The sequence below is a fragment of the Neofelis nebulosa genome, chromosome 3, assembly GCF_028018385.1.
Source record: "Neofelis nebulosa isolate mNeoNeb1 chromosome 3, mNeoNeb1.pri, whole genome shotgun sequence".
Taxonomy (NCBI): domain Eukaryota; kingdom Metazoa; phylum Chordata; class Mammalia; order Carnivora; family Felidae; genus Neofelis; species Neofelis nebulosa.
The window spans coordinates 170,723,818-171,843,588 of record NC_080784.1 but is presented as its reverse complement, the minus strand read 5'-3'; the positions used below and the strand labels follow the sequence as shown (position 1 = coordinate 171,843,588).

General features: G+C 39.1%; 3 protein-coding genes, 1 long non-coding RNA gene and 4 pseudogenes across 13 annotated transcripts; 5 read left to right on the top strand and 3 right to left on the bottom strand.

Moving 5' to 3' along the window:
• Positions 1–32,442: 32,442 nt before the first annotated feature.
• On the bottom strand, positions 32,443–33,942 carry LOC131508086 (TOM1-like protein 1; annotated as a pseudogene).
• Positions 33,943–43,433: 9,491 nt separating this feature from the next.
• Positions 43,434–79,932, top strand: LOC131507655 (uncharacterized). The gene is made up of 5 exons (XR_009259612.1): positions 43,434–43,626; positions 47,556–47,762; positions 49,766–49,833; positions 74,479–74,557; positions 76,896–79,932. It is a non-coding gene; the product is annotated as an uncharacterized LOC131507655 (long non-coding RNA).
• A 67,601-nt stretch (positions 79,933–147,533) lies between these two features.
• On the top strand, positions 147,534–147,634 carry LOC131508234 (U6 spliceosomal RNA; annotated as a pseudogene).
• A 38,668-nt stretch (positions 147,635–186,302) lies between these two features.
• On the top strand, positions 186,303–191,077 carry SHISA3 (shisa family member 3). The gene is made up of 2 exons (XM_058722728.1): positions 186,303–187,215; positions 190,519–191,077. The coding sequence occupies exons 1-2, from the start codon at positions 186,651–186,653 to the stop codon at positions 190,956–190,958; spliced, it is 1,005 nt and encodes a 334-aa protein (XP_058578711.1). The 5' UTR covers positions 186,303–186,650; the 3' UTR covers positions 190,959–191,077.
• Positions 191,078–198,242: 7,165 nt separating this feature from the next.
• Positions 198,243–430,931, bottom strand: ATP8A1 (ATPase phospholipid transporting 8A1). 7 transcript variants are annotated; one of them, XM_058722721.1, is made up of 37 exons: positions 430,618–430,931; positions 396,087–396,201; positions 394,736–394,835; positions 393,474–393,572; positions 386,210–386,255; positions 370,333–370,373; positions 364,206–364,279; positions 358,228–358,297; positions 357,040–357,167; positions 352,786–352,897; positions 351,344–351,509; positions 349,942–350,069; positions 347,286–347,363; positions 345,997–346,085; positions 339,328–339,372; positions 330,452–330,524; positions 327,738–327,843; positions 326,224–326,306; positions 320,774–320,823; positions 315,960–316,029; positions 311,089–311,173; positions 308,544–308,683; positions 295,098–295,236; positions 291,513–291,577; positions 272,888–273,060; positions 253,739–253,922; positions 253,534–253,644; positions 246,648–246,722; positions 246,421–246,543; positions 242,851–242,929; positions 237,540–237,601; positions 234,291–234,347; positions 233,256–233,363; positions 212,975–213,063; positions 212,167–212,259; positions 204,108–204,199; positions 198,243–202,924 (listed from the first exon to the last, which is right to left on the bottom strand). In XM_058722721.1, exons 1-37 carry the CDS (start codon positions 430,664–430,666, stop codon positions 202,827–202,829), a joined length of 3,495 nt encoding a protein of 1,164 aa, XP_058578704.1. In that variant the 5' UTR covers positions 430,667–430,931; the 3' UTR covers positions 198,243–202,826. The 7 variants fall into 7 exon arrangements, with proteins under 7 accessions (XP_058578704.1, XP_058578703.1, XP_058578701.1 ...); XM_058722720.1 differs by lacking the exons at positions 364,206–364,279; positions 430,618–430,931 and adding exons at positions 360,797–360,870; positions 408,378–408,464; XM_058722718.1 differs by lacking the exon at positions 430,618–430,931 and adding an exon at positions 408,378–408,463.
• GRXCR1 (glutaredoxin and cysteine rich domain containing 1) lies at positions 429,872–746,028 on the top strand. Of its 4 annotated transcripts, none has more exons than XR_009259609.1 (4): positions 429,872–430,213; positions 432,448–432,517; positions 556,393–556,477; positions 686,522–686,653. XR_009259609.1 is itself a non-coding variant. In XM_058722726.1 (4 exons), exons 1-4 carry the CDS (start codon positions 616,030–616,032, stop codon positions 745,905–745,907), a joined length of 999 nt encoding a protein of 332 aa, XP_058578709.1. In that variant the 5' UTR covers positions 615,534–616,029; the 3' UTR covers positions 745,908–746,028. The 4 variants fall into 4 exon arrangements, 1 of the variants encoding a protein (XP_058578709.1); XM_058722726.1 differs by lacking the exons at positions 429,872–430,213; positions 432,448–432,517; positions 556,393–556,477 and adding exons at positions 615,534–616,539; positions 735,174–735,239; positions 745,728–746,028 and having other exon boundaries at positions 686,522–686,764; XR_009259611.1 differs by lacking the exons at positions 556,393–556,477; positions 686,522–686,653 and adding an exon at positions 535,937–536,011.
• On the top strand, positions 499,619–504,071 carry LOC131507651 (large ribosomal subunit protein mL42-like; annotated as a pseudogene).
• Positions 733,147–733,661, bottom strand: LOC131507650 (putative tripartite motif-containing protein 61; annotated as a pseudogene).
• Positions 746,029–1,119,771: the final 373,743 nt, after the last annotated feature.

Genomic DNA, 1,119,771 nt, shown 5'->3' with positions numbered 1-1,119,771 from the left:
CTTTCCTCCCCCTCCATCTCTCTACTCCAGTCTGACTGGTCTTGAAGAGGCCCTAATGTCCTGTCCAGATTCTTCTGCTTCAAATATTTCTTCTGCTTCAAGTATTCTTTCCCCAGATATCTGCATCAGTCCCTAGCCTATCTCTTTAGCTCTGGCGTCTCTTTTTCAGTGAGGGCCTCGCTGATCACTCTATTTATATTGCAACTGGGCCCTCCACCCATGCTCCCCATCTCCTTTCCCATCTAGTACCTAGCGCCATATGTCATGTTGTATGTGGTACTTGTAAGTTGCTTGTTTCCCCTGTGCAGAATGCAGACTCCTTTAGGTCAGGGGTTTCTGTTCTGCTCCCTACTGAGTCCTCAGCATTTTTATGTGTTCTACTCCCTGCTGAGTCCTCAGCATCGTGCCTAGCACAGATTAGAGGCTTGACACATATCTGCTGAGTGCATGAATGACTTTAGGAGGCTCTGGTAGTAACTCCGATGGGAGCGGAGATGAGTTGGACTGGTGCAGCAGCAGTGAGGATGAAAGAAAGGTACATGGATACAGAACATATTCAAGAGGGGGTCTGTTCTATTTTATGCAGCTCTGGGTCATGAAAAGGTGTTCCTTACCTTGAACCCAAATTTGCTTCTTCCAACTGCTGGCCCTCGGGCTATTCAGAGGAAGTTCAGTCCCCTCCCCTTCCTTCATATGACAGCTTCTAGGACCTTTTTAGAACAGATACATTCTTTTTAAAGAGTAGAAAAGAACAGCCACCTTTGATCTAATTACTATTTTTCTCACTAACAGGATTCCATATATTTAATTAGGACTGTTTTAGTAGCCAGTGACAGAAACCCAATGCAAATGGATTAAGCATAAAAATGCTTATGGCTCACATGACCCTGAAGACTGTATATATTTATATGTATATGTATATACATATACATGTATTGGGTATAGAATAGGCATCAATCCTTCTCTGATGTTATTAGGAAGGATCTCTCTCTCCATTTCTCTCCTCTGATTTTCCTTGTGTTTTTTTCATTCTCTGGCAGGCTCTTGCCTTGTAGTGTTCATCTAGCTACCAGCAGTTGTCAACTGTGTGGAAAGAGAGCACCAGTTTCCCATTGGCTCCATCAAAGGAATTGGCCATCATTGTCTAATTATGTCAGGTTAATGGGTTAGTTTATTTATTCATTGACCCATTCACTGTTACAATATGTTAGGGCTATTTCGCATAAAGTGAACAGAACTAAAGAACAAGGAATTGAAGAAATTTCCCAAAGTCACAGAGCAGGTCATTGGAGGATTTAACTTAAGTCAAGGTTCTTCTATTTAATCAAAGTAGCAAGCATACCTGGTCAAACTTAGTAAATTTAATATTTTATTCTCCATTCTTCACTTTCCTCCAATTTTTAAATTTTTAAAAAAAAAATTTTTTTTTTCAACGTTTTTTATTTATTTTTGGGACAGAGAGAGACAGAGCATGAACGGGGGAGGGGCAGAGAGAGAGGGAGACACAGAATCGGAAACAGGCTCCAGGCTCCGAGCCATCAGCCCAGAGCCTGACGCGGGGCTCGAACTCACGGACTGCGAGATCGTGACCTGGCTGAAGTCGGACGCTTAACCGACTGCGCCACCCAGGCGCCCCACTTTCCTCCAATTTTTAGAAGAACATTTCTCCCAAAGAGCTGAAAGAACCCTGGGCAGAAGTTTGAGCTTGAGATATTTATGAGAACAAAGTTGGATATTAAAGCCAGGAGGGAAAATGGTGGAAAGAAAAAAGTCATTAAGAGAAAGTTGAGATGTAGTAACAAGAAGTCAGAGATGCGTTCAGGTTCTTAGTGGAGTTAGCAGCCTCCACCAGCAAGATGCATTCTGCCCTCTCTTAATTTCTTTGTATGACTATTGTATTGCAATAGGACAGAATGAGTTCACAATGTTAATTAGTGTTTAACCCCACATCTTATTCCAAAGTACCCCAGAAGGACCAGCTTCCATGAAGAAGGTTCTGAAATGAGCCAATGAAATACAGTCTCAAATAAGGGCAACTTGAGGTTTCCTAACATCCCATGTTATACAGTTTACTGGGCTTTCTATAAATTAATCCATGCCAAATGTCCCTAACCAAGAAAGCAATTGGATTTGACTGATGCACTGGTTGCTTGGAGTATTTCATGGTTTGCTAACAAAGCTTCTGTTAGTACCCATTTCTGAAGACCAATAGAAATATGTTTTTGCTGTAAAAATTATGATAATTTTCTAACTGATTTCTATAATGCCCAGGCAGCTAGGGTTTTGGAATTTGTTTTCTAGGCTAGGAAAAAGGAAAGTTTTGGTTTTTGTTCCTCTTCTTTTGTTTTCAAAAAGCAGCTGGTAATAAACTTCATGTGTTGCATAAAGATCAGCAATGACCCTTTAACTTACTGCTTTTGGGTTATTTAGACTTCTGGGTCTTTCCCCTGATGACTACAGGCAGTATTAAAGGTGAACGATTACAGAATCATAGACTTTTCCTTTCTGCAAGGGACTATATTTGTCTCTTAGGGCTATCGTAACCAAGTTCCACAAACTGGGTGACTTAAACCACAGAAAGTTTTTGTCTCACAATTCTGGAGAAGGGAAGTCCAAGAGCAGGGTGTCAGCCACATTGGTTCCTTCTGAGGGCTGTGAGGAAAAGTCTGTCCCACGACCTCCCTTAGATTCTGGTGGGTGCTTTGCTGGCAATCTCTGGTGTCCCCGGCTTGTAGAAGCATCGCCTGCACATCTGCCTTCCTCTTCCCATGGCACTCTCCCTGTGTGTGTCTGTGTGCCCATTTGTTTGTGGTCCCTTCTTATCACAGCCCTAGAAAATTAATACATATACCATTTAGGTGGGCTATAACATCATCTCTGTTAACCAAAGTGAGTTTTGTCAGAAAGGTCAAGTGTCTGATTTTTTTTTTAAACAAGTCTACCAGAACTTGAATAATATACATAGACAGAAGACCAATCCACACAACAGATATGCACACTTTGGCACAAACGCTGGGCTCCCATGAGGCCACAGAAGACAGGGACAGTGTGTAAGTGATGTTAAGAACAGGGCCTTTGATCATCCCCATCATACCCCTGGAGATATTCACTGTGCTTTAATGAATTCAAGCACACCCCCAGGAGATACTGAAGGAGAGTTACATAGGGCTGACACCTCCATGCCTTCTCCAACCCCATCCCCAAGGCACGGTCGGAGAACAAGTTATTCTAGTTGATTCAAACCTAAAAATCATTAAAAACACATATAGATTTTTTTTTTTTTTTAGGTCTTAATCTTGGCTGACTTAACCTTGGCTGGGAGAATTTTTAAAAAGATTGATGATGCTCAGGACCTTCCCCAGACCAATTAAAACAGAACCTCTGGGGCAAGACCTCATCGCCTTGGTGGGTTAAGAATATCTTCAGGTGATTTGTATATACGGCTATCTTAAGAACCACTGCTTGAAGCAATGGCAGTGTCACTGGTATAAATGCATCATGGTATCGAGGTAACCACTTGGAAGACCACTTCACATTGGGGGGGGGGTGCTTGAGCATTTTGCTGTTTATGAGCGAACAGCGTATGGCCCTGTCTTTGCAAAGACAGACTAAGTTACTGTAGCTAGAGAGTAATCACATTGGCCAGAAGTCCAGGCTAAGTAGGGCATGAAAAAGGAAGAAATGGATTAAAATCAGAGGATGATTCAAACTAGAATGTCGACGGGTTTATTGGATATAAAAGAAACTCAGTCTTTTGTAAGAGAGGGAAATACATTCAGCTCAGGCAGGCACCTTCTGGGAGAGGTCAAGGCAGTGATTTAAACTTTTAGTCTTTTATATTATGACTCTTTTGGTTGCAAGAGACAGAAACCCAACTCAAACCAGATTAAGCAAAAGGGAAATTTATTGGCTCATTCAACTCAGAAGGATGCTAAGGCATCTCACAGGAAGGAAGAAAACTATAGAAGTTAGAGTCTTTGAGATTAGAAAAAGGGGCTCACTGGTTCTAGAATTTTCTCTGTCTCCACCCTACTCATCTCTCCATGTTGCAGGAAAGATGGGCCCAGCAGACACAAAATCCACAAGAGAAAGAGATGTTACATGCCATCCTTGGACAAGTGTATTGCTTGGGAGAGAGGGTTGTGTTATGAGCCCTGCGATCCAGGCCTCCCCACTGGAACTGCACATAGGGATATGCTTCCCTAAGGAAAGAATGCTAGGTAGACCAGAGCAACTGCTGTCTTGGAGAGCAGACTAATAGCTCTCTCTCAACCTTTAACAAAAGCCATTTCTGTGGAATAAAGATGTTCTCTAAATCAAGGAAAAAGCCTTCTTTGGAATTATAAGGGAAAAACCAAAATGACAAAGGAAGACCATCTTGAATGTCAAAAGCCAGTTTTATGCTTTGCTATCTCCACTTTTCTATTTGGTGAAATTTAGGAGGATTGATCTGGACTTGTTTGTTCACGGACAGATACACCTGTGCAAACAGTGCCTTGACTTGTGACACAGTCTGCTCTGTAAAGCAAGTAATGTACTTTCTGTAATATGCATGACGGCAGCTGTTACTTAGCTGTTACTTTCCCTTTAATGGGAGAGCCTAGTGGTTTTCTTCCGTATTTTTTTTTTTTTTTTTCTCTTCCAGCTGGGTTTCCAGGCTTCCCAGGAAAGGTCATTCATGAATCCAGAAGATAAGAGCAGAAGTGTGACTCCTGCCTAGCTGCCTAGCAGAACCTCCCCCAACCTCCCCCCCCCCCACACCCATTTTGAACCTGTAGAGATAGTTGTTTTCAGTCTGTTGACACTATTATAGGCGTTTGAGATTTCCAAGAACACAGATATGGTTTCAAGTATAGAAATGGAATCAAGATGAAAGAGATCCTGTTTTTTTTCCTTAGAAACATGTAAGCTGCTCCATGTTCCAAGGGTCTCATTTTTGCCAATGGAAGGGTAGCGTGAGTGTTGTTCTGAATAAAAGTCTGAGTGGCACAGTGTAGAATCAGGAAGTTGTAGGCTGTGCTAACTACCCATTATCTGTGTGTCTTAGAAACAGGAGAGCATAGAAGTTGGGAGTATGAGCTCTGGAGCTAGTTGCTTGGGTTTTCTGTTGGGTCTTCTGTTTACCAGCTGTGTGTCCTTGTACCAGTTACTTAACCTTCAGTATCTTGGTTTTCCGTCTGTAAAATGGGGATAATAACAGTGCCCACTTGACAATATTGTTCTAAGGACAACAGGGATAAATGCATGGCACGTAAACAGAGTCTGGCACACAGAAAACACTCCATAAAGCTTAGTTCTTATCATTGTCTTCATCATCACTAGATATAATCAAATGAAATCCTTTGTATATATCTTAATCCCAAACAAACAACTGCCCATGAGAGGGATCTTTGTAGCTTAGGCTAGTCTGCTGGCCTCACCCTAAATTGGGTGAAGAGCACAGATGTTGGAACCAGCACGTCTGGACCCCGCTTTAGGCTCCGGCACTCATTGCCTCTGAGATGGTGGACAAGTTGTGTGACTCTAGGCAGCTTGGGCATGCCTCTGAGTCCCATTTTCCTCAACTGTGAACCCTGGAAAATCACACTGACCTGCCTCCTCTGCTGGCTGGATAGATGGAGGAGACCACATTTTCCAGCTGCCCCTGACCTGAGACCCGGCATCAGTGGGCGGCCCCCCGGCTCAGATGTACTCCTTCTCTCCTTTCCCCCCACTGGTAATATTTCAGTAAATGCAAGACACCCGAGATGCATTGTGACTTGTTTTTAACTCCCCCATTTGGTCCCTGTCTCGTCCTCAAGTTTTCGCTGTTCTGAATTTCAGGAAATAGTTCAGTTGCCAAAATTGGTTGAATGAGCTACTTTCAAAATTAGTCAAGTGATACAAAGTACTGCTTTGCAGAGTGGGTCTAGCAATTCCCTGTCATGGAACCATTCTGTAAGAGAGTGTTTTGACAAAAGGGGAGGATTTATAAAATTCACATTATGAGAACGCTTACCGTCTTATCCAGGAAAATCCCTGTGTAATATAAATCTCTTCCCTTCCTAAAGCAGAGCATCAAGATAAATCAAGACATGGATCATTATCAAGTAACCTTCCATGGAGGTACCCAAAGATAGAAATTTTAAAGTTATTATTCTTACTCCCTTCAACAGTGAGGTCCCGTCTTGGGCTACTGGTTCAGTCCTGTCTGGATGGCCTCAGGTTCTAACCTTAGCTATTTGGTTTAAACTCAGTTCAGCAGCTCATGTTTATGGATAAATGAGCAAAACAATAAAGATCAAAAGCAAAAAATAAAATTACTATGGAATTCAATATTTCAGAAGCCAGAGTCGGGTAAATGTTAGTGAAGTGTGGCGTTCAGAACGAAAGGCCCTCACTTATGATAATGCGCCTAACAAGGAAATGAGATTGACACAGCAATTCTCTGTTTTTGTTGTCCCCTGAGGTTAGAGATTATGCAGTGCGTGTTTCTGTTTTTAGCTTCTTTGGTAATTCCTATGGTGAGAGACTACACTCTGCATATCTGTCAAGGTTGCACTCCTCTTAGGTGCTGGCTCTCTGAGGTAGTGCAGGAAACACTGTTCTCACCTGAGCCCCCCTCCCCCTCCCCCAGTTGCCCCGTGATACTGAGCCCCCCCCCCCCCCCCATGGCTGCCTTCTTTATTTATGTTCGGTTGCTAGGGAATTCCACAGAGGAAACATAGGTCTGTCTTAACCACAGGTGTTGCTGTGAGAAATGTTCAGATGGGTGGCAGGTGACAAGATGTTTACGTTGTTTATTTGATGTCTAATTGTAATCCTGCAGCCTTTTAACGCCAATTGAAAGTAGACTAAGAACAAGAGACTAGGGAAGATCTGCATGGATTTGAATAAAAAATAAACTAGTTAGCTTTCCTTTAGGTATGACAAAACCAAAAAACGAAAACAAAAAAGCCCACATGGATCCAGGGCTTCTTTGGTATTAGTTACTGTAGCTGAATCCTCAGGTAGAGGTGTTACCCGTAAACCCAGCTCAGGTCTGCTGAAGGAGCAAAGGGCTGTATCGACTGAGGAAGGTGGGAAGGGGTAACAGGGTCACCAGAGCAGCGAGGCTATAGCAACCAGAACCACGGATTGGAGCTGGCAGAACTCCTTCCCTTCCCACCTGGTACTCATCGCTGCGTGCCTCAGTTTCTCTCGAGTCGCCCTCAGTCTGTCCTACTGAAGGTGGACTGTCTGCACGCCAGAGCCAGCAGACTGCCACCTGCAGCCTCAGTTTGGGTGAGAGAGCTTCTTTCATCCAGCACTTGTACTATACATCCCAGGCTGGGAGGCTGATTCACTCTACTTTGGCATATGTGCCCAACCCTTGGACCAATCAATCTCTGTTGCCAAAGAGTACATATTACAATTGGTTGATCTGGGTCTGATGCTTACCGCTGTGGCCGGGGGCAGAGTGTGTGTTCTCAGGAGAAGAGGGATGAGATCATTGTCAGTGGAGTCCAGGGCAGTCCCGCCCTTAGCTATCTGCGACATACATAGCATAATACCACCAGAATGCTTTCGTTTATCGTAACTGTCCCGCGTGCAACCAAAATACACTTATATACTCCCTGTCAAGAGAATCAACCCAATGTCACATCCAGTTACTACATCTAGCTCCAAGGGTAGCGTTTCTAGGCAATCCCTTTTCCTCTAGGTCGGGTTCAAGCATGCCTCTTTATGGTCTGGCAACCTTTGACTAATAGTCTCCAAATGCCCAGTGTACAATAATAGGGTAAAAGGATCAATGCAATTAAAGCCTCTCAGTTAGAAAAATAAGAAAATGGAAAGCAAAATGCAGCAATCACAGTCCTTAGCCTTTTTTCACATCCTGGTATCCAGGAATAGCAAGGAATTCTTTCTCTAGTAGTGAGTCCCCTCCCAAATCCAGTCACTTGATATGAGGTGGCTTTACTGGGAAGCTTAAAAGTAAACAATAGGAAGGGTATGTCACATTTCTCTGAGGAGACATGGAGGCCGTACTCTGATGCCTGACGTCCACGCCATCCTCAAACCAGACTTTCTATGGCTTGTGTGATGCGCTGGCCATATATTCCAAAACCCAGCCTGGGCTTCACTGACAAGTGATTCAGGAACCACTTTCAGGCATGTCCAGGAATATGTAGTTTATTTATTTTTATTTTTTATTTGTAATGTTTATTTATTTTTGAGAGAGAGAGAGAGATGGAGTGTGAGTAGGGGAAGGGCAGAGAGAGAGGGAGACACAGAATCGGAAGCAGGCTCTAGGCCCTGAGCTGTCAGCACAGAGCCTGATGCAGGGCTCAAACTCATGAACCATGAGATCATGACCTGAGCCGAAGTCGGATGCTTAACTGACTGAGGCACCCAGGCGCTCCAGGAGTATGTAGTTTAGATGACAAAACATTTGCATTTTGGGGACTTTATTTTTCTTTAAAAAAAAAAAAAGTTTTTCATTTGAGTATGGCTGACACACAATATGACACTAGTTTCCGGTGTGTCAGGGATTTTCCTTTTCACGTGAACCATTGGTGTTAGAAGCCTTCCTACAGTATATTATGCACTTCTCTGCCTCGAGAAAAATGTGAGTAATCCCTGTTCCTTGTGGAAAAGGAAATGACACAGATGGGCAACAACAAAAGTATTACCCATAATATCACAGTCCAGACACGGCAGTAACCACTTGACTTCCAGTCTTCTGTATGTTCTTTTCTTATAGTACGTGCCTGTGTGTTTGTGTGCGTGCTGGACGAAAGTGGAATCCTGTTGTGCAACGTGTCTAAAACCTGCCTGCTTTTCCCCGGGGGCCTTCCTCAGAGGTGATAGGAGGACTCAGGGGAGATGGAAGAGGGCTGGCCTGAGTGCCTGTGGAGATGTCCACCATCTTGTTGGATCAGGATTACGAACCCAGGAGCATCGCAGTGAGTGGCAGCCCCAGCCTAGGACTCAGCTACTGGGCACATCCTGAACTTCCCCCTCGCTCTCCTCCTCATGACTCCTGAGCGTTATTAGTTCCCCTGGGTAAATGTCCCTTCCTCCAGCCTACCCTTCTCTTCTCTCTGTGACACAGACCTCTGATGTCTTCTATTGGCAGCCTTGTGGGAAGTTCTTCAGGGACAATTTTTAATGGTTTGTGGGGCCAGTGGGATACGCTGTATGAAATCATGACTGTCCTGGAATCTGTAGGACCAACAGTCACCATTGAACTGAGATAGGAAAACTGAAGGGACTCCATGTTTAGAAAGGCTCCATGTCTGCTGTTTTTCTGCTAGGCCCCATTGACTAACATTCTGTATTTTACCTTGCATCTCAGTAAACTGAAGAAGCTATGTTCCTACGCCAAGGGGGAAGCAAGAAAGTTAATCATTCTCTGAGTTTCATCCCAGGCCCCTAAACACCTGATAACATCTAAGAAGAGCCCATCATGTTCCAGGACATTAGCTGTGGTCAAACCTCGGCCAGCCCTGGCATCAATACCCCCAACTTCGATGATCTCTGAAAGAGCACTTACTATTTACCTGTCACTTGCCTTTGGTTGGACCCCACCCTGGATTCCTGAAGAAACACGTACCATGGACCCCTTTCTAATAAAAACCCCTCACCCCAAGCGATGACAAGACTTACTGTCTCCTTTCTGACTCTCTCAGACACTTGGTCTGCTATCACTTAACACCATTCAGTAAGCTCTGCTTTCATTTCCTGTTGGCTCAAATGTGATTTCTATCCTGCAGGAAGCCAAGAACCCTCTTGGTTGGTCCTGCGGGACCCCCCCTGGGGGTCTTTGGACCCGGCCTGCCTACATCAAAGCATCAGGGTACGAGCTTAGCTCCCACAGGGAGGGCGCACTTCAGGCTGGGGCGGCAGTGCCTGGCCCTTTCCTCAAGACTGAATTTAGGTTTTGGGTCAGATGCAGTCCTTTCGCTTCTTCCTTCTTTCTCTCTTCATGTTCCCTTCAGCCACTGTACCCCCAAATCTGACTGGACCAGAAGGGAACTGTGAGTGTGGTCCAGGAGCTGCAGACCCTGGCACATGTATAACCTGACTCGTTGTGGAGAAGCGGCTCTGTTCCATCCTGTACTACCCTGTGCTATGTTTAAAAAGAATTGCTGTTTTCTGCATTTTTGCAAAACGACCCCTCAGCCAAGTGTTGAAAATCTCAGCAGGAGTATTGAAATGGAGTTGATGGACGGGTAGGAACTCTAGAAGTTTAAGTCTTAATTTTTTGGGGGGGTTGAGGGCTTCAGGTCAAATATGTCTAGCACCTGAGTGCTGCTTCCAGAGTGATACTTATTTTTTTTTTAAGTTTATTTATTTATTTTGAGAGAGAGAGAGCACATACACGTGAGTGGGGGAAGGGCAGAGAGAGAGAGGGAGGGAATCCCAAGCAGGCTTCTCACTGCCTGACATGGGGCTCGAACCCACGAACTGTGAGATCATGACGTGAGCTGAAATCAAGAGTCACATGCTCAACCAACTGAGCCACCCAGGTGCCCCAAGAGTGATGCTTTTTTATTTTATTTTATTTTATTTTATTTTATTTTATTTTATTTTATTTTATTTTTAAAATCTTTTTAACGTTTATTTTTGAAGGAAAGAGACAGAGACAGAGACAGAGTGTGAGCAGGGGAGGGGCAGAGGGAGAGAGGGAGACACAGAATTCAAAGCAGGCTCCAGGCTCTGAGCTGTCAGCACAGAGCCGGATGCGGGGCTCGAATCCACCAACCATGAGATCATGACCTGAGCTGAAGTCGTAAGTTTAACCACCTGAGCAACCCAGGCATCCCTGGAGTGATGCTTTTTAAAGGACAGTCAGTCACATCACTGCTTTGCTCAGGCCCGCAATGCTTTCCCCTCTCACTCACACAAAGCCTGCAAAGTCCTTCTTGCCGGCCTCTCTGTCCCATACCTCTGATCTCGACTCCCACGACCAGCACACTCCATCCACACCAGCCTTGCTGTTTCTGGAACACTTGAAGGGCAGCCCCATTTCAGGGTCTTTCTGCTTGCTGTTCCCTCTGCCTGGAACTCTCCCCGCTCCCCTGCTGCCATCCATAGGACCTGCTCCTTCACCTTCTTCAGGTCTGTGACCATACTGTCAGCGTGAGTGAGCTTGCCCCGAGTGAGATCAAAATCTCATCTCGTGAGACGGGCCCTGTCCTGCTGCCATGCTCACTAGCCTTCTCTCTGCTTCTTCTCCAAAGGCCTTGTAACTAGTACTTTCTCTGTTTACTTCCTTCGTTTATGGTCTGCCTCTCCTCACTGGGATGCAAACCCCCTGGAGGCAGAGAGTTTTGTTCACTTCAGCATTCCCAGCCCCTATAACAGTGTCTGGCCCAATAAAAATTTGTTGAATGTGTGAACTGAAGGCAGTTTCCTCAGAGGCTAAACGATCATCGTCTGGAACCCCTTCTTTTTAGAAGTACAATGTCCACTCATTAATGGAGTAGATACCTTTTTGTTTGTTGGCTATAAAATCAAATCCATTTGCCTCTTGATTTTCATTATGAAATTAAAGATGCATTTCTATGGAAGAAAAAAACAAAACTCCCATGGAGATTAAACAAGGATTAGGACAACTTCCAAGCTTTTGACATTCCGGGCATCACTGCCATGCTGTGTTTGCTTGCTGCCTTGGCATTCACCCATCAGTTCCTGCTCCTTTGTAATATTTGTAGCCCATGGTGGTGATTCTAATGCTGTCGCTCGCTCTCTCTCTAAGGAGGGGATCTTTTTTTCTTTTTAAATGCCAGATCCCCTTGCTTCCTATTCATAATGTTCTGAACTTTCTTCTCTTTTCCTTTTCCTTATGCCTAATCTATAATGGTGTTGCCCAAAGTTTACCAAGCACAGCACCTTAAGGATACAAACGAAGTTGCTACAGCATCAATTTAGATTTCCTTTTCTTACTCTCTCACGCTGCACAGTCTCATGCCCTGAAAGCACCTCACCTGTCAAATAATTGCTTGGAGTCCTCAAAGATGAGCCCCACAACTTAAAGGTCAGATGTAGACACTGTTTGGTGTCTATCATGTTCTTTTTCTCTTGCTTTGGCTCTTCTTAGTTGATAACACAGTGCCAAAGTCACCATCTGGAGGACCTTACCTCCATCGGTGGTGGCAGTGTCTACTGGGAGCTGCTGTCTCCTCATGCCCTGAAGGCTGCTGGTTCTCTGGGCGCCCAGGGAGTTCTCACCTCCCAGAAGCGAAGGAATGACCTGGTGCCAAGGGCACTCCTGCATTTGGCATTGAAAAATACTGCTTGGGGTTTTCTTTTTAGTTGCTCTTTGTTTAATGTCTACCAGAGTCTTTGGGATGATGATTGACCCAATGTCTACCATTCTTACTAATGTTTCAAAAATTTTAAGGTCAAGTTTTGATCAGAACTCAAGCCCAAGATTCCATGAGCTTCCTGATGCAGTAGGCGTACCTGAAAGGATTTGAATGATCTCATTAGGGAGGTTTGGGAATGGGAGCCTTGAGAAAATGATCCACATCTGGCTCCAAGGGATCACTACTTTTTTTGTATTGTTATTTTAATAAAGGGGCTGTTTATTTATTTATTTTAAAAAAAAATTTTTTTTTTTTTTTAACGTTTATTTATTTTTGAGACAGAGAGAGACAGAGCATGAACGGGGGAGGGGCAGAGAGAGAGGGAGACACAGAATCGGAAACAGGCTCCAGGCTCTGAGCCATCTGCCCAGAGCCTGACGCGGGGCTCGAACTCACGGACCGCGAGATCGTGACCTGAGCCGAAGTCGGACGCTTAACCGACTGAGCCACCCAGGCGCCCCTAAAGGGGCTGTTTATTAAATAACAGGGAATGGTTATTTTAATAAAGTGGGGCTGTTGCAAGTATCCATGGTAATTTCAACACATGGTTCAGGTTGCGTTCCATTCACTCATTCTTTTATTCACCAGATCCACTGAACACTTATTCCATGCTAGGTGTTGGAGATACAACGGTGAGCAATCCAAACATGGCTCCTGCCCATATGTAGCTCACCTACAGTCTGGTAAGGGAGGCAGATATTAAACAGGTCAGGTAAATGCACATTGATTACAGATGAGTTCAAAGCATTAAAGGAAAAGTCCAGGTTTTCTGAAACTGTGTGGGAGGTGGCAGTCGGACAGCCTGTAGGGGTGTGGGAAAGGAGTCCGGGACAGCCTCTCTAAGGGACTCATAGTGAGGAGAGTTGAGATGTGGAATGTGGGTAGGAGTTATCTAGGAGTAAAGAAGAGAAGAATGTTCCAGGCAGAGGGGAAAAAAAAAATACAAAACTTCTTAAGATCAGGCTTTCAGGGATCTATGCATAAAACGTTAATTTATTAATTACAGAATGGCTGACTGTGATATGTTAAGTCCAATTTAAACATGGGTTGTAGTAACATCCAAAATAACCCATCTTATTTCCTGTGATTAGGGCCACATTTCTTTGCACCTGCTTCTACTCTGATAATACCGGTGTTAAGTGGATCTTAATGAGAATGCGAGAACTCTTTGGTTGAGTAATTTTGGGGGTCCATTTTTTTTTTATTTAAATCACTCCCGGGTGCCTCGGTGGCTCAGTTGGTTGAGCAGCTGACTTTTAATTTCGGCTCAGGTCCTGATCTCATGGTTTGTGAGTTTGAGCCCCGCATCAGGCTCTGTGCTGACAGCACGGAGCTTGCTTGGGATTCTCCCTCTCTGCTCTTTCCCTGCTTGTGCTCACTCTCTCAAAATAAATAAACATTAAAAAATAGTAAATAAATCATTCCCAAAGCTAGTCCTTCACTTAAGCCACAGAGTTTCGTGTTTCTAGGTATGTTTTCCAAGTAGTCATTGGCTTCATGCTTTGGTAGGCTGGGTCAGCCCATGGAAAGCCCCTAAGAGTACAGATAAGGGAAATCCCTGGATCCTGAGACACAATTAAAGGAAAAATAAAACATTGCATAAGGAAGGTGCAATAAGGATTTCAGTATTGAGACCTTGGACATTAGGCCTTGGTGATGTGGCTTGATGATAAGTGGAATGAAGGCACTGTACATGGGTATAAGTTGTTTTTGGAAATTGATAGAGTTTTTTTTGGCAGAGAGTGGGTAAAAGCAGGAAGCCAGGGATCCCCTTCGTGTGGAGACCTTGGGACCTGGCTCATTTTTCACACATTATGGACCAAGAATAATTTGCACTCATGAGACTCTTTGCGACCATTCACAAACCCATCTCTGTTTCTTCTAAATCTAAGCCTAAGACACAAAACGTGGATGTCCAAACGACTGGTACTTCTGGGTGTTGTGTACGTGGCACTTTCAGTGTCCCTCTCATATGCCAGTTTTGACAGTGTCCCCATATTTGTGTATAGAAGAGTATTGACTTGCACATGGAAGAGGTTTAAAACTGCCCTGTGAAGCACGCACGGGTGTGTCACGTTCATCCAGTCAGCTCATACTTACCGAGCACCTACCACGTGTCTGTCTGGTGCTGTATCATGAATTGGTGGTGAACAAAATAAAATTCCTATCCTCATGGGCTCGCATTTAATCGTGAGATACAGGCAACAAATGAGTACATATGTAAGTAGAGAAATGTGTCAATAATATAAGTGCTAAGGAGGAAAAATGACAGGAGATAGAGAGGGACTTGGGTGGGGGCATACTGCTTTGTACAGGGCAGCCAGCAAGACCTCTCTGAGCAGATAACAATTTAGTAAATATCTGAAAGGAATCAGGCAAGGGACCATATGGTTTTGCGGCATCTTACACAGAGGGCACGGCAGAGGCAAAGAGCTGGGGAATAAGCATGTTTGGCTTGTTCAAGGAGTAGTAAGGCCGGCAGCAGTGGTAGATTGGGGCATCAGGATGGTGGTCGGGGTGGAATGGGGGGCTGAGGGGAGAAGGAAACTGTGTTAGGACATAAAAGACTGAGCGGTGGTCAGAGACCAGAACAAGTTGGGCAAGGTGTGGACTTTGGGTTTTAATCCCTGTGTGAGTGGCAGCCGTTGGAAGGTCTTGAGCATCATCTATAACATGATCTGACTTATGTTTTATTCAAGAGACTTTGGGGGTAGCAGAGACCTAGGTTGTTGGGCTGGGAGTGGTTGTCTCTAGAAGGGCTCTAGGCCTCCCGCCTGCCTTCAACCAGGGCAACTTCATTTTGGCCTACTTTATGTATTTGGCTTCTGGATAGATTTTTTTTTTTTTAAGAAAGGTTCTTACTGTTTTCAGATTTCTGAAAATTATTGTTTTGTGTTGCCTGTGATATTTATAAAAACAAATGGCAAGTGGAAAAATTAAAGAGGTAGGAAATGACCATCTCATACGTTTTACTCCATTAAGGCAAAGAAGGAAACTACTATGAAGACATGAAGTGATCAATCTTAACCTTAGCTGGACCACCTGCTTTTAAGCTGGTTGAATTGTTCCTTTGTATCAACCACAAAGGAAAATGGCAAAATTAAAAGTGAAGGTTGTTTTTTAAAATTTATTATTTATTTTTTAATTAGACTCCACGTGCAGTGTGGGGCTTGAATTCATGACTCCAGGATTAAGAGTCGCTTGCTCTGCTGACTGAGCCAGCCAGCTGCCCCCAAAGTGATGGTTATTTAGAGAATTTATAATACCTTTTAGTTGTGTGGGAATAGCTGTCTGTTCAAAACGGGTGGATTGTTCACAGCTGTCTTCAGGGACACGTGCAGTCACTTCAGGAGCACCTGTAGTCAAGGTGGCAAATGTCTGCATGATGCAAAACTGAGGTTTAAAAACACACTATAGGGGGCGCCTGGGTGGCTCAGTCGGTTGAGCAGCCAACTTTGGCTCAGGCCATGGTCTCACAGTTCGTGGGTTTGAGCCCAGAATCATGCTAGCTGCTGTCAGCACAGAGCCTGCTTTGGATCCTCTGTCCCCCCTCTCTCTGCCCCTCCCCCACTTGCTGTCTCACTCAAAATAAACTTAAAAAAAATAAAAACACACTATAAATTATCATATGTAATAGAGTTGATTGTTTTTTCTTTTTTCCCTTTGCGTTACATTGGTGGATAGGAAAAAATAGATAGTATATAAAATATATATAATAAATATATATATTTACTATATAAAAATATATAGTAAATTGATATTGTAAGAAGTTTTCAGGAATTTTTAAATTTATTATCTTGGAGAGGTACTGCTTTATTAACTTGTTCCCTGACATTTATTGAGCGACAACAATGTGCTAAGGCCTGTGATTTAATATGATTGATTTGAAAAAGACATAAAGCCTTTCAACCTCAAAGCCCCAGTAAAAGTATGTCATTATTTATAGGAAGCCTGCCCCTCCTAGGCTCTCTGTTGAATATTTTGCATGCATTAACTTATTTGATTACCACAATCACCCAAAACTTGGCATTATTTTTATCCATTTCATAGGTAAGGAAACTGAATCACAGAAAGCAAAGCATTTGACTTGGCATCATAAAACAAAGGAGTAGGCGAGGTGATCTTGGAGGTAGATCTGTTGGCCACAAGGCTGGACCTTTTGCCCTGCACAGAGCCATCTCCCAGGATGGGAGAAGCAGTTTATCTGGAATGTTCAAGATGGAGTCCAGATCTAGGTGGTAGAGAGAGAAATTTGACATCCTCTGCACCTTCTGTGAAAACCTATCTTTACTTGAGCCCATCATGTGGTGATTGCATAGAAACTCTTTGAATGCTCTGGGTTATGGTACTCTTTATGAGCATTTTTGTGTTTTTTGGGAGATGGATATTTACCATCTGAAATAGATTGTTTAAAATATGACATAATAAAACCTTAGAACTTTGATCTCCATAAAATAATATTAAAGGTGCTTGTCAGTGAAGTATGCCCTGGGATGTGAATTCCTGCTATGGAGACATGTTTGTCAAAGTCTTTCTTCTCAGGAAATCATGACATCTTGGAATATTGGTCTTCAGGATGTTCAGTGCTCTAATAAATGTATTTCTTAGTCTTGAAGACATGAAAGCCTTGTCTATATTCTTTGGACCTTAAAGTGTTAAAAAAAAATGAAATTGATTAAAGTTAGATATTGACACTAAAGAGGGGGAACTGACATATTAGGTCACAATGCATTCATTAAATGTTGATGGAAACGGAATTTCTTCAGCTAGAGTAAATCAGGCTGAAGAGGGACTAAAATAGCCTTGAGTCATTTTATCTTCAGTACCCTCTCTCTACCTTCTCTTTCTCTCTCTGTCTCCCTTCATCACTCTTTTACTTTTCCTTCATCTGCAAGATGAAAAAAAAAAGTATGAGGGTAACCAAAAAATTTCAAAAAGTAGGATAAAAAAATAGGGTCCCAGCCCAGTAGATTTTTAAATACATGGTAAGTTTACACATATTAAAACAGTGCTTGGCCAGGAATGAGGCAGCAGGTGATGAATCAGATGAGAAGGTCAAGAGACAGACTTGCTTCCAGTTTAATAAAGGAAAACAGAATCAGGGAGTGGCTGGATGGATTATTCAAATGTAATTTTTGAATACTTTTCTAATTCCTTAGGAAAAAAGAATGACACTGTGTTTTCTCACTGCTTACGTCAAAATACATTCAATATGAAGAAGATTTTAATGTAAAAACAAAACTCCATAAAGTGTTAGAATGAAAGTAAATATCTTAGGATGGCAAAGGGCTTTTAAAGTGTAACTTCGAAAGCAGAAATAGGAACAGCTGATCTATTTTATTAAATTTTAATTAAGAACGTCTGTATGGTTAAAAATATAATACCCAATTGAAAAGCATATAAATTTGGACAAAATGTGCACTCATATAAAAGTTAACATCTTTATTGTATAGAAGAGCGCCCTTAATGTGGAAAAGACCATCATTCTAGTATCATAATTTAAGTTCATGAACAGAATTTCACTGCAGAAACAACTGTTTAGTAAATGTTTAAAAAGTACCTTTAGGGGCACCTGGGTGGCTCAGTCGGTTAAGCGTCCGACTTCGGCTCAGGTCACGATCTCACGGTTCGTGAGTTCGAGCCCCGCGTCAGGCTCTGTGCTGAAAGCTCAGAGCCTGGAGCCTGCTTCAGATTCTGTGTCTCCCTCTCTCTCTGACTCTCCCCTGTTCATGTTCTGTCTCTCTCTGTCTCAAAAAAATAAACATTAAAAAAAAGAAGTACCTTTAAGGAGCACCTGGGTGGCTCAGGCAGTTAAGCATCCGACTCTTGATTTCAGCTCAGGTCATAATCCCAGTGCCGTGGGATAGAGCCCTGGGTTGGGATCTGCACTGGGAGTGGAGCCTGCCTGCTTAAGATTCTCTCTCTTCCTCTCTCTCTGCCCCTCCCCTGCTCGTGCTTGCTCGAGCACTCTTTCTCCAAAAAACCCCCCAAATTCTTAAAAAATACTTTTAATATCACAAGTAATCAAATATATGCATATTAGAACAAAGAAATTCCAGTTTTTGCATATCAGGCTCCCAGAGATCATAAAGCATAATTTCTAGTCTTGCTTGGGGTATAGGGAATTTGGCACCAAGGATGAGAAAGTTATATAACATTTCTGATAAAAAATTTGGCAACGTGCATCAGAAACTTTAAAAACATTTATAGCTTTTGACCCAGTAATCTCAAAGTATTTATCTTAAAGAAATAATTAGAAATGTAGACAAAGAGGCACCTGGGTGGCTCAGTCAATTAAGCGTCTGACTCTTGGTTTTGGCTCAGGTCCTGATCTCACACTTCATGAGATCCAGCCTCACATCTGGCTCTGTGCTGACGACGTACTCAATCCTGCTTGGGATTCTCTCTCCCTTTCTCTCTGCCCCTCTCCTGCTTGTGCTCTTTCTTTCACTCTCTCTTTCTAAATAAATAAAACTAAAAAATTGACAAAAATGTTTGCACAAATACATTAATTATGGCATTAAAAATGCCATAAATTAAGAACAGGAATCCCATTTTATTAAGAATAAATGTATATATGGGGCGCCTGTGTGGCTCAGTCGGTTAAGCGTCCGACTTCGGCTCAGGTCACGATCTCACGGTTCGTGAGTTCGAGCCCCGCGTCAGGCTCTGTGCTGACAGCTAAGAGCCTGGAGCCTGCTTCAGATTCTGTGTCTCTCTCTCTCTCTGCCCCTTCCCTGCTCATGCTGTGTCTCTCTCTGTCTCAAAAATAAATAAAACATTAAAAAAAAAGAATAAATGTATATACACACACATGAATACCAAAAGAAAATGCATCAACTTGTTAATAGTGATGATCTCTAGCATTATAGATTATTTCTATCTTTAAGCTTTTTTCTTTAATTTTTTTTTTTTTTTTTTGAGAGAGAGAGAGAGATACAGAGCGAGAGCAGGGAACGGTAGAGAGAGAGAAAGACACAGAATCCAGTCTGTGAGCTGTCAGCACAGAGCCCAACGTGGGGCTCAAACCCATGAACCATGAGATCATGAACTGAGCTGAAGTCACATGCTTAACTGACAGAGCCACCCCAGCCGCTCCTATTTCTATCTTTAAACTTTTGTGAATTCTCTAAAATTCCTACAATGCTTAGGTATTTCCTCTACACTTAAAAAGGAGCAGTGAATGTTAAAAAAAAAAAAAAAAAAAAAAAAAAAGGTTCCTTCTCTTTGGCTTCAGACAAATTTGAAGCAAATCTTCCTCGGATGGCTACCCAGTAAATTATCAATCTTTAGTGCTTCAGTGTGAATTAATATGTCTATCTTTTCCTTTGTGACCCAAAGAAGGGCCCTCGGCAAGGCAGTCAGAGAGGGAAGGCAGACCCAAGCAGGTTGCTTTATCCCCTAAGTACTTTCGCTCTGTGGGCTCCTTCCTCCATAAAAAATGTCAAAAATCATATTTTATGATTTCATTGACATATAGATGAATGTAATCCACTCTGGTAGATTGTATTCATTTTTTTCTTCCGACTTAAAAAGAACGTAAATTAAAACATTTTTTTGTGGGTTCCCGAAAGGATCGTGGCCCTAGGCACTGTGCGAAGCTTGCCTAATGGAGGAGCTGGCCCCGGAGGCGAGGTAGGAAGTACTGAGGCACAGGAGCTGGGGATTGTGGGGTTTGGCTCATGGAGGAGTCGGTTCCCAAAAGGCAGGCACCATCTACTCCACTGGGTGGCCTTGAGCAGCTCAAGTTTGTTGTTTGTCCTTTGGAGAACCACTCAAATTTCAGGCTACTAGGGAGTCTTTTCTAAACTCTGTTCTGAATTGTGCATTACATTTCCAAGGCCCTCTCTGGGAAGGTGTGCTAGAATTATGTGACTTTCTGTTTGGGGATAAGAGTCGTTAACAAGAGGCAGGGTGACTTCCAGATTTCTGACCAGGGCATCTGGCTCAGTGGAGGTGCTGTTCTTCAATGTAGGTCACAGGAGGAGGCTTTCTGTTTAGATATGTTGAATTTTAGCTGACTTGGAACACACAGAAGGAGGTGGGGAGTAAAGTTCTTGGGGATATCCTAGGACTCAGAAGGGAGGTGGGGAGTAAAGTTCTTGGGGATGTCCTAGGACTCAGAAGGGAGGTGGGGAGTAAAGTTCTTGGGGATGTCCTAGGACTCAGAAGGGAGCTGTGTGTTACATTACAGGGCTTGAGCCATCAGCAGATGAGAGGTGGGTGATGATGGATGGGACCAAGAGTGAGTGACTGGGAGAAGACTGGTGGCCCCAAGAACAGAATTCCCGGGATGGGGTGGGAAAGAGGAAAATCTCAAGATAGTCATGTCGACACCAAGAGAGGATGCAGTTCCTGATGGAGGACATGACTCACAGTTTCAAAAGCCACAGGGAAGTTTAGCAGGATCACGGTTTAAAAAGGAAGGTGATTGAAAAGTTAGACGGTTATTGGTGACACTGATAAGAATGTTTGATGCCAGGCTGGATTAAAGTGGGTTTAGGAGTAAGTTCATGGAGAAATAGATTACTCTTGTGAGAAGCTGGCTCTGAAAGGGAAGAAAGAATTAAGGTCATAATAGACATTACTGTTACTAATTTTCAGTTTCATTTATAATAAGGGGAATTAGTAGAGCATGCTTATATGTTGAGCAAGTACGAGTGTTTTAGGTTGAATTGTGTTACCCAAAATGCATGTGTTGAAGTCCTAACCTCCAGAGCCTCAGAATGGGACTTATTTGGGAAAAGGGTCTTTGCAGATGTAATTAGTTAAGATGAAGTCATACTGGCATGGAGTGGGCTCCTCATCCAACAAGACTGGGGGTCCTTATAGAAAAGGAGAATTTGGACACAGATATGTGAACGGGGAGAAGGCCCATATGAACATGAAGGCGGAGTTTAGGTGATGTGTTTACAAGGGAGGGGACGGGGGAGGGGAGTGCCAAAGATGGCCAGTAAACCACCAGAAGCTAGGACAGAGGCAGGGGGCAGATTATTCTCTAATACTGGGTACATGCTCTGCATTCTCTAGGGTACATGGTCCTACAACAACTGGATTTCCTGCTTCTAACCTCTTAGAACTGTGAGACAATACATTTCTGTTGTTTAAGCTGCTCTGTGGTACTTTGTCACGGGAGTCATAGGAAAGACACACAGGCAGGCAGTCAGAGAGACACCTGCATAAATCCTAATTCTAAGGATCTGGCCAAATGGTGTTGTTAGTGCAGCATCTTGCTTAGTGAGCACCGTGGGAAATGTGTTAAAGAATTCATGAAAATGCCTGCAAATCGGACTAGGTTGCGTGAAGAGGGCCACATCCAGGTTTTTGGTTGTATCTCTCCTATGCAGATGTCATTTCTACATACTGCCTGCTAGAGGCAAAACTCGTTGTTGTTGTTTTTTAATGTTTTTATTTCATTTTTGAGAGAGAGAGAGACAGAGCACTAGCAGGGGAGGGGCAGAGAGAGAGAGAGAGAGAGAGAGAGAGAGAGAGAATCAGAAGCAGGCTCCAGGCTCTGAGCTGTCTGCACAGAGCCCGACGTGGGGCTTGAACTCGTGGACTGTGAGATCATGACCTGAGCAGAAGCCGGATGCTTAACTGACTGAGCCACCCAGGAACCCCACGTTTTTGTTTTTTTTTAATTGATCACTTCTCTATTACATAAGTTCAATAAAATCTAATATTACATAGCATAATTCATACAGCTCTCAGAGATAACCGTTACAGTAACTTGGCAATATAAATCTTGGTAGTATTGACAAAAAGTGTTTATATAGATATTTCCAAGTACCCTGACTTGAACAGAAAAGTGGGCGTGAATAAGTAACAAATTGTACTCAACAATATCTTAACAAATTGATTTCCACTAAAATGAAAATGGAAAAAGATTCCTATCTTGGGTGAATATTAATTCTTATGCTCTTTATAGAGAGCCAAATTAATCTTTAGGGTGAAATTCATAAGTTAGCCAAGGAAAAACTATATGCATCAAGAAGAAGAGCTCAAAATTTATTCAATAAATGCAACTACTATTTAATTCTAACATGATCGTCATTTATTTTGGGGGAGCAAATGCATTGTCAGACAATCGCTATTTTATTTACTTTGTAAATGACTTTTGATAATGTTGATTATACTAAAAGGATACAAATAATGTGTCAAACAGGAGAAAGGTTCTTTTGTGTTTATGGATCGCCTGGGAAAAGCAGCTTATGAGAAGAGGAAACGTTCAGAGGTGGAGTATGAGGTGAACAGGGAGAGAAAGGGGCAGTAAACAGAAAGGTTACAGTTTGCTAAGCTGTGTGGCCTTGGGCAAGCCCCTTAACCTCTCTGAGCCTCAGTTTCTTCATTTCTAACAGAGCCTTAATAAGACCTACTTCACTATTGTAGATGAAAGCATCTAGCAGAGTGTCTGAGGCAGAGTAAAGGCACAATTGACCTTTGCAGCATCTTTTTTTAATACTAGAACTTGTAATTGGAGGCAGTGTGGTAGACCATGAAACATGAGTTTTGGAATAGGCTGATCTGGATACAAATGTCAGCTCAGTTTCTCATCAGTGTGTGGTTGGATTCGATCAAATTACTGAAGTTCTCTGGGCTTCGTTTTCTTCATCTTTATACTCTTTATTTTATACGGTTATATATTGATTAAAATAACAAAAGAAACCGTCTGGCGTTGTGACTCTCAGGGTCACTGCTGGTCTCTATGACAATTTTATGTAAATAAGAAAATATCAAACCCTTCCTCAAATGATTTTACTTCTACCTATTAGAGAATTTTCCTAATATACTGATGATTATAACAAAAAATACTTTGCTGTTTATATTAGTTTGCTGGAGTTGGCCAACAAAATGCCACAAGCTAGGTGGCTTAAATAGTAGAAATTCATTTCTCATGGGGCGCCTGGGTAACTCAGTCGGTTAAGCGCCGACTTCCGCTCAGGTCATGATCTCATGGTTCGTGGGTTCGAGCTGCACGTCGGGCTCTATGCTGACAGCTCAGAGCCTGGAGCCTGCTTCAGATTCTGTGTCTCCCTCTCTCTCTGCCCCTCCCCAGCTCACCCTTTGTCTGTCTGTCTGTCTGTCTCTCTCTCTCTCTCTCTCTCTCTCTCTCTCTCAAAAATAAACAAACATTAGAAAAAAGGAAGAAATTAATTTCTCACATCTAGAGTCTGGAAGATCAAGATCAACATGCTGGTAGGGTTGGTTTCTCCTGAGGCCTCTCTTCCTGGTTTGTGGATGGCCACCTTCTCACTGTCCTCACGTGGACTTTTCTCTGGCACACATCAGTGGTATCCCTTCCTTCTCGTATAAAGACAGTCTTATTAGATTAGGGCTCACCCTTTTTTTTTTTTAATTAAAGAACATGTTTATGTATTTATTTTGAGAGAGAGAGTGAAAGCACAAGTGGGAGTGGGGCAGAGGGAGAGAGAGGATCCCAAGCAGGATCTACGCTGTCAGCACAGAGCCTGACACAGAACTTGAACTCACAAACTGTGAGATCATGACCTGAGCCGAAATCAAAAGTCAGATAATTAATTAACTGAGCCAGCTAGGCACCCAAGGGCCCACCCTTCTTATTTAATTTAACTCTAATTACTTCCTTAAAGGCCCTGTCTCCAAATATAGTCACACTGTCGGTTAGGGCTTCAACATACGCATTTGAGGGGGACACAATTCATTCCGTAACACTACTATCTGCCGGAAAATTGTCAGAATATACAAATTTATGGTATCTACACTTTGAATGTGGTACCTTTGTGTAGTGCGCAACCTGCAGAGCCTTACACAAGTCTGGCACATAATAGGTGCTAATTTAACACGTATTTCCTCTTCTTCCCTCTTCCTCCTATCTCTGTTTTCCTTTCTTCCTCCCAGGCAGGGCGCTCCCATGGACAGATCTTGTAGCCTTACGTGGGCAGTCTTCATTCTGAATGGAGTTGCCACAACCCCTAATGAGGAGTCTCCATAGGGAGAAAAAGTTATTGAGACTGTTCCCCATCGGTAACTTGATTTTTCTGGTCCCCACACATTCCTGGAGTCAGGGTTGACATTTCTACCCTGCGTTTTTCTTTGTCCCACTGCCTCCTTATGTCCTCAAGCTGATTTCCTCAGTGGGAAAAGGCAGTGGACTCTAGACTAGCAGTAGCCAAATGAGGAAGGAGTCAAGGGAAGAGGAGCAGATGTGGGACCAGGTGCTGAAGAGTCTCTCCTTTAATCTTTGTCCCTCCACTGCCGCTTACTTACTCCCTGGAGGCTTGTCTGCCGTCATTGGTCTTTCTAGTCACACCGGTGCTTGTCATTATTTTTTTTAAAGTTTATTTATCTATTTTGAGAGAGAGAGAGAGTGTGCACACATGAGTGGGGGAGGGGCAGAGAGCGAGGGAGGGAGAATCCCAAGCAGGCTCCTCGCTGCCAGCATGGAGTCTGATGCTCCATGAGAGCGTGAGATCGTGACCCAAACCAAAATCAAGAGTCAGATGCTTAACTGACTGAGCCACCCAGGTGCCCCAAAGTGCTTGTCACGATTGATGGCCTCAACTTCTAAGAGTAGATCCATCCAATACCCGAGCCGGTGACTTTCATCTCCATTCTAGTCCACGTAAGCACTAATCGCCACCAAATTTTGCACCGTTCCCCAAACTCCTGCTCCAGTCATCAGTGTCTTCAACTGAAACCTCCTGTGCACGCGGTTGTCCTGCATGGCCCTCCACCATGACGGTTCTTTGGTGTCACTGAGATCTCAGGTGTGCTGATCAAACCCCTTTCTCTGTATCTTACAGCTCCCTCCTGCCCTGTTCTTGCTCCTGGTCCCACTCAGATTCCACAATCATTGCAGTCAATGTGGTGTAGATATCCCGAATTCCCTTGAATCTTTCATTTTTTGTTACATTTATCTGGCCAAGTTCTGACCTTGAACCCAAACGTTTGCCTTCCTTGAACTCGCACCTGAGCAGGTGGCATTGCCACATTGTACTGTGTGGCAGTCCTACCTCAACCTCAAAATCGACTTGCTTTCTGCTCTCCCAGAGACCATTTTATGACTTGCTTCATATTGCAGACGTCCCTCTCCTTCCTCATTTCTCCCACCTAGTTTTCAGCTGATGGACTTGTCTTCCTTGGGAAATAGAAGCCGTTATGTGGGAGCACCTTTGTCTTTCCATCACCTCATCTGCAGATAGTTCTTCCTGTGTCTGCATCCATCCCCTTGCCCTTCTCTTCTGTCACTCCCTCCCTGCATGTGTTATCTTTGTGCCTTCTCCTCTTTCCTTACCTTGCTCCCTCCCCTTTCTACTGGATCACACAAGCATCCTCAGGCTCCTCCCTTGAACCCATCTTTTTCTTGTAACTGCTCCATTTCTCTGCTTCTCATCATTGTCTGACTTCTCAGAAAAGCTGCCTGTCTTTTGTCTTTTGTCTCCACCAAAAATACTGATGTCATTTTCATTGACTGCCCCGTATGATGGGTCCTCTTCAGTCCTCACTTTATTTGGCTTAGTAGCAGCAGTCCACAAAGTTGAAAACCCCCTCCTCTTTCACACTGGGACATAACTCTCTTCTAATTTTATATCTACCTCCCTACATCCTTCTCCTCTATTCTACCTCTGAGTACCAGATATTCTCGGGAATTGGTCATAGGTCCTCTTTTTTCTCCATACTCCCTTGCTCGGGGGTCCTCTCCGTTCCTGTGTTTTTTTTTTTTTTCTAAATATGTTTTTTGTTTGTTTTTTAAGTAGGCTTCATGCCCAGTGCACAGCCCAATGCAGGGCTTGAACTCATGACCCTGAGATCAAGACCTGAGCTGAGATCAAGAGTCAGGTGCTTAACCAGCTGAGCCACCCAGGTGCCTCTGTATTCCCATGTTCTTAAATAGCATCTGTGTGATGATGATTTCAGCCCCAACCTCTCTTTTGAGCTTCAGATCTAATGGTATATCTGACATCTCCACTTAGATGTTTTATAAGTATCTTAGTAATGAAATGTCTGAAATTCTTAAGAGTCACTCCTCAAAATATGTATTGCCAAGCTTTTACTTTTTCAGTATATGATTATCACCGAGTAGCCTAACCCAGAAATGGGAGTCATTCTTGATTTTTCTCTCTCCCCTACCTCTTCCATCTAATTCATCACCTAAGATTTTATACTTCCAAAACGGCTTTCCGGTTGGTCTTCATCTCTCCATTTCTACTGCCATCAACCAAGCGCAGCCAACGTCAGTTGTCTCCTGGACCACTGCTCTAACCTGTCTTGCCCATCTGTTCTTGCAGCCCTCCAGACCATTTCCAACCACAGCATGGTGGATGTTATACAATGTGCATTTCATTCTGCCATTCCCTTGTTGAAGACTATTCAGAGACCTTCCACTGCTCTTGGAATAAAAGCTGGACACCATTCCATGTCCACACAAGCCTGCCCCTCATGGTTTAGCTTCTCCCATCTTTATCACCATCATTCTATGCCCCTTTGTCCTTACTTCACCTTTCACTTTTTTCCAACATGCCAAGTTCTTTCCTTCTGAATCAGTGAATGGGCTCTCACTGGACATTGAATCTGCTTGGCACCTTTATCTTGGACTGGACTCACAGTCTCCAGAACTGTGAGAAATAGGTTTCTGTTATTTATAAGTCATCCAGTCTATGGTATTTTTGTTATAGTATCCCAAATGGACTAAGACACTTTCCTTGGAGTTCCAGTACATGTGGTACCCTGTGTCTTTTATTACCTTCCCTTCAATCTTTGTAAAGCTATTTTTCCCCCAACTTTGAAGTCTCTTTTCTTTTTAATTTTATTTATTGGGGGGGGGGTGGGGCAGAGAGAGGAAGAGAGAGAGAGAGAACCCCAAGTAGGCCCCACACTGTCACTGCAGTGACAAGGCAGGGCTCAGACTCATGAACCGTGGGATCATGACTTGAGTCAAAATCAAGTCAGACCCTTAACTGACTGAGCTAGCCAGGTACCCCTAAAGTCTCTTTTTAAATGTCTATCCCCTTGCCAAGAGGGTCTTGCCCACCATCTGTCAAGTATGTTCTTTCCTTCACACATTTATCATATTTGTAATTTCATATTTATTTTTTTTATCCACTTGTTTAAACCTGGCTCTCCCTTTAGACTGTCAGCCCCATGAAGGCAGGGACCCTGTTGGGCTGTCCTCCATGAGAACCTCTGCACTTAGCATCATGCTTGGCACCTAGTAGGCACATATGTTGCACTTTTGATCGAATGAACCAGCTGTTAAGATTTTGGTTCAGTCTGTTATTTCCCAATTTCAGCTTTCTCACCTGCATTCCCTAAATTATCACCCTAAGATTTATAAAATGATTACAAGAAACATTATTATGAGTGATTATATTTTTTAAAAGTACGTGTTTCCATTTTTAATTAGTATCTATTAATTCCCTGCTAGGAAAGGTTGAGGAAATTAGCACTCTCACTTCCTTCCCCTTTTCTCCCACATCTCCTGTTTTTGTTAGTTATATTATTTTATTGTATATTGGCAACGTTTATACCATTTACACCTGTTTTTGTATCTCTAATTCCCTCAGTTACTTCATCTTAGTTTTCTACTGAAATGGATTAATTGCTTACCATCTGTATCATTTTAGGTTCTTGGTTTTAAACAACAAAATTTAACTTCGGTTAATTTAAGCAGGAAACGAATTGATCAGAAGGACGATGGGCGACCCACGGGTGGGAAGACTACAGGGAATCCTGCTCAGAAGTTGGGCAGGGACCAAGGGAGACAGAGCACTGAGAAGACCCAGCCCGGGTCCTGCCTCGTGGTCGGCTGGTTAGGACCCACTGGGCTCCCGCTGGACCCTCTCTCCCTCCTTTCCTTTCTCCTTTCCCCTGTCCTTCCCTGCCATTTCTTCCTCCTCTTTTGCTGTCATGTGTTTGGATGTCCTCTTATTTGTTTATCCTTACCGAGAAGCTTTTCCAAACAGTTTATCTGTTTTCATGTGGCGTGGATGAATTCCCCTTCCACTGGGGCTGAAGCTTTATCCTTTCCCGCACTCAGTTATTTGAACGCTGGATATTTAGTTTTCGTTCATCCCTGTTTTTATTTTTATATTTTGTACCTGAGGGATGAGGAGAAATGTGGTTGAAGCTATGGGAAATCTTTATCAGAAGACCCATCTTCTGTTTTGGAATCTGGTTTTGTTAAATGTCCTCTATGAGAATTCACTTCAGCTAGTGAAGGTGGATTATATTCCCATGTGCTGGGGACTCTGTGCTCCAGGCTATTTACCCCTCACCCCACCCAAGGCCCTAGATTCACTGAAGGGGCCCGGGGCCTTCATATCTGGCAGAGAAAATGGGCCCCGGGTATCTACTATTTTATCCATCCCTTCTTAGGAGCCATTTCTATTTTCTGACAGTTGGAAGATGGGACATATAAAGATACACCCTTAATTCACTTTTGTTCTGATTTGGAATAAAGTGCTTTTTTGACTTTTTTTGCGTCTGGTGGGCCAGGGGTGGTTCGTGGTGGATGTGTGGAGGGCATGGGGCTGAAGGCCATATTTAGGAGCTGTGCTAGGCCAGAAACTTGTGCTTCATTCCTCAGCTGCCCCTTCCCTGTTTCATTGGTGAAATGTCTTCTAATTGCTTGACTCTCAGCATTGGAGGAGGGAGAGGATCTGTTTATCTTCATTGGTTCCAGCATCCTGATAATAAACCTCTATTTGCTTAATCTGGTTCAAGTTGGATTTCTTTCACTTGTGAACTGAGCAGTACTAACAAATGTAGTGCCATAGATGCAGGGTGCAGCCTTCTCCAGTGAAAATGAGGGGCCCAGCTTGTATCTTATCAACTCCCATACCCTGTCTGCACAGAGGTGGGTCATAGGGGGCCTGTTCAGAAGCATCTCTTTCTTCAGGGGCAGCATTGAATTATCTGCTTAATCATTCATTTTGCAATCTCATAAAATGATAATGGTAAGCATAAACAGACCCAGTTCCGACTGGATAATTTTAAGAGCAGCATGACGGTTACTATGGGCATGACGTGTCAACTGGGTTAGGCCCAATTATTTGGTCAAATACCACTCTAGATGTGAAGGTATGTTTTAGATGTGATTAACATTTAAATCAGTAGACTTTGAGTAAAGCAGATCACCCTCTGTAACGGGCCTTGTCCAATCAGTTGAAGGCTGATGACAGAGGTCCCGTAAGGAAGAGGGAATTTTGCCTCTAGACCACCTTCAACTCAAGCTGCAAGATCACCTCTTCCCTAGCTTGCCAGCCTGCCCTACAGATTTTGGGGTTTTGGATTTGCCAACCCCCATAATTATGTGAGCCACTTTCTTAAAGTCTCTCTCTTTCTCTATACACACGTATACACACACCACACTGCATACCCACACCCTATTGGTTCTGTTTCTCTGGAAGATCCTAATTGATACAAGGAGAAATTACTGAATACCACAGGCACCATAGATGTTGAATATGCTTCCTAAGGCTCAACTGATGTTGCCTGTTGCTGACTCCTGTAGGGTTTGCCAAGATGACTTTGCTGCCAAGGAAGCAGGCAGACTCTGGAGTCAGGTTGCCTGGTATCAATCCTGAGCTCTGTTACTTACTTGGTGTGTGACCTGGGCAATTTACATAGTCTCCGTGTGCCTCAATATCCTCATTTGTGAAATGGGACAGATGTTCGGGTGTGCCTATAAGATTATGTGAAGATTAATTGAGGTAATACATGCAAAGCATTTAAAATAGTTTCTGATACATAGAAGCTCCTTAATAGGTCTTGACAAATCTTATAGATCTATTGTAATCCCATAATGGAGCATAGGCTGGGCCTACAGAGCATACCCTGTATGCTGTAAAACGCCACCAGGGGGGTCTGGGTAGCACCTGATAATAAAACTTGGTCATATTTCTACCGACTGAAATGCACTTAGAGGAGTAAACATAGATCATAAACAACTGCCTATCAGTTCAGGTCAGTTTTTACCACCAGGTGGGTTAGGGAAGGAACTTGGTTTTCAGAGCTTTTGGGATTAAAAAAATTTTTTTTAAAGTTTTTTAAATTTATTTTTGAAGCAGAGAGAGAGCAAGACAGAGCATGAGCAGGGGAGGAGCAGAGAGAGAGGGAGACACAGAATTCGAAGCAGGCTCCAAGCTCTATGCTGTCAGCACAGAGCCCAACACGGGGCTCGAACTTGTGAACCATGAGATCATGACTTGAGCTGAAGTCGGACGCTCAACCAACTGAGCCACCCACATGCCCCAAGCTTTGGGGATTTTATTTTATCAAAAAATTTTTTTTGATGTATATTTATTTTTGACAGAGAGCGAGAGAGACAGAGCATGAGTAGGGGAGGGGCAGAGAGAGAGGGAGACACAGAAATGGAAGCAGGCTCCAGGCTCTGAGCTGTCAGCACAGAGCCCTACAGGAGGCTCAAACCCACAGAACGCGAAATCGTGACCTGAGCCGAAGTCAGACGCTCAACCGACTGAGCCACCTAGGTGCCTGGGATTTTAGATCTATGGGGAGGGGCCCACAGACCCGCACCCTCTGAGACTGTTTTGGAGATTCCTGAAAACAAGTCGGCTTGCCGGGAGAGCTTGTTGAATCGCTTCTGCTCAAACATTGGAGCATGTTATAAAAATAATGTCTGTTGAGGCATCGTTGATAAAGAGCTATTTTTTTTTAGACTCAACCAGACAGTGATAGCAGTTGCTTCTGGAGATCTCTCCTGGTATAACCTCAGGGGAGAGAATTCCTGTCCTTTTGCTGTGCTGTTTGTCACAGTAAAGCGTGTGCCTCCCTCCGCTTCATGCTAAATCCTCCTGTTTCTTACACAAACTTCGAGACTGAGACCCAGACCGGGTGGTGTGCTGGAAGGAAGCCAGCAGCCATGAACTCTCGCTGGAAGGTGAGGGAATTAGAACCCTATTCCTTTATCCACTCAACATATATCTTTTGAGCACTTACTCTGTGCCAAATAGTAGAAGCTCTATCTGTATAGCATTTTGTGGTTTATAAAGTGGGTTCACATCCATTGCCTCTTTAAGTAACCCTTTGAGGAAGATGTAGTAAATACTGTTATCTTTGTTTATGGTGAAGAAGCAGAATCTTGGGAAGTTCAAGTGTTACTTTAAGGCACAGAGGTAGCTGAACTGAGACGCCAACCCACTTCTTCTATACCAGACATAATAGAGGTTTGTACTTCATGAACATGGGTGAATATACATTTTTGGGTTTTAATAGTAATTTATTTGTTATTGTAATTTGTGACATAAACAAATCACAATTTATTCTGAATGTTTCTCAATAGTCTTTGTTTCCAAATAGAAATATTAAATGGTGGCGAAAAGGGGGGAAAAAGGAACTTTCAGTATTATAAAGGATAAAAGAGAATCATAACAAATCAAAGGCAACCTGATACAGAGCCCAGTGACCTCTTCGGGATACCTGAAATATAATTAAACTGTATCATCCAGGCTTTTCCAAGTCGTCATCCTAAATAAGAGTATTATTTATAAAGAAGTACAAATTGACTTTTATATTCAACGTTGGTTAAATGAAGGTATTCAGTAGTCTTATTATTTTGTAATAAAAGAATCTTCATCTACCCTTCTCTCAGTATGTGATGATTTATTTCTCTTCTAAATGGAGGAAGGCCTGTGAACCATAAGATGCTGGAACTAAACTGGTTGGCATTAGTGCAATGAATTTTTCTTCTGCTGAAGTATTTTTTTTAAGTTTATTTATTTTTTATTTTGAGAGAGAGAGGGAGAGAATGTCCAGGAGAGAGAGAGAGAGAGAAGGAGAGAGAGAATCCCAAGCAGGCTCTGTGGTGTTATTACAGAGCTGACACAGGGCTTGACGTGGGACTCAATGTGACAAACCATGAGATCATGACCTGAGCCAAAATCAAGAGTCGGACACTTAACCAACTGAACCACCCAGGCGTCCCTCTGCTGAAGTTTTAAAGTGAATATATGTTAAACCAAGTTCTTTTGAGATAACATACACCTTGTGCTGTGGTCAGGAACCACTGATGTTACTCTGGAACTGTTACTCTTCTGCTAAACCTCATTATTGCACAGGAGAAGTGTTCCGCCATGGTTTTGATTTGTGGGTGGGTCTTGTCTTCTGAGCTTCAGAGCTGCCCAGGGTCTACCTGTTAGAGAATCGGCACCTCTAATGTAGTTAACAGGCCAGTCATCCATTTTCACCTCAGCAGTCACTGTGGCTTTGAGCTCCTTTGTGGTGATAAGCATCAGTGTTTTCATACCTAGCTTCTGTAGTGACAGCAGGAGCTAAGGGGTCAGACTCCATTACCTCGTAGTAATTGGGTGGCTGGAGATCATTCTTCGTTATTGCTGAGTGATTGCTGGGCTAGGATGACAGTCTCCAGCTTGATAGTGTTGCTGGAATGGTCTGTAGACTAACCCAACTATAGTAACACTGCATTTGAATGTTTCAGAAAACTCTCATATGTAAGACTTGAGGGGAGATTTTGGCTGGTCCTTTGGGTAAACAGGGATGTTTCTGTATTTGCCAAGGCTAGCAAATCTACTTGAGGATGAAGAGTAGGTTTCAACTTGTTACAACAGGACTTGGAGAGCTGAAGTGTAAGTCTGAAAGCTGAGCGTTCGTGTCCCAGAGTGGCTGAGCTCTCCCAGAGTGGCCCCACGCATTGGAGGGCTGGGACTCAGCACAAGGAGATTGCAGGACGAGGCTTAAGTTTCCCTGGTGGTATTGGCATCTTTCCTCTGGTTCTTATTTTGCTCCAAAATTCTTCGTTGTTTTTGAGTAAATCTCTCATATCCAAAGATAGCATTATCTAAATCCTCATTCACTTGAATTAGCTCAACAGTTACATTTTCATTCTCCACTACCACAACCACATCCATGATCCCATCCTGTGTCTCCTGACCCATCTTTTATATAAAGTTTCTGCAGTAGCTCTATGTCTTCAAGATTTTCAGACCCAGGAACACAGTGAGTCTGCATCAGTATGGTGGACAGCACCCTCACATTCATTTTCACCATATCTAATTCACTGTGCAATTGTCCAATCTGTTGTGGGACCAGTGTAATAGTAGAGCTCTTGAGAACAATTATAGAAAGAAGGGCTGGTTCAGTAGAATTCAATGAGATCTGAGCAGTCTCTTGTCTTACTGTTTCATCCTTGCATCTGAGGGAGGAAACTGAACACCTTTCTTAAGAAGGTCAAGCTATACTTCTTTCACTTCGCTTACATCCACACCTCCTGGGAGAGGCTGTGACCAAATCTTAATGAAATTTAAGAGTCTACTCTGAATGTCTAATGGCAAGATATACCTGGGATTCAGCAGCTTAACTAGATTATCATTAATGAATTCCTTCTGCACAATTAGAGATTGAAAACTGGGACCACAGTTCTGCGTGCACAGATCAGTAAGTGACAAGGTTAGTTGGATTTCTTAATGATTGTAGTTTTGGGAAATCCTTTACTTCAGAGCTTTTATTGCATCTTTTTTGCCCATGATGGGCAGTGTTAATTATGACACACGTGCACGAACTGGCCCCAGTCTTCTGTCTGAATGCTAGCATATGTAGCCTTTTTGTATTTTGGGGTGTTCTGTCCATCACTTGTAGGATACAGATATGACATTGTTTCAGAGGCAGGATTCTGTTCATCTCATAGTAGGCATCAGTCAACATACATGGTCTTCCTAGAAGACCACTTAGGGATCAAGCCACAGAAGCCATTCTGGGTGGAAAGAGTGGTTGGGAAGAAATGGAGAGTCAGAATCTTGTAGCACAGGACGCTACTCCCACAGGATGCTCATGTGTGACCAGTTCCAAATGCTTCAGATTATTGGTGTTCCAGTTTAACTTCCAGACTTGAACTTTTCAGAGTATGCACTGCTATTAGTTCTTTCACAGAAAGACCAGGTTCCTCTTGCTGTGCCTTGAGGTGGTCGCTGGTTAGGAAGTCTTTCTCCATTGGTAACAGTCCTACGAGGCCCACAGATGTAAGTTCCACTGCCCCCCGAGCTGTGAGATCTAGGCAGCCGCAAAAATTGGGGTGCCTGAGGCTGGCGTGAGCTCCTTTCTGTTGATGCTGGTGAGCAGGGCAAGGCGGAAAGAAAGTAGGAAGATGGCACTGCCAGCAGCCATACCTGGGGGGTATTTCAGCAGACCCCCTGCTGTATGTTAAATTAGATACCTGTTGGGGCGCCTGGGTGGCGCAGTCGGTTAAGCGTCCGACTTCAGCCAGGTCACGATCTCGCGGTCCGTGAGTTCGAGCCCCGCGTCGGGCTCTGGGCTGACAGGTCGGAGCCTGGAGCCTGTTTCCGATTCTGTGTCTCCCTCTCTCTCTGCCCCTCCCCCGTTCATGCTCTGTCTCTCTCTGTCCCAAAAATAAAAAAAATAAAAAAATAAAAATAAATTAGATACCTGTCCCTCAGGCCACTATTTCAGACAAGCAGATACACCTCCTTTCACAGAAAGTCTGGGCACTTTTTTTAATTATTATTTTTAATTTTAGTTTTTTAAAATTTACATCGAAATTAGTTAGCATATAGTGCAACAATGATTTCAGGAGTAGATTCCTTAGGGCCCCTTACCCACTTAGCTCATCCCCCCTCCCACCCCCACCCCCCAGTTTGTTCTCCATATTTATGAGTCTCTGATGTTTTGTCCCCCTCCCTGTTTTTATATTATTTTTGTTTCCCTTCCCTTATGTTCATCTGTTTTGCCTCTTAAAGTCCTCATATGAGTGAAGTCATATGATATTTATCTTTCTCTCACTGACTAATTTCACTTAGCATAATACCCTCCAGTTCCATCCACATAGTTGCAAATGGCAAGATTTCATTCTTTTTGATTGCCGAGTAATACTCCATTGTATATATACACCACATATTCTTTATTCATTCATCCATCAATGGGCATTTGGGCTCTTTCCATACTTTGTCTGTTGTCAGTAGTGCTGATACAAACATTGGGGTGCATGTGTCCCTTCGAAACAGCACACCTGTATCAGTTGAATAAATACCTAATAATGCAATTGCTGGGTTGTAGGGTAGTTCTATTTTTAGCTTTTTGAGGAACCTCCATACTGTTTCCCAGAGTGGCCGCACCAGCTTGCATTGCCACCAACAATGCAAAAGAGATCCTCTTTCTCTGCATCCTCACCAACATCTGTTGTTGCCTAAGTTGTTAATGTTAGCCATTCTGATAGGTGTAAGGTGGTATCTCATTGTGGTTTTGATTTGTATTTCCCTGATGATGAGTGATGTTGAGCATTTTTTCATGTGTCGGTTGGCCATCTGGATGTCTTCCTTGGAGAAGTGTCTATTCATGTCTTTTGCCCATTTCTTCACTGGATTATTTGTTTTTTGAGTGTTGAGTTTGAGAAGTTCTTTATAGATTTTGGATACTAACCCTTTATCTGATATGTCATTTGCAAATATCTTCTCCTATTACATCATGTGCCTTTTAGTTTTGTTGACTGTTTCCTTTGCTGTGCAGAAGCTTTTTATTTTGATGAGGCGCTAATAGTTCATTTTCACTTTTGTTTCCCTTGCCTCTGGAGACCTGTTGAGTAAGAAGTTGCTGCAGCCAAGATCAAAGAGGTTTTTGCCTGCTTTCTCCTCGAGGATTTTGATGGCTTCCTGTCTTACATTGAGGTCTTTCATCCATTTTGAGTTTATTTTTGTGTATGGTGTAAGAAAGTGGTCCAGGTTCATTCTTCTGCATATCGCTGTCCAGTTTTCCCAGCAGCACTTGCTGAAGAGACTATCTTTATTCCTTTGGGTATTCTTTCCTGCTTTGTCAAAGATTAGTTGGCCATACGTTTGTGGGTCCATTGTTGGGTTCTCTATTCTGTTCCATTGATCTGAGTGTTTGTTTTTGTGCCAGTACCATACTGTCTTGATGATTACAGCTTTGTAGTATAGCTTGAAGTCTGGGATTGTGATGCCTCCAGCTTTGGATTTCTTTTTCAAGATTGCTTTGGCTATTTGGGGTCTTTTCTGGTTCCATAAAAATTTTAGGATTATTTGTTCTAGCTCTGTGAAGAATGCTGGTGTTATTTTGACAGGGATTGCATCGAATATGTAGATTGCTTTGGGTAGTATCGACATTTTAACAATATTTGTTTTTCCTATCCAGGAGCATGGAATCTTTTTCCATTTTTTTTGTGTGTGTCTTCTTCAATTTCTTTCATAAGCTTTCTAGAGTTTTCAGTGTATAGATTTTTCACTTCTTTGGTTAGATTTATACCTAGGTATTATATGGTTTTTTGGTGCATTTGTACCTGGGATCAATTCCTTGATTTCTCTTTCTGTTGCTTCATTGTTGGTGAATAGGAAAGCAACCGATTTCTGTGTGTTGATTTTATATCCTGCGACTTTACTGAATTCACGGATAAGTTCTAGCAGTTTTTTGGTGGAATCTTTAGGGTTTTCCATATAGAGTACCATGTCATCTGCAAAGAGTGAAAGTTTGACCCCCTCCTGGCCAATTTGGATGCCTTTTATTTCTTTGTGTTGTCTGATTGCAGAGGCTAAAACTTCCAATACTATGTTGAATAACAGTGGCGAGAGTGGACATCCCTGTCTTGTTCCTCAAGCTCTCAGTTTTCCCCCATTGAAGATGATATTAGTGTTGGGTCATTCATATATGGCTTTTATGATCTCAAGGTATGATCCTTCTATCCCTACTTTCTTGAGGGTTTTTATCCAGAAAGGATGCTGTATTTTGTCAAATGCTTTATCTGCATCTATTGAGAGGATCATGTGGTTCTTGCTTGTCCTTTCTTTTATTGATGTGATGAATCACATTGATTGTTGTGTGGATATTGAACCATCCCTGCATCCCAGGTATAAATCCCACTTGGTCGTGTGAATAATTTTTTTAACGTATTGTTGGATCCAGTTGGCTAATATCTTGTGGAAGTATTTTGCATCCATGTTCATCAGGGAAATTGGTCTATAGTTCTCCTTTTTAGTGGGGTCTCTGTCTGGTTTTGGAATCAAGGTAATGCTGGCTTGATAGAATGAGTTTGGAAGTTTTCCTTCCATTTCTATTTTTTGGAACAGCTTCAAGAGAATAGGTGTTAACTCTTCCTTAAATGTTTGGTAGAATTCCCCTGGAAAGCCATCTGGCCCTAGACTCTTGTTTTTTGGAAGATTTTTGATTACTAATTCGATTTCCTTACTGGTTATGGTTCTGTTCAAATTTTCTATTTCTTCCTGTTTCAGTTTTGATAGTGTATGTTTCTAGGAATTTGTCCATTTCTTTCAGATTGCCCATTTATTTATGTAATTTCTCATAATATTCTCTTATTATTGTTTTTATTTCTGCTGTGTTGGTTGTGATCTCTCCTCTTTCATTTTTGATTTTACTTATTTGGGTCCTTTCCTTTTTCTTCTTGATCAAACTGGCTAGTGGTTTATCAATTTTGCTAATTCTTTCAAAGAACCAGCTTCTGGTTTCATTGATCTGTTTTACTGTGGTTTTTTTGGTTTCGATAGCATTGGTTTCTGCTCTAATCTTTATTATTTCTTGTCTTCTACTGGTTTGGGGTTTTATTTGTTCTTTTTCCAGCTCTTTAAGGCATAAGATTAGATTGTGTATCTGAGATCTTTCCTCCTTCTTTAGGAAGGCCTGGATTGCTATATACTTTCCTCTTATGACTACTTTTGCTGCATCCCAGAGGTTTTGGGTTGTGATTATCATTTTCATTGGCTTCCATATACTTTTTAATTTCCTCTTTAACTTCTGGTTAGCCCATTCATTCTTTAGTAGGATGTTCTTCAGTCTCCAAGTATTTGTTACCTTTCCATATTTTTCTTGTGGTTGATTTTGAGTTTCATAGTGTTGTGGTCTGAAAATATGCATGGTATGATCTTGATCTTTTTGTACTTGCTGAGGGCTAATTTGTGTCCCAGTATATGGTCTGTTCTGGAGAACGTTTCATGTGCACTGGAGAAGAATGTATATTTTGCTGCTTTAGGATGAAATGTTCTGAATATATCTGTTAAGTCCATCTGGTCCAGTGTGTCATTCAAAGCCATTGTTTCCTTGTTGATTGTGTCCATTGCTGTGAGTGGGGTGTTGAAGTTTCCTACTATTATGGTACTGCTATCAATAAGTGTCTTTATGTTTGTGAATAATTGACTTACATATTTGGGTGCTCCAACATTTGGCACATAAATGTTTACTTCTTGGTGGATAAACACCTTAAATGATATAATGCCCTTCTGCATCTCTTGATACAGTCTTTATTTTGAAGTCTAGACTGTCTGATATAAGTATGGCTACTCCAGCTTTCTTTTGTTGACCATTAGCATGATAGATGGTTCTCCATCCCCTTACTTTTTCAATCTGAAGGTGTCTTTAGGTCTAAAGTGGGTCTCTTGTAAACAGCATATAGATGGATCTTTTTTTCTTATCCATTCTGTTACCCTATGTCTTTTGATTGGAGCATTGAGTCCATTGACATTTAGAGTGAGTACTGAAAGTTATGAATATTGCCATTATGTTGCTTGTAGAGTTGGAGTTTCTGGTGGTGTTCTCTGGTCCTTTCTAACCTTTGTTGCTTTTGGTTATATGTGTATGTATGTATGTATGTATGTATTTATATTTTCATCTCTTCTCCCCTCAGAGGGTCCCCCTTAAAATTTTTTGCTGGTTTAGTGGTCACAGATTCCTTTAATTTTTGTTTTTCTGGGAAACTTTTTATCTCTCCTCTTTTAATTGACAGCCTTGCTGCCTAAAGAATTCTTGGCTGCATATTTTTCTGATTCAGCACATTGAGTATATCCTGCCACTCCTTTCTGGCCTGCCAAGTTTCTGTGGATAGGTGTGCTGCAAACCTGATCTGTCTTCCCTTGGACTTTTTTCCCCTTGCTGCTTTCATGATTCTCTCCTTGCCTGAGTATTTTGTGAATTTGACTGTGATATGCCTTGTTGATGGTCGGTTTTTGTTGAATCTAATGGGAGTCCTCTGTGCTTCCTGGTTTTTGATGTCTGTGTCTTTCCCCAGGTTAGGAAAGTTTTCCTCTATGATTTGCTCACATAACCCTTCTACCCCTATTTCTCTCTCTTCCTCTTCTGGGACCCCTATGATTCTAATGTTGTTCCTTTTAATGAGTCACTGATTTCTCTGATTCTTAAATTGTGCTCTTTTGCCTTAATCTCCCTCTTTTTTTCTGCTTCATTATTCTCCATAAGTTTGTCCTCTGTGTTGCTGATTCTCTGTTCTGCCTCATCCATCCTTGCTGCTGCGGCATCCATTCGTGATTGCAGCTCAGTTGTAGCATTTTTATTTCATCCTGACTAGTTTTTACTTTTTTTATCTCTGCAGAAAGGGATTCTAATCTGTTTTCAACTCCAGCTAGTATTCTTATTATCGTGATTCTAAATTCTGGTTCAGACATCTTGCTTGTATCTCTGTTGGTTAAGTCCCTGACTGTCGTTTCTTCCTGCTCTTTCTTTTGGGGTGAATTCCTTCATTTCATCATTTTGAAGGAAGAAAAGGAATTAATGAGGTAGAAAAAATTAAAATTAAAAAATTAAACACACACACACACAAAATCGAATAAATGATGCTAGATCTTAGGTGTGTTTTGGTCTGAGTGTTGAAAGTAGCTTGAAAGGGGCACCTGGGTGGCTCAGTCGGTTGAGCGTCCGACTTTGGCTCAGGTCAGGATCTCACGGTCTGTGAGTTCAAGCCCCGCGTGGGGCTCTGTGCTGACAGCTCAGAGCCTGGAGCCTGTTTCGGATTCTGTGTCTCCCTCTCTCTCTGACCCTCCCCTGTTCATGCTCTGTCTCTCTCTGTCTCAAAAAATAAATAAACGTTAAAAAAAATTAAAAAAAAAAAAAGAAAGTGGCTTGATAGATTAGAGAAAAAAGGGAGAAAAAAAGAAAAACAAAGGAAATAGTTTGAAAATTTGAAAAAAATGAATGCACTGAAGTAGACTAAATTGAAATGATGGAAGCAAAATAGAATTTGAAAAAATTTACACAAAAGTAAAGAATATAGTAGAAAAAAATTAAAGAAAAATATTTTTAATAAAAAATAAAAATAAAAATGACGTTTTTCTCTTTATTCAAGAAAAAGAAAAATGAAAAAGAGAAAAATGAAAAAAAAAGGAAATTGCTTGAAAATTTGAAAAGTTAATACACTGAAGTAGACTAAAATAAAATGATGGGAGTAAAATGGAATTTGAAAAATTTACACAAAAATAAAAAATATAGTAAAAAAATTAAAGAAATATTTTTAATAAAAATTGAAAATAAAAATGAATTTTTTCTCTTTTTTTTGCTGAATTCTGTGGTTCAGGTTGTGCAGATTGTTTTGTTAATCATCAGATCAGTTTTATAGGTGTGCAGGATGGTTTAGTGTTGGTCTGACTGTATTTCATTGACAAGACACACAAAAAACTTCCATGCTGTTCTGCCATCTTGGCTCCCTCCAAGTCTGGGCACTTTTTAATCTGGACTCTGGTGAGGGTGAGTCCTTTAGAAATGTTTCTCAGTTTGTACTAAAGCCTTGTGGATCTCTGGACACGAGCCCTGTTGACTTTGAAAACACAATGTTTTGGGGGCTCATCCTTCAGATGCAGGTCTTAAGATTTGGTGTTCCCATGGGGTACATGCGTGGCTCAGTCAGTTGAGCATTCAAGTTCAGCTCAGGTCATGATCTCACAGTTCATGAATTTGAGCCCTGCATCGGGCCCTGTGCTGGCTTTAGATTCTGTGTCTCCCTCTCTCTCTGCCCCTTCCCTGCTTGTGCTCTGTCTGGCTGGCTCTCTCTCAAAAATAAATAAATAAAGGGGCGCCTGGGTGGCGCAGTCGGTTAAGCGTCCGACTTCAGCCAGGTCACGATCTCGCAGTCCGTGAGTTCGAGCCCCGCGTCAGGCTCTGGGCTGATGGCTCGGAGCCTGGAGCCTGTTTCCGATTCTGTGTCTCCCTCTCTCTCTGCCCCTCCCCCATTCATGCTCTGTCTCTCTCTGTCCCAAAAATAAATAAAAAATGTTGAAAAAAAAATTTTTTTTTAAATAAATAAATAAAAAAAAGATTTGGGGTTCCCAATATTGGTTTCATACCTTTTGCTCCTCAGAGAGAAGTTCAGTGTTTTGAGCTCCCTCACCATTGTGAGTTGCCACCGCAGGGTGTGGTTTATGTTGAGACTGTCTTCACTTCTCCTCCCTGCTTGGATGTGGGTTTCTTCTCATTTGCTGGATATGTAGGAGTCTCTCAGCTAGTTTTGGCTTTGTTTGTTTGTTTGTTTGTTTGTTTTTCCAGAGGAAATTGTGCCACATGTAGTTGTAGATTCGGTGTGTCCACGGGAGGAGAAGAATTCAGGATTTTTCTTCGTGGCCATCATGAACCACAACATCTTTAGTGTATAGACATGTTTGAACCCATAAGGATCAGACTGTTGAGCAGTTGTTGATGCCAGCCATCAAATCAGGATTTAAATAGCTTTGGTGATGGGGCGCCTGGGTGTCTCAGTTGGTTGAGCGACCGACTTTGGTTCAGGTCATGATCTCAAGGTTTGTGAGTTTGAGCCCCATGTCAGGCTCGTTGTTGTCAGCATAGAGCCTGCTTGGGGTCCTCTCTCCCCCAGCAGCCTCTCTCTGCCCCTCCCCCACTCATACTCTCTCTCTCAAAAATAAATAAACATTCTTAAAAAATAGCTTTGGGGGCACCTGGGTGGCTTGGTTGGTTAAACTGAATTCAGCTCAAGTCACGATCTCACAGTTCCGTGAGTTTGAGCCCAGCATCGGGCTCTGCACAGACAGTGTGGAGCCTGCTTGGGATTGTCTCTCTCCCTCTCTGTGTCTCAAAATACATAAGTAAACTTAAAAAAAATAGCTTTGGCAAAACACCTTCCATGGAACCTATTTCAGCTTAAGGTGGTTAATCAGAAATTTTATATTATAAGGGCTTACCCTTCTTTGGAGGATGTGATGCATTACCCAGACCCCTGCTTAAGGATTAAAGGGCTCAGTCCTCTAGCTACTGAGAAGGTTGTTGGCTAATATCTGTCTTTGGGAATTGCCACCTGGTGGAGCCCAAGGTTACACCCCCCGACTGGGGGCAGCCTTCATCCCATGGTGCTAAAATATAAAAGCCCCTCCCCCTCTCCTGGCTGGGGAGAACTCGGAAGGGCCATTCTTGGTCCAGACTTCCCTCTGGGGTTGGCTGAGACTTGTTGTACCTGCTCCATAGCCCAGCTTCCCCCTCTGCCCTATCCTGCTCTGTTCCCTTTCTCCCATGGGCATTGAACCAAGGGCACTCCCAAATACACCTCTGTACCCAAATCAGCATCTCAGAGTCTGCTTCCTGGGGAACACAGCCTGCGAAACCAGGTCTCAGTAGGAGGTGAAAAAAAAATAGTTCTCAGATCCTTATTGTGTGAGAAAATACTCACTTTTGAGATTTTCTGCCTTTGATCATTAAAAAGGAAAGAGAAAAAAATGACCCTTTTGGAAATTTGCTCAGTCTTTCTGCTGAACCAGACACTCTGCTCTATATTGTTTCCCTTTATTTACTAACTTTCACCCTGATTTTAATTTATCTCAAAATAAGAAAAACCAAACCTTCTTGAGCCCATTTTTGCAAGTGTAATTTGTTGCAGAACAGAAAATGACAGGAGGACCTTGAAGGACAAGGCATTTGTTGGAACAAGAAATGCAGAACATTATAGCAGAATGGAGTACTTTTGGTAATGATGCATGGGGTTGAAATGATGTGAAAGGGAGGTCATTTAACCATGTAAATTGAATGAAGGAGCATTCCATGAGAATGACCCCAGGCTCCAGTTTTCAGAACAAGAAGGTGGTAGGTCTCAGAATGAGGTCACCCTAGCACACGTGGCACTGAGTCCATCCGTCCACTTGGGTTTGGCAACCTGGTTTAATTCTCTGCTGGAGCATGGATTAGTTTTCATCTCAACAGTCCTTCTGCTTCTCGGAGGGTAAAAAATAGGCCCATTTTATAATATACTGCAAGGTATCTCAGGGTAAGAGCTATCTTAAGGAAGGAGGGTTTTCACAAACAAATTGGCGACTCAATTGGAACTGGAGTTGCTGTTGAAGGTCTCAGGAACAGGTTGAAACAGTTGCATTTGCTGGAGAAAAGGAAGAGGAGGAAGGGCTGTTAACCGTTGTCATTGTTTTTTCTCTAATATTTCCTACCAAGCAACTGCTTTGGGATAATAACAAAATGATTTCACTATGGAAAAAAGATGCAGAGAAAAGGAACTGGAGCTGTTTGATTGGCTAATAATGAACATAAAGGACTTCATGCTTGTTGAATGGCAGATTGAAATCCAGTGAGTATTCATGCAGATCTTATGGGGGTGGTATTGGATGGGACCACAAATTAGTGCTGGCATTAATGAGATGGAGGCTGTAAAATACAGAGAGTTCCAATAACCAGGATCTCTGATAAGGCCCGATTGAAAGCACCCAGACCTTTCAGACAAGTTCTGTGCGAGAGCAGAGCAATAAACAACAAAGACATTCAGAATGGGGGAAAACTGGGGATTATATAATGGACTGAAGTGGTGTTAGGACGCTTGGTTAAAATGACACAGCGCAGCTGAGTGACAAACATAGCCTTGCCTAGAATAATGATTTTTAGAAACAGACATTGTTTAGATGCTACTCAAATGATCAGAGAGAAAAATTATGCCTTTTTATTGTAGGGAAGTTGGTCTAAATGAGGAACTGCCCTGTGACAATACCACTACTGCTGCACCTTATATGTGATGGACATCGTGGTTTGTGGTTCATGGCACTGTTACCACTTGTTACCCGGTCCCATCCTCACAGTGTTTGCACACTGATAGTTGAATGCATGTCTGTGCACCCAGTTAGCTTTGGAATGCCATGACAGGAACCGGATCATATTCATTCTATGAGGCTTCTCCTCTTTCCATTTAATTGTTTGTGAATTCTCCGAAGTAATTTGTCTTTTTTTTTTTTTTTTTTTTTTTTTTTTAAATTTTTTTTTTCAACGTTTTTTATTTATTTTTGGGACAGAGAGAGACAGAGCATGAACGGGGGAGGGGCAGAGAGAGAGGGAGACACAGAATCGGAAACAGGCTCCAGGCTCCGAGCCATCAGCCCAGAGCCTGACGCGGGGCTCGAACTCACGGACCGTGAGATCGTGACCTGGCTGAAGTCGGACGCTTAACCGACTGCGCCACCCAGGCGCCCCCGAAGTAATTTGTCTTAAAGAACACTGCCTCGTAGAAAATCTCCCTTTCCCAGCATTCTGGGATTATCTGGCATATAGAACAAATGCTGTTGTGGCAAAGTTGTATTACATAATGGCATTACGTTGATAAATGAATGGAAGACACCATGTAACATTAACATGGGTGGCTTGCGTTTGCATGGGTGGAATTCTTGGATAACTTCAGTCTGCAAAACTCATCCACAGCTGCTGTAGGTATATTCTCTTTCCCAAGCAGGCTAATAAGGTTTTGCTGAGCATGTGTGCTCTTTATAGAACCTTCTGGCTTTCTAGAACTCCATCAGTAACTTTTTAGGAATTTGTCTCCATTTTGTCTCAGGTAAACCAGCTGGTGCCTCTCCTGCTGGTGCCACTCATGCTTATTTGTTGTTCAGTCTCCAGTCTTCTATTTCCTGTCCCTCTCGGGAAGCCCTAGGTCCTAAAATAGCTATGGACTGTCTTTTGTTCAAGGCACACACAATGTTGCTGTGCTGCTATAGGGGACACAATTGGTGGGAGAACTTACTTCGTTTCCCCGATGGCCACCATCTTGGTTTTGTTCTTCCACGTCCTCATTTTCCATATTACCTGAGTTATTTCAGTGCCTTAAGGTCTTTTAAGGGCCTCATTGTGTATGCTGGCTTTTAACCTGCTTTTTTGTAGTCTTTCCTTTCTATTGAGGTTTGATATGTGTTCAGCATAGAGCCTGACATACAGTGTATGTTTATTTAGTAATGTTGAATTGAACTACCCTGTGTGAGAGAGGCCCTTTTGTATTCATTGTATATGTAAGAACAGTTAAACCAAGAGAAGTTATATCTACAATCTTAGATAAAAATTTACAGCTGCGAACCCCCTTGGAAATCAATTAAGCTTTTCCATCTCATCCCCATTGTTTGTATTGATAAGAAAATTAAATTAGAAGGAAATTGACTTTCCTGGTATCTAGTAGTTAGTGGGTGGTTTAATAAAGGCTAGAATCCTGGGCTGTGGTCAATGTCTGTGTCCCCATATGTCTTCTCAAGGTTAAAGACGGTAGACACAGAGATACTCCTGTGTGCATCATATTGATCTTTAAAAAAATTTTTTTTTAGTTTATTTTGAGAGAGATTGAGAGCAAGCATGAGTTGAGAAGTGGGGGAGGAGAGAGAGAGAGACAGAGAGAGAGAGCGAGAATCCCAAGCAGGCTCTGTGGTATCAGCACTGACACAGAGCTCGATCTCACGAACCACAATATCATGACCTGAGCTGAAACCAAGAGTTGGACACTCAACTGACTGAGCTACCCAGGCGCCCCATCATATTGATCTTAATTTCAACATGTTTATGCCAGGCCTGGCATGCCAGTGGCTTTTTATTTATTCCTTGATGATTTCATGTCTTTCCATACCAGGAATTTAAGAAATGCCAGGGAGAGAGAGCCTGGAAGTCTTCCTGAACTGGCTGGTATGGAGTCATAGAATATAAAGGTCAAAAGAGGTTGTACAGGTTCCCTAGGTCAGTCATGCTCTAAAATTTTAGTCTCCATCTATACCATTCTGCCAAGTGGTCAGCTAGACTCTGTCAGAACATTCCTGGTCTCTCTCTGGAAAGAGCTGACTCTTGGGGTTTGACTGAAAGCCATCTCCCTGGAGCCTTCACTTGAGGACCAAGTCTACCCCTTTGAGGATGCTCAGAACAACTGAATTTATGGCCTCCATATCAATTGTTCCAATTTGGTTCTCCGTGATGTTTCTCTTTCTACATTAACGTTTTTTTTTTTCTACCAGTGTCTCCCAACCTTTTGAAATCTAAGGCAGATACTGGAGATGATATTTGCAGAGTACCCTAGGGTGAATCTGAGAGGAATTAGGAATGTCTGTCTGGGGATTGGTGAAAAATTCATTACATTTTTTTCTTTATAATGTATAATTATGAGAGGAAAATAAAATATAAAATACTAGGGAACATATTAAATATTGAAACTGTAGAAAGGTTCCAAATAAAATCTTTTCAAAGGTTTGAAAATGAAAGCTTAGTTTGATTCCATGAACATAACCTTTAGTATCAGGTCTTATGTTTGAAATGGCTACTTATAATTCCTGATCAAGACTTGTTAATGATGAATTCTTCAAATTCTCAATAGTTGTGATGGACAAGAAGCTGTGATTAAAAATTTAATACCATTTTTTCAGCCTGTAAAAGACATACAGCAGTTGAAATTATAATTATAGGCTCTAATAGCTCTTTCTTCACTTTCATTGACAAATATAATGTTGAAATTTCTAATGTTGGTGAGAAAGGACTACTAATCCAATTGAATGTTTTCATGTTAAGTATTTCAAAATATGCTGAAGCTCTATTTTGCAGAATGCATGTGCATTGTTAGAGCAGACGCTCAGCAGTACGGATATCTCCTGGAGGGGTATATCAGCTACACGCAGAGGGAAGTGGTTGTTATGTGTGAAGAAAGAGGCTCTGGACAGCACAGTGATCACACCCACTGGAGCACTCCTTCTACTCCCTGCCTCCACCTGGTGTCCTTAGGGTAACTGTGCCCTTTGGGCACCTGGAATAGGGACTGACTACTTCAGCAGCAGCTTCTCCACCCCACTTCCAGGATGGGGAGATGTGCTCTGCCTCTGGCTGCCAAGGTAGAGGTAGAGGTGATAGATCTTGTTTAAGCTCAGTATATCCAGGCCGAGTAGCCGGTGCCAATGTCACTTTTCATGTCTTCCTCCTGGGGGACTGTGAAAGGCATCCACAGACCCCACAATGCTTGGACAGTTCTTGCACAGAACCTACCAGAGCTGCCTGGACCAGAGCTGGCTGGCATGGGTCTTCAGCTGTCCAGGTCCTGCTCAAGAGCTGAGTGATCCAGCTCCGGGCACAGCTTTAGAGAATTCAGAGCACAGCACAATGCCAAGGCACATGGACGGGGAAGATCTTTCGGTCATTGCTTCCATGATGTGCATTCAAGTTCTTTCATCATGATGATCTTTCTCTGAGGTCATGTCTGATTGATTTCTATCCTTTTCACAGCATGATGACCAGACCTGAACCCCAGGTGCAATCTAATCAGCAAAGAAGACCCCCCAAGGATTTTCGCCTCTTGAGACATAGATACAGTGCTTCTGTGTCACATCCCTGGTATCTACGTCATGCCGTCTTATATTACGTTTCTTGGATATTTTAACCTTTAAATGGCTAAACTTGTCTGCAAAAAAAGCCTGCTCCCTGGCCACAAAGGTAATTTTTGTGTGAGTCAAAGGCAAAACCTTGTTTGAGTATAGGGAGACTAGCTGCCTCTAAGGTGACAAAACTCTGCCACATAAATGGTGGCATGTCTGCTTGCTTTGGTGAAGGACAGTGAGTGCAAATGCTAGTTAAATGAGAAGGCATGTTACTCCTATAGGCAATGGTGGTCATTTTAAGTATTTGAGAAGGCAAGTAGCCTAATCTAGTTGTACCCTTTTACTTTGCTTTAGGTTAGGATTTTTCTTTTTGTAATTTCTCTTCCTTTTTTTATTATTTATTTTTTAAAAAATGTTTATTTTGAGAGAGAGACGGAGTGCGAGCAGGGGAAGGGCAGAGAGAGAGGGAGACACAAAATCCGAAGCAGGCTCCAGGCTCTGAGCTGTCAGCACAGAGCCAGATGTGGGGCTCAAACCCGCAAACAATGAGATCGTGACCTAAGCCGAAGCCGGACGCTCAACCAAATGAGCCATCCAGGTGCTCTCTCTTCCTCTTTTTAAATAAGCCAATTATATTGAAATACGTATAAAGAAAAGTACATCAATCATAAATGTACACCTGAATGAATTATTATAAAATAAACACTCGGGGCGCCTGGGTGGCTCAGTCGGTTGGGCGTCTGACTTCAGCTCAGGTCACGATCTCGCGGTCCGTGAGTTCGAGCCCCGCATCGGGCTCTGGGCTGACAGCTCAGAGCCTGGAGCCTGTTTCAGATTCTGTGTCTCCCTCTCTCTCTGACCCTCCCCTGCTCATGCTCTGTCTCTCTCTGTCTCAAAAATAAATAAATGTTAAAAAAAAAAATTTAAAATAAACACTCAAGTCAAAAAATAGAACATTACCAAGAACGTAGAAGATTTCTTACTTCCACTTACCAACCACTTCCCCTCCTTCTTGTCCAGAGGTAACCACTGCCTTTACTTCTAATGTGTAGGATTAGTTTTGCCTGTTTTTGGACTTTACAAATGGACTTATGCGGTACATAGTCTTTTGTGTTTGGCCAATGTTGTTCAGCATTGTGTCTGTGAGGTTTCTCTCTATTGTTGAGTGTATCCATAGTTTGTTCTTTTTCATCATTCTGTAGTATTTCAGTGTATGAATATGCCACATTTTATTTATCAGTCTATTATTATTTGGATATTTGGGTTGCTTCTAGTATTTGGCTCTCATGAATAAGGGTACTAAGAGCATTTGTGTATGTGTCAGTGGCCCATATTTATGATTTTAAGGGATGATCATGCTCTGTAGCCACTTGGAACCGATCTGCCCTGCAGGGGAGCCTAGGCATTCTTCTCTCTGGGCACAAAAGCAAGTAGTAGAGATTCCTTCTCAAACCACTGATGAAAGATATCCTTCCTGATACATATCCCGAAGTTGTCCTCTGGGAAATAATAACTCTGAATTTCTGGGGTTTTTTCTTGATGAAGTATGTATGTATCTATGTATTATAATTTCAGTATAGTTAACATACAGTATTATAATAGTTTCAGGTGTACAGTGTAGCAATTCAACAGCTCCATATATTACTCAGGGCTCATCAAGACAAGTGTACTCTTAATCCCCTCCTCTTTTTTAGGGTACTTTCCTTTCTTTGAATTCCAAGTGTGCAGTCCACATCCATGCAACAGAAGAAAACAAAAGATTGAGTTGTGAGTGAGTTTCTTAAGGTACAGCCCATGGGACTTCCACAGAGTAAAGGTTGGACTCCACTGGTGACATTGGAGGTGACTTCCCACTCTGAGAGCCTATAAACTAATGAGATATTTTAAAGGAAGCAGTAAGAACCCAGGCAACTTTATTATTTCTAGATCTGTCTCCATGGCAATTGAAGCACAGCCCTTTCTTACCCTGTAGCATATTGTATCTCAGTTATTTGTTTATGCCCATCTCTCTGTCTTAGTAGGGTCTCCTCAAGGATCCAGATGAAATCTTTTTCATCTTTTTCGCTTCTGGCACAGTGCTTGCACACAATAGATTCTCTGCTTGAATTCTTTCCTCAGGGTTAGCACTGGAGAGCTGCAGAGAGGAGGCTGGAGATTGGTCCTGAGAACACACCAGAGCTTTTCAGGTACCTCCAGATTTTTCAAATTTGTTCTTCAGTGTGGATGATCCACTATTAGCACCAGAGGCACAAAATGGTTTAAAATAATAAAAGATAACGTAGTTAATGCTGATTGAATCTTTCTAGTGACCAGGCACCATTCTATCTGTTTTACATTTGTGGACTCACTTGATCCTAGCATATCATGCCTGTTTTCAGGTGAGGAAGTTAAGGCTCCAACAGGTTAAGTAACTTACCTAAAGTTAACCAAATAGAAGGACAAAAACAGGATGGGAACCCAGGCTGCCTGGCTGCAGACCCCATATGACAGCCATTCCTCAATGTTGCGTCTACCAAGAGATGCATAAGACAAGTACCTATTGATTAGTTTTTGGTGGAGATTATTCTCACCTTAAGGAACAAGACAAGTTCCTATGCTAATAGTTCTCTGGATAAATTAAAACGTATTCTAAATGGAAGCCTTGCATGGTAGTTGAGTACAGAGTCCCAAACCATGGTAAAGGGGGTGAGAGCATGGGCTCTCAGATGGATTTGAATCCTTACTCTGCCTCTTATTCCTTGTGACTTTGACAATTGACATAACATCTCTGAGCCCTAGTTTCCTTATCTACAAATTAGACATAGTCACTTTCACTTAAAATTTTTTTTTGAAAATGAAAAAATTACATAAAATACTTAGCATTACTAAAACAATAATAAACACTCGATAAATGGTAGTAATATTGGTAGTATTAGTATTTCTATTAGTGTTATAAGCTATGGCATGACAACGGGTCTTTTCTTTCTAGGGATGTTTCTTTTCTGAAAAACTGTTCATCTCTAGCCCTCTACAACCAGAACCTTTTCTCTCTCAGGCAATCTTAGAAGAAAATAGACTCCATCTTCTTCTCCAATACTCATTGTTGTATTGTGGCAAAGTATACATAACATAAAATTTACCATTTTAACCATTTTTTAATATACAGTTCTCTGGCAGGAAATATATTGTGCAGTCACCACCACCATTCATCTCTAGAAACTTTTGCTTCTTCCCAAACAGAAACTCAGTACCCACTGGATAATAACTCCCCATTCCTCCTTTCCCCAGGCTATTGGCAAACACCATTCTATTTTCTCTATGAATTTGACTACCCTTGCAGCCTGGTGTAAGTGGAATCATACAATATTTGTCCTTTTGTGACTGGTTTATTTCATTTAGCATAATGTTTTCAGGGTTCATCCATGTTGTAGCACATGCCAGCATGTCCTTCCTTTTTAAGGCTGAATAATATTCCACTGTGTGTGTATGTATATATATATATATATATATATATACATACACACCACAGTTTCTTTATCCATTCATTTGTCAAGTGGTTGCTTTAGCCTTTTGGCTATTGTCAATAATGCTACTAAGAGTATGAGTATACAAATACCTGTTTGAGTCCCTGCATTCAATTATTTTTGGTATATACTTAAAAGTGGAATTGTTGAATCATATGTTAATTCCATATTTAATTTTTTGAAGACAAAATTTTTTTTGCCACAGTGGTTGCACCATTTTATATACCCATCAGTAATGGCTTGGGTCCCAGTTTCTCCACATCCTCACCAATACTTCTTAGTTTCTGTATTTTGTTTTTGTTTTTGTTTTTGTTTTTTAATTAACAGCCATCCTAATGGGTGTGAAGTGGTATCTCATTGTCATTTTGATTTGAATTTCCCTAATGATTGGTGATGTTGATCATGTTTTCATGTGCTTATTGGCCATTTTTTTCCCAATACCCATTGTTATTTTTTTTTTTTTTAATTTTTTTGTTTATTTCTGAGACAGAGAGAGACACAGCATGAGTAAGGGAGGGGCAGAAAGAGAGGGAGACACAGAATCCGAAGCAGGCTCCAGGCTCTGAGCTGTCAGCACAGAGCCCGATGCGGGGCTCGAACTCACAGACCGCGAGATCATGACCTGGGCTGAAGTCGGACGCTTAACCGACTGAGCCACCCAGGCGCCCCAACCCATTGTTATTCTTAACAAAAAGCATACACACCCACTCAACTCTGACAGTCTATGAATTCATGCTAGGCAAGTCGCCATACAATACAGTAGGTGGTTGTTTCATGTTTTCATACTTCAGTGTCCTCCTACTGAGCACATTGCTTGGCCATTGTAGGCTGACTTACTTGCAGTAGATGGCTAATCTCAAATGCTAGGCACTGATCTTTTCTGCCATCGGTTTCAGAGGGTACTTTTTCATCCATCTTTTGCCTTATTCAATGGGCAAGAAAGTTTTCAGTAGGTATTACGTCAGTGTGCAGGTAAACCCCATTGAAAGAATAAATGATGCCTCTCATATCCAAATAAATGTAATGAATATATCTGAGCAGCCTTGACAATGTTGACCACTCTGTCCTTTTTGAACCTGTCTTCTCCTGTGGCCATCTTGACAGCATCCTCTCTGGTTATCAGCCTGTCTCTCTAACTACCACTCCTTCTTTTAAAATTTTTTTTTAACGTTTATTTATTTTTGAGACAGAGAGAGACAGAGCATGAACGGGGGAGGGTCAGAGAGAGGGAGACACAGAATCTGAAACAGGCTCCAGACTCTGAGCTGTCAGCACAGAGCCTGACATGGAGCTTGAACTCATGGACTGCGAGATCATGACCTGAGCCGAAGTCGGCCGCTTAACTGACTGAGCCACCCAGGCGCCCCTAACTACCACTCCTTCTAAGTCTTCCTCCCTTTTCTTTGTTCTCTGCCCGTCATTAAATATTGGTGTTTTCCATTTCTGCTTTGTTTTTTTGTTTTTTTTTTTTCATCTGTGTGGTCTTCCTTCTTTACCCACCATTTGTACCTCCATTTATATATGGGGAAATTCCCAAACAGGTCTCTTGCCTAAAACTCTGAGCTCCAGACTCATTTATTCAACTGTCCATTTCTACACAAAAGTTCCATGAGCACCTCAAACTCTACATATTGAAAATGGAACCCATGGTATTTTCCAGAAATAATATTCTTCCTTGAATCTTCCCTAAATGGATCAAAGACACTGCCATCAACAAGTCACAAAACAGGGAAATCATTCTACATTCCCCTCTCCTTTACCTCCCCACATCCAGTACATCACTGCTGATCCTCCCACCTATAGTCTTTCAACACCTCCCCCCACCCTCCCACCCCAACACCCCCCCTCCCACCCCGTGGTTTTTCTTGCCCTAGGTCTCTGAATTCAGTAAGATAATGCTTACAATGTGTTGGCTCTGTGCCCTGCACACTGTAGCTTTTCCTACTAGTAGTACTTGCTTCAAACCCTTGTTACCATTTACCTAGGCTATTGCAATTCTCACCTCTTCTTCTGCTTCTGGTCTTGTCTCCATCAAATCCATCCCTTAAATTCTCTCAATCATTATTAATTTTTTTTCACAGCCCACATCTTGTCATCTCACTTCCCTGCTTAAAAATGCTTTAGCGACTCCCTATTGCAATGACATTTGTAAGCTCAGCGTACAAGGTCCTCCAGCATCTGGCTCCTGGGTAAAGTTGGATCCATATTTGGCTGCTTCCTCACAGAGCCCTATGTTCTGCCCAGAGCAAATGCCTATGCTTCCCTGAACATACCACACTGCTGCGCAAGTTTATGACTTTGCACACACTCCTCCCCATGTACAAAACATGTTCTTACCTCCTTTTCCTCAACCACAGTTCATCCCTTAAAACCTCACCAGGTGACTTTTCTTACCTGTTGTCTTCCCTGAGCGCAGGTTTTCCAGGATGGTTGACCACCCTCTCCTTTGTGCTATTGTAACGTATACATTGTCAAGGCAATTCAGGACTCCAATGAATAGGACAGAAACTGCTGACAGCATCTTAGATGGAAGTTTTTCCAGCTTTGAAAATAAAATGAAATGTCGAGGTCTAGACTCCACTGGAAATCCTGTCATAGTAGCATTTTTCCCCCAGCTAACTTTGTAATTATTTCTTTAAAAATGTCTGCCTCCTGACTAATGTAAAACAAGGGGAAAGGCCTGGGTTACAGTCTCCTTTACCTTCACACTGCCTGGCATGGTGCATCATACCAGGTATTTATTGAGCACTGTCTGTGTGCCAAGCACTGCTGTAGGGGCTGTAGAGATCATAAGGAACAGAATTCCTGCCTTCCCCGAGGAAAGCCTGTGCACTGCCCACCATTTTCCTGTCCCCCCCCCACCCCCACCCAAAGGCTGATGTTATTCACGGAATTTTCTATGATTAGTAATATAAAGGGGGAAAAATCACTCAGAGAGAAAATGCGAACTGTCAGATGAGAATGAAATTATAAGTGGTAAGAGGAGAATTAAATTAAGAACAGTAAGCATCATGGATTTATAAAAACAAGTCATGTCAGACAAACTTAATTGCTTTTCCTGATAGAATTACCAAATTAGGGGATGGCGGGGTACAGTATCCTGAGAGCAGTTTCCTTCAACGACCAGGTAATGAATATTATTTTTGAAGTTAGCAGAACCCTTTGAAATAGTATCTGTTGAAATTGTTCAAAATTAATTCAAATTGACTTTGATATGAGTCTGGTTCACCGACTTGACAGCAGATTGAAAAGGGGAAAAGCCAAGGCAACTACAAACAAGATGGCACTAAGCTTAAAGATATTGCCTAGCAGGAGCTTGGGGGGGGTCTTTTTATTCAGATGTGTTTATCATGATCATTATCGGGGTCAAAGTATGATTTTGTGGCATTTAAAAGACATTGAGAGAAAATCACAGTACTTGGGGGAAGTCATTGCATGGAACACACAAATGAGATGGTTCTCTATTACCTTTATGATGGTATGGCCCTCGGAGTGATAACACTCAGTGTTTTGCATAGTGCTTTAAACCCTTGCTCCTCAAAGTGTGGTCTGTAGACAGCAGGAGCCCGCAGAGCTGTCAGGATCTGGGAGCTTGTTAGAAATGTAGAATCTCCCACCCCAGTGAATCCAAATCTGCATTTTAACAAAAAATCCCCAGGTGATATTCGCGTGCACATTGGTTTGAGAAGCACTGCTGGGCTTGTTTCGTATTGTCCTTTGTGATTTGATTTTTACACCCTTCTCAGAGGCGCAAGACATTGTGTTGATCTCATAAATGGGACTAAGCCCCAGTCTCAGTAATTCCACTTTTTGCCCTTTTTGCTTTGCTTAAAAGCAAGCATATGGGGGCACTTGGGTGGCTCAGTCAGTTAAGCGTCCGACTTCGGTTCAGGTCATGATCTCGTGATCCGTGAGTTCAAGCCCTGTATTGGGCTGTCTGCTGTCAGCACAGAGCCCGCTGCAGATCCTCTGTCCCTCTCTCTCTCTCTGACCCTCCCCTGCTTGCACTCTCTCAAAAATAAAATAAACATTAAAAAAAGCACGCGACCGTATGAAGCTGATGGAGTTCTATCCTGGGGGCGGTTATTTTAGTGGGTCACACTGTCTTCTGTAAAGTGGCATTAACCACCTGTGCCTCCTCACAGTGTATGTGCCACACATGTACACCGTCTGTTTCCATCCTTTAACATCATTGAGAAATGTCTTACTATTCTCATTTCACAGGTGTGGACTCTGATGTTTGGAGTGTTAATATAAATGGCTTTGGGGCACCTGGGCGATTCAGTTGGTTAAGTGTCTGACTTCAGCTCAGGCCATGATCTCGCAGTTCCTGAGTTCGAGCCCCACATTGGGTTCGCTGCTGTCTGCACAGAGCCAGACTTGGATCCTCTGCCCAGCCCCCTGCCCATCCCCAGCTTGCGTTCTCCCTCTCTCGTGCATGCTCTGTCTCTCTCTCTCAAAAATAAATAACCAATAAATAGAATAAAAAATGATATATGTATAATTGGCCTAAATTTATATTTTTAGTAAATGGCAGAGCCAGAGCCAGGATTTAAACCTTGGTCTGTCTGACTCCCAAACCTTGCTATTTCATATCTATGTATGACAGACTATGTCATGGCTATGCGTGACAGGGGTTTCAGACGCTGGCACAGAGAGGGGGATTCATCTGAGAACTGTTTATTGAGCATCTATGATATTGTAGGAACCACTGAGAGTATTCATTAAGGAATGAAACAGACCTGGGCCCTGCCTTTGTGAAGTTTATAATCTAGTAGAGATGGGAGTATGTGTGTGTGTGTGTGTGTGTGTGTGTGTGTGTGTGTGTGTGTGTGTTTAAAGTAGGAATAGTATGGGGGATATTGCTTCCAAACTTGTGCTATTTGTTGGGATAATGCAGATATCAAGAATGATGGAAAATTGCTTTAAATATAAGGTTAACTGGATGAATGGTAAACATGGGGGTATGGAAACATTAAAATACGTAACAGACTATCGAGTTATTAATGACAAATTTTAACTAACCATTTTGCTTTTTAAGGATTTCTTCCAACTTTGTAAGGAACCTTGTTGGGCCCTTAGAGAAATCCGTGATTCAGTGAATGCCAGTGAGAACTCTGGAAAGGAAAGGTGATGGAGGAGACTAACATGCCATCTCTTGCATTGCTGACCTTGGCCTAGTGTCTGGGTCCCAATGCCTTTTGGTATTTGAGACTGAACTAAGAGAAGGATGTTTGTCCTCCATGTGAGCCTGGTCTCCAGAAAACTGCCGGATGATAAGCATTATAGAAAATCCAGAATCCAAGAGTCCTTAGTGGGGAGATGGTACATTGACACATGGAGGCTGAGCATCTTTTTAGAAGCTTTTCTCCTAGTGAACTGTCCTTTATCCCTCAAGTTTCTGATCTTGCCGACGTGGTTAGGAGGGTGATATCTGCCAGATGGTCCTGCACAGCGTTACCTTTTGCTTTAAAGTTCTCATCAAATTGTAATTTAAAAAAAAATTTTTTTAAGGTTTATTCATTTTTCAGAGACAGAGGCAGAACATGAGGTGGGGAGGGGCAGAGAGAGAGGGAGACACAGAATCTGAAGCAGGCTCCAGGCTCTGAGCTGTCAGCACAGAGGCTGACATGGGGCTTCAACTCACGAACTGTGAGATCATGACCTGAGCTGAAGTCAGGTGCCCAACCAACTGAGCCACCCAGGCCCCCATCAAATTGTAACTTTAAAAATGTTTATTTATTTTTTAGAGAGATAGAGACAGAGAGCGAGTGAGTGGGGAAGGGGCAGAGGGAGGGGCAGAGGGAGACACAGAATCTGAAGCAGGCTCCAGGCTCCGAGCTGTCAGCACAGAGCCTGATGTGGGGCTCAAACTCATGAACTGTGAGATCACGACCTGAGCTGAAGTCGGATGCTTAACCAACTGAGCCACCTAGGCACCCCGGATTGTAATTTTTTTTTTAATATCCATTTCTTTCCACAAGTCCTCAGCTCCATGAGGGTAGAGTATTTGTCTCTTGCAATAAATACAGTATCCCCAGGATCTTGCAGAGTGCAAGGCAAATAGTAGGTGATAAATCAATGACTCAATAGTTGTTCTATTAAAATTTGAAAAACTGGTATTTTTAAAAGTCCTTTTTACTTTAAAAAATGTAGCTCAATAAATATCCTTTATTTTCTTGTGTGTGGCAAAATACACATAACATAAATTTACCTTCCGACCATTTTAAGCATACAGTTCAGTGGCGTAAAGTACATTCAGATTATTATACAACCATCGTTACTGTCCATCCGCAGATGGATGTCAAAATGAAACTCTGTGCCCATTTAACACTAACTCCCTGTTTTCTCCCCCTCCCTTTCCCTGGAATAATTTCTGCCTCTGTGAATGTGACTATTTTAGGTACTTCATACGAGTGGGCTCATGCAATATTTGTCCTTTAAAGACTTTTTTACTTTTTTCTTTCTGAGTTATAAAGGGGCGCAAACTCTGTGGTAGTGTTTATTGGAGTGAGTCTTCCCTTCATCTGACTTAAAAAGAAATATGCTTATTCTTGGCCTGTTCATATTGAAAGAATCAGAGGATAGTAGAAGAGGAAGAGATGTGGACAGACCATCCTCTCCAGGCTTCTTACTGTTAAGCTTCAAGTATAAGTTGCTAGCCTAAAATTCAGGGATGTGGGAATAGGGGATCAAGTATTTCCTCCCTGTCTGTTGACCTATTGAATGTGAGAATCCAAGGCAGTGTAATTAAGATAGCATTTCCCCATCATTACTTATTTTCACATCTGATCCAGACTCCCGACATAATATTGAAGAGAAGATATGAAATAAATATGAAATAAAATAGATACAAAATAAAACAGAACAGATGTAGCAGAGATCCTTGGGTAGTAATTTAATACCTGAATCTGGGGCATGGAGAAGGGACTGGCTCTGGTCTTTTTGATCTAACAAGGCCAAGCAAGTTACATGATGCCTGCCTGTGCTGTGACTGGAATACACTTACCACACAACACACACACACACACACACACACACACACACATCAATGGTTTAGAGATGACAGAGAGGGCTTGCAAAAAGTCACATCTACATATGCAACATCTCTTGACCAGCCAGTGAATTGACAGCAAATAGAAAGTAAAGATGAGACTTCTGAGGTCCATGTTTAGGCCAGCTATCTGTATATACTATTCTGAGTGGCCTCTCTGGTTCAGAGATGAAGACAGGAAGGGGCAGTGGTGTTTGGTGGGGCTGAGTATTTGGCCGGGGCAGGAAATAGGATTCTCTCGAGGCTTTGGACATCAATCAGATTCTGGGGAGCTCACGGAGCCAAGAACTGAATAAGACACCAGTAAGCCCATTTGGGAGCTAGGAAGGGCTGCAAAATGTGAAGGGAGTCAGAGATCATTATCAGAACTAAGAACTTGAAAGATAAGAAATTAGTTAGCATTTAAAAAAGCATAAGTGGGCTGAGGTGTGCGGCAATAGCCTGGTTGGAGTGTTTTCTGTGATCATGGTCCATCATGAGGATAATACAGGGAAGTTTAAAGGGCTAGGAAAAGTACAGACATATTGCCTGAATTGTTAAACAGGTCACATTTATTTTACTGTGTGGTTGTGTCCAGTGTGCCATGTTGATGTCTCTTTTCCCTAAAACCCAACTCCTCCACATCTTAGATGTTAGCTTTGTGGCGAGCTTTATATCGCTATTACAGATCAACTAGTTAGATGCCAAACACTGTACTGGTTATAATGGTTTAGGGGGCTTCTAGTAAGATAAGTGATTTGCCTGGTATTAGAAATGTGCATCCCACTTTGAGAGTCCTGCAGGTGTCTGAGAAGCTTTGGGGCTTACACAAAACCATTTTCATGTCTTCAATACACATTTAGCTTTTACTTGTGCCAAGATGATAATGGGCTTCCATTCATTCCTTCAACTTCTTTTGACTATTGAAAGAAGTAGTTAGAGTTTGCTGAGAATCTTTGCACCCCAAGTGCAAGTAAGAATACATATATCATGGAAGTGTATCTATCTATCTATCTATCTATCTATCTATCTATCTATCTATATGTGTCATATATATTTTTATTCATGAAAAGATGGCTTCCAAAATCATTGAACATATTTATGTTAGCTTTTGCGGTCTCAGGTCCTACTGCCAGACCAGGTAATGCTTTTCTTCTTGGATCATATAGTATGTGCTTCAGTCTGAATAACATTAAAAATATTTCTCTTAGCAGGATGTGGTGGAGTTGTTTTCTTTTTTAATTTCAAATAACACCACTCCTTGAACTGGGAACAAACAATTCACTTGCAGCTCAGCTCTGCATTTATTTGTAATTTTCACATAAATCAACTTATATGAAAATGTATTCATAATTTGAGCTTTCTCTATAGCGATAAAATGTTTCTGCTTCTGTGGTAGAAAATAGCTTATTATGCAAACAACATTGCCACTCTTACATTATGCATGGGATTTACCTGGAGAACATCACAAAAGCTTTAAAAAAAAGGCCAGGGGAGGGTGTAGGGTACTTCATTTACTGCACCATTTACCTATAATAATTAGCTACAAATGAGCTAATATCTGTATTTAGCAACTTATTTAATATTGCTTTGGTTAATTCAGGGAAACAATGGAGGAAAAAGAAAAAAATACAAGGGAGGTCTCCTGATAAATGGTGCCTTTCAGGATGTCAGCCCAATGAAAAATGAGATCTGGTGGTTTCAAACTTGGGCCAGTGGTGGTGAGTAATTAATGGCCAACTCATTTGAACTTGTGTGCTTGATCTAATTTGGGATATTGAGAGTTCACACTGATTTGCCTTTAAAAAGAATGTCACTGTCAAATAAGGCGATTGTATAAGATTGATATGGAGAGCCCTGACTTGGATGTATAGCACAATTTATATTTAGAGAGGCAGGAGTAGTGTTATTCCTAAGCATGTGTGTAGCGGTGCCACCATATCTGGAGGGAAAGCTGTGTTCTTTCTATATAGGATTTAAACAGGGATCACTTCAGGTATAAATGGTAGATGGTATTTATTTTTTCAATCACATCACAAATATGTCTTAAATGTCTTTTTGCTGTGTTCAGACCTGCGGATAAAACAGTAATACAGTATGGCCTCTGCTTTTGTATTACCTCTGTTGTGGTTGGGGAGGAATGGGAAGGCAAAGAACAAATAGCACAAATGAGTACAATAATTGCAATAAGAATGATAAATGCTGTGAAGGAAACATACAAGGAGCATGATTTAAGGAGTTACGGGGTGGTAGATATAATCTTTAACGAGTGACCTAACCTTTTTGAATATACTAAATTATAAAGGACTGCATATACATGAATTATCATCCCCCAGTTATGTACAGTCCTACTGGTTGCCTCAGTGAATCTGCCATCTTGAATCACTGTTAGTGGTCCATCTGGGTGATCCCGTTTCGAAGAACCAAACACCAAGAGGATTGCTCTTTGGTTGTGGCTTCTCAGAAGCCTTTGCAAAGCTTATTATTGCTCTATTGAGTCCAAAGGGTGGCTTTCTTTTCTTGGGCCTGCTATGGGGTTTCTGCTAACCTTTGTTTAGGTCTAAAATTGAGGGTCTTACCTGGAGACATAAGGTGGTACAAGGTAGATCAAGATCCAGTTCTGGTATCAGAAGCCTGGTGTTCCATTCCTAGCTTTACCCCTTAGGGGTTTCTTGACTTTAGTCAACTTACAGATTTTTCCAAACATCTACTCCTTGTCATGTTTAAAAACCGTATAACAACAATATCCTCCCTAATAATATCTGACAACGCTTTTCCAAGTTATTATAAAGTGAAAATTTCTATGTTATTTAATAATTTCAGGCCATGGAAAGAAAGTGGACCGTTCCTTAGTTCATTTTACAAAGCCATTGTAATCTGATATTTATGTATTGGTTTCACTTAGAAATATAGTTGCAAAAAGTCTAAACCTTAGTTTACTGAATCTAGTCCTGTATAAAATGAATAACACACCATGACTGAGTAGGATTTATTTCTGTAATGTAAATGTGTTTTAATATCAGAAAATCTACATGATAGTTCTTTAAATCAACAAAGTAAAAGAGGAAAAAAAATCATAGGATTATTCGATCATTAGATACTATAATATAATTTTATAAGATTAAATAGCCATTCTTGATAAAACTACAAGCAAAATAAGAATATAGGAAAACTTACGCATGAAAAGATTATCACATTCTTTTAGCAAATGTAATAATCCAGTGATGAAGTTATTTTGCTTAAAATCAGGGACAAAATAGGGCTTCCGTCTATGACCATAGTTATTTACATTGATTTGGAGGTAGTAGCAAATGAAATAAGATGGGAGAAGTAAATGATAAGTATAAATATTAGAAGAGATGAGATTGCTGTATTTGGAGATGGTATGACTAGATATTTAGCAAACCCATGGTACTAAAAAAAATACTATGTTATATGGGAGCTTTTGGTGAGGTGTTTTGTTATTTGATGAATATACACAATATATATTTTTTCCTTTTATTCATATTAGTCAACTAGAAATAGACTTTGAAAAAATCTTCCATTGATAATAGCAACAAAAATTCAAACTACATAGGAATAATTTTATAAGATTTGTACCCCCCTTAAAAAAAAACCTAAAAAATCTTATTGAATAAATGGAGAGGCATACTTCAAACCGTAAAATTTTCAATTCTTTCTTTTTTATTTTATTTTTGGAGAGCACGAGCAGGGGAGAGGGGCAGAGGGAGAGAGAGAGAGAGAGAGAGAGAGAGAGAGAGAGAGAGAGAGAGAGAGAGAATCTTAAGCAGGCTCCATGTTCAGCACAGAGCCCAACACAGGGCTTGATCCCATGACCCTGGGGTCATGACCTGAGCCAAACTCAAGAGTCGGATGCTCAATAGACTGAGCCACCCAGGTGCCCCAAATTTTTAATTCTTTGGAAATCATTGAACACATATTTGCAATTTCATTCAAAAACCTAATGGGATTTTTAAAAAGAGAATAATTAAGTTCAAATGGCAGAATAAGTATCTTAAAATAGTCAAGAAAAATTGTGCAAAAGAATAATAAGACATACTTACTAGATATTAGAACTAATTTCAGAGCCATGATGATAAAAAATTGTTTGGTATCAGCATCAAATCAGATAAATAGATCAGAGAAACATAGTTAAAAACACCAGAAAAAGATCCAGGTGTTGATGAGAATTTACCATGTATCAAAAGTGGCATTGCAGCTTATTAAAAGCATGGTTTATTTAATAAAAGGTCCTGGCAAAAGTGACTACCCATGTGGAAGACAACAAAATTTATAATCCCTACCTCGTCATATAAGAAATCAAGTCTGGATGTATTAAAGAAAGTAATACGATCTTTATTAAAATGAGTAATGCACTTAAGCTTTGACCTTGCAAAGTGAGTGGGCTTCTAGCCAATAGAAATAAAGCACTGGTATATAAGGACATGTATACTAATATTTATTACAGCATTGCTTTTATTGGCAAACAAACAAGAAAACTGGAAACAACATCACTTTTCATCAATAGGACTATTGAATAAGGAGATCCATATATTGGAATTTTATGCAACCATTTAAAAGAATGAATTCCACCTCTATTTATTGGTTTGGAAGGATGTCCATAATGTAATTCAAGAAGGAAAAGCAAGCTGCAAAATTATGTGAAGAGTATGATCCAATTTCTGTATCTATATTTTATATAAACCAAAAAAGGAATAAAAGGGCTCAGCTGGCTGTTACTATTGGTTTTCTCTGGGAAGAAGGTAAGGATAGAGGGAAATGAAGAGGGAGATGCATAACTTTTAAAAATATATTGTTAGCTTGTGTCACTTGTTACAGTGAGCACTTACTCCTTTTAAATTAAAACAAATTATTTAAAATGTTAAAAGACCAAATAAGTTAGTGCACTGTCAGATTGGCATTACTTCTTGCTTCTGCCTAATTTTTTTTTTTTTGCCTAAGAATAGAAAACCACCTTTTAAAAAAAAAATTTTTTTTAACATTTATTTTTGAGAGAGACAGAGAGACAGAGTGTGAGCAGGGGAGGGGCAGAGAGAGAGGGAGACACAGAATCCGAAGCAGGCTCCAGGGTCTGAGCTGTCAGCACAGAGCCTAATATGGGGCTTGAACTCAGGAGCCATGAGATCATGACCTGAGCCGAAGTCTGACCCTTAATCAATTGAGCCACTCAGGCGCCCCTAGAAAACCAGCTTATTGAGAATGGGTCAATTCTCATCTAATTAGGTAATATTTTTCAAAATATACTCTGGGAAGTAAGCCTTCCCAAAGATCCCAAAAACCCAGGTCCCCAAATCCCAAGCACTTTTCCTTTCTACTCAAATTACCAATGTTAAAACCAATTACATTGGACAGTGAGAACAATTTATAAAAGTTAGAATAAAAAGTCCTTTGGCTGGGAAATTATATGGGGTCAGCCTCCAAAAAGAAGAGGCCTAGGGCCTGAAAGTTCTCAAAGGACACCAGTCTCACAGCCAGTAATGCTATGCTCCAACTCTCATATTTGACTTGGAATATGGTGTTCTTCCTACTGCTCCACAATATTGCCTGTCAATATGGGCAAAGGGCACTAAACCTATCCCAAATGGAAATGTTCTTTTCTCCCACCAATTTAGAAGACCTTTGAGGGCTTTACAAGCTGTTGTACTGAACCATAAGTATCATATAGCTGTAAGTATCAAAATGTTCTGCTGTTTTGAAATCTCTGGTTTTCAAGATACTCAATGATTAGAAATTTTCATAGGCTGGCCCTGACCATTTCCTGCCAGAGTTGGCATGACAACTAAAATCAAATTGATGCCAACTTCTACCTGTCTCATTTTTCATGTTACTGCTGTCCTAGTAAAAATTAGAGTTGGTTTGGTATCCAGTAAGAACTGGGCATCTCTTAGTACAACGCCACCATTCCCCATATTCACTATGCCCCTGGTGTCTAATGTGGGGCGAGTTATTTAGGAGAGGCAAGCTGGTGGCATGGACAAAGCACACGCTGGGGAATTAGCATAGTAGCCCAGGCCTTTGGGGTGTGTGTGTGTGTGTGTGTGTGTGTGTGTGTGTGTGTGTTTGCAAGGCTTAGAATTGCCTCAGTAATGATCACAAGCACTTTTTGATGTTTGCAACCTATGAATGCATGCCAACAAATGACTGACTGGCTGAGCTGGATGAGTGTCCCAGAGGATGGGTTGTTGGCAGCTGTTCTTGGTGTATCTTCAAGCATAGTTACTTGTGAGAGAAGAAATAAAATTGGAGCAAGAGAACAGCTTGGCTTCATTTCTCTCATAGTGAGAAAGGGTTGTGACTTGAAGTCATTTGTCTGTATCCTGATGTTAAGAGTAGCTCAGATGTAAATTTCAAATTAAATAAGAAAGTCTAAGAGAATGCATTATGAGCTCAGTGCTCAATGAACAAAATAAAAATGATTTCCGCCAAGGGAGCTAATTTTACTCTGGGGATGAGTTTATATTTTTCCCCTTTAAGTGTGCTTAGGATTCAGTCTTGAGGGTCAAATATTGACATTTATAAGACAACTTCTTATCCTATACAGCAATGGTAATGAAGAATTGTAAGTACATGAAACATTATGAACAAATCTCACAACATAATGTTAAGCACAAGAAGCCAGGCACCAAAGAGTATACTCTATGATTCCATTTACATAAAGTTCAAAAGCTGGCAAAACTCGTCAATGGGGCTGAAAGTCAGGAAAGTGGCTGCCCCTGGGAGCAGGAGTAGCAGGAAGGAGCATGGGGGGAGGTGCTTGTCATGCTCAATTTCTTGATCTAGGTGCTCAGTACAAGAAATTTGAAAATTTCATTGACCTGTATGATTATGATAAGCATACTTCTCTTATGTATATGTCAATAAAAAATAAAAATAATCAGGGGCGCCTGGGTGGCTCAGTCAGTTAAGTGTCCAACTCTTGATTTTGGCTCCCATCATGATCTCACGGTCGTGGGATCAAGCCCTGTGTCAGGCTCTGTGCTGACAGCATGGAGCCTGCTTGGGATTCTTTCTCCCTTTCTCTCTCCCCTGCTTGTGTGCTCTCCCTCTCTCTCAAAATAAATAAATAAACTTTAAAAAATAAATAAATAAAAATAATTTCTCGTGTCTTTCTTACGTGCTCTTTCTTTAATTGGCTTATTTAGCATCCTTGGTAGATGGCAACCATTCTTCCTCCTTTGTCTCACTTTCATTCTATGGATAAATCTTTAATAATGCTTACAATTGATTAACATTAAACCATTTTTTTAGTCCTTGACTACTTAGAATGAGTTCATTTATTATAGTCTTTTCCACCTGATACTTTACTGAGGGGGGCAGACTAATAAAACAGGTGCAGACAGCTTGAAATAAATGTTAGACATGAGGAAAAGATGGCCCATTAACCTCACACAGTGAAGGGTACTACAATCGTAGGTAGAAAGGCAGCTTGCACTCCATTCACAAATTTACTTAGGGCATGGTCATCTAACAAAGCTTTTAATCCCTGTCCTGGGTAGTTTGTTAATTTGTTCTGTCTAGAGGTGGGGCATCGATTGGGAAACCTCTGGAGATGTTTTCTGGTTGTTTCATTTCAAGTAATTAAGTCTATCAGGGAGCATGGTAAGAGATGAGGACAACCCCGTCATGAAAGTAAAACCTCCAGCATCCTGGGGCTGTGAGACGACTTCTGCTGTGAGTGATCCCAAGTAAGGGTCACTTAAGAATGAATGAAGGAGGTGATGGAGTCTGGTTGGCCTCTAGGTCAGGACCTCCTGCCTTCAGCTCAGCAGTGTCTTTTCAGACCATACCCCAGACCCTTCCTCCTGAGTCCACCCAAGCTGCCAATGGCTGCACTCACCTTCGGTTTGTTTGCAACTCTGCTGTCCTGCCTCTACTTCTGTTGTGATCCCTTGGTACCCACACCCTGCGCTCATCTGTCTCTTGCCGCTGAGTTGTGTTCCCAGGCATCATCCCTCTCTGTGAGGGATGGCTGTCCACTCTTTGGCAATTGCCTACCATTATTCTCATCTCCTCTCTGCAAGGGGACTCCACCTGAGCTTACCTTGGAATGAATGTTTTCTCACCAGGGCTTGAACTATCCCTTCCTCATGGATCAGTGGCTCTTAGCTGCCAGTGAACACATAAAAAAAGAGGGGGGAGAAGGAGAAATAAGGAGAAACTCTGATTAAAGTTACCAGTCTTTAGGGTGCTTCAGTTCAAATGTTACTTCCTTACAGAAACCTTCTCTAACTTCCCTTTCTAAAGTGACCCCATCATTTTCTATCATATTACTCTCTTTTATTTTCTTCCTTACTACTGAAATTATCTTGCTCGTTTGTTTACTTGCTTGCTATCAAATTCTCTACTCCTGTATGACTGTGATCTCTGTAAAGAGTCCCTTACCAGTCTTGTTTGCTGTGATAACCTAATGTGAACAGAACTTGGCACTATGGTAGCACTCAACTCATAATTTTTGAGTGAATGAATGAATGAATCTTTAAAAACACTCTGAAACTTGAAGAAAGTTTGAGTGACTCCCATTCAGAGTATAATGTATGAAAGTAAAATAGTCTCAATCGGTCCTCCATGTGATTTTGTCTTGCAAAACCCAACTGGCCAAAGACTATAGAACACCCACTTGGGACAGTTACACTGTGATGCTAATATAGTCTTTGTTGGGCTAATTTGAGGTCATTGGCCTATGATGGCCACAGTGCTTACATAGGCTAGCTTCTGGCTATGGAGAGGAATGTGGCTTTTAGTTACAGAGTCGGGAAGGCATGCAAGGTTAATTCTGAGTTAAACTTCAGGATTTGACTCCCCTGGGAGACCTAGAAATGGCTAAGATCTCACATTAATATGTAACCAAAATTTAAACTCATATTTCAGCAACAAGGAATAGTAAATAATGCATTGCTTCATGAAGATTTGCTTAGTTTATTTACTTACATTATTTATAGGTTATGTTGGGAATAGACTTGGCCTGCTCTGCTTTGTTCACAGTAACATTCCATAAATATAACAGCAAGCAATAAAATAGCATTGATTCAGAAGTGAGCTCATTGCTTTGTATAACATCAAACAGAAAAGCTGTGTTACAATGATAAATACTAAATCTTTAAAATATCTTTAAAATATCATTGGCTTTTTACTGTCATTACTTATGCAGTGTGTATTTCAGATTTTCATATTCAGTCTTGTACTTTTTTATGTGTGAGTTATGCCCTGAAGCTTTTGGTATAGTCTGTACAAAACTGGCATTTTGAAGTTTTGGTTAGATGGCAGAAGAACTTGATTCTGGCTCAAAAGACCATCGTGAACTGTCCAGGAAGATCTCAATAAGAGAACAAATGGCAGTAAAATGTAGTGGCTTTTTGTTTTTTTCCTGTGAATGTGAAGTTCAAGCAATTCAAAAAAGTGAGGGTTTAAACAGAAAAGACTTTTTATTCTTCCTGTGGTACGGAATGTCTTTGTTTTCCTACTTGGCATCTCCTAGAATTTTCTCAAGATTGTGGAGTCTCATGGCCTTATGTTGGTCAAAGGAAGCCAGGATGGTGCTTTGCAGACAATGGGAAATAGGTATGTAGTTAAGATCTGGACTATGGAGTCAGGTAGCTCTGGCCTTCGGTCTGGCTCTGTTACCCTATCAGCACGTTGTGTTGGGCACACGTTGTGTGTCTTTGGGCAAGGGACTTAAGCACTTGAGCCTCAATTTGTTGCCTGTAAAATAGAGATAATACCATATACTTAATAATGTAATGAATATCCAATAAGATAATGTTTCTGGAGCACAGTGCCTGACACATATTGAGGGGACCGTAAGTGTTGCATCACTTTGGGGAGGGGCTGCTGAAGAGGAGGGGGAGATTTCCTGACTCTGTAACCAAAATTGAAAGTTGCAAATCACCTGATATTTATGATGGAAATGGATTGTATGAAGTAGTCATAATTATATATTGAACCCCCACCTTAATGCCCTTTGGCATAAGGCATGTCTGTCTTGGACCCTTTTCAAGGAAATTTATAAAAACTGGTATCACAAAAAAACCTCTCATAAAGTGCATTTATACACATCTATCTCCTTGGCAAAGGCCTGAGGGCAGTGTGAATATGTTTTAAAAACACAATCTGCAATGTTGCTGAGTCTGACTGTTGGGTAATTTTTTGATTTTTTTTTTTTTTTAATGCCCTTATGAAGGCACAGTTGTATTTTTAAAACATAGTGACAAACTGAAGGAGGGGTGGGGAAGATGGGAGGAAGCAAGCCCATGGAAGGATGGAAAATAAAGAGGGCTGACAAATGGCCCCCAGGTGGAACAAGTTGGATCAAGTCTTAATTTATGGGCCACCACTTTCTACCCTGGGTCTGTTTTTGACATGCAGATTGGAAAGCAGTGGCTCAGACAGATCCCCATGTGAGGTGACCTAAATTACAGCCTCCGTACGCTGAGACACAGGGGATTTGTTACAAAATGATTTTCTATCTCTTATGGTATCCTCAAGACTTATTTAATCCTCTCTCAAAGTGTGAAGAATACGTAAGAGTTATGGTATCTTGTTGGGAGTATCTTTTTTTTTTTTTAATTTCACCTTTTAATTTGAAAAGTTTCCTATCTGCTGAAAAGTCGCAATAGCAATATAATGAATTGCCATGTATGTTCACCTAGATCTACCTATTGTTACTATTTTGCCACTTTCATTGTATCTATGCCTATCTATGATATGATGTATGATATATAACGTATTTTATTTACTTATCTTTTGCTGAACCTTTGGGAGTAAATTGCAGAGATCATGATGGTATCAGTGAACATTTTCTTTTTTTCTTTTTGAATTTAAATCCAAGTTAGTTAGCATGCAGTGTACTAATGGTTTCGGGAGTAGAATTTAGTGATTCATCAGTTACATATAACACCCAGTACTCATCCCAACATGTGCCCTCCTTAATGCCTATCACCTATTTAGCCCATCCCCCCACACAACACCCCTCCGGCAACCGTTTGTTCTCTGTACTTAAGAGTCTCTTATTATGGGGCGCCTGGGTGGCTCAGTCGGTTAAGCGTCTGACCTCGGCTCAGGTCATGATCTCGCGGTCCGTGAGTTCGAGCCCCGCGTCGGGCTCTGGGCTGATGGCTCGGAGCCTGGAGCCTGTTTCCAATTCTGTGTCTGCCTCTCTCTCTGACCCTCCCCCATTCATGCTCTGTCTCTGTCTCAAAAATAAATAAACATTAAAAAATAAATAAATAAATAAATAAATAAATAAATAAATAAAGAGTCTCTTATGGTTTGCCAGCAAACAATTTCTAAGAACATTAAGTGCATCAACATCATGAACTTATTAAATCTAGTAAGTTTCACGTTGATACAAGGCCATTATCTAACATGCAGTCCATATTCAAATTTGTCCCTTATCCCCAAAGTGTCCTTTCTTGCAATTATTTTTTTTTCACTCCAGGATCATTCATTGTATTCAGATGTCAGTGTTTCCTTAGCCTCCTACTGGAGGCTGCAGGCATTCCTTGGTCTTTTCTTTGTATTTCCTGACATTGACATTTTTTAATAGGACTGGTCCCTTATTTTTTAAATGTCCCCCAATTTGGGTTTGTCTGATTGTTTCCTTATGGCCTATTTCAAGTTCTGCATCTTTGTTAGGAATACCACTGAAGTGATGTTGTGTCCTTCTCAGTGCCTTAGTGCAGGTAACGTGCGGTGCTGATTAGAAAATTTTCATCAGCACTAAAATATATTTTTAATAGTCTTCTTATTTGTTAAAATGAATACTCTGGAGGATTTCTTACTTGGAAAAATCTCCTTGACAATCTTACTACATGAAACATTTGCCACTGTTTCTTGGAACAATGGTTATGGAATCATCTTGCTTTATCACTTTATCACTAGATAGAACGGTGCTGATGTGTTTGAATTTTGAAATCTTAGGGACTTCCCTAAGATGCCTTATTATCAGGAGATTTAAACTATGTTGGAAGTCTGAGGGTGCTAATTAATCCCTCTTCCCTTTCTGTAGGTTCTTAACCAATTGAGAACACAAGGAGCAAAATGATGATCAGCTTTATTACTAGGAGAGCTGGAAGATGTGGCAAAGCCTTTTCCTTCTTCTACAAGGCAGAACCTTTGATACTTTCCCAGTCCTGACCTAACCATTCTCAACCCACATTTACAAAGGTCGAGACCTGGCCAGACCTGCCACAAACTGGTTGGGAGAGGAAACACAGCTATCCATGTTGTTGAGTACATGCAGATCTGAGAGGCCAAGTGCAAAGGGAAAGGGAAAGTGTGGGACATAGCTGGCCCCCACTGCCTGGAATGGCCCTGACTAATGTGCCCATGACTGCCCTGCTCTTTCCGGTCTCATCCTCTTCTGTGGAGAGGAGCCAGTGATAGAGGAGAGAGACAAAGTGCAGGTGTTTTCCCTAACGCTCCCCTAGACGACAAGAGATGAAGTCTTGACTCTGGTGTAGAGTGACAACATGAGGATGGATGGAAAAGGGCTCTTCCTATAACAGTTATTTCTTGGGTTGCACCAAGTGGAATGGAAAAATGTGAAGTCTAATTGCAAAGTGAAATCTCATCTTTCTAATTAATGCTGCAGACTGCCAGGGACATCAGCTTTCTTTTTCAACTTTGGAAAACCCATTGAAGAGCAAAACATTTGTCAACTTTGCCAACCTAGACTAGTCTCTCCCACACTGTTCCCCATCCCCCCTTTTAAAGAAATAATACATTCACATGGTTAAAATTTTTTTTTTTAATTTTTTTTCAACATTTATTTATTTTTGGGACAGAGAGAGACAGAGCATGAACAGGGGAGGGGCAGAGAGAGAGGGAGACACAGAATCGGAAACAGGCTCCAGGCTCTGAGCCATCAACCCAGAGCCTGACGCGGGGCTCGAACCCACGGACCGCGAGATCGTGACCTGGCTGAAGTCGGACGCCCAACCGACTGCGCCACCCAGGTGCCCCATGGTTAAAATTTTTAAATTTACAAAATCTCCTTTTCACCTTTCCCTCTACTTCTCTTGTACTATTCTTAAAATCTATTCTTTTTTTTTTTTTAATTTTTTAATGTTTATTTATTTTTTGAGAGAGAGTGACAGAGCGCAAGCAGGGGAGGGGCAGAGAGAGAGGGAGACACAGAATCCAAAGCAGGCTCCAGGCTCTGAGCTCTCAGCACAGAGCCCGACGCGGGGCTCGAACCCATGAACTGTGAGATCATGACCCGAGCGAAGTCAGATGCTTAACCGACTGAGCCACCCAGGTGCCCCTTAAAATCTATTCTTGAATTCTGTGGCTCAGGCATTCATTTTTCAGACAAATCATTATCACGTGAAGCTTCCTTACCCTTCCATCCCTCCTGTCCATCTTGGTTCCCAGTCTTTTGATATTAAAGCCAGATCCTGGAAAGGGGTCAGTGCTAGACAGGGAGAAGATTCTAGACATATGTGTATGCATATTTATGTGCCTGCATTTCAAAGTCAAATAAAAATGATTTAAGAATTGCTCATTTAGTCCATAAATCAAATCATATTTATTATTTAGTTATCATGTGCTGTGGATGACACAAAGAGTACAAAGAATGGTCCCCTGAATTCAGAATGCTTTGGAGTTTATTTGTGGAAGCAAAATTAATAAAGATACCTGCAGACAACTTCTAAGCTGTGTGATCTCATTTGTGGGTACTGAGGTCTTCTGGAGAGAAGACTAGTGTGAATGGTGGGCTCTGGGGAGAGCTTCATGGAGCTTCTAGCTGCTTGGAAAACCCATCATAGGCAATCAGTAAATCCTATCTCATGGAGGAGATAGGATTTGAATGGAGCTTTGGAGGACAGGACTCAGTGGGTGTTGGGGAGGAGGGCATTCTAGGCCTGACTACTTAAGTCACACCGACCTCTTTGCTATTCCTTCAACATGCCAGGCTCATTGCTGACTTAGACCCTTACTGTTTCCTCTGCCTGAAACACTTCTCCTAATCAACTTAGCTAATTTCTCAACTCCAACTCACTGCTCTAATGTCACCTACCCAATGAGACCCCCCCTGGCCACCCTATTTAAAATTGGAACCCCCCTCCATGATCTGAATGCCCCTTATTCTGATGTCATTTTTCCATAGCTATTACCAGTTTGTAAGACATTGTACCATATAATTGTTAAAATTGTATTGGTTGGGGTGCCTGGGTGGCTCAGTCAGTTGAGCGTCTGACTTCAGCTCTGGTCATGATCTTGCGGTCTGTGAATTTGAGCCCAATGTTGGGCTCTGTGCTGACAGCTCAGAGCCTGGAGCCTGCTTCAGATTCTGTGTCTCCCACTCTCTCTGCCACTCTCCCTCTCTCTCTCTCTCAAAAATAAATAAACATTAAAAAGAAAATTTTAAATTGTATTATTTATTTTCTGTCTACTCCCACTAGAAGGTAAGTACTGTAAAGCAGAGGTTTTGTTTTCTTCCCTGTTTGCTGCTAACTTAAGCAGCTAGAAACTGGCCCATCATAGGCAATCAGTAAATGTTTGTTGAATACAAGAATGAATAAAGCTATCCCTTCCTTTCCCCCCCAGATAGAAATTGAGGGGAGAGAGAGTTCATGGGAAAAAATTTAATCAGGTCATCCCTGTGAGCGCAAGACCTCTTTGCATTTCTAAGGGACAGTTATTGAAAGTATATGGCTCATGGCTGGGCCTCTTTCTTATTTTCTGCAGGCCTGAAGATACACAATTTGGAAATAGAAAATGAAGGGAGGAAACTAAACATTGTTCTGCATATTAATGTGACACAGTGACGCTCTTGAGAGAACAGCACCTTGAAATTTATGAGCAGTTAGAAAATGATTTTTCTTCATCTCTCCAGGTTTAGATGGTGTTGAAGAACTGCATTCCCTCCCTCAGTCAGCTTGTCCAGCCCCTCTGCGTTAAATCCCCCTCTATATGCTGACAACACCGACACTTACATCTCTTAGCCTGACATCTGCGTTTGCATGTCTGATCTAAATTGCCCCCCTCCCAGGGCGCCTGGGTGGCTCAGTTGGTTAAGCCTCTGACTTTGGCTCGGGTCACGATCACACGGTCTGTAAGTTCGAGCCCCTCGTTGGGCTCTGTGCTGACAGCTCAGAGCCTGGAGCCTGCCTCGCATTCCGTGTCTCCCTCTCTCTCTGTCCCTCCCCCACTTGCGCTCTGTCTTTGTCTCTTTCTCTTTCTCTCTCTCAAAAATAAATAAATGTTAAAAAAAATTAAAAAAAAAAACCTGCCCCCCTCTCTCAGCTCCCAGTCTTTACCACCTCCGTTAATGGCTCCATCACATACATAGTGGCTTCAGCCCCAAACCACCTGGTCACCCGTGATTCCTTTTTTCCTCACTCTTGACATCTCATTCACTGGGAAGTCCTGTGAGTTTTTCCTCCAAAAGGTATTATATCCCAACACTGCTGACTGTCCATTTCTACCACATCACGCTAGTCCAGGTTCACCATCACTTCTCTGAACTGTTGGCCAGCAACTCCAATGGAGTCTTCCTGCTTTCTCCCTTGTCCCCAAGTACCTCTTCTCACAGATCAATTGAGGGAATTCTGTCAAAGATGTAACTCCGATTATGCCACCCTCCTGTTTAAACCCCTTTAATCTCATTCAATTTTACTTCAAATGGAATCTAAACTCCTTAACCTGGCTGGGGCTCCACCTGATCTGGCCCTTGCCTGCTTCTGCATCACCGTCCCACTTCTCCTTCCCTACATTGGCCTCATTTTCCTTCTTTGAATATACAGAGCTCATTCCTGCTTTGGATCTTTTGCACTTGCTTTTCCCTTTGTCTGGAAAGCTCTGTCCCAGAGCATTGCTGCACTCTGTTCCTTAGTCAGGTCACCTGCTCAAAGAGCCCTTCCTGACTACCCTGTATAATGCCTTTCCACCCCCACCCTATCTCCTCCTATAATCATCTAGGTTTTATAAGCAGTATCAGGAATGATTTTGATTGTGTGTCTTGCATCAACAAAGTCCCACAAAGAACGTCCCGTTCGGTGGGGCAGTTGAAGAGAGGTTAATAAAAGCACCATTCCCAAAGATTTAGGGAGGTGAAGGGGAGCCAACCAGGGAAGGTAGTACTACTTGCAGCAATAATAATAGAGAGCTATTAACACCCCAAGGCCTGAATGGCGCAGGGCTGGGAGCAGCTACTTGAGCCTGGAGAGAATAGCTGTAATTTACAGGAGAGGCCATTTGGCAGGACTGTGGCCCAGCAGACAAGGTGTCAAGAGAAATAAACACTCAGACCTAACTCTCCTGCTTCCGTCCAGACTTCTGCTGGTGCTCCTCATTGGCCTAACCCAACCAGAAGCTGAAGGGCAAGACTACCAATTGATGCAATCCGTAAAGGTCAGTCTCCATGACATAAAGTTGGCTTGAAAAGAGGGGAGAGAGGATATGGTAGGGCAAACAGGAGGTATGCACCACACCCCTTTACTGGAATGCAAGCTTCATGGGAGAAGCAACTGTCCCCCAAATCTAGGAGAGTTTCTGGCACATGTAGGTGCCCAACAAATATCTGTAGAATGAACGAATGAGAATTCCTTGTCTTTGGAGGATGTGTCTGCTTAGCCCAACTGTTATTAGCTTATAAAATTAGGGAGAATAAATAGATGTGCTTTCAGTTCACAGTGATAGAGCAGGAAGTCAGGAATGGATTGACTTTGGTAGATGTGTGTCCCCCCGATGCTGAGCAGTGCTATGCAGCTGGGAGCCTGCCCCTACTAACCCTCCCGCTGAAGCCCTGGTCAAGGTGCTGCTGTATGCTTCACTACTCAGACTTGGAGAAACATACCTTGGATTAGGGTGTGGTGGGGGATGGATTTGCAACTGAGGCAAATCTCCAGAAGGAGAGGCTGAGGTTTCCCAAAAGATGGGTTGAGATTCATGGGGAAGCACGAGGGAGGTACTTTAATAAGGGTGTGCAAATCTGAGGGTAGAAGTTCCTCGAGAAGGATTTAACTTGTTACCTTCTGTATGTGGCACCTGAAACCTCTTAGCTGTCTGTTATGCAATCGTTCTCCTTCAACTTGGAAGAGAGAATATTAATATAAAGACCATTTTTCTTAAGGAAGATACGCTAAAGGATCACTGCACATGTTCTTGTATTAAGGAATAATGAATAGTATATGTAGATTTGTTATCAGCAGTGCTCCTCTCTTGACACCTCCTAATATATATATAATGAGAGACTTGTTCCTTTGTTTAAGGCCTAATGGAATTTCACCTGGCCAAGATCTAATGGAGCTTTGTCTTGAATAAAGGCCTAATGGGATTAGGCCTTGGGGAGAGGAAGTTCATTGTGGGCCTCTCAGTTTTTGCCTTGGGAAAGGTTAGGGGTGGGAAGAGAGGAAGGAGGGAGAAATTGAGAAAAGAAGAGGGAGAGGTAAATGGAGCAAACTTTTCAGAAAGTGGAGATAAATTTTAATACCTTCTTTGTGCCATGTCACAGATACATAATTTCATGTATTCATTATGACAATGTTATGATGTCAGCAGTATTATTGTTTCATTTCTACAGATAGGTAAACAGATTAGTCAAGAAATTAAGTTGCCCAAAGTCACATAGACAGGAAGTATGGAAACAGTCCCCTGCGTTTAGTCTTATATTTCTTGAATACATTCTGTCCACCTTTAGAAAGAATTAGAATGAAAGATTGCTGGGAATTCGGTTGCGACCTGAGGAGTTCTCCTTTTCTTCCTCTTTGCCTTGGCGTATTTCTGACACAGTAGACTCTGCTCTGTATGAGCTTCTAAGTGAGAATGAAAGGTTGAGGGGGCTCAAAAGGGGTGGGAGGAAGGGAGTTAGTACATTGGTGTTTCATACTTTTTCTGATAGGGAGCATACAAAATCTGTTTTGGTTTAAGAAAAAACCTTCCATAAGAAAAGTCCCTTTTTTTAAAAGAAGAGATAGTGTGTGAATTAATATGAAAAATATCTTCCTAACCAAATAATATCAACAATGATTAACAATGCATATGGATAATGCATTGATGGGTAATCAAGATTGAATATCACATAAGTCAGAGTAATGATCATCATTTCTTGAATTTCAAGGAGAGGACAGAACTTTCTTAGAAAGCATGGAAATATTGGCTCAATGGATTTGCCCATTGCATGCTGTTTTTGTAGTCAGAGAACACTCTTTGTGTAAAGGAAATTTGGGATTGGGGAAGGAGAAATATGTTAACCTAGACTTTCCTTTATTACTGGGTAAAAATAAGAGAGAAAGGATGACAGGAATAATTTTTGGAAGAAAGGTTTGTGCAGGAAGAAACAAAGCCACCCCTACCTGTATCGGCTATATCATGTTGAGGTTTTATTTACCTTCAAACTGATCAAGTCCACAGAGCATGAGGCAAGGCAAACCAACCCAGGTATGGTACACTCTTGTGCTATCCTCGATGATGTTGTTTTTGAGGTTTAGAGAAGATTCTGCTGCCTCGGTACCAAACCAAACCAGTAGTGTGTACCTACTAGCTGTAATACATGTCACTAATGCTCACTGATATTTCCAATTTTCCTCCCCTCCTCAGACTTATGAAAGAGTATGTTTTCCTTCCCTTCCATTCATTGGGTGGAACAGAGTGACTAGTTCTAGCTAATGGGCTGGAAATAAAAATGACACGTGTCCCTTCTGGGGAAAGGAATTAAATGCTGGTGTGTTATTTTCTGTCTTTCTCCTAGCATGGTCAACTAAGAAGTATCACGTTGAGTTGGAGAAACCCAAGACTGGAGCCTGGAATGGTGAGCCACTACATGGGGAACAGATGTCCTGACGAGCCCCCGGACCTGTAGTGGATTTAGTGTGAACAAAACTTTCGTTGTGTTAATGCCTGAAGATTTGGGAGGATGTTTATTACCATAGCCTAATCTGGCCTAGTCTAATATCCCGGTAGGTGGATACACACACACACACACACACACACACACACACACACACACACGTCAAGAAGAATGTGCAGAGCCAGCTCTTGGTTCTATTTCTAATCATATCTTCTAATTCTCACAAATTACACAGAGGATGGGGGTTAGAGATGACTCCTCTCCTCTCCCTGTTGCCTCCAGCTCCTCACCCGGGGTACTGGGAACCTTGGCTCTCAGGGTCACCTCTTGTGCTTGCTTCTCAGGTGGTCATCACTCATACCCAAGCTACTTGTCCTGACTCCCCTCACTCCCTCCCGGGGTCTGGCAGCATTCCCTTCCTAGCCTCTGGTATGCATTTCAACCATTCTGTTTTGTTCTGCGGGTAGGGCTCAAGGTATTTAGGATTCTTGTGTATGGATAATCTTCAGGGCAGTGAGAATTTTCCCCTGTCAGGCAGGGATTCATAGAGTCATGAGGCTAAAAGAATCCAGTGCTCTGGATTGTGTGTACCTTGTTCTGCCTGTGTCTCAGGAAGAGGTGTTTTGTGTATGGGGAGAGGTAGCAAGAGGGAGAAACAGACCACCCTTCCTGCCACACTAAGAGACAAGAAAATGAAGCCCATCTCTGGTAGGATTCTGTGGATTCGCAGTAAATGCCAATAATGATGACGCCTGACTTTTCATTTATATGGTCTTATTTTGTTTCTGCCCTAACCTGAATGTGGTGTCAAGGGAACTATTAATGACTGCTATTCAGGGACATGTGACTTGGTATTTATATATTACCTGCCCACTTCATAAAGTGCTAATGAATGTTTGCAAAGCTCTTTGAAATCCTCTGGTGAAAGGTGCAACGTTAAGTGAAAAATATTATTATTATTATTAGAAGGTAATAGACAGCTTTGAATGATTGGTCATAAGAATAACTGACATAGCATTAAAAGAAGTGCCAGAAATCATCCAGACGGTTCCAGCTCCTCCGGCCCATCAGCCTCCACATTACATATATTACACTGTTTCCCTGACACCCATTCTAATAACTGTATAATTCACACATTAAATCACCACTTCCAGGGAAAGGTTGAGCTCACTCACAGCTCTATTGATGGTGACACTGAGAGGGTATTAAATGTTGGAAGGTCTAAAATGGAGAAGTGCTCTTAGGTGGAGAGGCCAGATAGAGCCACTGAGTGGCCACCATGTTTAAGGGGATATGAGAAGGGAATGAATCAGAAGCACCTTGGAAATGGAGAGGAGACTTTAAAATAGATGTGAGATTGAAAAGCCGTGAGAACAATCAAAATCTGAAGTGAGATAGCCGACACATAGCCATACTCTTTATTGCGTGCCTTCTCTGGTTTGAAAAAATAGCGATAACACAGACAGGTTTTGGTTTCCTACTTCCTTTAGCCTGGAGTTGTTTAACATTTCTGTCTTCTGCATAACATTCAGTCTCAGAGTTGGCAAGTTAGGTCCGATCTTGCTAACTCTGGTTGGATGGCAGTGGCCGTCTAAGTGTGGTATTAAGAATCATGGGGGCACATTTGGACTTGGCAGGAAAGAGTGCTGTGATGCATTAGCAATGTCTCTGCCTAGGGAGAGGGAGAGGAAGAATGGCATGTATGTGGGTGAGGTCTGACTAGAGGTAAAAATGGCCAAAAAGGACGGCATGGACTTAGTTCAAGGTTGCTTTTATTCTGACTTATAACCAAAGCTATTACAAAGTAGTCTAAGGAATGCCTCTTGGTCACCCGTCTCTGGAGGCCAGAGGACCTTGTGTTCCTGGTCCCATAGGATTGTAATAATCCATGTCCCCCACGAAGGAGCTCCTACCCCTGTCTAGCACCCTGATTTTTCTGACTTCTGCCAGGAGGCACTTCTATATTGCCTGGGTTTTGTTGCCAGTAGAGCTTATGCCCATGAATTCTACAGGACTATAACCAACCGAGAAACAGTTCTTTTTTTTTTTTTTTTAATGCTTATTTATATATTTTGAGGGGGGAGGAGCACAGAGAGAGAGGGGAACAGAGAATCCCAAGCAGGCTCCATGCTGTCAGTGCAGAGCTGGATCACGGGGCTTGAACTCATGAACCGTGAGATGGTGATCTGAGCTGAAACCAAGAGTTAGATGTTTGACTGAGTACCCGGGCACCCCAACAGAGAAACAGTTCTTAAACATTTACCACCCCTAGGGCACCACAAGAGGCAACAAGCCCAGGAACTGGGTTTGTCTGTGCTGGAAGCCTATTAGCTGATCATCATGAGTGCGGCCTGAGGGGTGGGCTTCTGATTAGGAACGCATCTTGGGGTGACAGTAATTCTTTCCAGAGACCTCATAGGGCAGGTGCTGTCTTCATTCTCACCCTCTGTTGCACTCCAGAGTGCCCGTGTCTCCTGGAGGGAGCGTTACATGATTCTGGTGTCCTGCATTTTGTGTCTGGAACTCCAGTTTTTGCAGCTGTCACCTCAGGGATGCCCCTTGATTGCCTGGCTCTGGTGGCCAGGGGCGCTTGCATTCCTGGGCCCCAAGAGACTGTAACAATCAGAGAGATGGTTCTTGGCAGGCTGTCATCCCCAGGGCACTGCACAGACAGCAGACTGGGATACATTCCCCAGTCCTTCTGTAAAGGAGGCTTGTCTTGGAGTTTTGGTCTGAGGGGTAGTACTCCGGTCTGGCAAATATTTAGTGACCTGTGGAAATGCTCTCAAGAAACATTGGCCGAAGGAGCGCCTGGGTGGCTCAGTCAGTTAAGTATCCAACTTCAGCTCGGGTCATGAGCTCGTGGTTCGTGAGTTCGAGCCCCACATTGGGCTCTGTGCTAACAGCTCGGAGCCGGGAGCCTGCTTTGGATTCTGTGTCTTCCTCTCTCTGCCCCTACCCCACTCATGCTCTGTCTATCTCTCTGTCTCAAAAATAAATAAACATTAAATAAATAACAAATAAAGAAGCATGGGCTGTGGATGCCATCTTGGTGCTTTTCCTGTGATTTGTCCCAACTCACCAGTATCACCCAGGAAAGAGTTATATACTCATCTCGATTTGTGTGGCCGACACTCAGGGGACGCCTCCAGATCCCTGGCTCTGGTGGCCAGTGGGGCTTACACTTGCAGTCCTATAGGACTATATATATTTGCACACTTTAAAAAGCTGATGCCTGAGGGTCTGGCTTTAGTCATCATGAATCTAAATGCTGAAATCCTCCCCTTTGGGACATGACAGGTTTTGGCACATCCTCAACTACTGGGAGCTATTGAAAATATAATAGGCTGCTTGTTTGGATGAGTGCAGAGGTTTAAGAGAACACCAAGAACTGAGGCAGGGTTGAACAGGTGTCATCTCCTACACAAGCCACTCTTCCAAGACTGGGAGAAGTGGTTGTTTCAGTCTATCATATAGAAACCACCATAGAGAACCAAGCAAAATTAAGGAACAGAGGAATATGTTCCAAATGAAAGAACAAGATAAAACCTCAAGGGGGAAAAAAAGTTAATGAAATAGAGATAAGCAATTCATCTAATAGAGAGTTCAAAATAATGGTCATAGAGATGCTGACCAAACTGGGGAGTAGAAAGGATGAACACAGTGAGAACTTCATCAAAGAGATGTGAAATATAAGGTAATACCAAATAAAAGAAGTCACAGAGCTGAAGAATACAATAACGGGAGTGAAAAATACACTAGAGGGGCTCAACCGTAGACCAGGTGAAACAGGAGAAAGAATCCATCAACTCAAAGACAAGGCAGTGGTACTCAGCTAATTAGAGCAGCAAAAAGCTAAAAGGCCAAGGAAAGGTGAAAAGAGCTCAAGGGACATATGGGACATCAGATGGATTAACCTTCCCATCACAGGGCTCCCAGGAGAAGGGAGAGGAGAGAGGCACAAATCCCATTTGAAGAAATATGGCTGAAAACTTCCCTAACCTGGGGAAGGAAATAGACATCCAGATCTAGGAATCCCAGAGAGTTTGAAATAAGATGAATCCTAAGAGACCCACAGGAAGACACATAATTAAAATGTCAAAAGTTACAGACAAGGAGAGAATCTTAAAAGCAACCAGAGAAAAACAACTTGTAACATATAAGGGAATCCCTGTAAGCCTAACAACAGATTTTTCAGCAGAAACTTTGCAGGTCACAAGAGAGTGGCATGATATATTCAATGTGCTAAAAGGAAAAAAAACCTTTCCTACCAAGAATCTTCTCCCTGGCGAAGTTATCACTCAAAAGTGAGGAAGAGATAAAGTTTCCCAGACAAGCAAAAGCCAAAGGACTTCATCACCACTAAACTGACCTTACAAGAGATGTTGAAAGGACTTCTTTAAGCTGAAAAGTAAGGGTTCTAATTAGTAACAGGAACACATGTAAAAGAATAAATCTCACGGGAATGGTAAATATAGTAAAGGTAGTGGATTAATCTCTTATAAAGTAGTATGAAGGTAAAAAGTAGTAAAAGTAACTATAATTATAATAATTAGTTAAGGGACACACAAGATAAAAAAGATGCAAAACGCTGGGGGCAGAGTAATAATGTTGAGCTTTACAATGGGATCAAACTTGTTACCAACATAAAATAGACTGTTGTAAGTTGTCATATGTAAGCCTTATGGTAACCAAAGAGCTAAAACCTGTAGTAAGGATGTTTTACTCTTGGATGTCTCCTCTTCCTTCTAAAAACTCAACTTCTCTAAGGTGATGGGGGAGTGGAGGAAAAGACAGACATCTTCCTGCCATCCTGGGCAAGTTCACATCCTCCTCTTGGTTGGTTGTGAGTGTTCTTCTTGCTCAGTGTCCATAGAGGAATGATGTGGATGTTGGTCAGTCATCATTGTCCCCTGACCTGGGACTCACTCCCAAGTAGTTCCCTGAGACTTAGCAGGTCCTTCCAAGATACAGCTGCATCTTTCAGAGGACCCTGGGCTGGTGCATTCCACTGAATTTCTCTGATGCATGCACCTTATTGGCCTTAATGCTATGACAGTCCCCAGTCTCTGCTCCCATAGCTAATTCTTCAGCAGTGCAAGATCTACCTTGCATACCTTCTTCTCAAACTCAAGAGAGTGGTCCTGGCTTCCTCTACCCTGGCAGTCTCATGCCTGCTTCTCCCACCCTGCCACATTGCTTCCCCATAATTATCTTTTACATGGTCATAAGCACTTGGGACAAGTCAGGAAGTCTCCTAGCTAAGCAGTCATAACTGGTAAATGAAAGGCTGGTCCCCTCTTCCTTCAAGACATCCTTTCATGACCAGTGAGTCTCTTGAGGCCCCTGTTAGGATGAGTGGAGGGAACAGTCTCAGACACTTCACTCCCCCTAATGCCACCTCCCACTCTTAACCCCTGCTTTATATTGACTGGGGTGATGCAAAGGAAGGTAGGCAGTTGTAGGACTAATCCAAAGATATTTCTGGGAAATTCTTGTAAGCCCTGGAGGGAGGAAACTATCCCTAAATAATGGCACATTTACCATGTGGTATACTGGGCCTTAGCTGCAATCCTAGGACATTAAGAAAAGTTCTAGTATATTTTTGCATAGACTTCAGATGAGCATTCTAACTATAGCCAGACTGTGCTTACCTTTAAACTAACAGAGTACAAGATAAGAACTAAAATAAAAGGCAAAAGGTAAATAAAGAATACAATGAGGCAAGTTTAAAGTATAAAGCAAGATATTTAGTGCAAACATCATAAACTCATTTTAATAATAATTTTTATATCGTTTACTGTGTGTCAAGCACTATTCTAAATTTACATGTATCATCTCATTTAGTCTTTGCAACAATGATAAGAGATAAATTCTTTTATTATTAGCTCTTTATAGATGAGAAAATGGAGGCATAGAGACATAATCTGTCTTTAGACACAATAGAGTGCATCAATAGCAAATATATTAAAAAGATATCGGGCTAATTTTTATAATTAGCATTCCATGTGCACCAATTATGAAAACAGTGTTTAGGCTACTATAGCAAAATCTAGAAATTTGAGGTGTTAGCTTCATATCCTTTCAAGAGGCAGTACAAGTGTAGTTGTTAAGGTGTAGATTCCAGAACCCAATTGTATGAGTTCAAATTTTAGCTCTCCTTCTACTTTCTTGGTAGCCATTTAGAACTGGGGTCCCCATGCCTCAGTTTTCAATAAGTGGTATTTAGCCTAAAGGGGTTGTTGGCAGAATTAGGAGAGTTAGTACGTCTAGAGCTGCACTGTCAAGTAGAAGTGTACAAGAGCCATATATTTAATTTAAAATTTTCCAGTAGCCCCATTAAAACAAAAGGAAAGGGGAACAGGTGAAATTAATTGTAATAATATATTCCACTTAACCCAATATATCCAAAATATTACCATTTCAATGTGAAGGAAGTATGGGGCCTTTGTACCCAGATTTTCTATGATAGTCCTGTGCTATTTTCTCTGTAAACAATTGAAATATCATGGAAATTCAAGTATCTCAGCAAATAGTAATTAAATGAAGTTGGTCAATGAGTCAACAAGTATTTTTATTTTCCATAAGCTGTGTGCTGGGAATATTGTGGAAAGCAAGGCAGCTTGGTCTCTTTTTCTTTAGGTTTAGGGATGACATCCATTTCTTCCTTCCTTCCTTTTCAGTTCTATATCAACTGAGCTCAGACCTGAAAACTAGGTTAGGATTAAAGTACAGTGTCCAGGTACGTAAAATAAGTGACAGTAAAGGTGGTTCAGGCTGATTTTATATGCTCAGGGAGCAATATTGGAAAACTCTTCAACTCAGCTTCTCCACCATCCCCTAATAGGTAGATGGCAAGGATGAGTTACTTACCTTATTGCTCCCCTCTGGACAGTGGATGACTGTTCCTCTTCTAAGAAAACATGAAAAAATAGGTAAGAATATCTACTCACTACCGACATGAAGTTTCTGGTCCCATCAATTGAGTGGAGTGAGAACACTAGAGAGAGGAGCAGGTTGGAGATGGGAGGATGCAGAGAGAACAGCTGTCTCCATTTTGGATGAGCTAAACAATGCCCCTATAATAAGCTCATCACAAAATCTCAGTGACTTAACCCAACATGGTTTTACCTCTTGCTCACACAATGTTGTGCATTTGGTGGCTCTCTAGAGTAGCTCACCTCCAAGCAGTGAAAGAAATGCAGTCACTTTCATCTTGTGGCTCTGTTGTCTCATCCCAACTTCTGGATTTCCAGGTGACTTCTAGATTGCCAGGGCAGTGGAAGAGAAATCCAGCGTTCACTGCCTCAATTTGGAAGTGACATACGTCACTTTTGTTCACAGTCCATTGTGCAGAACAGAGCTAGTCCCATGACATTCCCTAACTGCAAAGAGGTCTACGATATGTTATCTTCTGTGTGCCCAAGAAGGAGGACAACTGGATGTTAGTGAACATTAGGAATGTCCATACCCACTTGATGCACTTAAAGTACCTCCGAAATTTCCAAGTGGAAATATGCTATAGGCAGTTAGGTACATTTGTCTGGAACTGCAAGTCTCAAACTTGACTGTGTGCAAAAGAATCATCTGGAGGAGATTGTTAAAATTCAGATTCTTGGGTCCTGCTTTCAGAGACGACTTTGGTAGGTCTGGAGTTAGGCTACGGAACCTGAACTTTTAGCTTCTGCAGAGATCATAATTTGATAAACACTGGTATGGAACTTTAAAAGTTCAGCAGCATAGGGATGGTACTTGGCTGCTGTGGGGGGAGATGAGATCACCTATGGAAAGAATTGAGGAGGGTAGGGGGTAAAAAAGAGAAAAAGATCCAGCCTAAAACCCCAAGAAATACCAAGGGGAGAGACTGTTTTGAGAAGGCAGGGTGGGGGCACCCATTTATGTCAGGTGCTACTGGGAGATGGTATGGGATGAGGGCTGAAAGGTTCCTTAAGTTTAGTGACAAGGAGCTAGAGCTGGAGGTTGACACCAGATCTGTGTTTGTTGAACAGCGAGTGCTAATAGAGAAATCGTGTGGACTACTTTTTGAGGAAGTTGGGCTGCAAAAAGCAGGAGAGAGGGTGGCAGGTGAAGTGAGTGGGTGGGATGGAGGGAATTAAAAAAAATATAGGTCAGACTTGAACATGACCAAATGCTAAGAGGAGGGAGCCAATAGTGACACTGGATTAACTTGGCAAAATAGGAGATGGGAGATCTTCACTAGAGTTTCTGAGAGGGTGGGGGGGATGGGGCACTGAAGAATGGGTAGGAGAGACTTGCCTTAGCTTGGCAGAGGGAACACTCCTTTGGAACAGGAGGGAGAGAGGGAAAGATGGATGTCAGCCTTGGGCCTTCATCGGAATCACCTAGACGGTGTGCTGTTGCCCTTGTCCCAGCCCTGAGATTCTGCTCTGATTAGTGTCCTGTACAGCTTGGGCTCCAGGATTTTAAACAGACTCCCAGCTGACTCTAATGCACCACTAAAACTTTCAGGTTTTCACTGGAGTAGAAACAGGCATGTTTATTAAGGTTCTTACAGATTCTTAGGTCCATGGCTTAGACGGCACTTCCCTAGAGAAGGCTTCCAGGACAGCTATTAATCTAGGACCCTGGATGTATGTTCCCATAGAGTGTACTTTGCTCCCTTCCTTCACTTTTAATTTCTTATTTAGTGCAGGTCTTCCTCACTAGACCGTAAGCATGCAGCAGTGGCTCCCATCTGCCCGCGTTACTCCTGAGTCTCCAGCTGGCAGAGCAGACATTTTGCGTCTTCAGAACAAATGCATCAGTCATACCGTGGTGTGGCAGGAGAGGGTACAGGTTGAAGGAACACTGGTGAACCAGGCAACTGTGTGCACAGGGGCTACAATTGTGTCCAGCCATGGCAGTGTGGGAAGAGCATGCATGCTGGTGCCTCTAGATGGAGAACTCACCCAAACAGCATTAATGTAAAAGCCCATGTAATTGTAGCTGGCAGACAAAGTTGACTGCAGTATAAGGTGGTAACAATATTGAGCATTTCTTGTATAATCAAGCATAGTTTTACTTTGTCTGTAGTTTAAAGCTGTTTGAAGTTTAAAATTACTTAATTATAAAATTCTGGTTTGTTTCCAAATGAATACAGGGACTAGAAAAGAAAGGAGCCTTTTTCATGAGACTATTCAAAAGAATAGAACTCCTTAAGGAAGCATTGCAATCCACATGTAAGTTTTTGTGCCTTCATCCGGAAGATCAACTCTGCTTATAGCAAGACATCTGTTATTTCTTTTCTTTCATCTATAATGGTTTAATCATATATGAACTCATAGTATATATGAATGAGGAGCTCATAGTATGGAAAATGAGGAATCAGAAAATCATGGACCGAACAACCCTTTTGAGACAGGTTTTTCCTAATCATCCCACCCATAAGACTTTATTTTATTCTTTATTTATTATGTCTTTGTATTATTATTGGAGTTGATACACGTACAATGTTCCATTAGCTTCAGGTATACAACCTGGAGATCCGATGGGGTATCTGTTCTTTTTTCAGCCTTCATCTCTTAGGTGTAACCACAGACTCATCCCTGTATCATGGTTGTGATGTGGTTGGTATGTGTGATGCTGGGTCATAATTATATATAATCCAGGAGTTTGCAAACTTTTTCTGTAAATACATGTTTTGTGGGCTGTACAGTCTCTGTCGCAGCCACTCAACTCCACTGTTGTAGCCCCCAAAGCAGCTACAGGCAACACTTACACAAATGGGCATGGCTGTCATGTTGCTTTTATTGCTGTGTAAAAAGCTATCACAAACTTAGTGGCTTAAAACAATACACGTTTAGGAGCATCTGGGTGGCTCAGTTGGTTGTGTCCAACTCTTGATTTTGGCTCAGGTCACAATCCCAGAGTTGTGGGATCAAGCCCCACATTGGGCTCCACACTCAGTGTGGAGCCTGCTTAAGATTCTCTCTCTCTCCCTCTCTCTCTTTCTCTCTCTCAAAAATAAATAAATAAACAAATAAATACAATAAAATAAAAATAAATTTAAAAAATTAAAAAAAACCCCCAAAAGCCCAAAACACATCTATTGACTTACAGTTTCTATAGGTCAGGAGTCAGCTTAGCTGGATCCTCTGCTCAGGCTACAGTCAAGGTGTTCTAAGCCTCATCTGAGGCTTAGGATCTTCTTCTCAGTTCAAGTGCATGTTGGTAGAATGCCTTTCCTTGCAGCTAACTCAGAGCAGTGTGTTAAGGATAGATGAGCTATCTCATCTTACTCATCTCAGCAGGAGACTGGGGAGAGTCCTAAGCCATCTTTTAAGGGCTCACCTCATTAGGGCAGACCCACCCAAGGTAGTGTTCCTTTGGTTACCTCACACTGAACTGATTTAAGGACTTAATTATATCTGCAAAATCACTTCAGCTTTGCTATCCAGGGTAACACGATCATGGGAGTGATACCTCATCATATTCACAGGTCCCGCCCACACTTGAAGGGAGGAGAGATTACACAGGGCATGTATACCAGGGAGTGGGAATATTGGGGGCTATCTTAGAATTCTGTCTACCACATCTGTGTTCAAATAAAACAGCAGAGATACACTGAAATGTGACTATCAGATATTTTTTTCCCCTGTCACAAAAATAGTACTCTTCTCTTGATTATTTTTTCAACCGTTTAAAAGTGTTAAAAATCATTCTGGTGGGCTGGAGAAAACAAACATCAGGCACTGGCTAGACTTGGCTGGTGGCCTGTACTTTGTTATCCCCTGATATAAGCTGTGGAATGGAGTAAGGTAGCTCTTGTGGCTTAGGGAGAGATGGTTCCCAGAACCAGATGCTAGATCCAGATGTTCTGGTTTTGCAATATGGAGAGCAGTGCTGGAGTTCAAGGGTGACCTGTTGGGGTAGGGGACACTAAATCCCTTCTGCAGAGGTTGCTTCCTGTGGCCTGGCAGGATCTAACAGAAGAGCAGAGCCACGGCCCTAATCATAACGCCCACATGAGGACACAGGGGAATCTGAGAAGCTGTGCTCAAAACAGGCTGTCCCTAGCCCGTTCTCTCCCCGTTACTTCGTGAAGACATGTTCTTTGTGCTTATTGATGCAAATTGTAGCTTCCTTGCATTTATCTGTTCATGTGCTTATTTTCTTTAAGACTTCAATGGAATCTTCTGTGGGGCTATTGCAACTTCACATAGTCAATCAAAGATCAGCTTGCTCTTTAGTTTTACTGAAAATATAATTCTGCTGAAATGGAATTTATGGCAAAAAAAAAAAAAACCCAACAAAAAAAGCATTGCTTTTCATATCACAAGGCACAATCATAGTTTCAGAGATGTGGATTGTACATCTAGGCTAATTTTCATATTGTTTAAAACCAAATTTTCATCTGCACAAACAAAAAGATTAGCAACTGCAAAAAACATCCTTGTTCTGGGAGCTCAAGGAAACTATAATAGTATTGTGTGATCTTATTATTTTTTATTTATTTATTTAAATTCAAGTTAGTTAACACACAGTGTAGTGTTGGTTTCATTAGAACCCAGTGATTCATCACTTCCATATAACACCCAGGGCTCATCCCAACAAGTGCCCTCCTTAATGTCCATCACCCATTTAGCCCATCTGCCCCACCCACCTCCCCTCCAGCAACCCTCAGTTTGTTCTCTGTATTCAAGAGTCTCTTATGGTTTGCCTCCCTCTCTGTTTTTGTCTTATTTTTGCTTCCCTTCCCTTATGTTCATCTGTTTTGTTTCTTAAATTCCACATATGAGTGAAATAATATGATACTTGTCTTTCTCTGTCAGTCTCTGACTGACTTATTTCAGTTAGCATAAAACACTCTAGTTCCATCCACATTGTTGCAAATGGCAAGATTTCATTCTTTTTGATTGCTGAGTAATATTCCATTGCATATATGCATAGCACATCTTCTTATCCATTCGTCAGTCAATGGACACTTGGGCTCTTCCCATACTTGGCTATTGTTGATAGCACTACTATCAACATTGGGGTGCCTGTGCCCCTTCGAATCAGCATTTTTGTATCCTTTGGATAAATACCTACTAGTGCAATTGCTGGGTTGTAGGGTAGTTTTATTTCTAATTTTTTGAGGAACCTCCATACTGTTCTCCAGAGTAGCTGCACCAGTTTGCATTCCCAACAACAGTGCAAAAGGGTTCCTCTTTCTCTGCATTCTCTCCAACATCTGTGGTTACCTGAGTTGGTAATTTTAGCCATTCTGACAGGTATGGGGTGGTATCTCATTGTGGTTTTGATTTGTAGTTTTCTGATAATGAATGATGTTGAACATCTTTTCATGTATCTGTTAGCCATGTGGATGTCTTCTTTTGAAAAGTGTCTATTCATGTCTTCTGCCCATTTCTTCAGTGGATTATTTGTTTTTTGGGTGTTGATTTTGGTAAGTTCTTTATGGATTTTGGATACAAACCCTTTATCTGTCATTTGCAAATATCTTCTTCCATTCCGTCAGTTGCCTTTCAAGTTTTGCTGATTGTTTCCTTCCCTGTGCAGAAGCTCTTTATCTTGATTAGGTCCCAGTAGTTCATTTTTGTTCTTATTTCTTGTGCCTCCAGAGACGTGTCTAGTAAGAAGGGGCTGCAGCCAGGGTCAAAGAGGTTGCTGTCTGTTTTCTCCTATATGATTTTGATGGTTTCCTGCCTATCTCACATTTAGGTCTTTCATCCGTTTTGAATTTATTTTTGTGTATGGTGTAAGAAAGTGGTCCAGGTTCATTCTTCTGCATGTTGCTGTCCAGTTTTCCCAACACCATTTGCTGAAGATACTTTTTTCCATTGGTTACTCTTTCCTGCTTTGGCACAGATTAGTTGGCCATATATTTGTGGGTCCATTTCTGGGTTCTGTATTCTGTTCCAGTGATCTATGTTCTTGTGCCAGCATACTGTCTTGATGATTACAGCTTTGTAATACAGCTTGAAGTCCAGAATTGTGATGCCTCCAGCTTTGCTTTTCTTTTTCAGGATTGCTTTGGCTATTCGGGGTATTTTGTGGTTCTGTACAAATTTTAGGATTGTTTGTTCTAGCTGTGTGAAGAATGCTGGTGTTATTTTGATAGGGATTGCAATTAATGTGTAGATTGCTTTGGGTGGTATAGAAATTTTAACAATATTTGTTCTTCCAATCCATGAGCATGGAATGTTTTTCCATTTATTTTGTGTCTTCTTCAATTTCTTTCAGAAGCTTCCGGTAGTTTTTAGCATATGTATCTTTAACCTCTCTGGTTATGTTTATTCCTATGTATCTTATGGTGTTCGTTGCAATTGTAAATGGGTTTGATTCCTCGATTTCTCTTTCTCCTGCCCCATTATTGGTATCTAGAAATGCAACCGATTTCTGTATGTTGATTTTATATCCTGTGACTTTGCTGAATTCACATATCAGTTCTAGCAGTTTTTTTGATGGAGTCTTTGGGTTTTTCATGTAGTGTATCATGTCATCTGCAAAGAGTGAAAGTTGGACTTCTTTGCCAGTTTGTATCCCTTTTATTTCTTTTTGTTGTCTGATTGCTGAGGCTAGGACTTTCAAAACTGTTGAGCAACAGTGGTGAGAGTGGACATCCCTTTTGTGTTCCTGACCTTAGGGAGAAAGCTCTCAGTTTTTCCCAACTGAGGATCATATTAGCTGTGGGCCTTTCATATATGGCCTTTATGATGTTGACATAGGTTCCTTCTGTCCCTACTTTGTTGAAGTTTTTTTTTTTTTTTCTCAAAAAAGGATGCTGTATTGTGTCAGATGCATTTTCTGCATGTATTGAAAGGATTGTATGGTTCTGATCCTTTCTTTTATTAATGTGGTGTATCACGTGAAACATTGGGTCTTAGAATCATGATACACTCGTCTAGCCACAAATGTACTTAAGTGTTTATATGGTGCTTACTATGTGTCAAGCACTGTTCTGAGCACTATACAAATATTAATTTGTTTAATCCTCATAGTAGTTTTTCAAAGACAGTATTATTAGTATCATTATAAGCATACTGAGGTGCAAAGCACAGTTAAGTAACTTGACCAGTATCTCCTGACTAACAAGTGACTGATATAGGATTTGAACGCCAGCAGTTTTCCCTAGAGTCTGTTCTTTCAACCACTACCTGTACTACTTCTCCAGCATATAATAATAATTTTCAAATGTTTTTCTGAATATGTGGATGTAATTTATGATGCACAACTAATTAATAAGATATTTTAATGAAAACACTGAAATTAGTGCAAAAATTCACGAAAGTGACATCCTGCCAGGTGACTGAAGTGGCCAATTAAATGACCATCTTTCCTCTGGGTTCAACATCAGCAGCCTTGTTGATTAGTTCGTCAATGTGTCATCCAGTATTTCTCATGCCGGCTTTGAGATTCTTTTCCAATAATGGCAATATCAGAATCTTGGGAAGGATTGGCTACATGGCACACATTTACAACGGTTGTATTAATATTCATCAGATTTTTTCAATTGATGTAGAAGTTGTTATTGTAAAATATTCAAAATTTGTTACATTTCTATAATACGAGTGAAGACATTGAAATAATTGTGTGATTTTATCAAAGACAAATTTGGTCCTATTCAAACATAAGATTTCTGATACAGATGCCTGTTCTCAGAAGAATGCTAATAATGTTACAATCATCACGTGCTTAGTTTTTATCAGCTGAAAAAGTTCCATTGTCAAGACATTTTCCAAAGACCCTAAATCAAAACAAGGCCATTGCAATTTTCCATGACACTTTTTTTTTTTAATGGAGAGACAAGTGTTTCTCCATGTGAATCTTTGCATTTTAATCAAAATTGAAGAACAGGATAAAAATGTGAATGGTTTCATTCTAAAAATAAAAGAATTTCAGGAGAAAATTGCTAATATTGTTAACTATTCATTGTGATGTGGATTTGGTGAAAGGGACAACAGGCTGGGAGGAGAATTACCCACCTTGAGAAGGGATATATTACAGAGCCTTGGACGGTTTTGTTCTATTTGGTAAAAACCAACAAAAAGTTGTTAAAAGGCCCTAAAAAGGATTATCTGAAGAAGGCATGGAATAATTTCTAGGATATTTTGTTTTCTGTTGCTGGGAACACTGTTCAAAATGGAATCTTTAAATTATTACCTCAATACTTGTTTGCTGAGTAGAAGCAGAAGAAAACAAAATTCTCCAGAAAGCTTTTCATGGAAAAACATTACTATTCCAAGATTTTATACCACGTGATATGTGATTCCAGTTCATCAGTTCATTTTTGCTGACAGCTTTTGGAGGATTATTAAAGTAATTGATACAAGATCTCTCTTGATAATCAAATGAATTACTCAGATTTTCTAAGAGATGTTTGAAAAAAAATAAGAACAGTTTTTAACTTCACAAGTTGAATTCTACAAATGAGCACAAACCCTGTCATCAGCTTCCACAGAGATGATGAAAATGACAAAAATTGTATTAATCCATTTGTAATTTTTTGCAGAATTTTGTATTAATTCTTACCTACGTTTACTGTTGTTGGTTAAATGTAGAATTCATAAAATTTATTTTTTCTAATTTTTGAGGCTTTCTAACAAATTCACAAAAAGAAAAACACCGTTTGTCAGAACATGAATTTAAATTTGGGGATCTGTCAATATGGTCACCATACGAGTGTTCTGGACCAGAAAGAGTCTTGTGAGCCAGAAAGAATGAAGCAAAGGAGTCACAGAGTGGATGTACATGAGCAAAAGATGAAGTGTGAGTGATTTGAGGATTAATGGGGCCTTTTTTCTGTCCAGAAGGAAAGCATAGCAGACATAAGATGATTCTTGATAAGGTAATAATCACTGACTATGATCAACCTGTAAGTACTTTAACCAGAACCGCTGAGCCCCAGGAAAGGGCTATTAGGCATTGTTAAAGCAATTGACCGCTGTCACTCCATTATCATTGTTTGTATGCCTGGAATTTCACACTCAAAACTGATCATGCTGTGTTAGGAGGCCTGCTGAAATTCACAAATTTGGAGGGGCAAATTGGCTGGATGATTACAAAACTGTAAGGCTGTCTTTTCTGAACTGAACATCGACAGATAATAAAACATCATAATGCCACATACATTATCCAGGTACTCTGCATTGGGATAATGCTTGTAAATCTGACATTAGGCATGAAGAAAGGAAACAAATAGTCTAAAAGATCTGGTAGTTAGTATTTTGGAACAACCAAAGGTTTCTGGCTGGGAAGGTGAAACACACTCCTATTTCCTGAATAGAAAGTTATGAAATGGCTCATTCGTTTGTCCAACAAATATTTATTGAGCGTGTACCGTGTGCCAGGCACCATTCCAGGCACGACAGATACACTAGTGAACAAGCTTAGTCACTGGGCTAAGAGTCCAGCAAAGGCACAGAGAATGAGATAATAGTATTATGTGAAAGCTGGGTTGACCGTATATAAAAAAAAAGCATACATTTTTATGAAGAAGGGGTATCTAACTACGTTGTTACTATTAAACGTTACTGGATGTCATATAAATACAGTCAAACTTCTCATTAACATTTCTTTTGCATGGAAATTATATTTGACTAATACATGTTTTGCCAGAGGATTGCACGGGCTTCTTTTTTAAAACTGTAATCTTTAACTATTGCACAATCCCAGAATTCCGTTCATCTAGTTTTTACAGAAAATTTAGGCCATTATTGATGATCGGCCAAATGAAAACTCATAAAAAAGTGGTTTTAGCATATGTAACCTGGGAGAATTTCAGCTTTGAGGAAAACTCAAACTCCATGTAGTTCCACTTTATATCTTCTTATAGTTAAAAGTATATCCAAGGAATACAAATTAAAAAATTAATAGTTCTAATATACTGAATTCTAGATGTTTGCATTGTTTCTCAGATGGACCAGGAAGATATTCTGATAGTTTTCTGTAAAGGAATAGTCCTGAAAATCAAATAAAAATTCTGAGCACTTTACACAGTACTTGGCACATAGTAAGTACTCATTAAATATCTGCAGACATGAGCAGGCAAATTGGGTATGACAAGTTAGCATCATGATAATTAGGTAGTAGGGGCAGTTCCAGTTTTGTGGAATCGGAAGCATATGCAATTTTGGGAGCCCTCTTTAAAAAACAGAATTCAAAATCATACATATAAAATTAGGCATGAAAGTGAATATCTATTTAGAATGAGAAAATAAATCACCACAAATTATAATACTTTAAAGGACAGACAATTTTAAAAAGGGGTTCTTTTCACATTTTTGGCTTCTACCAGAATGTTTCGTTTTGTCATATTTAATCAATAATCTGCAAAAATATACAAAATGAATCTGAAATTAAGGCATACAAAAGAAGAATACAAATGCATTTTTTAGAAGGCTTCCATGGAGCTACATAATTATGTAATCAAATTACTCAGATTACATGTAGCGACTGAGGAATTTTGTCATCGGAATATTTGTTTTTCAGGCCATTTTGCTGTGTTGGTGGCAAATTTGCATGCCTTTATCTGGAGCTGCCAGACCATCGGGACAAGACGTTTCAGATATGGTAAGGCGTGATTCAGTATACACTGGGATGCATAAAACATGTGACTTCCCACACAGATGCACTCACTGTTGATTGTACCACTATAGGTTTGTATCCTACAGACACAGGGACTCCATAAATTCCATTTCATGAGATTCCCATCAGAAGACAGAAATAATACATGGCATGTTTATAATTATACATGCTGCATTACTGAGCATATGCCTAACAGAATAGAACTCCTGTTTTGACTAGGCATTGTTGACAATTGAAACCTCCACTTAAGTTCTACATGTCTGATAATTGGAAGAATTCTCCACAGTCTCGTTATATTTTCAATCTTGTTTTTCTGCCACTAGCCACAGTCTGCTAGCTAGCGCTGGGTGCTCCAGAACATGTTCATATCGCTGTTCTATCCCTGGTCCTAGATTGTCACGTCCTGACACTAGGCGAGTCGGCACAGGGGGCTTGGGGGTGGACTGGAAAGAAGTCAAAGGGTCTCATTTTAGGTGCAGCAGTCGACTCATCTGCTCCCAGACTTGGGGCCAAGTACCGGGGTTTGGGTTTCATAGTATTGAGATAGCTGAATGGCCCCAGCGTATTTATGAGTATAGCTCCCTTCCCCAGACCTGCTTTCTGGCCAAGAGAACTTTACCAATGGGTTGACACCTAGTATGAACTCTGATTTGCACAAATGGTGTGATAAAAGGCATCCTTCCAGTCCTTTCTGTGCGTAGCTTATCAATAAAGGGAAATCAGAGCTTATATGGCAACTTGGTGATGGAGGCAGCCTGTCAGCAGGGATTGTATTTACGACCTTGATGCAGACTTGTGCAAGAGGAGGAAGTTGTTGGGGCATCTGGGTGGCTTAGTTGCTTAAGTGTCTGACTCTTGGTTTCTGCTCAGATCACAGTCTGATGGTTTGTGGGATCGGGCCCCAAGTCAGGCTCTGTGTTGACAGTATGGAGCCTGCTTGGGATTCCCTCTCTGCCCCTCCCCTGCTCATGCCCTCTCTCTCTCTCTCTCTCTCTCTCTCTCTTTTTTTTTTTTTTAAATTTTTTTTCAACGTTTTTTATTTATTTTTGGGACAGAGAGAGACAGAGCATGAACGGGGGAGGGGCAGAGAGAGAGGGAGACACAGAATCGGAAACAGGCTCCAGGCTCCGAGCCATCAGCCCAGAGCCTGACGCGGGGCTCGAACTCACGGACCGCGAGATCGTGACCTGGCTGAAGTCGGACGCTTAACCGACTGCGCCACCCAGGCGCCCCTCTCTCTCTCTCTCTTGAAATAAATAAACTTAAAAAAAAAGGGGAGAGAAGGAAGTCCTCAGGAGGACTCTCTTCTGAAAATATTACTCCCTGGCACTGCGGTCATGCTTTAGATCCTTTGGCCCAGACCTGCCAATTCTTTTCCTATTCCTACTGCCCATTCCTACAGCCCCTGACTGGGGTCCTGTTCCATCCCGAATGCACGGCCTGGAGAGCTGCTACCCTCCTGCCCAGAGACTTTGCTCCCCCTCCCAGTCTCCAGATCCATCCAGCACTTGGATGGAGTGCCTGAGTTCAGTGCAATCTTGGACACGGAGATCAAACAGTGCCTTTTGCTCTCCCCGTAGAAAGCAAACCTGAGATGAAGTTTGCCTCCCAAGCTTGGACACTTCCCTTTTTCTCAATGGGTACTATCAAGGTTGTAGGATCTCTCCTACAACCGGGTGGGTTGTCACGGGTTTCCTGATGGAGCCCGTCACCGCTCTCCTCACATCAATCCCTGAAGCTGGGCACTGAGAAAGATGACGCAGGACCCACCTGGACCCAAGCTGTATGTTCCCAAGGTAAACCAAAACTGTTCCTTTCTAAGGCTTATGTGGACAGGTACAGGCACGCGCGCAGGCACAGGAGGACCAAGGTTGGGGAGGAGCCGTCTGCCCAGGATGCTGAGGGCCGAGGCTGGGCCCCGGGCTGTGGGCCTGCCCCCTGGCGGCTGATGACCCCAAGAGGGTGGTGGTGGTGGCACTTCTCTGAGTATTGCGAGGGGCAGAAGCAGACTACTCTGTGGATACCCAGGACTCCTGTGTTCAGGGTTCCTGTGATTACACATGGTCTATGCACCTGTCTTGCTCACAGTTTAACACTTGAATTTTTTATATGTTATAGGTACACCCTGTTTAAAAAAATGCCAAGAATGTAGTTTGACTCCTTGAGATCCAGGCTTCTGCTCCTGATAATAAGCAACAGATGCCACTTGCTCAGCACTTTCCCGGGTGCTCTGCCTGGACTCCAGGGAAAAAGCTTGTCATCGCACAGCACACTGGCCTGCTCTCGTGTGTCTTTCTCTTCCGTCTGGGGTGCACTTTCCCTCTTCTTCATCTGGCTAACCCTTCATCCTTCAGAACACTCCTCACTCCTCATGGTGTCAAGGAAGCTTCTCCTGACACCCCCAGGGTCTGGATTAAGTCCCGCCCCGTGTGCTTCTGTGGCAGCCCTGCCTGTCTCTACCATGACACTTACTCCACTGTCTTAAAACCAGGTGTCCATTCATCTCAGTTCCCAGGAAGTCTGTGGTGTCTGGAAGAGAGGAACTACGTCTTTCATCTTGATATTTTGATGTCTAGTGCCCCGTAAATATGCAGTAGATGTTTGTTGAGTGAATGAATAAGAATTATTGACTTTTTGGCGTCAAACTATTCCAGACCCTGGTGATCTCAAATCCATCATCATATTCTGCACAAACTGATTGAATATCGATCCCTTGCCATTGCTTCAGGTTGAAAAAAAAAAAAAACCTTTTGAAAATAGGATGTGCAATTGTAGAAAAACAAAACTGTTCCTACAAGCCACACATAAATATCAGTCTCATTATTTTATGATTATCCTTCACAAGTGACTAAGAAAATTTGAGATGACTGAGTTGCAGTCAGACTTGAATACATACTTCAAGAATCTTACCTTTGTTTGCTAGTACAAAACAGTTTCAACTGAAAATGTCAGAAAGACATCATCTGGCCAGGAGAAGATTTGCAAATAGTGTTTTATTTCGTTTCTGTCAAAACTTCACCTGGTTTGTTCCTATATCCCAATCTTCAAATTCTGTTTCTCAGTGAAACCTATACCATTGTCCTTGGACTCTCTCCTTGTGGAGATTAACCTGCCACACACATAAAACTCTATGTAATTTGTTCAATTCCACATAAGTTAATGAATACTTACTACTCACATTGTGCCATTATTGAGATAAGGTCATGGAGTCAGGGTATTTGTATTCCGTATTTTTTGTTTCTTATTCTTTCATTTCTTCACTCAACAAATATTATAAAGCTTTCACGTAAAGGCACTGCTCCAAATACTATTGGCGGTGGGGGCGGGGGGGGGGGGAGATCAATGCATTCCTGATTTCAGAGAAATTATAATTAGTGAGATAAGATACGCAGGCATACCATATTTAACATCAACGTGAGCCGATACTCTAAGATACGTCCCATGATGAATTCCCTCATGGTCGGTTCTCCCTGCCTGCAGGGTTTACCCTCACAGCAAGCAGGGTTGTGCTAGAATGAAAGAGGTTTCAGACATAGGCTAATGTTTGAAAACAGGGCAAGTTACTAGACTCAGTTGCTTAACCTGTGTCTACTGTGCGTAGAATTATTGAGAAGCGTAAACGTGGAAGTGTGTCAAAGTGCTGGCACGGAACACTCAGTTCTTGTGCCCGTTCTTCCCCAAGCCTCGGAGAGGAGGAAAAACACGCCGCGTCTTCCCCTCTACTCCGCCTCTTTGGGAAGGCCATGTCCTCGGTGGAGTTAGGGGATACCGGTGCCACAGGCAGGCAGAGCAACTCTGATGGTCCCTTCCAAAGTAGGCAGAGAAAGCAGCCCTGGCCGCTGCCGCACTCTCGAGGGAGGTCCCTGGGGACTTTTCCTTTTGTCCTGTAATTGGGACTAAGAGTTAAAAACAAGAGGAGCTAAGTCTATCCCGGTGCTAAAGAAAGTTCACAATGATCCAGCTGCCAGCCACCCTTCCCTGGGCTTGCAAGTGGCCACAGCATCAGCCCCGGTGCACCATGGTGCTCTCCCCTCGGCCTCTGCTGGAAGAAAGGGCAAGAAACGAGACTCAGAGCACCTTTGAGGTAAGTTTGAAACGGGACTGGACTTGTAATAATCAAGAGCGATTGGAAATTATAAAATCTGTCCAAGATGTTGTGGAAGAACAAGGAAGGGGCTTAGGTGCAGCACAGCTAGAAGTAGTGATGGGAAGATACGGAATGTTTTCATATTTATACTGCTACCGAGTGTCCTTCGCAAACTCCAGGTGAACCCAGGGACACACATGAGAGAGCTGCTCATCTTGGGGGAATGAGTAGACAAGGACACGGAGCTCATGGGCAGGAACGCTGCTGCCCTCCCCACTCCCCCCCCCCCCCCCCCCAGTCGTGGTCTGCTCTGAATACGACACCCCACAACCCAAGCAGAAGCAAGAGCCTCCCATTTAGGAGCATGAGGGATTGATTAAATTAAGTTGAATTTGAAAGACCTACCTACGTAAGTGGCTGGAGCAAGGATCCTGTTAATTTTTTTCAACCTCAGTTTGCTTACCTATAAAAAGGGGATAATAAAAGAACCTCCCTTTGATGTTTCCTTGGGGTTGCTTTGAAAAGAAAATAAAACACTTAAAACAGTGCCTTGCATAATAGTGATAAATGTGTGTGTGTGTGTGTGTGTGTGTGTGTGTGTGACATACATATATATATAAAAGTATATATATATATATATATATATATATATATATATATATGTAAAGTAATGAGATGTTTCTTATATGTCCAAATTTATAAGGTAAAAATTATGCCTACAACTTCTGGTTTCCGCTTTGGCACATAAGGAGTTGAGAAGTTACCACTCACTCCATTCTAACAACAAGCAAACAGCCAAATAAACTGGAAAACAATAACTCTTTTTAGATCTGTCAGAGAAGTGAGGTCACAGGGCAAGTGGTTATCCTCAAAATTGGAGGATAGTATATTTTATTCATGCAGTGAACATTTATTAGGTACCTAAGTGCGAAGATCTTTGATACAAAATAGGTTAAGATGTTTAAGATGCTATGCTTGTACTTTACCTGCAGAGTTGGTGACCTTGATGTCTATCCAGGGAAATCCTGGAGAGGCTAAGTTTAGGCAGCAAATTCCCTGGATAAACAAGAAAAGCAAGTGGAGATACTGGACACACACTCTCATCCCTGTGCTAGTGAGGTCTGCCTGCTTCTTATGGCTGCAAATACACAAGCTGATGTCCTTGTACGAGAGGTTTCTCCCTTTGACTAGTTTTACCTAACCTAAAGGGCATGGCTATAATGGAGAAAATGAGTGTCTGCCCTGAAGGAGCCAAGATAACCTTGAAGGGAATAAATGAACGTGCATATTGATGGAGCAGTTTGAGTAGGTATTGATTCCTGGGAGCTGGTGCCTGGATTCTTAGCTCATATAATAGGTGGGAAGGGTCACTTACAAATAAGGCTATAGAAAACTTTTTTTTTTAACTCAATAAACCCTGGGGGATCTTTTTTTTTCTTTATAAATACTCAGTTGATGGAGAATGCAGTGTGGCCTGTGGCTTGGTGGTTATTGATCTTTAGGCATGATTAAAAGAGCCTACAGGTAGCTACAGAGACAGTCCTGAGCACAGAGCAAACATGATTCCCTGTTAGGAAATTGATAAGGAAAAGAGAAATTCTCCTGCAGAAGGTACCTATCAGAAAGGAACTAGGTTGATTTTTCTTCTGGAAGGAAGGAGATGCCATTCTAGGAATTTATACCTCACTCTAAACTAAATAAAGTGCAAGAACCAAGGGCAAGAGTGAATGTGATGGGCTCTGGGGTTGTGCTTCTACTTCTATTCAGTCGTCCACGATTAAGTCACTTGCATTTATTTAATGTCTCATGCTCTCAAAACGGGCTTCCAAGATCTTTTTTTTTTTTCACATCACTCTCATAGCATGAGGGAGACAGAGAAGTCATATTTCTGGCCACTGCATGAGAGCAGAACAAGGCTGAGAGTCCGTTGGTGGATTCCAGGGAAACAGACACCTAGTAATATTACAGTTAGAACATCCATTCACCTGTCCATCTGTCCATCCATCCATCCATCCTTTATGTATTTGCTGAGTATCAGGCATTGTGTTTCTGCCTGGAGATACATAGGTAAACAAAACATAAGTCCCTAGCTCAGGACCACTCAGTCTTGTGGGGAAGATAGCCGTGCAAGCAAATATAGCTATCTTCATCCAAATTTAATTTTAGAAAAGTTGTTGGATTGCCTATTTTCAATAGGAGAACCTACGCCTTTTTGTTTTAAATTGGAAAAATAATGTGTCCCTATCCCATCCAAAAATCCCAATCAGTTTCTCCAAGAATCTATCCAAACACTTGTAAACATCTATACAATTATCCAATAAACATTTATGGTTTAATATAAAACATCTTAAACACCAATCATCTAATGTTTAGCACTTAATGAACTCCTTATTGTTTTGTGCAGTATACGATGATACTGAAGAGCACTAGATAGGAATCATGTTTTACTTTTATATCTAGAAAATACCCTTCAATAAGAACGTACCCTCAGTGCATCCCATCCAGTGACCACTGGTCCACTGAATATAGTATTTCTCTAGATTTAAAAGATATGCCATGACCAGCAGACACATGAAAAGATGCTCAATGTCACTGATCACCAGGGAAATGCAAATCAAAATGACAGTAAGATGTCACCTCACGCCAGCCATAGTGGCTGAAATCAGTAACACAAGAAACAAGTGTTGGTGAGGATGTGGAGAAAGGGGAACCCACTGTTGTTGTTAGTGGCAATTCAAACTGGTGCAGCTACTCTGGAAAACAGTATGGAGGTTCCTCAAAAAGTTAAAAATTAGCACTACTGTATGATCCAGCAATTGCACTACTAGGTGCAATTCTTTACCCAAAGAATACAAAAATACGCATTCGAAGGGACACGTGCACCCCAACATTTATAGCAGCATTATCTACAATAGCCAAATTATAGAAACAGTCCAAATGTCCATCAACTGATGAATGGATAAAGAAGATATGGTATATGTATACAATGGAATATTACTCAGCCATAAAAAAGAATGAAATCTTGCCATTTGCAATGATGGATGGAGCTAGAGAGTATTATGAGAAGCAAAATAAGTTAGAGAAAGACAGATACCATATGGTATCACTCATATGTGGAATTTAAGAAATAAAACAAATGAGCAAAGGGGAAAAAGAAAGAAGCAAACCAAGAAACAGACTCTTAGCTATACAGAACAAACTTATCGTTAGCAGAGGGGAGGTGGGTGGTGGGATGGGTTAAATAGATGATGGGAATTAAGGCATGCACTTGTTAAGATGAGCACTGGATGTTGATGGAAGTGTTGAATCACTGTATTGTACACCTGAAACTAATATTATACCCTCCATTAACTGGAATTTAAATAAAAACTTAAAAAAAGTAAAAGATACCATGCCACATCTATTGAAGCTTTTCGGAAGCAACGACACTATTAACATTTCCTTTTGCATTTTCTCATGCATAGAAAAAAATAGTATGCACAGTAGATGGGGATGCATACATGGCCAAATGTGGGTCCTTTGTGTGTGTACCTCTCTGAGCACACGTTGTCCCTTCTAATGTGTGGACTTTCCCAGACACGTTACACTTAACTGCTTTCTCAGATGCATCTTCGGTGACATTTTTTCTGAAGGTTGCGGGGTATGTGAGAACAGTAATGCACAATACAGAACGACAGGCGCTTGCACTGAGATCGTTTGGGGAGAACAACTGACGGGGCATGCTGCTCCCCCTTGCCTGTGTTTGCACGCCACCTAAGCATACAAATTTGTTATGATGGGTTTCTGACTTGGGGAGAGGCTGCTGGGTGAAAATTTTTGCAATTCATTACAGCAAATATTCATGCTATGAATTCCCAGAAAACTAGGGACACCCATAATTTCAAGAGGGGTGTGTAGAAGATAATGTGGTCACACAGAAGAGTGATAAATCCTGCCTGGGGAGGTCAGGGAACGCCCAGAAGGGGAGCAGGACCAAGGAATAGCTGCAGGATGAAGACTCAGCAGACAGGCCAGGTCGAGTGGTCAAGCGGAGGGCGTTTTAGGCAGAAAGAAAACATGAGCAAAGTCAGAGAGGCAAAAACAAAACAAAACATCCCATGATACTGTGCTCAGGGAACCAAGAGTATTTTTGTATTGCTGAAGTATACGGCATAAGGGCAATGAGACTGGAGAAAGACACATTAGCCTGAATGGGGAGGCCCTTGTTCGGAATTTATTCTGGAAGACATGGACCATAACTGAACACCTTTAAGCCAGAGAGTGTTAGCATCACATAAAAAAGTGCTCTAGAAACAAAACAGAAGCAGGATCTGAGGATAGAGACCTGTAGCCAGAGATGATGAGAACTGGAGCAAGGGCCACTATAGTTATGACAATAAAGAGGAAGGGATCGTCTGCAGGGATGCCTGAGAAATGGAATTGATAGGAGTTAGTGATCTCTGTGATGGAGAGGTCAGCACTTTTTATCTCCATGTCATACATTAGGAAATTAAGATCAGGGGCTATGCCTTTTCCATTTAGTGTCTCCCAAACCTTACACGGTTGCTGGCAGCCACCCAATACATGGTAAATGGATAAATCCCATTGTTCAGCTAGCACATCTTCGGCGAGGTGCTGAGTGAATGGATCAAGTAATGAATCAGTGAAAGAATTAATAAATTAAGTGACTCTTTCCTTGGTAGGGTCTGATGGTCTCCCATAGCATTCTGGCTTCTCTTTTTAATGCCTACTCCTGTCTCCATCACCCGGAAAGCAGAAGTCTCACCTGAAATATTGTAATATCCTCCTCACCAATCCTGCAGCCTCTCTTCTCTTGCCTCAAGTCCCAAGCGGGACCCATCTTGGAGTGTGGTCTCCTGATTTTCAGTCTAGGATTTTCTTGACCTCAGCTGAGCCCCAGCCACTCAGCTTTTTCATCGTTTCTCTCTCCCCAGCAGAAATAATAATCCTTATTCCTCCACCTCACACAGATGTTGGACAGATTGATTATTTAATGTGTGAAAATTGCTTTGAGGATGAAAAGTGCCGATTATTATTATTATTATGTTGTCTAAGAGAAACTCTGCCTTTTAAAGGGAGTCACAGAATGGTCACTGATGTTTCATTTGAATGCTTTGCATCTCACAGGTGGAATATTTATTTACCAATGAAGAAAAAGATCTCCACGTTGGAGAGCTCCCCGAAGCTCGTTCATCTGTTTCCAAAAGACGTGACCAAATTACTCCCATGGAATGTAACCAGGGCAGGCTGGTTAAGGTCAATGTCTAGGCCTAAGTCAGTTGGGCGTTTGTCAGGCACTGATGGCATGGCTTTGCCTTTGTCAGCCACATGTCACCTCCAATGCCACTGACATCAGCCTAAGTCATATATAGGCATCAGGTCTGTCTATCTATCTATCTATCTATCTATCTTTCTATCTATCTATCTATCTTTCTAAATTTTCTTCCATAACAGTTTGAACTTAGAACTTTTCACCTTGGCCAGAAGTGAAAAAGGGTTTCTCAGGGGGCTCCTTTTTCATTTGTTTGTTTCTATCCTGGGGTGATTTTTATGCATATACCTCAGGAAGTTCAGTATTGAATGACAACAACGAAAAGAATATTTTGAATTTTCCTTTTGTCGTTGTTGTTGTTTGGGGCTTGATATAAAGTCAGGGAAAGTTGTAAGAAAAAGTTTAAACTGCATTTAAATAACGAGAGGGCAGGGGGACCCTTAATTTGAAGTGTGTGAATGTAGAATTGATGCTGGTGGCTTGATACACCAAGCTTGATGTGCTGCTAGTTTTCTTTAGCAACTTGGGCTTTTAGTGTGATTTATGCTTAAACTTTTAGAGTGAAATTTATGAACTGCATTAAGCGCTAAGGAAGAAGCATAAAAATCAGTAATTTGAGAGTCTGGAACAGTCGAGTGCTGTGTACAAATAGGCTAAATGGAAATAATAGACTAATAGACGTGTCAGAGAAAAGCAAATGGCTTTCTGACATCAAGGAACCAGAGCTTTGGGAAATTCTTTAATTATCAGCTAATTGGCTGGATGAGATAGTGTTGCTAAAGACGTATGAAATCCAAGAAGTGTCATTTGAAAATGAAACACGTTTGGGTAGGGACATGGTTAAATGGATGGCAGAGTTTCATGAAGGTGGTCAGTTGGACAAGAGTAGAGAATCAGAGGTGGTGCTCCATTTTAAGACTTTGCCCAGCAGGTGGCAGATGTGAGACTTCAAGACCAGGGGTTGGGTAGCTGGGCCACCATCTGCCTGCTAAACTCTGCCCCTCTGGCTGCTGATGCATCATTTGGATGGGTAGGTGTGGCTAAGCAGCCATCTGGATCCATCTTCCTGAAATGAAGCGTGTTACATGTGTGGCTGGAACAGCCCTCAGTGGCCTGGTCATTCTGGCCATTTGTTCTTGCCTTTTCCCAGTCGTGTGCCAGGCTCTACTTTCTCCCAGGTTTCCTCTGCCAGCCATACTGGAGGTGTCTATGTTCTTTTCCACCTGCCTTTTCTCTTCAATAGAAAGCAGTTGCTCTGGACACTGATCTCCACTCTCTTGGCTCTCCAACAGTACTAACAGATTGAGCAGGTATGAGGGAGTGAGGCTAATGTATAAGGTGCTGAGCTAGGAGTTTCATGTCTACCCTTCTCATGACCCTATGTGAGGATGCCATTTTCTCTTTCGATTGATGAAGAAACAGAGCTTCAGAGAGAATGAGGAGCTTGCCTACAGTTCACAGTAAATTTTAGAGCAGCAACATACTCTTTTCCCCTTGGTATTTCTCATCTTGACCCTTATACCAACCCCTGCAGTGTTTAGAGTCCTTGGCATCATGGACGCCCGGGATTGTTACAGAAACTGTGAGGGCATCTCAGAGTATAGGAAAACGACTCAAAGTAAGGTGAAGCCCTTGCCTCGGTCCTTGAGGCTAGATAGAGATTCTCTGGGTTGGCATATTAGTCAGGGGTCTCCAGAGAAACAGAACCCATAGCATACAGAAAGATAAACAGAAGGAGATCTATTATAGGAGTTGGTTCACATGATTATGGAGGCTGAGAAGTCCCCTAATTTGCAGTCTGCAAGCTGGAGGCCCATGAATGCCAGTGATATATCACCTGTCCAAGTCCTGAGGCCTGAAAACCAGGGTAGCCAATGGTATAAGTCTGAGTCTGAAGGCCCAAGAACCAGTAGCTCTAATGTCCAAGGGCAGAAAAAGATGGACGTCTCAGCTCAAACAGCAAATTCGTCCTTCCTTCACCATTTTGTCCTATGCAGGCCCTCCATGGATTGGATAATGCCCACCTTCATTGGTGAGGGTGACCTTCTTTTCTCAGTCCACTAATTTGAATGCTGATCTCTTTGGGAGACATTCTCAAAAACACATCCAGGAATAATGTTGTTGTACCAGCTCACTGGGCATCTCTTAGCTGGGTCAAGTTGACACGTAAATTTCACCATCACAGTTGGGGTGGGGAGAGTTGGAGAAGAGGAAGTGAGGAGACGCTGTGGGTGCCTGAGAAAGGGAGGCTCTCATGCCTCATCCTCCAGCCAGGCTGGGGGTGAGGAACCAGGGAAAATAAGAGCCCAGCTAGTTTTAGCGGGCGGGGTCCAAGTGCAGAGACATCTTTGATCCCCTCTCAGGTGGGGATGAGACCCTGAGGAGCATGGCTGTGGGGTGCTTGATGGCCGGCTGAGCCCGGGGCAGCCTCACTGAACTCCTCAGCAACAGAGTGGTCCCCCACACTCGGGAGAGGCACAGGGTTGGACCAGAGCAGAGGAAGGGGCCTTAGGGAGGATGGAGGGTGCTTGGTGGCGACTGTGAAGAGAGATGCAGCTGAAATCTGATGGGAAGAGGAGGCTCCTGGCTGTGCCACAGGGTAGAGTTGCTGGTCGGGACCACAGGCTGCCCGGCTTGCAGGTGCCACCTGGGAGAAACAAGAAAGAACCATAGTTGACTCGGATCCGGTTTCTGCCCCCTGGTGGAACGGGGGCTCATTACAGAAGTGAAGCTAAATTAGGGAAACAAGTTTACTGTTTTGTGTTTGTGGAGTGGGATCTGCACCCTCAAACAGTGTCGAATCAGGGTTTTCTGGCTCCAAAAACCGCTTGCTTCACCGCACTAAGAGGAAGCAGCAGTGCCAGATCCTGGATGTGACACGGTCTGAAGCAACCGCTGGCTGAATTATCTAGATGTGTAATGTTACTATTTTCAACCAAGTCAGTTCAAAGTTTGTTTTTCCCCACATCATTTCCCTTCAATTTAATGAGATTTTACTCAGTATTTTATTAAGGTGAATCACTGGGGATCTTTCTTCAAATATTTTCAACGCGCTGGACAGAAAAGGGCCTTTTTTTTTTTTTTGGGGGGGGGGTGATGACACAAATGGCTTGAGGATAGCACGTGGTTCCCAGTCACGCCACACGTTAGGGCTTCTCACGTGTGAGTTATTCATCTTTTTGAAGCAGGTTTTCATCCTTTGCTATTACCCAACCATCAAGAAGAAGAGTTCCAAGGACATTTATATCAAGAAGCTGTTGGTTTACGGCGCCTCACTCCATAGCTGTTGATGCAACATTTCCAGGATTTCCTCGGTGTTCGTTTTAAGAAGTTAGTGCGGGTTGCTGGTGGCCAGGTTGGTACTGATTGGTTCTCTGCCAAGGTTAGTTGGACCTCAGAGTAAGGACAGTGAGGTGATTGTGTAGGGGTTACAGGGACTCACATTCTGGGCAATGATGGCTCTCACCAGCACGCAAGCGAGGAAAGCACACACCAAGGATTTGTAACGTCTTTTCCTGTTTGTGACGTCTTTTCCACGGGGTGCCAAGCTGTCCTCAGCTCTGGAGGTCACACTGGCAGAGAGAGAAGCATCTCTCCAGGGGTTGATAAGGCTCTCCAAACTTCGGCCTGTCCAGCTCTTACTCTGATCACATCACTGGCTTTGGTCTGGAGTTATAAACCACCTGCATAAAAAGAGAAGCTGAAAATGCACTTGAAACTTTGCATGTATATCCTAGGAATCTATGCTCTCTCCATAACTCAGCGGGCAGGAGAGCGGCTTCGATGTGCATGCAATAGAGACGAAACTCCTCTAGAGGGCACTCACGGCTTCTCCATGAACCAAACTCACACCGTCGCAGTTTTACAGAAATGGCACACAGTCTGCATGGGAGCAAACTCTATTTATATAAATAGATGAATATGGATATGTAGATTTTTTTCATCAGCAAATAGTACCTCTTTGTCTTTTTGTTTTTTCAGGATTCGTGAAAATGATGTGCATGTGGGAAAATAAAATATGGAGGATTGTTTTGTTTCCTTTGTGAATAACACTGAAGCCTCACCTCTAGGGGAGTTTGCTGTAGTTCACTGCAATGTCGTATTTATAATTAGTGGGAATGGGAGGGAAATTAAAGGATTCAACTGCTTGACTCCTCAGCAGCTGAGCTGTCAGCCCTGGGGACGTGCCGGGAACTTCATGTTTTGGCGGAGCTCTGTGGAAATCCTCAGGACTGGCCATTTGACCTCTCATTGGGCCACCTGAGGAAATCAGCTTTGGTTAGATTAGATGGACCATAATTGGCTTTTGAGTTGTTGAAGCACATTCTGGGTACACATTTCTCCATGTTTTGAAAAGCATGTGTTTAACTTGGATCAGATCGGTGTGGAGAGAAGTCAGTCACTGCCTGGGTGGGTGGATGGGCCAGAACGCTGTTTCCCATGATCCGCTCTGTCTCTCAGCGTCTGGTGACATTGTCCTGCTCAGCCCCTCTGCCCTGGGCCATCCTCCCCTTCCAGCCTGGGGTCAAGGAGAGGATTGAACCCTTGTTGGTCTGCAGTATAGTTTGCAAAGGAAGTTTGGCCTGGATGTTTTTCAGGATTCTTTTCTCCCCTTAGGGTCTGTGAGTCCATGAGTTTGGGGATTCTGAAGGGAGGAGAACATAAAAATGAGTCAGTGTGACTCCAACATTGTGAAGGGTAGAACTGTTTCCCTGCACGCATGTTCCTCCCAGAACCATTTTCCCTTCTCTTTAAATATGTGTATCAGAGCACGGTTTTCCTTTCTGCCTCAAATTCTTCAGTGGCTCCACGTTACCTTCCTGAAAAACTCCTTAGCACACACCATTTACAAGGCTCTTCAAGATCCGGCCCACAGCCTTGGCCCTTCCTCCCTCCTGAATGCCCTGCAGCTCTCCAGGACATCCTTCTCTCTCTTGCTCCCGGGCCCATACTATCCCTACCACCTGGAACGTACCCTCCGCACCAACATACATACGCCTTTGCCTGGCTGATGTTTTTCATGCTTTAGGTCTCAGCTTAGCTGCTTCTTTCTCTAAGAAGCCTTACCTAACTCTCAAAGACTGGGTTGGATGCCCTTTCTTATGTAATCTTGCAACTGTTCCATCCTTAACCTTGTAGACTTGGGGTTTGTCCTTAGAAGCTGAAAGGGCTTCCCTGAGGGTGCCAGGTGAGTGCTATCTAAATCTTCAGATCCATCTAGACCGAAGTTCAGGAAGTCATCTTGTCTACCTGAGAACCCAAACCGTCTATCCTCACAATAGCCTGGGCGCTGAGAACTAGAACCATACTTTCCTGCCCTCATTAACGTGACTTTGTACTTTGCCTCTGTCTTCATTAGCTTGACTTTATTTTTCCAGGAGTCTGCTGTCCAGGCAAAAGTTTAACACAGCGTCTGCCCAAAAGCTTCTTCCCAACTCCTCAGTGGAAAACATCAACAGTTTGTGCCTGAAGAGTCTTTGAATCCCTTGCCTCAAAATTCTCACTGTGCCGTTTCCCCCAATTCTGGGCTATTGTATCATGATTTTTATCCAGTCCAAACAACTTCTCTTCTTTGGAAAACCCATCTCAAATCAAAAGTCTAATTCTCAATAAATTCTTACCTCATTTATTGCCTTGGAATAAGTTTAAGTCTCTCTCTCTTTTTTTTTTTTTTTTTACAATCAACAGGAATGGGGATAAAGATCGTGATGTGAATGGTTACAGTTGACAAAACAGCTTTTTTTAAAAAAATAGCTGAGTCATTGTGTAAACTTAGCTCTTAACACAGCGTTGGGTGTACCAAGCCCAGATCCATCCACCCATCCTTATTTAAATTCTATAATGAGATAAGCAAGGAATGTGTGTTTAATTTCTTTGTTCCATCATTATTTGTTGCATGAATATTATTTACTAGTTCTGGGGGGTAGCATGGCATGGGGCAGGTGTGATCCCTTCCTCAAACAACTGGTTAATTTGGACTAGAAGGAGGGGCAGGTGGTTTTTCTGTCTGGCTGCTCTGTCATTGTTGTTCATTGCACTCCATGGCCACTTGGCACGTATTTTCTGTGCCCACGATGTAACAAGTTAGCACAATTTATGTAGTGGGCCATGTGAGAAGGCATGGAGTGAAAACTCCAATTTCAAATCCATTCTCTTTTCTCAAAGATTCTGAACACTTACTGCTTTCTGGATCATTCCAACATGTACGTGTTGGTTGATCATTATATGCGCAGCAAATATGTATTCTGTTCCACTTTATAGGTGCTCTCTTAGTTGCCATAGATACAGAGATAGATGAGGCTCTTTCTACCTTCAGTTGTTGCCTGTCTATTGGGGACATGAATAAATCAAGAAACACTGAGATGGGAATGCAGTGAACTCTGCCTGATTGTGCGGTGGGGAGAAGACAAGTCTGCTACTTATGTTGTGCAGGGTGTGCACCTCACAAGGGTTCCAGGTCAGGGGGACAGAAATGCAGCCTGTGGGCTCTGGTACAGGGCTACAGATGCCAGGGGAAGGGTTGCATTTTCATCCATACAAGATGCCATTCGCTCACCAAGTACGGTGGCCCTCCATCAGATGGACTGTGTTTACCAAGAGGAAGTAAAAACTCCTTGTAATTTTCATGAAAATGCTGTAAAATGTATCCAGTGGTCATGAGGGAAGTAAGAGGATATTTGAACTGCATTTAAAAGACTGGATAGAGGGGCATCTGGGTGGTTCGGTCAGTTAAGCATCAGACTCTTGATTTCCACTCGGGTCATGATCTCACAGTTTGTGGGTTTGAGCCCCACATCAAGCCCTGTGCCGACAGCACGGAGCCTGCTTGGGATTCTCTCTTGCTCTCTCTGCCCCTCCCTGGCTTGTGCTCTCTCTCTCTCTCTTTCTCTCATACACACACACACACACACACAAATAAACATTAAAAAAAAAAAAAGACTGGATTGAAATTGCCTAAAAGAAGTACAGAAGTGAAGATGAGTTTTCCAGGCAGAGGGATAGACAAGTGCAGATGTACAGGGGAGGGAGAGAGGACAGTGCATTTGAAGAACAACAAGCAGTTTGTGAAAGAGACTGTTCAGGAGAATTCTGGGCTATTAGACCACAAGGACAGACAGGCCTGTCACCGGGGGGCAGGTGTGCTGAGAAGTCTGCCGTTTGCCCTGCGGCTCTGGGGAGCCGCTGGTGGATCTTAAGTATCACCTCCAGATCAATAGGTTCAGCGTGCCTTAATCCTTCCTCACCAGGCAGCCCTTCTGTCCCCCACCAGCTTCTCTGTTTCTCTGATCTCTCCTTTTCTTTCCTGCCGTGGCCACACGCTTTGGGATTTGATTATAGTGTGCCTTGTTTCCATCTATCCACTTCCTGTGAAATCTTCCTCGCCCTTGATCTCTCACCAGATGTAATGCTTTGTGACGACATGGAAAGCGCCTTATACTCCTGAAGAAAATCTCTCTATTAGCAGCGTAGCGTTTCTCAAGGTATGGTGTACGTATGATCTGTGGCAAGTGGGGTGGTTTTAAGTAGCAGGCCAACAAATACTTGTCTTTGAGTACATTTATTTTGTAGTAGCATACATTTTACGCATGTATTTATTTTAATGTGCAATAAGAAAAAAGTACGACAGGCACACCAGATCCATGGTTTCACTGATGTGTCTGTTTAGGATGCGGCCCAAATGAAGTTAATGAATGAGTTGATTTAGGGGCACCCGGGTGGCTCAGTCGGCTGAACATCTGACTCCAGCTCAGGTCATGATCTCACAGTTCATGGGTTCAAGCCCTGCATTGGGCTCTGTGCTGACAGTGCAGACCCTGCTTGGGATTCTCTCTCTCCCTCTCTCTTCCCCTCCCCCACTTGTGCTTTCTCTCTCTCTCTGTCTCTCTGTCTCTCTCTCTCTCTCCCCCTCTCTCTCTCTCAAAATAAATAAACAAACTTTAAAAAAAGAGAATGAGGGGTGCCTGGGTGGCTCAGTCGGTTAAGCATCCGACTTTGGCTCAGGTTGTGATCTCACAGTTCGTGAGTTCGAGACCCATGTCTGGCTCTGTGCTGACAGCTAAGAGCCTGGAGCCTGCTTTGGATTCTGTGTGTGTGTCTCTCTCTCTGCCCCTCCCCTGCTTGTGCTCAGTCTTTCTCTCTCTCAAAAATAAATAAAATATTAAAAAATAAAAAAAAAGAGAATGCGTTGATTTAGAGAAGATATATTCTGGTGGCTCACAGATGCGGTGGGCAAATGACGTATTTGAGATCTAGCTCAGGGCCATTTACATGCTAGTAATGGCTTAATAAATAGCTATTGGAAAGTGGACTTATTTTTGTTAGTTTAGTACTGCATATCCAGGAGAGTTTACCTGAAAGGTAACAGGATAAGAACTTATAAGGAAAGACGAAGGAAGGGTGGGAGACAGCAAGGCCAGCTGTGGACCTCACAGCCTTAAGGGGGTGCAGGGGTCCCTACCGCTGGGCTGAGGGATAACAAGAGGGGCTCAGAACCGTGTGTTTTCAGGGGATCGACAGGTGCCAGGAAGAGGTAGAGTTTCATTCCTCACAAATGAGGTTAGCCAGGGCAGGGAGGCAGAGTTGTATCTTCGTCTGGTGGTTTCGCCCACATCTCTCCACTTCGATGGTGCGTCGCATGCTTGGTGGTGACTGAACCCTCTGCCCTGCAGTAGACACAGCATTTATTTACCCATCCACAGCCCCGGTCTTCCCTACGATAACTTTATCTGCCCTTCCATTCATTTGTTCATTCATTCCCATTTATGAAACACCTTTTATGTCCCAGATTCTGAACTCACTGTCACCATCCTGTGTGCATCTATTTTTTTAAGTATTTATATTTTTGAGAGTGGGGGAGGGGGGGCAGAGGATCCGAAGCGGGATCTGTGCTGACAGCAGCGAGGGCTCGAACTCACCAACCCGTGAGGTCGTGACGTGAGCCGAAGTCCGACTGAGCCACCCGGGCGCCTCTGGTGTGTGTCGGTTCGGATCCAAGTTCTGCCTTGGTTCTCCTCACACTCTGGGCTTCACCACCTTCGGTCCCTGAGTGATCCTTGCCATCTTCCATCTTAGGGGCCTTTACAAACCTCCACTCATCCCCCCTCTGCTCTCGCTTTGAGCTAATTCCTACTCCCCCTTCAGCTCAAGAATCTTTCCCTTATCCTCAAAGATTGTCTTTGGTTCTTGAAGTGTTTTTAAAACAAGGCTGCGAAGTTTTGACTCTTGTTCCATAGAGAGGCGGGGACTGTGTCGCCTCCCGGGGGGGGGGGGGGTTGGGTGATCTTCTGACTGCTTCAACCACTATGATACGTTAGAAGTGAAGTTGTGTGACTTCTAAAACTAGGCCATAAAATGTCATGCGACTTGCACCTTTATTTGCTGGAAAACTTGCTTTTGGAGCCCTAAGCTGCCATGTAAGAAATCCAAGTACCCAAGGCCGCCGTGCTGGAGAAGCCACACATGGGTACTCCAGTGGACAGTCTCAGCCGGGCGCAGCCTTCTAGCCATCTCTGCCCAAGTGCCACACATGTGACTGGGCTGTCTTGTACCCTCCAGACCTGTCCAAACCCCAGATGTATCCCAGTGAGTGACCTCCACTGATGCCGTGATTAACAGAACAATCGTGCAGCTGAGCCCTGCCTGCATTTGTGACCCACAAAACCATAGGCTATAATAAAACGATTGTCATTTCAAGCCACTGTGTTTAGGGTGGTGTATTATGTAGGCGATAGATCATTGCAACCGTGCTCACTATCTGTGTTTCCATAGTGTTCCATTTTGTCCCCACTGTAGAACTGACTGCACTATGGCTTAATTTCCTAATTAATTTCCCCTGTCTTTCATAACAGGAAATATAAGGGTAGGAATGATGCTTTGCTGGCCATTATATTTATTTTTTTAAGTTTATTTATTTTGAGAGAGAGAGCACAACAGGGGAGGAACAGAGAGAGAGAGAGGGATAGAGAGAGAATCCCAAACAGGCTCTGCCTTGTCAGTGCAGGGCCCAACATGGGCCTCGAACCCATGAACCATGAGATCATAACCTGAGTCGAAGTCAAGAGTTGGATGCTTAACTGACTGAGCCACCCCGGCGTCCCATGGCCATTGTATTTTAAATATCTAGAATCAGCTCTGCAAAATATATGGGCTTCATTATTTTTTAAAATTTGGGTTGAATTGAATTAAATGGAATGGAGTAGAGCTGATTACAGGTAGGGCGTCCATGCAGCTGTGTTTGCCTGGGACCTATTGACCTAATGTAATTACTGAATTACAGTTTCACTCTAAAATTTAAAAGATAAATTATACAAACACCCAAATTAGAGGGGTCTTCGTGGGATCAGAGAAAGCTCCTGAGCAGTATCCATAAGGTTCATTAGAGTTTGGATTTGGCTCTTGTTGGATAAGAATGTTAGATTTTTAGATGGAACTTTGAAGAAGGACTGTTATTACTGCCATCGCCACTATATTTTGATTATGTGTTCTATAATTAGATGTTGAAAATGCTAATGTATATTAATACTTGATTGATTTGATTACCCATCCTAATTATACTTTGATCACTTTTGATAAATATATTGATTCCTATTTTATTTACTTCACAGAATTCTTTGTATAACTATGCTTTGATAATATCTGATTACATCTTAATATTTGATTGCTTTCAGTAGTGCTTGTTTTAACCGTTGGGAAGTTGGATCATATTAGCTGTGAGGTACCCGACTAGTAGTCACAAACAAATGTTGCAGTAAAACCCGCCTGGGTGTGATATTCCCTGCTACTTAACCACTGTGTGACATTTGGTTGGTCACTTAACCTCTCTGGCTTTTTGGTTTCTTCATCTATAAAACGGAAAGGTGCTGGGTGGATTCAATGAGATAATATACATTAATAGGGTCTCCTGACCGCGTGGCACTGACATACTAGATAACTCTAATGTGTAGGCAATGCTCCCTACGCCCACCAATATCTGTCTGCATGAGCTGATCGGGATTAAGGCTTTTTTGTTGCTTGTGTTGTTTCAGGAGGGAGTTGAGGGGGAAGGAGGGAGTAGTTTGGGGTAGGGTGCTGGCGAGGAGAGAAGGGGGAAAGGAGAGGACGGTGTGGCACGATCTCCATCCTCCTAGTCAGGACACGGGGCACAGGTGTTCATGTAAAGAGGGCTGGCAAAAGGGCAAGCGGGGTGGAAATCCATGTCTGGCCACAGGGCTGCGTTGGTTTTGGGGGAGGGGTGTCTGGTCTAATTCACACGGGTCCCGAGAGCCACTCAGAGGAGCCATATGAGCCAGTGGTTTGAGATGCAGTAGAAAGAGAGCAAACAGGTGAAAGACCTGTGTGCGTGAAAGACTTTATGTTACTCTAGGCACAAGAAGGGCTGTTTTAGGGCCCAGGAGGATACCCTCCCTGCCCCCTCCCAACACTGAGGCATTCTGCACTGCGTCCCGGGGTTCCTGATGGAAGAGGGCTCTGTCTGGCCAATCAGTGTGCTCATTAAGTTCAGAGTCATTGGTGAGTATGTGTGTTGCGGGGAGGGGAACGTGTAATGTGTGTGTGTGTGTGTGTGTGTGTGTGTGTGTGTGTGTGTGCAGGAAGAGTGCCCTTTACTGTAATAGCTAGAAATTATAGGCTCTGGGGACTCTGCCAACACTTTACATACATTATTACTTTTAATTTTTTTTTTCCAACATTTATTTATTTTGGGGACAGAGAGAGACAGAGCATGAACGGGGGAGGGGCAGAGAGAGAGGGAGACACAGAATCGGAAACAGGCTCCAGGCTCTGAGCCATCAGCCCAGAGCCTGACGCGGGGCTCGAACTCACGGACTGCAAGATCATGACCTGGCTGAAGTCGGACGCCCAACCGACTGCGCCACCCAGGCGCCCCCATACATTATTACTTTTAATGGTCACGACAACCATGGGACAACAACCACTGGTGCTTTTTTTAAAAAAAAATCCCAGTATAATTAACATACAGTGTTGTATTTGTTTCAGGTGTACAATACAGTGATCCAGCTGTTCTCTACACATCTCGGTGCTCCTTAAGATAGGCATGGTCTTCATCCTCTTTGCCCATTTCACCCACCTCACCCTTCCCTCTGCTAACCACCGGTTTGTTCTCTATAGTTAAGAGTCTATTTCTTATCTCTCTTTTTCTTTGTTCATGTGTTTTGTTTCTTAAATTGCACATATGAGTGAAATCATATGGTATTTGTCTTTCTTTGGCTGACTTACTTCCCTTAGCATAATACACTCTAGCTCCATCCACGTCATTGTAAATGGCAAGATTTCATTCTTTTTTATGACTGAGTAATATTCCACAGTGTGTGTGTATGTATATATACATATATACATATAGATACACACAAATACCACATCTTCTTTATCCGTTTATCGATTCATGCACACTAGATTGCTTTAATATTTTGGCTATTGTAAATAATGCTTCAATAAACACGAGGTGCGTGTATCTTTTCGAAATAACAACCTCTAGTACTTTTATCATCCTTATTTTACAGAAGGGAAACTGAGGCAAAGAAGGATTAAGTAACTTCCCCCAGGCTGACAGAGAGTAACCGGCAGAGGCAGTATTTGAATCCAGTCTATAGATGCGAGAGCCACTGTTCTTAGCCATCATCCCAATTACCTTCTCATCAGAGAAACCAGAACGTTTCCTAAGCACAGGTGAGCCTCCCACCCCTATACTTGGGATCCCTGGAAAGGGGAGAAGCTGAATTCTGGCATGATCCTCTTGTCCTAAAATTCAGCGAGATCTGGACATCTGTGTTAATCTTTTCCCCCAGTCTGGGGACACCCTGCATTTGCCTAAGGTGTGGTCCGTGCTTAGAACTCAGTCCGGGGTCTGTGTTCGGTGTTATGAATGTTTGGCTTGGTAGCTCCTTTCTTCAGTAATACTTTTAGGGATGAGAACATGGAAACCCCCTCAAGCAAGCCAGTGCCCCCTTTGGCCTCGTGTTGAGCCCGTCCTCTCCTCTGACCAGCCTGAGGTCTACAGGACACTAGAAGGAGACCCGGCGTGGGTAATGGTCCTCCGACATTGGGCATCAGAAAAGGCCATTGGCTGCCCATTGGCTGGAGTCACTGGCTGCTTTCCAGAAGATCCAGAGGCCCTGGGAACTTGTCAAGCAATGACTAGACACAGCCCATGTGCATGGAGCACCAGAATGACCGCCCTGATGCTTAAAGGATCTCTTACAGAATCCCATATAAATAACCACAAATAAGCAAGTACCTTCCTTTCTTCCTCCACAGAAAACCCATTTACCCTTGTCCCTTACACTGAGATATTATCTTTCTTCTTATTCTATTTTATAACTTCTTGAGTATAGCATAGTTTTATTTTTAATGTTTGGGATTTTCAAAATTAAAATGTTACTTTTTTTCTTATATAGGATGTTAAAAACCTTTTGTCACGCACGGATTTAGAGGGGGAAAATAAGACCTTGAAGGAAACACTGTAAAATGCCAACATGTCTGTGGGTGATGTGATTGTGGGTTATTTTAATTTTCTTCTCTCTTCTTCTCAGTGAACATGTTCTGCTCTTATAATATGAGAGGGAGTGGATTTTGTTTGTCTGTGTGGGTTGGGTGGTTTTTTTTTTTTTGTTTTTTTTGTTTTTGAGATTAGTTGTCTTTCCCAGTGCAGTTTTAGTCTATCAAGTGCAGACTTTTATTTGGAATAATAATAATAGTTTTTGTTTCTATTTCGTTTTACTCCCTGAAATTCCTCCATGACAGACCTGAACAGCTGAGAGGGGAGATAGATTAACGACCAACAGGACAGACCCAGCCAGCTTCTCACTGGAGAGGGGAACGGAAAGAACTTTGGACCGGGAGTCTGAAGGGTGCGTTCTAGTTCTGATGCCATCAGACATGGGGTGCCTCAGTCTCCTCCTGGAGTGGGTCCGATGCCCCTTCCAGGGCTGACCTTCAGGGACTCCTTGATGCCTTCTGGAAGTCACTGGGGAAGCAGGTCAACAACTAGCCGGCAGCTGAGTTTGTTGGAGTATGACAATTTCTTTTCTTTTTTTTTTTTTTTTTAATTTTTTTTTTCCCAACGTTTTTTATTTATTTTTGAGACAGAGAGAGACAGAGCATGAACGGGGGAGGGGCGGAGAGAGAGGGAGACACAGAATCGGAAACAGGCTCCAGGCTCCGAGCCGTCAGCCCAGAGCCCGACGCGGGGCTCGAACTCACGGACCGCGAGATCGTGACCTGGCTGAAGTCGGACGCTTAACCGACTGCGCCACCCAGGCGCCCCTGGAGTATGACAATTTCATTACCCGAGGAGCCTGGTGGTTCAGAGGAAGCATGAGAATGGCGCTCCTTTACTTCCTCTGAGTGAAGGCAGAAAGCTCAGGCAGTGGCAATCTGCCAGGACTTCCTGGACTTGGTAGTAGGAGCTGTGTAGTTGAGGCAGCGACAGGCGTGGATGGGACGGAGGAGTACGGTCTAGGAAGGATGGACTTCTGGGCAGATGTGTAGAGGTGGGAACAAGCCCATCGCGGGTGGATGATGGATGGGAGACTGACAGGCAACACCACAAAAAGGAAGCTTGAAATGTCCCCAGCTGGGGAAAGTACAAAGTCTTGGGTGTCCTTCTTCTCATTCACGGTGCCCTGCGGTAGCCACCCCAGAGCGCCCTCCATATATTCTGTGACAGTTAACCAATCACTTCTGTTTTTCTTTAATTTGGCTATAAGTTTAAAGTAAATATTGACATTTTCGAAGATATAAAACCAGTCACTCATCACAGTACATTTTAACAAAACCAAACAGTTTGGTGCCCTACACTTACAGAGGTTTCTTCTAATTGGATACAATGATGTGGACTGTGCTTTTTCATTTGCCTGATTAATTACTGCTCGAAAACCCTTGAAAACAGACATGGTCTGTAAGTGGTATCTGTTGTTTAATCGAGGACAGATGTTTTTAGGCTTGGAGAGTTACTCTCAAGTGAATCATTGAACTGTATGTTTTAAAGTGACTATACCATGCCAGCAAAAAAAACCAAAAACAAAAACAAAAACGCAATTTTTACTAACATTCAAGTATGGTCATCGTAATTGTGGTTCGTCCTAAATTCACCAGCACTAAGAAGCCACACCAAATAGTAAATGGCGTCACCATCCATCCTGGGGTCTAGGCTAAAACCCAGTAGTTTCCCACAATTTTTCTTACCTGTGCTTCCCTCCCCGGCCCCTGCTGCATCCAAGGTCTCTTGTCAAGTTCATCGCCTAAGTAACTCTCCAGCTGTTTCCTTTTGTCTCTTCCTACCATCACAGCCTAAGTTAAAGCAAGTGTATTGGTTCAGCCTGGGAGGAAACCAAATTCACCCCAGATGGCTTGAATAAAGAGTTTAATGGGAGGACTATTGAGGGTGCGTGGTCAAGGTTAGGGGAACACACAAGGGAGATGAGACACCCAGAGAGCAGGGATACCAGTATGCCAAGGACATAGGGACACTCCTAGGCTATGGACAGTGGAGGATGTTGTGTTACCAAAGCCCAGAGAGAGTGAAGGAGGAGGATGCTGTGTCAAGGAGGGGCACAGAGCTGTGGCCATGTAGCACCGAGTAAGGGAGTCGGGGTAAATACTCCAACCTTTCCCTCCTCCTGTCCTCCAGTCCCCTGTTACACCTCCTCTTGGCCAAACCAACCGAAGCTCCAGGGATTCAGTCCTCAGGGGACAGCCTTCTCAAGCACAAAGTGGGGCAGAGACAGGTGCAGAGTGCAAATCTTAAGACTCGAATGAAGGATAACTAGCACAGCAACCAGGACCCCACCCTTGAACTACTGCCAACAGCCTCTTTTTAATGTTTATTTACTTTTGAGAGAGAGAAAGAGAGAGAGAGAGAGAGAAAGAGAGAGAGAGAGAGAGAAAGAGAGAGAGAGAGAGACCAAGCAGGAACAGGGGAGGGGCAGAGAGAGAGAGGGAGACACAAAATCTGAAGAAGGCTCCAGGCTCTGAGCTGTCAGCCCAGAGCCTGGCCAACAGTCTCTTAAAGGCCTCCCTGCCTCCAGGCTTGTTTCCTTTCCTAATGACTCTCCAGGATGTGACCAGAATGTCTTTCTACAGCAGAAATCACCAGGTCACTACCATACCTACAATCCTGTAGTGACTCCCCATTGCTCTCAGGATAAAATGAAACTCCTCAACATGTCCCACACCCCCGTTCAAATGTCGAAACCTACCATCCCCGTGTGATGGTGTTTAGAAGTGGGAGGTGATTAGGCCATGAAGGTGGAGCTGGTGCCTGGGATAAGTGCCTCTCTTGGAAAACTCCCTCTTCCTCCTGTGTGTGCCCCCTTTACTCTCACACTGCTACCACACTCACAACACCTGACACCACACATCTAACCATTCTGCAACACCAGCGGGGTGTCCTATGATTCAGCCCAATTCTGATGCTGTCTACCCTGAGAGAGCATCAGCTCCCACAGGTTAAGGGTTCAGTCTTAAAGGACTTAAGGACTTAAAGGACTTAAAGGACTTTACACTTAAAGGACTGCCCCCTCTTCAGACACCAGTTGTAAGTCCAGGTTGTTAACCTGTACTTCTTACCAACTCCTTGTAAATCAAGGTTCCCTCGACCTCCTCCTTCCTTGGGTCTGATTAATTTGTTAGAGTAGCTCAGAGAACTCAGGGAAACATTTTACTTGCTAGATCACTGGTTTATTATGAAAGGATGTAACGCCGGGACAGGCAGTTGTAAGAGATGTAGGGTAGGCTTTGTGGGAAAGGGCATAGGGCCTCCATACCCTCTCCGAGCTCATCACTCTGAAACTCCATGTGTTCAGCCACATAGAAGCTCTCTGAACCCTGTCCTTTTTGGGTTTTTATGGAACTTCATTACTTAGGCACAATTGATTAAATCATTGGCCACTGGTGATTGAATTCAGTCTCCAGCGCCTCTCACCTCCCAGAGCTTGGGGTGGTGAAAAGTTCCAACTCTCTAACCACATGGTTGGTTCCCTTTGTGACCAGCCCTCATCCTTAGGTTACCTATCAGGTTTCCAAAAGTCACTTCCTTAACATAGCAGCCACACCTTTATGACTTTGTCACTTAGGAAATTCCAAGGGTTTTAGAGGCTCTGTGCCAGGACCTGGGATGAAGACAAATACATATTTCTTCTTATTAATCCCAACATCAAAATGCCCTCATATAGGAGGCCCCTATCCCCTTGTCTCCTTCTGCCATGTGAGGAGACAGTGAGAAGACAGTCTTCTAAGGACTAGGAAGCAGGCTTTCACCAGACCCCTAATCCACTGGCACTTTGATCTTGGGCTTAGCCTCCATAATTGTAAGAAAGAAATTTCTGTTGTTTATAAGCCACCCAGTCTGTGATATTCTGTTAGAGCAGCATGAATGGATTAACACACACAGTGTAGTGTCCTGTGAGCCACATTTTTATTTACTTCCCTACCCTCTTTCACTGCATGCATTCCTGAGACTGTGAAATGCTCTCTCCCATCACCCAGCCTTAGTCCATGCTGCCCTCTCCTACAATATTCTGATTCCCTCGTGCCCTACTCTCTTTTTCATCTGGCTAAATTCTGTTGCAGTTATTTTTTTTCTTTCTTTCTTCAGACTGTCCAGGGTTTTTCCTACCTTTTTATTTTCTTATAGTTTTTTAATTAGACCTTATTTTTTTAAGAACAGTTTTTGGTTTACAGAAAAATCAAACAGGAAGTCAGAGAGTTCTCCATCTACTTCCTTTGTACTCCCCAATTTCACCCTGTAGTAACGTCTTATGTTAGCATGGGACATTTGTTACCACTGATCAACCAATATTGATATGTTATTATTAACTAAAGTTCATAGTTTACATTAGGGTTCACTTTTATGTTGTATGTTCTATCGTTTTGACAAATGTGTGATGTCACGTAGGCATCATTACAGTATTGCACAGAACAGTTTCACTGCCCTACAACTCCCCTGTGCTTCACCTTTTCTTTCTTTAAAAAAAAAAAACTTTTTAAAATGTTTTTATTTATTTTTGAGACAGAGAGAGACAGAGCATGATCAGGGGAGGGGCAGAGAGAGAGGGAAACACAGAATCTGAAGCAGGCTCCAGGCTCTGAGCTGTCAGCACAGAGCCTGACACGGGGCTCAAACTCCCGAATCACGAGATCATGACCTGAGCTGAAGTTGGACGCTTAACCAACTGAGCCACCCAGGCGCCCCTGTGCTTCACCTTTTCATCCTTCCTGTCTCCCCCTACACCTCTGGCAACTCCTGATCTTTATACTGCTTCCACGACTTTGGCCTTTTCCAGAACTTCATATAGCTGGAAGTTCCAGAACTTCATATAGCTGCACATACAGTGTGCAGTCTTTTCACGTTGGCTTCTTTCATTTAGGGATTTGCACTTAAGTTTCCTGCACTGTGTGTGTGTGTGTGTGTGTGTGTGTGTGTGTATGTGTGTGTGTGGCTTACAGCTCATTCCATTGTAGGGATGGACCACAGCTTGTTTAGCTCTTCACATATTGAAGGACATCTTGGTTGCTTCCGAGTTTGGGCAATTATGGTAAAAGCTGTGGTGAACATCGGTATGCAAATTTTTGTGTGGATGTAACTTATTTGGATAAACACCAAGGAGTGCAAAAGCTGGGTTGTACAGTAGGACTGTGTTTAGCTTCTGAAGAAATTGCCGAACTGCTTTCCGAAATGGGTGTATCAGTTTGCGTTCCCACCAGCAGTGAATGAGAGTTCCCATTGTTGCACGTCCTCACCAGCAGTTGGCGCTGTGAGCGTTTTAGTTTTTATTCATTCGGATAGGTGTGCGGTGACATCTCATAACGGTTTTGATTTGCATTTCCTTAATGACGTATGGCGTTGCGCATCTTTCCGTATGCTTATTTGCCATTTCTGCTCCAGTTCGAACGATCAGCCTAGCTGAAGCTTCTGCAGAAAGGCTTCTTCCCCCCATTGTTTCATTTAGCTTTTGTTGTGTAACAAGCGACTCCAAAACCCAGCACAACAACAAACATGCATCTGTGGGCCTTGTGGGATTCAGCCCATTTAGGCCGGGCTGCGCTGGGTGGCTGTGCTTCAGGTTGTAGTGGGTGGAGCTGCTCTGCTTTGCACTGTGTATTTATTCGTCTGCTGGCCTGGCTTTGCTCCACGTGTTTCACACCTTTCTTGGACTAGTGGTATAGCCAGCATATATTTTCACGGCAAAGGCAGAGGTATAAGAAGCTAAGTGGAAAATGTTAAAGGCTCACTGGTACATAGCCAAAGGAAATCACATGGCAAGCCCAAAGTCAAAGGGCAGGATAAGGCCCTAGCAAGGGTAAGGATGCATGGAAGAGGAGTAAAGGCTTGTGCCCAACAACTCCACCTACCGCTGTCTACCCTTTTGGTCACAGTTACTCACTTCCCTCCAACACGTTAAATATCCTCAGCCCTATCCTAGAGCTCCAGAGAATGTCATTCAGTCATGACATTGGCTCACGATCAAGAGGTCATGATCTATATCTCGTCCAGCCAGACATGCCTTCTCTTGACCCAGATACTTATGGACAAAAATGACAAGTTACCTTATATACCTGTTATGTACCCAACACACAGAGGTGGAAAAATGGGAAGACAATAATGAAAATAAACACTTCTGTTTGACATACTCCTATTTCTGCCCACATGCTACTGGCCATATGAAGTCACACGATCAAGCCCACAGTCAAAGGGCGAGCATGATGAAGCCGTGGCCAGGGAGAGATAAAGAATCGGGGACAATGGTTTACCCCGAGGCAAATGGCAGTGGAAGGACCCTTGTCCTTCATTTCCATCATCTGCCTTGTCACTCTGAAAAAGGCTTGAGAAAATATGTCCTTTTTGGCATCTGAGCAAATTCTTCAGAATGCTTCCAACCTGGAGAAAGTTGGGGGCTCCCAGGTTTATATTTCACACAGTTGTAGCCCTTCTTAGTCAAGGCTAGAAGTGCTTTTGCCAATAATACTTTCAAAAAACCTTTCTGAGTTTACAAATAAAAGCCAGAAATGAAAAAGTGTAAAGGAAGCACACTTTGTCTTAGAAAAATGAGATATGTCTTTAGTAATACATTTTTGCAAATGACTAGTGTTGAAGAGACAGTCAAAAACACCAACCAAAATTTTATTCCATACGTGTTTCCTTACCCATAGGATTTCAATAATTCAAGGTTTGGACCAAAATATATATTTTGTAAAATAATTTATAAAAAATATTATTTTAGTAGTAATATATTGAAATTGATACTTTAATTTTCCCCAAATCTTTCTGAGTATGTAAGGTTAAACAAGGTGTCCTTCAGTGAAAACATCTGTGTAATTAGTATAATTTGTATAATTAGTGGTTAATGTGTAAGTCCAAGAAGGTCTTTTTAGAAGATGTCACAAGCACTGAGAAAATGAAGGACTAATGTCTGGGTACAGGCTTTATGCAGGTGTGATAGTTCCTAATTCTTTCCATTAAAAACAATTGCAATAGAAGGGGCGTCTGGGAGGCTCAGTCGGTGAAGCATCGGACTTTGGCTCAGGTCATGATCTCACAGCTTGGCTCGTGAATTCAAGCCCCGCATCAGGCTCTCCGCTGTCAGCATAGAGCCGGCTACTGATCTTCTGTCTTCCTCTCTTTCTGTTCCTCCCCTGGCTCCCTTGCTCTCTCTCAAAAATGTTTATAGCAGCACTTTCAACAATAGCCAAATTATGGATAGCCTAAATGTCCATCAACTGAAGAATGGATTAAGAAGATGTGGTTGATATACACAATGGAATACTACTTGGCAATGAGAAAGAATGATATCTGGCCATTTGTAGCAATGTCAATGGAACTGGAGGGTATTACGCTAAGTGAAATAAGTCAGGCAGAGAAAGACAGATACCCTATGTTTTCACTCATAGGTGGATCTTGAGAAACTTAACAGAAGACCATGGGGGAGGGGAAGGCAAAAAAGTTACAGAGAGGGAGCGAGGCAAACCATAAGAGACTCTTAAATACTGAGAACAAACTGAAGGTTGATGGTGGGTGAGGGGAGAGGGGAAAGTGGGTGATGGGCATTGAGGACGGTACCTGTTGGGATAAGCACTGGGTGTTGTGTGGAAACCAATTTGACAATAAATTATTAAAAAATAAAATAAATAAAAAAAGACTGTAATAGGATTGAATTGGGTTTTCAGCTGATAGAACTTTTACATTTAGCTTTGACAAGTACTCACTCTGTGATTTTAGGATTTACCTCAGAAGAAGTCCAAAGAGTTGAATGACATGGCTCCAACCAAATTCCTTCCAGTCCCATTAACTTTAATTTAAGGGCTCGATGTCTCAGCACATAGATCTATTATAAACAAGAAAATAAAAGGAATAAAATGGGGGAAAACTTCTTTATGGGTTTTTAAATGTATTTTATTTTAGTGTACTCATATGTCAAAATTGATTTGGGACATGCTTCTCCCAAATCATGTCCCCGTCGCTGTCTGTCTGTCTCTGTCTCTCTGTCTGTCTCCATAGTTGCTGTCACTCTGGGCATATCCGGCTGCTGTGGGACAGTGCCCTTACTTTTTCTGCCAACCTGGTTGTCCAGCTAAGAGGATGTCCTCGTAGACCAGGGTGACCCAAACATGCAGCATCAGCATCACCTCGGAGCCTTTCCAAAATACAAGTTCTTGGGCCCCTCACGGATCTTTTGACTCAAAATCTCAAGGGGGGTGGTGCCAAAGTATCTGTATTAACAAGCTCTCCGGCTGACTCTGAAGCATGCTAAAGTTTGAGAACACTGTACTGGGTGCCACCTTGTTTCTTTTACAGTTTGGTCATTACCTGGAGGACTTGGCTTAACTGGCAGTTAACTGGATTGGTCTTCGTTTCTAAGCCGTATCCTGATGGCCACACCTTGACTTGATCTTTGTCTCCAGACTATATCTTACTTGAGAATCTTTCATTGGCTGGAAAGTCTGGGAATAAGAAGCAATTTTATTTCCCAGCCCAGGTGGTTCCGGGCTCTCTGTGTGCCTTCTGAATTCTGTGCACAACTTGACCAGTTCTTCTCTGAGTGGAACCATATTGTATGCAGCTGAGAGCAACCAGCTTCCAGTTGTGATCTTCTGGCCGTCGTGCCCAAGTCTCAGGCTCACTAGACACGTTTTCTGTCTTCCAACTTAGTTCCGGTGTAACAAACCATTCCAAAACTTAGTGAGCGGCTTAGCACAATAATTATTTATTACCGCTCACATGTCGGTGGGTTGAGGGAGTTTCGGCTGGGTCCCCTGGGTGGCTCTGCCTCTCACTGCAGGCAGGTGGAAATAGGTGATGCTTCTTACGTCCTGGGTTCGGAACTGCCATACTATCCTTTCTACCCACATGCCCCTGGCCAAAGCAAGTCACATGGTCAAGCCCAAAGCCAAGGGGCAACTGTGATGAAACCATGACAAGAGTACAGATACAGGGAGGGGTAAGGAACTGAGGACAGAACTCCAAACTGGCACCCCCTCCAGGATAAAAGTAGGAATCTCTCTTACGTGTTGCCATAGCTTAAAAAGTTTATCCTTCCAGAGCCTTTGTGTCATTGTTTTCTTGTTTTCTTCTACCACCAATTAGATTAAGTTCCAGAAGAGCAGAGATCAGGTCACCATCGTGCTTTTAGAGCCCGGACCATGCCTGGCACATATTAAGGGCTCAGTAAATACTTGTGGAACAAGGGAAAGCCTAGATAAATGAAGGAGTACTTTCCTGCTGGGGAGCCGGCCAAGTTAGATCTGTAGAGACCAGGAACTAAGTGCTGATTTAGAAGCTTGTCTGGACATTTAATTTGAACCTTCAAGATTTTCATCAGTATGTCTTCTTAGGAAAATAAAAGCTTACCTTTGTATTTGAACTTCACAGGAGGCAAGTGATGGTTAGCATTTGGGAGATACTACGGACCAAAAAAGAGTAATAAAAGAAAAAAAAATGGAAGCAAAGGGAAACTGTTGAGAGGGAAGAGGTGATGAAATACCTGTGTGGGTTTTCATGCTGCTTTCTCTCTTTTTCTCGAACTTTTTCTTTCACAAAGGATGAGTGAGGAGTTCTAAGTAGTTGTCCCAGGGGCACCCTGCCTGTCACTGCCTGGGTTTTGTAGTTGAAGCCAAGAATCAGCTGGGGCCAGTGGTGTGGTTAAACCTCCCTGTGAAGTCTTGTTGGGGGGCTCTGTGACAGCCTCGGTGAGCCACGTGGGATGGTGTCCTGTCTACTGAACCTGTTCACACCCTTCCTTCTACCTGTGCTCACAGCCTGGCTGTGGCTTCAGATAACCTCGGCAACATCTCTCCCCTGCCTAACCCACTCTTCTCCCCTCCACTCTTTCAGAATGTTATCGTTACAAAGTAACAAGCAATGCTTGGGGCCAAAAGGAGAGAGAAATCTTTAAATTCCATCTTACTTAAAGATTGTTGAAAGTAGGTTGATTTGCTCTATCTCAACAGCCTCAACCTTCTCTACTTCTCCGCACAGCCCTTTACTTGGGTTGAATCTCATGATTTTGCTCATGCTATGCTGTCCTCACCTGCCTGCCCTTACTTCCCACATTCAACGGGCCTCACACCATCCAGCCTTCATGCCGGGAAGCATTCTAGAGAGCACAGGCAAGGAGGTGATCTGCATGTGGATCCAGACGCCAGCTACTTACTAACGGTGTCGCGTGGGGGTGAGTATTGGACCTCTCTGAGCTGGTTTTCTCATTTGTAAACTGGGAAGAAGCGGAGTGTTGTTGGAGGCGGGGGTTAGACACAGTATATAAAGCATAGAAGGTGTGCAGTGACACGTAAGCTCATGAGGTGATAGGGCGTGTTAATTAACTCCATGATGGGAAGCCTTCCATGATGTGTACATATATCAAATCATCATCTAGTACATTTTAAGGATCTTACGATTTTATTTGCCAATTATACCTCACTAAGGCAGGGGGCAGGGGAACTGCTCAGGGCACAACTTATGAAAAAAGAGAGGGTTTCACCTTCTTCAAACTTCTCAGACCAGAGTTTGCCATCTTGTATGACCTTTCATTATTCCATGGATTCATTCTTGCTTGCCCCACCACATTAAATTTCATTGTGAATAGAAATCATTGGTTTTATTTCTTTTGTGTCCCGTATAGTATTTGGTGTATGGTAGCTGTTGATTAATTATATAAAGCAATAAGATTAAATAATTAAAAAAAAACCCTACCTATTTGTGTATTTATTTATTTTTTTAAAAAACCTACCTATTTTCAATGTTGTGCAACATGTTCTGTTTTGTGTGCAGTTTCCAGGTATTTGAGGATACAGGATAGAATTTTGAAGATCTCTTTTAAGATGCTTTACAGTGATATGTGACATCAGGATTAAGAAAAATATTTAAGGAGGCTGGGATTCTGACAGAGTTTGTTTATTCGACACATTTTTATTTAGTCTCTACCATATGCCAGGCTGGCTCTTCTAGGTACTGAAACCTGATGAGCGAGACAGAAAAATAAAAATCAAACAAACAGGCAAAAACTACTCTGCATTGAGCACCATATTCTAGTGGTTACTGTTATTGGAAGCTACGATAACATTTCTTGGACTTCTATTGAGGAGGAAGCGCTGAGACATCGAGTTTCTGAAAGTAATAGATTTTCAAATCTCAATTTATTTGACTAAAAATCCTCTGGTCTCGGCACGGTATCCTACTGCCTCTCCAAGGGCAGTAGTGGAGAAGCTGGTTTGGGAGGGGGATGATATCGGAGGGAGAGGTGAGTACAGGAGGCAAAGGAAGGGTGGGGCATGAGAAAGGCTTGAGTGCACTGTCGATGGGGATAGAATATAGTGTAGCTGCTGTGTAAAAACACTATGGTAGTCCCTCAAAAAATTAAACATAAGATTGCCATATGATTCAGCCATTCTAATTCAGAGATATGCCCAAAAGAATTGAGGGCAAGGGGGCACCTGGGTGGCTCAGTCAGTTAAGCATTGACTCCTGATTTCGGCTCAGGTCATGATCTCGAGGTTTATGAGATGAAGCCCCATGTCAGGCTCCTCGCTGACAGTGTGGAGTCTGCTTGGGATTCTCTCTCTCTCTCTCTCTCTCTCTCTCTCTCTCTCTCTCTCTCTCCCTCTCCTCTCTCTCTTAAAAAAAAAATAGAGTTGAAGGCAGGACTTGAACAGATATTTGCACACTGATGTTCACAGCAGCCAGAAAGTGGGAGCAGCCCTCGATGTCTAACGATGATGAATGAATGGATAACAAAATGTGGCATTTACATACAATGGAATATTATTTGGGCTTAGAAAGGAAGCTACCACATGGATGAGCCTTGAGGGTATTGTTCTGAGATGAACCAGTCACAAAAAGACAAATCCACGTGATTCCTGTCACGTGAGGTCCTTAGAGGAGTCAGATTCATAGAATGGTGGTTGCCGGGAGAAAGGGAAGGATGGAGAATTATCATTTACAGGGTTTTAGCTGGGGAAGATGAAAAGAATTCTGGAGATGGATGGCGGTGATGGTTGCACGATAACGTGACTGTATTTGATGCCAGAGAATTGCGCATTTGGAAAGAGTTGAAATGGTAAACTTTGCTCTATGTGTATTTTACCACAATTGAAACATCTTGACGAAGAGCTCTGGGAGATAGGTCCTTTAAACCAGGAATTATGGGAGTAGTCGTTTGCCCTTTTCTTCCCTCTGTGTATGGGCTGCTCAGAGGTCGTGTACACATCTGGGGTCACGCCTGAGAAGATTCATTTTGGGCCCTGGCGGTTGCTGTCAGACTCAATTTGAAGAAATTCTTTGCCTCACGACCGATGCCCATTCACAAGAGGAAATGGTTTTCTTTTTTCCTCCTGGATTTCAGCACAGTTGGAACCAGTTCAGGGCTTGTAGACTCCAAGCTTCACAGTGGAGCAGTTTCCAAGTTGAGAGGGGCGATGAGAAGCCGTTAATCTAAAGCTGACCTTTTTCTGCAGAAGCGTAGAAATGCTCATTTGCTGCCCCGTGTGGAAGCCGAGCACTCCGTAAGTTGTTGTGAGCCCACTTGGGACAAGGCTTGTCGGCCAGAAAACAAGCAGAGGTGCGGAGGGAGGAGACAAGGCTTCTGTGAAAGGTCATGCCCTTAGCCTTCCTAGGGGCCCCACACAGGGAGCCCAGAATGTACTCCCCCCCCACCACACCCCCCGCCCAGGGAGCCACTCAGCTTTAAAGGCCACTGGGGTTTGAGTCTCTTGAGTTTTCCCTTGGGATAAGATGCACTTTGTGGGGCTTAGAATGAAGGGGTGCTTGGGATGAGCCAACCCCTTGGAATATACTAGCAGGGTTGCGATTGGAAGCGATTGCTTGGCCTGCAGAAAAGGCAGGCTTCACCTGGACTGCATTTCACGAAGCTTGAGAAGGTTGGCATACGGCCTCTGCTTCTGTGGGCGCCTGTTCTAGACTGTGCCCTCCAGGACCCTCTAGGATGGAAGAGAGTTCCTGACAACAGATTGACATACCCCAACAGTGAAGGATGTTCACGTTATCGCCGCAGCTCGTCCCAGGTTGGTGCCTATTTTATTTAACCAACACTTCCCTAAGTGGTTTATGAATGTTTCCTTGTATAACCCTCCTAACAACTTCACGAGGTATCTGTACCATTGTATAGATGAGGACGCTGAGGCACAGAGAGGTTAAGTAACTTGCTGAAGGTGACCCAGCCTGTAAGAAATGGAGCCAGGCAACCTGGTGTCAAATCTGTTCTCCTAACCATCATGCTCCACTGCCCTTGCACATGGACAAGCAGCATGTTGCGTAAGTCACGTCATCTCTCCAAGCCTCGCTTCCTTGCTGCAAAATGGGGCCAGCAATATGTTCTCATAGGGTGTTTATACAGAATGAACGAGATAGTACAGGGATGGTCTGATCATCAGTCAACTGTGACAGGTGACATTTCTAGAGGTTGGGAATCTGGCTCCAGAACGGGCACCTCCCCATAAGAGCAGATGAGTTTCTTCGCTGGATGGTGCATCTGAAAGACCATGGACTTGGGAGCCAGCCGCTTCTGGGTTCAGCTCCTGGCTCTGTTGCCTGCCAACTCTGTGACCTTGGAAAATCACTCAAACTTTCTAAATTCAGCTTTCTCATTAATAAATTTGGCGTATTGATTCACATATTCAGGATTGCCAATATTTATAAAATAAATGTAGAGGGTGTTTAAAAATGCTAGTTTCCCTCACCCTTACAGTTTATAGCTTCATCTGTAAAATAACAGTGATAATACCCGTTTCTGAAGGTTTATAGCAGAAAAACACCTATCCCAGTGTTCATTATACCTGTAATGGTTATTTTTGGCCATAAACCTTGTTGAATCACTGTAACTGCAGGAGGGACGAGAATCGCAGTGACTGGACATCATTAGAGAGGTGCTCTAGTAGCCAAATAAGCAAACCAGGACAGTTTGTCTTAGTCTATTTCATTCCTATGTGTCACTGGCGTATGCCTAATCTCTGTTTTGGGACTTGGGCACCTGGGCTTTGGGGAAGACAGAGCTGAAGAAGTCTTTCTTCTCCCATCTTTCTCTCTGTAAAATCATGTCTTGACAACATCTTCCAGTTTTTTTTTTAACACTTTTATTTTTGACAGACAGAGACAGAACATGAGTGGTGGGAGGGGGCGGGGGCAGAGAGAGAGGGAGACACAGAATCTGAAGCAATCTCCAGGCTCCCACCTGTCAGCACAGATCCCAACGCGGGGCTGGAACCCATGAACTGTGAGATCATGACCAGAGCTGAAGTCAGACGCTTAGCCTGACTGAGCCACCCAGGCACCCCAACATCTTCCAGTTTTGAACCAATCGTGGGCCACTTTTGTTCCAATAATAGAGGGATCTCTAGTGGGTCCATGAATGGGCTTTAAATGGGGTGCAGAGACCCCCAAAACTGTTTTACATTTCTTCCACTAGAGGGGCCACAGCGTTTGTGAAGCTCCATGATTCCCCCTCCCCCACAAAGGTTAGGAAACGCTTTCTGAGAGAAGATGGATGTGGAAATGCTACCACATTTGGGAACTAAACACAACGTCTATCTGTGAAGGGATGTGAGGGAGATTTCATTGGAACTTTTCCCACTTTCTTTAGGACAGAAGTTGTGCAATTTTCCCCCCAAGTATTTATTTTTGTTCCCAGGGGAGGAAGTCCTGTGTCTTTGCCCAGTGGACTCCCATCTCTGTACCTGCTCGGAGAGCAGATCAACTTGCCTTTTCTAGAAGGTCTTTGTCCTTGAAACCCTTAACTCGGTGATGAATGTTGGCATGAAAAGTCCACAGCCAAGCAGAAGCACACCTGAGTTGTTGAGTCTCCCTGGCTCTGTGAGACGGTTACTGGTTAGTGGCTCTGGGTGACCCTGTAAACTTCCCTGGGAACTACTGCAAACAGCCTTGCCCGACATGCGTCAGCTCCAGATGCCAGAAATCTAGTTGCATCACTTACAGATTTCTTCTAATTCAGCTCCCAAAGGGTCCTCATTGGTGGCTTTTAAAGTAATTTGGCCCCAAATAAGCATCATAGACTGATTGGCTCTGTTGGGCATTTGTTTCCCATAAATCCAGTTCAGCTTAGGTGAACCTCGACTGGGACTGGAAAGAGAATTTGTTTAGTTATGCTGGACTGTAGGCACTAAATTGGGCCATGTTGTCACTTCTCTTTGGTAATGTAAACAAGCCCACAGACTGCTCAGCTCTTGTCAGGGACTGTAATCGGTCAAGTCTGCTCGCTGAGCTATAACTCAGAAGGAAAAAGTCCGATAAGTTAGTCTGAGCCCCACCTTCCATGAGCCATCAGTTCATACATCACCCATGACAGAAAAAGGGCTTCATTCCCACAGAGTTAGCCCCAGAAGGGTTTTCCCGGTGTTAAGTTCTTAAAAATAGCATCTGGGCTTAGGACATTATTCTCCAAAATTTTACACAAGTGCCAATGATTCCACTAAATCAGCCTTGCAGGATAATTCCTCAGGGCTCCTTCTGTTTATTTAGGCCAGAGTGAATATTGAGGAAAGTCATATTTTGCAGGTCAATATTTTATTGCTCGATCCAGCCTACAAGATGTTCTACATCTTGAACACTGGTCAACAGGGGCTCTGAGGCTACAGGTTCACCTGCTGGTCATCTAGAACAGTAATCATTCAACGCATATTTACTGAACATCTACTCTGTGCCAGGCACAGGCTCAGACACAGGAACTAAAGCAGAGAAGAGCATGAACAAGCCTCTTGGTCTTTTGAAACTTATATTCTTATGGAGACAATAGACCAAGTAAACGAAATAATTACCAATAGATTGTGGGACTGTGAAGGAACTAGGATGATGTAGTAAAGACTAGTGAAGATGGGGATAATCGTGGAAGGTGTCTCTGAGACCAGACATTTCAGCTGACCCTGCAGGATGCAAAGTGGTCAGCTGGGCTAGAGGGAGAAGTAAGCCCGCAAAGGACCCTTTCCTCAGCTTAGTATTCCTGAGGCTTCTTTATCCACCAGATTGTTAGAAACCTGAACTTCTGTCTCACTTAAAATATCGCTTGAAACTAGCTAGCTGTGATGTTTGGAGATTCAAAACATTATCCTGAGTAATTGAGCAGTTTTAGAGAAGAATCCCCTTCCGCCGACCCCCTGCGGGAGCCTGGGGGTTGTTCCTCCCGCAGGAAGCGTGAACCTAGATCACCCCCCTGCCTGGTTCACTGCAGTCCTGGGAGAAGACCCAGAAGAAACTTTGTTGATCCACAGGCTCCCGGTGGAGAAATTACTTCCTGGTTGTAAATTAGTCACCGGGGGGAGTTGGTTTTCCTTCCAGAGGTCAGGCGTGCTGTTTAGTACCATGATTCCCAACTTAGGGAGAACCGGGACGCCCTAATGTCATTTGTTAGAGTTCATGATTACCTCATCCTCTGAAAGCACTAGGAGTCTTGTGCTTGTTTTAAACCTTTAACTGGATACAAAATTCATTTCACTTTGAGGAGTTTTGAGAAATTGATGAAACCCCAGGTGTTGCAAAACCGTTGCTAAGAATTGAATAATATAATGATACGTTCGAGACTCTAATAGCCAGAGAGAATAGCTAGTTTCTTAAGATGCTTATGTAGCTCAGGGAGGGAGTCAATCTAATGATCTGAAACAAGGTGAACTTGGAAGAAAAAGTAAGCGTGAGGCTTGTGTTTGGAGAGCTATTTGGGTAAAACGGTGGGTGATATGCCTTAGCTTTGAGAAGTACCAGCAGTTTCTGGGATCACCACCATCTCACATGGGTAAATCCCAGACTGCTGCTCTCCTCTGATAGCCACGGTTCCACTGGACTCCATTCCTCCCTTCATGGGTGTGGAGGCGCTGAGACTTCCTCTCCTACTCCATCATGAAGCCCATCAAAACACTCCCTGAGAGATGCCCAGTGAAATCTTTCACCTACTTACTGTTATGGGTTTAATTGAATTCTCTAAAAAAGAGGCTCAAATCCTCACTCTTAGTGCCTGTGAATAGGACCTTATTTGGAAATAGGGTTTTTGCAAATGATGGGTTAAGGTAAGATAAGGTCATTAGGAGGCCTTAATCCAATGTGACTGTGTTCTTATGAAAAGGGGAAACTTGAGAGACATGAGTAGAGTGACTGCAATGTGAGGATGCAGGGAAAATGCCATCCACAAACCAAGGAACACCTACGGCCACCAGAAGTGGGGAGAGAGGCCCAGAGCAGATTCTCCGTCACAGCCCTCAGAAGGAGCCAACATGGCTGATGCCTTAATTTTGGACCTCCAACCTCCAGAACTCTGCAACAATACATTGCTGTTCTTTAAGCCACCCGGGATTGTGTTACTTCAGCCCTTATAGGTTTTCTCAATCAATACGATGTAAACGTGTACTTGATACGAGAAACTTCTCAGACCCTTTGGCTCCTGAGGGATCCAGGGCTCAAACGTTTTTGTCATCACCACCATTATAGTCATTGTCACTATGTATTCTGAGTCAAACTCTATTTTCAATGCTTTATTTCCATTATTTCGTTTATTCCTTAAAAGGGTAGATATCAATATATCCACCTCACAGGAGGGTAAACTGAGATAAGCCATCTGATCAGAGATGTGACTTGGTTTTAACTACAGTGGAGGGGAGTCCCGGACCTGGCTTAGGGGCCTCTGAAGGACTAGGAGCTACATACTAAAATATACTTCCTTATGGGTAAAGGAGACTTTGGGAGGTGGCCTAGGAATCTATCCACCAAAGACCAAAGACAAGATCATGTTTTTGGGAAAAATATGTTCTGGGTTTCATATACATGACTGGCTAATGAATCTTTGAAACATGTTCCTTAGTTAGTTGTTTGTGGGTTACCTGAGTCACTAAATTAAAATATTGCTTTACTTGTAACAGTTATTCAGAATTGTAAAAAACACGCAGAGGTGTGCTATGCTTTTGCTAAATAATGTTGGAAGATTTAAAAATCTATCTTTTCTTCCTGCTGGATGAAGCAAAGTGTTAATGGGTTATTTGATCACAGATTAGCAGAACGGGAACTAAGTGGGGGGCAGGGGATGAGAAAAGCCTTATGTTCTAGCACAGGTGCTGTTGTTTTTTGGGGAATGACAAGAGAGACAATTCCCAAGAAATCAAATAACCACCCTTTTTGGATTGATGGAGATGTCCCTCTCCATTCCTTTTTCTCCCCATAAACATTTGATTCAAAGAGTATAATCATGATACGTAAATGTGCAGAATTATTTTTTTTTAACTTCAAAACCCCAATTTTTACTGCAGAAAATTGTAATCATAAAATCGACATATACTTTGATCAGTTGTAAAAGCTACTTAATAGACAATCAAAAGAGACTTATTTTTTAATTTTCTTGGTTAACATATTTTCTGAGGCACTGTATTAATCAGATCTCAGTCACATGCAAGTGTGAGATGCTTAAGTCAAACTGGCTTACGCTCTGGAAAACAGTGTGGAGGTTCCTCAAAAAATTAAAAAGAACTACCCTATGACCCAGCAGTAGCACTGCTAGGAATTTACCCAAGGGATATAGGAGTGCTGATGCCTAGAGGCACTTGTACCTCAATGTTTATAGCAGCAGTCTCAACAATAGCCAAATTATGGAAAGAGCCTAAATGCCCATCAACTGACGAATGGATAAAGAAGATATAGTTTATATATACAATGGAATACTACTTGGCAGTGAGAAAGAATGAAATCTGGCCATTTGCAGCAATGTGGTTGGAACTGGAGGGTATTATGATAAGTGAAATAAGTCAATCAGAGAAAGACAGACACCATATGTTTTCACTCATAGGTGGATCTTGACAAACTTAACAGAAGACCATGGGGGAAGGGAAGGGGAAAAAAAAGTTACAGAGAGGGAGGGAGGCAAACCATAAGAGACTCTTGGATACTGAGAACAAACTGAGGGTTGATGGGGGTGGAGGAGAGGGGAAAGTGGGTGATGGGCATTGAGGAGGGCATTGGGATGAGCACTGGGTGTTGTATGGAAACCAATTTGTCAATAAATTATATTTAAAAAAATAAAAAAAGACAAACTGGCTTAAAAGGGAGACAACATGGGGTTAATGAAGTCATCTAATTGAAAAGCCTAGTGCAATTTCTAGTACTTAGTAAAGATAGATTTATGGACTTAGAACATAACCTGTCTCACCCATTGCTAATAAGTATGTGGTGTGAATGTAAATCTAAGTTTTTAAATGCTTATTTATTTATTTTGAGAGAGAGAGAGAGCCAGCATGTGGAGAGGCGGAAAGAGAGAGAGAGAGAGAGAGGATCCCAAGCAGGTTCCACACTGTCAGTGCAGAGCTGGATGCAGGGTTTGATCTCATGACCATGAGATCGTGACCTGAGCTGAAATCAAGAGTCAGATGCTTAACAGACCGAGCCACCCAGGCACCCCTAAATTTCATAGTTCTCTGTACATTGTCTTTGGATTGTAGCAGTTTGAAACCACCTGATGTCAGCAGAAGAAGGGCAGTGTGCAGATACACTGCCAATGTTGTGTAATATTTAAATTACCATTAATGTGTTGGCTGTTTTTGAATGCCAGGAGAGATATTTTCAAATTTAAAATTTGCTCATAATGTTTATGTTATCCTCAGATATTAGGATAAATGGAAAACAGACACAAAGTTGACTGAATAACTCTGGCTCTTCCAAATAAATTATCCATGATATCCCAAGAAAGTACTTAATTCTTGCCACGTGCCCGAAGACGACCAGCTTTGATGAAGTTGCTTTTCAATTGCACAGTTCTTCGACGGCATTTAGCTGGCCTGTTGGACTCTTGGGAGTCAGGGAGTGTTTTTTCTGCCTTACCGCCTAGGCTATTGACTGTCCCATCAAGGTGGTATGGCTACATGCCTACACACAGGGGTGAGGCCTAGCTTCCAAGCTCTAGATTAGAAGACGAGTAGTATGACTTAACAGGTGGATCTTACTATTGGATGGCAGAGAAATGTCTTTACTGAGATATTTTTCTTGTTTTAGAATCCTGGAACTTGACAGGGCAAATTCCACAGACTCCATGTTGCAGATATTTTGGTCAGGGCCGATAAAATCTCCATTGGTTAGTGGGAGACAGGGGGATGACATGGAAAGAGCACAGGGATAACAGTCTGGGTTTTATTCCCATTCTGACATCATCTCGGAGGCTTTTCTGGAAGGATGGTGGTGATGCCGTTCACCACGGCAGAAGGTATAGGAGGAGGAACAGGAGGGAATTACACAGTCCCACACCCACAACAGAGCTGCCCAGACTTCTACCTTATTTCTATTTGAGGTTGGAGTTGTGTTTCCTGGATTATCACACAGCACTAAGATAGCTTATCAGTTCCTTTAAAAGTGGTAGGAACAAGGGGAGTCTGGATGGCTCAGTCATTTAAGCGGCCAGCTCTCGATTTCGGCCCAGGTCATGATCTCACAGTTCGTGAGATTGAGCCCCCTGTCGGGCTCTGTGCTGACAGCTCGGAACCTGCTTAAGATTCTCTCTCCTGCTCTCTCTCTGCCCCTCCCCCCACTTGGGCACACACTCTCTTTCTCTCTCTCAAAATAAATAAACATCAAAAACAAAGTGATAGGAACAATACTCTCACTTTTATATGGTGCTCAGGAGGAAAGCTGCCTGGGCTCCAGAGTGTTACTAATCCCTGAATAATTACACTTACACAGACAATAACCCTGGGGGAAAATGCCCATTGCTGGGTGGCTTTGGTGGGTTTCAGTGTCAGCTTATTCAGAGGCCTCCAATCAGGCTGTGGTGGGGATTCCGATATCCTGAGTGAGGTTTTCTGAATAGGAACCACATGGTATGTTCTAATAATAAGGTCTCTGTAGGGCTGAGACTAGTCCATTGTTTTGTGTCTTCCTGGTAATGAGGACGGGGATTTAGAGTCTAACTTCATTTTCTCCCAGAAAGCTCCACAATGTTTAGGCACCTATGTATGTTAAAAGAAAAAAACAACATTGCTCATTTTACTTCACCATCAAGCAACCAAATCCCCAGTGAAAATGATCAAATTGTAAGAAATAATTCCCCAATCTACCACTGGGGCCACCATTGGCCCAAAGTCCAGGAAAAATATCCTTTCATGTTTGTTTTCAACCTCAGAAATCCCTCAAATTTGGCAAATATGATTTTGATGCGAAGGGTCAGTAGACTCCTACAGGAGAAGACGCATATTCACTGCGATGTGGTTTTCCAGGCTTTCTCATCCAGCTGTCTACTCGCTTGCTCTGGCTAAGGACACCCTATAGCATTTTGTAGAGTCAACAATGACTGAGGCGCCTGGATGTCTCAGTCGGCTAAACATCTGACTGGCTCAGGTCATGGTCTCACTGTTCATGGGTTCAAGCCCTGCATGGGGCTCTCTGCCATCAGTGTGGAGCCCACTTCAGATCCTCTGTCCCCCTCTCTCTGCCCCTCCCCCACTTGCACACGCATGTGCGCTCTCAAAAAAAAATACGAGTAATCACATAATGAAAGGCGTATGCAAAGACCCAGGAATGTCCCTTCTCATTGAAAAGATCGCATAAATCTCTCTTATTTCTTCTCTCCAGACCATTGAGTATGATGGCGATCAGGGTTGTAACTTGTGTGCCGGCTTTTGTCGTCATCGTTGTTGTTCTTTATTCTGGTTCCATGATCCTACTGCATTGTTAAAGGGTGCTCAGTAAACAAGGTAGCCATGTGCCAGAAGAACATAGTTGGAATCACATTTACAGACAGAAGCCAGGAGTCTGAGCACTAACCACCACTAACTAGCTGTGTGACTTTGAACAAGTCATTTAACTGTCCCTGCAAAAGGAGGGTGATGGTTTCCAACATCCCGTGTGGTTGTTCTGATATCAAATGGGCTGATGTAGGAGAAAGTGCTTTGTTAAATGGAAAGCACGGGACGAATACCACTTGCTACTACTGGTCAAGTCACCCGGGAAATGGTTCCATGTACTTAACTCCCATTGACTTCCTCCATCCCTCCTTTGGGCTCACTGACTTCTAGCGGCCCCAACAAGGGGTGCCCAGGCATTGAAACAATCTCCTCATCACCTACCATAGAAACAGTAGGGAAGCACGCAGGCACTCAAGAACATATTTGCAGGAACACTTCTGGGCTTTATATCAAGTTGAGAACTCACGTCAAAAGGCTGATGCTTGACCAAACTATTTTTTTTTCTCACTCTGCCCAGTACCTAAAAAGGATCATATAGTCCTAATTAGGCCTAGAGAGGCCCACAAAAGAAATGTGTTTCCAAGAGCTTTGGATTTATGAACTAAAAACTGTAGGCTACTGTGTATTTTAATATATTCAGAGAGACAATTAAGATAACTTTAGTTATGGTTTTGGAAAATAGTCTGGGCAGCATTCAACTGAGCATATAGCCGTTCCCTGTCAAAAACCAAACTGAAATGACATTTTTGGAATCAACTCACTCTGTTAAAAGCAACCAACCATCTGAAAACACTCAATGAGTTGGAATAAAGTTGTATAAAGTTTTGTGATTCTCAGGAGAGGAACAAAGATTTGGAAGAAAGCTTAGCTGCCGAACTGCAGGAACAGGCAATTCACAAAGAAGGGAGTTAAATGGCCTACGGATGTGTGAAAAAATGTCCGCTCTCACCGAACAAAGAAATGTGCATTAAAACAACAAAACACCTTTAACAGAGATAAAAGTAAATTCCAGGACTCAGTGTCAGCCAGGTTCTATAAAAACGGGCACTCTTGCATCCTGTGGGTGGAAAGGTAAACTAGTGCAATCTTTTTGGTCTGCAGTTTGGCAAGATCGGAAGTGAAACTTTAACTTCCTAGCTCTGCTTCAAGAAATTTGTTCTCAGAAATTTATAGATTAAAAAAAAATTATGAATGGTGTTCACTGTAGTCTTATTCATAATAAGGAAACTGGATAAACCTAAATTGGAAAAAGTGAGGTGTTCAATAATAGGGGAATGGTTAAATACATGGGGATCGAACCATCTGTTGGGGACTATGTGCTTGTATACCGCTCAATTCCTGTGTTCAAACCCTAGCCCCAGTAGGATGGGATTAGGCAGCGGGGCTTTGGGGAGGTGATTAGGCCATGAAGGTAGAGCCCCTCTGATGGGGTTAGTACCCTCATAAGAAGAGGAAGAGAGTTAGCTCTCTCTCTCTCCACCATAGGAGGATACAAGGTAAAGGCATCAGTCTGTAAACCAGGAAGAGGGCCTTCACTGGAACCCAGCCATATTGGTATCTTGATCTTAGAATCCCAATCCCCGGAACTGTGAGAAATAAATGTTTGTTGCTTAGGCCACCCAGTCTATACTATTCTATTATAGCAGCCCAAATAGACTAAGACATCACCCATACATAAAATGTTATGCGGTCTTTATATTTTATCATTTTGAAGTTTACCTGATAACTTGGGGAATGTTGTTCTATTATATTCATTATAATGAAGAAGGACTGAAAATCTGCCTGCAGTGTGTAATGCCTATCTGGGAAAAAAATGTATAGAAAAAAGAGTGAAAGGGAATATAATAAAACATTAACAAGAGTTTCCACTGTTAGATAAGGATATGCATGGCTTCCGTTTTTTTCTTTATATTTGTATTTTTTATATCTTTCGTATTTTTCAAATTATATCTAATTAACATGGATAAATTGTCATTTTAATAATCAGGAAAAGTATTATATTAAAAAGAGGAAAAATTTGGTATCCTCTCAAAACTGTCGGCTGAGCTAGCTTGCACTGAAAATGGAGGCCCCACCTGTCCGTTTAAAGAGGGTCATCCTGATCTCTGCGTGTTTCTCTGAGAAGGATTCCAGCTGGAGCAGGAGACATGTCATCAGAGTGAACACACAGAATTTTTAGTCCTGTCAGCCATCAGAATCCTACTAAGTACAACAAGAATTAAAAAGGAAGAGGGTGAAAAAAAACCCTTGTAATTTTTCTGTTTTTTCAGTTTTTTCCCCTTCCCCCTCACTGTAAATTCTGTTAAGTTTTATCTTCACATTCTGCCCAATTGATATTCTGAAAAGGAAGATAAAGGGAGTTAGACATTTAGAACTTTCTTGATAAAGTTAATTAAAATGGCCCGGGAAAGGCATGGCTGAGATTTCTTTTTATCTAAGATGGAGATGAAAAGCCACGTATTTCCAGGATTTAATTGCACACTTGTGAGTCTATTGTTTCTAGTTTTGCTGGCAAAAAAAGTGCTTTCTCCTTTAGACCAAGTAGAAAATGACTCAAATCTTATCCATTTCTCTCCCCCTCCCCCCACTGCCCACCAAACAGGCTAGAAATCACAGTGCAGAATCAAGAAGAAAAGAGCTCGTCAGCAGTAGTGCTGGATGTTTCCTGTTTGTCCCTCTGGATACACTTTGCATCCCTTACCCTGTTCTCTGTCCAAGAAGACTGGCCTTTACAGACTGCATCCACGGTCCATGCCCTGTGCATTCCCGTTAGGTTTGGCCAATGGAAGGCACAGGCAGGAGAAGGTAAAGACCTTCCAGTATTTATTCCCCCGGCTCACTGCCTGCCGGGCCAGGGCTTGTCAGTGGCTGCATCTTATAGGCAGCCTCTTCCAAAAGCAACAGCTCTCTTTGGGTTCATGGCTGATTTCCTGCTGTCTCTTTCAAGAAGTAGGTCATAGTAACTTCCTGTTGATTCTAGCACCTGGGTGTTTTACCATCACTTGCTGATTTCCCTTAAACCTGCATGGTAAATAAATAGAGCCTGCATCAAATTCGGTTTTATCTCCTTTTTTGTATTTGCCCTCTCTTTCCTGCCAGGGTGCTGAGCTTTAAAATATCTTCGGAGATAGTGCAGTTTCATTCTGTGTCATGACTATCCATGAGAATGTTCTGATAGCACAGATGAGCCCACTTTTTTTTTTAAGTTTATTTATTTATTTTGAAAGAGAGAGAGAGAGAGAGAGAGAGAGAGAGAGAGAGAGCACCAGTCGGGGAGGGACAGAGAGAAGGGGAGAAAGAGAATCCCAAGCAAGCTCCACACTGTCAGCGCAGAGCCCGATGAGGGGCTCGAACCCACAAACTGTGAGATCATGACCTGAGCCGAAGACAAGAGCTGCACGCTTAACCGACTGAGCCACCTAGGAGCCACAATGAGCCCACTTTTTATAATTATATGGTTAGCAGAAGAGTTTGTGAACATCTCACAGTGTGACAATGGTCAGTCTTGTGCCCTTGGGATTTATAATAATGGATCTTAGCAACTGGGTTTCACAAAATACTGGGGAGTCAAAACAGAGGTATGCTGGAATAATTTATTAGTAATAATGAAGAACTGAGTTTTGTGCATTAAACAAATAATAAGAATAGACATTGTTAAAAAAAAAAAAAAACGCTGTCATTTTTAATCACAGACATTCCAGTAGGCTTTCTTGAGATGTAGGGAAAGGAGGTAGAAAGTTCCAGCATATACACCTGAAGTTGCCTATAATTTGTATGTATCCTTATCTACATGCCATTCCATAGGAATGGCCCTGGCAATATGCCCCTTATCTTTTATGTAGGGGTGGAAAAAAGATGGGAAACTGTTGTTGGATCACAAAGCAATTCACTAAGGAATTTCTCTGACTCACTAGTAGCTCTATAGTTTGTCATCCAAGTTTCCATCAGTCTGTATAGTATAAAGTCACTAATATTTTAATTAACATTCACTGATAAGTGCCTTAGATGAATTATCTTATTTAGTCCTCATACCCATTCACATATTACCAATAAAGAGTTCATCAGTGGGCTGAAAGGTAGACGGGCTTTGAAGAACATGGCGTACCTTCACCAAGGAACTCTGTTTGGGGTCTCCTGGTGTGAATGTGAGCTGGGTGAAATGCAGCACTCCTTACTGCTGAGGCTGAGACTAATAGATCCCAAACAGTGAATAGAGCAAAAGAGTTCAAATCTCTTGCTCTGGTCAGTTTAATCCAATTAAATTATGAGATCTAGAGGATACTGGAATGAATGAAATATAGTTCTGCCCTCTAAGAATCGGAAGCCTAGTTGGTAGACAGAGATATAAACAAATAGAGAACTGTAATAAAATGTGATTAAAATGATAATAGAACGTGCTTAAATTTTAATAGGAAAACAGATAAGGGAGCAATTACATCTTTGGGAGGTAGAGGAGTTTCATGAAAAATTATGTACCAAAGGTGACAGTTAAGCTTGACCTTGAGGGGTGTTAGGAGTTTCAATAGTGAAACTGGTGGAGAAAGAGGTGAGAGAGCCCAGCAGGGGTTTTCCTTCTTATTCTTACCAAAAGCTCAGAGTCTCCAATTGCTTTAGGTTTCAAATGGCTTTTTCAATATTGCATTTCCTATGATTTGTCTAGATTTCTTAGTCCTCTTTGGGTCTAAGGAATTAAAGTACCATTGAACGGGTGCCTAGGTGGCTCATTCAGTTGAACGTCTGACTTCAGCTTAGGTTTTGTGGGTTCAAGCCCTTCTTTGAGCTCTATGCTGACAGCTCAGAGCCTGGAGCCTGCTTCAGATTCTGTGTGTGTGTGTGTGTGTGTGTGTGTGTGTCTGCCCCTCCCCCACTTGTGTGCGTGCATGCTCTCTCTTTCTCAAAAATAAATAAACATCTATTAAAAAAAAAAAAAGTACCACTGGTAAAGAAGCTTTGGTTGAAAGGAGAGCAGGCTGGTCTGGAGTAAAATCCAACCATTGATTGCTTTCAGCAGGACCATGTACCAACCTGAGAAAACCATCTAGAGACCCCAAGTCTGAAATCTGACAGAAATGTATAGTCAGAGATGTGTACCACAATTCACAGGGCCTGCCTTTCACCTGGTTTTACAGATAGTCTTGGAGACAACTATCTACCGGAGATTTCTGTGGCCACATGGAGTTTGGATCATGAAAGTATTAGGGAAATATTAAGAAGGGAGAACTTATAGAAGGGATTTATCAACTCAATACTATTAGTCATAAGTATACTGTATTCTATCAGACCCAGAAGAGGAAAGAGGATTTAGAAGATTGTCTAAGACGTCATGAAGATTGATAGAGTTTACTTGACTGAGAAAAGCAGACGAGTTAAATCCAGTTTTAGATTTTTAAATATGTGAGAGACCCGTGACTCTTATCTTTGCCCCCAGACAGATGTGAATTCTTTCTTGCTAAGACCCAAAGACCTTATTCACCACTGTCTTATGTCATCTTGTCTTAAACTCTAGACCTACTATTGTTTCTTGTTCTCCCAGCGTGGTCAATGGACATACACTCAAGTCATGCCAGTGAGACTTGCGGACTGGACAAGGCAAAGGGAAATGAAAAGAAAATTGGGAATTTTTTAGAACCCAAAATCAAGTGCCTGGATCAGCTTGGCTTCAGAAAGTAATGGGTTATAACAACACCAAAAAAGATATAACACTTAGACATAAATGTGCAGATTTTATAAGGGAAAAAAAAACTTTAAAACACTTTTAAGGGGCACCTGCGTGGCTCAGCCAGTTAAGTGTCTGACTTTGGCTCAGGTCATGATATTGCGGTTCATGGGTCTGAGCCCCACGTTGAGCTCTGTGCTGACAGCTCAGAGCCTGGAGCCTGCTTTGGATTCTGTGTCTCCCTCTCTCTCTGTCCCTCCCCCACTCACGTTCTCTCTCTCTTTCTCTCTCTATCTCTTTCCCTCTATCTCCATCTCTCTCAAAATAAATAAACATTAAAAAAATTAAATAAAAACACTCTAAAAAGATATAAAAGTAAACTTAAATGGAAGGAAATCCCTGTTCTTAGACAGGATGATTCAGTATCATAAACGTCATAGAGACACCAGGTCTTTCTAAGTTAATGTGATCCCTACAAAAATACCATTAAAACCCATTCCTGGAACTATGCAAGTTGATAGTAAAGTTCATACAGAAAAACAAAACAAAACTTGCAAGAATAGTTGGAAAAAAGCTGGGGGAAAAGAGCTACTTACCAGATATTACAATGTACTTTATTATAAAGCCTCTGAAATTAAAACAACGTGATACTGACGCATGAGTAGATAGACCATTGGAATAGAATAGAATAGAAAGTTAAAGAATAGACCCAAATATATGTGGAAACATAATACACAATAAAGGTAGCATCTCCATTGACTAAGGCAAAAATAGATTTTTTTTAATGTTTATTTATTTTGAGAGAGAGAGTGAGAAAGAAGGAGAAAGACAGACTGCGTGTGAGCAGAGGAGGAGCAGAGAGAGGGAGACACAGAATTTGAAGTAGGCTCCAGGCTCTGCGCTGTCAGCAAAGAGTCCAACGTGGGGCTTGAACTCATGAACCGCGATATCGTGACCTGAGCCGAAGTCAGACACTTAACTGACTGAGCCACCCAGTCACCCCAGGCAAAAATAGATTTTTAATAAACATTGTGAGGACCACAGGATAGCTGTATGTAAGAATAAACTCCAGCTGGATCAAGAATGAAACCCCTCAGTGTTAGAAAATCTGGCTAACTTTCTCTTATAGGTATGAGGACATCCTTTCTAAATGCAACTCAAAATTCAGATGCAACAAGACTGATAATTCAAGCTACCTAGAAATAAAATATACTTGCATGGTAAAATAAAAAAAAATCATGACAAAGTCATAAGATAACTGGGAGAAAACATTTGAAACAAATATCATAATTAAAGGACCAATCCTCCTAATGTATGAAAAGTAACGGGATGTGGGAGGTGAGAATGCTTCTCCAGCTTTTTCCTGACTTGATGTCAGTCTTCACCCTGGGTTTTCTATAGAGGCCCCAGTAATTAGCTTGCTGTTGGGTTGATCTGATTTAACATTTCATGGTCACTTTGTTGTTATTTTTTACTAACTTGTACTTTCACTCCCTGGGACCTGCTTGATTTATAAGTGTTTTCTCAGATCACATTCTGTGCTGGGCTCTGCACCTGGTGTTTTTCCTGGGCCAGTAATGATGACTGGTTTGCTGGGCTCTCATTTTGCTGTGGGTTCCTAGTGAGATCCGCCCCTGTGTGGGTGGTAGGAGGCTCAGGGAAGGGTGTTGGATTGAGAGAGTCCTTTAGCAGAGATTAATACATTCAAAAATACACTTAGCTTACAGTCTTGGGGATTCCTGGGTGTTGTTAGACACAGAGGGCCCTTTCTTGGGTCCCAACAGAAATGGGTAAGTTTTCAAAGGAGGGGAATAAAATAAATAAGTTTTAGGTTATAGATACCTAAATCAAATCTTCATTTCCATTGTTGTTACTTGAGTAATCATAGTTGAATGCACACAGACTAAATTTCATTGCCATTGAAATAATTAAAGTGTCATGGATAGACAGCAGGAAGATAATGGTGTTCTGGAATGAGAATGTTCTGGGAAATTAAAGGAATGGTGCCCAAACTGCCCCACCCCCACCCCCTCATGATGCTGGGGAGCAGCTTTAACCAGAGATTCATGCTCACATCAGGTCAGACGAATGCATTTCCTGGAAGCGTATAGTCTTGTAGATCTTTGGTCTGGATTCTGAGCTAGACTGACCCATGACTTACCTGCTAATATGACTACAACAGCACTTTACATTAGTAGAGGGATTTCTATTTTTGAAAGCATTTCCACATTATTGATCTCACTGGATCTTCATATGACTCTGTGAAACAGGTAGATATTACTGTCTCCATTTTGTAGGTGGGATAACTGAGGCTGAGAAAGGCTAAGAGATATGAAGAGACAGCCCAATGGATGACTGGAGTAAGAATTGGGGCACCTGACATAGACTCCATTGACCTGTGGTTCCTGAGCAACTCAGTTTATATGAAGTTTTCCAAGCCCCAACTCCACCTTCAATTAAATGAGAGGTTTGCACAAGGTGGCCCTTGAGGCCCCTTCCAGGGTTACTGTTACCAGGAACTGGTTAGTGGAGGGGAAACAGCATACACTACCCCCCGGGGCTGCAAAGTTCTCCCCCTTCCTCTACCCCACACCATACAGAACCAAGAACTCACTTGGGATAGGGGGTTAGCTTTTTCCTACTGCAGACTATGGATGGAAAGCATACACTCTCCTGCCCAATGACAGGAAATTTTTGAAGTTTATTTTATTTTTGTGTGTGTGACTTTTTCAATTCCTCCTATGTAGTTTTTATTAATGTTTTTTAATGTTTGTTAATGTTTATTAATTAAGCTTTATTGTGTTTGCTTCGGCAGCATGTATACTAAAATTGGAATAATAAAGAGAAGGTCAACATGGCCCCCCGCACAAGGATGGTGTGCAAATATTTTCCAGCTTTATTGAAGTAGAATTTGCATACCATGAAATATATCCATTGTAAGTATATAATTCAATGTGTTTTAAAAATAAGTTTATGGAGTTGTGCAACCGTCACCACAATCCAGGCTTAGAACTTCTCCTTTATCTTAAAACATTCCTTTGGGCTCACTTACATCAGTCCCCACTCCCTTCTCCAGCCCCAGGCCACCCTAGATATGCCTTCTGGGTCTACAAATGTATCTTTTCTGGACATTTCACATAAATAGAATCATGCAGTATGTAGCCCTTTCCACCTGGCTTAACTCAGCATAATGTTTTTAAGATTCATTACATGGTAGTACACATCCATATTTCATTTCTTTTTATGGCTGAATAATATTCCATGGTATGGATATACCACATTTTGTTTATAGGCTATCAGTGGATATTTGGGGTGTTTCCACATTTTAACTATTATGAGTAATGCTATCATGGACATTTGTGGACAAGTCTCTGTGCAGACATATGTTTTGTATTTCTCTTGGGTAAATTCCTAGAAGTAGAAACGCAGGTTTGTTTTCTTAAGTTTTTATGCAGTATTTGGACCTCTGCCTTTAATCTTTATACTTAAATAAAAGATTCATAGGAAATGTGTGGGAGGGAAATGTGTAGCCTGTTTTTATAGGCTATATTAATGCCTGGTAGCTGTTTGTTTGTTTGTTTTGTTTTGTTTTGTTTTGTTTTGTTTTTTAAGCAGGTTTCATGCCCAGTGTGGAGCCCAATGTGCTGAGATCAAGCTTCAGACGCTTAACCAACTGAGCCACCCAATGCCTGGTGGCTTTTACAAGAGTGCCATCTATCTTGAATCTAGTATAATCTAGTATAATCATACAGAGTTGCTAGGGCTGATTTGTGTCCTTCCAGAACTCCTATGTTGAAGCCCTAACTGCTGGTACCCCAGAATGTGACTGTATTTGGAGATAGGGCTGTTGGAGAGGTGATTAAGGCTAACTGAAGTCATCAGAGTGGGGCCCTAATCCAATATGATTGGTGTCCTTATAAGAAGAGGAAGAGGGATGACTGGGTGGTTCAGTCGGAGAAGCTTCTGACCCTTCATTTTGGCTCAGGTCATGATCTCGCTGGTTGTGAGTCTGAGCCCCATGTTAGGCTCTGCACTGACAGTGTGGAGCCTGCTTGGGATTCTCTCTCTCTCTCTCTCTCTCTCTCTCAAAATAAATAAACAAACTTAAAAAAAAGAGAGGAAGAGGAAGAGACCCCAGAGGTGCCTGCACACAGAGCAAAGCCCATGTGAGGACACAGCAAGTATGGGGCCATCTATAAGACCCAGCGACAGGCCTCAGGAGAAACCAAACCTGCCCTCACCTTGATCTTGGACTTCCAGCCTCTAGAACTGTGAGAAAGTAAATTTCTGTCGTTTAAGCCATCCAGTCTATGGAATTGTGTTACGGTAGCAACAAACAAACGTCGAGGACTAATACACTGTCCTGCATGTTGCTTTGCAGGGCCCTCGGGAGGCCCTTCACACAGAGTGTTCTCTAGTGAAAACGAGCACTCTGCTGGGCTTCGTGCCCTCCTTTCACAGCTGGCTTTTATTCTGTTCCTTCATGTGGGGGATGGGGGGCTCCTCCTTGCCTTACTCTAGGTCACGGTCACATCTCCAGTTACTCCCCAGGGGGACTGAGCCCAACGCCCCCCCCCCCCCACGAATGCTTTCTCCCGTTTGGAAGCAGTTCTCCTCAGAACCCCCATCTATCTGACTCTGCCTTTCTATGGCAAGGACCCCCCCTCCCCTGTCTTCCAGCTACTGGGGACATCTTATCCCTCGTGCTAGAGGAAGAGCTCCTTGGGACAGGGAAAGTGCCATTTGCATTTACTGGCCTTCAAACCTAACCTTGGGCTCCATGTCCGGCACAATCAGAGTTGTTTTAGTTAATTAAAACCGACAGCTCCAACTACGAAAATGTTGAAGTTTCAGAGCTCTGTGAAGGCATAAAATACTGGTTAGTGAAGTGTGAGGAGAACAAGAATGGCTACAAACGCGGAAACAGCAAAGTGCATACGTGGGAAAGTCAGCGCTGGTGACCTTCGACTGAGTCACTTGTCCACACCAAACCTCAGTTGCCGTATCCCCAAGGGAAAAGGTTGATCTAGCAAAGGTCTGTTTTATGGTGAACATTTTAGGCCCCTCCAGCTCTTGGTGAGGGCCGCAGGATTCCTGTCTTTGACGTGTGTCTCTGGTTATGTGGCTGGCTGGAGAAGTTCAAGGTCTAAATCACACTGCAACTCAATTAAAAATGAACTTAAAATGAATTTTGTGTTTCTGTTTTCCACGTAGAACTTTTCCAAGTATATTCAATTTAGTTAGAAGTGCTAGTCATTACCTTCCGGTGGCCCAAACCCTTAGGAGGCAAAGAAGATATAGGAACCTATATCACCCTCCTTTTGACAATGAACAATTTTATTTTATTTTTTTAAAAGTTTTAAAAAATTGTTTATTTGCTTTGAGAGATAGATGGAGCGCGAGCAGGGGAGGGGCAGAGAGAGGGGGAGACACAGAATCTGAAGCAGGCTCAGGCTCTGTGCTGTCAGCACAGAGCGGGACGCGGGGCTCGAACCCACCAATGACGAGATCATGACCTGAGCCGAAGTCGGATGCTTAACGGACTGAGTCATTCAGGTGCCCCGACAATGAACAATCTTAAAGAAATGTGCACACATGCGCGCACGCACACACACACACACACACAACTAGCTTGGAACTTTAGAGCATCATGTTCAAATCAGACTCCATCAGAATGCTTTGTGTGGGAATTAACACCATGAAAGAGAATAAATCACAAAAATTCCCCAAATGATAAGAAAAGAAAAGCGTGTGTGGTAAACAGCCCCAGAAGAGGCTGTGCAAGTGGCCCCTGACTTTCTTGGCCCGAGTTTTCACTTCTCCCTTGGGTTTCTTTCACATTTCCTCCACTCTTCCTACCCTACAGTCTCCAAGGATTTGTAGATCTTTATTTCTTTAGGCGGAGGCACAGACAAAAATGCTTTCCTTCCTTTTCACTCAGCAAACCTTTGAGAAAAATGAAAAACTAAGAGCGAGAGAGGAAGGGAGGTGGAGTATAGGGTCAGTATAGGGTCTCTGGTCCCCAGGCAATTAAATCCCTACCCCAGGCTGGCCAGCCCTCTGGAAAGCGCATAGACCCATGATCCTTTTCTTGTCTTCTGCTGGTCTATAACCACGAGTCTACACTATCTCCCTGCTTAAGGATGAATCCACCCAATTACCCTGAACCATCAGTGGCAAAGGAAGACCAGTTATGTGCCCTTATGTGGCCTTTAGGAAGTTCCCTGATCCTCAGTAAACTCCCACCAACATTGTTTTTCTTTCACTTCTATTTATAGCTCTTGTTTCATCTGCTGAGCATCAATAATTGACCCGGTTAAAACCCAATTTCTTTCAGTTTCTTTCTCAGTCCGCATCTAGTATAGATGTTCTAGCCTGCAAATGGTGGGGAAAAGCAGATTTCCAGCCCTGATCATTATGGCAAGACGTGGTTTCCTTTCTCCCCTGCTCTATCTGATGGGAAGGGTCTCTTTGGTAAAGAGTGTGGGACTTTGTAAGTAAAATAATGTATTGGGGTTAATGTGTTGGGCTCCTGTAATCATATGCTTCTACATCAGAGATTCTGATAGGAATATAAAGACGAATGTCGTACAGTCTTTGCCTTTGAGAAACTCAAGACTAAAAAAAAATACATAAGCTCAACAAGAGGAAAGTCATTGTCTTTTGTAGTTGTACAGAGACTTTACCTCAAGGATATTTAAATTAATTTTATTGTTTACCTGGGGCTAAAAGCAGTTCCCCCCTTGCTAAAGTTGGCACAACGCTGCCAGGGCTTTGCCTGCATGGGTCCGGGGTCATTTTATAAGGGTAGTTAGCAAAAAGGGGCTAGCTCTGAGCTCTCTATATTAGGCACTTGATTCAATTTGAGTTCCGAGTTAATTCCCTTCATTAAGAAAATAATTCCGGGATTGCTTCACTCTGTCCTTCTAAGTGTTCCTTGGGGTGACTTCCTCTGGATTTGGCCTTACAAGTAGCCCACCCAACCCACTTGGCTGGTGCACCCTCCTTAGAGGTCTCCCTGAGCAGAATTTAGAATCAATGCAGCAAGAAGCTTCTCAGAGCAGTTTGGCGCACCCAGCCTCTCTGGAGAGGATAGTCATTCATTCATTCATTCATTCATTAAAAGGATGTTTATTGAGTGCCTATTATGTGCCAGGTGTTATCCCTAGAGCGCTGAATTCAATTGGCAAGTTCCAACCCTTCCCTTCGAGCTCGCTGTCAGAGCCAGCAGACCAAAGGAAGACCAAAGACAAACAGTAAACTTAAGGAACTGAAAATAAATGGGACAATTATAAATCATGATGTGAGCCAAGGAGGAAACAAACAGGACACGGATAGAGAAAACCAGGGTCGGGGGCATGGACCATTTGTGGCTGTCAGGAAGGCTTCTCAAAGGAGGCAAAATTCGAACTAAAGCCTAAAGATGAAGAAAGCGTCCGAGCTGGGAACCGGTGTTGAGGTTTCCGAATGGGAGGAACAGCACGCTCAAAGACTGGGAAAAGGTTGTCAGATCCCAGGAAACAGAAGAAAGCCAGTGAGGTGGGGCTTTGGGCAATGCTTCCTTACCTTGTGCCTTGGAGGCTTGAGGATTAAACACCAGGCAGTGCAATTGCCTGATGGTCAGGAATTGGGACAAACGTCTCTTTCTCTACCTACCTGTACTTTTCTCTGCATTTTGTTTCAGACACACTTACTAAAAATCAGAGGATCCACATGTGCATACACAGGGACATAAAGGATGAAAAGAAAATTAGAGGTGAGGAGAGGAGGGAAGGAATAATTGGAAGTGGAGGGGCATATGGTTCTCTTAGAGAAATCATAAAACATAACCCTTTAAAGGTAGACTCAAAGTCACAAAATCTTATTTTATTGTTTTATTTTCTTAAAACTCAGTTTGGAAAGTAGGCAATTAAAATATTCAAATTAAAAAGCCAAAGTAAATCACAATTATGAGCTCTAAATCTACTTGGATTCCCCCGTCCCCTTTTAAAATGTAGAATCACATTTCCTGTCCACATCCATTGAAACCAGAGCAACAAAATTGTTTCCCATGGAAGGAAGATAGGGAGGGGTCTTCTCACAAAATGTCCCCTCAACCAGAGTTCTCAGAAGATCATGCATTGGACAGTCGGATTACTCATATGGGCATAAGTTCAGAGAGGAATTTGGAAATGAATTACAACAGTCGGAGAAAAGAGAAACCATCCGGAAAAGGGTATCTTTTACTCTGAGCAGGGCAAGCTATCGGTCGTATGATTTGTCAAATCTGTAAACACACAGCACAGGTCTTCGTTAGAGATTGCAATGGGGAGCTCAGAGGGCCAGGGGCAGAGAGAAGGCCCCTGGAGGGCAGGGGAAGAGTTCACCCAGGTCAGGAGGAAAGGGGCTTCCTAATCCTCTCCAGCTACTCCCCAACCAGATGCACATATAGGAGGGAAATCTAAAGCTGTCCCTTTCTCTGACCAGTCTCCACTGTGGAGGCATGAGATAGTTGCGCTCAGGAAGGACCAGCGTAGCAGATAAGAATTAGGCCTTCCCCGGGTTCTGTCTCTATGTGTCTTTTCACCAGCAATAAATTAGAATTTGACTCCCCGGTGGACACCACTGGCGTCCAGTCACCTAATACATTTCAAGACCACCTTGACGGAATTTCCAGATGCCCTTAAATCAAGCCAAATCCTCAAAAAGCTGCCGACTTAGACTGTGCCATCTTCTACGGTTTTGATTAAACGATCCTAATTAAATTTCTTACCACCGTAGAGCATGTGGTCTGGGAATCGGATTTAATTTGATTTATTAAAATAATGAATCTTTTGAGTGAAATTTACATCTGTTTCATTATAAATTAATATTACAAATTTATATCTGCTTCAACCATAGATGGTTCACTCTGAAGTCTGACCGGGAGAGGGCTTTTCCCTTCATTCTTTCCTCATAAACAAAGACCATGTAGCTTCCTGCCCCAGTTTCCTAAGGGGAAGCCCAAATGGCAGCCAAAGTAAGAAGTAAAGCAGCAGCAGCAGCAGCAGCAGCAAGGCCAGGAACGGGGGAAGAGAGCCAAACACACCCAAGGGACTATGGGAGGATGTGGGGGGAGAGCGAGGGGAGAGTGAGGAAACCAGAGAGGAAGGATAAAGTTAGACTCAAGGGGAGCAGGTGATAACTCTTCCACCACCGTCTGAATTTTGCATTTAGCGTGAGTGTAAGACTTTCTGTCAACTAAGGAACTAGACCTTCCTTGCCTTGCAGCCGTTAGGATGACACTGAGTCACATGCCAACTCCTAGAGCCAGGAGGGTGGGTGGGGTCTCTTGTCAGGTCAATCCATCACTTCCCTCCCTTGGCCTCCTTTTCTTCTTCATTTGGCCCTTTTGCTAAGCAGCTTTGGCAGGAAGGAACTTCACTCTCTCAATATCCATTTTACGATGTCAGAGAAACACTCTGATTAACCTTCTTTGGGTAGTCCAGAAACGATAGCTCCCCATGTCCGCTGACCACAGTGAGGACACTGGCGTGGTTAGTATGGGAGGTTGTGGGGGTAAAGTGGGCCACTTTAGCACCGGCTTGTGGAAGCTGAGCAGAGTTAGCTGTTAGTGGTGCACGACAGGAAGCTATGGTAAGTTTTAACCAGAGAGAGGCCCTGATGAAATGGTACCAAGGGAGCTCACTTTGGTAGAAGTATTTTGATTTTATTAGGGAGAGGAATAATTGGAGGTCCGTATGCAACAAATGAACCTTGACCCATATTTCTCACTTAGTATAAACATTAACTCCAAATAGATCATAGACCCAGGGGCGCCTGGGTGATTCAGTGGGTTGAGGGTCTGACCCTCGATTTTAGCTCAGGTCATGATCTCATGGTTCATGAGATCAAGCCCCCGGTTGGGATCTGTGCTGACAGTCAGGAGCTTGCTTGGGATTCTCTCTCTCTGCCCCCTCACCCACTAGTTCTCTCTCTCTCTTTCTCAAAATAAATAAACATTTTAAAAAAATGGATCATAGACCTAAATATAAAACCTAAAACTATAAAACTTCTAGAAGAAAACATAGAAAACCTTTGTGACTTTGCATTATAGAAAGATTTCTTAGCCATGACACCAAAAACAAGATCCATAAAAGAAAACGTCGGGAGACAAGAAGAGCAGCGTGTTTTTCTTTTGTTGGGTTTTGTTTTACTTAGTTATGAATCATTTGCTACAGTTCTCACCTTCAAGTTTGATGGAGCTATGCATTCTTGGAGAGCAGAAAGGGTGTTTTGATGATCATTGTATTTTCAGGGTCTGGCACCATATTTGGCACATCATGGACACACAATAAATATTGGTTAAATATATGAATAAGCAAAATGTGGGATGATCACAAGATGGCCAAGAGGAAATTCTCTGAACAGAAACATGAATCAGAATTCCGGTGAGAGAACGGAGTGTCGTGATAATAGAAGCAATGCTTCTATCTATAATGTAGAGGCCGTGGGAAAGGCTGTAGGAGGCCATGTCTTCCCAAGGGCAAAGTGTAGACACAGAGGAGAAGGTGCTTGGGGTCGCCCAGTATTAGAGGCTGGGAGGATTAAGGGGGTTGGGAGGTGCTGTGGAGGAGACGAGAAAGCAGGATTGAAGAGGGAGGAAGAGGGCTAAGGCCATTCAGGATCACGCAAACCAAGGGAGGAAATGTCTCAAAGAGTGAAGGGTCCAGAGTGTCAGTTACAGAATGAGACTGGGTAGAATTTCTCTCAAGAGGAAGTCCCGAGTGACCTTACAGAGAGATGGTTTCTATCACGTGTAAAATTTGTATTAATAGTCAATAGAAAACATATCAAAATAGAGGAAACAGTACAGAAATTAATAAACTGTAGAATAGGTCTCTGTCGAGTTAAGGCACCCAACATAAGCGAGAGCAAACTTTGGCTTCCTGTGTCCTTGTCAAGAAAATGTCACGTGAAACTTGACGTGCGAACATCATTTTAAAAATGGGAAAAACTTGACACTGTCACCTTCCTCAAATACTGTGGGTTTTGTGTTTTTCTTTTTTCATTCTTTTACTTTTGGGAATAAAGAAAATAGCTACAGAGAATTCTAACAAAGGAGCCATATATTCCCATCTAAGCCAACTATTTTGGAAACAGAGGCCATCCAGACTGGGTTAATGAGGTATTAATTCGAAGCAGCAACAGCCTTCATTAATAATAACTTGATATCAAGAAGAGTCTCTGACATAAACTAGAACTCAGATGACCAGTTGAGAGTCCAGTACAGAACTTGTTAATAAAAGTGAACTTGGGGTTCCACTTGAAATGGGGATTATTTACTCGGCTAAATGTGCTGATGCACCAAAGAATGATTATGGAGCATAAGGGATTCATTTATTTGATGGAGAATAAAAGGCCAATTCATTTCACTGAAATTTGTGATAGGTGCTAGAGGAAGGATAAGAATGCCCTACGTTTGGGGGCGCCTGGGTGGCTCAGTCGGTTAAGCGGCCGACTTTAGCTCAGGTCATAATCTCGCGGTTCGTGAGTTCAAGCCCCACGTCAGGCTCTGTGCTGACAGCTCAGAGCCTGGAGCCTGTTTCCGATTCTGTGTCTCCCTCTCTCTGACCCTCCCCCGTTCATGCTCTGTTTCTCTCTGTCTCAAAAATAAATAAATGTTAAAAAAATAAAATAAAATAAAATTGACTACATTGAACATGTAAAAAACATTAAAAAAAAAAAGAATGCCCTATGTTTGCATGCAAACAGATACCAAAACTGTCTTATTGAGTGGCTTGCTTCAGATATACAACCAGAGGACTCTGAGAAAGGACTCTGTTGAAACAACAGTAAGAAATTCTACAGCCTAATAAATACCGCAGGGAGAGAGGAGTTAGAAATAGTGATAGTTTAAAGTTCAATTATAACAAAATTATTAGTAACTTAATAGTAATAGAGAGGGAAACAAAACAGTAACTCCTTAAAGAGGACTGACCAAAATATCCCAGAAGAGCAATATAAAACATGCCCATTTGTTTTTAGGCTTCTTATCATTATAAATTATGGACTATCAAAGCAATAGCAAACCCATTAATCAAGACTGTAAACAATTAAAATCTTTTTCCAGATCCGGGAAAGCATCAAAATGATCAAGACAGTGCCAAAAAAAAAAAAAAAGGGAACATAAATTTCAGCCAGCTCTTTGGATCTGGGAAGTGTTTAGGCTAACCAGCCAAAAAGTCAGAGAGCAAAAAGTCTAAACTAAGCTGATAACAACTGATCATTAATTAGAACTGAAGCCAACTATCTCAGTCTAGAGAAATATCTTGGCTACTCAGCTAAGAGCCAGAAAGCCAAAGGTCCAAGTTGGGTTCATGATAATTAATCATAGGCAAAGCCACTGCCCAGAAAAGCCCCTATTAATGAAGGGGCGCCTTTGAGAAGAAGCAGCTCCAAGAGAAGCTGGCAGGGACACCCCTTTGTATAGTAGGGATAGGGGACCCTTTCCACTCTGCTTAGAAGTTTCATCTAAGGCTGAAACCCTGGAATTAATAATCACGTATAACAGATTCTAGCATTAAAGGGACAAACTGAGCAGCTGATAACTCATCTTTATTGGAAGGTTTTTTAAGAATGAGATTCAGATCTTTGAATTTCATTGAAATAGGAAGAAGGTACACATAGGAGAGCAAGGGAGCAATAATGGAGATTATTTATATAAAAGGTGTCCAAAGGGAAGTGAAATGTTGATAGCACCAAAAGTCAGCCACCAAAAGGCAATAGGTAAAAACGACAGTATGTGAGTGTGGGAAGTAACTGTGGAAGCGTAGTTTAGAGGGGATTTAAGAATTGGATGTCATTTATAAGTTCATGCATATTGATGTTTAAATTCATTTCTGCATCTGTAAGAAAGCATTTTTCCTATTTAATTAGAGAAGGCACAAGTACCTTCTCATGCACACATCCCCTTTCCTTCTAATATCGTATTTCATGGTTTCTGAGCTGCACGTTATTTTCACATTTTAATATCTCTGAAGTCAAGAATGTTTCCGACAGTCAATGACATGTGACAATTAATTGGAAGTGTTTTTACTTTCTTATTGCTACCCCAACAACGACATTTCTTACAATGGATGCCGTTTAGATATGATGTCGTTCACATATAGCCCCTTGCAATGCATGGTCCCCACGCAGCAGATGAACGATGTGGCTGCACATCCCCTGCTTCCTGCTGCAGAAGAGGACCCCAGCCCTTTCCCTTGGGGTCTGAAATGCAGAGAGCTGGGGCATGCCTGAGGGCCACTGATGCATGCATAGCTAAGCAGTTCCAAGAAAGGCTTGCATGGTCTAATGCGGAAGGAACAGGGGTGTTCTGGACATGCTGTGGGTCTTTGCACACAATGCAATTTGTGATCTTGCCAGCTCATGCTGTATGGAGCACAGTTTCTCTTTGGGAACATAGGGGAGGTGTTGGGCGGTGCTTGGATTCTTTCCTCACACTATACACCTATTTTCTGCTAATAACTCATTAAAGCATCATAATAACACAGTAAAGTTGGCACTGCAGTATCCTCCCCATTTCACAGATGAGGAAATGGAGGGTCCCCTAGGTGGGTAATCTGCCATAGACCGCACTGTTGATTAAGTGCGGAGGTCAGCGCTTGGATGCAGGTCCGTGTGGCTTCAGAGCGCATGCACTTGACCATTATATCACCCTGACTCAACCAAGACAGTCTTTGAAGAAATAGTGTTGGTGATTCTATAAGGATTGTGTAGGAGAGGAGGAGAGAAAAGAGAATGGGGAAAATTGATTTTAAACAAGAAGAGTAGGTACAAATAAGGAAGACACTCATCCTCAAGCTTTGATTCCATCTCTGATTGCGTGTTTTCATCCCACGAAGGTGGCTCTGTGGACGGCGGGGCTGGTGGCTATGAACACACTGCTTCTATATCCATGTATGGAGACCCCAGGAACCTAAACGAGCAAACTATTAGTCCCTGGGATTCAGATAGTGCAGAAAAGTACCACTTTCCCACCACCAAAAGGTACAAGTTTTATTCTTAGAAAAGTTGATTAAAATTCTGTCTTAATTGTCCAAAGAAGGACTCGAACACTATATTCAAGTCTGAACTCCATGTGTGAATGTATGTGGAGTGTATGTACATGTGTGTGTTCAGAGACACATGCCATGTTAAGAGCTATAAAATATAATTACTTGGATAAGCTTGAACATGTGTGATATTTCACAAGTACCACTCTGATACATCTAGGTCATGTTTACATATTTTAAGACACATTAGGGTAATTTCCGTTGGGGAAAAATGTGCATTTTTTTCCCCAAATTCTATGCAAATGGTAATTTTGAATGCGTAAGTACATTTTTGGTTAAAGAGAACATCACTGTCACTTAATATATTACTGGAGATATACACAGATGTTGTTTATGTTTGTGCTTTATGTAAATTGCCTTTCAGCGGAGGAGAAATGTATACATAAGATTTAAACTTGCTATGTTTTACATATTTAGTTTGTGTAGTTTGTTTATACTTCACGAAAGCAAATACAGGAAAGCAATAGAAACCAGCATATTGCATCAAACTTTCTGATGGTTTTAAATTAAATGCCCTGAATTTGTGAACCTTAACAAATGCTGAGAAATTATGAGGTAATTTAGGAAAAGTTTGTCTTCCACTGCACTCCCTGTATATTTGCTTCAGTGGTTAACTGGTCCTCTCACTGTTCCCTGATGCGGTTATTTCCACCATCGTTTCTTTGTTCATGGTATATCTTCAGATCCCATCTCTGTCTCAGAATGTGCTTCCTGTGACCTCATCGTATCTTACTTGTATTAGTTTTCCTGCAGCTGCTGTAACAAGTAACTACAAACTTGGTGGCCGAAACAACAAAATTTGTTCTCTCGAAGTTCAGGAGGCCAAAGATCTGAAATCAGTCTCACTAGGCTGAATCAAGGTATCAACATGGCCTTTCTCCTGCAGGAGGCTAGGGGAGAAGCCATGCTTTGCTTTTTTTTAGTTTCTGGTGGCCGCGAGCCATTCTGAATTTATGGCCATATCCCGCCATTCTCTGTTTCTGTGGTCACATTGCCTCTCTAATGTGTGTTTAACACTCCCCCCCCCCACACACACACCTGTGTTATATGGGCACTTGGGAATGGATTTGGGTCACCTAGGTAATCCAGAGTAATCTCTCCACGTTAAGATACTTAACTGAATCATATCTCTGAAGATCTCCCCTTTGTTGTAATGTTTACAGGTTCCAGGGATTAGGACCTGAGACCTTTGTCCTGTGGCCTTTATTCAACCTACGATACTACCCATTCTTCTAACCCGTCTCAAATGCCACCTTTTCCATGAAGTAGGAAAATGGAAAAACATCTGAGCTGGGAGCCAGAAGAGCTAGATCCTTGTTTTGACTTAGAACTAACATGCTTTGTTACTTTAGGCACCTCACTTCTCTAGACTCAGTGTCCTTTATTGTAAAATAGATGCATTAGAGGAAATTCTGTCAGTTGGGTGCCTTGGCATTTTGGGGTGTGGAGGACTTTAATACACTTAGCATCCCTGGCCCTAAATATCAACAGGGATCCCAGTCAACATGACATCCCCACCCATATTTGCCAGTATCTTGGGGTGGGTGCGGAACAATATTGCCCCAGTTGGCAGACATTAAAATAAGACAGCTCTAAGATCCCTTTTCAAAAGAATAGTACATTTATTGCTGATATTCCCTTCTGATTTAGAAGAAATGTCATGCCAATTAAAAAATACTGAAAAATAGCTTAAGTACCAACAAGAAAGAAAATCATCCAAGATAATTGCAGCCAGCATTTTGACATTATCCAGTCTTTTAAAAAATCTACTTTTATACATTTTAAAACTCTGATTGGATCTCACCATACATTCTGTTCTGTAACTTATCTGTTGCTCTAGACCATAAACTACAAACATTCTTCCATGTCATGAAATACTCTTCTGAGATGATTTTTAATGAACCTTACTATTTCATATATGTCTTTGAGGTAACACACTGAATCACATCACTCTGATCCTATGAATACAGTGTATCTTTTCTTCTTCCCCTGTTTTTGGCACCAGATTAGAGTGTGCCTTTTATTCACCATTTTTAAATTTTTTTTAATTTTAATTTTTTTTTTAATGTTTATTTATTTTTGAGACAGAGAGAGACAGAGCATGAACGGGGGAGGGTCAGAGAGAGGGGGAGACACAGAATCGGAAGCAGGATCCAGGCTCTGAGCTGTCAGCACAGAGCCCGACGCGGGGCTCGGACCCACAAACCGTGAGATCATGACCTGAGCCGAAGTCGGATGCTTAACCAACTGAGCCACCCAGGTGCCCCTCACCATTTTTTTTTAAGTGAGTGTATAAGATCATAAAATCCTTGAGAGCAAGTACTGGAAAAAAAAAACTAACTTGAAAGGCTCTTGGGTGGCTCGGTTGGTTAAGTGACTCTTGATTTCAGCTCAGGCCATAATCTCACTGGGCATGGAGCCTGCTTAGGATTCTCTCTCTCCCTCTGCCCCTCTCCCCAGCTTGCATGCTCCTTCTCTCTCTCTCTCTCTCTCTCGTTCTCTCTCAAAAAAATCTAATTGGAATAAAAATCAACTAAATGTTGGAAGCAAATGAAAGATCTTTAAACCCTTCCTATCTAAATGTATGCTTCTCCCTCTGGGTTCTATCCTGGGGGTGGAGATATCAACGATAATTATAAATAATACTTACGTAGCATCTTTATGTGTGAGGCACAGTCTAAGTGTTTGACAGCTATTTATTCAGTTAATCTTGGTAGGCAGTCTTAGAAAAAGAGGGTGCCTGGGTGGCTCAGTCGGTTAAGTGTCCAACTATTGATTTCGGCTCAGCCATGATCTCACAGTTCATGAGTTTGAGCCCCACGTTGGGCTCCATGCTGACATTGTGGAGCCTGCTTGGGATTCTCTCTCTCTCCCTTTCTCTCTGCCCCTCTCCTGTTCACATGTGCACACACACACACACACACACACTCTCTCTCTCTCTCTCTCTCTCAAAATAAATAAATAAACCTTGAAAAAAAAAAGCTTTAAAAAAGAAAAAAAATGGAGGGACAGAGAGACCAAGTAACATGGCCACAGGCCACTCAGCTAATAAGTGGCAGAGTGGGGATTTCAGCTCAGGCGGTGTGGCTCTTGATGCCTGCACTCTTATCCACTGAATAACCATACAGACTCTTAACAAGGCAGAGGGAGGGAGAGAGAGAGAGAGAGAGAGAGAGAGAAATGGGGAAACCATGGTGGATGGGGACTTTGCCTCTATCTCTCAGGAGGAGACGAGTCATTCTGTGTCACGTGGGTGACGGTGTAAGCATTTGGCACACTTTGGGTGCTTCTTTTATATTGATTTAGCTGGGTTAGACACCATCAGAAAAAAGTGTTCTGTTATTTCTGTTCTAAAGCATTGTTTACTTCTAAGCTAAGAGAATCACTTTTGATTTTTCTAGTTAGGTATAAAGTCGTGTTTGAGACCTGGGTTATTTGGCAACTTATTTCTGATTTTCTTCCTTCCCATGTTTTAGTGCCCTCTCAAGATTAGCACCTCAGGCTGTTGTGCAGCTGGCCTGCCCTTGGGCTAGCTCCTTCTGGAAGCTGGGGGTGATGTTTCTCTGGCCGCCTCTGGCATCTGTTGAGGAGTGAGCACTCCTGCTTCTCTCTCTCATCAGCTTGTTGACTGATGTTAAGAGTGACCTTCTCTGGGGGTGCCTGGCTGGCTCAGTCAATAAAGCATGCGAGTCTTGATATTGAGGTTGTAAGTTCAAGTCCCACACTGGGTGTAGAGATTACTTAAAAATAAAATCTTAAAAAAAAAAAAAAAAAAAAGAGTGACACTCTCCAAACTAGAGAAATGGATGGTGGACGGTCAGGCCAAATATTATTTAAATGCCAATAAAATGCTTCACAATAGGAATCATTTAAAAATGTTATTTGTGTTCTTTAAATGTCATTCATGAATAACTATACCATCAGTGATGGCATGGTTCTCTGTTTGGAGGGATCACATTATTTTTTTATTTTTATTTTTTGGAGGGATCACATTAAATAAACAGATGAACAAAAGATCTCTAGCATCTCGTTTTGGTTCTTAGAATTTCCATCTCTCTGCTTACATTGTCCATCTGTTCTTGCCTGCAGTCTACTTCATCCATCAGAGCTCTTAGCATATTAATCAAAGTTTTAAATTCCCAGTCATAATTCCAGTATTTCTGCCATGTCTGGTTCTGATGCTTGCTCTGTCTTTTCAAATTGCCTTTGTTGCCTTGTAATTGTTTTTTCTTGACAGCTGGACATGATGTATGGGCCAAAAAGAACTGTTGTAAATAGGCCCTTAGTAATGTAGTGGTGAGGTGTGGGGAGGGGAAGCGTTGGACAGCCGAATGAGCAGGGTTCAGTGTTTTAGTGGGGTCTGTGCTCCTGAGCTGTGACCCTCAGGACTGCTCTGCATTGTTTTCTCTCCCTTTAGAGGGGGACAAGATGACTAGATCAGCTACAGTTCAGTATTTCCCTTCCTCAAGCCGTTAGGCTCTGGTTAACCAGTTTCCCTCGATAGAGGCCTTATTAAGAAGGACAGAATGCTGTGGCCTCCTTCAGAATGATTCCTTTTCTCTTCCCCCTGCCGGAAGTTCAAGGGGATTTTTCTCTGATATTTGTTGTGGGAGTCTGGTCGAGCTCCAGGAGGTCACAATATGGCGGAGGTCTCCCTATCACCGGGTATCTTTGGAGATTTTTAACTCTCAGACCTGGCTCCCCTGAGCCTCCAGCAATTTGCCATTCTTCCCGGTTCCCATCCAGCCCTGGTTCTTACCCTGGTTTCCCCTCAGGAGTCTCTGCTCTGTCAGCCACAATTCCCTATATATGCCTTTTGTTTCTCTGGTCCCAAGGGAAAGCATTTTGCTCTGTGTCTCCTCCTCTCTCTGGATCCACACAAAGGGTTGTTGATTTTTCAGTCTGTCCAGTTCTTACTTGTTACAGGGAGAGTGGCTGCTTCCCTACTCCTTACAAATGGAACCAGAATAAGATGAAGTGTCCAGAGGAACAAGAAGAATGTTTCAAGTTCTGCCCTCATGCAGCTTATTCCCTAGAGGGAAAGTGGACAAAAAACAAACAAACATAGGCTAGTCTCCAGTGTAGCGATGGCCATTAGGAAGAAAACTAAAGTGGCAGCAAGAAGACAGAGAGGCTGGGGCTGGGGAGGAGGAGGGTGGCTGTTTGGATAGGATAGCTAGTGACTTGTGAGCAGAGCCTGGAAAGCAGGAGCAAGCCACACGGATAGCTGAGAAGGACCTGAAGGCTGGGGAACCTCATGAGCTTGAGGTGACCGGGAAAGGCAGTGTGACTAGAGAGGCATGGACTCAGGGCTGAGCCATCAGATGAGACTGGAGGTAAAGACAGGGACTGGATCCTACAGGAGCAGAGCACACAGTAAAGAGCAGAACAGGAAGACGGTGAAGGGTTTTGAGTAAAGGAAGAGATAATAATTTGATTTGCATTGTATACATTTGTTGCAGTGCTGTGTGGAGGATAGACTGCGGGGGGCAGGGGAGATAGAGGCTGAGATACTGGGGAGCAGCCCCTGCAGCGCAGCAATGATGGAAGCTTGATTAGGCGGCAATGGAAGGGGCCAAAAATGGTCAGATTCTGAACATAATTTTCAAAGTAGATTTGACAGGTTGGTTGTGGAACGTGACAGAATGAGGGAAATCAAAGAAGATTTCTAGTTTTTCACCCCTCAGGAGCAGGTACTAGTGGGGAAGGATGCCAAAACAGAATCAAATATTGAATTTGGTTTGCCTGTAAGATATTGAAGTAAAATGTTGAATTAGCATCTGGATATATCAGTCAGGGGACAGGTCCATGCTACAAATCTAATTTGGAGCATATAGATGTGATTTACATCCATGAAATAAACGACACTCATCTGGAGCTGTGCTTTCCAATATGGTAGCTACCAGTAAACATATGTGCCTATCGAGCACTTGAAACATGGCTAGCAGGACCATGGAACTGAGTTTTGTTTAATGTCAATTTAATTTTAAATATAAAAATGGACACATGATTCCGTTATCGGAAAACTTCAAGTGTGCTTGGAAAAACATAGGTATAGTTTTCAATTGTAAATGTTGTCAAATCAGGCATTTCCTATGAAAATGTAGCCTCTGAAGGAATATGTACGTAAGTGTAAAATATGTACCATATTTCAAAGTCTTGGTGCCCCAAAGGTAAAATAACTCATTAATAGTTTTTTTTAATATTTTTTTTAATTTTTTTTTAACGTTTATTTATTTTTGAGACAGAGAGAGAGCATGAACGGGGGAAGGTCAGAGAGAGAGGGAGACACAGAATCTGAAACAGGCTCCAGGCTCTGAGCTGTCAGCACAGAGCCCAACGCGGGGCTCGAACCCACAAACTGCAAGATCGTGACCTGAGCTGAAGTTGGACACTTAGCCGACTGAGCCACCCAGGTGCCCCTCATTAATAGTTTTAATATTAGTTACATGTTGAAATGATAACCCTTTAGATATACTGATGTGAGTGTGCCATGAAAATTAATTTCACCTGTTTCTCTTTGCTTTTTTTTCAAAACGTGGCTACTAGAAAGCCGAACAATATATACATGGCTTGCATTATAATTCTATTGGATAGTGCTTAGCTAGTAAAAAAGAAATGTCTGAAGACTGAACCCTGGGGGTACTCTACTATATAGAGATTTGGGGGAGAGGGGTCATCCTATGAAGAAGCCTCAAAAAAAAAGCAGCCTCATAGGGAGACCAACCAGGAGAGTGAGGTGTTCTAGAAATGTGTTAAGAACAAGAAAGCAAGCAATTGTGTTGGAGGCTGCTGAGAGATTAGGTATCATGTAGACTGAGAAATGGTCACTGGATTTAGCAACATGGAGATTGTTAGTGAACTTGATGGTTTCTGTGTGTGTGTATGTGTGTGTACAGGTGTCACAAAAAGCTGATTGAGGTGTATTGTAAAAAAATCAATCATGGGGGCATGTGGGTGCCTCAGTCAGTTAAGCCTCCAACTTCGACTCAGGTCTATAATCTCACAGTTAATGGGTTGGAGCCCCCCATTGGGCTCTGCACTGTCACCTGCTTCAGATCCTCTGTCTTCCTCTCTGCCACTCCCTTGCTCATGTACTCCCTCAAAAATAAACATTAAAAAAATCAATTATATTGAGGAAGAATGAAATCATGCCATTTGCAGCAACGTGGATGGAACTGGAAGGTATTATGCCGAGTGAAATAAGTCAGTCAGAGAAGGACAGATATATGTTTTCACTCATGTGGATCTTGAGAAGCTTCACAGAAGACCATGGGAAGGAGAAAAAAATAGTTACAAATAGAGAGGGAAGGAGGCAAACCATAAGAGATTCTCAAATACAGAGAACAGGGGGGTGGGGGAGAGGAGAAAATGGGTGATGACCATTGAGGAGGGCACTTGTTGGGATGAGCACTGGGTGTTGTATGTAAGCAATGAACCACAGGAATCTATCCCAAAAACCAAGAGCGCACTTTACACACTGTATGTTAGCCAATTTGACAATAAATTATATTTAACAAAATCAGTTATAGACTACTTCTTAAAGAAATTTTGCCTCAGGGTGCCTGGGTGGCTCAATCAGTTGAGCATCTGACTCCTGATTGTGGCTCAGGTCATGATCTCAGGGTTCGTGAGATCAAGCCCTGCATCAAGCCCATCGAGCCCTATACTGACAGTGTGAAGGCTGCTTGGGATTTTCTCTCTCCCTTTCTCTCGGACCCTCCCTCATGCTCTCTCTCTCTCAAAATAAATAAATAAGTGATTTAATATAAAAAAAGAAATTTTGTCTCTCAGGGGAGCAGAATAATGGAGGTGTTGAGGAATAGGGGTTTAAAGGAAGGCTTTTTTTTAATCTAATGAGAAACAGATAATTATAATAGCTACTAGTTTTTTTATTCTTTATTAAGTTTTGACCTAAATAAATCATCTTACAAATATTTATTAGCTAGGAAGATGGTTCTAATTTATTTAATCTAAGTTGAGGAATGTTAAAAATTTCCAATAAATACATGTGTCTTGTTTGGCCCACAAAATCATTGTGAACAAAGAGGTCTAGAATGACCAAATCTCTTTCTAGGATTCTAAAATGACTAACAGAACGCATTGCATACAGTTCCCTAAAATATGAAACTGTAACATCATCTTTGCTGCAGTAGAAGTATGTGGAATTCTAGACCTTCAGAATAGAACACAGGTCCCAGACTTGTATTAAATTTTGTTCATCATGTCTTATTTTAATTTCCATCCTAGTACTTGGTGCAGATTTTGGTACATAATTAGCATTTAGTGTAATGGAATGAACGAATGAGGATGATCTCAGCATCCTGAAATACTAAAAGGTCTAGCAATACCCAAGAATTCACCAACAGATGGCACCATTCAATTCTTAATTCGAGGGCTGGATAGGGGGGAATGGAATCCCCGGGAATAGATCTTGCTGCTTCAAATTACATAATTGAATTATTAAAACACATTCATGTATATTTACTTACTACAAATGTCTGTGTTCCTACTCTAAATTGACTCTTTCTTTAGCTCAGATCTTGAAAGGTAAGGAAGTGAGATTGATTTGTAGATAAGAGAAAATCTCCATAGGTTATCATTATTAAAATATTTGTGAACACTAAGAAGTCAAGTTGCTAATTTGCTCCCCCAAAAAGATTAATATCCTTGGAAGGCAGTAAAACCAAGGATGTTTTGCATACATCTGGAGCACTGGCGAAACACTCCAGAAAGCAGATGTTGCCTTTTGTGGTTCTACTGTGTTCAGCCCGAAAGTGACAAGGACTAAACACACCCCGTGCTTTAAAAATGTAAAACAAAACAAACAAAACCTTGTCCCATATGGTCTGCACATCCAAAGTGTAAAATTTTCAAGTGCCATATGTGAACAGTGCTCCCACCATGACCCCCAATTACTTTTATTTTCTGCAGAATTGGTTGTAATTTTCATAACTTCCTACATTCATGGTTTCACTTGCAGGCCTGAGAAGGGACCAGTTGTGCTCTAAGACAAGTGTTGTGAGGAGGCAGGCCTGGCAGCTCCGGGGAGTGCAGAGCCCTGGTCACACGCAAGACAGACAGGACGACAGCAGCAGCAGCACAACCTCTCAGTTCCATTTACCTAAAATCTGAGAACAGTGGCTACTGCCACGATTATATTTTTAGACTCATCAAGAAGCCTCTATCTCAGAGGTGGATACATCCCTGCAGAGAAATGTGACTGACCAAAGGTAAGGAAATAGGTACCTTCAAACTGACGGGATCCTGCTATAGTAGAGCAAGACCCCGATGCCCACAGTGCCCAGCAGCCTCTGGCTCTCTAAGGAGGGAACTCTGGAGTCTGGTGGCTAAGGTTCAGGAGGAGTCGCTCGGGGCTAACCTGGGCTTCCCCAGAAGATCAGTAAGATCTACCCCGGTTCTGATATTTTTGGTATGGCCAATACCTTGCCAGGAGGGTTATCACGGCGTTTCTTGAGAATAACACCACTCTGAATTTAAAAATGTATGTGAATTGGGGCCTGGGTGGTTCACTCGGTTGAGCATCTGACTCTTGATTTCAGCCCAGGTCATGATCCCAGGATTGTGGGATCGAGCCATGTGTCAGGCTCTGTGCTGAGCGTGGAGCCTGCTTGAGAGTGTCTTTCTGTCCCTCTACCTCTCTCATTTGCACGTGTGCACACTATCTCTCAAAACAACAACAAAAGTATGTGCATAAATTACTAAGTATTTAAATGACACACACAATTATTTTCTCTGTGTTTTTTTTTCCCACCTGAGCACTCCTCAATTGCTTTTGTGGGTTTCTTTCATCCTTTTTTTTTCTTGTTTATTTATTTTTTATAATTTTTTAACGTTTTATTTATTTTTGAGAGACAGAAAGAGTGTGAGTGGGGGAGGGGCAGAGAGAGAGAGGAAGACACAGAATCCAAAGCGGGTTCCAGGCTCTGAGCTGTCAGCACAGAGCCAGACCCCACGAACCGTGAGATCATGAGGGGAGCCGAAGTCGGACGCTTAATCGACTGAGCCATCCAGATGCTCCTAAGTTTATTTAGTTTGAGAGACAAAGAGAACACGCATACCAGCAGGGGAGCTGCAGAGAGAGAGAGGGACTCCCAAGTGGGCTCCATGCTGTCAGTGCAGAGCCTGATGCAGGACTCCATCCCACAAACCGAGAGATCGTGACTTGAGCCGAGATCAAGAGTCTGAGGCTCAACAGACCTCTTCCAGCTCCTGGCTCCTCCCTCCACCTCCTGAACCTCTCTACTTGAATGTCCCTTTAGTATCTCAAACACAATATGTGGGGGAAGAGAACACCTCATTATTCTCTTCCCAAACCTGCTGCCCTCTGTATTCACCGTGTGTGCATGTGAAAGTCTTTTGGCATAATATTTGATACTTAAAAAAAACCCACATGACTTATGTAAGTTATGAAGCATAATTATAAAACAGATATTCATGAAACCTTCTTTTAACTTAGGAATTAGCACTAAACCAATATTTTTGCATCTGTGTAGAATTTTATTGTCTCAACCTTCTGATGCCTTCTCACAGTGTGTTAATTTCCCATTGCTGCTTTAACAAATTGGCACAAGTTCAGTAGCTTAAAACAACATAAATTTATTACCTTACAGCTGGGGAGATCAGAAGTATAAAATGGGTTAGCAGGGCTGCATTCCTTCTCGGGGCTCCAGGGAGAAAGCTGTTTCCTTGCCTTTTCCAGCTTTTAGAGGCTGCCTGCCTTCCTTGGCTCATTGCTTCTTCCTCCATGTTCAAAGACAGCTGGGTAACATCTTCAAATCTCTCTGTCTCTATCTGACCTCCGCATCCATCATAATATCTCTTCTTTGACAATCTTGCCTCTCTCTTTAAGGACCCCTGTGATTATAGTGGATCCACCATATAATCCAGGATAATCTTCTCATCTCAAGATCTTTAATTTAATTGCATCTTTTGTCATGCAAGATTTCATATTCACAGCTTCTGGGGATTAGGACATGACATCTTTGGCGGGGGCATTATTCTGCCTATTACATGTGGGTAACCACACTCCTTATTGTGTTATTTCTTTAAGATTGTATTACCAAATACGTTATGTATCCCTAAAAATTTTTAATTAAATTTTGTTTGTTTTTGAAGTTCAGAAAAAGTATACATAGTCTTCAATCTTTTAACTTAGTGTTATGACTCTAAGATCCACTCATGTTACATGTAGTTCATTTATTTATTTTTACTTTATAATGAATTTTGTTAACATACCTAAACTTATTAATCTATTCTACAGTTGATGCATCTAGTGCTGCTATGAACCATCTTGTCTGCTGGGGCAAGAATGTGCATGGGTTTAGGGGCGCCTGGGTGGCTCAGTCGGTTAAGCGGCCGACTTCAGCTCAGGTCATGATCTCGCGGTCCGTGAGTTGGAGCCCCGTGTCGGGCTCTGTGCTGACGGCTCAGAGCCTGGAGCCTGTTTCAGATTCTGTGTCTCCCTCTCTCTGACCCTCCCCCATTCATGCTCTGTCTCTCTCTGTCTCAAAAAAAAATAAACATTTAAGAATGTGCATGGGTTTCTCGAATGTCTTATCTAGGAGTAGAATTTCTGGTTTATAGAGTACATCTTAGGGTATGTTAAAAATAGCTGCTTTTTGAAAATTTACACTTCCACTGTGTATCATTGCTACCATCTCTCCATATCTTTGTTATGCAGGCAATGTAGTGGGTATGAAAGGAAATTCCATTGTGGTTTTAATTAGAATTTTTCTAATTACTTGTAAGAGTGAATAGCATTTCATATGCTTTTGGCCAATTATGAACTCTCTTCAGAGAAGTAATCCTTCATGGAAGGTGCCAATTTTTCCAGTTGTAGGACTTCTTTATATATTCTGTAGATTTATCCCTCATTTGAGAATTGTATTTCCAATAAATTCTGCCAGGCTGTAGCATGTCTTTTCTCCCTTTCCTTCTTTATGGTGTCTGTGGTAACACAAAGTATGAGTCGCTCAAATCAGACTCACAGGAATGAGAGGTCTCACCCAGTGTTAAGCTTTTTTTTTTTAAGCTTTATTAATAATTTAAAGAATACAGTTAATTTTGCAATAAGTGAAGCAAGGGGAGGTCTGGGACCATTCATATCATTTCTTTAGATCCTTTCTAAGCAATGTATGAGATTCACATCACTTTAACAGAAAGAAGCCATTTTGAAAAGAAAATGTGCTTATCTATGCACCATTAATCCATAGATCTCAAGTTTGTTTGCCATTATCAATTCTGGACAATCAGATATATCCTGCTAAAAGCATTCCATGGATAAAGACATTTCCATTCACAAATTCCATTAATTCTCATTTGCCAAGGCATCTATCATTAGTATGTTTACAAAGAGATTAGGCTGTGTTCTCTCTTTCCTGGCATCATTGTTCCTCATTCCCCACCTGGAGAGAGTGAATTACAGACCTGCTGCTTACCCATTCATTTCCCAGTGTCTTTGATTCATGTGTCTGGTGTGAAGTAAAAATTCAAAGCATTTTTTATGAGGATAACCAGTAACAGTCCCAATAACATTTATTGAATTTCATGATTTTTTTTCCCATAGACTGTAATCTATACGATACTCAAGTCTGGAATATGTGATAATTGGAGACTTAATTTGTGAATTAGTATGTGGTCAAGATTTGAAATATTCTATATGTGTTGGGGAACATTGTGCATTATGTCCTATCTCTATCGATAGGATTCTAGAACTGCCCAATAAATCAAGTTGGTTAACTGCAGTTTTCAAATTTTTACTTTGCAAATTTTCACAAAGATTTCTTGTGTTCTTGACTTATGAACAATTGAGGTAGAGGTGTTGAAATCTCCCAATATCTTATCTGACAATATTCTTCTGTGGTTCTGTTGATTTTTCTCTATGTATGTGAAGGTTTCATTTGGGTGTGCACAAATTTAAAATCATTCTGTATCCCTGGTGAACTTATAATGTTGTGACCATCCCATTTCCTAATAAGGATTTTGTCTCTAAGTTTTTCTCGTCTCATGGTAAAGTAACTATACCAGCTTTTCAAAGTTGTATTTGCCTTGTTTTTTTTTTTTTAAATCTTTTTACTTTCAACATTTCTAAGTCCTTATGTTTTAAGTGTGTCTTTTGTAAAGAGCCTATTATTATTTTTTTGTCTTCCAGTAAAAAAAAATCTTTTGTTATTTTAGTCAGGGTATATTTATTGTGATTACTGACATATGTGAACTTGTTTATATCATTAGTTTTTTTCTCCTTTTCTTTTAAAAGTTGATGACATCTTGTTTTTATGTTATTTCTTATTTCGTTTTTTCCCACCTACTGGCTTGAAAGTATGGATGTTTCTATTCTTTAGTCAGTATATTTGAAATATTATTATTTGTATTTAACAAGTATGACTAAGTAGAGGTTAAGTTAATGTCTTAGCCTTTCTTCTGAAGAATAAAATTACTTTAGGACATTTTAATTTCAGTCACTCAATTTTTCTTTTTCTGGTGATGTCTGTTTTTTCCTTATTCTTGAAATATAGTTTTGTTGGCTATACAACTTTAGATTAATGGTAATTTTTCTCAGTATCTTTGAGATTTATTTTACTGTCTTTTGGCTTCCGACATTGACATTGAGAAGTTGGCTGTGAGTCTAATTGTCTTTTTTTCTTTTTATAGGTAATTTGCCTTTCGTCACTGCCTGCTTTTAAGCTCTTCTCTTTTTCATTGGTGTTCTGCAGTACCATTATTATGTGTGTAGGTGTGGATTTCTCTCTTTTTTTTTTAAGTTTATTTATTTATTTTTGAGAGAGAGAGTGAGAGAGAGCAGGGGAGGGGCAGAGAGAGGGAGACAGAATCCCAAGCAGGCTTCACACTGTTGGTGCAGAGCCTGATGTGGGACTGGAACTCATGAACCGTGAGATCATGACTTGAGCCAAGATCAAGAGTAGGATGCTTAAATGACTGAGCCACCCAGGCACCCTGGTATGGATTTCTTTTTATTTATTTTACTTGGTACATGTTTTGCTTCTTGTATATGTGGACTTATATCTTTCATTGTGTTCCTGGAAAACTTTCAGCCTTTATATCTTTAAATATTGCTTCTCCTTCATTATTGCTACCATTTCATTCTGGAACTCAAAATAGGGTATGTAAGACCTCTTGGTATATAATTAATATCTCTTAATCCTTTGTCCATATTCATAGCTCTCTGTGCTTCATTCTAAAAATGTTTTTTTTTCTTTTTTTGAGAGAGAAGGTGCAAGTGAGTGAGTGGTAGAGAGAGAGAGAGAGGGAGAGAGAGAGAGAGAGAGAGAGAGAAGCAGGGCTCACCCAAAGCAGGGTTTGCATTCATCCCAAGTGAGGCTAGAGCTCACCTGAATCATAGCACAAATTCACCCAATGCAGGACTCAAACTCATGAACTGTGAGATCATGAGGCCTAAGCAAAAGTCAGATGCTTAACTGACCGAGACACCCAGGAACCCTTAAAAATGTTTTAAGATACATCTTCCAGTCTACTAGCTGTGTCTCCCTTAATCTGTGTCTGATCTACTGTTTAACACATCCATTATATTTTATTTTGTTCTTTTTTTATTGTGTTTTATATTATGATAATGTTTACTGTAAAAAAGTTCTATTTAATTATTTCTTAAGTCTACCTGGTAATTTTTAATAGACTCTACTTTAAAAAATTTTTTTAATGTTTATTTTTGAGAGAGAGCACAAGTGGGGGAGGGGAAGAGAGAGAGGGAAACAGAATCCAAAGCAGGCTCCAGGCTCAGATCTGTCACCATAGAGCCTGACGCAGGGCTCGAACCCATGAACCACGTGATCATGACCTGAGCCAAAGTTGGACACTTAACTGACTGAGCCACCCAGGTGCCCTGACTCTACTCTTCTTAATTGCTTATTTTTTTATTCCATCTTCTTTCTTTTGAACCCAACATACAGATTTTAAAAACATTTTTTCTAATAATTCCGAATTCTTAAGTCTTCAGGGGGTTAAATGTGTATTCTGGTTGTGTCTACTGACTCTTATTTATGGCATTTTCCCCTAGTGTTTAACTTTGATTGTAGTTCGTATTTGTTTGAAGGCAGTCTTCTGACAGGATAAGCATTTGCTTTTTTCTAGTTACTGGGGGATCTCAAGTCCTGTGTACCTGTGACAACTTTAGTCTCCTTAAAGTTTTTCCAGCCTCACATGAGAATGTCCAGTTCGGCTCACTTGCCTTGAACTAGCCTAGACAGGACCGGAGGCATATTTTGACTCTGCTCCAAAGGCCAGTCATTTCCAACCCATAACATTTAGGGTGAGTTGAATATCACACAAGTGTGAGTGAAAGAAATCTCCAAAGTTGATTTTAATTTATTATATAACCAAACTACTACTGAAAAAAAAAAAACCTGTTTTTAATTGCTGAAAGAAATGTCCAAGGATGAAAAGTTTAATTCAGTTGTGATCCATGGAATCTGAGCTTTTTAATAAAAAAAATAAAAAGAAACTGTGGGATGCCATTCACTCCAATACTAACATGTTTAGACTGTCAGCTAGGCTAAAGTGTGCATAACGTTCAGGGTGAAGGGGCTGCTTGAGAAGCCTAATTCTCTAGCTTACTGCAAATCTGTCAACTGACTATGGGGGCCTGGGTTCCCCAAGTAGAAGTTAATATATTAATCTCAAACGATGTTGGGTGAATTGAGGGAAAACCATAATCTATTTATTGGGAAAAATGAATCAACTTGGATTTTGGTATCACATATATAAAACAACCAATTGTTTAATGAAATATTTCCCTATTGTTCTCATTTGGAGCAATCTCCTACTACACAGACCACTCAGCAGGTGGATTCAGACTCTGGAGTGGGTGAGAACATTGGGCAAGTTTCTTAAATTTGGAATCTTCTCAGAGGATTGATGTGACCATTAAACAAGTTAACCCATAGCAAACACTCACCATAGTACCTAACACAAAGTAGGAACTAAAAAATGATTTAGAAAGACCCTCCACACTGAATTCATAAAATTAATTGTCATTTTGTGACCTTTGTTCAGGGGATTTCTTTTCTTTTCTTTTCTTTTCTTTTCTTTCTTTTCTTTTCTTTCTTTTCTTTCTTTTCTTTCCTTTTCTTCTTTTCTTTTTAACCTATAGGAACAACTTAACTCAATGGAAATAAGTTAATGTTTTATCTGCAAAAAAGTGATCACAAAGTTAACTTTAATAAACCAAAAACCCCAATGTTCACTAATAATCACCATTTTATATGAAGTTCCCTGAAACAGAGTGTTTCTTGTGTGAATAACTTATTTTTCTTTCTTATAATGAAACCTCTGAGGTCTAGCTATGCCATCAAGATGTTAGAATATTTTCATTCAATTAACTTAAATTATGTAATGTGAAAATGAATGATGGCCAGAAGTCTGATGCCAGTGTAATTCTGGTGAGAAATTATATTTCACACATTGGTTTATTTAGCTAGAATTTTCTTTGGGTAATAAAAATAGTGTTACATAGAAATTAGATGTATCTAACCTCACACATACTGCCATAAATGGCTCTTGCAAATCCTATACTCTGAGTGACAGTGACAAATCTCCCAGAAGGCAATTCCACAGTAAAATAGGGTTCTCCTTGACCCACTCAGATGAGCCGTTCTTGATAGCTGAATGTTCTAAATAGCTGATCTAAAATAGCAAAACAGTGAACATTTCAACTATTTGGATTGGAACATTTTCTAATTGTATCATACCCTTATTTTTTTTCCTAAACAGATTGTATATGGATTATGATGCAAACTTTTCTTAATGACTCATGATACATCCTTAGTGGCCTGGGTGTTAAGGAATCAAAACTAGATCTTGGTATTTGAATTATTCCCTCCAGGTCACTCCCGGGTTCACTTTTTGCCTCATGAATTTGCCAAAGGCCCAAGACATAATAATTCTAATGACCTGTCACAAGACATCGTTCTGGCAGGAATATCATCTAGATCAGAAGAGATAGTAGTCTCAGCAGAATCGTCTTGCATTACCTTCTCTTCTTGCCATTAATGCAGTATCCTCCAGGATTTGGCCTCTGTCATTCAATGTGGAACCAGGAAAGGAACTCAGAGGATTGGTGAGGAGGCAGCAAGAGTTGTGACCCTTTTGTGGCTCAGTTGACTGTATTTTGCAAATCTGGAAAGATGTCACTCAAAATGTCCAGGTCACATACTCATTGTTTAGCACAGGTGTGTGACAGCATTTCTCCTACGTGCCAACAAGTAGGGAGGTGGGTGGTAAAGTCAGTACGTTAAAGGTGGTCCTTGGTTGCTGCCATTGCTACATTAACTAGCATCATAAATGGAAAGGAAGAGGAAATTAGAATACTTAAATTTACAAAGGGATCTAGGATAAGGGTTGTCAAACTATGGCTGGTGGGCTCAATCCAGCCCACTGCCTATTGGATATGGCCCACAATTAAGAATGGCCTTTACGTTTTTTAATGGCTGAAAAAAAATCAGAAAAAGAATATTTTGTGACAAGTGAAAATCGCATGAAATTCAAATTCTAGTGCCCATAAATAAAATTTTATTGGGACACAGCCATGTCCATGCACTTATGTTCATCTATGGCTGTTTTCGTGCTACAACATCAGAGTTGAGGAGTTACACAGAGAGTGTGAAGACTGCAAAGCCTGAAATATTTACTCTCTGGCTTTTTTCCAAAAGGGTTGCTGACCACTGGTCTAGAAGAATAAATTTTCTTTGTCTTCTGCCTAGAAAAATCTTTTTTTGGACTGAGAAGTAGAGCTATTTCCATGCTTACAAAGCTTATGAGCCCACCCACTCTTATAAATAATGGTGAGGAATTATCCCAAAATCTCATGGTGGAGATACCAAGAATGTGTATGTGTGTGTTTATGTGTACAGACACTAAGTACTTAAAATACCTAAATGTACTCCAAGTTAACCATCACATGTGATGATAATTATGAACATAAATTATTCTTCTAAAAGGATAGTATTTATTAAATTCTGTCACTAATTTAAACAATTTAAACAATAGCTCAGTTTTTGTAACTTTCCCCCTAACCAGCCAGGGGCAACCATTTACCTCGGGGTGTTCAGAATTTATTAAAACAAGAAACAGAGGGAAAGAAAAGGTAAGGCCCAGGATTAGACTATCAAAATGGGATTTTTTGTTTTTAAGCCCGTAGAAAGACAACGGTTTTGAGAATCTTGAACATTTTCTAAATTCCTCAAGCTCTTCTTTACTTATTAAGACCAATGCCTGGGGCACCTGGGTGGTGTAGTTTGTTAAGTGTCCTACTCTTGGTCTCGGCTTGGGTCATGATCTCGCAGTTCATGAGTTCAAGCCCCACATCGGGCTCTGTACTAATGTTGTGGAGCCTGCTTGAGATTCTGTCTCTCTTTCTCTGACCATTCCCCACTTGTGCTCGCTCCCTGTCTCTCTCTCTCTCAAAATAAATAAATAAACTTAATATCTATCTATCTATCTATCTATCTATCTAGATATATATACATGACCTATGCCTGTGCATAGGTCTTATGACTTATAAGTCATAGGTCTTATCATAGGTCTTCAGACTTATGATAATTCATTGGTAAAAAGAATTCAGTAAATGATGTGAGGGAAGACTCTGACCCATGGGAAAAAGGGAAAGCGTGCCCACTTGGGCCCCAGGAGAGTGTGGGTAACAGAAGGATATATATATATATATATATATACCCACACTCTTATTTATTTTTGACAGACAGACATAGACACAGCACCAGCAGGGGAGGGGGAGAGAGAGAGAGAGAAAGAGAGAGAGAGAGAGAGAGACAGAGAGAAACAGAATCTGAAGCAGGCTCCAGGCTCTGAGCTGTCAGCACAGAGCCTGATGCAGGGCTCGAGCTCATGAGCAGGGAGATCATGCCCTGAGCCAAAATTGGATGCTCAACCGGTTGAGATATCCAGATGCCCCACAGAGGGACATATATTTAAGAAGCAACCGGTGAGACAAGTATGCTCTGGTTACTTCTTTCCAAGCCCATTTGGGACTCTTGGGGGAGATAATCATGATGTGTGGTCTTCCTCCAGTGTGAGGAAACCAGTTAAAATGGCAGCGAGGGGTGGACAGGTAGAGGGAGAGAGAGATTGAGTTAGCGTTCTGGAGCCTCTCTTGGTTCCTGTGTACTGTGGAAAGATCTAAAAGGTTCCTCGTGCTGTGGGGAAACACAGAAAATAGGTGATAGTGCTGTCTGGATGGGTTGCCATGTTGAGGGGGTTTTGCCCCATAGCCAAAACCAGACGCCAAATGCTCAGGAAAAGCTAGACCTGAGGCTGGGGTGGCAGGGAGGGTACTCACAGTGAGACATTCACTGGTCAAAGCCCAGATGGGGCCTGGGAAGGGAGGGTTATGGGCCTTTTCCATGCATAGAGAAAAAGCCTCGTGCTTGCTAACCACAGACTTTCTCAGTGGACTCGTTCCAGAAACCAGGTCAGGACAGCACCCCTGCAACCCGTAACGGTGAGGATCTGGAGAGCAGTCTGTGCTCTCTCCTGCCCTCACAAGCTGAAGTGAACTGCTTCTCTTCCTCGCCCCTTCTACCCAGGGGGAGGACCAGGGCACGAGACAGTCCTGATAAAGAGATTAGCTTCAACTAACTGAATAAATAATTCAAAGGAAGCAGCTTAAACTAGCCTGATACACCTTTAACTGCCTATAATTCTGTGCATGAATCCCATGTGTCTTCCCCCGTCTGCACACCTAGCAAGGTCAGGGCTAACTTATCAGTTATGAAGAATAGGCAGCTACTTTTTCTAGAACACATTCTTTTTTAGAACACAGGAATAGTGGCATGCTAAATATTTTGACTCTTTCGCTCTATTCAATGTTGTGATTTTAGTTTTGTTCTAAAAAGGGCTTTCAAATGTTTTGATCAGGCCCCTCAGTAAAAAAAAAAGCTATTTTATATCACTATGCAGAACATGCATGCTTACACATATATCTGAAAGGTCATGAAATCAAACTTACCTTTACTAGGGGTGATGTATTCTCTGTTTTGTATCCTATTCTGTCTTTAAATGAATACCATTAATGGACCAATAAATTGATTTCATGACCCACTCTATGTGTTCTGACTCACAACTTAAAATATACTGTCCTAAAGCCCTCATGGGGTGAATAAAGCATCTGTTTCTTCACAATATAGCTCCAGATGATGTGCTTTCATATCATCCCATCTTGATAACTTTACCACCCCTCACCCCACCCCCTTCCAGGCAGCAGTCATTTATTAAAGCTGGCTTCATAATATTTACTGTAGTGGTCAGGTTAGCTTTCAGTGATACGTGATCAGAACCTAAAGCAAACCGGCTTAAGGCAAAAGTGAACATGTCATCTCATGTAACAAGGAAGACAAGGATCGTGCGGATTTCAGAGTCCAGAGACTGCAACATTTTAGGTCTCTCCCTTATGATTCTTCTCTTGCTTCTGTGAGTTGGCTCTATTCTCAGTCAGGTTTACTTTACAAGGCCAGGAGCACATCTCTGACTGTCCCAAGCAAACATCTCTACAGTTCACAATCTAAAGGTTTTTAAAAAATGTTTATTTATTTTTTGAGAGAGAGACAGAGAGAGACAGAGTGTGAGCGGGGGAGGGGCAGAGAGAGAGAGAGAGGGAGACACAGAATCCGAAGCAGGCTCCAGGCTCTGGGCTGTCAGCACAGAGCCCAATGCGGGGCTCGAACCCACAAGCTGTGAGACCATGACCTGAGCGGAAGTCAGACGCTCAACTGACCGAGCCACCCAGGCGCCCCTCTTCAGTTCACAGTCTAAAGAGAAGGGAGGCCCTGCTCAAATTTCGTGGAAGGACTCTGAGTGGCCATGCTTGAGTCACGTGCACACCCCTGAACCAATCACAAAGTCCAGGGAGATAAGGAATTCTGATTGCATCACTGAGATCTCACTCCCAACCCTTGGCCAGGAGTGGAATTCCATGACTGACAGTCCCTCTGGGCCCACACGGAATGGGGGAAAGTGGGGTACTGTTATTAGAATGAGGCGAAGAATTCTGCTCAAGCCAAGAGAAAACTCCAGGGAGACAGAAAGATATAGATACAAAAAGACAGGCCTTGCGTGGGTATGTATAGCACTCTCTAATCAATAAGGCGAACTACATTTAGTACCAGACTTTGTGATTTTTCTATGCCTACTTTGGAAGATGATGGGGGCGGGGGGGGGGGGAAAGGCGGCACATGTAGGTAAGGAAGATTGTTGCCTGCATTTCCTATCTTCAAGAGAGCTAAGGTTGCCAAATAGGTAAGTTCTTAATGGAAGAGGCAGAATGGCACAGAAACTAAAGAATTACTGAATCCTAGATTTTTATATACTAAATTAGACTAGCCAAGCAGACAACTACAAATGTGGTCTATGTTTCAAGCCCAGTTCAAGTGGAGAAGCCAAAGAAAGATGCTAAGGGTGAGTTTTCTTCTTGTCCTTGATTACAGACAGTATGTCAAAGAAGTATATAATGAGGTGATTGTACAGAATGAATGGTTGGATAAAATCAGATGGTGGAGGAGATAAAGCAGAAAGAATTGCAGAGCCCAGTTTTGAGGAGAGGATGAGGGGCACGTGAGTGCTACATATTAGACGCTGATATTTACGATGATAACACTGTTGACCCATTTGCTGTAGGAATGTATGACACCGAGTTCATTTTCCATGCTGCATATTTGATTGTGTCTGTTAGAGTCAAGTTCTCTGGCTGATGCCCTCCAATAACTCACAGCAGGTGTTTGCAAGCCAAGGTCAAGTGTGCATTCTGTATTCCTGAGACAGGGACCCACAGGAGTGGAAATTAGGACCTTTGCCTCATTGGCCCCCCATGTTACCAACAGAGCTAACCAGATACAGGCTACTTGAAAAGGACAAAAATTAAAATAAAAGATAACTTTGGCAGCAACTATACGGTAGTTTTCCAAAGAATTCCATATGACCTACAAACTGCAAGGGTACTTAAAAATTTTCAAAACATTCTGGGTGGCTAGTAGAGGTGATAAGGGGAGTAAGAAGGCAGAAATAAGACAAGAACAATTCTATGTTTTCTTTGTTCTCTAAAACCCTTTCCCCCACCAAAAGAACACATGGCCACGGTGCAGCAACTTACCATTTTTCCAGGGTCAATTCATTTTCTGTGCTGCTCTAAACCCTGCTGAAAGCCAGCTCCTTGGGGAGCCCCAGGAATTGGGGCTGGCCTCTCTTCAGTCTGCAAGCACTCAGAAGGAAATGCCCCTTGCTGAGAAAGGGGTGGTGTTGGGGGGAATCCATCTACTGTCAAGGAAGTTTCAATTAAATACGGATGCCAATTAATTTAATTTATATTTCTGCATGAAAAATGTCATTCTATAATACATACACTGGAAGGATGCCAGGAGCCCAGGTTAATAAATTACATCTCTACTGACATAATATGGAATCACAGACTAATCGGATGCTTATTAAATGCCCACCTGTGCTGGGGGCTGCACCTTGTAGAAATCCAGCTGAAATAAAGTCTCTCCAGCAGGGCCTGTCCCTATACTATGATCGTCTGACACCCACCCTTATCCCCCTCTGCTCCTAGCTTTGGGGCATTTCTCAGGAGAGCAACTCTAAAAGCGAATAATCAATATTCAATTGCCAGTGGTTATGAATGGGCACATTGAATGAATAAGGGAATGAACGATGGAGAACTGTAAATAATCCACTCAAATTAATCAGGGCACAGGCCCATTCTGGTTAGCAGGAGACTTGCCATGATTATTTGACTATAGATTCAAACCAGCTGGTGGTGGGTAATATCTACTATTTCTGAAGCCGCTATCCTGAGCCAGACTGCTACATGTTTTATTTTGAGCCCTTACAGCAATCTTTCAGGGTAGGGGTTATTCTCTCCCACTCCCCTCATGTCAGAGACATGGAAGCTGAGATTCAGTAAGCTGGAAAGGGCCTTGCTCAAGGTCACATGATCAGAAAGAGGCACACTCAAACCCAGACTTGTCTGACTCTCAACTAGAATATTCTTTCCACTGTGCTGGCTGGTTTTCTCTGCATCATTGTTCTGTTCTCGTAGACAAGTGTCGCCACGGTCTCCATGGAGGATGGTTGGTGACTGCTCTGTTCTGTCAGTACTTGAGCTACATTTACAGTTAAATTACGGGAGCTGACTCTTACAAACACCCCCTGCCTCAGAAATTTACAGTGCCCTCCACTGGTTCACTCCCAGGTACTCACTTGTTGCAGCGCTCTATAGTAGTGAGACAGATGTCACTCAGTTGTCACAAGTTCTCAACCAGTCACCTATTGTTTACAGTCATTTGTTTGCTCAACATTTACTAAGCACTCACTGTGTACCAGATACTCTGCTAGGTTCCCGGATGTAATAATGAAAAACGAGGCCAAACTAACGGGCAAGACAGATGTCCTATCTTACAGTGAAATATGGTAAAGGCTATGACATCACTAAGGGAGAACATTAATTTTGCCACTTATTCAATCATGCACTTATTCCCTCTGTGACAATTTACTGAGACTCACTCTAACATGTGTGAGCTGGGACAAGAATAGACCTGGAGGCCACCAGCCTGGTCTGCCCTGCCCCTTCCTTCCCACCTCAGACTCCATCTTGCACTGCAGGGAGTCTCTCCTGTACAGATTTGGACTCCGTAGCCTGTGTTTACATGTTTTTAACCACTTGGCCCTAGAACCACTTATGACCAGGAAATGGCTTCCGTGAACCATACAGGTAAGCTTGAGTCTGGAGGCGAAGCTGGTATCTTAAGGCCCAGAGAGTGAGATAGAAAGTGAGGAAATAGGCTTTGGTCAGGTCCCTTTGGCTCCATTCATTCCTTCCCCTGTGGGTGGGGGCAAGGGCAGAGGAGGCCCAGAGGGGTGCCGAGGATGGTCCTCAGACCAGCCCTGGCATTACCTAGAAGCTTTTGGGAAATGCAGAATCTCTGGCCCCTCTGGAGACCCTGGGAATCAAACTTACATTTTAACAAGCCCCCCAGGTGATTCCTATGCACCTTATGGTTTGAGAAACACTATTCTAAGGGCTCTATGTCCAATCTCCTCTTCATAAATGACGACTCTGAGGCTGGCTAATGCACGGGGCAGGTGGAGGGACCAGCTGGGAACTGGGCTGCTGGGGGCTGGGAGTACTCTTCTGGGCACCGTGCTATTTATTCTCCAGTGGTGGATATGTGCTAAAGCAAATTTGAGGAAAAATACCTTTCGAGTAACTCAGATTGACAGGGTTGTGGAATAAGAGATTTATAGTGAGTGAATGACTCAAGGAAGAAAATTCCATTAAGTCCTGGGCAAGTTATAAAAGGAAGGTAGGTGATAAGAAATCACTTCAGGAAGGAACTTCAGGGAAGGTTGAACACTTTCTGTTTTCTATTTTATTCCTGGATCCAATGCAAATGATCTGGAAAGGATTTCCGTAGCCAAAGTGACTTGTCCTTTAATTAATTAATTAATCAATTAATTTTTCACTTCTGCATTCCTTTGGCCTTGTCGCCTCCCTTTCCTAGTACATTTTTATTCCAACCCTTTCCAGTGCATTCATTTTGCCTTCCTTTTCTTTACTCCTCTGTGGTAGTTTCATGCTGCTATCAATTCTTATCGATGAAAAATAAAAGAACACTTGCATACGTAGCTTTTCTTCATGCATAAAAATAGAAAGAATTGCATTTCAATTTTACAAGTACCCTTCACTCAGCTACAATGATGAACAGATTGCCAGTTGTGTTTCAGATTCTTCTATTCCACCTTCCATTCTCCATTTCTTCCCTACCCTCTCTTTATTTCCATCCCTTCTTTCCTCCCTCCCTTCCTCCCTACTTCCCTTCTTTCCTCCCTCCCTCCCTTTCTTCCTTCCTTCCCTCCCTCCTTTCTCTCTCTCTCTCTCTTTCTCTCTCTCCCCCTTTCACTCTTTCTTTCTCTTCTGGGGTGTTTATTAAAGCAAATTCCAGACATCATACCATTTAACTCATTTCCTATAGAATTTCCTGGAGGCAGGGCCACCAGAGAATGTAGGCTGAGGAAATGATCCCTTATGATTGTGTTATTCACCAAAATATGGAATTTGTGTTACTGAGATAAGGAAAAATATAGAATTTCCCAAACCTCCGCATAATACCCCAGATGGTATAGATTTTATTTTCCATCTCTCTGTCTTCCCTCTAGAGTCTTCAAGGGGGGGGGGGGTCTAAGAGAACTTTTTAATTCTCCTTTACTATTAAAGTAGTAACAGAATAACAGAAAATTTGGATGTTTAAAAGATACATATTCTTTTAGTATTCACAAAGAGCATTCTGCGAACATCAATTTTGCAGTTTAATTTGTCAGTGTAAATTTGAGGAGCTCTTTCACCGCAAAGAACCAAACACATTTCCTCCCCTGGGCACACCCCCTGAGCTGATTGTTGTAAGGCACCTGGATCTAGATATGAAAGCGTGGCACACAGTTGCTCTAATATTCACACGTGTCCGATCTGTGGAGTATCAAGTAACTCGAAGGTTTGGTTGTTTTCCATGAGTAAATATCCAACTAAATTGGAGTAAAATGCCCTCTAAATAAGTCAAATAGACAGGAGCTTTGAATGAGGGAATTCATTACAGTTCATGTCCTAAGGAAAAGAATCCCACTGTGGCACGGAGAATGTAATTAATGGGAGGTGAGCGCCAACAAATCACTCCTTAAAATATTAATGCTATCAAAGAACAGCTGGATCATGAGAGCAACTTGACCCTTGGGGGACTAGCAAACGCTGCTGTCGCAGAACTTCTTGCAGTTGTGATGTAATGGAATTCCTTTAAATTTAACAAAAGTAATATAAAGAGGTGTGGTTCTGGGAAAGTTATTAGCAGTAAACATGTCTTTGCGGTTTTATCATCTTATTATGATCACTAGAGCTCACTCTTGCTGTGGTTCTAAATGACCTTTTCCCTTAATTGCTCAGGATATATACAATCCAAACAACACTCCTAACACACAATTAAAAAAAAAAACACACACAACTTTAAGTCTGGCAAGAACATTTTTTTTTTTGTAAATAAAAACACTGTACCCAAGAAATTTCTGCAAAAACAATTTTTCAGTATGCTTAAGTCAAGAAAAACTGTCCCATTGTATGTTTGTGGATAAAAGCCTGAACTTAATTTGGCTTTATTTAATAGTTATTGTCCCGAGCAATATGTATTTCTAAGACAGCAATATAGTAAAATATTTACACAGTCCTACTTACCATCTGAAATGTTGGGCATTGTTTTTACGTTTTCATAACTAACTGCTAATCCCAATATTTAAATGAAGGAATCAGAAGAAATCGTTTACTTGGAATATACTTGCACTTGGATTTTAAGAAAGAAACCGTTTTATTCAGAGTTAAAAAAAAAAAAAAGCTTCTCTGAACTGACTGGATCACGGGGAAGCCGCGGGCGTGGTAAATGCCTTTGACCGCACACTTTTTATTGCTGGTGCACAGCAAACTTTTGTCTCTTTTGTTTCACTTAACTTGCCAACATCTAAATCAGTGGCACGGGCATTCAGAGTGTTTGACAAATTGGTTGAGATACGTGGAACATATTCACACATAGCAGTAAACGATGAGAGGAAGTTCAGGACGCAGTAAAAATAAATGCCTGAGTTTAGCCTGGGTTTCACATAACATCAGTTTCATAAGGCACTTACGCCGCTAAAGGAGCGGTGCCCCCGAAAATAGCACACAGGGGACACATCATTTAAATAAATGTGTTTCTTTGCCCGAACAGAAGTTCAGATCTGCTCAATTATCATTAATTTTGTTCCCTTATTTCCTTTGTGGGCGTGAACGAAGTCGTGCTTTTTGAGGGTTTTCGAGCTGCCCTCGGCTGGTGGAGGTGACCGGCGATTCTTCACCCGCCCGCACGCAGGTTGGGGGGGCTGGGGAGGGGGGAGTGCGTGTGTGTGTCTGTTTGTGAAAACGTGCCGTTCCTCTTAGAAATGGAAACTTTTCGGTGGAAAACTTGTGCAAATGTCGGCGGCCCCTTAAAATCACATTGTCCTTTCTGAACCCTTAGAACAGGTGTCCCAGGATCGAGTCCGCATCTGTGCAACAGGCGACGGAAGATTCGACAAAGTTCAGTCGCCGCACCCGCTTTTTATTACACCCATACACGGCAACCGCGCGTCTCCACCCGCGCGCCGACGCGCGTGGATGGCGGCGGAAACCCGCAGCTCTCGCACTCTCTCTGCGGAGCTCTGTGGGCCGAGCGAAACTTGGGGTGTGTGTGTGTGTGTGTGTGTGTGAAGGCCTGATGCCCGCACGTCCAGAGCTCAGTCCTGGGGGAGCGCGGTGGGCGGGGGGGGGGGGGGGGACCGGGAGGGGCGGAGGGGGGCGCCCTAACCAGAAAGCGCAGGGGCATCGGCGGCCCGGACCGCGCCCCCGCGGTGATTAGCTCCAGCGGCGCGACCCGGGAGGGCGGACTCTTTCTTAACCCTCGGCGTCTCCCCCTCCCTCTTCCTTTTTAAAGGACGCCTTGCAGGGAGAGCCGTCAGCAACCGGGAGGCCGTTTGTACTTGGCCGCGGCGGGGCTGACTCCTGCTCCGGTGACAGACAGGGGCGGAGGTGCAGGGGCCGCCGGTCCCGGGCGCCCGCACGTGGGGATCTCGAATTCTTCCTCCTTCGGGCTCCGCTCCGGACCCCCGGCGACGGCCCCGAGGAGGGGCGCTGCGCGGCGCTGGGGTCGCCCGCCCGGGACGCGATGGCTCCCTTGAGGAGCGGGGAGGGCGGCGGCCGAGGGTTCAGCGCGCCCCTGGCGCGGGTCGCAGTATGAGACCGGCGAAGGGCGGCAGTAGCAGCCCCAGCAGCAGCCTCTGCCGGCGCCTCCCGCGGGCCCTCGCCCTCCGACCCCGCGCACCATGCAGACGCCTGGCCTGCGGAGTCCGCCGCGCAGCCGCTGCCGCCTCCCCGGCCCCCGCTAACCCCCGCCAGAGGGGCCTCGGACGCCGCGGCCAGCCGCCCGCGCCGCGCCCCAGGGGAGGCGGCACCGAGGCGCTCAGCCCTCCGCTCTCCGGCCGCGCGCGTCCCCCTCCCGGCCGCCCCGGGCGCCCAGCGGCGATGGGGGCGCTGCTGGCGCTCTGGCTCCTCCTGGGCTGGCTGCGCTGGAGCCCGGCGGGCGCCCAGCAGTCCGGGGAATACTGCCACGGCTGGGTGGACGTGCAGGGCAACTACCACGAGGGCTTCCAGTGCCCGGAGGACTTCGACACCCCGGACGCCACCATCTGCTGCGGCTCCTGCGCGCTGCGCTACTGCTGCGCCGCGGCCGACGCCAGGCTGGAGCAGGGAAGCTGCACCAACGACCGCGGCGAGCTGGAGCACCCGGGCATCACCGCGCGTAAGTGCGGGCCCTCGGCCTCAGCCCGGCGCCCGCGGGTGTGCGCCCCAGGCGGTCCTGGGTCTGCGCGCGTTGGAGCGGCCAAGGTGGGGGCATCGGGGCCGGAGCGGGTGGTCGCGTTTCGGGTCAGGCGCCCTAATTGCTTTGCAATCCCGATTCCCGCCACGCGCGGTCTCCACGGGTCGGCCCGAGGAAAGTTTGCAAGGGACGGCGAAGACCACAGGGCTTGCTCCCGTTGACCCCGGGCAAGACAGTAGTAGGTCTCGGGAACGCGGGAGGTCAGGGGAAGAAGCTACCGGGACAGCGCCAGGTCGGATTGCGGGTTTCTAGGGCGGTGGAGGCTCCCCATCGAGCTACCGGGTCATCCGGGGAACTGCCGGCGCCCGGGGAACTGCCGGCGGCGGGGGCCGCAACTCTCGGGGAGCGCTCATCTGCAGCCCCGCAGGGCTAAAGGAACTACAGCCACGTTTATCCTCCCTCCCCACTTTTTTTTTGGTGGATCTTTGGTAGCTATCCTAAGCCTGTGTCTCGTTCTCCCGACTTCCTTTCATTTCTCTGCATCGAATTACCCTCTCCGACCCACCCCCTATTGTCACGCCTTTCAGAAATGCCCAGGTCCTCGAGGTGGAGATTTAGAAACCAGGGTCGCAGGGGCTGCCCGCCCCCTATTCTCCTGTCGGAAAACACGGGTCAAATTTCCGCTCACTTCAGAGCGGAATAAATCAAGACCCCAGCAGAGGAACTTTACACCTTAAAAAAAAAAAAAAAAAAAAAAAAAAAAAGGGAAAGAAAATAAAGCTTTCCACCTGAATGGGAACGTCTGGGAAACCCGTTGGAGCTTGAGGCGATGGTTTTACCGGTGGAAACCCGGGGAGCGGGCGGAGCTAAGAATGGGTGACACCCCAGAACGCCACAGCAGAGGTCTGAAGCGGGCACCAGAAGTTCCCCGGGAAAGAATTAATGGTGCCCGAAGTCCCCCCACTCCGCCCCAACCCCGCCCGCAGAGAGAGTAAGGACCCAGAGGAAAAGCAGACCCTGGTTTGTCTTAGAACCCCATTATACTCTCAAGGACTTTAACTTCTGGTGGATTGGGGAATTGGTTTCTGGAGAGAAGATGCTGGGGGGAAAGCAGAGAACTCAAGGCCATCCTGGTGTGTTAAAAAAAAATACAGACTCGTTCCCCTGGCTTTCCTCCACTCACCCTGGGGGACCCATTTGCTTTCTGCACAGACTTTAAGAGCGCAGTCTGCATCGGGGATTCCGTCCTGGGCCTCCAGGCTCCGCCGTGTTGCCCAGGCCAGCAGGAGAGAGGGCAGCATCCACACTCACTGAGGTGCGGTTAGCCAAAATCTCAGGGACCTTGGCCTGTGACTGCCTCTTGCCAGCTGGGTCACTTGGGCAAGTGACTTAACTCTCTGGGCCTCTTCTCAGCTCTAAAATGCGTGTATTGCTGGGGCGCCTGAGTGGCTCGGGGGGTTAAGCCTCCCATCTCAAGGTTGGTGGGTTCCAGCCCAGCATCGGGCTCTGTGCTGACAGCTCAGAGCCTGGAGCCTGCTTCGGATTCTGTGTCTCCCTCTCTGCCCCCTCTCCCCTCTCAAAAATAAACGTTAAAGAAAAAAAACTTTTAAATGCACATATTGCTCTCAGAGGAGACAAACTGTGAATTAAGTGAGTGTATGGATGTTTAGAACAGTGGGGGAGTAAGTGGCTGGTCGGTCACGCTCCCCTCCCCTTCCACAGGGTGCTACTAAACATGGCAGAAGGGGTGGTAGACTGTAGAGCTTACACCGAGGAACCCCCAACCCTCGGGGTTGATCGTTCCCTGTCCATCACTGCTTGTGTGTCTTTGGGAAGGTCAAACATGAGTATGTTGCCACATCTGGAGAACAGAGAGTACCATGCCTTCCTCACCGAGTGTCCAGGAGAGCTGAATCAGGTCATAAGTAAGAGTCAGGCACACAGTAGGGTCTTAGTTTAATGCAGGTTTTCTTGGTTCTACTTCTAAGCTGGAGGCTGCATCCAGAGGTGGCCCTATCAGACAGGAGAGACACTTGGAGAATGTCCCAAAGGTGCCTCAGGGGTAGGAGATTTTATGTCTGCCGTGCACAGAGAGAAGGAAATGGGTTTGCTCTGACGGAGGGATGCCCTCATAGAAAGTTGGGGCCACCAACACCAAGAGCTACCTCATGATCTAAGGTTGGCCAGACCTTCCCACAGTTTGGGTGGAAATTGAGGGGAAGAGGTGTGGCAGCTGGGGTGGGCATCCCAAATCATTTCCAGGAAGAAGTGTCCAGAGATGACAATTTAAGATGCAGTCACAGACACAGTTCGTTTGGGCCCACTATGGAGTTCTTTAAAACTTTTATTTTTATTTATTTAAAAAAACTTTTTAATGTTAATTTTGAGAGAGACAGACAGAACACAAGTGGGGGAGCGGCAGAGAGTGATGGAGACACAGAATCTGAGACAGGCTCCAGACTCTGAGCTGTCAGCACAGAACCCTACACGGGGCTCAAACTCACGAACCACGAGATCATGACCTGAGCTGAAGTCGGACGCTTAGTGGACTGAGCCAGCCAGGCGCCCCTATTTTTATTTATTTTTAAATGTTTATTTATTTTTGAGAGAGACAGAGAGTGAGCAGGGGAGGGGCAGAGAGAGAGAGGGAGACACAGACTCTGAAGCAGGCTCCAGGCTCTGAGCTGTCAGCACAGAGCCTGATGAGGGGCTCAGACTCATGAATTGTGAGATCATGACCTGAGCTGAAGTCAGACCTTAACCGACTGAGCCACCCAGGTGCCCCGTGGATTTCTTTCTGTGGTTCTTTCCATAGTCTCGTAATGGAGGGCTCATTTACAGGCCTGGCTCTCTTTGCTTAGATTGGAGATTCTTGGATGGGAGATGAATTTTCAGCTTCGGAGATGGGTCAGAGCCCTCAGTGCCCCACTGTGGTAAAACTACCAAAAACCTGGGTTTACATCCAGAAGTTCTGGTAACCAAAAAACTCACACTTTCCCTCCCTCCAGTGCATGAACTGGAGGGTAGATTCTGTCCCTTCTGACTTCCAGATGTGCAATATAACGGCTAATTGCTAACAGAGGCTACAGTATCAGTTTGCTTCCTCCCTGCTCGGAGCAAGAATATTGGGTCATCTCAGTTTGCACTTTAGAGGTTACCAGCTCTGAGAGGCTGGGCTGACAGCGGTGGTCATACTGGGTCACTCCCCCCCCCCCCCCAAAGGTGCCTGGAGTTTGGGAGACTCGTCCAAACACCTGTGTGTGTCTTTTTTGTTTTACCTTTTAGAGCCCGTCTACGTCCCCTTCCTCATCGTTGGCTCTATCTTCATTGCCTTCATCATCCTGGGCTCTTTAGTGGCTATTTACTGCTGCACCTGCTTGAGACCCAAGGAGCCCTCACAGCAGCCAATCCGCTTCTCACTCCGCAGCTATCAGACGGAGACCCTGCCCATGATCTTGACTTCCACAAGCCTCAGGGCACCTTCCAGACAGTCCAGCACGGCCACCAGCTCCAGCTCCACCGGGGGCTCCATCCGCAGATTCTCCTTTGCCAGAGCAGAGCCGGGCTGCCTGGTGCCCTCCCCGCCTCCACCTTACACCACGGGCCACCCCATCCACCTGACCCAGCCATCCGGTTTCCTGGTGTCACCCCAGTACTTCGCTTACCCACTCCAGCAGGAGCCCCCGCTGCCTGCGAAGAGCTGCCCGGACTTCAGTTCCAGCTGACGGGCCACAGCGATAAATCCAGCCCGTCGTACAACGGCAGACAGGTGGAGTGCTGTCGCCATTGCTGCAAGTATTTCTGGGGAAATTTCCCTGGGAGCTGGCGATGTCATGGAGGAATGCGCTAGGAAAATACAGCGCCTTCTTAGTCTTAAGGTTCCCAGCTCCCATCACAGAACGGGTGCGTTAAGAGAATTGCTTTCTGGCCTTGAAAACGTGGTGATTATTACATTTCAACTTATGCTGCTTTTATTCAAAATAGGCACCAGATCAATTTACAGTTGCAAATTGGCTGAAAATGTATTAATTAGACAACTCAGCTATAATGTTTAGGAAAGGCCTACATGTTCTTTTGAGTTGTTTAGTGAGTCTTAGTACAAATATATACATAAATAAGCAAAGTAAAATACCTGATAGTAATTATTGAAGGTTCTTTTAAAAAAAAAAATTAACAACGAAGCAACCTGAAGGGACAGTGAGCAACCTATTTACGATTTTGGGAGAAACCTAACCAAGAATAACGTTAGCATCGTGAGAAGAGTTACTTTTTAAATTAATAAATGTTGTTTAAAATATAAGAGCTTTTTCAGAATACAAGATTTCAGTAACCACATGGAGTTTAAAATTTTAAATATTTACTCAGATATTCATTGTAAACAGATCTTATGTAAAAGCATTTCCCGCACCCACCCGAGGGAATATTTATTGCAGACTTTTTGTTCAACAGCATTTAGTGTTTAAATGAAAGTTGGACAGCTGAGTCTTAAAACATTTATTTGTAAAATGAGTCCTGTACAAATGTAAAGATTTGTAATTTAATGTATTTACCACATTGACGGTACTAATTATTTAGTAGTCCACACTGAAATTTTTTATGTTAATAATAACTGTGGCGTTCAAAGTCCATCTATTGGGTTATAATCACCGAATATTACATATCTTACGTGCCACTCAGTTCCATGTCTGATGATCACATTTGGGCATATATCCTGCTGGGTTAGAATAAATAAAGTACTTTATGTTTTTGTGAACTTGAAATTTTAGATCAAAGTGCTTCATTTTATCTTCTTAATGATACTCTGCTATTCAATAAAAGAAGATGTCTTCACTTACTTCATATTTTGAAATTAAAAAATCCTACACTGAATTTGCATTACGTTAAAAAGCTCTTTTCCACATCAGGGCTTGTGGAGAGCAGCGAAGGAAGTGAATTCTTAGAGATTTAAAAATCGGAACATTTCTCATAAGAGTCTGGATTTCTGGCTTCTCGTGACATGAGGAAGATGTGGCACTGAGGTTCCTATACTGCCATTGGGCCAGGCCAGCCCTTTTCAGACAAGACACTTGTCATTCACCAGCCTCCTGCCTGGTCTCCACAACCTGGCCCCTTTCCCTCAATTTTGTTACCTACTTGACCCCTGTGGGTGTTGTTTTGGAGCCCCGGTTTATACGAATTCATGCTACGATATGTGACCCTCAATAGCTCTTTTTATATATTTTTTTAAATACAACCATTTTTATTTTTTTTTAAAGTAAGCTCTACACCCAAAGTGGGGCTTGAACTCAGGACCCTGAGGTCAAGCGTCACATGCTCTAATTGGCTGAGCCAGCCAGGCATCCCTCAGTAGCTCTTTTTATAATTTATTTTATTTTACGGAGAGAGTGCACAAATGGGGAGAGGGGCAGAGGGAGAGAGAGACTCTTAAGCAGGCGCCATGCCCAGCACAGAGCCTGACACGGGGCTCCATCCACGACCCTGGGATCATGACCTGAGCAGAGATTAAGAGTCAGATGCTCAATGGAGCCAGCCAGGCCCCCTTGAGTAGCTCTCTCTCTTTTTGTTTAAAGTTTATCTTGAGAGAGAGAGTGTGCGAGCTGGGGAGGGGCAGAGCGGGAGAGAGAGAGAATTCCAAGCGGGCTCTGCACTGTCTGCACTGTGAGGATAGAGCCCAATGTGGGGCTGGAACCCACAGACTGAGATCATGGCCTGAGCCTAAACCAAGAGTCAGACGCGTAACCGACTGAACCACCCATGTGCCCCAGTAGCTTTTTTTAATAGAGTCACTTAGAATTCTAACCTGGGGGAGTTGTTTGGCCTTACCCTTTTGCTTTCTAGCTGAGGAAGCAAATTCAACGGTATCGTGCCTTTGCTCGGTCTGATGGCAGAGGAGCTCTGACTTCTGGTCCTCTGCTTTCTCCCGTGACCAAAAGTGGTGACTTCAGATATCCCATATTGCCCAAAATAAGAAATGAAAGGAAGAAGGGGGGGGGGGCAGTTCGGGAGGGAGGCAAGAAGGGAAAGAGGGATGGCCGAACAGTAAAAGGAGAAACACTTGTGAGCATGCCTCTGGTACATACTCCTTTGTCATTAGACTGGTTTTATTCATGTTTGTTATATATTGCTCCTTTGATATTTTAAAAGCTAATCTCTACTGGGCTCTTATGAGCCAAAAACTATTCCAAATATTTATATGCGCTAATTCCTTTCATCCTCCAAACAACTTCAAACAGGGAGGCATTAGAATTCCTATTTTACGCACTTGGAGGAGTGAAGTCACTTGCCCAAGGTCACACAGTCAGTCCTGGAGCTTCATGCAAAACCAGGTTGAAACAGCAAGGGAACGCCTGCTTTGAGGTTTTGAAGTTTCTGTGCATGAAATCCACTGTGGGGTAAAGCATGAAACCCAGTCCCAATCTCCGAAGCAATGACTGTCAACTCTGTTGGGCCCAGTGAGCTCTCCTTAGAACAAATATTTTGTGCCATCCCTTTAACTGTCCTAAATTGAAATTTATAGGTAATATTAATCACTTACAGATACAATTTTTAAAAATCAATACAGTGTCTTAATGGTAAATAGGAGAAAGAAAAGGAAAATACTTCCAAATGTGACAGTTTCAGTAGACCTAACGAAGGTCCTAGATTTGCACCTCTAAGCAGAACGACTGAAAAGCGATAGCTCCAAATCCAGACTGATGCAGGGTTGCTAGACTGGCAACCCACACCCCCTGTTGCATTATTGCTGTTAATGTGATTTTTCCAAACAAAGCAAGGTCTGATCTCCTTTTGATTTTCACAGTCGTTATGTATCTGGAAAATGCAGTGTATATTAAAACAGTGTCAAAGATACTTTATAGGTAAAATAGGATTAGGTTTTTCCACCCAAAGGAACATTCCAAAGTCACACCGACGGTCAAGTCTTTGTTGGGTGGACTAACCTGTGCATTGTAGGATCTCTGTCAAGACAAAGACCCACCAATGAATACCCACGACACCTGCCTCTCCCCCTCCATCCCAGCTGTCTCCACACAATTCCACAATGTCCTCTAGAGGGCAGAACCGCCTCCGCTGAAAACCATCTAGCTTGTCAGCCTTCTCTAGTGGCTGTACTTCTATTTGCCATCCCTCTGGAGAGCAGTTCCATTAGGCAAAATAATGCTAAGGAATTCAAAACGTTCACACCTGCAAACTTCTCTTAGCCGTGTGCGCCAATCAAGTTCATGGGCTCTAAACTGTTTAAAATACGGAGACGTTGTGTCCTCATTGTAACCTGGCACTCAGTGACGCTGAATCAAATCATATCCCCACCTACTTGTTGACATAATACATGCCTTTGGACTTCTCCCTGAACAATATGTAGCTGATGTTATTATTTACACACCCAAGGCAGGCAACTTGGCCATCCTGTGGCAGATTTCCAGATATGGTCCGTCCGGCAAGCATTTACTGGACACCGTCTCTGGGTGAGGCACTGTGCTAGGGGTTGGGAGTGTCAAGATGAAGAAAACACAGGTCTGATTCAAAAAGCCACTATCTCCACAGACCCAGGCGTGACGGCAAGTCCTTGGGATAAGCTGTTACAGAGGCTCTATAAAAGAAGCACATTGTCTTTCCTGCTTTCCAGGAGCTCGCAGTCACTTAGGGGAAGATGAACCCACAAACCGACGCTTAGAATTCATTCTGGTAACTGCAATGATAGGGGATGTGTAGAGTGTCCAGGCGGCACATACAAAGGGCACCTCGCTTTTCTGGAGGGGTTGAGATCGAACCTGGGCCTCTGGATGCATAGGATCTGAGTGAGGAAGGCTGGGGGGGGGGGGCAGAGAGCAGTGCTAGGAATGAGAGGAAGAGCATATTAAGCAAAGGAAAGAACTGGTAGAATGGCAGAGAAGCACCCACCAGCATAAAAGAACAAGGAGCAGTCTGGAAACTAGCCAATTCAAAGAGTGAGGGTGAAGAGATGAGCAGGCTCAGTATCAGAAGTCTTGAAAACTAGGGTGGTTGGATATACATCACATGTAAGGGGAACCTCGACGAGGTCCATGAAGGAGAGCAGCTTGATCACGTCTTCATTTTAGCCTAGAGAGCAAGGGTAATGTCAAATCACCTGAAATTTCCAAAGAGAGGCTCGCCACAACCTGCCACAGCACCAAAGTATGGCGGAAATTGGGCTGATTGATGCTTTATTACTTTCCCCAAGAATTAGAGTCCAAACATCCTAAAACCATGATTATTTTGAAGAACGGAAGTTCTACACTTTGAAAGGTACTTATGCAAATAATGGGTAACATTTACTAAGCACCACGTGTGTCTCAAGTCTTTATGAACTGTAATATTTAATCCTCACACCCCTGAAGTGAGGGTTGTTATCACGCCTGTTTTGCAGATGAAGAAATCAAAGCAGCAAGGTCAAACACTATGCCCAAGGCCAGACAATAATAGCAGAGCCAAGATTTGAACCCAGGCAGTCTGCTTTGAAATTCTACATTCTTTATGATACATAACCACACAGCTCCCTCCCCACTGGAATGCAAGTTCTAGAATTTCTAGAAGGTCTAATTTTCTTGGGAAAAAATCAGCCAACCTACTTTTCAGAAAATCTATTGGAGACAAAGTGATTGATTGTGTAATATTGTACAAATCCTATAGAGAGAGGGGATTGTAACAGTCAGTAGAGCTGTGCTACAGCATGAAACACAGAATTAAATGTAAAGCGCGAATAGAAATACTAGATGACAAACACATCTCCCTTTACACATGAGAAACTTGGGAGACCAGATGATCTAGCATGGATTTTGGAGTTATAGTGCCTGGCTTAGTTTTCTGGGTCTGTCACTTATTATAAGCTGAGTGACTTTGGGCCACTTACTTCACTGTGTCTCAGATTTCTCATTAAAAAAAAAAAATTTTTTTTAATGTTTGTTTTTCAGAGAGAGACAGAGCGTGAGTGGGGAAGGGCAGAGACAGGGAGACGCAGAATCCGAAGCAGGCTCCAGGCTCTGAGCTGTCAGCACAGAGCCTGACACAAGGCTCACACTCACAAACCGTGAGATCATGACCTGAGCCAAAGTCAGATGCTTAATGGACTGAGCCACCCAGGTGCCCCCTCAGTTTTCTCATTTGTAAAATGGACATATTAGTGGTACCCTATTGCTTTGGGTTATCTTGAGAAATAAGTTAGAGTCACTGTTTCCAATCCCTTGCATTCTAGTGGGGAGGGAGCTGTGTTGTAATTAATGACAAATAATAGAAAGCAGATGAAATACCCTAGAATAGAAACAAAAAGGCTAAGAATTGTTGGGGGTGGGATGGGCAGATCTAACTGCTGATTGGAGTGCAGGGAACAGAGAAAATGGCCCTGTGGTTGATGGAGTGAGTCATGAAAATCCATGGCCCCTTTTGCTACCTGGCCAACCTCCCCACGTTGCCAGGGATAGAGCACTCTCCCACCCCGCTGCGTACTCATGACCTGTACGTTTTATCATCTGCTTTAGAAAAATGTATTTAATAAATTCGCTTTAAAATGAATCTTCATTTTAAAGCCAACAGATTGTACTTTTAATTGTCCAATTGGATCGATTGTTCCGTCTTATTTTCCTTGCCTATTTGCTTTTTCTTGGTGTTATTGTTAGTTATTCCATTTGGTGGAGAACTTGCCAGACTGACTTAAACCCGTAAGATTTCTAAAGTGAGATAATGAAAAAGGTTCCTGAAAGTATATACAATCACAGTTAGGAATTTGATTCAGTTCATTGGGCTGGGATCTGTTTACCTTTGCACAACCTAAAAAACTTATTTAGTATACACTCAGGAAAAACAAGAAATTAAACATATATTAAACTATTACGGAGACAAACTGTTGACATATTTTGACATGGATATGGCCGTTTTAAAACTGCAATTAGTTATTAATGCAATTATTCTGACAGAGTTGTTATTTGAAATCCTAGTTTGTACATGAAATAAAAACAATGGTAAAACAGATTTCCTATTTTCCAGAAATTTTGACTAGCCTCCTAATGAAATTGTCCAGGTTAGGAAGACCTTTTTTCATTAGAATGAGTGGCTCTGTGTTACCAAAATGGAAGCTGAGCTTAGAGATGCCATACGCACACAAACTTTAAATGGGGAAGACATGTTGAATTTATGAGAACGTTATTTCAAGTTTGCTGCTTCCTTTAGTATTTAGGGCGTATTAGCATCCGAGACCACGGGGTCAGTATAAACAGCGTGCACATTTCGAGGGGGCGTGGAGATACAGGTGAAAATCGTTTGACGTAATTCACAGGTAACTTTTCTGTACACGTTGTTTTGCTGTGGTTTTGCTTGGGAGGCCCACGTGCAGCCCATGTCCCTGGAAAGACTGAGGGAGAGGAAGCGGGGCCCTCAGCCCTTGCTAGTAAAACCAGAGGCTTCTCAAACTGCTCCCTCAAGTGTTTCTCTGGGAACGAATCCCATTCTGGCAGTTTCCAAAATCGCTGCTTCATTTGTTTCTCTTTTACCAAATGATGCTTGTTTCTGATAAGACTATTGTCCTCATACCCAGTGTTTCTTGTGCTTTTGTGTCACATGTGTAACATTTTTTGGTTACTTCCTTCACATGTTACTGGCTAAATGTGGCCATGTAGCTTGGGTAGGTTTGCTGAGGTGAAAGGATGGAACCGTGAATTAGCTGTTGACTTGTAGGCTGATTTAAATATGGAATGGGGATAATCCTGGGAGGCTTTTCTGACTGAAGAATCAAAATACAGGGATTTTATTCAAAGAAACTGGGGGGAGGGTACTCAAATTAACCATGTCTCTTACCAAACTAGACTTCACATGTTCCTCCTCATGTCTCCTTTAGTTGGATTAAAAGGAAGGGCTATTTTCTAGATCACTGGGGTTATAAACAAAATGTTAAAATGCCATTAAGTGGAGACACCTTCTCAGACTATAATTACACTGGCTTTGAAAGTTTTATAAAGCAACAAAGTTTTTAAAACTAGCAATTACACTGCAACAATTCCTTTATGTAATGGTACAGTTTATTTCATTTTTAATAACAATTAGAGGACAAAATGTTTAAAATTTGCAATTTAAAACATGCACATTCACAAAAGGCCAATGACACATAACACTGCATAGAACTGAATATTACTCAACTTTAATAACTATTTATGAAACACAGTGCATTGAACATCGAGATAAACCTGAGAAAACTATGATCACAGATTCAATACTCTCCACTCATGCAGCTTCACAATTTCTACAGCAGTTTCAGCAGGAATGGTTTTTCATGGAGCTGAAAATACTATTTTATCTTAAATGCAAACTGCAATTTTCCATAGTAGCTGCCTCCCAAGGCTGCCTTTTTTTTTTTAAACTTAATAAACTTGAAAGTGTGAAAAATGAAGCTTGAAATAGCTAAACAAACAGCAAACAGTATTTACTGCATTTATGGCTTCTATTCTAGAACCATGAAACATAAAAATATTTATTATTTTTTAATATTCTGCTCTCGGTTTTTGCAAGAGCAGATTTACCTATGGAAAGTTGCTGTTAATTCAAAGTAAGCATGTATAAAATCTAGCTTTTTCCCCTCCTTACGGGAGATTTATTTGCTGAGAAGTTTTGTGAGCTTTATTAAGAAAAGTTCTTAGAAGCAAGCTAAACAAAAGTTGCAATTAATTTTTTGCAAATTTGTTTGTAAAATAATTTACTTATTAAAAAATTTGCGCAGAGAACCAATTAATTTGTCCACTGAATATTGAATTCCAGGTAGGCCATGACAGAATTTTATAAGGCAGAAATAAACATCAAGATTTACAGCAGTAGCCATGCATTGGCCTGGACCACTTTAAATATTAATTCATGCAAACCATAAACCTATCAAAAACACAGCTGCTTTCATACAGAAAATAAATCAAGACGAGAAATGGAAAACATTTATTTCCTTTCCTTCAAAGTTTAACTTACATTCCATTTTAATAGCCACTGAAGGTTAATTAAAATGCAGCAAGTATAACTAAGTCTCTCAAGTGACTTCAGTTATTTTAATGTGAGAAAAATCAGATTATGATCTCTTAAAGAAGCATTATAGAAATGTTCATCATTAAAAAGCATTTATTAGGCACCGAACTGCATGGTATTACATTAATTTACAAAAAGAATTCCACAGATCTGGTCCACATGATGTGAATGGGGTGGGTGTTTTTCCGATAAATTTTATAAATGGTTATTTATAAGGTTATAGACTTATTTGATGAAATAAGTTTTAGAACCGGGAACTCTCATAGGGCAACTGTGCAAAAATAAACACTGATGATCACGTAGCACGGTAACAGTTAGGACATTGTTATAAATAATTTAAAAACTACAAATATACAATCTTTTACTTTCAGACTTGCACTCAGTTCCTGAAAGACTATTTTCAATGACAAGTTACAAGTGATGTACAGTGCACACAATGCAGAATAAATTATCATGTGATGTTCATATCTGATACGAGAATGCTGAACTGCAGAATTATAAAACAAAACTTCATGATCAGAATAGGTGTTGATTTCTGGAATTCACTTTTCCCCCCTGAAAATTAAGAGGAATGAGTGACTCCATTCAATGACCATATAATTCATGTAAATAAATAATATTATTGAATAGAATACACGTTCATCTGACTCGATGAGAAAAAGGTTTCCCATTAAATCTGCGACACTGCTGAAGCTGGCTCACGTGAGATATCGAGTGGGGTGTGGGAGGGTGGGCAGCAAATATATCATTTTAAATTTGCTACATTCCTGAGAAACATCATTCTCCTGCTAACAATTTCTGCCAGATAGCATCTTTCTGGGTGTGAGACCCAGATCTATTTTTATATGTATATATAAAACATTTAGAAAGTTCATGCTCAATATCACCACGTACTACCCAACACTAAAGCAACTCCCAGCTTTTCAATGTTAAATGAACGAGGATTTTCTGCTGTAAGTAGTATTTTCTGAATTGTAAACATTGTAAAGCAACGGTGTTAGCATTTGCCAAAGTCCCTACAAGGGACTTTTTAATTGAAGAGTATGTGTCCTTTATTTCAGAAAATACAAGTTGAAAGTCATTTCAGTTGTTTGTTTTAATCCTGGTAAAACTGTGTTACTTTTCCCCTCTTTGGAAGGTTAAAAAACCAGAGGGTTTTCTCTAACACTATGAAATCACTGCAACCGTAATGCTGTGTTTTAAGTTTTACCAAGGCGACCACTCCCTGCTGCCCAACCCCCTCTCTCACCCAAGAAGCAAAGGAATTGACTTAATAATTCATAAATAGGACTAGAAATTAGCCATATTTCAGACCATGATCTCGTACGTTAATTCACCATGGGTATTCTCTTCTACTCATGTTAAGAGCTCCATAGAAATAATCCATGTTTTAAGATAAAAATAAAACTTTTCATTTTTTGAAGCCAGAAAATTCAGTTCCATTATATTCATCACATTTTGCTATTAACATTTTGGAGAAGGACGCCGCTGACGAGGAGGAGGAGTTCTGATCTGTACCTGCGAGGAAGTGCTTCTCTGGAACGGGGTACTTCATTCTTGTTTTTGGATTTGTGTGGCTTGGCCTTGACTATCACCACTGCGAGGCCTGGGAAAGCTGCTCCATTCAGCGGACAAAAGTCCGTGACTGCAGAATTTTGAAGGTGATCTCAGACTCTTCTTACACGTGTGGACTTTCTAGATGTTTCGATTCACAATTTTCTTAATCTGAACCCCAAAGGGGAATGCTCTAGGAAGTGAACTATGTCAACCCCTTGCTCCCCTTGGAATTATGTATGTGTTATAACCTCTCTTATTTACAGAAAATGGGGGGGGGCATACTTGTAACTAAATAGCTAAAAATACAGAGGAGGAAATGACGTATAACCTAATTTTAAATCTAGATTAAGAAAAAGGGTTAAAAGAAGGAGACATTATTAAACTCAAATCACCTCTTTGCAATTCTAGTTGACTTTTTTTTTTTTTCAAGAGGAAGTTCTACCCATTTTGCTGGTAAGTCCACTTAAAGGCAAACAGGATTCTGAATAAAAGGCAGAAAGTTTGCTTCAATCTCTGAAGTGTATCTGAAAACTAGAATTCCTTTTTATTTTTATTTTTAAATGAAAGCATTATTTTAAAAATAGTATAGAAAACTGGTTGTGGTTTTTAAACAGCCCCTTCACCATTTATCGTTGGTAGCAAAATAGGCATTTTTAGGACATGTCTCAGAAATGCTGAAAATAATTAAATTAAACTGAACATACATTTAAAACCATAGCAACAAAATCTACTCGTGATGAAGACTGTCTCTGACTGTAAAGCAACAGGCTTGAGTAAAACAGGTGTTTTTAAAATGGGGAAAATGTACCACTGATTTGTCCCAATTAGCAGCATGTGACTAATTTGGGGGAGCTATTTGAAAAGTGAACTGTGAAGTAATTCTCAGTGTTAAGTACAGGGGTGGTTGCCATAACACGGCGTGTGCTATATAAGACAGCAGGCATCTCTAGCAGGAACTACAGAAAGAACCAAAACACAGGACAAAAGCCGAGCCTATGTACATTACAAAAGCCCATGCATTTATCTGACATGGTATTCCAAACACCTCGACAGAAGCACTGGGACTCTCACGTAAATATGTAAGCAAATTTTTCTTGAGAGAGAAAACTTGAAGACAAAATGACATCACTCAATCTTCAGCGGAAGCCAGGGTTTTAGAAAAATCTAGAGACACCTCATCAGAAATGACTGAAACGTATATACAGATTAAAAATCAGTGTCATAATGACAGTCACATTACCACGTGTGCCCTCCAACTTCAACAAGTAAACAAGACAAACAAGAAAGAAGCATTTGTAAGGCCAAAGGTGCAACATCACAGATTTGAGTAGCAAATGCCTTGAAGTACTCATTTTTGCAAATCACTCTTATATTTGAAAAGTCAAGCATGCAGATCCTACAGCAGAACTGGAGGTAAACTTTCTTTTAAATTTCTGGGCAAATGACTACTGAATGAGAACTACACTTATTGAACTTCTTTGGCAAACATTTATCAAGACAATTTTTGACACAAACACTTATTAATGTCTTGTTTAGAAATTTTGCTCAGTAAGGTGAGTCAGTTCCTTAGAGAAGAGTGCTGGTTTTTTTTCAGCATATTCTGAAATCTAAGTCTGGATATCAAGAGTCCCTTTAAATTATTACCATTTTAGAGTTTTTAAATGGTTGGTTGCCTTGTGGTATATCCAATCAACTGATAGTCAGTTACAGCCCCAGAGTAACGCCATAAGACTCCTGACCTATTCTCGGTTTTAAGAAAGCATTCTGGCAAGATACAAGGTCATTTTCAATTTCTGCTTACAAAGACTCAGCAAATACTTTAAAAAATCTGAAAGAGATGGTGTTACAGTATACTGGCACAGTGCTTATGTCTATAATATACATGAATCTGAAGGTCAACCAACGAGATGAGCTCAGATCCACTTTCCCCTCCTTGGACCAGACTGGAATTGGTCAGCAGATTCTGGGAAGACCTGGGAGCTCTCCTTAGAGACCTGGCGGAGCCAGCCTCGAAGCCCCGCCCATCACCATTCATCGGGTCTCTGCTTTGTGGTGTCATATGCTCTAATCACTTCAGATTGTGAGACGATCCCGTTCTCATCTTGTGAGAAAGCATACCCATCTATAAGTTAGAGAGGAAACAGAAATGATCATCGTGAAGTCACTGGGAATCTCTATTCTGAGTTTTAAGTACTTATTTTCCGATCGCGGGGATCTCATATAGCCCTCCTGCCCTCAAAAGTGTGCATGAAGACATGAATTTTTAACATCCGGAGAAAGATGCAGACTCATCTATAACAGGAAGAGTGGGCTGACTGCAGGTTGTCAGCTGAGATTCTATGAACACTGCCCCACGGATGCTTTAAACCCCCCTCGGTCTTCCTCATGGCATCTCAAATCCAAGCCAAGCCTTCCAACTTTTGCTTCCTGGCTACTGGAGGGTGTGGGAGTCTAGTCAAGTGGGCACATGCATTTCCATACACATCAGGTGGATGAGTCAGAAGGAAGAACAAAAGTGAGGAGGATTCACAATTAAACACATGTAACTGCCAAAGGTGGAAAAGGGGACTCCTTCCTTGGGACAACATCATCCTTGGCTCTTGGTGTCTACAAATAAACTCATTTGTGCCCCAACATGGCTGGGGACAAGCAATGGCCCCCAAGGGGGTCACATCTTTAGAAAAGGCCTCTTGAAGTATAGAAAGCAAAAGCATTAAACATGAGCATACGTAAATGAAAATAAATTACATGTGGAAACAACATGAAACAAAAGATATATGACTAACACAAATACATTTACTACAGGGCTTTATATATTATATTCTCTTTTAGATCCTTGAAATGTTAAGAGGGCATGATACCTAATAATTTCTTACAACTCTAAATATTCATAAACATTTTTGAAGGGGGAAATATATGTTTCTGTGCCGTATGAAAGCTGAAAAAGCCCTTGCAAAGTTGTTCAAGTAGAAAAGATAACAGTACGGAGGGAGCTTTTAAGACTTAAGATTTATTTTACTAGTTCGTCTTAAGATTTAAGGAAGCAAGGGGCATGTGGAGATATTATTTCTTCAAGTGAAAGCAGCAGGATTTTAACATGCTTTGTCTTGTCTGCTGGAAATGAGACGGTTGTGGTCAGAGGTTTCTCTCACTGGTCATTTATGTAACGTGTTGCAAGTACGCAAAACTTTTTTTCGGTGTTAATGTTAAAAAGTTGAATATTCCTAAAGCCCAAACCCTGCTGTCCTAAACGCTCTGACTTGACGGCAGAGAATTTATTTGCAAGTCAGAACTCAGATACTCACGGAGCAGGTTTTGTTGCAGCGATTCAGATCTGTACAAGTTCACGTGGTTCTTCTTAAAGACGTTCTTGAGCAGTTGCGCCCTCTCCGTGAGGCTGTAGGGCAGGTGCAAATGTGTGAAATGAATTATCAACTCGGCAGAGACCCCAGTGTGCCCACAGGACCACCAGAGAATCAGACTTAAACAAAAGACTGCTTGAGAGGTCTGCAGTCTAGGGATTCTTTTTGCCCCATTTTCTCAGATAGCAAATGAGATTTCAAGTATTTAGATACTTCCAAGGCCAGCTTTCCCCAGAGCTAAGGAGAGTTTTGTTCCCAATAATCCAGCCAAAAGAGTTCTCCACCCCCTAGTTATATTTAAGTCAAATGGGAATACAGAACCTGTACAACACAGTTAATAAAAAAATACAAAATCTGCCAGCAGCGTCATTAACTTCTAAAATCCTGGTTGACTTACTACGTACGTACCGAACGTGGCATTTTTAGAGTCACAAAAATTATTACTCTTTTTCCTACTTTGCACATATTTTGGTACAAAATAATATTTTTTTAGTGATGCAAAGAAATCCTAAAAATTACACGAAGAAGAGATTTCATAGACATTTTAATTAGAAAAGTTCCATTACCTGCTCCAATGTGGTATGAAATATGTTCCTTAATTTCATTTTAAAATAAAACTATTTTCAGAAAATAATATTAGGTAAAACAACAAGGAAAATATTTATTTCTCAATAAACCTTTTGAATAATCTCCACGGAAACCAATCCACGTAATTAATTATGTAACGCCTAGAAGCAACATTGCAAGAAATAATGCATCTGTTTTTTTCCACTGCATGTAGAATGGTGTCTCCCACAGCAGGAAGCCAATTATTTGTCAAATCAATGAGTTCGAGTAATCATTGTGAAATACACTTTAAACATCACACCAGGCCTCCCAATCATGCCATTTCTCCAGTGGTTGATGTATAAAACTTTGCTTTGATATCAAAGAACATAAGAATCCTAATAAGTAATCCACATGTGCTACAGCAAATGTTTACGCAATTTTGTTTTAATCACCGGAATGCACTCAGTTGAAAAATTTCCATCTTGGGTTTTTCCCCCACTATAAAAGTTTTAGTTAAATTGTTCTGTCAGCTTTGTGTTTTGCCAAATTTTCTGAAATCCTGAAGTGGAACAATTGTTATCATATACAAAGAATAAAAATAAAAGAATCCTCTGCAGAATGAACTCGTAATTATGCAAACGTTTAGGCTTTCGCTGAAGTAAAATATTTAGCAATGTTGACATTTGTAGTTATCTTCACATATTTTTCAAGTCGAGGGATGCTGTAAATGGTACTTGTTAGACATACTTCATTGTCACTGAGAATTAGCTACATTAAGGCAAGAAAGCTAATTAATCTAAAACTCTGGTGGATTTGCAAATAGTTGTAAAACTTGTTTTTGCCAGTGAAATAAACAGATATGGGGAATGAGAAGGGGCCATTTTTAGAGTCGCTTTTCTACTCCGTTCTTAAAATGATCTAACATTACAGACCCAGAGACCCCGAGGAACACTAAAACATGTAACTGCTTTGAGGAAGTCGGCAGCCTTAGCGGCAGGTGGTCTGATTTTGTTAGCAGAGCATTGCGGACGGGGTGCTGGGAAGTCTCTGGTGTTTAAGATGGAAATGACTACAGACAACTAGAGGTTGGCAATGTATCAGGATGTAGCTTCTTCTCCCCCAAATACATTTTCCAGGTTTCAGGCTGGCCTTCCCAAATGCATAATACTTTAATATTATAACATTAAATGTTAAGAAGGCAGATGTGGGAATTTTATCTGTCCTATTACAAAACTTAGATGTAGAAGATAATGTAGTTTGTAATAATCATTCATATGAGGCTTTCCTCTTACTCAGCTGTTGCATCAAGTTAATGCCTAGTGTTCAAAAACAAAGCGCAGTAAGAAAGCTTTCTCAGGAAAGGAGTGCATTACTGGGGGCAGAGCATGGGCTTTGGAATCTTAACTTTAATTCTGAGTCTGTTACTTATTAGCTGAGGAGCCTCAGGCAAACCTTTCTTGGTCGTCTCATACACACCAGGAGGATAATCCCTAACTAATGGTGGGGATTCAGGGAATTGTATGGTTTCTAGCACAGTGACTGGCACTTAGGAAGCACTCCACAAATGCTAGCCCTTCCCAACCTTGCCATTCTCCCAGCTCCCAAGGAGTTTATTAAAAAAATTTGTTTAATGTTTATTTATTCTTGAGAGAGAGAGAGCCAGAGCATGAGCAGGGGAGGGGCAGAGAGAGAGGGAGACACAGAATCTGAAGCAGGCTCCAGGCTCTGAGCTGTCAGCACAGAGTCTGATTCGGGGCTGGAACCTGTGAACTGCAAGATCATGACCTGAGCCGAAATCGGACGCTTAACTGACTGAGCTACCCAGGCTCCCCATGACATCTATATAAACTTTTAAAATTCTGGCAGGTGGGGCAGAGATCTACTCATCTTATGACCACCCGAGACAATCTCCTTATGTAAATTCCCTTGCCAATTAAACCTGACACCTACCAATCTGGAGTGGACTGCCTCTTTCTTTGGTCTCTCTCTCTCTCTTTTTTTTAATGTTTATTATTTACTTTTGAGGGAAGGAGGGAGGGAGGGAGGGAGGGAGAGAGTGAGAGAGAGAGAGCGCGCGTGAGCAGGAAAGGGGCAGAGAGAGAGGGAGACACAGAATCCAAAGCAGGCTCCAGGCTCTGAGGCATCAGCACAGAGCCTGACGCGGGGCTCGAACTCACAAACCGTGAGATCTTGACCTGAGTTGAAGTCAGACGCTTAACTAACTGAGCCACCCAGGTGCTTCTCCAAGGAATTTATTATAAAAAAAGAATCCACCAAAACAGAGATCATCACAAAACAGAAGACAACTTTGTGAGGATCCTTTTTGATGCCTTGGCTTATGTTCAACATAAGCTCAACACGACATGTCTATTGCTGCTTGTGAGTTTTGATTTACAATGCTTCCACTCCAGTTCCACAGTAGGGAAACTACTAGGTTTTTGTTGTTGTTGTTTCCTGGACAATACCGAACGCTTGCTTTAGTTCTTGTAGAACAGAGTCCCTCCTATGAAATATAAATGCCATTCACAGGGGGGTGCTTAATAAATAATAAGTGATGATGATTTGTATTTGTCTAGTCTTATCCTACCTTTTGGGAGCTACTCATCATTTCAAAATTATGCAGTTCTAGGCCCTTGATGTTTATGGGTACTGATGTTACTATCAAGTCAATTATACATTGCATTGGTGACATGCAAACATTAATGGATATGTTAAAAAGTTCAGCTTTTCTTGAACAGCTTCACACTGTGAGAAGAACAAAATGACTTTAGATACCTTCTCATTAAAACCCCATCCTTTTTTTTAATGTTTATATTTGAGAGAGAAAGAGAGAGAGAGAGAGAGAGAGGGAGAGAGAGAGAGGGAGGAGACAGTGTGGGAGCAGGGGAGGGGCAGAGAGAGAAACAGAGACAGAATGTGAAGCAGGCTCCAGGCTCTGAGCTGTCAGCACAGAGCCTGACATGGGGCTTGAACTCACAGACTACGAGATCATGACCTGAGCCCAAGTTGGATGCTCAACCGACTGAGCCACCAAGGCGCCCCTAAAACCCCATCTTAATATTACAACTGTTAGTCAGTAGTTACTAAATTTTGTATGGTCTTTCATCATTTACATACCAAGCCATGCAAATTCTTAATTTGTTCAATGAAATTATGCAACTACCACTTAAATATTGTTACCTTATTTCCAAGCCCACTAAAATGTTTCCACTTAGATATTTGGTGGAGGTAAGGTGTTTCAACACGCTGTGTTTTAAAATAATATTTCATTTAAAAGCACTAAGGAAAGCCTAGGTAAAACCCCATTTACTGTCCTGGAATACATTGCCTTAAGGTATTTTCGTTTATTTTTGAAGATTGGTAAGTTTGCATTTGACTTTACATTGGGTTGACAAAGCTACTTTGGTTGACTCATTAAAATGAATCCCCAGAAAGTAAAAAACCATCCAGACGTGGCAGCTGTCCTGTGGTAGGTGGTGGTGGGGAGGTAAACAGTGATTATAACTGTCCTGATCTCTGCTCTGGAGGAGATAATACTTGTCATTCTGTCACTCTTCTTTACAAATGCTGAGTAGAACCATTATCACAGTGATAAGAGTAGGGTGGAGGAAAACATCTGATATATGCTCCTGTCCTAAACCTCTACGGAGGTTCGAATATAACACTGATAGAAATCCAGTGTGAAAACTGAGACGCATAGTTTCTTTTCTATTAGTTTGGGGGCAATGTTAAAATTGCTTTTTTTTTTTTTAAAGATAAATAATATAGGGAAAGGCCGAGAGAAACCATCATCACCATCCACATGGCCAAGTTATCTGACATCCATACTTCCATACTCTCTTCTTTAAAGTCAAGGCTGTAGTCAGTGCTATCAATAATAAACAAAGTATGGAAAGAGAACAAATGTCCAAAGACGGATGAATAAAGATGTGGTATACACATACAATGGAGTATTACTCGGCCATCAAAAAAGAATGAAATCTTCCCATTTGGAACTACCTGGATGAAACTAGAGGATATTACGCTAAGCGAAATTAGAGAAGACACATACCATATGACTTCACTCATATGAGGAATTTAAGATTCAAAACAGATGAACATAAGGGAAGGGAAGCAAAAATAATATAAAAACAAGGAGAAGGACAAACCATAAGAGACTCTTAAATACAGAGAACAAACTGAGGGTTGCTGGAGGGGCTGTGGGTGGGGGAAGGGCTACATGGGTAAGGGACATTAAAGAAGACACTTGTTGGAATGAGCACTGGGTGTCATACATAGGGGATGAATCACTGGAACCTACTGAAGTCATTATTGCACCATATGCTAACTACTATGTAAATTAAAAAATAACAATAAAATAAAAATAAAAATAAAATAAAATAAAATAACATGAAATTTCATGGCCTCAAAAAAAAAATAGTCGAGGCTATAGCGAAGGACAAATTAATGAAGAATGATCTGAAGATCCTGGGGAAAAATTCTATTTAGTAATGGCTGATGATAATATGCTGGCTTATGTCTATGGTTGGATAATAAAACATGATGGATCTCATTATCACATTTGCCTGTACAAGATGTATATGCGTGCTTCTCATGCTTATGAAAGGTATCCCAGACTGCTCTGCCTCCAATGAGCCCAGTGTAAACATCCCTTATTTTAAAGCACTGGGTTTTTGAATTCACATTTGTTTGTGTTATTTTGTTTTAGAAAAGATGTTACACACAACTTATTGATGTAGATCTCCAGTGAGATCTAGAGGCCTCTATTCCAAAAACTAATTATTATTTCTGCTATAAAATGTATGGATATTTATATCATAGAAAAAAAAAACACTGTCAATGCCTTTATATATATAGAACAAATGGTTTAGGTTCTTCCAGCAAATATTTGCTATAAACCTATGAGGAAAAATTGAATTTCAAACTTTTTTGTATTTTGGAATTATAGATGCTTATGCTCCCGAGCGTTGGGGCCTATCCACAAAAAAGTAACAGCAGAGACAGGGTTTCAGGGCATATAAGTTATTTTCTTAACCAAAAATAATAAGCTATACCTACTTAGTGATCAGGAGTAAGACTTACATTTATTCTCCCAACATTTTAGACTTAAATTGAATTCCACCATAACCCAAGGTTGAAAGCAACATACTGTACTTAGATGATCAAACACATCTCCCACCCCATCCCCCCAAATTTCATTGTAAGATTGGAGGGAATATTTCTAATTCACTGGATAATATGGTAACTGACCTACTATTTCCACTAAACAAGACTGTCTCAACCAAAATGTTTTAGTTTTTGAACATGAGTAAACATAAGACATACATTATTGTAAGTGCTAATCTGGATACAGTGCTTACAAGTTATAGTTTCTCTGATGCAGTTTCAGTTTATGTACAGTTTGACTTCACAATAGAGCCTAGTGGAGACTGAAACAAATTGGGGATGGCCAGCTTACAAGATGGCATCATTCTAGGACAAAGAAGTAAACCACTGTTACTTCTCTGGGCATGACTAATTTGGAGAGTGTAACTTGTATAACTCTAGGTTCTTATTTATCGAATTTTTATTTAACTACCCATGAGTCAACCGTCTATTTACCACCCACTACTCAGCCATCCTTTCACCCACTCATTCATTCGTTCATTCATCCCTCAGGTCATTCTCTTGACCACTCGATCACCCACTCAACAAATGTTTATCAAGTGCTGTTATGTTCCTGGAACCGTGCTAGGTGTTGGGTCTCGGTAAAGACTAAAAAGGGGGCCTGTCTTTCGAGGAGCTCCTTCTAGTAGGGGAAACAAACACACACATTATGATACAATAAAGTAAATGTGACAACAGAGGCACAAAGTACCCAGACAACAGAGTAGGAACTAATCTCATGTAAGAAAACCTGAGGTAATTGCGTCGGAGCCGGGTTTTGAAAACTAGGAATCAGGCCGCCCTGTCTGGAGGAGGGTAGCAGCTTCTAAACAAGGGAGCAGCCTGTGCAGACTGGGAGGTATAAACATGGTGTTTTGGAACTGAAATACGTCTGACATCACTAGACTACCCAGAAATCACAATTTCACCCTCTTTGAAAACGTAGATAAGATTAGCTAACTTTCTTGAAATTTTACATCCATCTCATTCTCCAGGATTCCTAAAATAACCCTGGCAGTGGGGTGCCTGATCGGGCCAGTTAGGAGAGCATGCTGCTCTTTTCTTTTTTTATGTTTATTTATTTTTTGAGAGAGAGAGAGAGAGAGAGAGAGAGAGAGAGACAGAAAGAGAGGGAGACACAGAATCCGAAGCAGGCTCCAGGCTCTGAGCTGTCAGCACAGAGCCCGATGTGGAACTTGAACCCACGGACCCCTGAGATCATGATCCTGAGCTGAAGTCGGACGCTTAACCGACAGAGCCACCCCGCCAGGTGCCGCCGGGGTGACGAATTTGTACAGGACTGTCACGGCGATCCAGTGTGACAGTGCATATGAAGCGATCAGTGCAGCACCTAGCATGTAGTGAGCGCTCCACAAATGGCGGTGCAAGGACTTGTGCTAGAGAGGCACAGACTGGTGGGTGTGTGACGAGCCCTCCTGGCCTGAGGAGAGTGAGCCCAGGCTGGAAGCCAAGGTCTCAGCTTGAGTTCCCAGTCTGACACTTACTTAATCCTGTCAAACTGGGTAACAACAGTGGATTGTGATGACAGCGACAGACACCCGAGCAAAGCAGTTCCTATGGTGTAGACACAACTTGAGCTCATGTTAGTGCGAAGAAGGAAGAAAAAAGTAAATTCCTGGTATTACCTTCGTAATTGTGTTTTATTATAGACGGCTTTCAAATCAGTTTAATCTCTTTCTTATAATGCTTTGTGAATTTAGTACATTGGATTAGGTGTCTAACCTCGCTCTTTTGAGGGAGTGGTGCTGAGGAAAGGACTCGGAACACACAATTCACTTCATAGATGACCCATGCCAAGGTCAGTTCCTAATAAGCACTTACTGCTACTATAGGGCACTTTGCCCTACGTCAAGCTCTGATTTTCCTGACACGCTATTTTATTACAGATACAGTGTCAAGCTAAAAGTCTTTTTTTCCTTTCATTTTAATAACACACTAATATTTGTAACCACCATTTATTTAAAGCTCATTAAGCACCATACACCAAGTTACCTGCTTGATCAATTAGATCTTATTTAATTCTAAAAACTATTCATGAGGTAGGTAATATTGCCCCCATTTTCTAGACGAGAAAACTGAGGCTCAAGAGCATTTTGCGACTTGGCTAAGGTCACACATAGCTTAGTGAGTGACAGATTTGATTGAATCTGCATCCCTCTGATTCTGAAATCTATCCACACTGCTAGTTCCATGTAAAGTCATAAATATAAGTTTTACCACTTATTTCCAACCACGAATGAAAGACAAAAGTTCACTTGGAAAAGAACATATTTAGTGTGTCTTTTACCTCTTTCCAAGCACAACTGCCCCTGGGTCTTGAGATTTTGCCTCCAGCTCCTGAACTTCATCTACCAATGTTTTAAAAGCAGTTCTCTTGATACTGGGAAAAAAAAAAAAAAAAAAAAAGATTTGCATGTAAATCTTCATACGAAGACTTCACACTTTACAAAACTGGTTTATTAATGTGCTGCTAGGTACAACAGTAATCAGAGTAACCAGTTTTCAATAAGAATCTAAAAATTACAGTAATTTTGAGCATGATGCAATTACAGAAACAACAGTCTTAAAAGGAATGGTTTAGGTTTATAAAAGTTAAAACTCTCAGAGTTATTAAATAAGCATCATAGAATTAACTTTAGGGATATCTTTTTTTTTTTTGTGGGAAGAGACAGCATTTTAAAACTGATAATCGTTGAGAAAAATGAGTACAGTTTTAGTACCTTTCATTCTATATTTCATATAAGCTTTGAAACAGGCAGGCAAAAACCTTTTTTTCCCACAACTATTGTTCATAAATAAAATATATATGTGTTTGGAGATAACAGAATTTTTTCTTCTACCTGGATTTTTCTGGCTGATTTCTAAAAATGTAGCGTCTACTATTAATAGAAAATACTTGCTCTATATCTTATTCAGTCTTTGTATTAATTTACTTTTCTAATTTCTGAATCACTCATTTCTTCTTTATTTATCAGGCAGAACTAATTAACACTACGAATTCTCACTAACATCATTGAGCTGATGTTACAACTGGAGAAATCTGAGGGTTAACACACATCTATACTTTTGTGTACACAGCCGAATAGTATACTTACACCTTGTAGGCCACATCAAGAAGCAGAGACGCCACGGGGATAAACAACAGGCCCATCCAAAAGACTCCGGAGCTAAACAACATGGCAGCCTGGGTAAACCATCAGAAACAACATTACTTTAAAAACTAAGACATACATCATTCGTGTTTAGTTTTTGTATGATTTTAAGTAATATGATTTAAAAATATTTCATTCTGCAAGAGGATATACAATAACTAAATCCAAACTTGTGCAGAATCTGGAATCAAAAGCCAAATGTGTTAAAACATGTCTTTGCTACATCTATTTTTTTCCCCCTCAAGTAGCTAATATAGCAGGGTTTTACCATGTGCCAAATCTTTTCATACTTTTATGTGAGATTTTTATTACTGTGGTCACTATGCGGAGTAATAAACTTTGACCTTCTTTTATAACTTAGAATATCAAAATCAATCTTTTGGAGCAAACGTCAAATATACTCTGGCTTAAATTCTCTTATACTACAACATGTAAAATAAATCCTAGTTAGAAACTAAATTTACTATTTCTGGCCAATAAAAATTAACTTTGCTTTTGTAAAATATTACATTAAAAACCATCCAGATAAATCATGATATGGTATAATCAAATTAAGATGTCTATGATATTAGGCAGAATAATCTTAAGTTTTGTTCAAAGATTTACATAACTTGCATTGATATGTCCTGTTACTGCTAAAGTCAAACCAAATATCTACTGTGTAAAACTCAAAGAAAAGTGTATTAAAAATATTTATAATCATTCCTTTGTATCAAATACTAAATGGCTATATCAGAACCTTTTGGGTTGCAAAGAAAATGATTCTATGCTTAAAAAATTAATAAACCTATTAGCTATATGAAATTATAATAAAATCCCTTTGTAATGTAATTAGATTATACAGAGTTTAAAAGGAATATGCCATACAGTAAAACCAAAAGAAATATTTTGCTTCACTTTGAGTCTCTGTTTACTAGAGTAAGTTTTCAGTACCGATTTAAGTGCATAAATGTATGGGTAGAACTCCATTAAAAAGCAGTCAACTAATGCATGTACATTTGCACTCTACTCAAATTCACAAGGATTTTTTTTTAAACCAGGTGTGGCTCAGGACTTAAAAATGATCTAGGGTTTTATTCTTACAGGCCAATATGCAATTACATATTAACATTCCTAATCAATCAGTACGTACCTAATACAAAGATTACTACTTTTAGATTATGTTTGAGATTACCTATTCATTCCGACCCTCAACTAAAGACCAGGTACTGATGTTTAATTTTTTTTTTTTTTTTGCATTAACATGGGCTCATTGATATAGACTGTCAGTTCAAGGATGCTACGGTTTCTTTTTCCCCATATATACGATTAAATAGCTCTGAGCACGTTCAAAATAAAAACACGGTATTACAAAAGAATTTCAGAAAATAAATGTGGCCACGTGGATTCAATGAAATAGCACCTATATTCTAGACACCGACAAGACGAAAAATATTCACATAAAAGTCACTTTATTTTATAAGCAAAACATGATCTTCAACATGTTTGCTGACATCGTCTATAGTGAAAACCAACAATTACTATGTAATAGGAAATGTCTATCAAATCAGTGGGATTTGTTTAGATTGAAGGCAGCTTTTTAGTGAGGTAAGGACCGAGAAAAAAAAAAAAACCACCACCACAACAACCCCCAAAACCCCCAAAGCAACCACATTTCTTTTTTCTCCTGGGGGAAAAGGTAGCTAAGATTCTAAGTCGCATAACGGAAAATGCCCTCGTTTGCGTGGCTTAATTTTAATCTATTTTAATTTAGGGGCCAAAGAAGAAAGATTTATGCTTGCCCTTGCCACCTTGTATTAAATGTCGCTGGTGGAAAAGGCAAAAGTGGTGGAGACTCTGGGCTGCTAATTCTGACCATTGTGATGTTAACTATGAATGGGGAACAAGGGGCGCCCACTATTCAGTCCACCAGCCTTTGGCTTTACAAATGAACAACATGAATTGAGGGGAAAAAAGTTTTTCTGCGTCATATCTGAAAGCCTGTCAGATTTTTTTTTTCTTTTGCAGGGTTAATCCAAACCTAAAAGATTTAAAGCCGACATTCGCATTAAAGACAGAGTCTCTTTGTATTTTTTGGATGAAGGGGAGGGTGGGGGGGGGGAGAGAAAAAATAAAATCCCACAGAGGTATTTCCTTCCTTTCTGTACAAGAAAGCTCCCCCTCAGTCTGTAGAGACCATTTTTGTCTCTAACTTTTCACATCTCGCCACTCGCAGGCAGGTCAGCTGGGGAAAGGCGCCCGATCCCCGCAGACAATGGGGGTAACAGGAGCGGCCTGTTCGGGGCTGGGCTCGGGCTCCCTCCGAGAGCAGTTTGCAAATTGCTCTGAACGTGGGAGACTGCTGGGCCATGCCAAGCGGCCCCCACGGCCCCTCCTCGAGGCCCTGTGAAGCCAAATGGAGGCTGCCACAAAAGTGGCTCCCGGGGGACTTGAGAAAGGCTCAGCCGAAGTCGCCGCAAAGCCGGTAAACCGGAGGGCACAGGCCTGCGCTGGGAACAAACGAGCGCTTGTCTCTGCACAGCGATGTTGGCTCACCATCGCACCGTGCGCGCTTCCCAAATGAACTAACGCAGCCTGAGAACCTGAAAACGCAGGTTGGGAGGAAGGAGGAATTGCTCTGAAACTTCCACGTGAATGAACTTGCAGGGAAAGAACATTTGGGAAAGCAGGCGCGGACGGGTATTTTGGCCATGCCAAGGGGCTTGCCCAGATAAGAGGGGCTTACCTTCGGCCCCACCTGAGGCGATCCCCTAGCACCTAGTTCCCACACTAGAGAGAAACACTTCTTCCCCTTCAGGGCCCCCAAGTTCAGTCTTGTAGGAGAGAGAATTTACAGGTGCTACCTGCCTACACAACTTTGGGGATGTGGTTCTTAACGCTAACCCTCTTTTTACACTATAAATGTCAGAGTGGTGCACTAGGATTCTTATTCTTGGATAAAGTACAGATGTTGTCTAAAAGAGAGGGCCCTTTGGGGAGTCCTAAGACTATCTCCTTGGACCCTGATTGGAGCAGGACTGATGATAAACAGCCCTGGAAGGAGTCCTGGCTCTGCCCTTCCTTGCTCTCTCATTTGTGGTTAGTAACTCCCAGCCTCTGCTTCCTCAGCTAGAAAGCGGGCTGGAAGAATGAAACCCCATGGTGTTGGTAGAGTGGCTGCTTTTATTACTGACACAGATGAACAGACTTTCCTTTCTTCATTTAATTTTCAAATTTCTTAAAACACCCCAGGTCTTTTTTACTTTCTAGTGATCTCTCCTATGAGCTTTGAGGAAGAAAATTTTTGTCACAGTATCAAATTAAGTCTGAGCCAGTTTGTAAATGTAATGGTTTTTGTCGCATTAATGTCACAATACATGCTGGTCTCAAGACTGAAACTGACCAAGGTAACTGACCACTAATAAATAAACTGCCATTCATCTCAATTTGCTAATTTAAGAAATGGAGACAAATTATCTTTTTCATAACAATTATTAAAGACTGTCTGGGCATAATATATTAATTTGGGAAGGGAAAATTATTCAGAAAAGAGTGCTATAAATCTTGCTTAGTTGTTTTTCAGGGAGGGCAGCAATATAAATTCCAAGGAGGCTAAGAGTTTATGTCAATAACAACCAAAAACCAAGAAGTGATTATTAAGTGTCTAGATAAAGCTTTATAAAAGGCCTTTCTAAGCTTAAAAACAGTAAAAAAAAAAAAAAAAAAAAAAAACCTGCAAAAAGAAATGCTGTAAAGAATGGATTTATAAAAATGCATAAGTCCCACATATTTTAAAAGAACATAACTAAAAAGTAAATGATAAACAAGAAACTGGGAGAATGCCACAAATATATGAAATTCTGCATTAATATCTGATAATAAAAATAGACCATTTGTCTTCATAAGAATAGCTAAGATCCCAACAAAGAGGCTAAAGACCAGAGAAGATTTTCACAAAAGCAGCAGTAAGTAACGAGAAACATGGAAAAGTGCTGAGCTTCTCTGTAGTCATAGAAACACCACATATTAGATCAGATTTAAACAATTCACTATCACAGCTGGTATGGGGGCAACAGCTCTTTGTAACAATTTATATTTCTATTGGCAATGTACTCACCTTTGGGAAAGGTATTTGGCAATGTGCATCAAGTACATAAACGTATTCATTCCTGTTAATTTGATAATTCAGTTTCTGGAACTATGTGCTGAAATTTGAGACAACTTTTGCATATAGGTTAGTATCCCATGAGACTTCTGTGGTCACTAGTCCTGAGACCACTACCCCCGAAAAGCTGATGTAATGTCCCAAGGCTTAGTAAAGGTATAAGCAAACCATAGCAGCACCCTCTTGAAGGGTCACATCACAAAGCAGCATATTTCAGGCTTTGAGAAATCACTGTAAAGACCTCTACTGAACCAACCTTCCTCCTGTCTGTCCGTCTCTCCGTCCTTCCTTCCTTCCTTCCTTCCTTCCTTCCTTCCTTCCTTCCTTCCTTCCTTCCTTTCCTCCCTCCCTCCCTCCCTCCCTCCCTTCCTTCCTTCCTTCCTTCCTTCCTTCCCTCCCTCCCTCCCTCCCTCCCTCCCTTCCAGTTTTATTAAGTAATCTCTACACCCAATGTGGGGCTCAAATTCATGAGTCACATTTGATCACCCAACTGAGCCAGCCAGGCACCCCTGAATGTTTTTTTTAACCAAGGTTTCTCTAAATGTATTTATCTACCATGGAATACTTTTGCCACAGTCTGCTTACTAGCACATCCCATGGAGCTAATTTGGGGGAATGCAAATATTCCTTGTGGGTTCTTTTAAATAGCAAAACATCACTAACAGGACACCATGTGGCTGGTTATGTAAATGTATACCCATATTAGAGAATATTATCCTAGCTGTTAAAGACGCTGTTCACAGACTGTAATTATTAGAAAACTAATTGTCTAAAAGAGCCCTAAACAAAGGGAAAGGTAAGATATCCTGCTATTCTGTCAGGAGGCTTCTGGTATCACGTAAACACACACCCTGAGAAGGTTAGTGTTTTCTATTGTCTATATGGGGGTCAGTCACAATCTCTTCCCGTGGCTTACATCTCTTGCCTGTACTTCAGACTGTCCAGCTCTGAACTTGAACGTTGCACAGTTACTTTGAACTTGATCCGTCTCACATTGAACACACACTGTTCTCCCCCCAAACCTGCTCTTCCGTCGTGCACTCTATCTAGAGAATGGCTTCGTCACCAACTGTGTATGACGCAAAACTGGGCTCTAGTCTGGTCTCTTTATACCACCAGCTTCCGTTGTGCCCAGTATCTTTGGACCTACTACGTACTTTTTGCCAACCCTGCTGCCATCATCCCAGTCCAAAAATGTGCCCACCCTTGCTAAAAGCCTGCAAGCTAGACCTCTGACTCCAGTGTTGCTCTGCTTCTAGCCTTGTCTCCACACTGAGGCCAGAGGGACACTTCCAAAGTACAAATTAGATTTTAGCACTTCTTGGATTAAACCCATTCAGTGGCTTCATACCGCCCTGAGGATAGAGGGCAAAATCCTTAACATGATTTCAAGACCTTGTCTACCTGACTTCTGATGACTTCCCACAAGTCATCTTTCAAGCCAGCCCCCCATCTCTAGCTATACACAAGTCTCAGTTCTTGGGATGTTCCCGTTTAATCAATTTTCACATCAGATTGCACTTCCTTCCTTAGACTTGGGTTAGCTGACACTACTTTGGGCTTCCGTTTTGGTGGCACCTATCACTCATTTTCTAGGTGCTTCTTTATCTTCCAGTTAGACCATAAACTCTATAAGAGAAAGAAATACATCTTGATGAATTCTCACAACCAAAGTGCTTAACCAGTAAGCAGGTACTCAATAAATGTTGATTAATAAATATGTTCTTACAATCCAGTGTTTGGAGAGACTGAAAGTCAAGAAGGCTGGAGCCTTGGGACTATGCTCCTGAGATAGGGCGGTTACAGTTTGCTTGGTTTCTTGTGTTCTGGCAGGGAGTTATCCTGGGAGCAGCTATAATGAGGTGTTTATGTGATCTGGGGAGGTGGGAGAAAAGGTTGATCTGGCTCCTTAACAATCCTTTTTCAACCTAGGTTGTCTTTTCTGTTAAAAAAGCTGAGCAACATCCATTAAAAGCGACGTATGTCAAACTACCCCTTCTCTCATTGGAATCAACAGGAAGATTTCAGTGAGTGAACTGGGGAAAAGTAGGATGACTGGAAAAGAGGACATTTTAGAGGGGAGTCGGGAAAGGATGCCGAACGTGCAGGAAGACAAGGAATGTCTCCTACCGACATTAATGAGGACTTTTAATAGCCACATGAATACTTTGCGACGTCAAATAAAAAGGAGGCGACATAATCCCAGCCTTCCCCGTCTCAACAAACACAACCTTTATTCTGCCAGCTGCTCTGGCCCCAAACCTGAGAAGCCATCTCTGCTTTCTCCTTTCCTCCTAAACTGCACATCCAGTCTTTGGCAAGTCTGCACTGCTCTACTTAAAAATAGAGCCCATACCAACGTTCACAGCATCAATATTCACAACAGCTAAAAGGTGGAAATACCAACAGATACATGGATAAATGAAATGTGGCTTATACATACAATTGGATATCAGCCTAAAAAAATGAAATTTGGACACAGGCTACAATAATAGATGAATCCTGAAGACACTATGCTAAATTAAATACACTGGACACAAAAGGACATATACTCTATGATCCCACACAAATGAGGCACCTAGAATAGTCCAATTCAGAGGCAGAAAGTAGGATAGTGGTTGCCAGGGGCTGGGGGGAAGGGGGAATGGGGAGTTTCAGTTCGGGATGACGGAAAAGTTCTGGAGATGGATGGTGGTGATGGTTGCACAACACTGCGAATGCACTTAATACCGCCAAACTTAAAAATGCTTAAAGTGATTGGGGTGTCTGGCGGGCTCCATCAGTTGAGCCTCCGACTCTTGGGTGTTGGCTCAGGTCATGATCTCATGGTTCGTGAGTTCAAGCTCCGCATCTGGCTCTGTGCTGATGGTGTGGAGCCTGCTTGGGATCCTCTTTCTCTCCCTGTCTCACTCTCTCTGCCCTCCCCCATGCCCTCTCTCTCTCAAAATATACAACTACGTAGACTTAAAAATTGTTTAAGATGACAAGTAGTGAATTATGTACATTTTGTCAAATAAAAAATGTTTAAAACTTGTAAGGATTCTAAGAACAAAACCGTCCTCCCTTGCAAATCCAGACTCTACTCATTTGCTAGTCCTTCTGCCCTGGCTTCAGTTCCCACTGTGTCTTCTGATCTTTGCTCAAGGTCATCTTTCCAGTGATGCCTTCCATGACCACCCCCACTTAAAACAGCACCCCACCATCACAATAGTAGTTTCTATCCTCTTTCCTACACCACGGTTCTCCACGGCACTTACTACCACCATCCAGCGTGCTACAGAACAGACATACTTGTTTCCGTCTCCCTCTCCTCCTCCCCCTTCCCTTCCAGAATATAAGTGCCTGAGGGCAGAGTTTTCGATTTTGTTCACTGCTGTATCCTTGGCAACTAGAACTGTCCTTAGACATATATTTGTTGAAAGAATAAATTGTTGGATCACCTGGGTGGCTCAGTGGGTTAAGCACCCTACTCTTGATTTTGGCTCAGGTCATGATCTTATGGTTCCTGAGTTTGAGCCCCATGTGGGGTTCTGTGCTGACAGCACAGAGCTGGCTTGGGATACTTGCTCTCTCTGTCCCTCCCTTGCTCTCTCTTTCTCAAAATAAATAAACATAAAAAAAGAATAAATTGCTTAATCCAAGTTAAGTGTACAAATTAAGCGTATTAAAAGAAAAAAAAAAGACTGGACCAACATGTTAACAGTGGTTACCTTTGAATACTGGAATAATGTTTTTTCTCACGTTTTCCCTATTTTCCAAAGTGTATTTAGTGACTCTAAGCTACTCACATAAATCAAAATTATGAATTTTACTTTAATAAGCAAAATTATCATCAATTTTCACTGATACAGAAACATTCAAAATAGTTATGATAAAACCACTATTTTCAGGCAGATCCTAATCTCTTTTTCTGCATTTAGGATTATCTTCCTAGGCTTAGTTACGATAATGAGGAGAAGACATATTTGCTTTTTTCCCAAATGGTTCTCTAATTGGGAAGAACAGATGATTCAACAGTGACCCTCCTGTTCGGAAACATAAACAACTTGTTTCTTTGTGTTTCTGTCATTTGTCTGATTTTCTAGTTTTCTTCTCATTAACCATGTACATATCTGGCTAAAGTCTCTCCTGTTGCTGCTGTGAATTGGACCTTTCATTTTCTTTGTGTAGGAGGGAGGGCTTATCTTTGAAGATTTAGGGCTTTTCCAAGGGAGTTAACAAGTTTTGGGGAAAAAAAATCCCAGCACTTATTATATATAACTTATATATCCCATTACATGCTTCTTGGGATTTGGTCAGTAGGGTGTCGGACCCAAGAGGGCAACTGTTCTTTCCGGCCATGGCACCTCTGAAACATCTTGGTAGAGTAAACCTTCCTGTGCAGGGATGGTCTGTGCTATGGTGTGGCGACCCTCATATCTTGCCATCTCCCACTTCTCTCTTTTTTCAAAGCCATCCAGCAAGTTGAAAGCTCACTTAACTTCTCTCACCTGCTCCTCTCAGTTAATCCTTCTGGTCTCCTCTGTAAGCATCTTTCTCACGAAATCATTTTCGTCAAAAAAAATTCAGTGCTCAACCTCAGGTTTTCAGGTATTGTTTCTTTTCATACAAATTTTCTGGGTCTTTCCAAGCACGTCACAGCTCTTGTCTCCCTACCGTGCCTCAATGCTTCGTCTCTGCTCTGCCAGCTGGATATTTCTTCAGAAAAGGCACACTCTGTGTCCGCGACGTCCACTCCCATCTCATCCAGCCTCAGTTACCCAAGTGGTCATTTTCTCAGTCCCTAGTCTCAGGGGAACCGGGAGAGCTGATTCACAGAACCTGAGATACAAGGATCCTTTTGGTACCTTGAAGGCTGAAATCCACAACTTGAGCATCTCTATTTTTGCGGCAAAATATCAATTTTATGTAAATAGAATATGACTTAGTGTATCAGAACTGTGCCTCCTCCTGGCAACACAACCACGGATGTATGGGAACTTCATATCGGCTCATCAAAATCAACGCTGCTTTCGGACATTACTGTGCCATTTGAATTTAAACTTGCAAATGTTTTTGAAAATGTCTCTGTGTCCAAGGCTTGGGAAACACCATGGTGTGACCCTGTCAATGTCTCTAAGTTGCGTGAGGCTTTCCCAGAGGCTTGAGCCTGTCTGTCTAAATTAATTGTGGTACCTGGGTGTGGGGTTGGATTTGGAGGTAACTAAGGATCACTGGGTCGGCACTAAGTGGTACATTCACCACCTGATACTTTAACCAGAGAAACTTCAAGCTCATAGGAACTTTGGCTTGAAGACATGAACTTCCACTGAAATCCTTCAGGGGCTACACATGTGGGATAGTGTAGCTCAAAACCTCCCTCTGATAAAACCCAAAGACAGAGGAATTCACATGCCAAGTTCCATGTTCTGGTGTTTATTACTGAGAAAGGTCTTTGATGTCTTATTTTAGCTGAAAAAAATTCTTGCAAATTTTCAATTATATCATATTATATTCGCGTCAAAATTTAAAATGTTTTTCACCCCTCGTGGTTTATTATTAGCATTTATCTATCACGCCCTCTGACCCAAATCTTTATTCTATGGTTTCAGGTACTTTCTAGAACACTATGTATTTCATCACAATGAAAAGCCATTTGCCATGGCTTAAAGTAATGATGTTGATGACACTTAAGGAGGTTTCTGTGACCGAGTCTTTGCTTAACTTTTCAGCTCTAGCTCCAGACATTCTCTACCTTAGCAACCCCAAAGTCCTTCTTTGCTTGGGCTGCCCTTTACTTGGAAAGTCTTTCCCCCCCTCTTCTGCTAGCCGCTGTGTATCCTGATCACGGTAATTAGCATCCACAATTACCTGTGGATCTGTTATTTTATCCACAAGACTCAATCTCCCCAAGAGGACTCTCTTTTTTCACATAATGATCCACTGACACCCATTATAGATCTTGACACACAGGTACTCTGTAAATCTCAGTTGTATTGAGCTGACTTGGGCTCTTATATAGGATGAATTATTACTTTCTCCGTAAAAACAGACAGAGCAGAACACCCAGAAAATAACTAAGGAGAAGGGTGTTTCAAATAAACTCCAGTATGTTTGCAATTATTCCCAGAAGCTCTTGCTTACTCAGAGACAAAGGAAACCCTTGGCTTGGAATATTCCAAATAAACAATCAAAACTCTTAGCAAATAGGCACATGGCTCCAAATCATAGACAAATATGCAAATTAGATACCAGCTCATAGCATTTATGCACTTTCCCTCCCAGTGGACATTTCAGGATGGTGGTGAGGGGCTCAAGCAGGAGCGATCACCCTGGGGGACTCAGAACCAATATTCCATCTAGCTGTATGATGCAAGCAGCAGACTTTGTATCTCCACCCTCTGGCAAAGGGAGTAACGAGAAAATAAACGATTAAGAAAGATGTTCGGAGGCAGCGCAGGAAGAGTTAGTTGGGACCTGAATTGATAAGTTAACTTTTTTAAAAAAGGAAAGTAAAATATCACTCTATACACGTATATACTGAGAGCTGAACATGCAAAATAATCTTTCTGAAAAGGAATCAAGAGCGCTAGGATATATGTGGCTCTGAAACTTTATTTTCTAGGGATCTAGTTCCCATACAGTGAAAATAATTAAGAACAGAATTTGTTTTGTTTTAATCTTATTGTACTATTTAAAAAACTTAAAAGTACAAGAAAAATGAGAACAGAGTTAGTAACCAAATATTCTTTTTATTATAAGAGAGATAATTTAAAAATGTTATGATGTTCCAGGGGAAGTTGTGTAAGACAGGGTTCATTATCTCAGTGCTCAATCTGTTTACCTCTTCTTTCATTCCCGCAGGTTTTTATAATTTTGTGATGGCTCTTTATCTCAAAAACCATCTCAGAAAACATCAATCGTTTGATTACTAGTAATACAATCTGTGAAACATGCCGACCTATAGTTCAGATTGTAGAAAATTATTTTAAAAAAATTTTAAATTCACTCTCCAGCTTTATTGAGACACAATTGACATGTGACATTATGTAAGTTTAAGGTGTATGATGCGTTGATTTGATACATTTATAAATTGCAAAATGGGTACCATTAGCATTACCTAACACCACCATCCTGTCACACAGTTAGCATCTCTTTTAGGAAATTATTTTTAAGAAACTCAAAAATTCAAAAAGCACTCAGCTATAAGAAAGACACAGAAAGGTTGTTAAATGGCTTAGGTTGAAAAATTACTGACTTTCATGGCAAAAATTTCTAGTTGTTCCCCAGTATATCCCCTCTCCCCTTCTTAGATGCAAACACTTGATTCTTGGGTGGACACTTTGCCCTCTAGCTCAGACTCTATTCCTCTGGCTCTCTTGTTGCAGCTAGGTGTGGCCATATTACTAGTTCTTGGCCTGTGAGATCTAAGTGGAAATGTGGTGGGTGCTGTCTAGGAAAGAGCATCAAAGATAAAAGGTTAATCTTTCTTCTTCTTCCCTTTCTTGTTGGCTGGAATGTTGGTAAAGTGGCTAGAGCTGAAGCAGCCACTTTGGACTATGAGGAAGTACACTAAGGTTGGCCAGTGCAGCAAATACAAGAAACCTGGTTCTTGATGATGGTGCAGCTGCCGTACCAGCCTTGGACTGCCTGCCACCACTAAACTTCTTTCACATGAGAGAGAAATAAGTTGCTATCATTTAATCCACCCTTTTTAATATCAAAAAAATATGCCATAACCATTGAGGAGGGCACTTGTTGGGATGAGCACCGGGTGTTGTATGTAAGTCAATCTGACAATAAACTATATTTAAAAAAAGCCATAAAATAACTTGGTATGGATGATACACGCTAGGAAGCTGAAGTGACAACATGGAACAAAGTAGCTTTTGACCACTCACCGATGATCTCTTTATCTTAAGATAAACAATCGTGTTCAGTTATGAGCTTTACTGAAGCAGATCATACAGTGACATTTGTGATTTCCTTTACGAGCATTTCTGATGGAATCCCAGGCCTGTTATCCAGAAACAAGCTGTGCTGGTCTCATGAGTGAGAATGCTGAGCTTGGGGGTGTGGTGATCTGCCCTCTGCCCATCTCACTGACTCCTTCCCACCCTCTCCACTCCAGCATTCCTGCCTCAGAGCATGGGCACCTTCTGTTCCTTTGGTCCTGAAATGCTGTTCTTTACGCACGTATCATTTTAAGTTTCAGCTTCATCATTCCTTCTTCAAAAAGACCATTTTGGAGCAGCCATTAGAGTCCTGCCCTTTAGCATATTATCCTGTTTTCTATCACTTTGTGAAATCACCTTTAGTCACGCATTAACTGACTTAGTGATTGTTTCTCCCTCCCATTCCCTGGTCCCTTCAATCTGCATGCTAATAGGGATCTGGCCTAATTAACTGATTACCTAGCCACAGTGCTTAGCACCCATTAAACACTCAACACACATTTATGGAATGAATGAATACAAGAAATGAATTGATTCCAGAGAACAGTCAGAGCTCTGCCAGACTAACAGCAGGCTTTGTTCAGTTTCCTGTGGTTTGCTCACTGCCATGGCACTTTGGGTGTACCATATCATCTCTTACATTTATGATATCAGCACGCCATCATTAGCAATGAGATTCTTCTTATCTTTTTAATGTTGATTTATTTTTGAGAGAGAGAGTGTGAGCGGGGGAGGGGCAGAGAGAGAGGGGGACACAGAATCCGAAGCAGGCTCCGGGCTCTGAGCTCCGAACTCCGAGCCGTCAGCACAGAGCCCGACATGGGGCCTGAACCCACGAACCATGAGATCATGACCTGAGCTGAAGTCGGACACTTAACCGACTGAGTCACCCAGGCGCCCCTCATTAGCAATGAGATTCTTAAGGGAAAGAACCAACTCCATTCATCTCTGCATCCTCCACTGCCTAATATGAAGCCTGGCATACATTAGTCACTCAATATACATTTGCCCTGCATTGTCGGAAAATATGCTGTACCTACAGAAAGCAATGCCAGTTCTTGTAAGGACCCTAAGGAGAGCTCTAATTTCAAAATGTCCTGATTTGCCATTAGAGTTGTCATATCCATAGCTCTCTTTGCTTCTTTGTGTTTCTACGTAGGCTTCTCTCTACAAAATGGGCTTGGAAATGGCTATGCAACCAGCTGCCTTAAGGACTGTGAAAGTCTGGCCTGTCTCATTTACTGTCAGGGGCATGAGGGCTGTTGACCAACGGCATGTTTTCCTGGATGGGTTCCCAACTGTTGGCTCACTGAAGAACATCTGAGAGAGTTCGGTGTAGTTGTTCCCTCTAGTCTCCTTGGCTAAGCACAGTAACTTGGATGAAGCTTCATCGTATCGTAACACTGCCCCACCCCATCGGCAAGGGCTGGTCTTGTGACCAATAAATCATTACATGCTATCTAGGTAATTAAAAGCTGATAGATGAATAAGGACTATTTCAACCAGGAAATTCCTCATATGTAAAGTAATTTATTGTGTCGGTAAAGTGGGCAACGGCACAATTTAGGAAAATCATAACACTAATGTTGTTTATTAATACCGTTCCTACAGGGGTGACACCAAAGAGTTCAACAAAGATTTTTATTGTTTTTCAGAGAGACTTTACCAACCTCAATCAAGAGATCTGAAATTCTGTAAAACACATGCTTGTTCCTTAACTTCAATTTCCTTCGGTAGTTTTATAGATCCCTTAGGCCAGGGAAAGCAGAACCAGACGGCGCTTGGGAGGACTTTACAGTGCGTGTCTGCAAAGCCACGATGAATTTAAAAGTTTTGCCGATACTAAGCTTCTGGTATTAATTGTGATATGAAACGATCTTCGATGTAGCTTCCTTTTCAGTTTTTAATCTGGTGTACTAACCATAGTGACTAAAATATTTTCTTCTGGAAATAAAAAAAAAAAAACAAACCCCAAAACTCAGTAACATCATCTAGACAAGTCGGAAAAGCAGGCTAGCATATGTTTATGTAACATAGCACTTCTCCCCAGGGTCTACCTTGCCCCATAAATTGTTGTACTGGTGTGAAAAAATACAAGTCAGGTCTGAAAAAAAAAGTCCTTCTCTTAAATCACAACCATATTTGTGAAGAGGAAGACAGAGACATATTTAAAGTCACAGCCAAGCCTGTCGCACTATTTTCTTTTTCTTTTTCCTTTCCTCAATAATTTCTCATCGTCGGATGTTCTACCTTTGCATCATCCACTGCCCCCACCCCGATATCAATATTCGGTCGTAATAGTTAATATTTCAATATCTGTGGTACTGGAATACTTGTTAATCATTATCGTCAAATCTTTATTCTGGACAGAGATGCAGAATTACTGTAATGGAAACAAAGTGCAGAACTATAGGAAGGAATGTTCCCAAATGGAAACACCCTGCCACCAACTGAGAGCCACCCAATCTGGCTGTAGCTGGAGTAACTGAAGACTGCATTAAACTCTGAGATATTTGGGGAACAGATTTTTGGAACTTCATGCATGTAGAATGTGCTGAAGTAAGGGGGAAAGAAGTGATCTGATGGTGTGAAAAGAACCCCCGATCTGTGATAAATGAGTGTAGCTTCTGAGTACAGCTGAAGATAGAAATAATATATACAGACAACACATTCCTTAGTTTACTGACCAGATGGAAGTCTTTTGACTGGTGGCACTGATAGGAAAAGGCATCTAACATCTTTAAAGTTGATGAGGCTGGCAGGAAAGGCCTTAGTGGAGACGGGAGAAAAAATGTAAGAAGAAACAGAGAACGGTGTGTAAGGAGGTTAAGGGTACAGACTGTGTCTGAGTTCCAATCTCAGCTCACTCAAAGCTCTGTGACCTTGAGAACATTATGTAACCATCTTGTGTCTGTGAAATGTATAACACAACTTACCTCACCGGGTTGTATTAAATGTTCATAGTGTTAAATGAGTGAAGGCATGGAAAGTGCTAGAACAGTGACTGGCCTTCAGTAAATGAGGACCTATTACCATCAGAGTGGCAACCGTACATTCTCTAATGATAATGGGATGATTGGGTTTTCAATTTTATGTGTATTTTTAAAAATGAGAATGGTATTATTTATACTGGTATCACTGTTAAGAAGAGCCAAGAGTCTAGGTTATGAAATGAGATGGAATTTCTATAAATGTATTTAGGAAGTTAGGTAGGTGTTGAAAAGGGATAGTTAAAAATTTGGGGACTTTTTAAGAGAGATGGGCCAACTGAGGGAATTTTGTAATTGGCCAACTTAGGGAAACTGATGAGGGCCCCAGGTATCCCAGGAAATAGAGAAATCAATGGAGTGCAGGCAACATAGTTCCAGGAAGGAAAGAAAAAAAAAGACTTCCCCACTTGGGAGTAAGGAAGATCAAGGGCCCCAAAGAGAAGGTATTTCGATCCTTAGGATGTTAGCGGAAACCAGAATTTGAAAAGAAAACCTGGGGTAACTTCTCTAGGTCACTTGCTATTGTTTTGCTTACCACAAAGGTTTATTATCTGGGTTTAAATAAAACAAGGAATGCTTGAAATCAAACACAAGTGCCTGGAGAATATGGTGTGTGCACAGTAAATGTTGGTTCCCTTCCCTTCTTAGTGTTGCAAGGATTTTCTTTCAACATGTTGAAAGATACAACTCTGTCTTCAGATGGGCTGCAATGATGAACTAAGAATGTAGATTGGAAAGGACTATAAAATCCTGATCTGTGTGTGAAGATGCATCAAGCTGAATATAGAAGCATGAGACCTGTACCTGTAAGTTGCCTAATTTGTGTACAATTTGCACCCCGAGATCCTGTTAACTAGAGCAAAATAGTCTGTGCCCTTGCAACATTTAAGATGTTCCTCTGGAGAGAACTGAGTGAAGAGAAGCACACAGAGAATCTGAATCTTAGGAGTTGGAAGGCAGCCTTGGATGTGCAGATGATAGATTCTGCCTAAGAATCACTGGTGGCCCACTGGCACAGAAAGGGTTTCCTCAATGAGCCCAGCATCCTATTCTGCCACTAGACGTCACTAAATATTGGCTCTTTAGATGTTCTATTTGTGCTGAAATCTGCCTCTGTATCTTCTGTGCATCTCTGCTTTCTCATTTGTAGAGTGGTTATAACCAGTCTGCAGTGAGGATCCGGGGAACAGAGGACAAGCACTCCTAACGAAATTCACAGACAACACTATGGGGTCTGCCTTGGCTTCTTTCACTCTCACTCCTGCCATCTGGTCTGTTGGCAAACCCAACTGGCTCTACCTTTAATGGAGATTTGGAATCTGACCACTTGCACCACTGCTGTCCTCCTGACCCATGTGATCTCCCGCCTGGGTTACTGTGATAACCTCTGCAAAGGTTTACAACACAGCAGCCATGGTTCTGCCATGAAAACCTAAGTCAGATCCAGTCACTTTGGCTCTTGATTTGGCCACAAGTAAAAGCCATTAGGCTGTATGGGAAACACGACTGAAATCTTGGCTCTTGGCCCTCCTTACCTGCTATAATTTTCTCTATAATACTTGTACTTGTCTATATGTTTCACTTAATTATTTATCTGTCTTCTTCCACTAGAAAAGTGAGCTGAGAAGTACATGAGTTTTTGTCTGTTTTATTTCCTAATGAATCCAGTGTCTAGAACAGTGCCTGAATGATTGAAGGATCTCAACAAATAGTTGGTGTATTGACTGAGTGAATGAATATAAAGTATTTAGAGAAGTTCCCTGGATACAGTGTTCAATACACTAAGTATTTAATATACACTAGGTATATTATTTTTTCCTAGAACCTTGGTTGCCTTTTTGAATAACTGCTCTGTCTTGCTGATGCCACACAGTGTATCACCATCCCCTAAAATATCACCTGGACCAGGATGGGTCAGTAGGGCTATTATTTTCAGTTCTAGGAATTCTGGACTATCCTGTGGGCCCTTATTATGCTTTTAGGCAACCAAACATGCATACATATTTAATTAATTGTTTCGTTCTGGGAGAAACTGCTGCCACATCAATATAGGAAAGAACTGGAATCCTTGGGTAGAGTCTTGGAATTAGACACTGAGACTCGGTAGGGGTTGTGACAGAAAGTTACTACACACCACACCACGAATCCTGTGGAGGAGCCTTAAATCCTGGGAGCTACCCCGGGCCCCGTGTTTCATTATGTGGGTCACATAAAACATGTCGAGTTGAGGAATGCTAATATTTATACTTATCCTGATGTTATTTATAGTAATATATTACTATATGTAACACCCAATAATATATATGTAGTATATAATACCATTTTGCTATGAAAGTTAACAGATGAATAAATCTTATTCAAGATGGCTGGCCAATTATATATATATACACATATGTGTGTGTGTGTATAATTGGCCAGCCATCTTGAATAAGATTTATTTATTCATCTGTTAACTTTCATAGCAAAATGGTATTTTATATATATATATATATATATGGTAATATATATATATATATGGTATATATATATATGGTTATATATATATATGGTGTATATATATATATGGTTATATATATATGGTGTATATATATATATGGTTATATATATATATGGTGTATATATATATATATGGTTATATATATATATGGTGTATATATATATATATGGTTATATATATATATGGTGTATATATATATATGGTTATATATATATATATGGTGTATATATATATATAAGTGGTATAATACATACAGGTATAAATATTGGTACATAAATAAATTTTTCATATATTTTCATGTTTGTATATATGTATGCTATGTATCTGGCTACACTCTTGACTGAAATATAGAATTTTAAGCTTAGAAAAATGTAAACCTAAGGGTAGTTGCTTCTTTCTGAAATTAAACTGGATTATAGTAGAACTAGTGACTCTCTACACATAATAAAAATGTTCAAAAACCGGGGCACTTGGGTGGCTCAGTTGGTTAATTATCTGACTGCTGATTCCCGCTCAAGACATGATCTCATGGTTCATGAGTTCTAGCCCTGCGTCAGGCTCTATGTTGGCAGCATGGAGCCTGCTTGGGATTCTCTCTCTCCCTCTCTCTCTCTGCCCCTCCCTTGCTTATGCTCGCTCTCTCAAAATAAATAAATAAACTTAAAAAAAAGTCCAAAAAATTGAGTATTGCTACAAATATTCTTGGGATCTAACCCTAGTGCCCAGGAAACAGTAAATGTAAATTCTCTATCCCTGAGAATATGAGTGGCATTCTTGTTAAACTCTTTTTTGGCAGTTGCCATGAGGCTCATTTGCACACGTACACACACACACACACACACACACACACACACACACACACACACAGCAAAAGACTTGGTAAGCACTAAGTACCATATAAGTTTAAAGTATTCTTTTCTTTGAATAAATTCAACAGTCTTACAGTCAAGTTTACAGCTAAATTAATCCGTTTTTCATATTTTCAATGGAGCCCCAGGTATTTAAACACTGTATTCAAAGAATCGGTAGTAATAACAAGAAAAAGAAACCCTGTTAGCATTTCCCACTGTATGTGAAGTGAAGAGAAACGTGATGGAGTACTGACATTCACTTCACTTTGAATTAAACACAGCATCACTGCAAATCTCAAGAGATGATATTAAGTTCTCTGTGTGGGTAATACCAGGAATTCTACAGGCAAGGGTAGAATTATATTTGGTTGGCAAAAAGCCAATCAAACTTCACACTTCTTTTAGAAGTAGGTGGTCAAAGACTCTGTTCTTGTCATCAAAGCTGTTGGCTACAGTGGCTTAAACTATCTGAACCTCAACATCTTCTGTGACATTCATTTTGAAGATAAAACATTAAGAAGTGAGGTAAAATGAGGTCTAACGAAAATGATACTGAATTGGAATTTTAACCTCAGGGAAAAGCAGGTCCGGTGAGACAGAGAACATCAAATAAAAACAAAGGACTGATTTTCCAAATGGTATCTTCAGACACACATAGTCTCTGATTTTACTTCTTCAGGAAAAAAGGACTCTAAGCAAGGTAAGCAGATGCATTCACAGCTTTCTGTTTTCCTCACAATACATGCTGTAAGTTTTCCAGAGTTCATAGTACATGTTTCCAAAGAGGCCTTCACCTCTGGTGGAAGGAAGTACATGCTCCTTGATACGTCTGGTTTTGCTGTAATAGTATATAATACCTCTCTCTAATAAATTGAACCACAAAAATTTTTTTCAAACGTGTCTGCATTCTGCTAATTTATAAAAAGCAGGATGCTGTCAGATAAAATTTCATGAAAATGATCTATAAACCAGACTGTCAAAAGTGAAAGGTACTCAGGCAGTACTTAGGGGCAACAAATCCATGGAAACCACTGGAAATCTTTCCTGTGGCTGCAGGACAACAATGTACTGTAACGGAGCTCACATTTCCTTGATTTGCAAGTTACTGTGAGGTCACAGGAAATCCTGAAATGTTTTCCACATTTTCTTTTATACATTTTATGTCAAATTTCCTGCAATTGAAATCATAAACCCTCCTACTGCTGGAATCTCTTCTGAAGGAAAGGAGATCTTGTGACACTCCCCCATGAACACCTAATAACTCAATTCCTACCAGTGTAACCAGAACCTAAAAGACAGAATTGAAAATGGACTGTGATAAGGCTGAAACGTCAGATGCCCTAACTCGTTCAAAATGAAAACTAAACCAATCTCATTAAGACGACTCTAAAAGTGCATTTAATCTAGTGATGGTACACTTTTCCCTAGAATGAGAGATAACAGAAGAAATGACAGACTGTCCCAAAGACATCAGCTAACCATTTCTCCAAATCTCTGATTCAGAATGTATTTGTGGATTTATAGTCTAATTTTAAAATGGCATCTTCTAGATGGAGATTCTTAACATGAATAAAGCTCCTGACCACATTTTAGTGTTCCAGCTAGGCTTTTGAAAGGGTAAGTCAGATTTAAGTAGAATGTCCAAGTTTAAAATGTTCTCTCAAGATTTATCACTTGCAACTGTGGAAATTAAAAATAGCTTTTAAATGGCCAAATACTATTTTAATACAAATCCATGCCAAACAAGGTTCGTTAATGAACACCAATTTTTAAGATTAGTTGGATCGGGAGTTATCAGGACACATTACCTCTCCTGACATATCAGGGGCCATCGGAACAGCAGGCCACAGAGATGAGTAGATTCCAAAAAACACCACCCAGAGTACGATGCTGCCCCAAATCGCAATATGGCTGAACTGTGAAGGAAGAGAATCTGAGTCACGAGACTTTTAGGTAGGCCGGCTCCACAAACACTAATGAAGATTTCACAAATTCCCTTATTAATTTTTTACTACATCCATCAAATAGTATCTATAGGAATTTCTAAATAATGAAGTGGGCGTGTTTAACTAGATCCTTCATCAGGGCTAATGCTAATGTCTTCCAACCATGGCTAGGATGTTTGTGCTACTGGCATTTAGAAGTGTTCCGTCTCTGTCTCCTTCGGGGGCTTTCTCCTCCGAATCTCCTCTTTTTCATCTGCTACCATCTTTAACCTCCTTTGTTTTCACTTTGCATGCTGTCTCTGGGAGAAGTTAGACACGTGGGAGAATGCTACCTGTATGTTGATGACGGTCAGCTCCACGTTTCTTGTGCCCATCTTTCTCCTGAACATCAAACTTTCATTTCTTTTTGTTTCTTGGGTCTCTCTACCTGGATACTGCAAAACTAATGTTCTAAACTGGAACATGTTTTTATCCAAACTGGGTATTTACAAATATCTGAGGACAAATTTTTGCTAATATTGCTGGTCTTCATAATCATTTTCCAGTGGATTTTCCGCCAAATGCATCTTGTGACACATTCTACTAAGAAAAGACTCTTAGTCAAATAAGTTTGGAAGCCTCTCTCCTTCCTGGGGTATTCACAATACACAATAATATATTAAAGGCTCTGAAAATCTTGTGGTCAATAAACCTACTTCAGTTTTCTTTATTCACTGTTTCCAAATCAGACAAACTAGAATCCCCAGTTCTCCTCCTTCCACCCAAGACCCCTCACAATGAACAAACTGTGGGACCAGGGAACAGGGATACACAAAGTTAGTATAAATAACAACAATGTTCACAGTTAACACCTAAGTTAACGTGAAATGCCTTGGTTGTGGAGAGAGACACTCTTACCCATGTCCAATATGAGGTCTCCAATCCAGCTTTCAAACACACGGTTATCACCACAAACTAAGACAGAAGGGAAAATGTTATTTTATTTCATAAATGTGACAGTTCCAATGATTGAAGTGAGGTTTATAAAGACTAAGTATTACACTGTGAATTAGACTATGGGACTGGTACATGATTCACAGCTTGCCTTGTATGTGCACCAAGCAAAGAAACAGGTGGGCTATCTGCACATGGTGGCCATGGCCACTCAGAACCGCCCATTAGCAGCATCGCACTCCTGCCACCATCCCTGCTCTCCTCACCTGCACAGCCTCACGGTCCATCCACGAGGTTTGTGCCTGCCGTTTCCTGTACAATTCGTGAACGGTGAATGCAAACCTGCGGTAACTTGGATTCAAGTGTGCTTTAATTTGATTTTAGGGGCGCCTGGGTGGCTCGGTTGAGCTTCCGACTTTGGCTCAGGTCATGATCTCACAGTCTGTGAGTTCGAGCCCCACGTCAGGCTCTATGCTGACCGCTTGCTCAGAGCCTGGAGCCTGCTTCAGATTCTGTGTGTCTCTCTCTGACCCTCCCCTGTTCATGCTCTGTCTCTCTCTGTCTCAAAAATAAATAAACATTAAAAAAATTTTTTTATTTTATATCATCTGTAATGGGGTGCCTAAGGTGGCTCAGTCAGTTAAGCGACCGACTCTTGATCTTGGCTCAGGTCACGATCTCACGGTTCGTGAGTTCGAGCCCCATATTGGGTTCTGCGCTGACAGTGCTGAGCCTGCTTGGGATTCTCTCTCTTCCTCTCTCACTGTCCTTCCTGTGCTCTCTCCCGTGCTCTCTCTCTCTCAAAATAAGTAAAATAAAGTTAAAAACTTTTTAAAAACATTAAAGAAATATCATCTATGAGACTTAAAGCCTCTACTTTCCGAACTTTAGAGATAAATTCTAAAATTCTAATATAACTGGCTGTTTAGAAATCTAAACACTTACTCTGTAACTCTACTTACTTAAAAACCCTACCGATTAGGATATAAAAGCCTGTTATGCCCTCTGTGATGCACACACCCGTTATTGACTCTGCTACTAACTCTGCAGTAAGGGAACCTGCTGTAATGAAGTGTCCTGTGTTTTCCACAGGGTGGCTCAAAGGTTAACTGGACATGCCCTGGAGTCACACTACTTGTGCTCAATGCGCCACCATCTATTAGGCACTTTGGTCAAGGCATGAGGCAAGTTACTTGACATGTGTGTTTCCACTCCTTCACCTGTAAACTGGGACTGATGTAGGTCACCTCCCTCACAGGGGTGTGGGTATAAAACACTAAGAACAGTGCTTGGTGCTGAACTGTTATCTGCTATTATCTTTTTATAATTAAAAATGAAGTTCTAAGGGGCGCCCGGGTGGCTCAGTCAGTTGAGCGTCCGACTTCATTCAGCTCAGGTCATGATGTCCCGGTTCGTGGGTTCGAGCCCCACATCGGGCTCTGTGCTGACAGCTCAGAGCCTGGAGCCTGCCTCGGATTCTGTCTCTGTCTCTCTCTCTGCCCCTCCCCTGCTCACACTCTATCTCCCTCTGTCTCTCAAAAATGAAAACAGTAAAAAAATTTAAAAAGTATAAAAAAAAAAGTTTTAAAGCCTGTCAGTAGTCAAAGGAATTCTGGGCACCGAAGGCGGTGGCAGTGTGACACCAGCCTCGCACGGGTGGTCAGGGCACGCTTGCTAGCTCTGCGTTTCGGGCACTTTCAGGGTTTGCAAATGACATTAGGGGCTTCCCCGTGGGGTCATAAAGCCAGGTTCAAGTGAAGCGTGTGGGCCTTCTCAGCAAGATATCTAACGGCAATTTAGGATTAATATCTGTAGAAATAAAACTCTTAAAATGTAAGTGCTCATTAACAAACCCTATAAAAGTTCAAAACTAAGAGGCGTAGGTTGACATAAAGAAAAACACCTTCCTGAGACCTGAGTGCCTGAATGTGTCCCTAAAACACATCCATGATACATCCTTCGATTAATTTCTAAACGTACTCTATCAAGTAGTTACTTATTTGTTTTGGCACCCACGCTGCATGAGACCAAGTCACCAGCGCCCCTGACCCGACACACTTTCTCTCTCTGTCACTACTTCAGTTGGTTGATGTCAATGGAAAGAAGACCTCTGGAAAAAACTTAATCCCTCTGTTACTTACTGGCCTTAACATCCTATCACTCAGTAACTTAAACACTTGATATCTAAGCATCATAATATAGTTTTTCTACCAACTGAACCGGCCACACTGACAGCCACTTAGTATTTGGAGCAGCACACTGCCTTCATCCGGGGGTCATGGACAGGGACACAGGATTAGAGAGGAGGGAATGCTGGCCTGAGAATTCAGAGTTGAAGGTGAGTAGAAAACTTACCAGACACCAACCACGTGACCTCGGGCATTAGCAGTCAAGTAATAGTTTTGACTTTTAAGGTTAAAGTGGTTTTAAAACATTTTTTGGACCTTTATGGCAGGAATGGGATTGCACGCATGTCTGCGTCCTCCGTAAGTGTTTGGATAGTGACTTAACACAGTGGGTTCCATGCCTTGTGTGGATGAAATGTCCCCAAAGAGTGATTCCTCTCCCATTTCAGTCATCATGAGACTCTAGAATAATTACTGGTTAAATACCCAAGAACAGTATGATAATATTTGCCATAAATTCAGGAAAGCCAAAAAAAAAAAAAAAAAAAAAAAAAATTAAGGGCAGTAAAATAAAAATGAGGAAAAAGAGACAAGGAAGAGAAAAAGGGCAAATGGGGGGCACTAAGAGTAAAGAGGGAATACTGAGAACAATAGCAACCAAAGTCTTGTAAAGTCAGTGAGCCCAAATGACATATTAAGAACCTAATATAAAAAAACCTCTTAATAGTCAAAACATCTATTTTCATTTTTATTTAGATTATTATTTTTTAATTGATTTATTCTTGAAAGAGAGAGAGAAGGAAAGAGCACACAAAAGTGGGAGAGGGGCAGAGAGACAGGGAGAGAGACAGTCCAAGCAGGCCCCACACTGTCAGTGCAGAGCCCTTCACGAGGCTCAATCCCATGAACCGTGACATCATGACCTGAGCCAAAATCAAGAGCCAGATGCTTAACCAACTGAGCTACCCAGGTGCCCCTCATCTTATTTCTTTTTTAAGGGGAAGTGTAAACAACTCTAAATCCAGCAGTGCACACAGTTAAAAGGATTTGATCTGATATACAAACTAGGCAAATGTTCTGCACTCACCGTGTAAACAAAGTTTCCCAACAGCAGATAATCGGAGGTTTTCCCATTTCCAAATACGGTACCTGTATGACAGGAAGAGAGGCTTGTTAGAAATGGAAATAAATGAGGTCCTTTCAGAATCCTTTCAAATATAAATCAATTTACATGTGTTAAACAAAAGAAGGGGAACCAAGTGGCACACAATAGAGCCAGCAACTAGCGAATTAAAAAAAAATTGTAAGAAGTCTCACAAAATCGCTATGAATGTGGGTCACAAAGTGAAAACAATTTTTCCAAAAGCCAACATGAAGGAGGAAAACCGACTTGTTAACCAATTCTTAGGATCCATGAGATGGGGAAAAAAAAATTGAACTAAGTATTAAGCAAAGCCTAATGTTATGGACATTGAGACAGGAAAGCATCCTGAACCCTTAATAAAGAACTCTGTTAACAATATAGATGAAGGTTTTAGGGAGGCTTCGTACTTTCTCTTCATAAAGTTGTTGGCATTGGTCCAAAAGGGATTCATAAATGCAACTCACAGAAGACTGAGGGCACCAATATGATTCCAGGCATATAGCTCTTGGAAGGTCTGGCTGAATTTAGGGGCATATTTTAAAGTATTTTGTTATCCCAGAAATGACTAACTAATGTGGCTTTAGATGAAGGGAGTGGTAGCTACCAAAGAAAAATGATTACTGTTAAAAAAATTAAAAAAATAAAAATAAATGAATAATCATATCATTGGCACCACGGAAAAATGTAAAACTCATGGCATAGGCAATACGATATCCTATTTATACAAATAGGCAACAATATTTATTCAAAGTCTCACATGCAAGGACAAAATATGTTAACGTATAGGAACCAGGCAGAGTGGCACTGGTATGAAAAGAAGGAATAATCAGGTGAGTTTGGGCGACACAGACTGGGGCTTGGTTCTGTGACTAATTGTATCACGTTGGTGTATAATCAATCTCCAGCCAACTCAGTTTCTTCACTTAAAAGATGAAGTGAAACGAACCACCCTGGAGGAGTTTTGAGATTAAAATGAGGCTTCATATGTAAGGCACCAAGCACAGTGTCAGTACTGGGAGCATGTGGTAGGGGCTCCATGATGTGGCTCTACCCTCTCTAAAGTTTTTGGTACAAGTAGTCAGGAAGGGCTGCTTAATGGCTTGGCAATAGAGAGGACTCCTTCCCTCTGTGGGGGTATTCCATGATTAGGGATATAGGAGCTGCCATGCTATGTCTTATGAGTACATTGTGGACAAACTTGTAAGTGTCTGCAATTAACCTGCAAATTTCCATACAACCAAATTAACATACTCATAAATCTACAAAATAACTGAAAGTGTCTTATGATCACTTCCTGTTTTCCACGCATTTACATAGGTCCCTTAACCAAAATATATAAGTTATCAAAAATGATCACATTTGGGTCCAAGTAATAAGCCTTCTGGTCATGACTGGTTCATCATGAAGAAGCCGAAGATTCATTTGAAGATCACATTGAGAAAAAAAATTAAGAGCCTATTGTGGGGTTTGTTGGATTCAGCATTTGGCTCATTCAGGCAAATCATTCGTTCTCATACTTTCTCATCTCTAGACTCCTTTGCACTTAAAAATTATTGAGGATCCCCAAAAGCTTTTGTTCGTGTGGTTTATATCTATCGATGTTTACTAAGTTAGAAATTCAGGCAGAATATTTAAAAATACATATTGATTTATCTAAAAATAATAGTAATAAACACAATACATACAATATAAACAGATTTTTATAAACAATATTCCCAGAAACAGAGCAGGTTAGTGAGAAAATTGGGCACTGTTTCACATTTTTATAATCTAATGTCTTGCTTAATGGAAGGCAGCTGGATTCTCATATTGTTCTGGTTGAAATATATGAGGGAAATTCAACTTCACGGAGGGATGGAGTCATAGAGGAGTGTTTTAAGAATCTTCTCTAACGATATTCTTTGATACTACATCAAAACTCAACAAGTAGTTTCGTGAAGGTTACACGTGGAACCTGAAACTGTATCAGTGAGCTTTCAGTGCTCTAATTACAGTAAGATCGGGGGTTCCACTTGACACTCTGAGTGGATCTTCAACCCAGGCAGGATTCTGCAGCCTCTTGAAAGTAGCTGGTTCAGGTCAGAACTCGCATGGCGCATAGGGCACTCTGCCCCGTTCAAGTCTCACTGGTGGGCAGCACAACGGCTTTCTGCTCCCTTCCCGTTTTGTCACACAGAATATTAATGAGACGTGCACCAGATTTCAGGATTTAACAAAGGTATCGGTTTTACAGCTTCTTCAAGGGCATGCTTAAGTGCAACTGGCTTCTGTTGTTGTTCTTTAATGTGGGTGCCTGGCAGGGAAGAATACCACTGCCCAGTGGTCCGGTGGTACCACTATGTGTGCTAAGGTACCAGCAATTTTACCCGCCTTGCTTCTGTATCAGCCGTGAAAAAAGAAAAATCACGTCTGGATAATACGATAAAAATTTTGAAATTTTGACCTCAGGTAGCCCAAAAAAGGTCATGGGTATTTACAGGTGTCTAGAGGCCATACTGTGAGAAGTAAAGAAATGAATATTTCGCTGTACTTTCTATAGCCTTACATTTCTTGTGTACCTCATCCTTTCAAGAGCTACAAAAACAAAAACAAAACCCCAAATCTAAAACCTCTCCTTATTTAAAAATTAAAAATAAGGCAAAAAAACCCCACAACAAACCCCTCAACATTAGAATGTTACAAGGTAATTTATGCCAGATGCCATTCATGTCGTAAGAAGAGAAAGCACGCGTGCCCTTGACTGGGCTAGGTCTGGGTCTACAGGTGGCACCCTTTTTATCAACTGCCTCTGCTGACGGTAGCTGGCTCGGGCAGTTTCTGGGAAACTGTGAACATGCAAAGGGAGTCCTAGGATCTGTTCGCCAGGAGCTGGAGTTACCTGGGAATTCCTTTCAAACTCTGTCACTGTTCAGGTGTTTTTAGATGCTACTCAACTTGAGATACTTTGGATATCCAATTTCTTTTTTCTAATTTACAATGCTGAAATATCAAGAGATGGCCATGTGTAGTCTTTCATACCTATATTGATTTTGCAATCTGAAAATAAGGTTTACGTAGGGAAGTTGTCTAAGGTCCCACATTGTACCCTACATTTCAATGTCCCACGGTTCCAAAGAGTGGAAGCAATCTAAATGTCCGTCAGTGGAAGAATGGATAAGCAAAACATGGGAAATCCATACAACGGAGCATCATTCAGCTGTAAGAGGTGAAGTACCGATTCATGCTGCAACTTGAACCAAGGCCACATATTACGCGATTCCATTCTTCCGAAATGTCCAGAACAGGCAAACCCACAGACAGCAGTGAGTGGATCCCAGGGGCTGGGGGGGAGGAGTGATAGGGAGTAACTGCTAACGGGTATGGGGCTTCTTTAGGGGGTGATGGGAATGTTCTGGCATTAGACAGTGGTGAATTTGGGCAATTCTGTGAATATACTAAAAAACGCTGAATTGTACAATTTAAAAGGTGAATTTTATGGCATGTGAATTATTATCTCAAGAAAAAAAAAATCCATTTTGGTTCTCCTGGCCCATCCGGGTCAAGAGGCTATACTCGAATTGGATTTTCTTACCACTCATTTCCATGGCTTAGAAAATGAGAAGTATTTAGTGTACTGGCAGGGAAATTAACAAAGAAATGAGATGAAAAATCTCTGATTCAGACATGAAGCCCTCACCCTCCTTGTAACATTTACCCCATACGTGCCACGTGTTCCCATGAAGGGACAGTTCACTAACTAGGTATTGTTTTAAACACTGAAGTACAACATTGAACCACACGGGGAATCCCTTCTGGAACTCTGATTCTTTTTTTAATTTTTTTAAATTTATATATCTTTGAGAGGCAGAGAGGCAGAGAGGCAGAGACAGAGAGAGAGAGAAAGTAGGGGAAGGGCAGGCAGAGAGGGAGACACGGAATCTGAAGCAGGCTCCAGGCTCTGAGCAAGCGGTCAGCACAGAGCCCGATGCGGGGCTCGAACCCACGAACCATGAGATCATGATCTGAGCCAAAGTGGGACACTTGACTGACTGAGGCACCCAGGCGCTCCTGGCACTCTGATTCTAACTAAAGAGAAAGACAATAAAAAGTGAGCAAATACGTCACACCCTGGTAGTCAAAGACCTCATGAAGAGGACAGAGGATAATGAGGAGGAGCAGAAGCAGAGAAGGCAGTGTTGGTGGCTCTCTGGCAGCCTAGGCCTGAGGCACAGAGGGAGAGAACCCGCTGGAATATCTGGAGGACGAAGTCAGCAGTGCATCCAAGTGGCAGGCTGGGGCCCCGCGGCCAGGAAAGCAGGGAAGACACAGGTGGAGGAGTTAACCCGGGTGAGGGCTGTGCATTTCGTTCTAAACTCGACAGAAGTCTGTGGGTTTGTGAAGAGCGAGGCACGTGGTCCATGTCCCTTTTACCAGGACCACCTTGCCTGTGGAGAACAGGGCATAGGAGGACAAGAAGGGACCGGATGCTGGCTCTTCTATTGCCAACCGTTAACTCACAGCCGGTGGGGGAAGGCCTGCACTTCCCGGCGGGGGGAAGGACAGACCTCGGGTGGGGTAGGTGTCCTGTTTTCAATGCCTATAGTTTGGGGGCGGAGGCCCCCAGCGGCCGGCTGCCTTCCTCGGGATCTCCAGCAAGGTCTGCTCCGGGGGACACGGCAGTACCAGCTCGAGAGTCACAGGGATCGCTTTCTAAAGTGGCTACTTTATCATTTTTATGTGCAGAGGCGATTCACCATCATCCTCTCTCTCAGGACTGACGGAATAAAGTCACTCCCTCAAAACAAGCAGAGGAAAAGCTTACACCCCAAGATGACCATAAAAACATATTAAAAATCTCATTCAAGATGTCAGCTCACATCGACTTGAAAACACGAGTGTTGTCTTATCAGGTTCAGTATAAAGGGCTTGGTACAAGCCTCGCAGGTATAATAAATGGACTACATAAAATATTAGCACTACTGTCTTCAAGCTCTACATCAATGGAGGAAAAAAAGAGCCCTAAAATTTAACTCTCTGCAAGTTTGGAAAACATGAGAAGTGGAGAAGAAAGGCTTTGCATATATTAAATCACTTTGCTCCCAAAGGAATAATAAAAATCTTTAAAGTGTGTACAGTTTTTGGATGCATGTATTTTAAGTTAAGGAAAACAGCATAAAATGAAACACTGCTATAATTTTTAACATATATTGACATTGAGTTATTTTTCTAAAAACGTAAAAAGTCATCTCTTAGCATTCATATCCTTTCTACTTACCATACTGAAGGGCTTTTAGTGGAAACCAAAACAGAATAACTGAGTGGAAGAGGCCATTTAAACAATGAACCCAGAAAACCTGAGGGAAAACAAAAATCCATGAGAACCATTTGCGATAAACTAGCTCTGTGAACTCTGACCTTTCTTTTTATCTGTGAGCTAGATTCACAAAACGTGTTTCTGTCGGGCCACCACTGTGAATTAATAGAACTGACAGACACTTTCTGCCTCTTAGACCTTCATGGGTCATTTATTTATTTTTATGTTTCTCAAAATGTTTTTTCAGCTTCACTGAAATTTTTTTCTGCTTTCTGAAAGCCAAGTATTAAAAGTTTAAATTTCTTCCTGCAAAGGAAAATAATATTGAAAAGACATGTAGATCCTGAAATTCTTTAGGTGCGACTGTTTTCATAATTCCAGAAGAACAGACTTTTGAAAAGACTATAATTTGGTGAAATCCCTACTTTCTCTTTCCCATGTGCAGTACAAGTGTAAATGCTTCAATGGTAAGGATGTAATGCATCCTTTCTCTCCTCCCACCTCTCTCTCTACACACACTACATGCTAGAAATAACAGGTACACCATTTGTGTGATTCTTTACCGCACTGCCACTGTTACTGAATTTATAAAAGGCTTCCACAACTTTTAACACCTGTCAACGTCAAAGTTCCTACAAGTGTAACGTCGTTTTAGTTAGTACTTTTCTATATCGATTGTACTTTAAGAACAACGGAGCATGTATGGCCGGTACTTTCTCCGTGGCAGGGATGTGCAAGATTAAGTTATAGAAAAACCATTTACAATTCTTATGGTCCTTTGAAGTGCGGCAGTTTTGTCATTTAAAAGTGCTTCTTGCAAGCAAAACTTATGCTAAATAAAACTGGCATGTATTAATAGTTTTAAGCTGTTCAAACAACAGAAATTAAGTTGCCTGCCTCCCAAAATTTTCCACTGTGATCTCAATCTCCTTTGTTAGCTCACCCAGCCACAGTGGATTGTATGATCCAATTTACGCTCCAATACATTACACATTTGAACTTGTGTTACTCATTAACCTTTGTCTCTTCTCCTCACTATGTCATTACCACAAGTTTTTATTTGACAGAAAGCACAGGTGGGTGCAAGAAAAATTAGTTCTACTTTTCCATTTTCCTGACCGATACTTATTGTCACATGCTAATCCTTTAACCCCTGTCACGACCTCAGAACCTCCGACCCTTTTTACCATAACAAACGTAATCATCATCATTCAGGGCAACAATGCTTCTACACTGGGGACCCACAGCAACTGCTGTGTATACAACTATGCATTTTGTAGCCATTTGTCCCTGAATTTTAAAACACTTAGATGGGATTTAATCAAAGAATTTTCACTGAAATCATGAGACAATCCATAAATACTAGTAAAAATGGTTGGCAACTTCTATATAAATATTCAAAGGATAGAGAAGTTGTATAATCTGTTTGTCTTGATCTGATGACTTTTGAAATGCATGGGCTCTGCAGACAATGAAATACTTTGTAAACAACAAAAGAACAACAAAGGATACAAGGAAGGATGCTTCCACACTGAAACTATAAACTACCTTTTCCTTGGCCACAAGACTGTCTAAAGCTGCCATGTGCATAGGGCACGAAAAGATGTGACTTTCCAGGAATGGCTTTGGATACTCATGGCAGGATCAATTTATGTTTATAAGCAAGAGTACCATGGCCAAGTCTGTGGCTGGGAAGTTAACTCTTGAGAGAGTATCATGGAGCCTGAGCTACGGTAGACTGGACACCTGTGACTGAGCTTGATACAACTGTCCAGGTTAGTGAGAATTACTGTTAGCATGCCAGTAGCCCTGGAACTTTCCCAGCTCTCAGATCACTTTTCCAGGAAAACAACAGTTCACAGTCCATTGTATCTGCTCTGTGTCTTACCATCGTTTGAAAATACCCACCACAGGTAACGAAAAGAATTTACAGCAAAGTGGTGCCATTTAATAAAAACTGGACATCATAAATAAATTTTTAAAAGTCCAAAAATCGGGGCGCCTGGGTGGCTCAGTTGGTTAAGCGTCTGACTTTGGCTCAGGTCATGATCTTGTATTTAGTGAGTTTGAGCCTTGCCTTGGGCTCTGTGTTGACAGCTCAGAGCCTGGAGCCTGTTTTGGATTCTGTGTCTCCCCCGACCCCCTCTCTCTCTGCCCCTCCCCCACTTGTACTCTGTCTCTGTCTCTCTCTCTCTCTCTCTCTCTCAAAAATAAATAAACGTTAAAAAAAATTTAAAAATCCAAAAATAAGACATTCAAAAATTAAAGCATGCATATTGCACATTATAACCACTAATCATTTTCAGAAACTTTTCAGTTATTAAATACTTTTCAGTTATTAGAAATACTTTTCAGTTATTAAATACTTTTCAGTTATTAAAAACAATGCCAACAAGTCGTATCTGCACACCTGGATACGCATGCACAGCGCATTCATGAAGACCTTGTCTCAGAAGATGAATGACACCCTGGCTATCAAGTTAGCGTTTCCAGTGTGAGCTTAGCGGAAGTGAAATGCCTTTTACTTTATTCTCTTGGTGTACTGAGAAAAAATGTCCTTTGAGGGTTTTACAAATTAATAAACATTAAAAATATCCTACGGTAACTGTCCTAAATTCAAAGCATTGAATTTAGGTCACATCTGATTATTAGTAATATGCCAATAACCAAGTACTGTACTAGATGGGAAAAGTTCTGTGAAGGTGTATTATATTCGTGGCTTTTATCATATTTTCAAAATAGCACCTACCTTGACGGTTACAAAATTAAACATTTTTCTTTCACTTACACTGAACAGAAACCTGAATTATTAACAAACACTGGTGGAAAGACTTTAAAATATAAACCTGAGGGAAAGTAAACTATGCAAAAATAAATGAGATATTTTTGTTGTTGGGATGAATAAACACCATGACCCCAAAGGATGACAAATAGTCCATGGTGTGTTATGTAGGGTACAAACTCAGAATGTGATTTTAGATAGACGTTAGATATTTTATCTTGTATTTAAAATTTCATGGGTTGGAAATACTGAGTATTATGACTGAATTACTGGCCAGAGATTGTAATGCCCAATGCAATCTAATATTCTTATGAGGTTGAAGTTATTTCACAAAACAGAGAATTGATAAAGAAGGATACATCATCCACCCCGCCACCACTTTACACATGTAAAGACAGACCTTATCGGTCCTGGATGACTGACCCCTGGGAGGAGTGAGCCTTTCCCCACAACGCTGCAAAGACAGAAAGCCGGAGGGCCAAAAGGACACTCTTGTCTGTCTTTCAGACCCAATTTACTGCTGCCTGGCAAACCCCAGTGAACTGTGGTTACAAGTTAATTTTATAAGAAAACAAACATATAAAAACCCTTCTCAGTCCATATCAGAACCTGAGGCAAATATGACTTGCCGTGGTCGGAACCCTGGAGTTGTTTCCTTAGCTTTGGAAGACCAGATGCCCCATGTAATTAAAACAGGAGAGCAAGTTCCCCTGCCCGCCCCAAACATGCACCGGGACATCCTGTCCTACCTTGGTGTTGAAGTCCAGTGCGTTCTGAGACGTTTTGTATAATTCAGGATACTTTAACATATTCTCTTTTCTGCATGATCTCTCAAATATTCCGAGCGTTAAGGGAGGCATTGCTGTAAACATCTAAAGGGCACAAAGTGGTTATTACTCCAAGCAATCTAACGCAGGGTGAACCTTTATCTCAAAGTATTTAATGAAACAAAAATAATCAAATGTCCTCAACTTACCACATTGTAAAGACCTATACACCATCTCTCAAACAGGATCTGTCCAGAGAAGCCATTAACAAAGGCAAACCAGATCTAGGAAGAAAACAACCCCAAATGCCTCAAATTAGAACACAGAAAATATAAATGCATTGCTTAGAACCTGAAAACTCAACCATTGTATAATGGCTGTATTAACATATTATTTTCACAACTTTCTTAAAAATGGCATTTATTTTTTAATTTGAAGAGATGCTTTCAGAAGATATTTGTTATTTAAGTCAGAATTGGCTTTAGGTGTTGGGTCAAAAAAGAATCCTATTAATAGGCAATCATACATTAAAAAAATTAAATATAACTTTATTTTCTAAAAGGTATTTTAGGGAATATATTTTAAGCCACTAAATTTTTAGAGGTTTAATTCCTTTTTGAAAGATTTAACTTTTGGTAATTAAATATTATTGTTTTTATTATAAAAGAACATTTGTTTATTTAGCAAATGAAATGATTTCCTATGACAATACCATAACGATTTTCTTCTGTGTTGGCTGTATTCATATAGGTCATCCATATACATTCACAAGTTTACCTTACTGGAAAAGTGTTAGATAGTGTCATATCCTGTTCCTTTCCCTCTTAACAGTATAAAATACACATTTTCTCAAGTTGTTACATATCCTTTAAAATGACATTAATAGATGGACATCTTCTATAGCGTGACTCTAACTATTTTGGGATATTTTGTTTGCTTTCAGCTTTGGTATTATATATAATTCTGAACTAAATATTCTTGTACAGAAATCCCACACATCTCTATTTTCTAAGGACGGATTATTTTTTTTTAGAAATAAAAGCTTTATGAAGGTATAACTGATATACAAAAAAAAATGCACACAGTTAATGTATACAATTTGTTAAGTTTGGACATATGTATATACTCGTGAAACTGCCACTGTAATGGAGGCAACCTACATATCCATCACTTCCAAAAATTTCCTTGTGTCCCTTTGTTTTTTTTAAGGATGAATTCTCAGAAGTAGACCTAACAGGATAAAAGTTGATAAACCTTTTAGTATTTCTTGATAATTATAGCCATCAGAATGTGAAATCTGAATTTATATATTAAAAATATCTGGTAACGTGAATTTATGCTTTGAGTATAAATAAATCTTCAAGTATAAAGAAAGCATCATGTTCTTATAAATTTTGCAATTCTCTTAAAAATGGAAGACTTAACTTTGGATATAAAATTAAAAGACAATATAACAAAAAACTTTAACATGTTTAAGACAAACAGAAAATGAAGTGAATATTAGTAAGTCAATCATACATATATTACTTTTAAGAAAGCAGACTGAAAATGTAACTAAATCTCAAGTTGATCCAGAAGAAAGAGAAGCGTAGCCGGCAATGAGATTACATAACCACACACCCAAAACCAAACATAACAACAACAACAACAACAAAACCTGTTCCAGGAAAGCAGTCCTGACATGCCAGTCAAGTGAATTTTTGAATCAGACTTGCGGGGACTTTGCCACACTTCACGTTTCATTTAACCTCATTATGGAAGCATGAATTGCTACAAATTCACCATTTATCAATATGTACCCAGGCTGGCCTCCCGATGAACAGCTTCTGTACCCACATTGATCTTTTTCCTTTTTATGGAGGAAAGGATTGATTGAGCATATATAAAAACGAATGTCTGCTTCATGAGATGGAAAAGAAAACAAAGGAGAAGTAGCACATGAAAAGTAAGTCCAAGTTGTGTTAGGGCTGTAACACACATTAACAACAACAATAGCAACAGCACAGGGACCGGAGTCACATCTGAAATTCTTGCTTACTTTGCTACATCTATTTACAGAAAAAAATTGAACATCTGCCCTAGACTAGTAGTCAGGTCATTCATGTGTGCGTGCTTTAAAAGAACTTAGTATTTTTAAATGAAGGTACATTTATTCCTTAGGGTGGTGCTGCTGACTTTACACTCTTTTTTTTTTTTCTTTTTTTTTTAAAGTGTAAGTAGACACAAGATGACAAGATGAACTTTAATGCTCTCTTGCGTTCTCACATTTGGCCTTTTTCAGATATGGATTATGTAAATACGTATTTGTGATACTCTGGGTGGCGGTAATGTTCTCCCTGACGGGGTCTGTGATTTATTGTAGTAATACACTCTAAGAAGCTCCTTCTGATGCCTTAGAGTATGATAGCAATATATGGAATTATTAAACACCAAGTTTCAAATTATGGCCTCACTAGACTATGAAGATGTGGTCCAGTCTTTGTTGGTCGGAAAAAAAGATGCACACCAAATTTATCCAGTGGACATGACCTGGATCAAAAGGGTCTAGTAATACGTGTATCTGCAGTCATCGATGCTGTGTACAATAAGAAAATTATGTTACGTTTGCGTGTGAGTAAACATTTGTAAATGTGAATGGTCTCCTACCGTCTTTGTATATAATATTCTGTGCTAATTCAAATGCCACTATGAGCCTGAAATTTAAGAACCTCCCTCAAATCAATAAATATTTACAGAAAGCTTAACATTCAAAATAATTTGCACATAAACGAGCAAGTCTGCATTCAAAGTTCATTTAAAGAGGCCTCACCGCGTTATGAAAGAAAAGCAGCAAGTTTTAAGTGGAAAGCTATAGACACATTTTTACCTTTTCATTTCTCCTATTGAAAGGAATGCGAACATGTTTTTAGAAATCACCTTCCTGCATTTGAAAAAAATTCTTATTCCAGTTTCTTTTTTAAGAAAGGAGACATGACTAGAATATGAACAGAATCCTTTACTATGGTATGCTGCACTTTCATACAAATATTTTGCCATTCGAGTGTACATACACTTTAAAAGAGAAAGGCCTTTAATAAAGAAGTCTACTGAAAGGATTTCAAGCTAGTGTGATTTGTAGTGAAAAGATATATTAGAAACCTATCCCATACTAAATAAAACAACACCTAAATGACTACAAACACATAAAAGCCCCTTCTTTGACTCAACCCAAACCATGGATGCAGAAAGAAAATACCAGTCTTTCTGGGGAGGTTTGGAGATTATTTAAATTCACAAGAAATCCACGTCCCAGCACAACTCGTGCTGGGAAAGTATCACCTCATTGACTTTAATCAAAGCTTCTGGAAATTAGAAACACTACATTGTTTTGGGATCTTACCAGAAAACCTGGATGCGACCAATCATTTGAAAGAAAAGGTCCTATTTTGTTAGGAAGGAGTCAGATATTTCAGAGAAAAAAAAAAATCCCTTTAGAAAGAGCAATTTCAATGAACACCTAGGGCTGCCGCTGGGTGGCCACCACAAGTGAGTGTTTTATATTGCCACCTGCCGAATCTGTATTTATTTGTCTGGCTGTAATTTATGGCAATGGAGTCACTAGATAGTGACATTCCTGGCAATACAGCAATGGGAAAAGCAGGTTTTGCAGATAATCTATAAAACCCATGGTGTTCCTTTATTAGCAAAGAAACTTCAGACCTGGTATTATTTTCTAAGTTCCACGTCCCAACAGAGGCGTGGCAGTTAAAGCTTCACAGACATTTTCCTCATGGAGCATTTCTGCATATTAAACAGCAGCTTACAAATAGTCAATGAGTCCTCTGCTCCCACGCCTGATCAGCACAAAAAACTGAAAGGAGAGATTCGAGACTGGCAGTTATCCTCGCTAGAGACACCCAGTGATGTGTTTTCTGTCTATTCATTCACAGTAGTGACATGAGCCATTAACATCTGCAGAACTTGTTTTAGCTGGCAAAAGTTGGGTATCTGGGAATTGATTTAAAAGGTCAATTCCTTTCCAAGACAGTTGAATTATATTCAAAATATATTTCCATAAAGTGCTAAAAGAAAAATACCTTAAAAATGAGATTTCCAGTAGAGTTTAGGACTTACTTCCTTTTCAATGTGTAAAGTATTTGATCAGTGCTAAATATCTCATGAAGAGGCTTTAAATTCAAAGCCAAGTGAAATTTAGGGCTAATCAACCACAAATCGCGTAACTCTGGAGCGGAAACAGAGCTTGCAGTGTTCGTGTTTCAGTTGAATATATTTTATTTCCCCCACTAGTACGTAACTTTTGCCCACTTCATTGTTGATTGTCAATGTAGATTTTAAGAAAAAGCAATGAGCTGACTACTCATTTCATTGCACAGAACTAAAGTTTTGTAGTAGATTTATTGCTGCTAGTGTTTTTAAACTCCTGGTGTCTTCAAAAGTGTTTGTTACCACCTATGTAATCTGATATTCTTTTGAATATCAATGTTTTGGGATGAGAAGAAAATTAAGAAAAACTAGAAGTATAGAGGGGATTGGGAATCCAAAATTATTATTTTAGAAAAGAATCACAAATCTACACATACAACAGAGAACATATCTATATTTGGATCTCATAAGCTATTTTAGAAGTGCACTTTTCTTTAAAACACAGACTATTCCAGACCCAATTCAGCAGTGATGAACAATAAACTCGTAGATTATGCTGTTTAGGTCTCCAAGCATTTGCTTATTTTACCTAATGGGTTGTAACCTAATTATAGAATTTTAGTGACCAGTAAATGAAAGTGCCTGCACACTTTGAAACTAAGTTTCAATTTTCCTAGCCTGAATCTTAAGAACTATGTTGTATCAACATTTTAATAAGGAGATAAGCATTCTGACAGAGGCATAAAGAGCAGCTGAACCAAACATACAGCAGTTCCCAACCAATGTGCCAATAGGGTAAATGTGAAATCCACTGATGTTTTGTTTGTTTACAGTGTGACTTCTCTGGCGTAAAGTATGAGCTATTATTTCCATACAGCGAATGGTTAGCTTGTGTCTCTCCTGATAGAAGTGTAGAAACAGCAGATTAGAGGGCAAGGTGGCATAAACAAATGTGTGAGAGAGCCCTGGGCAGATTTATGAGGGTGTGGGAGGCCCTCTGACAGGAGTGGAACACAGAGGGTTTTCCTAACAAAAGCTACAGGGATCTTATCGCCACACTCTAGAGCAGGGGGAGCAAGAAACTGATATCTCCTAGAACTTAAATATTACAAACACAGCTTCTAATGATATCTAGATGTTGGAAAAAAAAAAAAGTAAATAACTTATCTATTATGTCCTGGTTAGCCACGTAGTTCAATTTGTCCACTTAGCCACAGGCCACACGTGGCTGCTGAACACTTGAAATGTGATCAGTCCAAATGGGGATGTGCTGTGATGTAAAATACGCACCAGATTTTAAACACTTGGAATGAAGAATGTAAAATACTGCATTGAGTTTTTAAAGCGGTGACATGCTGAAATGGTAATTTTGAATACACTAAGTTAAATAAAATATGATTTTATTAAAATTTTTTTTAATGTTTATATATTTTTGAGAGAGAGAGAGAGAGAGAGAGAGAGAGCGTGAGCATGAGCAGGGGAGGGGCTGAGAGAGAGGGAGACACAGAATCTGAAGCAGGCTCCAGGCTCTGAGCTGTCAGCACAGAGCCTGAGGCGGGGCTTAAACCCACAGACCTTGAGATCATGACCTGAGCCGAAGCTGGAAGCTTAACCGACTGAGCCACCCAGGCGCCCCTAAAATATCATTTTAAAATTAACCTGGGGAGAGAGGCAAACCATAAAAGACTCTTAAATACAGAGAACAAATTGAGGGTTGATGGTGGGGGGGAGAGGGGAAAATGGGTGATGGGCATTGAGGAGGGCACTTGTTGGAATGAGCACTGGGTGTTTATGGAAGCGATGAACCACGGGAATCTACTCCAAAAACCAAGAGCACACTTTACACACTGCACGTTAGCCAATTTGACAATAAATTATATTAAAAAAAAAGAAAATGAACTTGGGCTTTAACTTTTACTTGTTGCTACTGTGCTTCCTAAAAAATTTAAAATTACAAATATGGCTTACATTGTATTCTACTGTCAAGCTTCTGGAGGACAGAAGCTCGATTTACTTTGTAATTGCTGAACGTGCCTGGCACCTAGCAGGTGCTGCAAAAATGTTTATAAAACAGAATGCATTCTTTTAGAGGTGATATTCCTGACCTGGGGTTAAGTTTTAATTTTAATAATAATGTTATATTTGATACCAGAAAAGGGATATAGCGATTTGTTGCTATCCAGACACAGGAACTGAACGTTCTAATAATTTTTAGACAATTTCCTTACTATCTGAACTGTCAATACCTACCAGCTCAGAAGACAAAACAGGTCTGGGTAGCAAAGGATACTTTTATATATATATATGTATATATATATATATATATATATATACATATATATATATATACACACATACACACACACACACGTATGTATATACACGTATGTATATACGTGTATATATATACACGTATGTATATACGTATATACACGTATATACATATATACATACATATATACATATATATGTATGTATATATGTATATATATAAAAGTTTGGAGCATAATAAGAACGACTAGATGACCAATACAACACAACACAAAAGTATGTGTGTATCCTTCTGATTCTACCCCTTAGTAGAACTGCTACCCTCAATTTTATGTCTGTCATTCCCTTACTTTCTTTTAAGGTAGTTTTCCATGTGTGTATCCTTCAACAGTGTCCTGCTTTCTCTAGTGTGGTTTCGAGCTGTATAAAACAAATGCTATGTAGTTGGTAGTCTTTTAAAAACTGAAAACAGTTTTCCTTCATTAACAATTCTAATTCAACACTATCTTACCAAAGCAATGTAACAATTTTAGCCAGGAATTTAAACACTGATTATTCTCTGTGGCCAACATGTTTGTAAGTTATAAAAAGTGGGCAGATGAAGGATTCACGAAAACAATGAGAAAACTTCTTTCACCACATATGCACATGACAAGGACTGCACACTTAACCTGCTGTTACCTCAATAATATAGAGGACTATGTTCTTGTAGAAGCAGTACAGGATGCACTTGGAGACTCTGTTATAGTTCCAGGCACCGTGAACCATCAATAAATTCTTCAAATACTTGAACTAAAATAAAAGTGGAAAGGAATTAGTGTTTTTTTTCCTCCTACTGTCCAGCTGACGGGGACAAACGGCGGATTTTGCAGCAACGCTGCTTTACCTGAGCTATGGAGTAATCCGAGGAGTTCGCGGCCTGAAGGCCCTCGTTGCCACTGATCCCAACCCCGACATGGGCCGTCTGTATCATGCTGACGTCATTCGCTCCATCCCCAATTGCAAGCGTTATGACTTTGACTTGTTTCTTAACCATCTCGACAACTTCAGATTTTTGAAGAGGAGAAACCCTTCAAGTAGAACAAAGTATCAATTAGCTCTGCTTTCTGAGAAAAGGAGTTTTGAAGTGTTACGGTCTTGAAGGATAAAAGCAGCGGAAGATCCAAAGGGATAGTTCTAGGAAGTACCATTGTGTAAAAGTCTTTGGTTTGCAGATGCTCAGTTCTGTTACCCTGGTTGCCACTCTAAGGGAAAAAGAGAGTCTAAGAAGCAGGCCTGTAGGTGAAAGGAGCTGCAGGGCCCCGTTAAACACTACTTCACCGGAATGGGTGCATTAATTTGTTAACAAAATCACATTTGAATTTAGAAATTCCACCGCTTCCTAATAAGCAACATCAGAATTTCAAATTCTTCACATTTGAATGAGAAAGGTCAGGACAGCTGCTGGATGGTAGTCTAAATGTTACACTAACTGAATCCTATACTGTACCTTGGAAATAAAAGTTTTGAGCCTCTGTAAGCAGATCTTAATGTACTATGCACAACTTCAAACTCCAAGGAGCAGTAGGGAACTGGCTAACCTCTGGATCTGTTCTCATACACCATGATGAATCAATCAACCACAATAAACACCAAATGCCTGATTACATAGTTCATATGCCTCAATTTTCTTCCAAAGATACTAGCGGCCAAGAAGAATCAAGCAACCTTTCCTTCCTTCCTTCCTTCCTTCCTTCCTTCCTTCCTTCCTTCCTTCCTTCCTTCCTTCCTTCTTCCCTTCCTTTCCCTTCCCCTCCTCTTTCCTTCTTTCTCTCCCTTTCTTTCTTTCTTTCTTTCTTTCTTTCTTTCTTTCTTTCTTTCTTTCTTTCTTTCTTTCTTTCTTTCCTTCCTTCCTTCCTTCCTTCCTTCCTTCCTTCCTTCCTTCCTTCCTTCCTTCCTTCCTTCTTTCTCATTTATTTAGAGGAGAGAGAAAGCATGCAGGGGAGGGGCAGAGAGAGAAGGAGTGAGAGAATCCTAAGCAGGCTCTGCACTGTCAGCATGGAGCCTGATGCAGGGCTCGAACTCACAAACTGTGAAATCATGACCTCAGCTGAAATCAAGAGTCAAACGCTGACCGAACTACCCAGGCACCACAAGCAACCGTTTATACAGACAGGGGTCGGGAACAGAATACACCAGCATCTATACTAAAATCATATTTGGTGTTAACTTTGGAACAATTTATCACAGATTTTTAAAAGCCATTTAAGGGGGTGCCTGGCTGACTCAGCTGATGGAGCGTGAGACTCTTGATCTCACGGTTGTGAGTTCAAGTCCCACATTGGGTATAGAGATTACTTAAAAATAAAAGCCACTTAAGAAATAAACCCCATGGCAATGACAGAAGGGTTCAAAGACAGAATGCCTCAGCATAATTCCTATATCATCCACAATTATTGGCAATTAAAAACAAAGAGGAAAACTAAACAGTGAACTGAGTCCAAAAAGTATGAAGACAGTAATTAAGTATGAAGAAACAACTAACACACACAATGTTAGTGATCAGAGTTAAATTCTTTATCAAGGTGAAGTGGAGTAGGTATCTGATACCTCTCTGCTGGAACATCTGGAAAATCATTTATTATTCTATTTAAAAATGAAGACCCTACTCTGAAAGATGCTACCTTATAATTTTCCTGATTATTATCAATTTCCTTAGGAACAATTCCCAGCAGTGGATACTCTGCACAGATGTGTACCTTCAGGTGGCCCTACTGCCTTTCTGAAAAGCTTTCCATCAGAGCAGCCCCAGATTTTTTTTAAAGTTTGGGAATCATTATATTAGGCTGTGAGTTACTTGCAGAGTGAACCAGCCTCCTCATCTTTGATCCAAAATAGGTACTCAATAAACGGCTGCTACATGAAAGAATTCTTTTTAATTCTTTCTTTGGATTTCCTTTCAGAGTCTGGCAATAGCACAAAATGGCCCAACTGTGAACACTGCAAGGGAATGGGTGAGTACCAGCCATTATGGGCTTTTTCACGGTTAGCCCCCATTTTTCTTTGAGGTAATTTTCCGTTCATTTTCACATTTCATTTAATTTTTCTTAACAGACTAATATAAACTGGTAAGCCCACTGGCTGTAGGCCAATGGTTTAAACATGGACTACAGCTAACATGTAGCAAATGTCAAAAAAGCATGCTCACCAAGAAATGATCTAAATAGCAAATGGGAAATGGACATGAAAAGAGAGAATCATTTGAAATCATTCATCAAATTGCCTTTGTAAGTTAACAGGATCACAATGTAAATAACTGTGAAGTCACACCATGGGATCGGTGGAATTAGAAAACGGTGGTATCTGTTTTCATCGGCTGAATGTGTCATAAAAGAGAAATCTCTGCATGGGGAGCTAAGACCAGAGATTGGAAGTAGCATCAATTTTGTTTTCTTTCTTCATGGCTATCACAACCAACCACTATTTCTTCTGACTGCCACTATAATTTTCAATGTCCCCAAATTAAAATTGGCTGAGGATTTTCTCCAACTTCGTGAGCGTGGTTATCTCAGGTGTTAAAAATGGAGTATTAATCCCCTTGGCAAGAACAATGCCTCTGTGTGTGTGTGTGTGTGTGTGTGTGTGTGTGTGTGTGTGTGTTTTAAAAGATGATGATATAGCGAGAGGCGTCCCCAAAGTTACACTGTAACTCTTACTAGCAGCGGCATCTGCTTCCTTTACAAGCTAACAGCAGACAAGGGCTTGGAAGAAGATTCAAGAAACGGCAGAAGCCTTCATATCTGATGTGTCTGACATAGCGTTGCTAAGTGGGGATTCATAAAAAATAAAATATGCATACATAAAATATTTAACTCATGAACCCACAAACTTGTGATGTAGAGCAAAGAGCCTTACTTTGCAGAGGGGTCTACTGTTTGAAATTCTGCCTATTTTTGTGGCACAAACCTCACTCATGAGGCACACTCCACGGCCGGTTTCATTCAAGTGGAGACCAGAACGTAATGACGCCTCCAGCCCAGCTCACTGTTCTCTTTCCCACTCTAAAGTATACAGCAAATGGTTTAGCAACTCTGAAAGTCTCTCTAGAGTATTATACCGGGCTTTCCTAGCAACAATTTTGACTGATTTCTAGAAAGCACCACGTCATCTCATGAAAGCAAAAGTGCAGATGTGTCCTGAGAAGCATCCTTCCAGGTCTGGCCTAGATGCGCTGTGGGCATCTCTTAGGGGGACAAGGTGGTTCAAGAGGATTCAGGTTAGTCGAGCTGAAATCAGTTAAAAAGCTCTACTGTTTTTACAGCATCCACTAAAAAAATTTTTTTTTAAATGTTTATTTTTGAGAGACTGAGAGAGACAGAGCATAAGCAGGGAGGGGCAGAGAGAGACACACACAGAATCTGAAGCAGGCTCCAGGCTCCAAGCTGTCAGCACAGAGCCTGATGTGGGGCTTAAACTCATGGACCACGAGATCATGACCTGGGATGAAGGTGGACGCTAACTTGACTGAGTCACCCAGGTGCCCCTACAGCATCCATTTTAAAAACTGTTCCTTGGGGGCGCCTGGGTGGCTCAGTCGGTTGAGCGTCCGACTTCGGCTCAGGTCACGATCTCGCGGTTCGTGAGTTTGAGCCCCGCGTCGGGCTCTGGGCCGATGGCTCAGAGCCTGGAGCCTGCTTCCGATTCTGTGTCTCCCTCTCTCTCTGCCCCTCCCCCGTTCATGCTCTGTCTCTCTCTGTCCCAAAAATAAATAAACAAAAAAAAAAAACAAGAAACAAAAAACAAAAAACTGTTCCTTGGTACAAGGCAGTTACAAGATAGCACAACAAACTTAGACGACATTAAAAAGGAGTGTAGCATAAAGCTTTTTGATATAATTGCCAGTACTTCATAACTTCAGAGGACATGGAAATCAGAATTGCTTGAAAGGGGCTTCCTTGATGAGTTAGAATATGACTTGGCTTTGACAAGGAGAGGAGAGCTTATTGTCAGGTAAAAAAAACCCCCAGCAAATAGCATATACTAAACTTCTTCACTGTTCGAAATCATCTAGAACATATTCCTTCTACCATTGTCCTTCTGTCTTATAAGAAGTCACTAACTGAAGTCACGCATTAGAATTTATTTTCTTGACTTTCATAAACATGCTTCTATATTTGTACAATTTCCAGAAGAGTCTAGAACAATGTTACTACATGCTAATTTTCCCAAATGTCTATCAAAAAACTAGAGATCCATGTTTGAGAGTAACTAAAAACTGAATTTTACAAACGCCGATAGTGACCCAATGTACAATTCAGAAACATTATAAAAGCACTGTTTTCTACTCTAGATTTTTTTTAAAACCACGCATGGGTCTGCGTTAGGACTTCAATTATACACAGTTCTCTTCTCCTCCATTGTTGCTCTTTTCTTCTTTGGGAGAAGCCAGAGCCTCTGTGGACAAAGACTAATCAAGTATGTGCTCTAAAGATACAGTTTTCTGGGGCGCCTGGGTGGCGCAGTCGGTTAAGCGTCCGACTTCAGCCAGGTCACGATCTCGCGGTCTGTGAGTTTGAGCCCCGCGTCAGGCTCTGGGCTGATGGCTCGGAGCCTGGAGCCTGTTTCCGATTCTGTGTCTCCCTCTCTCTCTGCCCATCCCCCGTTCATGCTCTGTCTCTCTCTGTCCCAAAAATAAATAAAAAACGTTGAAAAAAAAAAAAAAAAAAAAAAAGATACAGTTTTCTTCCTGTGGCTCCACAAACAGAAGGTGGTCTTTTGCAATACAAATTAGCAGCACACTGAGTGTAATAGCTTTTCAGATATTATTTTGGCTATATTTTCTGCACATGCCGTTCAGTATTTTTATTTGCTATGTAGTAACTCTCATTGTCCAGTGGACATTAGATCAGTGTACTGACAATTTTACCATTTAAGCTGCAGGTATATAGAGAGCACATCTTTAATGAGCCTCATTTTGCACTCTTTTAATGGGATTAGCTAAACGAATTGCCTTTTTGAATGGAATACGGATACAGACAGAATATTTTAGGGGACTTTTTATAGGTAGCCAAAAGGAGTATAATAATTTATCTTACTGTATTATGTTTTTAGGTTACTTACCTAAAAAACATCTTATATATACACTAGAAATAATATTGATAATATATCTCAAAAACATACTGAAAACTTAAAAGTTACTATAAAGTTGCTATTAGAAAGTGAATCCAGAGAAACGTTTTAAGAACACGGAGGAAGAAAGTATTTCTTAATTATCCTGAAGTGTTTTTATAGTGACCCTGTGCTTATAGAGCCCCTGTATTTACTAAGCTTGAGAACTGCTCCTGGTGACTATTTAGAGGTCAGGATCATTAGTAGGGGGTTCTGCTGTATTTTCCAACACTTCTGAAGATTTCTCCTTGTGACTATCAGTCTATTTATTCCCCATTGAGTCATATTCTGCTAATAAAAAAAATAGAAAAAGAGAAAAAAAAAACCTAAGAGAAAAACTTTTGAGATCTTGAGTCTGAACTAAAATTTGTTAGGCTCATTTGTAAAGTTTTGAATTGAAGAGGAATTAAAATTTGGCCAAAAAAAAGATCCGTTACATGTACCAAAGTTACATAAATATTAGAACACTTCTAGAAACTCATCATTGATTACTGGAATGAAAACAGCCACATATATAGCATCTTCAAAACTATACTTAGCATATGGTACATAATGAAACATTCAACTACTTCTAGGTAAGAGAACTGTGTTATTCAAATGACTGATGAGTGAGTGCTTTCCTAGCCTCCAAAAGCAACATCTGTTGATATACTGTGCAGTCAGAGGCAACAAGGGGACCTTATAATACAGGGATTGAGTCTACAGAAATAAAATGCAGATAGCCTTAGGGATTGAGTCTACAGAAATAAAATGCAGATAGCCTTTTCACAGGGCAAAAAGGGAAAGTAATTTTAAATAAGATGTCCTTCTGCAACGCATTTTAGATGCAAACATTTTCCCCCCCATAATCATGGTTGTTATAGATGAACTACTCCTGTCTCCAGTTTCAATGGTTCTGATAATATTTTAAATAGGGACTGATTGTATTGATAGTGTATATTTGAATATGCATTTATGTGTGTGTGTTCACAGACACTCCAAACTACTAACTGGCAAATGTACCTTATAAATACCCCCCAAAGGAAAAAAATTCCTGATAGAAATCTTTATTATAGTATCAACACCAGAGAATAGTTTGTCTACAATGCTACTGTTCATTTTCTTTCTTTCCTGCTTTCTTTCCTTTCTCTTTTTCTCCCTCCCTCCCCCTTTCTTTTTCTTTCTTTCTTTCTTTCTTTCTTTCTTTCTTTCTTTCTTTCTTTCTTTCTTTCTTTCTTTCTTTCTCCTTCTCTCTCTCTCTCTCTCTCTCTCTCTCTCTCTCTCTCTCTCTCTCTCTCTCCCTCTCTCTCTCTTCCTTCCCCTTCCTTCCTTCTCTTCTCTTTTCTTTCATCATCTAGTATCTGGAACCCAGCACTAGACTCAGCCCAGAGCAAATGTAAAATGCTAGTAGAACTGAATAAATGGCAATTTTGCAAAAACAAGAAGTTCATCTCATTATCTCATTATACTAACACTACAACTCTCACTCATTTTTTTTTTTTTTTAATTTACTGTTTGCTGTCAGGAGGCAAAGTCTGTTTAATCTGCTCTGTATCTAGAATGCAGAGGAAGTACATAAAGGATATTGCATTCTCCAGGCTTTCTCACATGGATAGGAAAAACAGATGGAAAATTATTAGGTGGAGAAGGAAACATACCACCTTTTCAAGGGAAAGTGGGTATAGTCCGAATGGCTTAGAGCCAGATGACAGGGGGCCTCTGCATGTCAGGATAAGAAAGTTTGAATATCACAGCTACTAGCTCTAAGCAACAGGAGGTGTTAATTAAAAAGATTTTGAGCCAAAAAAGAGCATGGTAGAAGCAGTGCATTAAAAATATTAATTTGGATTGCCCCCCAAAATGTATCTTTTTTATATATGTAGATACCTACATCTCTCTCTACATATGTATCTGAACTGAAAAGAAAGGACATATGGCGTGGGTGTGGGGTTTGAATGGAAGTGGGATCAGAGATGACCCTGAGGTTTCAAATGTGAGTGACTAAGAAAATGATGGCCTAAACATCAACAGAAAAGGCAGGAAGATGTATAGAGGAAAGGTCTCAGGAAGTTATAGACACTTGGAAGTTTAGAGAGCATTGGGATATCCTAGTGGCATCATTAACTATACTGACTGAAAAGTCAGAACTAAGCTTGGAGAAAAACTCAGAGCTGGGGATGTGCACTCAGGCATCACTCACTTATTAAGTATTTAAGTGATCCTTTGGTATGTGATGAAATTTATATGGAAGAATATTAAGAGAAGGAGAAGAGCCTTCTTCTTAGGGCCATCCTTCTGCCTATTATTAATTTAAGAACTTTCACTGACCTACTGTACCAGGAGTTAAATATTATGAGCCCATACATAGGACAGTGGTCTATGAATTCTTGCTCCAAGGAGACAAAAAGTGCTAGAGACAGAAATCTCTCCTGCATGGGACAAGGTCCAGCTACCTCTTTTTGTCTAGGGAGCCTTGCCTATAGGAGTGGTGTGGTCCAGCTGGGAAGCATGTCTACTCCAGAAGGCCAAGAGTGCTTCTTCTTCAGGTTCTGCTCTTTTGCGACCTTGCTCTCAGAGTGGTAAGAGCTATGGCCTCCATCCATCTCTTCCTGGTTGGAGCCTATATGGGCACTTGCTTTCTTCTCTTTTCTTGTGACTCTGAGTAGGTAAGGAAGGGTTGGAACTTCCTTAGGCTGTAAGAAAATCACCTTTCCTTTCTTCCTTCCCTCCCTCATTCTTAGGAATTCTGTCCTATGTGGATGGGTTTCACCAAAGAATTGTCTCTCATCTTATAAATATCTAGTAGAAGATGAAACAAGTGGTAGTGTTGGCTACTGCCCGAAATTGAAATAAAATCCTGAAGATGCCAGGAGCTAAAGAAGCTCGGTAAATTTGAGGGTCACAATCAGCAAAAATCGATGAGAAGCCTTTGGAGAAAGACGAAGTGCTGGATACCTGTCAGAAGGTAAATGAGTAGAGGGAAAGAGTGGTGTTCCAGGGCCATAAATACACAAACAGGCAGGGAAAGCTTTTCAGATGCACTGTTCATTCCCTGTGGTGTCCCCATGGAAGCCCAGGCTGACCAGCGTCAGGGAGGTGAGAGTGGGCTGCATGGAGCAAAGGGGTTCCTCTCTCACTGTAAACACTTTGGCTTAGGCTTAGAGCTTGTAGAAACTCAAACTCCCCCAAATAACATGTTGAAAGACACCCCATTCTTGGGAGTATCCACAATGCCCTAAAACTAAGACCCCAGGAAAATTCCCATCTCCTACCTTGGGACAGGAAAGTTGGAGCCATTTGGTCAACCTCAGGGCATGGAGCCAGGCAGGGACAGGTGCCAATGATGTGGGTGTGTTAACAAGGCCTTCAGTGTTACCTTATGCAGGTAATCTCACCAAAACGTGGCTGCCTCTAAGAAAAGCAACACTTGGGTAAAGGAATGAGGGGCAGGGGACAGGGATTCACTAAGCTCAGATGGAGCCCTGGCTCCAATTTTACCGCAAGTTAGGATGTAGCTTTCATCTTTCTCCCAAAGGACTTTGCTGCTGTTAGGGAAAATGGGGAAAAAAATCTCACAGGTAAAACAGGATATCATGAGCACAAAAGAAAAAAAAAGCCTTATAATGGCTTATAAGGAAATAGAACTGGTATAAAAAGATATAAGAATTTTGAAAAAGTATGATTAAAAAAACAACAAAACCTTGGAAGAATTTGGGAAAATAGTGAAAACATGAAACCAGAACAAGCAGTTATAAGCAGAACAAGCAGTTACAGAGGCTCAGTTGGCTAAGTGTCCAACTTCAGCTCAGGTCATGATCTCGTGGTCTGGGAGTTCGAACCCTGCATTGGACTCTGTGCTGACAGCCTGGAGCCTGGAGCCTGCTTTAGACTCTCTCTCTCTCTCTCTCTCTCTCTCTCTGCTCACCTGCTCTCTCAAAATCAATACACATTAAAAAAATAATAAGACAAAAGAAATGAGGCTGACATAGTAATAATTATAATAAATATAAATAGATAAAATTCACTGACTGAAAGAGATTCTCAGGTTATATTAAAACAAAAAACAAAAAACAAATTCAGCAATACGGTGTCTAAAAGAGACACACTTTATAATAACAGGTAATAATAACACTTATTTGCTCACTATGTTCTAACTTTACTTTACTTGTTTTAATTCATTCAATTCTCAGAAGAACCCTGTAAGAGGTTACTATTATTGTCATTTTACAAATGAAGACACTGAGGCACAGAAAGATTATATAATTTAAGGAAAAAGAGCAAGTAAGTGGTGAAGCCAGGATTGAACCCTAAGCAATGTGGACTTAGAGACAGTATTCTTAACCACTATATTATACAGAAGGATTGAACATAATGGTTTAGAAGAAAAAAAAAAAAGACAAAGTATATATATAAAACAAAGGAAAGCCAGGTTAGCATTATTAATATAAGATAAAACAGAATTTAAGCCACAGAAAAGGCAGTGATGGTCAGAGAGGAATCTTTTTTTTAATGTTTATTTTTGAGAGACAGAGAGAGAGAGAGAGAGAGAGAGAGAGAGAGAGAGAGAGAGAGAGAAAATGTGAGTGGGGGAGGGGCAAAGAGAGAGGGAGACACAGAATCCAAAGCAGGCTCCAGGCTCTGAGCTGTCAGCACAGAGCCTGACACGGGGCTCAAACCCATGAACTGTGAGATCATGACCCGAGCTGAAGTTGGACACTCAACCGACTGAGCCACCCAGGCGCCCCAGAAAGAAACCTTACGTATGATTTCTCACCAGAAATATTCAATTAGGCCATAAAAAACCCCAGCCAACAGTTCAGTACCCCTATTCTTCTTCAGTGTGCTGCTTTTCTTTATAGCAACTATTACCAAGGATTTCATATAAATCTATCTGATATATAATAAATCAACTACGACCATTTATACACACAATCATACACAGTAATTATTACCTTTGAATATATATGTGTAATGATTTTATTGAACAACAGCTACAATGTGAAGGCAGGGATTTTCCTCTTGTTCACTGCTCTATTTATAGAACTTATACATAGCAAACATAGCGAGTGCTCAAAAAATATTTGCTGAATGAATGAATGAATGAATGAACTTCAAAAGCAGAAATCTAGAGAGGTAAGTAGTTATATTAAGAGATGCTAGGGGTGCCTGGATGGCTCAGTCAGTTAAGCGTCTGACTTTGGCTCAGGTCATGATCTCGCGGTTCGTGGGTTCGAGCCCCACGTTGGGCTTTGTGCTGACAGCTCAGAACCTGGAGCCGGCTTCAGATTCTGTGTCTCCCTCTCTCTCTGCCCCTCCCCCACTCACACTCTGTCTCTCTTTATACTAAGAGATGCTTAATCTCCCTAGTAATCAGAGAAGTGAAAACAACAAGGTGCTTTTCAACCATCAAATTGGCAAAGTTATAAATTCAGGAACGCCCAGCATTGATGTTAAGGTGCGGAAACAGCAACCTTCTCACATAAAGCTGGGAATGCACACTCTGAGTAGAGCTGCTTTGGAGCAATGCGGCAATTCTGATTGAAACAAAATATAGATATAGCCACAGCCACACACTTCCATTCTTAAGTATATATTAAAAAAACACTTGGCATGGTTATGTAGAGAGGATATTCCCTTTAGCACTTTCCAGGGTAGCAAAGGTTTAGAGGCAACTTATATGGCCATTGCTATGAGCATAAATAAAATGATGTATATTATTATGATGCATTAGATAACAATAAGCAGTGGTGAGAAGAAATAAACTTGCTTTCCATCTGGTAACATGGATAGTCTCCCAACTGTAGAAAAATTAAAGAGGCAACAAATTTGTGCTGGAGTATTATAAATATAGATCTCTCATTTCAACACACATATAACCATATTATGTATTTTTCACAGTGGCACATACATACAAATAAAGTGTGGCATTTGGAAGGGAACATGTTAAATACTTAAGAATGTTTTCCTAAGGTGGAGTGCAGAGGAGGTGGCATGTAGGGCAGAAGCTAAAATAATGCATAAAAATCAAAGAAGAATTTGCTTCACTTTGGCTTTGGACCACTTCCAGCTTAAGGGGAAGGCTAGCTTGTGCCCCTTCCTGCCTGGTCCCTTGGCTGGAATTGTCCTTTTGCATCTTGCTGGCACATCCCCCTAGAACAGAGGGGAGGCATTTCGGTGACAGAGCAGGATTTGATATCTGTGGTCCTAGTTCCTCATCTATCTCTTACTGAGACACATAAATATCTATTGACGCTTCATTCAAAAACAAATTGAATTCTGGAAATTCCACATTTTAACAGTTTTTCTTGAATCTCAGGACACAGAGAAATTTAATGGACCCTCTAGAGTGGCTGTATAGCTGTCACTACGGAAAGAATGTCAGTCATTTTTGAGGAATCATGGAGAAAGGGAAACAGGCAGGTGGAGAGAGACTGGCAAATGTCTCAGTTTTCCAGAAAAGAAAGATGGAAATTACAGCCTAGGGAGGTTGGAGTGAACCTCATGGATGTTCTGTCAGAATGTCTCCCGCTCATCATTCATTCACGAGCCACAGACACCATGCAGGGGTCAATAGACTATGACCCCAGGGCCAAATCTGGGCGGTAGCCTGTTTTTTACATAAAGACTTATTGGATCACAGTCACCCCCATCATTTATATTTTGTCCAGAGCTGCTTTCACGCTATCGTGGCAGAGTTGAGTAGCTGTGACATAGACTGTATAGCCCAGAAAGCCTAAAATACTTACTATCTGGCCCTTTACAGAAAACGTTCGCCCACTTTTGCTCTATGAAATACTCCCTTCCTCTTGGAAAATACTATCTGGAACCACCTCCTCTTTCATGCCTTAACTTAAAAGCTTATTATATCCATTTTTCGTCTCTCTGTCTGCTTCCTTGGTAATATGCCTCTTGTTTTGCAAGATCATTTTCCTCTAGGATGTGCTCTTTCCCTTCTCTTTACTCCATGCCCTACAGCTGTTCAACAGTCATGGCTTACATCCTACCTGGTCTTGACTCTTGAAGCCCTAGCCTGGCTCAAAATGCCAAGCCTCTAACTTGCTCTAAATGGGGATGGCTCACATGGGTTTATTAGAAAGAAGGTAATCACTAGAAACCCTATGGGTTCAAGGAGAACCAGTTACACCAAAGTAACTCTGCTTTCCTTTCCCCCACAAAATCAGGTCAGTAGACAGATTGAAGAAATATTGTAGGTTCCATATACCATGTCCTTAACAAATCGGAAAATGAAGCCCTTTATTCTATCACCATAGAACTGAAAGAGAACTGTACATAATCTATTAGGTGGATTTGTTTTTGAAGACACATTAGAGTGCTGACTATTGGTTTATGTAAAGCTTTAGGGAGGCCTCAGTGGAAAGCTGCAGAGTCTGTACTTAAAATTGCTGAACAGAAAAGAATCATCAAGAATTTGAATGTAGTTATGGAAGATACGTACACTTATTCCAAGTTAGCAAGATATAAAACAGAAAAAGACTGAAACGAGTAAGATAGCATTTAAGAAGCATGATCATGGAAATCAAGATAGCACTTACTCTTGGGAGGATAATAAAGCTACAGGGAGGGGAGCGTGCGGGGGCTTCTGAGGTGCTGGTTATGCTCGAGTACTTGATACAGGAGTGTACTTGCTTCATGAAAATTCACTAAGTTGCATGCTTATATTTTATATACTTTCCAGTACAAGTTAACTCTGTTTTACTGGAGTTATATGATCTGCAGTTCTAATCGGTGTCTGTGTGTGTGTGCGTGTGTGCGTGTGCACGTGCGGCTGTTGGGTGATGGTGGTTTATCTAAACTGATCATATCTAAAACTATATCATGTTGAATTGTAGTGGAATTCTGAAGTGTTAAGATTTATTAATATTTTACTGTCAAATATGGACTTCCCTGGTGGGGAACTGTATAACATAAGTGGCTACCAGACTGTACCGTGGCCTTATTATTTAACATTACTCAGGAGGGGTAGAGTAGCAAATGAGACAGACAGGGCTGAACAGCTTATTATATGATGTTAAAGCAAAACATGGGCATTTTATGAAGTTATAAAACTTATTCAGCATGTCCTCTTTTAGCCATACATGTATGAAAGAAATACTCTCTCAACATTTCCAACATTTATTCATATTTTCTTGGAAGCAAACACGGGGTTGACATTCATTAACAGTTTGTAAGTCTTCTCAAAGCCAAACATCTGCTTGGCATCCAATGGTGTTCACAAACTTTTTTCTTTAAAGGAATGTCTGTTGAGCATTTATTAGCTTCATTTGTGCTTTATGACTACCCTTTAAGTGCAGAACATTTATTTAGGGATATCCTTCAAGTTTAAGACAATCCCAAAAGATTCAAGAAGTAGATCTGTCTTGACCCTTTGCTTAATGCAGTCATGCTATGACACAGAGTATTCAAAGGGTCCCTTTAGACCTTTTCTAGGAGGACCGGTTGATCAGACCAGGGTGAAAGGTTTTGTCTGGAATGCCACTCCTGAGTGACGACTCTCACTGAAGTCAAGTGTTTTGTTTTTTGTTTTTTTTTTTAATGCACTATGGGGAAAATGGCCCAAAAGGGGGTTAAACTTTGATTAGAGATGTTGCAAGTCGGGAAAAATGCTTACTTCAATTTAACTTCTGCTTTTCAGAAGACATAAGTACATAAATTATGTAGAAGAACGGTGATTACTAGACAGTCTAAAAGCTGGAGGCTCTAGGCCAATTTTCAACCAACTGTCACAGAACATAAGTTTCAAAATATGTTTAAGCTAAACTGACAACTACAGAAAAAATGTAAAATTCTTTGAAAGGCTGGGTTATGTGAACTGATGAGGATCTCAGAAACCACATGCTATTTAACACACAGCAATACTTCCCTGCAACATTCCCACCCTCTTCTGGAGGGAATATTGAAAGAGGTAGAACAGATGCTTCCACAAATTAAGCTGATCCAAGCGGTAGACAGACCCGTCCCAGCATAGAGTGGCCCACAGAAGAAGGGTTTGTCCAGAAAGTGAAAGGGCCAGGAGAGGTCCTCTGGCCCAGCGGCTTTCAAGCTGGAAGGAAATAACTGAGGAAGGCGTGTATGTGCACGGCTCTCCCACGGCTCTCCCACGGCTCTATGTCAGAGAAGCTCTACTCTCTGCTGGTTAGACCTCCAGGCTCTGTGTAGGATTTGAATCATTGTTATGTGCCAAGCTCTTCTTTTTACAGGTCACAAAACCAAAGCCAGAGAAATTCCACTAGGCGGCCAAAGTGCCAGAGAGGTAAAATTAGAACAAGAATTTTATGAATCCTCAGATAAAATGCCATTATATGTACCAATTATGCAAGCTCTAAGAACTTAGGGCATAAAATGTTGGTAACTGAGATGAGGAATTATTTATCTGGTACAGTAACGTTGCAGAATAGGTCTTGATTTTCGCTGGGCACAGAAATCTCCACAAGTCTTGGAGCAAGCCTTTCCCTCTCCTACCTGTGTAAGAGTTTTAGGGAGTCTGTGAAGCCCCTAAAATGGTGAATTCAATTTTACATATTTGTGTATATGTGTATTTTGCGGGAGTGGTGGGGGTGGGGGTGGGGGGCGAGGGTGTTGAAAATGATGCAGAGTTTTCATGTTCTTCAAACATCTGATCCCACCAAATGATGGAATTGGTGCATCTGAGCAAGGGAAAAGAAGGAAAGAAGGACCACAAGGAGTTTATGTTTATAACCAGGAAAACTGATCAGAAACTCCTCTAACGTTAGATGCATGTTTCCTATTAAACTATTCAGGTTATACAGGTAAGTGTACACAGAGGTAAAAACAAAACCTGCATGGTATCTATAAAAATACAGGACATGTTGGGCAGATAAAAACAGATTTCATTTTACTTCTTGGGTTTTACATACTTAAAAAAATTACTTGAAGTATAACATGAAACCTTCCCTTTGTAAACCAAAACCAGGACTCCAAAGCCCTGAATAATTTTGGAACGAGGGGATTATTTCTGTCTCTGAATAGTCCCTTCAGAAAATGGTGGTGAGTGAGAGATATAACGACTACTGACTGAGAACAACTGTTTCTTTCAATTCAACTGTAGGCTTTTCAGGAAAAACGCTCATCTTTATAACTGTGTCAATTAGGCAAACACTGAAAACTGCCTTCTGCCCTCTCTGCTGATAATGTCAGGGAAGAAAGTGGCTGATGTAATCCTGAAGATGGAACTAATATTGAGAGCCTCATTATCCATTACGGGAAGGCTTTCCTCTCCACTTCCACTCTAGCTGTGGCCCAGAGCAGACTCTGGATGATTTTCACATGAGGACTGACCAAAAAAAAAAAAAAAAAAAAAAGAATATCAGAAAATAGTTGGGCGGGGAGAAACCCATAAAGACAGAATGAACACAAACAAATTTGTGAAACAGTAGTGTATTTTGAAATAATATTCAGTATCTGTCTGGAGTGTATGTTCTAATAGCAGAAAATAGAGAATTTCCTGAGGCTGGGAGACTGTCATCTTCTGGGAACCTGGAGTGCCACTTGCATTTAATGGTAAAGAAAGATCTACAGAATTGCCCACCTATTCCTCACAAGTGACAAAAGCGCATCATGGAAATTGTACTTCAAGGTTAGTAAGCTGAATGAGAGGAATACGGTCTGTGCCACTGGATAAAATGCCAGGAGGCACTAGGCGGCCAAGAAGGTGAACAGACATAACTGCAGCAATGGCACTGATGAATTCTCAACACCAGACTGGAAGTTGAACTACAGTCCTTAGGGGAAAAGAGAGACTATGAAGGCACTCAGAAGAAAAAGCTGAGGAAAGATATTTTACTTAAAAAAAGAAAAAGCCTTAAAAACTCTAAATAAAACCCAGTGTCTGCATAGGGACCTTCAGGTCCTCAAACATGCATAAAACAGGATGGAGGGAGGAAGGGGCCACACACATCTTTATAAGCTCAGTTTCAGAGCTGAGTTGCACGTGCATGGCAGAGTGTGATTCCCTCCCAGGGACCTGGGCCCAGAGGAGCCCTGAGATCCATGTGACTTGTGAGCCATCCAGAACAAGGATCTCGGGAGAGAATTTCACAAGCTCACAACATATTTCTTCTCCCTTGACTCCGCTTTCTAGTGTTTCTCTCCCTCTGCTATTGTTTAATTTTGTGGTTCAAGTTTTGGAAGAATGGTGGGAGGTACTGTGTTAAGCAATGCTCTAAGAATGAGATCAGCTGCAGGGACTGCATTATGAGAACTGGCCTCCCACAGCTTTCAAAGCAACTGTGATTCTACTTAAAAGGAAAAAAAAAAAGGATACATGAAGGAGAGCAGGCAGGAAGTCTTATTCATCCTTGTAGGTGCGGCCCATCTGCTCAGCACACAGTAGGGCCAGACCAAGGGAACCGATCACTGAATCTAAAGAGCTCTGTATTCCGTTTTGTTTTCAAGCAGGAGCTAACAGTCATATCACTTAATGTGCTTTTGAGCAATCTTTTGTTGATCCTTGTGATCCCATTAGTGAAAGTGATTAACAACTAGATCTGGCACACAATTATCCTGATGGAAGGGTGTCAGAGTTGAACACTACTAAGACTTGGTCAAGAGATTAGCAAGGAATCAAGAAAGGTCACTGGAAAAAGCAGATTTTTAAAAAGCATGGTGATAGCAAAGTACAAATGAGACCATCAAGATAAATTAATCTCTAATTCTTTCTTCGTGATTAAGCAGAAAGCCTGAATATTACTAATATTAAGTATGTACAACATGCTATCCAAGAGCTGTTTTACAGCAACATTTATCAATACATACCACAGTGAAGAAAAATAAATGACTAAAGTAATACGATTCCTGGAATAAGCACTTTTAATTCTCTGAGTATAATTTCATAGGTTGAAAATGATGCTTTATAAAAGGTATTTATTAAGTTAGGTTTAAATATGTTTCACAAAATAGGTTCCAGCTGAAATTTCGGAAAGATCTACAAGGCATGGCTTACAAATGTGGAGGCAGATTATAGGCAGGATATTTAAGAGAATAAGCCCAGACAAAAAAGGTTTAAAAAGCATAACCTTCTTTTATCAGTAAATATATATTTTAAGATAATAAAAGAAAATAGAAAACATTTAAAGATAATGTTAAAAGAACAAATTCTGAGAAATTCTTCAGAAGCCTTGCTAAGATTTCATCTCCCAGGAGGATAAACACTGGAGACACTGCCACCTGGACCTGGTGTGACCAGCTGGTAAGACTCAGTAAGTGGATGGCAAAGAGGAAAATCCCCGGGTTCCACGGTGAAGACACTGGGCATAGTCATGAATACATTAAATTAATTAATTAATTAATTTTAAAATATTTATTTGAGAGAGAGGGAGAGAGAGAGAGAAAGAACACGAGTGGGGGAGGATCAGAGAAAGAGAGAGGAAGAGAGACAGACTCCCAAGCAGGCTCCATGCTATTGGTGCAGAGCCCGACTCAGGGCTTGCACTCGTGAACTATGAGAACATGACCTGAGCCGAAACCAAGAGTCGGACGCTTAACTGACTGAGCCACCCAGGTGCCCCGTATTTATTTATTTAAAAAAAAAAAATTATTTCATTATTTTTTGTTTTAGAGAGAGGGAAAGGGTGAATGGGGGAGAGGGGCAGAAGGAGAGATAAATAGAATCTTAAGCAGGCTTCATGCTTAGCATGGAGCCCAACGTGGGGCTCCATCCCATGATTCTGGGATCATGACCTGAGCCAAAATCAACAGTTGGATACTTAACCAACTGAGCCACCCAGCTGTCCCATGAATATTCTTCCTTCTTTCCTTCCTTCCTTATTTAAAATTTTTTAAGGTTTATTTATTTTGAGAGAGAGAGAGAGCACAAGCAGGGTAGGAGCAGAGAAAGGAGAGAGGAGAGAGGAGAGAGGAGAGAGGAGAGAGGAGAGAGGAGAGAGGAGAGAGGAGAGAGGAGAGAGGAGAGAGGAGAGAGAGAATCCCAAGCAGGTTCTGTGCTGTCAGCACAGAGCCTGATGCGGGGCTCAAACTCAAGAGCCACAAGATCATGAACTGAGCCAAAGGCAGACACTTAGCTGACTGAGCCACCAGGTGCCCCATCAATACACTTTAAATTTTAGGATATAGGGGAACAATGAAGACAAAGATATGGGGAAGATTTTTTTTTTTTAAATTTTTTTTTAACATTTATTTATTTTTGAGACAGAGAGAGACAGAGCATGAACGGGGGAGGGTCAGAGAGAGGGGGAGACACAGAATCAGAAGCAGGCTCCAGGCTCTGAGCTGTCAGCACAGAGCCCGACGCGGGGCTCGAACCCACAGACCGTGAGATCATGACCTGAGCTGAAGTCAGCCGCTTAACCGACTGAGCCACCCAGGTGCCCCTGGGGAAGATTTTTTGACAAGAAGTTTGGGAAGGACTGGAGTGAATAGTTTACAAAAATGTAGTTCTATGGATTCAAGCCTTGATAACTCAAAACAGATTCTAACTTAGGAAATGGGCAATATCATAAATTACAGGAAAGAGGAATGTACAGTCAAGAAACAGTCTTGAGGAAAATGACCAAGCACCTCCCATCCTGCCATTCCCTAAAGTTAAGTCCTTGAAGCAGGATCTAAGATTGATGTGTAGAAAAGAGAACATTTACAGAAATTACCAAACATGGAAATGTAGGTAAATAACTGATTTTGAACACAGGAGATGGCAATAAACTTGTTGATTCAAATTATGAAAAATAATTACTAATGATCACTAAGACTCTGCTACCAAATTCTATTCCAGGTTGTAAACCTTCAGTCTTGAGTGAGTGAAATAACAAATAACCTGACATTTACAAATTCTGGATAGAATCTGGAAGTTCAAAAATCAAGAACTTAGGAGCAAGGTGCTCTTTACTGAAATCTGACAATATTAAGGAGAACTTACCTGCAGCAAATAACAGCTTTGCATGACAAAGCCAAGTCCAGGAAATACTGTCTTACTCCAAAAGTTAAGGCATACTTGAGGGTTTTCCCATCAATTATAAGAGCAAAATCATTCTCTTTTCGAAGAGCATCACCAAGGGTAGTGCAGTGGCGACTGAGAGTTTCCCTTGTTGCCTGTAAAATCAAACAAACACTCTCAACATTTTGCTCCCATTCATTCTACTAAGATGCCTTCAGGATGTTCAGCAACTACATTTAGTTATTTTTAGTGCTTTTCTGTTTTAAATTGCTTTCACATAACTCTAGTCATTCTATTCTCACAAAAGCTCCTCAAAGGAGATTGGACAAATGATATCAGAAGAAATAAATTACTCCATTAAAGTCACACGTCTGTACCTACCAGGGTTGGGATTACAAATCACTGATTCCTCTGCAATCTTTGCTCATTATTCTAACCACACAAATCACAGTCCTGCAAAAATATTTTCACTAAATTATCTTATTACAAAACAACAACACTGTCCTAATTTATGAACTAGTCAAAATTGCTTAGCCATGAATCCAAGGGAAAAGTTGAAGAATATAATTTAAATAACTTATTTTTTCAGAATTCCTCAATGCTACTGAAACTTAATTCCCAGTAACCAAGAGGGGAAATGCAGTATCTGTCATCTCTTGCCACTTCACAAATTGGTTTCTATAACTTTAATCATGATTTCATGATGCTGTATTTCAGTTAGGGATGGGGACATGTGGCTTGGTAATCTTGACAGATCAAATAAAAGAACCCCTCCCATCAATAAAGAGTATTAAAAACCTTTAGTATCAAGGAAAGCTTTGTTCACCTCAACTATACAGAGGGGTTGTATTTATCTCCTATTTATCTCCCTCGTCAAGAACTGCTTTCTCAGATCTTCAAAGGCAAAAAGTTTCAAGATATTTAGCTTCCCTGCCCCCCTGCCCCAAATCCTATAGACTCTTCCTATAACCTAATGCGGCTGGCTTTCTGTTTTACAAGAGTCCGAACACTGAGAAGAAACAGAACACTGGCTCTGCACAAGGAAATATAAGGAACAATTCCTCTACTACTGGAGTTGTTCAGAATGCTAGCCTGCAGTTATTTATATAATAAATACAATAAATATATATGTATATATATATATTTGTACTTATTATGTGTATATATATACATATATGTATATATGTATGTATACACATATATATGTATATGTATACATATATATGTATATATGTATACATATATACGTATATATATAAAATAAAATCTACCTTTAATAAAAGTACTTATAATTTTTATTGCATTCGTGGGACATAATTATTGTTCCAATTTAAGAATGTGGCACTGTTTTTTCAGTTGCACTCACAAACGGGGAAGCAAAGACATAGGGAATTAAAATGTTTATTGGAGATTTTTGAAGGTGTTTCTGCATTCATATTTGAATGTGGTTCACACTGTGTTCTGGGATTTCAAAATCTGTTTATCAGAATAATATAACCACATTGTGCCGTAAAGTAAGCCTGCCCAAATTTCCTAATACTGGAACTTCACTTAACGTCTCCCCTGTTCCTCATGATCTACAGTGACACTAAGGACCACCATGCAGCAGCGTTCTCTACAAAAATTTTGTTTATACTTCACATCCAGGGGAAGTAGCTGTTTGAATTTACAGGCTTTATCCTCCTATTTCCTGCTAAAAAAATTTGGTCCAAGAACACTTGAGAAAAGAAGGTGAAAATTTCAGAAAAATTCTGCAAACAAAATTTACTAATGACAATATAGATCACTCTAGATTGCCTTAAAAACAAATGAACAAAGACTAAACGAGCAAGTAAATGAATGAACTGAGAAAAAAGATAAAAATAAAATACTTAGCACATAGCACATACAAGGTTCTAAGGGCTATGCATACGCATACATTTAGTAAACACTTGTCATAACCCTATGCAGAAGGCATCATTGCTACCCCCATTCTGCAGATGAGAAACAGGAGACAGAATTTAACTTCCTTGCCCATGAACACTTGGCTACTAATGGGTGAAATCAAACTCAGAATTAAAAAAGTTCTGTGCTAGCTTGCCTTTCTCCATATAATCCAGCAAAAATAAATAAATAAATAAGTAAATAAATAAATAGTAAAAAAAAAAAAAAAAAAAAAGAATTAAAAAAAAACCCCACCCCAACTTGAGACAGTACCAGACATAGCAACTTATAAATGGAATGCCCACATCATTCCCTCTGTTGTTTCCCTAGAGCTCTCATCATCTGTCTCTCATCTCGTCTTTACTGCCAACAGAGATTTCTCTTTATAAAACAAATGTAAAACACAAACCACATCTCTTGCTCTGAAACTTTTCTATGGCTTCCTACTGTTTACACTGTAAAGTCCAAACTCTTAAATCGGCATTGAAGACTCTCTGAAATCTAGGCCCAACTAATTTTCATTCATATTTCCCTTCACAGTCTTGACCCCTTCATGCCGTCTTTGGAATGCCCTTCCCTTCAGAGGTTAGTCTATCACCTTCTAAACCAAGTTTATCCACTAAGCCCTCCCAGACTCGGCCCATGTGACCAAGTGTAACTCACTCTAGGCCAGCAAAGTCTTCAGTTCCTTGAAGGGAGAGAGTACGTTTAACCCATTTCTCAGCAGCAAACATATTGCCCATGATTACAAATGCTTGGGAATTGCCAGTGTATTGAATGAAAGCACTGATAAATTCTGATTTCTTTCTACTGGCAGCTCTTTAATTCCCTGTCTTTTATCACTTCTGATTTGAGAGTGAGTGAGCGTGTGCATGCATGTGCGCGCGCGGGTGTGTGTGTGTGTGTGTGTGTGAGAGAGAGAGAGAGAGAGAGAGAGAGAGAGAAACAGAGAGAGAGAAACAGAGAGAGGAAGAGAGGGAGGGAGGGAGATCTTGTCTTGCTTGCTCCTTAATTTTTTAGAGAACAATCCATCACTTCAACAGTCTTTCAAACCAAGGCACTGATCACTAAAATGCCATTGTATTTTTTATGCTTTTGCCCATGTGACTCCTGGGCTGAAAACCCAAATGAAAGCTGAGGTAGAGCCCAGGAGAACTCCACATTTCCTTAAAGATCAGCGGCAGAGCAAGACTGAAAGTCAAGTGAGCCCTGGGCCTTGTAAGCTCCCGCATTAACTGAAGCCATGGGACGCGGTCCGGTGCATCCTCCTACTCTCTCTCCTTTTGAAAAGTGTTCTCTGACACCTTGAGATGTGTTGAGAACTGTCTTATTTGTAGCATTAGTACCCAATGGGTTTCCTTGGTGATTATCACAGATCTTCAGCAAATCAAAAGGTGTCAGGACATGTAATAAGGGCAACATTTCAGAAGGTGAGTCCAAAACTTCCCACTGTGAATTTTCCAGGCGGCCCACCTAGAGTGTAGGGTGACAACAAAAAGCTGCAAACATTTCCTTATTTTAGTTTATAGCTTTCTTTTGTAAGGAGCTCTGTTGTTGGCTGTTACATGTTATATTTTACTCTTATTTATACTGCCAGGAGTATTTTAAAATTATTTTATTTATGAAAGTTTATTGCTTCTCCCCTAAGCCTGGGAGCCATACTTTATGGCCACATTGCATTGAAGCTTATCTCCTGTAGCTAGAAATAAATTTATTAGTATATTAGCTGTTGCTTTGTTTTCTTTTTGGCTACTGGAGGGGGAAATGTTTAAACATTTAAACTTAGTGACATGTGAAAGTGAAAATATATAAATGAGAAGCTAAATCAGAAAAAGGATAAAGGACCACAGAGTAGAACAAAATGAAAGCTCTGTAATATCTCCTTATTCTACACAGTCTTATTTGTGGGCTGAAAGAAAAGGAGTGTGTGTTGCCATAACCATGGCTGGTGTGAGGTAAAGGCAATTTGGGGGACACAGATAGGTGAGGGGCAAGGCAGGGGTCCAGGTACCTTACTTGGCAGCCATACAGGTGAGGGAGAGAAAGTAGGATTTGTGTGCTTTCCCTTACCCATATGGGTAAGTGTCCCTTACCCATATGGACACTCCAGTCAATCCTTCAGCTCACCTCCCCCTCCTCTAAGCTCTGCACACAGCCAAGAGCTCTTTAGAAGCTCTTAGCCCTGGACCTCCTGCCATGCTTTCCTGCCTCGCCAATTCACAGTTTAGGCCACAACCAACACTCTCCTCGGTTCTTAGTCTTGACAACATGGAAGGGAAAAACCACCTCACTACGAGGACAGGCTCTATTCCAGCTCTCTCCTCTTGCATGGGTGCTCATTACCACTAATCCATGCTTTCATCCATGCCCACTGGATTCCATTTTCCCACAGGCTACTCCAGACCCTTTCTTCTCCCAAGATTCCAAATTCGGCCCTCGTCATGTCAGCCAACATCTATCTGCTTTACTGAGAACGTTTATACCAGGAAGAATTCCCTCAACTTTCCTTCCTCAACCTCAAAACTTCCCTTTACTTTTTTCTCCCTAATTTTTGAGGCAGGGGAAGAAATGAATTTTTCTCGCCTCTGGTCCCTCCACTTTTCTCTTGTATCATCCTTCTCTCCATTGTCACTGTTTTTCTCCCTTTAGGACTGCAAACTAAAAACAGTGAACAAATAAACGACCATGGCTCTATTGCTCCTGAGTCCTCCAGGTGACAGGGGTGCTACTATCTTTTGGACTGTCCACATACTTGTTTATACTTCTACAACACAGCACGATGTATAGTCATTTATCTCTTCTTCCCTTTGGGACTGAAGCCTCTGACAAAGAAATAAAGGCTTTGTAATGAAAGAATAACCAAATTATTAATGATTGCAGAATACCTTGTGGGAAGTTACAATAGTTTTTGTGTGACTATTTTGAAGATTGCTTTTGTTGATTATACAACTCCTGTGTTTTATAAAACTCCAAGAATGTCTTGGGTATTTTTTTTAAGATTTTACTTTTTTGTAATTTTTTTTAACTTTTTATTTATTACTGAGAGACAGAAAGAGACAGACGTGTGAGCAGGGGAGGGGCAGAGAGAGAGGGGGAGATGCAGAATCTGAAGCAGGCTCCAGGCTCTCAGCGGTCAGCACAGAGCCCAACATGGGGCTCGAACTTAGAAACCGTGAGAGCATGACCTGAGCCAAAGTCAGAAGCTCAACTGACTGAGCCACCCAGGTGCCCCAAAGTGCTTATCTTCTTATAGAGGAAATGGACAACAAGGTGGTAGTGATGATCTAACATCTCTTTCTGTCTCATAGAATATAAATTGTCTAATAAAAATAATAAACACCTAGACTAGCTATTTCATGATCAAGCAAGGTTATGCAACAGTGGGCCAAGTAAACAATATTTATTTGCTTTCTAAGAAATATGCTTAGAAAAGAAAAAGAAAGAAAAATGCTTGGCAGATAATTAGGCCAGTAGAATTCCTCATAAAGACAACTCTGACCAGAAGGCTTTCATGGAGTTCTGTTTCAATCTTTAGGGGATAGCCTGGAAAAATAGGTAACATGTTCATATAAAACCCTGCAATAAAACAAAACAAAGCAAAACAAAACAAAACAAAATAAAATAAAACAAAATAAAACAACAAACTTTAAGAAATCAGAGACTTGTAGCTTTATGGCAATCTTTTTCAGTGCTTTTACATGACGTTTACCAAGGAAATCCTTGATAAAAACCACATAGGGGAGCCTAGACAATGAAATCTGACACAATTTTACAGTGAAACAAATTGAAAGCCCCGATTTGTTTGGAAAGTATCATAGCATGCAAGATGTCACTTCCATTTTGGCAAAAACTCTGCTTGGAACAGTCTAAAGAACCCAGAGGCCAGATGTGCAAAGAACATGCTAGGCCACCTAAGAACTATGTTTTTGATGGCCTAAAATGTAATGTTGTAGAAAGCACCTGCATAAAATGGCTCTTTTCAGCCATTTTTCTAGTCTTTGGTTTTTTTTCCTGATTCTTTTCAGAGGTTTATACATAGACAGTCTTACTTAGGAACATATCCAAGGAACACCCTCATAGAGAATGTGGAAATACCCCTAAGGAAAGGAAAATAAAAGCCTTTAGCCTTTGACTAGAAGACTAGTTGGCCAAATCTCACTAGCAGAGATGAGGTAAAGATTACAGATAAATGTTCCAATATGCCAGGCCTCATGGTGGTGACTTCCACACTGTGCTCCAGGACCACGGTTACTTACAGGGACAATAAGTGATGTTTCATCACTCATCTACCTCCCAGAGGGTATCATCAGCAAGGCCAAGCCAGAATGGCAAAAGCTAAAGGAAAGAGGTATATTTATTTATCACAAAGTATATGTTGGTGTTTGGGTGACTACAGACACTTGGCATTTATATTTCTTCCTGGCAATCTGTTAAAGTATGTGCAGATCAAATGATAAACTTATGTTTTAAGGAGAATTCTATTCCCAGAAAGGAAAAAATGATATATCAACATTCTGAATTACACGTTGACTTTCAGACACAGTATTTAACAATGTATTTCATTGTTCTTGGATTTATTCTTTTCCTTCATGAGTTCATCACTGGTTAAGTGAAATAAGCATACGATTGGGGCTAATGATGAATCACACTTGGGAGACACACAACTCTCACCCTTGTCAGATGGACTGAAGTTTATGAAGCTTGTACTTCTTGGTTTAGTGGAAACACCACAGGTTTCTGTTTTCACTTGCTTCCCATAAAAAGGGCAAAATGCAACCCAACGCTACAGGAAAACACCTGCAGGGATCTTGCTGAACAAGGATGGCGACTCTGCTAAAACAAGATAATTTGCTGGAAGCTGGGCCACTGTAAACTTGTCAGCTGATGTGCAAAGTCACCAACTGATGCAGAGAAAGCAGGCATCAGTATACAATGTGCAAATGCACAGCTATAAAAAAGCGGACTCTTTTTGTCAGAAAGTCAAGGGTGGCCATGAGGGTTCACAAGATACTTCTGGGCACTGATCACATCTGAAGCAAGATCACGAAGCCACGTTGTAAAGAACTAACATTCCAGAAGCTAGAAGGCAATAATATGGTATCAGAATGGCACTGTTCTGCCCTTTATGGATATCTTTATTCGTAGGTTATTTTACTTCTTGGAATCAAACTTTTCTCATTCATGAGATTGGGTTAATATCTGTTTTGTAGGGTTATGGTAGGGACAAAATAGCTCTTTTAATTGTGAGTCAAGCACCCAACCCAGTGCTTGGCTCATAGCTGACATCCAAAAAGACTAGTTCTTTCCCTTCCTCTGACATTAGGTTTAATGGAGGTACCAACATCTGATAAAGAAGGATTCTCAAAGTGTCAAATACTGTACAATATTAGTACAAGTGGTATCATGAGGAGAATTGTAAGTTTCCTTTTGAAATTTTCCACTGGCAATTTATTTCAATCCACTTAACATTCAACTCTACCAGCCACTTCTGCCACATGAAAAGTATCTGGAAATCTGTCTTGCCCTCAACTCTAGAAAAGTTAGCATTACTTCTTCACATACAGCATATGGCTCTTGCTATATGGCAGGAAGATGACTATTTATTTATTTATTTATTTATTTTTAAACATTTATTTATTTTTGAGACAGAGACAGACAGAGCATGAACGGGGGAGGGTCAGAGAGAGAGGGAGACACAGAATCTGAAACAGGCTCCAGGCTCTGAGCTGTCAGCACAGAGCCCGACGCGGGGTTCGAACTCACAGACCACGAGATCATGACGTGAGCTGAAGTCGGCCGCTTAACCGACTGAGCCACCAGGTGCCCCGGAAGATGACTATTTCTATAACTAAACTAGATCGTTTTTCTTTAACAAATTAGTTTGTCCCAATCTGATAGAACTCTTGAGTGGAAAATAACTTGAAAGTTATAAACTGACTTGGCGTTTTTCTGTGTGTGTGTGTGTGTGTGTGTGTGTATAGATGCCCACATCAATATATATGTTAGACTTTAAGCTCCCATAAAGAATGCAAAATTATATATATGTAAAGTTACATGCAATAACACTAAACATGCAAATGTGATTCATAAATACTAGGTTTAAAATAGCTAATGATAAAGAAAACACACAGGCTGGGGCGCCTGGGTGGCTCAGTTGGTTAAGCGTCTAACTCTTGATTTTGGCTACCATCATGATCTCATGGTTCATGAGATTGAGCCCTCCATTGGGCTCTGCACTGATAGCGTGGAACCTGCTTTGGATTCTCACTCTTACCCCTCCCCCTCTCATCCCCCCCCCCAATAAATACATATATTTTTTGTAAAAGGAAAAAAAAACCCACAGAGGCCTTGCTTTGCTGGCATGTTCTTGAGATATAACACCATAACTTAATTTTATAGATATGTTTTGTTTTTTAATAGCAGAAAAACAAATATCTCCTGGGGGGGGGTGAAAAAAACCTTACTTTAACTTGCTAAAGGTCTACCTTTTAAAACCTATTAGAAGTTAATTTAAAATGTCAAATAAGAGAATATATATATAAGAATCTTAAACTAACACATACTTTATTAGCTGTTTTTGTGGTTTGTGGCCTCACCTCATCATCATTTAAGCCATGAGGTATTTACAAATTTATGGTCAAATAACATTTCATTCTTTCTCTACTTTTACACTTTCCAAATGTTCACACCCTCAAATTACAAATTAACAGAACATTCCAAGAACATTCTTAATAATACATTATGACCATATCAAGTATGGACAATGTTAGCAAGTTCTTAAAGAGTGAGTTATGACTCCCATAATAGCAACATGGATAAACCACTGGGTGTTACTTATTTTTCGACAATGTGTTATTGATTCAGTGGAACACTGGACCTTCCATATACGCCTGTACAACACATATATCCACTATTCCACTGGCTACTGCTGGCAGCAGTAAGTTGTAAAGAATGTATGCCTGAGAGTAGAGAGAAACTACATTTATATATAATTGGTCCATTTAGTATTCATTCCAGTAGAATCACCAGCATTCTTGGACATAGTTTTTGACTAAAAAGCTTTGGTGTTTTTAAACTCCCAGACTATATGAGAACATAACCCTAAAAAAACGTATTTGAATAGAACCAAACTAATGTAGAGTAATTTTTCCAAAGTGGATAAGGGCAGACAGAAGGTGAAATCATTAAAAACATATGGTCAAAGAGGTCCTCCAAAACCGCTTAGTGGAAAGCAGCCAAGGGAATGCATTTAATCAATACATATTGCTAACTATAATGAAGAGGGGAAAGAGACACACAAAAAATTCCCATGCTTTGCTGATACACAGGTACGGGTTTTCCACGGTGGGAATACATATAAAACACTGTAACTGAGGAAACAGTCCGATCTCCCAGCAGGGTCATGTCATCAGAAAGGTTAGGGGTCACAAAATGGAAGGTAAGAAGAGGACACTGTGGCGCTGGATAAATTGCTCTTGGCCCCTGGGCAGAGGTTTGGGATGTGGGATTATGATCGGTTCCATCAGGCAAATAACTCCTTATGAGGCATCTAGTCTCACTTGGGGTATGCTAGAGAGAGAGAGGCAGAGAAGTGTCGAATTTGGGTCTGAGGCTACGGTTCAGTGTTGGGGTATGGGCACGCAGCAAAGAGAAACAAATCCAGAGAAAGGAAGGAAGAGTGAGGTAGGGGATATAATTATATCATTTAAATAGTTTTGTGGATAAAGGCTTTTACCCAAGTTCTCATGGTAATTATTTTAAACCACCACTGAAAGCCTCCTAAACACTTATTTTGAGCTTGGTATTAAATATTCTCTGGTGGCGGCAGTGACTTAAACACAGAAGGAAGAATTCCAGAGGAACTCGGTCGGCAGACATCCAGTCTCTCATACTGTCTTCGATTCAGCCAGGAAGAGGATGCTCAGAACATACAGCTGCCTTTTTTTTTTTTTGGGAAATATGCAAATTACCAAATCAATGGTTTGGAGAAAGTTAACAACCAGGAAGCCTGTGAGAAATTGTTACCCCCACAAAGAAAGAACCACAAAGAAAGCTAATGTTGGGTCCATTTTCCTAATGATTTGAATTAATTAATGTAGGAATGCAGAAGAATCATTATCTGCTGTATATTCTCAGTGCAAACCCCAAATCCATACCGTTTCCATTATTTCATAGGTACATTCAATAAAGTCTTCCACACAGTCATTGTGTGAGTACAATGAAACGTAGTCTTTCCCGAGTTCCATAAATACGAGATGCCCAAATGCCACAGTTTTCCAGAAGAGCATCTGTCTTTCAGCTGCTTTGTAGTCCTAGTGGTGAGTGGGAAAGGAGGTAGGAACAAAGTAGAGGGACAAGGCAGAAAACGTGGGGGATGCCTCCCAGAATGCTTCCTCCTGTGACTGTCTCCGCTGCCACTGGAGAAGGTATGGTTATTTAAAAACAAAAGGAAAAGGGGTGCCAAGGTGGCTCGGTTAAGCAGCCCACTTAGGCTCAGGTCTTGATCTCAGGGTTCACGAGTTCGAGCCCTGTGTCAGGTTCTGTGCTGACAGCTCAGAGTCTGGAGCCTGCTTTGGATTCTGTGTCTCTGTCTCTCTCTGCCCCTCCCTCGCTCATGGTCTCTCTCAAAAATGAATAAAAACATTAAAAATTTAAAAAAAGAAAAAGAAAAAAAATGGTTTTGGACTTAGAGCGATCTAGGTAGAAGTGCTGGATTCTGCACTTGCTAGCTGTGTGAACTCCAAAGTCTCTGTATGTGAGACGAATTCTGCCAGCACAGAGCAGCAGAGTTAATGTAGGCAGATACAGCTGGCACATAGTAGGTTTCCTCTAACCTATCAATTGCATGGTTGTGCTGACTCATCAAAAGAAATGGGGGGTGGAGATGCAAAAAAAGTCACAGGGCATGGCCTGCTACCCTCAAAAATGTCAACAAGCTGTGGGGAGAGTGGCAGGGACACAACGGTTAGAAAGCATTTATCTGTAATTCTAGGACTCAGGGAACTCTTGGAGGAGTTCAGATGTTCAGCCAAAAGAAAAGAGAGAGAGAAAGAGAAAGGGAGAGAGATAAAGCATATTCAGGCTTGTGGGTAGGAAGAATTTGTCAAGACAGAAATACTATGAATTTGTGAACGATTTCACTGAGGATTCTGCACAGCAGCCAAGATTATGGAGTTCTGTTTAAGGAAAGGGGACACATTTAATTTTTATGAGACCAAACAATGTGTTTGATGGAACTTTTTCAACCACACACTTTGGCTTGTGGCAGGCACCATCTTCAATCAGAGGAAAAGAGAACAGATTATTTGTTCATATGCTCTTTTCATTTTTTTTAATGTTTACATTTTTTACTAACTCATTTCTTTCAAAAGTAACAAAGTTGACTTTCTTGGCTGAGAGCTATTTGGAGGAAGCAGTGTGTCAGACACTATTTCAACAATCATCCTGCAATGGGACGCTATAAAAACGTAACTTTGCTTCTGATAGGGATATATTAACACCTTGAAAGTTAAACTAAGATCTTAAAATTTTCAGGCCCAAAAGCTGAAACAGCTTTGCTAATGGTGAAAGAAAATTCCCAATACTAACGCCGCCATGCTGGCAGTGGAGGAAAACTCAGTGTGGTTTAAAAGCTGCCTAAACTGGTTTTCAAAGCAACACAAAATGTATTGTACTGGACTCATGGGACACATCAAGACAAAACCTGAAGTAGCCCCAATTCTCTTTGGTCCCCCCTCCTTTTCTGGAGTCAAGTCAGTAACTTGCTTATTCTGGATTGCTTTCAGAGGCCATTCAACAGTGGCTAGTTCCCCAAACAGTGAGGTTTGTCTGCGTAATACATAGAAGTCGAGCTTAAAAGGATACAGATGACAACCTCACCATTTATGTCATGAATGTCCTGTAAGTTATACTTGAGGCTTACACGGTGTTAGAAAATCAAATTCAGCTAGGAAAAAAAAGAAAAAAAGGCAATCCCAGAAAGGGCTTTATTTTACCAAGGTGTTGAAAAATATATATTCTTAGGCTTGTTAATACCAAATGTGGTTAACAATTCATTTTCTGTACAATAATATATCAGTGAGGAAAAACACTGATATCCATAATCAAACCTGGGAGTCATATGTTCAAATTAAGGAGAGACGTTTAAGTAGTGAGAAGGACGGCTGTTTAAAATCACCTCTTAAGGGGCTGGGTAGGGGGGCACCTGGGTGGTTCAGTTGGTTAAATGTTTGACTCTTGATTTTGGCTCAGGTCATGTCTCATGGTTGGTGAGATCAAGCCCTGAGTGGGGCTCAGAGCTGACAACACAAGGCCTGCTTGGAATTCTCTCTCCCTCTCCACCTCTCCCCTGCTCTTTCTCTCAAAAATAAATAAAATATTTTAAAATCAAATCAAATCAAATCACCTCTTAGAGCAGCTGGCAAGAAGATGCCCCTCCCCCTCCACGCCCCGGGAATAATCATGCTAAAAGAAATAATAATTATTATGGTTATGATAATGGTCCATATTTTTAAGTGCTTACCAAATCTTGGTTGCTGTTTACAAGTATTTAAAAGGTACTGTTTTATTTAATCCGCACAATGTACCCCATAGATGGATATTATTACTATTTTTGTTTTGTAAGAGTAGCTGGCATCTGAAGCCCAGAAAAATCTATTTGCTTAGACTCCGGAATCCAAGTACTTTGATACATCCTCAAATGCTGATTAGCACTGGAGGTCAAGGTGAACTTTTAGAATGGGCATAATGGTATCTGCCTACTAACGTTGTCAAGTTTAAGTGTGATTGTTCCTATAAAGTCCTTATTCCAGTACCTAGTACAAAAAATAAGCTTCATAAACCTAAGCTAGCTTTTTTCTTAGGACTAGAACTATCCCGCAGGGGTAGCAGTGTTCTCTTTTCACAAAAAGTCAGAAAGCTGCATTTTCCTTTGGGATCCATTCACTACCTCCCATATATTTGGTGCTGACTCCTCATCAGGCTGAATGTGAATGTCTACAGCAGCATAGACTACCTAGAAAAACTGCCCAGGTGATCTCCAGGACAGGTAGGCAGGGATTCTCAGGAGTTCAACTGGAAAACACTGGAAGCCTTTTGACTATGAGTGCAGGAAATTATTTCTCCAAGCTCTCTACATACATATTTAACCATCATTCCTGTTAATTCAATAAATATATAGTAAATAATTTTCTCCTCTGCTCTTTTTTGTTTCCTAGGGAAGCCAGACAGTAGAAAGGAAAATGGATTTACGATCCAGCCCTACCTCCCAGGACACATCCAACAACTGTCCATGTAAAAGAAATGCTATAAGAAGGAGAGATCAAGGTTAAGGGTATATTATGTGAGACTCAGAAAGATTGTTCTGGCACCTAGAGAGTTAATGGCTTAAGAAATTATGGTCCCTCCCATTCACCCTAGACTTGACAGATGAGAACAGTGGAATCTGGATGTAGACAGCTTTTTGTACAATTTGAAAGGCCTTAATTAGATACTGGGAGCTAAAGACAAATTGAGATTCCCTAGTTCTTAGCTCACATTTTTAGACATTTCCAGTTTTAGCAGACAGACTTTGAACAAATCATGACAAATTAAAGATATAAAAGCGATGCTAGAAGAATCCCTTCAAGCTAGGTCATTAAGTGGAAGGGGTTTCTGAGAAGTGGGATGTCCGCCCCCCCCCCCACCCCCCCAGCCCCGGGAATAATCATGCTAAAAGAAATAATAATAATCATGGTTATGATAATGGTCCATATTTCCTGGGCATTGCTAAGGAATTACAGAAGAAGTACAATATACCCTTCACGCCAGGAATTTGAAATTCCTGCCTTTGCAGACCCTTAAAGAAATGTCTGATACCACGAAAACAGTCAGAACTTCTAATAAAGTGATTCAAAGTAGCACAGTAAAAAATTATATAATTATATTACCTAAATGGTCAATTTATTACAAATATCTAATAGATTTTGATCAACTTTAAGAGGATTCTTTAGAAAAAAATTTTTTTTTAAGTTTATTTTTGAGACAGAGAGAAACAGTGTGTGAGCAGGTGAGGGACAGAGAGAGGGACAAAGAATCCGAAGTAGGATCCAGGCTCCCAGCTGTCAGCACAGAGCCTGACCCAGGGCTTGAACTCACGAGCTGTGAGATCATGACCTGAGCTGAAGTCAGTTGCCCAACCGACTGAGCCACCCAGGAGCCCCCAACTTCAGAGGATTCTTAATGGCGTGGACCCATGAAATTCTTACTTTCTAAACTAAGAGAAAAACATGATCAAGGTTCCTAACAAACTCTTTTGCTGACACTGTCAATGTTAAATGGTAGCTTGGTAGGTAACTGGGTGCAAGCACCCGGCTGTGCTCCGGGCAGCTGCTGGCAGTGGAAACCACTCTTGCCATGAAGGAAGCCAGGGATGGGCAGATGCAGAAAAGCCCGCCAGATTTCCCTATCAGATCTGTGGAGCAAGACTTTCATTCTGTATTTTCAACTGTGGTTTGGTTTTATATATTTACTTAAAGGTTTTAAAAATGCTGAATGGCCATTAATTTTTCAACACAGATAACTGTACTGAAACTCAAAATGAGAAAATTAGAAATCCAAATAACTTTTTTTTTTTTTTGGACATGCGCTAGATTATGGGAAGACAAAAAAATTCCTTTACTGTGATTGCCAGGAAAAAGTCTTTTCTATTTGGAAACTCAAGAGCCTCAAATATAATAGTTTACTTATACAAGTTGAAAAAGAAGATTCAACTTTAAAATATTAACAGTATTAGGAGTATCTTGGTATAAAATTTGCACAGTTCATAGCACTAGGTATCACTTCTGCAAAAGAAGATCCACATTTATATCTTGCTTAGGAAAAAAATGAAAAGATGGGGGAATAATGTATCTTTCATAATAAAAATGGTCATTATGCAAAACAACTTGCAGGCTACCGAAATAATATTTTTCTACAAAATTTTATAATATCTCTTTCTTGTACGTGCCATGCCCTGTACTAATCATGGCAGTCCTGTGCCAACGGTAACATTATCCTTGCTTTGCAGGCAGCAAAATTGGCTCAGAGCAGTTACCTAATTTCAATCTGCCCAGGGTCCCACATTCAGAATAGGGCAGAACTGTAACATTTAATGGAATAATTTAAGTGCGTTTGTTAAAATTGCCACTTGATGAAACATATATCCACAATCTATTTACTGTTGTATTATTTCCTGAGACATTACGTTCCTACTAAGTTTATTGCTTAAATGTTAATTATTTGTTTGTGCTGATGGAATGGGAATCCCATAGTGTATCCTCATCAGTACAACGTGAACACACAGGATGCTTTTCTTTTCCGTGACAATGGAAAATAAATAATGATTTATCTGCAGGCGTTCTAGCACATCTCATGATTTCCTTGAAATCTCAGCTGTGGATTTTATGACACAAGACCTGAAGGGGCTATGCAAAGTGATGTGTCCTTTCCTGCTGAGAAGCAAATGAGTGCACCAGAGAGGGTCTGACCCCAAACGGCCAGATTTGTAAAGTCACCACTTAACTCCCTGGGAGAACAGCCTGCCCCCGCCAGCAGGGAGAGAATGCATGGCGGTCCAGAGCTGGATAAATGAGTGCTAATCCGTCAGCCAGGGTTTGCCTATGATCTTCCACACTACACTGTCACTTGAATTGCTAAGAACCTTTCTAACTACTTTACTTTAAAAATACCAGGTAAGATCGATTACTGCCAAATTTAAAACTGATACACAATATATATTTTTTAAAGGGAAACCCTTAATTGAAAATTACTCTGTGACTTAATTCTCAAGTGTTTATGGAGTACTTATGGGGTAGGCAGTCTGCTGGGCATTGAGAGAGGCCGGCAAACCAAAATACATAGACACGGACCTGCTTTCCTGAAATTGAGTATTCCCTTGAGAGTCCTAGCTATGTTTGGTCCAGTAGAAATAGGGAGTGCAGGAACCCCTTGAGGCAGTTATGTCTTAGGAGTTACCACTCTGAAAACTCCAAAATGCAAGTAAATGCCATTGGCTTAACAATACATGATGCAGCACGCTGACTATCTTCGGTATTTCCCTTTACTTTTTTATTCTTGAGATTACTAGTTCTATCACTCGATACCCGCAACACAAAAAGAACGTGCTCATCCCAGTTGGAGAAAAATTATGAAAGAGATGAAAACAAGAAGCGTTGCTGTCGTAAGCTACGTAAGATGAAAGCTTACATCCAGACAAAAAGGATCATGTGACAGGTCAAGCATGGCTTGACATGCTTTTGCTTTGACGTCAGAGGTCTCACCTCTGACTTCTTTCAAGTGTCAGAAAAACCATCTACTACCTGTAACCCATGTTGCTGACAAAGGCCTACACGTCTACAGGGACTAGGAAAATGCTTCCATGGAGGCTCTTGTAATGTTGTGAACAACCATGGCCCAGTTCTGGAGCCACTCTTAATGGCTTCCTCTTTCTCCAGGGACCACATGGGAGAAGTCTCCCTGAATTTCTCTCCCATAACATGGATGGCAACGGCACCCCCATCCCCTCTTACCTAACTCTTCTCCTGGCCTGCTGCCTGCACCCCATGACTCTCCAGCCTTCCACACTTGTCTATGGTCGGTTGCTTCAACACATCATACATCTCTTAAAGGGCTAATGAAGTTGCTTCCCTTGCCTGTGGAGGCAAGTTCTCAAACCTGGCCCAGCTTTCCACAGTTGACCTGAGACTATCTTTCCAGTTTTAATGACAGTCACCCCCCACTGTCATTTCTTTGCAGTTTCCTTATGAATACTGTGTCACCATTTAAAAAGAATTAGGTAGCTTCACACACATTATTGGAGAACAACTGCTAAGATAATATTAAGTGACAAAAGCAAAAAGTAGCATGGATAGTGTGCTGTAATTTGTGTTCAATAACAAAGCACGTGCACATAGATATACACAAATATCCCTCAGACATGGCAGAATATCTTGGGATGAACACTTGGAAACTGGAACCAGTGGTTGTTCCTAGGGAGATAAACTGGGTAGCGTGGGGGTAAGGATGGGAGACTCAGTTTTTAACGCTTGTACTTGTCCCTTTCTGTAACCTGGATTTTACCTTATGTATCTGCATTTATTCAAACAAAATACTTTAGACAATTACAACCTTTTAAGTTCAGTGTTCCTCTTTTATGCCCCCAAATGTACCTTGAACTTACATGTATTAACTTTCTGCTTCAAGGATTCCTCCATTACTAAACCACTCATCTCCATCTAACTCACGGTCGCTTACTTTATAAACACTTCCAAGCCTCACAATTGTGTCATAGCAATATATCCACCTTATCTGTGCATCTGTTTGGTACTGTTACTTATATGCATTTTACTTCCCTTATTGTCTGTAAGCTTTTGAAGGGTATGGCTACCTTAGTTCTGGTTTTTCATAACACTGTAACTTGAATAAACCCAAAATTAATAATATGACGGGTGGGGAACAGAGACAACTGTGAGCCCTAAGTGGCAGAGTCCGCTGAGTGCTTACCCAGCAGTGTGTCCTCGGAGCCTAGCAGAGGCCTGCTGAATGAATAAATAAAAAGGACATTCTTCTAACCACAGGCTAGGTGTTTTTTTTGTTTTTTGTTTTTTTTGGTTGTGTTTTTAGGATTAAAGCGTAGTTCACACAATATGCTTATTAATAAAGATGTGACCAACTTTCATGGTTTCAAAATCAAGTATTATTCCTTAGGCTACAAGTTTCTCAAAGGTTTCACAAGAAAGGGAAAAGGATCCCAAGGATTGTCTTGAGGACAAATAATGAAGAGATCGTCATTCCAATTTAAAAATCGGAAGTCAAATACTTCTGACCTGTAATTTCTCTTTGCCACCTGACTTCTGCTAAATGTCTGCCTCTTCACCATCCTTTGTACATACCTGGCCTCTCGGCTTCACCCACGTCCTTAATTATCAGGTTTTCTCTGCCCTTTGCGTCACAATGTCTATTTCAAGCAGTTGTATAGTCACCTCCCCTGTTCTGTCTTCCACCTTAAGTTACAAACAGTCACCTTTTTACTTTAAAATTCTTAACGGGTCATTTGACCTGCATATTTAAAAAAAATTTTTTTTTGGGTTAACTTCTATTTTACACGGTACACCTCACAAATCTTTCCCTCTTTCCCAAATATAACTTTGTGTGATCACAGCCATGAAAAAAGGAATTAATATTTCAGCCCAGAAGTCAGGACATTAAAAAAAACAACGTGGCTTTCCTTTTAGGAATGGTGATTTTCATGCTGTCCAATAGGTTTCACAGATAATTTTTTTTAAGAGAAGCAAAATACACATTAACACTGGAATCTAAAGAAGATATTAAATGTTTAACATACAAAATTCCCAGGTAGACATGATCAAATTGCAGTCAATCAGTAACCTCCTGACATAATGCTTCTGCAAAGCAGAAAAAGTTTTGTCTCACACCATCAAGCAAATCATTTAGCAACTTCTTTTAGCGGTCACGGACATAAAGCTGGGATCTATTTACAACAATGTGGTTCAAAACAATATGCATTACGTTACAGCAGAGCAAGAGTAATAAATCTCTTTTAACCTAAGGAAGATCAAATATTTTTACAGCTATTTGAATATAAAATAAAATATAACAAGATGGTTAAGTTATTAAAGGCATTTTTTTAAAAGATAATTTTACTTACATCAAGAGAGCCTTCATTTATAACAATCATTCCCATGTTCTTCCTCAAAAGTTTGCAGGAGTGTCCTATGTCCAAACATAGAGTAGATTAATTGATATAATTCATTTCTCTAAAGAGCAGTGGCGAAGATGTTAAAGTGATAATACTGTAAAAATATCAAATTTTATTTACTTTTAATCTATTTCATTAGATAAAACTAAAGCTTTATCTATTTTATTAGGACCGGTGATAGTTGTTTTCCAGGTTTGCAGAAGTTAAAAAAGAAATGCTCTTGCTTGTTATAGGAGGGCTACAAGGATAATATTTGGTAAGTTAAAGCTGACTTCAGACACAAGTATGGGAAGAGAACGTGGTAATGACTTTCAATGTCCTGAAAAGCACCACACTTACATGCAACATCCTTCATGATGACCAACATGAGGAGATGGCTGTTTTGGAGAAGGGTGCTAAAGGCTGTCTGGCTATCTTGTGGACCGTGGATCCCACCACTGTCCCCCTGCCCTTGGACTACCGTCATATCCTCTACCATCCTGCCTTTCCTCGCTTTGCTGTACTTGCAGCAGGGCAAAATCACCTGCTGGTTAAACTGACACTGCCTACTCAGAACCCACTTGTGTACAGTTGAACTTGGCTGGAGAAAAACAAGCAACTCGGCTGGCTGGTGTTTAAAATACTACCATCACATTTAAAATAGTATCATCTACCTTACTCCTTTTGTGATCTCTTTCGATATATATATATTTTTAAATGTTTATTTTTTATTTTGAGAGAGAGAGAGAGAGCGCAAGCAGAGGAGAGACAGAGAGAGAGAGAGAGAGAGAGAGAATGAATTCCAAGTAGGCTCTGCACTGCACTGTCAGTGCAGAGCCTAATGTGGGGCTTGAACTCACGAACCGTGAGATCATGACCTGAGCCGAAATTAAGAGTCAGACACTCAACTGACTGAGCCACCCAGGTGCCCAGATATAATGGTTTTAAATACCATCAAAACAGTGACCATTCTGGAACTCATATCTCCTACTTAGAGCTCTTTCCTGAACTCCAGACTCTCATATCCCAGTGCCTATGTAAGAGTGGACACTTAGGTGTAAAACAGGCATCTCAAACTTAACATATCTCAAAACTGGATTCTTGATCTCCTCCCAGAAAACCTGCTTCCCCTCAGTCTTCCTTATTTTGGTTAATGGCAATTCAATCCTTCAGTCACAACAGCTACGATGCCTTAGAATTATGCTCCAGTCCGTTCTTTCTCTCATACCTCACATCTAATCAATTAGTCAATCCTGTGGGCTCTACCTTTAAAATATATACATATTCCAGCCATTACTCACCACTTTCACTTTACCATCCAGGTCCAAGTAACCACCATGCCTCACCTGGATTAATATAACAGCCTCTTCACTGGTCTCCCTGCTTCCACACCTGCTTCCCTCCCAGCTCATTCTCAGCCAGCCTAGTGGCCAGACTGACCGTTCTTGCAGGAAAGTCGGTCCACATCTTTCCTCTGCTCAGAACCATCCAGTGGCTTCCTATCTCACTCGGAGTAAGTGCAAGGCCTTTACAGCAATCTGGGAGGCCCTGTCATGCGGCTGACCTGCTCTCCTGCTCCCCGCTTTGCATTTCTGCTCTTTTTAGAACAGTAGATAGCTTTCCCTAATCATCCAACGACAAGCTCCCTTTCCTCTCTAAGGTCATTTCTCAAAGGTCATCCTCTCAATGAGTTCTTCCTGACCTCCTGATTGAAAACTGAATCCTTCTGTGTAATGCACATTTGCTGTATGAATGAAATGAATGGATGTCACCTACTTTATTCTAGGAAAAAGACCCCAAAGATTATGGCCCAAGACTCTAAAAGTTAAATGTTACCAAACGCCACCTCCACACTCTTCATAGGAACTGTCATAATGGCTCCGTCGCTCAAGTGTTCTCAGCAGCACTTATTTTCCTCACATATCACTCTTTGCCACCCTACAGTCTTCCTCTAGCTGTCATCATGCTTTTTGTTCAGCCTATTTCTGTTTTTCAGGTCTCCCAACTCTAACGTATTCTTGTACACCATCTTTCCATTTGTGTCTAACACCAGTGTTAGTAATCAAAATTTTTTTTTGTAATCAAAATTAACCATTTGTTTGGCTTATAGATTTACACTTATACTAGCATCTTTTAAAAATTAATTGTCCTCTACGTCCAGCAATTTGCTATAAATCCGTTGTAGTTTTTTTTTTTTTTTTTTACATTTTCTTTTTTATTTTTGATAGAGAGAGACAGAGCACAAGTGGGGGAGGGGCAGAGAGAGACGGAGACACAGAATCCGAAGCAGACTCCAGGCTCCGAGCTGTCAGCATAGAGCCTGACACAGGGCTCGAACCCACAAACCGCGAGATCGTGACCAGAGCCGAAGTCAGACACTCAACCGACTGAGCCACCCAGGCGCCCCTCTGTTGTAGTTTTATATTTACAAAATGCTGCGATTACTAAAATTTCTAAAAGGAGTACTAGCGAAATGTTGCTTAAATAATGATACTTGATACGGACTTTCTAAGAATGTGATTTCATGCTGTCAATACCTTTGAATGGTTTCTTCCACTTTGGTAGAGTTTTGGATGTAATTCATAGGATTTATATCCAGAGGTTGAATCTATGTCAGGGATTACAGTGCTCAGGCAAACTATTATTACTGAATTTGGAAGAGAAAAAAAAAGTGACATTTCCTTGCATATTACTGGTATACGGGCCTTAAACCAAATACCAACTTTCTTGTCAGGAAGACCTCTGTTATGCACAGGGTTGTGTCTCCTTAGTTTTACATGTTGGAACCTGAACCCATAATGTTTGGATATTGGGTCTTCCAGAAGATTGAGTTAAACGAGGTCAGAAGGGCAGGTTCATGATCCAATAGGACTTGTGTGCTTATAAGACGAGAAAGAGACACCAGGAGTGTGTACCCGCAGAAGAGAGCCAGCTGAGGACACAGTAGGGAGGCGGCCATCTGCAAGCCAGGAAGAGATGCTTCGGGAGAAACCAAACCTGCGGACAATCTTGGACTTTCCAGCTTCTAGAACGGCGAGGAAATAAATTCTTGTTGTTTAACCCACCCAATCTGTGGTATTTTGTTATGGCGACATGAGCTGACTAATAAAATCTCTTTGTGAAAAATGACACGATTGCAGGATGAATGAAAGCTGGCAACATTACCTCCCATCTCAGAAATAACCTTTGGTCACATAAACAAGTGCCAATACACGAGTCTGCCACAGTCCCTATCTCCAGACTTTCACAGACAACTGCAGACATGTTATCTACATGTGTCAATTATGGATGGAAGGTGGGGGGAGGCAGAGATAGAAAGGTGAGAGAGGGTTACTTTGTGATTGCAAGAGCTGAGGTTTGCAGGTATATACAACCACTGCAAATTTAAAGGGACATTGGGACCATAAATGAACAGATAAGCCCAACAATATTATAAATATGGAAATCTTACAAAACCAAATCTTTCAAATCTTGAAATATCTCAAATTTATCTTCTAAAAATACGTCAAACTGTTAAAAAGCGTCACGATTTAAAGGTTGAATTAGGTTAATTACCAATGTTAATGGCAGTTTCTTGTTTGTCCCCTGTAAGGATCCAGATCTTGATGTCTGCTTTCATGAGAGTTTCTATGGTTTCAGGCACTTGATCTTGTAATTTATCCTCAATGGCTGTAGCTCCAAGTAGCTGAAGATTCTAGGGAAAATGAGTGGCAAAAATTTTAAGAAGAAAACCCATTTAGATTCTTTAAGAACTAAAGTATGTATATGTTTTTCAGAGACTAATGGTAATATGTAGACTTTGATGTAAATTGCAAGTATCCCACTGAGTTTTCTCTTAAGGATCCCTGACTTTCATCCAGTACTTTGACATGAAACTGAAGATACCTATATTACCTTACTCCTAAGGTAGGCAACCGATTCTTACAAAAACAAAAAATGAAACAAAAAGCCACACACAAGGGAGAAATCAAAAGGAAGTTAAAGACGAGCAGGCAGCTACAAAAAAACAACAACAAAAACTACGGAAGATCAACACAGCAAAGAAGCAGTGTTCACGACCTGTTTGAAAAAGAGTAGGAATAAATGCTTATGAAAAAATAAATGCTTATGCAATTAAATTATAATTTGATGCAGTGTCAGAAAACGTACACATAGCAGGGAATTAGAAATGCTGAGGAAGAGAGAAATAAACCAAGCGACAGCATCAGTCTCTGTAAGAAAGAGTAGGTTGGGTAATTATCACATTACTCCATATTTGTGCTGTGGAAGGCCAGAGTCCGTTAAAGATTGCTTGCTCACTAGTTGGTATGTTTCATACAAGACTGAACATAATATGTTCTGCAGAAAGCTCTTCTAATCACTCTGAAAGAAGAATGGTTTCTACTCTCATCTTCCTAAATAGAGGAAAAATGAGAACAACTCTTCGGTTGTTAGGGAAACCTGGCTCACTACAAAGGTACAGGGGATGGTTCTTGGTCCTAAATACATAGGAATGCAAACTGACAAACTAAGCCACAATCAACTGATTCTTGGATTTTCCCTGTAACCTAACCACCAGGATGATCCTCTATGTCAACATTTATCTTTCTTTTCAAGCTGTTTCTCCCTTCTTGCCTTCATTTTTATTTTAAAACACCAGACAAGGACAGTATAGATATAAGGGAAATCAAGTGCTAAGGATGGTGTCTAAATTGGTCATAACAAAGAAAGCATTCCATCTTCTTTCTTCTAACATGAAGTTCTGCTTACTATTTACCAAAGTGTAAGTTTAAAATTAGTCCTAAGTCTTGGTAGGCATGGGAAATAAGGTTAAAATATATGTAAGCAAACATGAGTGAGTGAGAGAGGGCTTATGGGTATATTACTTAGGAATGCTTCTGGCTATAATAGAAAAAGTCTAACTAACAATGGCTTAAATGAAGATTTGGTTTTCCTTCCCTAAGTTGTATTGGGATAGGCAGTTACAGGCATTAGACTGACAGTTCAAGTCACTTTCCAAGACTTTCTCAATGTCTCAAGGTGGCTGCCACAGCTATAATTATCACTGACACAACTGAAGACAAGAATAAGGGGCAATGGCAACTCTATCCATCTCTTACTTGAAAGCAAAAGTGTTTCTAAAAGTCCCTAGCAGATTTCCAAACATGGCCATTTTTGTTTATTTATATTTCCATGGCCATGCTTCACTATCAGTACTGAGCTTTTCCAGCCTCCATAGTGGGATGACAAGACAGAGGAGGATGGGAACGGGTGTTAAATTAGTCAGCCAACAGTCTTTGCCACAATGCTTAAATATAGCTGGGCGTGCATGTGCACAGGTGTGTATGTATACGTGCATGTGTCTTTGTGTGCATGTACGTATACAGAGGCACACACATCCTCCACTGCTTTGCCTGGGGAAACCCAGCTCATCCTGCAAGGCCAGTCTCAAAAGTTAACTGCTTCCTTGAAGCTGTACTTCTAATACAAGTCTTCTTCTCTACGGTGCTCTGACAGAACTTTGCTTGTCTTTACTCATTTTAATGTACCATATTCAGATTAACTGTTTAAATGTACGACCCATAGTTTTGTTCGGGAGGAGGCACCACATCTTGTTCACCTTTACACTGTATCTCTGGAACACTGGCAGTCAGCATTCAGTGTTTGCTGAGTGAATGACAAAAAAAAGTTAAGAAAGATTCCGAAATCTAGATATTATCCAGTACTGTTGCAGTCTAGACTACATTCTCTTCAATATGTTCCAAATACATTATATAGCTATTAGATACTCTTGGCGCATGACTTCTTAGTTTATAATATGTAAGACAGGAAGGCAAATTCCCTTCTTTAAGGAGATAGTATTATTTTATTATCTTTCATGGGAAGCAGATTTGAAATCTATCATAACCTGATGAATAATTATCATCAAGAAGTTCAAGAACACAAAGGAAGCACAGTTCAGCATCAACTATGCCAACATCACAATGGCTATATTTCAACGTTTAGACAATGACTCTATCCATTCTTTCAGCTACTTTCGGGGCATCTGCAGCTAAATGATCCTGGCCCACATCCCAGGGAAGATCAGAATATACCTGTGTTCAAATGTCAAATAATCCACAGAAAGCATGATAAGATTTTTTTTAACGATCATGGGGGACAGTCCAGTAATACAAGCTCTTAAAATTTTCTAAACTAAAAAATTATTTTCTGGTAATGTCTCACAAAACCCTGAGGTAACTAGATAATGGGAGAGTCAAGATGTGAACGCATTCATTAGAAATACATAAACAAGTGTATTTGTGTATCTTGTAGCTCCAAGGGGAGAAATGAGCTCAAGAAGTCTACAGGCATACATTACCATGCACGAATCTAATAAAAACAAAATAACTGCATGGGTGAGATCACATTGAAGCCATATTTGAAGGAAGGAAAGCATCTGATTTTGCACAGATGAAAAGGAGACATTCTTTAAACCATGCAAAAATAATATAAAGGACTAAAGAGGCAGGGCCAGCAATGAGCATGCGGAGAAAAATTACAAGCAGGCTAACCTGGGGTGTGTTGGTGGCTCTAATAACAGGATTTTCTCAAAAGGGTAATGAAACAGTTCTGAATATGCAGCAAAATTGCAGTGGGTCTACCCTGAAGCCTACAAAAGAAAAACTGTGTCCCCAAGCCTGTTACTTTTTCTTTTATCCTAAGAGCTCCTGGAGCACAGCGTTTACTAATTTTAGTGGAAGGCCCCACAGCCTCCTTTCCTTTGGCCCTGGTGTCATTTATTGTGAGATTAAGATCTTGAGTGATAGGCTGTTTGCCCCTGGAAATTAATATCTTTAGCTACATAATGACCACTAGAAAAAAAGATGTGAACTTTGCGTGCTTTTCCTGATCATAACACAGGAGTGTTTAAGCCGTAATCAATTTCATCCCAAACACGTATTACCTTACACAGATGGCCACTAATGTGCACTATGGGAATTACATATTCAGCAAGTGTTGAAACATGATAAAATTCCCCTGGCATTTATGGAATTAAAAAAAAAAAGTGCAACACTAATTTTACTTTCAAAATGTCACTATGCCAAAAGTTATAAAGGTTTCAGGTTGAGGACTCTTGGACATAATGTAGATTTAATTATCACTGAAAAATCATGAAATAATATTTATTCACCCAGTAAAGCCCTCCACAATCTTATTTTCTCTTTCAGATGTTCATAAAGTAGGCAGAATTTTAAAAAGGCACATAATTGTAAAATTTCAACCCTAGTCAAGATAAAAGCCTTCATGCAGAGTACTTAAAACCTGTATGGTAAAATGTATCATGATGGATTTAGAAATTATGTTTTTCCCATTCATTGTATATTTTGCCAAATAACAGAACCTCAGAATGACTTATTACCATATTAGCAAATGTTTGGTTAGTACTTAGATTTCTTTGTATTTTTAAAAAGTTTGTGATAATGTTCCTAAATGATAAAGAGTTTAATAATCAAACTCAAAAAACAATTTAGGCTTCAGATTACGACATGGACTATTTGGCGGAAGCTTCTTTAAAGACAAAGACAGAATGCTGGTAAGCAAAGTTTTCCTACTGGAGTAAATATAGATAAATACTAGAATAACCTATATTTCAGTATGAAATAAGATTGTGACCAGGAAGATGAAATATTTCCTTACTAGAAAGAATGTACCAGACACTGCTAAGTGCTTTACATCTATTAATTCAGTTAATAGCTTTGGGGAGGTTGAGCAAATTAGGGTCAAACAGAGGTACAGTTGAGCTACGTCGGTGCGAACAAAGTCCCAGGAATCAATAAATACCCAAAGGTAGAGAACGAGAAGTAAAACTGAGATTAAAGGAGTTAGGATTTTATTCAAATCATTAGGTTTTTAAACATTTGTATCTGTTCTTCAGTCTTTGGTAATAACTTTGTTTCTCTGAATGGGTTTCAGACTCGGCCCAGAGCCACTCCTGCTAAGGGTACCTATTTGTTTCCACTGGAAGGCTCCGGAATCCCATTTTGGGACTGGCTCCTCTCCAAGCACACCCACACACCTGCCCTCATTCTTTCACAGACATACTCCGGGCAGGTACTTCTGGGCAAGAGGGTGGGATACAACAGTGGGTTCCTTCCTCTGCAGGAAATTTTTATTTTAGAATGTACCCTTAGAGATTCTTCTTTGGATTCCCCCTCATCTTGTTTTCTCATTGTACCTCCTTTCCTTTTGCTGGTATCTGTTTCTCTTAGACCCCGGCTGCCTGGCTATCATCAAGCCCCAAGTAATTAGCCATGGGGCCAGGAATCTAGAGTGGTGGTTTTCAGAGTCACCTGAAGGGCTTATTACACACAGATTTCTCATCGAGTAGGTCTGAGGTGAAGCCTGGGAATGTGCAATGGTAACATGCTCTGGGTTTGAGGACCTCACTACAACAACTGCTTTTTTAGAGTAAGCTTGACAACATTTTTCTGTGAAGGGACAGAGGGTAAATATTGTAGGGTTTGGGCTTGCTGCAACTACTCAATTCTGTCGTGGCATGAAAACAGCCAAAGACCATGTGTAACCAAGTGGGTGTAGCTCGGTTCCAATAAAACTTGATTTACAGAGCTAGGCAGTGGGTGCATTTGGCCCTTGTGCTGGAGTTTGCAGACCCCTGGTGCAGAATGCTGTGAGCAGCCCATTTTTGCACTGGGTTCCACCCTGACTGACTGCTCTGGATATTTCCTTGTCCAAATCCGACCATTCTTTCTTAGCCTGACCTCAGATCCTCTGGTCCCAATTCTCTCTTCTTGCAATCCCAAACTGCAGACAAATATCTCTTAACTGTAATACAGGGCTACCGTCAGAGAAAAAGTGTTCTCCCCAAATGATCATATCACATATGCTATATGCTACCTTAAAAGTAAACAAAACATTTTCTGCAGGTACAAAAGAGACACATGGGGAAGAGATACCTTCTTTAGTCTGGGTGGCTCAAAAACCCAATCCCACATGAGTTAACACTTGACCTTAAATGAAGAATTAAGGCTGAGCCAGGGTGGGGGAAGGATGGGCAAAGGAATTCTAAACAGAAGAAATCACATGCGCAAAGGCAGAAAGTATGCAAAAGCATATTGTACTTGAGACGTTGCCATTCAGACAATATGGAAATAATACATGAAGCGAGGTGTGGTAGTGATTTACAGACTACTAATTTAGTAGGATTGTTTTAAGGATGAAATTGGATCAGTAGTCTCAAACTCTGAGTAGTAAGTTAGGAAAAAGATGGGGCTGGAAAAGCTGGTAGGGAATGGAAATGGAAGGGTCTGGGTGTTATGTGCAGGGTTCCAAAGGCAAAGGTTATTTGGAGAAGAGTTTTAGAAGAGGAACAGGATCAGATTTACATTCCAGAAAGTGTACTGGTGGCCAACTAGGGATGGATTAGGAAAAATAGAGGCCTTAAGACCAGTTAAGAGGTTATGGCAGTCCTCATTCTTTTCAGCTTGAAAATATGGCAATCCTGGAATACGGATGTGCTGGTGGGTATGTGATTCTTAGTCATTTTATAATGCTGGCTCACAAAGGTTGCCAGCGTCCTCTCTGTTCTGCATTCCACTGGTCAACATTCACTCTTGTAGTTTTTCTTCTCAACCTCGTTTAGCATACAACAATGGTGTTTTATTTTAAAAAGCAGAATCTCATACTTCTTTCCTTCCAGTGTAAGTGGGGCTACAGAACACTAGGACAAAGAGCATTAAATCACTGGAATGGCTCACTTGCCTGCTTCTGGAGAAATCGTGCAACCGGTTAATTTTTCCAAGGCCAAGGAGTAGATTTTAACTTAGTGCTTTGTGAACCACGGAAATCATATTTGAGCTCTCATGCAGCCAAGGGCTTGCCAAATAAGGTCAGAATTCACACACCCAGCTGAAAGGAATCAGGATTTGAGAGGCGATTGGGTGTAGCCTGCAAAAACAACAGCCATCTTCTCTGGGCGAGAAGGCAGCAATACGCAGTGTGGAAAGCCTACCGCAAAAGGCTCGTCGTAAGAGATCTATCGGGCCAAAAAGGAGAAGCATGTAAACAGAGAAAGAGTACTAAGAAAACCTTAAGTACTTTAAATACGATTCCCAAGATGAGTTGAGGGAAAATCATGAAACACAAATTTCTACCTTCATTTTTAAGGAAAACGATGCACAGAGGCTATCTCGTTTACTACGGGGACATGTCCTAACAATGCCATGCCTCTCAAGTGCTGATCTGGTGATTAGGCAGCTACACACTTGGTTACGTTTTATTTTTCAAGTTTACCATATTTTACATACATTCTTGCTTTCTTCTAAGCCACACCCACAGAATAACATATGGTTTATTAACATGGGATTTGGAATTAAGACCGAACTGGGATTTGAATCCCTGCTCTGCCAACCACTGGATATGTATCCCTCAGCAAGTAACTTTCCTAAGAATTTCTAAATCAGCAAGGTAAGGCCAATTAACACAGACTGAATAGGATCTTTCTGAGAAATGATCTCAAAACTTTTTTTTTTTTTTTTTTTTAGTATATTAGGAAAAAATGTTGAGTGCTTACCTAGGACATTGTTCTATTTTTGTATAACAAACTCTGTTAATATCAATAAATTCTGTACTTTGCAGAGTAAAGAGAAATTATAAAAAAGTTGAGATCAAATATAACTAGTAACAGAAGTTGTAACATTCTCTCACCCCAACGGATCATTTCGTGTACTCCACTTTTATAGGCCCTTTAACTAAGTAATTAGGGTAAAGAGCAGAGGACCTGGAACTTAGTAAATGCTCAGAAAGTGTCAGGTCTTAGTGGATGAGCTGACAGGCTGCAAATATTCTTAAGCAAACAGTAAAACAGGAAACTACTGGAATTTTAAACCATGAAATCACCAGTACATCATGTAAATTTTCATCTAGTACATTTCATTTTTTAGTACAAATGAAAGGGATATTTGCAGCCTCTAAGAATAGAAGTGGTAGTTTTATCTGAAAAAGCATTACATTCTAATACAGAAGTTACTGTGAACTTGGCAGTCATAAATGCTCAAGAAAAGTCCTGTTTTCCATTAAGTTTTATATTTTTCTAGGAATCCTCTAAACCACTCGTTGCCACGTGTTGCGAAGGGTGCTAAACTGTTGTGTTTAGTCACACTGTGTGTCATGGTTGATCTATTTATCACACCACATCAAAGAAGTCTTCATGAAGTCCCAAAAATGTCAGCCACGTTCGAGGGGGAAGTTAAGGAGATAATGTAAAAAAGGTCACTCCACCTCACGGTCCGACCTTGGGGACTCATCTCAGTGCTCGGGGCACTAAGCCCTGTCTGGAACTTCATTTTTCAGTTTACAAGTGCACTGCCTGTCTCCGCCCACTGAAACCGAAGAGAGGGATTTTTCTCGGTCCTTTTCCCTTGCTGTGCCCCAGATCCCAGAACTCAGCCCGCCATGTGTCCAGGCGTCTGCTGATGAATATTCTCAACCGTGTGCTTGTCACGTTCATAGGTTAAATAATTTAGGAAGTTTTCAAAATGGCTGTGACCACATTTCTACAGAATGCATTCTTTAGAATTATTAGCTCTTTTTTTCCCCCGACATATCCTTAAATTAATCCTTAGTGACAACACATGTGACACGAACATCCTCCATGTGAAGAAAACATGGACTACATACATTAGCAATAGGGGCCAGGCTTTCATTAGGCAAGCACCTACTAAATAAATTTAGCTTCTGAATAAATTATTTAACTGAATCGTTTATTTATTCATCAAATATTTATTCAGTAGTCAACATGGGCCAGACAGGCAGAAACTGGAAACACAGTGATGAATACGAGAAAAACAGTCCTTGCTCTCATGAGGCTTCAATCTAGTGGAGGGTACAGGTTACAGCAATCACAAATGTGTGTAAAACATTGCTCTCTGATTCAAAGGAGAGCTAGATTGTCAAAGTTGCAGTGTTCTGATTACTCTTTTTTTAAAAAAATTTTTTTAGCGTTTATTCAGTTTTGAGAGACAGAGAGAAACACAGCATGAATGGGGGAGGGGCAGAGAGAGAGGGAGACACAGAATCCGAAGCAGGCTCCAGGTTCTGAGTTGTCAGCACAGAGCCCAACGCAGGGCTCAAACCCATGAACCGTGAGATCATGACCTGAGCCGAAGTCGGTCACTTAACCGACTGAGCCACCCAGGCACCCCTACCTTGATTACTCTCAAGCTCTGAAATGATCTTCTCTGAACCATAATCTATTAAACAAAACTGCATCAGCTAAGTTGCTATTTTTTAAAAACATATTTCACAATCTATGCCTCATAACAGGAAGAAAAAAGAAAACACCAATTTGATCACCAGGGAAATACGGCTTCAATCACTGCCCACTATTATATCTCACTCTGTTTTCGGTTACTGCTCAAGAGAAATAATTTGCTTTCATAAACACTAGATGCGATCAGTAGGTAATCTGTGTAATGCTAAAGATATAATTGCATTTCTCTATTGAAGCAAATAAATATAAAACATTTTCAGAAATCTATATTTACCACGAAGGGACACCTTCCTATTTCAGCTAATGTTTTAATTAGAAAATCTTCCCTGATAAGATCAGAGCCCTCTGTACTATAAATTTTCAAGGGAACCCAGCAGCAGAGTATGAAGATGAGGCAAAAAAAAAAAAAATTGTTTTAGAAGGACGTTAGAATAAATGTAAAGTGACAGATCAAAGAACAAGGTGAGAAATTTCAGGGAAACCACTGCTAATGAAGCATAAAGCTCTGTAATTATTCTGTTACTTATCTGTAATTTCTCCTGACCAAATACATACAAATGAATTCTAAATGTTATTCTAAAAATCAGATTTTTAAAAATGCAGACCAGCGTAGTATAGGTGGTTTCATAATCTAAAATTACAAGTCCAAATACATGAATTGTTTTTCAAAAGAGCAAGGTTAAAGTACATAAAGCAAGTCAGGTATACTGTCTGAAGAAGGGGGAAACGAGGTTCTCAGAAGTGGTGGTAAAGACATGCAGAGTTGTTACCGTCCATAAAATCCAAATTGGTGCTACAATTCCCCTTCCTAAACCAGGTCAGGACACCTCAAGTATCTAATATGATTCTAATAATCCCTTTTGCATTTTAACCATATGACCCTTCTTGTTCCTGTACGATTTTGTCTTCCTAGGAATCAATGCTGCGTCTTGGCCTCCATTGGTAACAGAAAAAAGATGTTTCAGGAACATCTTGAAACAACCCATAGCATTAGAATTTCTTTTTTTTTTTTTTTAATCCTGAAAAGTTTACCATCTGAATACAAGGGTTGGAGTCCAAACCATGAGCAGAGATGATGCTGATATTTACAGATGGATGTAAAAGTCCTAAAACTTCTCCTCTAACGATAGTCAGTAGGGATAATGGTATCCAGAGGACTTTTTCAAATCTCTTATACATTCTTCTTTCCTATAGTGCCCTGGAGGATGAAGGGAGTGCTTTCTAGTGCTCAGATTGCTGGGAAAGAAAAGTAACAAAGCACTGTGCCAAGGGACCAAAGTCATTATCTTCTTGGATGTTTTTGGTCTATTTGGATATTTTTTCAGCTTATGCTAGGAGTTACTGCACCCAAAGGAATAAGGTTTTAACTAAATTTCAAAAACTGAGTTACTTCTTTGAACAAACACTGGAGGGATAAGATAGTGAGTAGGGTTTAAAAGTACAACCTTATTTATAAAATTTTCACTTATTTTGTAACATATTAAAAACATTCTCATTTTCAGGAAAAGCTTTACGAATCTTTCAAATTTTGAATGTCTTTAATGTAATACTACCATTAACATGTCAATGGCATTTTGCATCATTAATTCAAATATGTTCAGAAACCTCTTGTGCAGGGACCACAGTGACGATATGGTTTTTCATTGAAAAGTGAAAAGCATTGAGGGGTACCTGGGTGGCTCAGTTGGTTAAGCATTCGACTCTTGATTTCAGCTCAGTCATGATCCCAGGGTCATGGAATTGAGCCCTGACTCTGGCTCCACACTGGGCATGGAACCTGCTTAAGATTCTCTCTCCTTCTCCCTCTGCCCCTCTCCCCCGCTCATGTGCATGTCCTCTTTCTTCCTAACAAAACTGAAAAGCATTGAAAATCTATAGTATTTTGAGAAGAACATTTTCTAAAAATTTCACACACAGATGGAATATTATATGGTTTCAAAAGGTGCTCAGTGAAGCCCAGACTCATGAAAAGCTTCTCACTGACCATGATGAGGGCAAGGTGCTGAGGCTGAGGGGAGAGCCAATTTGGGGTTCCTCTCCACCCCTCCACCCTTAATCAGAGCAACTCTGCTTGTATCTCTTATACATATTATGATTCAGGCAATACTTTGTTTGCTAAATGGGTTTTGCTGTTAGAAGAAAGATTTAAAATTCACTATCTACATGCTAAGTCTAATATTATGGTCCACCCAAAAAAACAGAATGCAATCACAAAAAAAGAGACTACATAATCCACACGTCTCATTTAAAGTGGCCAAAGAGTTGAAAAAAAAAAAAAAAGAAAAAGAAAAGGGGGGCGCCTGGGTGGCGCAGTCGGTTAAGCGTCCGACTTCAGCCAGGTCACGATCTCGCGGTCCGTGAGTTCGAGCCCCGCGTCAGGCTCTGAGCTGATGGCTCAGAGCCTGGAGCCTGTTTCCGATTCTGTGTCTCCCTCTCTCTCTGCCCCTCCCCCGTTCATGCTCTGTCTCTCTCTGTCCCAAAAATAAATAAAAAAACGTTGAAAAAAAAAAAAAATAAAGTGGCCAAAGAATGCTAGGGTGCCTCAGTCGGTTGAGCATCTGACTCTTGATGTGGGCTCAGATCATGATTCCAGGGTCATGGGATCAAGCCCCTTTGGGCTCTGTGCTGAACATGGAGCCTGCTTAGAATTCTCTGTCTTCATCTATCTCTCTGCCCCTTTCCCCTGCTCATGCAGTCTCTAAAAATAAAAACAGATACAAAAATAAAAATTAAAATAACTAACTAACTAACTAACTAACTAACTAACTAACTAATTAACTAACTAACTAAATAAAGTAGCCAAAGAAGAAGCCAAAAACGGTTGACCCTTAACATTATGACAGCTAAATGTAAAGCCAGGGCAATGCACCCGCAGGACCCGTGCTCTGCCATGTTGAAACCTGCCTCAGTAGGGTGGTTTTAATGACAATCACCCACAATTCCTACTGAACACTCACTCCAGTGATTTTAACCCAGAATGCAAGCTCAGACCAAGGAAGCAGTGATATCGCCCTGACTCTAGATACATTAAAAATCCTAGAGTCTTCAAATGATCAGGGATGGGAAAAGTATTTTCAGAAAAATAACTCTTCGTTACAGAGACTCTTCAGTATTATTGTGCCTGTTCTTTTTCCCTAAAAAAATCTCTGACCTCTTTTAACTGGTAAAATAATCTTTTGGGGTTCATTTTATTTTTTATTATTTAAAAAAAAATTTAAATGTTTATTTTTGAGAGAGGCAGAGACAGAGCACAAGCAAGGGAGGGGCAGAGAGAGGGAGGGAGACACAGAATCCAAAGCAGTTTCTAGGCTCTGAGCTGCCAGCACACAGCCTGACACAGGGCTCGAATCCATGATCCAGGAGATCATGACCCGAACCTAAATCGGGTGCTTAATTGACTGAGCTGCCCAGGAGCCCCTGGAGTTCATTTTAAAAGTTATGTCTCTGGAACTACCATTGGACCAAGCTTGTGTGTCACCATTTTGGGTTCCTTCCGAATTCCCCACTTAAGGAATTTGTTCAGACCATGATGCTCAGGTCCTCCACCGAGGGAGTGTTCCTTATTTGCCTGTGCTTCCCCAATACCTAACACCTATTAGCAGTCTAATTAAAATTAATGAAATAAATACCTGAGTGGAATTATGGTTTTAGGGATAGGGATGGACACAGAAATCCAGCCCTTATTTGGAAACTGGCTGAGCAAGGGAACCAATCCTTTCACCTTTCTGGTTCTTAGATTTTTCAATAAAACTTAGAGACCATGGCTTATCAGAAAGTAAAAAGAAATTAGCTATCAATCTCCTTTTCATTCATTTTAGGAAAGAGGCAGTCAGAGGGAGGCATCTGTATGTGTAAGCTAAAAATATACATAAACATGTAATGCATTTCCCAGACAAGTTAATTTTTTCCGTGTGACTCACGATCACCATCTGCTGGAGAAAGGTTGAACTTCTATTTCATTTAAAAGATGGAAGTCCCAAGGCTTTTAATACCAGATATTACACTTACTACACACACACACACACACACACACACACACACACACACACACACCATGCAAGCACGCACGCACCCAACTGCAACAACTGTTAAACCTATAAAACCTAATCTATAAACTCTAGGGAGTTCAGAGTAAAACTGTTATTAGGCACGTTAAACATTCAACTCCAGAATTTTCTACAGTATGCTTTATGCAGAAACAACATTTAATGGTTAGAATCCATTTTCAAATATTTTATTGTAACTTCTTATATATTAATTCTATCACATTATCATGGAGGTAAAGGCTATATTATATTCAGGCTGTGTACAAAAGGAGGCAGGAGAAAAGTTATTTCCAAACGTATTTCCACATATACATATATATGTATATATACATATATGTACACACACATATACATATATACACACACACACGTAGTGTATGTAACTTGTGTGCACGTGTGTGTGGAGGAGGGCATGCTTATCTTCAACGATGCGGAAGCAATAGTGTACATTGGCAAGAAGACAGCTAAACTAGCCTAACTCCAATCCAAAATTATATAAAAAAAAGAAGGTCTACACAAAGTAATTCCAGAGACTTTTCGGCAAAAGTTTTAACCATAATTAATATCTGTTGATGCTTCGACCCGAGGAGATTCAACAGTGAATGGTGTGTCAAAATGTTCTGATCTTTATTTATTGGCTCCTGAAAAGACTGAAATTTTCTGGAAACCAAATTTTCTGTATGAGCAAAATGGTCTTTCACATACCTTTTCAATTAACTCATAACTCTCTTCGAGTTTGAGCAGTCTGTTCTGCACGGATGTGGATGCACGCTGATAGACGGCTCGCCACTCCTGAAAGTCGCTCTCTGAGATCTCAGCCACGGCAAAACATAAAGTTCGTAATCCTGAAAAAAGGTAGCATACATCCCCCCAACACCAAATAAGATTTTATTCAGAAGACCCTTCCATTTTTATATAAATAAGTCTTATTTTGAAAAGACTGGCTCAATTCAAATAATATGTTGAAGTCTGATTCAGTTGTGACACCACTTTAGTGTAAAATGGGTATTTGTGCTCCCCTCACCTTGAACCGGCACCCTGCTTCTGATCCCTAGCTCTTTCGATACATCCTTTGTGCCTTTCCCAAAGTGACTTTTCCAACATCCAAATCTTATCAGATTATTCCTTTTTTGAGATCTTTCAATTATTCCCCGGGATAAAGTCCAAACCCCCAAATCTGGCTCACTTACTCTGTACCAATTGTCTTCAACCTCCTTCTCTGCCATTTACCTCCTATACACCAGGGTCTCTGCACATGCTGGTCACTTTTCCCCCCTTTCACCCCCTCCAACTCCCTCAACTGTCTGCCTTGCATCTGCCTTAAGACTCAGTTCGTAACGTCATCTCTCGGAAGCATTCTCCTCTCACTCAGGCCCCACAGGCAGAAATCCCCAAACACACCTATGGTGTGAATGACAATGTTTCATACTGTTTTTCTTGTGGATTTCCTGTATTAGTGTCCAGATCCTGGAGGGAAGGGGCCCTGAGTTCTTCATATCTCTAACTCTAGTACTGGGCACAATGGCTGGCTTATAGATGCTTATGAGGAAAAAGAGGGACCCCAATGGGGTCTCCTAGGAAAGCCATGTGCCTCATACATGGATATATGCTTGTATTTATTATTGTTCTTTATCACCATAAAAGTGTAGTATAAAGAGTCTAAAAGACCTGAGGGATAGTGACAAAACAAAAGTACTCATCAGAAACACCCTAGGAAAACAATCAAATCTGATGTTTGAGATGACCTACTCCTCGTGATCAGTGTCTATCAATTTCATAACTCACTTGGAAACCACCTTCAGCCAAACAAAAAACAAAAAACAAAAAACGGTGGATTGGAACAAGGAAGAAGCAAAAGCATTTGTCAGCCAGGACAAATGCAGTTAATTGGGTTCCTGAGAAGACAACACCCTCACTCAAAGTCATTAACTCATAGAATAACGAGGTGCTAGTGACCTCAAGCCAAATAAAATAAGACCAGGGAACATGTCAGAAATAAGAAGCAGAGAACATAAAGTGCCCAGAGGACTCTATCTTCCAAGAAAGGAGTAGGGTTGTCCATTGCCAGCTCACGGAGAGTAGAAGCTAAATCTTTGGGGCCATATTAGGACATGTTTTTCTCTTCTGGAAATTTGGCTGAAGACTTATTCTGGGGTAGCCATGGAGTAAAAGCGATGTTCAGCCCAGGGCCAGAAAGAATAGGGTGGAGGTGAAGACCAAGAAAACTTAAATTTGTCTAGGAGCTGGACTATCCTCGTATCATAACCAGAGAAGAGAGAGATGCTCCCTCAACCCTCCTCCAGAAAAAGAACCTGGGCAGGATGCTGGCTAGGTTGTACCCGCTGAGCCCAGCTGAGGATGCGCCTTGAGGAATCCGAACTCTATGAACAGGAGTGTTTCCATGCTCTTGCATTTTTGGATAGCTGGGAGAAGGTTCTTTATGCCCTTGCTTTTCAAAACCTTGTGCTTTTTAAAACATTCCTATCTTTTTGCAGCTTTTGGATTAAGAGGAAAAAGGATTTGATCAGAGGTCAGGCTTGCTGCATTTGGTGACCGTTGTAGCTGAAGCAGACAAGAGTGAAACCTTAGATGGGAGATTTAGATACAGCTCTGACTACTTCTGTTAAGTTCAGAGATAAGGCTCTACAAATTCTTGTAGTAACAGACCCTACTGTTTAAGGACTCTTGAGTCCTCCCATCTAATCTAGATCATTCCCCTAGACTATGCACTGCTCTGCCATACAGATCATATGTTTCAGGAGGACACAGAGACAGGACTTAACATGTTTAGATCCCAAGCCTCACACAGAGCCTGCCATGTGCTAGGGGCCTAAGAAGTCTTGAGTTAAAACTATACTGAATAACTATTCTTATAGCCATATAGGCTTATTTTTCTCCTCTTTCTTATTCAGACTAGCATAGCCAGTTGTTTTGTTTGTTTGTTTGTTTCTCTTCCTTCTACACTGCTAGAGATACAACATATTTATAATGTGAATAGTACCCATTGTAAAAAGTGAACAGATTTATAGGCCCTATACCCCAAAACTTGGGGGCTAAGTCTCTCAAAATTTTAATACAGAAAAGCAAAGCAAAAATAATAGGAACAGCATATAGTATAATCTAAATTATCAACATTGATTGTTCTCTTACTTTAGGAATTTCTAAGTCAAGAAACAACAATCTTGGAAGACACCAGAAGTATTTGATTTCTTTTTATTTTAATCATGCTGTATTGCTGTATTATACTCACCTTCTGTAGCAAACTGCTCTAAATGTTTTAGGGTAATTTCTTTGTATTTTGAAGTCTCTGCCAGTCGATCATAAATTACAGTGTCCTTGAAAACAAACAGAAGGTAGAATGCAATTAAACTAAGCATCTTGAGCTTAATGAACATTAATGTTGGCACCATTATTAGCAGCAAATCAGTATAAAAACAAGCAATCACTTTGAGCATTAATTTTAAAGCACAAAATATTTTTTGCCTAATAACACTGTTTCCCTAGTGACACTAAGAAATAAGCTTTGAGTCATATATTTTCATCTTTCTCCTTTCTGAATACATCCGTAGTTACTCCAGCGATCAACATTTCATATTCTAGCAGTACCGCACTTATCTTGCAAGATCTTCCCCAACCCTGAAGGTAGGGCAGGACGCTGCAGTGTTCCTGGGTGCCACAGGGAAAAATGGTCCAGTACTCAAAAAGTTTGGGAAGTGCTGGGCTGAACGAGGCTTGCCCTGTAGGAATACTTAGAGCCCTTAAAATGCTAATGTGAACAGATGTCTAAGGGGGCCGTGTGGTATGTTCCCCAGACTCATTCACTATGGAGCCCAGGCTAGGGATTAGGGCATCTCTATGGGGCTGGTGCTCACAGAGAACAAACTTTGAGAAACACAAGGCCAAATCCACTGAGAGGGTTGGTGGGTATGATAAGGAGAATTCTGAACAAATCTAGCATTGCCTGATAGCTGAATATTTCTGATTGTGTCACTTTATCTTCTGAAAGCTCAATTAACTTAGTCTGTAAAATGCAATTACTGGATTATCTTTAAAGTGCCTTTCGGCGTGAATGTTGTGCACCACTTACAGTTCTCTGATTTTTGCCCCTTTATAAATTGCTTATTGTTCCTTTAGTTATTCCTCAGCTTGGATTTAATGTTTTAAGAATTTTAATGTTTGGCCTTCATGGTTTTATTAGACTAGGAAAAAATAAATCATTTACCTGCAATTACTTTCTCAGTGGTATTACCCATTTTGGGGTCTCCAGTCTCAGGGCTCAGATTTGGAAGGAGGCTAATGGAGTATGATTTAGAACCCTTGAGAGAAACAAGAACTTAGTGACCTCAGGACAGATGGAATATTCCAGGCCCCAATTATGAATTTCTTTTCATTCTTTAGTGGTGGAATAGGAAGGGGGGGGGGCAAAGCAAAAGGAAATGGTAATTTCCCCTCATGGTTCCTTTCTAGGAATGAAAGGTATAACTTGTGAAATCTATTTTTTTCCAGAGGCTAATGACTTTTTCAAAGAAATTAAATAGGCTGCTTTGAAACTAAGAAAATCTTTTAAAAAATTAAAGTCACGAAAACCAAAGTGATAAGGAAGATTAAATTCTGCAACATAGCCAAATTTTCTAGCGGAAGACACTGATGTCCAAAATAGAATTTTCTATTTTCCTTATAGTATCAAGGAACGCAAGAGACAGAATATACATGAATTATATGGTATGTTTTTAAACGATAGTCACAACTGGCCATGCTTACCTGTCAGAAATACATGAAGATCAACTTTTTACCCAGAGTAATGCTCATTAATTCAGAGAGCTACATCAAATATACGGTACGTGGTTAGGACCAAAAAAGGTTTCTTCACAGGAACGAAAGCGTGTGCACCCTTAGGATTGGATTAGAACCTACTGAGTCTACATTTACAGAAGATCCTAACTGGATTTACTTATCTGGCGTCCTAGCCCTCAGCAAGGTAAGATCAGAAAACAGTGCATGAGGGGATGTTCCTGGAGTGCACGGCACAGATTCCAGGTGTTTATGTGAAGAGTCTACAGCTTCAAGATGAATAATAACTCATCTTAGGTTGATTTTCACTTGAAAAGTTGTTTTCCTGTTCATCTTTTATTTTTTTAATTGTTAGTATTTTTAAAATGTATTTTAACGTTTATTGATTATTGAGAGAAAGAGAGAGACAGAGCATGAGCATGGAAGGGGCCAAGAGATGGGGAGACACAGAATCTGAAGCAGGCTCCAGGCTCTGAACTGTCAGCACAGAGCCCCACACAGGGCTTGAACTCACAAACCGAGAGATCATGACCTGAGTCAAAGTCAGACGCTTCACCGACTGAGCCACCCAGGCGCCCCTATAGGCACCCCCTATTGGAATAGCGTTTTTATTTTCTTGAATAAATTAAGATTTTATTTGTGTCGATATAACTTTTTAAAAATAGGCTACTATTGCAGAAATAAACTGTATATTGTATACTTTTCCTTTTTTTTTTTTCATTTAAAATTAAAAAAGCAAGGCAACTTCATTGCAGAAAACCTGGAAAAGAATAAAAAAATAAACCATCCATATCCACACACACAGAGAACCACCATCTCTCTGTGCTATATTCTAGATGAACTCTTCAGTGCTGTCTTCCAATTCACTAACTCTGCCTCTGCCCCTTCCACTCTGTTTAGAGTTTATTCCATTTACTGATGTTTTCTCTTGATCTTTTATGACTTCCAATTTAGCTTACATGTACCCCCACCCCTCAACCCCAACTTCTTTTTGATTAAAAATAGTTGTTGTTTTTTTTTAAATCATGTTGAGCTCTAAGCATCCTTGGTCAGACCTGTCTGTACAAATGATTTCACCTGGAGTGAATTCGTGTCCAGTGGTTTACATGCTTGTTCTCTCTTTGGCATTAGACTTTCCTCATGTGTCCCTAAGTTTTGCTCTCACTCTCTCCCTGTTTGTGTGTACCCCAATCTGATGGCTTTATATACCCCCCCCCCCAGCAGAGTTGGTATGAGCTTTTCTTAGTCTCTTCTCATAATTAGGAACCTCATCACTGTCTCAGGCATCAAAGAGGCTCCCATCCACATTTTACAGAAAGCACTATTTGCCCCCATTGTCTCACAGAAACCAAACTCCAACCACTGCTCCCCAATCCTGATTAAATCTCTCTTTTTAGATCCTCTACTCTTCACTTTTAGCCTCTTCTTTTCATGTAATATCTCCTTACAAGATCTCATCAATCCTCTGCTTTTAGTTTCCAGCTATACTTGTTAACTCTTAAATCTGTATCAGCACCCTAGATTCCTTCCCCTGTATAATCCAAACATCTCTGCCTCATGGCCCAGATGCAGTTCCCAACCCTCTATCATGGGACGTGGTACCACTTCGTCTACCCAGTTAAGCTGAAATTGGATAACAATCCTAGATCATGGTTTCCCTCATCACCCACATGTAATCAGTTACTAAGTCCTAAATCTCTACCCTCTCAATCCTCTCTGCAACTGTCTTGGTTCAGATCCTTATCAACTCTTGGGGCTATAGTCAATAGCATCAACTGGTAACTCTGTATGCATCTCTTTTCTGCCTTAAGCCATCTTCCTAAATGGCATCAGAACAATTCAGAAAAAAATACAAGTTTGTGAGCATGAAAATAATGCATGACCTAATGCATGCTCACCTTTGCCAGCCTTGAATTCTGCTATTCTCTGCCAAACTATGTGCAGTTCTCAAGTGTACCTTGCTGTTTTACATATTTCTGCCTTTTTAGCATTCAGCGGCATTTCACAGCCAACTTGGTTGGGAGTGAGGGGAAACAATGCAATAAGCAAGTTAATGTATACAAACTCTCCATGATTATACAAAAAGGAAATCCAGTGTTTTTATAGTTTATTCAGTGCTTTAACTCCCCAAAGGTTCTAGATGGATGATTACTCAAAACTAAGAATGGAAGGATGTAAGTTGAGTGTAAACTGGACACATATCAATCATTCCCTTATCACTAAATACTACCCTTGGAATGTGGGAGAGCTTTAAAGTATACCTCAATATTGTATACTAGTCTTCTCTTTATATATATTTTCCTGACTGGGCTCAGCTCCTGACAAGTGTTGGGTCTTATCTTCCTTTTTCCAAAATCCAGCTGAAAGGCTGGTAGATAAAGTGCACACAATGAATAAATGTTACTTGTTTCAGTCAACAACCGGAGGAATTCTAAACCTAAATTTATGAGACGTCACGAAATGATTCTACCAAAATGCTTTAAAAACACGGCATTCAAAATTGCATTTCAATGCTTTAAAACCAAGGCACTGAAAAACATTTTCAACAAAAATTTAAGTAATAAGCTTTGGCTTCCTAATAAGTTCAGTTTCCAGGTTTCATTCAATAAATCAAGGTTGCAATTATATTTAAAATTGGAAAGTTCTAAGTTGGTAAGTTATCTGACTAGTCCAAGTAGATTAGGTGTCCAGAAAGGATAATTCAGAAGAAAAATGCTAATTTTAAGAACAAAAAGTGGCTCTGGTCCGTAGACCCCGTATTTAGATTTCTATGAGTGTAAACATATTTTAACTAGGAAAATTCACTTCGAATGACAAATTACTATTTTTGTCAATATAACCTGCCAATATACAAAAGCCAACCAATAGTTAGAAATTCTGTTATAATTAGAACAATGCAAAACAAATAGTAATGACCATATGATGAAAATTACAGCAGTCACTGTGATCCAATTTTTCCCCATGTTTCTATGGTCTTTAAAAAAACTAGATTCAAACTGGTGTGGATCATTACATTTCTAATACAATTTCAAAGCATTTTCTACTTTGTCTTCTAACGTATTTTATAATATAAACCTCAAATATTATGTATCAAAAATTGAATTATATACATAACCTAGGCCAAATTTTTTCAAAGCACCAAATTTACCCAGAAGGAATTCCGCATTTCACCAGAAGAGGCTGAACACTATTACTATAAAACACCAAGGAAAGTGGATGTCAGCAACTTTATGCTAAACATCTGTGTTACATTTCCATAGCAGAATGCTGAACGTATACATTATAAACCGTCATAAATCAAAACCGTTAAAGACAAAAATAAAAACTTACAGCTCCTTTGCAGTAAAGTCGTAACTTCCCGGATGGAGTGCGAACAATCACCGACATTCTTTTTCTAGCGCTGAAAGAAAGAGGTTTTCCATAATGTGTCATCATACTGAGAATATGCATATATATGTTTGTCATGCCTCACATATTTTAACGCTCACAGTGAAAAAGTAAATGTGACCAAATTATGAGTCCTATGCTTCCACATACACAAACTGTCCCCTGGGTGTATGGCTGGGTATCTTTGAAAGTTACATTACGTCTTTTTAAGGCACCAGGGTACCATCCACTGCCCTAAAGGATTAATTTACAAAATGGATCCCAGGAAGCCTGCAAGAGCAGAAGAGAGTTATGGCTCAATGTTTTAAGATTTAAAAAATATTAAAGTCAGTGTCTTTTAAGGGGAATTGTATGTTACAGCTTTAAATACAAACAGAAATAATAATCTATGTTAAATATATACCCAAACCACACAGAAAGGCGAACACTGGCACTTAAAAACTGACTTATGCATTCACAACGATTGTTTTTCAATGATTACTAGCAAACCACTGGCATCATGTAAAAAGCCCAATTTATATGACAAAGCTAAGCTAATGAGCACAAGCATTTTAACACTGCGTTGGCGATATAAAAATGGTAGTCAAACACACAGCATCTTGCACTGCATTTGCAAAGAGATAGCAAATGACACTGAATAGAAGTGGCACAGACTGCATAAGATATGCCTCATTTAGAAACAGGCGCATATAAGCATTCTCTCCAGAAATGAGGGAGAAGAAGGACTTCTCAAGGGTCTGTATCTATTTGTTTACCTTACAATATTCTGCTACGAACTGAGGTGAGTCCAATATAAGGAGCAGTTAGATATGGTATCTTAGCATACCACACAGTCAGGAGTTTCTTTCTGAGGTATCTAGAAATATTGAGTCTTCTGTTCCTCCATCTAGAATCCCCACTGTATTAGCACCTCCGATCACTGTCCCTGTGCTTTGGGAATACATTCAATTGGGCCCTCTCCGTAATGACACTGAGTAGTCTATATTCTGTCTCAGCCTTTCTTGGTGCCTCCTTAATCCAACTTTAATGAGATGGTCCCAAACTCATCAACTTTTCTGCTCCTTTTTTCTCCTGGCAAAACTCACAAATCTTGGGGAAATGGGAATGCTTTCTGTGGCACCACAGTAGATGGACATAGTTGGAGAAAAGTCACCCTGCCACCGAGTTTAGGAAATCCAAGATATCCATGTCACCTGGGTGCTCACTAATGTTCAGCAACATGTCACCTTTTTCTAATAAACTTGCTCTCTATCTGCAGGATTTGGAACACCTTCTCCCTTCCCCAAGTCTCTAATGAACCCTTGTACTCTGGATCCTTTGAATGTTTGCAATTCACCTTGATGAAAGCTACAGACAAAAAAATCTCTGTTCTTTTTGCCATTAACACCTACACATTTATCTGCTGGGCACCATCCTCTCTGCCTCTTTTCCTGACAATGGAGGAAGTATTTCTTTTCTTATCAGAGGACTTCCTTTCACATGTGAACCTCCTCTCTCACTCTTCTTCCTCAGTAACCTCACTCCTCAAGCTATGCTGCCCTCCCAAGTCTGCGTCTTCCACTTCTAGACTGGGTCCTCCTCATCAGTTGCGCATGTTTGAGTCTCTCTCCTACAAAACTCAGCCCAAAGAATGTGCCCCAAGAGAGCCACATCCCCATTCACAACTCAACCCCAAACAACTGCTACACTCATGGTCTCCACCTATATCCCCTGAACGCCCCTCCCCCCCATCACTGCCACCTGACTTCTCTCTTGACCTTCCCACTGAGTGGCTAAATTCAGCATATACTTTCCACCTTCAGCTCACCTAACCTCGCTGCAGTCTCTGACACAGAGGACCACGGTCACCTTGAAATTCACCTCTTCTCCTGGCTCTATGCAGTTATCCTCTCTTTATCCTCTACCTCTCTAACCACAAAGTAGTTTCTTTTGCAGATTCCTCTTCTTCTAATCAACCCTTAGAAGTTGGGGTTAGTCATAGAGCAATCCTCAGCCTTTCTTATTTCTCTCATTCTGTATTTTATATCTAAGAGATCCAACTCATTTCTTTGGCTTTAATTATTTTAGAGAGAAAGAGAGAGAGAGAGAGAGAGAGAGAGAGAGAGAGAGAGAGAGAGAGAGAGAGAGAAAGCCCATTTACAGGCCAACAAGAACCAAATTTATATTTCAATCATAGGCTTCTCTTTTATGTTCCAGGCCCTCATATCCACGGCCTGTCCCACCACCTCCATCTGTATATCTCAGGGGCATCTCAAACGTAATGATTCAAACATCTCATCCCGCACATCTATTCCTATATCTGCCATCTGTATAAACGGCACCTCTACCTACTCAGCTGTTTACACCAGAGGCTCTAACCCCTTCCTCCTTTCTTCTTCCACCTCCAATCCATCCCAAAGGCCCCCTGACATTCTTCCAGAAGGTATCTGGATTCTATCAACTTCACTTTCTTGGCACTACCATCATCCTAGTCTGAACCACTAATGTTTTTCCCAGAGCCTCTTTTAATACCACCATAGCCACTTTTCTCACTTTTATCCTTACGCCTGCCCCATCGCTGCATCCTGATAGACCTTAAACCCCTGACCGTGCTTTATTTTTCTTCGTGATGCTTCCAGGTATGTGTTAATAAACAAACATACCCAAATGCTAATGATACACTATTTATAGTATCTTGTGGATATAATGCAAGTGGACTTAGCAAAAACAGCCACTTTGACATGAAAAAAAGAGGCCAGGAATACATTTTGGATATATTTATATATCCAAATATATATATAAATATATATATTTATATATTATTATTATTATTATATATTATATATATATAATTATATATATATATAATATAAATAAATATATATATAAAAAAGAGGCCAGGGATACATTTTGGATATATTTATATATCCAAATATATATATAAATATATATATTTATATATATATTATTATTATATATTATAATATATATATAATAATATATAATATATAATAATATATATATAATATATATAATATATTATAATATATAATATATATAAATATATATAAATATATATATTTATATATATTTATATATATATTTATATATATATTTATATTTATATATATATATATATATATATATATATATATATAAACACACACACTCTATTATAGTTACTCATCCAACTTCTCATGCATTTTCCCTTGAGCCTTTCAGCACATACAAGTAAAGAGAGCAGTGTTTAAAGAATACATTAGACAGACCCCATTATTTTTTATATTAACCACTGGCATGCGGTCACTCCCAACCAAGATAGCAACCAAAGCTGGCATAGAAAAGGAAATGACTTTTTTTTCCCAGTAAGTTACAAGTGTTTCTATTTATTTATTTTAGTTTTTACTTAAATTCCAGTTAACATACAGTGTATTATTAGTTTCAAATGTAAAATTTAGTGACTCAGCACTTCCATTCAATACTCAGTGCTCATGACAAATGCATCCCTTAATCTCCACCACTTATTTCACCCATCCCCCACCACCCCTCCCCTCTGTAACTGTAATCAGTTTGTTCTTCTAAGAGTCTGTTTCTTGGTTTTCATCTCTTTTTTCCTCTATGATCGTTTGCTTTGTTTCTTATACTGCACATGAGTGAAATCATATGGTATTTGTCTTTCTCTAACTTATTTCACTTAGCAAAATACTCTCTCGCTCCATCCACCTTGTTACAAATAGCAAGATTTTGTTCTTTTTTATGGTTGAGTAATATTCCATTGTGTATATATATCACATCTTTACCCATTCATCAGTCAGTGTACATTGGGTTCTTTCCATAATTTGGCTATTGTTGATAATGCTGCTATAAACATCAGGGTGCATGTATCCCTTTGAGTTGGTATTTCTGTATCCTTTGGGTAAATATCTAGTAGTGCAATTGCTGGATCGTAGGGTAGTTCTATTTTTAACTTTTTGAGGAACCTCCATAATGTAGGAAATGCCTTTTCTAGTCAGTGAGTATAAGCTTGCCTTATGTAGGAGAAAGTTCAAGGATTTAGGTAAACTCTTATTTCCTTGAAGAGCAGTGTTATCTCCTGGCCGTGGCCTAGCCTTAAGTGCCCTGTTAATGGTGATGCAATCTTTAAAAACCATCCTGTTAACTGACGCCTATTTGCCCTAAGAATGTAGGTTAGGAAACTCCATAGTCATGAAGAAATAAAAAAGCCAAAATCACGGAGATATCACTGATTATCATTAGAAGGCATCTATTATTTGACCTTAAGAAATAAAGTAGGATAATCTCTTTGATTGCTGCTTTTCCCTACTAGATGGTAACTGGTTTTATACCTAATGGAGGGATGGATATGGTTTCTGAAATCTCAAAGATAATTAGATACAATGAACACAGAATTAGACTGCTGGGTTCTTGACTCTGAGTCATCTTCACTACACATAAATCCTAGTGCATCTAAGTATAATGTTTCCAGATCACCAGCCATGGGACTCTTGGTCCTATACTCCACAGTTGTGATGCAGACCAGCTATGTTCAAAAATATTTTTACACTGCCTTCAGGAATCATGTCCTGCAGTACTCTGAAGATGGGTGTTTATGACTTATTGGCAGCTATGACAATTATAAACTACACTGATGATTTTAGTATTTTGTCTAAATAAATTTAGCTAAATAAGTAAAGCACACTCCTAGTTATTTAAAAGAGAAAAACAAAAATGTATAGAATTTCATCTCACAGATATAAATCACAGAGCAGCTGTTTTACCTGGTGAATTCCAGAACATTGAGCAATTCGTATCTTTCTTCTTGCCCCAACTAGAAGAAAAGGAATATGTGATTACATCAGGTTGGAAGTATCTTTGGCTTTTTGGAAATAAACCCTATGCATGAAGTTTTAATGTAAAAAATAGCACAAACAAAGCATCCCTTCTGAATATATCCTCTTTAATTGAATTTATTAACTTTCAGGTTAAGATGGAAGACTGAACATATGCATTTAATTTCTATCCCAAAGTCTCACTAAAACTAGAGTAAACACTTAAAAAAAGGAAAAAAAACCCCAAAACAAACCTTACAATGGCAGGAAAGTCAGAAAGAGGACAACAGCACCAGAAATTTGCAAGCTAGAACACAGATCAATGAATGGTATCTTAGCAGATACAAGAAGGCTGAATGCTATAGTGGTCATGGGAAAGGCTGACAATCCACTTGATTTATACCACATAATCCTTAAATGGTTTAAGGATGTGAGAAAGCAGAGAGCTCTAGAATTCTGAGACAAAAGAGGGGCCTAAAATAGGAAGAACTGGGTAGGAGCCACTTGAAAAGCAGCTCTCAGCACTGGCCCATCCTTTTGTCTAGAAGCTGACTGGCACAGCTGAAGATACATTGTGCACTGCGATCATATTCATATCAAATGCTGGGTCCCAATACTCATAACTACTCAGCCAGACCTTCCCAGGCAGAATTGCAACATTACTCTCTGGGGAATTCAATAAGCCCGAGAGAAGCCTTACGGGTACAGACACTATGACTTCCCAAACAAATCCCCCCAGACCAACCTAGAGTAAACCTCAGTGTTGACAAATACCCCTGTAGGCTCAGAACCGTCACATCAGCTTTCAAATTCCTCATTCTGAACCATAAGATTAACAGACATCTAAGGACACTAACATGGAACAGAGATATCAAAAACAAACAGATAAAAGCAATTTCGAGGAAAAAGAATTCAAAAACAAAATTTCAAGTTGACCTGCAGAGTTTCAGGGTTGGGTTTCCTGATGGGCACAAGAGGCTCCTGAGCAGCCTGAATGTCTCTTCACTTAGTTTCAAAACCAGACTGAAGTGCTTTGTCACATGATTCATATGTGGCATTTTCTGTTCTATTACTGGAACTGGATAACTGTGCCTTTCTGGTGGCATAAAACTTTTTTTGCAGTGTTATATACCCTTGGAAATCCTGCTGCATTAGCCAGTACATGCTTTTTTTTTTTTTTTTTTTTTTTTTAAATTTTTTTTTTTTTTTTTAATGTTTATTTATTTTTGAGACAGAGAGAGACAGAGCATGAACGGGGGAGGGTCAGAGAGAGGGAGACACAGAATCTGAAACAGGCTCCGGGCTCTGAGCTGTCAGCACAGAGCCCGACGCGGGACTCGAACTCACAGACCATGAGATCATGACCTGAGCCGAAGTCGGCCGCTTAACCGACTGAGCCACCCAGGCGCCCCAGCCAGTACATGCTTTTTAATGGGACCCATGAAGAAAATGTCTAAAACAATGAGACTGTTTGTAATAATTCTTATGTTTTTAGGATTCATATTTATACCCTGGCTACTGCTCTTTGGTAGTATAGGAGGAAACTGGCCTTAGTATTCTGCATATTGCAATGTGTGTCAAAGACCTGGTAGAGTCTGCCATACATTCCATATGAAGGGATACGGTAATTAAATGCCGTTCTTTTCTCCTAAGTAGAAAATGAGAAAACTTAGGAAAAGAACATTTAGAAGTTGATTAGCTTTTGGTGAAGTACATTTTCTCCCAAAACTATAATCACTACAAAGCAACTGCAGTGACAGTTTGAGACCATTTTATATTCTGGAAAAATCTGTAGTTTAACTAAATGCTTATAAATGTTTTGTAATTAAATGCTTTGTTAAATGCTTGTAAAATTTTTTTAGATGAAAATTTCAAAAAACTGTCATTATTCCTCTGAGAGAAGTAATATATGTATTACATTCATGAAAGAAGAACAGGATACTATTAAAAAAGAAATATCGAGAGAACAAAAAAGCTTCTTGAAACCAAAAACATGATAGAAGAAATAAAAAAAATGAGTAGAAGGCTGAGAAGATAAAGTTGATGAACAGTTTCAAAAAGTAGAGAAGGCAAAGACATGAAAAGCAGAAGACAAAAGTTAAAGATTACTTCAAGAATTCTAAAAAGAGAAAGTAGGTTGGGAAGAGGGAAGGAAAATGGAAAAATTTTCCAGAATTTAATTTTCCAAATGTAAAAAAAGGGTCCACCAGTGCTCAGGACAAAGGGTTAAAAATACTCCCGGTAGGGTACACTTTTATGAAATAGCCCAACTCTTGGAAGAGAGAAGGTCCTGGAATCTTCTAGAATGTGGGGGAGTGGGCAGGGGCAAGCCATAAAACCTGTGGAATCATAATGGCTTCTGATTTCTCAGTTAGGTGTACTGGAAACCAGAAATATAGTGGAGCAGTCAAAATTCTAAGGAAAATAATTTCTATCCTGGAATTCTATATTTATTCAGACTATCTAAATAAATAAATTACTCCCTATGTATCTCTTCCAAAAAGTCACTAAAGAATGTATTCCACAAAAGTAAAAGAGTAAACCAAGAGCAAGGAAGACATAGGATTCAGGAAAAAAAGATCTAACACAGACTAGAGGTAAAGAAAGTCCCCAGGAAGGGGTGCCTGGGTGGCTCAGTCAGTTGAACATTCGACTTGGCCCAGGTCTCACGATCGTGGGTTCGAGCCCCGCATCAGGCTCTGCACTGACAGCTCGGAGCCTGGAGCCTGGAGCCTGTTTCAGATTCTGTGTCTCCCTCTCTCTGCCCCTCCCCCACTCATGCTCTGTCTCTCAAAAATAAAATAAAACATTAAAAAAATTTGAAAAAAAAAAAAAAAGAAAGTCAGTCCCCAGGAAGACAACAAACCAATTCCAGGATGACAACTGTGAACAGAATGGTGACCCATCAACTAGTGTATCTGAGATCCTGAGAGTCAGGAGCTGGACTTATGGAGGACTATCACTACTATGTCCTCTGCTTTGAGAATGACTTTTTAACCTGAAGAAACAAACAAGAAATGTATCCCATCAAAACAAGGAAGTTCACGAAGAAGATCTGAGATACAGGAAATAGTTCAAAATGGAAGAAAATCAAAAGAAAATCTACAAAACCCAAGTGTTGTAGAAGCAGGTCTTAGACAACACTGGCACAGACCAAAAAGAATGATGAATTTCTAGAGGGATGGGGAGGTCTCAAGGTAAGAACTGCCAACTGACAGATTACATGGTGTGGCTGTACTGATAAGAGTGTACCAAGAAGGTATGGCAACAATCACTAATAGGTTAAAAAAATAAATAAGGCAATTGAAAAAAAGATAAGGGACTTATCTTTAGGAAATAAAGGAAAAATTATTTTCAGGAAATAATTTATAACAGGAAAAACAAAAAGAGAAAAAAATTCCTGAATACAACAACATTCAACTATGAACACTGGTACAGGCATAATAACAAACATCAAATGATGATTTTTTAATGAGATGCAACTTACATACAATGAAGTATGCCGACTTTATTTTTTTTTTTTATTTTTTTTTTTTTTTAATTTTTTTTTTTTTTTTTTTTTTAACGTTTATTTATTTTTGAGACAGAGAGAGAGAGACAGAGCATGAACGGGGGAGGAGCAGAGAGAGAGGGAGACACAGAATCGGAAGCAGGCTCCAGGCTCTGGGCCATCAGCCCAGAGCCCGACGCGGGGCTCGAACTCACGGACCGCGAGATCGTGACCTGGCTGAAGTCGGACGCTTAACCGACTGCGCCACCCAGGCGCCCCTGAAGTATGCCGACTTTAAATGTATAGGTCAGTGAAAACTGTGTCATTTGACAATGGTACAGTTGTGGAACCACCCCAATCGAGATAGAGAACATTCCCATTACCCCATAAACTGCTGTGCCCTCCTCCAATCCATTTCCTGACTCTGAGGCAATCACTGTTCTGAATTCTATCCCCACGATCACTTTTGCTGATCTTGAGCTGTATATACATGTGCGTGTGTGTCTTTTTTTTTTTTTTTTTTTTAAATTTAGAGAGAGAGAGTGTGAGCAGGGGAGATGGGCAGAGGAAGAGGGAGAGAGAGAGAGAATCTTAAGCAGGTTCCACACTCAGTGCAGAGCCCGACATGGGGCTCAACTCCAGGACTCTGGGATCATGACCTGAGCTGAAATCAAGAGTTGGACGCTCAACCAACTGAGCCACCCAGGTGCCCCTCGAGCTGCATATAAATGAAACTAGAGAGCATGTATGCCTTTGTGTCTAGCCTCTTCTGCTTCAACATAGTGTTTTTGAGATTTACCCATGTTGTTGATGAATCAATAATTCCTTCCTTTTTACTGTTTGGATATTCCATTGTATGTGTATGTCACAATTTGTTTACCCCTTCTCCTGTTGATGGATGTTTGGTTTGCTTCCACCGTTTGACTGCTCTGAATAAAGCTGCCATGAACATTCCATTAGATGTCTGGGGACACATGCTTTCATTTCTCCTGGGTCATTTTGAGTGACGAGTACCATTGCTGGGTCAGGTGCAGGTTTACCTGTGTTAGAAAACTCTAAGGGTTTTTCCAAAGGTCTTGTGCCGTTTAACATATCAACTAACAACATATGGATGCTCCACTTGTGCCACATTCTCATTGACATATGGTGCTGCCAGTGTTTTTGATTTTAGCCTTTTTAGTGGGTATATAGCATCTCACTGTGATTTTAATTTGCATTTCACTGTTTACTAATGATTGTTTTTTAATGTGCTCACTGGCCATTCATATATCTTCTTTTGTGAAATGTTTGTTCAAGTCTCTTGCCTATTTTAAAAATTGGGTCCGAATACCTGTTTAACTAAAAACTGTCATGCAACTACAGTAATATCAGGAAGGGATAGTGAATCAAGAGAGATAAACCCTCATTTAATCTAACAGAAGACAAAGTCAGTAGATAGGTTTAAAAGTGAAGAATCAAGACCTATATCATTAATCCCATATGCTTTTTTTTTTTTTTTTTTTTAAATTTTTTTTTTCAACTTTTTTAATTTATTTTTGGGACAGAGAGAGACAGAGCATGAACGGGGGAGGGGCAGAGAGAGAGGGAGACACAGAATCGGAAGCAGGCTCCAGGCTCCGAGCCGTCAGCCCAGAGCCTGACGCGGGGCTGGAACTCACGGACCGCGAGATCATGACCTGGCTGAAGTCGGACGCTTAACCGACTGCGCCACCCAGGCGCCCCAATCCCATATGCTTTTGAAAATATGAGATTTCTACATGCCTGAAGAAAGAGATATGGCTGCTTCTGGAGAAGGGGATTAGAGTAAGGAACATCTATTTTATTATGATCCTTTGATATGATTTGATCTTTGAAGTTATGCATATGTCATTCCTTTGATGAAAAAGAGACTTAAAAATAAATAACTTACGGAATCTATAATCACTGAGTCAGGTGTTCTTCCAGTGAAAACAAAATTCAATTGTTTGGCTGCTCTGACCAGTGCTCCTTCATCTGTTTTAGGAAAACAAATGAAAGCAAATACACGGTGAGATGAGAAATTATCCCCAGTACAACAGAAATACATTATTGCAATATATTTTCTGTTTAATTTTAAAAGAATTAAAATTCTGTTTCTTCTGGTCCCTGTTATTGAAATCCATTTCTTTTAAAATTATATGACGGGGCGCCTGGGTGGCTCAGTCGGTTGGGCGTCCGACTTCAGCTCAGGTCACGATCTCGCGGTCCGCGAGTTCGAGCCCCGCGTCGGGCTCTGGGCTGATGGCTCGGAGCCCGGAGCCTGCTTCCGATTCTGTGTCTCCCTCTCTCTCTGCCCCTCCCCCGTTCATGCTCTGTCTCTCTCTGTCTCAAAAATAAATAAACGTTAAAAAAAAAAAAAAAAAAAAAAAGATAAAATTATATGACAATGCCAAAGGAACGAGTAGAATCATCTTAAGGATCTGAGACATGTATAGAACCAGGAGACATATTTTACTGTTAGTCATACACAGCTAAGAAGGAAAATTTAAAAGTACCTTTGGTTCCACATATTCTCTAGAAAACCTTTCTCAAAACAAATGCACAAAATTGTCTTGCATTTGCGCTTTTCTCCTAAAACACTGAATAGTAAAAAAAAATACTAATTGAGGATTCAATTTAAATGGATATAAATGCACTGTCAACACTTCAAACTAATATAACATTGTGTGCCAACTCTAAAAAAAAGAGAAACTTGGACAAAGGAAAAAAAGAAATGGATATAAATGAATTGATGTTTTATTTTATCATGTATTACTTTCATCACCATACTACATCAGAATGAGATGTAATTTTTTAATGCTTTTTAGGAATTTGGTACATTCTACAAGGTCATGGGTGCTGGTTTCGAATACAGCTAAAACATTCAAAATGAAGTTCTTTAAAATATATTCCTTCTTTCCTAAAGTCTTGCAATCATCAAACTGACTGCCTAATTACATTGAAAACAGGTTTAAAATTAAGCCGAAGTATTAAATATTGATAACCATGCTAATACATATTTTATTGAATCCCTTTCAAATGTGTGAATTTTCTTCATCCAAAGAAATACTCAAGCTCCTTGATTATCATTTCCAAAAGAGGAAAGCAAATTTGTTATTTCAAAGAAGGGAGAACTCACTGTGTGTAAGTACTTTTTAGTACTTTATACTTGTGTGAATTTTGTTATTCAAATTTCCACATAATTTATGTCATATACCAAAAGTTATATATATGAAGTTACATATTTTAACCTATATATTTAATTCTGAAAGCCAAGTTTTTCTAATTAGTAAACACATTTTTTTAATAAAAAAACCCACATAACTTGGTTATTTTACTTTTTCAAATTAAACTGATTTTTTTCTAGACAACCTGAAATTTCAGAACAATTTTCCACTGAAAAAAATATAATTCCTTCCTTTGTACCTGGAGATGCTGCTTGATAAATAATCTTATCGCCTTCTCGCTCTGGCACTGCTGTGTGACAAACGGCCATCATTGTAAGAAATTCACATATTATAGGTGCAGTTGGCTGTAAGAAATAAACACATAATTCAGCCTTTTTCACCTAAACATTTTGACACTAATGATAGCAATATTACTTCATGTCTATTAAGACTGTAGCTGTAAAGCATTGAAGGTGTGAGGGTATAGACAACTAAGAAGCCAACAGTTACTATGAATGTATTTTTTTTTTTTTTTTTTTTTAAATTTTTTTTTCAATGTTTTTTATTTATTTTTGGGACAGAGAGAGACAGAGCATGAACGGGGGAGGGGCAGAGAGAGAGGGAGACACAGAATCGGAAACAGGCTCCAGGCTCCGAGCCATCAGCCCGGAGCCCGACGCGGGGCTCGAACTCACGGACCGCGAGATCGTGACCTGGCTGAAGTCGGACGCTTAACCGACTGCGCCACCCAGGCGCCCCTACTATGAATGTATTTTTAAAATCATTCATTCCTACATGCTTTCATTAATTTTTCAAACAATTATATAAGACAACTTGGTGGTACCAAATAAAAACAGCACAGTGAAAAAGGTAGATATAGTCAAATCCTGCCCTTAGAAGACATGAGAGAAATTCTAAGATGCTCATTTACCTGGTTCTAAATCTTGATTAGATTAAGCTTTTGGCATTTGATCTTACTAGGGCTCCACCACTTTGTTGCGGTGATAATGGCAGGATACCTCTCTGTAAAGCTTTGTCCTCCCTCTCTCTACAAATGACAACCCTAATCTGAAACATGTTTTACTAAATACAAAGATCTGGTTGAGCAATTACTATGTACAATGGATTCTTACAGCCTGAGGAAGACATAAAAGCGGATCCTTTCTGCAAGGAACTTAGAGCATATAGGAAAAAAGAAGTCCGATCTTTTATTTTTTTTAATTAAAAAAATTTTTTTAAATGTTTTTATTTATTTTTGAGACAGAGAGAGACAGATCATGAGCAGGGGAGAGGCAGAGAGAAAGGGAGACACAGAAGCAGGCTCCAGGCTCTGAGATGTCAGCACAGAGCCTGACGTGGGGCTCGAACTCGTGGACTGTGAGATCGTGACCTGAACCGAAGTCAGACGCTTAACTGACTGAGCCACCCAGGCGGCCCAAGAAGTCAGATCTTTTAAATTAAACATCTTCCTGTTTGTCCCCCGGTGAAAAGAAATATCAAATAAAAAATATTCTCCTATGGTCTTGGTCAAAAAGCAAAACAAAACAAAACAAAAAACAACAAACTAAACGAAAGCACAACTGCAGTGATTGGAAGGGTAAATCATAACATTATTTGAAAAATCTGTTCTCAGGCTAGTACAGTAGACAAAACAGACATGGTCCCTGCTGCATGAAGCTTAACTTGTGGGAAAGAAAGAACACAGATAAATACACAAATATTTATTTATAGTGTGAAAGGACCATAAAGGAGAGAATGTGCAAATATCATGTAATGTGATTTGGGCCAGTCTGATGACGTTTGGCCTCATGAAGAACTGAGCAGAGTTTTGCATCAAGCAGGAATCAGACATGACTGAAAAGGTCCTAAAGGAGGAAAGAATGAAGTGTGTGTGAAAACATATAAGCCAGTATGGGCTGGGGGAAAGAAAGAGCAGCTCAAGCGAGGTTGGTGATTTAGGTAGGGGCCGGACCATGTATGGCTGAGTTAAGAAGCCGGAGAATGGTTTTGAACAGAGAAGTGATGGAAGTGACTTCCAGTTCCATCATTCCAGTTGCCATGCACAGCAAGAACTGGAGAGGAAAAAAAAAAATGGAAGCAAGGAGACTGGCTGGGGAATGCTGGGAGTCTGGACGAGGGTCGTGAAAGAGAGAAGGAAGGAAAGAAAACAAACAGGATATATTCTAGAAGTCAGTACTGATGAGGGCCTGGTCACCCCATAGAGCTGAAGATGGAGGGAAAAGGAGGTATCTAAAGCAGCCCTCAAGTTCCCGGAGAGAATACTAAAAAAACAGGTGATGGTGCAATTTGAACCTGAGAACACAGAGGAAAGAGGTGGTCAAGGTTTTTGTGGATCCTGAACCTCCTATTCTAGTTGTGAGAAGAGACTGCTAGAGCTCCACTCAGGGGCACAGGTTAGTGAGACCATGAATGCTAGAGGAGCATGTTTTGAGGTAACGATTACCAGTTCAAGTTTTGACACCTTGAGCTTGCGATGACGATGGGGAAAAGTTCTGGGGTGTCAACTTCAGGAAGCCGTATCATTTGATCTGACAGAATTTTTATACTAAGTGACGGTAACTTCGTAAGTCGAGCAGTCACTTTGAGCAGCAGGTATCTGGACTTCTTACTCTACAGAGTTGGCACTGGCCTGTTGTTTTGAGCAGGTATTTCATTTCTAGCATTTCTACAGATACTCCGAAATGGTGAATAGTGAGTTGTTTCATACAGAGTTCTATAATTATTTAATAGAAGACATTTTGAAAAGACAGAATATCAATTAGCAATACTATTAAAACTGAATTTCTAATAACCATGAATTTGTGTTGACCAGGTAAAAGGATTTAATAAGAATAGATTTTGGTAAGTATTAAATGATCCTGAAAAAAAAGAATATATAAAGAGAGACGATAATCCAGAGAAATACTCATTAGCTTCTCATTAACAAAAATATAATGGTTTTATGTTGCTTACATGATTATTTTGGAGGTTTTCCAACAATGATGAATCACTAAATGTTTTTTCGTCTCCAAACTGTGAGCTCTGCCTGAAGGGGAAAATAAATGGAGCAAAACTGGTTCATTGATACAAGTCATTGTTCTACTTGTGACTAACTTTTTAAATAAATCATTATGCAAACCCTTAATAGATTCAATATAGTCTGAATTTCCAGATATCAAAGATTTCATAATTGAATCATACAATATTTTCAATGATTCTAAAATGTAATGGACTTTTGCAGTATAATAAAAATAGTATTTTATAGTTCATTTTTCTGGAGTGAAATTATACTGTAGCCACATGAAGTTTAAAAACTTTTTAAAAAAGCAATAAAACTGTTAAAATACCTGGAATTTAATTTCTTCTACTCCGTTAATTTTTTCCAGGTTTTAGAGTTTGAGAATCAAGTTATTATAAAAAACAATATTGATTCTTTTACTTTAGCCAATGAGAAATCTTTATTTGTAGTGACTAACATTACAGAATTATCATATGGAATATAAAAATATAAGGAATAAGCTTTTTATATATCTTATCAACATCTGTCACTAACAGATATCTGGTATATTTATGTATATATCACTTGTTCTGTGTCTATATAAGAAGAATAAATCATAAAAATATATGGGATTTTTTTCTGCGTTGTGGCTATCTTTGGATGAGCAAACACTTATGTACTACATATGAAATAAATGGAATCAAAATTGCGTCTTAATCTAGCTATTATTAATCTCATGGCCATGTGGTTTAATATCAAGATGTTGAGATTAAAAGAACAAGCAGCATTTAAGTGGGAATGTCAAACCTAAAGGGTGTATTTTGCAATGGTTCAGTGAAAATATATACATCTAACCTTTTGTGCATAAAAAAAAATTCTGGAATTCACCAAGGAAAAATATGTATCCAGTAATAAATAGTTGTAACCCAGAAAGCTCTTAATCACAATTTTTACAAGTTACAGAATATTATCAATGCCAATATGCCAAATATCAAGAGTTTCATATTTTAAATCCAGCAGTTTGAAAGGAAGGAGAAATTGAAGAAAAAAAGAATTTGAAATAATGAAACATACACAGTATCAATGAAATATATTTTTCCCATAAACCAAAGAAGGAAGTTAGAACGTTTATAATAAAATACAGCCCCATTTACATGTAGTAGTTTGATCTATTAATTATGAAAATTATAATATAGTACATCTTCATTAGCAAGTAGTAGTTTAGAATTCTCAAAACATCCTTAGGAGACAGAATAAACACATTACTACTTTTCCTCTAGTTTTAAAGATAGAGGGAAAAATCCAGTAACTTTTAAATGATTTATCAATGGAAACATAAAAAACTGACATAAGTTTTCCTCCAAATACTACCATTTCTTAAAAAGAGTTTATTTCTGAGGCTCCATAAAGTCTCCCTATTATTAAAATGTATTCATTAATGGTTGTTATACATTCCTACTTATTTGTTAGATAAATTGAAATGTCAAGGAATAATCATAGTAACATCTTGCATGCGGAGGCCTATCTTCTTTCCAAAGGATTCCAGACTAAAAGCTTTCACAAATCTGAAGATATGTCTTGTTAATCTCAACAGAAACCCTTTAATCTCATAAATCACAGTTACCATAATTGATACAACTTTCAAATGTATTTATAACAAGTAACTCTAGATGTGCAATTGAAATCTTTACACGCACACATCCTACCCTCCATTTACCAATGAAGCTTCTTCTACCATGAATAATGCTAAATAAGAGCTCTTCAACCAGGAAGTGGCTTCTTTTCTAAGATCATAAAAACCACAAATAAGTCATCTGCTAATCAACATAGCCTGGGTTGGATAACTCAGGCATGGAGCTCTCACTACTCCTCTCTGAAATCTTACAAAACATTCACTTTTAGTAAAAGTAAACATAAAATTAGAAGGCTCATGTCATTTCAAAATAAGAACCAACTGCCTTAAAAGTAAAAGTGAGAATTTAAACTCAGTTGACAAAACTGTATGAATCAGCAAACCGCTCACAAATACAAATGTCAAGTCAGCATTTTGTTAGATTTTTCCACAGAAATTTTCAAGTAGCATGAGGCACACAAGGAGACAAAGAAATTATGGTGTTTTGCAAGAAGGAATAAGATAGGGAGTGTAACATTAAGGTAAGGAGAATAAGAAGCAGGTGGCCCACAATGCCACATAAATGGTAGCTTCCTGCAGGCTTATTTAAAAACTAGGATACATTGTAAATAACTATTCCCTGAGTATACAAAAATGAAGATCCCCCAGAGCAATAAAAATTAACAGAAAATTTAGAATGTATATGGCTTCAGTCAGTACTACTTATTTTCATCTATGACATTATGGACTATGACATTTTTTAAAAATTCAACACTCATTACAATGTTTTCTAAGGTCATTAGAAAAAAAGGAAAAAAACAGGTGGAACCATACTTTTCACCTTAAACCAAATAAACCCCAGATGGATGAACAATTTAATAAAGATACTAAAGATAGGGGAAAATTTTTAAAATAACTTAGGAGTGGGAAATGCCTACGTATCACATGCGTAATTCACAAAACAAGTAGATAAATCTGACTGCATAAAATTAAATGTTTCTGCATAGCAAAAACTACTGCAAGCAAAAATCAAAAGCCAAATGAAAAACTGGGAAAAACTGTTTCCAACTCATATAATGAAGGTCAGTTTCTGTAAAATAAAAAGAACTCCCAGAAACCAATATGACAGAGATCAACAATATGGCAGAACAATGAGCAGATGAGGAAATACGAGCACTTTAAATACAAGCTCTGGTTTACCTGAAAATGAGAGAAATGAAATTTAAATTTATCAATTTGGCAGAAATAAAGTTTGACAATTCTGTGCTGTTGTGATTATGGAAAAAGATAAATCATACCATTGGTGAGAATGAAAATTGACATAACTTCTCAAAAGGACAATTGGGTAATTTCTACCAAAATTAAAATGCATGTATCCTTTGATCCAGTAATTTCAGTTCTAGGAATTTACACTAGCTATCTACCTAGTGCAAAATGTACGTACAAATTCATTCTTCGCAGCACATTTTTTTAATAGCAAAAGATTAGAAATAAGTACTAAGAAAGATGTTGCTTTCAATAATTGTGGTACATCCACATAACGGATACTATACAAAAACGAGGAAGCTCTTCATTTGATCTTGGACCAACCAAAAAGATGCACTGTCAAAAGAAAAGCTGGTACAAAACAGGGTGTATAGTATGCTTTGCTTTCTGTAAATACATGAGAAAAAAATACGTGCATGTATATATGTAGAACAGATCTGGAAGGATACACCTGAAACTGATTACACTGCCTGCCTCCAGGAGGCGAAATGAAGGGCTCAAAGAGAGAGAGAAAGGAGAAAAATCTTCCCCTCCTTATACCATTTGAATTTGCAACATGTCATTGCATTATGAACTTTAAAAAATAAAATTTAAATTAAAAATTAAAAACAAGAATAAAATCCATATCAGCCACAGCCTACACTAAATGTATACATTATGCACATACATATAATACACATGTGCACACACAGGAAGACAAAGGTGGTGTGACTATAAAGCACCAGTTTTTGAAAGGATCTGCGCCTCTGGCTTTTAAGTTTCTTTATTTTATTATATATAGAGAGATTGTGTGCATGAGCAGGGGAGAAGGGGCAGAGTGAGAGAGACAGAATCTTAAGCAGGCTCCATGCTGAATGTGGAGCCTGATATAGGGCTCGATCCTATTATCCTGGGATCATGACTCGAGCTAAAATCAAGAGTCAGAAGCTCAAGGGACTGAGCCACCTAGACTTCTGTACCTCCTACTTTTAAATGATGCTATCGGTTGCAAACTAAAATCACTTAAAAGGAGATTTAATTTTTAGAAAGGACTTTGTTCTTGGGACCTCATGAAGATAAAAACCTTCTGCACTGCAAAGGAAACAATCAACAAAACTAAAAGGCAACCAACAGAATGGGAAAAGATATTTGCAAATCACATAGCAAGCAAAGGTCTAGTATCCAAAATCTGTAAGGAACTCACCAAACTCCACACCCGAAAAACAAATAATCCAGTGAAGAAATGGGCAGAAAACACGAATAGACACTTCTCTAAAGAAGACATCCAGATGGCCAACAGGCACATGAAAAGATACTCAATGTCGCTCCTCATCAGGGAAATACAAATCAAAACCACACTCAGATACCACCTCACTCCAGTCAGAGTGGCTAAAATGAACAAATCAGGAGACTATAGATGCTGGCGAGGATGTGGAGAAACGGGAACCCTCTTGCACTGTTGGTGGGAATGCAAACTGGTGCAGCCACTCTGGAAAACAGTGTGGAGGTTCCTCAAAAAATTAAAAATAGATCTACCCTATGACCCAGCAACAGCACTGCTAGGAATTTACCCAAGGGATACAGGAGTGCTGATGCATAGGGGCACCTGTACCCTAATGTTTATAGCAGCACTTTCAACAATAGCCAAATTATGGAAAGAGCCTAAATGTCCATCAACTGATGAATGGATAAAGAAATTGTGGTTTATATACACAATGGAATACTACTTGGCAATGAGAAAGAATGAAATATGGCCTTTTGTAGCAACGTGGATGGAACTGGAGAGTGTGATGCTAAGTGGAATAAGTCATACAGAGAATGACAGATACCATATGTTTTCACTCTTATGTGGATCCTGAGAAACTTAACAGAAGACCATGGGGAAGGGGAAGGAAAAAAAAAGTTAGGGAGGGAGGGAGCCAAACCATAAGAGACTCTTAAAAACTGAGAATAAACTGAGGGTTGATGGGGGTGGGAGGGAGGGGAAAGTGGGTGATGGGCATTAAGGAGGGTACCTGTTGGGATGAGCACTGGGTGTTGTATGGAAACCAATTTGACAATAAATTTCATACTTAAAAAAAAAAGGACTTTGTTATTCAGAGTCGTGTCCAGTCAAGTCCAAGAATATGAATAAGTGATAGAATTTGATAATATATTTGTTGGACATTGGTTTTAACCAAAGTAGTAAGACCTACTTTTCCATATGGCTCAAAATGTTTTTGAAGGCAATTACAAAGGAGGAGTTCCAAAAACATTCTGTGAAACGGCTGCATCATTGGAATAAATAAATTACCTGTCAACGTAACTACTTTCAAGACTAACACTAATTTGGATGTGTTAGATCTCATTATTATACAGTCATACCTGGAAGAATGTTTTCATGAGTCTAGCTGCTGCAGCAGAAAAAATAAATACCACTCATTCCATACATAATTATATACCAGAAGAAAATGAGAAAATAAGACCAGAAAATAGTACTATCTACTGATATTATGATAATACCAACAACCACAGTGAAATGACTAAGCACAAAATACAATAAGGGAATCCTTCTGGAGAATCATCTTCATTAGCATTAACTTAAAAATATACCAAATAGTGTGGGATCTATATTAAATAGTTAAGGAAAACAAATATGTTATCTGGGATGTGGTTCAAAATAATGGTGAAATTGGTCTTGAGTAGTTATTATTGAAGTGAGTGAATGCGTAACCTGTCTACTTTTGTTTATGTTTGAAATTTTCCACAGTGAACATTAGGAAAAGAAAAAAATGGCTATGGAAATATACAGTTTTGAAAAATAATCATATCTTAGGGCTACATGAATAGAATAAGCAGAACTTTTTTTCCATTGGTAGATTTTTAATAGAAAAGAATTACTCTGTAAGGTTGTATGTTAGCTTACGATACTTGGCAGTAACAAAAAAAAACCATACCAACTTTGAAGTGGCTACTGGTTGGGAAATGATCTCATCTCTGCAAACTACACTAATATATTTAAGTGAGTGAAGCTACACCTGTCATCCATTATCTTTAATGTCAAGGGAATGTGTTTGAAGATACTCTCAAGAGAGTATCATAGGTTTGCCTTCGAATTCCATTAAATGTACAATCATCTACATACATTTAAGTGTTAAATATTATGTGTTTTTTAAACTTGACATTTTGTGGTGAATATGGTTCAAGGAGGGCAGTAAAATATATACTGGCTACAGGTTTTATATATGGAATTCAATGAACTTCACATTGAAATGTGAAGCTGTTGACAGGAATGAACTTTGATTTTGGGTTTATATACTCATCTACACTCTCTAGTTTATCCTTGAAGACCAGCATCATGAAGATGTGGTCAGATGCCTGGAGCATAAGATTCAACCAGGATTACACTTTTTTTTTTTTTTTCTTTTTCAGGATCACAATTTTGAACTTGGTATTATTGGCAACATAAAATCAAGTGGATGAGGTTGGGGAGATTCCACACTTATGAATGTGCAAAATTTTGCTCCCTGTGCTAAATTTTCACAAAACAGTTAAATTGTACCTGCTCTTGCCACCTTAACAAGAAAGAAAAAAAAAAGCCTGAAATGGTAAGGATATTTTATGCTCTAAAAGCGTATGTTTTTAAAATTCTTTAAGTTCTATAGGACAGAACGTGACCAGCACCTATTGTCTAACCAGGCTGGGTGAGGTTTTAACTGTGGCTTCCACGTTTCCTGGTTGTGTACTTTGGGGCAACTTACTTTGCCTAAATTTCAACAATTCTAATATGGTCATGTCAATCACAACTCTTCAAATGTGTCATCAGGATGGAATGAGAGACATCAGAGCTAACAGTCTCTGTGAGTATACTATGTCCAGACTCTATTCTAAGCACTTTAAAAACAGAACTCACTCAATATTCACAACCTCCCTATGATGTTCAAATTCTGCCAGATGAGGACAGGCAGGCAGAGAGATCAGGTGACTTTTTCAAGGGCACTGGTAGGATCAGGATGTGAACTTGGGTGGTCAGAATCCAATGTCTGCATCCTTGACCACTACAGAAAGCCGGGACAGAATAGAGACTCAAGTACCACCTATTCTTTCATCTTTGCAGGTCTACAGGTAACTACCTGATAGATGGGGAATCTAAGCATATATTTAAATTAAAGCTCACCTTATTATCAAGGTGATAAATGCCTTCCCTATGGTTATTTTTTAAAATACTAATATTTAAGTGGAATCACACAATTTATGCAAAATCTGGCATTTCTTAGAGTTATCTAGTTTAGAGTATCAAATATCAAATTTTCCAAAAGGGTGTTTTACAAAAAGAAGTTAACTAGATAATATGCCATCCTCTCTTTCCAATAGCGATAAAAATAATAAAACAACTTCTATTGAAAGTAGGATATTTTAAGTTACCTGAGTAAATAAACAACAATTTTTAACATTTCCATTCAATCTTAATGAAAACATGGTAATGGTAATTTCCTTCTCTTAAGAATAAATGAGCTTTCTGGGGCGCCTGGGTGGCTCAGTTGGTTAAACGTCCGACTTTGGCTTAGGTCAGATCTCATGGTTCGTGAGTTCGAGCCCCACGTCAGGCTCTGTGCCAACAGTTCAGAGCCTGGAGCCTGCTTTGAATTCTGTCTGTCTGTCTGTCTTTTTCTCTCTCTGCCTCTATCCTGCTTGTGCTCTGTCTCTGTCTGTCAAAAATAAATAAACATTAAAAAAAAAAAGAATAAATGAGCTTTCTTAGAAAAATGTGTATTGATTCTACACTAGTGAACAGTATTTTAAATTAATAGAATTATATTAATGTTACAGAAAAACAACAAATAAAAGATGGTCAAAATTTTACTACATTCTCGAAGGATTCAACAAAAGGGAATATCTACAGCATTAAAGTTGAATTATCTACCAAAAGTAAGAAGCCTTGGAATATTTTTAAAAATGGTAAAAATTATTCAGTTGTGTGTAGGTGTTGAAATTGGAAGACGCTCCAAGCAATGAGCTTAGATGTGATGACTCATCAGTTATCACATGAACCAAACAGCTGTCTCTATCAGTATTATAGGTATGAGGTTTACTGCAAATTGTTACCAAATCTCCACTTTATTGCAATAAAATTCAAGTTGAAAAAGAGTAAATAATGTTATTGGACTTCCATGCATATTGGAAATGTGGCTAAATCATAAAACGCACGTATAACCTGAAAATAAAAATATAACCACTTATAAAACCACAATGTTTTCTATAGTTACCAGCACTAAAAGAACCTGTTTTCTGAAGTTTCATTGGCCACTAAATCATGATGAATTATAGAAATGGCAAAATAAATTTATACTGTTCTAAATGAAAATGTAAATCCATGTGGGGGGGTGGTGGTTTAAGGGAACAAAAATCCAGAAATTAAAACTATAAAATGCCATCTTTAATTAATTCTAAAATTAATTAGATTCCAGTTAACTTTAGTCCTTGGTAGCATTAGTCTTCCAACATTTGTCCCAGACATTTAATTTTAAAAATATTCCTTTTCTAGCCCATATTCATTTAGATTTAGCAAACGAATGAAAAGATGTGAAGAGCATTTCCACTTCTTAGGTAGGTTTCAATAGCATCTTTTTTGTGGCTCTGTAGAGTACGTAAATAGCAGCAGAAGGTGGCAGTGCTGCGCTAAAAAACGTCAAACTTCTTGAGTTCCAACCGAAATCGGCTAGTTCACAGCCCAGGGACCCAAAGCTGATCATCACAGACTTTATTATAGACACATAATGCAGAACTCTAGCAGGCCTAACCATTAAATTAAATGTTTGTAACATGACTAAAGGTTATGCAATAGGAAATCAAGGATATTCGATGGATTTTAAGAAATACATACTTTACAGCATTGTTACCCTATTTTATCGATAATGCTTTTCCCCCCTGAAAGTAGTGAAATGTGTTTATCAAAACAACAAAATGCAAACCTCTTAAAGGAATCAATGAGACAGAAAGGTCCATGCAGCTTACCATTCATCAGGAGAGCAGCCATAATCCTCAGGTTCAGGGACATGGCTTCAGAAAGCAAGAGGAGGGGCAGAAAGAGAGGAAAAAATAATCACAGAAAGGCTCAAAACATAAAAGCATGAATAAAGGAAGTACTGAAAGATGGATCTTGAAAAAGTTAAGAAAATGAACTTTTAGTTGATTTTGAAAGGATGGCAGTTAGCATAGAATTAGAACATGATGATTTATGGTAACTAAGCAGGTTTACAAAATTATTCTATAACAGGAAAGCCAAATTGCCTCTTGACCATGGAATTTACCCATTTTATTCACAGAATATTCAAAAAGAAATATTTCAACCTAGAGGTTTAAATACATGCTAAAACCAATGGAAAATTAATTACATGTTGTATAATCAGAATAAAGTATTTTAATGAAACAAACATGCTAATAGCTAGGAACAAACGATCATATTGATAAAATTTCCCAGGTACATTTGAGAAGTAAATTTAACCACCATGAAGTAATGTGTCTTTAAACAGTATAACATTACAGTAAAATATTACATTTCTATAATTAAATGGAACTGCATTTTAAAAGATGAACTGATAGAATTTGTCACTGAAACCATAATTCACTCATTAAGCCATTTGTTATCTCAAACAGAACACACATTCATCAATAAGTTTAATTGCATCCGTTAGCTCATTTGAGAACCAGGAAAAGTCTGACTGATGTATTGCTTTTGCTTCAACCAGCCAGTCATGTATTTAGTCAGAAGTGGCTCATTTAATACATGACAGAGCAGATTTTCTTTCCTCTCTCCACGGATTTATTAAATTTTTATTTTCATTGTTTAAATTTTTTCAGCTTTATGGAGATATAATCGATGCATAACACTGTACAAGTTTAAGGTATACAACATGATTACTTGATACACTTACATACTGCAAAATGATTACCACCACAGTGTTAGCTAACACCTCCGTCACATGGGTACCATTTCTTCTTTTGTGGTAGGAAAAGGTAAGATCTATTCTCTCAGCAGCTAGAACAGATTTTCTTATCTCTCATGTCTTTAACTATATATGACCACTCCATATTTTTTCTTTAAATTAAATTTGTTAGGTAGGATTTAAAAAAAAATACAGAGTTGAGTACAAATGTAAAGTCACTGTTTTTGACAAATGTAACATTTCACTGAAAACTTGTGGTGTCCTTTCACTCCCTCAGTGTCCATCCCACTCTCTTTACCTTTCCACCCAACTGGCTATGACATATGTGGGCCTCATCATTCCAAGGCACCTCTTCCACCTCCAAAGCATTAAACCTCCTCCAGAGCAGTATGCAAGGCATAGTCATAAAAGGCAGTCCCCTCTACTCTCTATTCTCTATTCTCTCTATTCTCTCTCTATTCTACTCTCTATTCTCTCTCTCTATTCTCCTTTGGTTTACCAAAGGACTTTTGTTGATGCTTGAGAGGAAGGGCTAACCAAGCCTCTTGTGGGCTGGACTCCCAGAAACACTCTGTGGAAACTGGCTGGAGCCCAGCGCTTAAGGCAATCACTTCTCATCAACCTCAAAGCTTGGACTCTAGCCCTCCACACTATACCAGAGGAGGGCCAGTGATACCCAAGCAAAAACACCGTGCCAAGGCTCTGCCAAGTTGCACTGGTGTTGGGACAGCAGTGGCCGATCTCACATCAGGACAGAGGCCGGTGCTTCTCAAGTCCTACAGGTTAAATGATGCAAAGCTGAAGGCTCAGGGTCCCTCTTCCCGATTCTGGTCCAGCCCTGGCCGAGGCTGAGCTGAGCACTATTCAAACGAGATGAGCAGTAGGAGAACCACACACCTGCTACTGAACCTGTCTGCATGAGTGTGCCCACGGCTGCTGCTCCAGCAGCTCGGGGGTGCATGTGCTATCTGGTCATTTGCTGGTGTGTGCATGTCAACACTGCTGTATCTGCCTGGTAAGCTCTTCACTTAACCAAACCCATTCTTAGATCTCAGCTCAAGTATCACTTTTTCAGAGAGCAGTCCCTGACCTGCCTGATTTGATCAAATCCCCATCACAGACTCAAATGGACCTCTGTACTGTGTTTTATTTTTGTTTGATGACTTAATTCACATCCATTAACCCCTAATTAGATCATAAACTAATTAGATTAAAAGCTGTTACATCCCCATCATCTAACAAAACGTCACATACAGAGAAGGAGATAAAAATATTTGTTCAGGTATGTAAATAAGCAAACAAATGGTGTTTACCCAGCTCTTACCATGGTGGGCGGTAAGATAAATTTGTTGGTTATAATCTAGACCTTGGGGGGAAGTTTTATGACAATTGTGATATTTCTTGTGGTGAATCTCTTCTCAGTGTACTGATCCTTTCAGTAAACATATTGCTAAACAAAATACCATCATGTTAAGCTATTCACATATTGTATTAATATATAAAGATTGCTTTTTAAAAAATATTTTTTTTGTTGTTGTTTGTTTTTTAATGCTTGTTTATTTTTGTTTTTTTAATTTTTTTATTTTTTTAATTATTTTTTTATTTTTTAATATATGAAATTTACTCTCAAATTGGTTTCCATACAACACCCATAAAAATATTTTTAATGTTTAGTTTTGAGAGAGAGACAGGGACAGCATGAGCGGTGGAGGAGGGGGGGCAAAGAGAGAGGAGGACAGAGGATCTGACAGCAGAAAACCCGATGTGGGGCCTGAACTCATGAACAATGAGATCATGACCTGAGCTGAAGTTAGACACTTAACTGACTGAGCCACCCAGGCGTCCCTCCATAAAGATTGCTTTTTAGAAAATTCATTATTTACTTAAAGGGAAAATGTCAATGAAATGTTTTTTAACACTGATTAAATGGCGAAGTCAACAAAAATCAGTTTAGTTTCTGTATTAGAAATTTTTTTTTTTAACTTTAGAGACTGTACTATGTTAAGCCTTGCCCAGCTTATCAGCTTAATCTAATAGTAAGGTCTAAATTATCAACAAAGGATTATACTTAGGACTGTATTATATATGCTGATAATATTCACTGTATAGAGAGTCCTAGACACTGAACATAGAAGCCTCTTTAGCCATACATGGTATTTAAGTTACTATGATAAAACTGACTCATTCTCTACAGGAAGGAATTTGTGGAAATGATACTTTAACAAATGTTTAACAGTAGAATTTCTGGTTTGTAGTAAGTTAAATTTACAAATGACATCATTTTACATTTAATCAAAGAAAGATCTAATGAAACAATCTAATAAGTTTAAGCACAGTGGCAATCTGACAAAGTGGATCGCTATAAAATAATCATTATTGCTAAGCATGTACAAATCTTTATTTCGTTGCCCACCATAAATCCAATTTGGGGCACTGGTTATGGCAAATGAGAGAAAACTTACCAAGACTAAATTTTGAAGCACTGCTTTCAGTGTTAAAAATCTTTTCACAAATCTAAGGAATGCTAGGAAAAAATTATACTTCAAGTCTTATCCTTTAAACTCATAAAAGCCAACAGAGCTCATTACCCAGGGTAAAACTAGGGTTTGTTTTACTTCTTAAAAATGCTGAAGGAGGATCAGTTCTGAAATTGTGACCCCAAAGGCATTTGTTAGTCTGTGAAAATGTGTGGTGTTCTTTGCTTTGCCACATCCTGGGGGGATAAATACTATCCTTTCTTCTGCTGGAGTTGAAAGTGCATGTACATAATAGTTCCCCATATTAAACAAGTGTTAACACTGCTATAGTGCAAATGGGATTGCAAAACCATGTTATTTCCCCGTCTGGGTTCTGATGACCCGAGAGTGCCTGAGGAAATTCTCATAGGAAGATGGTTGACAGTAATTACTTTTCTTGCTGAGTTTGGTGGAATTAAGGAACAGTGGTGTGCCTCCTACTGTAAACACCTAAGTATCTGAAGCCTCCCGGATCAACAACTTCATATATGAACAACTCTACAATGTTGACATTCCAAATGTCCATCAGGATATTTGGGGGAGGGGATGCTGACGAAGCGCAATCAGGGCTAAGGATCCTAAAAGCACATGCCCAATACAACACAATTATTGGAAGCAGTTTAACAACTAGCTTCACTCAGCAAGGCTTCTGGGATTCTCAGAAACATGATGTATCACCCAGGAAAGAGATGTATGTCTGTTTATGTAGTTAAATTTTGCAAACAAAGAAACACCTGTTGTTTTTTTTTTTTTAATTTCTAAACACACTTTTATGATTTTTATATCCAGAATTTTATATCTGGAAAAGAACTGTAGAGATACCGTATCTCACTATCCTCATTGTAAGGAATTTAGAACATTTGAAAAGAATTATTGATAGTTACATGGTGAGTCAGTTACAAAGCTAGGACTAGGGGTCATGTCTTATGGCTGCACCTCAGTATTAAGAGATGTTATTTTCCCAAGAAGAATTTGTCTTACTGGAAGCTTAATCTAAATTTTGACAGTTCTTAACTCTTTAAGTTTATTTATTTATTTTTGAGAGACAGAGAGAGAGCGTGAGCGCACAAGCAGGGAAGTGACAGGGAGACAGAGAATCCCAAACAGCTGACAGCACAGAGCCCTATGTGGGGCTTGAACTCACAAACCATGAGGTCATACCCTGAGCTGAAATGGAGAGTTGGATGTTTAACTGACTGAGCCACACAGGCGCCCCAACCCTTAATACTACTTTAATATTTACCAGTCTCAACCCTACCGGGTCATATAACAGTGGTTAATGCTGATTATCATCAATGGATCCAGGAGAACCCTGCTATTTAGAACTCCTGCCTGGAAGTGTTGAAGGACTTGTTTCAAGAATAAGAAAACACTTGATAAAATGAAGGAGAGAGGCTAGACCTCATTCTAGCTTTCTGTTCTCCTAAGTTCATAATCAATAATTACTAATTTGAAGAACTTGCTTATTCAACTGAAAACTGGCAAAATAAAAAAAGGATGTCAATTATCAAACAGACCACTCTAAAAATAAATTCACTTACGAATGCAGAATTTTTGTAAAAACAATCTCCACAAATCTGTCAGCAAGTATAATTCAACAAACTGTAGAATCCTGTAGAATCACAATAGGCCTTTCCTTTCTTGCCTGGGGTAACTGTGGGTCAAATACACATGACGTCACAAAATGTGGCTCTGTCTCCCCCAAAATGGCAGCTAACTAAATTACAATGCCGGTAGCAATTGGTGGGGGGGAGTAAGGAGAGCCTTTTCTAGGGGAACTGGGGGAGCTCTGGATAAAGAGGAAAGATGCAAAGTGGCATCCAGCCCTGGAAACAGTGAGCACGCTTCTTAAATTAACATCCTGTCTCCGCAAGTGTGAAAAAGCCATTCAATCAAATGTCTTTTCAGCTTCAATTACACACATAGTTTGAAGCCATTTTTAGTCACTGTCTCTGCTAACCCAAAGAATATCTGCCTTCATCTACTTCTCTTTGTAGACCCTTGTACAGGAGTCATCATTTGTTTTTAGAATTTTTAACAAATGGCTATTTATTTATAATTTTAACTATGGCATTTTCAAAATTCATCCATAATTTTTATACTAGCTTACTGCTTGGAGACAGAGTGTGAATGGGGAAGAGTGGGTACAAGCCAGAAAACCCAAATGCGAGTGCCCTTGCCTGAATGGTAAAGAGATCAGTATTTCCCAGTCTCACTTGCAGATAAAGACAGTTGGAAAATTTGATAATAGGTCATGGTCAAGGTCATTCCAGACAATGAGAGTGTTTTAACTTTTGATCATGTCCCTTTAGGAAATGTACAAATTAATTTTCTCACATTACCCTATAAAGTATTTCAAAAGGCTTTTGAATGGTTTAGGCAAACATAACTTGAAGAAAGAAAGAAATGGGTTCTTTTTTTTTATTTTTTAAAAATTTTTTTTTTTTTCAACGTTTTTTATTTAGTTTTGGGACAGAGAGAGACAGAGCATGAACGGGGGAGGGGCAGAGAGAGAGGGAGACACAGAATCGGAAACAGGCTCCAGGCTCCGAGCCATCAGCCCAGAGCCTGACGCGGGGCTCGAACTCACAGACTGCGAGATCGTGACCTGGCTGAAGTCGGACGCTTAACCAACTGCGCCACCCAGGCGCCCCATAAGAAATGGGTTCTAAACAAACACATTCAAAAGAACATCGTGAGCCTGATAAATATTTCTGATGGCATTCATCACGCCCTGGATTTAAGAGTTTTGTGTCCCTACCTCCTTCCCATCATCAGAAATTTAGACTGCTCTGTGACTGCAAAGAGGAGAGGTGTAAAAGGAAAAAAAAAAAAAAAATCAAAGGGATAACTATCAGGGAAACAACAATATTTTAACTTGGAAACTGCCCAAGGACACTTTGCATGTTCTTACAACATTGTACTCTAACTTTATGGCAATGCAGAGGGAACTGTGTTTGTACCCTGTGATGGGAGCCAGACAGTGACCTTCAGCAACTCTAAATATGGATATACTACTGGGCAGAGCCTCCACCCCCTAGGTAATTCCAAATGACAAACAAATCCAGACTGTAACACAGAAAACATACATGGCTGCTGACATCAAAATAGGGGCTTTCAATTAAAAAAATTTCCCCTGATGAGAACTCTCAAAATGTACCAAACTATTAGCAGTAATTAAATGTATATATTCATACTCTAATTAGGGGGAAAAAACTCACCCATATGCAACTCCAGCTATGGTACACTTCTTAAACTGCATCACATTGCAGGTCAGAGTGCCTGTCTTATCAGAAAATATGTATTTGACCTAAAAAAGTGTAAAATTTCTCATTAAAATTTCATAAGTCTTTAAAAAAATTTTTTTAACATTTATTCATTTTTGAGAGACAGAGAGAGAGACAGCACAAGCAGGGGTGGGACAGAGCGGGCGGGGGGTGGGGGGGAGGGAGACACAGAATCCTAAGCAGGTTTCAGGCTCTGAGCTGTCAGCACAGAGCCCAATGCGGGGCTTGAACCCACGAATTGCGAGATCATAACCTGAGTTGAAGTGGCAAGGGGCCCCTTCAGAAGTCTTTTTATGCTACTCTCTCACAGAAGAGGAAAATACCCCTTAAATAATTCTTTTTATCAATCTTGTTACATTTTAGGGCTACAATGAATGCTATTAACTGCACATTAAGTAATATGTTCAACTGCTTTTTTTTTTTTTTTTTAAGTATTTTAGCAATGAATCATCTCATGTATGAACAGTGAAGACTATCAGGATGTTAGAAAACCCTGTAGCCATGTAGCAATCTGCCGTGATATGGTCTGAATTTCCACTAGAAAACACCACTCCTGCTACTTAACATTTATGGAGCACTAAAACCAGCACTTCTCAACATAACACACAACTACAGAAGGGGGAAAGCGTGTGCAATTAACTTCACGCAACATCTGAATTGGTAAGAAAAAGGATAATTCTGGCCTAAATGCTATTTAAAAAGTAAGACTTTGCAAATGGCAAAAAAAAAAAAAAAAAAAAAAAAAAGAATTTTTCCTCAGCTAGTATGTGTAAATTGATTACAAATATACACATATATGTGAATATAGTATCAATTTTAAGTCCAAAATTCCTGTTTGATTACTTTCATACTTGGACTTACACAACATCACTGATCGATTTAACCATTTTTCTTCCTTTCTGGTCAAAAGCCACGAGCAATTTTAATAGTGAGAGTTTATAACTCAAAAACAGCCAACACTTTACTACTAACCAGATTACATACTGAAGGACATCCCTTAGTGAAATACTTTAGGTGAGAGCAAAATATGTTTTACATAATGTTTTTAAAAAATTCATTTACTACAAATGAAAATTGATAGTTATCTGCTAACACGTACGTACGCCGATCATTCAAGCAATGGGACATTCGGAGCAGTCGATTCAGATGAAGTTGCCACCCATGGCAGAAATGACAACAAATCTGACTTCCAATTCAACACATCACTAAGAAATTTAGTTTACCTGGCCAAGTTCCTCGTTCAGATTAGATGTTCGAGCCATCGCAGCAGTGTCTGTGGGTTCATAGTGCATGTCGAGATCCTTTTTTTCAAAATAAAAGAAATTACTGAATGCAACTGGTATCAAGAGGTTGACTGAAATTTCATTTAACTCAGGAGCTATATATGTAACCACTCTCATCTCTTGCCATCACTTTACCATTTCAGTTGATTTCCCTGAAAAGGACTCAGTATAGAATATTATATTTCCCAGTAAGGGCAGGACAGCTTGGTAGTTAGAGCATATCTCTGGAATCAGAAAATCTTAAAAAAAATTTTTTTTTTAAATGTTTATTTATTTTTTGGAGAGAGAGAGACAGACAGACCATGAGTGTGGGAGGGGCAGAGAGAGGGAGACACAGAATCTGAAGCAGGCTCCAGGCTCTGAGCTGTTAGCACAGAGCCCGACCCGGGAGTCAAACTCATGAACCATGAGATCATGACCCGAGCTGAAGTCGGATGCTTAACCGACTGAGCCACCCAGGTGCCCCTGGAATCAGGCAATCTTGATTTATTATAGTTCTACCATTTTCTACATATGTGACCTATTGTAAGATTAAATAAGATAACGTATGTAAAGTGCTTCCTAAGGTGTCCAATATAATATAAATCCTTAATGTAGCTAAAATAATAGCAACTAGACATTGCTCAAATAATTAAGACTGAAAGCCCCTGGAAAAATTACCTAAGAGATTCTGTCTGGTTGTACTTTCTTGGCCTAAGTTTCTGCCACTGTATATACTTGAAAGTAAAATGAGTGCCCTTCTCAAAACCCAATAAAAAATGTACAGCTTTGTACCATTTGTACTTGCTTTGTTCACATAAATTATGAGGTGTGACTATTAATCTTATACAAATTAGTATCTTCTACAGTATAATATTCTGTTGGCAAGTCAGGGTTCACAGGTTTTCACATGTCAAACGAAAAGGACAAATCTGATCTTTCCCACATCTGCGTTCCCCATCTGCTGATGGGGATCAGTTCTAAAGTAGGCTGTGTTGTTGTAGGTGCCATGTTTTAAGCAGGATATTAACCAAGCGGGCAATGTTCAGAGAGGAATAAAGGAATGGGGAGTAGGATGGAAATCAAATCTAGTAAGGAACAGAAGGATATGGGAGAAGATACCATAGGACAATAGGCATCGTAGCTGAGTTCTAATACTTTGCAAGGCTATCATTCAGAAACAAGGTTTTAGACATTTTCATAAAAGGTCAGGTAGAACCAGTATCAAAGGGGAGCAATTATTCATCTCATTTCCACACAAGAAAGAGCTTTCTGGTAAGGGAAGACCTGTCAAGAATGTTATAAAATCTCTGTATAACAGAAAGGTAGTTGAAAAAAGCATAAGCCTGCTAGGTTATTCCAACATTCAAACTATGTCATTATTTGAAGGAAATACTATTTTTGAAAATCCAAGTAAAAAATAATAAAGTGACTAGTTATTTGACTTTCATAATAAATCACTTTATGATTTCTTATTGTAAGTGGGAAACCTTAATTTTAATCCTGTTTTTAACTCTATTTACAGAAATTTTATTACATAATTCTTCAGCAATGTATCTCCTTGCATGAAATAAACCACACCTGCAGCTCATTTTAGATTTCTAAATTATACTGGTCTTCTGAATGAATTAGCAATTGACTGCTGAGGCAGGTCATTCACCATGAGCAGTGGCAAAAGTATCGTCAGTTATATTTTAGAAAATCCCAATACTGTCCATTTGAAAGACTTTTAAATTATTTAAAAAAAATAACATCAAAAGATAATACCAGAATTTCTCAAAAAAAAAAAAAGAAAAATTAAAACTTTCTGGCAGATTAAGTCTGAAGATGTATTCAATTTACATAAATTCATTAATTTTAACTGTGGTAAAATAAAACTAAGAACAACACATTTTATAAACAAAATATTTAGGAAACAGATGTCTAGCACATTTTTTCCCCAAGATTAAAAAAATTTTTTTCAGAAGAAAAAAATTAAGAAAAATTCAAGCACAGCTGAATTTGTTTACAGTATGGAAAAATAAACTACATAGATACATAAAACACAATAGACAGCCTGGTTGTTACAAGTAATGAATGTGGTATTATTTCTCCAGCACTTAATCGTTGAGGAGGCTGTGAGATTTCTTTGTTGTGAGATTTCTTTGCTCTGTATCACCACCATGAGATGTTGGTGAACTGTGTTTTATCATTCCTGTGTAAGGGTCCAGGAAAATCAGCCTCAAAGAAGTCAAGTGGCTTGGCAAAGTTCACACAGCTAGGAAATACAGAGCTACAACTATAGTCTAGATATTTTAGCTCCACACCCCATGGTTCTCCTTTGCCCCAAGATCACTATGAAACCCAAAATAGGTTTCCTGGAGATCTTGTTCCCCAGAATGTCGGGTCCGTAAACTGGTGTGATTCTGAGATGAGAGATTTTGCTACTGATTTTACATGTCAAATGATTTTTGTTATAATTATATTAGAGCCATAAATATTTTGAAATGCCATCTTGTAGTCAACAAAAGGTAAGGTAAAATTAAGATTTTGTTTCTGAGAGATCAAAAGACGCTATCAGGAAAAAAGACAAAATGCATACTTAGAATGATGGAAAACAATAATAATTCATATTTACCCAATTTATGAAGTATGCCTGGGTAAATTTCACCACTTCTAATGTCACCAACAAGCTGATAGGAATGAGATTGTTGAAAAGGATGATGAAGGTCAAGAAATTCAGTCCAAAATTATTAGCACCACCATCTGTTGGGGGAGGTGGGAAGAAAGTCATTTACCGTTTTATTTTTCATCTGCATTGGCCAGAACTTTAGCGTAACAAAAATTTTCCATATCATACAACAGATGCATATAGTTAGGCGGGATTCACTGCACTGATAACATCTCCTTATTTTCAAATACATTCAGGATGGAACAGCACTATTTGTGTTCAATATGTTGTTAGTCCTGTTAAGAGCTTCATAATGGTATGAAAGAATGAAGCACTACCAAGTATTTCAAATCCTGTTCCAAACAGGAAGTTTAGAGATAGCAGGGATAGGATTGTGGGTTTATAAATGTAAAATCTCAATTGGGTAGAATCACTTTTATATAAACTCTTAAAAAAGACTTTAAAGCATGCCTGAAAAGCAATCAAACAAAAACAGCAGCAGGAAAACTAACCCAAGTAGCAAAAACAATGTAGGGCTGTACTTTAGGTAAACTACATTCTTCCTCTTCAATAAAGAAAATGGAACAGCTACCCCAGACACACAAGAAACAAACTGATGGTACTCATAACAGTTCTAATGTTGAAATAGTAAATCAATGACTGTAAAAAAAAAAAAAAAAAAAAAAAAAAAAAAAAAAGTTGGAACAGCTGCAAAACTAAATCAATATAATAAAAACTGAAAAAAATCAATTTTGCTACCAGGTTTTACTAGAATTTGTTTTTGTACGTTTGGAAATTAAATATTTATTGGCAATCAAAAGACAATGCAAACTTATTTTCCAGAGATATTCAGAGATGGTACATTAATCCCATAACAGTAAAAGGATAGATGGTCCAAAAAGAACCTATTTAATAGGACTTTCCCTGAGACAGGATGACCATTAACATGGAATTTACTGCATTCATAGGTTCAAGTGAAAGTACGTTCAATTTAAACATTTTACAAGCATGTGGTTTACTTTTGGTGCTTTAAATATAATCAATCTGCTTTCTTTACCCAGATAGCTACCTAACCACCTGTGTTAAAATATTTTAAAGAATAAATGAATAACATTAAATAAAATACAAAATAACATTTTATGTTATTACAGAGTGCTCATTATATTTTTAAGAATTCTCAAATTTTAGAGACTCTAACATTTTACTTCCTTTTGCTGGAAACTGCATTGAAAAATAAAAATTAAATGCCCAGTTATCTTGGCAACAAGGTTTCCTTTTTAGGAATAATAGGAAATCTCAAGTCAGCCGTGAAATAAATACACGTTTTAATGAAAGAAAAACTAAGTACAATAGGCACTTTAATGCTTACAGTTTAGATTGAGATACCAGTGCTTTCCAGAATGCCTCCGATTCCAAATGGCTGAACCCACAGAACAGATAAGAGACATGGCAATTAAGATACAAAATAAAATCAAAATTTGTACATTTGTAATCCGTTCCACATTTGAGAGTTTAAGTGGTGGACTTGTTGAATTCTGTAAAAAGAAACAATATGAGCAATAAAAATGTGGACACATTGATTTAGTAATGTATATTTGGTATTTTGATGAAGACGACAGAGTAAGTCACACCTCAAAATCTAGACATGAGTAGATACATGAAAATTACACAGAAATAAGCTGCCAAACGTTAACCACCTTTCCCTCCCCACCCCGCCCGTATCTTTATCTAATGTAAAACAATAAAAAGAGAAGGAAATGATATTCCTTTATAGACACGACTTTTGCATTGAGGCAGGCAAGATGAACAATGCATTACTTGACTACTTAGACTAGAAGCATCTAGCATCTCAGCTCTGGAAGAGAGGCAGAGAAGGTGGCCTATGCACCCACAACCAGAGACCTGGAAGTTCCAAACTATGAAGACCACATTTAAAGGATCTCTGGTTTCCACATTTCTGATGGCAGTTAGCAACTCTTACTGAATACAGCAACCATCTAAGTGGCCCTGGCTGTAGGAAATGACAGAGGTTTCCTCAGCTGTATTTAATGATAAAAATCATCACGCTAGGTCAGTGCTAACCAAGGCGTCCACAGAAGAGAAAATTAAATCTGTGATAATAGATATAAAATAATGGCTTACAGAATTTATAGAATGGCTAGGGGTGGAATCATTAATAGCAGTCCTGTCTGCCTGTTGATAACGTCTCCACAATTTTACAAAGTTATCAGAACTGAAACCAGTTTTTCATTTAGTATCTTAAAATGGTATTCCCTACCCACCTAACCAGTGAACACTCCTATTATATCCCCAGGTGCATGTAAACACTAGAAGTGCGGAGACTAAAGTTGATTAAACGTGGGCTAACATTAAAAATGTTACCAAAAAATGGTCAACATTTGACTCTCATATTCTTTTCATTTTATGAAAAAGTGAAACCAAGTTCTAAAATTTGATCACTGTATTAAAATAAAATTATAAGACAAATACTTTAACGTAGAGCACTCGTCATTACATAGACATCTAGTATTAATCACTGCAATAGTTAGTAAATGCTGCCAACGGGCCGACACACAAAATCATTAAGAGTTCATGCACTGTTGATGCCTGATGAAACTTTCCACTGTTCTTGTGTGTATGAACCATTTCATAGCCCCACACACCGAAGAATGAGATTCTGAATGTATAGAGTGGGGCTCAGGAATCTGTGACAGATGGTCTGCTATGTTTCACACTACTGCATAGAGAGCTACAAATAGCACATTTTTCAAGAGAATAGGTCCAAAAAGTTTTCATAGATAAGAATCCCACCTGCATCAGCTTGGTATCATGTCCGGTGTAGACAACTATTCCATGAACCCACTGTGTGTTTCTCAACTGGGCGCCTCGAAGAAGAATCTGATCTGCTCCCAGGGGGACAGTGCTAGGACAGATCATGTTGTGACATTAGAAACATTTTCTAAAATGCTTAAGAATTCTATAGTTATTACATAGTTCCAACAAAGGTTCTGTTATTAAAATAACCCTTCTCACATTCACTTTATTTTTAGAAAAGAAGTAATTTTCCTACCAGTAAGAATAATTTTCTTACCCAAGGACAGCTGGAAGGAAGCATTCCAGTTGCTTCTCCTTAGCACCAAACCAGCCATTTCCTACAACTTCATTATCCAAGACAGTAGGCAATATTTTAGAACTCAGAGGTTAATTTTCAAACCTATTTTAGACTCTTCCTGATTTAGTAAGTCTGTTTAGGTTTCTAAGATGTTTGGAAGCGGTGAGGTTAGGGGATCTGCTCCCCTCCCACACCTAATTAAAAACAGCTTTGTGCATAATAAAGGCCCAAATAATATACAAGGCAAGGTAAATACATAGATCTCATCATCCACTTGCATTGCCACCCCTGCCCTGCAGAGATAAGTCCCTGTATTTAAAATCTCTAGGATAATTTATCATATTCGAATATCAATTATCTAAGAACTATGAATAAGTTTCCAATAAATGGTAAGCATCTAATGTCTTAAAACATTCCTCTGAAATGACAGCAAATTGAAGATATCTATTCCATCTAATTTAAAACACATTTTTCATGAATAAAGGCCAACTTGAGTCTTTTGCAAGTTCTTTGTAAAACTATCCACCCTGGTAGGTTGTTGGTTGACACAACCTTACACAGAGAGGTACAAGCTATCAGAGATATAGTGGGATACTTGACGGAGAGGTACTACACAAAGTGTAATGGCTTAAGGATTTCTATCACTAGGTCTTCATTTTAGGAAAAAAAGCAAGAAAGAAATGTCAAATATAAAGAAAAATACATTAAAAAAAAAAAAAACCTGGAAAAAGAAGGCAACAGTTGGTCCAAGTAAAGTCTCTGGAGAACCCAGAACTTCTTACAGAACTTCTTTGCCAGCAGAGGGCAAAGTGAGGTTGAGTCTTGCATTCCTGGTGGGCTTTCATGGTCTGTTAGGTGGCTAAAGCTAGTAGCAGCTTGGGCCTTAGACCTTCTTTCAAGAACTGCCCAACGATCACTGGCTCAGGTGACATCAGTTCAGGTCATAACAGCACTTGAAGGCCTCTACTTAAGTAAGCCTTTAAGAAACGGTGTATGCCAATTTAGAAAAAGACTACAGTATCTATAATTCTCATTCTTTCTGTAAACAGCATGCTTTTCAGACCCAGCTGGAAGGGAACCCTTTGTGTATATGTCTCAAGATGTTTCAGAGTGGGAGGGGACCTTAGGCCTAAAGCACGTTTCCAAGAAATTCTTGGGAAGCTGCTAGCCTATACTTGAAGCACATAAGTGCCAACCATTCCTCACATATACAATGAGGTACAATAGGACAACTGTCACCTTGGCATTTGTGGTATGGATTGATTGGAATTAGGTACAGACTCTTCAAAAAAAAAAACCAAAAATACTCCTTTTCAATTATGAAGATTCAACATAAGTTAGCTATTACTACATTTCATCAGAGGTGGAATTCCAAAGCTCTGGCATTAGACAATGACCCTCATCCTTAATAATGGAATCAAAGTACACATGTTCCAAATAAAGGGGCTCCAAGAGCTCTGGGTAATCACTGTAAAAGTCAAATGTGCCACAATACGAAGGTATTGAAAATCTGTTTCCACCTTTCATATGTATTAAAGCTTATTGTATAAATTCTATCTTACCCTAAGTCTTGGCACTATCATATAGTTTCTCTTTCACTGCATCGATTTGCTTGGCATTGATTTCATGGGGAACTGATAAGAAATGGAAGCTGGCCAGTTAGGAATGTCAGACTACAGAAACATTACTTATATAAGTGGCCAACTTTATTATTAGTCTATAACCATATGTTCACTCTGTGAGGTCACTCTGTGCAAATTTTAGAACAATATATAATTCATGAATTACAGGAAAGCTTTTGGTGGATCTGAATGAGGATGAAAGTTTAGGGTATATCTTACATGTTCTTTAGAATTCAAACACTGTAATAATGCAATTATAAAATAATGAAGGCACTGATAATCTCTCAGGCTGGTGGAATGACTAGTGCATTTAGCTGGCCACTACCTATACCTGGGGGTGGAGGAGACAGAGGAGAAGGAAAGCGAGGGCAAGAGGAAGAAGTGGCAGATGGGAGAGACCCTACCCTTCCTTGCCAGGTTCTGCTCCATTTCTGCTCCCTTTTCTAACAAAGCTCCTTGAAAAGGCTGTCTACACTTGGTATTTTCAACTCCTCTTCTTCCACTATCGAGACTCACTTCATCAGGCTCTGCCTGCTCTAACCAAGCTCAAGGATATCGACTTGCTAAACGGAACTGTTAATTCTCAGCCTCATTGTGCTTGACCAACAGCAACATCTGACCCATGTCTGTCACTCCCTTTGTCTTGGTAGACTTTCCTCACTCCATCTCAGCTTTCTTCCTACCAAGCTGATTTTGGTTTCTTTGGCTGGTCTCTCCCTTTTCCCAACCTTAATGTTGCAGTCTTAGGATATCCTTGGGACTCCTCACCTTTCTCTCCATACCGTTTCACCTTCAGTGATTTCTTCCACTTCCATGGCTTTAATTATTATCTATGCCAAATAGTCCCAAATTTATCTCATGACCCAGACTTCTATCCCAAGCTCTAGGCTTATATATTCATTTGCCTCCCTGACACAAACTTATTTGGCCCAAAACTGAACCGCTGATATCCCCTCTAAAAACCCTCCAATGGATCACCATTTCACTCAGAGTAACACTCTACAATAGCCTTCAAAGCCTTGCATGGTCTGGCTTCCTCTTACTCCTCTACCCTTCTTTTATTACTCTTTCTTGGTAACTATACTTCAACCACGCTGTCCTCCCTGAAATTTCATACCTACTCCAGGCACATTCCCACTTTAAAATGATGCAATAAATACAACTAATAATTTGCGCTGACTATTCCTTCTGTCTGGAATTCTCTCCCTCCAGATGCATAAATGGCTAACTTACTCTCCTCCTACTCACAGGCCTCAAATGTTACCTGATGAATGAGGCTTACTACAACCATTCTAACTCAAAAGTGATTTGCTCTCAAGGACACCCAATCTGCCTTGTCCTGGGCTATTTTTTTTCTTTTTTTTTCAAAGCATTTATCACTTTCTAACCTAGAACAGAATTTTCTTATTTATCATTTGTTGTCTATTTGCCCTTTCCTTACTGCAAGAAAGTAAGCTCACAAGGGCGGGCATATTTATCTCTTTTGTTCACTGCAGTCTCCTGTTCCATCTCTGTACTTAGCCTACCTAGCCCACTGGGGGCTTGAGAAATACCGGTTGAATCTATGAAGAGAGGGACAGGAAAGAGAAGTGGGAAGGAATGAAGGGTAGAAAGGATGTAACAGTAAAGATAACTGTAGATGATAACACGGCCTAGAAAAGAGCATATGGAATTATACAGAGAAGACAAGAAAGACAAGAAATTATCCAGTACAGTCAACTCCTTGCGGGTAGAATCTGATATCTTTGAGGCACCTAGAAATCACAGGAAAGGACCCAAGCCATGGAGATTGCAGATAGGCCTAGGACATGAGTATTCTGGCCAAAGAATATGCCACTAATTAATGTGCCACAAGCCTGGCATATCCCTGAAAATATCCAATTGTCATCTTGAGGAAGTCTTCGGTTGTACCATATGCATGGAGTTAAGAGCTAACATTTCTGCAAAAAGACTCTTGGTAGAAGTAACACAGAAATACTTAAGAAGAGGTTTTGAGTGTTCAAACTTAGAGCATGAGAAAATAATATGCACCGAGGCTTGGAAAACACTGAGCAATACACTGAGACGCAGTGAATTATGTTTTTTGTTTTGTTTTGTTTTTTATTTTTGAGAGAGAGAGACACAAAGCATGAGCAGGGGAGGGGCAGAGAGAGAGGGAGACACAGAATCTGAAGCAGGATCCAGGCTCTGAGCTGTCAGCACAGAGCCTGACGTGGAGCTTGAACCCAGGAACTATGAGATCATGACCTGAGCCGAAGTTGGATGCTTAACTGACTGAGCCACCCAGGCACCCCTGAATTCTGGGTTCTTATAAAGACCAATTTTACATACCTATGTCCATCAAGCCTTATGTTTCCAACAAAATCGTACAGATGTCTGTTTGGACTTTCACACTCGATTCTGCCAGAAATTCTCATCAAACTGTCAATGTCTTTTATATCTGATGTTGCTGGTAAGCCCTGTTCAGAAATTTTTTAAAAAGCAAAAGAGTATATTAATTGCATTGTGTGCAGGAGGAGGGGGGATTCTGAATTCATCTCAGTCTTAGGATCTAAGAGGTCCCACTATTTTATAAGCAAGTCTCCTCCCTTACACAATACTGTTTGTCAAATCATAATTAAGGGTCACCTTCCTCTCTACTTGAATACAAGAATAGGGTAGCTTTTGTGAAAGATCTAAAACATACTTGAGACTATTAACTTGACTGCAAAGGTATTTTGAAGTAAGTCCTCAAAGAACTATGTGTTTCCAAAAATAAAATTAATATTTAGCATTATACAGTCTGCCTGCTGAATCTCAAAAAGAGAATGCAAAATAAACAGAACTATGTCCAAAGAGAATCGTTACATTTCTTTTCTGTTAGTCCACTGAGAAGGAAAACTCAAAAATAGTTCCTCCCTCTGGCCAACTAGCTTCTACTGGCTGGCAGTGAACAGGCCCCCGCTTCCTGGGGCACTCTGAGTTCAGGTGCCCTGATGACCTACTTCCATCACATCCCAAACTTCTCACTTGTCATTTCCATCATCCCCCTAGAACCCCAGACAGTACATTTTTAAAAGTCTCCTCCTTAAAAACCGTTGCTTTCTATCGGAGATGGTATGAGAAGCAAATACAGAAATCCTAACTATTCCCTGAGATTAGTGAGACTTTTAGAACAGCAATGGACACTATGCCTTTTCGATACAGCAAAGCCAAATAATAATTTGGGCCAGGCGAATGGGGATGATTAAATACGCGAACACATGTCAAAGTATTTAGAACTACTAAAATTATCATCATCGGGCTGTTGGCTATTACATGAAATATTAAAAATGTTACAAATAATATCTGTGTGATGGACTATATTTAATCAGGCAAGTAAATCTGAGTCTTCATCTCAAAGACACCTCTTCATAGTGGCTCAGCAAGAAAGTATTTGCAATTAGATAGTCACTTCAATTCAAGACAACACCAGAAATAAAGCTCTTGATTCCGTGTAATAAATCAGTAAAAATTACATAAACCTGTATTAGATCTTACCTGCCTAATTTTCAGGTTTGTTTCACCATCTAAGTTGGATGTTTCAATGTAGCACATGGCCTGGGGTTCACTGTTATTTAAAATTGAAAAGCAGAGAGATTTAGTGGGGGAAGAAAAGCATAATAATAACTTATTTAAATGCTTAGACTCACTGAAGCCTTTTGTTTTAAACAAAGCTTTAGTCGTCTAGTTTCATGATGATTTCCATTCTAAGTGCTAAATGCTGGGAGGCAGAACCCATGCGTCACAACTCATGGATCAGCTTTTCAGCTAGAACGACCACAAAGCAATTTCCTGATGCCAATCAGTACTGATCTTCAAGCTAATGTGGATGATTAGATTTGTCATGTGCTACTTAAATTGCTCATCCATAACGACACGACACAGACTGTATCTGAAATGTAAAAGCAGTGTTGTGTCCAGATTTATCTTTAGCTCAAAAATATCAAGTGAGATTTCATGCTTGTAGCCCATGTATAAATTGGTTAAGGAAAGTGATTAGAAAATTCCAGATTGCTGCTTCTATAAACTTTCAGTGACTACCTTTTAAGAAAAGATGAACAGGATCATACGAACCATAATATTTAAATTTTAAGGCTACTTTTAAAAACTGTGTGAGATTTTACAATGGAAGTAGATATATACTTTAGATACATACTTCTGTTTTTGTTTTTTTCTGCTCCTGTTCTCTTTCTTAAGGTTATTTCAGAGATTCTTGTGGCAGAAAAAGCTAAAACTAAAACCAGCCAACTTGGCCATATTGCTCCTTGACCTGTCCATTTCATGGGTACCCACCAGAATGTGTTTGGAAAAGTTTAGTGAGTGGTGGCTGGCAGAAGGGATGCACATTCTCCAGCATTATCACAGGTACTACATCCTGGACTGTGTATATCCTTTCCCTTCACAATCTGACTTTATGTGCCCAGCAAGTATAGACAGGTGAGTCTGTCATCTAATTGTATCCTCAAGTGTAAGGGAAAACGTTCTGAAGTTAAATCAATCTCATTAGCACTTGGTTATACAATAAGCCTTAGTAACATCATGGAAGTATAAATATAATCTCTGATAAGCATATGTATTCAAAGTTAGAATGGAAAAAGTTTGTCAGTTTCAAATACCTGAATCTTCTAATCAACTTCCAATTTGTACATGTGCAAAACACATTATTTCAAGTTTCAGAAATGGGCAGGTAGCTTAGTTTTGTGGCCTGGAGATTTGTGAAAATTGCTGAAACATACGGCCAATGATCAAATATTTTACAGATTCATTTTAATGTAACTTTGCAAGTTCTTCAATTCACTCAGTGGATTTTTTTTTTCTCCCATAAAGGCTTATATTTTTTTCCCAACTGGAGAAATTTTTCAGTATTTATATTTTCGCTCTATTATATTCAACATATCATCTATCCAACATTTAACTTGGCTCTAGTAACTGCTAATTTGTAACTTATATATACATTTGAAACATAAATGGCTTATGAAATTTTAAAACATATCTTCCGACAATATAGAAGCATGGTGACAGATGTTAGGTGAACAATGCAGATTCCATACTTTGCCAGTAAAATGCATTAAAATATTACTGATCAATATGTCCAAGGCCATTCTCACATTAAAATGAGACTACCATTCTATCTTTTTTTTCACAAAGCAATTTTTCTAGGACTTTACATGGCTAGGAAGTTAAAAAGTTAAACGGCTGACTTCTATTTGAAGTGGGGCAAATAAAATATGCATCCGAATTCAGAACATTCTTAATCCCTTAAGACAGCTGTTACTGAAGCAGTTCTTAATAGTGTTATGAAAAAGCAGCAAGAAGTTTTACATAAGGGATCATGCTACATAATAAATATTTCAGCAAATTATGGTGACATCCAAACGCAAGCTACAGTCAGAGAGGCAAAGCAGGCTTTTTGATTAGTAAGTGGAAAGATGAAACAAGATGCATGTCACAATACAGACACTGGTAGACGGCTGAACTTTACCACGGGAACATGCACTTTGCCACTAGTAACAAGTGGGATAAAAACTGATCCCAAAGCATGCGGTACAAAAGGTACAACATCCAGCTTTGTGCAGGGGGTCCTCTGTAAACCCTATACAAGCCCAAATTATAGTCATAATTGCTGAAGGGATTCTACAGAACTCACAGTAAGTTTCAAATATAAGAATAAGGCAAAATTTCAATGACTTCATTTCATGAAAAGCTTAACACTGTTCAAAACAGTATCCTGGAGAGGTATTAAATTCAGCCTCGGTATTTAGGCATGTTGTTAAATATGGATATATATTAATGATGCACAGGAAATTAAAATCTACTGGCATGCCTCATGAACTCCTATTGAGAACAATAGGAGCTGAATCTTCCCACCTGAGGGACAAACAGCATCCAATGCTGCATTCATAAAAGGCCTTTAAAACATTTGTGAAATGTCTATCTCCAAGAAGTATAAACATTTTTGTGTTTTACAGGAAGAGACATAGAACTCAACCATCTTTGGGTGTAATTGTTCTCTGCTGTAGGGTGAGGATCCACATACACACATCCTGTACGACTCAGTGGTTCTAACCTTGAGGACAGGCTGATGAGATCTGCTGGGAGATGTTCCCCATTGGTCACTTTCACTATTTCCCCTACTGCCACCTACAGGTCCCAGTTTAAAATAATTGAAACGGAAAAAAAAAAAAATGAAAAACAGAAAAAAGAAGAACCAAACAAATGGACAAAAGAGACAGAAAGTTTGAAATTATTATAGAAAATAATACATGTTAATAAAAATGTCTAATGTCCATTTTTTCAAAATTTATTTTGATCAGGTCTAAAGGCACAAGAAAATGTGAAATATTAAAGGTTTACTCAATTTGAAGCCCAATTTTCAATTTTTAATGTGGAAACTTTTGCTCCTTTTTTAAAGTTTATTCACAAGACTATCTTCTCAAAAACAAAATTTTATATAGTTACTTTATCTTACAGATTTTCCTTTCTCCAATTCCTCACCCTCACGCCATCTAGTGTATGACCACTCCTACCCAAAAAGGAAAGAACTGTGGGAACAATTTTCTGAAAAACCAAGTATATTAGTCCTCTCCACCACCATCCCCAATACACTTAAAAAAAAAAGTATTAGAAATTTTCTGATTCCGAAACATTTTGAAAGTTAACTGCATACACATCATTACCTTTAATGCAAAGCTGTAAAGACATGGGTTTTAGAAGGCATAATCGCAGCCTTTTGAGTTGTTCAATAATTCATTAAGTCTTGGTGATGCATTGTCTTAAAAGGGTAATAAGCCTTTGAACCCAGGAGAAGTTTTTCAGAGAGGGTATGAAATAGACATGCCAGGAACCTGTGTGGACTTGAATTAACAGCTTGAGTTATTTTACTCTATATCTTACTTTCTAAACTTATATATGTATTTGTTATAAACTAAAACTTGTTTCTTCAAATGGAAGTGAAAAATCAATGAAACACCGTAACTTTCAACAATGTTCATGCTTTATTTTCAAACTACCTCAGAAAGGGTACACTATTAGTATTAATAATTGAAAATATTTGGAAATTAAAATGTTACAAACTGTTGTTTATGTTTACTGTTATATAATGCTCATCTGCAGGTGAGAATCACCATGTCCTTATTCTGATAGTGGACAGTGTGGCATAATGAAGAGATCAGATTAATTAGGGATTAAATATTCCCACCTTGACTTAGTTGTTAGGTAAAGTTAAATGGCAAAAAATAAGACTTGAAGTCAAAATTACGCTTTCTGTTCAATGAGGACACAAACTTCTACCTATTTGTTAAGGTTAACGTACATTCACAAGAGTAGTGCAAAACTTTTTGAGAAAAAACAACCCTGAAAGGTGGCACTTTGCCACTGGGATATAAATACATAATGGAAGAGGCTTTATACTTTGAGTCCTACTAAATAACTAAATGCAATGAGTCACACAATCTTTTAAGAAGTAATAATCTTTGGAGGAAGTTAATCTCTGTGGCTGCTATAGTAAGATATAGAAACTATTGGGGCACCTGGCTGGCTTAGTTGGTGAAATATGAGACTTGATCTTGGGGTTGTGAGTTTGAGCCCTACGTTGGGTGTAGAGATTACTTAAAAATCTTTAAAAAAAAAAAAAAAGATAGAAACTATTTCCATCTACCGTATCTATAGTTATACTACAGTATCTGTGAGCCACCAGTGAGTGTTTTTAACGTTGAGGAAATAACTCCTGTAAAAATGCTCCAAACTTTAAAAAAATATGAGCACAGAGCTTTCAGGGGGTGGATAGAGGCTGATGAAAAGTATTTTTTAAAACTTTCAATTCAAAATTATGTATAAAGTCAGGGCAATATAGTCAAGTATCTTCATGCTTTGGAGCATACAAAAAATAAAAACTGTAATTAATGGTACACATACATGATATTCTCTATGGTAAATTATGTCTCTCTGATAGGCGTAATCAGGAAAACACGATTACTTTCTTAAATTGCTGGAATGCTGTATTATCACTTTGAACTTTGACCATTTAGATGGTCAGTCATCCACTACATTTATCAAACTTTTATTTAGTACCACCGAGTGCCCATTGTTCTGTTGGCTAGGCATTCTTACAACTTAAATAAATAAAAATTTACTGAATCTAAAGAAGAAGGAGAATCAGGGAATATCAGAGTTTCGTCATCTACTCCTTCTTCCTCACTTTAAAAGATGTGAAATCAAGGCCTGGGAGATGAAGTCTTTTGTTCAAAATCACCAAGCCAGGGTAAGAATCCTGATTTCCTGTCTCCTAGGCAGAGTGTTCTCTAGTACCTGATGCCATCTGGTATGTTGAGGCAGTGACAGCAAGCTCAACCGTTAAACTCATTCTCACACAGCCACATGTGGACCAGTACCTCTACTTCAGTTTTAGAAACCGACCCTAATTAAAGCTATGAGCAAAGAAAAATTAGTAACGAAAAGGCTGATTTAGAAACCCATTAATTTTAATTTTTCCGGAAATAAAACCTATAGGTGACACAAAAATCTCCCAGCTATAAAGTATGAAAGTACAACTACCTACAGTACTTCAACTACCCATAGACTTATTTCTATAAGTATCTGGAGAACTTCTGGCTCGGTTAAGTGTCACTAACTTGTTATAAATCCAATCACTTTAAATAATGACCTGATTAAATAGATTTTGAAAAAAGGACACTGTCCATATTTATATGTGGATTTTACAAATAAAACTGTCCAAGGAAATGATGATAAACAACCTCTAAGATATTAAAAAACATTTTTCTTAATTTATATTAGGACCAGTTTTACAGTTTTTAAACCCCAAACCATTTGAAAACCTCATTCTTTAAAAGGTAACGGTGCCATATGTTCTGAATACTAATTCATGACTGTCTTAAATATGAATAAAACAAAAATTATCTAAATTCAGTCATGGAAAGAATTTAAAAGAGCAAAATACTTCAATTTTTTTTTTTTTGTTGTTGTTGGAAGAGTATGGCGTTTCAAAAGATATGACGACAAAAAAGAAATCATTCATCCATTTTCTTGCACTAATGTCCCATAAAGATCAAGAAAGTTTGGAGGGATATATTAATGCATCATAGAAGAATTTATCATGAACAAGGACTGCAAGATAAAAATCAATAGAACCCCATCCATGTATTATATAAAATAAACAACAGGAAATCTCATGAGTTAGTGGTCCACACACAAGGATCTGGATGTAGCCAGAGAGAGAGCAGACTTCTAATTGTAATGATAACTTTTGAATAACACAGGATAGTACCTATCACTTATTCTATATGGCAAATAAGAAAGAGTCCATTAAGTCCAATCAATTTTTTAATGTTTAATTCAAAATCATTAGAGAGGTTTGAAATTCTTCGTTTATTCCTTATTTCCTTGGAGAAATCACAAGGTCAATGCAGGGTAGAGAAACCATCCTCTACACTGTTTGAGCATCAGTAGGTAATCTCTACCTTGATGAGAGAAGTACAGTGTCAGCAGGTATATACTCTTTGCCTTTTATTATAACTATATCTCCAACATTTACCTGAAAGAAAACTGGGAATTGGTTAATTATCTGCATTGAAAGATAGTTACAAATATACAACCCACTGTATTTAAGCATAGAACACAGTAAAAAATGGTTACTGGCAAACAAGAACCACTTATCTTCACAAAATGGCATAAAATGATCTAGGAGTGAGGCCAAGGATGGGACAGTCCTTTAAAATATGAACACTGTATCTTTTTTTTCCAACTACAGGGCTTAGCTTAATAAATCCATCCATTTTATCCACTGACATCTCAACTTCTCACATTCTCTATGACATAAAAATAAAAAGGAGGAATTTACCAAAGGTGATCTTTACCCTGCTTAAGGAAATCTCAGTGCAACTGGAAAAGCTAACTACCATATATATGATCATTATTCCTCATGATGGTCCTATAAAATAGGTTTTGATTATAATTTACAGTTTAGAGAGGAAAAAAAAAAGAGTCTTATTAGCTTCTAAGTTATTTCTCTAAGATCACAGTGAGAGGAAGAGGTTAGACTCAAACCCTTATCTGACTGGCTGCAAAGCTTGATTTTGCATAAGTAAATATAGTAAACCTATGTTGTATTTTAAATTAAAAAAAAAAAAAAAAACAACAGCTTAATATCTTCCTGGCTTTTCTACCCAGTAGCATTTTTGTGAATATGTCCTAAAGACACATTAAAGATATAATAAGCCCAGAACCTTTCTAGAGGTGATTTAAGTGATAGGTGTGTCATAGAGTTTTGTGCAAACATTAGGACTCCAACTAAGTCACAACTGGACCAAGTTACACTGATAACCACTCTCATTAGATCACGAAAGTGCCCTGTTAGGAGCCAAATAAACCTCCAAATAAGCTTCAATATTTAATCAAGAGAAGAAAAGTCTTTTTTTGTTATTGTTAAAGCCTTTTTGTTCTTTCCTCTCTCAACTTCTCCTTGAACCCTAAAATAACACTTTATTGGATGGGGGGGGGGAGGAGAGAATTGTGTCCTCAGCAGGAATCACAATAAGAAATTATTGCAGAGACAGACCACTGTGGTTACTTTATATGCCGGGGGAGGAAGTTAGGCAAGGTTGGAGGGGGTCTTCTCGTGTATGGTATGTATGTTGGCTATCCAGGTAGGGAAGCTCCAATTCAAGGGAGATTTTAGCTGAAATCTGGATGATTGGAAACGGACAAATTTCCAGGGACGTTGCAATCAAACACACCAACCCTCAAAAAAGGGGAAGTAACAAAACCCCAGCAAGTATAGGTGTAAACAGGCCTGTTATGTGTTGTGATTGTACTCTGATCGCACCCAAGATCAAGAAGTATAAGGTCAATGGAGCTACGGCATTTGGAGAGAATGTTACCCAGGCTACCATTTAAATGTTCTTTAATCTCCTATTGCATGTTAATGTTTGCTACCCAATCAGACTATATGCTTCATAAAATCGAATAGTTGTCCACATTATAGTGTAAGAGTTTAACAGTCAGACTTACAAAAATCCCTTACTGATCCCACTGCTTTTCCACATCTTTATTCATTGTTAAGACAAAAGCCAGGCTTGTGGTCATTCAACTGAGGACTGAAAGAAACTATTAGCACCTTACACGGTGGTATGAAGTAGTTAGTTACTCAGGGGCCTGTGAAAACCAAAGGCTCACCACCGAGAGCTAAAGCAGTTCTTGCAGTACTATGAGGACAGCAGGGAACTTACCTGCCCCCTCCTTATGATGCCTGTTTTAGATCCCTTCTCAAACACGACCAAGCACCTCTCTTTCTTTTTTTGGTTTTGCATTCCTAAAGTGGCATTCCCCCTTTCCAGCCTAGTGTGTGCATAAGATTAATGGACAGAAGAGAAAGTCAAGTTGGTACAAATTGCTTGACCACATGTTCTCAGTGGAGGAACATCATGACAGAGCACTTAGTTCCTCAAATACTGATGTTAAGGAAATATTCAGGGCTTTAGACCATCACCTTGAGCCTTCTCAAGTCACTGACATTCATACCTACAACTGAGGATTATGTAAAAGAGTAAGTTTATCAAACTGTAATGGACTGATTTAGAATCTTTGTCCAATTACAGACCCCAGCATATTAATATTTTTACCAAGAAATTTTTGGAGATATAAATTCTAAATCCAAACAAAAGCATTTCATGCTGGAAACTTCATGTCTTAAAGCAGCTTTAGGGAGTGACCTGTACACCTGCAAAGAGCCCACCACTCCATACTCCTCTACAAAGCCAGGAGAATGTACTGAGTCTAAGATCCCTCCTAAATTCTCCACCTGCAACTATCTCCAAAACCTGTGAACAATTTCAGCTGCATCTCAATTTGAAGAACTAGACTTTGCGGTCAGGGCCATGGAAGGCAGTAGCTTACACGTCAAGAATGGAGATGCATGCAGTGCCTTGTATAGGGCTTTGTCACTGCAATACTTGCTTTGGAAGTCAGACAGTTTGTGCAACAGAGAAAAGTCTTCAGGGTAAAACTGGAGAGATGAACTATTAATGTCTGAGAGCTGAAGTGTGCCCATCTGTGAATGACTGGACGTATGCTGTGCAAAACTGTAGGTCCTCCGAGGACAATTAAAAGGTAGCTGCAGTAGCCACACATTTAGAAAAACAAAGAAATCAAGTCCTGAAAGAAAGCCCCATTAGCGCCGGTAAGGGTAATATGCTTATTGTATTACCCTGGCATGAGGATCAGACTCTTGGTTTCAGTTTATTGATTTTATTTTTAATTGTACAAAATGTGACATAAGCTAAAGAGAAGACTTGTCCCACAACCTGGCTAACCCAACAAGCAAGGCTGCTTGCCTGTCTACTCAGTGTTCAATAAACCATTTTTACATAGTTGACATCTTAGCATAAATGCCTCTGTTCTTCTCACCTATGATTATATTTCATGACACAGGGACCCTCATATGTCTTGCTTGCTGTTCATTGCTTGGCACATACACTCAATAAATATTTGCTGAATGAATGGTACAAAATCTTTCTATGATGCCACAGTATTTGAAATTACAGCTTTTACTTATCACAAAATATGCCAGAGTGTAGAATGTTGTAATCTAAAAAACATTTTCCCAGGGCACCTGGGTGGCTCAGTCAGTTGGGTGTCTGACTTTGGCTCAGGTCATGATCTCACAGTTCGTGGGTTTGAGCCCCATGTCGGGCTCTGTGCTGACAGCTCAGAGCCTGGATCCTGCTTCGGATTCTGTGTCTCCCTCTCTCTCTGCCCCTCCCCTGATAACTCTCTGTCTCTGCCTCTCAAAAATAAAGGTTAAAAAAAAAATTAAAAAACACTTTCCTTAATGGTGGATATCCACATTAGTCTACCTTTTCATCGTTATAAAAAATGTTACAATAAATATTTTTATGCATGTACAGGTTTTTTCCTCTACTTAATCATTATTTTCTCAGGTTAAATTCCCAGAACCCCCTTTTTATGATTCTCAATATGAAGACCTAAATTATTAATCCACAATAGTATGTGAATGAAATACTTCATAAAACAAAAAATCTTAAGTAAAGTAGAAGTATAGCAAATGAGACACCAATATTGCTTAAATTTGCAACTTTCATAACTAGGTTGAATATTACACGGAGTCTGGTTGCTTACTACAGATCTTCTTGCTTATTGCCAACTTTTATTTCCTATTTATATAACAATTTCAATCTTTTGTCCTATTTGGCACAACTATTTTTCCCTATTGTGCCTAATTATTTGTGCTTTTGCTGTGCATTTTTAAAAAAATTTATAGGATCAAATTCCAGACAGCTTGAGATCTTGCTCTTCTCCAAATATTTCTTAAAGTCTTTATTCTATTTGTATGTTTTTCAAGACCAACATTTTAACATTTAAGCCAGTTGGAATTTATTTTAGCATGGGATGTGACTTAGATATAAACTGCATTATTTCTTGAAACTTGCAAGTTGGTGATTTCCAACATCATTTATTAAATAATTATTTTATCAATGATTTTTTGCCCTCTTTATTAAATATTAAATGGGCTTTATTTCAGGGCATCCTTGTCCCTTTTCTTCTAGTCTATTTTACTCTATTTATCAATGCCTATTTTGGCAACAGAACCATACTATCTTAATAACTTCTGCTCTCCATTTTACTCATCCTTGCACACAGCTCATTTTCCCAAAATATTCTTCTATTTTCTTGACTGTTTCTTTTTGAAATGAAGATGAATAATTTAGTCAACTCTTGAGGAAAAAATAATAATTTCCCTGGGATTATATTACACCAATACTTTGGAACAACTGGTACTTTTGGTTTTGCTAGGAATTTGACATAATTGCCCATTTATGTCAATCCTTAACACCTAAAAAGCTTTGGTGTTGTCTTTACAAAGGTCATATACATACCTTAAATTTATTTGTAAGCATCTCACATGCCACTGGGAATGAGATCTTTCATTGTATTTTTCTAATTTGATATCTCCAACAAAAGAAATGCTGTTAATTTTTGAGTATTTATCTTGAATTCATCATTGAGCCAACTTTTAAAAATTCTAATTAAGTATCTAATACAAATTATTAAGTAACATCAGTTCATGCTGGCTGGGTAACTTTTGGCAACACTTTAAATTTTATTCCTCTGCTTCTGTAAGTGGGATGCGCAGGGAGGGTGTGGCACTGATCCCCAAGACAACAAAGAATGCTAACATTATGGGTAATCATGGGCTGCTGATTTCCTGTCTGTGAAAAACTGAGTTACAGTAATTCACTCAATCTTGAAATAATGAAAAAAAAAAGACATCAGTAAAATAAGACATTGTAATAGGCTAATTTTAGAGGAAAGTCATGCATGCTTATCTCCTGACTTTATGACTGCTTACTTTGGATAAGATGGTAAGAAACTGATATATCAATTTATTAAGAAACGTGTCTAAGCTAATTACTATGACAAACCTAGTAAATGATACACATTTATAATACAATTCAATTCGTCATACTTGATTACATCCTACCAATCTTCTAAAATGTTTAAATCCACAAGTGCCAAAGAAGAGCAAAAGGAAACTTCTTTTGAAGCAATTTTTTGAGCTTTTTCATTTTTTTATTGTGCTTCTCTGAGCGGTGACTATGACAGGACTAAGGAAAGCACAGTCAAGGTATTTTCCTCTTTGTTACTTTTATGTCAAAGACCAGAGAGAGTAGTGAGTTTTTAAACACGCAGGAAGGGAGATGTCAATCTTTATTTTGGCCACTGATTTAAAATGAGAAAAATGCAATCAACTGAGAGGGAATTTGTTCCCTGCAGGGACACAAGGTGACTATGAACATCACAGGGCAGAATTAAGGGAATGGCCTTCAAGCTGCTGGGAAATACTGGAAGGCAAGTAACCAGCTGAGTGGGACACCTAAGCTGTTCCTAGCAATCTCAGAAAACAAAATCCCCCAGGTAGAGTGGCTTTGCCTCCAAAAGTCTTTCACCAAGTTATAAAGGTTCTTTGCTTGCGAATAGAGTTAGACTCTAGTTAGACTAGAGTTAATGGTCTTCCAGGACTAAGGGAGAACTAGTAACAATTGCTTACCTTTTGAAACTGAGGTCTTAAAAGCACTTAGATAACACATGTTAAATGATGACTCAACTCACTAACTGCCATGTTACACGTCCTGTGAGCGTGTTAACCTCTTGAGACTATGGAATTGATTTCCAGTTCATTAGAAAATGATGTTTAGGTTAGTAAGTTGTTTTTTTTTTTTTTTTTTTTTTTTAAGGAACTCTAATTCTTAGTTTTGCTTGGACAGTAGATGATTAAAGCAAAAAGTTTCAACACAAAACAGTTCATGGTTAAATGAAATCTATGAAAAACAGTACTCAAAATATACTATGAAAAACAAAGAATTCCAAATATTACTTTTCAAGTCTTTCTAGCATATTTCAGAATTAAATGAGAGTGACTAAAGACTCCATGTATGTTTACAACATTAATTACTAAACAGCTTTCGTATCAGAATTCATGACATTTGTTTACATCACACACAAAAATTGTATCTATTAGAGTACACATCGATGCACTTCTTCTGGAACAAAATAAAAATCAATGCATACCTTTTCCCAGTGCACAATTTCCCAAGCACCATTTCTCAAAACTGGAAAAAGAAAAGGTGACATTTTTAGAAACATTTTTACTACTTATTAAAAGCCTGCTTCTGAGGAAATGATCATTTTAAATGGACAGCTTCAAAAAATGAACCAGCAGCAATTTTTATAGATTTAAAAATTAATTATGACAGCAAAGATGCTATAAAATTTCACACAGAATTAAAAAAACAACCCATGCACATTTTAGATCCCACAATAAAACATTACTAGCAGAGGGTAATCTCACTGGTGCTCAGGGGCTTTCTTGAGCACAAAGAAGAATTACAGGCCACGGCTGGAGGAGAAAGCCACACAGATGATGTGAAAAGGGAGTGGCAAGCTAAAAGAGCATTTCAGAAGCCATACAGTAGCAATGTTAAAAAAAAAAAAAGAAAGGTTTACAGGCACAGAAGAAACAGATTTCACATTGGTTAGTAAAAATTTAACACATAAACAGATAAAGAATTTGCGCCTTTAGTTTTCTAATAGGGCAAAATTGCGTAAGTTTCCATATTTGGTTTACTGAGAAGAAATGAAAGAAGAGGCTACTATTAAATTATGATAGAGGGATACTTTATTAGTGTCTTATTATTGCTTCACAGCAGTAACGTTGCTCAGTACATCTTTTTTCATCCCCAGTATGTGTCTGTGGCATAATATTGAATATACCAATAGACACTAAAAGATAAAATAAAAAAAAAAAACAACAGTAAAGATAATAATGCAAGGTAGAAAGTACAGCACTTAGTACTTAAGGAATAGGTCAAGGTCAGTCAACAAATTATCCCCACAGTAAACTGCATGAGGGCAAAGCCAGTATTTGCACCATTTAATAATATTCCCTGGAAACAGCACAGTTCCTGGCGCAAAGGAGCTACTCAGTAAATATATGCAGGAGAAATAATTGATAGGTACAAAACTTTACATTCAGATTCTTTTGATGTTAGAAAAGTTGAAACCTGAGCCCTCTGACATAAATCACAATGATAATAACCTCCAAAATGTTAAACGGCAAAAACAGCATTAGTCACATACCAACAGGTCTTGCAGTCAGTATTACGATATAAATTAGTTTAATGTAAATACAATCTTTTTTGCTTTTCAAAATTCCCTGAACACAAGGCTGTGTCTTATTCATTTTCTCATGGTACCTCACAGCTCTCCTAGTAAGACACTCAAATGTTTGTTAAACAAATGAATAAGTCCAACAATGAATATCCTACAGTGAATTTTGGTGAATTCACTTCATTAAATTAAAACAATAATTCCAAGTTGAAGAGCTAACACTAAAATATTTCCAGTACAATTTCTATAACTATATGACCAAGTTAAAGTTCCAATTTTTACAATATTGTACAGTTATGGGTCAAGGATCTGAACCGCAGGCATCCAAAAGTGATCACTACATTCTAAAACAGAACTCTAATGCCCGCAGAGTTTATCAAACTGATCCCAGGACTACACCTGCTCCTTAATGCTGTTCCCTGAGTACAAGAGGGTCAGGGCATGAGACAGAGTAAAAGGCCACGGGTACAGATGTTGTCTGTCGCTGCTTAGCAGTGTCTTTCTCACAATTAGTTGTTACAAAGAATAAAGAATAAATGAGAGGGCTCTGCCTTTTAATGGCTTAATCCAGTAGCTACAATATAGTAAGTACACTTCTCAACAAAGACAGCTAGCCAAGTGCTGCTCAAATCAACTATAACTAAGATTAACTGACATTGCATAATGGGGTCAAATTTGCAGTATTTTAAATTAGAAAAATATTATTCAACAGCAGCCAGAGTCCTTTACTGCCATTTAGTTTCTTCTGATCCTATCTCATATACTCTCTCAATTGCAGTACTTAGGTTTTTAAAAAAAAATCAGTGCCCAATATTTCTAGAATTGAAATTTGGCCTGAAAATGAAGACTTCAGCTTATCTGGAAAGCTCAGAAGGTCACTCAATTCCCGCCTAAGCCTCGAACAGAGCAGTGGCCACCTTTCTCCATGGGGCTCACCGCATTCATGGTTTCCTGTGTTCTCATACCCAGCCTGCTTCCCTTATTTAGGGCAACTGCCTGGCTCACGCCTACGAGGTTTTCTTTTATTAACTGAGGTATAACAAAATGTACAGATCTTAAGTGTTCAATGAGTTCTGAAAACTGTAAACACCTGTGAATCTACCACTCATCACAACATATAAAACTTCAGAAAGATCCCTCACACTCTTTTACAATCCATCCCTCCATCTCTAGAGGCAAATATAAATTAGTCACCATAGATTAGTCTTACATTTCATATACATGGACTCATACGGTATGTGTGTACCTGAGATTCTGTCTATCTGTAAGTGACGAATCATTAAATTCTACACCTGAAACTAATATTATACTGTATGTTAACTAACTGCAATTTAAATAAAAATCTGGAGAAAGAAAACATATATTTCTCCTTAAGGTGAAAATTAAAAAAAAAAAAGATTTTACATTTTCCTAATTAAAGTAATGTGGTGCTGTACTAGATAGATTTCTAGACTCTGTATTTATTTTACTGATCAATTTGCATATCTTCACAATACATGCCATCTTGATTATTGTAACTTTATGGCAAGTTTTGACATCAAGTAAATTTTCTCTTTTGTTCTTTTTTTATGTAGTTTTGGCTAATCTACGTCCTTTGCATTTCCACATAAATTTTAGAATCAAATCATTAATTCTTAAAACAATACCTCCTGAGATTTTTGATGTGGGGCTTGAGTCTTTCAATCCCTGGACAACCTCTATCTCTGTATTTATTTACATCTTCATTAATTTTTCTCAGATTTGTTTTTGTAGGTTACTGTATAAGAGTCTTTCATTTAGATTTATCTATTGATATTTGATAACTTTTCTTATATTGTAAATGATATATTTACTTCATTTCCCACTGGTCACTGGTAGTCTATAGAAATGAATTAAACTTTCATACAATGACCTTGCTATCTGGTAATTTTGTTAAATTTACTTATTAATTTAGATAAGGTTTTCTCACTGTTTTTGTAGCAATACTTTTAAGAAACTTAAATTCTCCTGATTAGTGATGCTATATTGTTGTTTGAGGTGGTTTTATTGTTCTCATATGCCTCACTGTTCATCTCTTTATTTTTAAAATCTCTTCTGCTCTTATGTAAAAAAAAAAAAAAATCACTGAAAATTAGGAAGACGTTTTACTACTAAAAATTTCCTGTTGATTCTATGTCTTGAGCATCTCCAATTCTGCATCTCCTCCACCATCACCAACACCAGCACCCCTACTTGAAGCAACCATCATGTGCCCCCAGCTAGAGATCTGCATTAGCCTCACCATTAGTTTCCCACATTCACTCTTGATCTCTTTCAAATTCAGTGACTATAGCATAGCTATAATAACTATATGTAATGATTATCTATATTTGTACAACTATGGATTATTATGTATCAGTCCACATATCCTTACATACACACAAATATATATATTTATATATATAAGCGATATATATATTTATATATATTATGTTATTTATATATTATATATATTTATATATTTTATATATTATATATTTATATATTTACATATATATTTTATATATTTATATATTATATATTTACATATATATTTTATATATTTATATATATTTATATGTATATTTTATATGTATATAAAATATACATATAAATATATATAATATACATATATAATATACATATAAACGATGAAGTCACCCCTTGCTCAAAACTCTTCAACTGGCTCCCCTTGGTTCATAAAACAAGTCCAAACATCTAGAAGGCCTTTGATTAACAGCTCCTGTCTAGTCTACCACCACCTCCCGTAGCTCCCTCTGCCCCTCATACCCTGTGGTGAAAGCAACATGCTGTTTCCTGCCTCAAATCCTTTGCACATTTCCATGACTGGAACCTTCTTTCCCTCCATCCTCACCTAGATAACTCCTATATAAGTTCCAGATCTCAGCTTTAACACAACTTTTCAAGGGACACTTCATGACACCCACTCCTTTACCACTCCCCTCAAGTCCAAATAAGCTTCCTGCACTTTTCCTTCAGAGTATTAAGGCAGTTCTACTATGTATTTAGTTGAGAGACAATTTACGTAAGGGCCATCTCCTGCCCAAGGCTGTAAGAGCGGTGACAATGGGAACATTTTCTATTCTGTTCACTGCTGAATACCCCGTGTTACAAAAGAGTGATACAAAGGCACTCAGTGAATACTTGCTGGATGGAAAGCTGGATTCACTAATGTGTTTGGGACCATATGAAGCCTCAGTAATAGTTACATAGATTTACTAAAGATACAACCCTGCCTCCCCAGTAAGTACCATGTTAAAAACAACAGATACACAATGTTTACAAAAGAGCTATATGACAAAACAAGTTGGTAATTCCTCAGAAAGTTAAGCACATAGCTACCATATGACTCAGAAATTCCACACCTAAGTATGTATCTAAGAGAACTGAAAACATATATTCACATAAAAGCTTGTACACAAATGTTTATTGTAGCATTATTCATTCATAATACCCAAAAAGTAGAAACAACCCAAATGCCCATAAATTAATGAATGGTTGAATGAAATGGGGCACATCCACATGATGGAATATTATTGAGCCATAAAAAGGAATGAAATGCTGATACATGCTACAGCAAAATGAATCCTGAAGTATGCTAAATGGAAGCCAGACATAAAAGGCCACATATTGTATGATCTGATTTGTATAAAATGCCAAGAATAGATAAATCCATAGATACAGAATGTAGATTAGTGGATGTTGGAGGCTTGTGGAAGAGAGGAGTGGGGATTTAATGCCTATATGTATGGAGTTTCTTTTTGGGGTGATGAGAATATTCTAGAATCAGTGGTGATGGCGTATAACTATAAATACATGAAAAAACCAATGTATACTTGGAAATAATGAATTTATGCTATGTGAATTATAACTCAATAAAAAACAGCTACATTAAACGATGCCAATGAACTCTTTAAACAGTTGCTTAAAATAGACTTCTCAGTTTTGTAAGTTTCTAAAATGATTCCAGTGTATGGACTATATATATATAGCCAGCGTGAGCAGTTGGAAATGTTTATGTAACCATCGGATGCACTAACATGAGTGTCCTCTGATGTCAGCTCCAGGCCACCCCTTCCAGATCTGTAATCTAAACGAGCCCTCCTTGAAATGCTACCACTTTGCAGATGTTTGTTCGTTCACATCTAAAAATAGCCCTGAACCACTCTACTGGGTCCCACTGAACAGGATGGAAGTGTCATAACAGGCTTCCCAAACTCAGCAGACCAGCCAGGGAGTCTTTGCTCCACTAATGAGGGTGGAAACCTGTAGTACTTTCGCAGAACCATGGAAAACAATCCTCCAAACCTGCTTCATGTCCCCCTTTTCCCTCTGCTCCTTCCTCGCATCCTTGCTCCCAAGGCTTCTTTCTGCACAATTGAATTGATCTACCTCCTTCCCTTAACTGACCTTTCTGCACTTCCTTCACTCTCAATCCACCTGTCCTCCTACTATCCCCTAGGGGCTCTCTGCCTCCACCCAAACGTTCCCTCAAAATTCATCGTTGAAGAGATACACTGGAAGATGTGGCTGGCTGCAAAAACGTGCACGTCTAAGAAACTTTTAAATACATATTCAGTGGACGGTGTTTTGTATCAATTATAAAATCAATGCAAGTTTGTAACAAGCCAGATAGAGCTATATAACAGGTGAGCTGACATTCTCTCATCACATGCCACTTTCTTCAGCTGAGGAATACTAATTGATGCATCGTCACATATCTTTCTCTAGACAAACATGAATATACGGGGGTGCCTGGGTGGCTCAGTCAGTTAAGTGTCCCACTCCTGAATTCGGCTCAGATTGCAATCTCATGGCTCATGAGCTCAAGCCCCATGTTGGGCTCTGCACTGATAGTATGGAGCCTGCTTGGGATTCTCTCTCTTTACCTTTCTCTCTGCCTCTCCCCTGCTCACTTGTTCTCTCTCAAAATGAATAAATGAACTTTAAAAAAAGAACATGAACATATGGACTTTTGTTTTCTTTTCTCTAAAAATTTACTTCTCTGCAGCTTGGTTTTCCACTTAACATGCCACAGATGCTTTCAGAACAAAGCACAGAGATGAGCCAGTTTTGGAAAACAAGCCACTACATGGATACATCCATTACAATGGGTCAGCTAACTGAACAGTCTTGTAAGACTCCGTAGAACATATCCACAAAAAGCTTTATCAAGGGAGAGGATATGGTGCAGCAGAAACATGAAAGGACAGGGAAGCATCAGGAGTCTGAGAAACTTCCAGGCACGGTTCTCCAGGGTCTCTTCACACTCATCTAGGACACAGATTTTGAACCTCCATTAAATGTACAATAAATCTTAATTTTAAGGAAGCCTGGAGAAAAGTTTCCAAGAGGTCTTTTATAGCCCCTAGTCAATTAGCCAAAGCAGACTGTATAACAGGATAAACCAAGTAAGCCATCAATCTATACACATCCTTAAACTAAGTAGAGAAGCGGGTCTTGGGTGCCTCTAGGGGAGTTTCAAACCCTAGACAGCACTTTATAAATCACCAGCTAGTGCATCTTGTTCTGCTCATGGCCAGGTGTCCCAGAGATAAGCATTGGGTATTTCAGTCCAGCTGTGAAACAACTCTGGTTTACACAACAGCTACACACTAATGTATTTAACTATCTTTAATTTTTATTAAAAAAATTTTTTTATGTTTATTTTTGAGAAAGATAGTACGAGCAGGAGAGGGACAGAGAGAGAGAGAGAGAGACAGAATCTGAAGCAGGCTCCAGGCTCTGTGCTGACAGCTTACAGCCCGACACAGGGCTCGAGCTCACAAACCGTGAGATCATGACCTGAGCCAAAGTCAGATGCTTAACTGACTGAGCCACCCAGGCATCCCTCAACTATCTTCCTCTTGATGGAAATTCTGATTTCTTTTTTTTCCCTACCACCTCAAACAACACCGAAATATATTTATATGACTGTATTCTATTGGACAGGATCCTAAGAGGAAGATTGCTGGCTCTGGGCATTTGTGTTTGTACTTTTATCAGACATCAGATATAAACCACATTACCGGCCCAAGAATCATGTGCAATCTATACTCTCACATGCAACATATGAAGTTCACTGACTAAACCTAGACAAGCGCAAATTGTTATCAATCATTTGGTTTTTGGCAATCTAAATGGGTATTTGTTATCTATTCTGAAGGCTATAATGGCCTGGATTAGTCAAAGTGTAAATTACCTTTATGTCCCTACACTGAGTTAGAATTCTAACCCAGTGCGGTAACATTGCTTTGAATGTACTACAGACCCTCGCTGCTCAACCAGTGGTCCAGGGACCTACAGCATCATCATCATTTGGAGGCTTGTGAGAACTGAGAATAGGTTTCTACCTTCTCCTTTTCCCTTTCTTTTGTTCTTGAACTATAAAACTAGAACCAGAAATAAAGACCGGAAGTGCATAGGTTTCTTCAAACTTGAGGCTAGACCCATCTTAGGATACAGAATTCTGGGGAAATTGAAAATCAGCTCATGACATATAAAATGTTTCTGTACAAATGAAGGCTTGAATACTGGCTAAAGATAAAAGTCGATCATATAATTCACTTTGTCTCTACTTCAGAACTGGTTCCTAAACACCCAACCATAGAACAATTAAAATAAGCAATATCACGTGTATTATGCTGGTGACTGAAATAACAACGCAGTTATTTTTAATCACTGACCTCCTCTGACCCAGCTCCAACCACGTTTAGAGGAAGTGAGAAATTACGCTGGGTGCTTTTCTGAGCTTTTAGCTTTCCCAGCACCCAAAGTACTTACCCCATACCTCTAGAATATCAGAGTTTAAGAAGGTGAGCTGTGGGGATGATTAGTGAAGGGGGCTGAAAGCAAGCCATGGCAGAATTGAGAATGGCCTGTCCTATGGTGCATTAATGGCTCATTCCTTTATTGTTTTTCATTTTTTAGTTTTTTTTTTTTAATGTTTATATTTGAGAGAGGGAGAGAGAGCGAGCACGAGTGGGGGAGGGGCAGCAAGAGGGGGTGTCAGAGGATCTGAAGCGGGCTCTGTGCTGACGCAGTGAGCTCGATGTGGGACTTGAACCCACAAACCATGAGATCGTGACCTGAGCTGAAGCTGGACGCTCAACCAACCGAACCAGCCAGGCACCCCTAGCTCATTCCTTTAAATGCAAAACTCCTCTCTCTGCACTTCCAGCCAAACACACCTGCTACAGTTTTCACCCAGGCTAATTAGTCTGACAGCATGCAGAAGAGAGCTCAGACTTTCAACAAATACCTCAAATGTAACCTGTTTTTACTTAGCAGGATACTCCTTAACAGCTTTGTTGTAATGGATTTCTGTTTCGAAACGAAAACATTCTGTTAGAGTCCCTTGGGAGTTCCCTCATCAAAGGCCCTGGAGAAACTGGCAGGCTCTCAGGACCCAATCAAACGCTGCACAGGTACAGGTGCTCACTTAAGAGTCTAACACTGGGCTTCTCAGAGAGAAGCTGTCACCACTGTAAATGAAAGAGTTCATCACTGGGGCTGTTACTGAAAGTCGCTGGGGTGCCATTTGTGGGCAATCATGCTACTTCTTTAAGTGGGTAACAAGAGGCGAGTTATCCGAAAGGATGATGGGCACCAGCGAGGTCACAGAGGATGGAGAAACCACAGAAAACGTGGTACACTCTGGTTTCTACTTGGTTGTAGGCATTAGAGAGGAGTTTCAGTGCCTTGAGGAGGACAAGGCAGTGCTGAGACTGTGCCTTTGAGCTTCGCGAAGAAAGAAAGCCATCATACCCATATTAAAGCATCAATTCAGTCACTATGTAGACCCTTGCATTCCAAAGACAGTTTTAAGGCAGAAACCTCTCTGCGGCATAAGCTGACATTGCACAAAACTCTCCTGTGTGATATCTGCACGGTCAGTGAGGAGCCTGCTTGGGATTCTCTCTCTCTCCCTCTCTTGCATGTGCACTCGCTCTCTCTCAGAATAAATAACTTTAAAAAAAAAAAAAAAGGCAAGTCAAGCAACAATCTGCTTGGAGTCCGCCAACACAAAAGACAAAGGCAACTTTCTGAATTCTGCTCTTATCCCTGTTCTATATATGGCTTTTCCATCGGTGATACCACTTCCATTACCCACTTACAAAACTTGTAACAATGGGCCTCACTGGCAGCATCAGTGTTCCTGAGACCTTCTTAAGAATGAAATCCTGGGGCCCCTGGGGAGGCCTACAGAAACTCTAGGGGCATCTCCCAGAAAGCTGTTTTTGACCAGTGACTTATAAAAACGAAAATATGGGTGAGATGATGTGATCAGAGAGCACGAGGATCAGCAATCCCCTTTTCTCAAAATGTTTCCCCTCAATCCTGCTCACAGAGTCATCTATCATTTGCTTTTTCCCTCAATGACTTGAACAATTCCTTGAAGGAAAGATCTCCCTCCACTGCCGCAGTAATCAATCCATCCCACCATTCTTGCAGCCAGGCTCTAGCTCTGCAGCTTAGAGCTGGGGCACCCGGGAAGACTCACGACTTCTTAAATGCTGGACATAGTGGGTGTCACAGTCTAATTCGGTGGTATTTGCTGCTTGATGAGGTTCCTTCTCCTTCGCTGAGCCCAGGTGGATCTGTTCGCTGTGCATTTTCCTGTGCCTTCCTGTCATCATTGCCCCACCCCTCTCCTTGATTCAGCAAGAGTCGATCTCTTGGGGCACCTGGGTGGCACAGCCAGTTAAGCATCTGACTCTTGATTTTAGCTCAGGTCATGATCTCATGGTTTGTGGGATTGAGCCCCATGTTGGGCTCTGTACCAACAGCATAGAGCCTGCTTGAGATTCTCTCTCCCTCCCTCTCTCTCTCTCTCTCTCTCCCCCTCCCCCACATACTCGCCCACACACTCTCTCTTTCTCTTTCAAAATAAATTAAACTTAAAAAATAAAAGTTAGGGGCGCCTGGGTGGCTCAGTCGGTTAAGCGGCCGACTTCAGCTCAGGTCATGATCTCGCGGTCCGCGAGTTCAAGCCCCGCGTTGGGCTCTGTGCTGACAGCTCAGAGCCTGGAGCCTGTTTCAGATTCTGTGTCTCCCTCTCTCTGACCCTCCCCCACTCATGCTCTGTCTCTCTCTGTCTCAAAAATAAATAAATGTTAAAAAAAATAAAATAAAAGTTAATCTGCCTGCTCCCTGCACCACCCCAAATTCTTCTTTCAAAAGCACAACTGGGAACCTAGCCATGCTCTTCAGTATTTCTTTCCAACTTCTCCACGCTGGTTTTCAAAAGCCTCCAAAAAAGGACCCTAACTTGCCTTCCAATGCTTGCCTCCACTGCTCTGTGACAAGTATCTTATGCTCTAGCTGAAATAGACTATTTCCCAGAATACATCTCAGGCCTTCCCACCTCCTCCTGAATCACCCACTGCTACCATTCCAATAGCTCTGCTTACTGAAAGCCCACTCGTCCTTCACGAGCCTGGAAAATGACATTTTGGAATTCCCACCTCTCTCATTTGGTCCCTTCCAGTTTTTCGATCTTGTATCATAGTATTAGTGGGCATCTTATGTCTCTGCCAGATCATCATTTCCTGTAGAACAAGAACGCAGATTGGTTTCTTTCTGGGTTTTCTGCACTGGGTCTTATACAAGGTGGATGCTCGGTGAGGACTTACTCAAGTGAAATAACTAATGTTCGAACTTTGGATCACACCTGTTTTTCCTCTTTAACAATGGCCCTAAATTTCCTCAGTGGTTTTTTGCTCCTCAGTGCGCAACTTTTATTTCTGGGACAAATGGAAGACAATCTGGGGTTGTATTCCCCTCATATAAATGCCTGGTCTCCATCGAGAGCTGTTGCTGAAAATACCTAACCAGTTCAATTTATACAACTCTAAGATCTTTGTGACAGTTTGCAAATATTAACAGTCTTACAAGTGTCTGAAAACATTATTTAGGCCATACATGTGCTCCATTTTTAAGCCCGATGTTTAAGATCATGGAAGCACTAGTTTCTAGGAACTATTTATAAGTAAGACAATGCACATGTGGCAGAGTATATGTTCAGGCCTACTGCACAGACCAGATGTGGGGAGACCTCCAGGGAGACAAAAAGGCAGCACTCTGGCTTTTTCAACAAGCAGGACAGTGGTACTACCTTAAGTCCCTTAGCATGGGATGAACTTAACCAGATGGATTCAGGCTGATGGTAGGCCGTTTCAGGGTTAACGTCCTGAAACATATTCCACCCAGGCCAACTCAACACCTTTTTCACAAAGGGCTTTAAAGATGAAATGGTTTCCAGTGGGAGACAGGCAACTACGTGCCCTGCAGGGAAGAAGCCCCTTAGTGGCTATCAGCCAGTACCAACTCAATTCCACTTCTGAAAAGGCTGATGTAGCTCCAGGGAAGGAAGACACAAGTAAAGCTGAGATCTCCTATTTTTAGCTACATGCCTACTTGTTGTTGTCCTTTTCTACATTAAAACTGAAAAACAACTATTAAAAACCTACTCTAGGGGTGCCTGGGTGGCTCAGTCCCTTTTAAGCTTCCGACTCAACGTCAGCTCAGGTCATCTCACGGTTCATGGGTTCAAGCCCCATGTTGGGCTCTCTTCTGACAGCTTGGAGACTGCTTGGGATTCTCTCTTCTTTTCTCTCTGCCTCTCCCCTGCTCACGCACTCTGTCTCTTTCTCTCAAAATAAGTAAACCTTAAAAAAGTTAATCTCGTGTCTGCTACATGATAGAGCAATGTATGAAACAATCTAACTAGGAATTTCTGGTGGTCCTCGTTCAACTATGGCATCAGATCAGGTGACTGATGGGCTGCCAGGTGTCACAGGTAGCTCCCATCCATTCTCCCCTGTGAAAGGTATACACTCCACCCTTCAGGGAAGACAGCCAAACCTAGGATTTTAAAAAAGCAAATCTGTTTCATTAGGGGACATTTTTAATTTTAAGATCCTAAATATCTCTCTCAGTCTGCACCTGAACCCCATTTTTCTCCAGGCGTCTGTATTGTGATCTTGTGTGAAACTAGTGTTCCACTTGAAATGCTGGCATGCTAGCCACAATAGCATTTCAAATATATGTTTACGTATTCAAAAGAGAAGCAGCTCAACCACTATAATAAATTCATACAGAGATTGCCTTCAATTTACGTATCATAATGATAATAACAAATTTATATTCTACAAATTCCTGCCAAGCTAAATTTGGCAAAACCACCCAGATTAGGGAAAACTATGAGAGACTGCTTCCAGTGTGTGTGTGTGTGTGTGTGTGTGTGTGTGTGTGTGTGTACACATGGAGTAAGGTATATCAAATACCGTGAGTTCAAATATAGAGGAAGAAATCAGAGAAAATGAAGGTAAGTTTAGATGCAAAGAAAACCAGGGCATTCTGAATGCCCTGCTCTGGAGCAGTGCTCTGGAGCTGTGGGTAATGCAAGTGATAAGTGGACCCAGTACTGTGTTCACAGGAGGCAAAGCAGAGTAAAATGATGATATGATGGCTTCAACAGACAAGGTGCAGAGGCAGCAAGAGCTTCTGTCACATTAGCATTTTATCAGTGCCTGCAGAACAATCTGGGACACAGTTTGTTTTGAAAACACTGCTCTTCATCTTGCTTACAGCCCAGATAATGAATTTCTAAGGCGGCTCCTTTCATTTCTAGTCTCTTATTGCTTTTTGTCTGTACTCAAGTCTATAGATGGAGAGTGGTTCATTCATCCATACAGGCAGGCCCCTGAGCTAAGAGACATGGGGAACAGAAAGATGAGTAAAAGGGCCCACCTACCTAGTACACACAAACCATCACATAACAAAAACACAGGAAGCAATCACAATTTATTGGGAGGAGCGAACCACAAAACTCAAAGACTCACTCATCCTCCCTGGACTTCTGGCCATCAATTTACACTGCTCTCCCTCAGCAACCAGGACCTCAGAGACCAATATGCAGTTTTGCACTGGCCAGCCCGTTGAACCATTTACCTAAGCAACTTCTCTATCTCTAGGACAAGAAATGCCTTGTTCCCATAAGTACTGATGATAGACACAAAATGTAAAGTTTATGAAGTCATGCATTAGGTCCTAAATCCGTAATTTAATCCCTGCTTGGAATCATTAGTTCATGAAAATTAAGCATCAGACAATCTCCAGTTAAATGGTTGAAAATGTTGTAAATGAAATTATGAATTTATATTTCTGAAGTCATTAGGGAATGACAGAGATAAAAGTCACTCTCGAGTGTTTCAATGTAAAATGAAGAGACAAAATATTTATTTCTGTAAGGATATATGATTAATATTTGAATCTGACAGAATGGTGTCCTCTTAAATATTACATGGTCTTGAGAAACATTTATAAAATGAAAATTTAAGTTAAATACTTCAAATGTCTGTCAAAAATTAATTATCTTTCAAAAATACCCCCCTTCCCACTCCTATACCCATTCTTACCTCCAATTCAGGAAGGCAAATTGAATTTCATTCTGGTCTAATGACAACAGATGGCTTTTATATCAAGCAGTTTGAGTTATCTGACAGCAAACAGTATCCTACTCAAACATTTCTGTTACCTCCTATTAACTAACTACAATACAAAAAGACAACCAACATTCAGCTAGGCAAAGAGGAAAAAAAGAAAAGTCTATTCCCTCAGAAAATAAATTCAAGTATCAAACTAAGAGCCATAGTTTCTTGGAAATAGAATTTTCAAGTTTTCTGCTGACTTGAAGTGGTTTTTATAGCTACTAAGCTCTAATATTTTATTTTTGACATGAGTTTTATGTCACTACAGAAGCTTTCTCTTCTTCATTTTTAGCAAGAGAGCTAATCTTGTTAATCCAGGATAAACTGATGAACCAAGAAACAATATTTTCTCTAAATAGGAGAGAAAAGTGAGTATTTCCGGCAGTAGGTAGTACCTGGAAAATTGGAAAACCCATCAGTACAAGGTGTGGTAGCCTACAATCATCTTAGCTATGATGGCTGCTCTTCAATCGTACAATGTTGACTTCTTGGGCCAGTACTTGAAAATAAATAACTGCTAGTCCCTGAAGATAGCCCTTTGCTACAAGATACGCTATGTATTGGAAAAAAAAAAAAACAGTTACATATTTTTGGTTCAAAAGATGCTGCTGAATATTCTAAGCAACATGGCAACAAGCGCAAATGTATTTTCTCACATTGTCCAAAATACCAGAACCTGTAACGTGTGGATTTTTTTCCCCTTTCAATTCCCAATGGTTGTCTCTTCACACCCAAATTCCTGGAGTACTTTGTCCCCAGGCTTCTAATAGCTTCCTATTCCATTCCACTCTGTTCTTTCAACTTTAATCTGGATGGTCATCCTGTCTCTTTTCCACTTGTAAACCTTCAATAGCTACTCAGTACACTCAAGAGAAGTTGGAATCTCCTTGGCTTGGCATTCAGGCCCTGGAAAATTTGACCCTGACCCTATTTTTTAATCATGTGTTTGCTTCCCTTTGATATGAATCTCCTTTCTTCATCTGGCAATCTGGTAACAGTTCAACAAAGCAATCCAGAAGCCTTTTTCATCTCTGTTCAGGATAACCTCTGTTCCCTCTTTCCCAACACACATGTAATATCTTCCCCATTTGGATGCCTCTGCTCATCCAAAGTGTTCCCCAAAATTCAAGATCTATCTCAAATTACCCCACAATTTCCTTTCCTTCTCTTGGACCCATATAGTATTTGACATAGGAACCATTATTTGCCACAAAAATCTACAGAGACATTGAGATCATGTATGCCAAAACTTTCATTTTCCACACAAGAGCATATTTTACCCTTGGGCTTTTATATAGTTCCCATCTCACACTTTTTCATATGTCCCATAATAAATATTATAAGCTCAGTAAATATTTTGTAAACATATTAGAGGATACTTTAATTAATGTACCTTTCACAAATGTATCAAAAATCAGCAGATAATCCCTTTAGTGGAAGGTAAAAGCAGATGATCCCTTTGGAAGAAAAGCAGGGTGTTTGGCAGAGTCCCATAAAAATCACAGCAGTATAAAAATACTGTTTTTAATCACCAGCTGATTTGGGCACACATGACTGTTCCTCATCACATTAGGAAACTTCAGAGAGAAATGAGATTCTCAGATGGGGCAAGCTCAGGGATGGGTTAAGGTGTCTATTTCACGTGATCCTGGGTATTTTTTTTTTAAGAATATAAGAGCATTATGGTCTATTTACTTGTGTGAGAGGTCATTTTGATTCTTGCTGTGTCAAAATGAGACCCACAACAAAAAAGCCAGGTCAAAATGCCATGTACTTCCCAGAAGCTGGCCTGGTTTTTGTTTTATTTATTTCTGGAGCATATATCATCTGTGTGTACAGTATAACACAAAGTGTTTCCAACATGCCTTTTAACAAGTAGCTTCACATCTGATTATTTTCTATAAATCTTACCTAGAGTAACATCTATTGATCACTAACAAAATACAGACATTTTGCAGCATTTAAATACAACTGATTTCATGGACAGTACTCGGGAATGCATTGCTATGAGGCACTTGCGCATATTAAAAATGTTATCTTTCAAAAGTATTACTACTGTAAATCACTCTAATGTGAATTTGAGTATTATGCTAATAAATACTACAAAAAAAAAAAAAAAAGAAAAAAAGAGTCTCCCCTGGAACAAAAACTTAAGAGATACAAGGTATTTAGGTATCTTCAATTGAATTACATTTCATTGATGTGATCTATATATATTACCAGAGTGTATTTGACAGATAAGAGAAATTAAAATGTAAAATTCCTACCTTGTGTCTGTTTCTTGTTCACTGCATTATCAGCTTTATGTCGTTTCTAAAGTTTAAAAGCAAAAAACAAAAACTGTGAAAAAGTGGATGAGATGAATAAAACAAAGTAGCATCTTTATACAAAAAATATTTCTTTTAATTTATGTTTCTCAAGGCTTTTATCCTTTTATACCCATATCAATTTTATAAGCATGCTGTGGTGTGCCGATAAGAAGAATCAGAGGGTATGTGGGAATTTTAAAATTGAAAACACATAGAATCCATCATATGGAAATTCCATTCTATGGAAAACATCCATAGAATGTTCACACAGTATTCCTCTTCTGGGAGCACAGAGTAGGGTCCTCAGAAACATCCTACATTATTATACAGGTAAGACTAAAATTTTAATGTACTAGAAAAGGCTGATTTAGCCTTTTACTTAAATAATTCACTTAAAAAAGGCAACTGCCCAAGAGAATTATCTGTAATAACTACCGTTTAATAATGGTACTGAAGTATTTTCAGCTTCTTATGAAATTCCTTATCTAATTAGGCCAAGTACATCTTCCATAATTTAATGGCATGCTGATGTCTGCCAATGACTAGAACCAAACACATATACCATTTTCATAAAGCTTCTTCTATCCACTGCTTCTGAATGGTCCCTTCTCCCCATTATAAACCATTTAATCACAGGATCTTATTCTCCTTCCTCTTAAAAGCATCAAAAAAAAAAAAAAAAGTAAACAGGTGTGTTAGCTTAAGTCTAAGTGGGTGAGTTTGAAGAGTCACATAAGCCAAGGTTTTGGAGCAGAGAGTAAAAGAAACTAAAGGTCAGAGGAAAGGTGAGAATTTGAGTGGCCAAGGGAAGCTATCTTGTCTATGGTTCAACTAGAGGTTTTTCATAGCTTCTGTCTAAACTTACAGCATCAAGTGTAACACATCAGCCTCGGTTGACGTTGCAGGAAAGTGTTGAATTTAACTAACTCTGAGCTCAAAGATTCTATCATATAAAGCTCAAGGTCAGATTTAGCTGCATATACTTGACTTTAAGGTGGGTTGGAATGCACATAAAATAACTGAGTTCCTAATTTTTTCATTTGAGAAGAAATACAGTTTTTAGAATCACAGTACACAAATGACAATAGTCTCCAAGAGAAAAGGCCAGCGTTGTGGATTAGCCCTCTTCCCAAACACAGCAATACTCAGGAGGGATGACATAATAGCAGGCAGTGTGAACTCAGTTTAGCCAAACAATCAGCCACTGAACTGTACAAAGTGCAAACAGGGCATTCAAAACGCCTCTGTGGAAGGCTTGTAGAAGATAATTCTTGCCATATCCATATGTAGGAACACACTACAATTCTTTCTCAGAACAAAACACTCACTAACTGGAATAATGTAGACTTTCATTAGGCAAATTACTGCTTCCAAAAGTAAGCTTATGATTTACCAGCAAATGTTCTTAAATGAATTTTTAAAGTTTGTTTAAATTTGTAGCATTAGGGGCGCCTGGGTGGCTCAGTCAGTTGAGTGTCCGACTTTGGCTCAGGTCAGGATCTCGCTGTTCCTGAGTTCAAGCCCCGCGTCAGGCTCTGTGCTGACAGCTCAGAGCCTGGAGCTTGCTTTGGTTTCTGTGTCTCCCTCTCTCCACCTCCAACCCCCCTCAAAAATAAGTAAACATTAATAAAAATTCAAATTTGTAGAATCAGTAGAGAATATTTTACAATTGATAAAACTCTAACATACTCTTGTTAGCAATGATCTTAAGAAAATTAGAAAGTAACCCAAAATACATTTTGGTCCAAAATAATGGTCCAAAGCAAATTTAGATATTTGAATGAAGTACAAATACTTCCAAAACAATGCATATCTATGACAGACAATGGTTAGACTTCCAACTGAAGGAGACAAATAAAAGCTAATTAATGAAACATTCCACTTAAACAGGAAATTTAATCTTAGTGAAACCTAAGGAGATCCTAAACATTACTTTCCATCTACAGAGAATTCTTGTACAGGAGCAGCCCTTTCCTCAGCCTTCCCTCCACAGAATAAATTAGGTTGCTTGCAAGAAACAATTGTGTTGAGTATACGTAAGGATCCAGCCAGACCGGCAGGTTCTAACCTTAGTACTGTAAAAAGATCATATCTTTAATTCCAAACAGATCATTATTCCTTCTAAAATGAACAGTTCAAAGAATATTAATGGAGTTACTCTGTGAGTTCAAATAACTCCACTGTCCTATAACGAGAATTCACTTAATGTCACTGAGGGCTCGTGAACTATTTAATATTATCAATATTTAGTTGACAGTGCACCAATAAACTACTGTGTAAATAGTGCCATGAACTTCAGGATACTTAAGTACGTAATGCTGACCACACCCTCCTGGGAGCTATCTCCTGCTTCCTAAGCATTTATCACATCATTGTCCAGGTGTTCCATCTGTAGCTTGGCCCCTTCTTTGTCTCTTCTCTTGTTACTCAGTGATGGAATTGTTCAAGACTTATACCCAGCCCTCTTCGCTTCTTATTCTATACTCTCTCCCTGGCTCAGCTCATCCATACCTGCAGTTTCAATTATAATTGATACATACATATTTACCAGCCAACACTCTCACTGGAGCTCCAGATGGTTATATCCAGTTGCCTCCTTGACATCTCCCTCTGGCAGTCTCAGAGGCATCTTGAACTATGACCAAAAAGCAATCTAGGACTTTAACCCCCAAGACGTGGTCCTTGTTTCAGACATGGAACCACATACCATCTACTTGCACAAACCAGGAACTTGAGAGTTAACCTTAGCATTTTCTTCTCCTTCTCACTTCCATCCAATCTATTTCTTATTCATTCAATAATGTTTACAAAACAATATGAGCCAGGCCCTGTTACTGAGGGTAACATCCCTGAGGATGCAGCAGTGAAAAAGCACAAAACTCTTAGTCTTTATGGAGCTTACATTCTAGTGGTTGGAGAGAAAATATGAACAAAATAAGCATGTTGGATGGTGATAAGTCTTGTCAATTCTACTCCTAAATATATATGGAATTCATCTTTCTGTATTGCTTTATCTACAATACCACTCGGTCTCAGACCTCTTCATTTTTTTATAGCAACTACCAGAATATTATTCTAACTAGTCTACCCAAATCCTCTCTTTCCTTACAATCCATTTTCTATATTTTAGTCAAAAGGATATTTGGATGATGACAATACAGTTAGCATTTATTCATCACCTTACTATAACTAGGCATTGTTCTAAGGACTTCAGTGTATCATTTAATTCTTTTGTTTAAATTTTTTTTAAATTTTATTTATTTTTGATAGAGAGAGCACAAGTGGGGGAGGGGCAGAGAGAGAAGGAGACACAGAATCCGAAGCAGGCTCCAGGCTTGGAGCTGTCAGCACAGAGCCCGATGCGGGGCTCGAACTCACAAATTGCGAGATCATGACCTGAGCCAAAGTCGGACGCTCAACTGACTGAGCCACCCAGGCGCCCCAGTGCATCATTTAATTCTTATGATAGCTGATAGCCGGTGTGGTTACTTGATTGTCTGTCTCCTCTACTGGGCTGCAAGTTCCATCATGGCTACTTTTATTCACTAACACATTCCCAGTAGTTGGTCTCTGAATATTGTAGACTTTAAAAAAGCATCTGTTTTATAATGAATAAAGTTGATCAGAGCTTAAGTTAACAAGTGTATAGCAAAGAAGGCATGTTTTCTGTGGTGAATATCATCATTTAGCAACCAACCTTGACCCTTATCATAAGAGTTGACATTTGACACGATGCTTTTTTTTTTTTTAAATGAAAAGTTCTCCACTAATTTCAGAATATTTTCAAGTAGGTATTTATGTCATTTGCTACCTGCACATTAAAAACAGGAAACTGCATTTTGTTGAGCTGGGCAAAGCATCAGGTGTTAAAATGCACTGGGTGCATAAGTCTTAGGTGTCTCACCTGGAGGGAATTGTTTTACCGTAAGTGTTCAATATAAAAGAAGGTTTACTGTAATGTAAGCTGTGTTTTATTCACTGATGAAAGAGTGGCAGACATTACTGGTCTTCACCACTATCTAGTTCTCCTCTATTTTCATGGACACTGAGATTAGCCTCCTTTTTGTTTTGTCACTAGTTCTGGTATCAGACTGTAAGCAGATGTGATGTGCTTTATTTTTGGGGCAAAAACTTCTGGACCTCCATTCTCTCTCCCTCTGCTCTGGTGACCACCAACGTTCCACACAGTAGACCCTTGATTCAGCTGCATCCCTGAGTGACTACATGGTGCGTCCTGCCCTCCCTTCCTCCCAGAAAAAATACCTGCAGTGTCTTTGAGTATGTGAAAAGAAACTTAGGTTTAAGCCACTGATATTTGGGACATGATTACTACTGCAACAAAAGTTCAGCACATCCTATACGTAACCTAGTAAATTCTTGGCACCGAAGTACTGCTTCATACATTTCATTGAAGGAATGCACAAATATATGTATTCACTGCAATTACTGATAAAGATACATTACTGATAAAGATACTCCTTGGGCAATCATCTAAACCATTTGATTTTTTTTTCCCCCTAGGGAGTACTTTTTCAAACTTTCTATCACCTTACAAGTTGACATAAATGTCTTGTTAAACCATTCTTAAGGACTTATTTTACTCAGTTTTTTTTTTCCCAGTTTATTTACCTTGTGAGAGAGTGAGAGAGAGAGAGAGAGAGAGAGAGAGAGAGCGCGCGCGAGCACACATGCATGCGCCCACAAGCAAGGCAGGGGCAGAGAAGGAGGGAGAGAAAGAATCCCAAGCAAGCTCCATGCTGGCAGCACAGAGCCCAATGCAGGGCTCGAACTCACAAACCAGGAGATCATGACCTGAGCCCAAATCAAGACTCAGATGCTTAACCAACTGGGCCACCCAGGTGCCCCTATTTTACTCAATTTCTTAACAATGATTTTATTGGAAAAGCACTCCACGTAATACTATTTCTCCCCACAAGTATTATTATATCTTCCAGGAATTGCCTGGCAAGCTGCTTTCTGATAGTACACAATTATTACATTGTGCCAACAAGAGTTCTATTTAAAATAAAAACACCTTTTGGATAATATTTTATTCACCTTTTAATAATATTTATACGTTTCCATAGAGAGGGGTTCTAAAAACCATAGCTAGAGAACTTAGAGGTTTGTTATAAGGAAAAGAAGAAAGATAGGCAGCTTACAGCAGGGATGATAATGCAGGGCTCTGGAGCCAAACTGCCTTCTTTTGAATTCTGACAGCCCCAGTTATTAACTGGATGACCCTGAGCAAGTGACCTTGCTCCTCTGTGCCTCCTCTCCCTCATCCGTAAAATGGGAGCAATATCAATAATCCTTTAAAGAGTTGCTGTAAGACTTAAAAATGTAAAGGATATCGAACCAGCACATGGATCCCAGAAGCTCAATAAATGTGATCAATCCTACTGTTGGTGACTTGCCACAATATAGAGGAGCACTGGATGAGACAGAGCTCTGATCCCAACTGCGTTCTTGGACAGGCTCATGACCTCCCTAAACCCCAGTTTCCTTACCTTTAAAACGGGATTAATATCCAACTTTTAAAGGTACTGAAGAAATGAAATGGGAAAAACATGTACAAAAACAACAGCACAATGTCTAGTAAATAACCTATGCTTAATCAAAATTATGTCAAAGAGAGAAAAGGGACTACATAAAGCAAAGAAAGTGACAAATTATAGTAAAGACCGATCCTTATGGACTGCCAAATCCAAGTACAATTTAAAGGATTTAAAGGTAAGTCTGTGTGGAACAATACAGGTAAAAAGAGAGTCCCTGACATTTTCAGTTTGTGGTCCCCTTCAAGCATGTTATTTCCAGGGAAGAGGATAGTGATGTTTTACAGACATGCAAACAGACAACCTCTGTCTATACTCCTAGACACTTGGAGGTTTTTGAGACTGATGCTTCAAATGGACATTTGACCCATTTCAAATGAGTCTAGTGAAGCTATGGCTCATGCATTCTTATGAGTTCCCAATTTGATTCTCTACAGAAATAATATTAATGTTTGTGCAACTTTAAATTGGAGCTTCCCAGAGAATGTCTCAGCCTTTCCTCACCTTACCATCTGACTTGCCTAAGGCCTGACAGAAAGTCATTTCAGATTGGCCAAGTATTTAAAGAGCATAGGAAAAAATACATTCGCTTCCTCAACTGAGGTAGTTAAAATAACGGTAAAACAGAGGAAAAAAGAAAAGTCTGAATTTATTTTGGGGAACTTATTTTATCTTATTTTAAATTTTTTTTTTTAACGTTTATTTATTTTTGAGACAGAGAGAGACAGAGCATGAACGGGGGAGGGGCAGAGGGAGGGAGACACAGAATCTGAAGCAGGCTCCAGGCTCTGACCGTCAGCACAGAGCCCGATGCGGGGCTCGAACTCACAGACCGCAAGATCGTGACCTGAGCCGAAGTCGGCCGCTTAACCAACTGAGCCACCTAGGCGCCCCGGGGGAACTTATAAAAGGGAAATGGACTTCCTCTTTTCTCAGCTACTACAGAATAATAATAAAAATAGCATATATGTTGGTACTTTCTTTTAAGAAAATAAAAGGAAACTTAGAACTACTAATGATGAAAAGGAATCAAAAGTATTTAATAAAGTAAAAACCATGCCTATAAATTAAAAATACATTAAAAGCCCTTTACATTTAGATAATTTGGAGGGTACCATGTTTAACTTGAAATAAAGTTCAAATTGAAAACTGGGCATAATTGAAATTAATGTTCAAATATAGTTTTCTCTCCAAGCCAATTATTACATTTAATTTCTTGGGGCACATGGGTGGCTCAGTCGGTTAAATGTCCAACTTCGGCTCAGGTCATGAGCTCGCAGTTCGTGAGTTCAATCCCCGCATTGGGCTCTGTGCTGACAGCTCAGAGCCTGGAGCCTGCTTCGGATTCTGTGTCTCCCTCTCTCTCTCTGCCCCTTCCCTGCTCACACTCTTTCTGTTTCTCAAAAATAAATAAACACTAAAAAAATGTTTTTAATTAATTTCTTTTATTACTAAACTACAAACATGGAGAACACTCTAACAAGTGGTCTGTAACAGTAAAACTGTAGAAACTAAGAGGAATGAGCTCCAGAATACATTCTACATATTTTTAAGTTGAATAGCATTTTAAATAGCCTCTGCCAAGAATTAAACTTAAAGAAAAATGTATAAAAATATGTATATAAAATAACCATCACATTTGTTTATGAAAAAAATCAAATACTTACAATATCTTCTATTATCTCTTTGATAGCTGCCACAGCTAAGATAAATAAGAGAGGAACCAGTGTTGTGTAGCGACCTGTTGGTGATACATCAGGTATTTGCTATGTGGGGGGGGGGGGGGGAAAGAAATCCAGTGAGAACCAGCAAGTTTATAACATATTTAAAAACAACCACGTCCTAGTGCCTCTTAAAATATGCTTCAGTGATTTTACTCTCACGGCAGACTAACACTGGGTGAGGCAATTGGCTCGTATCTAGTAAGTGGCTGGAAGAACATGATAGCTCGCTTCATGGCAAGCTGTTGTGTGCAGGGGAGTTAAATTAATACCATACCATCTTTAAAACTGATATTTTAAAAACACACTGAACCACATGGGAAAATAGCCACGCATTGCTGTATGGTTAAAGCAGAATGTAAAACATATGTATTATACGATCTTCTTTTTGTAGGCTAAATGAATAAATAATATTTAGGGTTGGGAGGGGTAGGGGGAAAGATGGCCAGGAGAAAATACACCCCAAATTTTAGGGTAGTTGTCTCTGAGTGGTGGAAAAATAATAGTTTTAATTTTTTTACGCTTTGTTGTGTTTTCTTATTATTTTTACAATGAATGTATGCTTTTTAATACAATGAAACTTGTTTTCCCTGAATTACTATTCAATTACAAAAGGAAATGTTTAAAAAAATTTTTTTTTAATGTTTATTTATTTTTGAGACAGAGAGACAGAGCATGAACGGGGGAGGGTCAGAAAGAGAGGGAGACACAGAATCTGAAACAGGCTCCAGGCTCCGAGCTGTTGGCACAGAGCCCAATGCGGGGCTCGAACTCATGGACCGTGAGATCATGACCTGAGCCAAAGTTGGAGGCTCAACTGACTGAGCCACTCAGGCACCCCAAAAAGAAATGTTTTAAAATGGTAATTCTTATATTCTAAGGTTCAGAACTATTACTGTTACTAAAATAAATTAATATTTAATTACTATTTGAAGAAAAACTTCCCTCCCTCTTTACCATCAAATGTCCTCCCTGCCATAGTGAATGTATAGAATGCTAAAAATAAGCTGACAAAAATGAATCAAAAGGCTTGAAGAAGTAGTGGAATTCTGATATCGCCTGCAGCAGGAGTTGGAAATGTCCACCCCAGCCAGCTTGTCTCTCTGTGTTTTAGATGCGCTTCAGGAGATGGGTCATGGGCTTAACAAAAACATTTATTAATATCTGAACATTTGACTTTGAACTAAAGTTTTATGACATGACTTTACCTGCAGCAGTGCAATAAAGAGAAAAAATGAGTTAGCAGCTCTTCTGAACTGAGAGTAGAGAAATCTTGGAAGGAAGGTGATTATGTTGTACTTCGCAGTGCTAGAAAACAAAATGAAAGGTAGCATAAAAAATTAATCCATAATTAGCACCCACATTTACAAAATTCTATTACCATCATATAAAAAATGAGATGGACAGCTGCCCTCTATTTCAACTTGGGAGAATACTGCAAATGGTCATTAACCTAGATGAAAGTAAATGAAAAGACTTATCTAATTAAGTAGTAAGAGTTTAATTTTTCTGCATAATCTCTTTTGTTCTCTTTGGCCGATCATCCTTTTTAACATACTAGGAGTAGCTTACAAAGAAAAGCAACTTTAGTTAGGAGAGTATATAATACACTAATAAAAAATAAAATCTTACCAAAAAATCAGGAATTTGAGCAAGGCCAGAAACTTTTTCTTTTAATATTACTTATTTTTGAGAGAGAGACAGACAGAGACAGAGTGTGAGTGGGAGAGGAGCAGAGAGAGAGGGAGACACAGAATCCAAAGCAGGTTCCAGGCTCGGAGCTGTCAGCATAGAGCCCACCGTGGGGTTCGAATTCATGAGCCTTGAGATCGTGACCTGAGCCGAAGTCGGACACTTAACCGACTGAGCCACACAGGCACCCCTGTAATTATTAATATTGAATGGTTATTTCTCAAATCCAGGAATTTGGCCACTGGAGAAACACTGGGCTCGTGAGAGGGGTAACGGGGTACTCACTCCATCCAGAGGCCACTCAGTTAACAGTGTTTACAACGGTGATAATTTTTATGCTGTTGTTGGAAGGCAAATGTACCAGTGCAGGAACGCAACAGCCCTCCATTCCTCAGCACCATACTCAATCTTACAGCTATCAAAAGCCAGAATTTAAAGACTATTTAACCAAAAGGAGTTCTTGGTGAGGGACTGCAAAGGCCTCTTACCAAATCTTAAATTTTGTTAGCCAAATAATTGACTAACAATAACCACTCCTTCTTGTAACAGCTTTACGACAAAGGCATTTACCCATGAACAGCTTTCGCCATGCAGACACTATACATAGAATTGGTACAGTTGGGAGGGTATGGCTGTTTACCCTTTCTGTTTACCTCCTTCCAGCTTCCAGATTCTTATTAATATCTCCTTATTGACTAGAGGATGCAGAAAACAGCAAATTCACACTGCCTCCAGTAAGTTCTCAAATATGAACCGATTTCACCAAAAGCTCTTGGTGAGCATTTTTGTTTCGGCCAGAGAGGAGAAATGGCCTACCGGGTGTCGCTGTGATGGCTGGCCTGACAAGCCATCTTTGGCAGTTCCTACCTGACTTGGTTATTGCAGAATTTTGTCAGCTGGGGCTGGTTGATGAATATAGTCCGTATTTCCTCCTGGTCAGCCAGTGAAGTCTTCTCTGAAACATCATCTGTCTTCTCATAACCTTGAAGAGAGACAGTCTTTTGATTCAATAAGAAACGTTTCATTTTATCATCCAGACAATAACATACTTCATAACTACTTGAGATTCTAAAATTTGTTCAGAGCTATAAGCTTCTCCCTGATTGGTGTTCTTGTTTCTTTCATAATAGAAAAGGAAAATCCCCACATCTAATATTTCAACTAAAAGTCAGCATTTAATAATCATATAAAAACTGACCCATTTTAAAATCTTTGCAAATTTTGCAAATTCTTACTCATTGTTCCCCCATAAATGGTCAACTTATTTCCTTCTGTTATGTAAGAATCCATCCAAAAGTAACAAAACATTTTAAACTAGTTGACCTTACAGTTTTAGAGAAGAAGAATAAGACAGAGGTAATTCAAAATATATTTAAAAAACTTAAGTATACATATTTAATACCTCTCTGGGATTTTTTTTTCCTTTTTGGGTGAAGACAGAAACAAGATAAACATTAAGGTTCACAGAGGCAACCACCATGTTCTGATATGACCACAACTCACTGTAATCATCTTAATCTTTCCACTAACTGCAATTTATGTTCATAAAGAGCTTCAAATTTCTTAAGACCATTTCAAGTCATCTCAGGGTCATTCCTTCTTTTTATGTTTCTTTTTTTTTTAATGTTTTTTTGTTTTTTAGTGTTTATTTTTGAGAGAGAGAGACAGAGTGCGAGCAGGGGAGGGGGAGAAAGAGAGGGAAACACAGAATCTGAAGCAGGCTCCAGGCTCTGAGCTGTTAGCACAGAGCCTGATGCAGGGCTCGAACTCATGGGCAGTGAGATCATCATGACCTGAGCTGAAGTCGGATGCTTAACTGACTGAACCACGTAGGCACCCCTAAAAAATTTTTTTTTAATGTTTATTTATTTTTGAGAGGCAGAGTGTGAATAGGGGAGGGGCAGAGAGAGGAAGATACAGAATCTGAAGCAGGCTCCAGGCCTGCAGCAAAGAGTCTGATGGCGGGGCTCAAACTCACAAACAGTGAGATCATGACCTGAGCCAAAGTCGTCCATTTAACTGACTGAGCTACCCAGGTGCCCCTGTTTATTTATTTATTTTGAGAGACAAAGAGAGAGAGAGGGAGAGACAGAAAAAGAGGGATGGAACAAGTGGGGGAAAGGCAGAGAGAGAGGGGGAGAGAGAGTCCTAAGGAGACTCCATAGTGCAGAGTCCAACTCAGGGCTCGATCTCACAAACCATGAGATCCTGACCTGAGCTGAAATCAAAAGTCAGGCACTTAATGGACTGAGCCACCTAGGCGTCCCTCAGGATCATTCTAACAATGCAACAGATTCAAGCAATTTCAACTGGGTAACGTCTTATCGCAAAGTTGACAACACTTTAAAAATACATACAAATTCTCAGGGTACCGGGATGGCTCAGTCAGTTGAGCATCTGACTTTAGCTCAGGTCATGTTCTCATGGTTCATGAAATTGAGCTCCATGTCGGGCTCTGTGCTGACAGCTCACAACCTAGAGCCTGGTTCAGATTCTGTGTCTCCTTCTCTCTCTGCCCCTCCCCTGCACGTGCGCTCTCTCTCTCTCTCTCTCTCTCTCAAAAATAAATAAACATTAAAAAAAATACATAGAAGTTCTAAAAGAACATAAAACATTAAACTGCTTCTTTTACCTTCTAGTAAGAATTAACTGAGACTAGATTAAATCAGTCCTTACTCCTTTCCTAGAAAGAGCCACCAACAGTATTCTATTAAAAACCCAGTTTTCTTCTCTTTTTATTCAGGCAATTCCAACTCCTCCTATAAAACCTGCTGACAGGGTTTCTTCTGAAGTACTCTAAGATGCTAAGTCAGTGTTTCTTCTCTGTATTCCCATAGCCTTCTGCACTTCCCAGTCCCCAGCAAAACACCCAAATCAGAAGATTTTGTTACTGCCTGCTTCTGAGTCTGTCTCTCCTTCCCAGAATGGGAACTCCCAGAGGCCACACCCAGAGGGTGTGTTACTCATCATCCGAACACCAGTACCAACCAACAGCAGGTACTCAATAAATGTTTGCTGAATAAACACCAAATGACAAAGGAGTGGTTGTTTGGCCTTTTCTTTTCTTTTTTTTTTTTGAGGGCAAGTAAATGCTTCTCCACCCATTGATAAAGAACTAATGGCAGCCAAGTGCTGGTAACAAAATGTATAAGAAAAGCTTGCCTGTGGGGTCTGTTGCTATATGAAACCAGAAAATCACTTAGGCTTTCTACAGAGGTGGCAACACGAGTATGGGGACGCAGTTGTGTGCAGAGGACACAACAGAGCTGAAGCACAGACAAAGGGCAAGGTAAAGGCAGTGCGATGTGCTGAAAAAGCACACGGGCAGATCTCGGGAGACCTCTCATGCTGGCGAAGAAGTCTGGAACGCATCCTCTGGTTGGCAGCGAGCCACTGAAAGCTTTCCAAGTAGACAGGCGCAGAGTGAGGATGGTCACTCTGGAGGCCACATGGCTCCCAAGTGAGTGCTGTCATATCCATTTTACAGTCTGAATGAAGCACACGGGCAGCTTTGCCTCTGCTCACATGGTTAATAACTCTCTTTCACCGCACCACGTTTTAGATACAGGTTTCCCCCCTAGTTTTATATAATCAAAATTTTATATATGGATTGCTATAGACTGGACATTTGCATCTCCCCCAGATTCATATGTAGACAGGTAATCCCAAATTGATGGCATTAGGAGGTGGGACCTTTGGCAGGTGATCAGGTGATGAACCCTTGGGGCTCAGGCAGTGGGATGCCCTGCGCAGGTGTGATACTGAAGGAGGGAGGGAGAGCTGCACTGAAAGCAGGGAGCCAGGCACTCCGCCAATGGGAGCTGCCAGTCGCCCTGTCCTGTCTCTTCAGGGCTCCAGGGAGCTCAGCCACCCAAGCTCCTCCATCAGCAGTGATAGAGAGACCCCGCAGGCACCTGAAGCCCGTTCCCAGGATGTCGAAAGCCAGGTGTCACAAGTACCACCTAGCATTTGGCCCAGAATCCCTAGTTACTCCTTGCAGGTGGCAGCAAGCCAGCAGTAAGTAGACACAGGGACCTCAGGAACTCTCAGGAATATCTCAGTGAATGTACCTAACCTCACAGGTCCTCAGGAATAATCCATGAAGGCATCTGGGAGAAAGGCTGGTATTCTTACTAAACTGGAATGGGAAAGTCTGTAACTGTTATACTTAGAATCTTCAAGGAACTCTCATCTTACATTACAGAAATAAGCAGGTTAGGTCTGGACATATGGGTCCCTCAACATCTGATGAATTAACCCACTGGTAGATGACAAGAGTCTAACAGCATCGGGCTAGCACAGCCTGACGCACCCAATCTCACAACAGGGGTAGGCGCACCCGTAGAGCCCAAATCTTCAAAGTCTGTTGGGATACCTGGCAATCGGGCTGTGCTTTAAATCTGTTGCACACAACTAATTCTCTGCCCCTCCACAGAGCTGAGAAGGGTGCTACCAATGTTTAACTCCCTGACTCACCTCTTTCCTGACCATCTCCTTCTCCAAGTTGAAATTGACATTTAATCTGTGAATGGGATTTTTACCATCAAACCTTACAGGCCTAGGAACAGATATGTCTCTCTTGCAGGCGAGTCTGCTCCTATCATGAGTTGAGCTTACAAAAAAAATAAGAAAGCAAACTCATTTCCTGCATTTTCAAGTTCTTGGGGGAGCGGGGGCGGGGGGGGACATCTCAATATGGTCCCAAGTACAGACACAGAAATTAATGATAGTGACACCAGATCCACACTCCTTCAACACATCTTGAATATTCCAGGAAAACCACCCCTAGTCACCCCCGTGTCCTCAGTGTTCACTCAGGCATTTGATATCTGCTAATAGCATCATTACTCTTCCTAAACTAAAAGTGCTACAGGGCGAACCCTGGCAGGCACAGTCACACACAGCACTGTAAGGAACAGACATGAAGCAAGTCTCAACGGTGCCTTCTGAACCACATTAGCTTCTTTCAACATTGCACCCTCCAATGTCCGTAATGTCTTAAAACCAATCAGAAGGAAACCAGTCTCCTAAAATATTCTGCACTAGCTTTTACGGAAATGAATAAGGAGGATACTTTTCCCTATTTATGCAAGAAAGAATAGGCAATGATTCAGTAATTCAGAATTCCAGGTACAGTGAAAATTCTATATGTAGTGTCATATCCTGCTTATTATTTCCCCAGCAGAAAAGCACTTTTGTTTTCCGAATTGTTTTTAACTATTTCAATTAATGACAAAGTTAGTATTTAAATGATAAAATTACTTCACAAACCAGGGATTTTACCAGGCTCATTTCTGCATTCTTAGTTATAACAGAACCAAATGCTATTTCTAGACTTCTGAAGGACCAAGAGTTTCAATATAGGGAAGCAAAGAGTCACATATCACTTTTAGCCACTGAACGTGCTACAAGAAGATACTACTTTGTATTACTAAAGAGGGATATAGAAGCAACATCCTCCTGGTGACCATTTCGGCTTTCAGCAATAATTTTCCATTACCGAGTAAATAGAAGGTGCTGAGGAGTTAGCATTCTAATCATGGCCCTGAAGTGAACAAGCGTTCATCTTCCCCTAACGGTGTTTGATCATTAAACCCACTTGGTGGTTGTGAGGCAAGCTGTGGTTCTTCCAGTGAGTACTTATGTGACCCTGTGAAAACCATGTAATCCCTGAGGGTTATTTCTCTCCCCTTGTAAAAATGAGGAAGGTAGGCTAAGGATCTGAAGTTCTTTTTCAGCTCCAAAGTCTTATGAGATTAGTATTTGCCAGGAACCAGGGAGAAAAAAGTCAATACATCATTTGTTCAGAAAAGCAATGAAATTTAAAAACAAAACAAACATTTCCCTACTTCAGCCAGATGATTCACAGCAACAGCTGCCTTATATGGCCTGCAGTAGAAGTCAGTTACAAAGTCAGACTGCGGTCCGTGTTTGAAAAGGTAAGTAGTGACTATCATCTATTGCCAGCAACTACCTGGCACCCACTTATGACCAAGGACTACTGGGTTAATTAGTATATTCACATATAGTCTTTCTTCCTCTGCCCAGATTCATGGTCGCGTGCTTGTATGCACACAATATAATGCGACAGAGAAGAAAAATGTCTAACAGGTATTAAAGTGAAGAGCTTTGAGTCCTTTTCATACAATTAGAGCCGAAGTATCATCTTTGAAATTTTCTATTTCTCACCACAAATATCATGCTCCAATAAGACTGATCATGTGTTCGTTCATTTGTTCATTCATTCATGCATTCACTCAACATATTTCAGCATAAGTGCCTACTATGTCCCAGCAAAAAGCTTCAGGAACAGCAGAAAATTAGACACAGTCCCTTCTCTCAGGAACTGGCTTTCTAGAGTAGAGCAAGATAAATATAGATCATGGTAAGTGTGATGAAGAAAATAAACCAAGTGATTGACAGTGATTGACGGAACCCTCTGTGCTTCAGTTTCATCATCTTATGATGGAGATGATAATAGCGTCTACTTCAAAGGGAGGTCATGAGGCTCCCATGAGCTAATAAATACAGAAAACAATGCCTGGTATATAGTAAAAGCTCACTAAACATTAGCTGTTCTCATTGTTGCTGTTGTTACCACTACCGCTACTGTGGCTTTATACTGAGTGGTAAGGGAAGGCCTCCCCAAGGACAGGCTGAGGAGGGACCTCAACCAGGAATTAAATAAGGGACAGGGTAAACCCAGCTGGGGAAGAGCAGGATGCGGTCCGTGTTTGAAAAGGTAAGTAGTGACTATCATCTATTGCCAGCAACTACCTGGCACCCACTTATGACCCAGCTGGGGAAGAGCCTTAAAGACAAGAATAAGGTTGGCATTTCCAGGTACATAAGGATCAGTAACAGTGAATAGGAAGGCATCAAATAAGGAGACGCAGGGCCAGATTGGAAAACAGTAAGAAACCTGAATATATATTTTTAATGTGGTAGGAATCCACTGAAAAGTTGTAGGCAGGAAGATCGTTTTGAGGCTACTGGGACAATTCAGGTAAAAGATGATGGGGCCTGCGTGCCATAGCGGTGACAGGAGATGAAATGGATGCATACACATTTTTTTTGGAGGTGGAGCTGCTCTGACCCTTACAGCCTCTCCAGAGCACACATTACCATCATACCCCTGTATGATGCCACATATACACGCTGTCTGAAGCTAAAGCCCAAGATGAGGGAGACATTTAGGATTTTAAATGCAACAAAACTGGGGTGCCTGGGTAGCTCAGTCGGTTGAGCGTCCAACTTTGGCTCTGGTCATAATCTCATGGTTCATGAGTTTGAGCCCTGCGTCGGGCTCACTGTGTCAGTGTGGGGCCTGCTTCGGATCCTGTGTCCCCCTCTCTCCCTGCCCCTCCTCTGCTTGCACTATCACTCAAACAAACAAAAAAAACAAATGCAACAAATGATCAACCCCTTAACAGAATTCTCCATACAAACACTCCTATCCTTAAAAATCATGCATCATTTTCTTTTTACAACATACCAATTGATAATACTAAAACCAACGGTATACTCAAGGAAGGCATGACAGAATCATAACTGGGAGCACAGACCATGGAGTGAGAGATACAGTTCAGGTCCATCAGTTATGAACTAGGGTCATCTTTTAAAAAGCTTTTTAAAATATTAATTAATTAATTAATTAATTAATTAATGGGGGGGAATGCAAGCAGGGAAGGGGCAGGGAGAGACACACACACACACACAGAATCTGAAGCAGGCTCCAGGCCCTCAGCTGTCAGTACAGAGCCTGATGCGGGGCTTGAACTCCTGACCCACGAGATCATGACCTGAGCCACCAGGCGCCCTGAGCTATGGTTGTCTTAAGCAAATTACTTAACTCTAGCTGCCGACTTTGTTTCATAGGTTTTTGTGGGGAATAAATGAAATAATGCATGTGTATAAAGTACTTGGGATAGTGCCTAGCTCCTCATGCTCATACAACAATTCTAGCTATTATTTTTATTACTATAATCAGAGAGGCAGACTGTGGGGAAAAGGAATAGGCTTTATGGTCAGATCCGTACACAAATTTGTACAGAACACCACAAATTATTGCGTTCTGAGCCTCAGCTTCCTCAGGCATAAAATAGTTATTAAGAGAATTAAATGGCATTATGTTAGCACAATGTAGCACAATACTTGTCACTCGTACATTTCCTGTCAGCCCATCCTACATCCAGATATTATAAAGTTAATCTCCCTTTCAAAATACTTGAAATGAGAAAAACAAGTCTTAAGGACATCAATGTAGGTATTAATATTTAAAAAAAATTTTAATGTTTATTTTTTTTTTTAAGAGTGAGTGAGAGACAGAGCACAAGTTAAGGAGGGGCAGAGAGAGGGGGAGACAGAATCTGAAGCAGGCTCCGGGCTCCAAGCTGTCAGCACAGAGCCTGATGGGGGGCTCGAACTCAGGAACCGTGAGATCATGACCTGAGCCGAAGTTGGACGCTTAACCGACTGAGCCACCCAGGCACCCTGGTATTAACATTTTTAAAATTTGTGGATAAATTATAATGAAAATTGTGACCAGTGTCTGAGTATAGATAGCAAAATAATGCATTTTACCCTATGATTTTATAAATTAATATTAAGTAAGTAAATGTTTTCCCCCAAATTGTCATCTGTGTGGGGGGTTATGCAACAGAAAAGCAGGGGTGGGTAGGTAGGAGGGAGAAAATAACAAAATACAAAATCATTCTGTTGCCTGGTAATATGGTTATAGCACCGCTGAGTTTCTGTAGTCTCAAGTTTATTGCAGTTATAAGTAAGGCTAAAACTGGAATCAGAGTTATCTATTACGTTATCTCTTAACATATTCAGGAGAGTCCAACTGTATATCCTTTTGCTCAGTGGCCTCAAATATTAGACATTAAAGAGGTCATATTAATTGCTCATGGTTTTTGACACAAAATGAGGTCATCAGACAAACAGTCTTGCTTGCAAGAGTCATTGGATCTAATAAAAGAATATGAACTGGAAAACTGGCCAGAGACTTTAGAGGCACAACTACAAACTTAGGTGTAATTAAAGTTAAGGGCTACTTATTGGGAAACCATGAGCATTATCCTTTCCAAAATTTTAGTATGTTTTTATTCTGTGAGAAAAATAACAATTAGAAGTCATCATGTAATAGTAGTTTTGCTTTGTTTTTGGCTCAAGTTTCTGGAACAAAGCAATCTTTGGCTAAATATAATTTACAGGCTTGTATTTATTTTGTTTTTAATGGTATCTTACTATATATATAGTTTATTAGAAACATAGAAGCAGTTACTAGAGGTACAAAAGAGATTTGAAATCCCATATCCTGTGCTGTTGGAGAAGAGCGATTTCAAATGTTCGATTGTGAGCTTGGCAGCAGCTGCTGAGGGAAAGAACAAAGGGAAGAAAAACCACGGGGCTGGGAACAAGGAACGGGGTGCTTTAGAGGTTAAGACTCACACGCTACATTTTCAAAGATGGCATTGAAGAAATCAAACACCTTTAAAAGTATGGAAAATAGAAATTATTTAGCAATCTGTCTCAAATTTCTAGATCATGGTTGCAACAGCCAGAAGGGAAATGAAATTTTCAATTGCAGCAATATACCTTCCTGTTGATTTATACCTGACTGTTGATTTAGGCTCAGTGCAGTGGACATCTGCTGCTCATTTCAGCTCAGCATCTGCTTCTCTTGAAAAATCCTTGGTTTTCTTTGGAGAACTCTTCTTACACAACTGCTGGCAGTCTTTAGGGTCTGCTGCATCAAGTTAGTGTTCCCCTTTTTGACTTAAAGGTGGGCACATGGCCCATGGTCGACTAGAAATGGTCAATGTGCAATCTGGATGTATGGAAAGGTTGAGCACACATAAGACTGATCTGAGCTATCCATCTATTAGTCAAACTGTCTTGGAGCATCCTTGGCTTTCTTATAAAGCTTTTCATTTGATTCTGGGAACTACTCTTACGTACTTCATGAATATGCTCAGCTTCCATACTATGGAATTTTAGCAGAGGCATTTCAGTCCTCTGCTGGAAGTTTTCTCCCAATGTCCATCTAATGCAGACCACTGACACCATATGTGGCCCAGGCCACCAATCACCAGCTGACTTTCCTGCTCTGCATGGAATAGTGACCTGCAACCATAATGCAACTTCCCTGCCCACAAAATCACCAGGCTGCCTAGAACCTTCCCCAACTGGCCCTACTTGCTAGAGCAGATCTTCTCTGATGTTAACAGCTGTCCTAACCAAGCCCTGAGTCCAGCATGTTCTGAGATAACTATGGGTTGTCACCCTAAAGAATTTGCACTATAGTCAAAAAGCTTTCCACATCCCTCGCTTTCCTAACTTCCCCTCCTTTTTTTTCTCATTCATGCAAATGGTTGCTCATTACCCTCAAGCCCAACTGAGTTACAACAAAATGTTGTAACAAAGGACATCCACTTACTCCAATGATGTAAAATACAGTTATCTGCTTCAAAAATGGGTTGCTTTCAGTCTTTAAAAAAAGGAGTGAACCCTTCTGTAAGGGTTTTAAAGAATTTTCTCAAAATGATGAAGATATGGGAACTACTTCTAATGGAGAACTGCTCATGGTCAGAGCCAGTGAGTACCATAGCAGGACAATACAGGGAAACCGATTAAAGTACAACCTAGCTCTAAAGCTTTAACACTAATGGAGGTATTCATTCATTCAACAAATAAGCTTGACCCGACTTCTAACTCTATTTCTCCTCTACTTTCCCTGTTTCATATCAATAGTTTTTCCAACCATAAATCTCTCCTACCCTCATGGTCTTGTTAGATGCTACTTAGATGTGAAAGCACCCTCTCTGACCATTCATCCTTGAAGTATCACCTACAAAAGTTTTGAATATAAAGTGGTCTTTTGATCACTCCAATATTAATCTTTTGACCTATAGTTTAGGTATATTGTGGTAGGTCCCCTCACTAAGGAATGGAAACAAACAAACAAAACCTTAAGGCAACCTGGCTATACCAGTATGTGACAACATCCCTCATGACCTTGTAACACGAGACCACTTAATCAGACTGCATGTTTGTGTGTTACCATATATGGGAGACAAAGAAATAGAAAATGTATAAAAAAAACTATGCCACATGGTGTTCGGGGCTCACTTCTTCGGGTATGAACCCAACTGAACAGTGCCGGCATGAATAAAGCTGCTTCCTGGAAAGAAAAGCCTCAGTGTCACAACTCTCTGTGTAAGAATACTGCTACATTACAGCAGCTGAGAATAATAGATGTTACAGATAAACCTAACTTATGCACTGAGACAGGACAGGCATAAGGGCACATGAAAGTAACTGTCTGGTATGTTACTCTAATATCAGGAAGAGACGAAGAACACATCAGGAAATTTTCTTGCATGTAATAAATGTTCACTAGATTTTCTATTTTAATATCAGGCATCCAAAAATTCCCAGTAGTTTACAGTTTTTTTGCCTGTCTTGATACCCACTAATATATTCTTCTATCAGGACCTGTCATACAATAAATGGTAAAGATATTTTTCTTCAAGTGTCTTTGTGGGAACTGATCTAAAAATAAATAAGCGTGAAACCACATAGACAACATTTCTTATCTAGAATAGGAAAAAAAAAATGGCTATTTCCTGAACTCATGCTGAATTGCAGCAAACTCCAAAAGCAGTACTATCAATTCTAAGTGGTGGACGCTAAAATAAGTATTCCTGACATCAGGAAGAAAGGCTTTCCTTAAGCAGTATCACATGAAAATCTAGGGCCTGCCTAGTGTTGAACCTCACACATAGTAAGCACCCAATTTCCTTGGCCGTCAGCCTTGCATGTTAACCTTGGAAAATAATCATCTTGGGCATGCTGAATTGTTAGAAATAATAAACATTTTTATTAATGCTAAATCATGCTTAACAGGAAAGGAAGAAGAACAATAAAAGATGGAAGGAATTTAATGATACCTCCTTGAGAACAGGCCATAGATCACTTGGTCAGATAAAAGCAATAAATGGTATGTTCCCGAGAATACATATATGAGATATAGACTTAAAACTTGGCACAGAAACAGACTGCACTAGCAGTGAGGGGTTTCAACTGCCAGACATCCACCAGGCATCTCCTCGAAGTCTCAATTAGCTAAAAGCACCATTGACTTGTCTCGCATTCAAATTCATCTCTGAGAAGGCACAGACACAAGATGAGGAATTGCCACCATGGATTGGACTCTAATCAGTGCAAAAGTGATAAAACAGAACTGAAACTGTAGAAAACATAACTGTACCAAAGAGCTTTTGACAGGCAAAAAAGGGGAATACTAGGCTAAACCAGACACGTATGTATTCTAGACTTTGGGAGGACACATTTTAAGTTATCATCGAGACCCAAAAAGGACAGAAGTCTTGAAGGCTGTCTAAAGCAACATGCTGACTGACTGTGGAAGTCCTGACACAGGGGAAAGGGAGGTGTATTCAAAGAGAGCAGTGCCACTGCACCAGTAAAACATAAACAAGATCACGGAAAAGGTTGGAAATCGGCTCAGAAGTTCAAGAGTGAATAATAACAGATGCACAGACATCTGAGAACAAAGGAAAGGTGTTTTTAAAAATGTTACACTGGGGTGACTGGGTGGCTCAGTCCGTTAAGCGTCCGACTTCGGCTCAGGTCACCATCTCAAGGTTTGTGGGTTCAAGTGCTATGTTGGGCGCTGTGCTGACAGCTCAGAGCCTGAAGCCTGCTTCGGATTCGGTGCCTCCCCCTCTCCCTCAGCCCCTCCCCCATGTATTTTTTTCTCTCTCTCAAAAATAAAAATAAACATTAAAAAAAATGTTAGAGACTACTAAATGTTTTCTTGCCTTCCATGTGGAGTACAAGGAATTGCTGGGACAGGTGTGCTGCCTGCAACTGATGGCATACTGTTAACAGAAAATAAAAGAAATAATAGCACTTCTCAACTCCTACTTTTCCTACTTCATTCTCTATCAAGGGTGATCAACTTAAGACTTTCTTAGAAAAGTTGGAACAAACATTAGTTGGAGGAATGAGGCACAAAAGAAGGTAGAGGCTTGCTAAAAAAAGAAAAGCCCGCACCTAGCTGCTCTAAATGAACTCATATCTGACAGCATATCTAGGCCTGCATCTACATACACACATACACTTTCAAACCTGCAGAGCTATGAGAACCTGCAGAATCATTCTGTGGATTGTCACTCATCATAGAAGACACCATGGTGAATGCGAGAGGTTACAGAAGTTGAAGGCAAGAAACAGCTGTCCCAGTGCTCTAAACAGAAAAGAAAGAGAATCCTGTACTTTAGAAACTGTTTACGAACATAGTCTACAGAGGTGCTTTTAGAGTTCACAGATTTACATAATGGGAACTACAATTTCTAAAGGTTATGGTAAAAATCTGAAAATAAATTCGGCTAAAAACATTTCCCTTTAGCATTGAGAATTCAGTTAACATTGAATAGGACGTCACTGTTTAAAAAAAAAAAATTTAATGTTTGTTTATTTTTGAGAGAGACACACACACAGAACACATGTGGGGGAGGTGCAGAGATGGAGGGAGACACAGAATCCGAAGCAGGCTCTAGGCTCTAGCATACAGCCCGATGTGGGACTCAAACCCACAAACCACGAGATCATGATCTGAGCTGTAGTTGGGCTCCCAACTGAGTGAGCCACCTAGGCACCTGGATTTCACTCTTTTAAAAGCAGCATTTCTCAGGGCGCCTGGATGGCTCGTTGGTTAAGCATCTGATTCCTGATTTCGACTCAGGTCATGATCTCACGGTTCGTGAGTTTGAGTCCCATGTCGGGCTCTGAACTGACAGTGTGGAGAATCCCTGCTTGGGGTTCTCTCTCTCCCTCTCTCTCTGCCCCTCTCCTGCTTGTGTTCTCTCTCATTCTCAAAAATAAATAAACTTTAAAAAAAGGGGTATTTCTCATACATGGGATATATACTCAGATTTTTAAAAAATTTCCCCTTTGGGGTGCCTGGGTGGCTCAGTCGGTTAAGCATCCGGCTTTGACTCAGGTCATGGTTGGTCTCACGGTTTGTGGGTTTGACACCCACATCGGGCTCTGTGCTAGCAGCTCAGAGCCTGGAGCCTGCTTCGGATTCTGTGTCTCCCTCTCTCTCTGCTCCACCCCCACTCACACTCTGTCTCTGTCTCTCTCAAAAATAAATAAACATTAAAATTTTTTTTTTAATTTCCCCTTCAAAAAAAGGTCTTTTATATTACCTAGGTCTGAACAATACTGTTACTGGCCAATGAGTTTGGGGTCAATGCCAGTCAAAAATCAAGTGTAGAGGACTAAAAGAATGGTTTAAAGGAAGGAGGAGACCATCAGGGACCAGCAAGCCCACAGACTCTTTCCTTTTTAAAAATGGAGACTTTAGCATATGGATTTCAACAAGGCTTTCAGCTAGGCTCTATTCTTTTAAACACAGACATACAAGTTTCATGATCATGTAACGATGTAGATTCTCAACTAGTTGACCAACATCGTCAGACAGGGCTCACACTGGAAATTTCCTTTGGTTCCCCCCTGCCTTCAAGCCCTTCTGAAGGAGCTTACCCTGAGATACCCTTGGTTCCTGCCCCTCTACTCCTCTCCTGACCTACTACCCTGGCCTGGGGTGTCAGGGTTAACAAGGTGCACCTGACCAGCTAGGCCAATCAGATCCCCTCCTGGGAATATGGACTTATGGTCCAGAGACATAGGCAGGCAGACTCAGCACTGAGCAGGGACCGTCACAGAGAGTGGGGCTGGAGGGGGTCACACTACCCTGAAGCCACATGCAGGCCAAAGGTACAAAGTATCTTTGAAATAAAGTACATTACAGGGAGGAAAACACAGGACAATACTGTCCAGAATGAGTGACCCCGAAGACTGAGTCCCATGAATCTATGCTCTGATACAAAAGGATCCCTTGGGACAGTTAAAATAAAAACATAAGTTCAAGAGGGCTCTGGAGCCAGACTGCCTGGATCCCAATGACAGGATAAGGACATACATGGCACTACTAATAAACGTGCAAATGACATAAAAAATCAGAATTGGAGAGGGTTTTGGGAGTTTGGATAAACTGAAGGTTCTAGAAAGCACTTGCTAAGAATTAGACGTGGCTGAGAATGGAATGGGCTGTCTATTTTCACACTGAGAGGTATTCAAGCAGGAACTGGGTAACCAATTGCTAGGGTTGTATCAGGGACTGTGTTGCACTGTATAATCTCTCAGCTCCCTCCCACTCTGCAATTCTACAAGGCTCTCTTTTTAAAATGATTTTTTTTTTTAAGGAAATTCTGAGGTCATCAGAGAACCATAAATATAGTGCCAATACATGACCAAGTTTTAATCACTTTATACATGGAGAAAAGCATTAATGAATTGATAAAAATCCTTGCAAGCTAGTCAACCTCTTCGGTAGCAAAGCGTTCCTAGGAAGATATAACTGAATGAGCCAGCCCTGAAAACATACTGGGGAAAAAATACAAATAAACAATCATGAAAATTATCTGAATTATTACAACTTTCATTTTTAGAGCCATTTATGCATTTTATAATGTAAAAACAGGTAGACACATGACTGGTTCCAACAGACTAGTTCTCATTTTATTAAAAGAAGCAGAAACAGTCAAATAACATTGTTTTGCTGCTGTATTATTCTCAGGATGAGTCAGCGGAGTTTGACAGCCACCTGCTTCTTACCTCCATTGTGACTTTGCAAGAGAGAAATAATACTTCTTTATTTTTTAACAAGGCCTCAACCATCAAAAACACCCTGCAAAGAACATAAAGCCTACCTGCTAATTACGACTTTGGCAGAGAAGTCGGTTTAGCACACACAGCAACATAAAATGCCCACAAGCAAGAATAGCATTTTACTCTACAGGACGCTGCCCAGGGTAAGGAAAGGGGTGAAACTCTCATCTGCCTATTGAAGATGAGCAGTGTCACAATCTGGCATGCAAAGTATCCAACAAGTCCACTGAACAAGGCTAGAAAAAGGGGAAATCCAAAAAGGAACACCAGAGAACTCCACCAAATCCCAACGTGACCTTAAGAATGGGTGTGGCTGGGGAGGGCTGGTCTGCAGTAGGCACTGTGGTTAGTATTAAAGAACCTACCAAGACTGGTTAGACAAGATAGGCTCAAAGATCTAGGAGTCACCTTCACAAAAGCAAATAAGGCAGAGCTGGCTTCCTTCAGGATGTGGCTAAAGAACAAGGGAGAAACCTCCACCGAGCAGATTAAACCAGGGTGTGTGAATGACAGCTGGTGGGCTGCAGAGACTGAGGAGACCCAGCACTGTGCTCAGTGACATCAAAGCAATGACACCTACACATGTGTGAGACTGCCATCAACCCTACCCAATTTGCAGGTGGAACAAGAATGATGCAAGGATGGATTGAACAGATGCTTCAAGAACCTTCTAGCACTCTAAATAAAAATCACCCACTGCAGGGAGACCCTAGTAATTCAGTGCTAGTGTCTCCACAGGCTATCACCACTAATTAGAATCACAAAGTCAGCCCTGTAGATCTGCTGGAATGGCTTGGCCATTGTTGAGCAAAGGGGAAAATACTCACTGAGATTTTAAAACCACTCCAGCCCATTAAAAACCTCAGCTTCCAGGGGCGCCTGGGTGGCTCAGTCGGTTGAGCGTCCGAGTTCAGCTCAGGTCACGATCTCACGGCCCGTGAGTTCGAGCCCCGCGTCGGGCTCTGGGCTGATGGCTCAGAGCCTGGAGCCTGCTTCTGATTCTGTGTCTCCCTCTCTCTCTGCCCCTCCCCCGTTCATGCTCTGTCTCTCTCTGTCCCAAAAATAAATAAACGTTAAAAAAAAAAAAATAAATAAAATAAAATAAAAAAAAAACCTCAGCTTCCAAAATCTGAACAGCTTGATCTTATCCCAATCACTCAGCAGACACAGGTTCAAGTCATATTTGCTTAGCTTAGCGCCTACTTTATAGGAAGGGCTTTCATTTAATTTCTCCACTCTGAAGGATGTCCCTGCAGCTTGGAATACCTCAAGAACCAAAAGAACATGATGAGGACATGAAAGAAAGTTCTCATTGACTCTGATTATGGAGTGAAAAGTCATGACAGAAGTATCAATCCCAAATAGATTAAATCCATACAGTTCCTGGACTTCTAAAATCCATTGCAGCAGGTAAGACACTGATAGTTATGTTTACTGAGGTTCTAAAGAATATTCAAAGAAGATAAAGGAGGTAGAAGATGGAAATCCTGATTTTAGAATAAGTGCAATATTCTAAGAAAATTTAAAGAAACGCACACAAACATACATATGGGCACATGTGGGCCTTCCCACTCCTTTCTAAGATGCAAGGATATTTTCAGTCCTTCATGCCGGTGTTTTCTATCTCAGTAAATGGCACGATCGTTCTGGGCTGAGAGCCTAAAATTTTATTAATTCTTGACTCCTCTTTTTCTCTAATGCTCCACATCCTATCCATAAACGAATCTGTTAAATCTACCTTCAGACCATGTTCTCAATTTGACCACTTCTTGTCGCCTCCACTGATACCTAGTAGTCAAAGCCACTATCACTGCTCCTTGTTTCATCTCCTATCCCCAAGGTGAAATCAGAATCTCCGGGGGTCAGTGTGCTTCAAGCTCCTTGGGAGGTCCCAGCATGCAGCCAGTCTACTCTCTACACAACAGGCAGAGGATTTACCGGTAGGTATTACGACCATTCTGTCAAAGGAAAATGGAGTCTCAGGTTATGTGACTTGCCCAAGGCCACACAGCTTGGGAGAGCCAGAAGTCAGTTATCACTCCAAGCCTATTGGGAGCCCAAATGCTTCATTTTCTCTTAAGCCAACTATTATTACAAGGTGACAGTGTAAGGTGCTGAGGAGAGTGGTGACAGTGCTAAGAAAGTTATAGTCTCAAGTTCTGTTGTTGTGCCACTGAAAACAAAGGCACTCCACTTTTCAAGTGGCTACCATGTTAAATAGTCTGGTACCAAATAGACTAATAACACACGAAGTATAAAGAGTAAAGATGTTGATTCTAGTTTGAGTCAACGGAATTTTTTAAAAAGGACAATTCCAGGGGCACCTAGGTGGCTCAGTCAGTTAAGCAGCCAACTTCGGCTCAGGTCATGATCTCATGGTCCGTGAGTTCGAGCCCTGCGTCGGGCTCTGTGCTGACAGCTCGGAGCCTGGAGCCTGTTTCGGATTCTGTGTCTCCCTCTCTCTGACCCTCCCCCATTCATGCTCTGTCTCTGTCTGTCTCAAAAATAAATAAATGTTAAAAAAATTTTTTTAAAATATTTAAAAAAAAGGACAATTCCAGCTAAACATATGGAAAAAATGTCTGATATCTCATAAGGAAAACTATTATACATATTGAAATCTTGGTATTCAGACTTAGTTAAAATTAAAACATAAGGGAGTAGTTCACCAACCATACGGATAAATTCCACAGGGAAAGCCACTTAATAAGATCAAGAAAGATTCAACTTGGCATTTGGGAAAATTAAGAGAGTTTTTTTTCCTTCTTTCCTAATTCACTAAGAAGTCAACAAAAGGCCAACTTGTGTAATGATTCTTTCATTGAACTTTAAACAAAAAGACAAGAATAAGTAGCCATCTGGGGTTAAATTGAGCCAACAATTTGTAACTTTCCCTCAATTCCTAGGTCAAAATCAGGCTTTTAAAAAAGATTTCCATCTGTGGAGTACAAGTCACATTATCACCTTGGAAAAAAAAAAAGTCTAAATGCCGAGACAACAAGGATAGAAGAGAACAATAAAAAACAGTCACATAACAATCGGACACGATGCATTGGCTCTAAGGCACCGTGGAGTTTCTTTTCTAATCCTCAGTTTGAAATAATCACATCCTGAAGCTAGACACCCAGCACCCATACATGTGGCCACAGAGAAACCCCACTGGCTAAATTCAGTGTCTCAAAAGTGAGTTTCATCTCAGCAACCAGAGAAAGCAGGTAAAGGACTTGTAAGTTTTCATTTTCTGTACATTAACTGGTAAGACTGAACATCATTGTGGGATAAATGAAAGAATACAAAAATACTAATTCAAAGGGACACATGCACCCTGATGTCTACAGCAGCATTATCTACCATAGCCACATTATGGAAACAGCCCAAGTGTCCTTCAACTGATGAATGCATAAGGAAGAAGATATATACATGCATGCACACAAGGGAATACTACACAGCCATAAAAAGAATGAAATCTTGCCATTTGCAAAGATATGGATGGAGTTAGAGAGTGTTATGCTACACAAAATAAGTCAGAGAAAGACAAATACCAAATAATTTCACTCATGTGGGATTTAAGAAACAAAACGAACAAGCAAAGGGAAAAAAAAGCTAGAGGCAAACCAAGAAACAAACATTTAACTACAGAGAACAAACTGACGGCCACCAGAGGGGAGGTGGTTGGGGGGATGGGTGAAATACGTGATGGGGATTAAGGAGGGCACTTGTGATGAGCACCAGGTGATGTATGGAAGGGTTGAACCACTATACTGTACACCTGAAACTAATATTTCACTGTATGTTAATTGGAATTTAAATAAAAACTTAAAAAAAAAAGAAAAAATTATAAACTGAAGAAAATAAACCCTTTAACATAAAGTTGCCACAGAAGTTTCAGACCCTTAGCAAAGCATTCAGGTATTTCTTCTAGGTGCAGATGATTACATACGTAGGCTATAAATATAGGCTGAATAAAGAGATTAATTAACTACCACACACTAAAAGTAGGTAGGCTAGCAAAAAACTAGTAATGACACTACAGAAAAGCTCAAATTCATCACACTCCCAGAGTAGACATAACAACAGCTAAAAATAAACTGAATGTATTTACTCCTCATTTGGTTATACAAATTAAGCATTCAGAATTTTAAAGAAAGTCTTCAAAATCTAATAATCGAGTATCATCCTATAAATGTTACCATTTCTGAGAAGGGTAAGCAAGGGGAGGATAATTAGACCCAGTAGGTAACTGGAAAATAGACAAAAAATTTTACCCTAATACCTACATGCACTTGGTTTATGGCTGGCAACCTACATGGCTTTATATATAGTCTGTTCCTCCTCCTCTCTGCAAAGTAAGCAAATTCACTACACCAGTGTTTTTCAGCATTGTTGCACTTCAGAATTACCTGGGAGAGAAAATATCAGTGCTTGATCCATATGCCCAATGGACCAGACTGATTCCACTGGTCTGTGATGCATCCAGGTATCAGTATTACTTAGAAGCTCCCAATCTGATTCGCTGTGCAACCCGGGTCGAGCAGCACTGAGGTACACATAACAAGGCTATAAAACAATCCACAGTACACAAGCCTCCCCCTGCCTGACCACGTCGGACACACATTAAAGATGGCAGACAGAATCATTCTTCTTCACGTCATTTCTCTAACCACTATTCATAACTGTGAAAATAAAGTTACAAAAGTGGAGTAAGTCCACCTGCGAACTTTTATCACAATCATTCTGGCATTGATGGTGGAATGAGCCCAACTTAAGCTTAAGGTATAGAGCACCATATCAAATTTGGGTAAAATCTATACACAGAGATCTTGTTTTATTTATTTAATTTTGTCAGATAGGACATGGCCTGGGTTATAAAAAAAAAAAAAAGTAAAGTAAGATAGACTAGATAGGTGGGAACTGGAAAGGGTCAAACTTGTCACAGCCATTAGGATAACAATACAGTGGCAGGGCAAGGGAGGGATCCAGGAAAAATGGTCATGGACTACAGATGCACCCAGAATCAAAGAGCTCCAACATGGAGCGACGCGTTTGTCCAGACAGCTGGCCAAGAGCAATAGTGGGGAAGGTGAAAGCAAATGATATTCAGAACTCTTGGCAGGCCTGGTTTGGCATCAGACTTGCTCACAAGTACAGTTTCAAGCTATGGTCAGGAAGGAGGGTCTCCTCTCCCAGAGTAAGGAAGGCAGGGCCCCACTCCAGGAGCTCTGAGCTGCTGTGATAGGTACCAAGGTCAAGGAAATGGTGACAGGGTGATTCATGCCATATCCTTAGAGTGCTAAGTCAGAGCTCCTTAAATGTCTCCTATCTTTAAGGTTTGCAGGGCTGGGGCAGGGCTAAGTCCACACAAAGGTGAGGGAGAGATCAGAGGAAAAGTTGGGACGCAGATGCTGGAAAGGGATTTGACACCAAGCTGCATTTCTTTTAGGACCTGAGGTAAGCAATGAGACCCAAGCCAATTGCAGAAGCTATTCTAGACTGTGTCAGAATAAACCAACTCTCAGATCCACCCTCGTATACCACTGTTTGCCTGCTTCCCTCATGAAAGCCAATCTTGTATTCTAAATAGGTCTGGCCTACTAAAGTGGTTTCCTGGTCGAGAATCCAGGCTAACTCTGGCCTTCTTAATAATAACCTCTGCCTCAACTGTCACCTGACTAATCGGATCCTGTTAAATACAACCCCAGATAGATCAAGATCAGTCATCTTCAGGGCACCTGGGTGGCTCCCTCAGACTCCGGATCAGGTCATAGTCTCACAGTTCGTGAATTCAAACCCTGCGTCGGGCTCTGGGTTGACAGCTCAGCGCCTGCAGCCTGCTTCAGATTCTGTCTCTGTCTCTGTCTCTGTCTCTCTCTGCCCCTCCCCCGCATGCACTCTGTCTCTTTCAAAAATAAACATTGAAAAAATTTTTTAAAAAAAGATCACTGATCTTCAAAGATGTCTCACACAAAATAATGAACAGAGGCTCAATTTAAAATGGACATTTTCAGGGTGCCTGGGTGGCTCAGTCGGTTGAGCGTCCGACTTTGGCTCAGGTCATGATCTCACAGCTCGTGAGTTCGAGCCCCGTGTCGGGCTCTGTGCTGATAGCTCAGAGCCTGGAGCCTGCTTCGGATTCTGTGTCTCCCTCTCTCTCTGCCCCTAACCCACTCACATTCTGTCTTTGTTTCTCTCAAAAATAAATAAACATTAAAAAAAAATTAAAAAAAAAATAAAATAAAATGGACATTTCCCTTTGCCCAGTTAGCTGTGTAAATGACTGGGAAGCCAAGTGCTACAGTCCCCTTAGATTAACCAAAGTGATGGCAATGCTGTATATAAAAGCACACTACTCAAAGTTACTATCTATGTATACACATCACGTGTTAACATTTAAGCGGAAAATAATAGGAAGGTAGAGCAGGATGGCTTTTGCTCATTAAAGAGATTTAAAAAGAGAATTAAAAAAAGAAAAACAAAAAACAGTAGCTCCAAAAGATGCCATGATGTACTTACATAAAACCTCTAAATTGCCACAAGGGCCATGTCAAAAGCAGTATCATTTAAGCACTGACAAGGTTTTATGAGCATATTCTTGACAGCCTTCTATTGTAAGAAAAGAAGCTGAGAGGCACAGCCACACACATATTTTTAATACGCTTACTTCGAGCCATGATTGCCACTGAGAAGTTTTATTCTGAAGAATGCTAGTAAATATTAACATGTAAACACATGGTAGAGGTGTAGTTTGCAAACTGTGCTGCCCAGAATGACAGCCACTGGCCACGTGGGCAACTGACAACATGAGACTAGTGCAAACTGAGATGTGCTATAAATACAAAATACGCAGCACTCTGAAACATAACACGAAAACTGAATGCAAAGTACCTCATTATTAATTTTTATATCCAAAATACGGTGAAATAGTATTTTGGATATACTAGGTAAAAGAAAATATATTATTAAAATTAATTTCACCTGTTTCTTTTCATTTTTAAACTATGGCTACCAGATTATTAAAAACTACACGTGTCTAGCATTTGTAGCTCACATTCTATTTCTCTTAGTGTTGATCTGAGATAGGAATGCCAATTTGACATAAACAGATTCCATGGAATCATTAGTTAAATCCCAGTCGGTCTAAATTCTGACCTGTACTCGTAGCAGAAGAGTAGTATCTCTGCTACTTTGTAAGGGCTCTTATATGAAACCTTCAAAGTAGTCTGTTGGAACCAGAGTCCACAAGACTTCAGCAGATGAAAATGAACCAATCTTGCTAAAAAAAATAGTATAACCAAAACATACCTGATCAAGTTTAATTGAAAACCCCATTTAAAAATACTTTGTTTCATGACATACAATATAACTTTACAACTTCTAAAGATGAAAATTATCTGAAAAACTACTCAAAGAATTCAGACTGATGGTCAGTGTCAAAATCAAACACCTCACATGTGTTAGCAGTCAAACAAGAACACACAACGTAGAAAGGATTCTATTGACAATATCTTCATAAAATATAAATCTATGAACAAATTATTAAAGTAGACAGGATTTATTTGAAGATAAATACCAGGAGAGAATACAGGAGAGAAATACCAATAAATGGAGAAAAGAAACCAACCTTCAATGACCCAACATATGAAAGATGTCAACTTTCTCAGTAAATTCATAACAATGCAATCTCAATAAATATCCCAACACATTTTTTTAAGTGTTTACTTATTTTTGAGAGAGAGAGAGAGAGAGAGAGAGAATAGGGGAGGGGCAGAGAGAGAGAAAGACACAGAATCTGAAGCAGGCTCCAGGCTCTGAGCTGTCAGCATATATCCCAATGCAGGGCTCAAACCCACAAACTGCACGATCATAACCTAAGCCCAAGTCGGACGCTTAACCAACTGAGCCACCTAGGCGCCCCTCTCAAAACATTTTTAATCTTGACTGAGTGATGCATTCACTGGGTCAAGTGGAAAAATGAACACGAAAAAAATCAGATAAAAGAGCAGTGAGAGTAAGAGAGCTATGAGGATAGTTCCTAATTGCGGAATGGAAGTTGATAGCAGGGGTCAAAAGAGACCAAAACAGAGAGGGGAGGGCAGAGAAAAGGGGGAGAGAATGCTCCCAGAAATGACTCAACTACATATGTCAATTTAGTAGATAAAAGAAACACCTCAAAGCAATATGAAAAGAATGTAGTATTAAATACATGATTATTATCTCACGTGGATTATAATTTGAGGAAAAATAAAATTAGATCCCTACCTCCCAGTTCACAACAAAATAAACCCCACAGGAATTGCACATACAGCTGTTTAAACTGAAATGCAAAAGTACTAGAAGAAAAATGTAAGTGAAAAATTACCTTTACCTTGAAATGAGAAATATGACATTAAAGTATAAATTTTAATGACAAAACTGAAAGATGATACATCATAAAAATTAACTTGGATGTAGGGAAGGGTCCAAGCTAGCGACGTAGAAAGACCTTAAAATCCCCTCTTTGGTGGACACACTGAATCTACACCTACATATGGATGACTGCAGCTTCTGTACAACAAAAGTTAGAGAAACCACATAGAGGGTGGCAGGAGAGTCAGAGACATGGTAACAACTGGGAACGCCTACCTCCAACACCATGAACAGCAGTACTGAGGGACTGTAAGCAGACTCATCTGTCCTGGGGCACAGAAAAAAAGCTTCAGTTTAAAAGAACTGTATCCACCAAGCACTGGCGGGCCTGCTGGAACTCCCCAAGTCAGTGGGGTTGGCCACCAGCAGCCCTGTTACATTATATTACCCCTCCACCTGGATAGTGCAGACAAAATTGGGGTCTGGGCACCCTGGCTGGTCTGCTGCCTCCGTGAGCGTGGGCCCATAACCCTGTCCAGCCACAGTTTAAAACAGCAAATAGAATATAAAGGAAGTTATCCAGAAATGTGCTAAACCACAAGAGAGCCATGGAATACTCTCCAGAGTTAGACGGGTTGATGTGCGCCACTGTTTGTTGACAGAGCAGATGGGAGCTGAGTCTGAGCACCCCAGCTGGCCTGCTGCCTCAGTGAGCCTGGACCCCTCGCCGACACCAGCTCAAGCCATCCCACCAAAGTGGGCCCCAGTGCGGTACATGCTGGGACACCCTAGACAGTACCCACGATAGCTACAGCCATCTTGCCAAGGGCACTCAAGGGCAAAGCATCCCAGAACACTCCAAGCTTGCATAGCCCCAGCTACAGATCCTCACTCAGCAGCCAGGCCATATGAGGCCAATATTCCTGATAAACATATATGCAAAAATCCTCAACTAAATATTGGCAAACCACATTCAACAATACATTAGAAGAATCATTTACCATGATCAACTGATATTTATCCCAGGATGCAATAATGGTTCAATATCCAAAAATCAATCAACATGATGCACCACATTTGGGGCATCTGGGTGGCTCAGTAGGTTGAGTGTCTGACTTTGGCTCAGGTCACAATCTCATGCCTTCTGAGTTTAAGCCCTGCATTGGGGCTCTGTGCTGACAGCTCGGAGACTGGAGCCTGGAGCCTACTTCAGATTCTGTCTCCATCTCTCTCTCGGCCCCTTCCCTGCTCACACACTGTCACTGCCCCTCTCTCTCTGAAATATAAATTAACATTAAAAAAAATTAAAAAACATGATGCATCACATTAACAAAATGAAGGAAAAAACCCATATAATCATCTCAACAGATGCAGAAAAAGCATTTGACAAAATTCAATATCCATGGATAAAACTCTTAAAGTGGGTTTAGAAGGAATACATCTCAACATAATAAAGGCCATATACGACAAACCCACAGCTAACATCATACTCCATGGGGAAAAGCTGAAGGCCTTTCCTCTAAGATCAGAAATAAGACAAGTATGTCAATGCATGTCACATTTACTTACGATAATACTGGAAGTCCTAGCCACAGCAATCACACAAGAAAAAGAAAGAAAAGGCATCCAAATTGGTAAGGAAGAAGTAAAACTATTTGCAGATTACATGATTATACACACATACTATATATGCACATATACACAAATATATATAAAACCCTGAAGACTTCACCAAGAAATTGGAATAAATGAAGTCAGTAAAGTTGCAGGATACAAAATACACAGAAATCTGTTGTGTTTCTATACACTAATAACAAAATAGCAGAAAGAGAAACTAAGAAAACAATTCTACTCACAACTGAACTCCCCCCCACCCCACCGAAAATACCTAAAAACCAAAGAAGTAAAAGACTTGTACTCTGAAACCTAAAACACTGATTGAAGAAATTGAAGATGACACAAATGGAAAGTTATACTGTGCTCATAGATGGAAGAATATTGTTAAAATATCCATACTGCCCAAAGCAATCTATAGATTCAATGCAATGCCTATCAAAAACCAATAGTATTTTAAACAGAACTAGAACAAAGAATCCTAAAATTTATAAGAAACCACAAAGGACCCTGAATAGCCAAAGTAATCTTGAAAAAGAAGAACAAAGTAGGAGGGGACCACAATCCTAGATTTCAAGCCATACTACATATAAAGCTATGGTAATCAAAACAGTATGGCATTGGCACAAAAATATATACATCAATGGAACAGGATAGAGAGCCCAGAAATAAGCCCATGCTTATATGGTTAATTAATCTAAAACAAAGGTGGGGCACCTGGGTGGCTCAGTTGGTTAAGCATCCAACTTCAGGTCAGGTCACGATCTCATGGTTTGTGGGTTGGAGCCCCATGTCGGGCTCTGTGCTGACAGCTCAGAACCTGTAACCTGCTTCAGATTCTGTGTCTCCCTCTTTCTCTGCTCCTACCCTGCTTGTGCTCTCTCTCTTAAAAAATGAATAAATAGCCAGTTAAGCATTGAACTTTAGCTCAGGTAATGATCTCAGGGTTCGTGGGTTGTAGCTCCACATCAGGCTCTATGCTGACAGCTCAGAGCCTGGAGCCTGCTTCAGATTCTGTGTCTCCCTCTCTCTCTGCCCCTCACCTGCTCATGCTGTGTCTCTCTCAAAAGTGAATAACATTTAAAAAAAATTATTTTTAAAATTACAACAAGGGAAGCCAGAATACACAAAGGGGAAAAAGACAGCCTCTTCAATAAATGGTGCTTGGAGAACCAGAGAGCTACATGCAAAATAATGAAACTAGACCACTTGTTTATGTCATACACCAAAACAAACTCAAAATGGATTAAAGAGATGAGATATGTAAGATATGAAAGAATAAAACTCCTTAAAGAAAAAATAAGCATGGAGCACCTGGGTGGCTCAGTCGGTTAAGCATCTGACTCTTGATTTCGGCTGAGGTCATGATCTCATGGTTTGGGAGATTGAGCACAGAGCCTCCTTGGGATTCTCCCTCTCCCCCTCTCTCTGCCCATCCCCAAATTGCCTGTGCACACACATGTGCTCTCTCTCTCTCTCTCAAAATAAATAAGTAAACTTAAAAAAAAAAAAGAAAGAAAAGAAAAAGTAGGCAATAATCTCTTGGACATTAGCCTTAGCAACATTTTTCTAGAGATGTCTCCTGAGGCAAGAGAATCAAAAGCAAAAATAAACTATTGGGATCCCACCAAAACAAACACACAAACAAACAAACTTTTGCATAATGAAGAAAATCATCAACAAAATGAAAAAGAAACCTAGTGAATGGGAGAAGATATTTGCAAATAATATATCTGATTAGGGGTTAATATCCAACATATATAAAGAAGTTATACAACTATCAAGAAGACAAATAATCTGATTAAAAATGGGCAGATGACATGAAGAGACATTTTTCCAAAGATGTACAGAAGGCCAAGAGACACATGAGAGTATCTCAACATCACTAACCATCAGGGGAATGCAAATCAAAACCACAATGAGATATCACCTTACACCTGTCAGAATGGCTGTTATTGGAAAAACAAATAAGTGTTGGCAAGGATGTGAAGAAAAAGGAACCCTCATTTACCATTAAGGAGAATGTAAACTGGTATAGCCACTATGGAAAACAATAAGGAGATTGTGCAAAAAAATTGAAAATGTAAATACCATGTGATCCAGTAATACTACCACTGGGTACTTACCCAAAGGAAACGAAAACACTAATTTGAAAAGATATATGCACCCCTATGTTTATTGCAGCACTATTTACCATACTGAAGATATGGAAGCAACCCAAGAATCCACCGATGGATGGATCCACACACACATACATACATATAATGGAATATTACTCAGCCATAAAGAAGAATGAAATCTTGCCATTTGAGACAACACATCCCTGTGGGATGGGCCTACAGACTCCAGGACCTACAGGACCTGCTAAGTGAAAAAGGTCAGAGGAAGACAAATTACATGATTTCACTTATGTGTGGAATTTCATAAATAAAAGAAATGAACAAAGAAACAAAAAACAGAAACAGACTCACAGATACAGAGAACAAACCAATGGTTGTCAGAGGCAAGGGTGGGTAGAAAGGATGGGCAAAACGGGTGAAGGGGAGTGGGAGGTACAGGCTTCCAGATATGGAATGAAAAAGTCATAGGAATGAAAAGTACAGCATAGGGATGATAGTCAATTGTATTGTAACAGTACTGTGAGGTGACAGAAGGTGGCTACACTTGGCAGTGAGCAGAGCATAATGCATGGAGAAGTTCAATCATTATGTTATACATCTGAAACTAATGTAACATTGTATGCCAACTACAATGATTTTTTTAATTTAAAAAATGCTTCTGAAAATTAACATACACTAGAAAACACTATAAAGAAGTTAACAAACTATAAGCAGCGAAAAATTACTATCTTTAACATATGAGAAGCTCTTAAATTTCAATACAAAACAAATTCCATGTCATTTTATGACAAAATATATTTAACCTAATAACTGAAAGCAATGTAAACTTAGAGATTCATTTTTTGCATCAGATATTCATAAGGGTGAGAAAGGTGGCAATACAATGTTGGAGAAGGAATAGAGAAGTATGCACTCTTGGTTACTTTTAGTAGATGTATAAATTGATACAATCTTTCCAGCAATTTTGAAATATGTATCAATAGCCATTTAAAAGATGCAGACTTTTGATCCAGAAATCCCTCTCCTAGGGCCTTTTTACAAAGAAATAATCAGAAAAGTGTACAGATGTCTAAAAATGCTTATTCAAGAATCCTTTTTAAAAACCTGAAATGACCTAAATGCCATAGAAAATCCCTTAGTAATTATACACTAACATAAAAATGTTAAGCTTTCATGAAATTAATGATCTATGTATTCAGCAAATAGTATTGAGCCCCTACTAAATTCTAGGCTCAGCTCTAGGCAGAGAATATAAACTATCACTGTTTCCCACTGGAAAGTAGTTGCAAATATATACATATATATATATATTAAAATGTTAGCAGTAGTTATATTTGGAAGGCATAGTTTGGGGTGATTTTTACTGTCTTTCTGACACCTTTTACAGTGCGCATTTTTTTCCAATGAGCAAGTGTGAAACTTCTAAGATCCAGAGAACAATGTTAGGCTTTTCCATTAAAAACAAAGTTCAGAGTTATCCATTCATGTGACAAACATGGAGGGCCACTACCCGAAGTGCAGTGTAGAGCACTAAACAGATCACACTGTTCACACTGTTGTTTTTGTTTGTTTGTTTTGTTTTTAAATTGCTCTCGCAGGAGGAGGGTGTCAAATAGGTCTAGTTGTAAGGCATCTCTAGATCATCTTACCTCTAAGTCATAAGATTAATTTATTCATTCAACAATATCTGAGCTTCTATTACATTCCAGGCAACGTCCTCAGTGGGAGCCATGTATCGGTAAACAAAATAGACAAAAATCCCTGCCTTTAGTTTAGGGAATTGACGATCCAGAGAATAATAGCTTTGAAAGGTACGGGCTCCAGCTAGCAGTGAAGAATGAGACTGCTGCCTTTACAACATTTACATTCTAATGAAACTCTGTGAACAGAAACCTATACTATAGGGTTCATACTGGAGAAACTCAACTTCAAAACTATACTCACCACACAAACTTTCCTATGGTTGTAAAGTAGCACATGATTCAGTTCTCACTGTTTTTGAAATGACATGATGAAAATGTGAACGATATGCTATATTTTAGAAAACCTTAAAAATTTTAGTTCTGCCACACTTACTATCTCTAGAATTGCACTAAGCGAAATGAAATATATTGGGGATTCTCAAATACTGATTTTGTGAAGTATCACTATACTCACATTCCCACTCTCTCACAATGCCGTATCAGTTCTAAATCTAAAACCGATCTCCAGGTTTCCTTTGGGATCTCATTCATTCACCACACCTTTTTGTCTCATCACCCAACTAGCTGGCACACAGCAGGTGCATAATACATGCTTATTAAAGGAACAGGTATTCTTAGTCATCTTTTACCTGGACAAATGAAACCTCCCCCAAATTTCCCTTTAACAATTCTTACAGAAACTATTCGAATGTTCCTTTCGCTATCTTTTAAGTAAATAAAACACAATATGCTATAAAATTGCAAACATTTTAAAGTTGCCATTTACACTGACTAGTTTAGGAAAACAATGCCTAAAACAACTAAATTGATCACTTCGCACATATTTTACACAACCAAATGAATGCCTTACATTTTAGCCTAATATTCAGCAGAAGAAAATGCAAACTATTGGACAGGTGTGTGTGTATGTGTACATTTCCTTAGTTTTGAACAATTAAATGCTTATTATTTTATCAATTATGAGCTCCAGAACACTCCTTTATTTCAAGCAAGAGCCTTTGCCAATCTCAACACCTGAAGGTCTCTGTGCCTGTTAGCTGTGTACCCAATAGCCATTCTTTCTTTCTCCTTTAGTAATAAAACACTGAGTAATGTGGCTAGCTAGAAAATTCCATTCCCAGCTTCCCTTGCAGATGGAAGCCACAGTAAAATAAACAAGAGTCTTTGTGTGGTACTTCCAGGAAAACCCTTTGGTCTTTCATCTTTCTGTGTTTTCCTATCTGGAGCTTTTCCATGATGGTTGGAACCCCAGCAACCACGTTATGACTTCATGGAAGATGGTGAAGCAGAAAGGTGTAAGGAGACAATGTCCCTTCCAATTTTATGTATCAAGCATAGCTGCTCTGGACTGCTTACCTCCATTCTAGTGTTACAAGAGAAAATTCTGTATAAACCACCACAATTTCCGTCCCTGATTCTAACATTCCTAATGTTGTATTCAGAGACTCATTTGATTTAGCTGGGGTAAAAATGAAGAAATTCAGAATTCTTAGTCTTCTGTTTCATCCTGTTTTGCTTTCTGGAAAATTTATCTAGTCTCAGGGATTACCTATTACCTCTAAACTCAAGATTCCCATTTGATTTTGCCCACATCTACCTTCCAATTCTAAGTATCTTCAAAACACATCCCCTTGGATATCCCACAATTACTACTTCTCATTGTATTGACTCTCCTCAAGTTCCTTATCTTTTAATAATTTTCCCAATCAGTCAGATTCAAGACTAAAGCAGAGGTCCTCAAAATGTGTTTCACTTATACCAGAACATCCTGGGACGTTCATTAAGAATGTAGATTCTCAGTCCTGCAGATCTAATGAAGAAAATCTTCATGAGTAACACCCCCAAAATGTGGCTTTGAGATACTAGAGATCTTACAAACATTAGAATTCAAAATTCCTGCTTAGAATTTCTTATTTTAATCCATTTGTCTCCCGATCTATATTGCTATGTTCTATGATGTGACTTTTGTGACCTCCTTTCCTACTATTCTCCCCCACACTGTTCCTTTAACACTCCTGACTCTCTTGTCTTGGGGGCCTGTGCTGTGACTATTCCCTCTACCTAGAACACTCTTCCTTCCCCTAGATCTCCACAAGGCTAATTCCTTCACTTTCTCCATGGCATCTTTTCAGTGAAGGCCAGCCTAATCAACCTATTTAAAATTGTAATCCATCCACCAACCTTATGCATTGTACCTTCCTGTTATATTTCCTGTAGTACTTACTACATAACAAATTCTATAATTTGCTAATTCATTGTGTTTTCCTGGTCTCTTAACTCACTAAAATGTAAGCACCTCCAGGGCAGAGCTTTTTTTCTATCCTGTTCACCAATGTATCCCAAGTACCTGAAATAGAACTTGTAGGAGCTCAACAGATACCTGCTGAATGAGTTAATGTTTTACTCAGCAATATCTCAGATTCCTCCCTTCCCATTCTCACTGCTGTACTTCAAAACTAATCCTGACCTTTGTCATTACTAGATTTTTTTTTTTTTTTTAATGATAAGAGTCTATCTTGCCATTCTCTCCAAACCATCCAACATGCTTCCAGATGCATCTTTCTAAGACATTTACTTTTTTGGGGATGTCATTCCCCTATGATGATTTGGGGCCTAACTGGCCCTGTTACATATATTACACACTGGACTCATGCTTGAAGGAGAAATGGATTAGACAATCTCTAAGATCTCCTTCAAATACTTGATTCTGTATCCAAATGACTCATCTTGGCATTTGAAATACCTTGTAATCTAGCAGTAATTTACCTATACATATTTATATCCTGCTCCTTCCAAGTCTCCTCTGCTCCTGGCTAATTTCCTTAATATCTCTCAAATAAGCTATGTTGACTTTCACCATTTTTTCAATTGGTTACTCTCTACCTTTAACACCCTCCCAACTACTGAAAGAAAAAAAAAAAAAGGCAATATCCTTTGAAATCTTGCTACACAGACCTGAAGGCCAGTGCCATCCAGCATTATCTGGGAGTTTGTCAGAAATGCAACAGCTGCAGCCCCATCCCAGACCTACCAACTTGGAATCTATACCCAACAAGATCCCTAGATGACTGATGTGCTCCTTAAAGTTTGGGAAGCACTCATCTCAAATTATTCCTCAATGAAGCATTCACTCAGTAGGCCTCATGTTCTATGTCCTGACCTCCAATGGTATGTATGTCAGCCATAGAAAGCACAATGTTCAATTAATAGCATCCCCTTGTGGACTATTTATTCCTTATTTCTTGTAAGTTCTCTAGCCCTAATTGGGATGTAAATAACTTGTACACAGGAAAGCCGTGCATCTGGCCAATCTGGCTGCAGGGAACAGAAACCCATTTAAGTCACTTGGAGGGAAAAAAAGAGCTTATTCTAACACTGCTTGGGAACAGTGACTAGAAAACTCAGGGAGGGAGGAGTTCCAAGGCTGGGCTACCGCCTGTCAGCATCTGTCTCTCTGCCCCATTCTCTCCATCCAATCCATTCTCTCTCCTATTTTTCTCTGTTTACCATAGTTCCTGCTTCCTCATGACAGCAGCATTCATGTGACCTATTAGAGCCAGCCATTCTTTCCTCCACTAGCCTATTCACCTCTGTCCCTTTCTGTTTCAATTTTCACCCTCCAGCTGTAAGCTTAACTCTTCCCATGAGAGAGATGCTCACCACAGAGAATCTTTTTGAGCCAAACCACAAGGTTACAAGTGTCTGCACTACCTTGTAGGATTGTCTGCCCTTGAGTCATGAGACCACCCTGGTCCAATCAGCTGAGCCAAAGGCGTTGCAGTTCAGAACAAGGCCCTTTAGGCAGCAGGAGCTGTCAAAGGAGAATATGCCTTAGGAAAGAAAAGTGTGGGCAGGGCGGGCAATGAGCCATATCTCCAGCCTACAGAGTCATTATTTATGTTGTCCTCACCATAGTCCTGAGCAACCTACTGAGCACATAATAAACTGAAATCAACCACTATGCGAGGGAAGAGTCATTCACCAAGCTCCATTATGGCCCTGACCCCGGGATGCACAGGGAATACAAAGATTAAATTAAAAAGTCCTTATTTTCCCAGAGCTGTAAGTCCAAACGTGTCACTGAACTAGCTACTTGACCTTGGGCAAGGACCTCAACGTGGGCCACGGTTTCCTCAACTATCGGATGAGACCACCTTCACTTACTTCCAGAAGTGTTGAGAAAATGCTTGGAAAAATACACATAACAATAAAAAAACAATACTGTAGCATTTCGGTATTAATAACACCCACTCACATGCCACAGGTTTTGCATTGTTTTCTGGTCTTTTCTCTTTTTCTGATTTCCCACGATACATGGTTCATTAGTTGCTGCTATTTGAAAAAACAATCCCAATTATTACCACTCTATTTTCATTACCTGTATGGCTCACTCAGATGATTAGAAATATTCATTCATTTCACTCAGATGGGTAAGATGAAAAAGAACGAATAAATTTTTTACCATGTTCTTTTAAAAAATGATACTACCATTTATTCACCTTGTATCCAAAATTGTCATGTCTTACATACTTTTCCATTACAGTACAAATAACAATAAGTATGTACGAAATTCCTATGTAGGACACAGGTCAGCTTTGACTCTTGTGTGGCCACTACTCAGAACAGTTTCATTTAGTATTGCCTAAACGCTGTAACAAGTAAACCACAGATACTACAACTCGATGTCCCCATTCTTTTTTTTTTTTTTTTTTTTACATGAAGATTCTGAGGAGGAAAAACAGTAAAATGGCCTGTCTCAAGCCCTGGAGTCCTAGTCTCCTAACTGCTAGACCTTTCTAAAACCACTTTACCACCTGCCTCACATTAAGGGGGGGGGAGGGGGGGAGGGGGGGGAGGGAACCAGTGATGACCGCAAGATAGACTAGTTCTCAAAACCACGTTATTCCACCCTTTGCAAATTCAAGTCCTGGTTTATGGGAGAGAGAAACAAAACAAAACTCGAGATATGTACAACCTTGGCTTTGCCATAAGCAAAATCAAGAAATGTTTACCGAGTGACTGTCACTTGCCAGGAAGAATGCTGAGGGCTCCTGAGATAAGATGAAGAGGGTGTCTCAGCCCTCCAAAAGCTTACTTGCTATATACCCTTGGGCATCTGTTGCTCACTGCTGACAGGTGTAGCCATTCAACAGCTGGCCCTGGGTGGAGCAAAGAAAACGGCTTCCACCTAGCTAAAAAGTCAGCTTAGCTGGCCAAAGTGAGGACATCAAGGAAAAGGAAAAACAAAAATGAGATCGCAGACGGAAGCTGGGTGGACTCCACTGCAGGAGGGAGAATTGCAAACCGTAATGCACAGAACCCGCTGGGCACCCAGCCGCAATTAAGGCTCCTCACGCTGTCAGAGGCAAGGGGCTGTGGATCAAAGGATCCTGAGTCTGGAAAACGCACCCCGCTCCTTGGGGAGCCGCGGGGAGGGAGCTGCAAAAAGGTGGGTGCCAGAGGCGGGGGCGGCGGGCTGGGGTCTGTTCAATAGGGTGAAGAAGCCAAGTGGAGACAGGGTGGCTGGTGCGCTAGCGGGGAGGGCGGTGGGCAGGACGAGAGCCCTCGGTGACAGGAACCGAGTTGTCACGCTGCAGTGTAAAGCAAGCCCTGGGGCTCCCGCCGAGGACACCAATTTCAGGGCTCTAGAGCCGGGAAGGGGTCTGCGAATGCACTGCAGGCGGCGCTGGGAGAAGGATCTGCCAGGGCAGGCACGACAGCCAGACTTACCTAGGGGAAGAGGTGGGACGGGGGCATCTTTTCCCTAACACACACACGGCCCGACCCCAAGCTGGCCCTGAGCCACCCCCGTGCGCGCTGCGCGCACAGCCCCGCGCTGCGGCGGCCGCTCACCCTCCGCGCGGGAGCGGATTTCCGACACGGTCCTCCGCATGGTGGGCATCGCTGCGCCCGCCGCAGGTGGATCCTCAGCTGGGACTCTGCACCTGTCACGGCGCCGCGCGGGCGGGAGACCTGGCTGCGCGGCGCCGAGTGCTCAGCGGCCGCGCGGGCCCCGCAGCCCACCCAGGGCAGCGCCGCCGCCGGACGGCCCCCGCACGCCGGAGCTGCAGGAAGAGACTACGAAGGTGGTGGCGTCTGCGGCGCTAGCGAGCTCTCCCGGCAGCCGCCGAGGGGGCGGCTCGGCGAGGGGCGGAGCTCGGGTGCCGACGCCGGGGGAGGGGTCGCCGAGGCGCGCGCTCACTCGCTCCCGCGGCAGCCCGGCAGGGAAGTCGGGAGAGGGGCGGGGAGAGAGCCGGGAGAACCTCCTCCGCCCCGCCCCGCCCCGCCCCGGACCGTACCATTCCTGCGGGGGAAGGGTGGTCAGCTCCCAGCCTCCTCTTCACCCCCCGGGCGCCCTCGCTCCGTCTCGCAGCTTCGGCTCGTCCCGTCCTTGCTCCACAAGGTTCTGACTCTGCCGAAGTCTTGACTAGAGAGGAAGGTGTGCTTTGCCCCTGTATCTCCGTGTATCTCCTTCCCACTACCCTGCGGCTTTTAATAGCAATGGAGTTGGCCTTGGTCTAGAAAGTGGTGTTGGGTCCGAGTGGACCGGCGAAGGGGGCGAGAAGGCTTGGGACGCCAAGGGTTAAGTCCCAGTCCGGGCAATGGAAAGGGACCGCGAGGTCGCCGCCTGGGTGGAATTCTAGCCTCCCAGAGCGGCCGGCAACCCTCACTGCCTGAGCCTTACTTGCCCCATAGCCCGGCCCGCGAGCAACAGGCTCTGAGGCCGGGCTTCCCACCCCCGCGCTAGTGCTCCTCCGGCCACGGTGCTTGGTTGTAGGCGGACTGCTTGCGAGTGGGCAGTTGCGTCCCGCCAGTGTGTGCTCTCAGTCCGACGACGCTCGGGAATTGCAGTAAATTCAACAATTGTGCTAGGTGGTTCACAAAGGACTTTTTTGTTTTGGGTTTTTGCGTGGAGTCAAACCTGCAGGAAGTTGAGTGCAGTAGTTTTACTTGAAAAGGGGAAGTGCCCTAGCATAAAATCCATAAATGCTACATTTTAATTTGCTCCATACCCTAGTGATCATCCTAACCTCATTACCTTTTATTTTGTATAGCAAGGTCTATGCTAACAAGTTTTTGAAACTAGTACCGTATTCTTTTATTGCTGATTTTATCTTCAAGTTAGAATGTAAGGTTTTATGTAGATTCTGGTGAGCTGCTGAAATGGCAAGAAAGGAATAAATTAAATTAAAAGCAATTTGCTTCTTCCTTCATCTTGTGCTCTTCCTCCAGTATCCTGTGGAAGAGAGGCCTTTTATGTGAGTTGTTTTCAGATCCTGAAGGGAGAGATCTGAGGAGGTTTGACCAGAGAGATAAGTGATTATTCCCAACCCTCAAGATAAAATGAAATCCACTAACAGCATCTTATCTCCATTTGTGGTATTTCGTTTGCCTCCTGCAGGTAACATTTGCTAATCAGAGCTCTGCCCTACATTAATACTCCCCGTTATGTGGTCAATGCATATTTATGAAGAGCCCACTCTCCTAGGCTCTGATTCAAAGGCTGGGATTAGAACAAAGAAAATGTATTTCCAGTATTCCTGAAACATCAGCAAGGGTAGAGCAGGGCTCAAGATAATTGTGTTTTAGTGATGGTCATGATTTTCAAGTATGGTCTTCGAAAAGTAAGAAATAAGCAGTCTTGTTAAGACTGTCATCACTGGCCATTTTTATTTCTTCCAGGTCCAGGACTTCCTGTATAAAGCAGGTATCCTCTGGCTTGATGAACATGAGTCTGGAACAAATTAAAAGGGTAAGTACAACCATGGAGACAGTAAAAATAAAACAAAACAAAACATCGGCTTTAAAAGTTAGTGAACAGAAACCAGAGAAAATGCTGTGCTTTTATGATTAACATTTTAGGTATAGTTTTATAAAAAGCCAGAGCCAGTTTTTATTCAAAATCAGTGCACAGCAGCATGACGGTTTCTGATTTATGAGCAATCACCTTTGTAATTCCTAACGAGCCCTCAAGTGAAGTTCAATTCTGCTTAACTGAAGGGAGTTTCAGAGATTACCTGTATTTTCTAGAGAAATCTGTTTTATATGGTTCTGTGCGTGTGTGTGTCCCATTACCAACCCATCAGGAAAGTTGACAACATATGCGATTCATATAGGAAATGACCACTGTCTTTCATACAGAGACGATCATTGCATGGTACAGTCTAGCTTACTGTGTGTCCTTTTCCCAGATCATTCTATCACTATCCATAATGGTGATAGTATGCCAATCAACTCATTTCTGAAAAACCACTCATTCCTGATGGCTAGAAACCACACACATTCGTATTGGGGCAGAAACCTGACTGAAGTAGAATATTGAACTAATCTGCATCTGCTTGATTTCAATTTTTTTTTTAATGTTTATTTATTTTTGAGAAAGAGAGAGAGACAGAGCATGAACGGGGGAGGGTCAGAGAGAGAGGGAGACACAGAATCTGAAACAGGCTCCAGGCTCTGAGCTGTCAGCACAGAGCCCGACGCGGGGCTCGAACTCATGCACCGCAAGATCGTGACGTGAGCGAAGTCGGACGCTTAACCGACTGAGCCACCCAGGTGCCCCTGCATCTGCTTGATTTAAAAGCCCTCTCAGATATTCTCACCTTCCATTGTTGTGTGAAGTACAACGTGCCAGCCTCTGGCAGGGAACTCTGATTCCGGCAACATGACCTTGTCACAGAATCTGTGGTACAATTCAGATGTCAGCAAGATCATTTTAAAACTTTCAGGTTCTATGACCATGCTACTGGTGGATTTAGGAGGGAGAGGGTTCTTCAAGGACAGCTTCTCTAAGGACCAGGTTTTATCATCCTCCACAAGATATGTATCGAATGCATAAAATGTGTGAGGCACCAAGCCAGAGTGCTAGGTGACAAAGACACATAATGCACATGTGAAAGCTAACCCAGCAATATGACAAAATGGCTGACACTTAAAGTCCAATAGACTATAGACATCGAGAGGAGAGTCCAAGAGCTGAGGTGATCAACATGATTAAACTAGGTCTTAAAGTCAGAGTTAAGGATGTAGAAATGGAGGGAGACATCATTTCAGGTAGGGATGCTTGACATACAGTAAATACTCAATAATGATTGTTTAGTGAATGTTTAAGGTAACTGGAATGATAGAAAAGCATATATCCTTGGGAGGAACAGAGAGATCAATTTGACTACAACAAAGCTTCTCCTCGGGAATCTGTACACCTTAAATGGATGAATTGTGTGTTATATGAATGATAACTTAATAAAGATGTTAAAAAAAATATCTCCAAAGTTGTCAGCCAAAAATTATCAAGGCCAGAAAGTCAAAAAGAGATGTCAGAGGATATTCCTACCTTAGTGGGTTTTCACTTACCTGATGTTGCCTGGGTCTTTTGTTGTTTGGGGCCACCAAGGGTTAAGAATTTGGTCTCCTTTGGGAGGAACTCATAGTCATATAGGTGCTCACTAATATACTGATTTATAATAAAGGCTGATGTGTTTTGTGAACTTGTGGCCCAAAGGTAGAGACATGCCTGAGAACCCTGCATCTGATTAGGACTGAGGTGTGGAAAGTTGATTTCCACACTCCTATAAAATACAGACACTGAATAGTGCTGGCCACCAAATTCTATATTCTTTTGCAGGTGCATAAGATAATTGGGTAAATTAATCTTAAATTGTAGATAATTACAATTATCTTTTAGTTTAAAATTGAGTTATGACAAAATTCTATCAGATTGCAAATCTGCCTGCTTATTTCAAGGAAAGATGCTTGTTACCTTTGGTATATAGTTGCTATTATATTGATTCAACAGATAGTATAAGGTTAAGATAATATATTGTTAGATTTGTAAGGCACGTTCCCAAAGTCTTCCCATCTTGATTGCTCTCTTTGTGTCACCATCCCTTAACATGCATACCCCTCCAACAAACCAGCACATTCTTTAGGCTCTGTTTCTAAAATATATCTTAATTCTACCCACTTCTTTTCATCTTTGCCACTCTTGTACAAGTCACCATGATCTCTCTCCTGTAAAAGCCTCCTTACTCATCTGTCTGCTTTTATTTTTGTCACGCATTCATCTTCTAGAAGCCATGGTTATTATTTTAAAGCACAAATCAGTTTATGTTATTTCTTAAGACTCTTCAGTGGCTTGCCAGAACACTTGGAATGAAACTCAGACCCTTTATGATTTTCTCCTTGCCTGCCTCTCAGACTCCTCTCCTTCTGCTTCCTCATTCAGTCATTGGAGTCAGATGATTCCAGCCCACCCAGCTTAGATTTCCCCACTTCCCCCCCAGTGCCAGCCCCCACCACGTTGCCTTATTCTGTCTTTCTCATAACACTTATCTCTATCTGAAGTTTTCTTATTTGCTTACCTGTTTAGGAGAACTAGGTCTTGCTACGTTTCTCTCATTCCAATTTGTGTCTGTCATATAGCACAGTATCAATACATATTTGTAGAATGAATGGATGAGCTTAAAATTGTGTGCACTGTGATTGATCTGGTTCCTTAAGATTCGAAACTGGAAATAGGTAGAAGAATGGGTAGCATGCTATTTAAAGATACAAGAGGTTGTGCCCTTCATAAACATATATACTGGAATATATTACTTTGTCAGAGTCATTTACATGAAATAATTTAGAGCATATTTATTGTGAAGTACTTGGTATTGAAAAAATCTTGTGAATACCATATTGGCTTTTGTCAAAATTCAGTGATGAAATTTTAAAAACGAACCAGTTTCAACTAAAAGCTCTAACTCTGTTGTCATTGAATAATTCAGGCACTTACTCTTACTCATAATGATAAGATCAATACTTTTCTCTCATGCCTGTGATTCATTTCTCATGACTGTATCATCATTCTCTTTTCAAACACCTTGGCAAGTTTTTAATTCAGAATTATAACGTCTTTATTATAATGTCTTTAAACATTATTATCTTCTTCATATACTGGGAATTCCCAACAAAAAGTACAATGATTTTTTCTTGACTATAATTGAAAATACTCTACTCATGTTTAAATGAAACTAGAGTTTTAAAATGTGGCTTGGTATTATAAGAAAGAACTTTTAATAGAAATTTTAAAAACTAAAAAAAAAAATAAGAAAATTTAAAAACTATCATCCAATATATTTAAAATAGCATTAAGTTCACATACAATCATTTTGGAAAATAATTTTCCGAATATTTTACTGAAAAAGTAAATGAACATTCAAGGGGAAACAATCCTGTTGAGAACTTAAATTCATATTTCTTATTTGAAACTGGTAAGAAACTAATTAAAAACAATCCTAGTGTTGAGAACTTAAATTCATACTTCTTATTTGAAACTGGTAAGAGACTAATTAAATGGTAAGATTTTTACTTCAAAAGTCTCTTTCCTATCAAAGCCAGGAATTGAAAATTAATACTGTTAATGCTTCCCCCCAACCCCATTACATTCTAGTAATGCTGATCCTTTGTAAAATGCTGTTGTAAAATACCCCATGAACTTCATGGGTAATACATTTAGCATATCATGTTATAGATTTTGACATTTTAAAAAAGCAGCTTTATTGAGGTATAATTGACATAAGCTTCATATGTTTAAAGTGTAGAACTTGACAAGGTTGGACATATATGCACCTGTGAAGCCATCACTGCGTTCAAGATAACATATCTATTACTTTCAAAAGTTTCCTTCTGTCCCTTGGTGTGGTTGTTATGTATAACTAAAGATGCTTTTTCTCCACTTTATTGAGTGCCCACCATGTTCTAGATACTGAGCTGAGTATTGGAGATTGAGTAGTCAGCTAAAACAAATAAGTTTCAGGCCCTTATAGAACTTACGACATTAGTCAAATAATTATGTAAACAAATATAAATATATATCATACTCTAAGGAAATGTAGTCTACACCTGTATATATTGAGTGTATTACAAAGCATTTCTGGGTTTTCACATTGTATCTAGAACTCTTCAAATTTGTTTATATGTGGCTTTGTTATAGATCTAAAAAAGATATACTAACAGTTTGTTTCTACTGGATGTGATGGCTTTTATCTTGAAAAAAGTGTGGTATTTGTTATATGGAAAGGATAACCACTAAAAGCAAGAACTTTTATTATAATCTATTTCCTTGATGTTGCCCAGAAAGCCAATATTGGAAATAAAAAGAAACACCCAAGAAAATCTCTTTTTTTTCTTGCCATGTCAATTAGGTGCTCTTTCAGGGAGGAAAGATGACAATACTGAGGAAAAAACTATTGAAAGAGATGAAAATCTCAGAACTTTTTTTGAACAATTGAGTATAACAGTAAATGAGATAAATATAATTATAAATACAGTTTTGTAACTCCATGACTTTTAATTTAGAAAGAATGCCAGGCTTAAAAAATGATTTCCTGATTAACTGAAATAAGCCATAACTTTCAACTATGAAATATTTGCCAGTTGTGTTTTGGCCTCTTGGATGATGTAGCCTCTGCTCGGGTTCATAATTCACTGCAGTGTTTAGCAGATTTATTGGAGAATAACAATGTTTTTTTCCTCCCTCTGACCCTAAAAAATCGGAAACAACATCTGCTGGAAAGAGGAATTATTTATCACCGTAGTTTCTTGGCAACTTTGAACTCTAAGGAAATCTACCAAATGGAGAAAGAGAATCAATCCAGGGTTACATTTTAGTCATCCCCCAAAGAAAAGAAGGTAGGGGAACACTATAAAGAAAGGATGTAAAGGAAGTGAAGTGACTGCAGGTTCAAGGTTTGTGGAGCTAGAGACACTGGAGGTGAGAGCACAGTGAGCAAGTGCTAAGTAGGAGAGCAGACGCTTGGACTTTTGTATAGATGGGCTTCCCTATGCCAGACTTTAAATGTGGGCCCCTCTTCCCTGCCTTTTTCTCTTGTCTATTTTTTTTTCCCATTTGGTTTGTACTCTTAAAACCGACCTCAGCCTGTTAAATTGGAACCTCTTTCCTCCTATTCCTGCATCCATGCTATTCTGACTCCCGCTTGATGCTCATGCTTTCAGAAGTCATATACTGTCTAACTGAGGCAGCTGCAATCTGTGGCCTGCATCACCCCTCAGTTTCCAGTGCCCACTGGCTTCATCTTATACCTCCTTCCGGCTCCTGTTGGCTTCTGACTTGTTCTTGATCTACAAAGTGCAGGAGGCAAAGGGAAACCCATAGTTTGGGAAATACTGAGAGATAAATTTGAATAAATGCACAGGAACCAAATTAGGGAGGACCATGCAAACCAGCAAAAGTGATGGACTGTATGCACAGAATGAAATGAGAGGCAGTGTGGGGTCTGGACACAGAATAAAATTGGGCTTTAAAAAGATCCTTGTGATAACAGAATGAGGAGCATGAATTAGAAGCAGAGACTCCAAGTTGGAAAGGACAAAGATCTGTTCAATTAGCAGAGAAAAAGGTGATTTTTATTTTTATTTATTTTATTTATTTTCTTAAGTTTATTTGAAAGGGAGGGAGAGCGAGAGATTGAGAGAACATGAGTGGGGAAGGAGAAGAGAGTGGGGGAGAGAATCCCAAGCAGGCTCCACGCTCACAGTGTGGAGGCTGATGTGGGCTTGAACTCACAAATCCAAAGGTCATGACCTGAGCTGGAATCAAGAGTCGGATGCTTAACTCACTGAGCTACCCAAACACATGGAATAGGTAGTTTTTGAAAAAATTGAACTTGAACATAACATGAGGAATTTTTAGTAATACTTATGGGACTATGGAGAATAAAGGACATGTTAATCTGAAAAATATAGATAATTTTCTCTGTATAGTATAGATATAACTATAGACATAGATAATGGCTGTATTTGAACTTTTTAGATGTTGAGTCGATTTCCTATTGAATCAATTTATGACATTCAAAGAGGGGAGATTGCCTTTGCTACTTGCTTTGAAATGTTACGTATGTTATATTTGAGCATATGCTTAATTAATGGAAGTGTTTCATTTATCTTTTAAAGCTACTATACATTTCAGTAGCCCAGAGAAAATGTATGATTAATCTAAAAACCTCATTGGTATCAACACTGATGTAATGAAAATCACTGGACTCAAAAGACCTGGTTTGCATCTCAGTTCTGTCCCTTTCTAGTGGCTTGATTTGGGGAATGCCATTAAAAACCTTTCTGAACTTCAGATTTGCTTAGTGGGTTACATGGAGGCTTTGCAATCAAACAGCTAGATTCATATTCACATTCTATCTCTTACCAGGTTACCTAATTTCTCTCTGCCTCAGTTTCCTCATCTGTAAAATGGAAAATAATTATAATGTCGATTTTATAGGAATATTGTGAGAAATACATGAGGTAATTTATTACAATGTAATAGACAAATTTTAGTTAATAAATTTGTTAGTTAATAAATTATTACCATTTAATTAACCCAACATCTCTTTCTACTCCGGGTGACAGAAAATTAAATGATTTTAGGTATCAGAGGCATATTCCTAATGCCTTCTTTTTTTGTATAGTCAAATAACACAAGTTTACTTAATTTATCACTTGTATGACAAATAGCACAAATGTTGGATATATAATTTTAATGCAGGATTCTATTTATTGATTTTCAGAGACTTGTTGGGAGGAATACTCATTAGTAGTATTTATTAAGATGCCAGGGGTGCCTGGGTGGCTCAGTCGGTTAAGCGCCGGACTTCAGCTCAGGTTATGATCTCACGGTTCGTGGGTTCGATCCCTGCATCGGGCTCTGTGCTGACAGCTCAGAGCCTGGAGCCTGCTTAAGTTCTGTGTCTCCTTTTCTCTCTCTCTCTGCCCCTAGCCCCCCTAAAATAAATAAACATTAATTTTTTTAAAAAAAGATGTTAAAAAATATGCCTGTATGTGTCACTTAGAATAAGATTCAGTTGCCCATAATATTATGAAAACCCCAAAATAACAGTGGTTTTTACGAAGTTGAAGTTTGTTTCTTTGTCATATAAAAGAAGTCTGAAGATAGGCTCTATACTGTCATCAGAGGTCCAGGGTCTCCCCTTTCTGCTCTGCCATGTTTACAAGTGGTTTCCATCATCAAGGTCACCTCTGGGTCCTGTCTGGCTTCTGTTGCACCAGCCAGAACATCCACATTGAAGATGGGGAAAGGAATAAGGATAAAAAGGGATCCCAGCATGCTTTAAGCATCTGTTACTGAAATCTTACCTAAAAGTTATGCTCGTATCTTACTGGCTAGAACTCAGTCACATGGCCACAGCTGAAAAGGAGGCTGGTAAATTTAGTTTTTTATTCATCTGGCAATGTACCTGGATAAAACATGAGGTTCTGAGGAAGAAGAGAGTGGATTTGAGAGTAGGCAACCTACATTCTCTGCTATACTTTCAGTTAAATCTCAGAAATCATTCTCAAGGTTGCATTATTAAAATTTTGGAGTTCTTCATGGACATTGTAGTGGAACTATGATTTGGTCAAATAGTGTTTTAAATATGTATAAGAAAAAAAAGATTTTACTTCTTTTTAGAAACAGGCTTGATTAAACAGGTTTGTAACTGCTGAGGCTTAGCCCCAAATTTATTAAATGCTAATTGAAAATAATATTGAATTGAGGACAGTTGAAAATAGAGAGGGAAATTAATTTAATGAGGTAGTAACTTAGTTGTTAAGGTGACTTCCTGGTTAAAAACAAATAGGATCTGAGAGATGAAAAAGAGATGGGGCAATGGATGACGTAGAAACACAGAAAGATCTTCTATTTCAGCTTTTCCCCCTTCTGTTCACATCAGAAAACAGAAAGATCAGAGAATTCGAGGTGTGAAGAGAGACAATATATAATGGCATTTGGGGAACATAAGTCTGTCAGCTGTACACAGATTGTACTTTGTGGGAAAAGGCCCAGACCTTGCTAGGAAGCTATTGGGGCCCTGTTGTCCATGGGGGTTTTCTGTGTTCTTGACAATGGCTTTTGGATCCTGAAAGGACTATCTGAAGCAAACTTTATTTTCTAAAAATTAGTATTTAATGTACTAAATACATATGTTAAAAAATAGAGTTCTTTTTTAAGCTTTAAAATTCAACTTGATCGGGGCACTTGGTGGCTCAGTCGGTTAAACATCCTACTCTTGATTTCAGCTCATGTCATGATCTACGGTTTGTGGGTTTGAGCCCCACGTCCGGCTCTGTGCTGACAGTGTGGAGTCAGCTTGGGACTCTCTGTCTCCCTCTCTTTTGGCCCCTCCCTTGCTCTCTCTCTCTCTCTCTCTCTCTCTCCTTCCCTCTCAAAATAGATAAACTTAAAAAAATAAAATTCAACTTGATCATTTTATTCTATTTAAAAATCTAGCAGATTTTAAGAATTACTTTTGAGGACATGGTTGATTAATGTTTGATTCCATTCATAAACTAAAATGACTTTAAGCATTTTAAACTACACTTATGAAGTTGAATTTTGTTTTCTTTTTAAGTCCTTCAGTCATCTGTAGGCTTTCAAGTGTTTAAGTAACCATTATAATAAGATAAATTTAACTTATGAAAATAAGTCTTAGGCTTTCTCAAATTTTCAAATAACTGATGGATTTCAGCATAAAATCTTTGGTATAAATCAATTTTCCTGTCCCATCAATTTAATTTGGAATCATAACATGACATATTTTTGTAGTAGGTCCAATTCTCTGGATTATTATTTCTAAACTTTACTAAAAGATATTAGTACTTATAGGTTTGATGTACTTAGTCATATATAGACTTAATTCTCCAAGTTTAAAGCTACTAATTCTCTTGGAAACAATTATGCCATCCAAACAATTTTACGGTTAGCATTCCAAGTACTTCTGGAGGTTACACTTTAAATTACCTGAGGCTGAATATTAACCAGAGATATCAACTGAGACATCTGAGCTCTGGAACTACGGATACCCTTGAAATTTGTTTTAGATCTTTGGCTGTCAATGGGCCTCAGTCCTCAAGATTCAAGTCCCCATTACCTCACATTTCTCCTCACATGCAGAAGTTATATTTGATCCATTTGATTGGCTTCAGCTAATCTATTACTGTATTATTTTACTTCAAATTATTTTCAAATTTTTTCCTGCTAGTAATATGTATAGTTCTTTTCATGACATTGGATTGAGTTTTATTTATCTTCCAAGACTTTTTATAATTGGCTCCTTTTAGTTTTAAGGTCTAAGCTTATAGTCAAGGGACCCTGAACTAGGGTGGTGGCAATTGGAATGGAAACAAAGGGAGAAATGGAGAGGTGTCACGAGAGGAGAATGGAGAGTAGATGTTAGGATGAGGAATGGATTCGTAGAAGAGGAAACATCGAAGAAAGATCCCAGAGGTAAGTTGGAGATTGGCAGTTCTAAACCCTCAGTCCATATCTATTCCCCCTACAAATCCCCTGCAGTTGGTGATATGCTCTCCTACTGACCCCTATGAGAACACACAACCTGGAGTATTTATCCAGACTAAGGTATAGAAAATCTATAATTCCAGAGTTTCTTCTGGGTCTTCTGGTAGCTATAATTTGGCAAGCAAGGACAGATAACTGTTGTTTGAAATGATGGATTTTTCTTCCTCACCAATAGGCTCTTCCCTGTGTTTTAGAAAGTGGAGGCTGAATATGAGAGTAGAAGTTGGAATGTACATTTATAATGACAAGTGCTGTCTTCTTACTGAAAGAGGGACTGTGTGAAGATTATTCAATGTTTAGGGAACTCTCTCTTCTTTAGTATGAACCTATTCTGTATGGTCTCAGAAAATCACTCTCAGGGGGTGTGTGTGGTAGAAACAGAGATGTACAAGTTCAGTACAATTTTTATTTTTTAATTGATCAGGGAGAATGAGGAGGCATGTTGTTGTCTCACACTGATGGAAGGATGTCCTATCAGGCAGGTCCTTAAAGTACCACTATTCATCCATCTACAGTCCTCACTGTTTATTTCATTCTAGACCGAGTTATTCAGTATTTGGAAAGTAGGCGATCGAGTCCACTGTATTCCACTGGTTTCAGGAGAATGGGGATTTTCTTAAGTAGAAATGGAAGTTAGCACTGAAGGTTTAAACATTTGGGGGAGAGGGGCGCCTGGGTGGCTCAGTCGGTTAAGTGTCCGACTTTGGCTCAGGTCATGATCTCATGGTTTGTGAATTCGAGCCCTGCATCAGGCTCTGTGCTGACAGCTCGGAGCCTGGAGCCTGCTTCAGATTCTGTGTCTTCCTCTCTCTCTGTCCCTCACCCACTTGTGCTCTGTCTCTCTCTTTCAAAAATAAATAAACATTAAAAAAAAGCATTTGGGGGAGAAAGGAAGAAGGGGTAGTGAGACAGGTAAGCAAGTCTAGAAACTACAGTATTCCTTCAAAGAGATTCCCTGTGAATGGATTCAGCTACCTTTTTTCCTTTCCCATTAGACTATGGAAGCATATTTATCTTAATGTTTTATGTTACAAATTTTCAACAGAATTTTGACATGTTTCAGATTTACAGAAAGTTGCTAAATGTAACAAAGAATATTTTACTATTTTTGCTTTATCCTTCTCTGTTGTTTTTCTGAAAAGTTTGAGAGTAATTTCCTGACATGATACCCCTTACTCCTAAGTAATTCAATGTGTGGTTTCCTCAAGTAAGTGCATTCTTTTACATAGCCACAACACAATGATTAAAATCAGGAATTTAATGTTAAAATGATACTTGTCTCTAATCCCCAGACCTTACTCAGATTTTGACATCTGTTCCAACAATGTTCTCCAGAAAGTGTGTTGCATTCAGTTGTCATGTTCCTTCTGTCTTCTGTAATCTGGACCAGTTCTTCAGTCTTTCTTTGTATTTCATCACCTTGACACTTCTGGAGAGTGCAGGACAGTTGTTCTGTGCTATCTCTTTCAGTCTGGGTTTGTTTGATATCTCCTTGTGGTTTGGGCACGATTACTGAGGAAGTGAGGCTGTGTTCTTCTCAGTGCACCCTATCAGGAGGCACACGATGTGGATGCTTCAGTGCTATCGATGTTAATCTTGATCACCTGGTTAAGGTTGTAACTACCAGGCTGTCACTATTTGTCCTCTTGTAATTAGCAGTATCTGTGCAGGAGACCGGTTTTACATTTTTAAAACATTTTTTAATACATTGTACAGTTTAATTCTACTCTCCATATTTGGAAAGGAAGTTTTGTTTCTTTTTCATTTTTCCCAGATATGCTCTTTGCTTGTCCATTCTCCGCTGTGCCACTGGTACCCACCCCTTACATCTCTGCCCTGGGTCTGTTCACACTGCCTCAGTGGAGTATTGAGGGGTGGGAGGGAGAGCCCACAATTCCCATCACTCCTCCCATCTCTTCAATTCCCAGGACACAACTGGGAATTGTAAAATGTAAAATTGTAAAAAATCCGTAAAAATGACAGGAACATTTGGGAGTTTTTTGAAAGGGAGTATATGAAATGGAAAATAAAAGGATATTTGATGTACTTTTCTCACTCTGTGACATTTCCGAAAGCTTTCCCTGCTGAGTAGTTTTCTGAACACCTTTCTTACAAAAGACACTGAGCCAATTTGTTCTGTAGACCTTACGTACCCCTCCTCTTCTGTTATATGGGAAGCTTAGTTCCTACATGAGATCAAACTCACTGAACTTAAAAAGTACTACAATCACACCGAAAAACTAATATGTTAATATTATTACACATCTAGTAAAAGCTCAGAATTCCTTCTCATTTAGCAACTCTTTGTAGACAAATTAAATATAAAGCTAGAGGAAATGTTCTCATTATAGAAAAACTCAGCATAATGAACAGTCATGGTGAAAGGGAAGATTTTACTCTGACCTATAAGATATCTTGTTGCTTCTGGTTTTTCTTTACAGGTTAGTGGGAAATTTATAGGGTAAAACATGGGTATTTCAATGTCTGTTTCTATAACACGTGAGATAACATGTTCAGGGAATGTGCGTGTGAGAAATGAGATACCACTTTCAATGAGAGGTAATCAAAAGAGTTCCATGCTTACTGAAATTTCCATTCTGCCAAAAACCTGCTCCAATAAATATTTCATTCTAAATAGGAAGAGGAAAAGCTAATCTCACATTCTCTCAATTTCATTTTAGATTGTTTTCTGGCATTGGGAAATAAATAGGGAGACTTTTGTTTTTGCTTTTGTTTTTTCTTATCACAACACAGGGTGTCTTGGAACTACTGACAGTTGAGAGCGTTGAAACAATGAGTGAATTATTTGGATTGGTTACCTTGAAGAAGCCTCAAGGATTTGGCAGGCATTCAAAAGCCAGAGATTGAACGAGTTAAGGATAAAATTGATCTGCCTTGCAGCTTTCTGTCCAAAAGACTGCCTGGTTTTGTTGCAGCTTTGGAGTCTGATCTGTCTTGTCTAGAACCCTGAGAAATTTTGAAAGCCCCGACGAACACCCAGTAAAATCTACCAAGCAAGGTCCAGGAACCTGCCTCCTTCCACCAAGACACAGGCATCTAGGCACCTTGCTCAGGCATAGACAGCGCATCTTGGAGCAATCAGCCTGTTCCCCTTGAGCTCTGTTCTTATTTCCTCAGTACATGCAACTGTCTGAGCTTCTGACTTAGACACAGCAGAGATACTGTTGCTGCCAGAGGGTAATAGTTTGTTCTGTTATCCTGGAATGCCCTTGCACTGAGAAAATTAGAAGCTGGAGAGCTCAATGAATTTTCCCACTGTACATTTCTCGCTAGCTCTTCCTGCCTCTGATTCTTCCTGCCATTTTAGAGGGAAGAGCCATCCCACTTCTCAGGCTTCCAGCTTGCCCATGGAATCAGTTGGGTACATTTAATGCACACAGAGGAAATGCTTATAGAGCAGGTAGCAAAAATAAGGACAGAATGTTTTGTTTTTCTGATCCCTCAGAGAATGGGATATTCCATGTAAGTGTATTTTCTAGACAACTGAATGAAACTTCTGCCTTAAACATCAAAGTCTATTTTTAACTGTGAGAAGCAGTGTAGCATAATGATTAAGCACATAGACTCTGAGGCAGATTATCTGTAAATAAATCCTGACTCTACCACTTTCTAGCTTTGGAACTTTTCGTCCTGTACTTAACCTCTTTTAGCTCAGTTTCCTCATCTGTAAAGTGGGGGCGAAAGTAGAGTTATTGTAAGAATTAAATAGGATTAGATGAATTAAAATATGTAAAGCATGTAAAACAGTGTCAAGTATGTTGAGTCCCAGAAGTTATTATTAATTCAACTATTCATATGCAAATCTTGCTATAAAATTGTACCCACCTTCTTTTTTTATTTTATAAAACACATTGAACATTGAGTACTTGGTGCCTTCATACCCAGAGAAATAATAGTCATGCCTTCAGACCCTGCTATGATGACGCTAATGGTGAAAGATAGCTAATATTGTTTATTTTGCAGGTTTCGTGAATGTTATTGGTAATCCCTATGGTACACCTCTAAGATACGTACACTTATAAATAGGCTGAGAGGATTTACGTGCTTTCCCAATTTCACACCACGAGAAGTAAAGATTTGAGATGCAGATCCAGAGGCTGTGGGTTGGGAGCTGGTGCTCTTGGTCACCTCACCCCACTTTCTGGTGGCTGGGCTTTCTTGTCACCACACCAGTCGTTCTCAGACCTGAGCGTGCATTAGAGCTCCTGGCGGCCTTATGAGAGCATTTGCTGGATGGCCAGCCTCCTACCCCAGAGGTTCAGATTCAGTAGTTCTGGCATGGAGCCCGGCACTGGGGTGCTAGCTTGCTTGGTGCCATGGATGCTGCTGGTCCAGATTACCCTTTGAAAACTGCTATCCTGCACCCAATGACTCCATACTATTTCTAATTCCAACTTTTTTTTTTATTGCCCCATTACTGTTAACGGCACTTGAAGCTATCTCTGTTCTTTTGCTCTCAAACCCTATTAAACATACGTTCAGCTGTTTTAAAACCCTCTGCAGCTTACCTCCTGTGGTATTGAATGTGTGCATTTTATGGCAGCAGTTGCCGCTGAGAGGTTCCTACACTTGTAGCTCAGCTCCTTGGAGCATTTGGTTCATTAACTCTGCGAGGAGCTTCACTTACTTCTTTGCATAGTGCTTCCTTTTATTTAAATGTGGGAAAAGTGTTGAGTAACTAAGCTTAATAGATTTAAAATGCCCATCACATGCCACTTTTCTCTCCTCAATGTTGAAGCCTTCACACCCATTGGAGGATATTCTCTGATATCGCATAGTACAACCTAGCACACCGATGACTTGGGTTTTTAGCCTCCTCAACTCGGAAGTCTAGCTCCAGGACCTAGTGTTTTTGTGCCTGTCTTTTTGTTTTATATCTGTTTCTTTGAGTCTAGTTTTATCTTTTATCCGTAGAGTTTTAAAATCCCCTGTAAGTCATGGAATGGTCACAGAATTAGGTCTAGCAAGATTTTGTTCTTAGTAGAACGTTTTTTTTTTAGCATGACAGAGTAGATCCTTGATGCCTGAGATACCTCTCCTTGGCTTAACAGTGTAAGAGGCAGGAATCTCACAATTCTGGCCTCCTCCAAAGTGATGGGTTCCTTCTCTGTTCAAGTCTAGATAGCTTTGGGTGCACTTCTGTGAGAAATTGAGTCACAACTGGGAGCAATTTGACTCACTTGTTCCTTTGGTCTCATGTGTATCTTTTGCATTGCTTTTTTTGCTGTTTATAAACTGAAGTAAACTCAACCTTAACCATGGACCAAGTCATCATTCTAGACCACACTTTGTGGTCTGGCTAATTTACAATCCCTCACATTGCTTTCATATTACAAGCCCATATTTTAATTTCTATATATCTAAATACGTTTAACATAGGCCCCTTCTACGTTACTCTATGGCGGCCATCTTCCAAGCCCCCTCTGTACCAACCTCTGGACTTCATGTTGAAAGAGAAAAATAAAATATATTTGCTTAAACCCCTATAAATTCAGATTTCTATTACTTTTAACTGAATATATTCCTTAATTGATTCTCTCATATAATCAGAATTCTGTTAGGTAGGATTCCTCTAAGAGTTCGTTAATTCAGTAGCTCAAAAAAGTCATCAGAAGCCCAGGCCCTTTCCATTTTTCTATTCTTCCATTCTCCTCATGACAGCAGGTTGCCTCACAGTCGTTTGATGACTGCAGCAGTGTGAGATATCATGTACTTTCAAATTAGAGGAATGGGAGAAGAAATCTTTCTTGGGTCTGTTTTTACGGAAAGGAAAACATTTCCCCCAAGTCCCTAGGCAGATTTCTCCCCATGTCTCATTGGGTCACATGCCATGCCAAACCAAACGTCTCCCAAGAGGGATAAAACAACTGCGATTGGCTCCAGTCAATCAGGAGTCACCTGCTGGGGAGAGAGATGGCTTCCCCAAAGGGGATAGCTACATGAAGACAACTAATGAAATCAAGGTCTGTTAGAAGGAAGAAGAGCTGCTGGTATAGCAACTGACAGTGTCTATCACTGAGGTAGGACTGGCCTCTTTGGGCTGAGTCACTTTCGTGGATTCTTGGACCAGTTAGGAGAGAGTGGTCCGTAGGGAGATTTTGGATATTCTGATAATCTGACATACGGGAACCCAAACCAGTTTTTATCTGGACAAGTTAATTTAATTGGGAAATGAATATTATATCATCTTAAGAATGATGCAAGATGATGAACACCAGCATAGGAGAGATAAAGTTATAGTTAAAAAAGGAATTCTGTTTTTAAAATAATGTTAAAGATATGCCAACAAACAGCCCATACAGAGGATTTACTTTCACTTTACCTTTGAATAACTTGAGCTCTCTGGAGAAAAATTCTATTCTAAGGCAAGTGTGTTCATACAAATATGTGAAAAACAAGAAGCTGTACAGAATGAAGTGGGATAGTGTGACTTCCCAGTTATTGTTTATTTTTGAAGGAAGGTTTGAGGTCGGAGAGGTTTTTCCTTGCTTTCTCCTCTAGGGTTTTGATCATTTCCTGTCTCACATTCAGGTCCTTTATCCATTTTGAGTTTATTTTTGTGAATGGTGTAAGAAAGTGGTCTAGTTTCATCCTTCTGCATGTTGCTGTCCAGTCCTCCCACCACCATTTGTTAAAGAGACTTTTTCCGTTGGATATTCTTTCCTGCTTTGTCAAAGATTAGTTGGCCATACTTTTGTGGGTCTAATTCTGGGGTTTCTATTCTATTCCATTGGTCTATGTGTCCGTTTTTTGTGCCAATACCATGCTATCTTGATGATTACAGCTTTGTAGTAGAGGCTAAAGTCTTGGATTGTGATGCCTCCTGCTTTGGTCTTCTTCTTCAGTATTACTTTGGCTTTTGGAAAGAGCCTAAGTGTCCATCAACTGATAAATGGATAAAGGAATTGTGGTTTATATACACAATGGAATACTATGTGGCAATGAGAAAGAATGAAATATGGCCTTTTGTAGCAATGTGGATGGAACTGGAGAGTGTTATGCAAAGTGAAATAAGTCATACAGAGAAACACAGATACGATATATTTTCACTCTTATGTGGATCCTGAGAAACTTAACAGAAGACCATGGGGGAGGGGAAGGAAAAAAAAAGGGAGGGAGCCAAACCATAAGAGACTCTTAAAAACTGAGAACAATCTGATGGGGGGTGGGAGGGAGGAGGGGGTGGGAGATGGGTATTGAGGAGGGCACCTGTTGGGGTGAGCACTGGGTGTTGTATGGAAACCAATTTGACAATAAATTTCATATTAAAAAAATGAAAAAAAATAAAAATATTAATTAAAAAAACACACTTGGAAACTAAACAACACATGCTAATTAAACACACTTCTAAATAATCATAAAGGAAATCTCAAAGAAAATGAAAGAAGTACGTTGAACTGAATGCAACATATGAAAACTTGTGGGGCTTAGCTGGAGCACTTAGAGGGAGATGTATAGTGCTGATCACACATGTTGGAAATGATGAAGAATCTTAGTAATCTAAGCTCCTACCTAAAGAACCTAGAAAAAGAAGAGCAAAATAAACCCAAATCAAACAGAAAGAAAGAAATTATATAAGAGCAGAGATCAATGAAATTGAAGATAGACAAGAAAATCAATGAAACAAAGAGCTTGAGCGTTGAAAGATCAATAAAATTGATAACTCTCTACCAAGACTATTAAAATTAAAAAGAGGACACAAATAGCCTATATCAGGAAGGAAACAGAGGATATCATTACAAGCCAAGCAGTCATCAATATGATAATAAGAGAATACTATAAACAATTGTACACACATAAATTTCATGACTTAGATGAAATGGACCAGTTTCTCAAAAAACGCAAACCACTACATTCATCCAATATGAAATAATTTGAGTAGTCCTTTACTAAATTAATTGAATTTGTAATGAAAAACTCCCCCCTCCCCCAAGAAATCTGGAAGCCCAGATGGTTGCACTGGAGAATTATAACCATTTAAAGAAGAATTAATACTGGGGTACCTGGGTGACTCAGTTGGTTAAACATCTGACTTTTGATCTCAGCTCAGGATGTGATCTCAAGGTTCCTGATATTGATCCCCACATCAGGCTCTAGGCTGAACAGCAAGGAGCCTGCTTGGGATTCTCTCTCTCTCCTTCTCTCTCTGACCCTCCCCTGCTTGCACATGCTTGCTGTCTCTCTCTCTCAAAATAAATAAACTTAAAAAAATTTAAATCTAATTTTTATATCATCTCTTCTAGAAAATAGAAGAGAGGGAACACTTCTCAATTCATTATGAAGCTAGTATTACCCTGGCACCAAAATCAAAGACCATACAAAGAAAAGAAACCATATACAATGTTCCTCATGAATATAAATGCAAAATCTTTAACAAAATCCTGGCCAATAGAATTCATCAATATATAAAAAGAATTACATTCCATGATCAAGTGGGTTTTATTCTGGGGATGCAATCAATGAATTTTTTTAAAGGATTTGAGAATAGAATAAGATCAGGACTAAATATAAGACTATGGAAAATTTTGTATTTATTTCCTTTCTTTAAACACAGAATGTGTTTGGGACCCCTGGGTGGCTCAGTCAGTTAAGCCTCTGACTTGGGCTTAGGTCATGATCTTGTGGTTCACAAGTTCGAGCTCCTCCTTGGACTCTGGGCTGACAGCTCAGAGTCTGCAGCCTGCTTCAGATTCTGTGTCTCCCCTTCTCTCTGCCCCTCCCCTGCTCATCTCGCTTTCTCTTTCAAAAAAAAAAATGAACATTAAAAAAAAGTTTAAGCACAGAATGTGTTCAACAGTGCTATAAAATGCACCATGCTGTTTAGTTATTGTGTGAGCTCTGTGCACCCAGGAATATAATCCATGGTGTTGATTCTGTTTTCTTTTACTAGTTATATAATTTTACCTCAGGCAAACTTACAGCAATTTTGTGTGTGATTTTTTTTTCATAAATAGCATTTTTAAAAGAAATATAACTACTACATTGTTTTCAAAATGAAAGTAAGGGGTGCCTGGATGGCTCAGTTGGTTGAGCGTCTGACTCTTGATTTTGGCTCAGGTCATGATCTCACGGTTCATGAGTTTGAGTGCTGCATCAGGCTCTGTGCTGACAGCGAGGAGCCTGCTTGAGATTCTCTTTCTCCCTCTCTCTGCCCCTGCCCCACTCACTCGCATGTGTGCCTGCGCGCTTTCTCTCAAAATACATAAATGAAAACCTAAAATCACTGCATTGCTTCATTAATGGTATGCACAATTTGGCTTTTTAAAAAAGCATATCTTAGTAAATGATTATACTTACGAATACAACTTTAGTTAAATTATTGACTCTATTGAACACCAAGTGATCAAGCATTGTCAATTTTAAAAGGCTTTTAAGGGGCGCCTGGGTGGCTCAGTCGGTTAAGTGTCTGACGTCGGCTCAGGTCATGATCTCACAGCTTGTGAGCCCTGCGTTGGGTTTGCTGTTGTCAGCTAGGAGCCCAGAACCTGCTTCAGATTCGATGTCTCCCTCTGTCTCTGCCCCTTCCCTGCTAATGCTCTGTCTCTCTGTGTCTCTCTCTTAAATAAACATTAAAAAAAAATTTTTTTAAAGGCTGTTAAATCAAAGCAGTCTTTTCCCTACTCCCTCTTTGAAACAAGTTATGAAAATGGAAGGACATGCAGTGTCCTTTTATCTCATGTGAAATTAATAAAGCACTATGGAATTATTTTTAATATTCCAGCATCTTATTGTGATCAAGATCCAAGCAATTTCGTGGCTACCTTAGAATGTAATGTGCCAGTACCAGGCATCAACTTTATTTTTCCATATATCTGTATAGACATTATTTCTAGAAGTTTCTATGTTACTTGTGGTAAGGTTACCTAGAATACATCCCAATGATTAGAACAGATGAAGACACAGTTTACACAGCTGAATATTATCATTTTTCACTGGTAGAAAGTATAAACAAGAATAGAATGACCAAAACAAGAATGACAGAAGCAACAACAACAACAAAACAAATTAAAAATTACATTTATCTAGGCAAGTGTTACTTACTATACTTATTTCTGGAGATGAGTGTAATATTGGTAGGCAAGAATGTGTAGTAGTTTATTGTGTTTAATATTCCTTTGTATAAAACAATATTGGCACTCATATTCATAGTGGTTTTTATATGAATAAAATAAATAAAAACCACTGTGGTTTTTATTTTTATGAAGGCCCAGTAGCGAGCACATTTGTAACATGAAAAATTTGTATTCAGTTCCCTTTATATGAAAGCAACCTAGTACACAGAGCTCATTAATTTATCCTCATCTGATATATAAATGATTAATCTTGATTTGCCAGCTAAATGGAATATGAGATCTCAACAGGCAATATTTATTAATTTTTACACTGGGCTTTAAATATTTCTACCCTGCTTCTGAAAGATACAAAGAGGAAATTACAGCTGTTGTGGTTTCTTAAGAATTAGTATAATCCAGTTGGTCCTAAATTGCAGAGTAGAAATTCAACTTTAAGATTTCTTTTGTATTGGTTTACCTCTGGCTACCTCATCAGAGGAACATGCTTTTTGGTTAAGATTTATACTTTCAGGTGTTAATTCATCCCCTTCCTTCCTTCCTTGATTTTGTCTTTTCATTTAAAAGGATATCTTTCATGAATTGTTGAATTGTTAGAATCATGCATTCATTTGCTCTTTTTCTTGTATTACAGACTTTTTCCAGAAAATGATATGAGATTCCTGGCAGATGATTAGATTGGCAAGTAATAAGGGCAGATGTGAAAATATATATCAAGAGCAAATTAGAAAAACTCAATATTGGGGCGCCTGGGTGGCTCAGTTGGTTGGGCATCCGACTTTGGCTCAGGTCATGATCTCGCCGTTTGTGAGTTTGAGCCCCGCGTCGGGCTCTGTGCTGACAGTTCCGAGCCTGGAGCCTGCTTCGGATTCTGTATCTCCCTCTCTTTCTCTCCCTCCCCTGTTCATGCTCTGTCTCTCTCTGTCTCAAAAATAAATAAAAACATTAAAGAAAAGAAAAGAAACACTCAATGTATATAATGATACCAAATAATAGTAAGGGGGTGGGGGTCAATGAAATCACACACATGGTGCTTAAAGTATAGCTTGGTTTGATGACTTTGGAGAGCAATTTGGGAATCCTTTGTAAAGTTGAAGATCATCTACCTTACCAAGACACTACTCCATCTCTCTACCCTAGAACAACCCAGGCATTTGTGCACAGGGATATTCTTTCAGAAAATTTGTAATACAGGAAATAATCCACTTAACAATGAATAAATAGAGGCGCCTGGGTGGCTCAGTTGGTTAAGTGTCCGACTTCTCATCTCTGCTTAGGTCATGATCTCGGGGTTCATGGGATCGAGCCATATGTTGGGCTCTGCGCTGAAAGCACTGAGCCTGCTTGGAATCCTCTCTCTGCCTCTCTCTCTCTCTCTCAAAATAAGTAAACAAACTTAAAAAAACTCAGTGAATATTTTTGTTTATTCAAACAGTTAGTATGCAAGATTTATAATGAATGCTCCAGGTCTACATGAGTAGACAGTTAATTTCAAAAATGCAATGCTGAGTTAAGAAAAAAAAAGTGCACTGTAAACGATACTTAAAGTATAATTTATGTAAAATTTAGCAATAGTACTATTGAATCTAGGTACATAATAAAAGTAAAAAAAAAAAAAGGCCATGAACACAATACACACCAACAATAGGATAGTAGTTACTACTGGGGAAGAAAATGGCAGGTTGAGGATATAGATGTTATCTGTAGCATTTCACTTTTTAGAAAGCAAAGTAAGAATTGAAGTAGAGAAAGCAGAGTATTAACATACGTTAAACTTGGCATTTTAGCATCACTTCATTTACACGTGTCTTTCACATTATCTTTTGTACTCTCTTATGTTTAAATGGTTTCCTGATTAAAAAGAAAAATAATTTCTAATTACCCACTGTGAAGGACTGAGTTCAACCAGGTGAATATAACTCCCATTGGTTTAAAACCAAAGTAGGGGAATTAAAGAGGTTTTCTCTTAAGCTGGCCAAGGAATAGCAAGAGGAATAATTTGTCAAGGAATGAACTTTGAAAATGGACCAGGATACATTGTTCTTTTCGTGGGAAATTATTCTGATACAGTCTTCTTTTAAAAAAAATCTTGATGAATTAACTTGTCCAGTGCTTATATTTTTCTCAGCAATAAAAAGTAATGATAACAATATTGCATAACACTTAATGAGCCCTTATTATATTCAGATTCTACTAAATTATTTCTATACTTTCTCACCTAATTCTCACAATGTCTCTGTGAAGTAGGTATTATTATAAACCACTTTTAAAGATGGGCTAAGTACTTTCCCTATTCACATAGTAGGGCTAGTGCATTACTGGCAAGAGTAACCATTAGCATCATTTACTCTGTGAGAACAACGAATTAATAAGTAAGTCTGAAATATTTAAGGTAATGGAAACGGTCCTTCCAGCATCCCTCTGTCCTCATTTTATATTGGATTACTCCATCGGTTGCTATTGAAGTAGTTTGATAATTAACTTTAGGGAGATTAAATTTATGTACTAACAGACCGTGTGCCATCCCCATTGAATATTCTATTTAATGGTCCTGTTTTTGTTTCAGTGTTAGGAAGTTAAAAAGTAATTTTTGAATATGTAAACATTAGTTTAGATTAACAGGCATCTGTCTGAATGGAAAAGATACGCCTACATCTAAATTTTCTTCCAGCTCGAAAAATTTTGTGTTTGTATGGTTAGATTAGAAACTAATTATACTTCTGAGAAATAATAATCTTTTTAAGAAATAGGAATAGTTCATTTGAGCATTTAAAGGATCTTCAAATTTAGAAACTGTAGGTAGAGTTTTAATATATTAAAATCAAAGCAGAAATATTGCCTAAAGTGTTACTCAAGTGTATTTATTGCTCTCAGAAATTGGGAAAAGCTGGGGCATCTGGAGCCTCAGTGTGTTAAGCATCCAGCTCTTGGTTTCGGCTCAGGTTGTGATCTCAGAGTTCAAGCCCTGCATTGGGCTCTGAGCTGGCAGTGCTAAGCCTGCTTGGGATTCTCTCTCTCTCTCTCTCTCTCTCTCTCTCTGTCTCTCTGTCTCTCTTTGTCTCTCTCTGTCTCTCTCTGTCTCTGTCTCTCAAAATAAATAAATAAACTTAAAAATTAAAAAAAAAATAGGGAAAAGCTGAGAATGGGATTGTCTTTAGGATCGGACTGTCAAAGTTTAGTTTCTAAAGTTATTTGGGAAGGAGCCTACTTTTTATTTTAGAATTAATTATAGTTAAATTTATTGGGCCTTCAAATGCTCCAATAAGCACCTGTTGCTTATCTGAACTTCAGTTCAGATACTGAAATGTGCCTTTTTACAAGTGGGATTTCATTTAGGCCTAGCAACATTGTATACTCACTCTGCAGATGAGAAAACTGAGGATATGAGAGGGTGAGTAAAAGGCTCAAGGTTGCACAGCTTGAGAATAGCAGAGTCATGATTCAACCTGGAGCGGATCCATGTTGTCAACTCTCTACTTTTCTGCTCCCTTCAAGCTGTTAAGGGGACTCAATGTAAAAACCTCCCTAACTAGTTCAAGGAAAAAGAGGTGAATCTGAGCTCTGAAATCTGCAACACCTTTTGACGGCAGGCTGAACACATACTTACTTTTTATGAGAAACAGTCACAATTAAGGATAGCAACTTAAGGGACCTCAATAAGAGAATTTTAAAGGACTGGGGTAGAGTTTCCTGGAAAAAAATGTTCTGCTTGGAAGGCATGCTAGGGAACTATGAATGGCTTTTCTTCTTTTTAGCCATGAAAAGATTAGAAGTATAATATTCTGAACTATTTTCCAGGCAGAGAAACTGTATAAGAGTGTAAGAGAGAGAGCAGGATTCAGAATATTTTGTTTTCCTTATTATTACAAAAACAAAATATGCATATGGTAGAAAATATTGACAAAGAAAAGAAAAAATTAAAAAATCTATAGGTATCACTGAGTGATAAATACCATTATTACCTTAGTGTTTACAACTCTCTCTGTATTCTTTAAAAATAAAATCATGCTGCTCAACCTGTTTTGTCACCTGACTAATCTTTTAAAGGTTAAAAGCATTTCTTTTTATTCTTTAGGGCATAAATGGAGCTATAGAAATGTCAATACAGTAAGTGTATATCCACGAAGTTTTTAACTACCTTTCCATAAAACTTACTTTAATGAAGCATTATTTTCTTCTGTTCTCTATTCAATGTAGTTCATGACAATTGTGGTCAGGACTTTCATGAATTGAACAAACCTGTATGTCAATCATATGATTCTCCTTCCAGGTTAGAAGGCTAATCCAGGGCCAAAGTTAAAACAGAAATAACGATAATTTGTGAAAGGTAGAGGAGATCCTATAGAATGAATATTTACCTTACATGTGAGGAAAGTGAGAACTTCAAAATAATGTCCAAAGCCATACAACTTGTTGGTGAGAGCCCCTGACTGAAATCTAGCTGTGCTAACTTGGTCCATTGTTTTCTCTTCTACTGCACAAGGTTTCTCACTTAGGATCCCATCTCATGAGATTGCAGAATAGAGCACTGTGTTCTAGCTTTATGAGGAGCAATGTTTCCAACCTCCACACTCGGGGCCCTGCATAAAGAGGGCCTTGGAAACATCTCCACCATTAAGAAATTCCATGAAGCATAGTAATTGTTCCCATTACTCCTTAAAAGGCCTTTCTACCATTGGAGGAACAGAATGTCCATTCATTAATCTTAGAATTTAAGATAGCCATTGGAAAGATTTTTAATTTAGTTTTCAAAGTCCTATTACTGGCCTGTGAAGCATGGGGAGAGTTTAAGGTAGAGGGAGAAATGTGGAGCAGAAGCTGGCCAGGGAATAGCCAAAGGTTTAACTTCACCAATAGGAATGTTTTTCTTCTTTTTCCTTCCTTTATCAATTGTCATTGTCCCTTTGAAATCAGTAGTATTATTTTTTTAAATCTAACATATACTTACTGTAGTCAGATAATGAGCTCAGTGCTTTTATATACATTATCTCCTTTAATCTTATGAATCAAATTATGTTTTTTCCCATTGTACAGATTAGCTAACTGAAGCTCAAGTGACCTTAAAAGCCTCCTAGCTAGTAATTGCACTAGGATTCTTTGGATCTCTGGAACCCACGCTCTTTAATCTGCTGTTCTTTTCCTCTGATAAGCATCCATGAGGGGTTGAGGCCCCAAAACCCCAATCAAGGTGCAGAGTAAGCTTAGAATTGATCTGAACAGTGGTATGAAAAGGGAGGATCTAAGCCAAGACACACGAAGCCCATGGCAATGAACTTTCTGAGTCCAGTACTAGGATTTTGATTTGTCTCACCATCCCGAGGTCAGGCCCCTGGGGTGGGGTGAGAAGGATCTAGTAACATCGGAATGACACTCCCAGCTGTACTTTTTGTCTAACAAGAGATGATGAAAGTTAGGAATCAGGGCAGACATCCAGCAGGTGTGCTGGCTCTGGGATTTATGCTAGATGTCCATTGTCACAAGGTATAGTTCACTCTGAACACCGTGTACCCAGGCACTGACCGATGGAACAGACCGATTCCAGAGCTCGTTCTTCCAGGTGTTGCTGTTGGATTGGAATCTAGAGAAGGTTGAAGCAAACGGAAGTCATCAGTCTGGGCTGTTGGGGGAGTCCTAAGCAGAGGGAAGCAGACCTCACTTACCCGCTGGAGCAATATTAATAGACATCATTAACAGGGATTTTTGATTCTATGGAACGACTTCTCTTTCTTGGACCAAGTTTATTTTATGTGTATTTGTTTTATTTTGTATATTTATAAATATATACAAACTTATGTATACATGTGTATGTATATACATACATATATATAAACATACGTATGTGTTTGTTTTGTTTTACATATGATCCCTATTTCCAAAGAAGAAACAGTGGTGGAACTGAGTCAGTGCAATTTACATGCTGTGTGTGGTTCTTGGCAAGTGAGAGGCAAAAGGGAGTGTGTTTAGGGTCAGGGTAGGGATGGGAATAGTGAGGATCTTCCAACTGAAGAAAACCTATGTGCAAGTCACAATAGGGCGGTGAAGGAGCACATTCAAGGTAATAGATGCCACTCTGAGGGGTGGTGGGCCAGCTTTCTCTCTGTAGTGTTGTTGGTGGGGTATGCATATTTTTTAATTTGAATATTTGTAGCCAGAATTCTCAAAGTGTGGTCTCCAGACCAGCAGGACCAGAACCACCTAAGAACTTGTTGGTAATGCACATTCTCGAGCTCCATCCCAGACCTACTGAATTACAAAACTTGGAGTGGGACAGGTCTTGGATCCAGGTGACTGATGCAACTAACATTTGAGATTCATGGACCTGCAGTATTACAACATTTCATTGTCAGAGCAGTTGTATGGGTCAAGAAATATTATCTTTGTTTTACAGAAAAAAAAATCAAGAAATGTCCGGTTAGTGTTAGGTATAATGCCCAATTAATAAAGAGCAAAGCTGAGCTTAAAATTCACTGTTACATGGTACAGTTTAGGCGCCATGCTGCCTCCAGATAATTTTAACTGTTAATTGAATTTAATCTTTGACTTAATCTGTTTGGACATTTTCTTCAGATGTTATTACGCTTTCCTATTATATGTCCTCAAGTATTGTACCATGATATATATGTTACCTCTCACATAGCATTTAGATGATATAATAGGAGCTACCTTCTATATGAAATTATCTGGAAGAACTTTCAGATCAACTAACTTTCCTTCCTTTTCCCTTTAGCTCTTTTTCTTCCACAATTTATTTAAAAAATTCTCAATGCTGGGGCGCCTGGGTGGCTCAGTCCGTTAAGCCTCCAACTCTTCATTTTGGCTCAGGTCATGATCTCATGGTTCGTGAGTTCAAACCCCTCATCGGGCTCTGCACTGGCAGTGCAGAGTCTGCTTGGGATTCTCTTTCCTTCTCTTTCTGCCCTTCCCTGCTCCTTTACTTTCTCTTTTGCAGAATAAATAAACAAACAAAAAGAAATACAGTTGTCAGTGCTATAAAAGTTAAAAGAATAGTCAAATAAGCAACACGTGTTTTTGCTAGAGTTACCAGTTACCATTTTTGCACATAAACTTTTCTCTCTTCCTGTGTGTATATCCGTGTGTATATGTGTTTGCATATCATACATGTTTTCCTGAGCTATTTGAAGATAAGTTGCAGATGTTATAACAATTCACCTCTAAATGATTTAGCATGTACCTCCAAGAAGAATAACTTTTTTTACACAACCACAGTACTACTCATACACCCTATTAAAGTGGCAGTTCAAAAAAAAAAAAAAAAAAAAAAAAAAAAAAGTGGCAGTTCATATTCAAATTTCTTTAATTATTAAAGAACAAGTCCCTTATAGTTTTTTACTTCAAGATCCAACAAAAATCATGCAATGCATTTTGCTGTCATGTCTTTTTAATCTCCTTTATCTACAATAGTCCCTCTGTCTTTTTTGTTTGCTTTCATGCCCTTGACATTTTTGGAATATGGGCTCATTGTTTAGAAGAATGTCCCACTTCCCATTTGTGTATTTCCTGTTGCATCACGTTAGGAAGCACATGATGTCTGTTTGTGCCATTCTAGATTACAAACAATTTGGTTATTTACTTATTTGCTGTCTGCTAGATGTCTGCAACATAAAGGAATCCCTTCCTCTTGTAAATGCCAAGTGATATGTGAGATGATGCTTTTTTCAGCTTTTTTTTTTCAACTTTTCACTCAATGGTATAAGCATCAGTTTCACATAGGGAGTTGCAAAATGGTGATTTTTCTAATTCTATTTCTTTTTTTTTAAATTTTTTCATGTTTATTTATTTTTGAGAGAGAGACAAAGAGAGACAGAGCATGAGCAGGGGAGGGGCAGACAGAGAGGGAGACACAGAATCCTAAGTATGCTCCAGTCTCCGAGCTGTCAGCACAGAGCCCTACGCGGGGCTAGAACTCAAAAACCGTGAGATCATGACCTGAGCCCAAGCCGGTCACTCAACTGACTGAGCCACCCAGGTGCCCCTTTCTAATTCTATTTCTACATTTATTAACTGACATTCTTCTGTTCCATCATTTCCCCCTTTCTCCCCTTTATTTTGTGTGTATTATGTATTAGGTATGTATATACAAATATAGATATGAATATGTATGTCTATATATGTTATCGCCATTTACTATAATTTACATTATTCTTAATATTTTTTTATTTAAGTCTAAGGTTAATCTATCATTTTTTGAAATATAAATGCATCATAATTTTTAATGAATGATACTATATGGTCACTGGGTTTGTACTAGATAGAAAAAATAGAAGAGATAAGATGATTTGTGTAGCCAATGGGACAGATCAGCCCTTTACTGGTCTAGTCTTTGTTACTCTTTACGATTTTGTTGAGAGATTTTGGGCAGAGTCAGGGGAGGAAAGATGGCCAGAGAGAATCTTTTAGATCGTGTTTTCCCCCCCAATTCCCGTATTTATAGCCTACTTTTACTTTTAAGAGAAATTTGCTTTGAATTAGGGTGCATTTTTACATTTTTGTGAGTTTAGTGGTTTTCAACAAGTATTTTATATACATGTGGATATGGTATATGTTATATAATTATGCTTTATATCTATACATATTCAGTTTTTATGAGAAGAGGATCTCTATATTTTCTCTGAAATATGAGTCATCATCAGGTTTTAATATTGCTAAGGGGAAAAGAAATAACGAAGATTCAGAGACTCTTTTATGTTTTTTGAATAAAAGTTGTAAAATAGATTACAGTGGTTAGAGACAACTTTTACAATACATGAAAAATGTAAGCATGAGTTGTGAGAAAATAAAATTTGATTTGTGCTAGAGTGAGTGAATTGAGTTAAAGGTAGTAAGTTACTTCATTATTTTGAAGAGACTCAAAGCATTATTTAAAAAGTAGACTTGTTTTAGATAAAAAATGCCATGTTAAAGTTAAATTATTAAAAAAATCTTAGGGGGGTGTCTGGTGGCTCAATCGGTTAAGCCTCTGACTTCAGCCCAGGTCAGGATCTCAGGATTTGAGCCCTGCCTAGGGCTCTCTGCCCTCAGCACAGAGCCTGCTTTGGATCCATTGTTCCTCTCCGCCCCTCCCGCCCCCCCTCCTCCAGCCCCTCCCCCACATGCATGTGCATGCTTTACACTCAAAAATAAATAAATATTTTAAAAGATCTTATCATTTAGACTTAGTCTTGTGAATTAATATTACATACACTTTAAAAAGCACAATAGAAAAAAAAAACTTGGGAAAAGTAGGATTATCTTCAAAATAGAGATTAAGAAAAATCAAAGTAGCTGAATATAATGATTTCCTAGCTGTGTTTCTTCTGGTTTTCTTGAAAACTGTGCCCTCTAAGTGCTGGTAAAGCTCAGAAAAAGCTTAAATCAGTGGTTGGGTAAGTGGGTTGGATATTAGAAGTGCATCTGCAAAACTTCAGAACAAATCTGTTACTTTAAGTAAAGCTCCCAGGAATTTATTCTCCTGATTCTTTCATTAAAGGATGTATAAGTGTAGGATAACCACTTAGGGGATGGAAATTTCTCAGAGTTTTTTGAGAAAAGAATTCGAGGCAAAATATCTCAATCTTTTAGGTGCAAGCAAGGCTGCCGTGGACTGTTGGACAGTTTGTGCCCTGCACTAGGGCTCCTGGCTGGGAGGAGAGTGGGGGCCATGCTCTGGGTGGCAATCTATGTACGGGGGCAAAGATCAAGAGGTTCAGTCTGGAAGAAAGGATGCCTTTCTATAATTTGCACAGAGGGCACATAATGGCCTATGTTAAACCTGGCCACAATATTGGTGAAATTTAGAAATAATTCTCTCTCTTTCTTTTTTGAAGTAATTTTTGTTTTTTTTTTTTAAAAATCTTCATTTATTTTGAGAGAGAGAGAGAGAGAGAGAGAGATCAAGGGAGGGGGCGAAGAAAGAGGGAGAGAGAGAATCACAGGCAGGTGCCCTGCTGTGAGCACAGAGTTCAGTGCAGGGCTCCAGCTCAGGAGAACTGTGAGATCATGACCTGAGCCAAAATCAAGAGTCAGACATTTAACTGACTGAGCAACCCAGGCACCCCTGAAATAATTCTCTTTTAAGTGCTGTTCCATATGACTGTGTCAGAAGGAGACATGGGGAGGGAGAGTGAAGGTTTAAAGGTTATACTCCTTGATTAAAATGACAGGAATTGATTATCATTTTTAATCTTTCCTGGTCTCTTCCAGAAGAGGAAAGAGAGTTTTCAAATCTCTTTATGATGAAAAGTAGTGCCTGTGTTTAAAGAAGTATTTCTGGTGTTCAAAGTGAACAACACATTATTAATGGAATCTTAGTTTGGGGTATGTCTACTTTCATTTTTAGTTCCTAAATTTTAGAATTTCAAAAGAAAACCATTTAAAAGTACTATTTGTGGTTGTTTTTAAACTACTTTCAACTTTACTATTCTTTATATTTACTCTCTGAAATCATGTTAAGGTATCTTGTAATAATAATCAGTGCCTTTCAAGGGACCAAAAAAGCTTAACCACAATAGGTTAAGGGATTAATAAAAAAAAAAAAAAAACAACAACAAAACAAACAAAAAAAAAACAACCTTAAAAGAGGCATCCGGTACTATTAATTTTTCATCATCCAATAGGTCAACCTTAAAAGTAAAACAGCCAGTTATTTTACCAGCAAAACTGGTTTATTCAGGAATAGCAGAGGAATTGCAATTTGGGGCAAGCATGTGATAACCAAAGCCATAGGTAAGTCTGGAGAATAAAAGAAAGTAACACTCTTTTATAGAGGAGAGTGGGTAGTTGGGAAGGGCTGTTATAAACAAAAAGCCCAGTGGAGTAAACTAGGAGTCGAAAGTGTAGTGGTGTTTCATTGGCTGAGTTTTAGAGTCTCTTCATTGGCTGGGCTGTTGTCAGACAAAGGGAAAACCTTCCCTCTTTCTGGAGTAGTAAAACAGGCTTTTTCCTGTTGGGAATGTAAGGTACGTCTCTTCATTTGGGTCTGCCATTGATGACAAGTAGTGATATGTGAGAGGGCCCCCTTTTGGCTTCCTGACTCCATGTTAAAAGTTTTTTTTTTTTTCAACGTTTTTTATTTATTTCTGGGACAGAGAGAGACAGAGCATGAATGGGGGAGGGGCAGAGAGAGAGGGAGACACAGAATCGGAAACAGGCTCCAGGCTCCGAGCCATCAGCCCAGAGCCTGACGCGGGGCTCGAACTCACGGACCGCGAGATCGTGACCTGGCTGAAGTCGGACGCTCAACCGACTGCGCCACCCAGGCGCCCCCTGACTCCATGTTAAATGGGTGTCTTTTCTTTAGTTTCACACATTGTTATTTATTATTAATATGGCTGATTCTCATTGTTACTTCTTGATTTTTTTTTCTGAGAGCTTTTGAAAACTATTCCCTTCAGAAGGAAACAAGGCAAAGCAACAGTTAACTAGTCTATTTCTTTATCAGACTTTAATATTTTAACAATTAATTTAAGCAAATTTTATATAAAATTATATTGCCATTATTGTTACGCTCAGAGTGGTTACTGATGTTTAGTAATCTTTGAATTGCACTGAAGTTAGTTGTCTTTGTATCCCTTAGGGAGAAATTTACGAAATGATGGTGGATTATTGATAATAGATAGTTACTCCACTTTTTTTTTGAGACATACCTGTTGAACTTCTTTTTTATTATGTGTATGTGAGTAGCAATACTTATACATATAGGTCATTTATAGATAATCAAATTCCCTCAATCTTCTGAATTCTTTGTACTCTCCAGTAGCTATGCCTGATTCATTTCTGCCATCATCCCCACTAAATGCCTCACTACCATACCAGATGGGCCAGATGGCTTGTTTCTCTGTGACTCCTAACATGCTACCCTGGAGACATGCCTAAATCCTGTCATCGTTTGTGGTTTTCAATGGTTCACACACCTGAAGTGAGTGTTAGAGTAACTAACAGTAACCTTTTTGAAATTAGTTTTTTAGCAGGCAATTTCTCTCTAGAACTCAAGCATGGAGAGACCAGGAAATATATACAGTAGGTCCTTCTCTTCTCACACTGTCCAGCTGGGGCATGTTTTTCTGGTTTCAACAAAATATTCAATACATTTCAGTCTGGGCCAATTGCCAGATTTTTCATGGCACTGCAAATCTTTACAATTGATTTTTGAAAGTAGCTATATTTTTAATTTTTCTCTTATAACATAGGAGGATAAGTTAATTCTCCAGAGTACACTATAAAATAACAAAGCAGTGATTTCACTGTTTTTTTAATGAGTCAGCAGGAGAGGCTATGACTGAGGAACTTTTACGGATCACAGGATTTATAATTTGGAGAACTAAAAGAAGAGATAAAGAAATAACTAACTGGTATTCTTGAGGTCTTGTAACTGATATTCTTGAGGTGTTGCTGACCTGGGATAATGGCTCCCATGTTAAATTCCCTTAATTATGCATTGATTTTTTTTCATAGTAGTAAGTTTTATATTGTCTGGATTCCCTCCTGATACTTTTGGGAGCACAGAATAATGATATGTTTCTGATCTTTGTCATATTTAGGATTAACAGGAAGCCCAAAGTGAGGGTGGCTTAAAGAAGGCAGAGGTTTATTTCTCCTTCTCATAAACAGGAAGCAGAAGTAGGCAATCTACAACTAATAAGGAAACTCCACAAACATGGAGGACTCAGGTTCCTTCCATCAGGTCTCTCTGTCGTCTTAACATACAGCTTCTAACTCAGGATCCACGATGACTGCCCCAGATACAAATGTCACATCTGCTTTGAGCCAGAGTGAGGGAGGAAGGATACACCCTTCCCTATAAGGAAGAACACATACTAGAGTTGTCATAGACCATTTCTGCTTATATCCTGTTGGCCAGAATCTAGTTACATCGCCATGTCTGGCTATAAGGAATACTGTGAAATGTAAATCTCATTCTGGGCAGCCCTGTCGCCAGTTAAATATTGGTGGTTCTATTATCAAAGAAATAGGGGAAGATGAAGATTGAGGCACAATTAGCAATCCCTGCCATAACTTTTCATAGTTTGCTTGAGAGGCTTTATTTATTCATACTTTCCAGGGGCAGTTGTCAACTTGTACACTATTTTCACAGTTGGCAAATTTTCCTTAAGACCTTGATCTGTTTTCTGTGATAGTTCAATGCATTTTGTTAATGACAGTTTTAAAGGGAGATTCTGGTCTTTTTTAAATGGTACAAGAAGAATGGGGCACAGATTACACACTCTTTCTCATCTATCTGCTCTAGCACAAGATGTACCCAAACCTCCACAGGTGTGTGGCCAAATTTTGATCAGTGAGAAAAGCTTACTAATTTTGGTAGCTGATTATGTATACAGTTATGCAGTGTTGTCATTTAGAACATTGACTCAGTAGATGCCCAGAGGTCGTATACAGCAGGTACAGACATCAAGAGCAGTATGGGGAGAGCTCAGTGTCGGAGATGCTCGCTCTACCTTGTGGATTTGCTGTCATTGACATGGGCTTCTATTTTCTACCATCCTTCCCACATTCCAGACAATAGGAAGGAAATTAGAGAGAGGAGCGCACGCCTTCCCTTTAGTGGCAGAATCTGGAATTTGCACACATTACACAGGTAGATCTTCCTTCCTTCCTTCCTTCCTTCCTTCCTTCCTTCCTTCCTTCCTTCCTTCCTTCCTTCCTTCCTTCCTTCCTTCCTTGGTTCCTTCCTCTCTCTCTCTCTTTCTCTTCCTTTCTTTCTACCATCTTCTACACTGGGCACCCAGGTGGCTCAATCAGTTAAGCATCCGACTTCAGCTCAGGGCACTCTCTCATGGTTCTTGAGTTCGAGCCCCACATCAGGCTCTGTGCTGACAGCTCAGAGCCTGGAGCCTTCTTCAGATTCTGTGTCTCCCTCTCGCTCTGCTCCTTCCCTGCTCTTTCTCTCTGTCTCAAAAATAAATAAATAATAAAAAAGAAATTTAAAAAAATATAACCATCTCCTACACTCAGACTGTTATATTGCTTAAATCTAAGATGATTACATCTAAGGCTCTTCAACTTTTACATTGTTTGCTATTATTCATGATTACAAACAGTAGCATATATACTTTGAAATATATAAATCTAAATGTATTTAAAGATAAGTATTTATGTGTTTCACAGTATACATTTATTGTCTGCATTTTGAATGGTTTCTTTAGATTGTGTTAGTAGAATTGGGCAAACATAGATTTGATAAATATTTCCAGTTTACTTTTTTAAAACGTTAAACATTTACACTCTTATCAACTATATTTGAGAGTGTTTATTGCAAATTTACTAGCATCAAGTTTTCTCATACAGTTATAAGAAATATGTAAAATGTCTTCATTTTAAGTGAAGATAAATATTTATTGTCTATCCCTAGCTTGTTCCATTTTGTTTTTTTCTTCAGCAATCATATTAGATGTTTATTTTTAAATAATGCTAATTTTTATTCTGTCATATTTATCACTTAAAATCTCAATATATTCTAAGTCTTTTGAATTCTTATTGAAGAATTTAATGACAGCTTAATTATTATTCTTATTGAAAGAGACATAAAATGCTTACATACATACAACTTATTAATCATAAACATTGTAATTTTCGTTCTACTGTTTGAAAGTATACAAGATAATTACCATCCTGAGATTCAGAATTGCATAAATATTCGCCTTAATTATGTTCTATTTTATTTTTTCTTTAATTTAATTTGGTAGATGTTATGAGGTAAGGCTCTAAATCTATGTTGTTCCCAAATAGCAAACTGTGAATCCCTGCTGTTCATTGAATAGTCTTTTTCATTCCCATCAATTTGTAGTGTTTTATATATTATTTAAATGCCCAAAGTATAATATGTATTTTCAACCTATCTATTCTGTCTTGGTGCCAGAAATGTTTTTGTGGCAGAATATTTGCATGTATTTTTTTTTTTAGAATATTTGCATGTATTAAAAAATGTTGTTGTAGAGAGTGTTTTGATGTCCTTAGAGCACAGTTATTACCATTTTGAGCCAAAAAGCAAAAACGAGCATTTTTTTAAATGCCAATTTAGAAAGTGCTTTTCCATATGAATGTCCTGCAAGCACTTCAAACTCAATGCATCCAGAAGAAACCCATCATTGGCGGCCCCATTACAAGTCTCCTCTTCTAATGGTTCCTAGTGCAGTTAATGGCATAGCTTTCATCCAGTTCCCTCGCTACAAACCTCAGTGCCATTTCTGACTTTTCCCTCTGCTTTTCACCCTCCATACAATTATTTCCTAGTGTTTTCTAACTCTGTCCTGAAATATTACTAGAATCCACTTTTTCCCTTTGCTTGCCACTGCCTCTCCTTTCAGGGCTGTGCTCTCTCTCCCTTGGACCTTGACAATGGCTTCGGGGTCTTGTCTCCAGCCTCCCATCTGTCTGCCTTCTGCATAGGTACCAGTTGTCTCTCTAGATTACAGACACAAACACATTACTCCTTCTGCTCCTAATTCTTGGGTGGCTTCCTGGTGGCTTCAGAATAGAGTTCAAACTCATTACCATGCTACTCAAAGCTGAACAGAAGATGAGTCTCCTTCTAACTTTACTTTATCAGCTCCCTTCATTCCTGGCCACCCACACACCCTGTGTTTCTGTCACCCTGGTAAATGGTTCACCTTTACTTTGAAATATTTAGACATCCTTTTCCCTTGAGCTGTTTTGTCCATAGCACCTCACTCTGTTTTCATAATCCACACTTTAACTCCTGGATCAAATATCATTGGCTTTGGGAAGCTCTCCTTATTTATGCAGTCAAACTTAATTGCCCTGTATTCTGTGCTCCTACTGAATTTGTGTACACATTTATCACAGCCCAGATTACTTTCTGAATTATTTAAGATGCAGTATATCTGGTGAGACTGTACATTTTAAGTGGGCCAACGTAGCCCATATGTCTTTGTAGACACAGAATATGACCTCACAGCAGATTTTCTGTTCTGGGAGAATAACTTAAGCATTCCCTCTTAACTGAAATGTGAGTTCGCAGCTACAGCATGGACAGTATCTGAGCCTCCAGCCCTCTGGGATTCCTTAACATGCATTCTTCATTCCTGGGGAAGATTTAGGTATGTTTACAGACATCCAAAGACTATCCTAGGAGACTTGCTGAGGTACCATCCTCTTTCCTTCCAAGGTTTAATGGGTAACTTTTCTGATGGATTGAAAAGTTCCTGATGGATTTACTGGCCCTCTGTCACTAAAGCTTATGAAAGACCTGAAAGGGAAGAATACCGTGAAGGAAGATGGTCCTGATTAGTGACCCAGAATCATTGCCACTGTCCCTATATGTGGGATTTGATTGGTGCTGACAGAGCTTGAGTTTGGACTGGAAACTTCTATGACCTGGCATCCTGGCTTGGATCCTGACCCCCATTCATGATGGGCTTCTGAGTACAAAGGAAAGGAGGTAAAACCTTGGGAGCCTAAGCATAAGGCATCACTGCAGCCTTTGGCAAGGATCTGGCCCAGCAAGGATGACTTAGCAGCCAGAGACCAGGACCCATTTTCAATTTCACTAGCAAAAGAAATACAGAAACTTATAAATTGAGGCTCATAGCGTCCTGATCAAACTCACCAGTTTTGTCTTATGAACTTAATGTGGTCTTCCTTAAACTGAGTAAGCACCTCACCCGCACGCCTAGATTTCTGCTGGAGAAAGAGCTCAGATAATTCAGGCGTGGGGTAATTGGATTATTAAAGGAGCACTCCATGTTTGTATCTCAAGCTGGCTACGCAGATTATCCAGGTGACACTTACGAGTGTAAGGTAAATATCTGCAAAGTGGATCTCCCTGGTGATGAGAACAGTGATTTGAACATGGTAAGTATGTGAGTTTAATTGCTTCTCCCCCATGTTTATTTTAATGTTTAGAACTATAGCCATAACAGGTAACATTTTAAAGTTCTGTATAAAAAGGTATTTTTTATTTGCAAGTATTCTTATAGAAGACACAGGCTGCCTGGAATACTGCATGAAGCAGGGCTGCCTCTGTTCCTTGGGGTCTCAAGCTACAGTCTCTGCTGTATGTTGTCATTAAAACCCAGAAATATGCGGTGCCATTACAGTCTTCAAAAACAATTTGGTCTACTGAGGTTGGCACTGGAGAGGATTGCCCCACAAAATCAGCCCCCAGTGTTCTAGTTGACAGCTTTTGCGAATTTGCTTGGTCTTGCTGTCTTATGTAGAACTGGTTACCCTTTGTTGCAATTTAAAATATCATTTTTTCTTATTTAGAGAGGAGGTTTCTAAGTGTACCCTACTATTGGAGAATGTTTATGCTGACCACCTATGATTTAGCATATATAAATGTGCTCCCTGGGGCTTGTGCTGGCTCAGCATTTCCCCCCAAACTCTTCAAAGAGACTTGTGCCAAGTCTATGTGGTTTGTAAAGTTAGTTGCCCTCCCTATTCTTGTCTGTTTCTGTGAAACGGGTGTTGCTTGAGTGTTGCTTTTGTGCCCTGTATGAAACCATGTGTGCTACATTCCAATGGGAAATACATATAATATGCAGTAGTTCAGCTGAAATTTAGAAGAATTTTTGTTAAAGAAAATATAGAGGTGTTTTGCAAGGCAAATAGTGTTGATCTATTTATATATGTATGCATCTGTATATCTACCTATCAACCAACTGCCTAGTGGTAGGCTAAATGTTTAGCAGTAGACTCCCCAGGAAAGAATAATGACTAATTTTAAACTTTTGCCAATTTCTCAAGCATCAGTACTCTACCATAGCTCATTTCAAGCTACCCATATGATGTCATTGAACACAGAGTTGGGAAGTGATGCATGGTAGAACACTTTTATATGATATTTTCACCTTAAAGATACAATACATGCAAATAATCTCAAGATCACACATAATTGTAAAATATAGTAAAATAACAAGGAAGTGATCAGTTTTGATTATTATCTTTGTTTTAATGCAATTTATTTCATTGTAAATTTATGTAATTTGTTTTTTAATAACAGTTGTGTTTAAGAACTCTTGCAAAGTTCCTGAAAATTTAGCAACTGGTCTTGCAAACCAGTATAAACTGGCTCCAATACAACACTGAATTAATCTATTTACTTCTATTCACTCCTTTCCTTTTTCTAAGTAGAGTGGGCCCTGTGGCTGGGGAGATCTCTGTTTGTTGAACTTTTTGGTGGGAGTTTAGGTAAGCAAGTCTGGAGGCAGAAGCAGGAGTAAATTGCAGATGTTTAGTAAAGGATGCAAGGTTTTGTGTGTGGAGTAGGTGGATGCTAAGATTACAGGGGACTGGAGGCAAGAGTTAGCTTGCTCTGTGGTGGGATGGAGAAGGAAACTCTATTATTGAGAAAGCCTCAACATATACATATTATTTATTTCGTGCAATTCTAAACTACTTGAATTTGAAAGTGTTGCCTAAAATATTAATAAGCTTTCCTGTCAAAATGTTTTTAAATAGTATAATCTGATCTTGCACTTAAATCTGTGGAATAACTATCTTCCAAGTTGCCAGAGTAGAATGATCAGAGTATTTAGGAATGCAGCCGTTGCGTAAAACACTGCAGTCTGCCACGAGGTATTTGGTGCAAATCCCTTCTTCTGTTTCTTATGAAATCTTTGGTAAAATCTACACTGCTTCATAATGCCCTTTAAGGAAATGCATTCTTTTTGGAGAGGGAAATAATATAGAGTTTTATGTCAAAGTTGCGGCAAGGCAAAAACGGAGACTATGTTCTGGTTTACACGAGGTATTTGAAAATAATATATCTGGGACTGAAAATGAAATCACATTAGGTGAAGTACAGAATCATTTGTTAAAACGTGAATGTGGGCAGCATAGGATGGGACTTCAGGGTAGAGATTCTACCGCCCAACTTTTGGAGTTTGATTACAGATTCTATCACTCATTATCTGTGTGACCTTGGACAGGTTATATAACATCTCTGAGTTTCAGTTTTCCTGGCTGTAAACTTGGAATCTTCACAATACATATTGCATTGACTTGAGGATTAATGAGCTATATGGAAAACACTTAGAATAATTCCTGGCACAATGCAAGCAACAGGGTCAGCTATTATTTTTAATTGATTTAGTGACTTAGGGATACAATTAATCAGAATATAACATGTATATAAATATTATGTATGCTGTTTTGCTGAGGAGTCCAGATAAGGATCCTTTTCCCTGTGTGAGTTTTGAACCAACTGAGATATAAGAAGTGACAGTAATAGAGATGAGAGAATCAAAACATTACCTTTAATACTGGTAATGCTGATAATAGCACAATGTAGTTGCATCTGTAGGCAGGTGGGCTTCCTAATTCAGAAATTTAAAATTAGGCAGATTTCTGCAGCCCCAGTCAGCTCTGGAAACCTACGAGAATCCTCTTTAGGGGCAGACCCTCTCACCATGTGGCTGAGAGCAGAACAGAACACACGCTCATTGAGGGCGGGCTGACTTGAAGAGGAAAGGGGAAGGAGAGAGGCTGGGATCTGTGTGCCCGATTTCTCCTTGCACACTCTTCGTTAAATTCATTACCTCCTCTGTCAGTGGGTAAGTCGGTACAGGACAGAGAGAAGTCAGGATTATTTCATAACTGGAGCTCCTTCCATGTGGTAGGGAAAAAGGAACGCCTTCCCTTCCATATCACTGTTCAGTAACACAGAACTACTGATGTTTTTAACAGAGGACAGTGTAATTTACTCAGGCCAGGAAGGAGTTGAGAGGCCCAACCAGAGACGGTGAGAGAAGTCAGAGATTAGTAGCCGCAGGAAGACATTACCCTCCTTGAACAAAGGGAGTTTATGCTGTTACCAGAGACCAGAGTCTGAAATCACCCAGCAGAATCCTGAACCGTAGTGGGTCTGTGGAGCAGGAGCTGGAGCCATGAAGATACTGACTAAGGGAAGAAATACCCTGACTTCTCCCTCCTCCAGGTCTCCCGTCTCTCTCCTGTGCCTCTCATTGGTTGCCCTCAGCGGGCAGCCATTTAACAGCGGACCCTGGGAAATACAGCCTCACAGGGCAGCCCCATTGCTGTACAAAGCAGAGAGGGGAAGGACAAGGAACTGATCTGTGGGCAAAGGGGGCCAGGACCTGCATGCCCCCGCAGGCACATACACACACGCACACATTCGTACACACACACTTAAACACCTTCTGTTTTGTAGGACTCTGCTTTTGAACTCTCTGGACTAAGTAGATCAAAATGCTCTTTCAGATCGTACAATTTTAACATTGCTTAGAGACACTGTCTATGGAAGTAAATTGAAGAAAGTTGAAAATCAATATACAATTTGGCCCATCTTTAAAGTTCTGGCAAACATCCTCTGCAATAGTTCTAGATAATAAATCTCCAGACCGCTGCCTGACAGTGTCAGATTATTGACTAAATTCTTTATTTTTTGTTGTTCTTTTAAAGAAAGACACAGATATAGAATTCTGCTCTCAGAGTGCAACTTGATATAAGTCAGACAACATTGACTCTCTGCCTATTCAATTTCTTGTACCAGTTAAAAACTTATAGCAGTTATCGGGCAACTTCGGCCTTGGTTCCTCCATGAGGCGTTCATGCGTGCGGTCCTCAGGGAGGTCTCCAACACTGAGTCTACTGCACTTACTTTCTGTTTTGGCCACGTGCAGTTGTTTTATGTGTCTAGTCTCGTGTGTCAGTCACCTTAAGAATAGGCGCTGTGTTGAGGCACCTGACTGGCTCGATACAGTGTGTGACTCTTGATCGTGTGGTTTTGAGTTCGAGCCCCATACTGGGTATAGCGACTACAAAAAGAATTGGCACTCTGTCATTAAAGTCTGTCATAAATTTCCCAAGAAGGTAGCTGGTTCAAAGCCAAATTATGTGGTTCTAATTAAAAGTCCACTCTTATACTGTTGCTGAACAAAGTTTTCTTGAAAGCATTTCATTTTCAGATTTATTTAGTACTCACAGACAATTCCGGAAAGTGTTGAACCCAAACAGTTACAGAAATGGAAGCCTTGAATTGCATTTGGTTTCCAGAGAATTGTGAGGACACCAGGTCAGAATTACTCACTGTCGAGGTCTGGTGTGAGAACCGTCTACAGTAGTAGAAAGATTAAAAGCCAGATGGCTTGTATTAGGTCTTGAGGTAAAGGAAAATCAGCAGATCAAATAACTTCTGTATGCGTCAGCTTCCTTACACGAAAAGTAACGACAGAGACGGTATCTTTCTCATGGTTGTATTATATGAGATAGCCTGTGCCTATTGCTGCATCCATGCCTAGCACTCGGTGTTGTTATAATCCAGTGTGTTGTCTGTAGAAGGTCATTTTTAGATAAAATCCTCAGAAATATAAAAAGTTGATTTTCTACTTTGTGCGGAACAGTTTATCTCATATGCCTGTCTGTAGGAGTGCATCAGGGGAGCAGAGATGCTGAGTAGCTGCCTGGAGCACCAAACTCTCAGGGATGGTGAAACATCACTGGAATTGAAGCAAGAGGGAGAAAATTATCATTATTGGAATTGCTGTTGCAGGCCTATTGTGCTTTGATGGAGGGGGCTTTAAAAAGGTCCTTGGGTTGGGGGCACCTGGGTGACTTAGTTGCAGCTCAGGTCATGGTCTCACAGTTTATGAGTTTGAGCCCTGCATCGGGCTCTCTGCTGTCAGCATGGAGCCCGCTTTGGATCCTCTGTCCCCCTCTCTGCACCTACCCATTCATTTGTGCTCTCTCTGTCAAAAATAAATACACGTTAAAAAAAAAAAGAAGGCCTTAGGTTGGGGGAGTGAGAGACCCGAAGAGGCATGTTTATGTAAGGATGGATGATTGCTAAATCGCCTTTTCAGGAAAGGGCCCAGATGACTGTAGGGATTTTGCTTTGCTGATGCAAGTGTGGGCTAGTTGAGAGTAATAGTGCAAAGGCTGAGAGCCCCCCAGGGATGGTCCTATGCTACCCCTCTCCCAAGTGCCACTAAGCTCCAGAGTTCCTCAAAAAATAATATATAAAACAATATTTTCCCAGAATGGAGCACCAATATATTAGCTCCGTGGTATATATGTTTAATGCCATGAATTAGTAAAATGGGGGAATTTTAAATCCCATCAGTCAGGGACCAAGGAATTGGAACACAGAAATTCAACATAAAAAATTGTTAACTAGGCATAAGTTTGTTAACTAGGTAACTGAAAGGGCCAGACGAGGCTTTAATGTGTTCTGGAGGAAGCAATTGCCAAAGATCAGCTAGGGTTGAGGGACCAAGGGAGTGAGGCTGGAATTCTAAAATGTAGAGTTCTAGAAGGCACCTGTAGGGCTGGAACACACCTGTAGGGAGGAGGTGTGCTGCTCAGGGGGTGCTGGTGTCTCCGAGCTCCAGGGAGAGGCCTGAGCAGGAGGTGTCCCTGGAGTCCCTGGAGAGGGTGGGACTTGAAGCTGGTTCTGTAAGCGCTGGAAAAACTACCAGCTGGGTTCAGCAGCTGCTACAAGAAAGAACTGCTCACTGGAGGAGAAGCAGATAGGAAAGAGCAAGTCTGTTCTTCCTCCCCCCGCACCTTGAGGCCTCCCTCCACTGTCCCTCTTGGCAGAGCTAAGTCCAGGTGGCAAAAGAGGATACATAGAAGGGTGGCTTCGGAGCTGAGACATAGTCACTTAATAACTGGGACGTAAATATCCTGCAAAATGGAACAAGCTACTCAGTAGACATTGGTTACTCGGTCTTGGGCAAATAAATCCTTTCTGGAGTATTTGCTACATGCTCCTGGGAGTACAGAGCTGAATGTGACCTGTCTCTGCCCTCAAGGAAGAAGGAAGGAGGCCAATTTATAGTATCAGTTATAGTATACCATGATAAATGGTCCAACACAATTATGATGGGAGCATAGAGAGGGGAATCAACTGAATAGGTAGTGAACCTAATAATCTTTTTTTTTTCACTAGTTAGGTGCTATTTAGGTAGTTTAATTATATGAAAATAGAAAAGCGGCATCAATGTTCATGCCAGTTTAAAGGTAATTGGTAAAGGTTGTGCAGCACAATTTTGAATGTTTTCCTTATGTTTCCTCCAACTTAGTCTCCCCAAACCGGTACAATCTACTTTGTGTGTGTGTGTGTGTGTGTGTTTAAATTTCAAAGAGTTCTAATCCTGCCCATAGGAGTGTGGACAATACTGACTCCATCTTTGGCCCTCTACCTTGCTCATGTCCATGCAATGACCTCCCTCAGGGTTCTATGTTCTAGGCCCCATGGAAGTTAATGTGTGCCCTGACCAGAATTCAAGTTGCACTGAGAAGGCTCTACTTTAGATGACTGGCACAAAGATCCACTTTAGATAACTACCCTGTGACCTCACCACCATGCCCCTTGCTCCATAATAGCTCAAGATTAAGGTCTGGAATGGGCAGAGAATAGCTGTGAAGATTGGGGGTGAAGAATGAGTTTAGCGCCTGCATCCTACATCTGTGCAATCCCCCGTGTCAGTAAGTTACTCAAAACATACACACACACACACACACACACACACACACACACACACACACACACACCAGTGTAAATGGTATGGAGTGGCTTGCTTCATTTGTTGGTCTTAAAGTGCCTTCTCCATCTGGAAGATATTTTACTGACCCTCTTCCACCTTCTAACACTAATTCAAGACATTTCTTCATTCAAAGAAATAATTATAAATTTATTTTGTTGAGTGTTACCTTTTAGTATGCTATAAAATAGGATAATATTTCATAGGCCTTGAGTCATCTTAGTACATGTAATGTGCCGGTGATATTTTACAAAGGTATTCCAATATTTGCTCTAATTTATTAACTTAGTCCGCAAATATTTGCTTTGTACTTCACTAGATTCTGGGGAAATATACATTGAATAAGACGTGATGTGGTAGACACCTGGCTAACACATCAGCCATTGCAGTGCGCTTCCCTTGCCGACAGAACCTGGATTTTGCTCAGGTGTTGGGAAGCAATAAGACCAACCCAGGGGCAAATCATGGTTTAAGACAATTATAGTTATCCTGTTCCCCTTTACTAATGGTTTAGGGTGGGGTTTGTGACCAGTTCTGACAAATCCATTATAGGTGATTTCTGCTGTGGGCTTCTGGGAAATATTTTCTTCCCTGATAAAATGTCCTATTGGACATTGTTGTTGGAGGACATGATATTTGGAGTTATGATAGCTATGTGAAAACTTTAGGAGGACAGCTCCGAAAGTCAGAAATGCCACCTGGAGTCCTGTCATTGTTGACTCACTAAATTAATCACCCTGGACTGGCCTAATTTGCTACTTATTTTGTGAATAATACCCTATTGTTGAAGCATTTTTAGTGGGATTTGGTTTTAGATAAAACAAAAGTAATCCTAAACAACGAACATGGTTTTGCCTTACACAAATCTTCAATTTTTTAAAAGAATTCTAAAAATGAAGTAGTATTTTGTTGCATATATGTTATTCTAAACAAGCAAGTGAAAGTCTCAGGGAGTAGATATCATATAAAACTATTAATAGGGTATCTTGCTCAATAAGGGACCTTCTCTCTTTTTTTGTGATATACTAATTTTTTTCTTTTAATTCTGAAGTGGATGAGATTTAGACTTGGAAAACCCACCTGGAACTCTTCATCCCCCTCTTCTCACCCAAGCTATAATTCTATGTTGAGTTTTATTTTTATGACATCATCCATTTGCCTTTATTTAACTACTCCCAAGCAAAACCAAACAAAATAAACAAATAAAAAAACACGGTATGCTTGTTATTTTGTTCTTGAGTCAAACAAAGCTGTTAACAGGGTGAAGAGTTAGTATACAAAGTATTCAATGAAAATTGTATGAAGCCACTCTAAAAATGTCATTAGTACAAATCCATTTGTGATGCATATTCTTGAGAACAAATAACTGGTGAAAATCAGTTCTTCATCTCACAGTGGTAGCTCTTAGGGAGCCTGTCTCTTTCAAAGAGAATTGTCTCCATGGACATCCAATAGACTAGGAACATTGGTATTACTGGAGCATGTTCTTGGTTCTGCTCTGCTGACCTCCCTTTCCTTCTGTTAGAGACTGCCTAGATAAGGTATAGCTAGACTTCTTCAGAACCACCAACTTGCTCTTGAACGTAAGAATTTCTAAGAAGTGTTGATGGAAGACCTACTTCATTCCCTAGGCAACTTTGTCAGTACAAACACTAAATTTTGGGGGATATTTGGAAGGGCTTCTCTGGAGGCAGAGAGCAGGGTCTTTACAGTATTTATGTGGTTGCTATTACTTGCTTGTCAGAGAAGATGCTCCCTGGGTTATCTGTTCTGAAACTGACCCCATAATAAACTATTTGCTTTTGTCATTCACTCAGTATCTCTCCTGCCTCTGCTGTAAACTCTAATAGAAATTAACCCTAAAGAACAAATTAACAAATCTTGCGACTAGAAAATCTACAAAACAGGACATATACAGTGAACCAAGTGTTTAACCTAAGCAAAAAGTACATGTAAATAAATATAAAGTATTATTTTCCTGTTCATCAGATTCACAAAGATTTGAAATAATAAAACACTCAATAAAACACAAAGGCAACTTATTGAATGGCAGAAGATAGTTGCAAATAATATATTTGATAGGGGTTACTATCCAAAATACATAAAGAACATATACAACTCAATATAAAAAAACAAACAAACAATTTGATTAAGAAATGAGCAGAGGACCTGAGTAGACATTTTTCCAAAGAAGACCTACAAATGGCCAACAGACACATGAAAAGATGCCCAACATCACTCATCATCAGCAAAATGCAAACCAAACTACAATGAGACAATCATCTCCCACCCACCTGTCCTAGTGGCTATAATAAAAAAGGCAAGAAAAAAACCAGTGCTGGTGATTATGTGGAGAAAAATGAATTGTGCACTATTGGTGGAAATGCAAATTGGTACAGCCACTGTAAAAAAAAACCAACAACAGTATGGAAATTCCTCAAAAGAATTAAAAATAGCATCACCATACAACCCAGTAATTCCAGTACAAGGTGTTTACTCAAAGAAAACAAAGACACTCATTCAAAAAGATATACATACCCCTATGTTTATTGAAGCATTATTTATAATAGCCAAGATATAGAAGAAACCTAAGTGTCCATCAATAGATGAATGGATAAAGAAGGGGTGGTGTGTACATATGTATGTGTGTGTGTGTATACACATATATACACATATATACACACACGCACACATATACATGTATATATACATACATACACACACAATACATACATACACACACACAATGGAATAGTACTTAGCCATGAAAAAATGAGATCTTGCCATTTGCCACAACATGCGTGGATTTAGAAGGTATAAAGTTAAGTGGAGTAAGTCAAAGAGAAATACCATATGATTTCACTAATCTATGGAAATTAAGAAGTAAAACAAATGAACAAAGAAAAAAAGAGACAACAAAAAAACAAAAAAAACCAGACTCAAATATAGAGAACAAACTGGCAGTTGCCAAAGGGGAGGTGGAGGGGGGTGGTGGGGGAAATGGGTGAAATAGACAAGGTGATTAAGAGTACACTTACTGTGATGAGCACTGAATAGTGTGTAGAATTGTTGGGAAGATAAAAGGAAGGGATGATCACAGTGATGGTATAGAACACATGACAAATAAGCTGTAGAAAGCCTGTCTCCTAAGATGACATTCTCCATGTGGAGTCTGAGGTTTTGGTTAAAGAGAGATTACATGTACTTTGCAGGAAGGATATAAATACACACTAATAGGTGCAATAGTACTTTAATGGTAATGATGATAATGTTAGCTACCACTGATTATTTACCATGTGGCAGATATTAAGCATTCTACAAGGATTATCCCATTAAGTCCTCATCACAACACTATATTTTGGAGTAAATTATTATTTTCTCTCCCATTTTAGAAAAGAGAATATTGAGGGTTAGAGAGGTATCTGCCCAAGATTACGTAGCTAAGAAATGGTGAAGATAGCATACAAATCCAAGGTGGTATATTTCTAGGTCTATTTCAGCTCTAGGAAGGGGGTCAGAAAAGACAAATTGTATCTACTTTTGATCCTTTTGCCTTAGTTTAAAATTGTTACGTCTTAAATTATGCTCAAGTTAGTGAACCAATATCCCTGGATTTGGTTGCGTGAGGATAAAAATGTATATCTTTAGGAAGAATTATAGCCATATATATTAAATTCTCAAAAATATTCTTACATTTTCAGTCAACTATTACACTTCTAAATTATTTTATTCCACTTCCACTGATCCTAAATAAATAATCTTTAATGTAGAAAAAATTTTGTGTGAAGTTATTTGTTGCAGCATTATTTATAAATAGTGAATGGTTAGAAACAACCTAATTATTCAACACTAGAGAAAGTAAATATATTTTGGTACATCCACATAATGGATGCAAATATAAAATTTATGCAATATAAAAATTATGGCTATATAGGGATGCTTGTGTGGCTCAGTTGGTTAAGCATCTTTTTTCTTTTTTACTTTTTTAATGTTTATTTATTTTGAGAGAGAGAGAGACAGACAGACAAATGGGCAGAGAGAGAGAGGGAGAGAGAGAGAATTCCAAGAGAGAAAATCTGTGCTGATAGCACAGAGCCCAACACGGGACTCAAACCCACCGAACTGTGAGATCCTGACCTGAGCCAAAATCAAGAATTGGATATTTAACTGATGCCCCAGGCATCCAACTCTTGAGCTTGGCTTAGGTCGTGATCTCACGGTCCATGGGATCAAGACTTGCATTGAGCTCTGTGCTGACAATGCAGAGCCTGCTTGGGATTCTCTGTCTCTGTCTCTCTCAAAATAAATAAACAAACTTAAAAAAATTATGGGTATACAATTTTACATTCTGAGTTAAAGGCTGTTGTTTTAATGTTAACCAAAGGAAGCTAAAAATTGTATGTACTATATATAATATCTTTACTATGAAAAAAGCCTATGGGAGAAAATACAGCAAAAGTTTTAGCAGTGGTTTCCTCTGAATATGAATGATTAATATTTTTTCCTATGTACTTTTCTATATTCTCTGAATTTTCTCCAGTGAGCATGTATTACTTTCCTAATCAGGAAGGAAATACACAATTTAAGAAAATGCTCATAAGCGTTTTCTGATAAGAATGACTTAGCTTCTGTTGTTTAAAGAAGGTTTTCCAACTGCTTTTTTTCTCATCTTTAGAAAATATCAAACCACTACAATGTACAGCTTTTTTAGCACTTGAGGTTTCAAAAGTACAATGAAATACAAAGGAATTTGGTTCAATTTCATTCTTTTTCCAATCGTCATCATGACAGTGCATTTATAACAGGCAATTTTCTGTTCTCTGGAAAACTAGGTGCATCACATTAGAAACAGATTTTTATCTGGTGTCTCAGAACATTTCCTGCTGTTCAAACATTGATGTTGTATTGGCACATATCTTTTTGATATGTCTTTCCCTTTTACGGTTTGATTTTATTGTTTCTCATAAAATTTGCACTTCTGCTGAAGGCTAGGTATATATGGGATGCTTGATGTCTGTGGAGCTGTGAGTGAATAGCTAGGGAGTGAGAAGAATGAAAAATAACAATACAGGAGTGTGGGAGCACATACTTCTCTTCTTTGTGCCTTTTGAAGATTGCCTTTGTGCCCTGGGGCCAAGTCTCTGACTAATCACAAGTTAATGGTGTCTATCATCTCATATATACAAGCACATGTAATTTAGTACTCTGGTCACATTTCAAGTTTGTATGTAATTATACATTTTTTAATCTTATTTTTTTTTCCTGATTATTAAAGTAATATGTACATTCTCATTATTTAAAACATGAGGAACATATTAGTAACCTATTGCTACAAATTATCACAAATGTAGTGGCTTAAAACAACACAAACTTATTATATTAAATACTGGAGGTCAGAGCTCCAAAATGGGGCTCACTGGGTTAAAATCAAAGAGCTGGCAGGGCTATGTTCCTTTCTGGAGGTTCTTGCCTTTTACAGCTTCTGTAAGCTGCATGCAACCTTGGTACATTGTCCCTTTCCACCTTGCTCAACCAGCAGTGGCGGCTTGAGTCTTTCTCACGTGGCATCACCCTGACTCTTCTGCTTCTCTCTTCCACATTTAAGGACTCATAACTCTATTGGGCCCACCCAGATAATCCAGGAGAATCTCTCTATTTAAGGGTCAACTATTAGTCACCTTAATTCCATGTGCAACCTCAATTCTTCTTTGCTTTGTAACCTAACATATTTATGGTTCTTTAAGTGTTCTTCCAGGTTTTTTATGAAAACACATGTGCCATAGCATTGTTGTTCCTCATCCCATGTTTAGCCCTTACCTTATTCCATAGTGGGAGTGGACGTAGGGAATTCTCCTTGCACCAGACATTGCAATAAGTGCAATCTTAACAACCCTATGAGTGGGTACAGTTACTATCTTTATTGTTAAGATGGAGAACCCGAGACGAGAAGTTAAGTAATTTACCCATGGTCATATACGTGATAAATTATAAGGTGGGATTTGAACCCAGACAGTTTGCTTTCATAGCCCTCATGCTTAGTTACTGTTCTCTATTCCCTATCCTATATGATGAGCATATTACTTGCTAATTTAAAGAATTGGTTACAATTTCTTTGTCATCTCTAGAAATCCTGTGTATAGTAGTGACCACATCAGTATGTTTACCTCACAAAGTCATGTGTTTCTGGGGAGGTATGCCAGACACTCTTGGTTGGCTACTCAAGACCTATACCCAACAGCCATTCCCAACCCTTTTCTCTGTTGCAGGTACCCACAAAAGAGCTCACAAAGCAGGACATGCTTTCAAAGCCTCCATGGAACTAGGAGTAGCTATATGGCTCAGTTCTGGCCAAAGGGACTGGAACATTTCAGAGAGACTTCTGGGAAATGGTTCCCTCCTAATGACATGATATGGGTCAGTCAGGAATCCTCTCTCACTCCTCTTTCTACACCTTTGCCTCCCTATGGACATAACCACAAGAAACTATATTCAGAGCTCAGGCAGATCTTTTGCAACCATGCAGAGGAAGGTAAGAGAATTTCAGATATTTTGAAACAGTGCCTGACACTGTGGAGTTGCCAAACTTGGGACCAGCTGTCAGCTATTTCCAGGGCTTCTTGTTAAGCAAAATGATAAATAGTCTTTTTTAAAAGATTTTTTTAGAGTTTGTTTATTTTGAGCAAGAGAGAGTGGGGGAAGGGCAGAGAGAGGGGGAAAGAGAGAATCCCAAACAGGCTCCACACCAGCCGCACAAGCCTGATGTGGGGCTCAAACTCATGAACCGTGAGATTATGACCTGGGCTGAAGCCACGAGTCAGATGCTTAACTGACTGAGCCACCCAGGCACCCCAAATAATAAATAGTCTTATTTTAAAGCCCCTGTTAGTCATGTTTTCTATTACTTGCAGTGAGACACAGCTTAATGGATACAGAACCCAATAGCACTACTGAAGAGAAAGCATTTGGAGGGTGTACCTTTTAAGAGGGATGTGGACAAATTGTAATATAATGAGAGAGCAGCCTATATGCAAGGGGTTTTGAAACCTTTTACAGGAATTGGGAGGAATTATCCTAGAAAGGATGATCAATGGGGGGATATTATAATAAATGTCATACACTTGAAGGGCTTTTTGGCATATTGAAAACGTGGTTGCAAACTCTTCCCATCTCCATGTGGACAATCACTTTGCAATGTAACATTTTACTTCCTCCTGTTTAGTGGTGAAGTTTTTTTCTCCATCCCTTGAATCTCTGCTTGTGATTTAGTTTCCTAGGGCTGCCATTACAAACTGCCACAAACTGGGTAGCTTAAAACAATAGAAATTTATTCTCTTATAGTTTGGGTGCTGGAAATCTGGAATCTAGGTATTGGCAAGGCTGTGTGCTCTAGGGGAGAATTTGTTCCATGCCTTTCTCTTATCCTGTGATGGTGTAGCCTTGGGCTCTTTTGAGTCTTCACTTGGCATTCTCCCTGTGTGTTTCTGTGTCTCTTCTTTTCTTCTCACAAGGATATAAATTGTACTGGATTAAAGGCCCAACATACCCCAGTATGACCTCACTTTAACTCAACTAATTCCATCGGCAATAATGTTATTTCCAAATTAAATCATGTTGTGTGTTTCTGAATAGGACGTGAATCTTAGTGGGGACACTGTCTAACCCAATACACTGGTGTTATTGCCTTGGCCAAAAAGATATTAGCAAACATGGCATATCAGAGGCTGGGAAAGCATTGATCTTAGTTACCCTGCAGCAGAAGCCCAGCTGAGACCACCTCTAGAATCACCAGCCTGATAACTGCCAGATGTGCGAATTAGGCCATTCTAGACTATCCAGCCACAGCTGAGCCAGCCAGACTGGAAGTTACCCAGTTGACCCTCAAAATCTTGAGAAATAGTAAGTGTTTGTTGTTTAGGATGTTTGGGATGATATATTACTCAGCAAAAGGCTCTAACGTGGAAAGGAGACTTAACTTGTTTGTGGAAATTCTACAGAACAGAATACTCTTAAGATTCTTGCCAACTTTGAAATGCTGTGGCTTTAGGATTGATTTTCTGAACAGCACCTGAAAGTTACCGAATGGGAGATTTCAACTGAATGTACCTATGGACTTTCTGATAACTGGATCTGTCAAACACTGCAGCTGGCTGCCACCTGAGGGGAGTGTTACAAAGGCTGATGTTGTTTGGGAGATGGAGTCAGAACCTCTAATGTCCATTTCAAACCTAAGACTTTAAGGAGAAAAGGTTTGGATGGTGGAGTTTTAGAAACGAGAAAAAAAAAATCATTGTTGGTTTACTAGTCTTTTAATGCACTGTTCATGCCAGAAATTGTGAAAAAGCCCCACACTGCTCAGCATGCTCTATAAAATTCCAGTGCCTACTGGCATTATTGCACACAGTCTTTGTAAATTGAGTCTTGCACCAAGAGTTGAAAGTGAGCCTTTGACTTTGGGTTTCTACATTGCCCTTTCCATTTTATCACTGGTAGTTCCTAGGGCTAGAAACACACTGGTTTCTTGCCAACTGATGAATCAGTCCTGGGATTGGTCCAGGACTGAAAGTGGTAGTGGTAGAAAAAAGTCAGAGATAGGGCCACCAGGCAACCCTCTAGAATGATGTCATTTATCTCTTGACGTAACACAAAAGGAGGATAATGGAAAGAGCCAGAGAGAAATGAATGAGCTGACTTAGTAAAAAAGTGAGATGGCTTCGAAACACAGGTATCTGGAATGGAACATTCTTGGGATGTGGTACATTGAGTATGGTTGTGCTAACCAAAACAAAAGAGGATTTAATTAATAAATGTTCTAGTTATGTTTTATTGCCCAGTATCCTACCCTTGTCAGACTGTAGCTATAATAAGATTTTCTATGCTATCTCAAGCAAATCAAGAACTTCTTTAAGCTTCAGTTTCTTGGAGGAATTATTCTTAAATTATCACTAAAATTTTATCTATGAATATAATTCTAGTACTATGCATAAGCAGTACTCTCAGATATTCAAGTTAAGGCTTAAAAAGTATTCAATTCACTTATATTTCATTTATAATGTTGAAATTATAATTGATTAATTTTTTCCTGAATGCCTGGAACTGAGAAAAGAACTTTATATTCGTTATCACATGTATAGAACACAGTGACCATATTATATAAATAAAACATCTGAAACTTAGAGTGATCACAGAACTAGTAGTAACTAGATTTCTAGTCTGTAATTCACACTGAAATTATTTCAGGATAAACAGTGTTATCTAAGTGCGTATACAGGTACATACTCTATTCCTTAGCGATGCATCTGAAAGACCCTAAGAAGAATCAACATCCAAACAACCATCCAGAGGTAGTTGCTTAGTATCTCAGTTAGTTTGGGCTGTTATAATAAAATACCATAGATTGGGTGGCTTAACTAACAAACATTTATTTCTTACAGTTCTGAAAGCTGAGAACTCAAAGATCAAGTGCTGGCAGATTCTGTGTCTGGTTAGGACCATCTTCCTGGTTTGCAGTGGCCTGCCTTCTTGCTGTGTCCTTACATGGCAGAGACAGAGGACTGGTCTCTTTCTGTTTTCGTAAGGGCATTAATTCCATCATTGCACTCTTACTCTTATAACCTCATCCTAATCTAGAGGCTCTACTTCCAAATACCATCACATTGAGAATTAGGGCTTCCATTTATAATTTTTTGAGGGATACAATCGTTTAGTCCATAGCACTTAGCATTTTAAATATCATTATCAAAATTTGTGTCTGACCAGTAGCACCATTATGGAAAGCAGTATAGAAGTTCCTCAAAAAATTAAAAATATAACCACCATATTATCTAGCAATCTCACTTCTTAGTAAATCTCCAAAGGAAACAAAATAGGTATCTGGAAGAGATGTCTGCACTGCCATGTTAATTGCAGCCTTATTCACAATAGCCAAGATATGGACACAATGTATGTGTCCATTGACAGATAAATGGATTAAAAATGTGATATATATATATAATATAAATACATAATGTTATATAAATGATATATTAAAGCATAAAAAAGAAGGAAACCCTGCCACTTGTGACAATACAGGTGAACCTGGATGGCATTATATGCTAAGTGAAATAAACCAGACAGAGAAAGACAAATACTATACGGTATCACTTATATGTGGAATCTAAAAAAAAAAAAAAAAAAAAAAAGAAAAGAAAAAAGAAGCCAGTCTCATAGAAACAGATAGTTGAATGGTGGTTGCCAGAAGCTAGGGATTAGGAGAAGTAGGGAAAGACAGGTCAAAGGGAACACACTTGAAGTTATAAGATAAATAAGTTCTAAGGTTCTAATATATAGCATGGTGACTATGGTTAACAATACTGTACTATATACTTGAATTTGCTGAGAGTAAATCTCACATGCCTTTACTACATACACAAAAAAGAGTTTAACTATGAAGTAGTAATTAACTTGATTACGGTGATTACCATAATCTCACAATGTAATCACCGCACGTTCACTTTAAATATATACTATTTTTTGTCAATTATTTTGTCAATTATTCCTCAATAAAGCTGGAAAAAAGTTTATATTAGAGTTTATAAGTTGGCATAAGGATGGTAGAAATGATTTTTCCTTGATGAATGAATGGCATTCAACATACATAGCTGGTTACACATTTGCATAGATTCCATTACTGTTGCACAAACTCAGCTGTCTACTAACAACTTCAGTAGTGGGGGGCTAGGTTCTGGCCTCTCACTCATCCTGCATCTCTCCAATTCATGGAAGATTCTCCTCACCCAACTTCAAGACTGACCAATTCTGCTTTTAGACATCCTTATATTTGGCACAGACCAAAATTTTCATTCAAGGAATGAGGCAGTGTGCTATTTTAAGAGAATATGGGAAAACAAATAGAATAAGGTTATAAATTTGCTCCCTTGCCCTCAATTGTGACGACTGTCATATTTCTTTATTTTTGTAAATCAGCGTTGATTGATTTAGTCCCCACCCAATCGTTTCTGGGGAAACCACCTTCAATGATTTTAAGAATCGTCCCTGTTTTGGGAATCCATATGAATACCACCTCTGGTCTTAGTTTCATGGTCACTGCTGAACTGCTTTTTGGTTTCCCTGAGTGTCAGGGCATCCATTACCCACAGTCCCAGAGAGTTTTGCTCTGTTCCAGTCTTGACCAACAGGGTCTTTTGCTCAGTTTCCAAGGTATCTGTGCATGCTCAACTTGAGTTCCTGCCACACCTGCCACATTGGTGAGACGTGAGAGCCCTGGCCTATGCTGTTCACAAAATGAAACTTCTTCCCAACCCCTTCACTTTTTGGGGAACCAGTTCTCCCTACGTTGTACCTTCTCTTTCTACATAACCATCAGACCCCCCTCCTTCTCCGATAATCAGACCTTTGTACCTAGGCTTTCAAAACAAAGGTGTGTTAATTTTTCTCTGGGGCAAAAGATGTCCTATAGAATTCCGGAGCTAGGTGGATCTTGTAGTAAAGGTAGGAGGATGAATTGGGAGGAAAACTTTTTTTTCTTCTTATTTTCAAGTTTCTTACAGAAGAAATTATAAGAATTACTCTCTCAAGAAAGTATCTAGCTATGCTTGTAATGCCATCCAAAGGCAAATTTACATGGGTTTTGGCTTATTTGGTATTTGGTGTTATTCATGTTCCCATTCATTAGAAGAGGCAAAGCTACCTAAAATCAAACCAAACCAAATTATATTATCCATATACTGCTTTGCCTTGGAAGGTATCATTGATTCTTTCTTGACTATGGGAAAAGTCCCAAATTCCTGAGTTTGGCTTTTAAATCCATCCAATAATCTAAGCAGACCCTTATCTTTGGCTTCTCCATTACTGTCTTTACTTCCTCACTTGTAGAGACAATTCTCTTGAGTTGGCCTTTCTCAATTGTAGTCTCTCTGACTGCACGTGAAATCTTTTCTTTTTAATGTAAATAATACCCTTTTTCAAGTTCTAGCCCATGCCCCTCCTCTTGTGATAAGGTCTGCTATTGCTCCTAAGTTTCTCTCACAGTTTATCTCACATAGTTTACTTACTTACTCACTAAGTTATCTCACATGTTTCTTCTAACATTCATTTTGACATTTAATTGTGTACTGGCTTGCACGGTGACTTATTCTTTCACAGACACAGGTCTTATCTTCCCAAATGGATTTTAATCTTGCAGGCAAGAGGGCATAGAATTAGGCACTGTATATCATCTCTTTCTTTTACCTTTAGGAGCATTCGTTCCATTGCTGCACACATAACTAAATGAATGGGTAACTGAGAATTAATGCTACTCATCTGTCTCCACATGTACATCACACATGGGAACAGGCAATAACTACGCACTGAGGTATTTGCCAAACCTAAAAGTCAGGGACAACAGTTTCTTTCTTAGTAGCTGTGTTACTATCACCTCTGAGCACTACAGATCATGTTAACTGACAAAGAAACTTTTAAAAAGGGATTTAATTACATTGGGATACGCAGGATCACAACTGAAGTGAGTGGCAAATAAAAACCATTCAGTGTAAAGTTGTGGAAGATAGGCCATTGTACGCTTGAATATTTTTGTAATATAAACTCTCATCTTCTAGTTCTAACCATGCAGATTGTAATTCTGTGCTCCTGGCCATTTATCTTGAGATAAACATGCATCTGTGCACTTTCCATAGTCTCTTACCCTGCTTAGTGATTCTGTAGAGGATGGATGTGTAGGAATTAGTGAACTAGTGGATAAATTTGTTTCTAAGCCATCCGTGCCGCTTTCTTCCTATTATGCTGTTGATTCTGGTATAGTCACTGGTATAGTAATCTATTTTTAAGATTGGAAAAGGGTCTCTTCCTTGTCTCCTTTAGGGTAGATAAAACATTGCAAATTGTTGTCACATATTCTTCAAGATGCAGCTCAAATGATTCTACTGTAGAAACTTCCTAAACCTCAGTCTCTTTCCCCTTGCTTACCTACCTCCTCCAGTACATGGTAGTCTCCCTGCTCTGCCCCACCCCCGTGAACTTTTGTTCACCTTGTGGAATTTATACTTTGTGGCCTTTAATTATGGTTTTCTAAAATTATTTTTCTATTTTGCAATTACTGATATAAACATCTGTTGAGTGGCTAGACCAGAAGAACATTTTAAGGGCTATGTTAGGGTGGCTGAAGGCTCTTAGTTTTTATATTTATTTATTTTTGAGAGAGAGAGAGAGAGAGAGAGAGAGAGAGAGAGAGAGAGAGAGAGAGAGAGAAAGTGGGGGAAGAGCAGAGAGAGAGGGAGACACAGAATCTGAAGTAGGCTCCAGGCTCTGAGCTGTCAGCACAGAGCCCAATGCTGAACTCGAACTCACAAACTGTGAGATCATGACCTGAGCTGAAGTCAGACCATCAACTGACTGAGCCACCCAGGTGCCCTGGCTCTTAGTTTTTAGATGTGTTTTCAGGTTCTTGTAACTTGGGTTGTATCTAACACCAAGAAACCGAAACGCACATGCTTTCAGGTTAAACAACTACAGCACAACAATGAGATTGATTCTCATCCTCCCCTAATCTAGAAGGAGATAGAGGGAAAGTCCCTAATAGATGTTGGGATCTATTGTCTCAACTGTCTGGCAAAAGGAAGTCTGTGCATGCTGAGGGAAAGTAGGAGGTAGTCTTGGTAAGCTGAGTGTGCACCAGGCTGCTCTTCTGTTTAGCAAAGTGCTTCCAAAACATTTCCAACAGGATCAGTATGGTCACAGAGCATCTTCCTGGTGGGCAGAGCTACTCTGCAAAGAGAGATCAGTGTTTGCCTTTTAGGAAGCTTATTGGGTAGAATGCATGTCCAGCTGCTTCACTGCCCACTCCATACCAACAGAGAAATATGCTTGCTTAAAGTTCAAATCAACACTTAACATCACAGCAAAATAGTGTACTGTTAAGTTAAAAATTTCTAATAATGGCTAGCATTTATGTTTAGTATGTGCCAGGCATTGTTCCAAATAGTCTATAGATATTAAAGTACTTAATCTACACAGAACTCCATGAAGCAAGTACTGTTGGCATAACCATTTTGCTTAAGAGGCAAGTGAGATACAGAAAGGTCAAATGATTTGCTCAAGGTCACATAGCTAGTAAGTGCCAGAAATGAGATTTGTACCCACATATTTAGTCCAGAGTCTGTGCACCACACTGTTGAAACAGTTGATTTCCCTGGTGTGTAAAGCTGAGCAAAGAGAGACCGCAGGGATGTTCTGGGTATTTCCTCTAACTACTAGGTGTTTCCAATCTTGAGATTCTCTGATTTATGTGGTCATTTTCCCTACTAATTTGCAAAACCAATTAAGAGACAGATCAAAGAGCTTCCTGGGGATCCAATTAATCAGGAGATACTAAAATCTCACTGGAGTGAATGGGAAATATGGTGTTCATTAAGTCTCAGTTCTATGAATAATCCTTACACAACTGGAAAAATGCATACTGTTCTTGCTCTCTACCTCCTAATATACAGGGCCAATAAATGGAAAATTTTCAGAGGTCTCTCTTAGGTGTTCTTTTATCTCCATGCACTATGTTTGGGATACATGGGTACACGGGGTTGTGCTACCACTCCGACACCAGCCATTGACAGCTCCCTACAGGTAGCAGTCAGTCAGCTGGAAGTCTAGTATAATACTATTTGATGAGAATGAATGATTTATTTTGAACTTTTAAGTATACCTCCCAAGATTTTATCTAGTTTGACGATTACAAAGGAAAACTAAAGAGAAATAAAGAACTATAGAAATATAGGAACTATTTTGCCAAAAAACCCTCTCAAATATTTGTTGAACAATTATCTGTAACTATAGTCTTGTAACCTACCTTGACCCTTAGTGAATAGGAATTGTTAACATTATTCAGGTATGAATGACAGAAAACTATGACCAGGAAGATTTTCCCAAGTAGAAGTAAATGTTATTTTAAGTTTAATGCATAATTTTGAAGTGAAGAAAGTATATAATTTTAATAATTTATCAGTTTCTTTCTACTGCTACTAAAATAAATGTTGAATGAGCATTTAAAAAAGTTATTAGTTTGTGCAGCACATAAAGCATGAGTCAGGTTGTCCCTAATGATGTATATACTCTGTTATCCTCTATTATGCCCTATATGTCATTGGTATTTATTCATCATTTTCTTGAATGCATGCATGAATGAATTATTGAAATGAAATAGATGTATACAACTTAGATATGTAGAGTTCCTCCTAATAATTTGATTTGGGGTTTTTTCCTGCCTTGTGTATGTCCCGGATGATTGAATATGTATACCACAGGAGCAAATTATCTTAATTCCTGTTACGCATTGAGTTGTTTACCACCAAAATTCAGTGTTGAAGTCCTAACCTCTCATACCACAGAATAGGACCTCATTTGGCAATAGGGTCATTGCAGATATAATTGGTTCAGTTAGATGAGGTCATTCTGGAGTGGAATTGGCACCTAATCCGTGAGTGGCGTCTTTATAAAAAGGGGAGATTTGGACCCAAATAGGTGAAATGCCATGTGAAAATGAAGGCAGAGGGCAGGGTGATGCTTCTGCAAGCCAGTGAATTCCACAGATTGTTAGCAAACCTCCAGAAGTTGGGGCTGGAGATAGAGGGGCAGACGGAACAAATTCTTCCTCACAGCCAACAGAAAGCACCAGCCTTGCTGATACTTGATGTTGGGCTTTTAGCTTCTGGAACTGCAAGACAACTCACTTCTGTTGTTTAGGTCGCTCAGTTTGTGACACTTTGTTACTGCAGCCCCAGCACATTAATATGATTTCCATCATTTAATGAAAGGAGGATAGATTCATGTGGTTGAGGTGGAATGACTGGGATTTTCTCTTCATTTTATCTGGGACATCGTGTGATGATAGAACTACATTTAAACTGCTATGGGTTTTAGGAATTGAAGCAAAAGTGGTGTATATAGCTGGGTGGACTGGGTTCTATTCAGGACTTTTGAGGTTGAGTATTTAAAGATGCATTTTTATTTTCAGTGTACAAGTTGTTCCAAAATTTTATATATATATATATGTATATATATATACGTATTATATTATATTATATATGTCTACATATATCAATAAGATGTATATATTATATATATAGTATTATATGTGCATATCTGATATATATATATATATATATATATATATATATATATATATATAGTGTGTATGAAGCATAGATGCTCTGAAGCCTCTTGTAGTTAATATTATGATTACTTAATCTGCTAAAAATAGAGATGTTGGCTGATAATTTGCTCTCAACCACTTAGAAATCTAGCATTTCAAAAATTTTAATCAGCATGAATGACTTTATGGACTATAAAGTTTAACAGGGAAAATAATTTGCACCTGAAATGTATTTGTAGCATATGTAGTCCAGGGTCTGGGAGCCTGAAGAACAAATAGTATACCACAAACCAGTTTTGAAAAGTACCCTGAGAACACTTTGTTTTTTTGAGGTTTATGGCTTAGTGGGCATAGATCTCTCACAAGAGTTCCTGAGATTTCCTTAATGATTACAACAATAAAGCCCACACTTACCATTATGCTTTGAAAAAAGTATCAGTTAAATTAAAAGGCTGTGGTCTGAAAGTGTCCAGTCTGCAATGGAAATAAACAGATATTCCTCTCACTGATGCATGGCTAAGAGCTCAAAGTTTAGTATTAAAAAAAAATCACAAGTTTCTATGTTTTGTGATTTCTGACTTTTGAGGTCTTGTTAGAACTTGTGATAGTGTAAATTATGCTTGTGATGGGTGAATATTAGGTCACTCCACAGGGAGCATAGCATATTCAAGATTTTTCTCTTTCTTAAAAATGTTTATTTATTTTGAGAGAGAGAGAGAGTGGGGGGAGGGGACAGAGAGCGAGAGGGAGACTGAGAATCCCAGGCAGGCTCAGTGCTACCAGTACGGAGCCCGAGGTGGGGCCTGAACCCACAAACCATGAGATCATGACCTAAGCTGAAACCAAGAGTCAGATGCCTCACCAAATAAGCCACCCAGATGCCGTCAAGATTTTTCTAAATAATTCTTACACTTTTTCCCACTTCTACCTGCACCTCTTCCAGCCAAAAAGACCACACCTTCTGGTCTTTTTGAGGAGACCAGACATTATGTCATTTCATCCAAGAACATTTCAGTTTGTATCTGTAAATTGCTTAAAAACATAACTACAATATCACTGTCACACGTAAAACATTGACAATAATTCCTTAATACCAACAAATATCCAGTCGGTGTTCAGATTTCCTGTTTGTGTCCAAAATGATTTTTAAAAATTTTGGTTTGTTTGAATCAATTTCCAGTGTTCTTGCATACATTTGGTTCTCACATGTGTCTTAAGTCTGTTGTAATCCATAGATTCCACCCCCCTGCCTTTTTTTTTTTTTAACCCTTACCAGTATGTTAAAGAAAGGCAGCAATTTATCTTATAGAATGTCTTTAATTCTGGACTTTGGTGTTTGCTTCCTTGTGGTGTCATTTAAAATGTACTTTTGCCTCCTATATATTTCCTGAAAACTGGAAATTAGATCTAGAGGTTTGGCTTAATGGTTTGATCCAATTTAGGTTCTTTTTTTCCCCCCCTTTAGGAATCCCTCATAGATAATGTCTGTCTCTCTCTTTTTTGTGTGATGTTAGTAGCCATTGTTGAGTATTGCCTAGATTCATTATTTTATTAGGGTTTGAAAAAAGTGATGCTCTAACATGTCTTCACTATTTAACAGCTGGAGTATTACATTTTCTACTTTGTACCATATATTGTATTTATAGAATTACACAACATCCCTGAGAGTTCTTGGGCTCTTTACACATTTATGTGATCTAAATGGATCCTGAAAACAATCCTGAGAAATGTTTATGGTGAAGAACTACTGTCATTTTACAGAGAAGTTAAATCCCTTATTTAAAATTCCACAGCAAAGCTGGAATTTTTGGAGCCAGGTTTCCTGCTCTTTCTATGCTGCCTCACTAACGAGGCACAGAGATCGTGACCTTACATTTGGAAAGGAATGAACAGTTCCATGCTTAGACACTGCTTAGTGTGTGCAGCATGTGCCCAACATTACTTATCATTCAACACATGAAAGGACATAATGTGTATCTTGAAAAAGCCTGAAGAAAATAGGGCAGGCTGACTCCAGAGTCCCTGACTACTTTCCTTTCAGCTGCCCTCCTGTCGGAGAGTGATACTTCTTGCTTTTACGGGGTTTACTTTCAAGGGACAATGAAATCTGGTTATCATCTGCACAGGTGGTAACACTATAGCCCTCCCTCACAGTGTGTTAATAACATTGAGCTGATATCTCATTGTACTTCCCTGATGATTAGTGATGTCGTGCACCTTTTCACATACCTGTTGGCCATTTGTATGTCTTCTTTGGAGAGATTTCTATTCAGATCCTTTGCCCAAAATCATTTGTTTTTTGTTCTGGAGTCATAGGAATTCCTTATATATTTTGGATATTAACCCTTTATTAGACGTATGGTTTGTAAATATTTTCTCCCATTCCATAGGTTGTCTTTTGACTTTATTGATTGCTTCCTTTGCTGTGTAGATCTTTAGTTTTGTGTAACTCCCATTTGTTTGTTTTTGCTTTTGCTGCCTATGCTTTTGGCGTTATATTCAAGAAATCATTGCCAAGGCCAATATCAAGAAGCCCTTTTCCCTAGGTGTTCCTCTAGGAGTTTTACAGTTTTAGGCCTTATGTTTAAGTTTTTACCGCATTTGGGGTTGATTTTTGTGTATGGTGTAAGAAAATGGCCCAATTAAATTCCTTTCCATATGGATATCCAGTTTTTCCAACACCTTTTATTGACAAGACCACCCATTCTCCACTGTGTATTTTTGACACCTTTGTTGAAGATCAGTTGACCATATATGAGAAGGTTTATTTCTGGGCTCTCTATTCTGTTCCATTGGTATATGTGTCTGTTTTTATGTCGGTAACATGCTGTTTTGATTATTATACCTTTGTAACAAACTGTATGGTGTATTTACACATTTTCTAAGAGGGTAGCTGTTATGTTAAGGTCTTATTATACATACAAAAACAAAGAAGGTAGGAGGAAACTTTTGGTGGTAGTGAATATGTTTATGGAATTGATTGTGATGATGGTTTCATGCGTGTATACTTATGTCCAAACTTATCAGATTGTATACATCAAAGATGTACAGCTTTTTTGCATGTCAATAATATCTCAGTAAAGCATTAAAAAAAAGAATATTGAGCCAGCATGTGTATAGTAAATACTTATAGTACAAGTTATGTTTAGTAGAGATAAAGGAGGGAGGAAGGACATGAAGGAAATCTTAGATAATGTGTATATATATGTATATACACATATACATGTAGAGATTATATACATAAATACATGTATATACATATATATACATGTATTTATGTATATAATCTATTTTTATCCTTTATGTCTTTGAGAATATTATTCTTGTTTAAAATTTTGGACCCATTAGTTCCAATAGTTCTAATTCATGTATATGTTTTGTTTGGTTCATTGTCTTTTTTTTTTATTAATTCTTGGAAGTCTCATTATTTTGGCTTGTGAGTGAATGTGTATATAATGATCTCTCTTAATTTTGTAGCAATGGAGTAATACTCTATCAAGCTATACGATTTCTAACAATTCCTCTTTAATTGTAGAAGAATCATTCTCTAGGTTAAATTGTCTGAAGAAAAACTTGGTGGATATCAATTCAAATTGCTTTTCTGTTCAGAACTATTCTTCTATGAAGAATTTTTTCATTTTTACTGCTTCTTATGGGTAGGTTGAATCCCTAAATGTGATTTGGATATGGTGGTAGTCACAGACCACAAACAAGAGAGTGAAAAGGAAAAGGCATTTTCAAGTAACATGTGCGAGCGTAGGAGCTGAGTGGGCTGGATTCTGGCTCTGTACCTCTGGAATAAATTGGTTCACTAGGTATCTCCTTATAAAGACATAATGTAAGAGAACCAACAGCGTAAGCCCAGTGATAACCTGAAGCTAACTAGCTTCATGAAAACAAAAAATTATTTATCACACAGAAAGCTTATTTCAAATGAAACTGGTTCCAACATGAGGACATCTACCCATTTTTGCATTCTGAATTACCCAGGTCATCATGTTGATTTCTGAGTGAAGAGCTTTTCATAGCCACACACAATCCTGATTCTTCCAATATTGTCTTATACCCCCCATTTAACCACTGCCCTCCCATTTACAGAGGGATGATTAGCATTATTTTGCAGTCCCGTTTTGTCCGACATAGAAAAGAAAGTTAACAAAAATGGAAAACTCATATGAATTACTGATTCCTTATTTCAGTGTCTGCTTTGAAGAATCTCCAGAAGTAATAAGAAAGTTTGTATATAAGGAATTGCCAGAAAAAAAAAAAATTGAGAAAAGCCAATACAGGTACCAAAAGCTTGGGCTAAGGGTTACCAGACAGCAAAAGGAAGAGAGACTGGGGGACAGCACTTCAGTCCGCTTTTGCCTCTTACTCACATGGCCTCTGGGCATTCATTACCTGCCCCATAGCCACCAAAAATCTGCAGCAACAGCCCAGGGCCCCTGGGCCATCAGGCAGTGTTCCTTATCAGTTCCTATCAGGTACTGCTGGGACAAAGAGATGATTCAAGCAGGTGTATAATGAATACACTTTTATGGTTTTATTCCCTTACATCTTTTCTTTCTTTTTTTTTTTTTTTTAAATTTTTTTTCAACGTTTTTTATTTATTTTTGGGACAGAGAGAGACAGAGCATGAACAGGGGAGGGGCAGAGAGAGAGGAAGACACAGAATCGGAAACAGGCTCCAGGCTCCGAGCCATCAGCCCAGAGCCCGACGCGGGGCTCGAACTCACGGACCGCGAGATCGTGACCTGGCTGAAGTCGGACGCTTAACCGACTGCGCCACCCAGGCGCCCCATTACATCTTTTCTTTCAAACCTCAGGACAGGTGAACCACAATATGACTTCCTCTCCCCAGTATCACTTCATTTTAAGAGTTGCAAGGTCAATCCCTGAACAGAGGAATTTCCTTGTGGAGTAGTCTACATTGAGTCTGCAGTGTCCAAGCTATACCCATGGGCTAACTTCCCTGCTCTTTTTTTAAAAGTCACCTAGGGGCACCTAGGTGCTAGATGGCTCAGTTGGTTGAGCATCCAACTGTTGATTCCAGCTCAGGTCATGATTTTGTGGTTAGTGAGTTCTGGCCTCACATCAGGCTCTGGGCTGAAAGCATGGAACCTGCTTGGGATTCTCTTTCTCTCTGTCTCTGTGTCCCTCCACTGCTTGCTCTATCACTCTCAAATAAATAAATAAACTTAAAAAAAATAAAAAGATAAAGTCACCTGGAGTGATGCAGATTGGAGACTAGACTTCTCTTCTCCAGTACATATTAGCAGACAGACTAGCTGATAGCCCCAGGGGTGTACAAGCTCACAGAAAAAAAAATAACTAGGTTCCCAGAGAGTTCATGAAAGACAGATAATGAAACATTATATACCATACAAGTTAGAAACATGGGACAAATAAGTCAAGAGTTTAAAAGAAGCACACTAAAGATCTTCAAAGAGATAAGGGGGTTGTGTTTGTTTCCCATTGCTGCTGTAACAGCAATTTAATTACAATTAAAGTTATAGCAAACTTGGTAATAAAAACGTGTATGTATTTTCTTAACATACCAGAGGTCAGAGTCAAAGTGGGTTAAAAATCAAGGTATCATCAAGGCTGGTACCTTCTGGAGGCTCCAAGGAAAAAACTTGCTTTTCTTTTCCAGTTTCTGAAGACCACTTACATTGCATGGCATATGGTTCCTTCTTTGCTCAGAGCCAGCAGTATAGCATCTCTCTTTTGTAACTTCCTACTTGCCTCTTACAAGAATCTTGTGATTACACTGAGCCCACCTGGATAATCCAAGATAATATAATATCCCCATGTCAAAATATTTAAGCTAACCACAACTGCAAAATTCTTTTTGCCATGTGTACTGGGCTGAATAGTTTCCTCCAACAGGATACGTTCAGATCCTAACCTCCAGTAACTGTGAGTGTGACTTTATTTGAAAACAGGATCTTTTCAGATATTATCAAGTTAAAATGAAGTCATACTGAATTAGAGTCAGCTCTAATCCAGTGACTGGTGTCCTTCTAAGAAGAGGGAAATTTTAACACAGACACACACAGAGGAATGCCAATTGATTACATTGGTATATTAGAGTGATATGTCTTGAAATCAAGGAATTCCAAGGATTACAGGCAACACCAAAAACTAAGAGAAAGGCATAGAACAGATTCTCTCCTAGACCCTTCAGAGGGAACATGCCCTGCCAACACCTTGATTTTAGATACCTAGCTTTCAGGACTGTAAGAAAATACATTTCTGTTGTTTTGATGCATGCAGTTTGTGGTACTTTGTTATGGCATCCTTAGGAAATTAATATACCATGTAAGGTAACATATTCACAGGTTCTAGGGGCTAGAATATGGGCATCTTTAGGAGAGCTAATATTCAGCCTACCACAGGCGTATGTTAGTAACACAAATTAACAACAACGAAACCAAAAAGAACCAAGTTGAGAATATTGGATATGAAAAAGAGTTGACGTAAAGAACTAATTAGATGGAATAAATAGCAGGATAACAAGAGCCAAAGACTGAGTTTGTGAGCGGGAAAATTGGTCAGGAAATCTTTCAGAAGGAGCAGTAAATAATGAAGGAAAGGATATAGAGAATAAAAGTCCCCAAATTGGGATAACAGGATATCCCAGAAGGGGCAGAAGGAACAGAGAGGGCAAAATAATTATGGTAAATATCTCAGAATTAAAGAAAGATGTAAGCTTTCAGATTAAAAAGGACTAAAGGTTGCCATGCAGAATAGGTATTGAAAAACCTATGCTTAGACACATTGTATCAAAAGTTAACTGTATTGGGGCACCTGGAAGGTGCAGTAGGTTAAGCATCTGACTCTTGATCTTGGCTCAGGTAATGATCTCACAGTTTGTGAGTTGGAGCTCAGCATCGGACTCTGTGCTGATGGCATGGAGTCTGCTTGGGATTCTGTCTCTCCTTCTCTCTGCCCCTCCTCTGCTTGTGCACATTCTCTCTCTCTCTCTTTCCCAAAATTATAAATAAGCTTAAAAAATTAACTGTATTAATAAAGAGAAAACTCTAAAAGGCCACAGAAGAAGAACAGATCAACTAGAATAGTAATTGGACTGACGTTAGAATTCTCAGCATAAGTGCTGTAGGTATGTATCAGAGAAGAAAACTTGATGGAATTAATGGAAAGAAAGGACAAAAAAGATAAATGGCGAGAGTAAAATCACTGGAAATTATGAAAAAGTAATCCTAATATAATAATAGTTTTAATAAATGTGAATGGTCATCTCACCAGTTAAAATATGGAAGTTTAGATGATATTTTAAAAAATAAAATGCAAAAAATCAACAGTGCACTATTTAGATTCAAATCAGGCAAAAAGACACAGGAAATTTGAAAACAAAAGGATACAAACTGATATTGGCCATTATGAACCAAAAGAGAGAGGCCATCTTAATATCTGACTCCAGTTATGTCAGAGCAAAAAATGTTATATGGGGAAAAAGGGTGATGGTGACACATACTGGTAAAATAATAGAGCAAGGAGGTATAACCATCATGAATGCATATGCTTTAACAGTATAACATCAAACTATACAAAGCTGCAATAGCATAATGGCAGAGAGACATAGTTGTATCAATATATGTTGCAAGAGATTTTAACCTGCTTTCATCAGAAATTGATAAATAAATCAAACACTAAAAAAAAATAAATCAAACACTAATAGAGATGTAAAAGAACTGAGTAATGTAATAAGGAAGCTTGAACTATTTTATATATAATATAGACATATGTATGTGTATGTATATACATACACATGTGTATATACACATACGTGTGTGTATATGTGAGTTTGTATGTGTTTGTGTATTCCCCACATGGAAAATTTACTACACCATAAACGCAGTCTTAAATTCCAAAGAATCAATATCATGTATGCCGTATTCTCTGACCATAATCAATTAACACTAGAAATTTTAAACAGGAAAATAAGCATAGTTTACATAATCCTAAATGTCAGGTTTTATATTAATAAATAATCCTTGGATTAAAAGGAGATTATGAGGATTGAGGTAAAATGGCGGGCTTATGATGAGTGACTGTCAGGGATGAAAATAGGTATGCCTGGAAGCAGAATTTAAAAGCAGTTTCTCTTCAGATCATCTTCTTTCATACCACCTGATAAGCATCTTGAGTCACCATGGTATTAGCAGCAGTAAAATGGGAGATATTGAACAGAACTATCTGGAAACATTTATTTCCAATTCAAAACAGAGCTTTATATTGTGTTTGTCATAAACCTACGTATTCTCCTCTTCCAGATGACCATAATTGCAAGTAGAGTTTGCTTTGACATCTGATGACAGGATGACAGTATGCTACCACCCTTCTGTGGACATTCCGTATGAACATACAAAACCTACCCCATGGCCAGATCCTGTGCATAATAATGAAGAAACACATGATCAAGTGCTGGAAACCAGATTACAAGGAAAAAATGAACACTTTGAGCAAGAACCTATGATAGAACAACGTAGCAAAATGTTCTTTACTAAGCGTCGTTTGTGTCCTCGTGGACAGTATCATAGACGTTGTAGGAAACTGGATTCTCCAAAAGACAGATGATATTGAGGTTTTCAGGAATCAAAGAGATGTTATCTTGTGTCTTATTTGCCATTTGAGGAAATGCAATTGAGTATATTCACTGTTATGTAGCAAAACAATAATAAAATGTCTTTTTATATATTAAAAAAGGGGGGGATCATGAAAGGAATTATGAAGTTTTAGGACTTAAACAACAATAAAACCTCACAAGTTACTGTTTGTAAGACACAGCTAACATAGTCCTTTGATGGAAATGTGTAGTTTCAAGTAATTTTACCAGAACACAGAAAGGTTGAAAACAAATAGGCTAAACATTCAGTTGAAGGAGTTGAAAATGTAGCAGAGAGAATACAAAGAAGCCAACTGAAAGAAACAAGGAAGAAGAATTAACAACATTAAAAAAGAAATTAATAAAATGAAGAAATAAAAATAATAAAAATATGGGGCACCTGGGTGGCCCAGTTTGTTGAGTGTACGATACTTGATTTCAACTCTGGTCATGATCCCAGGGTCATGGGATCAAGTCCTGCATTGTGCTGAGCCTGGAACCTGCTTAAGATGATCTCTCTCTGCCCCTCTTCCCTGCTCGTGCTCTCTAAAATAAAAAAAATAAAAATAAAAATATCAACAAAACTAAAGCTCTCTAGCAAGATCAAGCAAGAAAATGAAAAAGAATGAAAACAGAAACTTGCAATGAAAAAGAAAAATAGCTACAGATATAACAGATTTTTAAGTAAAAAATATTATGAGTAACTACGTCAGAATATACTTGGTAATTTGCAAGATCTTAGCATAAGCTACTTGGAAAAATACAAAGGGCCCAAATTAGAAAAATTGAATAGGTCAATAAGCAGTAGAGACATTTAATGGTTGTACAAGACCTCCCTGCCACCAAAACTTTGTAGCCCTTGGTCTCTTTCACATGGAATTTCTACTAAATTTTCAAGGAAATATTAATCTTATAATTTTTTTTTTCCAGAAAAGAAGCAGTTCAGCTTATTTAATGAGATTAGTGCAATCTTGATTCCGGTATCAGATAAAAGCAATAAAAATATTATAAGCCAGTTTCACTTGTGGATGCATGTTCCAGTATTCTAAATTAAATATTAGCTATAGAAACATTTGATAATTAAAAATTCATTGTTCAGATCAAGTTCTCCTAGGAATGCACTGAAGTCTCAGCATAAAAAAATATGTCAAGGGAATTCACCATATTAATAGACAAAAAAAGTGACTAAATTGATGCAGAAAAAGCATTTGATAAATGTAAACACTTATTTGTTAAATAATATGCACCAGGATATGTTAAAATCTAGAGGAACTATGCTAATGTAATATGTTCTAGGAATCTAGGACAAGCTTAGAGTTTGTTATGGCTTGGTCTCATCATTTAATTCTCTGTACTTTTATTGAAGTTGTTCTTCTATTCCCAGAGGTCCATTAAGGAAGGCAGTAAGAATTTTGCTGAAGCATAAAATGACTGGGCAGAAAATGGTCAAAACAGAGGATGGGTTTTAGCTGCAGCTTTTCAAATAGCCTAGGGCAGGGTGGGATGAGAACCAGGGAAATCAATACAAAGATGACTGTAAGCCAAGTGATACACCACTAGTTGCCTAGCCAAGTTTACTCATTCATTTCCTAAACAATAACTTTTAATTTTTGCTCTTATAAAAATAGTAGAACTTTGGGGGGAAAAGATCCTACTATTTCAGTAGGAAGAATATTGTATTTCCTGGCCACAATGTCTGTTAACATTTTGGTGGATAGCCAAATACATATAATATGAAGGAGAAAGAAAAATCCATAACCAGAGAACATTTTTTTTGAAATTATTGCCACCAGCATTTTTTTTTACATTTATTTTTGAGAGAGAGAGAGAGAGTGAGCACAAGTTGGGGAGGGGCAGAGACAGAAGGAGACACAGAATCTGAGGCAGGCTCCAGGCTCTGAGCCATCAGCACAGAGCCTGACGCAGGGCTCGAACTCACAAACTGTGAGATCATGACCTGAGCTGAAGTCAGATGCTTAACTGACTGAGCCACCAGGTGCCCCTTGCCACCAGCATTTAAACTCACAGTTTTTCTTCTCCGTAGTCCATGCTCTTTCTTGTTTGGGGATCACAGATTCAAATGACTGTAGTGGCCAGACAGGTTTGAAGAGACAAGTTAAAAGGGTGGCTTGATTGTGTGTTCTAGAAAAAGTGTGATGGTCCAAGGACATTTAAGACAAAGCACGTCTATAGGTCACCCGTTTGCAATCCCCACTTGGCTTACAACTCTTACCCTCATAGCATGTACTACGTAGCTGGGGAAACAGATAAGACATTTTACATGTGAGAGGAGTATTTGGCAAGAGATAATCCAATGGTATACTATGTGGTATTATTTATATGATCCATAAGTATACAGAGGAAGAGAAATCACTTATGGTGTTGGGGTGTCGTTATATCATCATCATTTGTCTTGCTTTTTAGTTTACAAAGTGTTATTAGAATCTTCACTCTATTGTTTCTCACAGAAACCTTGGATGGAAACTAGGAAAAATGTTGTCCATGTTTTACATATGCGGCAGTTCAGTATCAGAGTGCTTGAGCAATTTACCCTTATTCTCATAGATATTAAATGACAGAACTAATATTCACAGTGTTTGTGCTGGGATATTGCAGTGAGCATCTGTGGGACTAGTTATGCCTTTCACTTGTCACAATGTCCCTTTGAGCATTCTACATGGTACCTGTGAAGGAGCCATGTTACAAGTTGACTTCAGCCCTTGGTCAAGCTGGCAAATGAGTTTCATCCCTAGAGTGTGGGTACTCAGGACAAAGTGATAGCATAGTCTCTCCAGAGGGAAAGAAGCTGTGATAGGTAAACTTTTATAACTCTTGGCAATCTATGATGCAATCTATGGTTTGGGGAACAGAAGAAACAGTCCTTAGAGAAATAAGGGACAAAAAACATACATTTAACAGTAAGCAGAGGCAAGAGATGGAGTCAGAAATTCTATGGCATTCTGGCCCCTGTTTCTAATGACACCCAAAGGCCACCTGCATTCGTATCCTTCCCACAGTTTAAATGCCTAACTTTTGGGCCCCCTGGGTGGCTCAGTTGGTTAAGCATCCGACCTTGGCTCAGGTCATGGTCTCGCAGCTCATGGACTCTATGCTGACAGCTCGGATTCTGTCTCTCTCTCTCTGTCTCTCTCTCTCTGCCCCTCCCCCGCTTGTGTTCTATCTCTGTCTCAAAAATAAATAAACTTAAAAAAAATAAATGCTCAACTTTTCCTTAGATTATACATATTTTAACTAATTTTTTAATTTTAATTCCAGTATAGTTAAAATTAAGTGTTGTATTATTTTTAGGGGAACAATATATTGTAATATGGATATTCTATACATTACTCGGTGTTCATCACATTAAGTGTATTCTTTAATTCTCTTTGCCTATTTAACCCATTCTCCCACCCACCTCCCCTCTGGTAACCTTCAGTTTGTTCTCTATAGTTAAGAGTGTATTTCTTCGTTTGTCTCTCTTTCTCCTTTGCTCGTTACTTAAATTCCACATATGAGTGAAATCATATGGTATTTTTCTCTCTCTTACTGACTTATTTCACTTAGCATAATACTGTCTAGCTCCATCCATGTTGTTGCAAATGGCAAAATTTCATTATTTTATATGGCTGAGTAATATTCCATTGTGTGTGTGAGTATATATATATACATACATATATATATATATATATATGTATGTATATATATATACCCCATCTTTATCCATTCATCTATTGATGGACACTGGGGTTGCTTCCATAATTTGGACATTTTAAAAAGTGCTGCAGTAAACATAGGGGTCCATGTATCCCTGTGAATTAGTGTTCTTGTATTTTGGGGGTAAATACCCAGTAGTGTGATTACTGGATTATAGGGTAGTTCTATTTTTAACTATTTGAGGAAACTTCACACTGTTTTTCAGAGAGGGTGCAGCAGATTGCATTCCCATCAACAGTGTAAGAGGGTTCCCCTTTCTCCATATCCTCACCAACACCTGTTGTTTCCTGGGTTATTAATTTTAGCTATTCTGAGAGATGTGAGGGGGTATCTCATTGTAGTTTTGATTTATATTTCCCTGATGATTCGTCATGTTGAGCATCTTTTCATGTGTCTGTTGGCCATCAGTATGTCTGTTCATGTCTTCAGCCCATTTTTATTTTTTTTTATTTATTTTTTATTTTTTTTTTTCAACGTTTTTTATTTAGTTTTGGGACAGAGAGAGACAGAGCATGAACGGAGGAGGGGCAGAGAGAGAGGGAGACACAGAATCGGAAACAGGCTCCAGGCTCCGAGCCATCAGCCCAGAGCCTGACGCGGGGCTCGAACTCACAGACCGCGAGATCGTGACCTGGCTGAAGTCGGACGCTTAACTGACTGCGCCATCCAGCCGCCCCATCTTCAGCCCATTTTTAAATTGGATTATTTGGTTTTGGGGTGTTGGGTTTTCTAATTTCTATATATATATTTTAGATACTAACCCTTTATCAGAGATGTCATTTGCAGATATCTTCTCCCATTCGGTAGTTTACCTTTTAGTTTTGTTGTTTCCTTTGCTGTGCAGAAGCTATTTAGTTTGATGTAGCTCCAGTAGTTTATTTTTGCTTTTATTTTCTTTGCCACAAGATACATATCTAGAAAACTGTTGCTATGGCCAAAGTCAGATAAAGTACTGCCTGTGCTCTCTTCTAGGATTTTTATGATTTCAGGTCTCACATTTAGGTCTTTAATCAATTTTAACTTTATTTTGGTCTATAGTATAAGGTGGTGGTCCTGTTTCATTCTTTTGCAGGTAGCTGTCCAGTTTTTCTACACCATTTGTCAAAGAGACTTTTTCCCATTGTATATTCTTTCATTCTTTGTTGAAGATTCATGAGATCTTGACCTGAGCTGAAGTTGGATGCTCAACCCGCTGAGTCACCCAGGCACCCCTGCTTCTGGGTTTTATATTCTGTTCTATTGATCTATGTGTCTATTTTTATGTCAATACCATACTATTTTGATTGCTAGAGCTTTGTAATATACCTTGAATTCTGGAATTGTGATACCTCCAGTTTTGTTCTGCTTTTTAAAGAATTCTTTGGCTATTTGAGGTCTTTTGTGGTTCCATATAAATTTTAGGGTTGTTTGTTATAGTTCTGTAAAAAATGCTATTGGTATTTTGATGGGGATTGCGTTAAATGTGTAGATTGCTTTGGCTAGTATAGACATTTTAACAATATTAATTCTTCCAGTCCATGAGCATGGGATATCTTTCCATTTGTTTGTGTTGTCTTCAATTTCTTTCATCAGTGTTTTATAGTTTTCAGAATACAGGTCTTTCACCTCTTTGGTTAAGTGTATTCCTAGATATTTTATTATTTGTGGTGGAATTGTAAATTGGATTATTTTCTTAATTCCACTTTCTGCTGCTTCATTATTAGTCTATAAGAATGCAACAGATTTCTGTACGTTGATTTTGTATCCCATGACTTTACTGAATTCATTTATTATTTCTAGTAGATTTTTAGTGGAGTCTTTTGGGTTTTCTATAAATAGTATCATAGCATCTGCAAATAATGAAAGTTTTACTTCTTCTTAACCAATTTGAATGCCTTTTATTATTTCTTCTTCTCCTTCTCCTTCTTTCTTTTTTCTTCATTCTTCCTTCTTCTTTCTGTCCTCTTCCTGCCTGATTGCTGTGGCTAGGACTTTCAGTACTATGTTGAATAAAAGTGGTGAGAGTGGACATCCTTGTCTTGTTCCTGACCTTAGGAGAAAAGCTTTCATTTCCCCATTGAGTCTGATGTTTGCTGTTGGTTTTTCTTCTTCAGGTTATACTTAAGATAAATTTTCTTCCAGCAAACTCCCTTTGTGCTTAAGCATTAGATGCAGGAAATTTTTATTAGACTTAAAAATTACTTACTCTGTCTTTATACCTTCTGGGTCCAGGAGGGGTTAAAAGATGAGTTTTTCTCTCACGAGGCTTTCAGAGATTCTATCACATATTTGGGAACTTCTCACTTGTAGTTATCTTGTAATAAGTGATGCATTTTCTTCTAGTTCATCACTCAGTCTCTCCTCAGTTACTAGGAATCCAGCAGGGTATATATAAGTCCCATTGCCCTTCCCAGTGGGTCCTGTTGGATAGGACATAATACAAACCTTCATATGTTCTCCTTTTTATGCATGATCCATAATTGGGACACTGGAATCTTTCATGTACTCTTTGACTTGATAAACTCTGGAGTGTAGGTAGACCTCACAGTCTGGATTCATTCATCAGCAGGTAAATGCCTTTCCTCTGGATGTTTAAATTCATCAGATGAGAGTCAGATTCCAATCTACTGAGTTTTCCAAACTTCATGTTCACATATTAAGCTCATATCAAGTAGTAATGTTGAAGCTCCTTTAACTAGTTTGCAGGTGACAGTGGGTACAACAGACCCACTTTTTTCATAATTTTACTTTGATCACCTAGATTATAAATTTCTAGTCTTAAAGTCTAGGAGAGCCAGAGTTAGAAAGTAATACACGTGCTCTGTGTTTTGCCCAGAGAAGAGTTGAACCCACCAGGTTTCCTACTATTATGTTTACCAATTAAGATTTTAAATTCTCTGCGGGTGTTTTTATTTTTGTTTTTTCCTCAACTTAATGTTTTTTGAATCCATTGTATTATAAATCATTTCTAGAAATATTTCCTGCTATAGTGAAATGCTGATTTGTGACCTTGTTTTGGAATATTTTTTAAATTGGACTTTTGTGGAAATCACCTGAATAATGATTAATAATAAGCAGAATAAATTTTATGTGAAAGTTATTTCAGAAGTCATTTATTTTAGTTCTGTGTGACTGCTGTTGCAATTTTCTGGGCATACTAACCAACTAATTTGAAAGTTAAGCTCTTTGTGTGATTGCATGTTTCTTGCCTTTAGAGTAATGAAGATTTTGGAAAGACACCATCAAAGCAGAAATAGGAAGCTTATTGACTCTTGAATATTTAGTGTTTTATTACATTTATCATAAATTCTGGTTTCCTAAGTTAACTAACATGAAACACATCCAGTTGTAACAGAGTTTGTGTTACCTACAGATTTCAATTTAACAATTTTCTTTCAAGCTTCAGATTTGATGGAAATCCATCAAGTTTCCCAAGGCATGTCTAGCAGAGTGAGGTTGTACATAAGTGTTTTTGCTTGAGTTTCTAGGAGCAGAGCATGGGACAGGAATTCTTGTTCAGGTGGTTTATCAAAAGAGCACTTGAAGAGAAATGAGGACAATAGGATGAAACAGGAAAAAAAGACAAATAAGAAGCTGAGCCAGAATGTGGGCTTAGCTGGAGACTAGCTTGTTTAATCCCACAGGAAGCTTCAAAGTTCTCCCACAACAAAGTTTCTCCTACATCATGGAACTCAGTCATTGGCAGTGGTCTTCCCTTGGAGGGGTAGGTGATCATAGCCTATTAGGCAAGGCTGTTCCTGTTCTTGTGAGGGCAAGTTTCCAGAGACAGGAGTAGCTGTGAGTTATCAACTAATACAGTTGTGAGGGAAAAGTTGCCCCCCCTGTTTACATGATGATGGTTGTTTACCAGCAGGATTCTTTACAGTCCATCCTTTGAGCTCAGATACCCAGAGGTCATGGCACAGCCTCTTCAGAATTCTGATTGGAAAACCTTACAAGGGGGTTACTGGGAGGAGCTCTAGCTGCTGCTGCTGTAGTTTGTCCTGAGATTACAACTAATATGCATCACTTCCTGCCTCCACTGCCAATTTTAAATTCCTCTCCCCAGTGATTAGCGCTTCTGCCAATCTGTGCAGTTTGCCTGGTGGAATGCCCCAGGCCTCATCCTTATTCTGAAGGGTGTGAGCCTTTTGGTCACTCTGCCTTTACCAGGTCATGGTTTCTGTGCTTTCCCATGTACAATTATAGCTGGGAATGAAGGTTACATGGCTTACCTGAGTGCTCAGCATATTCTTCCTTGCCCCTAATCTGTCACAGAAGTTATGGTTCCTCCTGATTGTCCTGGTCCATTATTGCTGTCAGAGTAGTAATCCTTTTCTTCGCTTGCTGATCTCCTGGCACGAGGATCCCAAAGTGAACAGAAAGCAGTGTTAACTCTAAGATTAGTGGGATTCTTGCTGGGTCCTTGGAGGAGGGATTACACAGAACCTAAAATTGTGGAGACATTATGTGTGTTTCCCCAAGTGGGTTTCTGGGGGGTGAGAATGAGTGGGACTGCTTCTTCCTCTATCCCGTCTTAGCCAGACCATTTATTCTACTGTTATGGACATAGCACTATAGAAGGGCTATTGGATTAAGATACTATGCTGAATGATAAAAAGATAGGGCCCTATCCTTTCAAGGTGTTCTCTTCAAGCTTCTATTTTAGCAGCATATTTAAAAGTCCATTTCAATCTCCTAATGGGTTGGCAGTTTAGATGGCACAATATGTGGTAGGAACAATGGATGCTGTTGACACATGACCACTGTTGCTGCTCCTTCACTGTACAGTGGGTATGTAGGTACATGGTAATGTTATGCAGGATTCCATGGCAGTAAATTAGACATGCTCTGAGCCCTAGGTAGTGGTGCTGGCTGGGAGTTGTGACCCCAAAAAGGCAGAGCTGCACCTGGAATAGTGGGTCAAGCACAGACAGGATGGAACATTACTCTTTCCAGGAGATAAGTGTCTTATTGGTCTTACAGAAAGATAGCACCATTTGGACACTCACTGTTGTTCTCTACTGCTGGCAAGTTAGATGTTCAGCAGTGGCAATAGCGAGATCAGTATTGGTGAGAATTAGCCCACGCTGATGGTCCCTGGACCCACAGACCATGCAAAGGTCCATTTCTTCCACCATGGCCATTCTAGTTCTTGGCTGTTCTATTCCAGCACCAGAGAAGCTGAAGATAGAAGGTGGGTGACCGAGTCATCCTGTTTCTGGCTGTCGAATGCCTCTTCTGACGTAGATTCTCTCTAGTGGATGTTAACATTTGATCTAAAGGTCCTCGTTTCAGTTGAACCTTTTTTACATGTATCATTTTCTAAGGGGTTGCTTTAGTTTTATGATGAATATATGTAATTGTGATAACAATATACTGGAAAAATTTTGCCGTTTTACGTGTAGAAATCTTACTTCCATTTAGGTCCCGTAATCCTCTCCACTTTAAAAATTTATTTTCTCTACCCACATCAAAAACCCCATCAACTAGTATTATAGTTTTTGCCTCAAACATGAAACATGATTAAAAAACTCAGGAGAAGTATAGTCTATATTATGTTTACTTCCCAACCTCCCTCCCTTTTTTTAAACCTATTGCATTGTTATTTCTTCCTTTCTGAAGTCATTTACTTTCTGTTTGGAGAATTCCCTGTCTCCATTCTCTATGGGTAGGTCTGCTGCCCTTAGAGGTACACATTCCTTTAGTTTTACTTCATCTGAGATTGTCTTAATTTGCCTTCATACTTGAAGGATATTTTCGCCAGGTATAGAATTTAGGGTTGATGGTTTTTTTTTTTTTTCCTTTCAGCACTTGAAAATGTGCTACTTTAGTGTAATATAAACCAGTACTTCTAGGGCTAAAATTTAATTATATGGTTGTAGCCTAAATAGCCTATTTTGATTGGAAAAAGAAAAGATGGGGTACAATTTTTGTTCCTTTTCTTATATTGCAGAAAGTATTTCTTTTTGAAGGGAAATACACATGAAAACATTTTTTTTGGCTGCTCCCAATTGCAGTTGAATACTAGGTAGTTGTTTATTGCTTTCTTTTTCTTCTGAGACATGCAGAGAGAAGCAACTGTTCTGAGGGCAAAGAGGATGAAAACACAAACTAACAGTTTAGTCCAAATGAGCAGCCTGCTGTGTCCAAATGAGAGAGAAGAGAGCCAGTTACACAAAAGCAAAAATCCATCTTGGGAAGCTCTCTGAGGTGAAGTGTCGGGAGTTTGGACTCAGGCATGCCTAGCATTGAATCCCATCTCCACTGTTTACTAGGTGTATGAACTTTGGTGAGTAATTTATCCTCTCTAGATGTCAATCCCCCACAGGTAACATTGAAATTATACTACTTGGCGTCATTGTGAGAATTTAAACAACAGCAGGATCCTAGCATTCATTCTCAACTGTCTTTCCAGGGTGTTTCAGTTGTATTTCTTCTTCTCCTTTTCATGTAGAGGCAATGTAAAGAAAGATTAAGGAAAACCCACTAGAAAGGGTGTCTGGCTCCAGCTTGGGAAACATGATGAACTAGCAAAGTTAAGATTTATTGTGAAAGGTATAATTTGAATCTTTTATTTCTTTAAGAGTTGTGATGTTATCACCTCCTAAGTTTATAGAGAGCTACTATTATTTAGTTTATTAGTTTCATTATTTTCATAAAGGAGAATATAAAGAAAAGTTTATTAGTCTGGGTCAAATCAAGGGAGAGATATCTTACAGCAACTTGAACAGGAAAGGTTTTATATAAAGAATTATTAACTGCAACAGGACATTGGAGCAATTAGGGTTTTGCTAGTAATAAGTAAAGAGAACATTAACGAATACAGTATAACAGATATAAGTGCAGTTACTACCCAAGGCTGAGATAGAGAGTCCTAAGAATAGATCCCATTTTGCCCCTCTCCTCCACAGCTGAGATCTGAATCCTGTGGGAAAAAGCACAGCCCTTTTAGTGACTGTCGCAGAAGTCACTGTGAGGGTACCCTGGGGGAATTTACTGGAAATCTGTCCTCAGGAACTGGCCAGAATTCTGCTTTCTAGGGCTCCCAGAAAAGTTGTTGAGGAGGTGTATCATTTGAAGCAGTGGTACAAATCTGCCCGAGGGTGATGATGACCACTGTACTGCTGGCCACTGTGTATTTCAGGAGACTGGCTCTGAAGAAGCCATATACACTGCAGGAATCTGGTGCTGGAAGTGGACTACACTATAGGAACTAGACACTGCAGATGCACTGTGGGAGTCTGCCAAGTGAGTGCATCAGAACGAGGAAGCAAAACCCTTTGCTCCTGCAGTGTTTCTCCAGCACCGTCTACTGACAAAGTTTGACATTATGTGGCAGACAGGGGACAATATTTAAGGGGCCCAGATCCATTCTCACAGAGCAAGCAAAAAGTAAGAATTTGAAGCTAAGAGGTAATAATTTATGACTGGCACATAAGGGATGGAGAATTTATGATTGGAAATCTGTGTTAGAACTTAGTAAGAGTTATTGTCTTTATCTTATGAAAAGCATGGTCTTAATTATTCAAACCATGATACCAATGCACCAATGCCTCCTGGTGGTCGTAATTCGAAATTGCATTTCAAATCTTTGCACCAGTTAGATCTTTTATAATTGAAATTGTATAACATAAGCCATAGGATTGTGGCAAACATAATACTCTATACCCAGAGTTCCTAAATTATAAATTACATTTAAAAGCATATTTCTGGTTAGAGGCACTTAGACTGCAACAGATATTATTGTATAAATTTGAATACGACTTGATTTGATCCTGAAAAATTTATTTAATATTAGGGTCAGGAGTTCAAATGATAGCTAATGTAACTACTCAGATGACTCAGGTTTAAGCCTCTCAGGTTGCTTTAAGGTTTGCAAAATGAGTTAGATACATGGGTTCTAGGGTAAGTTCATGATCCTACTAATTGATTGACTGCTGACATGTGCAAGGGTCTGCAGGACCAAAGAGTATTATTCACGGACTTTCATTAGAAGTAGATGCCATGTATAATTTTTTACTGGATTTTTATAAATGTAATTTTTTACATGTTTAATTTACTTTTTCCTTCTCTGTGACATTTAGCATTTTCTAAAAATTTAAGTGTAGTCGACACACAATATTATATTAGTTTCAGGTGCACAGCATAGTGACTCAACAATTATATACCTAACAAAATGCTCACCATAGTAGGTGTAGTTACCATCTGCCACCAGAAAAAGTAATTACAATATTATTGATTATGTTCTCTATGCTGTACTTTTTATTTTTGTGACCTACTTATTTTATAATTGGTAGTTGGAACCCCTTAATACCCTTCACCTTTGACAACACATTTCTCCTCTCCTTTGTTTTACATGGCCCTGCTTATTTTTCTCTTCTGGGCTTGTTTTGTTTTGTTTTGAAGCACTTAAAGTGTCAGTATTCCTAAGTTCCATCTTAGATGCTCTCTCTTATTCTGTATGTTTTTTTCCAGGGTGGCAGTATAACATCACACTTAAAAGCATAGAGCTTCTAGTTAGAGACATCTTGAATATTAGCTCTGCCATTTCCTGCTTTGTGATCTTGGGTAACTTAGTATCTCTAGGCTCAATGTCCTCATCTGTAAAAATGAGCTATCTCCTCTTACCTCCTAGAGTTGTTGAGATTTTGAAATGAGATATATGTAAAGCCTTTATCATAGTGCTTAGTGCTTGGCACATAGAAAGTGCCAGATAAACAGTACTTTTGATTATCTATTTGTCTACTTCAAATAATATGCTTATGATTTCAGATCTTTAACTAAAGCTTCTCTGTTGGGCTCCAAATCTCTGTATGAGGTGGTTTCAAATGCCATTTGGGGCCTGTTGTACATCAGTGATGAGGATTACATCAGTACAAGAGGAATTGAAAAAAATAAGGATGCTTCAGTTGAGTTTTGAATTGAAGGCAAGTTAACAATTAAGTTAACTTATTGAATTAACAATAGCCTTTTGTATCAAGATTCATGCCTTAATTTTTGGTGTTGAAATATCCTTTTGTAAGAATGAAATGTTGATATTATAAGATGATAGTTTTTTGTTTTTTAAAGAACACATCCTGTCTTATCAAAAGAAAAAATTGGCAGTCTTAAACTGGTCCCTCATATTTATTTGAAAATTTTGCTGGTATGTGAAACCTAAAAACCTAGGAACCTCTGATCTGTTGGACAGCTTTACCTGAGTAAACTATGAGTGCCTCAAACTTGACACTATAAAAAGTATACTCATTATCTCCTTCTTTCTCTTCACACAAAACCCAACTCCTTTTTATTATATACTGTAAAGGATGTCATAACTCTCCATCCCGGTTAATTGTCAGAAGTGAGTTATCTTCAAACTGCCCCTGGTCCTGTTACCCTTACATTTAATTAATTGCTAATTCCTTCAGTCTGTCTCTTATTATTTCTTGATTCATACCCACTGCCACTGTCATCTTTTTTTGTTGGAATTGTTTTCTTCTTACCTCCAGACTCCCTTCATTCTAATTCATGCCATCTGAAACTGCCAGAATGATCTTTTACTTTTTGGTCTAAATTCCCTCATACCATCTTCTTTTTTTTTTTTTTTTTTTTTTTTTTTAATTTTTTTTTCAACGTTTTTTATTTATTTTTGGGACAGAGAGAGACAGAGCATGAACGGGGGAGGGGCAGAGAGAGAGAGAGACACAGAATCGGAAACAGGCTCCAGGCTCCGAGCCATCAGCCCAGAGCCTGACGCGGGGCTCGAACTCACGGACCGCGAGATCGTGACCTGGCTGAAGTCAGACGCTTAACCGACTGCGCCACCCAGGCGCCCCCATACCATCTTCTTTGTGGTTAAACTTTTCAGTATAGATAGAAGGTCCCGCCTTTCCCATCTGCTACTCCTCCCTCACATGGATCTTTCATGCCTGCCATAATTAGCTCTTTACATCTCAATTGTTTTGGAATCTTTGCACATCCACTTCTACCTGTTAGTGAATATCCTCTCCTCATCTGGAAAATTCCAATTAGTCCTTCAAGGTTCCATTCACGTTTCTACCAACAAGACAGATGTATAAAAACTGTATTTGGTATGCCACCATATTTTCATGCCATTTATTTTCATTATTAAAAGGGCGTGGCTGAGGGTACAACTAAGGGATAGGCAGAAGGAATAGAATGCATGCTGTTAGCACAGCCATGCATTCTTAGCCTCTAGCACTGATCTACAACCAGGACTATTTGTAAATATCAAATGTGCCCTTTCCTTTTAGGTACTTAGGTATGTCTTCTATGCTGTGTGTAGTAATAACCAGAAATAGAAATTAAAAAAAAAAGATTATCAGATGAGATCAGCTAATGTAACAGCTTGTCTTCTTGAGGAAAAGTTCTAAAAGCTTAATCATTGTCCACTATGTTCTTTTTCTTTCTTTTTTTTTTTTTTAACATTTATTCATTTTTGAAAGACAGAGAGAGACAGAGTGCAAACAGGGGAGGGCTAGAGAGAGAGGGAGACATAGAATCTGAAGCAGGCTCCAGGCTCCGAAATGACAGCACAGAGCCTGACACGGGGCTCAAACTCAAGGACCGTGAGATCATGACCTGAGCCACTTAAGTCGGCCACTTAACCGATTGAGCCACCCAGGTGCCCCAATGTCCACTATTTTCTTAAAGATGGTTCTTGTTGTGAATTGCACCTCAAGACTCAGAGGGGACCCAGAAGTATCATTGCTTATCCTTAACTATGCCTTTCATCTCAGTCAGGCTATCCAGAGGAGCATATTAGAGAGAAGAAACTCCCTTTCCCACTCAGGGCAGCTGACTTCAGGAATAGGCTTATATTATCTAAGCCTGATCAATGGCTTAAATTTTTTTGTGATCCATCATATCATATATGTTCTCGACATTTTGAAAATGCTTTGATACTGTTTCAGTTAAGATGATAGGTCTGCAATTCAACACCCAACTGAGCATTTGGGACATTTTATTCTCTTACAACGCATATGAAAGAGGCAGTACATCAAGTTCATCAGCTCTGTGATGTCATCAGAGACCCAGTTTCTTCCCACCCTTCTGTTCCTCGGTGCATTTAATTTTTATCCCCCTTTTTGCATCAGGAGGCAAGGTGGCTGCTGAAGTTCTAAGCATCACTACTATGACATGCCATCATCCCAAATAGGGAGGAATCAAGATGAGACATTAAAGTCACGATTGATAAGACTAACCATAATCCAGTCCTTGGGGCTGGGCACATTGCTAACCCACACACAAATGGGTTTTGTCATCAAGGAAGAAGGGAGAGAAAGGCTATGGAGTAAGCAACTAACATTGTCTGCCACGCATAATCCTTCCCTTTTAACTCTGTGAAATATAACAGTGTGGCATAAGGGCTCCACCTTGGCATTTTACTTCTACCATCCAGACCAGTTTTCTTCTCCCTTGTTTCCCCTTGACTTTCTACAATTTAATCTTCCCTTCTCCTGGGACGTCACCATCACCACCCAGTGGACTTAAGCAAGTCCTACTGTATATTTACTACATATGTTAGGTTGAACGATGTGAACTTACCAACATTAACATATTTTTCCAACAAGAATTTCAGAATTTTCCCAAATAATTTAAGATTCGTGGACGTAAATGATAACTGTGGGAAAGTAAGTACATAAAATTTGCTTAAAGCCAACAGACAATGTTTTGAATGATGAAAAAATCAGATTTGCAACTGAAATAGTGATAATTTACATTGGACATCTTCATTTGGAAAAGGGGGAAAAATCACCTGCTAATAACATTGAGTCCCATTCCTAGAGACTGACAATGGTTGATAAGTCTATTTTTATTGCTTAAATTTGAGTAAGGTAATCTAGTCGTACCTGCAAAGACAGAAAAGGTATTATTTTATGACTTTCTTGTATAGTATGAACTACTATTTATCTTATGCCTTCCTCTCTCCAAGTTGGGTATATCACAATGGCTGCACAAATATTGGAGAAGGAGTGCGACTCAATAGAGAAGAATTAATGTTTCTACAGTAGGATACTAAAAATTAAAAAAAGATGAGTGGAAAAAGCCAGCACAGAGGGGAAAGATAAGATAAGTGTCTCAAACACTTGAACATGGAGAAGATCCAGCACTTTGCAGGGAGCCGTAGCCAGACTTTGTAACAGGAGAGGAAGTCATCTGGAAAATGGCATTTCTCACACACCAGCTGTAAGTCAATCTCCTGGGTAAGAATATCAAGTTAAACAACCTCGTAGGTCTCTCGTGTCTATGAATGTAATAAGATTCCAGCAATAGAATCATTCTTTTGTTCCGTAGTTTCCCACTTGCTGCTCATATCCTGCTAAAGTCATCTTCTTCTCCAAAGTCTTGCCCACCAAGTTCCATGTGCTTAGTCCCTTATGTCCCTTTAGTGGAAAAAATAGATCAATAGTATCAGAAGTCACCCTGAGGTATAGCCAAATAATAAAGAAAGCTGAACTGTGATGATTACAACATAGGCTATTTAACAGCTGGACAGGGACTGTATGAGAGCTTTTGAGGAATTAAGAAATGAGAAAAAGGAAGAGAATGAAATACAAATACACAAATTACAAAAAGAGAAATGAAGATTGTCAGGAAATAAGGGCATAAAAACACATAAGGCAATAGCAGAGTGGGAAAAAAGATTTGTGCAAGTTGGAAAAATGTGGATTACAGTTCTGGCTTCACCAACTAGTCATGAAATTTTGAACAAGCCACTTAATCTTTACTTTTTTTTTTTTTTTTTTTTTTTTTTTTAAATTTTTTTTTTCAATGTTTTTTAATTTATTTTTGGGACAGAGAGAGACAGAGCATGAACGGGGGAGGGGCAGAGAGAGAGGGAGACACAGAATCGGAAACAGGTTCCAGGCTCCGAGCCATCAGCCCCGGAGCCCGACGCGGGGCTCGAACTCACGGACCGCGAGATCGTGACCTGGCTGAAGTCGGACGCTTAACCGACTGCGCCACCCAGGCGCCCCTAATCTTTACTTTTTAAAAACTGCTTCATTGAAATATAATTTACATTTAGTACCATGTACCCATTTAAAGTATACAATTTAGGGCTTTATAGTATATTTTCACAATTGTATAATAATTACCACAATTTAATCACAGAGCATTTTATTACCCTCCAAAGAAATCTCATACCCATTAGAGATATTTTCTCCTCCCCCAACTTTAAAAACCACTAAGCTACTTCTGTCTCTATAGCTTTGCCTCTTGTGAATATTTCATATAAATTTCACTTATGTAATGATTTCAAGGTGCACCTGTGTTATAGCATATATCAGTTCTTCATTTTTATTGCTGATTTGCATTGTCATACTTTATAATTTTCTTTAAAAAAACAAAGCCATTTACCTAATATTTTAGATTACCTCTGTAAACCCTTTTTTCTTTTGAGTTAATTATCCTTGAAAGAAAAATAAATTGTCACCCCTTGTCTGGGAATGACTAAGATCATCATAATTTCCTTTATGAAGCAGAAGTAAAAATGAGAAACAGAGAAACATCTGTATTTTCTGAAATGTAAAGGAAACTTACCTCAGACCTTGTGACTCCAAGGACACAATGCCATCTTTCACCTGTTAGTCATTAGTTCATTCATTCAACAGGTGTTTAGACTTCTACATGCAAAGAACTATATGTCCCTTTATTGTCCCCTATGGAGGGATATGGAGGTAACTAAGATAGAATTAATTCTTATTACCCTTATCAAACCACCAGACCTGGGAATAAAATGTCTTCATCTAACACCTGCTGAAGTGTGGCATCACCAGAACCAAAGGGAGAATGAAGAGAGAGAGAGCCAAAGGGCTGGGAGTCATAGTTTTCTTCTCAGGTTTTATGGACATTGGAGTCAGTTTGCTTAGACACTTACTAAAAATATAAAATCCTTCTGCTTAGTTAAGGCTATCTTGGGTAGCTTCCTTGTTTTTGTAATATAAACCCATAGGAAATCTTCAAGTACTGGGTGAAAGCTCCGAGTTGTTTGGGGTTGTGGAAAACTGGAAGATGTAGTGGCAGAGAAGAAAGCAGCCAGAGGACACAGCCTCTGAGGTCTTAATAGGAAAATTGGTGATGAGGAAGCTTATCTTGGGCAAAGATTTCCTCTGGGAAGGGTAGGAGGCCTTTGCCTCCACTCACCCACTTTGTGTAATATCCTTATTCAAGACCCATAAACATCATTAAATAAAAATAGCAAAGTTGGTCTTTGGGTTCCTAAGATCATTCTTTTATTTTTTATACCATTGAGCAGGTAGTTCTAGACTCTGATTAATATCAGAGTTCAGTGTTTCAAATTTGAAACATTGGTAGAGACCCTAGAAAGAGCTCAAAGGAATATATTAAAGAGAAATATAGGGCTTGTGAATAAAAACTTACAAAGAAACATCATGCTATTATTCGCCATGAGGAAGAGTTGGAAATTTATTTCATAAAAATGAAAGAATGGTTGCTCTTTATGGGTCTGAACACAGAATAATTACAAATATATCTTAATTACTGAGAAGCTTAATAGTAAAAGACTAGTTTAACAATAAAAGGCCTATCATTTTTTGGTAATTATATGCCTTTTTCCTATGAAGCCAAAATAATTGACGAGATTGATTCAAGTCGTGCAGACAAAAGCTAATTTAGTGAAAATATATATACTCTGAACACACTCCAGTGAAATTTACCCAAGAAAAGGGAGAGAAAAGGACATATCTAAAGATGCAGAATAAAATTACAGTACTGTGAAGAATGAACACTCTTGTATAAAAAAAACTTACTTGTAATGGACTATTTCACAGAAAAAAATTACTTAGAAAAGTTGAATGAAGTTGCAATAAAACCCAGAAAATCTTAATGGATCTATAACATCTAAAGAAATTGGATTTAAAAACCTAGTCCCCCTTCCATTTAAAAAAGCCAAAGTGAAAACCAAAACAGAAAAAAACATATAAAACAGATTTAGATAAATTCAAAAGCAAGTTATAACACATCATCAAGAAACAAATTAGTCCCAAAGCCATATAAATCCCTTCAGAGAAAAGAACAGGTAACACTTTCCAAATAATTTAATGAGATTGTGTTATTATGAGGCTAAAACCAAATAAAAGTCATTCTCCTTTCTGAATAGAGATATCAAAATTTCTAAACAAAATTATTAGCAAACCAAATCTCACAATGTATTCAAAAATACTCCTGGAAAAATTGGACTCTTCCAAGGAATTCAAAGAAGATGTAATTTAAAAGTACATTGCAAAGTATGATGCAACTATTCATTTATTATTTTTAAAATTATTATCTTCCTGATAATTTAAAAGTCCAATAAGGGCAAAATTGTGTCTATTTTGTTCACTGTTTTATCTCCACTTCCAAACATATGTGCTCTTGGTAGGCACTCAAATATTTTTTTTTCCTATTAAATTGAATGCCATGTAGTTGGATATCATAGAAATTTAATTTCAGAGGTATTTATAGAAACCAAAATGTGTCAGATGTTTTAAGTCAGTTAAAAAGTGGAAAATTATTTAATCTTTTTAAAAGTAATGTCCTAAGGAATCCTTTGCAGTTCTTTTGCAATAAAGATGGCAAAAATATGTATCTAGTACTCCATTCGTGGTTAATATTGGACTGACCCTTCATCACTGAGCCATAGATCCTTCCTTAGAATCCTTCTCAGTATGGTTCTAGAGTTACTTAGTGTCAAACAATTGGAATTGGTGCATGCAACACAAATTGGTATTTCTATATTGTCCCGGGGGGGGGGGGGGAATCACATTTTTTACTCTAAGAAAATATTTCATTATATACTGACTGATGATACTAGCATAGAAACAGCCTCAGGAAAGCCTACCTTTTAATGTAGTAGTGTCTCTACTTTCCCACTGGAATGAATACAGGACCTAATGGCAATAATTCAGGACAGATTATCATTTCAGATTCAGGCAAAATCACTTTTGGCTTTTATTCTTAAAAAAAACACAAACTAATGGTTTGGTGAAGAATTTGGATTGTAATTGCAACTTGGTTTTGGCCAAGCCAAACAAAGATTATAAATATTCATGTATCTAGATTCTATATACCAAAATTATTATCCTTAAACCTCTTAACTAAATTCTGACCAGAAGAAGAAACACATTTCTCAATTACTTTTTGAAAAGTCATATGTTTAGTGGCCAAGAGGTTCAAGATAGTTCTAATAAATCACATAATGGAGACAGTCTTACTTAAATTGTGGAGAATTATCTTGCAAAATTAATTTGAGTTTCAGAGGCAAGATAATCAGTATCATTTTCTCTAACAGTCAGGCATTTTTAATTGAGTATTGCTACTCTATCCTTAGGGGTCCTTTTTTCAATTTGAGCAATCATAATGTTAAAGTGCGACTTTCAATTAGTCTTGCACCAGAGGGTACCATTTGGCCATATAAATATCATCGAAGAGATCTAAAGATGCTTTTGCTGTGAGGATTTAGATATTGAACTTCCCTGATGAACTTATCTTTCTGCATACAAATCTCACTTTCTCTACAAGCAAAGACTGAAAGGTGTTTTCCAATTTTAACTTGCCTTATTACTTACAGATACAATACTTTTCTTATTTAAATTTTAAAAATGAACTATCAAAGCTTTTCATTTTTTTTTTTGTATCTGTGTATGGAGGGATAAAGTATATTTCCTAGCATTTTTTTCAAGTAGTTGACTTCAAAAATTTTCTCTCACAGTTAAATGAAAAGTAATTATAAAACTTGCTGAAGACAATGGCAGCTCTTAGAAATATAACCCTATAAAAATTAGAAAAAATTATGAAACTTCCTGAAAATGGTTAGAAGCATTGGGCTGACATAGGATTTGAGTGATTCAATAAATGTGCATAAAATCATTACAGAAATACAAATAGTGCAAATTACTCAAAATATTAGCACTATCTTCTAGGCTTTAATTTTTATGGACAGATATTTTTTAAACATTTTTATAAGTTTGTTTATTTTGAGAGAGAGAAAGAGAGAGAGAGAGAGCGCATGCAGGAGAGGAGCAGAGAGGGAGGGAGAGAAAATCCCAAGCAGGCTCCACACTATCAATGCACAGCCCGACACGGGGCTCGAACTCACCAACCATGAGATCATGGTCTGAGCTGAAATCAAGTGTCAGATGCTTAACTGACTGAACCACCAGGTCCCTTTATGGACAAATTTTTAAAAATTGAGTGGTTATATAAATTTTAATAAATAATAGAAATTCGGTATATCAAATTATAAAATAAAGAGGTTGGTTATAGTTCTGTGAGGAGTTCAACTTTCAAGTAGGGATATCATAGAGAGACGGTAAAACTTAACTAAAAATGTCAGTGCTTCTAGGAGGAGCTAATTCTATGCCTTGGGAAGAGATATTTCAAGATGAGTCTAGAAACTTTTGTTGCCAGAAAGCAAGTACACTTTGAAATGTTCTGATGTGGTGTTGACAGGACTCAGAAGCCAACTTAAAAAGAGCTTTCATTGGCCAAGCTGTGACAATTTGAGCATAAAAAAGGATAAAAATTAGACTGATTAAAACAGCAGAGCCTAGAAGAAGCTGTTTTTCATAATTATGCTTAAAAGAAAATGGGGCTTTATTTTCTCTTCATAAAAAGGGTACTATATTCCGGTTAATTTCTTTAGAGAAAAATAATATTTTTAAAGTTTAATTATATATACTAATTAAATATTAATATATCTGTATGTGTATAAAATTTTTAGGATGGGTAAGATGACATCCACACACAAAGAGTAATGGCCACCACCACCATTATTAGTATTTTATGGAATCCACTTGGCACACCATTCTTGTGTGCTTTTTGATCTCCCTTCAGGGATCATTTGTTCTCTTCTAGGAGTATATTATAAATGATCTCATTTAGGATGCATTAATGAAGGGATATGTTTTCATCTAATAACTTACTTGTTTTGTCCTCATTCTTGAATGATAATCTAGTTGAATTTACAATTCCAGATTGGATTTGAATATATGTTTGAATACATTTTCTCAACATTTTTGCTGGCTTCCATTGTAATTGCTGACTTGTTTTTGGCCGAATTGTCACACTTAGAGATATCCTTTCATCTGTGGATGCTTTTAAGTTCTATTTTTGTTCTTTATATGCAAACAATGACTGTGTTTTTTGTTTACTTTTATATCCTCAGAGCTCAGAATAGTGTCTGATAGTACTTGCTCAATAAATAATTTTTGAATGAATAACTTAAAAAAAAAGTTTTCTGGGGCGCCTGGGTGGCGCAGTCAGTTAAGCCTCCGACTTCAGCCAGGTCACGATCTCGCGGTCCGTGAGTTCGAGCCCCGCATCAGGCTCTGGGCTGATGGCTCGGAGCCTGGAGCCTGTTTCCGATTCTGTGTCTCCCTCTCTCTCTCTGCCCCTCCCCCGTTCATGCTCTGTCTCTCTCTGTCCCAAAAATAAATAAAAAACGTTGGAAAAAAAAAAAAGTTTTCTGTAGCTTGAAGCTGACCTTTTTTTTTTTAATTAAAAAATTTTTTTTAAACGTTTACTTATTTTTGAGACAGAGAGAGACAGAGCATGAACAGGGGAGGGGCAGAGAGAGAGGGAGACACAGAATCTGAAACAGGCTCCAGGCTCTGAGCCGTCAGCACAGAGCCCGACGTGGGGCTCGAACTCACGGACCGCGAGATCATGACCTGAGCCGAAGTCGGACGCTTAACCGACTGAGCCACCCAGGCGCCCCTGAAGCTGACCTTTGAGTAACATAAGGCAAAGTGCTTGAAGAATTTATTATGGTACCTGGCACATAATTACTACTCAATAAATGATAGTTTCCATTTTCATTGAGAGAAAAAGATTATTAATCTGTGTAAAGGAAGAGAAGGAGCTATTTATTAATCTATGAGGTTACATTCTAGAGAGTAAGCAATTCTCTCTCTCTCTCTCTCTCTCTCTCTCCATATCTTCTCATTATAATTCCAAGTTTAAATACAAACGTTGATTTCGTTTCTTATTTTTTCCCCTTTGGCACCCACCAAAAGTAAGGTTTACAACAAAAAGATTTACAAAACAAAAAAAGTCACGTCTCCAGTTCTGTTTAATGGGGCCGCAAATATGAAACAAAGATTGCTTGCTTAAGAGTAGGATATGGTCTTTACAAACTGAAGAGAAGGTTGATTCTGTCAAAAGGCCATTTTGATGAAACTTTGTTCATGGAGTAAAAGCATTAGACCAACGTTTGAAATAAATTGTAAATGAAAGGGTTAAAAATAGCGATTCTCAGGGTAAAGGTGATATTCCTGTGCCATGTTGTTATAGATATTTTTTCCTGCAGTGTTTTCATAAAAGGGTCCTATTCCATGTGTACCAAGACTTCTAAACTTCTCTCTGAATAACTTCAAAGAAATGAATAAAATTTTTTCTAATTATGTTCCAAATCCATCAAATAATTCCATTTGAGATGTCTGAGATTATTCTATGCCCATATATTCATTGTGCTTATTTTTTTAGGATATGGTTATTTCTACTTGGACAGAATTCATTATATTAGAGCAAGTATTTAAAATACTTCTATGATTCTAAACTCACACATTCAATAAAAGTCATCATGAAATTATTTGATCAAATTATATGTATGTACTTTGCTAAATGTATACTTTGCTTAAATTTATAAAGCCTACTTTCTGAAAACATCTTAAAGATGATGAAATTCAGTGTTCTGTGGTTTCCACTTGGGCATATTCGACCAGATTAGGTTACCAGCACTACTAGAAGGACTCTCTAGTGTTTTATAAGATGGTCCTTCAGCTTGGAATTTCAGAGTGAGTGAGATATTGATTTGAGCTCAAAGCATGCTTAACATAATCCCTCAATATACTCAAAAAATACCTGCTGAATGAATATCTCTCAGCCCTGGAGTAGGGAAAATGATATTTAACACATGTGAGTGTTTTTTTTGCATGTTGCAGGGAATGTTGAACGTTTTGTTTAGTTCTATATACATATTCCAATGTGATGCATTTAGATTACATTTTGTTTCGTTCATGAAAAACTGACCATACCTTGGAGGTTGCAAATCTAAGTGCCCAGATCAGTTTATGGCTTCTCTTTTTCATCTAGCACAAACAAAAAAGTGTCAAGAGAGTGGAAGAAAGTCCTTTTCCCAAACATCCAGTGAATATATGTTCTTTTGAAAGTAGAGAGGAAATTAAACTGTGGCTGAACCATTTTTCTTTTTTCTTTTTGAAAGCTGTCTGTTGTTTGATGTCTGTGATGATCATTTATATGACTCCAGAGGCTGCTGGAATAATATACTTACTTAGCAGAGCCTGGATATTTCTTAAAATTGAAAAAGGCAAAGCTCAGAAAAATAAATTTTGTTTCTGTAGTCCTTGTTTACATTTTGTGTTTGGTGAGACTTAATCTATAATGCGTTGCATTTAGGCAGTGTAATGGTCGCATCCTATGCCAAATTAAAGAAGAGTGTTTAAGCCTGAAAGATGTTGTTTTCATTTACTTATTGGTATGCCTATTTATACAAAGTTAGGTGAAAATGATCTCATAGTTTCCTATCAACTCTACAACTCAATGTACCGAATGACTCTATGATTTTGCCTTAAATCTATGGTCCTTAGGAGGATTTCTAAATTATCACTTGAGAAATAATTTTTGCATTTATTTTTAGAAAGCAGAAGTTATATGAATTTATAAGTCTATTATGGATTAATACACCTGTTGGTTGGAGAAGAGAAGTATGTTTTAATACTTAAAGTGACCTTGTTAAGAGATGGTATAATTAATCAGCTCAGTGTATGGGTGTTGGATTTCAGGCTGCCCTGGGTTGAAATCCTGGCATGGTATATCAGTTAACATCTTTTTATTGCAAAGAAACAAATATTGGCTAAATTAAGCAAAAAAGCAGTAAACTAAGCAATAAATTAAGTAAATTTATTGGCAAACTGTTGAGATATAACCTATTTGAAGATTGGAGAACCATATTTTGACATAAACAGACACCAGTAGTTTGGGACATGTTGGAGAAGCAAGAACTAAAGGAAATTTCTCAAAATAGGAATAGTCAGATCAAGATGCTGCTTCTGATTGAATGGGACCTCCCCATTTTTTAAAACTTCTCACTACTTCCTCAAAAGTCAAAGTCCCACAAAAGAGTAGCTACATTTTGTCCCTCTTCCAGTGCCAGTCTAGTGGAAAGATAAATCTAGCCCTTCAACTTTTATAATGGAAGTTGACTATTTTCTACCTATGAAGACTGTTCTTAATGAATGAGATACAGTTCCCTAAAGATAAGTTGGAATGCTGTGGGAAAGAGTCAGTGATGCTGGGGACCAAAAAATGACAAGTGTGCATTATGCTTGGTTACGTACTAGTAATGTAATTTTGTCAAGTTACTCAATCTCTCTTAGCCTCAGTTTCCTTAAGGCTGTCGTAGACACTAAGTCTAAAGTTCTTTCTTGCCCAGCAAGAAAGCGGGATGCAGGATTAAAATGTGAGAGATGGCTAATGTCCGAGAAGAGACAAGAGCCCCAAATAAGGGTCCTTGCTCCAGTTTGATTAGGATCAGGAGGCTTACAAACATGGTGATGGACGTGCACAAAGAGACAGTAAATCTGTGAACATTAACTCATGGATGTGAGGGTAAGGGGGTCTTGAAGATATTCGGGGTTAGGGGTTTGGGTAAATACAAAACAAAATCTTGGTGCCAGTGGCCAGGAGGAAGGTTATTTACAGTGGACATGAGGTACCACGTCTGTTTATCTTAGCTACCTAGACTAGGGGATGAGAAAGGTAGAGCAAATAACCATAGGGTTAACAAGGCACCTTTCTTTTGTTAATCAGCTCTGCTCTGGGCAGCTTCACCCGCATTGCAGCTAGTCTATAGCCCTATTTACCTGTTTACCTAATTTGGTCTTTCCTTCCTATGAAAGCAACTTTCTGCTATAGTACTAAATTGGTGGACGTTTTCACCCTTAATGCCTAATCTTGCTTACCTCATATACCTTTGTATTTGGGCCTTTGCCCTCCTCTCTATTCTGGGGCCTTTGCCCCGTTTCTCTATTCTGGGAGCCTTTGCCCCCTCCACTTTATCCTGGGGGCCTAATCTTGTTTACCCAAGCTTGAGTGAGAGCGCCCTATGGCTTTGTAATTCTTTATGCCTTGTTAACCATCCGTGCAGGCTCAGGGAATTCCTAAGCTTATTCCCCATGCCTTATCTCTAAAATGATTATAATGCCTACCTTACTGGGTTCCTGTGAGTATAAAATCAGGTAATACATAGAAAGTACCAGGTGTGTAGTATTCACTCAATACATATTGGCTATTGCTATCATTATTTTATACTTTCTATGGTTCTTTCACATACATTTGCTTCTTTAAATCCTCACAGTATCTCAGCAGGTAAGTGTAATAGATTTTATTATCTTTATTTTATGGATAGGATAAGAAGCTTGGACTTAAGAGGCATTGCCTGAAGCCTAAAGGCTGGTTTTCCAAATCCTGTATGTTTTCTTCTACAGAGTGCAGTTCGCTACTACAGTATCACTGGTGTGGAAAAAAAGACGAGGGGACAACACTGAGACGGAGTTTTGTTTTTGTTTTGTTTTTTTTTCTGAGAAATAGATTCTCTGTCAGCAAAAGAATTGTATGTTCGCTGCTTGGCTACAGGTCAATTTGGCTGTTGTATATATTTCCTAGAAGCAGGTGTTCTGAGAGTGAAATCCTGATGCACACTCACAGGATTGTATTCGCGTGGCACTTCCATGCTGTGATCTTGTGGCTTCATGACAAACACATCCAAGTCTGTAAACCTATGTACAGCTGTTTGCCTGTTAACAAAATGTGAGAACAGAGAAGTACCTGTCACACACCGTGGAATTTTCCAAAGCAGTTCAGGGCTATGTGTGCTGGCTGATCTGCATTTGTCTTCCCTTTCAGCTTGACACCTGGACACCTGCGTGGAGGAGTGGGCCAGGGTGTTTGATAACGAGCATAGATTTTTGGCCTGATAGTTTTACTATCCCTGCAAGGCGACATCTCTGCCAGGGTCAATACTTCCAGTCTAGGAAGCTGTTTTCAGAAACCAGGAGGAAGCTAACATTTTTCAGCTTCCTTTCTCTGGGGTCCTTCTTCCTTCACTGCTCTCTGTGGGACAAGAAAGCAGAAGTATGCTGGTAATAGTAAAAAAAAAAAAATCTCAATTCTCTAATGCTAAGAAAATGAGCAGGAAAGGGACCAGCATTTGGGAGAATGTATTTAATTTCTTTTGGGACCTACTGACTGATTTCTTGATGGTCTTCCTTATTTTTCTACATCACTTTCTTAAAGCACTTGAAGGGAGATTTTGAAAACCACCCGAGTTGCAAATTTTCTGCTATGAACTGCTTGGTGTTCAACATTCTCTTTATTACTTGCCCTTTGCTGCCTGGCATTTAAGTTCTTACAGTTTACGTCTGTGCCTCCTGTGAGACTGTGAACTTCATGAGAACTGGAGACAATAGCTCATCCATTCTTTGCATCCTTTATTGCTTCTCAAAGCACCATCTGTGGACTAGAAGCATTGGCATCCCCTGGGGGCTTGTTAGAAATGTAGATGATCCAACCTTGCTCCTGACTTACTGAGTCGAAGCCTCCATTTTAACAAGATCCTGGGTGCTTCGTATACACATTATAAATTGAGCAACATTTCTCTTTAGCACTTTTCATATAATACATGTTAAATAATAGTAAAGATAGCATGCATGTGAAGCAGGTAATTATGTATCACTTACAGAACCCACTCCTTAACATTCTGTAGTAACCTCAGAATCCTAGAAGCCATGGGCACTTCATACTTCTGAATACAGATGAAGTTGGCAGCCTCAGAATCTCCTTGATCAACTGAAAAAAAGAAAGAAAATTGAAATAAACAATCAGGCAGTGAGCAGGGATGGAGGAACAGAGTCCTTGTACATAAAGTTGGGTTTGGTGCTCCAGCCAAGGACAGTGCTTGCTGCCTACAGATAATTGCTGTGGGGAGCTCCAAGGAGCAGTAGGGGTTCTAAGGTGCTAGCTCCGTTTTCCTCATCCAGCCTCAGCCAGCTCATTCACTTTTCCCTGGTTCATTTGTTGATTTTCCTGCTCACACTTAATTTAGGAAAAAAAGTGGTCACCTCAAAATAGGTACACAAAAAATAAACACGAAACAATTTCCACCTGAAACCTCAAAAGCAAAGTTTAAAAACCACTTCACTAAGCCATACATAATAATATCAACAAGGGATAGATTGTTAATGTGTTCCATGCACAGTATACAAATTGGCATTTAAAATTTGTAATTAAATGATGATAAGTAATGACTTAAAATTTCTTTTTGATGCTTATTCATTTTTGAGAGAGAGGGAGAGAGAGAGCATGCACACAAGTGGGAGAGGGGCAGAGAGAGAGGGAGACACAAAATATGAAGCAGGCTTCAGACTCTGAGCCATCAGTACAGAGCCCAACACGGGGCTCAAATCCAAGAACCTGTGAGATCATGACCTGAGTTGAAGTCAGAGGCTTAACTGACTGAGCCACCCACATGCCCCAGGAGTGACTTTAACAGAAGATTGCCAGTGGTCCTTTCTCTGCTCTTCAAATTCCCCCTGTCAGAAGCTAACTATTTTGTTTAGCCGCAGAATTCATTTTGGGGGTGATTATGATTGTATAAATGCAAAGTGCTATTCCAAGAAGTGATTTTAGTTGAGTTTTCTGTTCAATATTTAATGATTAGATGCTCGGTGGCAGGGACTGTGGTAAGAGCTGGATAGATACAGATGAGTATGACAATACCTGCTCTCGAGGAACTTTTAGGCCAGTGGGCTGGGCAGACACTTAAATAGATCATTTCAAGAGACTAAGTGTTTGGTCAAGGATGCTCAGGGTGCTTTGGGTCTCAGGAGAGGGGCATTGTGCTATTGGAGAAGAATCAGGATCAAAACTATAAATTTTTAAATTTTTTATTTATTTTTCGAGCAAGAGACAGAGAGTGTGTGAGCAGGGGAGAGGCAGAGAGAGAGAGAGAGAGAGAGAGAGAGAGAGAGAGAGAGAGAAAGAGAGAGAGAGAGGGAGGGAAAGAGGATCCAAAGCGGGCTGTGCACTGACAGCAGGGAGCTCGAACTCCCACATCATGAGATCATGACCTAAGCCTAAATCAGATGCTCAGCCAGCTGTATTTTGTCAAAATGTCAAAATACTCTATTTTGAATAAAGAGTGAGAAGTAGGTGAAGAAAGGAATGTTGGAAACACATTCCAAGAAGAAGTTGCAGTGAGGCTAAAAATGCTGATGTATGAAACAGCATGGTCTATTTTGGGAACTTTGCCAAGATGCAGAAAACCACAGATGATGAAGCTGAAGAGATAAGCTAGGGCATTAAATATGGAAGTCTCTGGAAAGTTTCTGACAAATTTGCCATGCTTATACTTATCAATAGTTAATTAACACCACAAATTCTATGTTAGGAAAAAAACCCCAAACATTTGTTCAAAAGAAAAATGCCATCATTTTCAACTTTATTGTGAAAGTATTTGTTCTTTTTCTTTAGGGTGTGTTGATCTTCCTCAATGGGGGAATATCTTACACAGTTATGTCTCTTCACAGCATATTGAGAGAAGAGACATGAACACAGTGGGAAAGGATCATAATTCAATAAGATAGTAACTATGTCAGCACTGCATTTATTGGGGGCATTGAAAAGAGCACTCAATATTTTGTGTGGACCGTTGTGACTTAGACACGTGTATATGACTGTAGTGGTAGAGTGATCAGCTGACCTCTGGAAAAGCGAATGAACATGCAGTCTTTGTTTTTGAAGAAACCACTACTGATCCATTGCTGTGTCTAGAAATTTAAAGCAATGGTTATCAGGAGAAGGCATATTATTATTATTTACATCATAAGAGGAGGGAAAAAAGTACTTATATATTCCCCATATACTCTCTGCTTTCTTCTTGGTAAAGGGAATGTTTTACAGTAAAAATTAAACTTCATGGGGACTAACGTGGTTGTTGTTTCCTGTTGAACTCATAACATGTAAACACACAGTAGGGACACAAGATTGTTTGTTGAATAAACAAATGCATGAACTAACTCATTAATTTGAAGGGGGATGGACTGCATTTTTCTTAGCAGTGGCTTAATTAGCTAGATTCTATCATTGATAAAGACAATGAAAACTAGAGGGAATAATGCCCCTGAGCACATGGTGGTGAGCGATGTCCAAAGGTGGGAAATCCTGTTGGTCAGAGGACACATCCTCTATTAGACACGGTGAGGAAGTGGGGGAGGGGAGCTGCATAAAATTTGAATTGAAAGTAAAATATAAAATTGTCACTGGGAATTCTAAGAAATCCTCAGTAATGTTTAAAAATATATATAAAATAAATTAATACATGCTTATTGATAAAATACAAGCAACTTCAAAGACATAGTAATAAACCAAATAGCGAGCTCATGCTGGATCCACATATACATGGGACCCTGGATCCATTTACTGTGAAGCAAAAAAAAAATCTTAGCTTCAGGGCCCCTTATTTGCTTTAGGAGGGACCTTCCTAAGACATTCACATTGTTCTATGTTTTAGGGAAATTTGCAAGAGTAAGTTATTTTTGCCAAATTAGTGAGGATCACTAGCTTTTGCTACTCTGACTGTCCCCTCATGGCACTTCCCTTTTTGTCTTTTGGTATTTGAATGGCCATGGAACGTTTTGGAATTCAGTTAAGAGGAAGTTGAGTTGGGAATGTGCCATTTTAACTGCAATTTGGAAGATGTAGAAAGGAAATGAACAAACAATATAATGAAAAAGAAATTCAAAAAGGTAACAAGCATATGTTAAGATAGTTACAAGAACTGGTAATTAGAGGATCCAAAACCAAATGAAACATTTCTGTTGTAATTATTACCCCTGTCAGTTGGGTAATGGTGAGTGTTGGCAGGAATGGGGGGATATGGAGATCCTCATGCCCTGGTGGAAGTATAGTTTGAGTGTATTCATCTTGGAGATGGTATATTATTAATAAAGTATATTTGTTTTCCTAATGGCTCTAGAATAATGCTCTGGATTATATCTCCTAATGAAATTCTTCTGTGTACATATTGCCTGAAGTATTGTTTCTGGTACTAGGGAAGTGAGGCAAGCTGGCTGTCCATCATTGGAGAGGGGATAGTTATAATGGAGTAGTATGCCGCAGTTAGAAGCAAGGCTTAGGTACTCACATAACAGTATGGATGGATCCTAAAACATAGGGCTAAAAGAAACCAGTACAAAGTGGAATTTTAATGTAAATATGCAGCAACTAGGTAAATATTGAATGCAAATGTGTGTACATACATGCTCATAAAACAATATGCATGTTGCAAGAATGCATCAAAATAAAAGGTAAACTTTAAGTACTATAAAAGGATTAATAAACAGGTCTCTAACTTGGTTGCTTTCTCCCTGCCTGAATTACTTCTGACCTTAGCCAATCCCCTTTGTTATCCAGTTAATGGAATTTACTAATTGGAAGGTAATTGAAGATCTTGGCAGAGGGTACTATATACTGATTTCTTATCTAAGGAATCTTTATAGTAGGATGAACTTCGTATGTCCTGATTGTTTATTATAAATTAGTCTTCAGTTCATGGCTTTATGAACCATGGCTGGATTGAATAACGGAAGTTAATTGTATAGAGTTTCTTGCTACATGACTAGAGAGTATAAAGGTTGAGAGACCCACAAAACTAAGAGGCTTCCTGGTGCTATTTTGTATTGGCCATAGTGTGCTTGTCACTTTGAATCCAAAGTGCATCCTAATGTTAAAAAGGGATTTAGAAAGATGTCTTCTGATGTGATATGGCTCCTTTCTTATAAACTTTAATAATTATTAGTAAAGCTTGGTGCTGGCTATAACTTGGATTCTGTAAATCTGATTGATGTTTTAGCGCACTATGTTAGTATAAACACATAATAACAGTTGCCAGTGGAGTACGAGGAAAGAACTAAGAAGAAGACAAAAATAAATAGGTAAATATTAGTAAATAATATAAAGAAGAGAAAGCCTTACTAGGACAAATAATGATAATACGTTATGAACTGAGGATGTGATTTAGCTAACTCTCATCAGTGAAGATCTGAGAGAAAAATATAAACAATTTAAAGGTATAGAAGTGAAGGTCCCTTCCATGTCCCTTGTAATAGGCAAGAACTGCTTAGTTTGTATGCTTTTAAATACATGTATACCATATATGCTATATGTATTTGTACATATAACTATGTATCATCTTTTTATAGCATTTCTTGGGAGTTTATATAGATCCATTCTCATTGTTAAACTATGTGAAAATAGAAGGTTTATATATTTGTAATATTTGGATTGTTGTACTTAAGCCCTACCTTATCCTTTCCCCATCAAATGTTCTGAATCCTCAGGACCTGGGGAAATGACTCACTTTTCCTCATTGGAATAGAAAGGCCTTCCTCTTCCTTGAAGACTATGCAGAGACTTCAAATGAAACAAATGCCTTAAAAACAATGCTTTCTCTCCTTCATATCTGTTCCTGTCTCCCCTCCTGGTCACCAGACTCATATCTAACATAAAGTCTCAGTAAACTCTACTGGAAAAATGCAGATCCGAGGAAAGGGGAGAGACTGTACACAAAGCTGCAGTAGGACTGCCTAACACATGCCAGCAGGAACCATGGAAGTTTGTCTAGGTGTAGATCCTGATCTTGGGGACTTTGTCTAGGAGTGGACCAAGCAGTTGTAGGTATAACTTTGGATAAGGGCAAGTCTGGTAATGGCCCTAGGAAATAATCCCAAGAGGCTACTGGGGTGAATCTTGGAAGCTTGGAAAAAGTGATAAAGTATTAATCACTGATGTGAGGAAGTGAGTGTTAAATGAACTAGAGATATAAGAAATGTCACCGCAGACTGTGGAGGAAGGGATCAAAACGCTCAAAGAAAGGGCCTGCTAGAATGGATATATTGAAAGATTGGAAAATCTTCCAGCTGACTCTGTTCCTTGGAAGAGATGACAGGTACTCTTTCTTACCAGGTCAATGAGGTTTGCAGCAGTGCAGGAGGCACCAGCATCTCCAAGAAGCTCAGTAACAACTCTCCTTTGTAGTGCAGGGCTGATTGTAGGAGATACTCCAAAACTGAGCTCCACAATGACAGTAGAGAGGATAGAATCCCAGAACAGCAGAGGCCAAATGACAGCACTTAACTGTCAGAAGCAAAGTGGGAATAATAACTGTAGTTGGCAGTAAATTAGGAATAGGGGTCAGCAAGACCTGACCCAGGAAGGCAGGGCCACTTCATGGATGTGAGTTGTGCTTAGATGGGATGCTAAGTTTGTTTAATGCTATGCTGTCACCATCTTGAATTTCGTTATAATTCTTTAATTCCTTGCCACAGAACTCCACATTTTCCTTTTTCCCTGGGTCCCCTAAATTATGAGGTCACAAGGATTTTATAGTAATCTATGGAAATGGTCCACAGAACATGGACTATTCCTAGGGGCAAAATATATGGGTAGCCAAAAAGGGATATTGCTTAAAATATGTAATTAGAAGAGATCAAGGAAGGATGGGCAGAAGATTTTAATGGAAAGTCATGATCTCTTAACCAGATTTTAGACCTTAGTTATTTATCAGCCCTAGAACTCATCAATGGTTGGAGAGGCCCAATTCTCATCATGAAAGGCCTTTTAACACCATAGCAAATGTATACAGTAGTGATTCTCTTAGTCCTTTTCTCAAAGGAATTTATCATCATTTACTTGGATAACTAAACACTGGGGTAAAGGGAATATTCAGATCTTTTAAGAGTTATATGCAGAAACTATTGAATATAGGGCCTGAGTTTATGCTGAAACCTAGAAATCCAAAATGCCATCATGGCCTCCTTTAGAGTAGAGATGATAGGACGTGGAGGTGTTAGTGTATATATGAGCAAATAACTTAGTTGTTAGGCTAAAGGTACGCAAGAGGAAGATTAGAAGTCAGGGACAAGGACGTCTTGGGAAGAGGCATGCAGATGGACCTAAGGGAGTGAGTACAAAGTGTGAGGATCTTTGTGTTGTATGTCAATGCTCACTAGAGAGCATTTACTGGAGCAGAACCACTACACCACCAAACAGCCTTTGTCCTTGACTCCCCTAGTGCTTGTGCAATGGGTTCAAGAATGGAACAGCTACATCCTCAGACGAGCCTATGCATGGGCACAACTACTCAGACTTTTCTCCCCAAGTTTTATATACTACTTCTGAGGCAGAATGTTCAGACTACAAGCAACAGAAACCAAGAACCCCTAGTATGATCATTCTAGGAAACTAGCCACATCAAGACAAGTTGATTGTGTTAGGCCCCTTCCACCGTAATGTTTCATTAGTCAACCACACGTGAGAAAGAATAGACCTTCAAAAAATGAATTCATTGCCCTTTCCCATGCTTGCTTCCTTCCAGCTAAGCTAACTTTGGGAAACAACAGCCAAGCCGCAATACTGACAAGCAGAGATGATGTGACTCTGTCACTTGGTGATAATTCATCATTATTGGGATGGACATGTATTCTGGATACTCTTTTATATTTCCTGCCCACAGTGCCTCAAGCAGCACTTATATCTTAGGGCTCATAAGGTGTATGGTCCGCCAACATGGGATCCTCCATAACATTGCCTTGGACCAAGAGACCTAATTCAGGGCAAAGGAGGTATGGTGGTGGGCACAGGACAATGGGACCCACTTGTCCTTCTCCACATTGCACCATCTAGAACCTCCCTGCCCGAAAGAGTTTTGGAAAGGCCTCTTGAACACCCCGTTGGACACCAGCTTAGAGCTCATAATCTGGGTGAATGGGGTGATTTCAGAATGTGGTATACACCGTAAACCAACATTCACTGAATGACACTCTGTCCAAAATAGGCAGAATATATGGTCTGAGGATCAGGAGGTGAAATAGGAGTGGCCCTACTCACCCTTACTCCTAGTCACCCATATCTGGCAATTTGTCTGGTTCTATACATTCAGAAGTTCTGGTTCATACTCTGGTCAGCATAGGGCAGTAGGGCTGCTTCTTCATAATTGGGGTACAGAGGAGTATATGTGGCAATCAGGGGATCCACTGGGCAACTGCTGGAACTTCCATTCCCAGTTTTTACAGTACATAGGCAAGTAAAACAACCACCGAGTAAACAATGGTTCAAATTCCTCAGTGATGAGGGGGCTGGGTCACTCCACAAGACAAAGTACCTTAACCAGTATTAATGGCAAATCTAGAATGGCTGATGCCTATCAGTTAATGGACTTGGGACCAACTAAGCAGTGGCAGTTGTAGTTTGTCCCACTACCTTCCTTTCGTAAGTTTTTCCAGGAATTGTGACCAGCCAGAATCTCAGAAAAGCTGCACCTGAATTGAATGAACTTAATAAGGGAAGTAAATGAATCTGACTGATGCAAGTGTTGGACTCTAGTGGATGCTATTAGACTTCAGTTTAGGTCTCCTTTACCAGTCCAGTGTACTCATCCCTAAATGCTATGAATTTTGTCTGCTAATAGTCTAAGCCAGTCGTTCTCTTCAGCAGAACAGAAGCCATCAGAGTTTCCATGCTCTTTCACCAGGAGTATTCCTTAGCCAGTGACTGATTAATATAGGTGTATAAAAGGCCAGCTGTATAATATGTATGCTCTATATCTCCCTGTGGGTTTAGCCTGTAAATTGGACTCTGGGTGAGGCTATATTCTTGCTTAGCTCCTTCACTTCGTCTCCTGCTTCTTTTGTTCCCTTTGTCTAGAAAGCACTCTCTTGGTATATTACGGGCACCCACACACCTGTCTGAGACTCTTCTATGGAATCAGACCTAAGTCCGCTTGAGGTAGGTAGATATTTATTGTTTTACTTAACAGGAAGTCCTGAGGTAGGGGAGTTCTGAGTTTGGTTAGTTCAGTGTCTCACTGCCATCATGAAGGACTAAAGCTCTGTCTACCTTTTTGCTTTTCTATCCTTAAGATTTTAGCGTTTATTCATTTTAGGGCCTTTCATTGTTGCAAGATGGCCATGGCAGCTGAAAGCATCACATCTTTGCAAAACAAAGTTCAAAGGCTGAAGAGCTGTTGTTCCCTTCTCCTGACTCTGTATGAGTGAGAAGTGCCCTTAACTCATTTTTTTATCTCAAATCTGAAAGGCTAGAGTTGCTGTTTACTTGCCCATTCTTAAACAAATCAGGTTTAGCTAGCAAGAAGAGCAGTGGATTTACCGTTATTGGCTTAGTCTAAAAAATAATCACCGCTTGGGTGAGAAGAGTTCTAATTTTCCTCTGAAACTTATGAAAGTAATAGGTAGGAATAGGAAGAGAGAGACTGATACTTGGCCACAATCAAGAAGTGTCTGCCCTAAACTGTAATTTAGGAACTATATCTATTCTTATATAAATACTGCAGAAACACTGTTAGGCATATATTTCTCAGTTGTTTTGGGGGATAGGAAAAGTGAGACTCTTAAGATAATGCCAAAGCACCAGTCTCTTAAGAGTTAAATAATCTTAAAGAATTTGTCATTGTATATTTTTTCTGACTCACTGGTATGTAATAATAGCTCCATGTTTTTTTTAGAGGAAACTTTTAATAGTAAAGTGTCAAACTAGATTTCTCAAATAAGCTTTCTTTAACTTCAAAAAAAGTACTCTTCAAATTCACTGAAGGTATATCCTACTGAGTCATTTCTTGGTGGGGGCTGGGAATGTAACAAACATTGTTGAGTAGCTATTATATGCTAGAGGGTTCTTGGGTGGTCTTTTGTGACTGTTTTGACCAATAAAATACAAGAAAGCAACACAATGAACATGACTTCTGAGGTCAGTCATAAAAGGCAATGCAACCTGTACCTCATTTACTAGTACCTTGCTCTTAGAGCCTTCAGTCATTTTGTAAACAGTTTGCTCTGAGACCATGAAGCTGTGAGAAAGCCCAAACTATCCCACGCACAGAGGCTTCATGGAAAAACTCTGAGACAAGAGGAAGGGACAGACCTGTCCGGACGGTCCCCAGATGTTCCATGCTCTTGCTGTTTCAGCTCTAGCCATCATCTGACTGCTTTCACCCAGGAGATATGAAACCAGAACTGCCCGGCCAAGCCTTTCTCAAATTTCTGACCCAGATAAACCTCAAGATGTTAGAGAATGATTCTTGTTTTAGCCACTGTTTTGCAGTGAGTTGTTATGGAGCAGTAGATAACAAGAACAGAATTTGGTATTTGGAGATTGGCTGCTGCCATGAAAAGAAAACAGTGAAACATGTGGACTGGAGGGTGTGTGGACTTGAGGAGACTGTTAATAAAATCTTGAGAGTCCATGAGAGCAGTTCCTAAAAATGACCTCAAGTAGCCTAGTGGTAAAGGATTAGAGAAGAATGAGAAATGTTTTGAAACCTGGAAGAAGAGAGACTGTTGTTATGTAATAGAAGTTTTATCAACATTGTTTCATGCGGTGATTTTGATGAGGTTTTGGAGGGTGGGGTTCAGAGCTGACGGCCAGGAAAGAATTCCTGAAGACGTCTTTGGTGCAAAAAGGTGATTTTATTAAAGCACGGGGACAGGACCCATGGGCAGAAAGAGCTCCACTGGGGTTATGAAGAGTGATTGGTTATATACTATGGAGCTGAGGGATAAAGGCAAAAGAGAGACCTCCTGAAGGACTTTGATATGCTAAAAAGGACTCCTAGGATACCTGAGGCCTTGCTATGGTTAAGCCAAGGTGGTTTTTCTTTTAGTAAGGCATTAACATTAGGGCAGTAGGGGGTTCCCGGAGAAATGTTATACTCTGTATTTACCTCAAGTATTTGCCAATGGGCTGCAGGTTATAGGGACATTTAATTTTACCTGCCATTTCCTTCTTGCCTTTGTTCTCACATCACTATGCAGGGGAGGTGTTGTTGGGGCTCCAGGAAACTGAGTCTATAGGTTTCTGGAGATTAGGCTATTGATAAGATTGCCTTTTTCTTGTAATTTACTAAGATATTTGTAAACTACAAATAGTTTAGAGACTATTGTAGTCTCTATTGTAGAGACTACACATAGATAGAGACTCATGTCTTGCAGGACCATGATCTCTATCAGTTAACCATTTGTTTTCCTTCCTTTCCTTTGTTCTTAGGCAGCAAGGAGTGCCTGAGGAATATTACACACGTCCCACCTGGGGGCGGGAGGGGTGTGTGTGCAGTATGTTAGCTTGTACTTTGCCCTCAGCTTGCCTCATGGTCCGTCATCAATGCAGATAATACAAAATGTATCTAATGTACCCAGTTAACTAGCTAAGAATATTTCCAGGTAGAACATTGAAAGTGCTACCTTGGTTCATCTTACTGCCTATCATACAAATAGTGAGGGATGAGTGAAAAAAGAAACAGTTCATCTTTAGGCATAATTTAGAGGAAACATAAGCAATTAAGGGTTTGGTGGATTTGAAACAGACTTTTCATTCTTGGCCTCTCCACATGCAGAAGATTCTCAAAGTAAGAAAGTTCATCAGGCCAGACATAAAATCTAGAGAACTGTCAGAAAATCTAAAGATAAAACAAATTGTGTGCTTTAAGAATCCTTTCTTGAGGTAAAGAAGATGTGTTTCCTATTTTCAAAAAATTTGGATTCTGTTGTGGATTCTAAAATGGCAAGTAAAGAAATACATAAAATTTAGTGTGATAACAGCCCTGATAAAAGTAAGCATGGGGTGCTATGAGAGCCTGTAATAGGGATGCTTCAGACAAACAGGAAGTAGGGTGACATTAGGATAAGGCTTTCCAAGAAAGGGCATATCTAAACTAAGCTGTGAAGAATAAATAGGAGTTAGGGAAGGTGGGTGTGGGAAAGGAGATGTTTTCAAGTGGAGAGAGTTGGGTGATATTATAGGAAACGCTCAGAAAATCTCCTAAAGGAGGCCTGAAACCCTTGACATGTCTTGTAGTGGTTTTCCCCTTTTATAGGAATAAATGTGATCAACCAGCTCTAAAGAGTCTCTCTTTTTAAAAAAGGTTTTTGTTATGGAATTTAAAAAATATGTGCAAAGGAAGAGAGAATTGTATAATGAACCCTCATGTGCTAATTACTCAGTTTAAAAATAATCAAACTCATGGCCAATCTGGTTTCATTTGTGATTACCCCCTCCTGCATTGCATTATTTTAAAGCAAGTCCCAGGCATATATAATTTCATCTATAAACGCTTTATCTCTAAAGCATAAAGACTCTTTTTGATTAATAGTCACAATACGTTGATCACACACACAAATCAACACTAATTCCATAATATTGATGCTTCCTTTTGAACAAACGAGGCCAGTGTTGCTGAGTTCTTCTGGGAAGCAGATCACTTAAATCACTCTAATGCAGAAAGAGAATTATTCAGTACCTGAGGTCTGTGGTTAAAAGTTTCTTATTGGGGGAGTGGTGCCTGGATGGTTCATTTGGTTAAGGCTCTGACTCTTGATTTCGGCTCAGGTCATGATCTCATGGTTGGTGGGATCGAGCCCTGCGTCAGGCTCTGTGCTGACAGCGTGGAGCCTACTTGGAATTCTCTCTCTTCCTCTCTGTCTGTCCCTCCCCTGCTCATGTGTGCTCTCTGTCAAAGTAAATAAACATTTTAAAAATTCATATTTTTTTGGAGGAGACAAGGATATGAGAAATTATGCTAGCTTCCTCTTTATAGGTATTTAGGGGTAGTAAGTGCAGAAAAACATCTGTCCTCGATGATCCAAAAAGTTATGAAAATATAAGAAATGGTTGCTGTAGGCACTTAATTTTGTTTCTATGTATGTTTTCTTTAGGACAGTTGTCCAGTTATACCTAGGGAGGTCTAGCTGCTGATTTCAGGCAGACCTTCTGTGGTCTACCCTTAATGCTAATTGATTTCATCCTAGACTGGCTTAGGTTCTGAGCTGGTGTGGGTGGATGAAGCTCTCTTACCTTTACACAAAGGGACAAAATTCAGTGCAATAACAGAAATAAGGAGAAAGGATAAACAGAACCAGACCCAGTACCGTTGTACCTTGGGACTTGTGTTTGAGTGTGAATTTATAATCATATGCCATCTGGCCTTAGAGTTGTAACTGCAGGGGTGGACACTCCAATTGGCTGATCTCAGCATACATGTGCAAAGACTTAAGAGACTTGAGATCATGACATGCTCTGAGATCTGCGAGGATTATTTCCCAGTACAGGGTTGGTAAGGCAGGTACTGGGGAAGTTAGTGAGCACCAAATTGTAAGTAAAGAAATGAGGAATTATTGGAGCATTTTAAGTGATAGATTCCTGCGATCAGATTTGTGTCAGAGTGGGACATAAAGGCGGGCACAGAAGCCAGTAGGATAACATTTTATCAAAATAAGCAAGAGATGATCAGTGCATGACTGAACATAGTACCATTGAGAACTATGAGTGTGGACAGTGTGGAAAGATGTTTACAGACAAGTCCACAGTACTGGGAGGCCAGTGTGATGGGAAGTTGAGAGGAAGGAGTTAGGGATGGCTCCCACGTTTGTAGCCTTAGAGGATTATGGTGTGGAGATTTCCAATCCACAGTGCAGTGTTTCCTGGCTGATGCGTAAATTCTGCTGGATTACTAGTTAGTGACCGTTGCTATTCTAAACCCCATTCAGTATTATAACAGTAGCATTTCTGAAGTCAAGGCTATGGCCAGAGAGTTAATTGGAGGATCAGGCAGTTCATATTGGAGCTAAATGTTTTATTCATCCGACGTGTCCCCTGCTCAGCATAGAAAACAATTCCCAAGTTCCCATGTTCACATGAACTTCTTCATATTCCTTAATGTTTTATTTTTAGTTACTCTTACACTAAAATAAGGTTCTATTTGGTCTTTCCATCCTGGGGTCTAGTTGATCATATACTACAATCTTATAGGTTATAAGGAAAAACAGAAACACTTTGACTTAAAGCCTATTGTATACTAAACTTCAAATTAATATTTCCATAAATTAGATAGGACCTCTGTACTAGGTTTCTCCTATATCTTGATATTGATTATTAAAATCTTTAAATTGAGCTTCATCTCTCTTCCAGAAAATAAGTATAGCTCTTGGACCGTTTTCCTTCTAAAACAGAAGATGCAGCAGAATATTTAATAATAGATTGTTCTGAGCCCCAGCATCGCAGCAGGCTTTATAAGCTGGCTCTCTACTTTCTCTGTGAGGATTGGCATTCATTTTATATAGTGACAAAAGGATGTGGGGACAGGATCTTTTGAAGAATCATTAACACCAGCATTATGGGCTGGAGGAGTTTCTTACCACCTGTTTTCTCCATAAGCTGTTTCATTCCTATGAAATACATATTCCTACATCAGATTTCAAAAGTTAGTCACCTAGCATAGCTGGAGAGAGGGAACACAATGGCAACATTTATTATCTAGAAGATAGGCACATTTTCCCCTCATATCTCTCACGTCTAATCTTTTTTTCTATTTTTCAAGTTATGCATACAGCAGCAAAGTGCATCACCTACCTGGGGTAAATCCACTGACTGTCAAACATCCAAAGACCAAGAAAGAATTTTTGGTGATCTTTCTAGTAATAGACACAAAAATTTAATAATATTTTAATTTATTATCTTGTACCCAGAAGTTAGTTTCACTGGTGATTTACTACCGTCCATAACCTACTGGGGTCTGGCACTGATGGTTGATTTACTGTTCTATCAGTTACTTAATTAGAATGAATTATTCATAGTTTTTCCTGATGAACGACCTAATTATTATGCTAATCATAATAATCTAAGTCTTCAGTGTTTTCTAAAGCATCCTGCCTAATGGGGTTATTAAATATGTGTATAATTATAGTCTTATAAAATTCAGAAACATGCTTTGACAGACATTTTTATTTATATTTAGACTTTCAGAAACATCAAATGTAAGATATCTTTTGCCCTGAACTCAATTAATTTCTTAAATGTCATTTTCTTTCCTTAATATAAAACTGTGAATGAGTGTGACAAATAAAACTGTAAACAACTTCATTATGAATACTAAGAAATAGAACAGAATTTTATACCCAGTCAAGTCCTGCTTTTGAGGACTTTGGCTTTGACAAGAAAATTGTCCTTTATGATATTGGGATTGTATTGGAGGCAAAGGAGTGAACTGACCTGATATTTATTGTTAAATGGTCAACTCTTAATTGTTCACAGGAGAGGCAACTGTATTGTGGGTCAATTAGCTATTAACTGTTCATACTTGGGACATTTCCCTCCTACTTCTGTATTTGTTTACAACATCTCAGGCCCAAATTATTACATTTGCATGTGCTTGTCTTACTTCAGGGCAAAAGTTAATATTTGAAGATATTAGGATATTCTGTTGCTTTCAGTAATAATAACTACATCAAAACCCAACTCCTCAGGGCATCTAATGCTTGAACATCTGACATAGAAGGCAATAATAAGATCTTTGGCTGTTAGATCTCAAACCAAGCATTTGACAGCCGATGGCTGAGTCTGTTTAGCCAAATATAAATTAGAATTAAAACACACATTATGCTCAATTTTTTTTGTAGTCCAGTTGTTAAAGGATTCTTTTTTGAGACTTGGCAACAATAACTGATGGCTTTTGTGAAACATTAAGATTATTCAAAGAAGTAAGATTGGCTCCTTTTTGGTCATAACTTCATTTTGTCTTTGAGAACAGAGATGGACATAATGAAAAGGAACACTTTCCATTATTTAATAGTTTATACTCCTTGTAAGGTTTTTTCCCCTTATTTTTAACTCCCTTATTTTCTCTATCATTTTTAAACCATCAATTTACATTTGAAGATCTGGAGATCAGTGACTGTGTCCTCCAGGACTTCCAAGTAGAAGACACTTGAGGAACTTCTGGTCTCACTTGTAATCCTCCTCTTCACCTTAGTTGTTCTAGGGATCTCTGGTACAGCTGTGATACGAAGCCAACTAGTATGCTTTGGTCTGAGCAAAAGTCCTCATGCCCATCTCTCTGGAGCTGCTATGACTGGACACAGTGTTGGACAGGCCAGCCCTGCTCATTCCCTTTACACCGTGATGATGATTCTCGGGTTGCATGACAGTGGGTGTCTTTTCAGATGTTAGAAGTAAAACCAACATTACATGGTTTCTGTTCTGCTTGTTTTAAATAATTTTTGAAGTTACATGGGACACAAATCAAGGGAAATTAAATGTATTCCTACTTCTGGCTGAGCCAGCTTCAGCTTAACCTCTGGCCCTGACCACCTTTTTCCTTTGGGATTTGTCTTAGTCTGTTCAGGCTGCTATAGCAAAAACACCACAGACTGAGTGGCTTATAAACAACAGAATTTATTTCTCACAGTTATAGAGGTTGGGAGTCTGATGTTAGGTTGCCAACATGGATGGGTGAGGGCAGATTTCTCATTGCATCCTTACATGGCACAAAAGACAAGCAAGCCCTCCAGACCCTTTTTGATAAATGTACCAATCCTACTGATGAGGGCTCTGCCCTGGTGACCTAATCACCTCCCAAAGATCTCATCTCCTCATACCATCACCTATTGGGTTAGAATTTCAACATATGCATTTTGGAGGGACACAGCATTCAGACTATATCAGGGTCCCTACAGAAAGGACACTACAGAGCTGAAAAGCATTATAAGGATGGTTTTTCAACTGCCTTGTGTTCTTTCCTCTCTAGAGGGGACTTGATCTCAGCTCTGGTTGCTTGGAAGGTGGTGGGTATGATATAGCTCTGAGATACCTCTTATTCAAACTCTCTTTAAAGTCCAGCTCCTTTACTTTGCTGGAGTAGGAGGAAGGAGAGGATAAGAGATAATTATCTCTTGCCTTAACTGGTCGGTAACAATGCCCTTCTTTTGCTGCTTTTCCAAGCAACAGTAACTTACAGTCATTTCCTTCTCTATGGCAGGTAATCAAATACTGACTCCTCCTAGGACACATGTATGAGTCTTTGGAAAGGTTTCAAGGGATGACAACACTGCATTTTTCATTGTGAGGTCCAGCTCTGTCTCTTTTCCTTCCACCTCCTCCCAGCTCTGGCCAAAACAAGCCATGTTTCAGCTTCTTATTGGGGAGATTCTGTCATGGGTGAACTGAGCCTTACATGGGGGCCTGTCTAGATGGTCCACGTCCACCTGCCTTCTCTGTTGGTCACATGACCTATGGGAAACTCTGGCATCATTGTTGGGGATGTGGTAAACAACTCTGTACATCTGTCTCTTCAGGGACCTTGCGAGACCTTCTTTTGGAAATGACGCTCAAGTATGGAACTGCTGAGTCATGTGGTTCATATTTTGACTAGAGCCATGTTGCTCTTCAGAAAGGCTGCGCTAGTTTATGTTTTCACCAGCATGGACAAAATTCCTAACTACCAGTATTCCTATGAATGGTTGACATTATTCAGCTTTCTAATTTTTGCTATTCTGTAGTAACTTACTTTATATGCATCGCTGTAATTATCAGTCACTTTGACCTGTCATCTATTTGTCAGTGTCTTGGGTTTCTTCTATATATTGGATATTCATATTTCTTGCTCATTTGTCTGTTTGGGTTGCTGTCTTTCATTATACACTTCTAAGATTTTCTTGTACATTGTAAACATTAATCTCTTGTTGGTTTTGTACTTTGCGAATATCTTCTTCCATTCTGTCAACTATATGTTAACTTTATCCTTAGTTTCTTATTGACCAGAAAATCTTTATTCTGATATAGACAACTTAATCATTTATTTCTTTGTGCTTTTGAAGTTCTGTTTAAACAATCTTTCTCCTTCACCAGGTCTGTAGCTATTGAATATTTTATTCTACCAACTTTCTAGTTTTATCCTTCACCTTTAGATATTTATTCCTGTTGTTGTCTACTTTGATATGTAAGGTTAAGTAGGGATTCACTTTTCTCAAACCATTTTACTAAATAATTCATAGTTTTCCCATGAATTTGTGATACTAGCTTTCATTTATATAAGAGTGGCCCATATACATGTTTTGTCCCTGAGCTATTATGTTCCATTGATCAACATGATTGTTCTTGTGGCAATATCTTAATTTTCTTTAAAAAAATGCTTACTTATTTTAAGAGAGAGAGAGCACGTGAACAGGGGACCGGCAGAGAGAGACGAGAGAGAGAATCCCAAGCAGGCTCCATGCTGCCAGTGCAGAGCCCTACACGGGGCCCAATTCTGTGAACCGTGAGATCATGACCTGAGCTGAGACCAAGAGTTGGATCCCCAACTCTTAATTTTTAAATATCTTAATTTTTAAATTATGATTTAAAAGAATCAATATCTGACAACTTGCCCCTCTTTTCTCCCCCATTTTTTATAAGGTTGTCTTCCTGACAGCTTGCTCCTCTTTCCTCCCCCATTTTTTATAAGGTTGGCTTCCTTCTATTGAAAAATAGAATAAATTCACTTAATTCTTAAAAAATCCAACTGGAACTATAATTGATTTACATCAGATTAATAGAATAATTAGGAAGAATAAATATCTTTGTAATGTTAAGCCAATCTTATCTAAAAAAATAAAATGTCCATTTAATTTATATATCAACTTATATGACCTTGATTGGAGTTTTTGTTTTCTCTATAGTTATTGTGTGTTCCTGGTTAATTTCTAGACATTTTATAGTTTTTGTTTTCCTTTTCTTTCTTTTTTGCTACTGTTATATTTTCTAATTGGTTATGGCTGAGGTAAGTTAGCACTGTTGATTTTTTAAGTTATCTCCAGTTAAATTTCTGAACATTATTTTTAGTTGCTTTTTTGGTGATAATTCTATGGTTTTATTGGATGATAGTATTATGGACTAACAGTGACATTTTTTTCTCTTTCTCCTAAATATTTTTCTTTTCTTTTAGTATTGGTAAGGCTTGTAGAATTGTATCAGTCAGTTGTGGTGTGAAAATATTGTGTTCTATTTTAAAGGGTATGCTCTCTGTTTTTCTCCACTAAGGGTAGTGTTTGCTATAAGGTTTGGATATACAGTGTTCACCACTGTGAGGAAGTTCCCTTCTAGTTTTAGTTTGTTCAGATTGTTGAAAAAAATAGATATGTCCTGAACTTTATTAAAGTCTCTTTGCATCATTTGAGTGATTGATATGATTTTCTCTACTTTGCTAATGACATAATGGTATTGGTGGGTTTCATGAAATATAACTATTTTTGCATTTCTGGGATTAACCTCACTTGAGGTGAATGTGAACTTTTTTCTTTTTTTTTATGAATTGTTGGATTTAGTTAGCTAGCTGTATGACCTTGGGTAAGCCACATAACCTTCTATGCCTAAATTATTTATCAGTAAAATGGATCATAGTCGAAGAGCTGTCTTTGAATTACATATGTTCAGAATTTAGATGAGTGCCTGATACATAATAAAACCTATGTAAAAGTAATATAAGTATAATATAATTGTGAATTGTTTCTGGATACTATTCAACCTACAAGTACCAGAAAATTTCACCCCCTTTCTGTATCTCCTGAAACAGCATATCCTGTGTCTCCCCTCCCACTGTTATTGATTGCTTAGAGTGTTTTTATTAGGGATCTTAGCATATTAAACCATCTGAGGCCTTCAGTGCCGAAGAGCACTTTTTACTGTGCTCTCATCTTTGACTTATAATTTGCTTGGATATAAAATTCTAAGAGGAAAGTTCTTTTCCTTTATTACTTTCAAAATACGGTTGTGTTGAATTTTTGCATTCAGTGTGTGGTTGAGAAGTCAGATGCCATTTTGATTCTTTTTCTTTTGTAAGGGAGCCGTTCTTGCCTTTGTACATTTTTATTATTTTCCCTTACTATGTCTTTGATATCCTTCATTTTAATAATAATGCACTTAGGTGTTTGATTTGTCCTTATTTCTTCAGTTTAATAACCTATGAGTTTATGCCCCTTTTCAGTCTGCAGGCTTTTCTTTCTTTAATTCTGGCAATTTTATCCTTTTTGTTTGTTCAAATTTTACTTCTATGCATGTTTTCTCTATTTATAGGAACTCTATTGTCTACCTGTTACCATCATATATATATATATATGGCACACACACATATATATACATACATATATATGTAAATTTTTATTATCCTTTTTGCTGCCTCTGAGAGTGTTCTTTTTTTTTTTTTTTTTTTTTTTACAACTCATTAACTCATTCTTCAACTTACTGATCTTGGTAATTAACTTACTTATTGTGTTCTTTATTTTAGCTGTACTTTTCATATCTAATATTTCTATTTGTTTTCTCATCATAATTTCTCATTACTGCTCCATATTACTAATATCTTCTCTATCTTCTTATGCTTATTTTGAATTTTTTGCCCATATTTCCAATAATTCTGCTTTTAATAACTTATGTGGTTGAGCTTATTTTTATTTTTAGCAGTGGTTGCAGTGTTCAAGTCTCTGTTTTTGCTTGTTTGACTCAAAGAATCACATTTCCTTGCATCTAATAACGTGTATGGGACATGCCAGAGACTAGGCCCTCATCATCTGCATAAGCTTAAGGAGAGGGGAGGATATGATCTCCGGGTACCAAAAACTACTACTCGTATCTCTCCCATTTACTACTACTCTACCACACAACTCAAGAATTTTACCTTTAAATTAATAAATAAAATTAATTAATTAATTAAGAGACATTATCCCGAGTGAGATAAGTCAGACTGATAAAGACAAATGCTATGTCCTATCACTGTACAATCTAAAAAAGCCAAACAGTAAGATGGTGGTTGCCAGGGGATGGGGGGAGATAGGGTAGAGGACAGATGATGTTTAAGGGTACAGACTTGCAACAGGTAGTAAATAAATCCCAGAGATCTAATGCACAGTAAAATGAATATAGAAGACAATATTGTATTATAACCATCAAATGTGCTAACAGATTAAATTCTAATTACTTCGACCACTAAAAAAAAATGATAATTATGTTATGTGATTGAGGTGCTAATTATAGCTATAATAGCAATCTTTACAATAGGTATCAAATTAACATGTACACCTTAAATTTATACAGGGTTGCATGTCAGGTGTGTTTCAATAAAAAACATATGTTAGATGTAAAAATTTTTAAAAATTAATAAAGGGATGCAGCTTTGGAAGAGCACAGTATCTTTACGTTGAAAGCTACCAGTTTAGAGGATTGAGGGAAAAGGGTTGGAGAAGTTGGTTTCCCATTTTGGCCAAGTAGCTCATACGTTTTCATCTAGTGTTCACCCTCACAGAGATTTTGCAGTGCGTTTACCAGGATGACTTAAACTCATGTTGCTAATTTCTGTCGTGAAAGGCCAGACGATGATCATCGCAAACTATTGTGGAGATAGAAAAGAGCTGACCTAGAAGTTTCTCTCCTCGTACTGCTGGTTTCGATTCTCACTGACCACAGGCTGCAGTCAGTCATCAACCCCCACAACTACTCCACTTAGAAAAAGCTTCGGTTCCCCAGAGTTTTCATGAGTGTATGTGTTTTCTGTGTCCTGTAAACTATAGTGCCCTCTTGCTTCTGTACTCCTCTAGGGTTGGGTCGAGGAACCCACGAATCCCTACTATTTTGCCATCTGTTCTGAAACTAGGAGACCATGATTGTACTTTCATTTTGGTAATGTGTTGGTTTGACTTAGTAGTCCTGACATGCCCTGGGAGCATTTAGACTCAGAGAGGAACTTTCTGTATTTGGCACATTCTCAATGCTGTGACAAAGGACACAGTCAAAGCTGATTGCTCTGCTGGGCTTTGACTGGGGGCCTTGTTATTAACTAGGCTCAAATGAAATTTTAAAAGAAAAGGATATTTTTCACATTGGCATTTGAGAAATTGTGCTACAGGAAGCGGTATATACGTGTCCTTTCCCTTGACAGAGAACACAAAGTGCTATGGATTGTTCAGGGTTCCCTCAGCACATTTCAGCAAAAGAAAAGCGGACATTTTAAATTTACTGCTAATCCTAGAGAAGAGCTTACTAAATTTTTCACTCAAATGTATCCACTAAGCTACCATTAATTGTAATATTTGTTACATAACTAGAATCTAAAGTAATCAGTCATTAAATTAAAATATCCTTCTGAATTTCTCTCATTCTATTATACTTGGTTTACAACTGATAGATATGTATAAGATATTGATCATCATGGCCACTAGCAGTTATCAGTGGAACCAGTACATTATTTCAGAGGGTATTAGACCTTGAGTTGTGGTGTATATGGAAGTGTAAAGCATGAGGAGGTATAATATGGTTATATTTCAGTCTGGCCTAATCTTTCCCAAATATAGATATTGGAGGTTTTTCTTTTATTCATCACCATTCTTTTTGATGATAAGGACCCCATTTCCTATTTTTGGTGCTTTGTGATTCTCTTGGGTCGTTGCAAAGGAGAATGTGTCCACCTGAGACAGTCAATTAGGTTTAGCAAAGTCTTAGCTGTAGAGAGACATCACTTCTGCCTAGGTATTCCGTGGGTGACATGCCTGCAATAGTTAAATGGCTACTCTCTGTGAACACTCTCACCAGATGATGAGGAAAACAGCTAACATGGCTCCTCAGCAAAGATGACATTAAACTGTTCTCTTAAACTTACTCATTTAATGGCACAACAAATGTTTATTGAGCATCCACTGTGTGCCGGGAGCTTTTCTAGACTTAAGGAGATACTACAGTGAACAAATTAAATCAAGTTTTCCTCTCATTATTAACAATACAAAAAATGAACAAAGTATGATGTAGCAGTACATTGTGCAAACATACTAACTGAGGGAGATGATAGAGTGATTGGGGAACTACTTTAGCTTGGGTGGGGAAGGAAAGCCTTATTGTAAAATTACATCTGAGCTGATGCCAGAATGATATGCAAAGATTTGAAGACACAGAATCCCAAGTGGAAGGAAGGGTGAGTGCAAAGTCCGAGAGGCATGTGTTTTCACATAGAGAACTAGGATCAGTGTGGATTGAACTAGGTGATGGAGGGAGAGAGTGGCATGAAATAAGATTGGAGAGGTAGGTAGGAGTCAGTTCATTCAGGGTTTATGGACCCTGGTGAAATAACTTGGGTAATGGGAAGCATATTCAATCCAATAGCAATCCTGTCATCTATACCTTTAACATACATTAAAAATATGACTGCTTTTTATCATCATACCAACACTTCCACTTTTAATCAGGGGAATAACTGGATCAAGTGAAATAAAGAAAAGGAAACTTTAAACACTCTGTGCAGAATGGATTGTGGAGAAGCAAGTGTAGAACTAGGGATATCAGTTAGGAGGTTATTTTATGGCCCAGGTGGGAGATAATATTGGCTTTGATTAAGTCAACAGTGATGGAGGCAGTAAAAAATGGACACATTGGTGTATATTTTGAAGGAGTGGTTGACAGGACTGCTGTTGGATTGGATATGGCAAATGAGTAAAAGAAAGGAATAGAAGGCAGCATCTAGGTTTTGAAATTAACATCTAGGTGAATGGTGGAGCAGTTTATTGAGGTGGGAAAGACTGGAGGAAGGACAGGTTTGGAGTGGAGAGTGCAAGAGTTATGTTCTGAGATACATGTTAAACATTCTAACAGTGTTGTCAAGAAAGATGTTGGGTAAATAAGCCTAGGGTCAATTGAGTTGAGAGCATATATATGGTTTTTAAAGCCATCTGAATAAATTATATAACCTGGGAGAGACCATAGATAGATTGGAGAAGACAGCCCAGGGACCAAACCTTGGGGAACTCCAATATTTAGAAACTGAGCAGAAGAGATTCTTGCAGAAGAAACTGAGAAGGAGCCTCCAGAGAGGTAAGAGAAACCAGAAGAATGCTATGATTCAGACCCTAAGAGAGGGAAATGCTTTAAGAATAAGAGAATGGTCAAGCTGAAGTTGGAAAGGTGGATAAGACCCAGGCCTTGATTAGAAGTTGGGCTGTTATTCTAGGTGCAGTGGGGAGACTATTGAAAGGGGTTAGGATGGTGGTAGGGTCTTAATAGGATCATATTCACATCTTACTCTGGTTGCTGTGTGGAGAAAAGGATGAGGGAGTGGGGGACAAAAGTGAAGGAGGTGAGAGACCACATAGGAGACCCCTAAAACAATAGAGCCCGAAGGGTCATGAGTTAGATCAGGTGCTGGCAGTGGAGACTGAGAGAATTGGACACTTTCAGGACATATTTAAGAGCAGAGTTTTAAACCTTAAGCCTATTGACATTTGAGGCCAGATAGTTCTTTGTTATGGGGCTTTTCAGTTCACTATAGGAGTATTTAGCAGCAATCCCTGGCCTCTTCCTCTGCCAGTGGCACTCCCTGATGTCCCCATTGTTAAAAACAAAAATGTCTTCAGACAGGCAGGTAGTCCTTATTAAATATCCCTTGGGGACAAAATCTCTCCTAACTGATAACCACTATTTTAGAGAGACAATGCATGGGAATGGATACTGGATTAGATGTGGGTGGGAAATATCATGAATGACATTGGTTTCAACAGGCAAATACATGGGTGTTGGTATATGGAAATGCAGTGGTTTGAGGAGGAGAATATTTGGGAACATGTGTTTTAGATATGACAAATTTAGATGCCTGGAAGACTCCAAGAGGAGAAGTCAAGGAGATAGTTGCTTATATGAATGAAGAGGTTTTAGCTGGAAATATGAAGAGTTATGGGATTGGACATGATCACTGATGGAGAGGGTACAACTGAGAACCAAAGAGGCCTGGGGACTGAACAAAGAGGAATGCTAACAGTCACAAAAATGTTATATAAAGAAAAAATAAAATGCAGAATGTTTTGATAAGTGCATAGTAAGTGATACTGAATGAGGTGGAAAGTTCTAGTTATATAAGGATTGAAAAGTGTCCATTGGAGTTGGCAAAAAAGGAGGTAACTCTAGGGGCCAAAGTCATAATAGGGTAGGTTGAAATGAGAAAGGAAATTGGACCGCATATACAGACAATGATTCCAAGATTTTTTTTTTCAAGCAAGGAAGAAGAAGCAACTAGAAGAAGGTGTGAAATCAAGGGGACCTTTGTAAAAAAAAACAAAACAAAACAAAAACAGATAGTAACATATGACTAAATGCTGCTGGACAATCTGGTAAAGAAGGAGGGAGGTCAAGGGTAAGGAGAGAAAGGTAATAACAGATTCACCAAAGTCCTCTGATAGTAGGACACTATTGGCTTTTACCAGGGAGAAAGTTACTTTCTTCATTGTAACAGAGTGATAATATTAGTAATGATGATGCTAATTATGGTAGCTGATATTTATTGAAGGCTTATTGTGTGCCAGACCTGTCACATGGTCTAAGATTAAATAGGTTTAATCTTCCCAGAAAACTTGTGAAGTAAATCCTGTTACTATTTCCATCTGAAAGATGAGAAAACAGGACTAAACAGGTTAACTAACATGATCAAGTGGCAGAGCTTAGAATGTAGCAGGTCTCATTCTAGAACTCATGTGAAATCACCTTATGCCAGAGCCTAAGCTCTTAACAGAAGCAGAGAAAGAATCATGCCAATTCACTTCCAAAAGAATTGTTAAAATCCATGAGTTCTTGGCTGTTACCACGATGTCTTAGAAGCAGCTGGACTTGAATCACAGTTACCTCCCACAATGAAGTACTCCATGTTTCCTTATACTTGACCCTATTCTGAGGTGGCAACTGGTTTGGTCTCATCTTTTATATTTATTTATTTATATTTATTTTATATTTATTTATTTATTAAATAAATCTCATAAGCCAACAGGGGAATGGTCTGGGCTCAGACAGGACAGACTGGTCTTGGGTTGGAAAATGCTACAAGGTTCTCAAACTGGCTCTTCTCCTCAAATATCCTTTTCTGGATCAGAAGCAAATGTGGATCCTGCTCTGTGCTAGGTCCTGCTTGCGAGACCAGCTATGAACTCTTGTTACAGCCTTCCAGAAGTTAGTCACAGTGCCCCTGAAATTGGTTGGTGATTGGCATAGAAAAAAACACCATTGGCTTGACTGACCCTGGGCCTCTGTTTATGCTAGTCATACTCCTAAATTCTGGTGACCATTTTGTTTTTATAAGCACATGATCCCTGATATTTGACCATGGTATCAATCAGGGACTGATCTATCTTGACTTTTGGTTTTCTTTCTAAGCTTTCTACAAATTACGTGTGTGTGTGTGTCTGTGTGTGTGTCTGCATGTCTATGTAAATGTATAAGGATATCTTCTATAGTTCTTTTTTTTTATTTTTGAGAGGGGAAAGGGGCAGAGAGAGAGGGGGACACAGGATCCAAAGCAAGCTCTGTCTGAGAGCAGAGAGCCTGACACAGAATTCGAACTCTTAAACCACAAGATGGTGACCCAAGCTGAAGTTGGACACTCAACTGACAACCACGCAGGTGCCTCAGGGATATTATCTAACATCCAAGGCCTGTTATGACAAAATATAATCTTTGGCCATTTCCTGAAGACAAGTGAAAAAAAAAACAGTTCAAAGTTTTATCTTCACAGGTATATTTATAGCAGTGCCTTTTTTGTCTTACAGTGTTCCTTGGATAATTTGGTTCCTTTTTTTAGTTTTCAGAGTGATGACACACAAATAAATTAGCGTTTCCACCTCTACTGCCTCTTTTGGCAAGAATAAAGGTTCTCATGTCAAGGTAAATAAAGAGGGAGGCAGAGACCTAGAGAAAGTAGACAAAATTGGAGTCATACTGAGCAATTTATGTGCTGACACTTCCCTTTAATTGTTAACAGCCACAAAAAAGAAAGAGAAAAAGGAAAAAAACATTGCTGCACAGTGAATGTGAAACATGTGCTCAGGTGTTCAGTGTGTAGAAGTATTTGGGCCACTAATATCTTTCCAACCTGATCTTCTGAAAGATCCCAGCTTTTGACATATCCCTTCCTCCACAAATGTGTAAAATGTAGTTGTGTTCCTCCAGAGGTTAGACCTTTCCTTTGTTTTGAGCTCCCTGGAACCCACTCTAGTTGCTAGATCAGACGGAATAACAAGCAAAATGAAAGAAGTATGGTAAAACCTTGGTTTGCGAGCACAATTTGTTCTGGAAACATGCTTGTAATCCAAAGCACTTGTACATAAATGAGAATTTCAAGAACCATTGGCTCAGTTGTGATCATGTGACATTTGGCATCAGGTACTACTCGTATTGTAAGACATCACTTGTTTATCAAGTTAAAATTTATTAGAAATGTTTGTTCATCTTGCAGAACATTCATAGAACAAGTTACTCGCAATCCAAGGTTTTACTGTTTACCCCATAGGGTAGGTGGAAATTGGGGATTTTCTCAAGTCGTGTGAGCTGAAAGCCTTCTGTGTATAAATGTATATTTATGTATATGTAGACACACAGCCCTGAGACTTTGCAGTCATGTTTCTAGATTGTTCTTCCAATATTGGAGGAAAATGATCCCATCAGAGGGTTTTGTTTTCAGAAGCAGTCACAGGGCCCAGGTAACAGAGCGGCTTGTCCCCCGAGTGGCAGTTTGTGAGTACTGCAGCTACAACCCCAAATTGTACATCACTCTTTAGGGCATGCCAGCTTCCTGTCCCAGGAGAAAGCATTTTCCCTTGGGTATTAATTAAAACCCCATGACCCACAAAAGGAGATGTAGGAGTTTAGAAAACTCAGCTCTGCCACGGTCAAATGTTTGGAGGTACTCAGGGGTCAATGAGTGAAGCAACATAGCGAGTGAAAGGCTGACCTTCCTTTCATGTTGAACTGGAGCCTTGCATCGCCCCAAGCATTTTGCTGTCCTTGAAACCACATTTGAATCAATAACTGGGAGCAGAGCCAGTTCAATCATGTGGCTCTCTGAGGCCCAGCTGAGTGACTGACAGTAATATGTTTTTGAATGATTTAAGGAAACCCAGAGGACTGTTGACCAGCAGGACATCCCAACATTATTAGCTTCCTTCTGATATGTCAGGGCTGCTAGTGAATTTTAGTTTTCCCAAAGGTTCTTTCTGATCTTGGAGGCAGCACTGAATGAGCTTCTAGACTCTCATATTTGCACCGAGTTCAACTGATATTTCTTTCTAAGACTTTAAAGGTTCATAAATTACCACAGGCTTTTGGTCCCAGAGCAGTCAAGGCCCTCGGCTGAGATAAATGTGCTCAGTAAATGTGTGTTTTGATGTACTGGACTTTTGTAACTAGTCCTCCAGTTTTGGGAGAAATAAAAGGAAGTATTAGAGACATAAGAGATGAAATATGCTTTATAAAATCAAAATATTTTTTAAAAAGAAAACATTCTAATAATTTGGGTTCAAGCTGGGACTTCTGGTTTAAAACTATCTTAATTTGGGAATCATTAGTTTTCCTTATAGTTAAAGCCATAGGCCTGTAAGAGATGGCTCCAGGAGAAAGAATGAACAGAGAATGGAAATGGTCCAGCATGAGCCCTGGGGGATTCCAGCATTTAGATGCCATATTGACAAGAAGGGAGCAGCTGAAGGTTTAAAAGAAGTAGTGAGCAGAGGGAAAACACAAGAAAATTTTGATATGTCCAGGGAAGGGTTAATTGTATTTGTTGCTACCGAGCAGTAAATATGAGGATAGAGAAGTGACTCAAGATAAGAGTGCTTCATGGGAGCCATGGGGATAGGGCCCGACTGGAGTAGACTGTTATGAGAATTATAATCCACACAAAGCAAGTGTCTGGTATACAGTATGTGCTCACTATATGGTAGAAATTACTGAGAATTTGGTGTTAGATTTTACAGATTGCCTATAAGCAATCATTCTCCTTGCTTCCTTCCCCCATCCCCTAATTCCTTTTCTTGGATGATCCCTCCCTGCAATTTTTAAAAGTTTTCCACTCTCCCATATGCCTAGGATGAGGCACTATTAATCCAGGCCATTCTTGGTGATGTCATTCCCCTTACCAGTGACTAGCCCTGGCCATAGGCATTGTGACACAGCCCTGCCCAGTGGGATATGAGGAACAGCCAGGTGAGGGCTTCTGGCAAAGGTTTTCTTTACTAATAAACAGATAGTCATGGGAAGAAATGCCCCCCTCCCTCACAGAATATTATTACATCTGTTTGGAATATCTGGAATTGCTGCAGCGATCTGCAGAGTGACTGGGAGAGGAACTCTCATGGATAAGCTATGGATGAGTGGAAACATGAAAACCCGTTTTTGTAGACCTAGATCTCAGTCTCATGGTGGTACTAAGCAATCTTTAAATAAGTGTTTCTCTGGATATAAATTCCACAAAGTGCTCTGTATGATGCTGATACTACTGACAAATTACCTAATGCTAGACACTGTTCTAAGCTTTACTTATTTTTTTGCAGCTGAGTAAACGGAGACCGAGTGAAGTGAAGTGATTGGTCCAGGGGCATATGGCTAGTAGGAGGTAGAGTGAGGATCCCAACCCAGGTACTGTAGTCATCATGTGAATGCTTCATCTCTATAGGTGATGCCTAAACAGGGCATCTGCAAATAAAGATGTGTTTGTTAGGTATCTGTATTTATTTATTTTTCTTTTTTTCTTAATTTAAATTCAAGTTAATGGACATTTAGGCTCTCTCCATAATTTGGCTATTGTTAAAAGCTCTGCTGTAAACATTGGGTACATGTGCCCCTATGAATCAGCACTCCTGTATCCTTTGGATAACTTCCTAATAGTGCTATTGCTGGGTTGTAGAGTCATTCTATTTTTAATTTTTTGAGGAAACTCCACACTGTTTTCAAGAAAGGAAGGGGGGGAAATGGTTACAAACAGAGAGGGAAGGAGGCAAACCATGAGAGGCTCTTGAATACAGAGAACAAACTGAGGCTTGATTGTGGGGGGGGGGTGCGGTGGAGAGGGGAACATGGGTGATGGGTATTGAGGAGGGCACTTGTTGGGATGAGCATTGTGTGTTGTATGTAAGTGATGAATCATGGGAATCTACCCCCAAAACCAAGAGCACACTGTATATACTGTATGTTAGCCAACTTGAAAATATATTAAAAAATTTTTTAATTCAAGTTAGTTAAAATATAGTGTCATATTGGTTTCAGGAGTAGAATGTAATGATTCATCACTTACACATAACAACACTCAGTGCTTACCCCAACAAGTGCCTTCCTTAATGCCCCTCACCCATTGAGCCCATCCCCCTACCTGCTTCTCCTCCAGCAACCCTCATTTGGAATTTAAGAAACACAATAGATTAACATAAGGGAAGGGAAGGGAAGGAAAAATAAGATAAAAACAGAGAGGGAGGTAAACCAGAAGAGTTTACCTCTGCCTCTTAAAGGCAGAGAAATACAGAGAACAAACTGAGGTATCCATATTTAAAATGATGGGTTGTTTTCAGATTATTTCCTAATAGTGCCAACTAATTTCAGACTGAGTTTCTCCCTTTGTCAACTAATGGGCCTGGGAATGCCAAGAAGTGTGTGTCAGCCATCTTTGGTCAGGATATACACCGGAAGTACCAGAATCCAGCTTCCAAAGATTAACACGGCACAAATGAACACCCCAGTTGTATACATGGCTAATTTTAAAACACATATGAAGTAAGAATAACTGCTATTAATCTAGAGCTTAACATCTTCTTATGTGCAGTGCTTTAAGTACATTGTCTTACCAAATCTTCACTGAATCCTGATCCCTAGGAAGTATATTTTACACATTTTATGACTGAGGAAAGTAAACCATGGAGGATTTAAGTATTTTGCTCAAAACTATTGAATTTTAATCCAGGTTTCTCATTCCAAAGGCCACATATTTAACTATCAAATGAACACATTAAATTTTAACTCAAATTATGGCATAAACGTGGAGGCTACCTAGCACATTGAAGTAGCATATTGTCTGCAAAAGGATTTGTACATAGAGAAAAGCCTTGGAGGAAGTATGTAGTATCAACAATAGTGTTGAGAATTATAGTTAATTTTTATTCTTTTTAATATATCGCTGTTATTAAAAGAAAAAACTTGTAAGTGATATTTTTTAAAAAGCAGGTTGTTTTGTCTATAGATCTGGTGACCAGATGCTGGGAAGAGAAGGATTTCTCGAGATCATGTAGGATCACTTTGCCACCAACCATCACCTTTCTTTTCCATTCTAGGTTCAGTTGCCTTCACCTCTAGGTGAAGAGATACTCACTTTCTCCTTTTCCTTTTGCTCACAAAACCTGTGCAGGTCTTTTCTTTTCTTTTCTTTTTTTTTTTTTTTTTGTAAATCACAAATGTCTTCTCTCCATCTCTGTGGGCAAGACTGAGTAGTCAGGTTGTTCATGTCTTTGCCTCTCTGCTCCTAGAACGTTCTAAAGACAAACAGAAACCAGTTGCCTAGCTATTTATTTTGTGTTGGATTCATTGGTACACTAAATAAGTGAAATCAGTATTTTGTAGATAAAATAGGCATGTGTGTTGAGTTGTTAGAGTCCCTTTTCTATTAACTCTAGCTAATGCCCCATATTTAATCACAGAACATTGGGTGATTACTTAGTAAATAACCCCAATCACCTCTCAGATATCTACTTCATCACTATTTGTATAGCAAACAGAACCTTGATAAGATCCAGGTTGATTGCAAAATGGATTTCCTGTATATGTTGCCAGTATTTTTTTTCCTGGCAGCCCAGTTATATTTTGCAGGTTTGTATTGCCTTTCAGAATTTGCATTCTTCCACCTTCAGATAAAACTTTGAAAGATATTTACGGAATGCTGTTAGTGATATTGTAGAACACAGGTGGCCAGGTTGGAATTGAAATACCTCTGCAAAGATCCAAGAGAAATTTTTGTAACTTAATAAGTGTTTCAGACAGGAAATGACAGTCCTTCTTGTGACAAGAGCTGAAATACTATCAAATTCAAGTAATTGTGTTATAAGAAGACATTTAAATTCCATATGTCCTGAAATCTGAGTTAAAGAAGTGGCTCTTTAATGAATGGCACTGTCCATCTCTGCCATCTGTCTTTAAAATTTACTCTGTTTTATTAAATCCTTAAACACAGAGAGAGAGAATCTGAAGCAGGCTCTATACTCAGTGTGGAGCCTGATGCAGGGCTCGATCCCAAGATCCTGGGATCCTGACCTGAGCTGAAATCAAGAATCGGATGTTCAACCCACTGAACCACCCAGGTGCCCCAGGTCTTCATGTGAAACTTATATTAAGTACATTTGTATGATTTTCTTCTCTTCTCAGTCTGTTGCTGGCCCAATTAGGGAGCCCCATCTGGAGAACCTAGGAGGGGAATAGGAAAAAGGTATCTTTCCTCTCTTACATAGGAAGGTGAACGTTATTTCTTGTGTTTGCTGGCCGCTTATGCTTTTCTCTCATAAATTTCCTATCCATGGACTTATTTTCGGAAAATTCATAGACAAAAAACCCTCTACAATATTCCTTTAAGATAGTACTGCAGTAATTTTATTAAGGAAGGAAGAGACTGGGGATTGATTGAATCAGACTTAACATTTGAATGAAAAGTCTTAAAATCTATAGAGTGCATTTAAGAAATACAATACTTTGAGAGAACACTTTTCTTTGCTTCAGTAATCAATGTGTAGGCCAGAACATGTATTGCTTTTGTAATTTAAGAAGAAAGATAATGGGAAAAGTCAAGTTTTGGTATAATACGAAATATAACAAACACATTTCATTACAGAGCTCAGAGGACTATGCAACCATTTCTTTGAATCACAGAATCAATTGTGAATTTGACATTTTGTGATGAAAACACTGAAATGCTGCAGCTGGTTACCAGATTGGGGGGAAATGTGCTTTGTATGTAATTAATAGAGACAAGCCTTTACAGAGAATAAAAAATAAAATTAAATATAAGCATATATATCAACTGCTCGGGGAGATGAAATAGAATATAAATCATTTTATTTTGGTTGAAAATAGATAATTATAGTGTGAGGTTTTATATCCATTCTACTGTGGCACTAAGCATCTTCACTAAGTTAAAGAAACAGTAGATGTGACTTTAACCAATCAATAGAATTAGCATGAACTTAGAGCCAAAACATTTTAAGCAGGAAAAAAAAGAAAAGAAGAAGAAGAAAAGAAAGCCAGATTTGTAAATCTGCAGAAGGCACGTAAAAGCTAACAGGCTTACAAAATTCTTGCTCTAATTGAGTGTATGCACAAATGTACTGAATTCATAGTTAGTGAGGAAGAAACCCGAGGAATGGGGTCCATTACCTAGAACATTAACAGTACTAACAAGGGCAGTAGTCAGTGTTGGAGTGTGTTCTCTGTGTGTGCACTGTGCAAGGTGCTTTACATACAGTACTTCCTTTAATTGCCACAACTCATGAGGGAAGCATTATGATCTTTCTAGCAGCCCACAGTTATGGATGGACATAGCTGATTTTCAGAGGCTCTTTTCAAAGCCTGTCTTCTCACCGCTTGGAGATGTTGCCACAGAATTTCCCTAACCCCATTATTTTTGTTCTTCTCCATCTCTGGCTCAATTCATGCATGCATACATTTTATACCAAAATAGTTATAGAGTTCTTACCATACACTATGTCCTGTGCCAAAATGCCCTTAATATAGCAGGGAATTTGATGGTGATGTTTCTGCCATTCATGGAACTTGATCAGAGGAAACCAAGAATTACAGTCTCCTGATAATCATCATCAAACAGCATTTATTAAATACCCCCAAAGTGTCAGACCCGCGTCTAGGCACTGTCTGTGCAGTCCGATTTTTGCAGCAGTGCTTTACTGGGGTGTTATCAGCTCCACTTCGTAAGTAAGGAAACTGGGGTTCGGATGCATTGGACAGTTGGTTCAAATTTCAGTCAGTGTGCAGGGTCTGCTCTGGGATTCTAGCCTCAGCCTGCAGGAGCTCCACTGCCTCATTACCACATCAGACCGCTTTATTCCCATGCCCCTCAGTTCTTCGATCGATTCCACACCAGAAATACAATTCTCAGTGCCACCATCTTCTGCATTTTTGTCACTGCCACGCTGCTACTCTTCATCTGAGTCACGTCAAAATAATGTGGTAATATTGTCTCTAATGGCCCCTACCCTCACCTCCCCCCAGAAACGCACACATACGTACACACGCACGCTTGTGTGTGTTCACACCCCCCCACACACACACACACCCCTTGCCTGTAGGGGCATGCATTAAACAAACTAATATTCAACATGTTAATTAAGCAGTTTCCAGAAAAGTCAGACTCTAGCTTTTTGCTTTTCAAGGCACGTATATGCAAATGCAGAGCAATTTTCAACTGCAACGACATTAGCCATGATGCCTCTAAATCAGTCTTCTTTTTAGGATGCCTCATAATCTTGGGTGATGTGATGCAACTTAGACAAATCTTTCCAAATCATTTCAATCACTCCTATAAATGTGTCATAACCATATGCTAGCTCTGGCAAAGTGATAAAATCTTCCCTCTACTGTAAACTATATGCTCAGACTTGTAGGAGTATCTGTTTAAGGAATATATGGGCTATAAGAAGCAGCTAGCTCTCTCTTTATATACTGTGAATTCTTTGAAGAGCATTAAAATATTTCAATGTAAGGTATCTTAATCAAACAAGTATTGCAGATACTGTAGGGTCCCTATCTCAGAGCGAGATTGGTGGACATCCTTCTCAGGGGTTAACACAGTCACCCTGGTGCATGACATAAGACAAGTTACTCAATTTCTCTGTAAGTCCAAATTTACTTTTTTAAGAGTGGGTATGATACCTTTAGTGACTAAAACCTGACCAAAAATTCTATGACATACTTCCCATCAACAGGTTGAATCTATGTCCCCTCTCTTTGAAATGGGTGGGCTTGTGACTGCTTGACCAATTGAATCCAATGAGGTGACATGATGTGACTTCCAAGGCTAGGTCATAAGGGTCATGCAGCTGCCATCTTGCTCATAGGAACACTTGCTTTTGGAGCTCTGTGCCTCCATGTAAGAAGTCTTTTTTTTAAAAATGTTTATTTATTTTTGAGAGCGCATGAGTGGAGGAAGGGCAGAGAGAGAGGGAGACACAGAATCCAAAGTAGGCTCTAGGCTCTAGGCTGTCAGCACAGTGCCTGACACAGGGCTCGAACCCATGAGCCATGAGATCATGACCTGAGCTGAAGTCGGACACTTAACTGACTGAGCCACCCAGGCGCCCTTCCATATAAGAAATCTTAATACCTTGAGTTACCAAGTACTGTGGTTGATGGTGTCAGATGAGCCCAGCCTTCCAGCCATCTCCACCAAGGTGCTAGACATGGAAGTGAGGCCATCTTGGGCCCTTCAGACCAGTCCATCTGTCAGCCAGATACTACTGAGTGACTTTCATTGACATCACACAGAAGTTTCACCCAGCTAAGTTCTGCCCGAGTTTCTGACCCACAAAATCATGAAGTATAATAATTGTTGGTTTAAGCCACCCTATTTGGATAAGTAAATCACTATCTCATCCATTGTGAAGTTTATTGTAAGACTCTTAGCTCAGGGCCTGACTTCTAGTAAGTACTCAGTAAATGTTAGCTATTATTTCTATTTATTGAGCATCTTTTGTGATCACAAAACTGCAGAGAGTGTTTTGAGGCATAGACAAGCAAAGGCATACTCTGCAGTGACGTGGCAGTGAAAATGGATACATGTGAAAAGATAATGTATGTATCATTAGAATAGTAAAGGTTATAATTGCCAGAGGAGTTCCAAGAAAGGAGAAAGAGCCACTGCAAAGAAAGTGGTTCTGAAAGAGCCACTGCAAAGAAAGTGGTTCTTGCGCTGAAACTGAGGTCTCATCTTCAGGGGGAGAGGAAGGGAATATTTGCCGACCTAGACACTGTAAGATAGTTTATCTGATTTGGGGGAGGTGATTGTATTTGAATTCCCATTTTATAGATTAGAAGACGAGAGAGGTGATGCATGTGTTTTGATCACCTTCTATGATGCAGAGGACAGCTGGGGCCAATAGCAGTTCATTAAGGGGAGAGGGACGCCTCACACTATGCAAGGCTCCACAGGTTTGTGCTCAGGAGCAGAGTGAACAACCAGGAGCTGTGGGAGGTAGGGTTTACGTAATCAGGAGTGGGCCCTCGTTCCCAAGGGAGGATGTGACTTCCCTGATTTGAATAATTCCAAGGGCTTGCAGGGAACTGAAAGCCACTACTCAGGGATAAGCCAGAACTGTGCCTGTTCCTTTTGATAAGGAGGATGGATGACCTTACGTGCTGTATTGCTGTCTGTGAACCAAATAGCCAAGGCTGTTTGAGGCCCTCCTGATTTTACCAGATACATACATTTTAAAAGCAGCATGTGATACTGAGGCATAATTTTCAGCCTTATACCACAATATAGCCTGCTTCGGATGCCAAAGCCAATGAGAAGTGGAGCTTGGATTTGAACTCAAGTGTGTCTGGCCCCGAGTCTGGTCATCTGGCTCAAAGTCCATGCACCGGATGCAAATGAAGGAGAGGGCAAGTATATGAATACCACTGAGTGAGTGCTACTTCTTTTTATGGAATCATTCTCTCTTTCATTGAATTTAATCTAATTACAAGGCACCCAATACCCTAAGAATGCTCATGGGTATTATACTATAGTTATCAATGATGTCACCATTGGTGGGAGAGTGCACAGGTAAAGGGTACACAGGACTACTTTTGTAACTTTCTGTGAGTCAATAATTACTTTAAAATAAAAAGTTTTTAAAAATTCTCCTGGGGCCTAAGATTCTACGCTGTGGTCCTGGACTTGGAGATATTCATTGTAATCACTGTGGGGCAGCACAGTTGTGGTTGATCTTACTGTGATCAATCTCACACTTTTCACTTTCTCATCTACTTCATGCCCTCGTGTCCTTCCATATCAGCCTAATTCCAGAGCAATTAGAGAAGTCACTGTCTTGTACACACTCCTGATTCTTGATTCTCTCTGTGCAGTGTCTTTGTAGTCATTGGCTAAACCACAGCCCTGGTTAAATCCAACTCTGCCTCTGCTGTGTTTTTACCTGGAAATCTGGGTCTTGATGGAGAAAAGTTCACATCCAGGTTGACCGGTGTCATTTTAAACTCATGACCTGACCCTCTACTGGTCCCTTAGTGCTACTTGGTACCATACAATGGATGTTTGTGTCCCTCCCAAAATTCATATGTTGAAATGTAACCCTCAGTGTAATGATATTTAAAAGGGACAATCTTTGGGAGGTGATTAGGTCATGAGGGTGAAGCCCTCATGAATGAGATTAGTGCCATTATAAAACAGACCCCACAGAGCTCTCACTTCTTTGGCAGTGAAAAGACTGCTCTCTGCGAACCAGGAAGCAGACCCTCATCAGACACTGAATCTGTTGGCACCTTGCCTTGTACTTTTTTAGCCTCTAGGATTGTGAGAAATAAATTTCTGTTGTTTATTTTGTAATAGCAGCCAACATATTTTGTAATAGCAGCCCAAATGGACTAAGACACCTGGCAATTACTCTTCACTTCCCCACTTTCCTTGATGTCAAATATATACCTTCTCTTCTCCCCTGAAAGCTCCAGCATCTTTTTTCTGACCCCACTCATGGCTTCTTATTTCACTGTTCAGATAGATGCAACCAGAAAAGAACTTCAACAAGCTCCTTGGACAAGCCTTTCACCTACAGATTCTACCTTTCCTTCCACTGGTGTGATGGAGCTTTGCAAGCCAAGTGAGACCCACACTTCTGCTAGTGTGTTAGACTCCATCCCCTCCTACCTAGTCAAGGACAGTGCTTGGCCAATTATCCTCTCTCTCTTCCAGATCATCAGTTTCCCTCTTAACTAGATTATTCCTGTCCTCATACAAATGTCATTATTTCTTCCATCTAAAGAAGAACTTTCTTTGCCCCATCTTATTCTCTGACTTCTGCTCCCCTTGCAGTAAAACTCTTTGAAAGGATTTTCCATACATATGAACTCTAAATCTTCCTTAAAGAAAAAAAAAAAGTTTATTTATTTATTTTGAGAGAGAGACCAAACATGCACATGCATGAGAGTGGGAGAGGAGCAGAGAGAGAGAGGGAGACAGAGAATACCAAGCAGGCTCTGCACTGTCAGCACAGGAGCCTGATACAGGGCTCCAGCTAATGAACCGTGAGATCATGACCTGAGCTGAAATCAAGAGTCAAATGCTTAACTGAGTGACCATCCAGGTGGCCCTTCCTGTCTGCCTTTCGAATCCAAACCAACCAGGCTTTTGCCCCAAGCACCTCATGTCATGGTCATCAGTGACATCTCATTGCTAAATTCAGGGTCCATTGGCCTATCAGCACCATCTGATAGGCTTAATCAGTCTTTCTTTCTTGCAATACTTTCTCAACTTGGCTTCTAGCACACTATCTCCTGGTTTTCCTTCCATTCCAGTGTCTGCTTCCTTCTTGATCTCATTTGCTGGTTTCTTTCCCTCTACTTCATATGTTAATGATGGAGTGTTCCATATCTTCATTTTTGAACCTCTTCTCTGTCTCTGTCTATACTCACTCCCTTGGTGATCTTAAACAATTTCATGGCTTTAAATACTGTGCATATGCCAGGGCCCTCAAAATTTATAGCTCCAGCTTGAATGTCTCCCCTGTGCTGTGAGTCCAGAATTAAATGTCAAGATTTCCATTTGTCTAATAGGAAGATCAAATGTACCATGTCCAAAGTCAAAGATCCCTATTCTTCTCCCAAACCTCATAATTTTACAATTCTCTCCTACCCAGTTGACAGAAACCCCACAAAATGCTCTTTTCCTCACATTTCTCATTAAGTTGGTCAGCAGATATTTTTGGCCCTACACTTAAAAATGTATTCTAATCTGACAGTTTCCCACCACCTCCACTGCCACGACTTTTGTTCAACCCACCATTGTGGATTACTGCTGAAGTCCCTGTGGGGGAAAAATCTTGGGCCCTACCTCATATACTCTCAACTTACCTTTTTACTCCAGCCATTGCTTCCACACCTGGCTGCTTGTAAGTGTAACCTGGTGGTACCTCCCCTCAGATTATCTCTAGCTTTCTCGTCTCTTGCTTTCCCTTAGGGTTTCTTTGCCACCACTGGGTGTGATATCTATGGGAACTTGCTCAGTCACTCTTGCTTTCTATTTTCAAGACTGGAATTAAAGAGAATTACATCTCCATGGGACAACACTTAGCTGGTGGAGAATGAGAGCTGCTGGGGAAAAACTCCCTCCTCCATCTTTTAGGTGGAAAATTCTGAGTGTCAGCTTTGTATGTCTTCAGAGGCTGCCCTGCATGGAACCCCACTTGCTCACAGTGGCTAAGCTTCCTAAAGCTCTTAATTGGCTTTATTTCCCTGTTTCCCTCTTCTTAAGTGTCCAGTCCTCTCCTTTGGGGTCACTTTACAGAATGATCTATCTGTGGGCAGCCATTGTCTCAAGCTCAGCTTTGGGAGAAACCAGGGCTAAGCTCCCCTCTAGTTGGTCTTCTTCTTCCATTCTTGCTCCACACAGTCTAGCCTCAACTGAACAACTAAGGTGACCCCTTTTAAAACATTGATCCAATTATGACACTTCTTTTTCTTTAAAATTTATAATGGTTTCCCATCTTATGCAGAGTAAACATGGAAAAGTATTATAATACCTTCATAGGCCCTGCTAAATCTGTCCTTCCTGAACGTATCTGACCTAACCCATCTCTGTGTCATCTGCTGGTCACTTCCCTCTGGTATAAGTGGCCTCTTCGCTGTTTCTTGAACACACTAGACATACTTCTCTTTAAGGGACCTTGAATTTGCTGTGCCATTTTCATTCAGTTACCTGCATGGCTCATTTCCCTCACCTTCTTTAGATCCTTACTCACATGTCACCTTCTCAAGAAGATCTACCCTAACCATTATGTTTAAAATTGAAAACTCTACTTGCCAACGTAATAATCTTTTTGCTTGTTTTGTCTTTCTCCATAGCCCTCACGTCGCATTTAACATTTAATATATACGTATTTTAGTATGTTGTTATTTATTTATTTAGCCTATTTCCACAAGGGTGTAAGCTCTAGGAAGGCAGGGATCTTTGCTCATTTTCTTCACTCCTGTATCTTCAGTGCCAAGAATAGTGCCTGGCACATAGGAAGCATTTAATGGATATTTGTTAAATGAATGAATTAATGAATAGTTATCTTTTTGATGTTTCAGGCACCTAGGCAGCTATAAAGATGTCGCATTAAGGACAGTAGACATTTTCCCCTTATCTTCTTTATCTTTTTTTTTAATGTTTTTATTTGTTTTTGAGAGAGAGAGAGAGAGAGACAGAGCATGAGTGGAGGAGAGGCTGAGAGAGGAGGGGAGACACAGAATCTGAAACAGGCTCCAGGCTCCGAGCTGTCAGCACAGAGCCGGACGCGAGGCCTGGACCCGTGAACCACGAGATCATGACCTGAGCTGAAGTCAGACGCTCAACGGATTGAGCCACCCAGGTGCCCCATCTTCTTTATCTTTTATTCTGTTTCTAGTGTCTCCCAAATTCAGAAGCCTGAGTAGAGCCAACATACAATAGGAAACTCTATGGAAGGCTCTGATATTTATTAGCTACTTAATGAAGTCTTTTGATATGTCGCTCTGAGAGGCAGAACTAAGTAGAAGGAAGAGACATTCATTATAGACATTATTTGATTTGGGGATACCTTCCACTTAGGTAGAAATTCAATTGTGTAAATGAAGTGACAGAAGACGATGAAGATGTCACTGTCCAAATGTCTTGATTACTTTCTTCAGACCAAAACCTACTAGTAGAGATGCAGAGGCATTGCGGTTTCTGCTAAAATGTGATACCTAGGAGATAGAACAGGCAACTAAGAGTTATTTCCATGTGATTGTAAATTTTTTCTAATAATATTTCTACACGAGTATTTGCCACATTCATTTTATTTCATTTGTTAATACATTTCATTTTATTCATTTCATTAATCTCCCATGGCTAATTCAAATACCATTGAAAAAGAAAATTCACACCAAGCTTGCCCTCAAAATCTTACTCCTTCTTATTTAATTACTATTATTGTGTTTTAGCAAGCTATTGCTGCAAACGAAACTAAGATTTTTATGGTGTAATTTTTTGAACCTAGGGCAACTGTAAATCTCAATTAGATTGTAACAAACTCATTTGTATTTATAATTAAATTTGAAAATTAGACCCAGTAATTTGGGTCTGATTCATTTGAGATATATTTATTTATGGTATTTATAATACCTAGAACATATTGGCCATTCTTCATTAGAACCTCTGTCAGTATCATTTTCCATTGATTGAGGACTTCTGATTTCAGCTTGTTTTACCAATCTAGACCCACTTTGCAGTGTATTCAAAACAACTTTATGTTATATGGGTTACAGATAGCAAATGAAAAGCAGGCATGAGTTAATGCTTTTAGCTTGGGATACAGAATATTTTGGAACATAAGTTATCTTTAAGTGTGGTTATAGTGGTATCTTAATGTATAAAGACAGTCTAACAAATGCTAACTTTTCTTAGAGAAGGTAGCATGTAACAGTAACATCATAAAAATATGCTATATATGTGTTCCCACAATTCTATAGGTTACATTAACTTCAGAATTTCTACATAAAAACAATAAAAGCATTATTTTGGACTCAGGTCTTGCCCACTAAGGAGCAGGAAGCTCATGCCCAGATCTTTCCCCTCTGGAGACTTTATGAGTTTTTCACATGTTCTCGGAACACTCTTTCTAGACAGAGAATAGTACAAGAATTGAGGGAAGGAGGGGGAGAGGAGAATACATTCCTAGAAATGAGAACATTTACTGTCACTGCTGACATCACTATTTATGATATTTACATCACTATGCATGTAAACATGCAGTGTCTTAGTAATACAATTCCTGTTATCAACACCTATCTTACTTCTCCTCTGCTTCCCAATAACCTATGGGTTACTTTTCAGCTTTCTTTTAAAAGGACATCATCCCAGGAGCGCCTGGGTGGCTCAGTTGGTTGAGTGTTCGACTTCGTCTCAGGTCATGATCTCACAGTTTGTGGGTTCAAGCCCTGTGTCGGGCTCTGTGCTGACAGCTCAGAGCCTGGAGCCTGTTTTGGCTTCTGTGTCTCCCTCTCTCTCTCTGCCCCACCCCAGCTTGTGCTCTGTCTCTCTGTTCCTCAAAAATAAAACGTTATAAAAAAAATTAAAAAAAATAAATAAAAGGACATCATCCTACTCTATATTTTGGGTCAGGCATTGGTAGGACAGCTAGTGAAAGGTGGAATTGGGTAGAAACTAGGAGCAGACAGGCAGGGGCCAGGTTGTAAGAGGGCAAGTATAAACTGGTGGAGAAAAGTCAAGTAAAGTGAAGGCCTTAGAGACAAAAAGGTTCAAACAGCAACAGGTTGACCTGAATACACAGAGGCTCAGCCTGCCCAAGGTGACACTTGAGAAGTAGGTGGAGATTGTGATGTCCATGTCTTTCTGACCCCTGTTTCCTATCCTCTCTGGGACCATGCTCTTGAAACTCTCCTCTTTTCCTTTGAGAATCTGTGTCCTTTCCAGGCCTGCAGTGTTCACACTGCTTCCCAGAGAGTTGGGCTGTCCTGGTCCCTTTTTCCCCTACAGAACTTTCCAGCTCAGGGTTCTAAACCTTCAGAGATTTGTTCTAGGTGATTTGGTAACAAAATTGCCTAGGGATTTGGTCACCAAATATATACCAAGGGATCAGTAGGTGCTACAGCGTACGTCACCTTTTCCAAGCAAATTCTATGAAACTTCTATTGACTCAATGAAAAGAAATAGGAATTTCAGACAGATCAGAAAGGAGACAATTTGGGTGAATAATTTGGTCCTTGATGCCTCCAGAATTCTATCTCATAAGAGGTCTTTCTAAAGTGTTCAGCATTCAGAGAAGAGATTTACCTCAGAATCATAGGATTTTATAGCTAAAGAGGGATTTTTTCTGTCAGTATTTTCTAATCTCCTAATCACTTCCCGTGCACATCTCCACAGCAGGTGCTCACATAATGTTTGTTAATAAACAACAGTAACAGAGAAGGAAAGATTTCCGTTTTATAATGACCTCTGGTGTCAGTATTTGTGACATGCACAGAACAGTTGAAAAAATCCATAATTGAAATATGAAGGCAACTCTTTCAGTGTTGTGGAACTGAATTGTTTTAAGATCTTGGCACTTGGGCTGGACGGTTTAATTCTAATTTGGTTGCTGTAGGTACAGCGTTTTTACAGAAGGCTCTATCGATGAATGGCAGTGGCAGATCGGCTACTGAAGGGATTTTAAGGCTGCTGGAAAGCCCTCTGCCATCTGCTCCCTAAAATGCTTTCCATGCTTTCTGTTGCCTGAAATTCCATAAATGGAGCCCCAGATTTTCCCTTATGTTTCCTTTCCCTGTGAAAATAAAATAACAGTATAGATTCACCTGGGGAGATGCTAGAAAAATCTCCATGCTTGGGTCCAACCCCAGAGTGTCTTCTCTTACCGGTCTGGACTAAGGCCCAGGTACCAGGTATTGGTATTTTTTAAAAGTCCTTGGGTAATTTTAATGTGCAGCCAGTGTTGATCAACACTATGTCTGTGGGACACGAAGATGTGCTCATTTGCACCTGAAAAGCTGAGTATGGGCATTTTGTTTTTGTTTTAGATCCAATATCTTCCTGCAAACCAGGTTACTAGAAGGGAGAAGGGTTGTAAAGAGAGAAATCTGGATGCTAAAGGAAACTGAGCTGTCAAACCAAAGAGAGACTCGGAGTGGAAGACATGGGGATTCCAAAAACAAGCTCAGTCCATTTCACAGTACTTGAAGGCCAGGCTTGTTAGTATTAATGACAAACAGCGAAGAAATGCCAAGTAAAAGGATCCCATCCCTTCCCTTTCCTCCCCTCCCGTCCCCCCCCTCCCCTCCTCTCCCCTCTGCCCACGCTTTCCTCTGGCATTCAAGGAGCCATCCATGCACACATACTGATCTGGAGGCAGCACAGGGAGTTTTAAGATGCTGTTACCACTGTCGCTGCCGTTCTGCAAACCTCTCAGGGAGATGCATCATCTCTCTTTTGATTTGAAGTTTCAGATTAATGGGCCTGAAAATGGAATTAGCTCAGTGACTGTTCAAAGATCCATGGTGAAATGAAAACAAGCCAGAATAGAAACAACCTGTGGCTAGTTGTTGCAGAAGCTTTTCAGCTTGGAGTTCTCAGGGTTAAAGTGAATCCAAAATGGTAATAGAATGTGGACAGATCAAAGTTGGGGCTACAGCTAAAATATTAAAAAGTATTCTCAAGTATCAAAATGTCATAGAGTGAGCAACCAATACCTAGATATCTTTCTTCCCAGCTGTAAATCCTTTCTTTTCTTTGCTTAGATACTCCTCAAGTTTTCAAAGCAACAAGAGTGGTCAAAGAAAATACATTAATTGAGGGACACCTGGGTGGCTCAGTGGGTTAAGCATTTGACTCCTGATATCAACTCAGGTCATGATCTGGTTCCTGAGATCAAGCTCCCCATGGGGCTCTGTGCTGAGAGCACAGAGCTTGCTTGGGGTTCTGTCTCTCTCTCTCTCTCTCTCTCTGCCCCTCTTCCCTCTCTCTGCCCTCCTTTGCCCCTCCCCCTGCATGTGCATGCTCTCTCTCTCTCTCTCTCTCAAAATAAATAAATAAACATTAAAAAAAAGAAAATAAATTAATTGAAGGTGGGCCCAAAGTAGTCTTTGTAAGGCGTTAGCTTATGCTTTTAAATTGCTTGAGGTCCTAGAAATTAAGTTGTCTCCCTGACTTTGCTCTGGAATGGGTCCCTCCAGGGGTAGATTTCTCTTCAGCAAAGCTAACACACCAGTCTCACCTACACTAGGTCCATCTGGGGCCCTAGCAATGAGTTCTAATGGTCATATGTTTTGTAACATTTGAAAAACATAAGCTATTTTAGCAGCAATCAGCTGGGACTACTTGCTCTCCTCCAGATTTTTCTTTGACACGCTTCCTCTCCTGGTCTGTGGTGTCAAAGTAACTGCATGCATTTTGGGGGGATCTGACTAGGGGATTTATGAGATACTTTGCATAATTTTCTGTCACTTCAGATTATACCTGCGTGATTGTTCATCATCCTGGTGAACACATAAGCATCTTGACCTAAAACCGTAGTATCATGATATAAACAGCTCTGGAAACATGTAGGAAAAGGGGTGAAATGAAGCTTGGAATATATGGAGCCAGAAACTAGTCTATGGAAAATTCTCCCAACTGTCAGTCGGATGTATAAAATTGTAAGTGGAGGACTCCATTCACAGTGACACCTAATTAAAGCAGAAGTTCTTTCTAGTCAATTAAACTCCATCTTTTTTTTTTTTGATGAGAATTACATGAAATAGAATTTATCAAAAATTCCTGTGTTTATGGGACATAAATCTATAGCAGTAGGACAGACTAGTGAAGTTCTGTATTTTGCATGTTCCAGCACATCAGATGGTCCCTTGGCATATGTAATATGTTTTACTTTAGTGAGGTTTGTCAGCTCCAAACTAAATGGCAGATAAAATTGCCTTCAATAAAGTAGAACAATCAGCCATGATCAAGGAAAGACTGATTTATTGTCTAATCTCTGTATTTGGGTAATGTTTTAAAGTTGTTGGGTGAAGAGGTGATCAAGGAGTATGCAGCAAAAAAAAAAAATGTAGGAAAAGGTAGTGTAGAGGTATTTCTGGAAAATGATGAATAAATATGTTATATTATTTTTCAGGGTTTGATAATTTTTTCATTTTTAGTCAGTTTTAAAAAAATTCTAACTTGCTGTGACTTCTTTGATTCCAACCAGGTAGCCCTTTTATACCTAACCTTATATTCTCAATTTTGTATTCTTTTCTTAAAGAAAGAGCTTCCAAATTGTCTAAGCGTCAGGCTGGAGAAAACCCAGACCTGCCCCTCTCTCTCTGTGGCAGCAATTTTCATGTAGTTGGACAAACCATTAAGTATGAGTATAGAAGGGAATTTTGGCCCCTGAGCTGATACCTCTCCACTTGGTCAAGAGTCAGAGCTGGGTTCTCTTCTGGACTCCACCATTTATTGGTTGGGTGGTCAGACCCACATCTCTGAGGGAGGGAAAAGGGGAGAGAAATGCTATTTATACAGCATCCAGTATTAAAATGCCAGGATCCTACTAGTGCTTTTTTATTTATACATTATCCCACTTAATCTTCACAACTGGTTTATGAGAGTGGAGGAAGCTAAGACAAATAGAAAGATGAAGAGCCTACCTAAGTGAGAGCGCGGGAATTGGAACATATAACTGTCTGACTTTATGGACTGTGATTTGTGCCCTGACTTACAGATTTGAGACTCTAAGCTTCCTCAGCTATAAAGTGAGGATAATTAGGTCTTATTTACCTGCTTCTCAGCGTTGTGTCAGCTGTCAGTTGAGTGAGCCTCTGAGAAAGGACTTTAGACATTATCCTATAAATATGAAATAACGTTATTGTCTGAGGATCTGAATGCAGGTCGTATGATTTGGGGTATTCTATTATTTCACAGCTCTGAGATAATGCAGCAAGTGGGGTTACTTAAATATGTTTCACGGGTAGTGGCATGGTAGGTGCTCTGTGCTGACTGGAGTTAGTTGTTTCCTGCTTGGACCCCAATAGGGAAGTGTCTCATCTTACAAGTTCTTGATTCCACATCAGGGCAGAGAACAGAAATGTAGAATGATAATCACAATAGTAAAAAGAGATAAAAGGCTTAGAGCTGAGTTTGGAGGGAAAAACAAAAGGCGCTGAATATAGAGTATATTGGAGGAAGTCATCATCCAACAAAAGTACTTACTAAAGATTTGGTCATTTCCATGAACCTTGTACATTTATTTGTAGAGTCTCGGAATTAATATGCTAACTAATATGTTAATAATAACAGGCTCAAATAACAAGGTTACTACCAGAATTTTCAAGAAGATAAATCCAAATTGGACCAAAACAGAGTCTATACTCCTGATGGGCTGGGTAAGGAAGATGTATTCCTTACTGAGAAGGAACTTTTGGTTAACCTCAGGATGATGTTGCTGAATTGTTTAGAGAAAGCTGTGTATGTTAATGTTCAAGTTCAGTGTTATCTTGCTATGTACCATTTCAAATAGAGTTCAAAGTATCTATTGAGCAGTTCTCAGTGAAACCATTGTTTTTCTTCAAACAGTATGAATTTAAAAATTATTCTAAGTATTTTCATAGATAGGTGCTTGAACCAGGTAGATCATGCCCACTATTGTAGTGAAGATCTGGCTTCTGGAAAAGGTAGAACAGGGTCAGAAGAACTGCTTCACGAGGTGTTTTACTGAATGTGCTGTGTGACAGGGCAGACTGATAGGCAGATTCCTTGATACCTTTTTGATAGAAATTTTAAAAATATATTTTAAAACTTTTATGTAGTGGAGATGGTGAGAAAAATTTTTTCTAAGAAGTTATGTGGACATAGTCATGTGTTCATTCATTAATTCCAACCAAAATATTTGTCAAGCTATTTCCTATTTTATCTGCTTCTTATCCTTCCATTTCCCTTTTATAATTTTCTAACTTGTAGACATTATAAGTTGGAGGGAAAAACAAAAGGCAAAACAAAACTTGTAGAGTTCCAAGACAACTTCTTAGAAGACATAATGCAGGTTTCCAATTTAGTTAACTACATTTATTCATTCCCCAGAAGCAGACCTTTGACTTTATTTAGTTTTAAAAGCTCAGCTCACTTTGCTGGCATCTAACTCACTAAAATTATATATGGGTAGGGAAAAATTACTCAAAAAAAGTAATGCTGTAAAGGGTGTTTTTAACTTTGACTTGATTCTATCTACTTTAATGGGAGTGAGACCAATTTATACTGTGTGAATTTATCCCGGGAATGCTATCTCATGCATTAGAAATCAGCATCCCAGGTAACCTCCTGGTTAGTCTGCCCATTAATTGGGCTCCAGATACAAGTCACTTATTTTATTTTTTCTTTCCTCTTCTAAATTATATTTTGCTTCGTTCTTATTTTTAATCTCTGCTTACATTTTGCTGGTTTATTGTGTGTGTTCTGCTGTGAATCATATTAAATCTTTTGTGGAAAGTGATAAGGCATAAAACAAATAATATTGGCTGGTTTCAATCTGTCTTGTCTCTTCGATCTTCAAGATGTCTTGGTAACATCTTTACCATCTGCCTCAGAGTTATCAGAATTCTGATGATATGGTGACCTGCCATGTCCCTATTGCCCTGATACTCACTTTCAATTCTAATCTAAATACCAGCTATCTTTTCATAGAGAAACAGGTGCTTGGACTGAAGGATATATGTGAAAACTTTGACCCTGACATAGGCTAGAAATTTAGGATGATTCTGTCTTGGCCTGAAAGTTGATCTGGGCTGAGAATTTGAACTCTTTTTCCTGAAGAGAGATTATACCTTAAGATCTGTGTAATCCAAAGAGGAAAACCTTGCTAGCCTATACATGGCATTCCAGGCAGACCTGCTGATTGTGAAGGCTTCAGAGGGGCCCTGTGAAGGCAGAGTGAGGACTCTGCCTAAGAGAGCACCAGTCAAGCTTCTGCTGGATGGTTATAATGGGGACTGAAGAGTTTCCAGTTTTCACATCCCTGTCTGTGAACAGCAGTACTTTCTGCCACTTGTTGGGTTTTAGTCACTCCCAGGTACCCTATTAGCTTGGTATGTAAATAGACTTATGTGTATGCAAAGGAAATAATCACAATCTAAGGGGACACAGCAGTGTCTCTGAGTTAAAACAGAGGATAGGGGGAGAGAGAAAGGAAGAGTGAGGGGGAGAAGGGACAAGGGGAAAAAGAAAGAAAGAAAGAAAAAGAAAGAAAGAAAGAAAGAAGAAAGAAAGAAAGAAAGAAAGAAAGAAAGAAAGAAAGAAAGAAAGAAAGAAAGAGAAAGGGAAGGGAAGGAAAGGAAGAAAAGAAAGGAAAAAAGGAAAGAAAAGAAAAAGGAAAGGAAAGGAAAGGAAAGAAAAAAAAAGGAAGGAAGAAGAAAGAGGAGGGGGAGGGAAGAGAGAATTAGGGAAAGAGAAGAGATTCAAAATTTGAGATTCTATTATTGCTTTATAAAGACTTCCTGAAACTTAAAAATCTGATAAATTTAAAATTTAAAAACTGAGTGGATGAGTTAAGGAGAGATTAGTCATCATAGAGATTAGCCTGGAGGGTCAAGTGGAAGACACATTTCAAAACACAGCAAAAAACCCAAAGAGAATGAAATCTTGAGGAAAAAGCTAAGAGACTTGGAGCACAGCATCAGAAATTGTAAAATGTGGAGAGTTAAGGATTCTACAAAGGAGAAAAGGGAATAGGTAGAAGGAAACATATTACTCAAAATAACAATTGGGAAAATAACACTGGATGGAAAAAAAGACTTGTATATTCACACTGAAAATGCCCAGGCGAGATCGATTTCTGTAGCCAAGGACTGTATGTGAGCAGGAGAGAGAGAAAACAGGCCGGTGGTACTGGCTTTTCATTCTGCTCCCAGTCATACCCCTTTGGGAAGTCCATAGTGCTTTTATTGTGTACTGGAGGAACCTTGATATTTCCTGATAATGCCATCGTGGCCACACCTTAAATTTCTCACATGACATGTGAACCCTTGTTTCATTGGCTTCCACATCAACTGTCATTATCTGATGGGTGAAAAAGTTGTAGATAAGCACACCTGCCATGTAAAGGAGTGGTTCTTGTTATGTGAGTTATTTTGAGCTGCTCTGCACCCAGGTAGGTTCAGACGTACAAAATTGGCCTGAAAACTGGATTTGGGGTTGAGAAATGAAGAGAGTATATTTCTCTGCAATTAGGAAGAATTTGGCAAATCAGAAATAATCTGGAAAGGAGGAATGAGACTGCATGCAGCTGGGGTTTGGTGTAGTGTAAATTATCTGATGAAAACTCCCACAAGGAATTGATCCAAAAACAATAATAAAGAAAGGCATCTAATGTCTAGTGCTCTTGAAATTGTATTTCTGTGCCATAAACTCTTCATGGTTCTTCCCCTCATTTATATTCAGTTAAATCTACTATTAGGAATACCACTCTATGTATTTGAAGCAGAAAGAGGTTTACTACACAAAAATAGGTGTTTACATAATAATTGGAGAGGTTAAAGGAAGAGGTCTAGGTTGGGTTTCCAGAAACGTCTTTAGGAAGATTGGATCACTGTCCCACTAGGTGACTAATGTCTCTAAAGCCTCCGTGGCAGTCTTGCAGGAAGCAGGGAGCCTCTACTCTCAGAGAGCCTGCCTCTCAGCCCATGGAGCTGGACAGTGGTGGCCACTGGAATGCTGATGATGGAAGATCTTATATTTCCATGTCCTTTTTTGACAGCAGCCATAGCCAAGAGTCGCAAGAATATGGTGTTCACTGTATTTCTGCCTTAGGAATTTTATGAAAAGGCATCTGTTTAGCACAACCTAATTTACTAGCTATAACACCTAGAAGATATTTGGTGTATAAGAGAGACCATCCATACGATGAAGCCAACGACTGATTTCATAGGGCCAATGAAGTAGAGACAGAGAGATCATTAGTATTAGATGCATGAGTGCATTAGATAGTGTGGGGGGCAGGAAAATAATTCATAAACAGGAAATTGGGGGGAAGAAGGATCTGGGAAACAGAATGATCATAATGCCACAATCTAGGTTACAACTGTCTTTGGGTAATTTTGATTATCTTAAGGTGCCTTAGGATGAGTTAGGATCATGGAATAACTATACCCCCTCCTATATCCCAACTCATGGCAAACGTTAAGAAACTACAATGACCAGGGCACCTGAGTGGCTCAGTTGGTTAAGTGTCCAATTCTTGATATTGCCCCAGGTCATGTGTTGGGCTGTATGCTGACAGTGCAGATCCTGCTTGGCATTCTCTCTCTCTCCCTCTCTCTCTGCCCCTCCCCCCCCCCCCCGCTCTCTCTCTCTTTCTCCCACTCTCAAAATAAATAAACATTAAACAAATTAAAAAAGAATATACAGTGACCTGCTATTCCAGATGCCTTGGCATGTTCAATTAAATCTTTAGAAATTCAGTTTACTAATTTACTGGAGTTGTCACTAAGAGAGAATTGAAAACTGTTTGCTATCCTGCTTGTCAATACTTATGAGACAAACTTAAATAGTCTAACTTGCTGCAGTATCACAGAGCTGTTATTGTTTGAAACTTGATGACCAAAATCAGGTGGGCCACACGCAAAGCTACCAGCCATAAATATTATTTCCTACTTACAGAATTTATTAGAAGGTGGTGGCTATGTATGGCGAGAGTTAGAAAATAGCAAGTAAACAATAGAGGATCCCAGGCAGGGGAGGCTGGGCATAAACCTGCCTGTTCTTCAGAGTGGCTGGTGGTCTAGTCCATCAGGCAGAATGGTCTGCCAGAATTAGCAGAACCATTAGCTCCACTGAAGTAACTTACCTTCATACTTTTACCTATTGTTCCATATTGTTGATGGTCTTGAGAAACTTGTTCTCATCTTATGAAAAAAGGCACAGAGAAAGCAAATATAAGTATAATGATGATGTGCTAGAAAGTTTTCCTATGTAACATCTGTATGTGTTTATGTGTGCTCTGAGTTGAATTATGTTACTTCAAAAGTCGTGTATCCTACCCTGCAGTAACTGAGAACATGACCTGATATGGAAATTGGGTCATTACAGATGTATTTACTTAAGATAAGGTCATCGGGTTAGGCCCTGATCTAGTATGAGTGTCGTCTTTATAAAAAATGGGAACTACATACACAGATACACAGCGGGGGCATCACGTGACGATAGAGGCAGAAGTTGGGATAGTACTTATACAAGTCAAGGAATGCCAGAGATTGCTAGCAAACCACGAGAAGATGGAGGCATAGAATGGATTCTTTCACAGCCCCCAGAAAGAAGCAACTCTGCTGACACCTTAATGATGGACTTCCAGCCTCCAGAACTGTTGGGACAATGTGTGTTGTTTATGCCATTCGATTTGTGGTACTTTGTTATGGCAGTTTTAGCAAATGAATACAAAGTATAAAATTCTAAAAAGCATATAAAGAATATTAATTGATAAAGTAAAAATTAAGAAAAGTGAACATAATGACATGTATACTATGCGCACACTCTGGGACCAATTAGGTATCACCTTTCCAATGGTGGGTCTTGGGCCACAAATTTCAATATGGCTGAACCAGCTGTAAGAAAATTCTATACTGTCATAAATCAATGAAGAATTTTAAAAAGGAGGAGGGCATTTGTGATGAGCACTGAGTGTTATATGTAAGTGATGAGTCAGGATATACTACATTGTATGTTGACTAACATGAATTTAAATAAAATCTTGGAAGAAAAAAAAGAATTAAAAAAAGGTATTTAATTCCATAGGAGTGATATGATTAGAAATGGAACACTTGGAAGCAATCTTTACCCAAAGATCATGAATCAGTAAAGGAAGATGAGTCAGAAGTAGAAGGTTAATGTCATTTCAAAAACTATATGTAGACATATTGCTTCATTTCTGACCTAAAATGTCCCCTGTGGTATCCTAATAAAAAAGATAACCAACTTTCGAGGACTGTCTAGGATGAAAATTACCTGGGCTTTTGACATTTAGATTTTCAAATGAAATTGCGTCTGCTTTAACTGTATATCAAAAGCAGGCTGGTAAATAGATCAACAGGTACATACAGCCCGGTGGTGTCTGCCCTAGAAGAAATATAAAGAGGCCACATCACTAATTTCTCCTCCAGGAGAACAGTTTATAACCATCTTGTACACAACACCTGTTGTATTTTGGAGCAAATCTGGAGTGCTTGGTCCTCAAAATACGGGAATGCATTTTTATTAATTTGTAAAGCTCTAGCAGTTAGACTGAAAAGTTTCTTTAAACTTTTTTTTCTTCTAGAGCCCCCACATTTCTATTTTCTGAGAATGTTTTTTCTACCAGTGTGCATACTTTGTAAGAAATAGGCAATTTCAGAAATGAGAAAATATTTTAACTTTCCATATCACATAGGAAAATTATGATTAGGTTTTTCTCCCTTAGGGAGAATTTATGTGCTGTCAAAAATTACCATTTCAATGCATTCAATGAAGGCTTAAGTCTAGTCGGAAAGGAAATACTGCAGGACAACATGAGAATTATTTTGCCATCAGTCCAAGAAAGAACCAAGAACTTCTTGGCGTTAATTTGAACTGGGACTAAAACAATGTTTTGAAAGTTATTTAAGTATTTGTATGAAATTAGCTAGTAGTAGCTATCATTTATGGAATGCTAACCATGTGCCAAGCTCTTTATTAGTGACTTATATACTTATACATACAGCATATTTATGAGGACCAAAATCCTGTATGTGAAAAAAGTAGGGAAACTTGAAAGTTGCTGAACTGGATGGAGCTCAAACCCAGGGCTAGAGTTCCCTGTCCATCGAAACACAAACCACAGGCTATGTTCACATATTTGGATGTCCTAACTCACTAATACATATTAAGAAGCCTCAAAAGGTTTTTATCAATTAAAAAATTAATTAATAATGGCCAGCACTGAGAACTGGAATGCTCTGCTTTGGAATGTAAACGAGTTTAGTATAGTTGAGGTGGGTGGGGTGCTCAGTTCAATACCCTAAGAGTTAATCACCCTGCAGGCATACTTATTTAGATGTGTTGGTTTGAAATCTCAGGAGTTCCCCCAAAGAAATCTGAAACTGGTCCCTGTACATGGAGGACAAAGAAAGACCGAAGAAGGAGGCCATTCCAGATTTGTAGGTAACAGGTTTAATAAGCAAGGGGACGTACATACAAGGCTTGTCTTGGACAGCTGCAAGTCTAGTAGTTTTCTGCATGTGCCCTCCAGAATCCTTGAAATTTGTTTAGTGGCCTTAACTGGGTTCAATCACATATGTTATCCAGATGGTCTCAACAGCACCTTCTCTCTCAAGCCTGAGTGCTTTGAAACAGCTCCTACTGTGGGAACGGTGGGCAGACCATACATTCCAAGAATAGGAGAGGAGGTGAGGAGCCTCTAAGTGCCTGGGTCCAGCTTGAGGGTCAACTGGCAGTCCCATTCTCCCAGTGGCCATCTCCGACATACTGTATAATGTGTGCAGTTTATAATAATATTAAATAGTTATTTATTCTATTCCAAGTTATTCAAGTTATTCATCCAAGTTATTGCTTGGATCAGTAGTTCATTACCTATTGCTGAGTAGTATTCCTTTGTATGGATGAACCACAATTTTTATATCTATGGACTTGTTGATGGACATTTGGGTTGTTTCCAGTTTAGGGCTTTTACAAATAAAGCTGCTGTAAACATGTATGTATCAGTATTTCTATCTACATATGTTTTTATTTCTTTTTTTAAAATTTATTTTTTCAAATTCAATTCAGGTTAGTTAACATACAGTATAGTATTGGTTTCAGGAGTAGAACCCAGTGATTCATCACTTACATATAACACTCAATGCTCATCCCAACAAGTGCCCTCCCTAATGCCCATAATCCATTTAGCCCCCTACCCACTTCCCCTCCAGCAACCCTCCATTTATTCTCTGTATTTAAGAGTCTCTTATGGTTTGCTTCCCTCTCTGTTTTTATCTTATTTTTCCTTTCCCTTCCTTTCCCCTGTGTTCATCTGTTTGATTCTTAAATTCCACATAGGTGTGAAATTATATGATATTTGTCTTTCTCTGACTGACTTATTTCCCTTAGCATAATACACTCTAGTTCCATCCATGTTGTTGCAAGTGGCAAAATGTCATTCATTTTGATCGCCGAGTATTATTCCCTTGTACATATATATACCACATCTTCTTTATCCATTCATCAGTTGATGGCCATTTGAGCTTTTCCATGATTTGGTCATTGTTGATAGCGCTGTTATAAACTGGGGTGCATGTGCCCCTTCAAATCAGCATTTTTGTATCCTTTGAATAAATACCTAACAGTGCAATTGTTGGGTTGTAGGGTAGTTCTATTTTTAATTTTTTGAGGAACCTCTGTACTGTTTTCCACAGTGGCTGCACCAGTTTGTGTTCCCACAAGCAGTGCACATCTTCACCAACATGTGGTTTCCTGAGTTGTTAATTTCAGCCATTCTGACAGGTGTGAGGTGGTATCTCATGTGGTTTTGATTTGTATTTCCCTGATGATGAGTGATGTTGAGCATCTTTTCATCTGTCTGTTAGCCATACGGATGTCTTCTTTGGAAAAGTGTTTATTCATGTCTTTTGCCCTCTGCCCATTTCTTCCCTGGATTATTTGTTTTTGGGGTTTGATAAGTTTGAGTTCGGTAAGTTCTTTATAGATTTTGGATACTAACCATTTATCCAATATGTCATTTGCAAATATCTTCTCCCATTCCATTGGTTGCCTTTACTTTTGTTGATTATTTCCTTTGCTGTGCAGAAGTTTTTTATCTTGATGTTCCAAAAGAGAAATGTCAGGAAAACTTCCAGACTCAATCTGTGCAGCCAGCATTACCTTGATTCCAAAACCAGACAAAAGACCTTAGTACAAAGGAGAATTACATCATATCCCTGATGAAACTGGATGCAAAAATTTTCAACAAGATACTAGCAAATTGAATTCAACAGTACATCAAAAGAATTATTCACCCTGATCAAGTGGGATTTATTTCTGGGATGCAGGGCTGTTTTAATATTTGCAAATCAATCAACATGATATACCACATAAATAAAAGAAAGGATAAGAACCATCCTTTGATCCTTTCTATAGATGCAGAAAAAGTATTTAACAAAATACAGCATCCTTTCCTTTTTTTTTTTGAAAAGGAATTTAACATAGTTATTGTATTGTATTGTATTATATTGTATTGTATTGTATTGTATTGTATTGTATTGTATTGTATTGTATTTTACATAAAACACCCAGTGTTTTATTTTATATTTTATATACAGCACCCTGTGCTCATCCCAACAGGTGCCCTCCTCAATGCCCATCACCAACTTTCTCCTCTCCCCCACCCCCAATCAACCCTCAGTTTGTTCTCAGTATTTAAGAGTCTCTTATGGTTTGCCTCCCTCCCTCTCTGTAACATTTTCTCCCCCATCCCCTCTCCCATGGTCTTCTGTTAAGTTTCTCAGGATCCACATATACAGCATCCTTTCCTGATAAAAACCCTCAAGAAAGTAGTGATAGAAGGAATATACTTGAACATCATAAAGTCCATATATGAAAGACCCACAGCTAATGTCATCCTCAATGGGGAAAAACTGAGAGCTTTCCCCTTGAGGTCAGGAACATGACAGGGATGTCCACTCTTACCACTGTTTTTCAACATAGTACTGGTAGTCCTAGCCTCAGCAATCAGAAAACAAAAAGAAATAAAATGCATACAAATTGCCAAGGAAGAAGTCAAACTTTCACTCTTCACAGATGACATGATACTTTATGTAGAAAAGCCAAAAGATTACACCAAAAAACCGCTAGAACTGATATATGAATTCAGCAAAGTCACAGGATATAAAATCAATGTACAGAAATCGGTTGCATTTCTATACACAAATAATGAAGTGTCAGAAAGAGAAATCAAGGAATTAATCCCATTTATAATTGCACCAAAAAACACAAGATATCTAGGAATCAACCTAACCAAAGGGGTAAAAGATCTATACACGGAAAACCATAGAAAGCTTATGAAAGAAATTGAAGAAGACACACAAAAATGGGAAAACACTCCATGCTCAAGGATTGAAAGAACAAATAGTGTTAAAATGTCAAAACTACCCAAAGCAATCTACACATTCAATGCAATCCCTCTCAAAATAACAGCAGAATTCTTCACAGAGCTAGAACAAACAATTCTAAAATTTGTATGGAACCAGAAAAGACCTCGAATAGCGAAAGTAATGTTGAAAAAGGAAACCAAAGCTAGAGGCATCACAGTTTCGGACTTAAGCAATATTACAAAGCTGTAATCATCAAGACAGTATGGTACTAGCACAAAAATAGACACATAGATCAATGGAACAGAATAGAGAACCCAGAAATAGACCTACAAATGTATGGCCAACTAATTTTTGACAAAGAAGGAAAGAATATCCAATGGAAAAAAGACACTCTCTTCAGCAAATGGTGTTGGGAAAATTGGACAGTGATATGCAGAAGAATGAAACTGGACCACTGTATTACACTATACACAAAAATAAATTCAAAATAGATGAAAGACCTAAATGTAAGATAGGAAACCATCAAAATCCTCGTGGAGAATACAGGCAGCAACCTCTTTGACCTCGGCTGCAGCAACTTCTTACTAGACATGTCTCCGGAGGCAAGGGAGACAAAAAGCAAAAATAAACTTTTGGGATCTCATCAACATATGCTTTTATTTCTTTTGGGGAAATATCTGGGACTGGGAATCCCTGGGTTATATAGTAGCTGTATGTTTAACTTAAGAAACTGTCATACAACTTTGTAAGGTAGTTGTGCTAGTTTAGTTTACATTCCCATTAGCACTGTGTGAGAGTTCCAGTTTTTCCATATTCCCTGAATACTTGGTATGGACAATCTTTTAAATTTTAGACATTCTAATGTGTAGTAGTATCATAGTGTGTTTTTAATTTGAATTTCCCTAATGATGGATGATGTTGGACATCCTTCATATACTTATCTGTGATCAGCAAATCTTCTCTGGAAAACGTTCAAAGCATTTACTGTTTTATTGTTTATTTGTTTTTTCTTATTATGTGCTGATAGTTATTTATATATTTGAATAAAAGGCCTTTCTCAAATATGAAGTCTTCAGGTGTTTTCTCTCAGCTCATGATTTTGTCTTCTTTATTCTTTTAACAGTGTCTTTTGGAAAGTAGAAGTTCTTTATTTTGATGAAGTCCAGCTTACTAATTTTTTATTTTATAGATTGTGCTTTTGATACCTTATCTAAGAAATTGTGACCTAACACAAGGCACAGATTTCCTCATGTTTTGTTTTAGAAATTTCATAGTTTTAGATTTTGCATGTATATCTATGATCCATTTCTGAGTTAATATTTTTCTATGGTGCGAGATATGGATTGAAGTTTATTTTATATGTATATGAATTTTTATTTGTTAAAAGGCTATTCCCTGAATTGTATTTGAAACTTTGTGGAAAAGCAATTAATTATATATATATTGGTGCTTTTCTGAACTCTATTCTAGCCCAGATAGATCAATTTGCCTATCTGACAACCGATTGACTTGATTGCTGTAGTTTAATGATAAATTTTAAAGTAGGATGGGAAGAACTCTCTCTTTTTTTTAAGGTTATTTTGGCTCTTCTGGTTCCTTTGCATTTCCAAATAAATTTTAGAATTTCTTGTCAACTTCTACAAGGCTGCTGGGATTTTTATTGCAATTGTGTTGAATCTATATATTCATTGTAGAAGAGTGTTCCCTTAACTAGACTGAGGCTTGTGATGGTCCACAGACATGACATATTTCTCCATTCTGTCAAATATTCTTTGATTTCTCTTTTCAGTATTTTATAGTTTTCAGTGTTATGACTTGCACATATTTTAACAGATATACCCCTAAGTAGCTCATATTTTTGTGCTATTATAAATTACATTTTTTTTTTAATTTTTTTTTTTTTTTTTTAACGTTTATTTATTTTTGAGACAGAGAGAGACAGAGCGTGAACAGGGGAGGGGCAGAGAGAGAGGGAGACACAGAATCTGAAACAGGCTCCAGGCTCTGAGCTGTCAGCACAGAGCCCGACGCGGGGCTCGAACTCACGGACTGTGAGATCATGACCTGAGCCGAAGTCAGACGCTTAACCGACCGAGCCACCCAGGCGCCCCATAAATTACATTTTTAACCGCAGTCTTCACCATTTGCTAGTATATACAAATTACAGTTGAGTTTTGAACATTGGTCTTTTATACTGGAACTTTGAAAACTCAACTTATCAGTTGTTGGAAACTGATAGATAGATTTTCTGCAAGGATAAATTATCAGGGCATCTGCAAATGACTAGGTATATGTATGGGTGGTGGGATTATGAGGGAAATTTGAGATGCCCATCACATTCCTGAGGTGGATTGCTGGATTGACATTGATATAATTAATAAGGATGAGAAATAGAGAATTAATGTGTTTTACCAAAAAAAAATATGATTAAATTTACTGCTGGATACATTGACTTCTTGGTTCCCATAAGAATTCAAATGGAAACGTTTATTAGACAATCCTATCCATGTTTAGGGGAACAGTCAGGAATGAAGATATACATTTGGGAGTCATCACTATAGGTGGTGGCCTGCTTCGTAGGAATATATAATGTAACAAGAAACAGAAAAATTGTCAAGGAAAGAACTATGGGGAGCATGAACTTTAATTTAGGATGGAGAGACTTGGATATTTTCATGGGCTGAGGCAAGAAAGAGGAAATTAGTTTAGAGGAGGACTTTTCAATTTCCTTTTCTTTAGCACTTTGTTCTGAGTCGCTAATATCTCTTCGAATCCAAAAGAAAGTATGTTGATTCCTACAGGGAATCATATCTCTGTCTCTGGCTTCTGTCTGGATTCAGGGTTCATGAACATAAATTTGTTTCTCAGCCTGACATTGTGTTTCTGAAATTGCAAATCTGAGAGACAGGTTCTATATGATAGTGAGTTCACCTATATGTCATAATTATTTTAAAAGGGCTTTTATTCAAATAACTTTTTTAAAGTTATAGAACTAATGTATGCATATGTAGAAAATCAGAAAGAAAACAAGAATAATTAGAAAGAAAACAAATATCACATTCCCACTCCCTCAGGGATCACCACGGTTAATACCTTAGTACATATTAGTATTGTACACCTTGTTTTGTAAGCTTCTTTTCTTAGTCAGTGATCTTCATCTTTCCTGTTCAGTAAATTTCTATCTCACTTTAAACCCAGCTTATATTCAAATTTCTATAATTGGCTAAAATGTCCTTTACAGTTGGTTTGTCTAAGTCAAGACCACACATTGCATTTGCTATTATGTCCCTTGGGTTATTTTGATTTGGCAGCATGTTTTTTCTTATGATCTTGATATTTGTACATCAAAATATTAAAGACTTAGTTTTTAATTTATTTTATTTCATTTTTTTCACTTCGTTTCATTTTAAATGTTTGTTGAGAGAGAGAGCGAGAGAGAGAGAGCGCATGGGTAGAGAGAGAGGGGAGAGAGAAAATCCCAAGCAGGCTCCATGCTGTCAGCACAGAGCCCTATGTGGGGCTTGAACCCATGAACCATGAAATCATGACCTGAGCGGAAATTAAGAGTCAGATGCTCAGCCGATGGAGCCAGCCAGGCGCCCCCAAGACTTAGTTTTTAAAAAGCAGCCAGCTTATTTTGATAGAGTTGTTCACTGGAAAATACTCTCATAACAAAAATCAGTAATTAATCTACTCATCAGTTTACTGACATACCAGTCCATACTTTGTCAAGTCAGGCTTATTTATAGAGGATGCAGACTATATAGAAGAGCAGTATGTATGATGGAATAATTAGCACTGTCTCTGTGGGCTTGAAATGGCAAGACCTGGTTTCCCTTCTGTTTCTCTTATGATTCCTGTGTGGCCTCCTCTATGCCTCCAGCACTGGCCTTTGTGGTTCCTACTCCACAATTCTTGGTTCTTGTAACATCGTCTCTTAATGTTGTCCCAGACATAGGGCTGATAGCTGCTTCCTCTGTCTCATGGGTTTTAAATGTGTCCACAAATTCCCTGACATTCTTACCACCAGGGGGCCAGTGTCCCCTCCCCTTCTGTCTAGACCAAACTTAACTAACCCACAGAATATGGCAGAAGTGACAGTGGTGTTTGAGGGTAGGTCAGAAAAGGGGATGGATCTTTTGGATCCTTTCTCTTTTGGACTACTTGCCTTGGAAGCCTGAGCCATCAGGTAAGAAGTCTGAGATGGTCATGTTATGAGGAAGGCCAGGCCACATGGAGAAGTTCTGTGTGAGTGTTCTGGCCCCAAACTCCTGCCAAGGTCCCAGCCAACAGCCAGCATTGACTATCACACATGTGATATCACACATGTGATGTCCAACTTCTCCACCATCTAACTGCATGAGAGAACGCAGGTGAGAGCTATCTAATGGCGCCCACTCAACTCCCAGCACTATGAAAGATAATGATTTAAAAAAGATTGTTGTTGTATTGAGCTCCTAAAGTTTGAGGTACTTTGTTATGCAAAACTACAGAAATGGAATGGTCAGTGACTCATTTCCGAGTTACCTCGTCACGCCTGGTTTTCCCTCTCATCTAGCACCTGAGTAGCCGATTCTATTAAATATCCTCTCTTTGCAATACCTAGGGTTGTTCCTGTTCTCCACTAGAATTTTACTGATAATCCTCCCGGGTAGGGTGTATGGAAAACAGCCAGGGAAGATTAAAAAAAAAAAAATTCAGGGGCGCCTGGGTGGCTCAGTCGGTTAAGCGTCCGACTTCGGCTTAGGTCATGGTCTCACCGTTCGTGAGTTCCAGCCCCGCGTCGGGCTCTGTGCTGACAGCTCGGAGCCTGGAGCCTGCTTCGGATTCTGTGTTTCCCTCTCTCTCTGCCCCTCTCCCGCTGTGCTCGGTCTCCTTCTCTCTCTCTGTCAAGAATAAATAAAACACTAAAAAAAAAAAAAAATCCAGATCACATGTTGGTCTTTTTTAGTTACATGTGTTTTGATGTTCATTATCAACTGTTTCTCTAAAACCAACATTGTGAGATATTTCTGTTCTCTCAGGAACTATAAATGTAACCTTTTCATGAAAGTACGGAAACTGCACTACCTTTGAATAAGTACAAGACATCAGAATTTCGGTATTTGTTATTTAAAGTTCTTCTAAAATAAACATGATTCCTTAGTGACATCCTTTATTTTTTTCACTACAGCAAACTGCCTTTTGCTTCCATGCCTGCTTCCTCGAAGGTGGAAAGGTTTAAAAACACACCTTTAACTTTATTTTTACTTTAATGTGTTTTCCTTAGGAAAGTTATAGCCTGTGTGTGCAATATAAGGAAATGTAGTGGAGACGATTCTGGCACACAGTCGTCCTCACTACTTAAAAGCTGGCTTTGCTTGTGATCCGCAGCGTATGTGGGAAGATGCCTGCTGTTCCCAGAAGCAGTCATGTGCGTTGGGGTACTTAAGATGAGGGGCTTAGATGTATGTAGATAGAGGAGGCAGTAATTCCAAAGCGGACTGCACGGGGATATGCCTCTCAGGGTGTCAGGCTCTGTTGGGTACCATAGGGGTTTACATTTTATAGCCTTGGAGTGCCTGGGTCCTGAGCTGCTCAGATTCCAGGAAGCTAGACTTTGGTGCCGGTTCCATGGAGAAGAGATACTTCCCAGAACAGACTTTGCCTCCGTTTCAAAGCCTTGTTTTGCATGGGCAGCAAGTGTGCTAACACGGTTAGTATCGTGATGTTGATTCAGCTCTCATGTTTCCCTTTACCATCAACTCCTTTGTCTCTGATTTTGTTCTGCATACTAACCATGGCCTGCAACAGCCTCAGGCTTCTCCGGTTCAGCTTTGGGCATGAGGTCCCATTCATTTCCTGACACAGGAGAGACTGAAGTAGGAGACTCTAGTCGGTCAGGTGGTGGAAAACAAGTTTTGCTGCCAAAACCCACAAAACCAGTGCAAGCCCCCATGAGGCACTGAAATTCGGCCTTACCTTAATTTCTTCATTCTTGACCTTCTCCCTTCGGTCGGATTTCTGTGTCTCAAGTTCATTGCATCAGGTCCTAGGGCTTAGTCCTGAACCCTAATATACTCTAATGGGTCTCTGATAACCTGCCTAGTTCTGGCCTAGCTCTTTTTCTAGCTCCCTTTTTACTATCCATGTCTGTAAGCTGTCTCCCATTTACTTGGGCACAGAATAGAGTCTGTTCCCAGAGAATGAGGACTCAGAACCCCAACTCAGTCCCCTCCCCCATCTCACCTTAGCTTTGCATTGAAAATGACCCCTACCTGGACTTTCCACTGCCATGCCCCACCTACCCCACCCCTCATTGAATACAGTTGTGCATCTGAACGGGAGGTGAGCGTCATAGTCTTCTGGATACTGATTGTTCCTTTCTGGTCAGTTTTCTCCACCTTGAGTGCTGTCCATTCCTGGTTTCTTCTCTTTTCACTCCCCTCTCTCCTCTTTTCAGTCAGTCCTTTGTCTGAGTCTGCCTGAACGATGATACTCTTCTTTGGTCTTAACCTTTTTCTTGGCCTCAACCAGGCTTCACTTTCATTCTGTTGTTCCAAATAAAATAACATGTAAAGCTTTGCATTGAAATTTGAGAGGGAAGGAAAATAATGCCAAGGTAAATTTGTAAAGCCAGATGCTGTGGAGCCCAACAGGTGTGGAATAGAAGGGAAAATAATGGAGAAACAGGTGACCAGCATTTATCAGGAAGAACTATTAGGAAAGAGGATCCATAACAATACTTATAGCCTCAGGTGGCTGTATGGTCAACAATATACAGAGCACAGCAATAGACAAAGTGAACTTAAAACTTAGCTCAAGAGTGTAGATATGATCTCGGGCATTATTCAGACTTGGTAGGATGGAACAGTGGTAATAGAACAATGTCTCCATTGGAAGCCAGATCTAGTTTGGGTAATGTTCCTAACTATTCATGAGACCACTCTGGTTCTCTCCTTTGAAAATTGATCAAACATATTTTAATATCTAAATTTTTTTCTAGTTCTGGGACTCCTGGGTGGCTCAGTTGGTTAAGCATGTGACTCGATTTCAGCTCAGGTTGTGATCTCACAGTTCGTGAGTTCAAGCAATGGGCTTTGCACTGACAGTGTGAGGCCTGCTTGGGATTCTTTCTTTCTCACTCTCTCAACAATAAATAAACATTAATAAGTTTAAATTTCTTTCTAGTTCTGACGTTCTGTAAGCATTTGCCCATGGCCCCATTCTTACAGTTGCACCTATACATTATGAGTTTAGCCAACTGCTGTTTTCAGGTCCTTCAAGAGGTACACATGTCCCAGAAATGGAAGAAAAATTATAGTTACTGGGATATGATGATATATGAAACCAACTAGATCAGTAGTAAAACATTATGCACTGTTGGGCAGAAACTGTCAATTTCTGGTTTCATAAAATTCACAACATTTTGGCATCTGGCTCATGAGGGAATTACCAGTAACAAGTGAGTTTGTACTGTCATCTCTCAGAGACTTCTGTTTATTTTTTTACACAAGATGCTTCCAAAAGAACTGTTTGAGGGGTGCCCAGGAGGCTCGGTTGGTTAAGCGTCCAACTATCGGTTTCAGCTCAGGTCATGATCTCACAGTTTCATGAGTTCGAGCCCCATGTTGGGATCTGTGCTGAGAGTGCAGACCTGCTTGGGATTCTCTCTCTCTTTCTGCCCCACCCCTACTCACACTGTCTCTGTCTCTCTCAAAATAAATAAATAAAAACTAAAAAAATTTTCAGAATAGCTATTTGAATGAAACCTACTGCCCAGAAGCTGTGGGGAGCACAAGTCATAGAATAAGGAAGCATTAAGAATAAGAAGCCAGGAACCAGCTTCCTGGAAGCAAGAGCCAGCAGTGTGAGAGGAAAGAACATCAATGAGTTGGGTCTTTCAGTTCTGATACCATGATGTCTATAATCTGGAATGCAAGATTCAGCCAGCCTTGTGCTTGAATATCAGCTCTGCCTTGATGATTTTGAGTAAAGTATTTAGGGTCTCTGAGCCTCAGTTTTCTCATATGTAAAGTTGGAACAATATTACGTATTTTATAGATTTATTTTAAGGACTAAAAGCGGTAACATATGGAGCATTTTTGGCACATAAGAAATCCTTAATAAAAGTTATTTTTTATCATTGTTCTTTATTATTTATGAAGCATCCAAAATGGAGACTATATAGCAAGAAACACATCAATATAAGCTAAAGTGAGTTTCTCACTTCAAATTACATGTTTTAAGTATCCAGGTTCTTGGTTCCAATTAGATTTCACAATTTAAAATTACACAATTTAATTTCTGAGACATTAAGAAAAATATAGTTCACAAGTGAAAAACCAAGACTATTTTGGCATTCAAAGCAGCAAATGGTCTAAACTTATCTAAATAGGCCATGAAAATGGAATATGTTTTTATATCTTCCAAGTTTGAGAAGTAACTTCTCAGTTGAATGTTCCAGTTATGATATTACTTCCAAAATAGCAAAAACAGGTTTTTTTCCAGGAACGTTTCTATTTAAAGAGCTAAGATTACTTATTGATGGTAAGTTACCACACCAAGATTCTTTTTATTTATCCTCTCACTTTATTTGTAAACTAAGTAGACAGTCAGTAGAAGTGGTACAAATATGTCTTTGGACAAACAGTGCTTTTGGACACTTGTGCCCTCAACTGTGGCTATCAAAATATATATCCTTTTTATAAAGAAAGTGAGGAAAAATCAGATAGCATCTGTGGAATATTAAGAACTCTTGTGAAGGAAATATTTGGGTAGATTTTCTTAATCTAAAGCCCAGCTTTGGAAAATGAAAATAAAGAAAATGAAAATAATGACTTAGAGTTATATATTTTATAGGTGCCTGATAAGCCTGTATTTATAGGTGTTTTATAAAGATTGTTTTTGAATGAATGAACTACTATTCATCCAGTTTTCTTTCCATTGAGGATGAAACTCGGAAAAGTAGTAAATTATCTTTAAGTTTATTTATTTTGAGAGCACAAATACACACTTACACACACACATACACATGAGCAGACGAGGGGCACAGAGAGAGAGAATCCCAAGCAGGCTCCACGCCTATCCTGGAACCCAATGTGGGGCTTGATCCCATGACCATGAGATCATGACCTGAGCAGAAATCAAGAGTTGGCCGCTTAACCAACTGAGCCACCCAGGCGCCCCAGCAATAAATTATCTTTAAATGTGCAAGCAATATTTCTCTTTCTATTTGCCTTTATTGCAAAAGGCTTTTCTTTAGCATTCTTGGAAATTATACCAGGAATAGCCACTGATTTTTTCTCAGAAACTGTCTATGACCTTCTATGTCTAAGTATCACATCTACCTTCCATACTCCTCAGCACTCCATTTCTCTCTATTATACTGCTTCTCCGACTATACTGGAAGTTCTTGGAGGGCAGGAGTTTAGCAAGTTTTGAATCCCTGCTGTTTAATGTGACATGTGCTCAATCAAATGGGTTGAATGAACAGTTGAAGAATAGGAACAAGGAAAGGTCTTGGGGAAGAAGCAGGGGTGATATGCATTCCCGCAGATGCAATGCTGCTAACAGCCATAAGATCAGGATTCCTGTTTGGATGGGACTTACCGCAGAGGGAGGTATCTGAGATTCCAGAGTATCAGCATGGCTTTGGTTAAGATTCAGTTCCAGTTGAATGTATTTTCCAAATCCTCCTAAGGCTGTTGGTCTGAGAGAAACTGAAGATAAATGAGTCCAGTGGTTCTTAGTAAGAGAATTACTGTCCTCTGGGGTGGGGGCATTCTGGAAATTATGGGAATGTGTTTTTTTTGTTTTTAATATTAGGGGCAGGGTCTCCTATGTCATTTAACAAAGTTGGATCCAGGGATGCTAGATGTCTTGCCATGTGTGAGAGAGCCCTGTACAATAGATACATATCTATCCTGTACAAATTTCGTATTTTCTTAGCTTTGAAACAAACTGTATCTGATGTATGAACACAGATGCTTTTTTTTTTAATTTTTTTTTTAACGTTTATTTATTTTTGAGACAGAGAGAGACAGAGCATGAACAGCGGAGGGGCAGAGAGAGAGGGAGACACAGAATCTGAAACGGGCTCCAGGCTCTGAGCTGTCAGCACAGAGCCCGACGCGGGGCTCGAACTCATGGACCGTGAGATCATGACCTGAGCCGAAGTCGGACGCTTAACCAACCAAGCCACCCAGGCACCCCTTTTTCTATTTTTTTTTTTAATTTTTTTTTTTAACGTCACAGATGCTTTTTAATGAGGCTTTCATATACAGTTTACTTTCCAGGAAATGCAATTGAGGTGTAAATTGAAAGGAGTATTGTATTTTGCTGTTTGGAAATGTACCAGAAGTTATTCATCATTTCAGAAAATTATGCCATCGTGCATTGTGCCTGTTGTACCCAGTGGTGGGGGCTTCTCTGTCCCGGTGCAGGCATCAGACCGCTTTAGTACATCTGCTACTATATCATGTCCAAGGACTTCCATAATGAAATATGTATGGTTTTTATAAATTAGTATCCTTTCATTTCTTCCTCCTGCTAGAGTTATTAGAGTGTATACTGAGTTTTTGTGTGAAGGTAGGTTACATAGTTATGAAAACCTTTTGATGAATTTCTTAGCCAGAAGTATTTTCAGTCTTTTTTTCAGATTTTAGAAAACTAGTGAAGTACATACACCTAATATAATGTAATGGTCTCTGTGGGATATGGGACCTAAAACCAATTACACTGATTTTGTTGTAGCACATATTCATAGTAGATGGGATAAATAAAATAAATTATTCGCATCAATTCAGGTCGGGGATGGGGCCGTGTGAGTTTAGGAGCCAAACTCTGATAAAAGTTTTCAGATTTCAGAGCTTGTCGGGCTTTAGAATTGTAGAAAAGAAACTATGGAATGAGTGTATTATCTCTGTGTGGATGGATTAAAGTGCCTATGCATTTCATTTCAGGATAGTAAAAGGGATATTAAAATATTTGGCAGAAAAGGAGATTTAGGATATGATACGGTTAGGGTCCACTGATACAGTTGAAGAGACTCAGACTTTTAACTAACCATATGCAGTGAATCATGGAATGAGTTATGACTTAGAGTCTGAAATAATTCCCTAAGGCTAGAGTTCATTCATAAAATATTGAAATGTACAAGCCAGGTTATTTATCTCTATTTGCTTTTACAACAAGGGATTGCACTCAGGGCCACTGGTGCTTTGTTGATATGAGAATGTTATTTAGTCCTCTAAAATATGAAACATAAAACAACAGTTAGAAAAGCCAGATGAACTCTCCAGGTTGTTAAAAAGAGGTTTTGTCCTTTTCCATTTCCCATAAAAGCCCAGCTGTACCTTCTAAAATTGGAACTTATTCATGTGCTCTCCAGGTGCCAGGGCATAAAAATCAAATGTGGAAAAGCTGAAACAAGATATTTCAAAAATAGAAACAGGAATGGGCATAGGGAAGGAGGTAAATGAAAAGTAAGTAAATGGAAAGGTAGAAAGGAAAGAAAAAAAATAGCCATATGGAAAAACTTTTATGGGGTAAAGTACACGTGTAATTTTATTAAACAGTGAATTTATTGGATAAGAAATGATAATTGTTTTAGATAGGTTAGGTGCTCGGGTTCATCCATTCAAATTATCTGGCTTATGTTTTTACATGTAAAAACTCAAATTTGTGAGTTTTTATCTGGCTGCACTCAAAGCCAGTTAGTAGGAAGTTTGGAATAAAGTAAGATCGACCAGTTCTGAGTGCGGTTTTCTTTGCACACTGAGGACTTAGGCTTAAGCAGAGACTCTGAGGATGGGGAGAAAGGACACACCTGAGATATGGTTAGAAGGGCACGCAGAAGTACTTGTGGGTGTGGTAACCAGGTAGAGAGCGACAAAGGGAGAGGACAGGGTTGGAGAGTAGAAATTCTAAATCTGCTAAAAAGATTCTTCTCTTGGAAGAAGTGGAAATGATTAGAAAGAAGAAGATGAGGAATAATGAAGTTCTATTAGATATTTGTGCTTAGGTAACAGAAGCACACCTTGTTGGCAATGTCTGGTGGGCATGTGGACATAAAGGAAATAGTCCAGGAAGTAGCTTTGAACCATCAATATATTTTCATTCCAAGGTTCCATTTCCCTAAAGGCAATCTTTAAAGTTGTATAATCAACTCCAGAGAGTTAAAGTTCTTCCCATTTGGAATTTTGGGTCCCAGAGAGAGGTGAGCTCCAGAGAGTTTATTCCTGGATGGTGCTTTACAGGAATAAGAAGGAGCAGCCCCTTTGGCGAATTTTCCCTAGTGACTCAGAGTTGGTGGTGGTAAGCAGCATGAAGTCATTCAGACCAGGTTAAATAAACAGGTGAATTAACTAGAGGTATACATGGGTGGATATTATGCCAGGCCTCATGACGAGCCAAGAGCTGGAAATCTCTGGGAGTGAAGGAAGCTGTTTTCTTTATCTTGTTCACTGTTGGAAGTTCTTAGAATTGCTATGCTCTATTTCCAAGTAATCTTGTTGGGCCAGCCAAAGGGCAGGGTTATATGACCCACTGCACACTTGGGTAGAGCTGTTGAAACATACACTCTGTAGAGGTTCACCCAAGGCAAGCAATTTGAAAATATGCCTGCTGAATGCCATTGGCAAAACATTCTACTGGGAATGTGGAGGGTGGTGGGTCCCGAGAAGGTTGGGGGAAATACAGCAAGGCAACAAATTTGCAAAAACATACGGCTGTGTTAGAATGTTGAAATATTTTAAGAAAAGACTGGATATGGGCTTAGTTGATTACCTTTACTCTTAGTTCACCAGATAATGAAAGTAAATATCACTGTTTAGAAGGGAAATTTTTGTCTCATTCCTTAATTTTTAAATTCATTCAACAAGTATTTTTGGAATACCTTCTAAGTGCCTTCCAGTGATTGTTCCAGATGCTGGAATATAGCATTTATCACAATAGTTTTGAGTCTTTGATCTAGAACAGCTTACAATGGGAAGACAGACTATAAGAGATAAATCATTGTGATATGAAAAAGATTAGAGCAGGTTAAGGGAAATAGTCACAAATTTTATCTAAGCTGGCAGGGAAGGCAGAGTGACTATATCATTTACTTCCTTTATTTATTTTTTTATTAAAATTTTTTTTTAATGTTTATTTATTTTTGAGAGAAAGAGACAGGGCATGAACAGGGGAGGGTCAGAGACAGAGGGAGACACAGAATCTGAAGCAGGCTCCAGGCTCTGAGCTGTCAGCACAGAGCCCGATGCGGGGCTGGAACTCACAGACCGGGAGATCATGACCTGAGCCAAAGTTGGCCGCTTAACCAACTGAGCCACCCAGGTGCCCCTACTTCCTTTTTTTTTTTTTTTTTTAAATTAATGTTTATTTATTTTTGAGAGCAAGAGAGAGCAACAGTGCAAGCGGTGGAGGGGCAGAGAGAGAGGGAGCCACAGAATCTGAAGCAGGCTCCAGGCTCCGAGCTGTCAGCACAAAGCCCAGTGTGGGGCTCACACTCACAGACCATGAGATAATTTACCTGAGCCAGTCGGACACCCGACTGATTGAGCCACCCAGGCACCCCCTCATTTACTTTCTAAGGGAGGTATTTCGAGTATGGAAACAAGCACTGTTTAGTAATTCTGTAATAACAGATGTCAACTGGGACTATCCCAAGCAACCTGGACAGTAGTCTGGTCACCCCACATCATGATAGTGTGACATAAACAAAGACCAGGAAAAATTGGGAAGCAGGTGATGTATTTATTTAGGGGAAGTGGTCCATGAGGAGGGAATACTTGAACCCTTCTGCACAGACTTTGGGCATTGGGGATTTATAATTTTAGAATTTCTAAAACAAGAAGAGGACTCCACTGTGGCATTGCCTTTCCTAGGAACGGCACCTTACGGACTCGCCACACGAGGACTGGCTGACCTGCCCTGTCAGAGCCTGACCACTGACGTAGGTGATTGTCATTGTCAGCGTAGGCATAGAAGGATTGCCAGTCAGGAGACAACCTTTTCCACGCTGTGGTCACAGAAAGATGGTGCTAAGATGAGGTCACTTTGTGAAAGGCTGAGCTCACCTTGTGGCTCTGTTTTGAGAAGCCTTTTCTGTCTAGACATGTGGCTCAACCGAAGCCTGAAGCTCCTGTAGGGTAAACTGCTGCCTCTTCCTTCTGGGTGTGACCTTTGCCTCACACATGAGCCTCTGCTTCTAGGTGCCCTCAAAGAGCTTGGGCTGCTCGCCCTGCGGCTGTTGGCTGTCGTGGCTCCGTTCGCTGAGCACAATGCAACTGCCTTCCTGTGGCTACCTCTTCTCCACAGGTCTTGCTCAGCTAGGTGGGATCATGTTCTGTTAAGAAACCATATTCTGGGGTTAGTCAGCTGGGGAGCCCAGCAGCTGGGAGAATTTGGGCGTTATGGCATATTAGGTCCTCCTCCTCCTCCTTCCCTTCATCATCATAAAGTACCCATGGGCACAAAGGGATTGTTCTGGATAACAGTAGGCAACAGCACATTAAGATGAAAAGCTGTTACTCATTGGGGTGTACTTTTGCCAGACACTAAAAACCATTAGGCATTAAACACTCAAATTTTCACTCACGTGTGAGACAGGTATAATGCTATTAGGTTTATCCCTGGGAAGTTTCTGAGACTCTATCATTTCTGACCTACAGAAATGACATTTTCATATGTTTGGACCCAAGAGTTTACAGGCAAAGAAAGTTCAGAGATGTTAAGAAAAATAAACTTACCAACGTTGCACACCTTGACTCAGAACTGGTATTTTAATGCCAGCCAGTTGGCTTCCGGATCTATAGTCCTTGCACTTTGCCTCCCTGACAGCTGTGTCCCATATAAAATAGATGAATTGCTTCTTTCTTTGGAGAGCTTCAGGATAGAGCGCACAGATGCAGATGCATTCACAGAGCCTATGAATCCCCCTAACCCTGCAGAGAACTGACCCACTGCTGGAATATTAAGACCTGAGGGAGAGACCCTAATACGCAAGCTCATAAACACTAAGAGGCCAATGTGAAATCAGAAAGAAAAGGGGAGGTGGGCAAAGAGTCAGTTTGGAGGGAATCCTGTTAAGAGAATATACAAGGCCATTGCTCTGATGTGGATGTGAAACAGGAGCCTGCCAAAAGCTGGCACCAGTTCCCAGTGGGGGTTCCTCACACCCCAAGTTCTTCGAGAGATGTCTGAACCAAATAGGCTGGGAAACTAACTGTATTCTCCTGCAATCAGACCAGAACCAGTAATGGGAATGAGACTGGGAACTAAGGAACATTTCTCTGTTTCTCTGTCCTTCCAGCACCCTCCAACCCCAAACTCTGCTTCTGTTTTCCTCTGGATATCTGCATTTCCTCTTTCCCTCTTTTACAAATGGCTTTCTCTGTTTCTTCATGCATGAATAATTATCTGAGAATGACCCTAAATTTCAGTGCCCACAGACACTGATGAGAATCACTGCATGAAGTTAGAAATTCTGCAGAGACAAAGCCGAATGATTAGGGTTAGGTCGGAGGTCTCCTGAGGCCAGGGAGAGGTTCCATGCACACTCCCTAAGAGGGGACATAGTACGGTAGGCAAATGGACTTGTTTCCAATAATTGGTTTCAAGCCAAACTGAGAAGCTAGAGAAGTCCACTTTCATATTTGCTTATTTTCCTCTTCTGTTGTGTCTGTGCTTAGTAATCTTCACAGTCTACCCCTCAATTGGGTCTATCTTCCCTCTTCCCAAGCTGTCCCATACCACAGGAGGCTATATACTAGCTGTGCTTCGGGTAATAGTTTTCTGAGTTTGCAAATGATTACATATTTGGCTGCCAACATATCACCTGATTGAAAATTAAAGTTTTTTTTTTTTTCTCACTAAGAAGCTATTTGGATGATCATTTTGCAAATCGGCTTCTTCAGATCCTATTTCTTTGACCCAGTGTGAAGGACACAGCACGTGAGAGCCATCGGAAGCTAAAGCACGAAACGGATGCAAAATCTCACTATCATGACTTCATGATGAGTTGAGAGGCACCTGGACAGCAGAGTAGAAGGTGCTTCTCAAGATTTTGGTCTCAGCTGTCCTTGGTCATCTTTTAGATTACAGAATTTCAGTTGATGATCATTGCCTATTTCTAATAGGAATAAGAAACCTGACCAAAGAATAAAGTTGATGATGCTAGGTCATTTTCTGTACCCCCTCATTGATACTTCTTTGGAGGGTGTGTACTGTGCTGGCTGAGTGTGGTTGTTTTGTTTTGTTTGTTTTGTCTTTTGAACAGATGCCTGTAACAAAAAGTTAGCTGGGTTTTAGGGATGGCTAATGTCTCTACGGGCTGCAGAATGTTATTAAGGCTTGATTGCAATCTCCCGACATGATAAAACTGAATTAAAGAACAGGAACTGCCTGCTTGGCAGCGCTGAGGGCAGTTGGAAAGCTCAGCAAGGAACAGGCATTAAGGAAGAAAGAATGCTGACAGAAGCTGGGCAGGCAGACAGGGCTATTTAATTCAGAGGGGTGGGTGTTAATTAATTTATTTTGGGTGAGGGAGATCTGATTTCTGAGCTAGACCACAAGCTGTTGCTGGTGTAGTTGGGGACAATATCCTAACAGCTGTAGGAATATCATCCATCGTCTGGGTGGCTGACCTCATATCCTATCCATCTTCCTGTGTCCAGACTCACCGTGCTGGGTCAGTTGGATGCCAACAGCTCAGTTTTCTTACCCTTCCATGTTACTGTTGTCTTTTGCTTGTCTCTGTTTCTTATATCTCCAAGAACTCCCCTGAAGCCCCAAAATGATCCATGAAAGGAAGAAGGTAGAAAGAAGGAAACCAGGAGTGAGTTGGAAGTTACCACTCCTTCTAAAATGGCATATTTTTCAATGTATGAAATCTTGGCTTCCTATCCTTTTAAGATGGGTCAGCTGCTATTCAGAAAAAAAGGTTAGTCATTAAAATTCACCAAAGCAAATGTCAGGCTTGCAGCCTCCTGATTTTCTATCTGGTCTCTGATTTCTCACTGTGAAAAATTACTTTCTCTCAATTCCATTGTTTCACATAACAAAGGGCACATCTAATGATGTCTTCCCACATGCAGTTCCATGGAGGCGTTTATTATAGTAATTAATTTTTCAAAGGTAAAAAAAATGGTATGATGTATTATGAAATACAAACAGAAAGGCATGAAAATTTGGGGGTAATGTTTTAGAAGTTATTTTGATGTAGTGGGAAAAGCACTCGGTCTGGGTACCAAAGCTCTGGTCCAAGGAAGTCCCTTAAAAGTCTAAGGAGTCCTGTATATATTTGTTAAAACTCATCAGTCAGTAGCACTAAAAGGGTGAATTTTATTGTGTGTGAATTAACCTGTATAAACAGAACGTGAAAATCTGAGGAATAACTATATTTAGTAAGTATGAGGATAAAACACGCTCATCTGAAAATACAGAAACGCACAAAAAAGTAAAAACTAGCCATAACACATCAACTGTTAAGATAATCACATATCTATGTTTGGTTACAGTGAGGTGAATTAATGACATTGTGCTCTTCAGGGTCCTCTGTCATCACTGGGCCATGCAGAGCCCCTCATTTCCTGCTTCACATCTTCTCACTCTTATCTCCCTCTTCTGTCTTATGTACACGTACAGAATACACTTTGATTTGTATCACTCTTGTCAAATTTGTAGTGCTGCTTTGTGCATGCATTTGTTTTTATTCTGCTTAAATTGTATGTTAGTGTCTGTAGAACCCATTCAATTTCTAAATTATTTCAGTCAATACCGGTACTATGTATTAAAGGTACATGGAGTTACGTGTGAACTTAGCTCATTGATCCCGATTTCTACATAGCGTTTACAGGGCTATTGTTTACAGTTTCCCACGACCCCATACAATATTGAAACAAACCTCCTCATACATGTCCCCTTAACGGACCTTGAGGTAACATCTCTAGGTTATATAATTCTGAGTGGGTTTCCTGGGTCTTGGGATCCAGAACGGTTGCATGAGTGTATACACCCATCAGTAATTTTAGGAGGCTTTCAATTTTCCACATCCTCCAACATTTATGTATTTAATTAGTTTTCTGTCTGTATTTTTTTAAATATAAATTTTCTTTTGTAATTTACTTTTAAACTGTTTTACTGTGACTTTTTTATTATTTAAAATAACATTCTATGTTGTATTCAAAGCTAGACCTTAATTATTGGACTGTTGTCATTTGTTTAGCTGATAGCCTGTTTTGTGATATACTTCTAAGATAGGACATAAACAAGTCTACAGTTAAGGCAACATAATTATCAAATTAATAAGTTGAATCACTGATATTTGGACATGGGTAGGGATCTACTTCTTACCAGTGGTGGAGTATTCCTAAGTGTAACTCTTTGGTTAGAGGAAACTAATGAAACTTTGACTGTATTAAGAGAAATAATTCAGTCGGTAAAATGATAAACTAAAGAGAAATGGAAACCTGCTTCTGGAGCAATCCTGTACAGGATACATTCTGACAGTTAAGTTGCTGTGCATGCATTTAGTCAATGAAATAAAAAACAGCTATCAGGTATATCATGCCTCATATGTAGAGGAAGACTCATTGGCCAAATTACCTTATGATAGAGGATATTTTTTTTTTTAATTTTTTTTTTCAACGTTTTTTATTTATTTTTGGGACAGAGAGAGACAGAGCATGAACGGGGGAGGGGCAGAGAGAGAGGGAGACACAGAATCGGAAACAGGCTCCAGGCTCTGAGCCATCAGCCCAGAGCCTGACGCGGGGCTCGAACTCACGGACCGCGAGATCGTGACCTGGCTGAAGTCGGACGCTTAACCGACTGTGCCACCCAGGCGCCCCTGATAGAAGATATTTTTTAAAAATTTCTCCATTCAGGGGCTCCTGGGTGCCTCAGTCAGTTAAATGTCAGACTTCAGCTCAGGTCATGATCTCATGGTTCGTGGGTTCGAGCCCCGCATCGGGCTCTGTGCTGACAACTCAGAGCCTGGAGCCTGCTTCAGGTTCTGTGTCTCCCTCTCTCTCTGCCTCTCCCCCACTCTCTCTCTCTCTCAAAAATAAATAACATTAAATTTTTTTTTTAAATTCTCCATTTAGCCATATGTTTACTTCTTTATATGCTAAACTTCCTTGTATGTTTTTTTTTTACAAAGTTGAATAAAATTAAGCCAACAGTTATGTTAAATTCTACAGTGATTCGATATTTTCAGGTGTCTGATGTACATATTGATTATTCTTTCATTACACCATCTCTGATACAAATACTCCAGTTTTTTATTGAATGTTAGTCTGATACTCTGAGAGCATCAATGATTTTCTGTACACTGGTTTTGGAGAATTCAGTATTGGCATGTTGAGCAAGAGAGTTGATATTAAGAAGTATTTATTTTAGCGTACAAAAATGAAATAGATCTGAATTCTGGTTAGGAATTCTCCTTTGAAAGAGTCTTCAGCTTTTTATACTGAAGATTTTTTATGCATATAGCATACATCATGATTGACATAAAAGGAATACTAGAAATCCTAGTGTAAGAAAAAGAAAGATAAGAGGGCTGGTCATGATTCTTTTCTAAAATGTAACATTCTGCATTTGTCTGAGATTTTGTTAGACTTTTATATAAGGGCTGATGAGGAAAACCGAAAGAGATGAAGTAACCATCGGTGAAAATGTTCTTTTTTGATGATAGGATATTATTCACTATGCACTGTGCTAATCAGGACACCACAGTTCAAGTCATTTATTTGTGAAGGACAAATATATTTCTTAATAAGGGAGCACAAAGCAGACTGTATACTAGGACGTGCCTCACTTTTTCTTGTGTATTTACTCAGAACAAAGAGGATTATTTTCTGTGAAGAACATTAGTTTTTTGAGTTACTGCCATTTAAGCACACATGATCGCAGAAACCTTGGGAACTTTTGGAGGTTAAGGTATTTATGTTCAAATCACTCTGTGTTGGTGTTTGAACTGGATGTCAACCTGGAGAGGAAGAAGTAGAACAGACCACTTTCTGTGTCACTGGAGATTAGCCCTGTTTGTATTTGTATAGGCAGGGCCAAGGGCAATGCCTGGTACAAGAAACCTACTAAAAAGTATTTGCTGAGAAATGAATGGGTTGGGAAGTTAAGCAGTTGAGTTTGTGAGGGACAAAGTGAAAATACAAAGATGGGGATTGGTTTTCTGGCTTCCTGAAAGGTTAGTGGCATTCAGCTTCAATTCACATGTTTCACTTATGTCAGACTTAGACTGTAGATGAAACTCAGATGTTTCATTTATGGAGGACTCAGATGTTTCATTTATGGAGGACTCAGATTGGTGGGATAAGCAATGAATTAGGAATAATTTTATCTCATCGTGCCTCATTTCCTTCGGTCTGGAGGTTGGATATATTAATATTTACCTCCTATCTTTATTCTTTTTCTGAATTATTTTAAATTTATTGTATGTTGCTATATTGTATACATTTTTGTAGCCTTCTTTTAGTCCCTATGAGAATTGGGTGAATATAAATTGAAATAATAATAGCTGTTTTATTTTAAATCAAATTAGATACCCTATTAGTAAGGCCTCATAAATTCATCATTAAGCAAACATTGATAAACATATGAGAGGTTATTATTAACACACCTTCTGCTCATTACTATTTTTTTAAGTTTATTTTGAGAGAGACAGAGACAGCACAAGAGGGGGAGGGGCAGAGAGAAAGGGAGAGAGAGAATCCCAAGCAGGCTCCATGCTGTTAGTTCAGAGCCCAATGTGGGGCTTGAACCTACGAACCACAAGATCATGACCTGAGCCAAAACCAAGAGCTGGACTCTTAACCGACTGAGCCACCCAGGCGCCCCTCTGCTCATTACTATTTTAAGTGAAATAAAAGGTTATTTTCCCCCAATGTAAGTCACAGCTAATGCACTGCCCCAGCTCCTCATTCTACATGTCCATGTTAGAGTTAGTGCATGACTCACCATTTAGTACCAATGTACCCATCTGTAAAGTGGGTGTTGTGTAATCCCCTATTGTCAGGAGTGTTATGAGATTAAATCAAACAGACAGTGTTCTCTGTGTGTTTTACCCAGTTAATTCCTTCCCACCCTTACCTTGCTGGTGGAGACTTCCTGTGATGTACCTATCATGTATGCTGTGAGATGTACTCAATACTGGCAAGAGAACATCTTGGGGATTTCAGAGATGCTCCCTTCTGAAATATCTGAAAGACCTGAGGATGTCCCCATGGAGGGGTGAGAGGAGCCAGATTCAGTGGCTTTGACCCCACAGTGCCAACCAAATGGAACCAGAGTCCTGGGAAGAGAGCAGACAGGCAGAAAAGGAGGAGGATAGTGGGGAGATGGGAGTGGCGAGGAAGAAACGTTGGATGCCTCTCTGAGGCTGACTTTATTGGATAGAAAGGTGACCCCATGCTGATAGCAAATAAATTAATAGCCCATCCTCTGGATCCCAGTGTGTTCCAGACCTCTAATAAGAATGCATCCTTCCTGGTAATGAAGTTCTTTCTTGCCTGTGCCTCTGGATGTTGCACAGCATTAAATAAAAGTTACATGTACATGGGAATTGTAGCGTATGCCCATATTTCATTGAATCTAAGATGCTGTCATCTGGAGGATGCATCCTTATTTTATGAACCACCGAGAAAGAAAAAAAAAAAAAGCCCTGCTAATTTAACCATGGCATGATATTTTAGTATGGCTTGACAATTTTAAACATATGGAAAAAGCTCTTTCAGATGTATTTATATAGATATTGTTCTCATATATCACTCTTAAGCATACATATAAAGGCAAATAAATACAAAATAAATTGATTAGGATATTCCTAAATGTGTTTGCACTCAGTTTGAGTCTTGTTAACCACTTTTCCCCTCAGAGTCATTGATGTGTGTGATTTTTCACACAAGTCCTTCCTGCAGTCAAAAGCATTGGTGATGCAGTGTTTATTAAAAGTGTACTTTGCTATTGTCTTGGGTTTTCTTAAAAAAAATTTTTTTTTAATGTTTGTTTTTGAGAGAGAGAGACAGAGCATGAGCAGGGGAGGGGCAGAGAGAGAGGGAAACAGAATCTGAAACAGGCTTCAGGCTCTGAGCTGTCAGCACACAGCCCGACATGGGGCTCAAACCCACAAACCGTGATCAGGACCTGAGCCGAAGTCAGACGCTTAGCCAACTGAGCCACCCAGGGGCCCCAGTGTCTTGGATTTTCTTCCAAGCCAGTGAAACCAGTCTATAAGTTTTAATGTGCAGGCAGTTATGTCATGACTGTCACAGACTGATCTGAGGGTCAGATGCCCACCAATTTCAGAGATGTTAACATGTGAGAAAATGCACATCTTAGAACTGGTAAGACCTGGCATAAATCCTCAACGGTGCTAAGGTGCCCAGATCCATTTATGAAGTACCTGAAAAGCACTCTGGGTTGAGCCTTTCACATTTATGCAATGGTGAACATATGATTCAGGCTTATACAGCCTGTGAAAATAAATGATTCCTAAATTATAGTAGCTCAGAGCCTCCAACAGATGGATGGCTGGACCTCAGGGTCCCTTGCTCCAAAGCCTCCAGAATTATTTCAGGAGAGGGGGTTCAGTGAGTCTCACATGGAAAACTGCACAGCCTCATGTGGCATGCTCTTCCCCTTTTGCTCATGCTTATCAATATCCATTGGCCCCCAAGCTGCCTGGACAGGTCTAGCAGATGTCAGCCGCTGCCCCTGCCCCTTGTGAAGCCACAGTGTCGGTGCCCAGGTTGTTACCTTCTAATGTTCCAGTGATTGGATTATTGATCTCCAGAGTGTCAGGGATGTGGCAGTTGTCATGCATAAGTGTGGACAATGGTTTCCTTAACTCCTCATCCTATTTTACTCCCTGGCTCTCAAAGCATCGAGGCTTACCCCTGGAGTCCATTGAATCTTCCAAGAGACTCCCAGCTTCCAGAGTTGATGGTGGGCAGTCAATATAAATGATTAGTGAATTTTTATTTCGTTTCTAATATGACATATATTCATACTGGAAAAAAGGTTCTTTATGCAAACAGAGCAGATCAAAGCCAAATCAGGTTAGTTTAAGAGTTCCAGGTTTATATATACAAAAGCTTTGGAAACTGCATTAACTCATTTGCAAAAGACGATGCAAAAAGAGATATCTGCAGAGGACCCCCTTTTAAATGTGTAATAGATACTTTGGGAGATTTAACTGAACCCTGTGCTCTCTGGGGTGGTGTGCCTTTTCAGCCACAGAGCTCATAATCCATTTTGCATTATGCCTTCTCTTTAAGGGAACTTGCCTGGTCTTGTGGACCACTTGTGTGCTCTTACAGAACTTTCTATTATATCTGTGGACTTGAAACCACAATCCCACAAGGAAAACAGAAACTCTAGATCTCTGAACGAATGCAGTTGTGGTTTTTTTTTTTTTTTTTTTTTTCTGTCTTGGCTCCCTGTTTTTCTTCTCTTGCCAGTTTTAACCTTCACGTCAGACAGTAGAATCAGCAGTCCCCTGTTACCCTGGCAACGGTGGTAGGCTAATAGAATTGGGTTGTCCCAAGGCTCCATTCTGGCATTATGCTTTTGGAAGAAAAACAACAACATGATTATGAAATACAATTTGTGGTAAATTTATGGCATTTATTGGTAAAAGATAACGTATGTCAAATTTTCAGTGATTCAAAAAAAATTCAGCCACAGGAATAAGAAAGGAAGTGTGTCTCAGGATAAGGATTTCTTTAATATATATTTTCCAGTCAGCTTTGCATGTTTCTCTGGATATTTTATTTTTTCATCAACTTAAAACTAATGACTAAGAAAAATTTAGCAGGGTAGTCTCTGAGAGCATTGCTATTTACCTGAATAGATTTAAAAATCTGTAAGGCTCTTTTACATTTTCTGCAAGCACATTCTCCTGGAAAAATAAATCGCCACTCCAGGGATTTGCATGGGATTTACATTCTCATGCTACCACATTCAGCATTGATGTTCTGTTAAAATCCACTGCTGACTTGAAAACCTGATTTTAGTTTTCTAGGCTGATGTTTCTAAGACTGTGACTCTATTTCTCTGTTCTCTTATTTCTATCCTGATTCTGGAAATATCTCAGGGATGAACTCTGGTCTTCATGATACTTAGCAGGATACCTTGAGTATCTCTGGATCTGATCCAGTGTTTTTAATGCTTTATTCATTCATCTTTATTCTCAGGTGCCACATTCATTCATTCTATCCAATCTTTTCTCCATCCCATGGTAGTTGTATTTCCTTGGATGGTTCCAAGCAGAATTGTGAGAAGTAGTATACTTCCCATGTGTAGGATAAATGTATGCATAATTTGGTTCATTGATTATCTCTTTATTGGGAATTAAGAGATGTTGGATCCGTCCACCAATATCCTGGAGTAATAATGCAGTTAGTTTAAAAATCTTTCTACCGAGGGGATCCTTAGTGGCTCAGTTGGTTAAGCGTCCAATTTCAGCTCAGGTCTTGATCTCACAATCTCATGGCTCCTGAGTTTGAGCCCTGCATCGGGCTTTGTGCTGACAGCTCAGAGCCTGAAGCCTGCATCAGATTCTGTCTCTCTCTCTCTCTCTCTCTCTCTCTCTCTCTCTCTCTCTCCTCTCTCTCTCTCTGCCTTTCTCCTCACACTCTGTCTCTCTCTCAAAAATAAATAAACATTAAAAAATTAAAAAACAATCTTTCTACCGTAAGACGTATCTTATGGGTATTCTCCATAGTGACAATCTGATTGAAGAAGGATATAAAAGTGGTTTTTCCCCCAGTTTGAAGAATCTTAGCCACACAGTACACATGAAATTCCTTATTCAGGGGAAAAGAGTCAAGTCCTTGTTTCATGCTTGAGAAACATACTTGCATAAGCCTGAGCTTATAGCTACTTGGTGCTAAGTGGATTGGATGTTTGAATCCACTTTTATAAGCTGAAGGCAGCCAAGTCAAGTTTTTAGCACTAAATAGGTAAACTTGATTTATTTCTCTTTGATTTTCTTTCTGGGACTTGGATTCTATAGGCAGAATACACTATTTACTCTGCCATCCAACAATTTGTAATGTAGTGTAGATGGTGCCTTTAAGGACACCAATAACTTTATAGGATGAAGATATTTTTGCCTGAAGAGTGAACATTATTTCCCACCTCACATATGGACCAGAAGCAGGACAGAAAGAGATGGAAGTAATCATGTCAGTGGTTAGTTACCTCTCTCCTAGAATGTGAGGTCAGTTTGTTCTGACATTAAAATCCAACTAATTTTAATTCAGCAAACATTTTTCTGAGCACTGTTTATATACAAAACACTCTGCAAGATACAGAGGGGAATCAAAGAAGAAAATTGAACCGTTAAAGTCCATTCGGGGAAGTTGTTTCTCTGGGGACTCTTTATTGATCTTCCTTCATCTGTGGTTGTGCTAATTTTAGAGAGTTTATATAATTATCCAATGGAAATGCTGGGCTGCATGTTGAATCCATAGCTGGGCAGCGTGGGATTCTGACACAGCCACGGCTGCTCAGGATCCATAGTGACAGGAAGTAAGCCAGCACTGAAGCCTTCTGCCCCCAGTACAGCATTTAATATATGATGAACTCTCGGTCCAGAGATGTAAAGAGTGAACAAGTCTTTGGAAACTGGAGCCCTTCTCCAGGGTCTTAGTGATGACAGACTGGTTCAGCCTTGAAGCCCCAGAATCAGACGAAAAACAGAATGGGATTTCCTTGACTTCCATCAATTAGTTTCATCTGGTTCCATTTTCTCACTAGCCTCCAAAGTATATGTAGCTAGTTCAAGTAACTGAAAGAATTTATGGTTATCATTTGTTGGGCAGCATGCCAAGCAGTTCATATACCTCATTTTGTTTAATCTTTTCAAACACTCTATGCAATAGGAACTACTGTCTGCCATATGAGGAAACTGAGGCTCAAGGTCACTTAGAGGGTGGCTGATCCAAGATTCAAACCCAGAATCATGTATACCCACAGCCCCCATTCATAACTAATCTATAAACTAAGAAAGCCTGCATCTTTCTTGTTATGTAACAATAAAATAGTCCTGTTTTCAAAGAATAAATTCTTAAATGCACTTAGTTTCTTCTCTAATTAGAAGCTCTCTGTGCTTCAAATTAATATTTGAACCGTGAATTTTGATTTGCAAAGTCATGTTTGTTAAAAAGGGTTCAATATTGTATATGCTGAAAAGTTTCAGAGACAGTTTATTTTCCCTATTTCACTGATGGTTAGTAAATCTCCTTCCCCCTCTAGTCACCATGTAGTTAGAATATAAAAATCAATAGGTTCTCTCCATCCAAACAGAAGTTCTGAGAACAGTACTGGGGAGTGAGTCATGGCTTATTGCTTCTCTGTTGACAAATGTTGCTGGAGAAAAGACAATTACTTTGTTAATGACTGTCAGAGTTTCTGCTTCACATTCAGTGACCAATTTTTACTGTTTTGAAAACCAAAAAACAAAACAGTGAATGTGATAGTTATAAAATAGCAGCAAATTGGGGCGCCTGGGTGGCGCAGTCGGTTAAGCGTCCGACTTCAGCCAGGTCACGATCTCGCGGTCTGTGAGTTCGAGCCCCGCGTCGGGCTCTGGGTTGATGGCTCGGAGCCTGGAGCCTGTTTCCGATTCTGTGTCTCCCTCTCTCTGCCCCTCCCCCGTTCATGCTCTGTCTCTCTCTGTCCCAAAAATAAATAAAAAACGTTGAAAAAAAAAATTTAAAAAAAAAAAAATAAATAAAATAGCAGCAAATGGAGACATGTGCATATTTACTATGATTCAAGGGAATCTTAAAAATTGTGCTCCAAAAGCCAGGAATATGGTTAAAATTATTTTTTACCATGTAGTGTTAATCACACACAGAATGGTATGTGGGGCAATATTTGGAGATGGAATGAGTGAAAGAATAATTAAATTTTAATGTCCTGCTTTCTCTACAAATAAGGAAATAATTAGATATTCTACTTAAAAAACCGACACCAACAAGAAATATCCGGGCTTAGCTCTAGCTGCTAGGTTATCATTTCTACTGGGAACTGAACAAGGGGCATTTATTTTGTCTTTGAATTGCTCATTAATTGTATTTTACAAAGTAGTTCTAGTTTGGTTAATACAACATTCTATCCTCTATTTAGATTCTAGAATTTATAACTTACTATTTTAAACAAACAGATGCCCATTGGTGCTAAACTTACGAGTATTGGAGATATTTCTATATTGGTAATACGGTTTATAAGTTTTTGGTTCAAGTTTTGAGGGGGTTGCATAAATTAAGGATTAGGTTAAAAAGGAAAAATCTTGTTAGTATTGTCCTTTTTTAAAAAAAAAGTTTATTTATTTATTTTGAGAGAGAGAGAGAGAGGGAGAGAGAGAGAGAATCCCAAGCAGACTCTGTGCCATCAGCACAGAGCCCAACACAGGGCTCGAACCCACAAACTGTGAGATCATGACCTGAGCCGAAATCGAGACCCAGATGCTCAACTGACTGAGCCAACCAGGTGCCTCAGTATTGTCCTTTTGAGAAGCGCTTTGTAGGATGGAAGTCATAGTTATTTTCAGCCACTCTGCTTTTATTTAGTTCTTTGAACAAACCTGCTGCGTTTTGGTCTCAGGGCCTTTACACATGCCACCACAGCTGAGGAACTATCTCCAACTACTCGTGCCCACCTCAAGCCTTTACGTGAGCAATCTCGTCTACTGTCTCCTTTTCAGAGAGGCTGACTGTAACTATTTCATCTGAGAAGGCTCCCTTCTTTTATCATTTCTTGTTATACCCATATCTTTTTCTTAGTAATGCTTATACTTTTTATTATATCTTTATTTGTTTATTATATGTTATCTATTTCTAAAGGCACGGAATGTGCCTGTTGTGTTCACCTGTATAGATCCAGCAACTCTCTGATATTTATTAGGGGTTCGATAAATATTGTTAAATGAATAAATGATTGAAAGAGTACATCCAAAGGAAGAGATGAAGGAACTTCTTTCTGAAGGGAGGATGCTAACCTGGCAAAGTGATTTAAAAATAGAGAAAAATAAACTGATTCTGGGAAAAGGTGGCTGATGGAGTAGTTAGAAGTTGCTATATTAACATCCAGCAGCTGGGAACCAATTGTAAGCAGAATAAGAGTGGAAAATGCTGCTAATAGTATTGATGTCTTTTATTGGAGATGACTGGAAACTTGGCTATTTCAAGGAAATGGGATTATATGTTAGTTTAAGATACACTACATTGAGCTCTAGCTATTTTGTTTAAGCATATGTTACCAATAGAAGGCATGGGCATACTTTTACATATCTTTATATTTACCATAGTGTCTTACCGTGTCTTATCCTTGGGTGGCACTCAGTAGATACTGATGGAATACTCATTGCCTGAATGAAAGAATAGTTACAAAGCTATCCACTGAAAAGAGCACCTTAATTTTTAATTGTTTTAATCTTTATTTTTGAGAGAGAGAGAGAGAGTGAGCAGAGGAGGGGCAGAGAGAGAGGGAGACACAGAATCTGAGGCAGGCTCTAGGCTTTGAGCTTTTAGTACAGAGCCGGACACAGGGCTCAAACTCACAATCTGTGAGATATGACCTGAGCAGAAGTCGGACGCTTAACCGACTGAGCCACCCAGTGCCCCTAGAGCACCTTAATTTTCATTTTAGCTTAAGATAAGTATGTGAATCACAGTTATCAAGGCATATTCTCACACCAGCAGATACCTCCTTATACTTGTAGCAGGCTGGTTTCCAGTTTACAGGACTTTCAGTTCATCCATAAAAGAGAGATGACTTTTAACTAATATTATTATTTTAAAATAGTATGTAAATATTAGATATGAATACATATGCATGTGTTTATGTACATACACACACTATGTACTTTTAATATATATATTTAAAATATCACAAACTTTGAAATCATTTTATTGAATTCTCTCTATCCTTCAAGTATGTTTATTAACTGCAGTCTTGTGTAGCCACTGTCTTGCCTTATTCAGGCTAAAATTAGTTGTTTCCATCCAAAGGACGCATAGTGTATGTACACACCATCAAAAACACATTGAGCAATGTGTTCCAGATACTTCCAAGCACAGCTCACTAGGGTAGATATTGTTACCTTCATTCTACTGATGGGAAAATTGAAGACTTGAGAGGTGAAAAGAGTATTTTCACTGAGGTATGCTGGAATTTGAACCTAGGTTTCATGACTTCAAAATCCTGTTCATGCTATATAGCACTCTGTCCAACTCAAACACCTAGAAAAATGGGGGTGGGAAAGATTAAATGGGGAATTCAGGACAAAAATTAATTGGGACAAGCACAGAATTTTGATTTTTTTTTCTTGATTAGGCTCATACTCATTCCCTACCCTATGGTGTCTTTTAAAGATTTGGACATTTGGGCATAAAGCTGAATTATTTTTTCTCTTCTTCCCCAATAAGTATTTCCTCACTTATGTTCTCTTTTTGTGTACTTTGACTACATACTCTTTTACTTTGCCAAGTTAAAGCCCCTTTATATTGTCACTTAGCTGATCTCATACTTGATCTTTCCCTCTCTCTCCCCCTTTCACCCTTCATCTCTCCCTCCTTCTTTGGCATTATATAGAATTCTCTAATATTTGCTCTCTAATTTGATTAGCCAGGAGGTAGAGGCTTCCATTTTTCTCCATCCATCTTTTTCTTCAGTGAGAGCTCTATATGAAGAAAATATTCAGAATGAAAGTCCTCAACAGTGTTCAAAGTTGGGAAACTATAACATCACCAAAATACTACTTTTCGACTTGACAAAATAAACGTTGTTGAAAATTGGTAATATGCACTGTTGGCATAGGTTAGAGACGCTAAAATCGGAACTCATATGCGAGTAGAAGTGTAAGGTATACAACTTTTCATATCAGCAATTGGCAATTTATATCAAAAGCTTTGCATTAAAAAAATTCTTACCTCATCGATTTTACCCAAAGGAATTGATACTAAGGGACTACTTAGACATATGTACACTGATTTTTGAACAAGAACATTTAGTGCAGCATTATTTTACTAAATATTTTAAATAATTTAAACATCAGGCAATCCAGAAAGAGAAATAAAACGTGGTACAGCTAGTGGAAAGACTTTTAATATACACATCAAATTCATGTTTTTTCAGAAATATATAGGAAATGACTCACTATATAATGGTGAATGAAAAAAGCAAGATGTTGAATATATGAGAGCACATTCAGGACTGATAGATGCCCTAACAAACAATCCTTAAATTTCCACCTCCACTGCTTAACACAATAAAGGCTTAGTTTTTGCTCATAACATAGTTTAGTGCGGGGCGGTGATGGTTGTGAACCTGTGGCTCTGACAAGCTCAGTATATGGCTTCAAGGGTCATCCAGCTAGCAGATGGGGAAGGAGGAGAAAAGGCGTGGATGGGGCACTCTCTCTCTTAACTGCCTTGGTCCACAAATGAGGCGTGGCTTTTGTTCCCATCCCATCAGTGAAAGCTAGCACTTGTTCCTTCTCCTCTTAAACTGCAAGAGGCTGGGCGATGTAGTTTTGTGACCATCAGAGCATCCCGTCTTCATAGGCACTGGGAGATGTTTCACAAAATTATTAACATCTCCAGGGAGGTGATTTGTGACTCTTCTTTTTTTGTGTGACTTTATTCACAACATCGTGCTATTATTGTCTGAATTTTCTAAAATAAAAGTAAATTAAGTTTATATCACATAAAACTATACATTAAAAAAAAAAAAAACTTGAAGTGCAGTATGAGGGCCAAGTGTGGATCCTCCCTCTGGAGGTGCAAACAGGTTGGGATACTCACCACAGTGTATGTTTTAATATGGCCCTTGTATCTTTTTTTTTCCTGAGAATTAATTTTTTTTAATATATGAAATTTATTGTCAAATTGGTTTCCATACAACACCCAGTGCTCATCCCAAAAGATGCCCTCTTCAATACCCATCACCCACCCCCATCAACCCTCAGTTTGTTCTCAGTTTTTAAGAGTCTCTTATGCTTTGGCTCTCTCCCACTCTAACCTCTTTTTTTTTTTCCTTCCCTTCCCCCATGGGTTTCTGTTAAGTTTCTTAGGATCCACATAAGAGTGAAAACATATGGTATCTGTCTTTCTCTGTATGGCTTATTTCACGTAGCATCACACTCTCCAGTTCCGTCCACGTTGCTACAAAGGGCCATATTTCATTCTTTCTCATTGCCACGTAGTATTCCATTGTGTATATTAAACCACAATTTCTTCATCCATTCATCAGTTGATGGACATTTAGGCTCTTTCCATAATTTGGCTATTGTTGAGTGTGCTGCTATAAACACTGGGGTACAAGTGCCCCTATGCATCACTACTCCTGTATCCCTTGGGTAAATTCCCAGCAGTGCTATTGCTGGGTCATAGGGTAGGTCCATTTTTAATTTTTTTGAGGAACTTCCACACTGTTTTCCAGAGTGGCTGCACCAGTTTGCATTCCCACCAACAGTGCAAGAGGGTTCCCGTTTCTCCACATCCTCTCTAGCATCTATAGTCTCCTGATTTGTTCATTTTTGGCCCTTGTATCTTAAGAGATTCTTCAGTCACTCACCAAAGTGTCAGAAAATGCACTGAGCATGGTGTTAGGAGGTCCGTTCTGTATGCATGGGTGATTTGGATATAATATGCATTAATGCAGATCACCAGGACCTCTTTGCCTGATCTGGCTGGCTTGGAAGATTTTCCATTCCTCCCTCATTGTCCCTTATGTTTCCTTCCAAAATCCTTCCCTCTGAGAGAATTTTCAGCTAGCGGAAGTGGGAAGTAACAAGGCAAATGTTCTCTCTTTTCACAGTTTGTTAAAAAGTTATTCTTTAGCAAAACCCCTTGTGCATGAAGATGTGTATTGAAAATGCATCTTATACAATGCTGACAAAGTCGAAGAGATTATTTCATAACTAATATTAAAAGCTCCATGTTGGCAAGTAACACGTTCACTGCCCTTTTGAAAGATCACAGTGGAAGATAGAAGAAAGAAGCCCTGTGGGAGGACTATGACACGTCCCATCCTACACATTAGATTCCATACTTTATCTCTGGCCTCCACTCTGGACAGCGAATTGTAGAGATACTCTTCTGTTAAAGATCCTTTTCAACATTCATCATTGGCTTCAAAGTTCAGGTCTTTTGTTTCCTTGCCCCATACTTATTTATTGTTTCATTACCTGCCACTTTCTTGCATTTGTCCTGTTAAAGAGTCCACCATGGCTGTTTAATATTTAAAGGCTGGGATCATTTGCAGGTTTTAGTTTAAAGGTAACCATAGCACACACACACACATTCATTATTAATAGCAGAGACGCACTGTAAGTTCTTAGGAATCTTCTTTCGATGTTAGTTTCACATGGGTGCTGCTGCTGCGAGAATGAGGCTCTGATATTGCTATGTGGCAAGGGGACTAATGCAATAACACTGATCCAAAGATTATGTGAATTGTTTATGTGGGTGGAAGTGATCATGCTAAAAAGGGACATAAAGCCAGAAAATGACAGACCACGGAAAGTCCGGTTTCGGATCGCGTCATCTCACAGCGGGCGAGTTCTGAAGGAAGTGTATGAAGATGGGCAACCATCAGGCTCCCTGGATTCTGAATGTGCCAGCATCTGTGGGGTAGATGGACTGAGTGAGTCTGATGGACAGCAAAACGGCCACATAGGATCAGAAGGTGATGAGTATGAGAACGACCAGGATAACTTGCTGGTGTTAGCGAGGGCTGCCAGTGAGAAGGGTTTTGGTACAAGAAGAGTCCACATTTTAAGCAAAAATGGCACAGTCAGAGGCGTCAAGTACAAAGTGAGTGCCGGCCAAGCTCTATTTAACAATTTGACCAAAGTATTGCAGGTAAGTCAATGCACTTTGCTTTTCCCGGGCTTTGTTCTTAACTCACCATCTCAACACCTCTGTGCCCTCCAGTTGAAAGCAAGCTTCTCTTATTCATGACTCCTACATACTTCATGAGTCACTCCCCCATCTAAGATATTGTCTCAACAGCCATCGATTAAAAAGAGGGTCATTATGCTTAGCAAATTAGATGGATTCTCAAAGTCATATTTCTAAGTGGTCTTTTCTTCCAGTGTGCAGTGACTAAAACAATGTGTCTGTTTCTTTACCAAGATGTTGGTGTTCAAAGCATCTGAGCACAATTTAGGAGTTAATTTTTGGTTTATCACCTTCCAGATACCAGATTAGCACTTATCGTCACTTGTATGGCTTTTAAACCAGAGAACATTGAGAGCTGCATTCAGTGGCGTTGGATTCAGTTGGAATGTTAGGAAGCTGTAAAGACAAACTTCGACTTGCCCCTACTACTCTGGGGGTTGCAGCTTTTATCTGAGGTGCCTTTCTTCATTCATTTGCCCATGGGAACTCTAGAGTAGCACTTGAAAAAGTTATCCCACTGTAAATGTATGGAGTGAGATCCAGATCTTATAGGAAAAATGTTAGCCTTTAAAATGTGATAGATTCTGCACAGTAATGTAGGAATGCATTATTCAGGTCTGGAGGCCTTTGGCAATGATACAATGTTTAGACAAGTTTTTGAAATTGCCCAGAAGCATTGGTAAAATGATTTTCTGTTAAAAGCAGGGATCATTATTTCAGGAATAGAATTCATAATCACTATCATTAAGGTAGCAAACCAATATTTTTCATTATAATACCATTCTGTATTATTTTCAATATTTAAATAAAATCTCCTTGATGAATTATCCAGTGCCTCTGCATTATAGACAGATATAACAGTGGTAGGGAGAAAGGATTTTAACCAATAGTATTTTATTATTTTTCATTTCAAAGAAGTATTTGGAAAGATCACATCACCAGGATTAAAAAAAAAAAAAAAGAAATTAAAGGGTAAAAGCAGTTAAAATCAAAGGTTATTTTCATATGTAGAATTTACCCATGAAAGATTTCACTGATTAGGGATGAGGTGGGAAATCAAAAGTTAGAAACTGATGACTATGTTTGACTAATTTGGAGATCTTGTATAGACTTCTAAAATAATCTTAGTGGCCTCTGTGTTTTATCTAATGCAGAAATTATTATTGTCAAAGTATAAGCCAAGACTCTGTAATAAGTGTAAAAATGTTTGCATTTATTGTGATTAATTTAGCTTTTGATTGAGTCATGATTTGAACTGCTTTACGATCTGGAAGGTTATTTACAAAACTTCTGCACCAGTTATAGTACTGTGATTTGAATTTATTCATATCTCCCCCCAAAATTATTATTTATGGGTAAATACCTTACATCTTCAAGAGAAAATGTTTTTCTCCCTATGGCTTTGTCCTGAAAGAGCTTATAAATTCACATATAGGAAACAGAAGAAATTCTATAATCAGATGTTATTACTACATTACTTTATAATAGTTAACTTGTATACTTTTCAATGTGTAATTCCATCACCCTTTTTCTTTTGAAAAAAAAATCCAGAGAAACTCATTTTTTAATAACTTACCCATATTCCATTTACCCTTTGCTTCAAGAGGACAATAGCGATTACTAGCAGAAGTCCCTCAAAGACTGGTACTTAACCATTTTTCTTTCTAGCCGGTCCTTCTTTCTGTATAATGTGGGCAAAGTAATCAGCATGTTGCAAGTATTCACAAATTTTGGCCATCATCATTACTTTTATCATCATCATCATCACCATCGTCATCATGGAATGTTCTCTGATCTCTCCAGGACAAAACATAAGTTAAAGGAGTTCCTCTCTTGGATGGGGGCTGCTAGTTGTGCTATTTCAAGGGGCTCCATTCACATCACTGTCTGTGTAAATAGCACCCCTCAGAGTTGTACAAGACAACCTATGCAGCATTATATAGAGAGCTGATTTGGATGCTTGCTGCTTGTTAAAGGATAGGTGTCATAAGGAGTGACAAATGTCTTAGACATGTGCTTTAGGGTGACTGAGTACAGGTTTCCATAGGCATCCCACAATGCAGTGGCAGAGAAGCCCCGGGGACTAAAAGCAGAAGTTACCATGAAGTTACTTCTACACATGGTTATGGGACCAGATGTGACTCTTCCCTGGATATCTGTATATTTTCCACATCCCTTAGAAAATAAGCAGCAAACCTAACTGGATGTAACTGTGATGTAGCAATTTCTCTCATGGAGGAAAAAGTGAGGAGTAATATTTTGGATATTTGATTAAGGTTTCAATGCACAATCTTATTGAAGCAAGGCACTATAATTGAAGACACAGGTTTTTCTTCCTGTTTTAAGTCATAAAATCTTAAAGCATTCAACTTGAAACTTGAGAGGAAACCCAGTTATAAATAAAAGCTTTCAAAGAACCGGTAAATAACTTGGCTTCTTCTCTGTTAGTTTCCCATTCTGTTACTCCTGTCTCATAAAATATTGGCATGGAGCTTGCAAACATTTCAGCTGTGCAGAGAATTGTCATTGAAATTATTTGCCTCAAATATTTTTACTTCTTAGGAACACTTATTTAGAAAGTTGTGTATAAAAGGGATATTAGAACAAATTCCCATTTCATGTGTTAATTAGTTTACTCTATAGAACTCTGGGTAATTGAGGATGTGCAATATTAATTAAAGTTTTTGAGGGTACTAATGGACCATGAGGTAAAGAGAGGAAAGTCACTTAGATGTGCAGGTGGGCCTTGTAGAGGGTGGTTCATTGTTTCATTTGTGAATCTCTCAAAGCCTCCAATGCGTCTAGATTATAGCTCTTCAGATACAGGTGCTTGGTTTTTCCATTTCTCCTAGAAACAACAAGAATGTAATGCTCAAGAGAGGCTCATTTGGAAATCTGAGAACGTGGAATCTAGTGATGGCCTGGAAATATGCATTTATTAGAAGCTTTTTAGGTTGTTCATCCATACACTGAAGTTTGAGAATCATTGACCTAGCATGTAAAATGGAAATTCATCCAGTTCGCTAGAGTTAATAAAAATATTCCTTGATGTTCTTTATGTCTTCAATATTTAAGGGGGAAAACAAAGAAGTTACGTATTCATCTGTCATTTGTTCTTCTGATCATGTTAGATCAACAGGGAGGGGTTTCCTGAGCCAAAGATAAAGATATCCCGACAGACTTGTTTCCTCTTGTATCCTACTTTATCAATCAGTTGGTTTAGAAATGGTTCCTGAAATTACCAGTACAATCTGATGTAGGTGTGGTGTTTTAATTTTCTTTAAGAAATTCTGTAAGGATAATTCTACCTAGATAAATGATTTTACTCGTCATTACTGGAGAATTTTAGAAAAAAATTATTTTGTATTTATTTTTTACAATTAGTCACTGTTACCTCATGCAAGACAAATTATAAGACCACTATGTGGCTCATAGCGCTCATCACTCAGGGCATGATAAGGTTCGAGACACACCCGTGGGGCCAGGACAGGCAGTGAGTGACCCAGGTGCTTGGGGAGGAGACAGTGCAAAAACCAGCCTATAAAAAGATCTCAGGGACTTAATGATTTCATATGTGCCAAAATTACTTTGAGAGGTTTAAATACGACAGTTTTCTTGATTTGAATAAATTTATAGCAAAAAAAAAAAAAAAAAAAAAAAAAGATTTGCAATACACCTTGACCTTAGCAGCAACATATTTCCAAAGCTTCTTGGGGTGGGTCAATGATGCAGATAATTAAGATCATGAGTTTTTTTCTAATTTGTTCCTATGGGATTAAATTTCAGGCAGTAATTAAATATCAGTAATTTTGTCTTCATCCTATTTTCAAACTTGTATAATCTGTTGTATACTCAGTTATAGTCTTTTTTCTGTAATTTCTATACTTTTAATTCCCTCTTTTTACAAATTTAAAGCTACTGTATTAGAGAAAAATAGATGCCAAGAAGGACAATAGCTATCCCCATGTTATAATTTGCTGGTTCCTTTCTAAAAACTCAAACATATAACTTTTCATCTTTGTATTTACATGCACATCTGTGATTAATGTGTTTATAAGCATTTTAACATTTCGAGACAAGTAAAATAAAAATAATTTTACATTTGCAGAAGAATTTATATTTTGCAAATATTTTCGGGCACATTATTTTACTTGATTGTTCCAAAGATTTTGTGAAATAAGGAGCGATAATGCCTGCTTGTAGTAACTGAGAAATCAAGTGTCTGGCCCAAAGCTAGTAACCTGGGAACCCTGCCTTGCACTGCTTTGGCTTTGTTAGGTTTTCAAAGTGCAGTGCTGTATACAAAAACACTCAACCTCACCTTTATTTTTTTTAATTTATTTTGAGAGAGAGTGCACAAGTCGGGGAGGGGCAGGGAGTAAGAGAGGGAGAGAGAGAAATCCCAAGTAGGCTCTGTGCTGTCAGGGCAGAGCCCAATGTGGGGCTTGAACTCATGAACTATGAGATCCTGACCTGAGCCGAAATCGAGAGTTTGATGCCCAACTGACTGAGCCACCCAAGAGCCCCTTAAATTATATTTTTAAAATTTATCAAACCTTATCATCTCTATAACATCATGTGATTAAACTCTTTTCAGATTGCAAGGGTTGACACTGGGAAGGGGTGACTGGGTTAAGTCCGGGAAGACCCCTGCTCAGCGTTGTTCACTAACTTTAGGATGAATGATTAACAGAAATTTCTGGCTGTACTTATTATTCATCTCTAGGAAACTTTAGCTTTGGCAATAGAGTAATATTCCAATGAAAACAAGGCGATACTCTTGATGACTCCTTGGTCCCAGTGGTTTATTTGGACCACTCTGGAAAACAACAACAATAATACTAAATATTGATTAAGTACTTACTAAATACACTGTCCTTATTATTTATGTGCATTGACATTTATTTCTCATAGCAATTTCATGAGGTACTATCATTATTAATTAATAATAAGTTGAGCATATTCTCTGCATATGAAACATTGTTATAGGATTTAAAATCTCATTCAGAAAAATTATTATGTAATGTTCTATCAAAATAAGCATCTATTAATGGAAATATTGCCTTTTTTAGCTATCAGGAATAGCAAAAGCTGCAGGATTTTTTATGCAATTCCAAATGATGCAAGAAACTACATTACAACCCCAAAATGGGTTGGTACAAATGATATATTTTTATGGAAAATTATATAATTGCAAACTGATACACCCGAAGTTCCTGTTGTTACTGGACAGAGAACCAGTTGCAAACTCTGGTTCAGCTGCTCACCTCTCGAAATTCAATACTCAAGAGACAAGTGATGGTGGGAAAGGAAAGGTTGCGTTATTTAGGAAGCCTCAACCTGGGAAGATGGTGGACTAATGTCTTAAAGACTGTCTTCCCAGTCCAGGTGAAGGCAGAGGGTTTTAAAGGGGAAGGGTTGAGAAATGGGCGGGGGTGGGGTTGGGGGGGGTTGGTGGGGGGTGCTAACATGCAGGAGAAGCTGATGCTCTGGCAGTTAATTATATGTCAACATGACCCTCAACAGACTTGCTGGCATCGATGGCAGCTGTTTTTAATGGGGTCAGGGCTTATCTTCCAAGAAAGCCTGGTCCTTTATTCGTCAAGGCCAAGTGATCTGCAAAATCTCAAGGAAAAGGCGGTTAGTTCTCCTACAGACCAATGGACTTAGGTTAGCAGGCAAGGAGTGCATGATCTGGAAGGAGTTAACCCTTCAAACTTGTTGAAGTGCTGTTATGATGACCACCTTCCACATACCAATGCTTTGCTACTCTTGGCCACAGCGTTTGACACTGATGCTGATTAGGACTTCAGTAAATGTTCTTTCTTTGAGTTAATGAATTAAGTGAAATTCTCTTACAAAGTGATTATTTTTTTTTCCTTTCCATCTCTTTTTAGTTTGGAGATTTCTCCTATTGGATAGGAATAGGTTTTGCGTGGTGAAGTGTTAGTAGCTCCCTCCATTCGGTTCTTTCTGTTGTGGGTTATCTTCTAGATTCAGTCAATCATTCTTTTAATTACCATTTGCTACATATCTATTATGGAGCAGGCACTAAGTAGATAATGTGAGGAGTAAGACCCAGCTTTTGCCTTCATGGACTATTCAGTAATGTATTGTGAATTGTTGTGTAAAGTGATTTCTGGAAGAATTCAGACACAAAACTTGACTTTATCTTCTTTTTCCAGAGGCTTTTCCCTCTCTGTTTTCTTACTGGCCTAACATAGTCTCTGCTACCCATTGCTCGTTTCTCCCATGCTTATATTTTTCTCCATTTAGTCTTTCTCTTCCTAGACCATCGTTTTATTACATTCCTTCCTTCAACTTCTCTTGCTTTCTTTCTAATTTAGGTCCATTTCAAGGCCCAAGGACTGAAGGGTAATCTATATAATTAATGACTCTTATCTTGATCCTACAAGGCTCCAGTAGTCAGTAACAGTGACTCTGACCATGAGTACTTATCCCAATTCCATGAATCTTACTACAGATTTCTCTCATTAGTTCAATGAGTATCTAGTTGGAATATTTCTCATTCTCTCCTATGTACTTGTATCGTCAGGACATGGGATCATTGTGACATTTTAATTTGTGGAAGGCTGACGCTTAATCCATTAATTTACCTAAATTCTGACATTAGAACAACATGCTGAGAAAACCCACAGATTCTACAAGATGACTTGAAACTGCTTAGTGAACTTTTATTGATAGCAAATGGTTACCACATAATTAGGAAATTAGCACCTGCTGCTTCCAAACATTATAAAAGCAATATAATAGCAGGGCTAGACAAACATCTTTGGGTGGTCCTACTCATGCTTACAGAGTTTCTGATATTTTCTTTGAAACCCGGTACCTTGAATTTTGTATAAAAGCAATATAAATATTTAATAGTCTATAAGTTGACACTATATAAATACATCACTTCCTCAATCACTATTGCCTGGAAGGAGTTTTAGAGATTATAGACATGTTAAAATTTCATACAGAAATTTTTTAATGTTTATTTATTTTTGAGAGAGAGAGACAGAGTGCAAGTGGGGGAGGGGCAGCGAGAGAGGGAGACACAGAATCCAAAGCAGGTTCCAGGCTCCGAGCTGTCAGCAGAGAGGCTGATGCAGGGCTCAAACCCACGGACCGTGATATCATGACCTGAGCCGAGGTTGTATGCTCAACCAACGGAGCCACCTAGGCACCCCCATACAGAAATTTTTATTAAGGGACTTTGGTTCATGTACACAAATCTATTCAAGTAATATTTAGGATCTCTTTGCTCAATTTTATTTTTGTAATAATTCATTATGTCACCTAATTTCTGACAAATTATTTATGCCTTAGAACATTTTGTTAGGAAGAAGTAGGTGCACATTTTGTTCATGTAATTCCTTCATAGTTAATAGAATAAATTGTAGAAGTATTTATTATTTTTTTGATTCCTAAACAACAAAATTGGTGTTAGTTCACAACCTCTGGAGCTTCCTGGGTTAAATTTGAAACAAGCTCCTGTACATGGAGAGCAGGAATTGACCAGAGAAAGAGACAGGCCACTCCAGATTGGTAGGTGGCAAGTTTAATAAGCAAAAGAACTTACCTATGAAGCTTGTCTTGGGTAGCCACAAGATGAGTATATGTCCATACCCACTGGAATTTTTTTTTTTTTAATTTTTTTTTTCAACGTTTTTAATTTATTTTTGGGACAGAGAGAGACAAAGCATGAACGGGGGAGGGGCAGAGAGAGAGGGAGACACAGAATCGGAAACAGGCCCCAGGCTCCGAGCCATCAGCCCAGAGCCTGACGCGGGGCTCGAACTCACGGACCGCGAGATCGTGACCTGGCTGAAGTCGGAGGCTCAACCGACTGCGCCACCCAGGCGCCCCCCACTGGAATTTTAAAAGTTTATATAGAGGCCTTAACTGACTTCAGTTACAAATACTATTCAGATGACCTCAATAACACCTTACTCTCTCAAGGCTGCATCCTTGAACAGCTTCAGCTGTGGGAATGGTGGCTGGGGGCATACATTCCAAGGACAGGAAAGGAGGTGAGAAGCCTGTGACTGCCCATCAGTTGACAGCCATGTCCTCTTGATTAACTCCTCCAACAATTAGGCCATGGAAGAATTAAGTTGCCCCCCTTTTTTTGCACCTTTTATGTAACTAATGATATAGAATTAAAGATCTTTATTGTATGAAAAGTCTGAAAGCTTGACTAGTCCACAGAGTGGGTAGAGTAGTGAAAGCCAGGTTGTTGATTTTCAAGAGATAGTTTTTGTTAGAAGAGAAAACCTGGGGGAATTATGTGCTGACAAGTCAGTGGAAATCAAACAAGGAGAAAGAATGCCAATCTGGTAGAGACTGAATGAGGGTCATTTTGGGAAAGGAGAATAGTTGGATGGGTTGTGACCTCAGGGGAAATTGGCAGGTTTAGAGATTGGAAAGTGGGCTTTGTGGATTAGAGCAGGGTCAGCATGGACAAGCTGTGGGATTGCCCTGCTCATCAGTGCTCCAGAACCAGCCTGTGCTGGTAGAGCAGCTGTGCTTACCTGCACGTTACGTTTGGTGTAGAGCCAGGTTCAGTGTCCTCTCATGACTGACTCATGAGCACCTTCTTTTGACAGCTGTTAGCATACTGTTTGGGAAACATCTGGCAGAAGTGATGCCCTCTCATGTTTCAAGATTCTGCTGAGCTCAAGTAAACACTGCCCTTTTGAATGACACAGGACTCAAGATTTTCCCCAGAAATAAAGAGCAAGGCCTTTGGCATCCAGATTAATTGTGTGGTTATGTGAAAGAAAAAAAGCCTGCAGTATCCATATTTAGGGGGATTGAACAATGGTAATAATTATTCACCTAGTGTATTACTTTCCTATTGAAACAAATCGCCATAAACTGAGTGGTTTATAATAACACAGATTTATTACTTTATAGTTCTGGAGGTCAGAAGTCTGGAAGGAATTTTATGGGACTAAAATCAAGCTTTCTTTAGGATTTTACTCTTTCTGGAGGCTTTCTGAAGAATCTGTTTCTTGCCTTTTCCAGCTCCTGGAGGCTCCCTGGGTCCTGGTTCTGCATCTCTCTGACCTCTGCTTCCATTGTTACATCTTTTTTTCTAACCCTTCATCTTCTTTCCCTTATAAAGACCTTTGTGATTATATTGGACCTACCTGGGTAATCCAGGATGATCGTCCTATCTCAAGATCCTTAGTGAAATAATATCTGCAGAGCCTCTTTTGCCGTATAAGGTGACATATTCATAGGTTGTGGGGATTAGGACATGGATATTTTTGGCCAGCCATTAGTCTACCTGCCATACCTGGTAGGTACAGTAAACTTATTTTGTCTGTGAGAAAACTAAGACTTTATGGTAGATTCAACTTTTTTCCAATGTGTGTCACACGTGGACGCACTTCTGTCATGACTGCATGAGGATAAGAGTGGACTTCTACAGGGGCACCTGGGTGGCGCAGTCGGTTGAGCGTCCGACTTCAGCCAGGTCACGATCTCGCGGTCCGTGAGTTCGAGCCCCGCGTCAGGCTCTGGCCTGATGGCTCGGAGCCTGGAGCCTGTTTCCCATTCTGTGTCTCCCTCTCTCTCTGTCCCTCCCCCGTTCATGCTCTGTCTCTCTCTGTCCCAAAAATAAAAAATAAAAAACGTTGAAAAAAAAAATTAAAAAAAAAAAAAAGAGTGGACTTCTACAGCCCATGACTTTAGCGTTGGCCACATGACTCCCTTTAGACAATGGGACGGTAATAGATGTGGTGCATGAAAAAGCTTGAAATGTGCTTGCATGATTGAGTTTTCTCTCCCGCACTCTTTCCAAGAGAAGGCATACTGCAGGAGGCTGGCTGGTCCTAGGAGAGGGAGACACATGAAGAACAGACCTGGACCCAACCAACATTTTGAAGCCAAATCCTTCATAGCTTAGCCCCGATCTGCTGACTGCCAGCTAAACTGCAGACTCAAGAGTGAGCCATAAACGTTTAACGTTGCATTTCACTCTGTTTGGGGTGGTTGGTTAAGCAGCAGGAGCAAACTGGTACAAGTTCACAGATTCTGAGTACCTTGCTCAAAGTCACATGATGGTGAGTGATATAACTATCAGAAAGTTTGACTCCAAAGCTTGGGCTCTTATCCATTAGGCAACTAGTGTCCAACCACTCATTGGATGCCTGAATTTTCTCTACAGCATCTCTGTCAAGGTCTTACCTAGCCTTTGGTGGGGATTTCTAGAGGGAAGAGATTCAGAGTCTTGGCAAGACAAGGACTCAAGTCTCACTATCCTGTGGATATTGAACCTACTGAAACTGATCATACCAGGATAGAGTGAAGGCCATCTGTCACCCACTTCCATGAATATAATTTAAGACTAAAATAATATTTTTGGTGGCCACATCACACTGTTGTGATGTTGGCTTGTTGACTCATTCAAACATCTTTTCTCAGTGGAAAGATTCATGAGGTTAAAACTTTCAATCTCATAAAACATCTGTTTTTATTTAATATAATACTCTTGTTAGTTTTTTTTCTGTGTTTACATACAGGACTCTATATTCAACAAAATTTAATTTTATTGTGTTAGTCAAAGATGTTAATCCTTTTAGACTCTGGTCTTGTAATTAGCTATGCCTTAGCACTTTATGGAGTTGATGGAACACAGTTTTGATTGTGGCAAACTATCAGCATGGAATAACACTAAGTAAAAAGAATTGACCTTAAAGCAAATAAAGTTATCACTAATGAAGTGGCAAATGTATTGTATTAAGTATAAGAAACCAATAAATTTATTTATTTATTAAAAATTTTTTTTTTTTAACGTTTATTTTTGAGACAGAGACAGAGCATGAACGGGGGAGGGTCAGAGAGAGAGGGAGACACAGAATCTGAAGCAGGCTCCAGACTCTGAGCAGTCAGCACAGAGCCGGACACGGGGCTCGAACTCACGGACTGTGAGATCGTGACCTGAGCCGAAGGCGGACGCTTAACCGACTGAGCCACCCAGGCGCCCCGAAACCAATAAATTTAAACTAGTGGTCTTTTTAATACAGAAAGAGGAGAGAAATGAAAGATGGGCAAAGAGGAGAGAAATGAATTATGTGTAAGTGGTTGTACCATAGACTGTATCAGCCTCAGAGGGTTTCATGGATTTCCTTTTAGTAGGCTCTTTAACAATGATCTTTACACATTACTCATATAGTGCCAGAAACTTTGTTCAGGAAGGGAGCCATTTGTCTCCCAGGGGTCATGGATCCTAATTCCTACAATCTTAGGGAAATAACTGTGATTCTGGGAAGCAGATAACTTGGAATGGCGCAAATTTTGTGTGGTGAGTAGGTCAGACCAATACTCAGTAGTAGTGCGTTTCTAGAGTCATGGAACTTCATTCACAATGAAAACACAGCAACAAGAGCCTGAAGGCTGAAAATTTGCCTCTGTGAGTACCTTGTGCTTTTAACTGTAGTTCTAGGACAACATATACACATTTGTCAGTTAAAAGAAAGTATTAGGAAATTTCAATAACCAATAAACCAACCAAACTTAACTAAGGTTACCACCTCTCTTTTGAACCATATAAAAAACTAAATCATGGAGCTTTGAGACACAGCATCATGGATTCTCTTAATTAATCACAGCTGTCAGGGCTCCTCTTCTAATTGTGGGATTTTTCTTTATATATATATATATTTTTTTTTTCTTTTATTATTCTTTATTTCTGCCTACTTCAGCATCTTCCATGGCCAGTTCTTTCTGCCTCAGTTACAAGTTAGCTTTCTCAAAAAGTCTTTTTCATATTTCTAAGATTTCTAGAGATGGAATTATGCCCCCAAAGAAGTGACTTGGTGGTGAGAGCCTATGAGGACTGAAGCAGACCCAAATCCTGTGCTGGAAATTAGGTAGCTGCCCACTCAGCCTGCACAACAGGCTTTCTCTCTCTCTTCTGTCCGTCCTTTCTGTTGGAGGTAAATGTGAGGCACAAGAAACCACTGCTGGAAAGACCACTTGACTTGATTTTTTCCATACTGGATTCAAAGTGACTATTGGCTCCTATTTCGTACGGTGGGCAAGAAGTCCTATACCAGTCATCACTGGGGCTTCTTTCCCTACCATTATGATCTGCAGGATCTGCTTGAGGGGGTCAGAAAACCTAGCCATGGTCCTGGTCTGTGGATTCTGGCACATTCATCTTCATTTCTGCTCTTCCAGCCCTTTGATGCTGCACTGATGCTGCTCACGGGCCTTTCACAAAAGTTGTCTCTCAGAATACCCCACTTCTACTTTTTCCAGTTCTTGGAACTACCCAACTTCATCTTGTGTATGTCCAGGCTCTTTTTTTTAATTTTATTTTTTAACATTTATTTATTGTTGAGAGACAGAGAGAGACAGAGCACGAGCAGGGGAGAGGGAGACACAGAATCCGAAGCAGGCTCCAGGCTCTGAGCTGTCAGCACAGAGCCCGATGCAGGACTCAAACTCACGAACTGCGAGATCATGACCTGAGCCGAAGTCGGACGCTCAACCGACTGAGCCACCCAGGCGCCCTGTGTATGTCCAGGCTCTTGAAAACATAGCTCCATCAATTATTCACAGGAGCAGGAAAAAACCCAAATTTCTAAGAATCCCCACTTTTCTTTGTGAGTGAAAGAAGAGACAAATACCATAATTCTTTAGTAGTGTCTTAAATGATTTTTGTGTTCTCTTTTCCTCCATGAAGGGGTAAGAACTCTATTCTCTGGAGGGAGGTGACCTGGTTTCATATACAGAGTCTGCTATTTCCTGGGTGGGTGTGATGGGGAAATTTACCTAACTTTTGTAAGCCCTAGTTTTCTTGTTGCTGAAATTGGGATAATGATCGTGATTATTTCCTATGAACTGTTGCATATAAACCATTTTGCACAATGCCTGGCATGTTATAAGGGCTCAATAAATATTATTATTACTTTTATTATCCACCTCAACAAACAGTGAATTGTTAGGGATGAAGACCTTCTACAAGGGCCTTCTAGCTGGACTTGGAATCAAACTGACATAATTCAGATGAACATGATAAAATAAAATTTAATAGTGTATGTAAGGGAATCCACATAGACCTGGAAATTCCAAGGCAACATGAAGCTTACATGAACTAAGGAGAGAGGTAGAGTCTGAAGATACAAAGGGAGGGGGAAGGTCATTAGCAGGAAGGTGAAAGGAGATGTTTTTAAAAACAAAGTTTGCCCTATTACACAGATAAGTGTATTAGGTAAAAGGGAGTCTCTGTTAATAACTCTTCCTGATACAGGCTCTCCTTTACAATGTAAATTTAGGCAGTTGAGGACCATGAAAAGAGCTTTTCTACATCTACTGAGTTTTGATGACTTTTAACTCAAAATGATGTTCACGCCAAAGTGGCCTATCTTGGGGAAGCCTGCCCTTGGCCTCTATAGAATCAGTCATTGTTAAGTACTCTGCTAGGCAATGAGGGTGCACAAAGATGAACAAAACATGATTTCTGTCCTCAGAGGAATTAAGTTCTTTCTTATGAGGAATACAAACTCATAGTTACTATAGAATGTAGTAAGTACTCAGAGTTTACTGGGGGACAGAAGCAGGACATCTGAATTCTTTTAAATTCAGAATCTTATAGAGATTCTGTTCTCTTCACATAACATCTTTTAAAACTAGGGCTGCATGGGAACTCTGGGGCACTCCTTAAAAGGCATTATGGTACTACAAGTTTTGTTGGCTGAACTCACTTCCTTTTGGGAAATCTTAGCTTCTGCATCTAAACTTGGCTTAGCCTCTGCCACACAAAACTGTTTTCCTGAGGCCAGTTTCTGTGTTTGAGTTTCTCATTGGCTTTGGCCCCTAACTGGGTCTTTGTCTTGGATTCTGTAGTTTTAACTTCCTGTGACTACTTGGCCATGTGTTTGCCAGCCTGGCTGTGCTGCACTTGGCTGTGTACCTGTGAGCTCAGCCAGCTACCTAAGTGCCTTGTGTCTGAGCATTCTCGTACAACACCTGTCATCCTGAAAGCCTGGCCTGCCTCTTCTGGACAGAGGCGGGCTCTCTCTGTTCTTTCGTAATAGCCTGGATTGACTTGTTATGCCTTTCAACAATAATTGGGGAATTATTTGTAAATATATGGGATGTGCTCTGCTATAAGGCACAGAGTGGACTACTAGATATGGCTGAAAATACTTAGACATTTGTTATATCAATTAAGAAGTTTAGAAGGGGCTCAGGTTGTTGGTGGCTTGATAATGTGATAAACAACTCCATTTTTCCTGTTCTGTGCTCTCATCCTTAGCTTGTTTGTGATGCTCCCTCATGGATTCAAGATGACTGCCATAGCTTAAAGCTAATCCAGAGGCAAAAAACAGAAGAAGAGGAAAAGCAAAAAAGAACATTCTTTGTAGGTGTGCCTCTTCTATCAAAAAGGAAAAAGAAAATTCTGGAAACTTTCTAGAAGCACTGTCTGACATTTCATTAGCTGGAATAGGGTCTTAGGGCCACTATTTGTTATAACAAGAGGCTGGGAATATGAATATATGGCATTGCCTCTCTGGTAGAGCATGGGTTTGGAAATAGCTGTTGGATAGACAAGCAACAGCGCCTGCCACGCCATTACTAAACAACTTTGGTAAGATTTAATTTTTATTTTATGCAATTTAAGTCACAATAGATCATGCTACTTGAATTACTAAAGCGCTTTAATAGTGATCACACGTCATAATATTTAGTTTGCTTATCCTTGTTTTTTTCTGTCTTTGCAGGTTCATTTCCTCTTTTTTTTTTTTTTTTCAGTATTCATTCCTTTTGATTTCTGGCTGCTATTCATCTTTTCTAAGGCCTAGAGCTTTTTACCTGATTCTATTATTCTAACACTAGAACTTCACAGACATCAAATGATATTAGGGGTGGTAAGCAATTTGCTATTAACTAACAGCAATATAAGTCTAAGCCTGTCAGCTATCTGCCATATCCATAGTAGGGCGCTAATTGTGTAATTTTAAACAAGTGCATGCCACATTTGACTTAAAGTGAGCAATCTAAAACAGAAAGGAACTTCCCCAAGTAGTGCACATTGCTTTGTTTTTTCCCTTCTGCTTGCCTACGTGGAATCAAAAACAAAATAAAATACTGAACACAATGACTACAGAGTCACAGCGCTCATTCCCAAGGCTTCTTCCTTCACTGCCTCTGTCCGCCTCCCCCTTCCAAGCCTCAGGGGCTCTGCAGTCAGTGAGGTGGAACTCATTTCACATTTGAGGAGAACAATGATAGGAAAGCTCTCTGCATGCAGAGCAGGGCAGACTCTCTCTCAGCAAGCCTGTCAGCAATGTTGCTCTGGATTCTGCTAGTCACAAACAAGCTTTTTAAAACACTGCCTTAAAAGAATATTATTAGTACTGGTAATAAGAGCAACCCTTTATTGAATGTCTACATGTGACAGAAATTTTCTTAGGTACCTTTCTAACAATGCTGTTTCTTTAATCCTGGCAAATTTGCAAGGTGGATATTAACTTATTTTACATAATAGAAGCTGACAACATCCCAGTATGATTCGAAGGACAATGAAAAAAAAAAAAATTTGTCCCCAATTATTTTGGTCTTCATTTTGATCTGCCGCCTGAAATCCTTTTCTATTTTTTCCCCCCACTTTCCTGCTCCAGCTAAGTGTCTTCTGCTTAGGTTGAAGTTTCTAGAAGTAGAACCTGAGATTGGGTTCTTGTGAAAAGTGATTTATTGAGGAAGTACTCTCAAAAGTAAGGGGTGAAGGAAGCAGGTTAGGGCAGGGGAGGACAGCTCAGCCAGGGAGTGGTCTTGGCTGGAGACCAGATGCAGTCTGGGTACTCAGAATACAAATTGTACCATGGATTTGTTTCCACCTTGCAGTAATGGGCTGGCATTTTGTATGCTTCTGTCTGTCTGTCATCAGCCATTGGCTGTCCATGTATGTGTGTTTATGTATGTGTGTCAGGGCATCATCTGTTCTGCTGAGATGTTTATCCAGAAAGGGGAAGCTGTGAGTTTTTAGCAGCCAATATTCATGCTGCTTGGGGGGTGGGTCAGCCAACCTTGTGAAGGGAGTTCTGGGTGCATCCACTACAGTGCACCTCTTGCCCTGTTCAGATTTACTTGCTTCTTCCATCAAGTTCATTTCATCCAGGCATAGCCTTGCCACAGTCAGTGGGACAGTTAGTGGTATATAAATTATAGCCCCCACGCTGTCGTTGGTCTCAACGTGATAACTGGTATTTATTTTCTCCCTCTTTTACCATCCATTTTAGACCCCCTACTCCTACCTAGCTAGCACTTCTGCTGGCCTAGGTGGTTTGCATGAGTGGGTGGTCCTTATTTTTAGTCCTTGTGGAGTCTGAGCCTCTGATCACTATGCCCTTGTCAGGCAGTGGTTGCTGTCCTTGATCATTTACATTTAAAACCATGTGAATACCAAGAGAGGCACCAGAGTCCCAGCTGTATTTTTATCTGCCCCTAATATGTACCAGCAGTTCTATATCTTTGAGAAAATCAGGGTCAATTCCTTCTGCTCGTATAATGATTCCTTTTTATACCAACTAGATTACTGTCATGGTGAACCTAAGTTGACTAGATATCAACTGTAGTTTTAAGTTTAGTGAGCCTTTCACTGTGTTACTTGGTACAAGTATTCCCTTCCGGGACCAAGGGCTTAAAACTAATAATACCTAAAGTTGTAGTAATTCCTAGGCCCCAGGTGAAGGCCTAGGAATGATGGCGAATGGGATCATTCCTACAGCTTTCCCTTGGTTCCTGGACCCATGAATTGTAGGTATTGGAAATATAGCACCACATAATAACCACCATATAAGCCTAACATAGTACTGGCTTAAGGTATAAGTGGCATCCTGAAGAATGATGCCCCTTTCCCACAGGGTTTCATCTCCAAGCTGACATATCATCTGTACCTTCAACATGATATTATCTGTTCGGTGGCAGGTTCTGGATGATATGACACATGATATGGCATGGTCTTGGTCCTGATCCTGAACCCTAGGGGTTGGTGCTATGTCTTTCCTATTGGTGCTATGTCTTTTCCTATTTCCTGGCTAGTGATTTGGACATAATGCCCTTCTTCACTACAGATACTTTAATAACATGGAATCTGCTGCGTTGTATGCATGAACCACAATTCTCGGTTACTTGTATTTCAGCCTCCAGCTGTTCTTTTTGTCAGCCCTACCCCAAACTAACAACCTTCTGTGCCACTTGATAAGTGGATGTGTGTCTTCTAACACCTGAAGAGGTCCACAGAGCACTTTCTTTCTTTCTTAGAGATAGAAGGGGCAAAAATAATTTGCCCTTTCCTTTTGAGAGGAGGTTCCAACATGCCTCAAACCACCAGACTCCTAGATAAACTCTGTGGGGTTTATCTCCCACACTCTGGAGCAGTGTATCTTATATTCAGGTGTTTAGTATTCCTTGCTCATCAGGTCTCATTCAGAGGAGTTATTAATACAGGGGGACCAGTGTGGGGTTCTGCGCAATGTCAATAGTTGGCTGCCCTTCCCCCCTTCAGTCTCCTGGATGAAGAGGCTCCCATTCATCTGAAGGAATTATCCTCTGTTCTGAGGATAGCAGCAGAGACAGTTAGCAGCTACCAGTCATAGTATCTGAGGACTGTGGACAAGCCTGGCGAAGGGGAGGGGTAGGGACACACCCTAGCACCCACCACACCCTATAAACATAAAATGATGTTATCTGGAGACAAAGGAGGAGAAGCATTGGGTGAGGAAGGGATCAAAATTGAGGATACTAGGATGTCACCAAAACATTGCAAAGAAGAGCAGTGGAAGGCAGTTGCATTGCAATAAAGAGAGGAAACTAGGGTACTGGTTGCCAGAGTTCAGAATAGCCCCAGGGCTTTCCTGTGGAAGCGGCAGCAGTGTAGGGGTGGAGAGAGGGTTGTTACATATTCAGAGAATTAGCAAGTCAGTTGTGAAACACTTGGCTGTTTGAAATTGGCTATGGTGGGAGTATTCCCAGCACAGAAATCAGCTAACACGGGAAATTAGGGCTTTTATCCTCTCCCTGAAAATAGTTTACCAGCTCATCATTGTTACTAAAAAGTTTCTGAAAAGAATATCAAAACGGGAAAAGGTGAAGAGTGGGAGAGCCCCCAAGCCCCAAACTCTCCCTACTTAATAATTTACCCTGGAGCCAAAGTTCATCCCTGCACATTTTGCTTTTCCGCAAATGCAATCAGAAAGTGCCATCTGGCTAGCCATTTTTTTTGAGGCCATTATTGTTATTTTTTCTCGTGTAAAAAAAAAGTCCATTTACTTCCGGGGTTTTCTCAGTAACTTTATGTTGCCATAGATATGAAGAAACTCTCCCCATTCTGTTTTTCCGCCTCCTGTGGATTGCATCCTTGTATAATTGAAAAGCTAATCATGTTACTCCCCTGCTGAAAACAAATCAATGGTTCTTGGCAGCATTTACATATAAAATCTAACTTCAGAGTCTGCTGTATGACCTGAGTTCTTCTCAGATGCAGAATATGAAATGAGGACTTGCGTGCAGGTCGTTTATTGGAGAGGTGATCTCAGGGCAGGAGGGAGAGATGGAGAAATGTGAAAGAGGGAAGGGGATAGAGCCACAGCAAAGGTACATTGATTACTGCCATGTTTAATGAGGGTCCTTCGATCCTGCATCCTGCTGGGGCCTTCTGAAGAGTATCTAAAATGCCTTTCCGAATCCACATCAACTGGGAGAAGCATTCTTTTATGGTCTCTTTCCCTTTGGTGAGGATCGCCCCACGAGATCTATATTCCCCCACTCACCACACACACTTGTAGGCTACACATGCCTAAGAGCTGAGTGGTCTTCTTTCAGTGCCCCACCCCGAGGAGCCAGAGAAAAGTCCGAGCTGAAAACATGGCACTGAGTCACAGCGAGTATCTGTCGGTACCAAATGACACGAAGCTCATATGGATCTGTTTCTTGAAGCCAATGGGAGGTGGAACAAAAGAGGCAGCTGATACATGTGGCGTATAAAGCCTTCCCTGCTTTTCCATTTTACTCTTGCAGTCCCATCTCTGGGCATGGTCTCCCTTACAGCCCGTATGTACCGATCCCTTACTCTAACCAATCTTTGCCATTCTATATCATCTGATTTTTTTCGCTTTGCTTTTGGTACATGCTGATTTCTCTTCTTGAAATGCTGCCAGTTTTCTCTCTTGGTTAACTCAATCTTTTAAACTAACCTCAGACGTGCCTCTTTCCTGGAAGCTTCGGTGCTTGCCCTCAGTTAGGTTCAATGCCTCTATAACTCTCAGAACACCCTCATTACAGCTCTACTAAAGCCCTATTGCCACATACTATAACGCTAACACAGAAGTCTGTGTACTACTCAGCCTTCCACACAGGTCCACAAGGACAGGATTTTAAATTTCCACATCCTGGGTGCCTACCACAGTACTTTGCTGCATAATACATGTCCCATAAATACTTGTAGACTAAATGAATGTGTGCATTTTGATTTTGCAGTTGACTGCATCTCCTAAACAAAGAAAATCTAATCTGAGGCCATTCAAAGAATTGAAACATGCATATATTTTGAAAGAAGTTTTCTAGGTATCCAAGCATGTCTTGGATATATATAAAATCAACAAAGCAATAACAATGAAACTGTAAAAAAAAAGTCAAGCAATAAATTGGTGATTATAAACAGAAGGCTCCTGCTCTCATGAATTAGATTTGTAAGACACAGACACATAACGTTATGAATAATGATAAAAGAGGGGAAAATAACACACTGAGAATTGAAATATTATAAGTTAGTATAATTACTAGGAGATCGGAGGATTCTGGAATCTTCTGCGGATAGAAGGACAAGGAGGTTTCTAGGCAGTGGGTGAGATTTGAACTAGTATATGTAGTGGTGGATAGCAGTGACTCTGGAAGAGAACCCATAGGTTCAAACTCCTAAGTCACATATCACCCTTTATCTATGTCATCTTGGGCAAATTATAGTTGCCTCATCTATAAATTTGAGTTTAGTAGTTATACCTAATTTATGTGGGTATTGTGAGGATTAAAATAAGTAATACATTTATAGAGATTAGAACAGGGCCTGGCATATAATACTTGTATTATATATGGTATACTTACCTTAGAAAATGGGGAGGTGAGTGTCTTAGCAGAGACATAAGATATGTTTGGGAGTCAATAAAGGGACTAGTTTACTTGTAGCACAGAGTTTGTGTGGGGGAAATGGTGGGAGGTAAAACTGGAAAGCTATTTTTGATTCTTACTGAGAACCCAAAGAGTCAGTATAGCCAGCAATGAGAGCAAAAACGAGGTAAGGTGACTGTACGTCTTAGTTTCCCCTGTGGTTTAATTACTGCCTTGTTATAATTCCTAGGATACCTTTCACTTTCAAAAGTGTCTTGTTTGGATAAAAGATACCTAAAAAAGTGATATTTAAACAGAGGGTCAAAGGGATTTGTGCAGATTATCTGGCATAAATGTATAATATGCACTACAGAAAAATATAGGTTGTTAAGAGACTGTTGTGTGTTTGTTTAAAATCATATTTGTTTCCATGGAATCATAAAAACTCAGTATTGATGGGGACCTTGAGAGAATGTGATAGAATTCATTCTTCATTTTTATATTGGCACACCGTAATTTGCTTTCAATGTATTTTGAAATGTTCAAAGAAGTATGTGAAGCCAAATTCTTTGCATAAACAACAACAACAAAAAACAACACACGCAAAATAGGCGGAAGTCAAAGCTCGTGACAAGGAAATTACAGATAGCTCATGTGCATGGGAAGTTCTTTACTTCATATTCAAATGGCAGCCCTGAACTATTTCCATATGCCAGATTTGGAATAGTATACATTAGTCAGTACCTTGGTTTGGACAGTGACAACACCATTATGTGGCAGTGTTTGTGGGATGATGTCAACATTCTGCACTTTGCCCTTATTATCTAATGAGCATAAGTGAGAAACTGGGAGACTTAAAGTGCTGATACTAGTGCTACGAACTATGGTTCTTATAATTTTAATAAGGCAAAATTTGAAATCATCAGTTGGCTTAAAAAAGCACCTATCAGTCTAGTGTTGAGTCAACCTAAGTCCACTCACTGGGCAGGAGTAAGAGATGCAGGACAGACCTTCCATGTGTGAGCCCTGTTACCCTGTGCTCACTTGAAGCTGGTCAGAACCCATGCAAAGCTGGTCACCTCAGTGGAGAATGAGATAGGAGAGATGTGACCTGGTGAAGATCAGAAGTGGTATGTGAGAGGTGTCTGATACAAAGTCTTTTTTAGATTGCATTGGTATTTTCATTTCACCTGTACTGACTTTTTCCTAGAGTTCAGTTCATTTTCTTCACACACTTGGAATTAGGGTGTGTAGAGTCACCTTGAATGAAAGGATATTTCTTTCTCCCTCCACTGACCAGTTTGGTAGTTTTGGTACCACTGCTTTATTTGTAGTCTAGAACCACATTTTAAATGGTTACTCAAGACTGTTGTTGTCTAGTGATACTGGGTATGTTTTATATCTAGTTACAAAGCCAGAGAGTAGCTTGGCTCAGGTTCTGTTTGCAAGGCTCTGTCTTGCCACATTTCATATAAACTGTATTTCCAGGCAGCTAATGAGGTGATTCTCCCTGCCTCCCCCCACCCCCCTGCCCCAGGTACCTGTCATGAGATGGTAAGTCCTAGCCTAGCCCAAGTTCTGGTAATGAATCTGGCTTCAGTCTATTGCTGTGGGAGCTATGTGACTTCATTCCTACCTACCACTTTGTTTCTGTTCTATTTCTGGACCTTGACATGACTATCTTTTTTTTGATTTATTTTTTAAAAATCCACTCTTTTTTGGGGTGCCTGGGTGGCTCAGTCGGTTGAGCGTCCAACTTCGGCTCAGGTCATGATCTCACAGTTCGTGAGTTCGAGCCCTGCATCGGGCTCTGTGCTGACAGCTCAGAGCCTGGAGCCTGCTTCAGATTTCTGTCTCCCTCTCTCTCTCTGCCCCTTCCCCGCTCATACTCTGTCTCTCTCTGTCTCTCAAAAATGAATAAATGTTAAAAAAATTTTTTAAAATCCACTCTTTTTTATTTTAATCTCCCATACTACTTGGAACATTGAGTGGGGGCATATCTATACCTAAAGCTACAAAGCTATCTTGACTGGAAATCTCTTGGAAAAATTATTTTGAACAGATAATTCCCCTTCCAGGCAAACTACTAATCAAGTGTAAGTGTAAAACGAAAATGTTTCCATATGTGCAAAGGCTCAAGAGAGTTTGCCTTCTTCACATCATTTCAGAAAAAAAAAACAAAAAACAACTAAACCTGCACTTTTACAAAAAAGAAAGGTACAAACCAAGAGATGAGAAGATTCAGAATTTAGGAAACATTTGATCTAATTCAGGAGAGCAGTAAAGAGAAATACCAGGAAGAAAGTCTTCAGGCAAGATAGGATTCACAGGATAAATAGTAGTAAAGGGAAGTCCTCAGGCATAAAGTGGGTTATCTGAGATGCACAGACACATTAATCAAGAGAAAAGAAAGTAAATTATAAACAACAGGTAAAACCACAGAAGCTGAAGATTAGTCATGCTCCAATATGTAGCACATGGAAATTTATCATTTTGAAATGGTCCTCAGCCTTTTTTGGTCTTTCATGCCATCTACATTTTGAAGAATACAGTTATTTAGCAGAATATTCCTCAATCTGGGTTTCTCTGCTGTTTCCTCATGATTAGAATCAGGTTATATGGGGCACCTGGGTGGCTCAGTCAGTTAAGCGTCTGACTTCAGCTCAGGTCATGATCTCTCGGTTTGTTGGTTTGAGCCCTGCGTCGGGCTCTGTGCTGACAGCTTAGAGCCTGGAGCCTGTTTCAGATTCTGTGTCTCCCTCTCTCTCTGCCCCTCCCCCACTCGCACTCTGTCTCTGTCTCTTGAAAATAAATAAATGTTAAAAAAAATAAAAGAATCAGGTTATATATTTTTGGCTGGGATATTACATAAGTGATATCTTTCTGGGGTATCACATCTGAAGGCACATGTCCATTTATTCCTTTGAGTAATATTCATTTTGGTTTTTATTATGGTGTCTAATATCTCCACTGTAAAGTCATTTTTCTTATTTTAATTAATAAATACTTTATTGGGAGGTACTTTGAGGCTGTGTGATTATCTTGTTACTCATCAAACTTCCACAGCAAAGATTAAGCACATGTCGATGATTTTTTTCCATGAATAAAATTTTAGAATTATGTTTGCAAAGTGATGATTTCCCCCTATAGTTATTAGCATTCTTCTGTAAGATTCTCTTTTCTCCTTTGTTTATGGATTTATTTATCTATTTATTATCAGTATACAGACTGTGGATTCTTATTCACTGGGTTACAATCCATTGCTGTCCTTATTCATTTTAATACTCTAAATGTTCCATTTTTGTCCAGTAGGAAGGAGCCCCTTAAACTGGCACTGGTGTCTTCTTGACATGCCCACATCAAATTTTTAAGCACTTCCTTACTTTTTTGGCATAAGGTAGTTCAAGCTCACTTTATACTTTCTCTGCTCATCCCAGGAATCAACCATTTCTTCAAAGAGCCCTGGTACATTCTGGTGCAGAAGTGTATTAGGAAACCAAAGTCTAGATGGTAGGTTTGCTCACAACTGCTGGTATGTCATAACTCGCCTGTCCTTTCATTGGACAAAGTTAATGATGATGGAGGAGGAAACCCTGTTGTAATTTGGATGTATTTTTTTTAGTTAATTCGAAGCTCATGCTATTCTTTGTCTCCTAGCAATGCTGAGGCATGGAATGTGTAGTTTTATTTTTGGTCCTTGTTGATCTTATTTTTAGGGGGAGGATGTGTACAATGATTCGGATTCAGGAAGCCATCACTATGAGTGCCGACCAGAACCTCCAAGATCTAGTCTTTTGGTGTCTTCCTTACCCAGGGCATTTTCAGTCTCCAGGATAATTAAAATTTAGATGGAGATTTTACAATGCATTAATGTACATGCTGATAAAAACTTTGAGCCTAGAAATGTATGCTTTCACTCCCTACAATCTTTTACCTTAATAGTGTGTGGTTGCTTTGGAGTCAGAGAAGGAAGTTTGGAAGGAAATAAAGTCAAGAATTACTTCCTTCAAATGAACATTGATAGGAGGATAGCTCTTGTAATTTGCTTTTATACATTGCCTTCAGAGGCTGCTGCTGTTTTCCCAATACACTTGGCATTCTCTCTCTCTCTCTCTCTCTCTCGCTCTCTCTCCTTCTGCATACATGTGTGTGTGTATCCAAAAGTGTAATCCTTGGCATTTATGAAAGTCTAATCTGATTTTATTGCTGAAAGCAGAAATATATAGAGGAGGGAAAAAACTATCCCATTTCCTGCAGTATTGACAACACAAATGAGGACTTAGTGTTGCATTCCAATGAGATTGTGGCTTTCATTAATTTCACACCCACGGCTGATGAATGAAAATTGTTTTGTTGTATGAGGCAGACTGCTCCTGCAGAGTAATTAATCCCCAGTGCAGGGTTGGAACAACTGCCACTGAACATGCTGTATGTCTGCAGCTCAGCCGAGACTCGCCGGTGAGGGCTCTCCTGGCAACCACGCGTGACTCTATGATTACTTACACAGGGAGAGTGACAAATGGAACCACTGACACTCGTTTTAATTAAAGACTCCAAAACAGGTGGCCAGGCGGGACGGAGGAGAGGTACAGAGGGCTTCTTAGATAAGAGCTTCGTAGAGCAAATACATTTCACCATGAAAGAAGCTGTCCTGGGTGGAAAGGCTACCTCCTATTTCTGGCCAGAACAGGAACAACTGGGATGATGAAGTGCAAACTGTAGTCCTCTGATAGGGAAACAAGATAGGAATTAGACAACGTGATAGGAAGAAATGAAGTCCATGAACTAGTCACCTTAATATTTAGTTTTTCAATGTTTCAAGATCTAATATGCGTTTTAAGATTCCAGCATAGCTGGTGCTTACTTATATCCAAGTATGGATGGACTGGTTTGAAATCTGTTTTCTATGCACCTAATACTTCTCTCAAAGTCACTGTGGTGAGTGTCCCCTCCACTTTGTCACACCAGCCTCACCTTCGTGAAGGGGTTAACCTGGGATCGCAATCATATATTCCTTGAGCAACTCCAGCCCTCACAAAGTTTTGTTTTTTTCTTGGAGCACTAAAGTTCCCAGAAAGAGTTAAGCCCCCTTGCTTCTCCACATGTCATGTAAGGAGCGGAAGCCACACCTGGAGGTTCACCATAAGAAACAGAAGTTTTGGTTCCACCGGACTTCGGGAATCAGAATTGCATTTTAATAAGATTCCCAGGGGATTCCTGTGCAAACAAAAGTTTGAGAAGCACTGTGTGAGAGGACTAACTCTCACCATTGACTTTCCGGAACTCTCCAGTTTCTCCTCCTCATTCCAGCTCCATTTTCTGCCTCTCACTGTTGCTGGTCACAGGGATGGTTCCTTAAAGTTTCAGGTTTGTGTGTCTTGTTCCCTTAGAGCATAGATTCTGTGTTCCCCAAGAGCATGTCTTGTATCCGCCAGCGTGCCATTACACTTGGCTTTAGTAACTATTGGCTATAATTGATTAACTGATAGATTTGATTGATTGGAAAGTGAGAACTGGAAAGAAACCCATGAGAGCACCCCCTGCTTCTGCCCCTGCAGGTGCCCATGTGTTCTGTGCTGAAGCTCTTTGTGCTTTGTGTTGAAGGACTAGATGGCAACACAAAGGATGCTTGTCCCCACGTCTGCTGCCTCTCATCAGTTGGTAACAAATTCCTGTGCTCTGACCATCTCTCTTCTGATATGTGAATTCTTTCCCAGTCGGTGCCTGGGTCTACTCACATGAATAAACCACTAGGTCGCTCTTCCCCTTGTATGTCTTATACTATACATGCTAAACCCCAGTCTGAATCTCTCTTAGGTTCAAGCTGGGAGCTCTACGAGCTGACATTTTAATAATAACTATCGTATGACTTGATAACATTCTGGGTTAAAAAAATACCTCTACTAGCTGCTGATATTTTTAAATCAGGGAATTTTACATAAATGCAGATTGGTAGCATCTCTTGACACATCTGGGTCTGGCTTTCCTCAGGTGACATCAGGTAGAGCTGCGTAGTGGCCGGTCAGTCAGACAGGGTTGCACCTTTCAATATGCCACTTTTTCTCCTCTTTATTATGTCCCTAACTCCACCTTCAAGGGTCCTTGGTATTTATCCTCACATCTACACTGTTGTTGTGGTTTTTTTTAATACCTGGCCCAAGTCCCTCATTGCCTGCTTATCTCATGGGTATTTGAGTTTGACACCATGGTCCAACTTCTTAGTCTACTTTCTTGGACATGGCATTTTTATTTATTTATTTTATTTTTTATTAAAGAAATTTTTTTTTTTAATGTTTACTTATTTTTGATACAGAGAGAGACAGGGCATGAACGGGGGAGGGTCAGAGAGACAGGGAGACGCAGAATCTGAAGCAGGCTCCAGGTTCCGAGCTGTCAGCACAGAGCCCGATGCGGGGCTCGAACTCACGGACCATGAGATCATGACCTGAGCTGAAGTCAGAAGCTCAACCGACTGAGCCACCCGGGCGCCCCAGACATGGCATTTTTAAAGCATGCCGTTTTCTTTTGCTTTCCATTTTATAAGGATGCCCTATAAAATGCCATTCTTTTCCAGGGTATATTTGGGGTACTGTGATCCCAGGCACAGAAAAATTCAGACCTTTCCTATCAGCGCCTTCAGCATTGGGAGCTTGTCAGAGTGTGAGAAGAATACATTTGAATGATATAGAAACCCACAGGCCATGTTTTCTTGGTTGTTCTCACTGGACTCCTTAGAATACACTAAACTTTAGAATGGCACTGGCCATTTCCGATAACCTATAATGTACTGGATAAAAAAAAAAAAATCATTTCTCAGAACTCACTATTTTCTTTTTTTTAATTTTTTTTTCAACGTTTTTTATTTATTTTTGGGACAGAGAGAGACAGAGCATGAACGGGGGAGGGGCAGAGAGAGAGAGGGAGACACAGAATCGGAAACAGGCTCCAGGCTCCGAGCCATCAGCCCAGAGCCTGACGCGGGGCTCGAACTCACGGACCGCAAGATCGTGACCTGGCTGAAGTCGGACGCTTAACCGACTGCGCCACCCAGGCGCCCCAGAACTCACTATTTTCTACTTGGAGCTTAAAATTTTAATTTCTAGAGATAGAATTTTCTGTGATAGTTCTTCTCCATTTATATTTTGGATTTGGAAATCTATCATTGACTTCCGTATCTCTCAAGGAGTCTGATGCATCTTACTGCTGGTTTGCTTTGGGAGATATGGAGTGTGTAGAATTATCACGTATGTCTCCAGTATGCCTTTGGAGTGTCTACACTGTGTGAAGCATCATGGCTCTTGTGGCACAAGGGAAAGGATCCTGTACCTTCCAGAGGGAAGCCGAAAGTCTGGCCTGTGTGTAAAGAGCAGGCAGGGAGTTAGACACTGCTGACCATCCAAGGGAGAGCTTTTCCACAGCGTGCTTCCTCTGCATTTCTGGCAGAAAGAGTTTATTATAGGACATGGGATACACTGACAAACGGCTTTTAGAATTGGTTGCCTTCCTTGGAGTCAGCAATTGGAAAGGTGAAGGGGGAGGGTGGAGTGGGGGGAGAGAGAAGCACCGGGCACAGACAGTGAATATATTCCTTGGCAGTTATCCCCACTAAAGAGAGTATTTTAATGTTTCTAATCATATGCATACCCATTCAGCCAAAAAGGCTTTTATTTTACGGCTTATGACGAACTCGTGTGAGAACTAATTTGCTTCCCCTGTCATCTGCACTTAATGCACACATCAGGAAGAGCGGCATTCAAAACCCATTACTAAATTATGATATATATGTTGGGACAAGGTGTCACATAGAAATAGCAAATAGCAGTGTGATGTATTGTAATCATACCCAGAGGAGCTGGAAGCTTAGAGCATCTATAGAGCACCCATCGAAAGGGTGCCCAGGTTCTACTTCAGATCCCACCTCTGTGCAGTGCACGGGAGTGAGTCCTCCTCTCTATCAAATTAGGTTAACCCTGAAGAGTCGGTTTCCTCTTCCCTCCTTTCTTCACTCCTTCTTTCCCCCCCTTCTTCCCTCCCTGTTTTCCTCTTAGTTCTTGCAAAAATCTCTGAAAAGTAATTTTCAGAAAATCAAATGTTTTGTTCTTTTCTCATTCCCCACACTAAGTCATTACATTAGTCCTGATTAAATCTTTATTATAGATGATCCTAATAGCTCTTCTGTCTGGTTTTTCTCCTTCAGTCTTCTTTAGCAAGCAGAGGCCAATGAATTACAGCCAGTTGCCTTTGCTATGGGGTTATTTTCCAGGGCTGCAATAATTTCCTTTTAAATCTCTATCCCAGAAAATGAATGCCAATGAGCTTTCCACACAGGTTCCATTTGTACCCACATCCCCAGTTTTACCCATTTCTAGATTTTCCTTTTTTCTCTAAGGATCATCTAAATTTGGGACTTCAGAACTATATCATGGTTTTGATTACTGAAGACCCCACTGCAGGAAATACTATGATGGAGGACAGTGGGTCATTTTCTAGTTAGAATGTTGGGGTGGGGCACCTTGTACATAGGAAATACACACACGTTGGGACATATAGTCCATCTTTAAAGAGTTTTTTGAAAAGTCTGAATTTGGTGAGATTTACAGAATATATGGTTTTATTCCTTTTAAATAACTGTCTTTAAATACGTTTCATCCAACCTCTCTTTTTAAAAATTTCATTAACATCTCAAATAAATCCTATGATTATTCCAAACTTTTCTACACCTAAAGCATTACTTCTCTTATCCCATTTAAGGATTTTCTTTCTCTTTCTGCTAATGTGACTTAGGGTGGAAGGATTTGGGGGGATGAGAGGGTGTGGTCTTCTCATAGACCGTACATCTGCCTTCCTTTCCTTCACCCTCCTTTCTTTTCCTAAGTACCCATCCTTATGCTTCAGGAAGGAGAGAAGTGATTGAAACTGACTAGTGTTTCTCATTTATATCTTGGCTGACACTGGTTGGCTTTCCTGGATGCCTCTCTATTACCTCCCCCTAACATCTGTGGAGCCTGGGGTGAGTATAGATGGAGGCTTAGACACCCTATGTCTAAATATAAAAAGTTATATATCAAGCCAACAAAGTGTTAAATATATTTATATACGTCTCATGATATACCTTCAGAATGACCTTCAGGACCAGGTTAAAATTTAAAATTCTTCAACCCCTTGTATTCTTGTGTGTAAACATGGGATGAACTGTCCTGTCCTTCTCTCCATCCATGGCCCAAGGCCTACCATCCTTGTCTTTTCAGTTCTGGAATTGTTTTACATTGATCATGGCCTTGCACACTTGTGTGTAGTTCCTGGAGTCAATATGTCGAGCTCTGTTTGACTTCTTGCCACTTGCTGCAAATATTCACCCTTGGCCACTCTTTAGGTGGAGGGGTTGTGCTTCTCAGGGAAGAAATCTTTGTGGGCTCTAGAAGCAGGCTTAGTTAGGACCACCAGGAGAAAGAACTCAGTGTATCATTTGAAGAAGGTACCGGCTTCAGATAGGCACATCCCTTTGTCTCTCACCTTGTAGGGATGGGAGTGGGTATAGGAGGGCAAGAATTGGGGCCTCTAAATAGCAAGCTAATGACTAGCTACTGTAATAATCCTCTCTACCCCCCTTTATCTTCTGTTGATATAAGGTCGGGGGGGTTGAAGAGAGTGGAGAGGTGGTTGGAGGATAGCAGAGCTTATTTATCTGTTTCTTAATAAACCCAGGAGAGTCTGTTGGTCCCTAATTATTGGGTAATCTGTGCCTCTGTGTTCTCAGCTTATAGTCTTAGTGGCCATTCTAGGGCCAATAAGAAAGCCTCTCAATAACTTAATATGCATGCAAACCAAATGTCTTTTCTATTAGAGTGGGTAACTTTGCCAATTAAAAAGGAAAGGACTGTTTAGACAAATATTTACCTTGATCTTTGCTTTTTGTGTATAGAAATTTTCTTTTACTTCACAGTATACAAATAGCGTAATTGTAATTTGGCTTAAAAATGTGTTCCTAGCAACATGCAAATTACCAATTTAATCTCTTCTCTTCCTAGCTTCGCCCCATGCTTCTGCACCACCATCTGTCACCAGGTTGGCAATGCTCATACACAGTATTCCTACAAACACCAATTCCTAAAAAATCTCCAAAGATGCGTCAACATGTTTGGTTTTCTTATGTAATAGATATTGCTTACTTTCTAAGCATCATTGCATTGGCAAGGAATCTACACCTTCTCATATGGTGCCTTCACTCTGATATTTCTCACTCAAGGCATCATTTTAAAAAGCTGGGGACTGAGCATGAAGTTGTTATGGGGATAGCCTTGAATTCACTCTATATTAAAATGTAAATCACAAACATCATTGTTACTATTGGTAAAAATTACCACAAATTGCACAACTGATTATGATACTAAAAAGACAAGCAATTCCCTTATGATCTAAAGTAGAAAAGGCAAAAGACAGCAGGACGTTGTAATGAAGACAGAGAATCTGACCTGGGTGGGGGGGACCCTAATTTATGGAAGGTCCTAGATAAATGGAACAGGTCATATAATTCACTTTGAAATACAACAACTCAGTAGCTACTACCATGCTTTCACATAGATATAATACTTTTAGAAATATTTACGTGAAACAAGGTGAGAATTATATAATAAACACACGTGTATGCACATATGTGCATGTAATTTGCCAGGAATAATGATTGATAGATTAATGATTTTACCTGTATTTCACATTTATTCCTTAAAACAACTCTGTGGGAGAAATAAAGGTAATTCCACTTTATATATACTGCATACTCAGAGAACTTACATAATCTGCCCAAGTTCATTTAAAATGCAATGAACTAGTATAGCCACTATGGAGGTTCCTCAAGAAATTAAAAATAGAACTACCATATGGTCCAGCAATCCTACTTCTGAGTATGTGTGCAAAGGAAACAATATCATTACTTGCAGAGATACCTGCATTCCTATGTTTCTAGAGCAATATTTAACAATAAGCAAGGTATGGAAATAACCTGTCAACAGGATAAAGCAAATGTAATACACACACACACACACACACACACACACACGTATATATACATATATATTCATATCGAATATTGTTCTGCCTTAAAAAAAAGAAGGAAATCTTATCATGTGAGACAACATGGGTGAACCTGGAAGGCCTTATGCTAAGTGAAATAAGCCAGAGAAAGACAAATACCACACAGTATCACTAGTATGTGGAATCTAAATATGTATGTATATATTTATATATAAATATATAAAGTTAAACATTTAAGTTCCATATATGTATATATTTTCATATATATGGAACTTATAGAAATAGAAAGTAGAAAAATAGTTGCCAGGAGCTGAGGGGTGGAGGAAATAGAGCTTGGTAAAAAGATACAAAATTTCAGTTATAACACGAATAAGGTCTGAGGATCTAATGTATAACATAGTGACTATAGTTGATAACACCATATTGTATAATTAAAATTTGCTAATAGAATAGAACTTAAATGTTCTCACATACACAAAAAGTTAAGTATGTGAAGTGATGGAATGTGTTGATTAATGCAGTGAGGGGGAATCCTTTCACATGTACACATGTACCAAATCATCACATTGTGTATTTTAAATATCATACAATTTTACTTGTCAATTACACCTCAGTAAAGCTGGAAACATGGGAATGCAAGCTGGTGCAGCCACTCTGGAAAACCGTATGGAAGTTCCTCAAAAAACTAAAAATAGAACTACCCTACAACCCAGCAATTGCACTACTAGGCATTTATCCAAGGGATACAGGGTGCTATTTTGAAGGGACACATGCACCCCAGTGTTTATAGCAGCACTATCGACAACAGCCAAAGTATGAAAGAAGCCCAAATGTCCATTGATGGATGAATGGATAAAGAAGATGTGGTATATATATGTATATGTATGTATACACACACACACACACATATATATATATATATATATATATATATATATATATATATATACACACACACAATGGAGTATTACTCGGCAATCAAAACGAATGAAATCTTGCCATTTGCAACTATGTGGATGGAACTGGAGGGTATTAGGCTAAGTGAAATTAGTCAGTCAGAGAAAGACAAAATAATATGACTTCACTCATATGAAGACTTTAAGAGACAAAACAGATGAACATAGGGAAGGGAAACAAAAATAATATAAAAACAGGGAGGGGGACAAAACAGAAAAGACTCATAAATATGGAGAACAAACTGAGCGTTACTGGAGGGGTTGTTGGGGGGGATGAGCTAAATGGGAGTAAGGGCCACTAAGGAATCTACTCCTGAAATCATTGTTGCACTATATGCTAACTAATTTGGATGTAAATTAAAAAAAAATAAAAAATAAAATTAAAACAAAAGCAAAAAAATAAAATAAACATTGAAGGGCGACTGGGTGGCTCAGTCGGTTGAGTGTCTAACTTCAGCTCAGGTTATGATCTCATGGTTGATGAGTTCGAGCCCTGCATCGGGCCCTGTGCTGCCAGCTCAGAGCCTGGAGCCTGCTTCGGATTCTGTGTCTCCCTCTCTCTCTGCCCCTCCCCCACTCATGCTCTGTTTCTGTCTCAAAAATAAATGAACATTAAAAGTTAAAAAAAAATAAACATTAAAAAAAAGAAGGTAGCTTTTCATTGTCACTCATCTTTGCAGGAGGTGATTTTCTTGCATTTAAAAATTTCTTTTAAATTTTTTTTGCTACTGATGTCCCTCTTAAATACACAAACACTCACCTAGTCCATTTAAAATTTCTCATGTTGGGGCATCTTGGTGGCACAGTCAGTTAAGCATCCGACTCCTGATTTCGGCTCACGTCATGATCCCATGGTTTGTGAGATTGAGCCCTGCATTAGGCTCTGCGCTGACAGCGCGGAGCCTGCTTGGGATTCCCTCTGTCTCCTGTCTCTCTATCCCTCATCCCCTTTCTCTCTCTCTCTCTCTCCCATCTCTCTGCCCCTCCCCACTTTTGGGTGCTCTCTCTCTCTCGAAATAAATAAACTTAAAAAAATAAAATTTCTCATGTTATGGGGATACAAGGTACAGCATAGAAAATATAGTCAATGGTATTGTAATAGCATTGTACGTACAGATGGTGGCAACACTTGTGAGCACAGCATAAGGGATATATACACTTGTTGAATCACTGTGTTGTACACCTGAAACTAACATTGTGTGTCACCTGTACTTAATACATTATTTTTAGACAAACAAACAAACAGCCGGAAACAATAACAACAGAAGAAGCAATGAAACTGTGTTGCAATACAGGAACTTCTAGCTCCAAAATCAATTTTCCTTACCACTATTTCCTTCTCTCCCATTCTCTTTTACTTCTTTTCTTAACAGAAAGGTATGAAGTACTTGGTATGTGCCAGGTATGTTTCCAGGGGCTGTGTGCGCACCAGGGGCAACCCAAAGTTCCTGAGCCTTTGGCTTGCAAAGGCAGATAGTAATCAAATAAATAGCGAGCTAAAATAAATACATAATGTACCTTGAGGTGGTGGTAAACTTTGTGAAGGAAATTTCCAAAAGGTGAGACAATTGAGAATGAGGGATGAGGTAACAGGTAGGGGCAGGGGTAAAACTGTCTTTCAGATATGGAGGTCAGGGAAGTCTAGCAACTGATGTGCTTCACAAGGCATTGACTGCCCTATTGAAGTGTCTAAGTTCCACATGGCCCTGTAAACAAGATGCATTTGTCAATGGAAACCCTTAGTTGCTTTCGGCTATCTGCAATGTGTCTGTAGGTCATGGGTTTTGTTAGCAATGTACGCATGTTCATCCTTCATGAAAAAGAAGTGTGTGAGATGTTTCTAAATGCATAGGAATGATATTTGTCTTTCTCCATCTGACTTATTTCACTTAGCATAATACCCTGTAGGTCCATTCGTGTTGTCACAAATGGCAAGATCTGGGGGCCCCTGGGTGGCTCAGTTGGATAAGCCTCCAACTTTGGCACAGGGCATGATCTCACAGTTTGTGGGTTTGAGCCCCACGTCGGGCTCTGTGCTGACAGCTCAGAGCCTGGAGCCTGCTTCAGATTCTGTGTCTCCTTCTCTCTCTACCCCTCCCCCACCCACACTCTTTCTCTCTCTCTCTCTCAAAAATAAATAAACGTTAAATTTTTTTTTTAAACAAATGGTGAGATCTCAGCCTTTTCTATAGCTGGGTAATATTCCATTACATATATGGAATGCATCTTTATCCATTCATTTATCAATGGACATTTGGGTTTCTTCCATATGTTGGCATTGTAAATAAGTTGCAAAAAGCATAGGGATGCATATATTTTTTCAAATTAGTGTTTCCATTTTCTTTGGGTAAATTTTCAATAGTAAAATTGCTGAATCATAAGGTGTTTCTATCTTTAATTTTTTGAGGAACCTCTAAGCTGTTCTCCAGATTGGCTGCACCAGTTTACATTCCCACCAAAAGTGCACAAGGGTTCCTTGCCAACCACTTACTTACTTACTTATTTATTTATTTATTTATTTATTTATTTATTTATTTATTTATTTATTTTTATTAACATTCTAGCCATTCTGGCAGGTATGAGGTGATATGTCATTGTGGTTTTGATTTGCATTTTCCTGATGTTGACCTTGTTTCCCATGTCTGTTGGCCATCTGTATATCTTCTTTGGGAAAATGTCTGTTCAGGTCCTCTGCCCATTTCTAAATTAGATTATTTGTCCTTTTTGGTGTTAAGTTGTATAAGTTCTGTATATATTGGATATTAACCCCTTATCAGATATGTTGTTTGTGAATACCTTCACCTATTCAGTAAGTTGCCTTTTCGTTAGGTTTCTTTCACTGTGCACAAATTTTAACTTTGGTGTAGTCCCAATTGTTTATTTTTGCTTTTGCTTCCCTTGCCTCAGGAGATATATCTAGAAAAATGTTGTGACAGCTGATGTCAAAGAAATTACTATCTATGTTTTCTTCAAGGAGTTTTATGGTTTTGTGTCTCATGTTTAGGTCTTTAATCCATTTTGAGGTTTTTTTGGTGTGCGTGTGTAGATGGTGTAAGAAAGCGGTCCAGTTTCATTCTTTTGTATGTAGCTGTCCAGTTTCCCCGGCACTATTTATTGAAGGTACTATCTTTTCCTCCTTGTATATTCTTGTCTCCTTTGCTATAGATTAATTGACCATATAAGTGTGGGTTTATTTCTGGGGTCTCTATGCTGTTCTATTGATCAGTGTGTCCATTTTTGTGCCAGTACTGTACTGTTTTGATTACTACAGCTTTGTAGTATACAGTAAAACCTTAGTTTGTGAGCATAATTCATTCCAAAAACATGCTTGTAATCCAAAGCACTTGTATATCAAAGCAAATTTCAAGAACCATTGGCTCAGTTGTGATCATGTGACATTCAACATCACGTACTACTTGTATTGCAAGACATCATTCCTTTAGCAAGTTCAAATTTATTAGACATGTTTGCTCATCTTGTGGAACACTCACAGAACAAGTTACTCCCAATCCAAGGTTTTACTGAAATCTAGGATTGTGATGCCTCCAGCTTTGTTCTTCTTTCTCAAGATTGCTTTGGCTGTTTGGGGGTCTTCTGTGGTTCCAGATACATTTTAGTATTAGTATTAGTATTAGTATCTGTAATTCTGTGAAAAATGCGGTTGGTATTTGGATAGGAATTGCATTAAATCTGTAGATTATTTCAGTTAGTATAGACATTTGAACAATATTAATTCTTCTAATCTGTGAAGATGATATATTTTTACAGTTAACAATGTATAATATCAGTCACTGAAAATAGTGATGGTTTTAAATCTTCCTTTCTGATTTGCATGCATTTTATTTCTTTTTATTGCCTGATTGCTCTGGCTAGGACTTCTAATACTATGTTGAATAAAAGTGGTGAGAGTGAGCATAGTTCTTCCTCATGTAGGAGGAAAAGGTTTCAGCTTTTTATCATGGAATATGATGTTAGCTGTGGGCTTGTCACATAGGACCTTTATTATGTTGAGTACATTTTTAATTGTCCATCACAAAAATCAATCCCTAAGTAACACATTGGTTTTCAGTGATTTTCTTTTTCCATTTCTTCTGGAGTTACTTCTTCTCCATTCATTTATTAATTCAACTCATGCTTATTGAGGACCTCCTATGTTTTGTAGTACAGCTCTTGCTGCCAATGCAAAACTTATTGCTGTACAATGTAAGCTCTGGAGTTTATGAGTGAAAGAAAACAAACTATTTCCCAAGCATTATTATTCTTCTGAATTATTTGTCTCTACTTTTATACCATTATTGACATTACCTAGTATGGAATGGGACCCTCTTAGAGAACATTAGTTAGTTTGAACCATTCCAAAAGACCTAGAAATGACCCAGTTTAGTTGCAGGGTAGGAACGGATCAGCTAGTAGTTTTACACTAAGACTTTGGAGAGTTGCCTAGGTTTTACAGTTTAGTATGAAATGCACTGTGTTCTGTTTCAGTATTGTGAAGGGTAGTTGTCTTGCTATGAGCTGAATACCATGACCAAGGAATCTACAGCAGAACCAGATGTGGACACAGATACTAGACTTATGAGGCCAAATTTGCGGGGACAGTACTCTAAATCCCTCCTGTGGCTATACTTTCATAGATCTCAAAGGAGTCCCTCTGAGGCTGGCACCTGACAGTATCCAACTTATACTTGATAAATTTGCTATGAACTTATCTACAGATACTTAGTGAATATTTATGTGCTAAATACCATGTTAGGCATTTTGAGGAAGTAGGAAGGTGTTTAAGAACCAATTCCTTCTCTCAAGTTCTTTACATGTCACTTGGAAGAGACAGATCAACTTGTGAAACAATAGTAAGCAAAAGATGGCTTAAATGCCTGGATTCAAGGTAGAAAGGAATGCAAGTAAGTAGAAAAATAACCACATGGAAAGTTGGTGACCTAAGATAACCTTGCTTTGAAATCTGGGAAATGAAAATAGAATAAGAATGTGCTTGGTTGGGGGAGGGGAATTTTCCAATCCAGGGTAAATGTTTGTTTTAGATTGGGTTCCCCAGATAAGGGTTTGAGTGTACCTAATGTATTTGGGAAGTGATCACAGGAAGCCTCCGTAGGAGAGTGGAAATTGAGACAGAGAAGGGAAGGAAGCAAATAAACATTGTTGTTGAGCAAGTTACTGCTCTTGACAACCAGAGCTCAATCCTACAATATAGAATGCACTTCAAAGGGGCAAGAAATCTGAGATATTTATTCGCCACCCTTCATAAATCACTGGCTGAGGGCTGTTACGAGGAGGTATTAACTCCCCGGAACTTCCGGCTTAGAGAAAGCCAACAGGTAGAGAGTCACAGGTGTGTGTCCTAGAATCAGCAGCATACCCTGGAACTATACACCATGGTGAGATAGGTGGGGCTCCTACTCTTGGAGCATGTGTGGGAAATAGTCCTACAGAGGCTCTCAGGCTTGGCATTAAAAACATTCTGATACTGGGGCGCCTGGGTGGCGCAGTCGGTTAAGCGTCCGACTTCAGCCAGGTCACGATCTCGCGGTCCGTGAGTTTGAGCCCCGCATCAGGCTCTGGGCTGATGGCTCGGAGCCTGGAGCCTGTTTCCGATTCTGTGTCTCCCTCTCTCTCTGCCCCTCCCCCGTTCATGCTCTGTCTCTCTCTGTCCCAAAAATAAATAAAAAACGTTGAAAAAAAAATTAAAAAAAAAAACATTCTGATACTTAAGTCTATTAGAAGTTAAATTTGCTGCAGTAGATGTAAAAGATACACACTCAGCAAATGGCACCAAAAGATATTAGTCCGGAGGATATTCAGGAAGTTTGGTTTCTTACGTCCCTCCATTTTCTCTTAAGGGATATATGTTTATGTTAGCAGCAGCGGCCTTCTGCCTCCCGAGGATGAGCCCCTACTGGGCAGAGGCTTACTACAACTTCTAGACCAGTAACTGCTTTACTTTGTGTTCTGGATTCTTTTATGAGATGGCCAGTCAGGTGTGGCCACAAGAGAAGACAGAGGACAGGCTCAGAAAAGCAATGTTCTTATACTCACAGCTTCTAGGGGCAGGAGGCATAGAGTGTCATGCAGAGCTATATGGAAAAGCTACCAGCGTGAACATGATGCAGAATATAGGAATGAGGGGAGAGCTTGGGCCACAGCCTTTGTTGGGGTTTCCATGGAGAATGTGAGGTGGGGCAGGGTAAACAGTTTAGGATTAGCTAAAATTAGCTATATGAATAACTTTGGTGGACTCTCAACTATGGGAGTGGTCCCTAGTTGTCCTAGTAATTAAGGGGTAATTACTGGGGTAATTAAGGCAGAAGAATATTGCCTTTGGGGTATGCAGACCAGAGAGAGGATTTAGGGTTCTTGACTGGTTAGTTTGCATAAGTAAGGCATGCTCTTGGCCAAATCCTTTACTATCTCTAAAAATTGGCCAGCCCCAGAAGGGGCAGTCTTTCCCCAGCCAGAAAAAAATTAAGATGTCAAAACATTATAATATCTGGAAAACAAAAAAATGCATACAATACACTCTGAAACTCCAGATACTACCTTATTTCGTTGTAGAAATTGTTCACCTGGACTTAATGTCTGTGCTCTGGGTGTAATTTCTTACTCTGCCACCAGTACCCTCTTACTATACTGCCCATAAGTTATACACTAACAACCAGCTAGCACATATATGCAGTCACTTTGCAACTATGAAAGTGGTGTCCAGTCTATGAGCAGGAGCCACCATTTATGTCTCAGATGGCAAGGCCTTGAGAAGGATTCATCCCAGCAGGCAAACCTACCACACCAGGAGGTTTGTGCAGTGATGTATACCAGGGTGCGTGGGGGGAGCAGAGAACCGTAAAAGAGAGTGCTTTCAGTAGGCGCTCATGAGTCACAGCATGAGGGCCTTTGGCAACAGTGTTTTCATGGAATCTTCTCATCAGAAACCTTGTCAGTAGACAGGAGAGACAGATGGAGCAGGAGAGGAGAAAGATGATAGTCTCAGAATGGCTGCCGAGACAATGGTACTCATTAACATATATGAATTCCTTTATGAAAGCCTAAATTTGTTTGCAGGAGGATTTGGAGATTGGCTCTGTGTGTGGAATGGTGGACTTGGTAGTGGGTGTGAGCAGGAAGGCTGAGAAATGCTGTCTCTTATAGTAATATAAGGGTAGGCTGCCTGGGCATCTCTGACATTTTCTGAATTATATAGGTCACATTTTCATGTGATATTCAAATACAATGACTGAGCCCCCACCCAATGAATGGTGGGAAACACAACATTCCTTAAAATCATCATCAGTAGCCACAACATCACCAACAAAAGAGTTCCAGGCATTTTTATATTCTCTCTCCATATATTATCTAAAATAGTCTCATAATAACTCCTTGGAGTAAATTCTATTATAATTTTCATTTTAGAGATAAGGAAATAAGTATAAAGAGGTCAAACACTTATCTAAGACCACGGTTTTAGTCTGCTTGGGCTCCTATAACAGAACCATAGATTGGGTGGTTTAAACAGCAAACATTTTTTTCTTCTAGTTCCAGAGGCTGGGAAGTCCAAGATCAAAGTGCCAATGTAGTTGGTGCCTGGAGAGAACGTACTCCCAGGTTCATAAACAGCCATAAGTCCTCACATGGAAGAATGGGAACAAAAGAGCACTGTGGGGTTTCTTTTAAAAAGGCACTAATCCCATTCATGAGGGCTCCACCCTCATGACTGAATCACATCTGAAAAGCCCCACCTCTAATACCATCACACTGGGGTTTAGGTTTTCAACGTATGAATTTGGGGGAGGTTAAAAATATCATCCATTGCATTCTGCCCTGGCCTTAAAAATTCATGTCTTTCTCACATGCAAAATGCATCCATTCCATCCCACAAGCCTCCAAAATATTAGCTCTTTTTTTAGCATCAACTTTAAAGTGCAAAGTTTCGTGTAAATATCATTTCAATGAGATACGAGTGAGACTCATCCTGAAGCAAAACTCTTCTCTAGCTGGGAAACTGAAACCAAACAACTTATGTGCTTTCAAAATACAATGATGGGAGAGGCATGGCATAGACATTCTTATTCTAATGGGAAGAAGCCTGCATTCATTCATTCACATTCATTCATTCATTTAAGTAGGCTCTATGCCCAACATGGAGGTGGATCTTACAACCTCAAGATTAAGAGTCACACACCCTACCGATTGAGCCAGCCATTCCTATGGCAATTGTGGCTTTTTCTAGCATGTATCTCAAACTCTTCCAGTCTCTACCATTACCCAGTTCCAAAACCACCTTCACGTTTTCAGTTTCTTACAGCAGCACCCCACTTCTCAGTACCAATTTTTGTCTTAGTCAACTACACCATTGGTAGACAGCAGAACTGAGCAAGCAGTCTCTAGGGCCCTAACCTCTGCAATCTGATTTTTGGTGTTTAGTGGATTCTCTGTGTCTATTTTATATCCATTCTCTATCTCACTTTTGTTTATCTGTCCTTCTTGACCCTCTGTCATCACCCTCACACATTTCTTCATTCCTTTAAAATTTCATCCACATAAGTCAGTTGTGTGTAGGAGATTGTCAGTTAAGTTTTGGAGACTGAGGGAAGGGGATTCCAGGCTAGCCCAATGCAGGTGAAGCACCAACTTAAGACTTCTTATTAGATATGACAGTGCTACATGAAAAGATGTTCAATGTCGCTCCTTATCAGGGAAATACAAATCAAAACCACACTCAGATATCACCTCACGCCAGTCAGAGTGGCCAAAATGAACAAATCAGGAGACTATAGATGCTGGAGAGGATGTGGAGAAACGGGAACCCTCTTGCACTGTTGGTGGGAATGCAAACTGGTGCAGCCGCTCTGGAAAGCAGTGTGGAGGTTCCTCAGAAAATTAAAAATAGACCTACCCTATGACCCAGCAATAGCACTGCTAGGAATTTATCCAAGGGATACAGGAGTACTGATGCATAGGGGCACTTGTACCCCAATGTTTATAGCAGCACTCTCAACAATAGCCAAATGATGGAAAGAGCCTAAATGTCCATCAACTGATGAATGGATAAAGAAATTGTGGTTTATATACACAATGGAATACTACGTGGCAATGAGAAAGAATGAAATATGGCCTTTTGTAGCAACGTGGATGGAACTGGAGAGTTAAGTGAAATAAGCCATACAGAGAAAGACAGATACCATATGGTTTCACTCTTATGTGGATCCTGAGAAGCTTAACAGAAACCCATGGGGGAGGGGAAGGAAAAAAAAAAAAAAGAGGTTAGAGTGGGAGAGAGCCAAAGCATAAGAGACCGTTAAAAACTGAGAACAAACTGAGGGTTGATGGGGGGTGGGAGGGAGGGGAGGGCGGGTGATGGGTATTGAGGAGGGCACCTTTTGGGATGAGCACTGGGTGTTGTATGGAAACCAATTTGACAATAAATTTCATATATTAAAAAAAAAAAGATATGACAGTGCTAGACATCCATCAGTCATTCTCTATTATGCAGTTTTTCTCTAGTCCATTTCTCTACCTGAGTCGGGTCTTATCTCCTCTTTCTTAAGGTTATTCCTTGTAGCAGATTAACTTCAAACTTCTAATCTCCACCAAGCCATGGGCCTGTGTTTGCATACCCAGAAGTTTGTTTAGAGCATGTTAATTTTGAGATATTCATTAAGTTCCCCGTGTTTCTTGTCCTTTCTTTTTATTCATCTATTTGGTTTGCTAGCCTCTGGCACTCAGATCATACTGCTAATATTGACGCTTACTGAAATTGAGACTGGGAGCCAAAATAGGAATTCATGTTTTTTATTGCACTGGTTTGCTCAGATTGGAGTATAATGGAGTCAGCAAGGTCTAGGTTAAAAGCTAAGGCTTGGTGATAGCTCAGTAGTGGATAAAATCAAGTAATGTCTGATTTCTTCTCTCTGTATCTTTTCTTGTTTGTGTAACATGTACATTAAATGAGCTGGATTTGTTATACTATGAGCTCAAAACACCTATGCTCCATTTCCCTGATGTCTTTCAAATGTATGAGTTAGTTCTTCCCTCAAACTTTGGAAAATTTTCTAGCAGATTGTGTAGCTGTATCCCTTCTTAAGTAAAAGGTCTTCTGGCTTGGTCACAGGCTGTCTCAATAAATACAGTGTCCAGTCTAGTGCAATAGTAAAAACTTTGAACTACATTCAAAGTTACTTTTTCCATCCTTCAGTTGTGGTCTCCTGGGTCTGGTAGGTCTGCTGTGGGGAGTGGGGTGAGAAGACTTCATCTCTGTTTCCCGGCCTTGTTCTCCCCACCCATCCATTAGACTTCCTTTACCTTCTTTAGGGTTTGCTTTGTTTGTTTGTTTGTTTGTTTGTTTGTTTGTTTATAAAGTTTATTTATTTATTTTGAGAAAGAGAGAGAGAGTGTGAGCAAGTGGGGGAGGAGCAGAGAGGGAGAAGATCCCAAGCAGGCTCCACACTATCAGTGTGGAGCTGGATGCAAGGCTTGAACTCGTGAACCATGAGATCATGACCTGAGCCAAAACCAAGAGTTGGATGCTTAACTGACTGAACCACCCAGGTGCCCAGTTTAGGGATTTTGTTGTGGGCAAAGGTGAAGTCTCAGGTGGCTGATAAAATGTAATCTGTGATGTTATCTTCTAGAAGTTTCACCTGTCCAAGGCTGACTCTGTCTCTCATGAGATGCCTCTGTGTCTGTCCGTGATATCTGCTCTGGGTCCTTTCAGTGGTTATCCTCTGCATGCATGCAGCATCGGTCCTGCCAGGCCTGCACAGATTCCTTCTTCGCCTCTGGCATCCAGCGGCTTGTGGTCTGTCCCTTGGAGGGGTCTTTCCACAGCAGTGTTCTTTTGGGCGTGATTCCCAGCAGCTGCAGGCAGCTTCTTGATTCAAGGTCCAGATGTGGTCCACACAGAGAAAACGCATCAACCCTCCAGAGTTGGTTTCAGTGCAGTTTGTTCTCAATGGCACTTCTTTATCATGCAGCAAAGGTCTCTTAGCCATCCTCTTGCCTATAGACATTTTCATAAACTCCAAGAGAAAAGAAGCCAAACTCTATTTCTCTTAAAGTTCCCTTTTGCCTCCAACTAGATAAAGGACAGAGAAATGCCACAACCCTCCAACAACACATTCTAAGGAAATACTCTTCTCTTTTTCCTTTTTGGTTTCAATTCTTTTATACACTTAAGGTCAGTGAAGTTAGGGTTAAAGCTAGCATTAGCCCTTTTGCAGGCTCTATGTGTGTGGATTGCCTGGGGATGCTGTTAACACATAGGAAAGGATCTGATTTTGTAGGTTTGCATTGTGGCCTGGGATTCTGCATTTCTAGCAGAGGCCCACATGATGCTCTCATTGCTGGTTAATGTAGCACACTGGTCACCCATTTTAGAGAATATCTTTTTAGAATACAGGAGTCATTTTGGCACCTATGAATTTATGTCCACTTTAGGTCACAGTTAAAATTGTAACAGAAAGAGTGCCATCTCATCCTTCTGTCAAATGCCAAATGGTGAGATACTGACCAGGAAACCTTTTAAGTATGTTATTATACTGGATAAGTAGTCTCTTATCCAGGTACTCTATTAGCCTGTTAGCAAAACATTTACCAAGTGCTTCCTCTGAGTCAGGAGGTCTTCCAGAAGCTGAAGAAACTACTGTGTTGCAATATGTAGACAGGATTCTAGCTTATTCATTTCACTTGCCACTCCTTTTCGGAAAGTCAACACCAAAGATTGGAAAGCTGGTAACCGATGTCTTTCCTGATTTAGTATCATCCATTGAAATTTCAAATGTGGTTGAAGGCGTGTCAGAATTCATAAGGTAAATATTTAAACATGGATCAAAGTGTCTCTCTCTGTCTCTCTCTTTCTCTGTCTCTCTCTCTCTCTCTCTTTCTCTCTCTCTCTCTCTCTCTCTCTCTCTCTCTCTCAGGGTGCCTGGGTAGCTCAGTCAGTTAAGTGTTCCACTCTTGATTTTGGCTCACGTCATGATCTCACAGTTCTTGGGATCAAGCCCTGCATTGGGCTCTGCACTGACAGTGAGGAGCCTGCTTGGGATTCTCTCTTTCCCTCTCTCTCTGCCTCTGCCCCACTCATGCTCTCTCTCTCTCGCTCTCGCTCTCGCTCTCGCTCTCACTCCCCTCCCTCTCTCAAAATAAATATATAAGCTTTAAAAACTCTTTAAAAAAGTCTCTTTCTCTGGCCTGTAAAGCATACAAAGTAAGTTTACTTATCATCATGAGTAGATGAGTGTCCCCAGAATGCAACGACTAGGCCACATGGTTAAGGATCAACCTCAGGTGGCTCTAGAATAAATAAACGAATATTTTTTGAACAGCAGCACAGGGCACTGTGCCACATGCAGGGCCTCAAAGAAGCATGAGGTGTCTCTGTCCTCATAGTTATTTGTGGTTTATTAGTTGAGAGAGAATTTATTTCCTCTTGCCCTGGAAAGACCAAGGCTAAGTACAAAAGGAGTTAAGTGCTCCTGAGTTTTAGAGAGCTGGCCACAGTTGGAGATGCCTACCTCCCAGTAAGGTTTGCTGGGAGAACGTTCTCATTCATTGACCACCATCCTTCCCCTTGAGGTAGAGAGGGAAAAAGTGTGCTGGTGTCTCCTGTTTTTTTAAGCTAAGGAAGGTTAGGGGAGAGAGTGATGAGAGAATAATCTGTGATTTTAGGGAGACTCAAAGAAGGAGAGACTACCACTTTGCTCAACTTAAATAGACATGTGCTTCGTGAGAGAACCTTCTAAACTGCCAACATGAAGCACATGAAGAGATAATTAAAGAAAGATGGCACGATGAGAAGTTACTAAGCAGAGAGGAAACCAGGAAACACTCAAGAGAGGACACTCTTCCACATGCCTGGCTATTGAGGGCAGTGATACTGGAGTCTTTCTGGAACCAGTGCTTTATGGAGGGAAAAGGAGACCATGAGTCAGGGGGATATTGCCTGAATCCATGAGGTGGAGATCATCCAGAAGTGCTTCCATTTTACAAGGGACTGCCAGAGTGGAACAGTGCTGTCTAGGCCTGTAAGTGCTGTGCCCATGCATGCCTATCCACCATGTGGCTAGAATCTAGCACTATCTAGCATGTGGCTAGAATAGCTGCCATGGTACGTGGAGGGGAAGCCAGCATGCTCACACCCTTTCCCTCTTCCTCTTCCTCACCTATAAGGAGGAGGAGCTGGTGCTCTGAGAAAGGAAAAGGGGAAGCAAAGAGCAGACTACATGGCTCCCTGTCTTTCTCCCAAGTGAGTTAGATGCAAGGAGATATGTTGCTGAACAGGGAAGAGGAAAAGGAGAATCTGCTTTAGGTTTTAGAGTGAAATTTTAAAACCAGTAGTACTACTTAAAATATCTAAATGATGTCATTCTAAATCTGAAAGGGGAAGTTCTAGAATCCTTAAGGAGACCTCTTCTTTTTAGTGCTTTAGTGATAAAGCACCATCTGGGCAGTTAGCTGAAAAAAAATAGAACAGTTTGATGTTGAGTTGAGACTCTGCAATATACCCATTACATATGTATGATATGACACCATAGATATTCAAAAGTCTCCACATGGTTTAGCATATTCTAAGTGCAATCTTGGTAATAGAGAAAATGAGCAATAAACAAGGGCAGAGGAGATGCACTGAACAATTTTGTAATGAGACAAATGGTAGCTCAGTTTTAACACCTGCCTCTGTACCACACATACACATGGAATCTCTCTCTTTATTTTATGCCTGAACGCATGGATTAGCACTTCTTTTCATAGAATTCATATAATTTTCTTGAGAATGCAAACCTATAGAGAGGATTTTGAGGCTGCACAGAAAGGAACAATTTCTCTCTATCTTAGCTAACAGGATACTACATATTTTCCAAGCCTGCACTCTGTCATGTGACAGAGTTAATTTCTTTTTACTTGGCTTCTGTTTTGTTTTTTATAAAATATTTTCGCTTACCTTTTGTCCATGTTTGTATTAGATCTGCTGTGTGAATAAACTTTGAAAAAAATCAGAGCCATAAATGTAACAGCTAAAACTGGTGCCTTGGATGAATTCATGTGCAAATACGGCTTGGGTAGGAGATGACTGGTGATGACAAGACTCCATCAATGAGCCCAGAGAGAGCTCAAGAGCCTGGACAAAGATTATGCTTGGGGTTAATGACACTTTTCTGTGAGATATAATAAATTTGGTTAAGAACATATCCTCCCCAGAATCTGAGTCTGAGATTGGGATTTTGGTTGGAGATTGTCAGGGGTACTCCATATTCTTGGCCTCTCGTGATAGGGGAAAGATTTTTAAACAAGTTCCTTGAATATGCAGATGATATTAGAAATTCTCAAACCATGACTTCTCAGGAACATGTTAATGCAACAAATATTTGTCATGTGTGTTAAACATTACATTTGGTAGGTTACCATCAAGTGAAGAACTTATTTTTTGCTTTCCAACAGTTATGTAAAAGAAAAGACACATGCATTCAGAGACACACAAATAATAGTCAAGTCAGCACTTTCTCTACTGAAGTATATGGATTTCTAGTGCTAAGAGATGGTCAGGAAAAACTGGGTAAAACCAAACAAAAACCAGATGGTCTGTGGAACACATTTTAAGAAATACTGAGTAAAGTCATTGGACATTGTGCAGTCAGTGGCAAAGTTAAGTATCATAGACATTAGGGGGAAGAAAGAAGAAAGAAATGGCTAGGGCCAGGAGAGATCAGGGAGAGCTTGTGCAGTATGATAACTTAAGTTGGTCCTTGAAAGAGAGAAGACTTTGGAGAGGAGGGAAGGAAGGAGGCATTTCAGATAGTCAGGTAGGCACAATGTCCTACGCAAGTCTCAGAAATGAAACTAATCTCCAGCTGAAGAGAAAGGAGCTTTGTATGAGGAGAGTTTTGTGGTGAAAGAGTCCAAAATATGGGCTGGACACGTCATGAAGGATAAATAGACTGTAGAGTAGAGGGATGTGAATGCCAGGCAGAGGCATCTGATATGATTAAGAAAAGCATTTTGACTTATTTCTATTAAAGTTCCTTTTCCTGAATGATCTGAATGCACTTTGTTATTTAAAAATATGGTGTGATTTCAGATGTTAATATGTGCTTTGTGAAAAACTGCATGATGGCCATAAAAAGTGTCTTTACTCTAGGACTTCCCAGTTTTCTATGCTAAAGTACGCTGTAGCTTTTCAAGAGAACAATGGAATATTTTGTTTACAAAAAATGAAAAACCTCCTGTTTTACTCTTCTGTTTTTCCTATAGAAAAAAATTTGTAATTTTATGAAATTAAATTTGGAAAATGCTCTACCAGGTATTTTTCTGCTCTTCTCTTGGAGGAGGAGAAGAAAAGCAAGAACTGTCCTTCTTTGGAGTGACTCTGTTTCTTTGTCAAATAATAGAAATATTAGAAAAAGAAGACTGTCATTTTACTTATAATTTCCATAAAAATTACAGTATGCTAGAATGTGCTGATGTATGAGACCACATACCAAGCTGAAAATTAGTCTTTAATGAGGGAACAACAGCCAATTCTCTGTTTTTAATTAGTTGTATGAGTTATAGCAAACTATTAATATTTACATTAATTTGTGAGCTTTTCATTACTAGTGTTAGATTTTTTCATGTTTATTAATGTTTGTTTTCTAAAAATTAAGTGTTTTATTTAGAAGAGTTATTTTATTTTATTTTTTTAGAGACAGAAAGAGAGCATGAACAGAGGAGGGGGTAGAGGGAGTGAGAGAGAAAAAGAGAGAATGAATCTCAAGCAGCCTCCATGCCAACATGGGGCTCAATCCCATGACCCTAGGATCATGACTTGAGCTGAAATAAAGACTCAGATGCTCAACCAACTGAGGCACCCAGGCGCCTCTATTTAGAATAGTTTTTACAAAACAATTGTGGCGATAATACAGAATTCCCATTTATCCCATGGCTAATTTTCTCTATTATTATTATTAGCATCTTAAAATTAGTATTGCACATTTGTCACAATTAGTGAAGCAATATTAATACATTATTAACTGAAATCCATGATTTATTCAGATTTCCTCAGTGTTTACCCAATGTCCTTTTTCTGTTCCAGATCCCATGTAAGATAACACAGTACATTTAGTTTCTCAAAGTTAACTTGGGTTTGATGACTTTGTTAATTTGGGACAGTATTGCACAGATACAGAATTTCTCTCAGGATTTGTTTCATGTTTTTCTCATGACTAGACTGGGGTCATATGTTTTGTGGAGGAAGATCACAGTGGTGAAAGCACCATCTTCGTCATATTTTGTTAGGATACCCTCTATCAACGTGACTTTTCACAGTTGAAGCTGAACTTGACCGCCTGGCTAAAGCAGGGCTTGTCAGGTTTCTCCACTGTAGACTCACTCTCTTCCCCTACTTTTCCTGCTGTACTTACTGGAAGGAAATCACTCTGCGTAGCCTACACTTAGGGAGAAGGAATTAGCTCCAACTGCATTTCACAGGGTTACTCTTTCCCCTTAGCCTGGCAGAGCCTGGGGGGAATCTTTCTTGTTTCTTCACTGTGAGAACCTGTTGGGGTTCCTGGAAGTAAAACTTATGAGAGTCTGGAGATCCCCCTAAAACAGCAGTCACACTATCATGTTTGTCCACACTTGGCCTCCAGCAGTATCACAATTACCATTTAAGTGCCCTACCCATTTATGGCCCCAAAGACTTTGGTTCTAGGTAAACAGAAGTCAGCTGTGTCTCTCTGAATACATCTGTCTCTCTGGGTTTCAGGGTGGCAACTTGCCCTGCAAACTCGGTACTTTGATGGACCCTTCAAGTCAGTGATTTTAGTTTCATCTGGCTTTTATTTGGAAGGGACAACTTCCAAGCCTTTACATGTTGGAGCTGAAACCAGAAATCCAAACTATCAAGTTTTAATGATGATCTCATTTGGTATTTTGGATTAAAATAAATTGTTAATTCCTGTGATCTGATGGCAGCTATAGTACAGTTCAATAAATGGGTCGAGGAACAGTGTCCACTGGTTTCTAGAACTCTCTTCTACCTACATTATTCTGATTCTATGACTTTATTCACTTTCAGATGACACTGATAAAAACACTTTTTTAAACATTTATTTTGAGAGAGAGAAAGAAAGAGAGAGCATGAGCTCTCAAAAAAAATTTTTATTTTGAAAGATAGAGGGAGAGAGAGTATCCCAAGCAGGCTCCACACTGTCAGCACAAAGCTCTAACTTACAAACTGTGAAATCATGACCTGAGATGAAACCGAGAGTAGGATGCTTAACCGACTGAGCCACCCAGGCGCGCCAATAAAAACACTTTTTATTTAATTGTAAAAGTTATTAACATTTTAGATAACTCACTTTTTATAAAAATTTACTTCCATTCTTATCCTCTAGCTTGTTAATAACAACTGGTCCTCTATGTACACAATGCTAATTCAGTAATTTAGAGACATCAAAAATAACTTTGATTATTTATTACTTTAATGGAGTAAAACATTAAATAATGTTAACATATAAAATATTTCCTAACTTTCACATATTATTTTTATCCTTCATTAAGTCTCTTGATTAAGGTTTGTAACTTGAATATTTAATCAACTTTGAAATTGATTAAGCCTCGTTTGCTCTGTTGCATCGTGCTTTCTAATTTTTTTTAACGGAATTTTAGGCATTTATTAGAAATGAGATTTACGAAGGGTTTTTTTATGACATGGAGAAATGCTCCTGACAACATGTAGTATAAAACATATCAATTAAACACCTAAATTAAAAATAAAATCAGAATTATGCAGTATGATGTCTGAATTCAAAATGCGTGGAACACTAACCAGGAGAAAATATGTCGAATGTTAAGAACGGTACATTGCTTCCAGGGAGCAGGCTCATGTGAGTAATAATCGTTTCGCTGGTTTCTTTATACTTGAAAAAGAAATAAATCCAAAGCAAAATTAATGTATCTTAAACACAAAACTTGAGGATAACATAAGGCAATTGCAACATGAAAACATAAGGATTAGTGTGGACAAGTTATTTAAACTCTCTATGCTTTGATTTTCTTCTCTGGAAAAAAGGGATTATAACCATATACCCACCTCACTGAGTAACTATAAAGATTACAATGAGTTACTCTAAGTCTTTAGCTAAGAGCCTGGCGACAAGTAAGAACCCGATAGATGTTAATTTTTGTTATCTTTATGACAAGGTGATTTCAATTACCATTACTTGTTATTTTAGAATCACGTATGGTTAAAGCTGAGAGGTACTTGAAAAACTATCTTGTGCAGGGATCATAAGTAGCTTGTGGGCTAAATTTAGCTTCCAGAGGTTTGGTTAACACACTGTTTTAAACTTATTTCCAATTCGAATGCCTTATGAGAGGGCATAAAATCCAGTCCTGATAATCCCCACTACCGCTGTCCTCTTCTGTTAATGCTTTATCTGCCCAGCTCCTGAGAAACCTTTGAATTTGTGGCCCTTGATTTAGTTCGCTCCTCTCATTTGATAGAGGCTAGTGAGTTCTGGAGGGAGTGAGTTCTGAAGGGATCATATAAAGGCCCCGAAGTTGTGGCCAAACTGGAAATAAGATCTGGGACTTTTGATTCCTAGGCCAGTGTTATTCCCATCACACCACAGTGTCTACTTCAGTTGGGATTGTTTAGATCAAGTCCCTCTTTAATGAAAGTAGACAGAAGGGCCTAAAATAGATCAGTCATCTTATAGTACATGTCAGCAGGGAGAGTGTAAATTCTTAAGGATGCAATTATCCTCACAATTAGAAACAAAACAAAAAGCTAAACAAAGCAAAACGAACAGAGCTTAAGGTATGTGGCAATGTCCTCTTCCCCTTTTTAAAATGATATAGGTGGATCAAGTTAGGAAACCATCAAGAAGCTTTTTCTTATCCTTAAACCTGGCATATCCTCTAAACTAAAACAGCAACTTGAGCACGTCATTTGAAAAGCTGCTCACAAGGTTTTCAATTCACAACCTGTTCTTGTGCTGTCTTTAAAAGAGGAAGTAAATTTTTAAAAATTAAAAAAAAAGGGGGGGGCGGCAGCGCCTGGGTGGCTCAGTCGGTCTGGTCGGCTCAGGTCATGATCTCATGGCTTGTGGGTTTGAGCACCCAGCTGGGCTCTGTGTGGACAGCTCAGAGCCTGGAGCCTGCCTCAGATTCTGTGTCTCCCTCTGTCTCTGCCACTCCCCTGCTCATACTCTATCTCTCTTCCTCTCTCTCGAAACTGAATAAACATTAAAAATTTAAAAAAAAATAAAAGAGGAAGTAAAAGAAACAGATTTACATAACTACAGAGAACAAACTGGTGGTTCCCCGAGGGAAGGCGGTGGGGATATGGGTGAAATAGGTGAAGGGGGTTAAGAGGTACAGATTTCCAGTTATAGAATAAGTAAGTCACAGGGATGAAGATTCTGCATAGGGAATACAGTCAATAATATTGTAGTAAGTTTGTAGGGTGACAGATGGTAACTACACTTAACTGTGGTATGCATTTGGTAAGGTATATAATTGTTGAATCACTGTGTTGTACACTTGAAACTAATATAAAATTGTATGTCAACTGTACTTCAATTAAAAAAATATCAAGTTCTGTTTGTACTTGAAAGAAAGAAAGAGAGAACAGCTGAAGTTATTTGCGTGGGACTAGAGCATCATAATTGGAAACTTCTGGTCCTAGGCATGATAACAACAATGAAATCATTCTAACAAAATATAAGAGGAGAAAAATTATACCCTTAATTCTGAATACTCTGGATCTGGTGAATCGGATGTAATGTGAAGCATATACAAGGAGAAAAGTTGGAGAAGTTGAGGTTTAAGTAAAATGAGTTGAGTGTTTTAGCGATCATTTGGATTTTTGTGTAAGATTTCACTCTATCTTTGGGGTGCCTGGGTGGCTCAGTCAGTTGAGTGTCAACTTTGGCTCAGGTCATTATCTCACGGTTCATGAGTTCAAGCCCCACGCCCAGCTCACTGCTATCAGCGCAGAGCCCACTTCAGATTCCCTGTCCACCTCTCTCTGCCCCTCCCCCCTGCTTTCTCTCTTTCTCTCTCAAAAATAAACATTAAAAATATTCACTCTAGCTTCTGTTACATTTCCTTCACAAAATCAGGCAAGGAAATAAGACAGTGCAGGTGCCTGAGCCTGACTTACTGTCAGCTCCATGGGAGGTTTTAATTAGGAGCCCTTCTTTCAGTAAGAAAGAGAAAAGGGTGTCAGTGTCATCCACTGATAGTCATCAGAATTAGGCACAGCTCCTATGGAATGTTTGTTTACTCTCGAAGGAGCACAAATAGACTATGCTGTTTAAAAATTCCGTTTTGTGGCAAGAACATCCAGAGACTTCAGGTTTCGGTGATTCGTAGACTGTAGTGTGCATAAGAATTCTCTGGGGTTCATTCCTGGGGCGCCTGGGTGGCTCAGTCGGTTAAGCGGCCGACTTCAGCTCAGGTCACGATCTCGCGGTCCGTGAGTTCGAGCCCCGCGTCGGGCTCAGGGCTGATGGCTCAGAACCTGGAGCCTGCTTCAGATTCTGTGTCTCCCTCTCTCTCTGCCCCTGTCTCATGCTCTGTCTCTCTCTGTCTCAAAAATAAATTAAAAAAAAAAAGGTTAATAAAAGAATTCTCTGGGGTTCTTATTTCAGTAGGAGAGCTACTGCTCCGGAATCAGGGGGGGAGGAGCCTGGGACCTGCATCCTGGGGATTTGACGCAGGTGCTCTATGGGCCGTATTTTGAGAAGTGATAACAATGTATCCTGTTTCCTATAAGAATTTTAGAAAATTTGATTCTCTTCCTTCCTTCCTTCCTTCCTTCCTTCCTTCCTTCCTTCCTTCCTTCCTCCCCTCCCTCCTTTCCTCCTCTCCTCCTTTTCTCCTTCCCTCTTTGTCTCTTTCTGTCTTACTCTCTCTCTCTCTCTCTCTCTCTCTGTTCAACTTTAACACAGGGATGGAAGACTTGAAGATCTGAATATTGTCTTTTCACAACTATTTGTCAGACTTAATGCCATTCATGACATAGGAAATCACAGATTGAAGGGTAAGGGGAGAATAGGAAGATGCTTGAGAATGAAAGAAAGGCACACGGCCTCAATGGAAGGGCTGTGATGTGGCAAGTTAGTGGAAGGCACTGCTTCATCAGTTTGGGAGGTAGACATACTAGTGTTCAATTCTGTTTTTCCACATCATAACCCCATGATTTAGGGCAAGTCGTTTTCTATCTCTGAGCCTCAGCTTCCTCATCTAAGAAATAAAAACATTTACATTACATAGTTGCAATGTGTGTGTACGTGTGTGTGTGTGTGTGTGTGTGTGTACCTATGTATATAAAATCAATAAGTTACCAAGAAGATTTGAAGATTTTAGAGAGGAGATATTGCAAGGGGTAGAAAATAGAATTAGACAGGTTAGGATATAATAACATAGGCAAATGTGATGAGAGTTTAGTGTTGCATGAGGGCAATAAGAAGAGAGCAATAGAAATGTGTGAGAAATTTATAGGGACGCGACCACAGTAGAAACTGGTTTATGATTGGATCTGATCAATAGAGAGGAGTGGTTGGAAGGCAACTCCAGGACCCAGTAGAAGATGGACAGACCAAAGCCAGAGGTGGAAGTTCAGGGAGAACATGAATTTGGGGAAGAGTATGACCTTAAACTTGCTGAGTTTGAGGCTATGTCCAGATTTTAAAAAGGAAATGCTTCTTAGACTAGCTCAGGTGAGAAGAAAGGAAAAGAAATATTGACCTGGGAGCCAGGAGCAGGAAGGTGGTAATTGAAGGCAACCAAATAGGTTAGTCCTTCAAGGGAGAGAATTTATAGAAAAGATATCAAAGATTCAAAGATTAATTCTTTTTTTTTTAATGTTTATTCATTTTTGAGAGAGAGAGAGAGGGAGAGAGAATGAGCAGGAGAGGGGAAGAGGGGGGGGGGACAGAGGATCCAAAGCGAGCTCTGTACTGGAAGCAGCGAGCCCAATGTGGGGCTTGAACTCACAAACCATAACACCATGACCTGAGCTGAAGTTGGATGCTCAACCAAATGAGCCACTCAGGTGCCCCTCAAAGATTTATTCTTGAGAATTGCAAGTAATTAATAGCACTTACTTATGCATGGCTGTATAGACTACGGTAATGCCATCCATTTTGTTTGATCCCCATGAGTTGGGTGATGTGGATGCAGGAGGGTTTTAACTATTTTATGAATGTGGGAATCAATTTGTTATAGGCCACTTTACTACAGATTAGCAGAGATGAGATTCACAACATAGGTTTCACCCCTCCAAATTCAGAACTTTTTAAAAATTTATGTTATTTTTAAAAATATTTTTAAATTTTTTAAATGTTTATTTTATTTTTGTGTGTGAGAGAGACAGCATGATCAGGGGAGAGGCAGAGAGAGAGGGAGACACAGGATATGAAGCAGGCTCTAGGCTCGGAGCTGTCAGCACAGAGCCTGACGTGGGGCCCGAACCCATGAACCACAAGATCATCACATGAGCTGAAGTTGGTGCTTAACCGACTGGGCCTCCCAGGTGCCCCCCGATTCAGAATTCTTCATACCATGAAGTCAAGAGGGAAGAGATCAGCCAGCCGTTCCTGAAGTCTTCAGCCACTGATTCTGTTCGAGCCTGGGTGATACATGAGTGTGGAAATAGGCTATGTCCCAAGCACGTGAAAACTGCTAAAAAGTCTGATTTCCCCTAAAAAGTTTGTTTTTATTTCTGGAGAGAAAAATGTCATCACTAAAATTCGTCACGTCTGCTGAAACCCCAGGTATTGTAACAGCATCTTGGTTGGTTGTGATAAACATGACCACCTCAACGCAAAAAATACAGGAAAAGGAAGTTATTTATCGACTCATGTAAATTAACCGTGACCATGACAGGGGTGGAGAAGGAAATGAAAAGGGAAGTGCTGTTGCAAACTTCTCTTTTCAGTCTGTTTCCTTCCTCCTTTCTTCTTTCTCCACATTTGGGGGTGATGAGAACATCATGTCTGGCATCTTCTATACTTGAATTCTCATAGCTTGAGAGCCAGAGAGAAAGGTGGATTTTCTCTCCGGGGGTTGGCTGAGGTATGACTGTGCCATGCAGGTTTGGAATTGTGAGTTGATCTCTTCAGAGGGTGGTTGTTTATGTCTAGGGACTTTAAATACCATTTTAGTAGAAGCAGCCAGGTAGACGGTGGATGACAGTAAAGGCAACAGGCTAGCCTTTCCTCAGGCATGGCTAACATCTGCACAAGCATTTAACCCCATCTTGATGGAGACTAATGTAGAGTAATGATGTTCTCTATTCTATTTTAAAGGTGGTTAGCCAGTTTTTATCCTACCTCATGCTTCATATATGTATATGTATATGTATATGTATATGTATATGTATATGTATATGTATATGTGTGTATATGTGTGTATATATGTATATATATGTATGTATATATATATATATATGTGTGTGTATATTTGAGTACCACTTTATTGTCTTATCCTTCAGTATTTCTAAAATCATCATTTATTTGAATGACACTACATTATTTCATCTTAATTGTAAACACAAGTCTTCTGGTCTTTTTTCTTCCCTTTATTGAAAAAAATAAAATGAGGACGAGTGAAAGCATCCTTTGGCGGTTTGTTTGAATGCATCCTGTTGGCTGCTATGCAGCAGTCAGCCTTCAGCTTTTGGCCTGGCAATGTACTATCAATTGAGTCAGAGATGACTACTACAAAATTATCCTCTCCAGAATTACATACACCTACTGCAATGATCAAGCAACGGCAACAGCCTGCATTTTCACCTTGGGCATTTTGCCTAGAGTAAATTAGTTATTATATGAAAAACTTGTTAATGATATAGGAAAATATCCACTGTAAATATTTCCTTAAGTAACAATCAATTTGTTGGTATAATAGTGTGGTTTTGCTTATTTTTGTTTGCTAATTTTGGATTAAAAACATCACTTTGGAGAGTTTTCTTTTTTTCTTGATTTTCCCCATATCATGCTGTATTGTGTTATTATATTATAGTGGGGAGTGCATACTTTAGGATCTGACAATCTTAGGTTTTAAATCGTGGTTTGTTCTTCATTCAACAAATGTGTTTAGTGCCTCTGATCATGTTCCAGACATTCTACTAAGAGTAGAGGGGGCAAAATTAAATAACACAAACTCTTTGATCTCAGGAAGCTCATAGTGTCATGGTGGAGAAAGAGAGGGTGGTGCAGAGTGAATCTGGGAGTGCAGAAGATGGGCAGCACATATCCCATTGGAGAGAGGAGTGGAAGAGGCTCCCTTGAGAGATGCTGCTGATGTGAATTGTGTCTGTTGAGAAGAAACAAAGAGTGAACAATGGACAAAAGTGTGTTAAAGGCATTAGGACGGGAGAAGAGAAAGTCAGAGGCACTAAAGGACATGTCATGTTTGGTAAAAATGTTTTGCTGCATGTGGAAAACTTGGCACAAAGTTGGAATTTATAAATATTAGTCAGGTAAATAATCAGTGCATGGCAATGAGTGCTTTGGGAGACAAAGGTAGGGGAGAAAGTAAGAAAGAGCCACACCACAAAGGGCTTTATAGTATTTGACCTTCATTCTGAAAGCTGTGGGAAGCAAATGTTTATTATTATTTTATGTAAAGAAATGACATGATCAGATTCTTACATGCACTCTGGAGAATGGATAGAAAGGGTCTACTCTAGGGGTGTGGATTCAACTGGAATCCATACCCCTAAAGTAGACAGGCTATAATGTCGGTGAGAAATTGTACGAAACCTGAGTTAAATCTGTAGAAGTGCGGACAGAGAGGAGGAGACAGGCATGAAACATACAAAGAAAGAATTGATAGGACTGCTTCATTTGTAGAGTATGGGGTTGGTGATACGGGAAATCTCTGGAGGAACCAGGACTGTTCCCAGATTTTAAGCAACTGGTTTTAGGTATAGTGGCAATGAAGAGGTTAGCTTCAGGCATTCTGAATTCTAGTGTAGAGGGTATATCCAAGTGGAAATGTTACATAGGTAGCTGGATATCTAATCTGGATTGCTGGAGTGGAGTCTGAGCTGAGGATATACCCCTGAGAGTTCATCAGCCTTCAATTAGCTATTGAAACTTGGATGAGATCATCCAGAGAGAAGGAGGTGTACCAAGCTGAGAGCCCAGGGGAACCAGAATTCTTAGAGGAAGGAGGAGCTCTAGCGAAACACAAAGAAGGAACAGCCAGACATGTAAGAGAAAATCTAGGAGAGGTGGTGTTACATATGCCAACGAGAAAAGATTTTTATGATTATGTGCTTTGAGAAAAATTGCAATCTCTCTGTGACTTTTTTATTTTGTCGGTGAAAATGGAATAATCATATCTGTTGGCATTGTATGTTGTGAGGATTTTAGTGACAATAAATGGATTCATTTACATGATGCCTGTAACATAAAAAATCATCAATGGATATTTTCTTGTTTCCAGTATTGATCATTTTACTAATAAAATTATTCACAATGAAATTTTCCACCTAATGGGACTTAGTATTTCGTTCAATAATTTAGTCATATTTCTTTCCTAATAACTGAATCTCCAAAATTCAATAATCAGCTCGAGTCAGGAGCTCTGGTATTAAAGCAAGCAGTGTCTGCTGAAAAACATTTCCAGAAATTATTTTCTTCCTTCCGATAATACTGTGATTAATCTTATTTAAAAACACCTGCATTTCTTATTTGAATATGCAATCAATATCAAGTAAACTTCCTTTACAAAATTACATTGGTCATCTCAAATAGTATGGTATATACTTGAAAAAATATATGACTTGTAAGGTTTTGAGCATTATTCTTCCTTCACATCTGCTTCTGTGGGATTCATGGGCTTCACAATTTAGTTACTTTTATTAAGGCAACCTGATTTGGGGAAATTTGAGAAGACATGGAAAAGCAACATTTTCTTGCCTTTGAAATCTTACAGTTATTTGTTTACCTCTTTGAAGCTGTGCTGAAAAATTAGTCAGTTGCTTTTGTGGAGAACACAGACAAATTCAACCTCTGGCTTTATGCAGAAATTTTAAACATTTTCATTTGTGTTTTCCTTTTCATGTAACACAAAGTACCTCCCTCATTTTGTCATGCTTAGCATCTGGTTTTTTAGAGCAATTTCTAAGGCTTGTTTGGAGGAAGCAAAGCATATTTTTAAGTAAAAGGTAGAAAAGGGAGACAAAGCACACTGGTTAGATAAGGATCAGACAAATCTTATTTTTCTTTCTTTTGAAAGTTTCTTTATTTTGAAAGAGAGAAAGCATGAGTGGGGGAGGGGCAGAGATAGAGGAAGACAGAATCCCAAGCAGGCTTCACACTGTCAGTGCAGAGCCTGATGCGGGGCTCAGACTCATGAACTGTGAGATCATGACCTGAGCTGAAATTGAGAGTTGGCTGCTTCACCAACTGAGCCACCCAGGCGCCTGACTTTTTTTGTTGTTGTTGTTTTGTTTTTTGTTCTTGCTTCTTTTTAAATATCCTTTCCATTTCTTCAGTAGCAACTTGGAGAAAGTTCTACTCACAAGTGATTGTGTCGAAGGTCTTAGAAGAACAAGGTGTTTCATACCTACCTTACTAGAATTACCTTATTTTGTGTTTATAAAGCAAGTTGCTAAGCACAATGAGGAAGATATAGTTCAATAACCATAAGTTTGAGCATATTCTTGATATTGCAATACCTTTGTCCAAGTTGGACTAAATGATCTCCATTTTCCTTTCTGTTTTAAGATTGTATAACTCGAAGTCCTTTATTCCTGTACCTATGATCCAGTACCTTAAAACTATCTATCTATACTAGGCAGAATAGTGGTTTCCCACCATCACCCCCATCCTGTCAAAGGTGTTTATGTCCCAATTCCTGGAAACTGTGAATATGTTACCTGACAGCAAAAAGGACTTTTCAGATGTAATTAAGTTAGAGATCTTGAGATGGGAAGATTATCTTGGATTATTGGATGGGCCCAATGTCATCACAAGGGTACTTACAATGGGGAGGCACAGGGCACCTTGATGGTTCAGTCCGTTGAGCATCTGACCCTTAATTTCAGCTCAGGTCATGATCCCAGGAGCTTGCTTGAGGTTGTCTCTCCCCCTCTCCCTCTGCCCCTCTACCTTGCTTACCCTCTATCTATCTCAAAAAGAAAAAAAAAAAAAAAGAGGCACAAAAGTCAGTGAGGAGATGTGGCAATGAAAGTAGAGACTGTTACACTATACTTTGAAGATGGAGGAAGAGACCAAGATCAAGGAATGCAGGTGACCCCTAGACCCTGGGAAGGGGAAGCTAATGGATTTTTCCCTAGAGCCTTAGTGAGAGCATAGCCCTCCTGACACCTTGATTTATGCCCAGTCCCATTTGGAACTTCTGACTTTCAGAATTGCAAGGCAATATATTTTTGTTGTTTTAAGCCACTCACTATGTTTGTGGTAATTTTTTACAGCAGCCCTAGGAAACTAATATACTATGTATCTAAAATCCATATATATATATATATATATATATATATATATATATATATATATATGAAACTTTAGGATTCATAAATCCTTTATCTCTCCCTCTAATATTTTGTTCTCTACGGGATGAAATGGGATATAGATACACTCAAGCAGAGTCAGTACATGGCCAATAGCACCATGTAAAGATTTGAGTTCTATGATTTACTCAGATCAAATACTAGCTCCATCATTTGCTAGATTTCTGGCTTTAGACTTGTCACATACTTCTCTGTGTCTCAGTTTCCTCCCCTGAAAAGTTAGGATAATGATAGTGCCTCTGTTCCTTATAGAATTGAAGGACTCAATGCTCAAAAAAAAATACATATATCAGCTTCATGTGGCAACTTCCAAGCTTTCCATAAGTACTCTCCAGCAGTTTCTTCTCCTGTGTGCAGTGTTTGGAATCTGGAGAAGAGCATACCTAGGTGAGGTTGGAATCATGACAATCAGAATAGTCAGGAGGACATAAGAGTTAAACCTGGATACCCCAGGAGGAGGCAGGAATAAGGATTTGCCTGGGGCTGGTTCCAATTTTCTCGACTTCTGAGTTTTCACTGCCTTTGTTGCTCTTGGTTTTCAATCTATTCTGGGAATTCCACAGAGACTAAGATCACTTCTCTTCATCACACTGATATTTCTGAAACCATGAAGCTGAGATGAGATGCAGGTATTATAACCTCTAAAGGAGATTCCTGTCACATCCCAACCCATTAAAAGGGATTGATCTCATTTAGCTGATTATTCAGCCTTTTTTTTTTTGATGTAGAAAACTGAGGAAGATTTTAATCTTTCATTGTTTGATTTTGATTTATTTATGATATGTATATATTTGGGAGAACAGAAGAAAAAGGGCACCTATACCTTTAAGAAAGAGTGCCAGGTTTTTGTGAAGTAAAAAGATGAAAGGCATTAGGAAAATGGTGAAGGCACTCTACCCACTTATTATTCTGATGTTCTTGTTCAACACTTTCATCTCTTCTGGTTTTGCAATGTGAATTTTTCAGAGGATGAGAGGGAAAGTTTTTTTTTGTTTTTTTTTTTTTCCCCCACTGTCTCCATTTGCAGGATGTTCCTAATTCAGTTGCTGCCTGGCTTCTCAGTGTTGTAAAGCACATCACCCGGGATTGGATGTTCCTGAATGTGATTTTGGCACTCACCTTGATGGCAGTTTTATCTGCAGAGATGAGCAGAATAACAAAGGCCAATAAATAATATTTCTGACGATGTCTGTAGAAACCAAAATATTCATATGGGAGGAGAAATTTGGTTTGGTAGGAAGGTGGTTTCCATTAGAGGCTTGTTCCTTTTCTCTCAACTGGATGGCTGGGCAGTGATGACAGCTGCTGTGTTTGTAAAGTATTATAATTTACAGTGTGTCTTCAGGTGCATTTTACATATGATTCTACAACTCCTTTGTCAGCTGGATTATATCTATTCCCATATTAGAGAAGAGAAAAACTGGTTCCAGAAAAGTAAACTGATTTCCCTAAGTTCTTGCAGCTACTAAGTGCCAAAGCATTGGCTCAAGATGGGTTCCCTCCCCCACTACATGTTGCTTCCCCCCAAAAGTTGATTCAAGTAAATAAACTGTGAGTCTCAGTTTCCTCCCATATAAGGTGTGTGTACAGACTCACTAGACTGGATGCAGCATCACAAGCTCTGAATGAAAGAAGCAATGCAGGTAATGTTAATGCAAGAAATTGTCTAGATCTAAGGGAATGACATTCATTACACGCAGCACAGGAGACATATGCCACTAAAGAGGGTAGCTGCCACCAAGCTTCAGTTGCTGTTTTTGTACAAGAATGCAACAAAACTAATGTTGTCAGATTCTGTTTTTTGAAGAACAGACAAAAATCTATATTTTCAAGTGAAACATCCCCGTGCTTGATTAATACAAAGTTGGCAGAATTGAGACATTTTTCTAAGGTCTCTATGGCGGAGGAGTGGGCACCTTCATTTTCATTAACTCAGATGTGCTATGAAATCAACATTGTTTCAGCTTAACTTTCTGGAAAAATACATTTTTGTTTGTTTGGTATGAAGGATTCATTGGGTTCATTGACTTTTCAGTTAATGTCTAGGCCAACTCAATAATTGATTTGGACAAGTAGATAATTCCTGAGGTAATAACTGAAATTCATTAACTTATATGGTCTTAGAGCATTACAAAAACAGAAAACACACTCTTCAGAAATCTTTGCATGCAAAGATTGTGCCCATGCATTTCTTTCATGCCACCAAGGGGACACCCAGAGTTAGAAAGGAGGGATTTTTATGGCATCTGATGTATATGGTCTGCTTTGTTGTTTTCACTCTTAGAATTGATGGTGCATCCAAACAAATGTAACTGGAAATTTAACTCATTAAAAAGATTTAATTTTTGATCATTGTGTAAATATGAGGTTTAACTTTGCCATTCAGGCTTATGAGGCTGATGGCATGTGAATTTGGACTTGGTGTTCCATGAAAGGGAGGTATGCGCAAAGTGACCTCCAAACGCTGAAGGAGATGGGAAACTGAAGAAAAAGGCAGATAAGTCCAACTTGATAAGAAATGGCTTATTAAGGGGATTTATGGACAGCAGTCTTGGGGTTCTGCCCAAGATGAGGAGATGTCCACAACCCCACTTCCTGTAAGACCTGCTTTTGTCTCCTAGAGGCTGGGAGTACTGATGAGGAACAACTGGGGGGAAATGTTTGAGAATAGTTGTGGGTCATAGTCATAGCTCCAGGGCAGATCAAGAACACTATGCCTCAAGGGTGTACTTAAGGGTTATTATGTGTGTGATTAAATAAAAAGAAAGAATGTGGAGGGGGGGATGCTGTGCTCAAGGCTTCAGGTCTCTGAGTGGTTATCATGGCGGAATTGTCCAAGATGAAGTTAGTCTGATTCACAAAGTTGGTTATAATGATGGGGGTGATAGTGCTGTTGGTGGTGTGTGTCGATAACGTTTTATAATAATGGTAATACTAATAATCAAAAGGTAACATTTATTGAGTGTTTATTATGCATCAGGGTTCATACCAAGGGCTTTTCTATTCAGTAAATCATTGAATCCGAAAACATCCTCATGAAGGAGGCATTTGTGTCCCTATTTTATAGATAAGAAAAACTCAAATTTGAAGAGATTAAATAACTGTCCAAGAATGTACAGTTTTTAAGAGGCAAATTCAAACTAAGTTCTAATTAAATGTGTGGGAAACAGGCCAGAAGGCACTTATTGAGCATCTACGACGTACCGGGTCATATTTTTGGTTCCTAATTCTTGTAAACAAAACTACAAAACTTAGTTCCTGCTTTGGCAGGGTAATATTTTATTTGGGGGGAACAGACAGCAAATCAATAACCAAACACAAGGTAATGTCTAGCAGTGCTAGGTACTATAAAGGAAAGAATTGGGTATGAAGGTAGAGGGCCCATTTTCCATATGATGATGGGTGAAGGTCTGTGTAAAGCAATGACATCCAGCCAGAGATAGTAGAATGAAGTGGAGGGATGAGTGAGGGGAATTTCTAGGACTGTCCCTGTGACAGTTCGTCCATGGTATATTTAATCACTCAGTTCTAGAACAGTATGGCCCATTGGTTGGGTGTATTTAAGAGGGGTATATAGTATCTTCCTGTGGCAAAAGCAAGGACTTAGGAGGCAGACCCAGGTTAAAATTTTGGTTCTGTTCCTTTTTTCCTGAGGTATTTGGGCACCTTAAGTTTATTCTAAGCTTTAGTTTCCTTATTTGTAAAGCTTGAATTATAATCCTTATCTCTTGATAAATGAAAGTTCTACATGTAAAGCCCCAAGAACTACATATCTATGCAGTCATACAGTAACTAATAATTATTATAATTATTTTTATAATCTGTGTCTTATAAAGGGACACAGAGAAGTTCCCTGGGGGGTGCATCTCAGAACATGCATATAGCTATAGGGATTTACAGAATAGCATAGAGAGGGAGGGGGAGAGAGAGAGACAGAGACAGAGAGAGAGAGAAAGAAAGAGATATAAAATTCTCATCCTTTACAAAGGCCCACAGCCCTGCTTCCACAGGCAAGCACCTGCTCTTTAAAATGACAGCTCCAGGGGGCACCTGGGTGACTCAGTTGCTTAAACATCTGACTCTTCATCTCAGTTCAGGTCATGATCTTGGGGTTGTGAGTTCCAGCACTGCATTGCAGTGCTCTGTGCTGGGCATGAAGCATACTTAAAAAATAAGAAAGAAAGAAAGAAAGAAAGAAAGAAAGAAAGAAAGAAAGAAAGAAAGAAAGAAAGAAAGAAAGAAAGGAAGGAAGGAAGGAAGGAAGGAAGGAAGGAAGGAAGGAAGGAAGGAAGGAAGGAAGGAAGGAAGGAAGAAAGAAAGAAAGGAAAAGAAAGAAAGAAAGAAAGAAAGAAAGAAAGAAAGAAAGAAAGAAAAGAAAGAAAGAAAGAAAGGAAAAGAAAGAAAGAAAGAAAGAAAGAAAGGAAGGAAGGAAGAAAAAGAAAGAGAGGAAGAAAGAAAGAAAGAAAGAAAGAAAGAAAGAAAGAAAAAGAAAGAGAGGAAGGGAGGAAGGGAGGAAGGGAGGAAAGGAGGAAAGGAGAAAGAGAGAAAGAGAGAAAGAGAGAAAGAAAGAGAGAGAGAAAGAGAGAGAGAAAGAGAGAGAGAAAGAGAAAGAAAGAGAGAAAGAAAGAAAGAAAGGAGGAAGGAAGGAAGGAAGGAAGGAAGGAAGGAAGGAAGGAAGGAAGGAAGGAAGGAAGAAAGAAAGAAAGAAAGAAAGAAAGAAAGAAAGAAAGAAAGAAAGAAAGAAAGAAAGAAAGAAAGAAAGAAAGAAAGAAAACGGTGTTTCCTGGAGCCAGTTTCGCCCATTGCCTGCTAATCAAAAAGTCTGTCTGAGTCTAGTCCCAGTTTACCTTCTGACATGCTGTGTGGCTCTAAACTAATCATTTCACCTCTTTGTTCTCAGGTAGAGGAGGAAAGATCTCTACACCTTCCCCATCTCCAAGGAATATCTTCAGACTGAAACAAGAAAGTTTAAAATGCCCCTCTTGTGATGTTACTTCCTGTTACATGTGTGAACATAATTAGGAAAGAGTTAAACCTCTTTAAATCACGAACATTTCTCACAGGTGATGAATTAGGTCTATAGCCATCTGTGTTTGGGCAACAGCTTTATCCTGGGGAGATAGTAATGAAACCAGAGGATCATTTGGTGGTTCATCTTGGCTCAGTGGAAACACGTGGATTTTGGAAAGATGTGCATCTGGTTCCAGTTTTCTAAATTACTGAATTTTGATTCTGTCACCCTGTTTAGGACACTTATCCTCTCTGAGCCTAGCTTTCTCAGTCTACAAATAAAGCAGGCAATAACAAAGTGTAAGTGATTGTAAGGATTAAATGAATGTAAAGTTCTAGCATTCTATCCGCCATTGATGTTTAAAATGTTACTTTTTGGTTTTGGTTTTTATTTTTGTTTAAGACCTGAATTCCTGGAGGTGTCTGGGGGCCCCTATTTCAGGAGGCCTTTTTAAACCATTGCCAGGCTGGACAGGCAAAGGGTCAAATGGAAATAACCTACTGGATTACCTCCAGCCTGAGGAGCTGGGTCTGCTCCAGGGATCCTCTGTCAGGGAGCGGTGGCGACTAATTCTTGGCCTGAATTCCAGTGGCAGCTCCTGTGGGCATGGGGGCTTCAGTGGGCATGGGGGCTCCAGAATTGCCCCAAGATGATGAAGTAACTGGAATACTACAATTTCACAGTGGCTCTTGCAAGGCAGGTGCAGGTTGAGGACATAAATTGGCTATTGCGTAACCTCTATGTCTTGGTGCGTAGCAATTTCCGTCCCTTGCCAACATATCTGCATTTGCTGCAGGCTCTGGTGAGGCTTCAGGTCACTCCTAAGATTCATCTGTTTAATCGTGGAAGGGAAGAAGTGGCCTGCCTTTATGATATCTAGGTCGGCTCTCTCAAAACAAGCAGGCTGCAAATCCCAATGGCTTCTCAGCACTGTCTCAGATGCATCCATCTTCATTACACTATTCCCATGGTAACCCCTAGAAGGGAGAAGAAGGACAGTAACCACTGAGCGGCTATTTTAGATTTCTGGCCAGATGCTTTGACAAATCTGTTGAGGGACAGAAAATGACACAAATGTAGAAGAGGATTTTTTTTTTTTTTTTTTTTTTTTTTTTTTGCCAAAGACAATATCATTAAATTCATCTTATAAAACTGGAAAAGACTTTGGGAAATCATTCAACCTACTTCTACCTCTAGGAAGATCTACTTCAAATCATACCCCCAAAAATTGTTCAATAAGGTCTTTTTAGAACACTTTCCTTAACAGCTTATTCCAATAGATAACCAAATTTCCTACCCTCATTTTATCCTCGTATTCAGTCTCAGTTCTCAAGACCAAGGGAGTTGGGAATAAGACTGAGTATGATTGCTCCAGTTGTGGGCTACACAGCCCTGAAGGAATCATTCATTTAGACCCTGCTATACACATTCTGTGCAACTATCTGCACTCGCCCTGCTGCACTTACTTTTTTTTTATGTAAATTCCTCCCTTCTTCCTTAAAAACCTTCAGGAATTTCCCATTGCTCTGAGGTTGAAGCTCACAGATCTTTAAGGTGGTTATAAAGGTACAACATGATATAGATCCTGCATACCTGTCCAGAATCATCAGTACTACTGTAGTTCTCTTTCTTTGTGTTTTGGCAAAAGACTTTCTTTTTTTTTTATTTTTAAATTTTTAATGTTTATTTATTTTTGAGTGAGAGAGGGAGAGATAGAGCACAAGCTGGGGAGGGGGAGAGGGAGACAAAGAATCCAAAGCAGGCTCCAGGCTCAGAGCTGTCAACACAGAGCCCGACGCAGGGCTTGAACTCACAAACCCTGAGATCATGACCTGAGCTGAAGTCAGACACCTAACCGACCGAGTAGCCCAGGTGTCCCAAAAGACCTTCTTTCAGAGTCTCAAACATGCCGTCTTCCTCCCATCTCAAGGTCTTTGCACTTACCTATAATACTTTACCCCATGCTTTCTTACCTACTTAATTTCTCTAACTCCTTCTTGTCCTTCAGAGCAGAGCTCAAATATCAGAAAACACTTTCTCAAACTCTGAAACAAGAAAAGGCACATCTTCAGTAGCCTCTGATAACAACTTGTGCATTTCCTTTCCAACACTTAACAGTTTGTGAATCTGTATTTATTTATGTAAATAAAAGAAAAACTATGAGCTTCAGGTTGTTAGGGAACAATATTGTTTGTTTACCATTATATATCTAGTACCTTAGCACCATGTTTGGCAAATAAATGATTCTAGTAACTGAATGAATGACTAGCGGTTATTTTAAAGGAACATAAACTCAGTTTCTCCGTCAGGTCAAGCTGTCAGTGTGATTGCACTGGGGCTCCTTAAAATGTAATATGAATCCAAATTCCCCAGAGAACTTGTTAAAATGCAGATTCTGACTCAGCAGATCTAGGGTGAAGCCTTTTTTCTGCATTTCCAACTGGTATCTAACTAGTAGAACTTGGTTGCACATTGGAATCACCTTCAGAGCTCTAAAAAAAAAAATCACAGTTCTGAGATTTTCACTCCTGGTGATTCGGATTTAATTATTATGTACTTGGCCTGGGCTTTGGGCATTTTTAAAAACTCCCCAATTTATTCTAATATCCAACACATTTGGAGATCCATTGATTGCAGGTGAAGCTCATTCTCAACGGGAGGTAAAGTGATATCTTTGTTTCCTTTTACATTAAACAGCATCCAACATGGCCACTAATAGGGGTCCATCTTATTACTACTTTTTAAATGCGTGTCCCTTAGAGACACACAGAGACACACAGAGAAGTGGTACAGGCAAAGAGAATCCTATGTGAGCTGGTTACTGTGACAGCAGAATGGTCCGATCTTAAACTCTCCCACCTCTACTCATGGGGAAAATGTATGTCTTCTCAAATATTTCAAAAGTTAAGTGTAGCTACTGAAAAAAGTGGAACATGTTGGTGGAATCAAATGTGGATCTAGCAGCCTTGCAGCCCGAGGAACAATGCATACTTACGCACATAATGTCATCAGAGAAAAGGGACCCTGAGTGCAATTCCAGGAGCTGCAGTAATTTGTCGTGAGTTTCTTGATTCCCTACTTGCCCATAACCATGAACATGAAGATAAAACCAATGCTTCTTCATCTAGAGCATAGTAACAATCCCCCTTTCTTGTCATTAACTCCACTCATTTTTTTCCCACTGATTCATTCTTGTTTGTGTTTTTAATCTTACAAATCGCACAATGTGGAGTGTAATACTGTGTAACTGAGCACAGTAGTACATGTCAAGCCCTACACTAGTTGTTTTCATTTTCTTGGTTAGTCTCCTCAGCAAACCTGCTAGGTAGATCACATTTGACAGTTGACAAAACTTACTAGTTTGAGGCTTACTAGTTCATTAGCTTCTCCAAAACACAAAGATGGCCAGTGGCAGAGTCTAGATGTATCTAATGTTTCTCTACTCCAGTATTAATTAACAGTGTATAGGCCAAATTCAGCCTTCAAATATTGTGGTCCACATGGTCTGAATACATTTTTAATGAGGGTCTGGCATTTAGAAAGAATAAAATTTTCCATAAAACGCCAGATTTTGGGGTACCTGGGTGGCTCAGTCGGTTAAGTGTCCAACTCTTGATTTCAGCTCAGGTCATGATCTCATGGTTCATGGGATCAAGCCCTGCATCTGCCTCTGTGCTGACAGTGTGAAGCCTGCTTGGGATTTTCTCTCTCCCTATCTTTCTGCCCCTCCCCTGCTCATGCTCTCTCTGTCTCTCTTAAATAAATAAATAAATAAATAAATAACCTAAAAAAATCAGATTTCAAGCTTATATTTAAGATAATCATGTCATAAATTAATTAATTAATTAATTAAACAATCATGTCTGACAACAGTGAGTAACGTGCCTGACAGCCTGAAGCTTGCCTAAAGCTGAGTGACATTTTTTATCTTCCAGATGACTTTTTACCTCTCACTAATATCTCTTTTATTTCTGGTCTGGCCCAGCATTTATGACACCTGTTTGGTCCCCCCAAGTCTCTGGGTTTTCAGCTTAGCGCGTAAACTCTATTGAGGGAAGCAGTGATTCTTTCATCCCTGATATATTGTGTCATCAGGAAAAAATGTCCTCTTTCTTGGTGAGGTGGACATCATTGCCTTGCCATCTTAATGACTTTAGACCTTTTTAGGACTATGTGTACATTCACCTCCGATGCACTGTTCTGACTTCTTTGAATACAAAGTGGTGGAGCTTAGTATCCTACCTTCTGATTCTAGCATTTAGTTGTCTGGACTGGTTTCCAATCAAAGTTTTGCCTTAACAGGGGTTTGTAAGTTACGTCCTTGTGTTTCAACGACTGTGGCCCAATGAAAACTCACGTATCCCTTGGTCTCATGGTATAGTTGTATTTTGTTTAATCTCCTTCAAGGAAGACTGTGACAAGGAAGAAGAGGATCTTTCCTAATGTTGTCAGGGCCTATGTTGTGTGGCCCTAGCAGTACTGGGCAGGTTTTCTCAGGAATGCAGTCACTGACTTCAGATGTAGCAGGAAATATAGAAGACAAGATTCACACACAGAGAATCGTCTTGCTTGTGAGAGTTGCTTGCCTCTGTTGTAGTGTACCTGTTTCCTTCCTTCCTTTCCATGTCTGGCTCTGACCCGCTGGCCACTATGGTGTTGGTTTCTATGCACTCCCTCTGGGTCACTGCAGAGCTTTCTCGCTGCACATTGGAGCTCTGTTGCTCAACAGAGTGCATGCACATTTGCTGTGCCACTTAAACCTCAGAACAATCCTATGATACACATCTTGTTATTTCCAGGAAATAGTGGCCCGAAGACCATAAACTTTGTCAAATTGATAAGTGGGAGGATTTTCAAATGGTGAAATACTAACCTTGACTGTTCTGTCACATTTTTTACTTTGGGTTTAAGAGGCAGATCTGGTAATTGAAAAATGTCTACAAAACACAAGAGAGATCATTCAATCATTCCTTATCTTACCACACGGTATGCCATGTGAGACATCATCAATTGAAGATATACCATTATTTGATTTGCCACTGATAACAAAAAAACCACTGTGAATTAAATTATGCCATTTAAATTATGTTGATTATTATCCACTTTTTAATTACAGATTTTCTAACATAAAAACATGTATTAGAATTGACAAATATGGCACTTCAACTTTACTGCATACTTTTAATGTATAACACACTGAAATGCTAATTGTCTTAAAATAATAAGATGTAAGAAAGTAAATGCAAATATTGACACTATACTACAATGTTTTTTCTTCAGCAACCATCAACTGACCTAGAATTTGACCGTGTAGTGATTTATACCACTTGCCTTCGTGTTGTACGAACAACCTTTGAAAGATGTGAACTGGTTAGAAAGATCTTCCAAAACCATCGAGTAAAATTTGAAGAGAAAAACATAGCTTTGAACGGTGACTATGGAAAAGAGCTAGATGAGCGATGCCGGCGTGTTTCTGAAGCTCCTTCCCTCCCTGTGGTGTTCATCGATGGCCATTACCTTGGGGTAAGTACTCCGCAAAGGAAAATCTTCTTTTTTATTGAACCCAACCAGCATTGTTAGAAATCTATAAGCCTATGACAAGGCAACTTGCAACATAACTCCTGGGACATTTGCTATTTTTTTGGAGTTCAAACCAAAGGAATTGAAGCACTTATTTCTGTCCCAAATGATGTGTTGCTAACAGTGTTCATCCCTACAGAAGCATGGTGAGATAAAATCAGCATTAAATTGCCTTTTTGAATAGGAATACATTTTTTAAATGTTCAGTTGACTTGAGTTTTGCATTATGAAGCTTGACATGTGAGATAAAAACTATTTTTTATTGCACACAAGAAAAACAGAATATTTATAAAGATGTACATTTGTGAATTCTCTTATACCCCATTATCGAACACTCAGTTTCCTACCTAATGAAACTGAGATGGTGGTCCTGAAACAAAATCAATAAGAAATGGGGCCTGGAGCCAGAATTTTATCTGCTTGTTGTTTAAAATTATTCTGAATATTGGTAATTTGTCAGTGTGAGACACAAATTTAGGCTTACAGGAAGAAGAGAAAACTCCCAGAGAAGCCAAGAAACATGACTGCTTCATTTTTCTTTGAATAATACTGTTAGCGTTAATTAACCCCCATCGATCTAAGAGCACGCACAGTCGCACAGTCATTAAGAAGCCCGAGAAGAGAGCTCTGGACAGTGCACTTTAGAAAGAGTAAGAACAAAGAGCCAAGGGACACCAGTGGTTGAGGGAGTGGGACTGACTCCCCCTAGATCACTTATCAGGGAACAAAGAGCTGCTGTCAAAAGGCAGATGGATATTTGGATCTTGGCTTTGTTTCGCATCTGGTCTTAACCCTCAGCTTTCAGGGAAGGTTAGAAAAAATCCAGAGCAGGAAATGCTCATGTTTTGTTACAGGGAAACTGTTCTGATATTCTGTCTAGAGCCATCACTGTTAGAGACAGCCTGTCATCTTATGGAAAGATAAATGCAGTGAAGCCATGATTCCTGGGTATGACTTCTGCAATCCTACTTTTAACCTGAGCTGGACACAGACTACATTCTGAGGCAGAGGACTTTTGATTTGATGCATTGAGCCTCTTTTATCATATTTCAACATGTACCCTTAGGTCCCAGAAAGCTACAACAATGGCAGTCATGAGTGATAAATTAATAATAATAGTAGTAATAATGATACTATACTGTACTCTCAGCTTTACACATTCATCTCATCGAATCCCCAGGATAGCCTTAGAGAACAACTCTGCTCTACTGGTTGAGAAGCAAGACAGCCTTGTTTCAAATTCATGCTCCAACACTTCTATGTGATTCTGGGCAATTTAGAAATCACTCTGTGCCTGGGTTTTCTCATTTGTAAAAGGAGAAGCATAATAGAACCTTTCTCACAGACTAATTGTGAGAATTTTACCATATGTAATATATACAAATGCTCAATTCTTGTGCCTGGAACAAAGTATGTTTTTAATAAATAGTAACAACTTTATCCTTATTTTGCAAAAGAGAACATTAATTATTTTGCTTCAAGTCACAAAGCCAGTCAAGTGACAGGGCCAGGACTCAAAGTTAGGTCTGCCAGACTCCTCAAACCCCAGCTTTTTTGGCACATTACCTCAAGGAAGGGATCTTTGATACTTTGTTTGCTGATGCAGTCTTAATACCTAGAAAAGGGTTTTGGCACAAAGTGCTCAGAAATGTATGTTGAATGAGTGTATGATGCTCTATTGTCCTTTCATATTCTTTCCTTCTCTCTCTATGACATTCTCCTACCATGAAAGGATCTGATAAACTCACCCACAGCAGGGGGAAAAATCACTGATAAGGGTTTTGGTCATTTGCCTTTTAACCCTGGAAAAATTCTGATGATGGTAGAAGATATTTCCCTTTGTGGAATTTTGGTTTCTGTGATCTACCCAATTAAACATAGTGGGTGACTGCCTCCTTATACAGGTGGAAGGTTGGCTTTACCTGATGCACTGCTTTTGACCATACTTATCTTCTTCCTACTTCTAAGATGATCTAACAGGAAGTAATGATATTTTTCTTTCCATTTGATGGACAGAGGGAGAGTGCGACAGACAAGAGAGGTGGGGTGCAGATTTTTTCTCAATTGCTTTTTTCTGTGATTACTTTATTAATACAGTGGGCTAGAGAAGGAAAGATCACAGAGGTGCTACCTTATTGCTTCTGCAATTTGAAGCTAATGCCCCAAATCTGGAAAGAGACCAGAGACGGATTTCTTTTTCCTCTTCATTTTTTTCTTATGAAAAGAGATTTACTTCTAAATCTATAATTTAAATGGAGGCAAACACCCCAGAAAACAACTTCTACAACAAACTCCCCTCCTACTACAAAAACCCCTTTATTTAAATTCCAGTGTGCAGTTGTAAATGGAACACAGTGCTGGAACTGGAGAGAGAGCCTTTTCCCTGCAGAGTTCATTCATCTGAAATGGAAGGATGCCCTCTGCTGGGTTTTGGCACATGGTGAAGCATGATTCCTAGGGAGGAAAAGAAGCTGATGTTGGTAGTTTCCTTAACATCTGTGATGTTTTAAATGGTCACACGAAACCATTTGATTTAGCTTAAATTTAGATGTGTGAGAAAAATCAAGATGTATGAATCATCTGTGCAATACAACTGTTTGAAAGGAGGGAGAGAGAGAAATTGAGAGGGGCGGAGAATGAAGTCGACAGAACAGAAACAGGCATATGGAGGCACACTGTGGGAGACAGTGAGATGGGGTGGAGAGAGCATGAGGCCGTTTTGCAACAGCTCCCTTATTTTCCTGCATCATTGCTGCCAGACCCAGGGATAGGTGGTGCCAGACCCAGGGATGGGTCTCCACTGCAAGGACCTTAACAGAGTACAATGGGAAAGAGCAGAGGAATTAACAAGAATGCTCAGCTCTTTTTTCCTGATGACCCTCATTCCCAGCCAGACTTCTATGTAAAGATGGAAGCAATGAAACAGTCAAGGGAAAGAAATTACTTTAGAAAACAAATCTTCACTGTCCTGGCATGCTCCATCGGGAGAGGGAGGGTCAAGGAGCTAGTTTGGGGCTGGGAGGGGTGGAGGGTAGGGAAGCAAGTTCAGCTTGAAACTTTTAAAGCAATAATCTTGTTGATTTGGCATCAGGAGATCTTTACACAAAAAAAATTGTGTTCCTGAAGACATAAGTTATCTTAGAAATTCTAGTAGGAAATAGGTTAGAAATAGTGTGTTGATTCTGGACCAACCATAAAATTTTTACAGTAGAAATCTATAAAACCCACATTGGAACTGAGCTATAAAACATAGAATGAATCAGAGTGGGGACTCTGGTAATGAAGAGGAGTAGAAGAGCTGTTGATCTAGGCAGGTCTCTTAAACTAGCTGATATTGAGATGTGACTGCTTGATAATTCAGTATCCATTGAAAGTGCTATTTTAGGGGCGCCTGGGTGGCCCAGTCGGTTAAGCATCCGACTTCAGCCAGGTCACGATCTCGCGGTCTGTGAGTTCGAGCCCCGCGTCAGGCTCTGGGCTGATGTCTCGGAGCCTGGAGCCTGTTTCCAATTCTGTGTGTCTCCCTCTCTCTCTGCCCCTTCCCCGTTCATGCTCTGTCTCTATCTGTCCCAAAAATAAAAACCGTTGAAAAAAAAAGAAAGTGCTATTTTATTCAGTTCAAGAATGAAGGAATTGTTACCAAGCATAGGTAGTTTATAGACTAGAAATATAGACTCTAAGCCAGCTTTCAGAGAGAACTTGTATAACTTCTCTGCAGAAATGGGCCACCAAAGAAGCCTGTGCCACAATTAGGAAGGTGCTGGCTCCAGAAATGCCTCTGGATTTGGTCCTCTCCAGCAAAACAGATGATTTGTTCTCTGCCCCTTTTCCTACATAATTCTGTTCCTAAGTAAAGTCTCCAGTGAATGAGTATATCTGTGGTTACTGAATCAGTCACCTATGAAAACAACGGAGGACAATGGGAAATGTGGCTTTTAGGTTTCTAGCCTTTACAGTACAGGAAGACACTTTAGAAGGAGACTGGATTGGTTACGAGTGAGCCGAACCACAGTATCTGCCAGATGCACTGTTTTGTTTGTTTTAATCAGATTATTGAGGTACAATTTACATATAATAAACTGTATTCATTTAAATTATAATTTGATGGGTTTGGGCAGATATTTACATCCGTGAATCTATTAATACATTTGAAATACAGAGCATTTCCACCCCCAGACCCCCAAATATTCCTCATGCCAATTGACAGTCAGTCCCTTTTTTTTTTTTTTTTTTTTTTATTTATTTTTGGGACAGAGAGAGACAGAGCATGAACGGGGGAGGGGCAGAGAGAGAGGGAGACACAGAATCGGAAACAGGCTCCAGGCTCCGAGCCATCAGCCCAGAGCCTGACGCGGGGCTCGAACTCACGGACCGCGAGATCGTGACCTGGCTGAAGTTGGACGCTCAACCGACTGCGCCACCCAGGCGCCCCTGACAGTCAGTCCCTTTCTCCAACCCCTGTCCCTTGGTGACCATTAATCTTTCTGTCAATATAGTTTTCTATTCTTCTAATGTCTTTATCTGGTTTTTGGTGTCAGGGTGATGATGACCTCATCAGGTGAGTTTGGTAGTGCTCTAACTTGTGCAATTTTAATTTCTGTTTCTCTTTATTCTTTGGTGTAGAGTATTAAATCATTCAGCATCACTTTGCTTTTATGTGAAGGGCTTCTTATACACTATTATTGTAGTGTGGGTCTGCTGTAGATGAATTCTTTCAGCATTTTTATGTCTGAAAAAATTCCATCTTTGGTTCTTACAAGATATCTTTGCTGGATATAGAATTCTAAGGTTGAAAGGATTTTTTTTTCTTTTAGTACTTAAAAGACATTGCTCCTCTATCTTCCATTTGCATTACTTCTGATAAAACATATGCTGTCATCCTTATCTTTGTTCCTCTGTATGTGTGTCTTCTCCTTCCCCTTGCTGCTTTTAAGATTTTTCTTTTAATCACTTGATTTCAGAAACTTGATTATGATATATCTTGGTATAGCTTTCTTCATGTTTCTTTTGCTTAGGGTTCATTGACATTCTTGGATGTATAGTTTTTTCTTTTAATCTAATTTGGAACAGTTTCAGCCATTCTTTTTTCTTTTTTTTTTTTTTTAATATGAAATTTATTGTCAGATTGGTTTCCGTACAACATCCAGTGCTCATCCCAACAGGTGCCCTCCTCAATACCCATCACTCACCCTGCCCTCCCTCCCACCCCCCATCAACCCTCAGATTGTTCTCAGTTTTTAAGAGTCTTTTATGGTTTGGCTCACTCCCTCTCTTTTTTTTTTCTTTCCCTCCCCCCATGGTCTTCTGTTAAGTTTCTCAGGGCCACATAAGAGTGAAAACATATGGTATCTGTCTTTCTCTGTATGACTTATTTCACTTAGCATAACACTCCAGTTCCATCCACGTTGCTACAAAAGGGCATATTTCATTATTTCTCATTGCCATGTAGTATTCCATTGTGTATATAAAGCACAATTTCTTTATCCTTTCATCAGTTGATGGACATTTAGGCTCTTTCCATAATTTGACTATTGTTGAAAGTGCTGCCATAAATATTGGGGTGCAAGTGCCCCTATGCATCAGCACTTCTGTACCTCTTGGGTAAAGTCCTAGCAATGCTATTGCTGGGTCATAGGGTAGATCTGTTTTTAATTTTCTGAGGAACCTCCACACTGTTTTCCAGAGTGGCTGTACCAGTTTGCATTCCCACCAACAGTGCAAGAGGGTTCCCATTTCTCCACATCCTCGTCAGCATCTGTAGTTTCCTGATTTGTTCATTTTGGCCACTCTGACTGGCGTGAGGTGATATATGAGTGTGGTTTTGATTTGTATTGGCCTGATGCAGAGTGACGTTGAGCATCTTTTCATGTGCCTGTTGGCCATCTGGATGTCTTCTTTAGAGAAGTGTCTATTCGTGTTTTCTGCCCATTTCTTCACTGGATTATTTGTTTTTCGGGTGTGGAGTTTGGTGACTTCTTTATAGATTTTGGATACTAGCCCTTTGTCCGATATGTCATTTGCAAATATCTTTTCCCATTCTGTTGGTTGCCTTTTAGTTTTGTTGATTGTTTTCTTTCCAGTGCAGAAGGTTTTTATCTTCATGAGGTCCCAATAGTTCATTTTTGCTTTTAATTCCCTTGCCTTTGGAGATGTGTCAAGTAAGAAATTGCTGCGGCCGAGGTCAGAGAGGTTTTTTCCTGCTTTCTCCTCTAGGGTTTTGATGGTTTCCTGTCTCACATTCAGGTCTTTATCCATTTGAGTTTATTTTTGTGAATGGTGTAAGAAAGTGTTCTAGTTTCATTCTTCTGCATGTTGTGTCCAGCTCTCCCAGCACCATTTGTTAAAGAGACTATCTTTTTTCCATTGGATATTCTTTCCTGCTTTGTCAAAGATTAGTTGGCCATACTTTTGTGGGTCCAATTCTGGAGTCTCTATTCTATTCCATTGGTCTATGTGTCTGTTTTTGTGCCAATACCATGCTGTCTTGATGATGACAACTTTGTAGTAGAGGCTAAAGTCTGGGATTATGATGCCTCCCGCTTTGGTCTTCTTCTTCAAAATTACTTTGGCTATTCAGGGTCTTTTGTGGTTCCATACAAATTTTAGGATTACTTGTTCTAACTTCGAGAAGACTGCTGGTGCAATTTTGATTGCGATTGCATTGAATGTGTAGATAGCTTTGGGTAGTTTTGACATTTTAACAATATTTATTCTTCCAATCCATGAGCATGAAATGTTTTTCCATTTCTTTATATCTTCTTCAATTACCTTCATAACTTTCTATAGTTTTCAGCATACAGATCTTTTACATCTTTGGTTAGGTTTATTCCTAGGTATTTTATGCTTCTTGGTGCAATTGTGAATGGGATCAGTTTCTTTATTTGTCTTTCTGTTGCTTCATTGTTAGTGTATAAGAATGCAACTGATTTCTCTTTATTGATTTTGTATCCTGTGACTTTGCTGAATTCATGTATCAGTTCTAGTAGACTTTTATTTTTTCAAATATTATTTAGATCTTCCCTTCCTTCTCTTCTTTTCAGAGTCTCTACTTACATGCATATTAGGCTGCTTAAAGTTGTTCCATAGCTCACTCCTTTTCATTTTGGATAGTTTCTCTTGCTATGTCTCCCAATCTATTCCTAATCTTTTCTTGTAAAATGTCTAATCTTGTGTTAATCCTATCCAGTTTATTTTTTTTAATTTCAGGAATTATAATTTTATCTTCAGGAATTTAATTTTTAAAAAATATATATTCCATATCTCTACTTAACATGTTCAATATATCTTCTAGCTTTTTTAACATATGGGATATAGGTATAATAACTTGTTTTAATCTCCTTGCCTGACAATTCTAGTATCTGTGTCAGTTCTGGGTTGGTTTTAATTGATTGATTTTTTTTTCCACATTGGGAGTCATATATTCTACTTCTTTACCTGCCTGGTAATTTTTTTTATTGGATTCTGCATATTGTGAATCTTATCTGGTTGGGTAAAAGTATTCCTTGTTGGGATATTTTTGTATTCCTATAAATATTCTTTTTTTTAATGTTTATTTATTTTGAGGGAAAGAGAAACCAAGCAAGCAGAGGAGGGGCAGAGAGAGATGGAGAGAAAGAATTTCACACAGGCTTCACACTGTCAGCGCAGAACCTGATGCAGGGCTGGATCTCACAAACCCATGAGATCCTGACCTGAGCTGAAATCAAGAGTCAGATGCTTAACTGATTAAGCACTCAGGCGCCCCTGTATTTCTATAAATATTCTTAAACTTTTTTGCTGAGATGCAATTAAGTTACTTGGAAAAAGTTTGCTATTTGGGGTTCTGTTTTGAAGATTTTCAAGACAGAATTAGCTTTAGTCCAAAGCTAATTATTCCCTATTATGGAAGCATAATGTTGTGTGATCTTTATCTAATGTCCCACTGATTATTGGGAACAGGCATCCTTCTCAGACACTGTCCCTTTTAATCTTTTCAGGTTCTTTTGCTAGCCTTCTGTACTTGCCTTACATGCATGTGCTGATGAGCACGCTGCTGAACGCAAGCTGGCTCTCTGCACATCTTCAGAGTTCTCCACGAAGCCCTTCATTCTCTAGCACTTTGTCCTGTAAACTCTAGCCATCTTAGTCTCCTGGGCTTTTAGTTCTGTTTCCTCAACCCAGAGTGTCTACCAGGTTCTGCTTAGGTTCCCTTTTCCTGTACACAGCTTGGAAAACTGAAGAACTCACTTCATTTATTTCCTGGGTCCCAGGAAAGATGAGTGGGAGGATGAGTGGGGGGTGGGGAATGTTTGATAATTTTGGTTTCTTTATGGGAATGTGTTATGATATTAAACAAGTAGTGTCATAAACCACCAATGTAATCAACGTAAAGTTAGATGTTTTGTTAGGTTTTGAAACCATTCTATTTTAAACCTCTTGAAAATATTTCCCATATATATGAGAAGTGGTTTTTAAATGTTGGGGCCATATTCTTCTTTGAAAATCTGATGAAAGTTACAGACCTTCTCATTATACATGTACACAATCTTCTTTACAATATAAGAGCTTTCTGAGAATTTATCCCTAGGTAACTAACTTTTCAATAAAAGGAGTACTTTGGAGACGGTGCCTACTGGAGTGTATCCCACTTCTTAGTTGTCTTTGAAGATTTTTTTAGTAATGTTACCCACTTCTTCACAAGTAAGTACAATCATATCTCATGTTGATATTTTTGTATTTAATTATGTAATCAATGAATTTAGAACTTTATGTTATCTTTTTTAGAACTTTATCTTCTTCTTCTTTTTTTTTGGAAGTCATCAGTATCCTTTGTGGTCATTTTCTTAATCATTAGCAATTTCATCAGAGGTCCAAATGGATGGAGAATCTTCTGAACATTTGTGTACCCCTCTTGCCTCGGATCTTATAGACACAGTAAATGTTTAATCTTCAAGCCTCCTTCATCAAAGTCATAAATTATTTGTTCCTGGCCTGTTCCCTCCACTTCAAAAAGCACGGGGTTAGAGAAGTCTGAAATTTGAGCCTAAGTCAGGTTCTTGGAATTTAAATTAGGCAATAGTTTCTTGTGTGATTGCTTCTTTGTCCTTTTTTTTTCTACTTAATTGAGGATAGTTTTTGTTAGCAACAACAATGACAATAACAGTAAAAGCTAACTTGGATGATACACTCTGCCAAGCGTTTTGCCTCCTTGTTCTCTTGTACATTGTAAAATAGTTCTGTGAATAGTGCTACTATCATCTTTCCCACCCCCAGTTTCGTACCTGAAGAAAAGTAAAGCTTAGAGAATTTACGAAACAGTTTAAATACCTTCAGATCACAAGTGGCAGAGTGAGGATTCAGCTTTGGGTGTGTCTGTGTCCGACTCTAGAGTTTGGAACCTTTTAAAATCAAGGCTGCAAAGTTCTTAACCTTCATCTCCCTGGCTTTCAATTCTACTGTTTAGCAGCGTAGTCACACCCTGAATTACTTCATCAGGTGAAACTTCTCCACATTCAAGATCTTAAACTTAGAAACATCCTGCTGTGGCCCCAATGTTCTGTCCTTCTGTCTATCCCCTTGTCTCTCTATTGAACTTGTTCTATCATCAGTGATATTGTGTGTCCTTTTGCCTTTTCTACTTCTCTCAGCTTATACTCACAATTTTGGTTTCACTTGTTTCCCTCCCTTACTGTGTTCAGGAATATGGTAATACTTAGTCTGTTATCACCTGCTGGACAGGCTCTGTGGAGCTCCCAAGTTTGTCCATTCCCAGTCCTACGCAACCCCCTTCAGCCGTTTTTCCTCTTTTCCTCTAGTATAACCAAGGGCATTATTGGAGAATATCTAAAGTCATAGCAAAGAAGTCTCCAACGAAGTTGTATTATCAGCATTATCTAGGCTCATTGTCTAATTTTCATATTAATACTTTGTTGGTTTTCTTTTGTGGCCCACATAACCAACTGCTCCAGTGTTTTCTAATTTCACCAAACAGAAGTCCCATTGCCATCTTCTGCTCTCTCTTTATCACATCCATTATTATCTTTCTCTTTTTCTAGTCTTCAAGTCTATTTGCAGCTCTAATCTTGTAGGGTATTTTAATTTTACAGATATTTTACCTAAACATTAAAAAAAAAAACTAGCATAGAATGATGCCTCATCATTAGTTACTTATTTCAGGTCTCTGGTTTTGATTAGTGACCCCACAATTTTCCCAGTCACAGACACTCAAAATATCGGTTTTCTTTTACTCCACCATCTTTCTCGTACTCATATCTGATCACTTGCCAAGGTTTACACTGTATCCATTGGGATCTTCATTTTCACATTTTGGAAGCTCCTCCCCGGAAAATAAGAGTAGCAAAGTAAAGTGGAAGCAGACATCTGGATACAAGAGTAAGTTCTTTTCCTTGCTAGTATGGCTATTGGTCCAGTTATTTGGTAAATTTCTTTAAGATGAAGATAATAAAATACCTACAACATTCGGTATTTTGAGAATTAAGTGAGATGAAGCATAAAAACTCACAGTGCCTGGAACATGGTGCACTCTAACCCTTTGCTAATATTATTAAGGCAAAGTTTTAGAGAAAACATATACTTAGGATGTATAGGTGGGGAGAGATAGAGATAATAAAAAGAATTAAGAGAAGGCTGGGTCAATAAATCACGAGAGGAGAAAAGGTGGAGTATATTCTGAGTCTATCCTCAGACATCAATGTCCAAGAGGTCTGATTCATGGGGGCAGGATGCTGCACAGCATCTGAGCTTCTGGTTAGTGGTAGTGTTTTTAATATGAAGCAAGTACTATGGTCAAATGCCATTCAGTGTCATGTGAGCTGATATGTGGGCTGTTAGAGATATTCCATCTCAGTTCATGACACTTTTCCATAAGTATTAAACATAATTATTTAAATAGTGTTGGGTGCTTGGGTGGCTCAGTCAGTTAAGTGTCCAGCTCTCGGCTTCGGCTCAGGTCGTGATCTCATGGTTCATGAGTTTGAGCCCTGAATCTGGCTCTTTGATGTCAGTACAGAGTCTGCTTCAGATCTTCTGTCCCCCTCTTTCTCTGCCCCTCCCCTGCTTGCTCTCTCTCTCTCTCAAAAATAAACATTTAAAATAAATAAACAAACAAAGTTATATTTATTCATTTTGGTACTAGGTAGGTTATTAATATCTTCACTAACAATGCTATCTACAACATATTACTGAGAGTTTATGAGATTAAAAAATTATTAGCAACACACCTATTTTTTCTTAAGATGAAACATACCGGTTACATGTAAGATACTCTACACTATTATTTCCTTACAATATGACAATGATTTTCTCTCTCTTTTTTTTTTTTTTTTTTTTTAATTTTTTTTTTCAATGTTTTTTTTTTATTTATTTTTGGGACAGAGAGACACAGAGCATGAACAGGGGAGGGGCAGAGAGAGAGGGAGACACAGAATTGGAAACAGGCTCCAGGCTCCGAGCTGTCAGCACAGAGCCCGACGCGGGGCTCGAACTCACAGACGCGAGATCGTGACCTGGCTGAAGTCGGCCGCTCAACCGACTGCGCCACCCAGGCGCCCCTCTCTCTTTTTAATAGTAAATACAGTTTTACCTTATTCAACTCAGAAAACATTTTTTATGTGAGAATGTCAAAAAGTGACATCTGATTTGTTCTTTATTATTAGAACAAAGCTAATCCATTTAAACGTGTGTCCAAGTAAGAGGCAGAAGGCTGAAGGAATTAATTTCTTAGGTTCTTCTGTTAGCACCTCTTCTCTCTCATATCCTCTCAGATCAAGACCAAGTTGGAAGACTGATGGGGCTACCAACAAGATGAGGTTGCCAAAGAGTTGCTTTATTGGGTTTTGAAAAGACAAATGTAGTGAGATGCATGCAGATGTTTCATACGGAAACATAGAACCTTGGATTAAGAAGGTCGGTTTGGATGTCAGCTTCTCAAGTGTTTCTCTCAGTACATGAATTCTTTCTACCATATCCCTAGGCAAAGATGAACAATCTTTGAACACACCCAGTGACAACAACCTCACTGTGGTTCAAGGCAACCTATTTGATTGTAGTACCCCTTTAAATATTACAAAGTTCTGCCTTTAACTTCCTGCACTTGTTGGTCTTAGTTCTTGAACCTAGAAAAATGAAATTAAAACCATTCCCTCATTCATAACTATAATTTCATTTGCAAAAATATTGGGAAGTTTTCTCTGAGGTTCCCTTAACTCTTACTTGTCTCATGGTTTTCTGAACTTCCACATCTTAATTATTCTCCTTAGGACCTAATCTCGTCTTTAAATGCAGCACCCAAAACAAGAGCTAGTCTTCTAGATTATTGTCTCTATGAATATTATCTCTATCATTCTCTGGATGGAGCCTCTATTTAAGCATCTATGCCATACAATGAATCCTACTGAGTCTGAGGCTAGTTAAAATACTTATATAACTTTCATGTGAACGTTTCTCAAGATAAAAATTCCTTATACCCTTGGTTTTTAGGTCCATTTTACTAGGTCTCAACATCCCTTTCCCATGGATATGTGGTTAGTAGACAATAATTAAGACAACAAGGAAACAGAATTTTCCTGTGAAATACAAGCTGCTATTTTTGATGACTATCATTCTCTTTCTGGAAGCAGATCAGTCCGGAGCTAGTATCATTCCTTAGATCATGGAGTAAAGAATTTATCAAATGACTCAAGATTCCATCTCCAGAAAAATGTGGTCATGGACTATAACAAACCATAGTCAAAGTTTGGGCTTTATGATGGAAGTAGCTGTTAACAGCTTTTGCTATGTAACAAACCACCCCAAAACTTAGTGGTTTAGAACAACATTTACTGTATAGATTGTGATGTTTCCTGGACTTGGCTGCTTGTTGCGGTCTACTTGTGGCTCGGCTAGAGCCGAGTGGTCTAGGATGATCTCACTTACATGGAAATTGGTTCCTCAGATGTTCTCCTCTTTAGAAGCCTAGCTGGAACTTGTTACATGGTGGCAAAGACGTTCCTAGAAGTGAAAGAGGCCAAGCCGTGAAGCTGAAGCACATTAAAAACCTCTGCTTAAGTCATGGTTGTTTTGTCTCATTGACTAGAGCAAGTCATAGGGTCAGGCCCAGATTCAAGGTGGAGAAAACAGACTCCACCTACTGATCAGAGGACCACCAATGTCACATCCTAGAGTGGTGTGCACACAGTGAGGCATGAACACCTTGGTGGCAATGACTGCAATAAACTACCAAAGTGCAGACCTTTGACATCATCTAATCCTGGCTTTTTGCCTGAGTCAGATGTGCTCAGTGACATTTTCGTGTTGGAGGATTGCATACTTTTGATTTACCGAAGTCTTTAATGATGCTTTAACACTGCCTGTGGTCATGAAATTAGTTTGTGTAACAGTTTGGCATTCAAAGCACAGCTCTGTAGAACTAAATCAAGGAATCAGTCCTCTTCAAATTGCCACAGTCACATACCATCGTCTCAGTCCTACAGTAATCCTGTAGCATCACCACTAACATCTTGTGATGTGCTGGTTCCACTGACCAAATCTTTGCCTTCAGCTTTGCTGATTTGTTTGGCTCTTACCTTATTCTTGCAGAGAAAATGTGGAAGGACTATGATTATAGTGTTTTCATCTCATATTTTGGGTGCTGCCTTTAAATCAATGACATGAAGAATCACATAGCAGTAGGTACCTTGAAACCTGTTTATGCGCTATTTAACTTTCACTCCAAAAATTTAGAGTCCGTTAAAGAGAGAGTTTTTGAGGCATGTAGGCATTACGTATTCTAAAATTATAGGCCCAAGGAACAGCTTCATCCGTATAGTGTTTCCTTAATATATATATCCTGGCTTTACCATTTCACAAATTTTAGTAAATTGTCCCACTTGATCAAGACTTTGCCGCATTTAGTTTTGCCTGCTGTAATTGTCTGTATGGCAGGATACTTATAAAGTGTCTGGTAGGTACATTGTTTAATTACTTGCACAATATATCAAAACTTGAGGCTTAAATTTGATGCTATGTACCTAGGCACTATGAAAGTATAAAATAGTTGTGTTGAGGGGAGCCTAGGTGGCTCAGTTGGTTGAGCGTCTGACTCTTGATTTCGGCTCAGGTCATGATCCCAGGGTCGTGGATTGAGCCCTGCGTCAAGCACCACACTGAGCATGAAGCCTGCTTTGGGTTTTCTCTCTCTCTCTCTCCCTCCCTCTGCCCCTCCCTGCTCACACACCTGCACATATACACTCTGTCTCTCTAAAAAAAAACCCAGAAACATAAAACCAAAAACAAACCAGTTGTGTCTGTTTGTGACTTGGACACAAATTAAAGAGGACACAGAGCATACCATCTCATAAAGGGCTCCAGGAGCCAATTTGCCTGTTTCTCAATTTAGATGTAAATTGCTAACTATTCCCAGTCTGATTGAAAAGAAAATATATTTGTGCATAATCAGTGTTTTCTTATTTGGATTTAAAGACATAATGTAAGCATTGAAGCTCTTTTTTTTTTTAATCTTAGAAACTGCATAAAAATAATGTACCATTCTATGAGTAGGTGAGAGTTAATAGAAATTTTAATGAGCATCCATTTCTAATAGAACTTGAAATCGCTATCTCAGTAAAGAAGAGCCTTGGTTGGTAATGAGCTGTATTTCTGTTCTTGTGAGCAGAGAGACTTAGTGTTTTCTCAACCAGCAGAGGGCTCTCACAATATAAGAAAATGCATGAAATATAAAGTAGAATAAATGAGCTCAATTAAAATTAAATGCCTTAAATATCTGGATAATAGACAAAGTTTCAAATCTGTATTTCCTTTCAGGAAAAGAAAAAACTAGGAGGAACAATTTTGAACTGACTATTCAAGAACTTAAAACAAATGTCATAAATATTTTATCCGTCGGGGGCCTAAGCCTGAATCAAACATTTATACCATTCATTTACATTTTGAAAGGAAAAAAATAAGGAAAAGGAAAGTGGATGTATTTTCTCTTAGAGTTTCTGGCGCTTAGGACCTATTTTTCTATAAACATCTAGTTTGTTACCGTGATATTATATATGATTACAACCCTGCAAACATTTCACATGGGGATTCGACAAAGTAAATAGCTCCTGTGCCAAGTGGCAGGCTTCCTTATGTTCAGGTAGGATTATGATACATTGTGTTATGTTTTGTTTTGTTTTTAATCACTCCTTGGACTCCCAGCTTGGTTGAACTCAGCCCAAGATGCTTTTCTCTCCAAACACAAAAATTAAGCTAAAGACTTGACCATATGTTTGGTCCTGGTTGGTGTTTATTCTCTGGATTAGGTTCAAAGAATCAATAGGGTGAATAAAACGAAGCAAAGTACCTGTCTAACAACAAGCCCTGAACTGCCGAAGCAAAAACGAACCCTGGGCTTCCTCTTTGGGTGCAATGAAGTCAGTCTTGTGGGGAATCAGTAGGGTTCAGTGGCCCCAGGAACCAGGGCTCATCCATTTATTGTGGATTTCAGCCACTCTCTCAGACTCCTGTGGCCTATTTGAGAATCTGAGGAGGCGAATCAGAATTAGTGATTATCAAAGTGTTCTCTGTGGTGCCCCAGACGTACCCTCAACCTTTCCTTAAGGGGCCTCTGATGGGTAGTGGGAGTGGGAAGGATTTCAAGCTCTCCTCAGAATGCCAAACTATACCCTGTGATCCACACATTCGATAGTATTCCACCTATGATTTCTGTTGAAAGATCTGAAATAAAAAAAGTTCAGTTAAGGAACTTGGGAAAACAGAAACAAATGTCTAAAGTTTTTTTTTTTTTTCATTATTTCTATATTATTTAAATTTCTCTGGAACTTGGGTCATATTGCTACAATGCAGGGTGGGAGTTGTGATCTACAGTAGGTGGGGCAGATTTGGATGTGTCCCTGTGTATGGCTTCTAGGCTATTGTAAAAGTAGTAATTCTGAAAAGACTACAAGGAATAAAATGAATAGTCATGGAGCAAACATTGAGTGCCCTCTGTGTACAAAGCAATGTGCAATGTTCTAGAGATTCAAAGATTTTAAATGCACAGTTCCTTTATCTAGGGTCAAAATGTAAGAGGTGTGTGAGGGGGAGAAGGAAGTGAGCATGACACATGCTATGTCACTCTAAGCTAGTTGTGCTAAGTGCTAAGTTAATCGTAAAAGTTTAGAAGGAGAAAAAAGATGTATTTCAGTTAGGGCAATGAGGGAAGGTTCTAAGCAGGAGGGAGCCTTTGAGCTGTGCTTTGCAAAATGAGTAAGATTTTCATAAGAAGTGGTGGGATTGTGCCCCTAATTCTGTGCCACATGTATCCCTAGCATAAGAGATTTCTAGAGAGAAATCTAGAGTTATGCCTAACTTGTGGACATCTTTGATTCTTTCTAATGAGGTGTGATTCAGTTTAGTTCTGGGAAAGATCTAGGTGATGAATTGCAGGGTAAAAGAATTCTAGGGACTTACTGTTTTTTCCTGAAGGAATAACAGGTCAACTTAGATCTCTATAAAATGGTGTTAACCATTTTTATAAGGAAAAAGTTTTTATGAGTTTTCTCTGACATACAGTTTAGCTCTGTGCTGATTGTATCCAGCTTCCCTGCCACCACTGAGGTTGCCCCGTCAAAAGCCCCGAAGACATTAGTGTCCACTGAGGGCAGGAAGGTCCTTCCTTGTTCTTCTCTTTGGGGTCCTCAGGTATCACACATTTTTTGGAGTGTGCTGTGCTTTGGAGCTTGAAATGACCTTAGTGTGAACCTTGGTCTTTTGGTTTAAACTTGAATGAGTCAGGGGAGTTTAAACATGTAGTAAAGGGAGTGAGAAGTTAGATGGAAGGACCTAGGTGTTGCCTTGGCTATGGGAATATTTGCAGAGGAAACGGGCTCCTGTCTGTCTATTGTGTTTTGTCTCTAAGAGAAAAAAGGGTAAGATCTAAATTTTCAGATTTTTACAAGTCAAAATGGGAAATAAATCAATTTCATTCTGTCACTGATTGAGAGCCCTGATGCAGCAATGGCAGCAAATCTCAGTTCCTTCTCAGGCAAAGCATGCAATAAAAATAACTGTGATTTTTCCTGAGTTTGCGAAGCTCAGTCTACCCTTTCACTTTGGGTAGTGCAGAACTCAGGTGACAGGCAGGTTATTCACAATGAATATTCAGTCAAGATCATTCTTTTCCCTGGGTTCAAAAACATGTATTTAAAAAATGCATTGCAATTCACAGTATAAGAAGTGGAGGTTGAAAATATAATTGAATGTTTAATTATATTTTTATTTTGTAGAAAAACACTTGATACATTTTCCCGAATTTCTTTTCATCATTGACCGGTTTAATACTTTTGAAATGACCAATAAATGAATTAATGAGGACCTATTATGTGCTATGTCAGGCCTTTTGGAAGATTTAGTAGCAATATAAACTGTGATGTTTGCATACCAGAAACTTGCAGTGAGACTGTGAAGTCAAGAGTATGTGGAGGATTCTTTGTTCCATATGGATTTTTTTTTTTCCAGGTTATAAAGGCTATAGGACACAAGAGGAGAAAAAGATTGGTGAAAGATGGAATTATCTGGAAAGACTTCTTGAGCTCATAGAATTTCATTCTTTCATGATCTCTCTCTATATACATTTAGCTCAACTTTCTGAGTGACCTTGAGCACGTTAACACTGCGTATGTCAGTTTCCACATGTATAAAAGAGGAACAATCCTATCTGCTTCATGGGATTATTTTTTAGGTATTGTTTTAAGCAATGGAAATATGGAAAGGATAACGCCCCAGTCTCTGCCCACAAGGAGCTCACAGTGTGCAGGTAGACACAGAAACAAATTTGTCCCTTGGCGTGAAAGTACAGTGAAAGAAGTATGTGCTGTGTCGCTGTGTTATGACATCTAGAGGCATCAGGAGTGACTGCCTGAGACATTCTGGGAAGGCTTCACAGCAGAGAAAATGCTTGCTTGGGTCTTTCAAGGGGACTAGAAGTTTATACAGTGAGCAAAGGCGGGAACAAAAAAGTAGAACGTGCAAACTCACAGACATGGTACTTTCTGTACATGCTTTTAGTTGGGTATGACACAAGTTCCGACTGTGTTTCAGGTATCAAGTTCCTTGTTACAAGTCACCCCAAAGTTTAGTGATTTGCAACCGTTTCTTTTGTTTCACAGTTTCATGGGTTGAGTGCACTCAGTAGGGTGATTCCTCTGCTCCGTGTGGCATCTGTTAGGGCCACTCACACAGTTGCTTTTGGCTGCCAGCTGGGCTGGGCTGGGAAGTACAAGAACCCTTCACTTAAAGGTTTTATTTCTTTGCTTTATTTTATTTATTATTTATATTTGCTTTATATTATTATTATATTATTTGCTTTACATTATTTATTATTTATTTTATTTATTTGCTTATTTATTGTTTTATTGTTTTAGTTGACCCAAAGAGCACACTTCTGGTGCTCCATGTGGCCTCTCTAGGTAGCTGTCTTGGGTTTCTTCACAACTTAATGATCTCAGGGTAGTCAGCTTTTTATATGGCATCTGATGTACAAAAGGGAAGAAGCAGAAGATGCTAGACTTCTTAAAGTCTGGGCTGAGAGGTTCCAGAACATCATATCCCTCACTTCCTTTTGGTCAAAACAAATCATAAGACCAGCTTAGATGCAAGGTGAGGGGACAGACTCCATCTTTCCATGAGTGATGAGACATGGCTACAGGGAGGGAAGGAAGTGATGGTGGCCATCATTAGGTATTAGCTACCACAAGTGTATATAGGGAGCTGGGAAAATATGATTGGAGAGGTTCCTGGAGCCAGGTAATGGATTCAGTCATGGGTTGTGTTCTGCTGTATGGAGCTGGTTGGCTTTGCTTATGAGCTTCTAGAGCCAGACTGTGGTACCAGGAAACGTGCCCAGTATTTTCCACCCATGTTGTGAACTGCCCTAAAAGGCTTTTAGAGTCTCCATAATGATAAAGTCTTTTTTAATGGTTTTATCATTTTTTTTCATCTGACTATATTTTGTTTTTTTTTTTTCATCTTTCCTCTGCTGTTGAAAATTTGGGCTCAGGATTGTAGAAAATACCGCAATAAATATCTTTGTGAATGTAATTCTTATATAGTTAGAGTATCTTTTTTAGAGAACTTTCCAAAAACAAGAAAATAGAAGCCAAGGGCATTAACATTTTAATGTAATTCAAATATTGAGCAAAGAACACGGACATTTTAGTATAATCAGGACCTGAGCTGTTGCTCTTCTCTGCTCACCCCTTAAATGTAATTCTAAATTTACAACTTCATTATTTTCTTCTTTTTTCTTTGATAGGATACTTTTGAGGATCATTGTGCAATTTCTTGAGTTTACTTTCTTTAAGGAATAAAAACTCATGGATTTGAATTTACTTCTTTTAAAAAAATTTTTTTAAATGTTTATTTCTGAGACAGAAAGAGACAGAGCATGAGTGGAGGAGGGACAGAGAGAGAGGGAGACACAGAATCTGAAACAGGCTCCAGGCTCTGAGCTGTCAGCACAGAGCCCGACACGGGGCTCGAACTCACAGACTGTGAGATTATGACCTGAGCCAAAGTTGGTTGCTCAACAGACTGAGCCACCCAGGCACCCCTGAATTTACTTCTTAAAACTGCTTTCACTATGTATCTAAGTTTGATCCGTAACATTTTTTGTTTTTATTTTTTTTTAAGTTTCTTTATTTGAGAGAGACAGTGTGTATGTGTGTGTGCGCAGCAGGGGCAGAGAGAGAGAATCTTAAGCAGGCTTTGCACTCTCAGTGTGGAGCCCCATGTGGGGCACTAAGTCACAAACCCTGAGATCTTGACCTGAGTCAAAATCAAGAGTTAGATGCTTAACTAACTAAGCAACCCAGGTGCCCCAATCTGTAACATTTTAATTTTTATGTAGTTAAAGTAGTTGGTAATTTCAGGTTTTTTTTTCTCTCTTTGACCTAATTGTTCTTTGGAGAATGGGTTCATTTCCAAGATATTTTTTAATCTGGTTTTACATTTAACTATTTGTTTCTAATTGTATTGCATTGTGGTCAAATAATATGACCTATGAGATGATTACTGTTTGGAATTTATTGATTGATGTTTTCTATGTAGTCTAATATATAATAAAGTTATGTAAGATTTTCATGGCTTCTTGAGAAGAACAGGTAACCTCTATTTTGACAGATACATATATATAAATAAAACACAGTGTTTTAATTATATAATTATACCATTCAAGGGGCGCCTGGGTGGCTCAGTCGGTTGAGCGTCCGACTTTGGCTCAGGTCATGATCTCATGGTCTGTGAGTTCGAGCCTCACGTCGGGCTCTGTGCTGACGGCTCAGAGCCTGGAGCCTGCTTCCGACTCTGTCTCCCTCTCTTTCTGCCCCTCCCCCACTCATGCTCTGTCTCTCTCTGTCTCAAAAATAAATAAACATTAAAAAAATTTTTTTAATAAAAAATAAATAAAACAAATTTTATAATTATACCATTCAAATACTCTGATTTTTATTTCAATCTTTTTTTCCCATCAAATTCTTAGGGTCAGCTAATATACTTTAGTCTTTATCGATGTGGCTTCATATATTTAAATATGTAGCGATAGATACATTCATGGCTTTTTCTAATAATCATCTTTGATAAATCAGTGCTTTTTGGCTTGAATTTTTCTTGTCTTATATCACTGCTCACACAGCCCACTCTGTATCTCCCATGGTATATTTATGTACTTTATTTTTGTTTGCCTGTATTCTTTTGCTTAGTAATTTTGATTTAGGTATTTCTTTTGTAAACAAAATTATACTTGGATTTTATTTGACATAATTTGTGAATCTTTATGTTTCAGGAAGAGAATTAATCCATTTAAATTTATGGTCATCACTAGGGGCCCCTGGGTGGCTCAGTCAGCTAAGCATCTGACTCTCGATTTTGGCTCAGGTCATGATCTCACGGTTTTTGGATTCAAGCCCTGCATCAGGCTCTGCACTGGTAGTGAGGAACCTGCTTGGGATCCTCCCTGTCCCTTGCTCTCCACCCCTCCACTCCCCTGATCACACTCACTCTCTCTCTATCAAAATAAACTTAAAAAAAATTTATTGTCATCACTAGAATTTTTTCTTTAGTGTTGTCATTCTATTTTATCTTTTGTGTATTTTTCTATTTTCTGTTATCTTTAAAAACAAAACCTAACTCTGGGGCACCTGGGTAGCTCAGTTGGTTAATTGTCTGACTCTTGATTTTGGCTCAGGTCCTGATCATGGGATCAAGGCCCACATTGGGCTCCGGGCTAAGCGTGGAGCCTGCTTAAGATTCTCTCTCTCCCTCTCCCTCTGCCCCCCTCCCCCCCCCACTCACTCTCTTTCTCTCTCTCTCTAAATAACAAACAAGGAAACAAACAAACAAAAACAAAAAACTTTCTTTTGTTAAATGTACTGTGCTTTCTTTGCGGTCTAAGGAGAACCAGTTGGAGATTGCACGTAAGGTATTTGCAAGAATACGCTGCCTCTTTCAGTGAGGCCTCTGGCACGTGCTTAGAGCACTGTGAGCAAGTGTGAACTCTGCCATCACTGCTCAATCATTCCTGGATCAGAAGCCCTTCTCTGTAGCTGACGATGTATAACAGCGTTTCTCAACCTTTTTATTTTCCGTTATTGCCCTCTATCTGCGTGAGTTTGTATATCATTATAGAGTATATATCACTTTCTCCCACCCCCTAAGAATCAACTTTCACTTCCTTGGAGACAATGCTGTTCTTTTTGAGGATGCTCGCTGGACAGAGATCACCTGACTGCCACTCAGCTCTGAATGAGCAGGTGTTGATCAAGTGTTTGAAGCCATGCACTTCCCCCCGGTCATACAGCCCCTTTAATGGCAGAGTTCATGGAAATTTCAGTCCTGTTTGCCCTTCCTTTTACAGAATTTCCCTTAAGACCCTGGCATATGGATATTACCCTGTCCTAGTTCTTATCACTAAATCAAATTTTCCGTAGCTCTTACATTCCTTTTTCTTTTCCAGGGAAATTTGTTAGTGTAGGATAGAGGAGTTAGATCCAAGGGGTAATTGTCACTGTCTCACCTAGGTATCCGTATGGCTGCTTCCTAAGAAATTTCTGGAACACAACCATAGGCATGGTGTTAAAATGAAACTGAGCAAATGCCCTTCTTCAGAGAGCTAAGTAATTTAACATGATTGATAATTAATAGTCAGGAGAAGGGGAAGTGCTACAAGTCAAACCTGGGATCACTGGGATGTCAATTTCTCTGCACACCAACAGTCATTCTTTAAAGTAATTAGAACACAGATGACTAATTTATTGTGATTTTGTGCTTTGTTATTACATGAGATTAATTATGCAGCCTGCTATTTTTTTCTGCCTTTGAAGATTGCCAGCACTTTATTATTAGATGCATAATTTTCATTTTTCTCTCTGGTCACAATTTCCCTGCTTAGAACTCCAATATTAGTGTGGAAAAGAGTTGAAAATAAGATTTGTTCACATTATATTACATACATTCATAGTGCATCATGCTCTTTCCTCAGTGACCTAAAAACCCTTGTCCTCGTTTTCATATTGGGACCCAGAAGCCCGTAATGTTTGGTAGCTTGGTTCAGGCACATAACGTCCAAAATGGCTTTGCACTGCTCGTGGCTAACAGTACCTGCAGAATGTTAAAGTGAGCTGGTTGTGAGTCGGGGTAAAGTTCACATGTTTTAGTACAATTATTTAAATATAAAATATAATTAAATTCCCTTCTTAAAAAGATTTTAAAATATTTTTATAACAATGTTAACATTTCTGTAGTTCTTTTGGTTTATCAATTTTTAAAATGTCTTGCATTTCCTTCTTACATTTCCAATTTGGGGAGAAAAAATAATGAAAGCATAGTTTTTCTTAAAAACTCTTTTTTTTTCTCTTCTCCTTTCTTAGCCCCCATTACACATACTATACTTCAACTTTGAAAATGGCAAATGCCACTTTAATTAGTGGTAGGATTTCTTTCTTTCCTACCTTCATTTCTTCCTTACTTTCAGTTAAAGTGTGTTTTACAGTCTCATAGGCAAAACATACATGAAATTAGAGGAACAGCTGAAAATGTGCTCCTGGCCAGATGGAAGCAATTCACTTCCGTAACATCTCAGGAACACCCCCTTCATCTTCATTATCTGTCTCCTTCCTGCTTCTCCTGGACTCTGGGTTATTAATTCCTTGATGCATTGCTGCTACCTTGAGCTGGAAAAGTGGGAGAATGTAGTGAGGGTGCAGACTTTTGCTTTTAGCTTCTTGTGCCAATTTCAGAACAGTGAGCCCTAGTTTTCAATGACTTAATTTCAGCTAAAAAATATTGTTAGGCTCCAGGTAGGCTGTGCCGGATGCTTTGTATATTCTGAGGAGTGAAACAAACGCGTCTCTTCTCTCTTTCGTAAATAAGCAAGTGTGGAAGAAAATGGACCAGAGCTCTGTGAGCAAGCATAGCCTTTATTTGATAATGCCCACCACAAGAATGCTTGGCAGGAGCTCAGTTACTAGGGAAAAGAAGAGGAAGGGCACCCAGGTGGCTTAGTTCACAAACGTCTGGCTCCTGGTTTCAGCTCAGGTCATGACCTCACAGTTTGGTGGGTTCAAGCCCCACGTCGGGCTCTGCACTGGCAGCACAGAGCCTGCTTGGGGTTCTCTCTCTCTCCCTCTCTCTGTGTCCCTCCCCCACTTGAGCGGTCTCTGTCTCTCTCAAAATAAACTTAAAAAAAAAAAAAGGAGAGAAAATGTTTTATAGGACTGTATCACGCATAGGTGAGTGGAAATTCACCAAGTTTAAGGAATAATTGGCTAAAACTGGTTCTTGAAAGAGTGACCACTGTTTTTTTGTAGATTGGCAACAACTGCTTGTCAGTATGGACGGTATCAGGAAGGAGGGAGAGGACGGGTTAGGGGCTGAAGTCATTGTGTAGGAGGGTATGGAAGAGAAACAGCTTCAGGAGACAAAACAGGCAGCCCAAATGAAAATTTTTCAGTCTTTCAGTGTGTCTCATTCTACATGACATGAGAAGTTGATAGGAGGAAATAAAGAGACAGAGATTCTGATTAACTCTGCCCCAGTATACTAGGTAATTCTAAGATCATCAAAATTCTTACGTGGATTGGGGAAAATTGCAAAGTGAATGAAGGATCACACCCGTGCCTTGGCTGGGCTCCAGCTGCTTCTGAAGTGGGGGCAGGAAATTGTGCACGTTGAATACCCCACTGAGTACGTGCTGCCCTTCAGTTTATCCCACAAATTGTATTGAGTGCTTCCCGTGTACAGTTTTTCTCTTACGATCTAGTGAAAGACACAAACTCTAGCAGTCATCCTAATAATCACAAAGTGAGCGATATGTTCTGCAAGAAAAGAATGGGGTCTTTAAGAACATCTAGTAGAGTACTTTTACCCAGATAAGGGTGTTAGGGAAGACTTTCCTGAGGAAGTATGGGGGTAGGCTGTAAGGGTGAGTAGGTGCTAGAGAGGAACAGTTGATTAGGTCGGAATTTTGAGAAGTTCATTGTTAGCTTATTTGTATGTGTTACTTTGAAATAAATTTGCAATTTAGATATTTTCTTGAACATTTTTTATTGAGAAAACAAAAGGCATTTTAAACATTAAAAAAAGGGGCGCCTGGGTGGCTCAGTCAGTTGAGCCTCCGACTTGGGCTCAGAGCATGACCTCACAGTTTGGATTCGAGCCCCACGTCCGTCTCTGTGCTGACAGCTCAGAGCCTGGAGTGTTTCAGATTCTGTGTCTCCTTCTCTCTCTGCCCCCTCCTCAATTTGTGCTCTCTCTCTCTCTCTGTGTTTCTGTCTCCCTCTCAAAAGTAAATAAATAAACACTTAAACATTAAAAATATACAATACACAGGATTTTTAGGGAAAATACTCTGTATGATACTATAATGATGGATATATGTCATTATACATTTGTCCAATCCCCTAGAGTATACAATACTGAGTGTCAACCCTCATATAAACCGTGGACTTCAATGATAATGATGTCAGTATAGGTTCATCAGTTGTAACCATGGGCCACTCTGGTGGGGGATGTTGATAATGGGAGAACAGGGAATATATGGGAAATCTCTGTACTTTTATCTCAGTTTTGCTGTGAACCTAAAACTACTCTAGAAAAAAAGAAATTGTCTTTAATAAGAAAAATACATAGTATTACTGCCTTCATACAATCATGTTCATTTTTCTATATTCCCTTCCAGTATGTATGTATGTATATATGTATACACATGGTTATATATATTTTATGGTGACATTTCACAACGAATGAACTATTTTTCTCTGCTTTTTAAGCCTAGTATTTATGAAAAACAGCATTCAATTTTCCCCTAGTACTTATAATTAAACTTGAGAATGACTTTATTATATATCATCATGATGACATATTTGAATTTGTTAAAATCTTTCACTCTTCTTGGAAATTAATCTTTCCAGTTTTGTGGTTTGCTTTATAGAGAATGTTGGATATAGATTTTTGTTCCTGTTGAATTGTGTTTTGGGGACAAAATCCCAGATACGGGAATATTAAGCTATCGTTGTATTTCAGCAATATTCATCAATAAACTTTAGTTTTCCTGCTTTGGACAATTTCCAGCGTAGTTTTTATCAGTAAGAGTTTTTTAAAATGTTTATTTATACATGTATTTTCTTTGCACGTGTGGAAGCGGGCTATTTAAGAATATTTCTGGTAGCAGTAACTGGTTTTTAGTTTTTTGTTTGTTTTGGAAGGGAATGAAGCGGTATGTATCATTTTCCCTCTTCGTTTGGATTTTGCTGGGAAGAGAAGATTTGCACTTCTATGTGCCAACCACTAGGAGTCACTAGTTTACCACATCCACGCTATAAGAAACTTGTATCTGCAATCCTATACAGCCGAATTGGCAGTGTTTGGGAAAGAACATGTGGGGCAAATGTTACTAAAATTCCAATGCATCTGCTACATTAAATAAAAAGTACATTACGTATATGTATGCCACACTTTAAGTCAATACAATGAGTTGGCAAATTAGGGAATGACATTGTAGATTTTTAATGGTTCTTCTAAGGTTCCTTCTAAGGCAGTGTGCAAAGTAAACAGAATTTTACCTTTGAAGAATTGAAGGGCCCACTCAGCCAGCTCAAGGCAAGGTCTCATGGAGTCTGAGGGCTTAGAAGTTGTTTAAAGCAAAACTATGGTATAATTGTTCAGGCAAAACCAGCTTTCCTACTGCTGTTTACTCTTACCAGAGAACACCTCAGATATAAACATCCTAAAGCTTTCAGATTTCATTACCCTACTTTATCACGGGCAGCATTTAATCAATAAAGAGTAGATATCATTTTTTGAGACTATGGTGGTTACTTTAGAAACCTGCAGAAAAAAATTATATATTTTCTCCAAGTAGGTTTTTAAAGATGAAATTTAGGGTCAAACTGATATCATTAGAAGCAAAATTATTATGGGAGTGAAGTGGAAATTTAATCTGATTTATAAATCCTGCTTATATGCAATGTCACAGAAATCTATCTCTAACATAAATAGAGTTACAGTCATCTGTCCTTGTGACTTGTGGTTTGCTCTGCTGTGGCTAATACTGTCTGATTAAAAATACACATTATGGCAGGGTAGAAATAGCTTTGGTTACAATATGACAGGGAACAAAGCAAAGACATAAATTTACTACATCCACTGCTATTTTATGACCCTAATAAGTCATCTTTAACTTTGACCTAAAGTTACTTGGAGAATAAATCATCGTCGTTTTTTTCAACTTCTACTTTTTGATATGTGAACCCTTTGGTTTGCACAATGAAAAAATCTTGACTAATAATCTATGTATTTGGAAGATATATTTTTTTAATTCTAGTATCATAAAAGATTTGCCTGTGACCAGTTTTTACTTTTGCTTTAAAAATTGTCAAGTATTCATCGCTTTGCAAATTTACATAGCAAAACCCATAAATCCTCCAAGTTTAGATTTATTGTGGAGAGCTGTCATTCTTAATTGCAGTGTTTTGAAGATGACTGTTACATACCCTCAAAACTGCAATTATAAAAGATGGTAAAATAGCATCCTGACTGTATAAAAATGTAAACTCCAGTAGATACTATACATTTTATAAGTTAATCTTTCATACTAACAAAATAGGCATTAATCAAAGATGAGTATCTTACAATATGTGTGTGTATTCCTCTTTGTCTCTCATCACTCACAATGGGATGGTCACCCTTGGTTACGATCCCTTGACCTACAGGAACTCTGGATTCTACCTCCTGAATATTGTTTCTTTCTGTTCCTTTTCCTTAATTCTTACCGCATTAATTCAGGCTCTTATGTCGAGTCTATAACCATTTTGGCAATTTATTGAGCAAATGAATGGAGTACAAACTGTGTGTCACTTATGGTTATCTTAACTGATGTATAAAATATTCTATATTAATAGGAGATTATTACTCATAGGAATGATACCTTTTGGGTAGGTAATGTCTTTAAATAGATCATTGGAAGTTGAAATTTGGATTACCTATATGCTATTTTCCTTTTCTGCCATCTATGAGAAACTTCAAATATTTGGTGAAGTTAACAATAAATTATGGAAATATAGATGGTTGCAGGGCACCTGGATGGCTCAGTCGGTTAAGCTTCCGACTTCAGCTCAGGTCATGATCTCACAGTTCGTGGGTTCGAGCCCCACGTCGGGCTCTGTGCTGACAGCTCGGAGCCTGGAGCCTGCTTTGAATTCTGGGTCTCCTTCTCTCTCAGTTCCTCCCCTATTTGTGCTCTCTCACTCTCTCTCTCAAAAATAAATTAAAAATTATTAAAAAAAAGAAATATAAATGATTGAATAAAAGTCATCCAAGTGGCCAAATTTTATAAGGGAAAAAAACTGTGTCTTTTCATTGAAAAAATAAAACAAAGCAAATACAGCAGGGTCTGCATTCGAGCAGGCCTACTTGAATTTCATGATGATTGCATTTCCCAGCAGAGAATCACCTCATCTGCAAATGGGAGGCGTGTCCTGACTACTTCATAATGCAGAGGGTTTGTTTCAGGGAATAATGACCTCTGAAGACAGAAATTTAAACAAGAATTTTTTTACTTTTTTCATCTTGCTTCTTGACTTTGGTCATTGTTCAGTTTTATCTGTCACGGATAATTTTTTTTAAGTTTATTTATTTCTTTTGAGAGAGAGAGAGAGAGAGAGAGAGAGAGAGAGAGAGATCATGAGCAGGGGAGGGGCAGAGAGAGAGAGAAAGAGAAAGAGAGAATCCCAAGCAGGCTCCGCACGGTCAGTGCAGACCCCGACACAGGGCTCCAACTCACAAACTGTGAGATCATGACCTGAGTTGAAATCAGAGTCGGACACTTAAAAGACTGAGCCACCCAGGCGTCCCTGTCACAGATAAATTTTGAGAACTGACTTAAAAAAAAAAACAAAAACTGATTAACAAATGAACAGATTTGGCTCTCTTGACTTTGAAATACAACTCGTGTTGTTGATCTGGTATTTAGTACCTACATTTGGTCCTTCTGGGACATCAAAAAGTATTTTAAAATTAACAATTTCAGAACAAAGGGCTTAACCGAAGCACAACCCACATGACACCTGGGTCTCCTGACCACTTAGGATTTGGGTGACATTCAGTTAAAGTGTAAAACTTCATTCCTGATACATGTCCAACATCCTCACTGTGATTTTCATGAATTCTGGAGGGTGAAAGGGGAATGAGGGTGGAGAGATTAGCATTCTTTTTTTTTTTTTTAATTTTTTTACATTTTTTTGTTTTTGATAGAGACAGAGCACAAGTTGGGGAAGGGCAAAGAGAGAAGGAGACACAGAATCTGAAGCAGGCTCCAGCCTGCGAGCTGTCAGCACAGAGCCCAACGTGGGGCTTGAACTCACAAACTATGAGATCATGACCTGAGCCGAAGTCTGACGCTTAACCAACTGAGCCACCCAGGCGCCCCAGAGAGAGATTGGCATTCTTGAGATCACTTCTGCTGCGGATGCATTTCTTCTTTGTGCAGTTCTCTCCTGTGGCATACTCAGCCTTGACATGAAATTTAGTCTTTTGCTGGCTTCTCTGTACATGATACCCACAAAACAAGCGGGAGCAGAATTTACTCTAGACTCAGAGCAGAATTTACCCAAGACTTGCTTCGCGCTAAACAAACATGCTTTGACAGAGACAACTTCCAATTAAACAGGAGCGTCTTCAAAGTTGTTTTGGCTGCAGGGCCCTTCAGGTGCCTCACCACATAGCCTCGGATTGTGTTTATCGCTGCACTCCCTCCCCTCACCCCGCCACTCTCTCAGTCCTCTGTCCTCTTTCTCTCAAAGCAAACACAAAGAATCTTTGTCTATCTCCTACAGAACGGCGAGGCCATGCTCCTTGGCCACCTCTTGTTTCTACTCCTTCCATCCTCAGGCTTACCTTTTCCCTCAAGCGGCCCCCAAACACGGCATATCCTTGCCACAGCTTTTTCCCTTAAAGGTATCTTGCTTGAGGCAACAGTGAGAATTAAAAAAACAAAACAAAACAAAAAAACTCCTATAAAGTTCATCATTCGCTGAGTTAAAACAAACAAAAAAAAGCTTCCATTTATTAATACCTCAGAAAAGCATATGGTTGGCTCAACAGTGTGTAAGCATCAGCAAGCAGACAACAAGCCTACTCCATTGGATATCAGAGGGTTGCTGGAGTTTAATTTCACCTTAATGTCCCGTTTGTTATTTGTGATGATATATAAGCCTGTCCTGGTTGTGTTAGTATCAAACCACATGGTGGGAGGAGGCTAAGACCGTATTACCAGTTCATGGATTTTTCAGCCATACATCAGGGATAACATGTGCAACTACAGGCATTTTCCTCCTTCTTCCATTCAACTCTTACCTCTTCCTCAGAGATTGTTGGATGGCTTTGTACTACGGCCAGATTTTCTTTCCTTGATCTTCAACTGAGTGTGTTTGAAGTAAAATATGCTTCCAGTGAGTCTCTGCGTCATTTCTTTGCTTGCCTTAAATATGGTTGTCTAATTTAGTTAGTTAGGTTTTGAATTCACCTTGAGCAGGGGCAAAAGCCCCTCATGCCTCCCTGGATGATAGCTCGGCATGGGGTTTGATGCTCAACTTTGCAGAGGCTCATGCTTGCTCTCTCAGTTGAGTTTTTGACTCTTGGAAAGTATCCGATGTAAAACACTGAATTCCGGAGCCAGTGACAGTTATCTACTCTGCACTGTGAGAAATGGTGTCTGGATTTATGTGGAGTTTCTCTGCAGGGGAAAACTATTTGTTTGTACTCTTCAGAGTATACATCCTTAGCAGTGTGTGTACCTTACTGGGGGCTTCCGAATGCCTTACTTGTGATTATTGGGCATGCATGTGATATCCCCCTTAGATTTTAGTTGATTTGTTCCTGAATGCTGAGCTAAGTGAACCAGTGCTATGATTTTTCTTTTTTCCTTCTTCTTTTTCCTGTCCTCTTTTATCCTGATCAGAAATGTCAGGGATAAAGAGATGATAGTTGATTTTGGTCTCATAGAAAAGGTTATTGATACTTGTGGTCTGATATAGACAAAACCTGTATTGAACAGAATTTAGTTTCTGGGTGTTTGCCGGCACCTTTAATTTAAAAAATATGCCCATATGTCATGGTAGCCTTTGAGAGACTGGTTGGATGCATTTTCTTGTTTGTAACACATTCTCTAGCTTTAATTCTATGCTCCTTTTTTGTGGGCTGGTGTGTATGTATTAAGTTGAACCATAACAAATTGCTGATGTTTGCTCATTTTTGGCAATGATGACAATGCCGTGCCATTCAACCTTATTTTGTTCAAGAACAAAGAGTCACTGTAGGAGAAGAGACTGTGACCAGATTGCAAACTATACCCATCAAGGAGATGGCCACAGAATTCAATCTTGTTGTACCCTGTTATCCTGACACTAATATCCAAGGTGGGCAGCACTCATGGGCAAATGAGATGCCAGGTGTGGGTGAAGGGCATATAGACCAAGCATCCTGCTTTCTGTTCCTTGGTTCTGAATCATGAGGATTCTTGTCCACTAGGGAGTCCAAAGCCTTGGAAAGGAAGCCCGCTCTGTGGTGTTTCATTCAGCAAATATTTATGAGAAACAAATAGGAGTCCAGCCCGATGCCAGATCCCAGTTATATACAGTGTTGAATCAAATAGCTTATTGTCTCTACTTCTATGGAGCTTACATTCTACTAGAGGAGATGAGCAGGTAAATAAATATGTACTAAATTATAGATTGTAAACTGCTAGGAAGTTAATAGGATCTGGGATTCAGAGTAATTAGAAAAAGGTTTAATTAATTTGGGTGATCTGAGAAAGGTTTGTCTGAGGATCTGGGACTTAAAGCTAAGACTTGGAGCATGACGATGAGGCCATTATAAAGAGATCCTGGGAGTTGTGCATTCTGATTGTAGAGATTTGGTACATTTAAGTACATGCCAACACTCTAAGGCAGGAACAAGCTGGCATGTTCTAAGAGTAAAAGAACATGGAAAGAAAACCCAATGGGAAGTTTGTGAGCTTGAGACAGAGGTGAGTCTAACCCACAGGGTGGGTTAGAGAATTAGGACCATGGTGCACAGGGTCCTATATGTCACAGTAAGAGATCTGGCTTCTGATATAAATGGAAAGCAAAGGTGCTTGCTGCTTTGAATCAGGAGAAAGCAAGTGAAGCGACCCTTCTGAATTTGTAAAATATTATTCTGGCCACCATGGAGAAGAGAATTGGAGGCATGCAGGAATAAAAGCAGGGAATTGCAGTAGAGGTGATGAGAAATGGGTCGATTCAAACTGAACATTGCAGGTGAATCCACAGGATTTCCCGATGGGTTGGATGTGAGGTGATAAAAACCGAGGAGGCAAGATCGACTGATGGCTATGATGTGATTAGAGGACCTGGCTACTTGGTGGTACCTTTTATAGTTTAGTAACTAGGTGCTTTGGCTTTGAAAGCCTGGTAGTTTCCATACAAGGGTTTATGCTTCTGGTCTCAGAGGCTGCCTCATTTATACGTTCTAATAAAACTCTTTGGCTTTTATTATCATACCTTGTAATATCTTAACTGGTTAATTTCCTATCTTCAAATATTTTTTCCCATTTTATTTTTAAAATGTTTCTGGGACTCTCTTTATCTTAATTATCTTAGTCTGCTGTGTCCTTGGTTATAATATTTTATTTCACTAATATCTTTTTCCTAGTTTTTATTTGCTTCATTTTCTCTAGTTTTCATTGATTATATTACACTTCTTTTTATCTTGGAATCCACTTTTTTATGTTACGTTTTACTGCTTCAAGTATGCTTTCATTTCTCTTACTTTATTTCATCTTTTTAGTATTAGTATATTCTTTATTATCTATGACTTTGCCTTACCTTATTAAATGGTTGGGTGAGATAAATGGTCATTTTCTGGATAACTTTTGCATTAGCTTGTCTTCTAAGTAAGAGGGCTCATATTTACTCTCTGGATGCCCTGAAACACACCCGCCTATGTCCTCTGACAGATTGCCTTGATTTCCAACCATTTACTTCTGTGCTTCAGGAAGGCAAATAGGAGACCTGACACAGGTCAGGACTTTAAGGCAGAAGTTTGCCTACATTGATGGCTTAAATGAATTGCTGAAGCAGTCTCTGGGACCCAAGAAATGACAAGATCTAAAATCTATGGTCTTTGTCATCTACCATCACTGAACATTAGATAAAACTTGTGATATATTAATATCGTGGTGTATGAGTATAGTACAAAAGTTATAGTAATAATAGTAGTAATGGGCATTATTTTTAAAAATTTTTAGAGAGAGAGAGCAAGAGAGCGTGAGCAGGGGAGAGAGTCAGAGGGAGAGAGAATCTTAATAAGCAGGCTCCATGCTCAGTGCAGAGCCCAATGTGGGGCTCGATTCCACGACCCTGGAATCATGACCTGAGCCAAAATCAAGAGTGCGACACTCAACTGACTGAGCCACCCAGGTGCCCCTGGTGCACTTATTATGTTCTATATTAAACTGTGGCTTAACATGTGTTAGTATCATGCTTTATTCTCACAGTAACCCTTAGAGGTAGATATTATTTGTAAATATATATATGGAAAAAGTGAAGTTCAGTGAAGAAAAGCATAGTCTTTTGTACCAGGTAGATCTAGATTTGAACCTTGACTCTGACAAGTATTAGCTGTGTGATGCTCTTGAACAAGTACTCTTGTAACACTTGTACTTTTATAATCTCTTTGAGTCTCAGTTTCCCTATTTTAAAACTGAGGCTTTTAAAAGAGGACTTGTAGGGATGCAGTAAACATTAAGTGGGTAATGCTGTAAAACACATGTTTAATTCTGAGTGCTCAATAAACTATTAGAAGCTTCACTTAAGGCCCTTGCTCAACCCCCCCTCCTCCCATACCCTTTAAGAACTGTCCTCCTGGCATTGTTCTACCACTGCAACAGCCAAGTTCCTCAAGAAATGAATCATGAGAACCTTATAACTTTGAGAAAATCCCAAACTTGCTTTTTTTGGAGGCTGTAGAGGCCAAGACAAAGGGAGATGACAAAGGAATACCAGGCTTTGTTCTCAGTCCAGATTTAGAGACCCGAATTTTAGTCATCCTTCCTGACCTGCCTACACAATTAGTTCCTTGGTGTCCTTCTCCAAATAGAAGACACTTTTGGCAGGGAGAGTTCTGAAAGGAATGGAGAAAGAATCTAAAAATATCTATAAGAAATCTCTCTGGACAAGGCTATTATTGCCATCCTGTTTCACTTCTTTTCCTAAATCTTATAGCTAAAAAAAAATTCTTAAATTCTGGACAGTACCCAGAAGTTTGTGCTGGCCTCCAACTCACTTCTATAATGTCATCCTTATCCTATCTCTATCTTCTCTATCTGTCTCTGTCTTTGTCTCTATATCTCTACCTAAATCTGTCGGTCCATCCATCCATCCATCCATCCATCCATCCATCCATCCATATGTATGTATATCTGTATCTGTTTATGAATCATAGGTTATTTGTTCAAATAAGGTAGATATTTATTTGTTTCTCAAGTGAGTGGACAGTGACAATGGAGTAGAGGTAATTAATATTCTCTCCACACTACCAATAGAAGGAGAATAGTCCCACTGTAAGGAGGTCACAGCAGTTGATTTAAAAAAGAAACACTTGACAATGAGTGTTTCAAAATGGATCTTTGGAATTAGGCTCAATGGAATGTCCATTACTAATCTTCTGAAAACAACAAAAATAAACAAATATTATTCTCATTACTAATGGTCTATATGTACCTGGAACTATGCTAAGTACATAACATACATTATCTCACTTATTTCTTACAACTGTACCTGATAGTGATATTTTTCTCTTTACTTTGTAGCTGAGAAAACTGAGGTTTTGAGGACGTAAGTAACTTGCCCAAGCTGCACACCCAATTAAGTAGCAGAGATAGGATTTAATATATGGCTGAACCCACAATTTTAACTCCAGTGGTTCAGCCTTTCCAACATATCTGGTTACTCATGCGATTCACTTCCTTTCACCATAGGATTACAGAAAGGTTCTCGTCATTCTTATTCTCTTGTTCTGAAGACACATAATAAATGGACTCAAACTGGGATTGTTTCCAATAGAATGAAAGGAATCATGTGATTCATGGCTGGTGGGCTGTTTCCCCTTTTTTCTGTTTTCCCTTCCAGATCCATTCTCTCCCCTTCACTGTTCTGAGCCACAGAAAGGCAAACTTTACAGATTCCTCCAAGCAGATGCTTTCGCCTTCTGACTTCAGTCACAAGGAGGCTAAGGGGGAGATCTGAGTGAGGTGGGACAGAGGTATTTACGTTCCCTGCTCCCATCACACTGAGGTGCAGTTTGGGCAGTTGCTGAGTTCCCACAGCTACTGCATACAATGCCTTCTTCAAGATTGTTAGACCTACGGGTAGTTACACCATCATTGTTGCCCACCCCCCTGGTGATTCACCAAGTCCATTGGTTTATTTACTGTTGTCCACACTTCTGTAGATTATCCTTTCATTAAATGCTCCTCAATTAAAGTCTTAGGGCATCCAAGTTTCCTGCTGGGATCTTGGAAGATGCATTGGGTTATTCTCATGAGTTTAAAAAACAACAATTATTAGACAACTGATGACTCTTTAACATTATAGTACCTTATAAAAATGGGTCATCTGCTTCATTTCATGACCATGAACTTCAGTACACTATAGAAAAGTCTTTCTAGTAGCAACTAGGTAGGAGTGATAATTTTACTAAGATCATAATACTAAAGATAAGGTAGTTTTTATTGAACATCTAAGCTGCAGCGATGATTCTTCCATAGCCTGTCCATGTCTAAATATCCTTGGATCCCATTTGGGATTTAGGCCTATTTAAGTAGGATCTCCTTCTTATTAATGGAATTATAATTGACATTTGGATCAACTAATTATATTTCTCAACTACCCTCACCACATGAATCTTCCTCATATATTTTTCCTGCTGAGTGATTAAATTCTGTGTTGCCCAAGAAAAATAATCGACTCATCTTCAGTAATATTGTTCACTAACTGTCCTCAGTTTCTGACTTTCCGAAGAACCTTGGCTGAAAGCTAGTTAAATCTCTCATAGTAGTTTAGCATGTCTACAATGTAGCTAGAAAGTCCTCAAATTTCATATCACCTTTCTTTTTCAATCACAAAATTGAGATTTTAATCCCAATATTTTGTATGATCCTCTACCTCCCTTTTTATTACATTCTCTTTACTTTATGGTGGCATCATCTGAAAGCAATATAATACTCTTCTTGACCTCCTTTTCTAAAAATTATTTATTGACTCTAGACAGGAAATGTTTGTATGCTCAAAATTGATCCTAAATTACAAATTTTCTCAGAGTTCAACAACAACAACAATAATAAATAAACAACTACTATTTATTGAATTCCTAATATGTGCCATACAGTGTTGTAGACTTATATATCTCATGTAATCTCTACAACAACATTATAAACATAATTATACCCAATTTAGAAATAAGGAAACTGAGTCTTTTAAAAAAATTTTTTTTAAATGTTTATTTTTGGGAGAGAGAGAGAGAGCATGAGCTGGGGAGGGGCAGAAAGAGAGGGAGACACAGAATCCGAAGCAGGCTCCAGGCTCTGAGCTGTCAGCACAGAGCCTGACATGGGGCTCGAACTCACAAACCATGAGATCATGACCTGAACTGAAGTCAGATGCTTGAACAACTGAGCCACACAGGCTCCCCAGGAAGCTGAGTCTTTATTTACATTATTTGTCCAAGTTAAATTAATTTGTAAATGGGGGCACTAGGATTTAATCTGGAATTGTATTCAGAAAACCTTTGGCTGGGGTGCCTGGGTGGCTCTGTTGGTTAAGCATCCAACTTTTGATTTTGGCTCAGGCAATGATCTCATGATTCGTGAGTTCAAGTTCCACGATTTGTGAGTTCCAATGAACTCACAATTCATGAGTTCAAGCACAGAGCCTGCTTGGGATTCTCTCTCTCTCTCTCTCTCTCTCTCTCTCTCTCTCTCTCTCTTTCTCTCTCTCTCTACCCCTGCCCCACTTGTACTCTTTTCTCTCCCTCAAAATAAATAAATAAACATTAAGAAAATAAAAAAGAAAACCTTTGGTTGTAAAAATATACAAGTGGGACTATATCAACCAAAAAGCTTCTGTACAGCAAAGGAAATCATCAACAAAATGAAAAGGCAGACTACCAAATGAGAGAAAATATTTGCAAATCACATATCTGATAAAGGATTAATATCCCAAAATATAAAGAACTCATACAACTAAATAGCAAAAAGACAAACAATCCAAGTAAAAAATGGGCAGATGATCGGAATACATTTTTTTCCAAAGAAGACGTATAGATAACCAACAGACACATGAGAAGGTGCTCAATATTACTAATTATCAGGGAAGTGCAAATGAAAACTACAGTGAGGTATCACTTCACACTGGTTAGAATGGCTATAATCAAAGACAAGAAATAACAAATGTAATGGAGGATGTGGGGATAACGGAACCCTTGTGCACTGTTGGTGGGAAAGTAAATTGGTGCAGCCACTGTGGAAGACAGCACGGAGGTTCCTAAAAACATTGAACTACCATATGAGTCATCAATTTCGCTTCTGGGTATTTATCTAAAGAAAACAAAAGCACTAACTCGAAAAGGTGTATGCACCCCTGTGTTCACTGCAGCAATGTTTTCAATTCCCTAGAGATGGAAACAACCTTGGTGTTTATCAATGGATGAATGAATAAAGAAATTATGATATACATATATATGTATATATATATACATATATGCACTATATACACAATATATATACACATATACACAATATACACACATCCACACGTATACACACATATACACAATATATATATTATTCAGCCATAAGAAAGAATGAAATCTTGTCATTTTTGACAATATGGATGGACCTTGAAGGCCTCATGCTAATAAGTGAAGTCAGACAAACGAAGACAAATACTGTATGATCTTACTTATATGTGGAATCTCAAGGAAAAAAAATCCTGAGTTCATAAATACAAAAAACAGATTGGTGGTTGCCAAATGTGGGGGCACGGGACAGGGAGGCAAAATAGGTGAAGGGGGTCAAAAGGTACAAACTTCCAGTTATAAAATAAATAAATACTGGTGACGTATTGTACAGCATTGTGACTACAGCTCACAATACTGCACTGTATATTTGAGAGCTTCTGAGAGTAGATCTTAAAAGTTGTCATCACTAGAAAAAAATTTGTAACTATGTGCTGTGATGGATGTTAACTAGACTTATTGTGGGGATCATTTTGCAATATATACAAATATTGAATCATTATGTTATGTACCTTAAACTAGTAACATGTTATATGTCAATTATAGCTGAATGAAAAAAAAACTTTGGTGAACTTAATCACTGCATTCTAAAAATCAATTTATGCAGGGAATTTTGTGACGTAGTAGACAACAGTCTTAAATCTATTAAGTAAAACTGTTTTCCGGCTTCTAGCTCGATCCCCCAATATTATCTTTTTTTTTTTTAAACCTAGTAGTGACTTTGGGGCGCCTGGGTGACTCAGTTGGTTGGGCGACTGACTTCGGCTCAGGTCATGATCTCCTGGTTCCTGAGTTTGAGCCCCACGTCGGGCTCTGTGCTGACAGCTCAGAGCCTGGAGCCTGTTTCAGATTCTGTGTCTCCCCTTCTCTCTACCCCTGCCCTGCTTCCGCTGTGTCTCTTTATCTCTCAATAATAAATAAACGTTAAAAAAAATTAAAAAAAAAACCCTAGGGACTTGATGTCACTTTTATGTGATTCAATATTAATTTTAAAGGAACCAGAAAAAATAAATAAAAGAACAAGAGAGATGGATTTCTGCCATAGAAAAGAGAATAATATATCCCCATGATCATCTACTTTGATGATATGGCTTTATTATAAAGATCAAGATTGGTTCCATGAGAAAAGTGTTCTTTGTAGCTACACTGAAAAAAGTAGCTCAACATTAATTACAGAAAACCTAAATCACTGCCTTTGGCAGGCATTTTTCAACACCCAAAAGTCTGTATTATATAATTACACAAAACAAGTCAACTAGTTTAATTTTGCAGTTAATTCTTCCTGCCAGGGACACAGGAAAACCATGCTCTTTAGAATGAGATTTTCTGAGGAGATTTTACTGTGTCCTTTTTAAGACACTGGAGGGATATCACCACACCTGCTTTGAACATCTTCCAGGCCTAAGTGTTTGGTGTAGAACTCCAGGGTCTCCATGGAGTTGGTTCACGTACTGGAGATGATCCCAAGCCGATTCCTGAAGTAAAGTCTGCCGTTGTCAGCAGGGCGTGGGTGGCCTGGCTCCAGGGTTGATGTAACCTCCCGTTCTGGTGGGTCTGGCAGTCACAGAAACAAACATTTACTGAGCACGTCCTTTGGCAGGCGTCATGCTAGGTGTTGGTTGAGGTCCTTGAATGCCAGCCCTGCCATCTGCTCTCCTGATTACACAGCAGAAAAATCCTTCAGTAGCTGGCACCAGACAGCCCAGCCTACCAGTCGTCATGAGAGCGCAGCCTCCAATGGTTTGCTCTTCATTTCCTGTCCTGTGCCCAGCTAAAGGAAGTGATGGTTAGGGGGAAGCAGTCACACAGTCTCCATACCCCTCTCTCCTGTAGGTGTTTGGCAGTCCATCATCAAATCGCATCAGCTTGCAGATTTACCTTCACCAAGGTGCCTTTTGATTTATGCCATTGTTATTTTTCCTTTTTGTTTTTTTTAATGTTTATTTATTTATTTGAGAGAGAGAAAGAGACAGAGAGAGAGTGAGTGCAAGCGGGGAGGGGCAGAGAGAGAGGGAGACATGGAATCTGAAGCAAGCTCCAGGCTCTGAGCTGTCAGCACAGAGCCCGATGTGAGGCTCGAACTCACAAACTGTGAGATCATGATCTGAGCTGAAGTCAGACACTTAACTCACTGAGTCACCCAGGTGCCCCTATCTTTCCTTTTTAAATCAGCAGTCATTGTGGGAAATAGCCATTTGGAATGTAATGCTTTTTTTTTTTTACTACATTTTTTACTACACTTACTACATTTAGTATTTACTAATGTATTAACTACAAAATGGCTGAAGACGTTAATATGGCAAATACCTATTGAGTGCCTATGGGGCACCATGCAAAGCGCTGGATCCTTGAAGAAGTCCCAGTTGCTTTAAGCACCACTGGGCTCACAGTGCAGGGGGGCACAAAGTGGTCTCAGAGCACAGAGGAAGGAATACTGATATTTGCCTGGGAAAATCAAAGAAACTTCATCAATAAGGTAACATTTCATTTGGGTTTGGAGGGGTGTCTAGAAGTTTTTGGGGAGAGGCTGCGAAGGATAGAATAAATTTGGGGCAAAGGTACAGAGCATGTGCAAAGGCATATTATCTCATGGAAGGACCTGGTATGTCCAGGAGAAGAAGAGAAATTCAGAGTATTAGGAGTACATAGCATTAAAGGACAGGGCTGGAAGGGTTGGTGCAGCCAGATAGTGGGGGTTTGTGTCAACCATGCTGAGGAGTCTGGGTTGCATCCCAGTCACTAGAAGGTACTCCAACAAGCAATGTAGGGTGTGCAGTTAAATATAGAGAAATAAATCACAGGGAAGTGGTTAAGCGAAAGGGAAAAGGAGCCTGATTTAAACCAGCAGGAGGGATAAAAAAAAACTTGTACTATTTGAGTCAAGAGCCACTTCTGTGATGGCATTTATTTAGAAACTATGTTTTTATGGTTAATGAAAAAGCAGGGGTATTATTTATTATAATAGCAAGACCATCTAAAGTGTTATGTAAAACATTGCATTGTTAGAGTACTACACTAAAACAAACTTTGTTTGAATTGAGGAGCTGCCTTAAGAATAAATTTAAGTCTCGATAATAGCTATCATTTTGAAATGTATTTAGGACATTTCTTTTGTCCTGAATTTTTATTCAAATTTTATTTTATTTTATCATTATATGTATCTTTTATTGCAGGCAACTTTCTTAGTAAGATGAAGTGGTATATGAATAAATGCAAATAAAAGTAAAAATTAAGTAATATATAACACATATGCATACACACAATATGCATATATGTATATATACATTAAAATTTCTGATTTGGCACAAAAACAGACACTCAGATCAATGGAACAGAATAGAGAACCCGGAAATGGACCCACAAACATACAGCCAACTAATCTTTGACAAAGCAGGAAAGAATATCCAATTGAATAAAGACAGTCTCTTTAGTAAGTGGTGCTGGGAAAACTGGACAGCGAAAAATGAACCTGGACCACTTTCTTACACCATACACAAAAATGAACTCAAAATGGCTGAAAGACCTAAGTGTAAGACAGGAAGACATCAAAATCCTCAAGGAGAAGGCAGACAAAAACCTCTTTGATCTTGGCTGCAGCAACTTCTTACTCAACACATCTCCAGAAGCAAAGGAAACAAAAGCAAAAATGAACTATTGGGACCTCATCAAAATAAAAAGCTTTTGCACAGCGAAGGAAACAATCAGCAAAGCTAAAAGGCAACCGGTGGAATGGGAGAAGATATTTGCAAATGACATATCAGATAAAGGGTTAGTATCCAAAATCTATAAAGAACTTATCAAACTCCACACCCAAAAAACAAATAATCCAGTGAAGAAATGGGCAAAAGACATGAATAGACACTTCTCCAAAGAAGACATCCAGATGGCCAACCAACACATGAAAAAATGCTCATCACTCATCATCAAGGAAATACAAATCAGAACCACAATGAGATACCACCTCACACCTGTCAGAATGGCTAACATTAATAACTCAGGCAAGACCAAATGTTGCTGAGGATGTGGAGAAAGAGGATCTCTTTTGCACTGCTGGTGGGAATGCAAACTGGTGCAGCCACTCTGGAAAACAGTATGGAGGTTCCTCAAAAAATTAAAAACAGAACTACCCTACAACCCAGCAATTGTACTACTAGGTATTTATCCAAGGGATACAGGTGTGCTGTTTCGAAGGGGCACATGCACCCCAGTGTTTATAGCAGCACTATCAACGATAGCCAAAGCATGGAAAGAGCCCAAATGTCCATCAATGGATGAGTGGATAAAGAAGATGTGGTATATATATACAATGGAGTATTACTTGGCAATCAAAAGAATGAAATCTTGCCATTTGCAACAACGTGGATGGAACTAGAGTGTGTTATGCTAAGCGAAATTAGAGAAAGACAAATATATGACTTCACTCAGATGAGAACTTTAAGACACAGAACAGATGAACACAAGGGAAGGGAAGCAAAAATAATATAAAAACAGGGAGGGGGACAAAACAGAAGAGACTCTTAAATATGGAGAACAGAGGGTTACTGGAGGGGTTGTAGGAAGGGGGAGGGGCTGAATGGGTAAGGGGCATTAGGGAATCTACTCCTGAAATCATTGTTGTACTATATGCTAACTTGCAGGTAAATTAAAAAAAATAAAAATAAATTAAAAAAAATCTTTTTGGTTTTGGTTAATGAGAACATTATTTTTAGTTCTTCTGGACCTCTAAAAAATTTCAGGTCAGTAGTTTCCAAACATTTGTGTCCTATATGGAATCTCAGAGCCTGGGTATTAGCGTGGAGGTATATCAGCCTGGAGGCAGCTAACGCCTGTATGTGTGATTTCAAGTAATTCTTGAGAAAAAATACTTAAATGTCTGTATTTGTTTATATCGTTTTTTGATGATGGTCAAGGAAACCCTTGGCCTAACAACTCTTCACAGAGATCTAGAAGAGTGTGGTGAATCCAAGCTGGCTTATACCAATCTAAACTTTTCCTCATCTTATTGGTAAAATAGATCACTGACCCTGTGGCCTGGTATCTTACCTATGTTTCCTCCAGGGCACCAGTCCAAAACACTATGCAGAATCTGATAGGCAGGTTCATTGAACATAGTTTTTCTTATTTTGAATGAAAGAAAATGGTGACCACGAAGGATCATGTACATATGATATTTGGTAACCTTATTGCTCTAATTAATTTCCTTCCTTCATTCTATCTATGTGCTCAGTTACCTACTATCAATCATAAAGATAACAACTTAATCATTACTTTATGGAGTTTTCCCTCATCTTGTTGATTAAGTTAATCGCACCTTATTAGATACACTTTCACAACATCTTGTACCAACAACTCTTTTGTAGTATTCATGACGGTTATAGTTTACATTTATTTGTATGACCTTTTGTTTAACATCTGTCTACTCCAAAAGATTTTACATTCTCTCAGGAACAGGGAGGCTTTTTTTTTTTTTTTTTTTTTTTGCTTATTGTTTATATCTCAAACACTTAGCACAATGCCTAACCTATAATGGAGACTCAAAATTGTGTTGAATGTGGAAATAAATGAATGGACATGAGTACAAATGAGTATGGTGGCCACTTTTGTACATTCATGGATCACAAATGGTGGGTGAGTGTCCAGCAGCCCTAATCAGCAGGGGGCTGATGTTTTTTCTTAACCTGTTCTTGTTGCCTGAAGGTGTGGGTCTCTTTTTTGGTGATTCATGTGACAAAAGATTATGTAGACTGTCTGATCTCTGGGAAGCTTGTTACATATAAAGTAAAGTGATTTGTTCACATGTCACAGCTCACTGCTCAGAATTTTAAGGGGGAAAGAATTTGAGAATAGAGCTAATTTCATATATTGGAGTTTATAATGAACTAAGTCCTTTTCTGGAATATGCAATGTATTTGAAATAACCGAAAATACCTGACACTGAAGTAAAAAAAGAATAGAGATGTTCCTTAGCTTCTCTGACACATTCATACTGTTTGGAGTCATTGCAGTGAAGGCTTTCATTCACTTGGCTTTTTTGGGACCCATGTCAACAGTGAATCCCAACACAGACTGTCATGTTACTCAGACTGGGAGCTATCTGTACCATTTTTTCACTAATAAATTATATCAGTGAGCAGGCAGCATGCATGGAACAATGGAAAGAATGTATGTTTTGAGACAATATGACCCGAGTTCAAGATCTGGACAGGCTTTGTATTGACTAACTAAAAGGTGCTGGGCATGTTCCTTATTCTCTTCAAACTTCAGTTTCTTCTTTTAAAAAAAAAAAAAAGAGAGAGATAATAATGCTTATCTTGCACTGATGATTAAAAAAGCCATTGTCTGTAAAGCACCTAGAATATTACTAGTATCATTAATTTCAGGATTAAATTAATTTTCAGAAAAAAAGATTCTGAATCAATTGAAAAATGCATTAGAAATATTTCCATAGGTATCCTGGAAGTCTTGGCAAACTATGCCAATAATAGAAAGATTAATTTCTACTTGCATGGAACTGAATAATAGACTTACATTGTAGAAGTTAACAAACTCATATGTGATACTCTTAACCAAATACCAAGCGGGAAAAGATTATCCCCTAAGAATGTTAATACTTAAAAAAAGCTCTCAGAGTGCTTGGGTGGCTCAGTCGGGTAAGTGTCTGATTTTCGCTCAGGTCGTGATCTCGCTGTTCGCTGTTCGTGGGTTCGAGCCCCACAACGGGTTCTGTGCTGACAGCTGGTAGCCTGGAGCCTGCTTCAGATTCTGTCTCCTTCTCTCTCTGCCTCTCTGCCGCTTCACACTTTCTCTGACTCAAAAGTAAATAAACATTAAAAAAATAATTAAAAAAAATACGCTCTCTTCTTTGGGCACACAAGTGTCTTTATAGACCAAGTAATAATTAGAATGTCTGTGGTGGAAAGTTGCAGGGAATGAGAGCTTTGGACTGGGTAAATGCAGAGCAGCGCAGGGCAGGTTGAGCGCTATCCAAGCCTCAGGATGGGAGGAACCTCATTTTCCCTGACACTTGCCAGCAAGGCTGAGATCCCCATCCTGCCTCAGCTGCTGCTGCTGCTGCTTAGGAGCAGAGAGGGCAGAGATTTCCTTGTCCTGCCCTGTAAAATCTTGCACTTCAGTTCAGCAAGGACAGGTCAGGTGGAGGTTGGGGACTTGGAACCCAGTGGGGAAGCAGGGGATTTTGACTATTGTTTCTGTTCAGTACTTGGCAAAAGAACAGAGGGCTCCTTCCAAGGAAATGATCTGGGGGCGGGCCAGGTGGAGTTGTGGGTGGATGCTATATTGAGTAGCAGCAGTTGAGAGAGGGAGCAAGTACTCAGCTCTCAGGTCTCTGTTCCAGAGAATTTTCTCCACCTTCGGCACTTGGTATGCCACCTGTGCACCAGACCCCAGGTGTGTCTTGAACAGAGTTTGGGTACGTTGCTTAATGTGAGCAAAGCCTGTGTTTCTTTCTTTCTTTTTTTTTTTTTTAACATTTATTTATTTTTGAGACGGAGAGAGACAGAGCATGAACGGGGGAGGGTCAGAGAGAGAGGGAGATACAGAATCTGAAACGGGCTCCAGGCTCTGAGCAGTCAGCACAGAGCCCGATGCGGGGCTCGAACTCACATACTGCGAGATCGTGACCTGAGCCGAAGTCGGACGCTTAACCAACTGAGCCACCCAGGCGCCCCAAGCCTGTGTTTCTATTGAAACGTAGAATCTACTCTTGTCGTGTTGATGGTGCTGGAATTATTTGGCTGAGGCAGGGCAAATTTCATGTGTTGATGGGTAATGAGAAAGGCCTTTCCTGGTCTCTGCATCGGATTCTAAACAACTGGCTAAGGATCGCTGACAGCTGAGAGAAGAAAAGAGCTGGAAAGCAGATGCCTGATAGCTTCTCTGGTGCATTCGTTTTGCTTGGGGTCATGTGGTGCATTTTCTTTCATTGTAGAAAAATGATCTATTCCCTTGCTGCTTTAGTTGGTGGACCAGAGTCCCCAGGGGCTTTTCCCATTTTAGCGTGGCTGACTCTTAAAAGAAATAGAATGTAGCAAAAGTAAAATATTACCAGTTATTCCTACATTTTAGAGTTTAATGTTTTATTTGGTGCTTCCATCACTTTGGTTCTTGCTTTAGGTATGTCTCTTCTGTCCTCCTGGCCAAACCACCCACAAACTAAAGAATATAACCTGCCTTGTACAGTTAAGTATATCCTCTGTAGCCCTGTGTGTTAATTCCTAGTGCTTTTTAATATATGAGGTTGACATTTCTGATGGTGATTAAGATGACATGAATTTTATGAGATAAACTGAAGTAAAATAAAACCCAGAACTAAAGGCTCCTATACATCACTACAAAAATTGCCTACCTCATCTTAGAAACCTCCCCTAAGCTTCAAGGTCCAGATCAAATTCTGCCAAGCTCAGAAAGCCTTCTCTGCCGTCAATAAGCAGATCCGTTTCCCCCATATGATTTCCTAGTTGCCCTTTTCTGCATCACCCATTTGACACTTCTTTTCTTCCTCCCCCCTCCCTCTCCCCTCCCTGTCCCCTCCTTATTTTTCTTCTTCTTCTTCTCCTTCTTCTTCTTCTTCTTCTTCTTCTTCTTCTTCTTCTTCTTCTTCTTCTTCTTCTTCTTCTTCTCCTCCTCCTCCTCCTCCTCCTCCTCCTCCTCCTCCTCCTCCTCCACCTCCTTCTCCTTCTTGCCATATTCCTTTAATTGTCATGAAAAAGGTTCAGGGGACTTTAAGGTTTTATATCTATGGTAGATAGTTTTAACATCTGTCAGTAATTCCAGTTTTCACCTTGTATATCTTCCCTCTATCTCCTTTAATAGATGTTTTAATGTGGAAAGATGCTTTTAAAATGTTAGGTTTTCATTTCGTTTCATTAAAATATCCATTTCCTCATCTTGTCATTGCCAAAGAACAGTCTCTTGCTCATTTTTGAGAAACCACCTAAGTTGCTCGAACTCAGACTTTATTTCTTCTTCAGTTCCAATGATTTTCTGGTTTGCATAGTTATCCCCTTTTCTACTTGTTCCACTCTCTCCTTCCATGGTTCAGTGCAATTCTCCAATCTTTTCCTGTGATGGGGAACAGCCTTCTCTCTGGGTCAAATGCAGTGATTCCAGTGATCAGTGGAGAAACTACACTGTGGACAAAACTTTCCGGTCCTTCTGACAGAAGAAGGCCAACACTTAATTATCCTTTTCACATACGAGCTTCTCTTCCTTCTTCTTCCTCTGGCTTCTTCTTATTTATAGTAGCTTAGCGATTTCCATCAAATTGCCCAGCTGGGGATTGCTTATGAATTTCCTTCCTGGAGAACAATAATGGCAAAATGGACAGGGTAAAGTATCATTTAGATCCTTCCAGGACAGACTGACTCAAGAGAGACAGAAGTTATGCCCACACTGGGTCTTTCAAGTAGTCCAGACAGATGGGACAGCTAGCCCCTATTTGGAAGCCTGCCAGGGACGTCACACACTCCATTGAGCCATGAACAAAGGTGGTGGATGAGGTAATCTGTTCTGTAGTAAAGCCTGGCCCACTAGCACTCAGGACCCAGTGAGCGATGGGTATCCTCCCACAGACCTTGGAAACTGACCAGCTTTCATTTTCACCGGATTGGCATGTTGATGATAGCTTGTATAAACCTGTTTATCCCTTTGCCCCTTAGCTCTAGAGTCTGTTGCCAAGAATACTCCACAGGCTGGAGTCGGTTACATCCTAGAACAGATTAGCTGGGCTGCTGTTTTTTCCACTCAATGATGTAAAGTCAGGCTTAATGACTTTCCCGTTCAAGAAAGTAGCTTTAGGTCCAAGACTAGGAATCTTTCCTGGAGCAAAGGGCTGAGCCCCTCTCTGGCCAGAGACTGCTGTGGCCCCAGAACCTGGTTCCAACACCTATTTCCCATTCTGCATTGTGGTTTACTTTGTTGCACGTTTACATAAAAGTCTATAGTGACCTCCTTATGAACAAGGACGTTTTAAATATCTTAAGTGAGTTTTTGTTTTCCATCCTGCCCAGCACAAATAGGAACCCAAGAAGTATTTATTGTGTGGTGCTATTTCTCCCCATTTTGTTGATCAATCAAAAACTGATTCAACACCTATTCTGTGCCAACAACTGTTATTCCGTGCCAGGGAGATGTTGTGAACAAGGCACACGTGGTCTCTGCCTTTGATCAGAAATAATTTCCTTCCTTATCGAGGAAAGGAAAATCGAGCAGGAGAATGTAAGAAGAGGCTGGAAAGGGAAGGAAAATCAGGTAGTTAGAAGAAACACTATGATTTGTTTGGAAAGTGCATACATTGCCCCCATTCTCATTTTCATAGTAAAGTTTTAGAAGTTAAAAACAATGGCTCTGGAGTGAGTTCTCTGCTTGTGTTCAGATTCCCATTCTGCTTCCTTTCGGGGTGGCCTTGGCATTGTTATTTAATCTCACTGAAGCTCACTTTGTGCTATTAATAGAGCCTACAACTTCCAATTAGATGATGTTGGGTGCCCAGCTCATAATGTGTGCTTAATTAGTGTCAGTGGTTATTAATTTTATTAGTATTATTAGCTGCCGCTATCTCTACACGTGAAGGAAGGGTCATGTCAACACCACTGGGAATAGGGTGGAGACAGCCCAGGCTGGGAGTTTGCTCAATGGTTTCCTTTCCCAGATGGCAGAGCTGCCTTCAGGCTCTCTGAACAACTCTGAAGGGTGTGCTGGAACCTTCCATATCTGGACATAATCTGACATTTGTGGGATTCCCAGCTCTCACCTTCTGCTGGCAGTCGTCCTCTTGCTCCCACTAAGCCTTACAAAATGGGAGGATATATGGAGGAAAAAAAGAAATTTCCTCCCTTCTTTGGCCTCCTGGTTGTAAGTTTACTTACGAGGGAAGAATGGTGTTCAATATCTTGTGGGTTAAGCTCTCCTGGCTAGAACTTTGTTTTCTCCAATACTAACAAAATGGATTTTCTTCCCCCACCCCACCCTTTCTTGTTAATAGGGTGCTGAGAAAATTTTGTCAATGAATGAATCAGGAGAACTGCAAGACCTCTTAACCAAAATTGAGGTAATTGTGCTTTTAGCAACTTATTTTTAGTAATCAAAATGTTAAAACACATTCTGATTGTAATTGAGTTTTCCTAATTGAATTTTTCTCCCCATGTTCTTACAAATATGTAATGGGATACGTGTGGCAGTTTTCATTTGGTATCACCTGCCATTAGGTTTGCTCCAGCTAGAGTGACTTTAGTGTTAGCTTCTCCCCACCTCATAGTATTAGGTGAGAATCCCAGTCAGCTTTATTAGAGCCTAATTCTCTGTAATAGAGCTGTTGATGAGGTGTTTCAGAATCAGGCAATTGTCTTGAAGCACGTTTACAATTTTTCATTTAAATTATCTTTCCCACGGACCGGCTTATCATTTCTAAAGATTTCAGAAAAATTATTTCTCCTAAAGTGCACACTTTAACTTTGTTCCAATACTTACAATCGTAGCATCAGAGAAATGCATGATCAAATATGTAATGTATCAAATCAATATGGAACCAGAGAGTCCTCTGCTAAGCTATATTATCAGCCTGTTTCTCTCCATAGGTAGGAAAGTCATATCTTTTCTGGCCCAAACTGGGACACTTTGAGAGTAAAGAGGGTGTGTTAATGGTTTCTCTGGGACAGCACACATGAACCAGGACATTCCCAGGTGAATTAGGCAATATGGGCCCCCAGTATCTATAAGCCCTGCCAGCTCTTCTTGGTCTAGTCTCCTCCACTGACCTCACCTCTGATTCTCTACCACTTTTTGTTCTTTAGTTGCAAGAGACGACTCTCTGTGGCTTCTTCCTACCATTCCCTTGTGCAAGCTGATTTGTCTGCCTAGAATGCTCTTATTCCAGGTCCTCATTTACTTACACCATCTTCAAGGCCCATCTTACAGTATCCTTTCTTCCCCAGATCATTCCTGGTCTCTTGCACCTTGGAATTTTTATAACCCTCTTTCTGTTGGGTGCTTACCACAATCCTTTGACTTGTGTATCACCTTTCCTTGGGTATTTGATGGGTGTCCCAAACGAACCAAGGGCTCCTTGTTTTTAGGAATCATGTTTCATTCCTGTTGTGATTTCTTTTTTTTTTTTTTAATTTTTTTTAACGTTTATTGATTTTTGAGAGATAGAGCATGAGCGGGGAAGAGAGAGGGAGACACAGAATCTGAAGCAGGCTCTAGGCTCCGAGCTGTCAGCACAGAGCCCGATGCGGGGCTCGAACTCACGAACCGTGAGATCATGACCTGAGCCGAAGTCTGACGCTCAACCGACTGAGCCACCCAAGCACCCCCCCTATTGTGATTTCTTCCAGAAAGACAAACACAGTGAGGGCATGGACTGTATAGTCAGCAACTCCTCTCAGCTTGAAAATCTGTGTGGATGGACTTATTTCTTTTTGTCCCTATACTCGACTCCAACCCCCTGAAACCATGAGTTTAGGTTAATGCATATCTTTTATTTAAGTGATTTAACTTGGTTAATATGTATTATTGTTTTCTGCGTACATTTTTGTCATGCTGTTATGTAATATAGCATTGCATTTTTGTTGTGTAATATTTTACACAAATAAAATATTTTTTATTTTGTTGCAAATTGTCTTCACTAGGCACTATGTTTTTAAGGACCATGTATGTTGCTATGTGAACATTTAATACATTTCTTCTAACTACTCCATGATGGAAACATATCTGTATTGTCCAAAGTGGTAACCATGGGCTGTATGTGGCTATTGAGCACTTTATAGTCACTGTTATAGCAAGTAATATGGCTAGTGTGACTGAGAAACTGAAATTTTAATTTTATTTAATTTTATTTGATTTAAAATTAAATTTAAATAGCCAAATGCTAGTGGCTCCTGTTTTGGACAGTGCAGCTCTGTGGTGCCTACCCACTATTTTTTATCTACCTGCTTTTCCATTGATGGATACCCAGATGTCATTCAGTACCCTCCTCAAACACTGCTTCCAGGAACAACCTTGAACATGTTCCTTATGGATTTCTCTGGGAGCAGAAATTGCTTAAGCATACACTTAATTTTCCAAGTAGATGGCTCTCTGGACTGGTTGCACCTTTCAAATACTCCCTGTTGTAGGGAAAGATGTTTTTAGGTGTTCCCACGTTCTTCCCCCCCACGATTCTTGACAATATTTTACATTGTTCTCTAATTTACTGTCTTCTAGTTTTTGCTAGGGTAGTAGGTGTGAAGATATATTGCCTTATTGTTTTAATTTACATTTTTCTGATTACCACTGAGTTTGAGTGTCCCATTGTATGCTTATTAAATTTTAAATTTCTTGGGGCACCTGGGTGGTTCAGTCAGTTAAGCGTCTGACTTCAGCTCAGGTCATGATCTCCCAATTCATGAGTTCCAGCCCCATGTTGGGGTCCATATTGACAGCTCAGAGCCTGGAGCCTGCTTCAGATTCTGTCTCCCTCTCTCTGCCCCTCCCCCACCTTGCACTCTCTCTCTCTCTCTCTCTCTCTCTCCCTCTCTCTCTCTTTCTCTTTCTCAAATATAAACATTAAAAACATTTTAAATTTCTTGTGTAAACTGTGTATTCTTATACCTTCCCTGTGAAAGTCTTGGAATTGTCTTTTTTTTTTTTTCTTGGTTGAGTTTTGGAAGAATCTTCTACATTCTAAATATATTTTTTCTTTGTTTTAGTCATTGTCAATGTTTCCTTTCCTTTTTTCAGTTTCTTTCATGATGTCCGTCACCCAACAGAAATCCTCTGATATAATCAAATTGATCATGCTTCCTCATAACGAAGTAGTCTTTTATCTTAACGTTACATAGATATTATCCTGCGTTCCCTTCTATTAACTTTATAATTTTTCATACCTAGGTCTTTACTTCATACAGAATGCACTTGCATTTTCTTATTTATGATGAGATAGCTTCCCCAAACCAGCTACTAAATAATCTACTATTTTTTTTATTGCTCTGTTGTGCCAATTTTATATCATAATAAATCCCCATGTGTACTTGGGTCTTGGTTTGACTCTCTACTGAGTTCCTTTGCCAGTCTTATTGTAGCAATATCATCCTGTTTTTATTTCTGTGGCTTAACAGCGTCTTCTAGAGTCATATAGGGTAAATCTCTCTCATTACTCTTTTTAAAGATTGATGATCGGCTTAGCTCTTCATGGACTTTTATTCTTTGAGTCTACAATCCCTTAATTCTGCAAGTTGGTGAACACCATCATGCTATATAACATAACCTCTGTCTCTCAGCTCAAAGAATTTTGGAAAGAAGATTTTGTTCTCTTCATCAAATCTGTCTCCATTCTACAGATGGCATAAATAAGGTGCAGACATTTAAGACTATTCATGATGTTGAAAAGAATTGTATGGTACTGACTTCTGCTGTTGTAGGAGCTGTAAGGTGTTATACCTCTGTTGGGCTGCTTTTCCCATGTAACAAAACTGGTAGAGAAATTGTAGCCATCCAAAGAAAGCCCTAATTTGCCTGTGAGAGGAGCTAGGGCTTAAGGCACACTAGCCTAGATAAAGATATTGACCCTCAAGAGAGGCAGTTGGAAGAGCCAGGAAAAGTGGATAAGGGACGCAAAATTCCAGTCTAAACCCATCCCATTCTTCAAGTTTACTTTTGGCAGTGGAGTAGGAGTTAAATATTCATGAGGTTGGAAACATTGGAGTCTTCACTATGTAGCAAGTAACATTCTTGATGTTTTGTATGTATTAAGTCATTGAAACGTCACAACTCTGCAGGTCAGTTTCTATTAATATCCTCTTTTTACTAACCAGGAAATGGAGGCACAGAGATTAAATCACTTTCTGAAGACCTTACAGACAGTGTTTGATTCATGATTATAATCACCCTGACTTAAAAACCCATGATCTTAAGCATGAATCTATGCTTCTATGACTCTCAAATTAAGTGGCATGTAGTTGTCTGGGAAATCTGACCATATGTGGTAGGACCCAAAGCTCAAGTGAGAAGTTTGCTGTGAGGTAGACAGAGTATGAGGTCCAGGGAACAGACTAGGCTTTCACACTGGACTCTGGAACTAGAGGGGAGGCCATCCTGAAAGATGGGTAAATTGGTGATAACTTTAGAGAGAAACCAGACAGATCTTGCCAAGTTCTAGTTTGCTGTTAGTTCGTACTACATGGTAGATGATGACTATCCTGGTCCTCATAATTCAGGTCCCAGTTTTTAACAGTTATTCCAAATGATGGTGAAGAAAGAGAGGTAGCAGTTATGGTTGGGCCATCAGAAATAGAGTCAACAAATAATTTCTAATTTCCAAGTCAAAGCATCTTAGCATACATCCAGCCCAAGTGAATATTGCTCTGGGAAGTCAAGTGGGCCTGATTCATTGATGAAAATTGTCAGTGGATTTAAACATGAGGATATGGCTAAAGCCATCAGAAGCAAGTGAAATATAACAATAGCTAGTGTGGATACTTGGGTTCAGTGGAGCTAGGTGCACCTGGGAGGATTCTGTTCCTGAGACAGAATTTGCAGGGTATATAGTGTGAGCTCCTAATATATATAGTGTGAGCTCCTAATATATAGTGTGAGCTAATATAGTGTGAGCTCCATGTAGACACAAGATCCTTGTCTCTTTTGTTCTATTCTGTACCTTTAGTGCCTAGAACAGGGATTGGCAAATAACAGACAATAAATATTTGTTAAGTGAAAAGATGAACGAATCCTCTTTCATCCAAGGTTCCTTTTTTGAAAAGGCAAAGCAGTGAGCTGATGAAAAGGAAGAGAAAAATAATTATTTTATGTAGGATAATGCTTGAGTGAAAGGATGAAATGAAAACACCATTTTAGTAATATTTATTTATTTATTTATTTATTTATTTATTTATTTATATTAATAAACAAGCTGGAGATTAGAAGCAAAGAAGTGTCTACGATTCCCCTAAAACAATAACCATGATGGATAGCTGATCCTGCTGGTGTTCACACAGAGGAAGCCCGGGGAGCCTTGAGATGTATTAGCAAACACCTGGTTATGGCAGATACTGAATTAAAGATTGCAGATGGTAGAGAAGCTCCAAGTAAGCTCTTGCCTTGCTATTTTTTTTTTTAAAGTTATGAACAAACATTCTTGTCATTTCTAATGAGATTGCCAACATATGCCCATTTCGTGTCCTTTTTTTCTTGTAAAATCTGACTCTCCCCTGAGGGCTGGTGATTACTTATTTATTGCTCGCGAAGAGCACAAGAGTTTCAGCTACACACGGAGGATGCTAGAATGGCACAGGCTGTTTTTGCAGGACGTTGGTGCTACCAGACACTGTCTTAGCCCTCCCTGGAGAAGCACAGTTCTGGATGGCGACCCTCCCAGTGCGGAGGGTGGAGGGGGGTGGCCACGGCATATTCATAGAAGCATCAGAGACCACTGACTCACCTGGGAAATCAGGCCATGTACTCTGTCTGCCTCTCTCTGAAATCTGAACATCTTTTTAAGTAGGCTTATGGCAGTCCAGCACACTGGGTTCAAAAATCAGACTCCTATATTTAGGCTAATGAATTTAAGGTTATAAGCCACAACTTTCCTCTGTGTCGACAGTTAGTTCAGGGGCTTCTTTCTCAAGGCTGCAAATTACGGATGCTGGAAACTCTGATCATCAGGATACATTGTGTTTATCAGCAGCTTGATCAGACAGAGGTGTTTAGCAGGCACTTAACAAGCATTTTCTGAATTAAATTGTTGAATGTAGTTTAAAACAAAATACATAGACAGAGGTAAATCATCCAGAGATGATTATATGCAAAGTGTGCCCTCTTTGACAATTTGTTATATGGATAAATTTGCTTCATAGACAATCTGGATGACGAGATTTATGGTTCCAGAAAATCAGGTGAATTACTTCCTCTTTAGTGGAATACTTAAGAGACTTTCAAGTTCTACTAGAACAGGAATAGGTAAATCTGAGGTTAAAAATAATAAGTGCATCCATTTCCTAATCTCCAGGAAGATAGTGAAAGCCCTTGATATTAGCATCCTCCTTCTATCTTAGATAATAGGAAAATCTCTTTATATTTCTGAATTTGAGTTTGTGCTACAAAGGAAATCCATTTGACAATCATTCTTGAGCTCTACCCTTTCACCCTCATCCTGTCGATCCTTTGTGAGAGACTCTGGAGTTCTTGTGTGCTTTAATTCCGATGACCACAGTATGGCGTGGACCCATTCAAAGCTAAGGGTAGGGCTGAGGGCTACTATGAAGTGAACAGGGATGTGTCTGGCCTCACTGCTTTATCCCCAGTGCCTTCCACAGTGCCTGGCAAGTAGACACTCAACATTTGTGGAATGAATGAATAAATGAAAGCGTCTCACCCTCTGACTCTTTTTTTAAAGTCTCTCGCCAAGTGTATGAGAACAGAAAGAGGTAAAAAGAGAGGATGATTTCTCACTCCTTTTTTTTTTTTTTCTTGAATTCCACCCCAAAGGGATGTGCTTCCACCCAAACCACTATTCAAAGGAGGGCCATTCTGTGAACTCAGTGCTCTGTGTGCTGTTCTCACCCAGGGCTGCATGGTTTCTCACTTTGCTGGGCAACTGGGCACTAAAGAGCTAGTTGCTTGAAATTCAGTGTTTCTGCAGTGGGCTTCTTCATTGAAAGTGGAAGTCTGTTTTGTTGCTTTTAATACTGACTGTTGTTAACCTCAGTTCCTCCTTCCTCCTTCCTAGAACATTGTCCATGTTTGGGGCAATTTTCTAGCCCCTTTAACACCTTTACTGGGGGCACAACCATCTACTTACCTGCATCTGATACATTTAATACAAGCCAGTTTTTTCTCGTTGTTGGAACTCTTTAAATTGGAACCGCAGACTAACAAAACTATAACATTATAACAAAAGTGCTCTCTGAAGGAGATAGCTAGGGATGACTGAATTATTTATTTTTATTAGAAGAACAAATGGAGTAGATTGTACTGGATAGTGTATCGGGAATGAGATACCTGGAGGCTAATGGAGCAGTGAGAGCTCAAGACCCGCTCAGAGACACCCCCACTTCTGCCTCGGTCACAGCATTTATCATTCAACTCTTTTATGTTTGAGGATCCCATGTAATATGTTATCTGACTGAGACTATTATGGATGTAAATAAAGGTGAAAAACTACTACTAAAGAGGAAAGGCCATGAGATTTTCTCTTTTGTTAAAAGTTTTTATTTGAATTCCAGTTAGCATACAGTGTAGTGTAAGTTTCATGTGTACAATATAGTGATTCAACACTTCCATAACAACAGCCGGTGCTCCTCACAAGGAGTGCTCTCCTTAATCCCCATCACCTGTTTAAGCCTTCCCCCCACCCACCTCCCCTCTAGTAACCATCAGTTTGTTCTCTACTATTAAGAGTCTGTTTCTTGGTTTGCCTCCCTCTTCTTTTTTTTCCCTTTGCTCAATTGTTTTATTTCTTAAATTCCACATAAGAGTGAAATCATGTGGCATTTTTCTTTCTCTGACTGACCTATTTTGCTTAGCCTAATACCCTCTAGCTCCATCCATGTCATTGCAAATGACAAGATTTCATTCTTTTTGATGGCTGAGTAATAGTCCACTGTTTGTATATTTACCACATCTTTATCCATTCATCAGTTGAGGGACACTTGGGCTGTTTCTATAGTTTGGTTATTGTAGATAATGCTGCTATAAACACCTGGGTGCCTGTATCCCTTTCAATTAGTATTTTTCTTTTCTTTGGGTAAATATCTAGTAGGTGGGAATGCAAACCGGTGCAGCCACTTTGGAAAACAGTATGGAGGTTCCTCAAAAACTTAAAAATAGAACTACCCTATGATCCCACAATTACACTGCTAGGTACTCACCCAAAGGGATTTGCTCTTGAAGAAAGTTCTTCAAGTTCCAATTTTCTAATTCCCCTGTGACCTAAACATTTCTTATAGTCATTAAGAGTTTTTGTTTCTTCGTTTGTGAAATCAGGCACGTATGAGAGTTGGGTATAGACGCTATATAATATGTATGCCATTCTTTTCCTCTCCTCAGTTTATGGCTGAAGCAGCTAATTTTTACTGAGAATGGAAATGCCTTCACAATCTTTCCAATCCTGTGTTCCAAGACCTCAGCTGCTTTCCCAAGACAACTGAGCATTTCATACCTTCCCTGTCAGCAACTTCTCTATGAGGGATGCCATACTAAATATGGACGGCCCACTTACATATAATTCTCAGATAAATGAGAAATAATTTTTAGTTTTTATATGTCTCATGCAATGTTGGGGACATACCTATACGAAAATTTATTTGTAGTCTCTCTGAAATTCAAATTAACCAGGCATCTTGTATTTTTAATTGCAAAATTTGATGATACTATTCTACTTGAAACCCAGATCTAGTTATAATCTAGCACTAATGGGTGAAGTCCCACAGTCAGGGGCCCTAAAGGTCCTTTCTCCAGGACCTAGGCCAGCCCAATATCTGTTCTGATCAGTAGGTCATTGTATGTGTGTCTGTGCGCGCGCGCGTGTGTGTGTGTATAATTTTTTTGAGAAAGAGAAAGAGCACCTGTGTACATAAATGGGAGGGAGGGGCAGAGAGAGAAGGAGAGAGAGAATCTTAAGCAGGCTTTATACCCAGCACAGAGCCTGACACGGGGCTTGATCTCACAACCATGAGGGTATGACCTGAGCTGAAATCAAGATTTGGATGCTTAACTGACTGAACCACCCAGGTGACCCACAAGTCATTATGTATTTTTAATATAAACTTCTGGCACAGCTCTCATGAATATCAAGAATCTATCTATTTTATCATAGTTTTTAAATTTGATAAAAACACCATTATTTACTAATTATATTATAATTTGCTTTTATTACATTTTTTTCCTTATAATTTGCTTTTAAACTACCCTCTTTTTCCATCACTGGGTTTGGTTTTATTCAATTTATTTTCTAAAGACATTTTAATATTATGTAAAATTGTAAATTCGCTATACCATGTTTTGGTCAATACTTGCACAAAGAAATGGCAAAAACCCGCCTACAAAGTAACTAATTGCTACACACACTCAATCTAACTTTCTGGAAGAGTTTTGAATCTGTAGTCTTGATAAAGTTCCCTCTTTGTGTCATCCGGTTTGCCAACCACTACTTTCCATCAAGTAATTCTGTGCCGCTAAAAATGAGGTATTATGTGGATTTTGCCATCTTGACATAATAGCTAAGTCAAACTATATTGGTAGGTGAACTTTGCTATACACAAAAAGTGCATATCTGAAAAGCGGGGACATAAATTTTGAAGCAATCATGTCCTTAATGTTTATTTCCCGAAGCACATTCCATAAAGTACTAATTGTGAGAGAATTATGGTTGTTTCCTGGGAAAAGAGTTATCATAGCTGTAAGTGCTGGGGAAACGGTGGGTTAAACCCAGTTAATCAGGTTCCTTTTCATTTGGCTGCTTTGGAGACTTGAGTACGTGCAGTTGTGAATCTCCAGAGAACAGCCATATGTCTGTGTATATAAACCACGTTTGAGTGTGTTTCTGCCTGTGTGTGTGTGTGTATTGATTCACATTTCCCAGTTTTATTTTAGCAATTATTCTCTTCACAAAGCCAAGCTTTCAAATATTGCTGCAAACTCCTATTTTGCAAGTCAGAAGCTTGATATTAATTCACTTTCACCTCGTCTTCATTCTGTAATGGCTCCTAATCTCCCCACCGCTGATGGATACCACTAGTGAACTCTGGCAAAGGATATGTGCTCAAAGAAGGAAATAGAAATGTGTGTGAATAATTTTCAAAATATTATCCTCGATACAATGCATGGTTACTTTCATTTTAGTAGGAGAGTATTTTATCTTTACTTGAGGTAGAAAGGCAGATAGCCATTGTGGGGCGTTTTATGGACTTGGATAAATACCTTAAGATTTCTATGCCTATTTCCTTAAATATAAAACAAGGATAAAGATACCTGAATATCTGCTTTACAGTCGAAGGTGTCTGTATGTGTAAAGGATGGGATGAGGGACGATTCTATACAATAATGCATTTGAAAGTGCTTTTAAAAAAACAAAGCATTATTCAAATGTGCAATGTAACGATAAATCTTCAGCTGATAGTGGCTCTTTCGCACTCAGCTTTTAGTGTTTTGATTTTCCAGACTCACTATTAGTGATACTGTTCTATGAACAAAGATATTAAACCGTTAGGAGGTACTCAAGGGAAAGTTACAGTACTTCCCTCTAATGAAAATAACCATTTCCTGAATTGTTTGGTTTGTAAATATGTGTTTTCATATGATAGATCTCCTGAGATCTGGACCCTTTAACCTAAAATGTACCAGTCTTCACAAAACAAGGTTATGCTATTGATGGCCATCAACGGGGTATTAAAGAAAACTTCAGCTAGCTTTCCCCCTGGGTCTCTGCATACATGGTAGGTGATTTCAAGTCCACAGCCAGCATTGTTTTACGACCATCCACAATGCAGGCAGACAGGAAGGCTGGTTGAGTTGTTCATGCTAACGCCTTTTCTGTCCTCTCTTGTCCCCCTGCCGCCCTCTACAGAGAGTGCAGCATCCACAGGAGTGTCCCTCCTGTGGAGGCTTTGGCTTTCTTCCGTGCTCCGTGTGCCATGGGAGCAAGATGTCAGTGTTTCGAAACTGCTTTACAGACTCTTTCAAAGCTTTGAAGTGCACTGCTTGCAACGAGAACGGCCTTCAACGCTGTAAGAGCTGTGCTGGTTAGCCGGAGATCTCACCCAGGGAGAGCCTCGTTTTATTAACTGAAGTCAATCATATGGTTTATACGTGTTTTTATTTTTAACTGTCATGTTTATGAGTTAATCAATAAACTTTGTTTAGTATAATTGCCTTTGTTTTCAATTTTTGCTGTGGCCATTTTCATTGACTCATGAAATAAACGTTTGTTTAACACCGATTTGCCATGCCCTTTGCTAGACCCTGGCTTCTCATTGAAATTAGTGGAGTACCCAGTACCCTTTCAGGATATCCAAACTCTGATTTGTTAAACGTGTTTGAGTTTCTAAAGAAAAGACTCACTGTATGTAATAGTGCCAATTGCAATGTCACCCTTTTGTCTAGAAGGAGTTACTCCAACTCCCTAGATGCATAACTCATTTCTGTGTGTCTCAGCTACAGAGAAGAAAAGAGCTCTGGACAGTGGAAAAAAAATATGGTCATATTTATACTTAGAATTTTTTAAAGCTGTAAAATAGTCTTAAAGATGATAACATTAGTGACAAATCACTAATGTTATCAGGTGGATTTCTTGGTGATGATGTAGAAGTTGTCAGAAGACTATCTGGATTTAGTTTTGTAACATTTGCTTTGTGCTATTGTCACTGAAAACCCTTTAAAAAGGTGCTGTTGTCAGGGGTGCCTGGGTGGGTCAATTGGTTAAGCGTCTGACTTTGGCTCAGGTCACTATCTTGTGGTTCGTGAGTTTGAGCCCTATGTTAGGCTCTTTGCTGACAGCTCAGAGCCTAGAGCCTGCTTTGGATTCTGTGTCTCCCTCCCTCTCTGCTCCTCCTCCATGCACCCTCTCTCTCAAAAATAAGTAAACATTAAAAATTTTTAAAAAAATAATAAAAAACAAAAAGCTGCGACTGTTTGAACACATAGGCAATGTTAGTAAAGTGGACAAAAAGAAATTATGTTATAAATATTGGACACCCCAGTCCATGTGTCTGTATTCTGACGGATTCTCTTATGAATGACCTTAATAAACCACATTCTCAATATTTGTGAAAAGGTAATCAAAACATTTTACACCTCAGTATTGTAAAAAGATACAAATTTTTACTGAGTACTTACTAATCAGTGAGGCACAGTATAGGGTATGGTTTTGGTTTCATGCAGTGTATACTCTAAGAAGGAAGGAAGTATTAAACAAATAACTGTAAACAGGATGAGTCTTAGACCACAAATGATCTAGTGTACTATGGGAATTATAGCAGATGGACCAACTTAGGTGAGTTAGAAATGGAAAGAAATGACTTCGTTGAGCAACTGATGTTTAAACTCATGCATGAAGGGTAATCAGAAATAAGTTAGCCAAAGAACAAGGGGGATTGTGCTTCAAGTAAAGGAATAGCATATGTGGAGTCCCAGAGGTCAGAAGAAAGTTGTGTGTTTGAGGAATTGTAAGAAATCCAATATGGGGAATTATAATTGGTAACAGTGGAACAGTTTATAGCAGACGAAGCCTCCTACTAATAACACATTTATTTGGAACGAAATAATGAAAAATAAACAACTGTTGAAGGCATTGGAAAACAACAAAAACCAGAAAGGAACTGGAAAGAATTCAATCGCTGGAAGAAGGGAAACAAACAAAATGAACCTACATTTATCCAGCTTATCCTCTGAGAACACTTTCCAGTTTGCACAGGATACAGCTCATAAAGAAAGTGCAAACTTACTGGATTAAAGAAATAAATATTGACATTTGGGCCTCCAGGATGCCTGGAATTGAGTGGAAACTTCTAAGAAATGAGAGGACCAAGGAGAGGGGCACCCCCAAATCTGTTCTTTAATTCCACTTAATTCCTTGCCAGATTCCCAACGTACCTATGCAGGGTAATATACTGGGACCAGTTGCAATGTATGGGGGTTTTCCCCACACCACCAAGCAATTCTCTGACACCAGCTGGGCATCCTATATTTCAACTCAATTCTGACACTGTCTAATCGGGAGAAAGTGTCAGATCCCACAGGTTAAAGGCTCAGTCCCACAAGACAGCCTTCCCATTACCACTTCAGATGTCTGCCAAAAAATCGAGGTTGTCACCAGCACTTCTAACCAATCAGCTAGAGATATGAGGTTCCAATGACCCCCAACCTGGGATTGATTAGAGAACCCAAAGGGACATCTTATGTGCTAGATGACCAGTTTATTATAAAAGGCTATAACTCAGAAAAAGCCAGATGGAAGAGAAGCATAGGGCAAAGAGTGGGGCAAGGAACGTCCGCGCCCTCTCTGAACACTTTGAGCACATCACTCTCCCAGCATCCCCACGTGTTCACCAACTCAGAAGTTCTCTTAAATTCTAAGGGTGCCAGGGGCGCCTGGGTGGCGCAGTCGGTTAAGCGTCCGACTTCAGCCAGGTCACGATCTCGCGGTCCGTGAGTTCGAGCCCCGCGTCAGGCTCTGGGCTGATGGCTCGGAGCCTGGAGCCTGTTTCCGATTCTGTGTCTCCCTCTCTCTCTGCCCCTCCCCCGTTCATGCTCTGTCTCTCTCTGTCCCAAAAATAAATAAAAAACGTTGAAAAAAAAAAATTTTAAAATTCTAAGGGTGCCAGAAAAGGGCACAAAGACCAACTGTGTATTTATCATAAATCACGATATCCCCCAGAAAAAAGAAGTAGCTGAGAGGCCAGAGAGTTGTGCAGAGATTTCAACAGCTGCTCGGGTTGCAAAGTCAGATTTTGGAGTTCAAGTGGTCCACACAATGGATGTTTCCTTGAAATCCCAGAAGGGCCCCATATTTAGAGTAAAGCCAAGGATTGAGGGCTATATTGTAGAGCTAAGGGAAAAAACAAAACACACTTGCCTTTAGAGCGCCAAAAACAAAACTTTCATGATATCATGGTATCTTTGGCTGCTTGCTAGAGCAAAACCCAACACTTGAACTAAGACTAGAAAGGAACTCATTGAATATGAAAATCGATAACTAACATTATATTTAATGGTAAAAATATTAGTTTCCCCTTGAAATCAAGAAGAGTACATGAATGTTCACTTTTATCACTCCTATTCAATATTATGATGAAGGTCCTGTCCAGTGAAACCAGCAAGAAAAAAAAAGTCATAAAGATTGGGAAAAAATAGAGCTCATTCTTTGTAAACCACATGACTAGCATGTAGAAAACCCAAAGAAATCTACAAACTACTGAACTTCAGAGTGAAGTTGAAATTATTGGATTTGAGGTCCTTTTATAAAAGTTAAAAATGCAGCACACAAATCACAAACAATTTGAATATAAATTAAAACAATACAGTTTATAATATTATCAGCAACATTTAAGTATATGGAATACATTTTACAAAATACATGTAAGACCTCTACATTTAAAACTAGAATGTAAATTTTGCTGAGAAAGCATAGAACCCAAATACATGAGGAAATAAGCCACATTTTGGATTGGAAGATGACATTTTAAAGATATTTATAGTTTCAATGTCTCAATGCAATAATCTCAATTAAAATCCATCAGACTTTCTGTAGAATTTGACCTGCAATTTTAAATTTATATTAAAGATGCAAACAATCTAGAGTATTCACGAACATTTTTAATAAGTAGAGTAAAATCAACAAGTAGACAAGTGGAATAAAGAATAGAGAAATAGACCCACGCAATGAGGTCAGGTGATTTTCAAGAAAGATGCCAATTCAAGGCAGTGGGGAATGGAGAATCTTTTTTGACAAATAATCCGGAACTACTAGATTCACATCTGGAAGAAAAATGACATCGAAAACTGCTACCAATGCCACCATTCCTGCCTCAGGCATATAGTAGTAGCTAGAGGCCAAGGATTCTGCTAAATATCTTACAAAACACAAGACAACCCCACCCCTCAAGTGGGTCCAGTCGGAAACGTCAATCGTGTCCAGAGAGGCAAACTCTGCTGTAAATGTTAATGCTAGAGGTGCCTGGGTGGCTCAGCTGGTGAAGCATCTGACTTCGGCTCAGGTCATGATCTCACAGTTCATGAGTTTGAGCCCCACGTCGGGCTCTGTGCTGACAGCTCGGAGCCTGGAACCTGCTTTGGATTCTGTATGTCCCTGTCTCTCTCTGCCCCTCCCCCACTCGCACTCGGTCTCTGTCTCCTTCAAAAATAAATTATCATTAAAAATAAATAAATAGATAGATAGATAAATAGATAAATAATATTAATGCTAAGCCAGGAGTCTATCCTTACAATCCTGGGGTAGCAAAGATGTTTTGCATAAGTCACAAAGCACCTAACTATAGAAAATGATAAATTGGACTTAATTAAAATCTCCTCATTAAAAAAATATGAAGAGGGAAGCCACAACTGGGAGAAAATGTTTACAGTACAAATACCCGTTAAAGGACTTATAACTAGTATATATAAATAACTGAAAGAAACACTAATAAAGACAGTCTAAAAAAGCAGTGGACACTTCACACAAAAGAAGACATGAATGGTCAAAAACAAGGGGAAATATACATATTAATCATCAGGGGAATGTGAATTAAAACCACAGTGTGCCCTTACTATCATATTTACTATCATATTATCATAAATACGATCATATTTAGAATAGCTAACATTTAATTTTATTTATTATTATTTTATTTTAGAGAGAGAGAGTGCATGAGCAGGGGAGAGGAACAGAGGGAAAGACAGAATTCCAAGCAGGTTCCATGCTCAGTGCAGAGCGCAACGCAGAGCTCCGACCCACGACCCTGAGATCATGATCTGAACCAATATCAGGAGTCGGATGCTCGGGGTGCCTAGGTGGCCCAGTTGGTTGAGCTTCCGACTTTGGCTCAGGTCGTGATCTTAGGGTTTGTGAGTTCTGTGAGTTTGAGTTTGAGCCCCGCATTGGGCTGGCGGCTGTCAGCACAGAACCTGCATCAAACCCTCTGTTCCCCTCTCTTTCTGCCCCTCTCCTGCTCTCTCTCTCTCAAAAATAAATAAACGTTAACAAAAAGGAGTCAGATGGTACACCAACTGAGCCACCCAGGCGCCCCAAATAGCTAACGTTGTAAAAGATGGAAGATGTAACATGTGGGTGTAGATATGGAATGACTGGATCTCTTATCCATTGCTAATGAGAATGTTAAATGGTGCAACCAGTTAGGAAAACTGTTTGATGGTTTCTAATAAACGTAAACATACGCAATTGCATGCCCAACAATTTTACTCCTAGTTATTTATTCAAGAGAAATAAAAAGCCTCATGTCCACATTGTGTAAGAGTTTCATGGAATCTATATTCATAACAGGCAATAAGCAAAATGCCCACTGACAGGAGAATTGATAAGAAAATTATGGTATTTTAAAATGGTATATTAATATGATATATTATTACTAAGCACACTACCTGGTGATAAAAAGGAACAGGCTATTGATTCTAGCAATAACATGGATCAATCTCAAAAACATTACGTGAATAAACTAAGCAAGACATGAAGCATATATACGATGTGACTCCACTTATATGAAGCTACAGATTAAGCCAAAATCAATCTATAGAACAATTGCCTCACAGCGGGGAGGGGGCAAAAAGAGGAAATTAAATATGACCAGAGCTAAGACAGTGGTACAAATTATAGTTGTTGAAAGTAGGCTTCTCTTCTGTCAAGAAAGGGGGGAAGAGCTTCTCCCATGAGTAAGCAGATTCTTAACATAGTTCCAACATATTTCTGAGGTTTGATCAACTAATAGGGCCTATCCGGAAATTTCCTAACCACTCAGGCACTGGCTATGTGTTGGCAAATCTAGTCATACTCCCAATATCCTCCTTGTCTGGGGTATAACCAGGATGGAGAATTAGAATAGTACAGTGGATTCTAATTTTCAGGCCCTATCTCGGATTATGAGCTTGAAGGACAAAAGCTCTCTCTCAGTTGCATTTAGAAGGAATTTGTTTTTGTTTCTATCTTTTATTCTTTTTGCCATGCATTGGCATGGAATTAAAGTGTTATGTTTTCTGCTGATTATTTGTGGGCCTCTAAAGAAGAACATTATGGAAAAGTAATGAAATTAAACAAAACAAAACAAAAACCTCAGACATCTCATAGAGTTGCAGAAGTTAATGAGACTAATAGGCTCATAAATAGGCTTATTTAAAAATAAACTTACATTAACTTTCTGGATGAACTTGATTTAGAAGTTTCATGTCTGTTTCAGCTTTATAAAATGCAAGTAGGAAATAATTATACCTGCTATATTTATCCCACATTGTTGTTCTGTGTGATTAATTAGAATATATAGGAAAGTATATCTATTTTAAAAACACAGAGCACGATGCAGAAGCATAGAACGATTTCATAATTACCATAAAAGTTGTGTCTCAACAATGTATCTTTTTACTGACCAGATAAGGAAATGGACTAACATTTATTGGACGCCTTCTGTATGCTTGGGTTTTTAGAAGGTGTCTCATATATTCTTTAGTGTACTGTGAAGAAACTGTGAATCAGAATGTCAGTTAATTTTCCTAAAGTCTTAACATTTATATTAATTTATTGTATCATAAGTGTCCACATAAGCTGGCTTTATTTCTGGTATAAAGTGGGAAGTCAATCAAGGAAATAACAAACTTGCTCAAAGATGAACACCTACATAAGCAATAGAATAGGAATGAAAAAAAAGTCTGCCCTGTGCTCTTATGGCATTACATTTCATATATTCTTGTCTGCATTCTTGCCATGTATTTCAAAAGCCAGGCAATGCTGGCTGTTGGCAAAGGCTATACAGTGAGGCAGTCAAGGCTAGGATGGTCCAAGAAAACATTTTTAACTAAGATTGGTGTGTGTGTGTGTGTGGGGGGGGGGGGGGATGTCTTCAAGAATGATACATACCTAATAATTATAAATGAATATTTGTTTTTTAATTTTCTTGTCATCCCAAGGTCTTTTCGAAAAAGGCTAAATTAAGCCTTTTGACTTGTCTTTCATGCACAAACATCACACCCAGCAAAGAAGTCAGTCTGGAGTTCTTCAAAGTGGAGTGAAAATTTAAAGACTCTTTGGGCAAGCAATCTGACAGTAATACTTTTTAGATTTGGGGGATTGTTTTTTCTGCTTTTTTTTTTAAATGTTTATTTATTTTGAGAGAGAGGGAGAAAGAGAAAGAGGAGGAGTAGAGAGAGAAAGAGAGAGAGAGAGACAGACAGAATCCCAAGCAGGCTCCACACTGTCAGCCCAGAACCTAATGTGGTGTTCAATCTCATGAACCATGAGATCATGACCTGAGCTGAGATCAAGAGTCAGATGCCCAACCGACTTAGCCACCAGGCACTTCTCTCCCGCTCATTTGTAGTTTCGTCAGCCACAATAATTTGACAATAATTTTTTTAGTACTTGATTTTGTAAAATTATTTCTAAGGCATTAAACATAGTTCTCATAGAATAAACATCTTTCTCTTTGCTCTTGTATTTAACCCGTCCATGTAACATTTAGTTATAACAAATTATTTCACTTAATCAAAATTAATGTGATTTAGTTATACAATTATATCTATAATTACCAGCACAATTATAAATCTAACAGATTTGGTTACAAACAACTGATTCACGGGAGATACATTTGTCTGCTGGTAGCCCAAGTAGGCAGGCAGATAAGAGTGTTTCTCCCGGTTGCAAGCATCAGCAGCCAGAAGTCGTTGGAGGAATGTATTACAGAGGCAATGGGGAGCGTATACCCATCTGGAACGTATGTGAAGTGGAACTTGGCTAAAAAGCTTTAGCTTGGGTCACCTGGGTGGCTCTGTCGGTTAAGCACCTGACTTTTGATTTCCACCCAGGTCATGATCCCAGGATCATGGGATGGAGCCCTGCATTGGGTTCTGTGCTGGGCACAGAGCCGGCTTAAGATTCTCTCTCTCTCTCTCTCTCTCTGCCCCTCCCCCACTTTCACGAGCGTTCACTCTCTCTCTCTCTCTCTCTCTCTCTCTCTTACTCTCTCTCTCTCTCAAAAAAAAGCTTTAGCTAACTGATGACTGATGGGACCATAACAATAACCAGAGACATGGTTGATAAGATGCTCAAGGTTATTCACCATCACCTTCCTCACGTTCAGGTTTAAAAAAAATTTTTTTTAATGTTTATTTATTTTGAGAGAGAGGTAGAGTGTGAGCAGGGGAGGGGCAGAGAGAGAGGGAGAGAGAGAGAATCCCAAGCAGGTGATGCACTGTCAGCGCAGAGCCCAGGGCAGGGCTCGAACTCACAGGGTCAATGAGCTGAGCTGAAATCAAGAGTCAAATGCTTAACCAGCTGAGCCACCCAGGCATCCCCACCCTTCAGGTTTCTTCTAATGTAGGCTGTGTTTGACCTGCAGGGTTTGACCGGAGATTCAATTACTTTGGAAGACCTGTTGCTCTGTGCAAGACTGAAAGACCCCCTCACCTGTCTCGCTTAGAGACAGTCTCTTTCTGTCTCTGGCTTACTTCACTTAGCAAAATGTCCTCTGCATGTGGAATCTAAAAACATCTGGAAAATACGGAATCTGAGAGGAGACTGGTAGAGGAGAATGGTAGGTACCAGGATAGGAGAAGCGGGGAAAACAGAGATGTTAGTCAGAAGGTACAAAGTTTCAATTATGAAGGACAAATAAGTCTTAGAGATCAAACACATCAGAATGACTGTAGTTCAAACCAATGCACTGAATACTAGACATTTAAGAGAGTAAATTTCAGAGAGTGTGCTTTTTTGGACACACACACACACAAAGGTAACTATGTGTGGTGATATATATGCATATATAATATATATGTGTATATATTATGTATTATATATGTATTGTATACACACACACACACACACACACATATATATATATATATAATTTTAGTGAGAGAGAGAGAGAAAGAGAGAGAGAGAGAGAGAGTGAACTCAAGTGGGGGAGGGGCAGAGAGAGAAAGAGAGAGAGAGATTGAGAGAGAGAGAATCTCAAGCAGGCTCCATCCACGCTCAGATTGGAGCCCTGCAAAGGGCTCGATTCTATGACTCTGGGATCATGATCTGAGCCAAAATCAAGAGTCAGGACCTCAATCGACTGAGCCACACAGGCATACCAAGGAGATGGTATGTTAATTAGCTTGACTGTATTAATCATTTCACTATGTATATCAAATCATCATGTTGTGCACCTTACATATATAAAATTTATATTAAAATTAAAAAAATAATTTCATAAAAGAGAAACAGTCTCCTAGAACATGCAGGCGTAGCGGACTTTTGTTTCCTGGAAGTGATCTCAGGGGACACTGACCAAGAAGTATTCTCCTTCGGAGAACCACTGGCCTCTGGAAATTCCTGGATGGGAAAAAATCCATTATTTCACCTCTGGGGAGGTATCTGTGTCTCAAAGCACACTTCCTTCAAGAAAAGGATTGCTCATTCTGAAGGCAATGTCTTGCTCTAGCCCCATTCTGAACTGTTTGAACTCTTTCATTAAACTTAGCACAGAACACACTGGAAAACTCAGAATGCACAGTTTGGTGGGAAGGTGACTTTGGGAATATAGCTTTCATAAAAGAATATAAGAGGTCCTGAAAGCATTGCTTACATGCCGCAAAACTGAAGACTACCCTTAATATTAATCGATATCTGGAAAATCCATATTGATTGCCCACACTGCACCTGCCTCAGGTATCATTCTGCACTTTTGTATTTTATTCTCTATATTTTCCGTGATCTTAACCCTTTTCTCTCTGCAACCTTGTTTGAGGGATATCAAAATAAGATGTTACCCGAAGACACGAAATAGAGGTAATAGAAAGCAAAACGTGTGCAAAATCTGGAGAGTGGTGGCATGGAAGTCTGGGAAGAGCGCTTATTTATTGCAATAAAAGAAAAATGTTGAGACTGATGGGAATAGTGATCTTCAAATGTTTTTTTACGCACCGCTGGTTGCTTTGATGCACATATTATATTAGATCCACATAATATATTACGTATTGCTTTGCATTTGCTGAACGAAGCCACCGGGAAGCCTGAAAAGCCCCTAGGAGGAGCACTGGTTCCAAAACTAAGGTGCTGTTTCCTGGAGAAGCAGATGCCATTTCACTGCTCTGAAGTTTACATATTTGCTTTGACCTTTAGAGGTCTATTTTGAGTGGTTTGCTGTCTGCTGTAGGTTTTACCTGGAGACAGAATTGTCGATATATCTACTGTCACGTTTTTGTTTGCTGGCTAGGAAATATTACAGCAAGCTTTATTCTTAAGAAAGAGAAATATATCTGTGTCTCAGAACATTCTTCCCCAAGGTAAAATTGTCTGTACTTTTCGTGGGCTTTTTTTTTTTTTTTTCCAGTAGTTGCTGCCAATCCTTTGCTGTTGCAAATATGAGAACGGCTACTGGCTGCTGCCCTCTTCCCTTTTTCTTCTCCTTCCATGCTTGCGGAAATAAGAATTGGGGAAAACTGTTGAGCCTACTTCTGAAGCAGAAGTTTCTGAATAAAACATTTAAGTGAGTTAGTAACGTTATTGGGGTCTTTAATTGTAGAAAACTCCCCAAGTTCCTGGAATAAAAACGAATCCCGTGACTCTCAGTCAAAACATGTACCAGGCACCGTGAGGGATACAGAGACGAGTATGATGTGGCCTTGTCCTTACCATGATTGGGGAGATAAGGCATGTCATAGTGTTATGCCCAGAATTCGTGATCCCCAAAGGCCACCAGGGAGTTGAGTCCGATGCAAAAGCAAAAGAGCCTTTATTCGAACTAGCTCGAGCTCAATCTCCTACGTGCACCGACGCAGCGGTGAGATACTGGAGGGAGAGGGAGGGGGAGGGGGAGGGGGAGGGGGAGGGGGAGGGGGAGGGGGAGGGGGAGGGGGAGGGGGAGGGAGAGGGAGAGGGTTTCAAAAGCACAAAGGTTTTATAGGGATCATGGCCTTAGCTGATTGGCTGGGGAAGGGTCGTGGGCTCAGCCGATTGGCTGCCAAAGTGTGGTCCCAGATCAGCAATTATCAGTGTCACCTGGAACTTGTTAAAAATGCAAATGTTGGGCCTGGAGGTCACACACCTACTGAATCAGAAACTCCGGGGGTGGGGCTCAGCAATCTGTGTTTGAACAAGTCTTCCAAGAGATTCTGATGCACCTGAAGTTTAAGAACCACTGTGTCTGAGGATCTCTAACATGTTTGGCCTCAGTGCATACAGAACGGTTCTCACTGGGCACCTATTAACCATTGGCTGTCAGCCTTGCTGTGCTATATAAATACCTAGCACCAAACACCATCCCCAGAGACTCTGATTAATTGGTTTGGGGAGGGGTAAAATGCTCCCAGGTCATTCTAAGCCTGGACAGGGTTGAGGGCTCCTGCCTCTGGCCCCTACCCAAGAGAAGCTCTCCCTCTTCTACCCACACATTCCACGCCTCTCACACTCCCCTTCCTCCCACCTCAGACTTCGGAAGAATGCATCAATCGGTAGCCTGCTTTCTTAGAAAACATAAGTTACTCAAGAGGAGGAGGCGTGTTCTGAGGTTTGAGCAGGAACTTCTTTCTGTGGCCATATTGGGGACATAGTCACTAGTCAGCCGGCCTAGGTCTGCTCTTTCAATAGATAAATAGAATACAAGTTCTGTCATGAGATTATTGTCTGGTAAGGACACTAAATATTATAAGGAGCTCAAAACAGCCAGATATTTGAACATGGGAGCCTTTTGGGGGGACTTAGCTAGAAGCTGTGCCTTTGATAATAGCTAGGATTTCTATAAGCCAAGACATGGATGGAAGTCGTGGCCCATGCTGAGCACAATGCCTGGCAGATGGCAAACATTCATTACATGTACCAAGTGTCCCCAAAGTTGATGATGATAGGTAATGTGTCACTGGGGCTAGGAGCGCAGGCTCTGGATTTGAACTCTCTGGTTTTGAATCCCAGTTCTCCTATTTACCAGCTATGACTTCAGGTAATTTTCTTATACTTACCGTGCCTCAATTTTCTTATTTGTAAAATGGGAGTAACGCTAATCCCTACCTTATAGGGTTGTTGGGAGAATTTACATTTAAATTTCAGTACCTGCCACATAAGACTAGAGATCCTTTAGAAATTGATTGTGAAAAGCTTTGAAAGGACAAAGCTTTGTACTCATCCTGGAAGCAATGAATGCTTTTTCAATCATGTTATTTACATCATGAAAGATTGGTTTGGAAAAACAAAGTGATTATTTATTAAAAGTGATGGAATTGGGAATAATAAGAGTTTAGGGCGCCGTGCATACTCTTAACCAATGACAGTATATGGTGCTGAGTTGTTTTTTGGTGTTTTTTTTTTTTTTCTCAGAATACATGAATCTGGGAACCAAGAGGTGGAAGTTAGTATGGATCCTCTAAATATTACTCTTATAGTCTGACTCAGAATATGTTTGCCTCTATCCCCATGATGTTATGCTCTTGATATCTTAGTATTCAAAGGACAAGAGCTTGCATCAGGCCCCAAGCAATGGTCTATCAAACAAAGAATTGAGACTTCCAGAAGGGCATTTTTAGCTTCTGGTGACACCAGACCTATGGAAGAAAAAGTTACTGTTTGGCAGACCGGTTGATCCTGTTTATGGAGAATAGCATCGGTGCTACACAATATATGCAAGAAGGGAGATATCTGGAATTCAGGACATTTCTCAGTCACCTTCTAGATGCTGCCATATCCAGTGATAAAGGTTCATGGAAGATTACAGTCTTGCAATAAAAGCAGGGCAACCAAAAGGTAAGATAACCTGGAAAGGAGGTTTTGAATAACTCTACTAGGAAAAGAACCCAGTCTACTGAGGTGCTGACAGAGGGCAGACTTAACATGAAATAAGACAAGCAAGAAATTTGGAAATACAAACCAACTTTCATGACCAGTTGTAGAAACAAGGATGAGAGTAGCTATCCACATGTTCTAACTGACCTCCGTATTTTCTTCCCCCTCACCTTCCCCCACTACTGGGCAGAGTGTGGAGTTGGTAGTTTGATAACTGAGTCCATATTTAACTTCAAATTCTTATCAAAATCTCATCAATCATTGTCTGTCATTGTCTCTGTCCCTGGGTCAGCTTTATTTCTTCTCTCTATTTCAGCTACAATTTCATTTTGATGCTTAGGAATAGCCTGGGTTAAAATCAAAGATGTGTGGGTCCTTGTTGGGGAAGATAATTCAGCATAGCCTGTAGCTGAGGCAAAAAGCTTTTTAAACACCAGGCTAGTTTGTCATTGTGCTTTGGAGAACAGTGACTGGAAATGAGAATGTGAAATAAAACGAATAGATCTGTGGGCACCTGGGTGGCTCAGTTGATTAAGCATCCGACTTCAGCTCAGGTCACGATCTCACGGTTCGTGGGTTTGAGCCCCACACTGGGCTCTGTGTGACAGCTCAGAGCCTGGAGCCTGCTTCAGATTCTGTGTCTCCCCCTCTCTCTGCCCCTACCCTGCTAATGCTCTGTCTCTCTCTCAAAAATAAATAAACATTAAAAAAGTAAAAAATAAGTAAAAAGAATAGATCTGGTTCATTTACTGTGTCTTGGGCAGGAATCTGGAAGAGGAAGTGTATCTCACTAAGAAGTGACAAGCACCATTCATCAAACTGTGCAGGGTATGTCTTCAGTATTGGCCCGTGTCTGTAAAAATCATAGCACCAGTGGAATGATCAGATGCTAGCTCAGGAAATCAGGGTCTCCTCAGAATTTTGGAAAATCCAAGGGCTTCAAGAACTTTTCAAGTGAGAGATATTTATTCCCCGCTAATGAGGAAGATGCATATTTGAGCAATTGTTTGGAAAAATCAAAGTAATGTTACAGTAAGCTTTCATGCCAGCACATTTTCTTTGCATATCTGAGTTGCAGGAGTGATTTTTGGTGCATATAATTACTAACTTCTGACGATTAAATTTATACATGATCACTGTAATTTTTTTTAAATAAAGATAAAACTAAAGAAAAAAACAGCACAAATGCACACTTTGAGGTTATTTCCTTTAGAACTTCTCACTTATATTTGTATGAAATGTGTACATTTGGATCATTCTTTTTCTTTTTTTTTTAATTCTTTTTTTTTCAACATATGAAGTTTATTGTCAGATTGGTTTCCATACAACACCCAGTGCTCATCCCAAAAGGTGCCCTCCTCAATACCCATCACCCACCCTCCCCTCCCTCCCACCCCCCATCAACCCTCAGTTTGTTCTCAGTTTTTAATGGTCTCTTATGCTTTGGCTCTCTCCCACTCTAACCTCTTTTTTTTTTTTTTTCCTTCCCCTCCCCCATGGGTTTCTGTTAAGTTTCTCATAAGAGTGAAACCATATGGTATCTGTCTTTCTCTGTATGGCTTATTTCATTCTTTTTCATTTCCAGCCTTACGAAGATATAATGGGCAAATAAAAAGTGTATATATTTATATTGTACAATATGATGTTTGTGATATATGTATGCATTGTGAAATGATTACCAAAATCAAGCTAATTAACTGGCTTTAATTACCTCATTTAGCTATCTTTTGCACATGTGTGTGCATATGTGTGTGATAAAAACATTTAAAGATCTAGTCTCTTGGACTAAAGTCACCATGTTGTACATTGGATCTCCAGAATTTATTCATCTTGCATAACTGAAACTTTGTGCCCTCTCACCAGCATCTCCCCATTTCTCTGAACCGCCAGCTCCTGGCAGCCATCATTATACTCTCTGTTTGGGGGAGGTCAATTGTTTTAGATCACAAATATAAGTGATAGGAAACAGTATTTGTCTTTCTATGACTGACTTATTTAACTTAGCCTAATGTCCTCCAGGTCCATCCATATTGTTGTGAATGATATGATTTCCTTCTTTTATAGGCTAAATAACACTTTGATGTATTTATATGTAACATTTCTTTAACCATTCATCCATTGAGGGACACATAGGTTGTTTCCATATATTGGCTACTGTGAATAATGCCACAATACACATGAGAGCACAGATATCTTTTCTAGATACTGACTTCATTTCCTTGGGTATATATATCCAGAAATGGTATTTCTGGATCGTGTAGTAAATCCATTTTTAATTTTTTGAGGATCCTCCATACTGCTTTCCACAGTATGGTTGGTTTACATTCTCACCAACAGTGCACAAGGGTTCACTTTTCTCCACTTCCTTATCAACACTTAAGTATCTTCTCTTTTAAGAAAAATTTTTAATGTTTTTTATTTATTTTTGAGAGAGAGAGAGAGAGAGGGAGAGAGAGAGAAATAGAGCATGAGTGAGAGAGGGGCAGAGAGAGAGGGAGACACAGAAACTGAAGCAGGCTCCAGGCTCTGAGCTATCAGTACAGACCACAATGTGGGGCTCCAACTCATGAACCGCAAGATGATGGCCTCAACCGAAGTTGGATGCTTGACTGACTAAGCCACCCAGGTGCTCCTATTTTTAATAACAGCCATTCTAATAAAAATGAAGTGATGTATTGTGATTTTGATTTGCATTTTCCTGATATTAGTGATTTTGAGCACCTTTTCATACACGTGTTGGCATTTGTATGTCTTCTCTGAAAAAAAGAAGTCCTTTTCCAGGTCCTTTGCCAATTTTTTAATCAGCTTATTTGTTTTCTTGCTATTAAATTGTTTAAGTTCCTTATATGTCTTGGATATTAACCTATCAGATATGTGATTTGTAAGTATTTTCTCCCATTCCTTAAGCTGTCTCTTTACCCTGTTGGTTGTTTCCTTTGCTGTGCAGAAGCTTTTTGGTTTGATAATGTCCCACTTGTCTATTTTTGCTTTTGTTGCCTGGATTTTGGGATCATATCCAAAAAATCATTGCCCAGACCAATATCAAGAAGATTTTCCCCTAATCTTCTTTGAATAGATTCACATTAAATCTTTAATTCATTCTGAGTTGATTTTTGTATACAGAGTGAGATTAGGGTCCAATTTCATTCTTCTGCCTGTGGGTATCTAATTTTCCCAGCAGCATTTGTTGAAGAGACTATTCTCTCTCCCTGTGTGTTCTTGGCACCTTTGTTGAGATTGACCATTTATGTGTGGATTTATTTCTGGGCTCTCTGTTCTGTTCCACTGGTCTGTATGTCTGCTTTTATGCCAGCTTCATGCTGTTTTGATTACTATAGCCTTGTAGTATATTTCAAAAGTATACCATGATACTTTCAGTTTTGTTCTTTCTTGAGATTGCTTTGGCTACTCAGGGCTTTTGTGGTTTCAAATGAATTTTAGAATTGTTGTTTTCTATTTCTGTAAAAAAAAAAAATGCCATTGGAATTTTGATAATAATTGCATTGCCTGGGTCAGCAGGTAGGTGGGTCTTGTGCCTGAGTTCACAGGGTCCAGCCTAGAGCTTTGGTCCATGGGAGTGGGCCTAGAGACTCTGTCCACGGGATTATGCCTGAAGCCTGGGTCCATGATGGACAATCTGATGCTGGGGCAGGTGTGGTGCCTGGGTCCATGGGGATGAGCCTTGTCCTGAGTCTGGGGCTGGCCTGGCACCTAAGTCCACAGAGATAGGCCTGGTGCCTGGGTATTTAGATGGCTGGCTTGTTGCTAGGGTCAGGTTTGAAGCCTGATTCCTTGGGCAAAAACTGGACCCTGACTCTGTGACGACTGACCTGGAACTGGGTGCACAGGGGTAGTCCTAGACCCTGGGTCCACCGGAGAGGACCTGGACTTTTGGTTTGCTGGAGCCTTGAGCCACACAGGTTGTTCTGGGGGTGGGCCAGGAGCCTAGGGCCAAGGAGTTGGCCTGGTACTGAGGAGGGTCTGGTGGCTGAAGTCCATGGAGAAGTCTGGGGCTCGCTTCACTTTTCTTCTCTCAACCCACAGGGAGGGTATCCCTCTCTGTTTCATTGCCTCGGCTTGGGGAAAAGGCGATGTAGGTAATGTGAAACTGTCTTTCCTACACTCTTCAATGTGTCTTTTCTTATTTCTGTGCTCCGTCCAGGTGCTGTAATCTCTCACCTAGAATCCTTAACTCTTGGGAAGGTATTTTTTTCAGGGTAGTTGTTCGGATGGATGTTTCTGTAAGGGGATAATCCCTGGAAACTCATTCTGCCATCTTGCTAGCATCATTCTCTGTATCTTTCTGTATGTATGTTTCTTCTTGCTAATTACAAAAATGTGTGTGTGTGTGTGTGTGTGTGTGTGTGTGTGTGTTTATTTTTGAGAGAGAGAAAGAGCTGGGGAGGAGCAGAGAGAGAGAGGCAGACACAGAATACGAAGCGGGCTCCAGGATCCAAGCTGTCAGCACAGAGCCTGTTGCGGGGCTCGAACTTCTAAACCATGAAGTCATGACCTGAGCTGAGGTCCAACACTTTACAGACCGAGCCACCTAGGCTTGCCTCTTCTTGCTAATTTTTAATCAAGAAACATAGAACTATCCCTTCTTCAGGACTTTATTTCAGTTTGGCTTAAATGTCACTGCAACCAGGGAGCTTCCCTGACTACCCTATTTAAGCTATCAGCCTCCGAACCCCCATATTGTTTCTCACTTTGCTTTTCATCATAACATTTATTGGTAGCTAGCAATGTATTATATTTAGTTGTTACTATGGCAGGGATTTTGTTCACTTCATTATCCCTAAATGCTAGAATAATGACAGTTATGTTATAAATACTTAGTAAATATTTATTGAATAAATTTATTAAAATATTTATGTAATTCAATAAAGCTTATTCATGTAGGGAATTCAAATATTTTGTTAAAATTATTGTTTATTATTGTAAATAAATAAAATTATTTATTCTACTTTTTTTTGCTTTTTTTATTATGGTAGAATTACTTTGTGTATCCTCCTCCTTTCTTTTGTTAAAGTTATTATGATGAATGATTCTGTTTTCCAATTGTATTTCTGAGTGATTTATATGCAGTTTTCTTTTTGAAAGTTGGTTTATAAAATTATTTTGTGTTGGCCATTTTTTGGACTCTATTACTGATTCTTAAAATATTAAAATTGATTCATTTGCATTTTTTAAAGATATATTTATATAATTGGGTGCTGAAAATGGTTGATTGATTAGTTAGCTCATGGAATATTCTTTTTTTAAAAAAATTTTTTTTTCAACGTTTTTTATTTTATTTTTGGGACAGAGAGAGACAGAGCATGAACGGGGGAGGGGCAGAGAGAGAGGGAGACACAGAATCGGAAACAGGCTCCAGCCTCCGAGCCATCAGCCCAGAGCCTGACGCGGGGCTCGAACTCACGGACCGCGAGATCGTGACCTGGCTGAAGTCGGACGCTTAACCGACTGCGCCAGCCAGGCGCCCCAACTCATGGAATATTCTGAATAAACTACAACCTTTCTGTTGGTATTAATAATATATTTTAACCTTTATGTTGTCAATGCTAAGGATGACTCTTGACTTACACTATCTTCCTAAAATTTGTTCAGTCACTATCTGATTGCCCACACGTTTTTACTTATGCCACCCAAATCCCGTTAAGTACAGAAGCATACCAAGAGAGAATGGCCAAGGGAATTATGGCTGCAAGTGGTCAAAATCTGTAAATGAATAATTTCTTTTGATCCCACTGAAATCCTCTTATAAGAAGGTAAAGGAGGTGGAGTAAATGGAGAAGTTCCATGGCTTGATATGTGTCCCCAGCCATGCAAATAACTATATTTGTTGTCAGGTTCAGGAAATTCGGGTTTCTATTCTTCCCTTATTCTTCCCAATTCTATTCTGAGCAGTGCTCAATGACTCAGAAAGAGCTAGGTCAACCACATTCATGGATTCAGCACATTTATCCATTTTTTCATTCCAAATGTAATTAACTGTCAGTAGGTCTAGTGGCCAGAAAAAGCTCTATGAAATATACAGAGATTAAATTCTTTTCAGAGATTCTCCCTGGACAGTAGTGATGATGCTTCTGTCACTCACTTGATGATGCCAAGTGAGTGCCAAGTATTAAAGGAATCCTTTAACTACTTGAGCTATACCTGTGGGATCACTGGATTTAAGGAAGAGTCTGGGGGCGCCTGGGTGGCGCAGTCAGTTAAGCGTCCGACTTCAGCCAGGTCACGATCTCGCGGTCCGTGAGTTCGAGCCCCGCGTCAGGCTCTGGGCTGATGGCTCGGAGCCTGGAGCCTGTTTCCGATTCTGTGTCTCCCTCTCTCTCTGCCCCTCCCCCGTTCATGCTCTGTCTCTCTCTGTCCAAAAATAAATAAAAAACGTTGAAAAAAAAAAATTTTTAAGGAAGAGTCTGGATCAACTAGTAATATTCTAATCTTCATAAAGCCCTTGGCTAAATTCCATGTGTTTTTTTCCCCTCCGTAATAGAACAGATGAACTTCTTGCCAATAATGTTTGGTATATATACAAAAAAGCATATATGTGGTAGTGGTGATTCACTCCTAAATTGTACTTCACGGTTTGCAAAAATTGTTACTTTTCTAAATAGAGGTAGGGCAATCACAATTCAGATTATAAATGAAAGTTTTTCTGACATTACATAGAACCTCCCACACGTAGCATCAGTCTACATCTAAACGTTTTTTGTGCTTCAGAGACAATTAATTCTCCCTCTTGTCTGCCAACTGGTCCCTGATGCTGTGTGTACAAAAATGCAATGAGCATTCCAAATGCCACAGAGATGTTAAAAGGGAACAAATGGATGAAACTCATTAGAATACTCATGAAAGATTATTGAAAAACATTAGGACAGAATTAGAGACCTTTAATTTACAAAACAAATGAAACAAACTACCTCTACAACCTTTACGTGTATGTTTTAAGTAGTATCGGAAGTATAATTATAGGGGTGCCTGGGTGGCTCAGTCAGTTGAGCCTCTGACTTCGGTTCAGGTCATGATATTGCGGTTCATGAGTTCGAGCCCCACATCGGGCTCTGTACTGACAGCTCAGAGCCTGGAGCCTGCTTCAGATTCTGTGTGTCTCCCTCTCCCCCTGCCCCTCCCCCACTTGTTCTCTCTCTCTCTCTCTTTCCCTCTCAAAAACAAATAAAAAACATTAAAAGTTAAAACAAATAAAAGAAGTATAATTATAACCTATGTATTTTGCAGTTTCTGATGCTCTGGGTTAATGTCTTCATACTAAAGTATATTCACCAATATTCCAGCTCCTCTATTTGTCTTTCCAGGTTCTAGAAACTTCAGTGTTACTCAGTAGAGGTCTTACCTTCTGGCATGTTTGAAAGTGGTATTCTATAAACATATAACAAATATAAAGTTGGATTATAGAATATCTCACTTACCTTTGGAGTTTATTGTTGTAAAAGTGTGCTAGTATTTTTGTCACTGGTTCAAAGTGAAAAGTGTTTGCTTGTCTTATGCCAGTAATTTTTAAATCTGAAATCCAGGAGATGCTGTGAGAGATATTCATCACGACTCAAATAAAATAGACAAATCTTCAAATAAAAAACTGGAATGCCATTATCTTGTGCTTCTTCAAATATCTAGTTGTGCTTATTAAAGAAAAGTGACATAGGACTTAGATATTATTACTTGGTAGTTTCTATTAGTGCTGACATCCCATCTGACAGCTTTGAAAGATGTTTCTAACTAAATTATTCAGTGATTTTTTTATGGGCTAAAATGATCCAATGAACAAATATGAAAAAAATTCACATGTGTAAATACCCCCTCCACCCCCACCATATAATTTCCCAGACTGCATTTGTACAATGTTTTGCCAAGTAATTCTATCAATTCTTTCATGCATAGGAAGTCCTAACACAAAGGCTACTAGTATTTTTAGATTCCCCCCACCGCCCTGGATGTAGGTATAGGGTATGAACTCAAACACAGTATGGAAGATTTGACATTCTGAGATCTGAACAAAACCCACATGGTTATATAATTTTGACAAAGAAAATGATGGTAAGTTTTTAGTAAAACACCTTCTGAGATCTGATGTAGACATAGGCTTTCCTTTGAAATTCTTGTTGCCTCTTATGTTGAGAGCTTACATATAGCTCAAGGGGGATGAATCTCTAACTCTTCTCTAATGGACTCTCAGTTTTATTTAACTTTTTCTAAGTAGATGAGAGATTCTTGCCATCATCCTCCTTGGCTCATAGTTCAGAGCCTGGGAATAGAAAAGTTTGATCTTTTTTCATGCTTTTTTCTTCCTCAAACTGTTGTCTTAAGAAAAGCCAAGTGATGAAGTAGAGTATTTGCTAAAAATGTGCTGCTTGATGAGATACTGAGCACTTCCTTGGTAGTTTGAAAAATAAAGTCTCTAAAAACTCCCCTGAATTTTTGATAAGTGAGGATGACTTAGAATTGGCGGGGTAGTATCTGCCTCAGTTATAGAACAAAATTGATCGAGAATCGACACACGTAATTATGTTCATAACCTTTTTTTCCAGAACGGTGAACAATGACGTTGATGAACACATTCGGAATTAAATGTGATTGAAGTACAATGTCCGGTTTTTGTTTTTCGGTCTGACAGGTATTTTCCCAAACTCTTGCCACCACAGCAGATCTGTGCGAAATGCAGTGACATCATTTTTTTTTTTTTTGATGGTCTGAAAAAAGGTTGTGGCTGCTGCTAATAAATGTGCCACTATTCTTCACTCCTTGTCACACCAAACCCTGGAAGTCCATTTTGCTTTTATGCAGGTATCGTTCTATAATAAGAAAACAAGTTAAGGAAATCAGTGCCACTTGAAGAGCAAAATCTCACATGAAACTGTTAGTCGGGCTGTGACGACATAACTTACCCAAGCGGTGGGTGTCAGAGTGTGTGGAAAGACTTTCATAAAGAAACGCTTCGACAGTTATGAATCCAACCTCACCAGTATCTTCCAAGTAACTGTAAGCTTTCCCTCATCCCTTCCAAAACGTCTAGCCAAGAGAATAATAAACTACCCCCAGGCACGTTTAGTGCAACGTGTGACCACCATAGTAGTATGCAGTTAGTTCCTTTGCTTTTGAAGTGAAAAGGAGGGTTTCAACATCTGGGTTTCAAAGACCACGCCAATCTGAACAGGACAAGGCCACTGAAGTGGGCATGCAAGTATTGCGTTTGGCCTGCTCACTTGAAGCCCTTTTCTGTGCGTGTGTTTTCCCAAACCATTCATCTCATATCGGATTTCCTGCAAGCATATAGACACCTTCTGCCCCCTTGCACAACCCACCTAATGCTTTATTCATTTGATTGATTGATTTATACTATGCCTCTTTCTCCCAGTGCTGGGACGTGAACTTAATACACATTCAATACCCAAGGCAAACCCGGCAGCCCAAACCGGTTTCAATGAGAGTAAATACTTACTAGGAAAGTATGGAAAGAGGAGCCATGTGCTATATGCTAAGGATCTTCCAAAGGTGTTCCAAAAATAAAGATACTTTTGCCTCTGAAAACTTTTAGAGCACACAAATAGGTTGCCAGTCACCCTCAAAGCAGCACAGAATGAGAGAGAAGCCGGGGTTTTGAGGGCTGCTTTTTCATGATGACTGGACTGTCAGTCTTTTTTTTTTTTTTTTTTTAATGTCTTCATTTTTATTTCTGAGAGAAAAGAGAGAGAGACAGAGACAGAGACAGAGTGTGAGCAGGGGAAGGGCAGAGAGAGAGGGAGACATAGAATCCCAAGCAGGCTCCAGGCTCCGAGCTGTGGGCAGAGAGCCGGATGCGGGTCTCCATCCCGCGAATCATGAGATCATGACCTAAGCTGAAGTCGAACGCTCAACCGACTGAGCCACCCAGGTGCCCCTGGACTGTCAGTCTTGAAGGGTAACTTATAAACCATTGCCAAACTCCATTCCCACAGACCTCTCAATATATTAAGGGAAAATAATACATTAAAAACATAGTGATATTATGCCCTTCCAAAAAGATATACAATGTTTTGTGGGACTTCTGAGTTTGAAAACTTTTGAGAAGTTTGGTCATCTTCAGAGAAACTGACCGGGCTCCAGATCGTATGAGCAGAAGTATTATTTAAGATGAAAATGATGTAACAAATGCCTGGAATTTAACTGTAGAATTACTAAGAACATAGGCTCTGTGCCTTCCACAGCATGTGAAAAACCGCTGATAGCAGAATTCAATAAGCTTTTGATCAGACACAGGACAACTGCAAACACAGAGGCCTCTCATGTATTCTCTGTATAAAGCCTTGATATATGAATGACTGAGATTTGCAGCTATCAGAAGAGCTGGGGTCAAGGGAGCCAGCATAGAGGATCTCAGCCTGCAACACCAAACAAATGGTTCTCAAGTCCTCGCCTGGAAGCCATGTACTTCTTACGCATCTCCAGGAAGGCTGGAGTCGTCAGTGCTCAGTCTTCAGTGGTGAGGCTGGTGGTTCTTTAACTCCCTAGGATGACTCTGGGTCTCATGATTGTCCACACATCAGAGGGCAGCGGCCTCTGGAAAACAATGGCTCCTTACCAATCTCATGCAGATGCCTCTCTTTGTCAAGTTCTAGCCCAGAACTACACAAAGAAGAGGACTGTGGACAATATAGAAGATAGTCCTTACCTTTACAGTCCTTACCTGTAGTCCTGGTTTAGATGCCAAAGGTATGGCGGTCGTGATAAATTGACGGTGAATTCTCTAGCCCAGTTTTTGAATTTTTTAAAATTTTATTTTAGAGAGAGATAGTGCACCAGCGGGGCAGATGGTGGAGGGGAAAGAGAGAGAGAGAGAGGAGAGAGAGAGAGAGAGAGAGAGAGAGAGAGAGAGAGAATACAAAGCAGGCTCTACACTCAGGGCAGAGCCCGTAGCCCAGTTTTTGAAGGCAACTTCATGGAAGAACAGGAAATTGTGTTTCAGATATGAAAACCTGAAAAACACTGACAGATGTAGACACTGGAGGGAGAAAATCTGACACTCAGTTTACAAAGTATCTCATACAGGCAAACTATAGAGTTCTGGAAGTCTGACTTCTTAGTGCTTGATACATTACTTTAGGAATGCCAGTTATTAAAGGATGTGACCTAAAATAAAAAATTGCTTTAAAATGGTTAAGCTACAAGTTTCTGTGGTGAGCATATATTGAGTTTCTGCCCAGCTCGTGAACCAATAAACTCTTCTTTGCTATAGAAATTTATGACAACCCTAGTTCCCAAAGCCACATAATGAAATCTTTGTTCATAGTTGATTTGACCATGGGAAAGCGGTGGCTCGAGGGAGAGTGAGTAGATTCTTCCTTCAGGGGGCTTAGGGGAGTCTGGGCTTCTCTTGCGCATACCAGACCTAAACCTGGTAGCTTGGGGTTACCCACTTTGCTGCCATGTAGACAGGCAGAGAGAGATGATGTGGGCAGAGAGAGCGTAACAGGCTGAAGGGTGTGATGAGAGCCCTACCTCTCCCCGGTTCCGGATTGCAGTCTCTTTTGGAGCCATGGAATTGTTGCCCTTGGAAGCTGTGAAATATCCCTGTGTCCATCTAGTAAATTCCATCTCCTCAGCCTGTCTGAGCTATTTTTTTCTTTTTCTTTAATATATCTTGAGTTGGCTTCTGTTACTTGCCACCACAAACCACCAACAAGGGATGTTCATTACATTTAAAATACTATTCAATTTAGAGAATATCTCAGGGGCGCCTGGGTGGCTCAGTCAGTTAAGTGTCCAACTTTGGCTCAAGTCATGATCTCACAGTTCGTGAGTTCAAGGCCCATGTTGGGCTCTGTGCTGACAGCTCAGAGCCTGGAGCCTGCTTCAGATTCTGTGTCCCTCTCTCACTCTGCCCCTCCCTCACTCATGCTGTCCATCTCTCTCTCTCTCTCTCTCAAAAATAAATAAAACATTAACAAAATTTTAAAAACCATTTTACTTGAAAAATAAGAATGTCTCAATTTAATTCAAGAGAGTCTGTAATGAACAAAAGGATTCCATCATTGCTTACTGTCTTTCTGATGCATTTCTTCACTTCTGAATTCTTATTTATCCTGATGTCCTGTGATATTTGAGGTTTTAACTGACCTTCCTCCTCCTGTCTCCCACCTTCCCAACCGGTAAGAAGATGAGAAGAGAAATACAATCTGAAACCCAAACCATGTAGTTTGGACTTTGCTAAAAGTGGCAGTAAATGTGAGACAATTAAATTTAATGACAAAAATGAGGTTCTACAAAGGCTTCGAGGTAGTCTGTTCCTAAGCCTGTGAGGCAGATAAAGTACAATATTATCTCTTAGCAATATAACCAAAGCTATACCCCAGAGACAATGCATTGGATTGCACATCAAATGACAGATTGCCAATTTCTCTTCAACAAGGTAATTGGCCACACTGGTAAGTATATTATTGCTGATATAAAATATTGTAATAGGTAATAAGAAACCTGGGCTAGCAATGGCAGATTTAGAAGAGAGTTACAAATTTAGCAGAGGAGCATTTATTTGCAATCGACTTTCATACAAGTTTAAGAGATGGAGAAGGCTAGAGACAGAAGGGAGCAATTTCTTGTTGGCACAGGCTTTACTAAAGATATAAGAAGAAATGTGTATTATTGCCGAGATCTACTTCATCATTCTCCTAGGAAAAAACCATGACAATCACTTCATGTATTATTTCTAACCATTGTTTTCATATTACAGCATTAAAACTGATTTGATTCACTTAGGCCAAGACACAAAGTGTGACCACAGAAGCATTCAACAGGAAACATTTATGCCTTAAATAATTCAGCCCGCAGAAGAATTCAGATTACTTAGTTTCCTTTAAATAATTTAGGGGTGGCACTCAGGGCACTGAATAATCCACCTTTGAATTGAGGAGCAAAATTATGGTATGTAAGTTTTGATATTCAAATCTTAGATGTCTTTCCTTTCTCACGCCAGCATAATGAATCTGGAAGGAATCGTTTTAAACAGGACGGGTCGCGAGTAGGTTTTGAAAGTGCCAGCTCTTAACAGCTTATCAGCACTCTCCGCAGTGGGGGCTGCAAGAGCACAGAATCTAAGGCCCGCCCGGTGTCAACCTTGCTGTACTTTTCCTGCAAGACTTACATCGCACAAATCCGCTTCCCTTTTCGGACACTATGTACTTCTTTTAGAACGACCACTGTCTCCTTGAACGCTTGATATATTGCTCTTCAAAGATGTTGGTCCTGTAGCAAATAAAAAAGCTTCCAGTTTGGGAAGAATAGGTGAATTGTGTTCAGGTGCATTCGAGTCGTGATACAGCTTTTGGTACAAAACATTTCAAATAATTTAGAGATCTGCATAAGGAAGCCACAGAGTTTTCCCTCACCACTCCAACCCAGGCGTTTGCTAATTGAGTTGTTTGCTGTCAAAACACATTTTCTAATTGCTTTTATTCTTTTTCAAGTTTATTTATTTTTGAGAGAGATAGACACACACACACACACACACACACACACACACACAATGCAAGTGGGGGAGGGGCCAAGAGCGAGGGAGACACAGAATCCAAAGGAGGCTTCAGGCTCTGAGCTGTCAGCACAAAGCCTGACGTGGGGCTTGAACTCACGAACTGCGAGATCATGACCTGAGCTGAAGTCAGATGCTCAACCACTGAGCCACCCAGGCATCCCACAACCCTTTTTTTTTTTTTTTTTTTTTTTTAAACAAAGCTTAATTAAAGTTAAACTATTAGGCTAAGGAACACCTTAAATAAACAAATTTACACGATGGAGTGATTTGGTTGAGAAATTTTGTTTTTGTATAGGATTTTATTAAAAATATAGCATTAAAATTAAGAGACAAAACTAACCTAGATACTAATAAGTTTATTGTATTTACTAGCCGATTTTCAAGAAACAGATAGTTTACCATCTCATGGCTGTTTATTACAAATAGTTCCAAAGAGAACAGGCTTCTTGAAGTTTATTTTTATTGATATTTTACTTGCTGTTTAGTTTTCTCAGTTGCTATTGTTTTATTATTACCAGCAATATTTTATTTTAAAATTAACCTTAGTGAGATATAATTGCATACAATAAAACTCAGACTTGGGAATTTTGACAATGGTGTCTATTTACCTAACATCCTTGAGAACATAGCACATTTCCATCGTTCAGGAAAGTTCTCTTGTGCCCCTTTGCTGCCGGTCCCTCCTGATCTCCACCCCTTGAGACCCAGGCAACTACAGACATTATTTCTATTTTTATAGGTTAGTTTTGCTTGCTCTAGGATTTCTTATCACACTATAATATCTAAAAACACAGTAATTATATTTTTGTGTCTCCCTTTTTCATTTGGTGTAACGCCTGTGAGATTCATCCGTGTTATTACATGTATCAGTAGTTCATTCCATTTATTTACCTAGTAGTATTCTGTTGTATATATGCTACAATTTCTTCGTCTATTCATTTTTTGATGGACATTTCAGTTGTCTCCAACTTTTAGCTTTTGTGATATTTAATTAACTCTAATTGGTTATTTATTAAAATAATTTTAATTCAGAAATAATTTCAAACTTAGATAACTAATTTACAAGAACAGTATAAAGAATTTGGTTTTAGTCATTTAAGAATTTGTCGACAGTGCGATGTTCCCTTAACCCAAATACTTTGGTGTATAATTCCTATGCACAAAGACATTCTCCTGTATAATCATGATACAACCATCAAAATTAACAGTGATACATGATCACCATAGAATCAAAGAAGGTGTTTGAATATCACCAGTTTTCCCAAGAGTTTCAACCAAAGTTGCACGTTGAAATTTGCAGTTTTTGTGTCTTTTTTTAAATTGAAATATAGTTGACACATAATGTTACATTAGTTTCAGGTATATAATATAACATGTTGCAATTTTTTAAATGCACTTTAATCAGAAACAATGGCTTAGTCTTTGCTTGCCTTTTCTGATCTTAATATTTTTAAAAAATTTTTTATGTTTATTTATTCTTGAGAGAGAGAGAGAGAGAGAGAGAGAGAGAGCACAAGTGCAGGAGGGGCAGAGAGAGGGAGACAAAGAATCCGAAGCAGGCTCCAGGTTCTGAGCTGTCAGCACAGAGCCCAACATGGGGCTCGAACCCACGAACTGTGAGATCATGACCTAAGCTGAAGTTGACACTTAACTGACTGAGCCACCCAGCGCCCCTGATCTTAATATATTTTGATGATTACAGCCAGTTTGTACTTTTCCTGCAAGACTTACATCGCACAAATCTGCTTCCCTTTTCGGACACTATGTACTTCTTTTAGAACGACCACTGTCTCCTTGAACGCTTGATATATTGCTCTTCAAAGATGTTGGTCCTGTAGCAAATAAAAAAGCTTCCAGATTACAGCCAGAACATTCTACAACATTCTTGTAGAATGTTCCTCAATTGGGATTTTGCCTGATGTTTTCACATGATTAGATGTAAGTTATACATTTTTTTGGCAAGCTTATCAGAGAAATAATGTTGTGTTCTTTTCACTGTATCCTATTAGGTGGAACACAATTTTAATTTGTCTGGTTACTGGTGATGTTAACTTCGATCATTTGATTAAGGTGGCATCTGCTGTGTTTCTCCATGTAAAATTACTCATGTGCCCTTTTGTGATTACTATTTTGCAGAGAGGTACTTTGAGACTATGCAAATTCCCATTGGTCATAAACTTTAATCATTTTAGCATCCATTGATATGGCTTGGGTGAATTAATATTACTATGCCAAATTGTGATTTTCTAATTCTATCATTCACTCTACATTTATTAGTTGAAATTATGCCAAACAAAATGCTTTCTCTTATCAGTTCATTTGTATTCATTTATTTATAGCAGGATGGCTTCATGGATTCCTATTTTTTAAACAGCTTTTAATTCGTTACTGTCATTATTTATTTTGATATTCAAATTGTCTTAAATGCGACCAGATAATCTTTTTAAGTCAGTTTTTTTTTTGTTCTTTTTGTTCTTTTAATATGTCTCCATCACTTGAGCACTGTCTTCTTTCTGATTCAAGATTTTCCAGGCTTACTTTCTATCCTCTGCCCCAGCTTTAAAATTAGCCCTTTCACCTAGAAACCAAGATCTAGACACCAGATGTGCTTATTGCTATTGGGGGATGGTCACTACTCCAGACCTTCTCAGTGGACAGAGTTAGGGGAAGTGTGTATGTAAATACATATACACACTTAAGTATATAGATATTTATATAATATTTATATATCTATATTTACATATATACACGAGTTCAAGTGATGTCCTCAATTCTCATTCTGTTACAAAGTGTTCATTCTAATTCACTCCTTTTCCATATTTGAAACTCTCTTCCCTAGAAAAACAGAGATCCCCAAATCTTTAATCTGTAACTTAGCGAATTCAGTCCCCCCATGTTTCCAATCTCCCATCGCCACCGTCACCACCCTCTTAGCCCCTTATGTGGATGCTCTCCTCGCCCTGTTTAGGTTTGTTAACAACCTACCAGGGTCACTTACAAGGGCCACTTACCCTTTTCATCTTGCTCTGGCTCCAACATCTTCTGTCAAATGAGTGCCACTGTCCCCAACCCTGACTGACACCTCCCTGGCTTGCCCCCTCCTAATGGCTAAATTATTCAGAAAGAAAAGAAGGAAGGAAAGAAAGCAGGCCGAAGTTATATTTAAAGAGTTTATAATCTCAAAAGAGGATTTTTTAAAAGTTATCTATCTAAATCATTACCTCAGGGTAACCAACCAGGTAAAGAGAATTGAACTATGGCTTTTCTATTTTCATGTAAGGAGCATGTTGATTAACATATTATTCATTTGTAACTATTGCATTTAAGAACTATCAGCTCAGAGGTTTAGAACTAAAAGAGGAATTGGAACTCCATATCGAGTCACTTAACAGCTAAAATAGGGTGATGAACGTGGGATGATGTTCCCAAAGTCATATAATTGGTAGGCATTAGAACATCTGAGTTCAGTTAACAAAATCAGTAAAAGGTGTTTTTATAGCTTTGATTTTTTCCTGACAATTTGTATTTTGTTTTTCATTAATGCCAATGAGGGCCTTTCAGAACGATTCGTTATTTCTCTGGTATAGGCAAAAAACCAAGACCCAAAAAACACTAACCATCATTTACTGAGGGCCTACTATGCGGGATATAATGTAGAAGCTTTCCATAGGCTTTTTATTGATCATTTGGGTTTTATTCTTTGTATATAATAAGAAAACTGGGGGTTCCTGGGTGGCTCAGTGGGTTGAGCGTCCGACTTTAGCTCAGGTCCTGATCTCAAGGTTGGTGGGTTGGAGCCCCACGTCAGGCTTTGTGCTGGCAACTCAGAGCCTGCTTCAGATTCTGTCTCCCTCTGTCTCTGTCCCTCCCCCACTCATGCCCTCTCTCTCAAAAATACACATTAAAAAAAAAAAAAACCTTAAAAAAAAAGAAACAGAAAAAGAAAACTGCATTCCAGAGAGGTTAATTCATTTACCCAGAGTTATATTGGTAGAATTAGGATTTACACACGACTGTGTATGATTCTAAATCTCTTCTGCTATGCTGTGGAACCTTGCTATATTTTAGGCAGAGGCCCATGCATTAGTATTAATGAAATGGGCTTAATAAAAACAATGTTTTTTGTTTTTTGTTCATATACTTGAAAAGTCCTGGGCTAAGTCTGATTTCAACTGCAGCTTGATCCTAAGGCCTTGTCCCATGCTATTTATCTGTGTTCCTCAGCTCAGCAATGCTTTCTTCCATGTATTTCTCTGTTCTCAGTTTCCATGAGGGGCAAGTTGGTTGTAGGAGTTACTGTCACATTCAACCAGGTTTAAGGTCAGGGGGAAAGAGATGGGAGTCTTTTTCCTCTGGATTCCTGGCAAAAGCTCCATCCTGTTTCACGATTCCTGGCTGTGCCATGTGTCCATCCCTTGACTAATTACTATGGCTAATTAAAGCTGTCTGCTGAAGCAAATCTCCCAAATCCTCTAGCATGGCATGAAAGTAGGCGTAAAGTCCCTTTCCATAGGAAATTTGGAGTACTGTTTTAAAAGAAGAAAACTAAAGGGATGTTCGGTGGCAGAAGCAAAGGATATTTACTAAATGTCATAAAGAATTATTAGCAAGTAGAGCTCCTGATTCTATCATAGTTAACTGCCATTTACCCTGCCCCAAAGGGCCAATACACCTCCCACATCACTGTCCTGAATGTGCCTGAGGCTTTATGGTTACCTCACGGGCAAGAACACGAGTACCCTGGGCTTCAGAGTGGGGCGGGAGTAGCAGGCTGTCCTTTCTTGCCAGCGTCTCTAAAGCCTGCACATTCTGCCAGTGTCTCAACTATAGGTTTTAGTCACTGTTTCCTGATATTTCTTAATTCCCATAATTTACCCTTAGCTTCCTTCTTCCCTGTGCTATCTACCTTGGCTTAGCTTCAGATTCTTACCACCTCTCTGATCTTCCCTCTCCTAAGCACCCTAGGAAATTTCAAAAGTGAAAGAAAGTCAAGTCCTAATTTTCTCACTTTGTTTCAATATTCCATATTCAGACGAGGTCAATGTTAAACTTCATACATCGCATTTCTTTTTTGAGCCTTAAAAAAATTTTTTTTTAAATTAAATTCATTTATTTATTCTTGAGAGAGAAAGAGAGAGTGTGAGGGACAGAGACAGAGAATCCCAAGCAGACTCTGGGCTGGCAGTGTAGAGCCTGAGGAGGGGTTCGATCTAACAAATGGTGAGATCATGACCTGAGCCGGAATCAAGAGTCAGGCACTTAACCGACTGAGCTGCCCAGGAACCCCTCTTTTCGATCTTGTTAGTAGGTATAAGGGTTACCATCCAGGGATAATCAAGTGTATTTATCTTCCCAGTAAGTAAAAACTTATCCTATTTTCTAATTTTCCATAGTGTATGGTGAACTCTTGAAAAGCAGTTCTCAAGCTGGGTGATTTTGTCCTCATCAAAAGTACAAAAGATAGAGAATGTTCAAGTGGAAAATCTGATTTTTTTAATGCCATAATTAACATCAGAGATAAGAATTAGATCACGAATAAATTAAGGAAGACAGGTGGAATTGTTAAGTCACATCCCACCGGAACTTGATACCAGTGTTGTCAGCATATTGCTATTGATTTAATAACTTCTTACCGGGGCGTAATTCAATCTTAGGACTTCTCTCCTTCAGTTAGAACACTGTGTTTTATTTTCCTTAAATGGTTCTATCTGTGATGGTTAGAATGTGCTGAATTTGACCATACATAAGAATCAGACATTGGCTGATTTTTGGATCTCAGAAGTGTAGGGGATCTTTGAGGAATTTGGAGTCATTCACAGTCACTGTAACTCATCTGTAACTGATGTGGGTCCTTGGGCTCCCCAAGCAATAGAAATTAACTAGAGGCCAAACAAGAGTTCCAGACATGGCTTTTACTGGGGCCTATGCTGGAGCATAAGGGAGACAGCGCAAAGGAAAGGGGTGTTCAGTCTGGTCCCCCGAACAAAGGCTGGGAAATTTTTAAAGAGACTGAAGCAGGAAAGGGGTGTCATTTAAGCGTCATTGTCATTTAAGCGTCATTAAGCCTGTGGAGGTGGGGAGTTCTTGGTGCCTGTGCACGTAAATGTCATGCTTTAACGTGTATTGTAAATCTAATTAGCATGTTAAATCTCCACCCCAGGGTGTGATTTTTAGTATTATAATGAGAAAGAGAGTCCATGAAAGGTCAGTGCTGGGGTCCACCTTGGCGCAGACCGATTTGGTTGGATCTTCACTAGTCTTTGTAGTAGAGACTGTCCTTCAGGTAAGCATCCTGCTTCCGATTCCCTGCAAGATATGCTACTCAAAGGGCATGGACTTTCAGCTATCCAGGAACACTAGATTTTGTGGTTCAGGATGAGGGGACCCAAGTCCAGTCTCTGCTCTGTCTTATTACCACCATTTTGTTTTACCAATTTCGCATATGCAAACTACTAGCCTAGGCATACCTAACCACTGACTCATGAATATCTTTTTTGTCATACTAACGGCAGATCAATAAGTTACTCTAACTGAAGGTGAATATATAAGTACACATTTATACTGTTCACTTGATTTTCTCAAAACGTATACCAAGATCTTAAGGCATTGGGAGAGATTATAATGTCTACAACATCCATTAACATTTGATTCATAATTTGTTTGAATTTGACACCAAAATACAGAAGATGAATCCTTTCAATGTGCCATTAATAATGAAAAAACTCATATACCAAGACACTTCACGATTGTGTGTTCTGCTAGTTATTTAAAAAGAATAGAAACGTTTTTAGGGGGAGTTGCCTAAGCCCCACATTCCAAAATAGATGCCACAAGGTATAAAGGGATGAGTGTATGACAAACTAAAGAAATGATCTAAAGAATTCTTTGGAAGATGCATTGAAAAGCAGTTTAATTCTCCTTCAGAAGATCTACTATGTGGAGCCAAACCCTATCTGCCATTTCCCATTCTGAAATATGGTAATACGGAAATTCTTTTTAAAAAAACAAGTAAACAAACAAGAAAGAACAAACTTTATGCAGCCTTCAAAATAGTTAAAAAGGGATCAAGTATAAATAGCAACAATTCTTTCCTGTTATGACCATGTTAAGAAACTAAATTAATTGTGCTTAATCATGACATAAAAATACATTTAAAATTCTTAAAAAAGACATTGATAATAATTACTGTGGAGATCCTTCATGATATGTGTGCATACTACCCTAATGCCTTGCATTAGTTGCATTCTGTTTGAAGAGCAATTGGTGTTACCTGTGACTACAGATCCAAGAGCTAAATCTCTAGGTAGTCTGTCCACACCCTAAGACATACGTTGAATTATGAATGAACGGGACTACGTCTTGGGACTAGATGATCTCCTGCATAAGAGAGTAGCAAAAGCACTGGTTTATTTTGTCTCCTCGTGAGCATCTAACATATTGCTTGGCACAAAGAAGTGCTTGATATGTGTTTGCTGAGTTGGATCAGTAATCATCCTGCAGTGAAGTTCTTACTGCATTGTGCTGTGATGGTTTGTTTGCTTTTAATTACTTGTTTGATTATTTAACTTACTGAGAGTAGGTCCCCGTGTTTTCAATACTGAATGCTTAGAGTCAAGTGTAGGGCTTGGCACCTATTAAGAGTCCAGTAAACATTTGTACCACAAACAAATGAAAGTTGAATTAATTATGATGCCCTTGAAAAGTACTAGATGTGAAATGCCTCAAATGTGAAAGATAAAGTTACTGAAACCAGAAGTCTATGATGGATTTTCCCAGAGAGAACAAATCATAGACTCTAATTTAGCATTCAACTTCCTATTCGCATGGCTTATGGATCATATACATCAACCTGTTTTGCCTGTTACTTTCTTTTTTTTTTTAATTTTATTTTTTTAAGTTTATTTGCTTTATTTTGAGAGAGAAAGAGAGCAAGCAGAGGAGGGGCAGAGAGAGAGGGAGAGAGAGAATCCCATGCAGGGTCCGTGCTGTCAGCACAGAACTCAATGGAGGGCTCGATCTCACAAACTGCAAGCTCATGATCTGAGCCAAAATCAAGTGTCCGATGCTTAACCAACCGAGCCACCCAGGCGTCCCTGCCTGCTACCATAAAATCAGAACTGCTTAATCCTTCACCAGTAGCTATGGCTGAACAAATAAATCGTGTGTTTCAAATGCTGATTGCACCAGAGCATCGCCTACTGGGAGAGTACACAAACCAGCCCAATAAAATAGGAAAGGTTTGAAAGAGATTTTGGTACTGAAATAGTTTCTGTCTTACTGTTGGTATCCTTATCGTTTCTTCTTGCCTGAACTAACTGTCCTTTTCAGGTTTTGATTTCTTGTGGACATAAAACATCTCTCCAGTCTACAAAATGTCCTTCGTAGTTTTCTTAGTGTGACTGAAGTGTCACAGCCTTTAATCTTTCCCTACCTTATAAATGCTCAGTTAAGTTCTCTGACGGTTTGGAGTGCAGGCAGCACAGGCAGGTTTGATGGTCAGTGAGCTGCTCCTTACCTGAGATCACTCCCGCGGTCTGAAGATTCCCAGCGTCCCAAGGGTAGCCCTGTTCTGTCCCACCGCCTGTGATGATGCATGCTCACAGTACAGATGTGGAATAGGTAGGGGTTTATACATCACATGCCGTCAAGTTCTTCCACGTACAGGATTGTATGTAGAGACAGAGGAGATAATAAAGATAAAGTTACTTGAGACTTGCTTTCAAAAATAGTATGTCATGATGGGGGAAATCCAACTGCAAGTTTTCTAAGAAAGGAAGGGGGATCTTTCCCCTTATTTTCTTTTTGTTTGTTTATTTGTTTATTTTTGAGAGACAAACAGAGAGAGTGACAGCAGGGGAGGGGCAGAGAGAGGGAGACAGGGGATCTGAAGCAGACTCTGCAGCAACAGCAAAGAGCCCGATGCAGGGCTCGAACTCACAAACCGCGAGATCATGACCCAAGCTGAGTTGGACGCTTAACCGACTAAGCCACCTGGGTGCCCCCTTTTCCCTTATTTTCAACAGGGAGAATTTGTAACATCCATTTGTCCTTATGATATCTGAGCATTTATCACATTCTAATGTATATTATTTTCTTGTTGATGTAATTATCATTGCAGACACTGCCAGGACCCCTTCCATAGGCCCTTGGCCCAGGGTGGCCTCCACACACAGAATGTTGTTAACCCTGAACACCTCTGACTCTTGGTCTGAGGGCTGTTTGGCTACCCAAGTGCTTTTGGCTCAAGAGCAAGGTAGGCTGAGTGCTAGGGAATTAATGCTCCCGGAAGCAGCCTACAGCCAATGATGGACAGGAAGTCAAGGGATGGGTACCCCACCTTCCCTGCCCCTTGCTTGGGATAACTGAAGTTCTTGTCTTTCTGCCGAGGAAGTAAAGTTCTATTGCCCAGAGGCAATTGCTAGATAATGAAGTTTCTTGGCTCTGTTTTTACTTCCTTGCTTTGTTTCTCACACCCTGCAGGTATTTCCTGGGATTGTCTCCTAAATAAACTATTTACGTTTGAATCCTTGCCTCAGAGCCTGTTTCTGATGGAACTCATAGCCTAGGTTATACTGCAGTGAACTGAGAGCAAGGATTCCGGCTGCTGTATGCATACATCTCACATCATAGGCTGGAACAGACTTGCCCAGAGCTGGCATTCAATGCCGATTGAATGGTTTTCTGAGTTTGCACAGTAATGAATTTTCTTTGAACAAGGATCTGCATGTAATATTAGACACGCTCCTATGAATCTTCAAAATATGCTATGAAGAATTAAGTACTGGGACACCTGGGTGGTTCAGTTAAGTGTCTGACTTTGACTCAGGTCATGATCTCACGGTTCATGAGTTTGAACCCCACATCTGGCTCTGTGCTGATAGCTCAGAGCCTGGAGCCCGCTTCAGATGCTGGATTCCCCTCTCTTTCTGACCCTCCCCGACTTGTGTGAGCTCGCTCACTCTCTCTCTCTCTCCCTCTCAAAAATAAATAAAAACATAAAAAAAAAAAAAAGAATTAGGTATCCTACTCAAATGATAAAGTTATCTATTGAATATCTCTAGTGGTTGCTACATTCTGAGGTTGACTTTTAGAATGGACATCTTATTTTATCTTCATAGAGGCATGAAGAAGAACTGGCTGAGAAGGACGGTGTCTCTGGGACCAGACTGTCTGACTTCACGGTCCACTGAGACCTTGGAAACTTCAGGAGAAGAATTTTCCTATCTATGTCTGTTTCCTTTCTTATAAAATGAAATGAAATTATCTACTTTACAGGGTTGTTAGTAAGATAATATGCGCCTTTAGCCAATATCTCACATGTTCAATAAATGTTAGCTATAAAAAGAGCTAATATGATTGTAATGCCTGAAGTTCCAGAACTTCCCAGAAAAGACCACCAGAGTCGTAAGTCAAAGCCAAGCGGCAAGTGTCCTTTATTGCAGGTTTGAACCTGGTCCTCTGCGCACTCGTCGCTGGTGACGCAAGAGGCCACGATCAGCGTTGGTATAGCGTTTTTATAGACAGAGACAAATAACACAGGGGAGGTTTTTACTTGTGGTGGGAGGAAGAAAGGGGGAAGGGGGTAGGTGAGGAATGTGCTAAGCAAGCAGGTTTACAGAAGCGAGAAATGCTGGTTAGTTTGTATACAATCACTCATTCCATTACATATCAGACTACATTTAGGAAGTTTTACAGCCCATTCTACTACACAGCGGGTTACAATCAGGAAAGGTCTCACAATGCTCATAGCAAACAGCAAGCAAAACAGACTTCTCAGCAATTGTATTTCTTATCAAACATCCATAATAAGCAGAAAAGAGAACCTAGCTTTAAACTAAGGCAGGGCTGTCATTTGGATTCAAAACTGTTCCTTTCAATGATATATCATTATGAAGAGAAATGATTCATCTTTTTTTTTTTTTTTAACGTTTATTTATTTTTGAGACAGAGAGACAGAGCATGAACAGGGGAGGGTCAGAGAGAGAGGGAGACACAGAATCCGAAACAGGCTCCAGGCTCTGAGCTGTCAGCACAGAGCCCGATGCGGGGCACGAACTCACAGACTGTGAGATCATGACCTGAGCCGAAGTCTGACGCTCAACCGACTGAGCCACCCAGGCGCCCCGAAAAGATTCATCTTATTAGAGTTGTAGTAAGTGTGACTCATGGAATTTTGCCCAAGACTCTACAGTAAGAAGGGTGCCTGACTGGCTCAGTTGGTTGAACACCCAACTTTTGATTTCAGCTCAGGTCATGATCCAGGGTTGTGGGATCTAGCCCCATGTCTGGCTCCACACTGAATGTGGAGCCTGCTTGAGATTCTCTTTCTCCCTCTTCCCTTCTCCCCTGCTCACACACACACACACACACACACACACTCTCTCTCTCTCTCTAAAATAAAAATAAACTAAAAAACATTTTAAAAAAAGGACAGTATAGTTAGTGTCAGAGTCTGGATTCAACATTTTGTCTTTCTGAACTAGCACTCCTCAATCCGTTCTCCTCTGCCCATTACGCACTACTTACTACCTTCATCCTGACCATTATCACTGAAATGGGGATGTGGAAAGAAGAAATGTTTGATCTTTCGTAAATGAATTGCTCTTTTTCTAGTCAGTTTTATCATTCACCACTACGCTGTCCCTTCCTTTCCTGCCACAGTTCTACCCATCTCTGGCCAAACTGTGAGCATTCTGGCACTACTGACCTCTGGTTGAAATGCCTCCCCTATGCCACCCTGCACCTCTTCATACTAACTCAGTTGTTTTAGGTGTCAGCCGAGATTTTTATGCCCTCCACAAAGCCTCTCCTGATGCCCCGGCCAGAGTTAGGTAGTTCAGTGGATTGTGGATGGCCATAAGGTGTTTTGTAATGCCTGAAGTCCCTAAACCTCCCACAAAAGACCTCCAGAGTCGTAAGTCAAAGCCAAGCGGCAAGGGTCGTTTATTGCAGGTTTCGAACCTGGTCCTCTGCGCACTCGTCGCCGGTGACTCAAGAGGCCACGATTAGGGTTGGTATAGCGTTTTTATAGACAGAGACAAATAGCCAGGGGAGGTTTTTACTTGTGGCGGGAGGAAAAAAGGGGGAAGGGGGTAGGTGAGGAATGTGCTAAGCAAGCAGGTTTACAGAAGCGAGAAATGCCGGTTAGTTTGTATACAATCACTCATTCCATTACATATCAGACTACATTTAGGAAGTTTTACAGCCCATTCTATTACACAGCGGGTTCCAAACAGGAAAGGTCTCACAATGCTCATAGCAAACAGCAAGCAAAACAGACTTCTCAGCAATTGTATTTCTTATCAAACATCCATAATAAGCAGAAAAGAGAACCTAGCTTTAAACTAAGGCGGGGCTGTCATTTGGATTCAAAGCTGTTCCTTTCAGTTTGACACCTGTTCCCTGCCAAGATATATGATAGAAATTTGAGATACACATCTCATTCAGGTCTACTTTGACTGAAGGCCCAGATTGTAAGAGATTGGTAACGTTTACTCCTCGTGTCTTGCAACATCCTCTCTTACAGTCCTGAACGTATAAGAAGTCCTGACAGAGTTGCCATATTACGAGGAATTCTAAGCTAGCAACATGTAGAGGGTGGAAAAGGAGATAGAGATAGAGAGAGGTACGTGGCCAGCCTGCAGTCATTCCAGTCCTCGGCGATTTTAATTATTATAGCTGAGGTCTCAGGCATCATGAGTAGGGACAAGCCATCCTGTCTATATTCTGCTAAAATTGCTGACCCACAGAATTATGAGATATAAAAATAACACATTAGGGCACTTGGGTGGCTCAAGTCGGTTGAGTGCCTGACTTCAACTCAGGTCATGATCTCAGGGTTTGTGAATTCGAGCCCCACATCAGGCTCGCTGGTGTCAGCACGGGGCCTGCTTCTGATCCTCTCTCCCCCTCTCTCTGCCCCTCCCCCACTTGAGCTCCCCCCCCAAAAAAACAACAAAAAACAAATTGTTTTAACCCCTATCCTTCAGGACAACTTGTAACTTAGCAGTAGATACTGGAATTGATACCCCTCCAATCTCCTTCCATGGCACTCTGTCTTATGCTACCGTAATGCCTGTAACAGTACCTCATCGTTTCTTACCGTATGTTTCTCCCACAGACTTACAAATACCCTAAGTGCAGAGATGGTGTCTGGTTCACCATCATTTCCTGGCATAGATCTGGTGCTCCACAAATATTGGCTGAATAGAGAATTTGGATATTATTTATTGGTGCATAATTATGGGAAATAAAAATAGTTTTGCATTATTGCTTTATGAATCATAATCTTTTCTCCCTGTCTCAAGATTCCTGTTATCTTTCTCACTTTTTTCATTAAATATCTATGGCACATGTGCTATATTGCTGACATCATGGTGAAGGTTTGGAATACAGCAGGGAACAAGGGCCCCACAGTTCTTGCTTTCATGGAATAGATCTTACAATCTTTTCAGAGTGACAAACACAAATTTGCATAACTAAAGATGTAATGAAAAACTATGAAAGTGGAAGCTTATACCAGAACATCTACCAGGGAGGCATAAGATAGCTTGAGAGGTCTGGAAGGCTTGCCTGCAGAAGCAACTGGAAGAATAAGTAGAAAGTAGGTAGTCAAAGAATTGAGGGTAAGTTGGAGCAGGGTAAGCATTGTGGGGAGAGGAAGCAGTTTATGCGAAGTCTCTGAAGTAGCCAATGTCTTTGCAATTTAAGAAACTGAAGAAGGTCAGTGGAGCCGGATCATAGTTTCCTTTCATTCTCCATATTCCAGAAAACCGTACTTTCATTTTTGTAGTCACAGATTTTCCCTGTACCATCCCATAAGTGTTTTTCAATATCACAGATCTCTTATTCACCTTGAAGAATGAAAGATTTTTTTTAAAAATTAAAATCTTAATAAAATAAAGTTAGTTCTAGCTGACTCACTTAGAGGTAATTTTTCAAAAGTTCTTAGATTTAAATATTCTTTTGTCAGCTCAACTTTAATTCCAGGGGTTTTAGAGAAAGAATAATTATATGCTGATTCTGATCTCAAAATGTCACTGAGAATAATTAACCAGAAAAGAAAGGGGTATTGTATTTAAATATTTTGTATCAGAATAAAGTGAAAAAAAAATAGGTCTTATTCTTTTGGATTTTGAACATTATCTATGAATGCCTCTGTTCATACTACTTAATGTTTTTAAATATTTAAATAAAAATGTAAAGACATTCAGGTTTTAACAGCTATATGTACAATACAATTTATAGTAATTTCATTGATATGGGGTATTATTGAAATATTTACTAATTTATAATGTAAATGTTTACAAAATAATAGAGTTGGCATAATAGCAATAGTTTAATATTATCCATAAATTAAAAGGATGAGCTTAAAGTCTCCTTGTTTTTAATTTGTAATTTCTTGCTATCATTCTGATCAGCCAAACTAAATGAGATAATATGTGTAAAATACTTAAAAGAGTAATTGGCACATAGTAGTAAGCATTAATTTTTTATCATTGCTGCTTTGCCACACATCTTGACTTCTCTCTGCATACATTAGCAACATTCACCTACAAGAACTTTAAAAGCCTCTGATATGCAAATATAAAGCTTTTGCTTGCCATCAACCAAGACTAGGATTGACCCCACAGTATAATGACCCTGAAGTGCCTCCTTTTAGTATGCAGAACCCCGTATCTACTATGACTAAGTAGAAATCATTAGACTGCTTATTTCTGAGTAATTCAATTCCCAAAATACTCCATATATTTCTTTCTTTTTCTTGCTATTATTTCTAAAAATCAGCCAATCCTATTGTTATGAACACTTACAGGGACCTCCTGTCAAAAGGTCCTCCTCTTCTCCGTGCCTCTAGAGAGAAATGGTTTTCGCAGTCATTCATTTTACCCCTCCTTGCTTCAATCTGGGTTCTCGGTGCCTAAGAAGGTCAAGATTCCTTCACTAGGGCTGGGTAGAGGAGTAGGAGGTGTATATGTAATACAGCTGAATTCAGTTTGAACATCCAAGCTGCCACCTTGTAGAGATCATGGTTGCACCTGCAATCCAGGAAGATCTTTAGTGACTTTACAGAAAGAACATATTCAGAGAAGTGTTACTGGTAGATTTGAGAAAACAAAGTAACCATTTACTTTGATTCCTTCACTGGGGGTGGGTAAAGAGCTAGGGGCTGTACTATAATTATAATAATAATTCAGAGGTAGTGTTTGTAGACAACCTGTCACTAACAATAAAATCATGGAGAAAAGGGTAGAAAGCAACTAAAGCCAGGTAAGAATCTTTGCTCATAAACTAGCATGAAATAGCACATCCCCTGGCTTTCTAAAATCAGCTCACTTTTGAGCATTCCCTTTCCTTCTGCTGGAAAGAGGTGGTTTGCAAGGGAATAGACAAACCGCCCCCCCCCCCCATCATTGTTGCTGTTCCCATTCTCTGGAGAAGTGCAGTGCACTGTGGATTTCACGTGAATGTGTCCAGGTCCTGAAGATAATAGATGTTATCTGTTATCAGTGACACAAATCACTGTAGAGATATCCAGGGATCCCTCCCACTTGGTTCTGCTACATCTAGTTCATACCTAAAGCATGAGAGTCTGTTGAGGCTAGGGCGCCATTGCTCAAATCCCTAAAGATGATGTGCAGTAACCCTTTTCCAGTCTGGCCCTCTCTTGAGGTATTGGTCTGAAGCTGTATATAGGCCTTAGCTCCTAATGAAATCCACAGACTTCTGTCTCCTATCCTGGTCTTCAGAAAGGTCTTCTTCCAGATCTTCCTCTTTTTATGTGTTTCTCAAATGGACTCCTGTAAAGTCAAATTTCTTCTCTCTCTCTCTCTCTCTCTGGGAAACATACCTCAATCTTGTCAGTGGGCTTGGTTTTGGGAAACAATAGTTGGGAAGGGAGATGTCTTTCAAATAAGTTTGCTTTCACTACTGCTACCACATTTCCACTAAGCAAAGATGCACAGAGCAAGCTACTGAAGCTTAAGTTAATGAAGCAATAGAATGTACAAGAACAAAAATATTTCCAAATTCTCTGCTGAAACAAAAGCAGCATTAGTCAAATAAATGCTTTCTTTGGTTGCTCTGATCATGTTTAATGATAGAAGGAAATTTATTTTTATTTGTATTTTTTACTCTTTTTTTAAATATAATTTATTGTCAAATTGGTTAACGTATAGTGTGTAAAGTGTGCTCTTGGTTTTTGGGGTAGATTCCCGTGGTTCATCGTTAATATACAACACCCGGTGCTCAACCCAACAAGTGCCCTCCTTAATACCCATCACCCATTTCCCCCTCTCCCCCACCCCCCATCCACCCTCAGTTTGTTATCTGTGTTTAAGAGTCTCTTATGGTTTGCCTCCCTCCCTCTCTGTTTGTAACTATTTTTTCCCCTTCCCCTCCCCCATGGTCTTCTGTTAAGTTTCTCACGATCCACATATGAGTGAAAACATATGGTATCTGTCTTTCTCTGACTGACTTATTTCACTTAGCATAATGAAATAATGAATAATGAAATGAATAATGAATAAAGAAATGATTCCTTCCATAGAAGGAAATCTAAATTCTAGAGGAATTATATATATTTGTGTGTATATGCATGGATATATATGCTTTAAAGTCTCTGAGGACTTTTTGAAGTGGAATTAACATTTTCAGACCAAGTTTTAGCTGTGGCTCCCATCATCTGATACTTAAAACCCATCCAAAGAGTGACCCCAATGATTTCTCAGATCCCCAAAGAAGAACATCACTTATACTCACAAAGTAATCTATCTGCTTCAGTCATTTCTCCCTCCCTTGATTTGACTCACCAGGCCAAAGTCTACCTCCCTTCAATTTTCATGAAAGAGTCTTACTGACGCCCTGTGGGATTGGCAAAGCCCAAACAAAGAGACTTATTTTTCAAATTTCCCAACTTGTGCCCGATCAACACTCCTAATGCCAGGAGACTTACAAAGGCATTCATGAAAGCAGTTATTTCTGCTGTTCCCTTCTGGCCCTTCTCTTTTACAAATACTGACATTTTACTGTCCTCTTCATGCTTTCCATCTCACTTTTACAAATGTACACATTAATTTGGGCCAGAGCCTTACAAGTCTCAATCCATACGTAGTCGGAATCCACTCTTCCGTTTTAGTATTTCTCGCGATACAATAACCAGTGTTATTGGCACCAGTTAACTGGCAGAACAAGGGTCCCCAAGATGTCCGTGTCCTAATCCCTAAACTGCAAGTGTATTACCTGACGTGGCAAAGGAGAATTAAAGTTGCTCAGCAGCTGACCTGAAAATAGAGATATTATTTTGGATTGTCCACTGGCCTCAGTATAATAATCAAGATCTTTCTAAGTGAAGAGGGAGGCAGAAGAGGATCAGAAGGAGATGTGACTATGGAAGAATGGCCAGAGAGACGTGATGTTGTTGAACTTGCAGGGGGAGGAAAGGAACCACAGGTGAGGAATGTGAACTGCTTCCGGGAGATGGAAAAGGAAAAGAAACAGATATACCCCTAGAGGCCCCAGAAAGGAAGGTAGCCTTACCAGCACCATGATTTTAGCCCAGTGAGACCGTGTCAGTCTTCCAAACTACAAAACCGAATGGTAATGAATTCTTATTGTCATTAAGTTTGTGATGATTTGTTCAATAGAAAAAAAATAAAGGTTTTTTTCCATTTTTCTGTTTTCTATTTTTCTACTATGAAAATCCAGTAAACACATAGAAAACCAAGAAAAGTCTGAAATATAATTCTTACTTAAGCAATATATAAAGTCATATGGTCCATGTAAAACATAGGCATTTAAGTTAATGTTTGCATCACAGTTTAACTTCTGGCTTAATATTTGAATAATATCAAGAGCCAACTTGAAGCGATTTTCCATGGGGGGAATGCTGGCTGCATCAAAGAGGAATTAAAATATTTAATCCAGAGGCCTAGAAAACAGTTTGCAGCTTTCATACTGTAGCTTTATTTCAGTCAATGTTTCAAATACCTTAGGGTTAACTCTCAACTGGGGCACATGAGTAGAGAGAAAAGCTAGATCAATATGGCAATGAAGTCCCATAGGGAGTGGGAAGAGAGGGAAGATTTTGGAGTCTGATGCAGGGCTTGATCCCACGATGATGGGATCATGACTTGAGCCAAAATCAAGAGTCAGACACTCAACTGACTGAGCCACACAGGCGCCCCTAGCATAAATTTCTAAATGGCTTTTTTTTTTTTAAGTAAAATATTTAAGGCAACTTATAAACCAGGTAATGTCTGCAATTAAAAACAAAACAAAACAAAACAAAACAAAACAAAAATACTTCACTATATTCCTCAGCCTCCCTTGCAGTTACATGTGTCCATGTAACTGAACTTTGGTCAATGAAATGTGAGCTGATTTCATGTACCCCTAGTCTAGGCCCATTGAAACCTCTTGTGGAATTTTGCATGTACTTTTCTTTCTGCAGTCACTAGTTACAAAAAGAGGAATCAAAGGGCCCACATAGAAGATCCTGGGCCCCTAAGATACACATCTGCCATCCTAAATTAGACTATGATTTGAGTGAGAGATAGACTACCATTAAGCTGAGCCACTATAAGTTTGGTGTTGTGGGTTATAATAATTTGCCTGCCCTGACCGGTAGAACTCCTTTATCTTTGTGGAGCTCAGTTTCCTCATCTATCAGATTCCTCTTAACTCTATAATACTGTAAAATTTTAGACTGTGGAATACCTCATGAGTATACTCCCTTAGGGAGTGAATAAATATTTATTATTATTACTTTTTTAAAGTGCATATTTATTTATTTTGAGAAACAGTGAGTGGGGGAGGGGCAGAGAGACAGAGAATCCAAGCAGGCTCTGCACTGTCAGTGCAGAGCCCAACGTGGGGCTCGAACTCAACAAATGGCAAGATCATGACATGAGCTGACATCAAGAGTCAGATGCTTAAACCGACTGAGCTACCCAGGCACCATGGGAGTGAAAGTATTTAAAGGTGAATCTGGGACCAGGGTACATGCTGGTTCACAACCTCCTTGGGAGCTTTCCAGGTATGATCTGAAACTGGCCTCCACACATGCAGGGCAAGAAGAGACCAAAGAAAGAAGCAGGCCATTCCAGACTGGTAGGTGTCAGATTTAATAAGCAAGGAATTTACCCATCACTCTTGCCTTGGGCAGCTGCAAGACAAATAGATCTCCCCATCTTCCCACCAAATCTTAAAAATTTATATAGAGGCCTTAACGGGATTCAATACCGTATGCCATCCAAATGGTTCCAACACCACTTACTAACTCAAGGCTGTGTCCTTGAGGCAGTTTCTGGGAGCAAGGAGCCTCTGATTATAGAGGTCTAACTCAGGGGTCAACCAGTGGTCATGTCATCTTGATGAGTTTTCTCATCAGTAGAATTTGGCAAGATGTGGGTGTATAAGCGTCTCTCCTTAGTCTGTGTTTCAAGCACACAGGTGATGCATATGTATGTTCTGATTTTTTTTAATGCTAGATTTAAGAGAATGCCATCAGCTGCTACAAATGGTGGGCTAGGAGTCCTTACCATCTGTGACCAGGTTGCTATTCTGCAGGTTCAAATTGGGAGGTTTGGGGAGGATGGCAGTGAGCGACTGAAGATTTCAGGGAAGGTGGAGAGCTGTCTGAATGACTATCAGGAAAAAACTAGTTAGTGGTGGTCATATTCCATTAAAGATTGTCAAAGTAGATCATGGCTTGAGATGCTGAAGTCCATCCACAGGCCAGTATATAAAAAATAGAGATGGAAGTTAATGGCAACAAAGGTATTCAGATAGAAATATCTGAAAGGCAAATAAGAAAGATGACAGGGACAACATCAGAAAATGGGTTAGAGGTGGAGATTATGAGCTTGGAGTTGGACCTGGGGATATAGAAATGGGTCATATTTCGGGGCGCCTGGGTGGCGCAGTCGGTTAAGCGTCCGACTTCAGCCAGGTCACGATCTTGCGGTCTGTGAGTTCGAGCCCCGCGTCGGGCTCTGGGCTGATGGCTCGGAGCCTGTTTCTGATTCTGTGTCTCCCTCTCTCTGACCCTCCCCCGCTCATGCTCTGTCTCTCTCTGTCCCAAAAATAAATAAAAAACGTTGAAAAAAAAATTTTAAAAATAAAAAAGAAATGGGTCATATTTCATAAGTGAGATTGAGAAACATACAGAATTCACCCAAGAAAACAACAACAAAAAAAATGGGATGGTGTAGCAGAAGAGAAGCTGGTTCATCCCCTTACACAACATCAGGGTGACCCTGAACAAGATATCTCCTGATCTCAGATTTCTCATCTTCATAGATGGGAATTTTATAGCCTGGCCTGCCTCAAAGATCTGTTGGGAGAGCAAATGAGATAAAATCTGTGGGAACACATTCAGGAATATGTAAAATTTTGTTTCAAAATAATTAATTGAGGCTATACTCCTCCTCTGACTTCGGATTGACTAAGTAAACCTAAGCTTAACCTTGCAGAGAGTGAAAAAAAAAAACAAAAACCTTGAGATGTACACGTATGTTGGAAAGAACAATTATATTATTTTAAAATGGGGTCTTTGATGATTAATCTGTTGTGGACATGGAAAAACACTATAGCAAGGCATAGGAGAGTAGAATAAATTTATTATACTTACAGGTCCTAGAAGAGGGAGGCATGGCACACCATGCAAGGGTCTATACAAAAGGAACTCCAAGAGAGTGGGCTCAAGCAAGCAGAGGGGAGCTGAGAGCAGATGAGGGCGTGTGGGCAAGTGTTTTCATTGGGGGTCATGGTGGAGTGCTCAAGCAAAAGGCATGAGGGGATTTCATTGGTGCCTTTGAATGTCACTGGATCCTAGTCAGAGGAGGGCTAGAGGGGAACTTGTAACAGAGACCAGCCTTAACACACTGGTGTGTTTGGTTACCTTCGGATGGTACTCACAGCCCATTTGTGGGGACGTTGAGGCATCAGGAAAACATGGGGTCTTACAAATTACGATACAATGCACCTGTTCCAACTGGAGTGCCAGCTTTAGCAAGGCTTCCATGTCTCATGTCTTAGTGGTGACTAAGAATATGCAGCGAAAAAACAAAACAGGTAAGGAGATACTTTTCATCCCCATTGGATTTTGCGAACTGCAGTGGACCCAGATTGACTGTGGGCGGCTCCTCCTTCATCCATGTGTCCTATTCACTGCTCACTAGAAGCTAGCATTTACCCAACTGCTGGCCTCATATAGGTCAGAGAATAATTCAGCTTTAAAAAAAAGAGCAAGTATAGCCTCACTCGAAAAGGCACTGGCTCTGTGACCAGACTGAATATGTTCAAATCCTGGCTCCTCCATTTATTTGGGATGTATATTGGGTGAAGCTATTTAATTGTTCTGTGTGTTGGTTATTTATTCATCAGATAATGCTACATGTTAACTCACTGAGCTGTTGTATGGATTAAAGAGTTAATATATGTATTTGGAAGGGTAGGTAGCATATCCAAAGTACTTAATACCTATGAACTATCATAATTTTATAGTTATGTTTTTCCAAGGGAAGAATTCTAGTGCAGTGAAGACCACTGAAATATGGGTCCAAAGACCTGAATTCTTGTCTGTATTAGTCAGGAAAAAGTGACAGAAACAAAAAAACAGGTTAGATTAAACAAAATAAGAAGGAATTTGTTGGTTCATATAACTTTTTTTAGCAGCTATTTTTTTTTAATTTTATTTAAATGCAAGTAAGTTAATCTATATTATAATAATGGTTTCAGGAGTAGAATTTAATAATTCATCACTTACGTATGACCCCCAGTGCTCATCCCAAGGCTCATGCCCTCCTTAATGCCCATCACCCATTTAGCTGATCCCCCCACCAAACACCCTTCCAGCAACCCTCAGTTTGTTCTCTGTATTTAAGTCTTTCATGGTTTGGGGCGCCTGGGTGGCTCAGACAGTTAAGCATCCAATTTCAGCTCAAGTCATGATCTCACAGTTCATGAGTTTAAACCCCGCGTAAGATTCTGTGCTAACAGCTCAGAGTCTGGAGCCTGCCTAGGATTCTGTGTCTGCCCCTCCCCCACTTGTGCTCTGTCTCTCTCTCTCTCTCTCTCTCTCCCTCAAAAATAAATAAAAACATGAAGTCTCTAATGATTTGCCTCCCAGAGTAGGTCTGGTTTTGAGCACAACTGGATGTTACATTCAGGGATTCAAATGATGACCCCAGATGATCTCCTTTCTCTCTCTCCCTTCCTCCCTTTTTTACTCTCCCTCCTCCCTCCCCCTTTTTTGGCATTACTCTCCTTTAATTTGGAACTGCTAAGCCCGCATTTTCCATATGACATGTGGTGACCTTTGATAGACCTGTGTTTCCAGCTAAGCAACTTACATAGCCCCAGAAAAAAAAGAGATCCCTCTTTGACACATGTAGTAGGGGTTCTAAAACCCACTCTGAACCTATGAGTGGTGTTGGTGACATTAAAGCTACATGATTGAAGAGAGGAGGAGTGATGGTTCTTCCCAAACAAAATCAGGATATTATTTTTAGAATAGATAGTAGCAGATGCTAAGCGGACAAAAATACCTCATATGCTCTAAATATAGACCCATTTCTGAAGTGTGCCAGCTATTTGACTATGGACAAGTGACCCAAGCTTTCTGAATTTTGGTTTCTCAAGTATATAATGGGGCTTAATACCAGCTTTGTTTAAGTCATCAGGCAAATAAGAAGGTTCAGTGAAAGAATGTGAAAGCCCTTTGTTAAACAAGTTGGTCCTATAAGAGTGTAAGGAAGCAATATTATCTTCCGCATGACTTCTCTAGGGTTTAAAACATCTGTCACCACCACTATTTCCTATTCATTTAAATTGATGTGCTTTAAAAAATCTGCTTCTTGAATCCATTCAGAAAAATACTACGCCAAGTAAAAGGCAGCCTGGACTTCTATAGATTCTATTAATCACATCACCCCAACTCAACACACCGTCATTTATCATTACTCTGTGTTGATGAACGTGCCATCCACTTTCAGTGCATTTCATGGGAGCCCTACTAGTACTCATTAATTCTAATTAGTGAGAGTCTGAACAGAGCAGTAGACTGTTTGCTCAGGAACATTTTCTTCCCTGTAGTGTAGCAACTGTGGTCCTTCTTTTTGTCTATTCTGCTGGTTGTACTGGCTCTAAAGCTTACATATTCGAATGTGCTTTACTACTCACAGTATTCTTTCAGGTAAAAGTGACCTAATTTTTTAAAGGGTATTTATTTTGTTAAAAGTGGAAACAATATGAGGACAGGCAAGTTTAGGACCATCCTCCGACGTAGAAAGGATGCCCTACAACACAGGCACCAGCAGCCTCTTGGGACGATTGCTTCTTGATATTGTTCTAACCATAATCATAAATGAATGATGTTTTTTTTGTGCAAAATTGATCCTGCTGCATGTGTCATTCTCTACATCCTTATCTAAAAGCCCTCGTGAGGTGGGTATTATATTCTCCACTCTACAGGTTAGCAAAATGAAGTTCTGAGAGCAAAGGTGTTTAGCACAGTGTTACACAGTTTGGGAGCAGTGGTTGCAGGACTCAGTCACGAATCCAACCGCAGAGAGCCACTGGAGCACCCTGCCTCCCAGTGAGAAGGGCTAGGGAGGGGGGCCATGCTGTGCTGTTTTGGGGGGCAGCTACTTCTGCCCGGCATTTTTACTCCTGGCACGTGGTTTTGCTCAATGAATGTATTGAACTTTCAGTGGCAAGTGCAGAAAAGGGCATTCACCCTGTTCCCAGAGCTATGAATCAAGTCACGGTCAGCCCAGGTGGGCCAATCTAACACCCGAAGGGCTGTTTCTGACATCCAAGCTGCAGGTTGCCAAGCGTGGGCGTGAGTGGCTTTTCATCATTTCTGTAATATGCCCTAAAAATATTTTGAGCGATTTTACTGAGGTACAATGGACGTACAATAAATTGCAGCATTATAGCTGCATATAGGCAGGGGGAGTAGCGTATGAGAGGAGAGTGGAAGAAATCATCAAAGGACAGAAGGACATTTTGGGAATGGAGAATATTTTCATTATGTTGATTTTGGTTTCAAGAAACTTACACCACTTACACCTCCAGGCAACCACTGCTCTACTTTCTGTCACTGTAGATTAGTTTTCAGTTTTCAGAATTTTACGTAAATGAAATCATACAGTATATACTCACTTTTTCTTCTGCACTGGCACAATAATTTTGAGATAACATCCATGTTGTGGCATGTATATCTACGCTTCATTTCTTTTCATTAATGAGTAGCAGTTTGATAAGTATGGATAAACCACAGTTTGCATATACATTCACTTGTTGATGGGCATTTGGCTTGTTTCCAGTTTTGCCTGTTGCAAATCAAACTGCTATGGACATTCATATATAAGCCTTTCTGTGGCCTGAAACTTTGAATTCTTTTGAGCAAACACCTGGGGGTAGAATGGTTGGTGCATACTTAATTTAAGAGACTCCCGAAGAATTTTCAAAAGAGATTCCACCATTTACATTTCCACCCACGATGTATGAAAATTCCAGTTGCTCTACATCTTTGTGCATGGTTGGTAAAGTCAACTTAAAGAAGTCGTTTTTAGCCAATCTAATAAGTGTGTAGTGGTATCTTATGGTTATAACTTGCATTTTCCTAAAGACCCAAGGACTAATGATGTTGAACATCTTTTCATGTTCTTATTTGTCAGCCGTGTGTCTTCCTTGGTGAAGTGTCTGACCGGATCTTTCGCCTATTTTTTAATATGCATTTTTGTTTTCTTATTATTGGCTTTCGAGAGGTCTCCATGCATTCCGGATACAAGCCCTTTTCCAGTTATGTGACTTGAAATATCTTCCCCCAGTCTTTGACTTGTCTCGTAATTGTCTTCACAGTGTCTTTCAAAGAGCAAAAGTTCTGAATGTAACGAAATCCAATTTATTATTGCTTTCTTTTATGAATTATGCTTTTGGCATTATAGCTAAGAATTTTACGTATAACGTTATATCAGTTTCAGGTGAATGGCTAAGAAATTTTTGCCTAATCCAAGAAAACAAATATTTTCTCTTTTGTATATGGTTCAGGCTATGAATTCAAGTTACACTTTGTTTGCATACGGATATCCAATGTTCAACATCATTTGTTGAAAATATTACCTTTTTTTTTTTTTTACATTGCCTTTAGACGCTTTAAAAAATTAACTGACCATATAGACCTACTTCTGGGTTCTCTGCATTCTGTTCCAATAATTTATGCCAATCCAATACATGTCTTAAATATTTACCTTTATGATAAATCTTGAACTTAGGTAGTATTAGTACTCCAACTTTATACTTTTTCAAATATATTTTTGACTATTTTAGGTCCTTATGAATTTTGTGGATAAGATATGAGCCATGCACAGAGAGAGCTGGTCTGCAACCAGTTAACATCTTGCAAAGGAGGATGGAATCTTATCTGGGTCCCCAGCCTGTTGGGACTCACTGTCTACTGTCAAAGAGTGCAGCACCCACATCAGGGATCTGCAGTGAGATGTTTCAGCAACTGGAAGCTATAGGAGAAGTATGTCCTGAGGAGACCCACAAAGACTCTTAAAAGGAAAAAAAAAAAGTCAGTTGTGAACACTTAACATGTTCAGAGAAACCAAATATCCTGAAACATCCTGATATTATCACATAAAATCCTAATCTGCTCTCCTTCTCTGGGGCCAGACATTAGAGTAGACAGGATTCTCAGCTAGTGGTGCAAAGATGGAAGATGATTCGACGGTAGGAGAGGGAGTAAGAGGAAGTGAGTCACGCAACCCTTTCCTTCTTCAGGGGCCAACTTTAAGGAAGCCAGAACTTGGGGAGACAGGAAGTCTGAATTTTGGCTGTAGTTCGGAGTTTTGATTACTACCTAAAAATGGATATTTCACTTATTAGACACACAATTATTTGGTGACTAAATATGGTTAGAGGAATTTTTATTTTCTGAGTAAAAAAATATTACGGATATACTTTCATTGCTTATGAGTAAATATGAGGAGTGGAATTGTGGTCCCATTTGGGGGGTACATGTTTAATATTTTAGGAAACTGTCAAACTGCTTTCCAAAGTTATTAAAAACCATGTTAAATTCCCTCCAGAAGTGTCTTAAAGTCTCTGGTGTTCTATGATCTCTCTAATACTTGGTACAATCAGTCTTTTTAATTTCAGTCTTCTAATAAATGTGTAGTGGTATCTCTTTGTGGTTTTAATTTGAATTTCCTTGGTAATGAATATTGGTGAGCATCTTTTCATGCACTTACTTGCCATCCATCTATCTATCTGTCTATCTATAGATATAGATATAGATATAGATATAGATACAGATTTAATCTTTGGTGATATCTGTTTAAATCATTCCCAATTTTTCACATGATTGTTTTCTCATTATTGAGTTTTGATATTAAAAAATATATTTTATATATAAGCTTTCAACATTTATATGATTTGCAAATATTTTCTCTTCACCTTTAGCTTGATGTTCCCTTACCAATGTTTCTCAAAGAGCAGTTTTTACAAATAATCCAGTGAAGAAATGGGCTGAAGACATGAATAGACACTTTTCCAAAGAAGACATCCAGATAGCTAACAGACACATGAAAAAATGCTCAACATCTCTCATCACAGGGAAATACAAATCAAAACTACATGGAGATACCACCTCACACCAATCAGAGTGGCTAAAATGAACAACTCAGGAAACTACTAGATGCTGGAGAGGATGTAGAGAAATGGGAACCTTCTTGTACTGTTGGTGGGAATGCAAACTGGTGCAGCCACTCTGGAAAACAGTGTGGACTTTCCTCAAAAAATTAAAAATGGAACTACTTTACGACCCAGCAATAACACTACTAGGAATTTATCAAAGTAATGTTGATTCATAGGGGCACATGTACCCCAATGTTTAGAGCAGCAGTTTCAACAATAGCCAAATTATGGAAAGACCCTAATGTCCATCAACTGATGAATGGATAAAGAAAATGTGGTCTATATATACAATGGAATACTACTTGGCAGTGAGAAAGAATGAAGTCATGCCATTTGCAGCAATGTGGATGCAACTGAAGGTATTAGGCTGAGCGAAAATAAGTCAGTCAGAGAAGGACAGATACCATATGTTTTCACTCATATGTGGATCCTGAGAAACTTAACAGAAGACCATGGGGAAAGAAAGGGAAAAAGTAGTTTCAAACAGAGTGGGAGGGACGCAAACCCATACGAGACTCTTAAATACAGAGAACAAACTGAGGGTTGATGGGAGATGGGGTGAGGGAGAGGGGAAAATGGGTGATGGGCATTGAGGAGGGTGCTTGTTGGGATGAGCACTGGGTGTTGTATGTAAGCAATGAACCACTAAAACTAAGAGACAGCTTACCAATTTGACCAATAAGTTACATTAAATGTTAACCAATTTGACAATAGGTTATATTAAAAACCAAAACCAAAACCAAAACAACAAAAACAAAAAAAGATCAGTTTTTTATACATTCTTTTATGAATTGTGCTTTTAATTTCATATATAAGAAATCTTCATCTAACCCAGAATTACAAAAAATATGTGCATACAAAGTCTTGTACACGAATATTCATAGTAGCTTTATTCCTAATAGCAAAAAACTGGAAAGAACACAAATGTCCATCCACAAGTGATTAGGGGTCTCTTGGGTGGCTTAGTCAGTTAAGTGACTGACTCTTTTTTTTTAATTTTTTTTTTTTAACGTTTATTTATTTTTGAGACAGAGAGAGACAGAGCATGAACGGGGGAGGGTCAGAGGGAGGGAGACACAGAATCTGAAACAGGCTCCAGGCTCTGAGCTCTCAGCACAGAGCCCGATGCAGGGCTCTAACTCACGGACCGCGAGATCATGACCTGAGCCGAAGTCGGCGGCTTAACCGACTGAGCCACCCAGGTGCCCCATAAGTGACTGATTCTTGATTTTTGGCTCAGGTCATGATCTCACTGTTTGTGAGTTTGAGCCCCTTGTCGGGCTCCACACTAGCAGTGCAGGGTCTGCTTGGGATTCTCTCTCTCCCTCTCTTTCTGACCTCCCCTGCTCATGCTCTCTCTGTCTCTCAAAATAAATAAACTCAAAAAAAAAAAGTGAGTAGATTTGTGGTATTAATACACACCATAACGTGGATAAATCTCAAAATAGTGATGCTGAGTTAAAGATATAAAAGATTACATGCTATATGATTTCATTTATATAATATTCTAGAAAATTCAATGTGATGTATAGTGACAGAAGCAGATTAGTACTTGTTTGGAGACGGAAGTAGAGGGTGGAAAGGGAGGCTGGGAGAGATTAAAATGGAGCATAATGAAATTGGAAGTGATTCATTATCTTGATTATGATAATGGGTTTGAAAGTACATATTTATACTTTCTGTATCACAACCCATCAAATTGTATACTTTAAATATATGCAGTTTACTATATTTCAATTATTCTTTAATAAAGTTGCTAAAAAAACTGTGTGGAATCAGATTTTTTCCACACTTAGAGGAAGAACCTGCCAAGTTTGAATGGACAATTAAGGATAAAAAAAATAGAATTGTTTTCTGAATGGATTCTGAGTATCTTGCTTATTCACTATATCGGTTACATAATTTGAAAATGGAAAATCTAGGTGAGACTCAGCAGAAAAGTAAACAACAATAACAACCATTTAATGGTTTACACATTTTTCTGGCTTTTACCTCCACTGGTTCTGCGAAGAACTACTGAGCCAGTTGGATATCTGATATATATGGATCAGATAGGAAGGAATCAAGTCAAATTAAAGCATAACCGTGAATTGTACAGCCACAATGAAAACAAATGATATTTCTGTGATATGTTGTGACAATTCAGTCACAAACCTGAAACAATTATGTATTTTGTAAACGGTGTGGAAAAAGACCCGAGGTACTTACTACAGAGAAGAAAATGGGGTAACTTGGAAAATGCTTCTTGAATGGAAATTCAAATTCACCATACATCCTTAGTAACTATACAATTTGAAAATGCAAGTGATATTATAGGTCAACAGAGGTTTTAATTTACTCTTCCGGTGAAAGCTGCACAAAGCTTACCACTCGCCCTTGAGATTGACTAATATCAACAAGTATACAATATTCCACAATAGTCAGGGTACTGATTGTGGCCATATTTATTTTTGCATTTTGCTAAAATGAACTCTATGTCCTCATCTGTTTGCTTGCCAAGAAGATAGTATCATATTTCTCGGGGCTCCCCATCTTTGACCGATTAAAGGCCCAAAGGACCTGTGTAATTCAAAATAAAGTTCCATGTGATTTCTCTCTCCAGGAAGAAAAACCCCTCATGTTCTTCAGTCCATCGCTGCCATTGGTGTCCTCTGTTCTAGAGGATGATCAACTAATCAGACACTCTGTCCAACATGGGGGATCCAGCCGTCTCATTCCTAGATTCCAAAGAGGGAGATATCACAAATTACAGTGTTCTCTCTGAATTTTCTGGCTTTGGCTTTCACAGCTACTGTGCTAAGAGTGTGTCCTGGCAATCACCTCCACAACCCTGTCCCTTTAAATCCTCACACCTCAGAGACACTGGCCTTATAGCAGGTTCAGGTGTTCAAATCAAGAGATACAGAGACTTTTCCCAATTCTGGGGGCCAGGAACTGGGTCAGTTTTATGCCAGGGGTACACATAATTTATTTTCATTTTCCCAAAACCTCCCTGTTTGTTCTATTCCTTCTCCCACCACCACCACAAAATTTATTATTACTTTCTTAGCAACAAAGTTGAATGGAAAACCTTGAGTAGCTTATATCATAAAAAAACATTAAGGGCTATTACCCTTCCTAGGAGTAAGAGGACAGAATACTTTCCCTAAGTCTTTTCCTCCCAACTTCCTGCCCCTTTGCTCCAACCCTGTTTTATCTTGCCTTAGCATCAAAAATACTGTATATAATTTTATTTCATTCTTTTAATGTTTTTTTAAATTTATTTTTGAGACAATGCAAGAGACAGAGTGCAAGTGGCAGAGGGGCAGACAAAGAAGACACAGAATCTGAAGCGGGCTCCAGGCTCTGAGCTGTCAGCACAGAGACTGACGCGGGCTAGAACTCATGGACCGTGAGATCATGACCTGAACCAAAGTCGGATGCTTAACCGACTGAGCCACTCAGATGCCCCTGTATATAATTCTAAAAGTTCTTGATTTGACGGCCAATTAAAGAATATAAAATAGAAAAGTTAAGACGTTTATTAAAAACACACTACTACATCTAGGTGGTAGAAAAGGTGTGATTCTCAATTACACCTATGCAACAAAAATAAGGGATGTACAGCAATTGTACCCACAGAAGAGGCTAAATCATTCTCTACTGAATTATAAATGTATAGCTTCTACCCTTACAGCTTTGGCTCTGTGCAAGTGTCAAGAAGTGTTCTGCTTGTTCTTCACTGAAGTTTGGGGACTTCCATGAATAATCAGTGGAGAGTAGGATTTTTCTATCACAACTAAAAAACGTCAGTAAAATAAAAAATATGTCTTTCAAATATTGACTTTCACTCCTAAGGTATCAATACACCTTCTCTTCACCCCTGAACACTCACAAGTTATCTTTTGTTTACAGGATTCAGTAGCTCCAGGAGCTAGCTGTCTATGATTGACAACACACATCTTACTTTAATAGAATCCTTGGAGTATCAACCATGACAACCAGGTACTTGCTCCGGGCACATGACCTTCCCAGTCAATGGCTGACCCACCCTACAAGTCCTTGGGAGCAGAAGCCATCAAGATGCTCTGGAGCCATGTTTGAAATTTGTTCCTTTACCTACATGTCTTCCTTTCTATCCCCACATCTGGCTAGGCATCCTGGGGATAAGAGAGATTAGCACGGACTGGAGGAGTATAGAAGGGAGAGTTTTGTAGCCCTTCTAAATACGTGTTTAAGGCAGAATTAGCTGGAGGTAGACCAACAGTTATCCCAGGAATAACTTCAAATCAGAAGGAAAGGCAAATTTGCATATTGCTTTCTATTTTCCTCCAACCCTTCGCATGGACACATTTAGAATGAGACAATCCAAACCTAAAGGAGGACAAGGTAACAGATAATGTTATACATGGCATGCGTTGGCTTTTATATAAGTACTGAAGTTAGAAGGGAAGAGGAAATTAGGAGAAAAGTGAAGGGAACTAAGATCTATACTGAATGCTTACAAATTGATTGAACTTAAACTTTTAATCTGATTTTGTCCTAGCAAAATCCTGTGGAAGAGATAGGATTGCACACATTTTGCACATGAGGCACCGGAGGCTCACATAAGTAAGAGGTGTTCCCAGGTCAGAAGTGGGGACCTGGGATTTGCACCTGGATGTTTCTGACTCCAAAACTCATACTTTGTCATGTCATTACAGAACATACTTGGACTGAGACTAAAGAGAAGTTGGAAAAATGAGAGTAAAGGAAGGAAAGAGTAAGAAATTCAGTCAGTTGTAAGCCAACCAAACACATCCTTAATGCCATTTTACTTTCAACATGAAGAGAAATTAAAAAAGTATTTTCTAACACTAGTTGCTGCTTCAATAGTAGAATAGTGCCATATATTCATATAAGTATCCCTTAAGGGAGGTTTCCATGTCCCGTAATGTATCTTATCCCAAATTTTTTGAAATTGAAAAAACATCACATTTTATACAGAATGAATAAAACTGGGTCACACATAAAATACAATGTAAATATTAAAACATTTCAGACAGAACAATGTATTCTGGGCCCTAAAACTGGAAATGTCTATCAACAATCATTTGTTTTCACTTCAGTATCACATTACAAGCCATGATTGGTTTCTATCCCGGGGAAAAGCAGGAAACTTAAGGGAGACCTCCATGTTGTCTTTGTGCTGAATTCTTATTGAGCGTTTAACTTAAGCCTGAGGAAATGACAAGAAGAGCCCTAAGGGGAAAAAAAATCCCATATACTATATTTAATTTCAAAATTTCCAGTAATTATTTATATCTTAAGACTAAAATTTTAAAATATTTCCGTTAAATTGAAATGCATCATGTCTAAAATGTGATGTTAGGTTTGTATTTTTCTTTGGGATTTGGCAACCTGTTGTACATGGACAGAGTTCAAAGAAAGTAGCAAGTCACTTTTTTTTAAAAATTTTTTTTTCAACGTTTTTAATTTATTTTTGGGACAGAGAGAGACAGAGCATGAACGGGGGAGGGACAGAGAGAGAGGGAGACACAGAATCGGAAACAGGCTCCAGGCTCCGAGCCGTCAGCCCAGAGCCTGACGCGGGGCTCGAACTCATGGACCACGAGATCGTGACCTGGCTGAAGTCGGAAGCTTAACCGACTGCGCCACCCAGGCGCCCCGCAAGTCACTTTTTGTTGTTGTTCCTTGAAAGTTCAATTTGCAGTATTGCTCAGGCAGTAGTATTTTTTTCTTTTATTTATTGATTTATTTAAAAAAATGTATTTATTTAAATTCAAGTTAGTTAACATACAGTGTAGTGTTGGTTTCAGGAGTAGAACCCAGTGATTCATTTCTTACATATTATACCCAGTGCTCATCCCAACAAATGCCTTCCTTAGCACCCATCAACCATTTAGCCAATCCCCCTACCCACCTCTCCTCCAGAAATCCTTAGTTTGTTCTCTGTATATTTTTTGAAACATGTGTCACATGTGAAGAACTTTAATAATGAACTTTTGCAGGCCTTTTTTGGTAAAATCATGTGTGATAGTTAACAACATGTTAAGAATGCAGTCTATTTCTAAAGATCACACTAAATAGAATTGTATAGATTAATGTCAAACAAACAACAACAAAAATCACATCAAGAACTTATACTCAAAAGAATTAAATGCAGGGAAATGATCACACCAGAAATGGAAGGGTGACAAAGCCAAATGGAATGGAGGAACAGTCTGGAAATTAGCCATGGAAGGAAGACTGGACCATCTAAAGAGGGAAGAGAAGGTATTACTGGAACCCATGTACAGTAACCCCATTCCCTCCACCCTCCTTACCAACCAGTAATCTAGAACCATAATAGACTATGGAGAGTTGCAGGGAGGGGGGAAATACCCTGGCTTCTCCCTACCTCCTCACCTCCTGGAAGCTTTCTGTTGGCTGAACGCTTCTGGATACCACTTGTTGGGGGTTCTGTATAATACTTCCTGTAGGGATCAGATGCTCTGTAACAGGAGCAAAGGAGGAAATAGGATTTGGTAGCAAAGTGATCCAGGATCAGCAAAAGAGGATATGAGGAAAGTCACTTACCTATTGACATATGTTAATAAATGTAAGCTATGAAACATATTTTAATAAACATAAAAGTCAAAAAGGAGGCTGTAATATTAAGTGTAGATATGAAAAAATGGAATAAATGTTAATAAAGATTTAAATTTACAAAAAAAAATGATTGAGAAAAAAGGAAATAGATAATAAAATGGTTTGGATAGTAAAAACGAGGCAACAAAGGTACAAACTTGTATGTATGTTTTGAGTCCTAGGATGGATAGAATGAATTTGGATACACATTATTTGTGATTATTTGTGACATTTTCTTATTATAGAATTACTAGAAGAAGAATAGAAGTAGGTTGATTATTCAAAAAGAAGAAGCTTGAGTAGGATTCCTCTAGACTTGAGATCTGCAAACCTTTTCTGCAAAGGACCAGATAGTAAGTATTTTGGGTTTTGGACGCGGTGGGGGGTGGGGAATCCAATCCCTGGTGACTACTCAACTCTGCCATTTTAGTGCAAAGTCAGCTATTGACAAGACATTAATGAGTATGGCTGTGTTCCGATAAAACTATTTAAAAAATGGTGGATGACTGAAATTAGCTCACAGACTGTAATTTTCCAACTCTGTTCTAGAAAAAAAAAATTATTATAACAATGATGTCTTCTAATTTTCACTGGTTAACTTAGACACAATTAGTTATATTCAGGCTCTCACAGTGGGCTCTGGTTTCAGACTGCCTTGGTTTGAATTCCAGCTCTACCATTTACCGGCTATGTGGATTTTGCTAAATCTCTCTGAGAAATTAGGTTCAGGATGGCATTGACCTCACAGGGTTGTGGTAGAAATCATGAGATTATGTGTGAGAAGCACAGCAACACCTGCCACATAGAAAGGGCTACATTTATATTTGTTCATCTTATCAGTTCTAGCTTTCACTGTTTCATAGATATTGAGCTTTAGGGGAATATATTTACTCGACCTAATACATATATTTAAACACATTTATCAACAAAAAATGAGGCAATACTTAACATTTATTCTAGCATTTACTACTTATAAGCAGCAGCAAATTTTACTTCAATAACTGTTATCTACAAAGTTATGAATAAATAAGTATAGACAAATTACAACACTGAAGAGTTTATCCAGGCAATGAAAATTATAGGATCCATGGGCATAAAAGAGGACAATTCAATGTATTTGTTAAATGCCATGTAACTGGTACATACATGAAGTATGGTAGGTACTCAGAAGAAGGAATAAGGCAACTCACAAGTGGCCAAGAATGCCCATATATTAACTATGCTAATAAGTTAAGTTGACTCCAGTTGTCTCTTTTACCTCCCCAGTAATCTCTACAATGGAATCAATTTTTTTTTAATGATCAGGTTTAGTTGAAGAATTGGTTCAAATAAATGAACAGCAGAAATGCTCACATAGCCAAAAGTTCTATTTAGTACATTTTTGAGCTTCAAAAAAGACTGGAGGTTGGAGAAAAAAGGGTCCTTGAAAATTTTAAAATATGTAGTTCAACAATTCCATTTTAGAGGTAAAACTGACACCCAGCAAGTGCCCAGTGACGCAAAACTAGGTAGGGAGAGAATCAGGATTGGGACTCTAGTCTCCTAATAACCAGATCCCTTAATTTACATTTTAATTCATTTTCCACGTCCATATTGAATCTCACTAAATTCTCCCAAATCTTCACTTTTACTTTTCCAGATAAATTTATTTTATTTTATTTCTGCTTTCAAATAGGGGTTTCATACATGTCATTTCAGCCAAACTGGTTTAATATCTTCTATGCAGGACTCCATGCTTAATCTTTGACAGCTTATACCTATAGAAAGACAATGATGCTCTGTACAACTGACCTGTGTACTGTACATGATGCTGGATGCCTAAGGCATCACAATAGACATGGAGCTCATGGCAGAATAATTAACCTGCTGACCTATCACACCTAAAGGTTTTATATATGCTCAATCGATGTTGCTACTTAAATGCCATTTTCTCCCCTTTGTTTGGTTGAATAAATTCAGCCAGGACTGCAAAGATTTTCTGAACTATTTTACTGGAAAGAAAGGTATTGGAATAAACTCAGTTGCATTTCTGAATAAAACTAGAGCAGTATAATAAATACCCACCATATTCACTCTAGGACACAAAATAACAGCTTTCTTTTAGTCTTCTTGTATTTTTTTTTAAAGATAGTTTGTTTCTGGTGCCAAGAAAAAGAGGATCAGTTGTCACTTATGGTCTCGAAAGGATTAATTGTGAAATAGAACCTTTAATGCAGAATATGGCCCAAACAAGGTATACAATAAATGTTCTAATTTTTTTCCTTTTATGATTTAGCCTTTTGAAAGTCTCATCCTTTTGAAGCCAGTGGTATTATTTAGATTCTATGGATAAACATCTTGGATATAAAGCACAAAATAACTTGTTCCAATTATGACCACAAATTGAGTCATATTAGGTTTAGGAAATCCCTAAACCTTTGTTTAGAGATTTAACACAGTCTATTATAAAACTGTAAAGAACTCAGAGAATTTAAAAACAAGAGGACACCATGCACCGTCCAATCTATCACTCATTCAAGGAAGCATGCATTTCTCCCTCAAATATGGGTTACAACAAGTGGGACTGTTGGATTTAAGTGGGATTTCATTCCCATTTCTAGGCAGGCCTCCATGGTCCTTATTCCCTGCCTCTCTCTAGAGCTTACTCCAATGAGGACCCATATTTCAACACATTAAATAAAGAATAATCTAATGCAAACTCTGCCACTATAATTCCCATTGAAACTCCATTAAGGAAAGAAAAGCTGTCAAGTATAAAATCTGCTGATCCTTAGGGATGATTTGGAGGACATTTTTCCTTTAATGGCTTCATGCTTTGCCAAGCCATAATTCACTTATATTTCTGTCAACAGCTTCATCAGTGTGTGTTTGACTTTCCTGAAAATGACATTATGGCAACTTTCCTTACTATGCAAAGTTATTGTCTTGAAACCTCCAAGTGGGAAAATGGAAGCTTTTAGTCAACTCTGCTGTGAAAGGAGACATTACAGAACTTGGCTCTTGTGTCATAAGAAACATTTTAGCTTCTTAAGCAACCTCAGGATGAAGTAGACAGCAGAAACTGAGTGATTTTCACCATCAGAAACTGTAGTAATTCTCCTAAAGTGCTTTTCTTGGGTTGCTTTTACAGCTTGAAGAAATTGAGTTTAGTAATAAGCCTAGTAGGTTTTCAGAGTTAACAAAGTCATAAAATTATTGATATAGGAAGAGAATAAAAAGAAGTAGATTTGCTTTTATTTATTTTTAACCTTCTAAAATACAGTAGGAAATATTGGAGTTATGTTTTTCATGTTGTCTGCCAACAAAACTGAAAGAAATATATCCTTCACCAGAGAGTGGTTTTAAGTAAATTAACATTGGAATAGAATTGTGATATTTATATATATAGAAAACTTTATAGAAGGGTGCCTGAGTGGCTCAGTTGCTTAAGCATCTGATTCTTGGTTTTGACTTAGGTCACCATCTCATAGTTCTTGGGTTCAGGCCCCCTGACAACACGGGCCCACTTGGGATTCTTTCTTTTTCCCTCTCTCTCTGCACCTTTCCCTCCTCACATTCTCTCTCTCTCTCAAAATAAATAAATATTTTTTAAAAAGAAAAAAAAAAAACTATGGAATGAACATATATGTTTGTATGTATATATTCCTGTACCTATACACACATGATTGTGTGTGTGCATGTATGTGCATATAAACCAAGAGAATACACACATCATAGACACACACAAACACACATGCACATTTGTGTGTATCTGAGAGGAAAAGCCAGTTACCAGAACTACTGCTGGGACACATTAAGAAGAGTCTAGGACTTACGCCAACATTTAGTTACATGTATCAGGATTGGGTGGGAGGGTACATTGGTTGGGCTAGAATTTGGAAATTTGTGCCCTGACTCTTTTACTCAGATATGGGTATCTAGAAGTGAGACTATGCTTCTTGCTGCCACTTGCAGAATCTTCAACTTTTTTCTTTAATGACTTACTCCCAGAAAGAGCTCGATGCGTGCATTAGAGAGCTATAAGGGTCATTGAGGCAGTATTTGGGCTAAAAGAGAGCAGAGAGTAGTTGAGGAACAGATAGATGTTGAGGAGAGAGAATTCTTGCTTGTCAATGATTTATATGAATAACAATGAGCCTAGGAGGGCCAAGGGAGAAACAACCTATCTAGAACATCAGAAGCTCTACTACCGAATTATACTTCAATCAAGAGACTATGAAGAACCTCTATAGGATATCTTTCTATAGAAGATGTCTGCCATGGTCCTCACTATGCCTGAAGGAATATAATATTCCCACAAGTGAAAAGGGGTGTCTCACCTTTATGCTTTGTGGTGTTCCCCACCCACAGAGCCTGAGTCAGGGATTCAGGTGTATGTGTTTTATTGAGGAAGGAATGAATGGCCCCAGGACAGGCCAAGAAAAGCAGTTTAGGAAGGATGTGGTTTTGGCAGGAAACTAGCTTCTGCCTGATTCCAAGGAGAGTGCTGGGGTACAAATTACTGAGTCGGTCCAGCTGTTTAGCAAGGAGGAGTCTTTTGTATCTCTGGGTCATTGGCTGCAGGCTTCTCTGGCCAGGGGAATGGGAAGGAAGCACAGAGAAAGGAGGCACAATCTCCCAGCAAGGCGGCTCCAACTGGCTGAGCAGAATTCTCCAGAGAAGTATGTAGCCGTGAACTGTAAGCAGCTAACATGTAGAAGGGGATCAGGGCAGGGTACTAAAAGCATATGCCACTCTTTCCCATCTATGTACCCTGATATTTCTGATGGAATACAAGATTATTATAAGTTCTTTTTTATTTTACTTCTTCCTACAAAATTCTATCTTATGCCTCACACTTTCAAAAGGTCATGATAATTTTTATTTTAATTCCACAAATTTATAAATCTTTCCCTGTGAACATTTTATTATTATTATTTGTCATCCTACCTGTTTTTCCACTGTGAATTACCCTTCAGTCCATGGAGGAAATTAAAACTTTCTCCACTATGAAGGCATTCTGGAGGCCTGCTGGTCTTATATCTGAAAACTTTTTTCTTCTCAGTATCACTGAGTTTTATTGCTTCCTGTGTCATTATTAGTTTTGAAAAGTGAAAACCAAAATATTGATCAAACAAACATAAGACATCGAGATACATATTGATTTTCCTATGGATGAATTAGGGGAATAGGATCATAATCTCATTTGGGGTTTAATATTACTATAGTATTTGGTGCAGAAGGGCTTGAATAAAAACTAAAATTATAATCATGATCATAGTTTCTTCAGAATTTATAGAGGAATAGTATATTTCTTCCTCTTATAGATTCTTCTTGTAGAAATCCAGTCTAATTAGAAAATTGGTAACTGGAAGTGACTCTTAGTTGCCCACCAAATGTTTATCTCCTATTACTTCTTTGCTAAAAGTACTCTGATTTTGTTTGAGATAACAACATAGCAGGCCCTACATGATAGGTCTTAATTGGTGTAAACCAATCATGACAATTATTTTCTCAGTTTTCTCAGTTTCCTTTGTAGTTTGGGGTGGCCATGTCACTCACTTAGGAGATAGAGATTTACGCGTAATTCTCCCGGGAGCTGAGCATGGGCAGTTTTGGAAAATACATGCCTTGGCTCCTTCCTGTTTGTTCCTGAGTTACACATGTTATTCCTGAAGCTTATAGAAGCCATTTGTGACTTTGGGGGAAAGGCCTCGTGAATTACAAGGGCACTGACCTGTATAGATTAGCTAAAAAATAAATAGATAGATAGATAAATAGATAAATAGATAGATAGATAAATGAATAAATACATCATACATAAATACATAAAAAATAAATCTGTGATTTGAGAGAATTAAACATGTAATTAAGTCTGCTGTGTGTCAGGTTTTTCTTTTACATATAGCTGAACACATTCTTCATACGTATTTAATAGTTTAAGGGCCATGTATTTTTGTCACTTTTGTGAACCACGGTATACATGCACAAAGGACAGATTAGTTACAGTTTACATAGACACAATATTGTTTCACCCAATTTTAATTTATTGCATGGCATTATCATATTTCACATTTTTCTTGCTTCTGTGTGTACCATTTTTTTGTTCTCTGCCTACACCACTAGAATGTGAGTCTTCAGAGCATGGACTTTGTTGGTCGTGTTCACTATTGCACCCCCAATTCACAGAAGAGTGCCCAGGGCATAGTAAACATGCTGCTGCAATGTCTTGTTGGTTCAACAAATGCATTCGGAGGCCATGTCGAAGCAGAAACTAAAACTCAGTGTGTGACACAGAAATATTTATGGGGTGCTTGGTGGCTCAGTTGGCTAAGCATCTGACTTTGGCTCAGGTCATGATCTCACTGTTTGTGGGTTCGAGCCCCGCATCAGGCTCTGTGCTGACCGCAGGCTCAGAGCCTGGAGCCTGCTTCAGAGTCTGTGTCTCCCTCTCTCTCCGTTCCTCCCCTGCTTGCACTCTGTCTCTCTTAAAAATAAATAAACATTAAAAAAAAATAAAAAAGTAGAACAGAAATATTTGGCCATAAGCTTGCAGAGTCAGAAATTCCATTTTCAAAAATACTCAGAGGGAGAAGGTGGGGTTCGTGTCAGAAGAGGAATGTAGTAGAAGGACAGCTGGGACTGGAGAAAAAGCTGTGTAAGTAGCAGAACCTTCCTAATGAGAAGGGGAAATAGTTTCCATTCCAAAACCAACTGGGATGGACTCACGGATGAGCTGTGCTCCGTTTTAGTCACTGGTCTTTTGACAATTCCTCATCTTAGGAAAGTTTCCTGTTTATCAGACATGGGTAACTATATAACCTTTGAACAGAAAGTGGCTGTGAGTAAAGAGTTAGCACCACCTTTAATTCCTTCTACATGAGAATTTGACCTGCAGTCAAATTAACTTTTAGTTCTTTAGTTAACTTTTGTTAACTTTCTAGTTCTTTCTCTGAAAACCTGATAAATATTAAAAGTCAACTATGGTACTAGACAACATTGTTTATAGTATAAACACCCTTTATTGGTAGGGCGACTAGGTGGCTCAGTGAGTTAAGCCCCTGACTCTTGGTTTTGACTCAGGTCATGATCTCATTGTTCATGGGTGTGAGTCTCACATCGGACTCTGTGGTGACTTCACAGAGCTTACTTGGGATTCTCTCTCTCTCTCTCTCTCTCTCTCTCCCACACCCACACACACACACACACACACACACACTTGTGCTTGCTCTCTCTCTCTCTCTTAAAATAAATAAACTAAAAGAACCCCACACTCTTTATTGGTAAATTTCCTTTGTAATAGGATAGATTACAAATGAACTACAAATACCTGATGACAAGGTCATCCATATTCTAGACTTTTCTGAATGTGATGACTCTATTTTTTATTTATTTTTTAGTGTTTTATTTTTGAGAGATGGAGAGAGAGACATACAGAGCATGAGCAGCAGAGGGGCATAGAGAGAGAGATGGAGGGAGACACAAAATCTGAAGCTGGCTCCAGGCTTCGAGCTGCCAGCATAGAGCCCGATGTAGGGCTCGAACCCATGAGATCCAAGATCATGACCTGAGCCAAAGTTGGATGCTTAATGGACTGAGGTGCCTCTGAATGTGATGGCTCTTAATGGTGCACATCCCTTACAGGAATCCTGAAAAATATGCCTGTGGAATAGGTACAACGGAAAAAAGTCTTGCACACTGCCCAAAGTGAGTATCATTCCTGTGCACTTGGACAGAACAAAGAGGGGGGCGTCTAGATGGCCATCTGAACCACCACACACAGCTGTAAAGATTTCCACGAAGAAAAATACCCAACACTGCCCTTCTCCACACAACAGTATATTATTTCAGTTATTGTGCCTTTAGAATATTTTCTAATATTTGGAAAGACAAGTCTTTCTGAAGAAAAATTTAATAAAACATTATTACCTAGATGATGGTGAAACATTTCCCCCAAACACTTCTTCCACAAGCCCTTTCTTCTTCTACATCCAGGACTCATGCTGAATATTATCTTTCCCCCAGACTGAATGAGTCTCTTGCGTCTTCGGTTGTGTTTGCCAAGTCACGCTGGTGATCTCCGTCTACGTTGGCAGCGAGGGGGCTTAAAAATTCCCCAATTGCAGTCTCTTACTTCACCCTGACTCAGTTGATAATTCAGAGCTCCACGTTTTTTTCTTATCACTATCTTAGTGTACTTTGACATAATGTTTAACATACTATCAACATTTTTTTTTTTGGTAATCGATGGACCCTGTAGTGGTTACTGCCCCATGTGGATGACCTAGATAATGTGCTTAGAGTTTCTCCTATTCCAGGAACTTGGTGGACCATATGGCCAGATACACTTGGCTCGTGGTTTTCAATTTGCAGTTTGTAGGTCATGAAATCAGTTTAGTGGATCACAACCAAGGTTTGCTTGTTATAAGAATATAACGTAATAGAACGGAAAATAGGAGGTGACTTAGCATGTAGTGAGGGTAGATACTGTCTTGTGAAACTTTATTTCAGTCACATCATACACACATGTGCATTGTTACGGACTGAATTGTGTCCCCTTCAAATTCATGCATTGATGTCCTGACCCCCAGTACATTACTTAGAATGTGACTGTTTTTGGACATAGGGCCTTTAAGGAGATAATCAAGGTTAAATAAGGTCTTAAGGGTAAGGCTCTAATACAGTGAGACTAGTGTCTTTTAAAAAAATTTTTTTTTAATGTTTATTTTTATCTTTGACAGAGAAAGAGAGCACAAGCAGGGGAGGGACAGAGAGAGAGGGAGATACAGAATCTGAAGTAGACTCCGGGCTCTGAGCTGTCAGTACAGAGCTCAATGTGGGGCTCGAACTCACGAACCACGAGATCGTGACCTGAGCCGAAGTCGGACACTTAACCCACTGAGCCATCCAGGTGCCCTAAGACGAGTGTCTTTATAAGAAGAGAAGAGATACCAGGGATGGGTGTGCACAGGGGAAAGGCCACGTGAGGACACAGGGAAACGGTAGCTATCTGTAAGCCAAGGGAAGAGAGGCCTCAGGAAGAACCGAACCTGCCAACACATTGATCTTAGACTTCGAGCCTTTAGAACTATGAGAAAATTTAGATTAACTTCAGACATCTAAGTCACACACTGTATTGTGTTTTATTACAGCAGCCCCAGCAGACTAGTGTACATATGCCTATTTGGTGTACTGGGCCACGTGTAAAGTGTTTTTGTAGAAGTTGTTTGTGGTCAAAGATGTTTAAAATCTAGGCCCGAGTCAGGTTAGCCACAAAGTTGTATTTACTAAGGATAGTGACTTAGTATCTGTCAAATTCCCTTTATTGGTTGTACCCTTGGCTAAGTTTGTATGTACAGGATTCTGGCTGTGGTATGTTAGCTCTTCCCACGCATTTTATATCGCATATTACTTTCTATCTGAAATGCAAAAAGCTTTGAGGAGCAGGGTGGGAATCTAGGCATTTGTGGGTATCATACGGCCGCCTTATGTTTTCTATCTTCGTTAAAAGTGTTTTCCTTTATGAATATAATGCAATTCGCGCTCATTGAGATAAGGCCTTATTAGTGTCACGTCCCTAAGGGGAGTGATTTCAGGGTTCTGCAAGTGTCTCTCCTAGCATACAACCAAGCATCCCGTGAGCCTTGAGCAACATAGTTGCTGATAGAGGTTCATGAAATGTGGAACGAAAAGGCTGCTTATCAGGGGTGTCTTATGTGGAGAGAGATGTGTTGATTGAAACAAAAATAAAACTAGTCCACATGTGTTTATGGGCAAAACCTGGCATTGTTATCAGGCAGGTGAAGGATATGCCTTTTGGAGATTTCGCTTGTATCCCCCCCTGTGGTCATGTCAGGAGAGAGGAGATTTTGCTTCCAGAACTTGAAAAACGTTCTGGTCTGATTGGTGAGCTCTACTTCCCGCCAGTGGTTTCCTTTAATGGACTCCATTTGTAGGATTCTCTTCTGGATGGGCCCTGAATCATGTACTCTCTTTCTAAGAGGAGAAACATTTTCTCCCCTCAGATCTGTGGTCAGTGTTATAGTCCGCTTGGGCTGAATACCACAGCCTGGGTAGTTTCTGAACAGCAGAGATTTATTTCTCATAGTTCCAGAGGCTGACACATTCAGTTCATAGCAGCCAGTTTGTGAAAGTCTAATTCTCAGGCTTGTTTCCTCCTTCACCCGTCTCCAGGTCTGTTTTTCAGGCAAATACTTTAAATGAGGAAAGAGTGGGTTTTAGGTTTGGCTATTCTATTGATTGATCCCTATGGATGTGCTGAGATATTTGTTAAGAACAATATGATTTTTTGTAACTTTTGTTGAATTTTTCTCAGCCTTTAAACTATGGACTGGAATAATGTAAGTTAATCTGCATGAGCTACAAATTTGCTCTGGGTTACTAATGCATATATTTCAACACCCCTGTGAGGAATAAAGTGGGCAAGGATGTTGTCCTGACAGATTATATCAAAATATTGAATGACATAAAATTGCAGCCTTCTCAGGTCCCACCTCTTTCCCTTTTGAAATGCTTACATCTTTAGATTATTTGGATGCATTTCTTCTGAAACGGAGAAAATGCAGAAAAATGCTTAAGATATAAGTTGGTTTTAACAAATCATGGATTTGACAAATTATTGATGATATCTAACTAGCATCAGAAAGCATGACATTACAAATGCTAACAGACTGGGGCGCCTGGGAGGTTCAGCTGACTGGTTAAGTGTCCAACTCTTCATTTTGTCTCAGGTCATGATCTCACTGTACATGAGTTCGAGCCCTGCATTGGGCTTTGTGTTGACAGTGCAGAGCCTGCTTGGGATTCTCTCTCTGCCTCTCTCTCTCTCTCTTTCTCTCAAAACTAAATAAATAAACTTAAAAAAAATGCTAACAATTTAAGGGTATTAATTTGATACATGTCCTGATAGCTGCATAGAACAGATGAATAGATTAGGTAATTTAGAGTTACATTTTCCAATCTATTGAGTCTGGCAAGCAACAATGTCTAAAAGTGGAAGCACACTGAGTTACGTTTGAAATTTATGGCCTATATGCAATATAATACTACATTTAATATGTTAAGTATATATCAGCATATATATTTATTACTTTCTTTTCCTGTTTGGCTTTCTTGTCTAATTTATATTTTTCTTTATTCTCATTTAAAAGTATATGTGTTTATTTACATTTTACTGTTTTATTGTATATAATTTGTGGAGGTGTTTAAATATGTTAATTTTGGTGGGGTAGAAATAATAATATAACCCAGTGATAATTTATCTGGTAAGTATCTGTTGGGCCAGTGATAATATATTTGCTAAGTATTTACTGAAACAATTTATATGAATAGCATGATTCTTGGGGTGCCTGGGTGGCTCAGTCGGTTAAGTGTCCAACTTTGGCTCTGGTCATGATCTCACGGTTCACAAGTTTGAGCCCCTCAAGCCCCTGTGCTGACAGCTCAGAGACTGGAGCCTGTCTTCAGATTCTGTGTCTTCCTCTCTCTCTGTCCCTCACCGGCTCATACTCCGTCTCTCTCAAAAATAAATAAAACATACAAAAAAGAACTAAATATATTTAACTGCCCTCTCTGTTAAGATCTAACACTGAGAATTACTTTTCTAAAGAAAATAATGCAAGTGACTTTTCAAAATAGATTTTTGTTTGATTAAGTCATCTGACGTACTCTTTCTCTGTTTAATTTCTGAATAGGTCAAGCTTTGGAAAATAAATAACAGTCATGGCAGATTTTTCCTTTTTCATGAATTATTGTGATCTGGCTTGGAAAATATTAATACAGACCATTTATATGATCTTTCAAATGCCTCTGCGTAATGTTCATAATACATTTAGTGAATTATTCAGCTGAGTTCATTAACAAGCCATTTAGACACCAAAGATCCAAGCCAGCTCAATAAAATGATGTATTCCATAGCTCAGTTTCTCAATTATTTCATTTACTTGTCCTTATGCACAGAATGCTGATGTAAGCCTCTCTTGTGAAATAACCGTAAGTTGTTCACATGGGTACATACATCTGCACTCCACCTACATTAGCAAAGCCAGTGTCATTTCCACAAAGCACTGTATAACTGATGGTTTTCTCCAGAAAGACTTACTGTTCTTCTTCTAATTCAAACAGATGAATATAAATGCCTCTACACAAAAGCCAACGAACCTTAGTATGAAATAGTAGTTTGTATTGACAGACTTCTTCGTAAAACTGAGAAAGGAGCCAGGAATCCAGTGTTCCATCCTTTTTTTTTTTTTTTTTAATTTTTTTTAACACTTATTTATTTATTTATTAATTATTTTTTTTAATGTTTATTTTATTATTTTTGAGACAGAGAGAGACAGAGCATGAACGGGGGAGGGGCAGAGAGAGAGGGAGACACAGAATCGGAAGCAGGCTCCAGGCTCTGAGCCATCAGCCCAGAGCCCGACGCGGGGCTCGAACTCACGGACCGCGAGATCGTGACCTGAGCCGAAGTCGGACGCTTAACCGACTGAGCCACCCAGGCGCCCCACACTTACTTATTTTTGAGACAGAGAGAGACAGAGCATGAACGGGTGAGGGGCAGAGAGAGAGGGAGACACAGAATGGGAAGCAGGCTCCAGGCTCTGAGCCATCGGTCCAGAGCCCTACGCAGGGCTTGAACTCACGGAGTGTGAGATCGTTACCTGAGCTGAAGTCGGACGCTTAACCGACTGTGCCACCCAGGCGCCCCCAGTGTTCCATCCTTAACACGATGGATGATTTTAGTAGATTTTATTCTGGAGCCTGTATCAGTTTCAATCCTGGCTCTATTAAGCAGACTCCATCTTATTAGCAGGATAAACTGGGACAAGTTAACATTTTATGTAACTAAATCATCTCATCTGTAAAATAGTGACAATGATAGTATCTAGCCCAAAGAGTTGTTGGGATGATTACTATATGGGTGAACATTAAACTCTTGGAATAGTATCTGGCATATTATGAGTGTTGTATAAGTTTGTAGTTGTTGTTGTTTTTACTTGTTCTTAAAATTCAGTGTGTTATAGACTGAATTGTGTCCCCACGAATTCATATGTTGAAGACCTAACCTCAAAGTGTGACTGTATTTGGAGACAGGGCCTTCATGAAGATAAAGATTAAATGAAGTTATAAGCTTGTGACCTTACTCCAAGAGAACTGGTATCTTTATAAGAGGAAGAGATGACAGAAATCCCTCTCTGTAGATTTTCTTTCAGAAGTGACATTTCAACGTATCAAAGCAAATTAAACACATGTGCTTAGAGAAATATACCATTATGAATCAATTACATAGTTAATATCGTTTGAAAGCTTTGTTTTTTGAAATAGCTATGGCAAAAATTCAGTTATCACAGGTTTGAGTCATTCTGACCACAGTCCACACCATGGACTGACCATAGTACGATTGCTATTTAAGTAGTTTGCATAGGTAAATTTCACCAGCTTTTAGGAACATCTGATATATCATTTAAAACATAGTCTGTTGTTCTAATATACTTATCTATCTCTATATATAGATAGATATATTATCTATCTTATCTATACTTTATTGTAAATCGCAGTTTTTGTAATGGTTTACATTACACGTTGCATTTTTTTCCTCTTCAACTATGTGTTAAATATTTTGGGGTAAGAGCCATATTTATTTTTCATAATATGCTATATTAGAGTTGTCAAAAGAGTTAGATATTGTGATGTCAATCAGTTTATTTTGTGCTTTAAACATATTAGATCTGTGAAGCATACTTAATTCACATGAGATAACAGGACTAATAAGGTTAGATCATTTGTCTTTACCTTATAATATTTTTGTGTTTCTTACAAAATTGGCACAGTAATATGCACAGTTAGTATTTAATATGTTTTGGTCATTTATAAAGGGACTACTCTTTGAAGACCCAGTATGTTTTGAGTACTGAGTCAAGAATTGAAAGTTCAAGGTAAGTTAGCAACATTCCTGCCTTTTGGACCAGTGTTCACAGTTTAAATTGATCACAGTTTTAGTCATGTTACTGTCAAGATATTTCTAAATATATCTGACTGTAATTCTTCCTGTTAGAGTTTATGCATTTTTACTCTTATTTTAGTCACCCTGCAGCATTTTATGAATGATGAATTGGCGGAAAGTGATGTCACTTGCATACACTTGCTACAAGTTACTGATTTATTTGGCCACCGGTACAGAAGATTAACAGGAGTGAATTGGATAACTAAGCAATAGATGAACATTTCTCAAATCAGCTTTTTCATGGCACGTCAGCTCACTAATCTTGGACACATCTTCTCCTAGCCTCTCTACAAATGTAGGATCTTTTTAGAGCTAAAATAACAGCTGAATTCTTCCTATGTGAAAAGCCATTGCTGTTTGAGGTTTACCAAGTAGCATGCTGGAACTGGCTTCTGCAAGTTTTACCAAATTAGTTGCATTAAATCACTTTTACTCAACAGTCATCACTTCCCAATTGTACTATTACATACTTGCATTATCTATGCTATTAAGTAAGATGATTTATATCTATTGTATCCGTATGGATACTGAGATACTATATAATACTATATAATATATAATACTATATATTATAATACTAATATAGTATTATATTAATATATAATATTATATATTATAACATTATTAGTATAATAATATAATATAGTATTATATTAATATATAATATATATAATACTAACACACACACACACACACATATATATATATATATACTATATAATACTATATAATACTGAATGTTGTGTCCATATGGATACTGAAATACTATATAATACTATATAATATACAGTGGAAATACTATATAATGCCACTGTGCTTGTAACCTGAAAGCATCTGTGGTGGGACAATTTACACCACAGAAACTGGCAAACTCTACCATTGAGGATTTGGTCTACTGTTTTGTTGTTGATTGTTTTGTCTCCAGAAAGTGGTGGAGAAAATGAGAATAAAGTAGAGTGACCGTAAAATGGAGTCATTCTGATATATTATGAATGGCACAAAAAAATTTGAGGAAACATCAGTGTGCAAAATTTTTGTCTGATTCAAAAAGGTGTCACATTTCTTATAGATAAGTAAAATTCCAATCTTCATCTTCATTGTTTACTTTTATCTTACTTGTTACAAAACCAAAAACATCAGCCAACATTCATGTTGGCACTGCACTTGCTCATCAGCTGCCTCCATAAATTGGCTACAGATATAAGAGGTTGGCAAAGATCAATAACAAAATCTATGATAGTCTATTGGTTATATAGAGTTTGTAATAAAGAGTTATGTATGTTTTATCATTTGTAAAGTGTGTGCTACGCATCCTAATAAGTAAATATGTATATGTATATTTATACACAGGCAAGTATACACACACGCACACACACACACACACACACACACACACATCTCTGTGGGAAAGATGGTTGCTGAACATTTACCAACACACCACAAGCAGGCATATCTACCCATTCCAGGTAACTGATTTTTATATATAGTATGTCACATATGCCATTTACGGATGCTATATTATTTATGCTCTTACATATGCTACTAATATAAAATATAATTAATATCTAGTACTCTTAAAAATAAAATATTTGCCAACTTAAGTCTCTTGATTATTGAGTCAAAGTTTGCACTGGCCCAGCCTCTCCTTTTCGAGAAGGAGAAAGCAACAGCACTTATGTCTGAGTCATATTTCTGCTGGAATCTCCAAATTCCTGTTTTTTTTAAAGTCTACTCTTGATTTTCAACTCCTCTCACTGTGTCTCAGTACTTCTTTTACTTTATTTGGTCCAAGCACCATGACCACAAATCCATTTGCTTTCACTTTTCTCCAAACCTCAGACAACCATGGAAGAATTAGTACTTCTTGAAGCAATTGTCACGCTTCAAGAATTTTTTAATTATTGATTTCAGAATTTCTTAATTATTGATGCCTCATCAATTTTTCCTGGTAATGGTGTATTGGCAAGTAAACAAAGACATGCATAAATCATAGCACCATGACTCACGGAAGAAAGTCTCCATAGCTTTTTTCAAGTGAGGAGGAGATCCATTAATAATTCCGTTTCTTTGGTTGCATATTTTAGCATGTTTTTAGTGTTGCGTGGTTGCAAGTCAGGCTTCCTCGCCAGAATGCAGAAGGAAGTTGGATGGGTGCAGACATCTGTGACTATAATGAAGGAGGGTTAGTAGTCATTTATTTTAAATACGAATTGTGGAGAAGTACCATCATAATGAGACAAATTAAAAAGTTAATGACGGTTGCACAGCTATAGATTGTTGATTTTTAAATTATAGATAAACAAATATGCTTGGTGGAATTTTCCTATTAAGAGGGTTGTTCAGTTTAATCCCAAAATTTTTGAAGTTTATTTATTTTGAGAGAGAAAGAGAGAGAGAGAGAGAGAGCACGAGAGAACAGGGGAGGGGCAGAGAGAGAGGAAAAGCGAGAACCCCAAGCAGTCTCTGCACCATCCACACAGAGCCTGATGTGGGGCTCCATCCCACACGCTGACATCACGACCTGAGCCGAAATCAAGAGTCAGATGCTTAACTGACTGAGCCACCCAGGTGCCCCAGTTTAATCCAAATTTAATAAAATACTTCACTTATTAAAAATCTGTTATATACATTAGAAACTACTTAATGAATTCCAGTAGTATTTCCTGGAGTACAAAAAATGTCCTACTGAATAAACTGACAGCTTTTAATTTAGAAACGTACGGTCTTTCCAAGTTACTAGAGAAACGGCTCAGGATCACATGAAAGGTATCTGTTGAGACATGCCAACTTAGTACTATAGATAATAATGCTACTAGTTGACAGTTGATAAATACAATAATTTAAATGCATGGTATTTAAAATACACTAGGTGTTGTTTTAGTGTTTTACATACAAATTCTAATTTAAGCCTCAAAACAAGCCCAGCAAGCCTTGGGGTCTTTTTTCCTAAACAGGCACAAAGAGGACAAATAAGTTACCATATGAGGCAGGTGGTAGAACTAGGATCTGAACCTGGATGGTCCGCCCCAGAGTCTGTGCTCTTAATTCTCATTCTGTACCCCTGAGGCAGAAGTTCCAAACGTTGCTCTTCAAGAGCACTGGTCTTCATGGAACCGTTAGGGCATGCATTGGACTTGGAGTTGGGTAGGTTTGAATAAGAGGGAAAATATGTATTCATTCAAAATATATTTGTTGAGCTGTCTTTTTGTCCCAGGCCCTATGGTAGATGACCTAGATGTAGGTCCAAATGAGATTGATCACATGAAATTTGCATTCTAGCATTAAAAGGACTTGAGGCACAGAGATAGAATGAGCATATTTTAATGATAGGATATGCATCATGGGACCACTTTAACAGAAATGTGTTAAATATAAATATAAAATATAAAGATACATTTTATGTACATATAAATCAGGAAATTTATAAGTATAAGTAAGGACATTAGGAGAATTTAGAAGTTCTGTGTGTTTATGGCATTCTGAGTTATCCTAAAAAAAAGATCCCTAAAATGTATATTTTGAACTACATATCTGTTTGACATTTGATCCTGCAGAGCAGTGTACCTTACCAAGATTTGGGACGAGTGAGGGTTGTGCCTTTCTTGAAAAGCTGGAAGATGGGTTTGGAAATGCAGGCACGTGCCTAGTCAGATCAGTTTTTATAAAAACAAATTATGAAAGTCGAGAATCTGGAAAACGGTTTGTTTAAAACCACCTATGCCTGTATAACCCTTGGAAAAGTGCACACGTCTTAGTCTGAAGAGCATGGATGTATTGGGCCCACCGCTGCAGTCTGTGGTTCTGGCATTTGGCCCCAAGTTTAAGGTCCTTATTGAGACAATCTTTGCTCTAAGCAAGGACTGTCCTGGGCCATGAGTCATCTTAATTCTCAGAGGTCTGTCACCAGGCATTCCAAGCTTAGGTTAGCCACCGGGGTGGACTCATCTATCTGTATCCTTGCTACTTCCGTAATTCACTGTCATGCTATATTAGAATGCAATGCTGAGCCCTAGTTGAGGCTATTCTTTTCTTTTCCTTTTCTTTCTATTTTAGAGAGAGAGAGAGAGCGTTAGCAGGCGAGAGGGGCAGAAGGGGAGAGAGAGTGAATCCCAAGCTGGGTCCACACTCAGCATAGAGCCAGAGACTGACACAGGCTCCCACCACCAGGAATCCCATGACCCTGGGATCATGACCTGAATTGGAGACTCAACTGACTGAGCCACCCAAGTGCCCCTGATTGAGGGTCTTCTAATGGCCTGTATATTTAAATCTCCTCTTACTTTGCCCAGGAAAACAGGGCTCTAGCTCTGACATTTTTGGTATCCCCATACGTGTCTTGGTGTTTAAAACAGAGTCTATTCAATGTACGGACTGAAATGTGGAATAAAGGGGTGAGAAGAGAAGGATACTGGGGTCTGATCAATTCTATCATTCCTTTTCCCAATTTCTAGGATAGAAAAGGCAGATTTAGTGTTTCCACCTTCCTCTGCATGACCTCCTCCCTTCTAGCTTCGTATAGCAAGACTAATAGGCTAGTTTTTTTTTTTTTTTAATAGAACTAAATAAAGCTTGGGGCATAGGAGATACTTAATGCATAATTGTTGAATGATTGCTTGAATTAGTGAAAAAATGATTATCTATATTGTAATTGGTAGAATCTGATTTCTCACGCTTGATTATAGGTACACTAGTATAATAGCTCTCAAGACGATTTCTTCAATTCCAAAACCCTACATTGTCAGTCAAAATATGAAGTCCATTTCATTAATAACAGGCTAAACCAGTGATTCCCATCCTACCTCTATCTAATCCATTACATCAACCTCTCTCATCATCCAAAAGGAAAGATTTTGATGACTAACAAGGTTATCCTCATGGAAATGCAAAACAGGTAGGCACATTGATATATATTTTTATATTTATTTATTTATTTATTTATTTATTTAAACGTTTTATTTATTTTTGAGACAGAGAGAGACAGAGCATGAACGGGGGAGGATCAGAGAGAGGGAGACACAGAATCCGAAGCAGGCTCCAGGCTCCAAGCGGTCAGCAGAGAGCCTGACGCGGGGCTCGAACTCACGGACCGCGAGATCATGATGTGAGCCGAAGTTGGACGCTTAACTGACTGAGCCACCCAGGTGCCCCTGACATATATTTTTAAGTTCCCATTAAAACTTATTCACTATTTAATTTATTTAAAGTGTATTGAATTCTCATAATCAATTTATCAATTAATTAATTTAATTTCTGTAGAATGGAGTAGTTATTTTCGGCATTTCAACCTAATATGGCAAAACTAGAAATTTTGCTCTCCCATTCTCAGCTTCTCTTTCCTGGGCTTAACTTATCTTGGCCAATGGCACCACCATTTACCCAGTTGTTCTGTCCAAATGTACAGAAACCATTATTGATCCTTCTTTCCTCATCTCAACCCATAATTCAGATCTGTCAGTTTCACCTCAAAATTTCAAAATGTGTATTGGATGTCAATATATCTTTAATTACGGTTAGACTGCTCCCAGACTAGATCTCAGTAACCATCTTTTCTTAGCAGTATCACGTTCCTAAATTGATTCCAAAATAGGCACTTCATACCTGACTACTCTTTGTCCATTATCCACCACCCTTCATTGCATTCTTTATAGTGCTTATCATTCTGTTTGAATATATCATGTGTTTTTTTCTTTATGTGTCTTATTATTTTTGTCCTACTAGAATGTCAGCTCCATGAGAGCAGAGACCTAGTTCTGCCTCTATTGTCTAGAACAGGTCCTGATGCCTGAGATTCAGGATGTATTTACAGAATGAATAAATGACCAAATAAGAGAATCCTGACAATAAGAGAATACCTTAAAATTTTTCTGAACAGAGGAACCATATGATCAAAAATCCAATTTTGATGGGTCATTCTGGCATTGGGAAGACTGGAAATCGGAGGTAAGTATGGAGAGTATTGTAATGTCATGGGTAAGACATGCTGGGGGCCTTAGCTAAGGTAATGATGTAGAAATAGAAAGAAGGATGGTAAATTTGTGGAAGGTTAATGAGACAGAATAAATGTGACTTAAATGGTTAGATATGACCAAATTAGGAAGAGGGATGGGGTTGGGTAGACTGCTGGGTTTTCAGCTAGGGGACCTTGTAGTGCTGACATAGGACTCATAAAAAAGTTGCTTTTTGCTACTTTCTTGCTTCTATTCTTGCTAAGATCTGCACCCACACTCCACTTTACACATGTCTTGTAATGCAAACAGCATATGTCCTCCTTGTAAGGGACAAGGAATTAATGATTTTGCTAGAAGAGATAACATCTAAGGAAGGATGAGGTGAGAAGGATCAGATGAAGCCATCATATGTGTATTCCAGACCATTGGAGCCAAATATCTTTACACCAAGGCCCTCTGGCTCCAAAACTAACACCTATGCCCTCATCTTTGTTCTGACCAGTTCTTAGATGCCTGAGGGGACACATACACCAGATCGCCGTCCTCAGTAAAACCTCCCCAGACTCCGAACAAAGACGAGACTCATGCTTTTCCTGAGTCTCCCAGATGCTCCACTTGTCTCTATATATCTTCAGGAAACTCTGCTGTCACTTCCTGCCGTCTCCAGCTTGATTTCCATCCTACGGGAAGCCAAGGACCCTCTTGGCTGGTCTTGCAGGACCTCCTTGGGGTCCTTGGACCTGGCTTGCCAGCATCAGTGCTGATTCCTGAGATAAGGAATATAAAAAAACATGTTGGAGTATGGAAGATCCCATTATATACATCATCTTTGAAATATTTCTAGAATATTCTGTTAAAGATATTTAGAAACTGTTGAAAATAGAGGCTCTGAATATAAGAAGAATGGCTATAACTGGAGGTTCAACTTTGTGAGTCATTTGCTTAAATTGGGATGCTGACATTAGGCTAACCAAGTATGGAGTATGGAGAAGCAAGGACGAAAGAAGGCTAACTCCTAGGAACCACTAATATTTGAGAAGCGGACTGAGGGTGGTGATGTAATAAAAAGGACACTGAATGTTTTCTCTCAACAACATTTCAAATGATTCCTTTTCATGTACTCATTATTTCATTCAGATTGAACCTTTTTGAATATGCTCTGTGTTTTCTCACAGGCATTCTCCTGTTTATAATATAGTTTCCTTTCCCCGGAATGCTTCTCCATTTTTTACTGAAATAAATGGTGTCTGTTTCTTAACGCCCACTGTAAATATTTGCTTTAGCATTAAAACTTGCTCAGATTCCTCTTACACTGTACATTCTTTGTGAGAAAAGACAAGTCTCCTTCCACATTATTCTATGAACATAGCGAGTTTTCAATGAATATTTAATGAATAAACCTGTGGTAGATTGCCTTAATGTCCCCAATTCTTTCCTCCTCCCTGTATCTGTGTTCTTTGATACTTTTTTTTGGGGGGGGGAGGGAGTGAGAGAGAGTGAGAGAGCATGCACACAAGTGGGGAAGAGGCAGAGAGAGAAAGAGGGAGAGAGAGAGTCTTGAGCAGGCTCCCTGCTTAGCTCAGAGCCTGGCACAGGGCTCGAGCTCACAAAGCATGAGATCATGCCCTGAGCCCAAATCAAGAGTTGGATGTTTAACCCACCGAGCCACTCCGGTGTCCCTGCCATCAAATTTTGTGATGCTTTTTCGCTCTGCCACTGGCCTCATCGATGTGACTTTCTTTGGCCAATGTTAGGCAGAAGTTAATGGTATGCCTCGTCCTCAAGAGACCTTGCATGCTTCTGCCTGGTCTGGGGCTCCTGAGAAGGAGGTCCCCAGGCCTGTTTGCTAATTGTTTGCTAATCCCAGAAAAAGCATAGCGGAAAAAGGATAGTGGAAAAATTTTGTGTCACTCTAGCCAAGACCAGTATAGATCAGTGGCGCCTGCAGAAACATGAGAAATAAACAATTTTTGTTGTATGACATTGAAGTGTCATGATTGTTTGTGATGATTTTATGGCAGCGATTTTAGAGCAATAATTTTATGGTAATAGCTAACATAATTTCAAAGTGGATTTTTTTAATAGAGAAGGAAAATGGTGTCTCTGCAACTTAAAAAAAAAAAGAGAATTACCCAATAACAAAGAATAGAGTCACCTATAATATTACGTGAACAGACTTTTTAAACCAGCTTGCGATACCTAACATGTTCAAATGAGTGTTGTCCTTCAGAGCCCTCCTCTTGTGAGACTATTCACTTATTTTAATCATGTTGCTGTAGGTTAAGGATTTCTCTTTGTGAATTACTTGCACAGTCAGTGTTTGAATCAGCAAGGAACATCTGGGTTATTTACTTCACACTCCTATCTCGAGAATACAGAAAACCAAAGCTTCATTTTAAAGCTCATCAACACACTTGTGATACAACAGTTGGATACTGATCCAGGCAGCTTTAACACCCTCAGCTTGATTAACAACGGACAACTGGCCCTGACCTCCCTTTTCTTAGAGCATTTACTTTTGAAAACTTGGCAATTGCAAATTCTTTCTTTGCTCCTTAGAGGTAGAGATTCTCAGCCTCTTGCCAGTTTTACAACCCAGAAATGTCTCTGTCAAGTACCTGAGAGCCATCCCTTTGAAATGGACTCCCTGGGAAAGATAGCACTATCTTTCCGGGTAGAAGCCTAATTTAGAGAAACACCAATTAGCAAACACAGATGGCCTAATCTCATTGACCAACCGCCCTCTTCAGTTCTCAGGTGCACTTCAGCACTTTAAAACCCTGCCATCTTTTGTTCAATGTCTCTCTCCTACTGCGGTAATCTTGAGTATGGGGCGCCTGGGTGGCTCGGTTGGTTAAGCGTCCGACTTCGGCTCAGGTCACGATCTCGCGGTCCGTGAGTTCGAGCCCCGCGTCGGGCTCTGTGCTGACAGCTCGGAGCCTGGAGCCTGTTTCGGATTCTGTGTCTCCCTCTCTCTCTGCCCCTCCCCTGTTCATGCTCTGTCTCTCTCTGTCTCAAAAATAAATAACGTTAAAAAAAAAATTAAAAAAAAAAAAAGTCTTCCTCGCTGGTTTAATTCTACCTGGTATAATTCTTTTTCCTTCCTTCCTTCCCCACTCTCTTTCTCTTCTTCCTCTCCTCCTTCTTCCTCTTCTTTGCATAACAATCTAACCTAATTTTCTCAAAACAAACCCAGCATGCATACCTTTTAAAAATTATTATTACTGTAACCAAACCCAACAGGAATAGGAAAATTGAAGTGACTTCATGCAAATTCTTATCTGAGCAGCTCTCAAACTTCAACTTTCCTTTGCTCTCATTACTTTTGAGGATTTTAGGTTTAGTTTTTTTTCTTAACACACTGAATTGGCACTTTAACATTTGAAGGCACATACATCTTCAGGGAATGAACTTTTCTTCTTTCAATCCATCCTCTAAAATTTTACTAATGTTGAAGTAACATTCTTTCTCCATAGAGGCTTAAGATGTTTAGAAGTAAAATGCAGGGATTTTTTTTTTTTCAATGTAACTCTGACATAAAGTATATTTTGTATTCCTTTTGAGTAGGCTATCACACAACATTCGGTAGTGAAATATTTGAGGTAGGCAATTATGTTCCCTTAGAGGGATCTCTCTTAAAGATGCCACAATCAATCATCATTATCAGTAACAACAAAAACAACAGGGAGGGACGCGTGGGTGGTTCAGCTGGTTGAGCGTCCAGACTCTTGATTTCTGCTCAGGTCATGATGTCGTGGTTAGCGGGGTTTTGGGGTTGACAGCATGGAGCCTGCTTGGGATTCTCTCTCTCTTCCTCTCTCTGCCCTGCCCCTGCTTGTTCTCCCCCTCTCCCTCTCCTTCTTTTTTCTCTCTCTCAAAACAAATACATAAACATAAACAAAAAGGAATCAAAATTATCTTTGATAAAAGTACCATTGGAACTTCTGAGGCTTTTTGAAGGAAATTTCGAGATTCTCAAGGTTTGTTTCCATTGACTATATTAATTTTAATTAATCATTTGGAGCCAGCTTTAAAGTGTTTCCACAACTGTGTAAACAGTTGCCTTTTTTGAGGCCAGTTTTTTTTTTTTTCTTTTTTAATAATGTGAGGGAGAGAACAGAGATTTTTCTGGGTCTAAATTAATCACAAGCTGAGGAGAGAAATAAACTAAGGTTTAAAAAAATTGCTTTTATAAGACACAAAGATATTCATAAATGGCAGGCAATATTAACTTTTTTTAGATAAAAGATAAAGGGAAGAGAGCGTCTTTTTCATAGAAACATACACAAAGGAGGAATAGTGGAGAAGAGAGAAGTTTCTTATATATCTAATGAATCTCGAATATTTGTTAAGCACAGGTATGAGGCCTTCTACATTGATCACTAAGCTGCACCTGGTAAGTTAATTTTACTTTTTGAATCATAATTTGGGACACTTATCCTGGTAGTTATACATCTATGCAGAGAGGACAGTAATTAATTGCTTATTATATACTGAAACCGGTTTTAAAATCTTTTTGGTATGACTGTGGTGAGTTGAAGTTTGGCTACTCCATAAGGAAACAATAGAGTAAAAGTGTCGCACGGTGTGGTCGTAGAATTGGTAAGAAATCAGAGATTGGGGGAAAATATGAGTGCCAAACAGTAAAATTAGAATGAAATGATCTTGGTAGAAGAGAGGGAATAAGTTAAACACCTTGCTAGCTTTTCTATGGCAGTGCCAGCAGGTGGCGATAGTGTGCTTCTGATAGATGACAGTAGGCTGTAAAAGCTGAGGTTTGATGGGTAATGCAGATCTGCTCTCTGCAGGGTTTCTAGAGATGAAAAAAAATATGCAGTCTAGTAAAAATCGGAGATATATACCTCTTTTAGTATATATGTATTAAAAACATGCACATAGAGATAACCATTTGTATCTGTAATTACAAACGCAGTCATGAGTTATTTCTAAAGAAAAGTGCCTAATAATAAAAGGGTGTACTTAAAATCACCTAATGTAAGTTAAAAAAAAAACCAACAACTTCCAAACCTCAGTTTTCCTAAGTTTCTTTTAAGTTCTAGACTAATCTATCTGCCAAGGGCCACAGTATTTTGTAGGTAGATAATTAAGAAAATTAACAAGGTGCTATGGAGCTGGGCTCCTCAAATTTGAACGTGATGCACATCACCCAAGGATCTTGTAAACTGTAGATTTTGATTCAGTATATCTGGGTGCACCCTGAGAATCTGCATTCCTAACAAGTTCCCCAGTGATGCTGATGCGGCCAGTCCTCATACTACACTTCCAATAGCAAGACTATTGAGGAATTCTATCAGACGCATGTCTGGCCTGGGTAATCTTTAATTAGCTCTGTGACCTTGGCAAGGTCATTTCATCACTTCGATTCTCTAATAATGAAACAACAAAAAAAGTAATCTCTCTTCTGTTTTTTGTTTATAGCAGCTATCTTAGAATCCTGTAAAATCCTGAATCATCTACCCAAGAAAACATTCAGTTATATTTTACATGTTTTCAGATAATAAGTTGAGCATGCGGACTTGAAAATTTTAGACCATGCCTTGCGCGTGAAAATAAAATTATTGGCTAAGTGTGTAAAGTTTATTGAATTCAGATCGTATTTTCTGGGTTGACTCTTAACCCAAAGACACCATTAAAATATGAAGTAAGTGCCGTGAAAGGTATCTAAAATGAAAGCATTAACAGCAACTCTGAAAGCCGGGTAAAATACTTCCCTAGAAGAAAGAATGAAAAAAACAACAATTCTAAATAATGCCACTATGATTTTAAGTAGCGCCCCAAGATGGAATGAGAAAGCAATCGTTACTCATTTAATTATGTGATTATAATAATAAATTAAGATCTCAACGGGAATATAGAGATCAGTACAGAAAGCTTACTTGGTGTCTGTGACGTCAGGGGGTGGAGCTAGCGCTGGGCTGACCAAGCTCTGCTCTTTAGGTCAAGTCTCGCGGCTAGCGTGATACCTGATCTCTTGTTTGACCCGAGAAAAAGTTTCCTGATGCATACTGCTTGTCCATATGTGTCTCAGCAGCAGGACACCAACTAACAGCAGTTTTATTTGATTGGGCATTTGTTATTTCGGTAATTAATGCTTGTGTGTTAAACAACGCGGTAGCTTCAATAAATGGCTTCTCAGACTGGCAGGCAGAATGAAGCAGGATGCATCCACAGGCTTCTATCCAGAAGGGCGGTATTCAGTCGTTCAGTCGTTCAAGTATTGTTTTCTCTTCTCTTAGTGGTAACTTTGGAAGTTCATTTCCTAAGGTCTTATTCTAGTACCAGTTTAATGACCTGGGTTTGGACAAGTTATGCCATGTCTCCAAACCTCAGTTTCCTTGTCTTTAAAATGCAAATATTGGCAGAGCATAACTTTATAGGGTTGCTGAGGAGATTAAGTGAGATAAGATATGGAAACAGTTCTGTATGGTGAGCCATCAATGCACTGGCTGCCATTGTTACTTTTGCCGTTATTGTTTTCAGCAGCTCTTATTTCTGGGTTGGAGGAATGGATGCTAGAGCATTTCTCATTTCTCAGGTTGTGGTTACTTTGGGATGACACTGACATCGATAGCCACCAATAGCCAGAATTCAACCGTCAGCTGTGGACCATTAATACAGTTTCATGGCTTTAGCCTTGTTTTAAAGTTGTATTTTTCCTGTAGTTATCATTTTAATCTTTGGCAAGGATTTCATCCTCTCTCTCTTTTTTTTTTTTAATTCTTTTTTGGTGTTTATTTATTTTTATGACAGAGAGAGACAGAGCGTGAGCCGGGTGGGGCAGAAAGAGAGGGAGACACAGAATCTGAAGCAGGCCCTAGGCTCTGAGCTGTCAACACAGAGCTCATTGTGGGGCTTGAGTTCACAAACCATGAGATCATGACCTGAGCCCAAGCTGGACGCTTAACTAACAGCCACCCAGGCACCCCAAGATTTCATCCTCTCTTAACATGGAGTCATGTTAACTGGTTAATTACTCTAACTCTTCAGGTAATTTAGTAAATATTTTTAATATTTTGGATCATCGTCATTACTAATAACTTGTGCAGTTTTGTTAAGAAAGCAGTAACTATCGCTTGCGTTTTGCACATTGACCTTTAAAAAGCATGAAAGCTGAATTTTTCTATAGATAAATTCTCCTAAAGGTCAATCTAAATATAAAAGTGCAAATGCACTTAGTGAGTTTCATATATTCTGTATGTTTCACCAGAGCTATCTTTTGAAAGGCACACAGCAATTCCATAAGGTAGGTAGGTAGATGTTGTCATCCGCATTCCATGAATGAGGAATTAGGTTTAAAATGCTGCTTCAGTTATTCGTCCACAGTCATGCAATTTACAAGCAGCAGAGAGGAATGCCAGGCCCAGCCCTCATTATTCCACATCAAGTGCTCTTTTCAAAACACAAAGAATCTTTGAACTCAGCTGTAGGGTCTGGCGGTAAGCTACAAGGGGATGCTGTGTTCGACTCTGAGCAGGTATATTAGTCTGTACTATGGAGTAATTAATTGCAAGTTGTGAAAATTATAAATGTGAGAAGTGCTGTCGATAGGAGGAGCAGACTCTTGGTGCAGATGGTGAATTGGAGGTGGGGAGAGTGTCAGACAAGGGCTCCAGGTTGCCTTGCTCTACAGATGAGCAACTGAGGTCCTGACAGATAAAAGTGCTAAGACCCCACTTAGGGAGGCAGTGGACAGACCAGCTCTGAGACCTACAACTCTCCACCCTAAGTTCCAGGTTTTTCACTTGATGTCTTCATGTAAATTAGTATTTTCAGATAGCCTAGTAGTTTTAAAATCAGGTAACTATTTTTCTCAGATACATTGAACACCAGAAGGTGCCTGGGTTGTGACTCAGTCAGTTAAGCCTCCGACATTGGCTCAGGTCATGATCTCATGGTTTGTGAGTTCAATCCCCACGTTGGGCTCTGTGCTGACAGTTCGGAGCCTGGTGCTGGCTTCCGATTCTGTGTCTCCCTTTCTCTCTGCCCCTTCCCTGCTCATGCTTTGTCTCTCTCAAAAATAAGTAAACATTGGGGCGCCTGGGTGGCTCAGTTGGTTGAGTGGCCGACTTCCGCTCAGGTCACGATCTCTCACTCTGAGTTCGAGCCCCGTGTCCGGCTCTATGCTGACCACTCACAGCCTGGAGCCTGCTTCCGATTCTGTGTCTCCCTCTCTCTCTCTGCCCCTCCCCTGCTCATGCTCTGTGTCTCTCTCTGTCAAAAATAAATAAACATAAAAAAAAGTAAACATTTAAAAAATTAAAAAAAAAAAAAAACACGACAGAAAAGGAAGTCCTTTTCCCCAAGGAAAGGACATAAAGAGTAAGTAAAATATTTAAGAATTGCTAAACTGAAGTGAATTTTTGTTGTATGTTAGTGTATATATTGATGCCACTGTATATATATACACACACATATACAGATAGAAAAAGAAATAGATAGGGTGCCTGGGTGTGGCTTGGTCAGTTAAGTGTCTGGCTTTGGCTCAGGTTGTGATCTCACGGCTCACGGGTTCGAGCCCCACATCAGACTCTGTGCTGACAACTCAGAGCCTAGAGCCTGCTTCCCATTCTGTGTTTCCCTGTCTCTCTGCCCCTCCCCTACTCACACCCTTTCTTTCTCTCTCTCAAAAATAAGTAAACATTAAAAGGAAAAGAAAAAGGAAAAGAAAAAGGAAAAGAAAAAGAAAAAGATGTTGGGGCACCTGAGTGACTCATTTGGTTAAGCATTTGACTCTTGATTTCTGCTCAGGTCATAATCCTAGGGTCATGGGATTGAGCCGGCATCAGGCTCCATGCTGAGTGTGGAGCCTTCTTGGGATTCTCTTCCTCTCCTTCTGTACCTCCCCCACCCCCCAAATAAAAATAGAATAAAAAAATTTTTTTAAAAAGAAAAAAATAGATGCTAATCATATAAAATTGAAGCTTCTTACCCAGGACCTGTCATTAAAGTTCTTCCTGGCATCAGGCATGATCTCAAGGTAGAAGTCACTAGTTGTGCCTACGACACCTAAGATATGACCATCAGGGAAAATAGCCTTGGAAAAAGATGACCAAAATAACAGGATTTTTCAGAGACTGTATCTTTTATCAGCATTTATTGGCCCCCATATGGGACTGGGAGTCAAATCTATCTCTAACCGTCTAGGAACTACTAACTGATACATGGTACTCATCCATTAAAGGCTAGTTCAATTTAAGGAGAATTATTAAGGGGATGAGTGGGTTCCACAATTAAAGTATAAAATGCAGCATTTCCCAGAAGATTCAGTCATACCCACTTCCAGGTGATGAACTGTTAGTATGGGGGAAGCAGAATGGAGAATTAGATGCATCGGGTCACCCTGCAGTCAGGCTTAGGGCTGGCCTATGAACTTGATTTTCCAATTTAGGGTTGATAAACATGAACTTCAGGTCAACTCCATCATCTCATGGACCTAATTCTTGGAAGTAAAGAAGCCATGTGCACATTCAAAATGGAAGGCTATTCCTTGGGGCTTCTGAGGCCTAACTGTCCCTGGGAATGTGGCTGCCCTACACTGCAGAGTGTCCTTGAGGGGTGTGGCAGCCTTTAAGGAGACGTCTCAGAGTTAAGCAGAGCCTCTTGTACTGATGTTATAGTATTAAACCAGTTATTATCAAACTCTCAACCCTAAGAGCTCCTTTTTGTTGATTTTCCTCTAATGGACCATAAATTTTCATTTTTACTTTTTTTGCTTTATTGTACTTATTAAGGGTAAACCATTAGCTAAATGATAAACCACATGGTTATCATTCAGATGCATGGAATCACTAATTAGAATTTCTGAGATAACTAAGGTAATGAGTGGTACCATACTGAGCTATCAACATTTTTGACAAACCAAAACAAAATAAAAACAAACAAAACTAAAACTAAACTTTCTGGGTGTTTTTTTTTTTTTAAATTAATGTGTGGAGTTTAATATAAGACTAACTTCACTATTTTTGAAAATGTTGAATTGAGCACCTCATTGTTAATTGAAATGTCTTTTGTGGGAAATCACTAGGTTAAGTTTTATGAGTTTGTCTCCTTTCCTTCTTCCCTCTCTCTTTTCCTTCCTTCCTGCCTTCCTGCCTTTCTGCCTTCCTTCTTTCTTCTAAGCTTTAAAAGTAGGCATGGAAACATTTAATGAATATGTATTTGCTTAACTCCTATTATATACAACATCACTGTAGCAGTCAGAGATCTAGCAGAAAACAGAATTCCACTCAGATTGACCAGGCAAGGACATTTTAACAAAGGGACACCTCCCAGAGATGTGGGCATGGTTAATGGAATTGGTAAGGGATACTGAGGCACCTGGAGACCAGCGACAGTGAGAGGCCATCACTACGCCGCCCCCTGCCTGCCACCAAGCATGAAGGTATCAGAGGGAGAAGTAGTGATAAGGGGCTCTGTAAAATTTGGAACTAGAAAAGAGGGCCTCTTGGCAAGAGCTTTTCTTCTGGAGGGATACTGAGATTGTAAGAAATATGGTGCCAAAGCAGGGAAGGAGTGAAGAAGAGATTCCTGTACTCTCCACTCCAGTTCCCCAATTCCACGTCTTGGATGGGCTTTACATACCCTAAGAAAGATGGTAGCATTCTACGAAAACCTTGTTTGGTGTTTGCACAATTTAATGTATAGGGATGGAATGGTCAAATATTACTAAACACATACAGAAATTTAGGTCCTGACTTGGTCTTGGGAAATCAAATCAATTTAGTTCTGAGGACCATACAATGATGAATGCACTTCTGGTGTTGGGATTAAAATGAGTGGAGAAACATATTCCTGCATTAGCAATTTCACTGGAGTCCTATCAAGTATTCTGTCTCCTAGAAGAGCAAGATTTACTTCTACTACTTTTTTCTTAGAGGAAAACAGCAGCATGTTCCCAAAATATTTCCACAAAGGATATTAGCTCCAGATTTGTATTCTTCTTCCCCAGAAACATGAAAGGTGCAATAATATGTAAGTGATCATAGGTTGTTAGATTCTAAACTCTACCCAGCATGCTCTGTAAGAAATGAGAGACAATTTTCATAATCCTCAGCTCAATGACCAGTTTCATTTCTGTCTAATCATCAGTCTTTAGTGTCTGATACATGCGTCACATACGAGGTAATAATCCAAAAGCTAAAGGGATCTTTAGTCATTACTGTGGAGTATAATATGCTGATCAACTGTTGTCATTCCACATAAAATATGTGTATTGTTTTCAGTCTCTTATTAAATTAGCTCTATACCAGGGGCGCCTGGGTGGCGCAGTCGGTTAAGCGTCCGACTTCAGCCAGGTCACGATCTCGCGGTCCGTGAGTTCGAGCCCCGCGTCAGGCTCTGGGCTGATGGCTCGGAGCCTGGAGCCTGTTTCCGATTCTGTGTCTCCCTCTCTCTCTGCCCCTCCCCCGTTCATGCTCTGTCTCTCTCTGTCCCAAAAATAAAAATAAAAAACGTTGAAAAAAAAAATTAAAAAAAAAATAAATTAGCTCTATACCATTCCATTTTAGAGGCATCTAGACAATATAAAATAACATGGCTTTCTAGTTATTCTGCTAAGGAGTCAACTCTGAACTTGACAGTCATTGGGCTGACAAGCCAAGATTTCTTCCTCACATTTAGCATAGAATGAATCAGTCCTTCTAGTGCTCACTTCACTGCCTAAGTGTGGCCGGGTGGAGCAGGGGCCACTGGGGGGCTGGAGAGGAGAAGGCTTTAGCAAACAACAAGACTAACAAGACAAACAAACAAACAAAACCCCAGGACACAAATATCTTTTTTTTTTTCATTTTCATGTGTTCTCCAAGTTTTTTCATGAAAAAAAAAAGTAACAGCACTCAACACAATTCTGTTGGATTCTGTTCTTGGCTCTTCACTAAAACAGGGAAGTATTTTTGTTGTCTGTGTTTAGTGATTACATTACCTTCACCAATCACCTCGCTTCTTATCTGGCTCCGCTCTCACCCAAAGGCCGTATATGGTAGTTATGCTTAATTACTTAACATTTTCTTGGGTACGTGGTTAGTTTTTACGGTTAAAAAAAGCAAAATGGCTTCATTTTAAGAGACAAAATGATCAGCTTTATGAATTAGTTAGTTTGCCTTACTAATTATACCTTCTGTATAATAACAAGCTACTTAATCTCTATAGGTCTCAGTGTCCTCTTATGTAGATGGGGGATAAAATAATTATCTGTGTTGTAAAAAGTAAACAAGACAGCATATGTACATTGCCTAGCACAGTGACTGGCACATAATTGGTGCCCAACTAATGTTCCTATTATTTTCGTTCACCTTATGTAATAACCAATAGCTCTGTAATCTAAAAAGCAATTCTGTAATGCAAGCGTGTATAAAAAGCCACCAAGAATAATAGTCTGTAAGAGCTTGAAACTAGAATATATTCAGCAGTAGCTCATCTAGACTGGCAGTAGAATCAGGTAACCAGAAGACCATAGTATCCAGATCACCATGAAAGATAGACGTCCTGGTTAATGTGTCTATTTTAATAATCACTATCATTAGAAATGGATGATAGTATAATTTGTCTTGGAGACATCCTGATATACATATATGGAGGGGTGATCCGAAGAGAGAAGATACAGGCGGTACAAAAATGGAAACTTCCTTACCTTTGTATATTTGATCACAGACTTATAAATATTCTGCCTACATTAATCCCAACCCTCTGACCTTCACAAAAGTTATTTTGTGGTATCCAAGAATATTGACTTACAAATGTGCTGTTATTGCAACTGGAGATCAGCCAAAGGCCGTTCATAAAGGATTTTCTTGTCATGAGGGAGCAGCTGAGTTCTTTTTATTTCCCACACACTAATATCTCTATTACAGTAGTGAATATTCATCATTTTATACATTTATTCAACACATAGGTATTGAAAAACTACTAAATGAAGGCAAAGTATTAGGCTTTGGAGACACAGAGATTTAGTACAGCGTGAAGTCTTTTTCTTCAAAGATCTCTTATTCTAGCAGTGAAGACAGACTAGTACAACAAAAATGATAACTTACTGCCTAATAACACCTAGATCATTCTGCACACGCACATCATAACTAAAGATTATTGAGCATTTACTCTTTGTCAGGTATTCATAACTTCTGAGCCTCACAACAACTGTCCCCATTTTGCAGGAGGAGAAAATGAGATAAAGAGATGCAAAGTCACTTACCCAAGGTCATATAATTACAAAAAGGCCCAACCCAGATTTTATCCTTTATTGTTGTTTGACTCTAACAGGGATGAATATATGGAAATTAGACACTACAGAAAGGAGAATGATTTGGGCTGATAAAGGGTTTATTTCCTGTAGTGACAAAGATACTCTGTATTTTGCCTAAATCTTACTTTTTTTTTTTTTTTTTTTTTTTTTTTTTTTTGGTAGTGAAGCCTGAACTAGAAAGGTGAAAACTAACAGGCTCATTAAAGGCTGTCACTGCAGTTCAGGAATGAGGTGACAGGGACTTGAACTGGATCTGTTGGAGAGGAGAAGGTGGATCACAGATGCTTAGTAGGTAGAACTCACTACATGTGGTGAGTAGTTAGGTGTGGGGAAAGGGGGGTCAATGCAGAGTGTGTGTGATCCAGAAGACAAAGAAATTTGGAATGACTTATGTTTCATATTTGGGAGACAAGTTGCTTTCAACAAAGATTAGGAATCTACAAGGAAGAACAATAGAGCTATTTTGGGGTGGGGGAGAGGGAGAGGAGGTAAGGAAGTGAAAAAAGGAAAACTATTTTCTCTTCTTTCTTTCCTTCTTCCCTCTCCCTCCCTCCGTTTCTTCCTCCCATCTTTTCTTCCTTTCTTCCTTCCTTCCTTCCCTCCCTCCCCATTATAACTTATTTACTTGATTTCTTTTCAACTGAGTATATTAATCAACATTTTTGAGATGCTTGACATCATTAAAAACCTCCTTCTGTTGCTCTGTTTGAACAATATGTTGAATAATATGTTTTCTACTGAAAATATGTTGAACATATTTTCTCTAGGGTAAAGGAAAACATGGCTTCAAATCCTATGTTACTTTGATTCTTTTTTAATGATGAACTTGACTCAGGCCACGTCTCTGAGCAGATTGAAAAAAAAAAAAAAGATTGCACATATTTGAGTTTGGACTGACAACCTCTCACAGCTACCTTTTTATTTGTGTGTTGGAGAAAATCTCACTTTAACTGAAAGAATACTAAGAATACATGACAATCATGTCCAAAATATCTTGGTAACTGAATCTCAGTTATAGCATGTACTGTCATTTCATATAACCGTCTCTTCCACCACAAAGATTTTCTAATCAATATATTATCGATTTATTACATTTTCATTCTGATTACTCCCCCTTACCTCCCCACCCCCCACCCCACAAAGATCTTTGTGATCTTTGTGATCTTTGTGATTTGTGACCTTTGAGTGACTACACTAGCCAGTGAAATAATAAAACATGAAACCAAGATACCTTACGTTTTGTTTGCAAAATCAGCAGTACCCGGGTTGCTAAAATCCAGCTATCTTATTCTCCACAGACTTTTCAAGAAGAAACATCAATTTGTTTTCTGACGGAATTGACTGACAATTTCTTCTTTTATTTTGTTCCTTGAATTGATTAGTTTTATTGAATTGACTGGCTTGCCCATCAGCCGAGATTCCATTCATAAAACAAGAATTGTCTATACACATATTAAACTAATTTATTTAGGGTACAAAGTAACTTCTTTTAGAGAAGGGATATTCTTATTAAATAGCAGTTTCAAAAACCTCTTCCAAAACAGAGAGACCCCCGTAGGGAGAAAATAGCTAGAATAGAATTTTCATCTCTCTGTGTTGGGTTATAAAAATGAAAAAGAAGTTCATATAGCTTGTGTTGCATAACAAATGAGGTTTATGTAACCCAAATGTTCTCTGGCCTGACCACCTTATGACTACCACACATCATAATAAATAATTCCAAATATCCAAATTTCTAAGGCATCATCCTTATGTGCTTGAATGACAGAAATTAGCATCTCTCAACATGTCCTCTAGCTATTTCTAAGAGCTCCACAGATAGCTGTCACATGAGTGCTCAGAAATAAGTCTCCCACATTATTCTGCCTCAGCCCCCAGACATGCTGCCACAATGCTGGCTTTGCTGATGATGGCTGTGGTGGTATCTCCACTCTCCAGGCACAGCTGTCCTTTGCCAATGACTGTGCTTGTCGCTACCACTCTACTCTTATGAAAGGGATCCAGCTCTCCTTTTTCGTTTCTAATTGGAAGCTTAGGTAAGATGCATTTGTAATTCTACATGTAAACGCAGAGTCCAAGCTCTAACTTTCAACTTGACCTCACTGAATATTCAGAGTAATAGAAATGATATACAGTTTACAGTGTGTGTTACTGTGTAGGTTGATATGCTGAGAGACTATCAGCATATTCCTTTTTCTGGGGAAACCTTAGTCAATCTGCTGATATCTGGTTTAGTTCTTTGGCACTCTCATAAACTTTAGATTAAACATATGATAGTTCTTGAAGTCTGGGTTATGCATTCTCTCTCAGTACAGCATGTGAGGGCCATGGGAAGGTCAGATCAAGTCATGCTATGCCAAGCTTAGGCCCCTTGGTTGACACAATCTCTCCTGCAGTGAAAAGTGAAGGAAAGATCTGTACTTCCCTATGGCGCTTTCCCCATCTCTATGCTCTATCTACCATGAGCAACTCTTTAAACAGACTCTATCTAATTCTGCAAGGACATGCACTAATAGACAGGCATGGAGAATTCAAACCATATGCAATAAAGAAGCATGTATTACATAAGGGAAATGATCAACAGATAATCAGATGACAAAGCACTACACAATGTTAGAATGAAATTGTCTCAAGTATTTTCATTTATGAAAAGAGCCTTTGACTAGTGTTTAATTGAAATGACCAAATGATGTTTTTTTTCCAAAAAAAATAATCTGAGGATGAAGTGAACAACTCATAGTGTTGAAATTTCATTCCCAGGCAACTACACCTATTTTTGAAATTATATCAAATTTTACTAATGTTTTGCATATCCTATAAAGTCTGACAATATAACGGATAAATCATAATCTCCTTCTGAGGTGCGATTACAATTAGGATAGTGGGATTTTGGGGCATCTATGTAGATAGTTGGTTAAGCATCAGACTTGGTTTTGACTCAGGTCATGATCTTATAGTTTGTGAGATCAAGCCCCATGTTGGACTCTGCCTCACTTCAGGCTCTGTGCTGACAGCATGGAGCCTGGTTGGGATTCTCTCTCTCACTGTCCCCTGCTTATTGTGCATTCTCCGTCTAAAAAAAAAAAGAAAAAAGAAAAGAAAAAAAGTGAAATTTTCTTAAAATATAAACTTACACACTGTTACTGTGATTTATAGCCCCCAGGCATGTTGCCATAATGCTAGCTTTGCTGATAACACTTTCAAGAAATATGTGTTTGCTCTTTATCCATAGTTTCTGGCTCATAGCTCCCCAAATCTTAGAATTTCCTGATCAATAACAGCAACAGAAACATCTTTTGTTACAATATTTAGCCTCTTGCCTTCAGTCGGGGAGGGAGGGGAACTTCAGGATCATAAAAGTGAAATAGGTGTCTTGTTATAACAAGCCCTTCCCCATCACAATAGGATTTATGTTAATGAGGTGATTTTTGGAAAAAAAGCTAAGGATGGGGGCTGGTCACCAGAGGAACCAACCTTGAATAGAGGGTTGGAACTTTCAGCCTGATCCCCCAACCTCCAGGTTGACTCAATTACCCATGGCCAATGATTTAATCAATCATGCCTATATAATGAAGCCTCCATAAAAACCCAAAGAAGCGAGTTCAGAGAGCTCTGTATTGGTAATATATGGAGATTTGGGAAGAATGGCAAGCTCAGAGAGGGCAAGGAAGCTGTGAACCTCCTTCCCACATACCTTGTCCTATGCATCTCTTTCATCTGGATGTTCATCCATATTTTTTACCATATCTTTTTATAACACTGTTAATCCAGTAAGTAAAATGTTTCTCTGATTTCTATGAGGCACTTTAGCAAAGTAATTGAATCCAAGGTGGGGTCACTGGAAACTCCAATCTATAGACCATCAATCAGAAGCACAGGTGATAACTTGGGCTTGCCACTGGCATCTGCAATTGGAGGGGGAAAGAATCTTATAGGGTGACTGGAATCTCCAGGTAGATAGTGTCAGAACTGAGTTGGATTGTAGGACACCTTGCTGGTATCTGGAACATTGCTTGGTTGGTAGTGTGGAGGGAAGATTCCTCCTGCATACATTGGAATTGGGTCTAGGGCCCAAAATATACACATAATACATTTTTGATACATACTGAATAAAAAACACAAGCAAATATTAATTTTAATATATATTGTTAGCATTACAACTATTCAGTGTTTACAAATTAGGGTATGTCCTAAGTATTTAATATAATCTAATATAACAAAACAAAATATTACTCTATTATTATCTAGGTAAGTATATAATTCAAAGGCAATATATGTTTTTTCTGCTCTTGATTCAATGAGGAGGGATTTTCTCTATGTGCCTCTCCTCCTTTACTTACTACATCTCCTATGTAGGCTATAAAATTTCTCAGTCATGTTAAATGTAAGTTACTTTGTTGACAGGTTAATGAGTGGCCAGTGTGGGCTGGAGTTCTGAAGATCTGGCTTTGAAGAAGGACTTCAACTATCCCTATTTTGATCTTAATCTGTTCTTTCAAATTGATTAAGTTCTTCTTTTCAGTTTATCTTTCTTTTTTTTTTTTTTTAAATTTTTTTTTTCAACGTTTTTTATTTTTATTTTTGGGACAGAGAGAGACAGAGCATGAACGGGGGAGGGGCAGAGAGAGAGAGACACAGAATCGGAAACAGGCTCCAGGCTCCGAGCCATCAGCCCAGAGCCTGACGCGGGGCTCGAACTCACGGACCGTGAGATCGTGACCTGGCTGAAGTCGGACGCTTAACCGACTGCGCCACCCAGGCGCCCCTTCAGTTTATCTTTCAACTCAGGCAAAAGACCCTGTGGGAAAGCATCCCATGATGGGAACCAAAACTACCCACTCAAGCAATAGGGAATTCCCTGAGCCAGCAAGAACCCATGTAATTCACCCCAAGGCAACGATTCACCTGACCTTTATTTCCCAGCTACACATACCCACCAGCCTTTGCCCCACATTTTCCCTATATGAACCTAGAAGTTAAATATCAGTGAGGATCATTCTGGATCCTAAGGTTGGCAGAAACTTCTAGAATAGAGGCAGCAATTCCAAAAATCTTCTGGTTTGTTGGTGCCAATTTCAGCAATTTGATAGAAGCAGATTTGATCAGGAAAATGAATGCCAATGACAGAAGATGAGCTTTCCCCCTCCCAAGCTTCCTGAGATGGGATTGGCTATCATTTTACTGCCATGCCTCATCTTTTCTTCCACTTCCTTTCCTCTTCGGAAGTTCAGGAGTTTTTTCTATTCTCACTTGATGGTTGGGAGTCTGGAATTAGGAGAAAAGCCAATCATGATACGTGTTATACACGAATCTGCATAGCTCTACGGTACGCATCTCAGCATTTATTATATCTGATTTCTAAATTTGAGCAGAATAACTAGATGTTCTTGCTCAATGCTATCATTCTTTCTCTTGGAGCAAATTTGCCTAAAAAGAGTATGGAATACCACATGTGTACCATATAGGACTGTCCCAGTTTAGATCATCATGAATAAATGAGTAAGTCTTGGGGCACCTGAGTGGCTCAGTTGGTTGAGCATCCAACTTCGGCTCAGGTCATGATCTCGCGGTTGACGAGTTTGAGCCCTGCGTTGGGCTCTGTGCTAACAGCTCAGAGCCTGGAGCCTCCTTCCGATTCTGTGTCTCCCTCTCTCTCTCTGCCTCTCCCACACTCATGCTCTGTCTCTCTCTGTCTCAAAAATAAAGATAAACATTAAAAAAGAAATTTTTTTTGAATGAGTAAGTCTTTCAGATTTAAGATTCAGTATTGGCAAACCCATTTGGGAAATGGATTTAAAGTCATATTTCTCAACCTGGCCTCTTCTAGCAAGAAAAATGGTAGTTTGATTTCCTAATTTTCTTACTAAAAGATAAGTCTTATTACCAGTTTATTCAGAACCTGGGCAGGGAGTAAGGATAGCATTTACTAGGTTATTTCTCATTGTGATATTATGTATAACATATAATGTTATATATATGTTATATATATGTATATACATATATTATACTATAATTGAAAACAAGCAACACAATTCAATATTTGGGAGACTAAGCATTCCTATTAGGGAGAGACAGGGGACAGGGATTAGTTTTGAAAGGTAAACTGTAGATGTATTTGAAGGTCTTTATGTTCAGGATAATGGATTTTAGTTTTGTTCTTTATGCAATAGAAAGCCATCAAAGATTTTTAAAAATGAAAGATGTGCTAAGATTTGCTTATTAGATCTCTACTACAGTAATATCGAATTCTGAGCTGGCTTTGGTTGTCTAGTACTAGGAAATTAGAGAAGACTACGATAATGCTCATGGGTGAGATGAGTGAAGTCTTAACAAGAACAAAGTGGACTGACTGTAGGTAGTTTTAAATTGCACTTAACACACTATTAGATAAGGCTTCTAAATAATCTCTTTGCATATTGTTTTCTTTGGGATCAGCCGCATTTCTTTTATTTAAAAAAAATGTTGAAATTTGAGGATAGTTGACACACAGTGTTGCATTGGTTTCAGGATATGTAACATAGTGATTGAACATCTCTACACATTATGCTCTGCCTACCACAATGTAGCTACCATCTATCACCATACAACACTATTATAATACCATTGACTATATTCTCCATGATGCATCTTTCATTCTTATGACTTATTCATTCCATAACTGGAAGCCTGTATCTCCCAATCCCATTCACTCATTTTGCCTATCTCCCCACCTCTCTTCCCTCTGGTAACCACCATTTTGTTCTCTCTATTTATAAGTCTGATTCTTCAACCTCACTTATGTTTCATTTTTTTGCACTGGTTAAAAATCTGTGCAGAGAATTATAACTACATTTAAAAAAATAACCGTTGAAATTACAGTATTAGTTCACAAAGAATAACAATATAATCAATAAGTAACTATTAAAAAACAAGACTGGTTCAATTTGGTCATTTAAGTAAAGGCAACCATCATTTTTTTTTTTTAAACAGTTGACTCCATGCCCCTCATGGGCTTGAACTCATGACCCTGGGATCAAGAGTCGCATGCCTTACCAACTGAGCCAACCAGGCACTGCATGGTAACCATCATTTTATTTACATGTGAAATATTTATTCCATGTAAAGACTAATGGCAATTTTTATTTTTATTTATGTATTTGTTTTAAAAATTTTTAATGTTTATTTATTTTTGAGAGAGAAAGAGAGAGAGAGAGTGAGCAGAGGAGGGGCAGACAGAGAAGAAAACACAGAATCCGAAGCAGGCTCTAGGATCTGAGCTGTAGGCACAACTACAAACCACAAGATCATGACCTTGTGGGACCCAAGGAATTTAACAAAAATCCCCTACCCCTGGACAAGCAGAGCAAAACTAACTCCATTTTGTGCTATACCCACCATCTCATGTATAACCCCCACATGACCTACTTATTGCTTAAGACACTACCCCACCCTAGTCAAGCTGCTGAGCACACCCTTACTGGAAACCAGCTCATATAAGAATGCGGAACCCTTAACCGCCAAAGAATGTAAACCCCGCCTTTTGCCTGCCAAACTTGCGCACCAATTCTTAAACCCCACCTTTTGCCCGCCAAACTTGCGCGCCAGTTCTGACCAGAGTGATAGCCTAGTTCAAACAGTTACTATAGGGTAAATTGTAATTCAATTGGCCACCCGCGTGTGGACTGACATGACTATGAAACTTTCTGTGTGTGTTACAATCTCATTGGCCACTGGCCCCTATAAAACTGCTATGCCTCTTAACCTAAGGGTCCAAGTCCCTGCTCTGCTGTGTCGGGTATACTTGGGCCCAAGCTCGAGCCTACAAATAAACCCTCGTGTGTTTGCATCGGTATCGGCTCCGTGGTGGTCTCTCGGATTCGAAATCAGGGGCATTACAACCTGAGCCGAAGTCAGAAGCTTAACTGACTGAGCCACCCAGGTGCCCTTGAGAGTAATGGTGATTTTTATGTGATATACTTAGATATATTATTTTTTTATTTTAATCCTAATAGAATTGTCCACTTTTGAACTTTTCATTTAGTTCACTGTAGAGCTTACCTTCTATACCTAAACTGAGCATCACCAAAGACAACTGTTACCTAGAGTATTATGTCTTGAAAATTATTAATGTAGAGCTGAGTATCATTGATAAATGAGAGTTACTTATCAGCATTTGCCATATAGTGAAATATGAAATTGACTAGTGTAATTTTTCAAAAGCAATTAGTTGTCTAAGTTGAAGATAAGGGATTAAATATAAAATATTTCTAAAGCAAACTAAGGTAAATTAAACATTACACATTTAAAAGTTTAAACATGCCACTTGCAAGCTAACATTACCTTGCAGCATGGTGATGAATGTCAGCGTGCTTCTTCCAGGTAAACAGAAAAAGTTCAGTATTACATTGACAGCTACAGGTCTTAAATAATTGCCTTGAAACATTAGATGATAAGGTATTCCAGTTGTTCCATGTTTCTTTGCTGCAATAAAAGGACAGTGAATAAACCATGCCATTCAAGGTCTATTTAAACGGCAGCAGAGTAACCAGAAAATGTCAAGCAATCAAGATGATATGAGTTTTGTCCTCTGAAATCACGGATTTTTTTTTCCCAACTAAAATGAAGTTATGTTTTTACCATGACAAACCAATTGAATAGTTAAACATACTTGGTAAGAACTGATTGCTTCGATTCATCGTGGCCTTTAATTAGCTTGAATTATAACTTTCATTGATTTGACTGATAAGCGGATAGTATAGCGCCATAAAGAAACATCTTCAGGGCGCCTGGGTGGCTCAGTTGGTTAAGCATCCGACTTCAGCTCAGGTCGTGATCTCACAGTTCGTGGTTCAAACCCCGCGTTGGGCTCTGTGCTGACAGCTCAGAGCCTGGAGCCTGCTTAGGATTCTGTGTCTCCTCTCTCTCTCTGCCCCTCATGTCTGTCTCTCTGTCAAGAATGAATAAACATTAAAAAAAATTAAAAACAAAAAGAAATATCTTCTTCTGCTTCCTATTTGCAGAAATTGATGAAATTTCAGTGGGGTTTAAAAAAATATTTGTTGAACATCACTATGTGGTATACTTTGTGCTGTGTACTGCTGCTTTATGAAGTGAAAGGAACAAAACATGAACTAATAACCACAATCACTGGTCCAGATAGTGTGTTAACATCATAACATCAAACATAAATGTACTAAAGCTAAATGCAAAACTCTCAGGAAAAAGGGTAATATCTACTTTTGTATTAGTAAGTATTTCACATATAGATATATCCTGAGCAGAACGGGCAGACTGTGTAAAAGCAAGTAAGTGTAATCACAAGAAAATTGGTGTCCTGGGCATTAATTTGGAGGTCATGAGACTAGACAGGTAGTCAAACATTGGCTCGTAAAAGTTCTAAAATTTGTTCTAAATCTTACAGGTAACAGGAAGTCAATGACTGTTTTCAACAGAGGAAGTTTGACTATTTTTGTTTCAGAAAGATTTGCTTTGAAGGCAGTTTAGAGAATGGATTTTAATGGTGACAGATATTCCATGAGACCAGTTAGAAAGTAATAGTAACATTCTACTGTGTAGACTGTTTTGGTTCGTTGGCTGTGGACATGAGAACAAAGGAAATCTTGAGAATAACAACCACATTCCAACTTGAGTCATTGAGTAGATGGTCATGTGAGACTCCAGGATAAAGAATATGGGAAGTTTTCTTGAGAGCCAATAAGGAGTTATTTTAGACACAATTGAGTATAAAATTCCTTCGGGATGTTCCAAGAGGTAGTAAGTAGTTTACTTAATGAACTCAGGGTAAAGGTAGAGTTCACATAATCAAGGAAATTAAAGAAGAATAATCAGAAAGTAGGAATGAAAACCAAGAAGAGCATCATGAAAAGAAAGGCAGTGGTTTTTTTTTTTATAAAGTTTTATTTTTATTTTTTTTATTTTGAGATAAAGAGCGAAAGAGTGAGGAAGGGGCAGAGAGAAGAGGGAGAAAGAGAATCCCAAGCAGGCTCCACACTGTCAGTGCAGAGCCAAACTTAAGGCTCAAACCCATTAACTGTGAGATCATCACCGGACCCAAAATCGAGTCAGATGTTTAGCAGACTAAGCCACCCAGATGCCCCTGGTTTTTTTTTTTTTTTTTTTTAATGTTTATTTGTTTTTGTGAGAGAGAAAGTGTGAGGGGGGAGGGGCAGAGAGAGAGTGAGACACAGAATCCGAAGCAGGGTCCAGGCCCTGAGTGGTCAGCACAGAGCCCGATGTGGGCCTTGAACCCATGAACTGTGAGATCATGACCTGAGCTGAAGTCGGACGCTTAACTGAAAGAGCCACCCAGGCACACCTGTTTTTTGTTTTTGTTTTTGTTTTTTTTAAAGAGTAAGAACTATAAAAATGCCACAAAATATTCAGCTATAATGAGAACTAAAAAGTATACAAGGGTTTATAGAAAATCATACCCATGATGAAAGCAACCTCAACAAAGATGTAGAAACAGAAAACACAGTCCAATCATGGAAAATTCAGTGTGGAATGACAGAAGAGAGATAGGACGTCACCCACAGGGAGACAGGTTCTAGGTAAGATACTTGAGTCTTAAAGAAAAACCTGTACAAATAGCAATAAGTGATGTCCAACATTAGCCAGGTAAGATATTTCTTAATTTTCTGCTTTTCAATATTCCAGATTTAAAAAAAAAAAAATTTTTTTTTTAGCGTTTATTTATTTTTGAGACAGGGAGAGACAGCATGAACGGGGGAGGGTCAGAGAGAGAGGGAGACAGAATCAGAAACAGGCTCCAGGCTCTGAGCTGTCAGCACAGAGCCTGACACGGGGCTCGAACTCACAGACCGCAAGATCATGACCTGAGCCGAAGTCGGATGCTTAACCGACTGAGCCACCCAGGCGCCCCTTAATATTCCAGATTTTAAAGTAAAAGCAAAGACAAGTAAAGAAAAAGTGTGATTGGAAATGTTCTCATAGAATGTTATTTTGGAGGTGGTACGGTAAAAGAGTTCAGTAACCTCAGTTCAAATTACGCTCTTTCCCTTGCTAGTTTCTTGATCCCAGACAGTAAATAAGTCCCCTCTGCCTCAGTTTTCTCATCTGTAATATGAGTACATGAATGGGTTTATGTCAAGAATAAATTAGCATACATTTATGTGGGTATATATATATATATATAGAGAGAGAGAGAGAGAGTCCTGGTCCCGACACAGGAGTGCTTAATAAAGGTTACTTTTATTATCTCTCTAGTAAAATATATGTCAAAATATGTATAGGCCAGTGAAGATTTTAAGTAGCTCCATAGTGATCCTGAAATTTTGTCACATGATAAGCATACCACAAATTCTGGTTTTCTTTTCCTTTTTTAAAGTTTCGCTTTACCACAGGTGGTATTAGATGGTGGCCATGGATTGTTAGAAGATATTAAACAGTACTCTTGTATATTACCCTTAATACAGTAAAAGTATTCCATATTTTCATCAAAGTCTTATAGTTGTTATTGTACAAATCTTTCATTTCTTTTGTTAAATTTGTTCTTAAGTATTATATTGTTTTTAATGCTATTGAAAGAAAGGTTAGACTTTCTTTCTAATTACAATTTGGTACCTGGAATTGGCTATTTAAAAAAAAATTAATGTTTATTTATTTTTGACAGAGAGAGAGAAAGAGAGAGAGAGAGAGAGAGACAGAGCATGAGTGGGGGAGGGGCAGAAAAAGAGGGAGACACAGAATCTGAAATAGACTCCAGGCTCTGAGCTGTCAGCACAGAGCCCGATGTGGGGCTTGAACTCACAGCAAGATCATGACCTGAGCCAAAGTCGGACGCTCAACCGATTGAGCCACCCAGGTGCCCCTGGAATTGGCTATTAAGTGTGATTTCATGTAGATCTGAGATAGGTATGTTATCTGATTTTAAGGTACACAACAATATTTTTAATTGTTAAAATTCTCAATTGCCAATCAGTGAAAGAAAAAGAAATTGGAAATTGGAAAAGAAGGAAAAAGAAGTGGAGGAAAAGAAGAGAAAAGAAAGGAAGACGAAAAAGAAAGAACAAAGGAAGGAAAAGAAGGGAAATATGTACATAGAGATCAACTATATTTTATTTTAATACATATATAATAAAAGATTAGTTAGAAAAATCTACCAAATTCATAAAAGCTACTGTCTTAACAGTGATTGTGTTTGCCTGTTGGAACATATTTTTTTCTTCTTAAAATTTTTAGTTCTTTTTTGTATTTTCTATAATTAGAACACATTTACTTTTACCTTGGAAAAACTTTAATTAAAAATATCATATGTGATGTATTTTCTCTGCTTCCTATGTTGAATGCAAGTCTTAAACAGAATTGATTGTTGTGACGGTTTTGAACAAGCTAATTTAGGGCTTCTCAAAGGAGTCACCTCATCAAAGTCAATTTCACACTATCATTTGTAAGAAACATATTGGCTTTATACAGGGGGTATCATTTTCCAAAAGCCTATATCTTCCTTGTATGACACGGCAGAAGTATTTCTCGTCTTTTGTCTAGTCTTACTTTAAATGATTTCATACTATTGATACTCTCAACTTGTCACTATGTAAGCTCTTACAATACTGTTGTGCTCAATTTTATCATGAATCACTTCCTATTTCACCAACTCTTCCATAAAATGCACTGATATCAATGGCTGAATGTTTAGAAAATCCAATTCCATATCTTATTTCCGAGGCCAGGATTTGAATAATTTCTTATATAAAAAACAATAATGCAGGGGTGCTTGGGTGGCTCAGTCAGTTGAGCATCCAACTTTGGCTCAGGTCATGATCTCATGGTTTGTGAGTTCGAGCCCCACGTCGGGCTCTGTGGTGACAACTCAGAGCCTGGACGGAGCCTGCTTCGGATTCTGTGTCTCCCCGTCTCTCTGCCCCACCCCAGCTCACACTCTGTTTCTCGTTCTCTCAAAAATAAAGAAACATTAAAAAAATTAAAAAAATAATAATGCAGAATAAACATCTCTTGAAAAAGATGGCAAAAAAATCAATATTTATTTAGCAATTGTCTGAGGTAATTAATATATGTTACATGCATTCCTCTCGAAAGCAGATCATGGATAAGGAGACAGAGCTTCAAGGAGGTTAAAGAACAATCGGTGATGGGGCCAGTACAACTCAGTAAGAATTAATGCCTTTTAATTTCTTTTTTTTTTAACGTTTATTTATTTTTGAGACAGAGAGAGAGAGACAGAGCATGAACGGGGGAGGAGCAGAGAGAGAGGGAGACACAGAATCGGAAGCAGGCTCCAGGCTCTGGGCCATCAGCCCAGAGCCCGACGCGGGGCTCGAACTCACGGACCGCGAGATCGTGACCTGAGCCGAAGTCGGACGCTTAACCGACTGCGCCACCCAGGCGCCCCAATGCCTTTTAATTTCTATCACATCTCAGTGCTTTCCACATTAAATAAATCATACAAATGAAAAGAAATGTTATTTGTAAAACCAAACAGAGAAGATTAAAAAAAAAAACACAACTATTTTTAAGTCAAATGGGCACCAAGTGCTACCTTAAGCTGTGATATACATGTATATATGTGCACACACACACACACACACACACACACACACACACAATTTCCCCATGGGAGTTCAACTCTAATCCATGATTCAATCCATTCAAGTACTCCCACTTCATCCAGTCTTAATTATTTCCCCCCCAAAGACTCATCAAATGGAACTGTGATAGACCCTGCTCATACTTTTTCCAGACATGCCCAATTCTGTCTGAATCACGTGTGGAACACAGTGAAAACTCTCAGGTCTGAAACCCTGATATACTTCATATGTCTTTTAAATCCTAAGCCAATTATGTTCTATGGGACTCTTCTGAAATAAGTTATAAAAGAAACGATTATTGTCATTCATTTTAGTTCATTCAGGTTAAAATAACTGGTGTCTATTCAACTGTGCTGCGGCCAAGTTTCAGTGGAAAGAACCCAGACTGTTAATAAATTCAATTATTTTTGCTTTACTTTTGAGAGAATGATGAAGACAAAAATAATCTTTTTTAATAATTTATTTTAAAAGTAAGCATTTCCAAAGATGTCCTTTTATCAATATTCCTTCAGGATAATTTTACTTATCATTTTGTTCTATTCTACAGCAATAATGAATGTACAAAGGGGGACCCTAATTAATAAACCAAAGAATAACTATTTTACACTTATTGTATAGAACTCAGGAAAATACAATCTTCCAGCATTTTCAACATGAATCAAACAAGTTTTCTACGAAACACAATTAATGAGAAAATAGTCTTCATAGAACACCCCATTTCCAATGCCTTTTATTGGATAACTCTGTGCTAGAATTTTCTCACCTATCCTTTTTTCTTATTTCTGTGTAGTGACAAAAATAAACCCTCTAAATTTTCACTAACTGTCATAAAGACACAACTTAAGATTCTTTTTAAGGATGTTAATTATTTTTAACATATACAAACATGTTTCATTTATGGTTAAGTAAGCAACTAATTTTAAAATATGCCTCAGATTTATGCTAAAAGTTACTTGTTGATAGATCTGTCATAAAGTTTGCCTTCACACTCAAGTAGATGTGACAAAATGTGATGGAAAATATATAAGCAAATGGTTCAGTAAGACTCCTAAGAACACTAATTAAAAGAGAAAAATATTCAAGGAAGAATTTGAGCTTGAAAATTCTAGCTTGAAAGATGCATAACCCCAAGAGAAAAAGGAACAGAAAAAGATTTTAACTTTGTTATTAGGGTAAATATAGACCTGTTCACATATTTTATTATTCTAATTTAAGTTTTTAAGAGTTTAAAAAGCTTCCCAAAGAAACTGATCTCTAAATGATATATGATATTGCTGTTTAATAATATTTTTGAGAAAGAGGAAAACATCACTAAGGGGATGAGATTAATTTGAGCACTCTTTACATTCAAAGAATAGGTTATTTCAAGTTCCTAAGAAATGAATTTATTTTGACTTGGAACTAGCTTTATAAAAGAGACCAATTTTTCAGGTGGCAGAATGACAAAGATGTTACTGTAGTGTGCGAGGATGGCTTAAGGAATTCTGAACTCTTCGTGTCTGTTGCATAAGCCCTTACTATACTATAACCATGAAACAAATGAGCATCCACGATACCACTATGACTTTGGGAACACTGACTTGGTATCTTCAGGTGATGCTCTTTTCATTTTGAAATGTTTTTATTCTGATACTGTTTTTCTGCAATGAGGAATAGGGAGTGCAAAGAATATATACACACAAACAAGTATTGTGGCAATGACATTTTCACCCCTCTTTGAATATATCCCCTTTATTCGAGACTATCGCAGTGCCTTCACACTGTGGGCAGTGTTTATTTCTCTGCTTCCTGATTGTGTGTTTGGGTATATGATTTCTTTTTTTTCCCTTTTTTTTTTTTTTAAATGTTTTACTTATTTTTGGGAGAGACAGAGACAGAGAGTGAGCCGGGGAGGAGAAGAGAGAGGGAGACACAGAATCTGAAGCAGGCTCCAGGCTCTGAGCTGTCAGCACAGAGTCCGTCACCAGGCTCGAACCCATGACCCGTGAGATCATGACTCGAGCCGAAGTCGAACGCTTAACCAACTGAGCCACCCAGGTGCCCCAGTACATGATTTCTTTAGGCTAATAGAATAAGGTGGAAGTGATCGTGTGCCAGTTCTAAGCCTACGCATCAGGGGATCTTTTGTGTTTCTGCTTGCTCTATTGCACCCTTGCTATCCCCACTGGAACAACACGCTATTGCAAACTCACTGGTTCTAAAATGGAGATGAAATACAAGTGGAATGGAGCCATCACCAGCTGAGCCAAGCCAAGATCAGCATCTCCTAGCTGGCCGTAAGCCCATGAATGAGCCCATCCGAGACCAGTAAAACCACCCATCTCAATCCAGTTTAGGCCAGCCAAATCCTCAGCTGGTCTGCATACTTGTGAGCTAAAGAAATGCTTACATTTTAAATCTGCTGATATATTATTTGTTATGCAGCATCGTTGTGGGCAAAGATAGCTGTGAGAAGTATGGCTTCTTGGGGCACCTGGGTGGCTCAGTAGGTTAAACATCCAACTTCAGCTCAGGTCATGATCTCGAGGTTTGTGAGTTCCAGCCGAGCATCGGGCTCTGTGCTGACAGCTCAGGGCCTGGAGCCTGTTTCAGATTCTGTGTCTCCCTTGCTCTCTGCCCCTCCCCCACTCACACTGTGTCTTTCTGTTTCTCAACAATAAATAAACGTTTAAAAAAATTTAAAAAAAAGAAGTATGGCTTCTTTTGTTTTTTAATGTTTAATTCCAGTATAAGTAACATACAGTGTTGTATTAGTTTCGTATAATATAGTGACCCAATAATTCTATACATTGCTCAGTGCTCATCATGGTAAGTGTACTCTTAATTCCGTTTACCTACTTCATCCTTTCCTCCACCCATCATCCCTCTGGTAACCAGTTTTTCCCCTATATTTGAGTCTGGGTTTTTTTTTTTTTTTTTGTATCTTTTTTTTTCTTTGTTCATTTGTTTTGTTTCTTATATTCCACATATGAGTGAAATAATATGGTATTTGTCTTTTTCTGATTAACTTGTTTCACTTAGCATAATACCCTCTAGATTGCAAATGGAAAGATTTCATTCTTTTTTGTAGCTGAGTAATATTCCATTCTATATATATACACACATATATCTTAATTTTTATAGAAATTTATGATTATGAAATATGTATTTAACATATAATATATAATTTTATATATAATTATAATTATAAATAATATATAATTATTTATAGATTAATTAGTGTTTTTGTATTGTTTGAGTAAATACTTAGTAGCTGAATGACTTGATCATACGGTAATTCTATCTTAAATTTTTTCAGGAATCGCCATACTATTTTCCAGAGTGGCTGCACCAGTTTGCATTCCCACCAACAGTGCATGAGAGTCCCTTTTTCTCCCCATCCTTGCCAACACTTGTTGTTTCTTGCCTTTTTGATTCTAGCTATTCTGACAGGTGTGAGTTGATATCTCATTGTGGTTTTAATTTGCATTTCCCTGATGATTTGAGATATTGAGCATCTTTTCACGTGTCTGTTGGCCACCTCTATGTCTTCATTGGAGAAATATCTCTTCATGTCTTCTGAGTATGGTTTCTTTCTTGAAGATGTTTACAGTGAGTTGGGAACAGACATGAGTAATGGAGATCACCCTGCAGGCTGTTGCAGTGTTCATGTGTTCAGTGATCTGAATTGCTTATTAGAAATTAGAATGGTAAGTAAAAGACCTATATGAAAGGTATTTCAAGACGAGTATGGATCAAATTAGAAGACTTACTGCAAAGTGAAAAGAAAAAAGATAGATTAATTAAAAATGGATATGTAATATATAGATCTTCACTGTCCAATAGAGCAGCCATTAGCTACATATGACAACTTAAATATAAATTAACTAAAATCAAATAAAATTAAAAATTAGTCCTTCATTCTCACTAGCCAGATTTCAAGTGCCCAACACCCACATATTCTTAGTGGCTACCATACTGGAGAGTTCAGATCATAAAACATTTCGATTATTGCACAAAGTTTCTTTAGATAGTGTTAGCAAGCACTATCTAGATGACCAAGGGCTCTCTGAACCTAAATTTCTTTATCTGCCTTATGAACATAATAATTATTGCCATAAATATCCCCAGACACAGTAGTGGGGGTTCAGCTTAATGCATCAAAGCACTTTGCAAACCAAAAAAATGCTTTGTAAGTATAAAGCATTGTTGTTGTTTAGTGGAAAGATCATTATGCCTTTGACTATAAAAAGAAATCCTTGTATCACAACGTCTGTAGGAGTTGGCTTCACTGAGATATCCAGTGACCTTGGTAATTGCTCTAACTCATAGGAAGCAAGCTGTCATCACAAAAATATTAAAAAGGGAATTTCCTATAAATGAGAATTCAGATTATTGCTGTTTTAGCGGATTCTAGTGAGTCTGAGAGACGAGAAATTTTATATATTAATGCTTGGAACTCAGCAATATTTATTGAAGTAATACATGATTTTTAAATAATTTCCCAGGACAAAAACTAATTCTAAGGAAACGACAAATTGTGGTTCCAACAGTCTGCATATTTTATGAAGTTAACTCTTTATTGTATTTAGTTTAAGTAGATATAGGCAAGTAAACTCCTTAGCTCAAATTATTAGATATCTTATTTCTTGATATTATCATAAATTCAGATATATTACACCATGTTGACAAATGTAGCAACTAGGATTAACATTCCTTCAAATTTCAAATATGTGACCATAAAGCCTGCCCTGTAAACATACTTCAATCACTGGATGCAGAGCTAGATGATGTGACCTTTAACTTCTCTTCCTCATCTTGCTGACGTGCTATAAATGTTGAACTTGAAAGGAACCTTAGACACAAGTTGTTCAGTCTACCAAGTGTATAAACGGAGGCCCTAAAGTTCACGATCATACATCTAGGACCTAGCAGGTAACCAGGGGCAATGCCACTATCTCAGTTGAGTATTCTTTCTACTATATCAGGCAGCTTTTGCAAAGGAAGATTTTAAAAAATTGTTGAATTTTAGTCTTTTGAGCAGAGATCACAAATTAGGGGTTCCCTCACCTCCCAATTCCTCCTAATTTTTTTAAATCTTCCTTTGCAAAAGCTGCCTGATCTAGCCGTAGGAGAGGTGGCACACTGGCTGAATAATGTTGGTGGAAGTGCTTTTTGAAACCTAAACATCATTTTACAGTCATTATGGTAAACATGTAAAAGTCAGAATATTTTCTATTAAAAATATAGATTTCCATTTTCTTTTAAAAAATCGGGATACATTGGGCATATGTTCATTCTCACCTGCACGGTGACTATAGCCTGACACTGGAGAGTTTTCGACACCCCAACCCATTACCAACCAGAGGATCGATGCTCTCCAGTGTATCATAGTCTCCATTTTTCCCAATTTTTTTGCACCAAGCTTGTTTTCCCCTTTATGTTACCTGCCTGGTTCCTGTATCAGTTAGAGCTTTTGATCTCTGCCTTAGAGATTAAATCTTCAGTGGTCCCTTACCTGAGATTATCTTTCCTCTTCAGAAATGGAAAGCAAAGGCTCATACGTGCACCGAGGACTAGAGAATGAAGTGCTGCTCCTGATGGAATAGCTCAATTCAGTTAGACAAAGGCATGTCAAGGTAATTTTGCGGTGTTTTGCCTCTTATACTTTTATTAAATCAGGATGCTACCTGTCCCTACCATTTACATTGGACTTTGGGTGGTGGCCATGCTATCTTTATGTATACATTAACTCACCTGGTTTTTCTTTTACTGGGGATTACCTGAATAACTATTCTCTGGATAATGACTATGATTGGAACCTTAGGATGCAATAATTTAAAAATTCTTGGCCTCTCTCTCTATACCCATTCCCTGCTGAGAATAAAAATGTGGAGGCACCTAATTGAATGTTTGAGCATATTCTTGTTTATACTGATGCACAAGTCCCCAAGGTCTGTCTCTAACATTGTCCTGCAAGCAACACGTATTTAGCAGTGGCATATGCCAACTCCCACTGTCATCAACCCTCCAGAGAAATTTGAATTTTAATTAAGCGTAGAAGAGGGTTTGCTTTTGTTCGAGAGCTGATTAATCAGAACTTTGTCATTTGTGTTGCAAAAGGGGAATAAATTAACTATACCTTTAATTAGACAAGGAGGAATTTACTTTCACCATCTTACATCTAGCCAAAACAAGAGCACATGTCTCCAAACCAAGATATAGAGTGGTTGGAATATTCCATAGCAACTAGTGCAGTGGTTAAGCCTTTGGTGAGTTCTGCGCTGTGCGTTCATTGAATTCTTTTTTTTTTTTAAAGTTTTATTTTTATTTATTTGAGAGAGAGAAACAGAAAGTGTAGGTGGGGGAGGGGCAGAGAGAGGGAAAGGAGAGAATTCCAATGTAGGCTGCACTGTCAGAATGGAGCCAGACACGGGGCTTGAACTCACCTACCATGAGATCATGACCTGAGCTGAAATCGAGAGTCTGACACTTAACCTACTGAGCCACCCAGGAGCCTCCATTGAATTCCTTATTTTATTAGGATAATTTATTTTATTGTTTATTTTAACTCTCATATATATATTTTTTTTTCTCAAATTGCTCTCAGTGAACTTTTGGGATGAAGATTAAGTCAAATGCTTTCCTCACTGCATTAGTCAGAGAGGGCAGGCATAAGAAAATATTCCAGACTGGTGGCTCATGGTTCTGGAGGCCAGAACGCAAGACAAAAGTCTGGCAGCATTGGTTTCTTGTGAGAGCTCTTCCCGGCTTGCAGATGGCCACTTTCTGGCTGTGTCTTCACATGACAGTGAGGGAGCAAGAGCGAGCTCCTTGGTGTATCTTTTTCCTCTTTTAAAATCTATTTACCCATTCTTCTACCCACCTTTCTCCTGGTAACCAGTTTGTTCTCTCTATTTGAGTCTGTTTATTTATTCCTTTGTTGGTGTCTCTTCTTATAAGGATGCTAATACCATTGGATCAGGGGCCATCTTTATTGACCTCATTTAAACTTAATTACCTTCCAAAGGCCCTATTTCTAAATATAGTTACATTGAGGGTTAGGACTTCAACATATGAATTTTGGGGGGACACAATTCAGTCTCTAGCACTCACATAAGGCCTCCTATTCACTGTTGTCCATTATCTTTATCTTCTTTTGAGTGGAAACTTTGAGTCTGATGTGGTCTACTTAGGTTGAATATCTTTTGCACTTGTCAGCAGAAAAGGTTAAATTATGAGTGGAGACCCAGGGCTTCTTCTCTCCTGGCCCAGATATCACAACTTTCTATTATCTACTCCTCCTTACCCATGTCTTCCTTCAGCTTTTCCTATTCAGAAAGCAGAACTGTCAGAATCCCAATAAATGTCTTATTTGATAAGCGAGGAGAGCCATGAGTACTGAGTAAACTAAACATGTGACCCCTTGGCCCTTCTGAATTTAAATCCTGAATGTGAAGCTTGAAACAAAAAATAATCTTAACTATAAATGCCATTTTTTTTTTCATAATAGCTTTCAAAAACCCCTTTTCTCTGCCATGGTGTGTATTTCTTTGGCAGATTTTTTTTGAAATGAAAGTTTGCATAGACAGGAGTTTGCATAGACACACATGGACTACATGTCCTGAGTGTGCACACATAATGTCTTTTAATTCTTATAGAACCCTCTATAGACGTTCTTTCCACTCATTCTATTTTAACTGAGAAAACTAAGGTTCACACAGAAGTGATTTTCACAACTTTACAAACTTTAAAAGTTAACAAAAAGTAGGATTCAAATACAGCTTTGCTGGACACCAGACTGAAGGAAGACTCCCAAGTGGACCCAGAGTCATTACTTTACCATTTTTTTCATATAAAAGAGAACTCCATAGTTCCAAGAATAAGTAAATATAGATCTGTCTAAATAAATGATATGATTCCTTCTTTGTGTGAATAGATTTCCCCCTTTGCCTCTGTTGCCTGGAAGCTCTAAGCCAAATGGGAATTCTAGTACATCAAGTTGATAATTCTATTGATACATTTATATTTTCATTTCTGACATTCTATTTCTACTTATATTTTTCTATTTAAGACTATCTATTTTGACATAATTCACTGACATTTTCTTGGAAGGGAGTGAAGATGTTAAGGACAAGCTTCCAATATTCTGCTTTACTTATTTCAGGAAAAATCTTATGTCATGCAACTCTACAAGTTTATGTTAAACACAGAAAATGAATTTATAGCAAGAAAAGCCAAATAAGGTAATATCTTTAAATTATACTTTTGTGAAGTTAAAAGTAAAAAAAAAAAAAGTTATACTTTTTTACTTTTAACTATCCATTGAGAAAAAACATATTTCAAATTTTTGGAAGAGTCATGTAGAGATACTTTCATATATGGCTTATTTATTTCTTTCATTCAACAAATATTTATTGAGTGCTATACTTTGGGCTAAATGCTGGAGACAAATATTGATTAAGCTCTCATAAAGTTTACAGTGCAGTGAGAATGGCAAACGTTAATCAAATAACCACACAAACATGTAAAATTAATCCTGATAGATGCTAAAAAGGGCAGACTGTATGTTATGGTGTCTATGATAGAGGTAGTTAACCAAGTCAGGGAAGGCTTTGACTGGTGTCTAAAAAATTAATAGAATTAACAAGGTAAAGAAGAGAAGGAGGCAAACCATGGGAAGAGGAAATATTACAAAGACTCTTACTGGAGGGCAGATGGCATTTGGACCCTTAGGGAAACTCGAGATCATGGGAAGCAGGTGACATAATCATATTTAGGTTTTAAATAGCTCATTCTCACTATCATATAGATAATGGACTGGCCATGGTTAGGAGTCCATTATAATAGTCTAGGTGAGAGTTAAAGGTAGTTAATGGTAGCTAGAGATTCTTGCATGTGCCACAGTTACCTATGATATAGTTTTCATGAATTGGCTCCTGAAAAAAAGTCAGAAAGGTGAAAACATTTTGGGGGTTGGAAATTTGTTTTATCTTTTTTAACATTTTTCCAATTTTTTATTTTTGAGTAGTTTTAGATTTGCAAAAACCAGAGAATTCTCATATACTCTTCACATTGATTTTCCACATGTTCTCATTTTATATGACCACAATATAATTCTCAAACCCAGGAAATTAATATTGATGCAATGCTATTAACTAATTTGCATATCATATTCAAATCTGGCCAATTGTCTTACTAATGTCCTATATCTGATCCAGACATTGATCTAGAGTCACACATTGCATTTAGTTGCCGTGTCACATTAGTCTCCTTTAATCTGGAACAGTTTCTCAGCTTTGTCTTTCACAATCTTGACACAATCTTGAATTGAATGATCTTCAATGTGAGATTGTCTGATGTTTCCTCCTGATTAAGTTTAGGTTTGGCAAAAATGCACAGAAGTGCCTTTGTGCCCTCTGCACAGCATCATTTCAGGGACACATAGAGTGAATTTTCTCATTGGTGGTAATGTGAGTTTTGATCACTTGGGTAAGGTGGTGGCTGCCATTGGAGAGTTCCTGTCACTCTTTTTCTCTTTGTAATGAATACTTATCTTGAGGGGATATACTTGGAGGCTGTATAAATACTGTGTCTCATCATACTTTTGCTCATTAATTTTAGCATCTATTGATGAGTCTTGCCTAAAACAATTATTAGTAAGGTCTTTGCTAAATAGTGAATTTTCTGTTTTCATCATTTCTTGTAAATATGTTGATTGGAATTTTATGGTAAGAAAGAGTTTTCCCTTTCCCTCACTTATTTTTATTCAATTATTTATTTGGGCCAATTATTTATTTATTTATATTTATAGTATTTATATTTATATTTATTTATACCATTTACATCTAAATATATACCAAATGTATTTATTTATTATTTATACATTCACTTATTTACTTATATCAATTATTTTTATTTATTTTTTAAATGATTTATTACATAAATATATTCATTGTTTATTAAATATTTTTATATTTTAAATTATTTATTTATATAAGTTTTATTTATTTATATCTATATATTACATTTTCTACTTATTTATTCATATTGATTATTTAATTATAAACTCATGGATACTTGGTTTATTCTATAGGTTATAATCTATTGCTATCATTATTTTATTCTGTTCCTCAGAATGTCCTAGGTTTGGTATTTGGAAGTCTGTGTGAGTTAACTCCTGTGTCCTATGGATAGGTCTCTGTCATTAAAATTTTTTTTTGTTGTTACTTCTTGGCACCACAAGTTTGTCCAGGATTATCTTGTACTTTCCTTGTCCTAGTCCTATAATGCCATTTATTAAAGCAGGAGAGGCAAAGAATCTGTAATATGTTGATCATCAAGAAGGTCTCTCAATATGAGATAAAATTGAACTCCCATACCAGTTTTATGCTGATCTAAATGTAGAAGTCATTCTTTTTTTTTTTTTTTTTTTTTAGAGAGTGCAAGTGAGAGAGAGGGGCAGAGGGGGAGGGAGGGAGAGAGAGAGAGAGAGAGAGAGAGAGAGAGAGAGACAGGCTTGAGCAAGCTCCATGCTCAGTTCAGAGCCCGACATGGGGCTTGAACTCATGACCCATGAGATCATGACCTGAGCCAAAACCAAGTTAGGTGCCACCCAAGTGCCCCATGTAAGAGTCATTCTTAATGAGCAGACCATCCCAAATTAGTTACAGAAAAGGGAAACTCTTAAGAAAGTTAAACAAATTTTATAACCTATATAGAAAATAAGTATTTATGACAGGAACTAGTTAAAATTTAATTCATTTTAACTCAGGTGGTAGAAATGAGATGTGGAGCTAGACAGAAAAATTGTTGAGGGTAGCTTATTCCTAAAGCCCAATGCCCCGAACTCAAATATTTATGTGTGTAGAGAGATTCCTTAACACTATTTCCCTAGAGATTAACCCCACCCAGGAAAACTGCCCAGACTGCAGGGTCTGTCTTCTTCAGGGAATGTCGGGTCTGAGAATTAGTTACAAGGCCTCACATAGCAGGAGAACGAAAGGAGTCAGTCCATAAAAACCCAACTCTTTGAGCCTAAGGTTGAGGGTTGTGAGATTCAGGAAGTGATTGTTGGCCATACTATTGCACTGGCTTTTGCAGCATGTGGACAAATTAAATATTTGATTTAGCACACATTAGAAGACCCCTGTGATGATGCAACTCCTCTCTGGGACTAGGCAGCGTTTAAACACTTGGGCCAGCGTGTTCTTGGAGAGAGTCACTGAAATGTGTAGCAGCAAGAACAAGGAAAACAGGGCCACAGAGTTTCAGAATATAACACATATAAATAGATACAGACACATGCTTGCATACACATTGATATCAATGATTTTTCAACAACCATGACTTGGGAGAAAGTTAAAAAGGAAAGCAATGGTTAAACTGAACTAGCGATCTTTAAAAAAAAAAAAAAAAAAGAGCATTCATGATTGTTTTGGTGGTCATTTTTTTTCTATAGACAGTGGTTTCCTTAATCTCTTTTGAGATATAATTCATTTGTAGAGGAGATAATAAAAGAATCAGGAAGAGCTTTGAGAGAGCAGATAGCTAGTTCCAGCTTTCTTTCGATGCCTTAAGCTCGCTGTCCATTCTTGACCACTAGAATGTAGACTTAAGAAGACCAAACAAAATTACTAGTGTGAAGTCTCCAGTCTCCTACATAAAAGAGCTGATCCTTTCGTTTTCAGGGGCAATTTGTGAAAGAATTTGTTCGCTTAATGGCATATCAATCTTACTTTAAGACATAATATAATTCTCTGCGTACTCAGCATGCTGCTTCAGATCTTAGAGATATTCAGCTAAATCAAAAATAGCAGGTATATTTCTTAAACTAGAAAGAGAAATAATTACAACTATGTTGGAAACCATTTTCAGAAGAGTACTGGTGGGGGAAAGAGGACAAGATTTGCCATTAAAAGCCATATTAAATGGTGAAAAGAACTATTTATATAAATATTATGGGATAATGATATAAGTCATTTGATTTTGTCATAGAAACTATTTATTTGAATATTGAGTTTATTTTTTCATTAGTTATATCCAAGTCTCTGTTACATTCAGGTCTCTGATATCCATGTGCAGGTGAGAAAGCCTGGTCTAACTATTCTGTCTTACACCTGTCATTTTCTTTTAAGGTCTACCTTAGTATTCAGCCAACAAATGACTGCAGAATAAAAAGTACCATAAAAATAATCCCAAGTAAAAGATAATGAGGAACTAAACTGTAGAAATTATATATAAAACTGATTTAAAAAGATTATAGTAGAGCTTTCTGTTTTGAATGCTTCCCGTCTTTGCTTTTGATTATTAATGCTTTGGTGGAGACCGTAAGCCATAATATTGTGAGGTGAGTGTGAGACATGATATGCTATACTTTCATAATATTTCCCCCTCAAAGACGTTAATAGGGGCATCAAATCTTTGAGGTGACAACAGTCATAATTGCATGATAGAATAAATGATGAAATATTTTATTGGAAGTAGAGAAGACTTAGGGATACAAAGGTAGGTTGAGACCTAAAACTCACAAAAAAACCCCACCCTGTCTCTTCCTTTCTTATTTTTCTTTCACCTTTTCCCCCTTAATTCAAAGTGTGACCTGAGTTTAGTAAAAATAATATTAATAATCCATTTTGAATGCTAGTCAGGAAGAAGTTACATCACCTTCTCATTTGAGGACTTTTGAATGACAGATGTAGTTCAATTGCCTGAGCAGCTAAATTGATTCTGTAATATAATTGCTCGAAGACCACAGATGAGGAAAATGATTTATGTCTCTCTATGCAATTTTTTCTAGTCCGTGTCCATCATCTTGCTGAGATGGAAACATCTAAAAAGTTGTTATCTGTAGACGAAGCATCAAATACAGTTTGGCACTTTTCTATCGCATATAACTTAAATGCCTTTGGTCTGCATATTTTGTATCATACCCCTCCTAATAAAGTAGGGAGAGCCAACTTTCCTGAACACTTATATTATGGAGAAAATAGAGATATTGATAAATGCATAATCATAAATCAAAACGACTGAAAATTTCCAGTCATGGTACAGTACCAATATGAATATTTATGTCCCTAGGCAATAAATATTCTTCCTATAAATTAATAAGTTGGCATCTGATTTAGAAATCAGTATTTGTTAATTTTGTTGACCTGAGTCTGTCCACTGGGCAAACTAACTAAATAAGATTTGCAGATCTGCAAAATTAAGAATCAGCTTAGAATAGCTTCTCCTGGTGACATCCGAAAGTAATGTGTGGATAATAGCTTTATACATCAATCAAGGAAAGCTAATACAAATATAAGTATAAGGAAGCCAGAAGTACAAGATAAGAAAATGCAGAACCTCCTAATTCAGAAATGAATCCGCCTATTCACTTCTCAATTATTATACTGTGTTCTCAAAATTTCTTAAGCCTCATATCACTACCTGATGAAACCAGATTGTATTCAGTGTTGTTTTTTGCCACAGAATACCTTTGTGGTTTCAGCACAGTAAAAGCAACAAAAACAACAATAAAATCCTCACTGCCATTTTAGAGCTGCAGAAAAATTTGTTTGTGAATGCACATGACATACCTTCTGGGGCTTCCAGAACGAAATCATGACATAGATAGTTGAGGATTAGTTTCCAGAGAAATGCAGAGACCTATGGAAACAAGTCCATTGTTAACCAACAAGTTTTTAGCTGGACTTACTACATCCATTCAACAAATAGCACTATTCTGTCTAGGTATAGTCTCTGTGGATTTTTCTCCCCCGTACCTTCCTGTGGAAGAGGGACCTTTGGCACATAATCCAGCGTGAGGAATAAAGGTGATGCTTTAGGTGAACCTGCTCTCAAATCTATTGCTCAGTAAATACTAAGCTTTCGTCTTAATATTGTCCTTGCCTCTATGGGAAGAATCTGTACATGGTGAGGACTATGCTCTTGGGGTTGTGCCTTTCTCATCACTTTGAAAAGGAAACACCATAAAATATATTAGAATCAATGAAGCAATAAAACATATCAAGTGACAGCATGTGATGTCTGACAATGTGTGACAATGTGTGCTATCTCTGTATCTGGTATGCCTTTTTGGATGTGTGCTCTGTCTTCTGGAAGTTTCCCAAGGAGAGTTATGAAGTAACTCTGCCTTAGAGATGTCTTGACTGCTTTTTCCATCTGGGAGAGTACATGATGGAGAATCTTTTCCCTCTGTGTAGCTATTTTCCCAACAGATGTGAAGAAAAATGGAGAAAAGATGCCTCTATATAGATTGGATGAAAATATGAATCTGAGTTGCCTTGTTGCTGTGAATAGTTATAAGTGGTCACTGGTAGAGTTATTTATATATACATCTTCAAATTAGTAGAGATGTTTATTGAAGAATGTTCATAAACTGGTGATAGTGTGGAAAAATAAAAGGAGCCCCAGACTCATTGCTCAAGGACCTGGGTACAATCCCTGACCTCATGTACTTCATACAGCTGTGTGACACTGCTTTGTGATTTTAGCTTGGCAATATTTGGAAAGTCCATAAATCTCAGTGAACCATCATTCTTTTATGTGTCAAATGGGAATAAGAACCATTTTACTGATGTGAGAGGTAAATGTGATATCTCATGTGACCACGATGGTGTATCATACTGCTCACTTAATAGTTGCCATTAGTTATTATAATAAGCAATCTCTGGCGACAAACTCAGAAAATGCATAGCAGGTAGATAGCTCAAACTGAGTTTACTCTTTGTTGTGACGAAAGAACCCACGGATTTCTCCTCAGTGTAAAAGATTTACATGCTTCTATACCATGTGTCATTTCAGAAAGAATAGAAAATGGAGGTGTTAATACTTACTGTGTGACATAGCTTTATGATATTACACTTTTACAAAGTATGTATTAATACCTTCAAAGCTTTCAGATGACATACTATTTGTCCTTCAATATTGCCCAAGTTTGGGTTTCTGATAGGATTGTTTAAAATCTAATTCTTAGTGATAGAAAAATGAATGTATGCGGAAATTCTGATAAATTTATCAGCTCCATAAATAATTATTTGTGAATTTATATTGTGATTTAGGAAAATATGTATATGGTTACGATTTACCTAGAAAGTGAATGCAGCAAAATATTTTGTAGTTCTGTCTTTCAAAATATCATAAATAGTTGGAGAACATGGTTATTAGTCATATACTAACAATTTTCAGAATATTAGCATCCAAATGAAAATGTTCAGGTCTTATTAAAATGTTCCAATTTTAAGACCAAAACCTTTATGTGAAAATTCATCTTTTGTACCATCCATTCATTCCACATGAATATTTATTGGGTCCCTGAATTTACAATGCAGAGAAAATGAGTTTCCAAGTTCATGGTTGTGGTTTATGTGGACTCCAAATTATTTCACCACTGAAAACAGTAAAAATAGAGGGTAGCTAGACAGAGATGGTAAAGGACAACATGTGCTGATGTCAGTGATGTGGCCCTGTCCATCTTTCACATCATATCACATCACCAACTCCATCTTGTGCCACTTTTGTCCTCTGTGATCCAGATATGGCTCTCTTCGACATAGTCCTGTTATATCTTGGTCTAGTTCTGCATATAAACCTTCTTTTAGTTCTTTATATAGCGACTTGAGGCCATAACTTCCCCCGAGGCCTTTGTATAGTCCGCGAATGCGTCTTTCCTATTATGTCTGCCTTTCTGCATTTGTGGGAATCCCCACACCATGAATTTCACATCCCCAACGCAAACATCGTAACTCAAAATCCCTGGCTTCCTTGCATTAGGAAACAAATACATGATGAGGACTCACCAACCAGACATACTCTTGATAACCCCTCAAAAGTTCTGAAAAATGCTTTACTTTTTGCTGTCACTGAAGACAATGGAGACGTCTGGATTTTGGTGACAATAGTGGAAGTGGTGGCAGTATTCCAGTGGTTAGGAAGTCAAGTTCTTCACACCAAAGTGACATTGGTGGGCAGGAGATATGGGTTACCCTGGTCATGGTGGATCAGCAGAAACATCACCAGCTGTTACTTCATCAGCCCAGTTTTTTATTTTTATTTTTTCAATATATGAAGTTTATTGTCAAATTGGTTTCCATACAACACCCAGTGCTCATCCCAAAAGGTGCCCTCCTCAATACCCATCACCCACCTTCCCCTCCCTCCCACCCCCCATCAACCCTCAGTTTGTTCTCAGTTTTTAAGAGTCTCTTATGCTTTGGCTCTCTTCCACTCTAACCTCTTTTTTTTTTCTTCCCCTCCCCCATGGGTTTCTGTTAGTTTCTCAGGATCCACATAAGAGTGAAACCATCAGCCCAGTTTTGCTGTGGGGCTTGGGTTTTGTCCTGGCTTTGTCCCAGGCTCTGGGATGTTTTGTTGTGGGGGCTTGGGATGTTTGTCCTGGCTTTGTCCCAGGCTCTGCTCAATGTTGTAAGCTACCTCATATACTTTCAATAATTTCTGATGACCAGCTAGAGTTAGCTTCTGTTGCCTGCAACAACGAATTCTATCTGTTAAACATTCCCAATGCAGCCCTAAGAGAGCCTCCCTTAGCTATTTCCTTTCTCAGAGTGCTGTCTGGTTTCCTTCTTAGCAGTGAACACAACTTCTAATTATTTATTTATTGACTTGATTTTTACATCTCCAAAGGGACTGTGAGCTTCTTCAGGGCTGAGGTAGTCTTCTTATGCACCACTGTATGAACTGCCCCAAGTACAGTACTTGACATGTAATAGTCACACAGTAAATGTTTTTGAAGCAATATATGAAGGATATGAGAGCTTTCATTTTTCTCAGCTTGTATTGTTTGCTTGGTGAATGAATTGATGAATCAAGAACCTTATTCCTTTCTGACTTAGTCTGATTTCCCCAGATCAAATGGAGCCCGAGGCAAAGGTGTATGGTTTATACGTGATCAGGGAGTGTAATCCCAGGGAGCAGAAGTGAACTACAAAAGAGAGCTAAGTAGGTCTAGAGAGAGTCAATGTGAGAATGTGCTGTGGAGCTGACTGCCAGTATATGAGTCTGTCTGTATGATATTGTTGGATCACTTCATGAGAAGTCATATCCTTGTGTCTCTGGACTGTCTACTGGGAGGATGAAAGAGGCAAGGATTTATCAACAAAGGTGTACTTCCTGGAGTGTTACGTTCCCCTCCCATTCGGGTTCACTATAGGTATTCAGAAGAGCATCCTAAGCTTCCAACAGGGAAGCATCAGGGGAGCACACAGGGGCACACAGTGCCAGCAAAAAGAAAGGTGTTTGGCTAGGTCATGCCTGCAGGAAGGGTACTGCAGGTTACCCTGAGCTTCTGGCTGTAGTGACAGCTCAAATGAAAGAAAGGTAAAATCTGAGTTCTCCTTAAGTGACACTTTTTACTTCTCAAACTGTACTTTTGGGAAATAGTTGGATTGAAACCTTGTTCTGAGCATGAGTGAAGGACATTCATTATATTTTTTCTTAGATGTGTGTGTGTGTGTGTGTGTGTGTGTGCGTGTGTGTGTGTGAGAGAGAGAGAGAGAGAGAGACAGAGACAGAGACAGAGAGACAGAGAGAACTGAGTCTTCATTCGAATGGCCATGGAAATGGCTTCTGATAATTTGTACAATGGATCTAGACCCCTGGCTCCTTTTGATTAGTTCAGAGGTGAGCTCCTTGAACTTGTAATCTGTGGCAGCTAGAGTCCCATTTTGGTGATTTGAAATTGGGAGTGGAGGAGAGAGGATTCGGTCTATTCCTAGGTGTGACATCTGTGATGTTTAAAGACAAAAGCTCACAAATGAAGTATGCTTATTAAATAAAATCTTAGGCAAAGGCATTTTGTTTCATGAAGTTAAAATAACAGCTTAGTGGGAGCACCTGTAACTACATAAATGGAAAGCAAAGACAGTGAGAGCAATGCTAAACATATTAGCATTCCATTAGGTTTTTTCTTCACTGGAGACTTAAGGCTTCAGTTGAGAACTTAAACGGTTTTCATATATTCTTCTGATGTCCTCCTAGTAATTAGATCTTAAGAGTTGCTCTTCTTCTGAATGCTCCTACTTGTTCACATCACTCACATGCTCTGGTACATTTTTGTTGATCCACGATCAGGCTGCCCCGATACTTTGCCTTCCCTTGCTGGTACACACTGTTGTCGGTATTTGCCTTCATAACTCTTTTGGGGACGAGCAAGCCATATCCCTGAAAAAGGCATGCAGGGGTGGCATTTCCCCTAATTCAGGGGTTTTCCTATTGTTACAAAAGTTATCTTTAACTGTGCTTGTGAGATACAATTTGAGGCTAGAGGTATTTTTGTCTTGCAAGTTTAAACTAATTGGCAGGTTGATGGCAGTGCCCGTGATTATATAAGTTGAGAAACAAAGGGTAAGCAGCAATCAACATACAAGGATTCCATCAAGTTAATATTTTTCCAGTTTCTCTTTTAAAGAATTTTGATTGCATTCCCACTCTTAACAGTTAAGTCCATTAAAAAATGCAGGCTGTTCAAGATGATGGTATTTTCCTCTGTCACTTTCTCACTTGATCTAGCAATGTGATAAAGCATCTGCACTGGGGTCAGAAATACATAATCTTATTTCCTCCACTTTGAATTTTCCTATTACATTTTCTAACTGCATTTATTAAGCCGAAGTTCAAATATTCAAGTCTGTTTCAGAAAATATAGTTCAACACCCTTGACATTTTTTCAAAAACTCTCTAAGTGCTTGCAAAATTCCTTCTCAGGTGAAATGGAAAAATATGTAATAATGATAGTAATAATTACCTACCGCTTCCAAAATATATTACCAGTTATTAGGGCAATGCTGGTCTGAATGAGAATTACATAGAATAAAACAATATTTTTTTTCTAGTCAGTTATGACAATTGGACAGTAGGACTTGCAGATTATAAGGATGGCTTTGGATTTAGACAAGCCTAAATCTAGATTCTGGTGTTGCAATTGACATGCTTAACTTACTAAAATGTGACCTTGAGCTCTGTTTTTGCATCTTGAGGAGATATGTACTCCTGAGAGTAGTTGTACAGAGTAAATGAGATAATGGAGGGCTTAGCATACACTGAATACTCAACATAAGACTGCCTACAAGAGTTATTATAGCTTAGTGATTAAGAGAAGAGGTTTTGGATTTCAACAGACCTACCACATACTACTGCTCATGTGATCTTGGGCAAATCTATTGGCTCACTGAGATTTAGTACTTCAACTATGAAATGGTGGCTATGGTACACATTTCACAGGGTTTTTCCTTGGAAAAAAAATTATATTATGTATGTAAAGTACTACAGTACCTGAAACATGGCAAATACTTAATAAAGACTACCTATAAGAGATTCAACGTCATCAGAAAAGATGTAGCTAGTTATACTGAAGCTTCTTGAAAAATTTATTAGGGTACTATTCAGATATTACAATTCAATTTTTTACTTAAATGTAAGTAAAGGGAATTTTCAATGTATATCGCCAGACGTAATTGATAAAAAGATACCTTTTATTTTATTTTATTTTATTATTTATTTTTTTTTTTTAATTTATTTTTGGGACAGAGAGAGACAGAGCATGAACGGGGGAGGGACAGAGAGAGAGGGAGACACAGAATCGGAAACAGGCTCCAGACTCCGAGCCATCAGCCCAGAGCCTGACGCGGGGCTCGAACTCACGGACCGCGAGATCGTGACCTGGCTGAAGTCGGACGCTTAACCGACTGCGCCACCCAGGCGCCCCAATACCTTTTATTTTAATAACTGATATATTAGGTAATAGTATCTATAAGACTTGTATTTTTCCCCCATTGGACTATTTACACATATACATATAGACCATAACTTTCTTTTTAAAAGGAAAAAGAGCAAAAAAAAAAAATCATAGCATTCCTTTCATAAATTGTTTATTTCAAATCACATCATAGTCATAATTAAGTGCATTCTTCCTTTTGGTGTCTTTATCTCATTTTGCACAAATCTGCCTAGTGTTTGTTATTTCTGCTAAACCAACACTCATTGTATTTTGAATAACAAAAGAGAAATCTTAAAAAAACAATATAAATATAGAACTAGTAATATGTTTTAGAAAGTACAGTATCTGGTATTGCTCTTTTTTAGAATTTAATGTATTTCAATATTTTATCTGGATGATTTATTTTGGCAACTTTTCCCCCTATGCTGTGGAAGCAACTTTCTGGAAGAAAAAGTACTGATTGAGTGATTAAAGCCCCTATTTGTAGACAAGTCTACTTTTTCACTGTTCCTAGGACCTAAAGATGCACATATTCAGTCTTAATCACAAAAGACCTGTTTCCATAGTAGAGCAGATAATGTGGAATTTGTCAAAAATACGTTTACTTCGCGAATGACCCCAGGCAGGCCATGATATTACTTTTCTTTAGAATCTTCAACTTCAAATGTTAAAGGAGCAGTGGAAACTTACGTACAAATACCAAGCCTACAAATGCCTGTTTTTGTGTAAAATGACGGCCTAATACCAAAAATGTGTGCTTTTATGTTTGTATTCCTAGATTCTAGCAGAGATTAGGAATTTGGGGAAAGAAGAGATGAGAAAATACCTGTGTTTGTAAATTGAGGGAAATTTGTGGCTATTACTGGATATTTGCCCTATAGGATGAGTTCATTTTTATTGTTTTTATAAATATTTTTGTTAAAAGTTATGAAATTCTCTATTAAGCAGCTTAATATTGTCTATTAAGCAGCTTGTTTTATGTGAGAAAAATATGTGTGTGTGTGTGTGTGTGTGTGTGTGTGCGTGTGCATGTGTGTGTTCTTTATATGTGTGTATTTGTGTGCATATTAGCAAGGACTCATTATGCCCCAGGAGCTCTGGTGAATTCCCTATGGACTTTTTGTCTTTGGGCCTTCATGGTACCCCTATGAGACAAAAACTCTTCTTCCTTCCATTTTATAGATAAAGCAACTGCGACACAAAGAAGTTAAGTAACTTCATCAGTCACATAGCTTATGAGTAGGAAACAATGTTTTAATTTAGCTAGCCTTACTTCAGAACTCTTGCCATAACAACGATACTAGAACCTTCAGAAACCTGTTTTCTGTCAGAGTGCTGGTTCAGTTCTGAGCACCATGCCTACCTCACTGTCAGGCAACTCCTCCTTGCTCTCTAGTTCTCCCTTAGACTTTCAGACTGTGCTTAAGTCACCTTCATAAAAGTAAAATAAAATAATAGGATAACAGTGTATTAGGCAATTAATTGTGACAGCCTTAAACTACTACAGCAAAGGTGATATTTGGTAGAGTTGCACAGAAGGCATGATGGAATCATAATTATGGCTGTTCTGTTAGAGAAGCTTTTCCTGGTAGTTCCTGAATCCTGGAAGCTTTCAAATTAGAAGGCACTTTTTTCCTGACCAAAAAATGGGGGATACAAAGCCCCTTTTTTTCCCTACAATGAAGTTCTGCTAGAAAGAAAGAAAGTTCTTATAGAAAGAAAGAGGAGGAAATGAGTGGTTAGTAGGATTGAGCTGGCGAGTGTGACTGGCTTGTGTCAGAGCAAACATTGGATATTTCCACATCTCAAAAAGATGTGCAAAGAGGAACAAGCGTTAGAGATTTAGAAATACAGTGGATGAAGATACTGCATTTGATGTTTGAACTTTGGCCCAATTTGGAGACTGATGTTTTTTGTTACTAGAATTACATTCTTTGATACAGAAAAACTTCCACTTTTGTTGTGATGGGATGGAACAAGGTAAGCATAGGCTATAGAGAAGATCAGCTTCAAATATAGTCTAGAGGACAACACAAGATGAACGAGGGTGACCTGGGGTAGATAGAGTGTCACTAATCCCTTAATGAGGAGGGATTGATGATTAGGTCAGATTGCTTTTTCTTATAAACAGAAAAAGAAAAACAGCACCTGACATCATCAGCCGGGTCTTGGTGTTCTCCAGTTGAACATAAAATATTCATAGAATATCACTATCAGATGAAGCCACTCTACAATCATGCTGGATCAAAATGAAAACAAGATCACTCAATCATCATGTCTGAACATGTAAAACACTGTATACTATCCACACCACAAGAATGACCAGAACTGGCTGAGGTGGCTGCTGCTTCTCCACCAGTTATATTTGTAGCCTCACTCTAGTCTTCTCTTCTTCTAGCTAAGATTTATTAAGATACTCAATCCCAGAATTACACTTCCTGACAGCGGCCAATCTAGAGCAATACCAAACTTCCCTAAAGCCTCTCTCCAAACCATAAGTCCAAATCCTGTAATTAGTCTGTTCTAACACACTCTGCTGGTCCACAGTTCCCTGGTGAGTGTTCTTCCTTGCTGTGATGTGCAGTCAAACCCAACTTATCCAACCATGGGTGTATTCCTGTTGGTCTTTGACTGGATCTCACTGGCAATAGCTTCCTCTATGAACAACTATGCTGAAGTTAATTTTAGGAATGCGTTATTTAAAACTTGGCTATGGTAAATAACATAAACTCACTTGAACCAGCTTAAGCTAAAAGGGAGATTTAAAAAATATCAAATACATGAGTGGCTCAAACACACAAAAACTGAAAAGTAGGTAGACCTGAAGTAACAAGTGAAAAGAGAAATTTGACATCATCAGAACCTTAAAAAGTATTCTCTCTCCATCTTTTCTTTATCTTTTTCTCCCGTTTCTTGTTGAGAATTTATTTTGCCTGATCTCAATGTTCTCTTTTTCCTGCAGTGTAGCTTTCCCTAGAATAACATGGCCTCCTTCAGTTGCTAAAATACATGTTATACTTCAGTCACATACAGAGGCTAATTCCAGGGCTGACATGGTATTTAGCCACACATGGATACTTCTATCTTTCAGTGTCTTGTCCTTGTACTGACTGAAAAAAGTAGGACTGCCTCTCAGCTTGGATCACATATGTTATGGTTGAATCAACTTAATACCATGACTCATCTCTGAATCCTGCTAATGATGGCTCATGGGCGAGGAAGAGACACTAGAAAGTGTTCACTACATATCATTTGTATTCTGTAAGCTGGTTTTAGTCTCAATTAATTATTTTGCTATCTTTATGATGCCTAAACAACAAACAAAATAAATGAATAATTTTAGAGATTAATTTGAGAATTGAGATAATAGTAAATAATAACCATGGCCAATGTGCTAGTGTCTCCAAGGCACAGAACTTTTTCCAGTATTGTAGACTACTGTAATTTCCCCCAGGGTGCATGATATATTACACATTCATGACAGCACCCATCAAATTTATAGAAAAACAATAGTAAAGACAATATTTAGTGTTTAAGTCATTACTATGACCAAATCAAACAATTTTAATTTTTTTCTCATTACTTGGAGTAGCGATGATTAGCTGTCTCTTAAATCTCTGATTCTTGCCCAAAAATCTCCTGTTTACCATGTGACTAACTTTAGGATAGAGCTGATTCACAAAAAATGAAAATATTATGAAAACTCCACCAACACAGATATTTATAAATAGACTTGATGTCTCTGTAAAGCAAGGGATTTTTATTGGGTAAAAATTAAATATTTAAAAATTAAATGGTTTCAGTTTGTTCAACATTTTCTCAGCCCCTAAATGCTCAGTTCCATAAAGTCAAAAGTCATGCACAAAACCCATGGATTTATGAAAATTGTTTAGTTGCTGATTTGTATTGAAAATCATAGCATGCTATTTTATTCAAGCATTTAATGACTTTGACCCATATAGATACAGCCTCTTTGATATTTTACAGAATTTTTAGCTTGGCTTACATTGGTAAATACTGTTTTGATTGGATCCTTAGGTTTTCCAGGAGATATTTGACATCTTTATATACTTTAGTATATTGGTACTTAAGTGTTCTATCTCTTACAAAAATGATGCAGTCTCTACAATAGATTTAAACTCATGTTAAAACAGGTTAACACTAATGAAGATTGGTTTCCCAAATAGTCCAGCAATATGCAATATGCTCTCAAAGAAAAGATTTCTGTGCAACATTATGCTTAGGGAATTCTATACACTGTTTCATTCTGTTTGATATTCACAACTCATTAAAAATATATTGAAATTCTGTGGCAAAGAGATTGGTTCAACTTTAACTTGGTATTTTAAAAACTCCTATATCCACGGAACTCTTTATTTGTGAAATATATTTTCTTAGAAAATATTTGAAAATGTTTTTGTAAGGAAAAATCAGTTTATTACTTATTGCTTTTTCTTATAATAACCATAAAATTTCTTAGATGAGGGTAGATAATGTCTGCACTCAAATTTGAAGGCAGACATTAAGATAATTAGTGAGTAATACATAGAACACTTATTGGCTTTCTGTTCCATTTTAGGTGAACATATCTAATTGGAATATTTTATTTCTGACACTAAGGCCCTAGAGGCTTTCCTCTTTCAGTTTAGGAAAAATTGAATTCAACAGCAGTCAGTGTCTTCCAACTTTGGGCAAAGCATCGTTCTGAGTCTTATTAGAGATGGGAGGATAATCAGACATCAATTTTTGTCAAACAGAAGTTTACCATATAGCAGAAAATCTCTCTCTCTCTCACACAAACAAACACACATTACTCTAAGATAAATTGTGAAAATATTGGAATGAGGAGGGAACAAAATGTTTAGAAGTTAGAAAGCATTGGGGCGCCTGGGTGGCGCAGTCGGTTAAGCGTCCGACTTCAGCCAGGTCACGATCTCGCGGTCCGTGAGTTTGAGCCCCGCGTCAGGCTCTGGGCTGATGGCTCGGAGCCTGGAGCCTGTTTCCCATTCTGTGTCTCCCTCTCTCTCTGCCCCTCCCCCGTTCATGCTCTGTCTCTCTCTGTCCCAAAAAATAAATAAAAAAAAAAAACATTGAAAAAAAAAAAAAAAAAAAAAAAAGAAGTTAGAAAGCATAGAGAATAGGAGATATAAACTTCCTGGAAGGGGATACAAGAAACCTTAACAGATTCGACATTTGAAATAGATTTCGGATGATGGGGATATAACCTATGAGGCTAGTTCACAGACAGACAGTTTGAATAGAAAGAGCTTGAATGTGGTGAGAGAAATAGGGAATATTGTTTGCTTTTTAGAGAGTTGTCATCCAGCTTGCGCCATATTCAAAGGATGTGATACGATACATGATAAAAATCAAAAAATAGTTCCTGAAGTATTGCAGGAGATCTACAATTCTAAGCAAAAGGATTTGGATGTGTACTTTATAATGTAAATAATTGGATATTGAATAATCAATTGAAAATTTAGATCATGAGATTTCCTTTTTGAGTAAAAAATAAACTGCTTTATGAAGATAATCCAGGTTGTAACAAATAGGATAAATTGACAGAGATGTGAGCTGGAGACAGACCCATTTAGAAGCTATTTCAGTAACTCAGACAAGAATTGATGGAGACCTCACTTGACAGTAGTGAGAACTTGGACCTGGAGCATGAATGGGAGATGTTCCAAAGACAGAACAGCATTAATGATCGAGGGGCATTGTGGGAGAATGAGAGGGTTTGAGGAAACACTGAGGTGGTACGAAAGCCTGGATCATCAGAGAGGACGTAGTTGATCCAGTCTTCCGGGCAGGTGAACCTTCCTCCTCCACTTCTAATTCTTGTTCTCTGATAAAAAAAATTGCCTTCAAACAGATAGCAATCACATTCACTACAGGATACCCAGGATTCTGTATTTATCTTTGGAAATTCTGAAGTTTTTCTGGGGGGATGAGAACGCTATCAATTAAGTAGCAGGAGCAAGAATGGGGAGGGAAAGACTGGTACTGTAAAACCTTGGATTGCAAGCAACTTGTTCTTCAAGTGTTCTGCAAGATGAGCAAACATTTCTAATAAATTATAACTTGATAAACCAGCAGTGTCTTGCAATATGAGTAGTATGTGATGCTGAACGTCACATGATCACTACCGAGCCAATGGTTGGTTCTTCTCTCTCTCTCTCTGAAGGATTATGGGTGATCATCAATGCTATGTCACATTTCTGTGAAATCCTCAAAAGGAGGCAAAAGCAAATGCCATTGGATAGGTTCCTTGTTAAAGTTGCATGAAAAGAAAAAGATTCCATTGAGCCAATAGATAGCAGTGATTCTGGTAGTGATAGTGAAAGTCGTCTTACACAATAACCCTCCTCTCTCTTGTCTCCCTCACATCAGCCACAAAGGTTTTCAAAGGTAAGTGCAAGTTAATTTGTTTATTTTTCTTTATATTTTGTATCTTCTTTATCATTTTGTGTTATATTACAGTATTGTAATCATTTTTTGTATGAATATTTTTGGCTTGTGGAATGAATCATCTAAGTTTCCATTATTTCTTATGGGGAAATTCACTTTGATGTAGAAGTGCTTTGTATTACAAGCATGTTTTTGAAACCAATTATGCTCGCAAACCAAGGTTTTATTGTATTTATCTTTGACTAAGTTCCTACTGTGAGCAGGAAATGATGCTAGGCCTAAGAAAATAAAAAGGTATAACCTTATCCCTTAACATTTATAATTCTATCGTTTAGGGAGATAGGAAATAATCTAAAGAATTAATAACCAAAGCATTGGAGATTCAGTTTAAAATGAGTACCTTAGAGAATAAATTCTCCAGAAGTTCAGGGAAGAAAGATATCAAAAGGAACTAGATTGTTAAAAAATCATTTACTGAGGGGATCCTGAGTGGCTCAGTTGGTTGAGCATCTGACTCTTGATATTTGGCTCAAATCATGATCTCATAGTTGTGGGATGGAGCCTTGCATCAGGCTCCATGCTGAGTATGGAGCCTGCTTAGGATTCTCTCTCTCTCTCTCTCTCTCTCTCTCTCTTTGCCCCTCCCTTGCTCATGCTCTTTCTCTATCTCTCAAAAAATAAAAATAAAATCATTTACTGAAAGTTGTTCTTCTATCGTAGGGCAGAACTTAGCTAAGCAAGGAAGAGTGGAGAGAACATTCTAGGTAAGGAAAATGTAGTAAAGACAAGGACTCCTTGTGTATATGTAAGTTCATGTATTTACCTACCCATCCATTCACTTAATGCATTTTCAGTGCCTACTAAAGCCGAGCAAACTCTATAAAGAATATTCAGAAACAATAAAGTTAGCAGCCTTGATTGCAATGATGATTTATATCCAACTAACACCTGCTAGACACTGTGAGAAGTGTTTTCCCTACTTCGTTGACTTAATTTCCATAATATTTATTTAAATATAAGTAGCTTATAATTCAGAGATATTGAGGAACATGCTCAAGGTTACATATACTATCTTTTCAGGAAGGAAAATTACATCAATCACATAATCGGACTCTAAGCACTTCTCTTATATGTCTCTTGCACTAACTTCTGATGTTTGGACATTTTTAAATTTAAATATTAAGAACAGAGCAAGATTGTGAATGTTGTTGAAGTGAATTAAGGGGTTTGTTTGGTTCTACGACAAACAGGGGGCATGCTAGTTCTATATTTATCAGTCTCCAAGAGGACCACAGATGACTTTCATGAGCCCCTAGGCACTTTTGCTTTTGTGGGTCTCTTCATTTAAAAAAAATAAAAATTATATTTTATGACTATATTGGTATAAAGCAAATATATGTGGTATAAGACCCAAAAAGTTCAATATCATGTGCTACCTTGACAGTTTGTGAAATGCAGAGGGCCTCAAATGGCTTCACCGTAAATTCTTCTCACTACTCTGCTCTCATGGATGAGATCTGCGGACCAAACAATCCTCTTTATCAGAGACCAAGCATAGTTCCTGCTTATCCCTGGGTAATGGATTTCAGTTCCTGGCCAGCCTGTGGAATTATTCAAGCCAGCTAATCCCATTCTCCTATGGGAACCAGGAGGCACCTCAACTTCTTAGTATTAGAAAGCCTCCCCGACAGCTCCCAGCTGTTCACTGTGTTCTGAGTGCAGCCACCATGGGGCCCTGCGTGCTCTTGTACCGGGCTGAGAATCTCTGTGACCAATAACCCGCTATCCATCTCATCTGTCCATAGTCAAAGTGTCACATTTCTGGCCATTGCCAGAACCCTAGGTCGGGAATCCCTCCCTTAGTAATGGGATAGATAGGAGGCAATCAAAACAACCTGTTAATATTATATAGTAAACCATTTCTTTGACCTAGCTCATTTTTATAAATCCTGATTTTAAAACATATACAACATTTTCAGGTGCCCTGAGAAGTATCATGGCCCTACTATGTACTACTGGAGAGGTTGGCCCTGGTCCAATATCAAACTCCATTAGAGTAGAACTTTCTACTGTACTTTTAATTAATAGATAGTCTTTTCATCTCACATGCTTTCTAAAATGATGGAAACAAAAGTGTCCCCCATAATTTTTGTCAAGAAAGAAACCTATTCTAAATTACACTATTTTTTTCCTTCCTTATTATAACTAATATAATGACTTATGATCACCTTTAAAAAGTTATTACCAGATGCTTTTAAATGATTTGCTGAAATAGAACCTGAATGCTGAGGCAGGAAGGACACAGATAATATACTTTAAATCATTTTATGAGCTATAAAACACCACGAGAGTGGTTAATATGTCATTCTCATCTGGGTCAGTGATTTTTAAACTATGCTCAAAAAGCCATATGGGTTCCTCCAGGGGGTCTTGGGGGTTGTTGGAAGGGCAGGTATTAAGGGCAGGTATGGGGGGGTGAAATCAACAGGATTCTGCCCCATCTTCTGCCCCTTTGTCTTGTCTCGCTCCCAGGGAACCAGAGCAGCTCCGCTTATCTATATGACCAATCACAGAAGAGGTTATTGCTAGCAATGTTCCTGCTGCACGAAACGTTTTAAAACGCTAACCTTATTTATCTCCTACTTCCTCGATCGATCAGGCATACTGGGAAACTAGGGAATGAAGCCAAAGTTAATTCAATAAGACAAATTAATGTGAAAATTAACCAGTTACTGACAACTTGGTAATAATGACATATTATTAAGGCAAAGGGTTGATGAGGTAGAGATACTGGTTTTTGTTTTCCCTGGTTGAACATGAACATAAGGATCTTGAGAAACCTCTGGACAACTCTGTGAATTTAAATTTTTTAAAAAATTTAAAATTATTATTTATATCAACCGCGCACAAGAATGTGTCTGACAGTGTCCATAGTATGATCCAGGGTTATCATCCCTATTAAAACAAAATCCTTTCTAACAGCTAGCCTAACTCCCCTACACTCTCTCTCCAACCCCTTTCTCTTATCTTGCTCTAAATGGAGATGAAAAACAACCAGCTATCATCCTGTTCATAACAGCCCTTATTTGAATAACAGCCCAATTATTTTGAAAAAATAATTCCCCTTTGAGTTGTCTTGAAATCCCAATTTTCTCAACCTTTTTACATAGCGATTGTTTTCCAATTCTTTAAACATCCCTTTGATTCTTCTGAACCCTCTCCATGATCTTTCTGTGTGCTTTTTATTTTTATTTTTTATTCTTTTAATATTTATTTTTCGGAGAGCACAAGTGGGAGAGGGGCAGAGAGAGCAGGCAGAGGATGCGAAGTGGGTTTTACTGACAGGCTGACAGCAGTGAGCCCAATGTGGGGCTGGAACTCATGAACCGCAAGATCATGACCTGAACCCAAGTGAGACGCTCAACAGACAGCCTCCCAGGTGCCCCTCTGTGTGTACTTTTAAAGAAGTAGATTGGTAAGCCTCTACCGAAGATGTTGGTATTTTTTAAGGACAACTCCCCTACACAAAGCAATGTTTTCCTTGTAAGAGCCATCATTTTATTTTCTGAAGACTAATATTTTAAATATTCTACTTATAAAAAACTGAATGTTGGAATCATTTTCTAAATAAAGGTATCTAAATAAAGATATTTGCCGAAACTCCCCCCGTGATTATATGTTATAATCAAAATGATACTGAGTTAATAAAAGGCACAATGACAAAATGCTCACAGTCAATGTGGAACAAAAGAATAGAGCAGAGCCAATAAAACTAAGCTTACCTGTTTCTAGGTGCCTTGTTCACAGGATAATTAATATTTCCAGGACTGCAAAGATCCCGGTGTGGTTGTGGCTGAAAATGACCTATGGTAATATGTGTAACTCCCATTACCTGATATAGTGCTTCAAAAAAGTTATGGGATGATTGGATTTTTTTTTTTTTTTTTTTACAAAAAAATCAAATTCTGTTTCCAATGCAGTTGTGGGAGTATGCTTTGTAAGTGATTCCTGACTCTGATCTTGCTGTGCCTTAAAATGTCTGCAAATACCAGGAAAGCTCTTGTAAATTGTATGAGGTACCTTGTGCTTCCAATGACTGTGACAAAGCAGCTATAAATATGCAAGGTTATGGGTGTTCATCCAGCTACGAATCCGCTGCAGACTCACCCGTGCAGACCCCTGTCATTGCCAAAGCTGCCATTATCTGACAACTTGTACCAATGGAACCAGCCAGACATTTCCATCCTTTTCTGTCCCTATTCAGTTAATGTCCATTTGGTAGTTTAGGGGGTTACTTCTGTTCAGTTTTACTCTCTCCTTTTTATAGTCTCTGTTTACTAGTGTTCAGCCAGGCACCTACAGAAGCTGGGCCAGCAGATAGTCTGGTGGCCAGATATTTGACTGTAGTAAAGGCAAAACATTATTATACATCTTGACACCTTTCTCCTAGGTGAGTTCTACCCCAGAAGCATAGTGAATTATTTATATGAATAGAGCCCAGGTGGCCCAATTTCACCAGGCTTTCCTAGACATTTCTCAATCTCAGGGTGAGTACAACTTAAGCTCCGTTGGAATCCTACTATAGTTTTCCAATTTAATAACCATTAATGCTATCAGCCACTGTTCAAGTCTGCTTTAATTCCAAAGAATCCTTCCTTAAGTGACATTTGAATACTTTTAGGCTTGGCTTCCAGGAGAAAAAGTTGCCCCAAATTCCTGGCACCAACGAGACAGGCTTGGCTTTCAATTGTATTATTATTATTTTTTTTTTTTAATTTTTTTTTTCAACGTTTTTTATTTATTTTTGGGACAGAGAGAGACAGAGCATGAACGGGGGAGGGGCAGAGAGAGAGGGAGACACAGAATCGGAAACAGGCTCCAGGCTCCGAGCCATCAGCCCAGAGCCTGACGCAGGGCTCGAACTCACAGACCGCGAGATCGTGACCTGGCTGAAGTCGGACGCCCAACCGACTGCGCCACCCAGGCGCCCCTCAATTGTATTATTTTTCCTTTCCTATGGAAACCGATGGTACTGACCCGCCATTTGCTACATACACAGGGCTCTTCCAGCACTGTGTCTGTTCCCACTAGCATTCTGCAGCAGGTGCTGCTGGCCTCATATCCTATTCCCCCGGACCACCTGAGTTCACCTGCATCTACGGTTCACAATTCAAGGCCTCTATTTGCTTCAGAATAATTTCAGAATTTTCTCATGCAACATTTAAATGACCTAATTGAACCATGGTGCAGAAACAGTTTCAATTACATTCATTTTAATTATTTTCAGTACATTTAAATTGCACAGTAGGAAATCGAGTTGCTCCTCACTCTTAATGCTTTTGTGCAGCAGCTCCGTGATGGGTTTCTCTTTCTCAGTGTAAATGTTACAGTTTTTGTGTATTTCAAGCTTAATTCTGTTTGTACTTCTTTTAAAGCAAATCATTTGAGTTAAAATTATTTTCCCTTTCTTGAAATTGCATTTGCTCATTAAAGTTAAACCATCGCATGGAGTTTTCAAAATGTTGCTCTGTCATGTCTGAATAAGATGGGTCCAAGGAGGGCCACTTTCTAAGAAGAAACAAAGAGTTTTAAAAAAGAGCTGAGGGGCACCTGGGTGGCTCAGTCAGTTAAGCATCAGACTCGATTTTGGCTCAGGTCATGATCTCATGATTTGTGGGTTTGAGCCCCGAGTAGGGCTCTGCACTGACAGTGCGGGGCCTGCTTGGGATTCTTTCCCTCTCTCTGCCCCTCCCCACTCATGCCCTCGCTCTTAATAAACTCACTCCTAATCAGTTGGCTTAACCAACTGAGCCTCCCAGATGCCCCTGCTGAAATAATTCTTGATTGTTGGATTGTTCCGATGTTTCACTGAACTTTCATTAATACCATTTTTCCTTGAACAAAGGTCAGGAGATAAATTTCCCATAACATTACTTTTCTCTGTCACTCCTGAAGGAGTGTCTTCTTGTTTATTTATCCCAAGCTGTTCACTGTTACTATTTCAGACATGGAGCCTTTTGCTCACCTTCTTTGCACCTGATCATTCTCTGCCTTTGCTTTCCTTTCTTTCCTTGGGCTTTCTAATTGGTCTCCCTTTCCTCATGCCCACAGTGGGCCACCTTTTCTCTTTCCAAAAGTCTACCTCAGGTCAGAGCCCCAGCTACCTGCTTCCTTAACATAAAATTTTAGATGGTTATTGCCTTAGATAAAAATCTACCCAGAGTAGTGAGCAAATCTTTGTGTTGTGAGAAAAGTGAAACTGTAAGAAATGGTACAAGATAGAAATAATAAGGATGAAAAAGCAAAGAAACTTTCATCAAGTCAATGGAGGGGTTTTCACACACCTATTTTTACTTTTATAAAAGGTAATGAAGCTTGAGATTCCTAGTGATCCAGTAAAGTGGCATAAATCCTTCGTTCTTTTTTATTTGTTGATGTATAATATACAGTATTCTAGTTTCTAGTGCATATCATAGTGATTTGATATTTTTATTTATTACAAAATGATTCCCACAATGTCTCATTTCCACTTGTCATCATAAAAACTTATTACAATATTATTGACTATATTTCCTATACTGTATATTATATCCCCGTGTCATCCCATGACTTATTTATTTTAAAACTGGAAGTTTGTACCTCTTAATCCCCTTCACTTATTTTGTCATCCCCTTTCCCCAACCAACAACTTATTTCCTATATCTGAATCTGTTTTTCTTTTTTAGTTTTGATTTTTAGATTCCACAAATAAGTAAAATCATATGGCATTTGTCTTTCTTTGACTTATTTCACTTAGCATAATACCCTCTAGATCCATCCACATTTTCACAAATGGCGAGCTTTTTTTAATGTCTGAGTAATATTCCATTATATATATATATATACACACATATATAATATTCATATATATATGTATTACATCTTCTTTAGCTATCCTTCTATTGATGCATTAGGTTACTTCCATATCTTGGCTATTGTAAATAACACCGCAATAAACGTGGGAGCAAAGACATCTCTTCAAATTAGTAATTTTGTTTCCTTTGGATAAATACCCAGAAGTGGGATTGCTGGATCATATGGTAGATTTGTTTTTAATTTTTTGAGGAAACTTCATGCTATTTTCCATAGCAGCTGCATCAATTTATATTTCCACTATTTATTAGTAGAAAGATCGGTGGTTGCCAGGGGTGAGGGGAAAGGAAAAGTTAGTAGATGGAGCACAGAGAGTTTCTAGGAAAGTGAAACTATTCTGTATGAAACTATAATGGTAGATATTTGTCTTTAGGCATTTGTCCAACCCCTTAGACTGTATGCCACCAAGAGTGAACCCTAATGTCAACTATGGACTTTGGGTGAAAATCATGTGTCAGTGTAGGTTCGTCAATTGTAACAAATGTGCAACTGTCCTGGGAGACATCGATGGTAAGGAAGGCTGTGGGGGGGGGTGGGGGGGTGGGCGGGGTGCAAGGATATACAGGAACTCTGTGTACTTCCTGCTTGATTTGCTGAGAACCTAAAACTGTCTTTAAAAAATGTCTATTGGGGCACCTGGGTGGCTCAGTCGGTTAAGCAGCGGACTTCGGCTCAGGTCATGATCTGCAGTCCGTGAGTTCGAGCCCTGCATCGGGCTCTGTGCTGACAGCTCAGAGCCTGGAGCCTGTTTCAGATTCTGTGTCTCCCTCTCTCTCTGACCCTCCCCCGTTCATACTCTGTCTCTCTCTGTCTCAAAAATAAACATTAAAAAAAAAAATGACAGGGGCGCCTGGGTGGCGCAGTCGGTTAAGCGTCCGACTTCAGCCAGGTCACGATCTCGCGGTCCGTGAGTTCGAGCCCCGCGTCAGGCTCTGGGCTGATGGCTCGGAGCCTGGAGCCTGTTTCCGATTCTGTGTCTCCCTCTCTCTCTGCCCCTCCCCCGTTCATGCTCTGTCTCTCTCTGTCCCAAAAATAAATAAAAAACGTTGAAAAAAAAAATTAAAAAAAAAAAATAAAAAAAAATGACAAAAAAAAGTCTATCAAGAAAAAAAGAAATCATATAAAAAGAAAGTTACAAATAACAGACATTGCTTTCTATATTTGAGCGCTGTAGAAGATAATTATCTAAAACAAACATAATAGTGTTATCTTGTAATGTATATTACATATATGTTATACATATATACATATATAATGTATACATTATACATATGTAATACACATTATATATAATGTGTGTGTGTGTACTAAAATGTATAGCCAATAATAGCCCAGAAGATGGGAGGAAGAAATTGGAAGTATAGAGTTTCACAGTTTTCTGCCATTAACATGCACAGATAATGCAGTCCACAGGTCACTGAGACACAAGCCACGATCCATAGATGGCCGATAACAGAATTGGTCCTGCAATTGTGTCTAATTGATCTGTCTGGTAAAATACCCACAGCATTTTAAATTTTTTTTTTTAAATTTTTTTTTTCAACGTTTTTTATTTATTTTTGGGACAGAGAGAGACAGAGCATGAACGGGGGAGGGGCAGAGAGAGAGGGAGACACAGAATCGGAAACAGGCTCCAGGCTCCGAGCCATCGGCCCAGAGCCTGACGCGGGGCTCGAACTCACGGACCGCGAGATCGTGACCTGGCTGAAGTCGGACGCTTAACCGACTGCGCCACCCAGGCGCCCCTTAAATTTTTTTTTTTTCAACGTTTTTAATTTATTTTTGGGACAGAGAGAGACAGAGCATGAACGGGGGAGGGGCAGAGAGAGAGGGAGACACAGAATCGGAAACAGGCTCCAGGCTCCGAGCCATCAGCCCAGGGCCTGATGCGGAGCTCGAACTCACGGACCGTGAGATCGTGACCTGGCTGAAGTCGGACGCTTAACCGACTGCGCCACCCAGGCGCCCCAAAAATACCCACAGCATTTTAAAAAGTTATCAGTTGCCAATATCAATTAAAATTTGACATCAAGAGGGGCGCCTGGGTGGCTCAGTCGGTTAAGCGGCCGACTTCCGCTCAGGTCATGATCTCGCGGTCCGTGAGTTTGAGCCCCGCGTCGGGCTCTGTGCTGACAGCTCAGAGCCTGGAGCCTGTTTCAGATTCTGTGTCTCCCTCTCTCTGACCCTCCCCCATTCATGCTCTCTCTCTGTCTCAAAAATAAATAAACGTTAAAAAAAAAAAATTTAAAAAAAATTTGACATCAAGAGAAACATTTGGCTATTTTGCATAAATTCCTGACTCTTGATTTTTCCAAAAATCAGCTTGAGCTTAGTAACCACCGCTTCCTTGGGTAAGTCCAGGTATTTCCAGTTTTCCTTTACTTTCACCATTTTGTATTTTATTCCTGACACTGCAAGTGAGTTCCTCTTTATCATCGTATTCCAATAGTGCATACTGTTTCCTTGAGTTGTCTGATGCTAACAGTCATTTGATTTGTGATCACTGGTCTAAATGCTTATGGAGAAAGAGAAAATATTAATAACAATTCTAGAAATGTATATTCCCCTTGAGTCAAATATCGTATAAAAATTGCTGCTATACCTGGATAAAGATCCAGCAGAAAGAGTCAAATTACCTTTGGTATTTTTTTTTTCTCCAGTTTAGGGTTTCTTCTTTTATCATGGCACCTTGGTTTTTCTCTGGGAAGCCCTCCCTGCCCCTCCCTCCTGCTTTGCCCAATTGCTTGTTTTTTTAGTGCATGCATTAATCAAATTATTCACCCCCTGCAGCCGTCAGGCTGAAAATTTGAAGCCTGAGAGAATAAGAATGGAGAATCTTCATTCTGGCTGTTTGGCTGTAAAGGAAATGGTCATTTGTTCTCACTCTGGTTTCTGTCTTTCCTGATAGCAGAGATTTTAACTCTCACATTTTTTTTAATCTGTGAGCTATTCCATATTATTCTAATAAAATGTGATTTTCTTTAAATTACTGAGAGTCAGCAAATATTGCTGCAATCAAGCAACTCTAAGAAAAGACTTGATTAAATGTTAGGTAAGGTTCCACCTTGTACCCCAAACTCTGTCTAGGAAATGTATATGGGGTCAGGGCTGGGTGGTTGGGCATAGTTCTCTGTTTTAATTTGTATCTTCAAACAATTTCTGTCTCTAGAATTAAGGATTATTTTCCTGTCGTATTGAGTATTTTCTTTTTTAATGTTTATTTTTCTATTTTTGAGAGAGAGAGAAAGGGAGAGAGAAAGAGAGAGAGGGTGCACACAAGCAGGGGAGGGGCAGAGTGAGAGGGAGACAGAATCCAAAGCAGGCTCCAGGCTCCCAGCTGTCAGCATAGAGCTGGACGCAGGGCTCAAACCCAGGAACCTTGAGATCATGACCTGAGTGGAAGTCAGACACTTGACCACCGACTGAGCCACCCAGGCACCACCATATTGAGTATTTTCTAAAGTTTCTTTTTGTTTGCATCTTATTTCTCCTCTTTTTCCTTATGCTTTCTAGATGCTTTCAAGTTTTTTTCTGATCTTCCCCATCTACTAATTTGGCTATTATACATTCTTCTCTTGTTTAACTGATTTATCGTACCATTTTAATATGAAATATTTGAAACACTTTGAAGTTTAAGCAGTTTAAAGATGATCAATATCTCTACTCTTCTATAGAATGATACAAACACCTTAGAATGCTTAGCACTGTTACCATCTTCTACCTTCTGTGTTATAGTTGTTCGGTAATTTAATTAAACCTGGTATTTATTGTCCCCTAATTAAACATTATTATTGTTTGATATAATCATTATTGTGTACATATTGTCTTCCTTACTGTGCTTTTGCAATTTACTTCTTTCTTCTATGTTCATGTTTCTTCTGAAAATTTACAGCTTTTATTACTTTGTGGACAGGAAGTAACACAGGAAGCTGTTAGTGGAAGTTCAGGGCTTGATTATCTGAATCTATTGTGTCCTCCATCCTGAATGATATTTTAGCTCAGTATAGAAAAATGGGCTGCAGCTCTATTAACTGTCTGCAGATACTGTTCCATCGAAAACAGTCTGCTGTTTTAGAATTGTTTCTTTGTAACAATATGAATTCTTGCTTTTAAAACCTTTGCTGTAATTTTAAATTCTATGGTTACACTACAGTATGGGTGGGTGTGGACTTATTTTAATTTATATCCTCTTTGAAAATCTAGAGTCAGAGAAATATGTCTTTCACCAATTCTAGAAACTTCTCAGGCATTATATCTAAGAACATTGTCTTTTCCCATTCTCCCTTTTCTTATACTTTGTAATACTTACTAGATTTGTGACTTCTAACCCCTGGTTCATGTTTTCTCTCATTTTATTTTTTGAGTGTTCACTCCAAATAATCTTTTCCAGCCCACTAATGCTTTCCTTGTCTGTAGCTAACCTAATATTCATTTGGTGACATTTTATATTTCAGTAATTATATTTTTCATTTTTAGATGTTTTACTTGCTTTTTTTTCTTACCCATTCTTTTTTCATTGTGACTTATTTTCCTTGTTTTTTTTTTTAATTTACATCTCTCATCATTTTAAACATGCTTTTTCTATCATCTGTATATAATAGTTGTATTATCTGATGCTTCTGCTTTTTTGCTTGTTGACTCTTAAGTCATCAGAGGGTTTTATTCATGGAAATTTTGTGTAGTCTGTACTGAGAAATAATTTATGAAGAGAGGAGTTCAATTTGCTTTGGTCATAAACTCTAGGGGTATCATTAGCCCCCAAACACTTTATTCTAATTTTTAGTCTCCCAGAAAACATAGGTGGTTGAAATTAAACACCAATAACATGTGACTCTCGTCCCATGGTTATAAATTCTTAAGGGAGACTAATTTTTCCATGCAGTGCCCAGGTGTCCAGATATTGACCCATAATTTTTCCTTGTGCGGGTGCACATATCTTTTAAGCTGATCCTTTCGCTGAGGATGGAGTCTTTGGAATGTCCTGACTTTGTGAGAGATATCGGTTCCAAGTCTTCATTTTGCACAGGTTGTCTCTTATCCTATGAACATCAAACCCCAAGACTCTATCTAGGTCATCGTAGCAACAATTTCCCCAAGACTACTTAGTGTCCATCCTTGCGCTGACCACTCTGGCTTTTAATGACCTCGTTGCTTTAGCATCCTGGGGATTTCCCTTATATTTGCTACTACAGGTTTGAATTTAAAAGTGTATCTATTATGCCCAGCATTTCTCTTTGCTGTGTGGAAAGGAGTTTTCAGGATATCTACTCTTTAGTATTATAGGGAGTGGAAGTTTCCATACTCAAAAGAGGCTTGCATGTATTCATTCATTTATTCCAAAGCTTTTACTGTCTACCATTTGACAGGCAACGTTATTTTACAATTTTTAAATATAGTGGGACATAAATTAATAGAAAAAGAGTAAATGAATGAGGTGACAGGGCCAATCTCTATTGCCCAGAGTCCTTGTTTTTCTTTATTTGATCCCTAATGTTTCATACGCTCAAAAAACAACACTTCTGGCATCTGCATTTTTCCCCCCATTTCACAGCCTCATATAACAGATTTCACTCTGACCACATTTCATTTCATCTTGACTTTTACTTTCCCACCTTTCATTTGAATGGGAATAAATAAATGTTTACACAAACAATATATTTTATGTGTGGCATATGTTTTAATTTAAGCTGTTTTCAGTTCAAGTGTCTAAAGCCATAGATGATTGTGCCGTTTTCTATCAGACTAGGAATAGAGTTAATATAATCAGTTTTTTTTTTTAATTTTAAAATATTTTATTTATTTTTGAGACAGAAAGAGAGACAAGGGTATGAGCGGAGGAGGGGCAGAGAGAGAGGGAGACACAGGATCTGGGAAGCAGGATCCAGGCTCTGAGCCATCAGCCCAGAGCCCGACGCGGGGCTTGTTCTCACAGACCAAGAGATCTCACAACCTGAGGTCTCACAAACCTGAGCTGAAGTTGGACACTTAACCAACCGAGCCACCCAGGCACTCCATAGAGTTATATACTCAGATTTTTAATCTTCTGTGTTCCTATCTGTTCTGAGGTGATTTCAAAGGAAAGGATTGGAGTCATGAACCCTAGAAAGGCAATATGGAGATGAATCAAAGACTTTAACCCTTTTAATCTCTATTGATTTTCTCTGCCCTCACCTTTCCCGGCTGTCCATAAACCTATGATCTGAATAAAAATAAGATACTTGCTATAAAATCATATATAAGGATTAGTGCTCTGGAGCAGTGCTTCTTGATCTTTAATGGGAATGTCCCCTGGGAATCTTGTGAAAGTGAAGGTCCTGATTCAGTAGATTTGAGGTGAAGCATAATTTGTATTTCTACCAAACTATCACATGCTGCTGTTACTTCGCATAAGTTACTCTTCGCATAACGCAAGAGTAAGGCTCTTGAGTTACAAGACCTGGATACTTTCCAATAGTAGATAATTAAATCCTTCTCTTTTTTTAAGTTTATTTATTTTGAGAAAGAGAGAGAGAGAGGGAGGGAGAGCACATACGAGCAGAGGAAGGGCAGAGAAGGAGGGAGAGAGAGAATCCCACACAGGCTCCCACACTCAATCTCAGGAGCCACTGTGAGGTCATGACCTGAGCTGAAATCAAGATTCAAAGGCTTAACTGACTGAGCCACCCAGGTGCACCTACTATTTATTAAATCCTTCTAAGTAGAAAGTTTGAAGTTGTAACAAATACAAAAGCAAAAGTGGAAGGAATTGCACATTGTATATTTGTACAACGTATAATAACAGAGAGGAAAATTATACTTTAGTCAATGATTATATCAAAATATTTACCACCTTTATATAGGTGTATATAATATATATATTATATATATATATAAGTATATATATATTTACCACACATATATATATATGTATAAAAATAGAAGGTTATTCTTATCTTCAATAAATTTACTATTAAAATGTTGTTTTGTTTAATTACAAATCTAATTAACTCTTATGTAGTTAATTCAAACAATGTAGAAATATTGGAAAATATCTTATTTCCAATAAAATATATTATAAAATTATATAATAAATAATAAATCTATATAATAAATATAATATCTATATGATAAGAAATGAATGTTTCTTGACCCCTCTTAATTATGTTTTCAGAAGTAACCAGTGTTGTTTATTTATTACTCTTCAAAATATTTTTGTATCTTGTGTAAGCACATACACATACACTCAACTTTCGTTGGTTGATAAAAACAAGATTTTACTCTGTGTTTTTTTTTTTTCTGCAACTTACTTTTTTTTTTTATATATTTTGTGATCATTTCCATTTTGGTACATAGAAACTTTCCACATTTTTAGTGGTTGCATGGATATGCTGTTCTGTAAATTTAACCATTTTTAAAAATTGACAGACATTTAAGTTAATTCGAATTTTTTGTCCTTAACTGAATAGTCTATAAGCTAAAAAAAATTATCTACCCAAACAATTATAATGCAATTAAAATGATCTGAATGGAGTATGAGTACTTCCCCCATTCATTACAATTTCACTTTGTGTTATGTAGATCAAATCTAAGATCAAATTTGAGTCCTGGCCTATAAACAGCAGCACCCCCTTCCAGGCTACACATAACCTCCAGATTCTCCACTTTTGTTCTATAGGGGAAAATGAAATTTGATTGTTAGTAAGAATACTCCTCAAAAGCAGGTATGAAAAAAGCAGGTGACCTTCAAGGGTTAAAATGTAGTATGGTACCAAAAGCATGCCCCCAGTGCATAGCTCAGCCATGTATTTTTAAACCACGCTAAAATTAATATGTTCAAATATCTTGTTTGGTTTGGATGAATAGCCTATGGTTTGCAGAAAAGGGATTATATGTTTATTTTAGTTTATAAAAAAAAACATTTTAGAGATACAAATCGGATATGAGCCTTGAGAGTTATGAGACTTTCTAACTCATAAAATAAACATAGCTAGTTTCCATATATTTAAAGGAATCAGTCTATAGTGCCATAAGTCTAGACTCTAAAGGGAGAAAAATCATTTCCTCTAATGTATATTTAATAAACAAAACTGTCTACACAGAATCAGTAATAGAAATTGCTTGGCCTGCCAAATATTCTCTGACCTGAAGGAAGATCATTAGAGAATGTTCTTGCAATATTTTGAAAGAAAAGTCAGCTGTCTTTATTTTTTATTTATTGATAGACTACTGCCGGTGATAGGTATAACAAAAAATCTATTTCTTATTGTGATCTACCCAAGAGCGGGAATTGCAAACTTTTTTCTACTGACCTTGAAACAATAAACCCACTTCCAAAGTGGCAGATAACTTCATTTACTACCTTAGTAAGAAGAAAAGTCTTATGCAAAGCATTCTCCTCAGTCTCTTCTTTCACCCTTAAAATCTGTCTGTAGATTTACCAAGCATTTTCTCTCGAGTCTACAGGAAGACGTATCCTTGCCCTTTCCCAGAAACAAGCTCTTACCTCTGCCTTCGATTTTATGGTATAATTTTACTATTTCTTTACATGTTTATTTCCTCATTGGTTTAAACTCTTGGAAGGCAAGAACAATATTTTTCTTATATTTGTATGTTCTCAGTGTCTATCTCTTTATCTTATAAGGTAGCCAGAGTCAAATATGATTCACAGCAGTAATGGCCTCGTACTAGGATTCCTACATGTCTCTCTTGAATCTTTTCGGTTTCATAATTGGCTTTCAAATTTTGTTGAATAGCTCTTTAAATCTTTTTGGATGTAGGTGTAAAATAAACACTAATGAAATGAGTGATTAATAAACATTGAGGGCATCAGAAATCTTATGGGTTTACATTTTGTGAAGTAAAAAAATAGAGAGAGACTAATTGCTACTGTTCTAGCATGGCACACTTTTATTAGACTGAAGTTTAGATGCACATTCAATTCTACCTTCCTTTTTTATGTAGCTTTTATTGTTTTTAATGTTTAAGATGTGCAAAATATGTTTATTTACATCGTATTTGGTCCTTACAACAATTGTGTGGTTTCCCTGGCTTATGATGTGCTACTTTTTCTACTCTAAAAAAAAAAAAAGCCACTTTCACTGCATTGTCTTAGGTGATTCTTAAGAAACTGAAAAATTAATTGTCTAAAATGTCAATAAGATATATCATATCCTATTTTCTCCCCAGGTAGTGCAACACAAATACCACAACACAAAGATTTGTGGGTATAAGTGATACGATCGTCTCACTGATAAAATTATAATTGGGAAAGAAATCTGGACCAATGGCTGGGTCATAGCATTCTTTGGTATTACTTTTTAAAACCTCCAAAACCTCTAGATAAGCCTCTGGTGCTCAAGCATCTGGTTGCTAAAATTCTGAGGAGTAAAGTTTTCTGATATAGGTGGGGTTGGGGTGAAAGGTAAGATCATTGGTCTCATTATGGTGAGATCTCCCCAATGAAGAGAAAATATAATAATTAATTAGGTCATAAATAAATGGACTACCATAATTACATATACATCTTGTGGAAATAAATGCAAAGTTTTGTTTGGTTTGCTCTCTGCTTTAGATGAAGAAATTTGCCAGAATCTTTATGGAGAAAAGAGAAACCTACATGAGCGTTCAGCAGGCTGAAGCTCCAAACCTTTATGTTTTCAATGAAGCACACAGCCATTGCCTCTTAAAACAAAACAAAACAAAACACAACAACAAGAAACAAACAAAAACCCACACAAAACACAACAACAACAACAACACAAACTACCACCATTTCAGAGAAAGTGTGGTGTCAAATATCTCCTCAGTTTCTGCAGCAGTTGGAATATAGCACCGGAAACAATAGATTCGGTCCTTAGTGGCCCATCAGTGAACGTCTCAAGCTAAGCTTTTTCAAAGAGAGGAGACACTGCAAGAAAAAGAGAGTAAAGGTACATTCAGTAACACACTTAACAGACTTATAGATACAGGAAAGAAACTGTTGGTTACCAGGCAGGGGAGGATTCAGAATGAGTGAAATGGGTAATGGGGATTAAAAGGTACAAAACTTCCAGTTTTAAAATGAACAAGTTATGGGGATATAATGTACACCATAGGGAATATAGGCAATATATTGTAATAACTGTTTGGTGACAGATGGTAACTAGACCTCATGGGAAAGATTTCATAATATATAAAAATACTGAATTACTGTGATGTACACCTGAAACCAAGAGGATATTGTACATCAATTACTTTTCAGTAAAAAGAAAAGGATTGTGGGATGTGAAAAAAAAGTTTGTGGGATGTGAATGAAAGAAAAATGGCAGCTCGGATGTGAATGCAGGGAAAATGGTGGCTGAGGGGCATGAAGTGGAGAGGCAGGGGGACGGTGGAGAGCAGCGGCACCTTGCCCAGTGATGCTGTTCTGGAGGACGAACAAAATGCTAACAACTGAATCCAGGAGAGAAGAGAGCCCTGAAATGGAGACAGAGGAGGTACATTTGGAGAAACTGCAGTAAGCCAAGAAAAGGGTAGAGAAGGAAGACTTGCTTTGCGGGATAAGAAAGAGAGTGAGCAGAAGAGGCCATCAGCTGGCAGAAAGGGAATAGTGATATTACTAGTCGCTGAGGTAGGATACCTCTCAGCTGAATGGTTTACACTATAAAATGTGCTTGCTTATTAAAACATTATCTCAATATTATTCACAATATCACTTGGCACGTTCAAAAATCTTGACTCCCAGTCTGCTGATCTTTTCATTATGCTATATTAAACTGCCTATTAAGGAGGAGGAGGGTAGAATTGGGTAAATGCCTTGTTGCTGTTAACAAGGCATTTTTTGAGATAAACCAAGGAAAATTAGGAAAAACATCCTTTCTCTAAGCTCTTAGTAATTTTGGAGAGGTCAACTCAGAGTTGAGAAATGGAACTCTTGAGACCACTCATTCTAAGATTCTGCCCCCCCCCCATCTCACCTTTTTTTCTTAAAATGGATATACCTAGACTTCAGGGGGAAAAAGTGGGAGTTTTTGAAAAGAGAGGTTCCATAATGGGAATACATGTTGAAGTACCACCTTTTCTAGAATTCAAAAGTCTACCAGAACTATATGCAAATTTATACAAAACAGGAGTCATAGAACATGAATCTGAGTCTGCTCTTATCCCTAATTCACTTTGATATATCTGTATCAATCAATGACAATCAGTATCAGCATCAGTTGAATGCATATCATTTCTATGAAAGCTGAGATTAATGGTTCATGGTAAGTTTTGCCATTCAGTAGAATTTTGAAATAACAGTTCAGGGGTAGCCTAGGTGACTGATCCCAAGTTTGATTTTGCCTGTAAAATATATTTAAAAAAAATCTATTTCTGACTGACCTCATCAGGTCTGAAAGAAATGATATTTCGTAAAGCTAAAAAATTTTAAAAAGAGAAAGGAGTTGACTTCAAAATCAGCACAATACAAAGCAAAAAGGCAAACTGAAGAAATTTAACTCTGAAAACTTCACTACTTTCCATGTTTCTTTTTTCCAAAAATTGGTGAAAATTTTATAATAGACTGGTCTGAGCCCACAGAAAGCATTTGGGAACCACTGGTTTACCTTATAGTGTCATGGGTCTGGAAAGTACAGTGAGATCTGTAGCCAGTCTCCTAACTTGACAATTGGAGGAGCCGGTCTTCCAGGTATTCAGTGATCCGTGAAAGGCCACAAACTAAGGTAGTAATAAAGGCCCATCTTGTGGCCCAGTCTCTTAATTTCCATTTCCAATCCAGTGTACCATTGCCACATTTTTACAATACTACCTCTGGTACATTAGATTTGACTAACTTTTGCTTTTTTCTCTTATGCATTAATGGAGATGTCACAGCTGGGTTTTCTGGACACAGAGGCTGGGATGGTGTTTGGGATACGAGAGATTTTGTAGGGATCAATGCCTGTGAAATCAGGGGAAGAAGCAGGATTGGACAAAAGAAGTTGAACCTTGGCACAGGTCTGAAACCTTAGCTAATTCATAGGGTGAATCTGGAATGTGGGATTTCCATCAGAATTGCTCTTTACTCTTTCTAAGTGGTTCAAGCTTTGGACCCTTTTTTGTGAAGTTACTGGATGTAGGTCACCCCAGGAGAACATGATTTGCAACAAGGTGGGCCTCTGCAGCCGAGGTAGACCCTGAAGGAGCCAAGAGCTGGAGGCTGTCTGCTGACCACATTCCTCAAAGCTGGAAACTGAGTCCTTCATTGAAGAGGAATCTGGTCATCATTTCTCTGTGTCTACCACATGTGACTGTGATTAGTATTTAAATGGCTGAAGTAAAACTATCAGACTAATTATTGGATTTTTAAAATCAATTTTTCTAACCTACCTACATAATTCATGTTTAATTTTTTCATTCCAGGATTTTTTAGTTTGTAATCATTTCACCTCTTTTTTAAGATTTATGTATAATAATTTCAATTCTGTATTTGACTTTTAGAAACACAAACATAAAGGACACCTATCGATCTGAGAGTTAATTGAACATACAGAAATTCATCAATAAACATGTAAATTAGTAAATCAATGAAAGATTTACTTTCATGTATATTTCTTTACCTATAAGCTGAAAACAAAGAGTATTATTGGAAACTTTCCTGAATTACAAAGTGATATAGAGATCATTGCATTTGTTAAAGGTTTTGAGGAATTAACTTGTGGTTGGCTTAAAAAAAATGGAGTCATTTTGTCAGAAAGTGTATGTCCTCAAACACCGCAAACACTGCATTGGAAATGAATTATTGCGAGATAATTCTTTGTTCTATTCAATTTAATTAGTATATAAACTATAAAAAACATTTTTGGAATATAAACCTATATGCCTTCTTGGTTTATTGGATAATGATGATTTTTAAGATGATTTAATGAAGTAAATCAAGTAGACAGCTGAGATGATTCTATAAAGAAGAGAAAATACCAATAGATCATTCAAAATCTATAATAATGCCATGATAATAAACTCTCTATTCTGTAGCTCTTTGATGCCAAACGTAATGGAAAGTGAGTTTATATTTAATCAATTATTTTTGATTTGCTGCCATTTTACATGGTAAATTTACATGATAAATTTTAGTATGCAAAAAGATATGACCCATGAAGTATTTGACAACTTTGTAAAAAGCAGTTTAGAATGAAATTTACAACTTATTATGATTCAAGTCACTCTCATTTTATCATGTATAAAATAAAGACTGAAAATCTGAAATCTTTTCACAATATTAGGAAGTTACAGATCAGGGTCTGCCAGTCTCCTAAAATTAATCATAAATACTTACACTTACAATTTTATCTACATAAGATAGAGTTATGTCTGTCTTACCGCAGAGCGTAATTTTATTAAAGTATTAATTTTTCCAAACAAAAATCAATAGTAGAATGGTTTTTAGGATACTTTTTGGTCTCTTAGTAAAATAAACCGACAAACAAAAACAAACTATAGGGGGTCACTGCCCTACAAGAGCTGACCTTAGCTAAAATGTATTTCAAGTTGAAATATTCAAAAAGTATATTCCAAACAACAAAAGAAAACCTTCCTATATCAATAATGCCACTTTCCTTGGATGATTTTGTTGATTTAACTCCCATAGCTGGGACAGAGTTGATTCCCCTCCTTTTAGATGACAAAGTGCACATTGTGTAATAAAAGGTTGTTGAAAAATGCTGACATTAGGATCTATCGTGTTATTTTATGATGGCGTCCTAGACTTTGAAACCAAAATCATGGAATAGACAAGATTAACAGTATATGCTAACTGCAGATTACATTGTCTTTTTTGGATAAGGTATGGTTGCTCAAGAATGGAGTGGTCAAGGAGCTGATAGCAGTTGTTTAAATTAAGAGATACTGATTTAAAATATTTAAGCCTTGTTGTACGAAGATGTCTGGATCTACTTCTGGTCACTTACCATTTTGCAAGATTGGATTACTTGTTAAAACTCAAACTTTTGATTGCTTTAATTTGATCTCGAATGTTTAGAAAAAAGGTGAATGTTAAAAGTTTATAATCCAGGGCACGACAGACTTGAATTTTTAGAATATTCACTCAGTGATCAAGAGGATTGGCAAAGTCAGATAAGACATTTGTTAGATTTAGAGAAACCAGTTGGAAACTTCTGAGTATTCTGATGAGAAAGCTGAAAAAAAAAAAAAAAAAGAAGGAGAAGTAGGGGCGCCTGGGTGGCTCAGTCGGTTGAGCATCCATGTTTGGCTCAGGTCATGATCTCGTGGTTTGTGGGTTCGAGCCCCACATTGGGCTCTGTGCTGACAGCTAAGAGCCTGGAGCCTGCTTTGGATTCTGTGTCTCCCTCTCTCTCTCTGCCCCCCCCCCCCATGCCCCCACTCACTCTGTCTCTCTCTCCTTCAAAAGTAAATAAACATTAAAAAATTTTTTTTAAAAAGTGGTTCATACTTTTCATACTTACATTTTTTTAAAAAGACTATGATATTCAACCAATTAAAATTTAAGCTGAGACTATTTACATTTACATATATTTTTTATATTTACAGGGTTAAAGTCCCCAAACAGGCCCTGGGGATCAAGTTGAGTCTTGAACTCCATCTGAAACGGTACCCTTCTTTGGCTTTTTCACCTTTTCTTCCCTGCCTCCCCTAATCCATGCCGGTTTTATGTTTAGTTTTGCTTTTGGAGTGAAGTTCGTGATAAGGCCCTTATCCTTCTGATAAGGATTTCCACCAAAATCCTTAGCTTGGGTATGGCTCTGGGAAAACACAATCTATGACAGAAGGTAATTAGTCTTGGGGGTCAGCTTGCACCCTGAGTACAACAAGGCCTTGGGATTGAATTCTCAGAGCTCTAACTCAGTTTTGAGCCTTTGGGGCTTTCTCCCTTCTGTCTTACAAGAATAGTCTAAAGGCCAGCTGTTGATATTGGGAGAGTTGCCTTGTAAAGTTAGGGAGAACACTGCTTATTCAGAGGGAAGGTAGTTTTTTTTTCTTCCTCAAGAGGGTAGCTATTCTTCTGTTACCTCGAAGACCCAGTGGCATTACAGGAACAAACAAACTAACTAAGGAATGTTAGCAGGGAAAGTAATCATTCCCACATCTAGTGTTTCCTTCCATTTGGGAAAGGTCTCCCCTATGATAACTTTCAGTTACATGGAAACCATCACTCAATCCTCCCTAGTAAAGAGCAAAACTCTTAACCCCAATAGTGAGTTTTTGAAGGAGATATTAGGGATACCTTCCTCTTCTTTCCTTCTTGGGAACAATGCGTTTGCAGAATGCATGAATTCTTCTCTGATTTGCTCATTTATAAATTTTAAAGGGGCCACTGCAAAAAATGCTTTCTTTTCAAGTCCTCATTTTCTTTTTGGTTCACTGCTATGAAGACCGTCATCACTCGGCCATTCATTTCAAAGACCGTATCAATCTTCCTTCTTCTTCTTTTTTTTAAAAATTAAGTTTATTTATTTTGAGGAGAGAGCACAAGAGGGGTAAGGACAGAAAGAGAGGGGAAAGAGATGATCCCAAGCATGCCCCACGCTTCAGCGCACAGTCTGATGCGGGGCTCAAACTCCCGAACTGCGAGATCATGACCTGAGCTGAAACCAAGAGACAGACTTAATCGACTGAGCCACACAGGCGCCCCATCAATCTTCCTCCTTTTAATCATCTCCCTGTCTGCCTGGTCTGGCCTGAGCATCTAGCACATCACACTCTTCTCTAATTCTCATTCTATTCTCCCATATAAATGAATGCCTTCTCTCTCTTGGTCTCCTAGTGCAATAACTGCTCTTTTTTGTTTATTTATTCACTCAACAAACATTGAGTTGGATCTCAACGGGCCGCCTTCTAATAGCCGGGGATTTTATACAGCCTATGTATTCTGTCCCATAACTTTAGGAAGGGATGGATCGAGGAAAAGAGAATGAAAAATTTTCTTATTTTATCTCATCCTTTATTATATCCCTTTTTAAAGAGTCCCAAACATCTAGCTCTTGAACAAATGATAAAACTAAAAAAAAGCAGATAGTATTCAAATTTTCATAGTCCCAGCCATAAATGCTTTTTTGATAGTAGTTTGAACTCAATTAACTCTTTCTGTCTCACTTTGTAAGTAAATGTACATTTATATTAATATAGATTGGGGGAATATAAAAGCAAAAGTAGAGAGAGCCATGCCTAGTGACGGCAGATGCTGTCCTTATAGGGGCACAACGTTACCTAATGGTCTAGTAATAACACGAAATACAAAGGTTGATGGTGTAAATGTGACTCCTGATTTTGATTCTGATTTTGAGATCTTTTTAGGTAATAAGTTCTTGAAAGGCGGCTGTCATGTCTCCATGAATTCTTCTAGAAAGGATCCAACATAGCATATTCAGTAATGCAGAATGTAGAGAATTACTATAATCTACATTCTGTTAGCCTACACTGTACTTGTTTTAATGGAGGGAATTCTTCTCTGCTTAGGGAAAAGGAAGCACTGGTTTGGCAAAAGATCTTATACACTTGAGGGCTGGAGCCATTCACGTTCAAGAGGAGGCATGCTTAACTCGTTTCCTTTTCACAGTCTTAATTACTTTAAATTTTATGTTTATACTGAAGGCTTGCAAACATATTAATTACTAATTCTTCATTTATGAACAGGGAACTGATCTAGATGTGCTGGAGACATAGAGGAAGGTTCTTAATGTTTTTTGTTGTTGTTTTTTTTCTTTTCTTTTTTTTTCCTAGTGAACTCCCACTTTCCTTGCAGAATTTTGCTCAGTTATTATTTCTCTCGGAAGTCTTCCTGATCTCACTAATCTGGCCTCGGATGTCCTTTAGTACTTCAGCTGTACCACATTAACAGCTCTGTCATGACACTTATCTTGCTTGTCAGTTCATTAGTCTTTCTCTTACCTAGAGTTTCGGTGCCCTGAGGATCAATCTCCTGCCACTGTCACTTGTACTCACATGTGTTAAATATTTTCTATTCACTAGGTATTTGGGTTGTCTGTTTACTTTGTAAAAACTACACCCAAAAGTTATTGGCTTGAAGGAGTAATCATTCTACCTGCTTACCAGTCTGCAACCTGGCCTGGGGTGGTCTATTGGTTTTGCCTGTGTTGAATTTAGTCAAGGTCAGCTAAAGACCGGGACCCCAGAGGAAATGCTGAGAGGGCCGGACTCCCTCCCAGCAATGTAATCTTAGGGTCTTTTCCTGTCACTTCTCCACTTATCTTTCCTTTAGGATAGTTGGATTCCTTCCATAACGACTCTGCCAAACCTTAAAATAAAGGGATAAAACTGGCATAGTGTCACTTCCAGCACATTTGAATGAATAAGAGAGGGTCTGCCGAGATTCAAGCAGAGGGGACGAAGAAAGACCCCGAATACCGGAGCCACTAACGTAGTAGACCAACCTAAGCTATTTCTTTTTAATGGCATCTGACTCAGGCTCAAGTCCTATCCTTAGGTCTGTAAGTCAGGCCATAGCATGGAAGAGATTTGCAGAATATGTTTGTTGGGACTCAGCTCCCCAAGTCCAGGTCCTCTGGCTTTGAGGACAAGGGAGTCAATGGGACAATGACCCATCTCACAGACTCCCAAGTACAATGAGATGCGTCATTTATATATAGGGCAAGATAAGCACTGTCAACTCCACCTTCCAGAAGGTGGGGAGGGGAGGGGAGCCAGAGGTGCGAAGTGGCAGCACTTAGCAAGGGCAGGTGGGGTGATGGGACTGTCTACCCATGTCGGCAGTGAGGGCTGCATTGTCTGGAAGAATTTAAAAACAACCATATACTTGTCTAAATCTTAGAATGTTCTTTGTTGCCAGGCCCGGGGAAGTGTAGACGGTGTCAGGGATGAACGCTCCTCCCGGGTGAGGCAGGTTGCTCCACTCTTCTGCCTTTGTCCACATGGTATAGCTGCCGTGCAACCACAGCAATTCTGAAATATAGTAAGCACGTGCCACCAGTCCCTTGCTTAGGTGCCATCTGTCCCTGGGGAACAGTTCTCCATGGCCCCCAGGTTTTGGTTTCTTTCTCTCCTTGCAGGCAGTTCATGTCAATGGTTAAGGTTTAAAAGCTCCGTGATTTGCTGTGTGACCTTGAACAGGTAACTATCTCTCTGAGCCTTCATGTCTTTATCTGAGAAATGGAGATTTCTCTTATAGTAATTACCGCGAGACTTAAGTCTTATCAGGCTGCTCTGAAGCTTAAATGAGATGTTACATGTACAATCAACAGTATTTTATATTTTGTGAAATATTACACATAAAAATGAAATATTTACATACGTTATATTTTAAAAATCTGAAACTGTGCTTGGTGTGTAATAAATTCTCAATAGATGTGCACTATTATCATTGTCACGTTACATACGTCTCTTTTTCGTAAATGCGGTATAAAGGTTGGAAGGATGTCGGGCCCAGAAAAGTACTCTGCTCAAATAATATATGATACAAATGTATGTACGTCTATGTATAGATCGATGTGCATATGTGTATACATATATGTGTGTGCATATATATTTATATGTAGTGTTATTTTCCTAGGTATTCATCTATACGAGATAACATTTGGATAGTATCATTTTTTTTGCAGTTGGGAAGAAATGCTTACAGAGAGGGAGATACAGTGAAACTCAAGATCAGAGCTAAGTGTAAATCTTAAAGTAAAATTGAAACATGAATTGGTTTGGATCATACAGGACACAAAATCAGTGTAAAACACTATCATTGAGTTAAGTTTTCCAACAGATTTAAAACACGCTCAGGGCAGCGTGAGGGATTTTGTAATGGTCTCTTTTGTTGTGAAAAGGGCACAAAATGTAAAATCAGATGCCATGGTGTTCTCATTGCTGTGAGCATAGGGTCCAATTATCCTCATCCATTACTAGGAGGCTGTGTAGTGAAATGTTATGTGGTGGCTGTTTGCAAAATCCTAAGTGACAGTCCTGTCAGAGTCATATCCCACTTACCCTTCCAGCCAGCACTGAACTATTGAGAAAAATCAAGAATTGGATCTTTTCAGAAGACTTGATGAAAATGATGTATGTGGGAAGGGAAACAACAGGTGCATTAGATGTCAGGACCATGCTTAATGTTAAAATGTCTTTTAAAACATACTATCTGTCAGCGTGCCTGGGTGGCTCAGTCGGTTAAGCGGCCAACTCCTGATTTCGACTCAGGTCATGATCTCACGGTCTGTGATCTTGAGCCCCGCGTCAGGCTCTGTGTTGATAGTGTGGAGTCTGCTTGGGATTCTATCTCTCCCTCTCCCTCTCTCTTTCTCTGCCCCTTCCCTGCTTTCTCTCTCTCAGAATAAATAAAATAAACAAACAAAAAAAATACTATCTGCCCCTGCCTTATTTTTTTGGATTCTATCTTTTCTTGGCTTCTCTTGAATCCTTTCTTCAACTTAGACAGATTTGGATCTTTTCAAGTAAGCCAACCTGCAAAGGAGCAAGGTAAAAATTGTAAAAATAACCTTTTGTCTAAATAATGGAGGAGAATGTGAAATTCAATCATATGCTTGTCTGGAAGCTTATGGCCCAATGCTTGTTTTGGTTGATACCTAATCTACTCTGTGTGTCCAAACCACGATTTCACAAGTTCACTATTTGACCTCAACTACCTACTTCCTCAGTTAGCAGGCTCTGACTTTTTCCTAGGTGTTTGCTGTTTTTAGGCTGGCTGCTTCTGCTAATACAAATAGACCACCTCTTCTAAGTAATCAAACGAACCCTATATATATATATATATATATATATATATATACACATATATACAGTTTTATATATATATATAGTTTTATATATATATACATATATACAGTTTTATATATATATATATAGTTTTATATATAAAACTATATTGTTTTTTTTTTTTTTTTTTACTGAGACCCATGTTTACTTGGTTAGAAGTTGCTGGTCACCCTTTGAGACAGGAGATCTTGCCTTTATGATTCAGTCTTTTGGTGCCTGCTGCATTACAGACATTATTTAAAATGATTGCCACAGTTCTCTGTTTTGAAATCCCTGTTACCTTATCCCATCAGCCGACTACCTCTGTCGGTCTCTAAAACAAATCCATAGACTATTGGCATGTCTTGGGTACTGATTTTGTACCATCCGGATGCCCCTTTATGGAATAAAGACAATTGTTCTTGGTAGTTCTTTGTCCCACCCTGTAAAATTGTCTTCACTTCATATCTTGATCTGGTACAAAGATCAAATGGATCTTATATCTTAGCTCAATTTGGGACACATGTGATTTCTGTTTTTGTACTTAGTGTGCTACTTAGCTCTGTTGAGTGAACAGCCATAATGATACGTCAATGGTTTTGTTTTGGTTTTCTATTTAAAATATCTCTAAATTTTTGTCAAAGGAAATACTGCATTTGTTGACTAGTTTAACAGAGCAGGATATGTTCCATATGAAATAATTGAATCTTTATAGGAAATTCTTTTAAAAAATGGGATTAGTCAGTGATGCTAATCAGAGCAAAAGAAAACAAATATGGATAATTGAAACCCAGAGATAATCTGCATACTCTACTTTGGTAAATAGCATCTTTTTCTTCCTTCCTTCCTTCCTTTCTTTCTTTTTTCTTAGCATTGACTATGCCAGAGTGACTAATGCATCATCAAATGGGCTGATAGGACTTTTTCATCTTGTCTTTCTCATTGTTTGATAAAAAGAATTGTGAATACAAAAATCATCAGCAGAAGGCGGGTTGAGGGTGGGTACCAATATTCCTAGATAAGCAAGAATTGACTGTTTCTTGTTTTCTACCGATATTACCCTGAGACGGTCGATGGAGGAAATAGCAACCCAGTAACCAGACCCACGCACTAGAAGGGGAGCAGGAACCTGTCTTATAACTTGAAGCAGGGCTAATTCTTTAGCTGTTGCCACAAGAAAGCCAGACATAATCCTGCAATTGAGTAGGTCCCACAGGTGAGTCCTGCCTTAGACTGAGACAGACGTCTTATTTGAATTGAAGATGTGCAGGACGATCCCTGTCACCAGTGAACCTTGCCACTCCTCATCAAGAAGTAGAGTCTATTTTTCTCTCTCTTTGAACCTGGGCAGGCACAGACTGTTCTGACCAATGGAGTAGCACAGATGTGTTGCTCTGTATCTTATGATACAGCTTCAGTCTGGCTCTTTCTTTCTGTGACACATCCTTTGGACCCAGCCCTCATATTATGAGGAAACCCAAGCAACATGTGGGTACTGTAGAAGGTGTTCAGGAGGGCAGCTCATCTCCTAATCTCCCCCTAACCTCCAGCATTTTGTGGTTGGACTGAGCCTTTATAATATGATTCCAGCCCCCAGCTTTGAGACTGCAGCAGGTCTGACACATCCTAGAGCACAGACAATTCTTTCCCGCTGTGTTCTGTCCAAATTCTTGACTCAAAGAATACCCGAGCATACAAATGTTATTATGCATTGAGTGTTGGGATAATTTGTTTTGCAGCGTTAATAATTGGAACAACAGGTAGTGACTGGTTGATTCTTAAAGGAGCCTAATTAGTCTCAGCATATGTCCCTGTAATATATGTAATTGGAATATAGAAGTGAAACAAACGAGAAACAAGCCATACTTTTTCTTCTTTCCTCTAACTGGAAAGCCAAATATACTTTCAGAAGTTCAGTTAGGGCTTTTGTATTTTTTATCACAACTTGAAAGTTCTTACCCATACTGAAATTGATAAATTTAATCTTATAAAGCCACCAGATTTCTGCAAGGCAAATTCAAAAGACAAATTATTAACTGAGGGTAAAACATATGCAACTCACTTCACATAAGGTTAATTTCTTTGATTTACAGTGCTCCCATAAATCAGTAAGAAACAATAAACTGATAGAAAAATTGGGAACAAATGTGTCCATCAGATTCACAGAAAAGGAAATACAAATGATTCTTAGAGACCTAATCTCGCTTACAATAAAAGAAATGCAAAGTAAATTAAGATAGTAAGATTTTTTTTTCTTCCCCATATCAGATTGGTGAGGGTCAAAAGCTTGGAAATATGTTGTTCAGGGGGCAAAGAAACAAACATTCTTATGCTTTGCAGGGCTGTTCGCACTAAAATAGCTTCACAAACACACACATACATACATACATACATACACACACACACATGATTTATGTATTAGATTATTCACTGTACCATTGGTTGTTACAAAAGAATGAGAACAATCAAAACATTCCTCAACTGGGATTTGGTTACATAAATTATGGTATATCCCTATGATGGAACAGTATGTATCCAAATTTAAAAACTTGGATGGTTTACTCGGTTAAGCGACCGACTTGGGCTCAGGACATGATCTCTCGGTTCGTGAGTTCGAGCCCCACATCGGGCTCTGTGCTGACCGCTCAGAGCCTGGAGCCTACTTTGGACTCAGTGTCTCCCTCTCTCTCTGCTCCTGCCCTGCACACTCTCTGTCTCTCTTTCCTTCAAAAATAAATAAATGTTAAAAAAAATTAAAAAAAAAAAAACTATGAGAAAGTTCTTTATGTACTGATCAAGTGATACACAAAATATCAGAAGTAAGTAAAAAAGGAAAGCTGCAAAATCTTGTTTTGTTTTTAGAGCACCTATGTAAAAATTTTTTTCTGATACTGTATATATATAAATGCATATGTATTTGTTTATATACTCATGGAATATCCCCAGATGGATATATAAGAACTGTTAATATTCATTGCTTCAGGAGAGGGCAGCTGAATAACTGGGAGAAAATGTAAAAGGAAGAATTTTCATCATTTTACCTTTTTGTAACTTTTGTAAAATATGAATGTATTTTTATTTTAAAATAAACAAAATAGGGGCACCTGGGTGACTCAGTCAGTTGAGCGTCTGACTGCGGCTCAGGTCATGATCTCGCGGTCCGTGGGTTCGAGCCCCACGTCGGGCTCTGTGCTGACAGCTCAGAGCCTGGAGCCTGCTTCACATTCTGTGTCTCCCTCTCTCTCTGCCCCTCCCCTGCTCACACTCCATCACTCTCTCTCTCAAAAATAAATAAACATTAAAAAAACCTTTTTAAAATAAACAAAATAGGCACACCTGGGTGGCTTAGTCGGTTAAGTGTCTGACTCTTGAATTTGGCTCAGGTCATGATCTCACAGTTCGTGAGATTGAGCCCTGTGTAGGGCTCTGTGTTGACAGTGCTGGGCCTGCTTGGGATTCTCTCTCCTCCTCCTTTCTCTCTGCCTCTCCCCTCATTCACACACATGCTCTCTCTCTCTCAAAATAAATAACCATTAAAAAATAAAATAAATAAAATAAAATATTAAACAACAATTCTGGTTTATATATAATTCTGGTATTATATAATGGTTTTATTTATGTATTTGTATCTCCTCCCAGACCAAGAGCATCTAGAATTTACTCCATTTATTCCCCTAGTGCTGGCTGACATTAGTGCTTAGCACAGAGCAGGCAATCACGCATTTATGGGAGGAATGCGAGCTGGCCTCTGGTAAGAAGGGTGACGTAACCCAATCTGGTGTGCTACAGGAATGTAGAGGACTAAGGTGAAATTCCACATTACAGCCTTTGGGAAGGCTTCTGGGTAGACCTGCTGTTTCAGCTGGCCTTCATGCAAAGAAAGGGGCTGTGCACGTGAGATAAGGGATGAGCAGGAGGGTGTTAGAGGCACAAGAGAAAAGGATGTCTTCTGGAAAATTGGAGTAGACCGAGGTGACTGAAGCCGGCTTGCTAGAAGGGGAGACAGTCTGTAGTTAAGAGAGAAGATCAAAGATGATCTGCGTTTTGTGAGTCTGAACAGGGAGCATCAGTACTGGCCTCTGAGCATGAGTACATTTTTAATGTTGTTTCTACCTCTCTACCGTGCGCAGTAAAAAGATTCTAATCTAGGGATAACCCTCCAGGAGTTCGAGTATGAATAACAAAGGGTAATTGCTCCTGAGATTTGACATCCAAAAGTCTGGTGTGGGAATCCAAGCCCCGCCCCTGATTTGCAATGTCTCTTGATAAGTTAGTCAATTTCTCTCTTCCTCAGATGTTCATCTGTAAAATGGGGATAAACCTATCTAGTTCACTGTTCTTTGTGACTATGAAGTGCCATAAGATACCCATTAAGTAGAGGCAGAATAGTATGTTCGGATGGGGGAGCCCTACTCAGGCTACCTGAGTTCAACTCTTTGATCTGTATGGGTCTACAAGACTGATCTCAGGCTAGTAGTTCAATCCAATGGCTCTTAATATTAGAGAATCGCTCATTTTCAACTATTATTAAATAATTTAAGAATTTGAAATTTTGTGCTGCATATGAGAATCGTCTGGGATGCCTTAAAAATGACCACTGCATGGCCCCACCTCATATCAGTTAAATAAAAAATTCTGGGGTTAAGGCTCAGATGTCGGTATTTGTGACCTCTCTCCCTCAGATGGTTCCACTGTGTAGCCACGTTTTGGTTTTCTGTTCATCATCTGTAAAATGGGGGAATTTAAAGCTTCTATGTCTCAGTGGAGTTAGAGAACTGAAAAAAATAATTTGGGTAAAGCACTTAGCACAGTGCCTGGCACATGTTAAGTACTTGATATGGTTTTACCTTTAATCTGTAAAATGACTGTGACAGTGAATTGTTCAACACATCTGTGCTTTTTAGAAAACGGAGGCTTGGCTCTTGTTCCAGTTCCTTCTTGTACTTAGTTTGTATTCTCCATTCCCCAGATCATCTGTCACAGTTTCCCTGTATAGTAAAATTGTAATATGTGGGAAAAGGATGAACAACACCTAGGTTCCAAAACTAGATCTCCCTATAAATGGCCTTGTGATTTTGGGCAAGGTTTTAAATCTATCTGTGTCAATTTACTGTACATTTTCTATAGACTCCAGCTCACTAAATACTCGCATACTTGAAAGGAAAGAAAGGCATTAGTAGGCTCAGGGAGCCAGGGCAAATAAATACTCCTAGTGCCTCCTGACCTTTCCTGGCAATGATGGCTGTTGTTCTCTGGAGGGAGGATGAGAGGACGGGAACATGTATTTTTGTTATAGCAACCCAAACTAACTGAGACAGACATTAGTACTGAGACATGGGGTGCTGCAATTGCAAATACCTAAAAATCGGGAAGCAGCTTTAGAACTGGGTAATGGGCAGAGGCCAGGGAGTTGGAAGGTGCTTGCTAGAAGCCAAGATTATTGTGAAGGGACTTCTAAAGGCCATTCTGGTGAGAGCTCAGAAAGGAGAGAGGAGAGCTGTAGAGAAAGTTTCTGTCCTCTTAGAGAATGCCTTAGTAATTAGTAAAAACGAGCAGAATGCCTATAGAAATATAGACGGCAAAGGCCATTCTAATGAGGCCTCAGCCAGAAATAAGGAACATACTACTTGATATTGGAGGCAAGGAGAGTTTCATTATAAAGCAGCAAAGATCTTGGCTGAATTGTGTCCGTGTCCTAGTGTTCTGTGGAAAGTAGAAATTAGATATTTAGCTGAGGAGATTTCTAAACAAATCTTAAAGGAGTGGCTTGGTTCTTCTGGACTGCTGATAGTAAATGTGAGAAGAGAGAAATACATCGAAGAAAGGATTGATAAGAAAAAAGGAACCAGAAATTAGATATTGGGAAAATTCTCAACCTGTCCATAGTGCAAACACCGAGACCTTGTATTTGGAAGCTGTGGCCATGCAACCATTTGATAAAGAGATTAGTATGCATATGAGCCATGAACCTAATCAAACAAGTCAGCAGAAACCTGGAGCTATTCTTTATGACAAGTAAAGAATGACTCTAAAGGTGATTCAGAGATCACTGGAGCTGCCTCCTCTGTTTCAAAAGGTGGGGAGTGGGGGAGGAGAGACTGTGGCCTTGCTTTCAAGTTCAGATGATTTCTGCCCAAAGATCTGGGTGTGAGGCTTCCCAGAGCCCTGGGGGTTTGATCCCCACCCAGCAGAGCTCTGGGGGCAGGACTGCTGCCCCAGTGAGGTGGAAGGTGGGACCACTGACTCATAGAGACTAGAGGGCAGAGAGTGGAGCCAAAAAGGATTATTCTTGAACCTTAAGATCATTTGATGTTTACCTTACTAGGTTTTGCTTGGGACTCACCACCCCTGCTTCCTCATTTCATCCTTTTGGAATGGGAATGTCTGTCTTATGCCTGTCTCACTGTTGTATTTGGAGAAATACAATTGTTTGGTTTCCCAGTTTCACAGCTGGTGAGGAATTTTGCCTCAGCACGATTTGTCCCTTGAATCCCACCCACCTTTGTTTAGATACTATTGTGATGAGATTTCAGACTTTAGACTTTAGAGTTGATACTGGAAAGAATTAAGTCCTTTGAGGATATTGGGATGGAATGAATATATTTTGCACGTGAGAAGGACATGAATTTGGGGAGGCCAAGGGTGTTATAGACTGAATGTGTCCCCCTAATATGTTGAAATCCCAACCTACAACATGATGGTATTAAGATGTGGGGCCTTTGGGAAATAGACCATAAGAGTGCAACTCTCATGAATGGGTTTATTGCCCTTATGAGAAGACACATGGAAACTACCTCTCCTTCCCTCCCTGTAATTAGAACACCTAGAGAGAAGCAGGCCATTTATGAATCAAGAAGGCTTTCACCAGACACTGAATCTGTTGGGGACGTGACTTTTTATTTCCCTACCGTCAGAACAATGAGAAATTTCTGTCTTTTATAAGCAACCCCCCCCCCCCCAGTGTTATAGTATTTTGTTATAGCTGCCCAAAGTGACTAAGATAATCTTTAACCTCTTTCTTAATTATCTTTAATCAGACACTACCCTTTTTTTATATTTACTCTACTATGAAATATCTCTAGTAAAGAGAAACCACTGAGATGGCCTTCCTAAGAACCTTATCCCTTAGGGCAAGCTTAATATAAAACTTTGATATGTGTTCACAACCCATTTGTCTGAGGAGCTGCTTTAACATATTCCTTATCACTTGTGGTTCCACAAGTAGCCAACTTTTTTCTTTCCACAAGATTGACAGCAAAGTCAGAGATTCAACATGGGTATTGGTCCAGCCTCTCATTAGCATTTAATCTAGGAGACGTTTAATGGTGTTTTCCAAGTCATGTGCTTTCCAGTTAATTAACTTTGTTGAAGCCTGATTTATTAGACAGACATTACTGAGAATTATGTGTTTTCTTCTCGGGCTTCAGCTGTAGAAGAGACACTGAGACTTCTGTCACAAAAGCCCTCAGTTATTAATAGTTATAAAAGTCACAATCATCCTTTTGTGAACATTTCCCCTGACACTTTCATTTAGAATCTCAGCACAGGCAAAAGGTGAAGAAATTAAATGTGCAGACTGGTCAGAAGTAGGAAGCTAAAACTCAAGGATGTTGTCTGGTTCACAGGCACTCTGGAAACCAGTAACTGTTTTGACTCCCCACCCCATTATTGCTTCATTCTCCCCTTCATTCAACAAACATTTGTTTAATACACACTGTATTCTTGGCAATGGGCTAGGCGCTAAAATGCATCAATGACTAAGGTGGATGTGGTTCTTGTCTCAGGTATCACACTGCCTGGTGGGAAGATGGATTTTTTAAAGTAATCACAATTACAAAGGGGGCAAATAACAGAAGCAGCCCAACCTAGATTGGGAACTCAGGTCAAGTCTCCCTGAGAGACATGATGATTGATCAGGAGATAAGTGGGAAGTGTGTGAGGAGTGAAGCATTTTGCCATACAATAAGTTCAGAAAGGCAGCCCTTAAATGTTACAGTCCAGAGAAAGGAGAACAAATTATAGAGCTGTAGAGCAGCAAAGGACCACCTGGGCTTCTTATTCCTGATCTCATAAAGATGTGCCCCCCACCCTACCCCTGATATAGGTTCTCTTCACATGATCTGAACTAGAGGGCATGTGTGATATTCCATCCCTAAACTGTATTTCTTTGGATCAAGGCATTGTTCCCTAAAAAAGTATTAAAATACATTGGCTTCAGAAATAAATATTCCAGGCTGTAACTCATTACCCCGAAGAGAAAATTACATTTAAAATTGGAAATGCATGGGTTGAGGAAGAAGGGCTAGCTCAGGAGGCACCCAAATAATGACTGCATTCAAGGACTAAACTCAGAGATTTGGTGAAGTAAGAATTACTAAAGTTTTTGTTTTTATTTTGAGAAATATTTTAAGATAGAGAAAATACATAGAATATTGAAATAAATGTCTCCTACCACTGTCCAGAATTGATAATTATCAATATGTATTGTCATATTTCCCTTTTTAAGATGAAAGAAATCATATATTACAAAGTTGAAGTTGAATATGAAATCTGTATCTAAGGAAGTACAGCAAGCTAAGGATCAAACATTAAAGGTTGGACAAATTAAGTTGGAAAGTGTTGTTTCTGGCAGCAGGAACACCAAATGTCAATGTGAGGTAAAGAAGGGAAGGAGAATGATTACAGAAGATGAAGTGGGTTCTTGTGAGCTGGATTGGAAGTCACAAACTCTAACTTTCAGAAGCCATAAATATCATGTAGATAAATAAAGTTCCTTTAATGTAAATTGCTATGGAGGGTGAAGGTGATGACAAACTTCAGATTACATGGCCCTGCTAGAGGAGGAAAAGGAGGAGAAGGAGAAGAGAAGGAGGAGGAGGAGAGAGGGAGGGAAAGGAGGAAGAAGAGAAGAGGAGGAGGGGGAGGAAGAAGGGAGGAGGAGAAGGGGAGAGGAGGATGGAGAAGGAGAAAGAGAAGGAAGAGGAGGAAGGAAGTGGGAAAAAGGGGGAGGAGGGGGAGGTGAAAGAACAGGGAAGAAACAAAATAAAATAGGTCAATGCAGAGTTTAATCTTTGATGTTCTGTTTGGAATTTCTGGTCAAGACAGAGAATGGGGTGGAGAGGGAAAAGGGAGGAAGAGAACCCATCAGACAAGGTACTACTGACATTTATGGTCCATTTATGGCCAAGGATGCATCTCTCTGTAGCCTTATCTAAACCTAAGGTCTAGAAATCTTGGGAGAAATCTAAGCTATCTATCATCAGGCAGTGGTACCCTGGGGCATATGAATCTTTCTCACTGACCTATGCTACTTCAGCTAGCTGAGAACTGGGCCTTCCAGGAATGGGTCGACAGCACTGTTAAACTTTGAAAGTCAAGAAGGAGGTTCAGAGGCTAGAGTGCTACCAAAGAAATGGAAACCTGAAACAGTTTCTCTTTGATAGGATCCAAGATAACCTGCACCTTTGGCCTGGGAAGTGGGAAGATGTGCAAGGAGGGAGGGAGAGGAGAAAGGGAAGGAAGGGGAGAGAGAGAGCAAGTTAATAAAGGTGAAAGGGATCCCAAGGCAAAGTTCCTATCTTTAATATGATCCCACATACAAGATCTTTTGAAGAAAGATCATTGGACATTTTGTCAAAATGCATCAGCTAGTATTCCAGGCCCTGTTACTTCCTAGATGTATCTTCTTGCACTAGTTATTTAAATTTTCTGAGCCGCCTTTTTTTTTTTATGCCTAAAATAGCATCATAAACATCTCATGGATTTACTGTGAAAATTTACTAAGATCCTATGTATGGAACAGCTTTATCAACTCTAAAGTGCTGTAAAAGAATATAGTAGTATTTTATTCTACCATATGTAAGCATCATTTCAGCATATATATTCCTGGGGACTGGACAAGAGACAGAGAAAAGAAACGGATTTTTGTTAGCATCTCCAGATGTACCATTTTCTGGGTACATATACCACAAATACTTTCAGTGTTGTCTTTCCAAGGGCATCTTTTATAACCACAGCAAAAAATATGTATACAACCAACATAAGGCCATATATTTAGACCCTCTGTGGTTTACAATTTGAAAACTGAATGTTGGGGATTAATGAAGACTCTGCTAGGGGCCTGTGTTGATCATAACTTTTCTTTCAACATTTGCAATTATATTAATTCCCAGAAGAACTCAAATATTTAGTATAAAAAATTACCCATGCTGTTAGAGTAGCATTCAAACTGAAGTATGGCAGTTGCAATTTATTTCCCCCTAGAATTAAATTATCTGCCTGCTCCGTCATCTGGGTACTTCTGCATTATGCCTCACTTTCATCATAATCATTTGTGCCAGCTTAAAATATCTTTTTCTCCACCTGTCAGGAAGCTTAAATTTCTACATTTACAGATTTATTCTTCAGGAATCTTCAGTTAGAATATATATATATATGTTTTGAAGATGAAGGAGAGTAATATATCAAGGCATAAATTGTTAAAAGCTTGGTGGGAATTCGTTCATCATGAGCATTAAATTACTTGGCAATTGACTATGTATAGTAGGGTCAATAGCTGTATCCTATGGCTTTCCTCTTGATCCTAACTCTCTAAATATTTTTCAGATTTCTCTCAATATTTCCATCCTCACTGCTCCCAAGTTCTGTTCCTTTCTTTTCTTTTCTTTTCTTTTTTTTTTTTGCATGATATTCTTCTAACTATGCTACAAAACAAAGCCTAGTGTTTTCAAACATCAACATGGTTAATAAGGATCTTGGGGTGCTTGTTAAAATATGCAGAATCTCACTGATCCTCTCAGTAGATGCAGAAAGAGCATTTGACAAAGTAAAGCATCCATTCTTGATAAAAACTCTCAACAAAGGAGGGATAGAAGGAATATACCTCAGCATCATAAAGGCCATATATGAGAGACCCACAGCTAATATTATCCTCGATGGGAAAAAATTGAGAGTCTTTCCCCTAGAGTCAGGAACAAGACAGCAATGTCCACTCTCACCATTTTTATTTAAAATAGTACTAGAAGTCATGGCCTCGGCAATCAGACAGCAAAAAGAAATAAAAGGCAATCAAATCAGGCAAGGAGTAAGTCAAACTTGCACTATTCACAGATGACAAGATACTCTGTAGAAAACCCAAATGACTCCACCAAAAAATTGCTAGAACTGACACATGAATTCAGTAAAGTCACAGGATACAAAATCAATGTACAGAAACCTGTTACATTTCTATACAACAATAATGAAGCAACAGAAAGAGAAATCAAGGAATTGATCCCAATTATAATTGCACCAAACCCATAAGATAGCTAAGCATCGACCTAACCAAAGGGGTAAAGATCTGTACGCTGAACACTGTAGAACACTCATGAAAGAAATTGAAGACGGCACAAAGAAATGGAAAAACATTCCAAGCTCATGGGTTGGAAGAACAAATGTTAAAAAGTCTATACTGACCAAAGAAATTTACACATTTAATGCAACCCCTATGAAAATACCACCAGCATTTTTCAGAGTTAAAACAAGCAATCTTAAAATTTGTATGGAACCACAAAAGACCCTGAATAGCCAAAACAATCCTGATAAACAAAGCAAAGTTGGAGGCATCACAATTCTTGACTTCAAGCTATATTACAAAGCTGCAGTTATCAAGATGCCTAATTAATGTTGGAGGAAGATAAAATGACCCAAGGCAGCAGAATATATGTTACTGCACACTTCTTGAATTTGTTGGGGCAAAGTGAGAGAGCTCTCTGGAGGCTGTTTAATTTTAACCCAAGAGATTTCCTGTTTATGGGTTAGCAGATCTCAAGAATAATATCCCTGTGGGGTAGAACTTCTGGGAGTTTGAAGGCAGGTGCCTATGTCATCTAAAGGAAAACCTGTATTTCCCACATCAAGGAGCTATAATGGAAGTTTCCCAAATGGGAATTTCCAAAGATCACACAAAGGTGCCCAGGAGAAGGTAAGTCTTAAACATCTGTTATCTAAACACTCCAATTCATGCAATAATGGCATCCCTGATGACAATGTGTCTTCCACTCCCCCCCCCCGCCCCGGCTCCCTATCTGTGGAAAGGGAAAAGGGAGCAAGCAGAGAAAATTACATAAGCAAGCTGGAGAGGGAAGAATGGGTAAGGATTTTAGATAAGAGAAAAACTGAATACATACTCATTCCTGGACTAAAAGTTTTATTTGCTGAAGATACCAAGTCAGGAGAGGGGGGAAAAGATTTACTGCTAAATTAAATGTAGGGCTGGATTAAATGTAAAGGCTTGTTTAGGACTGAGCATACTAATGACAAATTGAGTCATCTGTGTTTGTGACTTAAAGGGCATTGTGAGCCTCAAAGTAGTCTCAGTGTGTAGGTTAACTGGCAATTTTTATCTCAAGGCAGGGAAGTACCAATGAACAACATTTAAAGAGTCAATAAGAACTAAAATAAGTAAGTCAGTAAGTAAATAAATATGTAAAGAAAGAAAGAAACAAGCAAATACATTGTGCTTGGATTCTTGCAGAACATCAATTGCACAAGAGCTGTTAGAACCCAGATGTCTGTCCACAGGAAGCCTTCATCCTCAGAGGGTTGGAGATGGGAATTTTACTGTCTGAGAAGTAAAACCTGATAATCTCTGAGTTCCAGTTCTCAGGCAGAGTTGAAAACAGGGCTGAGGTGCCATAGTGAAGACAGCAGGATTATATGAAAGTCTGAATACTGAATGACAAGGGCCCATCCCCTTGGATGGCCCATTCCCTACTTGGTTTAGAGAATTCTGGCATCAGTAAGGATGAGAGTATATTTGCCTCTAGAGAAAACAGATAGGCCAAGGGGGAAAGACCAACATACAGATAATAGCAGTGCAGTATGACTTTTAATAAAGCCCAGCGCTTAGCTCTCCGACTTCCCTCTCTATGCACACAAAATTTCTGGTGAGCTTTTCCCTGCTGTACTCTTAAATAGGAACAGAAATTCAAGGGTCATCCAAGAAAGCCTCTATTGTGAAAGATGAAGACTAAAGTGAATTAGGAGAAAACAGACACAATTCCCAGGGGAAAGCAGAGAAAACTGAGAGAAAAAAGAATCATACTTAACACCTTCGGACTATAAAAGATGCTATTACAAAAAGGAAAAGATTATAATAAAGAATTGAGTAACGGGAAAAAGATGCTAGAAGTGTACCAGTCATTATGATTTCAGAAGTGGGAATTTAACAGAGGGCTTAAAAAATAAAGTTGAGGAAAATCACCCGGGAAGAGAAACAGAAAAAAAAAAAAAAAAAAATGAGGGAAAGGAAAAGAAGAGAGAAAGGAATTCCAAGAGCAAAGTCAGAGAAGTTCCAGAAAGAAGGAGGAGATAAAATGAAAGAGAGGCAACTATCAAAGAAATAGTTCATGGAAATTTCTCAGGATTGAAGATAGAAAATTTCAAGTTGAAAAGGCCCACTGATTGCTGACCATGATGGGGAACCAAACATACAAAGTAGTGTTACTGTGAGATTTCAGAACATGTTGGATAAAGAGAAAATATTAAAACCTCTCCAAAAGAAAAAAAAATGTATAAAAATGCTGTTGCTATTGTTGTTGTGGTTGTGGTTGTTGTTGTTTTCTCAAGAAGCAATAAGGATGTGTCCTCTCCTAAAACAGAGGAGTGAACAAAGATAGGGCCAGATGTAAGAGAGAAGTGAGAGGAATATCCCAGACGGTGGGCACATTGCCCTCAATGCACCCTCAATGCACAGCCCATTTTTTTCCCCACTCTGGCAACAGAATCTTGACAGCAATCATTGAAAGTGTCTCCTTAGCCCTGTGATAGACCTAAAAATACCTACAGCATAATTTTTTTGTGGGAGTTTTATGAAGATTCTCAAAAAACTCACAAATTTTATTCTATTAAATGAGAACTCAGGGCGCCTTGGGTGGCTCAATCGGTTGAGCATCTGACTTTGGCTCAGGTCATGATCTCACGGTTCATGAGTTTGAGCCCCTCATAGAACTCTCTGCTGTCAGCACAAGCCCACTCAGATCCTCTGTCCCCCTCTCTCTCTCTGCCCCTCCCAGCTCACGCTCTCTCTCTCTCAAAAATGAATAAACATTAAAAAAAAACCTGGAAAAATCCATTTAAAAAAATAAATGAGAACTCCATAGTTTACTATATAATTAAACATAATTGTGTACAATTGTGAAAACATTACTTATCCATACTCCAGGATAGCTTTTCTCTCTGTTGCTACCTTTTACAATTTTCTTTCTGATCTAAGAACTGTGTGGATTACATTTTAGGCAATCAATTCTGCCATGACATTCTCTGCCTCCTTAGGGCAGTGAGTTATTTACATCCTGTTCTCTTAGACATCAAGTTCAGTTTCCTCATGGAGGACCTCAGTTTACAGTGAATCTCTTCTCAGATTAAAAAAATGCGATGGCCTGGAGTTGACTATTTTTATCACCCACCTCTGCATCCTATAGGAGCACTGATCTCATTTACATCCACCTTTCCTGGGATATTGAACTTTAGCTAGTGTCGTGACTGAGCTGCTATTACGTCGTTCTTAAGCTTCCCCTCAAAACGCCTCGAGGAGGGTATCGTTGTACAACCTTTAAATGTGTATTTAGTTTTGAGAGAGAGAGCATGAGCGGGGGAGGGGCAGAGAGAGGGCAGGGTGGGGGAGGGAGGGAAGGGGATCCGAAGCCAGCTTGCGCTGACAGCCTTAGATCTATGGGGGGCTCGAACTCACGAATTGTGAGCCCATGACCTTACCTGAAGTCGGAGGCGCAACTGACTGAGCCACCCAGGTGCTCCCAGTTGTAAAACCTATAAATATTCGTATTCTAGAATGGGCCTTCCTAGTACATTGGAGAAACAGAATGTAAAATAGCTTTAGTGGTCAGTATGTACATAAAGTTTTCAATTCAGCGGTTAATAAGCACCTACCAACGTAGCTAGCACTGTCGTAAAGCGGTAACAGATGCAAAATTGTGTAAAGCACTGTTTCTGACCTCAGTGAATTCCTTAGGGAATTCACCAATATATAACCATAAAAAGGGATATAAGACATTGTTTGATTAAGTATCTAAATGTGTGGTACAGAGCACGGATGACTCTGGAAGCAAGAGACAAATGTCTGTTTCTACAAAAGAATGATGCCTATGTCCCTCTTACAAAATGATATTGATTCCAGCTGGCACTCGAGCCTGCAGAATGGGAGCCAGCCAGCAGTTGAACTCATGTGGCGGACCATATGTCAAAACTAGACCTTTCGTGAATAATGCAGAGTCTGTCCTCAGTAAAGCCTTTGTCACAGACAAATATTTTAAAGATAATCCTAGGGCTCAAACACCATTTTAACTCTTAGTGGAGATAAGCAAAAAGTAGACCAAAATGAATGTCGAGTGGCCGACAATGTTGCCTTACCAATCTGCTGTATGAAATAAGATTGGAAACTCCAAATTTCTGCAAAATAAACTCAAGATAACAAATTTTCCTCCATATGGGAATGCTTCCTTCCTTCCTTCCTTTCTTCCTTCCTTCATTTATTTATTATTTATTATTATTATTATTATTATTATTATTTTTTTTTTTTGAGGAGTATGTGTTCTGATGTGAAGGCTGACCCTTAAGGTAATAAGGACACCTTGTTTTTCTTCAGGGACACTTGCTAAATGCAGCCTATGTTTAGGCTTATGAAAATTAGATGGGGAGGACGAATTTTTTCCATGAGATGGAAAAATTCATTATAAGAGATGTAAGGTTTTAAAAATGAATCCAAAAGATATTTGAATATATTTAACAACCATACAGATTTTTGTCTGCCTTCAGGAGAAATACTGTAGATTTTCATTCATATTACAGATAAATGTAGACATTCAGTTCACACTGTCTAAAGTTAACTTTGGTTTCAGCGTGTCACATGAACAAGGTGCGTTGTACAACTGTTGAATTTTCTAAATTCTCTAAAGTGGGCTTCAGAGTGTACTTATTACCAGTTCATGCATCTCACCAAAGCCAGGTAAGTTCTATGAGATTCTGCTGGAACTGGCCGGGCTGCTTGATGGTTTTTACCTACTGTCTTTCGACTGCTTCTCCCTGAACTGGGAATAAGAGAATAATAACTAGGAATAAGAGAAAAATGTCTAATATTGAGAAATACTTACCACATGCCAAGCAAGTACCACAGATGTAGCGATTTCTAATTTTCCTTTTCTTTTCTTTTCTGTGAAGATTTCTCGAAACATTTCTTAAAGTGGAAGTAAAATCTCAATTTTTTTCTCATATTATTGTTGTGAAACCCAAAAATGAACCATAAAAATCTTGCATTTTTGAAGTCATATTTTCGCCCAGCCTACAAAGTGCCTAGTTATGGTTTAAATACCATTCATCCTCGGCATGTGGACTAGTTGGTATAAATTCAGATGACCTCAGAAGCCTTCTTGGAGGCAGGATAATAATCCAATTGGAAGCAGCTTCAAGTATTTGCCACAGCAACACCATACCTTCATTTTACACTTCGTACCTTTGATGTCCATATGCATAACATCCATGTCTTCTCAAAAACCTCCAATGATATAACTTATTATTTCAAAGAACATGAAAATGTAGAGCCTAACATAGGATGTAGACATTAAGAACCAATTACTAAAATGTAAAAAAAAAAAAAAAAAAAAAGTTATTTCTCTTCTGAATTTCTCTGGATTGTGGTTAAGACCACATTCCAATACCTCTATGGAAATAAGATCTAGTACAGTTCCGCAAAAGGGGGGTAACTTAAATACAAACTAGTTGTTTGGGGGCCCTGTGTGATTTTTCTTGATCTGTACAATTACTGCAACAGCATCATCCAACTCAAGAGTGTTTCCTACTGTGCAGAACTTGTGTGAGGCACTCTCAAAGCATATGGTCAAGAGGTACAATGTCCAGAGTGGAGCCATGACCCAGATAACGACAGCTTCTGAGAGCTCAAAACAAATCTATCACCAGATACCCGGCTCATGGAAATGGTTGAAAAAACACTTGGAAAAAAGTCACAAGCTGTTCCCTGAAAGAGCCTTAAGCACAGTTTGACTTCTGCCAGCATTTATGGAAAGTGACAAATGAGAGTCTTAAATAGAGAAGTGGCTGAATACATGCTGCTCAGTTAGGAAAACAAACAAAACACTCCTTTTTATATCAAATAGTTAAATAGAACTTTTTCACTCACCCCATTCACGACTTTGTAAATTTCACTTCCCACATAAAGGATTGATAATAATAATCAATGGGGAGAAGTGATGTTTTCTACCTCACATTCTATGCTAATGAGCTTATTTAAGAGGAAACACAACTAAAAGTTACTAATATGTAAATTAAATGTTTAAGTTATGATTGATTAAAGTAATGTGGGGTGTTCGCCTGTAAATCTTATCATGTCCGTAAAATATCAGTCCTTATAATTTCTCCTTTGGTCATACTTGTCCCCTAACTTATAACTTATTTCTGAAAAATTATCCCTCCTGGAACCATCCCACTCTGTTTACTCTGAAATGTTTTGCTCTATAGAACTCTTGGCTAGGGGCTTCCTTCCAACTCTCTGCTTTGAAGAATCTTTCCTATTTTGGTTTGTTTACCTCATTTTTGGCTGTGAAATACTCTCTAGCAACTTCCTGAAAAAATAGATATTGGCAGTACCTTTCTAGAGACGTTGAACATTTGAAAATATCCTAATTCTACCCACAAATTTGATTCACAATATAGGTTTGTATAAAACATTTGATGGAAAATTATTTTCCTTGAAATATTAAAAGAATTTCTCTTTTGCTTTCTTGCTTCAGGAGTTGCTTTTGAGAAGTCTCACGCAATTCTGGCATATCATTCTTGTATGTGACCAGTTTATATTCTCTGGAAATTTTCAGTATGTTTTCTTTATCCTTGGTGTTCTGAAATTTCATGATGATGTGCTTCAGTATGAAGGTTTTTCATTCACTGGGTTGCATTCTGGAATATGATGTCCATCAAGATGGGAGAAATGGTTTTTATTTCTTCCCCCCAAGCGTTTTCTGCTCTCTCTTTCTGAAACCACGTTGTTGAAACTCTTGGATGGCTCCTCAAGCTATCTTATCCTTTCCTTTCTATTTTATATATCAATATATAGATATTAAAAAAAATTGTTAGCTTTTCCCAACCTGTTTTGTCCAATTCTATCCAAATTGCTATTATATAGATAGATAGATAGATAGATAGATAGATAGATAGATATAGATATATGTATATACAATCATATTTATAAATATATAATTTTTAGCAGATTTTTGGTTATTTGAATACTTTCTTTTAATGTGATTTTGCTCTTTTTTTTAAAGATGCAATGTCCTTTATTATTTCTCTCAGATGTTATATATATTATATATGCAAATTGCATATATATATTGTTAATGTTCTTATTTTAACCTACATTGTCTCTATCTTGAGTTTTAGTTTTTATCATGTCTTATCTTTCATGCTCAAATGTTCAGTAATCATAAAACCTCGACTGCACAGAGGTAGGCTGTAGATCAGTGATTTCACTGTGATGTCATGAACTGGATTTTTTTCCCCAGTCAGTATCTATAGAACTCTTTCCTACAGTGGTTCAGTTTTGCAGAAGAGGGTCCTACACTGTCTTGCCTAACAGACAGATTCCTGGCCACTGCAGTTCTGAGCCAATTCAAGCAAGGGACACATCTTAGACCCTTGTACTCGCTAAAGCACTTTCCTTTCCATCTGGAGACAACAGAGCCCTCTGTTTCCAAGGCAAGGGCCTCTCTGTTTCAGTCTTTCCAGACTCTATTCCTTCAAGGGCAAGGAAGAATAATAGTCACCTGACTCGGTAAGTGCAGGGAGATCAGCACAATGTGAGGATCTTCTTGCAGTGAAACAGATTTTCAAGCAATTGTCCTTTTAGACCCTTGCCTCCTCTCTGCCTTGAAATGTAACCTGTGCCTGCAATTCCTAAGCCTTTCTGGAGTTTGTCCAGGAAAATTGATTTGTCCTTTTTTTCTTTTTGCTTAGGTTTGATCTTATCTCAGCTAAGCCATTTACTCTTCTTCTATTACCTTAGTCTGTCTTTTTATATTGTGTTTCAGGATTACAAATATCTCCTTGTTTCATTGAAGGTGGATTTTACTTTTTTTTTATTCTTCCTTGGTAGATGATTTTTGAGAGGGGAAGGGAGTAGACTGGTTTTGCTCTGTCCTCTCTTTGGTTAAATATCAGGAAAAAATAAAAGTATTTTATATTATCTGTTTTGTTTCTATCCTACGTACCCAATGACCCTTATAATGTTACCCATATTTCTTTGTGATGGATGTAAGGAATCTGAGAGACCAATTTGTAATTCTTCTCTGGTTGAATGTGTGTCATGAACTGGTCCATTAACCTAAATCCTAATTTCAACATGTTTCAGTATCATTTTCACTTCAATAAGATTACACATATGTATATGCACACATATGTATGTATATACATGTATGTATGTGTATATGCATGTACATGTATACATACACACATACAAATGTATGTGTTTTAATTTTTTTTAAATTTATATCTATTTCTGTAATGAAACTAAACCAACTGTTCTCTCACTCTTTGGGAGAAAAAAGATAATAAGTTAATAAAAGGAGAAGGGATAGAAGGAAGAAAGCAAAGAGCAAAAGTAAGGAAGAGAGTATGGATTAAAAAAAATAATTTAAGAGGAAAAAGAAAATTTCAGCATTCTCTTCTATAAATTGGGGATAATAATGTTAGTTCTCAGAGTTATTTTAAGTTGATATATACTAAGACATGTAAAAATCTGGCACACTGTAGACACTTAACAAATGTGCGTCCCACCCTCTTCCACTCCAAACACACACCTTTCCTCTTCACTGAACAGCATTATCCCCTGATGAAACGTTAATCGCAAGAGGCATGATTAATAATAATAAGAGTAACTGATGAGGTTTTGGGGTGATGGGGGTGACGTCTGGAGCAGACAGTCAAGAAAAAATTCATGAAGGGACACTTGGGTGGCACAGTCGGTTGAGCGTCCGACCTCGGCTCAGGTCATGATCTCACAGTTCGCAGGTTCGAGCCCCGCATCAGGCACTGTGCTGACTGCTTGCTCAGAGCCTGGAGCCTGCTTCAGATTCTGTGTCTCCTTCTCTCTCTGCCCCTCCCCCACTCACGCTTTGTCTCACTCTGTTTCTCAAAAATAAATAAATGTAAAAAAATTAAAAAAAAAAGAATTCATGAAGAGAAGACCTCTTTGGTACAAAAAGGTGATTTTATTAAAACAATGGGATAGGACCCGTGGGCAGCAATGGGATAGGACTCGTGGGCTGCACTGAGGTAGTGCAAAGTGACTGCTTATCTACTGTGGAGTTGGAAGAGGTAACGTCAAGAGGAAGTTTCTTGAAGGGATTTCCATACGTTAAAGAGGATTTATAGATTACTGAAGACCTAGTTATTGTCAAACTATGGTTGTTTCTCCCTCTGGCAAAGCATTATTGTTAAAATAGTAGGGAGTTCCCAGAGATTAGGCTATTGATAAGATTGCCTGTTTCTTGTGATATTAACCATTTGTTTTCTGTCCTTTCCTTTGTCCTTGGGCAGCCAGGAGTCCCTGAGGAATATCACATATATCCTACCTGGGGAGGGGGGTTGTTGCAGCAACCTGTGCTTGGCCCTCGGCTTGCCTTATGGTCCCTCATCAGTAATGGCCACTGCCACCTCAGAGAGCCCTACCTTGCGCCAGAAATTGTACTGAGGTGTTCACAAAAATTTCTAGGACTAACGGACATGACAAGTGAATACACTTAGCACAATAACTGGCACATAAAAACTGCTCAGAAATGTTTTTCTTTCAAGTATTTATTGATTTTCGTTTATAATTTCATTTATCTTTCTCCTGACCTTTTCTACCTTTTATTTGTGGCTTGATAGCAGCATTCCAAGCCGTCGCCTGGCTTGAGATTTTTCTGAGCAGCGTTGTTTCTCCATATATGTACTTTCAATAGGGCCATTGCTTGATTGTTCTGTGTGTGGCTAGATCTCATGGGCTCTGGGCAATGGGACACACTTCTGGCCTCACGCTGACCACAGCTCCCAGGGAAGACACATCATATTTTCAGGTCACACTGTAAATAAACTTGGAAACTGCGCATTGTGATGAGGGATTTCGGCTTCGTATTGACAGTACTGTGTATTTCTGTCCTTATTTGCTTTAAAAGACTATATATGCTTGTTTTCCCCTCAGCTAGTGTACCATTGACCATTTAATTTAGAAAGATTGCTTGTTACATGATTTCCTTACATGCATTTTAGTTACACTCATTGTAAGAGTTTATTTCAGGCCCTTTGTTAGGGATTTTCAGTGCTGCAGTTTCTCTGGCTGTCTCATGTTGGCTCTTCAGTGTCCTCTGTGGGGACTTTTCCAATGATGTTAAGATATATATTAATATTATATTGTCCTTTCAAACCCAACCAATAAAGAGCCCAAAGTGGATGAGAATTGGCCAGTTTTTCCACTTCTAAATTAGACTTCACCGCCATTTAAAAAATACTCAGTGAGATCTATCATGATTTCCCAAATGATGATACGCTCTGAAAAGCTGACATTTTTCTTGGTAATAATCATACCTAATTTTTGCAAATTCTGAATACCAAAAGTCTGGCACAGAATGAAGTAATAATTATATTGAATGGAACTGAAAACAATGAGAGGCCTCACGGGCTCATTTTTCCTTGATAGGCCTATGTTATTTCATACTGACTCGCTCAGGAGAAGATGAATGAAACTGACAATCTAAATGACAAGCAAGCTGATAACTGAATTCTAAATGTTCATCTCTGCCCATTGATGTCAACTGAGGGAACTATTAACACCTGAGAAAACTATATAAATAGCTTCTTAACTGGTGGCTAGAACAGAAAAGGAGAGCATAATGGGGTCAGAACCAACAGGAATGGTTAAGAGAATATTTATGGCAGAATATTCATCTGAAGTAACAAAAAACTTTTATGGATGGTTTTTTAAAACTGTGAAAAACAACACTGAAATTTGTTTGTGAGATTGCTTAACTGCTTTCACTGTGCTGTGGGGTTAATCTATATCTTGTCTCTGGTCTTAAATTTCAGGTAGCCTTGGCTTTTACTATTTTTAACTAAAAGTAAACATAAAATATATCTTATATGCATATAATATATTATATATAAAGTTTATATAAACTTAATTCAAAAGCAATTGCACATGTATAACATTTTTAGTATTACTAAAGTCTGACTATATTTTAATTTTACTGATTTATAATTCCGTTTTCCTTCTTTACTCTTGGGATATACTCTCACTACAAATTACGTTGCCTACATGATTTCAAATAGAATGTTCCTCAAAGTATTTTCTTTTCTGTATTTATATTGTTGCTATTGTGATTATTACAATTTAGTAAGATTGAGTTTGGGTATATCCTAAAAATTTGTAGTAAATTAGAAATCTACCACTTTTCTTTACAAACGTAACTAATGATATCTTTTAAAATGCATCTATTAACATTCACCTTTTAGTTTTACATGGGCTATTTGCTGGTGAATTTATATATTTGTTAAAAATAGAAATAAAGAGGGGAGCCTGGGTGGCTCAGTCGGTTAAGCCTCCGACTTCAGCTCAGGTCACGATCTCGCAGTCCATGAGTTCGAGCCCCACGTCGGGCTCTGGGCTGATGGCTCAGAGCCTGGAGCCTGCTTCTGATTCTGTGTCTCCCTCTCTCTGACCCTCCTCCATTCATGCTCTGTCTCTCTCTGTCTCGAAAATAAATAAACGTTAAAAAAAATAGAAATAAAGAAAGAAATTCATAGCCAAGAATTCTCTGATTGTGTGTTTAAACTGTTGAACAGAGCTTGGGACAGCTGTTACCCTGTTGTGGATACTGAAAAACCAACTTGTCTGTTGTTTGATTTCTGGAGAGCAGGGGGTATCTGTAGAGAGTTCTGAGCTTGGTTTTACCATGTGGGCACTTTCCTGGTTGAAAGGAGATATGTTTTTTCCAAAAATTTTTCTAATGTTTATTTTTGAGAGAGAGAGAGAGAGACAGAGACAGAGTGAGAGTGAGGGAGGAACAGAGAAAGAGGGAAACACAGAATCCAAAGCATGCTCCAGGCTCTGAGCTGTCAGCACAGAGCCCATCGTGGGGCCTGAAGTCATGAACTGTAAGACAATGACCCGAGTGGAAGTCAGAGGCTTAACTGACTGAGCTACCCAGGCACCCCAGGAGATTTTTTAACTGCTTTGCTTTATTGCTTCTATTTAAGCCAAATTTCTATCTGGTGTCTAAACTGATACTTTTGGGCCAACTCTGTTCTTTTTTTTTTTTTAATTTTTTTTAAACGTTTATTTATTTTTGAGACACAGAGAGACAGATCATGAACAGGGGAGGGGCAGAGAGAGAGGGAGACACAGAATCTGAAACAGGCTCCAGGCTCTGAGCTGTCAGCACAGAGCCCGACGCGGGGCTCAAACTCACAGACCATGAGATCATGACCTGAGCCGAAGTTGGACGCTTAACCGACCAAGCCACCCAGGCTCCCCAGGCCAACTCTGTTCTTAACTAATGAGAACTTCAAGTACTGTCTCTTCTGAGTTTTTGATACTCCTGAGCCAATTAAGCAAGGGCTTGATGTGTGATAACAGCACCAGTGGGGGTGACTGTGAGGTAGAGGATGAAGGGTATGTGTGTATGTGTGTGTGTGTGTGTGTGTGTGTGTGTTTGCGTAGAACCAATATGCACTAATGCATAGTTTTAAAACTAAAATTAATTAGGTTCAGTTTACAATGATTTATTCTGTAGATAAGACCAAAGTTTATTCAAGATGGAAAATTGTCCTAATGAACTAGTATAGACGACATAACCTTATTTACATAAACAGCCAAATGTATACATGTCCATATATACCATTTTCTTCTAGACCAAAACCTAAGTATTGTAAAAAATTTCTATTTGTAAATATGTTTTTAACAAGGTATTAAATCACATCTTTAATGTTCTGATGGGACTGTTACTATCTGATAACATGAACTTCACAGGTTAGCATTCTGATTTATAATTCCCTGGGCATTTGCAGCTTTTAAGAGTATCTTGATCTAAATGAGATGAAATAAATGGAACCCTGGTTAAAAAAATCTTTTCTCATTCACAAGTAAGAATGCAATGCAGAACAATGAAAATACACTCTCAGTCAGAAAACTAAAAACAAAAAATTAAATCACAAGAACATCAAAGTGAATCATTCCAAAGGCAGTAAGGTCTTATGGATAAAGTTTTCCAGTGGTAAATAAGAATTCTGGGTTTAATTCCCTGTTCAGCTGCTGAAGTTGTGTCTTTCATGCCACTTGTCATTTAACCATTCAGTACACTAATTGAACACCGCCCACAGGAACAGTGACATAACATAGTGGATAAGCTGATGAAATCTGGAACCAAGTTTTATTTGAATTGTCCCTCTGCTATTGTTAAATGACTTTGTGAAAGTCACTTAACTGCAGGTGGCTTAGATTCTGTGGGAGTTCAGCTTAGGAATCCCCGGGTTTGCACCAATGGGTAAACAAGGCATAAAGAAATACAAAATCATAAAATGCTCACACCCGAGTTTGGGTAAACCAGATTGGCACCCCAAGAATAGGGGGGTGCAAAGGCACCATGAGAATAGGGAGGCACAAAGGTACCAGGAATAGGGAGGTGCAAAGGCACACCAAAATAGATGCGGGGTGCAGTGGCCCCAGAATAGACAGGGAGAGGCAAAGGCCTAAAATAGGAATGGCACAAAGGTGCCCAATACATGGGTATATGAAATAAACAAGATTAGATATTCAGGGTGGAAGCACCCCCAATTTAGTACTATAGCAGAAAAACTGCTTTCACAGGAGGATAGAGCCAGGTTAGGTAAACTGGTGAATTGGACTGTGGACCCCTGCACTGCAGGCAAAGCAGCCCAGAGTGGAGAAGGTTGACCAAAGAAAAGGTGCCTTATTAAGCCTGAGGTTATTTCCCCTGTCTGTCTCATCTCCTAAGCTAGCTAAGTTAGACACAGTACCTCCTGTCTGCCGTTAACAAACATCTACCCATCTGCCCGGCACCAGGATTTTGTTTTACATTGACCCAAACCCCAAACACTGTATATCTTCAAAAGCCCCCTTTTCCCTCACATCCCCAAGTTAATGTCCACAGTTTCTGTGTCTCTTTGTGCACACCCATCACGTTCATAAGCTTTCTGATCTGAATAAATATGGGACAAGGACCCTTATTCAGAGCTCTCATCTTTTCCTGGACATTAGCCGTCTCTTGCTTTCAGTCCTGCATCCTGCTCTTTTGCTAAACAAGGGAGAATTTTAGACCCAGAGTCTACGACAAGATTTGTTATCTGTAAAATGGGAACACTGAAAGTACCTTACACACTTGTTGTACTTATTTTTTTTTAATTTTATTTATTTTGAGAGAGACAGAGACAGTGCTAGTGGGGTAGGGGCAGAGAGAGGGAGAGAGAGAGAATCCCAAGCAGGCTCTGTCCTATCAGCGCAGATCCCGATGAAGGGCTTGAACTCAAGATACTTGAGATCATGCCCTGAGCTGAAACCAAGAGTCAGAGGCTTAACCGACTGAGCCACCCAGGTGCCCCTGTTGTACTTATTAAATGAGTTAATATGTATAAAGAACAGTGTTTGGCATACATTATATATTATACTCATCCTCAAAGTAGAAGAGGTAAGACATGCACACATGTGAAATAGAAATAATTCTGTATTGGCATGACTGGGTTGCTCAGTTGGTTAAGCATCTCACTTCAGCTCAGGTCATGAACTCAGGGTTCATGGATTTGAGCCCCTCATCGGGCTCTGTGGTGACAGCTCAGAGCCTGGAGTCTGCTTTGGATTCTGTGTCTTTCTCTCTCTCTGCCTCTCCCCTGCTCATGTTCTCTCTCTCTCTCTCTCTCTCTTAAAAATAATAAACATTAAAAAAAAAAGAATTCTGTATTAATTAGGACCTATATAACTATTATTTTTGTCTATGCATCATTCATTATACTCTATCTGAACCCCACTGCAATTTTAACACAGCCCATGTGGTCCAAGTAGGGTTTAGTCTTTTGTCTAATTTATGTCTCAGTTCTTAAGGTGGACACTGCTCCAGGTCTGGCTAAGAAATATGTTATCCCACTAGCTACAAAAATCGTTAGGATAAATATATGAAATAATGTGTACCTAATGAGATAAAATACTGACATTTTCACTGATTTTATTTGACTGGAGAAGATTTTGATCTATAGGTATCCTTATCCTTAGTTTTAATTATGATGCAAACCTAGAGGTGCCAGGAACCAGGACAGAGAAATAGTTTGCATGAGAATGAAGTAAACCAGAAGAAAATAGTGTCTATCTGAAGAGGGAGAAGCCAATGAGAGACAGAGTTGAATTCAGTTGAATTCAGGTCATCAGTTGAATTCCTAGATGAAGCTGTACTTGAAGTGAACAGGTGTCTGGGATTTTAATCTGTGGAAGTCAACGTTTCTAAACAAGTGTGAGGCGTGTGTCTTCCGTTTGATGACAAGAGTTCTTTTTTTTTTTTTTTTTTTTAATTTTTTTTTTCAACGTTTTTTATTTATTTTTGGGACAGAGAGAGACAGAGCATGAACGGGGGAGGGGCAGAGAGAGAGGGAGACACAGAATCGGAAACAGGCTCCAGGCTCTGAGCCATCAGCCCAGAGCCTGACGCGGGGCTCGAACTCACGGACCGCGAGATCGTGACCTGGCTGAAGTCGGACGCTTAACCGACTGCGCCACCCAGGCGCCCCCGATGACAAGAGTTCTTAATGCGTAAGAGTTAATAATTGTCATAAGAGATGTCCAAATAGTATGTTATTGATATTCTAAACACTGAAGTATTGCGTTATCAAACGGCATTGAGCCTAATGACATTAAAACTGAAATCCCTAGGTTTCAAAACTTTTGTTACATATAAAATCTTTACATATGGCAACAGAAAAATTATGTTTTAATCTTTGCTTTGCAATCTACCTTTTGAAGGCACTTCATCTAGAAGGTTTTTCTATCAGGCCATGTCACAGGGTCTTTCCCCACTAGAAAGGCTGGACAGTCATTCATTTCTTGGTCCTCTTATACTGTTCATAAAGCCTTGACCAGGGTTCCACTTAAATTTATGTTTTTACACACGTGTGTGTCCCCAGTGAGAAGGTAGTCCTCTCGAGAGCATAGGAAACATCGTGTTCTTCCTTACAAGCTTCGCACCTATCACAATACCTGAAACATAGCACTGCTGTTTGTTAAATTCCAGGATCAGGCAGTAAAAACTGAGCAGTGGTGTAGTTACGTCAATCATGAAGTGATGTTACTGTTGCTGAGACCAAAGGACAACAGAGATCAGGTTATGTTAGTTTTCAAGGGCTGCCGTAAACAAAGTACCACAGTCTGAGTACGCTTGACCTTAGCCAAAAGGCCGAGAAGTGATACAGTCTGAGTAGTTTAAACCGAAATTTATTTCCTTAGATTTCTGCAGGTGAGAAGTCTAAGATCAAGGTGTCAACAGGATTGGTTTCTTCTGAAGACTCTCTCTCTTTCGCTTGCAAATGGCTCTTTTCTTTCTGTTTTCATATGGTCTTTCCTCTCTGTACACATATATCTATATCACATTTCTAGTCATATTGGATTAGAGATCTTAACGATCTCATTTTAACTCAATTATCTCTTCAAAGATCTTATCTCCAAATACAGTTACATCCTGAGGTACTGGGAATTAGCGCTTCAACATATGGATTTTTGTGGAACACAATTCAACCTATAACATGAAAACAATGTACAAAATCACCTTTTACTTTGGATTGAGTTCTTTTTTTTTTTTTTAATTTTTTTTTTCAACGTTTTTTATTTATTTTTGGGACAGAGAGAGACAGAGCATGAACGGGGGAGGGGCACAGAGAGAGGGAGACACAGAATCGGAAACAGGCTCCAGGCTCTGAGCCGTCAGCCCAGAGCCTGACGCGGGGCTCGAACTCACGGACCGCGAGATCGTGACCTGGCTGAAGCCGGACGCTTAACCGACTGCGCCACCCAGGCGCCCCATGGATTCAGTTCTAATTCTAAGTTGAACAGAGTGAAAGTGATGCCATTTCAATGGATTGTCCTTTCTGTTTATCCTCAGCTTGAAGTTGTTCATTCTACTCCAAACTACTTCATATTGACTTTCTTCAGGTCTGTCCTACATCCTAGCTTTTCATTGTTCCACCCACCTTTGGTAATTTCTTAATCTTTGTGATTTCCTCTCCTTTTCCTCATCTCCTTTTCCCTTCTACGTCCCTTCATGGAGACGCTTTTCCTTCTCTATCTCAAGTAGAATGGTCTACCACTCATTTCCATCTAGTTTTACTGTTTAGAGAGCCCTATTTTGGGACAAGGTAGGGGAGGAGATGGTAAGCTTTGAATCTGTAAATGTAAGAGAGGAAGGGGAAACCTGTTCATCAAGGTCTGATCCTAGAGTGTGCTGTTTACAAGGCAATCAGTGGATCCACTATCTTCAATATATTCCCTGCAATAAGATAAAAATGCATATCTCTTTGTCTGTTTTCCTCTGCATTTCTCAAATTTCCCTGCATTTCCCTTGCTTTACTCTACCAAAGTCTGAGGAAGGGATGTAGCAAATGAGGAGAGTTCATCTCACCACAAGCAAATGAAATAAATTTGGGATTTTCAGCTAGTGACTGGCATTGAAGAAAACAAAGATTATGTCCTATATAGAAAATATCATTGGCCCATTTGTGGCCCAACTGATGTTGATTCTCTCCAGTGGCATATCCCTTTTCTGGCATTTTAAGCTGCTTGCTTAAGCCCCATAGGAAGGAGCAGGGCTTTCTAGCATTGAAAAAAATAATTACACAAATATGTGTAATCCAGTTACTCAGTAAGACTGTACTTATGGGCAATAAATAATACAAAAGTTCAGATCGCAAAATATTAAAAACTCTTGCTTTGAAAGTGCTTTGTCAATATTAGTTAGCATATTAAGATGCCCTGACTCCATTCTAATAAAAACATATAAAAATGTGCATTATAAGGAAGGTACAATTGAGGATATCACTTATTTTATGGAGCAGTGTACCATTATGTTTGCCAGTCAACCTTTACGACCTACCATGCACACTGTCACTATTTGGAAAAATGCATGCCATTAGTTGCTGCAATAAAGGTTGTACACAGCTCAGTGAATAACCATAACCATGACAGAAACCTTATTCAAACTGGAAGACAGTTGAATCAGCAATGTAAAATTGATAGACAAGGGGCAGCACGTTTTCCTAAGAATCCTAGAGATTAAGGAGGGTATTGATACATTACAGTACTGAAATAATTCATAAATGGAAGTTTGTACATATATCATGATTTGCAAAAGTTTAAGATTTTTTTCTTTTGTGTTTCAGATTATTTTAAAGTTATTATCTCTTACTTTCTTGTAGCAATAATAATGATAACATTAACAATAATAAGAATTGCTGACATTCATTGGATGTTTACTATATGGTAGGTACTATGCTAAGCCTTCTGCATGGATTACCTTATTTCATGCTCACAACAACCCTACAGATTAGGTACTTCAATTACACTCATTTTATCATTAAAGAAACTGAATTTAGGCATATTGAGGTGAAGTGATTGACCCAAGGTCATATAGGTAAAAACTTGCAAAGCTTTGTTTCTTATTCCTGCATTCTGACTCCAAAGCTGGCACTCTTCATACCTAACTAGAAACTCTTAGGTCAATTACAAGAAACAAAAAAAACAACCCCCCAAAAACCCATTTAATACAAGGTTAAGTTTGACTTATGCAGCTCGCAGTAAACAGATGCTAGAAGAGACCCTTTGACTTTCCCATATTCTTTTAAATCCAGATTTGCTCAGAGTGAAAATTATTATGTACTCCTTAGTATGTAGGGCATGGCCCCAGTTAATAACTGGTTTCTTTCAATATGCTTGAGGGTTTGAAGTTCCTGGACTCCATTCAAACCGTTAATAGCCTCTAACTATAATAAACCCTGGTGAGCTGTGATTAACCTTTTCATTACAGTTTCGTATATGGGATAAAACAGCAACTGCAGGAAAGCCATCAAGTGCAGTAATAAGTTATGCCGACAGGAAAGATTCAGCAACTTTCAGAACAAATAATTTCTCAAGTAGTCATTTTTTTCCATAAAGATCGCTTGAAGCCATACATGCTCTCAGTGGTTCTGAAGTTATTTCTTTCACCTGTAGGAAGGTGAGTGGAAGAAGCTATGGCTTGGCTTCCCTTTCTTTCCACCAGCACATCCATTTTCAGTAAGGTTTCTTTTTGGAATTAATGCGCCAGTCCTTTAGTAGATAGATAGATACATGCCTTGGTATCTGTCTGTCCTGGAACAGAAAACTACAAGACTGGTTCTCTGTGGGAAAGTAAGAAATATATGTGCATGCGCTCTCTGCATTTTATCTATTTATGTATGCCTCTAGGAAAACACATGTTTGTATAAAAACCTATTTTGAAGAATTACTTGAAATCTCTTTAAAACACCTTAAAATTCAATATAAAGAGAGAGAAAGGAAGAGTAAATGAGCTTACACATGAACGAACAGTAGTTTGTCCCTGATAGAATAGTTAGGTCTGCCATAATAACATAGTGAAAACAAATTGTGGACGAAAAGTCAAAGTCAAGAAATTATGGTTTCACTGACAACTCTACTTGGATTTCTTTTTTTTTTTTTTTTTTTGCTTTTTCTCTAGATATATTTAAATGTTTTCTTTCTTTGTTTCTAATTGATTGATGCTTTTCAGTGGTACAATGGACCAAATGTTTGTGTACCACCCCCACTCCCCCAAATTCATATGTTGAAACTCTGTGATGGTATTAGGAGGTGGGGCCTCTAGGAGGTAACTAAGTCATGAGGGTAGAGTCCTCATGAATGACATTAGTGGCCTTACACAAGAGACCACTTAGAGGTTTTTTTGCCCCTTCTGCTGCACGAAGACACAGCAAAAAGATAGCCATCTATGAACCAGGAAGTGGGGCATTCATCAGGTACAAAATCGGCTGGTACCTTGAGCTTGAACTTTCCACAGTCAAGAACTGTGAGAAATACACGTTTGTTATTTATAAGCCTCTCAGTCTATAGCATTGTGTTATAGAAGCTCAAACCGACTAAGACAAATGGAAACAAGGGAAAATGCAAGAAAACGTGATTCTATTTACATCTGAACCCAACCTCATCCCGTTTGTTTTGTCTTGTGAGGTATGTGGCATTGCCATGTGATCCTTGATGCCTTTATGGATTCACTTTCACTCAACCATAACTAGCTTATTTCTTATTGTCTGGAATTTGCCTTTTGGTTTAATTCTTTCAACAGTGGGGACAATGCTAAGGAAGTTACCCAAAGACATCAAACTATTCTGTCTCACTGCTCAAATCCCAACTGACACTTTTGGAGAAAACCAAACAACAGAAATCAGATTTTGTGTTCCTTTGAAATGTGCATTATTCAGTTTTACAGCAAGTTATTCAGAAGCATAAATCCTGAATGACTTGTTTAAGCAGCTCATTGTTAAAATTTTATTATAAACTCTAAATTTTGCTCCCTTTAATCAACCAATTCTGCTGATCCTGGGATTGTCAGACCTGTGGATCTTGCCAGCCCTGTTTTTGAACTGCTCAAGGCAAATGCCAGCTCTTAAAGTTCATCCGGTCTTCATTCTAGCAACGCAGGAGTGAGCAACAGGGAGTAACGTGCAATGTGCCTCATCAGTAGAAAGAAGTTTGTGGAGGTCTGAGCTAAGTGTCTATGATTTATTGTGAAGACTGGGAACTCCCAAGGAGCTGAAGCCACTATATTTCTTTTTATAGCACAAGGAAGCTTTGCCTGCACAACTTTTCCCCCTGCTCATGAATTGACAGATAATGCATTTTTTATATATTTCTGCAGACACATGAACTTGACGGCTAAGCAATAGCAAGGGCATGTGCAAAATAGTACACAAACTACAGGAAAGTCCGTGGAAACTGGGTGAGGAAAACTTTCTCATATTCAAGTAATGTCCTCAGCAAAATACCTCCCCATGAATCTTAGCGTTAACCCTGAAAGCTGGCTTTCTGATTTCTCCTTTCCTACAAGATACCTGGTTTGCATCAGTGCTGCATAAAAGGTCTGGCCTTAGGCTTATGTCTCAAGGCCATTTCCATGGTGCTTGAAGGCATTTGTACTACTATCTAGGCTCTCAAGGTTCATAAAAAAATTATTTGTGCTAGAGTGAAGAGGTGAAAAGAAATCAGACAACATTTTAAGAAACAATTCATCATTCACAGCGGCATCTAACCAGATATTAATTGTCCTGCAAGAAAGAACAAAGCTGTTCCTAAGTCAAAATATTGAATCTCATGCTGGGTTCTAACGTTATGCATTATTTATCTAAGTGGTGTCTAGAAATGAAATAAATGTTTGCAGGATTCCACCACCACGTACAGCCTAGCGGTTGAGTCATTCCTCTGACTCATCAGCCCCATACTGTTCCCTTTGGATAAATTAGGCAGAGTGGCAAGATATTGACCATTAAAACAATTTTATGGGGTTAACTTTCCAATTAGTGCTAGATGAAATTTCTGGTTTTTGAAATGAGTCTCGTGATCTAACCAATGAACCATTCTACCGTAATGAATTCACCACACATATATTTGAAAATAATTCTACAAAATAATTTGCAATACTGAATAATAAAGCATTATGGAATCTTTTGGCTTAGTATGTATGATTTCAAATTTCAAGAAATAATTAAACGCTATTGTCTCTGCAGTAACATAAAGAAGCTAAGTAGGTTTTAGTGCCGTATTGGATACATGAATAAAAGGTTCATGATGGAATATTTGTCGGTATTTTTCTGGAGATAGAAAGTGTGTCCCTTAGGGGAAGACCCTTATTCTCTTATTTTTTTCAATCCTTTTTAGTCGTGCTATGTTTGTAATTGCTTAATTATACCAGTGTGGCTTCTGCATTAATATAGACTCGCATTGTACATGCTTACAAGGATGTAATTATCCTCATATTAAAAATGTAAGATTTTATTATATAATGTTGTAATTATTTATTATATGCAGAACTCATATGGAATAGCATCCTTGATTTTAAAACAAAATTCAGAGTGTAATGAAGAGAAAAATGAAGAAACATGTCAATGATCCATCTGTCCTCAAGCTGCTGTTATTTAAGGGGATCCCAAAGATACTGAATACAATTCCATTTCATCCTTAAGAAATATGCATTCTGCTGTCATCCTACCTATAATCTTTCCAGTTGAAATAAAATCAGTGAGCTCAACCTTTATCCAAAAGGAGGAAATCTCACAAATTTAGCTTCTTTTTCATTTTAAAGTAAGATGTGTTGTTAGCACCTTAACATACTTTCTTCTTGTTCTCAGTTTGCATGTATGGAAAATGAATCAAATTGTAAGCCATTTGTTTATTATATTCATGCAGCATGTATTTACTGTGTCTCAGGCAGTACTCTAACGCTTGTGATCTATCAGTAAAAGACAAAAATCTCTGCCCTATAGAGCTTGCATTATTCTGAAATGTCTTATATCAGACCAGGATGGAGAATCAAGGCAAGGCAAAATTGACCCATTACCAAACTTCCATTAGATGAGCAAAAGGGCACTTTAACATCAGACCAGTCAATATTTGGGGAAATCATGGGGGTTAATGTCACACACACACACACACACACACACACACACACACGTATCTAACACACAACTGTGTGTATGTAAAATATATGTATATGTACATTTGTTATTTTATATATGTGTATATGCTTATTTATTTTAAGGCTATGGCCTTTAATATACATATTTTATTGAGAAAAATAGAGTAAATGTTAATTGACATTAATAAATCAATGAAACAGTAAATAAAAATGTGGAGTAAAAAGGATTATCAAGATATTGACATCCTATTAGACAAGTTTCTCTTGCTAGTTAATATTTACTTAAGACATATAATATAGTTAGTAAAAGATCATCTGAAAAAAGTCCATACCACTTCTGCTTCTGGGATCTGATAAAATGTGATGCAATCTTGCTAATTGATTTACATATTCAAATCCTGTTTTCTCATCCAACGTTTCTAAGCTCTTTGCCTACCAGAGCAAATGTTGCAAAATGCTATCCATTTCTCCTAGAAAATTATAAATCTATAAATAGAAGATGTAAGGTATTAAAACCAAATCATTTATTTTAGAATTATGAATGCAATTGCTATGTGCTGAGGGTAATTAACGCCTGGGCGTGTGTTAGCAGTTATCCTTGGCTGCAGAAGCCATTTGCAATTTTTCTCTATAAAGCTCATATAATTTCTCTTTGTATCCAGGAAGTAAAAGCTTCATGGAATTAGGTGAATGCTGAGTTACTTGGCAGAAACATTTTCAGGTAGAGAAATTTGCCACTATATGGTCTTCCCCACATTTATTATATAGAGTACTTATTTATTATACAGAGGATACACAGGCTTCTTGTGAAAAATCTACTTTACAGGTAACCTGGATTTATTAGTAACCTGGAATATAGGATGTTAGTGTTGCGTCCAGTTCTAAATTCTAAATGGTGTGGGTGAATGGAGGCTTGAAATGGAGAGAACTATGTTTTAATGACAAGGCTTATTTCACAATAGTGAGAACATAGATTTTGGTGAGAAACCTTATAATTTTCTAATTTGAGCTCTACGATTTACTATCTGGGTGATCTTCAGCAAGTCTTTTAATCCCTCCAAGCCCTGTTTCCTTATTAGTAAAATGTGGCTAATAATCCCAGCCTTGAAAAGTTGTTGCGAGGACTTGTTAAGAGGAACTCAGTTCAGTGCTGTGCAGTCCCTGAGATGACTATTTTTTCACGTGTAATCAAGTTTTGTTGACAATTGTAATCTTCCTTCTCTAAGGAAAACAGAGAAGGGGGAATTTCTAGTGCCAGTAGTAGAAATGCTGATGAGCCCATCATCAGGGAAGCTAAAGAATGGTGATACTGGCTTTATTCTACATTATTTTTAGGATTTGTGGCATGAGGTACTCACCCTCAGAATACAGAAGAACTTCAACTTGAGGTTAGACCTATGCCTGCTTTTTAGAATGACAGCATCCTTTTAACCCAGTTAACCTAGGAAATGGCAGAATCAGTCTCAGATTAAAGAAATCTGAGATTATAGTCTGTATTAGTTTTCTATTGCCATGTCACAAGTCACTACACGTTTAGTGGCTTCAGACGATATACATTTAATATCTCATAGTTTCCACGGATTAGAAGTATAAGCACCACTTAGTTGATTCCTGTGCTCTGTGCCTCATGAGGCTGATTCCTGTGTCAGTCAGGGCTGAGGTCTTACTCGAAGCTTGAGTCCTCTTCCAAGTTCACTAGTTGTTGGCAGGAATTAGTTCCTTGTGGTTGTAGGACTGGATTCCTCAGATCCTAGAGGCTATTCCTTCCACAGGAAGTTGATGATATGGTTGTTTGCTTCTTCCTGGAGGCCAGCAGAGAACTCAAATGCCTTCTTTAAGGTATTCAAACACATTCTTTAAAGGTCTCATCTGATAAAGCGAGGCCCGCCCAGGATAATCTCCCTTTGGTTAACTCAAAATCAACAGATTGGAAACCTTAATTGTATTTGTAAAATCCCTTTAGTTTTGCCATATAACTAGAATATATGACACCCAGTTAAATGTGAATTTCAGATAAACAACAAACTGTTTTTCCTTTTTCTGAATATGTCCAGTCCTCTTAATAAACATCCAGTCCACAATCTCTTAATGAACCTGCTGCTTACCTTCTGGATAACCTCCAATCTTTTAATTTCTCTGTATTTTTCCATCATGGGTCAAAATAACCTAAGTCTGGACTATAAATCTAGGTGTTTTGTTTAATAGACTAGCCCTTCCTTCCCTCCTCACTTCCTCCCTCTCAGCTTCCCTGCTGCCTTTTTGTATTTCTTCCTCCCCATCTTTCTTTCTCTTTCTTTCTTTCTTTCTTTCTTTCTTTCTTTCTTTCTTTCTTTCTTTCTTTCTTTCTTTCTTTCTTTCTTTCTTTCCTCATTTAACAAGGGCATATTTTCTCTAGTTGCCATCAGCCCTGCTTGCTATTGTTTTGAGAGCTTGTTTGGAGGTTATAGCAGGGGAGAGCAGCTACTCGTATACCTTTGACCAATGGCCCTCCTCTATCGGGGAGGGTCCTCCTCTTCTACCGACCGCGTGCAGCTTCTGGAGGGACCCACATGGAGCGGTGAGGGAGGAAGGGGACACCCACCTAGCCAGCCAGATCATCCTAATCAACCCTGGCGATCAATGGAGTAGAAGATGTCCTAGCCAGATCGCCCTTACATCTGCTATTGTTTTATATTCATTCCTAATTGCTTTTTTTCTTTCATGCCTCTGACCCGGAGGGTATTTGCCTTGTAATCATCATTCTAGTTCACTGGCTGTGTCTTGATTTCACTTGCCTCTCAACACAGATAGGACAACCTGGTTAGCCATGGTGACATCAACAGTCCCTCCAACCTTGGGCCCCATCTTTCTTTGATTTTCCTTGGTGCCCTTCTCTGCTTACCAGTGCCCCAGTCTCTATCATCTGCTAAAGATAAAATTACCCAAGTCTTTGCATGATTTCAACAACTTTGTGACTCTCTAGCCTGTGCATTGCTGCTGGTGATGAGATTTGTTTTTTTTTTTTTTTTTGGCTAGTGTACACTCCACAGGAGTCTAATCTAACCTTTTTTTTTTTTTTAGTTTTTTTTTTAACGTTTATTTATTTTTGAGACAGAGAGAGACAGAGCATGAACGGGGGAGAGTCAGAGAGAGGGAGACACAGAATCTGAAACAGGCTCCAGGCTCCGAGCCATCAGCCCAGAGCCCGACGCGGGGCTCGAACTCACGGACTGCGAGATCGTGACCTGGCTGAAGTCGGACGCTCAACCGACTGAGCCACCCAGGCGCCCCTAATCTAACCATTTTTATGTCACCTCTTTCTCTCCTGAAAAAGTCCAACCCCAATAATCTTGATTTACCAATTTGCAGCCTTAAAATCAATTTTCTTTCTTTATCCATCTTCCCTCTTTCCTTCCTCTGAGTGAGGAAGACTGTTTATCCACATCTCCAAGGCTTATTTCTGCCTGAACTCTCTTCTGCTCTAACATGTTTTGAGGATTAGAGCAAATGCTTTTCAAACACTGCCTTTCAAATATCTGATTCAAATAAAAATTCTACTAATGGAGCTTAATTGGTCTTAACTTCAGATTTTGGTCTGAAGATTTCTGTATTTGTCTGGGAGAAAAAGTTTTTGTGGCTTATAATTTCTTTTGCAAATTTCCAATTGTGCAATTACCACTTTGTCACATCCAGTTATCCTATGTCTTTTATATATCTGTCAACATTCTTGTTTTGTAATCAATTCCAAGGCAAGGATACTACCTTATTTATGTTTTTATTCCATGAAACAGGATGCTGTCGGAAAAACTACCGGATGCCAAATAGAAGTGAGGCAAGATTTTGTTCACCACCGGGCCAAACCTGACCTCCTGATCTTGAGAAAAATGCAGAGAATGGCCCTGAACAAAGGTAGCAGTGAGCTTATATGGATTTTAGCAAGTCAGAATACGTCATTATTTGGTTAACTAATTACAATTTACAACATTTCATGGTAGCCAATTATATTGTGACACACAGACGTTAGTTTTGGTGGGAACCTATCAATTTAAAGATCTTTGTCCTAAGAGGGTTTAAAATGACCAATCATAGTTAGACACCTGAGAGGCCATAGGGTAGCGAGTATGTGACTTTTTACATGTTGGTCTTGCCTAAGCCAGATCTTGGTAGAAGGGGTGGGGGAGCATTTTGCATTCTAAGTTATCTATTTAGCAAGCAGGCGAGGTCACAGAAGCGAGATAGGGCAGTTAGTAATTTCCTATAACCCTAATAGGGAACTACATAAGCCTTTTATCTCACTTATTCAAGAAAGGTGAGTTTAAGCTGAACTTATATACAATAAGCTTTCTGATATCTTATAAGTTGACCTATTACATCCAAGGATACAATACTTAATGCGTACTTGAATTTAATGAGTGATTGTGGAAGAAATAAATGCCAAGTTGTTTTAAATATTTCTACTACAGTGTATTATTTTTTTTTTACATGTTTGTGTGTTTGATTTGGAGTATTGGTGACAGCATCCAAATGATTATCTATGTGGTTTTCCATGATTTGACAGATCAGGAGACATCTTGGTGGGGGAAGCTGTATGTGTAATAAAAATATTTTATTTTTTAAACAACTTTTTTGAGATATAACTCACCTACTATGTAATCCAGCCATTTAACATGTCCAGTTCAGTGGATAGTATGTTCACAGGATTATGAACCATCACAAAATTAGTTTTAGAATGTTTTCATTGTTCCAAAATGAAACTCTGTATTTATTATCAGTCAGTACCCATTCTCTCCTAACCCTGAACACTCCTCCTCCCTAGGCAACCATGAATCTACTTTCTGTCTCTATAGATTCCCATTTTCTGGCATACAATATGCATCTCATATAATATGTGGTCTTTGTGATGGGCTTCATTTAGTTAACAAAATGTTTTTCATATATAAGAACTTTATTCTTTTTTACGAATAATGTAATTAATTAGTAAGTATTTTAAAATAATTATTAAATAATAATCATAATTAGTAACATTTGCTGGCAAATTCATAGGCCATGCAATGCTCTAAGAGAGAGGTTGGCAAACTATAGCATGGGAGCCAACTGCAGCCCACAAGCTGTTTTGTGCACCCCAGGAGGTAAGAATGGTTTTTACAGGGGTGCCTGGGTGGTTCAGTCGGTTAAGTGTCTGACTCTTGTCTGGTCACGGTTTGTGAGTTTGAGCCTCGCCTAGAGCTCTGTGCTGACGGCTTGGAGCCTGCCTAAGATTCTTTCTCTCTGTTTCTGACAAAATAAATAAATAAATAAACAAATTTGTTTAAAAAAAGGATTTTTTTACATTAAAAAATGTTTTAATGTTTATTTATTTTTGAGAAAAAGAGGCAGAGTGTGAACAGGGGAGGGGCAGAGAGAGGGAGACACAGAATCCTAAGCAGGTTTCAGGCTCTGAGCTGTCAGCACAGAGCTGGACACAGGGCTCAAACCCACGACCTGTGAGACGATGACCTGAGCCGAAGTTGGACGCTTAACCGACTGAGCCACCAGGCACCCTCGTTTTTACACTTTTAAATTGCTGAAAAGAATCAAAAGAAGAATATTTTCTATCACATAGTTCAAATTTGGGTGTCCATAAATAGTTTTAATTTAATCAGTAAGCTATTTGTGATTTTTTTCCTCTCTTTTTCTAAAAGTATTTATATAACATCTTCAAGTTTGCTTGGCGCACAAACCCTAAAATGTTTCCTCTCTAGCTCTTCAGAGAGAAAGTTTGCTGACCCCATTCTAAAAGAGAACAAATCGGTGGCCCACAGTGATGTAGTTAGTATGGGGTTGGATTGGAATTCAACTCAGCGTGAGTGATTCAAAATTCTTTCTTCTACCTTTAGTACTTACTTCAAGGGATGTTTTTCACTGTCCTCATGCATGAAAATGCACCAATCTATTCAGAAAACACCGTCTCTAGTTTCCTCACATATCTGCAGAGGCATTCTCTAAGTAGCGGATGCCATTTTTGGGTGGCTTTTTGTTTTTTGAATGAATCCTAGATGTGCAGCTCCCCACCTGCCACGTCCTTCCCTGTGCTCATGGTCTTGGCTCAGAGATGGGCTGGAAGAGGAAATGCTCAGCTGGAGGATCAGCCCAGCTGTTTTTGCAGCTTCAAATCCTTGATGCTGTGGTTTTGCACCAGTGTGTTTCAGCACTTCTTAATTGTCAGCTCTAAAGTTCTGCAGCTGTCCCTGTCCAATTTGTCTGTGTTTTCACCAACTCCTGGGGAGGTTGATTGGTGTGATACCACATTTTTTTTTTCTTTTTTAATTCACCCCCATCATGGTTTCTTTTCAGCTAGATACAGGAAAAGTGTTCTCACTCTGGGTTCCAAGAGCTTCTGTTGCTTTCAACAGAACAACATCTCAAAGTTTGGGATTGATCATGAGACTTGCGTCTTTGTGTTCAACTGTAGGGATGGCAATTTATTGAGACATGGGTTTAGAAATCCCAGATCCGTGCCACAGAGCTTGGAATATTTCCTAATAAGTCACATTTGCTAGTGACATCATAAGAATTACTCAAAGTAGATGTGTAGATTGAATATACGTGATGGCCCTGGTTTTTAACAAGGGCTTGTGAGGGTGATCGTTTGATAACTCATCCACTCAAAAGATGATCTTTATTGAAGGAATGATCATATGAGTTAAGGAAAAATATTTAACTGTAAGAAAGTCAATTTTATTTCCTAAGATTTCTAATTTTTAGTCACTTAAATGACTGCATTCTTCCATAAATATTGATTAACCTTTTGGGATCCCCAAAGAAAGTAGATTTAAAGCTTTATGTGCAAACAGCACATCATTTAAAATAGTTCTTGATTAATATAAAAAATAGGCTCATAGGTAATAAGAATACCATGGTTTATATCATGTTCAAATTTTACATTATTTGTTAAGACTGAATAACACGTTTTATTTATTTATTTATTTATTTTTAAATTTTTTAAAAGTTTTTATTTATTTTTGAGACAGAGACAGAGCATGAGCAGGGAAGGGGCAGAGAGAGAGAGGGAGACACAGAATCCGAAGCAGGCTCCAGGCTCTGAGCTGTCAGCACAGAGCCCAACGCGGGGCTTGAACCCACGGACCACGAGATCATAACCTGAGCCGAAGTCGGACACTCAACCGACTGAGCCACCCAGGGCTCCTGAATAACACGTTTTAATCTTAAGTATTTTCCACTAAAAATCAACTGGTTTTCCTTCTGTGTTTTTTTGTTTTTTTGTTTGTTTGTTTGTTTCTTCTAAAAAGAGTCATATGTCATATTAGTCCTTCATGATTCTGGTGGAATACTGTTTAAGGTGTGCTTGTCGCCAACATAAACGGCCTGCTCAGTCAAAAGTGCCCTATTCCAAATGCGAGATACCAGCTCCCAGTTATGGAATGAATAAGTCGTGGGGATAACAGGTGCAGCATAGAGAATATCATCAATAATATTATAATAGTGTTTTATGGTGACAGTGGGTAGCTACTCTTGTGGTGAGCGAAGCATAATGTACAGAGAAGTTGAATCACTATGTTGTACACCTGAAACTAATGAAACGTTGCGTGTCAATTATACACAAATTAAAAGAAAAAAAAAGTCGAACTCATAGAAACAGAGAGTAGATGGGTGGTTGTGGGGGGCTGGAGGATGGGGGAAGTGGGGAGGTGTTCGTGGAAGGATACAAACTTCCAGTTTCAAGATAAATACGTTCGGGAGATTTAATGCACAGCACGGTAACTATAGTTAACAATATTGTACTGTGTACTTAAAAGTTGTTAAGATAGTAGATCTTAAATGCTCTTACCATACACATACACCAAAACAAGAAAATTATGTGAAGTGATGGATATGCTAAGTAACCTCATTGTGATTATCATTTTGCAATATACGCGTGTATCAAATCACATTGCACATCTTAAACTTACCCTGTATTCGATGTCAATTATATTTCAATAGAACTGGAAAAGAGCAGAAAAGAAAAAAAAAAGTGCCCCCCTTCATAGCTATTTCCTCAAATGGTTCAGGATGATGGCAGACTGTCCTTCTCAAGAGTGCCTCACAAAACTGTCATGCTGCATAGAATGTCTATACTGACGCATATTTCTCCAGAACCCCTTTCCTGCAGATTTATAGAATTTAGTTACAGATCTATAGAATAAAATCTCAATTTGATATAGGAAATGTTAGGATACTTTTTATTTTTTTATTTTGTTTAAGAAGTGCATCTCAAAACCCTCTTCTCTCTTTCATTTATTTGACAACTCGATCTCCTTAGCCGGCTTTGGGCTGGTGCTGTTTTCGGCGGTGTCTTCTCTTATGTATATGTTCCCTTATCCTGTTCCTTCCACTGTCACTATTGCCCCTTCTACTGACCCTCCCCTCTTTCCTCAGGCCTGATGTAAGCACTCCTCAAAAACTCTCATGGTTCAATTTTTGGCTATCATAGTTCTGAGAAATAAGGTCTCATTCCTATTTTAATTTTCATTTCTCAATCACCAGATAGGTCAAACATCTTTTTGACTAATTTTGGCCCATAGATTTTGGAATTATCAACATTCACGTACTTCACATGTCTCTCACTATATGCTGCATATGCCACATATTAACTTGTTTAATCCTTTAAAATTTTGTTTTGAGTGAGATACTATTATTCACTCGGTTTTACCTAGAACAGGACTGTGTTAAAATAATTTCTACCCAGCCCAAAGTCTCTGTTCTCAACTACCACACTATGCTGCTCACAGAATCCTCTGGTGATGCAACACAAAGGCTTTTCAAATCCCCTAGATTGTTTATTTTCCTCAGGAGACATTAGTAATCCTTCACAACCTCAAGGAGTTTGGATTTCAGATTCTTCTTATTGATGTTGTTTCATCGTTCTTATGGAGAAATAGAATAAGAATGGAAGAGATTTGGTTTTTCTCTTCCTTTAAAATTTTTTTTTTTTCAACGTCTTTTATTTATTTTTGGGACAGAGAGAGACAGAGCATGAACGGGGGAGGGGCAGAGAGAGAGGGAGACACAGAATCGGAAACAGGCTCCAGGCTCCGAGCCATCAGCCCAGAGCCCGACGCGGGGCTCGAACTCACGGACCGCGAGATCGTGACCTGGCTGAAGTCGGACGCTCAACCGACTGCGCCACCCAGGCGCCCCTCTCTTCCTTTTATATTTACACGTGATTCTTGTGGTTACCCATACAGTCAAGAAGTGATTCTATTCTATATTTGTGTCTGTCTATGTTAGATGAAGAATTTTGAGGCTCATCGTCTTGATACTGACATTAATCCCTCCTTCCATTCTTGTTTCTGATTCTGTTTATATTTTCGTATTATTTTCATATATTATTTTCATATTTTCATTCATTATTTCATTATTTTCCTTCACCAGGACTTCTACTAATAAAATACCATTGCAGACTCATTTTTTTGGGTGTGCTATGCAAGTCTTAAAGGTTAAGCGTTGGTGAATTGACTTTCATGCACGGAGGTGGTATGGCCTAATGAACAGAATTATTTCTTTAAGAAACTACTTTATTGAGGTATAATTGACTAAATTCTGTACATATTTAATGTATAACTTGGTGGCTTGGTGAAAAGTAGCCATCCATGAAACCATCGCTACAACCTATGTCATTGACACATCTATTACCTCCCAAAGTTTCTTCCTGTCCTCCTTATTATTATTAGCTTTTGTAATAAGAACACTTACTGTAAGATCTACCCTCTTAGCAAATAAGCATACAAAAGCATACAATAGAGTATTGAACAGAGCTCTTGACTGAGAATCACAAAAATTGGGTGCTGGCTGTCTTGCCAACAGCATCCATTTAAGAACATACTTTTGAGTGCTTACTCTTTGCAGGCACTATTTTAAACTGTGTATGTTTCATTATTTGATGCTCAAGCCAGTCCAACAAGGAAGACTGAATTGTTGCCAAATTGTAGATTAAGAACCTGAGACCCAGAGAGGAAAGTCACTTACTCAAATTTACGCAAGTAACAAGTAATTCACAAATCTGTACAAGTTTTGCCAGTTCATCTTATATCCATGGACCTAATTCTTCACTGGTAAAATTGATGAGTTTCAGTAAATGATTTCTAAAGGTCCCCCTATCTCTCAAATTCATTGATGTCTTCCCCTAACAACTTTATTTTAATATTAGGAAAATCACCTACTTCATCTGTATTCATTTACAAATCCATGCTCTTCTGATTTTTTCTTCTCCTCTGAGGCTATATGTTTTTATTTATTTTATTTTTAATTTTTTTTAATGTTTATTTTAGGGACAGAGCACAAGTCGGGGAGGGGCAGAGAGAGAGGGAGACAGAATCTGAAGCAGGCTTCAAGCTCTGAGCTGCCAGCACAGAGCCCAGCGCAGGGCTCAAACCCACCAACCATGAGCTCATGACCTGAGCCGAAGTTGGACACTTAACCGACTGAGCCACCCAGACACCCCTATTTATTTTTATTTTTGAAAGAGAGTGAGAGCATGCACACACATGTGAGTTGGGGAGCGGCAGAGGGGGATGGGGGCAGAGGATCTGAAGCAAACTTTGCCCCAACAGCAGTGAGCCCAATGAAGGGATGGAACTAATGACCTTGAGGTCATGACCAGGCACCCCTCTTCTGAGGCTATTTAGAATTAAACTGTAATTTTATCTTTGTAGTTGCCTAATTTTATAAACAAAACCCTGAAGGCAGTGAGTCCTTATGTAAAATTAGCATTTTAATTTTCTTTGTGCAACAACCAGCACCAAGTATAGCAGCTGGTCCATAGTAGCTTCTCGTGAAATGTTGAACTTTGAATGTATATATAGGTATATTATTATTTGGATCTTGTTTTGCTCACTGGATTATAAATTCACTGAAGACTCTATGCTGACGTTTGATTTAGGAATAGGGCAACAATTAGATCTAATCTGCCAAAAGTTAATTTTGAACTACCAGACTACGGCCCATGTTTCATCTTGAGTCTAAGTTCCAAAAAGAAACACCATGCATACCGTAAGACCCAGCAATTGCACTACTAGGCATTTATCCACAGGATACAGGTGTGCTATTTTGAAGGGACACGTGCACCCCCATGTTTATAGCAGCACTATCGACAATAGCCAAAGTATGGAAAGAGCCCAGATGTCCATCGATGAATGAATGGATAAAGAAGATGTGGTGTATACACACACACACACACACACACACACACACACACACAATGAAGTATTACTTGGCAATCAAAAAGAATGAAATCTTGCCATTTGCAACTACGTGGATGGAACTGGAGTGTCTTATGCTAAGTGAAATTAGTCAGAGAAAGACAAAAATCATATGACTTCACTCATATGAGGACTTTAAGAGACAAAACAGATGAACATAAGGGAAGGGCAATGAAAATAATATAAAAACAGGGAGGGGGACAAAACAGAAGAGACTCAAATATGGAGAACAAACTGAGGGTTACTGGAGGGGTTATGGGAGGGGGCTATGGGCTAAATGGGTAAGGGGCACTAAGGAATCTATTACTGAAATCATTGTTGCACTATATGCTAATTTGGATGTAAATTTTAAAAAATAAAAAATAAAATAAAAAAAAAATAGAAAGAAACACCATGCAATGATTTCTCTGTATTTCAGCGTTTTGCACACCCAGAGCATTTGGGAGTCTTGCTGCCTTCATTCATTTCTGCAGATGGAGACAATCTCTTCTGAGCACATGACCAGTTAACTTTCTGCGTTGTGAATATTTTACAATTTGTCAAAAGGTTTATGTGGAAACAGGGAATGGGCATGAGGTAGAAGTGAAGATTTCAGGGTGCTACTCACCATATACTTTATATTCCAGTAATTATTAAAAACAAACAGGCGATTTAGAACCCCAATTTGGGAGATAATACCAAGGAGAACTAACAAGAATTAAGAGTTCATCTTTCTTAGAAAAAGTTAAGCTTTCACATAAATTATTAATATTCTATGGCATTTTCATCTGTTTTATCCTCCCCCTTTGGGCTGTCACTCACTGCCGATAAGAATTATTGATTTTAAAGTTGTGCTTCTTCGGCATTTTTTTCTCCCTGGTTTTGTTTTATGAACTGACAAGCTTTAAAATAAAATTCGTATTTGATTTTGTTAAGCCCTTATTTCTCACAAAGCTTGTTTGCCTGTTTCATATTTTCACAGACTAGAGTATTACTGACTAAACACAAATTTTCAGAGTGCAACTTCCCATTGTATTTTTAAAGATGACTTTTTTTTTTTCCAGGTAATGAATTATTTCAAATGAATAGACTGCCACACGAAGTGTGTGTTCCTCATATTTTAGGTGATAGGCTTATAATGCCTATTCTTCACTGGCTCTGGCTTAATCAATCCATTAAGATAGGAGGATATTAACTACTTTTTCCCTTATTAGATATTAATATTAATTTCACTATGGACTGGTAGCTCATTCTGCCACCTCATTTTGGAGGAACCATTTTTCAAATTCAGAAGTTATCGGAAAGATACCTATCTAATGAGAGATAGCCTCAGTATTTTCTAGGAATTGATTTCAAAGCAATGAATATGATGGCATTGAAAATCAATCATACTGGTTCTTAATGAGGATTGAGGAAAAAAAAAAGAAGAAGAAAGGAAGGAAAGAAGGAAAGACAGAGACAGAGGAGAGGGCTGAAGGGAAGGAGAGGGAGAAAGCGAAGGGAAAAAGGAAAGAAAGCAGGTAGGCAGGCAATATGTTATAAGGAAAGAAGGAAGAAAAAAGTAACAGTGGAAGATAAAACATTCCAGAAATAGATTCTCTGGCTCCTGGAAGAGTGATTGCTTTCACTTCTTGTCCAGTTTGGTAGTGATATGAACACTGGCTATAAAGACCCCTATAGCATGCTATAGCACCATGCTTCTAGTATGATGATTTGGGTTTTCCATCTTTTAAATATAGATTTTTAAAAGGAAAATGAATACATCGATAACATTATTATGGATATTTGACTATCTCTGGCCTAGTGATACTCTGTTTGTGGCTGATAATATAATATTTTTCTTCTTATATTTCTCCTTATATCCGTAAGAGTCACAAAAATCAATATGCAAATATTAGCACAGAAATACAGAGGAGAGGATGACCAAACCAGACACATATTCCCATACCTCAGTTCTGTAACTGAACTTCAAAAACTCTTAAGGGGACTTAGAGATTATCGAGTGTAGACCTTTCACTCCATAAATTTAAAAAAGATATCAAAGAAGTTAAATGATTTGCTCAATGTTATGGGTTGATCATGATCATTTGTGGATGGAAGCAGACAGATAGAATACCAGATTATGATGTGCAGATGTTTTGAACTCACAAAAAAAATCAAGAAACAAATATTTCCAATCATAGGAATTATTACAGGGAAAAGGGAAGTCTAGGATTGAAAGACAGGAAGAGTGAAGCATACGGGGAAAGGCACTTAGCATTATTCACCAACTTCTGAGCCAGTAATTGTATATATGCATTTCATTCAGTGCTCATGTTGACACTATATGGTAGATATTATTCCTAATTTAAAAGTGACATGATTATTCTGAGAGATTAAAAATCTTGACATACTAATAAAGCAAGGGTTTACACCCACATCTGTCCTAATTGATTGTCCATTTTTTGTTTAATAAAATATTTAGAATTTAAACCATAGGTAATAATACTTTACATTGGTATATAGCTTTTGTATTTTTTCACAATTCTTTATTACTCACCAGTCATTTATCTGAAACATATTTATTGAGAGTTTACTACTGGTAATCTCTATACTATGTGCAGAGGGTAGATAAAGACCTTCTGTTCCTGGGAGCCTACCATATGGTACTGTTGTTCAGGGAAGTATGGCAATGTGTCATAAGACAGGTGTAAGTGACACAATAATTCAAAGATGGGAACGATTACTCTTTGTTCTTAAACCATGAGAAGTTTTCATGAAAGAAATATCCTCTTTTTCCCCCCTAACTGTTGATTGATTGGAGGAATAATGTTCCATGGGAGAGAATGGCAGGAACCAAGGAACAGGTGTTGGAAAGCAGAGAGCATATTTAAAGATCTTTGAGAAGTACAGTCTGACCAAAATGCTTCTACTGTGAAAAAGTGTCCTACACAACAATTCTGGATAGATAGAGTGAGATCACATTCCAGAAACTTTTGACCATGGTAAAAATTTTCAGTCTTATTCAGTAGGTGATGCAAAGCTGCAGATGGATATTGAGAAGTTGTCACATGATAAACTGTCATGTGATAAAAATTGGTTTGAAGTCTTTCTCTAATGCTTACCAGTTGCACAATACTGATCAATTAATAAATGTTTTTGAGCCTTGGCTTCCTCATTTGTAAAATGTGGAATAAAATGTCTTGGGTTAGTATCTCTTGCCACAATAATGCTATGTAAGAAACCTCTCCAAGCTGGCTAGCTTACGTTTGTAAGCATCTGTTTGCAGTATGTAGATGGACTGAGGACTGTGCTTTCTGATCCAGCATGAATGGGTTCAGTGGAACAACTCTTGTTCAGGTTGCTGGTTGAATTCAGATCCATTCTGTGGATATTTATTCTGGAGCTCAGTTTGGAAAATGTCTTTTGTTACCAATGAGTCAGGCTCTGGAAAATAGATCCTGAGATGGGCATATACACACAGGAAATATACTTGGAAGGCTCTTGGAATCAAGAGGGAAAGAAGATTGGGCAGGAGGAAGAGTAGAACTCACTGATGTCACAACAAAGGCCTCCGTTAATTTCACAAGATACTCAGGAGCTAAGATCATACCCAGAACAGTACCACATGCATGGATATTGATATTAATTCAATCCCGTGTCCAATAAATCCTTAAAATGTCTAGATATTACTCTGTTTTACTGGGTATTATGCTGCAAGCCTCAGGAAGGAAGCACGACCTTGGGTCAGATAATTTTCTACAGTTCAGGCAGTCCTTAAAGAGAGCCAACAGATGAGGCACTTCTCCTGGCAGTAAGCCCGGCACCTGGGGGATGATACTTCTGATGATATTTCTGAATGGGATATATGGTAACATATCATGGCGTCTATCACAATTGTTGTCTCCACTTCTTTAATTCTAGCTCAGAAATTATCCCCACAACCTTTTGACTTTCTTAATCTCCATTCCACTACGACAGTTCTAGCAAAGGTCATCAATGTCCTCTTTATGGCTATTCTGGCTAAAAACACTGTGGTTGAATAGTGCCCTTGGTCTGACCCATTATAGTGCTCTTCTGTCTTTGAGGGAGCAGAAAGCATAAGTAGAACAAAGCCTGGCTCCAAGTAGACAAGGGAATGTGATTTTTAGGTAGGTGATTCCCTTATAGCACATTATGCATAATGTGGTCTTAGACTTGCCATATTTTACTGTATTCTTTTGTATCTGTGCCTGTTTCCTACAAAGAGTAAAAGCCTTGAAGACAGAGACATTCATACTTGTATTCCTGTCAACTATTACAATTGCTAATATGTATTTTGCTAGTTTCCTGCTCCCTTCCCTCATGGTAATGGTGGCCCAGGAACAGAATATCAAGATGTAACACCAATGAAGATGCTACCATGGTAGGTCAAGCAACAAAAATTAAGGCTGGCTTAGTATATGGCAGTGAGGATAGGAAATGCAATAGATAAGAATGATAAAAAACACAGTTGATTTGGCAAGATTTTATGGATTTTCCATGAAGCTTTAGGGAAAGGTAATGGGAACAATAATGATATTGTTAAGGATACAGATGCCACAGGAACCCTGGTTTGAGGACAAGGGAAAATGGTGAGCTCACTTTTGGCCATTTGACTTGAAGGCATTGAAGGCCCCAAATTGGAAATGTGAGATTGGACATTGGAAGGTGGAGAGAACAGCACCAGAAAAAATAAATCCAAAAGTTATATGGATAATGCTCACAATGGAAACCATTAGAATGAGTTGCCTAAAAACCCTGTAAAAAATTTAGAGAGGAAAGCTATGAATTGAACCTTGGGTAACACCTGAATTTGAGGACATAGAAAAAGGACACCAAGAAGGAAAGGATAAAGAGAGTAAAGCAAATGCCGTGTAGTAACACAGATGCTGTTAAAACTAAGGAGTACTTCAAGAAGGATGAAACAGTAGAGGCAGCGATGTTACAGGGATATCAAAGAGGGTAAGGAAGTTGGAGAAGGGAACAATGAACTCACCAATTCTTTTACATCATTCCATGAACAAATATTTTTTGAGAATTTTTTCCACGCCTTGTGATAGGCATCTGGATATACAGCAAAAAACAAGGCTGATACAATTTTAGTTCCTATGTAAGTGGAAACATTATTGAAAAAGGAGCTTCATCGAAGGGAGCTAAAAGGGCATAATTAGAAACACAGACTACTCTTCCAACTAGATAGGTCAGAGATCTTTCCCAGCTTCTGCCATCTGAATTCTACCATTTCCTTTCTCTTTATGGATGTGGCCAGGCAGTATTTACTTATTTGATTTTTCAAATGAAGAAATAAACACAAAGAAATGAAAGGTCTTGCCCACATCATAAAGTGATTTATTTATTTTTTTTTTTTTTAAATTTTTTTTTTCAACCATCATAAAGTGATTTAATGGCAAAGCTAGGAAAAGATTCTATCTTTTCTTTATTGTGTGTATTCACAACACAAGTCTGAATATTTTTTGAGTTTGGAAACAATTGCTTAGAACTTAAAATTAGAGGTTTAATACTTCTTATGAGGATATATCATTATTTTCTCATTTTTGTTACAAATCAACATAAGAAAATACCACCTACTCACCGTGCTAGGCACTGAGATTCAAAGCTGAGCAAAGAACTGTCCATCATTCATGGACCACACAGTGAAGTAGGGGATACATGGGAAAATACAAATAATCTCACAAATTAAAAAGTCTGCAAAGACTGTGAAGAAAAAATACAAATTGACATTTGGACTTTTTTATTACTGCTTAATCATTTTATACAAATTTTGCTAACTCATACTTACCTTTACCTGGTGAAATACTTTACAGAAAAGTGTTAATTTCTAGACCCTTTACCACATTAATTTTTTGTTTGTTTGTTTCGTTTTGCTGTTTGCAGTGTTAAATCCTATTCCTCTTTTTTTTGCTTTTTCAAGTTTGTATTTCAATTCCAGTTAGTTGACACACAGTGTAATATAGTTTCAGGTGTAGAATATAGTGATTCATCACTTCCATAAAACACCCAGTGCTCATCATAACAAATGCCCTCTTTAATACCCATCATCCATTGGCCCCATCCCTCCACCCACCTCCCTCTATCAACTCTCAGTTTGTTCTATATAGATAAGAGTCTGTTTTCTGGTTTGCCTCTGTTTTTTTTTTTTTTTTTTTCCCACCAAGTTCATCTGTTTTGTTTCTTAAATTCCACATGAGTAAAATCATAGGTATTTGTCTTTCTCGGACTTATTGTGCTTAGCATGATACTCTCTCGCTCCCTCCACATCATTGGAAATGTCAAGATTTCATTATTTTTTATGACCGAGTAATATTTTATATACATATAAAATTTTATATGTAATATTAAATATGTAAGTAATATTTTATATAAATATTACATATTTATATATTTAAATCTTCACATCTTCTTTATCCATTCATCAGTCCATGGACATTTGGGCTCTTTCAATAATTTGGCTATTGCTAAGAATGTTGCTATAAATATTGGGGTGTACATACACCTTCAAATCAGTATTTTTATATCCTTTGGGTAAATACCTAGTAGTGCACTCTCTGGGTCATAGGGTAGTTCTATTTTTTGCTTTTTGAGGAAACTCATCTTATTGTTTTCCACAGTGGCCACACCAGTTTGCATTCCCACCAATAGTGTAAGAGGGTTCCACTTTCTCCACATCCTCGCCAACAATTGTTTCCTGTGTTGTTAATTTTAGGCATTCTGACAAGTGTGAAGAGATATCCCATTGTAGTTTTGATTTTAGTTCCCTGATGATGAGTAGCACATTAATTTTCAAGTAGTAGATTTACTTACTGACCATTTACCATGATGTATGTAAGGCCATATAGAATTATTTGTCCTTATATTTAAGTTCTGTGAGTTTAATCTAAAAACACACACCACTTCCCATACCCCTCTGACTGGTTCAGAATAACATAACATTACATTTTAATTTATTAAAAACATAATACAACATAATACATATTTATATATTATTTATATATAATATAAATTTATTTCTACTGTAGTTATATATAATACAATAAATTATGTCATTTTTTATGATGTGATTATATATATTATATATAATTATAAATATGTTTATCCTTATATGTTACTTATATGTATTATATAATAATATGCTTATATATGATGTAATTAATTTAAAGCTCAGGTTAAAATTTTTTTTTTTTAATGTCTATTTATTTCTGAGAGAGAGAGAGAGAGAGACAGAGTATAAGCAGGGGAGGGACAGAGAGAGGGAGACCCAGAATCCGAAGCAGGCCCCAGGCTCTGAGCTGTCAGCACAGAGCCTGATGCGGGGCTCAAACTAACAGACCGTGAGATCATGCCCTGGGCTGAAGTTGGACGCACAACTGCCTGAGCCACCCAGGTGCCCTATAAAGGCCAGGTTTTTAATCCATGCATGCAAACACTCCTATGTTTGCCAGTAACTTGCTGGGTGCTAGAAAACACAAAACAATACTTAGTCCCAGGCCTTACTGTGGAAGAGCTCCCAGCCTCGGGAAGATAAATATATAAGGAATTTCATAAATGTGCCTTTCCCAGAGAAGTAAAATCTATTTTGTAGGGGATCAAATTAATACAAGCAAAAGAAAATAACTTTAAGAATATTGGTTTCTAAAAGGCATTCCTTCTTAATGAATGTACCCTGAATGTAACTTAACCATAAACGACTGGCTTGAGTCACCATTGCCCACATACCCAGTGTATATAGTTGGGATGTACTGCTGAGGGCTTGAGAGGAAACTGACGTATAGAAAGTTGTTTGTATTGTGGGGCACCTGTGTGGCTCAGACAGTTAAGCATCTGAGTGTTGAATTTTGGCTCTGGTCATGACCTCATGGTTCTTGGGCTTGAGCGCCGTGTGGGGCTCTGAGCTGACAGCATGGAGTCTACTTGGGATCCTCATTCCTCCTCTCTCTCTGCCCCTCTCCCGCACTCTCTCTCTCTCAAAATAAATAAATGAACTTAAAAAACAAGAAACTTGTTTGTACCTTACATATAAACTCCAATCTGGTGTGTTTTCAGTTTTTTTTTCTTTTCCAAATATATTTATTCAATCTTTTTTTATTCTATAAAGTAGGAAATACATGCAAGGGGATGGAGTGACTTACCAAAATCCTCAAGGGCCTTGTTCACTATGCTAGGATGAAATTCCAGTTCTGCTTTTTTGTCTGCTAGTTTTTCTTGCACAAACCTAGTTACGTATCTCATTTTGTTACTGGACTTCTGCAGAGACTCTCTCTTCTAATCTCCAGGACACTGAGGGCTGCGCTGGGATGGTTTCAGTGTGAGGGTCATAAAGAGTGAGCAGGGATTTAAAGGTGGTCCAGGAGAGAGTGGCACAGCCCCAGTTAGTCTCAGTAAAGTCAAATTCCCAGGAAAGGTAGTTATTGGTTGAAGTTACCAGCAGCCAAGAGGTGGCAGTAAGGGGATGGATGTTGTCATTTAAGCTAAAAAAACACAGGCTACTCCCCCATCCATATTACCTAGTCAGGTCCCTACAAACTCGACACCAGAATCTGTTCTAGTGGTAACCGCACCACTTTCTCTGGACAAATGAAGCTGACAAATTGGAATATAAAATACTGAACCTTTGAGACCCAACTTCCAACCTCCCCTTTGCTCCAATCATTGACTTGTAATAAGAATGCTTTCCAGGCTAGAGTTGCTGAAGGAATAAGCACACCATTTCTAGAGTAACATTTTTTTTTAATCTGACCACTTTATTCTTGGCAATGCATGCTAACATATACTACCTTGTGAATGATAAATAATTCATAGGATGTGTTGTATTATTCAGGGGTTTTCTATGAGACAGACACCTCTTCATCCACTGAAATCCTAATAATTGTTATTCGTAATACACCTCTATCATCATAAGCAGGCTGAACCTTTCTGTAAAGATTACTTTTCTCCCAAATTTAGATAGATTGCCACGGTAAGTGTTTCAAGTATTTTGTTGATGAATTTCTTGCTCAGTACATCATATCCTGGAGATTTGTAAAAGCAGCACAAGTATCTGGAAGCTCATAGTAAGAACTGACCCATTACTGCAGTTAGCCCAGGGTTTTCTTACGATGAATTAGCTGCAGCAGAGCAGAAAGGGAGATGATTCTATCACTAGCATGAGGGCCTAGGCTTATAGGGTGACGTGATCCATTTGGTGGGTTGTACTTGTAGAAACAGAACAGGCGTCAAAAGAATTTAACGACATAGATTGCACTGTACTGCTTTGAGTATCTGAAAATCACATTAAATATAATAGACCGCATGAAGATGACACTTAAGAGAGCTTACTTTTGAGCTACTGAATTAAACAGATGCAGGGATGTTCCCCAAAGCTTTCCACATGCGGGTGCATACGCACCCATCCACCCCCTCCCCCAACCCCCACCCAACACACACACTCCGAACACTGCCTGTTTTTCTCCTTAATTAATTTCTATTGCAACCCATTTTCAACAATATAGAGGAAATTTTCATGTTGACTTTATAGATGCAGTAATAAAATTACACATTGATTAACCTGACAAAATAAATCCCTTTGAGATTTCACATTAAGGAACTCTTCAAATTTCTCTAGTTTTAGGGTTTAGTTTAGAGATTGGCAACTGAGTAGACAACATTGCATTTGAAATGTTTTAAATTACTTCTGTAATATATACGTATTAACTCCACCAATATTTGATTAAAAGGTTCCACTAGTGTTTATTGGGTGCCAACGTGTTTGGCACTGGTCTAGAAGTGAAGGATTTAGCTGTGAACAAACCAACAAAAAAATCTTGCCTCTGTGGAGCTTCTGTTTCAGCAGAATATCTTGTTTGCATTGTCCTTTTGAGATTTAAAGAGCTTTCCTTCTGTTCTTTTCTATCACGATCCCTATAAAAATTTTTGGGGCAGGCATTATTAGCAATGCTTTGCACAAATGAAGACAACACAGCTTCGTTAAGTGATTTCCCCCAAGTCATACAGGTGAGAAAGCGCAGAATTTCTCACTAATCCTAAATAATTCTAAATCAAAACCTAATTGTGAATACAACAAGTTTTTTCTTTCTGCCGTAAAGTCTTAGAATGCAGCACTTTTATTTCCACATTAATAATAGAACGTAATACTTGGAAGTGAGTATCTCGTGAATAATTCTTCTACTCACATAATCGAAGTGTGAGCTGTAGCTCAGAGATGACGACGCATAAAATCAATAAATGATGAACTCCTGTCCTTAGATATAAAGTAGTGATACTTATTCATTAATGACTAGGATTTATTCTACTAATAAACATCATTAAGTGGCTCTATTTAGCCACCTCAAACTTGTGTGTCCATCTGGATATAGCAGATTGTGGGGGCCTGAGTGTCAACTGACTTTGAGACATGCAAGTCCAAAGATAAATTATGGTTTTCCCTGCCCTCAGGGACTTAACTAATAGAAAAGGTTCTATGAGTAGTAATTGCAACAACATAATTTGTGATTGTTTACTAAGGGGAATTTTATGAGAGCAGAGACTCCTTACTTCTGTGATTACATTCTTAGTGTCTAAGAGAGCGCTTGGAACAAAGTAATTGGTTAGTAATTATTTATTAAATAAACAAAGGATGCAACAAAAGCTATAAGAGAGGTATGTGCAAAGTTTATTCCATTGGGCTCAGGATTGTTTGGAAACTCAGCCAATAGGGGAAAAGCTTTGATCTGAGGCTGTAATTATTACTAGGTGTTCATCGGGTAGATGAGAACAGGAAGAAGAGATATCACTTGCAAAAAAAGGTAAATATGAAATATCATATCGTGCTGTGTCGGTATGAGACTGTAAAGTTCTCAGTGGATCAATGAATGGAAAAAGTGTTTTTTTTGTTTTTGTTTTTTTTTGATTAATGGCTTACATGTATTGAAGCATCTGATCTGCTTCTTCCTGAAGTACATCATTTGGAAATCTCATTAGTGAGATCTATTTGTAGTGAAATCTCTTAGTTTTTGTTGCTATTAAAAAAATATATATTGCTTGCAACATAGATTTTGAATGATAGTCTGGCCATATAAAAAAACAAAAATAACAGTTATTTTCTTTTATTATTTGGACAAAATTATTCTACTGTTTTTTCACTCATTGTCAGGTTAAATTTTATTCATTTTTAGGTTATATGTCTTTTCTGTCTGAAAATCCCAAATCTATTTTCTATATTTGTTATATTCTCTTTCACTGGATTCCTAACTTATGGTTGATGATATGTCTACTTCAGGTCTCCACTCCTTTTTACTCTTATTCTGTGTTTTTCCTCTATATACTCACTTCTGATTTCTTTTGGAAAGATATTCCAGTTCACTAGCTTGTCCTTGAATCTCTTGGACATTTCTTACACATATTGAATTCTTTATTTCAAAAATAATATTTGTCACATTTCGCTTAGTTCCTCTTTAAAATAATTTATTCTTGCCTCTTTTACTTCTCTGAAGTTATGAATTATGCTTGCTCTAATTTCTTATTTGTCTCTTTAATTAATTCTTGCTCTAGTATGGGTGATTCAATTCCTTTTTAAGAACTAAGCTCCTCAGCTAGCTGTTACTTTTGCTGTAGGGGTCATTTTCCTATGAGGATATGGTCTAAAATCCAGTCTTACTCTTCTTTTGAGTGTTCAGAATATTCAATATTCTGATGTCCAAGTGAGGTAATCCAGCACCTTGGATTTTGTCAGTAAATAGTGTATGAGGATTGCCATTGGCCCTACATGCTTCACTGGAAACTGGTTGAATCCTCTTCTCAGGTGATGGATGTACACCACACAATGACAAAAGTAAAAATCCATTAAAGGACATAATGTGTGAATAATACATACACACTAGTGTGTACTTTTAGCCATACACTTATCAGATAGAATTGAAATGTGTCTCAGTGTAGAGCACAAAATAGATTGGGAGCCTAAACTCAAGAAGATGGCATTTTGAATTGTGTCTGTGTTACCTGATTATTTAGTTTATTATTTAAGAGAAAAAGCTGCTCTCTGGAAATATTAGGTACTATAGAGACTTGATAAGCTAGTATATGAGTAGATAACTTACTCCTTTATAAACCAGCAGATTGGAGCGATCCTAATTTTTTCAGAGTCTTACCTTGCTCACCATGTATACAAATAAAACTGATGGCAATATATATTGAAAATATTATGACACAGACTTGAATGTATTGAAGTAAGAATATCTTTTAATATTTTTTAAAAAAAATTTTTTAACGTTTATTTATTTTTGAGACAGACAGAGACAGAGCATGAACGGGGAGGGGCAGAGAGAGAAGGAGACACAGAATCGGAAGCATGCTCCAGGCTCTGAGCCATCAGCCCAGAGCCCTACGCGGGGCTGGAACTCATGGACCGTGAGATTGTGACCTGAGCTGAAGTCGGACGCTTAACCAACTGAGCCACCCAGGCGCCCCTCTTTTAATATTTTTAATGTTTATTTATTTTTGAGAGAGAGAGAGAGAGAGAGAGAGAGTCTGAAGCAGGCTCCAGGCTCCAAGCTGTCAGCACAGAGCCTGACACAGGGCTCGAACTCACGAACCATGAGATCATGACCTGAGCAGAAGTCGGGTGCTTAACACACTGAGCCACCCCAGCACCACAAAGTAAAAATATTTTTAGATAGGACATCACAGCTGCAAGATGTGGTTAATAGTGTAGGGTCTAAAAACTGATTGTCTGGGTTTGAACCCTGGCTTCACCTCTCATTAACTAGGAGACAAAAGACAAGTTAGTTAACTTCTTTGAGCCTTAATTTTCTCACATATAAAGTTTTTTATCATTAAAAAGCAAGATAATATATATAAATACTCAGAAAAATGCCTTACTTCTTATAAATGCCTAATCAATGTAAGTTGTTAGTGGTATGGCCACATAATAAGGCTTTCAAGTATATGTTTTTTTTTTTTTTTCTGTTAATTGATGAGCGCCTAAAATAACTTTCAGAGGATTTAGAAACTATACAATCACAGAATTTAAGGGAATATATCTTTCATCAAGTCTAAAAGCATTTTGTACATATGGAAACTGAAATACAGGTAAGTAAAATATTTTACCCAACATTACATGGTCAACACCAGATCTTATCCCAAAACCTCTGTCTTTTCACTAATTTTTCCTTCAATGCACTCTCTACTAAGCTTCTGGTAATCATAACCATTTGATAGAAGAATGTGAAACTGTTTGGAAGAATCAGATGTGGATATTTTCTAAAGGTAGGTGTAGCAAGATATTAATCTTAGATATGAATCATCATGTTGTTTTTCACTCCATTTTGCCTAAAAATGACTGTGAAGTTTTCAACATTCATTAGAATGGGAGGCATCAATATACATAAAATAGAACTATTTAAAAATTACATTTCAATTTTTTGTACCCCTGATTCTTTTTTTTAAGCTTATTTATTTATTTTTATTTAAAAAAAATTTTTTAACATTTATTTATTTTTGAGACAGAGAGAGACAGAGCGTGAACGGGGGAGGGTCAGAGAGAGGGAGACACAGAACCTGAAACAGGCTCCAGGCTCTGAGCTGTCAGCACAGAGCCCGACGTGGGGCTCGAGCCTGCGAGATCATGACCCGAGCCGAAGTCGGCCGCTTAACCAACTGAGCCACCCAGGCGCCCCTAAAGTTTGTTTATTTTTGAGAGAAACAGAGAAAGAGAGAGGGAGAAAGAACCAGTGGGGGGAGGGGCAGAGAGAAAGGTGGACAGAGGATCTGAAGCGGGCTCTACACTGACAGCAGAGACCCTGATGCAGAGCTTTAACCCATGAATCGTGAGATTATGGCCTGAGCCAAAGTCCCACGCTTAACTGACTGAGCCACCCAGGCATCCCTGTACCCCTGATTCTACATCTATGAAAATACACGGAATAAGACTTGTAAAGAGTAGAGTCTGGTAAAGGGAACAGGTTTATTCAACAAGAAAAAGAATTATCATAAACAAGATGAGATTTCAAAATGCCTGAGGCTTAGACATGCTAAATTAAAATGTTTGAAATAAGTGGATTACAAAAAAAAAAAGAAGAATGGGTTAATCAGTGGATTAATTTTTAAGACTTCACATAAGATGCTTTAACTAATATGGAGGTTAATACAATTTAAGTTTTGAACTGGGACCTTTCTTGATCCTCTGAGAATGTGGTGGCCTCTATTCGTGTTTCACTCAGGAACTTTCCACCACCAGTTTCTCCTAGCTTTGGAGTTCTGCATTATTCATGAGGGTGCTCTTTCTATTATGTAGAAAACTAGGGGATACTTCAGATATCAGATTTATCAGTCTAGCACCTCCCCCATCTATAACATGATGAGACTCGCGAACGTGGAAAAATATTAAAAAAATAAATCCTTTTATATTGGATGGTATTTAGGTAGCTGGCCCAGGAAAGAGGATGCATGTGTTTTCCAAATGCTACTGTTTTCTCAAGGATGGAAATGAAACGGATGTTTTCCCACCACCACCTACTGCTGCTTTGATAACATTCTCTGATGCACCAGATGGTGGAAAACAAAGTTACTCTGCCGCAGCTCTTTTGGTTGAATAGTTATTTATGGGCCAATGGGATCCATTTATCCACCTTTATTACAGCTTTTTATCCTTACAGACAATAAATCCAAATAGCATGATCCTGGTAAGTCGATAAAATTTACACAACTGATGAGCTGAAGTGTATGGGAGTATTTATTGGACTTTCTGTTCACCTAGCAGTTTATTACTTCCTCCAAAGAGCAGAGGAATACAAGAAGTTTATTACAGGGAAAATCATGTCTTGTGCCTTAATAATTACACTTGCATAAATAGCAAGGGGTACCTGCTGAAGGAAATCATACTCTTATGTTAAACCATCCATATGAAGCACGGTTTTCTGGTTGTTTTTTCTTTTTGGTATGTTATTACAATGACATTTACCTATAATGTGTTGATTTAAACTTGTATGTCTGTTTACGGCAGTTCATAATCACAATAATAATAATAATAATAAATAAGAATAATAATCAATATGTGCTTATTGACAAGTATTTGCCTGCAGACTTTAGCTATTCCTTATTGTTCAACAGCTCTTCCTTACATTCTGCAACTCTTTTTCAGCCTTTGAACAGCATGCATGAAAAGAACTGTTCATCAAACTTGAGATGCTTTTAAATTCTTAGTAACCCAGCAACACTTGAGGGGACCTGTACTCATTTATGTTTTTGCTGGACAAACAGACTCAGAGTCTTTTCATTTTCAGTCTCAAAGAGGAAACTCACAGTGAAAATGTGAAGCTGAAATGCTTATTCTAAATTTCTTCTCTCTCTCTCTCTCTTTTTTTAACCCCACACTCATTTAAAGCTAAGCATAATTTGAATGATGGGAAATACTGCATTTTCTCTTTTATATGTTATGAAGATGACTTATCTTGGCCTCATGCTTTAGAACAGTGCTTCAAAAACATGAATGTGTATGTGAATGACAGATCACTTTAAAGTGCAAATTCTGTTTCATCATCTCTAGTGGGGCTGGATGTTCTTCAGTTCTAACCAAGATCAGTTGCTGCCTGTCTTGGACCATTCACAAATTTTAGACTTTAGAATATGTGATGCATTGTCATGTAATTCAACTCATTGGGCACTTGCAAAATTTTGTGATAGAGAAATGTAAAAATTTTAAGGTTTGCCTAAAGTTATAGCATGAATAAAAACTTAGATCAGGACTCTCACCCATATTTGCGGATACTGTACTTGAAATTCTTCCTAGCACAAACTCTGCTGCTATAGATTGGTGGTTCTCAAGTCCAGCTGGCTGCCTATCAGATCAACCCGAGAGATGCTGATTCAGTTTGTCTGGGTGAGTCTGGTCCTCAATATTTTTTAGAAGGACAGGCAGATTATTCTAATGTTCAGTCAGATTAGGAATCCCTGTTAAAGATGAAGGCTGGGGATCAGATGTACATTTGCCCAAGTCATTAACCATGGATTAGGCCAGTTTTCTTCAAACTTTAGCAATATGAGCATCTAGTAGAAGGCTTGCTAAAACACAGATTGCTGGGCTTTATCCCCAAAAGTTTCTGATTCAGAAGGTTTGGGGTAGGGACTCTAGAATTTGCATTTCTAACAAATTCCCAGTTCCTGACATTGCTAGCGCAGGGACCGCACTTTGAGTACCACTGGGTGAGGCAGAAGTGGTGATGACTCACATGAACTCTGGAAAATTAATGAACTTACCTCTACATTTGATTATTACAGCTCCTTAATATCCAGCCAACGTGATTTATTCAGACTCCAAACTGTAAAGACTTTCTAATAAATCATTTTCCAACAAAAATAACATGACAAGAAGGATGCTTTATAAAGAAAATGTTGCCACAGGGTAAAATATCTTTGTCTTGCAACAATACTAGATTTCATATGGGAAATTTCAAGGTACTATACTTTTTTTCCCCCTCCATTTACTTAAGGAATGAAATCCATGCACCAGAGGAGAGAAAAAGGAAATTATATGCCTCACAATGACTTCTCTCAAATACTTCATTCAATCATTTAAATGATTTCAACAGTGCATTCATTATTATCTGCAAGTACTTAATCTCATTCTAGAAACACTGGTGGTGAAATTTCAAATCGTTCAAATTCACGGGGAGCAGTAGAATTTCTGGTACCATTTTTTCACTCAGGTTATAAAAGAAAATTACTCTTGTATCTTACACAGATATTAAAACAAATTTTTCCCCTAAGAAAAGCTCTTAAAATACAAATGACACAGAATTAATCTTTTTTTTTTTTTTGTAAGAAAATTGAGGTCTTGGTACTTTAGTATAGATGCAGTATAGGATACCTAACCATAAACACAAGAATGGTCTTCTATAGTAACATGAAATTGGTCAAAGAAATAATATCAATCATGTTGATGTTAATGACTAAAATGGACATTTAGCCCAAATTCCTCTCTCTGAAATGAGAACCCATGTTTTGGTGTCAGCCATACTGGAGTTGAATCCAGGTGCAGCCCTATACTAGAGATCAAGCAATATATGTACCTTTCACAGCAGTAAATTATATCTACTCATTAATTACAGTGCACATCAATCAAATGGCATCAGTAAAGCATGTCGTACATTACCTAGTACATATTAGGTGTTCAATAAATGGTAGCATTCCTCCTCATAAAAGGTCATCGAATCTCAGCTTGAAATATTTATCATTGAACTATTCATGCTGTTGTAATTCCATTCCATTTATAGGGTAGTTTACAATTGAAAAAATTCCTTCTTATGTCTTCACATACATCATTTCAGCCACAATAAATTGCAGCAACTACAATATGTTGAGGAAATAAAAGGATGAAACTTTCAGCAATAATTTGAAGTATCTTATAACCTAATCTGGACCTAGACAACCTTAAAAAAGTACAATTTTGGAATGAAGAAAATAAATACCAAATAAAGTTAAGAGATATAAGGACCTTGATATGGATGTTTGTTCTAATTTTGGTAAGTAATAGGAAGCCATTAAAAGAAAAAAAAAACAACACTGGCATGATTTCTTTTTTTTTTTTTTTTTTTTCCAACGTTTTTTATTTATTTTTTTGGGACAGAGAGAGACAGAGCATGAACGGGGGAGGGGCAGAGAGAGAGGGAGGCACAGAATCGGAAACAGGCTCCAGGCTCCGAGCCATCAGCCCAGAGCCTGACGCGGGGTTCGAACTCACGGACCGTGAGATCATGACCTGGCTGAAGTCGGACGCTTAACCGACTGCGCCACCCAGGCGCCCCATGACTTCTAATTTTAGGACTTAAAATTTTTTGATTTTAATTTTTTTTTTTTTTTTTTTTAAGCTACAATCCTCTTTGACCTCTTGCTTCCATTTTTAGGCTCACCACTTTCATGAATCTCATCATGTTATAGATGGGGGAAGTACGAGATAAGGAAGCTTAGCCTAGTCAGTCTAACTCACCAACACTCACTATGACTTTTTGATAAAGGCCATTCTGACAGGTGTGAGGTGAAATCTCATTGTGGTTTTAATTTGCATTTCCCTGATTAATGGTATTAAATGTTCTTTCACACACCTGTTGGCCATTTGTATATCTGCTTTGGAAAAATGTTCAGTTTCTGGGGTGCCTGCTAGTTCAGTCAGTTAAACACATGAGTCTTGATTTTGGCTCAGGTCATGGTCTCACGGTTTGTGGGTTTGAATCCAGAGCCTGCTTGGGATTCTCTTTCTCTCTCCCCTTCTCTCTCTGCCCCTCCCCCTCTCTCTTTCTCTCAAAAATAAATAAATAAACTTTAAAAAGAAAGTTCAGTGTCTGTGGCCATTATTTAAATAGATTGCTTTTTGAGTGACATGAGTTTTTTTTTTATATATATATATTTTGGATATTAATTCTTTATCAGATATATGCTTTGCAACCTATTCCATAGGTTGACTTATCATCTTGTTGATTTATTTTCTGTGCAGAAGCTTTTTAGCTTGTCCATATCTGATTTTGTTGCCTATATTTTCAGTGTCATATCCAAATAATCTTCGTTAAAACCAATGTTCAGGATCTTTCTCTGTCTGTTTTCTTCTAAGAGCTTTAATAGTTTCAAGTCTCACATTTAGATCTTTAACCCATTATAAGGTAATTTTTGTGAGTGATGTAAAATAAGGTTAAGTTTCATTCTTTCATATGTGGATGTCCAGTTTTTCCATCACCTATTGAAGAAACTACCCTTTCCCCATTGTGTGTTTTTGACACCCTTGTCAGGAATTCGTTGACTATATAAGCATGGGCTTATTTCTGGACTCTCAATTCTGTTCTATGTCTGTTTTCATGCTAGTACCATACTGTTTTGATTACTATAGCTTTGTAATATAAGTTGAAATCAGAAAGAGTGATGCCTTCAGATTTGTTCTTTCTCAAGATTGCTTTGGCTATTTGGGATCTTTTGTGATTCTGTACAATTTTTTTTTTTCTCTTTCTGTAAAAAAAGATGCCACTGAAATTTTTATAGGCATTGCATTGAATCTATAGATCATTTTGGATAGTATGGAGATATATATATATATATATATATATATATATATATATATATATATCACATATCACATATTTATAAAATATATAAATAAATAAATATATATAAAATATATAAAAATATATTTGTTCTCTAAATGAGCAAAGATTACTTGTTCATTTAGAGAGAGAGAGAGAGAGAGAGAGAGAGAGCACAAACAGAAAAGAGACAAAGAGAGAGAGGGTGAGAAAGATAATCCCAAGCAAGCCCTGCACTATCAGTGCAGAGCCTGAGGTGGGGGTTGAACTAATGAACCATGAGATCATGACCTGAGCTGAAATCAAGAGTCAGATGCCCCACTGAGCCACGCAGGTGCTCCAGCTAGTATGGATATGTGAACAATATTAATTCCTCCCATCCACAAATGTGGTATCTTTCCAGTTATTTGTGTCTTCTTTGATTTTTTCATCTATGTATTATACTTTTTAATGGACACATTTTTCACCTTCTTAGTTAAATTTATTCTCAATTATTTTAATGTTTTTGATCCTATTGTAAGTGGGATGGTTTTCTTAATTTCTCTTTCCAAAAGTTTGTTGTTAGTGTATAAAAACACAATTGAATCTGTATATTGATTTTATATCCTGAATCTTTACTAATTCATTTATTAGTTCATACAAATAGTTTTTTTGGTAGAATCTTAGGGTTTCCACATACAATAAAGTGTCATCTGAAAACAAAGACAATTTTAGTTCTTACTGTTTGATTTGGGTGCCTTTTATTTCCTTTTCTCGCCTAATTTCTCTGGCTAGGACTTTCAGTACTACATTCCATCTAGACCTAACTTGTTGAGAATTTTATCATAAAAGAATGTTGAACTTCGTCAAATGCTTTTTCTGCATCTATTGAGCTAATCATGATTTTTATCTTTTTTTCCATTAATGTAGTAGATCAATTTTCATAGTTTCAAGAGAAAACCAACTCTTTCTTGAGTTTTCTATTTCTTTCAGTTTTACTCATTCTCCTTCATTTTAGCTTTCAAATATATACATGTGTAAATAATATTCCACATTCCTTTTCTCTAAACTTTCTTCCACGTCTCTTTGCTTGCCATTCTCCATAAAATTACCATTGTTAAGGTGCTCAGTGTCTTTGCTGCTAAATCCTACTTTTGTGATACTGGTCTCACTGATTATTTCATTGATTATCCATATCAACATTCTTAAAGTTTTCTCATTCTTTGGCTTTCCTCCCATTAGTCTTTCGGAGTACATTCCCAAACACTTTTGCCAGGTTTTATTCCTCTATTTTTTTTTAAGTAGTATCTCTCTATGTTTTGTTCCTTGGCCCCCTCTACTCATTAGAAAAACACTATACTGATGATTTCTAAATATACAAATCCAACATGAACATATATAGATATATCCACCTTTGGTCATTTGTACTTTGTTTTTCCATTGGCACCTCAAATTTAACTTAACCAAAAATGAATTTATCATATTTTGCCTTATCGCTCCGGCAGAACACATTTTCCCTTAAACTTATTACCCGTGTATGTATGTGGTACTTTCATCCATTCAGTTACTCAAGGTAGAGCCCTAAGAATCACCCTTAAATCCTCTATCATCTTTTATCCCCACACTATTGCTCCATCCTCCCTATTTTATTATTCTAATTTCTTCAACCTTTTTAAAAATATATCTTGTCTCCTTTAAATTCTCAATAACGCTATAAAAATAGGGCTTTTAGAATTTCCTCCGAACAGCCTCCCTGACAACAGACTTGCTCCCTCACATTACTCCCAGTGTGATCCTTCTAAACTACAATTTTTCTCTGTTCACTTCTTTGCCTCTTTTTTTTTTTTTTTTTTTAATAATCGGGAGAAAATAAAAACCTCAACATAACAATCTAAAAGCTTTTATCTATCTTTATTTTTCCAGCTCCATTATGTAGTCAACTCATTGCTATACTTTACTCTCTGATTCTATTAAATTATATGCATTTCCAATAACTCAGTGGTTCTCAGCCATGGGTTATTTTGCTCCCTTTCCACTTCCAACACACATAGGCATTGTCGGAGTCATTTTTTTTTGTTGTCATGGTTTGGGAGGAGGTGCTTCTGGCGTCTATTAGGTAGAGGCCATAACTGATTTCATGTATATGTAGAATCCAAAAAACAAAACAGGGGTGCCTGGGTGGCTCAGTCAGTTGAGCGTCTGACTCTTGATTTCGGCTCAGGTCATGGTCTCATGGTTCCTGGGACTGAGTCCCACATCAGGCTCTGCACTGACAGTGCAGAGTCTGCTTGGGATTTTCTCTCTCCCTTTCTCTGCCCCTCCCCCACTAGCTCATGTGCGCATGCTCTCTCTCTCTCAAAATAAATAAATAAACATTAAAAACAAAACAAAGCAAAGAACCAAACAAAAACAGAAACAGTCACAAATACAGGGAACAAACTGGTGGTTACCAGAAAAGAGGTTAGTGGAGGATGGGTGAAATAAGTGAAAACTACCCTAATTCAATATCATAGTTACCGTTTTTGTGCCTTTGTACATGCTGTTCTCTCTGAGTGGAATGTTCTTCCCTTAATGTCTATCTACTTTCTACTAGTTATTCAAAGTTCATTCTTTGCCTCCCTTCCTGTACTATTATTGACTAATCTTATTCAGTCCAAATTATACTTAGGACAATTTATTTTACTCTAATTAAATTATTCCCTTTCTCAAAATCATTCGCTAGCTCTCCACTATCTCCATTCCAATAACCCTTGGTCTGGTATTCAAAGCCCTACAAAATAGGGCAGCAAATTACATTAATGTTACCCTCCTCCAGTGTTTTTTATTCATATTCTATGATTCATCGAAAATGAATTACTTCTCATTTTCACAATGTATATACTCCTGTTTCGATCAGTTGTTCCTCTTATGTTTCTCTGTCTGTCTCTTCATCTCTACCAACCAAAATCTTACCAGGTTCTCAAAATTTAGTTGATACAAATCTTTGATTCTTTAAAGCACATTCTTTAAAGCTCTACCTTTAGCTTATCCTCATTCTGGTCATCTCACTATTTTTGGTTACTTCTTGTTATTCACTGAAAACTTTAGCAGCAAAATCAGTTTTTGTATCTACATAAATTCTAATATGGTCCTGAATGAAATCCACGTGGATGACTCTTCTAGTTGGTTAAAAGTCTCATTTCCAGCAATGATGATAGTGTTTTAAAATATTACTACTGGGAAACCTGGGTGGCTCAGTCTGTTAAGCATCTGACTTTTGAGTTCAGCTCAGGTCATGATCTTGTGGTTATGAGATCAAGACCCTAGTTAGGTTCCACTCTAGGCATGAAGGCTGCTTGGGATTTCTCTCTCCTTCTCTCTGCCCCTCCCAAGCTCATACTCTCTCTAGCTCTCTCAAAATCAATTAACATTTAAAAAAATAAATAAAACACTACTACTGATGATTATGATGACAACAATAATAATGATGATGATGATGATAGTGGTAAATAGATGACATTGAGTACCTACTGCATCCTAAGCACTGTAATAAGCCCCTTAACATCTGTTGTTTCTCTTCTTTATCCAGTACACATATTTCCCAGCATACTGATTTTCATATTGTAAATCATTTTCTCTGTCTGTAGGTAGTGAGCTCATTGTCTCTCCAAATACATTCTTTGTTGTTGTCCACCCTTCTGTGTACCCTATAGATGAATATATATGAACTGCATCCATGGGCTCCTATGCTTTTTGGCTTCCATTTTGATTTTGGCCAACAGCGGGCATCATCAGGAGATCAAAGAAGAGGGAGCTGGGGTGTTTATTCCTCTGGCTCCTAAGCAATGGGGTCACTTTAGGTTGGCTTCCTTGCTCTATTGACTGTAGATCCTTTTACTCATCCTTCCAGGTTACTTATCCTCAGTAATACCTTCTAAGCAATTTTTCATGAAGACTCCCTGGCAGTTGATCCTACCATTTCATCACCATCATTCCCCTACTGAGTGAAACCTGTTGTTATCTCAGAACAGATGAGGTTTTCCTGACCCTTTCCCAATAGCAACTTATAATATAAGTGTTTGTTTAATATTGCTGTTCTTCATTAAAATAGGTTTCTGTTGTGTTAATTTCTGTTTGATCATAGCACCTGACAGATGGGAAACACTCCAATAATATGTTGAATGACTATTTGTTTACAAAGGTGACATGAGGGATGTATAGTATGGTGAAATAGGATTAGAATATGAGATAATTTATTTTGGGGTAAAAAAACCTTTTAAGGAAGAAGTGAGTTCTAAGCAGAAGCTTCTTGTGTGTCATATTTCCTGATGTCTTCCAAGTTGACTTGTCCTTGTATTCGTTTGAATTCACATGATGTTTTGCTTTTTTAGACCATCTTTCTAAATTCTACTTTGCATTTTCTGTTTGTTTGCATATAATTAAAAAAATAATTCCAGTATAGTTAACATATAGTGTTATATTACATTTGGGTGTATAATATAGTGATTCAACAATTCTATACGTTACTCAGTGCTCATCATGGTAAGTATACTCTTAACTCCCTTCATCTATTTCACTCATTTTCCAACCCACCTCCCCTCAGGGATAGTTCAGTTTGCTCTCTATGGTTAAGAGTCAGTTTTTTGGTTTTCTCTTTTATTATTTGTTTGCTTTGTTTCTTTTTTTTAATTTTTTTTTAATGTTTTTTTTAACGTTTATTTATTTTTGAGACAGAGAGAGACAGAGCATGAACTGGGGAGGGTCAGAGAGAGAGGGAGACACAGAATTGGAAGCAGGCTCCAGGCTCTGAGCCATCAGCCCAGAGCCTGACGCGGGGCTCGAACTCACGGACGGCGAGATTGTGACCTGAGCTGAAGTCGGAGGCTTAACTGACTGAGCCACCCAGGCGCCCCTGTTTTGTTTCTTAAATTTCATATGTGAGTGAAATCACATGGTCTTTGTCCTCTGACTTACTTATTTCGCTTAGCATTATATTCTTTAGATCTATCCAGTTGTTATAAATGGCAAGATTTCATTCTTCTTACAATGGAGTAATATTCCATTATACACACACACGCGTATACATACGCGTGCACACACACACACACACACACACACACCACTTCTTTATCCATTTATCTATGGATGGACATTAGGTTGCTTCCATAATTTGGCTATTGTAAATAATGCTGCAATAAACATATGGGTGCATATATCCTTTCAAATTAGTGTTTTTATATTCTTTGGGTAAATATCTAGAAGTGGAATTACTGTAACATAAGATAGTTTTATTTTTAATTTATTGAGGAAGCTCCGTGTTGTTTTCCACAGTGGCTGCACCAATTTGCATTCCCACCTATAGTGCAAGACGGTTCCTTTTTTTCCACATTTTCACCAACACTTATTTCTTGTGCTTTTGATTTTAGCCATTCTGAAAGGTGTGAGGTGATATCTCATTGTGGTTTTGATGTTCATTTTCCTGATAATGAGTGACATTGAGCATCTTCATGTGTCTGTTGGCCATCTGTATGTCCTCTTTGGAGAAATGTCTGTTCATGTCTTCTGCCCAGTTTTTAAATTGGATTATTCATTTCGGGGGGGGGGTGAGTTGTATCAATTCTTTTATCTCATATGTCATTTGCAAATATCTTCTCCCATTCTGTAGGTTGTCTTTTAGTTTTGTTGATTGTTTCCTTTGCTATGTAAAAGCTTTCATTTCATTTTAATGTTTTGTTTTTGCTTCTGTTTCCCTTGCCTCAGAAGACATATCTAGAAAAATGTCACTATGGATAATGCCAGAGAAATTATTCCCTGTGCTCTCTTATAGGATTTTTATGGTTTCAGGTCTCACATTTAGGTCTTCAATCCATTTTGAATTTATTTATGTGTATGGTATGAGAAAGAAGTCCAATTTCATGCTTTTACATGTAGCTGTCCAGTTTTTCTAATACAATTTGTTAAACAGATTGTCTTTTTCCCATTGTATATTCTTGCCTCCTTTGTCAAAGATTACTTGGCTATATAATCATGGGCTTATTTCTGGGCTCTCTATTCTGTTCTATTGATCTATGTGTCTGTTTTTTGGGCAAGTACCATACAGTTTTGATTACTATGGCTTTGTAGTATATCCTGATATCTGGGATTGTGATACCTCCAGTTTTGTCCCTTTTCAATATTGCTTTGGTTATTCAAGGTGGTTCCATACATTTATGAAAATTATTTGTTCCAGGAATGAGAAAAATGATGTTGGTTGTTTGATAGCAATTGGATTAAAACTGTAAATTTTTTTAGGTAGTGAGGACATTTTAACATGATTTATTCTCCTAGTCCATAAGCATGGAATATCTTTCAATTTGTTTGTGTTGTCTTCAATTTCTTTCATCAGTGTTTTATAGTTTTCAGAGTACTGTTCTTTCACCCCTTGGCTAAGTTTATTTTCTAGGTATTTCATTCTTTTTGTTACTGCTGTAAATGAGATTGTTTTCTTAATTTTTCTTTCTACTTCTGCATTATTAGTGTATAGAAATGCAACAGATTTCTGTATATTAATTTTATATTCTGTGGCCTTACTGAATTCATTTATCAGTTCTAGTATTTTTTTGGTGGAGTCTTTACTATTTTCTATACACAGTATCATGTCATTTGCAAATAGTAAAATTTTTCCATCTTTCTTACCAATTTGGATGCTTTTTAATCTTTTTCTTGTCTAATTGCTGTAGCTAGGACATCAAGTCTAATAAAAGTGGTTAGAGTGGACATCCTTGTCTTGTTCCTGATTTTAGGGGAAAAGTCCTCAGTTTTTCACTATTGAGTATGTTATTATCTGTGGGTTTTTCATAAATGGACTTTATTATGTTGAATTATGTTCCCTCTGAACCTACTTTGTTGAGGGATTTTATCATGAATGGATACTGTACATTGTCAAATGCTTTTTCTGCATCTATGGAAATGATTGTATAGTTTTTATCTTTTCTCTTGTTGATGTGATGCCTCATGTGGGCTGATTTGTGAATATTGAACAATCTTTTCATCCCAGGAACAAATTCCATTTGATTGTGGTGGGGTTTTTTTGTTTTTTTTATAATGGCTTTTTTTTTTTTTTTTTTTTTTTTTTAGGAGTGCTAGGGGTGGGAGGGGCACAGGGAGAGAGAAAGAGAATTCCAATCAGGCTCCACACTCAGTGCAGAGTCTGACATGGGACTCAGTACTCCCTGGGATCATGACCTGAGCCAAAATCAAGAGTTGGATGCTCAACCAGCTGAGCCACCCAGTTGCCCTGGTGATGATTTTTTAAAATGTATTAGATTCAGTTTGTTAATATTTTGTTGAGGATTTTCACACCTATATTCATCAGAGATACTGGCTTGTTTCTCTCTCTCTCTGTTTCACTTTTTGTAGTGTCTTTATCTTTGTTTTGGAATCAGGGTAATGCTAGCCTCATAGAATGAATTTGGAAACTTTCCTTCTATTTTTTTTTTTTTTAATAGCTTGGAAAGAATAGGTATTAACTTTTCTTTAACCAATTGGTAGACTTCACTTGTGAAGCTGCCTGGTCCTGGACTTCTGTTTGTTGTGAATTTTTGATTACTGATTCAATTTCATTGCTGCTAATCTGCGTGTTCAAATTTTTAATTTCATCCTGATTCAGTTTTTGTAGGTTGTATGTTTCTAGGAATTGATTTATTTCTTCTAGGTTTTCCAGGTTGTTGACATAAATTTTTTCATAATATTTTCTTATAATCTTTTGTACTTCTGTAGTGTTCATTGTTATTTCTCCTCTTACATTTCTGATTTTGTTTATTTGGGTTCCCTGCTTCTCTCTCTCTCTCTCTCTCTCGATGACCTTGGCTAAAGTTTATCAATTTTGTTGATCCTTTCAAAGAACCAGTTCCTGGTTTCATTAATTTGTTCTATAGTATTTTTTCTAATTAATTAATTTAGTTAGTTAGTTTCTATTTATTTATGCTCTAATCTATTATTTCCTTCCTTCTACTGAATTTGAATTTCATTTGTTCTTCTTTTTCAGGCTTCTTTAGGTGTAAGGTTAGGTTGTTTGATATTATTCTGGCTTCTGGATGTACAGCTGTGTTACAATAAAATTCTCTCTTAAAACAGCTTTTACTGCATTCCAGAGATTTGGGACTGCTGTGTTTTCATTTTCCTTTGTCTTTGTGTATTTTTTTAATTTCCTCTGGCTTTCTTGGTTGATCCATTCATTGTTTAGTAGCATGTTATTTAACCTCCATGTATTTGTGTTCTTTCCAGACTTTTCTTTGTGGCTGATTTCTATTATCATAGCCCTGTGGTTGGAAATGACAAATTATATGGTTTCAGTTTTTTTTAATTTGTTGAGATTTGTTTTATGGCCTAATAATTGATCCATTTTGGAGAATATTCCATCTACACTTGAAAAGAATGTGTATTCTGCTGCTTTAGGATGGAATTCTCTGAATATATTTATTAGATTCATCTCGTCCAATGTGTCATTCAAAGCCACTGTTTATTGATTTTCTGTTTGTATGATCTATCCACTGATGTAAGTGGGGTGTTCAAGTCCCCTACTGTTATTGTAATACTACTGATTATGTCCTTTATGTTTATTATTAGCAGCTTAACATATATGGGTGCTTCCATGTTGGATGAATATTTATAATTTTTGCAACCTCTTGTTGGATTGTTCTCTTTATTATTACATAGTGTTTTTTGTCTCTTTTTATAGTCTTTGTTTTATTTTTTTTAGTTTTTTTACAGTCTTTGTTTTAAAATCTATTTTGTTCAATGTAAGTATTGCTACCCTAGATTCTTTTCACTTCCATTTGCATGATAAATGCTTTTCCATCACTTAACTTTTTTTTTATTTTTTAAAAATGTTTTATTATTTATTTTCAAGAAAGAGAGAGAGAGTACGAGTCAAAGAAGGGCAGAGATAGAGAGAGAGACACAGAACCCAAAGCAGGCTTCAGGCTCTGAGCTGTCAGCACAAAGCCCCAAAAGGGCCTCGAACTCACAAGCTTTGGGATCATGACCTGAGCTGAAGTCAGACACTTAACCAACTGAGCCACCCAGGCATCCTGTCTATCATTTCACTTTCAATCTGCATGTGTCTTTAGGTCTGAAATGAGTCTTTTGTAAGCAGCATTAAATAGGTCTTGTTTTTTTGTCTATTCCATCATCCTATGTATTTTGATTGGAGCACTTAGTACATTTATAAAGCAATTATTGATAAGTATGTACTTATTACCATTTTGTTACTTGTTTTATGGTTGTTTTGTAGTTTGTGTTTCTTCCTTTATTCTCTTGCTCTCTTCTCTCATGGTTTGTTGGTGCTCTTTAGTGATATACTTGGATCCCTTTCTCTCTCTCTGTCTCTCTTTTGCATATCTATCACTGTGTTTTGATTTGTGGTTACCATTAGGTTTGTATACAAAATCTTCTGTATATAGCAGTCTATATTTTCTGGGTTACTTATACTGATTTGGGTGTTTTCTAGTTGTATCCATGGAACAAGGTGAGCTTAGTGTCCTCTTATTCTGCCATCTTCCTTGGAAGTTTCTACTTTGTATTCTTACTACTGGTATATTTGGCAGCCTACTCAGCATTCTTGCACCCCCTACATGTTGATTATTATCTCTCTTAGAAATAGAAGTCTTTCTTTACTTTGCATGCACTGTAGTATCTGGCAGAGACCTTGACATAGAGGTGATACTTATTTTTTGATATACTATATATATCTTAAGACTCAAGGCCAGCCTTGTACCCCAAAGTTAATTAATTAGTTTCATATTAACTTGTTAAATGCATCATATTTACCAAACTTGTCTTACCTTTAACTTGTTACTAGTAAAATTCTCATTTTCTTTCAAATGAACTACAACTGAGTCATGTCACTCAGTTTGCACCTTTCTGTAGTTAATTTTTGTTTTATGAATGCATAATCTTCACTTAATTCTGTTAAAATCACTTTGTTGCTTTTGGCTCCTTTTCCAAGATTTGAACTGATAATTTCAGAATAACACTCACAGAAGTGAGGGAATCCCTCTATCCAGGTGACATTGAAAATGTATCTATTAATTCACTTGATAAAACATTTCCATTTGGCACATTTCAATAAAATGCGGGATCTTGTTGATAAAAACCCACTGGGGTATTTACCTTACTTATATTATCTTTCCTTTTCAAATAAAAATAGATATCCTGCTTGTGCCCCCATGTGTATGATGTGTTGAATTGTGTCCTTCCAAAAAATATATGTTGAAGTCTTAATTCCTGGTACCTCAGAATGTTATCTTAGTTGGAAATAGTATCCTAATAGAGATAGTCCAATTAAAATAATGTCTTAATACAATGTAACTGCTGTCTTTATACAAAGAGGGTTTGGACACAGAGACAGACATGCACAGAAGGGAAATATGTGAAGACACAGGAGGAACGCAGCCATGTGACTAAAGGTATGCATTTGTGAACCGAGGATTGCTAGCAAGCACTGAAAGCTAGAAGAGTTAAGAAAAGATTGTCCCCTACAATGGTCAGAGAGTATGATTCTGATTACACCTTGATTTCTCATTTGTAGCTTCCAGGACTGTGAAACTATATTGTTTTAAGTCATCCAGGTTTTGATACTTTCTTATGCCAACCCTAGTAAATTAATGCAAGTATTTGAATGATGCTCTTTTCCTTCTTCTGCATCTCATGGTAGCATAATTAATTTTCCTCAGTTTGTAACCACTAAAACTTCAAAAGGAAAGTTTCCAAAAAATCAGCACCAACAGCTATAACCTTATAGTGACAAAATAGTAGAATAATGAGACTTCCAGACAAATGAAGTTTGCTAACACCATCCATAAGTGTTAGGACTCAGATACTCAGATATTCATGTGTGTACTTAGAACATGCATTTCACCTCTAAAAATGTCTGTAGAGATAAAGGCAGGACTTTTGTTTTAAGTAGTATTGGTATTATAAATTCTAAATAATCTACCTTAAAAAATCAATAGTAACTTCTGAAAGTTGCACAAAATAAATTAGCTATGGTTATGTATAATTATTTTATACAGGAGAAACAATTAACAGGGCTTTCATATTGCTTTATGAATCATTTGAATTTATACAAATAATATCATCAGTAACTCTCTGTATTTAGTTCTGTTTACTTTCCTTATTCTCTTTCACAGTAAGAGTGCGATTCTGAATATTTTTCCTGACATTTGGACTTCATAAGGTCTTTAGAAATACTGTAATTGAATTTTTTCACTCACAAAGTGTAGCACCCTGCCTTAAGTCAATATTGATACATTCATTTTTGTTAATAATACATGGGCACTTACTCGCAGGCAAGAGATGACCCCTGAACATTGAGCTTTTCTAAGTGCATGCAGTGCATTCTTAACTCACAGCTGATGGATTAGCCTCAAAGTTGTAGATTTTATAGTAGATTTATACCATGGTTGCTTAGTACCTGAGTTTGATGGCCGTATCATGTTATGTCTCCTTGGAGAGTGATATTCCAAATAGCCTTCAATAAAAGCAGCTCACCCTGCCCCAGTTCTAAATGAAGAAGCACTTTCCTATGAGTACTTGTTCAAAAGAGATAATGTTCCATATCCATAAGTGGAGGTCAGCAGGTACAGACTTTGTTCTCTAGAACTGTGATTTGGTTTCAATATGTATGTCAGTACTCTTGATTCAAAAATATGTGTACACCAAGACTACATTACTGGCATTCTGCTTGTAAAGAGCAGAACAAGTGTTAGCAAGACCGCTGAACCAAGCCATCTCTATTTCCTTCTCTGATAATCTCATTCATTGTCATTATGTTTACTGTGCTGATATCCAAATGGTCTCTCCTAAGGAAACAGACTCAATATATTAGTTATGAGACATTCTAAGGTCATAGAAAGAGACTACAAAATTCTTGTTTTCACTCTTATTTCTTACTGGACAAAGTACTTTATGATCCAAAGTCATATATCCTTGAGTCTGTTTTAGGACTATACTTTTCAATGATATGTCTATTTGTCAGTATCACCCTGTTTGAATTATATGAATTCTTATTACATGTCAGTTAAATTAAAGTAGGAAATAATCCTTTATTATAGTTCCTTAAATTTTTTCCAATTATTTCATTTTACTATTCTTTCAGATTAATTTTTCAAGTTAAAATATTTTCTATTTTTACTGGGATTTTGTTTCATATACAAGTTATTTGGGGGACTAATGGAAAACTTTGCAATTATCAGTTCACTTTCATTAAGAAAAATAGTATATTTTTTAATTTATTTAATTCTTTTATACCTTTCTTTTCTTTCTCTCTCTTTCTTTCTTTCTTTCTTTTTTTTTTTTTTTTTGAGAGAGAGAGAGAGAGAGATGTATGCATAAGTGGGGGAGGACAGGGAGAGAGGAAGAGAGAGAATCTTAAGCAGGCTCCACACCCAGCACAGACCCCTATGTGGGGTTCTATCTCACAACTGGGAGATCATGACCTGAGCCAAAATCAAGAGTCAAGTGCTTAACTGACTGAGCCACACAGGCACGTCCTTCACAACCTTTCTGAGTCAAGTTTCAAACAAGCTTCCATTTTGTGATGAATATCTTCAGATAAAGGGGGTAATATCCATTACTAATCGCATTTGTCTGATATGAACAAAAAGCTTAAGTATCATTAGTTTAAAGAAGATAGAGATTTGTTTTCTCTCCCATAATTAAGTCTGAACTTTGGTTGTCTAGGTCTACTATTGTGGCTTTATGGTGTACTTAATATTCCAGACTTCAGCTCTCCACTCACACTGCCATTCTTTAAACATGTAGCTTTCTTCTGAAGATTGCCTCATGGTTGAAAACTTGTGGCTGCAAAGCTAGCCATATCTACAAAGCAGCTGTTACAGGTACAATTCAGGAAAGAATGGGAAGGAGGGGAGATAGGGAGGACAACATGACTCATGAATCCCTGGGAGAGATTTCCTGGAAGTCCCACCCAATGACTTCTGCTTGTATATTATCAGACATGCAGGTCTGCAAATGTATCTGGGGAATGTAGGATTTCTTTTCTTTTTGATAGGCATAGTTCTACTTTAAAAATACAGTGAATCTTGGAGAAGGGGGAAGATGGTGGCATAGGAGGGTGCTGGGCTCATCTCATCCTGCTGATCACTTATATTCCACCCACATCTGCCTAAATAACCCAGAAAACCACCAGAAGACTAGCAGAATGGACTCTCTGGAGACAAGCATAGACGAGAGGCCCACGGAAGAGGGTAGGAAGGGCAGAGAGGCGGTGCATGCTTCATGGACTGGCGGGAGGGAGCCAGGGCAGTGGAGGGGCAGCTCGCTGGGCAAGGCAGAGCCCCTGAAGTCTGGCTTGCAAAAGCGGAGGGGCCGGACTCCATGAGTTCTGACAGTCAGCGGGACTTAACATCTGGAATGTTAAAAGTCAACAGCTCTGCTGTCAGACAGCGGGGAGGGTGAGAGGGCACCAGGAGGAAGAGTTGTTGAGCCCAGGAAGACAGAGCTCAGCTCTGCAGGGAACAAAGGCGCTGGCAAGCACCATCTCCCTCTCCCATCCCCCACCTGTAATCCCAAAGGGAACCAGTTCCTGTCACTGAACTTGTACCACACAAACACCCAATGCTGTGCTTCTGTGGATCCATCCCTCTGATGGGTCTGCCTCCCTCCCGGTGCTGCAGGGCCCTTCCCGCAGGGGACCACCGCTGGCAAAGGGAGCTAAGCCTGCCCCTCCTGCCCCTGTGCACCTTGCAGATCCACCCTGGCTAATATGCCAGATCCCATCAAAGCAGCACCACAAGCCTGGCAGTGTGCAAGTAGCCCAGACAGGGGTCACACCACTCCACAGCAAGTCCTGTCTCTGGGAGAGGGGGAAGATAAGGTACACACCAGTCTGACTGTGGCCCCAGCGGTGGGCGGGGACAGACATTGGGTCTGACTGCGGCCCCGCCCACCAAGGCATGTTACTACCGACAGCACAGGGGAAGTGCCCCTGCAGTTCCAGCGCCACCCCAGGGACTACTCAAAATGAGAAATGGAAGAATTCTCCTCAAAAGAAACTCCAGGAAGTAGCAACAGCTAGTGAATTGATCAAAAACGATTTAAGCACTATAACAGAAGAAGAATTTAGAATAATAGTCATAAAATTAATCACTGGACTTAAAAAAGTATAGAGGACAGCAGAGAATCTATTGCTACAGAGATCAAGGGACTAAGAAATAGTCAGGAGGAGCTAAAAAATGCTATAAATGAGGTGCAAAATAAAATGGAGGTGACCACAGCTCAGATTAAAGAGGCAGAGGAGAGATTAGGTGAATTAGAAGATAAAATTATGGAAAAAGAGGAAGCTGAGAAAAAGAGAGATAAAAAAATCCAGGGATATGAGGGGAGAATTAGAGAACTAAGTGATGCAATCAAATGCAACACTATCCGTATAATAGGAATTCCAGAAGAGGAAGAGAGAGAGAAAGGGGCTGAAGGTGTACTTGAACAAATCGTAGTTGAGAACTTCCCTGATCTGGGGAAGGAAAAAGGCATTGAAATCCAAGAGGCACAGAGAACTCCCTTCAGATGTAACTTGAATTGATCTGCATGACATATCATAATGAAACTGGCAAAATACAAGGATAAAGAGAAAATTCTGAAAGCAGCCAGGGATAAACATGCTCTAACATATAAAGGGAGACCCATAAGACTAGTGGCAGACCTATCTACTGAAACTTGGCAAGCCAGAAAGGAATGGCAGGAAATCTTCAAAGTGATGAACAGAAAAAATATGCAGCTGAGAATCCTTTATCCAGCAAGCCTGTCATTCAGAATTGAAGGAGAGATAAAGGTCTTCCCAAACAAACAAAAACTGAAGGAATTCATCACCACTACAAGCCCTACAAGAGATCCTAATGGGTATTCTATGAGTGAAATGTTACAAGGACCGCACAGTACCAGAGACATCACTACAAGCATGAAACCTACAGACATCACAATGACTCTAAACCCATATCGTTCTATAATAACACTGAATGTAAATGGACTAAATGCTCCAACCAAAAGACATAGGGTATCAGAATGGATAAAAAAAACAAGACTCACTTATTTGCTGTCTATAAGAGACTCATTTGAGACCTGAGGACACCTTCAGATTGAAAGTGAAGGGATGGAGAACTATCTATCATACTACTGGAAGTCAGAAGAAAGCTGGAGTAGCCATACTTACATCAGACAAACTAGACTTTAAATTAAAGGCTGTAACAAGAGATGAAGAAGGGCATTATATAATAATTACAGGGTCTATCCATCAGGAAGAGATAACAATTATAAATGTCTATGTGCCGAATACGGGAGCCCCCAAATATATAAAACAATTAATCACAAATATAAGCAACCTTATTGATAAGAATGTGGTAATTGCAGGGGACTTTAACACTCCACTTACAACAATGGATAGATCATCTAGACACACGATCAATAAAGAAACAAGGGCCCTGAATGATACATTGGATCAGATGGACTTGACAGATATATGTAGAACTCTGCATCCTGAAGCAACAGAATATACTTTCTTCTCAAGTGCACATGGAACATTCTCTAAGATAGATCACATACTGGGTCACAAAACAGCCCTTCATAAGTATACAAGAATTGAGATCATACCATGCATACTTTCAGACCACAATGGTGTGAAGCTTGAAATCAACCACAGGAAACAGTTTGGAAAACCTCCAAAACCATGGAGGTTAAAAGAACATCTTACTAAAGAATGAATGGGTCAACCAGACAATTAGAGAAGACATTTAAAAATACATGGAAACAAATGAAAATGAAACTACAACAATCCAAATGCTTTGGGATGCAGTGAAGGCAGTCCTGAGAGGAAAATACATTGAAATCTGGGCCTATCTCAAGAAACAAGAAAAATCCCAAATACAAAATCTAACAGCACATCTAAAGGAAATAGAAACAGAACAGCAAAGACACCCCAAACTGAGCAGAAGAAGAGAAATAATAAAGATCAGAGCAGAAATAAACAATATAGAATCTAAAAAAACTATAGCGCAGATCAACGAAACCAAGAGTTGGTTTTTTGAAAAAATAAGCAAAATTGATAAACCTCTAGCCAGGCTTCTCGAAAAGAAAAGGGAGATGACCTAAATAGATAAAATGATGAATGAAAATGGAATTATTACAACCAATCCTTCAGAAATACAAGTAATTATCAGGGAATACTATGAAAAATTATATGCCAACAAACTGGACAACTTGGAAGAAATGGACAAATTCCTAAACACCCACACACTTCCAAAACTCAAACAGGAAGAAATAGAAAACTTGAACAGACCCATAACCAGCAAGGAAATTGAGTCAGTTATCAAAAATCTCCCAACAAATAAGAGTCCAGGACCAGAGGGCTTCCCTGGGGAATTCTACCAGACATTTAAAGCAGAGATAATACATATCCTTCTCAAGCTGTTCCAAAAAATAGAAAGAGAAGGACAACTTCCAGACTCATTCTATGAAGCCAGGATTACTTTGATTCCTAAACCAGACAAAGACCCAGCAAAAAAAGTGAACTACAGGCCAATATCCCTGATGAATATGGATGCAAAAATTCTCAATAAGATACTAGCAAATAGAATTCAACAGCATATAAAAAGAATTATTCACCATGATCAAGTGGGATTCATTCCTGGGATGCAGGGCTGGGTCAACATTCCCAAATCAATCGATGTGATACATCACATTAGTAAAAGAAAAGATAAGAACCATATGATCCTATCAATCGATGCAGAAAAGGCCTTTGACAAAATTCAGCACCCTTTCTTAATAAAAACCCTTGAGAAAGTCGGGATAGAAGGAACATACTTAAACATCATAAAAGCCATTTATGAAAAGCCCACAGCTAACATCCTCAATGGGGAAAAACTGAAAGCTTTTTCCCTGAGATCAGGAACATGACAGGGATGCCCACTCTCACCGCTGTTGTTTAACATAGTGTTAGAAGTTCTAGCATCAGCAATCAGACAACAAAAGGAAATCAAAGGCATCAAAATTGGCAAAGATGAAGTCAAGCTTTCACTTTTTGCAGATATGATTTTATACATGGAAAATCCGATAGACTCCACCAAAAGTCTGCTAGATACATGAATTCAGCAAAGTCACAGGATACAAAATCAATGAACAGAAATCAGTTGCATTCTTATACACTAACAATGAAGCAACAGAAAGATAAATAAAGAAACTGATCCCATTCACAATTGCACCAAGAAGCATAAAATACCTAGGAATAAAACTAACCAAAGATGTAAAAGATCTATATGCTGAAAACTATAGAAAGCTTGTGAAGGAAATTGAAGAAGATACAAAGAAATGGAAAAACATTCTGTGCTTATGGATTGGAAGAATAAATATTGTTAAAATGTCAATACTACCCAAAGCTATCTACACATTCAATGCAATCCCAATCAAAATTGCACCAGCATTCTTCTTGAAGCTAGAACAAGCAATCCGAAAATTTGTATGGAACCACAAAAGACCCCGAATAGCCAAAGTAATTTTTTTTAAATTTTTTTTAATGTTTATTTATTTTTGAGACAGAGAGAGAAAGAGCATGAATGGGGGAGGGGCAGAGAGAGAGGGAGACACAGAATCGGAAGCAGGCTCCAGGTTCTGAGCCATCAGCCCAGAGCCCGACGCGGGGCTCGAACTCACGGAGTGCGAGATCGTGACCTGAGTTGAAGTCGGACGCTTAACCGACTGAGCCACCCAGGCGCCCCCAAAGTAATTTTGAAGAAAAAGGCTAAAGCGGGAGACATCACTATCCCAGACTTTAGTCTCTACTACAAAGCTGTAATCAAGACAGCGTGGTATTGGCACAAAAACAGACACATAGACCAATGGAGTAGAATAGAAACCCCAGAACTAGACCGACAAAAGTATGGCCAACTAATCTTTGACAAAGCAGGAAAGAATATCCAATGGAAAAAAGTCTCTTTAACAAATGGTGCTGGGAGGGCTGGACAGTGACATGCAGAAGAATGAAACTAGACCAGTTTCCTACACCATTCACAAAAATAAACTCAAAGTGGATAAAGGATCTGAATGTGCAACAGGAAGCCATCAAACCCTAGAGGAGAAAGCAGGGAAAGACCTCTTTGACCTCAGCCGCAGCAATTTCTTACTTGACACATCTCCAAAGGCAAGGGAATTAAAAACAAAAATGAACTATTGGGACCTCATGTAGAGGTCCTCATGAAGAGGACCTCATGAAGATAAAAAGCTTCTGCCCTGCAAAGGAAACAATCAACAAAACTAAAAGGCAACCAACAGAATGGGAAAAGATATTTGCAAATGACATATCGGACAAAGGACTAGTATCCAAAATCTGTAAAGAAGTCACCAAACTCCACACCCGAAAAACAAATAATCCAGTGAAGAAATGGGCAGAAAACATGAATAGACACTTCTCTAAAGAAGACATCCAGATGGCCAACAGGCACATGAAAAGGTGCTCAACATAGGTCCTCATCAGGGAAATACAAATCAAAACCACATTGAGATACCACCTCACGCCAGTCAGAGTGGCTAAGATGAACAAATTAGGAGACTATAGATGCTGGCAAGGATGAGGAGAAATGAGAACCCTCTTGTACTGTTGGTGGGAATGTAAACTTGTGCAGCCGCTCTGGAAAACAGTGTGGAGGTTCCTCAAAAAACTAAAAATAGATCTGCCCTATGACCCAGCAATAGCACTGCTAGGAATTTACCCAAGGGAAAAAGGAGTGCTGATGCATAGGGGCACTTGTACCCCAATGTTTAGAGCAGCACTTTCAACAATAGCCAAATTATGGAAAGAGCCTAAATGTCCATCAACTGATGAATGAATAAAGAAATTGTGGTTTATATACACAATGGAGTACTATGTGGCAATGAGAAAGAATGAAATACGGCCCTTTGTAGCAACGTGGATGGAACCGGAGAGTGTTATGCTAAGTGAAATAAGTCATACAGAGAAAGACAAATACCATATGTTTTCACTCCTATGTGGATCCTGAGAAACTTAACAGAAGACCATGTGGAAGGGGAAGGAAAAAAAAAAAAAAGGTTAGAGAAGGAGGGAGCCAAAACATAAGAGACTTAAAAACTGAGAACAATCTGAGGGTTGATGGGGGGTGAGAGGGAGGGGAAGGTGGGTGATGGGTATTGAAGAGGGCACCTGTTTGGAATGAGCACCGGGTGTTGTATGGAAACCAATTTGACAATAAATTTCATATTAAAAAAAATACAGTGAATCTTAAAAAAAAATACACTGATTCTTTCGTGGAATAAATAGATACTGAGTAGGATCAATCCATGTACATATTTCTACCTCCCATTCCAGTTTCTTATTATTTTATATATCAAGAAAAATTCAATATTGAAATTTGTTTTTAAAAATACAGTTATGAATAACTGAATGGCAGTAAAGCTACATGATTAACCTGGTAATGAATCCTCAGTTATCTTTGCTGCCTAGTACTTTCTACCATTGATCATTTACTATTATCTTACCTCCTAACAAACAGTGGAGATCTTGCATGACTAAAGCAGGCTGGGAACAATATATGTGTTCAAAATGCAACTATAAAACTGACCTGTAACTCACAAGTTCTTTTAAGATTTTTTTTAATGCCTCCACTGCCAATTATGCCATGGAGTAACTCAATTTTCCCTCTACTTTTATCAATTTGAACTACTGTTAGTTTGTTTCATACAGTATGCTATGACTTCATTTAGGTATGACATAAATATTTGATTCATTGATTAAATTCTGATTCTATTATCTCATTAGCCTGAGGGAAAATAGTATGATACTGTTATTTACCATATTCTTTTTGTGATGGCAAATCACACTTTCAATTTATTAAAAAACTTGGGAAGTAAAAGTCTAAGTCTATGAAAATGTCTCCCGATCACAAATTAGCCCAGCATTTTATCAGAGTTCTGTCAGAAACAGAAATGACTGCTAGTATTGCAAAGAGAGAAAATTCAATAGTGGTAATTGGATACAAAGGTGATAGAAGACTTGAGAATTTATGCAAAGAAACATGAAACAACCCAGACAGTAGAAACAGCATGAATCCACTACCGCACCCAGGCTGGAGGGACACAGGAGATAATATTATCTCAGTCCAAAAGCCTAAATTTACAACTGAAATGGAAATAGTATTACTGCCCTGTTCTGCTCTACCCAACCCTATGAGAGCTGGGACTGTGTCTGTTCAATGGTAGCTAGACGATGGAGGATATTATCTAGAGATAATGTCTGAAGTAGAGAGAATTTGGGACAGACAGCACAACTTTTGATTTCCTTGAGTCCTCTAATCTCTCTGCCCACTAGCTCTCAATGACCAGAGATGGATGGGCAGTGAGGAGCGCACTTGTTGGGATGAGCACTGGGTGTTGTACGTAAGCGATGAACCATAGCAATCTACCCCCAACACCAAGAGCGCATTTTACACACTGTGTGTTAGCAAATTTGACAAAAAATTATTGTTTTTATTAATTAATTATTTATTAAAAATAAATAAGGTATAAATTGAAAAAAATAAAACAGACTGTCAAAAAAAAAAACCACAACAAGTCGGTAGGAGAGTCTGGGAAATTCAGTTCCCTGTGTTAATATCAGATCAAGGAAAAGGCAAGTAAATAGGTCTGAGAGCAAACAGACAAACGATAAACACACCTCTTTGTTTTCCCTATAGATAATTCTCCATGCTTTTCTGCTCAAACCTGGGGCCCTCAAGAGTGACCTCCATGGAATACATACATCACCTCTCTTGCCTTTTGACATCCATTTGTGTCTAGTACTGGTCGCAGATTGGAGAGTTCAGAAAAAGGCAGTTGTGGATATTTATTCTCCTAATTCCTTGTATGCCAGATATAACCAGTCCTATCGTTGGGCCTCTTTTTCCTGGTTCTGGCTCCTGGGTTCCAGGAGCCAGAAATGTTCTCCCATTTCCCTCTTTGGGTTTAGATGTGGCAAAAGTTGTTCTTGCTAGTTCCAGTGTACTTCATCATCCCTTATTGGTCCTTTTAATTCTGCAAATATATTTGTAAATACTTCATGAAACTATCAATTATATTAAAAAAAGAAATAGAAGTGAATGACTCAACCTAAAATAAATAAATAAACAAACATCTTACCTCATTATAAGTTAGTTATAGCTGAGTAAAACTGAAATTTAAAGAAAAGTAGTACACTTCCTTGAAAAAATATGTTTTCTATATTTCTTAATAAAATTGTAAGTAGGGAAACGGTGGCCTTAAATCTTATTCCTAACCAACCTTTGCCCTCTTTCTGCCCTCCAAACGTTCAGTTTCAATTGCCTTTTGACACTAATAGCAGATGGTGGTGGAGGGCCCTCTTGCTACTTTTGGAGTTCTTTGTTAATTCCCATATAAAATTTGAGTCTTGCGGGACACCTAGATGTACTTACACTTCCTAGATTTTTTTATTAAAAATTCTAGCAACCTCAGGAATCATTTCAGACCTTGCAGCCTCTTGAACTTAATTGTTTTCCAAAAGATCTTTTACATGTAGTGGATGAAATTAAGTTTGACAAGCTGAAGCAAACGAGATTTAGTACCTTTGTGCTTTGCCATTTTTCAGCTTCATGTTCACTTTGCATTTTGCAGTTCACTTTTTCTTGGTATCTTAAAATGTCGCCTCCCCCTACACAGAGCTCACACCCCCTCCCCCCTTTCACCACTGCCAGCTAGGAGATATAGAGAGCAAAATTGGATAAAAAAATTGTTCTTAGCTGCTGAGTTTTGTGTTTCCTGTGAATTTTTATAACAAACAAAGAATTTTAACCATTGTGTTAAACTTAAAAGCTACTATTTCAATAAAATGGAATTTTGCCAAAATGTTATAAAATAGCATACTATGTATGTAGTAAACATCTGATCTAATAATTCACAGCAGCTCCTCTATTTTATGTGGTCTAAACATTTCATGTGTGGAATCAAAAAATAATTGACATCATTTCATGACCTTCTAAAATATATGGGTCCCTCTGAAACCATCTCTATGGTAACTAGGAAAAAATTTCCCAAATGAGATAATATTGATGCTAGCATTAGTTTTTTATTTTTTGTTTTCTTCTTCAAGTTTATTTTCTCATTGACTATGTTCTTTTAGAAAGAATTTTTATTAGTTGTTTTTTAATACATCCTTCACATTTTGACTGACACTTTTTTTTTTTTAATAAACTTTCCTCAGTCTTCTTTTTATTTTTGTTTCTTTCTCCCCCCAGTTTTATTGAGACATAATTGAGATGTAACATTATGTAAGTTTAAGGAGCAACATACTGATTTTATATATATCTATATCTATCTATCTATCTATCTATATATATATATAGATAGATAGATATAGATATATATTGCAAAATGATTACCATCACAGTGTTAGCTATACCTCCATCATGTCACATAATTACCATTTCTTTTTTTGTGATGAGAAAATTTAAGATCTATTCTCTTAACAGCATTGAAGTTTATATAATACAATATTCATTAACTATAATCTCCATGTGGTACATTAGATCCCCAGAACTTAGTTATCATATAGCTGTAAGTTTGTATACTTTGGCCAACATCGCCCCATTTCCCCTACCACCTCAGCCACTGGTAACCATCATTCAACTCTATTTCTATGACATTGATTTTTTTTTGGTTCCACATATAAGTGAGATCATACAGTATTTGTCTTTCTCTGTTTGACTTATTTCACTTAGCATGAAGCCCTCAAATTTAATCCATGATATTGCAAATGGCAGAAATCCTTTCTTTTCACATGGATGAGTAATGTTCCATGGTATCTATACCACATCTTCTTTATCCATTCATCCCTTGATGGACACTTAGTTTGTTTCCATATCTTAGTTGCTATAAATAGCGCTGCAATGAACATCGGAGTGCAGACATCTCTTTAATATCCTGCTTTCATTTCATTTGGATATATATCCAGCAGTGGGGTTGTTGGAGCCTAGGACAGTTGTATTTTTAATTTTTTGAGGAAATTCCATTCTGTTTGCTATAGAGACTGTACCAATATGTATTTCTACTAACAATGCCCAAGGATTCCCTTTTCTCTACATTTTCTTCACCATGTGTTATTTCTAGTCTTTTTTATGATAGCCTAAGTATGAGACGTCCTGTGTCTGATGATAAGGGTGTTGCTTTCTTCCTGGTACAGGGAAGGCATCTTCCATATGGAGTTTTTATCTCCTGCTTTCAGGAAGAAAAAGGAGAGGTCAGAGAGCCTTCCTGGCACCTGCTGTTTTTCAAGTGACTTTAGCTCACAATAACCCTTAAGCTTAATTGGTATACTTTGGAGTAACATATTATGCTAACTTTCAAGTATTAAAGGAACTCTTTTCGCCCTTAAGAGCTCTCTCCCATACAATAATAACATCAGAAATGACAATTGAAGAAGTATAGACCTGGGATAGATTTCGTTTATTTACATGGTTCATGAAAAGGGCATTAGCGGACAAAATAAGTCTCTGGAATGGAAGAAGTTCCCCCTTACACAGACCCAATTTAATTTCTTTGTATGTAATTTAAATTCTTTTCTTCCTTATATTGTTCTTTTTTAAATGCACAAAATTCTCTAAAAAATCCTTCTCAGACTCTCTCTTAAGTCAGACTGTTTATAACAACAGCTTTTTGCAAAATACTTTTTTGCTAGCTACTATTGACTTAATTAACATACGACCTTTTCCACTATAATGTCATTTGTAAAAGGAGAGAGCCCTGTTGCTAAGGACTACTATGTATGGTTCATTCCTAGTTCAATCTTTGCTGAGCCCTCAGCCCTACTTGATCAAATGCCAATTATGCCCTTAATTTGCTACAGTCCTACAAACCTTCTGTCTCCTTTTCCTTGCTCTCTCTGCCTACCCCCAGTGTGTCACAGATCTGTGTCTTTACTTCTGAATTCAATGGATTTAACTCATATTATCTCTAGTGACTACTCCTGAGAATTTTCTCTTCTTCAATTCAAGAGATTCTCTTTAAGAGCAATACCACTCAAAACACTGACCAGCATGAAGTGATTATCTCAGTGCCTGGAATGTAATAGGCATGCAATAAAAGATGACTGCTATGTTAGGATAATTCTTGTGACATGATAATCTTTCTTTCCCTTATTGTTTTATTGACCTCTCCTCATCTAACAAAATACTATTGACTTAAGAGGTAAGATAAGTCATCAATTCTCTTGGGTTTTTGTTTCCTTTCTTCCCAGAGAGAAGAGAGAATTCTGGGTAGAGGCAATACATCTTGACCCATAATTTGAGGGGAGAAGGATTCTCTATGAATCTAGAATAAATTATTGTGAGCTCTAGGAAGGAAAGATGAGACAAGAGAGCTGTATGTCTAAGAGCAGAGGGTTCCTGAGAGCTGCCAGACTGGGAACTGACATACGTACAGGCTGGTGGATGTCTCAGAGGCCAACTGTGGGAACTGATTACTGAGGTCTATATCCTTCTTTTTCTTCTCTCTTTGCTCCCTGATACTTTCATTAATTCTTAATCCTGAGGAGTTGTATTGGAAAGAGAGATCAAAGAAAGACTAATACTGTTTTCTCCCAACTGAGTCCTATGGGGATCAAAATAAGAATCACTTTATATCAGAGGAAAAAATATATACTTCTAACACAATTGAAAATGTGGACTATAACTTATAAAGGTTGTATTATTATTATGATTATTATTCTAATTTCATTATTCTTGTTCTCTTCATTATCATTATCAAGTGAAAGGGCTTATAGAAAACAAATATCCTGGGGTCCATAATTCCAATGGTCTGGGGATGGGGACACATCATACAAATCAACTAGGATAAAAATTTAGCAACTTAATAACTTATAACCAGTAGTAAAAAGTTCATCTTTTACTTACATATTCCCATCACACACACACACATAATAATGCATTCAGCTTATCTCACTGCCCACCCGAAGCCCACTGTCCCCTTATCAGCAAATATAATTATATTTTCATGGGCTTGCTTCACATTAAAATTTTTTTTACCTCTCTCTTGCCCCAGTTTGTTCCCTCATGGTTTGTATAAATTCTCTTTCCCCTCCCATACCACTCAGCCCTGAGATATTGTGTGAATTTCTTTGCCCCTGGTTTTTACTTTTGGGAGCTTACACAGACAAGTGGGATTTTTAATTTTTTTTCTGATACTTTTCTTTTTCTCTAAGCCCCTTTTTTATTTATAGTTTTTTTGCTATTTGCTATCCTCTTGTTGGGTTTTTTTCTTTCTTTCTTTCCTTCTTTTGTCTCTCTTGGCCGTTCTCATAATACTTTTTTAAATGAATGTATGCTATATTTAAATCTTTAAATCACCTTTCATATGAGGCAAATTAAGAATTTCAACCATATTATTACTAGAGATGTTTCTTTAACAGCATTTAAAAGAAAGGACAGCAACAGTTATTGCTATAAATGCCACTTCAAAAATATTTGTTCATTCACTCAACAAAAGTGTATTGAATATCCACTATACCACAAGCTTTATGTTCACGTAGTTGAAAGGATCCTGCACCTGTCTATGAAAACTTTGGAGAAGGTAGACATGAAAAAATTACAAAACAAAATAATCTTTGCTATAATTTAGATGTGTAATCTGTTCAGAGAAAATTTAGGGAAACACTTCAAAGAGAGACTAAAATCCTTAATTTGAAGAATTAAGTATGCCACACCCCAAAAGAAAAGTTTTTTTCCAGGGAAGGTAGAGGCAGGGTGCTTCAGACAGAGGGAAGATCATGTGAATCCACAGCGGAGTGAAACATGGGGGTCGTTGTTGCTACAAGAGCATGGAGGGCTTGTTGTGTATGATTTTCAGAGGCAGATCATCATTACAGAGACTTAGGGTGGATATGGCTCATGATAGTGAAGGATCTCCTATACTAAGTAGAAACATTTATAGTTTATTGTGTAAAAGTTATGCTTCTCTAACTAAAGTATTAATGCTCTAAGGGTAGGCTCGGTTAAACACTAAAAGCTATAGATCAATATGGTGACTTCCCCAGGAAGATATGAGGGCACTCTACATTTTCAGTCTATTTTGAATTGGTATGTGGGAGATACTTTTTATACTAAAAGTCATCTGACTACCTGTAGGAGAAGATAAAATCTACATGATACTTCAGATACAACGAGTTCAAAAAATACTTGTCTTGCAGAGAACCACTTTGAATTTTCTTCGGTGTCCGGGATTCAGTCCCCTAATGCTCAGTGAGGACATTGAGAGTTACTGCTTAGGGATGCAGAGCCACTGAAGAATTCTGAACAGGATCATGGCATCATCGGACTGGCAAGGGTGCAAGCCTGGACCGATGGTGAAAGATGGATTGGCACATCACAGAGATTAGAGGAAGGGAGACTAGTAGAGAGCCTAGGACACCAATGCAAAGGATGGGTGAAGATGATATTTCATGGTGTAATAAGTCTGTTGTTCAATTGATGATGGCTTTTAAGCCTTACCTCTTCACTGTGATCCCTGTTTGGGGAAGCCGGTAAGAAAGTCTAGTGTTTTCTCGTTTGGCTCTGGAGGGTAATTCAAATCATACAAGCCCTTGCCCACACACTGTAACCCTCATCCTTGCCCCAGATCCTAACCACAATAAATACCTCCAGCCAGTCTCCTTTCCCTCCCCTGTCAGGCCATTTTCAGACCAGCTTGGGAAGTCGGCCCAGAAAGTCTCCAGAAAGTCTTATTTTCTTTTTTTTTAATTTTTTTTTTCAACGTTTTTTATTTATTTTTGGGACAGAGAGAGACAGAGCATGAACGGGGAAGGGGCAGAGAGAGAGGGAGACACACAGAATTGGAAACAGGCTCCAGGCTCCGAGCCATCAGCCCAGAGCCTGACGCGGGGCTCGAACTCACAGACCGCGAGATCGTGACCTGGCTGAAGTTGGACGCTTAACCGACTGCGCCACCCAGGCGCCCCAAGAAAGTCTTATTTTCTAAGTGACGAGACTTATCATACCCTCTTGGTATGTGTCTGGGATCATCAATTTGGAGATCTGAACCAAATTTTGGGTAAGGGTGCATCCCGCTTCTTCACGGTGATCACAATACGTAGGTAAACATTTAGGAGATGAGAAGGCAAAAGTGGTGATTAATTGGATGAGGGGATAGAGGAGATGATAGAATCTCTCAGTGTGGTAGAGAATGAGGCCAAATCACACATATGGAATCAGAGTTGTTAAACATTTGCCAATAAGTGGGTTTTCAAAGACTAAAAAAAAAAATAGAATGAGTAGACAGGTAAAACAAAGAGAAAAGTTGTCAAAGAAAGGCCTTTCGTATCTGAATCTCTTTGGCCTTTCACCATTAAATATATTCACGAGTTAATTTTAAGAACTGAAACAAGGTTACATGATACAAGAGAAATAATTTTTAAAATTATTTTAAAATAATAATTTATTATTATTGAAAATAATTTTTAAAATTATGTTAAAATAATAGTTTATTATTATTGAAAATAATTTACCTGAAGGATACACATACACACTTAATCTAATTATTATGGCGGATCTGGATGTCTAAGACCGTGAGAAATTAGAGGAGAGCTAAGGGGTCCATTTGTTCATTTCCAACATTCTATCCCAAGATTGATATGCTTCGGATTCATTTGGTAGTTTGCCACCAGCTTATTTTTTCCCCTAAAATGCTATTTTTATATTACAGCTTTGCTTAAAAACCTTCAATAGTTTCCCTCTGCCTATACAAGAATATAAAACAAGGCAACTCCCTTGCAAAGCCATTAATTTCTTCAAGAGTCTAGTTCTAAACTTCCATTCCATCACAATACATTTTCAACACAATATAACCTTTCCCCTCCAGCCCATAAGGTCTACCCATTTTCTCAAAATATACTGTGTATTATTGATATGCCACAGTAGTTTTACTCATACCTATTTTCCCTGCCTGAAAAGTTCTTTTCTTCTTTCTTCTTTTTTTCTACTCTTTACATACCTTTCTTTTTTCAAACTCTGACTAAGCCCTCCCTGGGATACTGGCCCGGAGTAAGCAGGGATCACTCACTCCTTTAAACCATTTTTGTTGTTGTTGTTCTCACATTTCCATTTTATTTTATTCATTATTTAAAATATATGTTCTTAGAATTTGAGGACACATGTCAACTCTGCCATCAAGCAATTTTCAGTGTGAGGAGAAAACAAGTATTTAGGCAATTTATGGATTATTATTTTATCTTCCTCACTTGAGGAAATATCACATGAGATGGTTAAATCTCATAGGAGTTAACTTATAGATGGTTAACTAGATCGCATGAGATAGTCAAGTCTTGTAGGTGTTTGATCATGCATAAGTGCCCAGGACATTATGTTTGGAAGGCACCGTTTTTGCCTTTCTTTATGTTTCCCTGTGACTCAGCCTTTCATTTGAGCAACACATGGCTTTTCTCTGTTATCTCACTCATTTCTCTAATTATGGGGGGGAAAAGGGCTAGCTTGCTTCATTGGCACTTACTCTAACTTACGTTTTCCAATATTTGTATTATCAGTAATGAAAGTGGTATCTTGATCCCCATATGCGTGACTCCTATATTGATCTTTTTCTTAGTTCTGAAGTCGATTTGGAGGACCAGGATAATAGCTATTAGGCCCACTCTTACCCCAGCATGCTTCTTTGTACATGAAGTTATGCAAGACATATTTGACCAATTTTCCCCCTCAAATAATGGTTTCTAAAGTAAATTTTTGGCGACAGAAAAAGTTTGGTGTATACTGTTGCATACACAGCTGCTGTTCTTATCCCGAGAGGCTACAATGAGGAAAATGATCTCATTAAAGTTCAAATATCTAACTACAGGTCCAATTTGAATTCTTAATTGTGGTACATAGCATATTATTTTTAAAATTACCCTTTTCTGGGCGCTTGGGTTGCTCAGTCAGTTAAGTGTCTGACTCTTGATTTCGGCTCAGGTCATGATCTCATGGTTCCTGAGATCCAGTCCTGCTTTGGGCTCTGCGGTGACAGCACAGAGCTTACTTGGGATTCTTTCTCTCTCCCTCACTTTCTGCCCCTCCACTGATTTCTCTCTTTCCCTCTCTCTCTCAAGATAAATAAATAAACATTAACAAAATTCTTTTAAATACCTTTTTCATTAAGATCCGTTTATAATTTTGAGCGGGAAGAGATGACAGGGGCAGCATTACTGGATTATGACTCAGTATATTCTCTAAGTTCATCTAGCTCTTGCATTTTTTCATCTCCTCAGTGAACATGATGAGTTCCTTCTATGAATGAGGCCGCCAGGCGCCGGGGTGGCTTGGTTGGTTATGCTTCTGACTTTTGCTCATGTCATGATCTCACTGGTTTGTGAGTGTGAGCGTGAGGGTGAGCCCTGATTCTCTTTCTCTCTCTGCTCCTCATGGGATTCTTTGTCTCTCTCCCTCTTTCTACCTTCACTCATTTGTGCCTTTTATCTCAAAAAAAAAAAAATGAGGATACCTATCCACAGACTGAAAAAATCACCCATTTTACTTTCCTATTTATGCCTCAGGTATACTTAGGGCACATTATATAAAATGAGAGAAGATACAAAAGTTACCAATGGAACAAACCGATGTGACTTTTTTTTTTTACTATGACAATATTTTCCTGTTTTACTTGAAAAGGCTGCTTTCTACTATTATAGAAAACTCTATTTGTTACATTAAAAAAACTATAATACTACTTAAATAAGAGTCTCTTCAGCCACCTCTAAAATGTAGATAGCTAAGTTGTTAAACGCAAAGATTCAGAGCTATTAGATTAAGAAGTGAAAATGACATACTTGCTCAAAACTGCGTGGACAATTTAGGCTGAGAACACAATTTCCTGGCATGAAATTTAACCGTCTCTTAAAATAGATCCAGAGGATCTTGAATGACAATTGTTCTGTGTTGCTGTTTCATTTGAAAATTCAATGAATATGTATTGGACATCTAGTGAGTCTATTTTTTCTTATTTTACAACTTATTTTCCCTATAAAATCAGCATAACTATATTTTGGAAAGTTTGAAAAATAGAAGTGGAAAAGAAATCACTTATATTCACTATTAACGGAACTATTTTTCTGGTTTGGGGTATGGTTTAGCCTCTTGGGTAACTTTGAACAAGTTATTTAACCCCTCAGAGACACTGATTATATTCTGAAATAGGCAAAAATAAAATTAATTCTTGCTGAGTTGGAGTAAAAATTGGAAATACCATATAAAATTTTATAGTAAACTGATCCACCAAATCCACTTAAGAACAAGGCAAGGCATAAATAAATTTACAAGGTAATTAGAAAAAAAATTATGTAGAGAATTATTTGTTTTGTTGTATTTCTTGTCAAGACTTTTGTAATAAATGTGGTTCCATCCATTTTTATAGTGTATGTAACACACACACACACACACACACACACACACACACACTCACACATTAGCCTGATCTTTCCTATAATATTTCCCAGAAGTCTCTTCTGGAGGATTCTGGAATGCTATCTCTTTAAAATAGCTGCACAATAGGCATTTTGGGTTTTTCCTAACCATCCTTCTGGGGCTTCCCTTCCTATATCTCTTTTGTTGGAAAAGCTACCTGTGATAGCTGACTCTGATAAGTTTCTTTCTTGGTTTAATTTTTCATTTCTAGAACACATCCAACGGTCACCTCATGAGTCTCCTGGTTCAGATTCCCTAGAGACTAGCTGATGTCACGCAAGAAGAAAAAACAAATATGCAGCTAGAATATGTGTTAATTCCTACATACCTACAATGTGTTAAAATAAGCTGCTCCTTTCAGAGTGGAGAGTCCTGTGAAAGAAATCAACTCACCACCAGGGGGACTGTTGAAGAGATACTGCCATATTGAGGCTCAGAATTGTCTTTGTTTCAGCAGTAGCTACATCAGCCTTGGTAGGTGAGACATCAGGAATACTCTTCATTCCTACCACCATGACTACTTTGTTCAAGAATCCACTGCGGCAAGGTAAGAATGTCCAGAGACAGGTGTTGGCTCATGTCAACTGTCTAAGCCATTCTGTCTACTTGATTTTTTTTAGTGCCTTTTCCATGGTGAGTACTCACTGATGGGCATTGGCATATAATACAAATATATTTACACTGCATGATCACTCATCTACATGGATAGATCCATTCACATGTTTCTTCCACAACTTTTAGTTCTTTACCTGCCAGTCTTTGTCTCTCCAGGTCCTTAAATAGAAAGTTAAGTCACTTTGCACTGTGAATTTATGTGCAACTTTTCTTTCTAAACAATGTGAAATATCAGGTGTAGTACAAAAAGTTTCTCCCACTGAAAGTATTTTTCACGTCACTATTTCAGGGCCATTCTGAGTAGAACTGTTCTGATCAGCAATGTATTTTCAGCTTGTACTCATGTACTGAACTGACCTATTTATAAACCAAACTTGGCCTTTCTCCTCTTACATCCATTTTTCATAAATTCTCCTTATCTAACTTTTTACCTCATCCACCTTGATCAGCCCTTTCAGATTCCACAACCATACACATATTACTGTGGGCCTTACTGATACGTGTTGGCGATACCCTATAGCTCTTTTGGTTTGGTACTTCTTTTTATTATTTTATTATTTTTTAATGTTTATTTAATTTCAAAAGACACACACAGAGAGAGAGAGAGAGAGAGAGAGAGACAGAGAGACAGAGAGACAGAGCACCAGCGGGAGAGGGGCAGAGAGAAGGAGACACAGAATCTGAAGCAGGCTCCAGGCTCTGAACTGTCAGCACAGAGCCTGACGCGGGGCTCTAACCCACAAATCATGAGATCGTGACCTGAGTCAAAGTCAGAAGCTCAACAAACTGAGTCACCCAGGTGCCCCAAGTACATCTTTTTTAATAGGCTAACATATCTTTGGATTATATTGTGATTTGGACTTAATTTTTTGTCTGGTATCTCGGAGAATCAGTGGAAATAGATCCTGAGGGGTATATATTTTTCTAAAATCCAGAGGCCTCTGCATCATCTTTTTAAAAACAGGAGCATGCTAGACTTTAATGGGAAGGAACAGACCACTTTGAAGGCCTACAGGTTTCAGGAGAAGCTCAAATGTCTCCAATAAAAATTTTAGGTTCCCACTCCTTCCTAAACTGAACCCTGATTTTTGCATAGCACAATTGCCAGAGTTGACAAATAGACCTTCTCTGGAACTCTGTTTCACTTATAATTAAGTCCTAGATCTGAGTCTTAGCTTTTTTGGCCTCTGGCATCATTAAACCTCGTTGTCTTTCTCCAATGCATCAATAACATGAGCAAATAGCATCTTATTCTGCTGCCATTTTAATAACTGCCTCTTCAGAACCTATCAAATGCCTGAGATAGTGCACCTGCTGGTGCGTTTTCTTTAATTGATTTCCCATCCCACTTTACAATCAATGCACATTTTAAAAATTTCCCTGTTATAATATGCCAGTTGCTTTCATCACTCCAATTACCACCCATGATGCTGTACTTGTTGCCAGCCATCTGGTGATGATCTAGCTCCAAACTCTCATTTTTAGACTCCGCTTCCTCATCTACTTCTGGTAAGAATTGCTTTTCGTTGGGTTACTTGGGAAATAGTTTCAAGAAGGAAATTTGTATGCAAGAAGTTTTTTCAGGAATGCTCTCAGGAATGCTTGTGCAGAAGTGAGAGAGTTGGGTAGAATGAGAAGTTGACTGCAATACAGAACACAGATGTCAGCTGATGCAGAGGGGGTTCTGGAGCTGGGACGGCCCTTCAGAGTTGTTGCAAACTGAGGACAGATGTCTTATTATTTATACCCTTCCTCACTGACCAGCCACTGGATGGAAGTAGGCTCTTCTGAGGGAGGGAACATAATTTTAGATAGAAATGCTCTCTTCAGTTAAGGACAATTTCCAAAGAAGCACTTAGTTGTGAGTAGTCAGCAGCCAGTATTCCCAGAATCTGGGGAGTCAGTGCCTCCATTTGCATAGAAGATGCCAGTGATGCACCATAGCATTCCCTCACAGGGAAAAGGTGCATACAAGGTAAAATTTGAGATGTTATAGGTCTGAAAATGCTGTTAGTTTATGTTCATATACAATCATAATTTGGGGCGTAGAATGCTAGTTTAGAGAAATTTAGTCCCTCTGAATTTTAAAGCATTGCTCAATTGCATTTTAACTTCCAGTATATGGCAGGCAGCCACTAAAATGGTCACCTCCTGATATTCACATCTCTTTGTAGCCCTCTCCCCTTGAGTGTGGATTAGACCTGTTTACACAATGTTAATAGAATAATGGAGAAATGGTGGGATGCCATTTCTGACACTGGACAAAAAGACTGTGGCTCCTGTTTGGGACATTCACTATTTCATTCTCTCACTCTCTTACTCTCTTGAAGAGAACAGCCAACATGTATGTCCTGAATGGTTTTATGGTGAGGACTCCAGGGCAATGAATGGAGGTCCCCAAGAATCAGCAAGGACCTGAAGCCAACCAATAGCCATGGGTGAGTTTGGAAGCAGATTCTCCTCCAGTTGAGACTTGGAATAACAGCCACACCTTGATTGAGCCAGAAGCACACAACTAGATCACTTGTAGGTTCCTGACCCAGAGAAATTGTGAGGTAATAGATATTTGTTGTTCTATGCTGCTACCTTAGGGTATGATTTTTTTTATATAGCAATAGCTTATATATATATATATATATATATAGCTACATATAGCAATAGCTAGCTAATATATGGTGTCTCCATCTAGAAGTTCACTGCTATTTTGACCTGAATCTTTTATACAAACCCTGTTCCTCTTTATCTTCTTCTGTCCTTCTCTAACATAGTCTGAAATTTTTTAGGACCTTTCCTTTGTTTCCAGAAATTTTAATATTCACAATGATGGGTTTTAGATGGCATCTATTTGTTTGCATTTACTGGGTGGAACATTCTTTGAAACTTTTTATAACATGTATTCAGTTTGGGTAGTTTTCTTGGATTGATTATGTTTTATATTTTCTTACATTTCTTTTGGGAACCTTATAATTTTGTTTTATTGTGGACCACCAACACTGTTTTTTTTTATAAATTTTATTTACTTTTTAATTTTTTCCTTCTAACTTTCCACTTACATGCCTTTACTTATTCTTGTGGGATATTTCCTAAACCTTATTTTTAAACTTTTTACTGAATTTTAAAATTTCTGTTGTAATATTTCTAAGAGTTAATTTTTTCATAACGTTATTTTGATAGCATTATGTCTTATTTCAAGATCTTTTTTTTTTTTCTTGTCTCTGGATAGTAATGATAATGAGGTTTTAATTTATTTTCTAAGTTTTTATCTCCCTACATAGTTACTATTTTATTAGCTATTTTCCTTCTGTTTGCTTTTCTCAAATCATCTTTAGTAAATTTATCATTTAAGAGCGATGCATTAAAAGGATGTTTGGAGGGGCGTCTGGGTGGCTCAGTCTGTTAAGCATCTGACTTCAGCTCAGGTCATAATCTTGCGGTTTTTGAGTCTGAGCCCTGCATCAGACTCTGTGCTGACAGCTCAGAGCCTGGAGCCTGCTTCAGATTCTGTGTCTCCCTCTATTTCTGCCCCTGCCTTGCTTGCACCCTGTCTGTCTCTCAAAAATAAATAAACATTAAAAATTATTTTAAAAAAGGATGTTTGGAAGTTTTGTGCTTGCTAGTAAGTTTTGTTATTTGAGGCTTCGTGGTCCAGTATCATTGGGATACTGCTGTTAGTATGTTTAGGTCTTTCTTTTGGTCTAATCAGATATCCAAGATAAGACTCTTCCAAGATAAAACCTGGAAGGTACACCTTAGCTGCCAAGTGAAGTAAGAATGTTGGAAGTTATGATTTAATATGTAAATTTCTATGTACTCTCTGTTTTTAATATAACATTTCGGCCGTAAAATATGCTTGATATCCCCTCTGGTATCCAGGAAACCCTGTTCTTCCCTCCAGTACACTGCTAGGGTTTGGGAATGGACAGATCCCTAGTCATCAGCAAAGAGGAAACTATGTAGGCACCAGGCCGGCTCAGTTTGTAGAGCATGTAACTCTTGATCTCAAGGTTTTGAGTTCAAGCCCCATGTCGGATATAGAGATTACTTAAAACTAAAATCTTAAAAAAATAAATAAATAAAAGGAGAGCAAAAACTCTGTGGAAACTTTTTGCCTAATGAGCTCTCTTTCAGTTTTCTATTGCTACCTATCAATCCCACCCTGAATCCAAAACTTAGTATGAATCAGCAACAATTTTATTATGCTTTCAGATCTTGTGGGTGAAGAATTTATTAAAAAGTACAACATGGGTGGCTCTTCTCCCTCCGGGACACTTGGGGCTTCAGCCAGGGTGACATAAATGACTGGTATTGACACAAATAACTGGAAGACAGAGCAGCCGTGGCTGGACAATTCAAGTCCAAGATACTTCCGTCAGTCAAGATCCTGATGAAGATGCCTGCAACTGTCAATGAGAATTGCCTACCTGAGGCTTTTTCACCACCGTAGTCTCAGTGTTATTGACCCTCTGACATGGCTCCAAAGCATGTATTCTGATGAACGAGGCAGAAGCTGCATGGCCTTTTCACCTAGCCCCGGAAGTCACACTGTATCACTTTTGTTGAACTTCAGTGGCAGAAGCAGTCATGTGCCTGTCCAAATTCAAGGGGAGGGTATGCAGTCTTCACTTCCTGATGGGAAGAGTTTCAAAGAATTTTGGGTTATGTTATAAAAGTACCATTGGGTTTAATTGCACTACCATTGGGTTTAATTGCACTTTTAAGATTTTTTTTTTCAATATATCCTTCTGGTTTCTGATCAACCTTAACTTCCTTATTCAGATGTACAAAAGCTTTTTGTGGTTCTGTGGTATGAGTTTGAATGTTTCTTGGAATCTCTGCCAGCTAAAGATTCAGCTTTCTTTGATCTGCTAAGTCAGTTATCATGCATCCCTTTATTTTCCATCTTCTAAAGTGTAGAGATATTTTCTATTCCATTCTCTTTGCCTTTGGGATTTGTGCCCCACCCCATTTTTTTTTTTTTTTTTTTGTCAAAAGTCACCTTCTATTTATTTTCATTTCAGTGATGTTTAGGGAAAAAGAATAGCTAAATATGTGTTATCAGTCAGCCACTTTAAAGTCTGTTCTTTCTTTTATAAAATCCTTAATATTTACCTAACAAACATTTATTGAAAGACTGCTGAATAGCTATGTATCAAGGTTGTGCCATCTATTTTATATTCATTATCCTAGAATAATCTTATTTAATATCCATATCCTGTTTAATATTTATAATCCTTTGAATGTATACTATTAGCTCTGTTTTACAGATGGAGAAACTAAAGCTAAGGAAATTACATAAGTTTACCAGTCACTCATCTGGAAAGTGACAAGCTTGGGACCAAAATTCAACTTCACTAACTCCAGAGTCGATGTAATGTGCTCTCAAATATCATCAATGCCTACCATTCTGTCTTCAGGAAGCCTTGTAGTACAAATTTTGCTTAACACTGTAGTTAGCTATGATAATGACAATTTTATCAGAAGTAGGCAATGTGGGCCACCAGCTAAGTTGGTCGTGATGAGATCTGTGTCTAATAACCTTCGGGATGACAATTTATTTTAAACCTTTTCTTTTTTAATGTTTTATTTATTTTTGAGACAGAGAGAGACAGAGCATGAGCAGGGGCGGGGCAGAGAGAGAGGGAGACACAGAATCTGAAGCAGGATCCAGGCTCTGAGCTGTCAGCACAGAGCCCCGACATGGGGCTCGAAATCACAACCTGTGAGATCATGACATGAGCCGAAGTCAGACAATTAACCGACTGAACCACCCAGGCGCCTCTGGGATGACAATTAATACAGTATCTGTGTTCAAGAAAAGATCTATGTAAATCTTTTTTCTTTCTTCTCTCTCTCTCTCTTTTTTTTTTTTTTAGTAAGGCAAAAGACTTTTTGTTTATTTATTTTTTTGAGTTTATTCATTTTGGGAGAGACGGAGACAGCACAGGAAGGGGAGGCACTGAGAGAGAGAGGGGGAGAGAGAATCCCAAGCAGGGTCCATGCTGCCAGAGCAGAGCCTGATGTGGGTCTCAAACTCAGGTAACCATGAGATCATGACCTGAGCTGAAACCAGAGTCAGGGGCTTAACTGACTGAGTCACCCAAGTGCCCCAGTCACAAGACTTTTTATATTTATTTATTTATTTATAAAGTTTTATTTATTTTTGAAACAGAGAGAGAGCATGAGCAGGGGAAAGGCAGAGACAGAGGAGGACACAGAATCCGAAGCAGACTCCAGGCTCTGAGCTGTCAGCATAGAGCCTGACGCAGGGCTCGAACTCACAGACCGCGAGATCATGACCTGAGCCGTAGTCAGACGCTCATCCGACTGAGCAACCCAGGCACCCCATAAGACTTTTTAAAAGCCTGAAGCACTTGTTACTTAAAAGGCTTTTTTGATGAATTGTTTTGGGAAGCTAATGATTATTTTCTATGGCTCTAATGACACCCAAATTTACCAGTAGTCTACACTACTGGGATTTTTGGTGTTTGTAATGAACATATTAGTATTGATGTATTATATCACTAACTGTCTTCCAAAAACATTCACCATGGGAGGGTAAATTAAAATGGAGAAAAAAAGCATTAAAATCTGTCGATTTCTTACTGTGCTTTTGCCTTGAAGGTGGTGGTCGGGAGTATCTATGGAGAAATTCAAAGGGAGAATACTAAGTCATCAATAACACAAGCCATGTAACAATAGAAGTAAATGGCATTTTATTAAGAGTTTATCCCAAGTGGGGTGCCAAACGCCTTCCCTAAATCACCTAATTTAAGACAAGCAGACAAGTACTCTTCCCATTTCCATTTTTAACTCAAGAAATTGAGGTACAAACCAAAGGCAGTCATTTTTTCCCAGATGGTGAAACTGGTATTTAAAAGTGCGATAGCTGTCTGACTCTCGGACCCACCACGCTCTACTGCTGTGTTTATCAGACGTGCCAAATCATAAGATTCACTCAGGTGAAAGTCCTGGATCCCTGATGGAATCTTACCGCATTATAATCTCCAGGGGATTAGATTAGCCTGAGATCCTACAGTTCGTAAAACGAACAAGGTGATTGTTTTTTTTAACCACTCACATTTCGGCAAATACCATATTGCTTTTCATAGCCTCACTTGATTTGAGAAGCGATGATCAAATAAAGAGGTGGAGAATTGTTGGGTCTTTGGTGATTTCTTCTAGCCTCTGAGTAGTAACCAAAGCATACTAGTTCTCTAATAGCTGCACCCTGTAAGAGCCACAGCAACTGCTGAGGCCACATTCCATCCAAACAGGCCCGTCAGAGGAATAGGTGTCCAGCGTCCAGATATTTTAACTACAGGATTCCATGCGTCCTGACGATCTTTGCTGCATTTCTTTCTCTCTTTGACACCTTGCAATTGAAAAGGCCTGATTCCTCCGCTTGATTAGTTAGAATGCACAGGGCAGCGATAGTGTCTTATTTGTCTGAAGAGTTTGCTTCTTCTGAATTGGGTCACACATCCTTCCTCACACTCTTATGTGTGTCTCCACACCATAAGAGTGTTCTGCAGGGTCTTGCAGATACATACTGGTGCTGTCATTTGCTTGTATTCCCCACCTTCTTGCCTTTCTCCTATCTTTGTAGGTTTTCGTAGCCAACGTTTTATTATTTTTTTTAAATTTCTTAATTTTTTTTAGAGAGAAAGAGTGTGCGAGTGGGGGAGAGGGGCAGAGGAAGAGAGAGAGAGAGGGAGAGAGAGAGAGGGAGAGAGAGAGAGAGAGAGAAGGAGAGAGAGAGAGAGAGAGAGAGAGAGAGAAAGTGAGAGAGAGAGATACAAAACTTTTAGGCTTCTCATCTCTGTGTTCCCCGGACATGACTTCATTTCTCCCCTTCCTCTCCTGCTATTTCTTCATACGTCTATAATGGGGCAAAGATACATTGAGAAGCATTCCGTTAGAGGAATAACTTCAGACCTGCTTTTGTGATACATCGCTGAGGTTCCAGTTACTTTTCGGGGAGATGCTATAAAATTTTCAAATACCTCCTCCATAAAATACTATCTTACTATAAGACACTTGGCGGTAGAGATATTAGTGTGAAATCAAATAAATAACAGATTCTGGAAACTTTAGTTTTAGTGATCTTTTTTTGCTGAAATGATTAATATCCTTTCCAATATACCTACCTGAATTTCAAGGAGAGACTTAAGCTTCTCACAGAATTTAGCCTGTAGGCTATTATTTATAATCTTTGGAGAAAAAAAAAATCCCCACATCTAATATATACCTTTATGAAAACACTATATGTAATCTAAAAATATTTAAAATCATTTTATTTTGTCAGTAAAATATATCAAAGTTGAAGTCTCTCAAACTCTTCTCTTTTAGAAAAGTTGAAGCAAGGGGCTAAAATTGCCTTTACGCGTTCATTCAGAAGTGGTTGCAAAATGTGTTAAAAATATGATCTTCTTTGCCGAAATTGTAAAAAATAATCTTAAAGAGGCACTCACAGAACACAAGCTCCTTCTCTGGGAAAAAGAATCATCACCTTTGTTATCCTGTGAAAATTCATCTTCTCCTTTTCAGTGGAGACGAAGACTTGATCTGTCCTTCCCTTTAGGTGCCATCTGTGTCCAAATGAGGCTGTTACTCTAACTCAAAACAGACTTGCAAGAATAAAATAATCAATCTTCATCATATTGCGGCACTTTCGACAGTTAATTTTCTAGAGTAATTTGTCATTCTGAGGAGCACAAGATTTGTCTGAATTTATGTTAAAGGTTATTGACTGAATTGCCACCTCGTCTTTTCAGTCAATCTATAAATATGGGCAGAACCTAATGGCCTTCTTGCTGAGTGGATGAGATTGTCCAAGTTAGGCATCTGATAAGAGGTAGAAATATCTATTGTTTCACTCATTTCTTGTGGTGGTGTTGACTCAGTGTTAATCTTAGAAACTTCACTTAAATTTCCTAGCGCTTTATTTCTTTATTTTTCTGTAAAATGGGGCTACACAAAGGCACGACCATATTCTAGTTTCCACAAAAACTAATGTATGTATTAAAATGTATATCATGAATGGATCTGATGACTTTGAGAATGGCCTCATGTTTTCCACAAAACTGAGGGTGAAAGGTACTTATTTAACTTCTATTGCATTTTTATGGATAGCTTCATAGACTGCTTTTATTTTGTAGAAAACACATGTCAACTTTACACTAATAGTAATTATCAACACTTAGGTCTTATGCCTTGTTTGTATCCAGAGTCTTCTATCGGGAATACGTCTAGTGGTTATGTGAAGGATTTCATTATGCTTGCTGGTCTGTTACTTTCCTTGCTCACATTAATAACCTAGTAACAAAAGTTAGGTTATAGATTTTTATCAGGAAGTATCCATTCTCAATCCCTGCCAATGGTAGTGTTTCTTCAAGACTAGGGGAAAAAACAAAGAGAAAAACAGTCCACATATTATGGTTAAACACTAAGAAAACATTTGGCTGGATATCTTTCTACGTGGATTATTGTAGAACAGATTAGCTTAAAAACACATCTAGCCCTGAAATACACAGTTGGATTATTTTTCATAGATACCAATTATTTTTGCTGTTGTATTACAATCTTTTTCTTGCTGGTATGTGAATCCTCAAGGGCACAATCGTGGCAATGTTAACAACAGCAATAACTGCCATAGATAACTAACAGTTCTTAAACTCTCCCTGTCTGCTATACAGTGCTCTGGGTGCTTTATATGAATAATCATAGTTGACATTCATAACAAACATAGGATCACGAAGAGAGCTAAAGAATGGATCCCCAAAGATGCCTGTGTCCCTGTAACCAGTGAATTGCTACCTTAAATGGCAGAAGGGGATTTTGCAGATGGGATTAAAGCTAAGGATTTTAAACAGGCAGATTATCCTGGATTATCGGGGTGGACCTTTAGAGGTAGAAGGCAGAAGAGTAGGTCAGAAAGATGTGACTACTGAAGAAAAAAGCAGGATGGACTCAACCTGCATTACTGACTTTAGAGATGGAAGAAGAAAGCCATGAGCCCCAACATGCAGCTACTTCTAGAAGCTGGAAATATCTCTCACCTGGCAAACAGCTAGGAAATGGAGACCTCAGTTCTATTTGCAGGGAAATGAATCTTCTAAGAATCCAAAAAACAAGGAAAGGGATTCTACCCCAGAGCCTCCAGGAAGGAATACAGACCAGCTAACACCTTGGTTTTAGCCTGGTGAGATCCATGTTGAACCTCTGATCTATGGAACTAACTATAAGATAAAGTTGTGCTGTAGGGTGCCTGGGTGGCTCAGTTGGTTAAGCGTCCGACTTTGGCTCAGGTCATTATCTCACAGTTTGTGAGCTTGAGCCCCGGGTTGGGCTCTGTGCTGACAGTTCAAAGCCTGGAGCCTGCTTCAGATTCTGTGTCTCCCTCTCTCTGCCCCTCCCCTGCTCACAGTCTGTTTCTTTCTAAAAAAAAAAAAAAAAAAAAAAAAAAAAAAAACCCTTAAAAAATTTGAAAAAAAAAGATAAAGTTGTGCTGTTTAAGTTATTAAGTTTGTGGTAATTTTTAAAGTTCACAATAGAAAACTAAAAAAGAGGTAAATAGCATCTCCATTTTACAATGAGGAGACAGAGTTAGGATACAATTAAAAAAAATAAACAAAAACAAAACCTCAGTTTGGGGCGCTTGGATGGCTCAGTTAGTTAAACGTCCCACTCCTGGTTTCGGCTCAGGTCATGATCTCAAGGTTCACGGGATTGAGCCCCATGTCGGGCTCTGTGCTGACAAGTGAGAAGCCTGCTTGGGATTCTCTCTCTCTCCTTCAACTTCTCCCTTGCTCGTTCTTTCTCTCTCTCTCTCAAAATAAATAAATAAACTTAAAAACAACAACAACAACAACAACTCAGTTCTAAGCAGAGTGCCTGGCATATGATAATGTGTACTTAATGTATTTGCATAATGAATTTATGACTAAATGAATAAATGGAGTTTTCATGTGTTCCTCCTAAACCGCTGCATATTTAGTTCTCTCTTGGAGTAGGTATTTTCCTTGTGGAAATATTTTGATTAGTCTGTGATTCTATATGCCTATTCTGTTAATATTATTGCTCTCTAAGGGTATCTATATGAGCCTTTAATAAATGTTCAGTATCACCGAAGGGAAAAAGAAAGAGCCATCCGAAGTTAGGTAATTACTATCCTCTTCCTTCAATTCAAAATGTCTACATTTGTGAGCTTTTATGTGAAATTTGGTAACCATTTTGGAACCATCATATATTTTCTCTGTCCCAGGTATATTTAGCACTAATGGCATACATACAGACATGAACTTTGTGAGAGTTCTGTTCCGGGTATCCAGGGAAATGATGCCTATCTTTTTATACTACCCTCACCTTCTTCTTTTTCCCATAGTTAATTTCCATCTGCCACAGAGCCTGCATTACTGGTACAGGATACTGGTACTATCGGTAAGGTACTGGTGCACATTAATACCCTAGTTTCAGCTGCTGTGCAATATGATGGCAGGTCTCTAGATGATGGTTCCATGAAGTCCTAAGATTTGTGCAGGACAAGTAGCCGGTACCAGCCTCTCACAGCTTTAGCACCTAAGTTTGGTGAAAATCTTCTCTGGTCAATTTGGAATAATACAGCAACGAATATTTATTTATTTTTTTGAAGTTTATTTATTTGTTTTGAGAGAGAGTGAGTGCACACACAGGGGAGGGGCAGAGAGAGGAATAGAGAGAGAACTGCAAGTGGGCTCTATACTCTCCGTGCGAGGAACCAACACAGCAACAAATGTAATGTGTTTTTGATGGTTATAATATTTAGATGATTTCAGAAAAAATTGAGATCACTTCACCTGAAATGATTTAAAAAAAAAAAGAGAGAGAGACATGATTCAAAAAAAGAAAAAAAAAAGACAACCTAAAGAGCTGGAAATAGACTTAAGTCTGGAAGTATGTGTCAAATTTAATTAAGCAGAAAGGAAGTAAGCAGATTACTCAAATGGGAGAAGAACATGGATAAAAGCAGGTGGTGGGAAATAGCCAGGTGTTTTGAGAGGATTGCTAGCAGACTAGTTTAAATAAAATTAAGTGTAAATTCATGAGAATTATAGGAAATAACCTTGCACAGTTATGTTGGAGTCATAATGTAAAAAATGTTAACTGTAAAAGGAAATCCATGGACTAGGAGAAGATATTTTCAAAAGACTTACCTGATAAAGGGTTAGTATCCAAAATATATAAAGAACTTATAACACTCAACACCCCAAACACAAATAATCCAATTAAAAACATGGGCAGAAGACATGAACAGACATCTCTCCAAAGACACACAGATGGCCAACAGACACATGAAAAGACTCTCATCATTACCTACCATCAGAAAAATGCAAATCAAACTACCATAAGATATTACCTCACACCTGTCAGAATGGTTAAAATCAACAACACAAGATAGATGTGGAAAAAAAAGGCACATTTGTACGCTGTTGCACATGTGTAGATTTGCACATAGGGAATGCAAACTGGTGCAGCCATTGTGGGAAAAAGTATAGAAGTTCCTCAAAAAGTTAAAGATAGAACTACCCTATGATCCAGAAAAGGCATTACTATTTACCCAAAGAATACAAAAACATTAATTCAAAGGGATACACGCACCCCTAAGTTTATAGCAGCTTTATGCACAATAGCCAAGATATAGAAGCAGCCCAAGTGTCCATTGATTGATGAATGGATAAAGAATATGTGAAATATATATATATATATATATATATATTAGAATATTATATATAGAATATTATATATTAGAATATTCTAATAGAATATTATTCAGAGAATATTATTCACACAATATTCTATTGTGATGTGTAACCTTTGATGAGCAGAATTAAAGTTTTTATGTCCAATATTTCAGTGAAGTAACAGGGAGTGTAACTTATGATCACAATCCATTTGAATTAATCTGGGGGTCTTTATTAAATAATCCTGAAAGTGACAATTTATTTCACTTTTCCCTGTGAGAATTCCTTTCAAAACTAACAGAGAAATAACTATTTCGAAAGAGCATTTTCTATCTTCAAATAAGTTAAAATGTAGTCTTAACTTGCACGGTCAATAGAATAGAATATTATTCAGCCATAAAAAAAAAAAAAGAATCAAACATTGCCATTTCCAAGGACGTAGATGGAGCTAGAGAGTATAATGGTCAGTGAAATAGGACAAATACCATATGATTTCACTCATACATGGAATTTAAGAAACAAAACAAAGAGGGCAGTGTTTGTGATGAACCCTAGGTGTTTTATGGAAGTGATAAATCAGTGAATTCTACTCCGGAAACCAATTTTGCACTGTATATTAACTAAAATTTAAATAAAAATTAAATTAAAATTAAAAAGGGACACCTGGGTGGCTTAGCCAGTTAAGCATCCGACTCTTGATTTCACCTCAGGTCATGATCTCACAGTTCATGGGATTGAGCCCCAAGCTGGGCTCTGTGCTGACAGCATGGAGCCTGCTTAGGATTCTCTCTTCTTCTCTCCCTGCCCCTTCCCAACTCATGCTCTCTCTCTCTCTCTCTCTCTCTCAAAATAAACTTAAAAAAAAATTAAAGAAAACAATGGAGTAAGGGAAATAAGAGAGAGAGACAGACAGACAGACAGAAGCCAAGAAACTGACTCTTAGCTAGAGAGAACAAATTGATGGTTACCAGAGGGGACGTGGGTGAAGGGATAGGATAAATAGGTGACAGGGATTACGGAGTTCACTTGTCATCATGAGCACTGTGTGATGTATGGAATTGTTAAATCACTGTATTGTAGACCTGAAACTAATATAACACTGTACGTTAACGGTATTAAAATAAAAATCTTAAAAAGTGTTAAATGTTACAAGAGAAATTTGAACCTGGTCTTAAGTCATTCAGTTTAGTCAAAAGCCTTTTAGCATGAACAGTGTTAGCATGAAAGCATGTTTTACATATTCAAAAAGTGTTACTTAGTATGTATTTTAAAATATATGTGGTAGATTAATTCATAATAAATGATTTCTAAAGATACTATAATTCCATTCAAGTCACTTGATAGAATTGGCATACATATATAAATTTATAAGTAGAAAAGTGGTAAGCACACTTTTTTATCTATCTTAAGACATGACTTCAGAGATTGCACATGAATGAGAGTATACGTTGAAAGGGAAATAGTGGGTGGGAGGCTATGTATTCAGCATTAAATTGTATCTTAGATGGACATTTATGGATGTGGCGAGTTTCAGTATCTTTCAGTTGAAACCTCTTGTTGCTTACTGTTTTGGTTGAATATGCCAGTGAGATGAAAATTCAGGCTTGCTCTTCAGGTCTCTGAGGATTAACCTGGTGATGAAAAAAACCCAAAATCCCACTCTAGGAGAACTGATGACACATTGTGTCCAATTGACTGAGATGAAATAAATTGGCTTTTTCTAAAACGCATGCGTTGAAAATTCAAGCGTATGATGATCGCAAAAAAGGGGAAATCAGGGTGAAATTTTTTTCTCATCAAAACAAGCCTAGCAATTTAAAAAATCTGGGAGATAAATGTAAATTTCATGCTTCAAGGAAAAATCTAATAAATGTTTAACATTCTATTTCATGAGACAGACTTTGTATATGCTGTTGACACAGGGCTGAGATAGAACTGACTGTGCAAGTTAAGACTACATTTTAACTTATTTGAAGATAGAAAATGCTCTTTCGAAATAGTTATTTCTCTGTTAGTTTTGAAAAGAAGTCTCACAGGGAAAAGTGAAATAAATTGTCACTTTCAGGATTACTTAATAAAGACCCCCAGATTAATTCAAATGGATTGTGATCATAAGTTACATTCCCTGTTACTTCACTGAAATATTGGACATAAAAACTTTTATTTCTGTTCATCAAAGGTTACACATCACGGTGATTTCATATATAGTTATTTGCAGTTAAGATGCTGCTTTAACCAGCTAGTGTGGCTTTTGTGACTTGCAGGGGAAGTTACAAGTGTAGAAGATATCAATCACCGTGACAGGTTTCTCCCAGCCGCATAAACTTAGGATATGTCTATCTCCAGGACTGTGCAGAGAAGTCAAGTTGCTGTAAGAGAATGGTGGGCACATTAGGTTTCTGGAGTGAATAGAAACCGATTATTCTCACGGCCTCAGTCTCTACATGGATACACCCATTATGTGCCTGTCGTATCTTTATTTTTCCTAACAATCTTGTTCTCCCAATTTTCTCTTGCCCTGCTCTCTCTCTCCTCTTGTTTCTTCCTTCAGGCTTATTCACTTTTTCTATACTTGTACAATAAAACCCAAACCAACAAATTAACATTTTATGACATCGAATCTCACCTTTGTTTTTGTTTGTTTTAGTTTAACTTCCAGCTCCTCCCCTCCTTCTATTCCTGTGTTCTTAATGCTTTAACATGCACTTCGTTTTTTTTTTTTTAATTTTTTAAATTTTTTTTAACATTTTATTTATTTTTGAGACAGGGAGAGACAGAGCATGAACGGGGGAGGGTCAGAGAGAGGGAGACAGAATCCGAAACAGGCTCCAGGCTCTGAGCTGTCAGCACAGAGCCCGACGCGGGGCTCGAACTCACGGACCGCAAGATCATGACCTGAGCCGAAGTCGGACGCCCAACCGACTGAGCCACCCAGGCGCCCCTGCACTTCGTTTTTTAAGTTAACTGACACTTGGCTTCTGGACTCAACCAGCCGTGGGGAATGAAGAATTTTTTCACATGTAGCATTCCTCCAGCTGAGGGACCTGTCTTGAACCACACTCAGGGGAAGGGAGCAGCCATGGGAAGATGAAGCCATCAGGTCAGGGAGTCATCAGGGGCCAAGGCAATGAGACAAGTTGCTAAGCTCTTCTCTCATAAATGAGTGCTAGTAGGGATGAGGAAGGACAAAACAGAGAAGAGGGGACAAAGGAGAGAGGATGACCTATTGTCAGAGAAGGCTTCTAGAAAGCAGAGAATTGAATTGAGAAAATGTTCTGGAGGCTTTTAGTACCCGGATTCATCACCACAAGATTTTAAATTACTTGAGTTGTTGCAATGTAAACTCCTACGCTTGTTTCTAGCACTTTTAATAATAGTCTTCCACACACACATATACTTTATTTGAGTGACTAGTCTATTACAGATTAAGAAAAACAAATGAAAAACAAACAAATGAAATGACTTCATTACGTAGGTGAATCAAAAGACATTACAGAGATAAGTCAGAAGTCATAACCAGAGGTCACAGTAAACAATTCTGGCTCCCTGTGAATTTACAGAAGTTTTGATAGCTGATGTTTTTTACTCTGCAGAGCAGATAATGAGGGTGGGAACAATTCAAAATAGATACGAAAGGGCAACCAAATCCCTGAGTTACATATGGTTTTATTGAGGTTGTTTTCTTAAAATTTCTGAGCATCTCTGTATGCATTTGGGATCTTTGGATGTGTGATGATTAATCTTACGTGTCAACTTAGACCAGAGGGTTCCTATATTAAACATTATTTTTGGGTGTCTGTGAGGCTGCTTCTGGATGAGATTAGCATTTAAAATGGTGAGCTCAGTAGAGCACCCTTCCCAGTGTTGGTGCACATCATCCAACCCTTTGAGGGATTGGATGAAACAACAGACAGAGGAGGGAAGAGTTTGCTCCCTTTTTAGCTTCACTGTTGAAGTGAGACATCTCATTTTATCTTCTGTGGACCTTGGATTAGGACTTACACCATTGACTCTCCTGGCTCTCAAGGCTTCGGTACTGGACTGAATTACACTATCGGCTTTCCTGGGTCTCCAGCTTGCAGAGGGCAGATCTTGAGATGTCTCATCCTTCATAAGTGCATGGACTAGGCCCTCATAGTATATCTCTTTATATATATATCACATAGTGTGTATATCTATATCTATATCTATATCTATATCTATATCTATATCTATATCATCTATATCTATATCTATATCATCTATATCTATATCTATATCATCTATATCTATATCATCTATCTATATATCTATAGATCTATACCTATATCTATCTAAATATCTAGATATCTATGTATATCCATATCTATATCTATCTAGATATCCATATAGATATAGATAGATATAGATATATCTTCTGCTCTTCTAGAGCCACTCACAGTACAAAAATCTGTATTAGTCAGAGATTAATGTTTAGAGAAACAGAACCAATTATATATAATTGTTTCTGTTTATACACACACACACACACACACACACACACTATGTGATACATACATACACACATACATATACAAAATGTATTAGGATTTACATGTTATGGTATATATAATCTAACCATTATATATTATATATAATGGATATTTATAGGTTCTGTTCATATAAGATTAAAGATACTAGAGCTGTATTTATTTTGTATTTTTTTCTCAAAGGGATAAAGCTAGATTTATTAGTTGTGCTATTCTTTTCTTCTAGTTCATCTATTTCTGCTTTTTGTTTTATTTGCTTCTTTCTCCTGATTGTCTTAGTTTTATTTATTGCTCTTTTATTTTTAAAGCTTTTGATAAGTTTCTTTAGAAGGGAAAACAATTAGAAATGTGATTTTTTTAATTATGAAAAACATTTTATTTTGAAAGAATTTTAGATTTGCAAAAGTGTTGCAAAAACACAGAAAGTAGTGTTCTGATCTATCTTCCGTAATTTCCCCTAATGTTAATATCTTACACAGCCATGTCACATTTGTTAAAACTAAGAAATAACATTAGTACAATACTATTAGCTAAAATACAGACTTAATTTCACCAGATTTTCCAGTGTGTCCCTTTTTCTGTATCAGGATCTCATACAGGGTGACACCTAGCATTTAGCGATCATGTGATCATGTTTGCTTAGTCTCCTTCAGTCTGTGACAAACTTTGAGTCTTTCCTTGTTTTTCATGACCTTAAAAGTGTGGAGGAGTACTGGTCAGATATTTTGTAGAATGTCCCTAAATTTGGGGTTGTTTGATATTTTCCCATGATTAGCCAAAGGATATGGATTTTGGGGAAGAAGACCACAGTGGTGCAGTGCACTTCCCATAATATCATATACGGATATGATATCAACATAATATCAGCATGAAGTCACTAATGAGGCTAACTTTGATCACTTTGTTAACATTCCATCTACAAAGTAAAATTTTCCTTTTCCATGCTACGTTAATTAGAAGCAACAGCAACCTCCTCCAAAATGAAATAACCCCAAATATCCACCGACTGCTGAATGGCTATACAAACTGTAGCACATCCATAGGATGGAATAGCTTTCAACAACAAAAAGAAACAGACTGTTAGTATTTGCAGCAACATACTGAATGCATTAAGTACAAGAAGCTTGACTCATAAGCCTATGTATTATATGATTCCGTTTATTTACATTCTGGAAAAGGCAAAACTATGGAAACAGAAATTAGATTAATTTGATTTTAGTCCAACTTGAAATGAGACATATTTTGTATAAGCAGGGTTTGTTATTTATTCTATTTTTATTATTTAAACTCAAGAGTGTCCATACTTTCATGAGAGATGAAAGGGTAATTTGAGTGAGGCAAAATGGTTGGGGACTAGAGATATTAGCGTGTTTGAGATCTCTGAATACACTTGTGTATCAAGGGACTCTCTTGGAAGAAAGACATTGCTGCACATAAATGTGAAGAATTATTACAATACCTAGAGACTTTCTATTTGAATTAGTTCACTATATATTATTTTGGCTTGAATGCATTTGATTTTTTTAATTAATTTATTTTAAAACATTTTTCTATTGTTTATTTATTTTTGAGAGAGAGAGAAAGAGAGAGAGAGAGAGAAAGAGAAAGTGGGGGAGGCACAGGGAGAGACAGAGACACAGAATCTGAAGCAGGCTCCAGGCTCTGAGTGGTCAGCACTGAGCCCGATGCAGGGCTCGAACTCACAAAATGTGAGATCATGACCTGAGCCAAAGTCCTATGCTTAACAGATTGAGCCACACAGGTGCCCCAAATTTATTCTGAGAGAGAGAGAATGCAAGCAGGAGAGGGGAGAGAGAGAGACAGAGAGAGAGTTGTCAGCTCAGAACCTCACATGAGGCTCCATCTCACAAACCATGAGATCATGATCTGAGCCAAAACCAAGAGTCAGATACTTAAGCCACCCAGGTGCCCCATAGCTTGGTCACATTTGTAAAAAGGGAAACAAATTGAAAAACCATTAACAAGAATTACTTTAAATTAGAGGACTATATATAATAAATGTTAATGGAGTTGTCACCCTGGCTGATAAGTGTTTTTGAAGGGAGTTAAAAAAACAAACCAATAGCTATTTTAATGAAAGAAATTCAATCATTAACACCTCAATCAACATTCACAACATGTTTCCTAAATTGTGTTATTCTTTTTCATGCCACCATATAAAACCATTATGATAGTAATAAGAGAAAATTGCAGTCATTTTTTTGCATTTTCTAAGTATTTTTACATCACATATATTTAAATTTTTTTTTTTTAGCATTTATTTATTATTCAGAGACAGAGAGAGACAGAGCATGAGCATGGGAGAGGCAGAGAGATGGGAAGACACAAAATCCCAGGCAGGCTCCAGGCTCTAGCTGTCAGCACAGAGCCTGACGCTGGGCTGGAACTCACGGACGACGAGATCATGACCTGAGCCTAAGTCGGACGCTTAACCGACTGAGCCACCCAGGCACCCCTACATCATATATATTTAAATACACACACACACACACACACACACACACACTCACACACACACCCATAGAGATGATACCAAATATTAACCATTGGTCAGAGATTAAAACAACTTTGAAAACAAAACAAAACAAAACAAAACAACAACAACAACAACAACATAAAGGGGTACCTGGGTGGCTCAGTCGGTTGAGAGCCGACTTTGGCTCACGTCATGATCTTGTGGTTTATGAGTTCGAGCCCCTCATTGGGCTCTGTGCTGACAGCTGGGAGCCTGGAGCCTGCTTTGGATTCTGGGTCTCTTTCTCTGCCCCTCCCCCACTCACACTCTGTCTGTCTCTCTCCTTCAAAAATAAATAAACATTAAAAAAAAATAAAAAAAAAATAAAAAACAAAACTTTGGCATGAGTTGACATATAAGGAAGCAGAAATATGAGCAATTTCCTGTATATTGAAGGTTATTGGCAGTCAAGATAATAAGAGTAAGAAAGAAATTGTTAATAAGCTGAACAAAAAGTGTTTTCTCAGATTATTTTTGTTGTAAGAAAATTTTAAGAATGAAATATTAATGTCTCTGAACTTCTTTATTTTTAAGAACCATGATTACTTATTACTTATAATAGATTTTCTGTTACTAACGAAATTTGTTTTTTTTTCTGCCTTTAAAAGTCCTTAATCACACAAGAATACCTTCATGTGCCTCTTGTTTATAGATTATAGATTTTAAAAATATTATTTTGCATGTTACTTACCCACATGGGTGATCTAAGAATTCTATAAATAGGGCATGGGCTTGCTTGATACAGTTGGCAACTAAATGCAGCTTCTGACAATGTGGTCTGGCTGCAAAACCAGCTGTGTGTGCAAGAATAAAGAAGTAGATGGCCACTCCCGCACAAATGTTTTAGGTCTTTTACGATTCACAAAAGCTTGTGACAGCCTTTTCAGATGATGACAGATGAGACGAGTCATAAAATACCTGCCAGGAGAAGTTAAGGAGCTCGAGAATATGCAAAACAAGACACTGCTGTGATGGTTGAGCTCCATGTGCTCTAAGAGAAGAAATCAGTCATTGTTGGGAGCTTTGCACAATGCAGGTAAGATATGCTCATATTCTCAGGGGGAAATGTAAGGTGCTCACTCTCTAAATGGATAGTAGAAAAGTGTTCACAGATAATGTACAAACAGAAGATCCCTAATCACACCTCATGTCCCAGAAGGTGTACTGGCTTGGGACTTAGACTCCATTCATTATCTCATCTCTGAAAGATACTAGAGTTTTGAATTTCAAAACTAGTTTTTATAAACATTAGTCTTCTCATGAGTAAAACAAGAATAATAATACCCTTGACTGTGCAAGAATCATTATGATGTGATACATGTAGACAATGCTATAAACTTTAGACCTCAGTACCCAATATATACTCAGAGGTATCAATGTTATAGACAAAAGGGGTGGCACTTTGTGGTCAAACATGTAGACTCAATCCTAATTCTACTCTTTACTCCCCTATTTTTTGTGTCCTCTGATCATCAACTTTTTTATCTTTAGAATAATACTGTTATCCAACTCAGCATATTTTTCTGGATATTATATGAGATAACTTACATAGAGCACTTTGGCACATGTCAGAGCTTCATATAGAAGCTGTTCCTTTCTTCAGTAATTTCTAGCACTCGTAAAACATATACTTCGTGCAAAGGCATATGTATGTGGTAACTCATTTCATTCTCACATCAACCCTCACAGGGATCTATGTTTATCTTATCCATTTTATAGGTGGAGAAACCTGGGTGCATGACAATTAAGTACTTTGTTCAAAGTCACATATGAATAAATGGTGGCACCAGGTTTCAAAATGACGCAATAGGGTTTCAGAATTCTGCTGTTAACCCTCATATAATATTGTCTTAAAGTGGAATTGTTGAAAAAATATTGTTCATAATCATCTACTGTGTGTAGAACTCTGTTCTGAGTACTGTGCATATATAGAGGAATGAGACAGAATTTGATATATATTTAGGCTCTGTACAGAGCATGAATAATTTGAGGGAGACTAGGTGTCCCAGAGTGTTTAGAAAGAGAAATATCTCTCAAAAATGATATGGTTTCATAGCAAAGGTGGAACCATTCTTGTGTTTTGAGTTCCAGGTGGACCTTGGACAGGCAAAGCTGGTGGAAAGAAGGAATTCTGGAGGAAGGAAGGCAGAAAATCAAGGGTGTGTTCAATGTGTTTGGGAAGAAGTGGCAAATAGAACCCCCTTTGAATTCCTTTAGTGATTTGACTGTGATAAAATTGTTACTCTCAACAAGCTCATTATGAATTTCTTATCATTGAATGTATCAGGCTGAACAGAATCCTAACAGTTTGAAGAGTCAGATTGTAAGTTCAAAACTATTTTTGTTTGGTAAGAATTCCCACTACCATAATGGGGATGCTTTGTTTACCTTATTAATTGCATGTGGATCTTTGGGAAGCAGTTGTTTTTATGGTGAGAATGTGGTTAAGTTTATTTCTTGGCTAGCTTCAAGTCTGAGTATATTCTGAGATTTCTTATCAAAAGGAAAAATTGCCACTTTACGCTTGATAAAATCTATTATTTTCAGATAATTCCAGATGGGAAGGCAGAACTATTGGTAACCTGTAAAGATGGATCTCCCTTGCTTATCAGAAGACCTTGAAATAGGGCCTCAGAGAAGCAGCTGGCTTACAGCCTGTTACCCAAAGGAAAAGTCCTAGTTACACCTTCTTTTTCTTCTTCTTCTTTGGTTTTTTTTTTTTTTTTTTTTTTTTTTTTTTTTTGCCAGGTTAGTATAAAATACTATCCACATTTGTAACAAATAGCTTGAGGAAAGACTGATAAAAATCTGTCATGCAAAAATATTTTCACCATAAGAAGTTAAAAAGATAAATAATTTAAATCTCTTTACTTTCATATGTGTATATTTCATTGAAATTGGAGGGACAATGTCCTGAGACCTGAAAGCTGAAATAATTCTTCTTTCCCTTATCTAGGTTGTTAACTTAAAATGGTGTGCCATATGTCTCTAAGCCATATGTCCACTATTTTTTTAATTCTGATTTCTGCTAGAAAATTGGCTCTGACTGTTAACTTCTTCATGCTTGTTCTACTATTGCTTTTAAAAATTTTCAGTTCCTTGGAATGAAAGGATTATAATCTGGGTTTTTCCCTGGATTAGGATCCAAAGACATACGGGCAAGAACAACACCATATCTGCAACATATCTGGTTATTTAAAAGTGCACAGAGGTGTGATGTGCTCCCTGGAACAGAAAATCCTCCAATTCCATCGGAATCCTTAAGGGGACTTGATTAAACGATTTTCTCTTGAAATTGGAATTAGCAAGTATGTATTCTTGTGTATGGTAACATTGAAAGCTATTACATACTTAGTTAACACTCTATAATTTAGTAATTTGTTCCTCTGAAGTTATAGAAAATAAATCTAAGCTATGCAACTTGGGATAGTTGAGTAAATGTAGTTCATAGGAAAAAGTAAAGTCTGGATTTTAGGCCATTGTTGCAGTAGACTACTAAACATGCAAAAAAGTAACTATTGGAAAAAATGATGAGAGCCAAACTGGCTTTTCTGGAATGCCCATAGAGTAGCTCTCTAAAGCTTTGTGTTTATGGAACAATGTGATGGAGCTGGGACAGAAAGTCTCTCAGATGAACTTAGTAGGAACTGAAGTGTGTGTTGAATAAATGAATGAATGCATGAATAAAGCCATTTTAATTCAAACTAAACTTTCTAAATGAAGTGAATGAAGGTTTGGATTCATGCCATTTGTGTTAAATGGAAGTTTCAGTTGAGGCTGAATTGGTCTCATGTACAGCACTGGCTGGCATAGGAAAGACACCCAGAAACAACAAGATAGGATTTTAGGATTAACCAAGTCAGCATGGTGTAATGGAGGAAACCTTCCAGATTTACATTTTAAACACGTGGATTTTACTCCTCATTTCATTTATTGATTGGTTCTACAAGTATGAATGAAGGCCTACTGTTGGTCAAGAAGAATGCTGGACCCTCAGGATATAAGCATGAGTGGTTCCTACTCTCAAAAGTCTCTGATAAAATGAAAAAGACAAAGAAGCAAACAGTTTACCCAAATTCAGTGTGATTCATGCTACAATGGAGATTTGTTCCAGGCTTTATGGGAGCAGAAGAGCAAGCAAGCACAGCAGCTTTCAGGACTGGAATAAGTTTTACAGAGGAGGTGGGATGTAGAAACTCCCAACATTCAGCATTGTAAGTAGAGGAGCAGAGTCTGTAAACGTATAAATGAAAGGAGAGTTTGTTGTGTTTAGAAAGTGTCAAGTCTTCTCCACGGGTGCACAGAATATGTTTGGGTGGTAACCAGTGATGACAGATGAGGCTGGTAAAATCATTCGGGGAAGCACTTTTGATGACATTTAAAGGGGATTTAATTTTTCCTATAGACAGTTAACTTGTATGATCTAGATCAATTGACAGGTAATCCATGCAGAAAAAGGTCAAAATAAGGTTTTGTTTTATGTCACTCAATGCTTGTAAACATGTGAACTTGTCTATCTGAAGGAAAAAAAAATGCATTGAATCTCACTGAATTTCAGTTTCCTTACCTTTAAAATAAGAGAGGGCACGCAAAAATATTTCTGAGGCCTTTCTTGCTCTATAGCCCTAGAAGTAATAAATGTCATAGAATCAATCTATTCTAAATGATTCACTTCTCAGATTGTTTTGGTGCTTATAATTTTCACCATTCAACTCATTCGCATGGACACAGACATCCTCTGAGGAGGTACATATCAAAGGGTATTCCCATGACTGTATCTTTCTTGAGTGCTTAGCCACTCAAGCAGGCTTGTGGGTAATGCTTGCTGTGGTCTTGTTTGAGAGCCCTGGGGAGACATCGGGAGGAGAAAGGTGAACCAACTTAGCTCTGTGTGGGGTGAAGAGTTTCTCGGGGATGTTAAAATATTTCTGACTTTGTGCGCGTGTGTGCACCTCTAGGTTCATATGACTTTTTAAGAAGGATAGTGTCCCCCCAAATGACATAATAATGGAACCATAGCTTTAGTAGAATTCCAAGACTGTTTGGGTTTCTTTTCAGGACGACTTTAAACTTGGTAATTTTATGTAGACATAGACCAAATAACATCCTTCACTAAGTGCTGCTTTCCTTTGGGTTTTTAAGAGGCAGCTAATTAGGTTCTGTCTGAAGATTTTATTAGACAATTAGTTAGAATTGGAATATGTGTTTCCATATTGAATTAGCCAACATTGACAGAGCAACAAGGCCTCGTCCTGACATTTCCCTTTGTGAGCATTCCAAGGTGAAGAGGAAGAATTTTTTTTTTAATGTTTCTCTTCTATTGATGACAGCAGACACTAACTAGACATAAACTGTTGAGTAATGATAGTGCAAGAATACTTAGGGTGATTTGTAAACTTTTTGAAAAATTTACCTTATTTCGAGAAGAACATTGTATACGTGTAAATCCAACACATTCATTTGCTCAGACATCAGGAAAAAACAAATACCTATAATCTCAGTTGTTAACTCTTTGATGTAAAAAAACAAAACAAAACAAAATGAAACAAAAAACATTATCTAAGTTTTAAAATCCAAAGCAAGTGAATTAAAACAACTCTAGGTTGGATTTTCAAGCCTGAAGAACCAGAGCTCCATCTGTCTCTGAATCTCCATGAAGTTGATTAAACCCAGAAACTTGAATCTCTTTTCAAAACCAGTGAAAGTTTTACTTCAACAGTTTTGTAGTAATGGAGGTCAAAATGACCTCATGTTATATTTTAAGTCATGTTTTCCATACGCTGATAATTATATATGCAAGAGAAGAAGCGTATGTAAATTCTTATTTAATAATAAAGCGCAAATTGAAATTTACTTTGTTTATAAGGAAGGTTTGGCTGTTTTTTTACAATTTATACCATTAGATGCATAGCAGAATGGACCTGTACACATGGATTTGTCTTCAGTCTTGAAGAGAGACCCAGCATGATACAGTCATTCAGGTTTCAACAGAACAAGAGTGATCTTGCTAATTTCATTAACATTTTTCTTCTCCACAGAATGTGGCTAAACAATGTGTCTTATATAATTGCTGTGCAGTCAGTAGAAGGCAAGATATGTTAAAAAGCATTTTGTAAATTATTAAAAAACTACAGAATACATAAAATTTTAAAATGTGATATCGAAGTCTTACTTACAATGTGGCAATTAGGGGGAGCCTGAGTGGCTCAGTCGATTACGTGTCTGACTTCAGCTCAGGTCATGATCTCACAGTTCGTGGGTTCAAGCCCCATGTCAGGCTCTGAGCTGACAGCTTAGAGCCTGGAGCCTGCTTCGAATTCTGTGTCTCCCTCTCTCTCTGCCCCTCCCCTGCTCTCACTCTGTCACTGTGTCTCTCAAAAAAAAAATAAACATTAAAAAAAAAATTAAAATGTGGCAATTAGTCTTATTATACTAAATTTGTTTAAATTCTAATTTCAAAATATTTCCTCCCTGTACATCCGATGTATACTATCTCATTCCCATTAAATACAAAGATCTAATAAAGACATTGATTTTGTCCTTAAATTACAGGTTTAAAATTCAATTCTATACATACCAGTGGTCCGGACTATTAAACTTATTGCAGATGAAAAGCAAATATAGACATTCCTAGATATACTTATCCTCTGTAATTATGTAAGGTACTATTTTTATAAATATCTTTGATGAAGTAAAAAATAAGAAATGTAATATCTAATAAGATCCTTAAATAAAATCATTCAGTGTTTGATAATATATATATAAAATTTAAATATATATTTAATATTATAATTATATATTTATTATATATTATAATAAACATATATTATATTATATAATTATATAATTATAATTAATTATATATATTAATTAATATATATTAATATTTATATATTTAAATATATATAATATATAATATAATATATATAACATATAATTCTTTAAGAATTCAAGAGTCAGAACAAACATAGGATTAAGCCTTATTATATATATATAATTTACTTTTATTTTTGTCTCCTCTACTAAAGTTCTAGCAGACAGCCCTAAGCAAGACTCAGATAGACTACTGAATACAATTTCCTGACCTCACTTTTTGGTCAGAATCAATCTGTTCATCATTTCACAGTATAAACAGATCAGGGTGAAAAAGAATAGTCAGGCCTTATTGAAAGCAACAGAAAGAAAAATCGATCAAACTCGATGTTGTCAAAAATGGTATATTTTAATAGGTGAGTTTTGCCGGGATGTGACCTGAAACTGCTTTCATGCTGAATAGGATTTGATAGGAAATGACAGTGTGTGGAAGGTCAGTTATCATGTCTGTGATAGTTACAGTGCATTTAATGACCTTCAATAAATATGTTGGTTACTGTTACCACAGGTTAGTCTGATGGTTACTGTTACCATAGGTTTGTCTGAAATTAAATATCTGTATACCAGTGATTACATGCATTTTAATCCATATATCATCTGTAATTAACATTACTTTCCCAAATGCTGCTACCTTAACATAGTTTCAAATTTGAAGCATTTCATTGCTAAAAGGTAATGTAAGTTTAACCTAAAAGCCAAGTATTTTGCTTTGATGATTATTTAAGAAGTAATATAATATAGTGCAAAGATGTTGGCCTGACTTAGAGACACCCTGGGATCTCCTACCTTCAGCCCAAGTACTGATTTATAATATTTGATACACTAAACATACTAAGAGGCTTGAATTTTTTTCTTTAAAAATGGAAATATCTACGTTCTCTATCTTACAAGATGCTTAGGTTGGCAATATCCAACAATCCAAGTTCAATGAAGTACATTAGAATTTATCTTGGACTCTAATTTAATCTTTATTTACCTTTGAGTTCTTATATTTTATAGAGTAACCTCAAGGACCTTCTCCAGGTGACAAATGCAATCTTTTTTTTTTTTTTTTTTTTTAACAATAACCTATCTTGTTCATATCATACTCTCAGCTTTCTGTGTAAACTTTTGCTTTCCTCTATTGTCAATAAACACTCAATTGCATTTTGCATTTTTCTTCTGCCTCATAAAATATTTCTTGGTTGTGATAAAAATGCCAGAATCATAATACTGATGATAGTAAAGTGAATAGCAACTTGGTGAGTGCTTACTGTGTGCCAGGAAGCCTTAATATCATTCCCATTTTACAGATAAAAAGATGGCTCTACAGAACAAACTGAGGGCTGATGGGGGGTGGGAGGGAGGGGAGGGTGGGTGATGGGTATTGAGGAGGGCACCTTTTGGGATGAGCACTGGGTGTTGTATGGAAACCAGTTTGACAATAAATTTCATATATTTAAAAAAATAAACTAAAATAAAAGAAAAAGAAAAAAAGATGGCTCTACAAAATGTCTAAGTAATTTGGCTACGATTACGTAGTTGTCAACTGTGGAGCTGGAACTAGAAATCAGAGGCTCTGACTCCAATGTGCATATATTCTTAAAAATTCTATAACGCTGTCTTTTGTGACCTGTGTCTCCATTTGGCAGTCCTGAGAAGGCTTAATCCTATGTTTGTTCTGACTCTTGAATTCTTAAAGAATTCACGTGATGTTTCTTTATCTCCTTGGAATGAGACAGATGAGAATATCATGACAAGGTAGGTCAATCGTGTATTACCAATATAAAAAAATAAATGATCTTTAACTTCAAGCTCTGTTTTTGGATAAAATTAAGTAGGGTATGTGATATGCATATTAATATAAGGATAATAAACAACGTGCTTTTATGCCAACCTCTTTAATAAAATTTGTAAAGGAAGGTGAGATATTTGTGTGAAGTGAGAAGTTGTCTAATCACAGACTGACTCTAAGAAAATAATTATTCTTTATCAAAATGTGTGTGCAAGCTTAGTAAAATAAAAAAATGGAGAATTTCTCCACAAAAATCATTAAAAACTTTTAACTTAACTCAAATTTGAGTAAATATCAAGCTTACTGTCTATTTGCTTCCAAAATTGCATTCTGTTGTGTTCTAGGGAACATGTATTTAACATTGGATAGACAAACAAAATTATAAAAGTTGGTGCATATCTGAACCTTGAAACTTTTTTACTAGGTCTGATATAAATTGTAAACTTCCCTAGAGCACTGTTCCCAGAATTGACCTAGAAGAATTTTGTCCAGGAAAGACAGGTATATTTCTAAAATCATCACTTTACACTAATGTAGCAGAAAATAAGTATCTAGTTTGCTCCTATTCTGGTGAAGGGAAGTTAAATATTTTCTTCTTTGGTATAATAGAAATATAACTTCCTACTTTTGTGGAAGTTCAAGGAGAAATCTAGGTTTAAACCTCAACATACATTATCTTGTTCACTTTCAAGCAGAATTATGTAATGAAAATTGTTTTGGTGTTCTAAAATGAAAACTGGAAACACTTTAAAGGATAAAACTTCCCTAAGGGAAATAAAAGTGTTGGTTCACAATGAACATTTGCTCAGGTATTAAAACACAGAAGTCAAATGTCCTACAAACAGCAAGGTGCCCTAATAACAATCCTGGAGGCTCAGAAAGATGTGTGTCTGGTAAATGAGGCAGAGGAAAAATCTGGACCAGGGTCAGAAAAAAAAAAAAAATCCTTCAAGGATAGTTCACCACCCGTTGTTCCTGTTGTTTAATGTCATTTCTAAGACTTGAGGGAAACTAGTCCAGGAAGATCAGGCTACATTTCAATGTCACAACTGCCACGTATCTAAGAGGAACAAACTTACTTGTCACGTTCAGAACATGCTCATGTTACTGAGACAACACTGCAGCAACATTGCATGAGGCTGGAGTTTGAGTGTCAAAGAACGAATTCACATAAGAAGAGAGAAAAGCATTTTCTGATAGATGCAGCACGATGGGAGGCTGTGCACGTGCTTGCCTGGATGGCAAGAACACCTCAACTAATACCTGGCCCACTGTTTTGTAATTGACATCCAAACAGCATCCCAGGAATGATACAGCTTGCTGTTATCTTTCCTGTTAGAAGAGTATTTCTTAGATGCAATGTGTATAATAATTTTTTTGAATTGCTCTTCATAAAAATTCCCAAATCATTTGAAATGCATTCAGAATATATTGATGTTTTCACATAGAAGTCAGACTTTGGAGTTATAGATACATGGATTTTTTTTTATCTGTTATCCTCTGGTAAAACACATTAATTTTTAATTCAATTTTTGTCCCAAATGTTAGTTCTCTGTTAAGGCTCTGTCCCGTTAACTAAGGAATATGTAAACATCACCTTGTTCACCATGAAGATTTTGAAAGATAAATATTTTATGCAAAACCAGAGGCGACTTGGTCTAGATCAGAAGTTCACGGTTACAGGTGGAGAAAAGGAGCTTCTGGTTAGTGAGGGGAGGTGACAACGACTTGGAAAGCTATTTCTTTTTGATTTGTGGCGTCAAAGGAAACTGGAGAGAGAAAATGTTCAAAACTTCATTTAATTTTTTTTAGTATAGTTGACACACAATGTTACATCAGTTTCAGGGTACAACATAGTGATTCAACTTCTCTGTATGTTAAGCTATGCTCCCCACAAGTTTAGCTGCCATCTGTCACCATACAAACTATTATAATATCAGTGACTATATTCCTTATGCTGTGTGTTTTACTCCTGTGACTTATTCGTTCTGTAACCTGAAGCCTATATGTCTTAGTCCCCTTCACCCGATTTGTCCACTCCCCACCCCCTTGCCTCTGGCAACCATCAGTTTGTTCTGTGTATAAATCTGATTCTGCTTTTTGTTTATTCATTTGTTTTGTTTTTAGATTCCACATGTAAGTGAAATTATATCATATTTGTCTTTCTCGGTCTGACTTAATTCACCAAGTATAATACCCTCTAGGTCCATCTATGTTGTCACAAATGGCAAGATCTGATCCTTTTTATGGCTGTGTAAGATTCCATTGTATTTATATACCACATCTTCCTTCTCCATTTGTCTGTTGATTTCCATATATTGGTTACTGTAAAGAATGCTGCAACAAACATAGGGTGCATATATCTTTTAAAATTAGTGTTTTCATTTTCTTTGGGTAAATACAGAGCAGTGAAATTATTGGACCATATGGTATTTCTAGGTCTAATTTGTTCAAAATTTCTTTTGATCAGTTTGCAGTAATAGTATAATTTGCTTATTACTTTCATCTTGTTTTGTTCATGCGGAATAAATCTTAGAGAACTGTCTGGTTTTGATGAACACAGAAATTAGGAATTGGATAAGAATATTACTTGTTGCAGGATACTTTCAAAAGAAAGTACCTCACGTATCCAAAGCAGACTTAGGCAATATACAATGAACTGAACTAGGATAGAAAGCTAAAGGTGAGTAAATATCAAAATATCAAGGAGGGGAATTCTGTCAATGATAGCTAGCTAGATACATAGATACATACATAGGTACATAAAAAAGAAAAAAAGTGAGAACAAAAATTGGAGGGAACTCAATGAAATTGGAACCCTAGACTATCAAGAATAAGTGAAGCGCGAGGTCTTAGAGTGAAGGTGGTAAAAATTGAGCACAGAACTTCTGTAGGAAAGGAATGTTCTATACAGGACTGATTCATAATAAAACAAGTAAACAAACAAAGAAAAAAAAACACTAAAAGGAAAATTCAGGATTGAATAAGAACCTGATCGTAATAAAGGGAAATAAAAATTTATCTCTCCTCCTTCACTTTCTGCTATATTTTCTTCGATAGCTGAGAGAGGGAAAAAGTTAGTTGTTATGGCACTCGAATATAACGAAAAATAAGTCCCTACTTGAGGACTTTGTGTAGAACTCTGGAGACACATATACAGATGTTAGGATTTTGAAACTACTAAAAAGCAAGTAGGTAAAATAAGGATTCAAGCACTTTTTAAAGTTCTAAGGAAGCAAAAATTTCAGAAAATTAGGAGCTAATATTAATAAGAATATAAAACCATGATTTAGGCTTTATTAACTATAAAATTTAACCTGAAGCACTATGCTATAAAATGTAGCAACTGCATGTAGAAACTCAGTCTTGAAGTCGTTGCAATTTAAATTTTTCTGAACTGCAGGTTTATGGAAGAGGCAAATCAATCACTGCAACAATATTTATCGAATTCCTTATTTATAATAACTATTATAATAATTATAATTTCTTATAATAAGGCCTCTAGAAATGCAGAGATGGATAAATGCTTAATAAATACCGTGTTAATGGCAGGCACGAAATACTGGAAAGGAAGAGATACTTCTATTGAGACATTCAGTGGTATTTTAGGGGTGAATGATCTAATTAGGAGGCAAAATTTGTGCCATGTTTTATAGTTTGAATAGGATTTTGCCTGATGGAGAACAGCGAAGGTATGTGTGTGTGTCTGTGTCTGGAGGTGCGAGGTCAGATTTCTCCCTTCTGTCAGTAACAAGAGCTTGGATAAAGAAAAGTGAGAGAGTTTGCTCAGGGCTCATTCGACACACTTGTGTCTGATGGGATTCTCGGGTAAAGAGGGGCAGGAGAACATACAGGGATAAGGTGTAATATAGTGAAAAAAAAAAAACGTTATGCATAAAATTCCAGACTAGCTGGGGAAGACAAACTGGAAAAGCTGGATGACTTCCCAGAGGATGGAGGCTTTCATAGGATGGGAGCTTGGCTGTACAGCAAGCAGAGGCTGGAGCACCAAGTCAGAAAAACTGGAGTTCATTTGACATAGAGCCAGGGATAAGGTGGTGAGGGTGTGGGAATGTGGTGTGTGTGTGTGTGTGTGTGTGTACATTGTGGCTAAGCCTGCAAAACTTCTGAGTCTGACTTGACCACCTATGGGAGAAAGGGAACCAGTGAGTCTTTATATTGAGCCTCATTTGGGGCAGAATCAAGTCAGTGTGCATGGTATAAAGTGGCATAAAGGCATTAATCCCATAAAAACAGGCAGAAGAGATCATCAAACCCAACACTCCATTTACCTGTAGCAATTAAAGTGTGTTAACATCCAAAGAGGGAAGCCAGGGGGTTGAGTCTTGTTGAGGAATTTTCGCTTTTTCTGAAGGCCCGAGTCAAAATCAGGCAACCATGCTGAGCTCTGTCTTCATTCTTGCGGTTTTTTCCCTCCCAAAGGAAAGCATTGTGCCAACAAAACCACTCCAAATAACTCTGTGTCTTTTCATCCTTTTTTCTTTTCACAGTTACAATTTTTTTTCTAGCTCACCATACCCACGCACACACCCACACACACATGCACACACATTCACACACTCAAGTCGTGCTCTGCGCTAGTTAATCCATTTCCTTGCATATCCTCTGACATCAGACTGATAGGCTATGTGTGCGTGGAGAACCGCCACCTTGAGTCCCATCAATTGTACGGTTCATTGCCCACGGGCACAGTAGTGATCGTCTTTTTTACACGTGTCAAGTGTTACACGTGTCAAGTAGCGGTGAATGTCACACACCATCTTAAGTAGGAAGTTAAAATTAAAACCAAGACAGAGGTAGCAAATGCCTTATCTCTCCGTACAAAATCTCTGTGCGAGGAGACCATAGGCTACTCCTATTCCTGACTTTATCAAGCCTCAGCTACATCTTACCGACCTTACTTACAGAAAGCAAAAGCAGAGCTGCTTCTCAAATTACAGAATTCATAAAATTAGGTAAAATTATGCAACTGAAATTTCAGACTTCCTAACTTTTTTGTACTCACTGCCTTGTTATAATCATTGCCAAACCAGTGAGGTGATGAGGCATGGTGTCCCTCCCGGCATATATCTTCGGTTTACTCAGCCTGCGAGGAGAGCTATTTGAATGTTTCTGTCATACAAAAAAAAAAATTAAATATTGTCATTGATGCTGTATGAAACGCGATTCTGTAAATTCTGTATAAAGACAATATTCTGTTACTGAGTATGCCCCAATGCACTGATTCTGACAAATAGCTGCAGGCAAGCTCTTAAACATTTTGGATTGTAAGTGTTTAAAAGTCTATTTCCATGAACCAGCATTGCTTTAAGAAGAAATGGATTTTACCCTGAGATTTCTTTGAGTTAAATCACTATCATGTTCACAATATTCCATTTCTAAATTGTCATTCTTAGGAAGTGAACACATGTTCAGCAGTATGGATGGTCTAAAAGAAAGACTTAAATGAACATCAGGAGAATTAGGAAATAGCTGTACTTTTAAAATATTAAGTTGTAATATGTTCCATGATTATAAATCCCTTGGGGCAAATGAATGCTCAAGTTGAAGTGATATTTAGGAGAAATGGCTTCAAGAATATTTGCCAAACAGATGTGCTAGGTAGTGCTAAGGTCTATTTACTTTCATTCATTTAAACAAGGATAAAGAGTAATGTACAAAAACAAATAAAAAAATACACACAAACCTCCCCTCCACCAAACTTTAATTCCTTGTACTGCTCCCAAGAGGTGAAATTTCCCAGTTTATCTCCATGATTAAGCAAAATAGAAGTTAGGCAATGCATTGTCAAACATACCCCTACTATGCCCAGTCCTGAGATGCCATACTGATGAAGAAGGATCAGCTTTTTCTACTATTCTTTTCAGTAGTCTGCATTTGTGGATCGATCAGAAATGGCCATTTACACACATCCAAACCAAGTGAAAAGCTCAGATTCCTTCACTGTTCTGTAAGAAAGAGTAGAACACATAAAGAATGCCAAAAAAAATAGGGTCTGCAATGGGAATGTTTTCACTGGGTGTGATTTGGGGTCATAGGAAATGAAAGAGGCACGTCCTTTTTACGCCTTGGGGATAAGCTTGGGAAGAGATGTTCACAGCATATATACTGCCCACACAACCTGGTAGAAAGAACCCACCGAAATGGCAGTTTGAGCGCCTCAATTCTGGTCCTAATGCTGATGCTGATCTTCTGAATGATTTTAACCAATCCCTTGTTATTTTCGGGTACAAATTTCTTCGTAAAATGATATATTTACATTAGATAACATCTCTTCCAATTTGAAAATATAAAGGCTATATACAACGTAGGCAGAAATACCAAAATTCTTGAGACAAAACACTTTATCATTCCGTGAAAAATACAGCTAAGGAGGGGCGCCTGGGTGGCTCAGTTGGTTAAGCCTCCGACTGTGGCTCAGGTGATGATCTCAAGGTTTGTGGGTTTGAGCCCCGACTTGGGTTCTGTGCTGACAGTTCAGAGCCTGGAGCCTGCTTTGGATTCTGTGTCTCCCTCTCTCTCTGCCCCTCCCTGCTCATGCACTGTCTCTCTCTGTCTCTCAAAAATAAATAAATGTAAAAAAAAATTTTTTTTTAAATATTGCTAAGGAAAGGCAAAACATAACTTTGGAAAAGGAGGAGAAATGGGTTCATTTTGAGCATTTATTCTGTGTATTGCACTCTATTAAATTCTTACTTATATAACCTTATTTGATCCTGCCAACCCCCCATGAGATGTAGACACATTGTAGCTGTAATTTGCCCATATTATAAAGGTGAGTAAGCTGACACATTGTCAGAATAATAACAGATATAATTCAGATAAAGCACCCTGCACACATGGAAATGGTTATGGGGAATATTGAAATAAAAGAAAAATAGATTGGGGACCACTTTTTATGGTAGATGATTATTAACCTGACGATTAAAGTTGGAAGCTTAAAACCTAAGGTTCCAATCATGGTTGTTTTGAGAACAACAAAATCTATTTGTTTTTCCTTTAAATTTGTTTCTCAGATGCATTCGGTCGAACAGAATTAATCCCTACTTTTTGAAGGGGTTAGGGAACATTAGAACTCAATGCCTACATTTTGGTCTTGCTTTTAAAAGGCTTTTAAAAAGCCTCCAGTCAGGCAAGGCACATAAGCTAGGTCAAAAATCCTGAAAGTTTTTGTTTTTTGTTTTTTGTTTTTAAGTTTATTTATTTTTGAGACAGAGCTTGAATGGGGGAGGTCAGAGAGAGAGGGAGCCACAGAATCAGAAGCAGGCTCCAAGCTGTCAGCACAGAGCCCGAGGCAGGGCTCAAACTCACAGACTGTGAGATCTCGACCTGAGCGGAAGTCGGTCGCTCAACCGACTGAGCCACCCAGGCACCCCCAAAATCCTGAACGTTTTAAGCTACTTATGCCAACAGATATTGGATCCCTTTCTCCATATTTTGGGACTACACATCCACATTCTTTGCCATGTAACTTTACAGTGCCTTTTCCTATGGGTGGAGTATACTTCCTGCTCCACTGATTTTGGGATGGGTGAAATGACCTGCTTGGGTCAGTGGAACGTGGATGGAAACACTAGTGTGCAAGTTGTCAGCAGAAGCCCAAAGAAGCAGCCTGTGTTGCCACATTAATGCCCATGCTCCGGCAACCCATGTGTAAAAAGGCATTCAACAATAGCTGGTTCAGCCTATTCAACCCCAGAGTGAAGGATGGGGGAGACCTGCACCCAAGAGGAAACCTGGAGCCTGGCCTCACCCAGCCCAACCCAGCCTAGATCAGTCAAACTGTAGTCAACTCGCACTCCATGGACGTGAAAGTACGTGTTTATTGTAAGCCACTGAGATTTTGACATTCGTTACTTCGCAAAACATGACTAATGCAGTTCTCAAACCATTACTAGCAGGAGTCATTTTTTATCTTTTTAGAATTGCAGAATCTTGTAGAGTTGAGTGGGAAGAATTATTGCGTTGCTTTAACAAACTTCTTTGACTACACTTGTACAAATCAGATATTGTGCAATTTAAATATCGTGCGATACCCTAGACCGGATCCTCATTCATCAAATGTTTCATAGATTAACTCATTACTTCTATTTCTCAGCGTGGTGAAAAATCTATTTTCTAATATTTAATAACAGGAAGATTAGATTTGTAAAGAAAGATTTGAACATACCCAGTGATAATAATTTAAAATTTTATTTCAGAATTAAGTGCCCACAAAGGGGCAATTTTTTGGAATTTGTAGTCAATAGTGTTAAAATGGAGAAATGCCATTTCTTATTTCAAAACTTATAAAATCATAACTGTACATACTGTGTATTGCACAAAATTAAAAAATAAAGATTTAAAAACACAACTTTTATCACAGATATATTTTAACTAATATTAAACAACTACCATTACTTTGTTGAATAAATCTGGGGTTTTCAATTAATAATGTCCTCCTTTGCTGTTATTTCAGGGTGGCCAAAATTATATATATATATATATATATATATATATATATATATATATATATGATGTAAAATTATAACATCATTATAATTAAATAACTTCACATTAATGTTATAACTTTAGATAACATAAATCTTACTAAATCTATATAAAGAAGACTATAGAAGGCTCAGCTGGCTTTCCTTCTATTTTTGCCATATAGACAAAATGTACTATACTGCCCTAAATAATGAGAGTTTTAATTTTGAACAGAGCATTTCAGTTTCAAAGGGCAAATAGTTACATAAACCTGATAGAGATCTTATTAAAATGCAGATTTTGAACCAGTAGGTTTACTGTAGAGACTAAGATTTCTGCTTCTCTAACAAGTTTCCAGATTATACTCATGCTTCAGTTCCATAAAACACATGTTGAGTAGCAAGGTCCTAAAATATTTCTTGGACAAAAAAAAAAAAAAAAGACAAAAACCAAAAACATAAATGAAAGACAGATGGCTTAAGTGGCATTGCACATACTGTGTATTGCACAAAATTAAAAAATAAAGATTCAAAAACATAACTTTTATCACAGATATATTTTAACTCATATTAAACAACTACCACTACTTTGTTGAATAAATCAGAAGTTTTCAATTAATAACGTCCTCCTTTGCTGTTGTTTCAGGGTGGCCAAAATTTTATATATATGTAAAACTTTATATGTATATATATACATATATATACACACACACACACAAATATATAATGTAAATGTTATATACACATATATACATAATCTAATATAAATGAATATATATGAATGAATATAAATAAAAATGCCTTAAATATTTATAGCATATTCTAACATGGTTGGAAATAATAACTTTGTTATGTGAATTCCTGAGTTGGCTTTTTTTGTTTGTTTTACTGGTAAAGAGGAAAGGAAGGGACATAGAGTAGGAATAATAATCTTATAGGAGGATAATCAATCCATGACGATTTTTTAACAGGAATTGTGATTTGAGTTGACAGAAGTGACATAGCTAAAGCCTTGCAAACCATGAGCAAATTAACTTCATTTTATTCCAGATTTGATCTGTATTGCATTAGCTCTGGAAACCACCGGCAATTATAGAACCTCTCCCTGTATTTCTAACACCATCCTGAGTAATTCCACCACGATGTGGTTTGCTCTCTGTCCCCAGAAACTTGAGAGTGTACACATGCTGTTTTCACTCTGAGTTCACACAGAAATATATGACTCTGAGTGTCATGTTCTACAAAAACAACAGCACCAAGCTCTCTTTTCCTTGGACTTTGGTAGCCCCTAAGCTGTCATTCTCTTCTTTATTTCCTTCTATGATCAAGTGTTAGGTAACTATGGCTCTGCCTCGTGTAATGTTCTCTTTTCCTGCTATCCTTTGTTCCTCTGTGTGCTGCAACCTGGCTTCCATACAGAGATGTGACTAGAGTATATAATTAGAGACCACCTGAAGGTTTTATTGATAATTCAATAACATTCGAAGTCTTATTTCTCATATTCGTTGTATTTTCGGTCATTACCAATATCTTCCTTCTTGGGATTTATAGAGACTCTATTCAATTCCGTCTTGTTTCATCCTTTTTTGACACATGCTTCTTCTTTTCCATTCCTGTCATCTAACCAATCTGTGACAAAGACTCCCACATACAGGGGGAAAAAAAATCTTTCACACTCTATGTCATAAGTTAAGTTATTCTACTTTTAGAAAGATAATCATTTTTTGAAGATTTTTATGTTATCCAGAGGCCATACTTGACAGTATTATTATCCACATCCTATTTTAGAGATTAGCTGGCAGGGGTTGCGTTCAGTCACGATTGGGTATGGGGCAAGGACAGATTCCGAAAGGGGCTTTGGCAGGGTTCAATCATCTACTTTCTAATATTATCCATGGAAATACAAGTTAGAAAAAAGCTAGCAGATACACTTTAAGCAATACACATATTTTTAAAAAAATAATAGTTGCTGTTAAAATTAAGGTAAAAAGTGGTGTAATATGTTGTATGTAGAAAAATATGTATGGGTTGACGTGGTGAAGACTGAATTTGTGATTTAGAGCCTCAGAAGTCTTCCTGCTGAGACCGTTGAGATGAGACACAAGGAAGAACACAATTTGGACTTTGACTTCTTTGGAATTTAATTTGAAAGCAATGCAATTTTAGCACTTTTGTTTCTTCCCAAGAATTTGATAATGGGAAAGTGTTCATTCAAATTTGGGTCATGACTTTTATACATTGTATTAATGGAGTATATTATATTTCACTTTGAATAAAATTGTAAAAACTCTAATGAACTATATTGAAAAATGTGCCTGCACGTAATTTGTGATGTGAAATGTAATATGTAATGATTTTTTAGTCTTTTGTATCTTGGAATTTTCCAAGACTTTCTCCGGAACACGCTCTGTTTTTCTCTTAAATGTTCTCATTGACGATTCTTTGTTTTCAATGTTCTTCTTGGTCCTATTAATATAATGCTGGACACTTTCTTCCTATTATTTCATACCTTACAATTCTGAGAAGTTCTTCTCACAGTTTCTTAACCCCCGTACTCAAACATTAGCCCAAAATTTTAGAACACCAGAAAAGAGACTTTAAGTGGAATTAAATAGTGTTGTGTGTGTCTGCATATTTTTTTGTGTGTGTGAGAGAGAGAGAGAAAAGGAGGGAAAGCATGTTTGAGTGAGTTTTATTTTCTCTATGTGACTTCTGTATGTTCTATTCTTGTTTTCATAGATCCATAGTAATCAGAGAGAAATAAACCATGACACTATGGAAGTGGTGAATCTACTATATAGAGTTTCCATGTAAAGGGGCATTTGCACTTACAACATACCAAAGATCAATACTTGGCTATTGGCTGAAAACTCTAAGAACTTCCTGTTTTGTGTAAAAACTGTATCCCGTTAGGATATACTTTCTGGTCTAGCAAAGAGAAATACTCTTAGTTGTACATATTAAGCTGTCGCCAATCAATTGACCTTAGTGTGAATTATGTCATTAAATCTTTGCCAAAATAAATGACAGCTATGGGAACACCAATTTTTATTGACAGTGGGAAAGGTGAGAGAAAAAAAGGTAGAGATAAAAAGCAAATAGGAAGTGAAGCGAGATTTTAAATATCATATTTTAAAGTCCTTGATCTGTGAAAAGTATAATAGTATCTAACCTCACAGGTCCATCATACTTCAGGTCAGTACATGCCTGGAAATAGGGACTGTGTCTTCTCTAAATGGGAACTGAACAATTTCAGATCTCCTGTAGGAGCTGATGAAATGCTCTATGCTGTCTTGGTAAAAATTAATGTCTGTTCTTGACCATAAAATCAATAGTTCAGCTCTAGGGAATGTTTTGAATCCAAGGAACTAGACATTAGTGAAGTATAAGTTTCTGAGTTTTGGCTAGTTTTTAGGGATCCTTGGAAGATAAAAATTTTAAAATTGGATTCCTTCCCACTATGCTTTCTTCACTAAAATATGAATATTTAATTAGTTGCTGAGGCCTCATTGAGTTTTCAGCACCTTTCCACTTTCCTTGAAAATTTTGGGAATCATGAAGCCATATTTTTAAAAGCTGCTGAGTAAAATGACTATTTGATAACCAATGCTGTCTTCTATTCATATCTTCATACAATTTGATCTATAATTAAGGTTGGACATTTTTAGGCTCCTTCAGTTCTTATAGTAGTTACTTCCTTGTTTTATTCAGGTATGGATTTTTGGTCCAGAGTAAAAACAAAACAAAACAAAACAAAACAAAAAACCATATGGCCACTGAACACATATAGGAGAGAATAAATTGTCAGAAATATTTGAATGCTTACATTTTTGAAAACAAAAATATTTAATGGGGTTAAAATGAGCAGAAAAGTCCTTTCCACACTGTACCTTGGAAACACCTTTTTGATTTATTGTGTCATTTAAATTTAACTGTTTGCTAACATCTGCTGCACCACTATTATTTTCTAAGCCCTCTAGTAGGGACTGAGGATTCAATATCATACGGAGTTTTCCTTTACGTATCTGTTGTCCCTTTTAGAAAATAAACATATAAATGCAAATTCAATCTGTCCATCATCCATTCATTTCCTCAACAAGTACTTACTGAGTACTCATTTTATACCAAACATTGTTCTCAACTCCAGGGCATAACTGTGAGTAAGAGAGTAATGGCGCTTCCTTTTGGAGCCTTTATTTTACTGTGAGAAATACCTAGTCAGTACACAAACAAATATACAAATAATTACGATATGTGCTCTTAGGCCACAGGTAAAAGACCAAGACAGAGAATAGCATAAGTGAGTGGAGAGTGGAACTTCAGAAGATCTTTCTGAAAGGGTGACATTTCAGAGGACACGGTGACTAGATAGGTACAAAGTGTTGTGGACATCTAGTGGAGGACCATTTGTTCCATCCTGGGCAAGTCAGACAAGGCTTGCTACCTACCAGGATATGTCTGAGAGCCACATAAGAGTTAACACCTCAAGGGGAGAAAAAAGCAATGGGGAAGGAGACTGGTATGAATAAAGGCAGAGAGGGACTACTGAGTATGTCATAGGCTGTGCTGTTCATGTGGGAGGCCAGTGAGTAGCACAAGATGAGATTGCAGGGGGGTTTGGCAACCTTGTCATGGAGAATTTCACAATAATTATAAGCAGAGTGTACTGTCATTGTTAGCTGTGACTCCTAGTATGAGCATGTGACATTTTTAATGTAACAAAGTTCCCATTTAGGGTGCAAATTTGTCTTGTCAGCTTCCTGTCATTGAATAACAAGGGGCATTGTCTTAAAACAAAGACTTGTGTGATTTTCTGAGCTTACAAGAAAGTGTATATTGAGGAAAGGTCATGTGGGACATGGGGATGGTAGGGATTGAGAACATATTTGATTTTTGAAAACACATAGCAAGTGTATTTTACGAATCCTAATCAGATTGGAGCATCTACTTCAGGCATCCAAGGACAGAATGATGAGGGAGAGGCATCAAAGAAATGCCAACTCATTTCCTCTTCTGAGAGAAAGAGTCACCACAGTAACTTTATCTCTGTCACAAAAATTAAGTGTACCAGTCAGAGTGATAGGTATTATTCTTCCTGCATTCATTTGTAGTGACTTTATAAGGTTAGTGATCTCTAAATTGAAGGCTGTGCACAATCTCTTCCTAGTTAAGCTTAGACACTTGCACCATCACGTTGCAGAGGTAACCTAATTAGTTGCAGGTCTGACAGGATGAGTCCTCTTATTGGCATTATTTTCCTTACGTGCTTTGAGGCATTCTGCCCTGAACTACAGTAGACATATTACTGAAACAAAAGAAGAAAAGAAGAAGCAAGAGAAAAAAGAGAACTGATCAGGACGAATTTGCTTTTGGTGCCCTTGTGCTCAGTAATTGCTTTGGTGAAGTTCCTATTTGTATTAGAGTTCATATTACAACTGATAAATGGTGTTGACACTGCATAAAATGCTGGGTTTTGTGATGCTCAGGGCAAAATTTGTTTCATCTACAACATCCAGACCCCTTTCTTTTGCAGTAAAGCATTCTCACAGACTCATTTTTAAAGGTATTTCCAGTTTACATGCATTATTGCGTATTGCCTGAGACATGTATTCCTTATAGTTTCTACTGCTGCAGTAGCCCAGCTATTTGCTCAAACTCTCATAGAAACTCGGTAGTGGAACTCAAATATAGCTGTTCTGATATTTAGTGCTTAATGCAGTAAGCTGTTTTTCTCTTATGACTAAGTAGAAAAAAATAAACATAATCAAATCTCTTTTCGATGATTGGAAATGTAAGATATTGTGTTCTAATTTGCATTCATATAGTTTTCATTGACCAGTGTTAGAACTTTATGAGATGTAGTGGGTTGAATTTTGTGCCTCAAAAAGATATGTTCAAGTTCTAACTTGCTGTACCCATGAATGTGACCTCATTTGTAAATAAGGTCTTTACAGATATAATTAAGTAAAGGTGAGATAACACAGGATAAGGATGAGCACTAAATCCAGGGACTGGTGTCCTTTAAGAGGAGAGAACACACAGAGACACACACAGGGAGGAAGGCCTATGTGAAGATGGAAACAGAGTTGAAGTGATACGGCCACAACCCAAGGAATGCCAAGAATTGCCAGCAACCACCAGAAGCTAGGAGAAAGTCATGAAACAGATTCTTCCTCAGCGCCTCCAGAAGGAACCAACTTCGAGGACTAGGCTATGCTCAGATGATAAATATTCCCAGGCATAACACCCTTATACATATCCATTCAAAGTTGACTGGGTTCCATACTGCTTCACTTTCAATCCAAGATCTGGGATGAGGAAATAGCTAATTATCAAAAATTGCTCAACATCTCAGTAGATAGAAAAACAAAATGGTGACGCATGTACTATCTCTTAAAACATCTGCCCAGAAGTGATATATGTTGCTTCCGCTCACATTTCTTTGGCTAGAGCATGTCACATGGGCCCTCGTAACTTCAAGTGGGAGGTGGAATACAATTCTACAGTATGCCAGGAAGAAGAAAAAACTGATGTATTTGCGAACAGCATTAATGATACTATATAGAAGTTTTAGTTTTTGTCCATTTCATACAGATAAACAAATGAAGGCACAGAGAGCCTATGTAAATTGTTCAAGGCCATACAGGTATCAAAACTTGAAGTTAGGAAACAAATGCAGATAGCTTATGTCCAAAGCTTTTGAAGATGATGGACATGTAACTTCATGACAAATTTTTGCCTATAATTTCAAGGGGTTCCTAGATGTCCATTCATCAACTCTGCCTAAGTCAAGACTGGCCAAATTATACTGTGGTAGGAAGCCACCACTCTCTGGGTGGATTGGCCTGAAACAACAGCCCCTTATTTCTGTATGCTTCATTTGTCCATATGTTGGAAAGGGGTTCCTCTTATTATTGTCACTTAGGATCCCAGACTGAAGGAGCAGCCTCCCTCTCAAACATTCTGAACTGATACATGCGAAGGAAATACGCGTTCTGGGATGTTTCACACTGCCAATTTATGCGTGGTCTAGAAGACATCTCTGCCACTTCCTTTTACAGGTCAGTAGCTAGAACTTGTCACATGCCCTGACTCAGTCACATAGTGTCTTAATATAACTCTACTATATGCTCAGTAGAGGTAAGAACCAAAAATAATGGACAGAGAGTACTAATGATACCTACAGATCCCATCTGAGTTATTAGCTACATACATTACAATGAATTACAAAAATACTGACGTGATGTGGCTTTCCCACAGGGGTAGCATATATTTATGCAGAAATATCACACACATTTTAAAAGAAGGTTTTAGCCTTTTATTTATCAAGTTGTTTTCAAATAAATCTTCACCTTAAAATAACATTTATAATATCAAACCCTCCCTTTAACTCCAAATACTAGTTATCCATCCCATTACAACTTTTTTGGTTGCAATCAATAATCCTATTATTTTCCAAAAGGTACGTGACATTTTTGATGTATTTTGATTACTTGTCCATCACCTTTTTACTCTTCAACATGATCCCCACTGCAAATGCTGAATGTGAATCAAAATGGAAAAGAGTTGGTTGTGGTTGTGTTTAAACAGAAAATTACTCTGGTCTGCAGGATGCCTTTAGGATATATTTAGCAGACAGGTGTAGCAGATGGTATGCAGTGGCTGTCCATCACTGAAATGGGATGGATTGACCATTAAGGTGGCAGGAGTGTGGGAGTCAGTACCTATTAACTTTCATTAAATATCACCCAACATAACACGCTGAGCTCTTCCATCAGCCATGTTCACTCCATTACTTTAAGGCACAATGTTTAAAGGTGAGAAACCCAATGATAAATGAAAAACTGCCTAAAAATATAGTTTTTACTTAAAATTGGCAGCCATCAAAAAAAACCCACACCAATGTTTTTGAGGTTTACTACCTCAAAAACACAAAAACAGGGGTGCCTGGGTGGCTCAGTCGATTAAGCATCCAACTCTTGAGTTCAGCTCAGGTCATGATGTTGAGGTCTTGAGATCAAGTGGAGCGTCAGGCTCCACGCTAATAGTATGGAGCCTGCTTGTGATTTTCTCTCTCTGCCCCTTCCCCACTCATGCTCCCTCTCTCAAAATAAATAAATAAACTTAAAATAAAACCCAAAAAATGACAACAAAAGAAACTAAAACAGTAAGAAACACAACTTCTCTGGTTCTCCCTCTCTTTCATTCTTCACATCAGATCAATCATCAATTGCTATTGATTTCCCTTTACGATTCTTTTACTTTTGGATTCTCTTTCCTATTTCCACTATCATTTCAATATTTTGAATCTATGCTCCGTTCCAACAGGACTTTTGCAATAAATTTACAATATCTCTTCCTATCACCAAGCATATCTACTCTTTATCCAGCACAAACAGATTAATACATTTCTCCTTTTCTAAACATTTTCACAATTCCTTGTTCATACCACTGCTTCTCAGTGAGGGTGACTCTTAACCCTCAGAAGAGTTTTGAAATTTTGTGGGCAAGGTTTTGTTTTGTGGGCAAGGATCCTGGGGCCAAACTGCAACATGTAGGGCAGCTTGATATCACAAAGAATTCCCTGACATCTTGCATGATTTTCATCATTTGGTAAAAAATCTATTTAAAATTATATAAATCTAGAAACGAACCCTCTTTTTCAAAAGAACATAAAGTATTTTATACATTTTTAAAAATGTTTATTTATTTTGAAAGAGAGAGAGAGCGTGAGCAGGGGAAGGCAGAGAGAGAGGGAGGCAGAGAATCTGAAGGGGGCTCCAGGCTCTGACTTGTCAGCACAGAGCCCGAAACGGGGTTCGAACTCATGAGCAGTGAGATTATGACCCGAGCTGAAGTCAGACGCTCAACTGACTGAGCCACCTAGGTGCCCCAGTATTTTATACATTTTAATATGCAATACATTTTCTAAGATTTCACTAATAATTACTTCAAAAGAATACTGTCTTGGAGCTTGATGAAGAATTATTTAATATTTCTGAAAATTATATCACTAACCCTCATTGTACATGTAGTTTTTTAGACACAATAGTTAACACTTTATTACACATTTGTAACATTCATTCATGGTGATTCCGCATATAGATGCCTTTGAACTTCATTATATACTCTATTGTAGACATGTCTAAGCATTTGTAGACCGAAATACATATTATTTCCTCATAAATTACTTTCCATATATGTTTTCCTTCATATTACATTGACTTTACATTTATATTTTTGATCTGTTTATAATTTAGTTCAGAGTATTCATAAAGGTTTTATCACAAAATATTTGCTATAAAAATAGTTTCGTATCTAATACAGATGAGAAACTGCTTGAATACATGACACATTATTTTACTTGTCTTTTCTGGCCCCACGAAATTTCCTTTCAGATCTTATATTCTACTATTTCTCAACGTGTACACTCTATTTCTGCCAAATTGGTCGAATGCCTCTTCTCTGAGTAATCTTTAGCCCTGCCAGGAACACCTTCTCTTCCTTTTTCCTCTCTGTCAAAAGACTCCATTTTTCAAAGCCAACCTTTCCTGATTGCCATGACTTTCAGTGAGAAATCTGTATCTTCAATCTTCAGTACCATGCATGAGTTACTTAAATCATGCTGCGTATCTGTGTTTTTGTTTGTGTCTTCCAAATCAATTTTCAGGTTCTTGAAGAGTAAGATGTAGAAACCCCCTCTCAAACTTCTTTATCCTCCTCATTATGCCTAGCATTTTATATATATATATATATATTTATATAAATATAAATATTTATATTATATATCTTTATATAAATGTATATATTTATATTATATATTTATGTAAATATAAATATTTATATTTTATATATAAATAAATAATATATATGTTATAAATATAAATTATTTATAATTTATATATAAAATATATAATTATATATTTATATATGCATATATTATATATAATTTATATATAAAAATAAAATTATATATATTATAAATATAAATATTTGTATAAATTATATATTATATATATTTATATAAATATTTATTATAGTATAATATGTAAATATATATACTTATTTGTAATTATTTATATATTTATTTATATGTTTATAATAAGTACTTAAGTATATTTGTCGATTGATGGGTTTTAGAGTTAATGTACACCTCCGTGCTTCTCAAAACAGGATCATATGGGAGGTTGTTCACCGCGCAGTAGTGAGGTTGTGTCGTGCAGGTCTCTTAGGTCTAGTCTATTGATCTGTAAATTCAGAGTCTATTATGAGCACTGGATTCATCTGATCGGTAACTCTTATGTCTTTGTGGAGTGTGAATCTAGCTGCCCTTCTCTTGATGTCACACAGCATTTGTGATGAGGGCTAGTTAAGTGTTGCTGCAATTTATCAGAGAAAGCTGGCGCCGTAAAGTACAATATGGCCCTTCTATCCCGGCTCAAGGTGTTGCTCCACTGAGCAACTGTAAAGTACCAGCTTTTTGTGCCTGCGTAGAAACAGCCAGGATGACAAATAATTCTATCTCCAATGATCACTTCTATTCCACTACCCAATTTTAGTTGCCAAAACATTGAGGACTCCTGATAAATCACAGGGAAAATAAGTTGTGGGCAACATTTCTCTTGCAGTATTCATAAAATGTCCATATCCATCAAAACTTTCTACTTTCCTTGTTTATTTCCATACATACATTATTGGGTAAAAATTTTATCCTTAGACTCTGCCGTGAAACACAAAATAAGGAAGCAAGCAAACAAAACAAAAACAATCTTTATTTTTCTCCACTCTGGTATTATCATTCCAACTTCAGGCAAAGGTCAAGTAATTTCTCTCTTTGTTTTAATAAGCACCCTTAATGTTACCATACAAATATAATTCCCATGATTTCCATGACACTGAAATGTTATCTAGAAATAAATATACATCTACTAATATTCTCCTTTTTTTTTTTTTGTCAAGTACATAAAATGGACCACTGTATCCAAGATCAAATTTTGTTGAGTAGCCTGCCAAAGCCAGTTGTCATTATTTTCTTCTCTAGTGAAAGAAACTGTCAAATACTCTTGCACAGACTAAAGATCACCTTGAAGCAATTCCTTGGAGTGTATCTCAATTATATGAATATGTTAGGGGTTAGCTCCCTGATCAGTGGAAAAAAGCATATATCATTCAATCGTTCATTTGGTAAATAATTTTTGAGTCCCTCCATGTGTCAGACACTGTTTTAGGTATTGAGAATAATACAACAGGGACCACAACAGGCAAAGTCGCCATAATCGTGTAATTTATCAGTGAGAGAGAGAAAGAAAGAAATCTAGATATGTGATAACATATTGGGTTATGTGAAGGGCCGGGAAAAATAATGAACAGGATTAAAGTTGTAAAGAGTGATAGTGACTGCTTTTTTTGATAAGATTGTTAGGAAAAGCCTCTCTAAGAAGGTGGCATTTGAGCAGGGCAAAGCAAAGCAAAGCAGGGCAAAGCAAATCTCAGGCAGAAAGGAACAAGTGTAATGTCAAGTGTGCATGGCATGCCGGAAAAACATCACCGCAGTCTGCTGTGATGGGGTCTTTGTGAGGGCCCCTGAAATAACTTTACACAGGAGTAGAATGAAACATGACCGTTTGGCTTGCTGTGGCACTGTGTTCAGAAACGGGTGAACGTGGGGCTGCTTTCGGGACGCATGAATGGCTGGTTCCGACCCAGCCCTCCTGTAAGTTCTCAGCCCTAAGCAGTGCCGTGTTTGTGTAACTAAGGGCTGTGTCTGTGTGTTTCCGACCTGCTAGGGCACTTTCAGTTGAACAGAACCCAGAGCGTTACTCCTCCTTTAGTGCAAATGCTGCTGCAAGAGGTTTTAGTGGCTAGTTGGGGAGGTGTAGAGAAAGGCAACTTGGCCTTCACAGACAGCTCAGTCTCCATGAGAGCACCTTCTGAGCCGCATGGCTTTAGGCTGTCGACTCCTTGTAGACGCGGCTTCTCACCAGGTGTAGCCCAGTGGTGTCCTGGTCCCTGAGCTGTGCTGCACACACACGCAGCTTCAGTCCCAGGGAAGCTTTTACCCCCCAGGCTGGAACGTTCCTGTGCCTGTGACGGTGATGCCCATGGGAGCCTGCAGTGAGTGACCTCCCGGGATGCCTCCTGCCCTGGGGAAGAGGGTAAATAAGAGGATTCGAAGGGCACTGACTATTAGAAACTTGTCCAGCCTGTAGAGGGGCATCCCAGTTAGGGAGACCTGGAGCTTGTTTAATTTTGAGGGTCTCCCATAAGAAAACTTACAAATATGGAGCTCCTGGGTGGCTCAGTCGGTTAAGTGCCTGACTTCCACTCAGGTCATGATCGCATGGTTCATGGGTGCGAGCCCCATATCAGGCTCTGTACTGACAGCTCAGAACTTGAAGCCTGCTTCGGGTTCTGTGTCTCCTCTCTCCCTGCCCCTCCCCTGCTCATGCTTTCTCTCTCTCTCTCTCAAAAGTAAATAAACATTAAGAAAAATTTTAAAAGGATGTCAGTTTTCCTTAAAGAAAAAAAGGAAAACATACAAATATGAAAGAAGTTTGAAAGTAATGTTTATTTTAAATGAGAAAATAAAACACAATGAATTATGAATTTTGTATGCTGACACATTCACAAACATTATAACATTCAAAACTAACAGCATTAAAAAATTGATCTCTTTACACATCATGCTTTCCCCCTGTATTTTCTGCATACATACTCTTTAATCATCTCCTCATAAAACAATAACTTCCAACCATCATTTTCTACAGAGAGAAAAGAGAATTCTATCTTTTGTCTAACATGACTGCTCAAGATATTTGGTTTTCATTATTGGGAGTTTAGAACAGTGTGGGCAAATTTTCTCAGAAGGGGTCAGACAGTTGACATTTTAGTCTTCGTGGGCCAACAGACAACATTGATAATATTATACAGGTGTCTGTATAAGCACTTAGAATGTAACCATGTAAAATGTAGAAAATCATTCTCAGCTCGGGGGCAATAATACAGAGGCAGTGGCCAGATTTGATCCACGGATGTAGCTTACCAACTCCTGGCTTGGAACATTTTCTTTTAACTTCACAACTTGTTATTTGTAATGTAAACTTGGAAATTGTTGTTAAATTTGGAAAATCCCCATTAAATTTCTTTAGGATGGTGATGCGACTTATTAACCAAAACTTTGAGAGTAAAAAAGAGTGCTGTTATGAATTGAACTGGATCTACAAGTGTATACCTGGATATCCTGAACAACTACAACACATGGCCATTCTGCATTACTTTGATATCTGACCTTTAATATTTAAGGACCTGTCCAACTTTCTAGTGCGATAACTCATCAAATATTCTTCTAATTCACCCTACTCATTAATACGATTGTAGTGGCGTTTATTAGTTTTCTGTTGTTGCTATAACACATTACCACAAACTTGATGGCTAAAAACGAGACAAATGTATTATCTTGCAGTTCTGTGTGTGATGAAGTCTGACACAGGTGTCAACTTGGCTAAAATAAAGGTGTTAGCATGACTGCATTCTTTTCTGGAACCTCTAGAGAGAATCTAATTCCTAGCCTTAGTTAGCTTCTAGAGACTACCCACATACCTTGGCTCATGGCTCCTTTCCTTCATCTTTAAAGCCAACAAGGTTGCCTCTCTCTGACCTATCTTCCTTACTCACATCTCCCTCTGACCATAACTGGGAAAAAAAGTATCTGCTTTTATGGAAACATGTAATTTAACTGGGTCCATAAGAATAACCCAGGGTTCTCTACAGTATTCTCACCTCCAGGTCTTTAACTTAATCACATCTACAAAGTTCTTTTTGCCATGTAAAGTAGTATATTCATAGGTCCTGGGGATGAAGACATAGGCATCTTTGAGGACCGTTATTCTGCATACCACAGGTACGTTATTAATTTTTTTCCATTGTATTGACTTCAGGCTTTTGTGTCAAATCAGAAACAAATTTGATATTTTTCATAACTGTTCTTATGATACAGTCATTTTCATTAGCTGGATTATCAAATAAAACAGGAGCCAACCTACTACTTTGATTTAAAAGCTCTTTTTTCACCTTAATCAATTACCACTTTTACTGTGAGCTTCATGCAGTTACGTCTGGGTCCACCACACTTCATTAGGACAAGACGCATTAGATGCGCTAAAGTGACCCTATATACTAGAATGAATAAAACATGTGACTTAGACAGAAGTGATCAGTGTATGTAGCCTTCTTCCACACTTGTTCTTTATACATTCTGTTTAGCATGATTCTATCAAAGAAGAAGAAAAAAATGTATGGCATATTATTAATTATATATGCTGCCTTATCAGAAAAATTTCTAACTGGAAAGAGCTTCCATTTTGGCGAGGCATTGATAGGAACCAAATATCCTGCTTAAAATTGTATAGATGATGATTGAACAAGCTTTCTGCAAACCAGTTTCTGGTTCCAGAACTTGTTTCTTTTCTCCGTCTATTTTCCACGATAGACACTGTGGGACGTATTCTTATGTGAGAGAACTTCTGGTTCTGCACCTGCGTGTCGGGATAACACATGGCTGCTAGAAATACTGGAAGCTAGCAGCATCGCCAACTGTATACAAAATTAATAGCCAGTCAGGCAACTGTATCCCACAGAAGCCAGGTGATTGTATTCCCGATTCGACTTCTCCTCACTGGAATTCCCAGCTGAAATGACATTCTTTTTTTTTCTTTTTTCTTTTTTTTAAATGTTTATTTATTTTTGAGAGAGGGTGAGAGACAGAGCATGAGTGAGGGAGGGGCAGAGAGAGAGGGAGACAAAGGATCTGAAGCAGGCTCTGTGCTGACGCAGAGAGCCCGGTACGAGGCTCGAACTCACGAACCTTGAGATCATGACCTGAGCCAAAGTTCGACGCTCCCTGACTGAGCCACCCAGGCGCCCCTGAAATGACACTCATTCCAATGCCACATGAGGGGAGGCACAACCAAGGGGATGTCAGAGAGATGAAACAGCTGTTTAGACGGTTTGTGGCTAAAATGTCTTACTTTGCACTTGATAAAGCACGTGCTTATGTGAACACGTGTATGGGAGCTCTCCCATGGTCTTGGAATAGACTTATTTCAAGCAAAGGACTTTGTAATATATCCACTTCTGGCCAGTTTGAAAAAGAGCCCTCTTCACTGAATGTGACACTAGGGAGTAGGTCTGCTCATCTTTAAAGTTGCTCTACAGCAGGAAAAGATACAGTTTTTGGTATCTGGAATAGTATCTTCCACTGAATAGAAGACTTGACTTAGCTCTGTTCTTCAGGCAGTACCTGATTTTCCTCAATAGTCATAGAACATTCCTTCGTAGTACCTGAATCACCAACACAGGTTAAACAAACAAACAAACAAACAATAACAAACCATGTTGAATTCTTCCTGTTTACTAGACCTAAGTGAGCCATCAGATCTTTGGGGTGGGTGAAGGAAACTTCCTGTGTTTGAGAAGGATTTTCACCTACCATTAGCAGTGAGGACTCAATCCCTGCACTTTGATATTGGACTTTTGTTTACCCCAAAATGTAGAGAAAAATAAATAAGAAATAACCACCACCATGGCAAAGAGATTAGAATTTTGGAGTGTTCTTTAAAAAATGTTATGTGAGGATGATATATATTCTGAGCCCTGGAATTCAATCAGGAAATCAGAGAGACAGATTTCAGAGAGGGAATTTAGAGCCTGCTTTTACCTATAGAAATCTCTTTTTTAAAATTGAGGTGTTTTGTGGAGGTATTATGAGCTAAGTCAGTGTCCAATAGAAGCGACTCATATTTGTAAAGCAAATTAGAGCAGCTGATATGTGCTAGATTCTCACAGCAACACTGCAAAATAGCTGTCTGTTTTGCAAATGAAAAAACAAACTTCCCAACCCAACCCAATCCACCCCAGACCGTCTAGGGGCAAAACTTGGATTCCAAACTCAGACTGCTCTTATCACTGAATTTCTCCTCTTTCCTATACTATATTGCAAACAAACAAGCAAGAGCAAAAACAAAAAAACTACGCTGGATCTGTACTGGAAAAATTTTAAATATAAAACAATTTTCGGTGCTCAAAAAACTTACAGCATACGTAGCAAATATGTTATGAAGCATACAATTACAAGAGATGCTACAACTCAGATTTTATGAATACTATATGATTAATCACAGAAAGATTTGTCCCGAGCAATCTGAATGCGTTTATCTCAAACCCCACAGGAAATCCTTAATAGCTACCTTCCATAATTCTTTTCGTATTTAATTATATTTCTAGAATATCAGAGATAATGTGGGTTGTGTATAAACAATGAGGTGAACTTGGTATCTTCTGATATGACTTTTAGATATCATCTTTTTCTTTTATTTTTTCATAAGGAAGAATAACCATGGAAAAATGACTGACAACATTATGGCTCCTGGTGATGAGTGGAGATGTGCTTAGCTTTCTTCATATTAATGAAAAAGTGACATATAAAAAATGACTTGCATTCAAAGGATTGATTCACACTCCATCATGCATCAAGTAGGGTTATAGGACATTGCCTTGGGTTTTTCAAACCGGTCTAGGCTAAATTAAAGACATGGTCTTTTACGAAAAAGTCTCACCTTTTTCAATTTCATCTTGACAATTTGATGATTTAAATATTTTTAATAGCTTCAAGGTATAATATTTTCTGAGTGTTGAGTGGGTTTGATGAAACATTAAAATATAGATACTGGACAATCCCTACAAGCATTTTAGCTGATGCTACTGTGTGAGTGGTTCTGACAGCCGGTGAAAGACACATTTCTCAGATCTTGAAAGATGCCTATTTCTCTGTCAGTTAGCTGAAGACATCAGTGAAGGCCACTTCCATAACTGATAGCGGACTACAAGTAAAATATCAGATCCAACAAATATCTTATTCTATCCACAGACTGCCTTCCCCTTAACGTGTTATTTTATTAAGTGCTTATTTTATAAGTGGTATTTTATAAGTGCCAAATCACAAGCCACCCTGAATCTCCTGAAATATGAGAACTTAATTACTTTTTAAAATTCCTTGCCATAAGAGAAAAAGAAAGAGTTGTCATAACAACCACATGAATTTTATTTTGGCTGTTCATGATATTTTGAAAAGATAACTTTATTTATACAACAAAGTCAGAGGACTTGTAGAATTTGTAGTCATCTAAGTACATACCAGTGTCCCATTTATCTTTCGTTTTTTTCAGGGGCATTTTGGAAGACTGATTAAATGTTAGCTCTGCTAACTTTTCATAGCTATGATTATTTTTTTATAATGGCTCAGTATTTCTTCACCTTTATTGTTCTTCAGCCCTTAACCTTTTGGCCTCTAATGGGTTACACAAACTTTATAAGACATTGAACGTGAAACTCTTTCCAGATATATTTTCCTTTAGCCCTGGCTATTCTATTTTCATTTGAGGTCATTTAACATAAGGATAAATCTTACCCCAAACTATGCTAGGAACATTTTATCTAAACTGAATTACCATAGACAGCATGCCTACTAGGTTTTAGACACAATGCTAGGTATTTTCGCATATCGCTGGCATTTTAATACCCACAGGCTTTTAAGTTATGCCATCTCATGTTGCAGGGGAGATAAATGAAATTTATGTGAGTTAAGTGACATCTTCAAGTTTGTGTAATAGGTAACAGGCCTCCCTTTTTGTTAAGTCTTGAGATTCATTTTTTTATGACAATTTCACATATATATGTTGTACTATGGAATTGCAGTTAAGAGTATAAACTCTGGAGGCAGGCTGCCTTTGTTTAAATCTCAGCTCTGTCACTTTATTTATTTACTTTTTTAAAGTTTGTTTATTTTGAGAGAGAGAGAGAAAAGGAGGGAGAGAGAGCACAGGAAGGGCAGAAAGAGGGAGTGAGAGAATCTGAAGCAGGCTCTGCAGTATCAGTGCAAAGAGCCTCAAACCCACAAACTACGAGATCATGACCTGATTTGAAATCAAGAGTTGGATACTTAACCTACTGAGCCCCTCAGGCACTCTTGTCACTTTATGACCTTAGAAATGTATCTCAGGCTCCCTATGCCTCAGTTTTCTTCATACGATTATTCCCATTGACAAATGGCATCCAGTTCAGAGCAAATTTCTGCTTTCTTTCACCTTCCTCCAATCACCTAACACAAGCCCAAATTTTATATGTTCTTTCTCCCATGTTCTTACTGAGACGGAACACAGTTCTCCATGGTATGCATTCTTTCTCACTGCAAAGAGTCAATGAACCCAGCTTTATTCAACTGCAGGTGTGCCTCTGGTGGTCTTTGAGTTGCAAGGTATAGACAACATCCGAAAAATGTCCTCAACATTATTTACTCTAGTTATAATCTATTGCCTTTTATCTACCATGAGCAGATTAGAAGCCTATGGCTCATCTTCAACCCACTTCTTTTATTCTAAGCTTGATTGAATCGTTTTTCCCCATTGCAATAATCTTTAACTTACTAGCATCTCCTACTGAGATAAGTTCTAGAGCCTTCTAACATGACTCTCATCTTCCATTTTTATTTCAACATGGAGAGATTTTTCTAAAGATCAATGTAATCATGTCTCTCCTTTGCTTATTACTTTTGAATTAGTTCCCATCACTCTACGATAAAGACCAAAATCTTTAACGTGGTCCATACATAGAAATATTACCTATTCTTACTTGCCTTGGAGAGTCCTGATTTATGCCTGGTATCCTGGAAAAATTAGTAACCTCACCTTTCATTCTTGAAGTGTAGTAGTTTGGAGGATAAGTTGTATGGTCACTACATTCATAGTATTACAAAACCAAATTAAACTGTGTAAACTTGAAGATCTAATTGGCTTTGTTAAATGATTCATGCACCTGGAAGCGTCCCATCTCAGCAGGTAAAAAGGAGCTTGGAGGAGCTGCACAAAACAGAAACCTATAATGGGCAGAAGGGGGTAGGCACAAAGAAGTCACAAACAAAAGAAAGGGTTGTTTCAGGTAAGGTCAACCTCCTTTGGGGGAAGTGTGGGGGTCTATCTTGCAAATGACTTCACTGGTGTTGATCAGGAAATTTTAGACTGATTGCTTTAAAATTCCACTCCTGGGAGAGGCAGAAATGCAATTAGGTTAGGTATTAAGTCTTGGTTTGCTGGTGTGGGGTTTAGCACAAGTGACTTCATTTTGAACTTGTTCTGATGTTTGCTGCTGTTGTTGTTGTTGTTCACACTAGGGACCTGCATTATCTGGTCCATACCCACATCTCCACTCCCATCTTATGGTACCCTCTCCCTCTCTCTGTACTTCATCTACACTTGCCTTTTTTCCTCTTTCATTTTATGACTTTGACATGACCCTTTTATCATTAGCCTTCTTTCTCCATATCCCTTCCTCATCCTCTCTCCTTCAACATTGTTGTGAAGCCCTTTTAAATATTTCAAATCTTAGGTCAAAAGTCAGTTTCTAAGGAAAACTTCCGACCCTCCAGACAAGAACAAAATCTGCTATGTGCCTACACAGCGCTCTGTATTTATCACAGGACTGATCACAATTATACTATCGCGTGTCTGCTTTGTTGATGTCTTTTTCTTTAGCTGGATTTTAAGTTAACCTGGTAAAGAAGCCAGGTTTTTGTTTGTTTGGTTCTTCACTCTCCATTTGATTCCAGGGCCTAAAACAGAATAATAAGCATTAAATAATTTTTAATGAATTCTCCTTACGCAGAAACAGATTTAAACCATAAATAACCCAATTAATTGTGACACTCAGGTAGCCAATAAAGAGGCATCTTTAATCTCAATCAAAACACTTGTTTATCGGTTTTACCTCCAGGAAGATATGACTCAAAGATCACCCTTGAATGATAGTAGAAAGCATCAGCTCTGTCTAGACAGGGATTGTTCCACATGTCTGCTCACAGAATTAGAGGAATTAAGGACAGGTTAGAATGATTTATTCCAATCTTCCCTAACTTAGCCATGTAGACTGATAAAATTGAGAATTTTTTTTTTTTGTATCAGGTGCTTGAATAATATATTATGAACAAAGAAGGCATGAGCGACCACTACCTAGTCACCAGATTGCCCTTGTACGGTCCCAAGGAGAGATAGTTTTCCTGTCGTAGTGATTTTGTTAAGGACAGATATCGCTGTTGGCAGATGCAGTGTGGGTGATTTCCCCTGGGAGCAAGCACTTGAAAGTTTAGATCCCTGGAAGTACTCCTATCTCAAGACACTTCATTTTCTTAAGGATGTGGTATCAGTAAATAAATAAGGAATATTCATGATATGTTAACTGACAGGACTATTCCCTCAGTTCTCCAGTATCTTCATAGACAGACACACACACACACACACATAAACAGATACCCAAACCCGTCACAACGGGAAGAACTTGTCTGATTCTTTGTTCCAAATGTTCTACGGTGCGAAAACATATTTCTCATTGACGTATGTACTGGTACAACTCATTCAACTCTATATTTAGTAACATTAAAAATTACAGTGTATCTGGATATCAGGTGAAGAAACCACTAAATACAACTTAAAGGAATGTTCTATGTCAGTGTAAAACAGAATACAATATATTCAGTATTTTTATGACTTGTGCAAAAAGAGGGGAACAAGTCCTTTCAGGAAACCTGGATTTTGGTTTTTAATTTTATTTGAGATATTAATTATCAAAAATTTTTTTTCAATGTTTATTTATTTTTGAGAGAGAGAGGCAGAGCATGAGCAGGGGAGGGGCAGAGAGAGAGGGAGACACAGAACAAGAAGCAGGCTCCAGGCTCTGAGCTGTCAGCACAGAGCCCGACGCGCGGCTTGAACTCACGGACCGCGAGATCGTGACCTGAGCTGAAGCCGGACGCTCAACCGACTGAGCCACCCAGGCGCCCCTGAGATACTAATTCTCATTTCCCAAATTTACTTTTTATAGAAGACTGGTATCATGACACACATCTTCTCAAATACATTTATTTTCACAACTCACTGACTCATTTGGAAGGCATAAGAAAGTACTTTTCTAGTGGCGCTTGGGTGGCTCAGTCAGTTCAGCATCTGGCTCTTGACTTTGGCTCAGGCCATGATCTCACGATTTGTAAGAAAACGTGAACTCATGGTTTGTGAGTTCAAGCCTGTGCTGCATTGACAGTGCTGATCCTGCTTGGGATTCTCTCCCCCCTTCTCTCTCTCTGCTGCTCCCCTGCTTGCTCGTGCACACAAGTTTGCACACGCTCTCTCTCTGTCAAAATAAATAAATAAACTTAAAAAAAAATAATTTTCTGTTAAGAACAAGTTAAGCCATAGAAAAAGAAGAGGCATTTTATAATTCAGTGAGATATAAGTATCAAAGCTTACTTTTTGAAACTCATATTCAAATAGAAATATTGTTTTAAATTCACCGTTGTGCAAACTCGTAACACCACCCTTCTAGAACAATGTGCATACTAAGAGTTGAATGTTAGGTGCTCTTCTTTCTCTCTAGAGAACCAGTTGAATGTGAGTTTCTGTTATGAATGAAGTCAAGGGCAGCAGGTGAGGAAGCAACAGACAGACACTTGGTCTACAGTCCGGACTCTGATTTCCTGAAGTAAGAATTATAGGCATTTTATCTGACACATGCTCATTTGTTACAGAGTTTTTTGGGGCAAAGATAGAAGCCACTGAAGGATGAACCCTGAGAAAAGATCATTGCTTTTATTATTATTGTATGTGATAATACGGTGTTAATTAATTGTCTCCATACGAAGTTGGTGGAGGTTTTTTTTGTAGCAGCCTTGAGCTCCAGAGGTTCAGTGCCATGTTGTCTTTTGTGACAAGTGACCAGTGAAGGTTTGTGGGAACTGGGAGAGAAGTTGAGCTGTGCACAACACGTGGGAAAATGCAATAAATCAGGGTTTATACAGGTGAAGTCCAGGAAGATCAGCTAAGGAAAACAAGGGCCAGGAGTTCAAAGAAGCAAAGGATTGAAGCCAGAAAATTAGCTCAAGCAAGGATAAGAAAACTAGATTAAGAGACTAGAGAGCAAAATGTCAGGGATTAAATATTCAGACAGCCAGAGATTGACTCTTGGAAAGGTCTGGCAGCAGAAGTAAGAAGAGTTGGTATTGAACTGTGGCTCACGCCTCTCTTCTTCGGCTGTGATTCCTCCTAGATGTAGCAGCCATCCTCGAAGATGGTTTTCAGTGATCTCTCTAACTCCTGATTTCTCACTCTTGTGAGTTGCTCTTGCATCACACCGGGGTTTGTTTGACCCATTTTCATATTGCAGAAATGATATATCAATTCTCAGATTAAGTTATCAAAGACTGTAGTTTCCATATTGGGTGCTGCTATATAAATGGGCCAAAGACGGTCTCTGCATTTTGATCTCTATGTTATTTGCTTCTTCACAGCAGGGTAGTACCATTAGCTCAAAGCCCACCGGTACCACACTCAAATTCTTACACATCCAGTTTTTTTTTTTTTTTATTGTTTTAATGTGTATCTATTTTTGAGAGAGAGAGAGAGAGAGAGGGAGAGAGAGAGACGAGTGGGGGCAGGAGTGGAGAAAGAGGGAGACACAGAATCCAAAGCAGCCTCCAGACTCTGAATTGTCAGCACAGAGCCTGACATGGGACTAGAACCCACAAGCTGTGAGATCAGGACCTGAGCCAAAGTCGGAGGCTTAACCAACGGAGCCCCCCCCAGGCGGCCCCCAAATGGTTTAAAAAGAGCCAACATAGGCCTATTTTGAACTATTTTGAGCTGCTCTGCTTTGCATAGTCTGTGAAACTGTGCTTGACACCTTCCAGCTACAGGTAACACAAACCCTGTAACTCTAAAAGACTCCAGACTGCTGCTACGTTGGAGTTCCCTGATCCAGACACTCCCACCTTGGCTGAAGGACATCACTCAGACATGCAAGCCTACTCTCCCCTTCCCCAGAGATCCCCTTGCTCCCTTCTCTTTCTGGGTGGTGGCCTCATGCTGCCTTTGGAAGCTCTTCTGCTGTGAACTACGTGGCCCCTCATGCAACCCTGTCCAAGCCACCCTTTGAAGCTTGTTGTGTGATGCTGTCATGAATGGAATGTGAGGTCATTATGCTAAGTAGGATAAATCGGAGAGAGAAAGACAAAGACTGCATGATATTACTGGGATCTAAAAAAGTTGAACTTGTAAAAACGGAGTAGAATGGTGGTTAACAGAGGCTAAAGATGGGGGCATTGGGAGAGATGTGTAAGGGTAGAAACTTACCAGTAATAAATAAATAAGTCCTGGGTATCTAATGCACAGCATAGTCATTATAATAAACAATACTGTGTTATAAACTGCAAAATTGCTAAGGCACTAGATTTTTAACTGATGTCACCACACAAAACAATAATTATTATTATGTGATATGATAGAGAGCTAGCCAATGCCAGGATGATAATCACAATGCAATACATAAATGTATCAAATCAACATATTGTATACCTTACACTTACACAATGTCACATATCAAGTATATCTCAAAAAAAAAATGAAAAGGATTTCCTGGATGCTGTGCTGTTTTTATCATTTGAGGGTTTTTGCTAAACCAAAATTTTTGGTTAAATAGGTTGGATGCCTTCTTGTATCAGTATTTATTAACTGTAAACCGTGTTGGCAGAGTAAGAGAGGGTACCAACTCAACTGCTCGAATTAAGGTAACGAGGCAGGAAACACAGCTGACTCTTGAAAGGAGATTTAGAAGGAAATAATCGTCACACTTCTTACCGTATCCATTTCTGACATTATTATTAGAAAAATCTATATTTAAATCAAGAGCAAGGAAGGACTAACACTATTAAACATTTCCACTGCTAACACTTTACATAGATTATCTCCTTGTTCATTTTCACCTGTCACCTGAAATTGATAAAATTATTATCCTTATTTTACAGAGAACAAAATCAAAACTTAGAGTAGTTAGTAATTTATAAAAGATCACACAGCTGGATATAGTCAAATTTTACAGTATGCTGGTATATCTCATCCATTTTTGAAACTATTCATTGGCTTACAAGCCCAATCATTGTTATTCACAGAATTTTATATTTACTATAGTCACTAAAGATTTTCTCTATTCTGAGCTGTCACTATTTAAGCCTTGAAATAGTTGCGTATCTGTTCTTCATCAAGTCCTATCTGTATCCTATAGAATATACATGCAAAAGAATGAAAATTACACTACAGAATCAATCAACTGCTATCAGAGGTGTCTACTTGAGTTACCTTCAATCATTTTAATCAGCATCTGAGGAGCCCTAACTACAGAATGGGTAGAAAGAGCTGGATCCTGAATCCAGTTACTTTGGTAGCAAAAATGGCACAGAAATAGGATAGATAAAGGAGTAAAAGTCTATTAGAAAAAGGTCACATCTTCTTTAGCAGTTAATCTGTTAGTAGGTTGGCAATCTAGTGTCTGACTCAGGTTGAATTTAAGGTTATCATCGTCTGGTTGTGTTAATCTATTATCTAGATATGAATTCACTTTTGATTGACTTTTGAGTGAGCTTGCTTATATCAGCTGCACACACTAGTCAAAGTTAAATTGGAGGACATGTTGTTATTCACAAATTTATTTCTATAAATATCTTGTATGCAAGAAAACTATTGAGGCATTCTCCCAGAAACAAATTATATCAGTTACTTATAAGACAGTTTCTTTTAGTATGTTGCTATATGTACTTTAGAAAATCTAAATTTCTTATTTAAAAAATTATCATATCTCCTGTTATTTCTACAAACAATATCTTACTCACAAATGCATATGTTACAGCACAAGATATCCCTAAAACCTCTATTAATCAGAATGCTTATTAATTAGCATATTTTTTTCTACCTAGATGTGCCAATTAGGAGAATTCTATCATATTATCATCTTGTTGATATTCTATATCATATTTCCATCATCAGCATTCTTAGCTCCTTTAGCTTTTAGAAGTATCTTGTATGGATAAGGATAATAGCTCATTAGAATGAATTTCTTCCCAGTGCAATTTTTTTTCCATATAGTTTTTCTAGTGGAGTTCCTTTCTTTGTTAAATAAATTGAGGTGATGGAAAGGAGCTATCAATATAATTTTGGGCTCTATTAACTTCTTAGGTGTCCACACACACTGTAATATAAAAATTGAAGAAAATCTCTATAATAAAAATGAAAAATATTTTATTAGGGTTTAAGTATTTCTTACTTGTAGCCACTGGTCTATAATTGACTTACTCTGGGATTAAATTTTATTTTATTTGTCCTCTTGGGAAATCATCCAGTCATCTATTGCCTCTTTGGAGAGAATTTTTGGTTTTCTCTACCCTGTATGTGATGATGCTCTTGGATCCTTGACAGGAACACCTATTTCTTTTAATAAAGTTGTAATTCTATAATGTTAACATTAATAAATTAAATTCACTCAGAAGAAAAGTAAAACTTACTGAATACCTACTGTGTGTCAAGTACTGGACCAGTCAAATTTATTTTTACTAATTCGTTACGAACTGAAAAAAGACTTTATTTTGTTATCTAATCTGTAGACAATTTTTCTTTGATTCAAAGTGATCTTTCCTGTGATTAGTCATTTGTGTTGCTAACATAATCTACTTGTTAATGTTAGCCAACTTTGGTGAAGCAAAACCAAAAGACAATGTCAAAGAGCCATTGGTTCAAAATGGCAGGGGAATATTGAAATTTTAAAAATATCTACTGTAACTGAATTTCATAGCCATTCTATTAGGTTAGTGGAGGGGTGTGTGTGTCTGAGTTGGGTGGGAGTGTTCAACTCACATAGAAGTGGGGAGGAGGGACATGACACGCCTCTAAGAGAGAACTTCTGGAGCAAGTTGGAATTTTTTGTTTTCTAAATACCTTTGATTCCAGACTCAATGCTTGGTTTTGTGGTTCCAGGGTGGGAGAGGAGATTTTTTATTCTTGGTTAGGTGATAACCACCATAGATAGAATGAGGCTTACCCTAAAACAAAAGACAGAAAACAAGGTGTAAATCTTTTATTTCATATATGGTACCTCCAGTGAAGAAAAAAAAAGAGTGAATACAGTGTGAGAGAGGAAAATAATTTTCCCTCTACCCTTCTAGATTCTTGTCTGAGCATCCTCTTCTAATAAATGGACAGATTAACAGGAGAAAAATAAACAGAAGTTTGACAATTGAGTAACTCTCTGAAATAGTCTAAGTCATCACCTTAAGTGCCAAGATGTTGGGGGTGGAGGTGTTATGGAAAGTTACAAGGACAAGCTTTAAATATATTACCAAATCTGAATCATTACTGAATAAGCATAAGATTTAGTCATCTTCTTCCTGGTACAAAGAAGGAGACACACACATGGAGATTTCCCTTATAAGTGCTTCTTAACCAAAGCATAACATTTACTTGGTTTTCAGAGCTTCTCTTGTGTCTGCTGTTTCTCAAAACTAATCAGCTCGAGGTAAACCTTATGGGAAAGGGGCATATTTGCTCCCCTTAAATAGAATAAATAAACTAGTGCACATACAGGCATTATATAATAGACTAAAACCTCTTCAGAAATATGAACAAGGATTTTTGGTTAGTTTATAGTGAATATTTGTATCTATAAGATTGTAAATGAAAGAATGCATTTTTTGATGATTAATTTTTCTTTTAATTCAGACATTTTAGTCCAAATTTTAATTCAATATTAAAAGTGGCTTTGTAACTCTTCTGCTTAAATGCTCAATTTTTAAAAAGCCTTGCTAGTGAGGGAGTTCAGAACAGGCCTCCCCAGGATTTCCTTCTTTGGCATGTGGACTATTTTGAGCTGAAGGTAACTGAGACCCTGTGGGTTCAAGAAAAATTTTGCTCCCCTCTTAATTACTTAGAAGAATCTAAATTGATATCTTTCCCAAAATAAGAGTTTATTCCAAGATAAATTTTATGTGAGCAATCCATTTGTATGTCAGGGCAAACATCTACTTAGTATATATCAGCTCCTTATTGCCTTGTGAATTGTCCTCTTTCCTTTAAAGCCTCAGGCCCCTACTCCATTGCTTAACTCAGGATGACTTACATACCTCATTTTACCTTTCTGTCTTTGAATCTCTCCTGCATGTGGGGTTCCCGCATATACAAAATTAAATTAAATTTTCTCCTATTAATCTATCTCATGTTGTTTTAATTGTTAGACAAGCTAGAAGAAACTTTTGAAAGATAAAAGAAAAATTTTGCACCCCTATATTGGTGTGGTATAATGGAAAGTCCTAGGGCATCAGGAGTGCTGTGTTTGAATCTCAGCTGTGTTCCCGTACTCTGGAAAAGTTGCCCAGGCTTTCTGAATCCCCAAATCCTTATCAGCATATCATGCATAATTCTACCTATCTTGCTCACTTACTGTATTTTTTGAGGAAGTAGATAATACTTACATAAACACCATATAAGTTATAATATTCTATCAAAAAAAGTTAGTGTTCTATATAGCAGATTTAAGAATTACTTTTAAAAGTATATGGTTTATAGCTATAGATTTACTATAAGAATCTGATATTAAAATCTTTTTGAAATATAGAATATTAAATATAAATCATGAAAGAAAAGCTGTCTAAAAAGAGCTATGAGAAATATTTTATTTTTCAGGTACTATATGGGCAAAGGCACAGTTTTGTGGGAGACAGTGACTGTTGCTCCCATAAAATGTGGAAGAAAATAGATTTGCTTCACATATTTAATTCTTCCACTATGTTGTGCTGGGCCTTTGCTAAGATTATGTCAGCAATAGGGCAAGTGAAAGAAACTGCTATGTAAGTACAGTATCATTTTGTTTGTATTTCTTAATGCAGAAAGATTTGTGTAACTGTTCTTTCCAAGATCAATGGATAATGAACAAATGTCACAAACCTTCACATTTTGAACCAAATGATGTTGTAACTATAAGGGCAAATACACATATAACAAAAGGAAAGAAAATGGATGTTCCCTTGTATAAACAGGGAAAGAGATCTACCTCTCTTTCTCTTTTCTTAGAGAATTTCCCTGAGGAAACCTGTAACTTATTTCTTTCTGACTCTTTGAGATGTATGTAAATCATGTTAAAAGTAAAATAAGACTTTTTGTCAATTTAAGAACCATGAATGCCTTTCTGAAGGAAGGACCTGAGAGCTATCTCTTTGAAATATAGTCATCACGTAGAGAGCCCTCCCATGTCCCAGTTCCTGTGGGAAGGCAGGAACCTAACTTTAGCTAGTGCCTGGTTCAAGCTGCAAACCTCTGTCATAAGGATATGAACTTTTTTTCCCTGTGGATAACGTCAATTAGCTAACCTAGATGGTCACCCCAATTACCAGGTCAATTTAATTTTTTTTTTTTTAACGTTTATTTATTTTTGAGACAGAGAGAGAAAGCATGAAGGGGGGAGGGGCAGAGAGAGAGGGAGACACAGAATCGGAAGCAGGCTCCAGGCTCTGAGCCATCGGCCCAGAGCCCGACGCGGGGCTCGAACTCACAGAGTGTGAGATGGTGACCTGAGCTGAAGTCGGACGCTTAACCGACTGAGCCACCCAGGCGCCCCTACCAGGTCAATTTAGAGTGAACTGTGTGTGATCAATGATTCTGTCAGGTCCTCTTATTTGAAGACTAGTTTATCTTGAGAAGATGCATGCAGGGCCGTGTATCTACTCTCATAGTAAAGAGTGAGGTTTGTTGGTTTCCTTCTTTACGATCCCTTTAACAGATTGCCTGTGATGCGCGTTGCATTCTAGCTTAACGCTCATTCAACATTAAAGCTGTTTTCATTCTTTCCTACTTTTTTGGAGAGGTTTTGGGCTGGTAGGTTTGGGTTTGGGATTTCATTTTTAATTTTATTTCTCCAACATCAAAAATATCTGATTACATCACGATTTTATTCAAACTTTTTGGATGGATTCCTTCTACCAATGGGATCACATCTAAGTCCCCAAAATGAGATCGACCACGTTTTACCTGTGTATCTTTCAGCATCACCTCTGAGTACCTTCTACATAGAAGCTATAACCCAATGCACTGTCCTGTTTCCTAAGCGGGCTGTGCAAATTAAAATGTCTGTGCGAAAGAAGGTGCTGGGCAGGACTCCAGAACGGTAGGGTAAGGATCTTGGTGGATCATTTCCCTAGCAAAATAACAATTCATCTGGTGAGAATTATAAAAATAAATCATCTTAGAGTCTCTGGAAATTGTCCTAAGGGCAGGCCTGGATATATGCTACGGAATTACAGGATATAGGGAACACAAAATATACAGAAATGCTAATTCAGGAATATTTATTAAGTCTTGGTAAGAATGTGAAAGTTGGGGGCATTAGAGCCATTCATTGCTCCCTTACACCTTCTCCTCTCACAACCCCACACTCTCTACTCCCCGCAGTGCAGTCACACACACTGGGCTGCCTCTCCTGCTCGATGCCAGTCTAGGTAGGACTGGGAAGCCATGCTTCAAAAATCCGAGGAAGGTATGATGCAAACATGTTACCAAATAAAGAATAACAATAAGGACACATGAATTGTTAAAAATAGATATGTGGGGTTGGAAAGAACAAGTGAAATTTAAAAATTCACTAGCAGCAAATCAACAGTAGATTTTAGCTGCTCTCAGAAGAAAAAGATCAACAAAATTGAAGAACAATGAGTAGGGATTATTCAATCTGAAGAACAGATGAAAAAATAAAAAGCATGAAGAAAGTTGAAGGGTTTCAATGGGACACGTGTATAGCTTTGAAACAGCTAGAAGATGGGGGCGCCTGGGTGGCTCAGTCGGTTGAGCGTCTGACTTCGGCTCAGGTCATGATCTCACAGTTGGTGAGTTCAAGCCCCGTGTCAGGCTCTGTACCGACAGCTCAGAGCCTGGGGCCTGCATCAGATTCTGTGTCTCCCTCTCTTTCTGCCCCTCTCCTGCTCACACTTGCTCTCTCTCTGTCTGTCTCTCTCCCTCTCAAACCATAAATAGACATTAAAAAAAAAAAAAAAGAAACAGCTAGAAGACAACGCCATCATCCAATGAACCTAGAGATGAAGAAAAAAAAATGTGTAGAAAGTATAATTAATATAAAATATGAAATACAATGAAATATAAGAGTTCTAGCTTCACAGTACTTTCAAGGAAGTTATCTGTTGGCTTGATTGATCAGTTAGAAAGATGCTTTATGTTGAATTAAAAAAATAAGACCCAATAATTTTTTCAAGATTCGGTTTTAAAAATATACTGAAGGTTAAAAATAAAAGGGTTGAAAAAGGATACCAGGAAAATGTGCACCATTATAAAGGTGGATGTAACAATGTTAATAATGATCAAAATGGCATTTCAGGTGAAAGAAAAAAAATAAGGTCAGAGTAAAGAAATCTTATTTTTTAAAAAAATGTTTTAAAACTTTTATTCAGTATCCAGAGACAGAGAGACAGAGTGTGAGTGGGGGAGGGGTGGAGAGAGCAAGAGACACAGAATAGGAAGCAGGCTCCAAGCTCTGAGCTGTCAGCACAGAGCCTGACATGTGGCTCGAAGTCAAGAACTGTGACATCATGACCTGAGCCAAAGTCAGGCACTTAACCAACTGAGCCACCCAGCTGCCTCTATTAGCTCTATATTTTAAAGGAGCAGAACAAGATTTTGAATCATTTTAAGGTACCCCCCCAAAATAGTGTCCAAAGAAAATTAGTAACTTTATTAATGATAGATAGCAATCTTTGGTGATAATAACGGACAAAAGTGACTTTAAATATATAGTTTCATCTTAAAAACTGTTTTGGAGAAAATGTGTTTTTCTTAATTCACTCTAATGCTGGAGTAGCATGAAAGTTCAATAATATAATGAAAAATGATAAAGAACAAATGAAATTCACCTGGAACGGTGAGATCATGACCTGAGCCAAAGTTGGCTGCTTAACCAACTGAGCCACCCAGGCGCCCCTTGAGAAAAGAAATCTTGTAAAAGGAACAATGGATGAAAAAGTTACATTCATCAGAAACATGTATAAACTACTTCAAAATATATTAAGTGGCTTCTGGCAGAGCCACAGGGTAAATGTGAATCAGAAATTGTCATTTTAATATAATCCTCTCACAAACATTGAGATCAAGCAGACAAAAAAAAAAAAAAAAAAAGACTTGATCGTATACCAAAATTTTTCAATGAATATAGGAAACCTTGAATGAACTACTTTTTGTCCAATTATTTTGAGGAAGCTTTCCTGTTCATTCAAAAAATAGTCAAACATCTGCCTATAGTTCATTCAGATATTTTGTGAATTATTTGTTGAGAGGTGAAAAACTTCTCTGCCACAAGGAAGCAACTTCACCCTATGCTGTCAATTTTTACCTAAAACATTTTTAAAAAGTAGGGATCAGCAGCTTCATTGGAATTAATGTCTTGCAGCCAAAATTCAGACTTTCCTTCAGAATCTTTGGATGCTATTTGACAAATGTTTTATGAATCATGGCTCATTTGCATATTCTTATTTGCCCAAACAGCAAAAACAGTGTTATTAAGCCTTGCAGATATTCTATTTCTGAACAGAGAATCAAGAATTTACTTTTAGTAAAGAGTAAATTCAGGAGATTTTGATGCTTCTGAAAGAAACTCTGCAAATAGAAATTTTTTGATGTCATCTGAGTGCACATAAACTGAAATCTAGGAGCTGGCTGCACCAAAGATATTTCATTAGTTTTCATGTATCTGCATGCAGATGAGAAAAGAGCCCCACTAGTTCTTCGTGGCCTTCTCTAGTATATTAGAAAACGGCGACATGTTTTGAGGGTGGGTGGTGTCATTTGTCACAGGTACTGCTTCACTTTTCTTCTTAAACAATAAGCTACAATTGGTTTATCTGTTGCCAGGAAACATGGTTGTATTAAGGTCTCCCCAGTTGTGGGCAGCTCTATTTCATAATTAGAAATGGAATATGCAATCCTATAGAATGTTCTGCAGGATGGGTTTGATTCACAACAGCTTTAATTTCCAGGCTCTTTAAACCAAGCCATCTTCTCATGAGAGGTACCGATGCTGTGTGACCTGTTCTCAGGTTCCATACATTGGAACAGCTTTTTCAGCCTTAATGGCCTTGGGTTACAACTGGCAAAACAACAACAACACATTCCGTAAATACTGTGGTTGGGGCCTCTGGGTGGATCAGTCAGTTAAGAGCCTGACTTCAGCTCAGGTCATGATCTCTGAGTTCATTCGTGGGTTCAAGCCCCACATTGGGTTCTGTGCTGACAGCTCGAAGCCTGGAGCCTGCTTCAGATTCTGTGTCTCCCTCTATCTCTGCCCCTCCCCTGCTCACACTCTGTCTCTGTCTCTCAAAAATAAATAAACATTAAAAACAACAACAACAACAACAACAACAAACTGTGGTTTTTATGTCCAGTCATGTGCTTCAATGAAATTAAAATCAAAAGTAACTTCTCCTTCCTTCCTTCCTTCCTTCCTTCCTTCCTTCCTTCCTTCCTTCCTTCCTTCCTTCCTTTCCTTCCTTCCTTTCCTTCCTTCCTTCCTTCCTTCCTTCCTTCCTTCCTTCCTTCCTCCCTCTCTCTTCTTTCTTTCTTTCTTTCTTTCTTTCTTTCTTTCTTTCTTTCTTTCTTTCTTTCTCTCATCTAAGATAAAATTTTCAGAGCCAAAAGAAACAAAAGTAATTTCAATTTCATTTAACTCTCTTTGCTTTGATAGTTTTCATCTTAATTATGCTCAATATAAAAAATGGAAAAAGATGTTTTTTATTAATTTATATCAACCAGAAACTATTTTAAATGATACTCTAAATAAAATAAGATGTGATGACTATATCCACATATGTAATCACAGTAGTGTATTATACCATTTAGAGCAGACATAAAAGCAACAATGTACCATTTTCTTCATAGACAAATAGACATTTTTAAACACAACAAAAAGGTGATTTAAAAAATGTTGTGTGTGTGTGTGTGAGAGAGAGAAAGAGAGAGGGGGAGAGAGAGAGAGGCATCTTTTTCAGGCTACCCCTAGTTTATAGAACCCCTAAGACTATCCATAGGTAAAAGACTAAAGCTCTTGATCTAGATGAATTCTAAAGGAGTTTTACGAAAAATGGGGTGCAGGATCAGAGGTATGTTGATTTGTAACTCAAATCTGAAGCCAGTCCTGCCCCTTGCTGGAGTGGACTAGGGGGCAAGGGTTACTAACAGAAAGGTCACAGCTGTGATTGAGTAATGCCCCTTGCTCAAAATAATTAATTTCTACTACATTCAGAGTAAACCCAAACTCCTTAATTTTATATTAAAGACCCTCATGATTTCTAAGCCTACTTTCAGCTCTTTTCCATCAGGAAAACTCCATTACAGCCGAATGGAACTACTGAGTTCTTGTATACATGCCCACTGGTTCCTCGGCTCCATTAAAAACATACTTTGCTGTTTCCACACTCCTGTTTCCTCAAAGACTAAATATTGCTCATCTTTAACAACCTAGTTTAAATTATATGCCTTCTCTGTTGCCTACCCTAAGGAAGTCAGTTAAAAATAATCTTTTCAACCTAGAGACTCTCTTGGGATTTTCTGCACACTTCTAGTACAAAAATTCTCACTTTTTATCCTGCATTCATCACATTTATGTATTTTTATTAACTTTGTCCTTCTTGATTTATTTTTGTCAATTCTGCATCATCTCAGCGCTTTGCACATCATAGTCATTCATTAGCTACTTATTGAGTAAATGAATCAACAAATGAAGTAATATTGACGGATAGAATTTTTTTCTTAATAATTCTTTACTTTGGTTTTTGTTGCCCACCGACTCAAACTAGCAACACTTCTTGCTCTCAGTAATTTCACAGTTGATTATTTGTGTAGCAGTACCCTATGAAAAAACAATTCTGAGATGGGGATATCGGTCCAAAGAACCATTTGCTTTGCTCTCATTGATAACATTGTGCAAATAATGAATTTTTAATTGTCAAGAAGGTTTTCGTTTGTGCTTTAACTGACACAATACATAATATTTGACATTTGGTAAAGGTTCAATAGATTTTCCGGGAAAAATTTTAATCGACTCGAACTAAAACAATGTATTAGCTCACTAGGACTCCCGCAATACCGCAAACTGGATAGTTTAAGCAACAGAAATTTATTTTCTCACACTCTGGAGGCTAGAAGTCCAACCTCCAAGGTGTTGGCAGATTTGTGTTTTCTGGAAGCCTCTCTCCTTGGCTTGCAGATACCCAGCTTCTCTCACTGTGTCCTCACAAGGTTTCCCTTCTGTGTTGTTTGGGATATAATTTCTTCTTCTTTTAAGAACACCTGGCATACTGGGTCAGAGTGCACCCTAATGACTCCATTTTAACTTAATCACCTCTTAAAACTCTATCTCCAAATACGGTGACATTCTTAGGTACTGGGGGTTAGGCCTTCAACATATGAGTTTTGGTAACATAACTGAGCCAATAACACTTGGAGATCAAGAATATAATCCCAGGAGATATTATTTTAAAAACTAAATTAAGGAAATATGATAGAAATACCGCCATGCCTTGCCACAGCATATGACTTCATACTATAAATACTACTAAGCTATTAAATATTTTTCAGCAAGTGGAGGATGAAAACAAAGGTTTTTTTCCTCAGGTATCTTTAGGTGCAGCCTGACATTTTGGTACTTCAAAATTTGAATGGAGGGTTAAGACAATTGACAGAGTGTAGGGTAATGTGGATTAGTTTTACTCCATGAGAAAATTACAGATATATGGATATGCCATTATAAGCATGCTCTAAAATCAATTCAGCACCCAAAGCTGTGATATTTGGTTCTTACTGACTGGAATTCATCTCTCTTAACTTCCATTTTTCTTTATCCTCTCAAGAAGCGCTCTAATCTTCAGAAAGCCCTGAGACACCTAGGAATAAGATGCTTTCATTTTCGAGGTGAGCCAGCAAATTCCTCCTAGCCACTTCCCTTCCACGGTGTTACTTAAGCTGTTCCCATTTTGAATATCTGTCGAGAACCCAGACGTGGTAGAATTAAGAATCCTCTTAGCTTTTGTGATGGCATGTGTTAGATTTCTATCTCATCTTAGCCAAGGGTATATGGCTTCCTGCACTATTTTCTTCCAATGATTCAACAGAGGGACCGTCCCCACTCCCCAAGGGAAAATTTTTTTTTTACTATGAAAAGGAGGCCACAAAGCCCTGTTTTATATTTCCCCTCCTTATTTTCATCAGCTGCTTGAACTCTTTCTTCCTGAAGGAATTTCTGCAAGGGGTTTGAACTTTCTCTCCTGTTGAAATGTTTACAATATATTTTAAACATAATACTTTTTCTTCTACTCTCTACTCAACGATATTATTTCTCCATGTACAGCAGGTATTGATTATTTGATTATTTATTGTCTAACAGAGAACGCTTTTATTAAGGAGGTTTTTTTTTTTTTTTTTTTTTTTTAAAGCTTATACATTAGGGGCTTGAATTAGTTTCCTTTAAGAAAATCATTTGGAAATCCACAGTTCTTATTCTCCTTTTCATTTTGAAGATGAACTGTTTGTTCTTTTCTAATTCACATAGCTCAGGGGTGTCCCTGATGTTTTACTGACCCAGCAAACTCCTTTTCCACAGTGAAAATTCATTCACTTTGTTTGCCCTCCAACTGATCATTTTAGTTATGCTGGTAACAGTCTTATACATACACGTATAAGAACACAACACGGTGAATGAGGAGAGTGAGGAGGAGAAGGAGAGAAGGTAATAATTAATTTGGTAGGTTTGGCCATTCTGAAACAATGAATGATTGAAAGAATTAACTTATATTAAAGAGGCTCATTTATTCCTCCCCAGATCTTTCATTTACTCACAAGATCTGAAACCAACATAGGTCAACCACACACACAAACTGTACCTGTTTTCTTATCCATGACAATCCACAGTAAACTTGGAATGACACGTTTCTTTTGCGTTTGCTTCACATTACTCTGCTAGGTTTTGCAGAGTAAGTTATATTGTGTTTGAATTCTGAAATGCCAAGAGAGGCAGAGTAACCTGGGAAGAGCATGTTATAAAGCTAAACCTTTATGATTCATCTGCTTTGTCCTATTCCTGAAGATATCTGAAGCCATAAGTCCTCACTAACCAAAGCCAGCCATAAATAATTTTTTAAATGCATTTTAAATTGAGGGGCGCCTGGGGGCTCAGTTGGTTGAGCCTCAGAGTTGAGATTCAGAGCCTGCTTTGAATCCTCTGTCCCTCTCTCTCGCTCTCTGCCCCTCCCCCACTCATGCTTTTTCTTACAAAAACTAAACAAAACATTTAAAAATAAATAAATAAACTGCCTTTTGAATTGAGATTCTGGGGCCTTTTTTCTTGGATAGGCCAGTATCATTTGGATTAAGTTTTAAGGTGGGTCTTTGTTCCTCATATATGGAATGATTTAAAAAAAAATTTTTTTTTAAGTTTATTTATTTTTGAGAGACAGAGCACAAGCGGGGGAGGGACAGAGGGAGAGACAGAGGATCAGAAGCAGGCCCTGCGCTGACCGCTTTGATGTGGGGCTCGAACCCATAAGCCATGAGATCATGACCTGAGCCAAAGTCAGGAGCTTAACTGACTGAGCCACCCAGCACCCCACAGAGTGACTCTTAAGAAGGACATTCATGAGGTGTTTGAGGAAATAGCAAGCACCTATGAACTTATGATTTGTAATATTATCTTTATTTTTTATTTTTGGTTTCAGTTTTTTGGTATCCATTAACCCAAGGGACTATAGTGCATACCCTGGAAAGTGTATGGTCCCTCTTTTCTTCTATAGTCTTGCTCTAATAAAGTATTTAATTGCACAGAAAAAAAAAAATAAGCTGTTCCAGAGGACAAATAAAATAACAAATACTTCCTTTTTTCCTACACTAATTTCTGGTGTATATAAAATGAAGAAAATATCCTCTATAGGGACTTAACAGAAATAAGTTGTTTGGGTACAGAATGGTATAACTTGGGGGGCACGAGACAGTCTCACTCGAAATTGTTGCTGATGCCAAAACTTTTTCATAGCTGTAGCTTCTGGGAAACTTTTTTTTTTTTTTCCCAAAGAAAATAAAGCCTAGTATTATGGACACAATTGTATCTTCCTTCAAATTAATGAGGTTAAATGAGATCATAAGGGTGGAGTCCTAAGCCAATGGGACTGATGTCCTTTAAGAGAAGGAAGAGACCCCAGGTATGACTGCATCAAAGAAAAAGCCCTATGAGGATCCAGTGAGAAGGTGACCATCTGCAAGGCAAAGGGAGTGGCCCCAAGAGAAACCAAACATGCCAGTACCTTCGTCTGAGACTATTCGCGTCCAGAATTTTGAGGAAATAAATGTCCATTGTTTAAGCCACCAAGCCTGTGGTATTTTTATGGTAGCTCCTTTTGACTAATGTACCCAGTGAGACTTTTGGTAAGGGGGAAGATGTATCTTTTTAAGTCAAAGTATCCCAGGGAAGCTATTCAAAGTGATATATAGGCGGCCCTTAAAAAGTATTGCAGGGGAACCTGGGTGGCTCAGTCAGTAAAGCGACCGACTCTTGATTCCGGCTCAAGTCACGATCCCAGGGTCATGAAAGTTAGTGCCATGTGGGGCTTCACGTGGAGCCTGCTTGAGATTCTCTCTCTCTCTCTCTCTCTCCCTTTCTCTCTCTCTCTCCCACACTTGTGTGCATGTGCACTCTCTAAAAAAAAAAAAAAAAAAGGTATTGCAAAATTGCAAAATCCTGGTCCTTCAATGACCTTTTTCTTGGTCGTCTTCACAGTTTTGATTTTCCTTCTCCATATAAGGCAATAATCACCTAGTAGGGTGGAGCCAGCATTGCGGCAGGAGAGGTGGACAAGGCCACTCTTCACATGTCACTGGTAACAAAAACAAGACTTAATTCATGCCCATGAGACAGCAGAAGGCTTCAGCATGTGAAAGTGGAAATTAATACTTAGGAAAAAATAATTCAAAATATACTTAGATGTTGATGGAATCTGCATAGTTAATCATCAAAGAAACATATACAGAAGAGTTTCTAGACCACTCCCTGAAACTGTTGATGTTTTGTGCTTCTGTGTAGAAAAGAAAATCTGAGCCACCAAAAGTTCATTTTCAGGGGACAAAAAGTAATGATCATCTGATTCTTGTGCATGATCAATTGTGTATTCACAAACAAAATGCTTTGTATAATTCAGGGAATGCTTTTAGGAGTTGGAAAACTATGGATAATGTAACTAAAGTAATCAAACTAATTTGGGATCAAGAAAACTGTGCTATGAGGATAATATACAGGATTAGTACATATCCTTCAGGTAAAGGCAAAGAAAAGCAAGGCAAAGAAAAAGAGAATGGTTAGGTTCTACATTATTATTAAGGATAGAAAGTGGGGAGTAGAATTGTTTAGAAAATTAACTCCAATGGCTATAGTGGATATTCCTTGAAGTTTGAACAATTCTAATCATATAATAATACTTGAAGAACGTCACAAAGGAGTTCCTTTTCTTTGTGGTGAATACGAACTTATTTCCTCACTCAATTCTACTAATTGCATCGAAGTTAATATTACAATGTATCAATAGCCTATACTGTTTCCCAGTAATTGGTGGACCTTGATAGAAAATATAGCAATTGTGAAGAAAAAAACCCAAATGTTTCTCCTCTTTTTTCTACACATCTAATAATTGAACAATGGCACTTATATCCCTGAGAAACTATGTATCAATACAATAGTGCTTAATTAAAAAAAATCTTTAGGGTTTGTATATTTATTTTTTAAAAGCCTAAGTCATTCTTTTTTGTTTTTATTGATTGATCAACTGACTGATTGATTTTTATTTATTTTAAATGTTTATTTATTTTTGAGAGAGAGAGAGAGCAGGGGAGGGGCAGAGAGAGGGAGATAAAAGCTCTGTCCTATGAGCTCTGTGCCGACAGCAGGGAACCCAACGTGGGGCTCAAACTCATGTACCAGAAGATCATGACCTGGGCCAAAGTCAAACGTTCAGTCAACTGGGTCACCCAGGTGCCCCTTAAGTCATTGTTTTTTAAAACCAACATACTATATGGGGCGCCTGGGTGGCTCAGTCGGTTAAGCTTCCAACTTCAGCTCAGGTCACGATGTCACAGTTTGTGAGTCCGAGCCGCGCGTCGGGCTCTGTGCTGACAGCTCGGAGCCTGGAGCCTGCTTCGGATTCTGTGTGTGTCTCTCTCTCTGCCCCTCCCCTGCTTGTACTCTTGTCTGTCTCTCTCTCTCAACAGTAACTAAACATTAAAAAAAAAAAAAAATTAAAAAAAAACAAAACACAACATACTATGGCTGTTGTGGTAGATTCTCAAGATATTTATTCTAATGTAGTTGGACAAAATGATGCAATTGAAAAAAAAAGTCCATAAATTAGGATGTGAGACATCTAATTAAGATCCATGATAGAGAAATAAGGCAACATTTTCAAGCCCAAAGCACTAGAGAACTTTATTTAAAGAGAGCATGAGAATACACCCAAGAGGCTTGTGAAGAAATACTCCTGTGTCTGTGTGATGTTTAATTACAGAGCTTTTGTTGTTTTATCTATCCCATCCTAAGATCTAACAAAAATTTATTTTTCCATATACTGCAAATCAATTATCTGATTGAAGGAACTGTTGGTTAGACCACTTTAAAATGGTTTTTATTATTTAAAATATCAAAATTATTTTCGATGAGTCTTCTCTTTATCTGAGGGACATTTTCAAACAGTACTAATAAAACCTTTCAAGCTAGTGTGTATTTACAAGACCAGTGCTCTAACCCCTGAGCTATGGAGCCTCAAGCTAGTATGTATTTAAAATGTATGTAAAACTCTTTCCATTATGACTGTGACTCTAGCTTTCTTTTGAAACTTTTTTCAACATACTGTGATTTGATTTAAGACGTCAGTTAATGACAAAGCATATTCTTTTAAGGAAATCAATGTTTTCCATACAGTAAGTAGCAGGTACGTTGTGAACAGGGCTTCGTTTGTCAACACAATAGGTTTCCAACTATATTTCTTCTTCTTTTTTCTTCTTCCTTTCTTAATGTAGAATGCCTTCAGTCACCTTTACTATCGCAGGTTAAGGAAGATTTATATTTAATGTCAAATATTGTTCACATGCTTCATGGTATGACAATGGTTTTTGTTCTTTAAGATTCTTCAATGAGATGTTTCCGTTCATTTCATTATTTTAACATAATAAAGTATATTTAAAGTAATTAAAAAAATTTTTAATGCTTATTTATTTTAGAGAGAGAGACAGAGACAGAGACAGAGATGGAGTGCAAGTAGGGGAGGGGCAGAGAGAGGGTGACACAGAATCTGAAGCAGGCTCCCGGCTCTGACCTGTCAGCACAGAGCCCGACGCAGGGCTCGAACTCAGAAACCACGAGATCATGACCTGAGCAGAAGTCAGACGCTCATGCAACTGAGCCATCCAGGGGCCCTAAAGTATCTTTTTATTTTTTATTTTTTATTTATTTATTTATTTATTTTTAATTTTTTTTTTAACGTTTATTTATTTTTGAGACAGAGAGAGACAGAGCATGAACGGGGGAGGGGCAGAGAGAGAGGGAGACACAGAATCGGAAGCAGGCTCCAGGCTCTGAGCCATCAGCCCAGAGCCCGACGCGGGGCTCGAACTCACGGACCATGAGATCGTGACCTGAGCTGAAGTCGGACGCTTAACCGACTGAGCCACCCAGGCGCCCCAAGTATCTTTTTAAAGTAACTTTTAAAGTATTGCAAAAAAGAAAACATTAAAATGTGTCTAGGCCTTGTGCTCAGAAAACAGTTAAGGAGAAGCAAATTTACTGGAGGATAGCAGGTCTGGAATATGAATCTCTAGGACATGAAATTCTTCCTCAAATTAGGGACATGTGACACTTTCACAAGTATGGATCAACTTTTTTATTTGTTGAACTTTGCTTCCAGAGCTGATTAATCATAGGATACGTTTTTACAATCCTGGACCAAGAGGGTAAATGAAACGGCTAAATCCTCGGCTAGGTATACCAATGACTCTATGACCTATTACAAGCTAGTACAGCTCTTTGAAATTCAAAAATTGTAAAAGCATACAAGCAAAGGAGGGCTCCCATCACATGAATAAGTTAGAGGACTCAGAAATACGCTCTAGAATATTGAATATTTGTTTAGGTTACATTTTATTCATGTGCATGGGTCAAAACTGCTTTGAAACGAGGAGCACATTATTTTTACACTTACACTTAGAAGTGAATATTATCTCATTTAGTAGATAGCTTGCAGAAAAGCAAGTGGAAAGATAAAAATATCATTTTATGTATTTTTCTTGCAAAACCCTCATTCCTTTAGGAGTTTCCACTCTTCTAGAGATATTTCACAGTTAAGGAATATTTTTTAGAAAAAAAAGATACATAGCATCCAGTTACATAATCTTCTGCAGGGGCAAAAACAGACCTTTTGCAAATAAATCTTTTCTTATTAGTGTGTCAGCAGCTTCTACTTTTGCCAAGTTAATCATTTAGCCAGCTGAAATCCCGCATGGTTGTTATGCTAGTTTGGGCCCTGTCAGCGGTAATGCAAGTAAAAACAGTTTTCTTAATACAATCATTTTTCCTCCCCTTTACCTTAGTTAAGAGAAATAAATCCCTGTACAGATTTTTTCCCCCCCTCGGGAAAATTACTTTTTAAAAAATGTGTATGTGATCTAGAGGGTGTTTAGTTTATTAAGATTTCTTATCCCATAAGTTGGATCAGCTCTCAGCAGATCTCCAAAATAGGTATGGTTTACTTTTTGCAGTTAATTTTGTGATCCTATTTCCTCATATTCTTTTATAAACCTTCTATCAGGTGCTCCAGGATTATCTCCAGGTGATCAAAGAAAGGGTGCCCTTGAAATACTTTACTCACATCAGACAGGGAAACCTCTAACTTCTCTGACGTATTACTGATGAAATTGATAAGCTCTATGTACTAGACCTCACATACCAAAGGAAGATAATTTGGATAAATGATCACACTGAAGCTAAATACATGAACTATTATACGTTGCTAGCGAGGGTACAGATTGGTAGAAACTTCCTGGAATACGACCTGGCAAAGTATTTTCAAACCTTTAGATATTATATGTGTGTTGATCCAGTAACTAAATTTGTAAAGCTCTATCCCAAGGATGTAATCAGAATAGAGTTTAAATTATATACAAAAGGCTGTATCACAGGGTTATCGTAAAAGTAAAAAAGAAAAGAAACATCTTGGGTGTCCAGCTGTGCTATTCTAGAAAGTACATAAGCAAAGTCATGTGATTGAGCAATAGGAAGCAATTAAGCACACACAAAAAGGTCTGCTTTTGACAATTTGTTGGACTATATACCATGAAGTGCTTCTCACTATAAAACTAGATTTGGGGAGGCACCTGAAAGAGCTGGTTGGCCATGTAATGCTTGATTTCAGCTCAGGTCATGATCCCAGAGTTATGGGATCAAAGCTCTGCATTGGGCTTTGCACCGAGCGTGGAGCCTGGTTGAGATATTCTCTCTCTCTCTCTCTCTCTCTCTCTCTCTCTCTCTCTCTCTCTCTTTCCCTCTCTCTCCCTCTGCCTCTCTCCCCTGCTCATTTGCTCTCTCTCTCTCAAACAAAACAAAACAAAAAACAAAAAACCACTAAACTTTCAATAAGCCATTTTTTTTTTTTTCCATATATTTGTGGGCTTTCAAGAAGTAAGGGCAATCTACAAGGATCTCCTCTCTTCACACACCTAAACATAAACAGAGTGGTGGCCTCTCGAGGGACAAGAGGATCATCAGCACAACAAACCCATCTGCCAAGGGGCAGGATTAAATCTGAGGTTCTTCCATTAGGTCTGTGATTTTCAAAGGGCATGAATGTGGTCCTAGGTTAGCACTACTCTTTTTTTTTTTTTTTTTTTTTAATTTTTTTTTTTCAACGTTTTTTATTTATTTATTTTGGGGACAGAGAGAGACAGAGCATGAACGGGGGAGGGGCAGAGAGAGAGGGAGACACAGAATCGGAAACAGGCTCCAGGCTCCGAGCCATCAGCCCAGAGCCTGACGCGGGGCTCGAACTCACGGACCGCGAGATCGTGACCTGGCTGAAGTCGGACGCTTAACCGACTGCGCCACCCAGGCGCCCCAGCACTACTCTTAATTTCCATCACAAGCAAATGAAAATCTTTTCCAGAGTAAAATATCCCCAACTGAGGCCTTTAAGATTCCTAAGACTATGGTCAAGAAAATGTGAGATAGCAAAGATCCCCAAGACACAAGGAAATAAATCAACGTGTTTGAGAGACAACAGAAATAATTACTAGATACAGTGCCCACGTAATTCATATATTTTATTTACCTATTTTTAATTTATTTTTAATATTTTTATTTATTTTTGAGACAGAGAGAGACAGAGCATGAGCAGGGGAGGGGCAGAGAGAAAAGGAGACACAGAATCCAAAGCAGGCTCCAGACTCTGAGCTGTCAGCACAGAGCCTGACGCGGGGCTCGAACTCACAGACTGTGAGATCATGACCTGAGCTGAAGTCGGATGCGTAACCGACTTAGCCACTCAGGTGCCCCAATTCATATATTTTAAAATGGAGCTAGAGGGGCTCCTGGGTTGGTGACTGTTGATTTTGGCTCAAGTCGTGAGTCAAGCCTGTATCAGGCTGTATACTGTCAGATTCTCTCTTTCTCTCTGCCTTGTACTTTCTCTCTCTCTCTCTCTCTCTCTCTCTCTCAAAAATAAATGAATAAACATTAAAAAAATAAAATAAATGAAATGGAGCTAGACTGCATTATGCTAAGCGAAATAAGTCAGCGAAAGACAAATACCATTATGATTTCACTCATTTGTGGAATTTCAGAAACAAACAGAAGAACATATGGGAAGGGGAGGAGGAAGTGAAGAAAAGGAAACATCTACAAGAGACTCTTAACAATTGAGAATAAACTGAGGGTTGTTGGAAGGGAGGCGGGCAGGAGATGGGCTAAATGAGTGATGGGCATTAAGGAGGGCACTTGTGATGAGCACTGGGTGTTGTATGTAAGTGATGAATCACTGACTTCTGCTCCTGAAACAAATATTGGCCTGTATGCTAACTAACTAAAATACTAAAAATAATAATAAAATAAAATAAAAATGAATTTAAAAAATACCAACCAAAAAAATCAAATACAAGATATGGGCTATTAATTCAATCTCTATGCCACATATATATAGTGGCAGTAAAACAACACAAGTTTATTGTTGTACAGTGTTCTGGAGGCCAAAGGTACTAAAATCAGGTGTTGGCTGGGCTGCGTTCTTTCTGGAGGTTGGAGTGTAGTCCATTACCTTGCTCTGTCCAACTTCAAGAGGCCGCCCGCATTCCTTGCTCATGACCACTTCTTAGCACTTCAACCTCTGCTATGTTCATCCCATCTCTTTTTCTGACGCTTATCCTCCTGCCTCTCTCTTACGGATCTTTGTGGTTGATCACATGGAGCCCAACTGCATAATCCAGGATAATCTCCCCATCTCCAGATCCTCAATTTGATCCTCAACTCGAATTTTACAGTCTTTTTGCCATGTAAAGCAATGTATTTAGAGATTTCAGGCAATAAAATGTGAACCTCTTCTGGGGATATTACAATAGCCCCATCTGTAAAATGGGAGTGGGGTGAGGTGGGTAATAATGTCTACTTTCTAGGGTTGTTACGAGGATTTCATCAGGTTAGCCTTTTTCTTTAATTACATAGAATACGGCTAGCACACATTAAGTGCTATAAAAATGATGAATAAAATAAAGAACTGCATGATCTGACTCTTTTATTGTTTAATTATTTGGCTTCGTGATCATTTCCCACTAGCATGCCTGGTTCTTTTTGATTGAATACCACACAGTGCACATAAAATCTATAGAGATGAATTGAATCAGTAGATATTCCTCCAGGTATTTGTGTTTGCTACCTGCTGGCCTAAACTCACTAGCCATCCCGGATTAATTTAATTTAATTAGGAATTGAGACATTTGTGGTATGAACCTTCCATCTATGAAAATACTCAAGCTAGTTTCCAAGGGGCTCTACTTGTGAATCTAAATGCCAATCTTTGTCTTTCCCATCTGTCTGTGGAAAGCACCACTCACTTACCCTGTCCTCTCCAAAATTTTCAGGGTGAAGCGACTGTGGACACAGCCTCACCTCTCCTAATTTTCTTCTAAATCCTTGTCTTATAATTCTTTACTACTTTGACAATTTTCAGATGCATAATATTCTCTGTGGCTCTTCTCCTTGTCTTTAGTCAACCATTATCAGCAGCCAAATTGAACAACTGTATTTTGCTTCAAGATCATGTGTTCTTCAGAAAATAACAGCTCTTGTCCTGAGAAATAGTTTTCACACTGCCAGCACCTTGATAGAAACTGGGTACTGGATTGTGGGAAACTTGGTGATTATGTCATATGATCCATGGAGTGACAGATCGAGGAGGTCTAACAGCACATTTTCATCAAGTGAAATGGTATCTGTCTGACCATGCTGAGCAGATCCTAAGGGCACAAAGAGAGAAGCAGAACTATGTCCAATATAACTTTATTTCCAATTGTTAAATATTGACAATTCTTTACAACATGAAAATTTATAAGGAAATTTTGTATCAAACATAATGGAATATGATGAAACTAAAATGCATGAACTAGAATTTCTTGTATATATCTGAATGCTTCCAATTAAAAGGTTATGAGAAAAGAGAGCCTGTAAAAAACATGTGTATATATATATATATATATATATATATATATACACACATACACACACACACACACACATATATATATATATGCAGTCTAATACAATCTATTTGAAGACTAGGACATACTAAACAATATGATTTATTATAGAAATAATTATGTATATTATGTACATATTTAAACATATTTATATGTGTATACATATTTATTATATATGTACATATTTTATATTACCAAATATGCTTATATATCTATATATTATGTATATACATGAAGTAAAATTCTAGATACACTTGTTGAATTATCAGTTATAAAATTCTCTAGGAATGAAAGGGGACAACGTTCAGAATTACATGGAGGGCTTCAACTATATATATGATATATATATGTGTATATATATATCATATATATTTAAATACATGAAGCAAACATGGGCAATTTTTGAGATTAGAAAAATCTTAGTATTCTAGGGGCACCTGGGTGGCTCAGTCGGTTAAGCCTCCTACTTTGGCTCAGGTCATGGTTTCACAGTTTGTGAGTTCAAGCCCCACGTCAGGCTCTGTGCTGACAGCTCAGAGCCTGGAGGCTGCTTAGGATTTTTGTGTTTCCCTCTGTCTCTGCCCTTCCCCTGCTCACGCTCTGTCTCTCTCTCTCAAAACTGAATAAATGTTAAAAAAATTAAAAAAAAAAAAGAAAAAATCTTAGTATTTTATACCTTTCTGTGTCCTTGAATTATTTTATGATACAAAATAAAATTTTTATATTAAAAGCCTTCTTAGAAAAATGTATATTCACCCAGTGGTATTTATATCTCTTTGTGTTACTAATTGTGCTATATTTTGTATTTACCTTATCCTAATCCACTCTCTGTCCTTCTCTACCACGCATTGCCCTAGGACGCTGAATCTTGTGAACTGAATACACCTTCACATTTCCCTGACAGTCTTCTGATTGAGTCAAGCCAACGGGAGCCACTGTCAGACTGCAGTGGAACAGAAGAAAACGCTATATTTTCTTCTGCTCTTTCCTTTCTTTTTACAAGGTTTCTGGAAGTATCTGTATGCCAGCTGGCCACTCCTCCAAAACTCCAGTTCTCAGTGGACTCTGGTTCATGCCCTTGTCTTTTCAGCCCTAGGAATGGTAATGGTTTTGCATTTCTCTTACGGGTATCTCACCATTGCTAATTTATCTCCTTATCCCCGTCCACTCTTCTGTAAATGAGGGTCCTTTGTAAGTCTGCTCATTGAAATATTTGTGTTTCCTTATGGTACCTTGGTCAATGCATTGATGAAATGAGAAAGCAAAATAATACAGTAGTATCATAGGTGGCAAAACCTGTGGAAACTTGCCACTTAATTTATGGAGTGTGAAAAAACTAAAAAGTGTGTAAAACTTTTCATTAGTTGATTAACTTGCAAATCAGATTTGTTCATACAGACTCCAAAATATATGGTCTATTTGGAATGTCCCAAGTCATGAAACAAACTGACTTAACGATAGTTGTCAGTTGTATTTAGGACAATTAAAATAGTACTATATGCAAATGTAACTTTCAATATATGTAATTATTATCTTGAAAGGGACAATTGTAATAGCTGTTATGATCATCAGTCTAATGGTCAGGTTTTAATATGGTTATAATGATGTGAAATTTTAAAATGTAGCAATGATGTTGTAACTCATTTTCCAAAGATGATTCGCTAGAATTAATATGTCTCATTATAAGCCCAAGGTTTTTAAAATGGAAGGTAACCATGCTCTTTTAGCAAAACTGATTAGTCTGTCCTCCTACTTCAATGTGTTTATCTATTAAAGGCAGACTAATTAGCAAATTCACTAATGAGGTTCCTATATCTGTTGTAAAGAAAAACCTTTCCTTAGCAACCTTGTTATGAAAATAGTAAGCTAGACTAAAGCTCAGCTTGGCAAAACTGAAATTCATACTTGAGAAATGTAAGCATGTTTTCCTTTACTGCCTGTAATGTTTATTGGTAATAACAGGATCTCAGTTCAAACAAATAATTAGAGTTGCTGATAAAAGGGTAAACATAACCCTAATTAATGACTTTGCTAATAGCTGTTGCTTGTTTAGGGTATTAATCCAAGTTCATTGTTTAGCCTCTTCAGACTTACTAACTTATATGAAAGAATTAACAATTCATTGATTCAGTCTTAAGGCACTATGTGATGATGCGTGACTGTATCCTTGAGGTGCTGCTAATGAAGATTTTGCTTATCCAGTCTGCATTTTGGCTGGATCTTTTGCTGCGGTTTTCCATCTTGAGCTAGACTTTCCATTTCCACAAACTCCTTTTGGAGGCAACGACTGTATGCAGGTTTTTTTTCTTTTTCTTTAAAATGTTCATTTATTTTTGAGAGAGAGACACACAGAGCACAAGCTAGGAGGGCAGAGAGAGAGGGAGACACAGAATCCAAAGCAGGCTCCAGGCTCTGAGCTGTCAGCACAGAGTCTGATGCAGGGCTCGAACTCACGAACCGTGAGATCGTGACCTGAGCTGAAGTTGCACGCTTAACCGACTGAGCCACCCAGGGGCCCTATCTGTAGTTTTGTAACCACAGATCACCTGGGGTTGTGGTGGAAGAAAATGGCATCTGGATTAATGACCACTCTCAACCTACTTGCCTACTGTCTATGAGCAGAGCTTTTGCATAGTACTGGATGGTGATTGCTTAGACCAAGTCAGATCCTCCCATTTTGTCTTTGAATTTAAAACTTGCAACATGTTTTAAAAGCTAACAGACAGGAGAACATGGCCCTTCCAAGAGTAGAAAAACACTTAGTGGGGCAGCAGAAATGACTAGAAAGGAGACCGCAGATAAAGTCATGGTTCATATGTCCGAGAGTTTGCAAACCATCATAAGGCTTCTGACCTTTACCATATGGGTTACTGGAACTCTTGACAGATATAAAACCAGAAAGCAATGCGATCAGATTTATGTTTTTGTCTCTTTGGTTTATTCCTACCTTAAAACTTGATTGTTGCAATATTTTAGCCTCTACTTCTGCTTCTGTTAGGAATCTTGCTTTTTTGTTTCTGTCGTTTTTTTTTTAGCTACCCTTGCTCAACTTCTTCTAGTCTAGATAATTTTTGGTAGACCATGTTTTCCCACCGTTAAAGCCTACAGCAGCAGATTTTTGTCTTCTCAGATGAGATTCAAGGTCAGAAGTTTGTGTCTCAGCTCTGCCCCTTGGTAACTACATGACTTGACACCATTTCCTCTGATTCTCATGGACTGAATTTATTTATTTATTTATTTGTTAATTTATTTGTAAAGGGATATTTTATTTATTACACTTTAGAGATTTATCGTGAGGGAAAATTAGAAAGTCTCGATGAGGGCTTTATAGATACAACATGAGATGCACGACTATGTAAACTGAATTTGATTTGTGGATAGTATTGAGATGGAGCAAGACAAGGCAGAGTCGTTTCATGATTGCAAACGTGGGCTTTGGAGTCAGACAGGTTTGAATCAGACCTTTGCTACATAGCATTTGTGCAGCCCTGGGCAAATTAAGTCCCCAAAACTTCAGCATCTTTACCTATAAAAGGGATATAACAGTATGTACTTCACAGTGTAGGGATTTAATCAAATAACCTACATGAATAGTTAAGAAAAAAAACAATTGGGACATAGTAGGTGTTCAATAAGAGGTAGTTATTAAGTACTAAAAATGTTTGCAATTTAAAATTTATATTGGATTATAGGAACCTCTTATAATTGATTCAGAAGCAATAGCACACAGAAAACTGATTTGGATGAAGTAATCATTTTGTGTGCCAAAATAGTCTTTGGGAAATAAAGCTTAAAGAAGGAGTTTATAGGAAGTTAGAAGCTATTTTCAAAAGCGGGAAGGGGCTCCTGGGGGGCTCAGTCGGTTGAGCGTCCGACTTCGGCTCAGGTCATGATCTCGCGGTCTGTGAGTTCGAGCCCCGCGTCGGGCTCTGTGCTGACAGCTCGGAGCCTGGAGCCTGTTTCGGATTCTGTGTCTCCCTCTCTCTCTGACCCTCCCTTGTTCATGCTCTGTCTCTCTCTGTCTCAAAAATAAATAAAATGTTAAAAAAAAAAAAGCGGGAACAGGATTTGTCTTCTTTCTGCCTTCCCAGATTAACTTTAACCTTAGTGTTGGATATCCAACATGCTGGTTACCAGGTGTTAAATAGACGAATGAAAGAAAGAGTCAATAACTTAAGACTCTGTCTGCACAGAGTGGTGGCATATTCGGATCGCTTTATGCTTTGGGGGATACAGTTAGGGCCTGCAAGGGTACAAGGTGAAATTACCACTCTAAAAGTAGCTGTAAAGAGTAGACACAGAAGTCTGTGGGGGAAAAAGTCGGTGCAGCAATAATACATAAACAACATCGTGAGGTTGAGGATGATGCTGATGATGCTGATGATTATATCTAACATTTATTGAATGGTTGATAGTGCCAGGCACAGTTTCAAATACTTTACATGTATTATCCACCTACTTGTCTAACATCCCCTAGGATTGGGTACTAACCCTGTTTTTGTAGGGACAAAGTAAAGCAAAGAAAGACTAAGAAATTTGTCCAAATTTACATGCTATTAAATAAGTGTGAGAAAAATACTATACGAGAAGATGATCTGATCCTAATGCCCCAGGTACCAGCCAGGTGACGAAGAGCCCGAAAAGCCTGTATCTTGCAGGTGCCCTGGGAAGAGAGAGCACGATGCAGGTGTTTAAAATCCCCAGAAGAGTGTAGCCAAGAGAGCCTCGTGCCTGCTCCACGGAGAAGGGTTTGTCTGTCCTCTCAACTGCAGAAGGGGCTGGCGTTGCTTTCTCAAACCTGAGGTGAGGATATTTGCTGTGCCCTGATATTCCTCAGGATTGAGGTTCTTGGATCCTGCCCGAGTGAAATACATTCCTAGGCGTTTAAGGGGAAGAGCTCAGATTGGCTTAGGACATGAATAGTGCTGACAGACAAGAAGCATGAAGTTTTCAGGTGCTAAGGATTTTAAATTTGCCTTTCTGTACTTTTCCCGTTTCGATTCCTTTTTCTGTGTTCCTCTTTATGTTATCAGTTGCCGTGAATGTACATAAGCTCATGGTGTTACCAGAAAACATCCCATCTATGTTCTAGTCAATGAGAATCCCGCAGAAAGGGCAAACATAGGTATTTTCTCTTCATACATGGGCACGAGTTCACGCACACACATTTAAACATTCTACTTTTTCAGCTTGTGCTAACTTTCCTTTTCATAATTACTTGGGAGTTTCATTTTTCTTGATCTCCCTGTTTTCTGTTGCTATCCTTTCCCCTGGGTCTGGTTTGCCAGGCTTCCACTTCTCCTTCCTGTTCTGTCAATCCTGTTTGTCTTGGATTTTCACATTTCTTCTCCCTCCCATGAAAGACTATATAAGATGAGCTAGTGTCTCTCTTGTTCACACTGATCACATTTCACAGCATAGCTTTAAAGTGTTATTACCCAGCAGATAGCAGTGCAGCTAATACAAAGTAAGTGTCCAGTGAATAGTTCATGCACAAATGTAGAATGATGGCTATCTCCTCGGCTTCCACATACTGTAGAGACGGACAAACGGGTTGAAGGGCATAGACTACCTCATCCTGCCCCATGAATTACTGCTGTACAAAAGAATAGATGTTTTATTATTGAATTAAAAATCTAAAAATCCAGCAGTAGGAAATTAAGCCCATTTTCACAGAAATTTAAAATAATTTCCTTAGGACCACTTGGAACTAATTAAAGCTCAGAACAAATTATAGTGTTAAATATCAAGACTCATCATTGTATAAATTTTCCCTGTAAGGAGAGTTCTTCCTGGAACCTCTTCTAAAGCTTTTATCATTAATAGTTACATGTAGATCAGGTAAAACTGACTTGCTTACTTCACGTTTTAGTAACACGGTTCTACAAGGACACAACAGTGACAAAGATGTTATAATTATAATCTGATCTCTCTCTTTCTTTTTTCTGATTTTTATTTTTTTAATGCTTATTTATCTTTGAGAGAGAGAGAGAGAGAGAGAGAAAGTGCAAGCAGGGGAGGGGCAGAGAGAGAGGGAGACACAGAATCCGAAGCAGACTCTAGGCTCTGAGCTGTCAGCACAGAGTATAAAGTATTTTTGAATTTGGAAGCTTATAAATGGAGTTTGGGATTTTGGTCTAGTATCCCCATATCTCCAGTGTTTCTTGTAAACTTAAAACAATTTTATTTTGGGGGGTGCCTGAGTGGCTCAGACGGTTGAGCATCCAACTTCGGCTCAGGTCATGATCTCTGGTTCATGAGTTGGAGCCCCGCATGGAGCTCTGTGCTGACAGCTCAGAGCCTGGAACCTGTTTCAGATGCTGTGTCTCTTTCTCTGTCTCTGTCCCTCCCCCTCTCATGTTCTGTCTCTCTCTCTCTCTCAAAAATAAATAAACATTAAAAACAACTTTATTTTAATTATCAACACTGTATCTGTAATGTTTAACTGGGGTATGGTTCTGAATTTTGTGCAGAAGTACCTTTTATCATACGATGGTTTTTCTTGCTACTGATTTTAGCCTGTTCCCCATTTTGTATGTGGGGCTCTCAAATCCCTAATCTGGCTCTTCTTTCTTACAAGGTATTTTTTTGTTCATTTCCAAAGATGTCCATTTTGTCTTAAAGGTTAAACTATTTTTTTTTTTTTATAGTAACTATTTCTAATAGAACTTAATGGTTTTGGTCACTAACTTGTGTCTGATCTTAGGATGATGTCTTCCTTTTCAGAAGTAGGGACTTTGATTCAAACTCCGGGAGAAAAAGAAATCCATTTTCCTGGAAGCCTCTGAAAGTGAACTGTAAACACCCAGAGTGTGCGGGAGTTATTAACCTGGTAGTTTCACTCAATTTAAAGTCTAAATTGCTCACCGCTGATTGTGTCATGACCTCATCATCTCCTTCAATGTTTCTATCTAGTCTTTTTTTTCAAACAACAATTTCTTATTTGCTGCCCTCCCTCAGCAGCAATCTTCTCATTCTTCAGTTTCCACGCCTCCCCCCGCTTACCACTTTACTCAGCAGATAGGAATCATCCTTACCAGTTGGCATTTTCTGCCGTCTTTAGACTCTTTCTGAGAGACCCCGCAGCCATTCTTGGGAGTAAACCCAGCACTGGGGCACAGCAAAGTGCTAAAGTGCTTATGAAGCTAAGTGCTCTGTCATGACTTGTTTGCTGCAAAGGAAAGTCAAAACTTTTATTACAGTATATGAAGTTGATATAAAGGGCAGTATAATTTTAACTCATCTTCAAAATCTAAGATGGAAAGAGTTGCACCCCGGAGAAACAATCTGTTACCATAACTGCTCTCACGTTTTGTTCAGTAGCTCATCCCTTCTGAATCTGGCTGGATCACCTCATCTTTTACCAAGCACATTTACTACACATCACCAACCACTATCCTTAGTCTCAACAAATCCCTTTTTCTGTTCTTTGTTTCCATTCCTCAACAACCTTATATCATACACATGAATAAACACACACACACACACACACGCACACGCATGCACACACACACATACACACACACACACACACACACACACACCATGCTACTTTTCCAGTGTGCCAAAAACTGACCCGTCTTTCAACTCCGTTCATATCACACCAACAATATGGCTGACGGTCCCAAATCCAACAAAGTCACTGTCTCCACATCTTTGTTTCATGGTTGTCCCCAACACACCGCGTCTGGTGTGAAAAGTCAGTCTTCCCACGTGCTTTGCACGGTGTGATTGAGCACGTGTTACAGTCTTAGTAGGCTTAAAGCAAATAGACTAACCTTATTGAAGCAATGTTGTTGTTGTGGTGGTGGTTGTTGTGGTGGTGGTTGTTGTTTTTGCCCAGACATCAAATGGCAGGAAAATCTGAGGTGGCCCATGTGGCTATTTCTCATGATTCGTGGCCATATTTAGAATAAACTTCCAATGCCCGTGGAAATTCCCATAATGAGAAGTTGGATACCTCAAGTTAGAAGCCAGAAACTCACCTTCCCAGTCCTTCTGTGTCATGTGATTTAGACTTTATCAAACTGAAAATGCAAGACCTCTGTGGTAGTATTTTTCTCAAAGAAGTTCTGTCTTTCCCAGGAGGGAGAAGCATTGGTTCTGGCATCCTGTGCTACACCTCGGTGTTGCAAGCTGCACTATCTGTGCCCATAGCAGAGGAGTGACGTCTTACAGGGTCAACCTGGAGGTGTGGGCTGGGGTTTGTTTTTGGCTGTTTGAGGTACAAGTTTGACTATTTGATTCACCAGGAGGTTCTTTTATGCTCAGATTGGCTGGAGGGGATTTTACTGTTCGTGAGTTAAAACTCCAACTGATATCTAACCTCAGAGCCACATAACTCAAAATAACAAAACAATCAAAATAATTAGTCTATCCTGACATGCTGCCTATTACTAGATCCTTCTTTTCCTTATCACACTTCTTTTCTTATCCTTTCTTTCAACGTCATATGATTCCTCTTCCTTTCACATTTCTCTTTAGCTGACTGGATTTTGAAAAGTTACTCAACTCTTCTTGAAGACGTGTGTGTGAGCGTGTGTGTGACAGAGAGTGTGTGTGTCTGTGTGTTTGTGTGTTTTCTAGGTAGAAAATAGTGATACAAAGAAGCAGAATTTCATGCCTTTGTGTCTGGTAGTGGGAACTGAAAACACAGATGTATTAGGATCAGTTGGAAGTGTATAAAATGATTTCAAGTTAGCCACGAAAAAGGGAAAACACGTTCATAAATAAATTCACTGCTGTTTTGTTAAATGAATGACTGATACATAAATATACTGCTTCTCATTTTGATTTACCTAAAAATGTGTAACTATTCATTACAGGCTACTCTGTTCCTAGAAAAGGATTTTCATGAGGATCCCCTCTAGGGAATATTCTATTTTTTTTTTTTTTTTTTTTTTTTTAAATTTCTGATTTCATTCAGGCATCATTACACGAGAAAGAGTCAGAAGACCTAATCTGATGTCTGGCTCAACCGTGAATTCACCTCATGACACTGGTAAATGTATTCAATCCCTATCAATCCTACTCTCTTACTAGATGCTGTGGGTGACATCCTTCCATAAGCAGATCAGGAAACTGTGTTTACTGTGTACATTTGTTTTAGGGGAAGCCTTTGAGATCAATGTCTGTGGAAAGCAGAGGAAGGAAGCAGGAGTGCAGAGAGGTAGATGTTGAGCTGGGATGCAGGCCTCACCATCTCAGCCAACCCTGTGGGAGCTCTGGAGCTAACATGGTCTGCAGAGCTGTCTGGCTCTGGGCCAGAACTGGTTGTGGGCTGCAGCGGAAAGGGCCTTGCCCTCGCTCAGGGTGTTCTCTGCTGTTGAGACAAAACCTGAAGGGACTGAGATCTAAAAGGTATCTGCCAACAGCAGGCCCTAGGAGCCAAAGCAAGAAGTTCTCATTGTGTCCCCAACACTACATGAATAAACAGTGACCATGATCTTCTCACCTCAGTCTATTACAATGGGAACATGATCACATTTTGAAAACAGTCTGAAAAATAGAAAGTGCTGATAACTATATGTTATAGATCTCTATCAGTGTCTGTACATTATGCCTAAGTCTTCATGTAGCAGAATCCTCATCTGTAGCAATTTTCTTTTTTAAACAGATGTATGCAAAACGAGTAACAAATTGACCACGTTGAAGAATCAGAGTATTTTCTAATGTTTTTAACAAAATAACACTGAATTTTTTTCAATATTATGATTCCTTCCCAGGGTTTGAAGGTCATCTTCTGACAATGCAGGACAGAACACGAAAGGAAGAAAAGCTGAATAACTGAGCCACAGGTCGGGATGAAGCAGGAACTGGAGGTTGGACCACTTCCTGCTCCCCACACCGTGGAACTCAATTTCATTTTCCTTTACGTGAACCGCTACAGCAGAGAGGCCTGCGAAGAGATCTTGGTTTTCTCTATGGAGTGCTGCAAAACTCACAGTAAACACGTCCAATGATGCATTTCAATAGAAATCTCTATCTGTGTTTCATTAATTTTCCGATATATGATAAAGAACTGTACTTTACAACCTCTTACCATCTTTACTCCCTCTTATATCTATGGTTACATTGAATTGTTTATTATAATTCTTACTTTGGCTTTCTTGCATCTTTTCTTGATTGTTTTTTCCTGAGCTTTATTTATTTTCTTGGGGTTTTCAGAGAAAAACACCTTTGATTTGTTTTTTAAATATTTCTTTCTTTCTTTCTTTCTTTCTTTATTTATTTAAAATTTTTTTTTTCAACGTTTTTAATTTATTTTTGGGACAGAGAGAGACAGAGCATGAACGGGGGAGGGGCAGAGAGAGAGGGAGACACAGAATCGGAAACAGGCTCCAGGCTCCGAGCCATCAGCCCAGAGCCTGACGCGGGGCTCGAACCCACGGACCGCGAGATCGTGACCTGGCTGAAGTCGGACGCTTAACCGACTGCGCCACCCAGGGGCCCCTAAATATTTATTTTGGGGAGACAGTGTGCCAGTGGCGGGAGGGTCAGAGAGAGAGGGGAGACAGAGGATCCAAAGTGGGTCCGTACTGACTGCAGCAGGCCTGATGTGGGGCTTGAACTCATGAACCATGAGATCATGACCTGAGCCGAAGTAGGAGGCTTTACCGACTGAGCCACCCAGGTGCCCCTAATATGTTTTATCTTTTCTACATTTTTTTTTCTTATTTCTGTCTCTTTTATAAATTCCTTCTTGAGTTCTTTTCTGAATTCTTTCTTCTAGATTCCTTATTACTATTTAAAAATCATTATGACCACTTTATAATGATGACAACAATCATTATTTATTAAGATGATCTCTGCATCGTTTAAATACCTCCTAAACACTACATTTACTTCATTCTTTTTTGTTTAATATGAAGTAGTCCAATCATTTCATTTTCCTGTAAGTTGGTCACATCACCTGAACCTTGAAAAATGTAAAGTTCTTGTTACTTATCCTTATTCTCTTAAAACAATTTTTTTATTTATTTTGGGCATAGCTCAAGCAGGGCAGGGGCAGAGCCAGCGGGACAAAAGATCAGAAACAGGCTCTGCACTGACAGGCTGACAGCAGCCAGCCCGATGTGCAGCTCGAACTCATGAACCACAAGATCATGACCTGAGCCAAAGTCAGATGCTCAACCAAGTGAGCCACTCAGGTGCCCCACTTACCCTTATTCTTTAATTAATTAATTAATTTGTTTATTGAGAACAAGCATACCCGCATGTGAGTGGGGGGAAGGACGGAGGGAGAGAGGGAGAGAGAATCTTCAGCAGACTCCACATCCAGCGTAATGCTCCAGGTGGGGCTCCACCCCAGAAGCGGGAGATCATGACCTGAGCTGAAATCAAGAGTAGGATGCTTCATCGGCTGCACCACCAGGTGCCCCAGCTTACCCTTCTTCTTTTTTTTTTTTTTTTAATACTTTTTAATGTTTATTTATTTTTGAGACAGAGAAAGACAGAGTGTGAACGGGGGAGGGTCAGAGAGAGGGAGACACAGAATCTGAAGCAGGCTCCAGGCTCCGAGCTGTCAGCACAGAGCCCCACACGGGGCTTGAACTCACGGAGTACGAGATCATGACCTGAACCGAAGTTGGATGCTTAACCGACAGAGCCACCCAGGCGCCCTTTACCCGTATTCTTTAAATAGTCTATGAATAAGACTTTTCTTTTCTTTTCAGTTAAAATTTATTTGGAAGAGAGTATATTTTAGTTTCAAAATTGTCTTATAAAACTTGATCCAAGGCAACCTGGATCTGTTGGAGCCCTGACACTTAGTGAGTCATACTAAGTTTAAAGAGGCCACATGGGGTGAAGATCCTTCATCCTAATGTTAAGATGCCATGTCCTGGGCCCTCTTTTGTGCTTCCTGAAGTTCTGTGGTAAGGAGACCTAGGATATGTCTGTTACTTTTTCTCCCTCTTTTTGGATTTTTGCAACTGGAGGGTAAGAGAGCCAGTGCCTTTCTGTCCTGTGTGATACTTCTCTGTTTGCTCTTAGCCCACGTGAATTTGGAGTTTAGGCAACCACTCTGGTTTTGAACTAGACAGCCTGATCCAACTACATGTGGGCATATTGGCAGTGGGGCTGAATACCAATTCTTTTAATCCCTTTGAGCCTCGTGGATATGTTTTGGATTATTCTTTCCCTTCACTGCAAGGGTGAAGTCCTACCTTCATATATGAGGTCTTCAATATTTCCTGTCATGTTCATGCCAGGCCTTTGGAGGCAGAAAACAATATCGGAAAAATTAGGGTGAGCAGTATTACTAAGAGCAGCTGTTGGGTCTGAGACAAGTCCAGGCCTCAAGCTAAAACATTAGGGAACGAATCTTGCTTTGGAATGTGTTGAGGTAGGTCTAGAGCATGTAGGGGTGAGGGCTGTCCTTAGTAATCTGAGACTTTAAAGACTGCTTCTCTTCCTATGTGTAGAGTTCCACACGAAAGAACCATTAAATTATTTGTTGGGCCAAAGAAATCTTTATTATTATTATTTTTTAATGCTTTATTGTTGAGAGAGAGAGAGACAGAGAGACAGAGAGAGTGAGCAGGGGGGTGGGTAGAGAAAGGGAGACACAAAATCCAAAGCAGTTTCCCAAGCTCTGAGCTGTCAGCACAAAGCCCGATGTGGGGCTTGAACTCACGAACTGTGAGATCATGACCTGAGCTGAAGTCAGATGCTTAACCGACTGAGCCACCCAGGCACCCCAGGACCAAAGAAGTCTTAAAACAAAACAGGCAGAACTTCAGTATATGGGTTGCATAGGCATTATTAAGTGAAATACCTTGTTATATCTTTAGTAGCGTAAGTATCTATTCCTCTCCCTGCTTCCCTTGTTTATCATCTGGTATATTTCTCCAAGGAAAACAAATTCTACCATGAAAAGAAAAATTTGGGGAAATAAAGAGTTTTTTGTTTGTTTGTTTTTCTTTTAATAGAATAGTGAAACTAGTAATAAGTAGTGAAAGTAGTAATCTTGTCTGATACTCTGTAATGATTCTCATTCTCTGTGTATCTTATTTTCCGGAATTGTATATATTTTTGGAGTTATCGGATACCAGAGAATTTGTTTTTAATTTTTTTCTAATTCGTAGGACATCTATGTTTCAATTTATTGGTAGTTGAGAAGGCCTCTTTAAGAATTAAGATGGGGTGCCTGGGTGACTCAGTCAGTTAAGCTTCTGCTTCTTGATCTCAGCTCAGGTCTTGATCTCAGGGTTGCGAGTGTAAGCCCTTTGTTGGTCTACACACTGGGCGTGGAACCTACTTAAAAAAAAAAAAAAGAATTAGGATGGATTTTCATTAAAATATTAGACACTCATTTATTTATTTTTTTTTTTTAATTTTTTTTTTTAACATTTATTTATTTTTGAGACAGAGAGAGACAGAGCATGAACGGGGGAGGGGCAGAGAGAGAGGGAGACACAGAATCGGAAGCAGGCTCCAGGCTCTGAGCTGTCAGCCCAGAGCCCGATGTGGGGCTCGAACTCACGGACAGCGAGATCGTGACCTGAGCTGAAGTCAGACGCTCAACCGACTGAGCCACCCAGGTGCCCCATTAGAGACTCCTTTAAAGAAGATATTTGAGATTGTCCCATTTCCCCAGGTGAGAAGTTTTACCAAGTAAAATCAGAGGTGTCATTTTAAAAAGATCTTGCCTATTAGATAACAAATGGATAACCATTTTAACCTAAAGATTTTTTTTTTTTTAAACAGAGTCTTCTCAAGGTTGCTTTTGAAATGTATTAACATAAAGAGAAAAAAGAACATGCAGGGGAACCTGGGTGGCTCAGTCGGTTAAGCGTCTGACTTCAGCTCAGGTCATGATGTCACAGTTCGTGGGTTCGAGCCCCGCATCCGGGTCTGTGCTGACAGCTTAGAGCCTGTGGAGCCTGCTTCGAATTCTGTGCTTCCCTCTCTCTCTGTTCCTCCCCTGCTCATGCTCTGTCTCTCTCTCTCCTTCAAAAATAAATACAAACATTAATAAAATAATTCAAAAAAAGAACATGCAAATTTGCTCTTAAAGAATATGTATATAAGAATACATACATCTATATGCATATATATACATACTTATGTATACTAAGTAACTAAAAGCATAGATTTTGAAATTAAGGATATGATTATTTCTGAGTCTCTGTGCTTTAAAAATCACTAACAGAAGCTCCATAGTCACTTTTCTTTGCCATTGGGCATTTGAGTGCTTAACATTAATCAGACTGAATGTTATAACTGACTGGCTTTAGGAGCCTAAATAAATGAAGCTAAAATAAATGTTGTTTAATCTAATAGCCTCAAATTGATGGCATACCCACAAATCATGTGATACCTTTCAAAATGGCATTAAATTATTACTTTTGTAGGATCAGTTTTTCTTCCTTCATGCAAGCCCATGGAGACAGATCTTTGAAGATGAGATCTGGCAGTCTTTTAAAAATGTTTGTCTAGTAATAAAGTAGGTCTAAGTACCAGGAAATGAACTCAGCAATAATTTCTGCTCTGATACTGAAAAATGTATCATTTAGGATTAATATTTTTCTACTAATTAGAAGAAATGAAAAAGAGAGTTAACAGATTTTTAGTGACTTTCACATATCAGGAATCCAGTGAAGATTTATTGAGTAAATAAAGGTGACAGTTTGGCTGATTCTCAAGCTTCTTTTCCCTTCGCCTGGGTGGCTTGTCGGTTAAGCATCCGACTTCAGCTCAGGTCATGATCTCATGGTCCGTGAGTTCGAGCCCCATGGTCCGTGAGTTCGAGCCCTGCGTCGGGCTCTGTACTGACAGCTCAGAGCCTGGAGCCTGTTTCAGATTCTGTGTCTCCCTCTCTCTCTGACCCTCCCCTGTTCATGCTCTGTCTCTCTCTGTCTCAAAAATAAATAAACGTGGGGCGCCTGGGTGGCGCAGTCGGTTAAACGTCCGACTTCAGCCAGGTCACGATCTCGCGGTCTGTGAGTTCGAGCCCCGCATCAGGCTCTGGGCTGATGGCTCAGAGCCTGGAGCCTGCTTCCGATTCTGTGTCTCCCTCTCTCTCTGCCCCTCCCCCGTTCATGCTCTGTCTCTCTCTGTCAAAAAATAAATAAAAAACGTTGAAAAAAAAATTAAAAAAAAAAAATAAATAAACGTTAAAAAATATTAAAAAAAAAAAAAAAACAACTTCTTTTCCCTTAAGGAAAAGTCACCCATAATGGATGGCATTTATATGCATGACAGTGTTCTGGAAGCATTCATATTTTGATGAAACCAAAAAAAATTTTTTTAAGGAAGTAAAGCTTCTCAATAATTTATATGCAGCACAGCCATTAGGTCCCAGAAAGAGTTCCTCTCTGTGGACTGAGGCTGGGAAAAAAAAAAAAAAAAAAAAAAAAAAAAAAAAAGCAGATTACAGTCTGCTTAATTCCAAGGACACTGCTCCTTACTTCATGTTCTTTTTACCCACACAGGAAAAAAGATACAATAAAGCAAATGATAGATAGTCATTGCAAGGATAAGAATGGGATTCTTTTAAGTCATTCAAAATTCACTAATTATCATGAAAGTGTCTATTTTTTGATGCATAACAAACTAGTTTTAACCAATCCTATTATCCCGGTAGGTTGCAAGGATACTGTGGAGAGAGACTAATTGCTTTAATCTTGAAACGTAAGAGAGAGATAAGTCGGCTGTTTTGAATAGTTTGATAAATTTGAAAGGCACCAACCATCCAAGGATGTTATTAAGAGCATTGTCTTTATCTTTATTTTATGAATAGGCAAAAATTAAGATACGTATGAAAATAGAAATAATTTATAAAATCCAATTTACATAAAAGATAATAGTAGATCATCCTCTTAAAATACCATACGTAAAAGTGCTTTCTTTCTCTTCTCTTTTTTACAAAACACCTTTTGTTATTGCTCATTTGTTTCTTTTTTTTTTTTTTTTCAGTTAATAAAATTTAGGGGGGATAGTTTTTGACATTTCCTTTTAGAAAAGAGACATCAAAGTGGTATTTATTTATACAAGCTCGTGGAATGTTGTTTCATTAAATGATCCAAATTGTTGACAAGTTTTGGGTAGAAACAAAAAGAAATGAACAACCTGAGAGTGTCTCATATCTATTAATGACTAAAGTCTAGCATTGGCACATATCCAAAAATTTTACCCTGCAGCCCTTTTTTTTTTTTTAAAGAATATAAGAAAAAACGGTGGCTTTTTTGTAACTACACAAAATTCTGTTAATCTGCCTTTATATGTCTCTAGTACCTCTCCATTTTAATGGTAATTGGATAAAGGAATTTGTCACTGAAGGTGAGGGGTAGGTGAATGGTTATAAATCATCACTGAAAGAGACCTCATCTAAAATCAACAAGGATTTGAAATTGTCATTCTGTTCACTAGGAGGAAGAAGCTGAGAGGGGGAACCAGGAATTGGGAGCAGTTTTAAGAGAGGGCTGGAGAATCAGAATAGAAGATGTTGTCGGACTTCGTTCTTGTGTTATGCAGAGTTTAAATTCTTTATTTCGGTATAATCAAATGGGATAGCTAATTGCTTATATTTATACACCTTGATCAGTGTAGATGTGTAGCTGGTCTCTGGGAAGACTAAGAAAAAATAAATGTTATCACGATGCCTGTGTTTCTGCTTCTCTCTCTGTTGGCTTTATTTCCTATTAACATAAATGGGCAGTCTCACAGCAGTGACTGACACAACACATTGCTCTTTCCTCAAATACTTCTAGCCTATCAATCAGATGAAAAGAGAAGTTGATCAGCCCTTTATGGGCTTTGAGCTTTATGTGGATCAGTCCCTAAGTCATATTACACATTATAATGGGCCTACTTTGGGACGTTTACCATTTGTGGGACCAGGAGAGTAGGACCTTTTATCGGAAGAATGAGGGTTAGCACAGACCTGTCGATACCAAGATATGAATCTAACAGGAGGTTTTCTTTGTAGCAGAGCCAGGTTAAAGATAACATGATGTTTCCCTGTCAGAAACACGGAACACCTGAGTTATGTGAAGTAAATAATTTATATTTGTCATTATTTAAAAATAATTTGCTTAATGTATTTCTAAAAACTGTCTGAAAACTAGTTTGATTTTGAAGGTGGCAAGCACTGAGCCAAGTATTTTTGAATAATAATGGCACTAGCATTGTAAGGTAAATGAAATAATAATATTTGTCAAATATACACATAGATGTATAACCATTTAAGAGGTTACTCATGAGATTTTTAAAATCTAGTTAGAAAACTTGACATTCACTAAGACTAAAATTTAGAAAAACGACTTCAAAATATAGATTTTGTTCAAGTAAACTTACTTGCATATTGATTGTGCCATTAACAAAATTTTTAAATTTTATTTATTTAGCTAACTTATTTCTTTGGGGTTTTCCAGAAGCAGTTAGCCCTCAGTGTGTCTTCTCAGGCATACTAAGGTATGCACCAACCTTTCTAGCTAAGAGAAAGACATACAGATCTTCCTTAGCTTATGATAGGGTTGCCTCCCATAACCTAATAATCAAACATCATAGCTTAGCCTCGCCTTAAATGTGCTCAGAATACTTACATTAGCCTACAGTTGGGCAAAATCATCTGGCACAAAATCTATTTTATAATACAGTGTTGAGGGGCACTTGGACAGCTCGGTCAGTTAAGTGTCCAACTCTTGAACTCAGCTTAGGTCTTGATCTCAGGGTTGTGAGTTCAAGCCCCACACTGGGGCTTAACTTAAAAAAAAGAATTATGATATAGTGTTGAATATCTCACGGAATTGATTGAATACTGTAAGGAAGGTGGAAAAGAACCAGGTTATATGGGTATCTGTTGTTTACCCTCATGATCATCGGCTGACTGGGACCTGTCACTCATTGCTGCTGCCCAGTTTGTCCATCGATATCCTAGGAAAAGATGGAAATTCAAAATTCAAAGTACGGTGTTTTTTTTCTGTTTTTTTTTTTTTTTAATTTTTTAACGTTTATTTATTATTGAGAGACAGAGAGACACAGAGCCTGAGCAGGGGAGGGGCAGAGAGAGGGGGAGACACAGAATCCGAAGCAGGCTCCAGGCTCTGAGCTGTCAGCACAGAGCCCAATGCAGGGCTCAAAGCTACAAACCGCGAGACCATGACCTGAGCTGAAGTCGGTGGCTTAAACGACTGAGCCACTCAGGCGCCCTCAGAGTATGGTTTTTATTGAGTGTGCATCACTTTCGCACTATTATAAAGTCAAAAACTCTTTTAAGTTGAATCATCAGAAGTTGGGGACATTCAGCATGTGAAAAGTCTTTGCTAAATGTGTTAACAACAACAAAAAACAGACAGTAAAAATCTTCTTTCTTTGGCTTAGTGAAGGATACTGGATGCAAATCAAAAATATAACTAACTGACTAACTAAATAAATAAGGTATTCTAGAAATGAAAATACAATATCTGAAAAATTTAAAAAATCATCATATAAATCAATATTTTTTAGATGAGAAGACATGCTATAAATTTGCTCCAATAAATTAAGCTGAGGAAAATAATGTTGCATCATGTTTTTGTCAAACGACTTTAAGTATTATAGAATAGATATAATATTTTGGGAGAATACTTATTTGGCATATATGATGATATACTTAATTGTTAACATTTAAAGGGGCTGGATGTCATGTATATAGATTGTCAAAGATTGATGAAAAGCTATTTACGGAATACCTTGGAAACACAAGTGGTATAATGGAGCACGTGGTGGAACTTCCTTTCCTGCGGAATTTACATTTTAATATACTGGACTTTTAACTAATTTCAGGACATGTAACAAAGTGTTATGTCAGAAATTTTAGCTTTGAAAAATCTTTTCAACAAAGATGTTATTCAAAAAGCGCTGGTTTTTCATGCTCTATTGAAACATTAACCTATTACTTAACAGTTGTTCAACCTTCCACAAGCCGTGCTAACTCTCTATTCACTTTTAAAGTCAAGTGTTTGGACCAAAGTCTCTTTGTAACATTAAATATTCTGAGTCTATGGTTCCCGGTCTTAATCTTACTGTCATGTTCACTGAATTTGAATGCATCATATTTTTAAGCATTGGCTGAAACACACTTTGGGAAAAAAGAATTTACATATTTTAAATTAGCAATTCAAGGTATTTTATTATCCCCCCAATTAAATTCCACTGGCTCAGGGGAATATTATTGAGACAGAATCGACCTTTTCTTTTGGGGTTGAATTCTGAAGAGTAATACCATTTTCAGTGAAAGTGTAAAATATCTTAGAATGCATAATAATTTTTTCTTCCGTCATATCACTATTTATTTATAACATATTCTGTTTGCTTCTAAAAATCCTATATTGGGGCGCCTGGGTGGCTCAGTAGGTTAAGCTGCCGACTTCGGCCCAGGTCATGATCTCGCGGTCCGTGAGTTCGAGCCCCACGTTGGGCTCTGTGCTGACTGCTCAGAGCCTGGAGCCTGTTTCGGATTCTGTGTCTCCCTCTTTCTCTGACCCTTCCCCGTTCATGCTCTCTCTCTGTCTCAAAAATAAATAAATATTAAAAAAAATAAAAAATCCTATATTGATAAGCTTGAATGTCCGAACAAATTCATAACAGTAATGTCTAATTAGTAATACCTCCATTATTTACTAGGTGAAATAATTCCATGTGATCAATGACAAAGATTTTATTTGGATGTGTTCGTGCATTCGTACATCAAATATACACTGAGCATTTTAATCATAGCAGTGCTCAATGCTACGAAGGAAAAGTGAAGGATGTATGAGTCCTAGTGGCTGGTTTTATAGAGAAGGGGTGGGTTCTTGTTTAAATACGGTGTTCAGGAAAGGGTTTTGTGAGGAGGTGGTTTCAGAGCAAAGATCTAAATGAAGTAAGGGTGAGGAAGAGCTCTGTAAATTTCAGACAAAGAGAGATCCAGGCAGAGGGAAGATTAAATTCAAAAGTCTTGCATCAGATTACAATGAGCATATTTGAAAAAAGAAAAGAGATGACTATGATAAGATCACAGAGAAAGAGAGGTCTCGTTTGTAACTTCACCATATCATATTTATTATCTTAGTGCCTATAACAAATTCCAAATAAACATCCTGTAACTTTCACTTCATTTTATTTTTTTTAATGTTTATTTATTTATTTTGAGAGAGACCATGTGGAGGAAGAGGAGAGAAAGAGGGAAAGAGAGAATCCTAAGCAGCCTCCACACTGTCAACACAGAGACTGACACTGTCTCCATCTCACAAACTGTGAGATCGTGACCTGAGCCGAAATCAACAGTTGGATGCTCAACCGATTGAACCACCCAGGCACCCTGTGTAACCTTCATTTTAAAAGGATGACTGGCTACTAGCCCTTTGTCCGATATGTCATTTGCAAATATCTTTTCCCACTCCATTGGTTGCCTTTTAGTTTTGTTGATTGTTTCCTTTGCAGTGCAGAAGCTTTTTATCTTCATGAGGTCCGATAGTTCATTTTTGCTTTTAATTCCCTTGCCTTTGGGGATGTGTCAAGTAAGAAATTGCTGCGGCTGAGGTCAGAGAGGTTTTTTTCCTGCTTTCTCCCCTAGGGTTTTGATGGTTTCCTGTCGCACATTCAGATCCTTTATCCATTTTGAGTTTATTTTTGTGAGTGGTGTAAGAAAGTGGTCTAGTTTCATCCTTCTGCATGTTGCTGTCTAGTCCTCCCACCACCATTTGTTAAAGAGACTGTCTTTTTCCACTGGATATTCTTTCCTGCTTTGTCAAAGATTAGTTGGCCATACTTTTGTGGGTCTAATTCTGGGGTTTCTATTCTATTCTATTGGTCTATGTATCTGTTTTTGTGCCAATGCAGTACTATCTTAATGATTACAGCTTTGTAGTAGAGGCTAAAGTCTGGGATTGTGATGCCTCCTGCTTTGGTCTTCTTCTTCAAAATTACTTTGGCTCTTCGGGGTCTTTTGTGGTTCCATACAAAGAAACTTAACAGAAGTCCATGGGGGAGGGGAGGAAAAAACAAAGAGGTTAGAGAGGGAGGGAGCCAAAACATAAGAGACTCTTAAAAACTGAGAACAAACTGAGGGTTGATGGGGGGTGGGAGGGAGGGGAGGGTGGGTGATGGGTATTGAGGAGGGCACCTTTTGGGATGAGCACTGGGTGTTGTATGGAAACCAATTTGACAATAAATTTCATATTTAAAAAATAAAAAATAAATATAAATAAATAAATAAATAAATAAATAAATGACTGGCTACTGGATGGACACTATGGAAGTAAGAATAGACATTGGTAGACCAGGTAAGAGGAAATGAAACTCAGGGAAAACAAGACCAATATCTTAGACTAAGAGATTAGTGACTAAGGAGCCATTTTTTTCTTAAACTTCCACTAATAGTATAATGTATGAAATCACCAGTGGCTTTTACTTCTGGCTTGTGGCTTGGTTAAAGGTGGTGTTGCCTTAATCGAGAAATTCATGGTTTTCCTGCAACTATTTGTAATCTTTTCTAGGTTAGATATAGATTGCAGGAGTTCGTGTCTTAAAAGAAGTGATTTTCAGCCTTGTGGTGATAACAATATCCATAGCCTAGATTCAGCTTTTAAACAAGCTTATAAAGTTCTTGTCTAATTTAAGCTAGTCTATTTCAGGATGTGTAGAGAGAACTGGGAATTCATAATATTTTGTAGGCAGTAAATTCAGTTGCTTGCCAAGCAGGGTAGAAGCTAAGGTTAAATGAGATAATGCACTAGAGAGCACTTTAATTTCTTTAGAGGAAAGTTGTTCTGTACATTATTGTATTTCTGTTTTTCTACATTTTATGTGGTTTATGCATATAACCACACCATTTAACATGGTTTTATAAGTATTTCTTTTTTAATGCAAGTAGAGTTATTTCCTCGTTGCCAGATAGGGTGAGATTGGCTCTTGCCCAATATTTTAATTTTGGTGTATGTTGTTATTTTCTAGATAGGTGGAAAATTTGCCCACAGAAGGCATTTGAATACACATGATTTTCTTCTCTTAAGAAAACTCAATACATATGTAGTAAATTAAGAATTGATTATTCACTTTCCAAGGAATTCACAAAAGGAGTTTACTCATCTTGTAAGATCCTTGATGCATTTATAAAATGATCCAGTTATGAAAATATTCCATTGAAAAACAGATTTACAGAATTTTCAAAGACAGGAATTGTATTCATGAGTTACCCTGGCACCTTCAATACAGTCTTCTTTATAGAACTTCTTTAACCTCTGCTTTTTGTTCTTACTTCCCCCCAAAAGCATCATAGAACACTCCTCAGGGATAGAAATATGGCAAGACAAAGAAACATTTTATACTCTGTTATGTGAGTGAGCTAACACGATACGCTCTGTCAGCTGCCATTCTGCATAAGTGTCAGAGATTCCCCCAGGTTCATCTGCAATGCTTGATTTCTCACTGATTACCTCTGAAAAGCCAGCTTCCTCTAATTCAACTTAAATATCTCAAAACACAGTTTAATGATACTATTTTAAGACTACTTTAAAATCCAACTGCATTCCTATGCCAAATAATTTTTGGCCAAGAATCCATTCATTTATTTTTTTAATTCATCCATCAAAAGTATGAGAGACACCTATACTAGACCTGCAAAGTCCCCTGTACTTTGAATCTCATATTTCAGTGATGGGTGTATATATATAGTATATTTTATCTATCTATCTATACACACGGACACATATGTGTATGTTCATGTATACATAAATGTATACACATGCACATAAAAAATGCTAAGATGTGAACATAGTACTCTATTATGTGTATATATACTGAGGAAACTGAGACAGAAGTAGGCTTCCTTAACTTAGCATTTTATACAGGGGGTACTTATCAGAGTTTACCAAAGTTGAGTAACAGAGTCCTGGATCTAAAAGAACACCGTAGGATGATACGGACAATAGTAGCTTGTATTCTCTGACTAGAAACTTTTGAGACAAGAGAAAAAAAAGTACCCTTGTTCTGAATGCACTTGTACCAGATCCAAATTCTGTAATTATAATATATATATATATATATATATATATATATGCACACACACACACACATATATATACACATACATATATATAATTTTAAATTGTCCATAGAACAAATAGTAAATAATATATCATGAAATCACCAGTTGCTCACTTCCAGAAGCAGTTGAGAATCCTTAACAAGTGTGGCCAAAAAAAAAAAAAATGCCCTCATACAAAATATGTTTTCATTTGTAGTGCCAACATGCTTTTGTTTGTGGATATCAAAATGCACGTATTGATACTGGCTTCTGTTTCTGGAGCTAGCGTCCAGCTTCTCTTTCTTTTCATTTGATAAATCACAGAACACCTTCCCCCTTGTTTACACATATAATCGTCATGGAATCACTTTTGGGGAAGGATACATGTTCCGCCAGTAAGTGATGCTTGATTTTGCTAGCTGTTTTGCATGGTTCATATAAATGGCAACTAGCTGCTGCCATAGCTTCTGCCTCTCCAGCCTGAGTATTTTATGCCCAGTTCGGAGGGACCAGTGGCCTTTCACTCACTATCAGCATGCTCTGAAGTCCCCTCTGATGAAGGAATCGCTTTCTGCTTAGAGCCCGAGGTGACACTTGGCTCTGCTCATCGTGTAAGCTCTGCTACTTTCTTTACACTGACGTTAAAAGCTCTGCTCTAGCAAGAGTTCATGGATATAACTTTTCAGCCCTTTTGTGCTAAAATCATGTTATCCTTCCAAACACAGTGGAAGAAATTATTAAACTTGTGCTGAATGTCAGGAAAGTCTTCAGAGAGGAGACATGAGTTAGTGCTTCAAGGCAGAGGAGACATTTTCCAGCAAAGGGGTGGGGGCGCAGAAGACTGTGTGATCACTCTATAGACACAACACACAATAAAGGCTAATTCAACGAAGAACTGGACTGTTTCTTATCTAACCGTGCATGACATTTCTTTCCCTTTATCCCACAGGACTTACAGGGAAATCTCCAATACAGGAAAATAGAAGAACAAGTTCTCTCTGGCTTGTGGATCTTCACATACTACTTCCTCTGCATGGAATAGTTTACTCCTTTCCCTACAGAATATTCCTGCCCATCCCTCACATTCACATCCTTCAGTTCTCAGTTTGGCCATCATTTCCCATAATCAACCATCAGTGGCTCAAATTCCCCCCATCTGCTTCCAGGCATGTCACATGTGCTCCTGCGGCATCCTGGACTTTTGTTCAATAGCACTGACCTCACCACGTGGCCTTAGCCTTTTACTGGCTTGTCATCACGACCACAGCAGGAAGGAAGGGACAGTGTTTATTTTTATTGTTGTACGAGCAAATACCCAACTCCAGCTTGACCTACAGTAGTATTTCTGAAACCTTCTAGAACGGTTCAGCGTCAGCATTAACTACTCCATGTTGTCATGTTATAAACGTCACCCAAAAATACTCTATACAAAAATGTATCTATGTAGGAAAAATAAGACATACTTTCAGGTTACTCATATTAATTTCATTTTCAATGCAACCCACTTCTTTGTCAGGACTGATGTCACCAGAATTGATACTACTGAACCAGACCAAGTTTGGGGTGTTTGGTCTTACTATAACTCACATGGTAGCTAGAGGTTCCCTCCATCTCTAGAAGGTTATGGAATGAATGAAATTCTTGCTTGACTACATTCTGGTTCTGGAAACTCTCTGTCTTTGTGCTATCACAAAGATTAATATTCCAGCTAATCTAGATGCAAGCTTCAAGCTTTCCCTATTATCTCTCGCAAAGGGAGGCAAGTAGGTACCTTCAGAACAAGGATGCATTCTATATTGGGAATGTCAAAGCCACCAGCTAAAAAGAGTTGACTCTCTTTCCCCAAATGAACACCTTATTGAGGTAAGTGAAGAAATAGAAAATACAAAATGAAAAACTGAGGCACGAGCAGTCATTTTTCCCGCACTGAAATGTTAATGTGAAGATTTGACCCATCAGTCTGATTATTCAGGTTGGACTAGATGCGTGTTCTGGAGGCTCCTGCATTACTGCATTCAGCTTGTAAATAATGCAATATCACTAACGAGAAATGGTTGGTCAGCAATTATATGTGACGATAGAAACTAAGCACGCAAATGACTAAAGCTGGTGTAATTACTGTGGTGTTGGGGGGAACAATTTCAGTTGTACTCCAGCAGTTTTTAGGTTGGGTGCTATGGTAAGCGTATTGTTTTAGGAAAATACTATGTCACTTCTCGAATGTGATAATGTATTTGGCAAAACATTGGAGTCCAATTCCTGAGCTTGATTGGATTGTCTAGGAAGCAGAAGCTGAGAAGAAGTTAGCAATGCCGATTTACAGGAGAGCTCCATCTGTGAAGGGAAAGTGAAGGGAAGGAGATGGAGTATGAATGGGCAGAGGAGTCATCACGCCAAGGTGCAGAGACCTGCCGGTAGTACTATGGCATGAGAAAGCTCTAGAGGGAAGACTGCCCACATGTGTGGACACCACCAGGCTTGTAAACCACTACTGTGATCAGTTAGTGTCTGGGGATTGCCCAAGAATAGCATGACCTTGAAGGCTGAGGTAGACTCCAAAGAACCAACAACTGGAGGTTTCCAGATGACCCATATGCTTCGTGGCTGGGAAATAAGTCTGTTTTCCGAGGGGACTCTGAGCATTTCATAGCTACATGTGCCATAATTCCTAACGTGATTTTTTTTTTTTGGATTTGTATTTCTCTAGCTACTTTATTTTAGAATGTGGTAAATACATAAAAAAAGTTTGATAAATATTAATCTTGAATTAATTAACTGAGCCACCCAGGTGCTCTATTAATCTTGAAGCTTTAAAACAAAGACACCAAGAAATTTTCTAATACAATCTTCTTCTAAAATACAGGCTAGAAAATTTTGCTAGTTTGACAAACATAGAAGACAATAAATTATTTAATGACACTGATTTCAGATGGCAACTTTTTAGAATCTAACATACTCAATTTATCTAGATAATTAATTTTTATGAGATTCACAAATTACAAATTCTATTTATTTAATTTTTATATCCCATATAACATTCTGGCAACATCTGATCAATCGCATTTGTATGCTTCAAATGCAGCAGCAATTTATATCTGAATAATTTATTAAAATGTATCTCTTAATTTTATAGTTAGATGACATGAAATGTGTGTAGAAAGATGCACAAATGAATGAATAGCTGTGGCAAAGAGATTTTTTTGAGGCAAATATTTAAAACTAAATGAAATTTGGATTACATATGCATTCAATAGCACTGAGTCATGAAACATTTAAAAAAAAGAATGACTTGTTTATTCCATTTGCTAGAGAGTTTTGTGGTTTGGAATATTTCTAAGCAATACTAAATGCATTAGACATCCAGGCAGTAAAAAATAAAACCTCAATATTTTCTTGATGAAAAATCCCCATAAGTCCCAGAGTTTGCCATTGCCTTACTCCACATCTCTGATTTTGGAAAATTCTTGATTTTAAATTCTCTTTCTTCCTATGTACTACATTTTTTGCTATTGTTTTATGTTGAACTGGTAAAAAATGTTCATAGCAAAATGCTATTTCCTTTAAGATTTTTTCAGGTTTTTGAAAAAGTTTATTTATTTTGAGAGAGAAAGAGAGAGAGAGAGAGAGGCTACACGTGTGAACTGGAGAGAGGCAGAGAAAGAGGGAGAGAGAGAATCCAAAGCAAGCTCCGTGCTGTCTGCACAGAGCACAACGTGGGGCTCGATCTCACAAACCACGAGATCATGACCTGAGCCGAGATCAAGACTTGGATGCTCAGCTGCCTGAGCCACCTAGGCGCCCCAAGATGTTTTCAGTAAACAGAGGCATATATCAGGGGCGCCTGAGTGGCTCAGTCTGTTAGGTGTCGGACTGCGGCTCATGTCATTATCTCATGGTTCATGAGTTCAAGCCCTGTGTAGGGCTCTGTGCTGATAGCTTGGAGCCTGGATCCTGCTTCAGATTCTACGTGTCTCTCTCTCTGCCCCTCCCCCACTCACACTATGTCTCCCTCACTCTGTCTCTCTGAAGAATAAATAAACATTAAAAACAATTTAAAAATAAACAGGCATACTTCAGAAAAAAAAATCTAAGACATCACTAAATATTTCTATTCATTTTTCACTAGATGCATTGAAACCATGATAAACAACAGTTCATATTGATGTATACTGTACCAGACATTGTAACTCATCAGTTATCACAAGTTTTCTTATTTAATCATTCCCACAACACTATCATATAAATGCTATTATTTCCATTTGACCTTTGAAGGAACTCTGGCACAGAGAAGTAGGTGTTGTGCACCAGTTTATTAAGTAAGTGAGTGATAGTGTTAACGCGTGAAACAAAATTTGTCTAACCCGAAATTTGTCTAACAGCCTGAGCCCTCTCAGCGACATTACCTAAATATACTTGCAAACAAATAAATTAGTTTTTCCTGCATTTAGTTACATGTACATGAAATCACATGTGTTAACTGATAATGAAGGGAGAAGCAAACAGGTAGCAGCTCCAATTTTTTTAAAAAAAGGAGTTAAATCACCAAGGAATATAAAAATAATTGTCTGATATCTAGGAACAGGAAAAATGATACCAACTTCATAAGTGTTTTGGTGAGAATTATATGAGAATAACTGAGATCAATTAAGAGGAAGTGCTCATCAATATTCTTGATGCAGTGTATAATCACTCAAATATTAGTTTCTTCCTATTGATGCCTTCTCAGTGTAGGCAAAGCAAAAAATGACCTTTAATAGTAGCTTAACAGACACCAAAATAGATTTTAGAAAAAAAAAAGGGGGGGGGGGGCGGGGGGGCAGTTTACAGGATAGGCAAGTCTTTCTCTGCTACCTTAAAGTTAGAAATTAGAAAAAGCAAACACTGAACCCCAGCATTATTCTGAAAAGGAATACCTTCGTAGAACAGGACAAAGCCTGTGGAGCCAGCCAAAAAATTGATTTTAATGGGAGCTTTAATTTGTTCTTTGAGATCAAATTTTAGCTCAAAATTAAATTGCAAAATTTGAAATCTGATGTTGTGAATAAAGTTAAATTTTCCTCACAACACTGAAAATTTTGAAACGATTCTGAAGTACTTTCTTTGTAATGAACTCAAAGTGGGTTCTCAAACAAATCTGGTCTTTCTGAAATACTGGAATATTGGCAAATTTGAATAAAACTTCTGGTAGAAAATCACGCCATAAATTCCATCTTATGCAAAGAGAAAATCGGGGGAAAAATCTTACAAAGAGAAACCAAATATCACCAATATTTGCAAAAGAAATAGCTGTCAACTTATAAATTGTGAACCTCAGATGATAAAGCACTAGAACTTAGAAACCGTCCCAGTGTTAAGAGTTCCGACTGGAGACAGGCACATTTGGATTTGATTTGTGTCTCCTTGCACTACTCGTTGTCCCAAAAGAATCACTTCAACCTCAGTTTGCCCTTCCCTCAGATGGGGATAATAATATTACTGGGTTTTGTTTTTTGTTTTGTTTTTTTTTTTTTTTTGGTAAGAATTGAAAGAATTCAAGAAGGAAATCATATGACATGGTATATGACAAATAAAAGAGGTTTAGTAAATGTAAATTCATGTATTCACAGGTAGATATGTGATCAGTAGCCCAAAATTAATTACTATTTAAAAAATTTTTTTTAATGTTTATTTATTTTTGAGAGAGAGGGAGACAGAGCGTGAGCAGGAGAGAAGCAGAGAGAAAAGGAGACACAGAATCTGAAGCAGGCTTCAGGCTCTGAACTGTTAGCACAGAGCCCGACGCAGGGCTGGAACTCACGGACTGCAAGATCATGACCTGAACCAAAGTCGGAAGTTCAACCTACTGAGCCGCCCAGGCGCCCCTAATTATTTTCTTATAAACCATTATTATCCTACCAGAAAATGTAGTAGAAAATTGTGATGTGTTTGCACATCAAGAAAAGTTTGAAACACATTCCAATATAACCATGCGACTTTTGAATACTTTGTAAAAGAAAATCTGAATAAACATGAATAAAAGAGATAATATACCATGTTCATCACATAATACTTCTCAGCAACATAGTCTAAAAATTCTTTGGGGGTGCCTGGGTGGCTCAGTCAGTTGAGCATCTGACCCTTGATTTCAGCTCAGGTCATGATCCCAGAGTTGTGAGATGTCAGGCTCCACGCTGAGTGTAGAGCCTGCCTGGGATTCTCTCTCTCTTTCTCTCCCTCTGCCCCTCCCCTACTTGAGCATGCATGTGCTAACTCTCTTTCTCTACAATAAATAAAACAATAAAATAAAATTAAGTAAAATTCCTTTGCAATAACCACAATACCACTTTACAATTTATTTATAATTTACAAATTGATTGTGAAACGTATGTGAATGAATGTGTGCATGAATATGGCTAAGCCATGTTTTAAAAAAGAATAACAATAATGACAGACACGTCTTATCAAATGACAACATAATCTAAGATCTTTTGGAAAAGTGTGGTCATGACAGAGATATAGATAAATAGATACATGAACAAAATACCATTAGAATGTGATATGTGAGGGGTGCCTGGGTGGCTCAGTTGGTTAAGCTTCTGACTCTTGATGTAGGTTCAGATCATGATTTCACAGTCTGTGAGATCAAGCCCCGCTCTGGACTCTGCGTTGACAGTGAGGAGCCTGCTGGGCATTCTCTCCCTCTCTCTCTGTCCCTTTCCCATTCTCTCATTTTCTCTCTGTCAAAAATAAAGAAATAAACATTTAAAAAAATGTGATATTTTAAATCAAGAGGGAAGAGATGGATTTAGGATAAGCATAGGTCCTTTGAATAAAGATTAAGATAGATCCCTATTTTACATCTTATAGAGAAATTGATTTCTACATAAATTGAAGAACTAGTTTGAACAACTGAAACCAAAAATATATTAGAAGACATATGGGAGACCATTTTTATAATCCTGGAGTGTGGTTCCTAAGTTTAACAGAATCCAGAACACATGAAGGGAAAATATTGACAGATATGAATACACACAAATTTAGTTTTTACAAAAGAAACAAAGAAAACTCAGTGAAAACTGAGAAAACTGCTAATGTATGGAAAAAGGCAACAATTTATTTGTGCCTTTATATGAACACTGGAAATAAGTACATGGAAATCCAATAAAAAAGTCAGAGTATGAAGTCAATTACCAAAAATAGAAATTAAATAGCCAATGCATATGTGTTTAATCTTACAAGTAATGGAATGAATACAATGAAAACAACAAAAAGATATCATGTTTTTACCAACTAGATTATTGAAAATTATCCAAAAAGATTCAGAGTAGAGACAATGTGGAAATGGAATGAATGTTGGTGGAATGAGACTTATAGAGTATTTTTAGAGAGTAATGTGGACCAAATCTATAAATAAGTTTACATAGAGCTTGTACCTACCTTGACTCAGAAAATTCACTTGTAATAACCAATTAAATACAAGTATATGCATATTTCACCAAAATATATTTACAAGTATACTTATTACAGTATTGTCATTACAAAAAAATAGAAATAACTAACCATTAATAAGGGAATTATTGCATAGACTTTCATTTACACATAATAGAGAATTATACGCACAGCATGGAAACATTTAAAGATATATTATTAGATACAAATTTATACACTGTCATACAGAAAATTAGAAACTACTTACATGTCCATCAATGATAACATTATATATATACATATATATATGTATATATATGTTATAGAATTACATATGCATGACATGGCGAAATTTAATATGTGCTATTTTGTGAAATAAGAAAGTTCCAAAAATAAGCATGAGATTATTCCATTTTTGTTACATGTGCAATCAGACACACACATTTGCACATATGTACACATGTGTACAAATGTTCTTTTAATAGTGGCTCTACCATCCAATAAGGAAATGGGAGGTGGCAGGAAATAGAAAGGGGTTTTATGTTTTGATTTTATATTCTTTGGTATTTGAATTTTTTTTTAAAGAACACTGTTGTTATTTAGGAATGCTGAAAAGAATACCAACTATGACATTTCCTCTTACATATCAGAGCTTCAAGTCATTTGAATCTCTTGATCAACTTCTAGATCATTCTTTCTTAAATTACATTCCCAAAGATTTTAATGTCTAATGAATTGCACCAACTTGTTCTTGTACTAAAATAGAATATTGGCATTTTCCCCTAAGTTCACTGGAAAATAAGTTAGTAAATATACTTTCCTCAATTTTGTGTTGGCTTTTAAATATGTTAACCAAGCCAGGGACTCCATTTTGCCAATGTTCATCTTCAGCCAAGTGCCACGTTGCTGCCGACATAATGTGTATAAGTTTTGTGTTTCACTTGCAGTCTGAGCCTTGAAGGAAATGGGTTGGCCTCCTCTCCTCTCTCTGTATTTATTTATTTATTTATTTTTATTTTTAAAATTTCAGTATAATTAACATACAGTGTTGTATTAGTTTCAGGTGTTCTAGTGATTCAACAATTCTATATATTCTTAATCTTAATTTAAATAAAATTATTTTTAAAAAAAGAGTCTTTTTTGAATCTCTTTGTTGTTGGTGGTGATGGTTTGTTTTGTTTCTTAAATTCTACATATGGGTGGGGCGCCTGGGTGGCTCAGTCGGTTAAGCGTCCCACTTCAGCTCAGGTCACCATCTAGCGGTCCATGAGTTCGAGCCCCGTGTCAGGCTCTGGGCTGATGGCTCAGAGCCTGGAGACTGCTTCCTATTCTGTGTCTCCCTCTCTCTCTGCCCCTCCCCCGTTCATGCTCTGTCTCTCTCTGTCTCAAAAATAAATAAACGTTAAAAAAAAAATTAAAAAAAAATTCTACATATGGGTGAAATTATATGGTATTTACTCCTTTGCAGACTGGATGCAGAGGATTCTGAGTCTTTATCAACTGGGGCTCTTATCTACACCCATACAGAAAATGGTTTGATTGAACTAATCTCAGTTCTCAGTTAAGTGTCCGACTTCAGCTCAGGTCATGATCTTATGGTGTGCAGGTTTGAGCCCCACACTGAGCTCTCTGTTGTCAACACAGAGCTTGCTTCGGATCTCCTGTCTCCCTTTCTCTCTGCCCCTCCCCTGCTCAGTCCCTCTCTCAAAAATAAATACTAGAAAAATAATATATCCTTTAATCATACTACTGTATAATTGTTTACAAAATCAACAAGCAGCAATTGGACACATATAATATGCCAGCTATGGAAATAAGAACTGAGAACAAAATATTCGTAAGACACATTTACATTTTAAATTAAATTTGATTTATGAGAGGAAGAGCAGAAATATATAGTAAAATTATTGTTAAATATATTACTATTTATCAAGAAAAGATTAACAAATATTGTTTAACTCTTCAATAAATTTCATTAAGTGAAAGTATGCTAATAATCACAAGTAGCAATTATACAGTACAATAAAACTGTAATAGAAATAAATACGAACATGTCTTACAAAATTGAAGAGACTAAAGGAATTTTCTCAATAAGGGTAAGTTGCATATGTGCCATTAAACTTCAAGGTGAATTAATGGAATATAGATTATGTCTTGCAAACTTTCATGGTCATTACTAAAGAACATAATCATTATGTGTGCTTGAAGATAATTCTACCTTTGTATTAGGAGCAATAATGCTTTTACTCATTCATTTAAAATATTTAAAAATCTTATCTCCTTCATCATTTTAACCACAGAGTAATCGTTTTTTACTGAATTGTTCCATTAGTTTTTATTGAAGGACATTGCAAGATTGTTGTATAAAATCAATGCAGTAATGATTAAGAGCAATTCTATAACATTGCAGACATCCTTTTTTATGAGAATGTGTGGAGAATATTATCCTGTCTCTCTTGGAGAGAGGTCACATACTTTCCTCAGCTAAAAAAAAAAAAATCTTTAATATGCTGACTTTCTTTTGATTTTCTGGCTTTTGAGATACTTTTTAAGGTGGGACTGCCAATTGCCTCCATCCCTCCAAATTCATTCTTCCTTTCTTCTTATCGTTATATGATTTTTTTTTTAAATTTTTTAACGTTTATTTATTTTTGAGACAGAGAGAGACAGAGCATGAACGGGGGAGGGGCAGAGAGAGAGGGAGACACAGAATCGGAAGGAGGCTCCAGGCTCTGAGCCATCAGCCCAGAGCCCGACGCGGGGCTCGAACTCACAGACCGTGAGATCGTGACCCGAGCTGAAGTCAGACGCTTAACCGACTGAGCCACCCAGGTGCCCCTCTTCTTATCGTTATAAGAACCCCAAGCTTTAAATGTATATTTTAACTAGTACATTGATTATAGCATAAGAAATTAACTAAACTTGTCATCAAATGGGTTCTGTTTATAGATAAAACTGAACTGTGGGACGCGGTAGGAAAGTGTGTATACTAATACTATATCTAGAAGAGCTGGATATGTCCAAACTACTCTGTAAACTTCACTTTTTCCTTCCCCATAAACTCTTCTACTGTGCCCTCAGACATTTTTAAGCTGAGGTACAAAAGTATACCACTACACAACTATTAAAATTGACCAAAATCTGGAATGCTGACATGACCAAATGCTAGTGAGGATGTGGCATAACTCTCATTCATTGCTGATGGGAATGCAAAACGCTTCAGCTACTTTGGAAGTCAGTTTATCAGTTTCTTACAAAAGTAAACACACTTTTATCATAAGTTTCAGGAACTCCTTAGTATAAACCCAAAGAAACTGAAAACTTATATCCACACAAAAATCCGCACATGGATGTGTATAGAGCTTTACTCATAATGCCAAAATTCTTATTCTTTGTATTGAGACATCTATGCTATGACATATACAAATTTTGTATATTTAAATTGTACAACTTAATGTCTAAACTTGTCTGAATTATTGCCCCAGCGTGGTAGCTGGTATCCATAATCCCAATTCATTCCTTTTTCTCCCATATATGATTCCAAATTATCTGCTGCTAATGTAAATAGAGTCATGTAATTTCCTGTCTAAAATTCCTTACTGGGTTCTTATTCCTATTTAAAAAAAATCCAAACACCTACCTGATCTAAAAGGACTTGTATGATCTAGTTGTCCTCCCTTCAAGGTCACCTCTGCCACTTATGCTTCATATACATGGGTCTTATAGGATCATTCTAACCCTCTAACATCTCAGATATATTACTTCTTAACATATGTCTTTGTAAAAAGGAATTTTATTTTTGAACATTCTTTTAAAAAATATTTTTTTAACATTTATTCATTTTTGAGAGACAGAGAGAGAGCATGAGTAGGGGACGGGCAGAGAGAAAGACACACACAGAATCTGAAGCAGGCTCCAGGCTCTGAGCTGTCAGCAGAGCCTGATGCAAGGCTCGAACCCACGAACCGCGAGATCATGACCTGAGCTGAAGTCGAACGCTCAACCGACTGAGCCACCCAGGTGCCCCTATTTTTGAACATTCTTTCTTGTACCTTCATATAACTGAATCCTTAATCTGTTTTAGATTTTAGCCTAATTTTTTCTTTATAAAAATTCTTTCCTTCATTAGCCTTTCAAACTTAGACCCTTCTCCTTCCATCATTATAAATCACCTCTCTCAGACTTCTATTTTTCCTTAATAATTGTATATTTTATATTGCGCACAGTGTCTTTTACTATTTCTTCCACTAAATGGTAAATACATGAGGGCTAGTAGATGATCTAGATCAGTGCATGGAAGGAAGGAGACAATTACTTTGTATTTCCTGAATGAAAATAAAATTCTTGCTTCAATAGAATTCCTGAGAGTTTGTGCTGGCTAGGTATTCAACTGTTTATAGCAAAACAGAGTTCACTCTATTCACATAGTTACTTATAATACCACCTGGAGAAGTTACTTATCATGGGACTTTAAAAAGACCGCAAAATGATGTGCTAACAGTGACTCACATTTTCTGATAATAAAAAGTTAGCTAGATTTGATTCTATATATAATATATGAGAAATTAAAGGCTGTGCCAGGGTTCTTGCTATAAAATTATAGGGATATGCTTTTCGAAGGCACTGACAAAAACCCCTAAGCCACAGTGCTGGATACCTTCAGGTAGAGCCAGGATCATCTTGCAAATCTTTTGCCATTATTTCATTCTAAGATCTCCATGCTGGGATAGCCACTTCTTGCTTCAGGGGACTCATTACTAAACACAGCAAGTCTTCTATCATTGAGTCCTGTAAGAACTGAGTTTTTATAAATTGATTGTTATGGAAGACTTCTTTTCTTTTTAATGTCTTCTGCTTAAAACTAGCTATGTGTTTCACATCTGAAAGACAGTGGCTGTGTAACACTTAAATTCTTATTTTCTCTAACCTGAGAAAAGTGTGTGTGTGTGTGTGTGTGTGTGTGTGTGTGTGTTGGGGATGTGAGCAGTCTTGTTTCCTACTGTAATCAGCAGCCTCTGCTACTGGGTGATAGGAGAGGTGGTTTAAATCTCTTTGATGAAATAAGCCATTTTCTGCTTGGTCTCAAGCTTAAAATGGATCCCCCATTGTGCGGCAGCAAAAATACCATTATATGTCTTCCATGAGACTGTTAAATTTCCCTCTAAGAAATGCAAGGAAAATGTTAGAGCAGTGTGTTTAATCACTACACGACAAATGTTGTGCTGGTATCTCAGTATTTACTTACTTTACGAAATATATTTTAAGTGAAAAACGTTCATATTACAAGAGCAATTTAAGAACTTAATAGCACTAGACAACAGATTTTCATTTGTACTTCTACCTTTAATACCTATGGATTTGGACATAAACAATAAATAACTTCATAAACAAATGACTGATTATCATATTATGCTTACCAACACATAATTGAAGAAATGTACAAATCAAGAGAATGCAAAAGCTCTACATAAGCATTCAAAAGAAGTTTCTAAGAGGAGAAGCAATTAGGTATTTAGTCCAGTAATAAAGAACAAGGTAAAGACCACAGGGAATAATGTGAAAAACAAACTGGACAGTTTTGTCATAGCAACAATGTAATTAAGGATGTAAACAAGGACTAATCTCACAATTTATTGTAGGTATTAAATAGGCTGCAGAAAATTCCCTAATTTATTTCCTAATAGAACTAATATTAATTAAGTAGATTAATACTATTACAGTGACTGCTTTCTGGGCAAATAACACTAATGCTGGCTAACAGGAACACAGGAAGTTAGGAACAAGGTAGAAGGAATGGTTAATGAAGAGTGGAAATGGCACACTCTAGTTCAATGGTTCTAAAACTTAATTGTCTCGGAGTCGCCTGAAGGGATTGTTACAATTCAGATGGCTGGGCTCCATCCCCAGAGATTCCAACTTAGCAGGTCTGGGATGAGACACATGCGTTTCCGTCTCTGACAACTTCCCAGGTATTGCTGTTGCTGCTGGCCTGGGACCACATTGAGAAATGCAAGCCTAGTTAAAGAGAGAAGTGCCACACGACACGGGCTAATAATATTGGCCCAGCCCCAAGATCAGCGGCAGTGTATTCGTTGTGTGATAAGGACCAATGAACAAGGTCAGAAATCAGGAGACAAGCAAGAGCTGAAGAAACAGAATTAAATACGAGATAAGGCAATATTTTCCAGGATTTGAGTTCAAATTCTGAACCAAACCAGAGGCTTAAAACGATCAGAGTGTTGGCCGAGCTTAGAAGTAGAGCTAGACAACTCAACTGGCTAGAATCATAGGCTTTCCGTGAGAAATCTTAATGAGAACTTAGACTATTGGAATAGTAGAATTTAAAACGCATCTGTTGTTTCATTCATTTAATAGGAAAGAGTTTGTAGTTCATGAGATTTATAGGTTTATATAGGCATCTACTATACAATTATAATTTGAATGGTGTATAAGCAATAGACTAGATCCATAGCCAAGTATATGGCAGTGAGCCTCGGGTGACTGCTCGCAGGGCAGCATCTGTGAACAAGGGTGAGCATGGAGGAGAGCTTAGTGACCATGAATGGGAAATCAGCACACATCTCTGAATCTGTTAGTCACCACATCTGGACTCGACAAATGCCTTTTAAGGATTACAGTCATTATTGCTATTGTGCATTCCAAACCACTCATGACTTTCTCT

Coding starts and splice junctions, on each gene's coding strand:
- SHISA3 (XM_058722728.1), top strand. CDS start 186,651: ATGAGACCGGCGAAGGGCGGCAGTAGCAGCCCCAGCAGCAGCCTCTGC. Junction 187,216..190,518: donor GCACCCGGGCATCACCGCGC/GTAAGTGCGGGC, acceptor TTTACCTTTTAG/AGCCCGTCTACGTCCCCTTC.
- ATP8A1 (XM_058722720.1), bottom strand. CDS start 408,441: ATGGTGTCTTCTATGATGAGTGACAATCCACAGAATGATTCTGCAGGT. Junction 320,824..326,223: donor ACTCAGTGATTATAGATTCC/GTAAGTTATTTA, acceptor CTTTTCTTCTAG/TTGGGGCAAGAAGAAAGATA. Junction 202,925..204,107: donor GCTGCAACAAAACCTGCTCC/GTGAGTATCTGA, acceptor TCTAACTTATAG/ATGGGTATGCTTTCTCACAA.
- GRXCR1 (XM_058722726.1), top strand. CDS start 616,030: ATGTTAGTTTCACATGGGTGCTGCTGCTGCGAGAATGAGGCTCTGATA. Junction 686,765..735,173: donor TCGATGGCCATTACCTTGGG/GTAAGTACTCCG, acceptor TCTTGTTAATAG/GGTGCTGAGAAAATTTTGTC. Junction 735,240..745,727: donor ACCTCTTAACCAAAATTGAG/GTAATTGTGCTT, acceptor CGCCCTCTACAG/AGAGTGCAGCATCCACAGGA.